The 1,153,433-nt window shown below is 37.2% G+C and overlaps 4 protein-coding genes, 2 long non-coding RNA genes and 1 pseudogene across 20 annotated transcripts; 5 read left to right on the top strand and 2 right to left on the bottom strand.

The window, feature by feature from the left end:
* The first annotated feature begins 50,270 nt into the window (after positions 1-50,270).
* LOC137241542 (ATP-dependent RNA helicase vasa-like) lies at positions 50,271-61,361 on the top strand. Its single transcript, XM_067769131.1, has 4 exons — positions 50,271-50,478; positions 50,546-50,798; positions 60,930-61,075; positions 61,258-61,361. The coding sequence occupies exons 1-4, from the start codon at positions 50,406-50,408 to the stop codon at positions 61,359-61,361; spliced, it is 576 nt and encodes a 191-aa protein (XP_067625232.1). The 5' UTR covers positions 50,271-50,405.
* A 277,663-nt stretch (positions 61,362-339,024) lies between these two features.
* wwk (white walker) lies at positions 339,025-939,844 on the top strand. Of its 15 annotated transcripts, XM_067765920.1 has the most exons (17): positions 339,078-339,152; positions 359,757-360,238; positions 471,385-471,637; positions 484,121-484,491; positions 491,472-491,764; positions 494,347-494,502; positions 563,813-563,948; positions 575,168-575,298; positions 648,041-648,379; positions 648,438-648,767; positions 648,835-649,221; positions 666,752-666,879; positions 805,612-805,879; positions 843,577-843,904; positions 890,155-890,300; positions 893,181-893,316; positions 893,373-893,658. In XM_067765920.1, exons 2-17 carry the CDS (start codon positions 360,028-360,030, stop codon positions 893,450-893,452), a joined length of 3,693 nt encoding a protein of 1,230 aa, XP_067622021.1. In that variant the 5' UTR covers positions 339,078-339,152; positions 359,757-360,027; the 3' UTR covers positions 893,453-893,658. The 15 variants fall into 15 exon arrangements, with proteins under 15 accessions (XP_067622015.1, XP_067622022.1, XP_067622016.1 ...); XM_067765914.1 differs by lacking the exons at positions 893,181-893,316; positions 893,373-893,658 and adding an exon at positions 936,830-939,844 and having other exon boundaries at positions 339,025-339,094; XM_067765921.1 differs by lacking the exons at positions 893,181-893,316; positions 893,373-893,658 and adding an exon at positions 936,830-939,844 and having other exon boundaries at positions 339,039-339,094; positions 360,039-360,238.
* LOC137239078 (uncharacterized) lies at positions 360,944-370,011 on the top strand (annotated as a pseudogene).
* On the top strand, positions 423,578-424,187 carry LOC137242243 (uncharacterized). The gene is made up of 3 exons (XR_010950145.1): positions 423,578-423,762; positions 423,827-423,971; positions 424,035-424,187. It is a non-coding gene; the product is annotated as an uncharacterized lncRNA (long non-coding RNA).
* A 15,147-nt stretch (positions 939,845-954,991) lies between the features above and the next one.
* On the top strand, positions 954,992-955,982 carry LOC137241541 (putative nuclease HARBI1). Its single transcript, XM_067769130.1, has 3 exons — positions 954,992-955,246; positions 955,318-955,462; positions 955,547-955,982. The coding sequence occupies exons 1-3, from the start codon at positions 954,992-954,994 to the stop codon at positions 955,942-955,944; spliced, it is 798 nt and encodes a 265-aa protein (XP_067625231.1). The 3' UTR covers positions 955,945-955,982.
* Positions 955,983-1,098,139: 142,157 nt separating this feature from the next.
* LOC137242242 (uncharacterized) lies at positions 1,098,140-1,100,161 on the bottom strand. Its single transcript, XR_010950144.1, has 3 exons — positions 1,099,897-1,100,161; positions 1,099,397-1,099,578; positions 1,098,140-1,099,135 (listed from the first exon to the last, which is right to left on the bottom strand). It is a non-coding gene; the product is annotated as an uncharacterized lncRNA (long non-coding RNA).
* Positions 1,100,162-1,111,180: 11,019 nt separating this feature from the next.
* On the bottom strand, positions 1,111,181-1,112,528 carry LOC137242241 (cell division cycle 5-related protein-like). The gene is made up of 4 exons (XM_067769602.1): positions 1,112,184-1,112,528; positions 1,111,555-1,111,620; positions 1,111,286-1,111,493; positions 1,111,181-1,111,232 (listed from the first exon to the last, which is right to left on the bottom strand). The coding sequence occupies exons 2-4, from the start codon at positions 1,111,597-1,111,599 to the stop codon at positions 1,111,219-1,111,221; spliced, it is 267 nt and encodes an 88-aa protein (XP_067625703.1). The 5' UTR covers positions 1,111,600-1,111,620; positions 1,112,184-1,112,528; the 3' UTR covers positions 1,111,181-1,111,218.
* Between the last annotated feature and the right edge of the window lie 40,905 nt (positions 1,112,529-1,153,433).

The raw sequence follows: 1,153,433 nt of genomic DNA, 5'->3' as shown, positions 1-1,153,433 counted from the left end.
ATGTTATTAACGACTAAGTTATCCCCAACTATTACACCCAAAACAAAGTAAATCTTGCGTGTTTTACCGTCTGTCATTATCTCAACCATTTCCTAATTGTTTCTGTTCTTCAACTAAGTAATAAAGTGCTTTTGTGACTCCCCAGTGGATTATTTATTTGAATATCTTCAAGATAAAGGGTGTACGGAATGACTAAATCGGATTGAAACTGCTGTTTTTTTTTTTCTTTTGAATATAGTTCCACTTGCAAAATTACATAAACTGCTGATTTCAGAATATTCTTTCGTACATGACAATGTGGCGTCTAAAAGTGTAGGGATCTCAAAAATTGCCTTAAAATTAAATTTCAATGGCATAATATAAATATCAGTAGATGTTATGTCCTATAAAGGAATAAATGCACGCGCTTGATTTTAGTTTATACTATATACTATACTATATAATACTATATAATAAAAACTTCAATTTATTTGTATGAGGAATTTTACATCATAGCTATAGCAGTAGTAATTATATCACTATATGAAAAAGGGAAAGAATATATATATATATATAATAATGACAGTAGGAAAAAGAGGGCTGCCAATACATAACAGTCTCCCACGCTTAATAGAGAACATGGTCATCTAAGCGTGCAGGAGGTCTTCGGACCCTACTCGATCTTCTTACAGTTTCGTCAGGCGTTGATACTGGAGTGGGTTGTACCATTGGTATTTGTTGTGTATTCGGAGTGGTAACGGTACGCTCAATGAAGATTTCCTCCTTTTTTGAATTTTCTTGTACGGGAGGTTCAGCAAACGTTACATGCTTTTTAGGTTGATCAATACCAGACTTGTACAATTGGTTTATATGTCGTTTCAACTCATAACCGTCATCCAGCTTAACTTGATAGTGGAGATGTCCGAATTTGCGTTTCACAACACCAAATTTCCAGCTAGGTTTATTCCTGTGAAACCACCGCACTTGAACTCTATCGCCTACACTTAGATGACGCACTTTTGGCTTATGTGTTGCTGATTTCAATTGTTTGACTGGTCGCATAGCATCCAATTTAATTCTTAATTCACGTCCTAAATACATTTGGGCTGGGGTTTGACCATTTGCCAAAGGCGTTGCCCTGAATCGAAACAGGATTTCTCGTAGTTTGATATTCAATGGTAATTTTTCATCATCCATCGCTGTTAGCTTCCTTTTCAGAATTTGGACGTATCTTTCAGCCAATCCGTTTGTTGCTGGGTGTCCAGGGGCTATAAACTTCTGAATAATTCCATTTTCGCAACAAAATTCTCTAAACATTGCACTTTGGAATATCGTTGCATTGTCTGATACAATGGGTTGTGGTAATCCGTGTGTCGCACAAGTATCTTGTATTAAATCTATAGTCTTTTCAGAGGTTGGGGCATCCCTTATTATTCGAATTTCCGGCCATTTCGATTTCGCATCTACTAGTATGAAAAAATAGTGATTTCGAAATGGTCCTGCGTAATCAATGTGCACTCTTTGAAAATTTTCGGTTGGTTGTTCCCAATGGTGCGTTACAACTTTTGGAGGACTTTTTTTCACATCCGCACAACTAGGACACGATTTTACCAGTCGCTCTATATCCGCGTCGACGCCCTTCCAAAAACAGTACTTCCTAGCGAGCTGTTTAATTTTTACTATGCCCACATGTGTGTAATGTAGCTCTTTTAAAATTTCTGCACGTAATCTTGCTGGTATAACAACACGGTCACCTTTAAATATGACGCCATCTTGCAACGAATAATTGGGATCACAATTCTTGCCATCCAGTAAGTCCTTCTTTAATTTTGCTAGTTCCACATCACACTCTGTTTCGTTTGAAATAGTGGCGTTGATTGAAAATGTCGATATTTGATTGATCGTCCCGTCCTGAATATTGCGTACTTCTTCATCCAAAAAATGTTTAAACGTCGATATTTCGTTGTTAGGTGCTCTCGATAAACAATCTGCGTTGACATTATCTTCAGCTTTACGATGTTGTATTTTGTAGTTTAATCCCTGCAAGAATGAAGCATAACGAAGTAGTCTTGCTGAGGTCATGGCTGGTGTTTTTGCACTCTGATGAAATATTCTTGTTAGAGGACGATTATCTGTCAGTAATGTGAATTCTCTTCCGTATAAATACATAAAAAACTTATCAACGGCAAAAATAATTGATAACGCTTCTCTGTCAAGCTGGCTGTAATTTTGTTCTGCTTTTGTTAATGCTCTTGAAATAAATGCGACGGGGCGTTCCTCTCCTTCAACAATATGAGATAGTACTGCAGCGTTGGGCTTGCGTCGCACGCTAATGTTATCGGCAAAGCTTGGTTGAATGGTACTATAACCCTGTCTTTAAGAATTTCCTGTTTAAGCTTTTTAAATGATTCTTCGCATTGTGTTGTCCAATTAAACTTTTTATTTTTTTCTAAAAGCTTGCGTAAAGGGAATGTAATTGTCGAAATATCCGGTAGAAATTTTGAATAATATGTAATCATTCCAAGGAATCTTCTTAATTGCTCTACATTTTGAGGTTTTGGCATGTCTATAATCGCCTTTATTTTATCTGGACATTTTGCTATTTTGTTATGACTTACTATATATCCAAGGTATTTAATTTTTTCTTTAAAATATTCACATTTTCTTTTGTTGACGTGCAGTTGATATTTATTCAATCTTTCAAAGCATTTGATCAGATGTTCTTCACATTCTTTCAACGTTGCACCATGTATAATTATATCGTCAAAATAAGAGACTGTACCTTCGAGGCCTTTTAATATTTGATCTAAAATACGGTTAAACTCACTCGGAGCAGTTTTAATTCCAAAAGATAATCGATTCATTTGGTACGTACCTCGGTGCGTTGAAATAGTTTGCACTTCTTTGCTGTCATCTTCAACTCGTACATGCAGATATGCTTTGTATAAGTCTAACTTGCAAAAATATTTAGAATTCTTTGAACTGTTAAAAATTTCATTTCCAACTGAGGGTTAACAGCTATTTTATAGTCGACGCATAGTCGTACATTACCATCAGGTTTTGGAATTACAACCAAAGGTGAATCCCAATTGCTAGTATTAATTTTTGTAATTATGCCGTCTCGTTCTAAATTATCCAGTTCACGTTATACTTTTTCGCGTATGGCAAAAGGCACTGGCCTTTCTTTTAAGAACACTGGCTTTGCACCCTGGCGTAGTTTTAAACTACAAACCAAATCTGGAATGCATCCAACACGTTCTTCGAAAATTTCTGAAAATTGCTGTTCGATTTCTGATATAGAATTTATGTTGTTGTGGCTAATGTCGTTTTTAGAACTGTCTTCGTCAATTTCATGTAGATTAATTTTCAAATGGCGTATCCATACACGTCCCAGTAATGCGGTACGTTTCGAAGATACAATGTACAAATCTTCTTTTGATTTCCTATTTTTGTACTTTACGTCCACAATAACGACTCCTATTGCCACAAAAACATCATCTGTATAAACGCGGAATGCAATATTTGTTTTCTTTAGCGGTGTTTTGATATTTAATTTCATAAATTGATTTTCCGGCTGTAACGTGTAGCCGGCACCTGAGTCGACTTCGAAGTTTTGTTTTCTTCCATTAATTAACACATCTGTATAAAATTTTTCTGCGTCCATACGTGATATTTTTGCAGTGCTATGTTCATAAATGTCGATAACTTGATTCACACCATAATATTCCTCTTCTGTTGTGAACGATTCAATTGCATTTGATGTAGTGGTGTTATTGGTTGCAATTTTCGATTTATTTTGCTTTATTCTATCTTGAATGCAGACCTTTTTGACATGACCAGTTTTGCCACATGAATTACATTTTAACTTGCCCTCACTACATTGCATTCTTTTGATAAATGATTATTACGGCCGCATCTTAGACACAATCCTTCTATGCCTAATTCGCTGTAATAAACTCTTGTCGATGACTTTGAATTTCTATTTCTAGAGAAACTTCCATTACGATTTCTACTACGACGATAGTTATGATTACTAACATGTTGACGGATTTGCTGAACATCGCTTGTTGAACCGGTTGCCTTGTTTGCGATCACGTTATTATTTATTTTAGCAGCTTCCAAAGTTGTTGCTTTTTCAACTATTTGCTTGAATGTTGATTTCGGATTCTGTAGCAGCTGTTCTCGAATATGCCCATCGCGTATACCTCTGATTAGTTGGGCTCTTAGAAAAATATCTGAGATAGACTTCCCACATTCACATATCAATCCACACTCCATTTCTCTTTCCTGTAGGGCAATTAAAAATTCTGCCAACGAAAGTTCGCTATTTTGATTTCACAAAGAAATTTGTGTTGCTCTACTAAAATGTTCTTTTCGGGACAAAAGTGTTTTTCCAGTAATGCCACTATTTCATCATATTTCAGTAAATTTATATTTTTGGGTGAAGCCAACGTTGCTAAACGGGAATACGCCGCTGGCCCGATGTATTGTAATAGTAGTTTTGCACACATCTCTTTGTCCTCAACAACTTTTTAATATGGAAATGATTATCCAGACGCTCTTTATATGTTTTAAATGATTCTATTTTTGGATCGAATGCTTCGAAACTTGACATGATGTTTACGTTGGTACTGCTCGTTTGATGATTTGCCGCAATTTGCTGTTGCTGCTGCTGCATCGTTGTCGTCATGGCGGTTATTGCCTGTAGCAATTGTTGAATTTGAGCCTCCATTTTATTTTGAGGTTATGTTCGTGCACGTTTAGTAAAATTTTTGGACCGTCTATCTAAATTATTATTTTCCGATTTTACTACTCGTCGCCATTTCTATTGTTATGTCCTATAAAGGAATAAATGCACGCGCTTGATTTTAGGTTATACTATATAATAAAAACTTCAATTTATTTGTATGAGGAATTTTACATCATAGCTATAGCAGTAGTAATTATATCACTATATGAAAAAGGGAAAGAATATATATATATATATATATATATATATATATATATATATATATAATAATGACAGTAGGAAAAAGAGGGCTGCCAACTGTTGGTAAATACATAACAGTAGATTTCGGTCCAAAAGTTCGATTACTATGATAAGTAATCTCGGTAATCGACTTGGTTATTATAAAGTGCCTTGGGTGATTGACCATTTCCATCCATAACCTTTTCAATTTTATATTGTTTTTCTAAACGAACACGGAAATATGTAAAATTTGAAAATGTTTGGCTACAATTGTTTTGTACGCAACGAAGTTTTAGAAATTTGGTAGGTATGAAGTGGTCAACCTTGAAATGGCAAATTAGGTTTTTGGGTTCAGAAAAGACTTCGAGGCAACGAAAGCGAGAATACATTAGCTATTATTTTTCAATTAACTTACAAGATGAGTGATATCTGGTGCCTTTTTATCATAAGTGGTGTTAATTTCGAAAAAATATTGTTGTATAAAAGTCCACGGATACTGGCACGTTTTGGGGTATTTCAGTGAAAATATTTGAAAAATTTTAAAACAAAAGTCCAAGCTTTCTATGAATAAGCTAAGTTTCTATAAAATGCTATCAAAATAAATATATTAACCCTTAAAATCTGTTTCAACTGAACCCTCAACTATAAAAAACGGCTGCAAAGTTAACCCAGCTGAAAAATATTTGTTGATAATATTTGTATTCTATTCGAAAATTTGTTCCTAGCACAACAATTCTGACAAATTATTTAACAGTGCTAGTCATGAATAGCATGAGCAATACAAATTGAACATTTATAATAATAAATTAGATTAATCAAATTAAATTAAATATAACAGATAATAGTTAAATATTTATAAATTTTTAGATATAATAATATAATATAACTAAAGAAAAGTAATTAATAAATATTATAAGACAGCAGTAGTGATGATAACCCTTGGCTGATTATAGATAGAATAGTATTTAACAAATAAAGAAAGAAGACTCAAGAAAGGAAAAGGGACTTATAATCGAACATTTTAACAAAAAGTTGAGATTCAGTTTAACCCATTTTCTCCCGATACTAGATTCCGTGAAGGAAATCGCATGAAATTTTATGTGCTTGCTATTATAGGACTACTGAACGCTATTACAAGTTTTTAGGCTGATAGGTCTCCTGGATGCGACAGGAGAGATTGTTGCGAAAACGCAACGTTGGGAGAAACGCTGTAAAATGTGATGCACTTAAATAATCAAATAAATTCCGAAGTCTAGTCAATAATGATTTTGAAAATGTTTTTAGTTGAAGTAGTTTATTTTATAAAGTTAAAAATATTTATATTTTGTAATAATTAATCTTATTATAATTAACATAGCTTTTTCTTACTGTCCAATTTTGTATGATATTCATCACAACATTTTGGGTGTAATCTCAAATTGCATTTTTTATATTCACAAACAGTTTGCGAATCGCACATGGCACATCTTTTACCTTTGTTGCCTGAAAGTTTCCATACTACATAATAACGGACGTTAGTTCGAGGAAGATGAAGTGGTCTCTCTGCTTCTTCTATGTCTGATGGATCACTACTTTCTCGATAAACTTCTTCTTCGCAATATAAAAGCAGAGATAGTGCTATTTCCGTTTTAAAAGCAATTTGGGACATAGGACGAGTTCCTTCTGATTTACTAACCAAGCAATGAATTTTCCATGCATTAACAGTAACAGTTGTACTTTTCACTGAATTAGTCCATAGGGGCCACTGCCATTTTTTCCACGAATGCCAACACGGTAGTTAGCTACTGCATTGTCATGGAGATCTAATCCTCCCGTATGTTGATTATAGTCATTATTAGTCCATGTTTTTTAGCAATAACTTTTTTTTTTCAGTTTTAGACCAACGCACAGTGTTTTGTGTAGAACAAGCTAGCTGGACAAAATTATTTTATTAGATTTTCCGTTTCATATGCAGTCATTTATTACAACTACGTCATTTTTTTCAGCCATATGTTCTTTTTTTTTATTTTTTTCCAAAATTTTACTTCATATGCACACATTTGCTTATTTCATATACAGTAACTCATGTGAATAAGTGACATAGATCCAAAAAAATTTAAAGGACTTAAGAATATTATTGTACTTAAATTGAATGGACTACAAATCTCAATACTTTACAAAATTCTAAAAATTCCGAAAAAAAATTTAAATTTTTTATGAAAATTCGTCGAATTTTTCAAACATTTTTTAAATATAATTTAGTTTTTTTTATAGATCGTGACAAATTTTCTTATGGGAAATTAGGTAAAATAAATTTGCGAAAGCGAAAATTGTAAGAATTGGCCAAAAAGGGGTGTCTACTTATTTATGTGAGTGACTGTACATATGTACATACATATTTTGTATTTATTTGAGTATTTATCCTGGCACTACAATTTTTAACAAAATTATTTTATACTTAGTACCAGTCAGGAATGTAAAAGTGAATTACAATATTAATAATAACAATGTATATAATTAAATTAATTATGTGAAAATTATTATTATATTTAATTTTTTCTTTAAAATATTCACATTTTCTTTTGTTGACGTGCAGTTGATATTTATTCAATCTTTCAAAGCATTTGATCAGATGTTCTTCACATTCTTTCAACGTTGCACCATGTATAATTATATCGTCAAAATAAGAGACTGTACCTTCGAGGTCTTGTAATATTTGATCTAAAATACGGTTAAACTCACTCGGAGCAGTTTTAATTCCAAAAGATAATCGATTCATTTGGTACGTACCTCGGTGCGTTGAAATAGTTTGCACTTCTTTGCTGTCATCTTCAACTCGTACATGCAGATATGCTTTGTATAAGTCTAACTTGCAAAAATATTTAGAATTCTTTAAACTGTTAAAAATTTCATTTCCAACTGAGGGTTAACAGCTACTTTATAGTCGACGCATAGTCGTACATTACCATCAGGTTTTGGAATTACCTCCAAAGGTGAACCCCAATTGCTAGTATTAATTTTTGTAATTATGCCGTCTCGTTCTAAATTATCCAGTTCACGTTATACTTTTTCGCGTATGGCAAAAGGCACTGGCCTTTCTTTTAAGAACACTGGCTTTGCACCCTGGCGTAGTTTTAAACTACAAACCAAATCTGGAATGCATCCAACACGTTCTTCGAAAATTTCTGAAAATTGCTGTTCGATTTCTGATATAGAATTTATGTTGTTGTGGCTAATGTCGTTTTTATAACTGCCTTCGTCAATTTCATGTAGATTAATTTTCAAATGGCGTATCCATACACGTCCCAGTAATGCGGTACGTTTCGAAGATACAATGTACAATTCTTCTTTTGATTTCCTATTTTTGTACTTTACGTCCACAGTAACGACTCCTATTGGCACAAAAACATCATCTGTAAAACGCGGAATGCAATATTTGTTTTCTTTAGCGGTGTTTTGATATTTAATTTCATAAATTGATTTTCCAGCTGTAACGTGTAGCCGGCACCTGAGTCGACTTCGAAGTTTTGTTTTCTTCCATTAATTAACACATCTGTATAAAATTTTTCTGCGTCCATACGTGATATTTTTGCAGTGCTATGTTCATAAATGTCGATAACTTGATTCACACCATAATATTCCTCTTCTGTTGTGAACGATTCAATTGCATTTGATGTAGTGGTGTTATTGGTTGCAATTTTCGATTTATTTTGCTTTATTCTATCTTGAATGCAGACCTTTTTGACATGACCAGTTTTGCCACATGAATTACATTTTAACTTGCCTCTCACTACATTGCATTCTTTTGATAAATGATTATTACGGCCGCATCTTAGACACAATCCTTCTATGCCTAATTCGCTGTAATAAACTCTTGTCGATGACCTTGAATTTCTATTTCCAGAGAAACTTCCATTACGATTTCTACTACGACGATAGTTATGATTACTAACATGTTGACGGATTTGCTGAACATCGCTTGTTGAACCGGTTGCCTTGTTTGCGATCACGTTATTATTTATTTTAGCAGCTTCCAAAGTTGTTGCTTTTTCAACTATTTGCTTGAATGTTGCTTTCGGATTCTGTAGCAGCTGTTCTCGAATATGCCCATCGCGTATACCTCTGATTAGTTGGGCTCTTAGAAAAATATCTGAGATAGACTTCCCACATTCACATATCAATCCACACTCAATTTCTCTTTTCTGTAGGGCAATTAAAAATTCTGCCAACGACTGTTCGCTATTTTGGATTTCACAAAGAAATTTGTGTTGCTCTACTAAAATGTTCTTTTCGGGACAAAAGTGTTTTTACAGTAATGCCAATATTTCATCATATTTCAGTAAATTTATATTTTTGGGTGAAGCTAACGTTGCTAAACGGGAATACGCCGCTGGTCCGATGTATTGTAATAGTAGTTTTGCACACATCTCTTTGTCCTCAACAACTTTTTTAATATGGAAATGATTATCCAGACGCTCTTTATATGTTTTAAATGATTCTATTTATGGATCGAATGCTTCGAAACTTGACATGATGTTTACGTTGGTACTGCTCGTTTGATGATTTGCCGCAATTTGCTGTTGCTGCTGCTGCATCGTTGTCGTCATGGCGGTTATTGCCTGTAGCAATTGTTGAATTTGAGCCTCCATTTTATTTTGAGGTTATGTTCGTGCACGTTTAGTAAAATTTTTGGACCGTCTATCTAAATTATTATTTTCCGATTTTACTACTCGTCGCCATTTCTATTGTTATGTCCTATAAAGGAATAAATGCACGCGCTTGATTTTAGGTTATACTATATAATAAAAACTTCAATTTATTTGTATGAGGAATTTTACATCATAGCTATAGCAGTAGTAATTATATCACTATATGAAAAAGGGAAAGAATATATATATATATATAATAATGACAGTAGGAAAAAGAGGGCTGCCAACTGTTGGTAAATACATAACAGTAGATTTCGGTCCAAAAGTTCGATTACTATGATAAGTAATCTCGGTAATCGACTTGGTTATTATAAAGTGCCTTGGGTGATTGACCATTTCCATCCATAACCTTTTCAATTTTATATTGTTTTTCTAAACGAACACGGAAATATGTAAAATTTGAAAATGTTTGGCTACAATTGTTTTGTGCGCAACGAAGTTTTAGAAATTTGGTAGGCATGAAGTGGTCAACCTTGAAATGGCAAATTAGGTTTTTGGCTTCAGAAAAGACTTCGAGGCAACGAAAGCGAGAATACATTAGCTATTATTTTTCAATTAACTTACAAGATGAGTGATATCTGGTGACTTTGTATCATAAGTGGTGTTAATTTAGAAAAAATTGTTGTATAAAAGTCCACGGATACTGACACGTTTTGGGATATTTCAGTGAAAATATTTGAAAAATTTTAAAACAAAAGTCCAAGCTTTCTGTGAATAAGCAAAGTTTCTATAAAATGCTATCAAAATAAATATATTAACCCTTAAAATCTGTTTCAACTGAACCCTCAACTATAAGAAACGGCTGCAAAGTTAACCCAGCTGAAAAATATTTGTTGATAATATTTGTATTCTATTCGAAAATTGGTTCCTAGCACAACAATTCTGACAAATTATTTAACAGTGCTAGTCATGAATAGCATGAGCTATACAAATTGAACATTTATAATAATAAATTAGATTAATCAAATTAAATTAAATATAACAGATAATAGTTAAATATTTATAAATTTATAGATATAATAATATAATATAACTAAAGAAAAGTAATTAATAAATATTAAAAGACAGCAGTAGTGATGATAACCCTTGGCTGGTTATAGATAGAATAGTATTTAACAAATAAAGAAAGAAGACTCAGAGAAAGGAAAAGGGACTTAGAATCGAACATTTTAACAAAAAGTTGAGATTAAGTTTAACCCATTTTCTCCCGATACTAGATTCCGTGAAGGAAATCGCATGAAATTTTGTGTGCTTGCTATTATAGGACTACTGAACGCTATTACAAGTTTTTAGGCTGATAGGTCTCCTGGATGCGACAGGAGAGATTGTTGCGAAAACGCAACGTTGGGAGAAACGCTGTAAAATGTGATGCACTTAAATAATCAAATAAATTCCGAAGTCTAGTCAATAATGATTTTGAAAATGTTTTTAGTTGAAGTAGTTTATTTTATAAAGTTAAAAATATTTTTATTTTGTAATAATTAATCTTATTATAATTAACATAGCTTTTTCTTACTGTCCCATTTTGTATGATATTCATCACAACATTTTGGGTGTAATCTCAAATTGCATTTTTTATATTCACAAAGAGTTTGCGAATCGCACATGGCACATCTTTTACCTTTGTTGCCTGAAGGTTTCCATACTACATAATAACGGACGTTAGTTCGAGGAAGATGAAGTGGTCTCTCTGCTTCTTCAATGTCTGATGGATCACTACTTTCTCGATAAACTTCTTCTTCGCAATATAAAAGCAGAGATAGTGCTCGCTTGTTGAACCGGTTGCCTTGTTTGCGATCACGTTATTATTTATTTTAGCAGCTTCCAAAGTTGTTGCTTTTTCAACTATTTGCTTGAATGTTGATTTCGGATTCTGTAGCAGCTGTTCTCGAATATGCCCATCGCGTATACCTCTGATTAGTTGGGCTCTTAGAAAAATATCTGAGATAGACTTCCCACATTCACATATCAATCCACACTCCATTTCTCTTTCCTGTAGGGCAATTAAAAATTCTGCCAACGAAAGTTCGCTATTTTGATTTCACAAAGAAATTTGTGTTGCTCTACTAAAATGTTCTTTTCGGGACAAAAGTGTTTTTCCAGTAATGCCACTATTTCATCATATTTCAGTAAATTTATATTTTTGGGTGAAGCCAACGTTGCTAAACGGGAATACGCCGCTGGCCCGATGTATTGTAATAGTAGTTTTGCACACATCTCTTTGTCCTCAACAACTTTTTAATATGGAAATGATTATCCAGACGCTCTTTATATGTTTTAAATGATTCTATTTTTGGATCGAATGCTTCGAAACTTGACATGATGTTTACGTTGGTACTGCTCGTTTGATGATTTGCCGCAATTTGCTGTTGCTGCTGCTGCATCGTTGTCGTCATGGCGGTTATTGCCTGTAGCAATTGTTGAATTTGAGCCTCCATTTTATTTTGAGGTTATGTTCGTGCACGTTTAGTAAAATTTTTGGACCGTCTATCTAAATTATTATTTTCCGATTTTACTACTCGTCGCCATTTCTATTGTTATGTCCTATAAAGGAATAAATGCACGCGCTTGATTTTAGGTTATACTATATAATAAAAACTTCAATTTATTTGTATGAGGAATTTTACATCATAGCTATAGCAGTAGTAATTATATCACTATATGAAAAAGGGAAAGAATATATATATATATATATATATATATATAATAATGATAGTAGGAAAAAGAGGGCTGCCAACTGTTGGTAAATACATAACAGTAGATTTCGGTCCAAAAGTTCGATTACTATGATAAGTAATCTCGGTAATCGACTTGGTTATTATAAAGTGCCTTGGGTGATTGACCATTTCCATCCATAACCTTTTCAATTTTATATTGTTTTTCTAAACGAACACGGAAATATGTAAAATTTGAAAATGTTTGGCTACAATTGTTTTGTACGCAACGAAGTTTTAGAAATTTGGTAGGTATGAAGTGGTCAACCTTGAAATGGCAAATTAGGTTTTTGGGTTCAGAAAAGACTTCGAGGCAACGAAAGCGAGAATACATTAGCTATTATTTTTCAATTAACTTACAAGATGAGTGATATCTGGTGCCTTTTTATCATAAGTGGTGTTAATTTCGAAAAAATATTGTTGTATAAAAGTCCACGGATACTGGCACGTTTTGGGGTATTTCAGTGAAAATATTTGAAAAATTTTAAAACAAAAGTCCAAGCTTTCTATGAATAAGCTAAGTTTCTATAAAATGCTATCAAAATAAATATATTAACCCTTAAAATCTGTTTCAACTGAACCCTCAACTATAAAAAACGGCTGCAAAGTTAACCCAGCTGAAAAATATTTGTTGATAATATTTGTATTCTATTCGAAAATTTGTTCCTAGCACAACAATTCTGACAAATTATTTAACAGTGCTAGTCATGAATAGCATGAGCAATACAAATTGAACATTTATAATAATAAATTAGATTAATCAAATTAAATTAAATATAACAGATAATAGTTAAATATTTATAAATTTTTAGATATAATAATATAATATAACTAAAGAAAAGTAATTAATAAATATTATAAGACAGCAGTAGTGATGATAACCCTTGGCTGATTATAGATAGAATAGTATTTAACAAATAAAGAAAGAAGACTCAGAGAAAGGAAAAGGGACTTAGAATCGAACATTTTAACAAAAAGTTGAGATTCAGTTTAACCCATTTTCTCCCGATACTAGATTCCGTGAAGGAAATCGCATGAAATTTTGTGTGCTTGCTATTATAGGACTACTGAACGCTATTACAAGTTTTTAGGCTGATAGGTCTCCTGGATGCGACAGGAGAGATTGTTGCGAAAACGCAACGTTGGGAGAAACGCTGTAAAATGTGATGCACTTAAATAATCAAATAAATTCCGAAGTCTAGTCAATAATGATTTTGAAAATGTTTTTAGTTGAAGTAGTTTATTTTATAAAGTTAAAAATATTTATATTTTGTAATAATTAATCTTATTATAATTAACATAGCTTTTTCTTACTGTCCAATTTTGTATGATATTCATCACAACATTTTGGGTGTAATCTCAAATTGCATTTTTTATATTCACAAACAGTTTGCGAATCGCACATGGCACATATTTTACCTTTGTTGCCTGAAAGTTTCCATACTACATAATAACGGACGTTAGTTCGAGGAAGATGAAGTGGTCTCTCTGCTTCTTCTATGTCTGATGGATCACTACTTTCTCGATAAACTTCTCCTTCGCAATATAAAAGCAGAGATAGTGCTATTTCCGTTTTAAAAGCAATTTGGGACATAGGACGAGTTCCTTCTGATTTACTAACCAAGCAATGAATTTTCCATGCATTAACAGTAACAGTTGTACTTTTCACTGAATTAGTCCATAGGGGCCACTGCCATTTTTTCCACGAATGCCAACACGGTAGTTAGCTACTGCATTGTCATGGAGATCTAATCCTCCCGTATGTTGATTATAGTCATTATTAGTCCATGTTTTTTAGCAATAACTTTTTTTTTTCAGTTTTAGACCAACGCACAGTGTTTTGTGTAGAACAAGCTAGCTGGACAAAATTATTTTATTAGATTTTCCGTTTCATATGCAGTCATTTATTACAACTACGTCATTTTTTTCAGCCATATGTTCTTTTTTTTTATTTTTTTCCAAAATTTTACTTCATATGCATACATTTGCTTATTTCATATACAGTAACTCATGTGAATAAGTGACATAGATCCAAAAAAATTTAAAGGACTTAAGAATATTATTGTACTTAAATTGAATGGACTACAAATCTCAATACTTTACAAAATTCTAAAAATTCCGAAAAAAAATTTAAATTTTTTATGAAAATTCGTCGAATTTTTCAAACATTTTTTAAATATAATTTAGTTTTTTTTATAGATCGTGACAAATTTTCTTATGGGAAATTAGGTAAAATAAATTTGCGAAAGCGAAAATTGTAAGAATTGGCCAAAAAGGGGTGTCTACTTATTTATGTGAGTGACTGTACATATGTACATACATATTTTGTATTTATTTGAGTATTTATCCTGGCACTAAAATTTTTAACAAAATTATTTTATACTTAGTACCAGTCAGGAATGTAAAAGTGAATTACAATATTAATAATAACAATGTATATAATTAAATTAATTATGTGAAAATTATTATTATATTTAATTTTTTCTTTAAAATATTCACATTTTCTTTTGTTGACGTGCAGTTGATATTTATTCAATCTTTCAAAGCATTTGATCAGATGTTCTTCACATTCTTTCAACGTTGCACCATGTATAATTATATCGTCAAAATAAGAGACTGTACCTTCGAGGCCTTTTAATATTTGATCTAAAATACGGTTAAACTCACTCGGAGCAGTTTTAATTCCAAAAGATAATCGATTCATTTGGTACGTACCTCGGTGCGTTGAAATAGTTTGCACTTCTTTGCTGTCATCTTCAACTCGTACATGCAGATATGCTTTGTATAAGTCTAACTTGCAAAAATATTTAGAATTCTTTAAACTGTTAAAAATTTCATTTCCAACTGAGGGTTAACAGCTACTTTATAGTCGACGCATAGTCGTACATTACCATCAGGTTTTGGAATTACCTCCAAAGGTGAACCCCAATTGCTAGTATTAATTTTTGTAATTATGCCGTCTCGTTCTAAATTATCCAGTTCACGTTATACTTTTTCGCGTATGGCAAAAGGCACTGGCCTTTCTTTTAAGAACACTGGCTTTGCACCCTGGCGTAGTTTTAAACTACAAACCAAATCTGGAATGCATCCAACACGTTCTTCGAAAATTTCTGAAAATTGCTGTTCGATTTCTGATATAGAATTTATGTTGTTGTGGCTAATGTCGTTTTTATAACTGCCTTCGTCAATTTCATGTAGATTAATTTTCAAATGGCGTATCCATACACGTCCCAGTAATGCGGTACGTTTCGAAGATACAATGTACAATTCTTCTTTTGATTTCCTATTTTTGTACTTTACGTCCACAGTAACGACTCCTATTGGCACAAAAACATCATCTGTAAAACGCGGAATGCAATATTTGTTTTCTTTAGCGGTGTTTTGATATTTAATTTCATAAATTGATTTTCCAGCTGTAACGTGTAGCCGGCACCTGAGTCGACTTCGAAGTTTTGTTTTCTTCCATTAATTAACACATCTGTATAAAATTTTTCTGCGTCCATACGTGATATTTTTGCAGTGCTATGTTCATAAATGTCGATAACTTGATTCACACCATAATATTCCTCTTCTGTTGTGAACGATTCAATTGCATTTGATGTAGTGGTGTTATTGGTTGCAATTTCCGATTTATTTTGCTTTATTCTATCTTGAATGCAGACCTTTTTGACATGACCAGTTTTGCCACATGAATTACATTTTAACTTGCCTCTCACTACATTGCATTCTTTTGATAAATGATTATTACGGCCGCATCTTAGACACAATCCTTCTATGCCTAATTCGCTGTAATAAACTCTTGTCGATGACCTTGAATTTCTATTTCCAGAGAAACTTCCATTACGATTTCTACTACGACGATAGTTATGATTACTAACATGTTGACGGATTTGCTGAACATCGCTTGTTGAACCGGTTGCCTTGTTTGCGATCACGTTATTATTTATTTTAGCAGCTTCCAAAGTTGTTGCTTTTTCAACTATTTGCTTGAATGTTGCTTTCGGATTCTGTAGCAGCTGTTCTCGAATATGCCCATCGCGTATACCTCTGATTAGTTGGGCTCTTAGAAAAATATCTGAGATAGACTTCCCACATTCACATATCAATCCACACTCAATTTCTCTTTTCTGTAGGGCAATTAAAAATTCTGCCAACGACTGTTCGCTATTTTGGATTTCACAAAGAAATTTGTGTTGCTCTACTAAAATGTTCTTTTCGGGACAAAAGTGTTTTTACAGTAATGCCAATATTTCATCATATTTCAGTAAATTTATATTTTTGGGTGAAGCTAACGTTGCTAAACGGGAATACGCCGCTGGTCCGATGTATTGTAATAGTAGTTTTGCACACATCTCTTTGTCCTCAACAACTTTTTTAATATGGAAATGATTATCCAGACGCTCTTTATATGTTTTAAATGATTCTATTTATGGATCGAATGCTTCGAAACTTGACATGATGTTTACGTTGGTACTGCTCGTTTGATGATTTGCCGCAATTTGCTGTTGCTGCTGCTGCATCGTTGTCGTCATGGCGGTTATTGCCTGTAGCAATTGTTGAATTTGAGCCTCCATTTTATTTTGAGGTTATGTTCGTGCACGTTTAGTAAAATTTTTGGACCGTCTATCTAAATTATTATTTTCCGATTTTACTACTCGTCGCCATTTCTATTGTTATGTCCTATAAAGGAATAAATGCACGCGCTTGATTTTAGGTTATACTATATAATAAAAACTTCAATTTATTTGTATGAGGAATTTTACATCATAGCTATAGCAGTAGTAATTATATCACTATATGAAAAAGGGAAAGAATATATATATATATATAATAATGACAGTAGGAAAAAGAGGGCTGCCAACTGTTGGTAAATACATAACAGTAGATTTCGGTCCAAAAGTTCGATTACTATGATAAGTAATCTCGGTAATCGACTTGGTTATTATAAAGTGCCTTGGGTGATTGACCATTTCCATCCATAACCTTTTCAATTTTATATTGTTTTTCTAAACGAACACGGAAATATGTAAAATTTGAAAATGTTTGGCTACAATTGTTTTGTGCGCAACGAAGTTTTAGAAATTTGGTAGGCATGAAGTGGTCAACCTTGAAATGGCAAATTAGGTTTTTGGCTTCAGAAAAGACTTCGAGGCAACGAAAGCGAGAATACATTAGCTATTATTTTTCAATTAACTTACAAGATGAGTGATATCTGGTGACTTTGTATCATAAGTGGTGTTAATTTAGAAAAAATTGTTGTATAAAAGTCCACGGATACTGACACGTTTTGGGGTATTTCAGTGAAAATATTTGAAAAATTTTAAAACAAAAGTCCAAGCTTTCTGTGAATAAGCAAAGTTTCTATAAAATGCTATCAAAATAAATATATTAACCCTTAAAATCTGTTTCAACTGAACCCTCAACTATAAGAAACGGCTGCAAAGTTAACCCAGCTGAAAAATATTTGTTGATAATATTTGTATTCTATTCGAAAATTGGTTCCTAGCACAACAATTCTGACAAATTATTTAACAGTGCTAGTCATGAATAGCATGAGCTATACAAATTGAACATTTATAATAATAAATTAGATTAATCAAATTAAATTAAATATAACAGATAATAGTTAAATATTTATAAATTTTTAGATATAATAATATAATATAACTAAAGAAAAGTAATTAATAAATATTAAAAGACAGCAGTAGTGATGATAACCCTTGGCTGGTTATAGATAGAATAGTATTTAACAAATAAAGAAAGAAGACTCAGAGAAAGGAAAAGGGACTTAGAATCGAACATTTTAACAAAAAGTTGAGATTAAGTTTAACCCATTTTCTCCCGATACTAGATTCCGTGAAGGAAATCGCATGAAATTTTGTGTGCTTGCTATTATAGGACTACTGAACGCTATTACAAGTTTTTAGGCTGATAGGTCTCCTGGATGCGACAGGAGAGATTGTTGCGAAAACGCAACGTTGGGAGAAACGCTGTAAAATGTGATGCACTTAAATAATCAAATAAATTCCGAAGTCTAGTCAATAATGATTTTGAAAATGTTTTTAGTTGAAGTAGTTTATTTTATAAAGTTAAAAATATTTTTATTTTGTAATAATTAATCTTATTATAATTAACATAGCTTTTTCTTACTGTCCAATTTTGTATGATATTCATCACAACATTTTGGGTGTAATCTCAAATTGCATTTTTTATATTCACAAACAGTTTGCGAATCGCACATGGCACATCTTTTACCTTTGTTGCCTGAAGGTTTCCATACTACATAATAACGGACGTTAGTTCGAGGAAGATGAAGTGGTCTCTCTGCTTCTTCAATGTCTGATGGATCACTACTTTCTCGATAAACTTCTTCTTCGCAATATAAAAGCAGAGATAGTGCTATTTCCGTTTTAAAAGCAATTTGGGACATAGGACGAGTTCCTTCTGATTTACTAACCAAGCAATGAATTTTCCATGCATTAACAGTAACAGTTGTACTTTTCACTGAATTAGTCCATAGGGGCCACTGCCATTTTTTCCACGAATGCCAACACGGTAGTTAGCTACTGCATTGTCATGGAGATCTAATCCTCCCGTATGTTGATTATAGTCATTATAAGTCCATGTTTTTTAGCAATAACTTTTTTTTTCAGTTTTAGACCAACGCACAGTGTTTTGTGTAAAACAAGCTAGCTGGACAAAATTATTTTATTAGATTTTCCGTTTCATATGCAGTCATTTATTACAACTACGTCATTTTTTTCAGCCATATGTTCTTTTTTTTATTTTTTCCAAAATTTTACTTCATATGCATACATTTGCTTATTTCATATACAGTAACTCATGTGAATAAGTGACATAGATCCAAAAAAATTTAAAGGACTTAAGAATATTATTGTACTTAAATTCAATGGACTAAAAATCTCAATACTTTAAAAAATTCTAAAAATTCCGAAAAAAAATTTAAATTTTTTATGAAAATTCGTCGAATTTTTCAAACATTTTTTAAATATAATTTAGTTTTTTTTATAGATCGTGACAAATTTTCCTATGGGAAATTAGGTAAAATAAATTTGCGAAAGCGAAAATTGTAAGAATTGGCCAAAAAGGGGTGTCTACTTATTTATGTGAGTGACTGTACATATGTACATACATATTTTGTATTTATTTGAGTATTTATCCTGGCACTACAATTTTTAACAAAATTATTTTATACTTAGTACCAGTCAGGAATGTAAAAGTGAATTACAATATTAATAATAACAATGTATATAATTAAATTAATTATGTGAAAATTACTTATTACAAAAACTTAAAAGCAAAGTATCATACAAAGTAGAAAAGACAATAGATTTAAATTAAATAAAACCTGATCCAACAAAAAGTTATAGGGTAGGTTATCTTATAATTATGTTATTATTCGCTATCATCACTTTCATTCGATGAGTCATTTGTGGAATAGTCATGAGCATCAGCAACACTACTGTGAAAGCTTGAAATAACTGTGGTATTTATTGCTCCTCAACATTATCGGGGGACAGTAAATTTAAGACATCTGAAGTCAGACTTTTAAATTTTTTCTTAGGTATCTCCCTAAAACTGTTAACTAAATGATCCGATGTTATAAGCAACATATTCATAAGATCTCTATTTGTGGCTTCACGCGACTACTTTTGTGTGTTATCATCCCTGAATTGTCTCAAATCTTTGTTACGGGCTTCCTGTGCTTCCTCAGAAAGTTGACCAATAGGTAAAATTGCCGAAACCTAGTTTTGGTTTATCTACTATCAATCCATGTACACTTTTAAATTTATTCTGGATTTCGTTGGAACGTAGCTTTACACTCTCTTTATCTGCCTCATTCCTAAGCTGCCATTTTTTTACTTCGAGGCGATAACTTAAGCAAGCATTCAAAACATCTTATCCATGCATGGAGAGTAGACAAACCAAAACCAAGATTATCTCGGTTAGGCGTAGAGTCCCGTAACTCATTATTCATATCTTTTGGAGTGGCACCACAAATATAACACTTTTGTGCGGAAGAAGTTTCAGTCAAAGCATTGCAAACTTTTCCGTCAATCATTGTTAGAAGCGTATTGTGATTTACGGAAACTTCGTATTCTTCGAGCATGTACTTTGTTGGCAACAACGCATTTATCTCCTCTAAAACTTTGTTCGTTTCAAAAACAATAAAATGTTTTGTTTCTTTAGAAAAAATAAATTTAATTGGACGACAATACATAGTAGAAGAAGGTCGAGGATTGTGTCAATCAATGTTACCTTTTTCATTCTGTAATTGAAGAGGAACGAAAGAAAATATAAACAAAAACTCACCAGTGTTAGAACTGCATGTAAACTTTTGCTTATATGTGCTATGGTCAGATCTTCCATCGCAACCCCACTTGCTGATTAAAGTATACGTCAAGTTTGTAGGTAATAAACTAACAAAAACTTCTTGATTTGCTAAAACTAAACGCTCAACAGTTCTAATTTCATTTGGATAGCATTCTGCCTTAGCTTTTCTTAGACTATAAAATGATGGATAAACCTTATGGCCTGCCTTGATGCTTCACTTCCGAGTCGCTTTGTACCCATGAGTCGTCGACCTGCTATCTACGTAGTATGCTAAACCTTCTACATTGCTCAAGCATCTTGCATCTGGCTCACATGTCATCTTTTTTTCGGATATTTGAGTGGTTTCCTGTGATTTTTTTATAATGTTAGCAACATTTCTGTTGCCGGACATACGAGTTGATACTTCTGCCGCATAAAGTAACTCACTTATAGATTGCAAGAGGTCATCCACTCGACGCCGTTTGGTATTTTCACTGCCGCTAACAAAGTCCTTCTTTCGTCTTCCGGGGCAACCACCTGAAGATGTGGTTGGTTGGCCTGATGGCAACTTTGAATACACCGTTATTGTAAATGTGAAGTCTGGACCCGGAAGCCACTACGAGTTTTTATTCAAAAATCGCTCTTAATGTCTTCCAGAAGTGTTCTACTTTTGATCCAGCTTCGACGAATATGCTGATATTTGTATGCTTAAACTTTTTATCGAATACTCGGCTGCTTCGCTTAAATCGTACTTAAGTAAAACAAAACTCAGTAATTCTTTATATCTGGTTTCCTTCGAATGTTGAACCCAAATGTCAAAAAACTCCGTTCTTGGTACGGTTATAACTAAACTGCTTTATGTTGTTGATTTTCCAACAGGGTGAATAGTTGATGATTGTTGTGCTGCCATCTTAAGTGTCGTTGATCGTTCTGATTTGTTATCAGTTGTGCAGTATTTATATTATGTCAAAAAACTCCGTTCTTGGTACGGTTATAACTAAACTGCTTTGTGTTGTTGATTTTCCAACAGGGTGAATAGTTGATGATTGTTGTGCTGCCATCTTAAGTGTCGTTGATCGTTCTGATTTGTTATCAGTTGTGCAGTATTTATATTACATTCAGGTATTGGCGTAGATGCTACCGAATGGGGTTTTTTTGTGTATCGTTCCTGTGTGGTTATACCTGTATTAGGATTGCTTTGTATGTACCTGTTTTTATGCTTTGGTGACTGGTGCGGTAGGTAGTGGCAGGTTGAAGTCAGTGATCTTCGCCTTTTTGCTTTTGGTGTGCTGTTGTTGACCTTGCGCGTTTATTTTTGTATGTTTTATGGCTACGTGTTTGTTCCCTGTACCTGGCAATTGGTTTGCCGTTTGTAGATCAGCTTTAAAGGTTCAAATATCTCGTCGGAGCTGGTACGTACATACATCCTATTATATATGTAGAGATAACTAAATCTACAAAAAAAAAATTAAAAATAGATGTGCAAAGAATTCGCAATGGTTTTTTCTTTCGACTATTAGAGAATACTTGCGACTATAACATATGTAAAATTTAGCCCGGATGTCCGCGGATGTATGTAACTTTTTTGTCCCTAATTTTAAAAATATAGAGAAAAAATACCTTTTCTTCTTATTAACGGAATGTTAAATATATTGAAAATACTCTAATTGCGAAAGAATTACCATTAAAAAATTTTACCTACCTTCCAGCTTAGAATCCATCAAAAAAATTATATAAAAGTGGTCACTTAAAAGAAATATCAAGCTTAATATTCAACAAGAATTTTGCAAATTAATCAATGCATTTTACGGCTACTCCTGCCTTCTTACTACAATTACTCAATATATATGACCAAAAATATCAAAAAAAAAAGCAAAAATCCCGTTATTTTGTTTGTTTTCTTTCATTTCTCATTACACTTTTCTAGGAATAAGGACTTTGTTTTTGTCCAGCTAGCTTGTTCTACACGAAACACTGTGCAACGGTGTGATTCTGTTACAGGATCAACAGTTCTGAAATTAGAGATTACTGTTAGTTAAGCATTATCTTGCCATCGAGCTACAAAAAGCTTGTTATTTATTTTGGAACAGTAGTCAAATTCATGTTTCTTGAGGTTTCTGCCAGTTTTGAGAATTTTTTCAGCACCTCTAATACGATTTCTCCTGACAGTTCCAGTCGCTCTAAAACGTTTTTCGTTCAATAAACAAAACAAATAATATGACGAAAAGAAATTATGAAAATAAATTGCATGATGATCTGGATTTGTAACATTTTCCAGCAATGATAGCGCGACAGATGCTAAACCTACTTTCTTGTCATATGGTACCATCCGAAATGAAATTCAATGCGTTTGGTTTTCTTCCATTTGGGTGCACCGAAATCTTTTTCTGCAGTATGCGTGATGTTTTTTCCAGAACAAGATGGTCCGTCGTCAGGTGTTTCAGATAAATATGGTGGCGGTGACCCAAAATCTTCCACATCTGATTCAACCTCGACTTCTAGCTCTCCACATACATCCGTCATAGCCGGTACATCTGTTAGCAACTCATTATCATCAATAAGTTCTTCATCACTCACTCAACATCTGCTGGGGGAATGTAAACAACAGAAGTTATTTTTTTCGAAACAACTTTATCAATTTTCCTTCGTTTAGCAGAAACCGATGTTTATTCACCTTCATCCTCACTGATGTATTAGTATAGGATTCAATTTGCCCAATTGTTAAAAAAAGCTGACGATTCATTGTTTTCTAATAAATATATTAAAAATCTAACCAAAATACAAGTAAAAAAAAAACTAAATACCCACAATATTTACTAAAAACGATGAAAAAGATCTCCGAAGTGTCTTTCCTTAAATTTTCCTTTGCATAATAGGCTAATGTTATATCAAACTGATATAAAAATCAATTTTCGCGCCAAATAAAATGTCATAAAAGGCTAAATGTCAAATGCATCGTTTTAGCCAGCGTTGCGTTTTCGCTACACCTACTTTTAACAGCTGATTTTAAACAGAAAACAAAGGCTGAATGGGCAGAAGTTTGCCAAACATAAAAATTTCATGTTTTCTTGTATAAAAACTTGAAACAAAACTAGATTTTTATTTTTTCTCTTTACTCAGCCAACAACATAAAAAATTCATTATTTTTAAGACATTTTTCAAACATGTGATAAATCGACACAAGACCAAGGTAATACAAATTTAAGCCATATCTGTAAACATAAAATTCCAAATTTTATTGTAAAGCTGAAAAACTAACAAAGACCTTTTATTTCATAAGAATTTTAAAGTCTCGAAGTTGCTGTTGCGAAAACGCAACAGCGGTAGAAAAATGATGTTAGCTCTTTTTTGAAGTGTAGAGTATTACTTAAGAGTCGGATACTTGTATGTAGGGAGTTCCAAAGACGTATTACAGTAACACAGAATTGGCGTTCAGAGGTTAGCGTGCGGTATCTAATGTGCGTAAGAAGAAGCACCGATCTTCATGATTGCAGAAAAATAAGCTTACAATATAGATAATCAGGTTCCTTCGTGTGTATCAATTTATGGAGGAAGGAGAGTGTTTTGACTGTTAAAAGATTTTCGAAAGAAATGTTTAGCATCCTTTCAGCATCTTGTGATACGTGATCAAGTCTTTTCAACCCATAAACATATCTAGCAATGTTGTTGTAAACAACATTTAGTTTGTTCTTGCACGCATAGTCACAGTTTGAGTAAATCAAACAACCATAGAGTAGCGTAGGTATTAAGTACGCTTTAGCCAGAAGTAGTCTTATGTGCAAATGCGTGAAATACTGTGTTAAGCATAGTGTACGAAGCATTCCATACACTTCCAACCGTTCTAAAAATATGGCCTTTCCATGTCAATGTTTTGTTAAAAATTACACCTAAGTTTTTCGCCGTATCTACGTATTCTATAACTACACTACATTCTCTAAATCAGTAGTGGGAAAAGACCTTCTATGAATAACAATACATATTGACTTATTCGGGTTTATACATAAGCCATTCATAGTAGCCCATGAAATTATTTGATTCAAATCGTTTTTTAAGTTACTTATGCACAAACTAGTTTGATCACGAGGACAACACGTAAACAACTGCACATCATCAGCGTAGATATGAACATTACAATACTTAAGGACATCGGGTAAGTCATTGATATACAGAACAAATAACAGAGGACCCAGGATAGAGCCTTGGGAACGCCTCTTAAGCAGGGACGGAAAATAATATTTTTTTTTCGGAGCCGAAAAAGTCCGGGTCAAAAAATTGTCCTAGGTGAAAATGTTTGAGTTCTCAGGTATCCCTATAGCAATATGTATGTATGTAAGTCCACATATAAAAGTAAAATCTGTATTTTTATTTTTTGAGTCCGATAGAACTAGTTAAGCACGGATTTTAAAAATAAAAGTCCGAAAATAAAAGTTAAATCCGGACTTTTATTTGTTAAGGCCAAAATAAAAGTCCGGCTTGATAACAAAGAAACGGCTGATCCGAATTAAAAAAAAATTTATTTCGGATAAGTCGTTTCTTTGTTATCAAGCCGGACTTTAATTTTGGCCTTAAAAAATAAAAGTCCGGATTTAACTTTTATTTCCGGACTTTTATTTTTAAAAGTTCGAGTTAAACTGGTTCTATCGGACTTAGGTAATAAAAATCCGAAAATAATTTTTATCTTGACCCAAATATATTAAAAGTCCAATATTAATAGTTTTGCAAGGAATTACATATATTATAAAAGGAATAACAGTTTCCGCCCCTGCTCTTAAGACATTTAGGAAGTCAGACTTTTTCCATCTGTACATACTGCTTGAGTCCTATCGCCAAGATATGATCTTATAAAGGTAACTGCATGACCAGAGAAGTTAAATAAGTTTTCCAGCATCCTACAGAGCAGAGTGTGGTCTACAGAATCAAAAGCTTTAGAGTGGTCAAGAAGTGTTAAGAAGGCAATGTAACTTTCATCCACTCGCTCACGAATTTCTTCTGTCACAGATAACAGTGCCGTTGTACAGCTTCGCTTTGACCAGAAACCAGACTGACTGTCTGGCGACAGGAGCTTGTATTCATGTACATATGATACGATTTGCCCGTGTAGAATACGTTCAACGACCTTAGAGAGTAAAGAGAGTATGGCTATTGGTCGATACTCATTATTTTGTTTACGGATTGGAATAACTTTTGCAGCTTTCCAGTATATTGGGAAGAAACCGGTCGTCAAAATTGAGTTGACCATGTAAGCAATGTGGGGAAAGATTTTGGGAAGAATGACTTAAATACTTTGAAAATATACCATCCAACCATTGCGTTAGACTTCACAGAAAGTATGGCTTGGACAACGTCACAATTATCGACACAAACAAACTCAAAAGGGCTGGTGTCAACATTAACACGCACGGAGTAGTTATCAATACACACATTGTCGGCTGAGTTTGGTAGTCTTACAAAAGTATTATTTATTTCGTTGATGTCAACATCAGGGAGATGAGACAGGCCACTTTTGGGCTTTCCAATTCCTATTTGTTTGATTTTGTTCCACTTTTCTTTTGTATCCAAAGCAGAACTAAACTTATACTTAAAATAATTTGCCTTGGCCAACCTTATGGCTTTGTTTGCAGTAATCCGAGCTGTTTTAAAGCAGCTATGCGCTTCGACTGTTTTGTACCTTTTCCACCGTGAGTAGTATTATTATTGTACTAAAGTGTTTTTATTTTTAGTGGAACGTGACCATCGAATAACTTAATAATGTTATCCTGCAGAAACTTTATCTGGTCATCAACCGATGTTAACGTGTGAATCAAGCTCCATTCAACCGACTCTACGGACTCAGCAAGAGAATAATAATATATATTCTGTAGTCGCGATACGTGAATGAACTTGGCCTACATGATGTTTGCAAGTTGTAATTTAGGAATATCAGGTCGTGTTTTGAGAAGCTGGAGGCGGATAGTTGCGTGTAGTGAATTATTTTGTGAAGATCATTGACAAAAAATAAATCTAATAGGGAAGAGTTAGTATTTGTGAAATGCGTTGATATTGCACAGTTTGTGGGAAAAACTTCCAGAGATTCCATGCTCTGTTTTAAACTGGCATCCATTAACTTTAATTTAGTAGTCATCTGCAAAACAAAGCTTTCTTGGGAATCTATTATTGTGACTTTCTTACTGCGCTTACCGTCCTCGTTTTTAAATCGTGCTGGTGATGGGAAAACCGCATTAAGTAATATCGCACATAGGTAATCCTGGACGTCTAATAGAATAAAAATTTTAAAATTTTTATTACAAAAGTATTTGTATTTAATAGTACACTTATTCGTTGACGTCTTTACTTGCTGAAGTAACTGTTTACAAAATTCATTATGGATATTATTGGCTTTATAGATAAAACTATATATTTAAAAGAAAAACAGTAGTTCCGTGTTTAAAAGAATTTTTAATAAGAATAAAATATATTTTTCTTTGAGAAGACAAAATTTAAAAAGATAGAAGTGTAAAAAAAGAATTTTTAAAACAAAGTAAAAATTGGTAAGAGTGTTTGCCACATTACACCCTTCCTAATTTAACATAAATTAAACTAAACAGATTTAAACTTTGTATTTGTACAAACTGATAATGAACTTAAAAAATTAGTATTGTTTACCGACAAAGATTCTAAAAAACTGGTTTTAATCTGTCGATGGAAATTGTATATTCTTTTTGACCAGCTTGAATTTTAAAATATTTGGAATTCCGCTCAACAACTTTGAAAGGTCCATTATATCGAAAATCTAACCCCTTTTGATGCTCTGATCTCACCCACACATATGTGCAATCTTGTAAATCTTTATAAACAAAAGACTTGGGACTTGAATGGTTACTTGCTGGAATAGGTTTCTTTTCTGCCATGAAACGTCGTAAATTGCTGAGAACTTCACCTTGCATATCTAATCGTTCAGATATTGTATCAGTAAAAAATCACGAGGCAAATGAATCGTCTGACCATAGACCAGTTCTGCTGCTGTTGCTTGAATGTCCTCTTTAAAAGAAGTGCGTAATCCCAACAACACTATTGATAATGCTTTCGTCCATTGTACATTTTCATGTGAAATAAGAGCTGCTTTTAAGGGTCGATGTAGACGTTCTACCATTCCATTTGATTGCGGATGAAAAGACGTGGTGTGGTAAAGCTTACAGCCTATAATTTTAGCAAATTGGAGAAAACATTAGACGTAAATTGTCTACCTATATCCGTATGAATAGTACTTGGACAACCAAAGCGTGCGATCCAATTATCATAAAATGCGCGACAAATTTCCTCTGCAGTAATTGTACTAAGTGGGATTACTTCCATCCAACGGCTGAAACGATCTCCCATAGTAAGCAAATATCTTTTACCTTCGGAAGGAGGTAAAAGAACAACTAAATCCAAATGTATACTAGAAAATCGATGTGTTGGCACTGGAAAAATACCATGAGGTGACTTAGTATGTCGATAAACTTTTGTTGCTTGACATTTTGAACAAAATTTAACCCATTGATCACTTGCCTAATTGGGGCTTAACCGTCTAAACGGTTATGGCCGTCCAACAAGGCGCGCCAGTTGCTCCTTCGCTCCGCCAATTGGTCACATCAAGGGAGTTTAAATCGTTTTCCATCTGGTCTTTCCAACGGAGTGGGGGCCGCCCTCTACCTCTGCTTCCATAGGCGGTTTCCGATAGAAACACTTTCTTGGCCGGAGCATCATATTTTATTCGCATAACATGGCCTAGCCAGCGCAGCCGCTGTGTTTTAATTCGCTGGACTATGTTGATGTCTGCGTATAGCTCGTACAGCTCATCATTAAATCGGCACTCGCCATCGCAACGCGTAGATGTCCATAAATCTTTCGAAGAACTTTTCTCTCGAACACTCCCAAAGCCGATTCATCTGCTGTTGCCATGGTCCATGCTTCTGCCCCATATAGCAGGACGGGTACGATAAGTGACTTGTAGAGTATGATTTTCGTTCGCCGAGAGAGGAATTATTTCTCAATTGCCTACCTAGTCCAAAGTAGCATTTATTGGCAATATTGATTCTTCGCTGGATTTCAGTGCTGATGTTGTTGCTAGTGTTGATGCTGGTTCCCAAATAAACGAAGTCTTTTACTATTTCGAAATTATGGCTGCCAACAGTAGCGTGGTTGCCAAGACGCGTATGCGCTGACTCTTTGCTCGATGACAGCAGGTACTTCGTGTTGTCCTCATTCACCATCAAATCCATCTTTACCGCTTCTTTTTCAAGCTTGGAGTAAGCAGAACTAACAGCGCGGGTGTTTAAGCCGATGATATCAATGTCATCAGCATATGCCAGTAATTGCACGCTTTTATATAATATTGTTCCAGTGGGGTTAAGTTTTGCAGCTAGTATAATTTTCTCCAGCATCAAATTAAATAAATCGCACGATAGGGGGTCACCCTGTCTGAAACCTCGTTTAGTTTCGTACGGCTCGGAGAGGTCCTTCCCATTTCTGACCGAGCTGATGGTGTTGCTCAACGTCATTTTGCACAGCCGTATAAGTTTTGCGGGGAAACTAAATTCAGACATAGCGGCATATAGGCAGCTCCTTTTCGTGCTGTCGAAGCCGGCTTTAAAGTCGACGAAGAGGTGATGTGTGGCGATTCTCTTTTCACGGGTGTTTTCCAATACTTGGCGCATTGTGAAAATCTGGTCGATGGTAGATTTACCAGGTCTGAAGCCGCACTGATAAGGTCCAATCAGCCGGTTCACGGTGGGCCTCAATCCTTCGCACAATACACTTGAAAGCGCCTTATATGCGATATTAAGAAGGCTGATTCCACGATAGTTGGTGCATTTTGCAGTATCCCCCTTCTTGTGGACTGGGCAAAGAACACTTAGATTCCAACCGTCGGGCATGCACTCGTCCGCCCATATTTTGCTAAGAAGCTGCTGCATGCGCCTTACCAACTCCTCGCCGCCGTACTTGAATAGCTCCGCAGGCAATCCATCAGCGCCCACGGCCTTGTTGTTTTTCAATCTCGTTATTGCTATTCTAACTTCGTCATAATCGGGCGGGGGGACATATAATCCATCATCATTGATTGCGGGGTCGGGTTTTTCATCTCTGCGCGGTGAATTGCTGCCTCCATTTAGGAGAGCAGAGAAGTGTTCCCTCCATAATCTAAGCACTCTGTGGATATCAGTTACAATGTCGCCGTTTTCGTTCCTACGGGAGTTTGCTCTAGTCTTAAAACCTTCCGTCTGTCGCCGTATTTTTTGGTAAAATTTTCGGGCGTTATTCCTGGTGGCTAGCAGCTCAAACTCCTTGCACTCACGCCTTTCTGCTTCTGATTTTTTCTTCCTGAAAAGGCGTCTCGCTTCCCTTTTCAACTCACGATAGCGTTCACACACTCCTCTTGTCGCGCTCGCTTTTAACGTAGCCCTGTAGGCAGCGTTTTTTCTTTCGGTTACAACGCGGCATTCTTCATCGTACCAGTTGTTTTTTCGTGGCCGCCGGTAACCAATGTTTTCCTCGGCGGCAGTACGAAGTGCTTTGGAGATATGCTCCCACTGCTCCTGTATTCCTTCAGGATGAGTTGTGCTCTCAGAGAGCAGGTGTCTGCAGTGATTGAAGCTTTTCGACGTCTAGCTTTCCTTGTGTTGTTTGTTCCTTGTTTTTAGCCGCGCTGAGGCGGGTGCGTATTTTGGATGCAACGAGATAATCGTCCGAGTCGATATTAGGTCATCGGGTCGTGCGCACATCTAAAACACTGGAGGCATGCCGTCCGTCTATCACAACGTGATCGATCTGATTGCGAGTATCAGGAGACAGCCATGTAGCTTGACGCATCTTTTTATGCATTAACCTCGTGCTGGATATGACCATGTTTCGAGCACCGGCAAAGTCGATCAGCCTCAGTCCGTTAGGAGAAGTTTCATTGTGTAGGCTGAACTTTCCGACTGTAGGGCCAAAAACACCTTCTTTGCCCACCCTGGTGTTAAAGTCACCAAGCACGACTTTTATATCGTGGCGGGGGCAGCGCTCGTATGTGCGTTCAAAATTGTCTTTCACCTCATCGTCTTTCTCCTCTGTCGGCGCATGGGCGCAGATGAATCTTATATTAAAAAATTTTGCTTTTATTCGGATAGCGGCGAGACGTTCGTCCACAGGTGTGAACGCCAGAACTTGGCGACAAAGTCTCTCTGCCACCACGAATCAGACGCCGAAACTGCGCTTATTCGTATGGCCATTCCAATAGATGTCACAATTTTTGATCTTCTTTCTTCCTTGCTTCGTCCAACGCATTTCTTGGATGGCGGTGATGTCAGATTTTACTTTGACGAGGACATCAACCAGCCGGGCGTCTGCACCAATCCCATTCAGGGAGCGGACGTTCCAGGTGCATGTCCTCAATTCATTGTCCTTCAAACGTTTGCCATGGTCGTCATCAATAGAGAGTGTATTTATCCGAGGCTTGTTGTTATATTTCATTGGAGTATGGTTTTACGTGGCAGGTCCCAAGCCCAGCGCACAATCCGCTCAGCGGGGGTGAAAATATTACTTGCACGTTTATATAGCAAGCCGCTTGCTCCAATACAGACGCCCGCTTTCAGCCCCACCTAGAGGTGTACAGACGCTGCCGTTGAGATCTCCCCCCGGCTAGCCCTTAAACCGACTATGTCAGAGTGGCCTAGCCAGGTTGTCGCCTTCTCACATTAGCTACCCAGAGGATACTTGGCCGCAAGCGACCGGCAGTAGTGAGCTGCTTGAACCGCATGCAAAAGAATCGCTCTGGCCATTCCCAGTTGAATTGCGGTCAGAAGCTTTCCCCACTTTTGTGGACTTCTACACACGGCTCCACCCCAACCCATTGATTGCAATCCTTATTTATAGAAGGCCATACGAATCTTTGAGTCAACAAACGTTGTGTTGCTTTTATTCCAGGGTGCGATAAACTATTGTAACGATTTACTTGCAAATCCTCTTATTTGCCCTTTTGCTAAGTTCGTATCACTAAACTGTTGAATAAATAACTCCAATATTGAATAATGGAAAAATGTCCTTTACTAAAGTACTTCACAATAACACTTATACTTTTCAACTAGCTGGCTTAATAACCAAACTGATAGCTTAAAGGAAACTGACTTCCAAAATAATGCTGGTATTGCTCGCTAGATAGCACCTCAATCGAAAACTCAAATCAAACTGAATTACTTCTTACTCGCTTGAGCCCTCGCGAAGGGCAGACATCTTGCCGCGATGCGAGGGCTTAGTCGCTGACCACGGGACTATGCCACCCAGTAGGATGCAGGTTCACATGGATCTCCATGGCTGCGGTGGCCTAGTCCTGGGGTGAGCGATGACCAAGATCTGTCCCCTCCCAATCCAGGGTGTTATGCGGCACCGTGCACATTGGATGGTTTGCAGCCGGGAGGTTAATCTGGCTGTATTTGTACGGAGCCTCTCTGACACCGGGCCGCCTCAGAGAGTAAAAATGGTCTTACCGCGGTAAGGGGCTCTGCCGCGGCGGACGACACTTTTCCCCCTTTCAATAAGGTGACCCTAAGCTGGCCTCGTCTAGCAAGGGGTCGCACGAACAAGATGAACAACAAAAATAAAAAAACAAAGCAAATGATAATCCGTTCTCCTCCACAGGGAGAAGGACAACAGCATTGGCATCCATACGCCCTAGTGAACGAGGGAGGGCTACCAATGCTACCAACGCTAAAGTGAAGAGCGACTTGGTGGGGGCGGCAATAGTATGGCGGCGAAGGGAGTTGCGCTGGTAACGGCGAACCCTGACGCGCCTGCTGTTGTCGGACACCGACCAAGCGCCGGAACGGCAACCTTTTTTCCCACGGCTGTGGCAGGGGTCTCTGGACCTGGCCACTCCGAGCCAAGGGAAAACGGGGCCGCAACAGCTACTTTAACCGGGGGAGCGACTGCGTTGGAAACGACGGGTCGGCTCCCCATGGACGACAAGAGGGCAACCACAGTCAACACAGTCTTAGGTGATCGGACGGGGGCAAGCACCAGTATGGCGGCGAAGGTAGTTGCGCTGGCAACGGCGAACACTGACGCGCCTGCTGATGCTGGGCGCCCGTCTGACGCCGGTATGGCGACTGTTCTCCCCACGGCTGTGACAGGGGTCCCACGATCTGGTCACACTGAGCCAAAGGAGAAAGGAGCCATAATGAAGACATCATGCGGGGGTACGACCGCGAGGGCAACTACGGGTCGGACCATTTCTCAAGAAGAGTCCCACAAGGGATCGTTCCACAGGAACAAAAGAAGGGCTGCAAAAGTCCTGTCAAGGTATGAGGGTGTTCCGCTGGAAACGCTGTCAGAGAACGCCAGGAATTCGGTGGAAAGGGCGCGAGCTCTACTGCCGAATTTTCGGGGTTCTCTGCCAACAAGCGCAACCCCATATAAACGTCAAAGGTCCGATGAGGATATCAAACCACCGCCGAAAAGGCACCAGAATCACCCCGCGGTAGCCAAACCCAGCTTTGCCGAGGTAGCCAAGGGCCGGATCCTTATAGGAATCCTGGACCGAGGGAATGACCGTGGTGCAATCCCTAAAGACCAGTGGCCGTACGTCCGGAATGAAATCGGCAACGCCGTTCTCGACGTGCTGATGGATTCTCCGGGTAGTCCGCCGCGAGGTTCTGATGCAGGATGGTACCAGGGCCAAACCAAGGTACTCGCTTGCGAGGACGCAAGGTCTGTTGCGCTGTACAAGGCAGCAGCCGCAAAGCTGGGACAAGTCTATCCCGGGGCGATTATCGAGGTCGTTGACTGGAAGGACATTCCGGCTCGGCCAAGGGCCAGGGCATGGGTTCCAGCGGTTCCAGCAGAACCTGAGAGAATCCTCAGGATGCTGCAACTGATGAACCCGCTCTCCCGACGCAGGACTGGAGTGTCATCCAAGTCGAGGACGCTGTAGGACCTAGGAGACAGGTCGTGTTAGCCCTGAATAAGGAAGCTCTCGAGCCCCTTAGACGGAGCAAAGGAAGAGTGTTTTACGGCCTCGGGGAGGTCGTAATTCACGTATACCGTGGGGACGCACAGCGCGCATCCCTTTCGAGTGCCTCTTTGGACACGGACATTGAGGCACCCGAAGTGGAAGCGGAAATCTCCGACGCCGAAAGCCTGGTTTCCGCCACGTCAAATTGCGCAGGGGCTCTGGGCAATTTGTCGATGGAGGATGCTCTGCTGGATAGCGACGGAGAGGATCCCAACATCACTGTGATGGAGGCAGGGGAGTCTGAGCAAGCTCATGCTGAGGTTGCTCCAGATAAACCTGCACAAAAGTAAGGCAGCCTCGGCTGCTCTCATCAGTCGCCTTTCTAAAGGCGACGGCGAAGTGGTCCTTATCCAAGAACCCTGGGTGAACAACTCAAGGATTTGCGGATTGGGGGCCACTGGGTTTAAGCTCATCCGAGCTGCAGATGAAGGTAAAGTGAGAACATGCATTTTAGTAAAGTCTGAGCTAAATATCTTTCTCTTGCCTAATTATAGCAATGGTGACGTCACAGCGGCCAGTTTGGCAAGCGGAGGCACCCAATTAACGCTAGCCTCCGTTGATATGCCGTACGACGCAGAGGAACCTCCTCCGCAAAAGACGGTTAAGGATCTGGTGGCCGACTCAAGCAAAGGCCATCTGTTAATTGGGACAGACGCAAACGCCCACCACGTGCAGTGGGGTAGTTCCGACATAAACACTCGGGGTGAGTCACTTTTTGAGTACCTTTTAACAACTAACCTTGTAGTTTGCAATGTAGGTAATGAACCAACTTTTATTACTAAAAACCGTAGAGAGGTTATTGACCTCACTATTTGTAGCGAAAGCGTTTATGGGTGGGTTAAAAAATGGCGTGTTTTTGAGGAACATTCCTTTTCAGACCACCGCTATATTGAAGTAATGTTAGAGTTCTTCGTCGATCAGCCCATTGCGAGACGTAACCCACGTAATACAAACTGGGAACTACATAATGAGCTGTTAGCAAGAGAACTACCAGAACTGCCCCCACAAAGCCTCTCATCAACGATGGAGCTAGAGGGTCTGGTAGAAACCTTCACATCGGCTTTCTCAAAAGCCTTAGAACAGGCCTGTCCATTGCCAAAACCGCGCGGTAAGCGTAAACCTCACTGGTGGTCCCATGATCTGGACCTACTTCGTAAATCCTGTAGAGAACAGCTTAAAAAGCCAAATTCTTTGATAACGGGTCACAATGGCTAGAATACAAGGACAAACTAAGAACCTACAAAAAAGTCCTGAGACAAGCGAAGAGAACTTCATGGAGAAACTTCTGCACTGGAGTCGAAAGTGTCGTGGACACATCCAGGCTACGGTGCGTGCTTTCTAAGATGCAAACAGCTATTAGCTTTCTGCGGAGACCGAATGGTACCTGGACCAGCACAGAAGGGGAAACTCTAGAGCTGCTCCTGGACACACATTTCCCGGGAAATATGACAAACGCACCGGAAGTACCTGCAGCAAACCAAGCTGTGAATATACCCATCACTGAGGAGAGAGTGAGGTGGGCAGTCAAAAGTTTTAAACCTTTTAAGGCTGCTGGACCAGACGGGATTGTACCCGCTCAACTTATCTACTCTTTGGAGGTATCAGCCAACTGGCTGCGGCACATATATACCGCTTGTTTGGCTATGAACTATATTCCGTGTGCATGGAGGAGCGCCACGGTCATATTCATTCCTAAGGCAGGCAAAGCCTCTCATTACGAGCCGAAGGACTATAGACCTATCAGTCTTTCATCCTTCGTACTCAAGACCCTAGAGAGAATAGTTAGCGATTTTCTCACTACAAGCATTGATAGGAATCTCATTTCGGACTATCAACACGCGTACACCAAAGGTAAATCTACGGAGACTGCGCTACACAGCCTAGTCTCTACTATAGAAACATCCTTGTTCGAAAAGGATTATTGTCTTGTGGCCTTCCTAGACATTGAAGGAGCATTCAACAACATAAGTCCAGACGCCGTTAACATTGCTTTAACTGATCTGGACGTAAATAGACCCCTAGTGGGACTAATTGATCAACTGCTCAGGGGAAGGAAAGTGCTCTCCTCACTGGGGAAGGTTGAGGTAACACGATTTGTCGCAAGGGGCACGCCCCAGGGTGGTGTCCTTTCCCCCTTACTATGGAACCTAACGGTAAACTCGCTATTAAGAGATACAAGTTGGGGGAGCGGGAAGGTCGTGGCATATGCTGATGACCTAGCGATTATCTACAGAGGCAAGTTTCCTCAAACTTTGTGCGACTTGATGCAGGTAGCATTGCGAGAGGTTTCCTTGTGGGCTTCCCGATGTGGACTCAGCGTCAACTCCGATAAAGTAGAGCTTGTCTTATATACCAAACGATACAAAATACCATCGTTGAACCTACCTGAACTAAATGGGGTGCGCCTAAGCCTGGCAGATAAAGCCAAATTTTTAGGCGTAGTTTTAGACAAAAAGCTGAACTGGAAGGACAACGTTATCCAGCGACAAAAGAAAGCGTTCATTGCATTATATACGTGTAAAAGAGCCATTGGCAAAAAATGGGGACTCACCCCCAACATATGCAGATGGATTTATACCGCGATTATCAGACCCATACTGCTGTATGGGGTAGTCGTATGGTGGCCAGCCTTGAGCAAGGTGTCAAACCTAAACTTGTTGGGTAAAGTCCACAGATCCAGCATGATAAGCATAAGCGGGGCTCTAAGAACAACGCCTAGCGAAGCTCTTCAGGTCATTCTTGACATCTTTCCACTGGATCTGGCTGGTCATCGAGCAGCGGCAACGTCAGCCCTGCGTCTAAGGGAGTTGTCGTGCTGGAACAACAGGACCACAGGACACTCAAGTATACTAAACAAATATAGTTTTCTCCCTCCTAGCACGGATCGCTGTGCGACCACAACAGTTGCGGAAACCAACTTTAAGATAAACATACCCAGCAGGGATGACTGGACGGAGTCGGACAAGTGCCTTGCTATGGGCAACAGCATTTCCATATACACGGACGGCTCCAAGCTAAACGGGAGAGTTGGGGGTGGAGTATACTCAAGGGACCTTGACCTCCAGCTCTCATTCAGACTACCCGACCACTGCAGTGTATTCCAGGCAGAAGTTGCAGCCATAATGGAAGCCGCAGCTAGGATAGGGGCATACATTGTCGGCAAAGAAATTTTATCTTCAGCGACAGCCAAGCTGCCATAAAATCTCTGGGCTCCCACTCGTTCAATTCTGAACTAGCACTAAACTGTCGCCGATCTCTTCAAGAGATGGCTCAACAGAACCGTGTACACCTCACATGGGTCCCTGGACATAGGGATATCGAGGGAAACTGTATTGCAGATGAACTCGCTAGGCAGGGTACAACCAAGCAGGTTCTTCGTGGACAAGAACGCTTAGGTATGCCCCTGTCCACATGCAAGCTAATGCTAAAAGAGCACATCTACCGTCAAGCCGACGAAAGATGGCTACAAACACCGGGATGTCGAACGTCGAAAGAAACCTGACCTAAATGGGATCCTAAAAGGTCCCGTCACGTTTACAACCGAAGAAGGGATACAATTTCCACACTTGTAGGGGCACTAACGGGTCATTGCCTCATAGGTAGGCATGCAGAAAGGCTAGGAGCGCCTTATCGTCGTTGCTGTAGGAGTTGTAAAGAAGATGAGGAGGAGGAAACGGTGGTTCACCTCATTTGCAACTGCCCAGCGCTAAGCGGAGCACGGCAGCGCTTTCTGGGAGCTCCATTTCTTGATACTATGAGTCAGGTTGTGGAGCATGACGTCAAGGACCTGGTAGATTTCATCAGGTCCTCAAAATGGTTCGAAGGGGAGAGGTAACGGTGTTTTTCGTGGTATCACAACGGGCCTAGTACTACTGGCCTAAGTGTGCCCTCGGGCAGCCACCCCAACCTAACCTAACCTACTCGCTTGAGCCGCTTTTATAGTTTACGCTGCATACATCTAGGCTCTTCTATTTCCAGAACTTACCAACTATTTTGTGTGTTTATAGTTCTCATATAGTTTCTACTTGTTTACAATTGTCTACTTTTCAGCGTCTCTCAGATGTATGTGTGTTTGTAGTTTACAGTCTCTCGTACACACATAGGCGTATAAGTAAATGCATCTGTGTGTGACGTCTCTCGGCTGCCTTATATATGTGTATACATGATTTGATTATTGACGTAAATACCGCTTAGCATGGCCTTAGCATCGGCTTAGTGATGCTAATATCCGTGACACTGCCCTCCACCTAAGTCTGATCGTCCCGATCAGACGTATCTCTCCATCTAACCGCTACTACCCTCTCCAAATGAACCACCCTTCTATTTCGTGGTTTTCCAATTGTTTGTATGCGGTAGATGGCATCACTGATCCTTTTTACAACTTTGTACGGGCCTTCCCAACTGCACCAAAATTTGGAAGGAACACCTTTCCGCCGGTGAGGGTTGTACAACAGTACCAAATCTCCCTCCAAGAAACCTTCCGAATTGTTCTTGTTGTCGTACCTGTATTTCATCTTACTACTTATTATCCTGGATCGTTCCCTCGCACTCTGTTGCTTGGCCAATGTAGAACTACTTCGCAGAGCTTGATCTTGACGGATTGACTTTGCATCATCAGTATAGTCTTAACGTTTCACAACAGTAGTACGCGCTGGCTTGAAACCACCCTTGCATTCTTTCTGGAAAATTCTTTCAGTCGTTTTAGTGCGTCCATTAGGGTTTGTCAATGCCAGTGTTTTTCTCGCAGATACTTTGATTTCGCTTTATTTGTCCCATTCGATCCATCAACCTTTGCTCGATCTACTTTCCTTGACTTTCGTGGTCTCTGTCGAATCTCCTCCACCAGCACTCGCTTACTGCTGAACCATTTTTCCAAACTAAAGTTAAGTGGTATGTCCTGGTTCTTATAGCGCATAATTTTTCTCCGCATATCGATCCTGATGTCATGGTCAACCAAGAAGTCCACTCCCAATATGACTTCTTCAACAATCTCCGCCACAACGAATTTGTGTAAAACCATGACCTTCCCAATTAAGACTTCACAGATCACTTCTCCCCGGACTTGGTTATACTCGCCAGTGACCGTACGCAACCTCGCTCCAGGTAAAGGTTTTACTCTCCTGTTGACCGAGTCAGATCGGATCAAGGAATGAGATGCGCCCGTATCTATAGTCAGTACACGCTCCTTGCCATTCACATTCCCTCTGACGGTAAGACTGCTTGATTTCCTTCCAATTTGCGACACAGATATCACAGGACATTCAATAGCTGGGGCAAGTTTTCGTTCTTTACATCCGACACGCTCTTGCTCATTTCCTCCACCTTTGCGTTTATGGCCACCCCCATTGTTGGAACTATTAGGACCAAGATCGCAATGACGTGCAATGTGACCGGACTTCCCGCATTTGAAGCATTTGGTAACTTTTTCACTCGGCTTTTGCGATCCTTTCAGCGCCTCCAATATTGCGTCTACCCACTCTGGCCTTTCTACTTCCACACGGCGTGCTTTGAAAAATGGCTTACACAGAAGCGACGCTATTTCCTGAATCAGAGCTTATGACACCGTTTCTGCGAATGTTGGCTTTGGGTTTGCGTATGTAGCTCGCTTTGTTTCGACGTCCCGTATGCCATTTATAAAGCTCTGAATCTTTACCCTTTCAGTGTACTCCACGGGTGCGTCCGCATTCGCTAAATGTGCTAGCCTTTCAATATCCGACGCAAACTCTTGCAATGTTTCACCAGGCCTCTGGAAGCGGTTCAGCAAGTCCATTTGGTATATCTGTTTTCTATGCTCGCTTCCATAACGTCGTTCTACAGCAGCCATCAATGCTTCATAATTGTTCCGCTCTCCTTCGGGAATCGTCTGTAGGATTACGGCAGCTGGTCCTTTGAATGCTACGAAGAGTGCAGCAACTTTATCTTCAGCATTCCAGTTGTTCACTGTTGCGGTCTTCTCAAACTGTAGCTTCAAGACCTGCAAAGGAACAGACCCGTCAAAGGATGGTGTTTTTACCTTTGGATTGCTTGCTGAAACAGCTGGCCGATTTAGTTGTAACTGCTCCATACGACCTTTTAAATCATCTACTTCTACCTGAAATTGAGCCATTTTTGCATCCTGCGCTTCCAGTTTTGATGACACCTGTTCCAAAATTTCTGCCGACATTTCAGATATACGTGCCTCTTGCGCTTCCAATTGAGATGCCATATATGTCTGCTCCTCTTCCAGATGGGATGCCATATATGTCTTCTGTTCTTCGAGCTGTGTAGAAATTTGTTTTTCCTGTGCTTCAATCTTCGATGTTATGCGTGTCTCCTGCGATTCCAGTTGAGATGACATTTGTGACGACATTTCTGAAATGCGTGCCTCCTGTGCTTCCATCTTGGATGTTAAACGTATCTCCTGCGATTCCAGCTGAGATGCCACTGTCGATGTTTGAGCATTTATTGCAGCCAATATCATGTTCAAGTCTGTGCTCGTAACTGTCTGCGATGTTTCGTTTTTCTCTTAAATTTTTGTTGTTGTCTCGTCCCCATCAGGATAAAAGACATACTCGTCCACGTCAATTCCTTCTGCTTCCATTGCCACTCGTAGAAGTGCCTGAAGTTCGAGTTTAACGCCGCTTGTATTCAATCCACGGCTCTCCAACTCCTTCTTCAGTTGCTGTATCTTCAATTCACTGAACTTTGCCATGTCCTTGTTGTCCTCCGGAATTTATTCAACAATTCCTCTTCTGACACCAATTGTAACGATTTACTTGCAAATCCTCTTATTTGCCCTTTTGCTAAGTTCGTATCACTAATCTGTTGAATAAATAACTCCAATATTGAATAATGGAAAAATGGCCTTTACTAAAGTACTTCACAATAACACATACTTTTCAACTAGCTGGCTTAATAACCAAACTGATAGCTTGAAGGAAACTGAATTTCAAAATAATACTGCTATTACTCGCTAGATAGCACCTCAATCGAAAACTCAAATCAAACTGAATTACTTCTTACTCGCTTGCGCCGCTTTTATAGTTTACGCTGCATACATCTAGGCTCTTCTATTTCCAGAACTTACCAACTATTTCGTGTGTTTATAGTTCTCATATAGGTTCTACTTGTTTACAATTGTCTACTATTCAGCGTCTCTCAGATGTATGTGAGTTTGTAGTTTACAGTCTCTCGCACACACATAGGCGTATAAGTAAATGCATCTGTGTGTGACATCTCTTTCGGCTGCCTTATATATGTGTATACATGATTTGATTATTGACGTAAATACTGATTGGCATGGCCTTAGCATCGCCTTAGTGATGGTATAGCTTAGTGATGCTAATATCCGTGACACTATGTAAGTTTTCGAAAACGACTTTTCTAAATTCCATTGGGATATAAGGTCTTACGTGTTGAGTTGACACATCACAAAATATTTCCACTTCCGATTCGGGAATTTTCAGAAGTTTAAGTTGAAGTCCTCTTGGATTTTCTAATAACAACTGTAATTCCTTGTCACTATTCCGAGCTTGTGCGATATGTTGATAGTTAATTACTGTTATTTCACCAATTCTAGACAACGCATCCGCCACAACATTATCTTTTCCTGAAATGTGACGCACATCCGTTGTGAATTGAGCAATGAAATCCAAATGTCGAAATCGACGTGGAGTTGCATTTTCAGACTTCCTTTGCTTACACGCAAAAGTTAAGGGCTTGTGATCCGTATATAAAACAAAATTTCTTGCTTCCAACATATGACGAAAATATTTTATTCCACAATATGCTGACAAAAGCTCTCTGTCATAAGTGCCGTAGTTACATTCAGCATGCGACAACTTTCGAGAGAAAAAACCTAACGGCCTCCAGTTCTTACCTTCTTTTTGTTCAAGGACTGTCCCTATAACGATATTTGAGGCGTCAGCTTTAAGACATATTTCTAGTTCTGGATTAGGATGCACTAATATTACTGCATTTGCAATACTTTGCTTACAATAGTCAAAAGCATCATTTAACTCTTCAGTCCAATACATTTTCGTCTTATCATTTTTAATTGCACCTTTCCTTAAATTATTAAGCTTTAAGGCGTGGCATATTATTTAAGAGCACATACGTTAAATGACGAACACTTTTGTCTATATGTGTAGACAAAACTATATATTTAAAAGAAAAACAGTAGTTCCGTGTTTAAAAGAATTTTTAGTAATAATAATTTTTCTTTGAGAATACAAAATTTAAAAAGATAGAAGTGTAAAAAAAGAATTTTTAAAACAAATTAAAAATTGGTAAGAGTGTTTCATAAAATATCAGCACTCGTTCTTTATATAGTACTAAAATCAATTTTTATCTAAACTTTATAGATTTTAAAATTGTTTTGGCATTTTACAAAATCAGGAGCCCTCGAATCCATAACTTTCGGCCATGACTGCAAAAATTCATTACTTTTCATTCTTCAAATCTATTTGTCGAATAAGAAAGGTTTTCTTCCACTTGTCGCATATTTCGGTCCAGTCAGCACTATCTCTATTTAACGAAGTTTTTAAGCCCATAGCTATAGATCCGTCAATTTCCAAATCTTCTGAAATTGTTTCTTCAGATTCTATTTGTTGCTTAACTTAAAGTTGGACGGCACACTTTCGCATATAGAGCCACCAAGTTTCTTTTTCTTGGTCCTTTGGTTCCTGTATTTCGCATACAACTTTCCCCTTGGGTTATTTTTTCCCTTTCGCGGTATGAAATAGTAATCCTATAGACAATTTTGGTTTAGCATGTAATAATAAAATTCATAAATTTCGGTAAAAATTGAAATCAATTAAACGAAGAATAAATTAGCCTCAGAAATTCTTTCGGTAGGAAAAATTGTGCAAATTTCATTTACCAAAGTTGAAAAACCATAGGCTTTAAGCGTAATATTGTTGACAACAGTTTCTTGAACAATTATGTTGATAATTTCATCTCTGAAGGGACTTATTAGGGTGTTGTTCACTTTGTAGTACTCCATTATATTGATTACTTTAGATGTCTGCGTCCTAAATAAATATTTAAAAAGTTATTTCAGTAAAAATAAAAATTATAAATAACAATACCGGCAAACAAAAAGTGGTATAAATATTTAACCAGGCCTATCAACCCACATGTATTTCAACATGACTTGTTGAGACCGAATCTGGCCCCGTATTACGTGTTACGATCCGTGATCGAAACTCATTTTTTAAATAAAAATAGTTCTGAAATGGTGGATGGGATTAATGGCATATTTGAACTAGCGGCAAATAGTACTCCTTAGATCCATAACGTATTATAATTTTTAGAAAATGTTTGACGGTTGCATATTTATCGCTTAAATGAAAATGGTTTTCAGTCACTGATCGTAACAGGTAATACGGCCCCTGGGTAGATGTGTGTTGTGGATGAAATGAGGGTAAATGGGTCTGGTGAAATGTCCAGGCGAATTTTGTGTCCCTGTGTGATTAGTACGTTCTAACGTTATTAAAAAGTCGTGTGGACATAATGGTGAGCTTGTTGATATAGGCAAGAAGTTTTACTATGACCATCTGCGCAGCCTTTGAATCAGTCATGTATTTTCGATGGCACCGACATTGTTTCGTCTTCAATTCCAAACTTTAAAAATATACCATAATTATTTTTTCATACATTTGTACATCACAAATATTGTTCTATTTTCCTTTTGCTTTCTCCAAGCGAATAACTTTTCACGAAACTGTATGCGTAGGCCGAAATGTGGGACTGCAACCTTCAAATCCTGGTTTCGAATATATTGCAGGCATCTATACGTGATTTGTGCAGCTAAAAAACATTTATTACGTTCGACTTTTCATGTGTCTATGTACACGTATCACCAAATTTTAGATAACTTTCCAAGTTCACAAAAATACATTCCAGATTGAATTCCTTCAGCAAAGTTTTAAGATTTACACCACCTTCGATATTTGAACTTTCATCTTTAACTGTATTTAATCCGCTTTCGTTGTTTTTTGTAAAAACCGAACTTCCTGCAGTTTCCATTGCCCCTGGTGCTTGTGCTTTTTTTAGAGGTAACGGGTTGCTCCGTCGTTATGAAACCCCAATCGCATTATTTGAATAAACACTATAGTTTTCAATTTTTCTACTTATTTAATTCGAGTAAGATGCGCAACAACTAAAAAAATGTCACAAAAAGAAAAGGACTGCACAAAGTAAATTAAAGTTATTTATAACATCACATTTGCAAAATCCAAACCCAACTGAGATGCGGGATAGTTTTAAGCTCTATCGTTCATAGTTTAATATTGTAGCGTTCTTTTATTAAAAACGCGGTATAAATTCAAGAACCTATAGACGATATTTAAGAACGGGTATTCTCAAAATAAGATTATATGTTTTATCGCCACATATGTGCACGTAAATAAACTTTTAACGGACCATCAGTCTGGTTTCAGACCAAAAAGAAGCTGTACTACGGCACTTATTTCTGTGGTAGAAGATATACGGGAGCGCATAGATGATAACTTTACGGCTTTCCTAACCCTTCTTGACCACTCCAAAGCCTTTGACTCTGTTGACCATACCCTGCTTTGTAAAAAGCTGGAAAACATGTTCCATTTTTCCAGTCATGCAACCAACCTAATCAGATCTTATCTAGACGGCAGAACACAGGCAGTATGTGTAGATAGTAGAAAGTCAAACTTGTTAGACGTTTCGCGGGGTGTACCCCAAAGGTCAATCCTCGGTCCTTTGTTATTTGTATTGTACATTAATGACCTGCCTTGTGTCCTTACGTATTGTGACGTCCACATTTATGCTGACGATGTTCAATTGTATACGTGCTGTCCTGTCGATTTTATGAGTTTATGTATAAGTAATATGAATCACGATCTTAATATAATAGGTATACGGGCTTCTATGAACGGTTTATGTCTAAATCTTAGAAAGTCGAAGTGTGTTGTCATCCGTAGAAAGCCGCTAGCTACAAATGGCTTAGACAATATTATGTTTGAAAATTCTGTTATAGAATATGTTGACACGGCAAGAAATCTTGGCATAGCTTTTAACAAAACATTGACCTGGAAAAACCATATCTTTAGTACCGTAGGAAAAGTGTACGGTATGCTCCGTACACTGTGGTTGACACAGTGTATCCCTCCACTACATATTCGACTACTTTTGTCCAAAGCGTACTTAATACCCACGCTCCTCTACGGCTGTGAGGTTTTTTCCAACTGCGACGCTGTGAGTAAAAAGAAGCTTAATGTTGCCTATAATAACATTGCTAGATACGTTTACGGGCTGAATAGACTTGATCACGTTTCCTGTTATTCTGCAAAGTTGCTAGACATTTCTTTTGACAACCTTTTAAAGGTTATAACACTTATTACCTTACATAAGATAATCTACACGAAGGAGCCTTATTACCTATATCTAAGGCTTCAATTTCTGCATTCTACGAGGACAATGGCTCTTGTATATGTTAAACGCCGTATACTAATTTCTGAATGACAATTCTTCATTACTTCCATCCGTCTTTGGAACTCTCTTCCAGCAAGAATAAGACAAATAAGTAATGCACTGCATTTCAAAAAAGAATTCAACTTATTTTATAATTGACTCACCTCTCCTTCAACTGACTCTCTTTACTGATCTTCTATCCGTTTTTCTTGTCACCTCCTATTTTCTCTAAGGATAGAACCAAATAATTATTACTGTACTACCATTGCAAAGTCCCCTTTATTATTATTTCTGTTCTGCGTCCCTAGACCAAGCTCTATAAAATTTATTGTAACCATTATGTCTTAGTTTACAAATTATCTATTGTTATCTAAGTTATTGAAATGTTTTTGAATTTTCGCTTTTGTTCTCTGTCACTGTTCTGACTAGCACTATAAAACAATTTTGCCAAATTGTTGTGTTAGGAAAAATTTAATAAAATACAAATACAACAGGAATTTTGTTCTTAATGCTAGAACTGAGGTCTTATATTAAGAATTCTGTCTTAATTTAAGAACATTTTGAGCTCTTATCAAGACCGTTTCCTTCCGAAACAGAACAATTTTAAATTAAGCCCAATAGGCGTAAATTTAGACCGCCATTTTTCTCTGAGTGTATGCATAACGTCAATGTGTGTAAATGTCTGGTGTGTTGTGAAATTTGTCGATGCCATGACGTTTAGAACTATCAACTTTTTGATAACAGATAGTTTTCAACCATTTCACCTACTAGTAACAGATTTCAGTTTGCTGTTATGCCGAAAAGATCTTTTCCGAGAAATGGTTGTTGAGAAGGGATATATGTAAGTGCAAATGGTGGTGAATTTGAAGTTAAAGTTTAGCTCGATAGCAATAGTCATTAGAGACAATTGCAAATCTACGCATTTGTGAGGTATATCATGACGGCCTTTGTTTGTTTCTTAAATTTTGTGGTAAGTTGTGAAAGTATGTAGTGTAATAGTTAGATATTGGAGCAGTTTTTGCAACAGTTATAGTGGTTTCGTTTGTTCATATTTGTTGGAATTCATTTGTTAGCTTAATATTATTATTATATTTTTTTATACCTTTAATGAAAATGAAATGGTATATTAACTTCGTCACGCATCTTAAAATTGTAAGTCCTTAAAGAAAAAGAGACCCACCAGCAAGTATACGAAAATGATCAGGCTGAAGAGCTGAGTTGATTTAGCCACGTCCGTCTGTCTGTTTTTATGCAAACTAGTCCCTCAATTTTTGAGATATCCGATTAGACATTTGTCAGAATCGGCCGGATCGGACCACTATACTTTATATCCATATCCCCCATACAACCGATTTATCAGAAAAAAAAATTGTCATATCTTCCTCACTTTTTCAGATTGAAGCTTCAAACTTCACCATATGCGTTCGTATATTGCACATATTGTTGTCTGAAGAAGTGGATGAGATCGGGCGTATATATAGCATATATCCCCCACAACCGATTGTTCAGATAAAAAGATTTTCGTAATTACTGCCCCATTTTAACAGATAGAAGCTTAAAATTTCGCCGAATGCTTACGTATAAGACATGAAAAAACTGTGTAGATATGTGGTGTATATAGTATTGTAACGAATTTAGTGCAATTCCTCTTATTTGCAACCTTCTACTAACGTTCGAATCACTAAACTGTTGAATAAATAACTCCACTATTCAATAATGCAAAATGGCCTTTATAAGACTACTTTCAAAATAACACTTCTATTGCTCGCCAGATAGCGTCTTAAATCAAAATCAAACTGATTGTCGTGCCTCTACTGTTGCTGCCTTTTATACTGTCTGGTTTCCTCGTTGCATATTTCTAGGCTTTTCTATTCTAGAATTTACTAGTTAGTTATCAGCTATAAAATTACCAGCTATAACTACGTTTATAGCTTCTCTTATGCGCGTGTATATATGAGTGATACTTGCACAAATTATTGCCTTCTTTTGTGAGCATCTCAGATAAGATATATGCATGTGTTTGTGCATCTCTTCTCCGCTGCTCGTATGGACATATGGGTAGACATAATGATTGATTTAATGATGTGCATACAAGTCACCGCTTAGCATCGGCTTAGAGATGATAGTATCCCTTAGTGTTGCTAATATTCGTCACAGTATATATCCCATACCACCCATTGTTCAGATAAGAAACTTTTCGTAACTTCTGCCACATTTTAACAGCTAGAAGCTTCAAATTGCACCAAATGCTTAGGCATATTTTGTTGTTGTTGCAGCGATAAGGACACTCCCCGAAGGCCTTGGAGAGTGTTGTCGATTTTGATGGTCTATTGCCAGATGCAGATCCGGTACCAAGCCCGACCATCTCGGGAACGATTTGTTATGACCACATGCGATCTTCTTGGCCATCCCGCCCTCCCACCTCCTAGATCCACGAGGAGTTTGGGCTCGCCAGAGCCTCGGCTGTTAATGAAACAGGATTCGCCACGGATAGGTGAGGTTGACAATTGGGTTTGGAGAAGCTATATATTGCGCTGGCAACCTGAAAGGGTTGCGCTACACAACCCCTTGAATCTGGTATTTTAGTCACCTCTTACGACAGGATACCTACCGCGGGTATATTCTGACCCCCTAACCCGCTGGGGGATGCTTAGGCATACATCATATATTGTTGTCTTAAAAAGTCATAGAGATCGGTCGTATATATGGTGCTTATCCCATACTACCGATTGTTCAGATAAGAAACTTTTCGTAATATCTGCTCCATTTTAACAGCTAGAGGATTCAAATTTCACCGCATGCTTACGTGAAAAATCATAGTGATCTGTGGTATATATAGTATATACCCCATATAAACTGCCATTTCTGCCCCCTTTTTACGGTTAGAAGCTTCAAATTTCATCATTACGATTACGTCCTATATTGTTGAGATATGTGATTCATGGTCATATCTATTTCTTGCAGACCACAAAAACGTGAAACTTTGCATCCTCACACAAAGTACCTATGTACCAATTTTTTATTTTTATTTATCTTAAAAGTCGCTTAGGTATGTACATCTGTTCACTATATATTTCATAACGATTATTTGGATATTACGAATAGGATAAGATTATTGTTCAGTCCCATTCATGAAAGGTATGAAGTCTTCGGCACAGTTGCAGACAGTCCCGTCCTTAATTGTTTTTATTGTGGTAAGTTCATTTTTGCTGGGTTAGACTGCCCCAGCGAAAGAGTGTAGGTGAAACTATAGGAAATCGAGTTGACTTCTGAAGCTTCTTTCATGGTACATTTTCGTTGCATTTTGATTTTAGGAGCTTCCTTCTGCTGAAGAGACTTCGAATTTTGTTTGCATCTTGGTGATCTTCCCACCTTTTTGAGATCTTCCCACCATTGCTCGCTCATTACAGCTTCCGAGGTGGGGTGACACACATTTTGTCCAATTATTAAAATTTCTTTTTTTATAATTCGTCTGCATGTTTGAATGTCTTTTGTGTCCTTATAACTCGACTCACCCTAGAGAGAGAGAGAGACCTGTAAGCGTAAGGTTATTCCGACAAAAGGAAATATGTGCACCATGATAAAATTAGCTAATCAATTACATGTTTTGAAATGCTTCAAAAAGCAGAAAGTATCGAAAGAAAGTAAAAAAGCGGTTGACATTATGGTAACGGGTACCACCATAATCTAGGAACGTTTGGTGGTAAAGCATTTTAGTGCATTAAAACTATAAAAAATCTTATCTTAGTTCCAGTATTGCAAAAAACTTACGGTTTTTACTGTGAACCATCCAGTGTCACCAATTTAATAGCACAGTTTGGTAAAAACTCCTTTAATGGGGACATATTTGCACTGAATGCTTTAGGACAACCTGTGCCTGTCATGAGGGCTCTATATTCAAGAGAAGGAGGGTTTAAGGTAACGTCTGACACCTTTGTATTGCAGCACATTGTGTCAACTTTATTTTGACCCAATTTGGTCTCTGCACATTTCATCAGATTTACGAAAATTTAGGGACACATTTTTTTTTGCCTCCTCTAATTATAAACTAGTATAGGTATGTCTCTTTCCGATGAAGAAAATTGAGAAGAAAAGTGCAAACTCCTTCAGTTACAAGCAAAATAAATGCAATCCATTGTAAAACTTCTTTTACTGCCATCCACTCTATTCGTAACATAACCTCAATTTAAGCTGTACGCCAAATGGTGTGTTCAATTTTACTTAAAATTTTTAAGAATTAATGGGCTTAACATTAATCAATTCTTGAAAAAATAAATAAATTTTATAATTGTTTTTTGAAAAATGATTTTGTCGAATATTGTTTTTAGCAAATTGTATTTAGTTCCGTGAAGTCGTACAGTAAAAAAAGTGATATATACATTTGACCATATTTTTGTGTCCATTTTATTTTTATTGTTTCATTTTATCAGCACAGAGCTTCGATTTCCCAAAAAGGACTTCTTTAATTCATTTTCGTTTCGTTTGTCTTGTTAAACGAAAACTTGCAAATATTGTTGGTGTTATAGCGATAAGGACACTCTCCGAAGGTTTTTTAGTTAGGGAGTTTAGGGAGTTTTATCGATGTTGATGGTCCTTTACCGGATGCAGATCCGGTACGTTCCGGTAACAAGCACATTTAAGGTGATAAAGAAATAGGGTTCGCCCCGGGTAGCCTCGCCTAAATTGGGTTGGAGAAGCTGTAAATTGCGCTGGCAACCCCTTGAAAGGGTTGCGCTAAACAACCCCTTGAATCTATTTGGTATTTTAGTCGCCGCTTAGGAAAAGCATACCTGCTGGGGGGATATTTTCAGCCACTTAACCCGCTGGGGTGTCACACCTCCCGGACGAAATGGTTGGCCGCATCCCTTGACTGTGACAACACAATTCTGAAATTATAGAATGGGTTTTAAATGAAAATCAATCCGAAAAACGCTTTCGAGAATTGTTAAAAAATCTTCAGGAACATTTCGACATGTTTACTTAGCACTTTAACAATCTTTGCTTCAATAAAGTCAAAGCTATTTTAGTTGAGTTAAAAGTAGTGTTTGTTAAGTAAAAAGTTTTTATTTTTAATTCTTCTGCAAATTTTAGAGAAAAGTTTCGAATTACACGAACTACTCTGACGCTCTAATCCGTTATCGTTTTAGGAATTACTGACTGAAAGCAGCGACGGTACCATTGTATTTGTCGAAACAAAGCGCGGCGCTGACTTTTTGGCATCGCTACTATCAGAAACTGAGTTTCCTACAACTTCCATTCATGGTGATAGATTGCAAAGTCAATGAGAAATGGCTCTAGCAGATTTTAAATCCGGAAAAATGAAAGTGCTGATAGCTACTTCAGTCGCTGCTCGCGGTCTAGGTAAACGTTACATATGTATATATTTCAATTTATACTTCACATATATAAATTGTTTTTTTTGTTTTAGATATTAAAAATATCAAACATGTCATCAACTATGATCTGCCGAAATCTATTGATGAATACGTGCATCGTATTGGCCGCACTGGTCGAGTTGGCAATAATGGTCGTGCTACAAGTTTCTTTGATCCAGATCAAGACTCAGCTATAGCAAGTGATTTGGTAAAAATACTTGAAGGTGCGTCCCAGGAAGTGCCAGATTTTCTGCGAACTTGTGGCGGAGGTGGTGGCGGTGATGGTGGAGGCAACTCACAAATCAGGTTTGGCGGCCGGGATGTACGGAAAAACATACAGGTAAACTCCTTTATTTAGATATAACGCTAGTTTACCAAAGAATAGTTCTACTGTATTACGTGTATTTAGGATGATTTGTAATGGCTTACTTAACCCGATGGTGTTTAATTTTCTATTTCTATCTATAGACTGATTTTTCTTATATGTATATATAATCATAATAAAAAAGCCAGGGTTCAGAAAAATTCTTATTCAAAGAATTAAAATTCATTCATCTCATTTATTTTATACCGTTTTTGAATCAATTTAAAACAAACATTTGCTTTTATTTGATAACTACTGACGAATAGTTAAATATTCTATAAAATTTTTTTTTTGACATTCATTAATGCCCTTACACAATTTCGACATATATTCTGCTTCCATTCCATTTATACAACTGAATGATTTTTTTATGTGTTCTTTAAAGCAAACAATCCCCCCTATTTATCATAGATATTTCAGAAGATATGTGTGTTGCTTGATCAATCCCGACTATTGCGTTCTCGATCCTGCGCCTTGAGGAACATAAGCAACCTATTTTTAAGGTGTGAAGATTCTGATTTCAGCGGAACTTCAATGAGTGCACTCCGAAATATTCGCCTACTGTCCACCACGATGGGCAGGCGATGGGTTAGCGCATAAGTGGTTTGCTGTATAAAGTGAAGCAAAAAACCTTGTATGAGCCCACCGCTGTGACAAGCATATGAAGCGGCCGGCCCTTAATAGGAAAGGTTTCGATGCCGATGATATGGCATCGTTAACTTTCAAGTGAAAACAAAGGCTGATATCACTCTTTTATCGCAGTGTCCATGCTAATGAGAGCATTTCTGGTGCTGGATTTGTGGTGGGATAGAGGTTTGCAGACAAGTACTTCGGTTCTCGCCTTGTCACGATATCGCACATCTGCATAAAGTGATCATAAACTGTTCCTATGCGCGATTAGATGAAAATTTCTGTACTTGTGAACTATGTAAGAAACACTTTTCTTCATTTTAAGGTAACAAAGGAGAAGATAATGTACGCAAAAACGTACGACCGAATTTTGGTTTCGTCAACCGACTTTATTTATAGCCGCTACAATTAGTTGTGAAGTATAACAATTACGAAGGCATATACTGGGTCGATTCGAAAGTTAACCGGTATCGCGCCGTCGATTTTTCGATAGGATTTGGGATCAGGAAAAAAAGTTCCACTACGCATACCCAAAAAAATAATTTTCGAGCCTACGAAATATTTTTTTTTTGGTTTTTAAGGTTTTTTTCATGACCTACTAAAAAAATTTTCATTTGATTGTAAAATTTTCATGTATACCCTGTCCAACCCAAAAATGTACGCTAAAAACGTTGGCGATAACAGTTGTTTGAAAAAAAAAAAAAAAATATATATTAAACGATAATTTAATAATAAAATAATTTAATAAAATGTTAAATAATAAATAAATAAACTGTTATTGCCAACGTTTTTAGTGGACATTTTTGGGTCGGACAGGGTATACATATGAAAATTTAGCTGCCAAAGTCATATTTATCTCTTTAGATCGCCCAAAACTAGAATACGTCTCAGTTGTCTAGAATCCTATCTATAGCGGTCCCTCCGCCAGAACAGAAAGGGTTGAAAGAAAATTTATTAGGTTTTGTTTATTTTATATTAAATTTGACGGTCCAATTATTTAATTTATATTTATTTAATTTTTAGCTTATTTCATGTTACTTATGTTAAGTTATATAGTTTTAATACCTTTGTATCTTATTTGTAAGAGTAACTCGGCCTCTAGAATATATTGTCACGGATATTACCATCACTAAGTTATCCCATCACTAAGGCGATGCTAAGGCCATGCCAAGCAGTATTTACGTTAATAATCAAATCAAGTATACACATATATAAGGCAGCCCAGAGAGATGTCACACACAGATGCATTTACTTATACGCCTATGTGCGCGCGAGAGACTGTAAACTACAAACATTCACATCAATAATTCAATCTATATGTATCTACATAAACGAATAAATAATTGCGTCTACACATATGTACGTATACGAGCAGCGGAGCGGCAATGCACAAACACATGCATATATCTTATCTCAGTGGTCACAAGAGAGGGAAATAATTTGTGCACGTAGTTGTGGCTGGCGATTTTGTAGCCGAAACAACTAGTAAGTTTTGGAAATCGAAGAGCCTAGAAGTATGCAGCGTAAACTATAAAAGCGGGGCAAGCGAGTAAGAAGTAATTCAGTTTGATTTGATTTCGATTAAGCGCTATCTAGCGAGCTATAGCAGAATTATTTTGAATAGTAGAGTTTCATTTGAGCTATCAATCAGTTTGGTTATTAAGCTTGCTATTCGTTGCAAAGTATAAGTGTTATTGTGAAGTACTGTAGTAAAGGCCATTTTTCAATTATTCCATATTGGAGTTATTTATTCAACAGTTTAGCGATACGAACTTAGCTGAGGGTTGCAAATAAGAGGATTTGCAAGCAATTTCGTTACAATTGGTGTCAGAAGAGGAATTGTTGAATAAATTCCAGAGGACAACAAGGACATGGCAAAGTTCAGTGAATTGAAGATCCAGCAACTAAAGAAGGAGTTGGAGAGCCGTGGATTGAATACAAGCGGCGTTAAACTTGAACTTCAGGCACGGCTACGAGAGGCAATGGAAGCGGAAGTAATTGATGTGAAAGAGTATGACTTTCATCTTGATGGCGAGGAAGTAACAAAAATTGAAGAGAAAAACGAAACATCGCAGACAGTTACGGGCACAGACTTGAACATGATTTTGGCTGCAATATCTGCTCAAACATCGACAATGTCATCACAGATGGAATCCCAAGAGACACGAATAACATCGAAAATTGAAGCACAAGAAATGCGTTTGTCAGAAATGTCGACACAGATTACATCGAAGATTGAAGCACAAGAAACGCGTATGGCAGAAATGTCGTCGCAAATGTCATCTCAACTGGAAGAACAGAAGACATATATGGCATCGCAACTGGAAGAACAGAGGACATATATGATATCTCAGTTGGCTCAGCAGTTGAAAGCGCAAGAGGATCGCATATCATCGCAGTTGGAGGGTTTTAGTGAACGACAAGATAAAATGGAAGCTGAGATGGATGCTTTGAAAGATCGGATTCAGCAGTTACAATTAAATCGTCCAGCAGTTTCAGCGAGTAATCCAAAGATAAAAACACCATCCTTTGACGGTTCTGTTCCTTTCCAGGTCTTTAAGCTACAGTTTGAGAAGACCGCAGCAGTGAACAACTGGAATGTGGAAGATAAAGTTGCCGCACTCTTCGTAGCATTGAAAGGACCAGCTGCCGAAATCTTACAGACTATTCCAGAGTACGAACGGAACAGTTATGACGCATTGATGGCTGCTGTAGAACGGCGATACGGAAGCGAACACAGGAAACAGATATTTCAAATAGAATTGCAAAACCGCTACCAAAAAGCTAACGAAACTTTGCAGGAGTTTGCTTCGGACATTGAAAGATTGGCTCATCTTGCAAATGCGGATGCTCCCGTGGAATACACGGAAAGAGTGAAGATTCAGAGCTTTATAAATGGCATACGGGACGTCGAAACGAAGCGAGCCACATACGCGAACCCAAAGCAAACATTTTCTGAAACGGTATCCCATGCATTGACCCAGGAAACGGCGTCATTATTGAGTAAACCAGCATACAAAGCTCATCGTGTGGAAGTAGAAAGGCCGGAGTGGGTAGATACAATTTTGGAAACTCTGAAGGGATCACAACAGAAAAATGCCGGAGTTATAAAATGTTTCAAGTGCGGTAACCCAGGTCACATTGCACGTCATTGCAGTAGCAATTCCAATAGTTCCAACAATGTGGGTGGCCGTAAACGAAGAGCTGAAGGAGACGAGCAAATTTCCAAATCCACTCAATCGTTAAACTAAAGCGAGTCAGCCGCAAGGGGCGACAGCTGGCTCCCTCAATTGAATGCCCCATAATCTCTATCTCGCAAATTGGAAGAAGGTCAAGCAATCTTACTGTTGGAGGACAGGTGGACGGAAGGGAACGGTTACTGACTGTAGATACGAGTGCATCTCATTCCATCATTCCAGCGGATTTAGTCAACAAGAAGATAAGACCATTGCTTGGAGCAAGATTACGTACAGCCACGGGAGAGGACACCCAGGTAATTGGAGAAGTAGAATGTGAAGTAGCAATTGGGAACGTCACGGTACTTCACAATTTTATAGTGGCAGGTATTGTTGATGAAATCATAATTGGAGTGGACTTCTTAATCAACCAAGGCATCAAGATCGATATGCAAAGCAAGACGATGCGATATAACAACATGGATGTGCCACTTAATTTCGGCTACGAGAGAGGCTACAGCAGTAAACGAGTGCTGGTGGAAGAGAGTCACCAAATACCACCAAAATCAGAAGTAGGGCAATGTGAGATTGTGGGACAAACAAATTATGGGTTGTCGAAGCAGCAAATAAATCAGCACTGAACATACTTGTAGGAAAAACCCTGGCTATGACAAAACAAGATGGACCTATTCCGGTAAGAGTACTCAATGAGTTCAAGTCACCATTCAATTTGACCAAAGGAGCTATTTTGGGAAGATGCCAAGAGGCCGAAGTAGTTATTAACTGTGAACAGCTCCAGGAATACGTTTCATCTAGTAATACTGATCTTTCAAATGATATCACGGCATTAACGCATGGGCTAGAGGACCCCTATCAGAGTAAGGCAAAACAACTGCTCCTAAAGTACGCGAACATATTTGACCAGGATGATTCTAAACCAGGCCGCACCAACGTTGTGAAACACCAAATTGGCACTGGAGATGCGAGGCCGATCCGTCAAGCTCCACGTAGTGTTCCACTGGCGAAGCGGGAAGTTGTCAGTCAAATCATTCAAGAAATGAGCTACAGCGGCGTCATCGAACCATCAGATAGTCCATGGAGCTCACCGGTAGTACTTGTAAAAAAAAAGGATGGAAAAATGAGGTTTTGCGTGGACTACCGGAAGTTGAATGACGTAACGAAAAAGGATAGCTACCCATTGCCAAGAATTGACGACACTCTGGACTCGCTATCTGGTACGAAATGGTTTTCCACGCTGGACTTGAAAAGCGGCTACTGGCAAGTGGAGGTGAAGGAGGAAGATAAAGAGAAAACAGCCGTCAGTGTCGGTGATGGTCCTTGGCAATTTACAGTGATGCCTTTTGGACTTTGTAATGCACCAGCTACTTTTGAGAGACTCATGGACCAGGTACTGAAAGGACTACATTGGAAAACATGCTTGGTGTACCTGGACGACATCATCGTATTGGGCAAGAACTTTGATGAACATCTTAAGAACTTGGAGGAAGTTTTCCAGAGAATAGCTGGCGCTGGTCTGAAGTTAAGTCCCAAAAAGTGTGCGCTGTTTAAAAAGGAAGTCAATTATTTGGGTCACAAGGTAACGACAGAGGGCATCTGCACTGCAAACGAAAAAATAGAGGCTGTAAAGGATTGGCCAAGACCACAGAACCTACATGAATTGAGAAGTTTTCTTGGGTTGTGCACATATTACCGCCGATTTGTACCAAATTTTTCCAGCGTAGCCCATAGCCTCCATGAGCTTACAAGAAAAAACAAAGCTTTTGAATGGAAGAAGGAGCAAGAAGTGGCTTTCCAAACATTGAAGGAGCGTTTGTGCACTGCCCCAATGTTAGCATATCCGATTCCAGGAGCAACATTTATTCTGGATACAGATGCGAGTGGATATGCTATAGGAGGCGTTTTATCACAACTGGTCGATGGACAGGAGAAGGTAGTTGCATATTACAGCCGTTCGATTGGAAAACCAGAGAGGAACTACTGTGTTACGCGGAGAGAGCTGTTGGCATTGGTAGACTGCATTAAAAATTTTCACAAATACCTCTACGGCCAGCGATTCCGTGTCAGGACAGATCACGCAGCATTGAAATGGCTTCTGCAGTTCCGTAATCCGGAAGGAAAATTGGCACGGTGGATCGAGCGACTACAAAGCTACGACTTTTTCATTGAGCATCGAAAGGGTGGTACCCATGGAAATGCTGATGCAATGTGACGAAGACCTTGTAGTTTGGAATGCAAGCACTGTTCAAAAGCCGAGGCTAAAGAAGACATTATAGATGTCCGGCTAATGAATATAACATGTACAGATGAATGGGACAAGGAACAGCTAAGAAAGTGCCAGCTAGAAGATGCAGATCTGTCACGTGTTATGCGAGGGCTCGAACGAAATGAAAGACCAAACAGAGAAGAGATGTCAGCAGAGAGTCCCATTGCGAAGTCATATTGGGCACAGTGAACAGTTTAGAATTGATATCCGGTTGCCTTCATCGACTATGGGAGAGTGAGGATGGTAAATACAAGAATAAACTGATAGTTGTTCCCAGAAAGAGGATTCCTGACGTGCTCAGCGAGCTGCATAATGGTCCAAGCGGAGGTCATCTTGGAATCACGAAGACGCTCGCGAAGATTAAACAGAGATTATATTGGGTTGGTTGCCGTCCGTCGGTCACTGAGTGGATTGCGAACTGCGAGGTTTGCAGCAGAGCGAAAGAGCCCAGAACACGAAGTCATGGCCAGATGAAGCAATATAACTCAGGTGCGTCATTTGAAAGGATCGCCATGGATGTCACAGGTCCATTTCCTACTAGTAACCGCGGAAACAAATACGTACTGGTGGTTATGGATTATTTCAGTAAATGGCCAGAGGTATACCCAATCCCAAACAGTAGCAGAAGTGGTTAAAAACGAATGGGTTGCAAGGTATGGTGTACCAATGGAGTTACATTCTGACCAAGACAGGAATTTCGAATCAGCTGTGTTCCAGGAAATGTGTAAGTCATTGGGCATGCGAAAAACACGGACAACTGTATTGCATCCTCAATCCGATGGTATGGTAGAACGATTCAATAGAACATTGGAGGAGCACTTAAGGAAAGTAGTAGACAAGTACCAAAAAGAATGGGATACCCGCATACCATTATTCTTGATGGCTTACCGATCAGCAGTGCATGAGACAACGGGCCAAACCCCTGCAAAAGTAATTTTTGGCAATGACCTTAGACTGTCAGCTGATTTGAAGTTTGGGATAGATGCCAATGCGGAGAGAAATGTCAGGAAATCCACTAGTGATTTGGAAGAAGAGCTAAGAGAAATACATGATCTGATAAGGCAAAGAACAAAGATTATGAGTGACAAGATGAAAGCCAGATACGATAAAGCAATTAATTCAGAAGGTTTTCAGGAAGGAGATTTGGTGCTGTTATACAACCCACAACGTAAAAAAGGTTTGTCCCCGAAATTGCAGTGTAATTGGGAAGGCCCATACAAAGTTGTAAAACGGATCAACGATGTAGTGTACCGCATACAAACCATCGGTAAACCACGAACCAAAATGAAAGGAGTCCATTTGGAAAGGCTGGCAACGTTTAGATCGAGAGATTTGTCTGATCGGGACGATCAGACTTAGGTGGAGGGCAGTGTCACGGATATTACCATCACTAAGTTATCCCATCACTAAGGCGATGCTAAGGCCATGCCAAGCAGTATTTACGTTAATAATCAAATCAAGTATACACATATATAAGGCAGCCCAGAGAGATGTCACACACAGATGCATTTACTTATACGCCTATGTGCGCGCGAGAGACTGTAAACTACAAACATTCACATCAATAATTCAATCTTTATGTATCTACATAAACGAATAAATAATTGCGTCTACACATATGTACGTATACGAGCAGCGGAGCGGCAATGCACAAACACATGCATATATCTTATCTCAGTGGTCACAAGAGAGGGAAATAATTTGTGCACGTAGTTGTGGCTGGCGATTTTGTAGCCGAAACAACTAGTAAGTTCTGGAAATCGAAGAGCCTAGAAGTATGCAGCGTAAACTATAAAAGCGGGGCAAGCGAGTAAGAAGTAATTCAGTTTGATTAGAGATTTCGATTAAGCGCTATCTAGCGAGCTATAGCAGAATTATTTTGAATAGTAGAGTTTCATTTGAGCTATCAATCAGTTTGGTTATTAAGCTTGCTATTCGTTGCAAAGTATAAGTGTTATTGTGAAGTACTGTAATAAAGGCCATTTTTTAATTATTCAATATTGGAGTTATTTATTCAACAGTTTAGCGATACGAACTTAGCAGAGGGTTGCAAATAAGAGGATTTGCAGCAATTTCGTTACAATATTTTTCAAATTTATTTGTAAAATATAAATTTAAATATATAAATATTATGGATCTAGTGGGTACTAATGGCGTTGTCCCTTCACAAATTTCATTAATCCGATACACCATTTCAGAGCTGTTGTGATTTAAAAACAGCATTCGATCATAGGCGCATATTTTTCATATATCGTCCGACGCTTTTTTCATAATAATACTAGTATTTTTCCTTCATTATTGTTTTAAGATTATTTTTAACTTTTTAGTTCGATATTATTCAGCATTCATAATAATCCTGTATTAAGCTCCTTAATGCTTCATTGAATACTTGCTCACATGTGTAGTATGATGAAAAGGGCAACTTTTTTGTATTCCCTTTCCTCGCGTTCTCGTTGTTGTTTGTTGTTGTTGTTGTTGTTGTTGTAGCGATAAGGTTGCTCCCCGAAGGCTTTGGTGAGTGTTATCGATGTGATGGTCCTTTGCCGGATACAGATCCGGTACTACAGCACCATTAAGGTGCTAGCCCGACCATCTCGGGAACGATTCATGTGGCCACATTAAACCTTCAGGCCATCCCCTCCCCACCCCCAATTTCCATGAGGAGTTTGGGGTCGCCAGAGCCTTGTCTGTTAGTGAAACAGGATTCGCCGCGGATAGGTGAGGTTGGCAATTGGGTTTGAAGAAGCTATGTATTGCGCTGGCAACCTGAAGGGTTGAGCTACACAGCCCCTTGAATCTGGTACTTTAGTCGCCTCTTATGACAGGCATACCTACCGCGGGTATATTCTGACCCCCTAACCCGCTGGGGGGTCGCGTTCTCGTGTGGATATTCTGCAACATGTTATAGTAAATGGATTGAATAAACGTACAACTCTATTAAGACCTACATTTTATCATCAAATGAATATTCATTATTTAGATTGTCTGCCTTTAATTCAGAAACTTTATCCTTTTTATGTTTCTCCAAATACTTTCGTCGTTTTGCAGCCTCTTCGATAGCTCTATGACTATAGCTGGATTCCAATACTTTGCTGGTTTTACACTCATCTCGCTTCTTCAATCAAGCCCAAAAATACACAAAACTTTGCCAAATAGTGTTTAGATATTGTAACTAATTTAGTGAAATTCCGCTTATTCCAAATCTTCTGCTAACGTTCGAATCGCTAAACAGTTGAATAAATATCTGCAATATTCAATAATGCAAAAATGGTATTCATTAGACTACTTTGAACGTACTTCACAATAACACTTAACTTCACAACCAATAGCGTGCTTAAATCAAACTGATTACTGACTACTAAGCATGCTCTGCTTTTATACTCTCTGTTGCCTTGTCCAAATGTCTAGACGTTTCCTCTTCTAAAATCCTCTACCTGTTCACCAGCCATACGTGCGTGTATTTGTAGTGTGTAACCATATGCGTGTGTATATGTGAGTACTACTTCGGCTGATGATGACATGCGTTTGTGTGTATCTCTCTGCTGCTTGTATGTATGTGTGTACATGATGATTAGTGTGTTTATGTAGCTTGCTTTCAGGTTTTTGTAGTTGTGCATTTACTTAGTAATAGCTTAGAGATGGTAATATTCATCACACTGCCCTCCACGTAAGTCTGATCGTCCCGATCAGACAAATTTTCCGATCTAAACGCTGCCAGTCTTTCCAAATGAACCACTTTCATTTTGTTTCGTGGTTTGCCAATGGTTTGAATGCGGTAAACTACATCGTTGATTCCTTTTATAACTTTGTATGGGCCTTCCCAATTACACTGCCGTTTCTGTGATAAACCTTTTCTTCGTTGTGGGTTGTATAGCAGCACTAAATCTCCTTCCCGAAAACCTTTCGAATTAATTGCTTTATCATATCTGGCTTTCATCTTGACACTCATAATATTGTTTCTTAAGATCATGTATTTCCCTCAGCTCTTCCACGAAAATACCAGCGGATTTCTTGGCATTTCTCTCCGCATCGGTATTTGTCCCAAACTCCAAATTAGTTGGCAGTCAAAGGTCATTGCCAAAAATTACTTTTGCGGGAATTTGGCCCGTTGTATCACGCACTGCAATAGGTAAGCCATCAAGAATAATGGTATGCGTGTATCCCACTCTTTATGGAACTTGTCCACTACTTTCCTTAGATGCTCCTCCAATGTTATATTGAATCGTTCCACCATACCATCGGACTGAGGATGCAATGCAGTTGCCCGTTTTTTTCGAATGGCCAATGTTTTACACATTTCTTGGAACACAGCTGATTCAAAATTTCTCGCTTGGTCAGAATGTAACTCCATTGGTACACCATACCTCGCAACGCAATTGCTTATGAACACTTCTGCTACTGTTTCCGCTTCTTAATTTGGGATTGGGTATACCTCTGGCCATTTGCTGAAATAATCCATAACCACCAGTACATATTTGTTTCGGCAGTTGCTAGTATAAAATGGACCTGCGACATCCATAGCGTTCCTTTCAAATGGCGCACCTGAGTTATATTGCTTCATCTGGCCATGAGTTCGGGTTTAGGGCCCTTTAGCTCTGCTGCAAACCTCGCAGTTCGAAATCCACTCCGGTCACCGGCCGACGGCAACCAACCCAATAGAATCTCTGCTTAATCTTCTCGAGCGTCTTCGTGATTCCCAGATGACCTCCACTTGGACCATTAAGCAGCTCGTTCAGAACGTCAGGAATACTTTTCCTGGGAACAACTATCAGGTTACTCTTACACTGACCATCTTCACTTTCCCATACTCGATGCAAGCAACCGGATATCAACTCTAATCTATTCCACTGTGCCCAATTTGACTTCGCAATGGCACTCTCAGCTGAAATCTCTCTATTTGGTCTTTCGTTTCGTTCGAGCCCTTGCATAACATGTGACAGATCTGCATCTTCCAGCTGACACTTCTTTAGTTGTTCCTTGTCCCATTGATCCGTACATGCTACAGTCATTAGCCGGACATCTATAATGTCTTCTTTAGCCTCGGCCTTTGAACAGTGCTTGCATTCCAAACTACATGGTCTTCGTGACATTGCATCAGCTTTTCCATGGGTACTACCTTTTCGATGCTCAAGGGAAAAGTAATAACTTTGTAGCCGCTTGATCCACCGTGCCAATTGTCCTTCTGGATTACGGAACTGCAAGAGTCATTTTAACGCTGCGTGATCTGTCCTGACGCGGAATCGCTGCCCGTAGAGGTACTTGTGAAAATGTTTAATGCACTCTACAAATGCCAACAGCTCTCTCCGTGCAACCAGTTCCTCTCTGGTTTTCCAATTTATCGGCTGTAATAGGCAACTACCTTCTCCTGCCCATCGACCAGTTGTGATAAAGCGCCTCCTATAGCATATCCGCTCGCATCTGTATCTAGAATAATTGTTGCTTCTGGAATCGGATATGCCAACATTGCGGCAGTGCACAACGCTCTTTCCATGTTTGGAAAGCCACTTCTTGCTCCTTAACAGCGAACACTTTTTGGGACTTAGTTTCAGATCAGCGCCAGCTATTCTCTGGAAAACTTCCTCCAAGTTCTTAAGATGTTCATCAAAGTTCTTGCCCAATACGATGATGTCGTCCAGGTACACCGAGCATATTTTCCAACTTAGACCTTTCAGTACCTGGTCCATGAGTCTCTCAAAAGTAGCTGGTGCATTACAAAGGCAAAAGGCAAAAGGCATCATTGTAAACTGTCAAAGACCATCACCGACACTGAAGGCTGTTTTCTCTTTGTCTTCCTCCTTCACCTCCCAGTAACCGCTTTTCAAGTCCAGTGTGGAAAACCATTTCGTACCAGATAGCGAGTCCAGAGCATCGTCAATTCTTGGCAATGGGTAGCTATCCTTTTTCGTAACCTCGTTCAACTTGTGGTAGTCCACGCAAAACCTCATTTTTCCATCATTCTTCACAAGTGCCACCGGTGAGCTCCATGGACTAGCTGATGGTTTGATCACGCCGCTGTCGCTCATTTCTTGTGCGATTTGACTCACAACTTCCCGCTTCGCCAGTGGAACACTACCAGGAGATTGACGGATCGGCCTCGCATCTCCAGTGTCAATTTGATGTTTCACAACGTTGGTGCGGCCTGGTTTGGAGCCATCTTGGTCAAATATATTCGCGTACTTTAGGAGTTCTCCAACTCCTTTTTCAGTTGCTGGATCCTTAATTCACTTAACTTTGCCATGTCCAAGTTGTATTGGAAATCTTCAGAATTTATTCAACAATTCCTCTTCTGAAACCAACTGTAACGAATTTAGTGAAATTCCGCTTATTCCAAATCTGCTAACGTTCGAATCGGTAAACTGTTGAATAAATAACTGCAATATTCAATAATGCAAAAATGGTCTTTATTAGACTACTTTGAAGGTACTTCAAAATAACACTCAGCTTTAACTCCTTTTATACTCTGTGATTTCTTCGTTCGCATACTTCTAGGCGTTTCTAGAATTTAACTTAGTGACCAGGTATAACTACAGATGCACGTTATAGCTTCTCATTTGGGGGTGTATATGTGAGTGATACTTGCACAAATGATTGCCTACTTTTGTGAGCATCTCAGATAAGATATATGCATGTGTTTGTGCGTTTTTCTCCGCTGCTTGTATGTACATATGTGTAGACATAATGATTAATTTGTTAGGTACATTGTTGTTATGGCTTTATTTACTTAGTATCAGATTAGTGATGTGAGTATCACTTAGTGTCACCAATATTCGTCACAATATTTTATGCCGGCTCCGAACGTCATCTGCAAGGCAAATGAATTTTCACTGAGAACCTTTTCATGACAGAAGAACACTCAGAGTATTTGCCCAATCCCTTCCGAGGGGCGAGAAATACTTTTTTCTAATTAAAAAGACTTTTTTTCAAAATTGTTGATGCTACTTTGCCGGGAGTTGACCCCAGGACCCTCGGGGTGGTAGGCGGAGCACGCTACCACCACACCACGTCACCCGCCTGGCAAAGAAACTAGAAAACAATGAATGTATATATGTAGCGGTCGGAATAAAGCGGCACCGATTTTGGAGGAAACCAAGCCTTTACAGCATTATTCCAGGTTTGAACCTCTGAAATGTTACAATTTAAATCTTACAAGTTTTATCATACAAAATCCAATCTCGAAACACTGACGAGTTAAATACTCATCTTAGTCTTTTTTGTTTTCAAGTCTAGGGAACTTTTCATGGTTTTTTAAGGCCATTGGGATATGTAAGTGTTCTAAAACTAGTTGGAACACACAAGCAAGCATATGAACGTGTCTTTTTGTTCATTGTACGTATCATGGTATAAATATTACCAGGTAAAACCATTTACTCTTCTTGGCGGCCATAATGGTTTTTTGATTTTTAAAAAAATTTTAAAATCACTCTCTTAAATTTGTGGAAATGCCAAACCAAAGTAAACGAAAAAAAATTGTTGGTTTGACTTTTTCATTTTTTTAATGCAAAAAAAATAAAATGATTATGAAATGAGTGAAAAAATATTTCGAAAAGTTTTGAAATCGGGTTTTTATGTAAGTTAACACGCTGCCGGCTCCCCAACATGTTGGATTCCCACGAACTAAAGTTTACACGTGCAGCTGTGTCAGCATAATTATTCTTCCCACGTTAGATGGGCTGGCATAATTATTGTAAGCAGCATAATTGCAACCCAACACCCGCTTCAAGGGCAAGTGCATTTCATCATATTGCGCAATGACAATATTGCGCAACGTTATCAAATCTATGGGAACCAAGTCAGTACCTATGCACATTGCAGCGGAGTCAGCATATTTCTATTTCACAATGTTGTGAGACTTTTGCATTGCACATTCCAGCCAAGTAAGACACCTGCGGGAAGTCAAGGCCACACTCACACACTTCTACAGAATGTAGCCACACAAAATGTTATAAAAGGAAGCAGCAGTCTACGCAGAGGGCAGTTGCGTTGGGGTATTTGTTCTAACCTATCCTTATTCTATTCACTAAGTTTGTATTTACAATTACAACCATCCTAAAAAGTCTGTAAAATTTAACTGTGTTGTTCTATTGTGTTGGCAGGGCAAGTTGGCCCTTTAATTTTTTTTAGTGTAAGGATCACAGATCCTTTAAGTGGCGCCCGAGCAGGGACCAGTGAAGCTAAGTGCACAACAAAGTGAAAAGAGGCTGATAGCCCAAGAAATTGGAAAAAAGGGAAAAACCTTGCTGTATAAAGTGAAAAGAGGCTAATAGCCCAAGAAATTGGAAAAAAGGGAAAAACCCTGCTGTATAAAGTGAAAAGAGGCTGATAGCCAGAAATTGGAAAAAAGGGAAAAACCCTGCTGTATAAAGTGAAAAGAGGCTGATAGCCCAAAATTTTTTTTATAAAAACAAAAAACAGTGTGCTAATGCTAAACCTATACGTAATAGGGGCGTAAGTAGAATATCTAAAAATAAACCTTAATATTTTCTTGCGGAATAATGGAAGCGCTGCAGACTACCGTTACACATTTGACAGGTGCGGTTAACGCACTCTTGGAAAAGGTGAATAGCGTAGGTAGACGGGTATCTGCCTTGGATAATCTGCGATCCCGGCTCGACGTTTTGGAAGGAACAAGCCAATCATCCGTATCGGAGGCGGAACCGCGAGCTCCTGCAACGGAGGCTGATCTTAAGGACATCTCCAGGTTACCCGACTGTGTGAAAGAATTGCAAACCTTTGACGGTAATCCCGTGCAATACATTTCATGGGTGCACTATGTTGAGAGCATCCCGTCTGACTTCAAGGTGGTAAAAAACAAACCGATATACCGTGCTATTTTACAGCACATTCGCCAAAAGGTACGGGGATCAGCTGACAGTGCCCTAATATCGTACAATATATTCGACACTAACTGGAGTGCCATTAAGGAGTGCCTATCACTCCATTATGCGGATAAACGCGACATCCGCACTTTAGAGTATCAACTCCATCAATTGTCCCAAAAAAATTCACGGCTTGATGAATTCTACGCTGCCGTTAACCACCAATTCTCCTTAATTATAAACAAGATCAAAACGGAGACGTACTCTGAGCAGACGACAAAAGTCCTCATAGATACTTATAGGAATCGCGCCTTGGATGTTTTCATCCGCGGCCTGAACGGGGAGCTTGCTAAAATGCTCCTCATACAACGTCCCAAAACCCTACCTGAGGCATATTCTGCATGCCTCGAAATTCAAAACACTGATTTCCGAAACAACACTATTCACAGCGCACGCCACGACAATCGCGTTGTTGCGCAAATGAACGCGATACTAGATCACATGCATGGTTTAGGTGCCACCAAGGCACCACCAATACCTCCAAGGACAACGTGGCGTCCCCAGGAGCGAATATTACCTTTCGAAAAGCGAAATTCAAATCAACAGGAATCCCCAACTTCTTCGCAACCACCCGTTGAAAAGATGGACGTGGACCAGTCCATTCAGAGTAGGCGCGTAAACTACATAAACCGGCCAAACCCCTTCAAACGTGATGCTAGGTCGGAAAACACAAAGCAACAGCGACTTTATCATGTGACCACAGACGACGCGGAGAAAGAACCTGAACCAGTACAGGAAGAGGATTTTCTACCGAACGGCCATCTAGCGTACCATATATAGAATACAAACTTTCAGACGGCCGCACGCTGGACTTTCTGGTCGATACGGGTGCGAATAAAAAATTTTATTAAACCAACTGTGGCCAAACAGGGTTGTCCTGTGTAGAATCATTTAGATATAAACGAAAAGATAACTTCGAAATTTTTTACAGACATAGGCATTAATTCCGAGATAACTTTCTTTATCCTTCCCGGTCTTAAAACATTCGATGGGATTATTTGCGACGATACCCTTAAGGAAATCGGAGCAGTGGTAGATAGGAAGAACAATGTTTTAAAAATTAAGAAATATAAAATACCCCTTAAGGCACGAATATCCAGTGAAGTAAATTATACAATGTCTAGGGACCTTCCTTTAGAAGCGAGAAGAAGGATAAGCGAAAAAAATTTAAAAATATGGCGAATTATTTCAACCGATTAATGGAAACGAATTGGTAGGCACTAGGCTATCCTTGTGAGATTCTGAAAATAGACATCTTCGAGATTGAAAAACAAAAATACCTTAGCGCAATAGATAAATTTTCAAAATTCGCTAAGCTATTTTCGATAAAGAACAAGTTTTCAATTCACATTCGAAGAAAACTGACTGATCTCCTGCACTACTTCTCAGTACCAAAAATATTGGTCATGGACAACGAAATAGGTTTTCTAACTCCTCTTGTCTTAAACCATGTCCGCTCACTCGGTATAGAAGTCTACCAAACCCCCACACAACGAAGTGAAAGCAACGGTCAGGTTGAGCGCTTGCACTCAACGTTGATTGAAATATACCGCTACATTTCTGTTGAATTTAATAGATTAACTACGAAGGAACGCGTCTCAATAACAGTGGACCGGTACAACAATACCGTTCACTCTATTATTAAACGAAAGCCAGCAGACGTATTCCTTAACAGGACTTCTGGAATCAATTACCAGGGATTGGTGGACTTCAGAGAGAAAACGTATGAAGACATTAAAGCATTATTGGAAGGGGAGCAGGAGGTCAGGAACGCTATGTTGAACAATAAACGTTCTACCCCACGCACCTTCAGTGCAGAAGATAAATTATATATTGCAAATAAACAGATAAAGGCTAAACAAAAGCCACTGTACAAAGAAGAAACTGTTGCTGAAAACAGAAACGTAACTATTGTTACTGAAAGTGGGAAAAAATTCCACAAGACCGACGTAAAAAACGTCTGAGATAACATTGGTCACAAGGCAAGTCTCATGCTTAGATCCTTTGGTCCCAGGGCTTTGGGTGCAAATTATTTTGTAGCCGATCCAGTCAGAGGTTGGTTCAATTCCAAATAACTCGTTGGTTCGAATGATGACGATCGGTGTGGTTCAACTCCACCATAAGGTCTTTGCTTTAATTGACGTGAAGCTACTCGTGCCCCGAGTAGGCCATTTGCAATCATCAACGCTTATGGTTAAAAAGGATCGCCACGACCCTTTCGTCAGCTGAGAAATCGCCTATATTCCGATGCAAAATAAATTTTTTTTTACAATGCACGCACTGCTCAAAATAAAAACGAAAAAATATAATAGTAATAATAATAATAAACAATCTTACAGTCATTAGGCTGGTAAATAAACCCCCATAAAGCGGCAATATGTAAAACGCATAAAAGCGTTCATCAAAAAAAAAAAAAAAAAAAAAAAAAAACAAGCCATCCTCGCTAAAGGAAAAAGAAAAAGAAAAAAGAAACAACTAACCTAGCACTAGATAACTAACATACTAATAACTAACACCAAACAAAGAGCGAAGTCATTTCGTTACACTGCTTCACTGATCCCAAACAAACAAAAAAACCCTTAAAAATACTTTAAAAATGTAAACAAAATCTAATTGTTCTTTCAAATTACTAATACTTACTTTCCTTTCCAACCCACGCAACTCAACTAGTATAAAAATCCTAGAATAATGATAGTTATAATTTTACATAGCTTTAATCGATTCACTGTATGAATGAATGAATGTGTAAAATCCTAGATTAGAAAATTAATATTAGAATTAAAATATACGTATGGGGTAAAAGCATGGGAAATTAACTCAATAAAATTAGATTAATGTCTTTATTTTATTAATAGCATCTACCTCTGCCCAACTGTACACTCGTACGATATATTCGAGTTAGACTCACCACTGGCTACCATACGAGATGGATACGCATGGATCATTGATGGGCACTTCAAACTTATTCATACCATTGACCTGCAGCGATATGACTTGGCAACAACGAGACTAGAGCAAACACTAGAAACGCTTAATGAAACAACATCATCGACAGAGGTACTATCATTCCAATTAAACAGAATCCGCACACACCTGAGCGAACTAAGAGGACATAAATCCGAAAGAGCAAGACGGTCAATTAACTGGATTGGGTCTGCTTGGAAGTGGATCGCTGGCTCACCTGATGCCACCGACTGGGACGAAGTCCTCCGTAACGAAAATGTCCTCAAAGAAAACACTGAACAGCAATACAAGGTAAACAATGCCATTTTCAAAAAGACTAATGAATTATTGCAGAAGCTAAATGGAGTAGTGACCATCACGAACAAAGACCGTGATCGAAGGCACCTGGAAAAATTAGAGCAAGAAATCCAGCACGGAATAACCATTTTAAAGGAGGACGTTAACGAGCTAATCCACGCCTGCCAGATGGCTAAAGCTGGCATTATTAACAGTAACCTTTTGAGCAAAGAAAAAGTCAACCAACTTGTTAGTGAAATCGACGTCCTCCCATACAGCAACGCTATCGAAGCCATTGAATATGGCAAGCCATCGATTTACACCAACAGCACGCTCCTTCTGTATGTGCTGTCCTTGCCTAAGGTCACTGATGCTAGATTTAATCACTTAATCACGAGGGCAAACATCCAAGGAGGTCACCGTATACATTTACGATACAGATCAATCCTGACCAACAAATTAGAGACTTATGGGATAAGGGAAAATTGCTTGCAATTATCTTCTGCTATGGTCTGCGACCGGAAATCTCTTGACTTATTACCGGAAACTGGTTGCCTGGCACGCCTCCTCAAAGGCGGACACACAAGCTGTACCTACTCTACATACAACGAATCCACGGTAGAAGTTATCAAAGAGGATACGATATTCCTTGATAACTTTATGGGCACAGTAGGATCAGGTAAAAGTTTAATTTATCTAAACGGTTCTTATATTCTTCAGATGGACAACGATACCATGTTACGTGGCTGACTGTTTGGGTGGTGAGGAGCGGCGGCAAGCAGGTATGCTTGCGGGCCCAGGCTAGCTCGTCGTCTTGGGCGGGGTATTTCACCACCGACCTCACCCGCAGCCACATGAACAAAAAGAGGGTTCATACCTGCATGTGTATAGAAAGGAGATAAAAAGCTGAAAAAGATAGAAATAACCGTGAGGGGCAGAGTTAAGAGGGGAAAAAGATGGAGGCCTGTCCTGTCAAGTGGAGTCTACCCTCCCTCTGCAGTGCAACTTGCACTGCACCGTGGGCACTGTGCTGACTCCTGTTTACCTTACAGTGCCCCCAACCCTGACACTAGTCTGTCCGTCTGTCAATTGGTCATTTTTCTCTACCACTCACCTTCACCTTACCTTGCCACGCACAAGCGCAGCACCAACACCAAAATTCGACTTAGCCCTGCATTATTAAAAATATTAAAATTTCATCCAAACATAATTCTTATGATTTATTTACAAAATTTTTGGTTTCCAAATTACCAACTAATACCTTACTACCAGTTCAATAATTTCAACAAAACTTTAAAATCAAAATTTACTACAAAATAATTTTCCAAGGGTTTCAAAAGTTTACTCAAAGTAACAATAGAAAAATTGCTCAAACTTAATGCTAAATTTTATTACTGGTGAACATAAAAAATTCATAAGAGTGCAAGAACCAGTAGACACATTCCAAATTCAATTCTATAAAGAAAAATACCTACGACTAATAGACCAAGTGTCTGGCCTCAAACAAAAAAATTTAAACTTTTAGGGCCACCCTAATGCGATATTATTAATAGGAGCTAATTCTAAATTCTATAGATACAAATTCAAATAAAATAAAATAAGAGGGTGAATAAAAAAATTCAAGTACCCTAATCCCTGACCTACCGCAACCGCTCAAATAAACATAAGATCAATTATGTACACAGCAAAAGTAGGTCATCAAGGAAAAGAATTCATGTGTATATGCAAACAAATGGTATGTATGTAAGTACGTTTGTGACGTTTTCCATGCATGCACATATGTTCGTTGCACTCTGTTTTTATTTTCTGCTTTGCTAATTCCTGTTCTATTTTTGCAAGAGCAGGAATCTGTGCTAACACATGTACATACAACTAAACAGGCGTATTCTGATAAATTTTTTATATTTCACTCAAAACACTCACCAAGTTACTCTCCTTATCCAACGGCGCCGCTGCAGTTGAGTAGCTGAAACAAAAAAACTCAAACATACATACGTACATATGACCACGCCCAACCACTGATCAAGATCGATCGCATACGGTCTTGGATGTGAGCGTATTAATAGTGATAAAGTTATAGCCGTGCTGACAATATATATAAAAAAAAAAAAAAAACGTGAGTGAAAGAAAAGAAAAATTCGAAAGAAAACAAAAAAATTATAAAAAAAAATTCAACAATTTTTCAGGTGTTTAAAAGCAAGCTCCTGAGGCTAAATGTGCGGAAGTCAGGGGTAAGTTTGTCGGAAGCGTTCCGGCAAAGAAGTATGTATGTGCGAGCTGGGCAAACCAAATTAGTAAAATAAGTAAGTTCAAAATTGCATAATTTCGACTTAGTCAAAAAAAAAAAACATGTGCGGACGTGGAACTGTGGGCAGAGCGCACCGATAAAGATCGGCGTACTCAGAACATAGTAATTAACCAAAAAAAGGAGTGTAAAGAATCAAAAAAAAATAAATGAGTCTAAATAAATGTCAGAAGAAAAGGAAAAGTGTGAGTGAAAAATTACTCAACAAAAATTTAAAAAGTGAAGTTAAATTACTTAACGAAAACTTTACTTCGAAAAATTTTCAATTTAGAAACTAACAAAAGTAAAGCTCGAAGCCTTTCGCTTTCTTCACACCTTTTTTTTTCCGCACCAAAATCTATATCCCAAAAGGAACATACATATGGATAGAAATATACATATGTAAAAAGGTATGCGTTAAATACAAACGTGTTACTTGTTACAAGGACAGAAAAGAAATTTTGAAGTTAAATGTTGGTGATTATTTCTGCTGCTGCCGTGGTGTTGTGTTTTGTTGTGAAATGGTGTTGTTGTTGGCCTCTGGAGGCTGACCGAGCTGATGCAAATTTATTATGTTGAGCAGGAATGAAGATGGAGTTGTTGTGGTTGTAGTTGTTGTGGTGATATATCGCCGATACCGCTTTTATGCTTCTTTATATGTTAGCTTCTTATCCGTGTGATGCTGATAAAAATTACTTTGTTGGGCTGGTTGGTGGATGGAGATAGTGTTGTTATAGTTGTTGTTGTGGTGGCAATGTATTGCCGGTATCAAAATATGTGGTTGTTGTTGGAGTTGCGCCGCCAATAAATACCTGTGTTGTGCTAGGTGTTGTGCCGTCGGTGAAAAACCTCTGTGTAGTTTTTGTATGCGTGATGTGCCGTCGGAAAAACGTTGCTGTCAAAATTTGTTGTGGTTGTTGCAGATGTTTTCTGTGACACGTTTCTTTTGTTGCAATACCAATTAAGTGTGGCCGCAGGTGGGAATTGTAATTGCCAATAGAAAAAAGGGGTTTTACTTGTAACTGGCGTTGCGCCGTCGATGGACAAATATATGTTTGTTGTTGGGTGCGATGTCGCTAATTTGGCTTTTAGGCCGCTAACCGAAATTTTCAATTCTCCGCCGCGTGTGTTCTTTCCAAAAGTGCCCTGGTAATATACAAAAAAAAAAACATTATTCTTCAAGAATTCCTAATGTGGAAAAACTGGTGAAGCTGAAACTTATTATTATTTTTTTTTTTTTGTCTGCATTATTAATATACGCACCGACACACATATGTCTGTATGTAGGCGTGCATACATGCATGCAAGTTTTCTCTTGGCTTGCTTGGAAAATTGGCTATATGGAAGCCAACTTCCCAGTGGGCATGCCAAGCTGAAAAAGAAAACCCATCCAAAGCCAACGAAAACCATTAGACTCACCTGGTTTTTAGCTGTCGCGACACACGTTGTGGTTTAGCTCATTTCTGCTGTCACAGTCAGGATCGGGAGCTAGGTGGCAAGGTTAGCGTTCGCGATACTCTTTTCGCCGCGCACTACACAAAAAAACCAGGGATGCACCTTAACGTTAAGCTAATCGTTTATCAAAAAATTTCCACCGTTTCCGTTGAAACACTTCGAAATATTATCGATAAAGAAATTATCAAGATAAATTGTATCTCGTTTTTAACCGAAACGAAAAGCTTTCGTTTACGTTAAAAACGTTAACAAAAACGTTATACTTTATGTTTGAATTGTGCTGGCAATGCTATAGCCATGGTGAAGCCGTAAGGTGGTAACAACGAGGGCACATGCACACACAAACTCCATGTAATTTGTTTGTGTAATTCGTTGGTGGTAATGTCAAAAATACTCTGAGAAATGTTCGTACTGTCAAAATTCATGAGAAAAGTTGCAATCAGCTTGGCGAATGCTTTCACCTTTAATGACTCCGCCATCAATCAGCTTTGCCAGCATAGTTTTAAATTAATAATCAACATAAACGATTTGATTTCGTTTTGATATGGCAGAAAACGAAACGAAATCATTTCGCTAATTTGACGTTTTTAAAGTTAATAAACGAAACGAAATGACTTTGTTTCGTTTATTAACGTTAATTATCGTAACGAAATGATATCGGTTCGTTGGTTAAGCATGCCTGAAAAAAACTTTAACTGTCCAAACTATTTAGCACGCAGTCTTTACTGCGATTTGAGGCGCGCACTAAGAACTGGGTGTATTTAAAGATTTTTAAGTATTTAACACTGCACTTACACTCACTGGCACTGATGAAATAATACTTTGGCCCGTTGGCTCATTTTGCCCCTTCTTATAGCTACCGCCGTGGTAAGGAACGTTACCCAGAAACGGAGAATTTTTACCATTACATGCCAAACTTTCTTTTCGGCTTTCCCGTATTTTCCATCATACAATCATGCACTCATACATTCATACGCTTACTGCTCCACACAACGAACACCTACACAGATACATTTGGTTCGTGCCTTGGCCGCTTACACTGATGCATTCACACGTTCATAGCCTTGTACCAATACACATCAACATACATAATACAGAACAAAACAAACACATAGGTGCATGGCATTCATCAATGTTGCTAAGTTGTTAGCAGTATGGTGACATCTTATTTGTTATAACAGCATGATGCCAAGCGCAACATATTATTTCCGCTGCAACATTGTGTTCACTATCGGTACAATGTTGTCAATGTTAACGTTAATATGATGTTAATGGCAACATTGCGGCTAAGGCACGGACCTGGACACAAAACGCATAAACACATAGCCGCATATACACTCTGCCACTCAGTTAAGCCAGTATGGAGACAGGCTGTCGTTACAGGCTCACAACCGCCGATGGTGCCTGCACTATGGAGCGTGGGCGTAAAGAATTCAAACGCAGCCTGCTAAGTATTATTTCCCGCTTCCAACGTGTGGCCTCGACCCACGACTCAATGCCGGGCCTATTTTTTTCACGCCTTTAAACTTTTCACACTACTTAACTACGAACTAAATCACTGGGCTAATGCTACTACTTACACCTATATCACAGATACTACTATACATCTCTAATAGTAAATAAGGTATCACAGATAAAATAAATAACAAAACCAATAAATAAAAAAATAAAATAAAATAGAAAAAAAATAAAATATCACAGTTAGCAGAACAAAAAAAAATTTTATAAAATAAAATATCACAGATGGCAAAAAAAAAAATGTATATAGCAAAAAATATCACAGATCAAATAGTCAAGTAGGTAAAATAAATAAAATTAAAAAATAAATAAATGCAAAAATAATCAAATCAATAAAAAGTAAAAAAAAAATAAATAAAAATAATTTAATAATATAGTCACATACGTCAATAAATTAATAAATACAATACGTCGACAAATAAATAAATAACATAGAACAAGAGTACTAGCATTACAAAAAACATTAAACTATTTTGCAAAAATGTCTTTAGCGTGGTATACGCCGATCTTTTTCCCATTGCTGTCGCCAAGCTCGTACATCGAATTACCTATAGAATTAAGTACGATACACTTTACTTGTTTCGGAGCTAGCTTGGCGTTGTAGTTATCGACCTGGGAACTTTGCTTAAAGTTTCGGCGGTATACCACTTGTCCAATTTGAAACTTTACATCTCTACTTCTAGTGTCATATATCTTTTTACTCCTATCATGGGCCAACTTCAGCTCTTTCATAATCTTGTTCCTAATCATTTGCATTCTATCGCTTGTTGCCTCTATCTCACAATCAACATCCTTTACCGCCGCCAGCTTTCGGTATAGCTCGTATGATGCAGCATGCTGTATCATAGGCATACCGAAAGTGGCATAATATGGAGACATGTTGATGGCTGAGTGTACAACGCTGCGGAGGGCAAATGCGGCATCGCTGACGCAATTGTCCCAGTTTTTCTGGTTATCCCTTATAAAGGATCTAATGATCTGCAGAACAGATCTATTTACCCTCTCCGCAGCGTTACCCTGTGGCGAATAAAATGCAGTTTTTATATGTTTGGTACCATATTTTTCTAAAAAGTTGTTGAAGATCTCAGACACAAACTGTTTTCCGTTGTCCGAATGGACATATTCGGGCACGCCGAATATGTGGAAAACATCTTTCTCTAAATATTTTATGACTTCAGCTGAAGTTGCCCTTCTCATTGGTTTTAAAAACACAAACTTCGAGAAGTGATCTAAACATACAAAGACATACACATGACCCTCACTAGTACGCGGATAAGGACCCATAAAATCAATGAACAGACGTTGGAAAGGTCGTTCTGTTAGCTTCTGTTTACCCATCATCGGTTGTTTAAAAACGTTTTGAGTCTTATTTACTTTACAAATTTCGCAATCTTTTATATGTGCGTATACGTCTGTAGCCATACCTGGCCAATAATATTTTTGACGTAGTCGGGACAGTGTCTTGTGGATGCCACCATGACCAGCGGACGGTGAGCTGTGGGACGACTCTACCAGCCCCGGTCGCAGTTCCGACGGAACCCAGAGCTTCCAGGTCTGGTCCGCTAGAAGATCGTCCCCCCTGTCGAATTGCGTCCGTTTGTAAACGTAACCGTCCGATAAACACAGATCCGGTAACTTGTCTTTGTTCTCGGTGACCGTCTTTTTCAACTCCGTATACTCCTCCGACTCGAAGCACGGTGACTCGAGACACACGTCTATGGCTCGGTAATTCGTCTGTATTTCGTCCATGTGCATTCGTGAGAGTGTGTCGGGAACCACGTTTTGCGCACCTTTTCGATGTTGGATATCGAAATCATAACCCTGGAGTTTCAAACTCCACCTTGCCAACCTCCCAGAAATATCTTTCTGATTCATGAGCCATTTGAGGCTGGCATGATCAGTTATGATGGTGATCGGGGTTCCTTCCACATAAGGTCGGAATCTTTTAACACTCACGATCGCAGCATAGCATTCTAGTTCTGTTATGCTGTAGTTCTTCTGCGCTTTATTTAGTTTTGCCGAAACATAGGCAATCGGTCTTTCGTTCTGGTCATCGTCCAACTGAAACAAAACCCCTCCCACTCCGTCCGTTGATGCATCACATTGAATATAAAAACGACGCTTAAAGTCAGGATGTGTGAGCACCGGTGCCGAAACCAAACTCTGCTTTAAAATTTCAAATGATTTTATTGCTTCTTCCGTCATTGCATTTTTGATTTTGTCTTTCTTGAGGCAGTCGTGCAGCGGGGCTGCAATAGTCGCATAGTCCTGTATAAAACGTCGGTACCAGCCCGACATACCCAGGAACCGTCGTAGTTGCTTCGGGGTTTTCGGAACTGGGAAGTCCCTCACAGCTACCACTTTGTTGGCGTCCGTCCTGATACATCCATCCCCGACTACGTACCCTAGATATCGAACTTCTTTGAAACAAAACTTGCTCTTTTCGACATTAATTGTTAACTTAGCCTCGCGAAGACACCGAGCGACCTTTTTCAATAAACACACATGGGACTCGAAATCTACAGAACAAACTAACAAATCGTCAAGATAAACAAAAACACATTCACGTAAAGCGGCCGGAATGACCTTGTCCATGAGACGACACATACGTTGTGCTGCATTGCACAACCCGAAAGGCATGACGGTAAATTGGTAAAGGGGTCGGCCAGAGACAGTAAAAGCAGTCTTTTATCTTGACTTCTTCTCCAGAGGAATCTGCCAGAAAGCATCCTTCAAATCTATCGCGGAAATAAATCGTGTATTTTGTAGTCGGCTGAGGATTCCATCAATGTGGGGTAAGGGGTAGGCATCCTTAATTGTTCGTTCGTTGACTTTGCGAGCGTCAAGGCACAAGCGGTTTTTCGTCCCTTTTATTACCAGCGACACCGGCGAATTCCAGCTGCTGTTGGACTCCTCGATGACTCCCATGTCCAACATTCGATCTAACTCTGCGTATATGAGTTTTTGAATAGCTGGTGAAATCGGGTAATGGCGCTGCTTTACTGGCAGATTCTCGTTAACCACCTCGATGACGTGTTCCTCCTTATCTGTTTGGCCTAACCCTAATACCGCGAAGGACGGGAATTGGGCTTTTATACGCTCCAACCTATTATTTTGCTCCGGCGTTAAAACGTGCTGCACAGCATCGAAAGACAAGTCACCCTCGGCGGGCACGAGCTCCGCCACACTGGCACCATTCACACTACCACTCACACCCTTACTCACAACACTCATACCGAAAGCCTGCCAAAAATCTATCCCAAAATATACTTCCTGTTGTAGATCAGGAACTATCAAGAATTCTAATTCCCTGGTCGTATTATCCCACACGACTGGTAACTTTATGACCCCTACCACGGCGGTTTCCTCCCCGTTCGCGGTTCGGATATTTTGACCCCTGATCGGCACAATCAAGGCCTCTTTACCGTACAGGAGTGCCGCTGAGCCTTTTCCTAAACAGCTGGCACTCGCCCCTGAGTCCAAGAGAGCCAGAACCTCATGACCTCCTATATTTGTTTTGGCGTAAAATCTGTTATCTCCTTTCACGGTAACAATTGTTGCAACTATTTTATTCTTCAACCTTTTAAAATATTTTCTCTTTTCCCTCATCTTCTCTATCTTCATACAATTTCTGTTTTTCCTACTTGCATTTATGGTATCACAAAATATTCTTTTTCTTGCTTCTTCGTACTCTAGCTTTCTTTGGTGTAAACTCTTAATCTCCTTCTTTTCGCGTGTCATTCCTGCCTGTTTCACTTCTTCCCTGTTTTCCGTATCCCTTCTCCTCAAAACTTTTATTTGAGTGTTTCCGGGTTGCCTGTCTCCTGGCTGGAGTCCCCGGTCAACTCCGCCAGCCTCGGGTTTCCCTGCTTGGGCTTAAAAACACAGAAGGACGAATCACTACCACAAGCAAAACAGACCATATTGTGGAACGAAGACGAACATTTATTTGGTTTTTGTGCTTCTGCCGGGTTTTTCACAAAGTGATCCACCGGCATACCGCACGAAAAACACAACATCAAGTGGAAGGGTGATGCACAAAAGGAATTGACGGTACAGTTGGACACGGAAGGACTAACAGAAGGACGAAAACTATTGGGATTGGCTGTGTTTTGGTGTTGGGGGAAGGATTGGGATTGGTGTTGGGGTTTCCTATCAAAGGCTTCGACTTTTGTTGCCTCTCCTAACCTTGACTGCTCAAAATCGACCTCGTTAACGACCCTAGTCCTACTCTTATTCTCTTTAATAAGTTTTTCGGCTCTCTTGCATTCCGACTTGAGCTCCGCCAACGGGTCCATTTTTATGGCGAAGGTCAAGTTGGCCAGGTACGGTTTGAGGTTGCCCCTGATGATGCCAACCAACTCCCTCTCAGGGATCCTCTTCCGCAAACGGAATGTCATATTGTGGACTTCGGCATAAAAGTCATCAAAAGCTTCCGCGGGCAGCTGTTTCCTTTCCATGATTTCACGGATGATTTCATAGTCGGACTCGGCAGTCTTGAAGTGGCTCAGCAGCTCGGACTTTAGCTCAAAGTAGCCAAAGTTCGGCTCCTCCGCATGGTCTTCAAGGACCTGCCAATACCACTTCAAGGCACCGCCGGAAACCAGACAATGAAAGTCCGTGAAAAGCTGGAAGAAGGAAATATTATGCTGCTCGCGCATCCTTTCCACCCGAAAGATGAAGCTTTCGACGCTTATACCTTTACTTGTTCCATCGAATTTGGTGTGCCATTTTTCCAAATCTAACTTTTTCCACCTTGGAGGGTCACTACCATCTCGCTCAGTAATCCGACTGCCACTCGGAATACCGTTGCGGGTAGCAGGCTCCCCCCTACGGTTCTGAAGCTCGGGCGTGGATGCCACAGCGGACCGATGTCCCACCGCGTGACTGGATGCCTCCATCTCTGCCACGCGACCACCAAGATGATCGACGTTGGTCTTGATGCTTCGCACTTCACCCACCATTTGCACCACCAAATCTTGTTGTTGCGCCATCATCGCCATCATGCGGCTCAGCTGTTCAACATTGGTTGCATGCTCATTAGCGTCGGTGCGAGGAGCATTCATGCCGCCGTTAACCATTGCTGGTGCGTTTCGCGATGTAACATCGCCCCCCTGTGCACCCACGTTGTCGCTATCGGACATTTGGCACACCAAATCGATCTTCTGGGAAAAATTTAAACTATTTTCCGAGTCGTTGAACGACACCCCGTTCGCGAAAGAGAGCCTTATCGGGCGTTCAGGGCCAAACGAACCGAAAATCCGCGAAGCGCACCTGTTGAAATAATCCGTAGGCACAAAGTCTATGGGCCTCGGAATCCCTGTGTCAATTTGCGTGAAAAGTGAACCAGCAATCTGGTTTTCAAGAGCCCTGGCACGACTCCTTGTAACACGCCTATTGGAATCTAAAATTCCCAATCCCCCAAAAGATCTTTCCTCCGTATATTTTTCCCGGCCTTGGTCAGACATTCACTGTCTGCAGCGGCAAAAAATTTTAATCCAAAAACCCAAAAAAACGCAGGAACAATCGAATAAATATATATAATACCTCCAAGGAATCGATATCCCGACCGCAATCCAAATAGAAAAACAAAAAGACAAACAAGTTATGCGAAAAAGAAAAAAAAAATTGAGATGCAAGGAAAACAAATCTGTTTGTATTTGCAGTTCCAATAAATAATAACAAAAGTAAATACTATAAGATAATAGGTCCAAATTCCCCCAAAACCCAAAAAAAACAAAAAATATAAATGAAGGATATTAAATAGTAGATATAAAAATTACAATATATATATGTACATAAAAATTCAATTCAATTATTAAGTAATAGGTTTGTGTGTATGTATATATGTGTATGGTAATTCAAGTGATGGTGTATATGCAACAGAAAAAAAAAGGATTAAATTTTATGCCTTAAATGGCTAGGAAGATGTCTTATAAATATTGACCCCAAACCAATAAAAAAAATAACAGGGGGGGTATATAAAAAAAAATATTCAAATTCGAGTTAATAACAAATTATAAGAAAAAATATAAATAGGGAAAATGCTCCAGAATCCCAAAAAAAAAAAAAAAAAAAAAAAAAAACCAAAGTACTAGTTACGCTAACTATTCTTCGAACCCGGACAACAATTTAAATATTAAAATTAATTAAAAATAGCAAAGTTTGATAGTATTCAGGCACTTTGTTAGTGGTTGTATTTGTAGTGGATTACCCAAACCCAAAAACTTTAAAGCACAATTTCAAAAAAAAATGTTTGGTACAATCCTAATACGGAAATAATCCGTAAAAATATAAAAAAAACACAAAAATAATTTATAACTTCGAAACTTCGAAAATATTTAATTTTGAATTCAAAATAAAAAGTTAACAAATGAAATTTAATGTATTGGTATTGGTGTCCGTGGTGCTGCCTTGGCGAAGGTTCGGCGAAAGTGGTTAGTCCGTCTCTATTTATTTGAAGTCTGGTCAATCGTACTGTCCGTGGAAGTGTGGCACTTCACGTTCAAGAACTTGTTCCTACTTGGCTGCCACACCTCCTACTCCTAAATATCGTGGCGACGACTGTAAACCTCACTTACCGGTAGTGCTGGACTCCCGGTAAGGTAGCTTGAACAGCTCGCCACAATCTCCTACCTAAGTCCGTCGCTAGCTAAGTGCCATACCAGTTACCACTTTGTCGAGCTGTTAAAGTTCAACAAAGGAACCCTGACATGGACACTCAGCTAATCCCTATCCTCTGGTCATGATGACACTTGTCGGTCAGGTGAACCCACTCGGCGTTGCCATCATGACTGTCCCTGTCCTAAGTCGGAAGACGGAAAGAGGGAGGGGCTTGGAAGGGTAAGAAGGTCTGAAGAACAAAATTTGGGAAATTTAAGGAAGGAAAGGTAGAAAAAAAAAATAGATTAAGAAATTCAAAAATTAAAAGTACGGATTAAAATAACAAAATATTGGGAAATTTAAAGTAAGAGGTAGTCAATTAGCGTGGAAATGAAAAATTGATCGGGCTATGAACGTTGAGAATACAAAAGCTAAGAACTGAAAGAAAATTTTTGGAACTAAAAGGAATTAAGGCGGATTTATGTAGATCAAAATAAAACTGAAAGAAATTAACTAAATGGAAAGACAAAAAAAAACTAAAAAGATTACCGGGCTATTAACGTTCGTAATACCAAAGCTAAAAACTGATAGAAACTTTTGGAAACTAAAAAAAAATGTAAGCGGAACTTGAAGGATTAATCGGGATCGAGAAAAAAAAACTGCAAAACAAAATACAAATTTAAAATTGATAAAAAGGCAAATGGAAGAGTGAAAAAGGTGATCGGGCTATTGTCGTTGGGCGCCATTGTTACGTGGCTGACTGTTTGGGTGGTGAGGAGCGGCGGCAAGCAGGTATGCTTGCGGGCCCAGGCTAGCTCGTCGTCTTGGGCGGGGTATTACACCACCGACCTCACCCGCAGCCACATGAACAAAAAGAGGGTTCATACCTGCATGTGTATAGAAAGGAGAGAAAAAGCTGAAAAAGATAGAAATAACCGTGAGGGGCAGAGTTAAGAGGGGAAAAAGATGGAGGCCTGTCCTGTCAGGTGGAGTCTACCCTCCCTCTGCAGTGCAACTTGCACTGCACCGTGGGCACTGTGCTGACTCCTGTTTACCTTACAGTGCCCCCAACCCTGACACTAGTCTGTCCGTCTGTCAATTGGTCATTTTTCTCTACCACTCACCTTCACCTTACCTTGCCACGCACAAGCGCAGCACCAACACCAAAATTCGACTTAGCCCTGCATTATTAAAAATATTAAAATTTCATCCAAACATAATTCTTATGATTTATTTACAAAATTTTTGGTTTCCAAATTACCAACTAATACCTTACTACCAGTTCAATAATTTCAACAAAACTTTAAAATCAAAATTTACTACAAAATAATTTTCCAAGGGTTTCAAAAGTTTACTCAAAGTAACAATAGAAAAATTGCTCAAACTTAATGCTAAATTTTATTACTGGTGAACATAAAAAATTCATAAGAGTGCAAGAACCAGTAGACACATTCCAAATTCAATTCTATAAAGAAAAATACCTACGACTAATAGACCAAGTGTCTGGCCTCAAACAAAAAAATTTAAACTTTTAGGGCCACCCTAATGCGATATTATTAATAGGAGCTAATTCTAAATTCTATAGATACAAATTCAAATAAAATAAAATAAGAGGGTGAATAAAAAAATTCAAGTACCCTAATCCCTGACCTACCGCAACCGCTCAAATAAACATAAGATCAATTATGTACACAGCAAAAGTAGGTCATCAAGGAAAAGAATTCATGTGTATATGCAAACAAATGGTATGTATGTAAGTACGTTTGTGACGTTTTCCATGCATGCACATATGTTCGTTGCACTCTGTTTTTATTTTCTGCTTTGCTAATTCCTGTTCTATTTTTGCAAGAGCAGGAATCTGTGCTAACACATGTACATACAACTAAACAGGCGTATTCTGATAAATTTTTTATATTTAACTCAAAACACTCACCAAGTTACTCTCCTTATCCAACGGCGCCGCTGCAGTTGAGTAGCTGAAACAAAAAAACTCAAACATACATACGTACATATGACCACGCCCAACCACTGATCAAGATCGATCGCATACGGTCTTGGATGTGAGCGTATTAATAGTGATAAAGTTATAGCCGTGCTGACAATATATATAAAAAAAAAAAAAAAAACGTGAGTGAAAGAAAAGAAAAATTCGAAAGAAAACAAAAAAATTATAAAAAAAAATTCAACAATTTTTCAGGTGTTTAAAAGCAAGCTCCTGAGGCTAAATGTGCGGAAGTCAGGGGTAAGTTTGTCGGAAGCGTTCCGGCAAAGAAGTATGTATGTGCGAGCTGGGCAAACCAAATTAGTAAAATAAGTAAGTTCAAAATTGCATAATTTCGACTTAGTCAAAAAAAAAAACATGTGCGGACGTGGAACTGTGGGCAGAGCGCACCGATAAAGATCGGCGTACTCAGAACATAGTAATTAACCAAAAAAAGGAGTGTAAAGAATCAAAAAAAAATAAATGAGTCTAAATAAATGTCAGAAGAAAAGGAAAAGTGTGAGTGAAAAATTACTCAACAAAAATTTAAAAAGTGAAGTTAAATTACTTAACGAAAACTTTACTTCGAAAAATTTTCAATTTAGAAACTAACAAAAGTAAAGCTCGAAGCCTTTCGCTTTCTTCACACCTTTTTTTTCCGCACCAAAATCTATATCCCAAAAGGAACATACATATGGATAGAAATATACATATGTAAAAAGGTATGCGTTAAATACAAACGTGTTACTTGTTACAAGGACAGAAAAGAAATTTTGAAGTTAAATGTTGGTGATTATTTCTGCTGCTGCCGTGGTGTTGTGTTTTGTTGTGAAATGGTGTTGTTGTTGGCCTCTGGAGGCTGACCGAGCTGATGCAAATTTATTATGTTGAGCAGGGATGAAGATGGAGTTGTTGTGGTGATATATCGCCGATACCGCTTTTATGCTTCTTTATATGTTAGCTTCTTATCCGTGTGATGCTGATAAAAATTACTTTGTTGGGCTGGTTGGTGGATGGAGATAGTGTTGTTATAGTTGTTGTTGTGGTGGCAATGTATTGCCGGTATCAAAATATGTGGTTGTTGTTGGAGTTGCGCCGCCAATAAATACCTGTGTTGTGCTAGGTGTTGTGCCGTCGGTGAAAAACCTCTGTGTAGTTTTTGTATGCGTGATGTGCCGTCGGAAAAACGTTGCTGTCAAAATTTGTTGTGGTTGTTGCTGATGTTTTCTGTGACACGTTTCTTTTGTTGCAATACCAATTACCAATTGGCTTTTAGGCCGCTAACCGAAATTTTCAATTCTCCGCCGCGTGTGTTCTTTCCAAAAGTGCCCTGGTAATATACAAAAAAAAAAAAAAACATTATTCTTCAAGAATTCCTAATGTGGAAAAACTGGTGAAGCTGAAACTTATTATTATTTTTTTTTTGTCTGCATTATTAATATACGCACCGACACACATATGTCTGTATGTAGGCGTGCATACATGCATGCAAGTTTTCTCTTGGCTTGCTTGGAAAATTGGCTATATGGAAGCCAACTTCCCAGTGGGCATGCCAAGCTGAAAAAGAAAACCCATCCAAAGCCAACGAAAACCATTAGACTCACCTGGTTTTTAGCTGTCGCGACACACGTTGTGGTTTAGCTCATTTCTGCTGTCACAGTCAGGATCGGGAGCTAGGTGGCAAGGTTAGCGTTCGCGATACTCTTTTCGCCGCGCACTACACAAAAAAACTTTAACTGTCCAAACTATTTAGCACGCAGTCTTTACTGCGATTTGAGGCGCGCACTAAGAACTGGGTGTATTTAAAGATTTTTAAGGCTTTAACACTGCACTTACACTCACTGGCACTGATGAAATAATACTTTGGCCCGTTGGCTCATTTTGCCCCTTCTTATAGCTACCGCCGTGGTAAGGAACGTTACCCAGAAACGGAGAATTTTTACCATTACATGCCAAACTTTCTTTTCGGCTTTCCCGTATTTTCCATCTATACAATCATGCACTCATACATTCATACGCTTACTGCTCCACACAACGAACACCTACACAGATACATTTGGTTCGTGCCTTGGCCGCTTACACTGATGCATTCACACGTTCATAGCCTTGTACCAATACACATCAACATACATAATACAGAACAAAACAAACACATAGGTGCATGGCATTCATCAATGTTGCTAAGTTGTTAGCAGTATGGTGACATCTTATTTGTTATAACAGCATGATGCCAAGCGCAACATATTATTTCCGCTGCAACATTGTGTTCACTATCGGTACAATGTTGTCAATGTTAATGTTAATATGATGTTAATGGCAACATTGCGGCTAAGGCACGGACCTGGACACAAAACGCATAAACACATAGCCGCATATACACTCTGCCACTCAGTTAGGCCAGTATGGAGACAGGCTGTCGTTACAACCATTGTCATTAACAATGAAACATACTCAAGCACTAGTAGTTCTGGAGCACAGGTTCTCCCACCAGTTTTGACCAGCATTACAAACCACAGCATGGCACTGAACCTCAACCTGGTATACGGAATAACAATGGAAAACATCAAACTTCTGAAATACCTAAGAGACAAGACCAATTGGTTCGCACTTTCTGAAGGATCAGGGTTATTGCTACTTATGCTATTCATTTGGTGCATTTGGAGGAAGATCATAGCAAGGATAATCTTACCTGAAATAAACATTGCAAATCGGCTAAGTCGAAGAGGCGAAAATCCTTCTTCGCCAACTAATCCGCGGGACGCAGATCTTTAAAGGGGGAGGAGTTAACACGCTGCCGGCTCCCCAACATGTTGGATTCCCACGAACTAAAGTTTACACGTGCAGCTGTGTCAGCATAATCATTCTTCCCACAATCCCATAGCCAGCTGCCGCTATGTCAGCATAATCATTCTTCCCACAGTCCCATAGGCCACCTGCAGCTGTGTCAGCATAATTATTCTTCCCACGTTAGATGGGCCACCTGCAGCTGCGCTGGCATAATTATTGTAAGCAGCATAATTGCAACCCAACACCCGCTTCAAGGGCAAGTGCATTTCATCATATCGCGCAATGACAATATTGCGCAACGTTATCAAATCTATGGGAACCAAGTCAGTACCTATGCACATTGCAGGGAGTCAGCATATTTCTATTTCACAATGTTGTGAGACTTTTGCATTGCACATTCCAGCCAAGTAAGACACCTGCGGGAAGTCCAGGCCACACTCACACTTAGACGTCGCATATGTATAGCTACAGAATGTAGCCACACAAAATGTTATAAAAGGAAGCAGCAGTCCACGCAGAGGGCAGTTGCGTTGGGGTATTCGTTCTAACCTATCCTTATTCTATTCACTAAGTTTGTATTTACAATTACAACCATCCTAAAATAAATCAGTCTGTAAAATTTAACTGTGTGGTTCTATTGTGTTTGCAGGGCAAGTTGGCCCTTTAATTTCTTTTAGTGTAAGGATCACAGATCCTTTAAGTTGTATGTATATGGCAAAAAAAATGAATTACCAATATAATGGATGTCTCAAAACGTGCTATTTTTGCAAAGGGACAAAAGAAAAACCCTTACACCTTAACCTCTTCTAATTAAGAAGCGAATGTTGGAGACCACCCCTACCGATTTTACATTCATCCTTCTTCACTTGGTTGATACGTCTTTAACCCTTAAATATGCTGAAACTTCACTTTATAACAGATCACCAGTCTGAAGTCTCCTCGCTACTGCGGAAAAAAATGATCTTGAAAATATTCTTTGGTTTGTTTTGGTCATTTTCCTCGCGGTTGGAAGATACATTTTTTAATTGGCGCTTAACCGTTTAGCAGATGCTGGTCGTTGCGTAACAAGTAACTCCAGCTAACCCTGTTTCGCGATAACTGACGCCAACAGGGGGCACCAAGAGAGATCAAAGTCTTCCCCCACCTGCTTCTCCCAACCCAGTGGAGATATTCCCATAACTTGCCCACGCCAGCAAAAACGCTGTAGCTCTTCGTAGTTAGCTAAACATCATCGTCCAGTTCGAGTATTATAGTTCGTGGAGGCTGAATTTACCGGCGGAACGGTCAAAGCCTGCCGTCGTGGTGTAGAGCTAGTGTGTTGACCTATTCATTAAAAATATTTAAGCAAATTTGTATAAATGGTATTCATTGTCCATCGGCATTACCCTGGCACCAAAAGTTCGTCCGAATTAGCAGATAAATTTTTGGGTCGGCACAAAACATGTATTTAGGCGAGCCAGTTCATAGAAAGACGAATACACGATAAGTAGCCTTCGAATTTGATGGAAAGATAGACCTTAATCTCCTCAGATATATATCACACCAAATTGTTATTATTAGTAAATATGTATCTCTTCCGTAAACCTTCGCGGGTTTTTCTTCTCGTCGCGCAGACGCTGATACATTTCTAAACAATTTGTTGAAGAAAATTCCTCAGAAGAGGATCATGGCCTGATGCTTCCTTTTGCGGGAACCCACAATACAATTCTTGAATTGAAAATTCTAGAATGCGGTTGACGGTTGAGATTTCTTATTTTCTGGTTATTTCCACCAATAAAAAATTCAGTTTGGATAAAATTTCACAATATTAATGTTAGAAGGCAAAAATATATGGTACTTCTATACGACAGCATGACACTGGTAATACGCGTCCAAAAATTCCGAGAGAGGTGTCAAAAGGCTCGTATTGACCTTGACAACAATAATCCGAAGGCGGAAAATAAAAATTGTAGATCGTTCAAAAGATATTAACAAAAAACCGAAAAATTACCCCGGAGTGCTCCGAAACCGAGGATGGGATCCATAGTATTTTTGCGCAGAATACCTTTCTGCATTGGCGGCCTTTGGCCGCGCTTATAAAAAGTTACCTTGGGTGGGCCCAACACTAGTTTGGGGACCAAAACTATATCCGCGGAAAACACTTATATTCAAAATTTTTTTTGTGGGTACCACAAAATTACAACAACAACATGAAATTTTTCAAAATTTCTTTTGCAAATATCTCTTGACATACCCAAAATTGTTTACCCCCGCTTTCGGATGTGCCATCCTGGATCCAAAACGCGCCTTTTGATACCCCTCTCGATATTTTTGGGCGTGTATTAAGAGTGTCATGCTGTCGTATAGAATTACCAAATATATTACAGTTTGTTATATTTTTGTTATGAAAACAACACCAAAATAAAAAAAATAAAAATGTGAGAGCAGTGAGAATTAAAAAATTTTTTTAAACGTCATTTTGTCTCTCACCGGTTTTACCTTGTAATATTTATACCATGGTACGTATGTATATGAAACCGAATTTTTAGATCAATTATATTAAAATAAGAAAAAACACATATTTTGGAACATTCCGAAAATAAATGAAAAAAAAACCATTTTTGTCCTAAATTCCTCTTTTCCCCTCATTTTCAACGCCACTTAAAAATTTTAACTGCACTATGAAAAAGTCAAGTTTTGCAACAGAGATGTCAATCTTAGGAAAAAATGCATTACAATTTAAAAAATCAAGTATTTTTATTAATTACACTACTCCTTTCCTAAAGTAAAATTTTCTCCTGATTCCGATTGACTTCCATTTTCCTGTGGCAGATCTAGTTTCCGAGATATCGGCGAAAATATGAAAATTCCCATTTTTGCGGAACACTACTTCTATTGGTAGGGCAAAAATTTGTAGTTTTCATTTTTTCGTTTTAAACTGTTGAATTATACATTATACTAATTCCCATAAACATTTCAGTATCTTCAGTAGTTTGGCCACTATGCCAAAAAACGTTGAAAAAATTTTGAGACAAAAAAGAAATTTTTTACAAAATTTTAGATTTAACCACTTTAAAATCGGAAAAATTCTATGGGCGAAAAAAAGTTAGCCCTCCTATGGTGTAGGTAATTTAACTACGAAAATTTTAAGCATACCAGTACAACAATCGGACGTGCCGTTGAGACTATAGCCCCGTTAACTTGCAGGCGTCTATCCTTAAATTTTAGTATTACTTTGATAACATTTGCGAGACATTTCATTTGGTCACTGTACCTTAGGGTCTAATAAATTTAAAAAGACATCAAGTATTTAATTGTTACTACTGTTTGTTGTAAATTTTGTTTTGCAAATTGTAGTGCAAATTTATATATACTATATCGGTAGATGTGTTTACGAAATGGCTTGTTGCAAAAGAGATTTTAAATGTAACAAGTAAGGAAGGTTAAGTTCGGGTGTAACCGAACATTACATACTCAGTTGAGAGCTATGGTGACAACATAAGGGAAAATAACCATGTAGGAAAATGAACCGAGGGAAACCCTGGAATGTGTTTGTATGACATGTGTATCAAATGAAAGGCATTAAAGAGTATTTTATGAGGGAGTGGGCCATAGTTCTATAGGTGGACGCCATTTAGGGATATAGCCATAAAGGTGGATCAGGGTTGACTCTAGAATACGTTTGTACGATATGGGTATCAAATGAAAGGTATTAATGAGTATTTTAAAATGGCGTGGACCTAAGTTCTATAGATGGACGCCTTTTCGAGATATCGCCGTAAAGATGGACCAGGGGTGACTCTAGAATGCGTTTGTACGATATGGGTATCAAATGAAAGGTGTTAATGAGCATTTTAAAAGGGAGTAATCCTTAGTTCCATAGGTGGACGCCGTTTCGAGATATCGCCATAAAGGTGGGCCAGGGGTGACTCTAGAATTCGTTTGTGAAAGATGGGTATCAAACGAAAGGAGTTAATGAGTATTTTAAGAGGGAGTGGGCCTTAGTTCTATAGGTGGACGCATTTTCGAGGTATCGCAATAAAGGTGGACCAGGGGTGACTCTAGACTTTGTTTGTACGATATGGGTATCAAATGAAAGGTGTTAATCATTATTTTAAAAGGGCGTGGGGCTTAGTTCTATAGGTGGACCCCTTTTCGAGATATCGCCATAAAGGTGGACCAGGGGTGACTCTAGAATTCGTTTGTGCAATATGGGTATCAAACGAAAGGAGTTAATGAGTATTTTAAGAGGGAGTGGGCCTTAGTTCTATAGGTGGACGCATTTTCGAGGTATCGCAATAAAGGTGGACCAGGGGTGACTCTAGACTTTGTTTGTACGATATGGGTATCAAATGAAAGGTGTTAATGAGTATTTTTAAAAGGGAGTGGGCCTTCGTTTTATAGGTGTTCGCCTTTTCGAGATATCGCCATAAAGGTGGACCAGGGGTGACTTTAGAATTTGTTTGTATGATATGGGTATCAAATGAAAGGTGTTAATGATTATTTTAAAAGGGCGTGGGGCTTAGTTCCATAGGTGGACGCCGTTTCGAGATATCGCCATAAAGGTGGGCAAGGGGTGACTCTAGAATTCGTTTGTGCAATATGGGTATCAAACGAAAGGAGTTAATGAGTATTTTAAGAGGGAGTGGGCCTTTCTGGACCAGGGGTGACTCTAGAAGGAGTTTGTACGATATGGGTATCAAATTAAAGGTATTAATGAGAGTTTTAAAAGGGAGTGGTGGTAGTTGTATATGTGAAGGCGTTTTCCAGATATCGACCAAAAGGTGGACCAGGGTGACCCAGAACATCATCTGTTGGATACCGCTAATTTATTTATATATGTAATACCTGCCAAGATTTTAAGGGTTTTTTATTTCGCCCTGCAGAACTTTTTCATTTTCTTCTACTTAATATGGTAGGTGTCACAACCATTTTATAAAGTTTTTTCTAAAGTTATATTTCGCGTCAATAAAACAATCCAATTACCTTACCATATTTCATCCCTTTTTTCGTATTTGGTATAGAATTATGGCATTTTTTCATTTTTCGTAATTTTCGATATCGAAAAAGTGGGCGTGGTCATAGTCGGATTTCGTTCATTTTTCATACCAAGATAAAGTGAGTTCAGATAAGTACGTGAACTGAGTTTAGTAAAGATATATCGATTTTTGCTCAAGTTATCGTGTTAACGGCCATGCGGAAGGACAGACGGACGACTGTGTATAAAAACTGGGCGTGACATCAACCGAAAACAGTTAGCACCATAAAATCTATGCCCCTACCAAATTTCAAAAGGATTGGTTAATTTTTGTTCGACTTATGGCGTTAAATGTATCCTAGACAAATTAAATGAAAAAGGGCGGAGCCACGCCCATTTTTAAATTTTCTTTTATTTTTGTATTTTGTTGCACATTATCATTACTGGAGTTGAATCTTGACATAATTTACTTATATACTGTAAAGATATTAAATTTTTTGTTAAAATTTTACTTTAAAAAAATTTTTTTTTTAAAAGTGGGCGTGGTCCTTCTCCGATTTTATTAATTTTTATTAAGCGTACATATAGTAATAAGAGTAACGTTCCTGCCAAATTTCATCATGATATCTTCAACGACTGCCAAATTACAGCTTGCAAAAGTTTTAAATTACCTTCTTTTAAAAGTGGGCGGTGCCACGCCCATTGTCCAAAATTTTACTAATTTTCTATTTTGCGTCATAATTTTAACTCATCTACCAAGTTTCGTCGCTTTATCGGTCTTTTGTAATGAATTATCGCACTTTTTCGGTTTTTCGAAATTTTCGATATCGAAAAAGTGGGCGTGGTTATAGTCCGATATCGTTCATTTTAAATAGCGATCTGAGATGAGTGCTCAGGAACCTACATACCAAATTTCATCAAGATACCTCAAAATTTACTCAAGTTATCGTGTTAACGGACGGACGGACGGACGGACGGACGGACGGACATGGCTCAATCAAATTTTTTTTCGATCCTGATTATTTTGATATATGGAAGTCTATATCTATCTCGATTCCTTTATATATGTACAACCAACCGTTATCCAATCAAACTTAATATACTCTGTGAGCTCTGCTCAACTGAGTATAAAAATAATCCGGATGATTTTTGCTTTATTTGCGGACATTATATTTTCGGAAAATCAGCTCGGAAAATAACTAATTCTGTCAAAGATGCATACTTTCATTATTTCGGTTTCCGTGTAAAAAATCTCGATAAATCCTGGACACCTCATTTTATTTGCGCCTCCTGTAGATTGACTTTAATGAGATGGGTATCGGGTAAAGGTCATAAGATGAAGTTTGGTGTTCCAATGATGTGGACTGAGTCCTTTAACCATACCAGTGCTATTTTTGCGTGATAGACCTTAAAGCTAAAACGAGAAAAAAGAGGAAATTAATAAGTTATCCAAATGTGGCATCAGCTAAAAACCTAAAACTATATGACCATGCCTTACCACACCTACGCCGCCTATAAGTTTGGAAACCTCAAGCGAAAATGATTCCGAAGCAGATAATTCAGACAGTGAACAAGAAGGAGTGGTCCCATATCGAGTCTCACATGCCGAACTTAATGACTTGGCCAGAGATTTGAAATTATCGAAATTTGATAGCGAAGTTCTAGGATCTCGTTTGCAGCAATGGGGCAGCCTGGGCCCTTCGACAAAAACTTCCAAATTTCGAAATAGACCCAAAACTTTCTCTTCTTTTTTTACTAAAAGTGAAAATATTTGCTACTGCAATGATGTTCAAGGTTTATTTGAAGCATAGTTTAAAAGCAGCATTATTCCATAAAGGAAATTCGTTACCGTCAATACCAGTGGTACATTCTGAGAATACTAAAGAAACTTATTTAAGCATATCCAATTTACTTGAGCTCATTCAATATAAACAATTTAATTGGAAAATTTGTGCTGACTTAAAGGTAAGCAGTTTCGGTGGTACAATTTAAAATAAATATTATATGAAATACATCCCAGGTTGTAGCTATAATTCTCGGACTTCAAGGAGGTTTCTCTAAAAATTGCTGTTTTCTCTGTCTTTGGGACAGCCGTGCTAGAGAAACCTATTATATTCAGGAAAACTGGCCATCAAGAGCTGAGTACAAACCAGGTGCCTTCAATATCGCAAACCCGCCTTTGGTAAATGCCGAACGAGTTATTTTGCCAGCACTTAACATCAAATTAGGATTAATGAAAAAATGTGTAAAGGCTTTAAATAAGGACGCGCCATCCTTCCAGTACCTAAAACGAAACTTTCCCCTAAAATAAGCCAAATTTAAAGAAGCTATATTTGTTGGTCCGCAATTTAGAAAGTTGCTGAAAGACGAAAATTTTGCGAATCATTTATCATCGGTAGAAGCAGCGGCTTGGGACAGCTTTAAGCAAGTCGTTTGTGGATTTCTTGGCAACAGCAAAGATCCCAACTATAGAGAGATGGTCAAAGCCTTGTTGAAAAGCTACAGTGCTATGAAATGCAACATGTCCCTCAAAATGCATTTTTCGCATTCACATTTGGATAATTTTCCCGCAAACCTAGGTGCTGAAAGTTATGAACAGGGTGAAAGGTTTCACCAAGACCTCATGATTTTTGAAAAGCGTTACCAAGGTTTTTGGAATGAAGAAATTTTGGGAGATTATTGCTGGACAATAATACGGGAGACAAACCCAGGAAATTATAAACGGGTAGTTAAAAGTACCCACGTCCCTCACTATTGACCACAACGGTAAAATCGCTCAATTTGACTTTTTTTAGATGTAGATATGTATGTATTTAATGTTGTTGTCGTCAGGGCCGTAGAGAGAAAATCCGGGCCCGGGACTAAGCAATTTACGGGCCCCGTATAAAAAATCCACTAATACATTTGATTAACTTGAATTAATGACGTTTCATTCATGAATCATTATTGATGGATTACATAAAAAAAAATGTTTGCCAAATCAACTAAATAATTTTTGGACTAAGGGCTGACAATAAAATTAACACAGAATATTTACTATTTATACTATTTTACAGTCATCGACTAGCATTCGCCGCGTACGGTTGTATTTCAGTTGCGTTCTTTCTTTGACTTTACCTTCGCACTCAGTGTAGTTTCTTGTAAACAACAAATACCGCTAACTAAAATTCCTTTAGCACATTTTGTGTTTTAGAGTGCCCACGTGCTTTAAATATAGTGTAATCTTGGTTATCTTTAACTATGCCCCCGGGGCAAGAAATCATGGGGGCAATAGGTTTTCTATTTTAGAAAACAGCCCCAAAGCTAAAAAAAAAGAATATCCAAACCATTTGATAGTTTCCCTGATCTAACACCCTATACTAACCTTCCTAATCCCAAGTACGTTGTAGTCTCTGCTACTGATGAAAAAAACCTCTATCTCTTTACTCGTGCTTTGCTGTGAAAAGAGCTCATAAGCAAAAACATTGAAAAGATCACAGAACTTAGGGACGGCAGCCTATAGGTGCTAGTGAAAGACAAACAATCCGCTGATAAATTCATTTCTGCTAAACTACTACCAGGAATTTGTGAAATTAAATGCAAATTTCATGAAAACCTTAATTTCGTCAAAGGCACGATTTTTGCATCCTACCTTACTATCCTTTCCGATGAAGAAATCAAAAAGGAGCTAGCCTCCGAAGGAGTGGTAACTGTCTTCAAGTTTACAAAAATGGAAAATAACTAAGCTGTACATACTGGAGCAATACTGCTCACTTTCGACCTATACAAGCTACCAGAAAAAATCGTCATTTCATGGCACAAAGCGCTATGCGTTGCAAACAATGTCAAGAGCTAGGTCACACCAAAAAGCACTGACATAAACCTGCTCTGTGCCAAACATGCAGCTTCCCACCCCACGATGACAATTGCGCGCGTGTTCAGTGCGTCAACTGCGAAGATAAAACACCCATCGAACTTTAACAAATGTGCAAAATTAGATCTCCTGAAAAACTTGTTGAATACAAGAAAGCGAACGCAATTTTTAAAAGGGAGGTAAATGCAGCTAAAAGAGAGAGTTTAGAAAAGCAAACGGAGAGGATAACACCTTCCTCAGATCCAAAGAAAATCTGGGCAAATATTAAAATGCTGACGGGCACATATACCCCTAACTCAATCAAAGCTTTAGTCACAGATGAAGGAAAAATATGCTCTGTGACAGAAATAGCAAACCATCTGGGCGAGTTTTGGTCTAACTACTGTAAAGACTCTAATTTTGATGAAGATTTTGTTTCACATAAAAATATGACTTTAGAAAGCGGTTACCATAACGATACTCCATCAACGCAAGCGAAACTAATTGACTTGCCCATAACAGAATTCGAATACGATTTGACGGTAAAAAACATGTCTGGAAAAACTCCAGGCAGGGATCGCATTTCGTACCCGATGCTAAAAAATCTACCGCAGAAAGTAAAACAAAGATTAATTGCGCTCTACAACAACATTTTAGAACAAGGTTCATTACCACAAAATTCCACTGTCCTTCCGCTTCCAAAGTCGAAACAATGCACATCACGTGCTTCCAGCTATAGACCAATATCCCTAATTCCTTGTTCAAGTAAAGTTATGGAAAAAATCATAGCAAAGCGCATCATGTGGTTTGCCTCGTCAAACGGTCTCATCGATCCACACCAGGTTGCCTTCAGAGAAGGTCAAGGGACAATAGACGCACTCCTGATATTTGAACACTTTGCCACAACAGCTCTAGTTTCAAAAAACCATGTTTCCATCCTAAGCCTTGATTTTGAGAAGGCTTACGATAGAATCGGTGCTCATATCGTTCTTCGGCAACTAGCCGAATGGAAGATCGGAAATAACATATATAACTACGTAAAAGATTTTCTATCCAATCGCTCTTTTAGTGTTAAAACATGTAATAAGTATACTAGAAATTATAAACTATTTAATGGTATACCTCAGGGTTCACCGTTGTCTGTAATATTATTTATAGTAGCTTTCGATGAAATTAATATAGTCCTGTCTCAATACAAAAGAGTCCATAGGATTATGTATGCAGACGATTTCTTATTGTTTTCCAAATGTAAGGACTTATCGGTGGTCCAAAGCGATTTTTCTCAAATAATTTCAAAAATAATCAGTTGGTCAAACATCTCGGGAGCTAAGCTGGCATACAACAAATGTACAACTTTGCACATTTGTGATAAAAAGCTATGTCCATCAATAAGTCTAGATTTTAATAATGTCGACTTTGTCAATAGCAGTAGTGGCATGTCGAACATTTAAGAACAAGCTGAGATAAACGATCTAACACCCTCTACTAACCTTCCTAATCCCAAGTACGTTGTAGTCTCTGCTACTGATGAAAAAAACCCCTATCTCTTTACTCGTGCTTTGCTGTGAAAAGAGCTCTAGAGCTCATAAGCAAAAACATTGAAAAGATCACAGAACTTAGGGACGGCAGCCTATAGGTGCTAGTGAAAGACAAACAATCCGCTGATAAATTCATTTCTGTTAAACTACTACCAGGAATTTGTGAAATTAAATGCAAATTTCATGAAAACCTTAATTTCGTCAAAGGCACGATTTTTGCATCCTACCTTACTATCCTTTCCGATGAAGAAATCAAAAAGGAGCTAGCCTCCGAAGGAGTGGTAACTGTCTTCAAGTTTACAAAAATGGAAAATAACTAAGCTGTACATACTGGAGCAATACTGCTCACTTTCGACCTATACAAGCTACCAGAAAAAATCGACATTTCATGGCACAAAGCGCGAGAGAGTGTTGAATACAAGAAAGCGAACGCAATTTTTAAAAGGGAGGTAAATGCAGCTAAAAGAGAGAGTTTAGAAAAGCTAACGGAGAGGATAACACCTTCCTCAGATCCAAAGCAAATCTGGGCAAATATTAAAATGTTGACGGGCACATATACTGTTTGGGGGGGATAGCGACGAAAGAAAGCGCCGGTACGAACTCACGAGTTGGACAAGTTGATCAAGCAGCGAACCACAAAGAAAGAAAAAACAATGAATTAGAAGACAATTCAAGGATTGTTTATTTGCATAAAAATAAGAGATAAATTACATATATAGAAGGATATATATGAATTTACGCAAATATATACAATAATTAAATAAAGGTAGAAAGTAAAATAATGAAAGGCAGAAAAAGTACCTTGTAATGTTGATGACGACTGGAAGCGCAGCGGTTGGTGGATAGCCAAAGACTGTCTTCTCAAGTCGTACATCAATTTGTTCTCACTGCTTTCGCAAATTCTCACCGGTGCATTTCCCGGCACGAGTAGTTTTGCAGCATACGGCTGCATCGAGAAATGTCCAGTGATTCCCAACTATTGCAAGCCTTTTGGCTTCGACATTGCCGCCAGCCTTGCAATACTGAGGAATTGCAAATGACTTGGAGATAAACGTTGGTAATCTATGTATGTACAAGATTCGTTCTAAATGTAGTAGCTCTCAATTTACAATATAATGCTTAACTCTATAAATTCAAACATGCGTGTAAAGGAAATAAATTGTTGAGCTTTTATTTATATATGTGTATAAATACGTATGTTTTAGGAATTCAATATGTTATAGTATATTCTTACATCTAGTCCTCAGTAAGGAGGCGCCTTCGTAAATTTGTAAACGGTACCCAGTAGGGGGTAGATGTGTCTTAAAGGGCACATGGGCCAGAAAGGACCCAACCGAATATTGAGTTCTGGGCAGTAGGATACCCAGAATACGCTATGATCTCGGTACGCATTATTTTATTATGTACATCGCCGCCGAAGATTACGGCTACCGCGGACGAGGAATGAAAGTTCGGATCGGCTAATAGTAGGTTAACGAATTTGTCTCGCGTCGTTTGGCTGAGATGGCGGACAGGGGTTTTCAACCCGACCTCCGCGACGACCCTAGCAGCAAACGAGAACTGCACGTATGGGTCATTAGACGAGCTGACGTGCAACTCGCACATTTCAGTGGTTGGCACCGGTAAGGTTCGCAAGCTGAAACGCTTAACTAATAACCCACAAACTTTACTCGTCTGCGAGCACGGATCGAGCAGGCCTCGGGTCAAAACCCTCCGCTGCCCCACAAGTAAGTATACCGCGACGGTTGGCAATACAGTGATGGTTCCCGAGAGTTGCGTCAGAAGCTGAGGCACCTCTTTTTGGAGGTATAGAGGAGTTTTGGAGTGTAAGAGCGTGTGGTGAGTGTCATGGCAGTACTGGCACGTTCCACTACTTTGGCAATTTTTGGCCCCATGTGAGTGTGCTAGACAGCGCGAACAGTAGCGATGCAATAGTACGAGTCTTAAACGACGTTCATGGTTCGCTTGCAGAAACTTCTTACAGTACCGCAGTGGATGCGCGCGGTGGCAAACTCTGCATTTGAATCGGCCGTCCGATTTTGATGGGGGTTGGATGGCTTTTTTCGGTGCAGTTGGCGCTGGGGGCGATGAGGCGCGTGCCGTGGAGGTTGTCGATTTATTTAAACGTGCCAATTCCATGATGCTAAAGTGAGAGAAATAGAATATACATAAAAGTTAATTGGGTAAGACTACTAACTTCCCGATGTGGCGCGTTATCATTCCCTTTTGGGTGCGAATGTCGGCGACGCGAATTCTTTTATCGGTGCCTTGGTAGACCTTAGTAACCCGGCCCAAGCGCCATTCATTGGGTGGTATATTTTCGTGACGTACAACTACTAAATCATCAATCGCGATATCTCTCTTGGGGAACTTCCACTTATAACGTTTGTGGAGTTCTTTTAAGTATTCCTCCTTTCATCGAAGGGCATGCTGTTGGCTCAAAGCTTTTAACTTCTGCCACCGATTAATTAGCGATGTGGGATTGGCTTCAATGGATGGTTCTGCGGGCGAGAGGATGGGACCTCCCGTGAGAAAATGACCAGGTGTTAAGGCGGCAGAGTCCGATACTTCAGTGGAATTTGGCGATAGTGGTCGAGAGTTAAGGCAAGCTTCTATGCGGCATAACAGAGTTTGGAACTCTTCGAATGTGAATTTCTGAGACGCAGCGACTCTTCGGAAATGGAATTTAAAACTTTTAACCCCAGCTTCCCATAGCCCACCCATGTGAGGAGCGCCCGCCGGTATAAAGTACCACGACACCTCTTGATGACTATAGAGGTTACACAAGGATTCCTGAGATGAGGTTAAAAATTGCTTAAAATCCTTTTTAAGGCTGGTTGACGCACCAACGAAGTTTGTCCCATTATCCGAAAAGATATTTTTTGGACAACTTCTGCGGGAAGTGAACCTAGAAAAGGCCCGGAGAAAGGCTTCTGTGGAGAGATCACTGGCCGCTTCCAAATGAATTGCTTTTGTAGAAAAGCAAATGAAAATGCACACATATCCTTTGGTCACCTTATACGATCGTCCGGAATACGTCTTAATGTCGAATGGACCCGCAAAATCGACCCCAGTGTTTTCGAACGGTCTGGAGAGAGTTGTCCTTTCCTCTGGAAGAGCAGCCATGATTTGACTTTGGTCTCGTTGTCTATGCAGAACGCAAGGTTTGCAATGATGAATCGTAGTCCTGATTAGATTTTTGGCTTGCGGAATCCAATACTGCTGACGAAGTAACCGCAGTGTAAGTTGATTGCCTCCGTGAAGGGAAATGCAATGTAGAAAGTAAACTAGCAATTTGGAAAACGAACAGTTGTACGGAAGTAGAATTGGATGTTTTTCGTTGTAGGGTATGGTCGGCGAGTTTGCTAACCGGCCGTTGACTCGTATTACACCCTGACTGTCAAAAAATGGATTCAAGGTCAAAATTTAACTTTTCGAGCTAATAGGAATTTTGGACGTTAGATTGCGATGCTCTTCTGGGAAACAATTCATCTGAGCAAGAATAATTAGCCGTCTATGCGTTTTTGAGATTTCCTCTCCCGAGATGATAAGAGATGGATACACATGGAACCGACGCGTGTGTGTATAAGTCCGATGGTAAAATCTCATGACGTAGGAAAGCACCCGAAGTGCTCGCGGAAACGAAGAAAACCTTGCGAGAAGGTCCTCATATTTGGATACGACTGAAGTGTGCGCCTTCACTCCCCTCGCTTCGAGGGTTAAGTCCTCGGTTTCAGGATAGTACGATGGCCATTGCCCCGCATCCTTTATCAGCCACGGAGGGCCGTGCCACCATTGCTGATTTTCTCGCAAGTCCACGGGGTAGGCTCCTCTGCTACCAAGATCTGCAGGATTCTCCTTTGAGTCCACATGATTCCAATGATCAACCTCGACTAGTTCCTGTATCTTTGCCACTCGATTAGCGACAAAGGTGGTCCAGGAGCTAGGTCGCTTTTTAAGCCACGCTAGCACGATAGTTGAATCTGTCCAACAGAAGATATTTTCCGGTTTAAATGGAAGTTCGCTGAGGAGAGTTTGAAGCATTTCGGCGATGAGAAGAGCACCACATAGCTCCAATCGAGGTAGAGAAATCGTTTTGATTGGTGCAACTTTGGTTTTTGCAAATAAAAGGTGAGAAGAAGTGATGTTTGCGGTCTCCACTCTCAAGTATATCACCCCCGCGTATGCCTTTTCCGAGGCGTCGCAAAAGGCATGAATTTGGAAGGGCGATTGTTCGTTGTATTCCACCCATCGTGGAATTTGTATCTCCTCGACATATCTATAGTTTTCCAAAAAGGTTTTCCATTGGGAAAGAGTTTGAAGCTTTAAAGGCTGATCCCACAAGGTACCATCAGACCAAATTTGCTGCATGACTATCCTTGCTAATACTACTACTGGTGCTAGACAACCGGCTGGATCAAAAAGCTTTGCTATGATCGAGAGAGCTTCACGCTTGGTATAGTTGTCTTTCATAGGAGGGGTATGAACTTGGAAGAAAAACTGATCTGACTTAGCATTCCATCGTATACCTAAAGGTTTTGTAGTGCTAGTTTCCTCTAATTCTAAGAAATCTTTATCTAATAAATGGTCTCGGGGAAGATCTACCAAAGTTTCCCTTGAATTTGACGACCACTTTCTTAGAGACAAACCTGCACTACCTAGTGTTTCAATTAGCTCATTTCGTGCTCTCAGCGCTGTAGATACGTCATGAAAGCCTGCTAGTACATCGTCTACATACATAGACTTTCGAAGGATTTGAGCTGCTAATGGATGAGAATCTTGGTTATCCTGGGCCAGTTGGTGAAGCGTCCTAATTGCTAAGTAAGGCGCACAATTGACCCCAAAGGTTACCGTGTTTAATTGAAAGTCCCTTATGTTACCTTGTGGATCCTCTCTAAAAAGGATTCTTTGATAAGGTCTATGCGCTGGATTTATCAGAATCTGACGATACATCTTCTGTATATCACTGTTGAGAACGAACTTATACATTCTCCATCGAATGATTAAAAGTGTTAAATCCGCTTGAAGAGCGGGACCTACATGCAGAATATCATTTAATGACACTCCATTGGATGCTTTGCTAGAAGCATTAAAGACTACTCGCAACTTCGTTGAAGTGCTTTCAGGCTTTAATACCGCGTGATGTGGGAGATAGAAATGACTAGGAGAATGTTCAAAGGTGGGAGAATCGACTTGTTCCATGTGGTCTAGTTCCAAGTATTCCTTGACCACCTTGTCGTATTCTACCTTTAAAGAAGGATTCTTTAATAATCTCGATTCATTGGTATAAAACTGGCGTAGCGCGATGGGTCGAGATACCCCTAACTTCAGATCCGTAGGATAAAACTGTTTGACAGTGACACTATGTATCTCCCCTCCGCGTTCCGTATGGTGGTCTTTGCGTATAGCTCCTCACAAAATGAATCCTCTGCCGTTTGAAGGTTTCTTTTAGGAACCTCCTCTAATTCCCAAAACTTACGCAATTGGTTATCTAGTGGTATGTCCTCTTCCATTGAGACTTTGGTGGCAAAGCAAGAGACGTGTGCAGTGGAAGATGCTCCGGTGATGATCCACCCAAACACGGTCTCTTGGGACAGTAAATTTCTATGGACATTGCGCTTTACCCCATCTAACATGACTTTGGGATACAAGTCTCCTCCTATGAGAACGTATACCGGACTGCTTTGTAGGAAATTCGGATCTGCCAAGGTTACTTTGGGATTTGTTCTAAAATCTCGTCGTTTATTGAAGTTGAGGGTAAGTTGCCAGTGATCTTTGGTAAAACATACGCGGTGGCTTCTATCAAAAGATTTGGGTCACGGGGTGAGCCCAAAATGAAGGAACAACTCTTCGAGGAATTATTACAAACTTTTTGATTTAGTCCCGAAATAACCGCGTTTGTTTTTGAGCATGGAAGCTTTAGAAGCTTGCGAAGTCGCTCCGAAATGAAGGATGCTTCCGCAGCTGAGTCAATCAATGCCCGAGCGACATATGTTGACCCCAAGTGACAAATGTGAACCATTGCGGTTCCGAGAAGAGCTGAGGATAAGCTTGACGATTTCAAGGTTTCTTCATCTGGAGATGAGTTTTTATTGGATGGTGTGGACTGTAGATTGGTGTGGAATGCTTGTGAAGCAGTTGCTACGGTGGAGTCTTTGGAAGGTTGGGTGTTAGAAGGGACTCTGTGCAGACGAGTATGGTGTCTACTTTTGCACTTGGAACACGAGTATGAACTTTTGCAGTCCTTTAATGAGTGGCCTTTTCCCAGACAATTGAGGCAGCAATTATGCTTTTTAACTTGCGCAAACCTGTCATTCACGGCTAGGTACAAAGTCGTAGAGGATGTTGTTGCTTAGGACATAATATACAATTTGATGAGGTGACTTTAGTTGCGAGTGCCACCTTCTTTGGATTTGCTGGATTATGTGACTGTGACGAAATTTTTTGTTGTTGGTTCGTTGAAGACGCTGAACACTTCACATCCACTATCGATTCCAAAGTCCTATATCGCATGGTGAGGAAGGAATCCATTTGACTCTACTTCGGTATAGCCGTTTTGTCTACTAAAGATTGTTCCCAATGGGCAAGTGTGGTTTCTGGGAGATGGTTGGAACATATGAAAATAAGGATTGGATCCCAATTTTCAATGTTGACCTCGTGCATTTTCATCGCGGACAAGCATCCATTAATGCTCCGCTGTAGCTCTTTCAGAGCTGAAGCGCTTTCAGTCCGAATGACTGGAAGCGAGAAGAGCACCTTCAAGTGGCTATTAATTAACACCCGCTTATTTTCATACGCCGCTTTTAAATTGGACCATGCCATATTAAAACCCTGATTGGTTAGTGGGGATTTGCTGACGATTTCATTTGCTTCGCCACTTGTCTTTTTAAGAAGATGAAACAGTTTTTCAACGTCACTGAGTCGCCCGTTATTTATATAAATCGCGGTAAAAAGATCCCGAAAGGATGGCCACGACACATAGTCCCCATGGAAAATGTCTGTGTCACATGGCGGTAAGCGTAAACTATTCGAGGAGTTGGCTACTTGGGCAAGGGTCTGGGAAGGTGCCTGGATAGGTACGACGGTTGCTTTCTGAATGCATTCAGTAATGCGTGCTGAACAAGACATATAATCCTTAAAGGTTGCAGATTGTTTGGCTTTTACAGCTTCTAACTCGTCCTGATCAGTCAGCGAGTATAAACATTTTTCGTACGCTTCCTTTGTTCTGGACCAAATGTCCAATACTTCTGCTTTTAAAATGTCTAGGGAAGCCACTGGATGTTCTTTTAACGTTGATTCATTGTATTCTGCGTTGAATCTGACGACCTGATCTGAGCATCTGGTGAAAAAGTTCAAAGCCATCTTTGCACTTCGAAGTAGAATGATTTACGTTCAATGAAAATTCAGATTGAAAAAAAAGTACTAAATATTCCTCAAAACCCGCGTAAGTTATTATGATAATGAGCTTAAAATGCGACCCGTATGAAGGGAATGATAAACGCTACCAAATTATAAGCAAAACTACTCGTGCCGGCTCGAAGGACCAAATGTTTGGGGGGGGATAGCGACGAAAGAAAGCGCCGGTACGAACTCACGAGTTGGACAAGTTGATCAAGCAGCGAACCACAAAGAAAGAAAAAACAATGAATTAGAAGACAATTCAAGGATTGTTTATTTGCATAAAAATAAGAGATAAATTACATATATAGAAGGATATATATGAATTTACGCAAATATATACAATAATTAAATAAAGGTAGAAAGTAAAATAATGAAAGGAAGAAAAAGTACCTTGTAATGTTGATGACGACTGGAAGCGCAGCGGTTGGTGGATAGCCAAAGACTGTCTTCTCAAGTCGTACATCAATTTGTTCTTACTGCTTTCGCAAATTCTCACCGGTGCATTTCCCGGCACGAGTAGTTTTGCAGCATACGGCTGCATCGAGAAATGTCCAGTGATTCCCAACTATTGCAAGCCTTTTGGCTTCAACATATACCCCTAACTCAATCAAAGCTTTAGTCACAGATGAAGGAGAAATATGATCTGCGACAGAAATAGCAAACCATCTGGGCGAGTTTTGGTCTAACTACTGTAAAGACTCTAATTTTGATGAAGCTTTTGTTTCACATAAAAATATGATTTTAGAAAGCGGTTACCATAACGATACTCCATCAACGCAAGCGAAACTAATTGACTTGCCCATAACAGAATTCGAATACAATTTGACGGTAAAAAACATGTCTGGAAAAACTCCAGGCAGGGATCGAATTTCGTACCCGATGCTAAAAAATCTACCGCAGAAAGTAAAACAAAGATTAATTGCGCTCTACAACAACATTTTAGAACAAGGTTCATTACCACAAAATTCCACTGTCCTTCCGCTTCCAAAGTCGAAACAATGCACATCACGTGCTTCCAGCTATAGACCAATACCCCTAATTCCTTGTTCAAGTAAAGTTATGGAAAACATCATAGCAAAGCGCATCATGTGGTTTGCCTCGTCAAACGGTCTCATCGATCCACCCAGGTTGCCAGGTTGTCAGAGAAGGTCAAGGGACAATAGACGCACTCCTGATATTTGAACACTTTGCCACAACAGCTCTAGCTTCAAAAAACCATGTTTCCATCCTAAGCCTTGATTTTGAGAAGGCTTACGATAGAATCGGTGCTCATATCGTTCTTCGGCAACTAGCCGAATGGAAGATCGGAAATAACATATATAACTACGTAAAAGATTTTCTATCCAATCGCTCTTTTAGTGTTAAAACATGTAATAAGTATACTAGAAATTATAAACTATTTAATGGTATACCTCAGGGTTCACCGTTGTCCGTAATATTATTTATAGTAGCTTTCGATGAAATTAATATAGTCCTGTCTCAATACAAAAGAGTCCATAGGATTATGTATGCAGACGATTTGTTATTGTTTTCCAAATGTAAGGACTTATCGGTGGTCCAAAGCGATTTTTCTCAAATAATTTCAAAAATAATCAGTTGGTCAAACATCTCGGGAGCTAAGCTGGCATACAACAAATGTACAACTTTGCACATTTGTGATAAAAAGCTATGTCCATCAATAAGTCTAGATTTTAATAATGTCGACTTTGTCAATAGCAGTAGTAGAATGTCGAACATTTAAGAACAAGCTTAGATAAACGATTAAATGTAATAAAGTATTTATCATCGAAACATTGTCTGCTGCATCAAACAACTTTAATACGCATAACAAAAGCGCTGATTTTGTCAAAAATCGACTACGGCTTAACGATATACGGGCACTGTGCGCGCAATATCATGAAACGCTTATCACCACCATACCACGCTGCAGCTAGAAGAATCTTGCGAGCATTTCCGACATCTCCAACACGGTGCATACTGACAGAAGCAGGGCTTCCGACTGTGGAAGAAAGAACTAATCAAAACAGCTTGAAGTTGACCCATAAGGTCCTACACTGCAAAAGCGCGATTCTATGTGAGGCAGTGAATTCAGTTGCAAGAAATAGCAGAGTATTACGCCGTGTTTCAGCCATTACAAGGTGCATCAAACAGCGAAGGAAGCAGGCATTCCTATTAAGCCAGTAAAAGTGAACTATAACACTCCTCCACCCTGGACTAATATGCAATCGTTTGTTATAACCGATATGAGCAGAAGCAACAAGAGTACCACACCGGCAGCAGTTTATAGACAAATGTTTAAAGATACCGCAACAAAATTTGAACAGCAAGATTGGAAATTCGCATATACCGACGGTACAAAAATTCATTCCACAACAGCTTTCGCGGTGGTAGATTCCTATCACAATACAATCACGGTCGGCCACCTACTACCATTCTGTTCTGTATACACTGCAGAAGCTAGCGCGGTACTACGTGCAACTCAATTTCCTCTCGGCACCAAAGAAAAATTCATAGTATGCTCAGATAGCTTATCGACCATACAATCCATCACAAATATATCCAGTACAGATAGCCTAACAGTAGCAATACGCAAAACACTTTTACAAAGCAACAGTCGAATAAAAATCATTTTTGATTCTATGGTACCGTTTTTGAGATATTTGCAATTTACCGTTATTCGAAAAGACCAAAAAGATGGCTCCCTTTAATTACGCAAATGGGTTTACAGAATCAGAAAGACGATAAAATTTGCTATAAATCCATCATACAGTGTTTTTTGCTCAACCATATAGTTTTCGAGATATTAGCTCATCATTTCAGATTTTTGTTTTTTTTTATGAAAAAATATGAAAAAAATTACTTTTTGCGAGGGCAGCATTCCAAAACCACAACTTTTTTTCCAAATATTTTTTATTTACGTAAAGCTCTGTTTAATTAGAAAAAGATAAGCTATCATTGAAGAAAATCGATGCAAAACTACGTAAGTTATAAGCGATCAAATAAAAATACCCAGGTTGCGCAACTTCAATGTAAGTATACATACATATATTAAAGGTATAAAGTGCAAATGGGATATTATCCGGATAAACGAATAACACCATAACAATGATAATACTTTTTCTTTAAATAAATCAAATAGTACTTTTAATACTCGAATTGTTTTATAGTAGATAGAGTGGTTGCATCGAAAGGAAGAGTGGTTGGGTTCGAAAGCTGCTGTAGGCATGTAGTTATAAACATGTATTTCCGTCACTTATGGGTAAGTATGCAGGTAGATTTTCAAAATTATAAGACACAGAAAATTTTTAAAGCCTACATCTAAAGCAGGTAGTATTTTCTTTTCCCGGCTTCGTATAAAAAGGAACCTTTCTGTCTAGGTAAGATTTGATTTTTTAAATTTTATTTTTGTTCCGAGTATAAATATGAGTTAATGCGCCTTGAAACTTCATAACATCTGCAAGGCTCGCCGGAGATAGTTCAGTTCATAAGTCAAATTTCAAAACCGTGATTTAGTAAAAAAAATAAAATGAGTAAAAGGACGCGAGAATTTGAGTGTAATAACAATCCAGATATGTTCTGTTTCATGTGTGGCCAATATACTATCATAAGGCGACGACGAGTGTTCTCAGATCATATCAAAACTTTATACTCCAAGTATTTTGGCATTGAGCCTAAAAATGCTGAAAACCCATGGACACCGAACACTTTGTGTACATCGTGTCGAGTAGAATTGATTCAGTCGGAATCTGGACAACAAATAAAATTTGATACACCAATGATATAGAGAGAACCTACTTGCCATTCAATAGAGTGTTATATTTGTCAAACAAAAGTACTTGGCGTTGGAAGATTAAGAAGAGTAACCTATACCAGCGTACCTACAGTGACATTACCAGTACTACATTCAACGGCAGTTGCGGATGCAGTTCCATTGTCAACAGTAACATCTGAGTGCGGGGAATCAAGTTGTACTGAATTTCGCATGGGAAAGGAGAGAAACGTTCTAATACAAGCACAACTTAATGATTGGATAAGAGATTTGGAACTATCCAAGGAAAAGGCCGAGATCCACACTTCTCGTATGCAACAATTTAAATTTGTATCATCCAATGTTAAGGTGATATATTGTAGAACTCGTCATGAACCATTTTCCAAACACTATACCAAGAAAGACAGTATATGCTACTGCAACGACATTCCTGGTTTATTCAAAGAGTTTGGTCAAACATATGATTCAAAAGAGTGGCGAATGTTCATAGACAGCATAAACTGAGTTTAAAGGCTGTATTATTGCATATTGGTAACAAAAGGCCTTCTATCCCGCTAGCACATGCAGTAAATACAAAGGAAACCTACGAGGAAATGCAAAAACTACTCAAATTTATCAAATATGAAGAGCATGATTGGAAAATATGTTCTGATCTCAAAGTCGTTGCAATGCTATGCGGTCTACAAAGTGGCTACACCAAGCACTGCTGCTTCCTCTGCAAGTGGGATAGCCGAGCTCGTAAGGACCACTACGTCAGAAAGGATTGGCCGGAAAGAGTCGAGTTTATCGTTGGTGTGTTGTCAAGAAAGAGAAAATCATACTTCCACCCTTACACATCAAGCTCGGTCTCATTAAAAACTTTGTTAAGGCTTTGGACAAAGAAGGCGAAGCATTCGACTATTTGAAAAAAATTTTTCCAGATATTTCTCAAGCCAAGATAAAGGAAGGTATTTTTGTCGGGCCACAAATAAAAAAGTTGATCAACAATAATCAATTCAAAGGACTACTCTCATCAGTTGAGGCAGCAGCGTGGGAATCCTTTGAAAACGTCGTTGCTTCTTTTCTCGGTAGACACAAAAGCCCTAACTACGAGCAGATAGTGAACGACTTAATCAATAATTATGCGAAAATGGGTAAATATTAAAGGCTTATTAAAATTAATTTACCAAAATTCTATAACTAGTTTACCTAATTAATATTTTCTTTCCAGGCGTAAATATGTCGTTAAAAATTCAATTTCTCCACTCACATTTGAGCTTTTTTCCGGCAAATCTTGGCGACGAAAGTGACGAACATGGCGAAAGGTTTCATCAGCAAATGAAATTAATTGAAAATCGATATCAAGGATTCTGGGACGTCGCAATGATGGGTGATTACTGCTGGTTTCTCATAAGAGAAACCGATCCTAAACTGAATAAGCGTCAAAGTCGAACACATAATTATTTCGACTACATAAAAAATAAATGTAAGGCGCGATAACCTCCGAAGAGATCTAAGGCCGAGCTTCTCTTCCAATTTGCGTCGTGCTCCTCTTGATTTTTCCCTACAAATTGGCCGGACGGGACCTACATGTTTTATGCCGACTCCGAACGGCATCTGCAAGGCAGATGAGTTTTCACTGAGAGCTTTTCATGGCAGAAATACAATCGGAGCGCTTGCCAGACACTGCCGAGGGGCGACCCCGCTTAGAAAAATTTTCTTCTAATTGAAAAATCTTATTTCTAAAATTTTGATGTTGCTTTGCCCGGGAGTTGAACCCAGGGCATACGGTGTGATAGGCGGAGCACGCTACCATCACACCACGGTGGCCGCCGACTACATAGTAAAATAAAATTAAGATAAAGATTGTTAGAATATAGTACAAACATAAATAAATTAAAAAAAAAAAAAAGTTAAAAATATGGGTAATTTCATTCATAAATTGAACTTTTAACTAAATAGAATCAGAGCATAGCTAGATATTTCACTCTTCTTTATACCATACATACGTTTTGAGGAATACGTTGAAATTGCGCAACCTGGGTATTTTTATTTGATCGCTTATAACTTACGTAGTTTTGCATCGATTTTCTTCGATGATAGCTTATCTTTTTTCTAATTAAACAGAGCTTTACGTAAATAAAAAATATTTGGAAAAAAAGTTGTGGTTTTGGAATGCTGCCCTCGCAAAAAGTAATTTTTTTCATATTTTTTCATAAAAAAAAAAACAAAAATCTGAAATGATGTGCTAATGTCTCGAAAACTATATGGTTGAGCAAAAAACAATGTATGATGCATTTATAGCAAATTTTATCGTCTTTCCGATTCTGTTGCAATTGCTTGACCCGTTCGTGAGATATACGTAATTAAAGGGAGCCATCTTTTTGGTTTTTTCGAATAACGGTAAATTGCAAATATCTCAAAAACGGTACCATAGAATCAAAAATGAACTCAATTTTCGAAATCAGGGGGTGATTTTACATACGAATTTCATAACGGCGTTTCTGGTAAAGAAAAAAAGTTGAAATTCGTGGTCCAGTGTAATCTGTTCTAGTTATTTGGTAATATTTTAATACATTTCTGATAAATTAAATGATAATTATAAATTTTAATTATTCAATATAGAAAGTTCGGATATCAAAAAGAGACTTTACTTGCTTTTTTCGCTGCAAAATTTATATAATGATATCAAAATTTAACTGTTGCCAAAACGGATTCAACACAAAGCGTGGCAAGTCGTGAAACTCGCTCTTGAGAAGCACATGATCTATGAAAGTTTTTGATTCTTGAAAGGACGCTGAAGGACCGTTCTGCACTAACTACAGTGTATAGTGCAAAAAATACATAAAGCAACAGAAATGTTGGGGTAAATTGTATACAGATTTTGAACATAGACGGTATTTAGCAATTCCAATGGTGACAGACCTTTATCAAAATTTGCTTCGTAAATGTGTTTCAAGTGAATTATTTCGCATTCTAAGCTTTGAGCAATGTCCGACTTGTATTTTTCGACAAATTTTGCTGCGATCGCCCGAACCGTAGTTTCATCCACGCCTTCAAATTCTCACAAAAAGGAAAACGTCTCGCTCAAATTTGTCATAGCTCCAAATCGTTCAGTAATGCCAGTGATTACCGAATCAACGATCACCAGGAAGGTATTGTTTTTAAAATCAGACTCTGAATTATCCGTAATCATCTCATTTAAATTATCTTCAGAACGTCTCTTGGGTTTTCTCTTTCGAATGTCCGGAAACTTTGGCGAGATGTTCAATTGAATAGCAACTGTTTTGCATTCGTTTAAAATTGTTTCTCATTGGTTCCTGATCAACTTCATATCAGCTAATAACGCATCAAGATGTCGGACCTCAACATCTATGGTGGCGTCTCGAGTAAGAAATTTCTTTCATTAATGGTAGTCATATTTTGAACCAAATTGAGGACAGCAAGATACATTCGAACTTGTTGATGTACTTGAGAATGCCGGTAACATCCCCGTATGCTTGCGCAGTTAAATTTGGCTTTTGGTTGAAAGACTATGAAGAGACCTCGGTACATTTTTTTGAGGATGTCCCATCGTTTTGGAGTGCTGCTGAAAATAGTAAAACATTTTTGTACAACTCCGAAGAAAGTAATTGCAGCCGTACAACATTCTGCAGCATCAACACTACATAAATTGAGAATGTGGGCTGCACAAGGCGAGTAATCAGCATTCGAGTTTTTGTCGAGAATGTGACGTAGTGCTCCGTTGTAAGCTCCTTTATCCGCCGTTATCGTACCCTTGCGTACGACAATCTTCAATCAAGTATGGCAAATGAGATCAGCGATTTTCTGACCAGTTTTTTGGTTACAATTCACGAAAGCCAAAAACCGTTCTTGAATGGTAAAATTTGTTGCTTTCGAATTGAAATGGAGGTAGCGCAAAATGAACGTAGTCAACGTGACTACCATCAGGAATAGCATCAACGATAATAGCAAAATACTTGCCTTTCTTGCCTTGATCTAATATAATTTCCCTCACGTGCTTTGCACAAATTTCTATAAACTCGTTCTGAATGTCTGGGGAAAGATAGTGAACTTCTTGTAAACATTTGGGCTACTGCTGTGAAATTCTAACTTTCTCCAAATGATCTCTAAGTATCGGATCATATTGGCTTATGAGATCTTAGATGCCCAAAAAACGTCCATCGTTTCGTTCACCAAGATATATATTTTCGCCTTTGAAAGCTAGCTCTCTTTCACCAAAAAATAAAATAGTGTTCAAGATTCTATATAAAATTTCTTTCCACTTTTGAGTTTCAGTCATTAGCTGGTCATTGATAAGTGTACCAATTGTAGCCTCCTTTTGAATTAGATTTTGTAAATATAGCCATTGAATATAACATTTAATGTGATCTTGAGTATTTTCGTGTGATGGTAGTTTATCGTATAGCTTCTTCCATACATGGAATTTTGAATATCCGGAGAACAAATTTTAGCTCGATTCAAAGTATTGGTGCTTAATAGACGACATGTTAGGCAATAAAAATCATTGCTGCTGGCACTCCACACTAACCAGTCACGCTCTACTTTCTCTCAATTTGGCAAGATTCTGTTTAACAACGTCATGAAATTCACGTGGAAAAATAACAGGACACTTTTGATGACCTCGGCGAATTATTTCGTTGACTTCTTCAGATCGCAAAAACCCATTATTCACGGTACCGATATCGAAGTCGTTTAAATAATCTGGACTTTGATTAATAGTTGGTTGGTGGTATTGTTGGAAGAATTTTGATGATGAATCTTCATCAGTGTCAGCACGAAAACTTTACGATTTCGGATTCATGTAAACAAACATTTTTGTTTGATCTTTTTGTTGTCTCCTCAGGTCCAGGCAAAAAATCATTATCAATATTCGTTGCATTTGAAATTCGGCTTAAAATTTGCGCATGGAACAACTAAAGACTCTCCTGAATTAAAAAAAAATTTCTTAGTACTTCTAAATCGCGGCCCCCTGAGAAACACATTTTTGTTTGATGTTTTTATTGTCTCCTCAGGCCCAGGCAGAAAATCATTAGCAATATTCGTTGCTTTTGAAACTCGGCTTAAAATTTTGCACATGGAACAACTAAAGACTCTCCTGAATTTAAAAAAATGTCTTAGTACCTCTAAATCGCGGGCCCTCTGAGAAAACATTTTTGTTTGATGTTTTTCGTGTCTCCTCAGACCCAGGCAAAAAATCATTATCAATATTCGTTGCTTTTGAAATTCGGCTTAAAATTATGCACATAAACAACTAAAGACTCTCCTGAATTAAAAAAAAGTCTTAGTACCTCTAAATCGCGGGCCCCCTGAGAAACACATTTTTGTTTGATGTTTTTATTGTCTCCTCAGACCCAGGCAAAAAATCATTATCGATATTCGTTGCTTTTGAAATTGGGCTTAAAATTTGCGCATGGAACAACTAAAGACTCTCCTGAATTAAAAAAAAATTTTCTTAGTACCTCTAAATCGCGGCCCCCCGAGAAACACATTTTTGTTTGATGTTTTTATTGTCTCCTCAGGCCCAGGCAAAAAATCATTATCAATATTCGTTGCTTTTGAAATTCGGCTTAAAATTTCGCACATGGAACAACTAAAGACTCCCCTGAATTAAAAAAAATCTTAGTACCTCTAAATCGCGGGCCCCCTGAGAAAACATTTTTGTTTGATGTTTTTATTGTCTCCTCAGACGCAGGCAAAAAATCATTATGAATATTCGTTGCTTTTGAAACTCGGCTTAAAATTTTGCACATGGAACAACTAAAGACTCTCCTGAATTTAAAAAAATGTCTTAGTACCTCTTAATCGCGGGCCCTCTGAGAAAACATTTTTGTTTGATGTTTTTATTGTCTCCTCAGACCCAGGCAAAAAATCATTATCAATATTCGTTGCTTTTGAAATTCGGCTTAAAATTTGCACATGGAACAACTAAAGTCTCTCCTGAATTAAAAAAAAAAATGTTTTAGCACCTCTAAATCGCGGGCCCCCTGAGAAACCCCGGGCCTGGGGGAATCCCCCAGCCTCCTCCCCCCCTATCGTCGGGCCTGGTTGTCGTTGTTGTTTTTACTGAATTGCTAATTTATACTCATATTATTCAATTGAATGCAGCTTAACGTGGAAACTTATGTCTATAATAAAACGTTATAAAAAATAAAAACGTAGTTTGAATAAAAATTTTCTCTATATAATATTGTAGGATAGACGCTTGCAAGTTAACGGGGCTATAGTCTCAACCGCACGTCTGATTGTTGTACTGGTATGCTTAAAATTTTCGTAATTAAATTACCTACAACATAGGGGGGCTAACTTTATAATATAATAACTAAACACTCCTGAATTAAAAAAGTCTTAGTACCTCTAAATCGCGGGCCACCTGAGAAAATATTTTTGTTTGGTGTTTTTATTGTCTCCTCAGACCCAGGCAAAAAATCATTATCAATATTCGTTGCTTTTGAAATTCGGCTTAAAATTTGCACATGGAATAACTAAACACTCCTGAATTAAAAAAGTCTTAGTACCTCTAAATCGCGGGCCACCTGAGAAAATATTTTTGTTTGGTGTTTTTATTGTCTCCTCAGACCCAGGCAAAAAATCATTATCAATATTCGTTGCTTTTGAAATTCGGCTTAAAATTTGCACATGGAACAACTAAACACTCCTGAATTAAAAAAAGTCTTAGTACCTCTAAATCGCGGAGCCCCTGAGAAAATATTTTTGTTTGGTGTTTTTATTGCCTCCTCAGACCCAGGCAAAAAATCATTATCAATATTCGTTGCTTTTGAAATTCGGCTTAAAATTTGCACATGGAAAAGCTGAAGACTCTCCTGAATTAAAAAAAAAATTCCTAGTACCTCTAAATCGCGGGCCACCTGAGAAACACATGTTTTTATTGTCTCCTCAGGCCCAGGCAAAAAATCATTATCAATATTCGTTGCTTTTGAAATTCGGCTTAAAATTTGCACATGGAACAACTAAACACTCCTGAATTAAAAAAAAGTCTTAGTACCTATAAATCGCGGGCCTTCTGAGAAAATATTTTTGTTTGGTGTTTTTATTGTCTCCTCAGACCCAGGCAAAAAATCATTATCAATATTCGTTGCTTTTGAAATTCGGCATAAAATTTGCACATGGAACAACTAAAGACTCCCCTGAATTGAAAAAAATTTCTTAGTACCTCTAAATCGCGGGCCCCCTGAGGAACAAATTTTTTTTTGATTTTTTTATTGTCTCCTCAGGCCCAGGCAAAAATAATTATCAATATTCGTTGCTTTTGAAATTCGGCTTAAAATGTGCACATGGAACAACTAAAGACTCCCCTGAATTAAAAAAAATGTCTTAGTACCTCTAAATCACGGCCCCCTGAGGAACACATTTTTGTTTGATGTTTTCATTGTCTTGTTTATTGTTTGATTTTTTTATTGTCTCCTCAGGCCCAGGCAAAAATAATTATCAATATTCGTTGCTTTTGAAATTCGGCTTAGAATTTGCACATGGAACAACTAAAGACTCTCCTGAATTAAAAAAAAGGCTTAGTACCTCTAAATCGCGGGCCTTCTGAGAAAATATTTTTGTTTGGTGTTTTTATTGTCTCCTCAGGCCCAGGCAAAAAATCATTATCAATATTCGTTGCTTTTGAAATTCGGCTTAAAATTTGCACATGGAACAACTAAAGACTCCCCTGAATTAAAAAAAATGTCTTAGTACCTCTAAATCACGGCCCCCTGAGGAACACATTTTTGTTTGATGTTTTCATTGTCTTGTTTATTGTTTGATTTTTTTATTGTCTCCTCAGGCCCAGGCAAAAATAATTATCAATATTCGTTGCTTTTGAAATTCGGCTTAAAATTTGCACATGGAACAACTAAAGACTCTCCTGAATTAAAAAAAAGGCTTAGTACCTCTAAATCGCGGGCCTTCTGAGAAAATATTTTTGTTTGGTGTTTTTATTGTCTCCTCAGACCCAGGCAAAAAATCATTATCAATATTCGTTGCTTTTGAAATTCGGCTTAAAATTTGCACATGGAACAACTAAAGACTCCCATGAATTAAAAAAAATGTCTTAGTACCTCTAAATCACGGCCCCCTGAGGAACACATTTTTGTTTGATGTTTTCATTGTCTTGTTTATTGTTTGATTTTTTTATTGTCTCCTCAGGCCCAGGCAAAAAATAATTATCAATATTCGTTGCTTTTGAAATTCGGCTTAAAATTTGCACATGGAACAACTAAAGACTCCCCTGAATTAAAAAAAATGTCTTAGTACCTCTAAATCACGGCCCCCTGAGGAACACATTTTTGTTTGATGTTTTCATTGTCTTGTTTATTGTTTGATTTTTTTATTGTCTCCTCAGGCCCAGGCAAAAATAATTATCAATATTCGTTGCTTTTGAAATTCGGCTTAAAATTTGCACATGGAACAACTAAAGACTCTCCTGAATTAAAAAAAAGGCTTAGTACCTCTAAACCGCGGGCCTTCTGAGAAAATATTTTTGTTTGGTGTTTTTATTGTCTCCTCAGACCCAGGCAAAAAATCATTATCAATATTCGTTGCTTTTGAAATTCGGCTTAAAATTTGCACATGGAACAACTAAAGACTCCCCTGAATTAAAAAAAATGTCTTAGTACCTCTAAATCACGGCCCCCTGAGGAACACATTTTTGTTTGATGTTTTCATTGTCTTGTTTATTGTTTGATTTTTTTATTGTCTCCTCAGGCCCAGGCAAAAATAATTATCAATATTCGTTGCTTTTGAAATTCGGCTTAAAATTTGCACATGGAACAACTAAAGACTCTCCTGAATTAAAAAAAAAGGCTTAGTACCTCTAAATCGCGGGCCTTCTGAGAAAATATTTGTGTTTGGTGTTTTTATTGTCTCCTCAGACCCAGGCAAAAAATCATTATCAATATTCGTTGCTTTTGAAATTCGGCTTAAAATTTGCACATGGAACAACTAAAGACTCCCCTGAATTAAAAAAAATGTCTTAGTACCTCTAAATCACGGCCCCCTGAGGAACACATTTTTGTTTGATGTTTTCATTGTCTTGTTTATTGTTTGATTTTTTTATTGTCTCCTCAGGCCCAGGCAAAAAATCATTATCAATATTCGTTGCTTTTGAAATTCGGCATAAAATTTGCACATGGAACAACTAAAGACTCCCCTGAATTGAAAAAAAATTTCTTAGTACCTCTAAATCGCGGGCCCCCTGAGGAACAAATTTTTGTTTGATGTTTTCATTGTCTTGTTTATTGTTTGATTTTTTTATTGTCTCCTCAGACCCAGGCAAAAAATCATTATCAATATTCGTTGCTTTTGAAATTCGGCATAAAATTTGCACATGGAACAACTAAAGACTCCCCTGAATTGAAAAAAAATTTCTTAGTACCTCTAAATCGCGGGCCCCCTGAGGAACAAATTTTTGTTTGATGTTTTCATTGTCTTGTTTATTGTTTGATTTTTTTATTGTCTCCTCAGACCCAGGCAAAAAATCATTATCAATATTCGTTGCTTTTGAAATTCTGCATAAAATTTGCACATGGAACAACTAAAGACTCCCCTGAATTGAAAAAAAATTTCTTAGTACCTCTAAATCGCAAGCCCCCTGAGGAACAAATTTTTGTTTGATGTTTTCATTGTCTTGTTTATTGTTTGATTTTTTTATTGTCTCCTCAGGCCCAGGCAAAAATCATTATCAATATTCGTTGCTTTTGAAATTCGGCATAAAATTTGCACATGGAACAACTAAAGACTCTCCTGAATTGAACAAAAATTTCTTAGTACCTCTAAATCACGGCCCCCTGAGGAACACATTTTTGTTTGATGTTTTCATTGTCTTGTTTATTGTTTGATTTTTTTATTGTCTCCTCAGACCCAGGCAAAAAATCATTATCAATATTCGTTGCTTTTGAAATTCGGCATAAAATTTGCACATGGAACAACTAAAGACTCCCCTGAATTGAAAACAAATTTCTTAGTACCTCTAAATCGCGGGCCCCCTGAGGAACAAATTTTTTTTTGATTTTTTTATTGTTTCCTCAGGCCCAGGCAAAAATAATTATCAATATTCGTTGCTTTTGAAATTCGGCTTAAAATTTGCACATGGAACAACTAAAGACTCCCCTGAATTAAAAAAAATGTCTTAGACTCTCCTGAATTAAAAAAAAGCCTTCTGAGAAAATATTTTTGTTTGGTGTTTTTATTGTCTCCTCAGACCCAGGCAAAAAATCATTATCAATATTCGTTGCTTTTGAAATTCGGCTTAAAATTTGCACATGGAACAACTAAAGACTCCCCTGAATTAAAAAAAATGTCTTAGTACCTCTAAATCACGGCCCCCTGAGGAACACATTTTTGTTTGATGTTTTCATTGTCTTGTTTATTGTTTGATTTTTTTATTGTCTCCTCAGGCCCAGGCAAAAATAATTATCAATATTCGTTGCTTTTGAAATTCGGCTTAAAATTTGCACATGGAACAACTAAAGACTCTCCTGAATTAAAAAAAAGTCTTAGTACCTCTAAATCGCGGGCCTTCTGAGAAAATATTTTTGTTTGGTGTTTTTATTGTCTCCTCAGACCCAGGCAAAAAATCATTATCAATATTCGTTGCTTTTGAAATTCGGCTTAAAATTTGCACATGGAACATCTAAAGACTCTCCTGAATTAAAAAAAATGTCTTAGTACCTCTATATCACGGCCCCCTGAGGAACTCATTTTTGTTTGATGTTTTTATTGTCTTGTTTATTGTTTGATTTTTTTATTGTCTCCTCAGGCCCAAGCAAAAATAATTATCAATATTCGTTGCTTTTGAAATTCGGCTTAAAATTTGCACATGGAACAACTAAAGACTCTCCTGAATTAAAAAAAAATGTCTTAGCACCTCTAAATTGCGGGCCATCTGAGAAACACATTTTTGTTTGATGTTTTTATTGTCTCCTCAGGCCCAGGCAAAAAATCATTATCAATATTCGTTGCGTTTGAAATTCGGCTTAAAATTTGCACATGGAACAACTAAAGACTCTCCTGAGAAACATATTTTTGTTTGATGTTTTTATTGTCTCCTCAGGCCCAGGCAAAAAATCATTATCAATACACGTTGCTTTTGAAATTCGGCTTAAAATTTGCACATGGAACAACTAAAGACTCTCCTGAATTAAAAAAAAGTCTTAGTACCTCTAAATCTCGGGCCCCCTGAGAAAAAATTTTTGTTTGATGTTTTTATTGTCTCCTCAGGCCCAGGCAAAAAATCATTATCAATATTCGTTGTTTTTGAAATTCGGCTTAAAATTTGCACATGGAACAACTAAAGACTCTCCTGAGAAACATATTTTTGTTTGATGTTTTTATTGTCTCCTCAGACCCAGGAAAAAAATCATTATCAATATTCGTTGCTTTTGAAATTCGGCTTAAAATTTGCACATGGAACAACTAAAGACTCTCCTGAATTAAAAAAAATTCTTAGTACCTCTAAATCGCGGGCCCCCTGAGAAACACATTTTTGTTTGAAGTTTTTATTGTCTCCTCAGGCCCAGGCAAAGAATCATTATCAATATTCGTTGCTTTTGAAATTCGGCATAAAATTTGCACATGGAACAACTAAAGACTCTCCTGAATTAAAAAAAAATTTCTTAGTACCTCTAAATCGCGGGCCCCCTGAGAAACACATTTTTGTTTGATGTTTTTATTGTCTCCTTAGACCCAGGCAAAAAATCATTATCAATATTCGTTGCTTTTGAAATTCGGCTTAAAATTTGCACATGGAACAACTATAGACTCTCCTGAATTAAAAAAAAATTCTTAGTACCTCTAAATCGCGGGCCCCCTGAGAAACACATTTTTGTTTGAAGTTTTTATTGTCTCCTCAGGTCCAGGCAAAGAATCATTATCAATATTCGTTGCTTTTGAAAATCGGCATAAAATTTGCACATGGAACAACTAAAGACTCTCCTGAATTAAAAAAAAATTTCTTAGTACCTCTAAATCGCAGGCCCCCTGAGAAACACATTTTTGTTTGATTTTTTATTGTCTCCTCAGGCCCAGGCAAAAATAATTATCAATATTCGTTGCTTTTGAAATTCGACTTAAAATTTGCACATGGAACAACTAAAGACTCTCCTGAATTAAAAAAAAGTCTGAGTACCTCTAAATCGCGGGCCTTCTGAGAAAATATTTTTGTTTGGTGTTTTTATTGTCTCCTCAGACCCAGGCAAAAATCATTATTAATATTCGTTGCTTTTGAAATTCGGCTTAAAATTTGCACATGGAACAACTAAAGACTCCCCTGAATTAAAAAAAATGTCTTAGTACCTCTAAATCACGGCCCCCTGAGGAACACATTTTTGTTTGATGTTTTTATTGTCTCCTCAGGCCCAGGTAAAAAATCATTATCAATATTCGTTGCTTTTGAAATTCGGCATAAAATTTGCACATGGAACAACTAAAGACTCCCCTGAATTGAAAAAAAATTTCTTAGTACCTCTAAATCGCGGGCCCCCTGAGGAACAAATTTTTGTTTGATGTTTTCATTGTCTTGTTTATTGTTTGATTTTTTTATTGTCTCCTCAGACCCAGGCAAAAAATCATTATCAATATTCGTTGCTTTTGAAATTCGGCATAAAATTTGCACATGGAACAACTAAAGACTCCCCTGAATTGAAAAAAAATTTCTTAGTACCTCTAAATCGCGGGCCCCCTGAGGAACAAATTTTTGTTTGATGTTTTCATTGTCTTGTTTATTGTTTGATTTTTTTATTGTCTCCTCAGACCCAGGCAAAAAATCATTATCAATATTCGTTGCTTTTGAAATTCGGCATAAAATTTGCACATGGAACAACTAAAGACTCCCCTGAATTGAAAAAAAATTTCTTAGTACCTCTAAATCGCAGGCCCCCTGAGGAACAAATTTTTGTTTGATGTTTTCATTGTCTTGTTTATTGTTTGATTTTTTTATTGTCTCCTCAGGCCCAGGCAAAAATCATTATCAATATTCGTTGCTTTTGAAATTCGGCATAAAATTTGCACATGGAACAACTAAAGACTCTCCTGAATTGAACAAAAATTTCTTAGTACCTCTAAATCACGGCCCCCTGAGGAACACATTTTTGTTTGATGTTTTCATTGTCTTGTTTATTGTTTGATTTTTTTATTGTCTCCTCAGACCCAGGCAAAAAATCATTATCAATATTCGTTGCTTTTGAAATTCGGCATAAAATTTGCACATGGAACAACTAAAGACTCCCCTGAATTGAAAACAAATTTCTTAGTACCTCTAAATCGCGGGCCCCCTGAGGAACAAATTTTTTTTTGATTTTTTTATTGTTTCCTCAGGCCCAGGCAAAAATAATTATCAATATTCGTTGCTTTTGAAATTCGGCTTAAAATTTGCACATGGAACAACTAAAGACTCCCCTGAATTAAAAAAAATGTCTTAGACTCTCCTGAATTAAAAAAAAGCCTTCTGAGAAAATATTTTTGTTTGGTGTTTTTATTGTCTCCTCAGACCCAGGCAAAAAATCATTATCAATATTCGTTGCTTTTGAAATTCGGCTTAAAATTTGCACATGGAACAACTAAAGACTCCCCTGAATTAAAAAAAATGTCTTAGTACCTCTAAATCACGGCCCCCTGAGGAACACATTTTTGTTTGATGTTTTCATTGTCTTGTTTATTGTTTGATTTTTTTATTGTCTCCTCAGGCCCAGGCAAAAATAATTATCAATATTCGTTGCTTTTGAAATTCGGCTTAAAATTTGCACATGGAACAACTAAAGACTCTCCTGAATTAAAAAAAAGTCTTAGTACCTCTAAATCGCGGGCCTTCTGAGAAAATATTTTTGTTTGGTGTTTTTATTGTCTCCTCAGACCCAGGCAAAAAATCATTATCAATATTCGTTGCTTTTGAAATTCGGCTTAAAATTTGCACATGGAACATCTAAAGACTCTCCTGAATTAAAAAAAATGTCTTAGTACCTCTATATCACGGCCCCCTGAGGAACTCATTTTTGTTTGATGTTTTTATTGTCTTGTTTATTGTTTGATTTTTTTATTGTCTCCTCAGGCCCAAGCAAAAATAATTATCAATATTCGTTGCTTTTGAAATTCGGCTTAAAATTTGCACATGGAACAACTAAAGACTCTCCTGAATTAAAAAAAAATGTCTTAGCACCTCTAAATTGCGGGCCATCTGAGAAACACATTTTTGTTTGATGTTTTTATTGTCTCCTCAGGCCCAGGCAAAAAATCATTATCAATATTCGTTGCGTTTGAAATTCGGCTTAAAATTTGCACATGGAACAACTAAAGACTCTCCTGAGAAACATATTTTTGTTTGATGTTTTTATTGTCTCCTCAGGCCCAGGCAAAAAATCATTATCAATACACGTTGCTTTTGAAATTCGGCTTAAAATTTGCACATGGAACAACTAAAGACTCTCCTGAATTAAAAAAAAGTCTTAGTACCTCTAAATCTCGGGCCCCCTGAGAAAAAATTTTTGTTTGATGTTTTTATTGTCTCCTCAGGCCCAGGCAAAAAATCATTATCAATATTCGTTGTTTTTGAAATTCGGCTTAAAATTTGCACATGGAACAACTAAAGACTCTCCTGAGAAACATATTTTTGTTTGATGTTTTTATTGTCTCCTCAGACCCAGGAAAAAAATCATTATCAATATTCGTTGCTTTTGAAATTCGGCTTAAAATTTGCACATGGAACAACTAAAGACTCTCCTGAATTAAAAAAAATTCTTAGTACCTCTAAATCGCGGGCCCCCTGAGAAACACATTTTTGTTTGAAGTTTTTATTGTCTCCTCAGGCCCAGGCAAAGAATCATTATCAATATTCGTTGCTTTTGAAATTCGGCATAAAATTTGCACATGGAACAACTAAAGACTCTCCTGAATTAAAAAAAAATTTCTTAGTACCTCTAAATCGCGGGCCCCCTGAGAAACACATTTTTGTTTGATGTTTTTATTGTCTCCTTAGACCCAGGCAAAAAATCATTATCAATATTCGTTGCTTTTGAAATTCGGCTTAAAATTTGCACATGGAACAACTATAGACTCTCCTGAATTAAAAAAAAATTCTTAGTACCTCTAAATCGCGGGCCCCCTGAGAAACACATTTTTGTTTGAAGTTTTTATTGTCTCCTCAGGCCCAGGCAAAGAATCATTATCAATATTCGTTGCTTTTGAAAATCGGCATAAAATTTGCACATGGAACAACTAAAGACTCTCCTGAATTAAAAAAAAATTTCTTAGTACCTCTAAATCGCAGGCCCCCTGAGAAACACATTTTTGTTTGATTTTTTATTGTCTCCTCAGGCCCAGGCAAAAATAATTATCAATATTCGTTGCTTTTGAAATTCGACTTAAAATTTGCACATGGAACAACTAAAGACTCTCCTGAATTAAAAAAAAGTCTGAGTACCTCTAAATCGCGGGCCTTCTGAGAAAATATTTTTGTTTGGTGTTTTTATTGTCTCCTCAGACCCAGGCAAAAATCATTATTAATATTCGTTGCTTTTGAAATTCGGCTTAAAATTTGCACATGGAACAACTAAAGACTCCCCTGAATTAAAAAAAATGTCTTAGTACCTCTAAATCACGGCCCCCTGAGGAACACATTTTTGTTTGATGTTTTTATTGTCTCCTCAGGCCCAGGTAAAAAATCATTATCAATATTCGTTGCTTTTGAAATTCGGCTTAAAATTTGCACATGGAACAACTAAAGATTCTCCTGAATTAAAAAAAAGTCTTAGTACCTCTAAATCGCGGGCCCCCTGAGAAAACATTTTTGTTTGATGTTTTTATTGTCTCCTCAGACCCAGGCAAAAAATCATTATCAATATTCGTTGCTTTTGGAATTTGGCTTAAAATTTGCACATGGAACAACTAAAGACTCTCCTGAATTAAAAAAAATGTCTTAGTGCCTCTAAATTGCGGGCCCCTGAGAAACACATTTTTGTTTGATGTTTTTATTGTCTCCTCAGGCCCAGGCAAAAAATCTTTATCAATATTCGTTGCTTTTGAAATTCGGCTTAAAATTTGCACATGGAACAACTAAAGACTCTCCTGAATTGAAAAAAAGTCTTAGTACCTCTAAATCGCGGGCCCCCTAAGAAAACATTTTTGTTTGATGTTTTTATTGTCTCCTCAGGCCCAGGCAAAAAATCGTTATCAATATTCGTTGCTTTTGAAATTCGGCTTAAAATTTGCACATGGAACAACTAAAGACTCCTGAATTAAAAAAAAGCCTTAGTACCTCTAAATCGCGGGCCCCAGAAATATATTTTTGTTTGATGTTTTTATTGTCTCCTCAGGCGCAGGCAAAAAATCATTATCAATACTCGTTGCTTTTGAAATTCGGCTTAAAATTTGCACATGGAACAACTAAAGACTCCTGAATTAAAAAAAGTCTTAGTACCTCTAAATCGCGGGCCCCCTGAGAAAACATTTTTGTTTGATGTTTTTATTGTCTCCACAGACCCAGGCAAAAAATCATATCAATATTCGTTGCTTTTGAAATTCGGCTTAAAATTTGCACACGGAACAACTAAAGATCCTCCTGAATTAAAAAAAGTCTTAGTACCTCTAAATCGCGGCAACGTGAGAGAGCAATTTTGTTTGATGTTTTTATTGTCTCCTCACACCCAGGCAAAAAATCATTATGAATATTCGTTGTTTTTGAAATTCGGCTTAAAATTTGCACATGGAACTACTAAAGACTCCCCTGAATTAAAAAAAATGTCTTAGTACCTCTAAATCGCGGCCCCCTGAGAAACACATTTTTGTTTGATGTTTTTATTGTCTCCTCAGGCCCAGGCAAAAAATCATTATCAATATTCGTTGCTTTTGAAACTCGGCTTAAAATTTGCACATGGAACAACTATAGACTCTCCTGAATTAAAAAAAAAAATTCTTAGTACCTCTAAATCGCGGGCCCTCTGAGAAACACATTTTTGTTTGATGTTTTTATTGTCTCCTCAGGCCCAGGCAAAAAATCATTATCAATATTCGTTGCTTTTGAAATTCGGCTTAAAATTTGCACATGGAACAACTAAAGACTCTCTCGAAATAAAAAAAAAGTCTTAGTACCTCTAAATCGCGGGCCTTCTGAGAAAATATTTTTGTTTGGTGTCTTTATTGTCTCCTCAGACCCAGGCAAAAAATCATTATCAATATTCGTTGCTTTTGAAATTCGGCTTAAAATTTGCACATGGAACAACTAAAGACTCCCCTGAATTAAAAAAAATGTCTTAGTACCTCTAAATCACGGCCCCCTGAGGAACACATTTTTGTTTGATGTTTTTATTGTCTCCTCAGGCCCAGGCAAAAAATCATTATCAATATTCGTTGCTTTTGAAATTCGGCTTAAAATTTGCACATGGAACAACTAAAGACTCTCTTGAAATAAAAAAAAAGTCTTAGTACCTCTAAATCGCGGGCCTTCTGAGAAAATATTTTTGTTTGGTGTCTTTATTGTCTCCTCAGACCCAGGCAAAAAATCATTATCAATATTCGTTGCTTTTGAAATTCGGCTTAAAATTTGCACATGGAACAACTAAAGACTCCCCTGAATTAAAAAAAATGTCTTAGTACCTCTAAATCACGGCCCCCTGAGGAACACATTTTTGTTTGATGTTTTTATTGTCTCCTCAGGCCCAGGCAAAAAATCATTATCAATATTCGTTGCGTTTGAAATTCGGCTTAAAATTTGCACATGGAACAACTAAAGACTCTCCTGAGAAACATATTTTTGTTTGATGTTTTTATTGTCTCCTCAGGCCCAGGCAAAAAATCATTATCAATACACGTTGCTTTTGAAATTCGGCTTAAAATTTGCACATGGAACAACTAAAGACTCTCCTGAATTAAAAAAAAGTCTTAGTACCTCTAAATCTCGGGCCCCCTGAGAAAAAATTTTTTTTTGATGTTTTTATTGTCTCCTCAGGCCCAGGCAAAAAATCATTATCAATATTCGTTGTTTTTGAAATTCGGCTTAAAATTTGCACATGGAACAAATAAAGACTCTCCTGAGAAACATATTTTTGTTTGATGTTTTTATTGTCTCCTCAGACCCAGGAAAAAAATCATTATCAATATTCGTTGCTTTTGAAATTCGGCTTAAAATTTGCACATGGAACAACTAAAGACTCTCCTGAATTAAAAAAAATTCTTAGTACCTCTAAATCGCGGGCCCCCTGAGAAACACATTTTTGTTTGAAGTTTTTATTGTCTCCTCAGGCCCAGGCAAAGAATCATTATCAATATTCGTTGCTTTTGAAATTCGGCATAAAATTTGCACATGGAACAACTAAAGACTCTCCTGAATTAAAAAAAAATTTCTTAGTACCTCTAAATCGCGGGCCCCCTGAGAAACACATTTTTGTTTGATGTTTTTATTGTCTCCTTAGACCCAGGCAAAAAATCATTATCAATATTCGTTGCTTTTGAAATTCGGCTTAAAATTTGCACATGGAACAACTATAGACTCTCCTGAATTAAAAAAAAATTCTTAGTACCTCTAAATCGCGGGCCCCCTGAGAAACACATTTTTGTTTGAAGTTTTTATTGTCTCCTCAGGCCCAGGCAAAGAATCATTATCAATATTCGTTGCTTTTGAAAATCGGCATAAAATTTGCACATGGAACAACTAAAGACTCTCCTGAATTAAAAAAAAATTTCTTAGTACCTCTAAATCGCAGGCCCCCTGAGAAACACATTTTTGTTTGATTTTTTATTGTCTCCTCAGGCCCAGGCAAAAATAATTATCAATATTCGTTGCTTTTGAAATTCGACTTAAAATTTGCACATGGAACAACTAAAGACTCTCCTGAATTAAAAAAAAGTCTGAGTACCTCTAAATCGCGGGCCTTCTGAGAAAATATTTTTGTTTGGTGTTTTTATTGTCTCCTCAGACCCAGGCAAAAATCATTATTAATATTCGTTGCTTTTGAAATTCGGCTTAAAATTTGCACATGGAACAACTAAAGACTCTCCTGAATTAAAAAAAATGTCTTAGTGCCTCTAAATTGCGGGCCCCTGAGAAACACATTTTTGTTTGATGTTTTTATTGTCTCCTCAGGCCCAGGCAAAAAATCATTATCAATATTCGTTGCTTTTGAAATTCGGCTTAAAATTTGCACATGGAACAACTAAAGACTCCTGAATTAAAAAAAAGCCTTAGTACCTCTAAATCGCGGGCCCCCTGAGAAACACATTTTTGTTTGAAGTTTTTATTGTCTCCTCAGGCCCAGGCAAAGAATCATTATCAATATTCGTTGCTTTTGAAAATCGGCATAAAATTTGCACATGGAACAACTAAAGATTCTCCTGAATTAAAAAAAAAGTCTTAGTACCTCTAAATCGCGGGCCCCCTGAGAAAACATTTTTGTTTGATGTTTTTATTGTCTCCTCAGACCCAGGAAAAAAATCTTTATCAATATTCGTTGCTTTTGAAATTCGCCTTAAAATTTGCACATGGAACAACTAAAGACTCTCCTGAATTGAAAAAAAGTCTTAGTACCTCTAAATCGCGGGCCCCCTAAGAAAACATTTTTGTTTGATGTTTTTATTGTCTCCTCAGGCCCAGGCAAAAAATCGTTATCAATATTCGTTGCTTTTGAAATTCGGCTTAAAATTTGCACATGGAACAACTAAAGACTCCTGAATTAAAAAAAAGCCTTAGTACCTCTAAATCGCGGGCCCCAGAAATATATTTTTGTTTGATGTTTTTATTGTCTCCTCAGGCCCAGGCAAAAAATCATTATCAATACTCGTTGCTTTTGAAATTCGGCTTAAAATTTGCACATGGAACAACTAAAGACTCCTGAATTAAAAAAAGTCTTAGTACCTCTAAATCGCGGGCCCCCTGAGAAAACATTTTTGTTTGATGTTTTTATTGTCTCCACAGACCCAGGCAAAAAATCATATCAATATTCGTTGCTTTTGAAATTCGGCTTAAAATTTGCACACGGAACAACTAAAGATCCTCCTGAATTAAAAAAAGTCTTAGTACCTCTAAATCGCGGCAACGTGAGAGAGCAATTTTGTTTGATGTTTTTATTGTCTCCTCACACCCAGGCAACAAATCATTATGAATATTCGTTGTTTTTGAAATTCGGCTTAAAATTTGCACATGGAACAACTAAAGACTCCCCTGAATTAAAAAAAATGTCTTAGTACCTCTAAATCGCGGCCCCCTGAGAAACACATTTTTGTTTGATGTTTTTATTGTCTCCTCAGGCCCAGGCAAAAAATCATTATCAATATTCGTTGCTTTTGAAACTCGGCTTAAAATTTGCACATGGAACAACTATAGACTCTCCTGAATTAAAAAAAAAAATTCTTAGTACCTCTAAATCGCGGGCCCCCTGAGAAACACATTTTTGTTTGATGTTTTTATTGTCTCCTCAGGCCCAGGCAAAAAATCATTATCAATATTCGTTGCTTTTGAAATTCGGCTTAAAATTTGCACATGGAACAACTAAAGACTCTCTTGAAATAAAAAAAAAGTCTTAGTACCTCTAAATCGCGGGCCTTCTGAGAAAATATTTTTGTTTGGTGTCTTTATTGTCTCCTCAGACTCAGGCAAAAAATCATTATCAATATTCGTTGCTTTTGAAATTCGGCTTAAAATTTGCACATGGAACAACTAAAGACTCCCCTGAATTAAAAAAAATGTCTTAGTACCTCTAAATCACGGCCCCCTGAGGAACACATTTTTGTTTGATGTTTTTATTGTCTCCTCAGGCCCAGGCAAAAAATCATTATCAATATTCGTTGCTTTTGAAATTCGGCTTAAAATTTGCACATGGAACAACTAAAGACTCTCCTGAATTAAAAAAAAAGTCTTAGTACCTCTAAATCGCGGGCCTTCTGAGAAAATATTTTTGTTTGGTGTTTTTATTGTCTCCTCAGACCCAGGCAAAAAATCATTATCAATATTCGTTGCTTTTGAAATTCGGCTTAAAATTTGCACATGGAACATCTAAAGACTCTCCTGAATTAAAAAAAATGTCTTAGTACCTCTATATCACGGCCCCCTGAGGAACTCATTTTTGTTTGATGTTTTTATTGTCTTGTTTATTGTTTGATTTTTTTATTGTCTCTTCAGGCCCAAGCAAAAATAATTATCAATATTCGTTGCTTTTGAAATTCGGCTTAAAATTTGCACATGGAACAACTAAAGACTCTCCTGAATTAAAAAAAAATGTCTTAGCACCTCTAAATTGCGGGCCATCTGAGAAACACATTTTTGTTTGATGTTTTTATTGTCTCCTCAGGCCCAGGCAAAAAATCATTATCAATATTCGTTGCGTTTGAAATTCGGCTTAAAATTTGCACATGGAACAACTAAAGACTCTCCTGAGAAACATATTTTTGTTTGATGTTTTTATTGTCTCCTCAGGCCCAGGCAAAAAATCATTATCAATACACGTTGCTTTTGAAATTCGGCTTAAAATTTGCACATGGAACAACCAAAGACTCTCCTGAATTAAAAAAAGTCTTAGTACCTCTAAATCTCGGGCCCCCTGAGAAAAAATTTTTGTTTGATGTTTTTATTGTCTCCTCAGGCCCAGGCAAAAAATCATTATCAATATTCGTTGTTTTTGAAATTCGGCTTAAAATTTGCACATGGAACAACTAAAGACTCTCCTGAGAAACATATTTTTGTTTGATGTTTTTATTGTCTCCTCAGACCCAGGAAAAAAATCATTATCAATATTCGTTGCTTTTGAAATTCGGCTTAAAATTTGCACATGGAACAACTAAAGACTCTCCTGAATTAAAAAAAATTCTTAGTACCTCTAAATCGCGGGCCCCCTGAGAAACACATTTTTGTTTGAAGTTTTTATTGTCTCCTCAGGCCCAGGCAAAGAATCATTATCAATATTCGTTGCTTTTGAAATTCGGCATAAAATTTGCACATGGAACAACTAAAGACTCTCCTGAATTAAAAAAAAATTTCTTAGTACCTCTAAATCGCGGGCCCCCTGAGAAACACATTTTTGTTTGATGTTTTTATTGTCTCCTTAGACCCAGGCAAAAAATCATTATCAATATTCGTTGCTTTTGAAATTCGGCTTAAAATTTGCACATGGAACAACTATAGACTCTCCTGAATTAAAAAAAAATTCTTAGTACCTCTAAATCGCGGGCCCCCTGAGAAACACATTTTTGTTTGAAGTTTTTATTGTCTCCTCAGGCCCAGGCAAAGAATCATTATCAATATTCGTTGCTTTTGAAAATCGGCATAAAATTTGCACATGGAACAACTAAAGACTCTCCTGAATTAAAAAAAAATGTCTTAGTACCTCTAAATCGCAGGCCCCCTGAGAAACACATTTTTGTTTGATTTTTTATTGTCTCCTCAGGCCCAGGCAAAAATAATTATCAATATTCGTTGCTTTTGAAATTCGACTTAAAATTTGCACATGGAACAACTAAAGACTCTCCTGAATTAAAAAAAAGTCTGAGTACCTCTAAATCGCGGGCCTTCTGAGAAAATATTTTTGTTTGGTGTTTTTATTGTCTCCTCAGACCCAGGCAAAAATCATTATTAATATTCGTTGCTTTTGAAATTCGGCTTAAAATTTGCACATGGAACAACTAAAGACTCCCCTGAATTAAAAAAAATGTCTTAGTACCTCTAAATCACGGCCCCCTGAGGAACACATTTTTGTTTGATGTTTTTATTGTCTCCTCAGGCCCAGGTAAAAAATCATTATCAATATTCGTTGCTTTTGAAATTCGGCTTAAAATTTGCACATGGAACAACTAAAGATTCTCCTGAATTAAAAAAAAAGTCTTAGTACCTCTAAATCGCGGGCCCCCTGAGAAAACATTTTTGTTTGATGTTTTTATTGTCTCCTCAGACCCAGGCAAAAAATCATTATCAATATTCGTTGCTTTTGGAATTTGGCTTAAAATTTGCACATGGAACAACTAAAGACTCTCCTGAATTAAAAAAAATGTCTTAGTGCCTCTAAATTGCGGGCCCCTGAGAAACACATTTTTGTTTGATGTTTTTATTGTCTCCTCAGGCCCAGGCAAAAAATCTTTATCAATATTCGTTGCTTTTGAAATTCGGCTTAAAATTTGCACATGGAACAACTAAAGACTCTCCTGAATTGAAAAAAAGTCTTAGTACCTCTAAATCGCGGGCCCCCTAAGAAAACATTTTTGTTTGATGTTTTTATTGTCTCCTCAGGCCCAGGCAAAAAATCGTTATCAATATTCGTTGCTTTTGAAATTCGGCTTAAAATTTGCACATGGAACAACTAAAGACTCCTGAATTAAAAAAAAGCCTTAGTACCTCTAAATCGCGGGCCCCAGAAATATATTTTTGTTTGATGTTTTTATTGTCTCCTCAGGCCCAGGCAAAAAACCATTATCAATACTCGTTGCTTTTGAAATTCGGCTTAAAATTTGCACATGGAACAACTAAAGACTCCTGAATTAAAAAAAGTCTTAGTACCTCTAAATCGCGGGCCCCCTGAGAAAACATTTTTGTTTGATGTTTTTATTGTCTCCACAGACCCAGGCAAAAAATCATATCAATATTCGTTGCTTTTGAAATTCGGCTTAAAATTTGCACACGGAACAACTAAAGATCCTCCTGAATTAAAAAAAGTCTTAGTACCTCTAAATCGCGGCAACGTGAGAGAGCAATTTTGTTTGATGTTTTTATTGTCTCCTCACACCCAGGCAAAAAATCATTATGAATATTCGTTGTTTTTGAAATTCGGCTTAAAATTTGCACACGGAACAACTAAAGATCCTCCTGAATTAAAAAAAGTCTTAGTACCTCTAAATCGCGGCAACCTGAGAAAACATTTTTGTTTGATATTTTTATTGTCTCCTCAGACCCAGGCAAAAAATCATTATCAATATTCGTTGCTTTTGAAATTCGGCTTAAAATTTGCACATGGAACAACTAAAGACTCCTGAATTAAAAAAAAGTCTTAGTACCTCTAAATCGCGGGCCCCCTGAGAAAAAAAATGTTTGTTTGATGTTTTTATTGTCTCCTCAGACCCAGGCAAAAAATCATTATCAATATTCGTTGCTATTGAAATTCGGCTTAAAATTTGCACACGGATCAACTAAAGACTCTCCTGAACTAAAAAAAATGTCTTAGTACCTCTAAATCGCGGGCCTCCTGAGAAAATATTTTTGTTTGGTGTTTTTATTGTCTCCTCAGACCCAGGCAAAAAATCATTATCAATAATCGTTGCTATTGAAATTCGGCTTAAAATTTGCACATGGAACAACTAAAGACTCTCCTGAATTAAAAAAAATTTCTTAGTACCTCTAAATCGCGGCCCCCTGAGAAACACATTTTTGTTTGATGTTTTTATTGTCTCCTCAGGCCCAGGCAAAAAATCATTATCAATATTCGTTGCTTTTGAAATTCGGCTTAAAATTTGCACATGGAACAACTAAAGACTCTCCTGAATTTAAAAAAAATTTCTTGGTACCTCTAAATCGCGGGGCTCCTGAGAAAATATTTTTGTTTGGTGTTTTTATTGTCACCTCAGACCCAGGCAAAAAATCATTATCAATATTCGTTGCTATTGAAATTCGGCTTAAAATTTCACATGGAACAACTAAAGACTCTCCCGAATTAAAAAAAATTTCTTAGTACCTCTAAATCGCGGCCCCCTGAGAAACACATTTTTGTTTGATGTTTTTATTGTCTCCTCAGGCCCAGGCAAAAAATCATTATCAATATTCGTTGCTTTTGAAATTCGGCTTAAAATTTGCACATGGAACAACTAAAGATTCTCCTGAATTAAAAAAAAAATTTTTAGTACCTCTAAATCGCGGGCCCCCTGAGAAAGAAATTTGTGTTTGATGTTTTTATTGTCTCCTCAGGCCCAGGCAAAAATCATTATGAATATTCGTTGCTTTTGAAATTCGGCATAAAATTTGCACATGGAATAACTAAAGACTCTTCTGAATTAAAAAAAAAATTTCTTAGTACCTCTAAATCGCGGCCCCCTGAAAAACACATTTTTGTTTGATGTTTTTATTGACTCCTCAGGCCCAGGCAAAAAATCATTATCAATATTCGTTGCTTTTGAAATTCGGCATAAAATTTGCACAAGGAACAACTAAAGAATCTCCTGAATTAAAAAAAATTTCTTAGTACCTCTAAATCGCGGGCCCCCTAAGAAACACATTTTTGTTTGATGTTTTTATTGTCTCCTCAGGCCCAGGCAAAAAATCATTATCAATATTCGTTGCTTTTGAAATTCGGCTTAAAATTTGCACATGGAACAACTAAAGACTCTCCTGAATTAAAAAAAAAAATTTCTTAGTACCTCTAAATCGCGGGCCCCCTGAGAAACACATTTTTGTTTGATGTTTTTATTGTCCCTCAGACCCAGGCAAAAAATCATTATCAATATTCGTTGCTTTTGAAATTCGGCTTAAAATTTGCATACGGAACAACTAAAGATCCTCCTGAATTAGAAAAAGTCTTAGTACCTCTAAATCGCGGCAACCTGAGAAAACATTTTTGTTTGATGTTTTTATTGTCTCCTCAGACCCAGGCAAAAATCATTATCAATATTCGTTTCTTTTGAAATTCGGCTTAAAATTTGCACATCGAACAACTAAAGACTCTCCTGAGAAACATATTTTTGTTTGATGTTTTTATTGTCTCCCCAGGCCCAGGCAAAAAATCATTATCAATACTCGTTGCTTTTGAAATTCGGCTTAAAATTTGCACATCGAACAACTAAAGACTCTCCTGAGAAACATATTTTTGTTTGATGTTTTTATTGTCTCCTCAGACCCAGGCAAAAAATCATTATCAATATTCGTAGCTTTTGAAATTCGGCTTAAAATTTGCACATGGAACAACTAAACACTCTCCTGAATTAAAAAAAAATGTCTTAGTACCTCTAAATTGCGGGACATCTGAGAAACACATTTTGTTTGATGTTTTTATTGTCTCCTCAGGCCCAGGCAAAAAATCATTATCAATATTCGTTGCTTTTGAAATTCGGCTTAAAATTTGCACATGGAACAACTCAAGACTCTCCTGAGAAACATATTTTTGTTTGATGTTTTTATTGTCTCCCCAGGCCCAGGCAAAAAATCATTATCAATATTCGTTGCTTTTGAAATTCGGCATAAAATTTGCACATGGAACAACTAAAGACTCTCCTGAATTAAAAAAAAAAATTTCTTAGTACCTCTAAATCGCGGGCCCCCTGAGAAACACATTTTTGTTTGATGTTTTTATTGTCCCTCAGACCCAGGCAAAAAATCATTATCAATATTCGTTGCTTTTGAAATTCGGCTTAAAATTTGCATACGGAACAACTAAAGATCCTCCTGAATTAGAAAAAGTCTTAGTACCTCTAAATCGCGGCAACCTGAGAAACACATTTTTGTTTGATTTTTTTATTGTCTCCTCAGGCCCAGGCAAAAATAATTATCAATATTCGTTGTTTTTGAAATTCGGCTTAAAATTTGCACATGGAACAACTAAAGACTCTCCTGAATTAAAAAAAAGTCTTAGTACCTCTAAATCGCGGGCCTTCTGAGAAAATATTTTTGTTTGGTGCTTTTATTGTCTCCTCAGACGCAGCCAAAAAATCATTATCAATATTCGTTGCTTTTGAAATTCGGCTTAAAATTTGCACATGGAACAACTAAAGACTCCCCTGAATTAAAAAAAATGTCTTAGTACCTCTAAATCACGGCCCCCTGAGGAACACATTTTTGTTTGATGTTTTTATTGTGTCCTCAGGCCCAGGCAAAAAATCATTATCAATATTCGTTGCTTTTGAAATTCGGCTTAAAATTTGCACATGGAACAATTAAAGACTCTCCTGAATTAAAAAAAAAGTCTTAGTACCTCTAAATCGCGGGCCCCCTGAGAAAACATTTTTGTTTGATGTTTTTATTGTCTCCTCAGACCCAGGCAAAAAATCATTATCAATATTCGTTGCTTTTGGAATTCGGCTTAAAATTTGCACATGGAACAACTAAAGACTCTCCTGAATTAAAAAAACATGTCTTAGTACCTCTAAATTGCGGGCCCCTTAGAAACACATTTTTGTTTGATGTTTTTATTGTCTCCTCAGGCCCAGGCAAAAAATCGTTATCAATATTCGTTGCTTTTGAAATTCGGCTTAAAACTTGCACATGGAACAACTAAAGACTCTCCTGAATTAAAAACAGTCTTAGTACCTCTAAATCGCGGGCCCCCTAAGAAAACATTTTTGTTTGATGTTTTTATTGTCTCCTCAGGCCCAGGCAAAAAATCGTTATCAATATTCGTTGCTTTTGAAATTCGGCTTAAAATTTGCACATGGAACAACTAAAGTCTCCTGAATTAAAAAAAAGTCTTAGTACCTCTAAATCGCGGGCCCCCTGAGAAATATATTTTTGTTTGATGTTTTTATTGTCTCCTCAGGCCCAGGCAAAAAATCATTATCAATACTCGTTGCTTTTGAAATTCGGCTTAAAATTTGCACATGGAACAACTAAAGACTCCTGAATTAAAAAAAAGTCTTAGTACCTCTAAATCACGGGCCCCCTGAGAAAACATTTTTGTTTGATGTTTTTATTGTCTTCTCAGACCCAGGCAAAAAATCATATCAATAATCGTTGCTTTTGAAATTCGGCTTAAAATTTGCACACGGAACAACTAAAGATCCTCCTGAATTAAAAAAAGTCTTAGTACCTCTAAATCGCGGCAACCTGAGAAAGCAATTTGGTTTGATGTTTTTATTGTCTCCTCAGACCCAGGCAAAAAATCATTATCAATATTCGTTGCTTTTGAAATTCGGCTTAAAATTTGCACATGGAACAACTAAAGACTCCTGAATTAAAAAAAGTCTTAGTACCTCTAAATCGCGCGCCCCCTGAGAAACACATTTTTGTTTGATGTTTTTATTGTCTCCTCAGACCCAGGCAAAAAATCATTATCAATATTCGTTGCTTTTAAAATTCGGTTTAAAATTTGCACACGGAACAACTAAAGATCCTCCTGAGTTAAAAAAAGTCTTAGTACCTCTAAATCGCGGGCCCCCTGAGAAAACATTTTTGTTTGATGTTTTTATTGTCTCCTCAGACCCAGGTAAAAAATCATTATCAATATTCATTGCTTTTGAAATTCGGCTTAAAATGTGCACATGGAACAACTAAAGACTCTCCTGAATTAAAAAAAAAATTCTTAGTACCTCTAAATCGCGGGCCCCCTGAGAAAGAAATTTGTGTTTGATGTTTTTATTGTCTCCTCAGGCCCAGGCAAAAATCATTATGAATATTCGTTGCTTTTGAAATTCGGCATAAAATTTGCACATGGAATAACTAAAGACTCTTCTGAATTAAAAAAAAATTTCTTAGTACCTCTAAATCGCGGGCCCCCTGAGAAACATATTTTTGTTTGATGTTTTTATTGTCTCCTCAGGCCCGGGCAAAAAATCATTATCAATATTCGTTGCTTTTGAACTTCGGCTTAAAATTTGCACATGGAACAACTAAAGACTCTCCTGAATTAAAAAAAATGTCTTAGTACCTCTAAATCGCGGCCCCCTGAAAAACACATTTTTGTTTGATGTTTTTATTGACTCCTCAGGCCCAGGCAAAAAATCATTATCAATATTCGTTGCTTTTGAAATTCGGCATAAAATTTGCACAAGGAACAACTAAAGAATCTCCTGAATTAAAAAAAATTTCTTAGTACCTCTAAATCGCGGGCCCCCTAAGAAACACATTTTTGTTTGATGTTTTTATTGTCTCCTCAGGCCCAGGCAAAAAATCATTATCAATATTCGTTGCTTTTGAAATTCGGCTTAAAATTTGCACATGGAACAACTAAAGACTCTCCTGAATTAAAAAAAAAAATTTCTTAGTACCTCTAAATCGCGGGCCCCCTGAGAAACACATTTTTGTTTGATGTTTTTATTGTCCCTCAGACCCAGCTCCTGAGAAACATATTTTTGTTTGATGTTTTTATTGTCTCCCCAGGCCCAGGCAAAAAATCATTATCAATACTCGTTGCTTTTGAAATTCGGCTTAAAATTTGCACATCGAACAACTAAAGACTCTCCTGAGAAACATATTTTTGTTTGATGTTTTTATTGTCTCCTCAGACCCAGGCAAAAAATCATTATCAATATTCGTAGCTTTTGAAATTCGGCTTAAAATTTGCACATGGAACAACTAAACACTCTCCTGAATTAAAAAAAAATGTCTTAGTACCTCTAAATTGCGGGACATCTGAGAAACACATTTTGTTTGATGTTTTTATTGTCTCCTCAGGCCCAGGCAAAAAATCATTATCAATATTCGTTGCTTTTGAAATTCGGCTTAAAATTTGCACATGGAACAACTAAAGACTCTCCTGAGAAACATATTTTTGTTTGATGTTTTTATTGTCTCCCCAGGCCCAGACAAAAAATCATTATCAATATTCGTTGCTTTTGAAATTCGGCATAAAATTTGCACATGGAACAACTAAAGACTCTCCTGAATTAAAAAAAAATTTCTTAGTACCTCTAAATCGCGGGCCCCCTGAGAAACACATTTTTGTTTGATTTTTTTATTGTCTCCTCAGGCCCAGGCAAAAATAATTATCAATATTCGTTGTTTTTGAAATTCGGCTTAAAATTTGCACATGGAACAGCTAAAGACTCTCCTGAATTAAAAAAAAGTCTTAGTACCTCTAAATCGCGGGCCTTCTGAGAAAATATTTTTGTTTGGTGCTTTTATTGTCTCCTCAGACGCAGCCAAAAAATCATTATCAATATTCGTTGCTTTTGAAATTCGGCTTAAAATTTGCACATGGAACAACTAAAGACTCCCCTGAATTAAAAAAAATGTCTTAGTACCTCTAAATCACGGCCCCCTGAGGAACACATTTTTGTTTGATGTTTTTATTGTCTCCTCAGGCCCAGGCAAAAAATCATTATCAATATTCGTTGCTTTTGAAATTCGGCTTAAAATTTGCACATGGAACAATTAAAGACTCTCCTGAATTTAAAAAAATTCTTAGTACCTCTAAATCGCGGGCCCCCTGAGAAAACATTTTTGTTTGATGTTTTTATTGTCTCCTCAGACCCAGGCAAAAAATCATTATCAATATTCGTTGCTTTTGGAAATCGGCTTAAAATTTGCACATGGAACAACTAAAGACTCTCCTGAATTAAAAAAACATGTCTTAGTACCTCTAAATTGCGGGCCCCTGAGAAACACATTTTTGTTTGATGTTTTTATTGTCTCCTCAGGCCCAGGCAAAAAATCGTTATCAATATTCGTTGCTTTTGAAATTCGGCTTAAAACTTGCACATGGAACAACTAAAGACTCTCCTGAATTAAAAAACAGTCTTAGTACCTCTAAATCGCGGGCCCCCTAAGAAAACATTTTTGTTTGATGTTTTTATTGTCTCCTCAGGCCCAGGCAAAAAATCGTTATCAATATTCGTTGCTTTTGAAATTCGGCTTAAAATTTGCACATGGAACAACTAAAGTCTCCTGAATTAAAAAAAAGTCTTAGTACCTCTAAATCGCGGGCCCCCTGAGAAATATATTTTTGTTTGATGTTTTTATTGTCTCCTCAGGCCCAGGCAAAAAATCATTATCAATACTCGTTGCTTTTGAAATTCGGCTTAAAATTTGCACATGGAACAACTAAAGACTCCTGAATTAAAAAAAAGTCTTAGTACCTCTAAATCACGGGCCCCCTGAGAAAACATTTTTGTTTGATGTTTTTATTGTCTTCTCAGACCCAGGCAAAAAATCATATCAATAATCGTTGCTTTTGAAATTCGGCTTAAAATTTGCACACGGAACAACTAAAGATCCTCCTGAATTAAAAAAAGTCTTAGTACCTCTAAATCGCGGCAACCTGAGAAAGCAATTTGGTTTGATGTTTTTATTGTCTCCTCAGACCCAGGCAAAAAATCATTATCAATATTCGTTGCTTTTGAAATTCGGCTTAAAATTTGCACACGGAACAACTAAAGACTCCTGAATTAAAAAAAGTCTTAGTACCTCTAAATCGCGCGCCCCCTGAGAAACACATTTTTGTTTGATGTTTTTATTGTCTCCTCAGACCCAGGCAAAAAATCATTATCAATATTCGTTGCTTTTAAAATTCGGTTTAAAATTTGCACACGGAACAACTAAAGATCCTCCTGAGTTAAAAAAAGTCTTAGTACCTCTAAATCGCGGGCCCCCTGAGAAAACATTTTTGTTTGATGTTTTTATTGTCTCCTCAGACCCAGGTAAAAAATCATTATCAATATTCATTGCTTTTGAAATTCGGCTTAAAATGTGCACATGGAACAACTAAAGACTCTCCTGAATTAAAAAAAAAATTCTTAGTACCTCTAAATCGCGGGCCCCCTGAGAAAGAAATTTGTGTTTGATGTTTTTATTGTCTCCTCAGGCCCAGGCAAAAATCATTATGAATATTCGTTGCTTTTGAAATTCGGCATAAAATTTGCACATGGAATAACTAAAGACTCTTCTGAATTAAAAAAAAATTTCTTAGTACCTCTAAATCGCGGGCCCCCTGAGAAACATATTTTTGTTTGATGTTTTTATTGTCTCCTCAGGCCCGGGCAAAAAATCATTATCAATATTCGTTGCTTTTGAACTTCGGCTTAAAATTTGCACATGGAACAACTAAAGACTCTCCTGAATTAAAAAAAATGTCTTAGTACCTCTAAATCGCGGCCCCCTGAAAAACACATTTTTGTTTGATGTTTTTATTGACTCCTCAGGCCCAGGCAAAAAATCATTATCAATATTCCTTGCTTTTGAAATTCGGCATAAAATTTGCACAAGGAACAACTAAAGAATCTCCTGAATTAAAAAAAATTTCTTAGTACCCCTAAATCGCGGGCCCCCTAAGAAACACATTTTTGTTTGATGTTTTTATTGTCTCCTCAGGCCCAGGCAAAAAATCATTATCAATATTCGTTGCTTTTGAAATTCGGCTTAAAATTTGCACATGGAACAACTAAAGACTCTCCTGAATTAAAAAAAAAAATTTCTTAGTACCTCTAAATCGCGGGCCCCCTGAGAAACACATTTTTGTTTGATGTTTTTATTGTCCCTCAGACCCAGCTCCTGAGAAACATATTTTTGTTTGATGTTTTTATTGTCTCCCCAGGCCCAGGCAAAAAATCATTATCAATACTCGTTGCTTTTGAAATTCGGCTTAAAATTTGCACATCGAACAACTAAAGACTCTCCTGAGAAACATATTTTTGTTTGATGTTTTTATTGTCTCCTCAGACCCAGGCAAAAAATCATTATCAATATTCGTAGCTTTTGAAATTCGGCTTAAAATTTGCACATGGAACAACTAAACACTCTCCTGAATTAAAAAAAAATGTCTTAGTACCTCTAAATTGCGGGACATCTGAGAAACACATTTTGTTTGATGTTTTTATTGTCTCCTCAGGCCCAGGCAAAAAATCATTATCAATATTCGTTGCTTTTGAAATTCGGCTTAAAATTTGCACATGGAACAACTAAAGACTCTCCTGAGAAACATATTTTTGTTTGATGTTTTTATTGTCTCCCCAGGCCCAGACAAAAAATCATTATCAATATTCGTTGCTTTTGAAATTCGGCATAAAATTTGCACATGGAACAACTAAAGACTCTCCTGAATTAAAAAAAAATTTCTTAGTACCTCTAAATCGCGGGCCCCCTGAGAAACACATTTTTGTTTGATTTTTTTATTGTCTCCTCAGGCCCAGGCAAAAATAATTATCAATATTCGTTGTTTTTGAAATTCGGCTTAAAATTTGCACATGGAACAGCTAAAGACTCTCCTGAATTAAAAAAAAGTCTTAGTACCTCTAAATCGCGGGCCTTCTGAGAAAATATTTTTGTTTGGTGCTTTTATTGTCTCCTCAGACGCAGCCAAAAAATCATTATCAATATTCGTTGCTTTTGAAATTCGGCTTAAAATTTGCACATGGAACAACTAAAGACTCCCCTGAATTAAAAAAAATGTCTTAGTACCTCTAAATCACGGCCCCCTGAGGAACACATTTTTGTTTGATGTTTTTATTGTCTCCTCAGGCCCAGGCAAAAAATCATTATCAATATTCGTTGCTTTTGAAATTCGGCTTAAAATTTGCACATGGAACAATTAAAGACTCTCCTGAATTTAAAAAAATTCTTAGTACCTCTAAATCGCGGGCCCCTGAGAAAACATTTTTGTTTGATGTTTTTATTGTCTCCTCAGACCCAGGCAAAAAATCATTATCAATATTCGTTGCTTTTGGAAATCGGCTTAAAATTTGCACATGGAACAACTAAAGACTCTCCTGAATTAAAAAAACATGTCTTAGTACCTCTAAATTGCGGGCCCCTGAGAAACACATTTTTGTTTGATGTTTTTATTGTCTCCTCAGGCCCAGGCAAAAAATCGTTATCAATATTCGTTGCTTTTGAAATTCGGCTTAAAACTTGCACATGGAACAACTAAAGACTCTCCTGAATTAAAAAACAGTCTTAGTACCTCTAAATCGCGGGCCCCCTAAGAAAACATTTTTGTTTGATGTTTTTATTGTCTCCTCAGGCCCAGGCAAAAAATCGTTATCAATATTCGTTGCTCTTGAAATTCGGCTTAAAATTTGCACATGGAACAACTAAAGTCTCCTGAATTAAAAAAAAGTCTTAGTACCTCTAAATCGCGGGCCCCCTGAGAAATATATTTTTGTTTGATGTTTTTATTGTCTCCTCAGGCCCAGGCAAAAAATCATTATCAATACTCGTTGCTTTTGAAATTCGGCTTAAAATTTGCACATGGAACAACTAAAGACTCCTGAATTAAAAAAAAGTCTTAGTACCTCTAAATCACGGGCCCCCTGAGAAAACATTTTTGTTTGATGTTTTTATTGTCTTCTCAGACCCAGGCAAAAAATCATATCAATAATCGTTGCTTTTGAAATTCGGCTTAAAATTTGCACACGGAACAACTAAAGATCCTCCTGAATTAAAAAAAGTCTTAGTACCTCTAAATCGCGGCAACCTGAGAAAGCAATTTGGTTTGATGTTTTTATTGTCTCCTCAGACCCAGGCAAAAAATCATTATCAATATTCGTTGCTTTTGAAATTCGGCTTAAAATTTGCACACGGAACAACTAAAGACTCCTGAATTAAAAAAAGTCTTAGTACCTCTAAATCGCGCGCCCCCTGAGAAACACATTTTTGTTTGATGTTTTTATTGTCTCCTCAGACCCAGGCAAAAAATCATTATCAATATTCGTTGCTTTTAAAATTCGGCTTAAAATTTGCACACGGAACAACTAAAGATCCTCCTGAATTAAAAAAAGTCTTAGTACCTCTAAATCGCGGGCCCCCTGAGAAAACATTTTTGTTTGATGTTTTTATTGTCTCCTCAGACCCAGGCAAAAAATCATTATCAATATTCATTGCTTTTGAAATTCGGCTTAAAATTTGCACACGGATCAACTAAAGACTCTCCTGAACTAAAAAAAATGTCTTAGTACCTCTAAATCGCGGGCCCCCTGAGAAAACATTTTTGTTTGATGTTTTTATTGTCTCCTCAGACCCAGGTAAAAAATCATTATCAATATTCATTGCTTTTGAAATTCGGCTTAAAATGTGCACACGGATCAAGTAAAGACTCTCCTGAACTAAAAAAAATGTCTTAGTACCTCTAAATCGCGGGCCTCCTGAGAAAATATTTTGGTTTGGTGTTTTTATTGTCTCCTCAGACCCAGGCAAAAAATCATTATCAATATTCGTTGCTATTGAAATTCGGCTTAAAATTTGCACATGGAACAACTAAAGACTCTCCTGAATTAAAAAAAAATTTCTTAGTACCTCTAAATCGCGGCCCCCTGAGAAACACATTTTTGTTTGATGTTTTTATTGTCTCCTCAGGCCCAGGCAAAAAATCATTATCAATATTCGTTGCTTTTGAAATTCGGCTTAAAATTTGCACATGGAACAACTAAAGACTCTCCTGAATTAAAAAAAAATTCCTTAGTACCTCTAAATCGCGGGGCTCCTGAGGAAATATTTTTGTCTGGTGTTTTTATTGTCTCCTCAGACCCAATCAAAAAATCATTATCAATATTCGTTGCTATTGACATTCGGCTTAAAATTTGCACATGGAACAACTAAAGACTCTCCTGAATTAAAAAAAAGTGTCTTAGTACCCCTAAATCGCGGCCCCCTGAGAAACACATTTTTGTTTGATGTTTTTATTGTCTCCTCAGGCCCAGGCAAAAAATCATTATCAATATTCGTTGCTTTTGAAATTCGGCTTAAAATTTGCACATGGAACAACTAAAGACTCTCCTGAATTAAAAAAAAATTCTTAGTACCTCTAAATCGCGGCCCCCCTGAGAAAGAAATTTTTGTTTGATGTTTTTATTGTCTCCTCAGGCCCAGGCAAAAAATCATTATGAATATTCGTTGCTTTTGAAATTCGGCATAAAATTTGCACATGGAACAACTAAAGACTCTCCTGAATTAAAAAAAAATTTCTTAGTACCTCTAAATGGCGGGCCCCCTGAGAAACATATTTTTGTTTGATGTTTTTATTGTCTCCTCAGGCCCGGGCAAAAAATCATTATCAATATTCGTTGCTTTTGAAATTCGGCTTAAAATTTGCACATGGAACAACTAAAGACTCTCCTGAATTAAAAAAAAATTCTTAGTACCTCTAAATCGCGGCCCCCCTGAGAAAGAAATTTTTGTTTGATGTTTTTATTGTCTCCTCAGGCCCAGGCAAAAAATCATTATGAATATTCGTTGCTTTTGAAATTCGGCATAAAATTTGCACATGGAACAACTAAAGACTCTCCTGAATTAAAAAAAAATTTCTTAGTACCTCTAAATGGCGGGCCCCCTGAGAAACATATTTTTGTTTGATGTTTTTATTGTCTCCTCAGGCCCGGGCAAAAAATCATTATCAATATTCGTTGCTTTTGAAATTCGGCATAAAATTTGCACATGGCACAACTAAAGACTCTCCTGAATTAAAAAAAAATTTCTTAGTACCTATAAATCGCGGGCCCCCTGAGAAACACATTTTTGTTTGATGTTGTTATTGTCTCCTCAGGCCCAGGCAAAATATCATTATCAATATTCGTTGCTTTTGAAATTCGGCTTAAAATTTGCACATGGAACAACTTAAGACTCCTGAATTAAAAAAAAGTCTTAGTACCTCTAAATCGCGGGCCCCCTGAGAAAACATTTTTGTTTGATGTTTTTATTGTCTCCTCAGACCCAGGTAAAAAATCAATATCAATATTCGTTGCTTTTGAAATTCGGCTTAAAATTTGCACACGGAACAACTAAAGACTCTCCTGAATTAAAAAAAATTTCTTAGTACCTCTAAATCGCGGGCCCCCTGAGAAACACATTTTTGTTTGATGTTTTTATTGTCTCATCAGACCCAGGTAAAAAATCAATATCAATATTCGTTGCTTTTGAAATTCGGCTTAAAATTTGCACACGGAACAACTAAAGACTCTCCTGAATTAAAAAAAAATTTCTCAGACATTTTTGTTTGATGTTTTTATTGTCTCCTCAGGCCCAGGCAAAAAATCATTATCAATATTCGTTGCTTTTGAAATTCGGCTTAAAATTTGCACATGGAACAACTAAAGACTCTCCTGAATTAAAAAAAATTTCTTAGTACCTCTAAATCGCGGGCCCCCTGAGAAACACATTTTTGTTTGATGTTTTTATTGTCTCATCAGACCCAGGTAAAAAATCAATATCAATATTCGTTGCTTTTGAAATTCGGCTTAAAATTTGCACACGGAACAACTAAAGACTCTCCTGAATTAAAAAAAAATTTCTCAGACATTTTTGTTTGATGTTTTTATTGTCTCCTCAGGCCCAGGCAAAAAATCATTATCAATATTCGTTGCTATTGAAATTCGGCTTAAAATTTGCACATGGAACAACTAAAGAATCCTGAATTAAAAAAAGTCTTAGTACCTCTAAATCGGGGGCCCTCTGAGAAAACAATTTTGTTTGATGTTTTTATTGTCTCCTCAGACGCAGGCAAAAAATCATTATCAATATTCGTTGCTTTTGGAATTCGGCTTAAAATTTGCACATGGAACAACTATAGGCTCCTGAATTAATAAAAAGTCTTAGTACCTCTAAATCGCGGGCCCCCTGAGAAACACATTTTTGTTTGATGTTTTTATTGTCTCCTCAGACCCAGGCAAAAAATCATTATCAATATTCGTTGATTTTGAAATTCGGCTTAAAATTTGCACATGGAACAACTATAGACTCCTGAATTAATAAAAAGTCTTAGTACCGCTAAATCGCGGGCCCCCTGAGAAACATATTTTTGTTTGATGTTTTTATTGTCTCCTCAGACCCAGGCAAAAAATCATTATCAATATTCGTTGATTTTGAAATTCGGCTTAAAATTTGCACATGGAACAACTAAAGACTCTCCTGAATTAAAAAAAAATGTCTTAGTACCTCTAAATCGCGAGCCCCCTGAGAAACACATTTTTGTTTGATGTTTTTATTGTCTCCTCAGACCCAGGCAAAAAATCATTATCAATATTCGTTGATTTTGAAATTCGGCTTAAAATTTGCACACGGAATAACTAAAGACTATCCTGAATTAAGAAAAAATGTCTTAGTACCTCTAAATCGCGAGCCCCCTGAGAAACACATTTTTGTTTGATGTTTTTATTGTCTCCTCAGACCCAGGCAAAAAATCATTATCAATATTCGTTGATTTTGAAATTCGGCTTAAAATTTGCACATGGAACAACTAAAGACTCTCCTGAATTAAAAAAAAAGTCTTAGTACCTCTAAATCGCGGGCCCCCTGAGAAACACATTTTTGTTTGATTTTTTATTGTCTCCTCAGACTCAGGCAAAAAATCATTATCAATAATCGTTGATTTTGAAATTCGGCTTAAAATTTGCACATGGAACAACTATAGACTCCTGAATTAATAAAAAGTCTTAGTACCGCTAAATCGCGGGCCCCCTGAGAAACATATTTTTGTTTGATGTTTTTATTGTCTCCTCAGACCCAGGCAAAAAATCATTATCAATATTCGTTGATTTTGAAATTCGGCTAAAAATTTGCACATGGAACAACTAATGACTCTCCTGAATTAAAAAAAAATGTCTTAGTACCTCTAAATAGCGAGCCCCCTGAGAAACACATTTTTGTTTGATGTTTTTATTGTCTCCTCAGACCCAGGCAAAAAATCATTATCAATATTCGTTGATTTTGAAATTCGGCTTAAAATTTGCACACGGAATAACTAAAGACTATCCTGAATTAAGAAAAAATGTCTTAGTACCTCTAAATCGCGAGCCCCCTGAGAAACACATTTTTGTTTGATGTTTTTATTGTCTCCTCAGACCCAGGCAAAAAATCATTATCAATATTCGTTGATTTTGAAACTCGGCTTAAAATTTGCTTACGGAATAACTAAAGACTATCCTGAATTAAAAAAAAATGTCTTAGTACCTCTAAATCGCGAGCCCCCTGAGAAACACATTTTTGTTTGATGTTTTTATTGTCTCCTCAGACCCAGGCAAAAAATCATTATCAATATTCGTTGCTTTTGAAATTCGGCTTAAAATTTGCACATGGAACAACTAAAGACTCTCCTGAATTAAAAAAAAAGTCTTAGCACCTCTAAATCGCGGGCCTCCTGAGAAAATATTTTTGTTTGGTGTTTTTATTGTCTCCTCAGACCCAGGCAAAAAATCATTATCAATATTCGTTGCTTTTGAAATTCGGCTTAAAATTTGCACATGGAATAACTAAAGACTATCCTGAATTAAAAAAAAATGTCTTAGTACCTCTAAATCGCGGCCCCCTGAGAAACACATTTTTGTTTGATGTTTTTATTGTCTCCTCAGGCCCAGGCAAAAAATCATTATCAATATTCGTTGCTTTTGAAATTCGGCATAAAATTTGCACATGGAACAACTAAAGACTCTCCTGAATTAAAAAAAAATTTCTTAGTACCTCTAAATCGCGGGCCCCCTGAGAAACACATTTTTGTTTGATGTTTTTATTGTCTCCTCTGGCCCAGGCAAAAAATCATTATCAATATTCGTTGCTTTTGAAATTCGGCTTAAAATTTGCACATGGAACAACTAAAGACTCTCCTGAATTAAAAAAAATGTCTTAGTACCTCTAAATCGCGGCCCCTGAGAAACACATTTTTGTTTGATGTTTTTATTGTCTCCTCAGGCCCAGGCAAAAAATCATTATCAATATTCGTTGCTTTTGAAATTCGGCTTAAAATTTGCACATGGAACAACTAAAGACTCTCCTGAATTAAAAAAAAATTCCTTAGTACCTCTAAATCGCGGGGCTCCTGAGAAAATATTTTTGTCTGGTGTTTTTATTGTCTCCTCAGACCCAGGCAAAAAATCATTATCAATATTCGTTGCTATTGACATTCGGCTTAAAATTTGCACATGGAACAACTAAAGACTCTCCTGAATTAAAAAAAAGTGTCTTAGTACCCCTAAATCGCGGCCCCCTGAGAAACACATTTTTGTTTGATGTTTTTATTGTCTCCTCAGGCCCAGGCAAAAAATCATTATCAATATTCGTTGCTTTTGAAATTCGGCTTAAAATTTGCACATAGAACAACTAAAGACTCTCCTGAATTAAAAAAAAAATTCTTAGTACCTCTAAATCGCGGCCCCCCTGAGAAAGAAATTTTTGTTTGATGTTTTTATTGTCTCCTCAGGACCAGGCAAAAAATCATTATGAATATTCGTTGCTTTTGAAATTCGGCATAAAATTTGCACATGGAACAACTAAAGACTCTCCTGAATTAAAAAAAAATTTCTTAGTACCTCTAAATGGCGGGCCCCCTGAGAAACATATTTTTGTTTGATGTTTTTATTGTCTCCTCAGGCCCGGGCAAAAAATCATTATCAATATTCGTTGCTTTTGAAATTCGGCTTAAAATTTGCACATGGAACAACTAAAGACTCTCCTGAATTAAAAAAAATGTCTTAGTACCTCTAAATCGCGGCCCCCTGAAAAACACATTTTTGTTTGATGTTTTTATTGACTCCTCAGGCCCAGGCAAAAAATCATTATCAATATTCTTTGCTTTTGAAATTCGGCTTAAAATTTGCACATGGAACAACTAAAGACTCTCCTGAATTAAAAAAAAATTTCTTAGTACCTCTAAATCGCGGGCCCCTGAGAAACACATTTTTGTTTGATGTTTTTATTGTCTCCTCAGGCCCAGGCAAAATATCATTATCAATATTCGTTGCTTTTGAAATTGGGCTTAAAATTTGCACATGGAACAACTTAAGACTCATGAATTAAAAAAAAGTCTTAGTACCTCTAAATCGCGGGCCCCCTGAGAAAACATTTTTGTTTGATGTTTTTATTGTCTCCTCAGGCCCAGGCAAAAAATCATTATCAATATTCGTTGCTTTTGAAATTCGGCATAAAATTTGCACATGGCACAACTAAAGACTCTCCTGAATTAAAAAAAAATTTCTTAGTACCTCTAAATCGCGGGCCCCCTGAGAAACACATTTTTGTTTGATGTTGTTATTGTCTCCTCAGGCCCAGGCAAAATATCATTATCAATATTCGTTGCTTTTGAAATTCGGCTTAAAATTTGCACATGGAACAACTTAAGACTCCTGAATTAAAAAAAAGTCTTAGTACCTCTAAATCGCGGGCCCCCTGAGAAAACATTTTTGTTTGATGTTTTTATTGTCTCCTCAGACCCAGGTAAAAAATCAATATCAATATTCGTTGCTTTTGAAATTCGGCTTAAAATTTGCACACGGAACAACTAAAGACTCTCCTGAATTAAAAAAAAATTTCTCAGACATTTTTGTTTGATGTTTTTATTGTCTCCTCAGGCCCAGGCAAAAAATCATTATCAATATTCGTTGCTTTTGAAATTCGGCTTAAAATTTGCACATGGAACAACTAAAGACTCTCCTGAATTAAAAAAAATTTCTTAGTACCTCTAAATCGCGGGCCCCCTGAGAAACACATTTTTGTTTGATGTTTTTATTGTCTCATCAGACCCAGGTAAAAAATCAATATCAATATTCGTTGCTTTTGAAATTCGGCTTAAAATTTGCACACGGAACAACTAAAGACTCTCCTGAATTAAAAAAAAATTTCTCAGACATTTTTGTTTGATGTTTTTATTGTCTCCTCAGGCCCAGGCAAAAAATCATTATCAATATTCGTTGCTTTTGAAATTCGGCTTAAAATTTGCACATGGAACAACTAAAGAATCCTGAATTAAAAAAAGTCTTAGTACCTCTAAATCGGGGGCCCTCTGAGAAAACAATTTTGTTTGATGTTTTTATTGTCTCCTCAGACGCAGGCAAAAAATCATTATCAATATTCGTTGCTTTTGGAATTAGGCTTAAAATTTGCACATGGAACAACTATAGGCTCCTGAATTAATAAAAAGTCTTAGTACCTCTAAATCGCGGGCCCCCTGAGAAACACATTTTTGTTTGATGGTTTTATTGTCTCCTCAGACCCAGGCAAAAAATCATTATCAATATTCGTTGATTTTGAAATTCGGCTTAAAATTTGCACATGGAACAACTATAGACTCCTGAATTAATAAAAAGTCTTAGTACCGCTAAATCGCGGGCCCCCTGAGAAACATATTTTTGTTTGATGTTTTTATTGTCTCCTCAGACCCAGGCAAAAAATCATTATCAATATTCGTTGATTTTGAAATTCGGCTTAAAATTTGCACATGGAACAACTAAAGACTCTCCTGAATTAAAAAAAAATGTCTTAGTACCTCTAAATCGCGAGCCCCCTGAGAAACACATTTTTGTTTGATGTTTTTATTGTCTCCTCAGACCCAGGCAAAAAATCATTATCAATATTCGTTGATTTTGAAATTCGGCTTAAAATTTGCACACGGAATAACTAAAGACTATCCTGAATTAAGAAAAAATGTCTTAGTACCTCTAAATCGCGAGCCCCCTGAGAAACACATTTTTGTTTGATGTTTTTATTGTCTCCTCAGACCCAGGCAAAAAATCATTATCAATATTCGTTGATTTTGAAATTCGGCTTAAAATTTGCACACGGAATAACTAAAGACTATCCTGAATTAAAAAAAAATGTCTTAGTACCTCTAAATCGCGAGCCCCCTGAGAAACACATTTTTGTTTGATGTTTTTATTGTCTCCTCAGACCCAGGCAAAAAATCATTATCAATATTCGTTGCTTTTGAAATTACGCTTAAAATTTGCACATGAAACAACTATAGACTCCTGAATTAATAAAAAGTCTTTGTACCTCTAAATCGGGGGCCCCCTGAGAAACACATTTTTGTTTGATGTTTTTATTGTCTCCTCAGACCCAGGCAAAAAATCATTATCAATATTCGTTGATTTTGAAATTCGGCTTAAAATTTGCACATGGAACAACTAAAGACTCTCCTGAATTGAAAAAAAATTTCTTAGTACCTCTAAATCGCGGGCCCCCTGAGAAAACATTTTTGTTTGATGTTTTTATTGTCTCCTCGGGCCTAGGCAAAAAATCATTATCAATATTCGTTGCTTTTGAAATTCGGCATAAAATTTGCACATGGAACAACTAAAGACTCTCCTGAATTAAAAAAAAAATTTCTTAGTACCTCTAAATCGCGGGCCCCCTGAGAAACACATTTTTGTTTGATGTTTTTATTGTCTCCTCTGGCCCAGGCAAAAAATCATTATCAATATTCGTTGCTTTTGAAATTCGGCTTAAAATTTGCACATGGAACAACTAAAGACTCTCCTGAATTAAAAAAAATGTCTTAGTGCCTCTAAATCGCGGCCCCTGAGAAACACATTTTGGTTTGATGTTTTTATTGTCTCCTCAGACCCAGGCAAAAAATCATTATCAATATTCGTTGCTTTTGAAATTCGGCTTAAAATTTGCACACGGAACAACTAAAGACTCTCCTGAATTAAAAAAAAATTTCTTAGTACCTCTAAATCGCGGGCCCCCTGAGAAAACATTTTTGTTTGATGTTTTTATTGTCTCCTCAGACCCAGGCAAAAAATCATTATCAATATTCGTTGCTTTTGAAATTCGGCTTAAAATTTGCACATGGAACAATTAAATACTCTCCTGAATTAAAAAAAATGTCTTAGTACCTCTAAATCGCGGGCCCCGTGAGAAAACATTTTTGTTTGATGTTTTTATTGTCTCCTCAGACGCAGGCAAAAAATCATTATCAATATTCGTTGCTTTTGGAATTCGGCTTAAAATTTGCACATGGAACAACTATAGACTCCTGAATTAATAAAAAGTCTTAGTACCTCTAAATCGCGGGCCACCTGAGAAACACATTTTTGTTTGATGTTTTTATTGTCTCCTCAGACCCAGGCAAAAAATCATTATCAATATTCGTTGATTTTGAAATTCGGCTTAAAATTTGCACATGGAACAACTAAAGACTCTCCTGAATTGAAAAAAAATTTCTTAGTACCTCTAAATCGCGGGCCCCCTGAGAAACACATTTTTGATTGATGTTTTTATTGCCTCCTCAGGCCCAGGCAAAATATCATTATCAATATTCGTTGCTTTTGAAATTCGGCTTAAAATTTGCACATGGAACAACTATAGACTCCTGAATTAATAAAAAGTCTTAGTACCTCTAAATCGCGGGCCCCCTGAGAAACACATTTTTGTTTGATGTTTTTATTGTCTCCTCAGACCCAGGCAAAAAATCATTATCAATATTCGTTGATTTTGAAATTCGGCTTAAAATTTGCACACGGAACAACTAAAGACTCTCCTGAATTAAAAAAAAATGTCTTAGTACCTCTAAATCGCGAGCCCCCTGAGAAACACATTTTTGTTTGATGTTTTTATTGTCTCCTCAGACCCAGGCAAAAAATCATTATCAATATTCGTTGATTTTGAAATTCGGCTTAAAATTTGCACATGGAACAACTAAAGACTCTCCTGAATTAAAAAAAAGTCTTAGCACCTCTAAATCGCGGGCCTCCTGAGAAAATATTTTTGTTTGGTGTTTTTATTGTCTCCTCAGACCCAGGCAAAAAATCATTATCAATATTCGTTGCTTTTGAAATTCGGCTTAAAATTTGCACATGGAATAACTAAAGACTATCCTGAATTAAAAAAAAATGTCTTAGTACCTCTAAATCGCGGCCCCCTGAGAAACACATTTTGGTTTGATGTTTTTATTGTCTCCTCAGGCCCAGGCAAAAAATCATTATCAATATTCGTTGCTTTTGAAATTCGGCATAAAATTTGCACATGGAACAACTAAAGACTCTCCTGAATTAAAAAAAAATTTCTTAGTACCTCTAAATCGCGGGCCCCCTGAGAAACACATTTTTGTTTGATGTTTTTATTGTCTCCTCTGGCCCAGGCAAAAAATCATTATCAATATTCGTTGCTTTTGAAATTCGGCTTAAAATTTGCACATGGAACAACTAAAGACCCTCCTGAATTAAAAAAAATGTCTTAGTACCTCTAAATCGCGGCCCCTGAGAAACACATTTTTGTTTGATATTTTTATTGTCTCCTCAGACCCAGGCAAAAAATCATTATCAATATTCGTTGCTTTTGAAATTCGGCATAAAATTTGCACATGGAACAACTAAAGACTCTCCTGAATTAAAAAAAAATTTCTTAGTACCTCTAAATCGCGGGGCCCCTGAGAAACACATTTTTGATTGATGTTTTTATTGCCTCCTCAGGCCCAGGCAAAATATCACTATCAATATTCGTTGCTTTTAAATTGGGCTTAAAATTTGCACATGGAACAACTTAAGACTCCTGAAATAAAAAAAAAAAATCTTAGTACCCCTAAATCGCGGGCCCCCTGAGAAAACATTTTTGTTTGATGTTTTTATTGTCTCCTCAGACACTGGCAAAAAATCATTATCAATATTCGTTGCTTTTGAAATTCGGCTTAAAATTTGCACATGGAACAACTAAAGACTCTCCTGAATTAAAAAAAATGTCTTAGTACCTCTAAATCGCGGCCCCTGAAAAACACATTTTTGTTTGATGTTTTTATTGACTCCTCAGGCCCAGGCAAACAATCATTATCAATATTCGTTGCTTTTGAAATTCGGCATAAAATTTGCACATGGAACAACTAAAGACTCTCCTGAAGTAAAAAAAAATTTCTTAGTACCTCTAAATCGCGGGCCCCCTGAGAAACACATTTTTGTTTGATGTTTTTATTGTCTCCTCACGCCCAGGCAAAAAATCATTATCAATATTCGTTGCTTTTGAAATTCGGCTTAAAATTTGCACATGGAACAACTAAAGACGCTCCTGAATTAAAAAAAAAATTTTCTTAGTACCTCTAAATCGCGGGCCCCCTGAGAAACACATTTTTGTTTGATGTTTTTATTGTCTCCTTAGGCCCAGGCAAAATATCATTATCAATATTCGTTGCTTTTGAAATTGGGCTTAAAATTTGCACATGGAACAACTTAAGACTCCTGAATTAAAAAAAAGTCTTAGTACCTCTAAATCGCGGGCCCCCTGAGAAAACATTTTTGTTTGATGTTTTTATTGTCTCCTCAGGCCTAGGCAAAAAATCATTATCAATATTCGTTGCTTTTGAAATTCGGCATAAAATTTGCACATGGAACAACTAAAGACTCTCCTGAATTAAAAAAAAAATTTCTTAGTACCTCTAAATCGCGGGCCCCCTGAGAAACACATTTTTGTTTGATGTTTTTATTGTCTCCTCAGGCCCAGGCAAAATACCATTATCAATATTCGTTGCTTTTGAAATTCGGCTTAAAATTTGCACATGGAACAACTTAAGACTCCTGAATTAAAAAAAGTCTTAGTACCTCTAAATCGCGGGCCCCCTGAGAAAACATTTTTGTTTGATGTTTTTATTGTCTCCTCAGACCCAGGTAAAAAATCATTATCAATATTCGTTGCTTTTGAAATTCGGCTTAAAATTTGCACACGGAACAACTAAAGACTCTCCTGAATTAAAAAAAAATTTCTCAGACATTTTTGTTTGATGTTTTTATTGTCTCCTCAGACCCACGGAACAACTAAAGACTCTCCTGAATTAAAAAAATGTCTTAGTACCATCATTAGTACCAATTATTATCAATATTCTTTGCTTTTGAACTTGGGCTTAAAATTTGCACATGGAACAACTAAAGACTCCTGAATTAAAAAAAGTCTTAGTACTTCTAAATCGCGGGCCCCGTGAGAAAACATTTTTGTTTGATGTTTTTATTGTCTCCTCAGACCCAGGCAAAAAATCATTATCAATATTCGTTGCTTTTGAAATTACGCTTAAAATTTGCACATGAAACAACTATAGACTCCTGAATTAATAAAAAGTCTTTGTACCTCTAAATCGCGGGCCCCCTGAGAAACACATTTTTGTTTGATGTTTTTATTGTCTCCTCAGACCCAGGCAAAAAATCATTATCAATATTCGTTGATTTTGAAATTCGGCTTAAAATTTGCACATGGAACAACTAAAGACTCTCCTGAATTGAAAAAAAATTTCTTAGTACCTCTAAATCGCGGGCCCCCTGAGAAAACATTTTTGTTTGATGTTTTTATTGTCTCCTCAGGCCTAGGCAAAAAATCATTATCAATATTCGTTGCTTTTGAAATTCGGCATAAAATTTGCACATGGAACAACTAAAGACTCTCCTGAATTAAAAAAAAAATTTCTTAGTACCTCTAAATCGCGGGCCCCCTGAAAAACACATTTTTGTTTGATGTTTTTATTGTCTCCTCTGGCCCAGGCAAAAAATCATTATCAATATTCGTTGCTTTTGAAATTCGGCTTAAAATTTGCACATGGAACAACTAAAGACTCTCCTGAATTAAAAAAAATGTCTTAGTACCTCTAAATCGCGGCCCCTGAGAAACACATTTTGGTTTGATGTTTTTATTGTCTCCTCAGACCCAGGCAAAAAATCATTATCAATATTCGTTGCTTTTGAAATTCGGCATAAAATTTGCACATGGAACAACTAAAGACTCTCCTGAATTAAAAAAAAATTTCTTAGTACCTCTAAATCGCGGGGCCCCTGAGAAACACATTTTTGATTGATGTTTTTATTGCCTCCTCAGGCCCAGGCAAAATATCACTATCAATATTCGTTGCTTTTAAATTGGGCTTAAAATTTGCACATGGAACAACTTAAGACTCCTGAAATAAAAAAAAAAAATCTTAGTACCCCTAAATCGCGGGCCCCCTGAGAAAACATTTTTGTTTGATGTTTTTATTGTCTCCTCAGACACTGGCAAAAAATCATTATCAATATTCGTTGCTTTTGAAATTCGGCTTAAAATTTGCACATGGAACAACTAAAGACTCTCCTGAATTAAAAAAAAATGTCTTAGTACCTCAGACCCAGGCAAAAAATCATTATCAATATTCGTTGCTTTTGAAATTGGGCTTAAAATTTGCACATGGAACAATTAAATACTCTCCTGAATTAAAAAAAATGTCTTAGTACCTCTAAATCGCGGGCCCCGTGAGAAAACATTTTTGTTTGATGTTTTTATTGTCTCCTCAGACCCAGGCAAAAAATCATTATCAATATTCGTTGCTTTTGAAATTCGGCTTAAAATTTGCACACGGAACAACTAAAGACTCTCCTGAATTAAAAAAAAATGTCTTAGTACCTCTAAATCGCGGCCCCCTAAGAAACACATTTTTGTTTGATGTTGTCTCTTCAGGCCCAGGCAAAAAATCATTATCAATATTCGTTGCTTTTGAAATTCGGCTTAAAATTTGCACATGGAACAACTAAAGACTCTCCTGAATTAAAAAAAATGTCTTAGTACCTCTAAATCGCGGCCCCTGAAAAACACATTTTTGTTTGATGTTTTTATTGACTCCTCAGGCCCAGGCAAACAATCATTATCAATATTCGTTGCTTTTGAAATTCGGCATAAAATTTGCACATGGAACAACTAAAGACTCTCCTGAAGTAAAAAAAAATTTCTTAGTACCTCTAAATCGCGGGCCCCCTGAGAAACACATTTTTGTTTGATGTTTTTATTGTCTCCTCACGCCCAGGCAAAAAATCATTATCAATATTCGTTGCTTTTGAAATTCGGCTTAAAATTTGCACATGGAACAACTAAAGACGCTCCTGAATTAAAAAAAAATTTTCTTAGTACCTCTAAATCGCGGGCCCCCTGAGAAACACATTTTTGTTTGATGTTTTTATTGTCTCCTTAGGCCCAGGCAAAATATCATTATCAATATTCGTTGCTTTTGAAATTGGGCTTAAAATTTGCACATGGAACAACTTAAGACTCCTGAATTAAAAAAAAGTCTTAGTACCTCTAAATCGCGGGCCCCCTGAGAAAACATTTTTGTTTGATGTTTTTATTGTCTCCTCAGGCCTAGGCAAAAAATCATTATCAATATTCGTTGCTTTTGAAATTCGGCATAAAATTTGCACATGGAACAACTAAAGACTCTCCTGAATTAAAAAAAAAATTTCTTAGTACCTCTAAATCGCGGGCCCCCTGAGAAACACATTTTTGTTTGATGTTTTTATTGTCTCCTCAGGCCCAGGCAAAATACCATTATCAATATTCGTTGCTTTTGAAATTCGGCTTAAAATTTGCACATGGAACAACTTAAGACTCCTGAATTAAAAAAAGTCTTAGTACCTCTAAATCGCGGGCCCCCTGAGAAAACATTTTTGTTTGATGTTTTTATTGTCTCCTCAGACCCAGGTAAAAAATCATTATCAATATTCGTTGCTTTTGAAATTCGGCTTAAAATTTGCACACGGAACAACTAAAGACTCTCCTGAATTAAAAAAAAATTTCTCAGACATTTTTGTTTGATGTTTTTATTGTCTCCTCAGACCCACGGAACAACTAAAGACTCTCCTGAATTAAAAAAATGTCTTAGTACCATCATTAGTACCAATTATTATCAATATTCGTTGCTTTTGAAATTGGGCTTAAAATTTGCACATGGAACAACTAAAGACTCTCCTGAATTAAAAAAAATGTCTTAGTACCTCTAAATCGCGGGCCCCGTGAGAAAACATTTTTGTTTGATGTTTTTATTGTCTCCTCAGACCCAGGCAAAAAATCATTATCAATATTCGTTGCTTTTGAAATTACGCTTAAAATTTGCACATGAAACAACTATAGACTCCTGAATTAAAAAAAATGTCTTAGTACCTCTAAATCGCGGGCCCCGTGAGAAAACATTTTTGTTTGATGTTTTTATTGTCTCCTCAGACCCAGGCAAAAAATCATTATCAATATTCGTTGCTTTTGAAATTCGGCTTAAAATTTGCACACGGAACAACTAAAGACTCTCCTGAATTAAAAAAAATGTCTTAGTACCTCTAAATCGCGGCCCCCTGAGAAACACATTTTTGTTTGATGTTTTAATTGTCTCTTCAGGCCCAGGCAAAAAATCATTATCAATATTCGTAGTTTTGAAATTCGGCTTAAAATTTGCACATGGAACAACTAAAGACCCTCCTGAATTAAAAAAATGTCTTAGTACCTCTAAATCGCGGGCCCCGTGAGAAAACATTTTTGTTTGATGTTTTTATTGTCTCCTCAGACCCAGGAAAAAATCATTATCAATATTCGTTGCTTTTGAAATTCGGCTTAAAATTTGCACACGGAACAACTAAAGACTCTCCTGAATTAAAAAAAATTTCTTAGTACCTCTAAATCGCGGCCCCCTGAGAAACACATTTTTGTTTGATGTTTTTATTGTCTCCTCAGGCCCAGGCAAAAAATCATTATCAATATTCGTTGCTTTTGAAATTCGGCATAAAATTTGCACATGGAACAACTAAAGACTCTCCTGAATTAAAAAAAAAATTTCTTAGTACCTCTAAATCGCGGGCCCCCTGAGAAACACATTTTTGTTTGATGTTTTTATTGTCTCCTCTGGCCCAGGCAAAAAATCATTATCAATATTCGTTGCTTTTGAAATTCGGCTTAAAATTTGCACATGGAACAACTAAAGGCTCTCCTGAATTAAAAAAAAATGTCTTAGTACCTCTAAATCGCGGCCCCTGAGAAACACATTTTTGTTTGATATTTTTATTGTCTCCTCAGGCCCAGGCAAAAAATCATTATCAATATTCGTTGCTTTTGAAATTCGGCATAAAATTTGCACATGGAACAACTAAAGACTCTCCTGAATAAAAAAAAAATTTCTTAGTACCTCTAAATCGCGGGCCCCCTGAGAAACACATTTTTGATTGATGTTTTTATTGCCTCCTCAGTCCCAGGCAAAATATCATTACCAATATTCGTTGCTTTTGAAATTGGGCTTAAAATTTGCACATGGAACAACTTAAGACTCCTGAAATAAAAAAAAAAATCTTAGTACCCCTAAATCGCGGGCCCCCTGAGAAACACATTTTTGATTGATGTTTTTATTGCCTCCTCAGTCCCAGGCAAAATATCATTACCAATATTCGTTGCTTTTGAAATTGGGCTTAAAATTTGCACACGGAACAACTAAAGACTCTCCTGAATTAAAAAAAATTTCTTAGTACCTCTAAATCGCGGGCCCCCTGAGAAACACATTTTTGTTTGATGTTTTTATTGTCTCCTCTGGCCCAGGCAAAAAATCATTATCAATATTCGTTGCTTTTGAAATTCGGCTTAAAATTTGCACATGGAACAACTAAGGACTCTCCTGAATTAAAAAAAATGTCTTAGTACCTCTAAATCGCGGCCCCCTGAAAAACACATTTTTGTTTGATGTTTTTATTGACTCCTCAGGCCCAGGCAAAAAATCATTATCAATATTCGTTGCTTTTGAAATTCGGCATAAAATTTGCACATGGAACAACTAAAAACTCTTCTGAAGTAAAAAAAATTTCTTAGTACCTCTAAATCGCGGGCCCCCTGAGAAACACATTTTTGTTTGATGTTTTTATTGTCTCCTCACGCCCAGGCAAAAAATCATTATCAATATTCGTTGCTTTTGAAATTCGGCTTAAAATTTGCACATGGAACAACTAAAGACTCTCCTGAATTAAAAAAAAAATTTCTTAGTACCTCTAAATCGCGGGCCCCCTGAGAAACACATTTTTGTTTGAGGTTTTTATTGTCTCCTCAGGCCCAGGCAAAATATCATTATCAATATTCGTTGCTTTTGAAATTGGGCTTAAAATTTGCACATGGAACAACTTAAGACTCCTGAATTAAGAAAAAGTCTTAGTACCTCTAAATCGCGGGCCCCCTGAGAAAACATTTTTGTTTGATGTTTTTATTGTCTCCTCAGGCCCAGGCAAAAAATCATTATCAATATTCGTTGCTTTTGAAATTCGGCATAAAATTTGCACATGGAACAACTAAAGACTCTCCTGAATTAAAAAAAAAATTTCTTAGTACCTCTAAATCGCGGGCCCCCTGAGAAACACATTTTTGTTTGATGTTTTTATTGTCTCCTCAGGCCCAGGCAAAATACCATTATCAATATTCGTTGCTTTTGAAATTCGGCTTAAAATTTGCACATGGAACAACTTAAGACTCCTGAATTAAAAAAAAGTCTTAGTACCTCTAAATCGCGGGCCCCCTGAGAAAACATTTTTGTTTTATGTTTTTATTGTCTCCTCAGACCCAGGTAAAAAATTATTATCAATATTCGTTGCTTTTGAAATTCGGCTTAAAATTTGCACACGGAACAACTAAAGACTATCCTGAATTAAAAAAAAATTTCTTAGTACCTCTAAATCGCGGGCCCCCTGAGAAACACATTTTTGTTTGATGTTTTTATTGTCTCCTCTTGCCCAGGCAAAAAATCATTATCAATATTCGTTGCTTTTGAAATTCGGCTTAAAATTTGCACATGGAATAACTAAAGACTATCCTGAATTAAAAAAAAATGTCTTAGTACCTCTAAATCGCGGCCCCCTGAGAAACACATTTTTGTTTGATGTTTTTATTGTCTCCTCAGGCCCAGGCAAAAAATCATTATCAATATTCGTTGCTTTTGAAATTCGGCATAAAATTTGCACATGGAACAACTAAAGACTCTCCTGAATTAAAAAAAAATGTCTTAGTACCTCTAAATCGCGGCCCCCTGAGAAAAACATTTTTGATTGATGTTTTTATTGCCTCCTCAGGCCCAGGCAAAATATCATTATCAATATTCGTTGCTTTTGAAATTGGGCTTAAAATTTTCACATGGAACAACTTAAGACTCCTGAAATAAAAAAAATCTTAGTACCTCTAAACCGCGGGCCCCCTGAGAAAACATTTTTGTTTGATGTTTTTATTGTCTCCTCAGACACAGGCAAAAAATCATTATCAATATTCGTTGCTTTTGAAATTCGGCTTAAAATTTGCACATGGAACAACTAAAGACTCTCCTGAATTAAAAAAAATGTCTTAGTACCTCTAAATCGCGGGCCCCGTGAGAAAACATTTTTGTTTGATGTTTTTATTGTCTCCTCAGACCCAGGCAAAAAATCATTATCAATATTCGTTGCTTTTGAAATTCGGCTTAAAATTTGCACACGGAACAACTAAAGACTCTCCTGAATTAAAAAAAATGTCTTAGTACCTCTAAATCGCGGCCCCCTGAGAAACACATTTTTGTTTGATGTTTTAATTGTCTCTTCAGGCCCAGGCAAAAAATCATTATCAATATTCGTAGTTTTGAAATTCGGCTTAAAATTTGCACATGGAACAACTAAAGACTCTCCTGAATTAAAAAAAATGTCTTAGTACCTCTAAATCGCGGGCCCCGTGAGAAAACATTTTTGTTTGATGTTTTTATTGTCTCCTCAGACCCAGGCAAAAAATCATTATCAATATTCGTTGCTTTTGAAATTCGGCTTAAAATTTGCACACGGAACAACTAAAGATTCTCCTGAATTTAAAAAAAAATGTCTTAGTACCTCTAAATCGCGGCCCCCTGAGAAACACATTTTTGTTTGATGTTTTAATTGTCTCTTCAGGCCCAGGCAAAAAATCATTATCAATATTCATTGCTTTTGAAATTCGGCTTAAAATTTGCACATGGAACAACTAAGGACTCTCCTGAATTAAAAAAAATGTCTTAGTACCTCTAAATCGCGGCCCCCTGAAAAACACATTTTTGTTTGATGTTTTTATTGACTCCTCAGGCCCAGGCAAAAAATCATTATCAATATTCGTTGCTTTTGAAATTCGGCATAAAATTTGCACATGGAACAACTAAAAACTCTCCTGAAGTAAAAAAAATTTCTTAGTACCTCTAAATCGCGGGCCCCCTGAGAAACACATTTTTGTTTGATGTTTTTATTGTCTCCTCACGCCCAGGCAAAAAATCATTATCAATATTCGTTGCTTTTGAAATTCGGCTTAAAATTTGCACATGGAACAACTAAAGACTCTCCTGAATTAAAAAAAAAATTTCTTAGTACCTCTAAATCGCGGGCCCCCTGAGAAACACAATTTTGTTTGAGGTTTTTATTGTCTCCTCAGGCCCAGGCAAAATATCATTATCAATATTCGTTGCTTTTGAAATTGGGCTTAAAATTTGCACATGGAACAACTTAAGACTCCTGAATTAAGAAAAAGTCTTAGTACCTCTAAATCGCGGGCCCCCTGAGAAAACATTTTTGTTTGATGTTTTTATTGTCTCCTCAGGCCCAGGCAAAAAATCATTATCAATATTCGTTGCTTTTGAAATTCGGCATAAAATTTGCACATGGAACAACTAAAGACTCTCCTGAATTAAAAAAAAAATTTCTTAGTACCTCTAAATCACGGGCCCCCTGAGAAACACATTTTTGTTTGATGTTTTTATTGTCTCCTCAGGCCCAGGCAAAATACCATTATCAATATTCGTTGCTTTTGAAATTCGGCTTAAAATTTGCACATGGAACAACTTAAGACTCCTGAATTAAAAAAAAGTCTTAGTACCTCTAAATCGCGGGCCCCCTGAGAAAATATTTTTGTTTGATGTTTTTATTGTCTCCTCAGACCCAGGTAAAAAATCATTATCAATATTCGTTGCTTTTGAAATTCGGCTTAAAATTTGCACACGGAACAACTAAAGACTCTCCTGAATTAAAAAAAAAATTTCTCAGACATTTTTGTTTGATGTTTTTATTGTCTCCTCAGACCCACGGAACAACTAAAGACTCTCCTGAATTAAAAAAAATGTCTTAGTACCATCATTAGTACCAATCATTATCAATATTCTTTGCTTTTGAACTTGGGCTTAAAATTTGCCCATGGAACAACTAAAGACTCCTGAATTAAAAAAAGTCTTAGTACCTCTAAATCGGGGCCCTCTGAGAAAACAATTTTGTTTGATGTTTTTATTGTCTCCTCAGACCCAGGCAAAAAATCATTATCAATATTCGTTGCTTTTGGAATTCGGCTTAAAATTTGAACATGGAACAACTAAAGACTCCTGAATTAAAGAAAAGTCTTAGTACTTCTAAATCGCGGGCCCCGTGAGAAAACATTTTTGTTTGATGTTTTAATTGTCTCCTCAGACCCAGGCAAAAAATCATTATCAATATTCGTTGCTTTTGAAATTCCGCTTAAAATTTGCACATGGAACAACTATAGACTCCTGAATTAATAAAAAGTCTTAGTACCTCTAAATCGCGGGCCCCCTGAGAAACACATTTTTGTTTGATGTTTTTATTGTCTCCTCAGACCCAGGCAAAAAATCATTATCAATATTCGTTGCTTTTGAAATTCGGCTTAAAATTTGCACACGGAACAACTAAAGACTCTCCTGAATTAAAAAAAATGTCTTAGTACCTCTAAATCGCGGCCCCCTGAGAAACACATTTTTCTTTAATGTTTTTATTGTCTCCTCAGACCCAGGCAAAAAATCATTATCAATATTCGTTGCTTTTGAAATTCGGCTTAAAATTTGCACATGGAACAACTAAAGACTCTCCTGAATTAAAAAAAAGTCTTAGTACCTCTAATTCGCGGGCCTCCTGAGAAAATATTTTCGTTTGGTGTTTTTATTGTCTCCTCAGACCCAGGCAAAAAATCATTATCAATATTCGTTGCTTTTGAAATTCGGCTTAAAATTTGCACATGGAATAACTAAAGACTATCCTGAATTAAAAAAAAATGTCTTAGTACCTCTAAATCGCGGCCCCCTGAGAAACACATTTTTGTTTGATGTTTTTATTGTCTCCTCAGGCCCAGGCAAAAAATCATTATCAATATTCGTTGCTTTTGAAATTCGGCATAAAATTTGCACATGGAACAACTAAAGTCTATCCTGAATTAAAAAAAAATTTCTTAGTACCTCTAAATCGCGGGCCTCCTGAGAAACACATTTTTGTTTGATGTTTTTATTGTCTCCTCTTGCCCAGGCAAAAAATCATTATCAATATTCGTTGCTTTTGAAATTCGGCTTAAAATTTGCACATGGAACAACTAAAGACTCTCCTGAATTAAAAAAAATGTCTTAGTACCTCTAAATCGCGGCCCCTGAGAAACACATTTTTGTTTGATATTTTTATTGTCTCCTCAGGCCCAGGCAAAAAATCATTATCAATATTCGTTGCTTTTGAAATTCGGCATAAAATTTGCACATGGAACAACTAAAGACTCTCCTGAATTAAAAAAAAAATGTCTTAGTACCTCTAAATCGCGGGCCCCCTGAGAAAAACATTTTTGATTGATGTTTTTATTGCCTCCTCAGGCCCAGGCAAAATATCATTATCAATATTCGTTGCTTTTGAAATTGGGCTTAAAATTTGCACATGGAACAACTTAAGACTCCTGAAATAAAAAAAATCTTAGTACCTCTAAACCGCGGGCCCCCTGAGAAAACATTTTTGTTTGATGTTTTTATTGTCTCCTCAGACACAGGCAAAAAATCATTATCAATATTCGTTGCTTTTGAAATTCGGCTTAAAATTTGCACATGGAACAACTAAAGACTCTCCTGAATTAAAAAAAATGTCTTAGTACCTCTAAATCGCGGGCCCCGTGAGAAAACATTTTTGTTTGATGTTTTTATTGTCTCCTCAGACCCAGGCAAAAAATCATTATCAATATTCGTTGCTTTTGAAATTCGGCTTAAAATTTGCACACGGAACAACTAAAGACTCTCCTGAATTAAAAAAAATGTCTTAGTACCTCTAAATCGCGGCCCCCTGAGAAACACATTTTTGTTTGATGTTTTAATTGTCTCTTCAGGCCCAGGCAAAAAATCATTATCAATATTCGTAGTTTTGAAATTCGACTTAAAATTTGCACATGGAACAACTAAAGACTCTCCTGAATTAAAAAAAATGTCTTAGTACCTCTAAATCGCGGGCCCCGTGAGAAAACATTTTTGTTTGATGTTTTTATTGTCTCCTCAGACCCAGGCAAAAAATCATTATCAATATTCGTTGCTTTTGAAATTCGGCTTAAAATTTGCACATGGAACAACTAAAGACTCTCCTGAATTAAAAAAATGTCTTAGTACCTCTAAATCGCGGCCCCCTGAGAAACACATTTTTGTTTGATGTTTTTATTGTCTCCTCAGACCCAGGCAAAAAATCATTATCAATATTCGTTGCTTTTAAAATACGGCATAAAATTTGCACATGGAACAACTAAAGACTCTCCTGAATTAAAAAAGAATTTCTTAGTACTTCTAAATCGCGGGCCCCCTGAGAAACACATTTTTGTTTGATGTTTTTATTGTCTCCTCAGGCCCAGGCAAAAAATCATTATCAATATTCGTTGCTTTTGAAATTCGGCTTAAAATTTGCACATGGAACAACTAAAGACTCTCCTGAATTAAAAAAAAGTCTTAGTACCTCTAAATCGCGGGCCTCCTGAGAAAATATTTTTGTTAGGTGTTTTTATTGTCTCCTCAGACCCAGGCAAAAAATCATTATAAATATTCGTTGCTTTTGAAATACGGCATAAAATTTGCACATGGAACAACTAAAGACTCTCCTGAATTAAAAAAAAATTTCTTAGTACTTCTAAATCGCGGGCCCCCTGAGAAACACATTTTTGTTTGATGTTTTTATTGTCTCCTCAGGCCCAGGCAAAAAATCTTTATGAATATTCGTTGCTTTTGAAATTCGGCTTAAAATTTGCACATGGAACAACTAAAGACTCTCCTGAATTAAAAAAAATGTGTTAGTACCTGTAAATCACGGCCCCCTGAGAAACACATTTTTGTTTGATGTTTTTGTTGTCTCCTCAGGCCCAGGCAAAATATCATTATCAATATTCGTTGCTTTTGAAATTCGGCATAAAATTTTGCACATGGAACAACTAAAGACTCTCCTGAATTTAAAAAATATCTTAGTACCTCTAAATCGCGGCCCCCTGAGAAACAAATTTTTGTTTCATGTTTTTATTGTCTCCTCAGACCCAGGCAAAAAATCATTATCAATATTCGTTGCTTTTAAAATACGGCATAAAATTTGCACATGTAACAACTAAAGACTCTCCTGAATTAAAAAAAAATTTCTTAGTACTTCTAAATCGCGGACCCCCTGAGAAACACATTTTTGTTTGATGTTTTTGTTGTCTCCTCAGGCCCAGGCAAAAAATCATTATCAATATTCGTTGCTTTTGAAATTCGGCATACAATTTGCACATGGAACAACTAAAGACTCTCCTGAATTAAAAAAAAAATTTCTTAGTAACTCTAAATCGCGGGCCCCCTGAGAAACACATTTTTGTTTGATGTTTTTATTGTCTCCTCAGGCCCAGGCAAAAAATCATTATCAATATTCGTTGCTTTTGAAATTCGGCTTAAAATTTGCACACGGAACAACTAAAGACTCTCCTGAATTAAAAAAAAGTCTTAGTACCTCTAAATCGCGGGCCTCCTGAGAAAATATTTTTGTTAGGTGTTTTTATTGTATCCTCAGACCCAGGCAAAAAATCATTATCAATATTCGTGCTTTTGAAATTCGGCTTAAAATTTGCACACGGAACAACTAAAGACTCTCCTGAATTAAAAAAAAAATGTCTTAGTACCTGTAAATCGCGGCCCCCTGAGAAACACATTTTTTTTTGATGTTTTTGTTGTCTCCTCAGGCCCAGGCAAAAAATCATTATCAATATTCGTTGCTTTTGAAATTCGGCATAAAATTTGCACATGGAACAACTAAAGACTCTCCTGAATTAAAAAAAATGTCTTAGTACCTCTAAATCGCGGGCCCCGTGAGAAAACATTTTTGTTTGATGTTTTTATTGTCTCCTCAGACCCAGGCAAAAAATCATTATCAATATTCGTTGCTTTTGAAATTCGGCTTAAAATTTGCACACGGAACAACTAAAGACTCTCCTGAATTAAAAAAAATGTCTTAGTACCTCTAAATCGCGGCCCCCTGAGAAACACATTTTTGTTTGATGTTTTAATTGTCTCTTCAGGCCCAGGCAAAAAATCATTATCAATATTCGTAGTTTTGAAATTCGACTTAAAATTTGCACATGGAACAACTAAAGACTCTCCTGAATTAAAAAAAATGTCTTAGTACCTCTAAATCGCGGGCCCCGTGAGAAAACATTTTTGTTTGATGTTTTTATTGTCTCCTCAGACCCAGGCAAAAAATCATTATCAATATTCGTTGCTTTTGAAATTCGGCTTAAAATTTGCACATGGAACAACTAAAGACTCTCCTGAATTAAAAAAATGTCTTAGTACCTCTAAATCGCGGCCCCCTGAGAAACACATTTTTGTTTGATGTTTTTATTGTCTCCTCAGACCCAGGCAAAAAATCATTATCAATATTCGTTGCTTTTAAAATACGGCATAAAATTTGCACATGGAACAACTAAAGACTCTCCTGAATTAAAAAAGAATTTCTTAGTACTTCTAAATCGCGGGCCCCCTGAGAAACACATTTTTGTTTGATGTTTTTATTGTCTCCTCAGGCCCAGGCAAAAAATCATTATCAATATTCGTTGCTTTTGAAATTCGGCTTAAAATTTGCACATGGAACAACTAAAGACTCTCCTGAATTAAAAAAAAGTCTTAGTACCTCTAAATCGCGGGCCTCCTGAGAAAATATTTTTGTTAGGTGTTTTTATTGTCTCCTCAGACCCAGGCAAAAAATCATTATAAATATTCGTTGCTTTTGAAATACGGCATAAAATTTGCACATGGAACAACTAAAGACTCTCCTGAATTAAAAAAAAATTTCTTAGTACTTCTAAATCGCGGGCCCCCTGAGAAACACATTTTTGTTTGATGTTTTTATTGTCTCCTCAGGCCCAGGCAAAAAATATTTATGAATATTCGTTGCTTTTGAAATTCGGCTTAAAATTTGCACATGGAAAAACTAAAGACTCTCCTGAATTAAAAAAAATGTGTTAGTACCTGTAAATCACGGCCCCCTGAGAAACACATTTTTGATTGATGTTTTTGTTGTCTCCTCAGGCCCAGGCAAAATATCATTATCAATATTCGTTGCTTTTGAAATTCGGCATAAAATTTTGCACATGGAACAACTAAAGACTCTCCTGAATTTAAAAAATATCTTAGTACCTCTAAATCGCGGCCCCCTGAGAAACAAATTTTTGTTTCATGTTTTTATTGTCTCCTCAGACCCAGGCAAAAAATCATTATCAATATTCGTTGCTTTTAAAATACGGCATAAAATTTGCACATGTAACAACTAAAGACTCTCCTGAATTAAAAAAAAATTTCTTAGTACTTCTAAATCGCGGACCCCCTGAGAAACACATTTTTGTTTGATGTTTTTGTTGTCTCCTCAGGCCCAGGCAAAAAATCATTATCAATATTCGTTGCTTTTGAAATTCGGCATACAATTTGCACATGGAACAACTAAAGACTCTCCTGAATTAAAAAAAAAATTTCTTAGTAACTCTAAATCGCGGGCCCCCTGAGAAACACATTTTTGTTTGATGTTTTTATTGTCTCCTCAGGCCCAGGCAAAAAATCATTATCAATATTCGTTGCTTTTGAAATTCGGCTTAAAATTTGCACACGGAACAACTAAAGACTCTCCTGAATTAAAAAAAAGTCTTAGTACCTCTAAATCGCGGGCCTCCTGAGAAAATATTTTTGTTAGGTGTTTTTATTGTATCCTCAGACCCAGGCAAAAAATCATTATCAATATTCGTGCTTTTGAAATTCGGCTTAAAATTTGCACACGGAACAACTAAAGACTCTCCTGAATTAAAAAAAAAATGTCTTAGTACCTGTAAATCGCGGCCCCCTGAGAAACACATTTTTTTTTGATGTTTTTGTTGTCTCCTCAGGCCCAGGCAAAAAATCATTATCAATATTCGTTGCTTTTGAAATTCGGCATAAAATTTGCACATGGAACAACTAAAGACTCTCCTGAATTAAAAAAAAATTTCTTAGTACCTCTAAATCGCGGGCCCCCTGAGAAACACATTTTTGTTTGATGTTTTTATTGTCTCCTCAGGCCCAGACAAAAAATCTTTATGAATATTCGTTGCTTTTGAAATTCGGCTTAAAATTTGCACATGGAACAACTAAAGACTCTCCTGAATTAAAAAAAAAATGTCTTAGTACCTCTAAATCGCGGGCGCCCTGAGTAACACATTTTTGTTTGATGTTTTTATTGTCTCCTCAGACCCAGGCAAAAAATCATTATCAATATTCGTTCCTTTTAAAATTCCGCTTAAAATTTTCACATGGAACAACTAAAGACTCTCCTGAATTAAAAAAAATGTCTTGGTACTTCTAAATCGTGGGCCCCCTGAGAAACACATTTTTGTTTGATGTTTTTATTGTCTCCTCAGGCCCAGGCAAAATATCATTATCAATATTCGTTGCTTTTGAAATTCGGCATAAAATTTTGCACATGGAACAACTAAAGACTCTCCTGAATTTAAAAAAATATCTTAGTACCTCTAAATCGCGGCCCCCTGAGAAACACATTTTTGTTTGATGTTTTTATTGTCTCCTCAGACCCAGGCAAAAAATCATTATCAATATTCGTTGCTTTTGAAATTCGACTTAAAATTTGCACACGGAACAACTAAAGACTCTCCTGAATTAAAAAAAAATGTCTTAGTACCTGTAAATCGCGGCCCCCTGAGAAACACATTTTTGTTTGATGTTTTTGTTGTCTCCTCAGGCCCAGGCAAAAAATCATTATCAATATTCGTTGCTTTTGAAATTCGGCATAAAATTTGCACATGGAACAACTAAAGACTCTCCTGAATTAAAAAAAATTTCTTAGTACCTCTAAATCGCGGGCCCCGTGAGAAAACATTTTTGTTTGATGTTTTTATTGTCTCCTCAGACCCAGGCAAAAAATCATTATCAATATTCGTTGCTTTTGAAATTCGGCTTAAAATTTGCACATGGAACAACTAAAGACTCTCCTGAATTAAAAAAATGTCTTAGTACCTCTAAATCGCGGCCCCCTGAGAAACACATTTTTGTTTGATGTTTTTATTGTCTCCTCAGACCCAGGCAAAAAATCATTATCAATATTCGTTGCTTTTAAAATACGGCATAAAATTTGCACATGGAACAACTAAAGACTCTCCTGAATTAAAAAAGAATTTCTTAGTACTTCTAAATCGCGGGCCCCCTGAGAAACACATTTTTGTTTGATGTTTTTATTGTCTCCTCAGGCCCAGGCAAAAAATCATTATCAATATTCGTTGCTTTTGAAATTCGGCTTAAAATTTGCACATGGAACAACTAAAGACTCTCCTGAATTAAAAAAAAGTCTTAGTACCTCTAAATCGCGGGCCTCCTGAGAAAATATTTTTGTTAGGTGTTTTTATTGTCTCCTCAGACCCAGGCAAAAAATCATTATAAATATTCGTTGCTTTTGAAATACGGCATAAAATTTGCACATGGAACAACTAAAGACTCTCCTGAATTAAAAAAAAATTTCTTAGTACTTCTAAATCGCGGGCCCCCTGAGAAACACATTTTTGTTTGATGTTTTTATTGTCTCCTCAGGCCCAGGCAAAAAATCTTTATGAATATTCGTTGCTTTTGAAATTCGGCTTAAAATTTGCACATGGAACAACTAAAGACTCTCCTGAATTAAAAAAAATGTGTTAGTACCTGTAAATCACGGCCCCCTGAGAAACACATTTTTGTTTGATGTTTTTGTTGTCTCCTCAGGCCCAGGCAAAATATCATTATCAATATTCGTTGCTTTTGAAATTCGGCATAAAATTTTGCACATGGAACAACTAAAGACTCTCCTGAATTTAAAAAATATCTTAGTACCTCTAAATCGCGGCCCCCTGAGAAACAAATTTTTGTTTCATGTTTTTATTGTCTCCTCAGACCCAGGCAAAAAATCATTATCAATATTCGTTGCTTTTAAAATACGGCATAAAATTTGCACATGTAACAACTAAAGACTCTCTGAATTAAAAAAAAATTTCTTAGTACTTCTAAATCGCGGACCCCCTGAGAAACACATTTTTGTTTGATGTTTTTGTTGTCTCCTCAGGCCCAGGCAAAAAATCATTATCAATCTTCGTTGCTTTTGAAATTCGGCATACAATTTGCACATGGAACAACTAAAGACTCTCCTGAATTAAAAAAAAATTTCTTAGTAACTCTAAATCGCGGGCCCCCTGAGAAACACATTTTTGTTTGATGTTTTTATTGTCTCCTCAGGCCCAGGCAAAAAATCATTATCAATATTCGTTGCTTTTGAAATTCGGCTTAAAATTTGCACACGGAACAACTAAAGACTCTCCTGAATTAAAAAAAAGTCTTAGTACCTCTAAATCGCGGGCCTTCTGAGAAAATATTTTTGTTAGGTGTTTTTATTGTATCCTCAGACCCAGGCAAAAAATCATTATCAATATTCGTGCTTTTGAAATTCGGCTTAAAATTTGCACACGGAACAACTAAAGACTCTCCTGAATTAAAAAAAAAATGTCTTAGTACCTGTAAATCGCGGCCCCCTGAGAAACACATTTTTGTTTGATGTTTTTGTTGTCTCCTCAGGCCCAGGCAAAAAATCATTATCAATATTCGTTGCTTTTGAAATTCGGCATAAAATTTGCACATGGAACAACTAAAGACTCTCCTGAATTAAAAAAAAATTTCTTAGTACCTCTAAATCGCGGGCCCCCTGAGAAACACATTTTTGTTTGATGTTTTTATTGTCTCCTCAGGCCCAGACAAAAAATCTTTATGAATATTCGTTGCTTTTGAAATTCGGCTTAAAATTTGCACATGGAACAACTAAAGACTCTCCTGAATTTAAAAAAAAATGTCTTAGTACCTCTAAATCGCGGGCGCCCTGAGTAACACATTTTTGTTTGATGTTTTTATTGTCTCCTCAGACCCAGGCAAAAAATCATTATCAATATTCGTTCCTTTTAAAATTCCGCTTAAAATTTTCACATGGAACAACTAAAGACTCTCCTGAATTAAAAAAAATGTCTTGGTACTTCTAAATCGTGGGCCCCCTGAGAAACACATTTTTGTTTGATGTTTTTGTTGTCTCCTCAGGCCCAGGCAAAAAATCATTATCAATATTCGTTGCTTTTGAAATTCGGCATAAAATTTGCACATGGAACAACTAAAGACTCTCCTGAATTAAAAAAAAATTTCTTAGTACCTCTAAATCGCGGGCCCCCTGAGAAACACATTTTTGTTTGATGTTTTTATTGTCTCCTCAGGCCCAGACAAAAAATCTTTATGAATATTCGTTGCTTTTGAAATTCGGCTTAAAATTTGCACATGGAACAACTAAAGACTCTCCTGAATTAAAAAAAAATGTCTTAGTACCTCTAAATCGCGGGCGCCCTGAGTAACACATTTTTGTTTGATGTTTTTATTGTCTCCTCAGGCCCAGACAAAAAATCTTTATGAATATTCGTTGCTTTTGAAATTCGGCTTAAAATTTGCACATGGAACAACTAAAGACTCTCCTGAATTAAAAAAAAATGTCTTAGTACCTCTAAATCGCGGGCGCCCTGAGTAACACATTTTTGTTTGATGTTTTTATTGTCTCCTCAGACCCAGGCAAAAAATCATTATCAATATTCGTTCCTTTTAAAATTCCGCTTAAAATTTTCACATGGAACAACTAAAGACTCTCCTGAATTAAAAAAAATGTCTTGGTACTTCTAAATCGTGGGCCCCCTGAGAAACACATTTTTGTTTGATGTTTTTGTTGTCTCCTCAGGCCCAGGCAAAAAATCATTATCAATATTCGTTGCTTTTGAAATTCGGCATAAAATTTGCACATGGAACAACTAAAGACTCTCCTGAATTAAAAAAAAATTTCTTAGTACCTCTAAATCGCGGGCCCCCTGAGAAACACATTTTTGTTTGATGTTTTTATTGTCTCCTCAGGCCCAGACAAAAAATCTTTATGAATATTCGTTGCTTTTGAAATTCGGCTTAAAATTTGCACATGGAACAACTAAAGACTCTCCTGAATTTAAAAAAAAATGTCTTAGTACCTCTAAATCGCGGGCGCCCTGAGTAACACATTTTTGTTTGATGTTTTTATTGTCTCCTCAGACCCAGGCAAAAAATCATTATCAATATTCGTTCCTTTTGAAATTCGGCATAAAATTTGCACATGGAACAACTAAAGACTCTCCTGAATTAAAAAAAAATTTCTTAGTACCTCTAAATCGCGGGCCCCCTGAGAAACACATTTTTGTTTGATGTTTTTATTGTCTCCTCAGGCCCAGACAAAAAATCTTTATGAATATTCGTTGCTTTTGAAATTCGGCTTAAAATTTGCACATGGAACAACTAAAGACTCTCCTGAATTTAAAAAAAAATGTCTTAGTACCTCTAAATCGCGGGCGCCCTGAGTAACACATTTTTGTTTGATGTTTTTATTGTCTCCTCAGACCCAGGCAAAAAATCATTATCAATATTCGTTCCTTTTGAAATTCGGCATAAAATTTGCACATGGAACAACTAAAGACTCTCCTGAATTAAAAAAAAATTTCTTAGTACCTCTAAATCGCGGGCCCCCTGAGAAACACATTTTTGTTTGATGTTTTTATTGTCTCCTCAGGCCCAGACAAAAAATCTTTATGAATATTCGTTGCTTTTGAAATTCGGCTTAAAATTTGCACATGGAACAACTAAAGACTCTCCTGAATTTAAAAAAAAATGTCTTAGTACCTCTAAATCGCGGGCGCCCTGAGTAACACATTTTTGTTTGATGTTTTTATTGTCTCCTCAGACCCAGGCAAAAAATCATTATCAATATTCGTTCCTTTTGAAATTCGGCATAAAATTTGCACATGGAACAACTAAAGACTCTCCTGAATTAAAAAAAAATTTCTTAGTACCTCTAAATCGCGGGCCCCCTGAGAAACACATTTTTGTTTGATGTTTTTATTGTCTCCTCAGGCCCAGACAAAAAATCTTTATGAATATTCGTTGCTTTTGAAATTCGGCTTAAAATTTGCACATGGAACAACTAAAGACTCTCCTGAATTAAAAAAAAATGTCTTAGTACCTCTAAATCGCGGGCGCCCTGAGTAACACATTTTTGTTTGATGTTTTTATTGTCTCCTCAGACCCAGGCAAAAAATCATTATCAATATTCGTTCCTTTTGAAATTCGGCATAAAATTTGCACATGGAACAACTAAAGACTCTCCTGAATTAAAAAAAAATTTCTTAGTACCTCTAAATCGCGGGCCCCCTGAGAAACACATTTTTGTTTGATGTTTTTATTGTCTCCTCAGGCCCAGACAAAAAATCTTTATGAATATTCGTTGCTTTTGAAATTCGGCTTAAAATTTGCACATGGAACAACTAAAGACTCTCCTGAATTTAAAAAAAAATGTCTTAGTACCTCTAAATCGCGGGCGCCCTGAGTAACACATTTTTGTTTGATGTTTTTATTGTCTCCTCAGACCCAGGCAAAAAATCATTATCAATATTCGTTCCTTTTGAAATTCGGCATAAAATTTGCACATGGAACAACTAAAGACTCTCCTGAATTAAAAAAAAATTTCTTAGTACCTCTAAATCGCGGGCCCCCTGAGAAACACATTTTTGTTTGATGTTTTTATTGTCTCCTCAGGCCCAGACAAAAAATCTTTATGAATATTCGTTGCTTTTGAAATTCGGCTTAAAATTTGCACATGGAACAACTAAAGACTCTCCTGAATTTAAAAAAAAATGTCTTAGTACCTCTAAATCGCGGGCGCCCTGAGTAACACATTTTTGTTTGATGTTTTTATTGTCTCCTCAGACCCAGGCAAAAAATCATTATCAATATTCGTTCCTTTTGAAATTCGGCATAAAATTTGCACATGGAACAACTAAAGACTCTCCTGAATTAAAAAAAAATTTCTTAGTACCTCTAAATCGCGGGCCCCCTGAGAAACACATTTTTGTTTGATGTTTTTATTGTCTCCTCAGGCCCAGACAAAAAATCTTTATGAATATTCGTTGCTTTTGAAATTCGGCTTAAAATTTGCACATGGAACAACTAAAGACTCTCCTGAATTTAAAAAAAAATGTCTTAGTACCTCTAAATCGCGGGCGCCCTGAGTAACACATTTTTGTTTGATGTTTTTATTGTCTCCTCAGACCCAGGCAAAAAATCATTATCAATATTCGTTCCTTTTGAAATTCGGCATAAAATTTGCACATGGAACAACTAAAGACTCTCCTGAATTAAAAAAAAATTTCTTAGTACCTCTAAATCGCGGGCCCCCTGAGAAACACATTTTTGTTTGATGTTTTTATTGTCTCCTCAGGCCCAGACAAAAAATCTTTATGAATATTCGTTGCTTTTGAAATTCGGCTTAAAATTTGCACATGGAACAACTAAAGACTCTCCTGAATTTAAAAAAAAATGTCTTAGTACCTCTAAATCGCGGGCGCCCTGAGTAACACATTTTTGTTTGATGTTTTTATTGTCTCCTCAGACCCAGGCAAAAAATCATTATCAATATTCGTTCCTTTTGAAATTCGGCATAAAATTTGCACATGGAACAACTAAAGACTCTCCTGAATTAAAAAAAAATTTCTTAGTACCTCTAAATCGCGGGCCCCCTGAGAAACACATTTTTGTTTGATGTTTTTATTGTCTCCTCAGGCCCAGACAAAAAATCTTTATGAATATTCGTTGCTTTTGAAATTCGGCTTAAAATTTGCACATGGAACAACTAAAGACTCTCCTGAATTTAAAAAAAAATGTCTTAGTACCTCTAAATCGCGGGCGCCCTGAGTAACACATTTTTGTTTGATGTTTTTATTGTCTCCTCAGACCCAGGCAAAAAATCATTATCAATATTCGTTCCTTTTGAAATTCGGCATAAAATTTGCACATGGAACAACTAAAGACTCTCCTGAATTAAAAAAAAATTTCTTAGTACCTCTAAATCGCGGGCCCCCTGAGAAACACATTTTTGTTTGATGTTTTTATTGTCTCCTCAGGCCCAGACAAAAAATCTTTATGAATATTCGTTGCTTTTGAAATTCGGCTTAAAATTTGCACATGGAACAACTAAAGACTCTCCTGAATTAAAAAAAAATGTCTTAGTACCTCTAAATCGCGGGCGCCCTGAGTAACACATTTTTGTTTGATGTTTTTATTGTCTCCTCAGACCCAGGCAAAAAATCATTATCAATATTCGTTCCTTTTGAAATTCGGCATAAAATTTGCACATGGAACAACTAAAGACTCTCCTGAATTAAAAAAAAATTTCTTAGTACCTCTAAATCGCGGGCCCCCTGAGAAACACATTTTTGTTTGATGTTTTTATTGTCTCCTCAGGCCCAGACAAAAAATCTTTATGAATATTCGTTGCTTTTGAAATTCGGCTTAAAATTTGCACATGGAACAACTAAAGACTCTCCTGAATTAAAAAAAAATGTCTTAGTACCTCTAAATCGCGGGCGCCCTGAGTAACACATTTTTGTTTGATGTTTTTATTGTCTCCTCAGACCCAGGCAAAAAATCATTATCAATATTCGTTCCTTTTGAAATTCGGCATAAAATTTGCACATGGAACAACTAAAGACTCTCCTGAATTAAAAAAAAATTTCTTAGTACCTCTAAATCGCGGGCCCCCTGAGAAACACATTTTTGTTTGATGTTTTTATTGTCTCCTCAGGCCCAGACAAAAAATCTTTATGAATATTCGTTGCTTTTGAAATTCGGCTTAAAATTTGCACATGGAACAACTAAAGACTCTCCTGAATTTAAAAAAAAATGTCTTAGTACCTCTAAATCGCGGGCGCCCTGAGTAACACATTTTTGTTTGATGTTTTTATTGTCTCCTCAGACCCAGGCAAAAAATCATTATCAATATTCGTTCCTTTTGAAATTCGGCATAAAATTTGCACATGGAACAACTAAAGACTCTCCTGAATTAAAAAAAAATTTCTTAGTACCTCTAAATCGCGGGCCCCCTGAGAAACACATTTTTGTTTGATGTTTTTATTGTCTCCTCAGGCCCAGACAAAAAATCTTTATGAATATTCGTTGCTTTTGAAATTCGGCTTAAAATTTGCACATGGAACAACTAAAGACTCTCCTGAATTTAAAAAAAAATGTCTTAGTACCTCTAAATCGCGGGCGCCCTGAGTAACACATTTTTGTTTGATGTTTTTATTGTCTCCTCAGACCCAGGCAAAAAATCATTATCAATATTCGTTCCTTTTGAAATTCGGCATAAAATTTGCACATGGAACAACTAAAGACTCTCCTGAATTAAAAAAAAATTTCTTAGTACCTCTAAATCGCGGGCCCCCTGAGAAACACATTTTTGTTTGATGTTTTTATTGTCTCCTCAGGCCCAGACAAAAAATCTTTATGAATATTCGTTGCTTTTGAAATTCGGCTTAAAATTTGCACATGGAACAACTAAAGACTCTCCTGAATTAAAAAAAAATGTCTTAGTACCTCTAAATCGCGGGCGCCCTGAGTAACACATTTTTGTTTGATGTTTTTATTGTCTCCTCAGACCCAGGCAAAAAATCATTATCAATATTCGTTCCTTTTAAAATTCCGCTTAAAATTTTCACATGGAACAACTAAAGACTCTCCTGAATTAAAAAAAATGTCTTGGTACTTCTAAATCGTGGGCCCCCTGAGAAACACATTTTTGTTTGATGTTTTTGTTGTCTCCTCAGGCCCAGGCAAAAAATCATTATCAATATTCGTTGCTTTTGAAATTCGGCATAAAATTTGCACATGGAACAACTAAAGACTCTCCTGAATTAAAAAAAAATTTCTTAGTACCTCTAAATCGCGGGCCCCCTGAGAAACACATTTTTGTTTGATGTTTTTATTGTCTCCTCAGGCCCAGACAAAAAATCTTTATGAATATTCGTTGCTTTTGAAATTCGGCTTAAAATTTGCACATGGAACAACTAAAGACTCTCCTGAATTTAAAAAAAAATGTCTTAGTACCTCTAAATCGCGGGCGCCCTGAGTAACACATTTTTGTTTGATGTTTTTATTGTCTCCTCAGACCCAGGCAAAAAATCATTATCAATATTCGTTCCTTTTAAAATTCCGCTTAAAATTTTCACATGGAACAACTAAAGACTCTCCTGAATTAAAAAAAATGTCTTGGTACTTCTAAATCGTGGGCCCCCTGAGAAACACATTTTTGTTTGATGTTTTTATTGTCTCCTCAGGCCCAGGCAAAATATCATTATCAATATTCGTTGCTTTTGAAATTCGGCATAAAATTTTGCACATGGAACAACTAAAGACTCTCCTGAATTTAAAAAAATATCTTAGTACCTCTAAATCGCGGCCCCCTGAGAAACACATTTTTGTTTGATGTTTTTATTGTCTCCTCAGACCCAGGCAAAAAATCATTATCAATATTCGTTGCTTTTGAAATTCGGCTTAAAATTTGCACACGGAACAACTAAAGACTCTCCTGAATTAAAAAAAAATGTCTTAGTACCTGTAAATCGCGGCCCCCTGAGAAACACATTTTTGTTTGATGTTTTTGTTGTCTCCTCAGGCCCAGGCAAAAAATCATTATCAATATTCGTTGCTTTTGAAATTCGGCATAAAATTTGCACATGGAACAACTAAAGACTCTCCTGAATTAAAAAAAATTTCTTAGTAACTCTAAATCGCGGGCCCCCTAAGAAAACATTTTTGTTTGATGTTTTTATTGTCTCCTCAGGCCCAGGCAAAAAATCGTTATCAATATTCGTTGCTTTTGAAATTCGGCTTAAAATTTGCACATGGAACAACTAAAGACTCTCCTGAATTAAAAAAAGTCTTAGTACCTCTAAATCGCGGGCCTCCTGAGAAAATATTTTTGTTAGGTGTTCTTATTGTCTCCTCAGGCCCAGGCAAAAAATCATTATCAATATTCGTTGCTTTTGAAATTCGGCTTAAAATTTGCACATGGAACAACTAAAGACTCTCCTGAATTAAAAAAAAAAGTCTTAGTACCTCTAAATCGCGGGCCCCCTGAGAAAACATTTTTGTTTGATGTTTTTATTGTCTCCTCAGACCCAGGCAAAAAATCATTATCAATATTCGTTGCTTTTGGAATTCGGCTTAAAATTTGCACATGGAACAACTAAAGACTCTCCTGAATTAAAAAAATGTTTTAGTACCTCTAAATTGCGGGCCCCTGAGAAACACATTTTTGTTTGATGTTTTTATTGTCTCCTCAGGCCCAGGCAAAAAATCGTTATCAATATTCGTTGCTTTTGAAATTCGGCTTAAAATTTGCACAAGGAACAACTAAAGACTCTCCTGAATTAAAAAAAAGTCTTATTACCTCTAAATCGCGGGCCCCCTAAGAAAACATTTTTGTTTGATGTTTTTATTGTCTCCTCAGGCCCAGGCAAAAAATCGTTATCAATATTCGTTGCTTTTGAAATTCGGCTTAAAATTTGCACATGGAACAACTAAAGACTCCTGAATTAAAAAAAGTCTTAGTACCTCTAAATCGCGGGCCCCCTGAGAAATATATTTTTGTTTGATGTTTTTATTGTCTCGTTAGGCCCAGGCAAAAAATCATTATCAATACTCGTTGCTTTTGAAATTCGGCTTAAAATTTGTACATGGAACAACTAAAGACTCCTGAATAAAAAAAAAACTTTGTACCTCTAAATCACGGGCCCCCTGAGAAAACATTTTTGTTTGATGTTTTTATTGTCTCCTCAGACCCAGGCAAAAAATCATATCAATATTCATTGCTTTTGAAATTCGGCTTAAAATTTGCACACGGAACAACTAAAGATCCTCCTGAATTAAAAAAATCTTAGTACCTCTAAATCGCGGCAAACTGAGAAAGCAATTTTGTTTGATGTTTTTATTGTCTCCTCAGACCCAGGGAAAAAATCATTATCAATATTCGTTGCTTTTGAAATTCGGCTTAAAATTTGCACATGGAACAACTAAAGACTGCTGAATTAAAAAAAAGTCTTAGTACCTCTAAATCGCGGGCCCCCTGAGAAACACATTTTTGTTTGATGTTTTTATTGTCTCTTCAGACCCAGGCAAAAAATCATTATCAATATTCGTTGCTTTTGAAATTCGGCTTAAAATTTGCACACGGAACAACTAAAGATCCTCCTGAATTAAAAAAAGTCTTAGTACCACTAAATCGCGACAACCTGAGAAAGCATTTTTGTTTGATGTTTTTATTTACTCCTCAGACCCAGGAAAAAAATCATTATCAATATTCGTTGCTTTTGAAATTCGGCTTAAAATTTGCACATGGAACAACTAAAGACTCTCCTGCACTAAAAAAAATGTTTTAGTACCTCTAAATCGCGGCCCCCCTGAGAAAACATTTTTGTTTGATGTTTTTATTGTCTCCTCAGATCCAGGCAAAAAATCATTATCAATATTCATTGCTTTTGAAATTCGGCTTAAAATTTGCACACGGAACAACTAAAGATCCTCCTGAATTAAAAAAAAGTCTTAGTACCTCTAAATCGCGGGCCCCCTGAGAAAACATTTTTGTTTGATGTTTTTATTGTCTCCTCAGACCCAGGGAAAAAATCATTATCAATATTCGTTGCTTTTGAAATTCGGCTTAAAATTTGCACATGGAACAACTAAAGACTGCTGAATTAAAAAAAAGTCTTAGTACCTCTAAATCGCGGGCCCCCTGAGAAAACATTTTTGTTTGATGTTTTTATTGTCTCCTCAGACCCAGGCAAAAAATCATTATCAATATTCATTGCTTTTGAAATCCGGCTTAAAATTTGCACACGGATCAACTAAAGACTCTCCTGCACTAAAAAAAATGTTTTAGTACCTCTAAATCGCGGCCCCCCTGAGAAAACATTTTTGTTTGATGTTTTTATTGTCTCCTCAGATCCAGGCAAAAAATCATTATCAATATTCATTGCTTTTGAAATTCGGCTTAAAATTTGCACACGGATCAACTAAAGACTCTCCTGAACTAAAAAAAATGTCTTAGTACCTCTAAATTGCGGGCCTCCCGAGAAAATATTTTTGTTTGGTGTTTTTATTGTCTCCTCAGACCCAGGCAAAAAATCATTATCAATATTCGTTGCTATTGAAATTCGGCTTAAAATTTGCACACGGAACAACTAAAGACTCTCCTGAATTAAAAAAAAGTATCTTAGTACCTCTAAATCGTGGCCCCTGAGAAAGAAATTTTTGTTTGATGTTTTTATTATCTCCTCAGGTCCAGGCAAAAAATCTTTATGAATATTGGTTGCTTTTGAAATTCGGCTTAAAATTTGCACATGGAACAACTAAACACTCTCCTGAATTAAAAAAAATGTCTTAGTACCTCTAAATCGCGGGCGCCCTGAGTAACACATTTTTGTTTGATGTTTTTATTGTCTCCTCAGACCCAGGCAAAAAATCATTATCAATATTCGTTGCTTTTGAAATTCCGCTTAAAATTTGCACATGGAACAACTAAAGACTCCTGAATTAAAAAAAGTCTTAGTACCTCTAAATCGCGGGCCCCTGAGAAAACATTTTTGTTTTATGTTGTTATTGTCTCCTCAGACCCAGGCAAAAAATCATTATCAATATTCGTTGCTTTTGAAATTCGGCTTAAAATTTGTACATGGAACAACTAAAGACTCTCCTGAATTAAAAAAAAAATGTCTTAGTACCTCTAAATCGCGGCCCCCTGAGAAAACATTTTTGTTTGATGTTTTTATTGTCTCCTCAGACCCAGGCAAAAAATCATTATCAATATTCATAGCTGTTGAAATTCGGCTTAAAATTTGCACATGGAACAACTAAAGACTCTCCTGAATTAAAAAAAATGTCTTAGTACTTCTAAATCGTGGGCCCCCTGAGAAACACATTTTTGTTTGATGTTTTTATTGTCTCCTCAGGCCCAGGCAAAATATCATTATCAATATTCGTTGCTCTTGAAATTCGGCATAAAATTTTGCACATGGAACAACTAAAGACTCTCCTGAATTTAAAAAAATATCTTAGTACCTCTAAATCGCGGCCCCCTGAGAAACACATTTTTGTTTGAAGTTTTTATTGTCTAGTCAGACCCAGGCAAAAAATCATTATCAATAGTCGTTGCTTTTGAAATTCGGCTTAAAATTTGCACACGGAACAACTAAAGACTCTCCTGAATTGAAAAAAATGTCTTAGTACCTGTAAATCGCGGCCCCCTGAGAAACACATTTTTGTTTGATGTTTTTATTGTCTCCTCAGGCCCAGGCAAAAAATCATTATCAATATTCGTTGCTTTTGAAATTCGGAATAAAATTTGCACATGGAACAACTAAAGACTCTCCTGAATTAAAAAAAATTTCTTAGTAACTCTAAATCGCGGGCCCCCTGAGAAACACATTTTTGTTTGATGTTTTTATTGTCTCCTCAGGCCCAGGCAAAAAATCATTATCAATATTCGTTGCTTTTGAAATTCGGCTTAAAATGTACACATGGAACAACTAAAGACTCTCCTGAATTAAAAAAAAGTCTTAGTACCTCTAAATCGCGGGCCTCCTGAGAAAATATTTTTGTTAGGTGTTTTTATTGTCTCCTCAGACCCAGGCAAAAAATCATTATCAATATTCGTTGCTTTTAAAATTCGGCTTAAAATTTGCACATGGAACAACTAAAGACTCTCCTGAATTAAAAAAAATTTCTTAGTACCTCTAAATGGGGGGCCCCTGAGGAACACATTTTTGTTTGATGTTTTTATTGTCTCCTTAGGCCCAGACAAAAAATCATTATCAATATTCGTTGCTTTTGAAATTCGGCTTAAAATTTGCACATGGAACAACTAAAGACTCTCCTGAATTAAAAAAAGTCTTAGTACCTCTAAATCGCGGGCCCACTGAGAAAACATTTTTGTTTGATGTTTTTATTGTCTCCTCAGATCCAGGCAAAAAATCATTATCAATATTCGTTGCTTTTGGAATTCGGCTTAAAATTTGCACATGGAACAACTAAAGACTCTCCTGAATTAAAAAAATGTCTTAGTACCTCTAAATTGCGGGCCCCTGAGAAACACATTTTTGTTTGATGTTTTTATTGTCTCCTCAGGCCCAGGCAAAAAATCGTTATCAATATTCGTTGCTTTTGAAATTCGGCTTAAAATGTGCACATGGAACAACTAAAGACTCTCCTGAATTAAAAAAAGTCTTAGTACCTCTAAATCGCGGGCCCCCTAAGAAAACATTTTTGTTTGATGTTTTTATTGTCTCCTCAGGCCCAGGCAAAAAATCGTTATCAATATTCGTTGCTTTTGAAATTCGGCTTAAAATTTGCACATGGAACAACTAAAGACTCCTGAATTAAAAAAAAGTCTTAGTACCTCTAAATCGCGGGCCCCCTGAGAAATATATTTTTGTTTGATGTTTTTATTGTCTCCTCAGGCCCAGGCAAAAAATCATTATCAATACTCGTTGCTTTTGAAATTCGGCTTAAAATTTGTACATGGAACAACTAAAGACTCCTGAATTAAAAAAAAGTCTTAGTACCTCTAAATCACGGGCCTCCTGAGAAAACATTTTTGTTTGATGTTTTTGTTGTCTCCTCAGACCCAGGCAAAAAATCATATCAATATTCATTGCTTTTGAAATTCGGCTTAAAATTTGCACACGGAACAACTAAAGACTCCTGAATTAAAAAAAAGTCTTAGTACCTCTAAATCGCGGGCCCCCTGAGAAACACATTTTTGTTTGATGTTTTTATTGTCTCTTCAGACCCAGGCAAAAAATCATATCAATATTCGTTGCTTTTGAAATTCGGCTTAAAATTTGCACACGGAACAACTAAAGATCCTCCTGAATTAAAAAAAGTCTTAGTACCACTAAATCGCGACAACCTGAGAAAGCATTTTTGTTTGATGTTTTTATTTACTCCTCAGACCCAGGAAAAAAATCATTATCAATATTCGTTGCTTTTGAAATTCGGCTTAAAATTTGCACATGGAACAACTAAAGACTCTCCTGCACTAAAAAAAATGTTTTAGTACCTCTAAATCGCGGCCCCCCTGAGAAAACATTTTTGTTTGATGTTTTTATTGTCTCCTCAGATCCAGGCAAAAAATCATTATCAATATTCATTGCTTTTGAAATTCGGCTTAAAATTTGCACACGGAACAACTAAAGATCCTCCTGAATTAAAAAAAAGTCTTAGTACCTCTAAATCGCGGGCCCCCTGAGAAAACATTTTTGTTTGATGTTTTTATTGTCTCCTCAGACCCAGGGAAAAAATCATTATCAATATTCGTTGCTTTTGAAATTCGGCTTAAAATTTGCACATGGAACAACTAAAGACTGCTGAATTAAAAAAAAGTCTTAGTACCTCTAAATCGCGGGCCCCCTGAGAAAACATTTTTGTTTGATGTTTTTATTGTCTCCTCAGACCCAGGCAAAAAATCATTATCAATATTCATTGCTTTTGAATTCCGGCTTAAAATTTGCACACGGATCAACTAAAGACTCTCCTGCACTAAAAAAAATGTTTTAGTACCTCTAAATCGCGGCCCCCCTGAGAAAACATTTTTGTTTGATGTTTTTATTGTCTCCTCAGATCCAGGCAAAAAATCATTATCAATATTCATTGCTTTTGAAATTCGGCTTAAAATTTGCACACGGATCAACTAAAGACTCTCCTGAACTAAAAAAAATGTCTTAGTACCTCTAAATTGCGGGCCTCCCGAGAAAATATTTTTGTTTGGTGTTTTTATTGTCTCCTCAGACCCAGGCAAAAAATCATTATCAATATTCGTTGCTATTGAAATTCGGCTTAAAATTTGCAGATGGAACAACTAAAGACTCTCCTGAATTAAAAAAAAGTATCTTAGTACCTCTAAATCGTGGCCCCCTGAGAAAGAAATTTTTGTTTGATGTTTTTATTGTCTCCTCAGGTCCAGGCAAAAAATCTTTATGAATATTGGTTGCTTTTGAAATTCGGCTTAAAATTTGCACATGGAACAACTAAAGACTCTCCTGAATTAAAAAAAATGTCTTAGTACCTCTAAATCGCGGGCGCCCTGAGTAACACATTTTTGTTTGATGTTTTTATTGTCTCCTCAGACCCAGGCAAAAAATCATTATCAATATTCGTTGCTTTTGAAATTCCGCTTAAAATTTGCACATGGAACAACTAAAGACTCCTGAATTAAAAAAAGTCTTAGTACCTCTAAATCGCGGGCCCCTGAGAAAACATTTTTGTTTTATGTTGTTATTGTCTCCTCAGACCCAGGCAAAAAATCATTATCAATATTCGTTGCTTTTGAAATTCGGCTTAAAATTTGCACATGGAACAACTAAAGACTCTCCTGAATTAAAAAAAAATGTCTTAGTACCTCTAAATCGCGGCCCCCTGAGAAAACATTTTTGTTTGATGTTTTTATTGTCTCTTCAGACCCAGGCAAAAAATCATATCAATATTCGTTGCTTTTGAAATTCGGCTTAAAATTTGCACACGGAACAACTAAAGATCCTCCTGAATTAAAAAAAGTCTTAGTACCTCTAAATCGCGGCAACCTGAGAAAACATTTTTGTTTGATGTTTTTATTTACTCCTCAGACCCAGGCAAAAAATCATTATCAATATTCGTTGCTTTTGAAATTCGGCTTAAAATTTGCACACGGAACAACTAAAGACTCCTGAATTAAAAAAAAGTCTTAGTACCTCTAAATCGCGGGCCCCCTGAGAAACACATTTTTGTTTGATGTTTTTATTGTCTCTTCAGACCCAGGCAAAAAATCATATCAATATTCGTTGCTTTTGAAATTCGGCTTAAAATTTGCACATGGAACAACTAAAGACTCCTTAATTAAAAAAAAGTCTTAGTACCTCTAAATCGCGGGCCCCCTGAGAAAACATTTTTGTTTGATGTTTTTGTTGTCTCCTCAGACCCAGGCAAAAAATCATATCAATATTCATTGCTTTTGAAATTCGGCTTAAAATTTGCACACGGAACAACTAAAGACTCCTGAATTAAAAAAAAGTCTTAGTACCTCTAAATTGCGGGCCCCTGAGAAACACATTTTTGTTTGATGTTTTTATTGTCTCCTCAGGCCCAGGCAAAAAATCATTATCAATACTCGTTGCTTTTGAAATTCGGCTTAAAATTTGTACATGGAACAACTAAAGACTCCTGAATTAAAAAAAAGTCTTAGTACCTCTAAATCACGGGCCTCCTGAGAAAACATTTTTGTTTGATGTTTTTGTTGTCTCCTCAGACCCAGGCAAAAAATCATATCAATATTCATTGCTTTTGAAATTCGGCTTAAAATTTGCACACGGAACAACTAAAGACTCCTGAATTAAAAAAAAGTCTTAGTACCTCTAAATCGCGGGCCCCCTGAGAAACACATTTTTGTTTGATGTTTTTATTGTCTCTTCAGACCCAGGCAAAAAATCATATCAATATTCGTTGCTTTTGAAATTCGGCTTAAAATTTGCACACGGAACAACTAAAGATCCTCCTGAATTAAAAAAAGTCTTAGTACCTCTAAATCGCGGCAACCTGAGAAAACATTTTTGTTTGATGTTTTTATTTACTCCTCAGACCCAGGCAAAAAATCATTATCAATATTCGTTGCTTTTGAAATTCGGCTTAAAATTTGCACATGGAACAACTAAAGACTCCTGAATTAAAAAAAGTCTTAGTACCTCTAAATCGCGGCCCCCCTGAGAAAACATTTTTGTTTGATGTTTTTATTGTCTCCTCAGACCCAGGCAAAAAATCATTATCATCAGTGCTTTTGAAATTCGGCATAAAATTTGCACATGGAACAACTAAAGACTCTCCTGAATTAAAAAAAATTTCTTAGTACCTCTAAATCGCGGGCCCCCTGAGAAAGAAATTTTTGTTTGATGTTTTTATTGTCTCCTCAGGCCCAGGCAAAAAATCATTATGAATATTCGTTGCTTTTGAAATTCGGCATAACATTTGCACATGGAACAACTAAAGACTCTCCTGAATTAAAAAAAAATTTCTTAGTACCTCTAAATCGCTGGCCCCCTGAGAAACATATTTTTGTTTGAAGTTTTTATTGTCTCCTCAGGCCCAGGCAAAAAATCATTATCAATATTCGTTGCTATTGAAATTCGGCTTAAAATTTGCACATGGAACAACTAAAGACTCTCCTGAATTAAAAAAAATTTCTTAGTACCTCTAAATCGCGGCCCCCTGAGAAACACATTTTTGTTTGATGTTTTTATTGTCTCCTCAGGCCCAGGCAAAAAATCATTATCAATATTCGTTGCTTTTGAAATTCGGCTTAGAATTTGAACATGGAACAACTAAAGACTCTCCTGAATTAAAAAAAAAATTTCTTAGTACCTCTAAATCGCGGGGCTCCTGAGAAAATATTTTTGTTTGGTGTTTTTATTGTCTCCTCAGACCCAGGCAAAAAATCATTATCAATATTCGTTGCTATTGAAATTCGGCTTAAAATTTGCACATGGAACAACTAAAGACTCTCCTGAATTAAAAAAAAGTATCTTAGTACCTCTAAATCGCGGCCCCCTGAGAAAAACATTTTTGTTTGATGTTTTTATTGCCTCCTCAGGCCCAGGCAAAAAATCATTATCAATATTCTTTGCTTTTGAAATTCGGCTTAAAATTTGCACATGGAACAACTAAAGACTCTCCTGAATTAAAAAAAAAAATCTAGTACCTCTAAATCGCGGGCCCCCTGAGAAAGAAATTTTGGTTTGATGTTTTTATTGTCTCCTCAGGCCCAGGCAAAAAATCATTATGAATATTCGTTGCTTTTGAAATTCGGCATAAAATTTGCACATGGAACAACTAAAGACTCTCCCGAATTAAAAAAAAATTTCTTAGTACCTCTAAATCGCGGGCCCCCTGAGAAAGAAATTTTTGTTTGATGTTTTTATTGTCTCCTCAGGCCCAGGCAAAAATTCATTATGAATATTCGTTGCTTTTGAAATTCGGCATAACATCTGCACATGGAACAACTAAAGACTCTCCTGAATTAAAAAAAAATTTCTTAGTACCTCTAAATCGCGGGTCCCCTGAGAAACATATTTTTGTTTGCAGTTTTTATTGTCTCCTCAGGCCCTGCAAAAAATCATTATCAATATTCGTTGCTTTTGAAATTCGGCATAAAATTTGCACATGGAACAAATAAAGACTCTCCTGAATTAAAAAAAAAAATTTCTTAGTACCTCTAAATCGCGGGCCCCCTGAGAAACACATTTTTGTTTGATGTTTTTATTGTCTCCTCAGGCCCAGGCAAAAAATCATTATCAATATTCGTTGCTTTTGAAATTCGGCTTAAAATTTGCACATGGAACGACTAAAGACTCTCCTGAATTAAAAAAAAATTTCTTAGTACCTCTAAATCGCGGGCCCCCTGAGAAAACATTTTTGTTTGATGTTTTTATTGTCTCCTCAGGCCCAGGAAAAAAATCATTATCAATATTCGTTGCTTTTGAAATTCGGCATAAAATTTGCACATGGAACAACTAAAGACTCTCCTGAATTAAAAAAAAATTTCTTAGTACCTCTAAATCGCGGGCCCCCTGAGAAACACATTTTTGGTTGATGTTTTTATTGTCTCCTCAGGCCCAGGCAAAATATCATTATCAATATTCGTTGCTTTTGAAATTCGGCCTAAAATTTGCACATGGAACAACTTAAGACTCGTGAATTAAAAAAAAGTCTTAGTACCTCTAAATCGGGGGCCCCCTGAGAAAACATTTTTGTTTGATGTTTTTATTGTCTCCTCAGACCCAGGTAAAAAATCATTATCAATATTCGTTGCTTTTGAAATTCGGCTTAAAATTTGCACACGGAACAACTAAAGACTCTCCTGAACTAAAAAAAAATTTCTCAGACATTTTTGTTTGATGTTTTTATTGTCTCCTCAGGCCCAGGCAAAAAATCATTATCAATATTCGTTGCTTTTGAAATTCGGCTTAAAATTTGCACATGGAACAACTAGAGACTCTCCTGAATTAAAAAAAAATTTCTTAGTACCTCTAAATCGCGGGCACCCTGAGAAACACATTTTTGTTTGATGTTTTTATTGTCTCCTCAGACCCAGGCAAAAAATCATTATCAATATTCGTTGCTTTTGAAATTCGGCTTAAAATTTGCACATGGAACAACTAAAGACTCTCCTGAATTAAAAAAAAATTCTTAGTACCTCTAAATCGCGGCCCCCTGAGAAACACATTTTTGTTTGAAGTTTTAGTTGTCTCCTCAGGCCCAGGCAAAAAATTATCATCAATATTCGTTGCTTTTGAAATTCCGCTTAAAATTTGCACATGGAACAACTATAGACTCCTGAATTAATAAAAAGTCTTAGTACCTCTAAATCGCGGGCCCCCTGAGAAACACATTTTTGTTTGATGTTTTTATTGTCTCCTCAGACCCAGGCAAAAAATCATTATCAATTTTCGTTGCTTTTGAAATTCGGCTTAAAATTTGCACACGGAACAACTAAAGACTCTCCTGAATTAAAAACAAATTTCTTAGTCCCTATAAATCACGGGCCCACTGAGAAACACATTTTTGTTTGATGTTTTTATTGTCTCCTCAGGCCCAGGCAAAAAATCATTATGAATATTCGTTGCTTTTGAAATTCGGCTTAAAATTTGCACATGGAACAACTAAAGACTCTCCTGAATTAAAAAAAATGTCTTAGTACCTCTAAATCGCGGGCGCCTTGAGAAACACATTTTTGTTTGATGTTTTTATTGTCTCCTCAGACCCAGGCAAAAAATCATTATCAATATTCGTTGCTTTTGAAATTCCGCTTAAAATTTGCACATGGAACAACTAAAGACTCTCCAGAATTAAAAAAAGTTTTAGTACCTCTAAATCGCGGGCCTCCTGAGAAAATATTTTTGTTTGATATTTTTATTGTCTCCTCAGGCCCAGGCAAAATATCATTATCAATATTCGTTGCTTTTGAAATTCGGCTTAAAATTTTGCACATGGAACAACTAAAGACTCTCCTGAATTTAAGAAATATCTTAGTACCTCAAAATCGCGGCCCCCTGAGAAAACATTTTTGTTTGATGTTTTTATTGTCTCCTCAGACCCAGGCAAAAAATCATTATGAATATTCGTTGCTTTTGAAATTCGGATTAAAATTTGCACATGGAACAACTAAAGACTCCTGAATTAAAAAAAAGTCTTGGTACCTCTAAATCGCGGGCCCCTGAGAAAACATTTTTGTTTGATGTTTTTATTGTCTCCTCAGACCCAGGCACAAAATCATTATCAATATTCGTTGCTTTTAAAATACGGCATAAAATTTGCACATGGAACAACTAAAGACTCTCCTGAATTAAAAAAAAATTTCTTAGTACTTCTAAATCTCGGGCCCCCTGAGAAACACATTTTTGTTTGATATTTTTATTGTCTCCTCAGGCCCAGGCAAAATATCAATATCAATATTCGTTGCTTTTGAAATTCGGTTTAAAATTTGCACATGGAAAAACTAAAGACTCTCCTGAATTAAAAAAAAATTTCTTAGTACCTCTAAATCGCGGGCCCCCTGAGAAACACATTTTTGTTTGATGTTTTTATTGTCTCCTCAGGTCCAGGCAAAAAATCATTATCAATATTCGTTGCTTTTGAAATTCGGCTTAAAATTTGCACATGGAACAACTAAAGACTCTCCTGAATTAAAAAAAAAATGTCTTAGTACCTCTAAATTGCGGGCGATCTGAGAAACACATTTTTGTTTGATGTTTTCATTGTCTCCCCAGGCCCAGGCAAAAAATCATTATCAATATTCGTTGCTTTTGAAATTTGGTTTAAAATTTGCACATGGAACAACTAAAGACTCTCCTGAATTAAAAAAAAAATTCTTAGTACCTCTAAATCGCGGCCCCCTGAGAAACACATTTTTGTTTGATGTTTTTATTGTCTCCTCAGGCCCAGGCAAAAAATCATTATCAATATTCATTGCTTTTGAAATTCGGCTTAAAATTTGCACATGGAACAACTAAAGAGTCTCCTGAATTAAAAAAAATGTCTTAGTACTTCTAAATCGCGGGCCCCCTGAGAAACACATTTTTGTTTGATGTTTTTATTGTCTCTTCAGACCCAGGCAAAAAATCATTATCAATATTCGTTGCTTTTGAAATTCGGCTTAAAATTTTCACACGGAACAACTAAAGACTCTCCTGAATTAAAAAAATGTCTTAGTACCTCTAAATCGCGGCTCCCTGAGAAACACATTTTTGTTTGATGTTTTAATTGTCTCTTCAGGCCCAGGCAAAAAATCATTATCAATATTCGTTGCTTTTGAAATTCCGCTTAAAATTTGCACATGGAACAATTAAAGACTCCTGAATTAAAAAAAAGTCTTAGTACCTCTAAATCGCGGGCCCCTGAGAAAACATTTTTGTTTGATGTTGTTATTGTCTCCTCAGACCCAGGCAAAAAATCATTATCAATATTCGTTGCTTTTGAAATTCGGCTTAAAATTTGCACATGGAACAACTAAAGACTCTCCTGAATTAAAAAAAAAATGTCTTAGTACCTCTAAATCGCGGCCCCCTGAGAAAACATTTTTGTTTGATGTTTTTATTGTCACCTCAGACCCAGGCAAAAAATTATTATCAATATTCATTGCTTTTGAAATTCGGCTTAAAATTTGCACATGGAACAACTAAAGAGTCTCCTGAATTAAAAAAAATGTCTTAGTACCTCTAAATCGCGGGCGCCCTGAGAAACACATTTTTGTTTGATGTTTTTATTGTCTCCTCAGACCCAGGCAAAAAATCATTATCAATATTCGTTGCTTTTGAAATTCGGCTTAAAATTTGCACATGGAACAACTAAAGACTCTCCTGAATTAAAAAAAATGTCTTAGTACCTCTAAATCGCGGCTCCCTGAGAAACACATTTTTGTTTGATGTTTTAATTGTCTCTTCAGGCCCAGGCAAAAAATCATTATCAATATTCGTTGCTTTTGAAATTCCGCTTAAAATTTGCACATGGAACAACTAAAGACTCTCCTGAATTAAAAAAAAATGTCTTAGTACCTCTAAATCGCGGCCCCCTGAGAAAACATTTTTGTTTGATGTTTTTGTTGTCTCCTCAGACCCAGGCAAAAAATCATTATCAATATTCATTGCTTTTGAAATTCGGCTTAAAATTTGCACATGGAACAACTAAAGAGTCTCCTGAATTAAAAAAAATGTCTTAGTACTTCTAAATCGCGGGCCCCCTGAGAAACACATTTTTGTTTGATGTTTTTATTGTCTCCTCAGACCCAGGCAAAAAATCATTATCAATATTCGTTGCTTTTGAAATTCGGCTTAAAATTTGCACACGGAACAACTAAAGACTCTCCTGAATTAAAAAAATGTCTTAGTACCTCTAAATCGCGGCTACCTGAGAAACACATTTTTGTTTGATGTTTTAATTGTCTCTTCAGGCCCAGGCAAAAAATCATTATCAATATTCGTTGCTTTTGAAATTCCGCTTAAAATTTGCACATGGAACAATTAAAGACTCCTGAATTAAAAAAAAGTCTTAGAACCTCTAAATCGCGGGCCCCTGAGAAAACATTTTTTTTTTGATGTTGTTATTGTCTCCTCAGGCCCAGACAAAAAATCATTATCAATATTCGTTGCTTTTGAAATTCGGTTTAAAATTTGCACATGGAACAACTAAAGACTCTCCTGAATTAAAAAAAAAATTCCTTAGTACCTCTAAATCGCGGCCCCCTGAGAAACACGTTTTTGTTTGATGTTTTTATTGTCTCCTCAGGCCCAGGCAAAAAATCATTATGAATATTCGTTGCTTTTGAAATTCGGCTTAAAATTTGCACATGGAACAACTAAAGACTCTCCTGAATTAAAAAAAATGTCTTAGTACCTCTAAATCGCGGGCGCCCTGAGAAACACATTTTTGTTTGATGTTTTTATTGTCTCCTCAGACCCAGGAAAAAATCATTATCAATATACGTTGCTTTTGAAATTCCGCTTGAAATTTCCACATGGAACAATTAAAGACTCCTGAATTAAAAAAAAAGGTCTTAGTACCTCTAAATTGCGGGCGATCTGAGAAACAAATTTTTGTTTGATGATTTTATTGTCTCCTCAGGCCCAGGCAAAAAATCATTATCAATATTCGTTGCTTTTGAAATTCGGTTTAAAATTTGCACATGGAACAACTAAAGACTCTCCTGAATTAAAAAAAAAATTCTTAGTACCTCTAAATCGCGGCCCCCTGAGAAACACATTTTTATACCTTTCATGAAAATGAAATGGTATATTAATTTCGTCACGAAACCGAAAATTGTAAGTCCTTAAAGGAAAATAGATAGACCCACCATTAAGTATACCGAAATAATCAGGTTGAAGAGCTGAGTTGATTTAGCCATGTCCGTCTGTCCGTCTGTCTGTTTGTATGCAAACTAGTCCCTCAATTTTTGAGATATCTTGATAAAATTTGGTGAGCGGGTGTATTTGGGTGTCCGATTAGACATTTGTCGGAACCGACCGGATCGGACCACTATAGCATATATCCTCCATACAACCGATTTTTCAGAAAAAGAGGATTTTTGTAATATCTTACCCAATTTAACAGATTGAAGCTTCAAACTTCACCATATACTTTCGTATATTGCACATATTGTTGCCTGAAAAAATTGATGAGATCGGTCGTATATATAGTATATATCCCCCACAACCGATTGTTCAGATAAGGAACTTTTCGTAATTACTGCCCCATTTTAAGAGCTAGAGGCTTCAAATTTCAACGAATGCTTAGGTATATAGCATATATTGTTGTCTAAAAAAATCATAAAGATCGGTGGTATATATAGTATATATATGGTGGTATATATAGTATATATATATAGTATATATATATATATATATATTCGCAAATTTTAGCCCCATTTTAACAGCTAGAAGCTTCAAATTTCACCGAATACTTACGTATATAGCATATATTGTTGTCTGAAAAAATCATAGAGATCGGTTGTATATATAGTATATATCTCATACAACCGATTGTTCAGATAAGAAACTTTTCGCAATTTCTACCCCATTTTAACAGCTATAAGCTTCAAATTTCACCAATTGCTTAAGTATATAGCATATATTGTTGTCTGAAAAAATCATAGAGATCGGTTGTATATATAGTATATATCTCATACAACCGATTGTTCAGATAAGAAACTTTTCGCAATTTCTACCCCATTTTAACAGCTATAAGCTTCAAATTTCACCGATTGCTTACGTATATAGCATATATTGTTGTCTGAAAAAATCATAGAGATCGGTTGTATATATAGTATATATCTCATACAACCGATTGTTCAGATAAGAAACTTTTCGCAATTTCTATCCCATTTTAACAGCTAGAAGCTTCAAATTTCCCCAAATGCTTAAGTATATAGCATATATTGTTGTCTGAAAAAATCATAGAGATCGGTTGTATATATAGTATATATCTCATACAACCGATTGTTCAGATAAGAAACTTTGCGCAATTTCTGCCCTGTTTTAACAGCTAGAAGCTTCAAATTTCACAAAATGCTTACGTATATAGCATATATTGTTGTCTGAAAAAATCATAGAGATCGGTGGTATATATATTATATACTTCATATAAACTCTCATTTTTGCCCCTTTTTTACGGCTAGAAGCTTCAAAATTCATCAAATTTCATCAAATAGTTACGTTTACGTCATATATTTTTGAAATACGTGATTCGTAGTCATAGTTTTTACATGCAGACCACAAAAAACGTGAAGCTTTGCATCCTCACACGGATTACCTACCTATTTTTTATTTTATATTTTATTTTATATTTATCTTAAAAATTGTTTAGATATGTTCAAATTTCACTAAATGCTTACGTGTATAGCATATATTGTTGTCTGAAAAAATCATAGAGATCGGTGGTATATATATTATATACCCCATATAAACTCAATTTTTGCCCCCTTTTTACGGCTAGAAGCTTCAAAATTCATCAAATTTCATCAAATAGTTACGTTTACGTCATATATTGTTGAAATACGTGATTCGCAGTCATAGTTTTTACACGCAGACCACAAAAAACCAGAAACTTTGCATCCTCGCACAAAGTACCTACCTGTTTTTATACCTTTCATGAAAATGAAATGGTATATTAATTTCGTCACGAAACCGAAAATTGTAAGTCCTTAAAGGAAAATAGATAGACCCACCATTAAGTATACCGAAATAATCAGGTTGAAGAGCTGAGTTGATTTAGCCATGTCCGTCTGTCCGTCTGTCCGTCTGTCTGTTTGTATGCAAACTAGTCCCTCAATTTTTGAGATATCTTGATAAAATTTGATGAGCGGGTGTATTTGGGTGTCCGATTAGACATTTGTCGGAACCGACCGGATCGGACCACTATAGCATATATCCTCCATACAACCGATTTTTCAGAAAAAGAGGATTTTTGTAATATCTTACCCAATTTAACAGATTGAAGCTTCAAACTTCACCATATACTTTCGTATATTGCACATATTGTTGCCTGAAAAAATTGATGAGATCGGTTGTATATATAGTATATATCCCCCACAACCGATTGTTCAGATAAGGAACTTTTCGTAATTATTGCCCCATTTTAAGAGCTAGAGGCTTCAAATTTCAACGAATGCTTAGGTATATAGCATATATTGTTGTCTAAAAAAATCATAAAGATCGGTGGTATATATAGTATATATATGGTGGTATATATAGTATATATATATAGTATATATATATATATATATTTTCGCAAATTTTAGCCCCATTTTAACAGCTAGAAGCTTCAAATTTCACCGAATACTTACGTATATAGCATATATTGTTGTCTGAAAAAATCATAGAGATCGGTTGTATATATAGTATATATCTCATACAACCGATTGTTCAGATAAGAAACTTTTCGCAATTTCTACCCCATTTTAACAGCTATAAGCTTCAAATTTCACCAATTGCTTAAGTATATAGCATATATTGTTGTCTGAAAAAATCATAGAGATCGGTTGTATATATAGTATATATCTCATACAACCGATTGTTCAGATAAGAAACTTTTCGCAATTTCTACCCCATTTTAACAGCTATAAGCTTCAAATTTCACCGATTGCTTACGTATATAGCATATATTGTTGTCTGAAAAAATCATAGAGATCGGTTGTATATATAGTATATATCTCATACAACCGATTGTTCAGATAAGAAACTTTTCGCAATTTCTACCCCATTTTAACAGCTAGAAGCTTCAAATTTCCCCAAATGCTTAAGTATATAGCATATATTGTTGTCTGAAAAAATCATAGAGATCGGTTGTATATATAGTATATATCTCATACAACCGATTGTTCAGATAAGAAACTTTGCGCAATTTCTGCCCTGTTTTAACAGCTAGAAGCTTCAAATTTCACAAAATGCTTACGTATATAGCATATATTGTTGTCTGAAAAAATCATAGAGATCGGTGGTATATATATTATATACTTCATATAAACTCTCATTTTTGCCCCTTTTTTACGGCTAGAAGCTTCAAAATTCATCAAATTTCATCAAATAGTTACGTTTACGTCATATATTTTTGAAATACGTGATTCGTAGTCATAGTTTTTACATGCAGACCACAAAAAAACGTGAAGCTTTGCATCCTCAAACAGATTACCTACTTATTTTTTATTTTATATTTATCTTAAAAATCGTTTAGATATGTTCAACTTTCACCAAATGCTTACGTGTATACCATATATTGTTGTCTCAAAAAATCATTGAGATCGATGGTATATATAGTATATATCTCATACAACCGATTGTTCAGTTAAGAAACTTTGCGCAATTTCTGCCGCTTTTTAACAGCTAGACACTTCAAATTTCACCATGTGCTTACGTATATAGCATATATTGTTGTCTGAAAAAATCATAGAGATCGGTGGTATATATATTATATACTTCATATAAACTCTCATTTTTGCCCCTTTTTTACGGCTAGAAGCTTCAAAATTCATCAAATTTCATCAAATAGTTACGTTTACGTCATATATTTTTGAAATACGTGATTCGTAGTCATAGTTTTTACATGCAGACCACAAAAAACGTGAAGCTTTGCATCCTCACACGGATTACCTACCTATTTTTTATTTTATATTTTATTTTATATTTATCTTAAAAATTGTTTAGATATGTTCAAATTTCACTAAATGCTTACGTGTATAGCATATATTGTTGTCTGAAAAAATCATAGAGATCGGTGGTATATATATTATATACCCCATATAAACTCAATTTTTGCCCCCTTTTTACGGCTAGAAGCTTCAAAATTCATCAAATTTCATCAAATAGTTACGTTTACGTCATATATTGTTGAAATACGTGATTCGCAGTCATAGTTTTTACACGCAGACCACAAAAAACCAGAAACTTTGCATCCTCGCACAAAGTACCTACCTGTTTTTTATTTTATATTTATCTTAAAAATCGTTAAGGTATGCAGATCTGTTCACTATATATTTCTTATCTTATACATCCGATTATTCGGAGATTACGAACGGGATAAGATTATTGTTCAGCCCCATTCATGAAAGGTATGATGTCTTCGGCACAGCCGAAGACAGTCCCGTTATTACTTGTTGTTTGATGTTTTTATTGTCTCCTCAGGCCCAGGCAAAAAATCATTATGAATATTCGTTGCTTTTGAAATTCGGCTTAAAATTTGCACATGGAACAACTAAAGACTCTCCTGAATTAAAAAAAATGTCTTAGTACCTCTAAATCGCGGGCGCCCTGATAAACACATTTTTGTTTGATGTTTTTATTGTCTCCTCAGACCCAGGAAAAAACCATTATCAATATTCGTTGCTTTTGAAATTCCGCTTAAAATTTGCACATGGAACAACTAAAGACTTAGTACCTCTAAATCGCGGGCCCCTGAGAAAACATTTTTGTTTGATGTTGTTATTGTCTCCTCAGACCCAGGCAAAAAATCATTATCAATATTCGTTGCTTTTGAAATTCGGTTTAAAATTTGCACATGGAACAACTAAAGACTCTCCTGAATTAAAAACAAATTTCTTAGTACCTATAAATCGCGGGCCCCCTGAGAAACACATTTTTGTTTGATGTTTTTATTGTCTCCTCAGGCCCAGGCAAAAAATCATTATGAATATTCGTTGCTTTTGAAATTCGGCTTAAAATTTGCACATGGAACAACTAAAGACTCTCCTGAATTAAAAAAAATGTCTTAGTACCTCTAAATCGCGGGCGCCTTGAGAAACACATTTTTGTTTGATGTTTTTATTGTCTCCTCAGACCCAGGCAAAAAATCATTATCAATATTCGTTGCTTTTGAAATTCCGCTTAAAATTTGCACATGGAACAACTAAAGACTCCTGAATTAAAAAAAAGTCTTAGTACCTCTAAATCGCGGGCCCCTGAGAAAACATTTTTGTTTGATGTTGTTATTGTCTCTTCAGACCCAGGTAAAAAATAATTATCAATATTCGTTGCTTTTGAAATTCGGCTTAAAATTTGCACATGGAACAACTAAAGGCTCTCCTGAATTAAAAAAAAATGGCTTAGTACCTCTAAATCGCAGCCCTCTGAGAAAACATTTTTGTTTGATGTTTTTATTGTCTCCTCAGACCCAGGCAAAAAATCATTATCAATATTCATTGCTTTTGAAATTCGGCTTAAAATTTGCACATGGAACAACTAAAGACTCTCCTGAATTAAAAAAAATGTGTTAGTACTTCTAAATCGCGGGCCCCCTGAGAAACACATTTTTGTTTGATATTTTTATTGTCTCCTCAGGCACAGGCAAAATATCATTATCAATATTCGTTGCTTTTGAAATTCGGCTTAAAATTTTGCACATGGAACAACGAAAGACTCTCCTGAATTTAAAAAATATCTTAGTACCTCAAAATCGCGGCCCCCTGAGAACACATTTTTGTTTGATGTTTTTATTGTCTCCTCAGACCCAGGCAAAAAATCATTATCAATATTCGTTGCTTTTAAAATACGGCATAAAATTTGCACATGGAACAACTAAAGACTCTCCTGAATTAAAAAAAAATTTCTTAGTACTTCTAAATCTCGGGCCCCCTGAGAAACACATTTTTGTTTGATGTTTTTATTGTCTCCTCAGGCCCAGGCAAAAAATCATTATCAATATTCGTTGCTTTTGAAATTCGGCTTAAAATTTGCACATGGAACAACTAAAGACTCTCCTGAATTAAAAAAAGTTTTAGTACCTCTAAATCGCGGGCCTCCTGAGAAAATATTTTTGTTTGATATTTTTATTGTCTCCTCAGGCCCAGGCAAAATATCATTATCAATATTCGTTGCTTTTGAAATTCGGCTTAAAATTTTGCACATGGAACAACTAAAGACTCTCCTGAATTTAAAAAATATCTTAGTACCTCAAAATCGCGGCCCCCTGAGAAACACATTTTTGTTTGATGTTTTTATTGTCCTCCTCAGACCCAGGCAAAAAATCATTATCAATATTCGTTGCTTTTGAAATACGGCTTAAAATTTGCACATGGAACAACTAAAGACTATCCTGAATTTAAAAAAAGTCTTAGTACCTCTAAATCGCGGCCCCCTGAGAAACACATTTTTGTTTGATGTTTTTATTGTCTCCTCAGACCCAGGCAAAAAATCATTATCAATATTCGTTGCTTTTAAAATACGGCATAAAATTTGCACATGGAACAACTAAAGACTCTCCTGAATTAAAAAAAAATTTCTTAGTACTTCTAAATCTCGGGCCCCCTGAGAAACACATTTTTGTTTGATATTTTTATTGTCTCCTCAGGCCCAGGCAAAATATCATTATCAATATTCGTTGCTTTTGAAATTCGGCTTAAAATTTGCACATGGAAGAACTAAAGACTCTCCTGAATTAAAAAAAAAATTTCTTAGTACCTCTAAATCGCGGCTCCCTGAGAAACACATTTTTGTTTGATGTTTTTATTGTCTCCTCAGGCCCAGGCAAAAAATCATTATGAATATTCATTGCTTTTGAAATTCGGCTTAAAATTTGCACATGGAACAACTAAAGACTCTCCTGAATTAAAAAAAAATTTCTTAGTACCTCTAAATCGCGGCCCCCTGAGAAACACATTTTTGTTTGATGTTTTTATTGTCTCCTCAGGCCCAGGCAAAAAATCATTATGAATATTCATTGCTTTTGAAATTCGGCTTAAAATTTGCACATGGGACAACTAAAGAGTCTCCTGAATTAAAAAAAATGTCTTAGTACTTCTAAATCGCGGGCCCCCTGAGAAACACATTTTTGTTTGATGTTTTTATTGTCTCCTCAGGCCCAGGCAAAAAATCATTATGAATATTCATTGCTTTTGAAATTCGGCTTAAAATTTGCACATGGAACAACTAAAGACTCTCCTGAATTAAAAAAAAATTTCTTAGTACCTCTAAATCGCGGCCCCCTGAGAAACACATTTTTGTTTGATGTTTTTATTGTCTCCTCAGGCCCAGGCAAAAAATCATTATGAATATTCGTTGCTTTTGAAATTCGGCTTAAAATTTGCACATGGAACAACTAAAGACTCTCCTGAATTAAAAAAAATGTCTTAGTACCTCTAAATCGCGGGCGCCCTGAGAAACACATTTTTGTTTGATGTTTTTATTGTCTCCTCAGACCCAGGAAAAAATCATTATCAATATACGTTGCTTTTGAAATTCCGCTTAAAATTTCCACATGGAACAATTAAACACTCCTGAATTAAAAAAAGGTCTTAGTACCTCTAAATTGCGGGCGATCTGAGAAACACATTTTTGTTTGATGATTTTATTGTCTCCTCAGGCCCAGGCAAAAAATCATTATCAATATTCGTTGCTTTTGAAATTCGGTTTAAAATTTTCACATGGAACAACTAAAGACTCTCCTGAATTAAAAAAAAAATTTCTTAGTACCTCTAAATCGCGGCCCCCTGAGAAACACATTTTTGTTTGATGTTTTTATTGTCTCCTCAGGCCCAGGCAAAAAATCATTATGAATATTCGTTGCTTTTGAAATTCGGCTTAAAATTTGCACATGGAACAACTAAAGACTCTCCTGAATTAAAAAAAATGTCTTAGTACCTCTAAATCGCGGGCGCCCTGAGAAACACATTTTTGTTTGATGTTTTTATTGTCTCCTCAGACCCAGGAAAAAACCATTATCAATATTCGTTGCTTTTGAAATTCCGCTTAAAATTTGCACATGGAACAACTAAAGACTTAGTACCTCTAAATCGCGGGCCCCTGAGAAAACATTTTTGTTTGATGTTGTTATTGTCTCCTCAGACCCAGGCAAAAAATCATTATCAATATTCGTTGCTTTTGAAATTCGCCTTAAAATTTGCACATGGAACAACTAAAGACTCCTGAATTAAAAAAAAAATGTGTTAGTACCGCTAAATCGCGGCCCCCTGAGAAAACAGTTTTGTTTGATGTTTTTATTGTCTCCCCAGACCCAGGCAAAAAATCATTATCAATATTCATTTCTTTTGAAATTCGGCTTAAAATTTGCACATGGAACAACTAAAGACTCTCCTGAATTAAAAAAAAATGTCTTAGTACCTCTAAATCGCGGGCCCCCTGAGAAACACATTTTTGTTTGATGTCTTTATTGTCTCCTCAGGCCCAGGCAAAAAATCATTATCAATATTCGTTGCTTTTGAAATTCGGCTTAAAATTTGCACATGGAACAACTAAAGACTCTCCTGAATTAAAAAAAAATGTCTTAGTACCTCTAAATTGCGGGCCATCTGAGAAACACATTTTTGTTTGATGTTTTTATTGTCTCCTCAGGCACAGGCAAAAAATCATTATCAATATTCGTTGCTTTTGAAATTCGGCTTAAAATTTGCACATGGAACAACTAAAGACTCTCCTGAATTAAAAAAAAGTTTTAGTACCTCTAAATTGCGGGCCTCCTGAGAAAATATTTTTGTTAGGTGTTTTTATTGTCTCCTCAGACCCAGGCAAAAAATCATTATAAATATTCGTGGCTTTTGAAATTCGGCTTAAAATTTGCACATGGAACAACTAAAGACTCTCCTGAATTAAAAAAAAATTTCTTAGTACCTCTAAATCGCGGGCCCCCTGAGAAACACATTTTTGTTTGATGTTTTTATTGTCTCCTCAGGCCCAGGCAAAAAATCATTATCAATATTCGTTGCTTTTGAAATTCCGCTTAAAATTTGCACATGGAACAACTAAAGACTCCTGAATTAAAAAAAGGCTTAGTACCTCTAAATCGCGGGCCCCTGAGAAAACATTTTTGTTTGATGTTGTTATTGTCTCCTCAGACCCAGGCAAAAAATCATTATCAATATTCGTTGCTTTTGAAATTCGGCTTAAAATTTGCACATGGAACAACTAAAGACTCTCCTGAATTAAAAAAAAAATGTCTTAGTACCTCTAAATCGCGGCCCCTGAGAAAACATTTTTGTTTGATGTTTTTATTGTCTCCTCAGACCCAGGCAAAAAATCATTATCAATATTCATTGCTTTTGAAATTCGGCTTAAAATTTGCACATGGAACAACTAAAGACTCTCCTGAATTAAAAAAAATGTCTTAGTACTTCTAAATCGCGGGCCCCCTGAGAAACACATTTTTGTTTGATGTTTTTATTGTCTCCTCAGGCCCAGGCAAAATATCATTTTCAATATTCGTTGCTTTTGAAATTCGGCATAAAATTTTGCACATGGAACAACTAAAGACTCTCCTGAATTTAAAAAATATCTTAGTACCTCTAAATCGCGGCCCTCTGAGAAACACATTTTTGTTTGATGTTTTTATTGTCTCCTCAGACCCAGGCAAAAAATCATTATCAATATTCGTTGCTTTTGAAATTCGGCTTAAAATTTGCACATGGAACAACTAAAGACTCTCCTGAATTAAAAAAAAAAATGTCTTAGTACCTCTAAATCGCGGCCCCCTGAGAAAATATTTTTGTTTGATGTTTTTATTGTCTCCTCAGACCCAGGCAAAAAATCATTATCAATATTCATTGCTTTTGAAATTCGGCTTAAAATTTGCACATGGAACAACTAAAGACTCTCCTGAATTAAAAAAAATGTCTTAGTACTTCTAAATCGCGGGCCCCCTGAGAAACACATTTTTGTTTGATGTTTTTATTGTCTCCTCAGGCCCAGGCAAAATATCATTATCAATATTCGTTGCTTTTGAAATTCGGCATAAAATTTTGCACATGGAATAACTAAAGATTCTCCTGAATTTAAAAAATATCTTAGTACCTCTAAATCGCGGCCCCCTGAGAAACACATTTTTGTTTGATGTTTTTATTGTCTCCTCAGACCCAGGCAAAAAATCATTATCAATATTCGTTGCTTTTGAAATTCGGCTTAAAATTTGCACATGGAACAACTAAAGACTCTCCTGAATTAAAAAAAAAATGTCTTAGTACCTCTAAATCGCGGCCCCCTGAGAAAACATTTTTGTTTGATGTTTTTATTGTCTCCTCAGACCCAGGCAAAAAATCATTATCAATATTCATTGCTTTTGAAATTCGGCTTAAAATTTGCACATGGAACAACTAAAGACTCTCCTGATTTAAAAAAAAATTTCTTAGTAACTCTAAATCGCGGGCCCCCTGAGAAACACATTTTTGTTTGATGTTTTTATTGTTTCCTCAGGCCCAGGCAAAAAATCATTATCAATATTCGTTGCTTTTGAAATTCGGCTTAAAATTTGCACATGGAACAACTAAAGACTCTCCTGAATAAAAAAAAAAGTCTTAGTACCTCTAAATCACGGGCCTCCTGAGAAAATATTTTTGTTAGGTGTTTTTATTGTCTCCTCAGACCCAGGCAAAAAATCATTATCAATATTCGTTGCTTTTGAAATTCGGCATAAAATTTGCACATGGAACAACTAAAGACTCTCCTGAATTAAAAAAAATGTCTTAGTACCTCTAAATCGCGGGCGCCCTGAGAAACACATTTTTGTTTGATGTTTTTATTGTCTCCTCAGACCCAGGCAAAAAATCATTATCAATATTCGTTGCTTTTGAAATTCCGCTTAAAATTTGCACATGGAACAACTAAAGACTCCTGAATTAAAAATAAGTCTTAGTACCTCTAAATCGCGGGCCCCTGAGAAAACATTTTTGTTTGATGTTGTTATTGTCTCCTCAGACCCAGGCAAAAAATCATTATCAATATTCGTTGCTTTTGAAATTCGGCTTAAAATTTGCACATGGAACAATTAAAGACTCTCCTGAATTAAAAAAAATGTCTTAGTACTTCTAAATCGCGGGCCCCCTGAGAAACACATTTTTGTTTGATGTTTTTATTGTCTCCTCAGGCCCAGGCAAAAAATCATTATCAATATTCGTTGCTTTTGAAATTCGGCATAAAATTTGCACATGGAACAACTAAAGACTCTCCTGAATTAAACAAAAAATGTCTTAGTACCTCTAAATCGCGGCCCCCTGAGAAAACATTTTTGTTTGATGTTTTTATTGTCTCCTCAGACCCAGGCAAAAAATCATTATCAATATTCATTGCTTTTGAAATTCGGCTTAAAATTTGCACATGGAACAACTAAAGACTCTCCTGAATTAAAAAAAATGTCTTAGTACTTCTAAATCGCGGGCCCCCTGAGAAACACATTTTTGTTTGATGTTTTTATTGTCTCCTCAGGCCCAGGCAAAATATCATTATCAATATTCGTTGCTTTTGAAATTCGGCTTAAAATTTTGCACATGGAACAACTAAAGACTCTCCTGAATTTAAAAAATATTTTAGTACCTCTAAATCGCGGCCCCCTGAGAAACACATTTTTGTTTGATGTTTTTATTGTCTCCTCAGACCCAGGCAAAAAATCATTATCAATATTCGTTGCTTTTGAAATTGGGCTTAAAATTTGCACATGGAACAACTAAAGACTCCTGAATTAAAAAAAGTCTTAGTACTTCTAAATCGCGGGCGCCCTGAGAAAATATTTTTGTTTGATGTTTTTATTGTCTCCTCAGGCCCAGGCAAAAAATCATTATCAGTATTCGTTGCTTTTGAAATTCGGCTTAAAATTTGCACATGGAACAACTAAAGACTCTCCTGAATTAAAAAAAATGTCTTAGTACCTCTAAATCGCGGGCGCCCTGAGAAACACATTTTTGTTTGATGTTTTTATTGTCTCCTCAGACCCAGGCAATAAATCATTATCAATATTCGTTGCTTTTGAAATTCGGCTTAAAAGTTGCACATGGAACAACTAAAGACTCTCCTGAATTAAAAAAAAAGTCTTAGTACATCTAAATCGCGGGCCTCCTGAGAAAATATTTTTGTTAGGTGTTTTTATTGTCTCCTCAGACCCAGGCAAAAAATCATTATAAATATTCGTTGCTTTTGAAATTCGGCTTAAAATTTGCACATGGAACAACTAAAGACTCTCCTGAATTAAAAAAAATGTCTTAGTACCTCTAAATCGCGGGCGTCCTGAGAAACACATTTTTGTTTGATGTTTTTATTGTCTCCTCAGACCCAGGCAAAAAATCATTATCAATATTCGTTGCTTTTGAAATTCGGCTTAAAATTTGCACATGGAACAACTAAAGACTCTCCTGAATTAAAAAAAAATGTCTTAGTACCTCTAAATTGCGGGCCATCTGAGAAACACATTTTTGTTTGATGTTTTTATTGTCTCCTCAGGCCCAGGCAAAAAATCATTATCAATATTCGTTGCTTTTGAAATTCGGTTTAAAATTTGCACGTGGAACAACTAAAGACTCTCCTGAATTAAACAAAAAATGTCTTAGTACCTCTAAATTGCGGGCCATCTGAGAAACACATTTTTGTTTGATGTTTTTATTGTCTCCTCAGACCCAGGCAAAAAATCATTATCAATATTCGTTGCTTTTGAAATTCGGTTTAAAATTTGCACATGGAACAACTAAAGACTCTCCTGAATTAAACAAAAAATTTCTTAGTACCTCTAAATCGCGGCCCCCTGAGAAAACATTTTTGTTTGATGTTTTTATTGTCTCCTCAGACCCAGGCAAAAAATCATTATCAATATTCATTGCTTTTGAAATTCGGCTTAAAAGTTGCACATGGAACAAGTAAAGACTCTCCTGAATTAAAAAAAAAGTCTTAGTACATCTAAATCGCGGGCCTCCTGAGAAAATATTTTTGTTAGGTGTTTTTATAGTCTCCTCAGACCCAGGCAAAAAATCATTATAAATATTCGTTGCTTTTGAAATTCGGCTTAAAAGTTGCACATGGAACAACTAAAGACTCTCCTGAATTAAAAAAAAGTCTTAGTACATCTAAATCGCGGGCCTCCTGAGAAAATATTTTTGTTTGATGTTTTTATTGTCTCCTCAGGCCCAGGCAAAAAATCATTATCAATATTCGTTGCTTTTGAAATTCGGCTTAAAATTTGCACATGGAACAACTAAAGACTCTCCTGAATTAAAAAAAATGTCTTAGTACTTCTAAATCGCGGGCCCCCTGAGAAACACATTTTTGTTTGATGTTTTTATTGTATCCTCAGACCCAGGCAAAAAATCATTATCAATATTCATTGCTTTTGAAATTCGGCTTAAAATTTGCACATGGAACAACTAAAGACTCTCCTGATTTAAAAAAAAATTTCTTAGTAACTCTAAATCGCGGGCCCCCTGAGAAACACATTTTTGTTTGATGTTTTTATTGTTTCCTCAGGCCCAGGCAAAAAATCATTATCAATATTCGTTGCTTTTGAAATTCGGCTTAAAATTTGCACATGGAACAACTAAAGACTCTCCTGAATTAAAAAAATGTCTTAGTACCTCTAAATCGCGGGCGCCCTGAGAAACACATTTTTGTTTGATGTTTTTATTGTCTCCTCAGACCCAGGCAAAAAATCATTATCAATATTCGTTGCTTTTGAAATTCCGCTTAAAATTTGCGCATGGAACAACTAAAGACTCCTGAATTAAAAATAAGTCTTAGTACCTCTAAATCGCGGGCCCCTGAGAAAACATTTTTGTTTGATGTTGTTATTGTCTCCTCAGACCCAGGCAAAAAATCATTATCAATATTCGTTGCTTTTGAAATTCGGCTTAAAATTTGCACATGGAACAATTAAAGACTCTCCTGAATTAAAAAAAATGTCTTAGTACTTCTAAATCGCGGGCCCCCTGAGAAACACATTTTTGTTTGATGTTTTTATTGTCTCCTCAGGCCCAGGCAAAAAATCATTATCAATATTCGTTGCTTTTGAAATTCGGCATAAAATGTGCACATGGAACAACTAAAGACTCTCCTGAATTAAACAAAAAATGTCTTAGTACCTCTAAATCGCGGCCCCCTGAGAAAACATTTTTGTTTGATGTTTTTATTGTCTCCTCAGACCCAGGCAAAAAATCATTATCAATATTCATTGCTTTTGAAATTCGGCTTAAAATTTGCACATGGAACAACTAAAGACTCTCCTGAATTAAAAAAAATGTCTTAGTACTTCTAAATCGCGGGCCCCCTGAGAAACACATTTTTGTTTGATGTTTTTATTGTCTCCTCAGGACCAGGCAAAATATCATTATCAATATTCGTTGCTTTTGAAATTCGGCTTAAAATTTTGCACATGGAACAACTAAAGACTCTCCTGAATTTAAAAAATATTTTAGTACCTCTAAATCGCGGCCCCCTGAGAAACACATTTTTGTTTGATGTTTTTATTGTCTCCTCAGACCCAGGCAAAAAATCATTATCAATATTCGTTGCTTTTGAAATTGGGCTTAAAATTTGCACATGGAACAACTAAAGACTCCTGAATTAAAAAAAGTCTTAGTACTTCTAAATCGCGGGCGCCCTGAGAAAATATTTTTGTTTGATGTTTTTATTGTCTCCTCAGGCCCAGGCAAAAAATCATTATCAGTATTCGTTGCTTTTGAAATTCGGCTTAAAATTTGCACATGGAACAACTAAAGACTCTCCTGAATTAAAAAAAATGTCTTAGTACCTCTAAATCGCGGGCGCCCTGAGAAACACATTTTTGTTTGATGTTTTTATTGTCTCCTCAGACCCAGGCAAAAAATCATTATCAATATTCGTTGCTTTTGAAATTCGGCTTAAAAGTTGCACATGGAACAACTAAAGACTCTCCTTAATTAAAAAAAAAGTCTTAGTACATCTAAATCGCGGGCCTCCTGAGAAAATATTTTTGTTAGGTGTTTTTATTGTCTCCTCAGACCCAGGCAAAAAATTATTATAAATATTCGTTGCTTTTGAAATTCGGCTTAAAATTTGCACATGGAACAACTAAAGACTCTCCTGAATTAAAAAAAATGTCTTAGTACCTCTAAATCGCGGGCGCCCTGAGAAACACATTTTTGTTTGATGTTTTTATTGTCTCCTCAGACCCAGGCAAAAAATCATTATCAATATTCGTTGCTTTTGAAATTCGGCTTAAAATTTGCACATGGAACAACTAAAGACTCTCCTGAATTAAAAAAAATGTCTTAGTACCTCTAAATCGCGGGCGCCCTGAGAAACACATTTTTGTTTGATGTTTTTATTGTCTCCTCAGACCCAGGCAAAAAATCATTATCAATATTCGTTGCTTTTGAAATTCGGCTTAAAATTTGCACATGGAAACACTAAAGACTCTCCTGAATTAAAAAAAAAATGTCTTAGTACCTCTATATCGCGGCCCCCTGAGAAAACATTTTTGTTTGATGTTTTTATTGTCTCCTCAGACCCAGGCAAAAAATCATTATCAATATTCATTGCTTTTGAAATTCGGCTTAAAATTTGCACATGGAACAATTAAAGACTCTCCTGAATTAAAAAAAAAAATGTCTTAGTACCTCTAAATCGCGGCCCCCTGAGAAAACATTTTTGTTTGATGTTTTTATTGTCTCCTCAGTCCCAGGCAAAAAATCATTATCAATATTCATTGCTTTTGAAATTCGGCTTAAAATTTGCACATGGAACAACTAAAGACTCTCCTGATTTAAAAAAAAATTTCTTAGTAACTCTAAATCGCGGGCCCCCTGAGAAACACATTTTTGTTTGATGTTTTTATTGTTTCCTCAGGCCCAGGCAAAAAATCATTATCAATATTCGTTGCTTTTGAAATTCGGCTTAAAATTTGCACATGGAACAATTAAAGACTCTCCTGAATTAAAAAAAATGTCTTAGTACCTCTAAATCGCGGGCGCCCTGAGAAACACATTTTTGTTTGATGTTTTTATTGTCTCCTCAGACCCAGGCAAAAAATCATTATCAATATTCGTTGCTTTTGAAATTCCGCTTAAAATTTGCACATGGAACAACTAAAGACTCCTGAATTAAAAATAAGTCTTAGTACCTCTAAATCGCGGGCCCCTGAGAAAACATTTTTGTTTGATGTTGTTATTGTCTCCTCAGACCCAGGCAAAAAATCATTATCAATATTCGTTGCTTTTGAAATTCGGCTTAAAATTTGCACATGGAACAATTAAAGACTCTCCTGAATTAAAAAAAATGTCTTAGTACTTCTAAATCGCGGGCCCCCTGAGAAACACATTTTTGTTTGATGTTTTTATTGTCTCCTCAGGCCCAGGCAAAAAATCATTATCAATATTCGTTGCTTTTGAAATTCGGCATAAAATTTGCACATGGAACAACTAAAGACTCTCCTGAATTAAACAAAAAATGTCTTAATACCTCTAAATCGCGGCCCCCTGAGAAAACATTTTTGTTTGATGTTTTTATTGTCTCCTCAGACCCAGGCAAAAAATCATTATCAATATTCATTGCTTTTGAAATTCGGCTTAAAATTTGCACATGGAACAACTAAAGACTCTCCTGAATTAAAAAAAATGTCTTAGTACTTCTAAATCGCGGGCCCCCTGAGAAACACATTTTTGTTTGATGTTTTTATTGTCTCCTCAGGCCCAGGCAAAATATCATTATCAATATTCGTTGCTTTTGAAATTCGGCTTAAAATTTTGCACATGGAACAACTAAAGACTCTCCTGAATTTAAAAAATATTTTAGTACCTCTAAATCGCGGCCCCCTGAGAACCACATTTTTGTTTGATGTTTTTATTGTCTCCTCAGACCCAGGCAAAAAATCATTATCAATATTCGTTGCTTTTGAAATTGGGCTTAAAATTTGCACATGGAACAACTAAAGACTCCTGAATTAAAAAAAGTCTTAGTACTTCTAAATCGCGGGCGCCCTGAGAAAATATTTTTGTTTGATGTTTTTATTGTCTCCTCAGGCCCAGGCAAAAAATCATTATCAGTATTCGTTGCTTTTGAAATTCGGCTTAAAATTTGCACATGGAACAACTAAAGACTCTCCTGAATTAAAAAAAATGTCTTAGTACCTCTAAATCGCGGGCGCCCTGAGAAACACATTTTTGTTTGATGTTTTTATTGTCTCCTCAGACCCAGGCAAAAAATCATTATCAATATTCGTTGCTTTTGAAATTCGGCTTAAAAGTTGCACATGGAACAACTAAAGACTCTCCTGAATTAAAAAAAAAGTCTTAGTACATCTAAATCGCGGGCCTCCTGAGAAAATATTTTTGTTAGGTGTTTTTATTGTCTCCTCAGACCCAGGCAAAAAATCAGTATAAATATTCGTTGCTTTTGAATTTCGGCTTAAAATTTGCACATGGAACAACTAAAGACTCTCCTGAATTAAAAAAAATGTCTTAGTACCTCTAAATCCCGGGCGCCCTGAGAAACACATTTTTGTTTGATGTTTTTATTGTCTCCTCAGACCCAGGCAAAAAATCATTATCAATATTCGTTGCTTTTGAAATTCGGCTTAAAATTTGCACATGGAACAACTAAAGACTCTCCTGAATTAAAAAAAAATGTCTTAGTACCTCTAAATTGCGGGCCATCTGAGAAACACATTTTTGTTTGATGTTTTTATTGTCTCCTCAGGCCTAGGCAAAAAATCATTATCAATATTCGTTGCTTTTGAAATTCGGTTTAAAATTTGCACATGGAACAACTAAAGACTCTCCTGAATTAAACAAAAAATGTCTTAGTACCTCTAAATTGCGGGCCATCTGAGAAACACATTTTTGTTTGATGTTTTTATTGTCTCCTCAGACCCAGGCAAAAAATCATTATCAATATTCGTTGCTTTTGAAATTCGGCTTAAAATTTGCACATGGAACAACTAAAGACTCTCCTGAATTAAACAAAAAATGTCTTAGTACCTCTAAATCGCGGCCCCCTGAGAAAACATTTTTGTTTGATGTTTTTATTGTCTCCTCAGACCCAGGCAAAAAATCATTATCAGTATTCGTTGCTTTTGAAATTCGGCTTAAAATTTGCACATGGAACAACTAAAGACTCTCCTGAATTAAAAAAAAAGTCTTAGTACATCTAAATCGCGGGCCTCCTGAGAAAATATTTTTGTTAGGTGTTTTTATTGTCTCCTCAGACCCAGGCAAAAAATCATTATAAATATTCGTTGCTTTTGAAATTCGGCTTAAAAGTTGCACATGGAACAACTAAAGACTCTCCTGAATTAAAAAAAAGTCTTAGTACATCTAAATCGCGGGCCTCCTGAGAAAATATTTTTGTTTGATGTTTTTATTGTCTCCTCAGGCCCAGGCAAAAAATCATTATCAATATTCGTTGCTTTTGAAATTCGGCTTAAAATTTGCACATGGAACAACTAAAGACTCTCCTGAATTAAAAAAAATGTCTTAGTACTTCTAAATCGCGGGCCCCCTGAGAAACACATTTTTGTTTGATGTTTTTATTGTCTCCTCAGACCCAGGAAAAAATCATTATCAATATTCGTTGCTTTTGAAATTCGGCTTAAAATTTGCACATGGAACAACTAAAGACTCTCCTGAATTAAAAAAAAAATGTCTTAGTACCTCTAAATCGCGGCCCCCTGAGAAAACATTTTTGTTTGATGTTTTTATTGTCTCCTCAGACCCAGGCAAAAAATCATTATCAATATTCGTTGCTTTTGAAATTCGGCTTAAAATTTGCACATGGAACAACTAAAGACTCTCCTGAATTAAAAAAAATGTCTTAGTACTTCTAAATCGCGGGCCCCCTGAGAAACACATTTTTGTTTGATGTTTTTATTGTCTCCTCAGACCCAGGAAAAAATCATTATCAATATTCGTTGCTTTTGAAATTCGGCTTAAAATTTGCACATGGAACAACTAAAGACTCTCCTGAATTAAAAAAAATGTCTTAGTACTTCTAAATCGCGGGCCCCCTGAGAAACACATTTTTGTTTGATGTTTTTATTGTCTCCTCAGACCCAGGCAAAAAATCATTATCAATATTCGTTGCTTTTGAAATTCGGCTTAAAATTTGCACATGGAACAACTAAAGACTCTCCTGAATTAAAAAAAATGTCTTAGTACTTCTAAATCGCGGGCCCCCTGAGAAACACATTTTTGTTTGATGTTTTTATTGTCTCCTCAGACCCAGGCAAAAAATCATTATCAATATTCGTTGCTTTTGAAATTCGGCTTAAAATTTGCACATGGAACAACTAAAGACTCTCCTGAATTAAAAAAAAATGTCTTAGTACCTCTAAATCGCGGCCCCCTGAGAAAACATTTTTGTTTGATGTTTTTATTGTCTCCTCAGACCCAGGCAAAAAATCATTATCAATATTCATTGCTTTTGAAATTCGGCTTAAAATTTGCACATGGAACAACTAAAGACTCTCCTGAATTAAAAAAAAAATGTCTTAGTACCTCTAAATCGCGGCCCCCTGAGAAAACATTTTTGTTTGATGTTTTTATTGTCTCCTCAGACCCAGGCAAAAAATCATTATCAATATTCATTGCTTTTGAAATTCGGCTTAAAATTTGCACATGGAACAACTAAAGACTCTCCTGAATTAAAAAAAAAATGTCTTAGTACCTCTAAATCGCGGCCCCCTGAGAAAACATTTTTGTTTGATGTTTTTATTGTCTCCTCAGACCCAGGCAAAAAATCATTATCAATATTCGTTGCTTTTGAAATTCGGCTTAAAATTTGCACATGGAACAACTAAAGACTCTCCTGAATTAAAAAAAATGTCTTAGTACTTCTAAATCGCGGGCCCCCTGAGAAACACATTTTTGTTTGATGTTTTTATTGTCTCCTCAGACCCAGGCAAAAAATCATTATCAATATTCGTTGCTTTTGAAATTCGGCTTAAAATTTGCACATGGAACAACTAAAGACTCTCCTGAATTAAAAAAAAAATGTCTTAGTACCTCTAAATCGCGGCCCCCTGAGAAAACATTTTTGTTTGATGTTTTTATTGTCTCCTCAGACCCAGGCAAAAAATCATTATCAATATTCATTGCTTTTGAAATTCGGCTTAAAATTTGCACATGGAACAACTAAAGACTCTCCTGAATTAAAAAAAAAATGTCTTAGTACCTCTAAATCGCGGCCCCCTGAGAAAACATTTTTGTTTGATGTTTTTATTGTCTCCTCAGACCCAGGCAAAAAATCATTATCAATATTCGTTGCTTTTGAAATTCGGCTTAAAATTTGCACATGGAACAACTAAAGACTCTCCTGAATTAAAAAAAATGTCTTAGTACTTCTAAATCGCGGGCCCCCTGAGAAACACATTTTTGTTTGATGTTTTTATTGTCTCCTCAGACCCAGGCAAAAAATCATTATCAATATTCGTTGCTTTTGAAATTCGGCTTAAAATTTGCACATGGAACAACTAAAGACTCTCCTGAATTAAAAAAAAAATGTCTTAGTACCTCTAAATCGCGGCCCCCTGAGAAAACATTTTTGTTTGATGTTTTTATTGTCTCCTCAGACCCAGGCAAAAAATCATTATCAATATTCATTGCTTTTGAAATTCGGCTTAAAATTTGCACATGGAACAACTAAAGACTCTCCTGAATTAAAAAAAAAATGTCTTAGTACCTCTAAATCGCGGCCCCCTGAGAAAACATTTTTGTTTGATGTTTTTATTGTCTCCTCAGACCCAGGCAAAAAATCATTATCAATATTCATTGCTTTTGAAATTCGGCTTAAAATTTGCACATGGAACAACTAAAGACTCTCCTGAATTAAAAAAAAAATGTCTTAGTACCTCTAAATCGCGGCCCCCTGAGAAAACATTTTTGTTTGATGTTTTTATTGTCTCCTCAGACCCAGGCAAAAAATCATTATCAATATTCGTTGCTTTTGAAATTCGGCTTAAAATTTGCACATGGAACAACTAAAGACTCTCCTGAATTAAAAAAAATGTCATAGTACTTCTAAATCGCGGGCCCCCTGAGAAACACATTTTTGTTTGATGTTTTTATTGTCTCCTCAGACCCAGGCAAAAAATCATTATCAATATTCGTTGCTTTTGAAATTCGGCTTAAAATTTGCACATGGAACAACTAAAGACTCTCCTGAATTAAAAAAAATGTCTTAGTACTTCTAAATCGCGGGCCCCCTGAGAAACACATTTTTGTTTGATGTTTTTATTGTCTCCTCAGGCCCAGGCAAAAAATCATTATCAATATTCGTTGCTTTTGAAATTCGGCTTAAAATTTGCACATGGAACAACTAAAGACTCTCCTGAATTAAAAAAAATGTCTTAGTACTTCTAAATCGCGGGCCCCCTGAGAAACACATTTTTGTTTGATGTTTTTATTGTCTCCTCAGACCCAGGAAAAAATCATTATCAATATTCGTTGCTTTTGAAATTCGGCTTAAAATTTGCACATGGAACAACTAAAGACTCTCCTGAATTAAAAAAAATGTCTTAGTACTTCTAAATCGCGGGCCCCCTGAGAAACACATTTTTGTTTGATGTTTTTATTGTCTCCTCAGACCCAGGAAAAAATCATTATCAATATTCGTTGCTTTTGAAATTCGGCTTAAAATTTGCACATGGAACAACTAAAGACTCTCCTGAATTAAAAAAAAAATGTCTTAGTACCTCTAAATCGCGGCCCCCTGAGAAAACATTTTTGTTTGATGTTTTTATTGTCTCCTCAGACCCAGGCAAAAAATCATTATCAATATTCATTGCTTTTGAAATTCGGCTTAAAATTTGCACATGGAACAACTAACGATTCTCCTGAATTAAAAAAAATGTCTTAGTACTTCTAAATCGGGGGCCCCCTGAGAAACACATTTTTGTTTGATGTTTTTATTGTCTCCCCAGGCCCAGGCAAAATATCATTATCAATATTCGTTGCTTTTGAAATTCGGCTTAAAATTTTGCACATGGAACAACTAAAGACTCTCCCGAATTTAAAAAATATCTTAGTACCTCTAAATCGCGGCCCCCTGAGAAACACATTTTTGTTTGATGTTTTTATTGTCTCCTCAGACCCAGGCAAAAAATCAGTATCAATATTCGTTGCTTTTGAAATTCGGCTTAAAATTTGCACATGGAACAATTAAAGACTCTCCTGAATTAAACAAAAAATGTCTTAGTACCTCTAAATCGCGGCCCCCTGAGAAAACATTTTTGTTTGATGTTTTTATTCTCTCCTCAGACCCAGGCAAAAAATCATTATCAATATTCAGTGCTTTTGAAATTCGGCTTAAAATTTGCACATGGAACAACTAAAGACTCTCCTGAATTAAAAAAAATGTCTTAGTACTTCTAAATCGCGGGCCCCCTGAGAAACACATTTTTGTTTGATGTTTTTATTGTCTCCTCAGGCCCAGGCAAAATATCATTATCAATATTCGTTGCTTTTGAAATTCGGCTTAAAATTTTGCACATGGAACAACTAAAGACTCCCCTGAATTTAAAAACTATTTTAGTACCTCTAAATCGCGGCCCCCTGAGAAACTCATTTTTGTTTGATGTTTTTATTGTCTCCTCAGACCCAGGCAAAAAATCATTATCAATATTCGTTGCTTTTGAAATTGGGCTTAAAATTTGCACATGGAACAACTAAAGACTCCTGAATTAAAAAAAGTCTTAGTACTTCTAAATCGCGGGCGCCCTGAGAAAATATTTTTGTTTGATGTTTTTATTGTCTCCTCAGGCCCAGGCAAAAAATCATTATCAGTATTCGTTGCTTTTGAAATTCGGCTTAAAATTTGCACATGGAACAACTAAAGACTCTCCTGAATTAAAAAAAATGTCTTAGTACCTCTAAATCGCGGGCGCCCTGAGAAACACATTTTTGTTTGATGTTTTTATTGTCTCCTCAGACCCAGGCAAAAAATCATTATCAATATTCGTTGCTTTTGAAATTCGGCTTAAAATTTGCACATGGAACAACTAAAGACTCTCCTGAATTAAAAAAAAGTCTTAGTACATCTAAATCGCGGGCCTCCTGAGAAAATATTTTTGTTAGGTGTTTTTATTGTCTCCTCAGACCCAGGCAAAAAATCATTATAAATATTCGTTGCTTTTGAAATTCGGCTTAAAATTTGCACATGGAACAACTAAAGACTCTCCTGAATTAAAAAAAATGTCTTAGTACCTCTAAATCGCGGGCGCCATGAGAAACACATTTTTGTTTGATGTTTTTATTGTCTCCTCAGACCCAGGCAAAAAATCATTATCAATATTCGTTGCTTTTGAAATTCGGCTTAAAATTTGCACATGGAACAACTAAAGACTCTCCTGAATTAAAAAAAAATGTCTTAGTACCTCTAAATTGCGGTCCATCTGAGAAACACATTTTTGTTTGATGTTTTTATTGTCTCCCCAGGCCCAGGCAAAAAATCATTATCAATATTCGTTGCTTTTGAAATTCGGTTTAAAATTTGCACATGGAACAACTAAAGACTCTCCTGAATTAAACAAAAAATGTCTTAGTACCTCTAAATTGCGGGCCATCTGAGAAACACATTTTTGTTTGATGTTTTTATTGTCTCCTCAGACCCAGGCAAAAAATCACTATCAATATTCGTTGCTTTTGAAATTCGGCTTAAAATTTGCACATGGAACAACTAAAGACTCTCCTGAATTAAACAAAAAATGTCTTAGTACCTCTAAATTGCGGGCCATCTGAGAAACACATTTTTGTTTGATGTTTTTATTGTCTCCTCAGACCCAGGCAAAAAATCATTATCAATATTCATTGCTTTTGAAATTCGGCTTAAAAGTTGCACATGGAACAACTAAAGACTCTCCTGAATTAAAAAAAAGTCTTAGTACATCTAAATCGCGGGCCTCCTGAGAAAATATTTTTGTTAGGTGTTTTTATTGTCTCCTCAGACCCAGGCAAAAAATCATTATAAATATTCGTTGCTTTTGAAATTCGGCTTAAAAGTTGCACATGGAACAACTAAAGACTCTCCTGAATTAAAAAAAAGTCTTAGTACATCTAAATCGCGGGCCTCCTGAGAAAATATTTTTGTTTGATGTTTTTATTGTCTCCTCAGGCCCAGGCAAAAAATCATTATCAATATTCGTTGCTTTTGAAATTCGGCTTAAAATTTGCACATGGAACAACTAAAGACTCTCCTGAATTAAAAAAAAATGTCTTAGTACCTCTAAATTGCGGGCCATCTGAAAAACACATTTTTGTTTGATGTTTTTATTGTCTCCTCAGGCCCAGGCAAAAAATCATTATCAATATTCGTTGCTTTTGAAATTCGGTTTAAAATTTGCACATGGAACAACTAAAGACTCTCCTGAATTAAAAAAAAATTTCTTAGTACCTCTAAATCGCTGCCCCCTGAGAAACACATTTTTGTTTGATGTTTTTGTTGTCTCCTCAGGCCCAGGCAAAAAATCATTATGAATATTCGTTGCTTTTGAAATTCGGCTTAAAATTTGCACATGGAACAACTAAAGACTCTCCTGAATTAAAAAAAATGTCTTAGTACCTCTAAATCGCGGGCGGCCTGAGAAACACATTTTTGTTTGATGTTTTTATTGTCTCCTCAGACCCAGGCAAAAAATCATTATCAATATTCGTTGCTTTTGAAATTCGGCTTAAAAGTTGCACATGGAACAACTAAAGACTCTCCTGAATTAAAAAAAAAGTCTTAGTACCTCTAAATCGCGGGCGCCCTGAGAAACACATTTTTGTTTGATGTTTTTATTGTCTCCTCAGACCCAGGCAAAAAATCATTATCAATATTCGTTGCTTTTGAAATTCGGCTTAAAATTTGCACATGGAACAACTAAAGACTCTCCTGAATTAAAAAAAATGTCTTAGTACCTCTAAATCGCGGGCGCCCTGAGAAACACATTTTTGTTTGATGTTTTTATTGTCTCCTCAGACCCAGGCAAAAAATCATTATCAATATTCGTTGCTTTTGAAATACGGCTTAAAATTTGCACATGGAAACACTAAAGACTCTCCTGAATTAAAAAAAAAATGTCTTAGTACCTCTAAATCGCGGCCCCCTGAGAAAACATTTTTGTTTGATGTTTTTATTGTCTCCTCAGACCCAGGCAAAAAATCATTATCAATATTCATTGCTTTTGAAATTCGGCTTAAAATTTGCACATGGAACAACTAAAGACTCTCCTGAATTAAAAAAAAAAATGTCTTAGTACCTCTAAATCGCGGCCCCCTGAGAAAACATTTTTGTTTGATGTTTTTATTGTCTCCTCAGACCCAGGCAAAAAATCATTATCAATATTCATTGCTTTTGAAATTCGGCTTAAAATTTGCACATGGAACAACTAAAGACTCTCCTGATTTAAAAAAAAATTTCTTAGTAACTCTAAATCGCGGGCCCCTTGAGACACACATTTTTGTTTGATGTTTTTATTGTTTCCTCAGGCCCAGGCAAAAAATCATTATCAATATTCGTTGCTTTTAAAATTCGGCTTAAAATTTGCACATGGAACAACTAAAGACTCTCCTGAATTAAAAAAAAAAAAGTCTTAGTACCTCTAAATCACGGGCCTCCTGAGAAAATATTTTTGTTAGGTGTTTTTATTGTCTCCTCAGACCCAGGCAAAAAATCATTATCAATATTCGTTGCTTTTGAAATTGGGCATAAAATTTGCACATGGAACAACTAAAGACTCTCCTGAATTAAAAAAAATGTCTTAGTACCTCTAAATCGCGGGCGCCCTGAGAAACACATTTTTGTTTGATGTTTTTATTGTCTCCTCAGACCCAGGCAAAAAATCATTATCAATATTCGTTGCTTTTGAAATTCCGCTTAAAATTTGCACATGGAACAACTAAAGACTCCTGAATTAAAAATAAGTCTTAGTACCTCTAAATCGCGGGCCCCTGAGAAAACATTTTTGTTTGATGTTGTTATTGTCTCCTCAGACCCAGGCAAAAAATCATTATCAATATTCGTTGCTTTTGAAATTCGGCTTAAAATTTGCACATGGAACAATTAAAGACTCTCCTGAATTAAAAAAAATGTCTTAGTACTTCTAAATCGCGGGCCCCCTGAGAAACACATTTTTGTTTGATGTTTTTATTGTCTCCTCAGGCCCAGGCAAAAAATCATTATCAATATTCGTTGCTCTTGAAATTCGGCATAAAATTTGCACATGGAACAACTAAAGACTCTCCTGAATTAAACAAAAAATGTCTTAGTACCTCTAAATCGCGGCCCCCTGAGAAAACATTTTTGTTTGATGTTTTCATTGTCTCCTCAGACCCAGGCAAAAAATCATTATCAATATTCATTGCTTTTGAAATTCGGCTTAAAATTTGCACATGGAACAACTAAAGACTCTCCTGAATTAAAAAAAATGTCTTAGTACTTCTAAATCGCGGGCCCCCTGAGAAACACATTTTTGTTTGATGTTTTTATTGTCTCCTCAGGCCCAGGCAAAATATCATTATCAATATTCGTTGCTTTTGAAATTCGGCTTAAAATTTTGCACATGGAACAACTAAAGACTCTCCTGGATTTAAAAAATATTTTAGTACCTCTAAATCGCGGCCCCCTGAGAAACACATTTTTGTTTGATGTTTTTATTGTCTCCTCAGACCCAGGCAAAAAATCATTATCAATATTCGTTGCTTTTGAAATTGGGCTTAAAATTTGCACATGGAACAACTAAAGACTCTCCTGAATTAAAAAAAAAGTCTTAGTACATCTAAATCGCGGGCCTCCTGAGAAAATATTTTTGTTAGGTGTTTTTATTGTCTCCTCAGACCCAGGCAAAAAATCATTATCAATATTCGTTGCTTTTGAAATTCGGCTTAAAATTTGCACTTGGAACAACTAAAGACTCTCCTGAATTAAAAAAAAAGTCTTAGTACATCTAAATCGCGGGCCTCCTGAGAAAATATTTTTGTTAGGTGTTTTTATTGTCTCCTCAGACCCAGGCAAAAAATCATTATAAATATTCGTTGCTTTTGAAATTCGGCTTAAAATTTGCACATGGAACAACTAAAGACTCTCCTGAATTAAAAAAAATGTCTTAGTACCTCTAAATCGCGGGCGCCCTGAGAAACACATTTTTGTTTGATGTTTTTATTGTCTCCTCAGACCCAGGCAAAAAATCATTATCAATATTCGTTGCTTTTGAAATTCGGCTTAAAATTTGCACATGGAACAACTAAAGACTCTCCTGAATTAAAAAAAAATGTCTTAGTACCTCTAAATTGCGGGCCATCTGAGAAACACATTTTTGTTTGATGTTTTTATTGTCTCCTCAGGCCCAGGCAAAAAATCATTATCAATATTCGTTGCTTTTGAAATTCGGTTTAAAATTTGCACATGGAACAACTAAAGACTCTCCTGAATTAAACAAAAAATGTCTTAGTACCTCTAAATTGCGGGCCATCTGAGAAACACATTTTTGTTTGATGTTTTTATTGTCTCCTCAGACCCAGGCAAAAAATCATTATCAATATTCGTTGCTTTTGAAATTCGGTTTAAAATTTGCACATGGAACAACTAAAGACTCTCCTGAATTAAAAAAAATGTCTTAGTACCTCTAAATCGCGGGCGCCCTGAGAAACACATTTTTGTTTGATGTTTTTATTGTCTCCTCAGACCCAGGCAAAAAATCATTATCAATATTCGTTGCTTTTGAAATTCGGTTTAAAATTTGCACATGGAACAACTAAAGACTCTCCTGAATTAAAAAAAAGCCTTAGTACATCTAAATCGCGGGCCTCCTGAGAAAATATTTTTGTTAGGTGTTTTTATTGTCTCCTCAGACCCAGGCAAAAAATCATTATAAATATTCGTTGCTTTTGAAATTCGGCTTAAAATTTGCACATGGAACAACTGAAGACTCTCCTGAATTAAAAAAAACGTCTTAGTACCTCTAAATCGCGGGCGCCCTGAGAAACACATTTTTGTTTGATGTTTTTATTGTCTCCTCAGACCCAGGCAAAAAATCATTATCAATATTCGTTGCTTTTGAAATTCGGTTTAAAATTTGCACATGGAACAACTAAAGACTCTCCTGAATTAAACAAAAAATGTCTTAGTACCTCTAAATTGCGGGCCATCTGAGAAACACATTTTTGTTTGATGTTTTTATTGTCTCCTCAGACCCAGGCAAAAAATCATTATCAATATTCGTTGCTTTTGAAATTCGGCTTAAAATTTGCACATGGAACAACTAAAGACTCTCCTGAATTAAAAAAAATGTCTTAGTACCTCTAAATCGCGGGCGCCCTGAGAAACACATTTTTGTTTGATGTTTTTATTGTCTCCTCAGACCCAGGCAAAAAATCATTATCAATATTCGTTGCTTTTGAAATTCGGCTTAAAAGTTGCACATGGAACAACTAAAGACTCTCCTGAATTAAAAAAAAAGTCTTAGTACATCTAAATCGCGGGCCTCCTGAGAAAATATTTTTGTTAGGTGTTTTTATTGTCTCCTCAGACCCAGGCAAAAAATCATTATAAATATTCGTTGCTTTTGAAATTCGGCTTAAAATTTGCACATGGAACAACTAAAGACTCTCCTGAATTAAAAAAAATGTCTTAGTACCTCTAAATCGCGGGCGCCCTGAGAAACACATTTTTGTTTGATGTTTTTATTGTCTCCTCAGACCCAGGCAAAAAATCATTATCAATATTCGTTGCTTTTGAAATTCGGCTTAAAAGTTGCACATGGAACAACTAAAGACTCTCCTGAATTAAAAAAAAAGTCTTAGTACATCTAAATCGCGGGCCTCCTGAGAAAATATTTTTGTTAGGTGTTTTTATTGTCTCCTCAGACCCAGGCAAAAAATCATTATAAATATTCGTTGCTTTTGAAATTCGGCTTAAAATTTGCACATGGAACAACTAAAGACTCTCCTGAATTAAAAAAAATGTCTTAGTACCTCTAAATCGCGGGCGCCCTGAGAAACACATTTTTGTTTGATGTTTTTATTGTCTCCTCAGACCCAGGCAAAAAATCATTATCAATATTCGTTGCTTTTGAAATTCGGCTTAAAATTTGCACATGGAACAACTAAAGACTCTCCTGAATTAAAAAAAATGTCTTAGTACCTCTAAATCGCGGGCGCCCTGAGAAACACATTTTTGTTTGATGTTTTTATTGTCTCCTCAGGCCCAGGCAAAAAATCATTATCAGTATTCGTTGCTTTTGAAATTCGGCTTAAAATTTGCACATGGAACAACTAAAGACTCTCCTGAATTAAAAAAAATGTCTTAGTACCTCTAAATCGCGGGCGCCCTGAGAAACACATTTTTGTTTGATGTTTTTATTGTCTCCTCAGACCCAGGCAAAAAATCATTATCAATATTCGTTGCTTTTGAAATTCGGCTTAAAAGTTGCACATGGAACAACTAAAGACTCTCCTGAATTAAAAAAATGTCTTAGTACATCTAAATCGCGGGCCTCCTGAGAAAATATTTTTGTTAGGTGTTTTTATTGTCTCCTCAGACCCAGGCAAAAAATCATTATAAATATTCGTTGCTTTTGAAATTCGGCTTAAAATTTGCACATGGAACAACTAAAGACTCTCCTGAATTAAAAAAAATGTCTTAGTACCTCTAAATCGCGGGAGCCCTGAGAAACACATTTTTGTTTGATGTTTTTATTGTCTCCTCAGACCCAGGCAAAAAATCATTATCAATATTCGTTGCTTTTGAAATTCGGCTTAAAATTTGCACATGGAACAACTAAAGACTCTCCTGAATTAAAAAAAAATGTCTTAGTACCTCTAAATTGCGGGCCATCTGAGAAACACATTTTTGTTTGATGTTTTTATTGTCCCCTAAGGCCCAGGCAAAAAATCATTATCAATATTCGTTGCTTTTGAAATTCGGTTTAAAATTTGCACATGGAACAACTAAAGACTCTCCTGAATTAAACAAAAAATGTCTTAGTACCTCTAAATCGCGGCCCCCTGAGAAAACATTTTTGTTTGATGTTTTTATTGTCTCCTCAGACCCAGGCAAAAAATCATTATCAATATTCATTGCTTTTGAAATTCGGCTTAAAAGTTGCACATGGAACAACTAAAGACTCTCCTGAATTAAAAAAAAAGTCTTAGTACATCTAAATCGCGGGCCTCCTGAGAAAATATTTTTGTTAGGTGTTTTTATTGTCTCCTCAGACCCAGGCAAAAAATCATTATAAATATTCGTTGCTTTTGAAATTCGGCTTAAAAGTTGCACATGGAACAACTAAAGACTCTCCTGAATTAAAAAAAAGTCTTAGTACATCTAAATCGCGGGCCTCCTGAGAAAATATTTTTGTTTGATGTTTTTATTGTCTCCTCAGGCCCAGGCAAAAAATTATTATCAATATTCGTTGCTTTTGAAATTCGGCTTAAAATATGCACATGGAACAACTAAAGACTCTCCTGAATTAAAAAAAATGTCTTAGTACTTCTAAATCGCGGGCCCCCTGAGAAACACATTTTTGTTTGATGTTTTTATTGTCTCCTCAGACCCAGGCAAAAAATCATTATCAATATTCGTTGCTTTTGAAATTCGGCTTAAAATTTGCACATGGAAACACTAAAGACTCTCCTGAATTAAAAAAAAAATGTCTTAGTACCTCTAAATCGCGGCCCCCTGAGACAACATTTTTGTTTGATGTTTTTATTGTCTCCTCAGACCCAGGCAAAAAATCATTATCAATATTCATTGCTTTTGAAATTCGGCTTAAAATTTGCACATGGAACAACTAAAGACTCTCCTGAATTAAAAAAATGTCTTAGTACTTCTAAATCGCGGGCCCCCTGAGAAACACATTTTTGTTTGATGTTTTTATTGTCTCCCCAGGCCCAGGCAAAATATCATTATCAATATTCGTTGCTTTTGAAATTCAGCTTAAAATTTTGCACATGGAACAACTAAAGACTCTCCCGAATTTAAAAAATATCTTAGTACCTCTAAATCGCGGCCCCCTGAGAAACACATTTTTGTTTGATGTTTTTATTGTCTCCTCAGACCCAGGCAAAAAATCAGTATCAATATTCGTTGCTTTTGAAATTCGGCTTAAAATTTGCACATGGAACAATTAAAGACTCTCCTGAATTAAACAAAAAATGTCTTAGTACTTCTAAATCGCGGCCCCCTGAGAAAACATTTTTGTTTGATGTTTTTATTGTCTCCTCAGACCCAGGCAAAAAATCATTATCAATATTCATTGCTTTTGAAATTCGGCTTAAAATTTGCACATGGAACAACTAAAGACTCTCCTGAATTAAAAAAAATGTCTTAGTACTTCTAAATCGCGGCCCCCTGAGAAACACATTTTTGTTTGATGTTTTTATTGTCTCCTCAGGCCCAGGCAAAAAATCATTATCAATATTCGTTGCTTTTGAAATTCGGTTTAAAATTTGCACATGGAACAACTAAAGACTCTCCTGAATTAAACAAAAAATGTCTTAGTACCTCTAAATTGCGGGCCATCTGAGAAACACATTTTTGTTTGATGTTTTTATTGTCTCCTCAGACCCAGGCAAAAAATCACTATCAATATTCGTTGCTTTTGAAATTCGGTTTAAAATTTGCACATGGAACAACTAAAGACTCTCCTGAATTAAACAAAAAATGTCTTAGTACCTCTAAATTGCGGGCCATCTGAGAAACACATTTTTGTTTGATGTTTTTATTGTCTCCAAGGACCCAGGCAAAAAATCATTATCAATATTCGTTGCTTTTGAAATTCGGCTTAAAATTTGCACATGGAACAACTAAAGACTCTCCTGAATTAAACAAAAAATGTCTTAGTACCTCTAAATCGCGGCCCCCTGAGAAACCATTTTTGTTTGATGTTTTTATTGTCTCCTCAGACCCAGGCAAAAAATCATTATCAATATTCATTGCTTTTGAAATTCGGCTTAAAAGTTGCACATGGAACAACTAAAGACTCTCCTGAATTAAAAAAAAAGTCTTAGTACATCTAAATCGCGGGCCTCCTGAGAAAATATTTTTGTTAGGTGTTTTTATTGTCTCCTCAGACCCAGGCAAAAAATCATTATAAATATTCGTTGCTTTTGAAATTCGGCTTAAAAGTTGCACATGGAACAACTAAAGACTCTCCTGAATTAAAAAAAAGTCTTAGTACATCTAAATCGCGGGCCTTCTGAGAAAATATTTTTGTTTGATGTTTTTATTGTCTCCTCAGGCCCAGGCAAAAAATCATTATCAATATTCGTTGCTTTTGAAATTCGGCTTAAAATTTGCACATGGAACAACTAAAGACTCTCCTGAATTAAAAAAAAATGTCTTAGTACCTCTAAATTGCGGGCCATCTGAGAAACACATTTTTGTTTGATGTTTTTATTGTCTCCTCAGACCCAGGCAAAAAATCATTATCAATATTCGTTGCTTTTGAAATTCGGCTTAAAAGTTGCACATGGAACAACTAAAGACTCTCCTGAATTAAAAAAAAAGTCTTAGTACATCTAAATCGCGGGCCTCCTGAGAAAATATTTTTGTTAGGTGTTTTTATTGTCTCCTCAGACCCAGGCAAAAAATCATTATAAATATTCGTTGCTTTTGAAATTCGGCTTAAAATTTGCACATGGAACAACTAAAGACTCTCCTGAATTAAAAAAAAATTGTCTTAGTACCTCTAAATCGCGGCCCCCTGAGACAACATTTTTGTTTGATGTTTTTATTGTCTCCTCAGACCCAGGCAAAAAATCATTATCAATATCCGTTGCTTTTGAAATTCGGCATAAAATTTGCACATGGAACAACTAAAGACTCTCCTGAATTAAAAAAAAATGTCTTAGTACCTCTAAATTGCGGGCCATCTGAGAAACACATTTTTGTTTGATGTTTTTATTGTCTCCTCAGGCCCAGGCAAAAAAGCATTATCAATATTCGTTGCTTTTGAAATTCGGTTTAAAATTTGCACATGGAACAACTAAAGACTCTCCTGAATTAAAAAAAAAATGTCTTAGTACCTCTAAATTGCGGGCCATCTGAGAAACACATTTTTGTTTGATGTTTTTATTGTCTCCTCAGGCCCAGGCAAAAAAGCATTATCAATATTCGTTGCTTTTGAAATTCGGTTTAAAATTTGCACATGGAACAACTAAAGACTCTCCTGAATTAAAAAAAAAATGTCTTAGTACCTCTAAATCGCGGCCCCCTGAGACAACATTTTTGTTTGATGTTTTTATTGTCTCCTCAGACCCAGGCAAAAAATCATTATCAATATTCATTGCTTTTGAAATTCGGCTTAAAATTTGCACATGGAACAACTAAAGACTCTCCTGAATTAAAAAAAAATGTCTTAGTACCTCTAAATTGCGGGCCATCTGAGAAACACATTTTTGTTTGATGTTTTTATTGTCTCCTCAGGCCCAGGCAAAAAAGCATTATCAATATTCGTTGCTTTTGAAATTCGGCTTAAAATTTGCACATGGAACAACTAAAGACTCTCCTGAATTAAACAAAAAATGTCTTAGTACCTCTAAATTGCGGGCCATCTGAGAAACACATTTTTGTTTGATGTTTTTATTGTCTCCTCAGACCCAGGCAAAAAATCATTATCAATATTCGTTGCTTTTGAAATTCGGCTTAAAATTTGCACATGGAACAACTAAAGACTCTCCTGAATTAAACAAAAAATGTCTTAGTACCTCTAAATCGCGGCCCCCTGAGAAAACATTTTTGTTTGATGTTTTTATTGTCTCCTCAGACCCAGGCAAAAAATCATTATCAATATTCATTGCTTTTGAAATTCGGCTTAAAAGTTGCACATGGAACAACTAAAGACTCTCCTGAATTAAAAAAAAAGTCTTAGTACATCTAAATCGCGGGCCTCCTGAGAAAATATTTTTGTTAGGTGTTTTTATTGTCTCCTCAGACCCAGGCAAAAAATCATTATAAATATTCGTTGCCTTTGAAATTCGGCTTAAAAGTTGCACATGGAACAACTAAAGACTCTCCTGAATTAAAAAAAAGTCTTAGTACATCTAAATCGCGGGCCTCCTGAGAAAATATTTTTGTTTGATGTTTTTATTGTCTCCTCAGGCCCAGGCAAAAAATTATTATCAATATTCGTTGCTTTTGAAATTCGGCTTAAAATTTGCACATGGAACAACTAAAGACTCTCCTGAATTAAAAAAAATGTCTTAGTACTTCTAAATCGCGGGCCCCCTGAGAAACACATTTTTGTTTGATGTTTTTATTGTCTCCCCAGGCCCAGGCAAAATATCATTATCAATATTCGTTGCTTTTGAAATTCGGCTTAAAATTTTGCACATGGAACAACTAAAGACTCTCCCGAATTTAAAAAATATCTTAGTACCTCTAAATCGCGGCCCCCTGAGAAACACATTTTTGTTTGATGTTTTTATTGTCTCCTCAGACCCAGGCAATAAATCAGTATCAATATTCATTGCTTTTGAAATTCGGCTTAAAATTTTGCACATGGAACAACTAAAGACTCTCCTGAATTTAAAAAATATTTTAGTACCTCTAAATCGCGGCCCCCTGAGAAACTCATTTTTGTTTGATGTTTTTATTGTCTCCTCAGACCCAGGCAAAAAATCATTATCAATATTCGTTGCTTTTGAAATTGGGCTTAAAAGTTGCACATGGAACAACTAAAGACTCCTGAATTAAAAAAAGTCTTAGTACTTCTAAATCGCGGGCGCCCTGAGAAAATATTTTTGTTTGATGTTTTTATTGTCTCCTCAGGCCCAGGCAAAAAATCATTATCAGTATTCGTTGCTTTTGAAATTCGGCTTAAAATTTGCACATGGAACAACTAAAGACTCTCCTGAATTAAAAAAAATGTCTTAGTACCTCTAAATCGCGGGCGCCCTGAGAAACACATTTTTGTTTGATGTTTTTATTGTCTCCTCAGACCCAGGCAAAAAATCATTATCAATATTCGTTGCTTTTGAAATTCGGCTTAAAAGTTGCACATGGAACAACTAAAGACTCTCCTGAATTAAAAAAAAATGTCTTAGTACCTCTAAATTGCGGTCCATCTGAGAAACACATTTTTGTTTGATGTTTTTATTGTCTCCTCAGGCCCAGGCAAAAAATCATTATCAATATTCGTTGCTTTTGAAATTCGGTTTAAAATTTGCACATGGAACAACTAAAGACTCTCCTGAATTAAACAAAAAATGTCTTAGTACCTCTAAATTGCGGGCCATCTGAGAAACACATTTTTGTTTGATGTTTTTATTGTCTCCTCAGACCCAGGCAAAAAATCACTATCAATATTCGTTGCTTTTGAAATTCGGCTTAAAATTTGCACATGGAACAACTAAAGACTCTCCTGAATTAAAAAAAATGTCTTAGTACCTCTAAATCGCGGGCGCCCTGAGAAACACATTTTTGTTTGATGTTTTTATTGTCTCCTCAGACACAGGCAAAAAATCATTATCAATATTCGTTGCTTCTGAAATTCGGCTTAAAAGTTGCACATGGAACAACTAAAGACTCTCCTGAATTAAAAAAAAAAGTCTTAGTACATCTAAATCGCGGGCCTCCTGAGAAAATATTTTTGTTAGGTGTTTTTATTGTCTCCTCAGACCCAGGCAAAAAATCATTATAAATATTCGTTGCTTTTGAAATTCGGCTTAAAATTTGCACATGGAACAACTAAAGACTCTCCTGAATTAAAAAAAATGTCTTAGTACCTCTAAATCGCGGGCGCCCTGAGAAACACATTTTTGTTTGATGTTTTTATTGTCTCCTCAGACCCAGGCAAAAAATCATTATCAATATTCGTTGCTTTTGAAATTCGGCTTAAAAGTTGCACATGGAACAACTAAAGACTCTCCTGAATTAAAAAAAATGTCTTAGTACTTCTAAATCGCGGGCCCCCTGAGAAACACATTTTTGTTTGATGTTTTTATTGTCTCCCCAGGCCCAGGCAAAATATCATTATCAATATTCGTTGCTTTTGAAATTCGGCTTAAAATTTTGCACATGGAACAACTAAAGACTCTCCCGAATTTAAAAAATATCTTAGTACCTCTAAATCGCGGCCCCCTGAGAAACACATTTTTGTTTGATGTTTTTATTGTCTCCTCAGACCCAGGCAAAAAATCAGTATCAATATTCGTTGCTTTTGAAATTCGGCTTAAAATTTGCACATGGAACAATTAAAGACTCTCCTGAATTAAAAAAAATGTCTTAGTACTTCTAAATCGCGGGCCCCCTGAGAAACACATTTTTGTTTGATGTTTTTATTGTCTCCTCAGGCCCAGGCAAAATATCATTATCAATATTCGTTGCTTTTGAAATTCGGCTTAAAATTTTGCACATGGAACAACTAAAGACTCTCCTGAATTTAAAAAATATTTTAGTACCTCTAAATCGCGGCCCCCTGAGAAACTCATTTTTGTTTGATGTTTTTATTGTCTCCTCAGACCCAGGCAAAAAATCATTATCAATATTCGTTGCTTTTGAAATTGGGCTTAAAATTTGCACATGGAACAACCAAAGACTCCTGAATTAAAAAAAGTCTTAGTACTTCTAAATCGCGGGCGCCCTGAGAAAATAACATCAAACAAAAATGTTTTCTCACGGGGCCCGCGATTTAGAAGTACTAAGACTTTTTTTTTTTAATTCAGGAGTCTTTAGTTGTTCCATGTGCAAATTTTAAGCCCAATTTCAAAAGCAACGAATATTGATAATGATTTTTTGCCTGGGTCTGAGGAGACAATAAAAACATCAAACAAAAATGTTTTCTCAGGGGGCCCGCGATTTAGAGGTACTAAGCAATTTTTTTTTAATTCAGGAGAATCTTTAGGTGTTCCGTGTGCAAATTTTAAGCCCAATTTCAAAAGCAACGAATATTGATCATGATTTTTTTGCCTGGGCCTGAGTTGACAATAAAAACATCAAACAAAAATGTGTTTCCCAGGGGGCCCGCGATTTAGAGGTACTAAGACATTTTTTTTAATTCAGGAAAGTCTTTAGTTGTTCCATGTGCAAATTTTAAGCCGAATTTCAAAAGCAACGAATACTGATAATGATTTTTTGCCTGGGCCTGAGGAGACAATAAAAACATCAAACAAAAATTATTTCTCAGGGCGCCCGCGATTTAGAAGTACTAAGACTTTTTTTAATTCAGGAGTCTTTAGTTGTTCCATGTGCAAATTTTAAGCCCAATTTCAAAAGCAACGAATATTGATAATGATTTTTTGCCTGGGTCTGAGGAGACAACAAAAACATCAAACAAAAATGTGTTTCTCAGGGGGCCGCGATTTAGAGGTACTAAAATATTTTTTAAATTCAGGAGAGTCTTTAGTTGTTCCATGTGCAAAATTTTAAGCCGAATTTCAAAAGCAACGAATATTGATAATGATATTTTGCCTGGGCCTGAGGAGACAATAAAAACATCAAACAAAAATGTGTTTCTCAGGGGGCCCGCGATCTAGAAGTACTAAGACATTTTTTTTAATTCAGGAGAGTCTTTAGTTGTTCCATGTGCAAATTTTAAGCCGAATTTCAAAAGCAATGAATATTGATAATGATTTTTTGCCTGGGTCTGAGGAGACAATAAAAACATCAAACAAAAATGTTTTCTCAGGGGGCCGCGATTTAGAGGTACTAAGACATTTTTTGTTTAATTCAGGAGAGTCTTTAGTTGTTCCATGTGCAAATTTTATGCCGAATTTCAAAAGCAACGAATATTGATAATGATTTTTTGCCTGGGCCTGAGGAGACAATAAAAACATCAAACATAAAATGTGTTTCTCAGGGGGCCCGCGATTTAGAAGTACTAAGACATTTTTTTTAATTCAGGAGAGTCTTTAATTGTTCCATGTGCAAATTTCAAGCCGAATTTCAAAAGCAACGAATATTGATAATGATTTTTTGCCTGGGTCTGAGGAGACAATAACAACATCAAACAAAAATGTTTTCTCAGGGGCCCGCGATTTAGAGGTACTAAGACTTATTTTTAATTCAGGAGTCTTTAGTTGTTCCATGTGCAAATTTTAAGCGGAATTTCAAAAGCAACGAATATTGATAATGATTTTTTGCCTGGGTCTGAGGAGACAATAAAAACATCAAACAAAAATGTGTTTCTCAGGGGGCCGCGATTTAGAGGTACTAAAATATTTTTTAAATTCAGGAGAGTCTTTAGTTGTTCCATGTGCAAAATTTTAAGCCGAATTTCAAAAGCAACGAATATTGATAATGATTTTTTGCCTGGGTCTGAGGAGACAATAACAACATCAAACAAAAATGTTTTCTCAGGGGCCCGCGATTTAGAGGTACTAAGACATTTTTTTTAATTCAGGAGAGTCTTTAGTTGTTCCATGTGCAAATTTTATGCCGAATTTCAAAAGCAACGAATATTGATAATGATTTTTTGCCTGGGTCTGAGGAGACAATAAAAACACCTAACAAAAATATTTTCTCAGGAGGCCCGTGATTTAGAGGTACTAAGACTTTTTTTTTTTTAATTCAGGAGAGTCTTTAGTTGTTCCATGTGCAAATTTTAAGCCGAATTTCAAAAGCAACGAATATTGATAATGATTTTTTGCCTGGGCCTGAGGAAACAATAAAAACATCAAACAAAAATGTGTTTCTCAGGGGGCCCGCGATTTAGAGTTACTAAGAAATTTTTTTTTAAATCAGGAGAGTCTTTAGTTGTTCCATGTGCAAATTTTAAGCCGAATTTCAAAAGCAATGAATATTGATAATGATTTTTTGCCTGGGTCTGAGGAGACAATAAAAACATCAAACAAAAATGTTTTCTCAGGGGGCCGCGATTTAGAGGTACTAAGACATTTTTTTTTTAATTCAGGAGAGTCTTTAGTGTTTCCATGTGCAAATTTTAAGCCGAGTTTCAAAAGCAACGAATATTGATAATGATTTTTTGCCTGGGTCTGAGGAGACAATAAAAACATCAAACAAAAATGTGTTTCTCAGGGCGCCCGCGATTTAGAGGTGCTAAGACATTTTTTTTTTAATTCAGGAGAGTCTTTAGTTGTTCCATGTGCAAATTTTAAGCCGAATTTCAAAAGCAACGAATATTGATAATGATTTTTTGCCTGGGTCTGAGGAGACAATAAAAACATCAAACAAAAATGTGTTTCTCAGGGCGCCCGCGATTTAGAGGTACTAAGACTTTTTTTTTAATTCAGGAGAGTCTTTAGTTGTTCCATGTGCAACTTTTAAGCCGAATTTCAAAAGCAACGAATATTGATAATGATTTTTTGCCTGGGTCTGAGGAGACAATAAAAACATCAAACAAAAATGTGTTTCTCAGGCCGCCCGCGATTTAGAGGTACTAAGACATTTTTTTTAATTCAGGAGAGTCTTTAGTTGTTCTATGTGCAAATTTTAAGCCGTATTTCAAAAGCAACGAATATTCATAATGATTTTTTGCCTGGGCCTGAGGAGACAATAAAAACATCAAACAAAAATGTGTTTCTCAGGGGGCAGCGATTTAGAGGTACTAAGAAATTTTTTTTTAATTCAGGAGAGTCTTTAGTTGTTCCATGTGCAAATTTTAAACCGAATTTCAAAAGCAACGAATATTGATAATGATTTTTTGCCTGGGCCTGAGGAGACAATAAAAACATCAAACAAAAATGTGTTTCTCAAATGGCCCGCAATTTAGAGGTACTAAGACATTTTTTTTTAATTCAGGAGAGTCTTTAGTTGTTCCATGTGCAAATTTTAAGCCGAATTTCAAAAGCAACGAATATTGATAATGATTTTTTGCCTGGGCCTGAGGAGACAATAAAAACATCAAACAAAAATATTTTCTCAGGAGGCCCGCGATTTAGATGTACTAAGACTTTTTTTTAATTCAGGAGAGTCTTTAGTTGTTCCATGTGCAACTTTTAAGCCGAATTTCAAAAGCAACGAATATTTATAATGATTTTTTGCCTGGGTCTGAGGAGACAATAAAAACACCTAACAAAAATATTTTCTCAGGAGGCCCGCGATTTAGATGTACTAAGACTTTTTTTTTAATTCAGGAGAGTCTTTAGTTGTTCCATGTGCAACTTTTAAGCCGAATTTCAAAAGCAATGAATATTGATAATGATTTTTTGCCTGGGTCTGAGGAGACAATAAAAACATCAAACAAAAATGTTTTCTCAGGGGGCCGCGATTTAGAGGTACTAAGACATTTTTTGTTTAATTCAGGAGAGTCTTTAGTTGTTCCATGTGCAAATTTTAAACCGAATTTCAAAAGCAACGAATATTGATAATGATTTTTTGCCTGGGCATGAGGAGACAATAAAAACACCTAACAAAAATATTTTCTCAGGAGGCCCGCGATTTAGATGTACTAAGACTTTTTTTTAATTCAGGAGAGTCTTTAGTTGTTCCATGTGCAACTTTTAAGCCGAATTTCAAAAGCAACGAATATTGATAATGATTTTTTGCCTCGGTCTGAGGAGACAATAAAAACATCAAACAAAAATGTGTTTCTCAGGGCGCCCGCGATTTAGAGGTACTAAGACATTTTTTTTAATTCAGGAGAGTCTTTAGTTGTTCCATGTGCAAATTTTAAACCGAATTTCAAAAGCAACGAATATTCATAATGATTTTTTGCCTGGGTCTGAGGAGACAATAAAAACATCAAACAAAAATGTGTTTCTCAGATGGCCCGCAATTTAGAGGTACTAAGACATTTTTTGTTTAATTCAGGAGAGTCTTTAGTTGTTCCATGTGCAAATTTTAAGCCGAATTTCAAAAGCAACGAATATTCATAATGATTTTTTGCCTGGGTCTGAGGAGACAATAAAAACATCAAACAAAAATGTGTTTCTCAGATGGCCCGCAATTTAGAGGTACTAAGACATTTTTTGTTTAATTCAGGAGAGTCTTTAGTTGTTCCATGTGCAAATTTTAAACCGAATTTCAAAAGCAACGAATATTGATAATGATTTTTTGCCTGGGCCTGAGGAGACAATAAAAACACCTAACAAAAATATTTTCTCAGGAGGCCCGCGATTTAGATGTACTAAGACTTTTTGTTAATTCAGGAGAGTCTTTAGTTGTTCCATGTGCAACTTTTAAGCCGAATTTCAAAAGCAACGAATATTGATAATGATTTTTTGCCTCGGTCTGAGGAGACAATAAAAACATCAAACAAAAATGTGTTTCTCAGGGCGCCCGCGATTTAGAGGTACTAAGACATTTTTTTTAATTCAGGAGAGTCTTTAGTTGTTCCATGTGCAAATTTTAAGCCGAATTTCAAAAGCAACGAATATTCATAATGATTTTTTGCCTGGGCCTGAGGAGACAATAAAAACATCAAACAAAAATGTGTTTCTCAAATGGCCCGCGATTTAGAGGTACTAAGACATTTTTTTTAATTCAGGAGAGTCTTTAGTTGTTCCATGTGCAAATTTTAAGCCGAATTTCAAAAGCAACGAATATTTATAATGATTTTTTGCCTGGGTCTGAGGAGACAATAAAAACACCTAACAAAAATATTTTCTCAGGAGGCCCGCGATTTAGATGTACTAAGACTTTTTTTTAATTCAGGAGAGTCTTTAGTTGTTCCATGTGCAACTTTTAAGCCGAATTTCAAAAGCAACGAATATTGATAATGATTTTTTGCCTGGGTCTGAGGAGACAATAAAAACATCAAACAAAAATGTGTTTCTCAGGGCGCCCGCGATTTAGAGGTACTAAGACATTTTTTTTAATTCAGGAGAGTCTTTAGTTGTTCCATGTGCAAATTTTAAGCCGAATTTCAAAAGCAACGAATACTGATAATGATTTTTTGCCTGGGTCTGAGGAGACAATAAAAACATCAAACAAAAATGTGTTTCTCAGGGAGCCGCGATTTAGAGGTACTAAAATATTTTTTAAATTCAGGAGAGTCTTTAGTTGTTCCATGTGCAAAATTTTAAGCCGAATTTCAAAAGCAACGAATATTGATAATGATATTTTGCCTGGGCCTGAGGAGACAATAAAAACATCAAACAAAAATGTGTTTCTCAGGGGGCCCGCGATTTAGAGGTACTAAGAAATTTTTTTTTAATTCAGGAGTCTTTAGTTGTTCCATGTGCAAATTTTAAGCCGAATTTCAAAAGCAACGAATATTGATAATGATTTTTGCGTAAATTGTAATTTTTAACGTAAAAAACAAAATTGTTTGGAAAGTTTCTTGTCAATATTTCGTCGTGTAAAACCGCATAATAAAAATCATTTCAGTCGAAATAAGTTTTCTCATAATAGGAAGTTGAAGTGTGACGAGTCACAATGAACAGGGACGATATTTTAAAGTTAAAAGTAGATGAATTAAAGGAAAAGTTATCTGAGTTGGGGTTGTCAACTACAGGACGAAAGATGACTTTACAAGATAGGCTTCTTGAGCATTACGGTGTCGAAGGCTCTGAATATGGCGATGCTGGTTCGTCACCTCCAAGTGAAACCCAGTTCCAAACATTATATCGTACGCCATTTACATTACGCGATATTGCAGATTCATTAACGTCTTTTAGTGGTTCAGGGCCTTTGTCGGTCGAAGATTGGTTGGAAGATTTCAATGAAAATGCTGAGGCTGTTCATTGGAATCCGCTACAAAAATTTATATATGCAAAGCAATTGCTTAAAGGTGCGGCTAAACTTTTTATACGAAGTCAAAGAGGAATTGTTAGTTTTGATACATTAGCGCAGGCCTTAAGAGCTGAGTTTGGTATTGCAGTGTCCGCAGCTGAAGTGCATCGTACGCTAAGAAATCGCCGGAAGCGTCAGAACGAAGATTATAAAGAGTACCTTTATAGTCTCATGGAGTTAAGCAAACCAATTAAACTAGACGATATGAGTTTAATTGAGTACTTTATAGAGGGTATACCTGACTCACGACAAAACAAAGTTAATTTGTATCAGGCAAAAACAATATCAGAGCTAAAGGAGCAAATTCGGGTCTACGAAAAGGTAAGATCTAGTCGCCATCAAGTGGTTAGTTCAAGCTTTGGCCAAACAGCCGATAAAATGACCTCGAATTCCAAGTCAGATGAGCAAAAAGTAAAGATCAAACGATGTTTTAAGTGCGGTGATGCTGCACATATAGCAAAAGATTGTAAACAGGTACAGATCAAGTGTTTTAAGTGTGGACAACCAGGTCATCGTGCCGCTGATTGTAGCGATACGAAACGTTCGGTCAAAATCGAAAACGGTAGCGTAAATACGTTGGGGGGTGAGTCATGCCCAACAGCAGGTGAAATAGGGCGATGCATTTTTAAGGATTTGGTGTACAATGGTATAACCTTGTCGGCATTAATCGACACCGGTTGCGACCTTTGTTTGATACGCTATGACATCCTACTTATGTTCGGTAGGGATATCGAATTGAGCAAGGATAGACGTAAGCTAAGAGGTATAAGCGGTAGTGTTCTTAATACATTAGGTAGCCTTATAATTCCCGTTCAAGTTGACGATTTACAGCTTGAAATTACTTTCCATGCTGTGAGAGAGCGTGACATGCATTACTCGGCGATAATCGGCAACACCATACTCAAGAAGGTAGATATAATTGTGTCGGAGGAGTCGGCTAAATTTAAAGCCAAAAGTGAAACTGAAAATAAGTCACAAAGCGGTAGTATTTTAGGAGGTCCGGATACGTGCGTTAGTGAAATTGAGGGGAAGGAAAAGCAGCAAGGAAAGCTGGAAGTGCTAGAAGAATTTAAGAGTATGTGCTACATAGTAGGAGAATTTGAGACTAGTGAACCAGATGTCGACTTGTCACATTTGCAGATTTCCGAGCTCAATGTTGTGAAATCGTTGATTGTTAGTTATAAGCCGGAAATGGTGAGTGAATCTCCAGTCAAAATGAAAATTCTACTTACCGATGATATTCCGATCTATGAAAGGCCTAGGCGTATGTCTTTCGTAGACAAGAAATGCGTAGATGACCAGGTAGCAAAATGGCTAGAAGAAGGTATAATTCAACGGAGCACATCAGAATATGCATCCGCTATTGTGTTAGTGTCCAAGAAGGATGGTAGTAAGCGCCTTTGTTGTGACTATAGGCGGCTAAACGCGAAAATCGTTAGAGATAATTTTCCAATGCCCCTATTAGATGACGTTATTGAGAGATTGCAGGGTGCTCTTGTTTTTACTACTCTCGATTTAGCCAACGGATTTTTCCATGTACCGGTCGAGGATAGCTCTAGAAAATATACGGCTTTTGTAACCCACAACGATCAGTTTGAGTTTTGCTATGTCCCATTCGGAATTTCAAATTCGCCTGCCGTGTTCTCGCGATTCATATTCGCCGTCTTTAGGGATTTGATTCAGAATGGCACAGTCGTGGCTTATATGGATGACCTCATTATTCCCTCCAAGGATGTAGATGAGGGCACCCAGAAGTTAGAGCGTGTGCTAAATAGAGCGGCAGAGTACAATTTAAAAGTAAAATGGAGTAAATGTAGATTTCTCGTGCGTAGAGTGGACTTTTTGGGGTACATAGTGGAAAATGGTACCATAGCACCATCAGAGGCAAAAACTCAAGCCGTTGCGAATTTCCCTATACCTCATGATAAAAAGTCTTTGCAGCGTTTTCTCGGCTTAACGTCGTATTTCCGGAGATTCATAGAAGGTTACGCGGTGGTAGCTAAACCCCTTTCGGATAACCTTAGAAAAGATTCAAAATTCGAATTGAGAGATGCGGAGATAGCCGCTTTTCAGCAGCTGAAGGCAGCTCTGATGAAAGCACCCGTTTTAAAACTATACAATCCTAAGGCAGTTACTGAAGTGCACGCAGATGCCTGCATCTCTGGTTATGGCGCTGTTTTGATGCAAAAAGACACAGATGACCAGGCATTTCATCCTGTGCAGTTCATGAGCCGTAAGTGCAAGCCAGCTGAAGAAAGATACCATTCGTATGAGCACGAAGTGTTGGCTATAGTAGAGGCCCTCAAGAAGTGGCGCGTTTATTTACTGGGTATCAGATTCAAGATCATAACTGATTGCAACGCCTTCACGATGACGATGAAAAAGCGCGATATTCCGTCAAGAGTATCTCGCTGGGCAATGTCTTTGCAGGACTACAGTTATGAGATTGAACACCGCAGTGGCTCGAAAATGAAGCACGTGGATGCACTGAGCAGAGTGTCGTGTTTGATGCTCGAGGATACGTTGATACATAGGTTGCGGCAGGCACAAAATGATGACCATTGGGTAAGGGCAGTTTGTACAGTGTTGGGAAAGGATAGCTACGAAGATTTTTATCTTAAGTATGACATCCTCTACAAGGATCCCATCAAGGAACTAATAGTCGTCCCATCGGCTATGGAGGATGAAATAATTAGGATGGCACATAGGCAAGGTCATTTTTCTATTGCAAAAACAAAAGACGCACTTGAAAAAACGTATTATATTCCTCAAGCGACCCCTAAAATCACCAGGATTGTAAGGAGCTGTGTGGAATGTATTGTAGGAGAGAGCAAGTCAGGTAAAAAGGAAGGGTTCTTAACCCCGATAGATAAGCAGGACAGACCTTTGGGTACCTACCATGTCGACCACGTAGGCCCAATGGAGCAGACCACTAAATACTATAGTTACATATTTGTGGTTGTTGACGCATTCTCTAAGTTTGTGTGGCTTTATCCAACCAGAAATACTGCGGCAGATGCTGTCATAGACCGACTCAAAAGGCAGGCTTCTGTGTTTGGAAACCCAGGACGAATTGTATCGGATCGAGGAGCCGCATTTACCTCAAATTCGTTTAAGGAGTATTGCGAAGCGGAGGGTATCGAACACCTTTTGATTGCTACCGGCGTACCCCGTGGAAATGGTCAAGTGGAGCGCATCCATAAGATCATTATATCGATGCTATCTAAGCTTTGTTCAGAAAACCCAGGTCATTGGTACAAACACGTAGAGCGTGTTCAGCAGACCGTAAACAATTCTCCACCAAGAAGCACGAAATTTTCACCATTTAAGCTGTTAACTGGAGTCGAGATGCGAGTGAACACTGAACCTAGGCTGGCTGAATTGCTGGAAGATGCAGCTATACAAGAGTTAGACGAAGAGCGTGAGAATATACGTAAAGAAGCACAAGCAAATATTAGCAAGATTCAAGAAGAGAATAGGAAGACGTTTAATAAAAACAGGAAAGAAGAGAACAGGTACCGTGTAAATGATTTAGTAGCCATTAAGCGAACACAATTCGGTGCTGGATTAAAGTTAAAGCCGAAATTTCTAGGCCCGTATAAAATCAGTAAAGTTTTAAAGCATGGGAGGTATGAGGTTGTAAAAATAGGAGACCACGAAGGCCCCGGCCGTACAATTTCTGTTGCTGAATTTATTAAGAAATGGGAGCCTTCGGTTCAACCCGAGCAACCATTCGAGCCGAATGAAGCGTCAGGAGGGCCGAATGTGGGACGGGAACACCGCAGTGGACGAAAGACCTAAACTTACATACCTTAAAATACAACCTTAACATAGCAACTTAACAACACTGCTTAACGAAGCGTCTTTTCAACAGAACAGTTTTGCAAGTTCAATTTTAAAACAGTTTCAGTTCTGTCCAGCTCGCGAATCATCACGCTTCAACACTCACATAAAATAGACATTAAAAATAGTTTAAACCCTAATTTAAGTGCGTATTAAATACATTTAAATATAAAAATAAACATTCAAATATGAAATAAACATTTGAACATTAAATAAAGATCTATTTTACTACAAATTGGTGTCAGAAAAAGGATTCGGTTTCTTACGCGAGCGGCGACGCGAAATACTTAGAAAGCGTCAGTGATAATGAAAATGCAAAGCCATCGTACCTAAGTACATTGACATGCTTGCGAATGGAAAATTTCTAAAAAAAAATGTCTACTGTATGTGACAGTCGACCGAAATATTAGTGACTGTTCATATGAAAATTATTTACACTTTTCGTAAATGCAAAATCTAAAGTGTGCAAATTCGCTTTAGAAATTTGACAAAGAGTAACATTTTGTTGAAAGCGTGGCAGTGGCCGAATAGCGCTATCGTGTGTGTATGCAGTTGCTAAGAGGCATACAGTACTTGTTGTTGGCTTTGTAACAGCGTGGCAGAGGCCGTACAGCTCTAGTGGTGCGAATTGCGATTTGTGTGGCAGAGGCTGGAAACACGAAATCGGGTGAATTCGAGTATCGAAAGCTGCAACAACGAGCTACGTGTGACGTTAATTTGAAAATCAACGAGAAGTTGTTGGTGTGGTGTACAAGCAATTGAAATTCAACAAGAAGTTATTGGTGTGTATACGAAAAATTCGTTTAGTGCTGTGTAAGGAGCAGAACAAGTGAAGCGGCAATACAATACACTAATTAGAACCAAATATCGGCAAGCAAGGCGGTGAAAGTGAAGTTGGAGAAGGCCAGCGGTAGAAGAGTAAGAGTAGATTAGCAGATAAGCGAGTAAGAAAATAGAACATTTTTATAAATTTTTAACGTAAATGTAGTTATTTCTATTTCACTTTATCAACCCTGATTTCGTAGAGTAGCCGGTAATCAAACAAAAGAGAGCAAAAGAAGTAGATCGTGAAATCAAATTGAAACTCCTGTCATTTCAATCTAAATATGTAGTTGCACTTTAAAACTTTTATAAATTCATGTATGTTCCTTTTGAAAGCTCTAAGCCCAACATAAAACGAAAATTTGTGTCGAAAGTATATGCGCCTCTAAAGATTGTATTTTAATGGTTTGATTTATGTGAACGAGAAGAATAAGAAGGATTAACTTATGATTTCCTTAAAATATCGGAAAATATATGTATGTTTGTTTATTTCTTGCATTGTCCAATTAGAAAAGCTCTCGTGGTGAAGTTGAACTGAGTTAAATTGTGTGCATACATAAATGCGGTGAATTAAAAATTAAGGCAGAATACCTGTGTATATGTAATTGAACAATTATAGAAAATCTGTTGACAAATTGGTGAAGTGTAGCAAAGCAAGTACACTCATGTAAAAAACATATTAAACTTATGCAAAATTAGATATTCGTAAATTTTTAACGTAAAAAACAAAATTGTTTGGAAAGTTTCTTGTCAATATTTCGTCGTGTAAAACCGCATAATAAAAATCATTTCAGTCGAAATAAGTTTTCTCATAATAAGAAGTTGAAGTGTGACGAGTCACAATGAACAGGGGCGATATTTTAAAGTTAAAAGTAGATGAATTAAAGGAAAAGTTATCTGAGTTGGGGTTGTCAACTACAGGACGAAAGATGACTTTACAAGATAGGCTTCTTGAGCATTACGGCCTTACTGTAGATGATGGCAACGGTGTCGAAGGCTCTGAATATGGCGATGCTGGTTCGTCACCTCCAAGTGAAACCCAGTTCCAAACATTATATCGTACGCCATTTACATTACGCGATATTGCAGATTCATTAACGTCTTTTAGTGGTTCAGGGTCTTTGTCGGTCGAAGATTGGTTGGAAGATTTCAATGAAAATGCTGAGGCTGTTCATTGGAATCCGCTACAAAAATTTATATATGCAAAGCAATTGCTTAAAGGTGCGGCTAAACTTTTTATACGAAGTCAAAGAGGAATTGTTAGTTTTGATACATTAGCGCAGGCCTTAAGAGCTGAGTTTGGTATTGCAGTGTCCGCAGCTGAAGTGCATCGTACGCTAAGAAATCGCCGGAAGCGTCAGAACGAAGATTATAAAGAGTACCTTTATAGTCTCATGGAGTTAAGCAAACCAATTAAACTAGACGATATGAGTTTAATTGAGTACTTTATAGAGGGTATACCTGACTCACGGCAAAACAAAGTTAATTTGTATCAGGCAAATACAATATCAGAGCTAAAGGAGCAAATTCGGGTCTACGAAAAGGTAAGATCTAGTCGCCATCAAGTGGTTAGTTCAAGCTTTGGCCAAATAGCCGATAAAATGACCTCGAATTCCAAGTCAGATGAACAAAAAGTAAAGATCAAACGATGTTTTAAGTGCGGTGATGCTGCACATATAGCAAAAGATTGTAAACAGGTACAGATCAAGTGTTTTAAGTGTGGACAACCAGGTCATCGTGCCGCTGATTGTAGCGATACGAAACGTTCGGTCAAAATCGAAAACGGTAGCGTAAATACGTTGGGGGGTGAGTCATGCCCAACAGCAGGTGAAATAGGGCGATGCATTTTTAAGGATTTGGTGTACAATGGTATAACCTTGTCGGCATTAATCGACACCGGTTGCGACCTTTGTTTGATACGCTATGACATCCTACTTATGTTCGGTAGGGATATCGAATTGAGCAAGGATAGACGTAAGCTAAGAGGTATAAGCGGTAGTGTTCTTAATACATTAGGTAGCTTTATAATTCCCGTTCAAGTTGACGATTTACAGCTTGAAATTACTTTCCATGCTGTGAGAGAGCGTGACATGCATTACTCGGCGATAATCGGCAACACCATACTCAAGAAGGTAGATATAATTGTGTCGGAGGAGTCGGCTAAATTTAAAGCCAAAAGTGAAACGGAAAATAAGTCACAAAGCGGTAGTATTTTAGGAGATCCGGATACGTGCGTTAGTGAAATTGAGGGGAAGGAAAAGCAGCAAGGAAAGCTGGAAGTGCTAGAAGAATTTAAGAGTATGTGCTACATAGTAGAAGAATTTGAGACTAGTGAACCAGATGTCGACTTGTCACATTTGCAGATTTCCGAGCTCAATGTTGTGAAATCGTTGATTGTTAGTTATAAGCCGGAAATGGTGAGTGAATCTCCAGTCAAAATGAAAATTCTACTTACCGATGATATTCCGATCTATGAAAGGCCTAGGCGTATGTCTTTCGTAGACAAGAAATGCGTAGATGACCAGGTAGCAAAATGGCTAGAAGAAGGTATAATTCAACGGAGCACATCAGAATATGCATCCGCTATTGTGTTAGTGTCCAAGAAGGATGGTAGTAAGCGCCTTTGTTGTGACTATAGGCGGCTAAACGCGAAAATCGTTAGAGATAATTTTCCAATGCCCCTATTAGGTGACGTTATTGAGAGATTGCAGGGTGCTCTTGTTTTTACTACTCTCGATTTAGCCAACGGATTTTTCCATGTACCGGTCGAGGATAGCTCTAGAAAATATACGGCTTTTGTAACCCACAACGATCAGTTTGAGTTTTGCTATGTCCCATTCGGAATTTCAAATTCGCCTGCCGTGTTCTCGCGATTCATATTCGCCGTCTTTAGGGATTTGATTCAGAATGGCACAGTCGTGGCTTATATGGATGACCTCATTATTCCCTCCAAGGATGTAGATGAGGGCACCCAGAAGTTAGAGCGTGTGCTAAATAGAGCGGCAGAGTACAATTTAAAAGTAAAATGGAGTAAATGTAGATTTCTCGTGCGTAGAGTGGACTTTTTGGGGTACATAGTGGAAAATGGTACCATAGCACCATCAGAGGCAAAAACTCAAGCCGTTGCGAATTTCCCTATACCTCATGATAAAAAGTCTTTGCAGCGTTTTCTCGGCTTAACGTCGTATTTCCGGAGATTCATAGAAGGTTACGCGGTGGTAGCTAAACCCCTTTCGGATAACCTTAGAAAAGATTCAAAATTCGAATTGAGAGATGCGGAGATAGCCGCTTTTCAGCAGCTGAAGGCAGCTCTGATGAAAGCACCCGTTTTAAAACTATACAATCCTAAGGCAGTTACTGAAGTGCACGCAGATGCCTGCATCTTTGGTTATGGCGCTGTTTTGATGCAAAAAGACACAGATGACCAGGCATTTCATCCTGTGCAGTTCATGAGCCGTAAGTGCAAGCCAGCTGAAGAAAGATACCATTCGTATGAGCACGAAGTGTTGGCTATAGTAGAGGCCCTCAAGAAGTGGCGCGTTTATTTACTGGGTATCAGATTCAAGATCATAACTGATTGCAACGCCTTCACGATGACGATGAAAAAGCGCGATATTCCGTCAAGAGTATCTCGCTGGGCAATGTCTTTGCAGGACTACAGTTATGAGATTGAACACCGCAGTGGCTCGAAAATGAAGCACGTGGATGCACTGAGCAGAGTGTCGTGTTTGATGCTCGAGGATACGTTGATACATAGGTTGCGGCAGGCACAAAATGATGACCATTTGGTAAGGGCAGTTTGTACAGTGTTGGGAAAGGATAGCTACGAAGATTTTTATCTTAAGTATGACATCCTCTACAAGGATCCCATCAAGGAACTAATAGTCGTCCCATCGGCTATGGAGGATGAAATAATTAGGATGGCACATAGGCAAGGTCATTTTTCTATTGCAAAAACAAAAGACGCACTTGAAAAAACGTATTATATTCCTCAAGCGACCCCTAAAATCACCAGGATTGTAAGGAGCTGTGTGGAATGTATTGTAGGAGAGAGCAAGTCAGGTAAAAAGGAAGGGTTCTTAACCCCGATAGATAAGCAGGACAGACCTTTGGGTACCTACCATGTCGACCACGTAGGCCCAATGGAGCAGACCACTAAATACTATAGTTACATATTTGTGGTTGTTGACGCATTCTCTAAGTTTGTGTGGCTTTATCCAACCAGAAATACTGCGGCAGATGCTGTCATAGACCGACTCAAAAGGCAGGCTTCTGTGTTTGGAAACCCAGGACGAATTGTATCGGATCGAGGAGCCGCATTTACCTCAAATTCGTTTAAGGAGTATTGCGAAGCGGAGGGTATCGAACACCTTTTGATTGCTACCGGCGTACCCCGTGGAAATGGTCAAGTGGAGCGCATCCATAAGATCATTATATCGATGCTATCTAAGCTTTGTTCAGAAAACCCAGGTCATTGGTACAAACACGTAGAGCGTGTTCAGCAGACCGTAAACAATTCTCCACCAAGAAGCACGAAATTTTCACCATTTAAGCTGTTAACTGGAGTCGAGATGCGAGTGAACACTGAACCTAGGCTGGCTGAATTGCTGGAAGATGCAGCTATACAAGAGTTAGACGAAGAGCGTGAGAATATACGTAAAGAAGCACAAGCAAATATTAGCAAGATTCAAGAAGAGAATAGGAAGACGTTTAATAAAAACAGGAAAGAAGAGAACAGGTACCGTGTAAATGATTTAGTAGCCATTAAGCGAACACAATTCGGTGCTGGATTAAAGTTAAAGCCGAAATTTCTAGGCCCGTATAAAATCAGTAAAGTTTTAAAGCATGGGAGGTATGAGGTTGTAAAAATAGGAGACCACGAAGGCCCCGGCCGTACAATTTCTGTTGCTGAATTTATTAAGAAATGGGAGCCTTCGGTTCAACCCGAGCAACCATTCGAGCCGAATGAAGCGTCAGGAGGGCCGAATGTGGGACGGGAACACCGCAGTGGACGAAAGACCTAAACTTACATACCTTAAAATACAACCTTAACATAGCAACTTAACAACACTGCTTAACGAAGCGTCTTTTCAACAGAACAGTTTTGCAAGTTCAATTTTAAAACAGTTTCAGTTCTGTCCAGCTCGCGAATCATCACGCTTCAACACTCACATAAAATAGACATTAAAAATAGTTTAAACCCTAATTTAAGTGCGTATTAAATACATTTAAATATAAAAATAAACATTCAAATATGAAATAAACATTTGAACATTAAATAAAGATCTATTTTACTACAAATTGGTGTCAGAAAAAGGATTCGGTTTCTTACGCGAGCGGCGACGCGAAATACTTAGAAAGCGTCAGTGATAATGAAAATGCAAAGCCATCGTACCTAAGTACATTGACATGCTTGCGAATGGAAAATTTCTAAAAAAAAATGTCTACTGTATGTGACAGTCGACCGAAATATTAGTGACTGTTCATATGAAAATTATTTACACTTTTCGTAAATGCAAAATCTAAAGTGTGCAAATTCGCTTTAGAAATTTGACAAAGAGTAACATTTTGTTGAAAGCGTGGCAGTGGCCGAATAGCGCTATCGTGTGTGTATGCAGTTGCTAAGAGGCATACAGTACTTGTTGTTGGCTTTGTAACAGCGTGGCAGAGGCCGTACAGCTCTAGTGGTGCGAATTGCGATTTGTGTGGCAGAGGCTGGAAACACGAAATCGGGTGAATTCGAGTATCGAAAGCTGCAACAACGAGCTACGTGTGACGTTAATTTGAAAATCAACGAGAAGTTGTTGGTGTGGTGTACAAGCAATTGAAATTCAACAAGAAGTTATTGGTGTGTATACGAAAAATTCGTTTAGTGCTGTGTAAGGAGCAGAACAAGTGAAGCGGCAATACAATACACTAATTAGAACCAAATATCGGCAAGCAAGGCGGTGAAAGTGAAGTTGGAGAAGGCCAGCGGTAGAAGAGTAAGAGTAGATTAGCAGATAAGCGAGTAAGAAAATAGAACATTTTTATAAATTTTTAACGTAAATGTAGTTATTTCTATTTCACTTTATCAACCCTGATTTCGTAGAGTAGCCGGTAATCAAACAAAAGAGAGCAAAAGAAGTAGATCGTGAAATCAAATTGAAACTCCTGTCATTTCAATCTAAATATGTAGTTGCACTTTAAAACTTTTATAAATTCATGTATGTTCCTTTTGAAAGCTCTAAGCCCAACATAAAACGAAAATTTGTGTCGAAAGTATATGCGCCTCTAAAGATTGTATTTTAATGGTTTGATTTATGTGAACGAGAAGAATAAGAAGGATTAACTTATGATTTCCTTAAAATATCGGAAAATATATGTATGTTTGTTTATTTCTTGCATTGTCCAATTAGAAAAGCTCTCGTGGTGAAGTTGAACTGAGTTAAATTGTGTGCATACATAAATGCGGTGAATTAAAAATTAAGGCAGAATACCTGTGTATATGTAATTGAACAATTATAGAAAATCTGTTGACAAATTGGTGAAGTGTAGCAAAGCAAGTACACTCATGTAAAAAACATATTAAACTTATGCAAAATTAGATATTCGTAAATTTTTAACGTAAAAAACAAAATTGTTTGGAAAGTTTCTTGTCAATATTTCGTCGTGTAAAACCGCATAATAAAAATCATTTCAGTCGAAATAAGTTTTCTCATAATAAGAAGTTGAAGTGTGACGAGTCACAATGAACAGGGACGATATTTTAAAGTTAAAAGTAGATGAATTAAAGGAAAAGTTATCTGAGTTGGGGTTGTCAACTACAGGACGAAAGATGACTTTACAAGATAGGCTTCTTGAGCATTACGGCCTTACTGTAGATGATGGCAACGGTGTCGAAGGCTCTGAATATGGCGATGCTGGTTCGTCACCTCCAAGTGAAACCCAGTTCCAAACATTATATCGTACGCCATTTACATTACGCGATATTGCAGATTCATTAACGTCTTTTAGTGGTTCAGGGTCTTTGTCGGTCGAAGATTGGTTGGAAGATTTCAATGAAAATGCTGAGGCTGTTCATTGGAATCCGCTACAAAAATTTATATATGCAAAGCAATTGCTTAAAGGTGCGGCTAAACTTTTTATACGAAGTCAAAGAGGAATTGTTAGTTTTGATACATTAGCGCAGGCCTTAAGAGCTGAGTTTGGTATTGCAGTGTCCGCAGCTGAAGTGCATCGTACGCTAAGAAATCGCCGGAAGCGTCAGAACGAAGATTATAAAGAGTACCTTTATAGTCTCATGGAGTTAAGCAAACCAATTAAACTAGACGATATGAGTTTAATTGAGTACTTTATAGAGGGTATACCTGACTCACGGCAAAACAAAGTTAATTTGTATCAGGCAAATACAATATCAGAGCTAAAGGAGCAAATTCGGGTCTACGAAAAGGTAAGATCTAGTCGCCATCAAGTGGTTAGTTCAAGCTTTGGCCAAATAGCCGATAAAATGACCTCGAATTCCAAGTCAGATGAACAAAAAGTAAAGATCAAACGATGTTTTAAGTGCGGTGATGCTGCACATATAGCAAAAGATTGTAAACAGGTACAGATCAAGTGTTTTAAGTGTGGACAACCAGGTCATCGTGCCGCTGATTGTAGCGATACGAAACGTTCGGTCAAAATCGAAAACGGTAGCGTAAATACGTTGGGGGGTGAGTCATGCCCAACAGCAGGTGAAATAGGGCGATGCATTTTTAAGGATTTGGTGTACAATGGTATAACCTTGTCGGCATTAATCGACACCGGTTGCGACCTTTGTTTGATACGCTATGACATCCTACTTATGTTCGGTAGGGATATCGAATTGAGCAAGGATAGACGTAAGCTAAGAGGTATAAGCGGTAGTGTTCTTAATACATTAGGTAGCTTTATAATTCCCGTTCAAGTTGACGATTTACAGCTTGAAATTACTTTCCATGCTGTGAGAGAGCGTGACATGCATTACTCGGCGATAATCGGCAACACCATACTCAAGAAGGTAGATATAATTGTGTCGGAGGAGTCGGCTAAATTTAAAGCCAAAAGTGAAACTGAAAATAAGTCACAAAGCGGTAGTATTTTAGGAGATCCGGATACGTGCGTTAGTGAAATTGAGGGGAAGGAAAAGCAGCAAGGAAAGCTGGAAGTGCTAGAAGAATTTAAGAGTATGTGCTACATAGTAGAAGAATTTGAGACTAGTGAACCAGATGTCGACTTGTCACATTTGCAGATTTCCGAGCTCAATGTTGTGAAATCGTTGATTGTTAGTTATAAGCCGGAAATGGTGAGTGAATCTCCAGTCAAAATTAAAATTCTACTTACCGATGATATTCCGATCTATGAAAGGCCTAGGCGTATGTCTTTCGTAGACAAGAAATGCGTAGATGACCAGGTAGCAAAATGGCTAGAAGAAGGTATAATTCAACGGAGCACATCAGAATATGCATCCGCTATTGTGTTAGTGTCCAAGAAGGATGGTAGTAAGCGCCTTTGTTGTGACTATAGGCGGCTAAACGCGAAAATCGTTAGAGATAATTTTCCAATGCCCCTATTAGATGACGTTATTGAGAGATTGCAGGGTGCTCTTGTTTTTACTACTCTCGATTTAGCCAACGGATTTTTCCATGTACCGGTCGAGGATAGCTCTAGAAAATATACGGCTTTTGTAACCCACAACGATCAGTTTGAGTTTTGCTATGTCCCATTCGGAATTTCAAATTCGCCTGCCGTGTTCTCGCGATTCATATTCGCCGTCTTTAGGGATTTGATTCAGAATGGCACAGTCGTGGCTTATATGGATGACCTCATTATTCCCTCCAAGGATGTAGATGAGGGCACCCAGAAGTTAGAGCGTGTGCTAAATAGAGCGGCAGAGTACAATTTAAAAGTAAAATGGAGTAAATGTAGATTTCTCGTGCGTAGAGTGGACTTTTTGGGGTACATAGTGGAAAATGGTACCATAGCACCATCAGAGGCAAAAACTCAAGCCGTTGCGAATTTCCCTATACCTCATGATAAAAAGTCTTTGCAGCGTTTTCTCGGCTTAACGTCGTATTTCCGGAGATTCATAGAAGGTTACGCGGTGGTAGCTAAACCCCTTTCGGATAACCTTAGAAAAGATTCAAAATTCGAATTGAGAGATGCGGAGATAGCCGCTTTTCAGCAGCTGAAGGCAGCTCTGATGAAAGCACCCGTTTTAAAACTATACAATCCTAAGGCAGTTACTGAAGTGCACGCAGATGCCTGCATCTTTGGTTATGGCGCTGTTTTGATGCAAAAAGACACAGATGACCAGGCATTTCATCCTGTGCAGTTCATGAGCCGTAAGTGCAAGCCAGCTGAAGAAAGATACCATTCGTATGAGCACGAAGTGTTGGCTATAGTAGAGGCCCTCAAGAAGTGGCGCGTTTATTTACTGGGTATCAGATTCAAGATCATAACTGATTGCAACGCCTTCACGATGACGATGAAAAAGCGCGATATTCCGTCAAGAGTATCTCGCTGGGCAATGTCTTTGCAGGACTACAGTTATGAGATTGAACACCGCAGTGGCTCGAAAATGAAGCACGTGGATGCACTGAGCAGAGTGTCGTGTTTGATGCTCGAGGATACGTTGATACATAGGTTGCGGCAGGCACAAAATGATGACCATTGGGTAAGGGCAGTTTGTACAGTGTTGGGAAAGGATAGCTACGAAGATTTTTATCTTAAGTATGACATCCTCTACAAGGATCCCATCAAGGAACTAATAGTCGTCCCATCGGCTATGGAGGATGAAATAATTAGGATGGCACATAGGCAAGGTCATTTTTCTATTGCAAAAACAAAAGACGCACTTGAAAAAACGTATTATATTCCTCAAGCGACCCCTAAAATCACCAGGATTGTAAGGAGCTGTGTGGAATGTATTGTAGGAGAGAGCAAGTCAGGTAAAAAGGAAGGGTTCTTAACCCCGATAGATAAGCAGGACAGACCTTTGGGTACCTACCATGTCGACCACGTAGGCCCAATGGAGCAGACCACTAAATACTATAGTTACATATTTGTGGTTGTTGACGCATTCTCTAAGTTTGTGTGGCTTTATCCAACCAGAAATACTGCGGCAGATGCTGTCATAGACCGACTCAAAAGGCAGGCTTCTGTGTTTGGAAACCCAGGACGAATTGTATCGGATCGAGGAGCCGCATTTACCTCAAATTCGTTTAAGGAGTATTGCGAAGCGGAGGGTATCGAACACCTTTTGATTGCTACCGGCGTACCCCGTGGAAATGGTCAAGTGGAGCGCATCCATAAGATCATTATATCGATGCTATCTAAGCTTTGTTCAGAAAACCCAGGTCATTGGTACAAACACGTAGAGCGTGTTCAGCAGACCGTAAACAATTCTCCACCAAGAAGCACGAAATTTTCACCATTTAAGCTGTTAACTGGAGTCGAGATGCGAGTGAACACTGAACCTAGGCTGGCTGAATTGCTGGAAGATGCAGCTATACAAGAGTTAGACGAAGAGCGTGAGAATATACGTAAAGAAGCACAAGCAAATATTAGCAAGATTCAAGAAGAGAATAGGAAGACGTTTAATAAAAACAGGAAAGAAGAGAACAGGTACCGTGTAAATGATTTAGTAGCCATTAAGCGAACACAATTCGGTGCTGGATTAAAGTTAAAGCCGAAATTTCTAGGCCCGTATAAAATCAGTAAAGTTTTAAAGCATGGGAGGTATGAGGTTGTAAAAATAGGAGACCACGAAGGCCCCGGCCGTACAATTTCTGTTGCTGAATTTATTAAGAAATGGGAGCCTTCGGTTCAACCCGAGCAACCATTCGAGCCGAATGAAGCGTCAGGAGGGCCGAATGTGGGACGGGAACACCGCAGTGGACGAAAGACCTAAACTTACATACCTTAAAATACAACCTTAACATAGCAACTTAACAACACTGCTTAACGAAGCGTCTTTTCAACAGAACAGTTTTGCAAGTTCAATTTTAAAACAGTTTCAGTTCTGTCCAGCTCGCGAATCATCACGCTTCAACACTCACATAAAATAGACATTAAAAATAGTTTAAACCCTAATTTAAGTGCGTATTAAATACATTTAAATATAAAAATAAACATTCAAATATGAAATAAACATTTGAACATTAAATAAAGATCTATTTTACTACAAATTGGTGTCAGAAAAAGGATTCGGTTTCTTACGCGAGCGGCGACGCGAAATACTTAGAAAGCGTCAGTGATAATGAAAATGCAAAGCCATCGTACCTAAGTACATTGACATGCTTGCGAATGGAAAATTTCTAAAAAAAAATGTCTACTGTATGTGACAGTCGACCGAAATATTAGTGACTGTTCATATGAAAATTATTTACACTTTTCGTAAATGCAAAATCTAAAGTGTGCAAATTCGCTTTAGAAATTTGACAAAGAGTAACATTTTGTTGAAAGCGTGGCAGTGGCCGAATAGCGCTATCGTGTGTGTATGCAGTTGCTAAGAGGCATACAGTACTTGTTGTTGGCTTTGTAACAGCGTGGCAGAGGCCGTACAGCTCTAGTGGTGCGAATTGCGATTTGTGTGGCAGAGGCTGGAAACACGAAATCGGGTGAATTCGAGTATCGAAAGCTGCAACAACGAGCTACGTGTGACGTTAATTTGAAAATCAACGAGAAGTTGTTGGTGTGGTGTACAAGCAATTGAAATTCAACAAGAAGTTATTGGTGTGTATACGAAAAATTCGTTTAGTGCTGTGTAAGGAGCAGAACAAGTGAAGCGGCAATACAATACACTAATTAGAACCAAATATCGGCAAGCAAGGCGGTGAAAGTGAAGTTGGAGAAGGCCAGCGGTAGAAGAGTAAGAGTAGATTAGCAGATAAGCGAGTAAGAAAATAGAACATTTTTATAAATTTTTAACGTAAATGTAGTTATTTCTATTTCACTTTATCAACCCTGATTTCGTAGAGTAGCCGGTAATCAAACAAAAGAGAGCAAAAGAAGTAGATCGTGAAATCAAATTGAAACTCCTGTCATTTCAATCTAAATATGTAGTTGCACTTTAAAACTTTTATAAATTCATGTATGTTCCTTTTGAAAGCTCTAAGCCCAACATAAAACGAAAATTTGTGTCGAAAGTATATGCGCCTCTAAAGATTGTATTTTAATGGTTTGATTTATGTGAACGAGAAGAATAAGAAGGATTAACTTATGATTTCCTTAAAATATCGGAAAATATATGTATGTTTGTTTATTTCTTGCATTGTCCAATTAGAAAAGCTCTCGTGGTGAAGTTGAACTGAGTTAAATTGTGTGCATACATAAATGCGGTGAATTAAAAATTAAGGCAGAATACCTGTGTATATGTAATTGAACAATTATAGAAAATCTGTTGACAAATTGGTGAAGTGTAGCAAAGCAAGTACACTCATGTAAAAAACATATTAAACTTATGCAAGGTAAATTGTGTATTGCAGGTAAATTCTGGGTGCCCTCATCTACATCCTTGGAGGGAATAATGAGGTCATCCATATAAGCCACGACTGTGCCATTCTGAATCAAATCCCTAAAGACGGCGAATATGAATCGCGAGAACACGGCAGGCGAATTTGAAATTCCGAATGGGACATAGCAAAACTCAAACTGATCGTTGTGGGTTACAAAAGCCGTATATTTTCTAGAGCTATCCTCGACCGGTACATGGAAAAATCCGTTGGCTAAATCGAGAGTAGTAAAAACAAGAGCACCCTGCAATCTCTCAATAACGTCATCTAATAGGGGCATTGGAAAATTATCTCTAACGATTTTCGCGTTTAGCCGCCTATAGTCACAACAAAGGCGCTTACTACCATCCTTCTTGGACACTAACACAATAGCGGATGCATATTCTGATGTGCTCCGTTGAATTATACCTTCTTCTAGCCATTTTGCTACCTGGTCATCTACGCATTTCTTGTCTACGAAAGACATACGCCTAGGCCTTTCATAGATCGGAATATCATCGGTAAGTAGAATTTTCATTTTGACTGGAGATTCACTCACCATTTCCGGCTTATAACTAACAATCAACGATTTCACAACATTGAGCTCGGAAATCTGCAAATGTGACAAGTCGACATCTGGTTCACTAGTCTCAAATTCTTCTACTATGTAGCACATACTCTTAAATTCTTCTAGCACTTCCAGCTTTCCTTGCTGCTTTTCCTTCCCCTCAATTTCACTAACGCACGTATCCGGATCTCCTAAAATACTACCGCTTTGTGACTTATTTTCAGTTTCACTTTTGGCTTTAAATTTAGCCGACTCCTCCGACACAATTATATCTACCTTCTTGAGTATGGTGTTGCCGATTATCGCCGAGTAATGCATGTCACGCTCTCTCACAGCATGGAAAGTAATTTCAAGCTGTAAATCGTCAACTTGAACGGGAATTATAAAGCTACCTAATGTATTAAGAACACTACCGCTTATACCTCTTAGCTTACGTCTATCCTTGCTCAATTCGATATCCCTACCGAACATAAGTAGGATGTCATAGCGTATCAAACAAAGGTCGCAACCGGTGTCGATTAATGCCGACAAGGTTATACCATTGTACACCAAATCCTTAAAAATGCATCGCCCTATTTCACCTGCTGTTGGGCATGACTCACCCCCCAACGTATTTACGCTACCGTTTTCGATTTTGACCGAACGTTTCGTATCGCTACAATCAGCGGCACGATGACCTGGTTGTCCACACTTAAAACACTTGATCTGTACCTGTTTACAATCTTTTGCTATATGTGCAGCATCACCGCACTTAAAACATCGTTTGATCTTTACTTTTTGTTCATCTGACTTGGAATTCGAGGTCATTTTATCGGCTATTTGGCCAAAGCTTGAACTAACCACTTGATGGCGACTAGATCTTACCTTTTCGTAGACCCGAATTTGCTCCTTTAGCTCTGATATTGTATTTGCCTGATACAAATTAACTTTGTTTTGCCGTGAGTCAGGTATACCCTCTATAAAGTACTCAATTAAACTCATATCGTCTAGTTTAATTGGTTTGCTTAACTCCATGAGACTATAAAGGTACTCTTTATAATCTTCGTTCTGACGCTTCCGGCGATTTCTTAGCGTACGATGCACTTCAGCTGCGGACACTGCAATACCAAACTCAGCTCTTAAGGCCTGCGCTAATGTATCAAAACTAACAATTCCTCTTTGACTTCGTATAAAAAGTTTAGCCGCACCTTTAAGCAATTGCTTTGCATATATAAATTTTTGTAGCGGATTCCAATGAACAGCCTCAGCATTTTCATTGAAATCTTCCAACCAATCTTCGACCGACAAAGACCCTGAACCACTAAAAGACGTTAATGAATCTGCAATATCGCGTAATGTAAATGGCGTACGATATAATGTTTGGAACTGGGTTTCACTTGGAGGTGACGAACCAGCATCGCCATATTCAGAGCCTTCGACACCGTGGCCATCATCTACAGTAAGGCCGTAATGCTCAAGAAGCCTATCTTGTAAAGTCATCTTTCGTCCTGTAGTTGACAACCCCAACTCAGATAACTTTTCCTTTAATTCATCTACTTTTAACTTTAAAATATCGTCCCTGTTCATTGTGACTCGTCACACTTCAACTTCTTATTATGAGAAAACTTATTTCGACTGAAATGATTTTTATTATGCGGTTTTACACGACGAAATATTGACAAGAAACTTTCCAAACAATTTTGTTTTTTACGTTAAAAATTTACGAATATCTAATTTTGCATAAGTTTAATATGTTTTTTACATGAGTGTACTTGCTTTGCTACACTTCACCAATTTGTCAACAGATTTTCTATAATTGTTCAATTACATATACACAGGTATTCTGCCTTAATTTTTAATTCACCGCATTTATGTATGCACACAATTTAACTCAGTTCAACTTCACCACGAGAGCTTTTCTAATTGGACAATGCAAGAAATAAACAAACATACATATATTTTCCGATATTTTAAGGAAATCATAAGTTAATCCTTCTTATTCTTCTCGTTCACATAAATCAAACCATTAAAATACAATCTTTAGAGGCGCATATACTTTCGACACAAATTTTCGTTTTATGTTGGGCTTAGAGCTTTCAAAAGGAACATACATGAATTTATAAAAGTTTTAAAGTGCAACTACATATTTAGATTGAAATGACAGGAGTTTCAATTTGATTTCACGATCTACTTCTTTTGCTCTCTTTTGTTTGATTACCGGCTACTCTACGAAATCAGGGTTGATAAAGTGAAATAGAAATAACTACATTTACGTTAAAAATTTATAAAAATGTTCTATTTTCTTACTCGCTTATCTGCTAATCTACTCTTACTCTTCTACCGCTGGCCTTCTCCAACTTCACTTTCACCGCCTTGCTTGCCGATATTTGGTTCTAATTAGTGTATTGTATTGCCGCTTCACTTGTTCTGCTCCTTACACAGCACTAAACGAATTTTTCGTATACACACCAATAACTTCTTGTTGAATTTCAATTGCTTGTACACCACACCAACAACTTCTCGTTGATTTTCAAATTAACGTCACACGTAGCTCGTTGTTGCAGCTTTCGATACTCGAATTCACCCGATTTCGTGTTTCCAGCCTCTGCCACACAAATCGCAATTCGCACCACTAGAGCTGTACGGCCTCTGCCACGCTGTTACAAAGCCAACAACAAGTACTGTATGCCTCTTAGCAACTGCATACACACACGATAGCGCTATTCGGCCACTGCCACGCTTTCAACAAAATGTTACTCTTTGTCAAATTTCTAAAGCGAATTTGCACACTTTAGATTTTGCATTTACGAAAAGTGTAAATAATTTTCATATGAACAGTCACTAATATTTCGGTCGACTGTCACATACAGTAGACATTTTTTTTTAGAAATTTTCCATTCGCAAGCATGTCAATGTACTTAGGTACGATGGCTTTGCATTTTCATTATCACTGACGCTTTCTAAGTATTTCGCGTCGCCTCTCGCGTAAGAAACCGAATCCTTTTTCTGACACCAATTTGTAGTAAAATAGATCTTTATTTAATGTTCAAATGTTTATTTCATATTTGAATGTTTATTTTTATATTTAAATGTATTTAATACGCACTTAAATTAGGGTTTAAACTATTTTTAATGTCTATTTTATGTGAGTGTTGAAGCGTGATGATTCGCGAGCTGGACAGAACTGAAACTGTTTTAAAATTGAACTTGCAAAACTGTTCTGTTGAAAATACGCTTCGTTAAGCAGTGTTGTTAAGTTGCTATGTTAAGGTTGTATTTTAAGGTATGTAAGTTTAGGTCTTTCGTCCACTGCGGTGTTCCCGTCCCACATTCGGCCCTCCTGACGCTTCATTCGGCTCGAATGGTTGCTCGGGTTGAACCGAAGGCTCCCATTTCTTAATAAATTCAGCAACAGAAATTGTACGGCCGGGGCCTTCGTGGTCTCCTATTTTTACAACCTCATACCTCCCATGCTTTAAAACTTTACTGATTTTATACGGGCCTAGAAATTTCGGCTTTAACTTTAATCCAGCACCGAATTGTGTTCGCTTAATGGCTACTAAATCATTTACACGGTACCTGTTCTCTTCTTTCCTGTTTTTATTAAACGTCTTCCTATTCTCTTCTTGAATCTTGCTAATATTTGCTTGTGCTTCTTTACGTATATTCTCACGCTCTTCGTCTAACTCTTGTATAGCTGCATCTTCCAGCAATTCAGCCAGCCTAGGTTCAGTGTTCACTCGCATCTCGACTCCAGTTAACAGCTTAAATGGTGAAAATTTCGTGCTTCTTGGTGGAGAATTGTTTACGGTCTGCTGAACACGCTCTACGTGTTTGTACCAATGACCTGGGTTTTCTGAACAAAGCTTAGATAGCATCGATATAATGATCTTATGGATGCGCTCCACTTGACCATTTCCACGGGGTACGCCGGTAGCAATCAAAAGGTGTTCGATACCCTCCGCTTCGCAATACTCCTTAAACGAATTTGAGGTAAATGCGGCTCCTCGATCCGATACAATTCGTCCTGGGTTTCCAAACACAGAAGCCTGCCTTTTGAGTCGGTCTATGACAGCATCTGCCGCAGTATTTCTGGTTGGATAAAGCCACACAAACTTAGAGAATGCGTCAACAACCACAAATATGTAACTATAGTATTTAGTGGTCTGCTCCATTGGGCCTACGTGGTCGACATGGTAGGTACCCAAAGGTCTGTCCTGCTTATCTATCGGGGTTAAGAACCCTTCCTTTTTACCTGACTTGCTCTCTCCTACAATACATTCCACACAGCTCCTTACAATCCTGGTGATTTTAGGGGTCGCTTGAGGAATATAATACGTTTTTTCAAGTGCGTCTTTTGTTTTTGCAATAGAAAAATGACCTTGCCTATGTGCCATCCTAATTATTTCATCCTCCATAGCCGATGGGACGACTATTAGTTCCTTGATGGGATCCTTGTAGAGGATGTCATACTTAAGATAAAAATCTTCGTAGCTATCCTTTCCCAACACTGTACAAACTGCCCTTACCCAATGGTCATCATTTTGTGCCTGCCGCAACCTATGTATCAACGTATCCTCGAGCATCAAACACGACACTCTGCTCAGTGCATCCACGTGCTTCATTTTCGAGCCACTGCGGTGTTCAATCTCATAACTGTAGTCCTGCAAAGACATTGCCCAGCGAGATACTCTTGACGGAATATCGCGCTTTTTCATCGTCATCGTGAAGGCGTTGCAATCAGTTATGATCTTGAATCTGATACCCAGTAAATAAACGCGCCACTTCTTGAGGGCCTCTACTATAGCCAACACTTCGTGCTCATACGAATGGTATCTTTCTTCAGCTGGCTTGCACTTACGGCTCATGAACTGCACAGGATGAAATGCCTGGTCATCTGTGTCTTTTTGCATCAAAACAGCGCCATAACCAAAGATGCAGGCATCTGCGTGCACTTCAGTAACTGCCTTAGGATTGTATAGTTTTAAAACGGGTGCTTTCATCAGAGCTGCCTTCAGCTGCTGAAAAGCGGCTATCTCCGCATCTCTCAATTCGAATTTTGAATCTTTTCTAAGGTTATCCGAAAGGGGTTTAGCTACCACCGCGTAACCTTCTATGAATCTCCGGAAATACGACGTTAAGCCGAGAAAACGCTGCAAAGACTTTTTATCATGAGGTATAGGGAAATTCGCAACGGCTTGAGTTTTTGCCTCTGATGGTGCTATGGTACCATTTTCCACTATGTACCCCAAAAAGTCCACTCTACGCACGAGAAATCTACATTTACTCCATTTTACTTTTAAATTGTACTCTGCCGCTCTATTTAGCACACGCTCTAACTTCTGGGTGCCCTCATCTACATCCTTGGAGGGAATAATGAGGTCATCCATATAAGCCACGACTGTGCCATTCTGAATCAAATCCCTAAAGACGGCGAATATGAATCGCGAGAACACGGCAGGCGAATTTGAAATTCCGAATGGGACATAGCAAAACTCAAACTGATCGTTGTGGGTTACAAAAGCCGTATATTTTCTAGAGCTATCCTCGACCGGTACATGGAAAAATCCGTTGGCTAAATCGAGAGTAGTAAAAACAAGAGCACCCTGCAATCTCTCAATAACGTCATCTAATAGGGGCATTGGAAAATTATCTCTAACGATTTTCGCGTTTAGCCGCCTATAGTCACAACAAAGGCGCTTACTACCATCCTTCTTGGACACTAACACAATAGCGGATGCATATTCTGATGTGCTCCGTTGAATTATACCTTCTTCTAGCCATTTTGCTACCTGGTCATCTACGCATTTCTTGTCTACGAAAGACATACGCCTAGGCCTTTCATAGATCGGAATATCATCGGTAAGTAGAATTTTCATTTTGACTGGAGATTCACTCACCATTTCCGGCTTATAACTAACAATCAACGATTTCACAACATTGAGCTCGGAAATCTGCAAATGTGACAAGTCGACATCTGGTTCACTAGTCTCAAATTCTTCTACTATGTAGCACATACTCTTAAATTCTTCTAGCACTTCCAGCTTTCCTTGCTGCTTTTCCTTCCCCTCAATTTCACTAACGCACGTATCCGGATCTCCTAAAATACTACCGCTTTGTGACTTATTTTCAGTTTCACTTTTGGCTTTAAATTTAGCCGACTCCTCCGACACAATTATATCTACCTTCTTGAGTATGGTGTTGCCGATTATCGCCGAGTAATGCATGTCACGCTCTCTCACAGCATGGAAAGTAATTTCAAAAGCAACGAATATTGATAATGATTTTTTGCCTGGGCCTGAGTAGACAATAAAAACATCAAACAAAAATGTGTTTCTCAGGGGGCCGCGATTTAGAGGTACTAAGATATTTTTTTTAATTCAGGAGAGTCTTTAGTTGTTCCATGTGCAAATTTTAAGCCGAATTTCAAAAGCAACGAATATTGATAATGATTTTTTGACTGGGCCTGAGGAGACAATAAAAACATCAAACAAAAATGTGTTTCTCAGAGGGCCCGCGATTTAGAGGTACTAAGAATGTGTTTCTCAGGGGGCCGCGATTTAGAGGTACTAAGAAATTTTTTTTTTAATTTAGGAGAGTCTTTAGTGTTCCATGCGCAAATTTTAAGCCCAATTTCAAAAGCAACGAATATTGATAATGATTTTTTGCCTGGATCTGAGGAGACAATCAACATCAAACAAAAATGTTTTCTCACGGGGCCCGCGATTTAGAAGTACTAAGACTTTTTTTTAATTCAGGAGTCTTTAGTTGTTCCATGTGCAAATTTTAAGCCCAATTTCAAAAGCAACGAATATTGATAATGATTTTTTGCCTGGGCCTGAGTTGACAATAAAAACATCAAACAAAAATGTGTTTCTCAGGGGGCCCGCGATTTAGAGGTACTAAGACATTTTTTTTTAATTCAGGAGAGTCTTTAGTTGTTCTATGTGCAAATTTTAAGCCGAATTTCAAAAGCAACGAATATTGATAATGATTTTTTGCCTGGGCCTGAGAAGACAATCAACATCAAACAAAAATATTTTCTCACGGGGCGCGCGATTTAGAAGTACTAAGACTTTTTTTTTAATTCAGGAGTCTTTAGTTGTTCCATGTGCAAATTTTAAGCCCAATTTCAAAAGCAACAAATATTGATAATGATTTTTTGCCTGGGCCTGAGTTGACAATAAAAACATCAAACAAAAATGTGTTTCTCAGGGGGCCCGCGATTTAGGGGTACTAAGACATTTTTTTTTTTAATTCAGGAGAGTCTTTAGTTGTTCCATGTGCAAATTTTAAGCCGAATTTCAAAAGCAACGAATATTGATAATGATTTTTTGCCTGGGTCTGAGGAGACAATCAGCATCAAACAAAAATGTTTTCTCACGGGGCCCGCGATTTAGAAGTACTAAGACTTTTTTTTAATTCAGGAGTCTTTAGTTGTTCCATGTGCAAATTTTAAGCCCCATTTCAAAAGCAACAAATATTGATAATGATCTTTTGCCTGGGCCTGAGTTGACAATAAAAACATCAAACAAAAATGTGTTTCTCAGGGGGCCCGCGATTTAGGGGTACTAAGACATTTTTTTTTTTTAATTCAGGAGAGTCTTTAGTTGTTCCATGTGCAAATTTTAAGCCGAATTTCAAAAGCAACGAATATTGATAATGATTTTTTGCCTGGGCCTGAGGAGACAATCAACATCAACCAAAAATGTTTTCTCACGGGGCGCGCGATTTAGAAGTACTAAGACTTTTTTTTTAATTCAGGAGTCTTTAGTTGTTCCATGTGCAAATTTTAAGCCCAATTTCAAAAGCAACAAATATTAATAATGATTTTTTGCCTGGGCCTGAGTTGACAATAAAAACATCAAACAAAAATGTGTTTCTCAGGGGGCCCGCGATTTAGGGGTACTAAGACATTTTTTTTTTTAATTCAGGAGGGTCTTTAGTTGTTCCATGTGCAAATTTTAAGCCCCATTTCAAAAGCAACGAATATTGATAATGATTTTTTGCCTGGATCTGAGGAGACAATCAACATCAAACAAAAATGTTTTCTCACGGGGCCCGCGATTTAGAAGTACTAAGACTTTTTTTTAATTCAGGAGTCTTTAGTTGTTCCATGTGCAAATTTTAAGCCCCATTTCAAAAGCAACAAATATTGATAATGATTTTTTGCCTGGGCCTGAGTTGACAATAAAAACATCAAACAAAAATGTGTTTCTCAGGGGGCCCGCGATTTAGGGGTACTAAGACATTTTTTTTTTTAATTCAGGAGAGTCTTTAGTTGTTCCATGTGCAAATTTTAAGCCGAATTTCAAAAGCAACGAATATTGATAATGATTTTTTGCCTGGGTCTGATGAGACAATAAAAACATCAAACAAAAATGTGTTTCTCAGGGGGCCGCGATTTAGAGGCACTAAGACATTTTTTTTAATTCAGGAGAGTCTTTAGTTGTTCCATGTGCAAATTTTAAGCCGAATTTCAAAAGCAACGAATATTCATAATGATTTTTTGCCTGGGCCTGAGGAGACAATAAAAACATCAAACAAAAATTTGTTTCTCAGGGGGCCCGGGATTTAGAGGTACTAAGAAATTTTTTTTAATCCAGGAGAGTCTTTAGTTGTTCCATGTGCAAATTTTATGCCGAATTTCAAAAGCAACGAATATTGATAATGATTTTTTGCCTGGGCCTGAGGAGACAATAAAAACATCAAACAAAAATGTGTTTCTCAGGGGGCCGCGATTTAGAGGTACTAAGACATTTTTTTTTAATTCAGGAGAGTCTTTAGTTGTTCCATGTGCAAATTTTAAGCCGAATTTCAAAAGCAATGAATATTGATAATGATTTTTTGCCTGGGTCTGAGGAGACAATAAAAACATCAAACAAAAATGTTTTCTCAGGGGGCCGCGATTTAGAGGTACTAAGACATTTTTTGTTTAATTCAGGAGAGTCTTTAGTTGTTCCATGTGCAAATTTTATGCCGAATTTCAAAAGCAACGAATATTGATAATGATTTTTTGCCTGGGCCTGAGGAGACAATAAAAACATCAAACAAAAATGTGTTTCTCAGGGGGCCCGCGATTTAGAAGTACTAAGACATTTTTTTTAATTCAGGAGAGTCTTTAATTGTTCCATGTGCAAATTTTAAGCCGAATTTCAAAAGCAACGAATATTGATAATGATTTTTTGCCTGGGTCTGAGGAGACAATAACAACATCAAACAAAAATGTTTTCTCAGGGGCCCGCGATTTAGAGGTACTAAGACTTATATTTAATTCAGGAGTCTTTAGTTGTTCCATGTGCAAATTTTAAGCGGAATTTCAAAAGCAACGAATATTAATAATGATTTTTTGCCTGGGTCTGAGGAGACAATAAAAACATCAAACAAAAATGTGTTTCTCAGGGCGCCCGCGATTTAGAGGTACTAAGACATTTTTTTTAATTCAGGAGAGTCTTTAGTTGTTCCATGTGCAAATTTTATGCCGAATTTCAAAAGCAACGAATATTGATAATGATTTTTTGCCTGGGTCTGAGGAGACAATAAAAACACCTAACAAAAATATTTTCTCAGGAGGCCCGTGATTTAGAGGTACTAAGACTTTTTTTTTTTTAATTCAGGAGAGTCTTTAGTTGTTCCATGTGCAAATTTTAAGCCGAATTTCAAAAGCAACGAATATTGATAATGATTTTTTGCCTGGGCCTGAGGAAACAATAAAAACATCAAACAAAAATGTGTTTCTCAGGGGGCCCGCGATTTAGAGTTACTAAGAAATTTTTTTTTAAATCAGGAGAGTCTTTAGTTGTTCCATGTGCAAATTTTAAGCCGATTTTCAAAAGCAATGAATATTGATAATGATTTTTTGCCTGGGTCTGAGGAGACAATAAAAACATCAAACAAAAATGTTTTCTCAGGGGGCCGCGATTTAGAGGTACTAAGACATTTTTTTTTTTAATTCAGGAGAGTCTTTAGTTGTTCCATGTGCAAATTTTAAGCCGAATTTCAAAAGCAATGAATATTGATAATGATTTTTTGCCTGGGTCTGAGGAGACAATAAAAACATCAAACAAAAATGTTTTCTCAGGGGGCCGCGATTTAGAGGTACTAAGACATCTTTTTTTTTAATTCAGGAGAGTCTTTAGTTGTTCCATGTGCAAATTTTAAGCCGAATTTCAAAAGCAACGAATATTGATAATGATTTTTTGCCTGGGTCTGAGGAGACAATAAAAACATCAAACAAAAATGTGTTTCTCAGGGGGCCGCGATTTAGAGGTACTAAGATATTTTTTAAATTCAGGAGAGTCTTTAGTTGTTCCATGTGCAAAATTTTATGCCGAATTTCAAAAGCAACGAATATTGATAATGATTTTTTGCCTGGGTCTGAGGAGACAATAAAAACATCAAACAAAAATGTGTTTCTCAGGGCGCCCGCGATTTAGAGGTACTAAGAAATTTTTTTTAATTCAGGAGAGTCTTTAGTTGTTCCATGTGCAAATTTTATGCCGAATTTCAAAAGCAACGAATATTCATAATGATTTTTTGCCTGGGCCTGAGGAGACAATAAAAACATCAAACAAAAATGTGTTTCTCAGGGGGCCGCGATTTAGAGGTACTAAGAAATTTTTTTTTAATTCAGGAGAGTCTTTAGTTGTTCCATGTGCAAATTTTAAACCGAATTTCAAAAGCAACGAATATTGATAATGATTTTTTGCCTGGGCCTGAGGAGACAATAAAAACATCAAACAAAAATGTGTTTCTCAGATGGCCCGCAATTTAGAGGTACTAAAAATTTTTTTTTTAATTCAGGAGAGTCTTTAGTTGTGCCATGTGCAAATTTTAAGCCGAATTTCAAAAGCAATGAATATTGATAATGATTTTTTGCCTGGACCTGAGGAGACAATAAAAACATCAAACAAAAATGTGTTTCTCAGGGGGCCCGCGATTTAGAGGTACTAAGACATTTTTTTTAATTCAGGAGAGTCTTTAGTTGTTCCTCAAGCCCAGGCAAAAATCATTATCAGTATTCGTTGCTTTTGAAATTCGGCTTAAAATTTGCACACGGAACAACTAAAGACTCTCCTGAATTAAAAAAAAATTTCTTAGTACCTCTAAATCGCGGGCCCCCTGAGAAAACATTTTTGTTTGATGTTTTTATTGTCTCCTCAGACCCAGGCAAAAAATCATTATCAATATTCGTTGCTTTTGAAATTCGGCTTAAAATTTGCACATGGAACAACTAAAGACTCTCCTGAATTAAAAAAAATGTCTTAGTACCTCTAAATCGCGGGCCCCCTGGGAAACACATTTTTGTTTGATGTTTTTATTGTCAACTCAGGCCCAGGCAAAAAAATCATGATCAATATTCGTTGCTTTTGAATTTGGGCTTAATATTTGCACATGGAACAAGTAAAGACTCCTGAATTAAAAAAAAGCCTTAGTACTTCTAAATCGCGGGCCGCGTGAGAAAACATTTTTGTTTGATGTTGATTGTCTCTTCAGATCCAGGCAAAAAATCATTATCAATATTCGTTGCTTTTGAAATTCGGCTTAAAATTTGCACATGGAACAACTAAAGACTCTCCTGAATTAAAAAAAATATCTTAGTACCTCTAAATCGCGGGCCCCCTGAGAAACACATTTTTGTTTCATGTTTTTATTGTCAACTCAGGCCCAGGCAAAAAATCATTATCAATATTCGTTGCTTTTGAAATTGGGCTTAAAATTTGCACATGGAACAACTAAAGACTCCTGAATTAAAAAAAGTCTTAGTACTTCTAAATCGCGGGCCCCGTTAGAAAACATTTTTGTTTGATGTTGATTGTCTCCTCAGATCCAGGCAAAAAATCATTATCAATATTCGTTGCTTTTGAAATTGGGCTTAAATTTGCACATGGAACAACTAAAGACCCCTGAATTTAAAAAAATGTCTTAGTACCTCTAAATCGCGGGCCCCCTGAGAAACACATTTTTGTTTGATGTTTTTATTGTCAACTCAGGCCCAGGCAAAAAATCATTATCAATATTCATTGCTTTTGAAATTGGGCTTAAAATTTGCACATGGAACAACTAAAGACTCCTGAATTAAAAAAAAGTCTTAGTACTTCTAAATCGCGGGCCCCGTGAGAAAACATTTTTGTTTGACGTTGCTTGTCTCCTCAGATCCAGGCAAAAAATCATTATCAATATTCGTTGCTTTTGAAATTGGGCTTAAAATTTGCGCATGGGCAACTAAAGACTCCTGAATTAAAAAAAAATGTCTTAGTACCTCTAAATCGCGGGCCCCCTGAGAAAACATTTTTGTTTGATGTTTTTATTGTCTCTTCAGACCAAGGCAAAAATCATTATCAATATTCGTTGCTTTTGAAATTGGGCTTAAAATTTGCACATGGAACAACTAAAGACTCCTGAATTAAAAAAAAAAGTCTTAGTACTTCTAAATCGCGGGCCCCGTGAAAAAACATTTTTGTTTGATGTTTTTATTGTCTCCTCAGACCCAGGCAAAAAATCATTATCAATATTCTTTGCTTTTGAAATTGGGCTTAAAATTTGCACATGGAACAACTAAAGACTCCTGAATTAAAAAAAGTCATAGTACTTCTAAATCGCGGGCCCCCTGAGAAAATATTTTTGTTTGATGTTTTTATTGTCTCCTCAGGCCCAGGCAAAAAATCATTATCAGTATTCGTTGCTTTTGAAATTCGGCTTAAAATTTGCACACGGAACACCTAAAGATTCTCCTGAATTAAAAAAAAATATCTTAGTACCTCTAAATCGCGGGCCCCCTGAGAAAACATTTTTGTTTGATGTTTTTATTGTCTCCTCAGACCCAGGCAAAAAATCATTATCAATATTCGTTGCTTTTGAAATTCGGCTTAAAATTTGCACATGGAACAACTAAAGACTCCTGAATTAAAAAAGTCTTAGTACTTCTAAATCGCGGGCCCCCTGAGAAAACATTTTTTTTTTTTTTTGATGTTTTTATTGTCTCCTCAGACCCAGGCAAAAAATCTTTATCAATATTCATTGCTTTTGAAATTGGGTTTAAATTTGCACATGGAACAACTAAAGACTCCTGAATTAAAAAAAAGTCTTAGTACTTCTAAATCGCGGGCCCCCTGAGAAAATATTTTTGTTTGATGTTTTTATTGTCTCCTCAAGCCCAGGCAAAAAACTATTATCAGTATTCGTTGCTTTTGAAATTCGGCTTAAAATTTGCACACGGAACAACTAAAGACTCTCCTTAATTAAAAAAAAATTTCTTAGTACCACACATTTTTGTTTGATGTTTTTATTGTCTCCTCAGACCCATGCAAAAAATTATTATCAATATTCGTTGCTTTTGAAATTCGGCTTAAAATTTGCACATGGAACAACTAAAAACTCTCCTGAATTAAAAAAAATATCTTAGTACCTCTAAATCGCGGGCCCCCTGAGAAACACATTTTTGTTTCATGTTTTTATTGTCAACTCAGGCCCAGGCAAAAAATCATTACCAATATTCGTTGCTTTTGAAATTGGGCTTAAAATTTGCACATGGAACAACTAAAGACTCCTGAATTAAAAAAAGTCTTAGTACTTCTAAATCGCGGGCCCCGTTAGAAAACATTTTTGTTTGATGTTGATTGTCTCCTCAGATCCAGGCAAAAAATCATTATCAATATTCGTTGCTTTTGAAATTGGGCTTAAAATTTGTGCATGGAACAACTAAAGACTCCTGAATTTAAAAAAATGTCTTAGTACCTCCAAATCGCGGGCCCCCTGAGAAACACATTTTTGTTTGATGTTTTTATTGTCTCCTCAGGCCCAGGCAAAAAATCATTATCAGTATTCGTTGCTTTTGAAATTCGGCTTAAAATTTGCACACGGAACACCTAAAGATTCTCCTGAATTAAAAAAAAATTGCTTAGTACCTCTAAATCGCGGGCCCCCTGAGAAAACATTTTTGTTTGATGTTTTTATTGTCTCCTCAGACCCAGGCAAAAAATCATTATCAATATTCGTTGCTTTTGAAATTCGGCTTAAAATTTGCACATGGAACAACTAAAGACTCCTGAATTAAAAAAGTCTTAGTACTTCTAAATCGCGGGCCCCCTGAGAAAACATTTTTTTTTTTTTGATGTTTTTATTGTCTCCTCAGACCCAGGCAAAAAATCTTTATCAATATTCATTGCTTTTGAAATTGGGTTTAAATTTGCACATGGAACAACTAAAGACTCCTGAATTAAAAAAAGTCTTAGTACTTCTAAATCGCGGGCCCCCTGAGAAAATATTTTTGTTTGATGTTTTTATTGTCTCCTCAAGCCCAGGCAAAAAACCATTATCAGTATTCGTTGCTTTTGAAATTCGGCTTAAAATTTGCACACGGAACAACTAAAGACTCTCCTGAATTAAAAAAAAATTTCTTAGTACCTCTAAATCGCGGGCCCCTGAGAAAACATTTTTGTTTGATGTTTTTATTGTCTCCTCAGACCCAGGCAAAAAATCATTATCAATATTCGTTGCTTTTGAAATTGGGCTTAAAATTTGCACATGGAACAACTAAAGACTCCTGAATTAAAAAAAAAAAGTCTTAGTACTTCTAAATCGCGGGCCCCGTGAGAAAACATTTTTGTTTGATGTTGATTGTCTCCTCAGATCCAGGCAAAAAATCATTATCAATATTCGTTGCTTTTGAAATTGGGCTTAAAATTTGCACATGGAACAAGTAAAGACTCCTGAATTAAAAAAAAGCCTTAGTACTTCTAAATCGCGGGCCACGTGAGAAAACATTTTTGTTTGATGTTGATTGTCTCCTCAGATCCAGGCAAAAAATCATTATCAATATTCGTTGCTTTTGAAATTGGGCTTAAAATTTGCACATGGAACAACTAAAGACTCCTGAATTAAAAAAAAAAAGTCTTAGTACTTCTAAATCGCGGGCCCCGTGAGAAAACATTTTTGTTTGATGTTGATTGTCTCCTCAGATCCAGGCAAAAAATCATTATCAATATTCGTTGCTTTTGAAATTGGGCTTAAAATTTGCACATGGAACAACTAAAGACTCCTGAATTAAAAAAAAAAAGTCTTAGTACTTCTAAATCGCGGGCCCCGTGAGAAAACATTTTTGTTTGATGTTGATTGTCTCCTCAGATCCAGGCAAAAAATCATTATCAATATTCGTTGCTTTTGAAATTGGGCTTAAAATTTGCACATGGAACAACTAAAGACTCCTGAATTTAAAAAAATGTCTTAGTACCTCCAAATCGCGGGCCCCCTGAGAAACACATTTTTGTTTGATGTTTTTATTGTCTCCTCAGACCCATGCAAAAAATTATTATCAATATTCGTTGCTTTTGAAATTCGGCTTAAAATTTGCACATGGAACAACTAAAGACTCTCCTGAATTAAAAAAAATATCTTAGTACCTCTAAATCGCGGGCCCCCTGAGAAACACATTTTTGTTTAATGTTTTTATTGTCAACTCAGGTCCAGGCAAAAAATCATTATCAATATTCGTTGCTTTTGAAATTGGGCTTAAAATTTGCACATGGAACAACTAAAGACTCCTGAATTAAAAAAAAATGTCTTAGTACCTCTAAATCGCGGGCCCTGTGAGAAAACATTTGTGTTTGATGTTTTTATTGTCTCCTCAGGCCCAGGCAAAAAATCATTATCAGTATTCGTTGCTTTTGAAATTCGGCTTAAAATTTGCACACGGAACACCTAAAGATTCTCCTGAATTAAAAAAAAATTGCTTAGTACCTCTAAATCGCGGGCCCCCTGAGAAAACATTTTTGTTTGATGTTTTTATTGTCTCCTCAGACCCAGGCAAAAAATCATTATCAATATTCGTTGCTTTTGAAATTCGGCTTAAAATTTGCACATGGAACAAGTAAAGACTCCTGAATTAAAAAAAAGCCTTAGTACTTCTAAATCGCGGGCCACGTGAGAAAACATTTTTGTTTGATGTTGATTGTCTCTTCAGATCCAGGCAAAAAATCATTATCAATATTCGTTGCTTTTGAAATTGGGCTTAAAATTTGCACATGGAACAACTAAAGACTCCTGAATTAAAAAAAAAAAGTCTTAGTACTTCTAAATCGCGGGCCCCGTGAGAAAACATTTTTGTTTGATGTTGATTGTCTCCTCAGATCCAGGCAAAAAATCATTATCAATATTCGTTGCTTTTGAAATTGGGCTTAAAATTTGCACATGGAACAACTAAAGACTCCTGAATTTAAAAAAATGTCTTAGTACCTCCAAATCGCGGGCCCCCTGAGAAACACATTTTTGTTTGATGTTTTTATTGTCTCCTCAGACCCATGCAAAAAATTATTATCAATATTCGTTGCTTTTGAAATTCGGCTTAAAATTTGCACATGGAACAACTAAAGACTCTCCTGAATTAAAAAAAATATCTTAGTACCTCTAAATCGCGGGCCCCCTGAGAAACACATTTTTGTTTCATGTTTTTATTGTCAACTCAGGCCCAGGCAAAAAATCATTATCAATATTCGTTGCTTTTGAAATTGGGCTTAAAATTTGCACATGGAACAACTAAAGACTCCTGAATTAAAAAAAGTCTTAGTACTTCTAAATCGCGGGCCCCGTTAGAAAACATGTTTGTTTGATGTTGATTGTCTCCTCAGATCCAGGCAAAAAATCATTATCAATATTCGTTGCTTTTGAAATTGGGCTTAAAATTTGTGCATGGAACAACTAAAGACTCCTGAATTAAAAAAAAATGTCTTAGTACCTCTAAATCGCGGGCCCTGTGAGAAAACATTTGTGTTTGATGTTGATTGTCTCCTCAGATCCAGGCAAAAAATCATTATCAATATTCGTTGCTTTTGAAATTGGGCTTAAAATTTGCACATGGAACAACTAAAGACTCCTGAATTTAAAAAAATGACTTAGTACCTCTAAATCGCGGGCCCCCTGATAAACACATTTTTGTTTGATGTTTTTATTGTCTCCTCAGACCCAGGCAAAAAATCATTATCAATATTCGTTGCTTTTGAAATTCGGCTTAAAATTTGCACATGGAACAACTAAAGACTCTCCTGAATTAAAAAAAATATCTTAGTACCACTAAATCGCGGGCCCCCTGAGAAACACATTTTTGTTTGATGTTTTTATTGTCAACTCAGGCCCAGGCAAAAAATCATTATCAATATTCGTGCTTTTGAAATTGGGCTTAATATTTGCACATGGAACAAGTAAAGACTCCTGAATTAAAAAAAGTCTTAGTACTTCTAAATCGCGGGCCACGTGAGAAAACATTTTTGTTTGATGTTGATTGTCTCCTCAGATCCAGGCAAAAAATCATTATCAATATTCGTTGCTTTTGAAATTGGGCTTAAAATTTGCACCTGGAACAACTAAAGACTCCTGAATTAAAAAAAAGTCTTAGTACTTCTAAATCGCGGGCCCCGTGAGAAAACATTTTTTTTTTTTGATGTTGATTATCTCCTCAGATCCAGGCAAAAAATCATTATCAACATTCGTTGCTTTTGAAATTGGGTTTAAATTTGCACATGGAACAACTAAAGACCCCTGAATTTAAAAAAATTGCTTAGTACCTCTAAATCGCGGGCCCCCTGAGAAACACATTTTTGTTTGATGTTTTTATTGTCTCCTCAGACCCATGCAAAAAATTATTATCAATATTCGTTGCTTTTGAAATTCGGCTTAAAATTTGCACATGGAACAACTAAAGACTCTCCTGAATTTAAAAAAATGTCTTAGTACCTCTAAATCGCGGGCCCCCTGAGAAACACATTTTTGGTTGATGTTTTTATTGTCAACTCAGGCCCAGGCAAAAAATCATTATCAATATTCGTTGCTTTTGAAATTGGGCTTAAAATTTGCACATGGAACAACTAAAGACTCCTGATTTAAAAAAAGTCTTAGTTCTTCTAAATCACGGGCCCCGTGAGAAAACATTTTTGTTTGATGTTGGTTGTCTCCTCAGGCCCAGACAAAAAATTATTATCAATATTCGTTGCTTTTGAAATTCGGCTTAAAATTTGCACATGGAACAACTAAAGACTCTCCTGAATTAAAAAAAAAATGTCTTAGTACCTCTAAATCGCGGGCCCCCTGAGAAACACATTTTTGTTTGATGTTTTTATTGTCTCTTCAGACCAAGGCAAAAAATCATTATCAATATTCGTTGCTTTTGAAATTGGGCTTAAAATTTGCACATGGAACAACTAAAGACTCCTGAATTAAAAAAAAGTCTTAGTACTTCTAAATCGCGGGCCCCGTGAGAAAACATTTTTGTTTGACGTTGCTTGTCTCCTCAGATCCAGGCAAAAAATCATTATCAATATTCGTTGCTTTTGAAATTGGGCTTAAAATTTGCGCATGGGCAACTAAAGACTCCTGAATTAAAAAAAAAATGTCTTAGTACCTCTAAATCGCGGGCCCCCTGAGAAAACATTTTTGTTTGATGTTTTTATTGTCTCTTCAGACCAAGGCAAAAAATCATTATCAATATTCGTTGCTTTTGAAATTGGGCTTAAAATTTGCACATGGAACAACTAAAGACTCCTGAATTAAAAAAAAAGTCTTAGTACTTCTAAATCGCGGGCCCCGTGAAAAAACATTTTTGTTTGATGTTTTTATTGTCTCCTCAGACCCAGGCAAAAAATCATTATCAATATTCTTTGCTTTTGAAAATGGGCTTAAAATTTGCACATGGAACAACTAAAGACTCCTGAATTAAAAAAAGTCATAGTACTTCTAAATCGCGGGCCCCCTGAGAAAATATTTTTGTTTGATGTTTTTATTGTCTCCTCAGGCCCAGGCAAAAAATCATTATCAGTATTCGTTGCTTTTGAAATTCGGCTTAAAATTTGCACACGGAACACCTAAAGATTCTCCTGAATTAAAAAAAAATTGCTTAGTACCTCTAAATCGCGGGCCCCCTGAGAAAACATTTTTGTTTGATGTTTTTATTGTCTCCTCAGACCCAGGCAAAAAATCATTATCAATATTCGTTGCTTTTGAAATTCGGCTTAAAATTTGCACATGGAACAACTAAAGACTCCTGAATTAAAAAAGTCTTAGTACTTCTAAATCGCGGGCCCCCTGAGAAAACATTTTTTTTTTTTTGATGTTTTTATTGTCTCCTCAGACCCAGGCAAAAAATCTTTATCAATATTCATTGCTTTTGAAATTGGGTTTAAATTTGCACATGGAACAACTAAAGACTCCTGAATTAAAAAAAAGTCTTAGTACTTCTAAATCGCGGGCCCCCTGAGAAAATATTTTTGTTTGATGTTTTTATTGTCTCCTCAAGCCCAGGCAAAAAATCATTATCAGTATTCGTTGCTTTTGAAATTCGGCTTAAAATTTGCACACGGAACAACTAAAGACTCTCCTGAATTAAAAGAAAATTTCTTAGTACCTCTAAATCGCGGGCCCCCTGAGAAAACATTTTTGTTTGATGTTTTTATTGTCTCCTCAGACCCAGGCAAAAAATCATTATCAATATTCGTTGCTTTTGAAATTGGGCTTAAAATTTGCACATGGAACAACTAAAGACTCCTGAATTAAAAAAAGTCTTAGTACTTCTAAATCGCGGGCCCCCTGAGAAAACATTTTTGTTTGATGTTTTTATTGTCTCCTCAGACCCAGGCAAAAAATCATTATCAATATTCGTTGCTTTTGAAATTCGGCTTAAAATTTGCACATGGAACAACTAAAGACTCTCCTGAATTAAAAAAAATGTCTTAGTACCTCTAAATCGCGGGCCCCCTGAGAAACACATTTTTGTTTGATGTTTTTATTGTCGCCTCAGTCCCAGGCAAAAAACCATTATCAATATTCGTTGCTTTTGAAATTCGGCTTAAAATTTGCACATGGAACAACTAAATTATCTCCTGAATTAAAAAAAAATGTCTTAGCTCTTCTAAATCGCGGTATAATGCATAATTCAACAGTTTAAAATGAAAAAATTGAAAATACAAATTTTTGCCGTACCTATATGAAGTAGTGTTCTGCAAAAATGGGAATTTTCATATTTTCGCCGATATCTCGGAAACTAGATCTGCCACAGGAAAATGGAAGTCATATTCGGAATCAGGAGAAAATTTCAATTTAGGAAAGGCCTATTTTATTCTTGAAGACTAAAGTTGATCAAAATTTGTTGAGTGTTGTTATTAATATGTTCATATATGTATATAAAAATACAACCCCAAAAAGAATTTGAAATACATAGAACCCATAACTTCGGGGTTACGCCACTTGGAGAAACCCATATCTTCATGTAATGAACGTTAAAATAAAATGCTTTTTGTATTAATTAATAATTTGGGAAAAATATAAACAACGATATATCGGGACGGACAATACGTCCGTTTCGATCATACATTGTAAATCTGTTCAAAGCCTTTTCTCTGGTAGTGGGATTCGAACCCGCACGATGGTTGAACCGTTACAAACACATTCAGCCACGCCATGCCTTAGTTGTTGTAAATTCATCATTTTCATGAAAATGTAATTTTTAAGTGCTTAAATATTTCATGAATATGGGGCATAGAGTTTAAGTTACACTGTTCAACAGTGATTTTGGTGCAGCTCTACTTGTAACCAAATTTGGTAGTACTCGGTACCCTGATAAAAACGGTATACTTACTTTTTTAATGCTACGTATAGTTTTCTAGATAGGGTCAAGAACCCCTTTTTAAGAGGTTAAGGCATGTATGGCCCCATAACTTTGTTTCTGTTTATTATATCAAAACAGTTTTGATGTTGTTGAAAAGAGTACATTTTGCCGCTTCTATCAGTATACAAGTTGTTAATATATCTTCATAACCGTTAGAGAAATTGCAAAAATAATGTGAAAAATTCAATTTTTTGTTAAATTTTTTCATTTTTAATCATGGTTTTCTCGAATAATTTGTCAACCAGTGCATATGTAAATCATTTTCAAACAATCTCTTATTAATTCAGTTTTCAAAGACATATAACTTTTTTATATCCGCGTACATCTTCCTAATATATTCTATTTTAGTAAATTTTTACTGTGAAAAAAAAGTTGTTTCTTATTTATTTTATTATTAACTTTTTATTTACATAAAAACGTTCGTTTACGTGATTTTCGTGAATGAGGTATGGCAAGACAATCACGTTGTATTCCCCAGCAGTAGTCAGCCATCATTCGCTTCCCAAGGCCGTCGGTTCTATGTACCGGGCCGACTCGCGATTTTTCCCGACCAAGGATGGCCATTTCAGTGTAACCCCATTTAATTTGTTGTGTCCCTCCCATAACTTGTCATCCTCCCAGCAGCACCTTGCAGCGGGACTGCTCCATGTTCTCTTGCTCCGGGAAGGTATCGAACCCAATCCGAGTCCGGCTCCTGACCCCGGTCCTGAGAAATGGTTTTGCTGCATCTGCCGGAAAAGAATCTTTTTAGGACGGTCATACTCTTGTCAGTGTGTGACGTGTAAGGGATGGTTGCATCGGACAGGTTGTTCTGGGCTAGACCCCAAAACCAGACGTCCACGTAACTTCTATAAATCTTTTGTGGCTCCTTGCTGTTCACGTCCTAGGACGTCCCGTAGTCTGCGCCTTAGCTCTTAGTCCCTACCTTCCTTTGCATCGTTAGCCAGCACAGAATATATATGTTTGCGACATCCGCCCAATGCATCCCCTGCCATGGACGGTGCCACTTTCCTAGATGTTCTGGTCTCCGCGACGGCAACTCCCGGACGGGTTTCATTGCGCCATGTTGCCAGGCCACATATCCAAATACCGGGTACCCCAATGCCTACCCAAGGATGTCTAGTTCCAGGGCCTCAACAGCAATCGCGTTCTGGCCTTCCACAACCCAGGCGTAGTCACCCGTCACTTACTCCCACAGTGACGACGTCTCCCCCTATGCACTTCAGAATTCTGCAGTTAAACTGTAATGGGTTAACTGGGAAGATCACGGAGATAGTCGACTTCATGAAGCGGCACAACATCCGCATTGCTGCTATTCAAGAGACTAAGCTCACAGCAAGATCTGCATTGCAGACCTGTTCTGGGTATAATGTCCACAGAAAATATCGTGAGAGCGGAAATAGAGGCGGCCTTGCGTTTATCATACACCACACTGTGCAATATCATATATTTGATCCCGACATCGACCGCAGGGACATTGTCTTAGAACGTCATGGATTATCTGTCCGGTCGGGCGATGCAAATCTAGAAATCATCAACATTTATATCCCTCCTGTCACCTGTTGCCCCAGTGGATACCGCCCTGATATCAGCGGCATACTCACTGGTAACAATCGCATTATCTGAGACGATTTCAATGCCCATTACGATCTATGGCATTCAAATTTGCGGGTGGACAGTAGGGGTGAGATGTTAGCGGATCAAATAGAAGAAACGACGTTCTGCACTATAAACGGAGACGTCCCCACACGTATGGTAGGAAGTTGTCACAGTTCGCCGGATATTTCAACCGTGAGCGCAGAACTCGTAAACTGCGTCAACTGGCAGCCGATGGTAACATTGGCTTCCGACCACCTGCCTATACTTATTTCGCTCGAGCGTCCCGCCGACTTCATCGTCGCAGAAAAACGCACTTTCATTAACTTTAAAAAAGGAAAGTGGGACGAATACAAATCCTTTACAGACAACCGCTTTGCTGCCCTCCCTATTCCAACTGATGCCCGCCAAGGGAAGCGTGCTTACCGCAAGGTCATTGAATCCGCCTCGGCTCGTTTCATTCCCGCCGGTAGAATTCCCGAAATTCGGCCCACTTCCCGGCAGAGGCCGCAAGTTTAGCTCGATCCCGGCAACCCACAAATAAATATAAACCAACGCATCAGATTGCTTGTGGATGAACACAAGCGGGCGAAATGGGAGGAGCACCTAAGCGGGTGTAACCTCTCTGCCGGTGTAGGTAAACTTTGGTCCACTGTAAAGTCCCTATCGAATCCGTCTAGGCACAATAACAAAGTTTCCAATGCGCGAGCGCTTTCTGCCGACAATACATATTGCATTCTACGGTCGACAAAAATAGACGGAGGGCCAACAGACACGCACGTAAAGATAAGTTCAGCGCGTCACCAATTACCATCACCGCCAAAGAGGTTGAGGATGCCGTCGGTCATGCTAAACCATCCAAAGGAGTGGGCCCAGATGGCATAGCCATGCCGATGCTTAAAAGCCTAGAGAAAGAGGGTTTCAAATATTTAGCACATGTCTTCAACCTGTCTCTTTCCACCTTTGTCATACCCGAAAAATGGAAAATGGCCAAGGTGGTTCCGCTACTAAAGCCTGGGAAATCAGCTAATCTAGGAGAGTCATATCGCCCGATATATCTCCTATCGCCAGTAGCCAAGACGCTTGAAGCCATTTTGCTCCCCTACTTCAAAGCAAATTTGCAGCTAGCCTGTCATCAGCATGTCTTTAGAAAACTCCATAGACCACCACCGCGCTAAATGCCATTAGCATCCAGATAAATTGTGGTTTAAATCAGAAGCCCCACCATAGAACAGTACTCGTAGCGCTAGACCTATCAAAAGCTTTTGTTACGGTCAACCATGGCACGTTACTGCAAGACTTGGAAGGGTCTACCCTTTCCCCATGTCTTAAAAGGTGGACCGAAAATTATCTGGGTGTTCGGCAGGCATCGGTGCAATTCAGAAACGAAATGTCAAAGCCAAGGAAAATTAAACAAGGGGTGCCACAGGGTGGTGTCCTATCCCCACTTTTGTTTAATTTTTACATATCAAAACTACCTTCGCCAGCAGAAGGAGTTACTATCGTTTCTTACGCCGATGACTGCACAATAATGGCCACAGGCCCGGGCCAAAGATCGATGAGCTTTGCAACAGAATAAACGGCTACCTCCCTGATCTCTACAGTTTTTTCGCCTCGCGAAACCTGGCATTATCACCGACTAAATCATCCGCGACCTTATTTACAACTTGGACGTCCCAAATGTCGACCATTTTGAACATCCACGTCGATGGCACTACGCTACCGACTGTCCTACACCCCAATATCTTAGGTGTGACGTTTGATCTGGATCTACATTTTGGTGAGCACGCAGCCGCAATTGTTCCAAAAATCCAGAGCCGTAATAAAATCCTCAAATCCCATGCTGGCAGTACTTGGGAAAAAGAAAAAGAAACGCTCATTACCACATACAAAGCAATTGGCCAGCTACCCAAAAAGTTCCTGTTGAATACCCAGAAACCTGGGCGTCTCAGCAGGCATCTGATTGATGAGACAGCACCGCCTAGAGACTTACGGAGTCATCTCCGTAAGCATTTTGAGGAAATACGGCACCTGAGAACTCAGCCGTATGAAGCAAAAAAACACAAGCAGGTCCTTGGTGAACTCCACAAACAGGCGTCGGACCTTCATGCCGGGAATTGCCCGGTGAATCCAGTACTCAGGTAACAGTACCCAAGAATTGCGGAAGAGGAACGCATACTCCCCAGGGAAACTCGAGTCACTCTGGCTCAACTTCGTTCTGGATACTGTAACAGGTTAAACTCTTACATATCCAGAATCAACCGCGATATACAAAATGTATGCCCCGCTTGCAATGTGTCCCCACATGACACCAACCATCTCTTTAATTGTAATGTGGAACCAACGCCTCTAACACCCCTTTAATAATGGTCCACCCCTGTCGAAACAGCAAGTTTCCTTGGACTCCCGTTAGAGGATATTGATGACAATTTGTGATAGGTCGCATCTATTAGGTGGGGCGAAACATTGCTACAACAACATATGCTGATCCCATCGGCCTTGGTACCTCTCTTCCTTAGTTTTTAGGTCCTGGTGAAACCGTTCGCCTTGTTCTTCGCTATAGGAACCAATACTCTCCGGAAACTGGTCAAGGTGGCTGTGGAGATAATGGACTTTGATGGACATGTTACATGTTACATCAACAATATCAGAGTAGTTACTTGACTAGTGAAGTTCTTAGTAACTTCACCAAACGAATTCCATGCAAGCAGTTCCAAACTGGTCATTGAATTTGAAAAATCAGTATCTTTTATCAACATTCTTATCTGTGGGCCATCAAAAATACCCGCTTTTATTTTTTCTATGCTTAGCCTAGGAAATTTTCTCGTTATGTAAAGAAACCATTGTCCATTTTTATCTAACGCCTTCACAAATTGTTTCATTAGACCCAGTGTAAGGGTGGCAAAATAATTGAACCTCTTGTAACTAAAGGTGGGTTTTACATCTCACGTCCAGGCCAGTCCCTTTCTGTCCAGTGTTGGTGCTTGGCACGACTATCCCACAGGCAATAAAAACATGGGTATTTGGTGTTTTCCACTTTGTTGTCCTAACAAAAAGTTAACCATCTTTAGATCTACACAAATACTCCAATTATGTTCGTTATACTTGATTTTGTCTAAAACAAGTACAATATTTTGATATTCTTCCTTTAATTTAGTTGAATGAGCAATGGGAATTAAACCATATTGGTTGCCATTGTGTAAAAGAACACACTTAAGGCTTCGTTTAGAGACCATTCATTTTGGTGGTATTCTGAAAGACCCATTTTGAGAAGGAGGTCTTGCACATCTGAACAAAAAACTATATCATTTTCCGAATTAAAAAATGGCAGCAATAGAAGCCAACACTTCTGAAGATTCCTTAGATAATTCAAGATCCCTTATTAGATCGTTTAATTCTTGGGTAAAAGTTGTTGGCTCAGTAGACGCTATTTCTTCGATATCACTATTGCTAGACACTTCACTATTCGATGATTCACGGGTAGAATAAAATGTTGGAACAGGTGCTTCCTCTGAATGTGGCAAAGGTCTCTTAGCGGGTTGAACGTTTGGACATATCATTTTTTTAACATTAACACCACGCAAATCGACCCAGCTGAAGTAACAGTCTTCGAAGTGATTTGTTTGTTCTCTCCATTGCATAGGCACCCCGAATCTCATATGGCTTCTTTTACCATTGACCCACTGTCTCAAGTGTCCACAGCACATTTTACAAACTATTCGAGGTATCCACGGCTTGTTTTTGTCTACAACTTGCAATTTAAAGTACAATAAGCACTTTTTATAAAATCATTATACTTTGCCTGAATTTTTGGACTGTGTATACCCCACAAATGTAGCAAAACACATTTGGGTCATTCACACAACTAGCTCGTGATGAAGACATGATATTGAACTTTTTTTATTTATTTATAGAAATGCACTAACACTTGAAACTGCGCTCCCGAAAGTACTAATTACAGAAAATTTAAAAAATAAAGGGGAAGGAAAACATTTTTATAAAATATATATTTTTTTTTTCACAGTAGAAATGTACTAAAGTAGAGAATCCCAGGAAGATCTACGCGGATATAAAAAAGTTAAATGTCTTTGAAAACAGAATTAATAGGATATTGTTTTAATATAATTTACATATGCACTGGTTGACAAATTATTCGAGAAAACCGTGATTAAAAATGGAAAAAATTAACAAAAAATTGAATTTTTCACATTATTTTGGCAATTTCTCTGACGGTTATGAAGATATATTAACAACTTGTATACTGATAGAAGCGGCGAAATGTAGTTTTTCAAAGACATATAAACTGATAGAATAAACAGAAATAAAGTTATGGGGCCATTCATGCCTTAACCTCTTAAAAAGGGGTTCTTGACCCTATCTAGAAAACTGTACGTAGCATTAAAAAAGTAAGTATACAGTTTTTATCAGGGTACCGAGTACTACCAAATTTGGTTACAAGTAGAGCTGCACCAAACCAAAACTCATATTTTGTTGACCTGTGTTATAGAAATCGTATCTTATCGTAATCATTTATCCATTCATATTTTTATCATAAATCGAGAGACTACAGGTTTTTTTTTTGAGATCTTATCTGTGGGATACCTTAGAGAAATTAAAAGATGTACATATATAGGTACATGAAACCAAATGTGAATGAAGCATTATTTTCATCAACACAACATGCTTACACCAAAGTTAAGTCAGTCGATACTGCATTGCATAAGGTGGTCATAAAAATAGCGAAAGCCCTGAAGGAACACCAGGAATATGCCCGATGTGTTTTTCGGGGCATTGCCGGGTCTGCAAACCATGTCTCGAAATGAGATTTAAGTACATGTGACCTTAACAAATTGAATCGGCTCCATGTTAAGCTGAATAGATGCAGAATTACCACGCAATGTGGTATGTTCTAGGCTACAAAATCAGTACCGCGGAGGCTTTCCTCGCTCTCTTGTACATGGAGTTTCCACGACAACTTACTATCTAGTATAACTCCTAGATACTTTGTGCTATATTTTTCTTGTAGATATACCCCTCCGAAGCTTAGGCTTAGCCCAATTAGGGTCCTTATATTTCCTAGTACATAATAGTAGAACGGTTTTTTCCGCGTTGGCGGTTAACACGACTCTAGGTGTCCACAAGCTAGCTAAGACAAAAAAATGTCAATGGCCTCGAAATGCTTCCCTTGAAAGGCCCATAATATCAAAACGAGAATCTAGTAGGTCCTAAATTCATTGCACATGGAACACTTTTTGCACTTCGTTGGCGGTTTTTAAAAATACAGATTATTCTCCCATTTTCTGGTAGTAAAGAGCGCTATTGCGGTTCACTCTTTTAAAATTTGCTTGTAAGTAAAGATTTTTTTTAGCGGATCAGGCCAACACGCATATAAAATTATTTTTGTATGTGTTTAGTGAAGATATTTGGGAGTCCCGACTATAAGCGTAAGGTGTTTGGAAGTGGTATTTATTATTAACCGCCAATGCGGATCAATTTGTGGCTAAAATTTAAGCATTTGCAAAAGTGATTATGTTATTAAAAGCAAAACTGATATTATCTGAAATCTATTTTATAATGGAGAAAATGTTGGTGATTGACATGTCGCGAATACGGAAAACATTCGCCTGATCATTCCAATCCCTTGGAACTACCTACCAAGCACCAAGTAAGAAAATGTTTAAGTGACAAATGATGAGCTTCTAATGAAGTTATTTTGCAGATTTGCACGGAAGTATTTTGCTCATTACTAAAAAAATTATGGACCATGTCTGCATACGCGTTCGTATTTTTATACCTTTCATGAAAATGAAATGGTATATTAATTTCGTCACAAAACCCAAAATTGTAAGTCCTTAAAGGAAAATAGATAGACCCACCATTAAGTATACCGAAATAATCAGAATGAAGAGCTGAGTTGATTTAGCCATGTCCGCCTGTCTGTCTGTCCGTCTGTCCGTCTGTCTGTTTGTATGCAAACTAGTCCCTCAATTTTTGAGATATCTTGATAAAATTTGGTGAGCAGGTGTATTTGGGTGTCCGATTAGACATTTTTCGGAACCGGTGGGATCGGATCAATATAGCATATATCCTCCATACAACCGATTTTTCAGAAAAAGAGGATTTTTGTAATATCTTACCCAATTTCACAGATTGAAGCTTCAAACTTCACCATATACTTTCGTATATTGCACATATTGTTGCCTGAAAAAATTGATGAGATCGGTCGTATATATAGTATATATCCCCCACAACCGATTGTTCAGATCAGAAACTTTTCGTAATTACTGATCTATTTTAAGAGCTAGAGGCTTCAAATTTCAACGAATGCTTACGTATATAGCATATATAGTTGTCTGAAAAAATCATACAGATCGGTGGTATATATAGTATATATATGGTGATATATATAGTATATATATATAGTATATATATATATATTTTCGCAATTTTAGACCCATTTTAACAGCTAGAAGCTTCAAATTTCACCGAACGCTTACGTATATGGCATATATTGTTGTCTGAAAAAATCATAGAGATCGGTTGTATATATGGGCGATTCTCCGCAAACTCTCAGTTTTGTGTCGCTTGGCGATTTCTAATACACATTAAGCATTATCAATGAACTATGCACGCTAAATGTTGAAAAGTGACTTTCTTCAAATAGTTTAGGATAAATTGTTGTATCATATTAAAATTTTATCAAGATTTCATTGGCAATACCATACGAATGTCACAACCGTGGCATGTCGCCAACTTCAATTCTTGAATGATTTAATTTGGTTCAGACTCAAATCGCTAATAATAGGAATAATAGTTTTTATTTATATTAAATACGTTATTCACTGATAAATATTTCACATTTCTGAGTTGCTGGTTTTAATTTCTCGATTCCTAACTCTACTTTGTTGTCCGTCCGTCCCTTAACCCGATAACTTGGGTAAATTTTGAGGTATCTTGATGAAATTTGGTATGTAGGTTCCTGAGCACTCATCTCAGATCACTATTTAAAATGAAAAATATCGGACTATAACCACGCCCACTTTTTCGATATCGAAAATTTCGAAAAACACAAAAAGTGCGATAATTCATTACCAAAGACGGACAAAGCGATGAAACTTGGTAGGTGAGTTGAACTTATGACACAGAATAGAAAATTAGTAAAATTTTGAACAATGGGCGTGGCACCGCCCACTTTTAAAAAGAAGGTAATTTAAAAGTTTTGCAAGCTGTTATTTGGCAGTCGTTGAAGATATCATGATGAAATTTGGCAGGAACGTTACTCCTACTAGTATATGTATGCTTAATAAAAATTAGCAAAATCGGAGAACGACCACGCCCACTTATAAAAATTTTTTTTTTAAAGTCAAATTTTAACAAAAAATTTAATACCTTTACAGTATATAAGTAAATTATGTCAACATTCAACTCCAGTAGTGATATGGTGCAACAAAATGCAAAAATAAAAGAAAATTTCAAAATGGGCATGGCTCCGCCCTTTTTCATTTAATTTGTCTAGGATACCTTTAATGCCATAAGTCGAACAAACATTTACCAATCCTTGTGAAATTTGGTAGGGGTTTAGATTCTGGGACGATAACTTATTTCTGTGAAAAAGGGCGAAAGTGGTTTGAAGCCACGCCCAGGTTTTATACACAGTCGACCGTCTAACCTTCCGCTCGGCCGTTAACACGATAACTTGAGCAAAAATCGATATATCTTTACTAAACTTAGTTCACGTACTTATCTGAACTCACTTTATATTGGTATACAAAATGGTCGAAATCCGACTATGACCACGCCCACTTTTTCGATATCGAAAATTACGAAAAATGAAAAAAATGCGAAACATGGTAATTGGATTGGTTTATTGACGCAAAATATAACTTTAGAAAAAAACTTTTTAAAATGGGTGTGACACCTACCATATTAAGTAGAATAAAATGAAAAATTTCTGCAGGGCGAAATAAAAAACCCTTGAAATCTTGGCAGGAATTCTGTTCGTGGTATTATATATATAAATAAATTAGCGGTATCCAACAGATGATGTTCTGGGTCACCCTGGTCCACATTTTGGTCGATATCTGGAAAACGCCTTCAAATATACAACTACCACCACTCCCTTTTAAAAGCCTCATTTATACCTTTAATTTGATACCAGTATCGTACAAACACATTCTAGAGTCACCCCTGGTCCACCTTTATGGCGATGTCTCGAAAAGGCGTCCACCTATAGAACTAAGGCCCACGCCTTTTTAAAATACTCATTAACACCTTTCGTTTGATACCTATATTGTACAAACGCATTCTAGAGTCACCCCTGGTGCACCTATATGGCGATATCTCGAAAAGGCGTCCACCAATAGAACTAAGGCCCACTCCCTTTTAAGATGCTCATTAACCCTTTCATTTGATACCCATATCGTACAAACAAATTCTAGGGTCACCCCTGGTCCACCTTTATGGCGATATCTCGAAAAGGCGTCCACCTGTAGAACTAAGGCCCACGCCCTTTTAAAATACTCATTAACACCGTTCATTTGATACCCATATTGTACAAACGCATTCTAGAGTCACCCCTGGTCCACTTTTACAACGATATTCCGAAAAGGCGTCCACCTTAGAACTAAGGCCCACTCCCTTTTAAAACACTTATTAAAACCTTTCGTTTGATACCCATATTATACAAACGCATTCTAGAGTCAACCCTGGTCCACTTTTATAACGATATTCCGAAAAGGAGTCTACCTATAGAACTAAGGTCCACTCCCTTTCAAAATACTCATTAACACCTTTTATTTGATACCCATATAGTACAAACAAATTCTACCTTTATGGCGATATCTCGAAAAGGCGTGCACATATAGAACTAAGGCCCACGCCCTCTTAAAATACTCATTACCACCTTTCATTTGATACTCATATCGTACAAACAAATTCTAGAGTCACCCCTGGTCCATCTTTATGGCGATATCTCTAAACGGCGTCCATCTATAGAACTTAGGCCCACGCCCTTTTAAAATACTCATTAATACCTTTCATTTGATACCCATATCGTACAAAATAAATTCTATAGTCACCCCTGGTCCACCTTTATGGCGATATCTCGAAAAGGCGTCCACATATAGAACTAAGGCCCACGCCCTCTTAAAATACTCATTAACACCTTTCATTTGATACTCATATCGTACAAACAAATTCTAGAGTCACCCCTGGTCCATCTTTATGGCGATATATCTAAACGGCGCCCATCTATAAAACTTAGGCCCACGCCCTTTTAAAATACTCATTAATACCTTTCATTTGATACCCATATCGTACAAAATAAATGCTAGGGTCACCCCTGGTCCACCTTTATGGCGATATCTCCAAACGGCGTCCACCTATGGAACTAAGGATCACTCCCTTTTAAAATACTCATAAACACCTTTCATTTGATACCCATATCGTACGAAAAAATTCTAGAGTCAACCCTCATCCACCTTTATGGCTATATCCCTAAATGGCGTCCACCTATAGAACTATGGCCCACTCCCTCATAAAATACTCTTTAATACCTTTCATTTGATACACATGTCATACAAACACATTCCAGGTTTACCCACGGTTCATTTTCCTACATGGTTATTTTCCCTTATGTTGTCACCATAGCTCTCAACTGAGTATGTAATGTGCTACACCCGAATTAAACTTTTCTTACTTGTTTTTAATAAAGTTAGTCAAGGTTAAACTGGAAACACCAAATAACATAGAAAAATTACTTGATTTTGGTTAAATATTATTAAACTTTTATATAAATAAAGCGAAGAATATTAACTATGTCCTGTAATGTATTTTTTTTTTATATCGATTGTTACTAATGTCACAACCGTGGCAATCCGGTCACAACCGTGGAAACGAATTTCAGAGATTTACCTGTCAAATCTATAAGTTTATACTTTAAGCTTGGCCACTTTGACAGTCCATTTCACAAGTATAAATGAACTTTAAAATATCAAAAAATATTCAAAACTCGCACGTTTATTTTTTTCAATTTTGCACTCACAAAACTGAGGGTTTGTGGAGAATCAGCCATATAGTATATATCTCATACAACCGATTGTTCAGATAAGAAACTTTGTGCAATTTCTTCCCCATTTTAACAGCTAGAAGCTTCAAATTTCACCAAATGCTTACGTGTATAGTATATATTGTTGTCTGAAAAAATCATTGAGATCGGTGGTATATATAGTATATATCTCATACAACCGATTGTTCAGATAAGAAACTTTGCGCAATTTCTTCCCCATTTTAACAGCTAGAAGCTTCAAATTTCACCAAATGCTTACGTGTATAGTATGTATTTTTGTCTGAAAAAATCATTAAGATCGGTGGTATATATACGTAGTATATATCTCATACAACCGATTGTTCAGATAAGAAACTTTGCGCAATTTCTGCCCCGTTTTAACAGTTAGAAGCTTCAAATTTCACCAAATGCTTACATATATAGCATATATTGTTGTCTGAAAAAATCATAGAGATCGGTGGTATATATAGTATATATCCCCCACAACCGATTGTTCAGATAAGGAACTTTTCGTAATTACTGCCCTATTTTAAGAGCTAGAGGCTTCAAATTTCAGCGAATGCTTACGTATATAGCATATATTGTTGTCTGAAAAAATCATAAAGATCGGTGATATATATAGTATATATATGGTGGTATATATAGTATATATATATAGTATATATATATATATTTTCGCAAATTTTAGCCCCATTTTAACAGCTAGAAGTTTCAAATTTCACCGAATATTTACTTATATAGCATATATTGTTGTCTGAAAAAATCATAGAGATCGGTTGTATATATAGTATATATCTCATACAACCGATTGTTCAGATAAGAAACTTTTCGCAATTTCTACCCCATTTTAACAGCTATAAGCTTCAAATTTCACCGATTGCTTACGCATATAGCATATATCGTTGTCTGAAAAAATCATAGAGATCGGTTGTATATATAGTATATATCTCATACAACCGATTGTTCAGATAAGAAACTTTTCGCAATTTCTACCCCATTTTAACAGCTATAAGCTTCAAATTTCACTGATTGCTTACGTATATAGCATATATTGTTGTCTGAAAAAAACATAGACATCGGTTGTATATATAGTATATATCTCATACAACCGATTGTTCAGATAAGAAACTTTTCGCAATTTCTACCCCATTTTAACAGCTAGAAGCTTCAAATTTCACCAACTGCTTACGTGTATAGCATATATTGATGTCTGAAAAAATCATTGAGATCGGTGGTATACATAGTATATATCTCATACAACCGATTGTTCAGATAAGAAACTTTGCGCAATTTCTGCCCCGTTTTAACAGTTAGAAGCTTCAAATTTCACAAAATGCTTTCGTATATAGCATATATTGTTGTCTGAAAAAATCATAGAGATCGGTGGTATATATATTATATACTTCATATAAACTGTCATATTGACCCCTTTTTTACGGCTAGAAGCTTCAAGATTCATCAAGTTTCATCAATTAGTTACGTTTACGTCATATATTTTTGAAATACGTGATTCGTAGCCATAGTTTTTACATGCAGACCACAAAAAACGTGAAGCTTTGCATCCTCACACAGATTACCTACCTATTTTTATACCTTTCATGAAAATGAAATGGTATATTAATTTCGTCACGAAACCGAAAATTGTAAGTCCTTAAAGGAAAATAGATAGACCCACCATTAAGTATACCGAAATAATCAGGTTGAAGAGGTGAGTTGATTTAGCCATGTCCGTCTGTCCGTCTGTCTGTTTGTATGCAAACTAGTCCCTCAATTTTTGAGATATCTTGATAAAATTTGGTGAGCAGGTGTATTTGGGTGTCCGATTAGACATTTGTCGGAACCGACCGGATCGGACCACTATAGCATATATCCTCCATACAACCGATTTTTCAGAAAAAGAGGATTTTTGTAATATCTTACCCAATTTAACAGATTGAAGTTTCAAACTTCACCATATACTTTCGTATATTGCACATATTGTTGCCTGAAAAAATTTATGAGATCGGTCGTATATATAGTATATATCCCCCACAACCGATTGTTCAGATAAGGAACTTTTCGTAATTACTGCCCTATTTTAAGAGCTAGAGGCTTCAAATTTCAGCGAATGCTTACGTATATAGCATATATTGTTGTATATGGTGGTATATATAGTATATATATATAGTATATATATATAGTATATATATATATATTTTCGCAAATTTTAACCCCATTTTAACAGCTAGAAGTTTCAAATTTCACCGAATATTTACTTATATAGCATACATTGTTGTCTGAAAAAATCATAGAGATCGGTTGTATATATAGTATATATCTCATACAACCGATTGTTCAGATAAGAAACTTTTCGCAATTTCTACCCCATTTTAACAGCTATAAGCTTCAAATTTCACCGATTGCTTACGCATATAGCATATATTGTTGTCTGAAAAAATCATAGAGATCGGTTGTATATATAGTATATATCTCATACAACCGATTGTTCAGATAAGAAACTTTTCGCAATTTCTACCCCATTTTAACAGCTATAAGCTTCAAATTTCACTGATTGCTTACGTATATAGCATATATTGTTGTCTGAAAAAATCATAGACATCGGTTGTATATATAGTATATATCTCATACAACCGATTGTTCAGATAAGAAACTTTTCGCAATTTCTACCCCATTTTAACAGCTAGAAGCTTCAAATTTCACCAACTGCTTACGTGTATAGCATATATTGATGTCTGAAAAAATCATTGAGATCGGTGGTATACATAGTATATATCTCATACAACCGATTGTTCAGATAAGAAACTTTGCGCAATTTCTGCCCCGTTTTAACAGTTAGAAGCTTCAAATTTCACAAAATGCTTTCGTATATAGCATATATTGTTGTCTGAAAAAATCATAGAGATCGGTGGTATATATATTATATACTTCATATAAACTGTCATATTGACCCCTTTTTTACGGCTAGAAGCTTCAAGATTCATCAAGTTTCATCAAATAGTTACGTTTACGTCATATATTTTTGAAATACGTGATTCGTAGCCATAGTTTTTACATGCAGACCACAAAAAACGTGAAGCTTTGCATCCTCACACAGATTACCTACCTATTTTTATACCTTTCATGAAAATGAAATGGTATATTAATTTCGTCACGAAACCGAAAATTGTAAGTCCTTAAAGGAAAATAGATAGACCCACCATTAAGTATACCGAAATAATCAGGTTGAAGAGCTGAGTTGATTTAGCCATGTCCGTCTGTCCGTCTGTCCGTCTGTCCGTCTGTCTGTTTGTATGCAAACTAGTCCCTCAATTTTTGAGATATCTTGATAAAATTTGGTGAGCAGGTGTATTTGGGTGTCCGATTAGACATTTGTCGGAACCGACCGGATCGGACCACTATAGCATATATCCTCCATACAACCGATTTTTCAGAAAAAGATGATTTTTGTAATATCTTACCCAATTTAACAGATTGAAGTTTCAAACTTCACCATATACTTTCGTATATTGCACATATTGTTGCCTGAAAAAATTTATGAGATCGGTCGTATATATAGTATATATCCCCCACAACCGATTGTTCAGATAAGGAACTTTTCGTAATTACTGCCCTATTTTAAGAGCTAGAGGCTTCAAATTTCAGCGAATGCTTACGTATATAGCATATATTGTTGTCTGAAAAAATCATAAAGATCGGTGGTATATATAGTATATATATGGTGGTATATATAGTATATATATATATATTTTCGCAAATTTTAGCCCCATTTTAACAGCTAGAAGTTTCAAATTTCACCGAATATTTACTTATATAGCATGTATTGTTGTCTGAAAAAATCATAGAGATCGGTTGTATATATAGTATATATCTCATACAACCGATTGTTCAGATAAGAAACTTTTCGCAATTTCTACCCCATTTTAACAGCTATAAGCTTCAAATTTCACCGCTTGCTTACGTATATAGCATATATTGTTGTCTGAAAAAATCATAGAGAGCGGTTGTATATATAGTATATATCTCATACAACCGATTGTTCAGATAAGAAACTTTTCGCAATTTCTACCCCATTTTAACAGCTATAAGCTTCAAATTTCACTGATTGCTTACGTATATAGCATATATTGTTGTCTGAAAAAATCATAGACATCGGTTGTATATATAGTATATATCTCATACAACCGATTGTTCAGATAAGAAACTTTTCGCAATTTCTACCCCATTTTAACAGCTAGAAGCTTCAAATTTCACCAACTGCTTACGTGTATAGCATATATTGATGTCTGAAAAAATCATTGAGATCGGTGGTATACATAGTATATATCTCATACAACCGATTGTTCAGATAAGAAACTTTGCGCAATTTCTGCCCCGTTTTAACAGTTAGAAGCTTCAAATTTCACAAAATGCTTTCGTATATAGCATATATTGTTGTCTGAAAAAATCATAGAGATCGGTGGTATATATATTATATACTTCATATAAACTGTCATATTGACCCCTTTTTTACGGCTAGAAGCTTCAAGATTCATCAAGTTTCATCAAATAGTTACGTTTACGTCATATATTTTTGAAATACGTGATTCGTAGCCATAGTTTTTACATGCAGACCACAAAAAACGTGAAGCTTTGCATCCTCACACAGATTACCTACCTATTTTTATACCTTTCATGAAAATGAAATGGTATATTAATTTCGTCACGAAACCGAAAATTGTAAGTCCTTAAAGGAAAATAGATAGACCCACCATTAAGTATACCGAAATAATCAGGTTGAAGAGCTGAGTTGATTTAGCCATGTCCGTCTGTCCGTCTGTCCGTCTGTCCGTCTGTCTGTTTGTATGCAAACTAGTCCCTCAATTTTTGAGATATCTTGATAAAATTTGGTGAGCAGGTGTATTTGGGTGTCCGATTAGACATTTGTCGGAACCGACCGGATCGGACCACTATAGCATATATCCTCCATACAACCGATTTTTCAGAAAAAGATGATTTTTGTAATATCTTACCCAATTTAACAGATTGAAGTTTCAAACTTCACCATATACTTTCGTATATTGCACATATTGTTGCCTGAAAAAATTTATGAGATCGGTCGTATATATAGTATATATCCCCCACAACCGATTGTTCAGATAAGGAACTTTTCGTAATTACTGCCCTATTTTAAGAGCTAGAGGCTTCAAATTTCAGCGAATGCTTACGTATATAGCATATATTGTTGTCTGAAAAAATCATAAAGATCGGTGGTATATATAGTATATATATGGTGGTATATATAGTATATATATATATATTTTCGCAAATTTTAGCCCCATTTTAACAGCTAGAAGTTTCAAATTTCACCGAATATTTACTTATATAGCATGTATTGTTGTCTGAAAAAATCATAGAGATCGGTTGTATATATAGTATATATCTCATACAACCGATTGTTCAGATAAGAAACTTTTCGCAATTTCTACCCCATTTTAACAGCTATAAGCTTCAAATTTCACCGCTTGCTTACGTATATAGCATATATTGTTGTCTGAAAAAATCATAGAGATCGGTTGTATATATAGTATATATCTCATACAACCGATTGTTCAGATAAGAAACTTTTCGCAATTTCTACCCCATTTTAACAGCTATAAGCTTCAAATTTCACTGATTGCTTACGTATATAGCATATATTGTTGTCTGAAAAAATCATAGACATCGGTTGTATATATAGTATATATCTCATACAACCGATTGTTCAGATAAGAAACTTTTCGCAATTTCTACCCCATTTTAACAGCTAGAAGCTTCAAATTTCACCAACTGCTTACGTGTATAGCATATATTGATGTCTGAAAAAATCATTGAGATCGGTGGTATACATAGTATATATCTCATACAACCGATTGTTCAGATAAGAAACTTTGCGCAATTTCTGCCCCGTTTTAACAGTTAGAAGCTTCAAATTTCACAAAATGCTTTCGTATATAGCATATATTGTTGTCTGAAAAAATCATAGAGATCGGTGGTATATATATTATATACTTCATATAAACTGTCATATTGACCCCTTTTTTACGGCTAGAAGCTTCAAGATTCATCAAGTTTCATCAAATAGTTACGTTTACGTCATATATTTTTGAAATACGTGATTCGTAGCCATAGTTTTTACATGCAGACCACAAAAAACGTGAAGCTTTGCATCCTCACACAGATTACCTACCTATTTTTATACCTTTCATGAAAATGAAATGGTATATTAATTTCGTCACGAAACCGAAAATTGTAAGTCCTTAAAGGAAAATAGATAGACCCACCATTAAGTATACCGAAATAATCAGGTTGAAGAGCTGAGTTGATTTAGCCATGTCCGTCTGTCCGTCTGTCCGTCTGTCCGTCTGTCTGTTTGTATGCAAACTAGTCCCTCAATTTTTGAGATATCTTGATAAAATTTGGTGAGCAGGTGTATTTGGGTGTCCGATTAGACATTTGTCGGAACCGACCGGATCGGACCACTATAGCATATATCCTCCATACAACCGATTTTTCAGAAAAAGATGATTTTTGTAATATCTTACCCAATTTAACAGATTGAAGTTTCAAACTTCACCATATACTTTCGTATATTGCACATATTGTTGCCTGAAAAAATTTATGAGATCGGTCGTATATATAGTATATATCCCCCACAACCGATTGTTCAGATAAGGAACTTTTCGTAATTACTGCCCTATTTTAAGAGCTAGAGGCTTCAAATTTCAGCGAATGCTTACGTATATAGCATATATTGTTGTCTGAAAAAATCATAAAGATCGGTGGTATATATAGTATATATATGGTGGTATATATAGTATATATATATATATTTTCGCAAATTTTAGCCCCATTTTAACAGCTAGAAGTTTCAAATTTCACCGAATATTTACTTATATAGCATGTATTGTTGTCTGAAAAAATCATAGAGATCGGTTGTATATATAGTATATATCTCATACAACCGATTGTTCAGATAAGAAACTTTTCGCAATTTCTACCCCATTTTAACAGCTATAAGCTTCAAATTTCACCGCTTGCTTACGTATATAGCATATATTGTTGTCTGAAAAAATCATAGAGAGCGGTTGTATATATAGTATATATCTCATACAACCGATTGTTCAGATAAGAAACTTTTCGCAATTTCTACCCCATTTTAACAGCTATAAGCTTCAAATTTCACTGATTGCTTACGTATATAGCATATATTGTTGTCTGAAAAAATCATAGACATCGGTTGTATATATAGTATATATCTCATACAACCGATTGTTCAGATAAGAAACTTTTCGCAATTTCTACCCCATTTTAACAGCTAGAAGCTTCAAATTTCACCAACTGCTTACGTGTATAGCATATATTGATGTCTGAAAAAATCATTGAGATCGGTGGTATACATAGTATATATCTCATACAACCGATTGTTCAGATAAGAAACTTTGCGCAATTTCTGCCCCGTTTTAACAGTTAGAAGCTTCAAATTTCACAAAATGCTTTCGTATATAGCATATATTGTTGTCTGAAAAAATCATAGAGATCGGTGGTATATATATTATATACTTCATATAAACTGTCATATTGACCCCTTTTTTTACGGCTAGAAGCTTCAAGATTCATCAAGTTTCATCAAATAGTTACGTTTACGTCATATATTTTTGAAATACGTGATTCGTAGCCATAGTTTTTACATGCAGACCACAAAAAAACGTGAAGCTTTGCATCCTCACACAGATTACCTACCTATTTTTATACCTTTCATGAAAATGAAATGGTATATTAATTTCGTCACGAAACCGAAAATTGTAAGTCCTTAAAGGAAAATAGATAGACCCACCATTAAGTATACCGAAATAATCAGGTTGAAGAGCTGAGTTGATTTAGCCATGTCCGTCTGTCCGTCTGTCCGTCTGTCCGTCTGTCTGTTTGTATGCAAACTAGTCCCTCAATTTTTGAGATATCTTGATAAAATTTGGTGAGCAGGTGTATTTGGGTGTCCGATTAGACATTTGTCGGAACCGACCGGATCGGACCACTATAGCATATATCCTCCATACAACCGATTTTTCAGAAAAAGATGATTTTTGTAATATCTTACCCAATTTAACAGATTGAAGTTTCAAACTTCACCATATACTTTCGTATATTGCACATATTGTTGCCTGAAAAAATTTATGAGATCGGTCGTATATATAGTATATATCCCCCACAACCGATTGTTCAGATAAGGAACTTTTCGTAATTACTGCCCTATTTTAAGAGCTAGAGGCTTCAAATTTCAGCGAATGCTTACGTATATAGCATATATTGTTGTCTGAAAAAATCATAAAGATCGGTGGTATATATAGTATATATATGGTGGTATATATAGTATATATATATATATTTTCGCAAATTTTAGCCCCATTTTAACAGCTAGAAGTTTCATTTCACCGAATATTTACTTATATAGCATGTATTGTTGTCTGAAAAAATCATAGAGATCGGTTGTATATATAGTATATATCTCATACAACCGATTGTTCAGATAAGAAACTTTTCGCAATTTCTACCCCATTTTAACAGCTATAAGCTTCAAATTTCACCGCTTGCTTACGTATATAGCATATATTGTTGTCTGAAAAAATCATAGAGATCGGTTGTATATATAGTATATATCTCATACAACCGATTGTTCAGATAAGAAACTTTTCGCAATTTCTACCCCATTTTAACAGCTATAAGCTTCAAATTTCACTGATTGCTTACGTATATAGCATATATTGTTGTCTGAAAAAATCATAGACATCGGTTGTATATATAGTATATATCTCATACAACCGATTGTTCAGATAAGAAACTTTTCGCAATTTCTACCCCATTTTAACAGCTAGAAGCTTCAAATTTCACCAACTGCTTACGTGTATAGCATATATTGATGTCTGAAAAAATCATTGAGATCGGTGGTATACATAGTATATATCTCATACAACCGATTGTTCAGATAAGAAACTTTGCGCAATTTCTGCCCCGTTTTAACAGTTAGAAGCTTCAAATTTCACAAAATGCTTTCGTATATAGCATATATTGTTGTCTGAAAAAATCATAGAGATCGGTGGTATATATATTATATACTTCATATAAACTGTCATATTGACCCCTTTTTTACGGCTAGAAGCTTCAAGATTCATCAAGTTTCATCAAATAGTTACGTTTACGTCATATATTTTTGAAATACGTGATTCGTAGCCATAGTTTTTACATGCAGACCACAAAAAACGTGAAGCTTTGCATCCTCACACAGATTACCTACCTATTTTTTATTTTATATTTATCTTAAAAATCGTTTAGATATGTTCAAATTTCACCAAATGCTTACGTGTATAGCATATATTGTTTTCTGAGAAAATCATAGATACCGGTGGTATATATAGTATATATCCCATACATACGATTGTTCAGATAAGAAACTTTGCGCAATTTCTTCCCCATTTTAACAGTTATAAGCTTCAAATTTCACCGATTGCTTACGTATATAGTATGTATTGTTGTGTCAAAAAATCATAGAGATCGGTGATATATATAATATATATATGATGGTATATATAGTATATATATATAGTATATATATATTTTTTTTACGATTTCGGCCCCATTTTAACAGCTAGAAGCTTCAAATTTCACCAACTGCTTACGTGTATAGCATATATTGATGTCTGAAAAAATCATTGAGATCGGTGGTACACATAGTATATATCTCATACAACCGATTGTTCAGATAAGAAACTTTGCGCAATTTCTGCCCCGTTTTAACAGTTAGAAGCTTCAAATTTCACAAAATGCTTACGTATATAGCATATATTGTTGTCTGAAAAAATCATAGAGATCGGTCGTATATATATTATATACTTCATATAAACTGTCATTTTGACCCCTTTTTTACGGCTAGAATCTTCAAAATTCATCAAATTTCATCAAATAGTTACGTTTTCGTCATATATTTTTGAAATACGTGATTCGTAGTCATAGTTTTTACACGCAGACCACAAAAAACCTGAAACTTTGCATCCTCACACAAAGTACCTACCTGTTTTTTATTTTATATTTATCTTAAAAATCGTTAAGGTATGTAGATCTGTTCACTATATATTTCTTATCTTATACATCCGATTATTCGGAGATTACGAACGGGATAAGATTATTGTTCAGCCCCATTCATGAAAGGTATGAAGTCTTCGGCACAGCCGAAGACAGTCCCGTTCTTACTTGTTTTTTTTTAAATTATGCGCCACACTCCGATTCCTTTCTGACGGCAGCTATCAAGTATGCTGTGGAAATGATTTTGGTGTTGGACTGGTTTTATATATTATTGAGGAGCATATTTTTGCGAAGTGGATTAAAGTCCTATTTTACTCTAAAACAGGATTCCCAGGAGTAGTGATTAGTATCAATGGGACTCACGTTCGCATAATTTCACCTATTTTGGCTGCATCCGAACTGCGGCCAGCCTCGTCCAACTTCGGAATGTCGGTCCATAAAGTCAAAAAGTTATTCAATGTAATCCTTCGTTTAAACGTTGTTTTTCTATAAATGTGTACAAAATTGTTGATTATTGTTTGATTGAAAATGTTTTAACCATGGTATAAATATTACAAGGTAAAACCGGTGAGAGCCGAAATGACGTTTAAAAAAATTTTTAAATTCTAACTGCTCTCACATTTTTATTTTTATATCTTTCATGAACATGAAATGGTATATTAACTTTGGTCCGATGTTTGTAACGTTGAGAAATATAGAAGATAGACTCACCATTAAGTATACCGAATTGATCAGGGCGACGAACTGAGTTGATATAGCCATGTCCGTCCGTCTGTCCGTCCGTCTGTTTGAACGCAAACTCGTCCCTCAAATTTTGAGATATCTCAATGAAATTTGGCACAAGGATGTATTATATTAGACATTTGTCGGATCCGGTAGGATCGGACCACTATAACATATATCTCCCATACAACCGATCGTTCAGATAAGACGATTTTTGTCATTCCTGCCGCAATTTAGAAAGTATAAACGTGAAACTCGGAGATATATATTCTAATATATCATTGTGGTATTATGGTGTTGTTTTCATAACAAAAATATAACAAACTGTAATATATTTGGTAATTTTATACGACAGCATGACACTACTAATACACGTCCAAAAATATCAATAGGGGTATCAAAAGACGCGTTTTAGATCTAGGATCGCGAATCCGAAAGCGGAGGTAAAAAATTTTGGGTCTGTCAAGAGATATTGGCAAAATAAATTTTGAAAATTTTCTTGTGGTTGTTGTAATTTTGATGATTTTGTCGTACCCACAAAAAAAATTGTGAACATAAGTGTTTTCAGCGGATATAGTTTTGGTCTGCAAACCGGTGTTGGACCAACCCAAGGTAATTTTTTATAAGCGCGGCCAAAGGCCGCCAATGCAGAAAGGTGTTCTGCACAAAAATACTATGGATATCACCCTCTGTTTGGGAGCACTCCGGGGTCATTTTTCGGTTTTTCGTTAATATCTTTTGAACGATATAAAATGTTTATTTTCCGCCTACGGATTATTGTTGTCAATACGAGTCTTTTGACACCTCTCTCGGTATTTTTGGACAGGTATTACCTGTGTCATGCTGTCGTATAGAATTACCATATATTTTTGCGTTCTAACATTAATATTATGATATTTTATCCAAAACCGAAATTTTTATTGGTGAAATAACCAGAAAATGAGAAATCTCAACGGTCAACCGCATTCCAGAATTTTCAATTCAAGAATTGTATTGTGGTTTCCCGCAAAAGGAAGCATAAGGCCACGATCCTCTTCTCAGGAATTTTCGTCAACAAATTGTTTAGAAATGTATCAGCGTCTGCGCGACGAGACCCGACTTACCGCCAAGGTGTATGGAAGAGATACATATTGTTACGAATGTTAGCGGCATTAAGGGGTACTGCCATTTCTACGCCGATGCTAAGCAGTGACGTGAATTCACATCAATAATTCAATCATTGTCTCTACACATACACGTACACGCAGCGGAGAGGCAACGCACAAGCACGTGTAGATATCTTATCTGAAATGCTCCTAAAGGTATGCAATTGTGATTGTGGAAGTGTCGCTCACACATACAAGGGCATGGGGTATGAGAGAAGCTATAAGAATTTTACATCTGTAGTTGTAGCTGAGAAATTTATAACTAACTAAATAATTCTGGAAGCGCCTAGAAGATGCCACGAGGAAATCACAGAGTATAAAAGCACCAGCGGTAGAGGCCCTAGAGTCAGTTTTGATTAAGCACGCAATCTGTCGGGCAATAGACGAGTTTCATTTGAGCTATCAATCAGTTTGGTTATTAAGCAAGCTATTCGTTGCAAAGTATAAGTGTTATTGTGAAGTACTTTAATAAAGGCCATTCTCCCATTATTCAATATTGGAGTTATTTATTCAACAGTTTAGCGATACGAACGTTGGCAGAAGATTGCAAATAAGGGAGTTTCAGTAAAATCGTTACAATATCTACTAATAATAACAATTTGGTGTGATATATATCTGAGGAGAATAAGGTCTAGCTTTCCATCCAATTCGAAGGCTCACCTAAATACATGTTTTGTGCCGACCCAAAAATGTATCTGCTAATTCGGACGAACTTATGGTGCCAAGGTAATCCCGAGGGACAATCAATACCATTTATACAAATTTTCTTAAATATTTTTAATAGATAGGGCAACACATTAACTCTACACCACGGTGGCAGACTTTGACCGTTCAGCCGGTAAATTCGGCCTTCACGAACTATCATACTCCAACTGGAAGATGATGTTTAGCTAACCTGCGAAGAGCTACACCGTTTTTGCGTTTTGCGTGGGCAAGTTATGGAAGATCTCCTTACTTTGCTTTGGCATTTCCACAAAGTTTAAGAGAGTGATTGTAAATGGTTTTAAAATTCAAAAAACCATTATGGCCGCCAAGAAGAGTAAATGGTTTTACATGGTAATATTTATACCATGGGTTTAACTACCGGCTTTAATTTTTTGTTTTTTTTTTCGGTAATGTTTTACGAGACCGTGCACCATCTAACTCTTTTCAAAGGTGGTATCAAAAGATGTATTTCGATCTCCGTTTTTAGGATTCGAAAGCGGAAATCAAAAATTTTATTTCTGTCGAAAAATATTTACAAAAACCCACAAAATGGCGCAGGAGGGTCCGAAATATGGGGCCCGATCCATAGTTTTTGGCACAGAACATCTTTCTGCGTTGGCGGTCTTCGGCCCCGATTTCTATGGACAAAAATCTGGCAAAATACAACAACCACATGAATATTTGAGCAGAAATCATATGACAGATATAAAATTTAAAAATTTTTGTTTTCGGATTCTAAAATCGGAGGTCGAAACGTGTTTTTTGATATCAACTTTGAAAACTTTGTTAAAAATTAGGTGGTGAACCGTTTTGTAAAACATAAGGGGGACTCATTTAGACGTATAAATGCCTTATAAAGTGTGAACATGTATAAATTTATCTAGTGCGTAAACGAGCTGTCAAATTTTGTATGAAAAATCATTTACACAATTTGTGTAAATTTACGCGCACATTTCATTGTGTAAACTCGGTAAACTCAAAGGAATGCAACCTTGCAGACATTACAGCAAGCATTTTCATCAGAAATCTCCAACATCAGCAATAAAGGCGTTTTAGTTTTGATTTTTCACTTAATCTTGGCATTTTTATACCTTTCATGAAAATGAAATGGTATATTAATTTCGTCACGAAACCGAAAATTGTAAGTCCTTAAAGGAAAATAGATAGACCCACCATTAAGTATACCGAAGTAATCAGGTTGAAGAGCTGAGTTGATTTAGCCATGTCCGTCTGTCCGTCTGTCCGTCTGTCCGTCTGTCTGTTTGTATGCAAACTAGTCCCTCAATTTTTGAGATATCTTGATAAAATTTGGTGAGCAGGTGTATTTGGGTGTCCGATTAGACATTTGTCGGAACCGACCGGATCGGACCACTATAGCATATATCCTCCATACAACCGATTTTTCAGAAAAAGATGATTTTTGTAATATCTTACCCAATTTAACAGATTGGAGTTTCAAACTTCACCATATACTTTCGTATATTGCACATATTGTTGCCTGAAAAAATTTATGAGATCGGTCGTATATATAGTATATATCCCCCACAACCGATTGTTCAGATAAGGAACTTTTCGTAATTACTGCCCTATTTTAAGAGCTAGAGGCTTCAAATTTCAGCGAATGCTTACGTATATAGCATATATTGTTGTCTGAAAAAATCATAAAGATCGGTGGTATATATAGTATATATATGGTGGTATATATAGTATATATATATATATTTTCGCAAATTTTCGCCCCATTTTAACAGCTAGAAGTTTCAAATTTCACCGAATATTTACTTATATAGCATGTATTGTTGTCTGAAAAAATCATAGAGATCGGTTGTATATATAGTATATATCTCATACAACCGATTGTTCAGATAAGAAACTTTTCGCAATTTCTACCCCATTTTAACAGCTATAAGCTTCAAATTTCACCGCTTGCTTACGTATATAGCATATATTGTTGTCTGAAAAAATCATAGAGATCGGTTGTATATATAGTATATATCTCATACAACCGATTGTTCAGATAAGAAACTTTTCGCAATTTCTACCCCATTTTAACAGCTATAAGCTTCAAATTTCACTGATTGCTTACGTATATAGCATATATTGTTGTCTGAAAAAATCATAGACATCGGTTGTATATATAGTATATATCTCATACAACCGATTGTTCAGATAAGAAACTTTTCGCAATTTCTACCCCATTTTAACAGCTAGAAGCTTCAAATTTCACCAACTGCTTACGTGTATAGCATATATTGATGTCTGAAAAAATCATTGAGATCGGTGGTATACATAGTATATATCTCATACAACCGATTGTTCAGATAAGAAACTTTGCGCAATTTCTGCCCCGTTTTAACAGTTAGAAGCTTCAAATTTCACAAAATGCTTTCGTATATAGCATATATTGTTGTCTGAAAAAATCATAGAGATCGGTGGTATATATATTATATACTTCATATAAACTGTCATATTGACCCCTTTTTTACGGCTAGAAGCTTCAAGATTCATCAAGTTTCATCAAATAGTTACGTTTACGTCATATATTTTTGAAATACGTGATTCGTAGCCATAGTTTTTACATGCAGACCACAAAAAACGTGAAGCTTTGCATCCTCACACAGATTACCTACCTATTTTTTATTTTATATTTATCTTAAAAATCGTTTAGATATGTTCAAATTTCACCAAATGCTTACGTGTATAGCATATATTGTTTTCTGAGAAAATCATAGATACCGGTGGTATATATAGTATATATCCCATACATACGATTGTTCAGATAAGAAACTTTGCGCAATTTCTTCCCCATTTTAACAGTTATAAGCTTCAAATTTCACCGATTGCTTACGTATATAGTATGTATTGTTGTGTCAAAAAATCATAGAGATCGGTGATATATATAATATATATATGATGGTATATATAGTATATATATATAGTATATATATATTTTTTTTACGATTTCGGCCCCATTTTAACAGCTAGAAGCTTCAAATTTCACCAACTGCTTACGTGTATAGCATATATTGATGTCTGAAAAAATCATTGAGATCGGTGGTACACATAGTATATATCTCATACAACCGATTGTTCAGATAAGAAACTTTGCGCAATTTCTGCCCCGTTTTAACAGTTAGAAGCTTCAAATTTCACAAAATGCTTACGTATATAGCATATATTGTTGTCTGAAAAAATCATAGAGATCGGTCGTATATATATTATATACTTCATATAAACTGTCATTTTGACCCCTTTTTTACGGCTAGAATCTTCAAAATTCATCAAATTTCATCAAATAGTTACGTTTTCGTCATATATTTTTGAAATACGTGATTCGTAGTCATAGTTTTTACACGCAGACCACAAAAAACCTGAAACTTTGCATCCTCACACAAAGTACCTACCTGTTTTTTATTTTATATTTATCTTAAAAATCGTTAAGGTATGTAGATCTGTTCACTATATATTTCTTATCTTATACATCCGATTATTCGGAGATTACGAACGGGATAAGATTATTGTTCAGCCCCATTCATGAAAGGTATGAAGTCTTCGGCACAGCCGAAGACAGTCCCGTTCTTACTTGTTTAATTTGTATAATAATCAAAAAAATTTTCTTTGGCAATAATACAGCTGATAAACAATCAAGTTTATCAAGAGTATTACTAGGTGCGTTCATATAAAAGCGTGTGTAAATGGATATAATTTTACACCTTATAAGTTTATATGCTTTCATGAGTCCCCGTATTATCTTTTTTCAAAACAACTGCAAAATTGTATGAGACAACTGCTAGTAATCAGTTGTAAGATTTTGGCGGCTTTGACAACTACACTAACAGAAGGTTGTAAACGGTAATGCCAAAGAGGATAAATATAATAGGAGATGTCACTCGCTACTTTTCGTAATGTTATTCGTTAGGGTAACCGCAGGTTTTTTTTGGGCGAGATGTGCATAAATGTCTTCTATACATTTCGTGGGGTATTTGTGTTTATTTTTTCAACCGTATTTAATTAATTAATTAATTCTTTTTCCAAAAATAACATTTGCATAAGGTGCCTGCACGGCATGGATAAATGCGTGACAATTAAAAATGTCCCTCACACAAAACATTTTACATAAATTTTTTGGATTTTGCGAGTTACTCGCCACTCGTAGCAGACTGGTGACTCTTATTTTTTATCCTCTTTGTTAATGCTACAAAAAGTTGTTAGACTAAACAACTAAACCGACATTTTTTTTGACAGGTTGAGATGTAATCTGTAATACCAAATTGCGAAATTTCAACTCATCCAGAGTTGAGTTGTAAACGGTAATAAGGGCATAAATAAAGACCAGTTTCCAATACCGAATATAGTAGTTATTTATTCGACAGTGCATTCGACAGAAGGTGCACAATAACCATGATTTTCCTAATTTCAATACAATTGGTGTCAGAAGAGGAATTGTTGAATAAATTCCGAAGATTTCGATGACAACAAGGACATGGCCAAGTTGAGTGAATTAAAAATTCAGCAACTGAAAAGGAAGTTGAAAGCCCGTGGATTAAATACTACTGGCAATAAATCCGAGCTACAAACACAACTAAGGGAAGCTATGGAATTGGAGGGAATTGACGTTGATGAACACACTTCATCCTGATGTAGAAGAGTCAGCGACTAAAATGGAGGAGAAGATAGAGACTCCGAATCCATTGACAAGTTTTGACACTAACGCGATACTAGCAGTGCTGAAGCAAATGTCGTCGCGAATGTCATCTCAACTGAAAGACCAGAAAACTTATATGTCATCACAGATGGAATCGCAGGAGACACGTATAGCATCCCAACTGGAATCGCAGGAGAACCGTATAACATCCAAGATTGAAGAACAAGAGGCAGGAATATCCGAAATTTCAGCACAGATATCATCGCAGATCTCTGCACAACTGGAAGAGCAAGAAGGACGTGTTTCTTAGAAGTTGGAGGCGCAGGATATACAAAAATTTTACAACTCGAGGTCAAAATCGATTCCGAGATTGAAACATTGAGAGGTCGTATGTAGGAGTTGGAAGCAAATCGGCCAGCAGTTTCAGCGAGTAATCCAAAGGTAAAAACACCATCTTTTGACGATTCTGTTTCTTTCCAGGTATTTAAGCTTCAGTTTGAGAAGACTGCAACAGTGAACAGCTGGAGTGCTGAAGACAACATTGTGCATTGTTCGCGGCATTGAAAGGGCCTGCAGCTGAAACCTTGCGGACGGAACAGTTATGAAGCATTGATGGCCGCTGTCGAGAGACGTTGGGAAAGCGAGCATAGGAAACAGATATATCAAATTGAGTTGTAAAACCGCTACCAAAAAGCGAATGAGACTTTGCAGGAGTTTGCGTCGGATGTTGAAAGGCTGGCCCATCTAGCACATGCGGACGCACCCGTGGAATACACCGAGAGTGTAAAAATCCGGAGCTTTATAAATGGCATACGGGACGTGGAACTGAAGCGAAATACATACGCAAACCCAAAGCCAACATTTGCTGAAACGGTATCCCATGCATTGACTCAGTTGCGGCCCCGTTTTCCCTTGGCTCGGAGTGACCAGGTCCAGAGACCCCTGCCACAGCCGTGGGAAAAATGGTTGCCGTTCCGGCGCTTGGACGGTGTCCGGCAACAGCAGGCGCGTCAGTTGCTCTTCCCTTTAGCATTGGTAGCATTGGTAGCCCTCCCTCGTTCACTAGGGCGTATGGATGCCAATGCTGTTGTCCTTCTCCCTGTGGAGGAGGACGAAGTGTCTTTTTCCTTATTTTTTTTGTTCATCTTGTTCGTACGACCCATTGCTAGACGATGCCAGCTTAGGGTCACCTTATTGAAAGGGGAAAAGTGTCGTCCGCCGCGGCAGAGCCCCTTGCCGCGGTAAGAGCATTTCTACTCTCTGAGGCGGCCCGGTGTCAGAGAGGCTCCGTACAAATACAGCCAGATTAACCTCCCGGCTGCAAACCATTCCATGGGCACGGTGCCGCATAACACCCTGGATTGGGAGGGGCAGATCTTGGTCATCGCTCACCCTAGGACTAGGCCAACGCAGTCATGGAGATCCATATGAACCTGCATCCTACTGGGTGGCATAGTCCCGTGGTCAGCGACTAAGCCCTCGCATCGTAGCAAGATGTCTGCCCTTCGCGAGGGGCTAGAGCATGTACTAACGCGTGTGTGAATATATATGTATATATATATATGTAGCAGGCATGCGTATTTATGTATTCACATATTTTCGTATATATACGGCAACATACTTTCGTACAAAGCTTTCGATGGTGATTCGGAACAAGTTTTATTTATTTGCATTCAAATTTAAGTTATTATTTTAATTAATACTACTAAATATAGCAATAAAATCATCAGAAATGAAATGTACTTATGTGTAATTTATACAAATAAAAAAACAACGTAAGTTTAAAAATATATTTATCCCGCTTTTGTTTTTTCCACAGGTATTAATGTCATAGGTATGAACAGAAAACTCTATGTAAAATTTTACGCTATTAATCTGAAAAAAAGAAATATGCGTTATTTCAATTGATTTCACCGTCAGTATCATTTCAACAATAAACACTGTTAATTTAACAGTTTACCCTGGTTATTTCGAATGAACAGAAATCCCTTTCATATTAACAGTTTCGATTGGATTGTAACGAATTTACTTGCAAATCCTCTTATTTGCAATCCTCTGCTAAGTTCGAATCACTAAACTGTTGAATAAATAACTCCAATTTGTAATAATGCAAAATGGCCTTTATTAAAATACTTCACAACAGCACTCAAACTGTGCAACGAATAGCTTAATAACCAAACTGATAGCTTAAAGGAAACTGACTTTCAAAATAATACTGCTATTGCTCGCTAGATATCGTCTTAGTCGTAACTGCTTGACAACTCAAATCAAACTGAATTCCAGCGCCGCTACATCTGCGGCCTCTTATACTATCTGGTTTCCTCGCTCGCATCTTCTAGAATCTACTAGCATTGTCCATGAGCTCTGAAACTTCTCAGCTATAACTAAAATTGCACGATTTTATAGCTTCTCTCATACCCAATGCTTGTATGTGTGAGCGACACTTCCACAATATAATTGCCTACATTTAGGAGCATCTCAAATAAGATGTCTGCATATGGTTGTGCCTTGCTTCTCAGCTGCGTGTGTGGACATAATGATTGAATTATTGATGTGAATGTTTGTAGTTTACAGTCTCTCGCGCACACATAGGCGTATAAGTAAATGCATCTGTGTGTGACATCTCTCGGCTGCCTTATATATGTGTACACATGATTTGACTATTGACGTAAATATCGCTTAGCATGGCCTTAGCATCGCCTTAGTGATGGTATAGCTTAGTGATGCTAATATCCGTGACACTGCCCTCCACCTAAGTCTGATCGTCCCGATCAGACAAATCTCTCGATCTAAACGCTGCTAATCTCTCCAAATGAACCACTTTCATTTTAGTTCGTGGTTTGGTAGTGGTTTGTATGCGGTACACTACATCGTTGATCCGTTTTACAACTTTGTATGGGCCTTCCCAGTTACACTGCAATTTCGGGGACAAACCTTTTTTTCGTTGTGGGTTGTATAGCAGCACCAAATCTCCTTCCTGAAACCCTTCTGAATTAATTGCTTTATCGTACATCGCTTTCATCTTGTCACTCATAATCTTTGCTCGTTGCCTTACCAGATCGTGTATCTCTCTCAGCTCTTCTTTCAAGACACCAGTGGATTTCTTGACATTCCTCTCCGCATCGGCATCTATCCCATACTTCAAATCAGCTGGCAGTCGAAGGTCATTGCCAAAAATTACCTTTGCGGGAGTTTGGCCCGTTGTGTCATATTCTGCCGATCGGTAGGCCATCAAGAATAATGGTATGTGTGTATCCCAGTCCTTATGGTACTTGTCTACTACTTTCCTTAAATGCTCCTCCAATGTTCTGTTGAAACGTTCCACCATACCATCGGACTGAGGATGCAATGCAGTTGTCCGTGTTTTTCGAATGCCCAACTTCTTTCACATTTCTTGGAACACAGCTGATTCAAAATTCCTGCTTTGGTCAGAATGTAACTCCATTGGTATACCATACCTTGCAACCCATTCGTTTTTAACCACTTCTGATACTGTTTCTGCTTCTTGGTTTGGGATTGGGTATACCTCTGGCCATTTACTGAAATAATCCATAACCACCAGTACGTATTTGTTTCCGCGGTTGCTAGTAGGAAATGGACCTGCGACATCCATGGCGATCCTTTCAAATGGCGCACCTGAAATATACTGCTTCATCTGGCCATGACTTCGGGTTTTGGGCCCTTTCGCGCTGTTGCATACCTCGCAATTGGCAATCCACTCGGTGACCGACTGACGGCAACCAACCCAATATAATCTCCGCTTAATTTTCTCGAGTGTCTTCGTGATTCCAAGATGACCTCCACTTGGACCATTGTGCAGTTCGCTTAGCACGTCAGGAATCCTCTTTCTGGGAACAACTATCAGTTTCTTCTTGCATTAACCGTCCTCACTCTCCCATACTCGATGCAAGCAACCGGATATCAATTCTAAACTGTTCCACTGTGCCCAATATGACTTCGCAATGGGACTCTCTGCTGACATCTCCTCTCTGCTTGGTCTTTCGTTTCGTTCGAGCCCTTGCATAAAATGTGACAGATCTGTATCTTCTAGCTGACACTTTCTTAGTTGTCCCTTGTCCCATTCATCCGTACACGTTATAGTCATTAGCCGGACATCTATAATGTCTTCTTTAGCCTCGGCCTTTGAACAGTGTTTGCATTCCAAACTACATGGCCTTCGTGACATTGCATCGGCATTTCCATGGGTACTACCTTTTCGATGCTCAATGGAAAAGTCATAGCTTTGTAGTCGCTCGATCCACGGTGCCAATTGTCCTTCCGGATTACGGAACTGCAGAAACCATTTCAACGCTGCGTGATCTGTCCTGACACGGAATCGGTGGCCGTGGAGGTATTTGTGAAAATGTTTAATGCACTCTACCAATGCCAACAGCTCTCTCCGCGTAACACAGCAGTTCCTCTCTGGTTTTCCAATCGAACGGCTGTAATATGCAACTACCTTCTCCTGTCCATCGACAAGTTGTGATAAAACGCCTCCTATAGCATATCCACTCGCATCTGTATCTAGAATAAATGTTGCTCCTGGAATCGGATATGCTAACATTGGGACAGTGCACAAACGCTCCTTCAATGTTTGGAAAGCCACTTCTTGCTCCTTCTTCCATTCAAACACTTTATTTGTTCTTGTAAGCTCATGGAGGCTATGGGCTACGCTGGAAAAATTTGGTACAAATCGGCGGTAATATGTGCACAGCCCAAGGAAACTTCTTAATTCATGTAGGTTCTGTGGTCTTGGCCAATCCTTTACAGCCTCTATCTTTTCGTTCGCAGTGCAGATGCCCTCTGTCGTTACCTTGTGACCCAAATAATTTACTTCCCTTTTAAACAGCGCACACTTTTTGGGACTTAACTTCAGACCAGCGCCAGCTATTCTTTGGAAAACTTCCTCCAAGTTCCTAAGATGTTCATCAAAATTCTTGCCCAATACGACGATGTCGTCCAGGTACACCAAGCATGTTTTCCAATGTAGTCCTTTCAGTACCTGGTCCATGAGTCTCTCAAAAGTAGCTGGTGCATTACAAAGTCCAAAAGGCATCACTGTAAATTGCCAAAGACCATCACCGACACTGAAGGCTGTTTTCTCTTTATCTTCCCCCTTCACCTCCACTTGCCAGTAGCCGCTTTTCAAGTCCAGCGTGGAAAACCATTTCGTACCAGATAGCGAGTCCAAAGTGTCGTCAATTCTTGGCAATGGGTAGCTATCCTTTTTCGTTACGTCATTCAACTTCCGGTAGTCCACGCAAAACCTCATTTTTCCATCCTTCTTTTTTACAAGTACTACCGGTGAGCTCCATGGACTAGCTGATGGTTCGATGACGCCGCTGTCGCTCATTTCTTGAATGATTTGACTCACAACTTCCCGCTTCGCCAGTGGAACACTACGTGGAGCTTGACGGATCGGCCTCGCATCTCCAGTGTCAATTTGATGTTTCACAACGTTGGTGCGGCCTGGTTTAGAATCATCTTGGTCAAATATGTTCGCGTACTTTAGGAGCAGTTGTTTTGCCTTACTCTGATATGCTTCCTCTAGCCCCTGCGTCCATGCCGTGATGTCATTTGAAATATCAGTATTACTGGCTGAAACGTGTTCCTGGACCTGTTCATAGTTAATAACTATTTCCACCTCTTGGCATCTTCCCAAAATAGCTCCCTTAGTCAGTTTGAGTGGTGAATTAAACTTATTGAGTAGTCTTACCGGAATACGTCCATCTTGTTTTGTCATAGCCAGGGTTTTTCCTACAAGTATATTTAGTGCTGATTTGTTTGCTGCTTCGACAACCCACAATTTGTTTGTCCCACAATCTCCATCAACCTTTGCCCAGATGACTGCTTCGGATTTTGGTGGTATTTGCTGACTCTCTTCCACCAGCACTCGTTTACTGCTGTAGCCTCTCTCGTAGCCGAAATTAAGTGGTACATCCATGTTTTTATATCGCATCGTCTTGCTTTGCATGTTGATCTTGATGCCCTGGTCGATTAAGGAGTCCACTCCAATTATGATTTCATCTACAATTTCTGCCACTATAAAATTGTGTACATGATTTGATTATTGACGTAAATATCATGGCCTTAGCATCGCCTTAGTGATGGTATATCTTAGTGATGCTAATATCCGTGACAGTATTTTTAGAGCGACAGTAATAATTGTTAATTTAACAAAACTATGGGTAAAGTATAATGAAACAACTTTTTTTGTTTATTTGACTACTAAAACGGTCAATTACGAATCAACGATTTGTGCGCAGTTGATTCAACATCTTGTTGCGATGGATAAAAATTGACAGAAATTTCGGTTGAATTGACCCGTAATTCGGTTAATTTTACCAGTCTTTTTCTTGTAGTGTATACTTCATTGGAAGCACTGCTGCAACAACAACACCAACTTCAGAGTATCACATTGTCCACAACTAATGAGTATGGAAATATACTGCTGACGTCAATGGTACGAGTATGTTTGACGATCTGGAACAATATCATTAACTTGCGGATGAGTATCTGGGAGGCTTGTAAAGCGAAAATTAAAAAAAAAATATTTGGAAAGGTTTTGTTTATAAGAAGTCGACGTTTCGGACATTTTGGAAAGATCCGCGGTTTTTGCCTCAAAATCTCGCGGATCGTTCAAACAATTTCGGGAGTACCTCCTTGCAGAGAAAGGAAGAAATACTTAAAATGGTCACGCTTTTGTAGCGTAGTTTTACCGAAGGAGATGTTCTGGGCTAACACTAATACCCGTCGTCGGCACGATTTCTTTAAATCATTTGTGGCTACATGCTGGTCACGCACAAGGACGACTTACGATTGCTATCAATTATCTACTAATAGCCATGACTCTCGTGGCACAGTTTTAACGATTAGCGTCAATGCTGGCTTATTGTTGATCGCGCCAAAGGGCGCCTGCAGTTTTTTCGGGTGTTTCTAGGAGCTACAATTCCCGACGTGCAAACAGTAGCAATCCCGATCACCGGCCGCTGCTACACATCCTGGCCCTTATACCATATGCCAGCACAGAAGCTGTAGGACTGCGACTTCGATCTCATACCTTCGTCGACGTCACTTTCCGAGAAGCTCTGGTGTAGCTCCGAAGACTTTCTGACGGATGTTTTTGTTGCGCTATGCTTCCAAGCTACACCAAAAAATACCTTGAAATGTTAGGGAGTATTTATTCGGCCAAGGATTCCGCCCTCGAAATCATAAGCAGTCTAAGTCGATATCATTGGGTAACACATGGGTGAAAATCTATAATCCTTGGCGCATCTACATAATTTAAACTTTACAAGGACCGTGGATAAAAGTTTTAAAATTTAAACCAAAATTCGCAGCCATTTGTGTTCGATACATTGACTTCAATAGTCTATGTTTCCCGCCTTATGATACAAGAGCTCATTGTGGATGACCGCCTTCAGTTTTCAGACTAGTTCGACTATCCTCTTCGTTAGGATAGTAGAACACCCGGTCATCGACTGATAAGGATAAAGCCTAACCTGGTTAAAAATATGCCTACGTATTCACATTTGTAACAGGAGCCGTCACGTGCTGGTCATATTTAAGCATGGTTGATAGGCTATACCCAATGTGACTCACTCCAAGGGACTAGTTGGGAATAGGGCCACCAGGTTTGGTTGAACTGGTCGGTCCTTGAGGACCTCACATAGACTGATTGAGCCCGTAGTGTTACCAGAAGTTTGTTTTAACGACCAAACTGAAAAACCCTATCAAAAACCAGGACATATGTTATAAAATAACTCCGTCCTCTTGGCAAATACTAGAAGCTTCCTAGGACTTAAGCCACTTGCTGCTTCTAGATCTGACAGCTGTATCACTCCTAATAGCTTGAGTCTTAGCCTGGCAAGTGCAGGGCACGAGCACAGAACGTGCTCGATCGTTTCCTCCTCCAACCCGTACTTTCTACATCTGCTATCACTGACCAAGCCTAATTTAAAGGCATGTGACATTAGAAGGCAGTGTCCAGTCAGAATACCCGTCATGAGTATACAGTCCTCTCTTTTTAATGATAGAAGCAACTGTGTTAGTCTAAGTTTGTAAGACCTACACATAATCTTCGACACTTTACAGCCCCGCGCTTGAACCCACGCCTTTCCCGCTTGGTCGATCATGTGCACCTCTCGCCTTCGCTTAATCTCGCCCAATCTAACTGGGACGTCTACGGAGCAAGCTTCAAGGGATGCGCCCTTTTTAGCTAGTTCGTCCGCTTTTTCATCCCATCTATTCCCATATGTCCTGGGACCCAATATAGATGTATGCTTCTCCCTGTCCCGATTCTCTGCAGAGACTGCTTACACTCTAACAAGCATTTAGATGCTGTGCTATGCGAGATTATTGCCTTAATTGCTGGTTGACTGTCACTATAAAAGTTAACACCGTTGCAGCTTAAGCTATTCTCTTCCAGGATTTCTACTGCTTTAGTTACGGCTAATATTTCCGCTTGGAAAACGCTACAGTAATCCAGCAGCCTGTGGGATCTGCTTATTTCCGGATCAGCGCAGTATACCGCAGACCCTACTCCTTCCACTACTTTGGAACCATCGGTGTACACATGTATCGCCTCGTCCGCCATTTGCGCACCCTTGCGCCAACCGTCCACCTCTATTGTGGCCTTAAGATCTCCCTCGAAGCGCAGATAGGGAATCAGGTAGTCTGTTCGTCTTGTGAATGATGACGCTATACTATTATGGCCATATGGTCGGCGCTCAAGCTGCCCCGAAGCACCGAGCCTGGTTGCGGTCGTTAATTCTTTGTTCTTTGCTACCAGGTCTACAGGTGGAATGTGCAGAATGGCATACAGTGCAGCCGTCGGGGTTGTTTCCAGGGCACCCGTAATGCTAAGCATCGATAGTCTGCATACCCCCTCTAATTTTTTGAGGTATGTTGTTTTTTGTGTGGCTTTCCACCAAACAAGAACTCCATAGTATAGAATAGGGCTTACAATCGCTCTAAAAACCCAATGAGAAAGAGAGGGCGATATGCCCCACGTACACCCCAGCATTCTTTTACATGCACAGAGTGCCGTTGAGGCCTTCTTGACCCTCTCCCCCACGTTGAGCTTCCATGACAGCTTACTGTCTAGGATGATTCCTAGATATTTTGTGCAAGGTTTCTCCTGTAAGGTCACCCCTCCTAACTTAGACCTGGTCCAATTTGGGACCTTGTACCTCTTTGTAAACAAGACCATATCCGTCTTCTCCGCATTGACTTTCAACCCGACATTAGATGCCCAGGTATGAATATCCCGAAGCGCCCGATCCATCAAAGAACTAATCGTCGGAAGGCACTTTCCACTTATGACAATTACAACGTCATCTGCGTAAGCCGTACATTTTACGGGTCCCTTATCGAATTGCCTGAGCAGTTGGTTGATGACCAGCGTCCACAGCAGAGGTGATAGCACCCCTCCCTGCGGCGTGCCCCTGTCCACTGATTTCGTGGCCTCGTACAATCCCCATTGTGATGTAATCTTTCTGCAATTTAACATGCAGCCGATCCATCTGATTAAGGCAGGATGTACTTTAATATAATTAAGACCGTCCATAATCGCCCATTTTGCAACATTATTGAAAGCCCCGGCAATGTCCAAGAAGACTCCTAGAGCATACACCTTATATTCCAGGGATTTCTCTATGCTTATTGCCACCCTATGCAATGCGGTGTCTACCGACTTTCCTTTGCTGTACGCATGCTGTGTTGTGGAGAGCAGCTTTTCATCCACTTTGGACTTTATGTAAGTTAACAGCGGTTAACGCTAATATCATGAGCCACATTCCCACAGCAAAATTCTGGATAATTTTATCCACACTCGGACACCAGACTAAACAATGCATTTTGAGTATGCGCTTCTGTTTCGACATAATGAAACATGACCACACTTAAGTTGGTCTTCCTACATATTCTGTTAACTGCTCAAAGCTAGTGAACTAATATTCGCGGAAAATGATGACGTTGCCAAATTCCCATATGAACATCTGCATGCATTACAGGGGGCGTAGTTTAAGCTAAGAATAGAATAAGAAAATAAAGTAAATAATTTGTAAGCAAAAGATGCATAAAAATGTATAGAAATGCCAATAAATATGCAGATTTGTTTTGACCGCTAAACGGGAATGGCACTCTAGTTCATTGGCGCCCAACGGAATAAAATTGTGATATCATTGAAAGAGCATTAAATAGCTTTATGTGTGAACAAAAAAATCCTTAAAAAAGGATCAAAACTTGAAACAATTTTTGAAAAAGGAAAAATCCTAATAAAAGGACAGAACAAAAAAAAAATCCTTATAAAAGGATTGAAATCTAAAACAATTTGTGGAAAAAAAGAGGAAAATACTAATAAAAAGGCAGAACAAAAAAATCCTTATAAAATGATCGAAATTTGAAACAATTTAAATAATAAAGGCTTTAAGCTCGCTACAAACAAGAACACTTGATACAAAAGTAATAAGCCGATAATAACAACCAAAAAAATCCTTATAAAAGGTTTGAAAAAAAAAACACCAAGAAGAAATTGTCCATATCAGGGACAGCATCACGCCGGAAAGATTTTGGAATCCGGGTCAGCACATCAGCATACCGGCGTGGCAGCATATCAAAATACTAACACATGAGAATGGCGTGCGGAATTGTAGCTTCGTAAGTTTAATTAAGCACCAAGTAGTTACAACTTTAATATTGTGACGAATATGAGTGACCCTAAGTGATACTCACATCCCTAGTCTGATGCTAAGTAAATGAAGTCACAACAACAACAAAGCAGACAGTCACTTGTATCTACATAAACGAATCAATCATTATGTCTACACATATGTAGGTACACGCAGCTGAGAAGCAAAGTACAACCACATGCATATATCTGAGATACTCCTGAAAGTATGTAATGAGATAAGCTATAAAATCGTGCAATTGTAATTACAGCTGAGAAATTTGAGAGCTGATGGCAACTAGTAGATTCTGGAAATGGAAGCGCGTAGAAGATGCGAACGAAGAAATCCGAGAGTATACAAGGCCGCAAATGTAGAGGCGCTGGAATCAGTTTCATTTAAGCTATCAAGAAGTTTGGTTTAATTAAATAAGCTATTGTGAAGTACTTTAATAAAGGCAATTTTTCCATTATTTAATATTGGAGTTATTTATTCAACAGTTTAGTGATTCGAACTTAACAGAAGGTTGCACAATATTTTTTAGTTTTGAAATGAAAAGAGATAAATAGGGGAAAAAGAAATTAAGGTTGATTTTTTATGAGTGTTAAAGAATTACGTGATCTAGAGGACAAACGATGGACCAAACTACAGTACAGACGCTGGTACAAACAGCCGTTGCGCAGGCATTGGACCAGAGTAGACAGCAATTTCAGGCAACCGTAGATAACCTAACAAGAAGACTGAATGTTCTTGAGGTCCCGTCCGCAGTAGAGGAGTATAAGAAAATTGAGATAGTTAACGGAAGAGAGTGTAATGAATCACTGGACGTGGTAAAGTCGGTACCCGAGTTTAGTGGACTTACGCCAAGATACGTTTCTTGGCGCTAGGCTGCCGTAACAGCGCATAAATTGTATGAAAAGTATAAGGGTAGTTCAAAGTACTACCAGGCAGTAGCTATAATACGCATCAAGGTAACTGGAAATGCCGACATGCTCCTAAGTTCTTTTAATACGGTGCTAAATTTTCAGGCAATTCTGTCCAGACTGGACTTTGCCTATGCCGACAAACGCTCGCTCTCTACACTCGAACAAGAACTGTCTACCCTAAAGCAGGGTTCCAAAACAATCACAGACTTTTATGATGAAGTCGAACGCAAGCTAACGTTAATCACAAATAAGGTCATTATGACTAACGAGGGCAATCAACAACTTATCGCCTCATTGAACGCCAAATATAGGCACGATGCCTTAAGAGTCTTCATATCGGGACTGAAGCGTTCAATGTGTGACATATTATTCTCTTGCAAACCGGACGATATGCCCTCGGCCCTTGTCTTAGCACAAGAATTAGAAACAAACCAGGTTAGGTATAATTTTGCAAATACATTCTGGAATAACTCCAGACGAAATCCACCCACATCCTCTCCTCATTATCAGAGGCTATCCCGTACGTCCACGCAACAACAAGACATAGCTGCACCACAGCGGGTACAGGGATTAGGGAATAGCAATACGAACATAAGACAGGATTCCTCCCCAGAGCCCATGGAAGTAGACAGAAGTTTTAGCAGTGCCATGCAAAGTTTCCAAAGGAAACAGCAGCCGCAAGCTCCTAAGAGACCATTGGAGTCGACCAAAAAGGTTGCTCCAAAAATTCTTAGGGTTAATAATATAAATGAAGACCCCATACCCGAAGAAATAAATTTTTTAGGGTAAACTTCCGTCTGCCATTTATCACTAAAACATTGAACAACGGGCAGAAGCTTAAGATATTAGTGGATACCGGAACATAAAAAAATTATGTAAAAAAATTTAACAATCTAAAAAATATAACGAAACTTGAAAAAGCATTTAAGGTGAGAACGATAAATGGCGAAACTTACGTTACAGAAAAATGTAAGGTTTCGCTTATGGATCATATAGGCACATTTTTTATCCTTTCAGGGTTGACAACGTTTGATGCCATTGTAGGGTACGACTTTCTCAAGGAAATCGAGGCAGAAATTAACATAAATAATGATATTTTATGCTACAGAGGTGGCAGGGAAGAATTGCACTTCTTTGGTTCCTAAGAAGTGAATAATTTCGAAATTGACTTTGCCACGGTTCCGCTAAGCGTTAGGAAAGTCTTCATGCAAATAATAGAAAAAAATAAATGCGCATTCGTGGAACCGGACAGGGCACTTCCCTATAATACAAACGTGGTTGCAAGAATCAGGACAACCACTAACGAACATATTTATACTAAAGCCTACCCATACCCAACGTCAACAGCAAGCTTTGTTAATAAGGAGCTGGAGTCTTTGTTAGCGGATGGGATCGTAAGGCCTTCATGCTAACCTTATAATTCACCGAAACATGCGGTGAAGAAGAAAGGACAAGATGAAAACGGTGAACCAAGCTTCGGCTGGTAGTCGATTTTAGAAAGATCAATGACAAAACCATTGCCGATAAGTATCCGATACCCGAAACCTCAGTTATTTTGAGCAACTTGGGGAATTCAAGATATTTTCCTACTCGTGACCTAAAGTCCGGCTTTTATCAATTACTGTTGGCAGAGAAGGATCGACAGAAAACTGCTTTCAATGTCAATAATGGCAAATACGAGTTCTGTCGTTTGCCGTTTGGACTTAAGAATGATCCGAGCATTTTTCAAAGGGCAATAGACAATATTCTCAGGCATATTGGGAAATTTTGTCACGCCTATATCGATGACATTATAATATTTTCTCCTGATGAAAAAACTCACCTGAACCATATAAATACAATACTTGGCGATTTGGCTAAGGCACATATGCGGGTTTCGGTCGAGAAGTCGAAATTTTTTAAATTAGAAGTGGAGTTCTTGGGATTTGTAGTGTCCCAAAAGGGAGTCAAGACTTCACCAGAGAAAATAAAAGTAATTGTGAGCTACAAAATCCCTGAAACCCTTAGAGCCATGAGGTCATTCCTTGGGTTATCGGGATATTACAGAAAATTCGTGAAAGATTACGCGGCAATAGCCAAACCTATTACTAGATATTTACGTGGCGAAAACGACCATATTGGGGCAAATGGGTCCAGAAACGTCCGCATTGATTTGGATGAAGGCGCGATAAATGCATTCGAGAAACGCGTCAATTCTTGAATAATATAACGGACAACGAATCTATGCAAAATACAGCACATAGTGAAATATCTTCCTCCAATGTTATAAAATCCATCAATTTCCCTGTGAATCAGTTAAGGAGTCAAATTATCTTCACTGAGGGAAATGCAAACTGCAGAAAAACAAAAATTTTTTTTCGGCAATATGTTCGACATACAATCGAATTTAACAGTTTGGAGAGTTTATTTTCGGCTCTAAAAACGAGTGTAAGCCCTAAGGTGGTAAACGCAATTTATTGCGACCTCCCAACACTTGCAAAAATACAGCACCGCGTCGGGGAAACATTCCCGTCTGCAAAATTTGTTCATACGAACAAAATTGTCATAGATCTCACAAATCCAAATGACCAGATTGAAGCAGCAAATCATGAACACAGCCGAGCACATAGATCGGTAAACGAAAATTTTAAACAACTGCTAGAGAGCTATTATTTCCCAAACATGAAGAATTACTTAACTCTATTGTTAAAAATTGCAAAACTTGTATGGAAAATAAATACAATAGGAAACCCGCTGACACTATTATTGGAGAAACTCCTATTCCCGAATATCCCGGACAAATATTGCATATTGATGTTTTTTCCACGGACAAGCAACATTTCTTAACTTCTATCGATAAGTTCTCAAAATTTGCGACCGTGATTCCGATTGCATCAAGAAATCTCATTGATATTAAAAATGCTCTCTTTCAAATGCTAAGTAGGCACAAAAAAAAACAAACTAATAGTTTCAGACAACGAAAAAGCTTTTCAGGCAAATGCTATTCAAAGTCTATTGAAAAATTACTTTGATCCCGAGCAGTTCTTTGTACCTCCTCTTCATAGAAAGAGCAATGGGCAAGTGGAACGGTTCCATTCGACCTTAATGGAGATTGCGCGTTGCGTCAGGGTTCAACAGGAAATTTCGGATACAATTGATTTGATTCTGATAGCCACGCTAAAATATAATGAAACTTATCATTCTGTCACAGGGGCAAAACCAATTGATATAATTAATGACTTCGATCACGCGAGACTAAATAAAATAAAAGATAAACTTAAGGCAGCTCAGGAGAAGCTGTTACGGCGTACTACTGCAAACAAAAGAAATTTTGACGAGGGTGAGGTGGTGTTCGTGAGAAGAAACAAAAGATTGGGTAATAAATTTGATAAGGGTTTCGTGGAGAAGAAGGTGCAAAAAGACCTAGGGATTGCGGTCTTAATAGACAGTAGGAAGGTTCACAAAAACAATTTACGTTAGAGAAGGATAGACGCAAAGGGAGAAGTGTGAAGAATAACAAAGCCTATTTCGGTTTCTGTGTTTCAGCGTTTTGTTTATTTCGGAGGCTTTCGGCGAGATAATAAACTATTCCACATCAAAATACATCCCCATTACGGAAGGCCGTGTCGCGATTTTCGAGGACTACACTCCTTTGGCACACTTGACCAACTTAACAAAATATCAACAACTTCAACAAGAGACGGAAAATCTACTGACGTATGTATATCTCACAGACTTCCTTGAAGAAACTTTTGGAAGTTGACCTAGAACAAATATATCGACTTTTGAACACAATTGCAATTCATCACCGACACTTGCGCAGCCTAAAATTTTTGGGTACGGCATTAAAAGTTATTGCCGGTACCCCTGACTTCGACGAACTTAACGAACTTAGGACTAAAACGGAAATAATATTACAAAATAATGACGACCAAATGGTAATAAATACTAAAATACAAGAACAAATAAACAAACTTACGGACGCAGTAAACAAACTAAGTTTCACCAAGAAATTTTCTGAAAGTCAAGCACTAAATCTATTTCAACTAGCAAGTAGCAGAACAAGAGCAATTATTGAAGATTTAAAAAACACGGCATTGTCAATAGCACTAGCCAAGGCAAATATTATAAATCCAGTAATTTTAGACAATAATGAAATAAACTTTATCTTTAATAATGTAAATTTTAGTGTAAGCATTAATGATATATTAATTAACAGTAAATTTAATATGGTTCAGCAAAACAATATCATTATTTACTATGTCAGATTTCCTATTATTCGAGACCTCTGTATTGCAACCTCTATCTATCCGGTTTCCCATAACAACAAAATAATAAATTTTGAATCTAGTTTAGCCGCAAAATGCCAAAATAATTATAAAGTGTTGAAAAATTGTAACAAACAAAGTGGTACGATTTTTTGCCAAGATCTTAAAGAACCAGGTAATCACTGTCTCAAAAACCTTTTAAATACTTACGAAGCAAACTGCTCTGAGGTAACGGCATACTTACAGCCAATAACAGAGGTCAATGACGGTGTCCTCATTATAAATAACGCGATTGCAACCATAAAAATTTCCAACAAGTAACCAACCCAAATTAGTGGTACCTACCTTGTAACATTCAAAGACTCTGTCACAATTAACCAAACGCTATTCATAAACAAGGAACAACGAATTTTCGTTAACCCAGAAACTCCATTGGCACATAGAGTTAATATCACATAGCACATAAAAAACCTTTCCTTGCTCGTTCTTCAAGAACTTCATTTCAAGAACCTTATCCATATAGAAGGCCTTAGAAGGAAAATTACATTGTATGTCTCAATATACAATTTACTCTTCTCGTCAGTTATTGTCATTGCATTTATTTTGATAATTTTTAAAATCATATCTCGAAAGCAAAAAAAGTAAAGAGAAAAAAAGCCTCAGTGAAGCATTTAAATCTCTTCAGCAAAAACTTATAAAAGCCGAGGACGACTTTTCTCTAAGGGGGGAGTAGTTAACAGCAGTTAACGCTAATACCATGTGCCACATTCCCACAGCAAAATTCTGGATAATTTTATCCACACTCGGACACCAGACTAAACAATGCATTTTGAGTATGCGCTTCTGTTTCGACATAATGAAACATGACCACACTTAAGTTGGTCTTCCTACATATTCTGTTCACTGCTAAAGAAGCAGATTTGTTTTGGCCGCTAAACGGGAATGGCACTCTCGTTCATTTGTACACATATATCAGCTTCTCAAAGGTTTTTTGCAGAAATGATGTTAAGCTAATGGGTCTGTAGTCTTTGGGATACACGTGACCGATCTTCCCCGCCTTTGGTACATGATTTAGTCTTATGCACCCATCGAATATTATTTTAAGCCATTCCACGACCGCCCTACTTGATACTTGTAGCATGGCGGGGAATATACCATCTGGGTTCGGCGATTTAAACTTAGAAAGCGTCTTCACTGCCCACTCGATCTTGGTATCGGTCACCAAGCCCGGAACTACTAGCTGCGTGATCGAAGTGTGAGTGATGTCTGCTGGCTCTTCTAAACCGTCTCCCAATGGGAAATGTGTATCGAGAAGCACCTCAAGGGATTCCTCACTATTACGTGACCATTCCCCGTTCTCTTTCTTTATTAGTCCCTGGACTATGTTTCCCTTTGCTAGGACTTTTTTCCAACCGTGCTGTTTCGCTGGAGCACTCTATGTCCGTTCAGAAACTTTTCCAGGAGTTTCTCTTTGCCCTGGTAATTTCACGCTTGTAGATCCTCAGTAGATCCCTGTACTCGTCCCGACACGCTTCGCTTTCCGCGGGCTTTGCGAGCTTAAACATTTCTTTTACCTGTCTTCTTAGAAGACTCAGCTCATTGCTCCACCATGGCGGCTTTGCTTTTCCTCTGAATCTTAGAGGACAAGCTTTGTTATACGCAGTCATAATCGTCCTTGTTGAGAATTTGTTCGACCCCTCCAGTTCCTCTACATTAGCAACCTCTTTGAGTTGTCCCAGTTTTGTTTCTACATGTTTCCGGAATTTAGTCCAGTTCGTTGACCTAGGGTTTCTAAAGGTTCCTCCCTTCTCTACCCTCTTTAGGGGATGCTGAAGCTGATATACGCATGGTCGGAGAAGGATGGTCTATCAAGAACCATCCAATCATACCTTGATATATCACGCTCGGAGCTCAATGTAATATCCAGAACATTGCTGGATTGTGGACCAATGAATGTAGGGACATTTCCCCTGTTGGCTATCTGCAAATTAGTTTGCAGGATGTAACAAAATAGAGATTCGCCTCTCTCGTTCGTATCTGCTCCTCCCCACGCATTGTGGTGCGCATTTGCATCTGCGCCTGTGACCAACCGCCTTTTGCGCCCTTCCTCCTGTACAAGCCTTTTGCACTAGGGCCACCAACTTTAGGAAATATCAAACCCGAAGACTTGGGTGTTGAATGATGAAGTGAGAAAATCAAAATAAGATTTCAGACGCTATTTTTATAGTTAAGCAAATAAAGTGATTTTTAAAATCCTTCTCATACGTGTTGAAGATATATGCAAGCATGAGCTGAGAATCATTTCAAAGGAGAATTTAAAACCACTGGAGCCTACTAAAAGATTCTACATCACTGATTTCGCTTATTCTTGGATTGGATTTTCATAACTGGCAGTGATGCGCATTCCTTTATACCGCTCTCGACCATATCGGAATGATTTTCGAAATGAAAAATAAAAAAGAAATGTGTGAGACATTGGGCATTCGAAAAACACGGATAACTGCATTGCATCCTAATTCCGATGGTATGGTGAAACGATTTAATAGAACCTTGGAGGAGCACTTAATGAAAGTATTAGACAAGTTCCGTAAGGAGTGGGATACACTCATATCATTATTCTTGATGGCTTACCGACCGGCAGTGCATGAGACAACAGGCCAAACGCCCGCAAAGGTCGGGATAGATGCCGATGCGGAGAGAAATTCCAAGAAATCCACTGGTGTGTTGCAAGAAGAGATGAGAGAAATACACGATCTTGTACGGCAACGAACAAAAATTATGAGTGACAAGATGAAAGCCAGGTACGATGAAGCAATTAATTCGGAAGGTTTTCGGAAAGGAGATTTGGTGCTGTTATACAACCCACAACGAAAGAAAGGTTTGTCCTCGAAGTTTCAGTGTAACTAGGAAGGCCCATACAAAGTTGTAAGACGGTTCAACGATTTAGTTTACCGCATACAAACCATTGGCAAACCACAAAACAAAATGAAAGTGGTTCATTTGGATAGGCTGGCAGCGTTTAGATCGGAAAATTTATCTTGTCGGGACGATCAGACTTAGGTGGAGGGCAGTGTGGCGAATATTAGCATCACTATGCTGTTAGTAAATAATCACAACAACAAAAACAGCAAGCAGCCAAACTAACATAGAAGGCGACGAAGAATGTCTCACTTACACATATGTAGTCATCAGCTAAGAGCAGAAGTTGATAATAATTGATCTAAACACGCTATTAGTTGTGCAAAGGTCGATGAGTTGGTAAAGGAGGGTGCAGGACTTGATGATTCGACGGTATATGTACAATCCGTGTGGTAGGAATTAAAAGGAGACAGTTGTTGCATAGGCAAGGAAGACGTGGGTAGAAGCGCGTGGCTGCAAACTTTTTAAGGTCATGCGCAAATCTTACGACTTTGGGCACAAAAAGTTGCTCATATCTCTAAAGACAGAAGACTTAAAACTCACGATGGGTTAACCAACTGGGCACTGCTTTCTGGCGTCACATGCTTGTAAGTTAGTCTTCGTTAGTAACAGTAGATGTTGGAAGTGCGAGTTGATGGAAGAAATAGTTGAGCACGTTCTGTGTTCGTGCCCTGCGCTCGCGAGGTCAAGGCTAAAGCTATAAGAGGCGGCAGAGTTGGTCGCCAAAGTAACTCTGGTAACACTATGGACACTTTAGTCTATGTGAGGTTTTTATTGACTGGCCAGTTCGATCTAACCGGTTTCAACGTAAAAAAAGTTTTAAAAATTGTGAAGACTAAGAACTCGTTTAGGACTTTGTTTCAAATTTTTGACCGTGTGGATTCCGTCCCGCCAATTTGTAGGAAAATTTAAAAAAGAGCACGACGCAAATTGGAAGATAAGGTAAGCCTACATCTTTTAAACGGTATATCTCGCCTTGTATTTATTACTTTTTTTTTAATAGATGTGTTTTCTTTCAAGTCTATATACGTTTACGCTTAAACTTTATATGGCCTGCTAAGCGACAAACCTTAAATACACCTCTGAATTTGCTACGCCTAAAATTAGTACTACTAAATTTCAATACGCATTATACTCAGATGTAACTGAAATATGTGTCCATGTTTCACACTCGGCACTAATTCCATGTATTCTATGCGCGTCCACTATCTATCACAACTGCTTCAGCTATATATTATACACAGAAATACAACAGAGGCTGGTGTCTCCGCTTTTCGGTACACCCTGTAGCTGTAGCGAGTTGTTTAACCACTGCCGCTAGATGGGTCTCCCAAGCAATATCTAAGCGAGGATAGGCGTTTTTTTTTTTTCACGCGCAAACGAAACGTATACGCGTGTAAAAAAACACGGCTAATATCTACTTTAAAGGAACTTAAAAGTCTTAAAATTTTTTAAACTATATAACTCACTAGCCTTTTTAGTGGCCAACTAATTGCTATTTGTCTACTTAATTGTAGATAAGCTGTGTTTTTTTACATCTATATACATATACGCTTACTCTTTATATGGACTGCTTGCGTTAAACTTTATCCACTCTTCTGAAATTGCTGCGCAGAAAATTAGTACTCCTAAATTTCAATAGTTATTATACTCAGATGCAACTGAAATATGTGTCTATGTTTTACCTCTATGTATTACCTCTACTGTAACGTACACTTCTTAGAAGGTGAATCCGCCCCTTTGCGCAATCAAGGTGGAATGTCCCCCAGCTAGCTCAGGGCGAGAGGTGGGGGCCTTAATCCTTGTCCACCTTGATGCGGGGCGGATGTCACAATCATCATCATGCTTACGTCCGTGCACAACCCTCGCAAAAAGCCCACCCTACCTTGGACCGCTCGAGTTTCAACCTGGCAGCGAGTCCCCTTCTTTTCTGCTCCAAATGACTCCTTCTACCTACCCTAATGTCATCTTCACCCCTCCCCAACCAAATAAATTCAGCAAACCATGTTTAATATCTTTTCAATTCAATTCGACATTATTATTGTAACGAATTTACTTGCAAATCCTCTTATTTGCTCTTCTGCTAAGTTCGAATCACTAAACTGTTGAATAAATAACTCCAACATGTAATAATGCAAAATGGTCTTTATTAAAGTACTTCGCAATAACACTCAAACTGTGCAACGAATAGCTTGCTTAATAACCACACTAATTGATAGCTCAAATGAAACTCTACTATTGCCCGCAAGATTGCGTGCTTAATCAATAACTGCTTGATAGCTCAACTCAAACTGAATTCCAGCGCCTCTACATTTGCTGCCTTTTATACTCTCTGATTTCAACGTTGCATCTTCTAAGCGCTTCCATTTCCAGAATCTTCTATTCCATCAGCTCTCAAACTTCTCAGCTGTAACTACAATTGCACGATTTTATAGCTTCTAGCATAGTTTCAAGAGTATCTCAGATATATGCATGTGTTTGTGCATTGACTCTCCGCTGCTCGTATACGTACATGGTACATATGTGTAGACGCAATTATTGTTTCGTTTATGTAGTTACATAATAATTGAATTATTGATGTGAATTCACGTCACTGCTTAGCATCGGCTTAGAGAGAGCAACACCCCTTAGTTTTGCTAATATTCGTAACACTGCCCTCCACCTAAGTCTGATCGTCCCGATCAGACAAATCTCTCGATCTAAACGCTGCTAGCCTCTCCAAATGAACCACTTTCATTTTGGTTTGTGGTTTGGTAATAGTTTGTATGCGGTACACTACATCCTTGATCCCTTTTACAACCTTGTATGGGCCTTCCCAGTTACACTGCAATTTGGGGGCAAACCTTTTTTTCGTTGTGGGTTGTATAGCAGCACCAAATCTCCTTCCTGAAACCCTTCCGAATTAATTGCTTTATCGTACCTCGCTTTCATCTTGCTACTCATAATCTTTGCTCGTTGCCTTACCAGATCGTGTATCTCTCTCAGCTCTTCTTCCAAGACACCAGTGGATTTCTTGACATTCCTCTCCGCATCGGCATCTATCCCATACTTCAAATCAGCTGGCAGTCGAAGGTCATTGCCAAAAATTACCTTTGCGGGAGTTTGGCCCGTTGTGTCATGTACTGCCGATCGGTAGGCCATCAAGAATAATGATATGTGTGTATCCCAGTCCTTATGGTACTTGTCTACTACTTTCCTTAAATGCTCCTCCAATGTTCTATTGAAACGTTCCACCATACCATCGGACTGAGGATGCAATGCAGTTGTCCGTGTTTTTGGAATGCCCGACGTCTTTCACATTTCTTGGAACACAGCTTATTCAAAATTCCTGCCTTGGTCAGAATGTAACTCCATTGGTACACCATACCTTGCAACCTTTTCGTTTTTAACCACTTCTGCTACTTTTTCTGCTTCTTGGTTTGGGATTGGGTATACCTCTGGCCATTTACTGAAATAATCCATAACCACCAGTACGTATTTGTTTCCGCGGTTGCTAGTAGGAAATGGACCTGCGACATCCATGGCGATCCTTTCAAATGGTGCACCTGAAATATACTGCTTCATCTGGCCATGACTTCGGGTTTTGGGCCCTTTCGCTCTGTTGCATACCTCGCTGTTGGCAATCCACTCGGTGACCGACTGACGGCAACCAACCCAATAGAATCTCTGCTTAATTTTCTCGAGTGTCTTCGTGATTCCAAGATGACCTCCACTTGGACCATTGTGCAGCTCGCTGAGCACGTCAGGAATCCTCTTTCTGGGAACAAATATCAGTTTCTTCTTGCATTGACCATCCTCACTCTCCCATACTCGATGCAAGCAACCGGATATCAATTCTAAACTGTTCCGCTGTGCCCAATATAACTTCGCAATGGGACTCTCTGCTGACGTCTCCTCTCTGCTTGGTCTTTCGTTTCGTTCGAGCCCTTGCATTACATGTGACAGATCTGTATCTTCTAGCTGACACTTTCTTAGTTGTTCCTTGTCCCATTCATCCGTACACGTTATAGTCATTAGCCGGACATCTATAATGTCTTCTTTAGTCTCGGCCTTTGAACAATGCTTGCATTCCAAACTACATGGCCTTCATGACATTGCATCGGCATTTCCATGGGTACTACCTTTTCGATGTACTCGCTCGATCCACCGTGCCAATTGTCCTTCCGGATTACGGAACTGCAGAAGCCATTTCAACGCTGCGTGATCTGTCCTGACACGGAATCGCTGGCCGTAGAGGTATTTGTGAAAATGTTTAATGCACTCTACCAATGCCAACAGCTCTCTCCGCGTAACACAGTAGTTCCTCTCTGGTTTTCCAATCGAACGGCTGTAATATGCAACTACCTTCTCCTGTCCATCGACCAGTTGTGATAAAACGCCTCCTATAGCATATCCACTCGCATCTGTATCTACAATAAATGTTGCTTCTGGAATCGGATATGCTAACATTGGGGCAGTGCACAAATGCTCCTTCAATGTTTGGAAAGCCACTTCTTGCTCCTTCTTCCATTCAAAAGCTTTGTTTTTTCTTGTAAGCTCATGTAGGCTATGGGCTACGCTGGAAAAATTTGGTACAAATCGGCGGTAATATGTGCACAGGCCAAGGAAACTTCTCAATTCATGTAGGTTCTGTGGTCTTGGCCAATCCTTTACAGCCTCTATTTTTCCGTTCGCAGTGCAGATGCCCTCTGTCGTTACTTTGTGACCCAAATAATTGACTTCATATTTAAACAGCGCACGCTTTTTGGGACTTAACTTCAGACCAGCGCCAGCTATTCTCTGGAAAACTTCCTCCAAGTTCTTAAGATGTTCATCAAAGTTCTTGCCCAATACGATGATGTCGTCCAGGTACACCAAGCATGTTTTCCAATGAAGTCCTTTCAGTACCTGGTCCATGAGTCTCTCAAAAGAAGCTGGTGCATTACAAAGTTCAAAAGGCATCATTGTAAATTGCCACAGACCATCACCGACACTGAAGGCTGTTTTCTCTATATCTTCCTCCTTCACCTCAACTTTCCAATAGCCGCTTTTCAAGTCCAGTGTGGAAACCCATTTCGTAACATATAGCGAGTCCAGAGTGGCGTCAACTCTTGGCAATGGGTAGCTATCCTTTTTCGTGACATCGTTTAACTTCCGATAGTCCACGCAAGCCTCATTTTTCCATCCTTCTTTTTCACAAGTACCACCAGTGAGCTCCATGTACTATCTGATGGTTCGATGACGCCGCTGTCGCTCATTTCTTGTATGATTTGACTCACAATTTCCCGCTTCGCCAGTGGAACACTACGTGGAGCTTGACGGATCGGCCTCGCATCTCCCGTGTCAATTTTATATTTCACAACATTGGTGCGGCCTGGTTTGGAGCCATCCTGGTCAAATATGTTCGCGTACTTTAGGTGCAGTTGTTTTGCCTTACTCTGATAGGCTTCCTCTAGCCCCTGCGTCCATGCCGTGATGTCATTTGAAAGATCGGTATTACTAGATGAAACGTGTTCCTGGAGCTGTTCGCAGTTAATAACTACTTCGGCCTCTTGGCATATTCCCAAAATAGCTCCTTTGGTCAAATTGAATGGTGACTTGAACTTATTGAGTTCTTACCGGAATACGTCCATCTTGTTTTGTCATAGCCAGGGTTTTTCCTACAAGTATGTTCAGTGCTGATTTATTTGCTGCTTCGACAACCCACAATTTGTTTGTCCCACAATCTCCATCAACCTTTGCCCAGATGACTGCTTCTGATTTTGGTGGTATTTGCTGACTCTCTTCCACCAGCACTCGTTTACTGCTGTAGCCTCTCTCGTAGCCGAAATTAAGTGGCACATCCATGTTCTTATATCGCATCGTATTGCTTTGCATATCGATCTTGATGCCTTGGTTGATTAAGAAGTCCACTCCAATATGATTTCATCAACAATACCTGCCAATATAAAATTGTGTAGTACCGTGACATTCCCAATTGCTACTTCACATTCTACTTCTCCAATTACCTGGGTGTCCTCTCCCGTGGCTGTACGTAATCTTGCTCCAAGCAATGGTCTTATCTTCTTGTTGACTAAATCTGATCGAATGATGGAATGGGATGCACTCGTATCTACAGTCAGTAAACATTCTTTTCCATCCACATGTCCTCCGACAATAAGATTGCTTGACCTTCTTCCAATTTGCGAGATAGAGATTATGGGGCATTCAATTGAGGGAGCCAGCTGTCGCCCCTTGCGGCTGACTCGCTTTAGTTTAAGGATTGAGTGGATTTGGAGATTTGCTCGTCTCCTTCAGCTCTGCGTTTACGGCCACCCACATTGCTGGAATTTTTAGGATTGGTACTGCAATAACGTGCAATGTGCCATTGCTTCCCACACTTAAAGCATTTGACGGCACCATCGTTTTTCTGCTGCGTTCCTTTTAATGCTTCCAAAATTGTGTCTACCCAGTCTGGCCTTTCCACTTCCACGCGATGAGCTTTGTATGCGGGCTTACTCAAAAGTGCCGCTGTTTCCTGAGTCAGTGAGTGGGATACCGTTTCAGCAAATGTTAGTTTTGGAGTCGCATATGTAGCCCGCTTCGTTTCCACATCTCGTATGCCATTTATGAAGCTCTGGATATTTACCCTTTCAGTGTATTCCACGGGTGCGTCCGCATTTGCCAATTGGGCCAACCTTTCAACATCCGAAGCAAACTCTTGCAAAGTCTCATTAGCTTTTTGGTAACGGTTTTGCAATTCTATTTGAAATATCTGTTTCCTCTGTTCGCTTCCGTATCGCCGTTCTACAGCAGCCATCAATGCGTCATAACTGTTCCGTTCGTACTCTGGAATAGTCTGTAAGATTTCGGCAGCTGGTCCTTTCAATGCTACGAAGAGTGCGGCAACTTTATCGTCCACATTCCAGTTGTTCACTGCTGCGGTCTTCTCAAACTGTAGCTTAAAGACCTGGAAAGGAACAGAAACGTAAAGGGATGGTGTATTTACCTTCGGATTGCTTGCTGAAACAGTTGGGCGATTTATTTGCAACTCCTGTATACGACCTCTCAAAGCTTCTAGCTCGGCATCCATTTTTGTCCTCGAGCTGTACAATTTTTGTATTCTGTGCTTCTAACTGCGAAGACATTTGTGCCACCTGCAATGATAAGCGCTCCTCTTGTGCTTCCATCTTAGATGTAATCTGTGTCCACATTTCTGAAATACGCGTTTCTTGTGCTTCAATCTTCGATGTTATTTCTGACGACATTTCTGCAATACGTGTCTTCTGTTCTTCCATCTTGGATGTTATACGTGTCTCCTGCGATTCCAGTTGAGATGTTATATCTGTCTTTTGCACTTCGAGCTGTGTTGACATATCGGTTGATATTTGTGACGACATTTGCTTCAGCACTGCTAGTATCGCGTTAGTGTATACGCTCGCCAATGGATTCGGAGTCTCTATCTTCTCTTCCAATTTAGTCGCTGGCTCTTCCACATCGGGATAAAAGGCATATTCGTCCACATCAAATCCTTCCAACTCCATTACCTCTCATAGCCGTGCTTGAAGTTCGATCTTATTGCCGGTTGTATTCAATCCACGGCTCTCCAATTCCTTCTTCAGCTGCTGGATCTTCAATTCACTGAACTTTGCCATGTCATTGTATTCCTCTGGAATTAATTCAACAATTCCTCTTCTGACACCAATTGTAACAAATTTACTTGCAAATGCTCTTATTTGCTCTTCTGCTAAGTTCGAATCACTAAACTGTTGAATAAATAATGCAAAATGGCCTTTATTAAAGTACTTCACAATAACACTCAAACTGTGCAACGAATAGCTTGCTTAATAACCACACTGATTGATAGCTCAAATGAAACTCTACTATTGCCCGCCAGATTGCGTGCTTAATCAATAACTGCTTGATAGCTCAACTCAAACTGAACTCCAGCGCCTCTACATTTGCTGCCTTTTATACTCTCTGATTTCAACGTTGCATCTTCTAGGCGCTTCCATTTCCAGAATCTTCTAGTCCATCAGCTCTCAAACTTCTCAGCTGTAACCACAATTACACGATTTTATAGCTTCTAGCATACTTTCAAGAGTATCTCAGATATATGCATGTGTTTGTGCATTAACTCACCGCTGCTCGTATACGTACATGGTACATATGTGTACACGCAATTATTGTTTCGTTTATGTAGATACATAATGATTGAATTATTGATGTGAATTCACGTCACTGCTTAGCATTGGCTTAGAGATAGCAGCACCCCTTAGTTTTGCTAATATTCGTAACATTATTTAAGTAACTAAATTTGTACAGATAAAAAAATCAGTTATACGTTTTGCGATCTCTAGAATGTTCGTGTGGACAGGGGATATTATCAGCATAAAAGCTTAATCAATTACCTGACAAAAAGAACAAATTTTAGGCACAATTGAACAAAAAGTAATATATAATTCCATTACTACTAAATTATCTCGTACTAAGATCACCATATATATATATGCATCTACAAATATCAATCCGTACAAAAAAAAAACACAAACGTGTAAGTACACACACATTAAATGAAAATCAAACAAAACTCAAAAAAAGGACTCAGAACTTAAATTTTGTTCAGCCATTTTGTCTAATTTAAGCCCAAGGGTTGGAAGATAGATATATATATATGTGGATTCACACAAAAATAATGCACCTTATTAAATGGTATTCAAAAAAAAAGGAAATTCATATACTAAAATAAAATACAATCGCATTACACACAAAGTATTATATTTCATCAATCCCTTTAAAATTAGTTGAATATAGGCAAAACGTGTGTATATTAAAGATTCATGAATTTCAGAAAAAAAAAAAACATAACTTTTCTTGCGACAAAGACGCATACTACATGAAATATATTTGCGTCACATCAAGATTTTACACATTCTCTACGATCCCTCCTTGATGCTCAATCGGAGCCGCCTTCAAACTTAAGAAAAAACAAACACCCTAATGCCTACCTATAAGAGCGCTCTCAAAGATATTCACGGGTTTGTTGCAGGGCTTATTGGCCACTGCACGATACAACAACAAAAAACGTAAATTCTCAATTACCCGTTTGCACTAATTTCTGAGTGCCCTTTAGGTGCCGCCCAAATTTGGGACGGTTCAACTTGACATACAAATTGAATTCATACATACATACAAATACATATAAAAAATACAAAAGTAATCGCCTATTCTGTATAAAAATAATGTTTTGCTGACGCCATTTCCGCTCTCCAAATAATTCGTGCGCACTGCGGTACCTTTTTTTGGTGGTTGAGGTCTCTTCTGTTGGACTCGGATCATAGGTTATGGCAGGGAAATTATATGAGGTGTCTGCTATAACGTGACTGGTATAATAAAATCGGTATACAAGAGACTGGTATACGAGGCTTGTACAAATTGGTTTCCCTGGCGCTGAAGAAGCTTTCGGTCATCAAAGGTGACCATGTGGCTAGAGGAATAAGAATCTAATCAGCGCAACTCGAAGGGATGGGTAACCTCTTTCACGCCAATTTGGCGCTCACGGGTCTTAGCACATACATATGTCATGGATATGTTGGCCTCCTACGGATGTTAGGTGTTCATGACACAACAAGAACTAGTTAAACACGGAAGACTTACAAAGAAAATGTTTGAATTTTGAATGGAGATTTGAATTCAAAAAAAACAAGTAAGGAAGGCTAAGTTCGGGTGTAACCGAACATTATATACTCAGTTGAGAGCTGTGGAAACAAAGTAAGGGAAAATCACCATGTTGTAAAAAGAACCTAGGGTAACCCTGGAATGTGTTTGTATGAAATATGTATCAAATGGAAGGTATTAAAGAGTATTTTAAGAGGAAGTGGACCATAGTTCTATAGATGGGCGCCATTTAGGGATATCGCCATAAAGGTGGACCAGGCCTGACTCTAGAATTTGTTTGTACGATATGGGTATCAAATGAAATGTGTTAATGATAATTTTAAAAGGGAGTGGGCCTAAGTTCTATAGGTGGACGCCTTTTCGAGATATCGCCATAAAGGTGGACCAGGGGTGACTCTAGAATTTATTTTGTACGATATGGGTGTGACTCTAGAATTTATTTTGGACGATATGGGTATCAAATGAAAGGTATTAATGAGTATTTTAAAAGGGCGTGGGCCTAAGTTCTATAGATGGACGCCGTTTCGAGATATCGCCATAAAGATGGATCAGGGGTGACTCTAGAATTTGTTTGTACGATATGGGTATCAAATGAAAGGTGTTAATGAGTATTTTGAAAGGGAGTGGGCCTTAGTTCTATAGGTGGACGCCTTTTCGGAATATCGTTATAAAAGTGTCCCAGGGTTGACTTTAGAATGCGTTTGTACAATATGGGTATCAAACGAAAGGTGTTAATAAGTGTTTTAAAACGGAGTGGGCCTTAGTTCTATAGGTGGACGCCTTTTCGGAATATCGTTATAAAAGTGGACCAGGGTTGACTCTAGAATGCGTTTGTACAATATGGGTATCAAACGAAAGGTGTTAATAAGTGTTTTAAAAGGGAGTGGGTCTTAGTTCTATAGGTGGATGCCTTTTCGAGATATCGCCATAAACGTGGACCAGGGGTGATTCTAGAATTTGTTTGTACGATATGGGTATCAAATGAAAGGTGTTAATGAGTATTTTAAAAGGGCGTGGGCCTTATTTCTTAAGGTGGACGCCTTTTCGAAATATCGCCATAAGGTGGACCAGGGGCGGCGACTCTAGAATTTGTTTGTACGATATGGGTATCAAATGAAAGGTGTTAATGAGTATTTTGAAAGGGAGTGGGCCTTAGTTCTATAGGTGGACGCCTTTTCGGAATATCGTTATAAAAGTGGACCAGGGTTGACTCTAGAATGCGTTTGTACGATATGGGTATCAAATGAAAGGTGTTAATGAGTATTTTAAAAGGGCGTGCGCCTTAGTACTATAGGTGGACGCCTTTTCGAAATATCGCCCTAAAGGTGGACCAGGGGTGAATCTAGAATTTATTTGTACGATATGGGTATCAAATGAAAGGTCTTAATGAGTATTTTAAAAAGGAGTGGGCCTTAGTTCTATATGTGGACGTCTTTTCGAGATATCGCCATAAACGTGGACCAGGGGTGACTCTAGAATTTGTTAGTACTATATGGGTATCAAATGAAAGGTGTTAATAAGTATTTTAAAAGGGCGTGGGTCTTAGTTCAATAGGTGGATGCCTTTTCGAGATATCGCCATAAACGTGGACCAGGGGTGATTCTAGAATTTGTTTGTACGATATGGGTATCAAATGAAAGGTGTTAATGAGTATTTTAAAAGGGCGTGGGCCTTATTTCTTAAGGTGGACGCCTTTTCGAAATATCGCCATAAGGTGGACCAGGGGCGGCGACTCTAGAATTTGTTTGTACGATATGGGTATCAAATGAAAGGTGTTAATGAGTATTTTAAAAAGGAGTGGGCCTTAGTTCTATATGTGGACGCCTTTTCGAGATATCGCCATAAACGTGGAACAGGGGTGACTCTAGAATGTGTTTGTACGATATGGGTATCAAATTAAAGGTATTAATGAGGGTTTTAAAAGGGAGTGGCCCTTAGTTGTATATGTGAAGGCGTTTTCGAGATATCGACCAAAATGTGGACCAGGGTGATCCAGAACATCATCTGTCGGGTACCGCTAATTTATTTATATATGTAATACCACTAACAGTATTCCTTCCAAGATTCCAAGGGCTTTTGATTTCGCCCTGCAAAACTTTTTCATTTTCTTCTACTTAATATGGTAGGTGTCACACCCATTTTACCAAGTTTTTTTCTAAAGTTATATTTTGCGTCAACAGACCAATACAATTACCATGTTTCATCCCTTTTTTCGTATTTGGTATATAATTATGGCATTTTTTTCATTTTGCGTAATTTTCGACATCGAAAAAGTGGGCGTGGTCATAGTCGGATTTCGGCCATTTTTTACACCAATACAAAGTGAGTTCAGATAAGTACGTGAACTGAGTTTAGTAAAGATATATCGACTTTTGCTCAAGTTATCGTGCGGAAGGACAGACGGTCGACTGTGTATAAAAACTGGGCGTGGCTTCAACCGATTTCGCCCTTTTTCACAGAAAACAGTTATCGTCCTAGAATCTAAGCTTCTACCAAATTTCACAAGGATTGGTAAATTTTTGTTCGACTTATGGCATTAAAAGTATCCTAGACAAATTAAATGAAAAAGGGCGGAGCCACGCCCATTTTGAAATTTTCTTTTATTTTTGTATTTTGCTGCACCATATCACTACTGGAGTTGAATGTTGACATAATTTACTTATATACTGTAAAGATATTAACTTTTCTTTTAAAATTTGAATTTAAAAAAAAAAAAATTTTAAAAGTGGGCGTGGTCGTTCTCCGATTTTGCTAATTTTTATTAAATAGGCATATAGTAATAAGTGTACGTTCCTGCCAAATTTCATCATGATATCTTCAACGACTTCCAAATTACAGCTTGCAAAATTTCTAAATTACCTTCTTTTAAAAGTGGGCGGTGCCACGCCCGTTGTCCAAAATTTTACTAGTTTTCTATTCTGCGTCATAAGTTCAACTCACCTACCAAGCTTCATCGCTTAATCCATATCTGGTAATGAATTATCGCACTTTTTCGATTTTTCGAAATTTTCGATATCGTGGGCGTGGTTATTGTCCGATATCGTTCATTTTAAATAGCGATCTGAGATGAGTGCCCAGGAATCTACATACCAAATTTCATCAAGATACCTCAAAATTTACTCAAGTTATCGTGTTAACGGACAGACGGACGGACGTACGGACGGACGGACGGACATGGCTCAATCGAATTTTTTTCGATAATGATGATTTTGATATATGGAAGTCTATATCTATCTCGATTCCTTTATACCTGTACAACCAACCGTTATCCAATCAAAGTTAATATACTCTGTGAGCTCTGCTCAACTGAGTATAAAAAAGAACGGAACCCGCATACGCAATACACCGGGCTCGTGGTTTAGGAAAATTAGGTGACCGGAGTCGAGATTGGAGTTGCGTGAACCCCAAAATGGCGTCAAAAGGACTAAAAAAATATTTCTACAACAAAAAAAAAAATTTTTGATTTCTGGCACTTACCAAATAGAAATGTTATTCCACATCGTTATGCAGGTTTTTTCTTTAAATTTGACGACCGAATTGTATTTTTTGTGTGGCCTTTGGCCTTTCAATTATTTGTTTGGAGGCAAAATGTTTAAACAAAAAAAATCGGCTTTTTGCTCACTTTTTGCGCACAGGGACTACGGTTTGATATATAACTTCATATTTATACAGCGGACCGCTCACTGCAACTTGTCTGCTTCTCAGTAATACATTAGTTTCGCTTGTCCTGTAGTAACCCCTTTTTATGTCGTTGAAATCGATCTTCGGCACCGTTTTCCTATACCGTTTTGTATTGTCATCTTACCGAATTAACCGCAGCATCTCCACTCTATATTCATCTCTCTCCTTATTCTCACCACTCTACCCTCTGGCAACCCTTGGAAAAGAGCTTTTTGCCAATTCCTCTATTGTGAACATACCCCGTGTTTGACGTTTCTCGTTTGTTTATATTTTATCTGTGTGCAAATTAAAATCCGCATTAGTGAATTTTTTCGTATACTTAAATTCAGTGCGCCAGTGTTATTATGTAAAAGGGCAGCGGACTCTTGAGTGCGATTTATAGGCACTCCGTTGTGCTCATTGTTTACTATATAGTTTGGCAGCTTAAATAGAGCTTATGTTGCGAATAGAGGGGAAGGCAGTGGACTAGGCAGTCGAATGTCATATAATGAAGGAATTGATGTTCGGAGTTTATTCAAAATTTGCACGAAATCCTGAACCACAAAAGGGAGTGTAGTTAAGTACGAAAATGAAAAAATATTGTTAGGTTTTGCTCCTTTTTTAGCAGGAGATTTTCATTTTAAAAATGTAATGTACAAACCAATGTTCATTCTATTACTTTTTTAGCAGGAGATTTTTATTTTAAAAATGTAATATATAAACCAATGTTCCTTGTATTACTCATTTTACCTATGGAGCTTCACATGCACTTTATAAAACCGTGCTTTTTATTTTTGCGAACTTATTCCTCAATGAAAATAAATGAAACACGTATTAATGTAAGCATTAATCATGTTTCTTATTTCTTAAATGTTCTTCTTAAATATTATAAATGCGTTAAAAGTAGCAGGACTAAAATAATATTGACAAATCTGATATGTCAAACTAATTTTATATAATAAAAATGATTTCATAAATTGCATGCATTTTATACATACGTATTATATTTTAAATTTTCTCTAACTATTCGTTTTGTGCTGACTAAATTTTGATTATGCATAACTTTCTTTGGCTATATAAGCTAACAATTCCAGGGGCCGTTTTCACCATCTTCGGTGAACGCTAACAAACACTTTATTTGAAAGAAATCGTTCAGTGATTCGTCAAATAAGGGTTACTTTAAAATAACGGACGTTAAAAGTTCCCCTGTCACATGAGGAAAAATGAAAAGAAAATTCATTGGGGATTGCACTGCGACCGTTGATCTATTGTGCCCTCATCAGATTGCGTCGCGTTCCAGGAGGATATAAGTTAAGGATTCTTTTATTAAGAATTCCAAAAAAATATATTTTTAGGGTCTTTACGACCTTTATTGAGTTACATCAAAAGTAGAACTAACTTTACAAAAATTATGAACTTATAACTAAACTTAATTAATTGGCCGACTCCGTTGGCGTCGCTGCTGCGTTTTGCTATTCCGCGAATTAGCCAACTTTAGTTGCGCATGTTGGGCTTCCTGTCTAAATAAATTGGAGCTTTAATTTGCTGACGTCGCGTCTGGCAATTTTGTGGGAAAAGTATTGAACTTCCGCTCTACATAAATTTAAACTAATTTTGCTGACATTGCATCTTGAGCTTTTGTGTGAAATATTGTGCAACAAGAGTTGCATATCCGCTTTACCTGTATTTATTATTGCTTATTAATCATTTATTATTGTAGCAATTGTTAACATATGCCATGTTAACATATATTCCACCGTCTCTCCTGATCGATCACAAAATAGACATGAATACAAAATTATGTTTTTTATTTAGTTGAACGGCGATAGAAAATCAGTTTTTTTTTTCTAAAATGCAAGAAACTTCAAGAAGAACGTAAGTTTTAATTATTTGTGCGTTGCTTTGACGTTGGCGTTGTGTTACTTATGGATTGAAGCAATTAAAGCACGGGTGTTCAAAGTCAGATATAGACGCAAGCAAGTGCCAAAACGAAGCAAAAGTCACCTTAAGCGTATTTGCTTTAGGTGTTATTTATCAATATTAATTAAATGTTAGATCTCCTAAAAAGTTGAACTTAGGCAAGATACACAAGAGGCGTAGCTTCGTAGACGCCTGCAAAATATGGCATGTAGCTAAGATCTCTCTACACCTCAAGATTGCTTATGCTGTGCCTAATACGCGTCTATGTAGCTACGCCTCGTGTCCATCTTCTCTTACATTATATTTCAAAGAAATTTTTTTAGCTTTAAACTTTGTTCATAATATTCATGTACATGTCCGCTACTATGGCAGTCGCTTGCATACTACTATTTCATTATTAAAAAAACATTAAGTTCGGAAAAATGCAACCTTATCACGTGCATTCTCAAACACGGTTGCCACACCATGTTGTCATTTGGAACCAAAATTTATCGAAAAAAGGACCAGACCTCAAAAAAAAGGACCAAATTTTAGTTTTATTTTATTGGTATACAAGCAATTCGGCAAGTTACTAGAGTATCGTATTTGTTGTAAAAAGCGAAAATTGTAGGATGTTTCAGGGCTGTCCTATATAACATTTTAATAAAGGAGACACTTGGCTTTAGTTCGAACTGCACAAACAAAAATAAAGTGTACCTTTAGGTATCACATTTTCAAATTTTTAGGATACGACTATGTCTTTCACCAATCTAACGTTGTAACCTAGTTTTGCTTGATTGCAATGAAATAAAATGTATAGCGAAGTTAGGTTTTTGTAAGGAACGGTTAAAAAATTTGCGTTGTGGCAAACTCAATTAATCGTAAATGAAACTAAGCAATTGTGTTAATGCTATTTTTATAGATGCTTTCATTTTCACTTACAGTTTAAACTTCATACCAGAGCCTAGATTCAGTAAGTGTGAGTTTTGAACTCAGACTAAAAATGAAGCGTCTTAAAAGTTTCAACTGTATAATAATTGAATACCGATCGAAATATCTAAACAATAAAACAAGTATTTTTCTGATAAGTGCGTTGTTTCATCAAAAATTAATGACAATGTGTTTGTCCGAACATTCAACACTTCATTTTTAATGCCTCGCCTAAATTATCTCCCAAGTGAAATGTGATTGTTCTGCCACATTTTACTGATAGAGCAATTTTTGTGGTAAAAATTCCATTGGAGTAAATTGAAAATTATATGTGGGTAATAGATTTGCGGCAATTTTTTTAGCAGTGTTGTGAATTTTTGTTTCAGTGAAAAAGAAATAGAAGTACCACAACCGTGCCGAAAAAGGCCTAAAATTGAGAAAAAGGGACCAGTTGACCATATAGGGGCGGAAGGGAATGGACTGAAGTGGCAACCGTGTTCTCAAATGCAAGCTTCCACATCAAATACATATCCATATAAGTACTTCGACATTACGAAATACATTGTCGCGTTGTGCGGCTAAGTATTTTTGCATAAAAGCTTTTTGACCACCACAATACCACAGATTAAGTATAAAATTTCACAAAAATAATACATTTTTTCGAAAAATCACACAGAATATCGGCAGTCATTGTTTACGAATTTAGAAACAATGAGAATGGCAAATACGATCGTGTATGAAATGTAATGTCAAAACGTATATGCACATGGTTGTATTTTATGCACGAAAATGCTTTAAAATCGCATGAAATTGTTAAAATAAAGTTCAAAAATAAATGATAAAAACTTTAATATAAATGGGAAGATTCTTTTAATAACAACAACAACGCCTTATATATTCTATATATACATAAATTCGTAAGGATTATCTCACTTTAAAATTTAAGCTAAATAATCAAAAGTTTTTTTTTTGAAACTGAGTCGAGAACTGTGCGTGTGAATGTGCGAATTTCACCGATCAGCTGTTAGTTGCGCTACTTGGTAAAATTTACTATGGTTGTGCTTCTGGCGTGGTTTGAAAGCAGCCACTTCGCACCGATGGTCCCAAGGACCAGGGATCTGCGATATACCCCAAATCATGGAGTTTTGGAGCAGTAGTCGACTGCTGAAAGCGTCCACACACATCGCGAAAGGTGTCCACCGACAACCAAAAGCCTCAGAAAAGGTAATAATTAAGAATAAATACTTTCAGTGGAAGTTGACAATTTACAAGTGGTTGTTGTAGTTTTGATGATTTGGTTACCCAACACAAAAAAATGTGCACTTATATAAGTGGCTCATGCTTCTCTGGGTAAAATAATTTAATTTATTTTTTTTTTTTTCGCTAATAGTCTAGTTGAGGGGTCGACTGCTAATACGCTAATATCGAGAGAGGTGTCAAACGACGCGTCTTGACATCAGTATTAATAATCCGAAGGCGGAAAATAAAAATATTAACGCGTTCAAAAGATATTAACGAAAAACCGAAAAAAGACCCGCGGGTACCTCCGAAACCGGGGGTGGGATCCAAAGTATTTTTGCGCAGAACACCTTTCTGCGTTGGCGGCCTTCGGTCGCGCTTATAAAAAATAACCCTGGGCTACGCCACTCGATATTTTTGCTAGCGTATTAGCAGTCGACCCCTCAACTAGACTATTACCTTTTTTTCTTTTTCAGTGCGGAAATAAGAGGCTCCGGCTTTGAGGCGTAGCGGACGCGGTGTTTGAATCCTGGAATGCCGAGTTTACGGGAAGTATATATGACTCGTACACATGTGTCTAAGAGTTATTACTTTTGCCTACTTTTATTCTGTCTTTCTAGGTAACTTTGCCCATGACTTGGGAGTTCGGCCGTACCACTCGAGCGGGCCAAAGTGCGACCAACGCGGGGAACACCCACACCCTGACACTACAAATGGTGTGTGTCCACTATTCACCGCAACCGATTCAGCTATACGATATACACTATGACCAACAGAGGTTTGTCAGAAAGCGTTATATCTCCGTTTTTTGGTACAACATGTTCTGTAACTAGTTGCCGCTAGATGGGTCTTCTAAACATTATCTAAGTGAGGATAAGCGTTTTTTTACCCGTAAACGTAGACGTATATACGTGTATATAAAACACGACTATATTCTAGATAAACTTCCCAAAGAAAATGTGTCCGCTTTTGTATCTAAATACCGTGATTAATTTCGGATATAAAAAAGAAAAAGAACACGAAAAAAAAAAAATGTTCCATCCATAGATGCATAACCGGCAAAATGAAGAATTTGTAAGGATTGCGCAGGACCAGTAATGATGTATGTATGTAAATATTTCTTGTTTACACTCAACCGAAAATATTCTGAGACAATTTTCAATTTCAATTTAAGGGTGAGTGTGCACGAGTCTTTGACAGCTCTGTCAAACATAAAAAATCAATATTTTACTGCGACTTCAACACTGTATTTCACCTCACTACCAACACTTTATTACGATATGCCCTATTATCATATTCTAAATATTATTTCACGGTATTCAATACTTGATGGTGGTGCGTTCTATTGGGTGGTTGAAGTTTTCGTAAAGAAAATGTAAATAATTGAAAATGATTATTTATTCTATGAAATCTAAAAAACTCTAAATACACATGTAAATATCAACTTCAAAACGTGTGTTGTGAACTTATTGAAATCCTGATTGTGAACTCCAGTAGTGTGCTAGATTTTCTGTGCAAATAATGTCGGTGCTTTCAGTGGGAGTGTTATGAAATAGTGGTTTTTAGTGAAGTAAGAAGGCTAAAGAAAACGTTTATTTCTCAGAGAAATTTTTTCAAAGACTCCGTTAACTACTCAGATTAGTTTAGTTTAGATTTAGTTATATAATATTTCCCATGTAAAAACTAATCTTTGTTTTTGAATAGAGAATCTCACTTTTATCTACTACATATCTATACGTATACATACATATGTACCTACAATCATATAGGGTGTGCCAAATGAGGCCTTCAGATTTCAAAAACAAAAAACCAATTTGGCCGTTTAAACTTGACGTATATATAAAACGTATATATAAAACTTAACGTCTATATAAAACAGCTGATCCAACCAACCTTATGGAAACCAATGTAGTTGGTCAATGGTGCCATATCACGACGCCCTAGCCACAACCATACCATAGCCAACCAATTAGTTTTTGGTTTTTCGTCATATCCATAACCTCGAAATATTTGAGTTGGAGAATTTATTAACCTTTTATATATTTTATTTATTATTTTGGATACGTTTTGACTAAGAGACTTATTTTTTGTCGTATATGTTCGTAATTTTTTGCGTTTTCTTCCTTTTTATGAAAAATTTCACGATTTTTAGGTTAAGGCACCAGTAGCTGATGCCAATTGATATAGATAAGTAAAACTATGGTTATGACTATGGCGTTATGACTATGTCAACTTTTCCAGGCCCTTTAGCGTTATGATATTGCATTATTGACCAATGACTTTCTAAAGGTAGGATCGTTCAGCTGTTTTACACATATGGATATGGATGTGAGAAATTTGTCAGGGCCTTTAAAAAATCAGGACGGGCTGCTGCTTTAACGAAGCAAGGAAAAAGAGTAATAATTCAATACCCTTCATTGAAAATTTAGCAGAAAGGTACTTTAAGTAGAATGTTAGTAGTCATACCAATTTTATAAATGCTAGTTCGTTTTGTGTGAAATTCTTAATATTTTAATTAAAAAAAAAAAAATGTAAGGCGCGATAACCTCCGAAGAGATCTGAGGCCGAGCTTCTCTTCCAATTTGCGTCGTGCTCCTCTTGATTTTCCCTACAAATTGGCCGGACGGGACCTACATGATTTTATGCCGACTCCGAACGGCATCTGCAAGGCAGATGAGTTTTCACTGAGAGCTTTTCATGGCAGAAATACACCCGGAGCGCTTGCCAAACACTGCCGAGGGGCGACCCCGCTTAGAAAAATTTTCTTCTAATTGAAAAACCTTATTTCTAAAATTTTTGATGTTGCTTTGCCCGGGGTTTGAACCCAGGGCATCCGGTGTGGTAGGCGGAGCACGCTACCATCACACCACGGTGGCCGCCAATATAATAATAATATAATAATATTTTAATTAATATTTCATAAAATGAAAAAGGGTGATATTGCTTTTGCCTTTTAAAAATAATTCAGTCGCACATTATCGCACATAAAAGGAAAAACGTAAAATTTTCTTAGAGCTTCATATTGAGACTTTGACTTTAATAGAATTTGTTGAACGTAAAACGGAGCATAAAGGTGATATTTTTTTAAAACCTGGCGTACTAATCTGTCAAAGTGAATCTTTCACAATTGCCGGTTCAGTGTCGTTAACCCTACTTAGGACGAGCTTCCCCTACAGATTGGCGGCGGGGCCTACATTTGTTATGCCGGCTCCGAACGGAAGCTGCAAGGTAGATAAATTTTCACCGAGAAGCTTTTCATGGCAGAAATACACTCGGAGTGTTTGCAAAATCACTGCCAACCTTGCTTTGAAAAACTTTTTTCTAATTGTGAGAATGTGGTAAGTCAACCTGTAAATAATATCAATCTGAATTACTAGTCATTTCTTTGCTGTTGTTGTTGTATTAACGATAAAGACAGTCCCCGAAGGCTTTGGGGAGTGTTACCTAAGTTGATGGTCCTTTGCCGGATATATATCCGGTACGTTCCGTACAAAGCACATCTCGGGAACGATTTATATGACCACATTTAATCTTCTAGGCCATACCGCCCCCCCACCCCCTAGTTCCATGAGGAACTTGGGGTCGCCAGAGCCTCGGCTGTCAATGAAACAGGATTCACCACGGTTAGGCGAGGTTGACGATTGGGTTGGAGAGGGTTGCGAACACAACCCCTTGAAATTGGATTCACCAAATTGAGACATGCCTTTGGTGTTTGATAAATGCTTTGCGCTGACCATAATCTACTTCAATTCTTACATGTCGATAACTACATGCTTTCTTACAGACTAGTTAAAAATAGAAACCAATTCAACCTTAAACTTACATATATAAGCTGTTATTAATATTAATAACACTACTGAATTGATTTGCTAGATGTATAGTCCTAGCTATAGGTTCATTCATAGCATAATTCGTTTTGTGACTTATTTCGATAAATAATCTATTATGCCGAAGATCACGCCGTGGAATATATGGAATGAACAAATTAGATACATATATCAGAGGAATTCGTTCTAAAGTTTATTACATTATAGGCAAGCATGAGTGAGATAAAAGTTCTTCTGTCATGCAAAGCCTGAAAACCAAGCAATTTCTGCCTGCATATATATGTATGTATATGATGGGAGGCCGTGTGGCCAGTGAAGCATACGTAAACCAATTTTTGTAAAAATATTTTGAACCTTCTCAATTTTAAAGGAGTTAGATTCATAGAAAGGATTCCATATTATTGAGCAATATTCAAGATTATTAAAAGCCGGTGTTAAGCTCATGAATTCTTAAATATAAGTATAAACTGAACACACCATTAAACATACATTCAAGACCACTTCTGACCAAGGATATATAAAGCGCCTTCAACGTCATAGGGTCCTTAAAGTCACTGGTGTTACGTCTACTGAACCCAACCATTGCAACAAATTTTGAAACAACGAAGTCAATGTGACTAGAAAAAAAGAGTTTGGAATCAAAAATGACACCCAAGCCTTTACTCTATTGACAACGATTAAGAGATTTACCATTTAGTTTGTAGATAAAGTATGTGGCAGTTGTCTTTATGGAATGAGACACAACACAGAATTTGTTTGAATTTAAAAATAAATTATTGTCTGCGCACCATCCGCAGGCCCGTCGGGGGGGGGGGGGGGGGGGGGGGCTGAGGGGCCGGGAAATGCTATCCAAGCTTTTTGCTTACAGAAAATAAACAAAACACACCTTTAATCACCTTTCGTATATAGCAATCATTTTAAATTTCAACAAATTTTAAAAATCTCTTAACGTGTCTGCACCCCGCATAAGGTGTTGTTGGTTTTTGGCGTTGGCTTTGTAGCATAAAGTTCAATTCGTTTTCTGTTCCAGCCGAAAAAATTCGCTATGATGCAAATTCTTATACCGCGATATACATGTATGTATGTAAAAACGTTGGCGATAACAATTTTTTGAAAAAAAAAAACAGATATCCTTTGGGTTTTGGGGAGTGTTTTGGTTGAAAAATTTACTCTTTCGCTATTTTTTTCCGCAGGCTCGAAAATTATTTTTTTGGGTATGCGTAGTGGAACTTTTTCTTCCTAAACCCAAATCCTATCGAAAAATCGATGGCGCGATATCGGTTAGTAAATCGACCTAGCCTAATACGTATGCATGTATACGCTTAAATATACTTTGTATATACAAATGCATATAAATATGTAAAACATGGTAATTTTGATTTTGAGAATTTGTTCATTTTAGTATAACGGCCCGTATTTTTTTTTTTTGCCCCCGGGCCCGGATTTTCTCTCGGCGGCCCTGACCATCCGGCAAAAGAGTCCAGATCAGAACCGTTAGAAATAGTTTGACAAATAAATAGTTTTTTTTTTTGTGAAATATATAGTTTTAGTGTTATATTTCAATCATTAAAGGTGAGGAGTGATGGGGAAACATATTGAGTAAAAAGTGCTAAATTAGGAGAAAAAATTAGTTTTGAGTGCGGAAATTGTGCTAAGTCATAAAATAGCTGCTTGGTTAGCATACATGATTTTTATTTATCTTTTTCAAAGCTTCTGCACTCAGAAGTATTGCAACTAAGGTATCCTTATAAAAAAATAGGTTATTTCAAAAATTATTCATTTTTTTTCGTCTCCTGTAAAATTTGTAACTTAGCAGATTTTCACATTAAGCTAACGTTATATGAAAGCTTAAAACTAGTTATATCAGTACCACTTCTTGTGGTAGTCTTGTCTAAACTAAATTGCTGTTCATTTTCTTATGCATAAGTAGCCGTTTTTTTACGTATATAGATACGTGTTCGTTTACGAGTAAAAAAAGAACGCTTATCCCCTCTAAGATAATGTTTAAGACACCCATCTAGCGGCAACTAGCTACAGAACATGTTGTACCGAAAAGCGGAGACACACCTCTTGTGGTCATTGTGTATAACCTATAGTTGACTCGGTTGCAGTGAATAGTGGACACATACAATTTGTAGAGGAAAGAGAAGATAAAGTTTAACGCTTAGCAATCCATATAAAAATTAAGCGTAAACGTATATAGATGTAAAAAAAAGCACAGCTATTATATGTTTACTAAACAGCTCGTCTAAACAGAAGGTTTTTTTTTTTTTAAGCGAGCTTGGAAAAAACGCTTCAACTAGCTAAACAGTTTCATTATGCCAAAACCATACAGATGGTGGAGGTTTATCAGCTAATTGTCACTTTTTTTTCGCTGCTATGACATTTCTACTTATAGCGCCACGCTGTTATTTTGTTATTTTTGTTTATCTGCACATTCGTATGTTCATTTCATTCGCTCGTTCACAATAGTGCCCTATTTTTGAATATGCAACACTATACAACACTATCAATCAGGTCGACAATTACCTAAGCGGTTTCAACTGAAAGCGCTTAGCCAACTCAACTCGATCACTTTCTCAGTTGAGCAGAGCTCACAGAGTATATTAAGTTTGATTGGATAACGGTTGGTTGTACAGGTATAAAGGAATCGAGATAGATATAGACTTCCATATATCAAAATCATCAGGATAGAAAAAAAATTTGATTGAGCCATTTCCGTCCGTCCGTCCGCCCATTAACACGATAACTTGAGTAAATTTTGAGGTATCTTGATGAAAGTTGGTATGTAGGTTCCTGGGCACTCATCTCAGATCGCTATTTAAAATGAACGATATCGGACTATAACCACGCCCACTTTTTCGATATCGAAAATTTCGAAAAATCGAAAAAGTGCAATAATTCATTATCAAAGACAGATAAAGCGATAAAATTTGGTAGGTGAGTTGAACTTATGACGCAGAATAGAAAATTAGTAAAATTTTGGCCAATGGGCGTGGCACCGCCCACTTTTAAAAGAAGGTAATTTAAAACTTTTGCAAGCTGTAATCTGGCAGTCGTTGAAGATATCATGAGAAATTTGGCAGGAACGTGACTCCTATTACTATATGTACGCTTAATAAAAATTAGCAAAATCGGAGAAGGATCACGCCCACTTTTAAAAAAAAATTTTTTTTAAAGTAAAATTTTAACAAAAAATTTAATATCTTTATATTATATAAGTAAATTATGTCAACATTCACCTCCAGTAATGATATGGTGCAACAAAATACGAAAATAAAAGACAATTTTAAAATGGGCGTGGCTCCGCCCTTTTTATTTTAATTTGTCTAGGCTACTTTTAATGCCATAAGTCGAACAAATATTTACCAATCCTTTTGAAATTTGGTAGGGGCATAGATTTTATGATGTTAACTGTTTTCTGTGAAAATGGGCGAAATCGGTTGAAGCCACGCCCAGTTTTTATACACAGTCGTCCGTCTGTCCTTCCGCATGGCCGTTAACACGATAACTAGAGCAACAATCGACATATCTTTACTGAACTTAGTTCACGTACTTATCTGAACGCACTTTATCTTGGTATAAAAAATGAACGAAATCCGACTATGATCACGCCCACTTTTTCGTTATCGAAAATTACGAAAAATGAAAAAAATGCCATAATTCTATACCAAATACGAAAAAAGGGATGAAACATGGTAACTGGATTGGTTTATTGACGCAAAATATAACTTTAGAAAAAACTTTGTAAAATGGTTGTGACACCTACCATATTAAGTAGAAGAAAATGAAAAAGTTCTGCAGGGCGAAATAAAAACCCTTGAAATCTTGGCAGGTATTACATATATAAATAAATTGGCGGTATCTAACAGATGATGTTCTGGATCACCCCGGTCCACATTTTTGTCGATATCTGGAAAACGCCTTCACATATACAACTACCACCACTCCCTTTTAAAACTCTCATTAATACCTTTAATTTGATACCAATATAACCAATATACCAATATACAAACACATTCTAGAGTCACCCCTGGTCCACCTTTATGGCGATATCCCGACAAGGCGCCCACCTTTAGAACTAAGCCCCACGCCCTTTTAAAATACTCATTAACACCTTTCATTTGATACCCATATCGTACAAACATATTCTAGAGTCACACCTGGTCCACCTTTATTTCGATACCTCGAAAAGGCGTCCACCTATAGAACTAAGGCCCACTCCCTTTTAAAATACTCATTAACACCTTTCGTTTGATACCCATATTGTACAAACGTATTCTAGAGTCATCCCTGGTCCACCTTTATGCAGATATCTCGAAAAGGCGACCACCTATACAACTACCACCACTCCCTTTTAAAACCCTCATTAATACCTTTAATTTGATACCCGTATCGTACAAACACATTCTAGAGTCACCCCTGGTCCACCTTTATTTCGATACCTCGAAAAGGCGTCCACCTATAGAACTAAGGCCCACTCCCTTTTAAAATACTCATTAACACTTTTCGTTTGATACCCATACCCTGGTCCACTTTTATGGCGATACCTCGAAAAGGCGTCCACCTATAGAACTAAGGCCCACTCCCTTTTAAAATACTCATTAACACCTTTCGTTTGATACCCATATTGTACAAACGTATTCTAGAGTCACCCCTGGTCCACCTTTATGGCGATATTTCGAAACGGCGTCCACCTATGGAACTAAGGATTACTCCCTTTTAAAATACTCATTAACACCTTTCATTTGATACCCATATCGTACAAACAAAGTCTAGAGTCACCCTGGTCCACCTTTATTTCGATACCTCGAAAAGGCGTCCACCTATAGAACTAAGGCCCACTCCCTTTTAAAATACTCATTAACACATTTCGTTTGATACCCATATTGTACAAACGTATTCTAGAGTCACCCCTGGTCCACCTTTATGCCGATATCTCGAAAAGGCGACCACCTATACAACTACCACCACTCCCTTTTAAAACCTTCATTAATACCTTTAATTTGATACCCGTATCGTACAAACATATTCTAGAGTCACCCCTGGTCCACCTTTATTTCGATACCTCGAAAAGGCGTCCACCTATAGAACTAAGGCCCACTCCCTTTTAAAATACTCATTAACACCTTTCGTTTGATACCCATATTGTACAAACGTATTCTAGAGTCACCCCTGGTCCACCTTTATGCCGATATCTCGAAAAGGCGACCACCTATACAACTACCACCACTCCCTTTTAAAACCTTCATTAATACCTTTAATTTGATACCCGTATCGTACAAACACATTCTAGAGTCACCCCTGGTCCACCTTTATTTCGATACCTCGAAAAGGCGTCCACCTATAGAACTAAGGCCCACTCCCTTTTAAAATACTCATTAACACCTTTCGTTTGATACCCATATTGTACAAACGTATTCTAGAGTCACCCCTGGTCCACCTTTATGGCGATATTTCGAAACGGCGTCCACCTATGGAACTAAGGATTTCTCCCTTTTAAAATACTCATTAACACCTTTCGTTTGATACCCATATTGTACAAATGTATTCTAGAGTCACCCTTGGTCCACTTTTAAGGCGATATCTCGAAAAGGCGACCACCTATAGAACGAAGGCCCACTCCCTTTTAAAAATATTCATTAACACCTTTCATTTGATACCCATATCGTACAAACAAAGTCTAGAGTCACCCCTGGTCCACCTTTATTTCGATACATCGAAAAGGCGTCCACCTATAGAACTAAGGCCCCCTCTCTTTTAAAATGCTCATTAACACCTTTCGTTTGATACCCATATTGTAGAAACGCATTCTAGAGTCACCCCTGGTCCACCTTTATGGCGATATCTCGAAAAGGCGACCACCTATACAACTACCACCACTCCCTTTTAAAACCCTCATTAATACCTTTAATTTGATACCCATATCGTACAAACAAATTCTAGGGTCACTCACTCCTGGTCCACCTTTATGGCTATATCTCGAAACGGCGTCCACCTATGGAACTGAGGATCACTCCCTTTTAAAATACTCATTAGTTCCTTTTTTTTTTGATACCCATATTGTACAAACAAATTCTAGGGTCACCCCTGATCCACCTTTATGGAGATATCTCGAAACGGCGTCCACCTATGGAACTAAGGATTACTCCCTTTTAAAATAATCATTAACACCTTTCATTTGATACCCATATTGTACAAACAAATTCTAGGATCACCCCTGTCCACCTTTATGGAGATATCTCGAAACGGCGTCCACCTATGGAACTAAGGATTACTCCCTTTTAAAATACTCATTAACACCTTTCATTTGATATCCATATCGTACAAACAAATTCTAGAGTCAACCCTGATCCACCTTTATGGCGATATCCCTAAATGGCGTCCACCTATAGAACTATGGCCCACTCCCTCATAAAATACTCTTTAATGCCTTTCATTTGATACTCATGTCATACAAACACATTCCAGGGTTTCCCTCGGTTCATTTTCCTACATGGTTATTTTCACTTATTTTGGTTCCAAAGCTCTCAACTGAGTATGTAATGTTCGGTTACACCCGAACTTAACCTTCCTTACTTGTTATTGTTGCTTTCAGCTAGAATATGATATGTTTATCCCGTTAGGTTACTACAACAAGAAAACAGATAGGCGAGAAGTTTCTTGACTTATAAAAGTATTTTGTCTATTGTTGTGAAAACCGGTGGAAGCTGCGATTGTTTTGTTTTTCTATGTTTTGTTATTTTGGAGGCTGCAAATTTGCATTATTATAAGTATTTCATAAAAAGATGCATTTCATTTTTATTGACCTTCTAGGAACATCAAAAATTCCAAAAGGTAAAGAACTAACCGCATTTGTTAAAAAATATATTTTACATCTGTATAATGAAGGAAACATTTTAGGAACATCAGTGAAAGGTTTAGTCGGTTTCGCCAAACGATTGAAAGATTAATAGAACGCGTTAAGAATGAGGTAATTTAAAAAAAATAAAACACGGAGTGTAGGATGCTTAATTTTTTATTAATATTAATATCCACATAAAAATTATTTAAAAGAAAATATTATATTTTCATGAAGTAAAATTTAATAATAATTTATCATTTTTGAAAATTAAAAAATTAGCATTGAAAATTAAAATATTGATAAAACATATTAAAATTACAAAGATCACAGTTACTTCAACTCAAAGTTAAATAAAAATAGTTGAGACAATATAATATAAGGACCCTACATTACTCTCCCTTCCAGAGAATTAACATTAAAATAAATTAAATGTGACTTTCTCTTTTGTTCCAATGGTACTGTGATAAGTGTTAGAGTTGTTGGTAACGTTTCAATAATCGCTGCTTTTAGCCTGTCAGTCGGAATAGTTTTGATTTCATTATCAATTTCAACACAATACTCGAGCCTTTAAAACTTGTTTAAAAGAAACAAAGTAATCACACAGGTACAACAGACAAATACACAACATCAAATAAACACAAAACAATTAACGCACCAAAACAATAAACCCATAAAGAAGGTCAATCGACTAAAATTACGGATTTTTACTTGCTCCAGTCAGCCACACAAATCTATCAATGAAAACCACCCTCGGTTCTGAATGAACACACAGCACATACACATAACTAAAAATAAACAAGCACCAATTTTGGCAATACCTGCTCATGTACCTACGAACTATAAATACAGGACAAACGACAACAGATCAGAATGAAAATCGACACTGATGATGGCACAATGCCGAAACCCGTTTGTCTCAAAACCAAATTTGACAAGGCATGACGGAAAATCGTTCCAATATACATCATATATCCACCCTGTCGGAAAATCAACAAAACAAAATAAGTCATACCAATCTCTGGTTCCATTTGTAGCCATTAAAGAAAATTCAATTGCCTATGAAATCTCTCTACAATGCCATTCGCTTGAGGATGATAAGCTGACGTTGTAATTTGATGGCTGCCTAATAACTTTGTAATTCTGTAAACAATTTTGGAGTAACTTGAGCGCCAAACCGAGGTATATATTCACGTAAAAATTTATTTGCCATTGCTTCTGCAGAAATTTCAGTTAATCCGTATGCTTCTGGCCAACGCGTGAACCTATCGATAATAGTCAAAATATAGCGATGTTCCTTTGAAATAGTAAAAGCCCTACAATATCTAAATGAATATGCTCGAATATTTTGTTCGGTATTGAAATTTTACTAACTGGTGACTTAGTATGTCGATAAACTTTAGATTTTTGACAACTAATACATTATTTGGACCATCTGTTAATTTCTTTATTCATGTTTGGCCAAAAAATTTTTTTTTCTGATTAGACGGCGAGCAGCTTTAGTACCCGGAAGCACTGCCCCACACAACTTATCAAATACTGTTTTGCGTAAATTATTTGGGACGAACGGTCTAGGACTATCTCCAGATGATTCACACCATATATTGAATTTTAAAAGAGGAATTTTAATTAATTTTAATTTTTGAAATTATTGTTGAGATAAAAGATTGTTTAGTTGATCACCTTGTTACTGTTCCTGTTCTAAAATATTAAAATTAAGTTCTGAATTTCGCATAGCCTCTATTTCAAATGCCCTAGATAAAGTATCGACTACCACATTTGCTTGTCCAGTAATATGCTGAAAATCACTTGTAAATTGTGCAATAAATTCAAGATGTCTGGTTTGTTGTGGACTACATTCGTTTTTTGAATTGAGAGCGAAAATTAAGGCCTTATGATCAGTAAACACAGTGAATTCTCGTCCTTCTAATAGGAATCGAAAATGTTTAATATTAAGATAAATTGCTAATAGTTCTCTATCAAGAGCACTATAGTTAAAGTTAATTTTGCATCTTTGCTAAAATGATTTAACAAGACCTTAGATGCAAATTTGTCTTTAATACTTTCAAACGCTTTAATAGATTTATCATCCCAAACTTTAGTTTTGTCTCGGTTTTTACTTGATTTATTAATTAAATCATATATAACTCCAGTAAATTCTGCTAATTGTGAAATATATCTATGGTAATAGTTAACCATACCAATAAATTTTTGTGTTTGTTTAATGGATTTTGGTAGTTCAAAATCTCGAATAGCTTTTATTCTATTTTCAGATGGGCGTATTCCTAATTCAGAAATACTATGTCAATATCAATTCTAGTAACACCCAAAATGCATTTATTTGGTTTAACGCTCAAAAGTATACGAAGATCTTTAAAATGTTGCTCTTCACTCCCACTTGCACAACTAAAAGATCATCAATGTACGTCAAAACAAAATCTAATTCACCTACAACTTCATTGGCGAATCTTAGAAAAGTTTGTGCTGAGTTCCTCAAGCCGAAAGGTATTCGAATGAACTCAAACATGCCAAAAGGAGTAGTAATCGCCGTTTTATAAATATCTTCTTCTGCCATTGGAATTTGGTGATACGCTCTAACAAGATCTAACTTTGAAAATATCTCTTTATTTTTTAGATACATATTAAAATCCTGAATATAAAAGGATAAAGGATAGCGGTCAGGAACAGTAGCAGTACTAAGTCTTCTAAAATCACCACAGGGACGCCAATCATTACTCTCTTTTTTTGGTACTAAATCAATTGGTGATGCTGGTGATGTGGTTTTTACAAGAAAATCAAATTCAGTTTTAGCTACCCGACTTTGAGAAAAAACTATTGCCTTCTAAAACAAGTCTATGAACTGTAGTATGTTTAACCGGCTTCGAATAATTTGGCTCAGCTATAAGGGAAGGAAATTATTTCAGCAATTTGGTGTATTGATCTTCTACCGACAAAAAATTTTGGAAGAGAGACATTACAATAGTACGAAATTGTGTTAACTGATAAATTTGTTAATGGATCTACTAAACATTTGTTTTTAATATCAATGAGAAATCCATGGTTAGGTTGGTTAGGTTGAACTGGCCGGTTCATGAGGACCACACATAGACTGATTGAGTCCGTAGTGTTACCAGAAGTTTGTTTTAATGACCAAACTGAAAAACCCTATCAAAAACCAGGACCTATGTTATAAAATAACTCCGTCCTCTTGACAAATACTAGAAGTTTCCTAGGACTTAAGCCACTTGCTGGTTCTAGATCTGACAGCTGTATCACTCCTAATAGCTGGAGTCTTAGCCTGGCAAGTGCAGGGCACGAGCACAGAACGTGCTCGATCGTTTCCTCCTCCAACCCGCACTTCCTACATCTGCTGTCACTGACCAAGCCTAATTTAAAGGCATGTGACATTAGAAGGCGGTGTCCAGTCAGAATACCCGTCATGAGTCTACAGTCCTCTCTTTTTAATGATAGGAGCAAACTTTGTTAGTCTAAGGTTGAAAGACCCACACATAATCTTCGACACTTTACAGCCCCGCGCTTGAACCCACGCTTTTCCTGCTTGGTCGATCATGTGCACCTCTCTCCTTCGCTTAATCTCGCCCAATCTAATTGGGACGTCTACGGTAAGGGCTTCAAGGGATGCGCCCTTTTTAGCTAGTTCATCCGCTTTTTCGTTCCCATCTATTCCCATATGCCCTGGGACTCAATATAGATGTATGCTTCTCCCTGTCCCGATTCTCTCCAGGGACTGCTTGTACTCTAGCACGCATTTAGATGCTGTGCTATGCGAGATTATTGCCTTAATTGCTGCTTGACTGTCAATATAAAAGTTAACACGGTTGCAGCTTAAGCTATTCTCATCCAGGGTTTCTACTGCTTTGGTTACGGCTAATATTTCCGGTGTAGGATATGCTTATTTCCGGATCAGAACAGTATACGCGCAGTATATCGCTTCGTCCACCATTTGCGCACCCTTGCGCATACCGTCCACCTCTATTGTGGCCTTAAGATCTCCATCGAAGCGCAGATAGGGAATCAGGTAGTCTGTTCGTCTTTTTATTGATGACGCTATACTACTATGGCCGTTTGGTCGGCGCTCAAGCTGCCCCGAGGCACCGAGGCTGGTAGCAGTTGTCAATGCTATTGTAACGAATTTTCTGCAAATCCTCTTATTTGCAATCCTCTGCTAAGTTCGAATCACTAAACTGTTGAATAAATAACTCCAATATCGAATAATGGAAAAATGACCTTTATTAAAGTACTTCACAATAACACTTATACTTTGCTACTCGCTGGCTTAATAACCAAACTGATTGATATCTCAAATGAAACTCTACTATTGGCCGCCAGATCGCGTGCTTAATCAAACTGATTGATAGCTCAACTCAAACTGAATTACAGCGCCTCTACATTTGTTGCCTTTTATACCCTTTGGTTTCCTCGTTCGCATTTTTCCAAAATCTACTAGCATTGTCCATGAGCTCTCAAACTTCTCAGCTATAACTAAAATTGCACAATTTTATACATCTTTTAGGCGCTTCCAGAATCTACTAGTCCAGTAGCTCTCAAACTTCTCAGATATATGCATGTGTTAGTGCATTGACTCTCCGCTGCTCGTATTCGTACATGGTACATATGTGTAGACGCCATTATTTATTCGTTTGTGTAGATACATAAAGATTGAATTATTGATGTGAATGTTTGTAGTTTACAGTCTCTCGCGCGCACATAGGCGTATAAGTAAATGCATCTGTGTGTGACATCTCTCGGCTGCCTTATATATGTGTATACATGATTTGATTATTGACGTAAATATCGCTTAGCATCGCCTTAGTGATGGTATAGCTTAGTGATGCTAATATCCGTGACACTACGTTCTTTGGTACCAGGTCTACAGGTGGAATGTGCAGAATGGCATACAGTGCAGCCGTCGGGGTTGTTTTCAGGGCTCCCCTCGATAGTCTGCATACCCACTCTAATTTTTTGAGATATGTTTTTTTGTGTGGCTTTCCACCAAACAAGAACTCCATAGTATAGATTAGGGCTTCCAATCGCTGTAAAAACCCAATGAGGAAGAGAGGGCGATAATCCCCACGTACACCCCAGCATTATTTTACATGCATAAAGTGCCATTGAGGCCTTCTTCACCCTCTCCTCCACGTTGAGCTTCCATGACAACTTACTGTCTAGGATGATTCCTAGATATTTTATGCAAGGTTTCTCCAGTAAGGTCACCCCTCCTAACTTAGGCCTGATCCAATTTGGGACCTTGTACCTCTTTGTAAACAAGACCATATCCGTCTTCTCCGCATTTACTTTCAACCCGAAATTAGATTCCCAGGTATGAATATCCCAAAGCGCCCGATCTATCAAAGAACTAATCGTTGGAAGGCACTTTCCACTTATGACAATTGCAATGTCATCTGCGTAAGCCGTAAGTTTTACGGGTCCCTCATCGAATCGCCTGAGCAGTTGGTTGATGACCAGCGTCCACAGCAGAGGTGATAGCACGCCTCCATGCGGCGTGCCCCTGTCCAAGGATTTCGTGGCCTCGTAATACAATGAGAAGTCCACATTTGCATAAAAAATCTGCGCCTATAATCGGTTTCGCTATATCAGCGATCAAAAACACAAAAGGAAATTCTCACCTTACAGCTAAACTAACATTTACAAGTTTTTTTCCGTATGTAAAAATCGTTGAACCATTAGCTGCCGTTAAGATAATATCTGATGAAATTTTTGTACACGAGAATTTTGAAACTGGAAGCACTGAAATTTGTGCCCCACTATCAATCAAAAACTTTATTTTGTTTTCTTTGTCAAATATAAATAAGCGACGAGTTGATACTTCTGAGATTCCGTTATTCATCGCTGCAACAACGGAAACTTAAGTTTGTTGGATTACCATTTTTCTTCACATCTCCTAGCTTTATTTCCGAATTTGTAGTGGCATCTACATAACCAGTTGGGATTATCACGAGATTTCTAACGATATCTAACAGGACTTCTAAAACTATTTCTACTTGTTGAACGTGATCCTGAATAATTCTGACTAATTTCTTTCCTAATTTCACTTAATTCCAAAGATAGTTTTTGAAAATTTTCACAAATCAAAGATGTTGTCTTAACCAATTTAGTAATAATAGAATTTTCTCCTTTTGAATTTTCAGAACTATTACCAAAGCAATTTCATTTTTGCTGATAACTTCCCAACCGTTATCAGCTAGCTTAGTTAAATCATTTATATCATTGGAACTGGAGCTTGTTAAAATTACATTAAATTTTTTTGGTAATTTTCGCATCCAAAGTTTCTTTAAAATTTCTTAGCTGAAATTAGAACCAGAAAGTAGAACCAGAGATCGGTAAAATTCTGAAGGCTTACGATCACCCATTTCAGAATCGGACAACACTTTATCTAACTTCGCATTCTCGCTTAAGGAATGTCTTTCAATCAAATTTGTTTTTAATGCAGAATATTTATTTATTTCCGGTAGATTTTGAATAAAATCTAAAATGGTCGTTATGACTTCCTAAGGTAATGCAGTAATAATACGAGTATATTAGTTGTTTCTTGAGTAATTTTTTTAGTATTGACTTGCATTTCAGCATGTATGAACTAGAGGTTTACGTCGATCACTTTATCGGCGGCGCACAGTGGGTTGGATTAGGCTTTCAGTGGACTTAGGGAAATGAAAAAAATATTAGTTAATAACACAAAAACTTTGATGGGGATCGATTTTAAGTCTCATTACATGACGTTTTTATATATAAGTATTTTTTCATAAAGTCTTAAACAAAAAAGTTATAGCAAATAAAAAAATTTAATGTATGGTAAAAATCACATTTTTACCGTTAACTCATTTTCCTCACATTTCCTCAAAACTTCATTAATTTATTTATATATCTAGGGTTATATACTATGCAATGTACTTAGTTTCATGGTTCGAAAAGGCTTACGCTTTTTTTTTTGTTTCTTTTTTGTTTTTTATTTTAGTATTGCGAATCACTTTTTAATTTTGGGTAGAATTTAATTTTTGTTTTTTTTTGGTTTTTTTTTTTGGTTTTTTTTTTTTTTTTTTTTGTTATCTTAGTATGGCGTTTCACTTTTTAATTCTGGGTAATATTTAAAAATAAAAATATTTTTAGTTTTTTTTTTTGTTTTTGTTTTGTTTTTAATGTTAGTAAAGCGAAATATTATATAGCTCATATTATACAATTAATTTTTTTATATTGAATTTATATTTAACAACACAAAAAAGGTTCAAATCCAAAATTTAGCTCTTCCAGCTTGTTCGTAAATTTTTTTGTTTATATGATGCTTACTATTCCAGCTTGTTCGTTAGTACCAAAAGAGTAATTAAAAGCAAAATTATTCTATCGGTCAAAAGTCCATGAAATCTCCTAATATACATATAGGTATATGACAAAAAAAAACTAAAAAAAAAAAAACAATTTTTATTATTTTAAGTAAATTTTGCGTTTCATATGTAGTATGTATATTCGTACCCAATTAAAATTGAGAAACTAAAATATTTAGTTTTCTGTAGCATAGTCGCGGTTTTGCGGTAGGAGTAGTAGAGATTTCACTTCTTCGCATATTTCCTCATGCTTACTAGGTAATTTCGATCTCCTCGATGAAATAAATGGGTCAGAAGTACCTAACAAATTATTTAAAATGTCCTCATTTGTGGCTTTGCGGCTAATTTTTCTTGCATGGTCTCGACGATATGCTATAAAATCTTTATTTCTGGATTCAGCGGCTTCTTCGGACAACTTTCCGATAGGAATGGAACCAAACTGCTCTATTATTGAAGCTCCGTGTACTAAAATTTTATGTACACTTGAAGGCATGTAATACCATTCATATAGTTCGCCGTAAACTCGAATGGTTTCTCTGGCGTACATGTCGAACTTTTGTACATTTATTGGACACCCACATGAAAGTGCCCCTAATATTATTATAGAGAATCTTTGAATGAGATTTTCACTAACACCAGTTATAGAGGCGGTAGTTTTAATGTCAACGAAAAATCGTCTAGCGGTATTTCCAACATTCGTTGTACCGTGCCCTTGCTTTACCACGTCTACCAATAAACCAGTCTGAATAGTAAAAATTATTTTAGTGAAGCCAAAATTGCTGGAAATTGGAAAAAATACCTAGATGTACACATATGCTCGTTAGGGTATGTCGATATGAAACCCGGTTACTAAAAGTGTCATAACTTTTTGAAATTAGGTTTTACGAAAAAATGTTAAATTATGGAAAAAGATCATAGAATACGAAAATGTACATTTAAAGTCCTAAGTCCCAAATTTTCAATTTCGTTCCATTGTGCGGCGCCTGCGTACGCCGGTGTTCTTACTTTAAAAAGCTTGATTTATGTATTTAAAAAATAATATTTAGGAAAGGTTTTATTTGTATTTATTTAAAGATATCAACGTTTTGGCCATTTCGGAAAGATCCGAAATCCACGCCTCCTAACCCTCGCACCATATGCCAGCACAGAAACTATAGGACTGCGACTTCGAACTCATATGTACCTTCGTCGACGTTACTTTCCTAGAAGCTCTAGATGTAGCTCCGAAGACTTTCTAAGGGATGCTTTTGTCGCGCTATGCTGCCGAGCTACACCAGAGAAACACCTTGAAACGCTAGGGAGTGACTATTCGGCCAAGGATGCCGCCCTCGAAATCATAAGCAGTCTATGTGGATGTCATTACGTAACTCATTGGTGAAAAACGTATAATCCTCGGCGCGAAAATTTTTAAAGTGTAGGCCAAAGTTTGCAGACGTTTATGTTCACAACATTGATTGCAATAGTCTTCGTCAAATCAAAACGATATTTTAGAATGAAAGTCGGCCTTATGATATGAGAGCTCATTATGGATACCGCGTACATTCAGTTTTCATGCTAGTTCGACTGTCCACTACGTTAGGGTAGTAGCGCACACGGTCATTCTTGGGAAAGCTTTTGCTTCCCCACTTTGAGTGTGCGAAGGACCTGGTAAATATATGTGCCTACGTGTAGGTGATATTTAACTTGGTTCATAGGCTATGATTAATGTAATTCACTCCAAGGGACTAGTTTTGGATAGGGCCGCCAACATTAGGAAATGTAAAATCGGTAGACTTGGGTATTGAAGGATGAAGTGTGAAAATCAAAATTAACATTTCAGACGCTATTTTATAGTTTCGCAAATAAACAACAGATGTTTGAATGTAAGCCCAAGGGGTTTTTCAAACCCTTCTCATACGTACATACATATACATATTTTCAACTTAAGTATGAGGTGATAATCATTTCAAAGGAGTGTTGAAACTACTGGAACCTAATAAAGGATTTTGCATCACTGATTTCGCTTATTCTTTCAGCTAATCGCAATATACAATTTTTTTTTAAAATCGGCACCTTCTTTAGGTAATTTGATTTTTTACCAACTTAAGGACAATTTGAAAACATGTTCGCCTTGGGTCATTTTATTTGAATTCATTGTTCATTATTTATTTTTTTGAAAAAATATGCAAAGTGAGCATATAAATTTATTATATAACTTTTCTTTTAGTGTTTTGTTTTAATAACTTGGTGAATTCGGTGATGCAAAGTCCGTGTTAAGCTGACATCGAAAGCTCAAATATCTTTTGAACTGTTAGAAAGTGTTAAATTTCGCAATTGGATTTTTATAGATGGCAGTGATGTGCATCCCTTGATACCCCTTACGACCATATCGGACCAATTTTCGAAATGAACAATAAATGGCCTAGAAAATCTTAAGAAGTAGAAAATATAGTAACGCGCCGAACGCCGCCGCCGAGCCGATATTTTTGACATTCGGCGGCGGCGTGTGAAAAACGACAAAGATCGACGGCTGCGGCGTTTACCGGCGGCGTATATCTTTAATGCATATCGCACACTAACTAAAAAAGAGTCACAACTTGAGAAAATGTAAATGTTCAGGAGAGAAGAAAAACGGTTTATGTGAAAACGTCTGTAATATTATACTGAAATCCAGTTTTACAAAGAAGGATATCTTCATTATAAAATGAATTAACGAAATTTTCTTGTAATTATTTGTTTACGGACAAAATATATAGCAATTTTGAATTATGACTATTTCTAAGAAAACTTACTACTCGTACATTCACAATTATTTCATCAAAAAAGGCACATTTCACAATAACACAAGCAACTTTACTCACTCTTTACGTATAAAAAGACACAATTTTAATTAATACACAACAAAGTTAAAAGTTTTTTGCAGCAAGATAGTCAGAATTTATAATAATACACTTTATGCGTAAAAAACTGTTCACTTGTTCTTAATCACATTGACACAACTAAAAATAGTACTCTTTAGTTGATAGAGCGCAACCGATGCAATCAACGCCAAAACTGGCATAACGGTAATTTTCCAGTTAAAGAAGAAAATAATGACAACGAAATTTAAGGGGCAGTTAGAGACGTGTGCTGTGAAATGGTTTATGGAAAAAACAGATTTTGAAAAATTTTAAGTTGTGACTCTTTTGTAGTTAGTGTGCGATATGTATGTATATTAGCCGTGTTTTTTTTACACGTAAACGTCAATACGCTTAAACTTTATATGGACTGCTAAGCGTCAAACTTTAAATACACCTCTGAAATTGCTGCGCATAAAATGTGTAATACTAATACGCATTATACTCAGATGTAACTGAAATATGTGTCTTTGTTTCACCCTCTACACTAATTCTATGTATTCTATGTGTGTCCACAATTAATCGCAACTAATTCAGCTATATGTTATACACAGAAATACAACAGAGGTTTATGTCTCCGATTTAAGGTACACCCTGCTCTGTAACTAGTTATTTAACCACTGCCGCTAGATGGGTCTCCAAAGCATTATCTAAGCGAGGATAGGCGTTTTTTTACGCGCAAACGTAAACGTATAGGCGTGTAAAAAAAACACGGCTATTAACCCGATCCACCATTTCAGAGCTATTGTGATTTAAAAAAAGTGTTTCGGTCACGTATCGCCACTTGATGTGACATCCATATCCAGATAAAACAGCTGATCGAACCAATCTTATGGAAATCACTGTAATCGATTAATGGTGCCATACTATAACGCTAAAACCATTTTTGGTTTTTCGCCATATCCTAAAAATATTTGAGTTGGAGAATTTATTAACTTTTTTTTGATTTTATTTATTGTTTTGGATACGTTTTGACTACGATACTTATTTTTTGTCATGTTTAAACCAGTAAACATCTATTTTAATTTGACTGTGACGACAGGCCACTGTTTTAATTACTCTGGTTGTGATAATGTACGGCTTCTGCCAGTGCTTTAATCCTCATATCTATATCTTACTAAAAATGGATTTTTAGAATAAAAAATCGTAACTATTAAAGAATTAAAACTGTGTAGATAGATATGTACATAAACTACATTTCATAAAAACATACAGATAAATTCTTCATGAATAAAAAAAGTGTCCTTATGACTATAATGAAACGCTTAAACTGAGTATTGCAATACATATGTACATAAGCATACGATTTGGATGCGCGCAAACTCCATACCAAAAAAGAAACCAAAATTTCCCCCACGTTGTTCTATATTTAATACATGTACATACATAAGTTTTAACCGACCGTTATGGACAAAAGTTTTGAAAATCTATTACAAAGTGGCGTTGGAGGCGACATGTCTTCCGAACGACAATCGTCAGATGATGTTCATGAATCGGCAGCGGAGGATGCTGGATTGGATGCTGGTGATGATTTTACCGACGAAAACAATTTTGAATCAAATCTTCGAAGGCGAAGGGGCAAAATCATCTCATGTGCAAAGGAAACGATTGAAAATGGTAAGTGAATCAAAGAAGTTAGACGCAAAAAGAAGGTAAGACGCCGCAAATTGTGAAAAATAGTAATCATCAAATCGTGGATAAGTACCTAATTCACCTCTGGAGCAATTAAACTTGAAATTCGTCAATTTTAACGCTAGGAACACTTGTATTCTTACATAATCATCGCAATTTAATTACTTTGTTACTCGTGCATTTATGTGTATTTTTTATGAAATTTTAACTAGAACCACGTGTTTTTTCGATGTTCTTCAAGCAGCTATTGAGGTAAATTGCACTCGCGTCCGCTATTCATTTTTTTTTTTCAGTTTTTCATTCAACTTTAATTTAAGTTTAAACTGAGCTGAAACGGCTGATCTGGCAGGGTTAAAACTCAATTGGATGGTGAACGGCATCTTCATTATTAAGAACAGTGTCATTTGATATATACTCTTTAACTTCGCCAGGAACTCTATCTAGAATTATGTTCTTTATTTCGTCTACAGTCTTATTCCTTGGTAAAATGATAGCCCGTTCGCATAGCGAAGTATATGACTTGCTGGATAGCTCTTCAATATTTGGGTAAACTTCTGATATTAGTTCGTTCACGTTAAGCATCACATTCACAAGCTTTGAATCTACTATAAAGTAGCCGTTCTCAGTGAAAACTTTACGATCTCCAATATCTAATAAATCCTGGGGAAATGTACTTATAGTCCCGATAAGATGTGCTCTCATGTTTGTTTGCCGACACAATTATTCGAGGTGAATCCATAATAACGATGATTTGAAGCAGGGTTTAACAATATCAGCTCGAGTTTCTTTCGCCACTACTGGCAAAGTCTGACGAAAATCCCATGCAAAAAGGATTGTTATCCCACCAAAGGGTTTGCCGTTTGATCTTAGGTCTTTTAATGTATGATCTACTGCTTCAATATGTGCTTGGGTAGTCATTGTACACTCATCCCACACTATAAGAATTGCTTCTTGTATTATTTTAGCCAGTGACCCGTTCTTTCGAATGGAACAAACCTTTTTTTTCTTGGAGGGACACGTTTAAGGGTAATTTAAAAGTGGAGTGGCCTGTTCGACCACCAGATAAAAGAGTCAATGCAATTCCCGATAATGCTACAACCAGCGTCACGTGACCTTTACATCTGGTATATGCGAGAAGAAGATTAAGTAGAAAAGTTTCTCCACAACCACCAGGAGCATCTAAGAAAAATGCTTGACCTCTTTAGTTTCCAATGCTGTCAACGACTTTATCATATTGTGACGAATATTAGTGAAACTAAGTGATACTCACATCACTAGTCTGATGCTAAGTTAATGAAGCCACAACAACAATAAAGCAGGCAGTCACTTGTATCTACATAAACGAATCAATCATTATGTCTACACATATGTACGTACAAGCAGCGGAGAGTAACACACAAACACATGCATATATCTGAGATGCTCCCAAAAGTATGCAATCATTTGTGCAAGTATCACTCACAAAAACACGCGCATTTGAGAAGCTATACACGTAGTTATAGCTGGTAATTTTATAGCTGATAACTAACTGTAGTAATTGAAACTACGTTTTTATTTTATAATAAAAATTTAAATTATATTTTTTAAAACGCCTAAATGTATGCGTCAATATATTTTTTTATTTTTTTACAATCATGAATATTTTTGAAAATTGAAAATCAATATTGAAACTTAAAATATTGATAATACATTTAAAAATTAAAAAGTTCAAAGTAACTAAAATACAAAGTTAAATAAAGATAATAAGAACCCTATTTAAAAATTAAAAAGTTCAAAGTAACTAAAATGCAAAGTTAAATAAAGATAATAAGAACCCTACACTAACTAGTTAATTCTAGAAATAGAAGCGCCTAGAAATATGTCAACGAGGAAACCAAGCAGTATAAAAAGCAGCAACAGTTGAGGCAAGACAATCAGTTTGATTTAAGCAAGCTATCAGTTGCGAAGTATAAGTGTTATTGTGAAGTACTTTAATAAAGGCCATATGCATTATTGAATAGTGGAGTTATTTATTCAACAGTTCAGGGATTCGAACGTTAGTTCAAGGTTGCAAATAAGAGGAATTGCACTAAATTCGTTACAATTGGTGTCAGAAGAGGAATTGTTGAATAAATTCCGAAGATTTTGGGTACAACAAGGACATGGCAAAGTGGAGTGAATTAAAGATCCAGCAACTGAAGAAGGAGTTGGAGAGCCGTGGATTGAATACAACCCGCAACAAACTCGAACTTCAGGCACGACTGCGAGACGCAATGGAATTAAAAGGAATTAACGTGGAAGAGTATGTCTTTCATCTTAATGGCGATGAGACAACAAAATTGGAGGAGAAAAATGAAACACCGCAGACAGCTACCACCACAGACTTGAACATGATATTGGCTGCAATATGTGCACAAACATCGACAGTAACATCAATGTCGTCGCAAATAGCAAGTTGTATCTACATAAACGAATCAATCATTATGTCTACACATATGTACGTACAAGCTGCGGAGAGTAACGCACAAACACATGTATATATCTGAGATACTCCCAAAAGTATGCAATCATTTGTGCAAGTATTACTCACATATACACGCGCATATGAGAAGCTAAAAACGTAGTTATAACTGGTAATTTTATAGCTGATAATTAACTAGTAAGTTCTATAAATAGAAGCGCCTAGAAATATGCCAACGAGGAAACCAAACACTATATAAAAAGCAGCAACAGTTGAGGCACGAGAATCAGTTTGATTTAAACAAGCTATCAGTTGCGAAGTATAAGTGTTATTGTGAAGTACTTTAATAAAGGCCATTTTGCATTATTGAATAGTGAAGTTATTTATTCAACAGTTTAGTGATTTGAACGTTAGTAGAGGGTTGCAAATAAGAGGAATTGCACTAAATTCGTTACAATATGTCAGCTGCTGATCCCAAACCATTTTCGATATATTATCTTTAAGGTAGGCATTTAAATAATTTAAGTCACATGAGCGCCTCAAGATTGTCTCAAAAGAGCATTCCGGTCATTGAATATCACGATTTGAGGAAGGCAACCCAAAACTGGATAAATCTTTTTCGCAAAGGCCTATTACTTGTCCTCGATGTCAAACAAACCTTAAAAGAAATGTTAACTACTTATTCAATCATTATCATAATAGTCGTAAAATTTTTTCAAACCTTGATTTATTAAATCTTCAGAAATTTGTAGATCGGAATCGTTACGCCTTCTGCGTTCATTGAAAAGTAAGTCTTCACAGAATTCATCCTTGAAGAGTTTTCGCAAAAGAATCGGTAGCGCATAGTTCAAAAAATGCCATCCACGTAGTTTTACGGGGGTTTTCCAGAACTCGGTGTACATCATATTCCGAGAACTACACTCGTTGCCCATTCTCCAAATGCCCTGCTAAAGTGTTCAGTAGTTGGATATCGCTCATGGATAGGAATGGGTGGCCGCCGTGGTGTGAAGGTAGCGTGCTCCGCCATCCACACCTACGATCCAGGGTTCACACCCCGTGAAAAGCAACATCAAAATTTTAGACACAAGTTTTTTCACTTAGAAGAAATTTTGTTTTTAAGCGGGGTCGCCCCTCGGCAGTGCTTGGCAAGCACTCCGAGTGTATTTCTGCCATGAAAAGCTCTCAGTGAAAACTCATCTGCCTTGCAGATGCCGTTCGGAGTCGACATAAAACAAGTAGGTCCGTTCCGACAATTTGCAGGAAAAATTAAAAGGAGCACGACGCAAATTGGAATAGAAGCTCGGCCTGAAATCTCTTCGAAGATTATCGCGCCTTACATTTATTTTATTTTTATTTATGGGAAAATCAAAAAACAAAAAATAAAATAATTAAAAAAAAAATGTTTAAGTTAAACGGTTTTATTGAAAACAATATTTACATGAAGTAATAATAATACTAAAAGCTAGAAAATAATTAGGTAGGTCCTAGGTACTAGTCATCACACTCCTTATCAATCTAGGGCGTTGATCAGACAATTAAATAAAAGCGTTGGGCGCGTGAAATTTCTAAAACTGTGAAGCGGAGCGTAACCTGATTAAAGTTCAGTTGGTCTTATGACTATCAATAGAAATTTTATGCGTCCAACGCTTTTATTTAATTATCTGATCAACGCCCTAGATTGGTGAGGAGTGTGATGACTAGTACCAAGGACCTACCTAATTATTTTGTAGCTTTTAGTATTATTATTACTTCATGTAAGTATATTTTTCAATAAAACCGTTTAGCTTAAAAATTTTTTTTAATTTTTTATCTTCAAGTTTTTAGTCTTTATTTAATTGCCTATTAATTCTTATTCTATTTAGTTCATTTAGTGACTCATTATTACAAGGGCTCTTTCCTGACAATTTGTTACAATCTAAGTCCTCAATACATAATCCTTCCAAAGACTTTAATCGACTCTGCGCCACGTATGCTTGTATCTCCTCCAACTCCAAAATATTTTGATGCCACTTCTACCGGACTGTATGTAATATTTGTTCCAAATATGAGCCAAATCGGACATCATAGGTCGCTTTCTATTCATGTATGTATTATGTGTTCCAAATATGGAGCAAATCGGACCACAAATACGATTTTTTTAAATCTCGATCTTTGCGCCACCTAGCGGCGATTTTTTCATAGGTCACTTTCTATTCTTGTGTGTATTATGTTTTCCAAATATGAGCCAAATCGGACCACAAATACGATTTTTGTGAATATCTCGATTCTTGCGCCACCTAGCGGCGATTTTTTTTCATATGTCGCTTTTTATTCTTGCATGTATTATGTGTTCCAAATATGAGCCCAATCGCACCACAAATACGTTTTTTGTGAATTAATCGATCCTCGCGCCACCTAGCGGAGATTTTTTCATAGGTCGCTTTTTATTCTTGCATGTATTATGTGTTCCAAATATGAACCAAATCGGACCACAAATACGATTTTTGTGAATTACTCGATTCTTGCGCCACCTAGCGCCGATTTTTTTCATAGGTCCCTTTCTATTCTTGTATGTATTATGTGTTCCAAATATGAGCCAAGTCGAACCACAAATACGATTTTTGTGGATATCTCGATCCTTGCGCCACCTAGCGGCGATTTTTTTTCATAGGCCGCTTTTTATTCTTGTACGTATTATGTGTTCCAAATATGAGCCAAATCGGACCACAAATACGATTTTTGTGAATATATCGATCCTTGCGCCACCTAGCGGCGATTTTTTCTTATTATTGCATTGTCATCGGGTTCTGAACTATATTCCAAGTTCCAAGCTTGTAGCTTATCGGGAAGTTACTTAAATTTCAATTAGAAAATTCGTTCACAACGGCCTGCCTGTCAAGTCAAGCTAAATAAAACCGTCTAAAAACGCCAGAAAGGCTCTGAAGTGCTTATATGCCGACCGTTGAGATATTTTTGAATCTTATCCAAAGTATTTTGAAAAGAAAATGTAGCTTGATCTGGTCCCTTATTAACATATTTGCAAATCGTCGGCTTAACGTGCAAAGGTGCTAAGTCCACTTTTTGCCAAAAATTAAATGCTGATGCAGTTCGGTGGATAATTTGAAAATACATACTATGTTAAAAAAAAACCTTGTCGACTCTTATTTTAAAGTGATCTAAGCAGCGGTGTGCAAAAGTAACATGTACACATATGACAAAACGCACGCGCTAAGTCCACTTGACAATAGTTTTGTTCCGGTACTTTTACTGACCAAACCTAGTACAATTGTCAAACATAAAAATCATATATAATACCAGTCAGAGAACCGCATACCGGAACACGTTCCAGCAGTCCATGACTGTCTCTGAGTGTTTCTGACTGATTCTGACTAGTCTAATGTAATTTCTACATATAGTACTGTGTGTTGTTTTTTGTGCTCAAGCAAAATTCTTTGCTTATTTTAATTTATTTATTTTTTAAAGGTAAAAAATATCAAATTCAATTTAATGAATATGAATTGGACTAAAATTTGCATATATTTAGACATTTCAATGGACACTGATAAAAACAACAACGAGTATTTCAGGCATTCTGTGGGAGATATTTTGGATGACGTCTACAATCTTCACCAGACAAAAAAAACATGAAGCTAGGGAAGAGAAGCAAAAAGACAAAATCGAAGAGGCCTTTGTGTTTACTGTCGATCTGCAAGCGGTCTTAATGGCACCAAAATCCCAAGTAAGCAGCCTTTATTACTGCACGAAGTTGCAAGTCCACAATTTGGTATTCTACAATTTGATAAGTCATGGTGCTTATTGTTTCATATGGAATGAAGTAGAAGGTGGAGTATCTGCGGAAGAATTTGCTAGCATTTGGGTGTACTTCATCGAGAAGAAAATAGTTCCAAAACTTACCGAGAATGAAGCTGATACGAAAATTATCCTTTATAGTGATTGGTGCACGTACCACAATAGGAATGTTACTATGAGTAACGCTTTGCTCAATACATCTATTAAACATGGCGTAAGTAACAATTGAGCAAAAAATACTCGAAACCGGACACACACAAATGGAAGCTGACAGCGTCCATTCAGTTATCGACTGTGCGATTAAACACCGAATTGTTAATGTACCAGCAGAGTATATTGAAATATGTCGCAATGCTCGAAAGAAACCGACACCTTATATGGTAGAGTATTTGAATCACAATTTTTTCAAATCTTTCAGGGGCATATCATATTTAAAAACAATTCGTCCTGGTCGCGGAAAAGGTGAATCAAAAGTCATTCGTGCAATAAAATACACGCCGCAATGTGAAATATTTTATAAATTGGGTTTTCCAGAGCCATGGAGCTATTTGTAACAAAGAGTGGACAGAAGTGTTGTGCCAACTGAATGGTCTAATTTGACTCAACTTCACGTAGAAAGAAGAAAATTAACAGCCAGAAAATAGGCAGATTTAAAATTTAAAAAAATAAATGTAAGGCGCGATAACCTCCGAAGAGATCTAAGGCCGAGCTTCTCTTCCAATTTGCGTCGTGCTCCTCTTGATTTTTCCCTACATATTGGCCGGACGGAACCTACATGTTTTATGCCGACTCCGAACGGCATCTGCAAGGCAGATGAGTTTCCACTGAGAGCTTTTCATTGCAGAAATACACTCGGAGTGCTTGCCAGACACTGCCGAGGGGCGACCCCGCTTAGAAAAATTTTCTTCTAATTGAAAAATCTTATTTATAAAATTCTGATGTTGCTTTGCCCGGTAGTTGAACCCAGGGCATACGGTGTGATAGGCGGAGCACGCTACCATCACACCACGGTGGCCGCCGATACGCAGATTTACAGTATATAAAAACTTCTTTGCCAAGAGACTGCCACCAATATTATGACGACCTGCCACATGAGTGATATCTATTTATTTTTGTTTAATTTCTAATTTACAAACAGCAACGAGGAAGACTATAGATTTATTAATTCTTGGGATACCCAAAACAAAAATTTTCCATTAATTACTTATGTTTTCCTTTAAACGACAGCAACGAAGTAAGACTGTATAATATTTTTTTGTGATAATAAAATACGCCGTTGGCAAAAAATCTTTTACTGCAATACTTCGTTTTGTAAAATGTCCTAAGTCCAATACATAAAGTGAGTATAATTCCATAAAATGTGCTAAGTCCAAAACAAGCTTATTTGAGGGCGCTCATTCTATTTTTATACTCAGTTGAGCAGAGCTCACAGAGTATATTAAGTTTGATTGGATAACGGTTGGTTGTACATATATAGAGGAATCGAGATAGATATAGACTTCCATATATCCAAATAATCAGGATCGAAAAAAAATTTGATTGAGCCATGTCCGTCCGTCCGTCCGTCCGTTAACACGATAACTTGAGTAAATTTTGAAGTATCTTGATGAAATTTGGTATGTAGGTTCCTGAGCACTCATCTCAGATTGCTATTTAAAATGAACGATATCGGACTATAACCACGCCCACTTTTTCGATATCGAAAATTTCGAAAAACGGAAAAAGTGCGATAATTCATTACAAAAGACAGCGAAAGCGACGAAACTTGGTAGATGAGTTGAATTTATGACGCAGAATATAAAATTAGTAAAATTTTGGACAATGGGCGTGGCACCGCCCACTTTTAAAAGACGAAACTTGGTAGATGAGTTGAATTTATGACGCAGAATAGAAAATTAGTAAAATTTTGAACAATGGGCGTGGCACCGCCCACTTTTAAAAGAAGGTAATTTAAAATTTTTGCAAGCTGTAATTTGGCAGTCGTTGAAGATATCATGATGGAATTTGGCAGGAACGTTACTCCTATTACTATGTGTGCGCTTAATAAAAATTAGCAAAATCGGAGAAGGACCACGTAATTTTACTTTAAAAAATTGTTTTAAAGTAAAATTTTAACAAAAAATTTAAAATCTTTGCAGTATATAAGTAAATTATGTCAACATTCAACTCCAGTAATGATATGGTGCAACAAAATACAAAAATAAAAGAAAATTTCAAAATGGGCGTGGCTCCTCCCTTTTTCATTTAATTTGTCTGAGATACTTTTAACGCCATAATTCGAACAAATTTTAATTTATTTATTTTTTAAAGGTAAAAAATATCAAATTCAATTTAATGAATATGAGTTGGACTAAAATTTGCATATATTTAGACATTTCAATGGACACTGATAAAAACAACAACGAGTATTTCAGCGAATATGGTAATCAGGCAGATGATGGAGTTATGGGACTGGTGCCCTACGGCTTTAATAGCGATTCGGACGAGCAAAAAATAAAAAACTGAGAGAAAATGGCAAACTTTACGTGGGGAAAAAAAAAGATAATGGCGTGTGGAATCATCGGAGAGTTAGAAATGCAAGAGTTATTGGAGAACGATGTAGGTGTAAAAAAGCCACTGGGTCTGCTACCCTCCACTGTGCAGAAGTCACTGAAGACCAAAGACAAGTAATCTTTAAACAGTTATGGAAAAAGGATTGGAAAGAAAAACAAACTTACGTAAATACATTGATTTAAGTAACAACACCTGCAAGAATGCGAAATCGTAAAGATAAAAACCAGACAAGAAAGGGGTCGAACATTACAACACCATGTAAGGGTACAGCAAAAAAATGTTAAAGTTTGCCAAACATTCTTTTTGAATACTCTTAGCATTGGCAAACGTATGGTGCTAAATTGGGTCAAACAGACAACGATTTCAATAAACACTACACAGAACGCACCAAAAAAACATTGTAGCATTGCACGTCAAAATCTTAATTCATTTTTCGATTCTCTACCGACCATGGAATCACAATACTGCCGTGCAACAACGAACAAAAAATATCTTTTGCCAGAATGGTCTTCAAAAAAACAACTATTTGATTTTTACGAAAAGGATTTTTGTAAGGCACGTGGGGGAACCCCACTCTCTATTTCGGCGTTTCATGATGCATTTGCTGTTAAAAACCTGCGCCTACACTACCCTAAAAAAAGTACAGTGTGAAATATGTGCTCGACATTCTGTGGGAGATATTTTGGATGACGTCTACAATCTTCACCAGAAAAAAAACACGAAGCTAGGGAAGAGAAGCAAAAAGACAAAATCGAAGAGGCATTTGTGTTTACTGTCGATCTGCAAGCGGTCTTAATTGCACCAAAATCCCAAGTAAGCAGCCTTTATTACGGCGCGAAGTTGCAAGTCCACAATTTGGTATTCTACAATTTGATAAGTCATGATGCTTATTGTTTCATATGGAATGAAGTAGAAGGTGGAGTATCTGCGGAAGAATTTGCTAGCATTTGGGTGTACTTCATCGAGAAGAAAATAGTTCCAAAACTTACCGAGAATGCAGCTGATACGAAAATTATTCTTTATAGTGATTGGTGCACGTACCACAATAGGAATGTTACTATGAGTAACGCTTTGCTCAATACATCTATTAAACATGGCGTAAGTAACAATTGAGCAAAAAATACTCGAAACGGGACACACACAAATGGAAGCTGACAGCGTCCATTCAGTTATCGAGCGTGCGATTAAACACCGAATTGTTAATGTACCAGCAGAGTATATTGAAATATGTCGCAATGCTCGAAAGAAACCGACACCTTATATGGTAGAGTATTTGGATCACAATTTTTTCAAATGTTTTAGGGGCATACCATATTTAAAAACAATTCGTCCTGGTCGCGGAAAAGGTGAATCAAAAGTCATTCGTGCAATAAAATACACGCCGCAATGTGAAATATTTTATAAATTGCGTTTTCCAGAGCCATGGAGCTATTTGCAACAAAGAGTGGACAGAAGTGTTGTGCCAACTGAATGGTCTAATTTGACTCAACTTCACGTAGAAAGAAGAAAATTAACAGCCAGAAAATAGGCAGATTTAAAATTAAAAAAAATAAATGTAAGGCGCGATAACCTCCGAAGAGATCTAAGGCCGAGCTTCTCTTCCAATTTGCGTCGTGCTCCTCTTGATTTTTCCCTACAAATTGGCCGGACGGGACCTACATGTTTTATGCCGACTCCGAACGGCATCTGCAAGGCAGATGAGTTTCCACTGAGAGCTTTTCATTGCAGAAATACACTCGGAGTGCTTGCCAGATACTGCCGAGGGGCGACCCCGCTTAGAAAAATTTTCTTCTAATTGAAAAATCTTCCCAGCCAGCATTTTTTGAAAATTTTGATCAAAAAATATTTAAATATCATACCCCAAGATGATTAAAAACGTTCAAATTTAAAAGCATTTTCTGTTCGAAAATTTACGTAACGTCGGGAGAAAAATGTACCATAGATATGATTATTCTTGATTAATCATTTATGATTCATATTTCGAAACGCTTTTTATTCGTATTTGATATCATTGTAAAATTTTGCTTTAATTGTTTTAGAGTAATATTTGACTGCTTTTCACAGTCATTTTCTGATCATATTCGTGAACATATTTCAATCGTTTTGGTTGAGATTTTTGAATCAGTTTTGAATGCGATTATGATGCATTTATTCTTCATATCTCATTCAAAATAAGATACTACATAATACTTTTATTTCATCAGGGGAAGAAAGCATGCGGAAGTGAGCTATTTGAACCACAGGTCACTCGCAAACAAACTTGACCGATATACACCTGCGACTACAACATTCAACATCAGCTATGATCGTCAACATCTTAAAATACGATACGGTACGGGATGTTGAAGACATATCCAGGTACATATGTCAAGAGAGTTTCACTTACCTGGTCAAATAGCTCACAACTTTTATATTGTCCAACTATTATATATTTTCTGGGAAGCCGAAGGTAGAGAAATAGTTGGGAAATCTTCGGGCACGAGCAGCATTTGCATTGCATTATCTTGAAGAATGTCTTAATAATAAAAATTTTAAATACATATTTTTTCTGAACTTCATGATTGAAAAAATGTGTGTATGTGAAAAAAAAAGATTTTCAATAAAAAGTAAAATTTTAACAAGTATAAAACTCATTATTCAGTCAACAAATATAGTCAGAAAAGATTCAGAAAGGTGAATTAAAAATGATTATAAATTTTTGATCACCTAAAGTAAACATCTTTGATTCAAATATGATTCCAAAATCCGATTGAAAAACTATATTCAGTTTTTGATCATCAAAGGCAAGCATATTTGATTATTTTTTTGTTGGTTTTTATGAAATATTAAAATGTAATCATCAAAGGACTTCAAAATTGATTCCAAAAAGTGATCGAAAATGCTTTTCAATTTTTGATCATCAAAAGTATTCATATTTGATTATTTCTTTTGTTCGATAGTATGATAACTCATTATTTATTCAGAAAGAGTAATCTAATTGTATTCATATGTAGGGAAATTGAAAATTTAATCATCTAAATGCTGAGTGGGTTATTTCTAAAATTTTGATGTTGCTTTGCCCGGGAGTTGAACCCAGGGCATACGGTGTGATAGGCGGAGCACCTTACCATAACACCACGGTGGCCGCCGATACGCAGATTTACAGTATATAAAAACTTCTTTGCCAAGAGACTGCCACCAATATTATGACGACCTGCCACATGAGTGATATCTATTTATTTTTGTTTAATTTCTAATTTACAAACAGCAACGAGGAAGACTATATACTTATTAATTCTTGGGATACCCAAAACAAAAATTTTCCATTAATTACTTATGTTTTCATTTAAACGACAGCAACGAAGTAAGACTGTATAATATTTTTTTGTGATAATAAAATACGCCGTTGGCAAAAATCTTTTACTGCAATACTTCGTTTTGTAAAATGTCCTAAGTCCAATACATAAAGTGAGTATAATTCCATAAAATGTGCTAAGTCCAAAACAAGCTTATTTGAGGGCGCTCATTCTATTTTTTTAATTTGTATTTTTTTAACTTAAATGAAATATGAAAGTTGACAAAATTGCATTAAAAAATATATATATATCTGTGAAATTTTGACAAAACAACTTATTTCAAATCTGACAACTTTTCAGGAGAGCTAAATATGTGATTTGAATAAAACTGAAAGATATTTAAGGCAAAGTATACAGCGGATATAATAAAAGGAAATTTGCCCCGCATTTTAAAATGTATTTCTTAATTTTTAATGCAGTACTTTTCTTTAAAATGCCTTTAAAATTATATATGTTGTTATGTCAAAATTTTTTTTATGTAAAACTTATACTTATTTCAATTAAGATGTTTTGTCAAAACTATTTTCTACATAAAATAGATAAAAATTTCCACCTATTTTAAAATAGGTTGTTTTGTAAGACTTAGCCAAGCAAACAAGTGTGAAATAAGGTGAAACGTAAAAAACACATAATATATTTTTATGGAAATCCAATAACTTTTATGAATAGTTACATATGCACATATTTAAAATATTAAATTTTATTATTATTATAAAAATCTCGTTATTCATTTTCTTCGATTTCGTCAATATCTGAGTCTACTTCCACTTCGCAATCGCCTTCAACTTTTAAAGTTTTGTAGTAACAGTGGAACTCTGTATTTATAAAAGGTAACACATCCAACACGTCTTTCTTCTTGCTGGAAGAAATAGCCAGGGGTCCTGCGTAGCAATTATTTAACGAAAAATCGAAATTTTTTCGTCGTCTTTGATTAATATCAAAAAAAAGGAATTCTTATAATGCAATAAGCCTGGTGTAGACTTTTTATATCGCAACAAGCGTATCTTTTTCCATTCGAATTTCTCGCCCGTGGGAAAACATAATTTAAAAGTGAATAAATGAATTATATATTTATACATATCATCAAAAGTTTAAAATGCTGCCTCCGGGTTTGAAAACTTCTCTTTATGACTATTTCAAAAAGAAAATTTTGCAGTGTGCTGCTTATTCCATTTTTTATACTCAGTTGAGCAGAGCTCACAGAGTATATTAACTTTGATTGGATAACGGTTGGTTGTACAGGTATAAAGGAATCGAGATAGATATAGACTTCCATATATCAAAATCATCAGTATCGAAAAAAAATTCGATTGAGCCATGTCCGTCCGTCCGTTAACACGATAACTTGAGTAAATTTTGAGGTATCTTGATGAAATTTGGTACGTAGGTTCCTGGGCACTCATCTCAGATCGCTATTTAAAATGAACGATATCGGACAATAACCACGCCCACTTTTTCGATATCGAAAATTTCGAAAAATCGAAAAAGTGCGATAATTCATTACCAAATACGGATTAAGCGATGAAACTTGGTAGGTGAGTTGAACTTATGACGTAGAATAGAAAAATAGTAACATTTTGGACAATGGGCGTGGCACCGCCCACTTTTAAAAGAAGGTAATTTAGAAGTTTTGCAAGCTGTAATTTGGCAGTCGTTGAAGATATCCTGATGAAATTTGGCAGGAACGTTGCTCTTATTACTATATGTATTATTATTATATGCTTAATAAAAATTAGCAAAATCGGAGAACGACCACGCCCACTTTTTAAAAAAAATTTTTTTTTTAATTCAAATTTTAAAAGAAAAGTTAATATCTTTACAGTATATAAGTAAATTATGTCAACATTCAACTCCAGTAATGATATGGTGCAACAAAATTCAAAAATAAAAGAAAATTTCAAAATGGGCGTGGCTCCGCCCAATCCTTGTGAAATTTGGTAGAGGCTTAGATTCTGGGACGATAACTGTTTTCTGTGAAAAAGGGCGAAATCGGTTGAAGCCACGCCCAGTTTTTATACACAGTCCACCGTCTGTCCTTCCGCTGGCCGAAATCCGACTATGACCACGCCCACTTTTTCGATATCGAAAATTACGAAAAATGAAAAAAATGCCATAATTATATACCAAATACGAAAAAAGGGATGAAACATGGTAATTGTATTGGTCTGTTGACGCAAAATATAACTTTAGAAAAAAACTTGGTAAAATGGGTGTGATACCTACCATATTAAGTAGAAGAAAATGAAAAAGTTTTGCAGGGTGAAATCAAAAGCCCTTGGAATCTTCGAAGGAATACTGTTCGTGGTATTACATATATAAATAAATTAGCGGTACCCGACAGATGATGTTCTGGATCACCCTGGTCCACATTTTGGTCGATATCTCGAAAACGCCTTCACATATAAAACTAAGGGCCACTCCCTTTTAAAACCCTCATTAATACCTTTAATTTGATACCCATATCGTACAAACACATTCTAGAGTCACCCCTGGTCCACGTTTATGGCGATATCTCGAAAAGGCGACCACCTATAGAACTAAGGCCCACTAGTTTCAATAGTTGTGTTTTTAAAATAATTTGGAACATTGCTCAGATATTGGCATTGCGATTTTGCCCAGGGCATGAGTCACTATATAAAATAATGTGTTTGACCATCGGAGGTACCGTTGAAAGGCATTTAAAAATACACGACCCTATATCATTTGATTCCCTCTTTGCGATTGTCTCATTCCAAATGAAACAATGAGCTTTGTTTGTAGATCCCTCATGCATTGTGAAAATATGTATCTATAACGGACGCTTGTAAAAAAACACTGATGCATTTATATGTGGAGTCGGAAAACATTGTTGTAAATCCATTGAAAACATCATGACAGTTTTGTCGGCTACAGAAAGTTGTTTATCGGCTTTCTTACAGCTATAGGCAAAGTCTGCTTGGTCGTAATGCTCTTTTTGTAGTGACTTAAGACTAGATTTTTCTTCGGCGTCCAAAGAATTTTGTATTTGCAACATAAACTTCTCGCAAGTGTTGCACAAATCAAGCTACGGCTTTTTGAATTTGATATTCAAAGAACGAAAAATTTCACAATATTTCGATTTTGAAACTGGATCATCAAATTTTTCCGCATACAGATTGTATAACTTCGAAATATTGAGATCACTTTGGAAGTACAACATGTTGGTGTGTCTACGGCTATACTGACTTTGATATTTTGGTATGCTGCTTATGTGCTCCAAAACTTCATTATGCTTTTCGATTGAGAGTTTGTGTGATGGAGCGTGTTTTCCGCGGCGATCTCCCTTAACAAGTCCACCACACTCCAGAGAACTTTGTATTTGTTTACTGTTTTGATCATTTCTTCGGTTTCCCCAAATATTTTTAAGAAACACATTTTACATACCCGATGTCTTGCGGAACTGATCTCAAAGTGATACAAATAGTTATATTTGCGATCTCGAGGATTTGCTGATTTTCGAAAAGTTTCCGAATTTTTCGCCTCAACTTCAATTAAACTTGATATAAATTGTCGGCGTTTAGTGTAGTCCCCCAAACTCCAATAATTTTTAAAAAGGGTTTTCTGCTGGTCAAAGTTTAGTTTTAAGTGACAGTTCCTGCGGCATTTTTTTAACCTTTCAATTTGTTTAGATGGCATTTTTTTATTTTTATTAGTACCCAGTATTTACCCAAATTTTTGTTTTGCTTATTAAGTTTATTCATTTCCTTCATTCTTGGGGAGAATCATTTTCTTCGGGTAGATCCCAATTAGTACTATAACTTGCAACTACTAATCTGTCTTCGATATTCTCCGAAGTAGAACTCAAATTCGACAGAGTAGATGGTATATAATCCGAGTAAAGAAAATCTGTCTCATAAAAAATATCTTCATTATCACAAGATTCTGAACTTTCTGTATCACTTTCACTGTTTTTCGTATTTTTTTGTTGCACGTTATATGAATTTAGTATATCAATAACACTAGTATCAAAAGATTTCATTTTCTCATTAGGTAGTGGCTCTAACACTAATCCATCATCATGAAAATATGGCTTTGACACACTTGGTTCTGATAAATTAACTAGATTTGTATTTTTAGACACTTTCATAGCCATATCTGCCATCTGGCGTCCCCTTTGCATATTTAGTTTTAATGGTTTTATTGTAACCGAAATCACTTATTTTTGAAATTTTTTCAATACAGCATTTGGCAAAAGCACTTATTTATAGATAAAAAAATATATTGAACACTCTTTTCACTTTTACAAAAGCACGTATTTCAAAATAAGACGTCTTGTTTTTTCAAAATTACCCCGATACTAATTTCACAAAACAAACTGTTTCAATATAAGTTGCCAAAAAAATTAATTGTAATTTGACATAACAATTTATTTGAAAAAAGGGTGCTTTGTGAAATACGATTTTATTTTCATGGCCGCCTTAAATCGAAATAAGTTGTTATAGAAAAACTACAATGATTACAATTATTTGAAGTTTTTTGAATTTTTCGACTTAACTGAGAAAAGTTGTTTTCACCGACACAGTTTGGAAAAAAATGAGTTAAGTTGATATTTCGTATACTGTAACTTTCTAACTAAACATCATAGAAATAAACCAGTAAGACCAAAATATGCATACCAATTGACAAAATTACATGCAATTAATATCTAAAATATTTCCTATCTTGAGATAAGTTGTTTTGTCAAAACTCCACAGATATTTATATTAAATTATTATTCAGTTTTTTTGTTTTGTTCAACATTTCTAAAATGGCACTTAGAACCTTTGCACGTTAAGCCGACGAAATGTATTTATAGCTTTAACGAAATGACAGTATTCAAATTTAATATGTGCCGAAAAACATCGCAGGAGTACAGGGCAATAAGGAACAGCCCAGCTATTGTCTATTCTGGTCATAGTTCCACGCACATCAAGGTCGGCAATATTAACTCCATTTTCCGGACACCGTCTACGGTATGTTGGCTAGCCATCTTCGCCAGACTGTGTCTCAGCGATATAACTGCGGGGAAATCTCTTACACACTTACCATCTGCCATGTATGGGGAAATATATATCATGTTGTCCACATGGTCCATGTATCATATTTTTGCACACAATGTCGTACAGGAGTGGGTCATCGCCTTGGCTGGGTATTTCACCACAAATAATGCTATCTATTTCGTGTGGTTGAATTTTCGCCTGCAGCCAAAGCAATATATGACAATACGGTAACCCCCGTTTTTGCCTTTCTACTGTGACCATGTGGCACCTAAGTTCTCCAAGTATGCATTTTTTGGTTAAAATTTCTCATTTCTTTCTCATTTTTAAATCAAAAACTCTAGCTACAATATCATGTCGATCATATGACTTTTGTGAATCAAAAAGCTCTTTAGTTATTTCTGGCGATTCAGCAGTACAATTGAATGTTATAAATAAATCAGAGCGTCTATAATGACGTACTTACATATGTCATCGCGTCTTATGTATTTTCCTGCATATAACGCGCTGAACCCGTAAATGACGATGGAAGTATAACTTTTTGACCTATAGTAGACACAGTAATAATAGAATCTTCATTGATAGCATCACGTAATTGTATATATTCTTCAGCGCGCAGTTTTTGCTGATTTCTGCGCATGATTTTCAATCTTTCGGAAATCATCTTTGCCACGGAGTTTTGACTCAATAAATTTTTAAAATAGTGAAGGTGATTTAAATAGTTATCTCTGATCATGAACCGGTGAGCATAAAACTGCATGCAAGATACACATTTTGTTTGATCACAATTTGGCATGTTCAAATAGTATCCGTCTTCTCCTCTTACAAACGTGGTCGGCATCCAAATAAAAAGTATTTTTTATTCATATGTGTAATACTCCTATATATGTAGCTACAAAAGGCTTGGTACATTTCCAAACATCAGAGTTTCGATATATTGCTGTTTAAACGTTTTTGTTTTTGTATTCAATAATCGAATGTAACTAAATTTAAATTTTTTCTTGTCACACTTATAGGGCTGTACGCAGTTCAAAAGAAAACTAAAAAATCCATATAAAATGACAGATAAGAAAAGCCCAAGAAAAATTTCGTTTGGCTAAATTTTGTTATGGTTACACATCTACTATGGGAGCAGCAAGGAAGGCAGTCGGCATGATCTAGTGGTGCTCTGTGGCTGGTCATGTCGGCTGGGCGGGGTTCTTGCCAACCTTGCTGTCCTGCGCCATAAACAGAAAAAAGGTCATATCATTCCTTTTAAAAAATGGACTAAAACAACATCCGGCCGAACCAAAATTTAAAATTCAAAATAAAAATATTCAAAAAAAATTTAACGCACCGGACATGACCGGTTGCTAACGCTGAAAAATCAAAAAATGACAAAAAAGAAAGGATAAAAATAAATTAAAAATAACAAGGCCGAATATATAAAGGGTGCGCCGCGGGCGTTGTTGCGACGCCCGGTGCTTGACCCACCCTCATCCATGGCCATCGACGCACCTAATTTTCGATGTCCCCTTACCTGAATTACCTAGTGCCTTCTAAATAAAGCTAGACATCAGCATTCCCATTATTACAAGGCTTTTATACACAATTCATTTCAAAAAAAAATCCAAATGATATAATTTTTGTTTGTTTTGGGTTTACTTAAAATAACCCTACAGCCCATGGGAGCAATTCTTATATTTTTACATACTAATTTTTTCTGGAAAAGGGAAAAGTTAAAGAAGAATTCTAGGCTTTTAATAAGAAATAGCTTCTTGTCTTCGTAGATTTAGCGATAAATATACTAGGCTTTCAAACAATTGCAATTGTTATCAAACTTAAGCAGTATCCTTCAGAATGTTCAGTACATTTTACCTGCATCTAGACAAAAAAAAGTACTTGTTTGTTTTCAATGCGTTTCATTATTTCATTTAAATCTGTTATACGCATTGTTTATACCACCTAAGAAAGTTATATAATAAAAACTATATTAAAAGCTTGTATGCAGTTCAGAATGGGCCTCACACTATCAGAAAGGTACAGACTAAACTTTTCTAAATTAATTATCTAGAACATATAATATGTTTGCTTGTGAAGTTGAAAATCAAAGAAGCTCTTATATATCTATTTATGTATAAATGTATTAATCTTCGATAAAGGCAAATGGAAATGGTTGAACACTCTTAATTAATAATATATAGCGTACGGATTAGCATGTATAGTCTCTTAAAGCTAAATTTACATATACAGTCAATGCATTTATCATGACTATGCATTTGATACCACATCCTTAGTTTTATTCATTTGATTTTCAATCTAACAATGAGTTTAAATTTAATTTTCCAATTTGGGTATGCAGTAAATATTAACGTTTCGATAATCATGCACAGATGGTGCAAAAAGTTCAGTGCTTATTGGCCGTCAGCGGCAATAATTCACGCCTTTCAAAAGTGTTCTTCCTTGCAATCTAATTATATTTAAAACGAATGCGCCCTAGACGTCATATACGTGCATAGTATTAAAAGAATACATTTTATGCATGAAGGACGAAAAATTTTGATTGGCGTTCATGTGGATTAGAGTTGTGCTTGTTCGCTCATTTCAGAGATTCGATTCTTTAGTTCTTTTCTGATGAACGAACAAGTTGTTCCTCTTGTTCATCTGTTCCTCCTTTTTTTTTCTTTCCAAGCAAACCTGCTCACTGCTGCTTGCACCCGCAAAAAAAAGCCAACAAGTACTGATGGGGGGTGTATGCAGCAATGCCTGGTATATTTAAATGGTATATTTAAATGGGCTATGAGTAAATAAGTAATATATACATATATGGTTAATTAACTTCAAAAAAAAGAAGTTACAACTTTCCAGGAAATTGGAAGAGCTCAGACACAAAATGTAAATATGATCCTTTCAAGTTTAAGGACTGAATTAGTTTTTTACAAAAGATGTTTCCCATAACTATTTAGTGTAGGTGGCCTCATTGACATTTGTGCTCAGAATTCCTACGTATGTATGTATGAATTTACAATGTTCTCGAACGAGAAGTGAGAAAGAATGCCATTAGACAAAACGAACTAAAGGAACAAATGAACTAAAAGAACCACTAGAACCGAAATCGAAGATCTAGTTCACTCGTTCAGACCGGGTCAATTGAAGAAGTTCAGAATGAAAGACCCAACTCTAATATCGATATCAAGTATTTCCCCTTTTTTTCTGATGTTGCATGTACCTACATTGAGGTATATTTAAGATGGTGTTAATTCAGAAATCTAACATAGGTTCATTAAACTTAAGGTAACAGAAAAATGGGGTTTTCCGTATCCGGAACGAACTCACCAGGTTTCAAACGTTGTTGTGGTTGTAGGTGCTGTTGCAGCAGGCCTATATTCGGCGACCCTGCTGTTGTTGTTGTTAAAGCTGGTGGTGTTGCAGCAGGCCTATGTTCGGCGGCCCTGCTGGTGTTGTTGTTAAGGCTGGTGTTGTAGCAGGCCCTGCTGTTGTTGTTGTAGCTGATGTTGCAGCAGGCCTATGCTTAGCGGCCCTGCTGTTGTTATTGTAGCTGGTGTTGCAGCAGGCCTATGCTTAGCGGCCCTACCGTGGTTGTTATACCTGGTGCTGGTGGTAAGCCTAGTGGGTGCGGCGCGTTTGGTTGGCGCTGCCGATGGGGTTGCGGTTGTGGTTGCGCGGTCCAGTGGTTGTTGTGGCCACTGGCGATGGTGGTTGGCGCAGTTGGTGGTGGTTGCGCTAAGCACACTTAAAGAGCGTGATTGATGATTCGCGGTTCCTAAAAAAGTCCCTTCACACTTACGAAACACACACGGATGATTTAGTTCATTTATGTATACTGAATTAATTATCGTATAGCAACGTTGATTAAATGGAAAATTAATTGAAAATTATTAACAGGATTTCTTGTGCTTGCTTTGTCGAATGGCGACGTGTGGCTGTAATACAGTAATGTCCGCACGAAAGCTTTTTTTCGCTAGCTGGCGGTATAACACACGCGTAATTAAACAACAAATTATCAACAAACTGCGCTAAATAATTTTTTTTTATTAATTATACGGGTTTAGCACGCGCTACAAAGACTTTTACCGATTTTTCTATTTTCGGCCACCACTTTTGCCAAACTTTTTTGTTCCCCTCTTTTTCGGGAGCAATAATTTTCGCGGCCGACCACACTCAGCGCACTTTTTTATCTCCCTTTCCGGAAAATGGCGCACAATGCCATCCTGGCGTTGTTAGAAAAATGTTTCCATTCCATTCAGGGATGGAAAAACGCAGTTATCTAACTGTGGCGGCGATTATCGATTGGTTCATTGTTATGGTTAGCTCATCCCTACAGCATTATACATGTCGCGTTCCGGCTGTCAAATCTTTGTGTTGATGTTAGGTGAATGGAACGTAGAGAAAGCGTAAAACTTTGCAACTTTTGTGTGTTGTGGGAACGTTGTGCGCTAAATTAGGTAAAATTTTACCACCACGACAGCGCATAATTGCCAATGCATCGGTTCATTTTGCGTTTGCCATCTCCTTTTGACAATCTCTATGCCAGTAAAATGAAACGAATAAAATCAGCTGATGAGATGAGCCACTTACACAATTGAGCCAGGTGTTATTGAAAATTCGTCAATGTCATGGGAATTTTTGACGATGCCACCCGCACGAAACTAACAAAATTTTATTTTAACCACCCCAGGCAGACATGAGTGAGGGTGAATCCAAACGTTTTCCCTATCACTAGCCACTGGTACGTTCCAAGGGTGAAACTCCCAAGTGGACCATAACAATTTCTTTCGCAGTACGCAGTTCTAAAGTAATTTCATACATTTTCTACAACTAGTTTATAAAGTTTTTTTAAGAAAAAGACGCCCTGACAACTCTGGGTTTGACTTTGCATTTATATCTTCAAGAAACTGACAGTTGCTGTTGGAAGTTCAAATATTATTGCTTCATTCGAAAGTTTTAGTATTAAAACATATATAAAAATGGATAATATACGCCCCAGCCAGCAAAAGCGCCAAAAGCGTACATTTAACTTTTCTTCGGAAGAAAAGTTAATTTTAATTGAGGAAGTAAAGGCCAGACCACGTATCTGGAATATCGGCGACCCCTTACATTCCAACAAAAACGCGGTGGAGCAGTCTTGGGAGCAAATTGGTGTCGTTCTATCAAAGCCTGATAAGTGAATAAAGCATTTCTAGGTAATATCATCAATATCCATATAAAAGATGACTAAAATTTGTAGGTGAAGAATGCAAAGCAGCTTGGATCAGTTTGAGGGAGAGCTACAGATATAGGGAAAAGGTGGCTCGGAAAGCTAAAAGCGGGAGTGATGGGGGAGAACCGCTAAGCGAACCATCAATAAGCGAGAGCGTAGATTGGGAGTTCGCTGCTGAAATGTCGTTTTTGCCAAATGTTTCGCAAAAAAGAAAGTAAGCGAATTAATTTGAAAATTTTAAATTTATATATAATTATATATATAATTATGTAAATTTCCAGAACGTTTACGTAAACCACTGATGCCGAAGCCGGAACACCTGATGCCCCTAGTCCCCAGTATGATTATCTAAGTTTACAGTTAGTCCAATATGTTTTTGTTGATTGAGGGAATCCAAAAGTTATGCTCCTCGAAAAAACAAAACTATACGTGCAATTATGAGTGGTGGCGGCCTCTAGTTTATCCCCCACAAGCCATTCTATAACATGACCGTTTGCTATCACTAAGTTAGGGTTTCACCTTTCGATTTGCTCTCTTTAACCAGCATATTGCAATCTACTTTCGCATTTATCTTTCACGCAGGCTCCAACACCGACTTCACACCCAGCACGCCAATCACAAAGCGAAGAGGTATGAAAGACGTTTGGCAGCGTTTTGCAACAACGACAAGATCTCATTAATGGTAGGGAACAAGCCGAGTCTGAATCGCCTTTCAAGTAGGCATTTACAGGTTTTGAATACCTTCTTAAACAGCTTCCTATGCCGTTAGCTCATGAAGCGTGCTGTGACTTCATGAACACATTATTGGAGAAGATAGCCCAGCAAAGACATAGCTCGTCCCAAAACTGAATGAACTTACGCCTATAACATTATATTCACATACATATTAAATAAAAAGAATGATTTAATTTATTGAAATACTCATATTATTATTGATTTAATTTTTCACACATCACATTCTAATATAATAGCGGCAGTTGGAAAACAGGACGAGGTACTGCATCTCGGAAGAAGTGTTGTGAAAAAGAGGAGTGATTGCGTATACTGTCCAAGATCTGAGAGTTTAAAATCCAGTCTACCAAAGGCTGGTGTAACATACGTACGCAGCAAGGCTAAGCCCAGAACGTCAAAGGAAGTGGCATCGACCAAGATATTAGGGGTTGGGAGTAGGATCGGGGAGGGAGTGGGATGGGAAGGAGTAGAGGGAGAGACTGAGAGGAAACTAAAGCAGAAGGTACGGTACATCGCAATGGCACACTATTTTCGGTATGGTATTTGTGGGCTTCATCATTGATATATCCGTTGTCCGAAAGACTATTCCAGGATCATTTCTGGATGGTTTTCGGGATTTGATTAATTTTGGGACTAATTTGGTATCATTTTGAGAACCTTCCGGGATCATTTAAGGACCCTTCGAAACCTGTAGTTCGGCACACATGCCTTTTTAAATTATGAACTTTTATGGCCATGGATTTTCTGCAAATTATTCGTAATTAAAATTCGGTATGTTTTATCTTTAATATCTAACACAGCTTTACTTAATAATGACTATCATGACATATAGAAACGTAAAATTTATATTACAATTAAAAAATTGCTATAAAAAGTACACGATACCTTCATGGGACTAGTTATAGTGAAAATTAGGAGGAAATAAAATTTAGTTCCACCTATTTTGGCTTATCGAAAATTGAAAGTTAAGACAAAAAGCTGTAACTATATTTCGACTATTAGTACTCTTCAATGTGCTATGTTTTGGAACTTAAAGTGGTAAATTCAAAACATAATTACTTTTGTCAAAAACCAATATGTGTACATCTCCTATGTCTGTTGCTAATACATACCATGGTCATACAAACGCCACATCATTTTGCCATGGAACAGATCCCTCGTTTGAATTAACGTACTCCTTGAGTAAATCACGTATATATTTTCCATATTAAGATGGCCTTCCATAAAAAAAACTTGATTCGGTTTGATCCTTCCAGCTTTCATATTCTCCAAGTATCCATTCTCCGCTGCTGATTTCTTGACCAGAAATTTTAATCAGATCTTGTCAGCAATCTATGAGAATAGGGCTTCATTATTCATTTACTCAATGGGAAGGCATCGTCCGCAACAATGAAATGTGTTACGTTTCTCCCGTTGATATTTGTTTCAGGGGGAAATTGCAACTGATCTCTTATTATCTTTGAGCCGAATACAGAGTTCTTGAAAATGTTAGAATCACCTTCACTGCCATATGCTCATACGTCTACATTAGTAAATTTATAGCACGCGTAACAAGCAGCCAAAAGAACTATAGACTGAAAACCCTCCATGGAAAGAAAAAGATATAAATATATCAAATATAAATCTCATGATCAAACTATTATAATCAGGCTAAAACTTTCATGAATAGTCCAATGTAACGCGCCAGTACACGATCTAAATGTACTTAATCTAATCTCCCCTCACCAACAGCATCACTGTCCTCCCTTAACCCTGAGCCCCTCTGTGTTTCCTACCTCTCTCCCGACGTCTTAAAATCTTCTTTCCCTTTCGGTCTGACCTTACCCAAAATACAACATCTGTCTATCGAGCTTCGCTTTTCTACCCCTTGGCTCATTTTCTACCATCCTCTCTCTTCCGTTTTCGTCCCTATACAACCACCAGACTTTCAGTTCGTTTGGATAAAAAAAAAAACACTCATAAAAGTTACAGCCTGTTTATTTATAGCACAACCACAACCATTCTAAGCTATGTCACTTTTTGTTATGAAGAGGGTATGGGCATCTTACCTTGTAATTAAAAAATATGCTTCCGCTTTTTGGAGGCGCTTTAATTGCCACATGCTTACCGTCGATGGCACCAACGCAATTTGGAAAATTCCATTTTTCTTTGTATCCCTTAGCTACTGCGGATATGGTTTGTTGGTTGAATGGTGGTATTTGGCTCTTCAAAGCTGTGCATATAGCTTGACAGACGTGGGATATTATAGTGCCAAAACGTTGCTTACTGACTATGTAGCAGGAGGCTATATGTCTACCCAAATCGCCTGTTGCTAAGTACCTATTTATCTCATTAACTTCATGAAAGAAACTTAACAGTTAATAAGGTCTTACTCTAAAACCATTGCCAATTTTGCTTTTTCCGATATGAAGTCTTTGGTCTATTGTTCCGCTTCCTCCGTAAATGTGGAATTAGTTCCTCGTACAAGATATCAAACGTTTGTGGACTCATCCGGAAATTCTCATTAAAATGGGTAGGTGAGTGTCGTAAGTTCTCAAAATCCGTCTCGAACCTCCCCTTTTGATTTCTCTCAAGGAGGTAGGGGCTTACACGGTACCTTGGTGCTTTGTGACGAGCACAATGAGTCTTCATTAGTTCAGCACCAGCCATTAAAATTCCTATGTTCAATGTTGTCATCAAATCTCCCCTGAAGCTAAATAAAAAGCAATATAAGTAAATGCTATTAAAAGGACCTTACTAGGTGACGATGCAAAACTTAATTGTGTTGATGGCGGTATCAAATGACGCCTTTTGACCTCCGTTCTAATAGTCCGAAAACGCAAATACAATTTTTTATTTGTGCCAATAAATATTTGTAAAAAACAATAAAAATACCCTGAGCACCGCCACCTAGTAAATCACCTAACATAAACACTGTACAGGTATTTAAATTTTACCAATGAGCCATATTGAAATTAAGCAAATGTGTATTTAATAATTATAAACAATATTTTACTTCGCGAACGTTTAACTTATTAATTTGCTTATTAATTTTCACGATTTATTATTTCCCGACACTTTTTTTCAATTGGTGTTCTTTATTTATAAATGTAAAAAATATAGACGAATTCATGAATTCTTATGCAAAAAATACGTTTTGTTTTTATTTCATGTCAATGTCAACATTTTTTGGATATTACTTTTTCATGCTGAAGAAATAAAAGAAAATATTGTAACGAATTTTATTTGCAAATCCTCTTATTTGCAATCCTCTGCTAAGTTCGAATCACTAAACTGTTGAATAAATAACTCCAATATTGAATAATGGAAAAATGGCCTTTATTAGAGTACTTCACAATAACCCTTATACTTTGCTACTCGCTGGCTTAATAACCAAACTGATTGATAACTCAAATTAAACTCTACTATTGGCCGCCAGATCGCGTGCTTAATCAATAACTGATGGATAGCTCAACTCAACTGAATTGCAGCGCCTCTACATCTGTTGCCTTTTATACCCTTTGGTTTCCTCGTTCGCATTTTTCCAGAATGTACTAGCATTGTCCATGAGCTCTCAAACTTCTCAGCTTTTATGCATGTGTTTGCGCATTGACTCTCCGCTGCTCGTATTCGTACATGGTACATATGTGTAGACGCACTTATTTATTCGTTTATGTAGATACATAAAGATTGAATTATTGATGTGAATGTTTGTAGTTTACAGTCTCTCGCGCGCACATAGGCGTATAAGTAAATGCATCTGTGTGTGACATCTCTCTGGGCTGCCTTATATATGTGTATACTTGATTTGATTATTAACGTAAATACTGCTTGGCATGGCCTTAGCATCGCCTTAGTGATGGGATAAATTAGTGATGCTAATATCCGTGACACTGCCCTCCACCTAAGTCTGATCGTCCCGATCAGACAAATCTCTCGATCTAAACGTTGCCAGCCTTTCCAAATGGACCACTTTCATTTTGGTTCGTGGTTTACCGATGGTTTGTATGCGGTACACTACATCGTTGATCCGTTTTACAACTTTGTATGGGCCTTCCCAATTACACTGCAATTTCGGGGACAAACCTTTTTTACGTTGTGGGTTGTATAACAGCACCAAATCTCCTTCTTGAAAACCCTCGAATTAATTGCTTTATCATATCTGGCTTTCATCTTGTCACTCATAATCTTTGTTCGTTGCCTTATCAGATCATGTATTTCTCTTAGCTCTTCTTCCAAATCACTAGTGGATTTCCTGACATTTCTCTCCGCATTGGCATCTATCCCAAACTTCAAATCAGCTGGCAGTCTAAGGTCATTGCCAAAAATTACTTTTGCAGGGGTTTGGCCCGTTGTCTCATGCACTGCTGATCGGTAAGCCATCAAGAATAATGGTATGCGGATATCCCATTCTTTATGGTACTTGTCTACTACTTTCCTTAAATGCTCCTCCAATGTTCTATTGAATCGTTCTACCATACCATCGGATTGAGGATGCAATGCAGTTGTCCGTGTTTTTCGAATGCCCAATGACTTACACATTTCCTGGAACACAGCTGATTCGAAATTCCTGCCTTGGTCAGAATGTAACTCCATTGGTACACCATACCTTGCAACCCATTCGTTTTTAACCACTTCTGCTACTGTTTCTGCTTCTTGGTTTGGGATTGGGTATACCTCTGGCCATTTACTGAAATAATCCATAACCACCAGTACGTATTTGTTTCCGCGGTTGCTAGTAGGAAATGGACCTGCGACATCCATGGCGATCTTTTCAAATGGCGCACCTGAGTTATATTGCTTCATCTGGCCATGACTTCGTGTTCTGGGCCCTTTCGCTCTGCTGCAAACCTCGCAGTTCGCAATCCACTCAGTGACCGACTGACGGCAACCAACCCAATAGAATCTCTGTTTAATCTTCTCGAGCGTCTTCGTGATTCCAAGATGACCTCCGCTTGGACCATTATGCAGCTCGCTGAGCACGTCAGGAATCCTCTTTCTGGGAACAACTATCAGTTTATTCTTGTATTTACCATCCTCACTATCCCATACTCGATGAAGGCAACCGGATATCAATTCTAAACTGTTCCACTGTGCCCAATATGACTTCGCAATGGGACTCTCTGCTGACATCTCTTCTCTGTTTGGTCTTTCATTTCGTTCGAGCCCTTGCATAACACGTGACAGATCTGCATCTTCTAGCTGGCACTTTCTTAGCTGTTCCTTGTCCCATTCATCTGTACATGTTATATTCATTAGCCGGACATCTATAATGTCTTCTTTAGCCTCAGCTTTTGAACAGTGCTTGCATTCCAGACTACATGGTCTTCGTGACATTGCATCAGCATTTCCATGGGGACTACCTTTTCGATGCTCAATGGAAAAGTCATAGCTTTGTAGTCGCTCGATCCACCGTTCCAATTGTCCTTCCGGGTTACGGAACTGCAGAAGCCATTTCAACGCTGCGTGATCTGTCCTGACACGGAATCGCTGGCCGTAGAGGTATTTGTGAAAATGTTTAATGCACTCTACCAATGCCAACAGCTCTCTCCGCGTAACACAGTAGTTCCTATCTGGTTTTCCAATCGAACGGCTGTAATATGCAACTACCTTCTCCTGTCCATCGACCAGTTGTGATAAAACGCCTCCTATAGCATATCCACTCGCATCTGTATCTAGAATAAATGTTGCTCCTGGAATCGGATATGCTAACATTGGGGCAGTGCACAAACGCTCCTTCAATGTTTGGAAAGCAACTTCTTGCTCCTTCTTCAATTCAAAAGCTTTGTTTTTTCTTGTAAGCTCATGGAGGCTATGGGCTACGCTGGAAAAATTTGGTACAAATCGGCGGTAATATGTGCACAGCCCAAGAAAACTTCTCAATTCATGTAGGTTCTGTGGTCTTGGCCAATCCTTTACAGCCTCTATTTTTTCGTTCGCAGTGCAGATGCCCTCTGTCGTTACCTTGTGACCCAAATAATTGACTTCCTTTTTAAACAGCGCACACTTTTTGGGACTTAACTTCAGACCAGCGCCAGCTATTCTCTGGAAAACTTCCTCCAAGTTCTTAAGATGTTCATCAAACATACGATGATGTCGTCCAGGTACACCAAGCGTGTTTTCCAATGTAGTCCTTTCAGTACCTGGTCCATGAGTCTCTCAAAAGTAGCTGGTGCATTACAAAGTCCAAAAGGCATCACTGTAAATTGCCAAAGACCATCACCGACACTGAAGGCTGTTTTCTCTTTATCTTCCTCCTTCACCTCAACTTGCCAGTAGCCGCTTTTCAAGTCCAGTGTGGAAAACCATTTCGTACCAGATAGCGAGTCCAGAGTGTCGTCAATTCTTGGCAACGGGTAGCTATCCTTTTTCGTAACGTCATTCAACTTCCGGTAGTTCACGCAAAACCTCATTTTTCCATCCTTCTTCTTTACAAGTACTACCGGTGAGCTCCATGGACTAGCTGATGGTTCGATGACGCCGCTGTCACTCATTTCTTGTATGATTTGACTCACAACTTCCCGCTTCGCTAGTGGAACACTACGTGGAGCTTGACGGATCGGCCTCGCATCTCCAGTGTCAATTTGATGTTTCACAACATTGGTGCGGCCTGGTTTGGAACCATCCTGGTCAAATATGTTCGCATATTTTATGAGCAGTTGTTTTGCCTTACTCTGATAGGCTTCCTCTAGCCCATGCGTCCATGCCGTGATATCATTTGAAAGATCAGTATTACTAGATGAAACGTGTTCCTGGAGCTGTTCACAGTTAATAACTACTTCGGCCTCTTGGCATCTTCCCAAAATAGCTCCTTTGGTCAAATTGAATGGTGACTTGAACTCATTTATTACTCTTACCGGAATACGTCCATCTTGTTTTGTCATAGCCAGGGTTTTTCCTACAAGTATGTTCAGTGCTGATTTATTTGCTGCTTCGACAACCCACAATTTGTTTGTCCTACAATCTCCATCAACCTTTGCCCAGATGACTGCTTCTGATTTTGGTGGTATTTGCTAACTCTCTTCCACCAGCACTCGTTTACTACTGTAGCCTCTCTCGTAGCCGAAGTTAAGTGGCACATCCATGTTCTTATATCGCATCGTCTTGCTTTGCATATCGATTTTGATGCTTTGGTTGATTAAGAAGTCCACTCCAATTATGATTTCATCAACAATACCTGCCACTATAAAATTGTGTAGTACCGTGACGTTCCCAATTGCTACTTCACATTCTACTTCTCCAATTACCTGGGTGTCTTCTCCAGTGGCTGTACGCAATATTGCTCCATGCAATGGTCTTATCTTCTTGTTGACTAAATCCGCTCGAATGATGGAATGAGATGCACCCGTATCTACAGTCAGTAAACGTTCTTTTCCATCCACATGTCCTCCGACAGTAAGATTGCTCGACCTTCTTCCAATTTGTGAGATAGAGATTATGGGGCATTCAATTGAGGGAGTCAGCTGTCGCCCCTTGCTGCTGACTCGCTTTAGTTTAACGATTGATTTGTCTTGGAGATTTGCTCATCTCCTTCTGCTCTGCGTTTACGACCACCCACATTGTTGGAACTATTAGGGTTGGTGTTGCAATAACGCGCAATATGCCCTGGCTTTCCACACTTAAAGCATTTGACTGCATCATTATTCTTCTGCTGCGTACCCTTCAATGCTTCCAAAATTGCGTCTACCCAGTCTGGCTTTTCCACTTCCACGCGATGAGCTTTGTACGCTGGCTTACTCAAAAGTGAGGCTGTTTCCTGAGTCAGTGCATGCGATACCGTTTCAGCAAACGTTAGTTTTGGATTCGCATATGTAGCCCGCTTCGTTTCCACATCTCGTATGCCATTTATGAAGCTCTGGATTTTTACCCTTTCAGTGTATTCCACGGGTGCGTCTGCATTTGCAAGATGAGCCAATCTTTCAATATCTGAAGCAAACTCCTGCAATGTCTCATTTGCTTTTTGGTACCGGTTTTGCAACTCAATTTGGAATATCTGTTTCCTATGCTCGCTTCCGTAACGTCTCTCTAAAGCGCTCATCAATGTTTCGTAGTGGTTCCGCTCGTACTCTGGGATGGTCTGTAAGATTTCCGCGGCAGGCCCTTTCAGTGCCACGAACAGAGCTGCAACTTTATCTTCAGCATTCCATTGGTTCACTGCTGCGGTCTTCTCAAACTGTAGCTTAAAGACCTGAAAAGGAACAGAACCGTCAAAGGATGGTGTCTTTACCTTTGGATTACTTGCTGAAACAGCTGGGCGGTTTAGTTGTAACTGCTCCATACGACCTTTTAACGCTTCTATTTCGGCATCAATTTTGTCCTCGAGTTGTAAAATTTTTGCATCCTGCTCTTCCAGTTTCACAAAGAGCTGCGATGATACCTGTTCCGACATTTCAGATATACGTGCCTCTTGCGCTTCCAGTTGAGATGCCAAATATGTCTTCTGTTCTTCCAATTGTGATGTTATACGGGTTTCCTGCGATTCCAGTTGGGATACCATATACGTCTTCTGTTCTTCAAGTTGTGAAGAAATTTGTGTTTCCTGTGCTTCAATCTTCGATGTTATTCGGTTCTCCTGCTCTTCCATCTTGGATGTTATACGGTTCTCCTGCGATTCCATATATGTTTGCTGTTCTGCCAGTTGAGATGACACTGTCGATGTTTGAGCAGATATTGCGGCTAAAATCATGTTCAAGTCTGTACTGGTAACCGTCTGCGATGTTTCGTTTTTCTCTTCAATTTTTGTTGTCTCCTCACCATCAAGATGAAAGACATGCTCTTCCACATCAATTCCTTCTGCTTCCATTGCCTCTCGTAGCCGTGCCTGAAGTTCAAGTTTAACGCCGCTTGTATTCAATCCACGGCTCTCCAACTCCTTCTTCAGTTGCTGGATCTTCAATTCACTGAACTTTGCCATGTCCTTGTTGTCCTCTGGAATTTATTCAACAATTCCTCTTCTGACACCAATTGTAACGAATTTTACTTGCAAATCCTCTTATTTGCAATCCTCTGCTAAGTTCGAATCACTAAACTGTTGAATAAATAACTCCAATATTGAATAATGGAAAAATGGCCTTTATTAAAGTACTTCACAATAACCCTTATACTTTGCTACTCGCTGGCTTAATAACCAAACTGATTGATAACTCAAATTAAACTCTACTATTGGCCGCCTGATCGCGTGCTTAATCAATAACTGATGGATAGCTCAACTCAACTGAATTGCAGCGCCTCTACATCTGTTGCCTTTTATACCCTTTGGTTTCCTCGTTCGCATTTTTCCAGAATGTACTAGCATTGTCCATGAGCTCTCAAACTTCTCAGCTTTTATGCATGTGTTTGCGCATTGACTCTCCGCTGCTCGTATTCGTACATGGTACATATGTGTAGACGCAATTATTTATTCGTTTATGTAGATACATAAAGATTGAATTATTGATGTGAATGTTTGTAGTTTACAGTCTCTCGCGCGCACATAGGCGTATAAGTAAATGCATCTGTGTGTGACATCTCTCTGGGCTGTCTTATATATGTGTATACTTGATTTGATTATTAACGTAAATACTGCTTGGCATGGCCTTAGCATCGCCTTAGTGATGGGATAAATTAGTGATGCTAATATCCGTGACAATATTTTCTTGTGGTTTTCTTTTGAACTGCTGCTACAATCACAAACATTTTATTGGCTATCTTGTTTTGATTTCGAATTCAAAACACATTGCGAGAATTTTCTATTAACAATATAGGAGTATTACATATATGTTTTTATTTGATTTTTAGCTGAATCAACAATACTTCTATTCTATCTAGAATCAACCAAAATTACTGTCAATTTTTATCCATTACTCGAAGCTGTTAATTCAACATCATCAAAATTGTTAATCCTAAATCAACAGTATTTGGCAGTTAAAACAACAAAACATCTGTTGTCTTCATATTAACAGTGACCCTGTTAAATCAACATATTTTCGTCATTTTGAAATTGAAAGCTTGAACAACAGTAATTTCTGTTGTCCTAAAAACAACAGTATTTGTGTTAAAATAAAAGAGATTCCTGTCGACTTGAAACAAAAATTTTCACTGTTGAAATAACAGATAGTTTGTTAGCTATAAAACACCTGTGAATGCTGTTGAAATTACAGATATGCTGTTAGTTTTAAAACAACTATGAATACTGTTAAAATATCAGCCAATTCTTTTAATTTCTAATCTACCGTTGAATTTCTAATCTACCGTTGAATGAACAAAACGCAGTTAAAATCTGTTTTGAGTTTTATTTTATTTATAAAAAGTCTTTAATAGTAAAATACAAATATTTATTGTAATTTTTAAAAAATTTACAATTGTTTTATTCGTATATAATTAATCGTGAAATAATGCCCAAATGACCAATGACGCTATGGGGAAAAATAGCAATTTTGTTTTATTGTATTTTATTTAATTTTGCTGTATTTTATTTTATTTTATTTTCATTTCATTTTGCTTTAATTAATTTTATTTTGTTTCATCTAATTTTATATTATTTCATTATGTTTTAACTTACTGTTTTTTATTTATTTTTTATTATTTTATTTATAAATTTATTATTTATTTTATTTTGTCTGATCTTATTTTACTTTAGTTTATTATATTTTTAATTATTTTATTTTATTTCATTTTGTTTTATTTTATTTTGTTTTTGTTGTTCTTTTTTTATTGCATTTTATTTTACTGTATTTTATTTTATATTATTAAAAAGTACAAGTATTGTATTTCGTTTTGTTTTCTTTTATTTTATTTTATTTACTATGTTTTTTATTTTATTTTCTGTTATTTACTTTTTTCTAATTTATTTTGTTCTATTTCAGTTTATTTTATTTTATCATATTTTATTGTAATTTGGCAACGATGCTAAGGCAGTTTTATTGTCATTTTTCGGCTCATTTGAAAAGTTCAAGTTGTCATCCTCCTCATCATGTAAATTTAAGTGTTTTGCAAATGAGTATTTGCTGGAGAAATGCTGAAAACAATTTCCTAAAAACTCCATAGTTTTTTAATTTATGAGTCATTAAAGCGTTTCAAGATTTCCTTAACACTTCCAAACTTTTTACTGCACAAGAAACATACAAACATTTTTAGTAAAACAATTAACTATCGGCTAATAGAGTGTTTAAGTGCGAAACTAGACCTCATACTTTTGGTGAGTTTTCGTAGTATGAGTATGGAGTTTTAATCTTATAAAAAAAAAATTTCTATGAAGGTCCAAACGCGTTTGCAATATAACGGATATTGAAAATTTAAAACGTGAAAATTTTTGAAGCCCATATCTAAGCTCTTAACGAAGGATGAGAACTTAAACTTTAGCCCGTCACAGTATACAAAAAACTCGGTAAGTTTAATTGGACTTTCAGCAACTACAATTATTATTGGCTGCAATGTACCATTTTGGCGTTCAAAACGTTGCCTCATGTTCAAAACTTCTTCCTCTATAGTTGACGTTGATGAAATGCATAAAGAAAAACAGTCCATGGCTTCACTTATAGTGACTTTCTTCAGCTTTCCATTACTTTTATTTTCGCTGTAGGAGCGATAAATGCATTAAGTAAGAGTGCTATAATGCAGTTTCTTGAATCTAGATACAAGTAAAAAAAATTATTAGTGTTTTTTTTTTCTAGAACCACTTTCAAAAAAATATACTCACTGTTGTCTATTGATTTGTAGTCTATCTTGGAACATACTTCCCTGGATACTCTGTCCTTTATCTCGTCAGTAAATATTTTGGGGACGTGGGGTAAAACTTTCTCCTACATTGCAAAAAATGAAACCTCTGTATTTTTAAAAAATCATGTTGAAATCGGATTAAATCTGAAATTAAAATTCAATTAAATATATATTACCATAACATACATAATGTTTTATTCAAAATTTTTACCAGAATCGGTCTCAGGGTGGCATTCTTATAGAGTGGCCACTCGGAAACTACATCCACAATATTTAAATTTATTATGGACTTTCTTCTTGCCGTGAAGGTTCGTCTCCACTTTTCCTGGACTTCCTCTAGTGGCGAGTCGTTATATTTCAGCCAAGATTTAAATATTTCTAAAACGTTGTCATCCACTTCATTGGAGGAGCTTTCACTGTCTTCGTAAAGTAACTCTGTGCCCGTTATGGTGCTAGATGAACTTTTTAGTGATAGTCTACGCTTTTTACGGGCATTGAAATAGCGGTCGTAAAGCTTTCCCGGGGGTTTTTTACCACGACGACAAAAATATGTAGCGTATTAAAGATTGAATAAAAAAATATTACAAAAATAATTGAAAACTGACGAAGTCGAAGTTCGAATGAAATCGAACCTACATATATCCAGCTTTGGATTTTATGAACTCACCACATTTTCTCGTCGAAACTGTTAGCTGTGAGCAAATACAATCTGCCAAAGCCTCCACATCTTTGATCAATAGCTTCTGCCTGCCAGCTAATCAATTGTCTATAATGCAATTCACAACGTCGTGTTGATGTTTTGGTGTTAGTGTTTTATTGTTGTCATAGTATTCCAAAGCGTCTTGACCAGCAGGTATTTTTATCAAAATAGCTCTCAAATCCTTTTAAATGTATAAATAAATAAAGCTGTCCATTAACCAGTAAGGAAGGCTAAGTTCGGGTGTAACCGAACATTACATACTCAGTTGAGAGCTGTGGAGACAAAGTAAGGGAAAATCACCATGTTGTAAAAAGAACCTAGGCTAACCCTGGAATGTGTTTGTATGACATGTGTATCAAATGGAAGGTATTAAAGAGTATTTTAAGAGGAAGTGGGCCATAGTTCTATAGCTCGACGCCATTTAGGGATATCGAAATAAAGGTGGACCAGGCCTGACTCTAGAATTTGTTTGTACGATATGGGTATCAAATGAAATGTGTTAATGATAATTTTAAAAGGGAGTGGGCCTAAGTTCTATAGGTGGACGCCTTTTCGAGATATCGCCATAAAGGTGGACCAGGGGTGACTCTAGAATTTATTTTGTACGATATGGGTATCAAATGAAAGGTATTAATGAGTATTTTAAAAGGGCGTGGGCCTAAGTTCTATAGATGGACGCCGTTTCGAGATATCGCCATAAAAATGGACCAGGGGAGACTCTAGAATTTGTTTGTACGATATGAGTATCAAATGAAAGGTGTTAATGAGTATTTTAAGAGGGCGTGGGCTTTAGTTCTATATGTGGACGCCTTTTCGAGATATCGCCATAAAGGTGGACCAGGGGTGACTCTAGAATTTATTTTGTACGATATGGGTATCAAATGAAAGGTATTAATGAGTATTTTAAAAGGGCGTGGGCCTAAGTTATATAGATGGACGCCGTTTAGAGATATCGCCATAAAGATGGACCAGGGGTGACTCTAGAATTTGTTTGTACGATATGAGTATCAAATGAAAGGTGTTAATGAGTATTTTAAGAGGGCGTGGGCCTTAGTTCTATATGTGGACGCCTTTTCGATATCGCCATAAAGGTGGACCAGGGGTGACTCTAGAATTTGTGTTGCAATTATAAAATGATGGTATGTTATCCACAGTGAGAGGAGACTGCAGCACGTACTGGTTCGGATCTAGCTCGTCGGAATGGGATGGAATCCTTGTTACATCACTTGGATTAATATCGCCAACAACAAAAATCTACGTGCTTTTGGTAGACATTCTAACTAAAATTCAAAACCACTATTACATCCCTAATGTAGATATCGGACACTATGAATACTCGCGTACGTATGATTTTCCTCCGGACGAGATGGTAAACTCCGGGTATGCCCTCCCTACCTTGTGTTTCCGGCACCAAAAACTATGTATTGAAAACACCCTAATGCTAGGTTCGGTTACTCAAACCCTACTTTACTAGTTTAGCACTTCATAATAATAACCCGTGATTAAGTTCACACTACCATCAAATATAAATTTATTTACTTCAAATTATAAATGTATACCTAGAATTACAATTAATATCTACCCGAAGAGTTGTAACAATGTGTTTGCATAATGAACATAATGGTTGGTGGGCTGCGCTTGCATATATATCTGTTTTTTTTTTTTTTTTGTCTATAATTAGGTCTTTTGTTCTTTATCAATGAGTGGTGCTCATTCTTATGTAAGTATATAAATATGACGCTTGATTTTTTTTTTAATGAGAAGTTGTATGTAGAGGCTCTATTTCTATATGAGCACGGTAGGCAAAACTACGGTAAACTCTTAGGATACGTAAGTGTGGTGCGAGTTAAATTTTTCGTGAGCACTTTACATTATTTACTTATATACATGAGTACAGTGGGCACTTATCTCACCATAGGTATCAAAATTTACGTTCTAACTTCTTTTTGGAATTTACGTCTTTGAAAGGATATAAGTAGGTGACATGAAAATTATATAATTATGAAACTGCTATAATTAAGTATTAACGCTTAATATGTATATTTCCTGAATATTCATGTATTCTAATGGTAACTCAGTTTAAATGAAAATTCTAAAAATAAATTTTTCCTCTTCTTATAACGAATTCAAACTGATATTTTTATATATAGGTTAAGTTAAATTTGCAAATTCTATCCAGCATATACACACTATAATACCTAGTTTTGGTGTAGAGAATGAAAATATGAAATTTGCACTTACATGATTTTGATGTGGTATCCCTCGGCTGGCCAGGCGATAAGATGCACGAAGTACGCTGCATGAATTTATGAAACGCTATATATGTATGTATATGGCAACAGAACTTCAAAATTTATACTTTACAAAATATAATTATTTATGTAGGTATAGACTTTTCTTCACATATATATTTAAGTATATAAAAAAAGAGTTTATTAAATACTTAAATATATATGTGAAGAAAAGTCTATACCTACATAAATAATTATATTTTGTAAAGTATAAATTTTGAAGTTCTGTTGCCATATACATACATATATAGCGTTTCATAAATTCATGCAGCGTACTTCGTGCATCTTATCGCCTGGCCAGCCGAGGGATACCACATCAAAATCATGTAAGTGCAAATTTCATATTTTCATTCTCTACACCAAAACTAGGTATTATAGTGTGTATATGCTGGATAGAATTTGCAAATTTAACTTAACCTATATATAAAAATATCAGTTTGAATTCGTTATAAGAAGAGGAAAAATTTATTTTTAGAATTTTCATTTAAACTGAGTTACCATTAGAATACATGAATATTCAGGAAATATACATATTAAGCGTTAATACTTAATTATAGCAGTTTCATAATTATATAATTTTCATGTCACCTACTTATATCCTTTCAAAGACGTAAATTCCAAAAAGAAGTTAGAACGTAAATTTTGATACCTATGGTGAGATAAGTGCCCACTGTACTCATGTATATAAGTAAATAATGTAAAGTGCTCACGAAAAATTTAACTCGCACCACACTTACGTATCCTAAGAGTTTACCGTAGTTTTGCCTACCGTGCTCATATAGAAATAGAGCCTCTACATACAACTTCTCATTGAAAAAAAAATCAAGCGTCATATTTATATACTTACATAAGAATGAGCACCACTCATTGATAAAGAACAAAAGACCTAATTATAGACAAAAAAAAAAAAAAAACAGATATATATGCAAGCGCAGCCCAACCAACCATTATGTTCATTATGCAAACACATTGTTACAACTCTTCGGGTAGATATTAATTGTAATTCTAGGTATACATTTATAATTTGAAGTAAATAAATTTATATTTGATGGTAGTGTGAACTTAATCACGGGTTATTATTATGAAGTGCTAAACTAGTAAAGTAGGGTTTGAGTAACCGAACCTAGCATTAGGGTGTTTTCAATACATAGTTTTTGGTGCCGGAAACACAAGGTAGGGAGGGCATACCCGGAGTTTACCATCTCGTCCGGAGGAAAATCATACGTACGCGAGTATTCATAGTGTCCGATATCTACATTAGGGATGTAATAGTGGTTTTGAATTTTAGTTAGAATGTCTACCAAAAGCACGTAGATTTTTGTTGTTGGCGATATTAATCCAAGTGATGTGACAAGGATTCCATCCCATTCCGACGAGCTAGATCCGAACCAGTACGTGCTGCAGTCTCCTCTCACTGTGGATAACATACCATCATTTTATAATTGCAACAATAAATGGCGCCCAACGTGGGGCCCCAAAACAACGTGTGACTACCGCAGCTGTTAAAGGTAAAGAAGGTACTCATTACTTCAGCAGCCTGTGAGAGAAAAAAAAACAGTCGAATTGTTTAAGCCCTCGATAAATTCGTAGAACTTTTATTGCTTTTAGGTGAACTATATTGGAATTGCTATTGCAATTGGTCAACCATATTGCATAGACCGATAGCTAGCTTAATTCGCAATTGAAGGCCTACAACTTCTTACCGGTTTTATTTAATGTCCTCTTGGATGGTTGCTAACAGAAGGTTGTGGAATTGAGTTTTATCTTTCGGAATTGCGAAGATTGGAAGTTGTTTTGATTTTCGACCAGGGAAAAGTTCAATCACCGGCAATACACCTTTCGTATCAAAATTTCAAATATTAGCATCTATCCAACCCACTTGTTACAACTTACGTATGCTATGATTTTCTTAATTAGAGTTTTAGGTTCGGTATTGATACTCAGATTAGCCCGCTTTATACATATATCTATCTATTTAGTAGATTTCATTATTGTTTTCTTATTTTTACCATTTTTGATAAAAAAAAAAGTCGTACCATGTCTGTAGTGCATAGCAATGAGAATTTGTTAGATACAGCTAGTATGGCAGGTGAAACTTGTGCTGTATGTGTTCAAGGGATGGATCGACAATCACCAATAGTCCGAACACGATGCCAGCACGATTTTCATAGGGATTGTCTAGTCCAATGGTTATCTAACTCTAAAACGTGTCCTCAGTGCAGAAAAGCATGTACAAAGAACAGCTTACTTGATATAACGCATATGCCAGAGAAAAGCTTACCGACCCAGACATCACAACAGTCATCAACGGGAACTGTCCCAAGAATTATTCCTTCCCGACGAGGAAGAGGCAATCTCAGCAGAGATCAACCCCATTTAGGACTCCCTCAGTTAGTTCCACATACGAATTCCCCAAATCTTAACTTATCTTTTCCGATGATGTCGCACGATACCGCCGTTAACCCTGTGCAAGGATATGGTAGTATCCTCGAAAAGCGTATATCCAACATTGAAGTAGATTTACAAAATAGGTTTGAAATGCTTACGCAGACAATTCAGAACTTGACCCGACAGGTTAGTCAGATAAATGTTAGGGTTATACCACAACCTGAATCGCCTCAAAATGAACCGATAAATGATACCGCTTTTGCCGCGGAAGCGAATAGTAATAGCCAATCACGAATGGATGGACAAAACCACCTTATTAACAATCGAGAAAGAATTTCTATTGTTCCGCATAGCGTGAACAATAGTGGTAGAATCGCCCAGCTTATTCAAAGTTGGAATGTTACATTTAATGGTAGTGCAGAAAAAATGCCGGTTGATAAATTCATTTACATGATTACGTCACTGACAAACGATAGTTTAAACGGAGATTTTAGGATCATGTGTGAACATTCACATATTCTGTTCGTAGGAAAGGGACGGGATTGGTACTGGAGATATCGCCGATCTGTTTCTCACGTAGATTGGGTAGCATTGTGTGACGCGCTTCGTTCACATTTCCGGGATCATCTCACCGACAGTGATGTTCGTGAGCTAGTGCGAGAACGCAAGCAAAAAGAACATGAAAGTTTCGATGAATTTTACTCTTCAATTTTACATTTGTGTGACAGACTTCGCTATCCCATGCCAGATCAAGAACTCTTAGAAGTGTTGAGAAGGAATTTGCGCCCAAAAATAAGAAATGAACTTTTCTATAAAACTATAACTTCAGTAGCTCATTTACGTTACCTACTCCTTCGTAGAGAATCTCTTCTAGAAAATGGTGAAAGCGTACCAAGTCGACCTGTAAGACGACAAGTAAATGAACTCCAATCGAATACTAACGATCTAATAGAGAAAGATGTACTAGATATCGCGGAGATAGGGAATACCCAGCTACGTTGTTGGAATTGTAGAAAGGATGGCCATCGGTACGTAGACTGTTTAGAGGAGCGTACTATATTTTGTTACGGATGTGGAGAAGCCAATGTCATGAAACCCAAATGTGTAAAATGTAAGGGTTCGGGAAACGTGCAAAGGAGCGTGGAGAATTCTCGTCTACGCTCGCCTCAGAATTAGTTCAACCCTCGCAAGATATAGTTACTAAAACCAAAGACCAACCACTTCATTTGTTATTAAATTCTACACGTACCAATATTGGTACGACGACACCACGATTTCATCACATTTTGCCGTATCATAGAAGACTTTCAAACTATGAAACCATACGTGCACGATTGTTTACTGAAGCTCTTATCAAACCACCTAACAAAACCGCAAGAGTACCAATAAAACGGTCAACAATGCGATTAAAATTATTTTGGGCTAGAGTTAAAAGAAACCGGAAAAATTACGGGAAGTTTTTGTCTTCCATTACTTTGAGTCAAAACGATAACCGTCCCTATGTCAAGATTTCATTCTTTAATATGGACATTTACGCACTTTTGGATTCAGGGGCAAACATTTCCTGTATAAGTGGAAAAGCCGCAAAAGATTTTCTAGATAAAAATTATCCATTCAAAGTTTTGCATGAACAAATAGAAACAGCTGGAGGAAAGAAATATAGGATAATCGGTAGTGTCCTATCTAAAATAACCTTCAACGGAGCGAGTAAGGAATTAGAAATTTTTATAATACCCGACCTAAAGCAAGACATGTATTTAGGAGCAGATTTCTTTCACGAGTTTAATTTAATGAATAAAATCTTGGAGACATTTTCAAAGGAAGAAAATGAGATTCTGGAAAGTCTTGAAATGCATACCTTGAGTAGTACTGAACGCAGTCAGTTGTCAAAGGTTGTCTCTCTTTTTCCATCCTTCGAAAAGGAAGGATTGGGTAAAACCCCTTTGTTGAAACACACAATTGAGATTATTAAAGATGTTAAGCCAATAAAGCAACGGTATTTTTCAGTGTCACCTGCTGTAGAAAAGAAACTACATGCGGAAGTTGACAAAATGTTAGAATTGGGTGTTATCGAGTTAGCTCCCCCAAATTGCTCCTGGAGTAGTCCCGTGGCTATTGTGCAGAAGGAAAACAAGACCAGACTATGCTTGGATGCACGCAAGTTGAACAGCGTCACGGTCAAAGATGCTTTTCCCTTGCCAAAAATCAATGGTATATTCAGCCGTTTGCCGAAAGCCAGGTATATGTCTTCTCTTGATCTCAAGCATGCCTTCTGGCAAATAGAATTAAGCCCTTGTTCCCGTGACTGCACAGCATTCACCGTACCAAATAGACCCTTATACCGATTTTGTGTAATGCCATTCGGGCTTTGTAATGCACCTATGACCATGAGTCGCTTAATGGACATGATGATACCACCTCATTTAAAACATTGTGCATTCGTTTATTTGGACGACCTTCTTTTGTTCTCGGAAGACTTTGATTCTCATCTTTTACTACTAGCTGAAATAGCGCAACTGTTAAGGAAAGCCAATTTAACAGTGAATATCAAAAAATGTAAATTTTGTGTGAGTGAGGTACGATATCTTGGCTTTATAGTTGGAGATGGTGTCATTAAAACTGATCCAAAAAAGGTGTCTGCCATAAAGGATATCAACCCTCCGAAAAGTGTTCGAGAGATGCGACGATTTCTAGGCCTAGTCGGCTGGTACAGGCGTTTCATCGACAACTACGCTAGTCTGACAGCGCCTTTAACGGATTTGACATCCAAATCTCATTCTTTCAAGTGGACAGACGAGGCCCAAGCCGCCTTCCAAACCCTTAAGGAAAAGCTGTCATCAGCGCCTCTCCTGATAACTCCTGATTTTTCACTTCCTTTCATCATACAGTGCGACGCTTCCGGAACTGGTGTCGGAGGAGTGCTTGCTCAAGAAGTCGAAGGAGTCGAACGGCCCATAGCATATTTCTCTCACAAGTTAAATCGCGCGCAACGGAATTATTCCATCACCGAATTAGAGTGCTTGGCAGCGGTACTAAGTATCTACAAATTTCGGGAATACGTTGAAGGACATCCCTTTAAAGTTATAACAGACCACGCCAGTTTGCAGTGGTTAATGCGACAACCCGACTTGAATGGGCGATTAGCGCGATGGTCATTGAAGTTACAGGGATTTGATTTTGAAATACAACATCGAAAGGGTAGTCTTAATGTTGTACCGGATGCACTTTCGCGATTAGAGGAGATTTCGAGAGAAGTTACAGATGATGAAACCCATCCCGTTCCATTAGTTGACTTGAATTCTCCTTATTTTCTGACAGGCAGCTATGAAAAACTCCGAAACAGTATTCTAGAAAATCAGAATAAACTTCCGGATATACGAGTAATAGACCAATTTATCTATAAACGTACCGATTTTGCTAATGGCGATGCTGTAGTGGAAGCTTTAAGCTGGAAATTGTGGATTCCCGAGGAATTGAGAACAGATGTTATAAATCGTGCACATTGCCCTAGTACGGCCGCGCATGGAGGCATTGCAAAAACTCTGGAGAGGTTAAAGAGAACGTTTTATTGGCCAAAAATGGCAGCAGATGTACGAAATATTGTTTCTAAATGTGATGTTTGCTTACAGTCGAAAGCCCCTAACTCAATCTTGAGACCCCCGATGGGTGATCAACCAAAATCTGCTAGACCGTTTCAAAGAATTTACCTTGATTTCTTAGGTCGTTATCCTCGGTCAAAAGGAGGAAATATAGGGATGTTCATTGTGTTAGATCACTTATCGAAATTTCCTTTATTAAAGACCCTGAAGAAATTTTCTACCGGTACTATATGCGAATTCCTAGAAGACAACGTATTTATGGTTTTTGGAGTACCCGAAGTGGCAGTAACCGACAACGGTTCTCAGTTCAAATCAAATCAATTTAACAACTTTCTATCTAAATATGGAATCGTTCACACATATACTGCCATATATTCTCCTCAATCCAACGCCTCCGAGAGAATAAACAGATCCGTAATATCCGCTGTACGTTCATATATAGGCAAAGATCAACGAAGTTGGGATTTACATTTACCAAAAATTGCAGCGGCACTTAGATGTTCGGTTCACAGCACTATAGGTTATTCACCATATTATGTGCTATTTGGTCAACATATGATTACTCATGCGGAGACATATGCGCTGTTAACTAAGCTATCCTCCATCGAAGTTGGTGAAGATATAGCTAGAGACGACATGTTACAAATGGTTAGATTAGAAGTGCAAGAAAATATGCGCAGGTCCTACGAGTCCAGCAAGATTAGATATAACTTCCGATCCGCACCTATACACCTACTTCCAGGTCAAGAAGTATATCGCCGAAATTTCGCGCAAAGTAATAAAGGAGCCAATTTCAGCTCAAAGTTAGCTCCGAAATTTATAAAGGCTAAAGTGGTGAGGAAAGTAGGAAATTGTTATTTTGAGTTAGAAGATGTCAATGGGAAGAGTAAAGGAATTTTTCATGGGAAAGACATCCTAAGAACACGTTAAAATCCACCAAGCAAAAAAAAAAAAAAAAAAAAAAAAAAACAAATCGAAATATCATTCTCCAGTAAATTTGGAATTGTCAGGCCCTTCCAGAATTCCCTGTTTTGTTATGATTTTAGTTGGCTTTAAAAGTCCGCGTCCGTGGAGTCACCCATTTTTTATACCTGCTCACTTAGACACCGTACAAGACACCGTGAAAGGTTGTGATATCCAATACTAATACTAGTAATGAATGTACAATGACAATTACATTTTCATAAGAGAGAAAAAAAAGAAAAAAAACAAAAACGGAGAGCTGGATGGTTGAGGTGAAGCATCAGAAAATTGTCTGCCTTCTTTCCGATTTGGATGCTGCTGGCGTAAAGTTGTTCTCGTGCTAAAAAAAAAAAAAAAAAAAAACAGTTTAAGTATTTGGCACTAAAAAATTTTGTTACACGTGGAGAACACGAGGTGCACAAGTACCACCCGTGTAAACCTTCGAGATTATATATGTTGGGTCTTCCCAACCAATTCTTGCCGGCTATCAGAAGGAAGCCAGAAACATCCATGATGTTCCCGATCCGAGCCATCCCTTCTACAAGTGTTCAGCAGTGATCAGGCCTGGATAAGTGTTAATGATTATAAGGAAAAATTTTAGAAAAGGAAAAAAATATATACCCATATCTATGGTATATATTCCTATATTACTGGAAGTGACTTAATATATAAAAGCGTTTGAAATTAAAGTAACAAGAAAACAAAATATTAACAGATTTTTTTACAACGAAATTTGTAAAATATGAGTTTCTGTTAATATTTTGTTTTCTTGTTACTTTAATTTCAAACGCTTTTATATATTAAGTCACTTCCAGTAATATAGGAATATATACCATAGATATGGGTATATATTTTTTTCCTTTTCTAAAATTTTTCCTTATAATCATTAACACTTATCCAGGCCTGATCACTGCTGAACACTTGTAGAAGGGATGGCTCGGATCGGGAACATCATGGATGTTTCTGGCTTCCTTCTGATAGCCGGCAAGAATTGGTTGGGAAGACCCAACATATATAATCTCGAAGGTTTACACGGGTGGTACTTGTGCACCTCGTGTTATCCACGTGTAACAAAATTTTTTAGTGCCAAATACTTAAACTGTTTTTTTTTTTTTTTTTTTTTTAGCACGAGAACAACTTTACGCCAGCAGCATCCAAATCGGAAAGAAGGCAGACAATTTTCTGATGCTTCACCTCAACCATCCAGCTCTCCGTTTTTGTTTTTTTTCCTCTTTTTTCTCTCTTATGAAAATGTAATTGTCATTGTACATTCATTACTAGTATTAGTATTGGATATCACAACCTTTCACGGTGTCTTGTACGATGTCTAAGTGAGCAGGTATAAAAAATGGGTGACTCCACGGACGCGGACTTTTAAAGCCAACTAAAATCATAACATTTGTTTGTACTATATGGGTATCAAATGAAAGGTGTTAATGAGTATTTTGAAAGGGAGTGGGCCTTCGTTCTATAGGTGGACGCCTTTTCGGAATATCGTTATAAAAGTGGACCAGGGGTGACTCTAGAATGCGTTTGTACAATATGGGTATCAAATGAAAGGTGTTAATGAGTATTTTAAAAGGGCGTGCGCCTTAGTTCGGAATATCGTTATAAAAGTGGACCAGGGTTGACTCTAGAATGCGTTTGTATAATATGGGTATCAAACGAAAGGTGTTAATAAGTGTTTTAAAAGGGAGTGGGCCTTCGTTCTATAGGTGGACGCCTTTTCGGAATATCGTTATAAAAGTGGACCAGGGGTGACTCTAGAATGCGTTTGTACAATATGGGTATCAAATGAAAGGTGTTAATGAGTATTTTAAAAAGGCGTGGGCCTTAGTTCTACAGGTGGACGCCTTTTCGAGATATCGCCATAAAGGTGGACCAGGGGTGACTCCAGAATTTGTTTGTACGATATGGGTATCAAATGAAAGGTGTTAATGAGTATTTTAAAAAGGAGTGGGCCTTAGTTCTATATGTGGACCCCTTTTCGAGATATCGCCATAAACGTGGACCAGGGGTGACTCTAGAATTTGTTTGTATTATATGGGTATCAAATGAAAGGTGTTAATGAGTATTTTAAAAAAGCGTGCGCCTTAGTTCTGTAGGTGGAAGCCTTTTCGAGATATCGCCATAAAGGTGGACCAGGGGTGACTCTAGAATTTGTTTGTACGATATGGGTATCAAATGAAAGGTGTTAATGATTATTTTAAAAGGGCGTGGGCCTTAATTCTATAGGTGGACGCCTTTTCGAAATATTGCCATAAAGGTGGACCAGGGGTGACTCTAGAATTTGTTTGTACGATATGGGTATCAAATGAAAGGTGTTAATGAGTATTTTAAAAAGGAGTGGGCCTTAGTTATATATGTGGACGCCTTTTCGAGATAATGCCATAAACGTGGACCAGGGATGACTCCAGAATGTGTTTGTACGATATGGGTATCAAATTAAAGGTATTAATGAGGGTTTTAAAAGGAAGTTGTATATGTGAAGGCGTTTTCGAGATATCGACCAAAATGTGGACCAGGGTGATCCAGAACATCATCTGTCGGGTACCTCTAATTTATTTATATATGTAATACCACGAAAAGTATTCCTTCCAAGATTCCAAGGGCTTTTGATTTCGCCCTGCAAAAATTTTTCATTTTCTTCTACTTAATATGGTAGGTGTCACACCCATTTTACCAAGTTTTTTTCTAAAGTTATATTTTGCGTCAATAGACCAATACAATTACCATGTTTCATCCATTTTTTCGTATTTGGTATAGAATTATGTCATTTTTTTCATTTTTCGTAATTTTATTTATTTATTTATTTATTTATTTATTTATTCAATCTATGAAGATACAGGTCTTACAGACTGCCAATAATGGTAGATACAAAAAATATTAACACAAAGATAACAAAATATACATGTAAATATATAGTTTACAAAAAATAATAAGTTCTTATAACAAACAATTTAAAAACAATTAAATAGCTGACTTTAAAATATTTATAAAAGCGTCCCTACACATAGAAAAGTCAAGCTCAATAGAAGATGAAATCTTATTGAATTCGTTCAGGGCACGTGCAATTGGCGCATTCCTTCCATAATTGGTTCTAATATTGATACCATAAAACGGGCAAACATTACGAAGATCCCTCCTTGGAACATTAAAATTAATTTCCACAAGAAGGTCAGCGCAGTCTACATCTCCGTGGATAATGCCAAACAGGGAAGTCAAGGAGAGAATAGATCTCCTGGCTTCCAGGGATTTAAGATTCAAAAGAAGTAAACGAGCAGTATATGGAGGAAGAGGGTGTGTAAACCTTAATGACCGTAAAGCATACTTAAGAAAAACTTTTTGAACTCGCTCAAGCCTGTTGATTGAGAATTGTTGGAAAGGTCTCCAAATGATGGTAGCATACTCAAGATGAGAACGCACGAATGAGAAGTAGAGTACTTTTAAAGTATACGGGTCCGAAAACTCCGAACTATTACGCCGAATGAAGCCTAGCATAGCATAGGCCTTGGCAACGATGCAATCAATATGGTTCACGAACATAAATTTTGTATCAAATACAACCCCAAGATCTTTGATTTTTTCAACAGTCTGCAACGTACTGTTAGCGATACTAAACGAACCGTTGAGATTTGAACGAGATTTTGAGTAGGTTACGTGGAAGCATTTATTTATATTTAATGAAAGATGAGATCGAATGCACCATGAGTAAAGTTTATCAATATCAGCTTGAAGATTAATCATATCGTTTGCGGAATTTACAACAGAGTAAACTTTGAGATCATCGGCGTACAACAGAAATCTAGCGTAAGAGAAGCATGAGCTAATGTCATTGATGAATAAGATAAAAAGCAATGGTCCCAAAATACTACCCTGCGGGACGCCCGATGTCGCCAAAAAGGGATCTGATGATACCCCATCAATAGAGACGGCACACCATCTATTACTTAGATATGATTTAACCACTGCAAAAAGGTTGAATGAAAGCCAAGGCAGTACAGCTTGTGAATTAGAACATCATGCGATACCTTATCAAAAGCTTTGGAAAAGTCGGTATAAATACAGTCAACCTGAAGATCAGATGAAAAGGCAGAGATACAATATTCACTGAACTCCACAAGATTGGAAACGGTAGAGCGACCAGAAACAAACCCATGCTGTCTCGGACAGATCAAGTGCTTCACTGAAAAATAAATCTTTTCCTTGACAACGCACTCCAATAGCTTAGAAATGGTGGAAAGCTTTGAAATTGGCCTGTAATTGCAGACATCAGTCTTACTGCCAGATTTATAAATAGGAGTTATCGAGGCGAATTTCCAAGCATCAATAAACTCACCAAAGCTAAGTGATAAATTGAACATGATCTCTAACGGGACAACTAGGGAAGTGCATCCTTTTAGCAAGGCAGCCGAGAGACCATCAATGCCAGCTTTAGTAGAGTTGCTCAGTTTCGAGATGCCACTGAAGATATCTTCAGATGAAATTGACATTGAACCAAAATTTAGGGATGAATAAATTTCAGACGAGAAGTCAGCGAAGGGACTAGCATCATTATTAGCAAAATTAGAACTAAAAAAATCAGCAAACGCGTTAGCCACATTGTGGGGAGTGTTAGCAGGTCTGTCATTGTAGAAGACGGTGGCAGGCACCGAGGAGCGAGATTTCTTCGACTTAACGTGACTCCAGAATGCTTTCGGGTTAGACTTTATATTCGTCTCAATTCTTGTAATGTAATTTCTGTAAAGAAACTTCTCTAGACAGTTGAAATCCTTCACATAATGTTTATATTTGGTAAGAAATAACGGGTTTTTGGTTCTCTTAAACTTTTTGAAGAACTTGTTTCTTAAATTCTTCAACTTTTTTAACCTTGTTGTGTACCATGGCAACCTATATGGTTTCCTTTTCGCAACTGGTACATGCCTCGTACACAGATCAAAGAGAGTCAACTTAAATATTTCAAAGCAATGACCAACATCAGAGATGGAAAGCAAATTGGCCCAGTCTATTTCAGCTAGATCCTGATCGAGTCTAGAAAAATCACACTTCGAAAAGTTAAATGAAAAATCATCAATTAAAGAGCGAGCTCCAAACTCATAAAATTCGAGTTTAAGAATAAGAGCAGAATGGTGCATATCCGTCGGAGCGAATGGCGCAAGGCACTCAGAAAGATTAGAATTTATGTCATTACTAATAAAAATAAGATCTAATATTCTATCGAGCCTGTTTTTGAAACTATTGATTTGATGCAAATTTAGACTTAAGATATTATCTATAACGTATGACTCAAAAGACTTAGTAATATTATTAGGTAATAGGCCTGACGCAGAGTAACTATGAGACCAAGAAATATCACAAAGTTTAAAATCCCCTAAAACACATAAGTGATTATCTCCTAATTTACTTAAAACTAGGGACGATATATTGTTAACATGAGCTTTGTAAATTTCTTCCAAGCTGTTCGGCGGTATGTATGATGCAACCAGATATAGAGATCCAGACTGTGGAGAACCACGGACATTGACGCAGATCTGGTCAAGGATGGTATCAGAATTATCTAACATAATAAGGGAGGCATTATACTTGCGTTGGACAGCAATTAGTACGCCACCCCCTCTTGAACGCCCAGTTTTAGTACAATCCCTGTCATTACGAAAAACGACGAATAGCTTGGGATCGAAGAACTCAGCGTCGAAGAAATCCGAAGTAAGCCAGGATTCAACAATGACCAAAATATCATACTCCAATTGGCAACTAAATGCTCTCAAAATGTGCGATTTAGTCCTGATACCAGAAGCATTTTGGAAATACACTTTAAGCTGTTTGTTAATTATGTTCTCATTACTGCTGGAAGCTAGGCGGACTGGAGTTGCTTTTCCACTTGAGGAAAAAAACGGAAAGGGCGAACATTCACACCAGCAGGCCACAAGTCTGGGGATAAAATTATCTCATAAACAGCATTAGTAACGCCAAGCTTAAAGTTGACTTTGGTTATTGAGTCAACAGGCGTATCTTTCTTAACGAGCCCTTTGCATGAAAAATTAGATCGATCAGCCTTCAGATGCCTTACCAGGTAGCTAATAATATCATTAGAAGAAACTGACGGCTGAAATGACGATAGGTGAAGCCAAATCATTCCAACGACTCCCAACTCATTATTAGCATTAGAGCCAACGAAATTTGGCATACGACGCTTGAAAACTTCAGTGCTATCTTTCAGCGCAGAAGGGGATAAAGATGCAGGCGTAGAAATAGATGTAGGTGCAGAAGTTGTAATCGAACCGACAGTGCTAGGCTGCTTACGACGTTTGTATGTTTGTTTGGTATTAACATTGATTTTATTACCAGCGCCATCCATACAGGTAACATTAGAGTTATTAGCCTGTGATTTAAGAACCGAAGCAAACGATCTACCACTATTAGCAGAATTATTAACAGAGTTATTCTCATACGTTTGAGACACAGCTGTGGTGGTAGCATTGTTAATAGCTATTGGTACTGAAGAATTATTTTTGTTGTTTTCAACGTTCATAGCACTATTTTTAACAGTAGAACAAGCATCAACATTGGTAGCCATAGCAAACGTATTAGCAACTGCTGTATGTTTAGAAGCAGCAGGCAAAGCAGAAAGAATAACTACTTTTTCACTTGTCGTGTGTGACGATGAGGAAGTACCATTAGAATGTGGAGCACCAATTATACCCACATTCGAACGAACATTGGAAACAGCAGCAATGCATGACTCAGAGGAAGAGCGAGAGCGACAGGTAGCCAGCGGCAAGTTACAGAGCGCATTCTGCATAGAGCTTAACTTTACTTGCAGGTCGCTGACTTGTCGACGTAAACGATTACCTTCGTCTATTGATGTATTAAGCAGACGTAAAATCTTCTCCTCATTGCCTTTTAGCACAGCAATATCACACACTAACGACTTCAATGTTTTTTCTATATTGCACAAATTATCGCGATTGTTTTTGTTTTGCATATCTTCATTGAGTGAACCAGCAGGCAGCAAGGGCAGGTCATTTACAATACACGATGACGCTTTTTTAGATGATGATTTAAGAGAGGCGGGCGGCGATCGAATCGACCCACGACGCTCACACACACAAGCTTTACAGTAAAAAGCACTATTAGACTCTCTTAAAAAGTCTAAGTCAGTCTCCAAAACACCCACACAGGGAAGATGAAAAAGTACCGAACACTTAGCACATTGAACCTTAGGTTGAGTGCGCTCAACTCTAAGACCACAAATACAAGGCATTAGAGTAAAACAAGCAACAAAAGCGATTAACTATGCCACAGTACATATAGCAACAAATGCAATTAATTATGTCACAGTACATATAGCAATACAAAATCGTTGCAGAGCGATTAAAAAACACGTCCGGTCAGTACGACTGTTCGATACGAATGTTGAATGTTTCGATATCGAAAAAGTGGGCGTGGTCATAGTCGGATTTCGCCATTTTTTACACCAATGCAAAGTGAGTTCAGATAAGTACGTGAACTGAGTTTAGTAAAGATATATCGATTTTTGCTCAAGTTATCGTGTTAACGGCCGAGCGGAAGGGCAGACGGTCGACTGTGTATAAAAACTGGGCGTGGCTTCAACCGATTTCGCCCTTTTTCACAGAAAACAGTTATCGTCCTAGAGTCTAAACCTCTACCAAATTTCACAAGGATTGGTATATTTTTGTTCGACTTATGGCATTAAAAGTATCCTAGACAAATTAAATGAAAAAGGGCGGAGCCACGCCCATTTTGAAATTTTCTTCTATTTTTGTATTTTGTTACACCATATCATTACTGGAGTTGAATGTTAACATAATTTACTTATATACTGTAAAGATATTAACTTTTCTTTTAAAATTTGAATTAAAAAAATTTTTTTTTAAAAAGTGGGCATGGTCGTTCTCCGATTTTGCTAATTTTTATTAGCAGACATATAGTAATAAGAGTAACACTCCTGCCAAATTTCATCATGATGTATTCAACGGCTGCCAAATTACAGCTTGCAAAACTTCTAAATTACCTTCTTTTAAAAGTGGGCGGTGCCACGCCCATTGTCCAAAATTTTACTAGTTTTCTATTCGGCGTCATAAGTTCAACTCACCTACCAAGTTTCATCGCTTAATCCATATTGGGTAATAAATTATCGCACTTTTTCGATTTTTCGAAATTTTCGATATCGAAAAAGTGAGCGTGGTTATTGTCGGATATCGTTCATTTTAAATAGCGATCTGAGATGAGTGCCCATGAACCCACATACCAAATTTCATCAAGATACCTCAAAATTTACTCAAGTTATCGTGTTAACGGACAGACGGACGGACGGACGGACGGACGGACATGGCTCAATCGAATTTTTTTTCGATACTGATGATTTTGATATATGGAAGTCTATATCTATCTCGATTCCTTTATACCTGTACAACCAACCGTTATCCAATCAAAGTTAATATACTCTGTGAGCTCTGCTCAACTGAGTATAAAAAAGGTTTACTCTGCCGGGCGGAAATAATGCAACGTAGCAGTTTTTTGACCAAAATGCATCATATTCAAGTGTACATAAGGAACGGCCTAATGTACCATTGTGTTCACAAAAATAGCAGTCACAACTTTGTAAACATTTTTTCGGCTATTAATTGAATAAATTGTATACTGAAAACTGAACGAAAAAAGTAGGAAATTTTAGACGTTTTTACTAGGAATTTTCAGAAAATGTTTGGGCACGCAGTTTTGTAATTCGATCAATTTTAATGAAACAAAAATAAAGTTTGAAGTTTGTAAAAGTCAACATTGATGTTTAGATTTTTTTTTTTCAATTATTTTGACTGCTTTTTTTGTGATCACAGGTATACGTACAGACACTGAAAATAATACCTGTGAATTAAGACCGCAATTTCGAAGCATTGGAGATTCCAACTTACAACCCAGCGAATTCTGAAAAATTATTTGCAATACATTTAATAAAAGATGAATTTTATATCAAAGCCGATATGTATTGAATCCGACCCAAACGATACAAACACAACCTTAGTTTTAGAAATTGAAATTTTATAAAATGATGGTAATAGGTATTTTGAGCTGTGATAGCTACGGAATGGCTCAACAGCTTTAAAAGATTTTGGTACCATAGGAAAGGTATTCCGAACGGCCAAAACATACACTGTAAAAATTATTTATCACACTGAAAAAATTTTTGAATTAAATTTCATCAAAATCTGAGGTGTTCGGGGTCAAAATCTGCCTTTTTATATTCAGTTGAGCAGAGCTCACAGAGTATATTAACTTTGATTGGAAAACGGTTGGTTGTACAGGTATAAAGGAATCGAGATAGATATAGATTTCCATATATCAAAATCATCAGGATGGAAAAAAAATTTGATTGAGCGATGTCCGTCCGTCCGTCCGTCCGTCTGTCCGTTAACACGATAACTTGAGTAAATTTTGAGGTATCTTGATGAAATTTGGTATGTAGGTTCATGGGCACTCATCTCAGAACGCTATTTAAAATGAACGATATCAGACTATCGAAAATTTCGAAAAACCGAAAAAGTGCGATAATTCATTACCAAAGACGGATAAAGCGATGAAGCTTGGTAGGTGAATTGAACTTATGCCGCAAAATAGAAAATTACTAAATTTTTTTTTTTTTTTTTGAAGATATCATAATAAAAAAAGGAACGTTACTCCTATTACTATATGTATGCTTAATAAAAATTAGCAAAATCGGAGAACGACCACGCCCACTTAAAAAAAAAACATTTTTTTAAATTCAAATTTTAACAAAAAATTTAATAACTTTACAGTATATAAGTCAATTATGTCAACATTCAACTCCAGTAATTATATGTTGCAACAAAATACAAAAATAAAAGCAAATTTCAAAATGGGCGTGGCTCCGCCCTTTTTCATTTAATTTGTCTAGGATACTTTTAATGCCATAAGTCGAACAAAAATTTACCAATCTTTGTGAAATTTGGTAGGGGCTTAGATTCTAGGACGATAAATCTTTTCTGTGAAAAAGGGCGAAATCGGTTAAAGCCACGCCCAGTTTTTATACACAGTCGACCGTCTGTCCTTCCGCTCGGCCGTTAACACGATAACTTGAGCAAAAATCGATTTATCTTTACTAAACTCAGTTCACGTACTTATCTGAACTCACTTTGTATTGGTGTAAAAAATGGCCGAAATCCGACTATGACCACGCCCACTTTTTCGATATCGAAAATTACGAAAAATGAAAAAAATGACATAATTATATACCAAATACGAAAAAAGGAATGAAACATGGTAACTGGATTGGTCTATTGACGCAAAATATAACTTTAGAAAAAAAATTGGTAAAATGGGTGTGACACCTACCATATTAAGTAGAAGAAAATGAAAAATTTTTGCAGGGCGAAATCAAAAGCCCTTGGAATCTTGGAAGGAATACTGTTCGTGGTATTACATATATAAATAACTTAGCGGTACCCGACAGATGATGTTCTGGATCAACCTGGTCCACATTTTGGTCGATATCTCGAAAACGCCTTCACATATAAAACTAAGGGCTACTCCCTTTTAAAACCCTCATTAATACCTTTAATTTGATACCCATATCGTACAAACACATTCTAGAGTCACCCCTGTTCCACATTTATGGCGATATCTCGAAAAGGCGTCCACATATAGAACTATGGCCCACTCCTTTTTAAAATACTCATTAACACCTTTCATTTGATACCCATATCGTACAAACAAATTCTAGAGTCGCGCCTGGTCCACCTTATGGCGATATTTCGAAAAGGCGTCCACCTTAAGAACTAAGGCCCACGCCCTTTTAAAATACTCATTAACACCTTTCATTTGATACCCATATCGTACAAATAAATTCTAGAATCACCCCTGGTCCACGTTTATGGCGATATCTCGAAAAGGCATCCACCTATAGAACTAAGGCCCACGCCCTTTTAAAATACTCATTAACACCTTTCATTTGATACCCATATAGTACAAACAAATTCTAGAGTCACCCCTGGTCCACGTTTATGGTGATATCTCGAAAAGGCGTCCACATATAGAACTAAGGCCCACTCCTTTTTAAAATACTCATTAACACCTTTCATTTGATACCCATATCGTACAAACAAATTCTAGAGTCACCCCTGGTCCACCTTTATGGCGATATTTCAAAAAGGCGTCCACCTATAGAACTAAGGCGCACGCCCTTTTAAAATACTCATTAACACCTTTCATTTGATACCCATATCGTACAAACAAATTCTAGAGTCACCCCTGGTCCACCTTTATGGCGATATCTCGAAAAGGCGTCCACCTATAGAACTAAGGCCCACGCCCTTTTAAAATACTCATTAACACCTTTCATTTGGTACCCATATTATACAAACGCATTCTAGAGTCACCCCTGGTCTACTTTTATAACGATATTCCGAAAAGGCGTCCACCTATAGAATTAAGGCCCACTCCCTTTTAAAACACTTATTAACACCTTTCGTTTGATACCCATAATGTACAAACGCATTCTAGAGTCAACCCTGGTGCACTTTTATAACGATATTCCGAAAAGGCGTCCACCTATAGAACTAAGGCCCACTCCCTTTCAAAATACTCATTAACACCTTTCATTTGATACCCATATCGTACAAACAAATTCTAGAGTCACCCCTGGTTCAACTTTATGGCGATATCTCGAAAAGGCGTCCACCTATAGAACTAAGGCCCACGCCCTTTTAAAATACACATTAACACCTTTCATTTGATAGCCATATTGTACAAACGCATTCTAGAGTCACCCCTAGTCCACTTTTATAACGATATTCCGAAAAGGCGTCCACCTATAGAACTAAGGCCCACTCCCTTTCAAAATACTCATTAACACCTTTCATTTGATACCCATATCGTACAAACAAATTCTAGAGTCACCCCTGGTCCAACTTTATGCCGATATCTCGAAAAGGCGTCCATCTATAGAACTAAGGCCCACGCCCTTTTAAAATACTCATTAACACCTTTCATTTGGTACCCATATTATACAAACGCATTCTAGAGTCACCCCTGGTCCACTTTTATAACGATATTCCGAAAAGGCGTCCACCTATAGAACTAAGGCCCACTCCCTTTTAAAACACTTATTAACACCTTTCGTTTGATACCCATATTGTACAAACGCATTCTAAAGTCAACCCTGGTCCACTTTTATAACGATATTCCGAAAAGCCGTCCACCTATAGAACTAAGGCCCACTCCCTTTCAAAATACTCATTAACACCTTTCATTTGATACCCATATCGTACAAACAAATTCTAGAGTCACCCCTGGTCCAACTTTATGCCGATATCTCGAAAAGGCGTCCATCTATAGAACTAAGGTCCACGCCCTTTTAAAATACTCATTAACACCTTTCATTTGGTACCCATATTATACAAACGCATTCTAGAGTCACCTCTGGTCCACTTTTATAACGATATTCCGAAAAGGCGTCCACCTATAGAACTAAGGCCCACTCCCTTTCAAAATACTCATTAACACCTTACATTTGATACCCATATAGTACAAGCAAATTCTAGAGTCACCCCTGGTCCATCTTTATGGCGATATCTCGAAAAGGCGTCCACATATAGAACTAAGGCCCACGCCCTCTTAAAATACTCATTAACACCTTTCATTTGATACTCATATCGTACAAACAAATTCTAGAGTCACCCCTGATCCATTTTTATGGCGATATCTCGAAACGGCGTCCATCTATAGAACTTAGGCCCACGCCCTTTTAAAATACTCATTAATACCTTTCATTTGATACCCATATCGTCCAAAATAAATTCTAGAGTCACACCCATATCGTACAAAATAAATTCTAGAGTCACCCCTGGTCCACCTTTATGGCGATATCTCGACACGACGACGATATAGACAGTTCAAAGCACAGTTTAAGAGCAGCATTACTCCATAAAGGAAATTCGTTACCGTCAATACCAGTGGTACATTCTGATAATACTAAAGGAACTTATTTAAGCACTAGCAGGGTACCCGACGTTGTTCGGGATGCGTATTTACATATATTAAAGTGGCCCTTATTTTTTTTTTTTTAATTTTATTTAGTTTATGTGTACGACAACCAATCGCATACCTACCAAAGCATCGCAGTACACACGAAAACATTGCGCCACCTGTCAGCGAATAAATAAACCGAATTGCACCAAGAGGTTTGAGTCCCCGATTAACGCGTGTAAAAGGTTTAAAATCTTAGCTAAAAGTATTTCATATTGTAGGTAAATTTAAAGATTTTGGAGCAAATACATTTTGACCGATAACTCAGTTATCGATTAATTTATCGAAATATCACAAAATTCAAATGAAACCTGTGACCTTCCTCTATTGTTTGATGCCCATATTGTACGCATATTTAGAGGTTTTAGGTAACCTCAATTTAACATCGTAATATGGCAGCGTGAAATAATTTTTTTTGGTACGCCACTGTATCTATTCATGAATTTAATTTTTAATTTATATGAAGCTGAAAAAAACTTTGCAAAGGCATTCTTTGATATTTGTTTGGAAACTAAGTGTATTTTCCTTCGTTTTTCAAAAAAAAAAAAAATCCTTTAAAGTAGCTTAATTATAGTTTAAAGAACTATATCTTTTTTTATTTCTCACGCGATTTTACTGAAATAAGTTCTAGATTCCCTTCTGGATTACGGGCTATCAATCTGTGAAAGTCTCATAAAAATCTATTAGTTAGTTTCCGAGATTATCGATATCATACAGACAAACAGAAAAAAGTGGTGCCGATGGATTCTACGATATTCCAAACGTCAAGTACACTCATTTTGTTTTGGAAATCTTGGATGTACAGACACGATTTTCTAGAGATTTATTATAGTATAGAAGATAGATAGATAGATTGTAGGCAAATTTATAGATTTTGGAGCAAATACATTTTGACCGATAACTCAGTTATCGATTAATTTATCGAAATATCACAAGACTCAAATGAAACCTGTTATCTTCCTCTATTGTTTGATGCCCATATTGTACGCATATTAAGAGGTTTTAGGTAACCTCATTTTAACCGATTATCGTAATATGGCAGCGTGAAATAATTTTTTTTGGTACGCCACTGTATCTATTCATGAATTTGATTTTTAATTTATATGAAGCTGAAAAAAAACTTTGCAAAGGCATTCTTTGATATTTGTTTGGAAACTAAGTGCATTTTCCTTCGTTTTTCAAAAAAAAAAAAATCCTTAAAAGTAGCTTAATTATAGCTTAAACAACTATATCTTTTTTGTTTCTCACGCGATTTTAATGAAATAAGTTCGAGATTACCTTCTGGATTACAGGCTATCCATCTGTGAAAGTCTCATAAAAATCCATTAGTTAGTTTCCGAGATTATCGATATCATACAGACAAACAGACAAACAGAAAAAAGTGGTGCCGATGGATTCTACGATATTCCAAACGTCAAGTACACTCATTTTTTTTTTAGAAATCTTGGATGTACAGACACGATTTTCTAGAGATTTATTATAGTATAGAAGATATCCAATTTACTTGGGCTCATTCAATATAAACAATTTAATTGGAAAATTTGTGCGGACTTAAAGGTAATCAGTTTCGGTGGTACAATATAAAATAAATAGTATATGAAATACATCCCAGGTTGTAGCTATAATTCTCGGACTTCAAGGAGGTTTTACTAAATATTGCTGTTTTCTCTGTCTTTGGGACAGCCGTGCTAGAGAAACCCATTATATAGAGGAAAACTGGCCACCAAGAGCTGAGTACGAACCAGGTGCCTTCAATATCGCAAACCCGCCTTTAGTAAATCCCGAACGAGTTATTTTGCCAGCACTTCACATCAAATTAGGATTAATGAAAAATTGTGTAAGGGCTTTAAATAAGGACTCGCCGTCCTTCCAGTACCTAACGAAATTTTTCCCTAAAATAACTCAAGCCAAATTAAAAGAAGGTATATTTGTTGGTCCGCAGATTAGAAAGTTGCTGAAAGACGAAAATTTTGCGAATCATTTATCATCAGTAGAAGCAGCGGCTTGGGACAGCTTTAAGCAAGTCGTTAATGGATATCTGGCAACAACAAAGATCCCAACTATAGAGAGATGGTCAAAGCCTTGTTAAAAAACTACAGTGCTTTGAAATGCAACATGTCCCTCAAAATGCATTTTTTGCATTCACATTTGGATAATTTTCCCGCAAACCTAGGTGCTGAAAGTGATGAACCGGGTGAAAGGTTTCACCAAGACCTCATGATTTTTGAAAACCGTTACCAAGGTTTTTGGAATGAAGAAATTATGGGAGATTATTGCTGACAATAATACGTGAGACAAACCCAGAAAATTATAAACGGGTAGTTAAAAGTACCCATGTCCCTCACTATTGAACACCACGGTAAAATCACTCAATCAAGTTAACGGGGCTATAGTCTCAACGGCACGTCTGATTGTTGCACTGGTATGCTTAAAATTTTCGTTATTAAATTACCTACAACATAGGGGGGCTAACTTTTTTCATCAATAGAATTTTTCCTATTTTAAAGGGGTTAAATATGAAATTTTGTAAAAAATTTTGTGTTTTTCTTTTAACATTTTTTGAACGTTGTTTGGCATAGTGACCAACTACTGAAGATACTTAAGGGAGGTGAAGGCAAGAAATTTTTATGGGAATTAGTATAATGCATAATTCAACAGTTTAAAACGAAAAAATGAAAACTACAAATTTTTGCCGTACCTATATGAAGTAGTGTTCTGCAAAAATGGGAATTTTCATATTTTCGCCGATATCTCGGAAACTAGATCTGCCACAGGAAAATGGAATATTCTGAATCAGGAGCAAATTTCACTTTAGGGAAGGCCTATTTTATACTTGGAGACTAAAGTTGATAAAAATTTGTTGAGTAGTGTAATTGATTGCGTTATTAGTTTGAGTAATTTTGCCATCGCTATTTCAAAAGAAGATTACATTTATTTCGGTTTTTATTTTGAAAAAAAAAAGAAGAAAAAAATTTGTTTATGAAACAAATGTACTAAATGGGCAAGCAAATATTTTCCAGTGCTATTTTCATCAGTTTTTATACTCAGTTGAGCAGAGCTCACAGAGTATATTAACTTTGATTGGATAACGGTTGGTTGTACAGGTATAAAGGAATCGAGATAGATATAGACTTTCATATATCAAAGACATCATCATCGAAAAAAAATTTGATTGAGCCATGTCCGTCTGTCCGTTAACACGATAACTTGAGTAAATTTTGAGGTATCTTGATGAAATTTGGTTTGTAGGTTCATGGGCACTCATCTCAGATCGCTATTTAAAATGAACGATATCGGACTATAACCACGCCCACTTTTTCAATATCGAAAACTTCGAAAAACCGAAAAATTGCGATAATTCATTACCAAATACGGATAAAGCGATGAAACTTGGTAGGTGAGTTGAATCTATGACGCAAAATGGAAAATTACTAAAATTTTGGACAATGGGCGTGGCACCCACTTTTAAAAGATGGTAATTTAAAAGTTTTGCAAGCTGTAATTTGGCAGTCGTTGAAGATATCATGATGAAATTTGGCAGGAACGTTACTCCTATTACCATATGTATGCTTAATAAAAATTAGCAAAATCGGAGAACGACCACGCCCACTTTAAAAAAAATTTTTTTAAAGTAAAATTTTAACAAAAAATTTTATATCTTTACAGCATATAAGTCAATTATGTCATCATTGAACTCCGGTAATGATATGGTGCAACAAAATATAAAAATAAAAGAAAATTTCAAAATGGGCGTGGCTCCGCCCTTTTTCTTTTAATAATTCATTACCAAAGACGGATAAAGCGATGAAACTTGGTAGGTGAGTTGAATCTATGACGCAAAATGGAAAATTACTAAAATTTTGGACAATGGGCGTGGCACCCACTTTTAAAAGATGGTAATTTAAAAGTTTTGCAAGCTGTAATTTGGCAGTCGTTGAAGATATCATGATGAAATTTGGCAGGAACGTTACTCCTATTACCATATGTATGCTTAATAAAAATTAGCAAAATCGGAGAACGACCACGCCCACTTTAAAAAAAATTTTTTTAAAGTAAAATTTTAACAAAAAATTTTATATCTTTACAGTATATAAGTCAATTATGTCATCATTGAACTCCGGTAATGATATGGTGCAACAAAATATAAAAATAAAAGAAAATTTCAAAATGGGCGTGGCTCCGCCCTTTTTCTTTTAATTAGTCTATTATACTTTTAATGCCATAAGTCGAACAAAAATTTACCAATCCTTGTGAAATTTGGTAGGGGCTTAGATACTAGGACGATAACTGTTTTCTGTGAAAAAGGGCGAAATCGGTTGAAGCCACGCCCAGCTTTTATACACAGTCGACCGTCTGTCCTTCCGCTCGGCCCTTAACACGATAACTTGAGCAAAAATAGATATATCTTGACTAAACTTAGTTCACGTACTTATTTGAACTCACTTTGTATTGGTATACAAAATGGCCGCAATCCGACTATGACCACACCCACTTTTTCGATATCGAAAATTACGAAAAATGAAAAAAATGCCATAATTCTATACCAAATACGAAAAAAGGACGAAACATGGTAATTGGATTGGTTTATTGCCGGAAAATATAAATTTAGAAAAAAACTTTGCAAAATGGGCGTGACATCTACCATATTAAGTAGAAGAAAATGAAAAAGTTCTGCAAGGCGAAATCAAAAGCCCTTGGAATCTTGGCAGGAATACTGTTCGTGCTATTACATATATAAATAAATTAGCGGTACCCGACAGATGATGTTCTGGGTCAAACTGGTCCACATTTTGGTCAATATCTCGAAAACGCCCTCACATATACAACTACCACCATTCCCTTTTAAAACCCTCATTAATACCATTATTTGATACCCATATCGTACAAACGCATTATAGAGTCAACCCTGTAGTGGAATTCACTAACTTTTTTAACGATATTTGCCATCGCTTTATTTGCGAATCGATAACTATAACGATTTCGTTGTTCAGTAACTATTTTGTATCGATATTCGTTAATCGACAATCAGCTGTGTTGTTAAATAAACGGCAAGTGAATTGGCTGCGTTAAAAATCACGAAATTCACATTTCTGACAATTTTAGTTAAAAAAGAAAATCGGAGCTTTAATTAAATACCTTCAAACACGAAAAGCTGCTTTATTTATAAATCAAATGGCATTTGTGTACTTGGCGTACGTTTTATTACAAGATGAAGAGTTACTGAGGCCATCGCCAGTGGACAGACGCCTTCTTAGGGAAGTAGATAACCCATTCCACCTGAATGCAACGGAGTTTCGAAAGCTGTACCGACTAACCCCAGACTTGGCTCATGATATTATTTCTCAACTTGATGGTCAATTAAGAGGTACAAGAATAACTGCGATATCAACAGCGAAACAGGTAAATCATGGAATTTCATATAATTTCAATTGAACACTATTATAAAAATTTCAGGTTCTAACTGCTTTACGCTTCTTCGCAACTGGTTGTTATCAACGGCCCGTTGGAGAACAATGGGGCATATCAATGAGCCAGTCGTCTGTAAGCCGCTGTATACATCGCGTAACAAATGCTATCAACCATTATTTGTTTTTCGATAAAGTAAAGTTTCCAATGACTCAAATAGAGCGGCAAGCTGCGAAAGAAGTTTTTTCTGCGTCACCTGCACCATTTGTGGGAGGTACTATTGGGGCTATTGATTGCACTCATGTGTCCATCATGAGCCCCAGAAATCATGAAGAGGCATATGTAAATCACCATGGATACCATTCAATAAATGTACAAATGGTAAAAGCAATAATTCAAAGAAATGTATTGTACTTTTTTGATTATAATATTATTTTATATACAGATTTGTGACCCCAACCTAAAGATATTGAATGTCAATGCTAAATTCCCAGGAGCAAGGCACGATGCATTTATCTGGAGCTCCTCTGCAGTACGGAGAGTGATGCAGAGAAATTTTGAAAATGGTAGCCGCAACATGTTTTTGATAGGTAAGTGTGTTTAATGCACTGAAATTTCCCAGAAAATAAAATCGCACACAAAACTACTTGCAGGTGACTCTGGATACCCTTTAGAGCCCTGGCTGATGACTCCTTTACCTAACCAACCAGAGGGGAGCCCAAAATTTCGGTACAATGAGGCATTGTGTAAAGCTCGAAACCCAGTCGAGAGACTTTTTGGTGTTCTCAAAGGAACATGGCGATGCCTATCACAGCAAAGGACTCTTTTGTATCACCCAGGATTTACTGGTAGAATAGTTAACGCATGCGCAGTGTTGCATAACATCCGATTAAGTGAACCCATACACGAGCCTGACACTGAATACTTAGATCAAAGCCCAAGTGATAGCAATGTTAATCAAGGCGCACCCTCTTCAATAGCGAAACGTGTTCAAGACCGACTTATTGCTAATTACTATACTTAAGTACAGACTTAACAAACTTATAAATAAAAAAATCTACAGGAATGTAAAGCAAACATTTTGGCATTTTATTTTATATTTGGTCTACTTTGGTAGCGAAAACTTCCATCACACCGAACAGTCAAACTTAACAATATCATTTCAATAGAAACGAACTTCGTGTCCTTTAAAATTAAAATAAATACTTATGAGGTTTTAACACAGCTCAGTTTTATACATAATACATTTATTTGAATGTAAAAAATTCATTCATTCGTTTACATAGATCGCTTTCTTTTGGAAATTATTTTAAAAAATCTCTACTTTGGTGGTAAAAACTTCGATTCGGTATCGTCAAACTTAACAAATCATTTCAATAGAAACGAAACGAACTTCGTGTTCTTTAAAATTAAAATAAATACTTATGAGGTTTTAACACAGCTCAATTTTATACATAATACATTTATTTGAATGTAAAAAATTCATTCATTCGTTTACATAGATCGATTTCTTTTGGAAATTATTTTAAAAAATTAAGTGTCACTCAAGTGCAAAGACGAAATCAAATTATAAATAAAATTTGAATGAAAAAACCCGTTTTAAATACGTATGTTTTTATGAGTGGTATAAATAAACGCAGGTTTGCATGAAACCAAAAATCTACATAATTAATTGCAAAACTGTATGTCGGGATACATATATGTTATGTAATGCTAATAGAAAATGCTCGCAATGAGTTTTAAATTCGAAACCAAAACAGCCTGCAAAATTTGTTTGATTGTAGCAGAAAAAGTGCGGCAGGAAAAAATTTAAATTTAGGTATATTCCATTATTGAATACAAAAACATTTAAAGAGCAATATATCAGCACTCTGATGTTTGTGAGTTTACCTAGCCTGTAGCAGCAATATAGGAGTATTACATAAATGTCATTTAACTTTCATAAAACATACACAATGATATTAAAAAAAGGCACTTCATGTTACTTACATACATATAAACCTACCGTTGCCATAAATATACCTATCAAAAGTTACATAATTTTTTGAAGTAAACCTACATCTAACATATAAATATAGGAACTCTGTATTCAAAATAAAAAAATAAAATATCTTCAAAGGCTATAATTCTTAAAGTCGATATATTGCATTGGTTAAATTATTGAAAGCGTCCGCACATGCCTTTAAGCCATTACCCATTGTGACCATACTCTCCGCCATCAACTTCGTCGCCTGTACACTAGCCACACTACAGTCTGCTAGCAGCTGTTAAAAAGAGAATTCTGTGTGAAAACGGTATCAAGCCTAAATATGTATATAATAATAATAATACTTTTAAATCATCGGCTTGTTTGCTGGCTGATTCCACGGCGGCAACACTTGACTCAGCTAACATCTGGTTGAAAAAAAAAATTGTTACAATAATATAAAAAATACATATTTATAATGTTTAGATCCAAAATTAAACAAATTACTTTTAGGGCTGATGCCTGAGTTTGAGCAACTTCTAAAAACGTTTTTTGTATCTCGCTGGCACTTCCTACGCGCCTCCGGGTGGCACCACTTCGAGTCGTTCTCGTTGCTGGAGTAATCAGCGTTCTTCTTGACGGAGCAACTGGCGTAGATGACCTCATATTTGCGCTTGCTTCATGAATTTCAAATGGCAGCTCATCATGCGAAACGAATTGCAGTTCATCATGCAAAACCGATGGCAATTCGTCAGGTGACATCGAGTTTATTTCCACAATGATGCTTTCCTCATTTTCCTTACGCAGTTGCAGTTGCTAACAAGAAAAACAATTGTTATCTTTCAAGCTATTATTAAATAATAAATGATTTGTTCATTACCTCCATCTGTGGCACGTTTTCATCACAGGCATCATCACCTTGCTGGTAATCCTTGCCAGTAAGGGCAATTACACGCCTCTCTAGTTCAGCGGGCCGCTGTTCATATATAGGATTGTTACCTGTCATTGCCTGCTTCCTATTCCTGTCACGAACTTTTAAACTTGTACGGCTTTTTAGATCTCTCCATACCTTTTTTAAAACAAAATTAGGTTAGATATACCCTTAAAGTACAAGAAAATAATAATGGTCGCTTACCGTACGCCACTGCTCAACAGTTTTTACAGCACCACCGAGGCTATTCAGCATTGTCGCCATTTCAGTCCATTTTTTATCACATTCTGCTTTTCCATGCCGCTTTAGAAATCTGGAACCCGCTAATCCCGGAGTTTCCATTAAAAAGTCCACCATTCGACTTAACTGCTCGGCTGTGGTACGGCTTCTCCGTTGATTGGAATTAATTGATGACGCCATTCTATTTTAATATGAGAAATTTGTTATGTCGATGAAATTAATTACGCATTTACTTACCTTTTTTTGATAACGCAAACTGTATCTCAAAACTTGCACAATAATAACTTTTAAAAGCAGTTAGTATATGGAATTTGTTTATTTTTGGCATTCCTTTTGTGCTTTTCGCATTTTTTAGGTTTCGTTAAGCTGTGCTGCCACCTTTCTACTATTTTAAATGTCATTTATTGCGAGTCGTTAAAACTAAGTTAGTGAATAGTACAATCGATAAGGCAAGCGACAAAATCGTTAATTAAAATCTCGACAAATCGCATCGTTATAAGTTAGTGAATTCCACTACTGGTCCACCTTTATAAAGATATCTCGAAAAGGCGTCCACCTATAGAACTAAGTCCCCCTCACTTTTAAAATAGTCATTAGCACCTTTCATTTGATACCCATATCGTACAAACGAATTCTAGAGTCACCCCTGGTCCACCTTTATGGCGATATCTCGAAAAGGCGTCCACCTATAGAACTAAGACCCACGCCATTTTAAAATACTCATTAACACCTTTCATTTAATACCCATATCGTACAAACAAATTATAGAGTCACCCCTGGTCCACCTTTATGGCGATATCTCGACACGACGACGATATAGACAGTTCAAAGCACAGTTTAAAAGCAGCATTACTCCATAAAGGCAATTCGTTACCGTCAATACCAGTGGTACATTCTCAGAATACTAAAGACACTTATTTAAGCACTAGCAGGGTACCCGACGTTGTTCGGGATGCGTATTTATATTAAAGTGGCCCTTATTTTTTTTTTATTTTATTTAGTGTATGTGTACGACAACCAATCGCACACCTACCAAAGCATCGCAGTACATACGAAAACATTGCGCCACCTGTCAGCGAATAGATAAACCGAATTGCACCAAAAGGTTTGAGTCCCCGATTAACGCGTGTAAAAGGTTTAAAATCTTAGCTAAAAGTATTTCATATTGTAGGTAAATTTAAAGATTTTGGAGCAAATACATTTTGACCGATAACTCAGTTATCGATTAATTTCAAATGAAACCTGTGACCTTCCTCTATTGTTTGATGACCATATTGTACGCATATTTAGAGGTTTTAGGTAACCTCATTTTAACCGAATATCGTAATATGACAGCGTGAAATAATTTTTTTTGGTACGCCACTGTATCTATTCATGAATTTGATTTTTAATTTATATGAAGCTGAAAAAAAACTTTGAAAGACATTATTTGATATTTGTGTGGAAACTAAGTGTATTTTCCTTCGTTTTTCAAAAAAAAAATCCTTAAAAGTAGCTTAATTATAGCTTAAACAACTATATCTTTTTTGATTCTCACGCGAATGATATAAGTTCTGGCGGCCACCGTGGTGTGATGGTAGCGTGCTCCGCCTATCACACCGTATGCCCTGGGTTCAACTCCCGGGCAAAGCAACATCAAAATTTTAGAAATAAGATTTTTCAATTAGAAGAAATTTTTCTAAGCGGAGTCGCCCCTCGGCAGTGTCTGGCAAGCGCTCCGATTGTATTTCTTCCATGAAAAGCTCTCAGTGAAAACTCATCTGCCTTGCAGATGCCGTTCGGAGTCGGCATAAAACATGTAGGTCCCGTCCGGCCAATTTGTAGGGAAAAATCAAGAGGAGCACGACGCAAATTGGAAAAGAAGCTCGGCCTTAGATCTCTTCGGAGGTTATCGCGCCTTACATTTATTTTTTTTTTTAAGTTCTAGATTCCCTTCTGGATTACGGGCTATCCATATGTGAAAGTCTCATAAAAATCCATTCGTTAGTTTCCGAGATTATCGATATCATACAGACAAACAGACAAACCGACAAACAGACAAACAGAAAAAAGTGGTGCCGATGGATTCTACGACATTCCAAACGTCAAGTACACTCATTTTTTTTTTAGAAATCTTGGATGTACAGACACGATTTTCTAGAGATTTATTATAGTATAGATAGATAGATAGATAGATTGTAGGTAAATTTATAGATTTTGGAGCAAATACATTTTGACCGATAACTCAGTTATCGATTAATTTATCGAAATATCACAAAATTCAAATGAAACCTGTGATCTTCCTCTATTGTTTGATGCCCATATTTGAAAGTCTCATAAAAATCCATTCGTTAGTTTCCGAGATTATCGATATCATACAGACAAACAGACAAACAGAAAAATGTGGTGCCGATGGATTCTACGACATTCCAAACGTCAAGTACATTCATTTTTTTTTTTAGAAATCTTGGATGTACAGACACGATTTTCTAGAGATTTATTATAGTACTAGCAGGGTACCCGACGTTGTTCGGGATGCGTATTTATATTAAAGTGGCCCTTATTTTTATTTTTTATTTTATTTAGTGTATGTGTACGACAACCAATCGCACACCTACCAAAGCATCGCAGTACACACGAAAACATTGCGCCACCTGTCAGCGAATAGATAAACCGAATTGCACCAAAAGGTTTGAGTCCCCGATTAACGCGTGTAAAAGGTTTAAAACCTTAGCTAAAAGTATTTCATATTGTAGGTAAATTTAAAGATTTTGGAGCAAATACATTTTTACCGATAACTCAGTTATCGATTAATTTATCGAAATATCACAAAAATCAAATGAAACCTGTGACCTTCCTCTATTGTTTGATGCCCATTTGTACGCATATTTAGAGATTTAGGTAACCTCATTTTAACCGATTATCGTAATATGGCAGCGTGAAATAATTTTTTTTGGTACGCCACTGTATCTATTCCTGAATTTGATTTTTAATTTATATGAAGCTGAAAAAAAACTTTGCAAAGGCATTCTTTGATATTTGTTTGGAAACTAAGTGTATTTCCTTCGTTTTTCAAAAAAAAATCCTTAAAAGTAGCTTAATTATAGCTTAAACAACTATATCTTTTTTGTTTCTCACGCGATTTTATTGAAATAAGTTCTAGATTCCCTTCTTGATTGCAGGCTATCCATCTGTGAAAGTCTCATAAAAATCCATTCATTAGTTTCCGAGATTATCGATATCATACAGACAAACAGACAAACCGACAAACAGACAAACAGAAAAAAGTGGTGCCGATGGATTCTACGACATTCCAAACGTCAAGTACACTCATTTTTTTTTAGAAATCTTGGATGCACAGACACGATTTTCTAGAGATTTATTATAGTAAGATAGATAGATAGAAGATAGATTTCCTTCGTTTTTCAAAAAAAAAAAATCCTTAAAAGTAGCTTAATTATAGCTTAAACAACTATATCTTTTTTTATTTCTCACGCGATTTTATTGAAATAAGTTCTAGATTCCCGTCTGGATTACGGGCTATCCATCTGTGAAAGTCTCATAAAAATCCATTCGTTAGTTTCCGAGATTATCGATATCATACAGACAAACAGACAAACAGACAAACCGACAAACAGAAAAATGTGGTGCCGATGGATTCTACGACATTCCAAACGTCAAGTACACTCATTTTTTTTTAGAAATCGTGGATATACGGGCACGATTTTCTATAGATTTATTATAGTATAGATAGATAGATAGATAGATTGTAGGTAAATTTATAGATTTTGGAGCAAATACATTTTGAGCGATAACTCAGTTATCGATTAATTTATCGAAATATCACAAAATTCAAATGAAACCTGTGATCTTCCTCTATTGTTTGATGCCCATATTGTACGCATATTTAGAGGTTTTAGGTAACCTCATTTTAATCGATTATCGTAATATGGGAGCGTAAAATAATTTTTTTTTGGTACGCCACTGTATCTATTCATAAATTTGATTTTTAATTTATATGAAATTGAAAAAAAACTTTGCAAAGGCATTCTTTGATATATGTTTGGAAACTAAGTGCATTTTCCTGCGTTTTTCAAAAATAAAATCCTTAAAAGCAGCTTAATTATAGCTTAAATACTATATCTTTTTTGTTTCTCCCGCGATTTTAATGAAATAAGTTCTAGATTCCCTTCTGGATTACCGGCTATCCATCTGTGAAAGTCTCATAAAAATCCCTTCGTTAGTTTCCGAGATTATCGATATCATACAGACAAACAGACAAACAGAAAAAAGTGGTGCCGATGGATTCTACGACATTCCAAACGTCAAGTACACTCATTTTTTTAGAAATCTTGGATGTAAAGACACGATTTTCTAGAGATTTATTATAGTATAGATAGATAGATAGATAGATAGATTGTAGGTAAATTTATAGATTTTGGAGCAAATACATTTGACCGATAACTCAGTTATCGATTAATTTATCTAAATATCAAAAAAATTCAAATGAAACCTGTGATCTTCCTCTATTGTTTGATGCCCATATTGTACGCATATTTAGAGGTTTTAGGTAACCTCATTTTAATCGATTATCGTAATACGGGAGCGTAAAATAATTTTTTTTTGGTACGCCACTGTATCTATTCATCAATTTGATTTTTAATTTATATGAAATTGAAAAAAAAACTTTGAAAAGGCATTCTTTGATATTTGTTTGGAAACTAAGTGAATTTTCCTTCGTTTTTCAAAAAAAAAAACCTTAAAAGTAGCTTAATTATAGCTTAAACAACTATATCTTTTTTGTATCTCACGCGATTTTAATGAAATAAGTTCTAGATTCCCTTCTGGATAAGGGGCTATCCATCTGTGAAAGTCTCATAAAAATCCATTAGTTAGTTTCCGAGATTGTCGATATCATACAGACAAACAGACAAACCGACAAACAGACAAACAGAAAAAAGTCGTGACGATGGATTCTACGACATTCCAAACGTCAAGTACACTCATTTTTTTTTTAGAAATCTTGGATGTACAGACGCGATTTTCTAGAGATTTATTATAGTATAGATAGATAGATAGATTGTAGGTAAATTTATAGATTTTGGAGCAAATACATTTTGACCGATAACTCAGTTATCGATTAATTTATCTAAATATCACAAAATTCAAATGAAACCTGTGATCTTCCTCTATTGTTTGATGCCCATATTGTATGCATATTTAGAGGTTTTAGGTAACCTCATTTTAACCGATTATCGTAATATGGGAGCGTGAAATAATTTTTTTTGGTACGCCACTGTATCTATTCATGAATTTGATTTTTAATTTATATGAAATGGAAAAAAAACTTTGCAAAGGCATTCTTTGATATTTGTTTGGAAACTAAGTGTATTTTCCTTCGTTTTTCAAAAAAAATCCTTAAAAGTAGCTTAATTATAGCTTAAACAACTATATCTTTTTTGTTTCTCACGCGATTTTAATGAAATAAGTTCTAGATTCCCTTCTGGATTACAGGCTATCCATCTGTGAAAGTCTCATAAAATAAAAATCCATTCGTTAGTTTCCGAGATGATCGATATCATACAGACAAACACACAAACAGAAAAAATTGTTGCCGATGGATTCTACGACATTCCAAACGTCAAGTACACTCAGTTTTTTTTTTTAGAAATCTTGGATGTACAGACACGATTTTCTAGAGATTTATTATAGTATATAAGATATCCAATTTACTTGGGCTCATTCAATATAAACAATTTAATTGGAAAATTTGTGCGGACTTAAAGGTAAACAGTTTCGGTGGTACAATATAAAATAAATAGTATATGAAATACATCCCAGGTTGTAGCTATAATTCTCGGACTTCAAGGAGGTTTTACTAAATATTGCTGTTTTCTCTGTCTTTGGGGCAGCCGTTGTTGCGAAAGATGTGTTACGACCTTTAGTGGTCGATCAAGAGAAAACTTTTGGTATATGGTTGTTGTTGTTGTTGTTGTTGTAGCGATTAGTTACTCCCCGAAGGCTTTGGGGAGTGTTATCAATGTGATGGTCCTTTGTCGGATACAGATCCGATACGCTCCGGTAACACAGCACCATTAAGGTGCTGGCCCGACCATCTCGGGAACGATTTATATGGCCACATTAAACCTTCAGGGCATCCCTCCCTCCCCACCCCCAAGTTCCATGAGGAGCTTGGGGTCGCCAGAGCCTCGTCTGTTAGTGAAACGGGATTCGCCGCTCGAAGGTGAGGTTGACAATTGGGTTGGAGAAGCTATATATTGCGCTACACAACCCCTTGAATCCCTTTGGTATATGGTGCAACCCTGCGGCAGTTGTCAAACTTAGAGCAAATGGCTGCCGCGACCGACTTGACTCGTCTCCTTCCGGTCTTTTTAACACCAACCACCGATCAAAGCACACGTCCTGAAATAAAACTTGGTAAGTTTCGCAAGCATAATAGGTAATGGGAAATAAATTCTCATAAACAGTGTTTCATCCATTAGAATCATTTCATCACCCTATTCAAATAGCAGTTTGAAGGGAGTGCATCAAGCGGCTAGTAATACGCTGCGAGAAACCAAAACGCCAACACATAATACGTCAGCAGCAGCGCCGACAGAGAGAATCCTCCAAAGAAGAGGGAAGCTTCAATTTCAAACGAACAGAGCATCGCTGGCGCTATAACGTACGGAGTATTCCACAGCAAGGTTTATTCACATCAGTTTCGCCAACGCAAAGGGGAAATCGCCGAACATCTCCAAATAATATAACGACGTCATGCAGATAATGCGCACTGTCATAGCAGCTCAGTTGGTTGTCACAGCCGTTCGGCGATAAATATACACGTATAAGGCACATTTCGGTAGGATTGTTCATAAGAATTAGACACACAAGTACAAGGTACATATTTCATATTTGAATTCTATTTGAGAGACGAGCGTGTTGGGCAGCGCGAACACGCATCTGCCATAAGCAGCGAACGCTAGCGCAGGCAAAGGCATATAGCTGAGCGCGCAACGCGGGTGCCCGCAAATGGGCGCTGCTCGCTGCTCGAATAAATGTTAGCAATAGACATACAATAATACATACAGTAATAATAGTAATGATGTGTGTGGCTGTGCATTGGAAATAGCGAGGGTGTGTATTATTAAAGCGAGCCGACGTAAATCTCTTCAGCAAGCAGCACAACCTATTGGCAAGTTAGAATACTTGTTACCAGCGCACAGAAACTGGACATCCAAATCGAGGTATAAACACTAAGAATTAAGAGCCAACGAATAGCTGTAGAAGCGTAGGCACAATAGGGAGAATGTTATCATCTGCTGTAGTTATTGTTAGTGCACTCATTCAAGAGATATCGTTATTGCGCGTGTAGGACAGAAAGGGAATTGTGCGTTTGTGTAAAGTATAGTAGCCAAGCGCAATAAGCGCTATATACCCCTTTGCTAGTTTCCAAGGCGCCTTAGAAAAATCAGCTGGTGAGGTTTGGTTATTGGTTTTGTTTGTCAATACAAAGAGATTGTGTCTCGCAATTGTCGCTCCATTCCATCGCTGTCTGTTGCCCTTGTTCATGTTGAGACTGCTGTTTTTAGACATTTACAGTCTATTATAATTTATATTTGTATATTTCACACTTTTAGTTTTTTGTAGGAAATTGCGTAGGTCAACGCGCAATCATTTAGTTTGTTTAGAGGTATGCAAATCGGACGGTCGCAATTTTCGTTTGCTCACAATAAAAGGCCAAGTGCAGGGCGTTCGAGGATGGAGTTGTAAAAGCATTTCATCGTATGTAAATATGTATGCACATTTGTGTTGATAGCTCTTTTGAGATGCCAATCGACGTGATGAATGCTAATAAACGATGCCGTGCTCAAACGCTTTCACTTAGGACCTGATTTAGATCAAATTAAGTTTGACTCAAATTTATAATTTTGATTATTGATATTACACTACACACACATACATATATGAATTCATACAGTTTTGAGTTGATACACGGTGAAAAATCATCGTGGGCATAATTGTAATTGAACAAGTCGAAGCATTCAATACCTATGTGTAGTTTAGCTAGGTGATAATAAGGCTGGTATAAGCCACCAGATATTCGTAAGAAATTGAACGATTATGTGCGATGACACCTGTAAATATAGATTTGATCTTGTTACATATATAAGCATTATTACTAATTAAATGATGAATTGCTAAGTAGAAAAGTGTAGTGTGGGGTGAATGGGGGTTGTTGGAGTGATCTGTTGGTGATGGACAGACGGACGTGAGGACGGGTATCGTTGATGGGGCCAGCCAACAAGGGCCATGGCGGGTAATGGTAGGGGGGTGTTTTGAAAGCAGATAGGCCAGCCTTGGTTTCATGGAGGCGAACTGCGTGGACGATGGCGACTTGGTATCATGGTTGAGGTCAGGTGAGTAAGGGGGTTGTGTTTGTGGCAGCAAAGGGGTACGATTTTTTTTATTGTTTCTGCGGTTTACCTAAGCGGTTTTTGACACCTATTATGATTGTAACACCCACCCCATCCGGCGAGCTAAGTCGATAATGCAAGCGTACCCAGCTGATCATCGTGCCCTATTTTCCTTTCAGGGGAACTTGATTGCGGCAACCGGGGGTAACAATAGAAAATGGCGCCCAACGTGGAGCCACGTGAAGTGGCTTCCACATATTTCGAAGTTAGATTAGTTGACCAATACCGTGATACACCGCTCGTCTAGACAGGGACGTAAATAGACAGGGGGGAGCAACGTTGCCAGCTTACTAGGCTGTGGTTGGTGCCTTATAAATGTGTCAAGCTGTTAAATAATTTTTCTTATTATTTTTCTTGAGGGAGGATCGGTTACTAACTATCGGGTCATTGTTCGATTTTTATGAGGTAGATCCTCTGGCAGAGTGGGTGTTTAGATGGAGAGGTGGCTACTACCTATGTGCTTAGTAAGAGCGCGTTCGTATGAGGTAGCTTCCCATGGACACGCACTAAGGGGACCTCATGTCCAGCCCATTAGGATGAGGGTCAAGTCCTTTTGGTTGTGGACACTGGTTCTGGGGAGACGATGTTTATAAAATTGGGGGGGTAACGCGACGGGACAGGACTGAGTGGTCGAGACAGGTCACCCTAAGCTAAGTTCATCACACACACACTATTAAGCGTAAATACATACTATTCAGTGGATATACATATCAGGGAATTAACACAATTCAAAATTTTTTTATATAACACTACTGCGCTAAAGCATACATAAACACAAACAAACGTTTAATTTGCATTTAACAAAATTTAATTATGCCTAAAAAGGGTAGAAAGAAAAGGGCCGTCACGAGAAGCCAGGTTGATGCTTCGAAGTCGGCGGTGGAGATTGAGTCAGAAGAGGAGGAGCACTTATCCTCGAACGAGATCGGTTCAGGGGCATCGGGCTCAGGGCATTCAAGACAACGAGTGATTACCGTGGGGGATGTTGCTACTCCAGAAGCGACTGTGCTAGATAAAATGGGGGGCGAACTTTTACAAAAGTTCGAATCATTATTTTTCCAATACCAAACGGAACTAAATCGCACAGCGGCGGAAGCTATAGGCGAAGCTGTGAGTGGGATGCGAAAGGAGCAAAGATCTCTGGGGGAGCGAGCCTCGAAAGTCGAGAAACCTCGCGAGGGCCCTCGGGCAGACGCGAATTGTGATCTATGGATGTTGACGTTCCTCCCGCATCGGCGGAATGCGAAGGTACAACGAGAGAAGGAGAGAGAGAGACAGTGGATCAGGATGAGCTCACCGGCCATCGGCTCTTCACTCCATCTCCACAGAAAAGACATTCTTACTCGGCTAGTAACAAAAACAAATTCAAAACTATCAGGGACTGGGGGTTGAAGTACGACGGTAGTGCCAAATCAATCCCTATAGAGCGGTTTCTGTTTAGAGTGGAGACTGTAAAAAGACAACACGCAGTCTCGTCTGAGGATTTACATGCCAACTTTCAGCTGCTGTTGAGCGGAGCAGCTCAGGAGTGGTTCTGGCTGTTTATGGAGGAACACGCTGGTCTGGAAGGGGATGCCCTTGCCCACCTGCGTGAGGCGCTCGTTGAACAGTTCCGAAAGTCGGACTGTGACGAAGAAATTCGTCAAGCGATGAATGAAAGGAAGCAGGATCATCGCGAATCGTTTGACGAGTTTTATGTGTGCGTGAGGGGCATGGCGTTAACCATGAAAACCCAGATGCCAGAACGGAGTTTGGTAAATTTTATGCGCAAAAACCTGAAGGCGAAGATAAAGAATATCGTGTTTGGTTGTCACATAACAACGCTTGCGGAGTTGAGATCTGAGTGCAGATGTGCAGAGAAACATTTCGCTGACTATGAGCGTAAGTTTGAAAAGAGAAGGGACATCGACGAGATTGACTTACTCCGGGAAGAGGACCACAAGGACGAGGAGCTACCAGTAGTAGAGGCATTGGAAAACCGAGGACGCGCGATGAATGTAAGGCAGAGCTCGGGAAGACCATCAGACGGGACGAGGCGGAAGTACGGTGAGCAGAAATGTGACTCGCAGTTCCACGAACTGCGGTGTTACAAATGCGACAGTACGGGTGCGAGACTAGTACTGTGCGAGAAGTGCGGGGAGGAAAACCGTCGTCCTGGCGGAAACACCGGGGAGCCTCGCCAGGAAAAGGAGATCCCGGAGACCCAGCAGCAGACAAAACAATTTTAAAGGCAGTTACATCAACACCAAAGGCGGAACGCAAACCGGAGGTGATACCATTCAAGACACTGGAGGAAAGAGAGAAACAGTACCGAGAAGCAAGGAAGAGAATATTTGGGACTGTGGGACATAGCGAGAACGCGTGGAGTGCCGGAGCCGTAGGGAGGAATGCGGAGAAGATCAAGGCATTTCGCAAGAAGAACGAAGAACGAAAGCGGCTGAGAAAAGCGATGACAGCGACCATAATCAAAGACGAGGTGGACCGAAGACCATATGCAGAAGTCGTAATAGGAGATACTCGGATGCGCGGACTGTTAGACAGTGGGGTTTCAGTCAGTTGTCTGGGAGGACCTGCTATCGGAAGATTGGACATAGATGGCGTCGTTGCCATGAATGAGCAGCTAAGGACAGCGGACGGAAAGGGACAGGCAGTTGTGGGAAAAGTAAGGCTTGAGATAAGCTGGCGTGGCAAGACAAAGTGTCTGGATGTGTACTTGGTGCCCAGCTTGAAACAGGAATTATACCTAGGGATAGATTTTTGGGAGGCTTTTGGATTATGGACGTCGGAAATAGCAGAAATTGACATTGATAGTTCAGGTATGGTGGAATTGACCCCAAAACAGAAGGTGGAATTAGAGCGGGTAAAATTATTGTTTCCGTCATCGGCAGAGCTAGGGTTGGGGAAAACCCACTTAATGGAACACTCTATCGAGGTATATGACGAGACCACACCAGTCAAGCAACGCTATTACCCGATGTCTCCGGTAAGGCAAAAGCTGGCCTATCAGGAGATAGACCGAATGCTGGAGCTCGGAGTAATAGAGGAGAGCAATAGTGCTTGGAGTTCGCCAATAATACTTGTCCAAAAACCCGGGAAAAACCGACTCTGTGTAGATATGCGTAAGTCGAATGAATGCACGAAGAAGGACGCTTACCCGACCCAGCATGTTGAGGGCATCCTTAGTCGGCTACAGGACGCGTATTTCATAACGGGGATCGATCTGAAAGATGCCTTTTGGCAAATCCCGTTAGCGAAGGAGGCGCGTGAGAAGACGGCGTTCACAGTCCCCGGGCGTCCATTATATCACTTCAAGGTGATGCCATTCGGGCTGTGTAACGCCAGTCAGCGACTTTGCCGACTAATGGACCGCGTCATTCCCTCAAGGCTACGAGAAAACGTCTTTGTATATATTGACGATTTGCTGATTTGCTCGCCGGGTTTCGCGACGCATCTGCAACATCTCGCGGAAGTTGCAGAGTGTCTTTCGAAGGCAGGGCTCACCATCAATCTGCTAAAATCGCATTTCTGCCAAAAGGAGGTAAAGTACCTAGGTTTCATAGTAGGGCAAAGGAAGGTAAAGACGGACCCAATCAAAGTTCAGGCAATGCTGGATTTTCCGGTTCCGAGCACCACCAAGCAGCTGCGACGGTTTTTGGGCTTGACAGGGTGGTACAGGAGGTTTATCCCGAATTTTGCGACAAAAACCGCGCCACTTACCGACTGCCTGAAAAAGAAGAAGGAGTTCGTGATGACACCCGAGGCCGTGGACGCTTTCGAACAGCTCAAGTTGGAGTTGACTTCGCCAAAGGTGCTCGTCAATCCAGACTTCGGGAAACGTTTTTACGTCCAATGTGACGCATCCACCGCGGGCGTAGGAGCGGTGCTATTTCAGCTGGACGAGGAGGGCAACGAACGCCCTATTTCATATATTTCGCAGAAGCTGAACGCGGCCCAAAGTAATTACACGATTACGGAGTTGGAATGTCTGGCGGCAGTTAATAGTGTGAAAAAATTTCGTCCCTATATCGACGGGACTCCATTCACTATCATCACGGACCACATGAGCCTGAAAGGGCTCATGGGCCAAAAGGATCTTGCGGGTCGTCTGGCGCGCTGGAGCCTCAAGCTGCAGGCATACGATTTTGACATCGCAAGGACGCCAAGAATATGGTGCCGGACGTGCTAAGGAGAATGCACATGGATGAAATCGACTGCGGAAGCCTTTCGACGGACGTCTCACTAGAGGATGCCGAGTTCCAGTCAGACAGCTACCAGAATTTGATAAGAGTCACGAATGCCAATGCGGACAGATTGCCGGACGTGAAGGTTGTACATCTACAAGAGAGACGGGTTCAGGAGAGAAGAGGATGATGAGGAGGCCTTCTGCAAGGTATGGGTACCGGAAGGTCTTCGCGAGACATTGCTGAAGAAGATGCATGATGGACCGGCGGCTGGCCATGGAGGCATAGCCAAGACGCTTAGGCGCTTGAGGGCCAGATACTATTGGCCAGGAATGGTGACCTCGGTCAAAAACTTCATGGGAAACTGCGACGTGTGTAAACGCTGTAAGGCCTCGAATACCACAAGCCGACCTCTCATGGGCGGACGGACAGTGACGGAGAGAGCGTTCCAGCGTTTGTACGTGGATTTTTGCGGACCATATCCTCGGTCTCGAGACGGAAGCAGCTGCGTTTTTGTGGTGCTGGATGACTTCTACAAGTTTCTGTTCCTGAAGCCCATGAGGAGTGCCACGGCGAAGGAGGTGGTTCGATACCTTGAGGCGGATGTCTTTCATATATTCGGAATGCCCGAGGTTATCCATTCCGACAACGGGCGTCAATTCGTGTCGGAAGTGTTTTCAAACTTCCTGAATAGCTATGGCGTGAGACATGTGAAGACGGGAGTGTACTCCCTATAGGCGAATGCCTCAGAGAGGGTGAACCGGTCCCTTTTGGCGATCATCCGATCGTACATCGAGGAGGATGATCAGAGGTCTTGGGACAGGCAGGTATCAAGGGCAGCTTTTGCGCTGCGCAGCGCGGTGAATGAGGCGATTGGAGCGGAGCCATACAGGGTTGTTTTCGGGCAGACAATGGTCCAACATACGGAAACCTATCCGATACTGCGAGCTTTGGGCGAGGCCACCGACTCGGAGACGGTGATACATCCGAGGGTTGTGAGGCTCAAGCTACTAAGAGAAAAGGTGACCAGAAACCTGAGGCTGGCATACGAGAAGGGTCAAAGAGCCTACAACACACGAGCCAAGCCGAGATCGTTCCAAGTGGGTCAACTGGTCTACCGAAGGAGCTTCCGCCAAAGTGACGCAGCGCAGGGGTTCAACGCCAAACTAGCATCGAAGTTCACCAGAGCGGTGGTGACAAAGCGTGTGGGCCAATGTCTGTACCAGCTGGCTGACTTGCAGGGAAGGTCCGTAGGGGTCTTCCATGCCAAGGACCTCAAGATCTGACATAGGGACGTGGGTTCGGGCCCCACACTTGCGGGCATGCAGCAAAACATCTTCCAGCCTTTCGCGCTCATCGAATCCCCGTAGCTTCTCCGATTAACTCGCCCTGTTGCGAAAGATGTGTTACGACCTTTAGTGGTCAATCAAGAGAAAACTTTTGATCTATGGTGCAACCCTGCGGCAGTTGTCAAATTTAGAGCAAATGGCTGTCGCGACAAACTTACTCGTCTCCTTCCGGTCTTTTTAACACCAACCACCGATCAAAGCACACGTCCTGAAATAAAACTTGGTAAGTTTCGCAAACATAATAGGTAATGGGAAATAAATTCTCATAAACAGTGTTTCATCCATTAGAATCATTTCATCACCCTATTCAAATAGCAGTTTGAAGGGAGTGCATCAAGCGGCTCGTAATACGCTGCGAGAAACCAAAACGCCAACACATAATACGTCAGCAGCAGCGCCGACAGAGAGAATCCCCCAAAGAAGAGGGAAGCTTCAATTTCAAACGAACAGAGCATCGACAGAAAGGGAATGGTGCGTTTGTGTAAAGTATAGAAGCCAAGCGCAATAAGCGCTATATACCCCTTTGCTAGTTTCCAAGGCGCCTTAGAAAAATCAGCTGGTGAGGTTTGGTTATTGGTTTTGGTTGTCAATACAAAGAGATTGTGTCTCGCAATTGTCGCTCCATTCCATCCCTGTCTGTTGCCCTTGTTCATGTTGAGACTGCTGTTTTTAGACATTTTCAGTCTATTATAATTTACATTTGTATATTTCACACTTTCAGTTTTTTGTAGGAAAGTGCGTGGGTCAACGCGCAATCATTTAGTTTGTTTAGAGGTATGCAAATCGGACGGTCGCAATTTTCGTTTGCTCACAATAAAAGGCAAAGTGCAGGGCGTTCGAGGATGGAGTTGTAAAAGCATTTCATCGTATGTAAATATGTATGCACATTTGTGTTGATAGCTCTTTTGAGATGCCAATCGACGTGATGAATACTAATAAACGATTCCGTGCTCAAACGCTTTCACTTAGGACCTGATTTAGATCAAATTAAGTTTGACTCAATTTTATAATTTTGATTATTGATATTACACTACACACATATACATATATGAATTCATACACTTTTGAGTTGATACACGGTGAAAAATCATCGTGGGCATAATTGTAATTGAACAAGTCGAAGCATTCAATACCTATGTGTAGTTTAGCTAGGTGATAATAAGGCTGGTATAAGCCACCAGATATTCGTAAGAAATTGAACGATTAGGTGCGATGACACCTGCAAATATAGATTTGATCTTGTTACATATATAAGCATTATTACTAATTAAATGATGAATTGCTAAGTAGAAAAGTGTAGTGTGTGGTGAATGGGGGTTGTTGGAGTGATCTGTTGGTGATGGGCAGACGGACGTGAGGACGGGTATCGTTGATGGGGCCAGCCAACAAGGGCCATGGCGGGTAATGGTAGGGGGGTGTTTTGAAAGCAGATAGGCCAGCCTTGGTTTCATGGAGGCGAACTGCGTGGACGATGGCGACGAGGTATCATGGTTGAGGTCAGGTGAGTAAGGGGGTTGTTTTGTGGCAGCAAAGGGGTACGATTTTTTTTTATTGTTTCTGCGGTTTACCTAAGCGGTTTTTGACACCTATGATGATTGTAGCACCCACCCCATCCGGCGAGCTAAGTCGATAATGCAAGCGTACCCAGCTGATCATCGTGCCCTATTTTCCTTTCGGGGGAACTTGATTGCGGCAACCGGTGGTAACACCGTGCTAGAGAAACCCATTATATTCAGGAAACTGGCCACCAAGAGCTGAGTACGAACCAGGTGCCTTCAATATCGCAAACCCGCCTTTAGTAAATCCCTAACGAGTTATTTTGCCAGCACTTCACAACAAATTAGGATTAATGAAAAATTGTGTAAGGGCTTTAAATAACGACGCGCCGTCCTTCCAGTACTTAACGAAATTTTTCCCTAAAACAACTCTAGCCAAATTAAAAGAAGGTATATTTGTTGGTCCGCAGATTAGAAAGTTGCTGAAAGACGAAAATTTTGCGAATCATTTATCATCAGTAGAAGCAGAGGCTTGGGACAGCTTTAAGCAAGTCGTTAGTGGATTTCTGGCAAACAACAAAGATCCCAACTATAGAGAGATGGTCAAAGCCTTGTTAAAAAATTACAGTGCTTTGAAATGCAACACGTCCCTCAAAATGCATTTTTTGCATTCACATTTGGATAATTTTCCCGCAAACCTAGCTGCTGAAAGTGATGAACCGGGTGAAAGGTTTCATCAATACCTAATGATTTTTGAAAAGCGTTACCAAGGTTTTTGGAATGAAGAAATTATGGGAGATTATTGCTGACTATAATACGTGAGACAAACCCAGACAATTATAAACGGGTAGTTAAAAGTACCCACGTCCCTCACTATTGAACACCACGGTAAAATCGCTCAATCAAGTTAGCGGGGCTATAGTCTCAACGGCACGTCTGATTGTTGCACTGGTATGCTTAAAATTTTCGTTATTAAATTACCTACAACATAGGGGGGCTAACTTTTTTCGTCAATAGAATTTTTCCGATTTTAAAGGGGTTAAATCTGAAATTTTGTGTTTTTTTTAACATTTTTTGAACGTTTTATGGCATAGTGGCCAACTACTGAAGATACTTAAGGGAGGTGAAGGCAAGAAATTTTTATGGGAATTAGTATAATGCATAATTCAACAGTTTAAAACGAAAAAATGAAAACTACAAATTTTTGCCGTACCTATATGAAGTAGTGTTCTGCAAAAATGGGAATTTTCATATTTTCGCCGATATCTCGGAAACTAGATCTGCCACAGGAAAATGGAGGTCATATTCGGAATCAGGAGCAAATTTCACTTTAGGGAAGGCCTATTTTATTCTTGGAGACTAAAGTTGATAAAAATTTGTTGAGTAGTGTAATTGATTCCGTTATTAGTTTGAGTAATTTTGCCATCGCTATTTCAAAAGAAGATTATATTTATTTCGGTTTTTATTTTGAAAAAAAAAAAGAAGAAATAAATTGGTTTATGAAATAAATGTACTAAATGGGCAAGCAAATATTTTCCAGTACTATTTTCATCAGTTATTATACTCAGTTGAGCAGAGCTCACAGAGTATATTAACTTTGTTTGGATAACGGTTGGTTGTACAGGTATAAAGGAATCGAGATAGATATAGACTTTCATATATCAAAGACATCATCATCGAAAAAAAATTTGATTGAGCCATGTCCGTCTGTCCGTTAACACGATAACTTGAGTAAATTTTGAGGTATCTTGATGAAATTTGGTTTGTAGGTTCATGGGCACTCATCTCAGATCGCTATTTAAAATGAACGATATCGGACTATAACCACGCCCACTTTTTCAATATCGAAAACTTCGAAAAACCGAAAAAGTGCGATAATTCATTACCAAAGACGGATAAAGAGATTAAACTTGGTAGGTGAGTTGAATCTATGACGCAAAATGGAAAATTACTAAAATTTTGGACAATGGGCGTGGCACCCACTTTTAAAAGATGGTAATTTAAAAGTTTTGCAAGCTGTAATTTGGCAGTCGTTGAAGATATCATGATGAAATTTGGCAGGAACGTTACTCCTATTACCATATGTATGCTTAATAAAAATTAGCAAAATCGGAGAACGACCACGCCCACTTTAAAAAAAATTTTTTTAAAGTAAAATTTTAACAAAAAATGTTATATCTTTACAGTATATAAGTCAATTATGTCAACATTCAACTCCAGTAATGATATGGTGCAACAAAATACAAAAATAAAAGAAAATTTCAAAATGGGGGTGGCTCCGCCCTTTTTCCTTTAATTTGTCTAGGATACTTTTAATGCCATAAGTCGAACAAAAATTTACCAATGCTTGTGAAATTTGGTAGGGGCTTAGATTCTAGGACGTTAACTGTTTTCTGTGAAAAAGAGCGAAATCGGTTGAAGCTGCGCCCAGTTTTTATACACAGTCGGCCGTCTGTCCTTCCGCTCGGCCTTAACACGATAACTTCAGCAAAAATAGATATACTTATTTTGTTTAAAGCTGGCTTCAGGTCAAATTGAGTAAAACACAATATGTTTAAGTTTTACTACCAATATATTTCGGCTACTCTTCCAGTAACCGTCTTCAGGGCGTATCTATTGACAAAATCGAAACAAAATAAAATAAAACATTGACAATTGCACATATTAAAAATTATAAAATTGAACAAAATATATGTACATACATTGCATTTATTTACACGTCTGCTCTGTCTGACGTGGAGCTGTGTACTGTCTTGTTGGAAAGTAAATATTTGTAGCTGTGCGCGCAGTTCGCTATATCTGTCGTATAATTGAGCCTAATGTTTGTATCTTTGTCGATGATATGTAACATTTCTAGAGTGAAACGTTTGCTATAATGTTGTTCTTGCTGGAGAATCTTTGTTTCTTCAAAATTTGGTGTATGTGCTCTCATTTTACAGTGCATCATGAGTGCTGTTTTTTGATTCATTACATTATGGCAATGTTTTAAATCCGACTTGTGTTGGGCAAGTCCACTTTTCAATTTTTGTTTGCTTGTTCCCACATAAACACTATGGCAAGGCTCATTGTTTTTACCTCCTTTGCATGGAATTTCATAAACTACGTTACTTTTTTCCATTTGGGGTATTTTAGATTTTGTTTTGTTGAAAAAGTTTTTCAAGGTATTAATAGGTTTGTGTGCTATTTTAATATTTTCTTTATTGTAACAATCTGACGTCGCGAGTCGTTCAGAGAGTTGAGGTACATAAATAACTGATTTGAAAATTACTGGGTTTTCGGAATTTTGCTTTTGGTTTTGATGTTTTGATTTATTTAATAAGCTTTTAATAGTTTTATCGGGGAAATCGTTATTCCTTAGTAATGCAAATATTTCTTTTTCTATTTGGTTGTGGTACATCTCATCTGAACTTTGTAACATCCTTCGAATACGGCCCATTGCTGTATTTCGTATCATCGCCTTTGGGTGTTTAGAAAAAAAGTTGACGATTCGTCCTGATGCCGACCCAAAGGCGATGATACGAAATACAGCAATGGGCTGTATTCGAAGGATGTTACAAAGTTCAGATGAGATGTACCACAACCAAATAGAAAAAGAAATATTTGCATTACTAAGGAATAACGATTTCCCCGATAAAACTATTAAAAGCTTATTAAATAAATCAAAACATCAAAACGAAAAGCAAAAATCCGAAAACCCAGTAATTTTCAAATCAGTTATTTATGTACCTCAACTCTCTGAACGACTCGCGACGTCAGATTGTTACAATAAAGAAAATATTAAAATAGCACACAAACCTATTAATACCTTGAAAAACTTTTTCAACAAAACAAAATCTAAAATACCCGAAATGGAAAAAGTAACGTAGTTTATGAAATTCCATGCAAAGGAGGTAAAAACAATGAGCCTTGCCATAGTATTTATGTAGGAACAAGCAAACAAAAATTGAAAAGTAGACTTGCCCAACACAAGTCGGATTTAAAACATTTCCATAATGAAATTAATCCAAAAACAGCACTGATGATGCACTGTAAAATGAGAGCACATACACCAAATTTTGAAGAAACAAAGATTCTCCAGCAAGAACAACATTATAGCAAACGTTTCACTCTAGAAATGTTACATATCGTCGACAAAGATACAAACATTAGGCTCAATTATAAGACAGATATAGCGAACTGCGCGCACAGCTACAAATATTTACTTTCCAACAAGACAGTACACAGCTCCACGTCAGACAGAGCAGACGTGTAAATAAATGCAATGTATGTACATATATTTTGTTCAATTTTATAATTTTTAATATGTGCAATTGTCAATGTTTTATTTTATGTTGTTTCGATTTTGTCAATAGTTACGCCCTGAAGACGGTTACCGGAAGAGTAGCCGAAATATATTGGTAGTAAATCTTAAACATATTGTGTTTTACTCAATTTGACCTGAAGCCAGCTTTAAACAAAATAAGTAATTAATTAAGAGGTCGCCAAAAATCACAAAAATAGATATATCTTTACTAAACTTAGTTCACGTACTTATCTGAACTCACTTTGTATTGGTATACAAAATGGCCGAAATCCGACTATGACCACACCCACTTTTTCGATATCGAAAATTACGAAAAATGAAAAAAATGCCATAATTCTATACCAAATACGAAAAAAGGGATGAAATGGTAATTGGATTGGTTTTTTGCTGCAAAATATAAACTTAGAAAAAAACTCTGCAAAATGGGCGTGACATCTACCATCAATGGCGGATACAGGGGAGGGGCGATGGGGCGATCGCCCCCCCCCCCAGACCTACCTGAATAAATATTGGGCGTGCTTAATTTGCCAGAAATTGAAATGAATTTTTTAGATTTCCGTAAAATTGAGATTGAATGAAATATTTCTTATCTTCTTTTGTCTGCTTGTCTAGCGAAAAAGGGTAAATAATAAATAAGTGAGTTTTGCTTTTTCCGCTTATTGCCGCAGATATGCCATGGTTTGTGAATAAAATAGTTGAAACATGGTGACCTTGCAAAACATAAAAAAATTCTTCATATCACACACCAACTTTATTTTTTTTTATAAAAGTTCCGGAACACACCTAATATGTCGTTTCATTTATGCAATATCAGAGCCACTGATGACCTGATACGAAACTTTTATTTTCTCTCAATTCGTTTCCAGGAATGGGGCTCGAAATCAGCTGTCTGCTCATTCAATTGTAAACCTTGCAAAACATAAAAAAATTCTTCATATCACCAACCAACTTCATTTTTTTTTTATAAAAGTTCCGGAACACACCTAATATGTCGTTTCATTTATGCAATATCAGAGCCACTGATGACCTGATACGAAACTTTTATTTTCTCTCAATTCGTTTCCAGGAATGGGGCTCGAAATCAGCTGTCTGTTCATTCAATTGTAAACCTTGCAAAACATAAAAAAATTCTTCATATCACCAACCAACTTCATTTTTTTTTTATAAAAGTTCCGAAACACACCTAATATGTCGTTTGATTTATGCAATATCAGAGCCACTGATGACCTGATACGAAACTTTTATTCTCTCTCATTTCGTTTCCAGGAATGGGTCTCGAAATCAGCTGTCTGTTCATTCAATTGTAAACAAAAGTTCATTCGTTGTAAACAAAAGTTCATTCGTTTCCAAGGATGGGGTCTGAAGTCAAATTATTCATCTCTTTTTTTCCTTTTTTGATTGCTGCAATAGATATAGATTCAAAATAACCCACTTAGTTAAAGCCACAAGTGAAACTCTCTTATCAGAAAGAACTAGCTTCTACCTTTGAGCTGTATAAAATCATTTCTTGATTGTTTTTTGTTCGAATTCTTTCAATTAGTTGAGCTAATTTGAGTGCTTAAAGATAAATTCGATACGTTTATTTGTAATTATGTCAAAATTATGTTCTGAAGTTAATCATTAATTTATATTACTGACTTCCATGGCAAAAATTGATTTTGAGCTTTCGGCCATGATCGCCCCCCCCTCATATGGAGACCTGTATCCGCCCCTGTCTACCATATTAAGTAGAAGAAAATGAAAAAGTTCTGCAAGGTGAAATCAAAAGCCCTTGGAATTTTGGCAGGAATACTGTTCGTGGTATTACATATATAAATAAATTAGCGGAACCCGACAGATGATGTTCTGGGTCAAACTGGTCCACATTTTGGTCAATATCTCGAAAACGCCTTCACATATACAACTACCACCACTCCCTTTTAAAACCCTCATTAATACCATTATTTGATACCCATATCGTACAAACGTATTATAGAGTCAACCCTAGTCCACCTTTATAAAGATATCTCGAAAAGGCGTCCACCTATAGAACTAGGTCCCACTCCCTTTTAAAATAGTCATTAACACCTTTCATTTGATACCCATATCGTACAAACAAATTCTACAGTCACCCCTGGTCCACCTTTATGGCGATATCTCGAAAAGGTCTCAACCTATAGAATTAAGGCCCACTCCCTTTTAAAATACTCATTAACACCTTTAATTTGATACCCATATCGTACAAACAAATTCTAGAGTCACCCCTGGTCCACCTTTATGGCGATATCTTGAAAAGGTGTCCACCCATGGAATTAAGGCCCACGCCCTTTTAAAATACTCATTAACACCTTTCATTTGATACCCATATCGTACAAACAAATTCTAGAGTCACCCGTGGTCCACCTTTATGGCGATATCTCGAAAAGGCGTCCACCTATAGAATTAAGGCCCACGCCATTTTAAAATACTCATTAACAAAAAAAAAAAAAAAAAAAAACACCTCTCATTTAATACCCATATGGTACAAATAAATTATAGAGTCACCCCTGGTCCACATTTATGGCGATATCTCGAAAAGGCGTCCACCTATAGAACTAAGGCCCACTCCCTTTTAAAATATTCATTAACACCTTTCATTTGACACCCATATTATACAAACAAATTCTAGAGTCACCCGTGGTCCACCTTTATGGCGATATCTCGAAAAGGCGTCCACCTATAGAACTAAGGCCCAATCCCTTTTAAAATACTCATTAACACCTTTCATTTGATACCCATATCGTACAAACAAATTCTAGATGACCCTGGTCCACCTTTATGGCGATATCTCGAAAAGGCGTCCATCTATAGAACTAAGGCCCACTCCCTTTTAAAATACTCATTAATACAATTATTTGATACCCACATCGCACAAACGCATTATAGAGTCAACCCTGATCCACCTTTATAAAGATGTCTTGAAAAGGCGGCCACCTATAGAACTAAGTCCCACTCCCTTTTAAAATAGTCATTAAAACCTCTCATTTGATACCCATATCGTACAAACAAATTCTATATGACCCCTGGTCCACCTTTATGGCGATATCTCGAGAAGGCGTCCATCTATAGAACTAAGGCCCACTCCCTTTTAAAATACTCATTAATACCATTATTTGATACCCATATCGTACAAACGCATTATAGAGTCAACCCTGGTCCACCTTTATAAAGATATCTTGAAAAGGCGTCCAACTATAGAACTAAGTCCCACTCCCTTTTAAAATACTCATTAACACCTTTAATTTGATACCCATACCGTACAAACAAATTATAGAGTCACCCTTGGTCCACCTTTATGGCGATATCTCGAAAAGGTGTCCACCTATAGAATTAAGGCCCACTCCCTTTTAAAATACTCATTAACACCTTTAATTTGATACCCATATCGTACAAACAAATTCTAGAGTCACCCCTGGTCCACCTTTATGGCGATATCTCGAAAAGATGTCCACCTGTAGAATTAAGGCCCACTCCCCTTTAAAATACTCATTAACACCTTTAATTTGATACCCATATCGTACAAACAAATTCTAGAGTCACCCCTGGTCCAACTTTATGGCGATATCTCGAAAAGGTGTCCACCTATAGAATTAAGGCCCGCTCCCCTTTAAAATACTCATTAACACCTTTAATTTGATACCCATATCGTACAAGCAAATTCTAGAGTCACACCTGGTCCACCTTTATGGCGATATCTCGAAAAGGTGTCCACCTATAGAACTAAGGCCCACTCCCTTTTAAAATACTCATTAATACCATTATTTGATACCCATATCCTACAAACGCATTATAGAGTCAACCCTGGTCCACCTTTATAAAGATATCTTGAAAAGGCGTCCAACTATAGAACTAAGTCCCACTCCCTTTTAAAATACTCATTAACACCTTTAATTTGATACCCATATCGTACAAACAAATTCTAGAGTCACCCTTGGTCCACCTTTATGGCGATATCTCGAAAAGGTGTCCACCTATAGAATTAAGGCCCACTCCCTTTTAAAATACTCATTAACACCTTTAATTTGACACCCATATCGTACAAACAAATTCTACAGTCACCCCTGGTCCACCTTTATGGCGATATCTCGAAAAGGCTTCCACCTACAGAACTAAGGCGCACGCTTTTTTAAAATACTCATTAACACCTTTCATTTGATACCCATATCGTACAAACAAATTCTAGATGACCCTGGTCCACCTTTATGGCGATATCTCGAAAAGGCGTCCATCTATAGAACTAAGGCCCACTCCCTTTTAAAATACTCATTAATACCATTATTTGATACCCACATCGTACAAACGCATTATAGAGTCAACCCTGATCCACCTTTATAAAGATGTCTTGAAAAGGCGGCCACCTATAGAACTAAGTCCCACTCCCTTTTAAAATAGTCATTAAAACCTCTCATTTGATACCCATATCGTATAAACAAATTCTATATGACGCCTGGTCCACCTTTATGGCGATATCTCGAGAAGGCGTCGATCTATAGAACTAAGGCCCACTCCCTTTTAAAATACTCATTAATACCATTATTTGATACCCATATCGTACAAACGCATTATAGAGTCAACCCTGGTCCACCTTTATAAAGATATCTTGAAAAGGCGTCCAACTATAGAACTAAGTCCCACTCCCTTTTAAAATACTCATTAACACCTTTAATTTGATACCCATATCGTACAAACAAATTATAGAGTCACCCTTGGTCCACCTTTATGGCGATATCTCGAAAAGGTGTCCACCTATAGAATTAAGGCCCACTCCCTTTTAAAATACTCATTAACACCTTTAATTTGATACCCATATCGTACAAACAAATTCTAGAGTCACCCCTGGTCCACATTTATGGCGATATCTCGAAAAGATGTCCACCTGTAGAATTAAGGCCCACTCCCTTTTAAAATACTCATTAGCACCTTTAATTTGGTACCCATATCGTACAAACAAATTCTAGAGTCACCCCTGGTCCACCTTTATGGCGATATCTCGAAAAGGCGTCCACCTATAGAATTAAGGCCCACTCCCCTTTAAAATACTCATTAACACCTTTAATTTGATACCCATATCGTACAAACAAATTCTAGAGTCACCCCTGGTCCAACTTTATGGCGATATCGCGAAAAGGTGTCCACCTATAGAATTAAGGCCCGCTCCCCTTTAAAATACTCATTAACACCTTTAATTTGATACCCATATCGTACAAGCAAATTCTAGAGTCACACCTGGTCCACCTTTATGGCGATATCTCGAAAAGGTGTCCACCTATAGAACTAAGGCCCACTCCCTTTTAAAATACTCATTAATACCATTATTTGATACCCATATCCTACAAACGCATTATAGAGTCAACCCTGGTCCACCTTTATAAAGATATCTTGAAAAGGCGTCCAACTATAGAACTAAGTCCCACTCCCTTTTAAAATACTCATTAACACCTTTAATTTGATACCCATATCGTACAAACAAATTCTAGAGTCACCCTTGGTCCACCTTTATGGCGATATCTCGAAAAGGTGTCCACCTATAGAATTAAGGCCCACTCCCTTTTAAAATACTCATTAACACCTTTAATTTGACACCCATATCGTACAAACAAATTCTACAGTCACCCCTGGTCCACCTTTATGGCGATATCTCGAAAAGGCTTCCACCTACAGAACTAAGGCGCACGCTTTTTTAAAATACTCATTAACACCTTTCATTTGATACCCATATCGTACAAACAAATTCTAGATGACCCTGGTCCACCTTTATGGCGATATCTCGAAAAGGCGTCCATCTATAGAACTAAGGCCCACTCCCTTTTAAAATACTCATTAATACCATTATTTGATACCCACATCGTACAAACGCATTATAGAGTCAACCCTGATCCACCTTTATAAAGATGTCTTGAAAAGGCGGCCACCTATAGAACTAAGTCCCACTCCCTTTTAAAATAGTCATTAAAACCTCTCATTTGATACCCATATCGTATAAATAAATTCTATATGACCCCTGGTCCACCTTTATGGCGATATCTCGAGAAGGCGTCCATCTATAGAACTAAGGCCCACTCCCTTTTAAAATACTCATTAATACCATTATTTGATACCCATATCGTACAAACGCATTATAGAGTCAACCCTGGTCCACCTTTATAAAGATATCTTGAAAAGGCGTCCAACTATAGAACTAAGTCCCACTCCCTTTTAAAATACTCATTAAAACCTTTAATTTGATACCCATATCGTACAAACAAATTATAGAGTCACCCTTGGTCCACCTTTATGGCGATATCTCGAAAAGGTGTCCACCTATAGAATTAAGGCCCACTCCCTTTTAAAATACTCATTAACACCTTTAATTTGATACCCATATCGTACAAACAAATTCTAGAGTCACCCCTGGTCCACCTTTATGGCGATATCTCGAAAAGATGTCCACCTGTAGAATTAAGGCCCACTCCCCTTTAAAATACTCATTAGCACCTTTAATTTGGTACCCATATCGTACAAACAAATTCTAGAGTCACCCCTGGTCCACCTTTATGGCGATATCTCGAAAAGGCGTCCACCTATAGAATTAAGGCCCACTCCCCTTTAAAATACTCATTAACACCTTTAATTTGATACCCATATCGTACAAACAAATTCTAGAGTCACCCCTGGTCCAACTTTATGGCGATATCTCGAAAAGGTGTCCACCTATAGAATTAAGGCCCGCTCCCCTTTAAAATACTCATTAACACCTTTAATTTGATACCCATATCGTACAAGCAAATTCTAGAGTCACACCTGGTCCACCTTTATGGCGATATCTCGAAAAGGTGTCCACCTATAGAACTAAGGCCCACTCCCTTTTAAAATACTCATTAATACCATTATTTGATACCCATATCCTACAAACGCATTATAGAGTCAACCTTGGTCCACCTTTATAAAGATATCTTGAAAAGGCGTCCAACTATAGAACTAAGTCCCACTCCCTTTTAAAATACTCATTAACACCTTTAATTTGATACCCATATCGTACAAACAAATTCTAGAGTCACCCTTGGTCCACCTTTATGGCGATATCTCGAAAAGGTGTCCACCTATAGAATTAAGGCCCACTCCCTTTTAAAATACTCATTAACACCTTTAATTTGACACCCATATCGTACAAACAAATTCTAGAGTCACCCCTGGTCCACCTTTATGGCGATATCTCGAAAAGGTGTCCACCTGTAGAATTAAGGCCCACTCCCTTTTAAAATACTCATTAGCACCTTTAATTTGATACCCATATCGTACAAACAAATTCTAGAGTCACCCATGGTCCACCTTTATGGCGATATCTCGAAAAGGTGTCCACCTATAGAATTAAGGCCCACTCCCCTTTAAAATACTCATTAACACCTTTAATTTGATACCCATATCGTACAAACAAATTCTAGAGTCACCCCTGGTCCACCTTTATGGCGATATCTCGAAAAGGTGTCCACCTATAGAATTAAGGCCCGCTCCCCTTTAAAATACTCATTAACACCTTTAATTTGATACCCATATCGTACAAACAAATTCTAGAGTCACCCCTGGTCCACCTTTATGGCGATATCTCGAAAAGGTGTCCACCTATAGAATTAAGGCCCGCTCCCCTTTAAAATACTCATTAGCACCTTTAATTTGATACCCATATCGTACAAACAAATTCTAGAGTCACCCCTGGTCCACCTTTATGGCGATATCTCGAAAAGGCGTCCACATATAGAACTAAGGCCCACTACCTTTTAAAATACTCATTAATACCATTATTTGATACCCACATCGTACAAACGCATTATAGAGTCAACCCTGGTCCACCTTTATAAAGATATCTTGAAAAGGCGGCCACCTATAGAACTAAGTCCCACTCCCTTTTAAAATAGTCATTAAAACCTCTCATTTGATACCCATATCGTACAAACAAATTCTATATGACCCCTGGTCCACCTTTATGGCGATATCTCGAGAAGGCGTCCATCTATAGAACTAAGGCCCACTCCCTTTTTAAATACTCATTAATACCATTATTTGATACCCATATCGTACAAACGCATTATAGAGTCAACCCTGGTCCACCTTTATAAAGATATCTTGAAAAGGCGTCCACCTATAGAACTAAGTCCCACTCCCTTTTAAAATAGTCATTAACACCTTTCATTTGATACCCATATCGTACAAACAAATTCTATATGACCCCTGGTCCACCTTTATGGCGATATCTCGAAAAGGCGTCCATCTATAGAACTAAGGCCCACTCCCTTTTAAAATACTCATTAAAACCATTATTTGATACCCATATCCTACAAATGCATTATATAGTCAACCCTGGTCCACCTTGAAAAGGCGTCCACCTATAGAATTAAGGCCCACTCCCTTTTAAAATACTCATTAACACCTTTAATTTGACACCCATATCGTACAAACAAATTCTAGAGTCACCCCTGGTCCACCTTTATGGCGATATCTCGAAAAGGTGTCCACCTGTAGAATTAAGGCCCACTCCCTTTTAAAATACTCATTAGCACCTTTAATTTGATACCCATATCGTACAAACAAATTCTACAGTCACCCCTGGTCCACCTTTATGGCGATATCTCGAAAAGGTGTCCACCTATAGAATTAAGGCCCACTCCCCTTTAAAATACTCATTAACACCTTTAATTTGATACCCATATCGTACAAACAAATTCTAGAGTCACCCCTGGTCCACCTTTATGGCGATATCTCGAAAAGGTGTCCACCTATAGAATTAAGGCCCGCTCCCCTTTAAAATACTCATTAACACCTTTAATTTGATACCCATATCGTACAAACAAATTCTAGAGTCACCCCTGGTCCACCTTTATGGCGATATCTCGAAAAGGTGTCCACCTATAGAATTAAGGCCCGCTCCCCTTTAAAATACTCATTAGCACCTTTAATTTGATACCCATATCGTACAAACAAATTCTAGAGTCACCCCTGGTCCACCTTTATGGCGATATCTCGAAAAGGCGTCCACATATAGAACTAAGGCCCACTACCTTTTAAAATACTCATTAATACCATTATTTGATACCCACATCGTACAAACGCATTATAGAGTCAACCCTGGTCCACCTTTATAAAGATATCTTGAAAAGGCGGCCACCTATAGAACTAAGTCCCACTCCCTTTTAAAATAGTCATTAAAACCTCTCATTTGATACCCATATCGTACAAACAAATTCTATATGACCCCTGGTCCACCTTTATGGCGATATCTCGAGAAGGCGTCCATCTATAGAACTAAGGCCCACTCCCTTTTTAAATACTCATTAATACCATTATTTGATACCCATATCGTACAAACGCATTATAGAGTCAACCCTGGTCCACCTTTATAAAGATATCTTGAAAAGGCGTCCACCTATAGAACTAAGTCCCACTCCCTTTTAAAATAGTCATTAACACCTTTCATTTGATACCCATATCGTACAAACAAATTCTATATGACCCCTGGTCCACCTTTATGGCGATATCTCGAAAAGGCGTCCATCTATAGAACTAAGGCCCACTCCCTTTTAAAATACTCATTAAAACCATTATTTGATACCCATATCCTACAAACGCATTATATAGTCAACCCTGGTCCACCTTGAAAAGGCGTCCAACTATAGAACTAAGTCCCACTCCCTTTTAAAATACTCATTAACACCTTTAATTTGATATCCATATCGTACAAACAAATTCTAGAGTCACCCCTGGTCCACCTTTATGGCGATATCTCGAAAAGGTGTCCACCTATAGAATTAAGGCCCACTCCCTTTTAAAATACTCATTAACACCTTTAATTTGATACCCATATCGTACAACAAAATTCTACAGTCACCCCTGGTCCACCTTTATGGCGATATCTCGAAAAGGTGTCCACCTATAGAATTAAGGCCCACTCCCTTTTAAAACACTCATTAACACCTTTAATTTGATACCCATATCGTACAAACAAATTCTAGAGTCACCCCTGGTCCACCTTTATGGCGATATCTCGAAAAGGTGTTCACCTATAGAATTAAGGCCCACTCCCTTTTAAAATACTCATTAACACCTTTAATTTGATACCCATATCGTACAACAAAATTCTACAGTCACCCCTGGTCCACCTTTATGGCGATATCTCGAAAAGGTGTCCACCTATAGAATTAAGGCCCACTCCCTTTTAAAATACTCATTAACACCTTTAATTTGATACCCATATCGTACAAACAAATTCTAGAGTCACCCCTGGTCCACCTTTATGGCGATATCTCGAAAAGGTGTCCACCTATAGAATTAAGGCCCACTCCCCTTTAAAATACTCATTAACACCTTTAATTTGATACCCATATCGTACAAACAAATTCTAGAGTCACCCCTGGTCCACCTTTATGGCGATATCTCGAAAAGGTGTCCACCTATAGAATTAAGGCCCGCTCCCCTTTTAAAATACTCATTAACACCTTTAATTTGATACCCATATCGTACAAACAAATTCTAGAGTCACCCCTGGTCCACCTTTATGGCGATATCTCGAAAAGGTGTCCACCTATAGAATTAAGGCCTGCTCCCCTTTAAAATACTCATTAACACCTTTAATTTGATACCCATATCGTACAAACAAATTCTAGAGTCACCCCTGGTCCACCTTTATGGCGATATCTCGAAAAGGTGTCCACCTGTAGAATTAAGGCCCACTCCCTTTTAAAATACTCACTAGCACCTTTAATTTGATACCCATATCGTACAAACAAATTCTAGAGTCACCCCTGGTCCACCTTTATGGCGATATCTCGAAAAGGTGTCCACCTATAGAATTAAGGCCCACTCCCCTTTAAAATACTCATTAACACCTTTAATTTGATACCCATATCGTACAAACAAATTCTAGAGTCACCCCTGGTCCACCTTTATGGCGATATCTCGAAAAGGTGTCCACCTATAAAACTAAGGCCCACTCCCTTTTAAAATACTCATTAATACCATTATTTGATACCCATATCCTACAAACGCATTATAGAGTCAACCCTGGTCCACCTTTATAAAGATATCTTGAAAAGGCGTCCAACTATAGAACTAAGTCCCACTACCTTTTAAAATACTCATTAACACCTTTAATTTGATACCCATATCGTACAAACAAATTCTAGAGTCACCCTTGGTCCACCTTTATGGCGATATCTCGAAAAGGTGTCCACCTATAGAATTAAGGCCCACTCCCTTTTAAAATACTCATTAACACCTTTAATTTGATACCCATATCGTACAAACAAATTCTAGAGTCACCCCTGGTCCACCTTTATGGCGATATCTCGAAAAGGTGTCCACCTGTAGAATTAAGGCCCACTCCCTTTTAAAATACTCACTAGCACCTTTAATTTGATACCCATATCGTACAAACAAATTCTAGAGTCACCCCTGGTCCACCTTTATGGCGATATCTCGAAAAGGTGTCCACCTATAGAATTAAGGCCCACTCCCCTTTAAAATACTCATTAACACCTTTAATTTGATACCCATATCGTACAAACAAATTCTAGAGTCACCCCTGGTCCACCTTTATGGCGATATCTTGAAAAGGTGTCCACCCATGGAATTAAGGCCCACTCCCTTTTAAAATATTCATTAACACCTTTCATTTGACACCCATATTATACAAACAAATTCTAGAGTCACCCGTGGTCCACCTTTATGGCGATATCTCGAAAAGGCGTCCACCTATAGAACTAAGGCCCAATCCCTTTTAAAATACTTATTAACACCTTTCATTTGATACCCATATCGTACAAACAAATTCTAGATGACCCTGGTCCACCTTTATGGCGATATCTCGAAAAGGCGTCCACATATAGAACTAAGGCCCACTCCCTTTTAAAATACTCATTAATACCATTATTTGATACCCACATCGTACAAACGCATTATAGAGTCAACCCTGGTCCACCTTTATAAAGATATCTTGAAAAGGCGGCCACCTATAGAACTAAGTCCCACTCCCTTTTAAAATAGTCATTAAAACCTCTCATTTGATACCCATATCGTACAAACAAATTCTATATGACCCCTGGTCCACCTTTATGGCGATATCTCGAAAAGGCGTCCATCTATAGAACTAAGGCCCACTCCCTTTTAAAATACTCATTAAAACCATTATTTGATACCCATATCCTACAAACGCATTATAGAGTCAACCCTGGTCCACCTTTATAAAGATATCTTGAAAAGGCGTCCAACTATAGAACTAAGTCCCACTCCCTTTTAAAATACTCATTAACACCTTTAATTTGATATCGATATCGTACAAACAAATTCTAAAGTCACCCCTGGTCCACCTTTATGGCGATATCTCGAAAAGGTGTCCACCTATAGAATTAAGGCCCACTCCCCTTTAAAATACTCATTAACACCTTTAATTTGATACCCATATCGTACAAACAAATTCTAGAGTCACCCCTGGTCCACCTTTATGGCGATATCTCGAAAAGGTGTCCACCTATAGAATTAAGGCCCGCTCCCCTTTAAAATACTCATTAACACCTTTAATTTGATACCCATATCGTACAAACAAATTCTAGAGTCACACCTGGTCCACCTTTATGGCGATATCTCGAAAAGGTGTCCACCTATAGAACTAAGGCCCACTCCCTTTTAAAATACTCATTAACACCTTTAATTTGATACCCATATCGTACAAACAAATTCTAGAGTCACCCCTGGTCCACCTTTATGGCGATATCTCGAAAAGGTGTCCACCTATAGAATTAAGGCCCGCTCCCCTTTAAAATACTCATTAACACCTTTAATTTGATACCCATATCGTACAAACAAATTCTAGAGTCACACCTGGTCCACCTTTATGGCGATATCTCGAAAAGGTGTCCACCTATAGAACTAAGGTCCACTCCCTTTTAAAATACTCATTAACACCTTTAATTTGATACCCATATCGTACAAACAAATTCTAGAGTCATCCCTGGTCCACCTTTATAGCGATATCTCGAAAAGGTGTCCACCTATAGAATTAAGGCCCACTCCCCTTTAAAATACTCATTAAAACCATTATTTGATACCCATATCTTACAAACGCATTATAGAGTCAACCCTGGTCCACTTTTATAAAGATATCTTGAAAAGGCGTCCAACTATAGAACTAAGTCCCACTCCCTTTTAAAATACTCATTAACACCTTTAATTTGATACCAATATCGTACAAACAAATTCTAGAGTCACCCCTGGTCCACCTTTATGGCGATATCTCGAAAAGGTGTCCACCTATAGAATTAAGGCCCACTCCCCTTTAAAATACTCATTAACACCTTTAATTTGATACCCATATCGTACAAACAAATTCTAGAGTCACCCCTGGTCCACCTTTATGGCGATATCTCGAAAAGGTGTCCACCTATAGAATTAAGGCCCGCTCCCCTTTAAAATACTCATTAACACCTTTAATTTGATACCCATATCGTACAAACAAATTCTAGAGTCACACCTGGTCCACCTTTATGGCGATATCTCGAAAAGGTGTCCACCTATAGAACTAAGGCCCACTCCCTTTTAAAATACTCATTAACACCTTTAATTTGATACCCATATCGTACAAACAAATTCTAGAGTCACCCCTGGTCCACCTTTATAGCGATATCTCGAAAAGGTGTCCACCTATAGAATTAAGGCCCACTCCCCTTTAAAATACTCATTAACACTTTAATTTGATACCCATATCGTACAAACAAATTCTAGAGTCACCCCTGGTCCACCTTTATGGCGATATCTCGAAAAGGTGTCCACTATAGAATTAAGGCCCACTCCCTTTTAAAATACTCATTAACACCTTTAATTTGATACCCATATCGTACAAACAAATTCTAGAGTCACCCCTGGTCCACCTTAATGGCGATATCTCGAAAAGGTGTCCACCTATAGAATTAAGGCCCACTCCCCTTTAAAATACTCATTAACACCTTTAATTTGATACCCATATCGTACAAACAAATTCTAGAGTCACCCCTGGTCCACCTTTATGGCGATATCTCGAAAAGGTGTCCACCTATAGAATTAAGGCCCACCCCCCCTTTAAAATACTAATTAACACCTTTAATTTTATACCCATATCGTACAAACAAATTCTCGAGTCACCCCTGGTCCACCTTTATGGCGATATCTCGAAAAGGTGTCTACCTATAGAATTAAGGCCCACTCCCTTTTAAAATACTCATTAACACCTTTAATTTGATACCCATATCGTACAAACAAATTCTAGAGTCACCCCTGGTCAAACTTTATGGTGATATCTTGAAAAGGCGCTCACCCATGGAACTAAGGCCCACGCCTTTTTAAAATACTCATTAACACCTTTCATTTGATACCCATATCGTACAAACAAATTCTAGAGTCACCCGTGTTCCACCTTTATGGCGATATCTCGAAAGGGCGTCCACCTATAGAACTAAAGCCCACGCCATTTTAAAATACTCATTAACACCCTTCATTTAATACCCATATCGTACAAACAAATTATAGAGTCACCCCTGGTCCACCTTTATGGCGATATCTCGAAAGGGCGTTCACCTATAGAACTAAGGCCCACTCCCTTTTAAAATACTCATTAACACCCTTAATTTAATACCCATATCGTACAAACAAATTCTATAGTCACCCCTGGTCCACCTTTATCGCGATATCTCGAAAAGGCGTCCACCTATTTGTGAATAATTTTAAACGAAAACAAGTAAGGAAGGCTAAGTTCGGTTGTAACCGAACATTACATACTCAGCTGAGGGCTATGGAGACAAAATAAGGGAAATGTGCTTGTATGATATGCGTATCAAATGGAAGGTATTAAATAGTATTTTAAGAGGGAGTGGGCCATAGTTCTATAGGTGGACGCCATTTAGGAATATCGCCATAAAGGTGGGCCAGGGGTGACTATAGAATTTGTTTGTACGATATGGGTATCAAATGAAAGGTGTTAATGAGTATTTTAAAAGGGAGTGGACCTTAGTTCTATAGCTGGACGCCTTTTCGAGATATCGCCATAAAGGTGGACCAGGGGTGACTATAGAATATGTTTGTACGATATGCGTATCAAATGAAAGGTGTTAATGAGTATTTTAAAAGGGAGTGAGTCTTCGTTCTATAGGTGGACGCCTTTTCGAGATATCGCCATAAAGGTGGACCAGGCGTGACTATAGAATTTGTTTGTACGATATGGGTATCAAATGAAAGGTGTTAATGAGTATTTTAAAGGTTAGTGGGCCTTAGTTCTATAGGTGGACGCCTTTTCGAGATATCGCCATAAAGGTGGACCAGGGGTCATCTAGAATTTGTTTGTACGATATGGGTATTAAATGAAATGTGTTAATGAGTATTTTAAAATGGCGTGGGCCTTAGTTCTATAGGTGGACACCTTTTCGAGATATCGCCATAAAGGTGGACCACGGGTGACTATAGAATTTGTTTGTACGATATGGGTATCAAATGAAAGGTGTTAATGAGTATTTTAAAAGTGAGTGGGCCTTAGTTCTATAGGTGGACGCCTTTTCGATATATCGCCATAAAGGTGGACCAGGCGTGACTATAGAATTTGTTTGTACGATATGGGTATCAAATGAAAGGTGTCAATGAGTATTTTAAAAGGAAGTCGGCCTTAGTTCTATAGGTGGACGCCTTTTCGAGATATCGCCATAAAGGTGGACCAGGGGTGACTCTATAATTTGTTTGTACGATATGGGTATTAAATGAAACGTGTTAATGAGTATTTTGAAATGGGTTGGGCCTTAGTTCTATAGGTGGACACCTTTTCGAGATATCGCCATAAAGGTGGACCACGGGTGGCTCTAGAATTTGTTTGTACGATATGGGTATCAAATGAAAGGTGTTAATGAGTATTTTAAAAGCGCGTGAGCCTTAGTTCTATGGGTGGACGCCTTTTCGAGATATCTTTATAAAGGTGGACCAGGGTTGACTCTATAATGCGTTTGTACGATATGGGTATCAAATAAAGGTATTAATGAGGGTTTTAAAAGGGAGTGGTGGTAGTTGTATATGTGAAGTCGTTTTCGAGATATTAACCAAAATGTGGACCAGTTTGACCCAAAACATCATCTGTCGAGTACCGCTAATTTATTTATATATGTAATACCACGAACAGTATTCCTGCCAAGATTCCAAGGGGTTTTGATTTCGCCTTGCAGAACTTTTTCATTTTCTTCTACTTAATATGGTAGGTGTCACGCTCATTTTGAAAAGTTTTCTTCTAAAGTTATATTTTGCGGCAATAAAACAATCCAATTACCATGTTTCATCCCTTTTTTCGTATTTGGTATAGAATTATGGCATTTAATTTTTCGTAATTTTCGATATCGAAAAAGTGGGTTTGGTCATAGTCGGATTTCGGCCATTTTTTATACCAAAGTGAGTTCAGATAAATACGTGAACTAAGTTTAGTAAAGATATATCTATTTTTGCTCAAGTTATCGTGTTAAGGGCCGAGCGGAAGGACAGACGGTCGACTGTGTATAAAAACTGGGCGTGGCTTCAACCGATTTCGCCCTTTTTCACAGAAAACAGTTATCGTCCTAGAATCTAAGCCCCTACCAAATTTTACAAGAATTGGTAAATTTTTGTTCGACTTATGGCATTAAAAGTATCCTAGACAAATTAAATGAAAAAGGGCGGAGCCACGCCCATTTTGAAATTTTCTTTTATTTTTATATTTTGTTGCACCATATCATTACTGGAGTTGAATGTTGACATAATTGACTTATATACTGTAAAGATATTCAATTTTTTGTTAAAATTTAACTTTAAAAATTTTTTTTTATAAATGTGGGCGTGGCCGTTCTCCGATTTTGCTAATTTTTATTACAGTAATAGGAGTAACGTTCCTGCCAAATTTCATCATGATATCTTCAACGACTGCCAAATTACAGCGAAATTTTCGATATTGAAAAAGTGGGCGTGGTTATAGTCCGATATCGTTGATTTTAAATAGCGATCTGAGATGAGTGCCCATGAACCTACATACCTCAAAATTGACCCAAGTTATCGTGTTAACGGACAGACGGACAGACGGGCGGTCATGGCTCAATCAAATTTTTTTTCGATGCTGATGATTTTGATATATGGAAGTCTATATCTATCTCGATTCCTTTATACCTGTACAACCAACCGTTATCCAATCAAAGTTAATATACTCTGTGAGTTCTGCTCAACTGCGTATAATTAAAAAAAGATTTAAGTAAATGATAACATGCCAAAGTCGGTTATATGTGGCAGTACTTGTGGTACATTGGAAAATTGTTGTTGTTGTGCTGTATTTGTTTTACAATAATATATGAGTCGTTTTGTACAAATATAATCTGTAGCTATTGTTTTCTTGTAAAAAAATCTATCAACTTCTATCACTATTTTAATTTTTCGTCTACCAACATTCTCTTTTTAAAAGTCCGTGCACTGCTGGGCATTGATTTATATTGTGACGAATATGAGTGACACTAATTGATACTCACATCTCTAGTCTGATGTTAAGTAAATGAAGTCACAACAACAATAAAGCAGACAGTCACTTGTATCTACATAAACGAATCAATCATTATGTCTACACATATGTACATACACGCAGCTGAGAAGCAATGCACAACCACATGTCGCGGCCTCTTGGCCCGAGATATCGCCATAAAAGTGGACCAGGGGTGACTATAGAATATGTTTGTACGATATGCGTATCAAATGAAAGGTGTTAATGAGTATTTTAAAAGGGAGTGAGTCTTCGTTCTATAGGTGGACGCCTTTTCGAGATATCGCCATAAAGGTGGACCAGGCGTGACTATAGAATTTGTTTGTACGATATGGGTATCAAATGAAAGGTGTTAATGAGTATTTTAAAAGCGCGTGAGCCTTAGTTCTATGGGTGGACGCCTTTTCGAGATATCTTTATAAAGGTGGACCAGGGTTGACTCTATAATGCGTTTGTACGATATGGGTATCAAATAAAGGTATTAATGAGGGTTTTAAAAGGGAGTGGTGGTAGTTGTATATGTGAAGTCGTTTTCGAGATATTAACCAAAATGTGGACCAGTTTGACCCAAAACATCATCTGTCGAGTACCGCTAATTTATTTATATATGTAATACCACGAACAGTATTCCTGCCAAGATTCCAAGGGGTTTTGATTTCGCCTTGCAGAACTTTTTCATTTTCTTCTACTTAATATGGTAGGTGTCACGCTCATTTTGAAAAGTTTTTTTCTAAAGTTATATTTTGCGGCAATAAAACAATCCAATTACCATGTTTCATCCCTTTTTTCGTATTTGGTATAGAATTATGGCATTTAATTTTTCGTAATTTTCGATATCGAAAAAGTGGGTTTGGTCATAGTCGGATTTCGGCCATTTTTTATACCAAAGTGAGTTCAGATAAATACGTGAACTAAGTTTAGTAAAGATATATCTATTTTTGCTCAAGTTATCGTGTTAAGGGCCGAGCGGAAGGACAGACGGTCGACTGTGTATAAAAACTGGGCGTGGCTTCAACCGATTTCGCCCTTTTTCACAGAAAACAGTTATCGTCCTAGAATCTAAGCCCCTACCAAATTTTACAAGAATTGGTAAATTTTTGTTCGACTTATGGCATTAAAAGTATCCTAGACAAATTAAATGAAAAAGGGCGGAGCCACGCCCATTTTGAAATTTTCTTTTATTTTTATATTTTGTTGCACCATATCATTACTGGAGTTGAATGTTGACATAATTGACTTATATACTGTAAAGATATTCAATTTTTTGTTAAAATTTAACTTTAAAAATTTTTTTTTATAAATGTGGGCGTGGCCGTTCTCCGATTTTGCTAATTTTTATTACAGTAATAGGAGTAACGTTCCTGCCAAATTTCATCATGATATCTTCAACGACTGCCAAATTACAGCGAAATTTTCGATATTGAAAAAGTGGGCGTGGTTATAGTCCGATATCGTTGATTTTAAATAGCGATCTGAGATGAGTGCCCATGAACCTACATACCTCAAAATTGACCCAAGTTATCGTGTTAACGGACAGACGGACAGACGGGCGGTCATGGCTCAATCAAATTTTTTTTCGATGCTGATGATTTTGATATATGGAAGTCTATATCTATCTCGATTCCTTTATACCTGTACAACCAACCGTTATCCAATCAAAGTTAATATACTCTGTGAGTTCTGCTCAACTGCGTATAATTAAAAAAAGATTTAAGTAAATGATAACATGCCAAAGTCGGTTATATGTGGCAGTACTTGTGGTACATTGGAAAATTGTTGTTGTTGTGCTGTATTTGTTTTACAATAATATATGAGTCGTTTTGTACAAATATAATCTGTAGCTATTGTTTTCTTGTAAAAAAATCTATCAACTTCTATCACTATTTTAATTTTTCGTCTACCAACATTCTCTTTTTAAAAGTCCGTGCACTGCTGGGCATTGATTTATATTGTGACGAATATGAGTGACACTAATTGATACTCACATCTCTAGTCTGATGTTAAGTAAATGAAGTCACAACAACAATAAAGCAGACAGTCACTTGTATCTTCATAAACGAATCAATCATTATGTCTACACATATGTACATACACGCAGCTGAGAAGCAATGCACAACCACATGTCGCGGCCTCTTGGCCCGAGATATCGCCATAAAGGTGGACCAGGGGTGACTATAGAATATGTTTGTACGATATGCGTATCAAATGAAAGGTGTTAATGAGTATTTTAAAAGGGAGTGAGTCTTCGTTCTATAGGTGGACGCCTTTTCGAGATATCGCCATAAAGGTGGACCAGGCGTGACTATAGAATTTGTTTGTACGATATGGGTATCAAATGAAAGGTGTTAATGAGTATTTTAAAGGTTAGTGGGCCTTAGTTCTATAGGTGGACGCCTTTTCGAGATATCGCCATAAAGGTGGACCAGGGGTCATCTAGAATTTGTTTGTACGATATGGGTATTAAATGAAATGTGTTAATGAGTATTTTAAAATGGCGTGGGCCTTAGTTCTATAGGTGGACACCTTTTCGAGATATCGCCATAAAGGTGGACCACGGGTGACTATAGAATTTGTTTGTACGATATGGGTATCAAATGAAAGGTGTTAATGAGTATTTTAAAAGTGAGTGGGCCTTAGTTCTATAGGTGGACGCCTTTTCGATATATCGCCATAAAGGTGGACCAGGCGTGACTATAGAATTTGTTTGTACGATATGGGTATCAAATGAAAGGTGTCAATGAGTATTTTAAAAGGAAGTCGGCCTTAGTTCTATAGGTGGACGCCTTTTCGAGATATCGCCATAAAGGTGGACCAGGGGTGACTCTATAATTTGTTTGTACGATATGGGTATTAAATGAAACGTGTTAATGAGTATTTTGAAATGGGTTGGGCCTTAGTTCTATAGGTGGACACCTTTTCGAGATATCGCCATAAAGGTGGACCACGGGTGGCTCTAGAATTTGTTTGTACGATATGGGTATCAAATGAAAGGTGTTAATGAGTATTTTAAAAGCGCGTGAGCCTTAGTTCTATGGGTGGACGCCTTTTCGAGATATCTTTATAAAGGTGGACCAGGGTTGACTCTATAATGCGTTTGTACGATATGGGTATCAAATAAAGGTATTAATGAGGGTTTTAAAAGGGAGTGGTGGTAGTTGTATATGTGAAGTCGTTTTCGAGATATTAACCAAAATGTGGACCAGTTTGACCCAAAACATCATCTGTCGAGTACCGCTAATTTATTTATATATGTAATACCACGAACAGTATTCCTGCCAAGATTCCAAGGGGTTTTGATTTCGCCTTGCAGAACTTTTTCATTTTCTTCTACTTAATATGGTAGGTGTCACGCTCATTTTGAAAAGTTTTTTTCTAAAGTTATATTTTGCGGCAATAAAACAATCCAATTACCATGTTTCATCCCTTTTTTCGTATTTGGTATAGAATTATGGCATTTAATTTTTCGTAATTTTCGATATCGAAAAAGTGGGTTTGGTCATAGTCGGATTTCGGCCATTTTTTATACCAAAGTGAGTTCAGATAAATACGTGAACTAAGTTTAGTAAAGATATATCTATTTTTGCTCAAGTTATCGTGTTAAGGGCCGAGCGGAAGGACAGACGGTCGACTGTGTATAAAAACTGGGCGTGGCTTCAACCGATTTCGCCCTTTTTCACAGAAAACAGTTATCGTCCTAGAATCTAAGCCCCTACCAAATTTTACAAGAATTGGTAAATTTTTGTTCGACTTATGGCATTAAAAGTATCCTAGACAAATTAAATGAAAAAGGGCGGAGCCACGCCCATTTTGAAATTTTCTTTTATTTTTATATTTTGTTGCACCATATCATTACTGGAGTTGAATGTTGACATAATTGACTTATATACTGTAAAGATATTCAATTTTTTGTTAAAATTTAACTTTAAAAATTTTTTTTTATAAATGTGGGCGTGGCCGTTCTCCGATTTTGCTAATTTTTATTACAGTAATAGGAGTAACGTTCCTGCCAAATTTCATCATGATATCTTCAACGACTGCCAAATTACAGCGAAATTTTCGATATTGAAAAAGTGGGCGTGGTTATAGTCCGATATCGTTGATTTTAAATAGCGATCTGAGATGAGTGCCCATGAACCTACATACCTCAAAATTGACCCAAGTTATCGTGTTAACGGACAGACGGACAGACGGGCGGTCATGGCTCAATCAAATTTTTTTTCGATGCTGATGATTTTGATATATGGAAGTCTATATCTATCTCGATTCCTTTATACCTGTACAACCAACCGTTATCCAATCAAAGTTAATATACTCTGTGAGTTCTGCTCAACTGCGTATAATTAAAAAAAGATTTAAGTAAATGATAACATGCCAAAGTCGGTTATATGTGGCAGTACTTGTGGTACATTGGAAAATTGTTGTTGTTGTGCTGTATTTGTTTTACAATAATATATGAGTCGTTTTGTACAAATATAATCTGTAGCTATTGTTTTCTTGTAAAAAAATCTATCAACTTCTATCACTATTTTAATTTTTCGTCTACCAACATTCTCTTTTTAAAAGTCCGTGCACTGCTGGGCATTGATTTATATTGTGACGAATATGAGTGACACTAATTGATACTCACATCTCTAGTCTGATGTTAAGTAAATGAAGTCACAACAACAATAAAGCAGACAGTCACTTGTATCTACATAAACGAATCAATCATTATGTCTACACATATGTACATACACGCAGCTGAGAAGCAATGCACAACCACATGTATATATCTGAGATACTCCCGAAAGTATGCAATGAGAGAAGCTATAAAATCTTGAAATTTTAGTTACAGCTGAGAAATTTAATAGCTGAAGGCCAACTAGTAGATTCTGGAAATGGAAGCGCCTGGAAGATGCGAACGAGGAAATCAGAGAGTATAAAATGCGATACCAGTAGAGGCGCTACAATCAGTTTCGATTAAGACGCTATCTAGCGAACAATAGTAGTGTTATTCTGAAGTACTTTAATAAAGGTCATTTTGCATTATTACATATTGGAGTTATTTATTCAACAGTTTAGTGATTCGAAATTAGCACAAAGTTGCATATAAGAGGATTTGCTGTATATTCGTTACAATATGTAGCTTTTGGAAAAGCTTTCTATTTTGGTAAGCCAAACAAGGAAGTATTTCCCTATACAAGAAAAATACTTGGGACTTTTCCGTATCAGATGGCGCCAGTGTCACTCAATCTACCGTTCTCCATAAAAATACGTGCAATCTACTCATAATGCATAAGATTGGGTTAAACGCATCTATGTATATGAAAAACTGCTTATTGTTGGGGCTAATAGCTGTGTTTTTTTTACATCTACACATATACGTTAACGCTTAAACTTTATATGGGTTGCTAAGCGTTAAACTTTATCTACTCTTCTGAAATTGCTTCGCATAAAATAAGGACTCCTAAATTTCAAAACGCATTATACTCAGATGCAACTGAAATATGTGTCTATGTTTCACCTCTATACTACCTCTATGTATTACCTCTACAAATGGTGTCTATCCATTATACAGCTATATGTTATACACTATGGCTACCAGAGGTGTGTGTCTGCGCTTTTCGGTACAACATGTTATGTAGCTGGTTGGGACTCCTAAGCATTATCTTAGCGAGGATAAGCGTTTTTTCTTACGCGCAAACGTAAACGTATACACGGCTAATGTTTAGTAGACCTATCTAGCGGCAACTAGCTACAGAACATGTTGTACCGAAAAGCGCAGAGCTGAATCGGTTGCGGTGAATAGTGGACACACACCATTTGTAGAGCTAATACATAGAGGTACTGTAGAGGTGAAACATAGACACATATTTCAGTTGCATCTGAGTATAATGCGTATTGAAATTTAGGAGTCCTAATTTCATGCGCAGCAATTTCAGAAGATTAGATAAAGTTTAACGCTTGGCAATCCATATAAAGTTTAAGCGTAAACGTATTGTAACGAATTTATTGAAATTCCGCTTATTCCAAATCTTCTGCTAACGTCCGAATCACTAAACTGTTGAATAAATAACTCCAATATTGAATAATGCAAAAATGGTCTTTATTAGACTACTTGAAAATACACTTATACTTCGCAACTGATAGCTTGCTTAAATCAATCTGATTGTCGTGCCTCAACTGTTGCTGCTTTTTATACTGTTTGGTTTCCTCGTTGATATATTTCTAGGCGCTTCTATTTCTAGAATTTACTAGTTAGTTATCAGCTATAAATTTCTCTTCTCATATCATGCGCGTGTATATGTGAGTGATACTTGCACAAATGATTGCATACTTTTGGGAGTATCTCAGATATATGCTTGTGTTTGTGCGTTACTCTCCGCTGCTCGTATGGACATATGGGTAGACATAATGATTGATTTGTTGATGTGCATACGAGTCACTGCTTAGTATCGGCTTGGAGATGATAGTATCCCTTAGTGTTGCTAATATTCGTCACAGTGTATAGATGTAAAAAACACAGCTATTATTGAAGTTAGACTAACTTTCTTTATCAGATATAAAACTTGATAAAATATTGCGTCTTTTGATACTATGCCTCTATGTATTATGGTCTTTAGTTGTCTCACTTTGAATTTTAAGCAGAACTTATAAAATTATACCTACTTTTCAAATAAAATACTCAGGTACAATGTAAAAAAATATTTTTGAGGTCGCGGCCTCTTGGCCCGATGCCTGCTTGGGTCGGGGGCCTGTGGTATTTTGCCAGCCCTGCCACCCTATCGTTGCGCCACTGTTCCTAATTTTTCCTAGAATTTGGTATAATATATTTTAAAAAAAGTATAAACCGGTGATTAACTTTTGGAAATGTTAGAGAAGTCTTACTAAATACATATATCGATATTACATTCATATATGTACATAAAAAACACTTTGCAACTCGGCCAATCGGTTACAGTCACAAATATTTGTATTGTGACAATAATTCTTAGTAAGATCTGGAACATAACACCATATTAAAAGCTTTTCATTCAATGGGTTCAGCATTATTATTCATTAACCATTTCCACATTTTATTAGCTTCAACAACTCCATCGTATGGAAGCTGGTTAAGTAGATAATTTTCGATATCCCTAATTACATAGTGGTCATTCCCAAGGATTTTGAAAACAACATATGGTCTTTATATTTAGGAACAATGTTTTTATTTGTCCCAAATACAGAGTCCATATTTTTTATACAACAAAATCACCAACCTTATATTTTTTAGAATCTATGGTATGATTCGAAAAATAATAACTACATATATTCTTGAGCATGCTGAATTGTCTCACTAGCATCAGCTCGGATTTTACCTAAATCTCGTTTCACAGGAAATGCCTAATTTACTATTTACACACTTTTCTCGGATGTGCCCATACGTACTCACATATATGTACCTGCGTACTGACAATTGTTAAAATTCTAACGATTTGTCTTTTATCAACCATTAAATGATCCAAATGTACATACATACATTCTTATACAGTAAAAATATTTCTCTCTTTTCTCTTATAGCTTCCCGCCAATTACGACGAAAAGTTCCCTATGCTGGACATCTTATGACTCCGCGGCGCCTTTGGTTAAATAAAATACCAACACAATGTGATGTTGTCATTGAGTTTCCTGAAGATGCGCCTGATGAGGCACTTCGCTGGCTTTTGGCACGTTTACGCTCCCAACCACCGTCGGGGCTTGGCTTGGTGGTTCAAGTGAAGGCTCATGAAAGTACAAGACGGAATGCATTCTACATTAGCTCACCCACTAATGTGTAAGTATTCTCTCATATTAATAAAAATTTAAAATATATTTTTGTTTAACCACAATTGTAAAAGCATTGGAGAACTAACTTTATTCTCAGGTCTCGCATGCAGCTCAAATAACCATTGATAGCTAAAGAGCACATTATTATACTCACCCAGAGTATATTAATATTGGTAACATAACGGACGAGTCGAGATAAATATAGACTTCAATATATGAAAACGCTCAAGATGAAAAAATGAATGTAAAGTTATTTATATGAAATGAACTGTACAATTGAAACTCACGCTGAGTAGCTCAAATAACCATTGTAACGAATTTATGGAAATTCCGCTTATTTGAAACCTTATGCTAACGCTCGAATCGCTAAACTGTTGAATACATAACTCCAATATTCCGTATTAGAGCTTACGATTTCTTGAATATGTTCGAGAAGAGATTTCTCGCGAGTCTCGCCTTCTCGCGAGATTCTCGAATCTCGAATTACTCGTAAGGCTCGCGAGCTTCCCGATATTCAAATTAATCGATTCATTGGCTGTTTTATATAAAGCTTACGATTTCTTCTGGAGCACAAGCCAAAATTTCCGCAAAACCACAAGTCAAAAATCCCGAAATGTATAGAATATTGCCAATGCAGCGACTGCATTGAAAGTCGAGAAGATCGCGAGTATTACGAGTAATTCGAGATTCGAGAGTCTCGCGAGCCTTACGAGTAATTCAAAAATCTCGCGAGAAGGCGTGTTCTTGATGTCTCGTTGAAAAATAAAATATTGTGAACAAAATTATATGTATAATAAATATGTTTTGAGTTGAATGTCATTGAAGCAATATAATCAATAAAAAAGTTACAAGTAAAAAAACCAAGTGTATAAATATTGTCTATACAGCAATTAAGTAAGAATGTCGGCAAGCTCGCGAGATTTACGAATACTTCGAGACACGAGAATCTCGCGAGAAGTCGAATTCTCGGATCTCGAAAATCTCGCTTGTGTTCGAGAAGAAATCGTAAGTTCTATTGTGTATTGCAAAATGGGCTTTATTAGACTACTTTGGGAGTAGTACAATTATCCTTCACTTCGCAACTAATAGCGTGTTTAAATCAAACTGATTACTGATTGTTCAGCTTGCGCTGCTTTTATACTCTGCGTTGCTTCGTTCGCATATTTCTCCAAATGTCTAGACGTTTCACCTTCTAGAGTACATGCATATTTGTAGAAAACTTTATATGCGTAGAAACTCGATGAAGCTTGCAATTTATGTAGATAAAGGTATTTTGAGGTGCGACATATATGTATGTCCTAACAGTATTTCAGAATGGGACATATTATTTTAAATTTTATTTATCTTATGAATGTGATGAAGCGAAAAATTATATATAGAATGCAAATGACAAGCCTGGCACGAATTTTTGTCTTTTCACGATTTTCCGATTGACGCAACGCCTTTTTTGCTGCTGTATATTTAAATGCTCTCTTATATTTCTAATTGACTTTGTACCTATTCGATGATCTTCCAGACCGGTGGGACTGTTTATATAAGGTATATTCCTTTCCCTTTTCAATAAGTGACTCAGTAATTTCTACAAGCACTGAAGGGACGTTTCTTCTTATACAGCTCCGAATATATAACCCAAGTGTTAACTTGGCGCCGGTTGGCGGAGCGAAGGAGCGACTGGCGCGCCTTGTTGTTAGACGGTTAAGCGCCAATTAACTAAGTAAGTAAGTTAACTGCAGCTATCATCGTGCGATTCTTTCGTTTCCTCTGCCAAGTCCACAGCACCCATTACTTTGCGGTACATCTTTAAGATCCCAGCATGGAAACTCTTCCCCAGTTCCATCTTTCATTTTTTATAACAGACGTCCCAGCATCGAGCGATGTTCAAAGATATGCTTCTTGGACACAATTTGGGACATATTTCGTAGAGCATTGCGTCACGCGCAATATTTTCTTAGATTTTGCATTCGCGGTTTTCCTTAAACTCATCGACTCATCCGATGTGCTCCAAAAAACATAGCTAAGTGTTCCTCACAAAGAGCTTGTCCCCATGCAGGTTGATCGTATATGCCATCATTGGAAATAGATCTTCCGCCACTTAACTGGCTACCCTCTGCACCATGTATGATACATGATGGAAAACGAATTGCTGGAGCATCTACATAGGACGTAGGAATGGCAGAAGATATTCACGTAAATTTCCGCGTTGATGGTTCTCAACGGAGGAGGAGAGAGTGAAGAAGGCCCCGGCACTATTTATGCATGTTGGGCTGTACGTGGGATTAATCGATACATCTCTCGCATTAGATATTTACAGCGATTCACTATGGATTCCTTGTTTGGTGGACGGCCATTCAAAAAAGTACGTACCTCAAAAAATTAGAGGCTATCAATGTTCAGCATAACGGGAGCCCCGAAAGCAGCCTCAACGTCTATACTGTGTGCCATTCTACTCACTTAATCTGTGGACCTGATGGCGAAGAGCATAGCGTTAATGGGTGTGTTAGAGTGTAAGCAATCCCTAGAGTCGGGATAGCGAGAAATATACATCTAAATTGCGCCGCTGCGGTTATGGGAGTGGATGAAAAGGAAAAAGCGGATGAGCTAGCTAAACAGGGCGCATCGTCCGAAGCATTTACCGTAGATGTTCTAATCAGATTTCGCGAGATTTAAAGAAAGCGACCAATCAAGAAAAGCCCAGAACCAAGCTCGGGACTGCAAAGTGTGCAAGACCATGAGCAAGTCTTCCAACCTTAGACTAACACAGCTAATCTTATCATTAAAAAGGGGGAACTGTGGGCCCATGATGGGTATTCTGACTGAACACTGTCTTCTGGCGCCACATGCTTTTAAATTGGGTCTTGTAAGTGATAGCAGATATAGGAAGTGCGGGCTAGAGAACCGTCCAACAAGGCGCGCCAGTCGTTTCCTTGCTCTGCCAACTGGCGCCAATTGGACACAAGGGAGTTTAAATAGTTTTCCCCCTGGTCCTTTCATTAGTAGGCCCCCACGGGCACGCTCTTCCTCTGCTTCCATAGGGGGGTTCCAATACAAATATTTTCTTAGCCCGATCGTCTTATTTCATTCGCATAACATGGCCTAGCCAGCGTAGCCGCTGCGTTTTAATTCGCTGGACTATGTTAATGTTTGCGTGTAGCTCGTACAGCTCATCGTTAAATCTTCTTCGGTACTCGGCATCGCCAACGCGTAGAGGTCCGTAAATCTTTCTACTGCATGACTTGTAAAGCTTGATTTTCAAGATAGGACTTTACTTTCCAATTGCCTACCTAGTCCAAAGTAGCATTTATTAGCAAGAGTGATTCTCCGCTAGACTTCAGAGCTGTGTTAATGCTGGTTCCCAAATAAACAAAGTTTTTTACTATTTCGAAATTATGGCTGCCAACAATAGCATGGTTTCCAATGCGCAATGCTCTGACCCTTTGCTCGATGCCAGCAGGTACTTCGTTTTGCCCTCATTCACCATCAAACCCATCTTTTCTGCTCCTTTTTCCAGTTTGGAGTAAGCGTAACTTACGGTGCGGGTGTTTAGGCCGATGATATCAATGTCATCAGCACATGCCAGAAATTGCACGCTTTTAAAGAATATTGTTCAAGAGCTGTTAAGTTCTGCAGCTAGTATAATTTTCTCCAGCATCAAATTGAGAAATCGCACGATAGGGGATCATCCTGTCTGAAACCCTGTCTTTCCCAATTCTGGCTGACCTGATGGCGTTAATCAACGTTATTTTGCAAAGCTATATAAATTTTGCGGGGAAACCAAATTCCAACATAGCGGCATATATGGGCAAATCCCAAAAACTTTTATTTTTTTGGGTACTCGGGTTATACACACGGGCAAAGAACTTAAGGCCAGAAAAAAGTAAAAGGACATTAAGTTTGATATTTTGACTATCCGATCTGATGATTTTAAAAATCCAGAAAGTTGATAGTAAGTTTTCGCAGAGCTTCGAAACGTAAAAAACGTCGATTTTTACAATTTTTCAAGCGATACACTTGATTTTTTTTTTTTTTTTTTTTGATAAAATCTTGAGGCATCGCTAAAACGCTATGATTTTTAAACTGAATGTTGTTTTTGAGGGGTTGGTGTCGAAATTCTGTATGTACAAAATTCTAAAAACGAAATTCTGCTTTTTAAAAATTCTGTTTTTTTTTTTAAATTCTGCTTTCAAAATTCTGTATTACAAAATTCTGTATTAAAATATAATGTTAACAATGTCAAAGAGGTCATGTAATTATTTTGAAAAAGTGCGCCATGCACAGTAATTCTGCGTAGAACACCTTTCTGCATAGGCGGCCTTCGGCCGCGCTTATAAAAAATAACCCTGGTCTACGCCATGCCAGGTCCGGGTGTGTGGTATAACCGTGGGTACCGCCACGGTGATGTCCTTCTACGTAGTATACCCTTCTGCGTAGGCGGCCTTCGGCCGCACTTTAAAAAAATAACCCTTAGCCGATCCAACACCGGCTACGCCATGCCATGATTCCGGAATTTTGACTTCCAGAATTAAACATGCAGAATTTTGAAAAAGCAAATTTTAGAAAGCAGAATTTTAAAAAGCAGAATTTTAAAAAAGCAGAATTTTGTTCAAGCAGAATTTTTTTGCAATTTACAGAATTTTGTCACCCAGAATTTTGTAATGCAGAATAATGACACGCTCCCGTTTTTGAGACGGAGATTCTAAAAGTATGAGCAAAATTGATGTGCCGCTCCAATACTCAAAACTATCATCAATCAGCGATATCAGCGATACTTTTTTTTTTGTCATTTTCAAAATTGACAGTTTATTGCTTATAGCTTTTTGAGGCAACTGACTGTTGAAATTTCTATTACGCACGATAATAGCCTATCAGGGACTAAAAATACCTAGGGCTTCAAATTCGATGTGCTCCTTTCAGTTTTGAAGGTAGAGGCAGAAAAGTGGAAGCGCTTGGTTGCGTAAATTTTTTTCAGGAGCATGTTTTTTTGTGGGCACAGCTACAATTATACTTTTATCACTTCATACCCGTTTGTTAATTTTTTCTCTACACCACAGTAGTATACCGTCAATTGCCTCATCTTGGAATATTCACGCCAGGAAAGTTATTGATGTTTGTACATGGGGACCCGGTTTCACATTTTTGCCAATATCTCTAAAACCGGGTTTCGGGTATCAACAAAATTTTACCTAAATATACCCCACATAGATATGTACATCCTGATAAAATTTCAACACAATCGATTAAGAAGTGTTTAAATAAGTAAAAAAAAATTAAGGTTTTCCGGGTTTATATTTTTATCAATACCTCCAAAACCGGATCTCGGGTATTAAAACGTTTTTACCTAAACATGCTTCGTTCACATATCTATATGTTTTTAAAGTTTCAAAAGAATCGGTAGAAAGGTGTTAAAATAAATGTGTTGCAAACTTTGCAGTAAAAAATATTTGGCGGTTATTCGGTTTTATATTTTTACCGATATCTACAAAACCGGGTCTCGTGTATCAAAAAAATTTTTACATAACTAACCGCATATATCTCCATATTTTGTTAAAATTTCGATATAATCGGTACAGAAGTGTTGAAATAAATGTATATTTAACATTGCGACCTCAATTTATATATACGTTGCTCGACCTTTTGACTATATCTTTTTGAGGCATTATGTAAGACGACTCACGGCGATGCAATATAGCTCCAATTTACCCCTCAATGTTCCTAACAAAAAGATATTTGCGTGCTACCATGTTTAAAATAAAATTTTTTTTCCAAAAAAAAACCAAAGTTTTGCGGATTTCCCCATATGCAGATCCTTTTCGTGCTGTCAAAGGTGTCTATAAAATCGACCAAGAGGTGATGTGTGTCAATTTTTTTTGGCGCATTGTGAAAATTTAGTCGATGGTAGATTTACCATGTCTGAAGCCGCACTGATAAGATCCAATCAGCCGACTCACGGTGGGCTTCAAAGCTTCGCACATTACACTTGACAATACCCTATATGCGATATCAAGGAGGCTGATTCGGCGAAAGTTGGCGCAGTTTGCAGGATCCCTCTTCTGTGGACGGGGGAAAAAACACTTAGATTGCAATCGTCGGGCATGCACTTGTCCGACCATTTTTTGCAAAGAAGCTGATGCATGCGCCTTACCAACTTCTCGCCGCCGTATTTGAATATCTCCGCAGGCTATGCATCAGAGCCCGCACCTTGTTTTTAATCTGGTTATTGTTATTCTCACTTCGTCATAATCGGGTGGGGAGACACTAATTTCATCATCAGCGATTGCGGGATCGGGTTCATTATCCGTGTACGGTACATTGCTGTTTTCATTTACAAGAGCAGAGAAGTGTACACTCCATTATCTGCGTACTCTCTGAACATCGGTTACGAGATCGCCGTTTTAGTTCAAGGAATCCATAGAAAAGGTAGAAAGTTTCCATTTTGCTGTCAAAAGTTTTCTACACGCAATAGTTATATACATACATACACATATTTGTGAAAAATTGTCTACGGTTTCTACATTTTCTTTACTCAGCCTCGTGTATATGTAAATAGTAAATTTATAGTTTTGACAAATTTGTTGTGCGCTGCAGTTTTTAAAAATGTTTCATTGCAGATAAACGCATATTATATTTCATCTTCGCCGCTAAGTACATTTCTAAATCGAAAAAAAGGAACTTTGTAAATGCTGCGTTTTCTGTGTGGGTTAAATTTAGCCTAGAAAACGTGGAAAATATTCTACACTTCATACGGATCAAAGTGAATTTAGCAAAGTGTGATTAACATTTGAATATGATTCTCTTGTAAAGGACAAATGTAAGCAAATGTAAGCAAACAAATGTTAGCAAATGAATTAACCCTAAGAGGTGCATGTAGTATTTTTGACTTCCGTTTTTTGCATTTTACCTTGTGTGACAGCATTGTTTAGACTACAAAGAAAATAATATCAGAACTTCAAAAGTTTACCGTAATTATTTCAATAAAACCAAACACACAAGCTACATTTGTATATCTGACATATTAAAAGGGTATTTTTCTAAAAATTAAACATATCTGCTTACAAACCGTTTAAATTATTTTTTTGTATTTAATTGCTTAAGGTTTATGCTTTTCCGTATTAATTATCTCCTCATTTCCAGATCAACTTTTTGTTAGAATTTTTAAGTTTATACACCCAATCTCCTTGAGCCTTACTTCCATGTTTCATATTTTCTCCTCTCGAAAACTAGTTTTGAAGGCTTTCTGTTTCAGTTTCCAAATCGGAAACATATGTGGTATTCGGTGTAATTTTGCCAAACTTGAAGGACTCGGTTCAATTGGAATGCGAACAGCTCCTGGGTACAATCGAGCACGTTTGTAAATACTAAAATCAGACCTGATAAAATAAGTTTCCTTAAAATTATTTTCGAAAAGGCGAGATGAATTTTTTAGTACAACCCCATAGCTTCCGTCCTTTTTCGCAAGCTGACGTTTTGAAAAAACTAATTTGCTGTCCTCGCTGTTTTAACACGCACCGCAATCTTCGTATATTAAGCTCCTTTTTAGCTTCCACAGCTCAATGTCAGCCTCACCTACTCCAGGGGAATCCTGTTACATATATGCTAACGTTCGAATTGCTGAACTGTCGAATAAATAACTCCAATAGTCAGTATTGCAAAATTGTCTTTATTTAAACTACTTTGGGAGTAGTACTTCACAATTACAATTATACTTCACTAATAGCATGTTTAAATCAAACTGATTGATTATCGCTTGCACCGCGCCACTTTTATACTCTCAGTTAGGCTCGTTCACCTATTTCTCCTAAGGTCTAGACTTTTCATGAACATGCCTTCTGGAACAGTTGTATCTCATATTTGGTTATTTAACTATATACATGTATATTTGTAGTTTCTTCTTCTAGCTATATGCGTGTGTTTGTGTGAGTAATAGCTTCTGATCTTATCTGCTGACTACATATGGGTATGTTGAATAATCTCTTCTCTTCGAGCTGCTGATTATGATTTTCTTCGTTGCCTTGCACATAAGTGTGGATGATTGCTTTATTATGTACTTGTACATAAGTGTGGCTGCTTGCTTTTTTTGTCGTTGTGATTATTTACTAACAGCTTAGTGATGCTAAAATTCGCCACACTGCCCTCCACCTAAGTCTGATCGTTGCGATCAGACAAATTTTCCGATCTAAACGCTGCTAGCCTCTCCAAATGAACCACTTTCATTTTGTTTCGCGGTTTGTCAATGGTTTGTATGCGGTAAACTACGTTGAGCCGTGTTACAACTTTGTATGGGCCTTCCCAGTCACACTGAAATTTTGGGGACAAACCTTTTTTTCGTTGTGGGTTGTATAACACCACCAAATCTCCTTCCAAAAAACCTTCCGAATCAATTGCTTTATCATATCTGGCTTTCATCTTTTTGATAAATTTAGTAGCCTTGAATGTTGCAATTAATTGGATTAGTTGAGCTGAAAGGCCGCGGTTAATGAATAATCATCAATCAATCTATTCATCTCGTCATTCATAATCATGGTTCGTTGTCTGACAAGGTCGTGTAATTCTCTCATTTCTTCCTCCAAGACACCAGTGGATTTCCTGGCAGTTCTTTCCGCATCGGCATTTATCCCAAACTTCAAGTCAGCTGGCAGTCGAAGATCATTGCCAAAAATTACCTTTGCGGGAGTTTGGCCCGTTGTCTCATTCACTACCGATCGGTAAGCCATCAAGAATACGGATATGTGTGTATCCCCCCAATCTTAATGGAACTTGTCCACTGCTATCCTTAAGTGTTCCACTAAGGTTCTATTCAATCGTCCCACCATACCATCGGATTGAGGATGCAATGCAGTTGTTCGTGTTTTTCGAATGCCTAATGTCTTACATTGGCGGCCACCGTGGTGTGATGGTAGCGTGCTCCGCCTATCACACCGTATGCCCTGGGTTCAACTCCCGGGCAAAGCAACATCAAAAATTTTAGAAATAAGATTTTTCAATTAGAAGAAAATTTTTCTAAGCGGGGTCGCCCCTCGGCAGTGCCTGGCAAGCGCTCCGATTGTATTTCTGCCATGAAAAGCTCTCAGTGAAAACTCATCTGCCTTGCAGATGCCGTTCGGAGTCGGCATAAAACATGTAGGTCCCGTCCGGCCAATTTGTAGGGAAAAATCAAGAGGAGCACGACGCAAATTGGAAGAGAAGCTCGGCCTTAGATCTCTTCGGAGGTTATCGCGCCTTACATTTATTTTTTTATAATGTCTTACATATTTCTTGGAACACAGCTGATTCAAAATTCCTCCCTTGTTCAGAATGTAGCTCCATTGATACACCATACCGTGCAACCCACATGTTTGTAAACACATCTGCTACTGTTTCCGCTTCTTGATTTGGGATTTGGTATACCTTCGGCCACTTGCATATATTGCTTCATCTGGCTTTGACTTCGGGCTTTGGGTCCTTTTGCTCTGCTGCAAACCTCGCAGTTGGCAATTCACTCAGTGACCGACTGACGGCAACCAACCCAATAGAATCTCTGTTTAATTTGCTCGAGCGTCTTCGTGATTCCAAGCAACCTCCACTTGGACCGTTATGTCGCTCACTGAGAACGTCAGGAATCCTTTTCCTTAGGACAACAACCATGTCCCATTCATCCGTGCACGTTATGGGCACAAACCGGACATCTATAATGTCTTCTTTAGCCTCAGCTTTTGAATAATGTTTGCATTCCAAACTACATGGTCTTCGTGACATTGCATCAGCATTCCCATGGGTACTACCTCCTCGATGTTCAATGGATAAGTCATAGCTTTGTAGTCACCCGATCCATCGTGCCAATTGACCTCCTGGATTACGGAACTGTAGAAGCCATTTTAACACTGCGCAATCTGTCCTGACGCGGAATCGCTGCCCGTAGAGGTACATGTGAAAATGCTTAATGCACTCTACCAATGCCAACAGCTCTCTGTGTAGCGCAATAGTTCCTCTCTGGTTTTCCAAATGATCGGCTGTAATACGCAACTACCTTCCCCTGTCCATCGACCAGTTGTGACAAAGCCACTTCTTGCTTCTTCTTCCATTCAAAAGATTTATTTTTCCTTGTAAGCTCATGAAGGCTATTGGCTACGCTGGCAAAATTTGGCGCAAATCGGCGGTAGTATGTGCACAGCCCAAGGAAACTTTTTAACTCATGCAGATTCTGCGGCCTTGGCCAATACTTTACTGCTTCTATCTTTGCATTCGCGGTGGTAATACATATATGCCCTCCGTCGTTACATTATGACCCAAGTAACTAACTTGCTTTTTGAACAGAGAACACTTTTCGGGACTAAGTTTCAGACCAGCACCAGCTATTCTTTGGAAAATCTCCTCCTTCACTTCCACGTGCCATTATCCACTTTTTAAGTCTAGTGTGGAAAACAATTTTGTACCAGATAGCGAGTCCAGAGCGTCGTCAATTCTTGGCAATGGGTAGCTATCCTTTTTCGTGACATCGTTAGTCCACGCTAAACCTCATTTTTCATCCTTCTTTTTCGCAAGAACCACCGGTGAGCTCCATGGACTGGCTGAGGGTGGATGACGCCGCCGTCGCTCATTTCTTGTATGATTTGAGTCACAATTTCCCGCTTGGTCAATGGAACACTACGAGCAACTTGACGGATCGGCCTCCCATCTCCAGTGTCAATTTGATGTTTCACAACGTTGGTACAACCTGGTTTGGAACCATCCTGGTCAAATATGTTTGCGTACTTTTGAAGAAATTGTTTTGCAATCTTGCTAGTTGAAACGTTTTCCTGGAGCTGTTCACAATTGATTACTACTTCAGCCTCTTGGCATCTTCCCAATATAGTTCCTCTGGTCAGTTTGAGTGGTGACTTGAACTCATTGAGTACTATTACCGGGATACATCCATCTTGTTTTGTCATAGCCAGGGTTTTTTCTACAAGTACATTTGGTGTGAATTTGTTTGCTGCCTCTCCAACCCACAATTTCTTCGTCCCACAATCTCCATCAACCTTTGCCCAAATGACTGCCTCCGATTTTGGTGGTATTTGCTGATTCTCCTCCACCAGCACTCGTTTACTGCTATAGCCTTTCTCGTAGCCTAAATTAAGTGGCACATCCATGTTATTATATCGCATCGTTTTGCTTTTCATGTCGATATTCATGCCATGGTCGATTAAGAAGACCACTCCAATTATGATTTCATCAACAATCTCTGCCACTATAAAATTGTGTAGTACCGTGACGTTCCCAATCGCGACTTCACATGCTACTTCTGCCATTATCTGGGTGTCCTCTCCAGTGGCTGTACCTAATCTTGCTCCATGCAATGGTCTTACCTTCCTTGTATCCCGTGTTGTTATTATTGTAGTTTTTGCCCATCTTGGTCGTACGACAACTTGCTTGACATGGCAAACGTGGTTGTCATGTATATATTTTGGGGAGACCCGCTTGGTCCGCCGCGGCAGAGCCCCTTGGCGCGGTAAGGCCATTGTTACTCCCCAAGGTGGCCGGTTGTTGGCGAGATGCCGTTATAATACAGCCGGTATTGTACCGCTCCCATCTGACCAATTAGTATCGCTCGAGATCGGCATAAGCCCCTGCACCGCTACAAGGTGACTGCCTTCGCAGGAGCTCCTCGGCGGTATATATTATTTTTATTTATAATCCATCACATGGTGCGGTCAAAGCAACATCAAAATTTTAGAAATGAGGTTTTTCAATAAGAAGAAAATTTTTCTAAGCGGGTCGCCCCTCGGCAGTGTTTGGCAAGCGCTCCGGGTGTATATCTGCCATGAAAAGCTCTCAGTGAAAACTCATCTGCCTTGCAGATGCCGTTCGGAGTCGGCATAAAACATGTAGGTCCCGTCCAGCCAATTTGTAGGGAAAATCAAGAGGAACACGACACACGTTGGAAGAGAAGCTCGGCCTTAGATCACTTCGGAGGTTATCGCGCCTTACATTTATTTATTTATTTTATCCATCACATTTAAACTAGCAGTAAAAATTGCATTGGGTTACCTTTCACACATATCAGTAGTTTTCTCATAATGTTTCTGGAAGCTAAAATACCATTTTCTCTGAACTCGTACCTTGGTTCTAAAATTCTTGGTATGTCTTCCTGGATTTATAGGGAGGTAAGCCGTTAAAAAGGTGAAAAAAAAACATTTTTAGTATAAGGAAATTTTTTTATACGTCTTCCTAAATTTAGAGGGGCAACTGTCAGGGACCGAGGGGATCGGTAAGGGGACAGGATGAAGTTGAGCGCGGTTAGGCTTTCAAACTGACTTCAAGGACCTACATGTAATGTTTCGCGCTGGTAAATTCGACTCTAATGCTTTTAAGTTTGAATTAGTTATTTTTCAAAGAATTTCTGTAACTTTTTTGGATATGTGCTAGCTAACCGGGGTCAGATATATATCGGTTAGTGGGTCTTCTTAAATTTACTTACGGTGTGTTTATCCAAATTTGTGTTTCATGCAAATTGTTTATTATATTTAACTTCTTACAGTTTATTTAAAGCCGCAGAAGAAGCACGTCTACCGAAACGTTTACGTCCTGACCTAGGAGGTGCCTTACGTGAATTTACAACACGAGAAAGTCATTGTTTTCAACAGTTAAAAGTAGAAGATGGAAGTAATGGTCTTTTCACCTCACAAGAACGCCAATGGCTGGTATTGCAGGTCCTGCAAGGCCTTCGAGCCAGTCCGACAGATATTGAGGCGTTACAAGGGCGCGCAGCCGTAGCCGAAGGACAAAGTATAGTAGCTGCTTGGCAGGAGACTGGCCTTATTGTGCAGGTGTTCCCGCTGCACGAAACGCGCTCATTGGCAATGCTACAAAACAGTTGGGTTAAACAAATATTTGCGCCACAACCTCTAGGTAATTTGTTATCTGACATTCCATTATGCATATGGGCGTCTCCAAACCAACGTCAACTACTCACAAAAAATTATAGCTTTATTTAGCATTATTTTATAGATGTCAATCGAAAAACGCATTTATCTTCCTCTACGAATAAAATTTTACAGTTCTATCTGTTGAAGATATTAACGGTTAAATTGCGGTATTCAGATCACAAAAGAATACTCAAGAATTGTTTCTTTCCCCTTGTTAGCCAAACGTGAAATTTTTATATAAAAATATTTGTTTCCTATTTTATTATTAATTTTTGTTTATAACGTTTTGTTGCGATAGCATACATTTAAGCTCGGAAGGGTTTCTTGAAGAAATACTCAAGAAATGCCCAAGAAATTATTATAGGTTTCAACTAATTTATGCAGAACGTATCTCTAAAGGAATTTTATAAAGTTTATGAATAAAAAAAAAATATATATATATTCAAAAAAAGTTTCAAGTTTGTTTTACAAGGGGAAAACAACAATTATTCTTGAGCGTTTGCTTATGATCTGGATACCGCGCTTAAACAAATACACTTAATTAATTTAGTAATTTCACGTTTGGAAAAATAAGTTTAAATCAATTTTTAACACTGAAGGACATTTAAAGGTGTTTATGGTCCTATCATTTATTTCAAATCGTAACGTTCCAACGCTTTAAAATTTTTTTTAAATCTATTTGAAATATATTTTTTAATATTGGTGTGGTGAAGTTGACAAATGAATCCTGCTAAAATAAATGCAGGTTTCAACATTATATTGCACATTTCCAATAAAATATGAACATATAATTTATGATATATGTATGTACATATGTAGATCACAACAGCGATCAACTCAAAATATCCCAATGTTCAGGAAAGGCAAAACACTGCATGCCTTCTGATATGTGCCAATGCAATTTTTATACCTTTCATGAACATGAAATGGTATATTAACTTTGGTCCGATGTTTGTAACGTTGAGAAATATAGAAGATAGACTCACCATTAAGTATACCGAATTGATCAGGGCGACGAACTGAGTTTATATAGCCATGTCCGTCTGTCCGTCCGTCTGTCTGTTTCAACGCAAATTAGTCCCTCAAATTTTGAGATATCTCAATGAAATTTGGCACAAGGCTGTATTTTTGTATTATATTAGAACATATATCTCCCATACAACCGATCGTTCAGATAAGACGATTTTGGTCATTCCTGCCGCTATTTAGAAAGTATAAACGTGAAACTCGGTGATATATATTCTAATATATCATAGAAGATATCCTGAAAAAATCACTTCGTTCAGATAGAAAGATTTTTGGCAATTTCTCCCTTAATTTCCAATATAAAAACGTTAAACTTGGTGATATTTATTCTAATATATCTTAGAAGATTTCATGAAAAAATCATTTCGATCGGAGCTATATATACTATATATCCCATACAACCGATCGTTCAGATAGAACGATTTTTAGCAATTTCTCTCTTAATTTCCAATATAAAAACGTTAAACTCGGTGATATTTATTCTAATATATCATAGAAGATTTCATGAAAAAATTATTTCGATCGGAGCTATATATAATATATATCCCATACAACCGATCGTTCAGATAGAAAGGATCTCCTTTAATTTCCAATATAAAAACGTTATACTTGGTGATATTTATTCTAATATATCATAGAAGATTTCATGAGAAAATCATTTCGATCGGAGGTATATATAATATATATCCCATACAACCGATCGTTCAGATAGAAAGGATTTTAGCCATTTCTCCCTTAATTTCCAATATAAAAACGTTAAACTTGGTGATATTTATTCTAATATATCATAGAAGATTTCATGAGAAAATCATTTCGATCGGAGCTATATATAATATATATCCCATACAACCGATCGTTCAGATAGAAAGATTTTTATAAATTTCTCCCTTAATTTCCAATATAAAAACGTTAAACTTGGTGATATTTATTCTAATATATCATAGAAGATTTCATGAGAAAATCATTTCGATCCGAGCTATATATAATATATATCCCATACAACCGATCGTTCAGATAGAACGATTTTTAGCAATTTCTCTCTTAATTTCCAATATAAAAACGTTAAACTCGGTGATATTTATTCTAATATATCATAGAAGATTTCATGAGAAAATCATTTCGATCGGAGCTATATATAATATATATCCCATACAACCGATCGTTAAGATAGAAAGGATTTTAGCCATTTCTCCCTTAATTTCCAATATAAAAACGTTAAACTTGGTGATATTTATTCAAATGTATCATAGAAGATTTCATGAGAAAATCATTTCGATCAGAGCTATATATAATATATATCCCATACAACCGATCGTTCAGATAGAAAGATTTTTAGCAATTTCTCTCTTAATTTCCAATATAAAAACGTTAAACTCGGTGATATTTATTCTAATATATCATAGAAGATTTCATGAAAAAATTATTTCGATCGGAGCTATATATAATATATATCCCATACAACCGATCGTTCAGATAGAAAGGATCTCCTTTAATTTCCAATATAAAAATGTTATACTTGGTGATATTTATTCTAATATATCATAGAAGATTTCATGAGAAAATCATTTCGATCGGAGGTATATATAATATATATCCCATACAACCGATCGTTCAGATAGAAAGGGTTTTAGCCATTTCTCCCTTAATTTCCAATATAAAAACGTTAAACTTGGTGATATTTATTCTAATATATCATAGAAGATTTCATGAGAAAATCATTTCGATCGGAGCTATATATAATATATATCCTATACAACCGATCGTTCAGATAGAAAGGATCTCCTTTAATTTCCAATATAAAACGTTATACTTAGTGATATTTATTCTAATATATCATAGAAGATTTCATGAGAAAATCATTTCGATCGGAGCTATATATAATATATATCCCATACAACCGATCGTTCAGATAGAAAGATTTTTTGAAATTTCTCCCTTAATTTCCAATATAAAAACGTTAAACTTGGCGATATTTATTCTAATATATCATAGAAGATTTCCTTTAAAAATCATTTCGATCGGAGCTATATATAATATATATCCCATACAACCGATCGTTCAGATAGAAAGGATCTCCTTTAATTTCCAATATAAAAACGTTATACTTAGTGATATTTATTCTAATATATCATAGAAGATTTCATGAGAAAATCATTTCGATCGGATCTATATATAATATATATCCCATACAACCGATCGTTCAGATAGAAAGATTTTTTGCCATTTCTCCCTTAATTTCCAATATAAAAACGTTAAACTTGGCGATATTTATTCTAATATATCATAGACGATTTCCTGTAAAAATCATTTCGATCGGAGCTATATATAATATATATCACATACAACCGATCGTTCAGATAAGGGGGTTTTTGCCATTTTTTATTTTATATTTATCTTAAAAATCGTTCAGGTATGTACATCTGTTCACTATATATTTCCTATCTTATACATCCGATTATTTGGAGATTACGAACGGGATAAGATTATTGTTCAGCCCCATTCATGAAAGGTATGAAGTCTTCGGCACAGCCGATGACAGTCCCGTCCTTTCTTGTTTATTTTTACCAAGCCCTCTGCAGATGAATCTTGAAATTTATACTTAATAGAGTGTACAAATCAGTAGATATTAAATTGGGCAGGGTTGAGTAATTTCAAAATAAAAAATAAAACGTTATCCATCATTTTAAAATTCCTGAGTGATGAATAAAAGGTTATTTTTATTTAAGCATTTCTTGAACAATGAATAACATGTCATCGTTTTTTAAGATATTCTGAGTGATGATTCATTCTTATTAATGGGAATTTTGAGTTATTATTCATTATTTTAAAAATATAGAATAACAATATAATTTAAATTTTTATTCAGTTATTCAAAGATAAAAACATAAACCCTCGCAATAAATCGCAATAGCTCCGAACTGTTGTATCGGATTAAGGAAGTATATTAACTAGGAAAAACTCGTAGTTGCTAGATCCGTAATATATTCACCCATATTCTGCATTTCGATTACGTTCCCGTTCTACGCTCCGCTTTAATCGAAGTTGGGTATTCTGCATTACGACGGAATTGTAACGAGAAGAGGAAGAGCAAATGATTTTTCGAAATCAGCTGTTTGTACGGAATGTGTGAACATTGGAACAAAATAAATTGAAGAAAGTTTGTAAAAAACACTGAAAAACATTTATATTTTATTATCCACGCCATTTTGTACAAAAAAAAGCAATAGAATATATTGCCGCAGTGTTATATTTTTTGAGTGAAGTGCTTTCATAATTGTAAGTGTGTTTTTGTCGTCCCTTTGGCCAATTCCCTGCCCTGGTCTCCAAGTTTTGTTAAAACGGATTCCTGCACGAATATAGTTGACATTTTCTGAATTTTATGGATGCTAATTTCATTGCACTGGCCTAAAATACTTTATGAAGATTTATTTATTCTTTCCGCAAGGATTGTTTACGTTTTCGCTCCACCTTCCTCTACTCCGGCAGCTTGCTTTGGCATATAACTGGACCCAAAGAACAGACACAAATTATAACTGTCTATTATAATGGAATCAATAGCCGCGTCATTATTTGTGAAGTTGGAAAGCAACACATTCGAAAATGGCCAGGCGAGAATGGAAAGGCAAATATTGCGAGATTTGTGTAATCTATTTGAGATGAGTAACGAATTGTAAGAAATTGAACTTAAAAGTGGTAAAGTTTAATGGCTTATTTTCTTATTTAGGTTCAAAAAAGCTTTCGAGTTAATGAGGATGCTTTCAAGTATGTGTTAGATACTTTGCGGTGCAAATTCGTCCAGGGACTTCGGCAACGACATCTGCCCTTAATATTGTTGTAGCTGCTTTGAGATTTTTTGCAGAAGGCAGTTACCAGCATGGAATAGGGGCGGATTATAATGTAGAATGGGAGAGTCAACCGTATCAAAGTCACTGTCCACGTTTCTGGATGTAATGCAACCAAAATTATGCCCTCAGTGGATAACATTTGAACAAAGTGAAGAGAAGAAAATACAAGCGAAGCAAGAATTTTATGCGAAGGCTGGCTTCCCAGGAGTCATCATATCCCGCTTTGTTGCCGTTAAATTAGCCAACGTCTCATACTGCACAATCACCATCAAGCCTTTTACTCTCAACAAGTTTTACTTACATTTTTGTTAAAATTCTGTTATAAATTAATAAAAAAATAAAAAAAAAATATTTTTCCGCCAAAAAATTTGCAACTTAAAACAAGTAAGGACGGGACTGTCTTCGGCTGTGCCGAAGACTTCATACCTTTCATGAATGGGGCTGAACAATAATCTTATCCCGCTCGTAATCTCCAAATAATCGGATGTATAAGATAGGAAATATATAGTGAACAGATGTACATACCTAAACGATTTTTAAGATAAATATAAAATAAAAAATGGCAAAAATCCCCTTATCTGAACGATCGGTTGTATGGGATATATATTATATATAGCTCCGATCGAAATGATTTTTTCATGAAATCTTCTATGATATATTAGAATAAATATCACCAAGTTCAACGTTTATATATTGGAAATTAAGGGAGAAATTGCTAAAAATCTTTCTATCTAACGATCGGTTGTATGGGATATATAGTATATATAGCTCCGATCGAAATGATTTTTTCATGAAATCTTCTATGATATATTAGAATAAATATCACCAAGTTTAACGTTTTTATATTGGAAATTAAGGGAGAAATTGCCAAAAATCTCTATCTGAACGATCGGTTGTATGGGATATATGCTATATATAGCTCCGATCAAAGTGATTTTTTCAGGATATCTTCTATGATATATTAGAATATATATCACCGAGTTTCACGTTTATACTTTCTAAATAGCGGCAGGAATGACCAAACTCGTCTTATCTGAACGATCGGTTGTATGGAAGATATATGTTATAGTGGTCCGATCCTACCGGATCCGACAAATGTCTAATATAATACAAAAATACATCCTTGTGCCAAATTTCAATGACATATCTCAAAATTTGAGGGACTAGTTTGCGTTCAAACAGACAGACGGACGGACAGACGGACATGGCTATATCAACTCAGTTCGTCGCCCTGATCAATTCTTTCTTCTATATTTCTCAACGTTACAAACATCGGACCAAAGTTAATATACCATTTCATGTTCATGAAAGGTATAAAAACGGAACTACGATCGAAATTCAGAATATACAAAATCGAACGATTGGAAGTTGGATCGAAAGAGATTGGAACAAAGAATACCAAAGTTGCCAAATCGAAAAAATTCCATCCAAGTCGAAATGCAGAAAGGGTTGATTATTATTTTTTTAAATAGTTGTATAACTAAATTTGTATCACTTGAGTGATAGTTTTCGTTCCGTGGTCGTATGTTACGATTTCATAACAGTTCTTGTGTAGTTTTTATTTATTTATTTATTTATTTATTATTTAAAGTCGACGACAAACTATGGTCGACTGCATAATATAAAAGATATATAAATATACAACTCAAAAGATAAAATTTAAGATATATCGAGAAGCTTCTTAAGATAATATTGAGATGATTTTGGGGTCGTCCTGGGGTCATTTAATGATCAGTTCGTGATGATTTTGAGGACTCCTTGGGGATCCTCCCGGGGTCTTTTGGCGATAAGTTCGGGGACTCCTTCGGCGTCCTCTCTGGATTTCGGGATAATTTTGGGGACTCCCTTGGGGTCCTCCCGGGGTCTTTTGTTGATAACGTCCATCCCTGGAGTTGAGGAAACCGGAACATACATAGGTCCACATTTATCTATGTATGTATGATTGTGTGCGATATGTCGAATGTCCTTGAAGACAAAAAAAGGGCCAGCCAGGAGCGTGTGAAGCTTTGGAGACACCCGTATATACCTACAAAGATACACACACACATTCGCAATGTATATGAAATCAAAAAATTTAATACTTTCTTTATAGATGACATCGCGGAATATTTTGGCGTAAAAGTTGCTCTATACTTTGCCTGGCTGGGACATTACACGTGCGCCTTAGGGGTACCGGCTGTGTTTGGAACTATTTTGTATGCGGCTCTATGGGGCAAAGGTCAAACCGCGCAAGATATGGGGCACGTTCTATTTTCTTTATTTAATGTAGCGTGGGCTTCATTATATTTAGAGGCGTGGAAAAGGTATTCAGTTGAGCTGGCCTTTCGGTGGGGTACTTTATCAACGCCTCCTGAATTGCTCGAGCCTCCCAGACCGCTTTATAAGGTAAATATGTACTTGTACGAATAGGACTATATCAAACCCCTCCTTCCTCCCACCACCTTCACTATTTTTTTATACTCAGCGTAAACTTGTACACCAGGTCATTACAACTTTCATTGGATAACGGTTGTTGGTAAGGAAAAAGGAATCACAACAGATGTGGAGTTCCATATAAATATCAAATTTGTCAGAATCAAATAGGAGTTTGATTGATAACTTGGGTGAAAAAGTAGATATCTTTACGAAGTTTAGTATACTGGCTTAGACCCAGAATAGATTGGTATTGAAAATAAGCGAAATCAAAAAATAAGCATGTCCACTTTTTCGATATCAAAACTTTCGAAAAATGCCAAAAATGGCAATAATTCATTACTAAACATGATAAATTGATGAAACTTGGTAAATGTGTTGGCTTAATGGCGAATAATAGAAATTTTATAAATGTTTGAAAAAATGGGCATGGCACCGCGCACATTGAAAAGAATTTTAAAGTATTGCAAGCTGTAACTCAAAATCCGTTAATGATATGTTGAAATTTGGCAGAGAGAATTTCTACATTAGTGAACAGTAGCGGAAGAAATCATTATCAAAATTTCTAAAAAAGTAAAAAATTTGATAATTCATTACCAAAGGCCGATAATTGAAACTTATGAAACTTCTGACATAAGCAGTGACTATATGACAAAAAAAAAGAATAAAAATTTGGTTAAATTTTGGGCAATATGCGTGATACAGCCTACCTTTGGAAGAAGAGCATTTTAACGTTTTGTAAGCAGTAAGTCAAACGCCGTTGAAGATATCCCTAAAATTTGGCATGGAGGGCTTTGAAATTACATGTATATACATTTTGTAAAAATTACCGAAATCGGCTGGCAACCACACCCACACTTGAAACAAATTTTCAAAGTCAAATGGTAGCAAAAAATACAATATCTTTACAATAGATATCTATATTCCTAAATTATACTTATATATCACCTCAGTAGTGATTTGGAGTGAAAAGGACCGATAATTTTTGTAAATGGGCGTGGCCCATCTCTTATTTATGTAACCTTTTTGTAATACGGTTAATGCCATAAATCGACGTATCCCAACGAAATTTGGTAAAAACATTTTTTATGACAAAAACTGTTTCTTGTCGGTATGGACGAAATCGGTAGGAAGCAACGCCCACTTTTTATACCCAGCCATACGTCTGTCCTTCCGTCCTTCCATTAACATCGAGCAAAAGTTCAGAAGTCTTCACCAAATTAAGAACATGGGTTTATCTGAAATCAGAATCACTTTGCAATTTCACAAGAAGTATGGTTTTGGTATTATATGTATATACATTAACCTGGGTCGATTTGTATGGACGAAAGTTAACCTATATCGCGCCATCGATTTTCGATGGGATTTGGACTCAGGAAAAAAAGTTCCACTACGCGTACCCAAAAAAATAATTTTTGAACCTGCAAAAAAAATCGATTTTTCTACCAAAATTCTTCTAAATCTCCATAATAGAATTTTTTTTTTCAAAAAACTGCATTTACCAATTTTGAATTTGCCAATTGACACGAAAAAATACATATAAAATGATTTAGAGCCTTGAAAATGAAAAAATGCATAAAAAATCGAAAAAATCATTGAAATTTTGCAGGCTCAAAAATTATTTTTTTGGGTATGCGTAGTGGAACTTTTTTTCCTGAGCCCAAATCCTATCGAAAATTCGATGGCGCGATATAGGTTAATAAATCGACCCAGTCATACATATGTATGTCTATTTGACGAGAATTCGTTAATGACGATGCCACTATTTTATAAAGTTGCTTAAAGTTTTATCCTTCACAAAATTTACAATGGGGGTATTCATGTCACCTTATTATCATCTTATGTGCCTAAACATTTTTTGAATATTGTTCCGCCCGGTCAGTGATAGCAGATGTATGAAGTGCGGGTTGGTGGAGGAAACGATCGAGCACGTTCTGTGCTCGTGCTCTGCGCTTGCTAGGCTAACACTCCCGCTATTAGGAGTGATACAGCTGTCAGATCTAGAAGCAGCAACTGACTTAAGTCCTAGGAAGCTTCTAGTATTTGTCAGGACGGAGTTATTTTATAACATAGGTCCTGGTTTTTAATAGGGTTTTTCAGTTTGGTCGTTAAAACAAACTTCTGGTAACACTACGGACTCATTCAGTCTATGTGAAGTCCGCATGGGCCGGCCAGTTCAACCTAACCTAACCCCCGCCCGGACTTTAAAGGATCACACTATCACCATCCCACGGCGTCTTGCTGTTCACATCTGGTGGCATTACTCAATACAACAAGCAATAGCGTTGACTACTAAATAGTTTTAAAGTTCCTTCTTTTGTGCTACTTTGAAAGAAACTCCACATTTAGTTGTGATATCATTCCGAAAAATTGGTTCTTTGTGTGTGTGAGAGTACACGCTGGGTTTATAATGTTCGGTTTTGCCCGACCATAGACTTGCTTACTTGTTTATGTTTCGAAAACTCTATTATACAATTTTTTTAATCCTATAATGATATAATATATATAAAATATGTATGTATGTTCATGCGTAATATGGAATATTATATTTTCAGGGTACGTTAGTGGAAAACAATGTAACCGGGCGCTTGGAGCCAAAGGAAGCCCCAGCGTGGAAGCGGCGAGCCTTTCGTTATTTTGTTAGTTTTCCAATAATCGGAGTTTGTTTGGCGATGGTATTTGTTGTCATGTTCTTGATGCTACGTTTTCAAGTAAGTACAGTAAACCAAAGTTATCTTATTAAAATATTTAGTGAACTTTGTCTGTGGGTTTTTTTGAAATAGCCGGTTATACGGTATATGTACTTTATTTTTTTCTAATTTAGTCATTTTCTATGTATAGCAATTTAATATAAAATAACTTGTAATATATACATTTTACAAAAATAACAAAACCGGTCTTGAAGACAACGAATTAATATAATAATTAATTATTCACAGACCAGTAAAACCCAACATAAGATTAAATAATTAGTATTATGATTATTTGATTAGTACAAACTTGAGTAATAATGAAAACCAAATGTTGTTAATCGTTCAATAACTAGTCGATATTTTGAAAGATTTTTCTACGTTTAATCAAATCCATAAGGGCGAATTAGCATAAACGATAAGGTCGTATGGCGCTGTCAAAGCGTAGGCACGCAACCCAAGCGTTTATGAAAATCCACCTTTTGTTGGGATGCTACGTCCGACAGATGAGTTCAATTTATGGCCGCACCTATATCTTGGAGGATTTACAACCCTTTGATCGCTTCAAAGTGAAGAAATACAAGGAGTTTTCTTGTTATATCATGAGACCGCCAAAGCGATGGATCGAAGCAACATAACCAAGGCACCATGTAAATCCGCCTTAATTTATAGCGCAACTCCCGCAAATAAAAAAGGTGCGGTGAGTGGAAATAAACCAAAAGACCATGCAAAAATATGCATGTAAAAAAATTGATTATAAAACATGTTTTTTCTGCAATAACATTGTTGTTTTTTTCATTTAAAAATATTGTTACCACATTCTTGTATTACACAAATATCATGAACTTCGGTATAGAAAATGTAGAAACGCTAGAAAATACTTTATCGATGTACCTTGTTGTTGCGTTTAAAAATCTTTTTACAACAAAAAAACTCTACGTTGTCTATGCTTTTTAGACTTAGAGAAGTAACCTTAATAAAAATCACTCTCTGAACTGAAAAATTTTCGTCACGACATAAAATTAAAATGTTCTAGAACACAGCAACACTTTTGTGACTCCATAAACCCTGTTTCAATCTATTACGTCTCTCCACAGAACCGTAATTGATCGTATTTAACCGAAAGAATAATGGCAACCCGTTAATCATTTAACCGAGTGCCTCTCAGAAATATGTATGTAATAGCGTTTTCTTTTCTGACAAAAGGTTACGCTTTTTGTACGCGGCGCAAGGGTTGTAAATATAATTTGTTCTATTCTAAAAAACAAGTCATGCCTTTACGGGGTATTTCGTTCTTTTTAAAAAATTTTTGCCTGCTCGCAAACCAAAAGCGTTACACTTTTACCCTGCATTTCAATCGTGAACGCAGAACTCGTAAACTGCGTCAACTGGCAGCCGATGGTAACATTGGCATCCGACCACCTGCCTATACCTATTTCGCTCGAGCGTACCGCCGACTTCATCGTCGCAGAAAAACGCACTTTCATACATTTTAAAAAAGGAAAGTGGGACGAATACAAATCCTTTACAGACAACCGCTTTGCTGCCCTCCCTATCCCGACTGATGCCCGCCAAGGGGAGCGTGCTTTCCGCAAGGTCATTAAATCCGCCTCGGCTCGTTTCATTCCCGCCGGTAGAATTCCCGGAATTCGGCCCCACTTCCCGGCTGAGGCCGCAAATTTAGCGAGAGAACGTGACCTTATAAGACAGCTCGATCCCGGCGACCCCCAAATAAGGGATATAAACCAACGCATCAGATTGCTTGTGGATGAACACAAGCGGGCGAAATGGCAGGAGCACCTAAGCGGTTGTCACCTCTCCGCCGGTGTCGGTAAACTTTGGTCTACCATAAAATCCCTATTGAATCCGTATAAGCACAATGACAAAGTTTCCATCGCCTTAGACGATAAAGTGCTGTCGGATGCGAAAAAATGCGCGAGCGCTTTCTGCCGACAATATATAATACATTCTACGGTCGACAAATATAAACGGAGGGCCAACAGATACGCACTTAAACATAAATTCAGCGCGTCACCAATTACCATCACCGCCAAAGAGGTTGAGGATGCCATCGGTCATGCTAAACCATCTAATGCAGTGTGCCCATACGGCATAGGCATGCCGATGCTTAAAAGCCTAGGGAAAGAGGGTTTCAAATATTTAGCACATCTCTTCAACCTGTCTCTTTCCACCTTTGTCATTCCCGAAAAATGGAAAATGGCCAAGTTGGTCCCGCTACTAAAGCTTGGGAAACCAGCTAACATAGGAGGGTCATACCGCCCGATAACTCTCCTATCGCCAGTAGCCAAGACGCTTGCTCCCCTACCTCAAAGCAAATTTGCAGCTAGCCTGTCATCAGCATGGCTTCAGAAAACTCCATAGCACCACCACCGCGCCAAATGCCATTAGCACCCAGATAAATTGCGGTTACTGCAAGACCTGGAAGGGTCTACCCTTCCCCCATGTCTTAAAAGGTGGACCGCAAATTATCTGGGTGGTCGGCAGGCATCGGTGCAATTGAGAAATGAAACATCAAAACCAAGAAGAATTAAACAAGCTATGCCACAGGGTGGTGTCCTATCCCCACTTTTGTTTAATTTCTACATATCTATGCTACCTTCGCCAGCAGAAGGAGTTACTATCGTTTCCTACGCCGATGACTGCACAATAATGGCCACAGGCCCAGGCCCACAAATCGATGAGCTTTGCAACAGAATAAACGGCTACCTCCCTTATCTCTTCAGTTTTCTCGCCTCACGAAACCTGGCACTATCACACACTAAATCCTCCGCGACCTTATTTAAAACATGGACGTCCCAAATGTCGACCATTTTCAACATCCACGTCGATGGCACTACGGTACCGACTGTCCTACACCCCAAAATCTTGGATGTGAAGTTTGATCAGGATCTATATTTGGGTGAGCATGCAGCCGCAACGGCGGCCACCGTGGTGTGATGGTAGCGTGTTCCGCCTGCCACACCGTATGCCCTGGGTTCGCACCCTGGGCAAAGCAACATCAAAATTTTAGAAATAAGGTTTTTCATTTACTTAGGCAACAATTTATTTCAGAAAAGAAAACGCTATAAGTCAACACACTTGTACTAACTCACAATGATGGGCGGAAGGAACATCTTCTGCATGAAGAACGGAGTACGTGGTAAGCGCTGAGCTCGCCGTACTAGGTACAAAAAGGACTGCGTTGTAGTGTGGACAGCGATGGTTGGCCGCTGCAAAGCAGTTGATATTTTCCGAAGATCACTAAATGATTTTGTGCCAATAGTTTTACTTTAGCTGTGGAATTTAAATTGTGAATCTTTGACATCTTTTGCTTCAATTAAAATATTAAACTACAACGAAAAAACCCGCTGTTGTTTAAATTTTATTTAAATAAAAGTAAAAAAACAACTTAAATTATACAAATTGAAAGTTTCAAATAATAATTGGAGCTTTGTTTTAAATTTTTGTGACACACAATTTACTCTTTTTTGTTTTATTAAAAGCGTTAAACAGCGAAAATTTGCGAAAGAAAAATTGAATTGGAAGAGTTATATCATTTTCATAGCGGAAGTAGAAGTCATGAGGAAAGTAGTAAAAACGCTGGAACCAAACAGCTCCACACGGCTGCAGTTTCAGCTATTTTCCTCCAGTATTTCTACTGCTTTAGTCATGGCTACCACATCCGCTTAAAATCCACTACAGTGATCTGGCAACTTGTACAATTTGTTTATTTCCAGATCTGCATAATATACCATAGACCTACTCCCTCCTTATATACGTGTATTGCCTCGTCTGCCATTTGAGCGCCCTTGCGCCTACCTTCCACCTCTGTCGTGGCTCTAAGAGACCCATTGAAATAGAGGGAAGGGACTAGGTATTCTGTCCGTCCAATGTTTGATGACGCTATACTTCTATGGCCGTATTGTCTGCGCTGAAGTTGCTCTGAGGCATTCAGTCTAATTGCAGTTGTTATGCTATGTTCTTCGCAATCAGGTCAACAGGTGGAGTGTGCATGTTTTACGCCGACTCCGAATGGCTAGGCAGATGAGTTTTCACTGAGAAGCTCTTCATTGCAGAAATACACTCGGAGTGTTTGCAAATAACTGCCGCTTAGAAAATTTTTTTTCTAATTGAAAAAACTGGTCTATAAGTTTTTGGTGTTGCTTTGCCCGTAGCTCGAACGCAGGATCTTCGGTGCAGTAGGCGGATCACGCTATAAACACAACACCTCTCCAATCTTAGCTTGGTATATCTGCAGAGCTCAATGTATTTCATGAAAATTGCTAGATGTTGGACCAACATATGGCTGTCTGCAAATTGGGTGCAGGTGGGTGGTATGTAATAAAATAGAGACTATCGTCTATCATTTTTATCTCCTTCTGTCCATGCTTTGTGGTGCAAGTTGCATCCGCGCCTATGACCAACTGCCCCTCTTGTACTAGCCTCTTACACTCCTCAGATAGTGTCTTCGGATTATGGGCCATATAGCAGGATGCCAGGATAAATGACTGCTTATTCTTCTGCTCGATGGCAACCACTGCAAGGCCCTCAATAGTGTAACTAGGCAGCATATATGAAAGCAGCTTGGTCATTACCATGACTGCGACTCGCACCCTTCTTTGCTATTGCACATAGTAAACGCCAAATCTTCGATCGCTGAGTACAGAAACTTTTCCTGTCGATGAGAGTAATAGCTAGATTTGCAACACCATTGGGTTGTTTGTCCCCCTGAAATACCTTCGTCGTGACGTCAACGTCACCCTCTTTTCCTTTTGGCTTTCTAGGCCCTCTTCAACCTCTCCCGCTTCTTGCATATTAGGGATGTTATCCCAAGGACTTATCTTTCGGAATCGTAAATGTTGTGTTGGAAGTTCGTCTGTACGACTCGCAGCACCATTTGGTTACTTCTCCCCCTTTACCTTCATCGTGACGTCCGCGTCCTCTACCTGTCATCTTGCTTTAAGGCTTTCGTGATCCTTTTCGACTTCGCTCACTTCTAGCGAGTTAGGATTGTGGGACTTCTTTTCCTGAGTCGCATATAAATTTTCACTGTGCCTAAGGACATTTTGTCTAGCTGCGTGTGCAGTATATCCTCCGCCTGATTTTTATTGGAAGATGTAGTACTGTCCCTCCTCCGTGGCCGACATACAAACATACGTAAGTACCCTTGAATCCTATGTCGGTATATTCGGGTTCTGGCTATGCAGCGTACCCTATACTTCACTATGCATGGTATCTACATTTTGACTTTGGGTACTGTGGGCTCTTGTAGGTTTGGAACAACTTCCTCCAGCCACCGCAAGCTGGCGATGTTGTCAAGGGGTTTACTTAGTTCTTCCCGCATTATTTTGAGCATTAAGCTAATAAGCCCCATTTCTTTAGATCCCCACATTTCAGTTGTCATCTGTCCGAAAGAACTGCCACGACAAACCAGCTCCAGGCACTGCTTTGCCGCTTTTGAACAGCCTTCGACCTAATTCTACCACCTCACGGGCCCAATCGAAGCTCTTATTCTCCGGCTCTATTGGGTCGGTCACTGCTCCCAAACGTTGGAAAATTCTAAGTGCTGCACGGTACTGCGAGAGAGCTCCCTTACTTCATGCACTATATACCCTTTTCCACTCTACTTTTCCGTTTGCATTCGTGTGCTTTTCCATCACTGAGCTCGAAGACTCTCCACCACTTTCGCTCCCCGAGTCCGAAGCATCGCTTACATCGCTGCTGTCCTTCTTGGCTTGTGTCTCTGTTCTGCCTCTCTCATTGAAATAAGACCTTCGGTAATTAATTTTGGTCGTACACTACCAGCCCGGGCTCGCGGTGAAATATTAATTATGGGGAAGAGAACTCTCCGCCACAGCAGCGCCCCCAATGTGTGCCGACGGCTTCATACCTTTCATGAATGGGGCTGAACAATAATCTTATCCCATTCGTAATATGCAAATAATCGGCTGTATAAGATAAGAAATATATAGTGAACAGGTATACATTTTTAAGCGATTTTTAAGATAAATGGATGCAAAGTTTCACGTTTTTTGTGGTCTGCATAAAAAAAAATGTGACTATTTTCAACAATATATGACGTAAGCGTAAGCATTTGGTGAAATTTGAAGCTTCTAACTGTTAAAATGGGGCAGTAATTACGAAACGCTTCTTATCAGAACAACTGGTTCTCATTCATTTTTAAACGGTTTTATTTAGCTTTACTCTGTGTAGCGAGCGAACAGCCGGCCGGCCGTTATTTACGAATTTTGTAATTAAAATTTAAGTAACTTCCCGATAAGCTACAAGCTTGAAACTAGGAATATAGTTCAGAACCCGATGACAATGCAGTTATATGAAAAAAAAATCCGATAGGTGGCACATCGTTCGAAATATATCAAAAAATCGTATTGTGGTCCGATTTGGTTCATATTTGGATGTTCCAAACGTAACGAATTGTAACGAATTTACTGAAATTCCGTTTATTCCAAATCTTCTGCTAACGTTCGAATCACTAAACTGTTGAATAAATAACTCCAATATTGAATAATGCAAAAATGGCCTTTATTAAAGTACTTCACAATAACACTTATAATTCGCAACTGATAGCTTGCTTACACCAAACTGATTGTCGTGCCTCTACTGTTGCTGCCTTTTATACTGTCTAGTTTCCTCGTTGCATACTTCTAGGCTTTTCTATTCTAGAATTTACTAGTTAGTTATCAGCTACAAAATCACCAGCTACAACTACGTTTATAGCTTCTATTATGCGCGTGCATACGTGAATAATACTTGTACAAATTATTGCCTTCTTTTGTGAGCATCTCAGATAAGATATATGCATGTGTTTGTGCGTCTCTTCTCCGCTGCTCGTATGGACATATGGGTAGACATAAAGATTGATTTAATGATGTGCATACAAGTCACTGCTTATCATCGGCTTACAGATGATAGTATCCCTTAGTGTTGCTTATATTCGTCACAATATAATACATACATGAATATAAAGCGATGTACGCAAAAAATAGCCTCCAGGTGGCGCAAGGATCGAGATATTCAAAAAAATCGTATTTGTGGTCCAATTTCGCTCATATTTGGAAGAAATATTACATATAATCCGGTAGATGTGACATCAAAATACTTTGGAGTGCGAGGAGGGACAAGCATACGTGGCACAAGGATTATGTATTGAGGACCTAGATTGTAACAAATTGTCAGGAGTCCTTGTAATAATGAGTCACTAAATGAACTAAATATAATGAGAAATAATAGGGAATTAAATAAAGACAAAAAACTTGAAAACAATACTTACATGAAGTAATAATACTAAGAGCTAGAAAATAATTAGGTAGGTCCTGGGTACTAGTCATCACACTCCTTATCAATCTAGGCCGTTGATCAGACAATTCAATAAAAGCGTTGGGCGCATGATATTTAATTATTTTATTTGAGACAAAAATACGTGCAATATACGAAAGCATATGGTGAAGTTTGAAGCTTCAATCTGATAAATTGTGGAAGATATTCTGAGGACCCTAAAGCCGAGGACTTTGTATCCTCACAAGATACACATATTCATACATTTTTCTAAAGAATATACATTTTGAAATAACTTGAAATTTATAATAATATTTGAATTTATCACTTATACATTTTATATGAAGCACCAGAAATATACATATGTATACCTTTATGAATTATACCCTAAATACATATATTGTGTTGCACATTGAATGGTTAATTACTAAATTGAAGGACAGATTAGACTTGCGCACTTTTGCACGCAAGCAAAATATTTACATTTTCGCAAACATAAGTTTTAAATATAGTGTCACGGATATTACCACCCCTAAGTTATCCCATCACTAAGGCGATGCTAAGGCCATGCCAAGCAGTATTTACGTTAATAATCAAATCAAGTATACACATATATAAGGCAGCCCAGAGAGATGTCACACACAGATGCATTTACTTATACGGCTATGTGCGCGCGAGAGACTGTTAACTACAAACATTCACATCAATAATTCAATCTTTATGTATCTACTTAAACGAATAAATAATTGCGTCTACACATATGTACGTATACGAGCAGCGGAGCGGCAATGCACAAACACATGCATATATCTTATCTCAGTGGTCACAAGAGAGGGCAATAATTTGTGCACGTAGTTGTGGCTGGCGATTTTGTAGCCGAAACAACTAGTAACTTCTGGAAATCGAAGAGCCTAGAAGTATGCAGCGTAAACTATAAAAGCAGTGCAGGCGAGTAAGAAGTAATTCAGTTTGATTTGAATTGTCAAGCAGTTACGAGTAAGACGATATCTAGCGAGCAATAGCACTATTATTTTGAAAGTCAGTTTCCTTTAAGATATCAGTTTGGTTATTAAGCTATTCGTTGCACAGTTTGAGTGTTATTGTGAAGTACTTAATAAAGGCCATTTTTCCATCATTCAATATTGGAGTTATTTATTCAACAGTTTAGTGATTCGAACTTAGCAGAGGATTGCAAATAAGAGGATTTGCAAGTAAATTCGTTACAATTGGTGTCAGAAGAGGAATTGTTGAATAAATTCCGGAGGACAACAAGGACATGGCAAAGTTAAGTGAATTGAAGATCCCGCAACTGAAGAAGGAGTTGGAGAGCCGTGGATTGAATACAAGCGGCGTTAAACTCGAACTTCAGGCACGGCTACGAGAAGCAATGGAAGCAGAAGGAATTGATGTGGAAGAGCATGTCTTTCATCTTGATGGCGAGGAGACAACAAAAATTGAAGAGAAGAACGAAACACCGCAGACGGTTACCAGTACAGATTTGAACATGATTTTAGCTGCAATATCTGCTCAAACATCGACAGTGTCATCTCAACTGGCAGAACAGAAGACATATATGGCATCACAACTAGAATCGCAGGAGAACCGTATAACATCCAAGATGGAAGAACAGAAGACATATATGGCATCACAACTAGAATCGCAGGAGACACTTTTAACATCCAAGATGGAAGCACAAGAGGCACGTATAACAGAAATATCATCACAAATATCCACAAATATGTCATCACAGCTGGAAGAACAAAAGACATATATGGCAACCCAACTGAAAGAACAAGAGGCACGCATAACAGTACAACTAGAAGCACAAGAGGCGCGTATATCATCAAAACTCGAAGCGCGCATGGACGAAAAAATAATGCAGTTTGAAGAAAAATTCGAGGCAGAGGTGGATGCGTTGAGAGGTCGTATACAGGAATTGCAACTTAATCGGCCGGCTGCTTCAGCGAGTAATACAAAGGTAAAAACTCCATCTTTTGACGGTTCTGTTCCTTTTCAGGTCTTTAAGCTACAGTTTGAGAAGACCGCAGCAGTGAACCAATGGAATGCTGAAGATAAAGTTGCTGCACTGTTCGTGGCATTGAAGGGGCCAGCAGCCGAAATCCTACAGACGATTCCCGAAGGAGAGCGGAACAACTATGAAGCATTGATGGCCGCTGTCGAGAGACGTTACGGAAGCGAGCATAGGAAACAGATATTCCAAATTGAGTTGCAAAACCGTCACCAAAGAGCGAATGAGACTTTGCAGGAGTTTGCCTCGGATGTTGAAAGGTTGGCTCATCTCGCAAATGCGGACGCACCCGTGGAATACACCGAGAGGGTAAAAATCCAGAGTTTTATAAATGGCATAAGGGATGTGGAAACGAAGCGGGCTACATACGCAAACCCAAAGCCAACATTCGCAGAAACGGTGTCACAAGCCCTGATTCAGGAAACAGCGTCGCTTCTGTGTAAGCCAGTTTTCAAAGCACGCCGTGTGGAAGTAGAAAGGCCAGAGTGGGTAGACGCAATATTGGAGGCGCTGAAAGGATCGCAAAAGCGGAGTGAAAAAGTTATCAAATGCTTCAAATGCGGGAAGTCCGGTCACATTGCACGTCATTGCGATCTTGGCCTTAATAGTTCCAACAATGTGGGTGGGCGTAAACGCAAAGCTGGAGGAGATGAGCAAGAGCGTGTCGAATGTAAAGAACGAAAACTTGCCCCGGCTATTGAATGTCCTATGATATCTGTGTTGCAAATTGGTAGAAAATCGAGCAGTCTTACCGTCAGAGGCAATGTCGATGGCGAGGAGCGTGTACTGACTGTAGATACGGGCGCATCTCATTCCTTGATTCGATCTGAATTAGTCAACAGGAGAGTTAAACCGTTACCTGGAGCAAGGTTGCGTACGGTCACAGGCGAGTATAACCAAGTCCAGGGAGAAGTGATATGTGAAGTACTGATTGGGAAGGTCATGGTTTTACACAAATTCGTTGTGGCGGAGATCGTTGATGAAGTCATATTGGGAGTGGACTTCTTGGTTGACCATGACATCAAGATCGATATGCCGAAAAGGGTGATGCTTTATAAGAACCAGGATGTGCCAATTAACTTCAGTTTGGAAAAAGGTTTCAGCAGTAATCGAGTACTGGTGGAGAAAAGTCGACAAAGGCCACGAAAGTCAAAGGTAAAGGTTGATGAAACGAATGGGCCAAACAAAGCGAAATCAAAAGTACCTGCGACAAAAACACCGGCATTGACAAACCCTAATGGACGCACTAAAACGACTGCAAGAATTTTGCAGGAAGCATGCAAGGGTGGTTTCAAGCCATCGCGCACTTCTGTTGGGAAACGGCGGAACGATACTGTCAAGCCAATCCGTCAAGCGCAAGCTCTGCGAAGTAGTTCATTGGTCAAACAACAGAGTGTGAGGAAACGACTAAGGATAATGAGTAGTAAGATCAAACGCAGGTACAATGAGAACAATAATTCGGAAGGGTTCTTGGAGGGAGATTTGGTACTGTTAAACAACCCTCTCCGGCGGAAAGGTGTTCCAGCCAAAATTCGGTGCATTTGGGAAGGCCCGTACAAGGTTGTGAAGAAGATCAGTAATTCCATCTACCGCATACAAACCATTGGGAAACCACGAAATAGAAAGGTGGTTCATTTGGAGATGCTAGCGGCGTTTAGATCGAGAGATTTGTCTGATCGGGACGATCAGACTTAGGTGGAGGGCAGTGTCACGGATATTACCACCCCTAAGTTATCCCATCACTAAGGCGATGCTAAGGCCATGCCAAGCAGTATTTACGTTAATAATCAAATCAAGTATACACATATATAAGGCAGCCCAGAGAGATGTCACACACAGATGCATTTACTTATACGGCTATGTGCGCGCGAGAGACTGTTAACTACAAACATTCACATCAATAATTCAATCTTTATGTATCTACTTAAACGAATAAATAATTGCGTCTACACATATGTACGTATACGAGCAGCGGAGCGGCAATGCACAAACACATGCATATATCTTATCTCAGTGGTCACAAGAGAGGGCAATAATTTGTGCACGTAGTTGTGGCTGGCGATTTTGTAGCCGAAACAACTAGTAACTTCTGGAAATCGAAGAGCCTAGAAGTATGCTGCGTAAACTATAAAAGCAGTGCAGGCGAGTAAGAAGTAATTCAGTTTGATTTGAATTGTCAAGCAGTTACGAGTAAGACGATATCTAGCGAGCAATAGCACTATTATTTTGAAAGTCAGTTTCCTTTAAGATATCAGTTTGGTTATTAAGCTATTCGTTGCACAGTTTGAGTGTTATTGTGAAGTACTTAATAAAGGCCATTTTTCCATCATTCAATATTGGAGTTATTTATTCAACAGTTTAGTGATTCGAACTTAGCAGAGGATTGCAAATAAGAGGATTTGCAAGTAAATTCGTTACAATAGGATCACCCTAACACGCATTGAATATTTGGAAGGGAGGTAGCTACGCACAAAACATAAAAATGCAGCGGTCAATCAACCCTCTGCACACTCAAAATCCAATACACTCAGCTACAAATACAACATACCTAATAACTTAAGTGAACGGAGATCAGCAGCAAGTCGTCAACATAAGCGTCGCTAGTAATTGAAATTTCGCTATACATACTTAAACACTAGCATACAACACTCCAACGCACTCCATACAACAGAAGGCAGACGCATTGGGCAAAGCAAAACACAACGTTAGAATGTACAAACACACAATAGTTAAAGCAAAGGCTGGAAAGCACGGTATGAGCAAATACAAAGGCATTGTATTCAATAAGGAGCATTATGGTGCGTGGATATTCATGGAAAGAAATATTCACCGGAATAACAGTTGTTTTATATTGTTAATATTATTAGTTAGAAATTGTTATTATGAAATAACCGTTTGCCTGCGTGCAAAAATTAGTATGTAAGGGCGACGAATTCGCATTAAAATTCAGAGATTAGGAGACAGGCATACGAGTCGGTAGGTTTTATGACTACCGACCCAGAGTACACCTGAAGGTTTTTGACTTCATTTGTACTAAAGCATATTTGTCTGGAGAGTTTATTACTCCATTCGACCGCAGAGGTTGACCGAGGGTTTTATCACCTCAGTCACCTCTTACAAAGTAAGGGAATAAGCTAGGAGTAGAAGTAGATTTGATGAAATAAATACTTATAACGTTTTTTTACTTGAAATAAACAGGGTTATTCTTTTAGAAGGACCGGTAGGTATTTTTACTTTCAGGAACCCTGGACGGACTGAGGCCAACCCCGGCAAAGTCAAAGGTTAAATAAAGCAAATTTTAAGATATACTTTCAGAGCATCAGAAACGAAGAGGGAAACAAGATTCACACAGTTCTGGGTTAATACTACGAGGATATAAAGCATAACAATGGTAAAGGTATCGTGGGTATACTATCTCACTCGAGAGGTTCTGGTAGCCTACAGCACGGAATTTGGCTAGAGGATGTCGGAATGGTTGACGAGCTAAGAAAACGATTGGCGGTATTTATCCAAGAGGAGAAGGATAACGAGAACTTACGTGATCGATTCACCTAGTTGGCGATTCGGCATGCGCGGTTAACAAATCCACAAGCAGGAAGGACGAGCAGCGAACTAAATTCACCAAGAAATGATAGGCAGGCAAATGGTGCATCCAATCAATTAGAGGTCGGACAACCACCGGTACATTTTATTCAGAAACCTGTTACGTACGCAATGACAAATTATATTCAACAGCCTGGCACATACGCAACGACCATGGATAGAGTAAGGAAGTGGGGATTAAAGTACGACGAAGGCAATGATCCCCTAGAATTCATCGAAAGAGTGGAGGAGCTAGCAGATGGGTATGAAATCAACCGCAACACAATTCCGAAAGCGCTGCCGGAGTTGTTGAAGGACAAAGAGTTGGTATGGTATAGGAATAACAACCGGCATTGGCAGGAGTGGGACGCCTTCAAGAAGGACTTCCTGAAGTTCTTCCTAAGCTCGCGATACTAATATCAATTGAAAGATGAAATTTGAATGCGCGTACAACGACAAGGTGAGCTATTTAAAGTTTATGTCTTAGTACTACAAGAACTCATGCATCACGCGGGCTACACTGGCCAAGAAATAACGTTGGGAGTAGACGAACGGAAGCAAGAGGTAGTGACATGTACAACTATGGTCGAAACGAATAGCGAAGATTTCAAGGAACACAACCCAATGGCGGCGATAACAACTAGCAAGACAGAAGATTCGGTGATTAAATTTCTCAGCCAAGAATTACAGGTGTTCGCAAAATTGTCAGGAGTATCCAACGTGGCCACACCCAAAATAGTTATGAGAGACGACCGTCCAATTAAGCAAAGGTACTATCCGATGAACCCGAAAATGCAAGAAATTATCAACAAGGAAATCGACGAGCTGATCGAAAAAGGTTGCATCGGAAGCAAGCAGCAAGCAATGCACCGCATTCACAGTACCTGGGCGCGGACTATACCAATGGAAGGTAGTGCCATTTGGCTTGCACTCAGCCCCACCAACCTTCCAGAGAGCACTTGATCGTGTGATAGGTCCAGAATTGGAACCATACGCGTTTGCATACCTGGACGATATTATCATTACAAGCAAAACATTGGAAGAGCACATTGCATATTTAACAGAAGTATGCATAGAGCGAACCTGAGGATAAACCCGGAAAAATGTGATTTTTTTAAGAAAATTTTAAAATATCTAGGTCATGTCGTTAGCGAGGAAGGCATCCATACCGGCCCAGACAAGATAGCAGCCATCAAAGAACTGGAACCACCGAAGAACATACGAGAGTTGCGACGTTTTCTAGGAGTCGTGTCATGGTATAAAAGATTCGTGCCGGATTTCTCACAACTCGCACACCCGTTAACATCGATGCTTAAGAAAGGTAGTAAGTGGAGGTGGTTTGAAGAGCAACAATCAGCATTCGAAGCACTTAAGGCAGCATTGACGCAGGCACTGGTACTCGCTTGTCCAGATTTCTCAAGGAAGTTTAGTTTACAGACGGATGCAAGTGATTTTGGGTCTTGATGCAGTACTTACGCAAGGGTCAGGCGACGAAGAGCGAGTAATACCATACGCAAGCCGCAGGTTAAACAAGGCAGAGATGAACTACTCACCGACAGAAAAGGAGTGTTTGGCAATAGTTTGGGCAATACGAAAGATGAGGCCACACGTAGAAGGATACACATTTACAGTAATAACAGATCACCTAGCGTTGAAATGGTTGAATGCGATAGAGAGTTCGACTGGTCGGATTGCGAGATGGGCGCTGGAACTACAGCAATACCCATTTGGCGTACAGTATCGAAAAGGAAAGTTGAACGTTGTGGCAGATGCATTATCAAGGTAACCGATGGACGAGCAGTTGGGTACGTTGACGATGGATGACGGAAAAGCCGAGTGTAAGTGGCTTAACGCAAAGATGGCAGATGTAAGAAAGGCCCCGAAGAAATGCCCAGAGTACGTTATCGAGGATGGAAAGTTGTACAGACGCATAGGAAGTCAGGTGGATGGCGAAGATGCAGTGCCATGGAAGCTATGTGTGCCGACTCCATAGAGACGCAGAGTGCTAGAGGAGACTCACGACACACCGAGCGCAGGGCATATGGGCATCCAAAAATCGATAGGAAGAGCAACAACACGTTATTACTGACCAGGAATGTTCAGGGATATAAGAAAGTACGTACAGCAAGTCACGCATGCCAAATATACAAACCGAGTCAACAGCCAGCCGCGGGTAAGATGCTAACGAAGATTTCAGAGGAGCCTTGGCAACAGTCTGTGCAGAATTTATTGGTCCAATGCCACGATCGAAGCATTGCAACACAATGGCACTAGTATTCCTAGACAAACTTTCAAAATGGGTTGAGGTAGTACCAATGAGAAAGTCAACGACAGAATGTTTAATAAGAGGATTTCGAGAGAGGATTTTGGCACGGTTCGGCGTCCCAAAAGTATTTATTACGGACAACGGAGCGCAGTTTATCAGCAGACGTTTTAAGAGATTTTTAGAGGGACTTGGCGTGAAACACCAATTAACGGCACCGTACACACCGCAAGAGAACCCGACAGAGAGGGTAAACGGGAACATCAAGAGGATGATAGCACAATTTACGAGAAAAGAGCAGAAGACATGGGATAAGTTGTTACCAGAGATAACGCTGGCATTGAATACAAGTGTATGTGAATCGACTGGTTACAGTCCAGCATACATAGTACAAGGGAGGGAACCGAGAATTCCCAACAGCCTTTACGATAAGCAGATATTTGATACAGGTGAGAAAGTAGCGAACCCAGGAAAGAAGTCAACGAGGATGAAAGAAATATTCGAGATGGTACGACGTAAGCAAAGAGAGAGCATCTATATAACAAGCGAAGTATTACAATTTAAGAAGAAGGCAATAGCGACTGGCGATAGGCGACCTTGTGCTGGTGAAGGAGCATCAGCTGTCAAAAGAGGTGGATAACTTTACAGCCAAACTAGCGCCCAGGTACAGTGGACCTCATCGGGTAACGAACTTTGCGTCACCAGTGATCGTAGAGCTAGACAAATTTTTCAGAGGAAGGAGGAGGACAGCCCACCTAAGTGAGCTGAAAGCATACCACGCAACCGACTCCGCCGACAACAATGAATCCAGGAAGCAAAGTCATAAGCAGAGCGACAAGAAGGACGCTAGTGAAGATCGAACCGCGTCAACATCGTCCAATCGAACAGCAAACAACAATCCCGAGGTACAACAACAGAGAGAGAACAGCGAGGTAGCCATTTGCGGTACGCTCACGCGAGACAGCGAAGAGACCGAGAGACAACGCGGAGACAACCAAGGTAGAAGTCAACAGCCGATAGCGTACAGAGACGGTCAAGTACAAAACATTGCGGAGAATTAGGTACAAATATTTCCACAAAATCAAGTACAGATAGCCAGAGAACAGACACATAGATCAAGGTTACACCTAGGGAGGCAGCTCGCTATATCGTCCTTAAACAAACACACACCCCAGGACAACTGCGAAATAACGGACTATTTTGTAATATTCTACTTCAACCCGAATCAAACCAATAAAAACGTACACGCTCAACCGGAACAGTATCAAATCATACACGAAGAAATTTCATATCAAGAAGTACCCGGACTTCGAATCAACAACTAAAGCCCGGTAAACTCTAACCACAATTACATAATCACATAAATATACTCTTTAACTAGGCGCATGATATACCACTTTCTTTTTTTAAATCCACCATACACGGTAGGAACACCCTAGGGAAAATCCACCAGTTTTTCATTTAAAGTATAGACTGGCATCACACACACCACCGACTGGAAGGGCAACAATGAACAACGACGACAGCGAAGCGCTTTGTTGAAGGACACCTCTAACGCATACGTATCACACGCACTAGGCTGGTGACGGTGAGTCTCATTACGGCAGGTGAGGGGGGAGTGTGAGGACCCCAAAGGCGAGGACTTTGTATCCTCACAACATACACATATCCATACATTTTTCTAAAGAATATACATTTTGAAATAACTTGAAATCTATAATAATATTTGAATTTATCACTTATACATACATTTTATATGAAGCACCAGAAATATACATATGTATACCTTTATGAATTATACCCTAAATACATATATTCTGTTGTACATTGAATGGATAATTACTGAATTGAAGGACAAATTAGACTTGCGCACTTTTGCACGCAAGCGAAATACACCTATCCCCCGATTTACACGGAAGATCGGTTCCAGACAAAACCGCGTAAAGTGAATTCTTCGTTTTCCTATACAAAAACCGTGTAAAGCGAAAAAACTACCCAATTCAGTCATTTATTTAAATAAAACAAAACTAAAACATCTTAAAAAATTTAAAATTAAGTATTCTTTGACCAAAAAATAACTAACTTCCGTAGTTTTCTTCGAAGTTTTTGGCATTTTAGAAACTTGAAAAATTAACACAAATCACATATGTACTCATGAAGGTTCACGAAAAGATAATTCAATCGATAACTTACCAGTTCAAACCAAAAAAACTCGCAATAATAGTAAAAATTATGGCTTTTTGTTCAAATTTTCATCAAACGATTTTCCTTCCACATGAACTACATACTCTGCGTTTGGTTATGTACATACATATTCACAATAAGGGGAATCCCTGAATATTGCAATCAGTACTGCCAAGGGGACTCAAAAAGGTTTTTAATGATTTGTGGCAGTAGCTATAATACTCAACAAGGTAAATGGAAATGTCGACATGCTCCTAAGTTCTTATAATACGGTGCTAAATTTTCAGGCAATTCTGTCCAGACTGGACTTGGCCTATGCCGACAAACGCTCGCTCTATACACTCGAACAAGAGCTGTCTACCCTAAAGCAGGGTCCCAAAACAATCACAGACTTTTATGATGAAGTCGAACGCAAGCTAACGTTAATCACAAATTAGGTCATTATTACTAACGAGGGCAATCAACAACTGATCGCCTCATTGAACGCTAAATATAGGCACGATGCTTTAAGAGTGTTCATATCGGGACTGAAGCGTCCAATGTGTGACATATTATTCTCTAGCAAACCGGACGATATGCCCTCGGCCCTTGTCTTAGCACAAGAATTAGAAACAAACCAGGTTAGGTATAATTTTGCCAATACATTCTGGAATAACTCCAGACAAAATCCAAAACCCACATCCTCTCCTCATTATCAGAGGCTATCCCGTACGTCCACGCAACAACAAAATATAGCTGCACCACAGCGGGTACAGGGATTAGGGAATAGCAATACGAACATAAGACAGGATTCCTCCCCAGAGCCTATGGAAGTAGACAGAAGTTTTAGGAGTGCCATGCAAAGCTTCCAACGGAAACAGCAGCCGCAAGCTCCTAAGAGACCATTGGAGTAGACCAAAAAGGTTGCTCCAAAAATTCTTAGGGTTAATAACATAAATGAAGACCCCATACCCGAAGAAATAAATTTTTTAGGTGAAACTCGCTTCTGCCATTTATCACTAAAACATTGAACAACGGGCAGAAGCTTAAGATATTAGTGGATACCGGAACATCAAAAAATCATGTAAAAAAAATTGAACAATCTAAAAAATATAACTAAACTTGAAAAAGCATTTAAGGTGAGAACGATAAATGGCGAAACTTACGTTACATTTGGATCGTTACGTTTGGATCATATAGGCACATTTTTTATCCTTTCAGGGTTGACAACCTTCGATGCCATTGTAGGGTACGACTTTCTAAAGGAAATTGAGGCAGAAATTAACATAAAGAATGATATTTCATGCTATAGATGTGGCAGGGAAGAAATGCACTTCTTTGGTTCCGAAGAAGTGAATAATTTCGAAATTGACTTTGCCACGGTTCCGCTAAGCGTTAGGAAAGTGTTCATGGAAGTAATAGAAAAAAATAAATGCGCATTCGCGGAACCGGACAGGGCACTTCCCTATAATACAAACGCGGTTGCAAGAATCAGGTCAACCACTAACGAACCTATTTATACTAAAACCTACCCATACCCAATGTCAGCAGCAAGCTTTGTTAATAAGGAGCTGGAGTCTTTGTTAGCGGATGGGATCGTAAGGCCTTCATGCTCACCTTATAATTCACCGAAACATGTGGTGAAGAAGAAAGGACTGGATGAAAACGGTGAACCAAGCTTCGGCTGGTAGTCGATTTTAGAAAGATCAATGACAAAACCATTGCCGATAAGTATCCGATACCCGAAACCTCAGTTATTTTGAGCAACTTGGGGAATTCAAGATATTTTTCTACTCGTGACCTAAAGTCCGCCTTTTATCAAATACTGTTGGCAGAGAAGGATCGCCAGAAAACTGCTTTCAATGTCAATAATGGCAAATACGAGTTCCGTCGTTTGCCGTTTTGACTTAAGAATGCCCCGAGCATTTTTCAAAGGGCAATAGACGATATTCTCAGGGTTAGTGTCCCAAAAGGGAGTCAAGACTTCACCAGAGAAAATAAAAGATATTTTGAGGTACAAAATCCCTGAAACCTTATAAGCGCACTGCGTTACCCGACTTGACGCACTAAACACACCCCTGAGTGCAAATGGCATCGTTGTCAGCTGTTGCTGAACAGCAGTGCCAATTGCACTCAGCAGTGGCAATTGCATTCAGCAATATGAAAAAATGGCAACGCAGCGTGGGTACATTTTACAGTTTATATGGAACCGGCAACTTATACACACGCGAAGGAATAGTAGAAATTAAAATCTAAGTTAAAAAGCAGAAACTAAAAACTAAGTGCACAACTAAGACCTACAACGTGAAAAAACAAAGTTTTAAATAAAACAATTAAATTTAAAAAATTAAACAAACATATATTTAACTGAAGAAACAAAAGACAGAGTAAGTTATATAACAGTTGCGTGCGTGTGTGTGGCAGTGTGTGCACAGAACAACAATTTTTCTTGGTGTCCAAGATCGACACCTTTCATGGCGACCTGGGCCAAAACCCTGCAAATGCGGCGAGTGGCCATTCAAGCCTCCCAACAGGCGTGGGAGCACTAATTAAAGTAGAAAAAACCTACAAAAAATTACAAAAATCGAAGAAAAATTAAATATTAACAATATTACAACAAATACACATATACACAAAAATCAAAAAGAAAAACTAAAAATCTTAAAAATCTAAAATCGTAACAACTTTAAATCCAAAAATTTTATTAAAATGAATTAAACAAATACAGTTTTTTTCCTAAAGAATTAAAATTTAGTTTACAAAAAAAATTGATTTAAAAATCTACAAAAAAAAATATAAAAATGTAAAAATCTTACAAAAAAAAATTAAAAAACTAAAAACTACACAAAAAAATGTTCCTTTGTAAACTATAAAAATTACAAAAAAATACAAAATTTAGGGAAACCCTACAGAAAAAAAAATTAAAAACATTTAGAAATCTACAAAAAAATTTAAAGACATTAAAAATCACACAAAGAAATACAAAAAGTTTAAAAAACCTCTCTACAAAAAAAAATTATAAAATTAAAAAAAAAAAACACTTACAGAAAAACTTTACAAAAATCTAAAAATCCAAAAAAAAATTCAATTTTAACACAAATGTACAAAAATTTGAAAAGTTTGAAAACTGAAACATTTTTGAATAACTATACTACTTGGTGGGTGTTCATGGTGGTGTTTGTGCCGGTGGCTAATGCAGAAAAATTAGAAGAAATAAAAGCACTTAACAGAAAATATAATAAAATGACTTAATAGAATACAGAAATAATAAGATCATATAAACTGTTATAAAATAAACAACGAACTAAACGGCAGCAGAAATAATATAATCATGGAAAGAAAAACAACAAAAACACATAAAATTAAAACACATAATTTGAAGACTGTACCAAAAAAAAATTTTTTTTTCTGTAAAAACGGCACTAGCCATGCCACCACCATAGCGGCAAACCACCGTAAGCCCAAAAAGCAACAAAACAGCAAACACCTTTCATGGTATATAAGCACATAAGAACAGTACATGGCAGAACAGCAAGCGCAGCAGCAGCAGCAAAACAGCAACCGAAGCAGCAGACCAGCAGCAGAAACGATATAATATAGAGACATTGCATAGACGAAAAATCGTGTGAGGCAAGCTTCACAAAATTCTAGTAGGTCACATTCACCACTTACCACAGCAGAATTTGTTAAACTACCACTGTCTGTATTTGTTATTTAATAATTATTTGTACACTTTTTATTCAGCTAATGTGTTCAGAATTTTAACTTTTACTCACTAAAACTCCAATCAGTGTATTTCTGTACTTAAATTATGTTAAAAATTGTGTTAAAGTTTTTGGTGTGGTGAAAGTGATCTACTAGAATTTTGTTACGCTCCGCTGCTTTCCACCGAAGTTCGCGCATGCAATATCTTTATATTCAAAAATGTTTGCCAGCAGCAGCAACATAACGGCAAGCAATCAAGCGGTAACGAAGCGCAGCAGCAGTTGGTATGAAATAATTTTTGCATTATATACATTATATTAAAATAAATTAAACTTACATTTTTGTCAATTTCCATTGAATATTCATTATATTTTTTATCAAAAACAAAAATTATTTCATATTAACCTTTTTCTGAATTTTCAACATCTACATAATAATACATTTCATATTATGTTTCCAATTTTCAAAAATTACCGTACTTATTATCATACTTATTCAATTACATTAAACAAAAGAACAATTTTTAATACAAACATAAAATTTCCTGAAATACACATACATATATATGTGTGCAAAATTTGCAAAGGTAGGCACTGTGGGACAGGGCCGGACAAAAACAGAAACTTTTTTAATCATCATTAATTGCTTTATTGGTTTTTGGCTTATATAACAGTTGCTGAAATTAAATACATTGTTTACGCGGCGTAGGCTGCCACCCGTCCCATCTCCCCCTTGTACATACGTATATCGATGAATTTATATATATAATCCGTATATTGTATTATTCGATTATTAAATTGTATTATATCGAATATCTATGAATTTATATATAACCCGTCTCTCGTATTGTATTCGATTATTGAATTGTATTATATCGAATTATCCCCTAGAATCAATGCATTGTATTTAACTTCAAATTTCCCACTGGGAACCCTCATGGACTTGTGGCAGCCTCCACCGCGCAAATCCTCCAAATGGAATTCGCCGCAATTACATATTCTGCAGGCGGGATGTGTAGAAGGGCATGTAATGCTGCTGTCGGGGTAATTTTTAGAGCTTCCGTTCGTGAGATATACGTAATTAAAGGGAGCCACCTTTTTGGTTTTTTCGAATAACGGTAAATTGTAAATATCTCAAAACGGTACCATAGAATCAAAAATGAACTCGATTTTCGAAATCAGGGGGTGGTTTTACATACGAATTTCATAACGGCGTCTCTGGTAAATTTTGGCCGTCGACCAGTGTAATCTGTATAACCCCTCTAGTTTTTTGGTGTTTTGCACAGCTTATTTCTAGATCATAATTTATTATACCCTGCCCGACAAAGAAAACTTTTTTTAACGAACAGCTTAACAAACACGTTATTTCGATATCTCGGTTTCAGTTGAAATGTAGAGAGCCACATTCTTTATTAGGACGTCAGAATAATAGCTAAAGCGACATTTTTTAAACGTTATGGTCTATAGTTTTAAACTTACCAATGCGTCTTTTCAATTTTATTCAGTTTTGATTTCAAACCAGGGACCTATTTTAGTATTTATTTATGTTTTTTTTCTAAATGAAAAAAGTTTAAGGTTCCGGGGATATCTACTTTTTATTTGCATGTTTACTACGGATATTATGAGGATTTGGTTATACAGAGGATCGCTACCTGTCAAAAAACTACCACCGTGTTGATTATTATATTTTTTGCTTCTCGTGCGAATTAAAAAAAACTGATAATCTTTATAATCATCACTTTTTTCCTGTTCGAGAAATCAACGTTTTTTCTTGCTTTTATGCTAAAACAAATTTGTAAAAAATTTGCGATAATCTTTGCACTGTTTCATCCTCTTTTTCTGCAATTTGTGCGTGAAACAAACTGGCTCGTTTACGGAGTAAATCCCTAGCGAACTACTTATTTGTCTGCATTATTTTAACAAACAAAGTGTTTCTGATAAATTTGTGAAGTTAAACATTGAAAGATTAATAAATAATAACCACAAAGTCTGTTCATACGTAAGCTTGGAAGTAATTGGCGAGATTAGAGGAAAACCCAAACACGCAAGTATATTAGATAAGCTGTAATACGTGGAGTGACGAACGGCGGAGTGTTGTTGGAAAACGCAACGTAAGCGCTTAAGCAGAGTATTGTATTGTGTATAGCATTGGTGGAAGATAGTGCTCAGAGTTACGGAAAGCCTTATAACAGCCGTCTAGAAAAGGAGCAGCGACAGCAAAGCTAACATTAAGAATCACATCGTTACAAAGCGACCACATTCCAAACCCACAGGTAATTCATAATTTATCTAATGGTCCTTCTTCGCCATCGAAGAAACCAGCGGTTTTAATAATATACATACATATACATATATTCGGTATATCCCCACGAATAAATTTTGGTGGCTCCCGCCAAATTCAAATTTCTCCCGCCAGAATTATAATTTCCCGCCAAAAATACATTTATATATATATATATATGTACATTCTCACCACAGGTGATTACCTCCAGCTCATGGTAATAAGCAATCCCGTCCCCGCTACAACCACCACTCCCCAAGAAAGTTCCGGGATGCACCTCAAAGTACCCGCCTGTGACATCGAAGTCTTTTACGGGAGTTATGATCAATGGCCGTCCTTCCGTGACATGTTCACGGCGGTCTATATCAACCACCCCAAACTCTCGAGCGCCCGAAAACTGTACCACCTCAGGTACAAGATCCAAGGAAAAGCCGGCCAGATAGTAAAGCAATTCCCACTTAGTGATGCCAACTTTGCTCTGGCTTGGGAAGCTCTGAAATCCCGATACGAAAATAAAAGAGTCCTGGTCGACAATCAAATCCGAATTCTCATGAATCTAAAAGCGATTCAATCGGAAAACAGTGATGAAATCCAAAGTCTGCAATCTTCCGTTAATAACTGTCTCCAGATATTAGCAACCCAACAAGTCTCGACAGATAGTTGGGACCCCATATTAATATATCTGGTACCCTCAAAGCTCCCAGAAAACACAGTTGCGTTTTGGGAGCAATCTTTAAGCTCCAGAAGAGACCTACCGAACTGGTCCCAAATGGATAAATTTCTGACTACTCGCTACGAGATAGTGGAAAGGGTGGATAAATGGCGACCAGCCAAACCCCGATACAATCCACCCTCCACCAATTTCTCAAAGCCTCCCTCAAGTCAAAACAATCCCAGTTCAGGCAGGCTCAGACCCCAAACCAAAGCCGCAACCCCCCGCAGAACAGCAACTACTCCCAAAATCGCACAAATGCTCATGTGACCGAGCATCAAAAAATATACGGCTGCAGAATAGGCAAGCAGTTCTCCCACACGCTACAAAGCTGCTTGAATTACAAAAAGCTGGCAATCCCTGAACGAAAAATATTCGTGAGAGAAAACAAAAATTTATTTTATCCTATCTTCCTCAGATGGATCGCCAACGCCCTCCAGTCCCCGCACCGCGCCGCTCGCTAGCATCACAGGTGACAGTGCCCATAGCTCGCCAACAACGTGCCGAAGTCCTGCCCGACTACCGACGATGCCGTTTATGCATGCGACCCCATGCACTATCAATGTGCTCCGTGTACGCTGCCATGCAGCCCCAACAACGCGCCTTGGTCGCACGGGCACACAATTATTGCACAAACTGCTTGGCACTGTCACACGCCACACGCGCATGTTCATTCAGCGAGCGCTGCCCCAACTGTGAACTCCCTCACCATACGTTGTTGCATCGAGCCACCGGGATCCGACAAACCCCGAATGTAGAGCAACCACCAAGGCGCCAACGCCATTCATCGCGCCGCCACAGGCCACGCCATCACAGCAGTGGGAACGTCCAGCCACCACAACCACCACCCGCTGCAAGAACATTCAGCGTTCGCCGTAACCAACGCGCACCGACCGTGCTCAACCGCACTATACGATGCACCGCCACCGGCCTGCGCACCTCAACCTACAAACATAAAGTTGGGAAAATACTGATTCAACACGTTAGGCGCTTAGTACGCCTAGGCGGGCCAGGATGTTTACGCGACGTAGGCTGCCACCCGTCCCATCTCCCCCTTGTACATACGTATATCGATGAATTTATATATATAACCCGTATCTTGTATTATTCGATTATTGAATTGTATTATATCGAATATCTATGAATTTATATATAACCCGTCTATTGTATTGTATTCGATTATTGAATTGTATTATATCGAATTATCCCCTAGAATCAATGCATTGTATTTAACTTTAAATTTCCCACTGGGAACCCTCATGGACGTGTGGCAGCCTCCACCGCGCAAATCCAGCAAATGGAATTCGCCGCAATTACATAGTAGCGATCCGGCAGGATCGCTACCTGTCAAAAAACCACCACCGTGTTGATTATTATATTTTTTGCTTTTCGTGCGAATTAAAAAAACTGAAAAATCTTTATAATCATCACTTTTTTCCTGTTCGAGAAATCAACGTTTTTTCTTACTTTTATACTAAAACAAATTTGTAAAAAATCTGCGATAATCTTTGCACTGTGTCATCCTTTTTTTCTGCAATTTGTGCGTGAAAAAAACTGGCTCGTTTACGGAGTAAATCCCTAGCGAACTAGTTAATTGTCTGCATTATTTTAACAAACAAAGTTATAAATTTGTGAAGTTAAACATTGAAAGATTAATAAATAATAACCACAAAGTCTGTTCAAACGTAAGCTTGGAAGTAATTGGCGAGATTAGAGGAAAACCCAAACACGCAAGTATATTAGATAAGCTGTAATACGTGGGGTGACGAACGGCGGAGTGTTGTTGGAAAACGCAATGTAAGCGCTTAAGCAGAGTATTGAATTGTGTACAACATTGGTGGAAGATAGTGCTCAGAGTTACGGAAAGCCTTATAACAGCCGTCTAGAAAAGGAGCAGCGACAGCAAAGCTAACATTAAGAATCACATCGTCACAAAGCGACCACATTCCAAACCCACAGGTAATTCATAATTTAGCTATACATTTTTAAAAGTTTTATAGTTTTAGTCCCACTGTGCCCTACAGTGGGCTCCATCAAAAACAATACAAAAAAAAACAAAATAAATAAAATTTTCTTTTTTTACTTTTCATAAGCGGCCCGTATCTATAAAAATAAAGCCATACAATTTTAATAAAAACGGTGCGTCTGTAATAACACAAACACATTGAGATCTTTTTAATAAAGCGGTGCGTCCGTTATCAACAGCCAAGTCCTTTTATCAAAATAAAATACTTTCCTTTGAAATCAATTTAAACTAAATTACTTCAATATACATTCAATTTATCATTAAATATTCAGTCTTTCATTAAATTGCCGGATAATTCTTTCAATTTCACATCAACATTCAATTCAATTTCAATTTCTGTTAAATTTTCGTTAACAATTTCTACAAATTCGACTTTATTCAGTTTAAATATTTCTTCTTTGTTCCTACTGCATTTGTTTCTTAGAAACCAAAAAGTAGTTCCCAGAATTTCAGAGCAAGACTCAGATTCCGAAAATTCAGATTCCAATTCGAAAAATTTTAATTCCGAATGTTCCGATTCCGAAAATCTTGACTTTAAAAGCCCAGTTTCCGAAGGCTCAACCACATATTCACCCAGTACAATCAAAAATCTTGTTGTTAGACTTTCTTTGTCCGGAGAATTTCACTGATTTGAGGAATTACCCGAAACACATATTTCAAATCCTCCTAATTCCGATACAAATATGGCAACTCCTGAGGAAAAAAGATCGTTTATCAGCATGTGTGCTGGTATTATGCGTGAAAATTATAGCGGCGAGCCCCTGGGTCTTGAATCTTTCATTAATAAAATTGAGTTATTCGAAGAATTTGTCGACGAAAATTTAACTGGCACTTGTATTTCATATATTAAATCCAAACTCGATGGTAGAGCTCGAGAAGCGATACCAACTCAAATACTTTCAGTTAATGATATAAAAATAGCACTACGTAACCGTATAAAACCCGACAACTCCAAAGTTGTGGCGGAAAAAATTGCGGCTTTGCAAGTTAATAATAACAATTACACCGATTTTGTAAAACGCGTCTAGGAATTGTCTGATTCTTTAGAGCGTTCGCTCATTATCGAAGGGATTACTCAGGCCAAAGCCCATGAAATGGCCATCGAGCAAACAGTTAGCGTTTGCCGATTGAACGCAAAAACCAGTTTAGTCAAATCAATACTCGCTTCAACCAATTTTTCTGATTCCAAGGACGTAGTAGCTAAACTGATTGTAGAGCAATCAAATGACAGTTTTAGCATTTAGCTCGCGGAACAATACCAATTTCAGAAATTTTCAAAGTAATAATCGAGGTCGAAACTTCCAAAATCAAATTCGTAACTTTAACAATTATAGACAAAATAGACCATCTTTTAGTAACAGTAACTATGGCAACAACTATATTCGCGGCAATCAAAGGAAAAATTTCCGTTCCGGCGACGGAAATCGGCATCAGTCTAATAATAATAATAATAGCAACAATAGTCGTACTAGCAATAATAACCGTTCTAACACTTCCAATAATAGAGGTAGAAATGCAAGTGTCCGGACTTTAAACAGGGAAGCCCCTCAGGAGCGAACACTGAGGGAGGACGAGACAAATTACTAACTGATTCAGCTCACAGTTTTTCTTCTAAAAACGTTTATTTTCTTAACTTAAATTATTGCGATTTTATACAAATAAATATAACTGGCTCTAACAAATTTTTACATTTCTGGTCGACACACAAGCCGACATTTCATTAATTAAAATTTCTTCTCTTAATAAAAATGTGTCAATTAATAACAATGATACAATCAATATTACTGGAGTAACTACAGATACAGTTTATACATTAGGTACTTTTACAACTAACTTACACTTTTCAAACATACGTTGCACGTGGTAGACAATGATTTCAAGATTCCATCAGATGGAATACTTGGTAAGGATTTCCTAAAAACAAATAAATGCGATATCAGCTATGCAACAAATTGCATTTCCTTCTGGATAGGCAATGAAAAGATCGCACTTCCCATCCTTCACGGAATGGAAAGCGATACATTTGTTATACCACCTCGTTGCGAAGTTTATAGAATTTAGAATTTTCCCCTTGGAAAAAGACTCAGAACCACTTTTCGTGGATTCTCAAGAGATTTCTGACGGTGTTTTCACAGCGAAATGTATAGTTGATACTAGTAATCCGATCATTAAAGTAATAAACACCACAAGAAGCGTAAAATACGTAAACAACTGCAACATTCAAACTGAAAAACTTTCTAATTATCACGTTTATAAAATCAATAACCCAGTAAAACAAGATAGTCGTATTAAAGAACTTAAAATCATTTTAGAAAAACAAATACCTAATTATGCTGAAAATAAGCTTATTAACTTATGTTTACAATATTCGGATATTTTCGCGCTAGACAATGATAAAATAACAATAAACAATTTTTATGAACAAAAACTAAGACTAAACGATACGACGCCAGTATACATTAAAAATTACCGCCTACCGTATTCTCAATGCGAAGAAATAAATAAACAGGTTAATAAATTATTGGGAAACGATCTGATCGAAAATAGTTGTTCGAATTATAACAGTCCCTTGAAAGACCTAAATGGCCAAAAATCGTATAGAATGTGCGTTGACTTTAGGGCTGTAAATAAAAAGTTAATTGCTGATAAATTTCCTTTGGTATGTGTAGAGGATATTTTGGATAACCTTGGCCGTGCGAAATTCTTTTCTACTTTAGATCTTTTTTCGGGTTTTCACCAAATTCCACTTCACAAAGATTCAAGAGACATAACATCTTTTAGTACTGACCGCGGAGCTTTTCGATGGAAGGTTTTACCATTTGGTCTAAACGTGGCTCCAAATTCATTTTCAAGAATGATGTCAATTGCATTTTCTGGTATTTCACCCAACCAAGCCTTTATGTATGTAGACGATATAATAGTAATTAGATGTAGCGAAGCACATCATCTCAATAATCTAAAAAAAGTTTTCGAGACATGTAGGAAGTTCAACTTGCGACTTAACCCAAAAAAATGTAAATTCTTCGACCTGAAGTAACTTTCTTAGGGCATAAATGCTCAGCAAATGGGTTGCTACCAGACGATTCAAAAATTGAAGCAATTAAAAGGTATCCTAAGCCACGCGATAAAGACGCTGTCCGAAGATTCGTGGCATTTGCAAATTATTATAGGAGATTCATTCCAAATTTCGCTTCTTTAGCAGCTCCATTGAATCGTTTGAGTAGAAAAAAGTTGAATTTAATTGGGATACGGCATGTGAGTTAGCTTTCGATAAACTAAGAAAAAGTCTGATTTCTCCAAAACTATTACAATATCCAGATTTTACCTAAGAATTTTTAATTACGGTTGATGCTTCAAAGTTAAGTTGTGGTGCGATACTGAGTCAAAATCATAATGGTAACGACTTGCCAATTTGTTTTGCTTCAAAATCCTTTAGCAAATCGGAACAAAATAAAGCAATAATAGAATTAGAACTTTTGGCAATATATTTTGCAATAAAGCAATTTCCTGCATATATTTATGGCACTCACTTCAAAGTTAAATCAGATCATCGTCCACTAGTTTATCTATTTAATATGAAAGATCCGTCGTCGAAACTTTCCAGAATCCGTTTGGAATTGTCCGAATATAATTTTACCATAGACTATATTAAAGGAAAATCTAACGTAGGTGCAGACGCATTATCGCGAATTTCAATTCAAGAACTTAAGAATTCCAATAATCAAGTTTTAGCAGTACAGACGAGGTCTATGACGAAACGTCACGAACAATTACAACAATCGGCTGAAGACATAAACGAAGAAAATGTCAAATTACAGGTATTCGACAAATCTTTATATAATTTTTCCAAGAAAATCCATAGGATAAAAAGCCGAATATGTCATGACAACGATAATGATAAAATCAATTTAAAAATATATGCGCATTTAAAACATAAAAAACTTGAGTTACTTAATATTGTGTGTACTAACAAAATGATGCAATTAGATGAATTACTTTTGAAGCTTGAAAAAAAAGCTGGTAAACCCAATATTAAACAAGCAGAATGGCAAAAAGATGATCAGTTATTTAAATATTTTTCTATTTCAAATTTTAAAAGTACAGGGAATTCAATTTTAAAAAATTTACAAATACTATTAATAGAACCTGTCGAAACAGTTACAGACAACGACAAGAAACTTAAACTAATGGAAACTTACCACAATGACCCGATATCAGGTGATCACTGCGGAAATAAAAAGCTTTACGCAAAAATACGTACAAAATATTATTGGAAAGGTATGACCCGTGATATTGCCACATACGTCGAAAATTGCAAAAAGTGCCTTTTGAATAAATTCAAGCCAAAAACCAAAGAAAATTTGGTGCTTACACCAACACCCTGCAAACCTTTCGATGTCGTAGTTATAGATACAATAGGACTTTTGCCTGAGTCGAATAATGGGAATAGGTTCGCGTTTACCATTATGTGCGACTTAAATACCTAGTTACAATATCAATCCCTGATAAGACAGCAAAAACAATTGCAACAGCCATTTTTGAAGGCTTCATCCTCATTTATGGCATAATGAAATCAATTAAAACCGATTTAGGAACCGAATATAAAAATGAAATTTTCTCTGAATTAACTAAACTCCTAAAAATCGAACATAATTTTTCTACAGCTTACCATCATGAAACCCTAGGTACAATTGAAAGAAACCATCGTGTGTTTAATGAATATTTACGAGCTTTTTTAAATCATTCAAGGTTTTTTTAAATGATAACTTCCCCGAATGGGACGTTTATTTGAAATATTTTTTTTTTAATAATCGGGGATTGCCCATATTGCTTTTTTAAATGTATGAAAACATTTATTTGAAGCAATTTTTTTATTTTATAATTTATTTAATAATTTGGGAAAAATTTAAACAACGTGACATCAGGACGGACAAGGCGACAGCTGTTTCGATTTTACCTTGTAAATCTCTTCAAAGCCTTTTCTCCCACTCCCGGGAGAAAAGGCTTTGAAGAGATTTACAAGGTATAATCGAAACAGCTGTCGCCTTGTCCGTCCTGATGTCACGTTGTTTAAATTTTTCCCAAATTATTAAATAAATTATGAAATATTTTACATTTTTGCATTATACAACGCCTAGTACAGTTTTTGATAATGGATTTACTCCATACGAATTAGTATTCGGTAGAAATGTTATCTTACCAAATGAAGTTCAGAAGGAACAAATCAATCCAATTTCCAATGTTAAAAATTATGCAAAAGAAGTAAAATATAGACTACAAAAAACACATAAAATAGCAAAAGATTTAATTAATAAACATAAAATTAAAAATAAGGATCTTTATGATAAGAGGGCGCGTCCGTTAGCTATTAATATAAACGATAAGGTAGTAGTACAAAAAGAACCTAGAAATAAACACGAAAGTATTTATCAAGCACCATATATAGTCACAAAAATTGATGGAGTTAATGCCACGGTTTTAGATGAAATGAATCAAAAGGAAAAACCCGTTCACAAAAACCGAATCAATAAGGTAAACTAAAATATGTTAATACAAATTTACAATCTAACTTGTAACTAATTTTAAATTTTCATTACTCTGTTATTGAAGCATAAAATCTCAAATTAAAATTTATATTAATATACGAAAACAAAAAATTTAATTGGCATGTAAATAAAACCAAATATTAATATGCACGCACTATTTGTAATAAAAATATATAATACATTAATTTAATGCAATAGAAATTAGAAAACAAATTACGTGTAAGTAACTGAATTCATATTATAATATTAACAAAATTTGATAGGTAAAAAGAAAAAAATTGTTCTGATTGAACGAATGAAAAAAGGGGAGGAACACCCTAATATCATACATTCATTCAACCAAAAATATTTAAAAGTCATAGGAACAAGAAGAATATGACAAATCTGATCAACTTGTCAGATTCTTCTTTTTCTAAGGAAGGGTGGTATAACCGCACTGCGTTACCCGCCTTTACGCACTAAACACACCCCTGAGTGCAAATGGCATCGCTGTCAGCTGTTGCTGAACAGCAGTGCCAATTGCACTCAGCAGTGGCAATTGCATTCAGCAATGAAAAATGATGGCCGCTGAGGTGGGTTGAGAAAACGAATTAGATTAGAGTCGTGTGAGTGAACAAGAGTGGCGGTCGTGCTAATAATAGATAGGAAAAGTGAAATTATTTATGAACTAAAATTATTAAAGAAGTAAATGTTTAAAATAAAAATAAACACTCTATTGTAAAATATAAAAACAACATTTTATTTATTTAAACAATAAACAGAAAAAGTAAGTGTGGGTGTGTAGTGGCAGGGAGTATGTGGGCAAAAACATTTTTTCATGGTGTCTAAGATGGACACCTTATAACCCTTGCAGCCTTAAGGTCATTCCTTGGGTTATCGGGATATTACAGAAAATTCGTGAAAGATTATGCGGCAATAGCCAAGCCTCTTACTAGATATTTACGTGGCGAAAACGACCATATCGGGGCAAATAGATCCAGAAACGTCCGCATTGATTTTGATGAAGACGCGATAAGCATTCGAGAAAATTAAGCAAATTCTTGCCTCCGAAGATGGTTTGTTGCTCTATCCTGATTTTGGAAAGCCTTTTGAATTAACAACAGACGCTTCGATTCATGCACTGGGATCCGTTTTATCTCAGAATGGACGCCCAATAACTATGATTTCCAGAACATTATGCAAGACAGAGGAAAATTACGCTACAAATGAGCGGGAGCTTCTGGCTATTGTCTGGTCATTGAAGGCCCTAAAAAATTACCTTTATGGGGTGAAAAATATAAGGATCTTCACGGATCACCAGTCTCTGACTTTTTCTATAGGGGACAAGAGTTCAAATTCAAAAATGAAGAGATGGAGAGCTTTCGTGGAGGAGTTTTCACCCACATCTTGTTACAAGCCTGGAAAGGAGACCGTCGCTGCCGACGCCCTATCGCGTCAATTCTTGAATAATATAACGGACAACGAATCTATGTAAAATACAGCACATAGTGAAATGTTATAAATGTCATAAATTTCCCTATGAATCAGTTTAGGAGTCAAATTATCCTTACTGAGGGAAATGCAAATTGCAGAAAAACAAAAATTTTTTTTCGGCAATATGTTCGACACACAATCGAATTTAACAGTATAGAGAGTTTATTTTCGGCTCTAAAAACGAGTGTAAGCCCTAAGGTGGTAAACGCAATTTATTGCGACCTCCCAACACTTGCAAAAATACAGCACCGTGTCGGGAAAACATTCCCGTCTGTAAAATTTGTTCATACGAACTAAATTGTCATAGATATCACAAATGCAAATGACCAGATTGAAGCAGCAAATCATGAACACAGCCGAGCACATAGAACGGTAAACGAAAATTTTAATTTCCCAAACATGAAAAATTTCTTAACTCTATTGTTAAAAATTGCAAAACTTGTATGGAAAATAAATACAATAGGAAACCCGCTGACACTATTATTGGAGAAACTCCTATTACCGAATATCCCAGACAAATATTGCATATTGATGTTTTTTCCACGGACAAGCAACATTTCTTGAATTCTACGATAAGTTCTCAAAGTTTGCGACCGTGATTCCGATTGCATCAAGAAATCTCATTGATATTAAAAATGCTCTCTTTCAGATGCTAAGTAGGTACAAAAAAACCAAACTAATAGTTTCAGACAACGAAAAAGCTTTTCAGGCATATGCTATTCAAAGTCTATTGAAAAATTACTTTGATGCCGAGCAGTTCTTTGTACCACCTCTTCATAGCAAGAGCAATGGGCAAGTGGAACGGTTCCATTCGATGTTGTTGTTGTTGTTGTTGTAGCGATAAGGTTGCTCCCCGAAGGCTTTGGGGAGTGTTATCGATGTGATGGTCCTTTGCCGGATACAGATCCGGTACGCTCCGGTAACACAGCACCATTAAGGTGCTAGCCCGACCATCTCGGGAACGATTTATGTGACCACGTTAAACCTTCAGGCCATCCTTTCCTCCCCACCCCCAACTTCCATGAGGAGCTTGGGGTCGCCACAGCCTCGTCTGTTAGTGAAACAGGATTCGCCGCGGATAGGTGAGCTTGACAATGGGGTTTGGAGAAGCTATATATTGCGCTGGCAACCTGAAGGGTTGCGCTACACAACCCCTTGAATCTGGTATTTTAGTCGCCTCTTACGCCAGGCATACCTACCTAGGTTCCATTCGATCTTAATGGAGATTGCGCGTTACGTCAGGGTTCAACAGGAAATTTCAGATACAATTGATTTGATTCTGATAGCCACGCTAAAATATAATGAAACTTATCATTCTGTCACAGGGGCAAAACCAATTGATATAATTAATGACTTCGATCACGCGAGACTAAATAAAATAAAAGGTAAACTGAAGGCAGCTCAGGAGAAGGTGAGGTGTACTACTGCAAACAAAAGAAATTTTGACGACGGTGATGTGGTGTTCGTGAGAAGAAACAAAATATTGGGTAATAAATTTGATAAGGTTTTCGTGGAGAAGAAGGTGCAAAAAGATCTAGGGACTGCGGTCTTAATGGACAGTAGGAAGGTTCGCAAAAACAATTTACGTTAGAGAAGGAGAGACGCAAAGGGAGAAGTGTGAAGATTAACATAGCCTATTTCGGTTTCTGTTTTTCAGCGTTTTGTTTATTGCGGAGGCTTTCGGCGAGATATTAAACTATTCCACATCAAAATACATCCCCAAGACCAACTTAACAAAATATCAACAACTTCAACAAGAGACGGAAAATCTACTGACGTATATCTCACAGACTTCCTTGAAGAAACTTTTGGAAGTTGACCTAGAACAAAGAGATCGACTTTTTTGCAATTCATCACCGACACTCGCGCAGCCTAAACTTTTTGGGCACGGCATTAAAAGTTATTGCCGGTACCCCTGACTTCGACGACTTTAACGAACTTAGGACTAAAACGGAAATAATATTACAAAATAATGACGACCAAATGGTAATAAATACTAAAATACAAGAACAAATAAACAAACTTACGGACGCAGTAAACAAACTAAGTTTCACCAAGAAATTTTCTGAAAGTCAAGCACTAAATCTATTTCAACTAGCAAGTAGCAGAACAAGAGCAATTATTGAAGATTTAGAAAATACGGCATTGTCAATAGCACTAGCCAAGGCAAATATTATAAATCCAGTAATTTTAGACAATAATGAAATAAACTTTATCTTTAATAAAGAAAATTTTAGTGTAAGCATTAATGATATATTAATTAACAGTAAATTTAAGATAGTTAAGCAAAACAATATCATTATTTACTATGTCAGATTTCCTATTATTCGAGACCTCTGTAATGCAACCTCTATCTATCCGGTTTCCCATAACAACAAAATAATAAATTTTGAATCTAGTTTAGCCGCAAAATGCCAAAATAATTATAAAGTGTTGAAAAATTTGTAACAAACAAAGTGGTACGATTTTTTGCCAAGATCTTAAAGAACCAGGTAATCACTGTCTCAAAAACCTTTTAAATACTTACGAAGCAAACTGCTCTGAGGTAACGGCATACTTACAGCCAATAACAAAGGTCAATGACGGTGTCCTCATTATAAATAACGCGATTTCAACCATCAAAATTTCCAACAAGCAACCAACCCAAATTAGTGGTACCTACCTTGTAACATTCAAAGACTCTGTCACAATTAACCAAACGCTATTCATAAACAAGGAACAACGAATTTTCGTTAACCCAGAAACTCCATTGGCACATAGAGTTAATATCACATAGCACATAAAAAACCTTTCATTGCTCGTTCTTCAAGAACTTAATTTCAAGAACCTTATCCATATAGAAGGCCTTAGAAAAAAAATTACATTGCATGTCTCAATATACAATTTACTCTTCTCGTCAGTAATTGTCATTGCATTTATTTGATAATTTTTAAAATCATATCTATCGGAACCCGCCTATGGAAGCAGAGGTAGAGGGCGGCCCCCACTCCGTTGGAAGGACCAGGTGGAAAACGATTTAAACTCCCTTGGTGTGACCAATTGGCGCCGGTTGGCGGAGCGAAGGAGCGACTGGCGCGCCTTGTTGGACGGCCATAACGGTTTAGACTGTTAAGCGCCAATTAAGTAAGTAAGTAATATATTGTAACGAATTTACTGCTATTCCGCTTATTTCAAATCTTCTACTAAGGTTCGAATCACTAAACTTTTGAATAAATAACTCCAATTTCAACTTAATTCAAAACTGATTGTAGCGCCTCTACAGTTGCTGCCTTTTATACTCTTTGATTTCCTCGTTGCATCTTCTAAGCGCTTCCAGAATTTACTTAGTTACTGCTATAAAATTATAACTACAAATGCACGTGTACAGCTTCTCATATGCGCGTGTATTTGTCAGCGACACTTCCACAATTATAATTGCATTCTTTTGGGATCATCTCAGATAAGATATCTGCATGTGTTTGTGCGTTTCTTCTCCGCTGCGTGTACGTACATATGTGTAGATATAATGATTGAATTATTGATGTGCATCAAGTCACTGCTTAGCATCGGCTTAGAGATGATAGCATCCCTTAGTGCTGCTAATATTCGTTACACTGCCCTCCACCTAAGTCTGATCGCCCGATAAGACAAACCTCTCGATCTAAACGCTGTTCGCCTCTCCAAATGAACCACTTTCATTTTGGTTCGTGGTTATCCAATGGTTTGTATGCGGTACACTACATCGCTGATCCGTTTTGTAACTTTGTATGGGCCTTCCCAATTACACTGCAATTTCGGGGACAAACCTTTTTTTCGTTGTGGGTTGTATAACAGCACCAAATCTCATTCCTGAAACCCTTCCGAATTAATTGCTTTATCGTACCTCGCTTTCATCTTGTCACTAATAATCTTTGATCGTTGCCTTACCAGATCGTGTATCCCTCTCAGCTCTTCTTCCAAGACACCAGGGGATTTCTTGACATTTCTCTCCGCATCGGCATCTATCCCATACTTCAAATCAGCTGGCAGTCGAGAGAAAAAAAGCCTAAGTGAAGCAATTAAATCTCTTCAGCAAAAACTTAAAAAAGCCGAGGACGACTTTTCTCTAAGGGGGGAGTAGTTAACAGCGGTTAACGCTAATACCATGTATCCACACTCGGACACCAGACTAAACAATGCATATTTGTGTATGCGCTTTTGTCTCGACATAATGAAATATGACCACACTTAAGTTGGTCTTCCTACATATTCTGTTCACTGCTCAAAGCTAGTGAACTAATATTCGCGGAAAATGATGACGTTGCCAAATTCCCATATGAACATCTGAATTCATTACAGAGTGCGTAGATTAAGCTAAGAATAGAATAAGAAAATAAAATAAATAATTTGTAAGCAAAAGATGCATAAAAATGTATAGAAATACCAATAAAGATTCAGATTTGTTTTGACCGCTAAACGGGAATGGCACTCTAGTTCATTTACATACTTACACACTAGCATACAACACCCCAACGCACGCCATACAACAGAAGGCAGAAGCATTGGGCAAAGCAAACACAACGTTAGAATCAGGTGACAACAAACAAATGTACAAACATACAATAGTTAAAGCAAAGGCTGAAAAGCACGGTATGAGCAAATACAAAGGCATTGTATTTAATAAGGAGCATTATGGTGCGTGGATATTCATGGAAAGAAATATTCACCGGAATAACAGTTATTTTATATTGTTAATATTATTAGTTAGAAATTGTTATTATAAAATAACCGTTTGCCTGCGTGCAAAAATTAGTATATAATGGGACGAATTCGCATTAAAATTCAGAGATTAGGAGACAGGCATACGAGTCGGTAAGTTTTATGGCTACCGACCAAGAGTTCACCTGAAGGTTTTTGACTTCATTTGTACTAAAGCATATTCGTCTGGAGGCTTTATTACTCTATTCGACCGCAGAGGTTGGCCGAGGGTTTTATCACCTCAGTCACCTCTTACAAAGTAAGGGAATAAGCTAGGAGTAGAAGTAGATTTGATGAAATAAATACTTATAACGTTTTTTTACTTGAAATAAACAGGAATATTCTTTTAGAAGGACCGGTAGGGATCTTTACTTTCAGGAACCCTGGACGGACTGAGGCCAACCCCGGCAAAGTCAAAGGAAAAGTCCGTCACAATATGACAAAAATCCTCTTTCCTGAAGAATCGGTTGTATGGGGGATATATGCTATAGTGGACCGATCCGATTGGTTCCGACAAATGTCTAGTCGGGCACCTAAATATACCTGCTTACTAAATTTTATCAAAATATCTCAAAAATGTATGGACTAGTTTGCATACAAACAAACAGACGGCTATGGCTAAATCAACTCAGCTCTTCATCCTGATCATTTCGGTATACTTTTTGGTGGGTATCTGTTCCTTTAAGGACTTGCAATTTTGAGATTTGTGACAAAATTAATATACCTCTTCATTTTCATGAAAAGTATAAAAACCATAGAATGACACACCCCTCGAAATATGTTCCGTCCCAATCTCCAATCAGACCAGCAAGAGTTTCACATGATCGACAAAGCCGAACCACCCACTAAGTATTTATTACTTATTTATTTCGAATTGAAAACATTACCCCATGGCTCAATTATATGGTTGGCTCATCTCATCAGCTGATTTTATTTATTTCATTGCATGGCCGATGGGATTGTCAAAAGGAGATGGCATACTCAAAATGAAACCAAACATGGACAACATTTTCTTACTACACACAAAAACTGCTATGTGTTATGTTTTCATTTCATTCCATTCGGCTAATACCAATAAACAAATTTTGACAATTTGAACACACATAATTTGTTGCTTTACAGATGAGCCAACAATATAGTTAAACCATGACATTACCCGAAGTCAAAATTGATGAAAAACTTTGCTTCGAATAATTAAAAAAAAAAAAAAAAAAAAGTTTTCTTGGAACAATAATTATATGTCAACTTTTTTTTACGTTGCTTGGTAATTATTATGAGAACGTTAATACTTTTTCGTTCACAATAAAAATATAAATTTGAATTTTGGTTTTGTTCTTCATAGCATTTTTAGACAACGGCATTGTGAATTCATACTTAAATCATTTGCTCAATAGTGTTTTTCAAAAATTTTTAAAGACGACTGGTACATAGCGTTATTTGCATATTTTTAAATGTTTTCTTAGCTGCTGCTCATATTTTATATATTAACAACATTTTAAAAGTTTATATTAATTTGTAGTCTCATTTTCTGTGGATACATTTAAAACAAAAGTTGATTTGAAACACAAATGAGCAATTCGTGGCACTTCAATTTCTTAACCGCGAGCAAAACCACACCTTTCTTCCATTCTCTAGCCATTCGCGACAGCCGTTATCCCTGTCAGCAATTATTTGACAGGTAGGTATGGCAATAGAGGAATAGAAAGATTTTTCAACCAACTCTTTTGCTCCATATTTGAACAGATAAGCAAATATCTTAACCATAATTTTCTAGGCCAGTGTTGTTTGTCATTGTTGGGGGTAGAGCTAAATTTTGGTTGTATTACACTTTCATTACATTACACTGTATTGGAAAAATGTGAGTGCGCAATATTTTTGTTTCAGCTTAAAGCCCTGTCACATAAGCAGTTTTTCATATAGATGCGTTTAACGCAATATTTTAATGGAGAAAGGTAGTTTGAGCGACACTGGTACCATCTGACATGAAAAGGTAGCCAACTTCAAACTTTTGTTGCAAACAAAGCACAAACAGAATTTGCTTTCGCTAAGGGTGCTTTCACACTTTGCAAGTGAAATCAATTTTTCCACTCATTGGCTCTTCTATAGCAGTTTTCATAGTTAAAAACTGCAGTTTAACAAATGAATGGGACACAAAATATGTTAGCAGTACATTTTCCTTTTGTAGTGAGATAGTTGGTAACAGTCCTTCGCAAAGTTTTTTATGTGAATGGGCAAGGCGAAATAAACTTCAATTGCTAAGTCTGAAGTTCCTTTATATTTACAAACGCAACATCTTGCGGCACTTTGGTGATGTTATTGGCATGCATAATATTGCGTTGAACGCATCTACATGAAAAAGTTTATTGTGACTCGGCCATTAGTGATGCTGCCTTTCTCTACTAAATAGAAAATTTTATTTTCATTTTATTTATTCACTACCACTCAGCTGAGTGAAAAAAATTAAATTTTTGAAGCTTGCTATGCGCCGCTGATATAAGTAAAGTAGCAATCAAAATATGTTAGTTCAGATTGTCAAAATCCGCCTGGAATGGAATGAAAACATAAAACTTAGCAGTTTTTGTCAGCCCAATTCTGAACATTTATTTTTTGGGAGATTTTTCCCTTTTCCCATTCCCGCAATCACGAACACAAATTTCTTGGGAGTTTTTCCCATTTCCCATTCCCGCTATCACAAACGAACTTCGAAAAAGGGGAAAAGTGTTTTGGGAGAAAAGTAGGCATCACGAACGCAATAAAAAATTTGAATTGTTTTGTTCGTTTTGGGAGTTAATTTCCTAAAGATTTTGAAGGGAGAACATTACATTATTTTATTAACAAATAAAAAATCATTTACTTTTCTAGTAGTTATTTTAAATAAGAGAATTTGAAACATCACTCGAAAGAACATCGAATAAGCAGCAAATTAACGAAAATAAAAAAATGTAAGTTTTTTGTTTAATTGGTAACGTTTTTCAAGACGGTGCACGACCAAATTTTTATCAAAGGTGGTATCAAAAGACGCGTCTCAACCTCCGTTTGTAGAATCCGAATGCGAAAATATAAATTTTTATTTCTGTCAAAAGATATAAGCAAAAAATCAGTTCAAATGGTTCATGTGGTTGTTGTTTTTTGCCAGGGTTTTTTTTAAATCGCGGCCGAAGGCCGCCAATGCAAAAAGGTGTTCTGTGCAAAACAACATATTTTGGACCCTCTCGAGGTCATTTTACGGTTTTTGGTAAATTACTTTCGACAGAAATAAAATTTTTGATTTCCGCTTTCGAATTCTTAAAACAGAGGTCGAGACGCTTATTTTGATACCACATTTGACAATTTTTCATAAAATTTTGTTGGTGCAACGTCTTGTAAAACGTTGTCATTTAATTTTTCAATTTACTTAAATAAAAAGCCTTTTTGTGTGTTCAGGGTTGAAGAAATCCACAAATAAACAACAGCTAAAAGTACTCGTTACTTTAATGGAGGGTAGGCCGGACATAGCCCGAAATTGCAACAAAGGCGGCAAGGAAGAAGTAGCTCGCTTCTGGAAACAGGCAGAATTGAATTGAATGCCGCAGGGCAACCAGTTAAAACAATAAACGATTGGAAAAAGGTTAATATTAGAGTATAAAAAATGTATTTAACAATTTCTTTATAAATAAAATGCTTTATCTTCTATTTAGGTTTGGATCGACCAAAAAAAATATGTGCGACAGAAAGCAGCGGCAAATGCTAAAGCGAGCAAAACAACAGGTGTTGGTCCAAACACTCAGCAAGCCTTCTCGGATATAGAGGAAGCTATGTATAGCCTCATATCCCTGAAGGACGATGTGGAAGGAGTCGAGGCGAAAAAATATGGCTCCACTCGACAAAAAAAATTGCTGAAGGCGAGTCCGAATTTCCAATTAGGTATTTGGAAGTCCTGACTGATGACAACTTAGAGTTGCCATCCAGCCCACCAACCACCCCTCCACGGGCAACTCGTGAGCTACCAGAGCCCTCAAATGCGGCAAAAAGAAAGAGGAAGCCCACTATATCTGCTGCAGATGCTCTTGAAGCGGAGCTTGGAGTTCAAAAAGAGCTTCTGGAAAATATTTCGCTAGCTGTCAACAGTATTGTCGAGCACAAAGAAGTTGAAAAACGACATTTTGAGGCGATGGAGAGCCTTAAAATGCAGGAAATTGAGGAAATGCGGCGGCACAATGCAGTTTTGGAAGAGCTGTTACGACTGAAGATGTGACTTGTGTCGACGGACTTCTTTTGATTTTTTTCATTCATGGGCTCTCTATCACCTTAAAACGTCGTTTTAAACATCGCTTTACTTAGCTAAAATATTTTCCAGAAGCTCTTTTTGTCTTATCTAGTTGTAAGGGAATTTTTTACAAGAAAAGCATTTTGTTTATTATATTTTAATATTATTTAGTAAAAATTACTGAAATTTATATATATGATCAAATTTGTTTTGTGCTCTATATATCCATGAATTCAAAAAAAAAAAAAAAATAAAATATTGTAAATTCAGTATCTAATTTTACATAATGGTTTTAGTTTTGCAATTGTGGTAGTAGTACATTTTGTACCGAATCCACGTCGACCGCTACACTTGGTTGTTTTGATTCTTGTGTAATCAGGCGACATACTATAGATGGTATTTGACCTGAATTTATATCAGTGTCATTATTAACCTTTTTCGATGGCTTAAAAGTGGAGACAACTTGATCCTCAGTGGTGAGTGAAGCCTGGCCGCATGAGCTGCAGTCTGACGATGGTCCAGCAATGCGGTTCGAGGGGACTTTTAGCCTGTTCACGTCCACGTTGCCGTCGCCGTTGCTGTTGGTGTTGTTGATCGCCAAATTGATGATGATGTGAAATGTTAGTGGTATTGTAGGAATGAGTACAATTTGAAGGAGAGTGAAATATTAATATCCTTTTATTTTTCTGCCGATTTTAATACTAACATATGGTTTTCTTTTTCGCTACTACATAGACTTTCGGCAAAATGTGCGTTGTAATGGGCGATTCATCAATTTTGATAAAAGTTTGATCTCCACTACTATCAATCCACGTGCCGAAACTATAATATAAAAAAAGAATCGTTATTTATCAGTGAGTATGTTACTGTTGAGTTAAAACACCCTACCACATCATTGTTGAATTAAATAGTTATAGACTATTTCCTATGTTTTCTCTTGTTGCTTGCGCCACAGTCGTGTATTGCGATGAAATTGTTGAAATTGCATCCGCGTCCGAAGGATCTAAAACCTCACACTCAGACACATCATGATTCGACTTACACAGCAAACGTTCACTATTTGCGCAGCTTTCTTCGGCGAATAGTGAAGCTCTCGTGCACATAGGATACACCTCCAGCGGTTTTCAGCACACAATTCGTACGTTCAATAATGTTACGACATTTTGCATGCGCTTCATTGAATTTCATTTGATTTGAGCCTTCCGCTGGCGACTTATGAGGTGTCATCAACCACGGTTCTAATGGGTATCCAGCGTCTCCTAATGAAAAAATGAAAAAAAATAATTTTGTGGTATTAGAGAATGAATATTATTGACCAGGTTGTAGGACCTACAATCTTCGACACTTTACAGCCCCAATATAGATGTATGCTTCTCCCTGTCCCGATTCCCTCCAGGGACTGCTTACACTTTAACACGCATTTAGATGATATGCTATGCGAGATTATTGCCTTAATTGCTGCTTGACTGTCAATATAAAAGTTGACACGTCTGCAGTTTAAGCTATTCTCTTCCAGTGTTTCTACTGTTTTGTTTACGGCTCATTCTTCAGCTTGGAAAACACTAAAGTAATCTGGCAGCTTGCAGGATCTGTTTATATCCGGATCAACTCAGTACGGATCAACTAATACGCGTCCAAAAATATCGAGAGAGGTGTCTAACGACGCGTCTTGACATCAGTATTAATAAACCGAAGCCGGAAAATTAAAATTTTAACTCCTTCAAAACATATTAACGAAAAACCGAAAAATGACCCGCGGGTACCTGCGAAACCGGGGGTGGTATCCATAGTATTTTTGGTAATTCTTTACTTTAGCTCACAACTACTAAAACCCTACCAAAAATATCGGGAGGTGTCAAAAGACGCATTTTGATCCCAGGACCACGAATCCGAGAGCGGAAATTCAAAATTTTATTTCTGTCAAAAGTTATTTCCAAAAAACCGAAAAATGGCCCGGAGCGATCCGAAACCGGGGATGGGATCCATAGTATTTTTGCGCAGAACACCTTTCTGCATTGGCGGCCTTCGGCCGCGCTTATAAAAAATTATCCAGGGTGGGTCCAACACCGGTTTGGAGACCAAAACTATATCCGCGCAAAACACTTATGTTCACAATTTTTTTTGGTAATAGTCTAGTTGAGGGGTCGACTGCTAATACGCTACCAAAAATATCGAGAAAGGTGTCAAACGACGCGCCTTGACATCAGTATTAATAATCCGGAGACGGAAAGTAAAAATTTTAACTCGCTCAAAAGATATTAACGAAAAACCGTAAAAAGGCCCCGGATACCTCCGAAACCGGGGGTGGGATCCATAGTATTTTTGCGAAGAACACCTTTCTGCGTTATAAAAAATAACCCTGGGCTACGCCATGCCAAGTCCGGGTGTGTGGTATAACCGTGGCTACCGCCACAGTGATGCACAATTTTTTTTGTGGGTACTAACACAACAACAACCACATGAAAATCGCTAACTTCAACTGCAAATATCTCTGGACAGATAACATTTTTCTTTTCCGCCTTCGGATTATTGTTCTCGAGATTAATACGCGTCTTTTGATTTTTCTCTCGATATTTTTTGACGCATATTAGCAGTCGACCCCTCAACTAGACTTTTACCTTTTTTTGTGGGTACGCAACATTACAACAACCACAAGAAAATCGCCAACTTCAACTGCAAATATCTTCGGACAGAGATAAAATTTTTATTTTCCGGCTTCTTGTTGTCGAGATTAATACGCGTCGTTTGACACGTCTTTCGATATTTTTGGACGCGTATTAGCAGGGTTATGCTGTCGTATAGAACTTCCGGCGATTTCAATGCCCACCATGATCTATTGCATATGGAGCATGCAACTGCATTGGTTCCTAAAATCCAGAGCCGTAATAAAATCCTCAAATCTCTTTCCGGAAGCACTTGGAGTAAACGCTCATTACCACTTACAAAGCAATTGGCCGGCCGATTACATGCTACGCGTCCCCGATATAGTCACCAAGCCTGCCAAAATATTATCCTCTTGCCCCTTCGACTTTGATGGGGCGAAGCACTGCTAAAACAACAACAAAAACCACTTCAACAACTGATCACCCCGCGAAATATCACTGCATTTAGCAAAAAGGGAATATATTCCGTAACACAGTTTTGTTTGGAAAATGCCGCGCACAAAAAATGTTTAAAATTTTACGAGTTTGGGTCTAGAAAAGATAGACACCGTAGAAAATATATTACAAGTGTATTACGTTATTGCGGGTACGCGCAGTCCACCAGACGCGAATTGTATAATTAGGGGGACTCATGTAACCGTATAAATGCCTTATAAAGTGTGTAAACGTATAAATTTATTTAGTGCGTAAACGAGCTGTCAAATTTTGTATGAAAAATCATTTACACAATTTGTATAAATTTACGCGCACATTTCATTAGGGGGCTCATGTAACCGTATAAATGCCTTATAAAGTGTGTAAACGCATAAATTTATCTAGTGCGTAAACGAGCTGTCAAATTTTGTATGAAAAATCATTTACACAATTTGTATAAATTTACGCGCACATTTCATTAGGGGGACTCATGTAACCGTATAAATGCCTTATAAAGTGTGTAAACGTATAAATTTATCTAGTGCGTAAACGAGCTGTCAAATTTTGTATGAAAAATCATTTACACAATTTGTATAAATTTACGCGCACATTTCATTAGGGGGACTCATCATAGCATATAAACTTATAAGGTGTAAAATTATATCCATTTACATACGCGGTTATATGAACGCACCTAGTAATACTCTTGATAAACTTGATTGTTTTTCAGCTGTATTATTGCCAAAAAAATTTTTTGATTGTTATACAAATTAAAAAATACCAAGATTAAGTGAAAAATCAAAACTAAAACGCCTTTACTTGCTGATGTTGGAGATTTCTGATGAAAATGCTGGCTGTAATGTCTGCAAGGTTGCATTCCTTTGAGTTTACCGCGTTTACACAATGAAATGTGCGCGTAAATTTATACAAATTGTGTAAATGATTTTTCTTACAAAATTTGACAGCTCGTTTACGCACTAGATAAATTTATACGTTTACACACTTTATAAGGCATTTATACGGTTACATGATTCCCCTATTGTGTAAACGCGGTAAACTCAAAGGAATGCAACCTTGCAGACATTACAGCAGGCATTTTCATCAGAAATCTCCAACATCAGCAAGTAAATGCGTTTTAATTTTGATTTTTCACTTAATCTTGACATTTTTTAATTTGTATAACAATCAAAAAAATTTTGTTCGGCAATAATACAGCTGATAAACAATCAAGTTTATCAAGAGTATTACTAGGTGCGTTCATATAACAGCGTGTGTAAATAGATGTAATTTTACACCTTATAAGTTTATATGCTTTCATGAGTCCCCCTATTTATTTGTAGGTAAATTGACGATTTTATAATTTTTGATAAATTAACTCTTTCTCGCGGTAAATAAAAACTTGTAAACGAAATGTCAAATTTACCCGAAACAGCTGATTCGAACTTCGAATTCTTCTTCCCAAAACTTTTGGGAAAAATCTTCTCCCAGGGAGTTTATAATTGGGAGAATTTATTTTTGGGAGAAACAAATTTGTGGGAGATGAACTCCCATGGGAATATTCAGAATTGGGCTGTGTATGTTGTAAGACAATGTTGCCAATGTGTTGCTTTAATTTTGAGTTTGCCATCTCCTTTTGACAATCCCATCGACCTTGCAATGCCAAAAATAAAATCAGCTGATGAGATGAGCCAATCGTATAATTGAGCCATGGTATCGTGAACAACTTTTTTCGTTTTAAATTTTTTCTTTGATTATTTCGTTTTGTTTTGACAGTTGTTGATTTGCTATTCAAATTTAAAAAAATAAACTACGGATTTTGATGTTGCGTGTTTGCCATGACGTAGCAAATGCATAGCCGTGTAATTTGTTAGTGTATTGTAAAAAATATGCCACACAAATTTGCAATGCAATGATGCTAGACCATTTGCGCAAAACCCAAATATAATAGCAAATATAAATATAAATAAAATGCGTGACATAGCAAATGCATAGCCGTTTTGTTAGTGTATTGGAAAAATATGCCATACAAATTTGCAATGCAATGATGCTAGACCATTTGCACAGAACCCTGAACTCCCACTAAAGAGAGTATAAGGGTACGTTTTGGTACTTTTCGTAATTTTTGCCCCATTTTAACAGATAGAAGCTTCGAATTTCAAGCAATGCTTACATATATTACAAAAAATGTTGTCAAAAAAAATCGTAGAGATCGGTCATATATACAACTTATATCACATGTTTGCAACGCATCAGCAAAAATAAACTACGGTTTTTGAGGTTGCGTATTTGTCATGACGTAGCAAATGCAAAGCCGTATATAATTTTTTGGAGAATGCAATGCTAAATATATATTGTTTTTGGTATGCAATCCACAAAGCATGTTTTTCGATCCAAATTGTGTAGTATATTTACAGGCGCACATCAACAGACCTTAGTTATATTGGATTTTTAGCAGCGCTTTATTTAACAATGCCTCCGCTGTTCACTACTACTTACTTACTTACTTATTTTCTGAAATATCAACAATATTTTTAGGGTTTTACAACATTTGTATCCACACTGTCTCCAGTTTTCTAAAAAAAAATTATTATAAATTAAATTAAAAATAGCAAACAAAGTTCTGCACTAGGCTGAAACTGAAAACATTTCCACTGCCAGCTTTTAAATTTTAGTGGAACATTTTTCAGCTTATTACCACTATAGCTGAGTGAGGATGATATTTTTTACATTACCATTCACTGTGAGTGAAAGCTGGTGCATTCATGCACTATCCCCAACTCTGCCATAAATTTATCAGCATGGCTGTTATCGGATTTCGACTATCATCACGGTTGCCACACCATGTTTTCATTTGGGACCAAAATCTCAAAGAAATGGACGAAATTTCTGTATTCTTTAATTGGTCTAAAAACAATTCGGCAATTCACAAATACGTCGAATTCGTTGTAAAATCTTAAATTTCAGGTTGTGATAAAGTACAATGTCACACACACGTACATTTTAACAAAAAGCTTTATATAAATATCTGTTTTAACGAAAAACATTAGAGGAAACCCCGTGCTTAAGCCAAACTAATTCAGTTTTATTTACATACATACAAATCTTATTTTTAAACTAAATTTCTCCAGAGCTCGGATGTATCAATTTTATCATAAAAATCAGTCCTAAAATTAAATAGAAAACTTTTTTTTTATGGTACGCAAATTTAATTCCTTACCCTTCCGTTTACCAATTCAACCTCACACTTCAATTTTCCCATCTATCGCCTAGTTTCAGTAAGTTGCGAGTGAAATGTACGCTTTTTTCATATACATAATTTGTTTTAGAGAAAAATTTACATTTCAAAACTCACATTTATTGAATCTAGCCACAGTCCTCAGACCCACCATTCTCCAAAAGTTTCAACTCTGTAGTGATGGAATTTTGATCACATTTAACTAGGTACGAGAAATTAGTTATCATTAAAGTTTCTGAGGTTCTGCTCTCCAACGGGAATAGAAGAAACGCCATTAACTTCCAGACACAAAAATTGAAAATATAGCCGTATCGCAGTATGAGGCGTAAGCAAGAAGACACTTTCCGGGGTGAGCCAACGAGTAAAATAAATGCCTAGTATCTTGCGTAGCTTAGCACCACAATAGTCTTCGCACTCCTTAAACTTATTAATTTTCTTTGGGTCTTTGGAATGTGTGAGAAAAATTTAAATATCGACATCCCAAACGGAAAGTAACACTTTCAAAATTTTTACATAGGATTTCTTTGTAAACAAGTTATAAGGGTCACTTTTTGTTTTACATGTAGGTATTGCTTCACAAACTCTCAATATCTATCGGTATGCTTGCACGCATAACTTGAACCCAAATTAAGGGAGTGACAAGAGCTTTTAAAATAAAAGGAATTAGCCTCATGCATTGATTTTATTTTTAATTCAAGAATGGCTGCATCAGTACCAAAATCCGTCAAATATCTTTGAGTTGGACGCAGGGGCGGATTAAAGAAGGGGCTAGCAGGGCCTATAGCCCCGGGCCCCAGCATCGGGAGGGCCCCGCGAGCTCGAATAAATAATATCATATTACGTATTTGCGTACACATAATTTAATTTTGCACCTCAAAATTTATATATAATAGTAATATGGAAAAGAATACACGCACTCGTTAAGAATAAGATAATATAAGCAAGCACGTTCAGAGTTCGGACTATAGTAAGTATATCATGACATATACTCATTGTAATCTGAAACATTAGATGAATTGGAAACTAAAGCAACAAATTTGATAATAATTTGTTCGGATGATTTGCAAAATGACTTATTATTAAATTATAAAAATTATTATACCAGTTTTTATTTATTTAAAAAAAAATGATCATATTTTGCTCCCTTAAGTGGGCAACATATTCATTTTGTCCCGGGCCTCGTAAATCTTTAATCGTGCACGTGAGTTTGTGCACGTGCAGTTTGCAACAACTTTTTTAAAGCTCGAGTAGCGACAAAAATCTCTCACGAAAAGTGTTTGAGAACCAGTTGAAATATCTAGCCACTAAAACAAGATTTTTTTCTGATTAGCCGCTTGTTTCATGAAAAATTAACGAAAATTATTTTGCTTCAAGATCCAACACTTTTCTAAACTATCTGCTAGGTGAAGTGCCATTGTTCTTCATTTCAGTTTTAGCAGTAAGAAATCTATTGAGGTAAATTGAAAATTATACATATAAGCGCTGATGAAGGTGTGAAAAATTTTGTGGACAGTGTTGTACATTTTTACCTCAGTGAAAAAAAAAAAACAAAATCTTGGTTGCAGCCTAAAATGGCCCAAAATTGAAAAAAGGGATCAGGGTTGGAAAGGACCATTATTGTTCCAAATGGACCAAAGTGGCAACCGTGACCAATATATCGATGACAATGCTGTAAAAGCTGCTAGGTCCATCAAACAAAATTTCACAGTAAAACGAAAGAACTTATTTGAATAAAAACGTCGCTGTTATTCCGAATTTCGAAACTTATTCATAATTTTATTGGCTTTTATTTAGTATTTTTTTTGATCGTGTTTGGATAATACATACAATATTTTATTTTACCAGCATGTGTAGAAATCTCTTCCCTTTCCATCAGCATCAAAAGGTAGTTTTGAGTAAAAAGTGGAGTTAGCAAGTTTTACAGCGGCGTCGACGATGTTTTGCATATACTATGCAACTTTTCCTTTACTTTCGTTTGCTCTATATCCAACCATGGAAATAGCTCCGAGCACAAGAAGTATTAATTTTTCAGCAAAAAATGCAAAGGTATCTCAAACCTCATACTTTTGCGTGATAATTATGATTGATTTCTTGTTTTAATTACCTAGCCCACCTCTCACGATTGTATGAGGGTATAAAACCATTTAATTAAACGTTTTTTTTACTCCATACATTCCCATTTTAATTTTAAATCACATCGAATTTTTGTTTTAATTAAAATTCGCAACATCATTTCACGCAATGTATGTATTTATTTTTTACAGGATTGGCTGGATCAAAATAACATACCTGATAAAGGAATTGCTCAATGCATGTATAATTTGCACAAGGTTATAATAAGTTTTAATTATGTATTTTTATTTATGTATGTACATTTGTATTTCATCGTTCATACATACATTATATAATATAAATGCCCTAATCAACATTTTCGATGGTTAACTACTTTTAAATATGCATCATGCATGCACATTAGGCTGGGCGATTTGGGAACTTATTCCACGCCATCGAAATTATGATTCCTATTGTGGTACGAACAAAGAATTGTTTTAGGACATAGGTCTAAAATGCGTTTCGAGGTTGCCCAAATGCATTTTTATACACAATTTATATTTTTTGTATAATTTTCCATAGCATTTATTGAAAAAAAAAAACTATAAAATAACTACATAGATATGACTATCGGTAGCAAATTTATCAGCCCAATTCTAAACAAAAATTCCTTGCGAGTTTTTTCCCTTCTCCCATTCCTTGTATTCTAAATAAAAATACCTTGTGCGTTTTTTCACTTCTCCCTTTCCTCTTATTCTGAACAATGTTCGCAAAAGCGGAAACAGGTTATGGGAGAAAAGTAGGTATTATGAATGTGAGCATTGTGAATTCATACAAGTGAAAAATCTTTCTATTCCTCCATTGCCATACCTATCTGTCAAATAATAGCTGACAGGGAGAACGGCTGTCGCGAATGGCCAGAGAATGGAATAAAGGTTTGTTGTTTGCTCGCGGTTATTAAATTCAAGTGCCATGAATGGCACATTTGTGTTTCAAATCAGCTTTTATTTCTAAACAGAAAATCAGACTACATATTAATATTCATTTCTAAAATCAAGTTAAAACATTAAATTTGAGCATTTTACATTTAAAATATGTAAGTAATACAATATACCAGTCGTCTTGAAAAACACTATTGAGCAAATGATTTAAGTAAGCGAACAGCGATTGAACAGGTGATCGAGGCTGTGTACTATTGTGAACGTTTTCATCAAACATTCGCCACTTATATGAATTCAGAATGAATGTGAGTGGGAGTGAGATTTCTCTGCCATTTCTTAGGAGTTTTTTCACTTTTTAAATTAAAGTGAATGCATCAAAATAGTTAAAGGAAATTGGTTATATTAAAAAAAGTACACTTATTTGTACAAATTTGTGCTAAAATATGTACATTCTACCACAGTATTCTTTATTTTAAGTCGAAAAGTATATTATAAGCAACGGAAGAGCTCTTGGTATATTTGTTGCAGCCATCCAGAAATTGTGCAAGGAATTTTTAAGAAGGCTTAATTATATTTTGTCATATGAGGAAAAACGGATTCAATAGAAAATTACTTTGCTAAATGGAAGCAGGCAACTCCAGCGGATTTGTGTTATCCCGCCTTCTTCTTCTTCTCATGCTCCTCTGTTGATGTTTCTGTGGCACCAATTCATTACTCATTTCACTGAATACCATATGAAATACAATAATTTCAATTTCAGTAGTAAAGTAGCAATCAAAATATGTTAGTTCAGATTGTCAAAATCCACCTGGAATGGAATGGAAACATAATACTTAGCAGTTTTTGTATGTTGTAAGACAATGTTGCCAATGTATTGCTTTAATTTTGAGTTTGCCATCTCCTTTTGACAATCCCATCGACCATGCAATGCCAAAAATAATATCAGCTGATGAGATGAGCCAATCATATAATTGAGCTATGGTATCGTGAACAACTTTTTTCGTTTTAAATTTTTTCTTTGATTATTTCGTTTTGTTTTGACAGTTGTTGATTTGGTATTCAAATTTAAAAAAAATAAACTACGGATTTTGATGTTGCGTGTTTGCCATGACGTAGCAAATGCATAGCCGTGTAATTTGTTAGTGTATTGTAAAAAATATGCCACACAAATTTGCAATGCAATGATGCTAGACCATTTGCGCAAAACCTAAATATAATAGCAAATATGTATAAATATAAATAAAATGCGTGACATAGCAAATGCATAGCCGTTTTGTTAGTGCATTGGAAAAATATGCCATACAAATTTGCAATGCAATGATGCTAGACCATTTGCACAAAACCCTGAACTCCCACTAAAGGGAGTATAAGGGTACGTTTTGGTACTTTTCGTAATTTCTGCCCCATTTTAACAGATTGAAGCTAATGCTTACATATATTACAAAAAATGTTGTCAAAAAAAATCGTAGAGATCGGTCATATATACAACTTATATCACATGTTTGCAACGCATCAGCAAAAATAAACTACGGTTTTTGAGGTTGCGTATTTGTCATGACGTAGCAAATGCAAAGCCGTATATAATTTTTTGGAGAATGCAATGGTATGCAATCCACAAAGCATGTTTTTCGATCCAAATTGTGTAGTATATTTACAGGCGCACATCAACAGACCTTAGTTATATTGGATTTTTAGCAGCGCTTTATTTAACAATGCCTCCGCTGTTCACTACTACTTACTTACTTATTTTCTGAAATATCAACAATATTTTTAGGTTTTTACAACATTTGTATCCACACTGTCTCCAGTTTTCTAAAAAAAAATTATTATAAATTAAATTAAAAATTGCAAACAAAGTTCTGCACTAGGCTGAAACTGAAAACATTTCCACTGCCAGCTTTTAAATTTTAGTGGAACATTTTTCAGCTTATTACCACTATAGCTGAGTGAGGATGATATTTTTTACATTACCATTCACTGTGAGTGAAAGCTGGTGCATTCATGCACTATCCCCAACTCTGCCATAAATTTATCAGCATGGCTGTTATCGGATTTCGACTATCTTCACGGTTGCCACACCATGTTTTCATTTTTCAGTTACGAGCACAGACTTGAACATGATTTTGGCTGCAATATCTGCACAAACATCGACAGTAGCATCAATGTCATCGCAAATGTCAGAAATGTCGACACAGATTACATCCAAGATGGAAACTCAACTGGAAGAACAGAAAACGTATATGTCATCACAGGAGACACGTATAGCATCTCAACTGGAATCGCAGGAGAACCGTATAACATCGAAGATTGAAGCAGAGGCACGAATATCCGAAATGTCGGCACAAATATCAGCGCAGATCTCTGCACAACTGGAAGAGCAAGAAGGACGTACTTCTTCGAAGATGGAGGCGCAAGACACAAAAATGTTGCAACTTGAGAACAAAATTGATGCCGAGATTGAAATGTTGCGAGATCATATGCAGGAGTTGCAACTAAATCGCCCAGTTGTTTCAGCAAGCAATACGAAGGTAAAAACAACATCCTTTGAAGGTTCTGTTCCTTTCCAGTTCTCTAAGCTACAGTTTGAGAATACCGCAAGAGTGAACAACTGGAATGCTGAAGATAAAGTTGCTGCACTGTTCATGGCATTGAAAGGGCCTGCAGCTGAGATTTTACAAACCATTCCAGAGGGCGAACGGAAATGTTATGAAGCATTGATGGGCGCTTTAGAGAGACGATACGGAACTGAGCATAGGAGACAGATATACTAAATGGAGTTACTGAACCGCTTCCAGAGGCCTGGTGAAACATTGCAAGAGTTTGCGTCGGATGTTGAAAGGCTGGCCCATTTAGCGAATGCGGTCGCACCCGTGGAATACACTGAAAGCGTAAAGATTCAGAGCTTTATAAATGGCATACGGGACGTCGAAACAAAGCGAGCTACATACGCAAACCCAAAGCCAACATTCGCAGAAACGGTGTCACAAGCTCTGATTCAGGAAACAGCGTCGCCGTGTGGAAGTAGAAAGGCCAGAGTGGCTAGACGCAATATTGGAGGTGCTGAAAGGATCGTAAAAGCGGAGTGGAAGAGTTATCAAATGCTTCAAATGCGGGAAGCCCGGTCACATTGCACGTCATTGCGATCTTGGTCCTAATAGCTCCAACAGTGTGGGTGGCCGTAAACGTAAAGCTGGAGGAGATGAGCAAGAGCGTGGCAGATGTAAATAACGAAAACTTGCCCCAGCTATTGAATGTCCTGTGATATCTGTGTCGGAAATTGGAAGAAAATCCAGCAGTCTTGCCGTCGAAGGAAAGCTGGATGGCAAGGAGCGTGTACTGACTGTAGATACGGACGCATCTCATTCCTTAATCCAATCTGTCTTGGTCAACAGGAGAGTAAACCCGCGTTACCTGGAGCAAGGTTGCGTACGGTCACTGGCGAGTATAATCAAGTCCAAGGAGAAGTGGTATGTGAGGTATTAATTGGAAAGGTCATGGTTCTATACAAATTCATTGTGGCGGAGATTGTTGATGAAGTCATATTGGGAGTGGACTTCTTGGTTGACCATGACATCAAGATCGATATGCAGAGCAGGGTGATGTGTTATGAGAATCAAGATGTGCCACTTAACTTCAGTTTGGAAAAAGGGTTCAGCAGTACGCGAGTGCTGGTGGAGGAGATTCGACAGGGACCACGAAAGTGAAGGAAAGTAGACCGAGCAAAGGTTGATGGATCGAATGGGCCAAATAAAGCGAAATCAAAAGTACCTGCGAGATAAACACTGGCATTGACAAAACCTAATGGACGCACTAAAACGACTGAAAGAATTTTCCAGAAATAATGCAAGGGTGGTTTCAAGCCAGCGCGCACTTCTGTTGGGAAACGTCGGAACGATACTGAGTATGTGAAGCCAATCCGTCAAGAGCAAGCTCTACAAAGTAGTTCATTGGCCAAACAACAGAGTACGAGGGAACGATCAAGGATAATGAGTAGTAAGATGAAACGCAGGTACGATGAGAACAATAATTCGGAAGTTTTCTTCGAGGGAGATTTGGTACTGTTATACAACCTTCACCGGCGGAAAGGTGTTCCATCCAAATTTCGGTGCAGTTGGGAAGGCCCGTACAAAGTTGTGAAGAAGATCAGTGACACCATCTACCGCATACAAACTATTGGGAAACCACGAAGTAGAAGAGTGGTACATTTGGAGATGCTATCGGCGTTTAGATCGAGAGATTTGTCTGATCGGGACGATACGACTTAGATGGAGGGCAGTGTTACGAATATAAGCAACACTAAGGGGTACTGCCTTCTCTAAGCCGATGCTAAGCAGTGACTTGATGAACATCAATAATTCAATCATTATGTCTACACATATGTACGTACACGCAGGGAGAAGCAACGCATAAACACATGCGGATATCTTATCTGAGATATGCAATATAATTGCAGAAATGTCGCTCACAAACACACGCGCATGAGCTGTGAGAGAAGCTATAAAAATTGTGCATCTGTAGTTATAGCTGAGAAACTTATAGCAGATAACCAACTAGTAGATTCTAGAACCGAACCGCCTAGAAATGTCAACGAGTAAACCAAACAGTATAAAAGGCGACACCAGTAGAGGCGCAATAATCAGTTTTGATTAAGCACGCTATCTGTCGAGTAATTGTAGAGTTATTTATTGTGAAGTACTTTAATTAAGATCATTTTGCATTACTGAATTGTGGTGTTATTTATTCAACAGTTTAGTGATTCGAACTTAGCAGAAGGTTGCAAATAAGCGGATTTGCAATAAAATCGTTACAATATTTTCTATGGACAAAATCTATCAACGATATGCATTTTTGCATAAAAGTTGGATTCTGTAAACATGGTGGAATCACCAGGTGAAGTAAATAAGAAAAGACAGAAGATGTACGCTATCTGAAACGATATGGATTTATTTTCAATGGTCAGAAGAGGGTAACATTTTTACCCACTTTGAAAAAATAGGAGTAAAAAAATAAATACTATACTACGAAAGCCATTACAGAAACTGTTTTTTTTTCAGCATATCAGTGCTACCTAATGCCAATACAAAAGGGGATGCACAGGACCAGTGCGAGCTTATATTACTTTTGGCATCGAATAAAATTAAAAATTTTAACCGGTGCTGAGCAGTAAAATTCAATAATTCGTTTAAAGTAAACTGACCTCAACTTCAACTGCAGTTGAAGCTTTTATCGAAAATCCGAACATAAATGGGAGAGGTGTCCTCTATTATTTAGTTGAACTGTAGTAACTTTGCGCACTTATGTAAATGGGTTTCGGGTTCGATGAAAAGTTTTACAGTTACACTTCGAAGTGATCGTAATACTGTAACGAATTTTGAGGAATTCCGCTTATTCAGTTGTAGTTTGTAGCCATATGCGTGTGTATGCGTGAGTAATACTTCGGCTGCTGATTACATGTGTTTGTGAGTATCTCTTCGTTGCCTTGTATGTATGTGTGTAAATGATGATTGATTTCGTTACGTACATACGAGTGGCTGCTTAGTATCAGCTTAGTGATGCTAATATTCGTCACACTGCCCTCCACCTAAGTCTGATCGTCCCGATCAGACAAATCTCTCGATCTAACCGCTGCTAGCCTCTCCAAATGAACCACCCTTCTATTTCGTGGATTCCCAATGGTTTGTATGCGGTAGATGGTATCACTGATCCTCTTCACAACTTTGTACAGACCTTTCCAACTGCACCAAAATTTGGATGGAACGCCTTTCCGCCGGTGAGGGTTGTATAGCAGTACCAAATCTCCCTCCAGGAAACCTTCCGAATAATAGTTCTTGTCGTACCTGTGTTTCATCCTACTACTCATTATCCTGGACCGTTCCCTCACACTCTGTTGTGTGGCCAATGAACTACTTCGCAGAGCTTGATCTTGACGGAATGGCTTTGCATTATCAGTATCGTCTTGACGGTTCACAACAATAGTGCGCCCTGGCTTGAAACCTCTCCCTTGCATTCTTTCTGCGAAATTCTTTCCTTCATTTTAGTTCATCGATTTCGGTTTGTCAATGCAAGTGTTCTTCCCGCAGCTACCTTCGGTTTTGATTTTTTTGGCCCATTCGTTCCATCAACCTTTGCCCGGTCTACTTTCTTTGACTTTTGTGGTCTCTGTCGAATCTTCTCCACCCCACGAAAACTCGCTTACTGCTGAACCCTTTCTCCAAATTGAAGTTAAGTGGCACATCCTTGCTTTGTATACTTCGTTCCATGTTTCTTCCACCAAAGCAATTTTCGGGAGGTTAGGTTAGGTTGAACTGGGCGGTCCATAAGGACCTCACATAGACTGATTGCCCGTAGTGTTACCAGAAGTTTGTTTTAACGACCAAACTGAAAAACCCTATCAAAAACCAGGACATATGTTATAAAATAACTCCGTCCTCTTGGCAAATACTAGAAGCTTCCTAGGACTTAAGCCACTTGCTGCTTCTAGATCTGACAGCTGTATCACTCCTAATAGTAGGGCACGAGCACAGAACGTGCTCGATCGTTTCCTCCTCCAACCCGCACTTTCTACATCTGCTATCACTGACCAAGCCTAATTTAAAGGCATGTGACTCCAGAAGGCAGTGTCCAGTCAGAATAACCGTCATGAGTCTACAGTCCTCTCTTTTTAATGATAGAAGCAACTGTGTTAGTCTAAGGTTGTAAGACCTACACATAATCTTCGACACTTTACAGCCCCTTGCTTGAACCCACACCTTTCCCGCTTGGTCGATCATGTGCACCTCTCGCCTTCGCTTAATCTCGCCCAATCTAATTGGGACGTCTACGGAGAAAGCTCCAAGGGATGCGCCCTTTTTAGCTAGTTCGTCCGCTTTTTCATTACCATCTATGTCTATGACTGTCAATATAAAAGTTAACACGGTTGCAGCTTAAGCTATTCTCTTCCAGGGTTTCTACTGCTTTGGTTTTGGCAAATATTTCCGCTTGGAAAACGCTACAGTAATTCCGGCAGCCTGTAGGATCTGCTTATTTCTGGATCAGAACAGCAGTATATCGCTTCGTCCGCCATTTGCGCACCCTTGCGCCAACCGTCCACCTCTATCGTGGCCTTAAGATCTCCCTCGAAGCGCAGATAAAGAATCAGGTAATATGTTCGTCTTGTGATTGAAGACGCTATACTACTATGGCCATATGGTCGGCGCTCAAGCTGCCCCGAAACACCGAGCCTGGTTGCGGTCGTTAATGCTTTGTTCTTTGCTACCAGGCCTACAGGTGGAATGTGCAAAATGGCATACAGTGCAGCCGTCGTGGTTGTTTTCAGGGCTCCCGTAATGCTAAGCATCGATAGTCTGCATACCTTCTCTAATTTTTTGAGGTATGTTGTTTTTTGTGTGGCTTTCCACCAAACAAGAGCTCCACGGTATAGAATAGGGCTTACAATCGCTGTAAAAACCCAATGACAAAGAGAGGGCGATAGGCCCCACGTACACCCCAGCATTCTTTTACATGCATAGAGTGCCGTTGAGGCCTTCTTGACCCTCTCCTCCACGTAATTAAGACCATCCATAATCGCCCATTTTGCAACATTATTGAAAGCCCCGACAATATCCAAGAAGACTCCTAGAGCATACTCCTTATATTCTAGCGATTTCTCTATGCTTATTACCACCCTATGCAATGCGGTGCTTACCGACTTGCCTTTGGTGTACGCATGCTGTGTTGTGGAGAGCAGTTTTTCATCCACGTTGGACTTTATGTACACATATATCAGCCTCTCATAGGTTTTGAGGAGAAATGATGTTAAGCTAAAGGGTCTATAGTCTTTGGGATACACGTGACCGATCTTCCCCGCCTTTGGTAGAAAAGCTACACGAGCAGTTTTCCAAGAGTGTGGTACATGATTCAGTCTTATGCACCCATCGAATATTATTTTAAGCCATTCCACGACCGCCCTACTTAAGACTTGTAGCATGGTCGGCAATATACCATCTGGGTCCGGCGATTTAAACTTAGAAAACGTCTTCACTGCCCACTCGATCTTGGTATCGGTCACCAAGCCCGGCACTACTAGCTCCGTGATCGAAGTGTGAGTGATGTCTGCTGGCTCTTCTAAACCGTCTCCCGATGGGAAATGTGTATCGAGAAGCACCTCAAGGGATTCCTCACTATTACGTGACCATTCCCCGTTCTCTTTCTTTATTAGTCCCTGGACTATGTTTCCCTTTGCTAGGACTTTTTTCAACCGTGCTGTTTCGCTGGAGCACTCTATGTCCGTACAGAAACTTTTCCATGAGTTTCTCTTCGCCCTGGTAATTTCACGCTTGTAGATCCTCAGTAGATCCCTGTACTCGTCCCGATACGCTTCGCTTTCCTCGGTCTTTGCGAGCTTAAATATTTCTTCTTAGAAGACTCAGCTCATTGCTCCACCATGGCGGCTTTGCTTTTCCTCTGAATCTTCTTAGAGGGCAAGCTTTGTTATACGCAATCATAAGCGTCCTTGTTAGGAATTCAATCGACTCCTCCAGTTCCTCTACATTAGCAACCTCTTTGGGTTGTCCCAGTTTTGTTTCTACATGTTTCTGGAATTTAGTCCAGTTCGTTGACCTAGGGTTTCTAAAGGTTCCTCCCTTCTCTACCCTCTTTAGGGGGATGCTGAAGCTGATATACGCATGGTCGGAGAAGGATGGTCTATCAAGAACCATCCAATCATACCTTGATATATCACGCTCGGAGCTCAATGTAATATCCAGAACATTGCTGGATATTGGACAAATATATGTAGGCACATTTCCCCTGTTGGCTATATGTAAATTGGTTTGCAGGATGTAACAAAATAGAGATTCGCCTCTCTCGTTCGTATCTGCTCCTCCCCATGCATTGTGGTGCGCATTTGCATCTGCGCCTACGACCAACCGCGCTTTGCGCCCTTTCTCCTGTACTAGCCTTTTGCGCTCCATCGGTGGAACCTCCGCAGCATGAGCCATGTAGCAGGACGCCAGGATAAATGCCTGCTTATTCCTTCGCTCAACGGCCACCGCTACGAGACCCTCAGTGGTGTAATTAGGCAGCATATATGAATGCAGCTGTTTCCTTACCATTACTACAGCTCGCACCCGTCCTTCCGTTTGCGCGTAGTAAACGCCAAAGCCGCGCGCGCTAAGTCCAGAAACCTTTCCTCCCGATAAGAGCCACGGCTCCTGGATCAGCGCCACGTCAAACGAATCCTCCTCAAGGGTTACGAGGAGTTCGCTCGACGCCACCTTACTGTGTTGGAGGTTTATCTGTAGGACTCACAGCACCATTGGGCTGTTTGTCCCCCTCCAGCACCTTCGTCTTAACGTCGTTGTCCTCCCCTTGCCCTTTTGGTTTAGAGTATTCGAGGCCCCCTTCAGCCTCTCGTGACTGTTATGCCGGGTGTTCCTCTGTGCGAGTCATAGCACCATTTAGCGGTTGGTCCTCTTCTAGCACGTTCGTGGTGACGTCGGGGACCTCCACTTGTCTTTTTTCCCTTAGGCTTTTGAGGTCCTTTTCGACTTCGCCCACCTCTATCGTGTTAGGGATTTTATCCTCGGGACTTCTTTTCCTGAGTCGCATGTAAATTTTGCCAGTGCCAAAGGACATTTTGCCAAGCTGCGCGTACAAAATATCCTCCGCCTGCTTGCTTATTTGGAAGATGTAGAACTGACCATCCTCGGTACGCCGAGATACAGTAAGTACCTTCAAATCCTGTGTCGGTATGTTCGGATTCTGATTCTGCAGAAGTCGCAGTGTATCCTCCGACTTCATCACCGCGCGTTCGTGCCTTGCCTTTGGAGGTTTGGAACCACTTCCTCCAGCCACCGCAAGCTCGCGATGTTGTCGCACGCTATCATCTTCACACCATTATACCATCCCCCCAAATCAAAGGTTGGTTGTTCCCGCATCATCTTAAGCATTAAGCTAATAAGCTCCCTTTCCACAGATCTCCACCTTTCAGTAGTCATTTGTCCGAAAGGACTGCTACGATCAACCAGCGCCACAGTAAGTGTGCCACATCACTCATCTTCTCGGGAAAAGCAGGAGTCTTAGTGTTATCTCCCTTTGGCACCTCCGAGAAAGCCGGAGTCTTATCGTTAACTCCCTTTAGCGCCTCCGAGAAAGCCGGAGTCTTAGCGTTATCTTCCTTTGGCTTATCTCCTACTTCCGTAGTTGGAACTTCCCTCTGACTCGCAGCTTTCGAGGTAGTTGTTACCTCGCTATTGGAGCCTATCTGTCTTACAGCTTTGGGCTTACTTGTCTTGTCTATGCGACTGCCCTGCCTCGCGGCTCTAGGACTGGGTCCTTTCTGCCTCTTAAAAGCAAGCTTGTCGCCTTCCGCCGAACGTTGCCTCTTCATTCTGCCATTCGACGCTTCTTCCTCCTCTGACCGGTTGCAGAACCGAGGGTTTCTCGCAGCAAACCTTTTGAACTGCCTTCGACCTACTTCTACCGCTTCATGGGCCCTTTCCAAGCGCTCGATCTCCACTTCTGTTGGGTCGACCACTGCTCCCAAGCGTTGTACAATTCTTAGTGCTGCACGGTACTGTGAGAGAGCTCTTTTACTTCCTCTGCTTCGTACCCTTCTCCTCTCTTCTACTCCGTTTTCATTTGTGTGCTTCTCCAACACGGAGTTCATTGAATCAGCACTACTCTCGCTCCCCGAGTCCGACGCATCGCTTAATTCGTATTTGTCGTCCTTCGATTGTGACTCAGTCCTCCTCTTTACATCGTTTTATTACAATCACGTAATGAGTCGTTCATCTTGGTCGTACGACCGCCTGCCCGACAAGGCGGGCTCAGCGGTCCAGTATTATATACGGGGAAAGATCCGTCCGCCACAGCAGCGCCCCTTACTGTGGTAAGGCCATAAATACTTCCCGAGATGGTCCGGTATTGGGAAGGCTCCGCTCGAATACAGCCGAATTTATCCCCTGGCTGCAAATCGTCCAATAGGCACGGCCCGCATACACCCTGGATTAGGGGGTTGGCAGTTCTTGGTCACCGACATCCCGCTACCCTCCTATGAGGCGAAACGGCGGTGATGTCAGTCCTAAACAGCTCCGCCTCATAGTCGGGCGCTATGGAGTTCGGCTAAGCCATCACACCAACGACAAGGTGCCTACCCTAGTGAAGGCAATTTTCGGGAGCTCCAAAAACTTATTAAAAACCTTTTTTTCTACGCTGCTATTTCGTATTAAAATATTTCCAACGCATCCGGCTCATTTTTTTTTTCTTTTTTATTTAAAATAACTATGAAAGTAATTTAGTCGTATCCGTTAATATGCAATCCATCAAAATTAGAAAAATTCGTAACATTTTTCAATCTGGTAGCTTGTTTTTGGTGAAGTTGTCATTGTCCCCGCAAAAGTCAAGTGGCTAACGTCACACTAAATGGAACTACCTCTATTTTTTGTATCATGCATTGAACTCATAATTAATTTCCAGTTTTTATGCAATTTGGGGTTGGTACATTCTTCTTATAAATTAGTGCACACAGAGAGCACCAAAGTTGACGAAACAAGACAAACAAAGGAGAAAAATTTATTTATTCGGCAAATTTTCACAGCTGTGCTACTTTTTCCCCAGTTGATATATATATACACATACATACATATATCTTTGTAAATATCTAAAGGAAAGGTTTTCTATACGATCTTACACTTCATTTAGTTGCTTTTCCTATTTTACAGTGGCACTTTTTCAAATGTGTGACGTCGTTGACTATCTCTTATTTTCAAAATTTCAAATTTTTTCTAAATTTTTGTTAAATTGTTATTTTCCAAGTAAAATTGCATCAATATAGAACCATTTTTTTGTAAATATATTGCCTTTTATAATAATGTAAAATGCATTTAAAAATCTTTTATATACAAGTGCGCATGGTCTGGACCGAGTTTGTAAACTTTTATCCGACACATTACCTATGACAACAGAAATCCCTACGACGAATTTCCGTTCGACAACTTAAACGGTTTTTGATTTATGACTGAATATATTACTAAAAAAAAAGTTGTAACATACATATATCTATAAAAATTTTCTAAACCAATGATGAGGCTGTACCAGGCATGCTTAACCAACGAACCGATATCATTTCGTTACGATAATTAACGTTAATAAACGAAACAAAGTCATTTCGTTTCGTTTATTACCGTTAAGAACGTCAAATTAACGAAATGATTTTGTTTCGTTTTCTGCCATATCAAAACGAAATCAAATCGTTATGTTGATTATTAATTTCAAACTATGCTGGCAAACCTGAATGATGGCGGAGTCATTAAAGGTGAAAGCATTAGCCAAGCTGATTGCAACTTTTCTCATGAATTTTGACAGTACGAACATTTCTCATAGTATTTTTGACATTACCACCAACGAACTACACAAACAAATTACATGGAGTTTGTGTGTGTATGCCCGCTCGCTGATACCACCTTACGGCTTCACCATGGCTATAGCATTGCCAGCACAGTTCAAACATAAAGTATCACGTTTTTGTTAACGTTTTTAACGTTAACGAAGGCTTTTCGTTTCGGTTAAAAACGAGATACAATTTATCTTGATAATTTATTTATCGATAATATTTCGAAGTGTTTCAACGGAAACGGTGGAAATTTTTTGATAAACGATTAGCTTAACGTTAAGGTGCATCCCTGGGCTGTACGCATATTGCGTGAGGTTGTACAAAAGACTGGTCCAATTAACTTGGCAGTAGCTAAAGTTGGGAGCCAAATCCAATAGGTTATTTCACCATACCAGTGGTTTATTGCGTTATTTTTAAATCCTAGTTTAAAATAAAACTAAAAAGTGGCTCACCTCTTCCTGTGGTATCCGAATCGCTGTCGGCTCCGACGATAACTTCGGCTCCTTTCCTCCTCGCTTCAGCTATGATCGTAACACGCCTCCCTCAATACAATTTGTGATCTTATTCCCGCCCTAGGCGGAGCACAAGATTAGCGAAATCCGTCCAAGAGTGCCGAAGATTTATCTGACGGACAGTTATCATCATCGAAAAATTCATCTTCGCCACAGCGACTTCCCCCACCGAGGCCAACAGCCTCTGCCCTTCCGCCCTATCACACATAACATAAGACCAACACTGACTCCCGTCAAAACGAGATGCCGACAGAGTTGACGCTGTCCGAAGTAATGGGCTAAGCTACAATACACGTAGGTGTTGTTCCCCCTGCGGGCCCACCGCTGTCCTGAACCGCACCTACAGTCGCAGCAGAAGCGCGGATGGATGCTGTTCTCCTTCCGCCTCTACATCCTCGTATTCCCCTTAGCCTTCGACATGGTAAATTCTGAGAATCACTCTTACGATGTCAAAGAAGATAACACCTCCTGACTCTGCGAGAGGGCTCGTGGACTCTGCATTGAGCAGAATTTTCCACTCTATAACTTAAATAAAATAATTATTCATATTTCATTAATAGATTTTATACAAATAATGCAAATCCCGTTTTTTCTTATGGATTTTCGATGCTAAATACGGAGTAATTCAGTCTATGTGAGGTCCTCATGGACCAGCCAGTTAATGCTAAATGCGAATCTGTGGTAACAAATTTTTAGTGATATCTAGTTTTAGAGAAAACGAGGCTATTTATGTTTAGAGTGCATCCCTAAAATCCGGTTTCTAGCATTTTAAAGAACACGGCGTAGGGAGTGTTTTCTGACATTTTAAGTTTTTATGAGATGTCAATTTTAATTTTAATTTAAATTAAAGATGTTACAACTTAAATTAACTTTTAGGCCCGGTTTTTCATTACAAGTTCAACTCAGTTTGTCAGTTAAAATACGCTTAAACTTATTCGGCAATTTTTCAGTCTACTTTAACTGAAGTTTAAGCTGAGCTTAAGCGGCCGATCTGGCACGATTAAACTCTAGTTAACCAATCGGTGATTTGCGTTTGTTCAAAATGGCGCCGAATATACCCAACAGGCATTTGGGCTTGAGCACCATTAGAGCTCATGTTGATAACTAGCATACCTTTAAAATCTCAAGAGTTGTTACGAAACAGTGGCTCAACTTGAGAATCATAGTGTACTCAGCAAAAAAGGGAGTTTTTTATAAAGTGAAAAATGCTATTACTTATGTTGAAAAATGATTGTTCCCAATTATGGTTCTTTCACTGGCCTCAAGTGTAAGATTCCAATACTACAGTATTTTCAAGAAAATAAAATATATATGATTTAAATTGTATTTGTTGGCGACCTTATTCTTCAAATAACTATCTTATTAAGCTGGCTCGAGGTCTGTGTTTAAAATAAAACACCGTTGATGATTTTTTCTTTTTTTCAACCAATATATTTCGACTGCTCTGCGGCAATCGTCATCAGGGTTACAAAACTAATAAAACAAAAATAATAGTAAATAAACAATTAACAAATTATCACAAAAAATTTATCATTTTACATTTGCACATACGTTTCTTAGCACGTCTGCCCTGTGCGACGTGGAGTATGGTACTGTCTTCCTCTAAGCAAATGTTTGTATATATGCGCGGAATTGTCCACGTCGCTCTTAAAGTTGAGTCGTGTGTTAGTCGGTACGTTGATAATGTGTAACATTTCAAGAGTGAATCGTTTACTGTAGTGTTGTTCTTGTTGCAGTATTTTGGTCTCGTCAAAGTTAGGTATGTGCCCACTAGCTGCACAGTGTGCCATAAGTGCTGTTTTCTGGTTATTTTGTTGATGGCATTGTTTTAGATCGGATTTATGTTGTGATAGTCTTGTTTTTAGTTTGGATTTAGTTGTACCGACATAAATACTATTGCAAGCTTCCTCAACCTTGCCTTTACAGGGAATTTTATACACAACGTTGCTTTTGTCCATATTTGGTATGGTTGACTTCGTTTTATTGAAAAATTGTTTTAAAGTATTGGACGGCTTATGTGCAATTTTTGTGTTATCCTTGTTGTAACAATCAGATTTAACCAAACGTTCTGATAATTGAGGTACATAGGCCAGCGACTTAAAATTTAATGGTTTTCCGGGTTTTTGTGTGTTATTTGGCAATTTAGCTTTTTTGATTAACTTTCTTATTGTGTGTTTAGGAAAATCATTATTTCTTAACAATGTGACTATTTCTTTCTATATTTCCTTGTGGTACACTTCGTCTGAGGTAAGTAGCATTTTCCGTATACAGCCCAATGCTGTATTTACAATCATGGATTTGGGATGCTTAGAATTAAAATTTATAATTCGTCCTGAAGCTATTTCTTTTTTATACCACTTAAGTTTTAGTCGATTGCCTCGTCTGTTTATTTCAGAGTCTAAATAAGCTAATTTTCCGTTGTTTTCTACTTCTACAGTAAATTTTATATTCTTGTCAAAATTGTTGAGTGTGTCAAGTGTATTTTGTATCTCGTTTTCACGTACTATGGCAAAGAGGTCATCGACGTATTTCGAAAGTATCCTAGGTTTATACCGCAATTTTTCCATACTACTATCCAAAAGTTTCTCCATTATTATATCCGCTATGATTGGGGATGTGGGCGCTCCCATCGGCATTCCTTTCAATTGCGTGTATATGGTATTCTTAAACTTAAAATATCTGCTCTCTTTTATACAGAATGTTGTTATCTCCATAAACAGCTGTTTGGGTATCTTTGTGAACTCTTTAATCATTACCCACTTTTCTTGTATTGTATCGAGTACCAGCTGTATTGGTATACTCGGAAAAAGTGATAACACGTCGAACGAAATAAGTTTTTCGTCGTCAAATATATAAGTGTTATTTATCCTTTCTTTAAACTCGAGCGTGTTTTTGATGTTATATGTAGAATTTGACGTTATGTTTTTTAATATTTCAGCAATATATTTGCACAAACCATATGAGGGTGATCCAATCGCTGAACAAATTGGCCTTAATGGAGTGCCTTCCTTATGGATCTTAGGGAGGCCATAGATTCTGGGTGGAAGCGCAGTTGTTGTTGTAAGTCTATTTCTCTCAGACTTCGTGATTAAATCCATTTTAAAAAGCTTATCTACTAGGCAGTTGTTCTTATTCTGCAATCGTGATGTTGGGTCCTGTCTTTGAACCCTATATGTAGTTAAATCCATTAAAATTTCTTCCATTTTCTTATTGTAATCGTCGACTTCCATTGCTACCGTTTTATTACCTTTGTCTGAAGTTAAAATTCGTATGTTACTATTTTGTTTAAGAAAAACAGCACTTATGGCACACTGTGCAGCTAGTGGGCACATACCTAACTTTGACGAGACCAAAATACTGCAACAAGAACAACACTACAGTAAACGATTCACTCTTGAAATGTTACACATTATCAACGTACCGACTAACACACGACTCAACTTTAAGAGCGACGTGGACAATTCCGCGCATATATACAAACATTTGCTTAGAGGAAGACAGTACCATACTCCACGTCGCACAGGGCAGACGTGCTAAGAAACGTATGTGCAAATGTAAAATGATAAATTTTTTGTGATAATTTGTTAATTGTTTATTTACTATTATTTTTGTTTTATTAGTTTTGTAACCCTGATGACGATTGCCGCAGAGCAGTCGAAATATATTGGTTGAAAAAAAGAAAAAATCATCAACGGTGTTTTATTTTAAACACAGACCTCGAGCCAGCTTAATAAGATATATATGATTTATTTTTGCTAAATTACGCTTCATTACTGTTATCAATCAGGTGTTTATTTCTCAGAATAAATATGTAGGTGTTTGCTTTGGTGGTACCACCTTGCAGATTTTTTTCAACTTCTCCTTAACTCGATATCCAATGTAGGATATTAACTGGAGATACGTGTTGAATTTGAGAACTGTACATTTCTCAAAATCTCCCAAAGGTGGAATAATAATTTGAAAATGCTAATGACGTTGGAGATCAACTCGAGAACTATAAATTTTAAAAAATTTCTCAAAGGTTGGATAGTGATTCGAGAATGAAGTTGGATATCAACTGGAGACCTATCTGGTTTAAGAATAACTAGATAATGATGTTGGATATCACCTCCAGAACTAAATATATATTTCGCTGGAGAAATATCTTTAAAATGTTTGTTGGGTAAGCAAAATCCAGCTGTGGTTGTATCTAGATAATAAAAAACCAATGTTGCCGTACAAAAAAGCCTACCCCAAAAGCGGCGTTAAACTGTGACTGAAAAACTGCTCAGTAGTATAACTGGAGTTTAAATTTTACTAAAGTTTAAGAAAACTTAGTTTAAGCTTAGCTTAACCAACTACTGAAAAACCGGGCCTTAATATAAGAAAATATCCTAAGCCTAATTCTTCAAAATAGTTGAAAATTTGGTTATGAATGAGCAGCAACTCGAACTTTACCACTTTTGGGGATTTGACCCTGTTTTCACAAAACGAGATATCTTGGAAAATTTTTGATCACATATTCGTATTCAGCATCGAACATCTCTAAGAAAATATTTCGTTATGATTGTCAAGTTAAGGAACTGTTGAGAAACAAAGAAATTTGAGCTCTAATTGGAGATGTGTATAAGTAAGCTTTAAAGATGAACATAGTCTTTGAGAGTAGGTGTGGAACTTCTCATTTAATAATAATATTACAATGCAAATTGGTGGTAGCAAGAATATTATTCGAAAAATACTTTTCGTGCTACTATGCCTGGGACTTGTCTCTGAGAACTCTGGAATTGTAGGTAAACAGGCCAAATATGGGTTTCTAAAAAAAAGTGGAATAAAACAATTTCAAATTTGTGCTTCCTATGGCCCTTACCTGAATTTTCCCTTGTTCGTGATTGTCATACAAAAAATTCATATGTAATTGATTAACCATTAGTTTTGAAGCTATGATTTTTGGCGTCCTAATTCGTACTCTATGTATTAGCGGCTATATATTAGGAGTTTCTGTAATGTATTACATCCTTGATACATGAGTATACAGCTAAAATATTTTAGGTGTGTGCATGTGAATCTGCATCTATGGGTATTTCGAAATCGATTAACTTTTCATGTCCTCAAAATTTCTTTACAGGATTGGTGGGACTCTAAGTTACCAGAAGAGAGCATTTTATGTTGTTTGAGTGTAATACCAAAGGTTTTGCTGGCTGGTGTAATCACATTGATGGACGAAGCTTATTATAATTTGGCTGTTTGGTTGAATGATCAAGGTTTGTTAGATACAAAGTATGTATACATTAGTTTTTCATATGCTTACATATTAAGTACATGTCAATACTTTGATTCACAAAGGTCCTAACCAAGAGATTTTTCGAAACTGCATTTTTCATAGTTTTGAAATACATCACTACTAAAAATTCCGAAAGTCGACTCCAAAATGAAGCATTTAAATCTTATATAATTTCGTTCCAGGGATCGTGAAAATGAAAAACGTTCTAACGTGGAAAAGTTGCTTTCGAGTTTTAAGGAGCCCCCCGATAACCCAAAGACCTCAAGCTTTGAGCTATATAGCATTGGGCTTTATAATTTTGTAATATTTAGAATAAAAAGGTTTTCTAGATGGGACAGGGATCGATATACTTTGAGATATTTAGAAAGTCCATATGGAACATATGGAATCTTGCCACCACAGTTTGAGTAACCTCCCGTAGAGCTAGATTATTGAAACTAAGAACATAATTCAGAATCCCATGACAATCGACATCACGGAAAATAAATGCTCGCTAGGTAGTCCAGGGATCGTAAAAATTCTAAAAATCACCCGAAAGTGGAAAATTTGCTTTCGAGTTTTAAGGAACTTTGCGATAATCCAGAGATCTGAAACTTTGATCGAAGTTTCAGGCTCTATTAGGGTGAAATATTTAGAATAAAAGAGTTTCCTATATGGCACAGGGATCGATATATTTAGAAAGTGCACTGGGAACATATGGAAGCTTGCGACCGCTATTTTAGTAACTTCCCGTAGAGCTGAAACTAAAAGCATAATTCAGAACCCAGTGACAATGCTATATAATATAATATATATATATATCGCTCGGTGGTCCAGAGATCGTGAAAATTAAAAAAATCGTTCGAAATTGGAAATTTTGCTTTCGAGTTTTAAGGAACTTTCCGAAAGCTCAGAGAGCTGAAACTTTAAACTGACCTTCGGGATCTATTAGCTTGTAGTATTTAGGATTAAATAGTCTTCTCGATGAGACAGGGATCGAGATATTTAGAAAGTCCATTTAGAATAGGTGGAATCTTGCGACCGAGTTTTGAATAACTTCCTGTAGAGGTAGATTGGTGAAACTTGAAACGTAATTCAGAACCCGTTAAAAATACAACATGGGGGACAATTTTTCTTTGGGTGGCACAAAGATCGTGAAAATTAAAAAAAAATCATCATAATTCGGAAATTTCGGTTGCTAGTTTCCTAGGGACCTGAAACTTTGAACACAGCTTAGGACCCTTTAAGGTTCTAATATTTAGGATCAAAAAACTTGTAGAGCGTGTGGAAGCGTTCGATCGTTTTTTGGCAACTTCTCATTCCCTGCATTGAACTAAGCACTGTGACAATACAACAAAAGTAAAAACAATTCCGCTGTGTGGCGCACTGGTGGAAATAATAGAATAATCAAAGGTCCTAGAAAACTAGATGCTTGAAATTTTGAACGTATTTCTGAGGCCAAAGGGAGTAAAATACCTATTACAAAAAGTTTCCCTAGGGGCCTCAAGAACCGATTTACTTAGGAAATCGTACTGAAGGGGGAATCTAGCGATCAATTTTCATGAGACTTTCTATTGAGCTACACACTTAAAACTTGACATATCGTTAAGAGCACCGAAACAAATCGGAAAATGAAAATAAGATACAAAATTTTTGAAACATTTTCTATATATAAATACATATGTAGTTCAAAACACTACGGAATATGTGTCCTTAAACACAGATGTTGATGAATTTTTATTTTGAAATTTTTACAGTAGCTTATAAAAACAACACTATAAAAAAGAATCTTGATGGACTTTAAGTAATTGTTCACTTGGGTTAGGCAATTGTGCTCATTATTTATAGTTTCGTTTTCGATAAGCTGTTTACAATAGCTGCTGTTAAGATTTCAAAGTCAAAATGGGTCCTCGAAGAAATGCCCAAGAAATCCTTGCACTTTTCAGTTGATGTATACAGAATGCATCTCGAATAAAATTTTGTAAAGCAAATAAATAATTATAAAGGAATCTACATATTTTCGATTAAAAAAATTTCAATCTTAGCTTACTAGGCGAAAATAAAAAAATGTCTTGCTCATTTTCTTATGATCTGGATACCCACTGAAGAAATTAAAAATTTTTTAAATATTTTTAATTGGCAACACGTCAGAAGCATTTGGACAAAATGAAAAATTGTCTAAAAATGATTTCTTGTCAATGCCATAAAAAGAAAAACTACTTAAATTTTGTATATCATGCTCATAAATACAGCCCATTGTGCATTCATACAAGTGGCGAATGTTTGAAAAAAGCATTGACAGTAGTAAACAGCCCGATTCACCTGTTAAATCGCTGTTCGATTACTTAAATCATTTGCCTAATAGTGTTTTTCAAACATTGTTGTATACGACTTACTTACTTAATTCGCGCTTAACCGTTTAAACGTAGACGACTGGTATATTGAAATATTTACATTTTGTAAAATGTTTGCTTAATTGGCTGCTCATATTTTCTCTATTATCTAGATTACAGAAATGGTTATTAACATGAAGTCTGATTTTCTATACACACATTTAAAAAAAAGTTGGTTTGAAACACAAATGGGCAATTCGTGGCACTTCAAATAACCGTGAACAAAAAACAAACGTTTCTTCCATTCTATGGCTATTCGCGACAGCTATTCTACCTGTCACTTGTTATTTGACAGGTAGTTATGGCAATGAACGCATAGAAAGATTTTCCACTTGTAGGAATTCACAACTGTAAAATCCATTATAAAAATACTGCAAGGTATAATGCGGCCGCCGCACAGTGTTCCGTGTAGAACAAGCTAGCTGGACAAAAACAAAGTTTTTATTCCAAGAATATTGTAATGGAAAGGAAAGAAAACAACAAAATAACGGGATTTTTGCACACATTTGTTTTTTTCGCTTATTATATCTTGAGTAATTGAAGTAAGTCAGGAGTTCCGTAATTTGCATTGATTAATTTACAAAACTAGTGTTGAATATCACTTTTACATAAACACTTTTACATAATTTTTGTAATTGATTCTAAGCTCGAAGGAAAGTTGAATTTTTTTATAGTAATCTTTTCGCAATTACAATATTTTTAATATATTTAAGATTCCGTTATTAGGAAGAAAAGGTACTTTTTACCTACATTTTTACACTCAGTTGAGCAGAGCTCACAGAGCATATTAAGTTTGATTGGATAACGGTTGGTTGTACATATATAAAGGAATCGAAATAGATATAGACTTCCATATATCAAAATAATCAGGATTGAAAAAAAAATTGATTGAGCCATGTCCGTCCGTCCGTCCGTCCGTCCGTTAACACGATAACTTGAGTAAATTTTGAGGTATCTTGATGAAATTTGGTATGTAGGTTCCTGAGCACTCATCTCAGATCGCTATTTAAAATGAATGATATCGGACTATAACCACGCCCACTTTTTCGATATCGAAAATTTCGAAAAATCGAAGAAGTGCGATAATTCATTACAAAAGACAGCTAAAGCGACGAAACTTGGTAGATGATTTGAACTTATGACGCAGAACAGAAAATTAGTAAAATTTTGGACAATGGGCGTGGCACCGCCCACTTTTAAAAGAAGGTAATTTAGAAGTTCTGCAAGCTGTAATTTGGCAGTCGTTGAAGATATCATGATGAAATTTGGCAGGAACGTTACACCTATTACTATATGTACGCTTAATAAAAATTAGCAAAATCGGAGAAGGACCACGCCCACTTTTAAAAAAAATTTTTTGAAAGTCAAATTTTAACAAAAAATGTAATTTCTGTACAGTATATAAGTAAATTATGTCAACATTCAACTCCAGTAATGATATGGTGCAGCAAAATACAAAAATAAAAGAAAAATTCAAAATGGGCGTGGCTCCGCCCTTTTTCATTTAATTTGTCTATGATGCTTTTAACGCCATAAGTCGAAAAAAAATTAACCATTCCTTTTGAAATTTGGTAGGGGCATAGATTTTATGACGTTAACTGTTTTCTGTGAAAATGGGCGAAATCGGTTGATGCCACGCCCAGTTTTTATACACCGTCTGTCCTTCCGCATGGCCGTTAACACGATAACTTGAGCAAAAATCGACATATCTTTAATGAACTTAGTTCACGTGCTTACTTGAACTCACTTTATCTTGGTATGAAAAACGAACGAAATCCGACTATCACCACGCCCACTTTTTCGATATCGAAAATTACGAAAAATGAAAAAAATGCCATAATTCTATGCCAAATACGAAAAAAGGGATGAAACATGGTAAGGTAATTGGATTGTTTTATTGACGCGAAATATAACTTTAGAAAAAACTTTATAAAATGGTTGTAACACCTACCATATTAAGTAGAAGAAAATGAAAAAGTTCTGCAGGGCGAAATAAAAAACCTTAAAATCTTGGCAGGTATTACATATATAAATAAATTAGCGGTATCCAACCGATGATGTTCTGGGTCACCCTGGTCCACATTTTGGTCGATTTCTGGAAAACGCCTTCACACCACTCCCTTTTAAAACTCTCATTAATACCTTTAATTTGATACCCATATCGTACAAACTCATTCTAGAGTCACCCCTGGTCCACCTTTATGGCGATATCTCGAAAAGGCGGCCACCTATAGAACTAAGCCCCACGCCCTTTTAAAATACTCATTACCACCTTTCATTTGATACCCATATCGTACAAACATATTCTAAAGTCACCCCTGGTCCACCTTTATGGCGATATCTCGAAAAGGCGAACACCTATAGAACGAAGGCCCACTCCCTTTTAAAAATACTCATTAGCACCTTTCATTTGATACCCATATCGTACAAACAAAGTCTAGAGTCACCCCTGGTCCACCTTTATTGCGATACCTCGAAAAGGCGTCCACCTATAGAACTAAGGCCCACTCCCTTTTAAAATACTCATTAACTCCTTTCGTTTGATACCCATATTGCACAAACGAATTCTAGAGTCACCCCTGGCCCACCTTTATGGCGATATCTCGAAACGGCGTCCACCTATGGAACTATGTATTACTCCCTTTTAAAATACTCATTAACACCTTTATTTTGATACTCATATTGTACAAACAAATTCTAGGGCCACCCCTGCTCCACCTTTATGGCGATATCTCGAAACGGCGTCCACCTATGGAACTAAGGATTACTCCCTTTTAAAATACTCATTAACACCTTTCTTTTGATACCCATATTATACAAACAAATTCTAGGGTCACCCCTGGTCCACCTTTATGGCGATATCTCGAAAATGCGACCACCTATACAACAACCACCACTCCCTTTTAAAACCCTCATTAATACCTTTAATTTGATACCCATATCGTACAAACACATTCTAGAGTCACCCATGGTCCACCTTTATGGCGATATTTCGAAAAGGCGTCCACCTATAGAACTAAGGCCCACTCCCTTTTAAAATACTCATTAACACCTTTCGTTTGATGCCCATATTGTACAAACAAATTCTAGGGTCACCCCTGGTCCACCTTTATGGCGATATCTCGAAACGGCGTCCACCTATGGAACTAAGGATTACTCACTTTTAAAATACTCATTAACACCTTTCTTTTGATACCCATATTATACAAAGAAATTCTAGGGTCACCCCTGGTCCACCTTTATGGCGATATCTCGAAACGGCGTCCACCTATGGAACTAAGGATTACTGCCTTTTAAAATACTCATTAACACCTTTCATTTGATACCCATATCGTACAAACGCATTCTAGAGTCACCCCTGGCCCACCTTTATGGCGATATCTCGAAAAGGCGACCACCTATACAACAACCACCACTCCCTTTTAAAACCCTCATTAATACCTTTAATTTAATACCCATATCGTACAAACACATTCTAGAGTCACCACTGGTCCACCTTTTTGTCGATATTTCGAAACGGCATCCACCTATAGAACTAAGGCCCACTCCCTTTTAAAATACTCATTAACACCATTCGTTTGATGCCCATATTGTACAAACAAATTCTAGGGTCACCCCTGGTCCACCTTTGTTGCGATATCTCGAAACGGCGTCCACCTATGGAACTAAGGATTACTCCCTTTTAAAATACTCATTAACACCTTTCATTTGATACCCATAACGTACAAACGCATTCTAGAGTCAACCCTGATCCACCTTTATGGCTATATCCCTAAATGGCGTCCACCTATAGAACTATGGCCCACTCCCTCATAAAATACTCTTTAATGCCTTTCATTTGATACAGATGTCATACAAACACATTCCAGGGTTTCCCTCGGTTCATTTTCCTACATGGTTATTTTCCCTTATGTTTTCACCATAGCTCTCAACTGAGTATGTAATGTTCGGTTACATCCGAACTTAACCTTCCTTACTTGTTAATTTTAGAAAGGGAAAAGTTATATCTACCCGCGCCAAATGTCACATATGTTATAGTCCCAAGTATTTTCTAATAGTCGAAAGAAAAAACCATTGCGAATTCTTTGCACATCTATTTTTTTTTTTTTTTTGTAGATTTAGTATTAACTATACCAAGAATGGAGTTATTTGAAATTTGGTTGAAATATTCGAAAGAATCGAGAAATAAGGAGTTATTGAGTTGTATTTTACTTAAGGCTGATTTAAGAGAAGTAGCTGAGCATTCGTTAAGAAATTTAAGTCAACAAATTTCAAAATATTCATCCAACATCGATGAGAAATGGAACAGCTCTGGAAGACATCGGGAGCGATTTTGTAATAAAAACTCGAAGTGGCTTTCGGGAACAGATTTCAAGTTTACAATTACGATGGATTCAAAGTTGCCATCAGAGCAACCAGCTTCGTCTTCAGGTAGCCCAGGACTCGGAAGACCACAGAAGGACTTTCTGCTTTCCAGTCAAAAGACCAAACGTCGTCGAGTGAACGACCTACTGCAATCCAGAAGTACTGATGAGTTAGTTTATGCGGCAGAAGTATCAACGCAGATGTCCTGCAACAGGAATATTGCTAATATTATAAAAAGTTCACAAAAAACCACACAAAAAACGACGAACAAGGTAACATGTGAGGAAGGTGCAAGATGCTTGAGTAGTGTAGAAGCTTTGGCATACTATGTAGACAGCAGCAAGTCGACGACTCATGGGAACAAAACGACTCAGAAGTGGAGTATCAAGGCAGGCCATAAAGTTTATCCATCATTTATATAGTTTAAGAAAAGCTAAGGCAGAATGCTACCCAAATGAGATTGATGTGGGTGAAACAAGTGCTGAAATTAAAGTTCAAGGCGTATTAGATAAAACTGTGGAATGTTTAATTTTAGCAAATCAAGAAGTTCTTGTTAGTTTGTTACCTACATCTGCGTCATTTACTTTAATCAGCAATCATGTGATGGAAGTTCTGGTCATAGTACATATAAGCAAAAATTCACATACAGTGCTGACACTGATGAGTTTTTGTTTATATTTTCTTTCTTTCCTCTTCAGTTACAGGACGAAACGGGTAACATTGTTTGGCAGAATCCTTAACCTTCTTCTGCGATGTATTTTCGTCCAATTAAATTTATTTTCTCTAAGGAAACAAAAGATTTTATTGTTTCTGAAACGAACAAAGTTTTAGAGGAGGTAAATGCTTTGTTGCCAACAAAGTACTTTAGCGAAGAATGCGAGGTTTCTGTTATTCACAACATGCTCCTAACAATGATTGACGGAAAATTTTTCAATGCTTTGACTGAAACTTCTTCCGCACAAAAGTGTTATATTTGTGGTGCCACTCCAAAAGATATGAATGATGAGACACCGAGATAATCTTCGGTTTGACTTGTCTACTCTCCATGCCTGGATAAGATGTTTTGAATGTTTTCACATAAGTTGTCGCCTCGAAGTAAAAAAATGGCAACTTAGGAATGAGGCAGATAAAGAGAGTGTTAAGCAACGTTCCAACGAAATCCAGAATAAATTTAAAAGTGAACTTGGATTGATAGTAGATCAACCAAAACCAGGATTCGGCAATACCAATGATGGTAATACTGCTCGAAGGTTTTTCGAAAATTCTGAGGCTAGTGCTGAGATTACGGGATTGGATGTAACGCTCATCAAAAGATTCGATACTCTCCTTCGCGCATTAGCATCTGGGTATAATATCAATATCCAAAGATTTGAGATATTTGCGAGTGAGACTAAAAAGCTATACATAGATCTCTATCCGTGGTTTTATATGCTTGGTACAGTTCATAAAATCTTAGTGCATAGTACTGATATTATAAAATCAGCAATTTTGCCTATTGGTCAACTTTCTGAAGAAGCGTGTAGCCACGAATAGAGATCTTATGAATATTTTACTTTTAACATCCCTTAGTTAACAGCTTAAGGGAGATACCCAAGAAAAAATTTAAAAGCCTGACTTCAGAAGTCTTACATTTACTGTCCTCCGATAATGTTGAGGAGTCAATAAATACCCCATACCCCAGTTGTTTCAAGCTTTCACAGTAATGATGATCATGTCTATTCCACAAGTGACTCATCGAATGACAGTGACGATAGTGAATGGGAACATAATTATAAAAGAAAACTTATGCTATAACTTTTTCCTTGATCAGTAAGTAGTAAAGTAAAGTAAAAAGAAGTAAAGTTTAGAAAAAAATAAGAAAAAATGCACATATGGCTGACAAAATATTATACTTATAATAAAATACTACATATGAAACCGAAAATATCAGGAAATAATTTTGTCCAGCTAGCTTGTTCTACGCGAAACACTGTGTGCCGTGGTGTGATGGTAGCGTGCCCCGCCTACCACACTGAAGATCGTGGGTTCACGCCCTGGGCAAAGCAACATCAAAATTTAGAAACAAGGTTTTTCAATTAGAAGAAAATTTTTCTAAACGGGGTCCCGCTCGGCAGTGTTTGGCCTTGCGGCGTCTGCATAAAACAAGTAGGTCCCGTCCCACCAATTTGTAGGAAAAATTAAAAGGAGTCGCGCTTTAATGGGTAATTCCAGCCTATAGTATAAGGAATTGTTATGACAATTAGTGAAATCGAGAACTAAGTTATTTAGGTCGAGCATCTTCATGCGCCGAATGATTAATTTCAAACATTTTTTTAGTTATACACTATGAATGTCTCACAATTTTATTACATTCGAAAAACTTGTAAATTTCACGAATGACTATCAGTTATGACAAATATCAGTTAGTTTAATTAAATGTCAACTTACTTCCCTAAGCGCCATCTGTTGGTAAGTAGTTAAATGTTTGGATGTTTTCAAATTGAACATATGCCTCTAGTGTTCAACGGTAGGTGAGATATCTTTTTGCTATGGTGAGAAATCTTTCTAATAGTAATCTGTGAGAAGTTGCAATTATTCATTTCATATTTGCCAAAAATATGCATTTAAATATATTTTGCTAGAATTTGCCACGGTGCCTTGATATTGCATTTCAATTTTATTAGCGTGTGTGAAATTAAGAAAATTAAGTCGAATCATGTGTAAGATTTTTTTACGAAGCTTTTTAACTTTAATGTTCTCCTTTAAAGTTTTCGTCTAACTACCCCAACCCTAAATGGTAACCCTACTCAAAAATGTCCCTATTGTAATGCGTAGTGAAATACCTTTCGTTTGATACCCATATCGGCATATCTTATACATTTTTTTTTTAATTTGGGATAGGTGGCAACCCACTCAAAAATGTCCCTATTGTAATGCGGAGTGAAATACCTTTTGTTTGATACCCATATCGGCATATTTCATGCAATTTTTTTAATTTCGAATAGGTGGCAGCCCTAAATGGCAACCCTACTCAAAATTGTTCCTATTGTAATGCGGAGTGATATACCTTTCGTTTGATACCCATATCGGCATATCTCATGCAATTTTTTTTAATTTCGAATAGGTGGCAACCCTTCTCAAAAATGTCCCTATTGTAATGCTGAGTGAAATACCTTTCATTTACAAAATTAGTATCACTACTAGTATACTGCCAAAGTTAATTTTCTACTACAATTTTAAATAAAAGGGATTGAATTATTCCCCGTAAAAGCAACCCGTCTTGATTTTTAAATTTTGGAGTGTCAAAGCTTTGCCAATATTAAAAAACAAACCTCTGGTAATTGAATCATGGCGTTAACGGTTATTGCTCGTAGTGTTTTGGCTTTCTTTATATGTATTAGTTTCGTTTGAGGTTTTTCCGTCAATTTTCATACAGAATTAGACACTCTAGGAATCCATTTTTGAAAAACTTCCCGGAAAGCTAGAGTAATGAAACTTAGAACCCGATGTCATTTTAACTTGAGGGAAAAAACTGTTGCTAGGATTTCAGGGATCCTGAAAATTCTAAAAAAGGAATAAGGAATAGGATAAAGGAATTTTCCGATAACTATAAGGTGTGATATTTAGTATAACAGAGTTTTCTGGATGGGACAGGGATTGAGATATTCACGGTTATGTGGAAAGTCCACTTACAAAATGTGGAATCTTGCGACAGCTATTTGAGTAACTTCCCGTTGAGCTAGAATCTTGAAACTAAAAACTTACTTCAGAACCCGGTGAGAATGCAGCACGGGAAAAATTTTTTACCTAGGAGGTCCACGGATCGTGAAAATTTTAAAAATCTTCCAAGCTTGGAAATATTGCTTTCGAGTTTTAAGGAACTTGCCGATGATCTAAAATTTTGAACATAGCTTTAGGCTTTATTACTACGTTGTAATATTTGGAATAAAAAGTTTGCTTGATGGTACGGGGATCGAGATACTTAGAGATATTAAAAAGTCCATTTACAACATTTGGAATTTTGCGACCGCTATTCGAGTAACTTCCCGTATATCTAGATTCTTGAAACTAAGAACGTATTTCAGAATCCCACGACAATGCAGCATGAGGGAAAGACAATTTCCATAGGTGGTCCAGAGACCGTGAATCGTCTGAGATGTGTTTTGCTTTAAAGTTTTAAGGAACTTCCCGAGAAAATAGAGCTCTGAAAAAAGAAACTTAAGACTTAATTATGTTATAATATTTAGGATAAAAAAGTTTTTACAGAGGTCAAGTTTAAATTTAAATATCAAAGTTCAACCAGATTGTGTCCTTGTTTAAAGAGACATTTATCGTTTCTTTTGGTCGATTTTTATGAAGGAAATACCTACTTAAAAAAATTTTTATTTTCCTTTTTTATCATATCATTTTATAACAATTTCTTTAGGTATGCATAAGGAAAAATTTATGTACTTTTATAAATATTTTGTTCTTCATACCACAGAAAACTATCGACTCCAGTCCAAGTACGAAAATCATCTTATTGCCAAGGTAGCACTTTTCCAGTTCGTGAACTCGTTTCTGTCGCTGTTCTATATAGCTTTCTACTTAAGGGATGAAGATAAACTAAAAGAAGTAAGTAACTATAACTCTAAATGTCGCAGCTCTCTTGCCAGAGGTGTTTTTCTCGGTGATTTTGAGTTAAAGAGTTTACATGAAAGTTTTATATTACACTTTGGATATGCTTCCCGAGTTTAAATATCCTTAAATACATGGTATAAGAATGAAGGTAGTTCCATTGTCAGTTTTCGGCCGCCACACTGACTACTTATCAAATTAAACAGATTATGACATTCAGTGCTACCATCACAACTAAAAAAAACTTTTATTTTTTTTGGCTTGAAAAATTATTGCAATTTATTAACTTACCAAAATTTCAAATATGTATATCACGAGAAAACTATTTTGCTCCACATATAGAAGTCGGGCAGAGTGGCTCGCCATTGTCTTCCCTATGGTTTTTAAAGAACCACCAACAACAGTTGACGCTCAGAGTTAGTTGGGGTATATAACTTCAACCAACAAAGACCCTGTCATAGTACCGTTAGTAGCGTTCGACTAGCCGAAAGCTTTAAATATACCCGATATGTCGCGTTGTCTCGAAAATATCGGACGCTTCACTTTATATTATATTTTCATACCGTAACCTTCAGCTTTGATATCTTTAAACCGCTTATCATCAAACGGCTGGTCAATATCAGATGCGGTCAACCGTCGATCAAGTAGATATATCTCCGAAATCGGCCCATTATTTGAAAAGCTATTGACATTCACAAATCAATAACTGTGGCACAATCTTTATCCAGAAAAACCGATTTCTATAACTGTACCTATAGAAAGCAGGAATGCATTAAGTTTTTAGTAAAAGCTTTGAAAGTTTTATAAATTTATTTGAATTGAAAAAAAAAAAATTATTTGTCTCGTTATTGGCCGTTAGTGTTTAGAAAAACTGAAATTCTTGATTGAGCTCAAGGCCATTGGATGTGTATTTTATTTTGTGGTTATTTTTCAATATTTCGACTTCAGTCTGAAGTCATCCTCAGGACTGGAAATAACATAAAACATAATTATTAAAACCAAAAAAAGGCATCAACCAACACTCATTACTTACATACATCTTAAGCTACTCTTTGAAGACTAAAAAAGCTCTACAATAGTTATATGTAACAAGCATACATTTGGTATCGACCGAAAAAGTAAACAAACAAAAGAACAGTAATCGTAAACAAAATTCATAAAAAACAATACATAAGACAGCAATCAGATGATCATCCCAACATGTCATAGTTGTTGTCCCGACGACGAACGAACATACATACATATATGTAAATAATTCGATCAGCATTGTTTTTTGTGCCTAAAGCGCCAAATACACGACACGAACATTTCCGCGAACATTCCCGTTATGTCATGTTTCTGCGCCCTTTTCTGTCGTGTATGGTGGTGTTTGCCAGTTCGCGCAAATGTTCGCCAAAAATCAAAATATTTTAATTTTTGGCGAACATTTGCGCGAACTGTTCGTGCGTGTATGGCGAAATAGCTCATAATCGTAGTAATTTCTGAACGGAACAGACGTGCGCGGAAAAGTAAAATGGACAATAAAAAATTTCTGAGTGAATTTATTGAAATGTATAAATCTTTGCCATCATTGTGGCAAGTAAAAAGCAAAGATTATTGTAATAGAATTAAAAAGAATAATGATTATGCGACTTTAATCGAAAAATTAAAAGAAGTAGATCCTGATGCCACAAAGGATACAGTTATAAAAAAATAAGTAGTTTGCGGGCGCAATACCGGCGTGAATCAAAAAAAAAGAGATAGTTTGAAGTCTGGTGCTGGTGCTGAGGATGATTATGTTCCTACTCTTTGGTGCTATTTTTTATTTTTATTTATATTATTTATTTATTTTTTTACGCTTTATTGCCACAGCGAGCAATATTGCTGCAGCACAATTGTTGTCCGTATTCATCGCTGTCTGAAAGAGAACTAATGTTCGGCCAAAAGTTCGTATGGTGTATGGCCAAAGCTGCGAACAAGATTGCGGAATGATCGCGAAAATTTTCGTGTCGTGTATTTGCCGCTTAAGTAACAGGTTGCGGTATGCATATGCACAATCCGCTGTGTATGATTTGAAATTCATTTTCCTGTCGCTAGGGGCATAGTACAGGTTTACAAGTATGATATGTATGAGAAGGAAACAATTCTTTTCTCTTTCTAACACACTGCCGTTTGACACTTCGGTCAGTGTTAAACTATTGTGGAACTCAGTGGAACCTGCGTGGAACATGCGTTTGACACTCAACGAAGTGTCAAAATTACCGGGGTTGCTGTCGTGGAAGCGACACAGGGAAACAAAAAAAGGAGCGGAATATCAGATATGGGTTGCTGTGATACTAAATTTTTTTGAACGAATTTAGTATGAAACTGTACTGCACCTATATGGGTCCTACAGAAAATTATACAAAAGTCTTTAATTGGGCTATCTGAGGACACGTAGTTATTCCAGTATTAAGAATACAAACACGGGTGCTAAGTTTTTCTACCCGCTCAAAAGTTCTCCTCGAAAACCAGTTTGAAGCCGAGGTCGACTGCAATAACCCGTCCAAAAATGTGGAAAGAGAAATGAAAAGACGCGTTTTATCCTGTTATCAATAGTCCAAAGGCAAAAAAGTATTCGAATTATTGGAAGCGAGGCAAAAACGCCTCCCCCGACAGGTTTGGTCGTGTTTTAGCAATCGTCCCCGGTAATAAAGTATCACAAGTTGGCAATTAAAATTGTCCAAAACATATGGATTTTAAAGAGAGATGTAATTTAGTGCTCGTTTGAAAGTAAATAAGGATATTTTATTTGTAATTTTACAATAAAAATTTTACGCAGTTTTTGTTAGCTGCTACTACACTTTTCTTGGACCTAAAAGGTACAACAGTGCCAAATAGCATCCACAAAAAAAACGAACAAGAACAAGCATTTTATCAGGTGAGCGTGGCTGTGTATGTGCGTGCTGCTACATATCCTACTTGTAGACCTGTACTATGGATAGGGGTGTCCAAAATATGTAGCATTTCTAATATAAATCGTTTGTTATAGTTTTTCTCTTTTTCTAAGATGATTACATTATCGAAGTCAGGGTAGTGTCCGGTATCCTTACAGTGGGATGTTAACGCCGTTTTGTTGTCCGAAAAATTATTCCTTAATTTTATATTTGATTTGTGTGCAGATATCCTTGTCTTGAGTTTTGATTTTGTAGTACCCACATATACCTTCTGGCATACGTGGAACCCGTCGCCATTACAAGGAATTTTGTATACCACATCGGACTGATCCTGTATGGGTATCTTATCTTTCATGTTACTGAAAATATTACGCAGAGTATTGCCGGGAAATCGTTATCCTCGGGTATATTTTCGATAATCTTCTTGTTCTCAGGGTGGAAAATTTTGCCGCTTATGGAAAAACCCGTTTTACAAAATTATTGGCAGTATTTATTATTAAACTCTTTTCATGGTTTGAGTTGAAGTTTATAAGCCTCCCAGATGCGGTTGGCTTTCTGTACCAATTTATCTTCAACTTGTTGTTCCCCTTAATTATTAGTGTATCTAGAAATGATATCTGTTCATCTTTCTCTATCTCTATCGTGAACTTTATAGATTTGTAATAGCTATTAAGAACATTAAGCATCACGTCTGCGTGTTCTGTCTTGATAATAGCGAATATGTCATCCACATATTTCGTTAGTAATCGTGGTTTGTTTATCGAGTCCGTCTCAAACCTTGTTAACATATCCTCCATTACAATGTCCGCTACGACAGGTGACGCAGGTGATCCCATCGGCATCCCTGAATGTTGCTCATATATTTTTTCATTGTACTTAAAGTACCCGTTATCTTTTATGCAGAACTTGACCACTGTCATGAAAAGTTCTTTGGTCATGGAGGTGTGTTCCTTAATCTCGTTCCACTTAGACTCTATAATATCGAGAGCCAAATTTACGGGATACTCGGGAATAACGAAACAACATCAAACGACACTAAACTCTCATCGTCATAAACATATGTATCTTTTATTTTATTCTTGAATTCTATCTCGTCTTTAACATTATATTTCGATGACATAGTCAATTTTTTTTTAATTTTGGAAAACAAATTGACATAAATTGTAGGACGGAGAATTGACAGAAGAACAAATGGGCCTGATAGGAATGCCGCTCTTGTGGATTTTGGGCAGACCATATATACGGGGAGCATTGGACGTTTTACATTTGAGACGAAATTTTTCTTTTAAGTCAATAACTTTATTGTTGTACATTTCCTCTACTATCTCATTATTCTTTTCTTGCAGTCTATTAGTGGGGTTTCGCTTCAACACTTTGTAAGTAGTTATATCATTAACTATACTCTGCACCTTTTGGTCGTACTCTGATATGTCCATTAGTACCGTGACCTTACTCTTGTCTGCATTTAATACTAAAAGTTGCTTATGTTCTTTCAAAAATTGTTTCGTGGAACGAAGTGTATATCGTGTAAACTGGTCTCTTACCGAAGTTGTCTTTTTGCTCATGTGATTTCTTATAAGTGTCGTTAAGTTGTTCCGCTCAATCTCTTGTGTATCTTTATCTTTAATTGTTTGGATGTAATTTTCCCCATCCGCTATCATTTTAAATACTGGAACCTGTTTGTTATCTGTTGGTAAAGCGTATTTGGGGCCAAGAGAGAGATCTTCAAATGATAAAATATATAAATCGGCCACGTACGTCGCAGGATTGTGCGAAAGAATAAAATATTCTAATATGTATGATAAAGAAAACGTCCGACTTGCCTTTACATATGGCAATAGTCTGCGGAATATTTTCAGTAACATGAAAGATAAGATACCCATACAGGATCAGTCCGATGTGGTATACAAGATTCTTTGAAGTGGCGACGGGTCCCACGTATGCCAGAAGGTATATGTGGGTACTACAAAATCAAAACTCAAGACAAGGATATCTGGACACAAATCAAATATAAAATTAAGGAATAATTATTCGGACAACAAAACAGCGTTAACATCCCACTATAAGGATGCCGGACACTACCCTGACTTCGATAATGTAATCATCTTAGAAAAAGAGAAAAACTATAACAAACGATTTATATTAGAAATGCTACATATTTTGGACACCCCTAATGACAAGAAAATGAATTTCAAATCAGACACAGCCGATTGTGCATATGCATACCGCAACCTGTTACTTAGGCACAAAAAACAATGCTGATCGAATTATTTACATATATGTATGTATGTTCGTTCGTCGTCGGGACAACAACTATGACATGTTGGGATGATCATCTGTTTGCTGTCTTATGTATGGTTGTTTTTTGGTTTTGTTTTGTTTACGATTGTTATACTCTTAGTATAACCAATTAATATAAATTTATTTGAGTAATAATAATATTATTTATTGAAAATAAGTTAAAGGAAATTGATGTTTACAATTGATAGAAAATTGAAATATATAAATTTTTAAAATTCATTGAAATCAAAAGAAAATATAATTAATAAATTTAATTTTTATATTACATAACTAAGTGGTACAATAAACAAGAACCCCTACATTTACTCCCCCTCCAGTGAAACATAAAGATAAGTATTAAGTATATTCTTTAAACAAAAGCAACAAAACTAGTTAATATTAAAAGTAACCTTTTTAATTGTTTGTGCAGGTTCAGTTGAAAAATTATATGAGATGTGAGCAGGTTTTAAATGATCTATTGACATAGCTTTGATAACATTCTAAAGGTATTTTTTGTTTCGATACGACTTTATAAGGTCCTTCATAAGGCGGATTAAGTCCTGAAGTCTGATTAACTTTTACAAAAACATATTCACATTCCTCAAGAGATTTTGGAACATAACTCATATCTTTGTTATGATGTAAAATTTTTGTTACATTTTGATTGTTAATTTTTTAATAGTATTATTCACGGAATTCTCCAGGAACTCGAATAGTTTGTCCATAAACTAACTCAGCAGGGGATGATTTTAAATCCTCTTTCACTGCAGTACGTAACCCTAATAAAATAATAGGTAACATTTCTGCCCAATGAATTGAATCTCCTGAAGCTATAATTGAAGTTTTGAGTTGACGATGGAATCGTTCTATCATGCAATTAGCTTGTGGATGATAAGCAGACGTTTGAATTTTATGTGAACCAAGAATTTGAATGAGTTCATTGAATAATTGAGATGAAAATTGTGCACCTTGATCAACAGTAATTTTAAGAGGACACCAAATCTAGAAATATAATTTTGCACAAATGCTTTTACCACCGTATGTGCAGTTATATTTCTAAGAGGATAAGCCTCTGGTCATCTTGAATGTCTATCAATAATCGTCAGAATATATCTATAACGATCAGATGGTGGAAGTGGTCCAACCAAATCTAAATGGATATGTTCAAATCAGTTGGTATATCAATTTTCTGTTTAGGAGGCTTAGTATATCTTGAAATTTTCGATTGTTGACAAGAAATACAGTTTGAGACCCATTCATTTGTATCCTTCCGCATATTAGGCCAAAAATATTTTGATTGAATTAAACGCCTGGTCGCACGAACCCCTGGATGTGACAAAGAGTGTAATTTTGAAAAAAATATTTCTCTCATGGAACTCGGAACATAAGGACGCGGTATTGAGCCAGAAATATTACACCAAATTTTAAAATTATGGATTGGAATTAAAATTTGTTTTAAATTATTCTTCGATAATGGAGAAGATATTTGAGTTTTAAGAGTATCATCAGTTTGTTGTTCAACAAACAAAGTATCAAAATGAATATCTTTTGCTGAAAGTGAATCTATTTCTGGAAAACTTGATAATGCATCCGCTACAATATTATTCTTTCCAGATATATGCTGTATATCATTCGTGAATTCTGCTATATATTCTAAATGTCGCGTTTGTCTGGGAGATCTTTCAGTCTTTGAATTTAACACATATGTCAATGGCTTATGATCTATATATACTGTAAATACTTGAACCTCTAAAAAATGTTTAAAATGTTTAATAGCTCTATATATTCCTAAAAGTTCCCTATCAAAAGTTGAATATTTACATTCTGCAGGACCCAGCTTCTTAGAAAAATAAGCCAAAGGTTCCAAAATATTATTCTTTAATTGTTGTAAAACTCCTCCAATTGCAACATTTGAAGCATCAACAGATAAAGATAATTTTGAATGCCCATCAAAATGATTTAATAATGTATTTTGAGCAAAAAGACTTTTCACTTTATTAAATGCTTTAAGTGATTCATTAGTCCAGTTAAGAGTTTTACTCTTACTTTTATTTGCTATATTTTTGGTAATTTTTATAGCCTTATGCGTTTATGTTATGTTAATAATAATGAGCTTAAAGGCCGTGGTTAAATAAAACACAATGTTTAAAATTTCATTGGTTTTTTTAATTTGTCATTATTTCGGCTTCAGTCTGAAGCCATCTTCAGGACTGTAAGTAAACACAAATGTATAAAAAGGGGACATTCATTTCAGATACATGGTCATTAAAATTTACGTTATGCAACTAGGTATATATATAAACGAGACACAACTTACACTTGTGGTTATTCTTGATCGACTGATCATATGTTCGGAAAACAAAAGTAAAATAAACATAATAAATGTATACAATTTTAAAGTACAGTAAGTGTAAACTAAAATATGCCCAAACAAATATATAGGGATACAAACAATAGAACAAAAAATATGTCGTCATCCAACATTATGATTTGTTGATCCTAAATATGCTGCTAGCGGAAAAATTTCTGTACGCTGCTTTCTTTCATGTGCGCCGTGAGACTTGCATTTTGTGTTGTTGCTTAAGCAATAAATTGCGATATGCATATGCGCATTGGTCTGTGTCACTTTTAAATTAATTCTCTTATCATTAGGCGTGTTCATAATGTGGACTATTTCCATGGTGAAGCGCTTATTATATTGTTTCTCTATGCCCAATATAGTAACATTCTGGAAATCGGGATAGTGGCCCGTATCCTTATTTTCCAAAGCGTTGTAACTAAGTTTAATATTGGACTTATGGCCGGAAATCCTTGTCTTTAATTTTAATTTTGTTGTCCCCACATATACCTTCTCGCATAAGTGAGACCCGTCACCGTTGCATGGGATTCTGTATATTACGTTGGATTTCTCATCCTTTGGAATTCTGTCCTTTGTTTTAAATTTGTTTCAATGTATTTTTGTATGTGAACGCTATTTTGACCTTTTCTTTGTCATATAAATCCGATCTCCTGATCCTCTCTGCTATTCTTGGGACATAAGTTATCGCTTTGTATATTTTGTTATTTGCTTCTTCGTGTTTACGTTCATTACGTGCTCTGGTATAGAAATTTCGGACCAGTTTATTGACCAAGCTCACGATCATCAAAAAAAAACTCTACAGGAAAATGAGTTTCCAAGTAGCTTGGTCAATAAACTGGTCCGAAATTTCCACATTATGAACACGCCTAATGATAAGAGAATTAATTTTAAAAGTGACACAGACCAATGCGCATATGCATATCTCAATTTATTGCTTAAGCAAGAACACCACCGTGGTGTGATGGTAGCGTGCTCCGCCTATCACACCGTATGCCCTGGGTTCAACTCCCGGGTAAAGCAACATCAAAACTTTAGAAATAAGGTTTTTCAATTAAAAGAAAATTTTTCTAAGCGGGGTCGCCCCTCGGCAGTGACTGGCAAGCGCTCCGGGTGTATTTCTGCCATGAAAAGCTCAGTGAAAACTCATCTGTCTTGCAGATGCCGTTCGGAGTCGGCATAAAACATGTAGGTCCCGTCCGGCCAATTTGTAGGGAAAATCAAGAGGAGCACGACGCAAATTGGAAGAGAAGCTCGGCCTTAGATCTCTTCGGAGGTTATCGCGCCTTACATTTATTTTTTTTTTTTTAAGAACACAAAATGCAAGTCTCACGGCGCACATGAAAGAAAGCAGCGTATAGAAATTTTTCCGCTAGCAGCATATTTAGGATCAACAAATCATAATGTTGGATGACGACATATTCTTTGTTCTATTGTTTGTATCCCTATATATTTGTTTGTGCATATTTTAGTTTACACTTACTGTACTTTAAAATTGTATACATTTTTGATGTTTATTTTACTTTTGTTTTCCGAACATATGATCAGTCGATCAAGAATAACCACAAGTGTAAGTTGTGTCTCGTTTATATATATACCTAGTTGCATAACGTAAATTTTAATGACCATGTATCTGAAATGAATGCCCCCTTTTTATACATTTGTGTTTACTTACAGTCCTGAAGATGGCTTCAGACCATGGTACAATTACCAGGTAGAAGCATTAGCGAAAATGCAACCCTCCCGTATATTTTGTTGTTGCCGATTGTACATAAACTGTCAATCGTTCTTTCAGTTTCTTCTGTCAAAAGTGATGAAAGAAGAAAAATATCACATGTAATTTTCGTCAACAAAGCCAAAACAAAAAAAGAAAAAAGTTGGTTTGCTGATGAAGCTGGAGGAAAAATGCATTTTTAATGGAAAATAAAGGTAATTAGCTGATTTTTAAATGATGTATATTTAATTTATTGTTATTATTTATTTACATATAGCAGCTGAATCACTTCTTCAACGTTTCCAGCGCATCAACTCTTGGTAATTCTATACGACAGATAATATGCGTCCATAAATATCGAGATAGGTGTTAAAGACGCGCATTTACCTCGACAACAATAATCAGAAGGCGGAGGTAAAATATTTTGTGTTGGACAAGAGATATTTGCAAAAGAAGTTGAAAATTTCCAATTGAAAATTTTCATGTGCGCGTTGTAATGTTGATGATATTTGTACCCACAAAAAAAATTGTGGACATAAGTGCTTTGCGCAGATATAGTTTTGGTCTCCAAACCGGTGTTGGACACACCCAGATTAATTTTTTATAAGCGCGGCCGAAGGCCGCCAGCGCAAAAAGGCTATGGATCCCACCCCGGTCTCGAAGCACTCCGTCATTTTTCGGTTTTTTGGGAATATCTTTTGAACGAGCTAAAATTTTTCTTTTCCGCCTTCGGATTATTGTTATTGGATTTGGCGCTGCATGAGAGAGATAAGAAATTTATAGATTTTCTGTCGAAACGTTTATATGATCGCATCATACAAGATTATCACATGGTATATGCATGTAATGGTGATCCAGAGCAAAGGTATAGTGGTTTATTAAATTTATCATTTTTTATGGCCTTAAAAGATGTGGCGTTGTCTAGTGCCTCAGCATGTACTTCTGCATCACTGGAACCTACGTGCGATTGGAACTGATGAGTATTTGGCACATAGTTCAATAAGGTATACGAGTTTACCGTACTGAATTGTTTAGTTATTGTTAAATTTTTATAGATTTGGTATTGGTTGTTATACCACCATTGAAGAGGTTGATTATATTACCGATACCTGCATCAAACATGCCGAACGTTTACGTGAAATGTCTCCATTATGGGAGATGGTGCTAGAACCAATTGATTTGAAAAATATCCAATGGTCGCAACATTAATTTTGTTTATGATATATAAATAAGGGACCGTTTTGTATTGTATGCATCTTTTAGTTTATGTATTTATATTCCAAAGCAGTTTAATGTAAAGTGAGATACAACTTTGTAGGAATTATATTGTTCCTACTTTATCTGCCTAAGGTCGTTATTTTGTAGTATTAATATTATATTGAGAAATGCTATTGCTAAATGTTTTTGTAGTGGACCTTATTTTCAATACATGTATGTATGAGTGCTAACGTTACTGTGTCCAAGAGATGTTGAAAATCTTTTAATATTAGTAACCTAATAAATATCGAAGATACATATATACATAATCACGTTTAACGTAAACTCGTCGTGTCGGTATTTGAGGTGCAGATTTCTTTGAAGAATATGTACTCCATGTCTTTAGATGTAATCTTTTTTAATTAAAAAAAGCACGGTTGTGTTGGATACTAGTTCAGTTGTAGTACTGGCTTCAATTACGGTTCCGGGTTTTCCTTCTGGCTCTATCCAGGAGGCTTTTGTAGCAATTTCGGCTTTAGGTTGGATCTGGTATCGGTACCTGCTACGGTAAAAGTTTGGCTGGGAATATTTCCGTTTTCAACTCCAGTATCGGTTATACTCCAGTTTTTTTCTTGTCATCATATGGATGATATATATAATCCAAAAGTAAATCTATAGCATGTAAAACATAATTGTCTAGCAATATTTTCTCTTTGCAAACTGTTTGTGGCCCTGATAAAGGCAGCTTTTCGTAGGTATAATTGTTTAGCATTTTTTTCTCTTTGTTGACTAGTGGTGGCCCTGATAAGGGCCGTTTTGCGTATACTTGTATAGCAGATTTTCGCTCTTTGTAAACTAATGGTGGCCCTGAAACTAGGGAAGGTTACTGCGTCTGGGTTTCACGGCTTATTCGTGGTACATCATGCATATCCGTTTGTGTGCTGCAGCTGTTCCGTGCGAAGTATTGACCTTTCGCTCCAACGGTTTCACTTAAAAAAAAAACATGTAGAAGGGACTTTATTATTTATCCTTCGTCCTTCCTTCACGTTGTAGCGGCGAAAGTATTGTCCGATATTTTGGTAGATAACTGTAGGAATGACCGTTGGGGACGATGAGACAACTTCCGTTTTTTGCAAAATCTTGATTAGCACTGCTAAGTTATACATAAAATCATATTATATTTTTTATCTTACAACATTCGGCAAACAATATTTACATCAAAGACGGTAAATATAGCGATGGGGTGGAGTTGGGCATCAAATTTTTTTTTTTTTGCTTTATTGAAAACAAAATTTGATTTGCTTTACAACAATTTTCTCAAAAAAAAACAATGTTTTTGTGCGAGAAGATAGCTTATCTCTTATGTAAAACTATATGCCATCAATATTAATGAGGATACATAGAGAGTGCAGCAGTAAGAAAAATAAAATAAAATAGAATTAAAAGAAAAGAAATTAGTTTAGCTGTGAAATAACGTATCATAAGTAATGTTTTATTTAAATTTGTATGATTTAAATAAATACATAACTTATTACAAGTAACGTATGATTTAAATACCATTTCCGTATATTAGTTAAAATAAGAGGAAAATTAGCAATTACATTTTACAGCTGAATATTAAAATTATAGTTTGCAAAAAGTAGGCGTTTGACTTCAGTTTTAAAGCTTTGCAGATTTCTTGCATTTTTAACTTCATCTGGAAGTTTGTTGAATAATTTTACACCATAGTGTTTTATTGATTTTGCACATCTTTCTGTTCGAAAAAGACGTGGTTTGATATTTGTTCGAGTTCTAAGGGCATATTCTGGGGTTTGTTCTTCTTGTATGTTCAAATTATGTTTAATTAAATTATTTTTTATTTTGTAGAACGCTATTAGCCTATTACAATATAACAGCTCACTTGATGTTCTCCGCGGTAAATTTAAAATGTTTTTAATTACTTTATTTTGTGTTCTTTGTAATTCATTTATAAGTTGCTCTGTGCAAACATTCCATATTGGATTCAAATAGTTAATATATGACATGAACAAAGAGTTGTATAGCAGCCATAGTTGTCTTTTTGGAATTAATTTCCGATTTCTATATATCGAGAAATTCAGTGGTATTAATTTCACTATTTGCGAATATCTAGCCTATTACAATATAACAGCTCACTTGATGTTCTCCGCGGTAAATTTAAAATGTTTTTAATTACTTTATTTTGTGTTCTTTGTAATTCATTTATAAGTTACTCTGTGCAAACATTCCATATTGGATTCAAATAGTTAATATATGACATGAACAAAGAGTTGTATAGCAGCCATAGTTGTCTTTTTGGAATTAATTTCCGATTTCTATATATCGAGAAATTCAGTGGTATTAATTTCATTTTCAGTTTGTTTATGTGTTCTCGCCAATTTAAATTTGCATCAAACCAAATGCCAAGGTATTTTAGACTCTCGACCCTCGTAATAAAACTACCATCTAGATGAATTCCCTTCAGATCGTTCATACCGGGAATATTTTTATAGTTGTTAAATATTATAAAATTTGTTTTCGAGATATTCATTTTCAGCAAATTACGTTCAAACCATTTCGAAAGTTTCTTTATATCCGTTTGGATATTGACTAATAGTTCGGCTAGAGTATCAGTAGCATACAAGAATGTCCCGTCATCGGCATAAAATTGCGGTTTTCCATTTAACTCGAGTTTAAATATATTATTGATGTATATTACAAATAGAGTTGCAGCTAATTTTGATCCTTGTGGAACACCAGTTTTAATAGTTTTGGTTATACTTCTTGTATCTTTTATTTGGACAAATTGCTTTCTATCAATTAAAAAACTTTCGAAGAGTTTAATAGCAGTGCCATTAACTCCCAACTCTCTAAGCTTTTGTATCATGATGTAAAGATTTACTGAGTCAAACGCTTTGCTAAGATCAATCGCCAGCATAGCAACGTATTTTTTTCTATCTAAATTTTCATATAGAAATTCTGTACAAGCGATGCATGCGGACAAAGTACTTGAGTTTTCTGTAAATCCAAACTGATTATCGCTAATTATGTCATTACTTTTAATGAATTCTTTCAATCTGTTTAATAAAATACTTTCAAATACTTTGTCAATTGTACTTAACTTCCTTATAGGTCTATAATTTGAACAGACTTCCTTGCTTCCACTTTTGTGAATTGGAACTACTGATCCAATTTTTAACTCCTCTGGATACTGACCACTTATAAAACATTCATTAATAAATTTTGCTAATGGAGCAGATAGTTCGTCTTTATATTTCTGTACCAGTCGCGCAGAGATTCCGTCAGGTCCGTTGGCCGACTTTGGGTTAAGACTACCAATTGCTAAACGTACTTCTTCGGTATGGCACTGAGATAATATAAAAGGGTGTATTATTCCATTTACCGGTTCCGGAGAGTATTCAAAACTGTCTGGCGTATTTATAATGTTTAGAAAGTAATTATTAAAAGCATCAGCTATCTCTGAAGGGTCTGTAATATTGGTTTCATTATATTCTATCTGCGTGATATCTGAGAACGACGTATTATTCTGTCCATAAACAAGCTGATTTAAGATCTTCCACGTTTTAGTGCTAGATACAATATTTTCTTCTATTTGCCTTCCATAGAACTCTTTTCGTGCATTGTTCATTTTGTTGCGCGTTTGGGTCTTGAAAATCCTAAATTGGTTTTCGAAATACAAGTTATTGATGTATTTCCTCTTTAATTTGTAAAATTTGTTTCTCTCTTTGATTAGAGATAATATATCTGTAATCAACTAAATCAGTTAGGGCATGATCAATGATGGTTTTAGAGCCGTTGCCTTTTCTTGTATACATCTCTTTATTCAGACTATTTAAAAAGAGAAACCCTTTATTTAATACCGCACTTACATAGTTACTGAATTCTCTATTTGACGCTAAAAAATTCATATTAAAATCTCCAACTACGATAGATCTCTTCCATCTCAAAATATCGTTTTCGAATTTTTCCACGAAAGAACTAATATCGCACGTGCAGAATCTATAGACACACGAGATGTCCATATTTGCTTTAATTAACTTTATGGTCAAAAAGCTACTTCCTTCATATTCTAATTCAGATACTAGAGAAGATGGAACCGTTCTATGTACAAAAATCGCGCATCCACCTGCTCTATTTGATATACGATTTGCAAAATAAGCATTATAATCTTTCAAGTTGAAATACTTATTTTCTTTTTCGTATATCCAAATTTACTCTCTGAGTTCCCACAATAAGGTCACAGGCCTGAAAATGGAGCGAAAAAGTTAAGCCATTTTAGGGAAGCTAATGCCACAAGCTTTTTCCAAATTTTTCCTCTTCCTTGATCTTGCGGGGTAATTCTTTACTTTAGCTCACAACTGCAAAAATGTCGGGAGGTGTTAAAAAAATGCGTTTTGGACTCAGGACGACGAATCCGAAAGCGAAAATTAAAAATTTTATTTCTGTCAAAAAATATTCCCAAAAAAACTGAAAAATGGCACCGGAGCGCTCCGAAACCGGGGGTGGAATCCATAGTATTTTTGCGCAGGTAATAGTCTAGTTAAGGGGTCGACTGCTAATACGCTACCAATATCGAGAGAGGTGTCAAACGACGCGCCTTGACATCAGTATTAATAATCTGAAGGCGGAAAATAAAAAATTTAATTCGTTCAAAAGATATTAACGAAAAACCAAAAAAAGACCCGCGGGTACCTCCGAAACCGGGGGTGGGATCCATAGTAATTTTGCGCAGAACACCTTTCTGCGTTGGCGGCCTTCGGCCGCGCTTATAAAAAATTACCATGGGAGACCAAATCTATATCCACGCAAAACACTTTTACCCACAGTTTTTTTGTGGGTAAACAACATCATCAAAATTACAACAGCAACATGAAAATTTTCAACTTTGTAAATATATCTGGAAAGAAATAAAATTTTCAATTTCCGTTTTCGGATTCGTGGTCCTGGGTCCAAAGCGCGTCTTTTTACACCTCTCCCGATATTTTTGGACGAGTTTTAGTAGTTGTGAACTAAAGTAAAGAATTACCTAATAAATTTTCACATCAAAAGTAAATAAACAAAAAATGTAAACATAAACAAAGTTTGACATTTTATAACCACCTTCGAATGAAAAAAACATTTAAATGCAACTCTGATGCTTTTACCTGGTTATTGTACCATGCTTCAGACTGAAGCCGAAATATTGACAAATTAAAAAAACCAATGAAATTTATTTGCTATAGTTAAAATTTGAAGTAAAGGAAGAAGATCTTCTGCAATCATTGGAATATAGCGATGGTAATAATTAACCATTCCAATGAATTTCTGAAGCTTATTAATAGAGTTAGGTTTCTCAAAATGTGTAATTGTTTCTATTCTTTCAGTTGATGGTTTAATACCATTGTTTGAAATTTCATAACTTAAAAAATTGATAACAGGTGAACCAAAAACACACTTTGTTGGTTTAATATTCAATCCATACATTTCCAAACGTTTAAAGACAATCTTTAAATGTTCAAAATGTTGTTCCTCATTTTCACTCGCTATTAATATATCATCAACATAAGCAAAAACAAAATCTATTCCAAAAAGAGTTTCATTTATAAACCTTTGAAAGGTTTGGGCGCTATTTCTTAAACCAAAAGGCATACGAAGAAATTCAAACAAACCGAAAGGTGTTGTAATAGCCGTTTTAGGCACGTCTTCAGGTGCCACTGGTATTTGATGATACGCACGAACCAAATCTAACTTTGAAAATATAGTTTTGTTTTTAAAATCTATGCTCAAATCGTGTATATGTGGAAGTGGATAGCGATCTGGTACTGTAACAATCAGCCCAATTCTAAACGAAAATTCCGTGCGAGTTTTTTCCCTTCTCCCATTCCTCGTATTATAAATAAAAATTCCTTGTGAGTTTTTACACTTCTCCCTTTCCTCCCATTCTGAACAATGTTCGAAAAAGCGGAAACCGGTTATGGGAGAAAAGTAGGTATTATGAATGTGAGGGAGAGGGAGATTTCTCTGCCATTTTATAGGAGTTTTTTCACTAGTTAAATTAAAGGGAATGCATCAAAATAGTTAAAGGAAATTGGTTATTTTAAGAAAGAACACTTATTTGTGCAAATTTTTGCTAAAATATGTATTTACGTTCTACCACAATATTCTCACTGTTAATACAACAACAACAATATTCTTTATTTTAAGTCGAAAAGTATATCATAAGCAACGGTAAAGCTCTTGGTATACATATTTGATGCAGCCATCCGAAATTGCGCAAGGATTTTTTAATAAGGCTTAAATAGATTTTGGCATATGACGAAGGACGAATTCAACTCAACTTGGCCGCCAGAAAATTGCTTTGCTGAATGAAAGCAGGCACCTCCGGCAGATTTGTGTTATGCGGCCGTCTTCTTCTTATGTTCCGCTGTTGATGTTGCTGTGGCACCAATTCATTACTCATTTCAGTGAATACCACATGAAATGCTATAAATACTGTGCATTGTTTATATTTTTTTTCTTAATTTCCAACAAATTTGCAACAATAATTTAACTTTTCAATTTTTTAAACAGAAGAAGAAATGTGCAACGAAATTTCAATTGACAAAACAGCTGACTTCGAAAATTCGAAATTCCTATTCCCCAATTATTGTTCTCCCTAGGAGAACAGAATTGGAGGAATATTTCCGCGGGAATAAAAAAATCCGCGAGAACAAAATTCCGCGAGAATATTTCTTCTATAATCTCCACAAGGTTGCCAATCATAAATTTTTTTTTTTGGAACCAAATGCAAAGGTGAAGCAACAGAAGAACTTGAAGGTTTACAAACACCAATTTTGACTAAATATTCAAATTCTGTTCTGGCCACTTTAAGTTTAATTGGATCTAAACGACGAGGTCTTGAAAATGGTAAAACTCCTTTGGTTTCGATTTTATGCACAGTATTATGTTTAACTAGTTTGGTGTAATTTGGTTCTGTTGTAATTTCAGGAAATTGTTTGACAATTCAGAAAACTTTTTAATTTTCAATGGTAATTTAAGCTCGAAAATTTCGCTGAATCCAAAAGAACCTACTACTTTTAGTTTTGTTCCTGAATCTATAACCAATTTATTTTTAATATCCACTAAAAGTCCAAATCTTTCTAAAAAAATTGCACCCATAATTGGAGTTTTAATATCTGCCAAAATGAAAGGAAAATGAAATTCACGCCTTAGTCCTATATCTATTTTAAGTAATTTTGAACCAAAAGTGTGGATAATTGCTCTGTTTGCTGCTGATAAACTTAAATCGGACTTTCTCTTAAATTGTTTAAATTTTGAAAGAGGAATAACTGAAACAACAGCTCCTGTATCCATTAAAAAATTAAGTTTGTTTTGCTTATCAAAAATAAAATGGTCGCTAGATGGTTTGACATTTCTTCTATCATCAGCCACCGGCATGATAGAACGATTCAGTTTAAATGATTTGGTTTTATATCAAAAAATTAAATGGTTTAATACACTTAACTGCGTTATTCCCAAATTTCAAGTGGTACCAGCAAATATTGTTTGGAGAATTTGATCGTTTCCTTAAATTTCTTTTATTTAATTTGTTAAAATTAGTTCGCTCATTAGATCTCGATCTTGTGCGTAATTCACTTACATCAAGAGTTAATTTATTTAAATTTTCACAAAGTACAGAAGTTAAATGAGTTAAATTTTGAATTGTTTGTTCCAAAGAAGAGTTTTGTGAAATTGACGAAATCTGAGGTTTGATATAAAGAGTAAGAATTTTGTAAGCAATAATAATTTTATTTTCTATGGTTTCTTTTTCACAAGACATTAAATGTGCTTGAACTTGTTGTGGGTTTTCGATCTCCAAGCTGAGTAGGTATCAGAGAATAGTCGTTCTAGTCGACTATCTTCAGATTTAGTTAATCTCTCACACAATAGGGGGACTCATGTAACCGTATAAATGCCTTATAAAGTGTGTAAACGTATAAATTTATCTAGTGCGTAAACGAGCTGTCAAATTTTGTATGAAAAATCATTTACACAATTTGTATAAATTTACGCGCACATTTCATTGTGTAAACGCGGTAAACTCAAAGGAATGCTACCTTGCAGACATTACAGCAGGCATTTTCATCAGAAATCTCCAACATCAGCAAGTAAAGGCGTTTTAGTTTTTATTTTTCACTTAATCTTGTAATTTTTTGATGTGTATAACAATCAAAAAAATTTTGTTTGGCACTAATACCGCTGATAAACAATCAAGTTTATCAAGAGTATTACGTTCATATAACCGCGTGTGTAAATGGATATAATTTTACACCTTATAAGTTTATATGCTTTCATGAGTCCCCCTAATGTCCTTTTAATTGTTTTATATTTGTTTGTCATTGGTGGTGGACTAATGACATGTAATATCTTAGAAACAATTTCTTGAGGAAGAGAAATTAAAACATTATGAAATTTTACCGAGTCATCAAGTATATTATTTATAGAAAATTCTTCTGCATGAATAAGCCATACTTCAGGATTTTCATACCAAAACTGTGGTAATTTTAAGAATTTGTTAGCTTGTTGATTGTTTGAAAAATATTGAACTGAATTTATAGGAACTGATTGGAAATTTGAAACAGTTGGTGTTGTAAGTGTATTTTGTGTTATTAGAAATTTCGTTATTGTTGGAAAATTAGAAATAGTGGTTGTTTGCGTTGCCATTGATGTGACTATTTGACTATTAGTGATTGAAGTATTTGATTCAGAATATATACGCAAATTATCTTGCATTATTATTGATGTGGTTGTTGGACTATGTGTAAGCGGCATACTTTCAATAAAAGTACATAGATTTTCTTGAGATCTGGTCAGAACCATAATATTTAAAAATGAAATAAAATAAAAACAACTGTTAAAATAAATTCACTGGAGATGGATTTACAATGAATCATATACATATAATATAATACTGTAGAGAAATTACATATTTGTATAGTCCAAATAACTTAAACTAATTATTGAAAATGTTTGATTATATAAATATAAACGGCAATAATTGAAATCACTTTCTTGGTAATTCTTTTAAATTTTTTAAAATAAAGAAACGTTTGTATTAGTTAGAATATTAAAAATATTCCTTTAATTATTATAAAATCTTTCTATTGATTTGGTGATAAGAGTTGCAATCAATATAGTATGTATATAAATTTTATTTTTTAAATATATATATTTTTTTAAATGTGTTTTGTTTACTAGTATCTAAGGATACCTGGACAATTCCAATTGATGTATTTTACAGCGCTGTTAGGGTTTGTCCACTAATATTGTTTGTTTAAATTCCTGCAGTTCCGCAAATATTATCACCACAATAGCCAGGTTCTACTGCTTCGAAATTGGTACCAATAACATAACCAGTATAATATTGACTTTTATCGTTGCTATCACCGCGTGTTTAGTAGGAAATGTAATAAAAGCACATCCTTTATAATGTCACTTGAACCGACACAACTAATTCCGCCAATTATTTAAAATAATTGTTATACTGTTCGTAATAAGCTGGATCGACATATGTTATACTCTTAGTATAACCAATTAATATAAATTTATTTGAGTAATAATAATATTATTTATTGAAAATAAGTTAAAGGAAATTGATGTTTACAATTGATAGAAAATTGAAATATCATGATTCAATTACAAGAGGTTTGCTCGACAGCCAAAATTTTTGACAATTGCGGCCATCTTGCTCCCAAGTTGAACTGACATCCCCTGACTGTGTTGCTTCTTGGCAAGTTTGTTTAAAAAAAGGAGTTAAAGGCAAAATCTTAGAATAAAAATATATTTCAGCAACACTTATATCTATTTGACGTTGTAATTTTTATTTATTTTTGAAAAAAAAAAAATTGTTTTGGTCACATGAAAATTGGTAAGTTTAGACAAAAATTTAATAATGAAGCAATATACAGGAACTATTCTTTATTTTGCAGATGTTAAGCACTACGAAATACCCGCTGCTGCAGTTTAGTTGTTGTGAATTCGATTGCTTAGTTTGAGGTAAGACAATTAATTGTAAAACATAAATTTAAAATTTATTCGTGACCATTTTTCAGATTAATCAAAAATAAAGGACACCCATCCAAAACCATTGTGACGGTGAGTGACACATTTTAAGCACACATTTTAAAGTATGCAAATTAAAGTTTATGTTGGGTAAATTGAGTTTTTAAAAAACTCTTGCACTTTATTTCAATGCCGCTCAAAAACTGACTAAGCTTTACATTTTACTCTTATTTATAACTTACAAATAGTTTACAATAGGCATATTGAATAGGATGCTTATCTTAATACGATACCTTAGTCATTTTACTCCTGGCATTGCATCAGCTGGCTAACACAATGTCAGTATGTGGCAATGGAATGTTACAACGGATTTCGTAAATAAATCAAATAGCAACGTTTAAAAAATTTTTTTATATTTGCCACCTGATTTGAGTGGAGTCATGTTCCTTAACTCCCCCCTTTCTTCAGATGAAACGTCCCTGTTTCATTCAGCGAATTAGTTAATATTTCAATTTGAGAACTTAAATTTTTAAATATCTTTTCACTAATTTCAGTTTGTTTTCTTTGCTTAAATATTTTGTATTGATTAGCAGCTTTGACTAATACTATTATCATAAATATAACTGTTAATATTATTAAACTTATCCAAATTATGGGTTTTGATTTTATTTCACCTTTTATGACATCAATAAAGTTTATATTTTCAAATTTTAAATTTAAGTCTTCAGATTCTATATATTTAACAATTTCAAAGCTACTGAATTTATTATTTTTTACATATTTCCATATTTTTGCATCTGTGTTCTCATAAGTTGCATTGTCAATCTTTGACTGATTTTTAAAAGTTATGAGATAAACTCCATTTACATTACATATGATTTGGGTAACTTTTTTAAGAGTTTCGATAAATATAGTGCAATTTATGAACACATACTCTTGTGTGGAGACTTAAATATTGATTTGCTTGTGGAAAACGATCGGTCCAAACATTTTGTTGATAGCATTTCAGGCGTAGGATTGGAAGTTGTAAATAAACTTGCTACTCGTTTCGGACCCCATTGCAAACCTAGTTTACTTGATGTATTTTGTGTGGCTGACATGGGCAATGTCTTACATTTTGATCAGCTTTCTCTGGGAGGTATTAGCGACCATGACTTAATTTTTTTGAGTTATAATGTAGTTTTGCAATCTACGAATACTATCTCCATTAGCAACCAGTACGTTCGTGATTTCAATAGAATCAATATCAGAGCTTTAGCTGCTGAAGCATCTTCACTTCCTTGGAATGACAGTTGGTTTGAAGCAGACATAAATAAAAAAGTTGAAAATTTTTCCAATTTGGTTAACTACCTATTTGATAAATATGTCCCACTTAAGAAAATTAGAGTGAACAAAAATAAGCAACCATGGTTCAGTCGAGATGTACTTCAGGCAATAAAAGCAAGAAATAAAAGCTATTCACTTTGGAGGAAATCTCCTTGTGAAGAAAACTGGCAGGCTTATAAGATATTGCGAAACAGAGCTACGAAAATTACTAGGGATGCGAAAAGGGGTTATTTCCGAAGCAAACTTGATGTATGTCTACCACCAAAGATTCTCTGGAATAATCTAAAACAACTTGGTATTAAGAATGATTTAAAATCGGAATGCTCGATTGAGGCTGATGTAATGAATGATTTCTTTGCTACCAAGTTACCGAATGAGAGTGAGTCAAATATTTCCAGCGACGATTCTTTGCTTGATTGGTGCAGTAAATTTAACTTTTCTAATATTACTGAATCTGAAACAATACAATCCATATTTTCAATAAAATCAAATGCAACAGGGGAAGATAAAATAAGTCTAAGATTTATTAAACTTATATTACCATATGTGATTGCGCCATTAACGCATATTTTAAATTTTGCTTTAACATCTCTAAGTTTTCCTGATGCTTGGAAGGTGGCTAATATTATACCTATTCCAAAAAAGGTTAATGCTTCCCAACCATGTGATTTTCGGCCAATAAGTATTCTTCCCTGCTTATCAAAAGTTTTGGAAAAGCTCTTATCGAACCAGATTAGGAAATATCTGACTGAAGAAAATTTGCTTTCGGAAAATCAATCAGGTTATCGCATTGGACATAGTTGCTCAACCGCTATGCTCAAGGTTTTAGAAGACATACGACCAAAATTTGACAATGGCGAACTCACAATTCTTACGTTATTGGACTTCTCTAAGGCATTCGACACGGTCTGCCACAGAATTCTCCTGCATAAGCTAAAAAAATATTTTGGATTCAGTAGCGATGCTGTGAAGCTGCTTGAGAGCTATTTGACAAACAGGTACCAACGGGTAATATGTGGGGATCGTGGATCCAGGTTATTACCAGTAAAATCTGGGGTTCCACAGGGTTCTATTCTTGGTCCAATTTTATTTAGTTTGTACATTAATGACATAGAAAAATGCTGTCGTAAAGTATCCATTCACCTCTACGCGGATGATGCTCAGATATACCTTTCTGCCCCTCTTGGCTTAATAGAGGATTTATTTTGCCGATTAAATGAAGATTTAGAAGCTATATTTCAATGGTCTAAAAAGAACAAGCTACACCTTAATGCATCCAAAACACAGGCGATCGCTATTTCACATTTTTCCTACAATCTGAATGGCATTTCTCCGCTAGTTATAAATGGAAGTGTTGTGAAATATGAGAAGAATGTCAAAACTCTTGGATTTATCTTAAATAAGCACCTAACTTGTGTTGATCATGTGAATTCCTCAATTAGTAGGTTATATTATATGTTAAGGCATTTATGGAAAACGGCTTATTTTATTCGAGAAGATATAAAACTTAAACTTGTCAAAAGTCTATTAATACCAATAATATCTTACCATGAATTGATATATGGTTGCCTGGATAAAGCTTCCATGAACAAATATCAACTACTGATTAATAATTGTGCCAGATATATCTATCTTAAACGGAAATATGATCATATTTCGAACTTCTCAAAAACTATTCTTGAATGCAGTTTATCAGCATTCTTTGACCGTCGTTTACGAATATTTATACATAAGATTATCTTTTCTCGTACGCCGGAATGCCTTTTTGTAAAACTTACTTTCGCACAATCATCCCGTACTTGCAATCTAATTGTACCGCATTTTAAGTATTCAGTAACATCGATAATGTTTTTCGTTAGGGCTGTGCAGTTGTGGAATGCTTTGCCTAATAAAGTAAAATTAGAATCAAATCCTAAGTGCTTCAAATTAGCTGTACATGGCACCCTTTGTTCTTGAACATTCTTTTGTATTTTACTTTTTCTTTTTCTTTTTTACTTACCTCCATGGAACATATGCTGTATGGTTTGAATGTTACTTCTATTTTTGTTTCTAGCTTTTAAACTTACTTTGTACTAGTAATAAGAATAATAGCAAATATGGCACTGTAAAAGACTATGTCTTATATGTGTATTTTAAATAAATAAATTATGATTGTCAACAGTATGATTTCCTGAAACTAAAATAACACCATCTTTAATTACATCAATTTCTTTATTCCTTTCTTTAATTTTTATACATCTAGTCGTTTTTCTTAACAAAATATCTACGAAACAAGAATTTTAAAGATTTTATTTCACAATATACATTCACTATTTCTTTCTTACAATTTTTAACATTAACATATTGATTCTCACATTTTGCAATCTCTTTTTCGATAAATAACCTACCATCTTGCTTAGCTATTGCTCTTGCTTCGTAAAATTTACAATCTAAAAAATTTTTTGGATACCTAATATAAATAACTATTAAATCTTTATTCTGTAATATTTTAAAATTAGAAATATCTATTAAATCTGTCACACTCAATCGTCCATGTTCGTTTGCAATAATGTCTCTAATTGTATCTAAATATAAAATTGCTGGATTCGAAATTCCTAATTTTCCTAAAGTTATTGTATGAATAATATTCTGTAATTCATTTAGTAAAAATTTATTCCTACGTTTCCTTAGTTGTGTAGCATGATCATTTTTATTTGCGTTTTTTATTGTCTCTGATAATTGAGAAATAACTTTAAATACTTCTGAATTTGTCATAAATTGTTTGTTGTTATTTGAAATTAACTCGTTTAATTTATTATTTACCAAAACTAAACCGTCGTGATCCGGGGTACCGGCTATCCACTTCCATAAAGTCCCTAATTCATTAATTCCTCTTTTTAAACGTCTCTCCGTTTTTTTACAACGTCTGTATTAGATCTATTTCTGGGTTCATATTGATATGAAACTCGTCACGTATGTCAATTTCCCTAACATTACCATAATCTAAATTTTTGTTGTAATCCTCCTCATCTAGTAGTAATATTTCGGAAAAATAAGTTAAATTTGTAACATGAAAAGGTCGTTGTATAATGCTACGTCTCCATCTTCTATTAATATATAATCTTCTCTTGTATAATCGATTATATCCGTCCCTACTATAGTAATTAATGCCAGAAATATGATTAACTCCATTCCCTGTAATTAAAGTTAATATTTAATGTTATAATGTAATAATGCGGCAACCGTGGTGTGATGGTAGCGTGCTCCGCCTATCACACCGTATGCCCTGGGTTCAACTCCCGGGCAAAGCAACATCAAAATTTTAGAAATAAGATTTTTCAATTAGAAGAAATTTTTTCTAAGCGGGGTCGCCCCTCGGCAGTGTCTGGCAAGCGCTCCGATTGTATTTCTGCCATGAAAAGCTCTCAGTGAAAACTCGTCTGCCTTGCAGATGCCGTTCGGAGTCGGCATAAAACAAGTAGGTCCCGTCCGGCCAATTTGTAGGGAAAAATCAAGAGGAGCACGACGCAAATTGGAAGAGAAGCTCGGCCTTAGATCTCTTCGGAGGTTATCGCGCCTTACATTTATTTTTTTTTTTTTATTTAATGTTATCTTCATGTACTATTCTATTCCTATAATTGATTCTAACTTTATTTCCTAAATCTTCCTTTACCACTTGCTTTTTAAATTTAGGTTTTAGCTTATTTCTCTCCCCTATAACCTTTTCATATATAACATCGCCACGTTGGTATGTTTTACTAACCCTGTTTCTATTTTCCCTATCTAACATTTTATTTTGCGCAGTCAAAAGCTTTGACCGAACTGCATCAAGTGGCACTTTATTAAAAAGTATTTGAAATGGTTTTTCTTCTATTACTGAGTGAATCGTTTTATTGTATTGATGCACAGCACGATATATCGACTCAGCAAAACTTGTTAAATTATATTCGTGTTTAATGCAACGCGCAATTTCTATTACGGTCGAATGCACTCTTTCAACTTGTCCATTAGTTGTGCTATGACCTGGACTACAAAAAATAATTATTATTCCTAATCTTTGCATTAAAGATTTAAACTGCATTGTAATAAACCCAGGTTCATTATCAACCGTTATTTCCTTTAACTCAGGAAAACTTTGGATAACTTCCATTACTTTTTCCTCCAAATTATTTTTATCTTCAATTTGCTTTACTACCAAATATTTAGAATATGCATCAATGCAAGTAATAAATTTCAAATGATGAGCATAAAAAATATGAATATGTACTTGTTCTCCCTCTCTTTCCGGTATTGGAACTTCCTCAATTGGAATCTTTTTCGGATGCCTGTCGTATTTATTCCTGTTACATACTTCGCAATTTCTTGAATATTGTTTAAATTGCTTGTATATTTCGGGCCAATAGTACTGATATTTGATTTGTTTTAAGTTTTCTCTATAATTGCGGTGTGCGCGATTATGAGTTTGTTCCATAATAGCCGCTTGGTCCTCCCTATTAGTAATATCATTAGGGAAAGATCTAGAATGGATAAATTTTTTCGACGGGTAAGTTTCTCTTAAGACATGTTTAATTCCATAAAGCACCTCTGGTGTGCAGTAAATTGCGGCAAACAATTTTGGATTCAAATATTCTGTCAAAACCGGAGGAATATTTTCAGGTTGATCATATTCGATCAAAAAGCGTTTGTTATTAAATGGAAATATGGTTTCTAAGGCTGTAATTCTAGCACCCTTATCAATAGGAATTTGCTGTTTGAAATGATTTAATGGTTTTTTTGTATCAATTTGATATTCATCACTACTTTCTGCAGAATGTTGTGTATTAGTCGCTTGAGTTACTTTCTCATCATTTTCCGACTCTGTTATATTATTTAAAATTTGCCGGGATAAAGCATCTGCAACCACATTTATTGCACCTGGTTTATAAATAATTTTTGGGGAAAACTCCTCAATAAATGCCCTCCATCTTTTCATTTTGATATTTGGATTTCTTTCAGAAATTGTAAATGATAATGGTTGATGGTCGCTGTGAATCTCCAAATCTCTCACCGAATAAAGGTAATTTCGTAAATTCTTCAATGCCCACACAATGGCAAATAATTCCTTTTCATTTGTCGCATAGTTTTTTTCAGTCGTGGTTAATGTTTTTGTAATAAAAGTCACTGGTCTTCCCTCTTGAGATAACACAGCTTCTACGGCTCCATTTGATGCATCTGTTGTTAGAAAAAATTTGTTTGTAAAATCTGGTTGTATCAATTCTATCTGCTGACACAACAATCCCTTTAGTTTTTCGCAAGCAGCTATTGCCTCTTGGTCTAGATTGACAATAGTTTTTTTTGATTTATATTGGGAGATTTTACCATTTTCCCCTTGTAAATATTTTGTAATTGGTTTTGCTATTTTAGCATAACCTTCTATAAATTTCCTATAATATCCCGTTAAACCTAAAAATCCTCTAACCTGACGTAGAGTTCTTGGTATTGGATAATTTTTTATTGCTTCTATTTTCTTTGGATCGGTTTTAATAACCTTATGAGATACAATGTATCCCAGAAACTCAACTTCTTGCTCGATAACCCTAGACTTTTCCAGAGATATTTTCATATTGGCCTTTTTCAGTACTACTATTACCAATTCAAAACTTCCCGATATATTCATGCAAAATATTATTAATAGTCCGTTGGAATATGCTGGGAGCATTGTGAAGGCCATCATACTTCCCGTTATTAACGGAGAACGCCGTTTTTTCAATATCCGCTTCTCTCATTAATATTTGATGAAATCCAGATTCGAGATCTATCGTTGAAAAATATTTTGATTCCCCCAAATTTGAAAGTATGATCTCTGGATTCGGCATCGGATATCTATCCGGAATAGTTTTGTCGTTTATTTTTTTAAAATCAATCACTAAGCGTAACTTAGGACTTCCATCCTTATTAATTCCCTTTTTTGGAACTACCCAACATGGAGAGTTATATGGACTCTTACTTTCCCTTATAATACCCTTCTGCAATAGACTTTGGACTTCTTCATTAACAAAACCATTAACAGACCAAATGGGTCTTTCCTCATCCATGCGAATTTCTGCTCTGACATCTGTGTTGAATGGTAAATCCAAATCAACATCTTCATGTTCTTTTTTTATAACATCAATTATCTTCTGACGAAGATTCTTTATATTGCCCTCTTTTGAGCTTATTTTATTATTTGGAATTTTGCTGGTACATTCTTCAGCTGCCGCTGTGGAACGTTCTTGTTCCACATTTGTTCTATTTTTGTATTATCTGTACTATTGCCGGTATTACCGTCGGCTGGCGCTGTGGAACATTTTTGTTCCACAAAGTTCCAGCATGTGTTTTTCTGAACACCCTAGTACAACTAAATCATCCATATAGAGAAATGCTTGGGATGGTTTGAGGCCCGCAAATGCTAGTGTCATCATTCTTTGGAATGAGTTTGGTGCTACTTTTAATCCATAGGGTAGTCTCTTGAATCTATATGTACTATTTTCTGCTGTGAATGAGGTTATTTCTCTAGAATCTGGGTGTAATTCTATTTGATGAAAACCTGACATAAGGTCTAGGCATGAAAAATATATTGCTCTTCCAAATTGGTCTAAAATATCATCAATTCTTGGAAGTGGGAATTTATCCGCTGCTAGTTTTTTGTTTACTTGTCTTTAGTCAACTACCAGTCTCCATCCCTTTTCGGTATTACCTGGTAGTGATTTTTTAGGTACCTACTTTTTAATTTTTCTGTGCCATTACTCTGTTTATTGTGTGTTTTTGTTTTAATTAAATTGTAGTCATCTAAATTTTCAGTATGTATTTTGTAATTTTGAATAGTTGTGTTTTTATGTGTGGTGTTAATAATTCTGACCAAGGTTTGATCTTTATTTGTGATTGTGTTTGCTGCAAAAATGCCTTCAGATAATTGTTGATGGGGTATGAAGATGGTTTTATTATCAGTGTTTACTATTACTTGTCTAATGACTTCAGATCTAGCAGGATCGTAATTGTTAGCAGACAGGTAATTTGTTAGATACATTGTGATGGTTTGTTGAAAATCATATGGTCTTAGGATTAATTTATCCTCTGTTTTGCCATAATCTAGAATACAATTATATTTCTTTATAAAGTCCAAACCTATTACTCCATCGCACGGTATTGGAAAGTCGTCTTCTACGACGTGAAATATATGGTAAATTAGAAGGTCATCACCTTTTAAATCAGCTTTAACTGTGCCTAATGTAGTGGTTATACCCTGACCAATGCCCTTTAAGTCTGTTATTTGTTCTGTATTTATTTTTGCATGATTAATTATTTGATTCTTTTTAATGAAGGAGATATCAGCTCCTGTGTCTACTAAGAAATTTGAAATTGAGTTATTTAATGACGTTTTTGTAGATATATAGCTATTTAAGTGTAGATTTAGTACACATATTTTTTATCTACTGATTTTGAAGTGGAGTTTCCTAGTTTTCCTGCTGATTACAGCTGCGTACATTGCGTGTCTGGTTGCCTGTCTGATTGTAGGGTCTATTATTATTTTGGTTTTGCGATCTAAAGTTCTTGTTGTGTCTTGGCTGGGGTCTAAATCTCCTACCTCGGTAACCTCCATAGATGTTACTTTGGTAACTTCCACGGAAATTACTCCGGTATTGATTTTATTGACGAATGTTTAAAATGGTATTTGAAATTGCATCGTTCATTGTTGTGAACGTTCCTGCTTGCATTATCATTTTTACTTTATCATTCGAGCAGTTTTTACACATAGCCTTTACTGCTGCTTGTTTCGAATATTTCGTACCTAAGTCTGGGTTAAGTCCGTCCGAGATATAAGCTCCTTCTTATGATTTTGTAATTTTCTCTATTTCTGCAGTGTACTGGTTTGCAGTTTTGCTGCGCTGTTGGATATTAAGGAGTTTTGCTGTCAAACCCTCTACTGTTTTGCCTTTTATTGCTGTTCTCAATTTTAATTTTATTTGTTCAATTGTAGTTTCGCTACTAATAAAATTTCTTGCAGTGCCTTTTAGCTTAGTCTTTATCATGGTTATCGCTAAGGCTTCATGATTATCCTTGATTTGGTCTAGAATATCAAGGGCATCTAAGAAACTGTGCAAATTTTCAGGCTTGCCATCAAACTCTGGCAACACTGATGAGGCAGTTTTGATAAATTCTACTACTGTTTGTGCCATTGTGACGTTTATGAGGGGGATATGCAGTGGTTTATGTTCTTGCACTGATGAAGTCTTGACTCAATGCTGGTGAAGTGGTGCGGTTACGTGAAGGTTCGGTTAGAACGGAGTTATAATCAATTTGGAGATTTTCCTCTATCGTAGTTGGTATGGGGATTTCAATGTTATATCTTGCTAATGAAGATACTAATTTATCCCGTACTGTTGAAAAAATTTGTTGAGCTTCTTTTTGGCGATCGTTAGTAAGTATGTGATTTACTCTACTGATCAAATCTTTTATAAAATTGAATGCTTCTTATATTATATTTAAATTTTTTGCTATCGTTTCTGTTTTTATGGTAATATTTTTGTTTATGCACTTATTTGATTTATCGGCTTTTAATTTTTCTTCTGTTAATTTATCATAGATTTCTTGCAATGTATTCATCTCTCTTTTTATTAAATTTTCCTTTATCTACAATTACCATATCCTCCCATTGGGGTGTTCCCAATATTTACCTGGCATTCCAATTTACTCAAAAAATTAAAAAAAATCTTTGTTAGCAATGTAGCGTTTCAAAAAAAAATTTCCTTTCAACTACAATATTTATTTCCTGTTTTTAATTCTTTAAAACTTAACATTTTTTCTTTTTTCCAAATAAGACATTTTAATTTTCTTGCTACTTCTTTTTTTCATAAACAATTTACTTTAAATTTTGACAAAGTAGCTTTTTACATTATATTTTTTTTTTCAATTAATTACAAGTCCTATTTAAAAAAAATCCTAAGCAAAAACTTTCGTTTTTGCTAATGGTTTAGCGTTCATAAAGGCCGCCCAATTTGTGTTATAAGACTTGCTCTGTAGTAGCATAGCCTTCCATCCGTTTATAAAATTGTGCCAAGGTTATTTGTGGGTGCATTGATTTGCTCGTCTAATCTCCTCTAGCCTTCGATCCGTTTATAAAATTGTGCCAAGGTTTTTGTGGATGCATTGAAGAACAAATGGGCCTGAGAGGAATGCCGCTCTTGTGGATTTTGGGCAGACCATATATACGGGGAGCATTGGACGTTTTACATTTGAGACGAAATTTTTCTTTCAAGTCAATAACTTTATTGTTGTAAATTTTCTCTACTATCTCATTATTCTTTTCTTGCAGTCTATTAGTGGGGTCTCGCTTCAACACTTTGTAAGTAGTTATTACATTAACTATACTCTGCATCTTTTGGTCGTTCTCTGATCTGTCCACTAGTACCGTGACATTACCCTTGTCTGCATTTAATGCTAAAAGTTGCTTATATTCTTTCAAAAATTGTTTCGTGGAACGAAGTGTATCTCGTGTAAACATGTCTCTTACCGAAGTTGTCTTTTTGCTCATGTGATTTCTTATAAGTGTCTTCAAGTTGTTCCGCTCAATCTCTTGTGTATCTTTATCTTTAATTGTTTGGATGTAATACCGAAAGATCTTCAAATGATAAAACATATAAATCGGCCACGTACGTCGCAGGAGTGTCCGAAAGAATAAAATATTCTAATATGTATGATAAAGAAAACGTGCGACTGGCCTTTACATATGGCAATACTCTGCGAAATATTTTCAGTAACATGAAAGATAAGATACCCATACAGGATCAGTCCGATATGGTATACAAAATTCTTTGTAATGGCGACGGGTCCCACGTATGCCAGAAGGTATATGTAGGTACTACAAAATCAAAACTCAAGACAAGGATATCTGCACACAAATCAAATATAAAATTAAGGAATAATTTTTCGGACAACAAAACGGCGTTAACATCCCACTGTAAGGATACCGGACACTACCCTGACTTCGATAATGTAATCATCTTAGAAAAAGAGAAAAACTATAACAAACGATTTATATTAGAAATGCTACATATTTAGGATACCCCTAATGACAGGAAAATGAATTTCAAATCAGACACAGCCGATTGTGCATATGCATACCGCAACCTGTTACTTAGGCAAAAAAAAAACAATGCTGATCGAATTATTTACATATATGTATAAAGGTACGTTCGTCGTCGGGACAACAACTATGACATGTTTGGATGATCATCTGTTTGCTGTCTTATGTATGGTTGTTTTTTATGAATTTTGTTTACGACTACTGTTCTTTTATTTGCTTACGTTTTCGGCCGATACCAATTGTATGCTTGTTACATATAACTATTGTAGAGCTTTTTTAGTCTTCAAAGCATAGCTTAAGATGTAAGTAATGAATGTTTGTTGATGCCTTTTTTTGGTTTTAATAATTATGTTTTGTTTTATTTCCAGTCCTGAGGATGACTTCAGACTGAAGTCGAAATATTGAAAAATAAAGACAAAATAAAATACACATCCAAGTATTTTCTTTAAGAAAACCCGGCCTTGAGCTCAACCAAAAGTTTCAGTTTTTTAAACACTAACGACCAATAACGAGACAAATAATGTTAAAACGGAGAGCACACCGACAAGTTCTAGACCCTTCAAATGTGTACAAAAACATCAAAAAGGGTTATGATATTACCACTAAAAAACACGTAAAACAATACCAACGTACTTCACATCAAATAACAAGAATGCCAGAGTCAGCGATATTCCTAGAAAGGTGTAGAAGAAATGGAGTTATACTTAATTTCATAAATAATGCAACCAACAACATCCTGTACACAATCAACAACAACACAAAGAACCAAAATTTGCCAACAAATATTTCGCACGCAGTGAACGCATACATGGAGAAGATCAAAATTAAGCTTTCAAATATTGTTATCACCATCAAACACCAACTTCTGCGACAAAAAGGAAAAGAGGTAAATAGACTTAAACACACAAATAAAACAACACATGAACCAAGACGACTTCAACGCTTTTTTTGAAAGTGAAGAGCTTCTGACGAATAAACGAAAATCCAAAATCAAAAACACTCAAATTAACAAATACAAGAGGTTGGAAGACAAACAACAACAATTTTTGAATATTAGGGTGAGACCTGAATTTATTTGTAACTCGACAAATTTACAAATACAGACAAACGTTCAGTGGCTTCTCTCTCTTGGCCCCAAATACGCTTTACCAACAGATAACAAACAGGTTCCAGTATTTAAAATGATAGCGGATGGGGAAAATTACATCCAAACAATTAAAGATAAAGATACACAAGAGATTGAGCGGAACAACTTAACGACACTTATAAGAAATCACATGAGCAAAAAGACAACTTCGGTAAGAGACCAGTTTACACGATATACACTTCGTTCCACGAAACAATTTTTGAAAGAACATAAGCAACTTTTAGTATTAAATGCAGACAAGAGTAAGGTCACGGTACTAATGGACAAATCAGAGTACGACCAAAAGGTGCAGAGTATAGTTAATGATATAACTACTTACAAAGTGTTGAAGCGAAACCCCACTAATAGACTGCAAGAAAAGAATAATGAGATAGTAGAGGAAATGTACAACAATAAAGTTATTGACTTAAAAGAAAAATTTCGTCTCAAATGTAAAACGTCCAATGCTCCCCGTATATATGGTCTGCCCAAGATCCACAAGAGCGGCATTCCTATCAGGCCCATTTGTTCTTCTGTCAATTCTCCGTCCTACAATTTATGTCAATTTGTTTTCCAAAATTAAAAAAAAATTGACTATGTCATCGAAATATAATGTTAAAGACGAGATAATTCAAGAATAAAATAAAAGATACATATGTTTATGACGATGAGAGTTTAGTGTCGTTTGATGTTGTTTCGTTATTCCCGAGTATCCCGTAAATTTGGCTCTCGATATTATAGAGTCTAAGTGGAACGAGATTAAGGAACACACCTCCATGACCAAAGAACTTTTCATGACAGTGGTCAAGTTCTGCATAAAAGATAACGGGTACTTTAAGTACAATGAAAAAATGTATGAGAAACATTCAGGGATGCCGATGGGATCACCTGCGTCACCTGTCGTAGCGGAAATTGTAATGGGGGATCTGTTAACAAGGTTTGAGACGGACTCGATAAACAAACCACGATTACTAACGAAATATGTGGATGACATAATCGCTATTATCAAGACAGAACACGCAGACGTGATGCTTAATGTTCTTAATAGCTATTACAAATCTATAAATTTCACGATAGAGATAGAGAAAGATGGACAGATACCATTTTTAGGTACACTAATAATTAAGAGGAATAACAAGTTGAAGATAAATTGGTACAGAAAGCCAACCGCATCTGGGAGGCTTATAAACTTCAACTCAAACCATGAAAAGAGTTTAATAATAAATACTGCCAATAATTTTGTAAAACGGGTTCTTTCCATAAGCGACAAAATTTTCCACCCTGAGAATAAGAATATTATCGAAAATATACTCCAGGATAACGATTTTCCCATGAAATTAATAAGGAAACTGATTTTTAATTATCGGCCCAGTGATAAAAATACCGAAAGATCTTCAAATGATAAAATATATAAATCGGCCACGTACGTCGCAGGATTGTCCGAAAGAATAAAATATTCTAATACGTATGATAAAGAAAACGTCCGACTTGCCTTTACATATGGCAATACTCTGCGGAATATTTTCAGTAACATGAAAGATAAGATACCCATACAGGATCAGTCCGATGTGGTATACAAGATTCTTTGTAGTGGCGACGGGTCCCACGTATGCCAGAAGGTATATGTGGGTACTACAAAATCAAAACTCAAGACAAGGATATCTGCACACAAATCAAATATAAAATTAAGGAATAATTTTTCGGACAACAAAACGGCGTTAACATCCCACTGTAAGGATGCCGGACACTACCCTGACTTCGATAATGTAATCATCTTAGAAAAAAAGAAAAACTATAACAAACGATTTATATTAGAAATGCTACATATTTTGGACACCCCTAATGACAAGAAAATGAATTTCAAATCAGACACAGCCAATTGTGCATATGCATACCGCAACCTGTTACTTAGGCACAAAAAACAATGCTGATCGAATTATTTACATATATGTATGTATGTTCGTTCGTCGTCGGAACAACAACTATGACATGTTGGGATGATCATCTGTTTGCTGTCTTATGTATGGTTGTTTTTTATGAATTTTGTTTACGATTGTTATACTCTTAGTATAACCAATTAATATAAATTTATTTGAGTAATAATAATATTATTTATTGAAAATAATTTAAAGGAAATTGATGTTTACAATTGATAGAAAATTGAAATCAAAAGAAAATATAATTAATAAATTTAATTTTTATATAACATAACTAAGTTGTACAATAAACAAGAACCCCTACATTTACTCCCCCTCCAGTGAAACATATAGATAAGTATTAAGTATATTCTTTAAACAAAAGCAACAAAACTAGTTAATATTAAAAGTAACCTTTTTAATTGTTTGTGCAGGTTCAGTTGAAAAATTATATGAGATGTGAGCAGGTTTTAAATGATTTATTGACATAGCTTTGATAACATTAGCTTTCTGAATTCTAAAGGTATTTTTTTGTTTCGATACGACTTTATAAGGTCCTTCATAAGGCGGATTAAGTCCTGCAGTCTGATTAACTTTTACAAAAACATATTCACATTCCTCAAGAGATTTTGGAACATAACTCATATCTTTGTTATGATGTAAAATTTTTGTTACATTTTGATTGTTAATTTTTTAATAGTATTATTCACGGAATTCTCCAGGAACTCGAATAGTTTGTCCATAAACTAACTGTTGGAGCGACAGGCAACCCTGCTCACCAGTTCACCTATACATACATAAATGATACCTTAATATATGAACTGTCAAATAGAACTTATGGGCAGATGGTTTTAGTGACTTTTGGCGGCGCACGTGTTTTGAGCAGATCTAGACTTTTCTACAATTTCTTTACTTTAATTGTATTATATTTTCTATTAATAAAGATGTTATATGAATTCAACAAAACATATTAAATGGCGACGAGGACTAAGGCATTATAAATACATACATCGTCACACTAAGAAAAGAAAGCGGAAATCATGGATGAATCAATGAAGGTATTTTTCCAACAAATGCAACAGCAGCGGGAAAAAGACAGCGCCGACATGCGAGAGCTGGTAAAGCAACTCCTCCAGGTCAAACTGCAAACAGGTAACACAAAGCACTCTGAAAATTCTCAAGAATTTCTCATAGAGTCTTTGGCAACCAATATCAGAGAGTTTTCGTACAGCGTCGAAGATAACCTCACTTTCGACCTGTGGTATGCACGATACGAAGATTTGTTTGATGTTGACGCAGCAAATCTCGACGATGCGGCCAAAGTCCGTTTACTCTTGCGTAAACTCAGTATCACAGAACATACAAAGTATGTAAACTTCATTTTGCCAAAACATCCACGAGACCACAGTTTCAAAGAAACGGTGGAGAAGCTTACAAAATTGTTCGGGTCACAAAAGTCTATTTTTAACACTCGCTATCACTGCCTGCAGATAAGCAAAGACACAACCGCAGATTTTATAACATACGCGGGCACGGTAAATAAAGAATGTGAGAAATTTCAACTTAATAAGCTAACACTGGATCAATTCAAGTGTTTGATTTTCATCATGGGGTTGAAGTCTCCAACCGATTTTGAGGTTAGAACCAAATTGCTTGCAAAACTAGACAGTGGCGAAGAAACAATTACACTTGACAAATTAACAGCAGAGTGTAAGCGTTTAGTAAATCTTAAAACAGATACAGCCTTAATTGAAAACAAAAATGAGGCACGCACTGTCAATAAGATACATGCTAAAAACGATAACAACAAAATTCCAAAAACACCGTGTTGGTACTGCGGCGGGATGCATTACGCGTCAGATTGTCAATTTAGGACGCACAAATGCAAACAATGCAAACGCGAAGGGCACAAAGAAGGCTACTGCAGCGCGGGCAAAATTCACAAAAATCAAAAACAAAAAACCGCGAACGCAAAACGCACGGACAAGACAACGAAAAGGAACAACAGAAGCGAAGGTGAAGGAAAGTCAATTAATAGTATATTTGTCACTAACAAAATCAGCGTAGCAAACCGCAAATACATTCGCGTGCAAATCAATGGGATTCCAACGGATCTTCAATTCGACACAGCTTCAGATATAACGATTATATCGGAAGACACTTTCCGTAGACTTAAAGTGAGCAATACAATGGCAGTCAACAACACAGCCCGCAGTGCAACAGGTAAACTTCCACTAACAGCACAATTCGAGTGCACAGCTAAATTCAAGGATAAGCAAGCATCAACAACCTGCTATGTTTCACCTATCGAAAATCTCAATGTCATGGGATTAGATTGGATCGCAGCATTAGAACTCGATGACGAGCCAATCAACGCGATCTGCAACAAAATCAACAAAGGAGCACGCGATAATCAGGGAAGTACAAACATCTCAATCAATAAAAGCATTTTACTCCTGAAACAGTCATTTCCAGGTGTTTTTAGTGAAGAGATCGGTCTTTGCACCAAAGCAAAAGCCCATCTCACGGTCAAGCCAAATCAGCAGCCAATATTTCGCCAAAAGCGGCCCGTTGCCTATGCCATTCAAGGACTTGTAGAAGCAGAGCTACAACGCCTTCAAGAGATAAACGTAATTACACCAGTCAATATTTCAGACTGGGCAGCTCCAATCGTGGTGATAAAAAAAGCAACTGGTGGCGTGCGAATATGCGGCGACTTCTCAACCGGCTTGAACAATGCTTTGGAAATGCACCAGTACCCGTTGCCTATACCCGAAGACCTATTCGCACGGATGGCTAAGGCTAAGTTTTTCAGCCACATCGACCTCTCAGACGCGTTTCTGCAAGTTGAGGTAGATGACGAGTCGAAGCACCTTCTTACCATAAACACACACCTGGGTCTTTTCCGGTACAACCGAATGGTTTTCGGCGTCAAATCATTCCCAACCATATTCCAGCAGATTATGGATAAAATGTTGTGTGGGCTTACGGGAGTAGCGGCATACATAGACGACATATTCATAACAGGCAAAAGCCGAGAAGAGCATGACGATAATTTACAATCGGTATTAAAGCGCATTCACGAGTTCGGTTTCAAATTAAAGTTTGAAAAATGTACATTTTATTCAAAAACAATTAAATATTTGGGCTTTATCGTAAACGAAGAAGGCATTAAGCCAGATCAGGCACGCATAGCCGCATTAACACAAATGCCCGAACCAAAAGATATTGCCGAACTAAGCTCATTTCTGGGATCAATCAATTTTTATGGTAAGTTCATCCCCAATTTACGCACCTACAGAGGACCACTGGATGAATTACTAAAAGCGAACGTCAAATGGCACTGGTCTCAAAAGCAAAGCCACAGTTTTAAGCAACTTAAGAACATTCTCACTTCAGATTTAGGGCTGACGCATTTTGATCCAAAGCTCAATATTGTGGTCGCGGCAGACGCGTCAACCTACGGCCTCGGGGCATGCATCCTGCACGAGTACCCGGACGGTTCTATGAAAGCAATATGTCATGCGTCGCGGTCGCTCACAGCGGCTGAAAAAGGTTACAGCCAAATCGAGAAAGAGGGACTGGCCATCGTTTTCGCGCTCACAAAATGATTTTTGGCCGTAAATTCAAGCTGCAAACGGACCACAAACCATTACTTGCGATTTTCGGTAACAAGAAAGGCATCGCAGTACACCAAGCAAACCGATTACAGCGTTGGGCTATAAAATTATTAGCTTATGATTTCGACATAAGCTATGTATCAACCAACAATTTTGGTCACGCAGACGTTCTATCACGCCTAATAGACAAAAACGTAAATCCGGCAGAAGATTACGTCATAGCCTCTATTAAATTCGAAGCTGAAGTTTTACAAATACTTACAGATTCAATCGCCAGATTACCCGTCACCCACAAAATGGTTAAACATGAGTCTCAAAAGGATATATCGCTACGAACCATTATGCAGTATGTAAACGACGGGTGGCCAAATAACATAGAATACTCCATGGAAGCAAGACAATTTTTAAATCGAAAAAACGACCTCCACATAGTTGACGGATGTCTCATGTTTGGACATCGCATCGTGATACCGGCAATGCTGCGCAAGAGGGTTTTAAAGCAATTACACAGAGGACACCCCGGCGTCGAACGAACAAAATCAATAGCACGGAGTTTTGTTTACTGGCCTAATATCGATTCTGATATCGAATCGCTTGTACGAAATTGCCAGGGATGCGCATCAGCAGCAAAGCTACCCACTAAGACAAATCTTCAACCATGGCCTACTCCAGCGGAACCGTGGGCAAGACTACACATTGATTACGCTGGCCCATTGGACAATACATATTACCTTATTATTGTTGACGCGTATTCAAAGTGGCCCGAGATAATAACAACAACAAACATTTCGAGTACCAAAACCATTGAAATGTTAATGGAAGTTTTTGGTAGATTCGGCATACCGGAATGCATCGTGTCCGACAACGGAACTCAATTTGTAAGTGCGCAATTCCAGAAATTTTTGTCAGAAAATGGCATTCAACATTTGCGATCCAGCCCATACTATCCAATGTCAAATGGTCAAGCTGAAAGATTTGTGGATACTTTTAAAAGAGCATTAAAGAAACATAAAGGAGAGGGTACCACAGTTCAAAACTTACAATCATTTTTACAATGCTTTCGGTCAACACCAAATAAAAACACACCTAAACATACGTCACCAGCAAAAGCGTTATTCGGGCGAAATATACGAATACCACTAAATTTAATATTACCAAGCACACCCGAACCAACCCAAGCGGATGACTGGCCAAAACAAAACATGCAAAAACAATTTAACAAAAAACATGGTACAAAGTACTCAGCGTTTGAACCACAGCAAACAGTTTACGTATATGTACACTCTTACAACAAATTCGTCTGGAAACCGGCTGAAATCATTGAACGAGTAGGAGCGGTCATGTACAATTTAAAACTGGAAAACGGCAAAGTAATTCGTGCACATACCAACCAAATCCGTAAACGCTATACTGAAGAAACGCATACAACGGAGCCGAAACACAGGTCACTCCTAGCAGAGGCGTTTGGACTAAACGACATAAACGAGCCACACGAGAATCATTCTGTAGTAGAGCAGCCTTCGAACGTAAGCGACTCTACAGCGACTCCAAGTAACACCATCGTAGTTCCACCGCAACCTCGGGTTACTACGGCTGATAACGTCAGTACAAGTGAAACACCTAGACGGTCTACACGGAAGGTTAAACCTGTGATGAGATACTCCCCAGGCTAAAACGCAGTTCTCCGGGACTTTACAATTCAACAGGAGAGGTGTTGGAGCGACAGGCAACCCTGCTCACCAGTTCACCTATACATACATAAATGATACCTTAATATATGAACTGTCAAATAGAACTTATGGGCAGATGGTTTTAGTGACTTTTGGCGGCGCCCGTGTTTTGAGCAGATCTAGACTTTTCTACAATTTCTTTACTTTAATTGTATTATATTTTCTATTAATAAAGATGTTATATGAATTCAACAAAACATATTACTAACTCAGCAGGGGATGATTTTAAATCCTCTTTCACTGCAGTACGTAACCCTAATAAAATAATATGTAACATTTCTGCCCAATGAATTGAATCTCCTGAAGCTATAATTGAAGTTTTGAGTTGACGATGGAATCGTTCTATCATGCCATTAGCTTGTGGATGATAAGCAGATTTAGCAATTTTATGTGAACCAAGAATTTGAGTGAGTTCATTGAATAATTGAGATGAAAATTGTGCACCATGATCAACAGTAATTTTAAGAGGACACCAAATCTAGAAATATAATTTTGCACAAATGCTTTTACCACCGTATGTGCAGTTATATTTCTAAGAGGATAAGCCTCTGGCCATCTTGAATGTCTATCAATAATCGTCAGAATATATCTATAACCATCAGATGGTGGAAGTGGTCCAACCAAATCTAAATGGATATGTTCAAATCAGTTGGTATATCAATTTTCTGTATAGGAGGCTTAGTATATCTTGAAATTTTCGATTGTTGACAAGTAATACAGCTTGAGACCCATTCATTTATATCCTTCCGCATATTAGGCCAAAAATATTTTGATTGAATTAAACGCCTGGTCGCACGAACCCCTGGGTGTTACAAAGAGTGTAATTTTGAAAAAATTATTTCTGTCATGGAATTCGGAACATAAGGACGCGGTATTGAGCTAGAAATATCACACCAAATTTTAAAATTATGGATTGGAATTAAAATGTGTTTTAAATTATTCTTCGATAATGGAGAAGATATTTGAGTTTTAAGAGTATCATCAGTTTGTTGTTCAACAAACAAAGTATCAAAATGAATATCTTTTGCTGAAAGTGAATCTATTTCTGGAAACCTTGATAATGCATCCGATACAATATTATTCTTTCCAGATATATGCTGTATATCATTCGTGAATTCTGCTATATATTCTAAATGTCGCGTTTGTCTGGGAGATCTTTCAGTCTTTGAATTTAACACATATGTCAATGGCTTATGATCTATATATACTGTAAATACTTGAACCTCTAAAAAATGTTTAAAATGTTTAATAGCTCTATATATTCCTAAAAGTTCCCTATCAAAAGTTGAATATTTACATTCTGCAGGACCCTTAGAAAAATAAGCCAAAGGTTCCAAAATATTATTCTTTAATTGTTGTAAAACTCCTCCAATTGCAACATTTGAAGCATCAACAGATAAAGATAATTTTGAATGCCCATCAAAATGATTTAACAATGTATTTTGAGCAAAAAGACTTTTCACTTTATTAAATGCTTTAAGTGACTCATTAGTCCAGTTAAGAGTTTTACTCTTACTTTTATTTGCTATATTTTTGGTAATTTTTATAGCCTTATGAGTTTATGTTATGTTAATAATAATGAGCTTAAAGGCCGTGGTTAAATAAAACACAATGTTTAAAATTTCATTGGTTTTTTTAATTTGTCAATATTTCGGCTTCAGTCTGAAGCCATCTTCAGGACTGTAAGTAAACACAAATGTATAAAAAGGGGACATTCATTTCAGATACATGTTCATTAAAATTTACGTTATGCAACTAGGTATATATATAAACGAGACACAACTTACACTTGTGGTTATTCTTGATCGACTGATCATATGTTCGGAAAACAAAAGTAAAATAAACATCATAAATGTATACAATTTTAAAGTACAGTAAGTGTAAACTAAAATATGCCCAAACAAATATATAGGGATACAAACAATAGAACAAAAAATATGTCGTCATCCAACATTATGATTTGTTGATCCTAAATATGCTGCTAGCGGAAAAATTTCTGTACGCTGCTTTCTTTCATGTGCGCCGTGAGACTTGCATTTTGTGTTGCTGCTTAAGCAATAAATTGCGATATGCATATGCGCATTGGTCTGTGTCACTTTTAAAATTAATTCTCTTATCATTAGGCGTGTTCATAATGTGGAGTATTTCCATGGTGAAGCGCTTATTATATTGTTTCTCTATGTCCAATATAGTAACATTCTGGAAATCGGGATAGTGGCCCGTATCCTTACAGTGGGCCGTTAACCCTGGAAAGTCATGCGTCGTCGTTTCGACGACGCGAGTTTTTACTTTACCGTTATCACACTGTACCTTTGTTTGTAAAGTGCCTTGTTTGTTTACAGCGTTATGCGGCAATTACCCACCGACGTGTGCCGTACGTACGGCCGTTTGTCGTATGAAGCACGTTTGACCGAACTCTCAAGCCCGTAGGAATCATTGTGTGCGTCTGTGTACATGTACATAACATATTTGTGTGTGTATTGTTTACAGATAAGCACTATTGCCATTGACAATTTTGCATGCATGTTTATGGAAACATCAACTTTTTCCAATTTAATTTTTGATGTTGTAAAAGGCTGGAATTAATATTAATTATATATAAATAGATTACATATCTCTAATCTGCACTTTTACATAATTATTTCGAATTATTTTCACAATTTTTCAAACTTTAATTAGGTGTTTTTGTATAAGACTGCAAACGGTCAAAAATTAGCGCACAAAAGTTTACTGGGCAACTCTGTCTAGTGAGAGAGCGATCAGCTGACACGTTCTTACGGAAAAAATCAAAATTGTTTTGATTTCTACGTTCCGGGCTACGTACGTACGGGCGTTGTACGTCGGTGAGTTTTCGTTTACATTGCACACTCATAAGATAGGTCGTGTCAGCTGACACGTTTTGGGTACGTACGTTCGTGAGTAACCACGGCTTTAGTCGCTGTTGCGCTGTTGACGTTTGCAGTTGCTTGGCTTCGTACGATCTTTGTAAGTATTTATTTTTTAAATATGCGTAGTCGAAAAGACGAGCGATGAACTTTGTGTGAGTTTTTCGTTCCGAAGTTATTTTTTCTTGCTTATTTATCAGTTTGGTTTGTACAGTTGTAATACAAGATGAGTGGCAGAAAAACTTATACTGACGAAGAAATTGAAAAATTTCTTGCAATGTGCGACGACGAGAATGGATTAGACTATGAGTTAGACAACAGCGAACTAGAATCAGATGCAGAAATCGAACAAAACGAAAGCTTAGGTGATGCAAGTTTTTCAGAAGAATCAACCGACACAGATGAAGATAACATACCTTTACATTTATTGAGAGCCAATTCAAATATAATTTATTTTAATAAATCTATTTTGCGGGGCAAAAATAAACATAAGTGGTCAACACAAAAGGGCAAATATTATCGTTATGGTCTAAATGTAGTACATAAAGCTCGAGGACCAACACGCCATTGCAAAAATATAACAGACCCACTGCAATGCTTCCAGATGTTCATTACACCAGAGATCGTGGAGGAAATTGTTCAGTGGACAAACATTGAGATTGTTAATCGGCAGTCCATCTTACTTTTAACTACAGATGAAGCTCAAGGAAAGCAACTTCCTCAAATGAAATTTCTGCCTTAATTGGACTCTTGGTACTAACAGCAGTCAAGAAAGATCAGCATCTGTCGGCAGATGAATTGTTCGACAGATCTGATGGTGGAATATCATATATTTCGATAATGACAAAAGCTAGATTCAAATTTCTTATGTCGTGTCTTCGATTTGACGATAGATCGGCACGCCTTCAAATAGTTGAAGACAAATTTGCCCCCATTAGAAAAATTTGGGAAATGTTCATTCAGAAATGCCGTGAAAACTATACGCCTGGAGAATACCTTACGATTGACGAGCAACTACTGGCGTTCAGGGGAAAATGTAGCTTCCGGATGTACATTCCAAACAAGCCAGCAAAATATGGACTCAAAACGATAATGATATGTGATAGCGGTACAAACTACATGGTTGATGCTATGCCGTATTTGGGAAAAGGATCAAACAAAACCACATTTCCACTTGGTGAGTACTACGTAAAAGAGCTTAAACTGTACATGGTTCAAATAGAAACGTTACAATGGACAACTGGTTTAGTTCGATTCCTCTTGCTAAATCACTGTTATGCGAACTATAGTGTTAACTACTTTGTACTCTTTACTTTAATTTTTAAAATAATTTTAATTGAGTTTTCGTGTTAACTTAAAATTTTGAATAACTTCAAAAAAAGAAAATTCTAATTAGTTAGAAAATATCTAAACTCAAAAATAAACAAAATATAAATTTTTAAAAACAAAATCAAAATAAAAGATTTTTTAAATATCAACTTGAATGTTGATATATTGGCGATCCTACCAACGGACCTATATCTTTATTTGATAAAATTACTGAATGTGGCGCTTTACGTATCGCAGACCTACTGACCAGTATAATACCGCAAATAGAAGTGATACTATGTGACGTGTTACCAAAGAAAATTTGTTTTAGTTGCCTAAACCAATTACAAAACTATCCCTCCATATTCGTTATAATAAAAATAGCATTATGCAGTACGCGCTGCAGAATTAACTAAATCAAACAAACAAAAAAAAAAAAAAAAAACTTAAATAAATTGCACTATTGAAATCATTATGCATATAATTTAATTATATTTGTGTTCCCTATACATTTGTGAACAAGAAGCAATACAACAACATTCTGTGCAAATTTCATATAACAGTAGCTGTAAATTATATATACGAAACATTAAAACATAGAATAAATGTTGAAAATCAAATTAAAAACATTAAAAACTCTAAAAACGTGTGTGTAAACAAAATTAAAACATTTACAACCTAATACTCTTAAAAGCAGCGATTGGGTTATCCAAACCACAACAACAATTTTGCACGCAATACACACAAGAACAGATTTAAAATGAAGACATCACGATGAAAATTAAGAGATTTACAAATAAAACAACAAAGCCATTGCATATTTTAAAAGCATTACGATATCAAACAATCCAGATATTAATTTCAAGATATTTTTTAAACAATCATCAATCAACTACTTATTAATTTTAATATTTTTTTATTAAATTTAATTTTATGTAAGTATAATTTTTATTCTAATATTAAATTTAAAATTTTTCAATTATAATTTAAATTAAAATTTTAAACCTTTTAACTTTCAAATTTATTTTAAGATTATTTTTATATTTTAGCAATTATTTAAATTTACTTATTTTTTATATAAAATTAAATATTTTATTTAAATTGTTAACTCCCTTTCCAAAAAAATCTTAAATATTTCCTAATTTTCAAATTTTTCATTTTATTTTATTTATTTATTTTTTTTTTTCATATGGTTCTACGTTCACCAATACGAACTCGTAAATTTACAAATGCAGAAAATCAAAATATCAACCATACAAATAACATCATGACTCACAATACAACTCAAAATTCTAACATTAATACAACACAAAACAACATCTCTAATACAACACAAAATACTTCAACACAAGATAACTTTACAAATTTTCCTTCTACTAAATCTATTAAATTACCACAATTTTGGCAAGATTGTCCTGATGCCTGGTTTTTGCTTGTTGAAGGACAATTTGAAATTAACAATATCAATGATGATAATTTAAAATTTCAAAATGTTCTAATTACTCTTCAACGAGATACTATATCTAAAATTTTAGATGTTATTAACCCTCCTCCTCTTTTTAATAAATATGATACAATCAAAAAAATTATATGTGAAAGATTTTCTCTTAGCGAAGAAAAACGATTAGAACAATTGTTTTCAAAAACTGAACTTGGTGATCGTTCACCATCTGAATTATTCAGATTTATGAAATCACTTATAGGTACTGACTCCATTGTAAGTCAAGAATTACTTTTCAAATTATGGATTCGTAAATTGCCACAAGAAATACAAATCCATTTAACTTCTAGTAACAATCAAAATAAAGATGAAGTAATTATTTTAGCTGACAAATTTTTTGATTTAATCAACAAACGTCATTCTTCCAAATCTCCTGTAGTCTCAAGTATAAATAATAATATTTTAGAACAATGCGTTAAAAATTTAACTGAATTAACCACGGCTATTTTTCAAAATTTAAATAAAATTTCTAATGATATTAATCAATTACAAATCCGTTCAAGATCTAAAGATAGAAATAGATTTAAATCTCGAAATTTTTCAAAATCAAGAAATTTTTCAAACAATCGTAATTTTACTTCACAAACAAATATTTGTTGGTATCACAAAAAATTTAAGAATAACGCTCTTAAATGTATACCCCCATGCAATTTTAATCAAAATCACAATTCAAATTCCGAACAAAATTTAAACTGAAACGATCCATTATGACGGTGACGGATAATGGAACTATTATTAAACCTACTCGTCGCCTATTCATATTTGATAAATTCAATAAACTTAATTTTCTTATCGATACAGGTGCAGTTGTATCAGTTATTCCTTTTTCTAAATTTAAAATTTATAAAAGAAATTCAGATCTTACTTTGACCGCAGCAAACGGTTCTTCAATTGAAACTTTTGGTACAAAACTACTTAAAATTGATTTAGGTTTAAGAAGAGATTTTGAATTTCCATTCATTATTGCGAACATTGATACACCAATTTTAGGAGCAAACTTTTTAGAAAAATTCGGAATTATTGTCAATATTAAAAATAAAGAAATAATGGTTTCTACTACAAAAATTAAAGTTGCTGGATCTTCTGGATTTTCTGATATTTTCTCACTCAAAATTCCTATTGTCGAAAATAAGTTTTCAAAATTACTTAATGAATTTCCGTCTATTACCTATGAACCAGATTATACTAAAAAAGTTAAACACCATACGGTTCACAGGATAGAAACAAAAGGTATTTTACCATTTTCGAAACCCAGACGTCTTGATCCAATCAAACTTAAAATTGCTAAAGCTGAATTTGAATTTTTAGTTAAAACGGGTATATGCAGACCCTCAAATTCTCCTATTGCATCTCCACTTCATCTCGTTCCTAAAAAAGAACCAAATGATTGGAGACCTTGCGGAGACTATCGAAGACTTAATTTTATTACTACACCAGATCGGTATCCTTTACCACATATTCACGATTTAACAATTGATTTAAAAAACAAACAATTTTTTTCCAAAATTGATCTTGTGCGTGCTTACCACCAAATTCCAATGGCAGAAGAAGACATTCATAAAACTGCAATAACTACCCCTTTTGGAATGTTTGAATTCGTAAGAATGCCTTTCGGTTTACGAAACAGTGCTCAAACTTTCCAACGCTTTATTAATGAAGTATTTTCTGATTTCGATTTTGTATTTACATACATTGATGACATTCTTATTGCCAGTGATAATGAAGATCAACATATAAATCATTTAAAATCAGTTTTCAAAAGACTTGAAGAATATAATTTAAATATCAAACCTTCAAAATGTACTCTCGGTGTAAATAAATTAAATTTTTTAAGTTACGAAATTTCAGGCGAAGGTATTAAACCATCTTTAGATAGAATTGAAATCATAACAAATTTTGAAAAACCAATTTCTATAAATAAATTACAAAAATTTTTAGGTATGATAAATTACTATCACAGATATATTAAAATGTTAGCAACAGAACTTAGTCCTCTGCATGAAATGTTAACACATGCAATTAAAAACAAACTCAAACAATTAAATTGGACAAATGAAACCACAACAGCTTTCGAAAATGTTAAAAAACATTTTGCTAAAAATACTTTACTTACACATTTCGACAAAAATGGTACTTTATCATTAGCTGTAGATGCATCAAATGTTGCTATTGGAGCAGTTCTTCAACAAACTAGCAATAATATACTAGAACCCTTAGTTTTGTTTTCAAGAAAATTAACTACAACAGAAACTAAATATTCAACATTTGATCGTGAACTTTTGGCAATTTATAATTCAATTAAACATTTTAAACATTTTCTTGAAGGTAGAACTTTTACAATTTATACTGATCATAAACCTTTAATTCATGTTCTAAATTCTAAAGTAGATAGATCTCCTCGTCAACTACGTCATCTTGAATATATTGCTCAATTTACAAATGATATTCAATATATACGTGGAAAAGACAACATAGTTGCCGACACACTTTCCCGTATTCCAGAAATAAATACAATTTCAACTCAAGATATAAATTTAGAAACTTTATATAAAGAACAGCAAACTGATACATTTTTACAAAAAAACATTTCTGATCAAAATTCTAAAAATAATTTAAAAGAAATTCATATTCCAGTTATTAATTTAAATATATGGTGTGATGTTTCTCTACAACCTTTTCGACCTTATGTTCCACATTCTATGAGAAGAATTATATTTGACAAAATTCACTTATTATCTCATCCAAGTATAAGACCAACTAGAAAATTAATTCAAAATAAATATTATTGGCCTAACATGCGTAAAGAGACTAACGATTGGACTTCATCTTGCATCAATTGTCAAAAATCCAAAATTTCAAGACACACTAAATCTCCTATCCAAAAAATTCAAATACCATCAGGCCGTTTTGAACATATTCATATGGATATTGTTGGACCTCTTCCAGTTTCAAATGGAAATTGTTATATTTTAACAATTATTGACAGATTTTCACGTTGGCCTGAAGCTTATCCGCTTAAAGATATTTCAACAAATACTATAGTAAAAACTTTTATTCAAAATTATATACCACGATTTGGTATACCATTAAATATTACAGTAGATCAAGGTTCAAAATTCACCTCAAAATTTTTTACAGAATTAACTAAACTTTTAGGTTCTCATAAAATTCATACATCTCCTTACCATCCCCAAGCAAATGGCATGATAGAGAGATTTCATCGAACTTTAAAAGCAGCAATTATAGCATCAAACGACTCGGTTCATTGGTCTGACATTTTACCATTCATTCTACTTGGTTTACGAACTTCTATTAAAGAAGATTTAAAATGTTCATCTGCTGAACTTGTTTATGGCCAAACACTTGGAATACCTGGTGAATTAATTATTTCAAATAGTAATAAAGAACATGATTTTTCTAATGACGCTCTTCATAAAATAAGAGAATATTTTTCGCTTGTTCGTTCTAAAGTTTTTCATCATAACAAAGAAAATTTTTTCGTTCCTAAACAATTAGAAAATTGTGAGTATGTTTTTGTTAAAGTTCTTCGTAAATCTAATTTAGAATCACCTTATGAAGGACCTTTTAAAGTTATCTCTAAGAAACATAAAACATTTACAATTCAATACAAAAATACTATTAAAAATATTTCAATTGATTTACTTAAACCAGCAAACATACTTATTAACACTAATTTAAATACAAATACATTAAACAACAAAAAACAAAAAAAGGTTACATTTAATATTAATTAATAATTTGTTTGTTTCAAATTTTCTTGGAGGGGGAGTAAATATAGTGTTAACTACTTTGTACTCTTTACTTTAATTTTTAAAATAATTTTAATTGAGTTTTCGTGTTAACTTAAAATTTTGAATAACTTCAAAAAAAGAAAATTCTAATTAGTTAGAAAATATCTAAACTCAAAAATAAACAAAATATAAATTTTTAAAAACAAAATCAAAATAAAAGATTTTTTAAATATCAACTTGAATGTTGATATACGAACCATATAAGCTGACAAAGGTTGGAACTCTCCCTTCGAATGAAAAAACATGTAAAATGCAACTCTGATGCTTTTACCTGGTTATTGTACCATGCTTCAGACTGAAGCCGAAATATTGACAAATTAAAAAAACCAATAAAATTTATTTGCTATAGTTAAAATTTGAAGTAAAGGAAGAAGATCTTCTGCAATCATTGGAATATAGCGATGGTAATAATTAACCATTCCAATGAATTTCTGAAGCTTATTAATAGAGTTAGGTTTCTCAAAATTTGTAAATGTTTCTATTCTTTCAGTTGATGGTTTAATACCATTTTTTGAAACTTCATAACTTAAAAAAATTGATAACAGGTGAACCAAAAACACACTTTGTTGGTTTAATATTCAATCCATACATTTCCAAACGTTTAAAAACAATCTTTAAATGTTCAAAATGTTTTTCCGCATTTTCACTCGCTATTAATATATCATCAACATAAGCAAAAACAAAATCTAGTCCAAAAAGAGTTTCATTTATAAACCTTTGAAAGGTTTGGGCGCTATTTCTTAAACCAAAAGGCATACGAAGAAATTCAAACAAACCGAAAGGTGTTGTAATAGCCGTTTTAGGCACGTCTTCAGGTGCCACTGGTATTTGATGATACGCACGAACCAAATCTAACTTTGAAAATATAGTTTTGTTTTTAAAATCTATGCTCAAATCGTGTATATGTGGAAGTGGATAGCGATCTGGTACTGTAACAATATTGAGTCTTCTATAATCTCCACAAGGTTGCCAATCATAATTTTTTTTTTTGGAACCAAATGCAAAGGTGAAACAACAGAAGAACTTGAAGGTCTGCAAACACCAATTTTGACTAAATATTCAAATTCTGTTCTGGCCACTTTAAGTTTAATTGGATCTAAACGACGTGGTCTTGAAAATGTAAAACTCCTTTGGTTTCGATTTTATGCACAGTATTATGTTTAACTAGTTTGGTGTAATTTGGTTCTGTTGTAATTTCAGGAAATTGTTTGACAATTCAGAAAACTTTTTAATTTTCAATGGTAATTTAAGCTCGAAAATCGCTGAATCCAAAAGAACCTACTACTTTTAGTTTTGTTCCTGAATCTATAACCAATTTATTTTTAATATCCACTAAAAGTCCAAATCTTTCTAAAAAAATTTGCACCCATAATCGGAGTTTTAATATCTGCCAAAATGAAAGGAAAATGAAATTCACGCCTTAGTCCTATATCTATTTTAAGTAATTTTGAACCAAAAGTGTGGATAATTGCTCTGTTTGCTGCTGATAAACTTAAATCGGACTTTCTCTTAAATTGTTTAAATTTTGAAAGAGGAATAACTGAAACAACAGCTCCTGTATCCATTAAAAAATTAAGTTTGTTTTGCTTATCAAAAATAAAATGGTCGCTAGATGGTTTGACATTTCTTCTATCATCAGCCACCGGCATGATAGAACGATTCAGTTTAAATGATTTGGTTTTATATCAAAAAATTAAATGGTTTAATACACTTAACTGCGTTATTCCCAAATTTCAAGTGGTACCAGCAAATATTGTTTGGAGAATTTGATCGTTTCCTTAAATTTCTTTTATTTAATTTGTTAAAATTAGTTCGCTCATTAGATCTCGATCTTGTGTGTAATTCACTTACATCAAGAGTTAATTTATTTAAATTTTCACAAAGTACAGAAGTTAAATGAGTTAAATTTTGAATAGTTTGTTCCAAAGAAGAGTTTTGTGAAATTGAGGAAATCTGAGGTTTGATATAAAGAGTAAGAATTTTGTAAGCAATAATAATTTTATTTTCTATGGTTTCTTTTTCACAAGACATTAAATGTGCTTGAACTTGTTGTGGGTTTTCGATCTCCAAGCTGAGTAGGTATCAGAGAATAGTCGTTCTAGTCGACTATCTTCAGATTTAGTTAATCTCTCACACAATAGGGGGACTCATGTAACCGTATAAATGCCTTATAAAGTGTGTAAACGTATAAATTTATCTAGTGCGTAAACGAGCTGTCAAATTTTGTATGAAAAATCATTTACACAATTTGTATAAATTTACGCGCACATTTCATTGTGTAAACGCGGTAAACTCAAAGGAATGCAACCTTGCAGACATTACAGCAGGCATTTTCATCAGAAATCTCCAACATCAGCAAGTAAAGGCGTTTTAGTTTTTATTTTTCACTTAATCTTGTCATTTTTTAATTTGTATAACAATCAAAAAAATTTTGTTTGGCACTAATACAGCTGATAAACAATCAAGTTTATCAAGAGTATTACTAGGTGCGTTCATATAACCGCGTGTGTAAATGGATATAATTTTACACCTTATAAGTTTATATGCTTTCATGAGTCCCCCTAATGTCCTTTTAATTGTTTTATATTTGTTTGTCATTGGTGGTGGACTAATGACATCTAATATCTTAGAAACAATTTCTTGAGGAAGAGAAATTAAAACATTATGAAATTTTACCGAGTCATCAAGTATATTATTTATAGAAAATTCTTCTGCATGAATAAGCCATACTTCAGGATTTTCATACCAAAACTGTGGTAATTTTAACAATTTGTTAGCTTGTTGATTGTTTGAAAAATATTGAACTGAATTTATAGGAACTGATTGGAAATTTGAAACAGTTGGTGTTGTAAGTGTATTTTGTGTTATTAGAAATGTCGTTATTGTTGGAAAATTAGAAATAGTGGTTGTTTGCGTTGCCATTGATGTGACTATTTGACTATTAGTGATTGAAGTATTTGATTCAGAATATATAGGCAAATTATCTTGCATTATTGTTGATGTGGTTGTTGGACTATGTGTAAGCGGCATACTTTCAATAAAAGTAAATAGATTTTCTTGAGATCTGGTCAGAACCATAATATTTAAAAATGAAATAAAATAAAAACAACTGTTAAAATAAATTCACTGGAGATGGATTTACAATGAATCATATACATATAATATAATACTGTAGAGAAATTACATATTTGTATAGTCCAAATAACTTAAACTAATTATTGAAAATGTTTGATTATATAAATATAAACGGCAATAATTGAAATCACTTTCTTGGTAATTCTTTTAAATTTTTTAAAATAAAGAAACGTTTGTATTAGTTAGAATATTAAAAATATTCCTTTAATTATTATAAAATCTTTCTATTGATTTGGTGATAAGATTTGCAATCAATATAGTATGTATATAAATTTTATTTTTTAAATATATATATTTTTTTAAATGTGTTTTGTTTACTAGTATCTAAGGATACCTGGACAATTCCAATTGATGTATTTTACAGCGCTGTTGTGGTTTGTCCACTAATATTGTTTGTTTAAATTCCTGCAGTTCCGCAAATATTATCACCACAATAGCCAGATTCTACTGCTTCGAAATTGGTACCAATAACATAACCAGTATAATATTGACTTTTATCGTTGCTATCACCGCGTGTTTAGTAGGAAATGTAATAAAAGCACATCCTTTATAATGTCACTTGAACCGACACAACTAATTCCGCCAATTATTTAAAATAATTGTTATACTGTTCGTAATAAGCTGGATCGACATATGTTATACTCTTAGTATAACCAATTAATATAAATTTATTTGAGTAATAATAATATTATTTATTGAAAATAAGTTAAAGGAAATTGATGTTTACAATTGATAGAAAATTGAAATATCATGATTCAATTACAAGAGGTTTGCTCGACAGCCAAAATTTTTGACAATTGCGGCCATCTTGCTCCCAAGTTGAACTGACATCCCCTGACTGTGTCCCTGTGTTGCTTCTTGGCAAGTTTGTTTAAAAAAAGGAGTTAAAGGCAAAATCTTAGAATAAAAATATATTTCAGCAACACTTATATCTATTTGACGTTGTAATTTTTATTTATTTTTGAAAAAAAAAATTGTTTTGATCACATGAAAATTGGTAAGTTTAGACAAAAATTTAATAATGAAGCAATATACAGGAACTATTCTTGATTTTGGAGATGTTAAGCACTACGAAATACCCGCTGCTGCAGTTTAATTGTTGTGAATTCGATTGCTTAGTTTGAGGTAAGACAATTAATTGTAAAACATAAATTTAAAATTTATTCGTGACCATTTTTCAGATTAATCAAAAATAAAGGACACCCATCCAAAACCATTGTGACGGTGAGTGACCGGTTCTGCACATTTTAAAGTATGCAAATTAAAGTTTATGTTGGGTAAATTGAGTTTTTAAAAAACTCTTGCACTTTATTTCAATGTCGCTCAAAAACTGACTAAGCTTTACATTTTACTCTTATTTATAACTTACAAATAGTTTACAATAGGCATATTGAATAGGATGCTTATCTTAATACGATACCTTAGTCATTTTACTCCTGGCATTGCATCAGCTGGCTAACACAATGTCAGTATGTGGCAATGGAATGTTACAACGGATTTCGTAAATAAATCAAATAGCAACGTTTAAAAAATTTGTTTATATTTGCCACCTGATTTGAGTGGAGTCATGTACGTCCCTGTTTCATTCAGCGAATTAATTAATATTTCAATTTGAGAACTTAAATTTTTAAATATCTTTTCACTAATTTCAGTTTGTTTTCTTTGCTTAAATATTTTGTATTGATTAGCAGCTTTGACTAATACTATTATCATAAATATAACTGTTACTATTATTAAACCTATCCAAAATATGGGTTTTGATTTCATTTCACCTTTTATGACATCAATAAAGTTTATATTTTCAAATTTTAAATTTAAGTCTTCAGATTCTATATATTTAACAATTTCAAAGCTACTGAATTTATTATTTTTTACAAATTTCCATATTTTTGCATCTGTGTTCTCATAAGTTGCATTGTAAATCTTTTACTGATTTTTAAAAGTTACGAGATAAACTCCATTTACATTATGATTGTCAACAGTATGATTTCCTGAAACTAAAATAACACCATCTTTAATTACATCAATTTCTTTATTCCTTTCTTTAATTTTTATACATCTAGTCGTTTTTCTTAACAAAATATCCACGAAACAAGAATTTGAAGATTTTATTTCACAATATACATTCACTATTTCTTTCTTACAATTTTTAACATTAACATATTGATTCTCACATTTTGCAATCTCTTTTTCGATAAATAACCTACCATCTTGCTTAGCTATTGCTCTTACTTCGTAAAATTTACAATCTAAAAAATTTTTTGGATACCTAATATAAATAACTATTAAATCTTTATTCTGTAATATTTTAAATATTGTATGAATAATATTCTGTAATTCATTTAGTAAAAATTTATTCCTACGTTTCCTTAGTTGTGTAGCATGATCATTTGCGTTTTTTATTGTCTCTGATAATTGAGAAATGACTTTAAATACTTCTGAATTTGTCATAAATTGTTTGTTGTTATTTGAAATTAACTCGTTTAATTTATTATTTACCAAAACTAAACCGTCGTGATCCGGGGTACCGGCTATCCACTTCCATAAAGTCCCTAATTCATTAATTCCTCTTTTTAAACATCTCTCCGTTTTTTTTAATTGCCCTTACAACGTCTGTATTAGATCTATTTCTGGGTCCATATTGATATAAAACTCGTCACGTATGTCAATTTCCCTAACATTACCATAATCTAAATTTTTGTTGTAATCCTCCTCATCTAGTAGTAATATTTCGGAAAAATAAGATAAATTTGTAACATGAAAAGGTCGTTGTATAATGCTACGTCTCCATCTTCTATTAATACATAATCTTCTCTTGTATAATCGATTATATCCGTCCCTACTATAGTAATTAATGCCAGAAATATGATTAACTCCATTCCCTGTAATTAAAGTTAAGATTTAATGTTATCTTCATGTACTATTCTATTCCTATAATTGATTCTAACTTTATTTCCTAAATCTTCCTTTACCACTTGCTTTTTAAATCTAGGTTTTAGCTTATTTCTCTCCCCTATAATCTTTTCATATATAACATCGCCACGTTGGTATGTTTTACTAACCCTGTTTCTATTTTCCCTATCTAACATTTTATTTTTCGCAGTCAAAAGCTTTGACCGAACTGCATCAAGTGGCACTTTATTAAAAAGTATTTGAAATGGTTTTTCTTCTATTACTGAGTGAATCGTTTTATTGTATTGATGCACAGCACGATATATCGACTCAGCAAAACTTGTTAAATTATATTCGTGTTTAATGCAACGCGCGATTTCTATTACGGTCGAATGCACTCTTTCAACTTGTCCATTAGTTGTGCTATGACCTGGACTACAAAAAATAATTATTATTCCTAATCTTTGCATTAAAGATTTAAACTGCATTGTAATAAACCCAGGTTCATTATCAACCGTTATTTCCTTTAACTCAGGAAAACTTTGGATAACTTCCATTACTTTTTCCTCCAAATTATTTTTATCTTCAATTTGCTTTACTACCAAATATTTAGAATATGCATCAATGCAAGTAATAAATTTCAAATGATGAGCATAAAAAATATCAATATGTACTTGTTCTCCCTCTCTTTCCGGTATTGGAACTTCCTCAATTGGAATCTTTTTCGGATGCCTGTCGTATTTATTCCTGTTACATACTTCGCAATTTCTTGAATATTGTTTAAATTGCTTGTATATTTCGGGCCAATAGTACTGATCTTTGATTTGTTTTAAGTTTTCTCTATAATTGCGGTGTGCGCGATTATAAGTTTGTTCCATAATAGCCGCTTGGTCCTCCCTATTAGTAATATCATTAGGGAAAGATCTAGAATGCATAAATTTTTTCGATGGGTAAGTTTCTCTTAAGACATGTTTAATTCCATAAAGCACCTCTGGTGTGCAGTAAATTGCGGTAACCAATTTTGGATTCAAATATTCTGTCAAAACCGAAGGAATATTTTCAGATTGATCATATTCGATCAAAAAGCGTTTGTTATTAAATGGAAATATGGTTTCTAAGGCTGTAATTCTAGCACCCTTATCAATAGGGATTTGCTGTTTGAAATGATTTAATGGTTTTTTGTTGCAGCAATTTGATATTCATCACTACTTTTTGCAGAATGTTGTGATTTAGTCGCTTGAGTTACTTTCTCATCATTTTCCGACTCTGTTACATTATTTAAAATTTGCCCGGATAAAGCATCTGCAACCACATTTATTGCACCTGGTTTATAAATAATTTTTGGGGAAAACTCCTCAATAAATGCCCTCCATCTTTTCATTTTGATATTTGGATTTCTTTCAGAAATTGTAAATGATAATGGTTGATGGTCGCTGTGAATCTCCAAATCTCTCACCGAATAAAGGTAATTTCGTAAATTCTTCAATTCCCACACAATGGCAAATAATTCCTTTTCATTTGTCGCATAGTTTTTTTCAGTCGTGGTTAATGTTTTTAAAATAAAAGTCACTGGTCTCCCCTCTTGAGATAACACAGCTTCTACGGCTACATTTGATGCATCTGTTGTTAGAAAAAATTTTTTGTAAAATCTGGTTGTATCAATTCTATCTGCTGACACAACAATCCCTTTAGTTTTTCGCAAGTAGCTATTGCCTCTTGGTCTAGATTGACAATAGTTTTTTTTGATTTATATTGGGAGATTTTACCATTTTCCCCTTGTAAATATTTTGTAATTGGTTTTGCTATTTTAGCATAACCTTCTATACATTTCCTATAATATCCCGTTAAACCTAAAAATCCTCTAACCTGACGTAGAGTTCTTGGTATTGGATAATTTTTTATTGCTTCTATTTTCTTTGGATCGGTTTTAATAACCTTATGAGATACAATGTATCCCAGAAACTCAACTTCTTGCTCGATAACCCTAGACTTTTCCAGATATATTTTTTTATGGGCCTTTTTCAGTACTACTATTACAAATTCAAAACTTCCCGATATATTCATGCAAAATATTATTAATAGTCCGTTGGAATATGCTGGGAGCGTTGTGAAGGCCATCATACTTCCCGTTATTAACGGAGAACGCCGTTTTTTCAATATCCGCTTCTCTCATTAATATTTGATGAAATCCAGATTCGAGATCTATCGTTGAAAAATATTTTGATTCCCCCAAATTTGAAAGTATGATCTCTGGATTCGACATCGGATATCTATCCGGAATAGTTTTTTCGTTTATTTTTTTAAAATCAATCACTAAGCGTAACTTAGGACTTCCATCCTTATTAATTCTTTTTTTTGGAACTACCCAACAAGGAGAGTTATATGGACTCTTACTTTTCCTTATAATCCCCTTCTGCAATAGACTTTGGACTTCTTCATTAACAAAACCATTAACAGACATTGGATATGGATATTGTGAATGAGGTTATTTCTCTAGAATCTGGGTGTAATTCTATTTGATGAAAACCTGACATAAGGTCTAGGCATGAAAAATATATTTCTCTTCCAAGTTGGTCTAAAATATCATCAATTCTTGGAAGTGGGAATTTATCCGCTGCTAGTTTTTTGTTTACTTGTCTTTAGTCAACTACCAGTCTCCATCCCTTTTCGGTATTACCTGGTATTTTTTAGGTACCAGTAAAATTAGACTGTACTCTGATATTGAGGGTTCTATAATGTCACCTTCGATCAGTTTATTAATCTGTTTGCTTATTTCTCCTTTTTGTGTCTCGGGCAATCTATAGCTTTTTATGTAGACTGGTGTGTCATCTTTCATGTATAGTTTTTGCTTGTAAAAATTATTAGAGGAAATTATTTCTGTTTCTACTGCAAATATGTCTATGAATTCCGTGCATAATGAAGTTAATTGTGAATTGACAAATTTTGGGAACGTTTTAGTTAATCTTTTTAATTTTTCTGTGCCATTACTCTGTTTATTGTGTGTTTTTGTTTAATTAAATTGTAGTCATCTAAATTTTCAGTATGTATTTTGTAATTTTGAATAGTTGTGTTTTTATGTGTGGTGTTAATAATTCTGACCAAGGTTTGATCTTTATTTGTGATCGTGTTTGCTACAAAAATGCCTTCAGATAATTGTTGATGGGGTATGAAGATGGTTTTATTATCAGTGTTTACTATTACTTGTCTAATGACTTCAGATCTAGCAGGATCGTAATTGTTAGCAGACAGGTAATTTGTTAGATACATTGTGATGGTTTGTTGAAAATCATATGGTCTTAGGATTAACTTATCCTCTGTTTTGCCATAATCTAGAATACAATTATATTTCTTTATAAAGTCCAAACCTATTACTCCATCGCACGGTATTGGAAAGTCGTCTTCTACGACGTGAAATATATGGTAAATTAGAAGGTCATCACCTTTTAAATCAGCTTTAACTGTGCCTAATGTAGTGGTAATACCCTGACCAATGCCCTTTAAGTCTGTTATTTGTTCTGTATTTATTTTTGCATGATTATTAAATATTTGATTCTTTTTAATGAAGGAGATATCAGCTCCTGTGTCTACTAAGAAATTTGAAATTGAGTTATTTAATGACGTTTTTGTAGATATATAGCTATTTAAGTGTAGATTTAGTACACATATTTTTTATCTACTGATTTTGAAGGGGAGTTTCCTGGTTTTCCTGCTGATTACAGCTGCGTACATTGCGTGTCTGGTTGCCTGTCTGATTGTAGGGTCTATTATTATTTTGGTTTTGCGATCTAAAGTTCTTGTTGTGTCTTGGCTGGGGTCTAAATCTCCTACCTCGGTAACCTCCATAGTTGTTACTTTGGTAGCTTCCACGGAAATTACTCCGGTATTGATTTTATTGACGAATGTTTAAAATGGTATTTGAAATTGCATCGTTCATTGTTGTGAACGTTCCTGCTTGCATTATCATTTTTACTTTATCATTCGAGCAGTTTTTACACATAGCCTTTACTGCTGCTTGTTTCGAATATTTCGTAGCTAAGTCTGGGTTAAGTCCGTCCGAGATATAAGCTCCTTCTTATGATTTTGTAATTTTCTCTATTTCTGCAGTGTACTGGTTTGCAGTTTTGCTGCGCTGTTGGATATTAAGGAGTTTTGCTGTCAAACCCTCTACTGTTTTGCCTTTTATTGCTGTTCTCAATTTTAATTTTATTTGTTCAATTGTAGTTTCGGTACTAATAAAATTTCTTGCAGTGTCTTTTAGCTTAGTCTTTATCATGGTTATCGCTAAGGCTTCATGATTATCCTTGATTTGGTCTAGAATATCAAGGGCATCTAAGAAACTGTGCAAATTTTCAGGCTTGCCATCAAACTCTGGCAACACTGATGAGGCAGTTTTGATAAATTCTACTACTGTTTGTGCCATTGTGACGTTTATGAGGGGGATATGCAGTGGTTTATGTTCTTGCACTGATGAAGTCTTGACTCAATGCTGGTGAAGTGGTGCGGTTACGTGAAGGTTCGGTTAGAACGGAGTTATAATCAATTTGGAGATTTTCCTCTATCGTAGTTGGTATGGGGATTTCAATGTTATATCTTGCTAATGAAGATACTAATTTATCCCGTACTGTTGAAAAAATTTGTTGAGCTTCTTTTTGGCGATCGTTAGTAAGTATGTGATTTACTCTACTGATCAAATCTTTTATAAAATTGAATGCTTCTTATATTATATTTAAATTTTTTGCTATCGTTTCTGTTTTTATGGTAATATTTTTGTTTATGCACTTATTTGATTTATCGGCTTTTAATTTTTCTTCTGTTAATTTATCATAGATTTCTTGCAATGTATTCATCTCTCTTTTTATTAAATTTTCCTTTATCTACAATTACCATATCCTCCCATTGGGGTGTTCCCAATATTTACCTGGCATTCCAATTTACTCAAAAAATTAAAAAAAATCTTTGTTAGCAATGTAGCGTTTCAAAAAAAAATTTCCTTTCAACTACAATATTTATTTCCTGTTTTTAATTCTTTAAAACTTAACATTTTTTCTTTTTTCCAAATAAGACATTTTAATTTTCTTGCTACTTCTTTTTTTCATAAACATTTTACTTTAAATTTTGACAAAGTAGCTTTTTACATTATATTTTTTATTTTTTTCAATTAATTACAAGCCCTAATTAAAAAAAAATCCTAAGCAAAAACTTCCATCCGTTTATAAAATTGTGCCAAGGTTATTTGTGGATGCATTGATGTGCTGTAGCCTTCGATCCGTTTATAAAATTGTACCACTTTTTTCTCAGGACTGTTTTATGTTGGTTAATTTTACTTTTTACTATTGCAGGATCTGCCAGATCTGGCGAGATCTAGTTAATTTTAATTTCGACAAAAAATAAAAACTTGGCAGGATCTTCCATTCAGATTATCTTAGCAATATTTGCTTGTTCAGCAAATATTTATGCTTATTAACGATCGAACTGGCGATCGCCATGAAATATTCGCACTAATAGAAAAGATAGTCGAGTTTGAGCGTCTGACAATAATTGAATTTATTGAAGAAATTCTTTCTCTTTTCTTATAATTTCTTAACCTACACATACATAATTATGCTAACACTAACAAACTAAAAATATGTACATTTCTAATACTGGTATGCAACGTCAGCAGATTACTTCATTGACTTATTTATGGAAACAATGTAGGATAGTTGCGTGTGAATATTTTTGGGTTCACACTGAGAATCTAACACTGACAATTAGACATTCCGATCCGCATTCTTGCGATTTATTCCTGTGTGGCCACCACTAATAGGATCGTCATGATATTTCTGCAGAATTTCTTTAATTTTCCCGGGATTAGCCACGTATATAACCTCTGGGGTTAGAGCAATTGTTAGTTTTTTGAGAACCTTGTTTCCTATTTCAATAAATTTTCCTACTGCAGTATAATTTCTTTTAAACAATTTGTCCCTAAGGACAACTGTATTCGTACAAGGCCTAAATTGCCGGCTTCTTTTTCGAGCTTGGTAAAGAATTGTCCTAAGTCAATCTTATCCTCAATAATTAGGTTGCTTGATACATCGCTACAAATTTTCTTTCCTTTTTTGAAATAGAATTTCAAAGGACTGAAAACGAGCTCGAATAGTCTTTTTACTTCAAATTTATTTAGCGCTTCGTATATTTTGGGGTTCTCAGCGCCACTTTCTTTAATTTTAACGTTATTTTTTATATTTTTAGCTGTTGATCTAGTTGAGACTTTCATTATTTTGCAACCTCACTTTCTTTTTCACGACTGTGCTTCATAGCACTCCTTTCCCCAAATTCATAAATTTTTCCAATTCTATTAACAATTAACTTCTGGTTTTCCAGATCCACTAAAGCGTTGACTTTCCGCAATAAATTATAACCTATAAGGAGATCTGACTCCAAGTTATCAATATCGTAAAAAATCTCCTTAACACCAAACAGACGAATTTCGTGGTAAAATCTTATTATTGTATAACTATTAATGGTTTTATTTTCTTATAAATATCCAATTCTTTTGGATTCCTATAAATTCCCTTCCTGGTGTAACAGGATGTTGCACCTGTATCTACCATAATTTCAAAATCTTTTTTTTATAGCTTGGTCATACAGATATATATATGGCAAGCTTACTTTTGGCCTAAAAAATGACCTTCATTAATATTATTTACTCGTTGTACTTTTTCCCGTGGTTGCGCACTGACTTGCGCACCTCCAACTCTGTTAAAAATTGTTGTTTTGCGAATTGTTTCTAACTCCCTGTGGCATACCTGTATCTATTACTAGGCCTATTCTCAATTTGCAGGGATGGATCTACATCCATTGGCTCTGGACGGGTTTTTTATCGTCGCCGAATATTGGACTATTTTTCTGCGGGTACCTCAAATTATTCTGAAACTCCTGACTTCTCCGATTATTATAAGGAAGTCTGTGGGGAGATGAATTAAAACTTTTCTGCGGGTGGCTTTGCGAATATTGCAAAGCAAATTGTGACCTCATTTGATTGGCATTTAACTCTTGAGCCTTGGCAAGGGCATATGGCAAATCCTTCGGTGCCAAGGTAAACAATATTTGATCTAATGGGTGATTAAGCCCAGTTATAAAGGTCCGCAGAGCAGTGGCTCTGTTTTTAGAGTTTAGCTCTTTAGTTATGGGTGAGTTTGTCCCATGAGTCATTATGGTCTTATTTATGAGAAGCGTCAACTTCTCGTTAACCTCATTATAGAAACCTATCAGGGATTTCGATCCCTGTCTCAGGACACTCATCTCCTGTTCGATTATATGACTTGGCCTTTTGTCAGCAAAGGCAAAGTCCAGACGACTTAAAATTGCGTCGAAATTCAAAACTGTTCCGTGATTGGTCAGTATATCATTGGCCTCACGGGTAATTTTATTCCTTAAAATTGTTAACGCCGCGAAATATTTCCTACTTCCCCTTGTGTACAAGGACATGGAATTATTGACTGCTTCGCGCCAACTTACATAATTATTTATCTTACCTCCAAACTCAGGCAAAGATTTGATAACGTCTAAAGGTTCGTCACAATTTATATTTGAATCTATTTGTTCGGGTACTAACTCGGTCACAGCATCACTGGTGTTGATGGCCTGTATCTGTCGCCTCATTTGCTCTACATCCGTTCGTAATGGTGCCGTACTGGCGGCAATCAATCTAGATATTACATCCATATTAGTGGTACTATTATTATTATTTAATGACATTTTTGTCAAATCTTCTATCAAAGAATCCAGATCTATATACCCTTTTCAAATCTTCTTTCACAATCTTTCAGCACTTCATATAAATTTTATTTTTTAATTTTGCTTTATCTCTTCTTGTTTTGCTTTCACTTTTATAATCTTCTAATTTATATGTACATACATATAATTATTTATATATACTATGTATTAACATATACCTTAACTATTTTATTCATTAGCTTACGCTTCTTCGTATTCGGATTCTCGTCCTTCTATTAGATCCTTGTTCGCTCTGTGGATGAATGCTGCTGTTCATATGTTGGTGGTCCTTTCACTTTCTGGAGTTACGTACTTCGCGTCTTTAGGTTTCTTGTAAGCTGACAAATATTTTTGTTTGCTTTAATTTTAGAGTGTTTTTTTCCTTTTCTCTCCTTTTTAGAGATACTTGTTTTATTTTAATTTTTACAGTGTTTTTTTTTTGTTTTTTTTTCTCTCCTTTTTAGAGATACTTGTTTTATTTTAATTTTTACAGTATGTTTTTTTTTTTTGTTTTCTTTTCTCTACTTTTTAGAGATACTTGTTTTATTTTAATTTTTACAGTGTTTTTTTCACTCCGGAGCACACGCAACCTTTTTACAGGCTATCACTGCGTGGCTCCTGGCAGGATCGCCAATTAAAGTTTATGTTGGGTAAATTGAGTTTTTAAAAAACTCTTGCACTTTATTTCAATGCCGCTCAAAAACTGACTAAGCTTTACATTTTACTCTTATTTATAACTTACAAATAGTTTACAATAGGCATATTGAATAGGATGTTTATCTTAATACATACCTTAGTAATTTTACTCCTGGCATTTCATCAGCTGGCTAACGCAATGTCAGTATGTGGGAATGGAATGTTACAACGGATTTCGTAAATAAATCAAATAGCAACGTTTAAAGAATTTGTTTATATTTGCCACCTGATTTGAGTGGAGTCATGTTCCTTAACTTGCATAAGTAGTTCACTTTCAGTTTTAGCCTGTTTATATTAGTTGAAAGCACACACATACACTCATGGACAAAATAAGAGTCGTACACACCTTTGGTTGTTTATCATTACAAGATTTTGAATGAAAACCAATTTTGTCTAATAATATTAATAACTCTAGTTACATATACTAAACATATGTAAGTCATTATAATTCATTCGTTTTATAACTGGCAGTGACGCGCATCCCTTGATACTCGACCATATCGGACCAATTTTCGAAATGAACTTCTTGAGGTTAGGGCCGAACCTGAATCCTTTACGGCAATCGTGATACCGGATTGGACAATTTTCAACAAACCGACGAACAACTAACATTTGCGAGCGCAACTTGTACAGTTTCCACACCCTAGGCATATTGATAAGGTAGTAAAGCTACGCCTAATATATTATTATTGCAATTGGTAAACATTTTTATTTATTTTCAGGTCTTATGGGGGCGTATCGCCTTTTACAACCAGACCGTGTTATGATTTTAGAATTAAGTCACCTATAATTATATTATAACATAGAATGAAATTGTAAATGGATAATTATTTAACACACAATATATATTTCAGTTAAGATAACCAAGTTGTAGCAAATATTTTAAAATTCACTTATACCTAATTAACTATATTAAAGTAAAATTTAAATTAAAATGTTAATGAAAATATTTATAATAAAATCACTTTTTCCATTGAAACTGTTCATGAATATTTGAAGGTTTGGTCATATACTGTCGAATGGTTGAAGCGAATTTTCTCCAATTCGCATTCCTAGCACCTGTGAAAATCTTGTCTTGCTTACCGGTGCACTTAACGGAAAATGTGAGCATACAAGAATTATGTATTTGTAAAGGGATTCAAGGGGTTGTGTAGCGCAATATATAGCTTCTCCAACCCAATTGTCAACCTCACCTTCGAGCGGCGAATCCCGTTTCACTAACAGACGAGGCTCTGGAGACCCCAAGCTCCTCATGGAACTTGGGGGTGGGGAGGGAGGGATGGCCTGAAGGTTTAATGTGGCCATATAAATCGTTCCCGAGATGGTCGGGCCAGCACCTTAATGGTGCTGTGTTACCGGAGCGTATCGGATCTGTATCCGACAAAGGACCATCACATCGATAACACTCCCCAAATCCTTCGGGAAGTAACCTAATCGCTACAACAACAACAACAACATGTATTTGTAAGAAATTAATACAAAGTACATATGGGGTATTCCATCCCATTTCGACCAATTTTGAACCCGACCCCTTTAGAATTGGCTGAAAGTTTTTCTTCTTTTTCTAGCTTACGAAAGACGTTTTTCAGAATTTTTTCAAATTTTTTCATCCAACTCAAAAAAAGGTATGAATTTTTAAAAGAACACCGTTTTTGTTTTCAAAATGCTATAACTTTTTTAAAAATTGACCGTTTGGGATCTTTTTTTTTTAATTTGTTTTTAAATATACTTTTCGGAAAAAATGCAAAAAAAATTTTAAAGTTTTTTTTTTTCAATTAAATAAAAAAAAAATCGGCCCACTCCGGGATTAGTGGGGATGATTGCGGAATTGATTGAAGTTTTTTATGAGAAAAAACAAATCTCGAAAAACTGAAAAAAAGATCCCAAACGGTAAATTTTTGAAAAAGTTATTACATTTTGAAAACAAAAACGATGTTTCTTTTAAAATTCATAACTTTTTTTGAGTTGGATGAAAAAATTTGAAAAAAATCTGAAAAACGTCTTTCGTAAGCAAGAAAAAGAAGAAAAACTTTCAGCCAATTCTAAAGGGGTCGGGTTCAAAATTGGCCGAAATGGGATGCAATATCCCATATACAAACTTTGAAAAGCTTGAATTTGCATATGTTTTGTTGCAAAGATTCGCAGTCCCCGCGAAAGTATCTGTATGGTACTGTTTAAGCCGCCTTTATCAATACATCAACGGCGGCGAACTTCTTATGCGCAGCCGTGCGCGGCGAGTGGACAGGCGCCAACACGACCACTACCATCGTCCTAAATAATGCACTGCAATGAACTAGTCAAAAACCAATAGCCGGCAATCGCGGGCGCGCTTCTTTTGAATATATGTATATTGAAGCTAATTTCATTTATTATTAAATGTTTGTAAAAAGTGAATTGTGTAAAATCATTAATAACTAAAGAAAATATTAAAAACTGAAACTATAACGTCTTGCAAAAACTAAACAATCATCTTTTTATTTGTGCAAAAAGTAGTGCAGTGCAGCGAAGAGAGGCCAATTATTCAGGTACAGTAATACGATTATACATATGGGGTATTCCATCCCATTTCGACCAATTTTGAAACCGACCCCTTTAGAATTTGGTTAAGGTTTTTCTTCTTTTTCTAGCTATAACTTTTTCAAAAATTGACCGTTTGGGATCTTTTTTTTTTTAAATTTGTTTTTAAATGTACTTTTCGGAAAAAATTCAAAAAAAAATTTTAAAGTTTTTTTTTTTGTAATTTTTCAGTTTTTCGAGATTTTTCGAATTTCGCCCTTTTTTTCTCATAAAAAACTTCAATCAATTTTTCAAAATATTTAAAACTTATTTTGAGTTGGAAAACGGTGTTTTTTTTTCAAAATGCTATAACTTTTTCAAAAATTGACCGTTTGGGAACATTTTTTTTTAAATATGTTTTGAAATGTACTTTTTGGAAAAAATACAAAAAAAATTTTAGTTTTTTTTTTTTTAATTAGATAAAAAAAAAAATTCTCGGCCCACTCCGGGATTAGTGGGGATGATTGCACAATTGCTTGAAGTTTTTTATGAGAAAAATTTTAAAAATCTCGAAAAACTGAAAAATTACAAAAAAAAACTTTACAAATTTTTTTGAATTTTTTCCGAAAAGTACATTTGAAAACAAATTTAAAAAAAAAAAGATCCCAAACGGTAAATTTTGGAAAAAGTTATAGCATTTTGAAAACAAAAACGGTGTTTTTTTAAAAATTCATAACTTTTTTTGAGTTGGATGACAAAATTTGAAAAACTTCTGAAAAACGTCTTTCGTAAGCTAGAAAAAGAAGAAAAACTTTCAGCCAATTCTAAAGGGGTCGGGTTCAAAATTTGTCGAAATGGGATGGAATACCCCACATTTACTTATTTATTTCGTCTGTGCGTGTAAGCATACTTTAAAATGCAAAATTGATAACTATTAATATACTACCTTTCTTACTAGTCTACTACCATTCTTACCATCATGGGGAAAAATTATTCCCCTTTTTCCTTCCTACAGAAATGCAACCCGGAGTGATTTTAGAATTTCGGAGTGTCAAAGCTCTGCTGTCAGTTGGAGAACAAACCTCTAGTAATTGAATCATGTTGAAATAAATAAATTTTTAACATTCATTGAAATCAAAAGAAAATATAATTAATAAATTTAATTTTTTATATAACATAACTAAGTGTTACAATAAACAAGTACCCCTACAACGATTACTGTTCTTTTGTTTGTTTACTTTTTCGGTCGATACCAATTGTAAGCTTGTTACATATAACTATCGTAGAGCTTTTTTAGTCTTCAAAGCGTAGCTTAAGATGTAAGTAATGAATGTTTGTTGATGCCTTTTTTTGTTTTTAATAATTATGTTTTATGTTATTTCCAGTCCTGAGGATGACTTCAGACTGAAGTCGAAATATTGAAAAATAAAGACAAAATAAAATACACATCCAAGTGTTTTATTTAAGAAAACCCGGCCTTGAGCTTAACCAAAACTTTCAAAAAAAAAATAAAGAAACTAGAAAACAGCGGAAAAATCCATTGCGTGGGCGCAGTGGGGGATAATTTGGAGGGAGACAAACAGCTAAATGGCGTTGCGAGTCTTACAGATAAACACAGTAAAGTGGCATCGAGCGAGCTCCTCCTGACTCTTCCTGACTGATTCCTTTGATGTGGCACTGATACAATAGCCATGGCTCTTATCTGGAGGAAGGGTTTCTAGACTCAACGCTCGCGGATTCAGCGTTTATTACGCAAAGAAGGCTGGGGTAGCCTAAAGAAGTTGCCATCGTAGAGGAGTTGGAGGAGTGCAACAACTTTTTATCAAAGGCGCTGACTACTGTGTACAATAGAGCTTGTCCTCTGAGAAGATTCAAGGGGAAAACAAAGCCACCATGGTGGAGTAAGGAGCTGAGTCTTCTTAGAGGGCAGGTAGAAAAGATTTTTAAGCTGGCAAAAGTTGCGGAAACCGAGGAGTGCTGGGACGAATACAGAGATCTTCCGAGGATCTATAAAAGTGAAATCAACAGGTCAAAGCAGGTTTCATGAAAGAATTCCTATGCCGACATCGAAAGCTCCAGCGAAACGGCAAGACTGAGGAAAGTCCTATCTAAAGGAGATGCAGTCCAGGGACTGATAAGAAACGACGACGGGGAATGGTTACACATTAGTGAAGAGTCCCTTGGGGCACTACTACTTAACACACACTTCCCATCGGAGATGATGCCCAAGAGTTATGTAACCAAGTCTACAATCCTAATACGGAGCGAGAGGTACCATTGGTGACAAATACTAAAATTTAATGGGCAATAAAAACGTTTGCTATGTTCAAATCGCCAGTGCAACGATTAAGGAATGGCTAAGAATAATCTTTGAGGATTGCATAAAACTGAACCACGTACCGCAATCTTGGAGAACGGCTCAAGTAGTCTTCATACCGAAAGCAGGAAAAGCCAGCCATCTGCACCCGAAAGACTACAGGCCTATTAGTTTGACATCTTTTCTACTCAAAACCCTAAAGAGATTAATAGATGTGTATATAAAATCAAAAATGAACAAAACATGCTTACACCAAGGACGAGTCAGTCGATACTGCATTACATAGGTGGTTATGAATATTGAGAAGGCTCTGGAACACCAGGAATATGCCCTAGGTGTTTTTTGGACATTGCCGAAGCTTTCAAAAATGTCTCGAAAAGAGCAATAATAGACATTCTCATCTCGATTGAAGTTCATCCAGCTTTAGCAAATTGGATCGGCTCCATGTTAAGCTGCAGAATGATCACATCCCAATGGGGTCTGTGCGAGTCAACGAAATCTGTAAGCAGAGGAACGCCACAGGGTGGGGTTTTATCACCAATACTGTGGACGCTGGTTATAAACCAATTGCTTAGGCGGTTCGACTGAGGACCAATCAAACTTACGGCATATGCAGATGGCGTTTCAATCATCATAAGCGGCAGATGCCTAACAACAATTAGCTCTCTGATGCATCAGGCACTTCGGGATGTACATGCCTGAGCATCTGGAGTCGGGTTAACCGCCAACGCGGAAATAACCGATGTAGTATTATTTACTAGGAAGTGTTACGTCCCTTATTGGACTAAGCCTAAACTTGGAGAGGTAACCCTGGAAGAAAAATAGAGTGAGTGCGAAGTATCTAGGAGTTATACTAGATAGTAAGTTGTCATCGTAACTCCATGTGGAACAGAGAGCGAAGAAAGCCTCCGTGGCACTGTATGCATGCAAGAGGATGTATGTTGTGCTTATCACCCAAACTCTCTCATTGGTTATTTGCGGCAATTGCCAAACTCATACTTTACTATGGGGTTCTTGTTTGGAGGACAGCCACACAAAAAAGTACGTATACAAAAAAACTTGACAGCAGCAATGCATGCCATTCTACAAATCCCGCCTGCAGATCTAACGGCCAAAAACATCGCGTTAGCAACTGCCACAAGGCTAAAGGCATCGGGCAACTTGAGTGCAGACTTTATGGCTCAGCAGTATAGCGCCATTTAATATCGGGCAAACTAAATATATGGTCCCGTGCCTGAACTTCGAAAGAGATATTGGGGCCACAATTGAGCCGGAGGGTTGGTGCCGTGGTTTAGAAATAGCAGAACATACTATTCACGTGTATACGGATGGCTCCAAATTAATGGAAAGGGTTGGGTCTGCTGTTTACTGTGTCGACCCAGAAATAAGTAGATCCCACAGGCTGCCAGATTACTGCAACGTTTTTCTGGCGGAAATTGTAGCAGTGAAGAAAACAGCAGAAATTTTGGAGGAAGCGTGCTTAAGCTGCAGTCGCGTCAATATATATACGACCCAGCGTTTATTAACCTATATCGCGCCATCGATTTTTCGATAGGATTTGGGCTCAGGAAAAAAAGTTCCACTACGCATACCCAAAAAAATTATTTTTGAACCTGCAAAATTTCAACAATTTTTTTTTCAATTTTTTATGCATTTTTTCATTTTCAAGGCTCCAAATCATTTTTTATATATTTTTTTCGTGTCAATTGGCAAATGCAAAATTGGTAAATGCAGTTTTTTGACAAAAAAAATTCTTTTATGGAGATTAAGAAGAATTTTGGTCGAAAAATCGACTTTTTGTTGCAGGCTCAAAAATAATTTTTTTGGGTATGCGTAGTGGAACTTTTTTCCCTGAGCCCAAATCCTATCGAAAAATCGATGGCGCGATATAGGTTAATTTTCGTCCATACAAATCGACCCAGGTTAATATATACTGATAGTCAGGCTGCGATTAAGGCAATAATCTCAAACAGTACTTCATCAAGTGTTCTGGAATGCAAAGAAGCATTGGAAAAACTTCGCTTAGGCCGGACCATACACCTTTACTGTGTTCCCGGTCATAGAGGGATAGAAGGTAACGAAAAGGCCGATGAGTTGGCAAAGGCGGGTGCAACACTCGATGAGTCGACGATAGACGTCCCAATCCGCTTGGTAGAAATCAAAAGGAGACAGGAGTTGCATATGATCCATCAAGCAGGAAAGGCGTGGACAAAAGCGCAGGGGTGCAAAATTTCTAAGATCATGTGTAAAGCCTACGATATTAGGCTCGCAAAGTGGCTCATATCTCTGAAGAGAGAAGACTTAAAGCTCACGATGGGCATACTGACTGGACACTGCCCCCTGGCGTCACATGCTTATAAGTTAGGCCTCGTCAGTAACAGCAAGTGCAGTAAGAAACGGTTGAGCGCATCTGTGTTCGTATCATGCGCTCGCCAGGTCAAGGCTCTAGCTTTTAGGGGCGGCAGAGTTGCCAGATCTCGAGGCAGCAATTAGCTGGATCCTAGAAAACTGCTAGTATTTGCCAAAAGGACGGAGTTATTCTATAACATATGTCATGTCACCTGATTGGGGTTTTTCCGTTTGGTCGTCAAACAAATTCTGGTAACTCTATGGACACATTCAGCCTATGTGAGGTCTTTGTTCACCGGGCAGTTCAACCTAACCTAACCTAGAAAATATGTTTATTTCCTTCTATTCTCTTTTTTATCATTTACGATTTCGTTTTGCAATAAAAATCTCTTTAACAAAGTGCTTAGGTTACGATATGCTTGTAGTAAAAAAATACCCAATATTTACTTTAAAATTACCTTTTCTTTCATTTATTGAATTGGGCAACACAATATCAAATTTTGACATAATGAAGAACTTCAATAATCTGTTTTTTAATCAAAAATTACAACCTAGTAATGACAATGGAAACATCTTCTTTTTTATACCATGGTGCTAATATTGTTTGTAAATTCTTGTACTCTAATATGGATACACTTTTTTTGATTTTTATTTCAAATAAATTGTTATGAAATGCGTGCAATTTTGCGTAGAAACAAAACGTTTCTATCTATTTTGGTAGTAACGTTATTATGCCCAATCAGAATTTGAATTTTGATACCAGGCTAGAATAAAGGTAGAAAGTCAGTAGAAAACTATAGACTTTTTGCACTAATTATTGGTCCTCTTAGATGCGCCGATAAATGAGGATTTCAATATAATTGCAGCCGGTGTTCATAAGTGTTATTTTTTTATAAGCACTTCCCGCTAATAAAAAAGGAATCACGTGCAGTTTTAAAGGTGCTAATATTCGGGATTACTGCATTCTCAATACAGTTTTTCTTACCGATACAAAATTACGTTTTCTTATTATAGTTAATGCTTTCTCAATAAAAATTTACGCGTTTTTCAACAAATTACGATTTATCATTGATTGGGTTGAATAGGTTTGGTAAGCTTAAGACTTAAATGAAAATTAAAAACTGTGAGAACTAAAACCTTCTCATTATTATTAGGTCTATTATTTGATAAGCATATTCTAGTGGTGGCTAGAAACAAGTTTTTCTATTGCCCATTCAAGACTACCAAAAGTTAGATTTTTTTACCACCTTATAAACAATTCTTAGCTAATTAATTTCTTGTTTATTCAAAGCAATTGGCCGGTCTATTAATTTCGAGACAAATAATTGGTAATCTTCGGGAATCTGCAATACCTTACTTCATTGAGCAATGGAAACTAGCCAAGCTAAGCTTTAATATGTGGGGAGCATTAAGCCCCACACAAAATTTCAATCGTACCATAATGGATGTTCCAACAACAACGGTAACGGAATCAGATATTAAAGAAAAACACAATACGAATACACCACAACATACGCGTACGAGAAAGGAATCAAATAATCTGGCACAAGAATCGAATCTGATAAAAGCAAAAACATCGCCGAGTAAACGAAACATTGGACAAGCGGAAATCGAAAGTTCCCTTTATAAGGTAGATTGATTGAAAACTATGCAGAAACTTCATATTTTAATAAAAATGATAATTATAGTATGATGGAACATTTTCCGACCATTTAGAGATGCTTGTACAAATGGGCTATGTAGTGCTTTTTTCAGCTGCTTTTCCCCTTGCCGGTATATGTGCCCTTATAAATAACTTAATAGAAATACGTTCTGATGCATTCAAGTTAACACATGTGCACCAGCGACCCTTTGGCCAACGTGTTGCCAATATTGGAACTTGGCAAAATGCATTCAGTATACTCTCATTAGCGGCAGTTATAGTAAATTGTGCTTTAATTGGCTTATCCGGACAGGTATCACGTTTATGGCCGGGTCTTACAGCTGCACAGACAATAATCTTAATTGTTACATTGGAGGTATGCAAATAACTTTTATCTTCTTTTTACAATTAAAAAAATTATTTGTATATTAATATGAAAATAGCACATTATGTTGGGCTTGAGGTCTGCATTGACGTGGTTACTGCCGGAGTTACCATCATGGTTAGCCGCGGAAATAGCACGCGCCGAGCATTTTCGCAGAGAAATGCAATGCAAAGGGACTTCACCGCGACCTACGCCACCCACTCCACCGTCGACTACTTCTACACAACCAGATCAGGAAGCTTTGCATTTAGATATTGCTACAACCAACGATCAATCAATGGAAAGTCAAGTGGCTGAGGATATTTTGAACCAAGAACAATTACGTCAAGCAACCAACTATCCACAAATTGATGATATCGCTAATTATGGCCTACAACGCAATATTGAAGCAGATGTGAATATATTCGAAAATCGGGACTCATCGCCAGATTCGCCACAATCACAGGTAATAATCTGTTAGGCAAGGTCTCTTAAATCGTATCCATTATTTATCTCAATATATACTTATGATATGGACATCAATCCTTACAGACTACACGTTAGGTTAAACTGTAGTGGAATTCACTAACTTTTTTAACGATATTTGCCATCGCTTTATTTTCGAATCGATAACTATAACGATTTCGTTATTCAGCAACTATTTTTTATCGATATTCGCTAATCGACGATCAGTTGTGTTGTTAAATAAACGGCAAGCGAATTTGCTGCGTTAAAAATCACGAGATTTACATTTCGGCCAATTTTAGTTAAAAAAAAAAATCGGAACTTTAATTAAATACTTTCAAACACGAAAAGTTGCTTTATTTATAAATCAAATGGCATTTGAGTACTTAGCATACGTTTTATCATAAGATGAAGGGTTACTAAGTCCATCGCCAGTGGACAGACGCCTTCTTAGAGAAGTAGATAACCCATTCCACCTGAATGCAACGGAGTTTCGAAAGTTGTACCGAATAACCCCAGACTTGGCTCGTGATATTATTTCTCAACTTGATGTCAATTAAGGAATACAAGAATACCTGCGATATCAACAGAGATATCAAAAATTAACTCTGAATTTACTTTCCTTTTGTTAAAATAGGTAAAAGCTTGTACAATAATGACTTTTAAAAGCAGTTAGTATATGGAATTTGTTTATTTTTGGCATTCCTTTTGTGCTTTTCGCATTTTTTAGGTTTCGTAAAGCTGTGCTGTCACCTTTCTACTATTTTAAAAGTCATTTATTGCGAGTCGTTAAAACTAAGTTAGTGAATAGTACAATCGATAAGGCAAGCGACAAAATCGGTAATTAAAATCTCGACAAATCGCATCGTTATAAGTTAGTGAATTCCACTACTGGTCTGTCAATAAAGACCTCACATACACTGAATATGTCCATGGAGTAGACTTTGTTTGACGACCAAACAGAAAACCCATAACCTGGTACCAGGACTTATGTTAGAAATTACTCCACAAATACTAGCATATTCCCAGGACTAGCTTAGTTTCATTTCATTTCACTTATTAATGAATGCATGAGTACAACAAGAAAAGTAATTCTTTTTTAGTACAACAATAGTAATTTAAATATTTTAACACATATCAAGGAACATTATTAGAGAAAAAGTAAAAAAGTAAATAAAAATAAAAATGTAAATATAACAATATAGCAAGAAAATACGTAAGGTTTTAGGAAGCACATCTCAGGGTAAAAAGAGCAAAGAATCAATCAAACGAAAATCGGTTAAGTTACAAGATTACTGAAATATGAGGTCAAAATAGTCCTAATGTTGCTCTTATTTAGACTACTGCGTATAGTAGAAAGATTTGATGTGTAGCATTGATGAAAAATAGTCTAGCAGATGAGAGAAAGTTATATTGCGGCATAATCAGATCATAAAAACCAACAGACCTAGGAAATATTAGTTTTCATAGAGATAACTATGCGACTGCTCCTTTATAGGGTGAAAAAAAATCATGCAATTTCTAACTTTAAGGTACTCAGAGAGTTCACACTCCAGAAGACTTGTCCTCCAGGCAGAAATATACGCAAATGTCGTTATCCCGAAGACATAGCGCGTAACATAGTTGAAAGCCACATCCAATTTGTGTGCAGACTGCGAGTCTAGCTTACTATACACGAGATCGGAGTAAGAAATTATAGGCCTTATAAGTTGAGTGGCAAGTTTTCGCCTTATGCTAGCGGACGAAACGGCGGCAAACCCAAGACTCCTTAGGGTATAGTATATCTTGCCATCAGAAGAGCTTATATGATTCGTGCAGATAAGGTCAGTGTTAATGACATATCCTAGGTTAGTAACTTTCGAGACAGTTTTAATAGCTCGATCCCCAATGTATAGAGGAGGGAAGGTTGCGAGATGTTTTTTACTTATAGGTAACACATGAAACTTATCAACATTGAGACGAAGGTCATTTCGTGATGATCAGGACTTGAGAGAAGATAGATCCTCATTAAAATCACATACATATATATTTGGATATCATACGCATACGCGTGAATACTTGCATGTTGACATTAAGAGAACACAGCATTCACAAAAAGATTAAATAACGGGTCCCAGAATGGACCCCAGGGGACACCAGACGACCTATCTGCAATGTAGCTCTGCATCAGTTGCACAGCAGATGAGCCAAATCCAAAGTGATTTTGCAGTTTAAGACAAAGAAAGTTATGTTCAACAAAGTCAAAAGCTTTAGAGAAATCCAGTAGGCACAGGAGCGTCAGATATTTTTTGTCAAAGGCAATTCTAATGGAATCCAGTATTTTTATCACAGCTGTGGAGCAGCTGTGTTTAGCTCTAAACCCAAACTGGAAATTCGATAAAAGATTGAAGTCATTGACATGAGAGTAAATTTGCTCAGACATTATTGATTCAGCAACTTTCGACAAGGCCGGCAGTATACTGATAGATCGAAAGTCATTGGGCATAGCAGCAGATTTGTTTTTGGTCACAGGAATCACAGTGGAAATTTCCCACGCTCTAGGGAAGCAAGACGTTGTGAAACTATGGTTAATTATGTGCCTAAGGTTAGGTAAGATATAGGGTAAAATAACTTTTAAGAATTTAATGGGGATGCAATCTATACCAATAGCAATGGACCGTATTCTATACAAATTTTTCTCCAGCGCAAGCTGACAAGCGGACAAAGATGAACGAGAAGAAGGGGCTAGCGAAGGAAAACATTGTACAAAAGCTTCATTCAGGGCATCAGGGTCGAGGGTACAGACGGAGTTATAACAAACATGCACACGCAGGGCTTTTAAATTTCGCCTAACACATTATAAGGCAGGGAGGGGCACAGCCCTTTAGCGAAATAATTTCTCTTTACACGCCTTATGATTAATGTGGTTTCATTTCCTACTAACCTAAATGCAAACGTTGCCGGTGAATGAATTTAGCAGTTCCCGAAATGGATCTATACAACGAGCTTTGGCAGTTGTCTAAATTTTTTCTTTCTTCTATTCTAATTTAATAATTTTTTCAATTAAGAAACAATTTATAATTGTTTTTATTTTCATCGGCCTATTGATAAATCATTCAAGGTTCGAATCGAGCTCAAGGCCAGAACAATAATTTTTTTCTAATTATTAGCGTACTGATGATGAAGGCTTAGCACCCTTCGAAATGGATCTATCTGCGCAGCTATGGCAGGTTGTCTGAAAAATTTTCTACTTACTATTCCAAAAACAAAATACAATTTTTCAAATTTAGAAAAATTAAAAAATAACAATAATTAGAAAAAAATTATTGTTCTGGCCTTGAGCTCGATTCGAACCTTGAATGATTTATCAATAGGCCGACAAAAATAAAAACAATTGTTAATAAACCATGAGCACTTGGGAATGTCAAACAAAGTAATTGACAATAAACAAAAATCCAGCATTATCAGTGATTTGCACCAGATGGCGCAACACTGAATAAATATAGTTGGTAAAAAGGAATAGAAGTAGCAAATTTGCCAGTCAAACAAACCACCGCTGTATAGCTAAATGGTTAGCTCAGCATGCCTAAAGCGTACTGATGATGAAGGCTTAGCACCCTTCGAAATGGATCTATCTGCGCAGCTATGGCAGGTTGTCTGAAAAATTTTCTACTTACTATTCCAAAAACAAAATACAATTTTTCAAATTTAGAAAAATTAAAAAATAACAATAATTAGGAAAAAAATTATTGTTCTAGCCTTGAGCTCGATTCGAACCTTGAAAGAAACAATTTATCATAACAATAATAATGATAAAATAATTATTGTGAGGCCTTGAGCTCGATTAAAACCCGCGATCTTACAAATCAGTAGGCCGATATAACAACAAAAATTAGCATTCCAATTCGTTTCCGTCCGATTCCTTTTCCACTTACAGTAAGCATTATTTCGCTTTTTGATAGCCGCCCGTACCAGATTATTAAACCACGGTTTTGGTTGGCACATGATATCTTAACATCTATAGAATTGAAGTATTAAGAAATGAAAGTTTTTCGTTTACCGAACTGAAGCCCCAACAAATAGATCAGTCGATAACCGCAAGGTCATTAAAAAGGCTATTAATATCTAAGGCGCGGTAATCAAAATAACTATTCGCACTAACAGAGTTTATGTAGTGGTCAAGTTTAATGTCAAATTAACAGAAAATTAAGTCGTGGTCTGATAAAGTTGATATTTTATCAAATTTTAACACAATATAAGGGTCAGATACAATAAAGTAGTCAAGTAGGCTTGGACAGCAATTAATTGCATACCTTGTAGATACGGACTTACTAACGAAAGACAAACCAACACCAGACACTTCATTAATTAAACGAGAACTGTAACTGTCAGTACGTAGCAAATTAATATTAAAATCACCACAAACGATTATATTGTCGGAGCCAGTAGACAAACAAAGAAGACAGATAATCGAAAAACTCAGGCGGACTAAAACATTTATTGGGATTGCATACACAACACAAAAGGTATAGTATATAGCAACCCCACCCATATGTATATGTAATACTCCTATATTGCTAATAGAAAATGCTCGCAATGTGTTTTGATTGCGAGTTTTTTCCCTTCTCCCATTCCTCGTATTCTAAACAAAAATTCGGTGTGATTTTTTTCACTTCTCCCTTTCCTCTTATTCTGAACATTGTTCGAAAAAGCGGAAACCGGTTATGGGAGAAAAGTATATATAAGCAACGGAAGAGCTCTTGGTATATTTGATGCAGCCATCCAGAAAATGCGTAAGGATTTTTAACACGCTTTTATTAGCTTGGCCTGTATGTATGTAACGGAATCTTTGAGCTTAATTTTCACCGGTTTCTAGAAGTCTGATTAATTTGAAACTTTGCATACGTATCAAAGACCGATGACAATGCATTAATGTGATTGTGTGGTGACATAAGGTCAATTGGCCTTATTACCACTTTGAATGGCCATAAGTTTGATTGGAACTTTGCACACGTATCAAGGCTCGATGACAATATACCAATGTGATGGTGTGGTGACATAAGGTTAACGGCCATAAGGTCAATTGGCCTTATTACCACTTTGAATGGCCATAGGTTTGATTGAAACTTTGCACACGTATCAAGGCTCGATGACAATGCATTAATGTGATGGTGTGGTGACATATGGTGAACGGCCATAAGGTCAATTGGCCTTATTACCACTTTGAATGGCCATAAGTTTGATTGAAACTTTGCGCACGTATCAAGGCTCGATGACAATGCATTAATGTGATGGTGTGGTGACATGAGGTCAACGGCCATAAGGTCAATTGGCCTTATTACCACTTTGAATGGCCATAAGTTTGATTGAAACTTTGCACACGTATCAAGGCTCGATGACAATGCATCAATGTGATGGTGTGGTGACATAAGGTCAACGGCCATAAGGTCAATTGGCCTTATTGCCACTTTGAATTGCCATAAGTTTCATTGAAACTTTGCACACGTATCAAGGCTCGATGACAGTGCAATAATGTGATGGTGGGGTGACATCGGTATCAAGAAACTAAAAGAATAGGTACAACCCATAGCTGGATAAATTACAAAAGTGCAAGAAATAATTACAATAAAGAAGTTATTAAAGCGAAAAAGAACTATGTAAACAAAGGAATTTTAGAAGCGAAAGATCAAAAACAAATGTGGAATGGATCAAAAAATTAGTATTAAAACAGAACAAAAGCAAAAAAATTTAACGATAAAAAATACTGTAATGTAACCTTGTCTAATGAGTTCAATAAACTTTTTGTTGAAAGTGTACAGAACATAAGAGATTCGATTGACCATGTGCAATATGTAGATAAAACCACAAAAGCTCAGGCCATTTTCAAATTTAGGAAAATAAGTTTAGAAGAATTGAAAAATATATGCAAATCCTTAAAAGTAATAGAGATTATGTAAGAGTTAAACCCAAAATGATATTAGACAACTGGAATAAAGTTGGTGATTCCCTATTGAAAATAGTAAATGAGTCCCTCATGCAAGGAGTGTTTCCTGATATATGGAAAGAAACTACGATTAGTCCACTTGAAAAATTAATAAGGCAGTAAACTGTGATGAGTTCAGACCCATAAACTCATTAAATACGTTAGAGGAAGTTCTTTAAAAAACTGTCAAAATATAGTTAGAAAACTATTTTGAATCGAATAAATTGTTTATGAAATACCAATCGGGATTCGGAAAGAAATACTCGTGTGAAACAGCTGTAAACCATGTAGTAAGTGAGTGGAAACGATATGAAAATAAAAAAATCGTGGCCCTTTTTCTAGACTTTAAGAGAGCTTTTGAAACAATAGACAGAGATATACTATTGCAAAAGTTATTTATGTACGGAGTTCAAAATAGTGAACTAAACTGGTTTAGGTCCTACCTAACAAATAGAACGCAGCGCATAGTAGTGAAAGGGTATGAATCCGACTACCTAAATGTGAACATAGGAGTCCAGCAAGGCTCAATTCTTGGTGCATTATTATTCATAATATATATAAACGATATAGGCAATGTGGTAAAATGCAGCGAAGTCATGTTATATGCCGATGACACATTAATATACAGCGTAGGTGAAACTCCGAGAGGATGTAAAAATAAATTAGCACAAGACATTACCGAAATAAGTACATGGCTAAACATGAATAAACTTAAATTAAATGAGCAAAACACGAAACTAATGGAAATTAATATGAGCAGTGAGGAGAGTATCGAAATAAACGGGCAAATGATTGAGAAAGTTGATAACATTAAATACCTCGGTGTAATAATAGACAATGGTCTTCAGTTTTCTCCTCACATGGAAAACGCGTGCAAAGAATAGGAAACAAAACTTGGTTTCTTGAGAAGAATTAGAAAGAACTTATCTGTGCTAAATACAATAAAAATTTATAACACAATAGTTAAACCACATTTTGAGTATTGTTCAACTATACTGTATTCGTGCTGCAGTAACTCGCAAATTGATAGAATGCAAATGCTACAGAATAGAGCTATGCGAATAATATTAAAATGTGGTAGATATACATCCGTACAGCTAATGCTTGATACACTTAAATTGTTGAATGTGCGGCAGAGACTGGAGCTTAATACAATTATGTTTGTATACCAGACTACTATCGGCAAAATGCCAGACTACATAGCAGAGAAGGTCCTCTATGTTGGAGAAAATCAACCATATGGGCTGAGAAACGTTAAAGACTTAAGATTACAGAAGTATAGCAAAACATCATCGCAAAATAATATATTTTATAAAGGTTTTAGAATATTCAATACATTGAGCGAAGACATCAAACAAGAGCAAAATATTAAATCATTCAAGAGAAAAGGTCAATTGAACTTATGACCACTCCAAATGGCCATAGATTTGAAACCTTGCACATAATGCAAAAAACGCATTGCCATATTAATGATAGAAGTGGATGCATGGCACATCTACGAAAGAGCATACTGGAGCCCTTTTTAACACGCTTTTATTAGCTTGGCCTGTATCTATCTAGCTAGCGCTGTCGAGCAACAGGACTATCTGCATCGTGGCCCGTTCAGATTTCTCCACGTTGACCACCTTCCAGTTCTTGGTCGGTAGACCCGGGTTGTACTCCTGGATCAGCTCCAGGATGTCAGCTGGGTCCGTTGGCGTCACTGGAACCCAGGCTCTAGCCCTTGGTCGTAAGGGGATATCACGCGCCCGGATATACTACCCCTATCAGGGTGACGCGGCCCTATAGAAGTTTACCGACTTGGCGTCGTCACAGGCAATTAGCTTGACATTTCCCTGGAACCACCCTGCATCGGTGTAAGATGGCGGTGGACCAGGGTTGTCTCTCTTAACCTTAACGGCCACCGTAGCGAGCGCGGCCTCGATCCACTTCCACTGTTGTTTCGGGATCCTGCCATCTTCGCTGCTCTCGTCTATAATGCCAATGATCTGCCGACCCTTGGGAATTTCGGCCGCGTCCAGCCTCCCTGCGTCTTGGCCCTTTTCGGTGCCGTGGGGTTGGATTCATCCACGAACCGCTGGTGTTTCGAGGTTTCATCACTCTCTACTAAAACTTTTAAAATTACTTGAACTAAAAAATTAAAAGTAAATAATAGTTTAAAAAAACTAAAAACACGCTTTTATAGCTAACCGAACTAAAAAATAGAAAATAATTTTCAATTAAGAAGAGTTTATATAATAGTAGTAGAAGGTCAAACAATCATTTATAGTTAATCACCTCAAAATAAAATTATAATAAAATTTAAGTTATTAACAGAATAATTTAATTCACAGTAAAAAGCGTGGGGTGCTTGATATTGAATGTTACAATCATTCTATTGGCAACTATCTGAGAGGAACGATATGAAATGTAGTCAAATGCACCTCACGCTTTTTACTGTGAATTAAATTATTCTGTTAATAACTTAAATTTTATTATAATTTTATTTTGAGATTAACTATAAATGATTTTTTGACCTTCTACTATTGTTATATAAACTCTTTTTAATTGCAAATTATTTTCTATTTTTTAGTTCGGTTAGCTATAAAAGCGTGTTTTTTTTACTTTTTTTTAACTATTATTTATTTAAATAGATTTTGGGATATGACGAAAGACGAAATTTTGCTTTGCTGAATGGAAGCAGGCAACTCCAGCGGATTTGTGTTATCCTGCCATCTTTTTCTTCTTATGCTCCTCTGTTGATTTTGCTGTGGCACCAATTCATTACTCATTTCAGTGAATACCGTATGAAATGCAATAATGTGCATTGTTTATACCATATTTCATTCCATATATGTATGTAATACTCCTATATTTCTACAAAAGGCTAGGAACATTCCAAAACATCAGAGTGTCGATATATTGCTGTTTTTATATTGCATTTTTTTTGGATTCAATAAGCTGCTACCATTGTGGATAAAACAAATGTGATATATTATCTGTCAACTGCCTGACAGGATGTTCAATATGGATACTTTTAAGAATTTTGGCAGGGTTTTGACAGAGTGTTCAATATGGCGGCGCATAGGGCCGGCCAAGGCGAATTCATTACAGGTGGTGTCATCCCATCAGCTGATTGGGTCTTCATGATAATTTTCGATACAGCGCCTTGTACTACATGTCAGTTAATCGAAATCAATGAAAATTTTCTCTTGACTTGACATTCTTCCGCACGGCGAATTGGTTGAATTCGCTTTGCCACCACCTAGTATAAATTCGCCTTGGGCGGCTATCTTCAGCGGGTGATAGAAAGAGATACAGAAGGAGACAGCGATGGTCAATGCAGAAGTTATCACACTTGTCTTATCCACAATGGCTGCTACCATAGTGTATAAGTACAAGTGTGTTGACTTATCTGTCAAGCGATCTGACAGGCACTCGCTGGATTCGGAATGACAGCGAATTCAAAATGGATACCATTACCGAATGCTCCGAATGATTGAAAAATTGAAAAAGTCGATACGATTGGTAGTCAAAAATGTTGTCGTTGAGACCAAAAATGCGACTCTAGACCTGAGATTTCCATCAGGTGAGCGAGGCTGTTTGTAGTTTTGACGTTTATCGCTTAGTGAACACACTTGGTATAGGTACACTATGGCTGCTACAATCACAAAAATTGTATAAGGCTGCCTTGTTTTGATTTCGAGCATTTTCTATTAGTAATAAAGGAGTATTACATATCGTTAGCTTAATATGAAAATGTGCTAAGTCACTGTTTTTGAAAAATTGTATTTTAATGCAGTTTTAAAACTGAATTCAAAATACATCGATCACAAAAAAGAAATATTTAAATTTTTCATTTTTCCGTGCTGTGGGCAATGATGTGTAATTGTGCTAAGTCGTCAGCTGTTAAAAAAAATGTGCTAAGTCAACCTGTCAATAATATCAATCTGAATTACTAGTGATTTCTTTGTGCGCGAATTTTATTTATTTATTTAATTCATTCAGTCTAAAAGTACATGCTTTGTTGTTGTCGTTGTATTAACGATAAAGACACTCCCCGAAGGCTTTGGGGAGTGTTACCGATGTGGATGGCCCTTTGCCGGATATAGATCCCGTACGTTCCGGTAACAAAGCACTATTAAGGTACTACTAGCTCGACCATCTTGGGAACGATTTATATGACCACATTAATCCTTCTAGACCATACCGCCCTCCCCACCCCCTAGTTCCATGAGGAATTTGGGGTCGCCAGAGCTTCGGCTGTCAATGAAACAGGATTCGCCACGATTAGGTGAGTTGACAATTTTGTTGGAGAATCTATATATTGTGCTGGCAATCTCTTGAGAGGGTGAGACATGCCTTTGGTGTTTGATAAATATTTTGCACTTCAATTCTTACATGTCGATAACTACATTCTTTCTTACAGACAAGTTAAAAATAATGAAATTATGAGGCGTGCGACAACCGGAAGGCATGGAATACAGTGGACACCTTTCGGTCAGTTAGAAGACTTAGAGTATGTAGAAGATGTCTGTATGCTAAGTAACAGAGGCACAGACCTACAATATAATTTAGAAGCCGTGGACAGATACGCCAAAAGGGTCGGGCTAAGTATCAATACCGACAAAACAAAAATCATAAAATGCGGTTATAATGTTTCAGCAAGACCAACAATGTTCACTGTCGATGGAAACGAAATTGAATGTGTAGAATCCGCAGTTTACCTCGGCAGTATTATCTCAAATAGAAGCGGTGCGGACGAAGACGTTACATCCCGCAAAAATAAAGCAAGAGCGGCTTTCGTCCAACTGACAGAAGTATGGAGGTCCAGTCATATATCATTGAAAACTAAGCTGCGACTATTTAATTCAAATGTTAAATCAGTGCTCTTTTATGCTTGTGAGACGTGGAAAAGTTCAAGCTTAATTGAGAAGCGCCTGCAAGTTTTTATTAATAAATGCCTACGCCGAATCCTGAAAATTCGATGGCCCGAAACAATAACAAACGACGAATTATGGCGAAGGACAAGCCAAACAAAATCAGCCACAGAAATTGCAAAACGCAAGTGCTCGTGGATTGGACACTCGATTAGGAGGCCTCCAGACAATGTAGCAAGGCAAGCACTGCGGTGGAACCCGCAGGGAAGCAGAAGACCCGGGGCGCCAGCGAAAACCTGACGTAGAACTCTCGATAAAGAATTGGAAGATGCAGGTTACACGTGGAATGATGTCACGAGGACAGCACCAAATAGAATAAGATTCAAATCGGTTGTCGAGGCCCTATGCTCCATTGGGAGTTAATGAAGGAAAGAAGAAGAATAAGTTAAAAATAGAAAACAATGCAAGCTCAAACTTATATAAGCTGTTATTAAAATTAATAACACTACTGAATCGATTTGTTAGATGTATAGTCCTAGTTATAGGTTCATTCATACCATAATTCGTTTTATTACTTATTTAGATACATAATCTATTATGCCGAAGATCACGCAGCGGAATGTATGGAATGAACAAAGTAGATAAATCAGAGCAATTCGTGCTAAAGCTTTTTACATTATAGGCAAGCATGAGTGAGAAAAAAGTTCTTCTGTTATGCAAAGCCTGAAGACCAAGCAATTTGTGACTGCTGGTGTATGATGGGAGGCCGTCTGGCCAGTAAAGCATACGTAAAGCATTTTTTATTTTTTTATTTTTTTAACTTTCTCAATTTTATAGAAGTTAGATTCATAGAAAGGATTCCACATTATTGAGCAATATTCAAGACAACTTCTGAGCAAGGATATATAAAGTGCCTTCAACGTCATAGGGTCCTTAAAGTCACTGGTGTTACGTCTACTGAACCCAACCATTGCAACATATTTTGAAACAACGAAATCAATGTGACTAGAAAAAGAAAGTTTGGAGTCAAAAATTACACCCAATTCTTTAATCTCTTGACAACGATTAAGAGGTTTAGAATTTAGTTGGTAGACAAAGTATGTGGCAGTTGTCTTTATGGTATAAGACACAACACAGCATTTGTTTGAATTTAAAAATAAATTATTGTCTGCGCACCATCCGGTAAGAGTCCAGATCAGAACCGTTAGAAATAAAATAAATAAATAAATGTAAGGCGCGATAACCTCTGAAGAGATTTTAGGCCTAGCTTCCCTTCAAATTTACGTCGTGCTCCTTTTTTAATTTTTCCTACAAATTGGCGGTAGGTCCCCTACTTGTTTTATGCCGACTCCGAACGGCATCTACAAGGCAGATGAGTTTTCACTGAGAGCTTTTGCATGGCAGAAATACACTCGGAGCGCTAGCCAAACACCGCCGAGGGGCGATCCCTGTTAGAACAATTTTCTTCTAATTGAAAAACCTTATTTCTAAAATTTTGATGTTGCTTTGCCCGAGGTGTGAACCCAGGGCATTCGATGTGGTAGGCGGAGCACGCTACCATCACACCACGGTGGCCGCCAATAGTTAGAAATAGTTTGACAAATAAATATTATTTTTTGTGAAATATATAGTTTTAGTGTTATATTTCAATCATTAAATCATATTGAGTTAAAAGTGCTAAGTCAGGAGAAAAAATTTGTTTTGAGTGAGGAAATTGTGCTAAGTCATAAAATGGATGCTGGGTTAACATACATGATTTTTATTTATCTTTTTCAAAGCTTCTACACTCAAAAGTATTGCAACTAAGGTGAGTATACCAGTATATCACAGTTTTGAATAAAAAGGTTATTTCAAAAATTATATAATTTTTTTCGTCTCCTGTAAAATTCGTAAAAAGTGACTTAGCACATTTTCACATTAAGCTAACGATATGTAATGGTTTCTTTCATTTATTTAATTTTTAAACAAAATAAGAAATGCGCAACGGAATTGACCAAAGAGCTGACTTCGAAAATTCAAAATTCCTATTCCAAAGTTATTGTTCTCCCTAGGAGAAAAGAATTGGAGGACTTTTTCTGTGGGAATAAAAAAATCCGCGAGAACAAAATTCCGAGGGAATATTTAGAATTGGGCTGAGTGTCAAAGTGGTCATCACTAATGTCATGTCTAAACCATGTTTCAGATACACATATGACATAAACTGCTGAAAATTCAAACACCTTTCTCAGTAAGTCAATTTTTTCATATTTAAGGTCCGCGCATTGTAATGGGCAATTTTTAAGCCATTCTGCCGACTACATAAAACATTTTCCATAGCTAGGCTACACTCATCAATCTTAGATCGTGTTGTGTTGTTGCCCAAAATCATGACACAGTACAATAGAAATAAGAAAAACAACTTTAAGACATGAATGGTAAACTTAAGCAAAATAGGCTATAATAAACAAAAACAAGCAAAGATGTGCTAACTTTACAATAATAAAAATACAAAAGTGAGAAGTGTAAGTAACACTAAAAAATAAATTAAATAACTATCGGAATCGCGACAAGTCATCTTCGCGAGTAATTTTTGTTGACACGCTGCCCATACCCTTCTGCGTCTTAACATATACGCACCCAAGAAACGTATTTTAACGCCTTTTGGGAAATTCCGCTTATTTGAAGCCTGTTAACGTTCGAATCGCTAAACTGTTGAATAAATCACTGCAATATTCAGTATTGCAAACTGGTCTTTATTTAGATTACTTTGGGAGTAGTACTTCACAGTTATACTCCACAACCAATAGCAAAACTGATTCGTTGTTACTCAGCATGCGCTGCTTTTATACTCTCTGTTGCCTCGTCCGCATATTTTTCCAAAGTTCTAGACGTTCAGCTTCTGGAACGGATGTATCTCCTGCTTGGTAATTTAGTTAGATATCTCTTCACTTCGAGCTGCTGGTTATATGTGTGCATGTACTTCTCCTCGCTTTCCATGTATGTGTGTAAATGACGATTGAAGTGTTCATGTACACCAGTGTCTTGCTTTAATGTTTTTGTTGTTGTGCCTTTATTTACAAACAGCCTAGTTATGCTAAAATTCGCCACACTGCCCTCCACCTAACTCAGATCGTCCCGATCAGACAAATTTTCTGATCTAAACGCTGCCAGCCTTTCCAAATGGACCACTTTCTTTTTGTTTCGTGGTTTGCTAATGGTTTGAATGCGGTAAACTACAGCTTTGATCCTTTTTTTTTGCATGGGCATTCCCAATTACACTGCAATTTCGGGGACAACCCTTTTTTTCGTTGTGGGTTGTATAACAGAACCAAATGTCCTTCCCGAAAACCTTCCGAATTAATGGCTTACCGTATCTGGCTTTCATCTGGTCACTCATAATCTTGGTTCGTTGTCTTACAAGATCGTGTATTTCCCTCATCTCTTCCTCCAATACACCCGTGGATTTCTTGGCATTTATCTCTGCATCGGCATTTATCCCAAACTTCAAATCAGCTGGCAGTCGAAGGTCATTGCCAAAAATTACCTTTGCGGGGGTTTGGCCCGTTGACTCATGGACTGGCGATCGGTAAGCCATCAAGAATTATGATATGTGTATTCCCACTCTTTATGGAACTTGTCCACTACTTTCCTTAAGTGCTCATCCAAAGTTCTATTGAACATTCCACCATACCATCGGACTGAGGGTGCAATGCAGTTCGTGTTTTTCGAATGCCCAATGTATTACACATTTCTTTGAGCACAGCTGATTCAAAATGTCTCCCTCGGTCAGAATGTAATTCCATTGGTACACCATACCTTGCAACCCAATTGTCTGTAAACACTTCTGCTACTGTTTCCTCTTGCTGATTTGGAATTGGGTATACCTTCGGCCATTTGCTGAAATAATCTCTAACCACCAGTACATATTTGTTTCCGCGGTTGCTGGCAAGAAATGGACCTGCGACACCTTTCAAATGGTGCACCTGTATTATGTTGCTTCATCTGGGCATGAATTCGGGTTTTGGGCCCTTTAGCTCTGCTGCAAACCTCGCAATTGGCAACCCACTCAGTGACCGACTGACGCCAACCAACCCAATAGAATCTCTGCTTAATTTTCTGGAGCGGCCTCGTGATTCCAAGATGACCTCCACTTCAACCATTATGTAGCTCGTTGAGGACTTCAGGAATCCTTTTCCTGGGAACAACTATCAGTCTCCTCTTACATTGACCATCTTCACTCTCCCATACTCGATGCAAACAACCGGATATCAACTCTAAACTGTTCCACTGTGCCCAATATGATTTCGCAATAGGACTCTGCTGACATTTCCTCTCTATTTGGTATATCGTTTCGTTCGAGCACTTGCATAACATGTGAAAGATCTGTAACTTCTAGCTGACACTTCCTTATTTGTTCCTTGTACCATTCTTCCGTACACGTATAGTCATTAGCCGGACATCTATAATGTCTTCTTTAACCTCAGCTTTTGAACAGTGTTTGCATTCCAAACTACATGGTCCTCGTGACATTGCATCAGCATTTCCATGGGTACTACCATTTCGATGCTCAATGAAAAAGTCATAGCTTTGTAGTCGGGCCATCGGGCCAATTGACCTTCTGGATTAGGGAACTGCAGAAGCCATTTCAACGATGCGTGAAGTACTTATGAAAATGTTTAATGCACTCTACCAATTCCAACAGCTCTCTCCGCGTGACGCAATAGTTCCTCTCTGGTTTTCCTATTGATCAGCTGTAATATGCAACTACCTTCTCCTATCCATCGACCAGTTGTGATAAAACGCCTCATATAGCATATCCGCTCGCATCTGAATCTAGAATAAACGTTGCTCCTGGAACCGGATATGCCAACATTGGGGCAGTGCAAAAACGGTCTTTCCATGTTTGGAAAGCCACTTCTTGCTCCTTCTTCCATTCAAAAGCTTTATTTTTTCTTGCAAGCTCGTGGAGGCTGTGGGCTACGCTGGCAAAGTTTGGTACAAATCGGCAGTAATATGTGCACAGCCCAAGGAAACTTATCAAATCATGCAGGGTCTGTGGTCTTGGCCAATCCTTTACAGGTTCTATCTTTTCATTCGCAGTGCAGATGCCCTCTGTCGTTATCTTGTGACCCAAATAACTTACTTCCTTTTTAAGCAGCGCACACTTGTTGGGACTTAGTTTCAGACCAGCGCCAGCTATTCTCTGGAAAACTTCCTTCAAGTTCTTAAGGTTTTCATCAAAGTTCTTTCCCAATACGATGATGTCGTCCAGGTACACCAAGCATGTTTTCAAATGTAGTCCTTTCAATAGCTGATCCATGAGTCTCTCAAAAGTAGATGGTGCATTACAAAGTCCAAAAGGCATTACTGTAAATTGCCAAAAACCATCTCCGACACTGAAGGCTGTTTTCTCTTTGTCTTCCTCCTTCACCTCCACTTGCCAGTAGCCGCTTTCCAAGTCCAGTGTGGAAAACCATTTCGTACGAGATAGCGAGTTCAGAGTATCGTCAATTCTTGGCAATGGGTAGCTATCCTTTTTCGTAACGTCGTTCAACTGGCGCAAGTCCAAGCAAAACCTCATTTTTCCATCCTTTTTCTTCCCATCCTTCTTCTGGTATAATTTGACTCAAAACTTCCCGCTTCGCTAATGGAACACTACGAGTTGCTTGACGGATCGGCCTCGCATCTCCAGTGTCAATTTATGTTTCACAACGTTGGTGTGGCCTGGTTTGGAGCCATTTTGGTCAAATATGTTTGCGTATTTTAGGAGCAGTTGTTTTGCCTTACTCTGGTAGTCTTCCTCTAGCCCCTCCGTCCATGCCGTGATGTCATTTGAAAGAGTAATCTTGTTAGTTGAAACGTTTTCATGGAGCTGTTCACGGTTAATAACTACTTCAGCCTCCTGGCATCTTCCCAATATAGCTCCTTTGGTCAGTTTGAGTGGTGACTTGAACTCATTGAGTACTCTTACTGGAATACGTCCATCCTGTTTTGTCATAGCCAGGGTTTTCCCTACAAGTACGTTCGGTATTGATCTTTCCTTACGTAAACTCTATAGGAGGAAAAGGATTCTACAAAGGGAATTATTTCGTGATTGATTTAAGAAAGTACATTTATAGAATAAGAAGACTAAGTCTTTCAGAGGACAATTTCGGTAAAATGTTTCGAGTTTTCGCCTGGATCAAAACTATAATTAAATGAGAGTTAATATTTCCAATGCAGATATTTATGGGGTCGTACGGAACTATCGAAAAAACGTATTCGTGCTGCTTATTGTATTCCGGCCTGGTGTAAATTTTTACACCAGTTCGAAACTATCAAAATAGTATCAGTAAACGAAATAGATCTATACCAACGATTTTTTAACTACATAGTTGGGGTCTACCGAAAAAGTGACATAAATAAACTAGTTCTGTCTAGTTCGGAACTACAGAAAAGATAATATAGCGGGGACAATTTACACGGCCTAGGACATCCCCATGCTAAATTCGTCATTTCAAAGCAAGTAAAAGAGATAGAAAGTAAACTAGTAATGGTTTCGAATGCGCTAGGAGCGCAACAGTTGAACTAGAGATTTTCTCCACAGGGTAATCACATTATTAACTTTACTGCATAGCACATGAGGAAATCAAAGCCAAGAATTATTTCATTACAGTGCTAAAACTTTTTGCTTAAATAAATTTAATTATTTCAGAATTGACAATGATTTTTAAGTAAATAATATTCAATAGATCAAAAATATGTCCTGTCATTTCCAGACAAGCACCATACTGATAAGGCCTTTGCTAGAATCAACGCCGCCGAACAGTGGATCTTCAGTGACGAGTTTAATCTATGACACTGGTCATATACACGGAAGGTTAGTTCCAACTGAGAAAATTTATTGACATTTCCAATTTTCTGCTAAACACATACAACTCTTTTTTTACAACGTTGTTAAAAATTTCATTTTATCAGTTTTTCTAAGTATGTATTTACATTTTAAACAATAATTTTCATATTTATATATGTATATACATAGATAGCAATACCTTTTTCATTCACTAATTTTTTAATAAATTATTTTTATTTATATAAATGCTTTGTATTGCTTCTTTTTTTTAATTGCACTTAAACCTTACTACAGGCAGACATATTTCTGTAAACAAATGAATGCACATATTTTAGAAGGGGCACTAATAACAGAAAAAAAATGTGGTTTTGAAAAAAGTTATCTACGTACCTTAAAAAAAATCCACTTTTATAAAACCATTATCGCTTATGACAAATCAAAACATAATCGCAAAAAGGGCTTTCTAACATAAACTTAATTATTCGGTAGAGGCTTTTGATTACCATCGAAAATAGCATGAAAATCCTACCCCAAGAGTTGCGAAATAACTGCCGAATGGCTACGCCGTTTAGGCAAAATTTTCTAAAGTATTGAATGTGGTAGGCTAGCACGCTACCATAAATCCACAGCGTCCGCCGTTGCATCATGCTCATGGAATTTCTTACCCTTCTTTATTATAGAGAGCGTATTTGTCGCTTACGCCTTTTGGCTTTCCAAAAAAAAATCTTTATTGCTCAAATATGTCATTTAAGCCAAAATAAAATATTTGCCATGTTTTTTTTAGCAGACCTGTAAAGAAAAAGTATCAGTACAAGTACAAGAATCAGTACCTCAGTACTTCGAAAAATTAGTACAAGTATAAGTATCGAGGTACTTGTACTTGAATTGTTGAAGTACAAGTAAAGTACTTTTAAGTACTTTCGAAGTATTTTGATAAGTATTTAATGGTTCTGAAGCGGATCAACCAGCACCCTTACGATCACCTAACTTTAACAAAATTTTTGAAGAAGAGTTTTACAGGTATTTTAATGATACATCAACAGATTTCAATATGCTTCAGAGTTATCCTCTTATGAAGGACCTATCACTCAAAATGAATACACCCTCAGCTTCCTCGGACCCAGTAGAGCGTTAATTTTCCTTAGCAGGAATTGTTTATAGTCCTAGAAGGCAATCAGTCACGGATTTTCGTTTGAAAAGCTAGTACTACATAAGGCAAACGCAAAACTACTTTAATATTGTTAGCTGTTGTACAATTTGTACTTATTTTATATGTTGTTTTACTTCTTCTTGCTTTCTAATATAAATTTTACACATATTTTGTGTTTCCATTTATGAATCAAACTGACATATTTTATCAGAAAAAGTACTTTCGTGTACTTGCAAGTATTTCGTAAGTGTATCTACTTGTACTTTCGGATTCGAAGTACAAGTACCGTAGTACTAATACTTTGTACTTAAACTTGAAGTACTTGAGTACTTGTACTTATTTGATACTAGTACAAGTATGTACTCAGTACTTTACAGGTCTGTTTTTTAGTTGCATATACATCTGCGTTTACGACTAAAATATGCTCATCAACAATTATACATTGTAGTAGTGTATGGAGAAAAAGTGCGCACACGCACTTTTTTATTACTAATATTATGCGCAGCAATTTTATAAGTCCAGATAAAGTTATGCGCTTAGAAGTCCGTATAAAGTTTAAGTGCATATGTATATGCGGGTATAAAAAGCACACTACTAAAGAAGGAAAGTTTGAAAACTTTTGATGGTGCTACTCGATATTTTCATTATCATCATCATTAATTGACGCTTAAGCGGCTAAGCGATTTTGGCCGTTTCGTAACAAGTCACGCCAGCTACCACTGTTTTGCGATAACTGACGCCGATTGAAAGCACCAAGGGAGGTCAAGTCTTCCTACACCTGCCTGTCGCAACTCAGTTCTCTCCCTTTCTCTGCTTCCAAACTGCGATGTCGACTGAAATACTTTCTTGGACGGAATGTTTTTGCCTATTCGCAAAACATGAGCCAGCCAACGAAGCCACTGGATTTTTATTCTCTGCACTGTCATCATATCTGCGTAAAGCTCACACAGCTCATCACTTTACCTCCTTCGATACTCGCCGTCGGCATCACACACAAAACCATAAAACTGCCGGAGAACTTTTCTCTCGAACAAGAACCTTCTTCTTTCAACACCGTTCATGATGCCGAGCCCTACAACAGGACAGGTATGATGAGCGACTTGTAGAGCGTGATTTTTGTTCGTCAAGAGAGGACTTTACTTTTCAATTGCCTACTCAGTCCAAAGTAGCACTTGTATACACCCTGCGGGTTATGGGAGCCAAGAACATACCCACAGTAGGTATGCCTGTAGTAAAAGGCGACTAAAATCCAAATCCCGTTCTTGCGTTGTGCGCTATGCTTGGAACCTGCCACGTTAAAACGCTTTCAATGAAAATAAGTAATAAGCCTCCGAACTCGATGAGATCCATATCATAACATCTCTTATGAAAAATGTTGTAAAAAAAATCTGTGACCTGCAGCACTTTTTAGGAATTAATTTTTTCATTTCAGTTTATACTCTTTGGGTTTGTTTAAAAACAAGAAGTTTTTAAAAGGTTTCTGTTTACATTTCTTTTTAATTCTTGGGCTTGAGATTTTAGACTTTATTGCTCGATAAAGCTTATAATTTAAAAAGAACAAAATTAGAAAACATAGCAGTACTAAATTTAGCAGTTTTAAATGTAGGTGAAATATGTTGGAAAAACTGTTGAAGCCGATGAATGGTTTATAATTTAAGTTCAAGTTTCTAGCCGTGTAAGATTAAGTTATGTTGAACTGCCGGTCCGTGAGAAGCCACATCGACTGAACAAGTCCATACTGTTACCATATTGTAACGAATTTACTGCAAATCCTTTTATTTGCACCCTTCTGCTGAGTTGGAATCACTAAACTGTTGAATAAATAACTCCAATATTTAATAATGCAAAATGGCCTTTATTAAAGTACAATAACACTACTATTGCCCGACATATAGCGTACTTAATTCAAAACTGATTGTGACGCCTCTACTATTTCTGCCTTTTATAATCTTTGATTTCCTCGTTGGCTCTTCTAGGCGCTTCTGTTCTAGAATCTACAAGTCGGTTATCTGTTATAATTATAGCTACAGATGTACGTGTATAGCTCTCATATGCGCGTGTGTTTGTGAAAGACACTTCCACAATTATAATTGCATATCTCAGATAAGATATCTGCATGTGTTTGTGCGTTGCTTTTCCGCTGCGTGTACGTACATATGTGTAGACCTAATGATTGATTCGTTTATGTAGATACATAATGATTGATTTATGGATGTGCATACAAATCACTCTTAGCATCGGCTTAGAGTTGACAGTACCCCTTAGTGTTGCTAATATTCGTAACACTGCCCTCCACCTAAGTCTGGTCGTCCCGATCAGACAAATCTCTCAATCTAAACGCTGCTAGTATCTCCAATTGTACCACTCCTCTATTTCGTGTTTTCCCAATTGTTTGTATGCGGTAGATGGTATCACTGATCTTCTTCACAACTTTGTATGGGCCTTCCCAACTGCACCGAAATTTGGATGGAACACCTTTCCGCCGATGGGGGTTGTATAACAGTACCAAACCTCCCGCCAAGAAACCTTCCGAATTATTGTTCTCATCGTACCTGTGTTTCATCATACTACTCATTACCCTGGTTCGTTCCCTCACACTCTGTTGTTTGGCCAATGAACTACTTCGTAGAGCTTGCGCTTGACGGGTTTGCTTTGCATAATCAGTATCGTTCCGAAGCTTCACAACAGTAGTGTGCCCTGGCTTGAAACCACCCTTGCATTTTTTCTGCGAAATTCTTTCCTTCGGTTTAGTACGTCCGTTAGGGCTTTTCAATGCCAGTGTTTCTCTCACAGGTACCATCGGTTTTGATTTGTTTGACCCATTTGTTCCATCAACCTTTGCTCGATGTACTTTCCTTGACTTTCGTGTTCTCTGTCGAATCTCCTTCACCAGCACTCGCTTACTGCTGAACTGAAGTTAAGTGGCAAATCCTGGTTCTCATAACGTATCACCCTTCTCTGCATATCGATCTTGATGTAATGGTCAACTAAGAAGTCCACTCCCAATATGACTTCATCAACAATCTCTGCCACAATGAATTTGTGGAGAACCATGACCTTCCCAATTAAGACTTCACATATCACTTCTCCCTGGACTTGGTTATACTCGCCTGTAACCGTACGCAACCTTGCTCCAGGTAACGGTTTTATTCTCCTGTTGACCAAGTCAGATCGGATTAAGGAATGAGATGCGCCTTTATCTACAGTCAGTACACGCTCCTTGCCATCCACATTCCCTCTGACGGTAAGACTGCTTGATGTCCTTCCAATTTGCGACACAGAATTCACAGGACATTCAATAGCTGGAGATAGCTCTCGATCTCTACATTTACTCGCTCTTGCTCATCCCCTCCAGCTTTTTTATTAAAACCACTCATGCTGTTGCACCCACTAGGATCAAGATCGCAATGAGGTGCAATGTGACCGGGCTTCCCGCATTTAAAGCATTTGATAACTTTGTCACTCCGCTTTTGCGATCCTTTCAGCGCCTCCAATATTGCGTCTACCCACTCTGGCCTTTCTACTTCCACACGGCGTGCTGTGAAAACTGGCTTACACAGAAGCGACGTTGTTTCCTGAATCAGAGCTTGTTAAACCGTTTCTGCGAAAGTTGGGTTGGGTTTGCGTATGAAGCTCGCTTTGTTTCGACGTCCCGTATGCCATTTATAAAGCTCTGAATCTTTACCCTTTCAGTGTATTCCACGGGTGCGTCCGCATTCGCTAAATGTGCCAGCATTTCTCCTATGCTCAGTTCCGTATCGTCTCTCTAGGGCGAGCATCAATGCTTCATAACAGTTCCGTTCGCACTCTGGAATGGTTTGTAAAATCTCAGCTGTAGGCCCTTTCAATGCCATGAACAGTGCAGCAACTTTATCTTCAGCATTCCAGTTCTTCACTGTTGCGGTCTTCTCAAATTATAGCTTAAAGACCTGGAAAGGAACAGAACCGTCAAAGGATGGTGTTTTTACCTTTGGATTACTCGCCGAAACTGCTGGGCGATTTAGTTGCAACTCCTGTATACGATCTTTCAAAGCATCCATCTCGGCCTCCATTTTATCTTGTCGTTCACTAAAAGCCTCCAGCTGCGATGAGACTTTTGTTTCCTGTGCCTTCAGCTTCGTTGAGATACGCTCTTCCTGTGCTTCGAGTTGTAATGTTATGCGTGCCTCTTGCTCTTTTAATTGTTCTGCAATTTGTGAAGCCATGTATGTTTTCTGTTCATCCAATTGTGCTTCAGTCTTCGATGTGATGCGTGTCTCCTGCGATTCCAGTTGGGATGACATTTGTGACGACATTTCTGAAATGCGTGCCCCCTGTACTTCCATTTGTGATGCCATATATGTCTTCTATTCTTCCAATTGAGATGACATTTGCGACGCCATTGATGTTACTGTCGATGTTTGTGCAGATATTGCAGCCAAAATCATGGTCAAGTATGTGCTCGTAACTGTCTGCGATGTTTCGTTTTTCTCTTCAATTTTTGTTGTTGTCTCGTCCCCATCAGGATAAAAGACATACTCGTCCACATCAATTCCTTGCGACTCCATTACCTCCCGTAGCCGTGCTTGAAGTTCGATCTTATTGCCGGTTGTATTCAATCCACGATTCTCAAACTCCTTTTTCAGTTGCTGGATCCTCATTTCACTCAACTTTGCCATGTCCAAGTTGTATTCCCAATCTTCGGAATTTATTCAACAATTCCTCTTCTGACAACAATTGTAACGAATTTACTGCAAATCCTCTTATTTTCACCCTTCAGCTAAGTTCGAATCACTAAACGGTTGAATAAATAACTCCAATATTTAGTAATGCAAAATGGCTTTTATTAAAGTACAATAACACTACTATTGCCCGACAAATAGAGTACTTCATTCAAAACTGATTGTAGCGCCTCTACTATTGCTGCCTTTTATACTCTTTGATTTCCTCGTTGCATCTTCTAGGTGCTTCTATTCTAGAATCTACTAGTTGGTTATCTGTTATAATTATAACTACATATGTACATGTATTGCTCTCATATGCGCGTGTGTTTGTGAGCGACACTTCCACAATTATAATTGCATATCTCAGATAAGATATCTGCATATGTTTGTGCGTTGCTTCTCCGCTGCGTGTACGTACATATGTGGTGACCTAATGATTGATTCGTTTATGTAGATCAGGGATGCACCTTAACGTTAAGCTAATCGTTTATCAAAAAATTTCCACCGTTTCCGCTGAAACACTTCGAAATATTATCGATAAAGAAATTATCAAGATAAATTGTATCTCGTTTTTAACCGAAACGAAAAGCTTTCGTTAACGTTAAAAACGTGATACTTTATGTTTGAATTGTGCTGGCAATGCTATAGCCATGGTGAAGCCGTAAGGTGGTAACAGCGAGCGGACATACACACACAAACTCCATGTAGTTTGTTTGTGTAATTCGTTGGTGGTAATGTCAAAAATACTCTGAGAAATGTTCGTACTGTCAAAATTCATGAGAAAAGTTACAGTCAGCTTGGCTAATGCTTTCACCTTGAATGACTCTGCCACCAATCAGCTTTGCCAGCATAGTTTGAAATTAATAATCAACATAAACGATTTGATTTCGTTTTGATATGGCAGAAAACGAAACGAAATCATTTCGTTAATTTGACGTTCTTAACGTTAATAAACGAAACGAAATGACTTTGTTTCGTTTATTAACGTTAATTATCGTAACGAAATGATATCGGTTCGTTGGTTAAGCATGTCTGATGTAGATACATAATAATTGATTTATGGATGTGCATACAAATCACTCTTAGCATCGGCTTAGAGATGACAGTACCCCTTAGTGCTGCTAATATTCGTAAAAATATGTTTTTTAAGGTTAAAACTGAAAACCCCTATCAAAACATAGCACTTATGTTATAAAATAACTCCATTCTCTTGGCACATAGTACACGCTTTCTACGAGCTATGCCACTTGCAGCTTCTAAATCTGACAAGCTGGAGTCTTAGCCTGGCGAGCGCAGGTATCGATCATGCTTGATCGTTTCTTCCGCCAACCCGCATTCCCTACATCTGCAATCACTGACTAGGCCTAGTTTAAATGCATGTCACGCCAGAAGGCAGTTCCCAGTCCGAATACCCGTCATGAGTATACAGTGCTTTCTTTTTAATGATAGAAGCAACTTTGTTAGTCTAAGGTTGTAAGACCAGCCCATTATCTTCGATACTTAACAGCCCCGCATTTGGGTCCACGCCTTTTCTGCGTGCTCGATCATGAGGAATTCTTGCTTTCTCTTAACCGTACAAGCTTCGAGGGATACGACCTTTTAGCTAACTATTCCCATATGCTTAGGACCCCAAAATAGATGTATATTTCTTTCTTTTAGATATTGTGCTATGCCAGATGGCTGTCAATATAACAGCTTTGGTTACGGCTACTACTTCCTGCCTACTACTTTATGCCTTTATTCCGAAAAAATCTTCCGCCTGAAAGAAACAGTGACTTACAGGATCTATTTATTTCCGAATCATCACAGTATACCGCAAACCCTTTGGGCCATTTGGGTACCGTTGCGCCAACCATCTACCAACAAACAGCGCGAAGAGGCCCCTTCGAAACGCGGGCACGGAATTAGGTAGACGCTTAAGCTGCCCGAAGCATTTACCACTGTACTTAAAATTACTAATATATCGAAATGATTTGGCACTCCTATTGGTTGATACAGATGTTGGAACTACAATGCTCTACATAAGGGTTGACAGTTCCAAACTATATTTTAAATATTGAAGTGAGAGCTTTCCATAACCATACTTAATGCAAACGCCTTTCGCCTGATTTGCATAATTACTTTTGTCATCGACCCTTGATCCCTCTTTGCATGTAACTATTTAATTGAAATATTTATTTAGTACAGAGATTATGGGTACAGATTTTAGGTCTATCTGAGTCCCATATTTGGAGCCTCATTGTGTCCGTGGTTTGGAATAATATCCGCAATCTACCTCCGAGGAGTTTTGGGTCGAGCTTATCTTTCAATTTGCGTAGCACTCCTTTTAATTTTTCCTCCAAATTGACAGTGTCTCCAATATGTTTTGTGTCGACTCCGAGCGGCACCTTAATTTTCACTAAGAACCTCTTCATGATCGCCAATACTATTGGTATACTGGCGAGTGTTATTTATGTAGAATAAAACAATTAATCTTATTCTTAACTTGCTAATAGAGCAGAGTTTTTCATTGACGTGAGGCAACCGCAAAGCCTACTTCCACATTTATGAAACGTAATAGTCACTGATGAAAACAAAAACCCAGGTGTTCCCATCTCCCGTTGACGTTTTCCCTTATTCTGACAAGTTCGGCATGCATATTTTAAATGATTGTCTATCATACATAACTGCCTTTAAATTCTATTACGATCGGAGTAGATTTTACTATACGTTTAGAAATATTATTACTATATAAGCCGCTTTTAGACAAAAAGATTATCCTTACTTTGTATTCTAACAAAAATGGAGCAATCAAAATTTATCACTTTTGTAATACAAGTAAACGAGCCGGACCCGTGCGCATCTTGCGCAACCAATATAAAAATCTCTTATCAAATATCAACAGAAATCAGCCATCTAGCGTATAATAGCAACTGCCGGTAATGCAGTGCAAATATTCACAATAGTGCCATAGCACAAATAGGTATATTTGTGTGCTCACAATCGTTTATTTTTAACAAATTATTTTAACAAAATATCGTTGACGACTTATTCGCCATAGTCAGAACGGAATACATGGAAGTAATGCTGGGCCTTCTAAATGGATACCATAGAGCTGTCAAATTTACAATAGAAGTGGAAAAAGATGGAAAGCCACCGTTCCTGGACACTCTTGTTATTAAGAAAAACAACATGCTAATTATGGATTGGTTTAAGAAGCCAACAGCATCCGGAAGACTCATCAACTTCAACTCGCAACACGAGAAGAAAAAAATTATTAATACGGCCAACAACTTTGTGCGGCGGGTTCTTTCCATCAGCGACAGGATGTACCATAACAAAAACATAAAGATAATTAAAGAGACGTTAGAGGACAACAACTTCCCCATCAAATTAATAAAAAAACTGATTTATAACCACTATTCTCGAACCAGTGGTGAAAATGTGAGAGAAACATCGCAGGATAAAATATACAAATCTGCAACATATGTCGCTGGGCTATCAGAAAGGATAAAATATTCGAACTTATATGATAAGGAAAACGTACCACTAGCCTTTACGTATGACAATACGCTCCGGTGCATTTTCAGCAATGTTAAGGATAAAATATCCAAGTATGACAAGTCCGATGTGGTATACAAGATTCCTTGTAATGGCGACGGGTCTCACTTATGCCAGAAAGTATATGTAGGGACTACAAAATCTAAACTTAAGACAAGGATATCCGTTCACAAATCAAATATAAAATTAAGGAATAATTTTTCGGAAAACAAAACAGCTTTAACATCACATTGTAGAGATACAGGGCATTACCCGGACTTCGAAAATGTCACCGTCTTGGAAGAAGAGAAAAATTACAATAAAAGATTCATTTTAGAAATGTTACATATAGTAGACACACCTAATGACAAGAAAATTAATTTCAAATCCGACACTTCTAATTGTGCATATGCATACGGTAACCTTATAAAAAACAACAGACACCCCTAATGCATTTTTCAAAAACATATACATATATGTATGCATGTACATGCATATTTACACCATCGCACAGCGTTTCGTGTAGAACAAGCTAGCTGGACAAAATTATTTTATGAGATTTTCCGTTTCATGTGCAGTCATTTATTACAACTAGGTCATTTTTTCAGCCATATGTTCTTTTTTTTATTTTTTTTACATTTGCTTATTTCATATACAGTAACTCATGTGAATAAGTGACATAGATCCAAAAAAATTTAAAGGACTTAAGAATATTACTTTATTGTACTTAAATTGAATGGACTACAAATCTCAATACTCTAAAAAATTCTAAAAATTCGGGAAAAAAAATTTAATTTTTTATGAAAATTCGTCGAATTTTTCAAACATTTTTTAAATATAATTTAGTTTTTGTTATAGATCGTGACAAATTTTCTTATGGGAAATTAGTTAAAATATGAAAATTCGTCGAATTTTTCAAACATTTTTTAAATATAATTTAGTTTTTGTTATAGCTCGTAACAAATTTTCTTATGGGAAATTAGTTAAAATAAATTTGCGAAAGCGAAAATTGTAATAATTGCCCAAAAAGGGGTGTCTACTTATTTATGTGAGTGACTGTACATACATATTTTGTATTTATTTGAGTATTTATCCTGGCACTACAATTTTTACAAAATTATTTTATAGTACCAGTCAGGAATGTAAAAGTAAATTACAATAATAATAATAACAGTGTAAATAATTAAATTAATTATGTGAAAATTACTTATTACAAAAATTTAAAAGTAAAGTATCATAAAAAGTAGAAAAGGCAATAGATTTAAATTAAATAAAACCTGACCCAACAAAAAGTTATAGATTTTATCTTTTATAATTGTGTTATTATTCGCTATCATCACTTTCATTCGATGAGGCACTTGTGGAATAGTCATGAGCATCAGCAACACTACTGTGAAAGCTTGAAACAACTGGGGTATTTATTGACTCCTCAACATTATCGGTGGACAGTAAATTTAAGACTTCTGAAGTCAGACTTTTAAATTTTTCTTAGGTATCTCCCTAATAACTGTTAACTAAAGGATCCGATGTTATAAGCAACATATTCATAAGATCTCTATTCGAGGCTTCACGCGACTGCTTTTGTGTGTTATCATCCCTGAATAGTCTCAAATCTTTGTTACGGGCTTCCCGTGCTTCCTCAGAAAGTTGACCAATAGGTAAAATTGCTGATTTTATAATATCAGTACTATGCACTAAGATTTTATGAATATGCCTGTAAACCATGGATAGAGATCTATGTATAGTTTCTTAGTCTCGACCGCAAATTTATCAAATCTTTGGATATTTATATTGTACCCAGATGCTAATGCGCGAAGGAGAGTGTCGAATCTTTTGATGAACGTTATATCCAATCCCGTAATCTCAGCACTAGGCTCAGAATTTTCGAAAAACCCTCCAGCAGTGTTGCCGTCATTGGTATTGCCGAAACCTGGTTTTGGTTTATCTACTATCAACCCAAGTACACTTTTAAATTTACTCTGGATTTTGTTGGAACGTAGCTTTACACTCTCTTTATCTGCCTCATTCCTAAGCTGCCTTTTTTTTACTTCGAAGCGATAACTTATGTGAAGCAAGCATTCAGAACATCTTATCCATGCATGGGGAGTAGATAAACCAAAACCAAGATTATCTCGGTTAGGCGTAAAGTCCCGTAACACATTATTCATATATTTTGGAGTGGCACCAGAAATATAACACTTTTGTGCGGAAGAAGTTTCAGTCAAAGCATTGCAAACTTTTCCGTCAATCATTGTTAGAAGCATATTGTGATTTACGGAAACTTCGTATTCTTCGAGCATGTACTTTATTGGCAACAACGCTTTTATCTCCTTTAAAACTTTGTTCGTTTCAACGACAATAAAATCTTTTGCTTCTTTAGAAAAAATAAATTTAATTGGACGACAATACATGGTAGAAGAAGGTCGAAGATTCCGCCAAACAATGTTACCTTTTTCATCCTGTAATTGAAGAGGAACGAAAGAAAATATAAACAAAAACTCATCAGTGTCAGAACTACATGTAAACTTTTGCTTATATGTGCTATGGCCAGAGCTTCCATCGCAACCCCACTTGCTGATTAAAGTATACGTCAAGTTTTTAGGTAATAAAACTAAACGCTCAACAGTTTTATCTAATACGGACTGGACTTTAATTTCCGCACGTGTTTCACCCACATCAATTTCATTTGGATAGCATTCTGCCTTAGCTTTTCTTAGACTAAAAAATGATGGATAAACTTTATGGCCTGCTTTGATGCTCCACTTCCGAGTCGTTTTGTACCCAGGAGTCGTCGATTTGCTATCTACGTAGTATGCTAAAGCTTCTACATTGCTCAAGCATCTTGCATCTGGCTCACATGTCATCTTTTTGCCGGATATTTGAGTGGTTTCCTGTGATTTTTTTATGACATTTCTGTTGCCGGACATATGCGTTGATACTTCTGCCGCATAAAGTAACTCACCAGGACTTCTAGATTGCAAGAGGTCATCCATTCGACGCCTTTTGGTTTTTTCACTGCAGCTAACAAAGTCCTTCTTTCGTCTTCCGGGGCCGGGGTAACCTGAAGAAGTGGTTGGTTGGTCTGATGGCAACTTTGAATCCACCGTTATTGTAAATGTGAAGTCTGGACCCGAAAGCCACTCCGAGTTTTTATTCAAAAATCGCTCCTTATGTCTTCCAGAAGTGTTCCAATTTTGATCCAGCTTCGACGAATATGCCGATATTTGTAAGCTTAAACTTTTTATCGAATACTCGGCTGCTTCGCTTAAATCGTACTTAAGTACAACAAAACTCAATAATTCTTTATATTTGGCTTCTTTCGAATGTTGAACCCAAATGTCAAAAAACTCCGTTCTTGGTACGGTTATAACTAAACCGCTTTGTGTTGTTGATTTTTCGACAGGGTGAATAGTTGTTGATTGTTGTGCTGCCATCTTAAGTGTCGTTGATCGTTCTGATTTGTTATCAGTTGTGCAGTATGTATATTACATTCAGGTATTGGCGTAGATGCTACCAAATGAGGTTGTTTTGCGTAGCCTTCCTGTGTGGTTATACCTGCATTAGGATTGCTTTGTATGTACCTGTTTTTATACCTTGGTGACTGGTGCAGTAGGTTGTGGCAGGTTGAAGTCAGTGATCTTCGCCTTTTTGCTTTTAGTGTGCTCTTGTTGACCTTGCGCGTTTATTTTTGTGTGTTTTACGGCTACGTGTTTGTTCCCTGTACCTGGGAATTGGTTTTGCCGTTTGTAGATAAGCTTTAAAGGTTCAAATATCTCGTCGGAGCTGGTACGTACATACATCCTATTTTATATGTAGAGATAACTAAATCTACAAAAAAAAAATTTAAACTAGATGTGCAAAGAATTCGCATGGTTTTTTCTTTCGACTATTACAGAATACTTGCGACTATAAGATATGTAAAATTTAGCCCGGATGTCTGCGGATGTATGTATTTTTTTTGTCCCTAAAGTTAAAAATATAGAGAAAAAATGCCTTTTCTTCTTAATAATGGAATGTTAAATATATCGAAAATACTCTAATTGCGAAGGAATTACTATTAAAACATTTTGCTTACCTTCGAGCTTAGAATCCATCAAAAAAATGATATAAAAGTGTTCACTTAAAAGAAATATGAATCTTAATATTCAACAAGAATTTTGCAAATTAATCAATGCATTTTACGGCCATTCCTGCTTTCTTACTTCAATTACTCAATATATATGAGCAAAAACAGGGATGCACCTTAACGTTAAGCTAATCGTTTATCAAAAAATTTCCACCGTTTCCGTTGAAACACTTCTAAATATTATCGATAAAGAAATTATCAAGATAAATTGTATCTCGTTTTTAACCGAAACGAAAAGCTTTCGTTAACGTTAAAAACGTTAACAAAAACGTGATACTTTATGTTTGAATTGTGCTGGCAATGCTATAGCCATGGTGAAGCCGTAAGGTGGCAACAACGAGCGCACATACACACACAAACTCCATGTAATTTGTTTGTGTAATTCGTTGGTGGTAATGTCAAAAATACTCTGAGAAATGTTCGTACTGTCAAAATTCATGAGAAAAGTTGCGATCAGCCTGGCTAATGCTTTCACCTTTAATGACTCCGCCATCAATCAGCTTTGCCAGCATAGTTTGAAATTAATAATCAACATAAACGATTTGATTTCGTTTTGATATGGCAGAAAACGAAACGAAATCACTTCGTTAATTTGACGATCTTAACGTTAATAAACGAAACGAAATGACTTCGTTTCGTTTATTAACGTTGATTATCGTAACGAAATGATATCGTTTCGTTGGTTAAGCATGCCTGAGCAAAAATATCCAAAAAAAAAGCAAAAATCCCGTTATTTTGTTTGTTTTCTCATTACACTTTTCTTGGAATGAGAACTTTGTTTTTGTCCAGCTAGCTTGTTCTACACGAAACACTGTGCATCGTCTTGGTGACAACAACACCAACGCTAGGATGATGAGCTGAATCGTTACTGTTTTGCCGTCTTATGTATTGATGTTTTCCAATATTTTTGTTTACAAAAACTGTTCTTTAGTTTGTTTATATTTTCTGTTTTATTATGTTCAATACCTTTGTTACATATAATTAGTGTTAAACGATTTAGTCTTCTAATCACAGTTTAAGAAGTAAGTAGTGATGTTTTGTTTTAAAATTTTTTGTTTGTGTATAAAAAAGAGAGCTTTTTTCGTTTTGTGTATTTTTAGCTCCTGATGATGAATTCAGATTGAATTCGAAATATTGAGTGAAAATAAATTAAAACAAAAACATATTTATTTCTTTTATTTAAAACCGGCCTTGAGCTCAATAAAATTTTAAAACAAAATATAGCTAAAAAAAAAAGCACTACGACCAAAATTGCCCAAAGTTCACTAATAGCCCGAATCTCTATCTTTACAACCAAAACTTTATTTACAGATTTGGATTCCAAATAAGGGCGAAAAAGGGACCCGTACATAAAAACAGCAATCTGCTGGAAAAGAGAGGTAATGTTGTTGACAATGCCTTTATTATTGCATTATGTCTGCAACATTTTTGTAAGAATAAAAAAAGTCACTTACGGCATTCAATTTAAAAATCCGTTATACAATTAATCGATATATAGAACTCTTGACATTATCAGATCTTTTATGTCAAAATGCACTTACGAATGTAAAGAAAGTATCCGTCATTTGTGGATAAAAAATAGAAGATATTATAAAACTTTCCCAAAAAATCGTAAAAATTTTAGGGCTAAAACAAAAAATAAATTATGGGAAAAAGGCTTGACCAACACATGGCGAGCACAAATTATTCTGTGCACTTGAGTAAAAATTGCTTAGTCCATAATTTTGTACCGGCATATTACAGAGCTTCGAATTTTCGGGAGCTGATATCAGTTGCCAACCACACTAAGATCCTGGGTTCAAGCCCCAGGCAAAGTAACATCGACAATTTAGAAAAAAGTGTTTTCAAATAGAAAAAAGTGATTTTGCAAACGCTCCGAGTGTTCTGTCATTAAAAGTTTCTCTGTGAAAATTCATCTGCCTTGCAGATGCCGTTCCGAGTCGGCATAAAACACGTGGTCCTGTCCCGCCAATTTGTAGTAAAAAATGTAAAGGAGCACGACGCAAACTGGAAAAGATATCTACGAAGGTTATAGCGCCTTACATTTATTTATTTTTATATCAGTGTTTGCATTTGCTACTCTAAGGTAACAGTAGCGACGAAAAATATGCTCCGTCTCTGCAAATGAACAGAAGACATAGCAGAGAAGTAGCATTAAAAGTATTTTTTAGGGGCTGCTATGAGCAACGTCGTATTTCAGAGAGGAGCAAATAGCGAAACATACATATGTTTTTTATATTGGGGCGATAGCACAAATATTAATTTAATGCTATTCCTTTGTTGGGCATTGTTACCCAGAACTTTGTCTTTTCTCCTGTTTTTGTTGTTGGAGCTAATGTAGCGTCGTAATGTTGTTATTTTAATTTTCGATCTTTAAGTTGCTGCTGTACCTTTTTCGTACTAATACTGTTTTCACACAGAAACTTAATGATCTCATTTCACCTGCTAATGAAATCGTAAATTTTTTGCTTTCACACAGAAGTAACTGCTCGATTAGTATGAAGGATGAGACAGACAATCATGGCGGAACGATACAAGGTGGGAGCATGGTGACATACCTACAAACAAAAAAATTCCATGTACTTGTAAATTCGATGGAAAAATGTCAAAATCGTACTGCGCCGGTAGTTGATGTATCAAATCAAATAAAAAAGGTTATAATCAGCTGTTCGATGCGGCCACCTTGGAACGATACAAGGTGGGAGCATGGTGACATACCTACAAACAAAAAAAATTCCATGTACTTGTAAATTCGATGGAAAAATGTCAAAATCGTACTGCGCCGGTAGTTGATGTATCAAATCAAATAAAAAAGGTTATAATCAGCTGTTCGATGCGGCCACCTTGTATCGTTCCGCCATGCAGACAATGACATTTGCTTTGACAAATGACATTTTTAAGCACTGAACGCACCAAAAACTAAGAAGCGGAAACGGAAGCGGAACGCTACCAACAGAGTTGCATTGTGCTTTTGACTTCATTAGGCATTCGATTAGCTACTAATGAAATAATAATAGATTCGAATTTTGTAGGGAAGATTGAGCTCAATAAGCGTCTTATACTATTTTCACACAGACGGCTTATTGAATAATAAAGGCAATTTTCTACATTAAGACGCTTATTGAGCTCAATCTTCCCTACAAAATTAGAATCTATTATTATTTCATTAGTAGCTAATCGAATGCCTAATGAAGTCAAAAGCACAATGCAACTCTGTTGGCGCCCTTCCGCTTCTTACTTTTTGGTGTGTTCAATGCTTAAAAATGTCATTTGTCAAAGTAAATGTCATTGTCTGCATGGCGGAACGATACAAGGTGGCCGCATTGAACAGCTGATTATAACCTTTTTTACTTGATTTGATACATCAACTACCGGCGCAGTACGTTTTTGACATTTGTCCATCGAATTTACAAGTACATGGAATTTTGTTTGTTTGTAGGTATGTCAGCATGCTGCCACCTTGTATCGTTCCGCCATGATTGTCTGTCATATAGCATTGTCATTTTATTCGCTTGACATTTCATCCTTCATACTAATCGAGCAGTTACTTCTGTGTGAAAGCAAAAAATTTTCGATTTCATTAGAAGGTGAAATGAGATCATTAAGTTTCTGTGTGAAAACAGTATTAATGTAGAAAAATGCCTTTATTATTCAATAAGCCGTCTGTGTGAAAATAGCATAATGTTATTGCATCACATCGGGGCGCTCATCTCTCTTCCCACGTTGCATTGCAAATTCTAGCAGATAAGTAGTAGCGCGAAGAGGCCAAAGTTCTGCCTAACAATGTCCAACAGGGCAAGTAGCAAAACATGTTGCTCGACTACAAAAAGCAGTTCATTCGTGGTCTTTTAATCAGCTATTTGTTCCACTGTGAAAAACGGCTTTGCTCATAGCAGCCCTTAAGAAATGCTATCACCTTCTTATGCCACGGCTCTGCTCTTTGCCCTGTTCATGTTCAGAGCTGGAGCAATAGCAAAAATAAAAACTCCATAGTAACATAGCATTTTCAATCACTGGTTGATATGCACTAGCCACCCGTTTTGAATTAAAAACAGGGAATCGAAAATCATGTCGGTAAAGGTCTTTTTGCGGTTATGTCTGGAATTATCCACATTATAGGTAGGTAGATTCAGCTATTTTGTATCACTAAATACATAATTAAAGTAAGTTCCGTAACAAATCTAAGCCAAAAGTAATAATGATGAAAGTAACATTTTATATTTTGTTCAAATTTTTATGACTTCCAAGAGTGCAAACATTAAAATTTATTTTTGTGTTAACTTTTATAAAGTTAATAAGTTTATGTTGTACGCTGCAAGTAATAATACCAGAAATTCTGCCAGATGTCAAGATTTCTCCTCGTCGTTAGATATCGAGAGAGCGTGGAGAGCTACTTTCTGTTGGGTGCATTTGGACGACAATTAAAGCACGAAACAGTAAAAATTTCGTCTCCTCGTAAACTAACATTATTAGCGAAAAAATGTGGGCTTAGAAATTCAAAAAAGATTATTTTTGCCACCAAGTGAAGTCATGTCTCCATGAACAAAAATCACGCTCTATAAGTCTATCCTATCAGAATAATGTGCGGTGCGAAGAGATTTGAACATTAAGCAACAAATAAAAGTTTCACGGATATATCATGTTATGCGAATGGACGAAAGCCTTCCGGACCAGAAAGTATTCTTATCCACACCCGTATTGGGAAGCAGGGGAAGTAGGAGACCGCCACTGAGATAGTAGAGGCAGGTGAAAGAACCCCTGATGTTCCTTCGTGCTTCGAATTACCGTTAGTTATCGGGAACGGCGATAACTTTCTACGTAACGGTCAAAATCTTTCAGGCGGTATACTGTAGGTATGAATCTGCAATCCCAGTTAACTATAAGGATTGGAGCTTCGTCAGGTTGAGTGACAGAAAACGTACATTAACGGCTCAAAAAACTACTCTTAAGTTAGGAGATATTCAATTCAGAAAGGTAGGTGAGAAGCCCATGACATCAAGTTTTAGCGTTAAATGTATATCTGTTACGGGTTGATATAGGGATTCCGCAAAACTTTTGAGAACTGTTTAGGAATCTCATCGGGACCACTAGTGATACCGGTTTTTAGATTTTCCAAAGAGATAATACGTCAAGGTTTAGTTGAAATCTTCATAAAGCATTTGCAGTGCAAATGGATAGCTGGGTGACACTGGAGACGAATCGACAGCTCTACAGTAATTCGATTGAAAAATCCTCACAATATCGGCAATGGGGTTACCTTCACTTGAAGTCGAGTAGTTGTATTTAATATCAGATGAATATTCTTTAGACTTACTTTAGAATTTTGTCTTGGCTATATAATTCTTATACTCCTTTTTAATAACACGCTTATTGAATCTAATAAAATTGTATATTTGTAAGTATACTATTCATTTATACTAAATAATAATAAAAATGTAACGTATACGCACCGGTACCCGTATTTTCCGGTTTTACAGCGTGTAATTGGTTGGTTTTTAATAAAACAACGTGCTTACTTAGCACAAATGTAAAGAAAACTTTTTAAGGATCAACACAGTTCTCTAAAGCAAATATCTAAACACATTTAATAGGTTACCATATTCAAAGCCAGGACCTTCAACTTAAGCTCTCGCTTTGGTTGTGAGTACCAAGTCCACGGAATATCGAAGGGAGAGTAGTTTCAACAGTAATCGGCATTCACTTTTCTATAAGTATCTTTTTAACTGCGATAAAATGAAGTATGAAAATATTTCTACATGTTTGTTCTGGTTATATACTCACATAAATTTGCAGTATTAATTTGAGATGAGCTTTGAAACTGTAAGTAAACGGCAGCAATTGCAATGATTAACTGAGCTGAACTTTGAATGCTGGTCTACCTCGCATTGAAAACCCGTTGTTGAAACATAAGTTGGTTCTCTACTGAGTTGAAAGTGTTCCACACTTTGTAAGATACATACTCCAATTGGACAAATATGTATGGAGTTCACAATCCAACGATTTTTGTAAGATTGCCTACTTGATTTTTTTAATCAAAGTTTTTATTGATAACCCAACTTGAAGCTTTTATGCACATATTCTAGTTTTAACAAAGAATTTTGAATTGCTGTATACAAAAATATTAGTTAAAGTTGCTTAAAACTGATTAAATATTATTTATACATGAACTTGCAAGTAATATTCTCCGTAATTTGCTTTTATACCTATCATTTATATTTCTAACTTCCTTGAACTTAAATATATTACGTGCTATTAGACTTATATATTTTAAATTTTACTCATATCTTACCTATGTAAGTAACTATAATAACTTTTTAAATATTATATTTATTGTTAATTTCATATATGAAGCGCATGTAAAAGTTGTAAGCTGAAAATAAAAACTGCGGAAATACTCCCATTTCATGGATATTCAGTTCGTAATTTAAGCTCAATTAAAGCCAATCAAATATTGCACGCTCTTTCAGGGTAATTTGTACAAAAATATAAATAAACGTGTAGTGCATATAAAATTAAAAAAAAGTAAGGCGCGATAACCTCCGAAGAGATCTAAGGCCGAGCTTCTCTTCCAATTTGCATCGTGCTCCTCTTGATTTTCCCTACAAATTGGCCGGATGGGACCTACATGATTTTATGCCGACTCCGAACGGCATCTGCAAGGCAGATGAGTTTTCACTGAGAGCTTTTCATGGCAGAAATACACACGGAGCGCTTGCCAAACACTGCCGAGGGCCGACCCCGCTTAGAAAAATTTTCTTCTAATTGAAAAACCTTATTTCTAAAATTTTTGATGTTGCTTTGCCCGGGGTTTGAACCCAGGGCATCCGGTGTGGTAGGCGGAGCACGCTACCATCACACCACGGTAGCCACCACGGTGTAGTGCATGTAGTGAATGTTTATTATTAAGTGACGTCATAATGTCAAGTTAAACACTTATCCGGAACTTGTTTGATAAAACGCCAACCGATTTTCATTAAACTAAATGGCGGCATACATTAAGTTCGTGGCAAGCTTGACGTATCTATAAATAAAAATAAATACACAAAAAGCACTATAGCCTCCGAAGAGATTTTAGGTCCGATTTGCGACGTGCTCCTTTTGATTTTCCTACAAATTGGCAGGACAGGACCTACATGTTTTACGCCGACCCCGACCGACATCTGCAAGACGGATGAACTTTCACTGAGAAGGTTTTCAAGTCAGAAATGCACTCGGAGTATTCGCCGAATCAATGCCGAAGGACGACCCTGCTTAGAAATTTTTTTATTTAATTGAAACAACTATTTCTAAATTTGGATGTTACTTTGCCCGGGACTTGTCATATTCATATATGTAAAACAGCTGATCCAACCAACCTTATGGATATCAATGTAATTGGTCAATGGTGCCATACCATAGCCGTAACCTATAAATATCTCATATGGTGAATCTATTACTTTATTGGTTTTTTTTTATACGTTTTGACTCCTTTTTCGTGGAATTCGTTCGTAATTTTTGCATTTTCTTCCTTTTTATGAAATTGTTAAATTTTTAGGCCATGACTGTTACAACTTTGCCAGACCCTTTAAGCAGACATTACTAAAAGTATCATTAGGTAATTTGGATCGATACATCATTGTAAAAGCGTTAAAAAAAAGTTTCATAGTTTGAATGAATTAAAAGTCGTGAAAAGAATTAATGTAAATCGTATAAAGGGCCGTACGTAACGGTCACGGGGCGAATACGATACAAAAGAAAATTACGTGTTACGTCAGTCCATGACGGAATCATAAAAGGTGGCAGCTCGGAGACATAGGTGGGAGCTTCCATGAGAAAGTGAGGCTTGGTGTGGAGGATCCATATTTCGGATCCGGAAAAGTACTGTTCGGCACGCACACTCGCACTGAACCAGGCGCACACGCCTTTCCCAAATTTTTATTTCTTTCTCTAGTTCTTCTTTATTGAATAATTAAATATTTGGTTAGTTTTTAAGTATAGTTAGTTTATTTAACACTTTATTTCTTTCTACACATTTAGTTAATTATAGTGGTGCACTTAGTTTTTAGTTTTTAAGTTTAACTTACTTTTTAGTTTCCACTTAGAACCTTTAGTTTTTTTTAATTCTATAATAAAAGTTTATTTGTTCACAATCGAGTTCTCTATTTTTACAACTTCTTTTCTAGTTACATATTCCGCATGTAACTTTTTTGATTGGGGTTTAATTTCTCGCGAGTGATGCGTCGGCCGGTTTACTTTAAACTGAAAACTGCCGCTAACGCAACTCTGTAGCTCGGCAGTTTTTCTTTACGTTGCTTAGCAACGAAATTAATGATGGCGTCGAAATAAATCATGGCGTCGAGTACTCGATTTTTGTGTACAATTTTTTCGTTTTCTTTACTTATCTCACAAATCGTTACATTTGGCCCATCAATATTCTTTACTATGTAGGTAGGGACCTTGATATATATTTTTATGTTTATTTCTAGGTTCTGTTTCTACTAAAACTCTATCATTAATTTTAATTTCTAAAGGCTTAGCCGTTTTATCATATAAATCTTTATTTCTAATCTTATGCTTGTTAATCAAATTTTTTGCCATTTTATGCGATTTTTGCATTCTAAACTTAAGCTCTTTTGTGTAGTTTTCTACATTGTAGATCGGATCAATTTGCTCTTTTTGCAATTCATGTGGCATTGTAGTTTTTCTGTCAAATATTAATTCAAAGGGAGTAAATTTATTATCAAAAACCGAACTACTTGTAGTATTGTGTAAACATGTAAAGTATTTTAAATATGTATCCCAATCTGAATACGTTTCATTTAAATATGCACGCAAGTATTCGTTAAAGACTCTATGATTTCTTTCAACAGTACCAACAGTTTCGTGGTGGTAGGCTGTTGAGAAATCATGATCAATCTTTAAAATTTTTGTCAATTCAGAGAGTAATTCATTTTTATATTCCGTTCCTAAATCGGATCTAATAGCTTTCATTGTACCATATGTTAATTTGAAGGTTTCAAAAATAGCGCAAGCAATAGTTTTTGCTGATTTATCTGGTACTGCTACTGTTACCAGGTATTTAGAAAAGTCACAAATCATAGTAACAGCGAACTTGTTACCATATTTGGATTCCGGAAGTGGACCTATTGTATCGACAATTACTATGTCAAGGGGTTTGCAGGGTGTTGGAGTCAACACGAGATTTTCCTTTGTTTTTGGTTTTACTTTATTTAAAAGGCATTTATTGCAATTTTTGACAAATTTCGCAATGTCTCTTGTCATATTTTTCCAATATTATTTTGTTCTTAATTTGGAATATAATCGTTTTGTAACGCAATGACCGCCTAACAAAGGGTCCTCATGGTAAATTGTCATAAGTTTTTGTTTTTTCTCTGTTTCTGTTACAGTTTCTACAGGGTCTGTTAGTATTATTTGTAATGATTTTAAAATTTTATTACCGCTGATTTTAAAATTTGTAATTGAAAGTTCTTTGAAAAATATATCATTTTTTGGCCATTCTAACTGCTTAATATTGTGACTGCCGGCTGCTTTTTCAAGCCTCGAAAATAACTCATCTAAATTTGTTTTTCCGTTAGCATTCACAAAATTAAGTAAATTTAGTTTATTATGTTTTAAATGCGCATAAATTTGTATGTTGGAGATCTCATTATTCTTATTAAATTGTATAGTCGACTTTATTCGCGGTATCTTTTTTGAAAAATTGTATGAAAATTTGTCATAAACTTGTACTTTAGGCGTTTCGCAAAAAGTGTCAGTAAAATTATCGTCTTTATTTTGTAATTCCTTTTGTTTGGTTTGTGATCGCGTTTGAGCTGCTAAAACATGCTTTGTAGATTCTCTTATTTCGTCTATACTAATGCGTGAAAGAACATCAGCTACAACGTTAGATTTTCCTTTTATATATTCAATCGTAAATTTATATTCTGACAGTTCTAATCGAATTCTAGAAAGTTTAGACGAAGGGTCTTTCATGTTAAAAAGATAAACTAGTGGTCTATGATCGGATTTTACTGTGAAATTTGTACCGTAAACATATGGACGAAAATGCTTTATAGCGAAATGTATTGCTAGGAGTTCTAATTCGATAATTGCTTTTTTCTGTTCTGCTTTATTAAAAGATTATGACGCGAAACAAATTGGTAAATCATTATCACCATGCTTTTGGCTTAATATATCACCACACCCACTCTTAGAAGCATCTACTGTAATTAAAAATTCTTTTGTGAAGTCAGGGTATTGTAGTAGTTGAGGAGACATCAATGCTAGTTTTAGTTCTTCGAAAGCGTTTTCGCACGTTTCGTCCCAAACAAATTCAACTTTTTTTCGATTTAAACGATTTAAAGGTGCTGTCAGTGACGCAAAATTCGGTATAAATCGCCTGTAATAATTTGCAAATGTAACAAATCGCCTAACCGCATCTTTGTCTTTTGGCTTAGTATACCTTTTGATAGCGTCTATTTTTGAATCGTCTGGCAGCAAAACTTTTGACGTACATTTATGGCCTAGAAAAGTTACTTCGGAACGAAGGAAATTGCACTTGTTTGGATTCAGCTTTAAATTAAACTTTCTACAGGTTTCGAAAACTTTTTCTAAATTTTTAAGGCGGTGTGTCTCACTACAACCAATGACGATAACGTCGTCAATATACATAAAAGCCTGATTTGGCGAAATGCCTGAAAATGCTATTGACATCATACGAGAAAAAGAGTTTGGTGCAATATTTAACCCGAAAGGTAAAACTTTCCAACGAAAAGCTCCTCGATCTGTACTGAAAGAAGTTACGCCTTTAGATTTAGGGTGAAGGGGTATTTGGTGAAAACCAGAAAAAAGGTCTAAAGTTGATAAGTATTTGGCTCTGCCAAGATTGTCGAGTATGTCATCAACGCGTGCTAGTGGAAATTTGTCGGCTATAAGCTTTTTATTGACTGCTCTAAAATCTACGCACATGCGATACGATTTTTTGCCTGTTGGATCTTTTTTCGGTACCAAAATTAAAGGACTGTTATAATTTGAAAAACTAGGTTCGATTAAATCATTCTGTAATAGGTTTTCGACTTGTTTATTTATTTCTTCGCGTTGTGTGTATGGCAAACGATAATTTTTAATATAGACAGGGGTTTTGTCAGTTAATCTAAGTTTTTGTTCGTAGAAATTATTAAGCGTCATTAAGTCGGTTTTTAATGCAAAAATATCAGAATATTTCAAACATAAATCAAGTAATTTCTTTTTAGCGTAAGAAGGCATTTGTTTTGCCAAAATTGATTTAAGCTGTTCTATACGTTTTGAATCGATAGGTGTATTATTTATGCGATAGACATTGAAGTTTTTAATGTCTTCAGTTTGAATATTGAAATCTTTTACGTACTTGACCTCGTCGGTGGTGTTGATAACTTTTATTATTGGATTTTTTGTATCAACGATACATTTTGCTGTGAAAACACCGTTACAGAGTTCCTGAGAATCTACAAAAACTGGACTTGTCGAATTTTTCAAACTAAAAACACGAAAAACTTCGTATCTTGGTGGAATTACAATAGTATTTGTTGAAGTGCTATGCAAAATTGAAATATTTACCTTTTCTGTCCCTTGTCCGAATGTAATTGTGTCATTAGCATAATTGATTATGCATTTGTTCGCTTTTAGAAAGTCTTTCCCTATTATACCGTCCGAAGGGATATTAAAGTTGTCGTTGTCAATGACGAAGAGTGATGAGATGATGAAGAGTCAGAGGAAAAAATTTATTTGATGCGATTATACTTGTATTAACTGTTCCTAGTGTTGTTATCGTGTCTGTTGTTACGCCTGTTATATTTATTACGTTACTATTGTCTACTTCTACATCGTTTGCCAAACTGGAAATTTTTATTAGTGAAATGTCTGCCTGTGAATCTACTAGAAAAGAACATATTTTATGAGAATCGCTACAAGCGACTTCGACGAAATCGGAAAAATTTAAATTTAGACAATATATTGACTGAGAAGTATTTAGTCGAATTGCTCCTGCTCCCTCTGTGTTCGCGCCTGAGGGGCTTCGGCATTTAAAGAACGAACATTGGCTGAGTTTCTAGAATTTGAACACTGATTCTTGGAATTTCTGTTATTTCCGGACCGATTATTATTGTTATTGTTGAAATTGCTATTGCCTCTATTGTAATTGCGATTATTGCCTCTGTTATAATTGTTATGTCGGAAATTTGTATTACTATGTTGCCTATTTGCATTACCGTTAAATCGAAAATTAATATTGTTGTTATATCTGAAATTACTGTTACCTCTAGATTTTCCATGGAAATTACTATATCTTATCGGATGTGACCGAAACACTAACACTTGCCGCTCTTTAATTTCCTGTTCTCGCTCTATAATCATTTTCGCTACTACGTCCTTTGAATCTTTGAAGGTTGTTGACGCAAGGATTGATTTCACCATATCTGCCCTACTATTTAATCTACAAACGCTAATGGTTTGTTCAACTGCCATCTCATGGGCTTTTGCCTTCGTCATACCTTCAATGATTAGACAGCGCTCTAACGAGTCAGAAAGCTCTTCTACCTGCTTTGAAAATTCTGAAAAAATGTTATTGGTTACTCTTAAGGCTGCAATTTTTCCCGCGACAACTTTCGAGTTGTCTGGCCTAATTTTACTACATAGCGTTTCTTTAATATGGTTAACTGATTCTATATGCGTTGGTAGGGCTTCGCGAGCTTTGCCTTCGAGCTTGAATTTTAAAAATGCAATAAAAGTAGGAGTTAAATTTTCGTTAGAGAATACTTCCATTAATTCAACTTTATTTATAAATGAGCCAAGTGCTAACGGGTCTCCACTGTAGTTGTCTCGCATAATTGAGGCACAAGTATTAATAAACGATTTTTTCTCCTCGATTGTGGCCATGGTTGTAACGTTAAGAATAGGAGTTAGAATAGAAAAACTAGAATTTGGAATTACAGGTTGATCATCAAATCCCAAAAGGTCTGCACTCAGGGATTATTTATTATGTTCACTTGTTAAGGTATCAGTTGAAGATGCAACTGAAGATGAATCGGAATCTGAATTATTGGAATCTAAATCTTGCTCTGAGTTTTTGGAATCTAAATCTTGCTCTGAATTTTTGGAAATTGAACTTGGATGTGAATTTTTAGAAACTACCTTCCCATTTCTTAGGTCCATACGTATTGAAACGAACAGACAAAATATTAAAATTTTTGTTGCAAGATATGTGGAATTTGTTTATGAAGATTGAATAGAAATTGAATTTAAAGGAAATTAAATTTGAACCAGTTGAGTTGAGCTCAAAAGAAAATTATGAAAGTATTCTTAAAGGAAATTTATGAAAATATTTTAAAAGAAATTTGTGAAAGTATGTATTTTGAAAGCTTTTAGATTTTAGTTATAATTATATAATTGGTTAGCGAATACTTATTGCAAAAAAACTTTAGTTAGTGAATTTTATTGAAATACTAAAGTCAGTGATTAGTTAATGAAAAGGATTCAAACAATATTTACTTTACGCTTTTGTTGTCCGCAAATCAAAACTTAATGATTGAAATTAGCTGAAAATTTTTCATGCAAAACTGTTCCTACTTCCCGATATTCAATTGCAATTTAAAAGAAGTTGAATGTTGTGTATGAATATATTTATTGAAATGTAAGAATATTTAATTGTACAGAAAGTTGGAAAATAAATTTCGAATTTGAAATGTATGGCAAAAATTATAATTTTTAATTGAATTTTTATGATCTAAATGCAAAAATTAAAGAATGGCAAATAAATGCATATGAGGCATGAAACGGACGCACCGCTTTTATCAAAATTGTATGGTTTTATTTTTATAGATACGGGCGCACCGCATCTTTTGAAACTTGTAATAAATATGTACTCGGACGCACCGGGATTAAAAAAATTTATGTCATGTTTATACACGGACGCACCGTTTTAAAGAAAAATTGTAATCATATTTTTAACTGCTTATATGCGGACGCACCGCTTTTGAAAAGGTAACAAAATTTTTGTTTGTATTCTTTTGTGATGGAGCCCACTGTAGGGCAGGGTGGAATTACAACTAAAATTTTATTCGAATGGTTAATTATATTGGCAACTTCTTTTTTTTGATGACCAATTACTAAAACTTATAAAATTTTTCCGTTTTTGTCCGACCCTGACCCACAGTGCCTACATGTATATTTGTATGTTTGTGGAAAATTATAATTTTTGTAGTAATTAATGTAATTAATTAAATATAATGTTTTGTAATTTTGAAATATTTATGAAAAATAATTTTTGAAAAGATGGAAGATTAATATAATGTAAATTTTTTTTGTTTATTTGTAAATATAATATATAATGCAAAGTAGTTTTGTAATTTTGAAGAGTATTGAAAAAATGTAATTTAAGTGAATTTGTTAAAAGTAGAAATATTTTATTTCAACATACCAACTGTACCGCTGCTCTCTGCTTACTGCTCTGCTGCTGATGGCGTTGCTTTTGCTGAGTACTTTCCGCTATATTGGGTCTCTTGTGGTTCCGTTATGAGCGTGGCTTGGCTAATGCCGTTTTTCCACTAAAAAATATATATACCGTATTATGGTTCCGTTATGGGGTTGGCGTGGCTGCTGCCGTTTTTCGCCAAAAATTAAAATTTGTCGATTTTACTAATTTTAATGTCTGCAACTTTTGCTTTTTTTCCGCACACATTAGTGTATATTTTGAATTAAATTTTTTCCATATGTATTTTTTTTTTTTTAAATGTTTCGACTGGTGACTATTCCATTCCACCATGCTTTAGTAATTTCTAAATATTTATGTATTTTTTGTAGATATTTTCCAAAAAATTTTTTTAAGTTTTTTTTCCGGTTTTATATTTTTTTGTAAATGGTTTTTGATATTGTTTTTGTTGCTTTATCGGCCTTTGAATTGAAATAATTTTAATCTTAAACGAGCTCTATGCCCCACAAATTAAATAAAATACACACACTTGTTATATATATTTAGTGATGTATTTAGGTCGATATTTCGATTTCAATTTGAAATCATCTTCAGGACTGAAAAATGTTGTTATAATATTAATAAATAAACACATAAAACCAAAATGCACAAAAGTATATAAGTATGGTGTCGCCCGCATCGCCGGTTATAGCAGACATCGTAATGGAAGAATTACTATGCAAATTTGAAGAAAAATCACCCCATAAACCGCGCCTTCTCAGTAAATATGTAGAGGATATTTTTGCTATTGGGCGAACTGACGCGATAGAGGCAATGCTGGCCGAACTAAATGCCTACAACAAGTCCATAAAATTTACAGTGGAAGTTGAGAGTGATGGACAGTTACCATTTTTGGACACACTCGTTGTGAGAAAAGATAACATCCTTACATTTGATTGGTATAAAAAACCCACAGCCTCCGGGAGATTATTGAATTTTTATTCCAAGCATGACAAAGCAACAATAGTTAACACGGCAAGAAATTTTATAAGAAGAGTCCTCTCAATCAGTGATGAGATGCACCACGCGAAAAATAAATAAATAATAAGAAATATCCTAGAAAATAATGAATTTCCCACTCATCTAATTAATCGGTACATACGTGATCATTTCGAACCGAGTAAAAACAGAACAATTACGCACGAAAGGATATATAAATCGGCAATTTTCGTACATGGCCTATCTAACAGAATCAAATATTCAAATCTATACGACAGGGAAATTTTTCCAATTTGCTTCAAATATCACAACACTTTGCAACAAATATATAGCAACACGAAGAGTAAGATCGGGAAATACGATAAATCCGACGTTATATACAAAATTAAATGCAACGGTGACGGATCCCAGGTACCTTGCCCTAAGGTATATATTGGGACCACCAAATCCAGACTAAAAATGAGGATTTCCGCGCACAAATCCAATATTAAAAATCGCGATCACTATAATGACAACCAAACAGCTCTTTCCCAGCATTGTAAAACTTTGGGACACTCTCCAGATTTTGATGATATAAAAATTTTACAACAGGAATCACATTACAATAAACGCTACATTTTAGAGATGTTGTATATTATCGGCACTCACAACGAAAATCGCATGAATTTCAAGTCCGACACTGACGGTGGAGTTGCCCACTCATACAAATAGCTGATAACGCAGAACAGTAACCAGAAATCCTGAGAGTGACATCAATTCGTTTTTTATCCTCATCTTCGTCTTGTATTATACTCATTTATATGGAAGATTCTCTTATACATATATATGTACATATGCATTTTACCATTTCATGTATTGTTGTTTGTATCAAATTTTGTTTACCATAGCGGTGTTTCCTTTTGTTTGTTTACCTTTTTTGTGTGCATATTCCTGTGTTCTTAACTTTAAATATTAAGTTAGTCGACTTGGTGAAGTCAAGAATGTAGGTATATGATTATATACTTTTGTGCAATTTGGTTTTATGTGTTTATTTATTAATATTATAACAACATTTTTCAGTCCTGAAGATGATTTCAAATTGAAATCGAAATATCGACCTAAATACATCACTAAATATATACAACAAGTGTGTATTTTATTTAATGTGTGGCCTAGAGCTTGTTTAAGATTATTAAAAGTAAATGGTTTTTTAAATTTTTGTATTTTTTTGTAGATTTTAAAATGTTTTTAAAGTTTTTTTTTTGTAAGGTTTTTGTATATTTTGTATTTTTTTTTGTAGATTTTTCAAATTTTTATATTTTTTTTGTAATAATTTTTAATGTTTTATACTTTTTTTGTAAATTTTTTTTTTGGTTTTAAACTTTTTTTGTGATATTTTTTTTTTGATTTTATAACTTTGTATGTATGTGTATTTTGTTAATTATTAAAATTATTTTGTTTTTTAATTTTAAATTTTAGGTGGGGTTTTTTTTTCTTCAATTCCCACGCCTGTTGGGAGGCTTGCCTCCTTCCGGCCACTCGCCGCATTTACAGGGCTTCGGCCCACGGTCGCCATGTGGAGAATCCATATTTCGGATCCGGAAAAATACTGTTCGGCACGCACACTCGTACTGAACCAGGCGCACACGCCTTTCCCAAATTTTTATTTCTTTCTCTAGTTCTTCTTTATTGAATAATTATATATTTGGTTAGTTTTTAAGTATAGTTAGTTTATTTAAAACTTTATTTCTTTCTACACATTTAGTTAATTATAGTGGTGCACTTAGTTTTTAGTTTTTAAGTTTAACTTAGTTTTTAGTTTCCACTTAGAACCTTTAGTTTTTTTTAATTCTATAATAAAAGTTTATTTGTTCACAATCGAGTTTTCTAGTTTTACAACTTCTTTTCTAGTTACATATTCCGTATGTAACTTTTTTGATTGCGGGTTTAATTTCTCGCAAGTGATGCGTCGGCCGGTTTACTTTAAACTGAAAACTGCCGCTAACGCAACTCTGTAGCTCGGCAGTTTTTCTTTACGTTGCTTAACAACGAAATTAATGATGGCGTCGAAATAAATCATGGCGTCGAGCAACGGCAGTTTCAGCTAATCAGAAACTCTCCGAGTTGCTCGACTCTAGCAATTTTAGTGATGCCAAGTGCGTCTGATGTATGGTTGCATCTTGCACATTTCTAAAGAGGGTTGCCATCTACAATTTATTTTAATGCAGTTTACTATGGCACTACATTGGTGCCGAGATAATTTTTTTGATAAAACTGGAGACAGTGTGGCTACTGACGTTTGTAAAAGTCTTAAATCAACCTAAAAATATTAAATTTAATATTCAAATGTATGTATTTTCAATACCTTTTTTTCTGATTTAACTATTTCAATTAGGTTGAAATATTTGGAAAAGCTGCCAAACAGTTGTTTGCTTATTTGAAAATGCTGTCAATCAATTTGTGATTTTCCACTCGATTGATCAATAAGAAAAATAACTACCGTAACTCTTACCTTTTTTAATGAAGCTGATTTAAGTACCAAACTATGTGAGCCCTTTATTCCGTTTTTTTGATATATTCGAATAGTATTAGCATTGTTCCACCCCTGACAAAAAAGTCGAAAGTTTTTATTATAAATTTTGCAAGTCGTTCTTTTATTTCATATTTGTTATACAATGTAAGAAACTCGTTACCAATATATCAAAAAAATTCAGTTTTGACTTCTTCAAAGTTGTTAAGGAATTATTAAGCAAAAAAGTATGTCCTACCCGTGACAACTAGGCTGAAACAAACTGCTTAGCTACAGAGAATTGTTAAATATATCAGCTAAGTAAAACACTACGTCGGTACAATGCCAAAGTCACGAATGTGCCATTTTTGTTTTAACGAAATATTATATATATATGTATGTCAAATTTTGCAAGGCCAAAACAACGAATGTGCGTTTTTTGAAAAAAATTAAAAAGTTAACATTTTTCAATTAATATTACTTAGTGGTTTACAAAAGTAAATCTTCCAATAGTGGTTGAAAAATACAAAATTAAATATCTACTTTTAACAATGTCTTCAAGGTTTGAAACGCGTTTTTCTCAACACATCAAATATGCACATTCGTGACTTTGGCATTGGACCGACGACTAATAATATAGGTTAAGTAAACTTGCAAAAAATTGTTAGATACATCTATGTAAAAAAATTATTAAGTCGCCAACTCATTCAAAGAGATATGGGTCGGCAATAATGGAACATGTGGTCCAAGTAATTTAGCTTCGGTATATGACTCCGCATTTTTCTTAAATAATTCGAATCAATTACCTATAATCTTTTTTTTAACTCACTTCGTTGCCACTTTTGGTTTCCTAAAATCGGCTACATATGTAGATTTCAACCTGACTAATCTCAACTGTACCCTACAGCGCCTAGAGGGGATCAATTATGCCCCAATGTACACAAAAGAGATCATTCGGAGACCGCTCTCTTTAGGAACTATTCGCACTATTTTTTGTAGGGTTGTCTTGCGTGTCTATGGCTTTGACAATGCATCTAGATTTGTCAGAGTTAATTGATAAACCATTCGCAGATGCCCACATACTTACCAAGATTGAGTTCATTAATACAAAAACCAACACGACCAAGGGGACAGCACACATATAATTGAACATCATCAACATAAATATTGTGGCGAATGTTGACGTCACTATGCCGTTATTAAATAATCGCAACAACAAAGCACAGTAAGCAGCGATACTTATGTACAAGGCAACGAAGAGATATCACACACACACACATGTACTCAACAGTCGAAGTAGTTACTCAAACATACACACGCATATGGCTAGCAGTAGAGCATAAACTACAAATATACAGCTTATGACCTATCTTATGAATGTGCAATGTAAACGAAAACTCACCGACGTTCAACGTACGTACGTACATAGCCCGGAACGTAGAAATAAAAACAGTTTTGGTTTTTTCCGTAAGAACGTGTCAGCTGATCGCTCTCTCACTAGACAGAGTTGCCTAATAAACTTTTGCGAGCTAAGTTTTGACCGTTTGCAGTTTTTATGCAAAAACACCTAATTAAAGTTTGAAATATTGTGGAATTAATTCCAAATAATTATATAAAAGTGCAGATTATAAATAAGTAACCTTCTTATGCATATTTAATATTAATTCCAGACTTTTACAACATCAATAAGCATGCATTCAAACAGGTCAAAGGCAAAAAATTTTCGTTGCCACTACGGGCATAAATTTCGCTCAAACGTATGTACGTACGGAATACGTATATGTACGTACGTTACACACGTCGGCGCATAACCATAGATGAATGGATTTGCCCGCCAAGGGGAGCGTGCTTTCCGCAAGGTCATTGAATCCGCCTCGGCTCGTTTCATTCCCACCGGTAGAATTCCCGAAATTCGACCCCACTTTCCAGCGGAGGCCGCAAATTTAGCGAGAGAACGTGAGCGGGCGAAATGGGAGGAGCACCTAAGCGGTTGTAACCTCTCTGCCGGTGTAGGTAACCTTTGGTTCACCGTAAAGTCCCTATCGAATCCGCCTTTGGCGATAAAGTACTGTCGGATGCGAAAAAATGAGCGAGCGCTTTCTTCCGACAATATATAATGCATTCTACGGTCGACAAAGATAGACGGAGGGCCAACAGACACACACATAAACATAAATTCAGCGCGTCACCAATTACCATCACCGCCAAAGTGGTTGAGGATGCCATCGGTCATGCTAAACCATCCAATGCAGTGGGCCCAGTCGGCATAGCCATGCCGATACTTAAAAGCCTAGGGAAAGAGGGTTTCAAATATTTAGCACATGTCTTCAACCTGTCTCTTTCCACCTTTGTCATTCCCGAAAAATGGAAAATAGCCAAGCTGGTCCCGCTACTAAAGCCTGGGAAACCAGCTAACATAGGAGAGTCATATCGACCGATATCTCTCCTATTGCCAGTAGCCAAGACGCTTGAAGCCATTTTGCTCCTCTACTTCAAAGCAAATTTGAAGCTAGGCTGTCATCAGCATGGCTTCAGAAAACTCCATAGCACCACCACCGCGCTAAATGCCATTAGCACCCAGATAAATTTCGGTTTAAATCAAAACCCCCGCCATAGAACAGTACTGGTTGTGCTAGACCTATCAAAAGCTTTTGATACGGTCAACCATGACACGTTATTGCAAGACCTGGAAGGGTCTACTCTTTCCCCATGTCTTTAAAGATGGACCGCAACTTATCGGTGCAATTTAGAAAGGAAATATCAAAACCAAGAACAATTAAACAAGGGGTGCCACAGGGTGGTGTCCTATCCCCACTTTTGTTTAACTTCTACATATCAAAGCTACCTTCGCCACCAGAATGAGTTACTATCGTTTCCTACGCCGATGACTGCACAATAATGGCCACAGGCTCAGGCCCACAGATCGATGAGATTTGCAATAGAATAAACGGCTACCTCCCTGATCTCTCCAGTTTTCTCGCCTCGCGAAACCTGGCATTATCACCGACTAAATCCTCCGTGACCTTATTTACAATATGGACGTCCCAAATGTCGACCATTTTAAATATCCACGTCAAGGGCACTACGTTACCTACTGTCCTACACCCCAAAATATTGGGTGGGACGTTTAATCAGGATCTACATTTTGGTGTGCATGCAGCCGCAATTGTACCGAAAATCCAGGGCCGTAATAAAATCCTCAAACCCCTTTGCTGGTAGTACTTGGGGAAAAGACAAAGAAACGCTCATTACCACATACAAAGCAATTGGCCAGCCTATTGCATGCTACGCGTCCCCTATATGGTCGCCAAGCCTAAAAACTACTCACTGGAAGAAGCTACAGGCCTGCTCTAAGAACCACCACGGGCTGTCTTCTTATGTCCCCAGAACACCATCTGCAAATGAGACGAGAATACTCCCCATCAGGGAGAGAAATGAGATGCTGACCAAACAGTTCCTGTTGAATACCCAGAAACCTGGGCACCCCAACAGACATCTGTTTGATGAGCCAACACCGCCTAGGGGCTTAAGGAGTCATCTCCGTAAGCATTAAGAGGAAATACGGCACCTGAGAACTTAACCGTATGAAGCAAAAAAAAAAAAAACACGAGCAGGTCCTCAGTGAACTCCACAAACAGGCGTCGGACCTTTATGCCAGGAATTGCCCGATGAATCCAGTACTCAAAGAACAGTACCCAAAACTTGCGGAAGAGGAACGCATACTCCCCAGGGAAACGCGAGTCACTCTAGCTCAACTTCGTTCTGGATACTGTAACAGGCCAAACTCTTACCTATTCAGAATCAACCGCGACATACAAAATGTATGCCCGCTTGCAATGTGTCCCCACATGACACGAACCATCCCTTTAATTGTAATGTGGAACCAACGCCTCTAACACCCCTTTCATTATGGTCCACCCCTGTTGAAACAGCAGGTTTCCTTGGACTCCCGTTAGAGGATATTGATGACAATTTGTGATCTGTCGCATCTATTAGGTGGGGCGAAGCACTGCTACAACAACAATAACAACAATGGATTTGCAACTCTTTTGCTTTCAGTGAGTTTTACAGCTCCGGCTCACGCTCAATTCTCACGGGAATGCTCTGGATCATTGAGAGACTTGAGAAGCAGATGTCGTGAAATTTTCGCACACGTGAAATGTGATAGGCAGATGTCGCCGCTGTTTTTCATTTAACTCATACGGCGAAAAGCTAAGCAGCGACATCTATTTTGAAAAAGTTGCTATATTAAAGGCCGCGTTGCCAACCTAAAAAGAAGTAATTAACAAATTATCTGGCTCACAAATTGAACCAGACTTATATCTGGATTTATCTGGCTCAAATCGTTGTTGTTGCATTTACATTCAAAATATTTATCTGGCTCAGGATTTTGCCACCGGATGATAGCTTTTGTTTCGAGAGAGCGCTGTCAAAATGCACATTTTTTCAAAACATTGGTGATTGGTGCCACATCCAAGGAAGTAAAATTGGGGATTTTTCTGATAAATTTTGGGGATTTTGTAGTTTATAGAATTAAATGGATATCGTAATAATGAAATTTTTTGTGTCTTAGTTTTGAATAATTCATGATTCAATCACAAGAAGTTTGCTCGACAGACAAATTTTTTGACAATTGCAGCCATTTTGCTCCCAAATCGAATTGACATCCGTTAACTGTGTTGTTTGTTTGCGATTTTTTGAAAAATATTAATAGTAGAAATAGGAAGCAATCAGTTTACAAATAGCAGATAAGTACTGAACTGCATAATTCCTTAGAAAATTTATTTTAATTTTATGATGAATTTATTAACTATGCCATAATTTATTAGTATCGCTAAACATTGGTTTTATGAAAAGGCATTGTGCACTTTCGTAAACCTATGAACATACGAAACCTACACCAATTCAAAATTCATCCTTCAACGTCAAAAACTGGACTACTAAATCGATTCACGTAAAAATGACATTAGTAAATAATGGAGATGCCATAACGAAATGTACTCATTGAGCATGTTAACTTATTCATTCCGTATCTTCGGAACATTCGTCTCCATTTCCGAATTTGGGGAATCGGTTTATATTATATACATAATATATTCGGACCTTGTGAGGTAGTATCAAATGAATGTATTCCGAATATTCGAAATTAACGGTTTATCCGGAACGCTTACATAAATAAATAAACAGAAAAAAGCTTTCCGAAATTTCAGAATAAAAAGGTGAATACTCCCTGTGTAGCAGGACCGCACAAAAGCTTAACTCTTCTGTCAAAGTCAAGGTAGGAATATAAAGTTCTAAGACAATAAGCCATTTTCTTTATTTTTGTTTTTGTCAGTTCATTACGGCTGCTGAGTAGCGTATAACCCCATGTCGGCTGCCTGTTCAAAATCATGCTATCTCAAAATATTTTTAAAAAATTTCCCAATTCAGGATTTTCACTAAACCACCCTATATTAGAGTTATATTGAAGAACGCTTCATCTCAGAATGCTTTTCATTAACTCCCTCTTATGTCAAAATGCATTGAACTTATGCTCATATAGGGAGTTTTTGAAACAAATTTTGATATAGTGTATTTTTGAATAAAATTCTAAACCAACATCTTTATCAATTCACGAAATATTTAGTAGAAAATGAATTATTTCCTCCACAATCTGTTGGCCTTTACAAATTAATTATCACTTCTAAAGGTACTTTTCTACTACAATTTTCGCTACAGGGGATTGAATTATTACCCGTTTTCCTTACTTTGTAAAAGCAACCCGTCCAATTTTTTCAATTTGGGAGCGTCAAAGCTATGCCGTCATTAGCCATGTTTTTTTACACGCGTATACGTTTCGTTTGCGCGTGAAAAAAACGCCTATCCTCGCTTAGATAATGCTTAGGAGACCCATCTAGCGGCAGTGGTTAAATAACGAACATAACAGCACAGGGTGTACCGAAAAGCGGAGACACAACCCTCTGATGGCCATAGGGTATAACATATACCTGAATCAGTTGCGATGAATTGTGGACACTTATAGAATACATAGAATTAGTGTAGAGGGTGAAACAAAAACACATATTTCAGTTACATCTGAATATAATGCGTATTGAATTTTAGTAGGAAAAATTTTATGCGCAGCAATTTCAGAGGTGTATTTAAAGTTTGTCGCTTAGCAGTCCACATAAAGTTTAAGCGTAAACGGATATACGCGTGTTAAAAAACACGGCTAATAGCTTTTTAAACTTTATATGGACTGCTAAGCGACAAACTTTAAATACACCTCTGAAATTGCTGCGCATAAATTTTTTCCTACTAAAATTCAATACGCATTATACTCAGATGTAACTGAAATATGTGTCTTTGTTTCACCCTCTACACTAATTCTATGTATTCAATGTGTGTCCACAATTCATCGTAACTGATTCAGCTATATGTTATACCCTATGGCCATCAGAGCGTTGTGTCTCCGCTTTTCGGTACACCCTGTTGCTGTAGCTAGTTGTTTAACCACAGCCGCTAGATGGGTCTCCTAAGTATTATCTAAGCCAGGATAGGCGTTTTTTTTCACGCGCAAACGAAACGTATACGCGTGTAAAAAAATACACGGCTATTGAAGAACAAACCTCTAGTAATTGAATCATGGAATAATGTAAGTAAAAAAGTAAATAAAATTTTTGTGATTGTAGCAGCATATGTGTGACAAGAAAAAATTTAAATTTAGGTACATTCGATTATTCCCTCACTAGGGTAGGCACCTTGTCGTTGGTGTGAGGGCTTAGCCGAACTCCATAGCGCCCGACTATGAGGCGGAGCTGTTTAGGACTGACATCTACGCCGTTTCGCCTCATAGGAGGGCGGCGGGATGTCGGTGACCAAGAACTGCCAACCCCCTAATCCAGGGTGTTATGCGGACCGTGCCTATTGGACGATTTGCAGCCAGGGGATAAATTCGGCTGTATTCGAACGGAGCCTTCCCGATACCGGGCCATCTCGGGAAGTATTTATGGCCTTACCGCAGTAAGGGGCGCTGCTGTGGCGGACGGTTCTTTCCCCGTATATAATACTGGACCGCTGAGCCCGCCTTGTCGGGCAGGTGGTCGTACGACCAAGATGAACAACTCATTACCTGAATGTAATAAGGAGGATGTAAAGAGGAGGACTGAGTCGCAATCCAAGGACGACAAATACGAATTAAGCGATGCGTCGGACTCGGGGAGCGAGAGTAGTGCTGATTCAATGAACTCCGTGTTGGAGAAGCACACAAATGAAAACGGAGTAGAAGAGTGGAGAAGGGTACGGAGCAGAGGAAGTAAAAGAGCTCTCTCGCAGTACCGTGCAGCACTAAGAATTGTACAACGCTTGGGAGCAGTGGTCGACCCAACAGAAGTGGAGATCGAGCGCTTGGAATGGGCCCATGAAGCGGTAGAAGTAGGTCGAAGGCAGTTCAAAAGGTTTGCTGCGAGAAACTCTCGGTTCTGCAACCGGTACGAGGAGGAAGAAGCGTCGAATGGCAGAATGAAGAGGCAACGTTCGGCAGAAGGCGACAAGCCTGCTTTCAAGAGGCAGAAAGGACCCAGTCCTAGAGCCGCGAGGCAGGGCAGTCGCATAGACAAGACAAGTAGGCCCAAAGCTGTAAGACAGATGGGTTCCAATAGCGAGGTAGCAACTACCTCGAAAGCTGCCAGTCAGAGGGAAGTTCCAACTACGGAAGTAGGAGATAAGCCAAAGGGAGATAACGCTAAGACTCCGGCTTTCTCGGAGGCGCTAAAGGGAGTTAACGCGAAGACTCCGGTGTTCTCGGAGGTTCTAAAGGGAGATAACACTAAGACTCCTGCTTTTCCCGAGAAGATGAGTGATGTGGCAAAGCAGTCACTGACTGTGGCGCTGGTTGATCGTAGCAGTCCGTTCGGACAAATGACTACTGAAAGGTGGAGATCTGTGGAAAGGGAGCTTATTAGCTTAATGCTTAAGATGATGCGGGAACAACCAAGTAAGCCCCTTCCAACCTTTGATTCGGGGGGATGGTATAATGGTGTGAAGATGATAGCGTGCGACAACATCGCGAGTTTGCGGTGGCTGGAGGAAGTCGTTCCAAACCTCCAAAGGCAAGGCACGAACGCGCGGTTTGAGGTGGTGGATAAAGCGCAAATCCCCACGGTACCAAAAGTTAAGGTATGGATACCATGCGTGATGAAGTCGGAGGATACACTGCGTCTTCTGCAGAATCAGAATCCGAACATACCGACACAGGATTGGAAGGTACTTACTGTATCTCGGCCTACCGAGGATGGTCAGTTCTACATCTTCCAAATAAACAAGCAGGCGGAGGATATTTTGTACACGCAGCTTGGCAAAATGTCCTTTGGCACTGGCAAAATTTACATGCGACTCAGGAAAAGAAGTCCCGAGGATAAAAATCCTAACACGCTGGAAGTGGGCGAAGTCGAAAAGGACCTCAGAAGCCTAAGGGAAAAAAGACAGGTGGAGGTCCCCGACGTCACCACGAACGTGCTAGAAGAGGACCAACCGCTAAATGGTGCTGTGACTCGCACAGAGGAACACACGGCACAACATTCACGAGGGGCTGAAGGGGGCCTCGAATACTCTAAACCAAAAGGGCAAGAGGAGGACGACGACGTCAAGACGAAGGTGCTGGAGGGGGACAAACAGCCCAATGGTGCTGCGAGTCCTACAGATAAACCTCCAACACAGTAAAGTGGCGTCGAGCGAACTCCTCCTAACCCTTGAGGAGGGTTCGTTTGACGTGGCGCTGATCCAGGAGCCGTGGCTCTCATCGGGAGGAAAGGTTTCTGGACTTAGCGCGCGCGGGTTTGGCGTTTACTACGCACAAACGGAAGGACGGGTGCGAGCTGTAGTAATGGTAAGGAAACAGCTGCATTCATATATGCTGCCTAATTACACCACCGAGGATCTCGTAGCGGTGGCCGTTGAGCAAAAGAATAAGCAGGCATTTATCCTGGCGTCCTGCTACATGGCCCATGCTGCGGAGGTTCCACCGATGGAGTGCAAAAGGCTAGTACAGGAGGAAGGGCGCAAAGGGCGGTTGGTCATAGGCGCAGATGCAAATGCGCACCACAATGCGTGGGGAGGAGCAGATACGAACGAGAGAGGCGAATCTCTATTTTGTTACATCCTGCAAACCAATTTGCAGATAGCCAACAGGGGAAATGTTCCTACATACATTGGTCCAACATCCAGCAATGTTCTGGATATTACATTGAGCTCCGAGCGTGATATATCAAGGTATGATTGGATGGTTCTCGATAGACCATCCTTCTCCGACCATGCGTATATAAGCTTCAGCATCCCACGAAAGAGGGTAGAGAAGGGAGGAACCTTTAGAAACCCTAGGGCAACGAATTGGACTAAATTCCAGAAACATGTAGAAACGAAACTGGGACAACCCAAAGAGGTTGCTAATGTAGAGGAACTGGAGGAGTCGAATGAATTCCTAACAAGGACGCTTATGACTGCGTATAACAAAGCTTGCCCTCTAAGAAGATTCAGAGGAAAAGCAAAGCCGCCATGGTGGAGCAATGAGCTGAGTCTTCTAAGAAGACAGGTAAAAGAAATGTTTAAACTCGCAAAGACCGCGGAAAGCGAAGCGTGTCGGGACGAGTACAGGGATCTACTGAGGATCTACAAGCGTGAAATTACCAGGGCGAAGAGAAACTCATGGAAAAGTTTCTGTACGGACATAGAGTGCTCCAGTGAAACAGCACGGTTGAAAAAAGTCCTAGCAAAGGGAAACATAGTCCAGGGACTAATAAAGAAAGAGAACGGGGAATGGTCACGTGATAGTGAGGAATCCCTTGAGGTGCTTCTCGATACACATTTCCCATCGGGAGACGGTTTAGAAGAACCAGCAGACATCACTCACACTTCGATCACGGAGCTAGTGGTGCCGGGCTTGGTGACCGATACCAAGATCGAGTGGGCAGTGAAGACGTTTTCTAAGTTTAAATCGCCGGGCCCAGATGGTATATTCCCGGCCATGCTACAATTCTCAAGCAGGGCGGTCGTGGAATGGCTTAAAATAATATTCGATGGGTGCATAAGACTGAATCATGTTCCGCACTCTTGGAGAACTGCTCGTGTAGCTTTTCTACCAAAGGCGGGGAAGATAGGTCACGTGTATCCCAAAGACTATAGACCCATTAGCTTAACATCATTTCTGCTCAAAACCTTTGAGAGGCTGATAGATGTGTACATAAAGTCCAACGTGGATGGAAAGCTGCTCTCCACAACACAGCATGCGTACACCAAAGGCAAGTCGGTAGACACCGCATTGCATAGGGTGGTAATAAGCATAGAGAAATCCCTGGAATATAAGGAGTATGCTCTAGGAGTATTCTTGGACATTGCCGGGGCTTTCAATAATGTTGCAAAATGGGCGATTATGGATGGTCTTAATTACATTAAAGTACATCCTGCCTTAATCAGATGGATCGGCTGCATGTTAAATTGCAGAAAGATTACATCACAATGGGGATTGTACGAGGCCACGAAATCAGTGGACAGGGGCACGCCGCAGGGAGGGGTGCTATCACCTCTGCTGTGGACACTGGTCATCAACCAACTGCTCAGGCAATTCGATGAGGGACCCGTAAAACTTACGGCTTACGCAGATGACGTTGCAATTGTCATAAGTGGAAAATGCCTTCCAACGATAAGTTCTTTGATGGATCGGGCGCTTCGGGATATTCATACCTGGGCATCTAATGTCGGGCTGAAAGTCAATGCGGAGAAGACGGATATGGTCTTGTTTACAAAGAGGTACAAGGTCCCAAATTGGACCAGGCCTAAGTTAGGAGCGGTGACCTTACAGGAGAAACCTTGCACAAAATATCTAGGAATCATCCTAGACAGTAAGCTGTCATGGAAGCTCAACGTGGAGGAGAGGGTCAAGAAGGCCTCAACGGCACTCTATGCATGTAAAAGAATGCTGGGGTGTACGTGGGGCCTATCGCCCTCTCGTTCTCATTGGGTTTTTACAGCGATTGTAAGCCCTATTCTATACTATGGAGTTCTTGTTTGGTGGAAAGCCACACAAAAAACAACATACCTCAAAAAATTAGAGGGGGTATGCAGACTATCGATGCTTTGCATTACGGGAGCCCTGAAAACAACCCCGACGGCTGCACTGTATGCCATTCTGCACATTCCACCTGTAGACCTGGTAGCAAAGAACAAAGCATTAACGACCGCAACCAGGCTCGGTGCTTCGGGGCAGCTTGAGCGCCGACCATATGGCCATAGTAGTATAGCGTCCTCAGTCACAAGACGAACAGACTACATGATTCCCTACCTGCACTTTGAGGGAGATCTTAAGGCCACAATAGAGGTGGACGGTTGGCGCAAGGGTGCGCAAATGGCGGACGAGGCGATACATGTGTACACCGATGGTTCCAAAATAGTGGAAGGAGTAGGGTCTGCGGTATACTGCGCTGATCCGGAATTAAGCAGATCCTACAGGCTGCCGGATTACTGTAGCGTTTTCCAAGCGGAAATATTAGCCGTAACCAAAGCAGTAGAAACCCTGGAAGAGAATAGCTTAAGCTGCAACCGTGTTAACTTTTATATTGACAGTCAAGCAGCAATTAAGGCAATAATCTCGCATAGCACAGCATCTAAATGCGTGTTAGAGTGTAAGCAGTCTCTGGAGAGAATCGGGACAGGGAGAAGCATACATCTATATTGGGTCCCAGGGCATATGGGAATAGATGGGAATGAAAAAGCGGACGAATTAGCTAAAAAGGGCGCATCCCTTGAAGCTTGCTCCGTAGACGTCCCAATTAGATTGGGCGAGATTAAGCGAAGGCGAGAGGTGCACATGATCGACCAAGCAGAAAAGGCGTGGTTTCAAGCGCGGGGCTGTAAAGTGTCGAAGATTATGTGTAGGTCTTACAACCTTAGACTAACACAGTTGCTTCTATCATTAAAAAGAGAGGACTGTAGACTCATGACGGGTATTCTGACTGGACACTGCCTTCTGGCGTCACATGCCTTTAAATTAGGCTTGGTCAGTGATAGCAGGTGTAGGAAGTGCGGGTTGGAGGAGGAAACGATCGAGCACGTTCTGTGCTCGTGCCCTGCACTTGCCAGGCTAAGACTCCAGCTATTAGGAGTGATACAGCTGTCAGATCTAGAAGCAGCAAGTGGCTTAAGTCCTAGGAAGCTTCTAGTGTTTGCCAAGAGGACGGAGTTATTTTATAACATAGGTCCTGGTTTTTGATAGGGTTTTTCAGTTTGGTCGTTAAAACAAACTTCTGGTAACACTACGGACTCAATCAGTCTATGTGAGGTCCTCATGGACCGGCCAGTTCAACCTACCTACCTACATTCGATTATTGAACACAAAAACAAAAACGTTTAAACAGCAAAATATCAGCACTCTGATGTTTGGGAATGTACCTAGCCTTTTGGAGCAATATAGGAGTATTACATATATGATCAAGTTATAAAATTAACCCAATTTAATGAATTATAAAGAATTTAACAAAATTTAAATAAACAACAAAAAATATCAACGAATTCATTCACATGAAATAACTTGACCATGACAAATGCTGAACTGTATTGTCATTGCACACACTTAGCATTATTATATTAAGCTGTTCAGGAGAAAAAGTTTCATGTTGAGCAACGGGCTCACAGTTACCTCGAATGACTACATTTGTGTATCGAAAACCCCAAGACTTTTTAAATAAATTGCAAAACATGTAAGGTGTTATCCGAACACTTCTGCCCCCTCCTCTTCTTATTTGGCCAAAATAGTTTTCCAAGCTGTCTTGACAAAGACGTTTAGTTTGCACATAATTGAAACCTGATTGTGATAAAAATCGCCACAGTCGGAGCAAGCTTCTAATATTTATTATCCAACCCTTGATATACCTAAACTTATTGGTTATGTCCGTCCCATTTTCATCTAAAACTGTAATGGCTTTTAGAAGACCTACAGCTTCACGCAAAAATTCAATTTGTTCGGGTGTGGCCGAGAAAACTTTTTTCCCAAGGCAAAATAGCATCACCATTTCTACTGTTGTAAATATCAAATAATTTATTTATAAATAAAATATATTCCGCGGTGTTCAAATAGCTTGTAGGGGGGGGGGGGGGGGGGGGGAGCCAAACTACCGGAGCTATACATTGGAAAACATGACAGAATCCACTGTGTCGCTGAAAACCTGGCCAGCTAGCTTAACGCTCATCTTTTGAAAATTGTTGGGATTAATGTGTGCATCCGTGAGTTTGAGGCACAACAAATAGGGTTCTGGGAGTCTTTACCATAAAAGTGAACAATATCGGACCAATTTATAGGGCAAGACTTAAAACTTATCCGATTTTTGGAATTTTGTAGACAATTCCGCGTATTTTTTCGCGGTTTTATTTAGGTTGACTTGACAGACTGCACGGCCGGGCGGCCAGCGCGAATTTTGTAATTAAAATTTAAGTAACTTCCCGATAAGCTACAAGCTTGAAACTTGGAATATAATTCAGAACCCTATGACAATGCAATAATAAGAAAGAAAATCGCCGCTACGTGGCGCAAGGATCGAGATTTTCAGAGAAATCGTATTTGTGGTCCGATTTCGCTCATATTTGGAACACATAATACATACAAGAATAGAAAGAGACCTATGAAAAAAATCGCTGCTAGGTGGCGCATGGATCGAGATATTCACAAAAATCTTATTTGTGGTCCGATTTGGCTCACATTTGGAACAATTATACATACATGAATAGAAAGCAACCTATGAAAAAATCGCTGCTAGGTGGCGCAAGGATCCAGATATTCACAAAAATCGTATTTGTGGTCCGATTTGGCTCATATTTGGAAATCATATTTGACATACAGAAATAGAAACCGCTTTAGTAAAAAAACTCACGCTAGGTGTCACAAAAATTGAGATATTCAAAAAACTCGTACTTGTCTGTCCGACAGTCCGGTAGAAGTGACATCAAAATACTTTGGAGCACATAAGTTAAAATTTTGTTAGTGAAATTTCTGTAAAAAATTCATTTCCCGGTAGAAGTGACGTCAAAATACTTTGGAGCACATAAATTCAAATTTTGCTAGTGAAATTTCAGTATTATAAAATAAATAAAAAAAAAATTGTTTAAGTTAAACGGTTTTATTGAAAGCAGTACTTACATTAAGTAATAATAATACTATAAGATAGAAAATAAAATAATTAAAAAAAAATGTTTAAGTTAAACGGTTTTATTGAAAAAAAAAAAACAAAAAATACTTACATTAAGTAGTAATAATACTAAAAGATAGAAAATAATTAGGTAGGTCCTAGGTACTAGTCGTCACACTCCTCATCAATCTAGGGCGTTGATCAGACAATTAAATAAAAACGTTACTTACTTACTTAATTGGCGCTTAACCGTCTAAACGGTTATGGCCGTCCAACAAGGCGCGCCAGTCGCTCCTTCGCTCCGCCAACCGGCGCCAATTGGTCACACCAAGGGAGTTTAAATCGTTTTCCACCTGGTCCTTCCAACGGAGTGGGGGCCGCCCTCTACCTCTGCTTCCATAGGCGGGTTCCGATAGAAACACTTTCTTGGCCGGAGCATCATCTTTCATTCGCATAACATGGCCTAGCCAGCGCAGCCGCTGCGTTTTAATTCGCCGGACTAAGTTGATGCCTGCGTATAGCTCGTACAGCTCATCATTAAATCTTCTTCAGTACTCGCCATCGCCAACGCGTAGAGGTCCATAAATAATATAAAATAAATAAAAACGTTGGGACGTGAAATTTCTGAAAACGTGAGCGTAGCAGAACCTGTTTAAGGTTCAGTTGGTCTTACTTATGATTATCAATAGAAATTTGACGCGTCCAACGCTTTTATTTAATTGTCTGAACAACGCCCTAGATTGATGAGGAGTGTGATGACTAGTACCTAGGACCTACCTAATTATTTTCTATCTTGTAGTATTATTACTATTTAATGTAAGTATTAAAAAAAAAATAAATGTAAGGCGCGATAACCTCCGAAGAGATCTAAGGCCGAGCTTCTCTTCCAATTTGCGTCGTGCTCCTCTTGATTTTCCCTACAAATTGGCCGGACGGGACTACATGATTTTATGCCGACTCCGAACGGCATCTGCAAGGCAGATGAGTTTTCACTGAGAGCTTTTCATGGCAGAAATACACCCGGAGCGCTTGCCAAACACCTCCGAGGGGCGACCCCGCTTAGAAAAATTTTCTTCTAATTGAAAAACCTTATTTCTAAAATTTAAAAGAAAAATTTTCTTCTAATTGAAAAACCTTATTCTTAAAATTTACAAAGAGATTCTTTGTTTTGGTATGTCCCGAACCCAAGCAAATTCATCCAAAGCAAATATCTACAGGGAAACCGAAACCGTAAAAAATTTCCTGAACTAAATATAAGGGCAATAAACTAACTCTAGAATCCGAAGAAAGTATTGAATATTTTCCAAATTTTCTAGACTATATGGGCTTGGGTATGGGAAATACTTAAACCATAGGCAATTTTGTTGTTATGTGTAAAAAAAATTTTGACAGTGAAGTGAAATGAAAATTTTTTTAGGTTTTCTATGGTTTTTAGAGAGATAATACCCTAATAGTTATTTATTGTTAGCAAACCTAACGGCATTATTATTACTATTAGTTTTTTGAATACATTTTATTGTCGCATTGTTAGAAGGAATTATTTATTTTTGTTATGTCGAATCTTATTTTTGGATTTGCTACTGCACTGACTTACAACCAATGATATGAAATAGACATGCAGTAACACTGAATACTACTTACTTTAACTATCTTCATCCAAAATACAATATGAAACCACTCATGTACCGAGTTTCAAATCTCCAAAGTTAGATTCATCTTTTTAAAATTTCTAATATTTCCTACACTCGATTGAGAAAAAGAAGATTAGGACTAAAAAATACAAAATTTCTACTTATACGAGATATTTCATAAAAATACTTACTTTATATGGACTGCTAAGCGACAAACTTTGAATACACCTCCGAAATTGCTACGCATAAAATTAGTACTACTAAATTTCAATACGCATTATACTCAAATGTAACTGAAATATGTGTCCATGTTTCACCCTCTGCACTAATTCCATGTATTCTATGCGCGTCCACTATATATCGCAACTGATTCAGCTATATGTTATACACAGACATACAACAGACGGTTGTGTCTCCGCTTTTCAGTACACCCTGTAGCTGTAGCTAGTTGTTTAACAACTGCCGCTAGATGGGTCTCCTAAGCATTATCTAAGCGAGGATAGGCGTTTTGTTTTTTCACGCGCAAACGAAAAGTATACGCGTGTAAAAAAAACGGCTATTTTATGCCTACAAAAACAAAATATCAAATAGTAATTCAAAATACAAGTCAATTTAAATAATAAAAACATAAAAAAGGATGATTGAAATTGAACACAGATTAATTAATTAATTGTAATGTTTACTATTGTTAGTGTACTTATACATATGTTTATTATGTTATTTATACCTGATGAACTTCGGGATCTGAAATTAATTCGTTCACTTTCAAAAGATCTAAGGTGTCTTCATCAAGTTCCTTCACGTTTTTAGTATACGGTTTTCTAATGCTGGTTATGTAAGGATCTGAAGTATAAAGACTAGTATGAAATAAGTCCTCGTTTGTAGCGGATTTTGATCATTTTCTAGCATGATGTAAACGAAATTTTTTATAATCCTTATAACGGGATTCTTGTGCATCTTCTGAAAGTTGACCAATAGGAAGTACTGCAAAATGCTTTATGACACTAGCTGTGTTTTTTTTTTTACTTCTATATACGTTTACTCTTAAACTTTATATGGACTTTTAAGCGACAAACTTTAAATACACCTCTGAAATTGCTGCGCATTAAATTTGTCCTACTAAATTTCAATACGCATTATACTCAGATGTAACTGAAATATGTGTCTTTGTTTCACCCTCTACACTAATTCTATGTATTCTACGTGTGTCCACAATTCATCGCAACTGATTCAGCTATATGTTATACCCTATGGCCGTCAGAGGGTTGTGTCTCAGCTTTTCGTTACACCCTGTGCTGTAGCTGTAGTTATTTAACCATTGCCGCTAGATGGGTCTCCTAAGCATTATCTAAGCGAGGATAGGCGTATTTTTTCACGCGCAAACGTAAACGTATACGCGTGTGAAAAAAAAAACGCCTACTATCTCCATGAATCAGAATTTTGTGATCTGAAGATGGCATGTAGTGTTATTCATAATTGCTCACATAGATCCTGGCAGTCTCCATAGCATAACTGCCAAATTTTTCATCATTTATCATTGAAAGAGCATGCAGAATTATGTAAAGTCGTTTAGTAAAATTTATACACTCCTGCAATTTCAGCAGAGCAGCTTGCATTGTGAAAAATTCTTCTGGAAGTATTACCGTCATTAATATTACCACTTACTTGCCTTGGTTTGTCGATGATCAATCCTAGCTCTTCACGCCTTTGTACCAGTGTTTTCTTCTCTTGCTTGAGTCGTTTTTTTCTTCGCTTGTGGCTCACCATGTTTGGAAAGACAGATTTTATGGATTCACAGATTCATGCGCAAACGTAAACGCGTATACGTGTGTGAGAAAAAACACGGCCATTATTCGCACTATGGATCAACGTCTAGCCAGGAATAATAGCCGTGTTTTTTTTTTACTTCTATATACGTTTACGCTTAAACTTTATATGGACTGCTAAGCGACAAACTTTAAATACACCTCTGAAATTGCTGCGCATAAAATTTGTCCTACTAAATTTCAATATGTATTATACTCATATTTAACTGAAATATGTGTTTTTGTTTCACCCTCTACACTAATTCTATGTATTCTGTAAGTGTCCACAATTCATCGCACCTGTTTCTGCTATATGTTATACCCTATGGCCATCAGAGGGTTGTGTCTCCGCTTTTCGGTACACCCTGTACTGTTATGTTAGTTATTTAACCACTGCCGCTAGATGGGTCTCCTAAGCATTATCTAAGCGAGGATAGGCGTTTTTTTTTCACGCGCAAACGAAACGTATACCCGTGTAAAAAAAAACGCGGCTAGTATTAAAAATCAGGTGGCATATGTTTGCATATGTTGAAGTTTTCAAATATATTGAGAAATTCATACAGGTGGCGCTGTAGGTAGAATTCAGGATCTTTGATCAGGTGATAAATGACACAAATGCCGTCTTTCAGTGAGTTATACAGCTCCGGCTCACGCTCAATTCTCACGGGAATGCTCTGGATCATTGAGAGACTTGAGAAGCAGATGTCGTGAAATTTTCGCACACGTGAAATGTGATAGGTAGATGTCGCCGCTGTTTTTCATTTAACTCATACGGCGAAAGGCTAAGCAGCGACATCTATTTTTGAAAAAGTAGGTATATTAAAGGCCGCATTGCCAACCTAAAAGGAAGTAATTAACAAATTATCTGGCTCACAAATTGAACCAGACTTCTATCTGGATTTATCTGGCTCAAATCGTTTTTGTTGCATTTACATGCAAAATTATTTATCTCGCTCAGGACTTTGCCACCGGATGATAGCTAAAGTGGCGCAAAAACCAAAACTCAATGGTAGTTGTTATATCGATCCAATAATTCCAAAATCTATGTTTGCATAAGCATGCATGCAAGCTGCTCAATCGCAACATTGCTTTTTAGGAACAAGCCACGCATAGGAAGGTTGGAATTGGGGCACTCTTGCCACTTTGCTCCATTTGGACCAAAAATGGTTCTTTCCATCCTCATTTGGTCCGCTGGTCCCATTTTTTCAATTTCGTTCCTTTTTACACAAGCGCAACGATTTTGGTACTTCTTTTTCGCGGAGGTAAAAACGCACAACACTGCTCACTAAATTTGCAATCGATTTTCATTGACACATATATAAAATTCAATTTACTTAAACGGACTTTCCTCGTTAGCTAGCAGTGTGTTGTACAGATTCAAAAATTTTTCAGCCATTAAAATTTAGCAAAACAAGGCTTTAAAATGAAAAGTGTTGGAACTTACGGTAAACAAATCTTCGTTAATTGTTGATGAAACAACTGACTTATCAGAAAAAGGTCTAGTTTTTGGTTAATAAGGGTGATGCCAATCTATTGCACCTCTTAATAAAGAATTTGTTTCAAAGGTACGTGCGCCTCTAAGAAATTTGGCAAGGCTTGCCACTGGACGGAACCAATACGATGGCCGGCGATTGAAATGAATGGGAAACTATGTCAGAGAATTGCACTCATTTGTTTTATTTTAAGTGCACCATGTAAAAATTTTGGAAGTGTAACTTCTCGCTTGGCACATCTATATATAATTTTGTTTCACATAGTCTAAAGCAAATCAATGAGCTGTCAGGGGTGGGTGTTCCCCGCGTTGGGCATACCTTGCCCCGCTCCAAGGATGCGCCAAATTCCCTATATGTTGCCGAAGTGACCTGCAAAAGATAAAACAAAGGTACCATAAAGTAAAAAAATCTTAGATTCAAGTTTCTAAGCTACTTCCCGTAAACTCGAAACTCCTCGACACATCGCCCATTGCGCTTCAAGGCCAGAACTGTAGATGAATTGACCATGTCGCCAGTCAACGTCCTTTTTACTTCAGGTGTGAACAAATCGGGTCGCACATGTATAAGCCTGAAAAGATAGCGAAGATGAAATACGTGCAATAGATGTGTCTCATTACACGATTCGATAGAAAATAAGTAATTATAAGGTTAGCTAAAGTTACAAGTGTACTATTTAAAACGTATAGTGCCGATAATGCTGGCGTTGCACGTGAGGATGTAAGGAAACATATGGTTACAGCGCTGCTGATCCCAATGTACTTTGTTGCATCCAGTGTGTACACCCGTCGCAACAACAGCGCGGTTAGATTTCTTATAAATAACTTACACGAATTAAAAGACAAGAATAACTATTTTTTAGGCAACAAACCAAAAATGAATACCTTCTCGGCAGGGCTGGTCCCCAATCAATGACAGCTTTATACCAAACATACCAGGTCGTCAGTGGGGTTTGTCGCCGAAGTAATGTTACGGGGGGATCGCCAAATCATCCAGTGAAGTTGGTTTTGAGAAGAACTGCCATATATGGTCGGTCAGAACAAAAACTCTGGAAAAATTTGTACGAAAATTTTTTTTTCTACTCTCTACCGCGGCCATGGTGGAATATTTGTAAATAAACAGGAGAAACGTCAAAATGAAGTGATTAAAATTTTCCAGTATTGGGATATTTCAAGAGCTTTCAGATGGACGGGTTGCCAGATGTTGAGTAAAAGTATGGTGGGTTGAAATGGTCTGTAGAAAAAAGGGGACAGATATAGGTTAGACATAGCAATAAATGGTCGGCCATGATGGAAATAGGGAAACAGCAAAATAAACGGTATCGGTGATGGATTTTGTCTATATATAGGAGGTATTGGCAGGCAATGCAATAAAACTGTATTAGAGTTGAAGCGGTACGTTTTGATGTGTGCCACACGTTGTGTTCTGTTTTAAGTGAAGTTCCCTGTGTGCGAAGTCCACAAAGGACAGTGCGCTACAATAAAATTTTAAAATAGTGTATATGAATTTTAAAATTTACTGCGGATGCTGGGTGCTGAAGGCTACTAAATTTATATTGTGGCTGGTCGCCGTGCTCAACACCCTGGTTAAGGGCCACGACGAATTTCGGAGGGAAGAGGACGATACACGTGACATCCATCGATATTACGGATAACCTAGCCCCGTACGTGCAGAAGATTTTGTCCGGTGAGTTTTTCATAGGCCAAGTAGTTGTTTTTATAGATAAAGTGTTAGTTTTTCTTCGCCTTTTTGGGGTTTACGCAACCTCGCCTTTCGACTTCGGTCACAAACTCCAAGGAGAAATCTGGCCCAGCATAATGCGTATGGGGGTACAGATTTCCTCTAGTGGCTGTCCACAATCCATTTTCTTTTAATTATCTCATAATTCGATTTTTTTTGTCATTTAAATATCACGCCGGTGATATTAATCTGCTGAACAATCCATTTGTGTTAAGAGCCTTCATGGTGCTTGTGTGCATATAGGTACAGTGCGAGGTGCGTGAACACCAAGTCAGTGTGGAGGTACCCCAATAACCTCTCATTAAATTACACCTTTTTCCTGTTAGTGGGAACCAAATAACCTAGGAACGTATGGCGCAGCGCGCCAGGGAAATTTCGAAAAGTCACCAACACAAATTAGAACAAAGTTCACATCCATGCCCAAAAATTACAGTGGCTACAAAACCGAGACATTTTAAAAAGGGGTATTCCAACTCGACGGCGAGCAAGCAACTAGTCCTAAATCAAAGACTATAATTTTTTTTTTTTCATTTTTATATAATTTTTTTTACTTGTAGTTTTTTTGTTGTAAAATTAATTTTGATGTACAGATTGTGGCTGCGGTCACATGAATACACCAAACCCAAAACTTAAAATTTTACCTCCGTTTATTTTATAGAGGCCACAGAGACCCGGCTCCGAAGAAATCCCTATTATTTCCAAATAGAGCTCTGTTAGGTAGGTCGTAGGATTCTGGGTGTAAGAAAATCTATCTAATGACTGCTTCGATTGAGCAATATCGAGATTTGGTCCTTTGTGTGACAGAAATTCCAAAAACTAATAGGGAACAATTATATATTTTATATGTTTTTTATGTATTTACGTAACCTTTTTATTACTTACAAAAAAAGAAATTAATATATTATATTAGCCGAAGTGGCATTTCCGGTTTTTGAAATTTTGTTTTTTTTTACTGTTGTTAAAAGAAAAAAATATGTATGTTGAGTTGAGTTAAAACTCTCTAAATATGGTTGGCTAAGTTTGATTGGGAGGGGAGTGAAGGATGACGAAAGGGTAGGTACTGTGGAATCATTCGGAGTAACGGTAAGAAAGGGGACTCGCTGAAGTAGCAAATACATCGAGCGGTCCAACGATGGGCGGGCTTCCGGTGGATGTAGGTAGATGAACGAGGCCGATTGTAACATCCGCCCCTGTCATCGTGGATTAGGGTTGAGAACCACGCCTTATGTCCGGAGCTAGCTAGGGCATTCCATGTTGACGGCGACAAAAGGGTGGATGCACTGGTACGTGCACGTTACAGAGCTCAAGGAATATCATTTATTAAGTGAGCAATATTGGTATTTCTTGCTATTGTTGGAAATTGTTTTTGTAATTTTATTTCCAGATAAAGTTTAGTCAGTATATTAAAGCGGAGTCATTTGTGCCGTTTGTCGTATCGCTGTAGTCGTATCCCTAACGTAATCAGCTGTTTATCGTTACGACGGTAAACCAAAAACCAATTGGTTGGCTACGATATAGTAACGACCTTAGCGGTTACCGATAAAGCACCAATTTCTGCAGCTTTAGGCTTGAGATCGATGCAGAAGTAATGTCATATGTATATCTACATTCCTAAGTATTGCACAATAGAGGGACTTTTGATTTTAGTCTGAGGCCTGGTATGGACGTTTCAACCTTAACGAAAAAATTAAGCATCTTTAAAATTGGCATCAACGAATATGCTTTGAAGAATCGCTTAGTTTCATTAATGAGTTACTTTGTTAAATACATAGTTCGGTAACAACAGAATGCAATTTTTTTGAGCCATGCCTTGTTAAAAACCTAACAGCGCTATTAGCTTTAGTTTACTTCAATCAACAACGTAATGCTGGTACTAAGAACATTGTGAGCAAAACTTGGTCCACAACGTTTGGATGTTGAAAAACATACATATGTAGGCTAATCCTAGTAATGCATAAAAAATTGATTTAATCAAATTTTATATAGGAAACCATGGAAACAACCTTTATTAAAAATTTAACAGCGAATACAACACTGGTGAATTGGCTAATTGTGTGTATACTAATAAAATGATGTTGTTGTTGTTGTAGCAGTGCTTCGCCCCATCCGATAGGTGCGACCGATCACAAATTGTCATCATGTCCTCCAACAGGAGTCCAAGGAAACTTGCTGTTTCAACAGTGGTGGACCATAATGAGAGGTGTTGTTAGAGGCGTTGGTTCCACAATAGAGCTAAAGAGATGGTTGGTGGCATGTGGGGACACATTACCAGCAGGACATATGTTTTGTATGTTACAGTACCCAGATCGAAGTTGAGCTAGAGTGACGCGCGTTTTCCTAGGGAGAGTGTGTTCCTCCTCTGCTAGTTTTGAACACCCCAGCTCACCGCATTGGTACCAACTTGTTGGGCCGAAGATCAACGGACATTGATCTGTGTTTTACACCGGAGGTAAGTCTTCACGACAGGGACTCCCGTAATTCACGTTCTTTCTGCTAGTTTTGAGTATTGTTCTTTGAGTCCAGGATTCACAATGCAATTCCTGGCATAGAGGTCCGACGCCTATTTGTGGATTTCACTGGGGACCTGCTTATGTTTTTTAGCCTCATACGGCTGTGTTCTCAGGTGCCGTATTCCTCATAATGCTTACGGAGATGACTCCTTAAGCCCCTGAGCGGTGTTGGCTCATCAATCAGATGTCTGTTGGGATGCCCAGGTTTCTGGGCATCAAACATTTGGTTTTTTTTTTTCGTTGAGTTTTGGTCCCAAAAAAATTCGGGGGCTGCGCCCGGCATATGGTTATAAAGAATAACCGCCTATTATTATTATGTATTATCAAAGAGGCTGATTAAGCACCTCCAGTGAGTTGCGTTCGTAATGTTAAAAACTTGGAAAATTGAAAATTCGATTTTTCCATTTTTTTCTAGAAAACTCCAAAAATTATTAAAACAATTATTAACGAATTCAAAGTTTAAAAACTTAGAATTAACATCAAGAGTCGATTCCCAGAGTCATTGACCCGATTACAAGTGATATACTGATTGTTGCGAAATATATTGGTTGTAGAGAAAAACTAATATCGGCATCGTGTTCAGCGGCCTTGAAAACATATAGGCAGTTAGCCTATTATCGTATCAATTTTTTATCATCAGCTATCCCCGCCTTCTCTGCAAGGAAGCTCTAAAATGGAGTCGTAATAAAAAATAAAAAACACTCGCATGGGGTAAAACTTCGAGATTCGCCTCCAAACTCTGGGAAATGACTTCTGAGAGCTATTCGAAGGTTTTTAGCATTCAGCATCAAAAATATAAAGATATGATACAGAATCGGGTCAGTCTAATGTTGGTAGACGAAAAATGAAAATGGTGGTAGAAGTTGGTAGATTCTTTCTCCAAGAAAACAATAGCTACAGTTTATATTTGTAAAAAAAAAATCATAATTTATTGTGTTAAGCAAGCTTAAGATTTTGTAAGGATCTCAAATATAAGGAGTCGTAAATTGCCAAATATCAAAAGTAAATTTGTGGCCCCTACCGCTGGTGGCGGGAACCAAAGATTACTTTAAAGAAGCAAAAATGTTACAGCAAATGCCCCTTACCACTGGTGCACATTGGGGATTAAGCACTAATTTCATTCAAAACCACTTACAGGTTCGAAAAATCAACTGATTGCAACAACGTTTACACAGAAATTTTCGTAATTAAATTCTGAAGAGACTCACATCGCTCGATTCTTCAAATTAATTTGTTTATTAAACAATTTGTTGAAAAATAGCCTATTCTTTGCAGAACTTTATATTATAATACGTATTTATGTATCACTTTCGTAGCATACAATGTTTGCTCAATACTTAAAAGAATGATATACACTTTAAGAGATAGCAGGTATTGCTAATCTAAAATTTGACATTCGTTTTGCAAAATTAATTTGTTTAAACTATTTGTTAAAGAAAATTTTGCAAAATTGTTTTTTTTTTTTTCTAAATAAGTGCAAAATTTGGGCTTTACAGAAAAAAGGTCCGATATGATAGATTTTTTTATTAAAATACAATTACTTATTAACAAATTATTAAATAAATAGTTCTGCAGTTTTAATAAATCAATTAATTAACATCCATACGAAAATAAATATTAATATAAGTACAAAATATCATAGTCTAAGAATGTGTAGGATTTGTTGAATTTAAATTGCCTTTAAAATTCGTAAAATTAAATTATTTAAACAAATGAGTATATTCTTAATAATTTAAGGTTTTGTATACAAATTTTAGTAAAATTATTATTACTTTTTTTTTAGAAAAATAACTACCAAATTCTAATTCTATCGAACAAATTCGTCCGAAACAATCGTATTGTATACTAAAATACGAAAGTTTATGTATATTAAAATACTAGTCTTCAATTAAAAAATATTAAATGTTTAATTTTGCAATCTAAATACAACTAAAAACTTTAGTAATAATAAGTCAGAAATATATTATGCGACGTATATTATACTGCAAAATAATATGATATTACAATTACAAAAATTTCTGTACAAAAATGATTAAAATCGGTTAATATTTCTGATATGTAGGTGGTTTTGAAAAGTTCGTCCCCAATGTGTGATGTATTAAAATAAGGTTTGTAGGGTTTGAGAGTTCAAATAATGCTGCTTTATTTACAGAATTTTGAACAGAATTTTTCCTTTATTGTTTAATTCATTCGTATGCATTTGTTCATGACTTACATTCTATACAAATGTTTCTTAACGTACTAGAGGTTACTTATCTAAGAGTGCTCATAACTAACATTTAGGGTTGCCGGACAATATTATATTTATATATTCTTTGAATATTTTTTTACATCACATATATCCATAAAAACTTAAAAAATTGATTTTCGTTTAATATTTTGGTTTAATACTAAAAATAACTCAAAACTATGAAGAACGATAGGGACGAATAAATTTACAAAAGTCTTAAGCATGTATGACACTACTTTATTTTTGCCTGGATTCCAAGCTAAAAAAACTGACGAAACTTTATCGGAACTTCAAAACACAAAAACAATTTCTATCATGAAAAAGCGAGACCACTATTCCCCCAAAATTAATGAGTTTGACATGTTTTTGTTTATGTTTTACATTTTATTTTTGCAATAACATTTTTAACAATAAAAACAATGCAAATAACATGCGAAAATTATTTCGGTCTCTAATGGTTCACTTTTTTTCACAAGAAAGTTGATTTTAATTGTGTTTTTATGCACCAAATTTTCAAACTAAAAACAAAATTTTCATTTGTCAGAAAAAAATAAAGAAACAAGTAAGGAAGGCTAAGTTCGGGTGTAACCGAACATTACATACTCAGTTGAGAGTTGTGGAGACAAAGTAAGGGAAAATCACCATGTTGTAAAAAGAACCTAGGGTAACCCTGGAATGTGTTTGTATGACATGTGTATCAAGTGGAAGGTATTAAAGAGTATTTTAAGAGGAAGTGGGCCATAGTTCTATAGATGGACGTAATTTAGGAATATCGCCATAAAGGGGGACCAGGCCCGATTCTAGAATTTGTTTGTACGATATGGGTATCAAATGAAATGTTTTAATGATAATTTTAAAAGGGAGTGGGCCTAAGTTCTACAGGTGGACGCCTTTTCGAGATATCGCCATAAAGGTGGACCAGGGATGACTCTAGAATTTATTTTGTACGATATGGGTATCAAATGAAAGGTATTAATGAGTATTTTAAAATGGCGTGGGCCTAAGTTCTATAGATGGACGCCGTTTTGAGATATCGCCATAAAGATGGACCAGGGGTGACTCTAGAATTTGTTTGTACGATATGAGTATCAAATGAAAGGTGTTAATGAGTATTTTAAAAGGGCGTGGGCCTTAGTTCTATATGTGGACGCCTTTTCGAGATATCGCCATAAAGGTGAACCAGGGGTGACTCTAGAATTTGTTTGTACATTATGGGTATCAAATGAAAGGTGTTAATGAGTATTTTAAAAGGGCGTGGGCCTTAGTTCTATAGGTGGACGCCTTTTCGAGATATCGCCATAAACGTGGACCAGGGGTGACTCTAGAATTTGTTTGTACTATATGGGTATCAAATGAAAGGAGTTAATGAGTATTTTAAAAGGGCGTGGGCCTTAGTTCTATAGGTGGACGCCTTTTCGAGATATCGCCATAAAGGTGGACCAGGGGTGACTCTAGAATTTGTTTGTACGATATGGGTATCAAATGAAAGGTGTTAATGATTATTTTAAAAGGGCCTGGGCCTTAGTTCTATAGGTTGACGGCTTTTCGAAATATCGCCATAAAGGTGGACCAGGGGTGACTCTAGAATTTGTTTGTACGATATGGGTATCAAATGAAAGGTGTTAATAAGTATTTTAAAAGGGCGTGGGCCTTAGTTCTATAGGTGGACGCCTTTTCGAGATATCGCCATAAACGAGGACCAGGGGTGACTCTAGAATTTGTTTGTACTATATGGGTATCAAATGAAAGGTGTTAATGAGTATTTTAAAAGGGCGTGGGCCTTAGTTCTATAGGTGGACGCCTTTTCGAGATATCGCCATAAAGGTGGACCAGGGGTGACTCTAGAATTTGTTTTTACGATATGGGTATCAAATAAAAGGTGTTAATGATTATTTTAAAAGGGCGTGGGCCTTAGTTCTATAGGTGGACGCCTTTTCGAAATATCGCCATAAAGGTGGACCAGGGGTGACTCTAGAATTTGTTTGTACGATATTGGTATCAAATGAAAGGTGTTAATGAATATTTTAAAAGGGCGTGGGCCTTAGTTCTATAGGTGGACGCCTTTTCGAGATATCGCCATAAACGTGCACCAGGGGTGACTCTAGAATTTGTTTGTACTATATGGGTATCAAATGAAAGGTGTTAATGAGTATTTTAAAAGGGCGTGGGCCTTAGTTCTATAGGTGGACGCCTTTTCGAGATATCGCCATAAAGGTGGACCAGGGGTGACTCTAGAATTTGTTTGTACGATATGGATATCAAATGAAAGGTGTTAATGATTATTTTAAAAGGGCGTGGGCCTTAGTTCTATAGGTGGACGCCTTTTCGAAGTATCGCCATAAAGGTGGACCAGGGGTGACTCTAGAATTTGTTTGTACGATATGGGTATCAAATGAAAGGTGTTAATGTGTATTTTAAAAGGGCGTGGGCCTTAGTTCTATAGGTGGACGCCTTTTTGAAATATCGCCGTAAAGGTGGACCAGGGGTGACTCTAGAATTTGTTTGTACGATATGGGTATCAAATGAAAGGTGTTAATGAGTATTTTAAAAAGGAGTGGGCCTTAGTTGTATATGTGAAGGCGCCTTTTCGAGATATCGCCATAAACGTGGACCAGGGGTGACTCTAGAATGTGTTTGTACGATATGGGTATCAAATTAAAGGTATTAATGAGGGTTTTAAAAGGGAGTGGCCCTTAGTTGTATATGTGAAGGCGTTTTCGAGATATCGACCAAAATGTGGACCAGGGTGATCCAGAACATCATCTGTCGGGTACCGCTAATTTATTTATATATGTAATACGGCGAACAGTATTCCTTCCAAAATTCCAAGGGCTTTTGATTTCGCCCTGCAATACTTTTTCATTTTCCTCTACTTAATATGGTTGGTGTCACACCCATTTGACCAATTTTTTTTTTCTAAAGTTATATTTTGCAATTACCATGTTTCATCCCTTTTTTCGTATTTGGTATATAATTATGGCATTTTTTTAATTTTTCGTAATTTTCGATATCGAAAAAGTGGGCGTGGTCATAGTCGGATTTCGGCCATTTTTTACACCAATATAAAGTGAGTTCAGATAAGTACGTGAACTGAGTTTAGTAAAGATATATCGATTTTTGCTCAAGTTATGGTGTTAACGGCCGAGGGGAAGGACAGACGGTCGACTGTGTATAAAAACTGGGCGTGGCTTCAACCGATTTCGCCCTTTTTCACAGAAAACAGTTATCGTCCTAGAATCTAAGCCTCTACCAAATTTCACAAGGATTGGTAAATTTTTGTTCGACTTATGGCATTAAAAGTATCCTAGACAAATTAAATCAAAAAGGGCGGAGCCACGCCCATTATGAAATTTTCTTTTATTTTTGTATTTTGTTGCACTATATCATTACTGGAGTTGAATGTTGACATAATTTACTTATATACTGTAAAGATATTAACTTTTCTTTTAAAATTTAAATTGAAAAAATTTTTTTTAAAAAGTGGGCGTGGTCGTTCTCCGATTTTGCTAATTTTTATTAAGCAGACATATAATAATAATAGTAACGTTCCTGCCAAATTTCATCATGATATCTTCAACGACTGCCAAATTACAGCTTGCAAAACTTCTAAATTACCCTCTTTTAAAAGTGGGCGGTGCCACGCCCATTGTCCAAAATTTTACTAGTTTTTTATTCTGCGTCATAAGTTCAACTCTCCTACCAAGTTTCATCGCTTAATCCATATTTGGTAATGAATTATCGCACTTTTTCGATTTTTCGAAATTTTCGATATCGAAAAAGTGGGCGTGGTTATTGTCAGATATCGTTCATTTTAAATAGCAATCTGAGATGAGTGTCCAGGAACCTACATACCAAATTTCATCAAGATACCTCAAAATTTACTCAAGTTATCGTGTTAACGGACAGACGGACGGACGGACGGACATGGCTCAATCGAATTTTTTTTCGATACTGATGATTTTGATATATGGAAGTCTATATCTATCTCGATTCCTTTATACCTGTACAACCTGTTGAGCTCTGCTCAACTGAGTATAAAAACGGCCGAATGTCAAAAAAACATATCGAAATACAAACTGACATGTTTGTTTTTAATGAACTAGTGGTCTTTTTCTTGTATTTCGTTAGTTTTTTGAAATATAGTTTACACACTTACACCAGTACTGAAGCCGTACTAGGTGGGAGTGCGACAAAAAATTGAAGATAAAATACAAGAAAAAATACACGAAAATAAAGTAGTGTCAAATAGGTATTACATCCATAATGTAATGATAGAAGGTGGCGGAAGATTTGGCAGCTGTCATATCGAACGCCCCTAGCTCTAGTGAGCTCCAGGTTGTATTTTGGAAGTACAAGAGAATGGGGGCATAAAAGAAGGCCCCTTTTTGAAATGGTACTTAAATTCCTACTTTTTAATAATGATAAAATACAGAAAGGAGTGTATTTAGATTGATTTTTGCACAATTTAATCATAAAAGTTATGAAATGAGGATTGTTTTTTTTAATTTTGAAACGTTTGCAGCTTATAAATTTCTTTTGAACGCATCAATTTTGCTGGTAATATTCCAGAAAAGGGGTCGAATGCTAATAAACGACAAAAAATGTCAGCAGAGGTGTCAAAAGACATGTTTTTACCTCGGTATCAATAACCTGAAAGATTTCACTAATGCCATAAGGTATTTGCAAAAAAACGTTTAAAATTTTATGCACCAAAGTGTTCTGCGAGAAAGAGGCCTGGATCTTACCCCCAGTTTTGGAGCGGCCCGGGGTCATTGCTCAGATTATTGGTACCGAGGTTTCTTTTGAACACTTTCTCGACATTTTTGGACGTGTATTAATAGTCTACTCCTCTTCTGGAGTATTAACTAAGGTAGTTTTTAATATATTTCATGATGGGAAAAGATATTCAACACACAACAGTAGGACGGGCAAGGCAGCAGGTATACTAATTTGGTGGATATTAATTGAGGTTCTGGCTTTAGTCTTGATCCCTTAAACCTGAGGTGTTTGAGCTGTGAGAAGATCCGTTTCTGGCCACCTAACATTGAATTCGACGCTGCGGCGAACTGTAGGAAGGGGTTCCGGACCCGAAGAGATCGTGTACATGTCCCGTTCGGGACATCGTCATGTGTATGTTTTAACGAGCATAGCGTCTTCATTATATAGCGGACGTTGTTGCTTTAACGACAAAGACATTCACCAGATGCTTTAGGGGAATGTTGGGTGTTGATAGTCCTTTGCCGGATATAGATTCGGTTCTAGCACGACCATCCCGGAAACGATTTGATATAACCAAATTAAACCTTCTAGGTCACACCACCCTCTTCCAAGGTAGAAAAGCTTCTGATAGCCATTCACTGGAAATGATCATCATGGGCGGCTGACTTATAGATCAATGGGGTCATTATACAAAGGTGTAATGTAGCCATAATCTTCGTTCTGGGCTTGGAACCCGCCACATAAAGCGAGATTAATACAAATAAAGCAGAGGTACGAGGTATAGAGGGCCTGTAGTTTCCTATTAGAAAATCATGTAAGCGGCGGTGAGATATTCCTATACTCGGACCGCCAAGTGATAGTACGCTGGTGTAGCGCGATACACCTCTGAGGCAGTAACGACTGTTTTTATCAATACAGAGCAAACTTGGCCTGATTACAACCAGAAAAGAACAGAGTTTCTATTAAATATGCCTAGAAAAGAGATATTCAGTATCACATCCACAAGAACAGAATATTGGTCATTTGGCCTGCAATGGGATAGAATGTCAATCCCCTTCAACGGCAGGGAGGACGGTAGTAAGGAAACAGTCACCCACTTCGTCTGTCAGTGCCCAACACTTGAGAACTTTAGGTATCGAACTAAAATCTGTTTTGTGCTACCCGATTTAATGTTGTACTGCGACCAGAGCTTACTACTAAAAATTCTTCAAACAGAGTTCGTTCTATGACACATGCCAACTTCTGAACGCATTTCTGTTGAGATCTTTAATCCGTCAGAATTAATATGTAATAAATAATGCAAAATTAGCGGTCAGGTCACAAAGAAAGCCGCTCATTCATTCATTTCGATGACTGACGCGAATGAAAAGTTTAAAAGAGATAAATATAAAAACAGGGCAAAATCAGTTATAAATCGCAATGAGTGAGAATTGTGCTGCCACTACTTGAGTACACCCAGCGGCTAAGGGGGTCAGAATATACCCGCGATAAGTATTCCTGTCGTAAGAGGCGACTAAAATCCAAGATTCAAGGGGTTGTGTAGCGCAATGCTTTCAGGTTGCCAGCGCAATATATAGCTTCTCCAAACCCAATTGTCAACCTCACGTATGCGTGGCGAATTCTGTTTCATTAACAGCCGATGCTCTGGCGCCCGAACTCCTCATGGATCTAGGGGGTGGGAGGGCGTTATGGCCAATAAGGTTGCATGTGGTCATAACAAAACGTTCCCGAGATGGTCGGGCTTGATACCGGAACGTACCGGATCTTCATCCGGCAAAGGACCATCAACATCGATAAAACTCTCCAAGGCCTTCGGGGAGTATCCTTATCGCTACAACAACAACAACATGAGGTCGAAAATTCCTTTTGGCAGAGTAGATGTGAGATCCAAGTGGAGAAATCATCAACTGTATGTTACGTGGAAAACGAGGTCATTGTCGATTGTTGGACCTACACGAATGCGCACGTCCGCACTGCTGTTATGCCTGCCGTCGATCACGATGGGTCCCATTTGATTTTGTGTTCTGTGGTTAAAGTAGCTTGGTGGGTCTCTTTTTGCTAGAACCTGGTACATCAGATGACGACATCTCGAATTGTGGTGAAGTGGATAAACTTTCCCAGCCCAAATGGGCGTTAAGGTTGCTAAGAAAAATTTAGAGGTAGACAGGGGAGAGACGGATAAGTCTTTTTCACGGAATTGGGGGTCGGATGATCATGAAGGTTCTACGTATTCGTATCAATTGGTCTTGGGATGGTCGGGTTAGTTGCTTAATGGTGCCAGAACGTATCGCCAATACCTTGCAAAGGACCTTTAATGTCGGAAAACTCCTACAAAAATTACTATTCGCTTAAAGAAGAAGAACTAAAATTAGTGAAATACCTTACAATATGAAAATACTGTTTGAGAACTAACACAACATCCACTACATCAACATAAGGTACTGCAGCTGTTTTGCTGCACTCTTACTCCTCGCTATTTCTGAATCTGTAATGATTTGTCTAAATTTCTCCGATATTTTTGGACGAGTTTTAGCTGTTGTGAGCTATAGTAAAGAATTCCCGCGAAACCTACAAGGAAAGCTGCAAAAATATATTTAAAACATTAATCATCGATTTTATATTAATATTGCAACATCTTACCATCATTTAATGCAGAAAATATGCAAGTTTGAATAATTTTGTTTAAATAAACAAAATTATTAAATAAGAATTGTCACACGTTCTAATCATATAAAAGTCAACACAAAACGGAACTTGAGAAAAAAAGTGATGCCGTTGTATATTTTTCAGAAAAAAAACGATTTGTATAGTTTTACATACATTTTTTCCTCTGAATAAAAAAGGAGTTTTGTAAAGCGACCAGATTCTTATTTCTAAGGGCGTTCAAGATGGCGGCGTTAGAGCGAGAAGCTGCTTACATCCGCCACCTTATATAATTCCATCATGATTACATCTAATAAGTTTTCAAAATCTTTATTTGACTTAAAGTCATTTTGATTAATATTGTATACACCATTTGTTAAACTAAAAGTATTAAATCGTCTGTGATAAAATAGCTTCTCATTTCCAATAGAGCATTGTTATTGAATAGTATTTTTAAATGTATCGGGGACATGTATATTCCCTCAAACAGAAAGTTTGTGTTGTTTTCCTTCTCCAAATATTTCTTTATAAGATTGTTTTTGGAAAACATTAATTTATTTACACATTTCAGAGCATTTTTTATCATAAATTGATCTATACGTTCTATTTTACATTTTTCGTACAATAGTTTATTCTAGATTCTTCGTCTGTAGCCATGTCTGAATGGCCCATAACTGTTGTTAGTGCAAATTCGAAGGATTTTTCTTTGAAATCGACGCAATCTTTCAGTCTGATATGAAGAAATTCCAAACCAGATAGAGAATGCATAAGCTAAGAAAGGTCTAATTAACTGTTTATAATAATTTAATTTAATGTTGTTACTCAAATCTTTTGCTTTTTTCAAAAACGAAATGTACATAAAATATATCCTTTTATCCTTTGCCAATACATAGTCTACATGACGTATGAACTTGAAGGATTCATCCACGATCACTCCAAATATTTAAAACTTTTTTCATGCTTGATAGCCATGTTGTCAATTGATATAGTGGGAATATACGTACGCGCAGAGTGACACCGCTAACTGTCCTACAAACACATTTGTTGGGGTTAAGTTTTAGTTTCCGCGTCTTAAAATATTCAGATAGTTGGAATAAATATTCATTTATTTCATCACTAGATTTGCTTTTAAAGTCAAAATAAGGGTGTCTTCAGCATATAATATTACAGACAGGCCCTCGTTGGGTGCCGGTAAGTCAACCATGAATAAGTTGAATAATACCGAACCCAACAGCGACCCCTTCGGAACTCCTACTACTATATCTTTAATAATTGAATTTTCATTGTTACTGTTTACGAAAAATGATCTACCTAATAAATCGTCGTAAATTATACGAACGATATTTTTATAATTCATGTCGTTTCGAAAGCTTTTTCAAGGTCTAAGCTTACTAATATAGTAGCTTTCTTTTTTTCTAAATTTGTTACTACCATGTCTGATAGGATAGTAAGTGCGTGATTAGTGCCTAGCCCGCTTCGAAATCCAAATTGGAAATCTTTTAACGTGTTGTTTTAGTAATGCTCTGTTTAATTTTATCTAGCAGTAATTCTTCTAATTTTTTACTAAGATTTGATAGTAATGAGATTGGCCTGTAGCTTTTTACGTTGTTCGCATTACAATTTGGCTTCAATATAGGGATCATTTTAGCACATTTCCATCTGGCCGGGAAGGAGCCAAGATGATAGCAGTGATTGAATAGATTTGCCATAAAAGGTTGGGCCAGTTTTTCGCAGAATGAAGTTAGGTACTCCATCCTCCCCGCTACTTGTTTTGTTCTTTTTCCTCCACAACATAAACTCTATTTCTTTGTGCGATATAAATTGTTTATATTCAGTTTTTACATCAGAACTAACAATTTCGCTGATTGGAGACAAATCATCTGCTGAGAGAGAGTTATTAAAGTTATAAAGTTATAGTTTCAATTTCATTATTTACGTAAGCAGAATATCTTGAGGAGCCTATGTTCAAGTTTTAATAGTCAACCTTTTCAAATTGGCCAGCTAATTTATTAATTTTGTCGAAATCACTCTCATCAACCAGCGATGGGCTTTCAATTTTGTGTTTGACTCCGCTGTGTTGTTTTACTCTCATATAGGTTTTATTATCCATTTTTATATTTTTGAACATGTTGGCCCAGTACTCATCTTCGTGTATTGTCAATAGCTCCGTTATTATTTTTTCCATATTTCTCCTGATGGCAGTCAGGGTAGATTTGCGTTGAGGCTCTACACACCGAAATATTTGTCTCCTAATTTTTTTCCTTTCACGATTAAAATCCAGGATATTCTGAGGCAGTTTCAGGTTGCATTTCTTTTTAAGCTGAGCCAGTGAAACACTTTTCCCTATTGCCTTTTCAAAAATGCTTTCCATGTTTTTGATGCATTTATCAATTTCCTCCACACTCACGTTCCTGTCTATATGAAGTGTACGTTTTCCAAGCTCCTCATCCAGAATGCTGTTCATAAGTCTAATGATCGTTCTATCCCAACATGAATGATTAGGGGGAGAACTTTGATTAGCTCACTTGTTACGATATTGATTTCAATCGCATCGTGATCGGATTCGTAGTCTAGGGTTCGCAATGAATCGGGAAATAGTTCATTGAATTTTACTGGGACGTATGCAGATACCAGAAAGAAGTCCAGGAACGCAGAACTAACAATTCTAGAAGGAAGTTTTGTGGGTATTATTTGCATTAAGTGAGGATTGTCTAGCCATTTACATAATTATTTGCCGTTTGCAATGGCAACTGAATCACCCCAAAGTTGATGCCTAGCATTTAAGTCTCCCCCGAGGACAACTTGTTTAGCCGAAACCACGATTGATGTTCCATAAATCTTCGCAAGCTAATTTTAGTCCGGGCCGATTGTACAATGTCAAAAAAAGATTCAAAAGCGCTTGTGATTTTTCTTCATCACTGCACATTATTTCATAACTTTTGGACAAGTTTTCTATTTTGGTTCGACACCCAAAAAAATCTTTTGCTAGTCGTCTTTTGCAATCTACTTTTTGACCTACTAGAATTTTGTTACGCTCCGCTGCTTTCCACCGAAGTTCGCGCATGCAATATCTTTATATCCAAAAATGTTTGTTGAAACACAATGTCGAGCGACGACGATATACGCCGCGTCGGGCGATGACATTTTTCAAATTACGCCCAGACATTTCGTCTACTTAAAACACAATACCGGGCGAAATTGACGCTGTTTATTCAGAGTGGCCATTATTTAGAAATAAAGATGAAAACAATTAAAACTTTTTTAATTCTCTGCTTTAGCAGTTGACTACTAAAATACGCCCAAAATGTTAAGAAATTAACAAAACAAAAAAAAATGTTAAGAGATTAAATTAAAAATTATATGTAAAGAAAAAAAATTATTTTTCGATATTATGTTTTCTTTTTTTTTATACTTAAAAATTGAACAGCATCAACTCTTGGGATATTTGCCGCCATCGCCCGGCGGCGACGATAGAAATAAATCTATCGTCGCAAAATGACGTCGCGTAAATTTCGCTCTTGGTGTTCATTGTGTTCACCTTCATGTAATTATGGGGATTCTATTTTTGACAAGGCGATGTTCGTCGCGTTTATTTCGCGGCGTCAGAGCATTGTGTTTCAAGCTTATGACACACTTTTGCTAATATATGATGTTGCAGCCGATCTCGCTGCTGGGTTTGCTGCCTTTCCGGTTTTCTTGTTAACTTTAATCCTTAGCCTGTTTATTATTTCTATCTTTTTCGGACATTTTTTATCATTGGCCATATGGCCTTCTCCTAAACAATTTGCGCATTTAACTGGCAGCCCTACGCGCTTCACTACTCGTCCTGTGTAAACGAACTCAGCTGTATTCAGGTTTTTGGGAGGGACTTGGCAGTTTCCTGGCCCATGCGACTCACCGCATTTGACACACCTAAATGGCATGTTACAGCTACTTGCAACGTGTGGAAACCGTTGAAAATTTTTGCATTGAATGGGCGAGTCGTTTTTGAATCCGTCAAAGCTCACCTTCCAGTTTAAAATATATTTTTAAATTCGGCTACGTTAGAGTTTTTCGATATTTGCACTAACCAGTTGTATTTTAAATTTTTAAATTTATTATCTTTACATTTATATCCAAGTTATTTAGGTAGTCTAATACTTCACACTCTTCATATACATATGTGTGTAAACTTTTTGATAACAATGGTGTATGGTTTAGCCGCATTTGGCGTAAATGTATAATAACTAATTTTACTTTCAGTTAGATATTTTTTAATTGTATTATAATCTTCAATGGTTGATGAGCTTACATGGGTAACATTTTTATCAATTATATTAAAACAAAAGTTTTGTGGCCCAGTAGACCACTAAGCCTTGAGGCTATTTCTTTACTATTAACGTTATAACATACAAATATTGGAGGTTTGCTCCTTTTATTACGGTTTTTGATACTTGCATTTCTATTTGGTATTGTTGTTGATGGCGTTGTCTCCGATTCATTTTCCATGCTGTTTAAGGTCTCATATTCTTCAACAATGTGTCAACGAATTCCTCCTCTGATTTATCATACCCGTTATTATGCACTTGTTGCTTACTTGTTATTTCACCAGCACTACGACTTGCCTGTTTAAACTCTTCGTTGTGTTTTAAACGCTTTTCGAGCTCATACATTTTTTTTTAAAGTTCTTTTAACTTCATAAATTTTTTTTTGCACTATAATTCTGGCGATATGTCCAGAATCGGAATCCAAAGATTCATCGTCGAGCAATTCACGACGCCTTTTTTACGATTTTGTTTTTCTTTTCCCCATTTGGGATAGCATGAGTCACATTGGGTCTTTGCCCATTAGAAATGTTTACGTTCTCATCCCCTAAGGGAGCAAACGGGTTAGTAGCGTCCATGTCGTTTCACACCACAGTTTTTATTAGTAAAGTTTTATTTTTTTCACAACTAGTTACGAGGATGCTTTTTTACTTAGCGTATTTGCTTTTTAGCTTTCATAAGAACACTTCACTTGATCACTTCACTTCACAACTGATGATGATCCATGAATTTGGTGCTTTATTTACAAAAATATCTTACTTTATATACACTTTTCTTATCCTAGTTTTATTATAATTGTTGTTGTATACATAAATATTTACAGAGGTTCATTTGCTATATATGTATGTATGTGTGTGTGAATGTCTAATCCTTAACTATTCACATATATTTGTTTGTGTAGGTCGCTCATATTTACAGAACTTCATTTTGCTACATATCTTTGAATGTGTGTGTGAATGTCTTATCTTTGTTTGTATAGGTCGCTCAATTGCTAAAATATAGTTTCTAATAGTGGACTATATTTAATGCCCCTATTACGGTATACAACTGAACTTAGTTGGGTTCTATCTAAAACAACTCAACTTTCAGACAACACAACTCTAGTTTGGTATTACGAATTACAACTTATTTCAGTTAAAGTTGAATTGGTGTTGCCAACCTCAGAAAGTGATGATTTGACAGATAAGTGAACAGCTGATCAATTTGTGGCGGAAATTTAAGCATTTGCAAAAGTGATTTTGTTATTACAAGATATTATATGATATTTTATAATGGCGAAAATCTTGGTGATTGACATGTCGCGAATACGGAAAACATTCGCGTGATCATTCCAATCCCTTGGAACTACCTAGCACCAAGTAAGAAAATGTTTAAGAGACAAATGATGAGCTATAAATGAAGTTATTTTACGGATTTGAAAGGAAGCGTTTTAGTCATTACTAAACAAAATTAAGGGCCATTTCCGCAAACGCTTTCGAGGGAAGGCTGTACCCCTATTTTAAAATTATTCGCCACACTCAGATTCCTTGCTGATGGCAGCTATCAAAAATGCTGTAGAAATGATTTTGGTGTTGGACTGGTTTTAGATATTATTGAGGAGCATATTTGTGCGAAGTGGATTAAAAACCAAAAAAAAAAATTGTATTTTACTCTAAAACAGGATTCCCAGTAGTAGCGGGTAGTATCAATGGGTCAGACGTTCGCACAATTTCACCTATTCGTTTGATTAAAAAATGTTTAACTACCGGCTTAAATTTTTTTTTTTTTTGGTAACGTTTTATGAGCCCGTGTACCATCTAACTCTCAGGTGGTATCAAAAGACGCGTTTCGATCTCCGTTTTCAGGATTCGAAAGCGGAAATTATAAATTTTATTTCTGTCGAAAAATATTTACAAAAACGCACAAAATGGCCCAAGAGGGTCCGAAATATTAGGCCCGACCCACAGTTTGCGCAGAACATATTTCTGCGTTGGCGGCCTTTGGCGGCGATTTGTAAAAATAACCCTGGTGGATCCAACGCCTTTCTGCATTAGTGTGTACAAAAAATCTGGCAAAATACAACCACTTGAAAATTTGAACCGAAATGATATGCCAGAAATTAAATTTTTAATTTTTGTTTTCGAATTCTTAAATCGGAGGTCGAAACGTGTCTTTTGATACCAACTTTGAAAATTTTTGTTAAAAATTAGGTGGTGAACCGTTTTCTAAAACGTTAAATTTTTTCAAAACAACTGCAAAATTGTATGAGACAACTGCTAGTAATCAGTTGTAAGATTTTGACGTCTTTGACAACTACACCAACACAAGGTTGTAAACGGTAATGCCACAAAAACTTGTTAGACTAGACAACTCTACCGACATTTTTTTTGACAGGTTGAGTTGTAATCTGTAATACCAAATTGTGAAATTTCAACCCAACCAGAATTGAGTTGTAAACGGTAATAGGGGCATACGAATCTGTTAATTACTATTATCTTATAAATACGAAAAAATGTTCAAGGTTGCTTGGACATACTGCCAAGGCCAAAAATATTGTAAGTTAAACGATTAATAGACGTGTTTTTTTACACACGTATACGTTTCGTTTGCGCGTGAAAAAACGCCTATCCTCGCTTAGATAATGCTTAGGAGACCCATTTACCGGTTGTGGTTAAACAACTAGCTACAGCAGCAGGGTGTACCGAAAAGCTGAGACACAACCCTCTGTTGTATTTCTGTGTATAACATATAGCTGAATCAGTTGTGGTAAATAGTGGACGCGCATAGAATACATAGAATTAGTGCAGAGGGTGAAACATAGACACATATTTCAGTTACTTCTGAGTATAATGCGTATTGAAATTTAGTAGTACTACTAATTTTATGCGCAGCAATTTCAGAGATGTATTTAAAGTTTGTCGCTTAGCAGTCCATATAAAGTGTAAGCTTAAACGTATATAGATGTGAAAAAAAACACAGCTAATATATAAGATTGTTTAAATATATTTGAACATACTGCCGCTTTCCCTGATTATACGGTATATCCTAAAATTTATGTTGTACTATTTGTACCTAAATGAGTTTATTTATGCCGCCTCCACCTTTGTCTCGGATGTGACGTTTGATGTCATCTTTCTTGACAAATTTGCTTGCAGTGACCTGAATGCCTTGATGCTTTAGATGTTCTAATTGTTGTTGTTGCTGTTGTTTATGTCTATTATTGCCTATAATCTGCCTATTTGTATCGACGAGAATTTTTCTTTTTCGTTGCCGCTCTGTTGTAACTTGTTCTTGTAGTTATTGTAGATGCTGTACTTGCGGATGATGCAGGTGACCGATAGACACCGGCGAAGGTGAGCTCAATTGTTTCGGTACATCTCCGTCAATACTTCCACTACTATTACCATCGATACAACCTCATCTGAATTGCTATTAGTTATAATAGTGTAGGATGCTTGCATTTTCTTGGACATCATCTGGATATCGTAAATTAAATCCTTCTTCTTCATTTTTTGACTCACGAAGGTTCTGCGGTTGTTCTTCGATTTGATGTTGTGGTTGCAGGTGCTGTCGCTCTATTTTATGTACATAATCATTATCATCATCCTCTTCCTCATCGTCGTTGCTATCTTCATCAGTCTCTGTCCCAATATAACCCATGTTTATTATATATCTGATGTCAGTTAACTTTTGAACATCATTGGTCTTCTTAACAGTTTGTTCATATAATTTAAGTCCTTCCTTGTCCAATTTGCGAACTACTACTCTAGCAATGAATGGATCAGCGCCTTCAGTTTTTATTCCAAATGACTCTATTGCGTTAAGACACTCATTTGTAGAATCGAGTAATTGTCTTACGCTTTCAGCATTGTCACTATTTATGATCGGTTGATCCATTATTCTGTCCCACTGTGTTGTGAATATAATACGTTTATTGTCGTATCTTTGTTTAAGCAGACTCCATACTGCCTGACATTGATTACACTTCCCAAACCTTCGGGGAGTGTCCCTACAAGAATAGTATCATATGATAATCACTGCCCTACAAGAATTGAGTGATAGGTACTAATACACTGCCATGTTTCTTACTAACACATTTATACAAATTTCTGACAAGTCAATCACTAGGACGTGCATATGATATAACATGTGACTATCACCAAAGAGGTCTATCCTCTTTGGCTCTGCTGCCCTCTTCAGTGCATTTCTTTAGTCAACGTTGATGCATATAGCTATTATATTTGACCAATAAAACTTGATGGACCGAATGGTTAAAGCTGAATAAACATTGTACATGTCGCAGCTGACTAAATATACTGGTTGATTCGAATAATTAAATATACCAATTTCAGTTGAAATTTACATACATATATTTATTATACATTTATTGATTATTTTATTATTATTTAATTATTTTAAAATCTCAAGATATAAAGTATTAACACCGGCTTCAATAATTAAAAAAAATAGTTATGGGGATTACTTCCCAGCCTTTTCCTAGGAAAGTTTCTTTTTTTAATGTTACCGGTGAAGACCACGGCCTTCTACCCCCAGCGGGTTAGGGGATCAGAATATACCCGCGATATATATGCCTGTCGTAAGAGGCGACTAAAATACCAGATTCAAGGGGCTGTGTAGCGCAACCTTTCAAGTTGCCAGCGCAATATATAGCTTCTCCAAACCCAATTGTCAACCTCACCTATCCGCGGCGAATCCTGTTTCACTAACAGACGAGGCTCTGGCGACCCAAGCTCCTCATGGAACTTGGGGGTAAGGAGGGAGGGAATGGCCTGAAGGTTTAATGTGGCCACATAAATCGTTCCCGAGATGGTCGGGCTAGCACCTTAATGGTGCTATGGTACCGGAGCGTACCGGATTTGTATCCGGCAAAGGACCATCACATCGATAACACACCCCAAAGCCTTCGGGGAGCAACCTTATCGCTACAACAAGAACCACGGCCTTCTCTAACCTTATGGAGCCAAGGTTCTGGAAAACATCTGAAACCAGACAAAAAAATATATTAGGGACCAGATTTTTTGAATGATTCAATTATATTACCTTTTAATTTAAACATTTTATTTCTTAACATTGGCGTCGAAAATCCCTTTTCCTATAATGAGGCATCTTTGACATGACGAATTTTCCGACAATTGTAGCCATTTTTCTCCCAAGTCGAATTGACATCCGTTAACTGTGTTGTTTCTTTGCGATTTTTCGAAACATATTCGTGGTTGTTATTGTTGAGCTCAAGGCCAAATTAAATAAAACACTTATTTTATTTTTATTTAATTTAATGTAAATATTTCGACATCAGTCTGAAGTCATCATCAGGAATCATAAGCTGAACTTGCATAAAAAAATGTATTTCTTGTTTCAATTTGTTGCCAAATTTTTCAAAATTGGTTAGTGTCACATCTTAATGTTATTTGGGTGTGCTCGACAATTAAATATGTTTACCTAATGATCGGAGTATTTGGTTTCAATGCAAATATATTGAAATGTTGGTAGATTTTTGGGCTTTGGTGGTAGAAGTGGTAGAAAATGAAAATGGGTCAAAAGGTTGGTAGATATACCAATTAAGTTGTAAAGTCCGTGCACTGGTCAAATAGCTAACATAATTTGGTACTTAAATCAGCTTCATTAAATAAGGACGGGTTACGGTAGTTCATATATGTAATACTCCTATATTGCTAATAGAAAATGCTCGCAATGTGTTTTGGATGCGAAATCAAAGCAAGAGAGCCTATACTGTAACGATTTTACTTGCAAATCCTCTTATTTGCAATCCTCTGCTAAGTTCGAATCACTAAACTGTTGAATAAATAACTCCAATTTGTAATAATGCAAAATGGTCTTTATTAAAGTACTTCACAATAACACTCAAACTGTGCAACGAATAGCTTGCTTAATAACCAAACTGATTGATAGCTCAAATGAAACTCTACTATTCAAAATAATACTGCTCTTGCTCGCTAGATAGCGTCTTAGACGAAACTGCTTGTCAACTCAAATCAAACTGAATTACTTCTTACTCGCTTGCGCCGCTTTTATAGTTTACGCTGCATACATCTAGGCTCTTCTATTTCCAGAACTCACCAACTATTTCGTGTGTTTATAGTTCTCATATAGTTTCTACTTGTTTCCAATTGTCTACTTTTCAGCGTCTCTCAGATGTATGTGAATTTGTAGTTTACAGTCTCTCGAACACACATAGACGTATAAGTAAATTCATCTGTGTGTGACATCTCTCGGCTGCCTTATATATGTGTATACATGATTTGATTATTGACGTAAATACCGCTTAGCATGGCCTTAGTATCACCTTAGTGATGGTATAGCTTAGTGATGCTAATATCCGTGACAATACAATTTTTGTGATTGTAGCAGCATAAGTGTGACAAAGAAAAACTTAAATTTTGGTACATTCGATTATTGAATACAAAAACAAAAACATGTATACAGCAATATATCGGCACTCTGATGTTGGGTAATGTACTTAGCTTTTAGTAGCAATATAGAAGTATTACATATATGCGGTAGTTATTTTTATACTCAGTTGAGCAGAGCTCACAGAGTATATTAACTTTGATTGGATAACGGTTGGTTGTACAGGTATAAAGGAATCGAGATAGATATAGACTTCCATATATCAAAATCATCAGTATCGAAAAAAAATTCGATTGAGCCATGTCCGTCCGTCCGTCTGTCCGTTAACACGATAACTTGAGTAAATTCTGAGGTATTTTGATGAAATTTGGTAGGTAGATTCCTGGGCACTCATATCATATCGCTATTTAAAATGAACGATATCGGACAATAACCGCGCCCACTTTTTCGATATCGAAAATTTCGAAAAATCGAAAAAGTGCGATAATTCATTACCAAATACGGATTAAGCGATGAAACTTGGTAGGTGAGTTGAACTTATGACGCAGAACTGAAAACTAAGAAAACTTTGGACAATAGGAGTGGCACCGCCCACTTTTAAAAGAAGGTAATTTTGAAGTTTTGCAAGCTGTAATTTGGCAGTCGTTGAAGATATCATGATGAAATTTGGCAGGAACGTTACTTGTATTACTATATGTCTGCTTAATAAAAATTAGCAAAATCGGAGAACGACCACGCCCACTTTTGAAAAAAAAAATTTTTTTAATTCAAATTTTAAAATAAAAGTTAATATCTTTACTGTATATAAGTAAATTATGTCAACATTCAACTCCAGTAATGATATGGTGCAACAAAATACAAAAATAAAAGAAAATTTCAAAATGGGCGTGGCTCCGCCCTTTTTCATTTAATTTGTCTAGGATACTTTTAATGCCATAAGTCGAACAAAAATTTACCAATCCTTGTGAAATTTGGTTAGAGCATAGCTTCTATGGCGGTAACTCTTTCCGCGAAAATGGGCGAAATCGGTTGAAGCCACGCCCAGTTTTTATACACAGGCGACCGTCTGTCCTCCCGCTCGGCCGTTAACACGATAACTTGAGCAAAAATCGATATATCTTTACTAAACTCAGTTCACGTACTTATCTGAACTCACTTTGTATTGGTGTAAAAAATGGCCGGAATCCGACTAAGACCACGGCCACTTTTTCGATATCGAAAATTACGAAAAATGAAAAAAATTCCATAATTATATACCAAATACGAAAAAAGGGATGAAACATGGTAATTGTATTGGTCTATTGACGCAAATATAACTTTAGAAAAAAACTTGGTAAAATGGGTGTGACACCTACCATATTAAGTAGAAGAAAATGAAAAAGTTTTGCAGGGCGAAATCAAAAGCCCTTGGAATCTTGGAAGGAATACTGTTCGTAGTATTACATATATAGATAAATTAGCGGTACCCGACAGATGATGTTCTGGATCACCCTGGTCCCCATTTTGGTCGATATCTCGAAAACGCCTTCACATATACAACTATACCTTTTAAAATCTCATTAATACCTTTAATTTGATACCCATATCGTACAAAGACATTCTAGAGTCACCCCTGGTCCACGTTTATGGCGATATCTCGAAAAGGCGTACACATATAGAACTAAGGCCCACGCCCTTTTAAAATACTCATTAACACCTTTCATTTGATACTCATATTGTACAAACAAATTCTAGAGTAACCCCTGGTCCACCTTTATGGCGATATCTCGAAAAGGCGTCCACCTATAGAACTAAGGCCCACGCCCTTTTAAAATACTCATTAACACCTTTCATTTGATACTCATATTGTACAAACGCATTCTAGAGTCCCCCCAGATCCACTTTTTTGGCGATATCCCGAAAAGGCGTCCACCCATAGAACTAAGGCCCACTCCCTTTTATAACACTTATTAACACCTTTCGTTTGATACCCATATTGTACAAACGCATTCTAGGGTCACCCCTGGTCCACGTTTATGGCGATATCTCGAAAAGGCGTCCACATATAGAACTAAGGCCCACGCCCTTTTAAAATAATCATTAACACCTTTCATTTGATACCCATATCGTACAAACAAATTCTAGAGTCACCCCTGGTCCACCTTTATGGCGATATCTCGAAAAGGCATCCACCTATAAAACTAAGGCCCACTCCGCTTTAAAAGACTCATTAACACCTTTCATTTGATACCCATATCGTACAAAAAAATTCTAGAGTCACTCCTGACCCACCTTTATGGCGATATCTCGAAAAGGCATCCACCTATAAAACTAAGGCCCACTCCCTTTAAAAATACACATTAACACCTTTCATTTGATACCCATATCGTACAAACAAATTCTAGAGTCACCCCTGGTCCACCTTTATGGCGATATCTCGAAAAGGCGTCCACCTATAGAACTAAGGCCCGCGCCCTTTTAAAATACTCATTAACACCTTTCATTGGATACCCATATTGTACAAACGCATTCTAGAGTCACCCCTGATCCACGTTTATGGCGATATCCCGAAAAGGCGTCCACCCATAAAACTAAGGCCCACTCCTTTTTAAAATACTCATTAACACCTTTATTTTGATACCCATATCGTACAAACGCATTCTAGAGTCACCCCTTGTCCACCTTTATGGCGATATCTCGAAAAGGCGTCCACCTATAGAACTAAGGCCACGCCCTTTTAAAATACTCATTAACATCTTTCATTTGATACCCATATCGTACAAACAAATTCTAGAGTCACCCCTGGTCCACCTTTATGGCGATATCTCGAAAAGGCGTCCACCTATAGAACTAGGGCCCACTCCCTTTAAAAATACTCATTAACACCTTTAATTTGATACCCATATCGTACAAACACATTCTAGAGTCACCCCTAGTCCACGTTTATGGCGATATCTCGAAAAGGCGTCCACATATAGAACTAAGGCGCACTCCTTTTTAAAATACTTATTAACACCTTTCATTTGATACCCATATCGTACAAACAAATTCTAGAGTCACCCCTGGTCCACCTTTATGGCGATATCTCGAAAAGGCGTCCACCTATAGAACTAAGGCCCACATTTCATTTGATACCCTTATCGTACAAACAAATTCTAGAGTCAGGCCTGGTCCACCTTTATTTCGATATCCCTAAATGGCATCCAGCTATAGAACTATGGCCCACTTCCTCTTAAAATACTCTTTAATACCTTCCATTTGATACACATGTCATACAAACACATTCCAGGGTTACCCTAGGTTCTTTTCTTCAAAAAATACAACATTAACACAGCATTCAAAACATCGAACAATCTAGGACGAAAACTAAGAACTAACATTAACTCAGAGGATCCGTTTAGCCACGGCGTATACAAGCTTACCTGCGGATGCCAGCATAGTTACATAGGACAAACAGGACGGCAAATAAGAACGAGGTTCAGAGAACATATTAGAGATTACAGCAAAAAAACACGGAATCCAAACATTATACCCGAGTCTAACTTCGCGAATCACATGGTCGAGAATGAATGTTCCCCAGCAAACATCAATGAAACAGTTAGGGTTCTTCACATACAGGAAAAGGGCCGACGTCTCAACGTACTCGAAAACATGGAAATCTACAAACAGAAAACATTCGACGGTAGAATAATAAACGAACAGATAAACACAATTTCGGACACAATATTCGATCCTTTAAAACTTGTTTACAGGAAACAACTTAATCACACAGGTACAACAGACAAACACACAACAACAAATAAACACAAAACAATTAACACACCAAAACAAAAAACCGACAAAGAAGGTCAAACGACTAAAATCACAGATTTCTACCTACCCCAGTCAGCCACACAAATCGATTAGTAAACCACCCTAGGTTCTGAATGAACACACAGCACATACACATAACTAAATATACACAAGCATCAATTTGACAATACCTGCTCATATACCTACGAACTATAAATACAGGACAAACGACAACAACAGATCAGAACGAAAATCGACACTGACGATGGCACAACGCCGAAACCGGTTTGTCTCAAAACCAAATTTGACAAGGGATGACGGATAATCGTTCCAATATACATCATTTATCCACCCTGTCGGACAATAACCGCGCCCACTTTTTCGATATCGAAAATTTCGAAAAATCGAAAAAGTGCGATAATTCATTACCAAATACGGATTAAGCGATGAAACTTGGTAGGTGAGTTGAACTTATGACGCAGAACTGAACACTAAGAAAATTTTGGACAATGGGCGTGGCACCGCCCACTTTTAAAAGAAGGTAATTTTGAAGTTTTGCAAGCTGTAATTTGGCAGTCGTTGAAGATATCATGATGAAATTTGGCAGGAACGTTACTTGTATTACTATATTTCTGCTCAATAAAAATTAGCAAAATCGGAGAACGACCACGCCCACTTTTGAAAAAAAAAATTTTTTAAATTCAAATTTTAAAATAAAAATTAATATCTTTACAGTATATAAGTAAATTATGTCAACATTCAACTCCAGTAATGATATGGTGCAACAAAATACAAAAATAAAAGAAAATTTCAAAATGGGCGTGGCTCCGCCCTTTTTCATTTAATTTGTCTAGGATACTTTTAATGCCATAAGTCGAACAAAAATTTACCAATCCTTGTGAAATTTGGTTAGAGCATAGCTTCTATGGCGGTAACTCTTTCCGCGAAAATGGGCGAAATCGGTTGAAGCCACGCCCAGTTTTTATACACAGGCGACCGTCTGTCCTCCCGCTCGGCCGTTAACACGATAACTTGAGCAAAAATCGATATATCTTTACTAAACTCAGTTCACGGACTTATCTGAACTCACTTTGTATTGGTGTAAAAAATGGCCGGAATCCGACTAAGACCACGCCCACTTTTTCGATATCGAAAATTACGAAAAATGAAAAAAATTCCATAATTATATACCAAATACGAAAAAAGGGATGAAACATGGTAATTGTATTGGTCTATTGACGCAAATATAACTTTAGAAAAAAACTTGGTAAAATGGGTGTGACACCTACCATATTAAGTAGAAGAAAATGAAAAAGTTTTGCAGGGCGAAATCAAAAGCCCTTGGAATCTTGGAAGGAATACTGTTCGTGGTATTACATATATAGATAAATTAGCGGTACCCGACAGATAATGTTCTGGATCACCCTGGTCCCCATTTTGGTCGATATCTCGAAAACGCCTTCACATATACAACTATGGGCCACTCCCTTTTAAAATCTCATTAATACCTTTAATTTGATACCCATATCGTACAAAGACATTCTAGAGTCACCCCTGGTCCACGTTTATGGCGATATCTCGAAAAGGCGTACACATATAGAACTAAGGCCCACTCCCTTTTTAAATACTCATTAACACCTTTCATTTGATACCCATATCGTACAAACAAATTCTAGAGTAACCCCTGGTCCACCTTTATGGCGATATCTCGAACTAAGGCCTACGCCCTTTTAAAATACTCATTAACACCTTTCATTTGATACTCATATTGTACAAACGCATTCTAGAGTCACCTCAGATCCACATTTATGGCGATATCCCGAAAAGGCGTCCACCCATAGAACTAAGGCCCACTCCCTTTTAAAACACTTATTAACACCTTTCGTTTGATACCCATATTGTACAAACGCATTCTAGGGTCACCCCTGGTCCACGTTTATGGCGATATCTCGAAAAGGCGTCCACATATAGAACTAAGGCCCACGCCCTTTTAAAATACTCATTAACACCTTTCATTTGATACCCATATCGTACAAACAAATTCTAGAGTCACCCCTGGTCCACTTTTATGGCGATATCTCGAAAAGGCATCCACCTATAAAACTAAGGCCCATTCCCTTTTAAAATTATCATTAACACATTTCATTTGATACACATATCGTACAAACAAATTCTAGAGTAACCCCTGGTCCACCTTTATGGCGATATCTCGAAAAGGCGTCCACCTATAGAACTAAGGCCTACGCCCTTTTAAAATACTCATTAACACCTTTCATTTGATACTCATATTGTACAAACGCATTCTAGAGTCACCTCAGATCCACATTTATGGCGATATCCCGAAAAGGCGTCCACTCATAGAACTAAGGCCCACTCCCTTTTAAAACACTTATTAACACCTTTCGTTTGATACCCATATTGTACAAACGCATTCTAGGGTCACCCCTGGTCCACGTTTATGGCGATATCTCGAAAAGGTGTCCACATATAGAACTAAGGGTCACGCCCTTTTAAAATACTCATTAACACCTTTCATTTGATACCCATATCGTACAAACAAATTCTAGAGTCACCCCTGGTCCACCTTTATGGCGATATCTCGAAAAGGCATCCACCTATAAAACTAAGGCCCACTCCCTTTTAAAATTATCATTAACACATTTCATTTGATACCCATATCGTACAAACAAATTCTAGAGTAACTCCTGGTCCACCTTTATGGCGATATCTCGAAAAGGCGTCCACCTATAGAACTAAGGCCTACGCCCTTTTAAAATACTCATTAACACCTTTCATTTGATACTCATATTGTACAAACGCATTCTAGAGTCACCTCAGATCCACATTTATGGCGATATCCCGAAAAGGCGTCCACCCATAGAACTAAGGCCCACTCCCTTTTAAAACACTTATTAACACCTTTCGTTTGATACCCATATTGTACAAACGCATTCTAGGGTCACCCCTGGTCCACGTTTATGGCGATATCTCGAAAAGGCGTCCACATATAGAACTAAGGGCCACGCCCTTTTAAAATACTCATTAACACCTTTCATTTGATACCCATATCGTACAAACAAATTCTAGAGTCACCCCTGGTCCACCTTTATGGCGATATCTCGAAAAGGCATCCACCTATAAAACTAAGGCCCACTCCCTTTTAAAATTATCATTAACACATTTCATTTGATACCCATATCGTACAAACAAATTCTAGAGTCACCCCTGGTCCACCTTTATGGCGATATCTCGAAAAGGCATCCACCTATAAAACTAAGGCCCACTCCCTTTTAAAATTATCATTAACACATTTCATTTGATACCCATATCGTACAAACAAATTCTAGAGTCACCCCTGGTCCACCTTTATGGCGATATCTCGAAAAGGCATCCACCTATAAAACTAAGGCCCACTCCCTTTTAAAATTATCATTAACACATTTCATTTGATACACATATCGTACAAACAAATTCTAGAGTCAGGCCTGGTCCACCTTTATGGCGATATCCCTAAATGGCGTCCATCTATAGAACTATGGCCCACTTCCTCTTAAAATACTCTTTAATACCTTCCATTTGATACACATGTCATACAAACACATTCCAGGGTTACCCTAGGTTCTTTTTACAACATGGTGATTTTCCCTTACTTTGTCTCCACAGCTCTCAACTGAGTATGTAATGTTCGGTTACACCCGAACTTAGCCTTCCTTACTTGTTCTTATTAATCACAAATTGATTGGCAGCTTTTTCAAATATATAAACCTAATTGAAATAGTTAAATCAGAAAAAAAGTATTTAAAATACATTTGAATACTAAATTTAATATTTTTAGGCTTTAAGATTTTTACAACGTTTGTATCCACACTGTATCCACTTTTGTAGAAAAATTATCTTCGCAAGGTGGTTACTTTCTCATAGAATCACCCGCTAATAAAGTTTGTGAAACGTTAGACGAATCAAAAAGTTCTGATGTTTTTAACATAAGGCGCGCTTATCTGTCAAAACCAGAACTCTTGGCAAAAAGTTCTATGTAAATCCAGCGTTATCACAACATCCATTTTATATATCCAAAGCTCGAATCGAATCTTGAATCCTTTATGATTAGGCCGATAAAACAAAAACAATAGCCATCCAAAGATATATTGAGATCCACAATTTAAAGTACATTATTGAACCACACATTTGTATCTTCAATTCAGTATCTATTCTTTGAGTATCCATATGGACCACATTGTTGTTGAATTTGTATGTTAAAACTCTGTCCGTATCTGGATCACGCTTCATTGGAACGCAACAAATGTTGATCAAATAGGCAAATAAGCTTAGTGCCGCTACATGTCTCGCTGCTTAGTGTGCAACTTAAGTTTTGGCCCGGCCCCGATAAGTTTTTAAAAAAACTTATTAAGCCCTTGGCTTCAAATAATAATAAGAACTATTCGGATTGCGTTACCGCACAGAACTGAAATGAATGCCATTTCTTTATTTCATTATTTTATATATAAAAATTCTCTTAAGGCTAGTTACTATATCCAAGCTTACATTCTGGGAATTCAAGGTTAGCTTAGTTTACTCTAAATTCTTAATTCTATGGAAAGCGGGTGTTTTTTTTTATATTATGGCGTTGGAACATTTGCTTGATATCGTCTTGATACCGTTTTTGTTTATATTATGGATTGGTGGCTTAGGCACATTTGCTTGATATCGTTTTGATACCGTTTTTGTATATATTATGCCTAAGCGCCCTGTGTGAGTGGTGGCGTTAACTCCCCCACCTCTAAATCGAAGCGTTCCGTCTTCGAATATAAAGCTGTTAAATGGTTGATTTGATTTGACAACTTCAATAATATTTTTTCTTTTTCTTTTGATTTTTTTAATTGAATCTGAAAATCAATATATATAATCAATTTATAAACAAAATATGCTGTTATTGTTATTAATGTCAAAGGTGTAAATGACCACCAAATGGGATTTCTTTTTATTTCCTGTTTCAATGGAGTAATTATATTAAAATTGTTCAATTTCAAATCAAAATTTTTTGTTTCAATGTATTCTTTTACAAAAAATATTTAAAATTTTTCTTCTTTTAAATGGTTTAAGATTTTTTCTGTTGGATTTTCATATTTTTTATTATCAATTGTTACATTATCCTGAAATGTTATCAAATAAACTCCATCTATTGTGTGATTATTGACCGTATGTGTGACTGAGCAATTATAGCACCATCTTTTACAATTTTTATAGACTCATTTTTATACCTTTCATTAAAATGAAATTGTATATTAATTTCGTCACGAAACCCAAAATTGTAAGTCCTTAAAGGAAAATAGATAGACCCACCATTAAGTATACCGAAATAATCAGGATGAAGAGCTGAGTCGATTTAGCCATGTCCGTCCGTCCGTCTGTCTGTTTGTATGCAAACTAGTCCCTCAATTTTGAGATATTATGATAAAATTTGGTGAGCGGGTGTATTTGGGTGTCCCATTAGACATTTGTCGGAACCGGCCGGAGCTGACCACTATAGCATATATCCTCCATACAACCGATTTTTCATATCTTACTCAATTTAACAGATTGAAGCTTCAAACTTCACCATATAATTTCGCATATTGCACATATAGTTGCCTGAAAAAATTTATGAGATCGGTCCTATATATAGTATATATCCCCCACAACCGATTGTTCAGATAAGAAACTTTTCGCAATTACTGCCCTATTTGAAGAGCTAGAGGCTTCAAATTTCAACGAATGCTTACGCATATATTGTTGTCTGAAAAAATCATAAAGATCGGTGGTATATAAGTTAACTTATTTCACATTTAAGTTTCAAAAAAAATATATTTTCGGGAGCTTAGCTCCTTTATTGGTTCAACTTCAACTTAAGACTAACTTTACAAAATTTGTTATTACTTAATTCTAACTTGCTCTGCTACTCAGCTCTGCCACTGCCTCTGCTCTTGCTTTACTCACTTGACGATTTCCATCGCTTGTTGCAGATGGCCTTTTGCTGACGGTGCGCTTCTCATCAATTGTTGCATTCACATTTGCTTATTTCCGAGTACTCGCTTGACGATTTCCATCGCTTGTTGCAGATGGCCTTTTGCTGACGGTGCGCTTCTCATCAATTGTTGCATTCCCAATTGCTTATTTTCATGGAGTCATATTTCAGTACGAGACTTTACTTTATTTACTTTTCTGTGGAATGTGGTGTCTTCTTGTATTTGTAAGCTTTGAATAAATATGTTTTGAATGTGTGTCGTGCTAACAGCTCCCCCCATGAGATTCAAACTGCCGCGTTTGAAGTCCGTCCATTGCGGCTTCTGTTAGTTCAATATACCGTTTTTCGCCGGCCCTTTTTTTTGACAGCATTGATTTTGTGAGGAATACGATAATGATTATCAGAATTATTGAGAATAGGCTGATGCTAATGGTATGCTTTAATCGACTAGCTGATTCTGCGTAATCTATCTCTTTTGTATTGTTTAGGTTTAACTGCTTTAGCATTTGCAGGGAGAGTATTTCTTCGCTTTTGGCTGATGCCGAAACTGACTGGAGTATAGCAGGAAGGGGTTTGCTTGAAAGTATCTCCGCATTAGAAAAACGTTTTCCTTTAATTTTTATTGAAGCGTTATTAAAATGAATTAGGAAAGTACCGTCAAGCGGTATAAGATCTTCGTTTAACTGTATGTTTCCTCTAAAGTCATTCAGGAATAGGATGTCCGTGATATTTGTTCGACTTCCGGGATATGCTGGCTGTTGGTTACAGTGCAGTTTGGCAGGCGGCTTTTTAAAAGATTGCTTATGCAGTATTCTTTGCTTAAATCTACTAACCTATTTTTTGAACATATTCGTAAGGAGTTATATGCTCTGCAATCATTTTGAATTCCAAATGTATTATTTTGGCAACTGAGAATTGAGTTAAACTTTATTCTATTAATTTTTCCATTCTTTTTTACTGCTTTTATTTCTATTACTTTACAAATTTGGTCTTCTACCGTGGGTAGACTCATAATATAGATTATGAATTTTCCATTAGTTGCTATTTTTATTTCTGCGAATTCTAGAGCTTCGTCCAAATTAACGAAAGGAATATTATTTCTGTCGAAAATTGTTTTTGCAATATTCATTTCTTCATTTGACAATATGTATGAATTATTTATGTTGGCTTTTTCCCAATGTATTGCGTATACAATATTTACAATTTCTTCTTTCAGAATTTCCAATTTGTATTTTAATTTTAAAAATAATTCCATCTCTTCTTTTTTTTCCTTTTTGAACCTCTTTTAATATGTAGTTTGTAATATTTGTAATTTCATTAACTTTTTCGATTGTAAGCTTATTGATAAGGACCTGGTTGTTGTTATTCTCAAGGGCATTGTTCACTTTATTTAAAACTATTTCGTGATCTTCATGGTCCGGACTGCCGGCAATCCATTTTCAGGCGCTACCCAAGAAATTCAGTGATCTTTTAAATTTTTTCTGTGTTTTTAAGTTACTTATGTGTATTTTTATTTGAGATATTAGGTGGGATAGAAAGGGGTAATTTGGGTTTTTGGCTAGGATTTCCGCTTTTGACTCAATATGGTCGAGGATTTCGGCATATTTTTCGATGTCAATTTCATGTATTATCCTGAACGTTCCGGTCTGTAGCTTTGCCAGTCCTTTTTCTATAGTGATTAGTTGTGAGTTTGAGTAGTATAGTATTTGAACCTGGGCGAGGCATAATTTTATCAGAAGTAGTCTGTAATGAAATGTTTTTGGTCGTTAGTTTCGTATCCTGCTTTTATGTATTATTTGTCCTTTCTCTGTTATGACTGTACAATTCCTATTTTCCCTAACTACTTCCTTACTATATAACTTACTTAACTTAGTTCCTAATCTTCTATTTTTTTTTACATAAATTACCTGTCCTGGCAAGTAAGATTTCGCAATCTGTTTTTTCCTGTTGTGATATTCGACGTCTTTACTTTGCTTTTGCGCCAGCTTATGTAGGTTTTCATGTCTTGTCTTTTCTATGTCATCGGGTGCAAATGTAACGTTTCTCCCGAAAAACAAGTCGACTGGCCTTTTTAGTGTCACCGAATGGATTGAGTGCTTATATTCTGACACTGCCCTTTCCAACAATTCCTCGAAATTTCTATGACCACCATTTTCCTTAATGCAACGCATTATTTCGTTAAAGTGGAGTGGAATCTTTCGACCTGGCCGTTGGCCTGGCTCTTATACGGTGGAGTAGTGTAAACTTCTATTCTGAGCTCGTCTTTCAACATGAATTGGATTGACGTGGAATTCAGTGACGGTTCATTGTCAATTACTATTATTTTAGGGACTCCGAAAAAAAATAATATTTCCCTAAGAGGTCTCCTAACGTCCTCTATATCCCTGCCGTTCAACATTTTTGTTACTGCAAATTTAGTGAACTTATCTAGAGCAGTCATGACCCTTTTTCCTTCGGTAAGGAATATATCTATGTGAATGGTGTGTCCCGGGAAGGTTGGTAATGGGGTTACGGCTAATTGTGGTTGGTTAGGGTGCCTTTCGTATTTATTCTCCTTACAGACTGTGCAATTGGCTATCGCACGCTTAATTTTGTTCGTCATTCCAGGGAAATAGCTTTCCTCGAAAATTTGTGTTTGTTTTCCGTCGCGTTTCTATGGGCTCGTAAGTGTTCCTTTAGGATAACTTCTTCTTGTTCGTGTTCGTTCACGATATCTCGAACCAACTTTTGCGTGTACCTATTAATGCTGCTGAAATGATGTGGGTAAATACTCTGGATCATTCCCATTGTTCTTTCGTCCGTATGAATTCCGTTAACTACTGACGGGTTCAAGTATCTTTTGAAGTATCCTATAATAGTTTGTTCGTTAAATTGTGGTTCCTCGATTATATGGCGGTGAATAGTTGGAAAACAATTTTGAATTGGTAGGAGGCTGTGTCCGCCTGTTTGAAAAAGATTTGGTTTTTAAAGACATTTATAGGCACCTCTGCACAGGGTATCAAGTTATGATTCGAACTTTCATCGCTATCTTTATTTGAACCGTAAAGGTAACTCCTCAGAGTACTTAATGCCCAAATTATGGCCAACATTTCTTTTTCGTTGGTTGCATAATTCTCTTCGGTCTTGTTAAGTGTCCTAGAGATATATGTTATCGGCCGATTGTCTTGTGAGAGGACTGCCCCAATGGAAAAATCGGATGCGTCTGTTGTGAGCTCAAAATCCCTCTTAAAATTTGGGTGAGCCAGTGTAATATCTCTTGATACCAAAGCGGTTTTTATCCTGTTGAATGCTTCGATGGCATCTTCCTTGAGTTCTATATCCATTTTCTTAGATTGTCTTTTTGAGACATTGCCGGCTTCTCCTCGAAGGAGTGCGGTCAAGGGCTTAGCTATCCTTGAATAGTCTTTTATGAACCTTCTGTAGTATCCTGACATTCCCAGGAAAGACCTTAATTCCTTCAAATTGCGGGGAATTGGGAATCGTGATACGGCCTCTACCTTTTTAGGGTTGGTTTTTATTCCTTCAGAACCAACAACGTATCCTAGGAATTCGACTTCTCCTTTTGCGAATTCGCATTTATCCAATTGTATTTTCATATTAGCCTTCTCTAGAGTTTTAAATACTACCTCGACATTATTCAAATGCTCTTCTTCGTCCTTCCCGAATATTATCACATCGTCAATGTAAACGTAACATCTTTTGCCAATGTGTTCTCGAAGGATATCGTCAAGAGCTCTTTGAAATGTCGACGGAGCGTTCTTAAGTCCAAATGGTAGTCGTAGAAATTCGTATTTCCCGTTATTCACGGAAAATGCTGTTTTTTGGTTTGTTGTTCGGTACTGTATTTACTTTTCTGTGGAATGTGGTGTCTTCTTGTATTTGTAAGCTTTGAATAAATATGTTTTGAATGTGTGTCGTGCTAACATATATAGTATATATATGGTGGTATATATAGTATATATATATATATATTTTCGCAAATTTAGCCCCATTTTAACAGCTAGAAGCTTCAAATTTCACCGAATGCGTACATATATAGCATATATTGTTGTCTGAAAAAATCATAGCGATCGGTTGTATATATAGTATAAATTATTGTATCCTTTGTTAAGGATACTAAAAAAATAATTTTTTTGGGTCTCAAGACCTTTATTATTATTTATTCACTAATTTAATTATTGGTCGTAAGACCTTACTTTGTTACTCACTAATTAAAACTAAACGTTTACAACTAACTGCTTACAACTGACTGACTTAAAAATGGTAAATTAGTTCTAAATATAACTTAATTCTACCTGTGCCAGCATTATTTCGTTCGGCGCATGGCGGATGTTGTTCCCAATTCAATTCCGGATGTCGTTCACAATATTTGTGTTTTTGCTGATCAGGCGTCTGGGCCTTTTCCTGTTTGCTTCAAAATTATTATTAAGTATTTTGAGCCATCAACTTGCGTATTGCTGACTAAGCTCTTTACGTTAGCGTCAGCTCGAATGTTGACTTAGTTGGTGCTAACTCCTCCACCCCAAAAACGAACGTCCTCGTTTGTTAAGGTAGGTATTTCGGATGCTACAGGTTCCTTGTTATCGTTTACCTGGATGCTTACTTTGTAGCTTGATAGCTCTTCTGGTTCCTTTGTAAAATGTCTTCTTATTACTGGTGCGAATATGAGTCCTCCTAGGCAGATTATTATCATGATTATTAGAGAAAAATTTGTGATTATGGCTGCTTTGTGTTTTGTGCGCAATGAATTTATACGATTTGTGTTATTTATATGGAGTTCCTTCATCATTTCCAAACTTAGGATTTCTTCTTCTTGCTTTGATGGGACATTTGACTGGAGAATTGCAGGTAGTGGTTTGCTGGTTAGTAGTTCGTTAAAAGAATATATCTGTTTATTGATACGAACTGTGGAATTATGGTACTGTATTGCGTATGACCCTGTCAGGTTTACTTTTTGGTTGTCGATATCTATAGTGCCGTTGTATTGATTTAGTAGTAGGATGCCAGGAGTGATGCTTTCTACGGTTGGGATGTGCTGGTTATTAACAAAAACGCATTCAGCTGGCTTGCTTCTCAGTAGAGGTGGGACACAGGTAGTGTTGCTAATGTCTACTATAGCCTTACGGTTACATATTCTTACATTATTATTTTCTTTACATTTAGATTCAATTCCATATACTACGTTATTATTACATGTTACAATGTCCTCGTAAGGGACTTTATTAATAAATTTTCCTATCTTTATAGGTTTTATCAAAATTGACTCACAAATGTCTTCATTTGTTATTGGTAATCCTATTATGTAAAATAACATTTTATCGTTTGTTGCAATTTTTACGCTTGCGATTTCTAGTGATTCTTCTATACTACTTAGGGTAAAATTGTTTTTTTCATATATTGATTTAATTAACATAATTTCTTCATTTGAAAATATATAGGAGTTGACTATGCCGGCCTTAGCCCAATGTATCGCATAGTCTATATTAATTATTTCTTCTTTTATAATTTTTAACTTATATTTCATTTCAATAGCAAAATTATGTTGAGTGTGTTCATCCGTTTGTATGGATTTCGCGATTTTATTAGAAATTGCTGTAATTTCATTTATTTTATCAAAAATTACTTTATTAATTACCACTTGCTGGTTATTATTTTCAACTATATTATTTATTTCATTTTCTAAGATGACTTGGTCGTCGTGGTCGGGATTTCCTGCGATCCACTTCCAGATGGTTCCTAGTTCATTAATTGCTCTTTTAAATTTCCTTGGTTTAAGTCTATTCAAATAATCTTGTATTGATCTTAATTCATTATTGAGAATGGGCAAGAGGGGGTTTCCTTCATTGATTTGTGTCCTAATGGTATGGCTAAGTTCATTTAGTGTCTTTTGGCATACGTCCAGATCTATTTTATGTATAATTTTGTAAGTTCCTGTTTGAATTTTGGTTTGTCCCGTATTAAATGTTGCAAGTTGAGAGTTGGAATAATCTATTATTTTAAAGTCCGCGTACACTAAGTGCACGAGAAGTCTGTAAGAGAGAATTTTAAAGGGGGAGTTTCTTATTTTACTAAAATCATATTAAGTCTTAATGTTACTCTTATGTACTATTCTTCCTTTTTCAGTAATTACTACACTAGATTTATCTTCTTTCACGATTTCCTTCCTATATCTAGCAGTGAGTTTTGATCCTATTCTTTTATTAATCCTAACATAAATTATGTCACCAGGAGTGTATGTCTTAATGGGTTTCCGTGTTTTATTATGGATTTCTAAATCCTTTTCTTGTCTTTTCCGAAGGGTTTCTATGTTTTCTCGCCGTGAATTCTCGTATTGTTCTGGGTCTATCGATACTCGTCTACCGAAAAATGTTTCTATAGGTCGTTTTCCTGTTGCAGAGTGTATGGAGTAATTATATTCATATGTGCATCTATCTAATAGTTCTTGAAATGAACGATGGGTGCGTTCTGTTTGGAGGCAGCGCATAATTTCCGATAAGGTGGAATGAAACCTCTCCACTTGACCATTAACTGTGCTTGCGTATGGGGGTGTTTTAAAGATTTTAATTCCAAGTTGATCTTCTACCATGAATTGTATGGATAGTGAGTTTAGGCACTTTTCATTGTCGATAACTATTGTCTTAGGTACACCAAATGCGAAGAGTATTTGTCGCAAAGGTTCTCTGATATCTTCTATTGCCTTTGACTGTATTATTCTTACCTGGGCATATTTAGAAAATTTGTCTACTGCTGTTAGTACCAGGCGTTTCTCCGTATTATAGATATCTATGTGAACTATTTCACCAGGGTACTGTGGAATTGGGGTTTTAAGTAGATGTGGTTTATTAGGGTGACGGTCATATTTATTTTCTTTACAAACTTTGCACTGTTTAATTATATTTTCTATTCTTGCTGTCATTTTTGGGAAGTAATATTTTTGTATTAGTTGTTTTTTGTTTTCATCCCTGTTTCTATGTGCTCGTGTGTGTTCTTTTAATATTTCCTCATTTTGAACATCCTCGTTTACTAAATCTTGTACTTTTGTTTGGGTATAGCGAATTTTGTAATTGGAAAAATGAAGGGGATAGATTTCCTGAATTTTTCCAATTATTTCTTCAGAGGTAAATAAGCCGTTTATCACTGAAGGATTTAGGTAACGTTTTAGTAGTGCTGTTAAATCGTCGGTTGAAAATTGGGGTTTACAAATTAAGTGTCTATGATAGGTCGGGAATGGTATTTTAAACTGATAGCTGTCTTCATCTCCTAGCGAGATCCAAATTTGGGTTTTGAAGGCATTTATGGGTCCTTCTACTGCTGGGATTAGGTTGTGCGATGAACTGTCGTCTGAGTGCGTCGCGACTGATAAGGAATTTACTTCAAATGGCCTTGATAATGTATCTGCAACTACATTGGCCTTTCCTGGTTTATATTGTATTTCGTAGTTATATTCCTCTAGTATTGCTTTCCATCGTTTCAATTTAGAGTTAGTGTTCTTATTGCTTAAGGCATAGGTGAGTGGCTGATGGTCAGTGTGTATAATAACTTTTGCTGTGCCGTATAGGTAATTTCTGAAGGAATTTAAAGCCCAAATTATTGCAAGCATTTCTTTTTCATTTACTGCATAATTTTCTTCAGCTTTGTTTAATGTTCTTGAAATAAATGTGATCGGTTTGCCATTCTGTTCCAAAACTGCGCCTATGGCATATTGTGAGGCATCTGTAGTTAAGTCGAAACCTTTACTGTAATCGGGGTATTGTAGGATAACATCTTTGGATGTGAGGGTGGCTTTAATTTTATTGAATGCTTCTTTTGCTTTTTCATTCAAATTTAATAGAATTTTCCTTGAACTGCTTTTAGACATTCTTCCTTCCTCTCCTCGAAGTAGGGATGTCAGTGGTTTTGCTAGTTTCGCATAATCTTGGATGAATCTTCTATAATATCCGGATAAACCCAAGAATGAGCGTAAGTCTTTAATTGTTTTGGGGTAGGGGAAATCTGTTATTGATTGTACTTTGGCTGGGTTTGTAGAGATTCCGTCAGAAGAGACGACAAATCCCAGGAATTCGACTTTCTTTTTGAAAAAGTCGCATTTGTCAATCTGGACTTTCATGTTTGCCTTGTTTAGAGTTTCGAAAATTGTGTCAATATGATCAGCGTGCGTTTTTTCGTCCTCGCTAAATATAATTATATCGTCTATGTATACATAGCAAATTCTGCCTATGTGTTCCCTAAGTATGTCGTCCAGTGTCCGTTGAAAAATGGCAGGGGCGTTCTTTAAGCCAAAAGGAAGTCTCGTGAACTCGTATTTTCCGTTGTTCACTGAAAAAGCTGTTTTTTCCACGTCAGATTCCTTAAGAGGAATTTGATGGAAACCGCTTTTTAAGTCAATCACTGAGAAAATTCGATTCTTTCCTAATTGGGAAAGTACCTCGTTTATCTCGGGTATTGGATACCTATCTGCGATTGTTACTTGATTAAGTTTCCTGTAATCAATGACCATTCGAAATTTTTTTTCCCCTGAGGCATCGTCCTTTTTAGGCACGACCCAGACGGGTGAGTTGTATGGGGATCTTGATTTGCGTATTATTCCGTCCTCTAGCAGTTTGTTTACCTGAGTTTCAACTTCCTGCTTAAGGCTCATGGGATATGGGTATGATTTTGAGTATATTGGTGTGTCAGAATTTGTGCGAATTTCGGCAACTACTTTTGTTGTATAAGTTAATTTTTCGTTTGGCTCTGAAAATAAATTACGGTGTTTCTGTGCTAATTGTCTAATTTCGTTTTTTTCTTCCGTGGTCATGTGTTGGTCCCGAATTTGTATTGTGTTAACATTTTGTACACTGTATTGTCTTAAAAAGATTTTTTTTATGTTTGCTATAACCATAAAATTTTCTTTCGTATGTATGACCGCTGAGAGTTCCTTTAGGCTGTCATTGCCTAGTATTGCATGAAAGGTTTTGAGAGTGGGTAGTAAGAAGAATTTAAGCTTGTAGTTTTCTAAGTTGAAGAAGTTGAGATATGTGTGATGGGTAATTTTGATTTTTCCCCCGACAGAATTTGCAAAAAAGGGGTTGTCGTTTTCTATTGATTTTGTTTCTAAGCTGGACTGGATATAATTTTTGTTAGATCCAGTGTCCACTAAAATGTTTAAAATTTCGCCGCTCTTCGTCCTGCATCTAAAGTAGGGTAACGAAGAGCTGTTCAATCTAAAAAATGTACATCACTCAGATCCTGCGGTTCTTCCTTTTCGTTGTTAAAGGTTGTGTTCTGATTGTGGTCGTTTGGATCTTCGTAGTATTGGTCTTGGTAGTATTGGTCATGGTAGTGTTGGTTATGGTAGTGTTGGCTATCCGTCGGTCCGTCGGTGTTTATGTGAAAGTTCCTTTGAACTTTGATAGGGGGATGGTTTATCATTGATGTATTAGGTGGCCGTTTGCCCATTTCTTTAGCTTTAGGGCGGTTCATATAATTTACCGCTCTTGTCCTGACGCTTTCGTCTACGTCCATGGGTTGAGGTGGTTTAGGTGGTCTTGGAGGAGCGTGGTGTTGTTGGTTAAAAGGGTTTTGTGGTTGGTATCTATTTACCTGGTTTGGGTTTTGGTTGGCGTATAGCTGATAGTTGGGAGGATTCAAATTTTGTTGATGATAGTTTTGTGGAATGGGATTTGATATGGGTTGAGGTAGGTGTGCTAGTTCGGGATAAAACCTTGATTGTGGTTGGAGTTGTTGGTAAGATTGCGGCTGGGGGTATTTTACCGTGAAGGGCTGCTGTCGTGGATTCGGAGAATTAAAGCTTTGTTGACGGGAGTTAGCCATCTGGTTGTTCGCGTGGTATGCCCTGAAGTTTTGGTTTTCGAGCTTCAGGCAAAGGTGTAAGGCTTCTGGCAAACTCTTTGGTTCCTTTATGCCAAGTAACCTGGGGAGATCACCCGAAAGTCCTCTGACGAAGGTGTCGAGGGCCTCAGCTCGGTAATTCTCAGTTAACAGGTGAACTGCTTCTTCACCTATCTCCATACAGCCTATTTTATTTAAAAGTAGTGATAGGTGTCCGTATACCTTCTGGTAGAACTCATTAATGGACATTCGTCCTTGTATGAGACATGTCATTTGGTACTCTAAAGTGCCTATGTCTCGTTTGTCGGCGTAGTGGGTAGTTAGACAGCGGGAAATTGCTGTCCAATCTAAAGGGGTGTTGTATGATTCTAAAGCTATGTCTGCCTTTCCAATTATCTTATTCCTAATAACATTCAAAATGCCGAAATATCTAGGTGTGCCCTTTGAGGGTTCATAAATTCTCAAAATTCTTTCAACACTCTTTTTCCAGGAGCTAAACTCTGAGGCATTTCCTGAGAATTCTCTTAATGAACGTACAACATCTGGAATCTTATCCATTTCACTCATATTATTTTGGAATTGGGCGTCTATAGTTTGATCAGTTATGATAGGATTTGTTGTGTTGTTAAGGACACTCTGTACTATATTAGGCACGCTTGCCTCTATGGCTAGGGATATCATGCTTTTTATCATATTGGCCAAGTCTGGTGAAATTTGGTTATTAGCGCTTGGCGGTGCTGGTGGCGCAGCAGGAGGGTTAGCTCCAAGCATTGAGGGTCTAATCAAATTGTTTGGGTTTGACATTGTAAGGAATTTTTGATTTTTTTCTTTCGGTAAGGGATTTGATTTTCTGGACTTCTTAAATCACAAAAAAAATTACGATTGTCTTGAAAAGGATTTTCCTAAATTTTTTCTTTTTTTTTTATTTCCGCACTTTCACTTTTAAAATGAAATATCTAAGTTATTAAATTCTAAATTATTTAAATTTTTGAGTGACTTCCACAATAAGTATTCGAATTTCGTAATTGTAATTTTTATGTAGAAATTTACTTCTCTTATTTTTTTATAATTTTTAATTCCTATAAATCTTTTTGAAAGTTACTTATTTTTCAATATTTTTCTTTTTCCTTAAAAAAAAAATCTTTCGCTCATTACTTTCTAAATTTTTCAAATATGCGTTTTTAAGATGAAATTTCAAAATTTAGTAGATTTGAATTTTTTTGTTTTTAAATATTTTTCTTAAATATATAAATACTTTCTTACATTAATTTCAGCTCCATCTCGATAAGTGTGTATTCTTCCCTTTTCCTGGCGGTACTCGTGGTACACTGGCTTATACCTTGTTGCTGGGGGTGGCTCCTTGGCTGGTATCGTTGGGGCGTCCGGGAAGTTTGTAAGTTTTCACTACCCCTTTCACGCCTCTTCTTATAGGTATCGTTTAGTAATACAAATTGGAATAGTTTTTCTTTCGTAGCACTTTATTATTTGTGGTACTTATTGAAAGTTTTTTTCCTACCGGTTTTCTTTCTATTGTGGCACTTTTTGTATTGTGGCACTTTTTTTGAAAGTTAATGCTATACTGGTGGCACTTTTGGAATTTTTTGATAACAGTTTCCTTCGCGGCACTTTATTAAGCTTTATACCGATTTTACAACACTATAACTTTACCAGGCCAAGCCTTTTAGCTCGGGCGCCAATTATTGTATCCTTTGTTAAGGATACTAAAAAAATAATTTTTTTGGGTCTCAAGACCTTTATTATTATTTATTCACTAATTTAATTATTGGTCGTAAGACCTTACTTTGTTACTCACTAATTAAAACTAAACGTTTACAACTAACTGCTTACAACTGACTGACTTAAAAATGGTATATTAGTTCTAAATATAACTTAATTCTACCTGTGCCAGCATTATTTCGTTCGGCGCATGGCGGATGTTGTTCCCAATTCAATTCCGGATGTCGTTCACAATATTTGTGTTTTTGCTGATCAGGCGTCTGGGCCTTTTCCTGTTTGCTTCAAAATTATTATTAAGTATTTTGAGCCATCAACTTGCGTATTGCTGACTAAGCTCTTTACGTTAGCGTCAGCTCGAATGTTGACTTAGTTGGTGCTAACTTATATATCTCATACAACCGATTGTTTAGATAAGAAACTTTTCGCAATTTCTACCCCATTCTAACGTATATAGTATATATTGTTGTGTCAAAAAATCATAGAGATCGGTGATATATATAATATATATATGATGGTATATATAGTATATATATTTTAACAGCTAGAAGCTTCAAATTTCACCAAATGCTTACGTGTATAGCATATATTGATGTCTGAAAAAATCATTGAGTTCGGTGGTATCAATAGTATATATCTAATACAACCGATTGTTCAGATAAGAAACTTTGCGCAATTTCTGCGCCGTTTTAACAGCTAGAAGCTTCAAATTTCACCAAATGCGCTTACGTATATAGCATATATTGTTGTCTGAAAAAATCATAGAGATCGGTGGTATATATATTATATACTTCATATAAACTATAATTTTTGCCCCTTTTTTACGGCTAGAATCAATCTTGCCAATAAATGCTACTTTGGACTAGGTAGACAATTGAAAAGTAAAGTCCTCTCTCGGCGAACGAAAATCATACTCTACTTACTCACTTATCGTACCCGTCCTGCTATATGGGGCAGAAGCATGGACCATGACAACAGCAGATGAAACGGCTTTGGGAGTGTTCGAGAGAAAAGTTCTTCGAAAGATTTATGGACCTCTACGCGTTGGCGATGGCGAGTACCGAAGAAGATTTAATGATGAGCTGTACGAGCTATACGCAGACATCAACATAGTCCAGCGAATTAAAACGCAGCGGCTGCGCTGGCTAGGCCATGTTATGCGAATGAAAGATGATGCTCCGGCCAAGAAAGTGTTTCTATCGGAACCCGCCTATGGAAGCAGAGGTAGAGGGCGGCCCCCACTCCGTTGGAAGGACCAGGTGGAAAACGATTTAAACTCCCTTGGTATGACCAATTGGCGCCGGTTGGCGGAGCGAAGGAGCGACTGGCGCGCCTTGTTGGACGGCCATAACCGTTTAGACGGTTAAGCGCCAATTAAGTAAGTAAGTAAGTTTACGGCTAGAAGCTTCAAAATTTCATCAAATAGTTACGTTTACGTCATTTATTTTTGAAATACGTGATTCGTAGTCATACTTTTTACATACAGACCACAAAAAACGTGAAGCTTTGCGTCCTCACACAAAGTACCTACCTATTTTTATACCTTTCATGAAAATTAAATGGTATATTAATTTCGTCACGAAACCCAAAATTGTAAGTCCTTAAAGGAAAATAGATAGACCCACCATTAAGTATACCGAAATAATTAGGATGAAGATCTGAGTTGATTTAGCCATGTCCGTCTGTCCGTCTGTCTGTTCGTATGCAAACTAGTCCCTCAATTTTTGAGATATCTTGATAAAACAACCGATTGTTCAGATAAGAAACTTTTCGTAATTACTGTCCTATTTTAACAGCTAGAGGCTTCAAATTTCAACGAATGCTTACGCATATAGCATATATTGTTGTCTGAAAAAATCATAAAGATCCGTGGTATAAATAAAAAAAATAAATAAATGTAAGGCGCAATAACCTCCGAAGAGATCTAAGGCCGAGCTTCTCTTCCAATTTGCGTCGTGCTCCTCTTGATTTTCCCTACAAATTGGCCGGACGGGACCTACATGTTTTATGCCGACTCCGAACGGCATCTGCAAGGTAGATGAGTTTTCACTGAGAGCTTTTCATGGCAGAAATACACCCGGAGCGCTTGCCAAACACTGCCGAGGGGCGACCCCGCTTAGAAAAATTTTCTTATAATTGAAAAACATTATTTCTAAAATTTTGATGTTGCTTTGCCCGGGAGTTGAACCCAGGGCATACGGTGTGATAGGCGGAGCACGCTACCATCACACCACGGTGGCCGCGATCCGTGGTATATATAGTATATATATGGTGGTATATATAGTGTATATATATACTATATATACTGTTAGAATGGGGTAAAAATTGCGAAACGCCGTTATGAAATTCGTATGTAAAATCACCCCTGATTTCGAAAATTGAGTTCATATTTGATTCCATGGTACCGTTTTTGAGATATTTGCAATTTACCGTTATTCGAAAAACCAAAAAGATGGCTCCCTTTAATTACGTATATCTCACGAATGGGTTAAGCAATTGCAAAAAGGTTTACAGAATCAAAAAGACGATAAAATTTCTATAAACTCATCATACATTTTTTTTTTTGCTCAACCAGATAGTTTTCGAGATATTAGCTTATCATTTCAGATTTTTTTTTTATGAAAAAAATTACTTTTGCGAGGGCAGCATTCAAAAACCACAACTTTTTTCCAGATATTTTTTCTTTACGTAAAGCTCTGTTTAATTAGAAAAAAGATAAGCTATCATCGAAGAAAATCGATGCAAAACTACGTAAGTTGTAAGCGATCAAATAAAAATACCCAGGTTGCGCAACTTCAATGTACATATGTATATGTGGTAATTAGGGTCCAAATAATTACACACGAATTTAAATTTAAGTCTTTATTATAACTAAAATATTTACTAAATTTAACAAAATTTATTATTTATTAATTTGCGAAAACAATGTTAAGCGGTCAGCTCGTGTGCGTAGACTAACTCTTTTTGAATTTATGACTTGCCGAATTAGGTGAGTGCATCAGAGACTCAACAAGAGAGCCAAACCGGTTATGTGGTTGACACCACATGTCTCCCCTTCTTGGAAAAATTATCTTCTGTTGCGGTGAAACACAGTTTTCTACAAAAGAAGAAAATAAAACATATTAAGTAACAAAACGTAAGCATTTTACGTTTGTAGCTGGTTTAGTTTCTGCAGCTTGAGAGGCGCTGACTGATTGTGTTTGTTGGACATTCAGATCGTCGGCGAGGAAGTACACCGGTTTAAGACGATCAACCGAAATGGGTGTATTTTTGCCTCTAACATTTACAATGAAGTATTTTTCTCGCTTTTCAATTACGGGATACGGTCCATCATAAGGTGTAGCAAATGATTGTCGAATGTGGTCGTGCCTGACAAAAACATGCGAAGTGCTGGCTAGATCTTTGAAAACAAATATGTTTTTGCGACTGTGTCTGGATGTCTGTGCTGGAGTTAGCGAGTGAAAGTAATGCCTGAGTGATGCTATTAATTCGTGTGCTGATGAATTCATATTTGATGGATGCAAAAATTCACCTGGCAAGCGAATGGGCTCACCGAACACTAACTCGGCTGACGTCGCACCGATATCTTCTTTCCAAGCGGCTCTGAGTCCGAGAAGCACCACGGGTAACGCGTCGTACCAGTCTTGTCCATGACATAATAAAGCGGATTTTAACTGCCTGTGCAGACGTTCGACCAAGCCATTTGATTGTGGATGGTATGGTGTTGTTTTCAAATGCTTACTGCCCAGAATCTTAGTTAGTTGATAAAACAAATCTGATTCAAATTGTCTGCCAAGATCTGAAGTAATTTTCAGCGGCACGCCAAACAACGAAATCCAGCTGTTCACTAGACTGCGCGCTACTGTTTGCGCTGTACCGCTTTCGACTGCGATTGCCTGGGGGAAACGTGTAAATCTGTCTACGATTGTTAAGCATTGTGTGAATCCACGCGAAACTGGTAAAGTAACCAAATCTATATGAACATGTTCGAATCTTTGCGTTGGTAACTCAAAATTTGAAATCGGAGACGACGTGTGACGAGTTATTTTATTGGCTTGACATTTTAGACAGCATTTAGTCCAGCGAGCAATATCTGCGTTCATCGATGGCCACACGTACCGTGAAGCAACTAATTTTCGGGACGCGCGTTGGCCTGGGTGAGAAAGAGAGTGTAGCGCATTGAAAATTTTGAAGCGCAATACTTTGGGGACATATGGACGTACTGTACCTGACGAAACGTCACAGTATATTTTGATTCTGTTGTCGTTAAAATGAAGCTGGCGTAAGTGAAGCGACGATGTTGGGTTGAGCAGAATATTTTGCAGCTCGGTGTCTGCTAGCTGTGCATTTAATAAATCTGTTGTTGTTACAGCAGATGAGATTTCATCGACACGCGATAGTGTGTCAGCAACAATATTCTCAGTGCCTGACACATGGCGAAAATCGGTCGTAAACTGGCTTATAAAATCCAATCTCCTAAACTGCCACGGGGACGCGCGGTCGGGGCGCTGCTGGAAGGCGTGTATGAGCGGTTTGTGGTCAGTATAGATAACGACGTGTCGTCCCTCGAAAATATATTTGAAATGCTGTATTGCTTCATACACAGCATGCAGTTCACGGTCGTAGGTCGACTTTTTTTGGGCGGAGGGAGAGAGTTTCTTGCTGAAAAATGCTAGGGGTTCCCAATCGTTGCTGCATCGTTGTTGAAGTACTGCACCAATGGCATTTTCGGAGGCATCCGTAAAGATTGCCCATTCAGCGTTAACGTTTGGGTGTGCCAGCAGCGTTGAATTTACGAGAGCTTGTTTGCAGTCATTGAAACTTTTTTCCAGCTCCGGTGTCCAATTAACTGTATGGGAACTTTTTATGTTAGGACCTTCGAGTATTTTGTTTAGGGGACCTAACAGTTGAGCTGCGTTTTTAATAAATTTACGGTAGAAATTAATCGTACCTAGAAATCCACGAAGCTTTTTGATTGTTGACGGTTTGGGAAAATTAGTAATCGCAGAAACCCTTTCACTGAGAGGTGATAGTCCACGGGCGGAAACCAAGTGTCCCAAGAATGGGACTTCGTCTTTACCAAAAATCGACTTAGCTAGGTTAATAACAAGTCCTGCATTTTGCAGGCGCTGAAACAATAATTCAAGGTGTGTCATGTGCTGCTGTTGATTGTCTGATGCCACCAGTATATCGTCAATGTAAACGAAGACAAATTCCAAATCTCTCGTTACCTCGTCCATGAAACGTTGGAACGTTTGCGCAGCATTGCGCAATCCAAACGTCATGAACGGGAACTCGAAGAGGCCGAATGGTGTGATAATCGCCGTCTTACTAATGTCTTCAGGTGCCACCGGAATCTGGTTAAACGCGCGTACCAAATCGATAATAGAAAACACTCTCTTACCATGCAGGTTCGCTGCGAAATCCTCGAGGTAGCGAACTGGATATTTATCTGGAATGGTACGGTCATTAAGACGCCTATAGTCCCCACAAAGACGCCACTCACCAGACTTTTTGGGCACTAAATGTAATGGTGACGACCATGGGCTGTCACTTCTCCTGGCTAAACCTAGTTTAATTAACTTTTCGAACTCTTGCCTGGCGATGTTAAGTTTATCAGGGGCCAAGCGCCTGGCTTTGCTGGAGACTGGTGGTCCATTAACTGTTTTAATGTGGTGTTCAGTGGTAAATTCGCTAGTACGTTGGACACCGCCTGGTTGAACAACAGCTTGAAATTTCTGAAAAAGTATGTTATAGACTGGATCTACATCGGGGTTGAGGGCTTTAATTGAAGCGACGTCATGCTTGAAAATTTTTCCACATGTTGAAATTCCGGTGAGACCGTCAGTTAAGCTCTTTCTCTTAAGATCCACTAACAAGCCGAAATGGCTCAGTAGATCAGCACCGATGATAGGACGGGTGACATCAGCAATGACGAAACGCCATGGGAGATCTCTACGTAGTCCCAGATTTAATATCAACATTTTAGTACCGTAGGTGTTAATTGGAGTGCCATTGGCGGCGAATAAATGGTATGAAAGTGGAACAAGTTGTTTGCTTTGAATACGGCATGGATAAACGGAAATGTCGGAGCCAGTATCGATGAGAAATTTATCCCCCGTTGCCTGGTCTGTGACAAACAAGCGGCAGGAGTTGGACGAAAGAGAGTCGTTACCCACCTTTAGCGACTCTCCCGAGAGTTTTCCTGAAACTTGCAACCTGGTAGACATTTACGAGCGTTCGATTGAAATTTGGTATAATACCAACAAATGCCTGTTTGATTGCACAGCTTTTTCGCCGAAGATTTACTTCTTGCACGGCCCGATCGGAGGGAGGGAGTTTGCGATCGAGGTCTGGATTGTCTTGACTGTAAGTTTGAGATAGAGGTTGTTAACGACGCGACTTGTTTAATGAGAGCAGCGATATCTTCGCGCAAATCAGGTGGTCGCGATACGGCGGCGCAGTCTTGGGGATGATAAACTTCATGAAGTTTGTCTGCATAATCTGCAAGTTCTGTTATGCCAACATTTTTATGCATTACAAGGCACACACGAGTTTGTTGAGGAAGGTGAGAAAGCCAACGCGTTTTAAGCACCTCCTCATCAATATCGGGTACAAGTGCTTTTAAATGGCGTAAGTGTTGCGATGGCGTTCGATCACCCATACTTTCTTTGTCCAAAAGTTGGAGTAATTTGGCCTCCTTGGACTTGGAGAATCGCGAAATCAGCGTACTTTTTAGGTGCTGGTACGGATTAGTGCCTGGTGGGTTGATAATCAGGTCCTCTACTTCCGCTGCAGAACGTGTATCGATGAGTGGAATGGTTTGATAAAATTTTTCTTTTTCTGTCTCGATACCATGATTAACGAATTGAGCCTCGAGTTGAGCAAACCAAAGAGAGGGTTTCTCGCTGCTAAATGGAGGCGCCTTAACGTTACGAGTAGCAGTGCTCATTATCTTCTCGACGTTCGGTTTCTGTGATGGAGTATCAATAGGCATAACAAACGAAATACTTGAGTCTCAACGACGGAGAACGTCGCAATTATATCAACACAGCGTGCTAACCAATAAGGTATTTTTTAGTTCAGTTATGACTCGCGATTATTGAGTGTTTTTTACCAGAGAGGCGATTAGTTGCGCTAGTAATTTGTCGAGTTACTAAATGACCGCTCAAAGTTGTTTTTTTATTTTTTTTTTTTTTGCAGGTAGGTATCAACCGCTATTCTATGACAATGAAATGACCTTAGAAAACCGAAGTTGAAAAAAAAAAATTTTCAGCATTAGAATTGCATAAAATGTTCAAACCGCATGTGGAATTATATATGCACGTAATTTAGTTTTCTGAATATTTTGCAAAGAAACGCGACACAATTAAATGTTTTATGGACGCGTTGGTTGGTTGATGCGCTGAATGTATGATTTAACACGCCGATATTCTTCCTTTTCAGTTTTTTTTTATAAAGACGTATTTAAACGCGGTTCGGACTAAAAAAAAGATCACGTCGGGGTCACCAATGTGGTAATTAGGGTCCAAATAATTACACACGAATTTAAATTTAAGTCTTTATTATAACTAAAATATTTACTAAATTTAACAAAATTTATTATTTATTAATTTGCGAAAACAATGTTAAGCGGTCAGCTCGTGTGCGTAGACTAACTCTTTTTGAATTTATGACTTGCCGAATTAGGTGAGTGCATCAGAGACTCAACAAGAGAGCCAAACCGGTTATGTGGTTGACACCACATATACATACATATATTAAAGGTATAAAGTGCAAATGGGATATTGCTATTGCTATGTACTATTCTACTGCAACGACATTCCTGGTTTATTCAAAGAGTTTGGTCAAACATATGATTCAAAAGAGTGGCGATTGTTCATAGACAGCAATAAACTGAGTTTGAAGGCTGTATTATTGCATATTGGTAACAAAAAGCCTTCCATCCCTATCGCACATGCAGTAAATACAAAGGAAACCTACGAGGAAATGCAAAAACTACTCAAATTTATCAAATATGAAGAGCATGATTGGAAAATATGTTCTGATCTCAAAGTCGTTGCAATGCTATTCGGTCTACAAAGTGGCTACACCAAGCACTGCTGCTTCCTCTGCAAGTGGGATAGCCGAGCTCGTAAGGACCACTACGTCAGAAAAGATTGGCCGGAAACAGTCGAGTTTACCGTTGGTGTGGATAACATCAAATACACCCCTCTTGCCAAGACAGAGAAAATCATACTTCCACCCTTACACATCAAGCTCGCTCTCATTAAAAACTTTCTTAAAGCTTTGGACAGAGAAGGTGAAGCATTCGACTATTTGAAAACAATTTTTCCACATATTTCTCAAGCCAAGATAAAGGAAGGTATTTTTGTTGGACCACAAATAAAAAAGTTGATCAACAATAATCAATTCAAAGGACTACTCTCATCAGTTGGGGCAGCAGCGTGGGAATCCTTTGAAAAGGTCGTTGCTTCTTTTCTCGGTAGACACAAAAGCCCTAACTACGAGCAGATAGTGAACGACTTAATCAATAATTATGTGAAAATGGGTAAATATTAAAGGCTTATTAAAATTAATTTCCCAAAATTCTTTAACTTGTTTACCTAACTAATATTTTCTTTCCAGGCGTAAATATGTATTTAAAAATTCACTTTATGCACTCACATTTGAGCTTTTTTCAGGCAAATCTTGGCGACGAAAGTGACGAACATGGCGAAAGGTTTCATCAGCAAATGAAATTAATTGAGAATCGATATCAAGGATTCTGGGACGTCGCAATGATGGGTGATTACTGCTGGTATCTCATAAGAGAAAGCGATCCTAAACTGAATAAGCGTCAAAGTAGAACACATAATTATTTCGACTACATAGTAAAATCAAATTAAGATAAATATTGTTAGAATATATTTTTAAAAAAAATAAATTTTAAAAAAAGTTCAAAATATGGGTAATTTCATTCATAAATTGAACTTTTAACTAAATAGGAACAGAGCATAACTAGATATTTCACTCTTCTTTATACCATACATACGTTTTGAGGTATAAGTTGAAATTGCGCAACCTGGGTATCGCTTATAACTTACGTAGTTTTGCATCGATTTTCTTCGATGATAGCTTATATTTTTTCTAATTAAACAGAGCTTTACGTAGAGAAAAAACATCTGGAAAGAAAGTTTTGGTTTTGGAATGCTGCCCTCGCAAATAGTAATTTTTTTCATATTTTTTCATAAAACAACAAAAATCTGAAATGATAAGCGAATATCTCGAAAACTATCTGGTTGAGCAAAAAACAATGTATGGTGCATTTATAGCCGATTCTGCAATTGCTCGACCCGTTCGTGAGATATACGTAATTAAAGAGAGCCATCTTTATGCTTTTTTCGAATAACGGTAAATTGCAAATATCTCAAAAACGCCACCACAGAAACAAAAATGAACTCTATTTTCGAAATCAGAGGTTGGTTTTACATACGAATTTCATAACCGCGTCTCTGGTAAATTTTGGCCGTCGACCAGTGTTATTAATGAAATTTGTATAAGTTTTCCCATAGTTTCTATAATACAACGAAATTAAACTTTAATATTGTCGTTATGAATTATTCTGTTTCTGCTTTGTATTTTAATCTTATTCCCTAAATCTTCTACTACTATTTGTTTCTTATATTTGGGCTTCAGTTTATTCCTTTCCCCATATAACTTTTCATATATAATATCACCTTTATGATAATTTTTTTGAACCCGCTTTTTGTTGTGATGCTCCAACATCTTTTTCTGAGTACTTTTTAATATATCCCTCATATTTCCATGTGCTTCCTTATTAAATAAAATATTACAAGGCTGTTTACCTGTTACCGAATGTATTTTTTTCTATTATACTGCTGAACCGCCCTCATAATTGACTCGTAATCACTTATTAAACTATGTTCCTGCTTTAAACATCGAGATATTTCTATTAGTGTGGAATGAATCCTCTCCATTTGTCCGTTGCTAGTACTATGACGTGGTGCACAGTAGTAAATCTGTATGTTGAAACTTTCCATTAAAAACTTAAACTGCATCGTACTAAAACCTGGTTCGTTGTCTATGAATATACTTTTGACATCTGGAAATGTTTGTAAAAGTTCTAAAATGTATCTTCTAAATTCAGTTTATCCTCAATATATTTGATAACCAGATACTTCGAATAAGAATCCAAACATGTTATAAACTTTAATTTCTGAGCGAAAAAGATGTCTATATGGAGTTGTTCTCCTTTTTTTCTGGCATAGGTGTTTCACCTATAGGAATCAATTTCGGATGCCTTTCGTATTTATTATTATTGCATATGTTGCAATTTTCTGCATATTGCTTAAATTGTCTAACCATTAATGGCCAATAATATTCCTGTCTGATCTGAGCTAAGTTCTCCCTATAATTTCGGTGTGCTCTATTATGTGTTTGTTCAATAATTGCTCCCTGATCGTCCCTATTAGTGACATCATTAGTGAATAATTTAGTATATAAAAATTTCACTGTTGGAAATGCTTCTCTTAGCACATTCTTTATCTCATAAAGCACTTCAGGTGTACAGTATATTCCAGTAACTATCTTTGGATTCATATATTACTTCAAGACACCAACTATATTTTGTGGTATGTCATACTCAATCCAAAATCGTTTGCTATTTAAATTAGAAATCGTCTCCAAGACGGTTATTCTTGCTCCACTATTTATCAATATTTGCTGTTTAAAATGGTTTAGTGGCTTTTTTGTTTCATAAATCTGATATTCATCACTACTTTCCGCAGAATGTTGAGTATTTGTTACCGAATCACCCGAAAGATCCGATTCTTCAGAACTTGTTAAATTATTCAGTATTTGTCTTGACAATGCGTCAGCAACAACGTTTGTTGCCCCTGGTTTATAAATTATTTTTGGTGAAAACTCCTCAATAAAAGGTCTCCATCTTTTAATTTTAATGTTTGGGTTTCTTTCAGAAATCGCAAATGATAAAGGTTGCTGGTCAGTGTGAATTTCTAAATCACTCACACCGTAACGATAATTTCTCAGAGTTTTCAATGCTCAGACTATGGCATGGTAGGTAGGTTGAACTGGCCGGTCCATGAGGACCTCACATAGACTGATTGAGTCCGTAGTGTTACCAGAAGTTTGTTTTAACGACCAAACTGAAAAACCCTATCAAAAACCAGGACCTATGTTATAAAATAACTCCGTCCTCTTGGCAAATACTAGAAGCTTCCTAGGACTTCAGCCACTTGCTGCTTCTAGATCTGACAGCTGTATCACTCCTAATAGCTGGAGTCTTAGTCTGGCAAGTGCAGGGCACGAGCACAGAACTTGCACGATCGTTTCCTCCTCCAACCCGCACTTCCTACATCTGCTATCACTGACCAAGCCTAATTTAAAGGCATGTTACGCCAGAAGGCAGTGTCCAGTCAGAATACCCGTCATGAGTCTACAGTCCTCTCTTTTTAATGATAGAAGCAACTGTGTTAGTCTAAGGTTGTAAGACCTACACATAATCTTCGACACTACAGCCCCGCGCTTGAACCCACGCCTTTCCCGCTGGTCGATCATGTGCACCTCTCGCATTCGCTTAATCTCGCCCAATCTAATTGGAACATCTACGGAGAAAGCTTCAAGGGATGCGGTCTTTTTAGCTAGTTCGTCCCCTTTTTCTTTCCCATCTATTCCCATATGCCCTGGGACCCAATATAGATGTATGCTTCTCCCTGTCCCGATTCTGTCCAGAGACTGCTTACACTCTAACACGCATTTAGATGCTGTGCTATGCGAGATTATTGCCTTAATTGCTGCTTGACTGTCAATATAAAAGTTAACACGGTTGCAGCTTAAGCTATTCTCTTCCAGGGTTTCTACTGCTTTGGTTACGGCTAATATTTCCGCTTGGAAAACGCTACAGTAATCCGGCAGCCTGTAGGATCTGCTTATTTCCGGATCAGCGCAGTATACCGCAGACCCTACTCCTTCCACTACTTTGGAACCATCGGTGTACACATGTATCGCCCCGTCCGCCATTTGCGCACCCTTGCGCCAACCGTCCACATCTATTGTGGCCTCAAGATCTCCCTCGAAGCGCAGATAGGGAATCGTGTAGTCTGTTCGTCTTGTGATTGATGACGCTATACTACTATGGCCATATGGTCGGCGCTCAAGCTTCCCCGAAGCACCGAGCCTGGTTGCGGTCGTTAACGCTTTGTTCTTTGCTACCAGGTCTACAGGTGGGATGTGCAGAATGGCATACAGTGCAACCGTCGGGGTTGTTTTCAGGGCTCCCGTAATGCTAAGCATCGATAGTCTGCATACCCCTTCTAATTTTTTGAGGTGTGTTGTTTTTTGTGTGGCTTTCCACCAAACAAGAGCTCCATAGTATAGAATAGGGCTTACAATCGCTGTAAAAAACCAATGAGAAAGAGAGGGCGATATGCCCCACGTACACCCCAGCATTCTTTTACATGCATAGAGTGCCGTTGAGGCCTTCTTGACCCTCTCCTCCACGTTGAGCTTCCATGACAGCTTACTGTCTAGGATGATTCCTAGATATTTTGTGAAAGGTTTCTCCTGTAAGGTCACCCCTCCTAACTTAGGCCTGGTCCAATTTGGGACGTTTTACCTCTTTGTAAACAAGACCATATCCGTCTTCTCCGCATTGACTTTCAACCCGACAGTAGATGCCCAGGTATGAATATCCCGAAGCGCCCGATCCATCAAAGAACTAATGTTTGGAAGGCACTTTTCACTTATGACAATTGCAACGTCATCTGCGTAAGCCGTAAGTTTTACGGGTCCCTCATCGAATTGCCTGAGCAGTTCGTTGATGACCAGCGTCCACAGCAGAGATGATAGCACCCTCCCTGCGGCGTGCCCCTGTCCACTGATTTTGTGTCTTCGTACAATCCCCATTGTGATGTAATCTTTCTGCAATTTAACATGCAGCCGATCCATCTGATTAAGGCAGGATGTACTTTAATGTAATTAAGACCATCCATAATCGCCCATTTTGCAACATTATTGAAAGCCCCAGCAATGTCCAAGAAGACTCCTAGAGCATACTCCTTATATTCCAGGGATTTCTCTATGCTTATTACCACCCTATGCAATGCGGTGTCTACCGACTTGCCTTTGGTGTACGCATGCTGTGTTGTGGAGAGCAGCTTTCCATCCACGTTGGACTTTATGTACACATCTATCAGCCTCTCAAAGGTTTTGAGCAGAAATGATGTTAAGCTAATGGGTCTATAGTCTTTGGAATACATGTGAACGATCTTCCCCGTCTTTGGTAGAAAAGATACACGAGCAGTTCTCCAAGAGTGCGGTACATGATTCAGTCGTTTGCACCCATCGAATATTATTTTAAGCCATTCCACAACCGCCCTACTTGAGACTTGTAGCATGGCCGGGAATATACCATCTGGGCCCGGCGATTTAAACTTAGAAAACTTCTTCACTGCCAACTCGATCTTGGTATCGGTCACCAAGCCCGGCACTACTAGCTCCGTGATCGAAGTGTGAGTGATGTCTGCTGGCTCCTCTAAACCGTCTCCCGATGGGAAATGTGTATCGAGAAGCACCTCAAGGGATTCCTCACTATTACATGACCATTCCCCGTTCTCTTTCTTTATTAGTCCCTGGACTATTTTTCCCTTTGCTAGGACTTTTTTCAACCGTGCTGTTTCGCTGGAGCACTCTATGTCCGTACAGAAACTCTTCCATGAGTTTCTCTTCGCCCTGGTAATTTCACGCATGTAGATCCTCAGTAGATCCCTGTACTCGTCCCGACACGCTTCGCTTTCCGCGGTCTCTGCGAGCTTAAACATTTCTTTTACCTGTCTTCTTAGAAGACTCAGCTCATTGCTCCACCATGGCTGCTTTGCTTTTCCTCTGAATCTTCTTAGAGGGCAAGCTTTGTTATACGCAGTCATAAGCGTCCTTGTTGGGAATTTGTTCGACTCCTCCAGTTCCTCTACATTAGCAACCTCTTTGGGTTGTCCCAGTTTTGTTTCTGGAATTTAGTCCAGTTCGTTGACCTAGGTTTTCTAAAGGTTCCTCCCTTCTCTACCCTCTTTAGGGGGATTCTGAAGCTGATATACGCATGGTCGGAGAAGGATGGTCTATCAAGAACCATCCAATCATACCTTGATATATCACGCTCGGAGCTCAATGTAATATCCAGGACATTGCTGGATGTTGGACCAATGTATGTAGGGACATTTCCCCTGTTGGCTATCTGCAAATTGGTTTGCAGGATGTAACAAAACAGAGATTCGCCTCTCTCGTTGTTATCTGCTCTTCCCCACGCATTGTGGTGCGCATTTGCATCTGCGCCTATGACCAACCGCCCTTTGCGCCCTTCCTCCTCTACTAGCCTTTTGCACTACATCGGTGGGACCTCCGCAGCATGGGCCATGTAGCAGGACGCCAGGATAAATGCCTGCTTATTCTTTTGCTCAACGGCCGCCGCTACGAGATCCTCAGTGGTGTAATTAGGCAGCATATATGAATGCAGCTGTTTCCTTACCATTACTACAGCTCGCACCCGTCCTTCCGTTTGCGCGTAGTAAACGCCAAACCTGCGCGCGCTAAGTCCAGAAACCTTTCCTCCCGATGAGAGCCACGGCTCCTGGATCAGCGCCACGTCAAACGAACCCTTCTCAAGGGTTAGGAGGAGTTCGCTCGACGCCACTTTACTGTGTTGCAGGTTTATCTGTAGGACTCGCAGCACCATTGGGCTGTTTGTCCCCCTCCAGCACCTTCGTCTTGATGTCGTCTTCCTCCCCTTGCCCTTTTGGTTTAGAGTATTCGAGGCCCCCTTCAGCCTCTCGTGACTGTTGTGCCGGGTGTTCCTCTGTGCGAGACACAGCACCATTTAGCGGTTGGTTCTCTTCTAGCACGTTCGTGGTGACGTCGGGGACCTCCACCTGTCTTTTAATCAGAATTTATTCTAAAAAATGGTTTTCATTTATATTATTTATCCTTTGTACCTATTGCTAAGGCTGAGTGCTGTCTTGATCACTTTCATTGGCCCTTCTAGGTACACTATGTTGTTGGTAATTAGATTGGAAATTACCCCTATTTCCTACCCGCGGTTGGCTTGATAGCCTAACCCTAGGTCTATTTAATATCATGTCCATTGGTTCTGGACAATTTTGGTTAGTTGCGTTTGTTGAGGTTATCCTTGCTGGATACCTCAAACTGTTTTGATAATTCTGAGTCCTTCGACTTGCCTGTGGAGGACTTCGTGAACCAACTACTTGGTTATTTCTTGAAAATTGAAGCGCAAATTGTGCTCGCATTTGGTTCGAATAAAGCTGTTGCGCTTTTGCAAGAGCGTTTGGCAGATCCTTTGGTGCCAATGTGAATAATATCTGATCCAGTAAGATTGAGGGGTGGAGCCGTGTGTAGAAGTCCACGAAAGTGGGATCCCGTGGGTAGCCGCTAAACATCCGTTTAGCGATGAGCTAATGTGAGAAGGCGACAGCCTGGCTAGGCCACTCTGACATAGTCGGTTTAAGGGCTAGCCGGGGAGATCTCATCGGCAGCTTCTGTACACCTCTAGGTGCGGCTGCAAGCGGGCGTCTGTCTTGGAGCAAGCAACTCGCTATATAAACGTGCCAAGTAATATTTTCACCCCCGCTGAGCGGGTTGTGCGCTGGGCTTCGGACCCGCCACGTAAAATCATACTCCAATGAAATATAACAACAAGCCTTGGATAAATACAGTCTCTATTGATGACGACCATGGCAAACGTTTTGAATTGAGGACATGCACCTGGAACGTCCGCTCCCTGAATGGGATTGGTGCAGATGCCCGGCTGGTTGATGTCCTCGTCAAAGCAAAATCTGACATCACCGCCATCCAAGAAATGCGTTGGACGAAGCAAGGAAGAAAGAAAATCAAAAATTGTGACATATATTGGAGTGGCCATACGAATAAGCGCAGTTTTGGCGTCGGATTCGTGGTGGGAGAGACACTTTGTCGCCAAGTGCTGGCGTTCCCACCTGTGGACGAGCGTCTCGCCGCTATCCGAATAAAAGCAAAATTTTTTAATATATCATTCATCTGCGCCCATGCGCCGACAGAGGAGAAAGACGATGAGGTGAAAGACACTTTTTATGAACAATTGGAACGCACATACGAGCGCTGCCCCCGTCATGATATAAAAGTCGTGCTTGGCGACTTTAACGCCAGGGTGGGCAAAGAAGGTGTTTTTGGCCCTACAGTCGGAAAGTTCAGCCTACATAATGAAACTTCTCCTAACGGACTGAGGCTGATTGACTTTGCCGGTGCTCGAAACATGGTCATATCCAGCACGAGGTTCATGCATAAAAAGATACATCAAGCTACATGGCTGTCTCCTGATCGAAATACTCGCAATCAGATCGATCACGTTGTGACGTACGGCATGCCTCCAGTGTTTTAGATGTGCGCACGATCCGAGGACCTAACATCGACTCGGACCAGTATCTCGTTGCAGCCAAAATACGCACCCGCCTCAACGCGGCTAAAACCAAGGAACAAAAAACACAAGGAAAGCTAGACGTCGAAAAGCTTCAATCACAACAGACTGCCAATGATTTCGCAACTCGACTCTCACACCTGCTCTCTGAGAGCACAACTCATCCTGAAGGAATACAGGAGCATATCTCCAAAGCACTTCGTACTACCGCCGATGGAAAAATTGGTTACCGGCGGCCACGAAAAAACAACTGGTACGATGCAGAATGCCGCGTTGCAACCGAAAGAAAAGACGCTGCCTACAGGGCTACATTAAAAGCGAGCGCGACAAGAGGAGTGTGTGAACGCTATCGTGAGTTGAAAAGGGAAGCGAGACGCCTTTTCAGGAAGAAAAACGCAGAAGCTGAAAGGCGGGAGTGCGAGGAGCTTGAGCTGCTAGCCACCAGGAATAACGCCCGAAAATTCTACCAAAAAATATGGCGACAGACGGAAGGTTTGAAGACTGGGGCAAACTCCTGTAGGAATGAAAACGGCGACCTTGTAACTGATGTCCAGAGAGTGCTTAGATTATGGAGGGAATACTTCTCTGCTCTCCTAAATGGAGGCAGCAATTCACCGCGCAGGGATGAAGAACCCGATCCCGCAATCGATGATGATGGAATATATGTCCCCCCGTCCGATTATGACGAAGTTAGAATAGCATTAACCGGATTGAAAAACAACAAGGCCGTGGGCGCTGATGGATTGCCTGCGGAGCTATTCAAGTTCGGCGGCGAGGAGTTGGTAAGGCGCATGCAGCAGCTTCTTAGCAAAATATGGGCGGCGAAAGCATGCCCGACGGTTGGAATCTAAGTGTTCTTTGCCCAGTCCACAAGAAGGGGGATACTGCAAAATGCACCAACTATCGTGGAATCAGCATTCTTAACATCGCATATAAGGTCCTTTCAAGTGTATTGTGCGAAAGATTGAAGCCCACCGTGAACCGGCTGATTGGACCTTATCAGTGCGGCTTCAGACCTGGTAAATCTACCATCGACCAGATTTTCACAATGCGCCAAATCTTGGAAAAAACCCGTGAAAAGAGAATCGACACACATCACCTCTTCGTCGACTTTAAAGCCGCCTTCGACAGCACGAAAAGGAGCTGCCTATATGCCGCTATGTCTGAATTTGGTTTCCCCACAAAACTTATACGGCTGTGCAAAATGACGTTGAGCAACACCATCAGCTCAGTCAGAATTGGGAAGGACCTCTCCGAGCCGTTCGAAACTAAACGAGGTTTCAGACAGGGTGACCCCCTATCGTGCGATTTCTTTAATTTGATGCTGGAGAAAATTATACTAGCTGCAGAACTTAACCGCACTGGAACAATATATTCTAAAAGCGTGCAATTACTGGCATATGCTGATGACATTGATATCATCGGCCTAAACACCCGCGCTGCTAGTTCTGTTAGTAAAATACTTCGTTTATTTGGGAACCAGCATCAGCACTAGCAACAACATCAGCACTGAAATCCAGCGAAGAATCAATCTTGCCAATAAATGCTACTTTGGACTAGGTAGGCAATTGAAAAGTAAAGTCCTCTCTCGGCGAACGAAAATCATACTCTACAAGTCACTTATCGTACCCGTCCTGCTATATGGGGCAGAAGAAACATGGATCATGACAACAGCAGATGAAGCGGCTTTGGGAGTGTTCGAAAGATTTATGGACCTCTACGCGTTGGCGATGGCGAGTACCGAAGAAGATTTAATGATAAGCTGTACGAGCTATACGCAGACATCAACATAGTCCAGCGAATTAAAACGCAGCGGCTGCGCTGGCTAGGCCATGTTATGCGAATGAAAGATGATGCTCCGGCCAAGAAAGTGTTTCTATCGGAACCCGCCTATGGAAGCAGAGGTAGAGGGCGGCCCCCACTCCGTTGGAAGGATCAGGTGGAAAACGATTTAAACTCCCTTGGTATGACCAATTGGCGCCGGTTGGCGGAGCGAAGGAGCGACTGGCGCGACTTGTTGGACGGCCATAACCGTTTAGACGGTTAAGCGCCAATTAAGTAAGTAAGTAAGATTGAGTCCCGTATCGCATTTTTTCTTGAATAAAATACTTCTACATGCGTTCAATTAAATAAATCAAACAAAGCTTAATTGTTTTCGTACAGGAGAACCAAAAATATACCCAAAAATATTACTTCAAAAGTCATTTTACACGAAATTATAGCAGTTTAATGGGCACAGCGAAATACATTCGGTTGTTGGCGAGAGGATAGAATGCCTGGGCCGGGTATGTGTGGTGCGCTTGCCTGAGCGCAGATTGAGTCCCGTTATAAATGTCCTTAATGCTGTTTTTCTATTTTTATATTTAATTCCTTGGTTATGGCAGAACCTGTGCCATGGGTCATTATTGTTTTGTTAATAAATAATGACAGTGCCATGGTTTGTCAAGATATCGTTTGCATCCTGCGTTATTTTATTTCGCAAGATTGTTAAGGCCGCAAAATACTTCTTACTACCTCTAGTGTATAAAGACATAGAATTATTAGCGGCTTCGCGCCAACTATTATAGTTATTAATTTTCCCTTTAAATTCGGGAAGGGATTTAATCACGTCTAAATTTTCTTCACACTGTACGGTTGAGTCAATACTCTCAACCGAATATTCCGTTACATCGTAAGCAGAATTTAAATCTTGAAGCTGGCGCCCAACTTGCTCCAACTCACTTCGCAAGGAAGCGGTATTGGGTGCTATCAGCCTGGACACTACATCCATATTTACTAAACCGTTATTATTGACACAGACATTTCAGAAAACCTATTTATTAACCAGTTCATTTCCAGTTTGTTTATTATTTATATTCTTCTTTGGACACTTTTTTTCACTATGATTATCCCTACACTTTTCACAGTAGTATAATCTCTTATAGCCTAAGCTAGAGGGACTATTTCCCATTAATATTAACTTGTAAAATTAAATTTTATTACCTCTTGTCTCCCTTTTCAAAACTCACTGTAGTTGTCTTCTACTACGCTATCAGTTTGATCCTTTGCTACTACTGGTGTTCTTGTTGCTGCTACTGATGTCCTCTTTTTTGTACGTAATTTCGTGGCTTTTGTTTCATATTTGTTTTATTACTCTCTTATTTTACTTTGTTAGTGCCGATTAGATGTTCGTTTTCACTTTGTATCTAAACTATGTTCCTGCTTTAAACATCGAGATATTTCTATTAGTGTGGAATGAATCCTCTCCATTTGTCCGTTGCTAGTACTATGACGTGGTGCACAGTAGTAAATCTGTATGTTGAAACTTTCCATTAAAAACTTAAACTGCATCGTACTAAAACCTGGTTCGTTGTCTATGAATATACTTTTGACATCTGGAAATGTTTGTAAAAGTTCTAAAATTGTATCTTCTAAATTCAGTTTATCCTCAATATATTTGATAACCAGATACTTCGAATAAGAATCCAAACATGTTATAAACTTTAATTTCTGAGCGAAAAAGATGTCTATATGGAGTTGTTCTCCTTTTTTTTTCTGGCATAGGTGTTTCACCTATAGGAATCAATTTCGGATGCCTTTCGTATTTATTATTATTGCATATGTTGCAATTTTCTGCATATTGCTTAAATTGTCTAACCATTAATGGCCAATAATATTCCTGTCTGATCTGAGCTAAGTTCTCCCTATAATTTCGGTGTGCTCTATTATGTGTTTGTTCAATAATTGCTCCCTGATCGTCTCTATTAGTGACATCATTAGTGAATAATTTAGTATATAAAAATTTCACTGTTGGAAATGCTTCTCTTAGACATTCTTTATCTCATAAAGCACTTCAGGTGTACAGTATATTCCAGTAACTATCTTTGGATTCATATATTACTTCAAGACACCAACTATATTTTGTGGTATGTCATACTCAATCCAAAATCGTTTGCTATTTAAATTAGAAATCGTCTCCAAGACGGTTATTCTTGCTCCACTATTTATCAATATTTGCTGTTTAAAATGGTTTAGTGGCTTTTTTGTTTCATAAATCTGATATTCATCACTACTTTCCGCAGAATGTTGAGTATTTGTTACCGAATCACCCGAAAGATCCGATTCTTCAGAACTTGTTAAATTATTCAGTATTTGTCTTGACAATGCGTCAGCAACAACGTTTGTTGCCCCTGGTTTATAAATTATTTTTGGTGAAAACTCCTCAATAAAAGGTCTCCATCTTTTAATTTTAATGTTTGGGTTTCTTTCAGAAATCGCAAATGATAAAGGTTGCTGGTCAGTGTGAATTTCTAAATCACTCACACCGTGACGATAATTTCTCAGAGTTTTCAATGCCCAGACTATGGCATGGTAGGTAGGTTGAACTGGCCGGTCCATGAGGACCTCACATAGACTGATTGAGTCCGTAGTGTTACCAGAAGTTTGTTTTAACGACCAAACTGAAAAACCCTATCAAAAACCAGGACCTATGTTATAAAATAACTCCGTCCTCTTGGCAAATACTAGAAGCTTCCTAGGACTTCAGCCACTTGCTGCTTCTAGATCTGACAGCTGTATCACTTCTAATAGCTGGAGTCTTAGTCTGGCAAGTGCAGGGCACGAGCACAGAACTTGCACGATCGTTTCCTCCTCCAACCCGCACTTCCTACATCTGCTATCACTGACCAAGCCTAATTTAAAGGCATGTGACGCCAGAAGGCAGTGTCCAGTCAGAATACCCGTCATGAGTCTACAGTCCTCTCTTTTTAATGATAGAAGCAACTGTGTTAGTCTAAGGTTGTAAGACCTACACATAATCTTCGACACTACAGCCCCGCGCTTGAACCCACGCCTTTCCCGCTGGTCGATCATGTGCACCTCTCGCATTCGCTTAATCTCGCCCAATCTAATTGGAACATCTACGGAGAAAGCTTCAAGGGATGCGGTCTTTTTAGCTAGTTCGTCCCCTTTTTCATTCCCATCTATTCCCATATGCCCTGGGACCCAATATAGATGTATGCTTCTCCCTGTCCCGATTCTGTCCAGAGACTGCTTACACTCTAACACGCATTTAGATGCTGTGCTATGCGAGATTATTGCCTTAATTGCTGCTTGACTGTCAATATAAAAGTTAACACGGTTGCAGCTTAAGCTATTCTCTTCCAGGGTTTCTACTGCTTTGGTTACGGCTAATATTTCCGCTTGGAAAACGCTACAGTAATCCGGCAGCCTGTAGGATCTGCTTATTTCCGGATCAGCGCAGTATACCGCAGACCCTACTCCTTCCACTACTTTGGAACCATCGGTGTACACATGTATCGCCCCGTCCGCCATTTGCGCACCCTTGCGCCAACCGTCCACAACTATTGTGGCCTCAAGATCTCCCTCGAAGCGCAGATAGGGAATCGTGTAGTCTGTTCGTCTTGTGATTGATGACGCTATACTACTATGGCCATATGGTCGGCGCTGAAGCTTCCCCGAAGCACCGAGCCTGGTTGCGGTCGTTAACGCTTTGTTCTTTGCTACCAGGTCTACAGGTGGGATGTGCAGAATGGCATACAGTGCAACCGTCGGGGTTGTTTTCAGGGCTCCCGTAATGCTAAGCATCGATAGTCTGCATACCCCTTCTAATTTTTTGAGGTGTGTTGTTTTTTGTGTGGCTTTCCACCAAACAAGAGCTCCATAGTATAGAATAGGGCTTACAATCGCTGTAAAAAACCAATGAGAAAGAGAGGGCGATATGCCCCACGTACACCCCAGCATTCTTTTACATGCATAGAGTGCCGTTGAGGCCTTCTTGACCCTCTCCTCCACGTTGAGCTTCCATGACAGCTTACTGTCTAGGATGATTCCTAGATATTTTGTGAAAGGTTTCTCCTGTAAGGTCACCCCTCCTAACTTAGGCCTGGTCCAATTTGGGACGTTTTACTTCTTTGTAAACAAGACCATATCCGTCTTCTCCGCATTGACTTTCAACCCGACAGTAGATGCCCAGGTATGAATATCCCGAAGCGCCCGATCCATCAAAGAACTAATGTTTGGAAGGCACTTTTCACTTATGACAATTGCAACGTCATCTGCGTAAGCCGTAAGTTTTACGGGTCCCTCATCGAATTGCCTGAGCAGTTCGTTGATGACCAGCGTCCACAGCAGAGATGATAGCACCCTCCCTGCGGCGTGCCCCTGTCCACTGATTTTGTGTCTTCGTACAATCCCCATTGTGATGTAATCTTTCTGCAATTTAACATGCAGCCGATCCATCTGATTAAGGCAGGATGTACTTTAATGTAATTAAGACCATCCATAATCGCCCATTTTGCAACATTATTGAAAGCCCCAGCAATGTCCAAGAAGACTCCTAGAGCATACTCCTTATATTCCAGGGATTTCTCTATGCTTATTACCACCCTATGCAATGCGGTGTCTACCGACTTGCCTTTGGTGTACGCATGCTGTGTTGTGGAGAGCAGCTTTCCATCCACGTTGGACTTTATGTACACATCTATCAGCCTCTCAAAGGTTTTGAGCAGAAATGATGTTAAGCTAATGGGTCTATAGTCTTTGGAATACATGTGAACGATCTTCCCCGTCTTTGGTAGAAAAGATACACGAGCAGTTCTCCAAGAGTGCGGTACATGATTCAGTCGTTTGCACCCATCGAATATTATTTTAAGCCATTCCACAACCGCCCTACTTGAGACTTGTAGCATGGCCGGGAATATACCATCTGGGCCCGGCGATTTAAACTTAGAAAACTTCTTCACTGCCAACTCGATCTTGGTATCGGTCACCAAGCCCGGCACTACTAGCTCCGTGATCGAAGTGTGAGTGATGTCTGCTGGCTCCTCTAAACCGTCTCCCGATGGGAAATGTGTATCGAGAAGCACCTCAAGGGATTCCTCACTATTACATGACCATTCCCCGTTCTCTTTCTTTATTAGTCCCTGGACTATTTTTCCCTTTGCTAGGACTTTTTTCAACCGTGCTGTTTCGCTGGAGCACTCTATGTCCGTACAGAAACTTTTCCATGAGTTTCTCTTCGCCCTGGTAATTTCACGCATGTAGATCCTCAGTAGATCCCTGTACTCGTCCCGACACGCTTCGCTTTCCGCGGTCTTTGCGAGCTTAAACATTTCTTTTACCTGTCTTCTTAGAAGACTCAGCTCATTGCTCCACCATGGCTGCTTTGCTTTTCCTCTGAATCTTCTTAGAGGGCAAGCTTTGTTATACGCAGTCATAAGCGTCCTTGTTGGGAATTTGTTCGACTCCTCCAGTTCCTCTACATTAGCAACCTCTTTGGGTTGTCCCAGTTTTGTTTCTGGAATTTAGTCCAGTTCGTTGACCTAGGTTTTCTAAAGGTTCCTCCCTTCTCTACCCTCTTTAGGGGGATTCTGAAGCTGATATACGCATGGTCGGAGAAGGATGGTCTATCAAGAACCATCCAATCATACCTTGATATATCACGCTCGGAGCTCAATGTAATATCCAGGACATTGCTGGATGTTGGACCAATGTATGTAGGGACATTTCCCCTGTTGGCTATCTGCAAATTGGTTTGCAGGATGTAACAAAACAGAGATTCGCCTCTCTCGTTGTTATCTGCTCTTCCCCACGCATTGTGGTGCGCATTTGCATCTGCGCCTATGACCAACCGCCCTTTGCGCCCTTCCTCCTCTACTAGCCTTTTGCACTACATCGGTGGGACCTCCGCAGCATGGGCCATGTAGCAGGACGCCAGGATAAATGCCTGCTTATTCTTTTGCTCAACGGCCGCCGCTACGAGATCCTCAGTGGTGTAATTAGGCAGCATATATGAATGCAGCTGTTTCCTTACCATTACTACAGCTCGCACCCGTCCTTCCGTTTGCGCGTAGTAAACGCCAAACCCGCGCGCGCTAAGTCCAGAAACCTTTCCTCCCGATGAGAGCCACGGCTCCTGGATCAGCGCCACGTCAAACGAACCCTTCTCAAGGGTTAGGAGGAGTTCGCTCGACGCCACTTTACTGTGTTGCAGGTTTATCTGTAGGACTCGCAGCACCATTGGGCTGTTTGTCCCCCTCCAGCACCTTCGTCTTGACGTCGTCTTCCTCCTCTTGCCCTTTTGGTTTAGAGTATTCGAGGCCCCCTTCAGCCTCTCGTGACTGTTGTGCCGGGTGTTCCTCTGTGCGAGACACAGCACCATTTAGCGGTTGGTTCTCTTCTAGCACGTTCGTGGTGACGTCGGGGACCTCCACCTGTCTTTTAATCAGAATTTATTCTAAAAAATGGTTTTCATTTATATTATTTATCCTTTGTACCTATTGCTAAGGCTGAGTGCTGTCTTGATCACTTTCATTGGCCCTTCTAGGTACACTATGTTGTTGGTAATTAGATTGGAAATTACCCCTATTTCCTACCCGCGGTTGGCTTGATAGCCTAACCCTAGGTCTATTTAATATCATGTCCATTGGTTCTGGACAATTTTGGTTAGTTGCGTTTGTTGAGGTTATCCTTGCTGGATACCTCAAACTGTTTTGATAATTCTGAGTCCTTCGACTTGCCTGTGGAGGACTTCGTGAACCAACTACTTGGTTATTTCTTGAAAATTGAAGCGCAAATTGTGCTCGCATTTGGTTCGAATAAAGCTGTTGCGCTTTTGCAAGAGCGTTTGGCAGATCCTTTGGTGCCAATGTGAATAATATCTGATCCAGTAAGATTGAGGGGTGGAGCCGTGTGTAGAAGTCCACGAAAGTGGGATCCCGTGGGTAGCCGCTAAACATCCGTTTAGCGGTGAGCTAATGTGAGAAGGCGACAGCCTGGCTAGGCCTCTCTGACATAGTCGGTTTAAGGGCTAGCCGGGGAGATCTCATCGGCAGCTTCTGTACACCTCTAGGTGCGGCTGCAAGCGGGCGTCTGTCTTGGAGCAAGCAACTCGCTATATAAACGTGCCAAGTAATATTTTCACCCCCGCTGAGCGGGTTGTGCGCTGGGCTTCGGACCCGCCACGTAAAATCATACTCCAATGAAATATAACAACAAGCCTTGGATAAATACAGTCTCTATTGATGACGACCATGGCAAACGTTTTGAATTGAGGACATGCACCTGGAACGTCCGCTCCCTGAATGGGATTGGTGCAGATGCCCGGCTGGTTGATGTCCTCGTCAAAGCAAAATCTGACATCACCGCCACCCAAGAAATGCGTTGGACGAAGCAAGGAAGAAAGAAAATCAAAAATTGTGACATATATTGGAGTGGCCATACGAATAAGCGCAGTTTTGGCGTCGGATTCGTGGTGGGAGAGAGACTTTGTCGCCAAGTGCTGGCGTTCCCACCTGTGGACGAGCGTCTCGCCGCTATCCGAATAAAAGCAAAATTTTTTAATATATCATTCATCTGCGCCCATGCGCCGACAGAGGAGAAAGACGATGAGGTGAAAGACACTTTTTATGAACAATTGGAACGCACATACGAGCGCTGCCCCCGTCATGATATAAAAGTCGTGGTTGGCGACTTTAACGCCAGGGTGGGCAAAGAAGGTGTTTTTGGCCCTACAGTCGGAAAGTTCAGCCTACACAATGAAACTTCTCCTAACGGACTGAGGCTGATTGACTTTGCCGGTGCTCGAAACATGGTCATATCCAGCACGAGGTTCATGCATAAAAAGATACATCAAGCTACATGGCTGTCTCCTGATCGAAATACTCGCAATCAGATCGATCACGTTGTGACGTACGGCATGCCTCCAGTGTTTTAGATGTGCGCACGATCCGAGGACCTAACATCGACTCGGACCAGTATCTCGTTGCAGCCAAAATACGCACCCGCCTCAACGCGGCTAAAACCAAGGAACAAAAAACACAAGGAAAGCTAGACGTCGAAAAGCTTCAATCACAACAGACTGCCAATGATTTCGCAACTCGACTCTCACACCTGCTCTCTGAGAGCACAACTCATCCTGAAGGAATACAGGAGCAGTGGGAGCATATCTCCAAAGCACTTCGTACTGCCGCCGATGGAAAAATTGGTTACCGGCGGCCACGAAAAAACAACTGGTACGATGCAGAATGCCGCGTTGCAACCGAAAGAAAAGACGCTGCCTACAGGGCTACATTAAAAGCGAGCGCGACAAGAGGAGTGTGTGAACGCTATCGTGAGTTGAAAAGGGAAGCGAGACGCCTTTTCAGGAAGAAAAAAGCAGAAGCTGAAAGGCGGGAGTGCGAGGAGCTTGAGCTGCTAGCCACCAGGAATAACGCCCGAAAATTCTACCAAAAAATATGGCGACAGACGGAAGGTTTGAAGACTGGGGCAAACTCCTGTAGGAATGAAAACGGCGACCTTGTAACTGATGTCCGGAGAGTGCTTAGATTATGGAGGGAATACTTCTCTGCTCTCCTAAATGGAGGCAGCAATTCACCGCGCAGGGATGAAGAACCCGATCCCGCAATCGATGATGATGGAATATATGTCCCCCCGTCCGATTATGACGAAGTTAGAATAGCATTAACCGGATTGAAAAACAACAAGGCCGTGGGCGCTGATGGATTGCCTGCGGAGCTATTCAAGTTCGGCGGCGAGGAGTTGGTAAGGCGCATGCAGCAGTTTCTTAGCAAAATATGGACGGCGAAAGCATGCCCGACGGTTGGAATCTAAGTGTTCTTTGCCCAGTCCACAAGAAGGGGGATACTGCAAAATGCACCAACTATCGTGGAATCAGCATTCTTAACATCGCATATAAGGTCCTTTCAAGTGTATTGTGCGAAAGATTGAAGCCCACCGTGAACCGGCTGATTGGACCTTATCAGTGCGGCTTCAGACCTGGTAAATCTACCATCGACCAGATTTTCACAATGCGCCAAATCTTGGAAAAAACCCGTGAAAAGAGAATCGACACACATCACCTCTTCGTCGACTTTAAAGCCGCCTTCGACAGCACGAAAAGGAGCTGCCTATATGCCGCTATGTCTGAATTTGGTTTCCCCACAAAACTTATACGGCTGTGCAAAATGACGTTGAGCAACACCATCATCTCAGTCAGAATTGGGAAGGACCTCTCCGAGCCGTTCGAAACTAAACGAGGTTTCAGACAGGGTGACCCCCTATCGTGCGATTTCTTTAATTTGATGCTGGAGAAAATTATACTAGCTGCAGAACTTAACCGCACTGGAACAATATATTCTAAAAGCGTGCAATTACTGGCATATGCTGATGACATTGATATCATCGGCCTAAACACCCGCGCTGCTAGTTCTGTTAGTAAAATACTTCGTTTATTTGGGAACCAGCATCAGCACTAGCAACAACATCAGCACTGAAATCCAGCGAAGAATCAATCTTGCCAATAAATGCTACTTTGGACTAGGTAGGCAATTGAAAAGTAAAGTCCTCTCTCGGCGAACGAAAATCATACTCTACAAGTCACTTATCGTACCCGTCCTGCTATATGGGGCAGAAGAAACATGGATCATGACAACAGCAGATGAAGCGGCTTTGGGAGTGTTCGAAAGATTTATGGACCTCTACGCGTTGGCGATGGCGAGTACCGAAGAAGATTTAATGATAAGCTGTACGAGCTATACGCAGACATCAACATAGTCCAGCGAATTAAAACGCAGCGGCTGCGCTGGCTAGGCCATGTTATGCGAATGAAAGATGATGCTCCGGCCAAGAAAGTGTTTCTATCGGAACCCGCCTATGGAAGCAGAGGTAGAGGGCGGCCCCCACTCCGTTGGAAGGATCAGGTGGAAAACGATTTAAACTCCCTTGGTATGACCAATTGGCGCCGGTTGGCGGAGCGAAGGAGCGACTGGCGCGACTTGTTGGACGGCCATAACCGTTTAGACGGTTAAGCGCCAATTAAGTAAGTAAGTAAGATTGAGTCCCGTATCGCATTTTTTCTTGAATAAAATACTTCTACATGCGTTCAATTAAATAAATCAAACAAAGCTTAATTGTTTTCGTACAGGGGAACCAAAAATATACCCAAAAATATTACTTCAAAAGTCATTTTACACGAAATTATAGCAGTTTAATGGGCACAGCAAAATACATTCGGTTGTTGGCGAGAGGATAGAATGCGTGGGCCGGGTATGTGTGGTGCGCTTGCCTGAGCGCAGATTGAGTCCCGTTATAAATGTCCTTAATGCTGTTTTTCTATTTTTATATTTAATTCCTTGGTTATGGCAGAACCTGTGCCATGGGTCATTATTGTTTTGTTAATAAATAATGACAGTGCCATGGTTTGTCAAGATATCGTTTGCATCCTGCGTTATTTTATTTCGCAAGATTGTTAAGGCCGCAAAATACTTCTTACTACCTCTAGTGTATAAAGACATAGAATTATTAGCGGCTTCGCGCCAACTATTATAGTTATTAATTTTCCCTTTAAATTCGGGAAGGGATTTAATCACGTCTAAATTTTCTTCACACTGTACGGTTGAGTCAATACTCTCAACCGAATATTCCGTTACATCGTAAGCAGAATTTAAATCTTGAAGCTGGCGCCCAACTTGCTCCAACTCACTTCGCAAGGAAGCGGTATTGGCTGCTATCAGCCTGGACACTACATCCATATTTACTAAACCGTTATTATTGACACAGACATTTCAGAAAACCTATTTATTAACCAGTTCATTTCCAGTTTGTTTATTATTTATATTCTTCTTTGGACACTTTTTTTCACTATGATTATCCCTACACTTTTCACAGTAGTATAATCTCTTATAGCCTAAGCTAGAGGGACTATTTCCCATTAATATTAGCTTGTAAAATTAAATTTTATTACCTCTTGTCTCCCTTTTCAAAACTCACTGTAGTTGTCTTCTACTACGCTATCAGTTTGATCCTTTGCTACTACTGGTGTTCTTGTTGCTGCTACTGATGTCCTCTTTTTTGTACGTAATTTCGTGGCTTTTGTTTCATATTTGTTTTATTACTCTCTTATTTTACTTTGTTAGTGCCGATTAGATGTTCGTTTTCACTTTGTATCATATTAACAAGTCTCTTAGTTTTGTTTCGCTTTGTTTCGTATTCGAAACTTATAGATTTAACAAGTCTCTTGATTTTGTTTAACTTTTCTCGTATTTTATAGGATACTTGTTTGTATTTTGTTTTCGTAACTAGAGATTTTTGTCTCTTCTAATTGTTACCTTAGGAGGTTTAAAACATCTCCTGGTTTTTGTTTTATTTTTCTCGTATTTTATACGATACTTGTTTTTATTTTGTTTTGGTAGCTAGAGATTTTTGTCTCTTTCTATTGTTACTTTAGGAGGTTTTTAAAAAAATGTCTCCTGACAGGAACGCCACTTAAGTTTTGGCCCGGCCGCGATAAGTTTTAAAAAAAAACTTATTAAGCCCTTGGCTTCAAATAATAATGAGAACTATTCGGATTGCGTTACCGCACAGAACTGAACTGAATGCCATTTCTTTATTTCATCATTTTATATACAAAAAACAAAGAGAAGCTCGGCCTTAGATCTCTTCGGAGGTTATCGCGCCTTAAATTTATTTATTTATTTATATACAAAAATTCTCTTAAGGCTAGTTACTATGTCCAAGCTTACATTCTGGGAATTTAAGGTTATACTAGGTTCAAACACACACCAAATTGGCAGTTTATACTATTTGGGCAATTTATTACGCAATTTGTCATATAATAAATTGTAATAATAAATTGCCAATTTAAAAAAAATTGCGTAATAAATTGTGTCAAACTGCAAATGCAACATTGTAAAGTGTGTTTATTGAGTATATTTAAACGTCAGTTACGCATGGCTGAACTATATGGTTGGCTCATCTCATCAGCTGATTTTATGTCTTTCATTTCACTGGATTAGGTATTGTCAAAAGAAGATGGCAAACTCAAAATGAAACCAAAACATTGAACACATTTTCTTACAACACACAAAAATTTCAAAGTTTTATGTTTTCATTCCATTTCATTCGCATAATATCAACACGCACATTTTGACAGACTGAACAAAGGTATGTTCTTGCTGTAGAGATGAGCCAACCAGCTATCAAATTACTATTGTGTAAGCTAAATCGAGTTGTATGAACAGCACTCAATTCAAATCAAAATTTCCTCAATTTGTTTTTCTGTTTGAACATAGTATTAGGTTAGTTTACTCTAAATTCTTAATTCTATGGAAAGCGGATGTTTTTGTTTATATTATGGCGTTGGCACATTTGCTTGATATCGTCTTGATACCGTTTTTGTTTATGTTATATATTGGTGGCTTGGGCCCATTTGCTTGATATCGTTTTGATACCGTTTTTGTATATATTATGCCTAAGCGCCCTGTGTGAGTGGTGGCGTTAACTTGCACGCATTTGAAAATAGACATTTGTTTTTCTCAAATGCATTGCTAGACATCTTGGAGTAAAGGGCAAATTAATGGTGACTTATAACCATAAAGCCAGATAAAACAGCTGATCGAACCTACCTTATTGAAATCAATGCAATACCGTAACGCTAACTCGATTACATTGATTTCAATAAGGTAGGTGTGATCAGCTGTTTTATCTGGTTATGGCTTTATGGTTATAAGTCACCATTAATTCGCCCTTAAATATATGTATTTCGGCGTAACTCGTTTTATGTAATGCCTTAAAGCAGTGATCGTCACCCCATAAGCGCTTTAATGCAATTGTTTTTATAAAAGGCTCAGGCAAGCGCACCACACATCCCCGGCGCACGCATTCTATCCTCTCGCCAACAACCGAGCGTATTCTGCTGTGCCTATTAAACTGCTATAATTTTGTGTAAAGTGACTTTTGAAGTAATATTTTTGCGTATATTTTTGGTTCTCCTGTACGAAAATAATTAAGCTTTGTTTGATTTATTTAATTGAACGCATGTAGAAGTATTTTATTCACGAAACAATGCGATACGTTAATTTGGAAGCTACCAAGTCCGACTGGGTTCGTGTACGTGCCAGCGCAATTTTTGCTCGGTGATTGGTTGTCGCTATTTTTTTTAGAAAACAAAATGAAGAATACATATGGACTGACAAAAATTTATTTCGTCTCACTTGAACTTAAAAATTTAATACGTAATATACATATTGGTGAAAAGTTTGAAGTAAGAAGATAATTTAAGATTATCACTCATTTATCGAATAGAACATAATAAATAATATCCGTCTTTTTAAACGGTTTTATTTAGCTTCACTCTGTGTAGCGAACAGAATTTTGTAATCGAAATTTAAGTAAATTCCCGATAAGCTACAAGCTTGAAACTTGGAATATAGTTCAGAACCCGATGACAATGCAATAATAAGAAAAAAATTTCCTATAGGGGGCGCATGGGTCGAAATATTTCACAAAATCGTATTTGCGCTCCGGTTAGGCTCATATTTGGAACACATATTACATACATGAATAGAAAGCGACACATGAACAAAATTGCCGCGAGGTGGCGCAAGGATAGAGATATTCACCCCTATTCTGCATTTCGATTACGTTCCCGTTCTACGCTCCGCTTTAATCGAAGTTGGGTATTCTGCATTACGACGGAATCGTAACTAGAAGAGGAAGAGCAAATGATTTTTCGAAATCAGCTGTTTGTACGGAATGTGTGAACATTGGAACAAAATAAATTAAAGAAAATTTGTAAAAAAAACACTGAAAAATGTTTATATTTTATTATCCACGCCATTTTGTACAAAAAAAAAGCAATAGACTATATTGCCGCAATGTTATATTTTTTTGAGTGAAGTGCTTTCATAATTGTATGTGTGTTTTTGTCGTTCTTTTGGCCAATTCCCTGCCTTGGCCACCAAGTTTTGTTAAAACGGATTCCTGCACGAATATAGTTGACATTTTCTGAATTTTATGGATGCTAATTTCATTGCACTGGCCTAAAATACTTTATGAAGATTTATTTATTCTTTCCGCAAGGATTGTTTACGTTTCCGCTTCACCTTCCTCTACTCCGGCAGCTTGCTTTGGCATATAACTGGACCCAACGAACAGACACAAATTATAGCTGTCTGTTATAATGGAATCAATAGCCGCGGCATTATTTGTGGAGTTGGAAAGCAACGCATACGAAAATGGCCAGGCTAGAATGGAAAGGCAAATATTGCGAGATTTGTGTAATCCATTTGAGATGAGTGACGAATTGTAAGAAATTGAACTTACTTAGATTTTTGTTAAAATTCTGTTATAAATTAATAAAAAAATAAAAAGAAAATATTTTTCCGCCAACTTAGAAAAACGGAACTACGATCGAAATGCAGAATACACAAAATCGAACGATTCGAAGTTGGATCGAAAGAGATTGGAACACAGAATACCAAAATTGCCAAATCGAAAAAATTCCAATCCAAGTCGAAATGCAGAATAGGGCTGATTAAAAAAATTGTATTTTATTTTTCGAAGTTTTTACAGTGTACGACATTTTTTTATTTTCGGATTTCAAAGTAGGTGTGGTTACCCTTCCATAACAAGCTTTTGGCGATCCCAGCCTTAAACAGATGTAGCCGAAAAATTTTTCGTTTTTGACATTTATATATGTAGTATGTATGCATAAAGCTTGAAACACAATGCCCTGACGCCGCGAAATAAACGCGACGAATATCGCCTTGTCAAAAATAGAATCCCCATAATTACATGAAGGTGAACACAATGAACGCCAAGAGCGAAATTTACGCGACGTCATTTTGCGACGCTAGATTTATTTCTATCGTCGCCGCCGCGCGATGACGACAAACATCCCAAGGGTTGCTGCTGTTCAATTTTTTAAGTATAAAAAAAAACATAATATCCAAAAAGAAATTTTTTTTCTTTACATACAATTTTTAATTTAATTTCTTAACATTTTTGTTTTGTTTTGTTAATTTCTTAACATTTTGGGCGAGTTTTAGCAGTCAAGTGCTAAAGGAGAGAATTAAAAAAGTTTTAGTTGTTTTCATCTTTATTTCTAAATAATGGCCACTCTGAATAAACAGAGTCAATTTCGCCCCGCATTGTGTTTTAAGTAGACGAAATGTCTGGGCGTAAATTGAAAAATGTCATCGCCCGAAGCGGTGTATATCGTCGTCGCTCGGCATTGTGTTTCAAGCATAAATTGGAGTTGGAATTCTGCTTTTTACAGTTATTTAAATCGGGGCTACGAACCGCCCCTAAAGCGGGAGTCATTGGTGCCGTATGTCGTATCGCTGTAGTCGTATCCCTAACGTAATCAGCTGTTTATCGTTACGACGGTAAACCAAACACCAATTGGTCGGTACGATACGGTTACGACCTTAACGGCACCAATAATCGATTGCATTGATTCTCATAAGGTTGGTCGAATCAGCTGTTAAAAGGTTACCGATACGGTTACCGATAAAGCACCAATGTCTCCAGCTTAAAATCGAAGCAAAACTTGTACCGGTTCATGAACCGCTTCGTGGATGCCTCTATACCGCCGAACCGGTTCGGTTGAAGCGGTTCAACCCTTTTGCCTGCGCAAACTGTATAAAGTAGTTTGAAATTCAATATTTTTACAGATAATAATTTTCGTGTTCTAGCTGAGTACTACACGGTAAAAGTGTGATCCTAAATCCGAAACTTTTTTTTGTGCACATACATATGTACATATGTATTTGTATGACCAAACAAAATTTGGTGTAGAGCTTAGAATATATCGGCCTTTCGAGAAATGCGTGCGCAGAACTAGTTTTAAATTTTAAACTAGAGAAAAGAAACATCTAGTAGGCTGCGGCTTGGTTTCGAACCGACGTGCCACGGGTTGCAGTAGCTTGCGCTTCATGTAATGTGGTCACTCCTAATCGTTCCCGCGATGGTTGGGCTAGTACCTTAATGGTGCTTGTTACCGGAGCGTACCGGATCTGCATCCGGCAAAGGACCATCAACATCAAGAACACTCCCCAAGGCCTTCGGGGAGTGTCCTTATCGCTACAACAACAACAAATCATGAAGAACTTTTCTATTTAAATTTTTTTCTTGCACATTTTTTATTTTCATTTGCTTATTTGCTATTCTAAATTTAAAAAAATATACTACAGTTTTTGATGTTGCATATTTGCAATGCCATAACAAATGTAGTTATAATGTATTGGGTATATCAATGCCGAAAGGCGACCCCGAAAGAAAAAGTTTTTTTTTTCTTTTTGACAGTGATTGGGCAAACACTCCGAGTATGTTTCTGACATGAAAAGCTTCTCAGTGAAAATGCATCTACCTTGCAGATGGCGTCCGGAGTCGGCATAAAACATGTAGGTCCCGTCCCGCCGATTTGTAGGAAAAACTAAAAGGAGCACGACGCAAATTGGAAGATAAGCTCGGCATAAAATCTCGTCGGAGGTTATCGCGCCTTGCAATTATTTTTTTTTTCATATATGTAGGTACCTACTACACCAGCACGCAAATGCAATGATACTAGATCATTTGCAAAAAATCCTGAACTCCCCTACTATTTCCTACAATTTTTCGACACCTAATTAAAAAAAAAGGCTACTGATTGTAGGGTTCCTTCTAATATATACATATATTATAAGTTTTACTTTTAACTTTACATACTTTGTAATTTCAGTTTATTAGTTTATTCAATTATTTTATTTTCATTTTTGATTTACATCTTTCAAAAATTTTCAGTGAGATAAGAAATTTGAAAATAAAAATATGTTCGCGTTTTTGTAATCGTTATTTTAAATAATAAAGATTGTTTATAATTAAACTTTTATATGTGGTTGTCTTTAACCACACTAATAATTTTCGAAATATTGAGAGGCACATTCAATTAATAAACACAATGAGAGTTTTGGATGTAATAGCCACATGCTGTTCATATCTCGGGAAAATATCTCAGTGCCTCAAAACTTTATTGGAGAAATAAAAAAACGCCAAGATCTACGCTAGAAAATGTGCGACAAAACACACAAACGGTAACAAGGTGGTCAGGTTTGGAGGTCAATAGTAAACACTAAATTCACATATCCCACACCTAGATAAATATAGAGCTAACTAAAAAATCCGAAATTTTGACGTAATGTATACTATTGGACTCCTCAATTCAATACCTAACTCACCCAAAGATGGGTTGGTGAAAACTAAAACCTCCATGGGCGTATATGGGAAGGTCAATCAGTTTCTTGCCTTTCCTGAACATTGTGAATTTTTGAATTGGTCTAGATGTGGCTATGTGAATGCTGCATTTGCTTCTGTCCAGAGTATCATGAGAGTGACATAAAATTAAAAGTTTGGTGGATTGGCCCATATCTATATATATATATATATATATATATATATATATACTAGAAGACCCGGCAGACGTTGTCCTGCCCTAAATTTGGCCTATCTGCATACATTTTAATAAGCTTTTCCCGTCTGACTCTGGCGTCCCCCCTCTTCACATTTTCCTAATCCTTTTATTCACTCCAATTTAACTTTATGTTTTTTTCAGAAATTTTTTAGCTCTTTTTAGATTTTTTTCAAAATTTTTGAAAATTTTAATAAACTTGGTAGTAGATTAAACTTTAAGAACATTGAAGGAATTTAAGCTGGAAGTTAAAAATTTGAGGTGCTTAAGGACAGATAATGCCATCGCTATAAGAAGCAGAAATCAACGAACAGTAACTTTATTAAAGCAACATCAACCTTATACCTTTTTAATTACGTGTGCTTGCAGTTCGATTCAATTTGCCTTTTCATTTCTTTCAAAACTACTTTCGAACGAAATTTAATTTTTTTATTCCAGAAACATTAATCTGGTTTTCTAAGTTCGTAAGTAGAGAAAGGAGCTATACAATGCTATGTGTATGCTCTCATTAAGGACGAACTCGAACCATTGCGAGTTGCACATTTAAGTGCTCGGTGAGGGACGATCAAGTGCAGGTATGTGGGGCGAAGAACACAGGAAGAGAATACTATACAAACACACATAAGATTGATAAAGAGAGAGTATTTGGCCTTATACAAATGTGGAAAATAGAGCTGCCACCGCTCTTATTATGTTCAAATTATTAATGCCCCTATTACCGTTTACAACTCAACTTTGTTGCGTTGTAATTAAAACAACTCAACTTTAAGAAAACTCAACTCCCGTTTGGTATTACGAGTTACAACTTATTTCAGTTGAAGTTGAATTGAGTTGCCAACTTCAGAAAGTGATGATTTGACAGATAAATGAACAGCTGATCAATTTGTGGCGGAAATTTAAGCATTTGCAAGTGATTTTGTTATTAAAAGCAAAACGGATATTATATGAAATATGTTTTATAATGTCGAAAATGTTGGCGACTGCTATGTCGCGAATACGGAAAACATTCGCATGATCATTCCAATCCCTTAGAACTGCCAATCACAAAGTAAGAAAATGTTTAAGTGACAAATGATGAGCTTCAAATGAAGTTATTTTGCAGATTTGAAGGAAACTCATTACTAAGCACAATTAAGGACCATTTCCGCAAACGCGTTCGAGGGAAGGCTTTATCCCTATTTTAAAATTATGTGCCACGCATTAGTATGTACAAAAAATCTGGCTAAATACAATCACATGAAATTTTGAACCGAAATGATATGACATAATTTAATTTTTGTTTTCGGATTCTTAAATCGGAGGTCGAAACGTGTCTTTTGATACCAACTTTGAAAATTTTTGTTAAAAATTAGGCGGTGAACCGTCTTCTAAAACGTAACATTTTTTCAAAACACCTGCAAAATTGTATGAGACAACTGCTAGTAATCAGTTGTAAGATTTTGACGTCTTTGACAACTAAACCAATACAAGGTTGTAAACGGTAATGCCACAAAAAGTTGTTAAGGCTAGACAACTCAACCGACATTATTTTTTTGACAGGTTGAGTTGTAATCTGTAATGCCAAATTGCGAAATTTCAACCCAACCAGAGCTGAGTTGTAAACGGTAATAGGGGCGTAAGCGTTTTAGGATAAACTAGCCTTTGCGGCTTCGCTCGCACTAAAGACCCCAAATATGTAATGCCGGTTTTGTGATTCACAACTCGAACTGAATTTTCAGTTGTTATTTTAAAAGTTCCTTTATGATTCAAATCATAAACAAAGCAAGTTTTAAAATTAGAAAAATGGTCGCCGTAAATTAAACACACATTCAACACATGCTCCAAAAATTTGTGCGGTGTGTATTTAACGATATATGTATGTGAGCTGAAGAAATTTGAAAATTCCTCCATAATTTGAAATTTATATATGAAAACAGTTATGTTTATTATAGCCGTGATTTTTTACACGCGTATACGTTTCGTTTGCGCGTGAAAAAAACGCCTATCCTCGCTTAGACAATGATTAAGAGACCCATCTAGCGGCAACTAGCTACAGCACAGGGTGTACCGAAAAGCGGAGACACAACCCTCTGTTGTTTTTCTGTGTATAACATATAGCTGAGTCAGTTGTTATAAATAGTAGACGCGCATAGAATACATCGAATTAGTGCAGAGGGTGAAACATGGACACATATTTAAGCTACATCTGAGTATATATAATGCGTATTGAAATTTTGTAGTACTAATTTTAGTTGTAGCAATTTTAGAGGTGTATTTAAAGTTTGTCGCTTAGCAGTCCATATAAAGTTTAAGCGTAAATGTGTATAGACTTGAAAAAAAAACACAGCTAATAAAACTGGTAAAATTAGTCGTTGTTTATGCGATTGGTTGAGGTTGAAAGAGAATATTTTCATTTCAGTTTTTTAGTGTTTCCGCAACCTTCTTGCCATTGTAAAGCTCTACAAGCAGGATATGTATCAGCACGCACATATTTACACAGCCACGCTCACCTGATAAAATGCTTGTTCTTGTTCGTTTTTTGTGTTGTACTTCTTAGTTCCAAGAAAAGTGTAGTAGCTGCTAACGAAAACTGCGTAAAATTGGTATTGTTATATTACAAATAAATATCCTTATTTGCTTTCAAACGAGCACTTAATTACATCTCTCTTTAAAATCCATATGTTTTAGACAATTTTAATTAACAAATTGTGATACTTTATTACCGGGGACGATTGCTAAAACACGACCAAAACTGTCGGGGGAGGTATTAATAGACGCGTTTTTGCCTCGCTTCCAATAACTCGAATACTTTTTCGCCTTTGGACTATTGATAACAGGACAAAACGCGTCTTTTCATTTTTCTTTCCACATTTTGGGACGGTTTATTGCAGTCGACCTCGGTTTCAAACTGTTTTTCGCGGAGAACTTTTGAGCGGGTAGAAAAATTTAGCACCCATGTTTGTATTCTTAATACTGGAAAAACTACACGTCCTTAGATACCCAAATTCAAGACTTTTGTATAATTTTCTGTAGGACCCATATAGGTGCACACCATTTTCATACTAAATTCGTTCAAAAAAATCTACCATCACAGCAACCCATTTCTGATATTCTGCTCCTCATTTTGTTTCACTGCGTCGCTTTCCACGACAGCAACCCCGGTAATTTTGACACTTCGTTCAGTGTCAAACGCATGTTCCACGCAGGTCCCACTGAATTCCACACGAGTTTGACACTGACCGAAGTGTCAAACGGCAGTGTGTTAGAAAGAGAAAGTAATTGTTTCCTTCTCATACATATCATACTTGTAAACCTGTACTATGCTTCTTGCGATGAATATCGTTTGAGACGAAGCCTTCGATATTTGCAATGTATTTTTTTACTCCCCTAACACCCCAAAACACACAAACGTCTCACCTAGCACTCGCTGGCACTGAAACTGATTTAGGAGCCGAAAATAGGCCCATCCCTGATGTACACTAATGAGATAAAATTTTTCAAAAGTCTAAAATTTTAAGAAATTTTCAAAACTAAACCAAAAAAATGAATGTTCTGAGTAGCTTTGCAATAGTTCTGGAATTCCTGAAAATTTGAAAACAGAACTTTTTTATCCTTTTCACTTTAAATTTGTTTCTCCTTTTCAGGAACTCCGGAACTATTGAAAAGCTACTAGATTTTTTTTTTTATTTAAGAACTTTTTTCCACGTTTGGGAAAATGTTATAATTGGGCGTAATTTTATTCTCCTTTTCAGGAACTTCAGAACTATTTAAAACCTAGTCAAACCAGTAGGTAACTTAACGGATGTATTGTAGTAGTAATAGTAGAAGAGTAGTGGAAATTAAACGAGTTTGAGTAGTTGGATTTAAGATCATGAGTGTTCTTTATTTGGAAATTACCTTCCCTTTTATGCAAAATATTCTTATTCTACAGATACTAATACTTACAAACTAAGTTTACAATATTTCTGGTATGCGATGTCAGCCTATTTAGGTACGTTATTACATATGTATGTGTTCCATGTCAATATGACTAACGGACAATTACTGATCGATAAGTATGTTGGTCAATGTGACAAATTGACAAATGTAAACAAATATGCATGTGCAAGCATTAATAACCCATTGTTGACCTCCCGTTGAGAATGTATAAATATTTGGGTCGATACATATAGTTCTTTGTATGGTCTATAAGTGCTTGCGTATTTTGTAGTGTTGGACACTATCGAATGAATTCAACTATCGATAGTTAGTTACTGAATGATTTTAACTATCGATTGAATATTCATTCATTCATTTTATCTGCTCTTTAGCTAGCCCGAGGCCCACAAATCACAAAAGATTGCGCAATGCGCATGTAAACATTAAATCAGCTGTTTCTTCCTTTTCCTTTAGCTCTTTTTTTCGTTCGCTCAAGGGTCAGCTGTGACGTAGATACGCAGAACGAAGCAATTTTGAACTCATAAATGCGCAATCTGTGTAGGTGATTTGTGCCCGAGACCAAAGTATCGATGTTTTTCGTAGTACATTTACTATACAAAGGAACAATTTCTGGATTGTTTTGTTTACCCCCCGGGGTGGCTAAAGAATAAACCTATATATGTAAGACAAAATGTTGAATGTGACTAAAATGAGGTAAATTTTGCCTCAAGTAAATAATGAAAATATTCAATTTAAACGCCTTTGATGGATATTATGGAAAGGGCATGCATGATATGCAAAAGGTATTGGTTCGCAACCCACTGAGTTTTTTTGGTCTTACCAATTCATATGGCCAATATGTCAGTACTCCCCCAAACCTTTGGGGAAATTTTATGCCGCTACAGCAACAACAACAGGACAGCAGATTTGAAAATGAATTTGTGTCTGTATTGTTCAACAACATAATTTTGTTTGAACAGTCCTTCTCAAACATCCACTATTGGAAATGTCTTCGACAGGTACTATATGGAACTGCTCGCTGTACTTACTGCATTAGTTGACGAAAGAGAATTTGAACTACGTTCCTCTTCAGAAATTACAGGCGCTATTTCTTCTGAAGTTGCATTCCTTTGTTCTGAGGAAGACGGATGCTTACGGCGTAGATGATCATTTAAAACTGATTTGTTTCCAGAAAATTTAAATTTTGTTTGCATATATGGCATTTAACTTAATTTGCCATTTTTGGTGAAAAACTCCCAAACGGAAGATCTCTTCAATCCAGGCCGCATTATAAATATCTCTACATAATTTGAATAGTTAAAGGCACTTCCTCAGATAAAAATTTGAAAAAATTACCAAGCTTAAAATGTTTGTCGATTAGGTTGAAGTATGCTAAGCGTTAAAATTTATTTTAATAACTTTTTAATTGAGATCACTGATATATGTACAGTAAAAATTTAAATAGAACGAACGATTCGAAAAAATAGTAATGCACGAATCATTGATACCAAATACTAGTAGTTCGAAAAATAGTAATGAACGAATCATTCATACCAAAAACTAGTAATTCGAAAAATTAGTAATGAACGAATTTCAAACAACTATCGAATGAATGAATGTGAGTAAAGTATCGAATAACTAGATAGTTTTAATTCGATAGTTCCCAACACAAGTATTCTGTATTGTTAAGTGCTTCTCGAACAAGGGACATTTCCATGTAACACTACAGTAGGCACATGCTTGACTTTAAACAAGTTTTACATACCCAGATTGCATTTGTCAATTATGTTATTTATCTATCATAAAATTGGAGAAAAAATTGATTTTAATAATTTACTGATATTTGAAATTTGTATGCTGTTATGTTTTTATAAATGAAATGAACAAGACGCTTGAAAAGTTGCCATACAATTCTTAATTTTTTTTCCATCTAGCCTTTTTACTAAAATTGTTCTTGCAACGCTGACGTGCGTACATGTGTGTGATCTTGGTATTAGTTGGCTTTTTTGCAAATCATTATTCGAATGGCAATATCAGGTATTCGAAAAAACGAAGAAAACGTTCGAATAAATATCATTCGTTCAAATAAAGCGTTTTTTTGCTGGTATAACTTTTACTCCAGCGGCCACCGTGGTGTGATGGTAGCGTGCTCCGCCTACCACACCGTATGCCCTGGGTTCACACCCCGGACAAAGCAACATCAAAATTTTAGAAATAAGGTTTTTCAATTAGAAGAAACTTTTTCTAAGCGGGGTCGCCCCTCGGCAGTGTTTGGCAAGCGCTCCGGGTGTATTTTTGCCACGAAAAGCTCTCAGTGAAAACTCATCTGCCTTGCAGATGCCGTTCGGAGTCGGCATAAAACATGTAGGTCCCTTCCGGCCAGTTTGTAGGGAAAATCAAGAGGAGCACGACGCAAATTGGAAGAGAAGCTCGGCCTTAGATCTCTTCGGAGGTTATCGCGTCTTACACAAACTTAACTTTTACTCATATTAGGTAGATGTAAAAGTAAAACTATAACATAGTTATGTATAAATATTGTTAGACAAATTCTAGATTTTATATGAACTTTTAATAATAGTACATTTTCTCTTTTCTTACTCTCTACTTTTTAACTATCCACTCATAAATGCATTTTATTTCAAATGTGTTCTGACTTTACAAATGCAACATATCACTAATTTCATTTTATGAACTCTGAACATAAACCTGGTTTTATTTTTAATTTAATCTAAACATCTCACAATTTTTTGCATTCTTATGATATTTTTTATTTAATTTGCTTTCGCTTTTGTATTATATTTCGATGGCTGTCATTTATTTAGAGCTTCCCTTAGCAGTGCAAGCACTTTGGCATTAAATACTATACGTCAGCCTATGCATATACCGGCTATACCGCCATTCCGGAAGAAATCAAGTGACTCCGCTGAACATACTGGTTGCAGTGCTAACAGTAGTCCGCAGCGCTCCAGACCGCCGATTATATCAACACCTCCACCCATTTTACAACATCAGCCAACTAAAATTCCGGAAATACCACCTTATAAACAACGAAAAATCTCGGCTGAAAGTGCCACCCAATTACATATGAGTGTAAGATTTCACAATTATATTTTACCTACAAATGATCCTATAAATAAACACAAACACATACACATTTACTTTCACGCACATCACCGAAAACACTGCTAGTTTATTACAATTTTTTATTTGTAAGAGTCCTTTTCCATTGTTAAAGTAGTACCGTTCCTATAGAAAATATATATACATAAATATATATATATATATATATATATATATAATTGCCTTTATTTGTACATATTATATAGTTTTATATGACTAGTCTTTACATTAATAAACTATAGTTATAATAAACTATAGTTATTATTAAATACCAGCAAAAACAATATCACTATTTTTGACAGAACCCCAAAAAGATCTCACCATAAAGTACGATATCCATATCATAAGGAAACGCTGAAAATGTTTTTTTTCCCCCTGAAAGAAAAAAATTTAAGTTTTTTTATTTAAAAATAGTATTATACCTTATTACTTGGTGGCGCTTAGTCATAGTCAAAATAACTTTTAAATTTTGTTTCGGTTTTTTTGACAGATAGCTCATAGAAAATGATGTCAAAAAGCTGCAACTAAATTTAAATCCTATTTTATTTCGACTATGACTATGCGCCAGTTTCAAAAAACTAAATTTAATCATCGCGTGTAAGTGTAGATGAAAATTGCTGAGGTCCATTCAACGATTGCATATAGTGAAAACATCCAAAATAAAATCGTAAACTATTGCGAATTTTGACAGAAAATGTGGATAAAATTTATCAAAAAATTAACTAAGTCCATAAGGTCAAATCTTCTATAGTGTATCAGAACTTTTCGATGGTGGATTTTTTTTTTTTTACATTTTTTTCATTGACACATACATATATAAAAAAACCTGTCCTGATATAGGACCGCTTTTATCATTTTTAAAATTCTTCGGCTCACTTGCAGAGCCGCAAGCATGGTGAAATAATCAGGTGAAGTAAGCCGTCAATTTTAATCTCGCATAGCACAGCATCTAAATGCGTAAACTGTGTGAGAACTATTTATTTATTAAAATAGCCGAACCTAAGGTTTGTAGTCTGACAACACAAAAAATTTTATTGACTACAAAATAAGTTTGTCAAATAAAAAACACACTGATACACTAACAACATATATTTTTTATTTGGCACAACAAATGCATTTCGGACAGACCTGCTGTCCATCATCAGCGACGCGCTACTAAAACAAAGGAGTCAAGAATATAAACAAAATAGAAAATATTAGCAATATTATATCAATTACAAAACAACGTACATATCTATGTATTAAACTAAAGAAAAAAGAGGGGAATTTATGTTCCCGTTGTCAGCATTCATGGCAATCTTGGTTTTTGTGATGTAGAGAGATTCGTAAGCGTCTAACTTTCTGTTGTTGTGCACCGCTTTTATTAAATGAAGACCCTCTTCTACAGTGCCGATGCTGTGCTTTGTTGAGCTGTCGTCATTTGTCGTGTGAATATGCGCTGCTACTGCAGACCGATGAATTTGTTTATTGTTGGCGTGCTTTTCGTGTTCTTTGAAACGAACAGAGATTTGCCTTCTAGTTTGTCCAACATATTTTGCATCGCAACCCAGGCAGCTAATTTGGTAAATGCCGCTACGCTCAAGCATTGGGACAGTATCTTTTGTGGAGCCCAAAATGTTTTTCAATTTGTTGTTGTTTGTATATACGATTTTCATTTCATTCTTTTCAAATATGTTCGTTAAATTATTGGTGATAGCAGGAAAATAACTAAATGGTATGCGTGCTAATTTGTTTGTTTTAATTTCTTTATTTTGAGCGAAGAGAGTAGTTAAATTGTTTTTGTAGTGTAAGTTGGAATGTTTTTTTATTAGTTTATCGATGAGTTTCTTGTCAAAGCCGTTGGTAGTTGCGAGATCAATAATTTTTGTATACTCGTTTTTATAATTGATTACGGAGAGTGGTAAATTCACAAGGCGATAAACCAATGAATGAAATGCAGCTATTTTGGTATTTGCCAAGAGGACGGAGTTATTTTATAACGTAGGTCCTGGTTTTTGATAGGGTTTTTCAGTTTGGTTGTTAAAACAAACTTCTGGTAACACTACGGACACAATCAGTATATCTGAGGTCTTCATGGACCTGCCAGTTCATCCTAACCTAACCTAAGCCGTCAATTGTCTTGCTTTAAATTCTTCTTTGTTCTGTCATTTGGCTATCTGAAAATTTTTCATGAATGTTGTCCACGAAAGAGTGTTGCTTTTTGCAATTTTGAGGAGTAAAATACTACTTTTTTCACATAAATAGGTATATATGTATGACCCGTTACTGGATGAAATTTATGAGATAGATTATTGGAGTATTTTCGGTTATGGCTTTCATAAGTTAGGCCGTGCCAAGCTAAAATCATATTTTTGACACTTCAATTAAATAACTAAGTAGGTATGTATAATTTGTTCCAAAAAAATATAAAAGTATTGGGACTCAAGTCATATAAAATTAGGATTGTTCCTTGGGCAGCGCTACCCAAGCCTTTCGAAGAATTTTTTGCACTTTCTACAACAAAAGTACCAAAATTTTCGTATATACCTAGTTGATGAAAAAACTTTACTGAAACAACCGTATTCGTATGATAAAAAGATGATAAACAATTTTTAACTAAGAAATTTCTGCTACTATTTTTAGAAACAAATTCACGCGACAACTCCGGTTTTGCTAAGAAATAAATGATTGTACATTGTCATGATTCAATTACTAGAGGTTTGTTCTTCAATGATTACAGAGCTTTGACACTCCCAAATTGAAAAATTTGGATGGGTTGCTTTTACAAAGTACGGAAAACGGGTAATAACTCAATCCCCTCTAGCAAAAATTGCAGTAGAAAAGTTCCTTTAGTAGTATGTTAGTAGCTTAACTATATCCGTAAGTCGTGGCACACGGTTAGGGTCATCTTCATTCCGAAGGCCGGCAGGAGCTCTCATGTATCATCTAAGGATTTCAGGCCAATCAGTCTCTCGTTGTTTCTTCTTAAGAGGTTTGGGCGGTTGATTGACCTGTACCTATGGGAAAGGATACCTGGGGGGTTACTGTCGGCTTCACAGCATGCGTACTGCAAGGGCAGATCGACGGAAACGGCTCGATTGTAAAGCAAATAGAGGGGTCCATAGAACACAAAGAGTTTGCTCTGGGTGCCTTTCTAGACATCGAGGGGGCTTTTAACAATGTCTTACCGGGGACAACCGAAAGAGCTCTGGTGGGCTTAGGAGTCGAACCGGCTCTAGTTTAATTTATTAGCAAACTTCTATGCGGCAGAATTGTTGCAGCGGAGTGGGGAGGGGCCATAATTAAGAGGAAGGTGTGCAGGGGCACGCCACAGGGAGGTGTCTTATCTCCTCTGCTCTGGGTTGTGGTAGTCAACGAGCTTCTTGTGGAGCTGGAAGCCAATGGTTGTCGAGTGGTTGCCTATGCAGATGACCTCGCTATCCTAGTCAGAGGCAAATTTCTGGGCACCCTGCGCGATGTTCTGCAGGGCTACCTGGATACTATGGCTAGATGGGCTGAATCATGTGGATTGGCGGTCAACCCGGGAAAGACAGAATTGGTTCTTTTTACAAGGAGATATAAGATACCCGACTTCAGAACTCCTTCGATTGGAGGGATTCCGTTGGTACTTACTGACAGGGTTAAATATTTGGGGATTGTTCTGGACAAGAAGCTATCCTGGAGGCCCAATGTGGAAGATAGGGCCAGAAAGGCCGCGGTTGCCTTGTACTGCTGCAGGGGGACTATCGGAAAGAGATGGGGCCTCTCGCCAGGAGTAGTACACTGGCTTTATAAGATGGTGATCAAACCGATACTGCTCTATGGGGTGCTGGTCTGGTGGAAAGCACTGGACACGGCGAGCACCTCCAAAATGTTAGTGTCAGTGCAACGGACGGCGCTTATTGGTATCAGTGGCGCTCTGAGAATAACACCTACCTTGGCACTGAATGTCATGCTGAATATACATCCAGTAAATATTGCGGGAAAGGGAGCCGCGGCCCGGTCGTTGGTCAGGCTTCGTGGTATGGGGTATATGCTTTCAGATTTCGGACACTCTAGCCTTCTTACTAGTTCCGACTTTATCCCGGACAAGACGGACTATTGCATGCCGATAGCCGCTCCCTATGCAACCTTCACCCCAGTCATTCCCCCGAGGGAGGAGTGGGGAAGAGGAATTATATGGGGAATGGGACCGGTTAACTTGTTCACGGATGGGTCGAAGTTGGACGGAATGGTTGGCGGGGGGTCTTTTGTCAAGAGCTAAATGTAAGCCGCAAGTTTAAGTTGGCTGATCACTGCAATGTATTCCAAGCGGAAGTTGCTGCCATTAAGGATGCGGTGGATGAAATGCTATCCAGCGCTATTCCGGCTAGGGAATTTAACATTTACTCTGATAGCCAAGCGGCTATAAAGGTATTGTGCTCAACTACAGTGCGATCGAGGGTGGTCTGGGAGTGCCTGACCTCACTTGCGATTACATCGAATTATTTTACAATTAAGATTATTTGGGTCCCGGACCATAGTGATATTCCGGGTAACTGTCAAGCGGATCTCTTAACCCGAATAGGTACAACTGAACCGGATGAAGATGGCTGTAGGGATTTCGGGATTCCGCTAGCCACCTGTGGATTGCTCTTCCATAGCTGGGCCTCGAGTAAGCTCAGCAAACGTTGGGCGGACACTACGTCTTGCAGGGTAGCAATATCTTTCTGGCCGAACGTGGATGGCAGGAGGTCTGCTGAAATAATTGCGTTCACTAAGGCTCACCTATCAATAGTCATTGGGGTTTTGACAGGGCACTGTCCCATGGGTATTCATGCGGTACGTCTCAATATATTGGAAACTCCACCCTGATGCAGCTGTATGGAGGATGATGAGGTGGAATCACTAAATCACTTTATGCTTAATTGCCCAGCTTTTGCCAGAACTAGGCGAACGAGGAGCTATCCAAGTTTGAGATCGGGATCATTCGGAACTTTATCGTTGCTATCCAACGATTCTATAAGTAGTTATATCTACGTCACCGTTATTTTAGTTTATTATATGTGGTATCACAACGGACCTTCATGTTGTCCAAGTGACCTTCCCCTATCAGGGAAGCTACCACCCAACCTAACCTAACCTAGTATATCAGTAGTGATAATAAATTTGTAAATGGAGGAAATAGTTCATTTTCTACTAAATAATGGTTTAGAATTTTATTAAAAAATACACTATATCAAAATTTGTTTCAAAAACTACATATATGAGCATAAGTTCAATGCATTTTAACACAAGAGGGTGTTAGTGAAAATAATTTTGAGGCGTTCTTCAATCTATTTGAATATAGGGTGTTTTAGCAACAAATCATGAAATAGGAAGTTTTTGAAAAATATTTTGAGATAGGACGATATTGAAATGCAGCCGACATGGTCTGACAAAAAAAAAAAAAAAGAAAATGGCTTATTCCGTTTTTGATTTTGACAGAAGAGCTCAGCTTTTCTGTGGTCCTGCTACACATGGAGTATTCACCTTTTTATTCTGAATTTGCGGAAAGCTCTTTTACGTTAAGTATTCATGGAAGTGTTCCGTATAAACCGTTCATTTAGAATATTCGGAACACGTTCGTTTGATACTACCTCACGAGGTCCGAATATACATAATATTCCAAATATAAACCGATTCCCCAAATTCTTAAATGGAGACGAATGAATAAGTTAACATGCTCAACGAGTGAGTACATTTCGTTATGGCATCTCCATTATTTACTAATGTCATTTTTAAGTGAAACGATATAAGCTGGAGACATTGGTGCTTTATCGGTAGCCGTATCGGTAACCTTTTAACAGCTGATTCGACCAACCTTATGAGAATCAATGCAATCGATTATTGGTGCCGTTAAGGTCGTAACCGTATCGTACCGACCAAATGGGTTTTGGTTTACCGTCGTAACGATAAACATCTGATTACGTTAGGGATACGGATACAGCGATACGACATACGGCACCAATGACTCCAGCTATACTAGGCGAGTTTTTGACGTTGAACGATGAATTTTGAATTGGCTTAGGTTACGTATGTTTATAGGTTGACCAAAGTGCACGATTCCTTGGTGTCCGTACTTTTCATAAAACCTATATTCAGCCACACTATTAGATCATGGCATAGTTAATAAGTTCATCATAAAATTTAAAAAAACTTTTCTAAGGAATTATGCAGTTCAGTACTTATCGGGTATTTGCAAACTGATTGCTTCATATTTCTACTACTAATATTTTTCGAAAAATCGCAAAGCAACAACACAGTTAACGGATGTCAATTCGATTTGGGAGCAAAATGGCTGCAATTCTCAAAAAATTTGTCAGTCGAGCAAACCTCTTGTGATTGAATCATGGTGCATTGTTTCTTAAAGAAAGTGACATTCAAACTCAAACATTTTTAAAAATCAATTGAAATTCAATACACGTGAATCACCGTGCGTCGTCAAACGTCAAAACTTCTTGGCGCTCCTATTTTCATGCAAAAGAAATAAATCTAAATATTTCTTTAGCGTTTACTTGAGTGCTGCCTAGGGTCCTATAGATGTTTTCGATTGCAATTAAAAGCCCAAATACATGTGCAGCAGAGACGTAAAGCAAAAGAAATTGTCACATGTCTGCCTTGCAGATGCCATTCGGAGTCGGCATAAAACAAGTAGGTCCCGTTCCGCCAATTTGTAGAAAAAATTAAAAAGGAGCACGGCGCAAATTGGAAGAGAAGGTCGGCTTAAATCTCTTCGGAGGTTTATTTATTTATTTTTATTTATGTATATCAAAATACAATTTTACTAGCGTTGGAATTGACGAATTTCATGCACCATTTCCCCAATGGTGAATTATCTACCCGCGATTTGATGGCTTATTGTTTCCCAATATTCGTTCTATTGGCGGTTTCTTTTTACCTTTACGTCTCTGTTTTGAATATTGTTTAGGCTTTTGTTACTATACGCTGATTTTACGAGGCAAGTTTTTGTTTAAACAGGTTGATGTTGTAGCAGTGGAACACCAAAAAAAAGTTGGTTGAACAAAATTTGCTGCATAAAATGAGTGCGTGGTAACAAAAAACCCAAAAATCACGAACAACCACAAAACAAGATGCCAAATAAACAAATATTTTTCTGTCATTTCAGTTGTTTTACTCATTTAAAATCAAAAATTTATATCGAGACAGTTTTTGGAATATTTAAATTTATTTTGGATAAACAAATTTACAGCCCTATTCTGTGCACTTGACAAATTCACCATCTTGCTTATTTGTCAAGTTTGACAATTTATCAAGTAATTGCTATTCTATGTAAAAAAAATAAAAAGCTTTTTCGCTGACAAATTGTCAATAAGTCAAACGCTCTTGATAATTTAATTTATACGGATAAATTTAAATTAGAATTCTGTTATTGTGCGATCGAGAGAAAATGGAAGAACATTTATTACTTTTGCTATTATTGTGGGAAGATCCTCCTGGGGTTTTTGGGGGTAATTTCGGGATGGTGTTTGAGACTCTCTCGAGGTCCTCCCGGGGTCGTTCTGGGATCTTTTTGCGTACTCTCTCGCGGTCATTTGGGGACATTCCGGGATGGTTTTGGGGACTCCCTCGGGGTCATTTGGGGGACATTCTGGAATGGTTTTGAGGAGTCTCTCGGGGTAATTTGGGGGACATTACAGGATGGGGACTATCTCGGGGTCATTTGGGGGACATTCTGGGATGGTTTTGGGGACTCTTTAGGTGTAATTTTGGGGGTCATTGGGGGATGGTTGAGATGACCACTATATGACGCCGGGACGAACCGATGGAGTCCCCAAAACCATCCCAGAATATCCCCAAAATTACCCTGACGGAGTCCCCAAAACCATCCCGGAATGTCCCTCAAATTACCCCGAGGGACTCCCCAAAATCATACCATAATGTCGCCCAAATGACCCCGGGAGGACGCGATGGAGTCCCCAAAACTATCCCAGAATGTCCCCCAAATGACCCAGAGGGAGTCCTCAAAACCAACCCGGAAGGTCTCCCAAATGACCCCGAGGGACTCCCCAAAAATATCCCGAACCGACCACTAAATGACGCCGGGACGACCCGATGGAGTCCCCAAAACCATCCAGGAATGACCCCCAAACGACCCCGAGGGAGTCTCCAAAGCCATGCCGAAATGACCCCAAAAAAAACCCGCGGATTATTTTTTCCTATTCCCATTTCGGGGTTAGCAGCATAAACTGAGACATATCGCTTCAATTGCTCATGCGTAGCACGTTCCACTTTTCATTTCCTTGAAAAAACCATGATTTTAAAATATTTGTTACAAAAAATAATGAACAATATTTAATTCTTACCTTTATTCCATTTCGCGATTGTTGCACTAAACAGCTGATTTCGGTTTTCTTTATTTAGGTCATCACAGTATGGTGAAAAGCACAGGTCGTAAAGCTTTTTAGAGTTGTCAAGTTATGCACAGAATAGAAATATTTGTCAACTTGATAAAAATCTTGATTACTTGTCAACTTATTGACAATTTGTCAAGTGCACAGAGTCGGCCGTTAGTATTTAGTAAGTTTGAAAGAGCAAGAAAAATAGTATTGAAGAATTTACATGGTTCGAACAGGTTGTTGTTGTTGTTGTTGTTGTTGTTGTTGTTCTTGTAACGGGAGTCCAAGGAAACTTGCAGTTTCAACAGGGGTGGACCATAGTGACAAGGGCGTTAGAGGCGTTGGTTCCACATTGCAGCAGCGAGCTGTTTAGCATGCAGCGATACATGTGTTTTGCGTAATGTACCAGTGTACGAGTACAAGGTGAATTTAGTACCAGATGTTGTTATCCCAACAGCTGATTGCTTCTTCCTGATTATTATCAATACAACGAAACCAATGAAAATTTTCTTTTGACTTGACATTCTTCTGCCCGGCGAATTGGCCAGTGTATTTAAAATCTAGCTGCGCAGCAATTCTGCTCTTGTGTTTTAGGGTTATGGCAAAATACAAAGTTTGCAATACAAATTTCTTGGCACTAAAAGGCCTGACAAAGTTGACATAGTCATAACGCCATAGTCATAACCATATTTTTACTTGTCAATATCAATTGGCACCAATTATTGGTGCCTTAACCATAAAATCGTAAAATTTTCATAGACATGAAGAAAACTCAAAAAACATATTCTACAAACAATAAGTCTCTTAGTCAAAACGTATCCAAAACAATAAATAAAATATACAAAAAGCTAATAAAGTCACCAACTCAAATATTTTTAGGATATGGATATGGCGAAAAACCAAAAACCTGGCTATGGTATGCTTATGGCTAGGGCGTTATGGTATGGCACCATTGACCAATTACATTGATTTCCATAAGGTTGGTTGGATCAGCTGTTTTATATGGATATGGATACGTCAATTTTAAACGGCCCTTATTCCAGAGAATTACAATAACATAATACATGTGCGTGTGTTTGTCTGTACGTATTTCACCCTGCCGCAACGCTTTATTAAACAGTTTTATTTAGCTTGACTCTGTGGACGCGTCAAATTTATATTGATAGTCATAAGTAAGACCAACTGAACCTTAATCAGGTTATGCTATGCCTCACGTTTTTAGAAATTTCATGCGCCCAACGCTTTTGCTTAATTGTCTGATCAACGCCCTAAATTGATGAGGAGTGTGATGACTAGTACCTAGGACCTACCTAATAATTTTCTAGCTATTAGTATTATTATTACTTAATGTAAGTATTGTTTTCAATAAAACCGTTTCACTTAAAATGTTTTTAAATTATTTTATTTGGTTATTTTCGTTTACTGCACATTCGGTTTCATCTCAAACCGGTTAGCTTGCTTTGCGTTGTTGCTTTGTATGCAATTCATTAATCTACCTACTTAGCGTTTTATTTCCACCAGCTTGCAAAAAAAAGTGGCTATTGTTTTTTTAACACAATTCGATAATTTCTGATACACTTTTTTTAATCCCATCAATGGGGAGATCCTAGTCAAAAATTATAAATCTTTTTATTTAACATTTTAATCATTGTGGATAAGACAAGTGTGATATCTTCTGCATAGACGTCAATATTTAGATAGAATGGATAACCTGATTTTTAAATTGACCATCGTGATCTCATCCTGTATCTCTTTCGATCACCCACTGAAGATAGCCGACCGTGTGCGTCGCCACATTGAACATCCTGTCAAAATGCTGCCAAAACGCTTAAAAGTAGCCATCTTGAACATCTTGTGGGGCGGGGGTTTAGACTAAACAGTTTTTCATTTAATAATTTTGGAAAAATTTAAACAACTTGACATCAGGACGGACAAGCCGACAAGGCATAAATTAAAAATTGCTCCAAATAAATGTTTTCATGCATTTAAGGCAATAAGGGCAACCCCCGCTTAATTCATATAAACAGTTTTATATTTATTTAGTTACAGAATAATGTCCGATCTTCTTTTATTATTTGCCTCCATATTGAAATCCTGTATTTGTTCGTCATTCAGATGTATGCATTTATTTGGCAAAATGTTTCCAAATTTTGAGAGCAATTTGCGATGTTTCAAAAATCGTGATTGAAGGTGTTCCAGAAAATGATCCCTAAACGGTATATAAACCGACCGTCGGAAGTATTCTTCGTGTTCGCCTTCGTAGATATCTCGATGATTGACGCTTATTTATACATAAACGATTTATCATCAAAAAATCAAGGTTTTGTAAGCTTAATGTTTTTTTGAGAAAACTTATTAAAAACTTACATTACGTTTACTTTGCTTGGTGGGTTGTAATCCAGACGTGTGTGTTTAAAGTCAGCTGTTTCCGAAACGCAAACGCCAAAACGACGCAGAAGCCGAATGTGTAAATGGTTTAACTTGGTTTCATTTTTCAGAAAAAATTAAGAAAAAACAGCCGAATGTCAAAAAAACCTTACGAAATATATAAAAGTTCGTCTGTTTTTAAAGAACTAGGTTGTATTTTTCTTCGTTAGTTTTCTGGAATATAGTTTACACACTTCCACCAATACCGAAGTCGCATTAGGAGGTATGGCGACAAAAAATTTGAGGAAAAAAAGTAGTGTTATATATGTAGGTATAAGAAAAAATATATTTTCAAATATAAAAACTTTAGTTTGGCCTACAACCGCCCTTTAAGCCACTTTAGTTCGTTAGTTACCATAAATACTACAGACTAAGTACTTTCATTGAAAACTATATATGTACCCTGCAAAAATCGCCAGTACTCCATGCATGCATGTATGGAGTACTCGCTATGGACCAAGCGAGTACTCCAAAATTAACCACAATTCATACAAAAAATATGGTCGAATTAACATTGCGATGTCCTAGGACCGGACCATATACTCCAGCTCCGCATTACATCAGAGTAATCCATGGAGTACCCACAGTCCAATAAACATCGTGTAGTGATTAAAATCGTTAAAAACGAGCAATGATCGGCTTACAACATGTTTGTGTAGAAACATGAGTTGGTCCATCGCTGCATTACAGTGGAGTAGAATGGTAAGTACTCCAGTGGACCACATGGTCCAACGATTTTTGCAGGGTAGGTATGTATATGTATAAATAAATAATTTTATTAAAATTACACTCCACAGTGGAACCTACATACATACACATGTACATGAATTAGGTATTAATTTTCCTTAGCCCAACAGCCATTTAAAACTTTATTTTCTTATCCACTGCACTAAATATAACATACATATATTACTACCTTTATAAAGGATAAACTAACGCTTAAATCACGTGCACCAGAGTGGATGTCCCGTTTGAAAGTCAGCGATAATATAAACTTACATAGAAGTATAGATTGTATAGCAAAGGTATTGTAGAAAGATCATAATCAGGCTTATCAGGAATTCCAAGTCAACTGCTTTGCGGAACAATTTTCACGTAATGTAATTTCAAAAAATGCTATCAGCAATTACGACGATTTCGTTTGTTAGAACTGCCAACTTAAAATAGCTTTCCTATAGTTTCGTTTTACAAATCGCATTGTAATCCACACACCACTTTGACATTTCCTTACTAAAAGAAACCGCGCAAGAACATAATGGTTAAACGACGTGCCATAACTTTATTACTGCATTAGGGTTGTAAATAGCAGTTTCCTTTAATTTTTTAAAGCCAATCTTACGATTCTACCAGAAGCTGATATTTACTTTTGATATATTTTTTTAATTATCGCACTTTTCTTTAAGGCTTTAACTTTAAGCAATAAGAGATATGTGTCCCGGCAGACGAGTCTTGCAGGAAGATTAAGCGAAATGTCCATTAAAACATCCCTACAAGACAGGTACTCGTTACGTAATCGATTACTTAATCGCCACCGATAACTTGGTCACCAATTATCGTCTTAATGACTTTTACATTGCTGTCGTGAAAAAATTAACGCACGCGCTCTCAAAATAGTGTACGTGTAACTCGCTTTCTCGCTCTTACCTATTGTGTTTTCGACATTCCTTCTCTCTCGATGTTATTTACATTTTGAAGTTACTTCATTAGGTATGTTTTCGTTATTGCTAACCAAAACATATGCAACAACAACAATAAGGGTAACTAGCCTGCCGGTTACCTTCTGTCAAATCGCTTTTTCCATGAATGAAACGCGTCCTTTATGTTCAGATAGTATTTAATTATAAATAATTCATATATACAATGTTTTTTTACAATTTAAATTATCCCCTTATTACTCTAGTAAACTTTACATATGTATATATTGATATGTACAAGCTAATTAAGTACATTAACATCTATTTATAGCTGTGCCCTTTTTGAAACTTTCGAAGCTCAATGATGATGCCCAATTTTTCCTGCGCTGGTGGTGTTGTTCAACATCAGTTTACAGGGCCATATGAGTTTTGTAGGGATAATACCGGAAGCCCCAATTCGTGCCATCAAAGTCGATTTACAGGTGATATTGAGCCTTTGGTCTTGACCCTTTCCCATAGTATGCTTGTTAGCAGGGACGGAAAATAATATTTTTTTTTCTGAGTCGAAAAAGTCCTGGTCAAAAAATTGTCCTAGGTGAATATGTTTGAGTTTCCAGGTATCCCAATAACAATATCATGTCGAATCATGCATCATTTTTATTTTTCGAACTTTTTCCATACAAGTCCACATATAAAAGTAAAATCTGTATTTTTATTTTTTGAGTCCGATAGAACTAGTTAAACTCGGACTTTTAAAAATAAAAGTCCGAAATAACAGTTAAATCAAGACTTTTATTTTTTAAGGCCGAAATAAAAGTCCCGCTTGATAACAAAGAAACGGCTTATCCGAATTAAAAAAATTTGGTACCAATCGATTCTCCTGGATTCCTAAAATTTAAAACCTTATGGACTTTTGAAAATTTCTGTTAATAATACTAGAAATTTATCATAAACAAACTAGATCGAAAATCTCGTAGTATAAATGGTGAACTTGCAGTGGATTTTTGCAATAAATTTCGTTCCAATACAACTATTAGAGTGAAAATTAATAAACCGCATTCTGCTATGATAAGAAAGCTTTCCAAAAAAAGAAATGGTCGTAATAGTAGCCAGGCCTCTTTCTGTATCTAGAAATTTCCGCACAGAACATGCAATATTTGAGTATCTAAAGAAGCCACGTTATTTAAATTTGGCACGTAAATTACTGACATTGCGTGTAGTTGACATAATCCACATAATTTTTATGGACAATGGGCGTGACACCAACTACTTTCCAAATAAGATTTTTTGGACTTTCAAGTGCGATAACTCGTACATACTTTGAGCAATATTTTTGCAAATTGGTAAGCGAACTTCATATTTGTATTTGTACATGCCGACGGAACAAGTTTTAAAATCGAATTAAAGTCAAACCCACTTGTATATAAAAATATCAAAACTGGCTACTTGAATTCATTGCTAAGTACGTGAATATGTCGGAGTTATTTCGGGACTATTGCGGGATCATTTGGGGATCCTTCCGGTATCATTCCTGGATGACTTTCGGGATCCCGTCAGGGTAATTTCGGGACTCTTTCGGGATCATTTGGGAATCCTTCCAGCATCATTTCTGGATAGTTTTCAGGATCAGTCGGGGATTCCGTGAGGATTATTTCGGGAGTATTCCGGGATCATTTATGGATGGTTTTCGGGATCGCATCGGGTTTATTTCGGCATCATTTGGGAACTCTTCCGGTATAATTTCTGTATGGTTTTCGGGAACCCCTTAGGGTAATTTCGGGACTTTTTCGGGACTATTTCGGGATGATTTTGGGGCCCTTCCGGCATAATTTCTGGATAGTTTTCTGGATTTGTCCGGGATCCCGTCGGGATCATTTCGGGACTATTTTGATATCATTTTGGGACCCTTCCGGAATCATTTAAGGACTCTTCGAAACCGGTAGTTCAGCACACATGATTTTTTTTAAATTATGAGCTTTTATGGCCATGGATTTGCTGCAAATGCCTAATGTTTGTTATTCGTAATTTTGTGTTTTTCTAGTCCTGAGGATTGTTTCAGATTGAAACCGAAATATCGACCAATTATATAAATTATAATACCACAAAATATGTGGTGTTTTATTTATCTTTGCGGCCTTGAGCTCAATAATTAACCAAAAAGTTAAAATTTTGTTTTTAAGTTAAATTAATTGATATGACAGGGGTGAAGGAATTACTATTCATAGAACAAAGGATAAAAACTACAATTAGCTAAAACCAAAGAGAATTTTTTAGATGAAAATAGTGTTGCTTTTTCGTGTGTTTAGCTGGTTAAAATATCACAAAAAGTGTAGTTATAGCTATAATAGTTCGTTACAGGATTCATTTAAAATAATCAAAAATAGAACGAAAAAGCTGTGTTAGATATTAAAATAAGACATACCGAACTTTAATTACGAATAATTTTCAGCAAATCCATGGCCATAAAAGCTCATATTTTAAAAAATCATGTATGCTGAACTACCGGTTTCGAAGAGTCCTTAAATGATTCCGGAAGGTCCCAAAATTATATCAAAATAGTCCCGAAATGATCCCGACGGGATCCCGGACAAATCCCGAAAACTATCGAGAAATTATACCGGAAGGGCCCCAAAATCATCCCGAAATAGTCCCGGAAAAGTCCGAAATTACCCTAACGGGATCCCGAAAACCATCCAGAAAGGATCCCCAAATGATCCCGAAAAAGTACAGAAATTACCCTGACGGAATCCCGAAAGTCATCCAGGAATGATACCGGAAGGATCCCCAATTGATCCCGCAATAGTCCCGAAATAACTCCGACATATTCACGAACTTAGCAATGAATTCAAGTAGCCAGTTTTGATATTTTTATATACAAGTGGGTGTGACTTTAATTATACTCAGTTGAGCAGAGCTCACAGAGTATATTAACTTTGATTGGATAACGGTTGGTTGTACAGGTATAAAGGAATCGAGATAGATATAGACTTCCATATATCAAAATCATCAGTATCGAAAAAAAATTCGATTGAGCCATGCCCGTCCGCCCGTCCGTCCGTCCGTCTGTCCGTTAACACGATAACTTGAGTAAATTTTGAGGTATCTTGATGAAATTTAGTATGTAGGTTCCTGGGCACTTATCTCAGATCGATATTTAAAATGAACGATATCGGACAATAACCACGCCCACTTTTTCGATATCGAAAATTTCGAAAAATCGAAAAAGTGCGATAATACATTACCAAATATGGATTAAGCGATGAAACTTGGTAGATGAGTTGAACTTATGACGCAGAATAGAAAACTAGTAAAATTTTGGACAATGGGCGTGGCACCGCCCACTTTTAAAAGAAGGCAATTTAGAAGTTTTGCAAGCTGTAATTTGGCAGTCGTTGAAGATATCATGATGAAATTTGGCAGGAACGTTACTCTTATTACTATATGTTTGCTTAATAAAAATTAGCAAAATCGGAGAACGACCACGCCCACTTCTAAAAAAACATTTTTTTAAATTCAAATTTTAAAAGAAAAGTTAATATCTTTACAGTATATAAGTAAATTATGTCAACATTCAACTCCAGTAATGATATGGTGCAACAAAATACAAAAATAAAAGACAATTTCAAAATGGGCGTGGCTCCGCCCTTTTTCTTAATTTGTCTAGGATACTTTTAATGCCATAAGTCGAACAAAAATTTACAAGTCCTTGTGAAATTTGGTAGAGGCTTAGATTCTAGGACGATAACTGTTTTCTGTGAAAAAGGGCGAAATCGGTTGAAGCCACGCCCAGTTTTTTTACACAGTCGACCGTCTGTCCTTCCGCTCGGCCGTTAACACGATAACTTGAGCAAAAATCGATATATCTTTACTAAACTCAGTTCACCTACTTATCTGAACTCACTTTGTATTGGTGTAAAAAATTCGACTATGACCACGCCCACTTTTTCGGTATCGTAAATTACGAAAAATGAAAAAAATGCCATAGTTATATACCAAATACGAAAAAAGGGATGAAACATGGTAATTGTATTGGTCTATTGACGCAAAATATAACTTTAGAAAAAAACTTGGTAAAATGGGTGTGACACCTACCATATTAAGTAGAAGAAAATGAAAAAGTTTTGCAGGGCGAAATCAAAAGCCCTTGGAATCTTGGAAGGAATACTGTTCGTGGTATTACATACATAAATAAATTAGCGGTACCCGACAGATGATGTTCTGGATCACCCTGGTCCACATTTTGGTCGATATCTCGAAAACGCCTTCACATATACAACTAAAGGCCACTCCCTTTTAAAACCCTCATTAACACCTTTCATTTGATACCCATATCGTACAAACAAATTCTAGAGTCACCCCTGGTCCACCTTTATGGCGATATTTCGAAACGGCGTCCATCTATAGAACTAAGGCCCACGCCCTCTTAAAATACTCATTAACACCTTTCATTTGATACTCATATCGTACAAAAAAATTCTAGATTCACCCCTGGTCCATCTTTATGGCGATATCTCGAAACGGCGTCCGTCTATAGAACTTAGGCCCACGCCCTTTTAAAATACTCATTAATACCTTTTATTTGATACCCATATCGTACAAAATAAATTCTAGAGTCACCCCTGGTCCACCTTTATGGCGATATCTCGAAAAGGCGTCCACCTATAGAACTAAGGCCCACTCTGTTTTAAAATTATCATTAACACATTTCATTTGATACCCATATCGTACAAACAAATTCTAGAGTCAGGCATGGTCCACCTTTATGGCGATATCCCTAAATGGCATCCATCTATAGAACTATGGCCCACTTCCTCAGCTCCCTATACAACCTTCACCCCAGTTATTCCAGAGAGAGAGGATTGGGGAAGAGGAATTATCTGGGGCATGGGACCGGTTAACTTGTTCACGGATGGGTCAAAGCTGGATGGAAAGGTTGGTGGGGGGGTCTTTTGTCAAGAGCTAAATTTAAGCCGCAAGTTTAAGTTGGCTGATCACTGCAGTGTATTCCATGCGGAAATTGCTGCGATTAAGGATGCGGTGGATGGAATGCTATCCAGTGCTACCACGGTTAGGGAATTTAACATCTACTTTGATAGCCAATCGGCTATCAAGGCCTTGAGCTCAACTACAGTGCGATCGAGGGTGGTCTGGGAGTGCCTGACCTCGCTTGCGATTGCATCGAATTATTTTACAATTAAGATTATATGGGTCCCGGGCCATAGTGATATCCCGGGTAACTGTCAAGCGGATCTCTTAGCCCGCATCGGTACAACTGAACCGGATGAAGATGGCTGTAGGGACTTCGGGATCCCGCTGGCCACCTGTGGATTGCTCCTCCATAGCTGGGCCTCGAATCAGCTCAGCAAACGTTGGGCGGATACCACGTCTTGCAGGGTAGCAAGATCTTTCTGGCCGAAAGTGGATGGCAGGAGGTCTGCTGAAATAATTGGGTTCACTAAGGCTCACCTATCAATGGTCATTGGGGTTTTGACAGGGCACTGTCCCATGGGTATCCATGCTGTACGTCTCAATATACTGGAAACTCCATCCTGCTGCAGCTGTATGGAGGATGATGAGGTGGAATCACCAAATCACTTTATGCTTGATTGTCCAGCTTTTGCCAGAATTAGGCGAAAGTAATTCGGTCGCGACTCACTTGGATCTCCCGAGGATATATCCAAAGTTGAGATCGGTATCATTCGGAGCTTTATCGTTGCTACCCAACGATTCTCTAAGTAGCTGGATCTAGGTCACCGTTATTTTTTGGTGTATGTGGTATCACAACGGACCTTCGTGTTGTCCAAGTGAGCTATCCTTATCAGGGAAGCTGCCACCTAACCTATCCTATCCTATCCTATCCTCTTAAAATACTCTTTAATACCTTCCATTTGATACACATGTCATACAAACACATTCCAGGGTTACCCTAGGTTCTTTTTACAACATTGTGATTTTCCCTTACTTTGTCTCCACAGCTCTCAACTGAGTATGTAATGTTCGGTTACACCCGAACTTAGCCTTCCTTACTTGTTTGGCTTACAATTTGACCAGCATGTGAAAAAATTCGTTCGCACGGGACGGAAGTGGCTGAAATGCACAGCCGAGTTTTCATTATTATGAATAGCCGTGGATAAATGTGTCTCCTTTGTCCCCACCATAATAACGGGTCACTATTTTTGCCCTGTGCATTTTTCCTTGGTAAAATAGGTTCAGCCAGGTATTTGTCAACTTCTACTATAGCAGAAGCCAATCGGTCTTGTGGCCGTGTATACTGACGGACTTCAGCATCAAAGTCGTTCCACAGCAAACTTTCACTATGATTTTCAGATGAATTTATTTGAACTGGTTCAGAAGTGTTTATATCTATATTGTTTTCTTCATCATAAATAAAAGTGTTTCCTACTTTTGTATACAATCTCTTCACCGCCGATTTATAATTAAGCTCGCTTATAAACCCGAATTTCTTAAAACGTGGGTCAAGAATAGTGGCTTGGGCTATAATATCTTTATTTTCAACTTCAAAAAAACGTGAATTCAACTCATGCAGTAATTTGTCCACTAAATTTTGTGAAAAGGGGTTTAATGCATGAATACTAAATGTTTTTAACTGCCTATTTAGTTGTTTCACATATAAAATTACTGATGATATGCTTACATACTTTTCACCACTAATAGTGGTAGTAACAACCTCAAAAATTTTCATTATATTCATGATTTGCTCTGCAATCAACCATTCTTCTATAGACAATAAATCTACATTGTTAAGTCCTTCATCTCTAACACTTGCGCGCTAATAACCGCGTCTTTCATAACCAATACTCGCTTAAGCATGTCGTACGTTGAGTTCCAGCGAGTTGCAACATCATTTATAAGTTATAAGCGGGCAATTGCAATCTTTTTGCGGTATTATGAAGCTGCGAATTAGCATACGAACTTTTTCTAAAAAGCCTTACAATTGACTTTACCTTACTTAAAACTGACTGGACCTCCATTAGTCCTGACTGTGCTACTAAATTCAAGCTATGTGCAAAACAACCCCAATGCCTAAAGTCACCCCCTACTACCGCAGCCTTCATATTAGCGGCATTGTCTGTGACTATTACTGAAATTTGTGTGGATAAGCCTCAATCCTCTATAATACCGTTTATTTCCTTTGTTAGGGTTTCAGCTGTATGGCGCCCTGTATATGAGACACACGCTAACAAATCAGAAGCAAGAAAAATAGACTGGTCATCATCAACCATATAATGAGCTGTTACGCTAATAAAGTTATCTTGTGCTCGGGATGTCCACCCATCTACTGTCAAACATATACATAGCATATGCTCTATCTAATCGCTGTTTAACTTAACCGTTTCACAATAAATTGTTGAAACTAATGAGGAAGATATCGTTTTTCGTGTTGGAAGTTGGTATGCTGGATTCAACATATATAACAATTTCTTGAACTCTGCATCCTCTACAACAAAAAATGAGTGATATTCTTTACAAATTCTCATAACTACTTGTTTGTCTATTTCGTGCTTTCGTTTCACGGAAACGGGATGGTTGAAATTTCTCGCAATAGATTGACGTGGTTGGACATCAAGGATGTCGCGGTCGCATCTGTAGCTAGTTGCTCATTACTTACACAGTTGTTTTTGTCCTCGCTTAAAACAACTGATGGTTCTTGCCTTATTATTGTTTGTGTTGGATGTTTAGACTTCAGATGCCGGAGCAACGGGAATGTGGACTTATTTCCTACGGAAAGGAGTTGGCATCATAGCAGGCACTTTACTTTCCCCTCCTTTTCGGCAGAAAAGTGAAGCCATACATCACTTGTCTTCCTTGACATTTTTAGCGCATCGGAGTTTTTATACACTGTAAATGAAAGTTTTTGTAAAATTCGACTTTGTAATCAGTTTTCTGTACTGAATATTACAAGATAGCTTACCTCTTTTTTTTGGTTTGAAACTGTCTCCACACGACAGGTACTTTCTCTTGTTTGGTAGTTCTACGATTTGATTTACTACACGAGAATATAGAAGTTCGCCATTTAATTCCTAATTTTATTCTTGGTGTATCTATAAACACATAAGTGACTATTGCAATAGACAATCAATCTCTAAGGACAAATGAAATTAAAAAAAAAGTGTTTGTCCAATTAACGATAAATGCTTCTGAGGTACTTATGATATACATCCTTTCATACGCAAATTTGGTTTGGTACAAAATAACTTTTGAATTAACTAATTTTTTTGCACTTTTCCCAAAGTGTAGATGGCATTGGCCAATATTGAGAGTTTTAACTTCAGATCCATTGTCTGTGCTAATTCATCGACTGTTTTTATTTCAGTTTTTGTGATGCCGGGTGGCAAAATAAAATTATTCAAATCCAAATTAATTTGAAAAAATTTTACTACTTGAACATCTTTTGCATCTTGCTTTTCGTCCTTCTCTATTATGGCAATGGTGTTTTTCCAAATGTTACGTTCATTTTCTTTACATCGGGCTTAACATTTATCCAGCAGTTTCATCACTTTGCTGATATACTCATTTTGCGATTCCATACGTTGCGGGCGTATTAGAATATTGCGTGTACGTTCATACTCACCTGTGGGGATATAAAAACAAATATTTTTACAATTTTTTGTTTGAACAGATGAAGAGTGGTGATTAGAGCTCACAATTTCTTCTCGTAAATCTCGCAAGCTTCTCGAAATAAACTTAATCGCTGTATGAACAGTATTTATACACTTGAGTTTTTTACTTGTGACTTTTTTGTTTATTATATTGTTTTCCAATGACACTTCACTCAAAACATATTTATACATTTTTATTTCATAAAAAATGGTGTCCTCAGGGGCACTTACTATCCTCTTGATCAGATAATATGACTTTAAAAACTTGGAGTATGAAAGAAGATAAATGTTGCCATGATTTACTTTTCTAAATGGCATCAAACGTGGCGTTAGAGGTAAGTAACACAGTACTGTGCTCTGATATTGTGCCAACACTCATATCGACTTTCGATAATCAGTTATAACACAATTGTGTCAACACAATGTGTTAACACTGCAAAGTGTGCCTGTGCTACTGTGTTAACACTCAAAAAATAGTGTCATTACCCACCACTAGTGTAGATAATGATTGAATTATTGATGTGAATACACTTCACTGCTTAGCATCGGCTTAGAGATGACAGTACCCCTTAGTGGTGCTAATATTCGTTACAGTATAGTAAACGTATATAGAAGTAAAAAAAAATATAGCTATTGTATAGAAAAGTTCGAGCTATTTTACCTAGATTTAAATAACCCAAAAATATGGTGCCGCTAGGATCTTTTATATGTTTATTCTCTTATGTTTTATGATGAATTTACACTCATACGAGCAATTTATCAATCAAACAAAACACCGCTATGTAGCTAAGTGGTTAGCGGGGCGTGTCTAAAGCGTACGGATGATGAAGGCTTAGCAACCTTCGAAATGGATCTATCTGCGCAACTATAAAAATTTATTTTCTAATCACAGAAAAATTAAAAAAAAAAAACAATAATTATTATAAAAACTATTGATAGAGGCCTTGAGCTCGAATCGGACCTGGAATCCTTAAAGAAATTAAATTTAGCAAAACAAAATGGCGAAAAAAATTGCACGCCCTTGTAATACATCGTATTCAATTAAAAAATGTTAACATAAGTACCCTGAAGGGCAGTCAGTAACTGGTGATACAAATTTCTGGATTAGAACTAAACCTAAACTGCCAAATAACTACTAGTTCGTTGGGAACTAATTTTCTCCAGTTATAAAATCGACAGCTTGAATTTTTGTATTTCATATTTAGCATAGATTTGAAAAAAAAGGCCACAAAAAAACTGCTATTAGCTTAAGGAGTTTCGACTATGGGTATGTCTTTTTTCACACACTTTGCCTGCGGTTCGGAACTAACGTAAAAGGGGATAAGTTTTGGACCGGTTCGGAGCCAACGAAAATTACCAAGAAAAGAACTAGATCTAAACTGAAATTTTTACACTAGTTCGGAACTATGGATAATGTACCAATAAAGCAACTATGTAGTTGTAAAATGGAAATTTGTATCTAGTTCGGAACTCGGGAAAAAATTTCGGCCGACTACATCGCCATGTTATATTCGCCAGTTGAAAGCATGTCAAAGAGATATATGGCGAACTAGTAGTGAGTCCGAATGCACGAGAAGCGCACCAGTTTTGAACTAGAAATTTTACCTACAGGGTCCGTCCATAGCAAAAAGGCAGTAACGTGTAAAATTTGAAATCAGAGAAATATGAAGTGTGAGCTTTACGGTCGTTTTAACTAAATAAATTGTTTTTTTTTTTTTTTTTGTATACAACAAAAATTAATAAATATGACCCATTGAATGCCTTACGTGATTCCGGTCCATAATTTTTTCAGATCGCGAAATTAGACGCGAACTGCCTTCATTTTCTGTAAATCTAAAAGCATTTAAATGAAATATACTGCCTTTTTATTATTTTTTATACTCAGTTGAGCAGAGCTCACAGAGTATATTAACTTTGATTGGATAACGGTTGGTTGTACAGGTATAAAGGAATCGAGATAGATATAGACTTCCATATATCAAAATCATCAGTATCGAAAAAAAATTCGATTGAGCCATGTCCGTCTGTCCGTTAACACGATAACTTGAGTAAATTTTGAGGTATCTTGATGAAATTTGGTATGTAGGTTCCTGGGCACTCATCTCAGATCGCTATTTAAAATGAACGATATCGGACAGTAACCACGCCCACTTTTTCGATATCGAAAATTTCGAAAAATCGAAAAAGTGCGATAATTCCTTACCAAATACGGATAAAGCGATGAAACTTGGTAGGTGAGTTGAACTTATGACGCAGAATAGAAAACTAGTAAAATTTTGTACAATGGGCGTGGCACCGCCCACTTTTAAAAGAAGGTAATTTAGAAGTTTTGCAAGCTGTAATTTGGCAGTCGTTGAAGATATCATGATGAAATTTGGCAGGAACATTACACTTATTACTATATGCTTGTTTGATAAAAATTAGCAAAATCGGAGAACGACCACGCCCACTTTTTAAAAAATTTTTTTTTTTAAATTCAAATGTTAAAAGAAAAGTTAATATCTTTACAGTATATAAGTAAATTATATCAACATTCAACTCCAGTAATGCTATGGTGCAACAAAATTCAAAAATAAAAGAAAATTTCAAAATGGGCGTGGCTCCGCCCTTTTTCATTTAATTTGTCTATGATACTTTTAATGCCATAAGTCGAACAAAAATTAACCAATCCTTGTGAAATTTGGTAGAGGCTTAGATTCTAGGACGATAACTGTTTTCTGTGAAAAAGGGCGAAATCGGTTGAAGCCACGCCCTGTTTTTATACACAGTCGACCGTCTGTCCTTCCGCTCGGCCGTTAACACGATAACTTGAGTAAAAATCGATATATCTTTACTAAACTCAGTTCACGTACTTATCTGACCACACTTTGTATTGGTGTAAAAAATGGCCGAAATCCGACTATGACCACGCCCACTTTTTCGATATCGAAAATTACGAAAAATTAAAAAAATGCCACAATTATATACCAAATACGAAAAAAGGGATGAAACATGGTAATTGTATTGGTCTATTGACGCAAAATATAACTTTAGAAAAAAACTTGGTAAAATGGTCGTGACTCCTACCATATTAAGTAGAAGAAAATGAAAAAGTTTTGCAGGGCGAAATCAAAAGCCCTTGGAATTTTGGAAGGAATACTGTTCGTGGTATTACATATATAAATAAATTAGCGGTACCCGACAGATGATGTTCTGGATCACCCTGGTCCACATTTTGGTCGATATCTCGAAAACGCCTTCACATATACAACTAAGGGCCACTCCCTTTTAAAACCCTCATTAATACCTTTAATTTGATACCCATATCGTACAAACACATTCTAGAGTCACCCCTGTTCCACGTTTATGGCGATATCTCGAAAAGGCGTCCACATATAGAACTAAGGCCTACTCCTTTTTAAAATACTCATTAACACCTTTCATCTGATACCCATATCGTACAAACAAATTCTAGAGTCGCCCCTGGTCCACCTTTATGGCGATATTTCGAAAAGGCGTCCACCTTAAGAACTAAGGCCCACGCCCTTTTAAAATACTCATTAACACCTTTCATTTGATACCCATATTGTACAAACAAATTCTAGAGTCACCCCTGGTCCACGTTTATGGCGATATCTCGAAAAGGCATCCACCTATAAAACTAAGGCCCACGCCCTTTTAAAATAATCATTAACACCTTTCATTTGATACCCATATAGTACAAACAAATTCTAGAGTCACCCCTGGTCCACGTTTATGGCGATATCTCGAAAAGGCATCCACATATAGAACTAAGGCCCACTCCTTTTTAAAATACTCATTAACACCTTTCATTTGATACCCATATCGTACAAACAAATTCTAGAGTCACCCCTGGTCCACCTTTATGGCGATATTTCGAAAAGGCGTCCACCTATAGAACTAAGGCCCACGCCCTTTTAAAATACTCATTAACACCTTTCATTTGATACCCATATCGTACAAACAAATTCTAGAGTCACCCCTGGTCCACCTTTATGGCGATATCTCGAAAAGGCGTCCACCTATAGAACTAAGGCACACGCGCTTTTAAAATACTCATTAACACCTTTCATTTGATACCCATATTACACAAACGCATTCTAGAGTCACCCCTGGTCCACTTTTATAACGATATTCCGAAAAGGCGTCCACCTATAGAACTAAGGCCCACTCCCTTTTAAAACACTTATTAACACCTTTCGTTTGATACCCATATAGTACAAACAAATTCTAGAGTCACCCCTGGTCCACCTTTATGGCGATATTTAGAAAAGGCGTCCACCTATAGAACTAAGGACCACGCCCTTTTAAAATACTCATTAACACCTTTCATTTGATACCCATATCGTACAAACAAATTCTAGAGTCACCCCAGGTCCACCTTTATGGCTATATCTCGAAAGGGCGTCCACCTATAGAACTAAAGCCCACGCCCTTTTAAAATACACATTAACACCTTTCATTTGATACAAACACATTCTAGAGTCACCCCTGATCCACTTTTATAACGATATTCCGACAAGGCGTCCACCTATAGATCTAAGGCCCACTCCGTTTTAAAACACTTATTAACACCTTTCGTTTGATACCCATATTGTACAAACGCATTCTAAAGTCAACCCTGGTCCACTTTTATAACGATATTCCGAAAAGGCGTCCACCAATAGAACTAAGGCCCACTCCCTTTCAAAATACTCATTAACATCTTTCATTTGATACCCATATAGTACAAACAAATTCTAGAGTCACCCCTGGTCCACCTTTATGGCGATATCTCGAAAAGGCGTCCACATATAGAACTAAGGCCCACGCCCTCTTAAAATACTCATTAACACCTTTCATTTGATACCCATATTGTACAAACGCATTCTAGAGAAGCACCTGGTCCACCTTTATGCCGATATCTCGAAACGGCGTCCATCTATAGAACTTAGGCCCACGCCCTTTTAAAATACTCATTAATACCTTTTATTCGATACCCATATCGTACAAAATAAATTCTAGAGTCACCCCTGGTCCACCTTTATGGCGATATCTCGAAAAGGCGTCCACCTATAGAACTTAGGCCCACTCCCTTTTAAAATTATCATTAACACATTTCATTTGATACCCATATCGTACAAACAAATTCTAGAGTCAGGCCTGGTCCACCTTTATGGCGATATCCCTAAATGGCGTCCAACTATAGAACTATGGTCCACTTCCTCTTAAAATACTCTTTAATACCTTCCATTTGATACACATGTCATACAAACACATTCCAGGGTTACCCTAGGTTCTTTTTACAACATGGTGATTTTCCCTTACTTTCTCTAACGAGTAAATTGGTGCTACAGGAATGTAATTGTATGAAAATTTCTAAAAGATAGTAAGTGAACTTTACTGCCTTTTTGCTATTGGCGGCAGTTAACAGGTTCAGATGACGTGACAATAGACGTTTGCACTTAAACTTTATATGGACTGCTAAGCGTCAAAACTCTAAATTCTCCTCTGAAATTGCTGCGCAATAAATTAGTACTACTAAATTTCAATACGCATTATACTCAGATGTAACTGAAGTATGTGTCTATAGCCGTGTTTTTTTTTTTAAGCGTATACGTTTCGTTTGCGCGTGAAAAAAACGCCTATCCTCGCTTAGATAATGCTTAGGAGACCCATCCAGCGGCTGTGGTTAAACAACTAGCTACAGCAACAGGGTGTACCGAAAAGCGGAGACACAATCCTCTGTTGTATTTCTGTGTATAACATATAGCTGAATCAGTTGTGATAAATAGTGGACGCGCATAGAATGCATAGAATTAGTGCCGAGGGTGTTGCTCTGTCTTGAGAAAGGCGGAGTGGATATAATCCTTGTCCAGGAGCCGTGGCTGAGTAGTAACGGCGGAAAATTTTCTGGATTAAGGACGGGAAAATTCAACACCTTGGTGCATGGGGAGGCAGGTAGATCTAGATCCTGTGTGCTTATTAAAAAGGAATTTAAAGCTTTTATTCTCTCTAATTTCAGCAATGCTGACGTAACCACGGTCTGCCTCGGGCGAGGCAGTAACGAATTGTGGGTGGTCTCAGCGTATATGCCCCATGGGGACGTAAAGGGACCACCACCTGTGATACTGGGCGAAATCACCGCTGACGAAAGGCGGAGAGGCGTTGGCGTAATCATAGGTGCCGATGCTAATGCACACCATAGCATATGGGGTAGCTCGGATACGAACACCAGAGTCTTTATTTACTTTTATTGTAGATGAGGGACTTTGTGTATGTAATAGAGGGAATGAACCGACTTTTATTACTGCGGTAAGGGAGGAAGTCCTGGACCCCACCCTGGAGGATCGGATATCTGGCTGGAGGGTTCTTAACGAGCACTCCTTCTCTGATCACCGATATATTCAGTTCTCGGTGAACGAAGAACGTCCTGGTAAAATATCTTTTAGGAACCCTTAAAGTACCAACTGGGACTTGTATTGTAGGAAGTTGGGAGAGCGATTGCCTGAGGCGCCTATCGTTGCTTCGGATCTGTCCGAATCTGAGATAGACGGTCTGGTGGAAAACTTCACCTCGACACGCAATAGCGCCTTTCAACTGTCCTGCTCATTGAAAACTTACAGGGGAAGGGCAAGCCGCCCTGGTGGTGTGATTCTCTTGACGACCTAAGAGCTTCCAGTAGGCGGCTCTTTAACAGAGCCAGGAGGAGTAAATTACCGTCGCACTGGGAGCTCTATAAGGTGAGTCTGGGAATTTATAAATATGAAATAAGGATAGCCAAGCGAGATTCATGGCGAAGCTTCTGCGAAAACGTAGAAGGCTGCAATGAATCCGCGAGGCTTAGAAAAATACTCTCTAGGAATCCCGCCATTGGGGGGTATCTGAGAGATGATGGTGGGGACTGGTCGATGAGTAGCGAGGAGTCCCTAAGACTTTTACTGGGCAATCATTTTCCCGATGTCCCAGTTGCGCAGAGATCTTCGCTTGCATGGTCGGCGGTTGCTGGCCATGCAGAAATGCCTGCCATTCCACTACGGGAAAGTCAAATATTCTGGGCTATAAGTTCGTTCAAGCTCTATAAGTCACCCGGCCCGGATGGCATCATTCCTGCGCAACTTCAAAAGTCTTCAGGGATTTCCTGCCGCTGGTTGGGCATCATCTACACTAACTGCCTCAGGCTTAACTATATCCCTAAATTGTGGCACACGGTTAGGGTCATCTTCATTCCGAAGGCCGGCAGGAGCTCTCATGTATCACCTAAGGATTTCAGGCCAATCAGTCTGTCGTCGTTTCTCCTTAAGACGTTTGAGCGGTTGATTGACTTGTACCTACGGGAAAGGATAACTGGGGGTTTACTGCCGGCTTCACAGCATGCGTACTGCAAGGGCAGATCGACGGAAACGGGTCTCCATTCGATTGTAAAGCAAATAGAGGGGTCCCTAGAACACAAAGAGTATGCTCTGGGTGCCTTTCTAGACATCGACGGGGCTTTTAACAATGTCTTACCGGGGCAATCGAAAGAGCTCTGGTGGGTTTAGGAGTCGAAGCGGCTCTTGCTGAATTGGGTAGCAAACTCCTATGCGGCAGAATTTTCGCAGCGGAGTGGAGAGGGGCCATAATTAAGAGGAAGGTGTGCAGGGGCATGCCACAGGGAGGTGTCCTATCTCCTCTGCTCTGGGTTGTGGTAGTCAACGAGCTTCTTGTGGAGCTGAAAGCCAATGGTTGTTGAGTGGTTGCCTATGCAGATGACCTCGCTATCCTAGTCAGAGTCAAATTTCTGGGCACCCTGCGCGATGTTCTGCAGGGCTACCTGGATACTGTGGCTAGGTGGGCTAAATCATGTGGATTGGCGGTCAACCCCGGAAAAACTGAATTTGTTCTTTTTACAAGGAGATATAAGATACTCGACTTCAAAACTCCTTCGATTGGAGGGGTACCGTTGGTACTTACTGACAGGGTTAAATATTCGGGGATTGCTCTGGACAAGAAGCTGTCCTGGAGGCCCAATGTGGAAGATAGGGCCAGGAAGGCCACGGTTGCCTTGTTCTGTTGCAGGGGGACTATCGGAAAGAGATGGGGGCTCTCGCCAGGAGTAGTACACTGGCTTTATGAGATGGTGGTCAAACCGATTCAGCTCTTTGGGGTCCTGGTCTGGTGGAAAGCACTGAACACGCCGAGCACCTCCAAAATGTTAGTGTCAGTGCAACCGACGGTGCTTACTGGTATCAGTGGTGCTCTGAGAACAACACCTACCTTGGCACTGAATGTCATGCTGAATACACATACAGTAGATATTGCGAGAAAGGCAGCCGCGGCCCGGTCGTCAGGCTTCGTAATATGGGTTATATGCTTTCTGATTTCGGACACTCTAGCCTTCTTACTAGTTTCGACTTTATCCCGGACAGGACGGACTATTGCATGCAACCTTCACCCCAGTCATTCCCCCGAGGGAGGAGTGGGAAAAAGGAATTATCTGGGGCATGGGACCGGTTAACTTGTTCACGGATGGGTCGAAGTTGGACGGAAAGGTTGGCGGGGGGTCTTTCACTGCAGTGTATTCCAAGCGGAAGTTACTGCGATTAAGGATGCGGTGGATGAAATGCTATCCACCGCTACTACGGTTAGGGAATTTAACATTTACTCTGATAGCCAAGCGGCTATAAAGGCCTTGAGCTCAACTACAGTGTGATCGAGGGTGGTCTGGGAGTGCCTGACCTCACTTTCGATTGCATCGAATTATTTTACAATTAAGATTATCTGGGTCCCGGGCCATAGTGATATTGCGGGTAACTGTCAAGCGGATCTCTTAGCCCGAATCGGTACAACTGAACCGGATGAAGATGGCTGTAGGGATTTCGGGATTCCGCTAGCCGCCTGTGGATTGCTCTTCCATAGCTGGGCCTCGAGTCAGCTCAGCAAATATTGGACGGACACTACGTCTTGCAGAGTAGCAAGATCTTTCTGTCCGAAAGTGGATGGCAGGAGGTCTGCTGAAATAATTGGGTTCACTAAGGCTCACCTATCAATGGTCATTGGGGTTTTGACAGGGCACTGTCCCATGGGTATCCATGCTGTACGTCTCAATATATTGGAACCTCCATCCTGCTGCAGCTGTATAGAGGATGATGAGGTGGAATCACCAAATCACTTTATGCTTGATTTCCCAGCTTTTGCCAGAACTAGGCGAAAGTATTTCGGTCGCGACTCACTTGGATCTCCCGAGGAGCTATCCACGGTTGAGATCGGGATCATTCGGAACTTTATCGTTGCTACCCAACGATTCTCTAAGTAGTTATATCTACGTCACCGTTATTTTAGTTTATTATATGTGGTATCACAACGGACTTTCATGTTGTCCAAGTGAGCTTCCCCTATGGAAGCTACAACCCAACCTAACCTAGTGCAGAGGGTGAAGCATAGACACATATTTCAGTTACATCTGAGTATAATGCGTATTGAAATTTAGTAGTACTAATTTTATGCGTAGCAATTTCAGAGGTGTATTTAAAGTGTGTCGCTTAGCAGTCCATATAAAGTTTAAGCGTAAACGTATATAAAAATAAATAAAATAAATGTAAGGCGCGATAACCTCCGAAGAGATCTAAGGCCGAGCTTCTCTTCCAATTTGCGTCGTGCTCCTCTTGATTTTCCCTACAAATTGGCCGGACGGGACCTACATGATTTTATGCCGACTCCGAACGGCATCTGCAACGCAGATGAGTTTTCACTGAGAGCTTTTCATGGCAGAAATACACCCGGAGCGCTTGCCAAACGCTGCCGAGGGGCGACCCCGCTTAGAAAAATTTTCTTCTAATTGAAAAACCTTATTTCTAAAATTTTTGATGTTGCTTTGCCCGGGGTTTGAACCCAGGGCATCCGGTGTGGTAGGCGGAGCACGCTACCATCACACCACGGTGGCCGCCAGTATAAGGTATATCTAAGGTTGCTCATATGTGATACACGAGCGTATCGGACGCGATACAAAATTGCTAACATGAATTGTATATGATACACGGGACAGGGAACCTGTTAATCTGTAAATGTAAAAAGTTAAATCAGGGAAAATTGGGTTTTTGTTTTGAAGTGAACATCAAATTTAAAACCTTGTTTTATATATGAATGTGAATTTTAAATAAGTATTTGTTTAATTAATGAGTAAATTATACTCGCCGAAATTTATTGACATCTAAATTCCTAAAAGCCAGTAAGTGAACTTCGCTGCCTTTTCCCATGGACGGCAGAAATATTTGACTACTTCACGTGGTGCCTGAACTATGTTTTAATTCGAAGTCACACCACCTCGGGTTTTTTGCGGGTTCTTGTTTTGTGAGCTAAAATAAGCTCAGCAATACAATTTTATGAAAATTCCCCGAGCGCTATTTGAGAAAACTGCATTTTAGTACATCACATTTAACATCACTTTTAAAATTGCTTTAACTTTGCATGGCCGGTATTTTAAAAATTAAATAAACAAACTTTATCCGCTTTACATGTTATTAAAGCCGAAAGACGTATAATCGTGGTCATGTAAAATTGTAACAGTTTTTGTTTCTCATAAAAGTTAGCATGAAGCTAAGCGGAATCAAGATGGGCTTATCAAAAACAATATCAATGACATATCCATACCTATATCTGCATCATCTAGATAAATACTTTTAATCGCCTTCAACAAAGTTTTGCAGCAGGACTGCCCAAAATTATTATAATTTTGGTCATGAACAGCTCGTTATTTTTTTCTAATATCCCTTTGAGATCTGAAGTCGTCTACTCCCTTATTCTCAAAAGGTTCGGAGAGATCTTGACGAAATTGTATATCATCCCGTTTTTTCGTTAACCGCGTCACTCTCCTGATTGAAAAAAATCGAGTTTTGTGGCAAAACATGCATAAGGCATCGATAGGTTACGTTGAACGGACAGGTCCATGAGGACCTCACATAGACTGAATGAGTCCGTAGTGTTACCAGAAGTTTATTTAACGACAAAACTGAAAAAATCTATCAAAAACCAGGACCTATGTTATAAAATAACTACGTCCTCTTGGCAAATACTGGAAGCCTTCTAGGACCAATGCCACTTGCTGCTTCTAGATCTGACAGCTGTATCATTCTTAATAGCTGGAGTTTTAGCCTGGCAAGGGCAGGGCACGAGCACAAAACGTGCTCGATCGTTTCCTCCTCCAACCCGCACTTCGTACATCTGCTATCACTAACCAAGCTCAATTTAAAGGCATGTGGCGCCAGAAGGCAGTGTCCAATCCGAATACCCGTCATGAGTCTACAGACCTCTCTTTTTAATGATAGTAGCAACTTTGTTAGTCTAAGTTGTACGACCTACACATAATCTTCCATAATTTACGAAAACGAAGACATCGATAAGGACGAAGACATAATAAGTTTGTCAAAACAAATTAGCTTCATGGTTTTAAGTCCCATCATTTGCCACGCACATACCTATCTAAATTTTTTGTATTCAATACGCAAGGCGTTCATGAGTTTTCTTCTGCATAAAACCCTTATGTGACGGGCCTTTTGGTTTTCTTTGTTTTACGCGAAAATGTCTCATTTGTAGATATGTACATACATACATTGTTAACGAATAAACAGCCTGATATGTTGCTTGGCATCACACCTATCATTTGCAATAAGTAGTTCTAAAAAAAGCTTTAAAAGCAGAGTGATGCAAATTTTTTCATAGGCCCTCATCGGTTGGGATATTAGGTTCATCATCTCCTTCGCTTAAGCAAAGTGGAAAGGTTGTGGTAAGACTGCTGAATAAGCAATCACAATGACGGGACCGTTCTCCCTACTTTTGCCTCCTCGTTCCTTCCTTAATCAACACATATGGTACCTACCTTGGCTAACGCAATGGCCGACGTTTTGATATAGACTTCATTGAAATTATCAGCGTCTGTTAACCAACGGTATATCTCACAAGCAGGCATCTGTCCTAAAGAATTATTGTACATTGTACCTATATAATATAATACATACACATTTTTTTGTCCTTTTCTCCTACGCGTTTCGATGCTTTTTATACATCTTCATAAGGGAGTCTGATTTATTTTAAAAACATAAACATAACTTCAATCCCGTAGCCTAGGTTGAAGTTGGAAAAGTAACATGTAAGTGTATTAAAGTTATAACAATTTAGTTATTAAAAGATCTTCTTGATTATAAAAGATAATCACTAAAACAACGGTATTATTTCCAGCCACTCTACATTGGTCCAATCTGAGTTTTTTTGCATAAAACAAATTTGTATAACAACCAGTCCTTGATACAGTTAAATTTTTTAAGAGTACATTTTGTCGGGTTAGAGTGTAAACCTGTTAAGTACCATTTATGTATATGCAGTGTTTTGGCTGCCGTCTTAAAGTGCTCTATTTTGATATTTATTGACATTTTCATCATAAATATATGCCGATTTTGAGAACGTTAACTACATATGGGGTATTCCATCCCATTTCGACCAATTTTGAACCCGACCCCTTTAGAATTGGCTGAAAGTTTTTCTTCTTTTTCTAGCTTACGAAAGACGCTTTTCAGAAGTTTTTCAAATTTTTTCATCCAACTCAAAAAAAGTTATGAATTTTTAAAAAAACACCGTTTTTGTTTTCAAAATGCTATAACTTTTCCAAAAATTGACCGTTTGCGATCTTTTTTTTTTAAATTTGTTTTTAAATGTACTTTTCGGAAAAAATTCAAAAAAATGTTTAAAGTTTTTTTTTTGTAATTTTTCAGTTTTTCGAGATTTTTCAAATTTCGCCTTTTTTTTCTCATAAAAACTCAACCAATTCTGCAATCATCCCCACTAATCCCGGAGTGGGCCAAGAATTTTTTTTTTTATTTAATTGAAAAAAAAATTTTTTAATTTTTTGGTATTTTTTCCGAAAAGTACATTTAAAAACATATTTAAAAAAAAATATGATCCCAAACGGTAAATTTCTGAAAAAGTTATAGCATTTTGAAAAAACACCGTTTTTTTCCAAAATATTTAAAACTTATTTTGAGTTGGAAAACGGTGTTTTTTCACAATGCAGAGCTCACAGAGTATATTAACTTTGATTGGATAACGGTTGGTTGTACAGGTATAAAGGAATCGAGATAGATATAGACTTCCATATATCAAAATCATCAGTATCGAAAAAAAATTCCATTGAGCCATGTCCATCCCTCCGTCCGTCTGTCCATTAACACGATAACTTGAGTAAAATTTGAGGTATCTTGATGAAATTTGGTATGTAGGCTCCTGGGCACTCATCTCAGATCGCTATTTAAAATGAACGATATCGGAAAATAACCACGCCCACTTTTTCGATATCGAAAATTTCGAAAAATCGAAAAAGTGCGATAATTCATTACCCAATATGGATTAAGCGATGAAACTAGTAAAATTTTGGACAATGGGCGTGGCACCACCCACTTTTAAAAGAAGGTAATTTAGAAGTTTTGCAAGCTGTAATTTGGCAGCCGTTGAAGATATCATGATGAAATTTGGTAGGAACGTTACTCTTACTACTATATGTCTGCTTAATAAAAATTAGCAAAATCGGAGAACGACCACGCCCACTTTAAAAAAAAATCGATATAAAATAAAAATAAATGTAAGGCGCGATAACCTCCGAAGAGATCTAAGGCCGAGCTTCTCTTCCAATGTGCGTCGTGCTCCTCTTGATTTTCCCTACAAATTGGCCGGACGGGACCTACATGTTTTTATGCCGACTCCGAACGGCATCTGCATGGCAGATGAGTTTTCACTGAGATCTTTTCATGGCAGAAATACACCCGGAGCGCTTGCCAAACACTGCCGAGGGGCGACCCCGCTTTGAAAAATTTTCTTATAATTGAAAAACCTTATTTCTAAAATTTTGATGTTACTTTGCCCGGGAGTTGAACCCAGGGCATACGGTGTGATAGGCGGAGCACGCTACCATCACACCACGGTGGCCGCCGCAAAAATCGATATATCTTTACTAAACTCAGTTCACGTACTTATCTGAACTCACTTTGTATTGGTGTAAAAAATGCCGAAATCCGACTATGACCACGCCCACTTTTTCGATATCGAAAATTACGAAAAATGAAAAAAATGACATAGTTATATACCAAATACGATAAAAGGGATGAAACATGGTAATTGTATTGGTTGACGCAAAATATAACTTTAGAAAAAAACTTGGTAAAATGGGTGTGACACCTACCATATTAAGTAGAAGAAAATGAAAAAGTTTTGCAGGGCTAAATCAAAAGCCCTTGGAATCTTGGAAGGAATACTGTTCGTGGTATTACATATATAAATAAATTAGCGGTACCCGACAGATGATGTTCTGGATCACCCTGGTCCACATTTTGGTCGATATCTCGAAAACGCCTTCACATATACAACTAAGGGCCACTCCCTTTTAAAACCCTCATTAATACCTTTAATTTGATACCCATATCGTACAAACACATTCCAGATTCCCCCCTGGTCCACGTTTATGGCGATATCTCGAAAAGGCGTCCACATATAGAACTAAGGCCCACTCCTTTTTAAAATACTCATTAACACCTTTCATTGGATACCCATATCGTACAAACAAATTCTAGAGTCACCCCTGGTCCACCTTTATGGCGATATCTCGAAAAGGCGTCCACCGGTAGAACTAAGGCCCACGCCCTTTTAAAATACTCATTAACACCTTTCATTTGATACCCATATTGTACAAACGCATTCTAGAGTCACCCCTGGTCCACTTTTATAACGATATTCCGAAAAGGCGTCCACCTATAGAGCTAAGGCCCACTCCCTTTTAAAACACTTCTTAACACCTTTCGTTTGATACCCATATTATACAAACGCATTCTAGAGTCAACCCTGGTCCACTTTTATAACGATATTCCGAAAAGGAGTCCACCTATAGAACTAAGGCCCACGCCCTTTTAAAATACTCATTAATACCTTTCATTTTATACCCATATCGTACAAAATAAATTCTAGAGTCACCCCTGGTCCACCTTTATGGCGATATCTCGAAAAGGCGTCCACATATAGAACTAAGGCCCACGCCCTCTTAAAATACTCATTAACACCTTTCATTTGATACTCATATCGTACAAACAAATTCTAGAGTCACCCCTGGTCCATCTTTATGGCGATATCTCTAAACGGCGTCCATCTATAGAACTTAGGCCCACGCCCTTTTAAAATACTCATTAATACCTTTCATTTTATACCCATATCGTACAAAATAAATTCTAGAGTCACCCCTGGTCCACCTTTATGGCGATATCTCGAAAAGGCGTCCACATATAGAACTAAGGCCCACGCCCTCTTAAAATACTCATTAACACCTTTCATTTGATACTCATATCGTACAAACAAATTCTAGAGTCTCCCCTGGTCCATCTTTATGGCGATATCTCGAAACGGCGTCCATCTATAGAACTTAGGACCACGCCCTTTTAAAATACTCATTAATACCTTTCATTTGATACCCATATCGTACAAAATAAATTCTAGAGTCACCACTGGTCCACCTTTATGGCGATATCTCGAAAAGGCGTCCACCTATAGAACTTAGGCCCACTCCCTTTTAAAATTATCATTAACACATTTCATTTGATACCCTTATCGTACAAACAAATTCTAGAGTCAGGCCTGGTCCACCTTTATTTCGATATCCCTAAATGGCATCCAGCTATAGAACTATGGCCCACTTCCTCTTAAAATACTCTTTAATACCTTCCATTTGATACACATGTCATACAAACACATTCCAGGGTTACCCTAGGTTCTTTTTACAACATGGTGATTTTCCCTTACTTTGTCTCCACAGCTCTCAACTGAGTATGTAATGTTCGGTTACACCCGAACTTAGCCTTCCTTACTTGTTTTAATATGTTTTTAAATGTACTTCTCGGAAAAAATACAAAAAAAAAATTAAAGTTTTTTTTTTCAATCCCATCAATTTTTTAAAAAGTTATAGCATTTTGAAAACAAAAACGGTGTTTTTTAAAAAATTCATAACTTTTTTTGAGTTGGATGAAAAAATTTGAAAAACTTCTGAAAAACGTCTTTCGTAAACTAAAAAAAGAAGAAAAACTTTCAGCCAATTCTGAAGGGGTCGGGTTCAAAATTGGTCGAAATGGGATGGAATACCCCATATATTGTAAGAGTTTTTGCAATGTGCACTCAGACTAATTGCAATAAACACATTTTAGTTGGCCACGATTATTATAATAATAATAATTCATCTATATGACAACATATCGCACATCTACATATACATATGTATGTATGTATCAAAAAAGGCTGAATAAAAAATCTAAATTTTTGTAGAAATGCATACATAACTGGCTTCTTAAATTAGACCCTGCTGATCTGTATAAACCAATTAGATAATAGCTCCATCACTGCGCTATGGGAGAGGAACTCTTTTCTTTGAGTTTTCAAAATGTGTTTTAGCGCTGTTTAGAGATATTGAGGTGTGCAATATGTAATGTTTTAGAAATCAAATAATAAATTAAAAATGTGTGTAGAAAGCATGTTTTTTAAGAATTTAATACGTATTTACAATGTAACTAAAACAAAATATTTTAATGTCATTTCCATTTCAATGCAATTCATTTCAATGGATCGCTTTTTATATAAATCCACCTTTAAAGGAGTTACAAAGTAATAAAGAAGCAACAGATATTCTAAAGTCCGCACCGTCCTGGGGTAACATCGCTATAAAAACCTCAATACAACACCAAACAGTTGGTTCCTCATCTTCCTCATCTGCTGGTGGCGGAAGTGCAGGCAGCGCTGCCGTCACAGGAACTGGTCGCGCAATTGACAGCGGCAGGCCGAGTGTGGGTGGCTTTACAACATCGACTTCATCAATGCATCTCAAAAAAATTTCTGATAATGGTAAACACATACCTTCAGTAGATAGCAGTGTCAGTAACGTTAGCATAGCTCACAGCGGCATCACTGAAGACGAGGCAAAAGGTATGTATCCTATATATATATATATATATATATATATATATATATATATATATATATATATATATATATATAAACAAATATGTATATGCCCAACATTTGGGTCAGATAACAATTAAAATACGAATCGTATTCTAATATATTTCTCTAAGGTATAAGGTTAGAGGACGAAAATAGCTGCTACTTTAGCTAGTTCCTAGCGGTTTGAAGAAGCGCTAAAGATGGATCCCTTCTCCTTGATGTATAAAACTTAGTGAATATAATTTGAAAATTTTCAAGTTATAAGAACTACGTAGTTATTCTGGCTTTTTTGCAAAAACCTTTCGCTTCACCTTACTACGTTGTATGATTTGTAAACATTTGCTATCAACGCTTATAAAAGGCTTTCTTGAAAAGCTTAAAATTTATTTAGGCTGGATGCGAGTTTGCCTAAATTGAGAAAAAACCTAAATCACTGGAAACTGCCGGTAAAACAATAATATATAGATTTTTTTGCAGCATACTTCTCGGCCTAAATTCGAACGTCAAATATAAACAAGTAAGGAAGTCTAAGTTCGGGTGAAACCGAACATTACATACCCAGCTGTACACTTGAAATGCTGTTGTTGTTTGTTTTGTGTGCTTAATAGTGTTACAAAGCTGCGCATAATACATATCAATATGGGTCTATTCTGAACTAATTTTCGTTTAAAAGAAGCAACAAGGATACACACCAATGACCTTGAACGGGTAATAATGCAGTTTTCCTTCAGATATGGGGATTTCCCTACTGTTTATTTTAAAATAAAGATATCACAGAACAATAAACATGAACACACAAGTGACATTGTACTAAAAAACGTTATTACAAAAAGAAGGGCAAGGTTATTAACGAAATTTTCCAACTTTTACTAGAAATAGCTTATTACCTGGATCTTAGATCTGGATTCGATTAGATTTTTTTAAGAACCGATTTTGTCGATTCGATTCTAGAAAAAAATCGATTTAATCGAACCAAACAAAGTTTATTTAAATTTTGCTTATTCTTTGTAATAATGTACTTGCTTACGTACTTAACCATGTTACACGATTTTTCCCGACAAATAAAGCTGGACAGTTTCTCTTTCGTTTCGTTGTCTGCCGACAAAATCTTAATGTTACACTTTAAGGCTAAACGTACTGACGATCCAAGCAATGTGTTAAAGATTTGAATCCGTTATCTTCGACCTTCGACAATCCTAAAGGGTTGCATATCTGTGGCAATCATTCTAATCAAAGCACATTCCAGTTATTTTTTTCGTTCATCTACAGATTGAGACTTCCTTATATTGTTGTTATTAGGTTCAAAAAAGAATTCTATAAGAGCTGTTGATGAAGACATTTCCATCAACGTTGGATGTGACCGCTTCAAGAGATTTAACAAATTGGTTGTATTTCCACCTGTTTTGCATTTTTTCCGTACGATTTGCATTTCGCAGAATGGCCCTGCACTTGACTAAAATACTTCCAAACAACAAATCTGCGAATCTTTGGATTACTTATAAGATTGAATTCCCCTTCAGTCACTTTCAATTGGCTTACAAGAATCTAAAACTGTGGTATTAATTTCGTACTGAACACAATTAGGTACATACCACAAAATAGATAAACACATGTTAAATATATTGCTTACCAGAAGTGCGAAGAAATTTCTTCACCTTTCTCCTTTCTCTCGAAGACACCAAGACAATAAAGCTAAATTTATAAAAACAAAAATTACAGAATATGAATTTCCTCAAGCATCCGTAAAGTAGATAGTGATGAAAGTTTCGATGCCTAAAGAATCGAACGATTTAAAAAAAATCGACTCTACATTTCTAAAAATAAGATCGATTAAATCGATTAAGAATCGAATCGAAATCCAGCTCTACTGCATCTACGCACTTTTACCAAATACCACTTTACCACATACATGTGCATCAAATCTCTCGTCGAGTTACGGCTCCTGAAATGTTTGAAAATGTATTGTAAGAAAGGGGCAGTGCCACGCCCATTTTTCAAGATTTGATTTTTTTCCCATTTCTTGATATAATGGCACAAAATACGATTGGAACAAGACTATTTTTCCCTAAGATTTGACTTATTATTTTTGCCTACGACACTTTTTAAAGTCATTTATATAAAAGTGGGCGTGGTCCTTGACCAATCTTATCCATTTTTACTAGAAATATTTCCTTCTATGAGGAAAATATGTGTACCCAATTTTGTTGCCATATGTAAATTTTTCTTCGAGTTATGGCTCCCGAAACATTGAAAATTGCTTAGAAAAAAGGTGCGGCGCCGCCCCCATTTTCATTAGTATTTTTCAGTTTAATGTTGATAATTCAATTTAGAAAGTAAAATTACATTGATACAAAGCTCTTTTTCGCTAAAATATAGCTTATTATTTTCGTCTACGACCCTTTTGAAAATCTTTTATATAAAAGTGGGCGTGGTCTTTAACCGATCTCGTCCATTTTTTCCAGAAATATATCCTGCTATAGGGAAAATTTGTGTACCCAATTTTATTACGATCCGTTAATTTTTCTTCGAGTTTTTGCTTCCGAAACAGAAAATTGCTTAGTCATGAAAGGTACGGTGCCACGCCCATTTTTTTAAATTTTTAATTTTTCCTATTTGATGTTATAAATCCACTTGGGGAAATGAAATACCATTGATATAAAGCTTTGTTTTGCGAAGATATGGCTTATTTTATTCGTCCACGGCTCTTTTAAAAATCTTTTATATAAAAAGTGGGCGTGACCCTTACCCGATTTCGTTAATTTTTCTTCAAAACATTCCGTATAGTAAAGGAAATCTCTCTGCCGAATTTTGTTACCTATCGTTTAACGATTTCTGATTTATGACTAATAATATTTGTAAAATTGGTTTTATCACAAGTGGGCGGTTCCACGCACATTTAAAATTATTTTTTAAGCTATTGCATAGATTTTATCGCGGGCTTGGCGACTAAATCAAAAAAAAACCAATCAATCAATCAATTATTTATTTAGTTTGATTTCAATGCTTGAACGGTGAACATGTGTCACACGCACTCTTTGGTACTCTGCTTTAAGCGCGCGTGCGACACTTCCTCACCGTACGACCATCGAAATCAAACTAAAAGAGCTGTCCTTGATTTTCACGAAGTAGCCATTGTGCTATCGCTTATCGTATACATATATGGTCGCTTACAAGCCAACCTAATAAAACCGCACTGCGGTTTTTTAGCGCACGCAAGCAACCGGCGTTTTTTGCCCTAACCCAAATAAGCATGCTTGCGACAATGTAAAGCATGTGTGCAAACGTCAAATCTAAATGTCACGCAGAACAAAAATTGGAAATGGAGTTAGGTTTTCACGCATACAAGTTGTATGTGCATGAGACATTTTTGACAGAAAATGACTTGCGTGCGTTTATATTAGGTTGGCTTGTTAGCAGGTGCTAAGCTCACGCCCACCCCGGATCATAAAGTTAAAGTTAAAGATAAAGTTAAAATTAAAGTTAAAATTAAAGTGAATGTTAAAGTTAAAGCGGAAGTTAAAGTTAAAAATAAAGTTAAAGTGAAAGTTAAAGTTAAGGTTAAAGTTTAAGTTAAAGTTAAAGTTGAAGTTAAAGTTAAAGTTAAAGTTAAAGTTAAAGTGAATGTTAAAGTTAAAGCGAAAATTAAAGTTAAAGTTAAAAATAAAGTTAAAGTTAAAGTTAAAGTGAAAGTTAAAGTTAAGATTAAAGTTAAAGTTAAAAATAAAGTTAAAGTTAAAGTCAAAGTTAAAGTTAAGGTTAAAGTTAAAGTTAAAGCTAAAAATAAAGTTAAAGTTAAAGTTAAAGTGAATGTTAAAGTTAAACTGAAAGTTAAAGTTAAAAATAAAGTTAAAGTTAAAGTGAAAGTTAAATATTAACTTCTCATTTATTCAATAAAAGTAAAAAATTAGTTTTCTTATCGGTCACCACGCTTAAAAAGGTTAACTTGAATTAATATCAAACACAAAACTTGAATTAATATCAAAGAAAACAAAATGTTGCATTAATATTATAATTGCATAAGTTGATAATATGCAATAGCTTTAACGCGATAATCCCCGAGTGCCACACGTCCTTTTTTTCAAATTTTTATCTTCAGTTATTTGGCGATATAATCCGTTCAGACGGGGACGTCCAAAATAAGCATAAATATACCAAACTGTGAAAATACATATGTATGTGGTTCAAAGTTAATCTTTGATTTTTTCTTCGTAAAAAAAATAATTTAAGTTGTCTTATTAACTAGCACACATGTGACAGTTTTTCACCTAAATTTGAGCAATGCTGGAAAATTCCAATGAAACCCAAAAATTTAGGCAAACTCGCACCAGCCTTATTACTGAAAACGCTTAGGCACGTCAAGTTAACTTTTTAACTCAGAGTTAAACTGACATGAAGGGTTAAATTCATAAATTTTTTACATATTTTTAAACGGTTTTATTTAGCTTGACTTGACAGGCTGGCCGGCACGAATTTTTTTAATTGAAATTTAAGTAACTTCCCGATAAGCTACAAGCTTGAAACTTGGTATATGTAGTTCAGAACCCCATGACAATGCAATAATAACAAAAAAAATCCGATAGGTGGCGCATGGGTCTAAAGATTTCAAAAAAATCGTATTTGTGGTTCGATTTGGTTCATGTTTGCAACACATAATACATACATGAATAGAAAGCGACCCATGAAAAAAATTCGCCGCTAGGTGGCGCAAGGATTGCGATATTCAAAAAAATCGTATTTGTGCTCCGATTTGGTCCATATCTGAATAGAAAGCGACCTATGATGTCCGATTTGGCTCATATTTGGAGCAAATATTATATACAGTCCGGTAGAAGTGGCACATTTTGGAGTTCGAGGACGGACAAACATACGTGGCGCAGAGTCGAGTAAAGTCAAGAAAGAGTCCTTGTAATAATGAGTCACTAAATGAACTAAATATAATGAGAAATAATAGGTAATTAAATAAATACTAAAAACTTTAAAATAAAATAATTTTAAAAATTTTTTTAAGTTAAACGGTTTTATTGAAAACAATATTTACATTAAGTAATAATAATAATAAAAGCTAAAAATAATTAGATGGGTCATAGGTACTAGTCATTACACTCCTCATCAAATTAGGGCGTTGGTCAGATAATTAAATAAAAGCGTTGGACGCGTCATATTTCTGTTGACCTGCTACGCCTCACATTCGCCATAGATTGATGAGGAGTGTGATGACTAGTACCTAGGACCTACCTAATTATTTTCTAGCTTTTAGTATTATTATTACTTCATGTAAGTATTGTTTTCAATAAAACCGTTTAACTTAAAAAAATTTTTTAAATTATTTTATTTTCAAGTTTTTAGTCTTTATTTAATTACCTATTATTTCTCATTCTATTTAGTTCATTTTGTGACTCATTATTACAAGGACTCTTTACTAGACACTGCGCCACGAATGTTTGTCCCTCCTCGAACTCCAAAATATTTTGATGTCACTTCTACCGGACTGTATGTAATATTTGTTCCAAATATGTATGAGCCAATTCGGACATCAAGCTATCTTTCTATTATTGTGTGTTCCAAATATGAGCCAAATCGGACCACTAATACCATTCTTTTGAAATATTTCGATCAATGCGCCACCTATCGGACTTTTTTTCTTAATATTGCATTGTCATCGGGTTTTGAACTATATTCTAAGTTCGAAGCTTGCAGCTTATCTGGAAGTTACTTAAATTTTAATTACAAAATTCGTGCCGCCTGGCCTGTCAAGTCAAGCTAAATAAAACAGTTTAAAAATAAAGCTTTTGAATAGAAGAATGAGCAAGAAGTGGCTTTCCAAACATTGAAAGGGCGTTTGTGCACTGCCCCAATGTTGGCATATCCGATTCCAGAGAGCATCGTTTATTCTAGATAGAGATGCGAGTGGATATGCTATAGGAGGCATTTTGTCACAGCTGGTCGATGGACAGGAGAAGGTAGTTGCATATTACAGCCGATCAATTGGAAAACCAGAAAGGAACTATTGCGTTACACGGAGAGAGCTGTTGACATTGGTAAAGCGCATTACAAATTTTAACAAGTACCTACCTCTACGCGCAGTGATTGTGCCTCAGGACACATCACGCAGCGTTGAAATGGCTCCTACAGTTCCGTAATCCAGAAGGTCAATTGGCACGTAGGATCGAGCGACTACAAAGCTATGACTTTTCCATTGAGCATCGAAAAGGTAGTACCCATGGAAATGCTGATGCAATGTCACGAAGACCTGTACTTTGGAATGCAAGCATTGTTCGAAAGCTGTGGCTATGGAAGGCATCATACATATATGCCCGGCTTATGAATATAACGTGTACGGATGAATGAGACATGGAACAGCTAAGGAGGTGTCAGATCGAAAACACAGATTTGTCACATGTTTTTTAACGTCTATAACGAAACGAAAGACCAAATAAAGAGATGTTAGCATAGAGTCCTATTGCGAAGTCATACTGGACACACTGGAACAGTCTGCAATTGATATTCGGTTGTCTGCATCGGATATGGGAGAGTGAGGATGGTCAATGTAAAAGGAAACTGATAGTTCTTCCGAGGAAAAGAATTGCTGATGTCCTCAGTGAGCTACATAACTGCCTAAGTGGAGGTCATCTTGGAATCACAAAGATGCTAGAGAAAATTAAGCCAAGATTCTATTGGGTTCGTTGCCATCAGTCGGTCACTGAGTGGATTGCCAACTGAGAGGTTTGCAGCAGAGCGAAAGAGCCCAAAACCCGAAGTTATGACCAGATGAAGCAATATATCAGGAGCACCATTTGAAAGGATCGCCATGGATGTCGCAGGTCCATTTCCCACTAGCCACCGCGGAAACAAATACGTACTGGTAGTTATGTATTATTTCAGCAAATGGCCAAAGGTGTACCCAATCCCAAATCGGGAAGCCGAAACAATAGTAGAAAATTGGAAACAATTGGGGTTGGAAGGTATGGTGTACCAATGGAGTTACATTCTGACCAAGGCAGGAACTTTGAATCAGCTGAGTTCCAAGAAATGTGTAACACATTGGGCATTCGAAAAACTCGGACAACTGCATTGCATCCTCATTCCGATGGTATGGTGGAACTATTCAATAGAACCTTGAGCAGCACTTAAGGAAAATAGTGGACAAGTTACATAAAGAGTGGGATATACACATATCGCTATTCTTGATGGCTTACTGATCGGCAGTGCATGAGACAACGGGCAAAACTCCCGCAAAGGTAATTTTTGGCAATGACCTCCGATTGCCCACCTGACTTGAAGTTTCGAATAAATACCGATGCAGAAAGAAATGGCAGGAAATCCACTGGTGTATTGGAGGAAGAAATGAGGTATGCCTGTCTTAAGAGGCGACTAAAATACCAAATTGATTCACGTTGTTTAAACTTTTCCCAAATTATTAAAAAAAGAGAACGTTTTGTTATACTGAATATTCGAGTCATTTATTCGACATTTCAGAGATTTAAACGATAACAGAAGCTGCAAAATTATCAGGAATTTCCGAAAATATTTTGGTTTGAATACTCAGGACGAATAACTGTCCTGCCAATAGTAGCAAGCGTAAGATGAAAAATTTGTTCAGCTTTGAGTTTTTTCGGATTAAACAACTTAAGATGCAACAATTCAAGCTACGCTATAAAGAGATATGGACTTCTTGGTCAAGTCGTGGGTGATGCCAGCGCACCTGGGAGGAGCAAAACGCAACGACAGAGAAAAATTTTTAACTAATGATTAGACATAAAACTTAAACGCTACTGAAATCAAACTAACATCCTCTTTTTTAAATTAATAACAATCTTTCAGTTTTAATAAAAAATTTTGTAACTGTTATTCGTCGCCACGTATTTAAATAATAACTTTATAGCAGAAATGCCATCATCCCAGCTTAAGACAAACGGTTAAGATGGCTGCCTACGACAAAGAGTGATTTTGCCACGTATACCTTTACCATAATAAAAACTTAAATTTTTTTTTAAATTTTGTAAGTGTTGTATTGCGACAATTGAGTTCAGAAAGAAATGTGCGGTAATAAATATTTCGACAAACCTTTTTTCGATAAAACTACTTTTTTCCAACATCTACTTAGTACAAAAATGTCTTTATAGCGTTTTCTATTATGAAAAAATTGTTGCCTAAATAAATGATAAAACCTTGAAATGTGTCAACTTTTACAGTGCATTAAAAGATCATAAATGGCTACCCCATATATCAGCTGATTCTCACAAGCGCGTTGTCAATAGCCGTGTTTTTTTTTTTACATCTATAGACGTTTACGCTAAAACTTTATATGAACTACTAACAGCCTGATTCTAATGTGGAAACAACTTTCTTCACAACGGCAACTTACTCATGTGGTAACTTTTGTACCCTTTTGGTATTCTGCCCACGAAAGTAACCGCATAGTTGTTTACCCACTAAAATAGGTGGTAACGTCGATGTAACCACACAAAAGCTGTTGTAAAAAAAAGCAATAGTGAAAAATAAAGAACTGTGAGCGCAAATAAGTAAGCATAATAGTAAAAAAGTGTTGCCTCTTGCTATATATATTTGTTTCCATGTACTTTCACAGTATATATTACAATATAGCTATGTAAAAACGTATGCATGTATCCACATATGTATATACACATCGTCCCGTTAAAGCTGGAGACATTGGCGCTTTATCGGTAACCTTTTAACAGCTGATTCGACCAACCTTATGAGAATCAATGCAATCGATTATTGGTGCCGCTAATACGGCCCATACATGACACAAAAACCATGCGCAAATATAAAACGACGAAATTTGTGCAAATGAAAATTTTGACATACACGGCTCAAAAACACTGCGCAATATTCATTTTTAAAGTAGCGCAACAAATGAAACATATATTTTAATTGTATAAAAAAGGCATTAATTGTATAAAAATTCACTATTTATTTTCCACAGTGCGGGTAATTCACGGTATAAGTCGAAAAACTCGCACAGGAGCGTTTATTTTCAATTGTATTTATAAAATATATATTTTAATTGCAAGACCAGCTCAACTTATTGCAGCACTGCGCAATATTCATTTTTCAACTAGCGCAACAAACGAAACATGTGTTCTAATTGTATAAAAAACTATTAGGGGGACTCATGATAGCATATAAACTTATAAGGTGTAAAATTATATCCATTTACACACGCGGTTATATGAACGCACCTAGTAATACTCTTGATAAACTTGATTGTTTTTCAGCTGTATTATTTCCAAAAAATTTTTTTTGATTGTTATACAAATTAAAAAATACCAAGATTAAGTGTAAAATCAAAACTAAAACGCCTTTACTTGCTGATGTTGGAGATTTTTGATGAAAATGCCGTCTGTAATGTCTGCAAGGTTGCATTCCTTTGAGTTTACCGCGTTTACACAATGAAATGTGCGCGTAAATTTATACAAATCGTGTAAATGATTTTTCATACAAAATTTGACAGCTCCTGCGTAAACTAGATAAATTTATACGTTTACACACTTTATAAGGCATTTATACGGTTACATGAGTCCCCCTATTATTTATTATTGAATTTGTGTGAATTCCTGTTACAAGCTAGAGATGGTCCTTGCGCCTTCGATATTAACATTTTTAAACAATAATTACTGATGTTATATTATCAAGAACCACAGGTAAACTGTGTAAGATTCACCACACACGAAGAAAAAAGCATGTGCAATATTTGCAGGCATGCGTAAATATCAAAATCGTTTTGATTTTAGCGCAGTTCTCTGCGCAAATAGCGCAAGCAGTGCACACATCGGGCAAATCCTTGTGCAAATTGGTAATTGGCACAAGGATACTTGAGCCGTGTAATTGGCGTATAAGGTCGTAACCGTATCGTAGCCAACCAATTGGGTTTTGGTTTACCGTCGTAACGATAAACAGCTGATTACGTTGGGGATACGACTACAGCGATACGACAAACGGCACCAATGACTCCAGCTTTATTCGTTAACATCGTATCTACGAGTGACACATTTTCGGCAAACCCTTGGCGGAACCATACACGGTGGCACCATGGTGACATACCTACAAAGATAAATAAAAATTCCATGTACTTCGTTTTTGTAAATTTGATGGACAAATGTCAAAATCGTACTGCGCCGGAAGTTGATGTATCATATTAAATAAAAAAAGTTTAACAATTTTTGTTGTTATATCGGCCTACTGATTTTTAAGATCGCGGGTTCGAATCGAGCTCAAGGCCTAACAATAATTTTTTATCATTATTATTGTTATGATAAATTTTTTCTTAATTGAAAAAATTTTTAAATTAGAATAGAAGAAAGAAAAAATTTTAGACAACTGCCAAAGCTCGTTGTATAGATCCATTTCGGGAACTGCTAAATTCCTTCATCGGCAACGTTTAGGCGCCGCTGCTATAACCATTCAGCCATCACAGCGGTTTTTTGTTTGTCTTCATTAATCCTACTTCTATTCTGTTTCGTGCCAATTGATATTCACAACACTGCGACATCTGTTGCAGAATGGCTGTGAAAATTGGACTTGTTTGTTGGCAATGCTGCCATAGTGTCATATTTTATTGACACTTTTTTCCCCGTGCTCTGGGATGTATTAACAATTTTTGTTGTTATATCGGCCTACTGATTTTTAAGATCGCGGGTTCGAATCGAGCTCAAGGCCTAACAATAATTTTTTATCATTATTATTGTTATGATAAATTTTTTCTTAATTGAAAAAATTTTTAAATTAGAATAGAAGAAAGAAAAAATTTTAGACAACTGCCAAAGCTCGTTGTATAGATCCATTTCGGGAACTGCTAAATTCCTTCATCGGCAACGTTTAGGCGCCGCTGCTATAACCATTCAGCCATCACAGCGGTTTTTTGTTTGTCTTCATTAATCCTACTTCTATTCTGTTTCGTGCCAATTGATATTCACAACACTGCGACATCTGTTGCAGAATGGCTGTGAAAATTGGACTTGTTTGTTGGCAATGCTGCCATAGTGTCATATTTTATTGACACTTTTTTCCCCGTGCTCTGGGATGTATTAACAATTTTTGTTGTTATATCGGCCTACTGATTTTTAAGATCGCGGGTTCGAATCGAGCTCAAGGCCTAACAATAATTTTTTATCATTATTATTGTTATGATAAATTTTTTCTTAATTGAAAAAATTTTTAAATTAGAATAGAAGAAAGAAAAAATTTTAGACAACTGCCAAAGCTCGTTGTATAGATCCATTTCGGGAACTGCTAAATTCCTTCATCGGCAACGTTTAGGCGCCGCTGCTATAACCATTCAGCCATCACAGCGCTTTTTTGTTTGTCTTCATTAATCCTACTTCTATTCTGTTTCGTGCCAATTGATATTCACAACACTGCGACATCTGTTGCAGAATGGCTGTGAAAATTGGACTTGTTTGTTGGCAATGCTGCCATAGTGTCATATTTTATTGACACTTTTTTCCCCGTGCTCTGGGATGTATTAACAATTTTTGTTGTTATATCGGCCTACTGATTTTTAAGATCGCGGGTTCGAATCGAGCTCAAGGCCTAACAATAATTTTTTATCATTATTATTGTTATGATACATTTTTTCTTAATTGAAAAAATTTTTAAATTAGAATAGAAGAAAGAAAAAATTTTAGACAACTGTCAAAGCTCGTTGTATAGATCCATTTCGGGAACTGCTAAATTCCTTCATCGGCAACGTTTAGGCGCCGCTGCTATAACCATTCAGCCATCACAGCGGTTTTTTGTTTGTCTTCATTAATCCTACTTCTATTCTGTTTCGTGCCAATTGATATTCACAACACTGTGACATCTGTTGCAGAATGGCTGTGAAAATTGGACTTGTTTGTTGGCAATGCTGCCATAGTGTCATATTTTATTGACACTTTTTTCCCCGTGCTCTGGGATGTATTAACAATATTTGTTGTTATATCGGCCTACTGATTTTTAAGATCGCGGGTTCGAATCGAGCTCAAGGCCTAACAATAATTTTTTATCATTATTAATGTTATGATAAATTTTTTCTTAATTGAAAAAATTTTTAAATTAGAATAGAAGAAAGAAAAAATTTTAGACAACTGCCAAAGCTCGTTGTATAGATCCATTTCGGGAACTGCTAAATTCCTTCATCGGCAACGTTTAGGCGCCGCTGCTATAACCATTCAGCCATCACAGCGGTTTTTTGTTTGTCTTCATTAATCCTACTTCTTTTAAGCGTCAAAAAGAAATAATTATCCTGACTACCTTATATCTGACCTTATAGAACAAAAATTAAATCAAATTCAACAAAACCAATCACTAGCAACAACAACAAACAATGAAACAAAACAATATCACAGTGTCACTCATATTCCCAGGCTAACAGAAAATTTAACACAAGACGTAATTAAACAACAGAACATCAAAATAGCTTACAAATCCAACCACACATTATCAAGATGCTTTACAAAAACAAAAACCCCTATAAACAGAGAACAACAAAGCAATGTGGTTTACAAAATAGAATGCAAAGGGAATAACGAAGAAAAATGCAACAAAGTTTATATAGGAACAACTAAGCGCGCTTTGGGCACACGATTAGCCGAACATGAAGCTGATATTAGGAAACAAAAACAAAATACAGCCCTCTCACAACACGTAATAACACACAACCACGTCGCTGACTTCGAAAACACGAAAATAATAGACAAAGAAGCTAGAGAGAAAAAACGATACACCTTGGAAAGCCTACGAATTTTGCAAAATAAGGAAAAGACTATGAATAAGAAAGAGGACACAGATGGTATCGCTGCCGCTTACATATTATGTTTATAACATTTAACTTTTGGTATGACAAGTGTACCACAGTAGATGGTATCGTTTTATTTTTCATTTTTTATTTTATATTTTTAATCTTCTATATTTTTAAACCTTTGTTCTTGTAAATTATGTTTTATTTCTTTAATTTAATGCCGTAATTCAAATGTAAGTGAAAATTTGAAAACATATAAATCAATGTTAAATGTTAATATGTGTAATTGTGATAACTCCAAATTAATGTTGTTGTTTTGTGTTTTTATTGTTAATAAATACAGAATTGCTCCAGAAGAAGCCAAGGAAATTTGGCGAAACGTCGAGCTGTAAGGTGAAATAAATTGTTTTATTTGCACTAGTTCAGAATAGATCGGAAAAGATTACCAAAAATTTACGAAAATCAATAAACCGATCGGAAACCAATATATAAAAAAAAGTTTATATTCAGCTGTCCCATGCTGCCACCTTGTATCGTTCCGCCATGGGTAGAGCGAAGAAAACCAAGTTTAAATTTCACCACAGACACTGTGAGTTTTTCGGTGATGACAGCGTTACCACTTTGGCCAGAATCGCGAATAAAACAACTGGTAACGATTTTCGTTTACATAATGTTTTGGGTACTATTTTACCGGTAACGCTAAGAATCGGGCCGTAAGCGTCAAACTTTGATTACACCTGTGAAATTGCTGCGCATAAAATTTGTACTACTAAATTTCAATACGCATTATACTTGGATGTAACTGACAGCGTTTTGTTTTCTGACAAAAGTGTTACGCTTTTTGTACGCCGCGCAAGGGTTGTAAATATATTTTGTTCTATTATAAAAAGCAGGTAACGTCTTTACGGGTATTTCGTTCTTTTGTGAAAATTGTTGCCTGCTCGCAACGCAAACACGTTACACTGGTACCCTGCATAAAATGGCGGTGATGCAGTGCAACTCTGCTAAACCAGCTGATCGTGACAATTTATTTTCGTAACTTCACAAAGGCCCCGCGCGTTTTACCTTACGAAGTTGTTCATATACAATTTTAGCATTGTCGTTTTATAAATTACGGAAATTTAGCGTTAAGTGTTAATTTATCACAGGTTTATACATATTTTATTTTGAAATAATAGCCGTGTTTTTTTTTTCACACGCGTATACGTTTACTTTTTCGCGTGAGAAAAAACTATCCTCGCTTAGATAATGCTTAGGAGACCCATCTAGCGGCAGTGGTTAAATAACTACAGCCACAGAACAGGGTGTACCGAAAAGCGGAGACAAAACCCTCTGATGGCCATAGGGTACAATATATAGCTGAATCAGTTGCGATGAATTGTGGACACACATAGAATACATAGAATTAGTGTAGAGGGTGAAACAAAGACACAAATTTCATTTACATCTGAGTACTTATAGTGCGTATTGAAATTTAGGCCCGGTTTATCAGTGGTTGGTTAAGCTAAGCTTAAACTAAGCTTGCTTAAACTCTAGTCAAATTTTATCTGCAGTTAAAGTACTGAGCAGTTTTTAGTCACAGTTTAAGGCCGCCTTTGGGGTTTGCTGTTTTGTGCGGCAACATTGGTTTTTTTAGTATCTAGATAATTTCCAAGTTTTCCAGTTGATCTCCATCGTCATTAATATTTTCCAATTATTATCCTAATTTCGAGAGATTTTGAGAAATTTACAGTTCTCAAATGAATATTCAATACATTTCTTCAGTTGATATTTTACATTATATATCGAGTTGAGGGGGAGTTGAAATAATCTCCAAAGAGGTGTCACCAAAACCAGCAGCTGTTTATTGTGCGAAATAAACACCTGGCTGATAACAGTTATGAAGCGTAATTAATCAAGAATAAATTATATTGGCGGCCGCCGTGGTGTGATGATAGCGTGCTCCGCATACCACACCGAAGATCCTACATCAACATCATTGAATCTTACATTTGAGTCCAGTTAGAGAACCACAAGTTGTTAATTACATTTTTTCAACTTAAGTAATAGCATATTTTGCTTTATACAAAAGTTACCTCTTTTCGTACGAACGCAAATAACTCATAGGTTAACTAGAGTTTAACCCTGGCAGATCGGTCGCTTAAGCTTAGCTTAAACTTCAGTTAAAGTAGACTGAAAAACTGCAGAATAAGTTTAAGCGTAGTTTAACTGACAAACTGAGTTGAACTTGTACTGAAAACCGGACCTTATTAGGACAAATTTTATGCGCAGCAATTTCAGAGGTGTATTTAAAGTTTGTCGCTTAGCAGTCCATATAAAGTTTAAGCGTAAACGTATACAGAAGTAAAAAAAAACACGGCTAATATTTGATCTAAGTATAAAAAGTGGCCGTGATAACATACCTGTTATGCCCATAATTAGCAGAAGTATTAGTCGCGGTCAGAAAAAAGTGTGTATTCAATTTCATTACAATACATTTTGTTATGATCCACTTGGGAGATTCAACCTTGGAACGTACCAGTTGGCTAGTGATAGGAAAAAGTTAAGATCCACCCTCACTCATGTCTGCCTGGGGTAGTTAAAACATTTTTTTGTTAATTTCGTGCGGGTGGCATCATCAAAAATTCCCATGGCTTTGACGAATTTTCAATAACACCTGGCTCAATGGTGTAGGTGGCTCATCTCATCAGCTGATGTTACTTGTTTCATTGTACTGGCATAGTGATTGTCAAAAGGAGACGGCAAACGCAAAATGCACCCGATGCATTGGCAATTAGGCACTGTCGTGGTGGTAAAATTTTACCTAATTTCGCGCACGCCGTTCCCACAACACACAAAAGTTGCAAAGTTTTACGCTTTCTCTACGTTCCATTCACCTAACATCAATAGAAAGGTTTGACAACCGGAACACATGTATACATGTATACATGTATAGTGCTGTAGGCATGAGCTAACGATAACAATAAACCAATCGATAATCGCCGCCACAGTGAGATAACTGCGTTTTTCCATCGCTGAATGGAAGAAGAAAAAAAATTTTTTTTGAATACAATTGTGTGTGCGGCCATCTTAAGAAAAAAGAAAGGGATTAAGTGGATGGCACGCGTGGGCTTAAGTGGTGAGTTATTGCGACCAAAAAAATTCCTACATTTAAACTAATCCAAAACACTTAAATTTGCTAAAATGCGATTTATATTTTGCCAAAGCTTGCTGAAAAGGTCGGAATAATAAATTTGCGGCAATAAATTAAAATAGAGAAAAGATACCAGTGTACCCATGCACATACATATATGTATATGCTACTAAGCCGAATGGAACAAGTGTTTTAAAAGTATTGCAAGGTCTACAATCCCTTGAGTTTATATATGTAGTGATGAAATAATTCTAAAGGTTTTCAATGAATCGTTGGCGTTGATTTTGGCAAAGTTTCACAATGCTAACATAGTATGGTTCATGATAATCATTGACCAACTAAATTGCTGGAGATCAAATTTGCTATCCACAGCATTTATATGATTGTATGTAATAATTCGTTTCGTAACGACCATTGCCTACGCCTCCACAACCACCACCAACCACGCAAACAACCGCGCGTTAACACCACCATTGCATGCAACACCGCGCGCAACCATCAGCGATAGCGCTAGCCAACCAAACGTACCACCTCCAGCTGTAGTAACAACCAGCAGGGCCGCCGCATATAGGCCTGCTGCAACACCAGCACCAGGTATAACAACCACGGGAGGGCCGCTGAATATAGGCCTTCGGCAACAACAACAGCAGGGCCGCTAAACATAGGCTTGCTGCAACACCACCAGCTATAACAACAACAGCAGGACCGCAAAACCTAGGCCGGCTGCAACCACACCAGATTTAACAACAACAACAGCAGGGCCGCCAAACTTAGGCCTGCTGCAACACCAGCTACAACAACGACGCCGTTTGAAACAATGGGTGAGTTCGTTCCGTATTACGGACAACTTAATAATAGTACTACCTTGTAAACTCTTAGTTTAATATAAGTAGTAGGAAAATTCAATTACCTTAGCTCAGCATAAGCGGGTTGCGTCAACATTTGATGTAGTTGAGAATCAGTTTTTTTTGTCTTTTATTGAACAACTGTAACCACGTTAATCAGATATATTAGTATCTCACTAAACATTTTTTTTTTGAATGCGTGCTATTTCATACGCAACTAATTGATTATGTACGGGCCTTGTTTTTTTTTCAAACCGTATATTTTAAATAACCATGCTCGAAATATTAATTCATATACCGTTCAATGCCTACCGCAGACCGCAACCCAGCAAACCATCAACCGATTTTTGCATCCAGCTTACGTGATGCAAGAGGACTATCCACTTCCAAGCCTGAGTTCTAGAGTTCACTTTCAAGGGATTTAGAAATTCCAAACCCTAGCATAATCTCCGTTTCGTTGAGTTCTTTTTTTTTTTTGTGCTGTAACTGGTAGGGAATAGCAGAATTCAACGCCGTAACGACAAATTAATACATATTTAAAGAAAATTTTGCTAAAGTCGAAGAGCATCACGTAAGCTGGGTGTGACTGGTTATGTTTATTATACTTATGCTGCGTAGCATTAAAAATTTTGTTCTGGCAAAAGCTGATTCCATATGAATCTCTTCCATAATATTACTAATAGTAAAAATATGCATAATGTAATTAAAATACATATCAAGTAAAATCATTAATAGCAATACGTAACCCCTTAAAATAGACAGAAGAACTTTGTTAAATGAAACGGCAATCAGGCGCAAGATAGATAGTAGGTAATAAAGAACAATTTCAATTATATCCGAATTGCCGGGTTAACTATGCATACATACATATAGTTATGTACGTATGTATGCAGTTACATACATAATGAATACCTAAAAGGAGTGAAAATATTAGTTAATCAAATTTTATGTTGCATTCATATAGACATAGCTTTCGATTCAAATATTAAATAAATGAAGGACAAAATAAGAAATATTTATTAAGACTATATAATACAAACATACACAAGTGTACGTACGAATACATATATGCATATCGCATCTATAAGTTGTACATGTATTCATTAAGCAAAAACAAAAAAAAATGTATTACTAAAACCCTTTTTTTCTTAATTGCGACATACACACACCTATGTCTACGGTTGCTACACGTGTAAAAGTATACCTAGATGCAAGTATCTAATATAACTTTCGTTAAAGACTTTTTACGAAACCTTTTTGCCTTATTTGCGACATACATACACCTGTGTAAAAATTGTAAAAGTTCTGCAAATCATTTTATTCCAGTCCCGTTGCATATATATGTACGGTATACATATATATGTACGTTACAGAGTTGAAGGAGTCACCCTGAACCATAAATTTTTTTTCTTACCTGCGAAAGCCATGTAAATGGGTAATGCATTACACATTAGCGACATAGGCCTTTCTGCGAGAGTTATAACCTAGATGCAACAAGGGTTGGGGATTGATGTCCTTTTGAACCTGGAACAATAAACTCGTTTCAGACGTTTTTTTGTATTTTCAAATAACGTCGCGAATGAACCCTTGCACAAAAAAAGAAGAAGAGGAAGAATTCCCCAAATTAAATGAAATACATAAAAATGAATTTAATGTAATTGCACTAGTAATTAAAAACCAAAACATATTTAGTACATTCAAAATATTTTCTACACTATATACGAAACCATTAGGCTGTAAGACATATAAGGAGTTGAATCCGAATAATTGTATGCGATGTAAATGTAATTCGGAATAAACGTAAACTCTAGCATCACAAGTGAAAATTAGAAATTCTCGATAGAATTCTAAAAATTTAATGCATAAGTTATTAATTAGTATGAATTGTCAATAAATCTAAATTGTAAATGGGAATGCTGAGGTCTCCTTTCTTTTAGAAGGCACATAAGGCATACAGGTAAGGGGCCACCGAAATACAGTTGCGACGATGGCCATGGATTTGAGGGTGGGATATGCACCGGGCGTCGCAACAACAACAGCGGCGCCCCCGAGTTATATTCGGCCCATTTCTTTTTTATTTTAATTTTTCAGCGTTTTTTTTTTTATTTCAGCTGTAGTAACCGGCCAATTCCGGTTCGGTAATTTTTTTTGCGTTAGATTTTTTTTTTTTGAATGTCTTCTTTTTGAATTTTAAATTTTTGAATGTTTAACGGTCTGTTCGTGGCATCCGGTTCGACCGGATGTCGTTTTAACATGAATTTCAAGCGTTTTGAATGCGTTCTGCGCTTTTTGTCAGTTTTGACGGTTTTTTTTTTTAAAGGCATGATAGGAACTTTTTCTGTTTATGGCGCAGGAACAGTAAGGTTGGCAAGGACCCCGCCCAGCCGACATGACTGGCCACTGTGCACCACAACATCATGCCGACTGCCTTCCTTACTGCTCCATCACAGATGCGAAACCATAACAGATGGCGCCCAACGGTTTGATGTCCGAGGCACTTTCGCGATGACAGTTGCTGAGGACGCCATAACAGATGGCGCCCAACGTGGCACCTGAGGCGCTGGTCTCAGTTGTTGTTGTTGTTGTTGTTGTAGCAATGCTCGCCCCACCTAATAGCCGCGACCGATCACAAATTGTCATCAATATCCTCTAACGGGAGTCCAAGGAAACTTGCCGTTTCAACAGGGGTGGACCATAAGGAAAGGGGTGTTAGAGGCGTTGGTTCCACATTACAATTAAAGAGATGGTTGGTGTCATGTGGGGACACATTGCAAGCAGGGCATACATTTTGTATGTCGGGGTTGATTCTGGAAAGGTAAGAGTTTAACCTGTTACAGTATCCAGAACGAAGTTGAGCAAGAGTGACACGCGTTTCCCTGGGGAGTATGCGTTCCTCTTCTGCGAGTTCTGGATATTTTTCTTCAAGTACTGGATTCACCGGGCAATTCCCGACATAAAGGTCCGACGCCTGTCTATGGAGTTCACCAAGGACCTGCTTGTGTTTTTCCGCTTCATACGGCTGGGTTCTCAGGTGCCGTATTTCCTCAAAATGCTTACGGAGAAGACTCCTTAGGCCCCTAGGCGGCGCTGGTTCGTCCATCAGATGTCTGTTGGGATGCCCAGGTTTCTGGGTATTCAACAGAAACTGTTTGGTCAGCATCTCATTTCTCTCCCTGATGGGGAGTATTCTCGCCTCATTATGCAGATATTGTTCTGGGGACATAAGAAGACAGCCCGTGGCGATTCTGAGAGCAGTATTTTGGCAGGCCTGTAGTTTCTTCCAGTGGGTGGTTTTAGGCTTGGCGACCATATGGGTGACGCGTAGCACGTAATCGGCTGGCTAATTGCTTTGTATGTGGTCAAGAGCGTTTCTTTATCTTTTCCCCAGGTACTACCAGCAAGGGATTTGAGGATTTTATTACGGCTCTGAATTCTTGGAACAATTGCGGTTGCGTGCGCACCAAAATGTAGATCCTGATCAAACGTCACACCCAAGATTTTGGGGTGTAGGACAGTCGGTAGCGTAGTGCCATCGACGTGGATGTTCAATATGGTCGACATTTGGGACGTCCATGTTGTAAATAAGGTCGCGGAAGATTTAGACGGTGATAATGCCAGATTTCGCGAGACGAAAAAACTGGTGAGATAGCCGTTTATTCTGTTGCAGAGCTCATCGATCTGTGGGCCTGGGCCTGTGGCCATTATTGTGCAGTCATCGGCGTATGAAACGATAGTGACTCCTTCTGGTGGTGAAGGTAGCTTAGATATGTAGAAATTAAACAAAAGTGGGGATACGACACAACCCTGTGGCACCCCTTGTTTAATTCTTCTTGGTTTTGATGTTTTGTTTCTAAATTGCACCGATGTCTACCGACCACCCAGATAATTTGCGGTCCACCTTTTAAGACATGGGGGAAGGGTAGACCCTTCCAGGTCTTGCAGTAACGAGCCATGGTTGACCGTATCAAAAGCTTTTGATAGGTCTAACGCTACGAGTACTATTCTATGGTGGGGATATTGATTCAAACCGCAATTTATCTGGGTGCTAATGACATTTAGCGCGGAGGTAGTGCTATGGAGTTTTCTGAAGCCATGCTGATGAGAGGCTAGCTGCAAATGTGCTTGGAAATAAGGGAGCAAAATGGCTTCAAGCGTTTTTGCCACTGGTGATAGGAGAGATATCGGACGATATGACTCACCTACGTTAGCTGGTTTTCCAGGCTTTAGTAGCGGGACCACCTTGGCCATTTTCCATTTCTCGGGTATGACAAAGGTGGAAAGAGACAGGTTGAAGACATGCGCTAAATATTTGAAACCCTCTTTCCCTAGGTTTTTAAGCATCGGCAGGGCTATGCCGTCTGGGCCCACTGCTTTGGATGGTTTAGCGCGACCAATGGCGTCCTCAACCTCTCTAGCGGTGATGGTAATTGGTGACGCGCTGAGTTTGTGTTTATGTGCGTGTCTATTGGCTCTCCGTCTATCTTTGTCGACCGTAGGATGCATTATATATTGTCGGCAGAAAGCGCTCGCGCATTTTTTCGCATCCGACAGCACCTTGTCGCCAAAGGCGATGGAAACTTTGTCTTTGTGCTTAGTCGGATTGGATAGGGACTTTACGGTGGACCAAAGTTTACCTACACCGGTAGAGAGGTTACAACCTCTTAGGTGCTCTTCCCATTTCGCCCGCTTGTGTTCGTCCACAAGCAATCTGATGCGTTGGTTTATATCCCTTATTTGGGGGTCGCCTGGATCAAGCTGTCTTATAAGGTCGCGTTCCCTCGCTAAGCTCGCGGCCTCCGCCGGGAAGTGGGGCCGGATTTCGGGAATTCTCCCGGCGGGAATGAAATGTGCCGAGGCGGATTCAATGACCTTACGGAAGGCACGCTCCCCTTGGCGGGCATCAGTCGGGATAGGGAGGGCGGCAAAGCTGCTGTCTGTTGCAGATTTATGTTCTTCCCACTTTCCTTTTTTGAAGTTTATGAAAGTGCGTTTTTCGGTGACGATGAAGTCGACGGTATGCTCGAACGAAATAAGTATGGGCAGGTGGTCGGATGCCAATGTTACCATCGGCTGCCAGTTGACGCAGTTTACGAGTTCTGCGCTCACGATTGAGATATCTGGCGAGCTATGACAGCTTCCTACCATACGTGTGGGGGCGTCTCCGTTTATTGTGCAGAACGTCGTTTCGTCTATTTGATCCGCCAACATCTCACCCCTACTGTCCGCCCGCAAGTTTGAATGCCATAGGTCGTGATGGGCATTGAAATCGCCTAAGATAATGCGATTGTTGCCAGTGAGTAAGGCCTCGATATTAGGGCGGTATCCACTGGGGCAACAGGTGACAGGAGGGATGTAGATGTTGATGATCCCTAGATTTGCATCACCTGACCGGACAGATAGGCCTTGACGTTCTAAGACATTGTTCCTGCGGTCGATGCCAGGATCAAATATATGATATTGCACAGAGTGGTGTATAATAAACGCGAGGCCGCCTCCATTTCCGCTCTCGCGGTCTTTCCTGTGGACATTATAACCAGAGCAGGTCTGCAATGCAGATCTTGCTGTGAGTTTACTCTCTTGAATCGCAGCAATGCGGATGTTGTGCCGCTTCATGAAATCGACTATCTCCGTAATCTTCCCAGTTAGTCCATTACAGTTGAACTGCAGAATTTTGAAGTGCATGAGGGGTGACACCGCCACTCTAGGGGTAAGTGACGGGTGACTACGCCTAGGTTGTGGAAGGCCAGGACGCAATTGCTGTTGTGGCCTTGGGACTGGGAGCCCTTGGGCAAGCATTGGGGTACCCGGATGATTTGGGTTTGCGACCTGGCAACATGGCGCGATGAAACCCGTCGAGGGGTTGCCGTCGCGGAGACCAGAACATCTAGGAAAGTGGCACCACCCAAGGCAGGAGCTGCATTGAGCGGATGTCGCAAACCTATATTTTCTGTGCTGGCAGACGGTGCAAACGGAGGCAGGGACTAAGAGTCTGTTTCCCTGACCTGCACGATTGCTGCCAGAAAAGAGGGGGGGGGGGGGAGAAGAAGACGGGGGCAGTGGCTGATGCTCAGCATTGCTACCAGCTCTACTACGAAGGTAGTAGTTATGAGTGGTATCAGCTGTTTGAGTTGTTGGCGCCGTGGGGCGCGAGCAGCAGCGGGTACTTGTTGTGGCTTGCTGAGCAGCGAAGCTGCTGGAAGGTAGTGGGGATACGCTTAGGCGTATACTACGGGACGCCCTTGGGCGTGAGCAGCAAGGAGCCACAAAAGATTTATAAAAGTTACGTGGACGTCGGGTTTTGGGATCAAGCCCAGAACAACCTGTCCGATGCAACCATCCCTTGCACGAGACACACTGAACAGAGTCCTAAAAAGATTCTTTTCTGGCAAATGCAGCAAAACCATTTCTCAGGACCGGGGTCACGAGACGGACCCGGATTGGGTTCGATACCTTCCCGGAGTAAGAGAATATGTAGTAGTCCTGCTGCAAGGAGCTGCTGGGAGGATGACAATTTGTGGGAGGGACGAAACAAATTAAATGGGGTCACACTGAAATGACAGTCCTTAGTCGGGAAAAATCCCGAGTCGCTCCGGTACATAGAACCGACTGCCTTGTGAAGCGCGCTGGTCTCAGTGGTCAGTTCGGGCAACGTGTGCAGTTGACCATTCCACCAGTCCGAGGTGAGCAGCCGCAGGAGCAGCCACCTGCGTTGCGGTGGAATGGTTGACGGATCAGGTTGTCCGGACTGGTCATCGGGGGCAGTAGTCAAAGGCTCCCCGAGACTACACGTCAGTCCTCCGGATTTTTGTATTCACCCCATGAGGCAGTGCTCCACGCACTTAAAATTTTTTTTTGGTAATTGGGGTTTTTTTTGTAACCGGAAGTTGTCCGTTAGTCGGCTCTGGTTTAAATATTTGTCCGCTAATTTGGTTTTTTTTGTAACGTTAAATTTGTATAATTCCTTTCTTTTGCCGAATTTGTGTCGTTGGTAGGAGTGTGTGAGTGTGTGAGTTGTAGGACCCCAGCTCATCCCACGTCTCAGGCGGCAACCCATAGTGCCACCTGAATTGTGACGGGTTGATCAGGGATTCAAAGTGGCACCCCTTCCTGTCCCACCAGACTGGGGAGCGGCTACGAAACCGCTCCACCCATTGCGGCGGAGGCAGGAGGGGTGTCCAGTGAGAATGGACGGGAGGCCTCAACACCCCCAACCAGTCACAGGGGCGAGCCCCTGGAGACTGCCCCTGCGTTGCGGCAGGGCGTGTTGAGACCAACCCGTGTGTGCCTGGAACTGATCCTAGTGGCCCCAATCAGTCTCGGAGGGGGGGCCTTAAGACCCCCTTGCATTGCGGGTGGGAGCACTAGGGACAGGTATGAATGAATTCGTGTTTATTTTTTTTTAGTAGCCTGAGTGCCTTCTGGGGATGGGATGTCAGCATTCCCATTGTTCATATAAAATTTGTAAATAACTAATCACCTTTTTTTCCAGGTTTGAACCTTTTTCGATACGATTATCGAAGAAGCCGTTATTGTAGTTATTCTCGCAAATTTTCTTTTATTCCCTCGCGTAAAATTTTTTTTTCCCTTACATATATTTACACGTTTTTTTTTAAGCCCATCATTTAGGATATAGGGTGAACCTAACTGCTTAGCGTTTTGTCTGAGCAGAAGTCTTTGTAATACCAAACTACGATCTAACAAATTAAATTTTTTTTAATCATTATGTCGCATGACCAGTCATTTGGGCAAACGGGCCGAAATACTCCGTTCGGGAGTGCGGTAAATTTTCGAGGTAACCAGCACCGGGGTGTTAATAATAGGGGGGCCTTTTCCAAGGCCAAGCGTCCCTTGGTGGTGCACACCCCAGTAGGGGGGCAATACGCAAATCCCGCGGGGACTCATACAGACTCGGACCTGAACGACCACCGCGAAAAATTGGTTAGACCTGGAGGTACCAGTAATTTGAACGCGCCCCTACTAAACACGCATGATATCACGGGGCTAATGTGTCGGGGCCAATGTGTCGACCTACGCACCGGATGGAGCTGGTGCTTTACCGCCAAACTATGCAATGGGAAATATTAGAGAAGCTGCAAGTGACCGGACGAATACCCCAGGGATATATAACGAAGCTCCTCGTGGGGAATTGTGGGTGGAAGTGTTACACCAGCTGCTCAGGACCTCGCAGGAAGAAATGCGGAGGGAGATGGGGTCAATCAGAAACAACATGGGCCAGCTCAACGCCGCTCTCGAGTCTGTGCAGCAGTCCATAAATTTGAACAGGAACGCGAATAGAATGGAACGTAACCCACTTCCAGCAGTAGTACCACCAATGAACCCTGCTCCGAGCAGCATAGTAGTGAAACCGCAGGAGTGGAAAATATCGTTCGACGGGGCTGGAAGCGTGGCGGATTTTCTATTTAAACTAAACACCCTGTGCGAGCGTACACAATGCACTGACGACCAGATAATGGCTAGCTTCCACCTATTCCTTTCTGGGCGGGCCGAAGAGTGGTACTGGCTGTTCACGAAACAAAATCCAAATACGACATATGACCACGAGATCATGATGGAGATCTCCATGCGGAAGCAGAAGCTGACTGAGTGCTATGACGTGTTCCACACGGATATAATCTCCTTAAACGCACACTTAAGAGAACCCATGTCAAAGGTTTTGCTGACTGACATCATAAAAAGGAACGTCAACAGTAGCCTTAAGCTGATGCTTTTCAACGCGGATGTAAGAACCCTTGATCTACGCGATGTAGCACGCAGAGGAGAACAAGTTCTGAAGGAAAGCAAGCTGTTGGGAGCCACTTACCCAGGACGGCATGTTAACGAAGCCCCTGTGACAACCCCGGACATGAGAATGGAAAGCGAGGATTGTGAAGTGGATCCGCAGATAGAGGCGCTGGCATATCGACGCAGCAGGAGACCGGACTATTCAGGAATCCAATGCTGGAATTGCAAGCAATGGGCCACTCTTATATATACTATGAGGAACCCATTAGGAATTCTTTTTGTTTTAAATGTGGCCATAGGGGAGTATTAACTCCAAAATGCCCTAGGGAATATCGCAGGCAGGGAAACCAGTACCCGAGCGAGAAGGCGGGGGAACCTCGTTCGGCGTCATAGCTCCCACACCAGCCAGTGCTCGAGGCGTCGTCCCGTGCACTGAACCAGAGGGTGGATCTCTCGCAGGTACCGAGTTGCATGGAGGTGGTGAGCCTCCGAGATGCAGTATTACCCTGGCGAAAGAATACCCAAATGTAATCGTAAACTTCCCGGACAGTACGGAAAATACCAACAGTTCTGAATCCGAGAGTCAAACGTCCTCATCCGCGATGGGCGAGCCGATCCAAATTCTGCGATGCCAGCATAGGAATGTCGCTTGCCAGACGCATTTGTCACCAAGTCTAGAAGAAAGGGAACATAGGTACAAACAAATAAGAAATGGAATTTTTGAACAATACCCGGTATCAGAAAATATTTTGAAGTGCAGGAAAAGATACCACAGTAGAGTACAGGAGCGTAGACTGTTGCAAGCCACCACGCTAACGCTTACAAAGGATGAAAGGCCTCTCGTAAAGGCAAAAATTAAGGATAGTTTTATCGTAGGGTTGTTGGACTCGGGAGCCAACGTTTCCATCTTGGGGAAAAATGGTGTAGAATTCCTGAAAGATAACGGCTTCGATTATCAGGTCACTTTCAAGAATACCACAAAGGTTATTCGTTTTTACCTTGTTCCTTCACTTCTCCAAGAAGCTTACTTCGGGGTAGATTTTTGGAGAGCATTTGCGTTAGCTCCCGAAATATTCCCAAGCATAGAGTGCATAGAGATTAGAAATGAAAAGGACGAAGAACTTAATCTCCATGATTTGTCGCCAACCCGGAGAATAGAATTACAGAAAGTCATAGAGACGTTTCCTTCGTACGAGAAGTTAGGTCTGGGGCAAACTAAATTAGTGGAGCATCACATTGACACCGGTGATGCCGTTCCTATAAAAAGCAAACATTTCCCTCTTTCGCCACCGAGGCAAGCCGAAGCTTTTAGCGAATTAGACAGGTTACTCGAAATGGGAGTTATAGAAGAATCAAACTCTCCGTGGTGTAGTCCTGTGGTACTGGTCCGGAAATCAGGTAAAGTTAGGCTGTGCATAGATTCCAGGAAGGTCACCCTTGATCTACGCGATGTAGCACGCAGAGGAGAACAAGTTCTGAAGGAAAGCAAGCTGTTGGGAGCCACTTACCCAGGACGGCATGTTAACGAAGCCCCTGTGACAACCCCGGACATGAGAATGGAAAGCGAGGATTGTGAAGTGGATCCGCAGATAGAGGCGCTGGCATATCGACGCAGCAGGAGACCGGACTATTCAGGAATCCAATGCTGGAATTGCAAGCAATGGGCCACTCTTATATATACTATGAGGAACCCATTAGGAATTCTTTTTGTTTTAAATGTGGCCATAGGGGAGTATTAACTCCAAAATGCCCTAGGGAATATCGCAGGCAGGGAAACCAGTACCCGAGCGAGAAGGCGGGGGAACCTCGTTCGGCGTCATAGCTCCCACACCAGCCAGTGCTCGAGGCGTGGTCCCGTGCACTGAACCAGAGGGTGGATCTCTCGCAGGTACCGAGTTGCATGGAGGTGGTGAGCCTCCGAGATGCAGTATTACCCTGGCGAAAGAATACCCAAATGTAATCGTAAACTTCCCGGACAGGACGGAAAATACCAACAGTTCTGAATCCGAGAGTCAAACGTCCTCATCCGCGATGGGCGAGCCGATCCAAATTCTGCGATGCCAGCATAGGAATGTCGCTTGCCAGACGCATTTGTCACCAAGTCTAGAAGAAAGGGAACATAGGTACAAACAAATAAGAAATGGAATTTTTGAACAATACCCGGTATCAGAAAATATTTTGAAGTGCAGGAAAAGATACCACAGTAGAGTACAGGAGCGTAGACTGTTGCAAGCCACCACGCTAACGCTTACAAAGGATGAAAGGCCTCTCGTAAAGGCAAAAATTAAGGATAGTTTTATCGTAGGGTTGTTGGACTCGGGAGCCAACGTTTCCATCTTGGGGAAAAATGGTGTAGAATTCCTGAAAGATAACGGCTTCGATTATCAGGTCACTTTCAAGAATACCACAAAGGTTATTCGTTTTTACCTTGTTCCTTCACTTCTCCAAGAAGCTTACTTCGGGGTAGATTTTTGGAGAGCATTTGCGTTAGCTCCCGAAATATTCCCAAGCATAGAGTGCATAGAGATTAGAAATGAAAAGGACGAAGAACTTAATCTCCATGATTTGTCGCCAACCCGGAGAATAGAATTACAGAAAGTCATAGAGACGTTTCCTTCGTACGAGAAGTTAGGTCTGGGGCAAACTAAATTAGTGGAGCATCACATTGACACCGGTGATGCCGTTCCTATAAAAAGCAAACATTTCCCTCTTTCGCCACCGAGGCAAGCCGAAGCTTTTAGCGAATTAGACAGGTTACTCGAAATGGGAGTTATAGAAGAATCAAACTCTCCGTGGTGTAGTCCTGTGGTACTGGTCCGGAAATCAGGTAAAGTTAGGCTGTGCATAGATTCCAGGAAGGTCAGCGCGGTGACTAAGAAGGACTCATAACCCCTGCCTCATATCAACGGCTTATTGAGCAGACTGAAAGGTACGCATTTTATTAGTCGCATTAATCTGAAGCACGCGTTCTTCCAGATCAAATTGATAGAGTCCTCCAAGGAAAAAACAGCATTCGCAGTTCCGGGGAGGCCTCTGTACCACTTCAAGATAATGCCATTTGGTCTGTGCAATGGACCGCAAACTATGAGTAGACTGATGGACAAGGCAATCCCTTCGCGTCTGCGGGAGAATGTCTTCGTCTACCTGGACGACCTGATGGTATGTAGTACAAATGTTGAAGACCACCTGAAAATGCTAGCGGAAGTGGAAAAATGTTGGACAGACGCAGGTCTGACAATAAACGTAAAGAAATGTAAATTTTGTCAGAAGGAAATACGATACTTAGGGTACTTGATAGGCAGCGGGTGTTTGAAAGTGGATCCAGGAAAAATATAAGCGATACAAAACTTTCCGATCCCTAAATCCCCTCGGCAGGTACGTAGGTTTGTGGGCATTGCGAATTGGTACAGGGCGTTTATTACCAATTTTGCTGACTTGGCAGGTCCCTTCACCGACTGTCTCCGTAAGTCATCAGGCCCGTTCAAGCTTACCGCTGAAGCTATAGAGGCCTTCGAAAAACTAAAAGTAGCTTTGAGTTCCGCTCCTGTCTTGGCCCAACCAGACTTTTCCAAAGAATTCGTAATCCAATCCGACGCGTCCAAAGTAGGTGTTGGCGGAGTGTTGTTCCAGGTCGATGACGAGGGCGCTGAGCATCCAATCGCGTTCGTGTCGAAAAAGTTGAATAATGCTCAACGCAATTATACAGTGACCGAGCTAGAATGTCTCGCCGCCATAATCAGCGCGAAGCGTTTCCGACCCTATGTTGAGGGATTACCGTTTCGGATTATCACGGACCACTCCAGTCTCAAGTGGCTAATGACACAAAAGGACTTGAGCGGGTGGTTAGCGAGGTGGTCACTTCTGCTGCAAAGATACGACTTTAAAAAGGAACATCGCTGTGGCGTTTGTGGTTGCCGAAAGGGTTGACTGAGGAAGCAGTGAGATTAGCACATGACGCTAAACCGAGTTACCATGGTGGGTGGCAGAAAACCTTAGAACGTGTTAGGCAGAAGTACTTCTGGCCGCAGCAGGCTAAGGACGTCCGGGACTACGTCCAGCGTTGTGACACTTGCAAGGTAGTAAAACCCACTAATCAACAGTCGAGACTACCTATAGGGAATACCTTTGCATCCAAGAGGCCATTTCAGCGATTGTATTGCGATTTCCTAGGGCCGTATCCGAGATCTAAGCGGCGAAATCAATTTCTTTTTATAGTACTAGACCATCTTTCAAAATACGTTTGGCTAAAGCCCATGCAGAGAGCCACCACTGTTAACGTTATAAATTACTTCGCTTCAGAAATTTTTCCAGCTGTAGGAGTCCCTGAATTTATTCATAGTGACAATGGTAAACAGTTTATCTCGAAGGAAATGAACCAATTTTTAGTAAATTTCGGGGTGACGCACGTGAGGACGGGGTTATATTCTCCTCAAGCAAACGCATCCGAACGCGTTAATAGAGAACTTGTTTCGAAGATTAGGATTTTCCTATATATTCTGTGCTGGCAGACGGTGCAAACGGAGGCAGGGAATAAGAGTCTGTTTCCCTGACCTGCACGATTGGTGCCAGAAAAGAGGGGGGGAGAAGAAGACGGGGGCAGGGGCTGATGCTCAGCATTGCTACCAGCTCTACTACGAAGGTAGTAGTTATGAGTGGTATCAGCTGTTTGAGTTGTTGGCGCCGTGGGGCGCGAGCAGCAGCGGGTACTTGTTGTGGCTTGCTGAGCAGCGAAGCTGCTGGAAGGTAGTGGGGATACGCTTAGGCGTAGACTACGGGACGCCCTTGGGCGTGAGCAGCAAGGAGCCACAAAAGATTTATAAAAGTTACGTGGACGTCGGGTTTTGGGATCAAGCCCAGAACAACCTGTCCGATGCAACCATCCCTTGCACGAGACACACTGAACAGAGTATGACCGTCCTAAAAAGATTCTTTTCTGGCAAATGCAGCAAAACCATTTCTCAGGACCGGGGTCACGAGTTGGACCCGGATTGGGTTCGATACCTTCCCGGAGTAAGAGAATATGTAGCAGTCCTGCTGCAAGGAGCTGCTGGGAGGATGACAATTAAATGGGGTCACACTGAAATGACAGTCCTTGGTCGGGAAAAATCCCGAGTCGCTCCGGTACATAGAACCGACTGCCTTGGGAAGCGCGCTGGTCTCAGTGGTCAGTTCGGGAAACGTGTGCAGTTGACCATTCCACCAGTCCGATGTGAGCAGCCGCAGGAGCAGCCACCTGCGTTGCGGTGGAATGGTTGACGGATCAGGTTGTCCGGACTGGTCATCGGGGGCAGTAGTCAAAGGCTCCCCGAGACTACACGTCAGTCCTCCGGATTTTTGTATTCACCCCATGAGGCAGTGCTCCACGCACTTAAAATTTTTTTTTGGTAATTGGGGTTTTTTTTTGTAACCGGAAGTTGTCCGTTAGTCGGCTCTGGTTTAAATATTTGTCCGCTAATTGGGTTTTTTTTTGTAACGTTTAATTTTTATAATTCCTTTCTTTTGCCGAATTTGTGTCGTTGGTAGGAGTGTGTGAGTGTGTGAGTTGTAGGACCCCAGCTCATCCCACGTCTCAGGCGGCAACACATAGTGCCACCTGAATTGTGACGGGTTGATCAGGGATTCAAAGTGGCACCCCTTCCTGTCCCACCAGACTGGGGAGCGGCTACGAAACCGCTCCACCCATTGCGGCGGAGGCAGGAGGGGTGTCCAGTGAGAATGGACGGGAGGCCTCAACACCCCCAACCAGTCACAGGGGCGAGCCCCTGGAGACTGCCCCTGCGTTGCGGCAGGGCGTGTTGAGACCAACCCGTGTGTGCCTGGAACTGATCCTAGTGGCCCCAATCAGTCTCGGAGGGGGGGCCTTAAGACCCCCTTGCATTGCGGTTGGGAGCACTAGGGACAGGTATGAATGAATTCGTGTTTATTTTTTTTTAGTAGCCTGAGTGCCTTCTGGGGATGGGATGTCAGCATTCCCATTGTTCATATAAAATTTGTAAATAACTAATCACCTTTTTTTCCAGGTTTGAACGTTTTTCGATACGATTATCGAAGAAGCCGTTATTGTAGTTATTCTCGCGAATTTTCTTTTATTCCCTCGCGTAAAATTTTTTTTCCCCTTACATATATTTACACGTTTTTTTTAAGCCCATCATTTAGGATATAGGGTGAACCTAACTGCTTAGCGTTTTGTCTGAGCAGAAGTCTTTGTAATACCAAACTACGACCTAACAAATTAAATTTTTTTTAATCATTATGTCGCATGACCAGTCATTTGGGCAAACGGGCCGAAATACTCCGTTCGGGAGTGCGGTAAATTTTCGAGGTAACCAGCACCGGGGTGTTAATAATAGGGGGGCCTTTTCCAAGGCAAAGCGTCCCTTGGTGGTGCACACCCCAGTAGGGGGGCAATACGGAAATCCCGCGGGGACTCATACAGACTCGGACCTGAACGACCACCGCGAAAAATTGGTTAGACCTGGAGGTACCAGTAATTTGAACGCGCCCCTACTAAACACGCATGATATCACGGGGCTAATGTGTCGGGGCCAATGTGTCGACCTACGCACCGGATGGAGCTGATGCTTTACCGCCAAACTATGCAATGGGAAATATTAGAGAAGCTGCAAGTGACCGGACGAATACCCCAGGGATATATAACAAAGCTCCTCGTGGGGAATCGTGGGTCGAAGTGTTACACCAGCTGTTCAGGACCTCGCAGGAAGAAATGCGGAGGGAGATGGGGTCAATCAGAAACAACATGGGCCAGCTCAACGCCGCTCTCGAGTCTGTGCAGCAGTCCATAAATTTGAACAAGAACGCGAATAGAATGGAACGTAACCCACTTCCAGCAGTAGTACCACCAATGAACCCTGCTCCGAGCAGCATAGTAGTGAAACCGCAGGAGTGGAAAATATCGTTCGACGGGACTGGAAGCGTGGCGGATTTTCTATTTAAACTAAACACCCTGTGCGAGCGTACACAATGCACTGACGACCAGATAATGGCTAGCTTCCACCTATTCCTTTCTGGGCGGGCCGAAGAGTGGTACTGGCTGTTCACGAAACAAAATCCAAATACGACATATGACCACGAGATCATGATGGAGATCTCCATGCGGAAGCAGAAGCTGGCTGAGTGCTATGACGTGTTCCACACGGATATAATCTCCTTAAACGCGCACTTAAGAGAACCCATGTCAAAGGTTTTGCTGACTGACATCATAAAAAGGAACGTCAACAGTAGCCTTAAGCTGATGCTTTTCAACGCGGATGTAAGAACCCTTGATCCACGCGATGTAGCACGCAGAGGAGAACAAGTTCTGAAGGAAAGCAAGCTGTTGGGAGCCACTTACCCAGGACGGCATGTTAACGAAGCCCCTGTGACAACCCCGGACATGAGAATGGAAAGCGAGGATTGTGAAGTGGATCCGCAGATAGAGGCGCTGGCATATCGACGCAGCAGGAGACCGGACTATTCAGGAATCCAATGCTGGAATTGCAAGCAATGGGCCACTCTTATATATACTATGAGGAACCCATTAGGAATTCTTTTTGTTTTAAATGTGGCCATAGGGGAGTATTAACTCCAAAATGCCCTAGGGAATATCGCAGGCAGGGAAACCAGTACCCGAGCGAGAAGGCGGGGGAACCTCGTTCGGCGTCATAGCTCCCACACCAGCCAGTGCTCGAGGCGTCGTCCCGTGCACTGAACCAGAGGGTGGATCTCTCGCAGGTACCGAGTTGCATGGAGGTGGTGAGCCTCCGAGATGCAGTATTACCCTGGCGAAAGAATACCCAAATGTAATCGTAAACTTCCCGGACAGTACGGAAAATACCAACAGTTCTGAATCCGAGAGTCAAACGTCCTCATCCGCGATGGGCGAGCCGATCCAAATTCTGCGACGCCAGCATAGGAATGTCGCTTGCCAGACGCATTTGTCACCAAGTCTAGAAGAAAGGGAACATAGGTACAAACAAATAAGAAATGGCATTTTTGAACAATACCCGGTATCAGAAAATATTTTGAAGTGCAGGAAAAGATACCACAGGAGAGTACAGGAGCGTAGACTGTTGCAAGCCACCACGCTAACGCTTACAAAGGATGAAAGGCCTCTCGTAAAGGCAAAAATTAAGGATAGTTTTATCGTAGGGTTGTTGGACTCGGGAGCCAACGTTTCCATCTTGGGGAAAAATGGTGTAGAATTCCTGAAAGATAACGGCTTCGATTATCAGGTCACTTTCAAGAATACCACAAAGGTTATTCGTTTTTACCTTGTTCCTTCACTTCTCCAAGAAGCTTACTTCGGGGTAGATTTTTGGAGAGCATTTGCGTTAGCTCCCGAATTATTCCCAAGCATAGAGTGCATAGAGATTAGAAATGAAAAGGACGAAGAACTTAATCTCCATGATTTGTCGCCAACCCAGAGAATAGAATTACAGAAAGTCATAGAGACGTTTCCTTCGTACGAGAAGTTAGGTCTGGGGCAAACTAAATTAGTGGAGCATCACATTGACACCGGTGATGACGTTCCTATAAAAAGCAAACATTTCCCTCTTTCGCCACCGAGGCAAGCCGAAGCTTTTAGCGAATTAAACAGGTTACTCGAAATGGGAGTTATAGAAGAATCAAACTCTCCGTGGTGTAGTCCTGTGGTACTGGTCCGGAAATCAGGTAAAGTTAGGCTGTGCATAGATTCCAGGAAGGTCAGCGCGGTGACTAAGAAGGACTCATAACCCCTGCCTCATATCAACGGCTTATTGAGCAGACTGAAAGGTACGCATTTTATTAGTCGCATTAATCTGAAGCACGCGTTCTTCCAGATCAAATTGATAGAGTCCTCCAAGGAAAAAACAGCATTCGCAGTTCCGGGGAGGCCTCTGTACCACTTCAAGATAATGCCATTTGGTCTGTGCAATGGACCGCAAACTATGAGTAGACTGATGGACAAGGCAATCCCTTCGCATCTGAGGGAGAATGTCTTCGTCTACCTGGACGACCTGATGGTATGTAGTACAAATTTTGAAGACCACCTGAAAATGCTAGCGGAAGTGGAAAAATGTTGGACAGACGCAGGTCTGACAATAAACGTAAAGAAATGTAAATTTTGTCAGAAGAAAATACGATACTTAGCGTACTTGATAGGCAGCGGGTGTTTGAAAGTGGATCCAGGAAAAATATAAGCGATACAAAACTTTCCGATCCCTAAATCTCTCGGCAGGTACGTAGGTTTGTTGGCATTGCGAATTGGTACAGGGCGTTTATTACCAATTTTGCTGACTTGGCAGGTCCCTTCACCGACTGTCTCCGTAAGTCATCAGGCCCGTTCAAGCTTACCACTGAAGCTATAGAGGCTTTCGAAAAACTAAAAGTATCTTTGAGTTCCGCTCCTGTCTTGGTCTAACCAGACTTTTCCAAAGAATTCGTAATCCAATCCGACACGTCCAAAGTAGGTGTTGGCGGAGTGTTGTTCCAGGTCGATGACGAGGGCGCTGAGCATCCAATCGCGTTCGTGTCGAAAAAGTTGAATAATGCTCAACGCAATTATACAGTGACCGAGCTAGAATGTCTCGCCGCCATAATCAGCGCGAAGCGTTTCCGACCCTATGTTGAGGGATTACCGTTTCGGATTATCACGGACCACTCCAGTCTCAAGTGGCTAATGACACAAAAGGACTTGAGCGGGTGGTTAGCGAGGTGGTCACTTCTGCTGCAAAGATACGACTTTAAAAAGGAACATCGCTGTGGCGTTTGTGGTTGCCGAAAGGGTTGACTGAGGAAGCAGTGAGATTAGCACATGACGCTAAACCGAGTTACCATGGTGGGTGGCAGAAAACCTTAGAACGTGTTAGGCAGAAGTACTTCTGGCCGCAGCAGGCTAAGGACGTCCGGGACTACGTCCAGCGTTGTGACACTTGCAAGGTAGTAAAACCCACTAATCAACAGTCGAGACTACCTATAGGGAATACCTTTGCATCCAAGAGGCCATTTCAGCGATTGTATTGCGATTTCCTAGGGCCGTATCCGAGATCTAAGCGGCGAAATCAATTTCTTTTTATAGTACTAGACCATCTTTCAAAATACGTTTGGCTAAAGCCCATGCAGAGAGCCACCACTGTTAACGTTATAAATTACTTCGCTTCAGAAATTTTTCCATCTGTAGGAGTCCCTGAATTTATTCATAGTGACAATGGCAAACAGTTTATCTCGAAGGAAATGAACCAATTTTTAGTAAATTTCGGGGTGACGCACGTGAGGACGGGGTTATATTCTCCTCAAGCAAACGCATCCGAACGCGTTAATAGAGAACTTGTTTCGAAGATTAGGATTTTCCTGAAAGATAAACCGGACCATACCGATTGGGATAAGCATATACCCGAGATTTTATCAGTTTTGAGAAGTGATTTTCATACGGCGATTCAGTGCTCTCCTTATTTTGCATTATATGGCCAAAATATGGTCCAACATGCCTCAGCGTACAATATTTTAGAGAAACTCGACAGCCTTCGGGAAGACCAGGTTACGATAGTGAGCAGAACTGACAAGTTGACTAATATTCGTGAGCAGATCCGTAGAAATTTAGAACAGGCCAAGGATAGGGGAATAAACACCTATAACAAGCGCTCTAGGCAAGTCAGCTACAAGGAAGGTCAGGAAGTTTTCCGGAAAAACTTTGCCTTAAGTAACTTCAAACAGGGCATTAATGCCAAATTCTTGCCAAAATATCTTAAGTGTCTAGTGCTCCGAAAAATTGGCAATGCATTGTATGATCTCGAGGAGCTAAACGGGAAATTGATAGGTCGCTTCCATGCTTCGGATATTCGTCCACAATAAACCCTCAAGGACGTTTCTACTAAATTACAAGTTGACTTTTTTTTTACCTACCAATTGGACTTTTTTTTTGTCTGTGAATACAATTGTGTGTGCGGCCATCTTAAGAAAAAAGAATGGGATTAAGTGGATGGCACGCGTTGGCTTAAGTGGTGAATTATTGCGACCCAAAAAATTCCTACATTTAAACTAATCCAAAACACTTAAATTTGCTAAAATGCGATTTATATTTTGTCAAAGCTTGCTGAAAAGGTCGGGATAATAAATTTGCGGCAATAAATTAAAATAGAGAAAAGATACCAGTGTACCCATGCACATACATATATGTATATGCTACTAAGCGGAATGGAACAAGTGTTTTAAAAGTATTGCAAGGTCTACAATCCCTTGAGTTTATATATGTATGTAGTGATGAGATATGTCTAAAGGTTTTCAATGAATCGTTGGCGTTGATTTTGGCAAAGTTTCACAATGCTAACATAGTATGGTTCATGATAATCATTGACCAACTAAATTGCTGGAGATAAAATTTGCTATCCACAGCATTTATATGATTGTATGTAATAATTCGTTTCGTAACGACCATTGCCAACGCCTCCACAACCACCACCAACCACGCAAACAACCACGCGTTAACACCAACATTGCATGCAACACCGCGCGCAATCATCAGCGATAGCGCTAGCCAACCAAACGTACCACCTCCAGCTGTAGTAACAACCAGCCGGGCCGCCGCATATAGGCCTGCTGCAACACCAGCACCAGGTATAACAACCACGAGAGGGCCGCTGAATATAAGCCTTCGGCAACAACAACAGCAGGGCCGCTAAACATAGGCTTGCTGCAACACCACCAGCTATAACAACAACAGCAGGGCCGCAAAACTTAGGCCTGCTGCAGCCACACCAGATTTAACAACAACAACAGCAGGGCCGCCAAACTTAGGCCTGCTGCAACACCAGCTACAACAACGACGACGTTTGAAACAATGGGTTAGCTCGTTCCGTACTACGGACAACTTAATAATAGTACTACCTTGTAAACTCTTAGTTTAATATAAGTAGTTTTTGTAATCAGGAAAATTCAATTATCTTAAGCTCAGCATAAGCGGGTTGCGTCAACATTTGATGTATTTGAGATTCAGTTTTTTTTGTCTTTTATGGAACAACTGTAACCACGGTAATCAGATATATTAGTAGCTCACTAAACATTTTTTTTTTGAACGCGTGCTATTTCATACGCAACTAATTGATTATGTACGGGCCTTGTTTTTTTTCAAACCGTATATTTTAAATAACCATGCACGAAATATTAATTCATATACCGTTCAATGCCTACCGCAGACCGCAACCCAGCAAACCATCAACCGATTTTTGCATCCAGCTTATGTGATGCAAGAGGACTATCCACTTCCAAGCCTGAGTTCTAGAGTTCACTTTCAAGGGATTTAGAAATTCCAAACCTAGCATAATCTCCGTTTCGTTAAGTTCTTTTTTTTTTTTTGTGCTGTAACTGGTAGGGAATAGCAGAATTCAACGCCGTAACGACAAATTAAATAAATAAAAATAAAAAATAAATAATGGGTGTGACTGGTTATGTTTATTATACTTATGCTGCGTAGCATTACAAATTTTGTTCTGGCAAAAGCTGATTCCATATGAATCTCTTCCATAATATTACTAATAGTAAATATATGCATAATGTAATTAAAATACATATCAAGTAAAATCATTAATAGCAATACGTAACCCCTTAAAATAGACAGAAGAACTTTGTTAAATGAAACGGCAATCAGGCGCAAGATAGATAGTAGGTAATAAAGAACAATTTCAATTATATCCGTATTGCCGGGTTAACTATGCATACATACATATAGTTATGTACGTATGTATGCAGTTACATACATAATGAATACCTAAAAGGAGTGAAAATATTAGTTAATCAAATTTTATGTTGCATTCATATAGACATAGCTTTCGATTCAAATATTAAATAAATGAAGGACAAAATAAGAAATATTTATTAACACTATATAATACATACATACACAAGTGTACGTACGAATACATATATGCATATCGCATCTATAAGTTGTACATGTATTCATTAAGCAAAAAAAAAAAAAAAAAATTTATTACTATTTATTATTACGACATACACACATCTATGTCTACGGTTGCTACACGTGTAAAAGTATACCTAGATGCAAGTATCTAATATAACTTTCGTTAAAGACTTTTTACGAAATCTTTTTGCTTTATTTGCGACATACATACACCTGTGTAAAAATTGTAAAATTTCTGCAAATCATTTTATTCCAATCCCGTTGCGGATAGTATCGCCGTTATACATATATATAGTACTTTACAGAGTTGAAGGAGTCACCCTGAACCACCTGCGAAAGCCATGTAAATGGGTAATGCATTACACATTAGCGACAGAGGCCTTTCTGCGAGAGTTATAACCTAGATGCAACAAGGGTTGGGGATTGATGTCCTTTTGAACCTGGAACAATAAACTCGTTTCAGACGTTTCTTTTGTATTTTCAAATAACGTCGCGACTGAACCCTTGCACAAAAAAAGAAGAAGAGGAAGAATTCCCCAAATTAAATGAAATACATAAAAATGAATTTAATGTAATTGCACTAGCAATTAAAAACCAAAAGTTATTTAGTACATTCAAAATATTTTCTACACTATATACGAAACCATTAGGCTGTAAGACATATAAGGAGTTGAATCCGAATAATTTTATGCGATGTAAATGTAATTCGGAATAAACGTAAACTCGAGCATCACAAGTGAAAATTAGAAATTCTCGATAGAATTCTAAAAATTTAATGCATAAGTTATTAATTAGTATGAATTGTCAATAAATCTAAATTGTAAATGGGAATGCTGAGGTCTCCTTTCTTTTAGAAGGCACATAAGGCATACAGGTAAGGGGCCACCGAAATACAGGTGCGACGGTGGCCATGGATTTGAAGGTGGGATATGCACCGGGCGTCGCAACAACACCCGCGGCGCCCCCGAGTTATATTCGGCCCATTTCTTTTTTATTTTAATTTTTCAGCGTTTTTTTTTTTAATTTCAGCGGTAGTAACCGGCCAAGTCCGATTCGGTAATTTTTTTAAAGTTAGATTTTTTTTTGCATGTCTTCTTTTTGAATTCTAAATTTTTGAATGTTTAACGGTCTGTCCGTGGCATCGGTTCGACCGGATGTCGTTTTAACTAGAATTTCAAGCATTTTGAATGCGTTCTGCGCTTTTTGTCAGTTTTGACGGTTTTTTTTTTAAAGGCATGATAGGAACTTTTTCTGTTTATGGCGCAGGAACAGTAAGGTTGGCAAGGACCCCGGCCAGCCGACATGACTAGCCACTGTGCACCATAACATCATGCCGACTGCCTTCCTTACTGCTACATCACAGATGCGATTCCATAACAATTTCTTTAAATGAAAGTCATTGCAAGAAAAAACATGTGATGATGACCCCTCGGACAAATAGACTAACTTATAGACCGATGAATTGATTGATGAGCAATACTAACTTAAACTTTTTTTTTTTCGGTTGAGGCTTCCAATTTTTTTGACTTAAATAGAATATAAGAAAAACGCTAGGCGCTACCACCGATCGATTCGATAGTGCCTACCGAGTGCCTATCGGATTTATAGTAAGATAGGGCTCCAAACCGGTTCATAAGCCGAAGCACCCTTGATCTTGGGGGTTTGACCGACACACGCACGGAGATTTTTTTATTTTGAAACAAAATCTTACACCAAGATTTAAAATATTGCGCACAGGTTGATAATTACTCGATTTATTTCTATCGGTTTCTATTTGATATCTTTTGTTGACGAATCGGTGTTGTTGTTTCGGCATTCATTAGCTACTTGGCCTTTGTGTAATACCTACTTGCCAACGTTTACTACACTGGTTGTCCCGATGAAACACATTCCCCGTTGCAAATGCTCAAAGCCTTTCCAGATGAACTACTTTAATTTTTATCATTTCCCATGGCCTTTATCACACGTAATTCCTGCGCGATCTCTCCCTAGCTCTTGTATTTGGGTGTGCTCGAGCCACCCAATAAGTACAGCAGTGTTGCCATAATACTTCTGCTTGTTGCTTATACTCAAACTGATACTGTGCTGCAATGGCACAATGCTGAAGAACGTCATTCTCTGTTATAAAAAGTAACACCGCTGCGTTTAGCTGCAGCTCGAAATCAACTGTTCACCCGTTTCTTCCGCTAATTTATTTCCTAGCATTTCTTTCCTCATCGACATTGATACCAAACTTGAAAGTCAGCTGGAAATCGAAGTTTATTGGCGAAAAGTCTGACCCGTTGCTTTAAGCGCTGTCGATCGATATGCCCTTCAAGAATAATTTTATGTACATATGTATGTGTCTTGATCTTTGTGGAACCTATCTACTACTTTCCTCAGGTACTTTCCCAAAAGTGTTGCAAATTTCTTGGAGCACAACTAAATCATTATGACCTCTTTGACCCAAATGTTACCCCTTTGGTACATCTATGTAGGTACGCTACCGAATTGTTTGTAAACACTTGTGCTATGGTTTCCACTTCTTAATCTGGGATTGGGTAGACCTCACGCCATTTTCCAAAATAAGCCTTAACCACCATTACGTTAGTGGCTTGGGAATGGACCATCTAGAACTACTCTCTAAAATGGTGCTCTTGGGTTACAGAAGATCATCCGTCCATGGTTTTTTTTTGAAGTTGTAACGCATAAAGGCAGGTGGCATGAATTTAACCATATTGACGCAAATATTCGTGGAATATGGATGTTTAAATAAATATACCAGAAATCATTGTGGTGAGGCACCTTACACGTGATGCCTGAAATATGTTTTAATTCAAAGTCAGACCACCAATTTTTTTCCGATACCTGTTTAGTGAGCTAAAATAGGCTCAGAAATAAAATTTTACGAAAATTTTCCGATCGCTTTTTGAGAAAACTGCATTTTAGTGTATCATCATGTAACATCAATTGCATTGTTTGACGGTGAAAAATTACTCTTGGAGGGATGTACCCAATTTGTAAGTCTAGTCGAGCATATAAACCGTTTGTACTTAGAATTCCCAATATACCCTTAAACTCTGGAGTAAGGGGCCAAAAACCCCATTTTCATAAATTGATTCATATATTGGCTTATAACTTTATTTCTGTTTGGTCTATGAACAAAACTTTTAGGTTATCTGAAAAGGGATATTTTTGCACTTTTTTCGTAAAATTTTATTGCTGAGCTTATTTTAGCTCACTAAACAGGAATCAGAAAAAAATCTGAAGTGGTCTGACTTTGAAAATAAAACATAATATAATAACAGAGTTGGAAAAAAAAGATTTAAAATAGATACCTAATAAAATTATTCAAGGTTCGATTCGAGCTAAAGGCCAGAGCAATAATTTTTTTAAGGACAATTATTGTTATTTTTTAATTTTTCTAAATTTGAAAAATTGTATTTTTTTTTTGGAATAGTAAGTAGAAAATTTTTCACGTGCGTAAAGCTGGCAGACCCAAGAGCTCAAAAATAAGTTTAAGTTGTATGAGGTGGGTTTTGCCGAAGGCTGAGGTAGCACTCAGTCAATCCAGGGTCAAGTAGAGGTCCCACAAACCCCCGCTTAATAAGAACACAGTTGTTATGTGTTAATGACGAATACACACACACACACACGGCTTGACGGGTAGTGAAAGCAGCAGCTTTCCGTGCGAAGATGGCGGTGGAGGGAGGCGAGCGGCGGCTAACGGTCGTTGTAATAGCAGAGGGGTCGGTGCGGCGGCCGAACGGTGGGATCAGCACGGCGGCCGGACGGCGGACAGTATTAGCGGACAGATTAGTCCAGCGTTTTGCAGTGGTGGGATTAGCACGGCGTCTGGACGGCGGACAGTATTAGCGGACAGATTGGTACAGCGGTATGCAGTGGCGGGATTAGCACGGCGGCTGGACGGCGGACAGTATTAGCGGACGGATGGATGTAGTGCTATGGACGCAGTGACGGTACCAGCGATCTGGTTGGACGGTGGTGAGGTAGCAGCGGCTAACGGTCGTCGTAGCAACGGCGGTAGGATAGCGGGCGGCCAACGGTCGTCGGAGCAGCGGCTCAACGGCGGTAGGATAGCGACGGCAACAACGGGCAACGGAGCGCGTACCAGTGGCGTGGCCAAGACGGGGTATCGGTGTGAACGTTTTACCTTTTCGGGGGGTTACCAGTAGCGGCGGTTGCGGGTGTCGGCTTCCTGCGAGGACGCTGTCACAGTTGCGGCGGCGGAGGGACCTGCGAGGAATGAAAAAGAGTTCTGGTTAATGCCGGCCCGCCAGCTGGACCCCACCGCCTCCATGCCCGCACGAATGCAAGGCTGGACGCGGAGTTGTACTAGCAGGAATTCCGAAGGCCGATCCATGGGCTGAGGGGGAGTGCACCTTACGGCACAGCGGTAGCCCCTTTAGCTGCTGTACCGGTTGACGGCCGGGGCGGGGCTGAGGGGAAAAGGGCCGGATGGTCATAGGCGGCGGGTTCCCCCACCTAGCTGGGACACGGGCGAGAAAACCATGAAGGCGACGACCCGTTGTCACCGCAAGTGAGGGTGACCCGTTCCCTGACGGCGCCCCCTCCCCTCCAGTGCTGGCTCGCTAGCTGGACACCACCGCCTCCAGGCTTGCACGATGGCAGGGCTGGGCGCGGAGTTGTACCAGCCGGGTCTTTGTAGGTCGATCCGTAGGCTGAGGGGAAGTGCACCTTGACGGCACAGCGGTAGCCCCTTTAGCCGACGGGTCGCTCTACTGCCTGAGCCAGCACTGAGGGGAAGGGATCTATCGGCCGAACGGCGGCGAGCCCCCCCTTACTTGGCTGGGACACGGGCAAGAAAACCATAAGGCGACGACCCGTTGTCCCGCAAGCAAGGGGTGACCAATGCCGTGGCGGCACCCCCTTTCCCTCTGGAGGTGGGATTGGCTCGTTCGCTGGACATCGCTCACCCCGTGGTTTGCACACTATGGTAAGGTGCCGGGGGCGGTGCACCAGCTCTGTCCTTTCCGGTTCGTAGGCTGCGAGGAGAAACTGGGGCCCGAAGGCACCACGCTACGCAGCTGCCGAACCGGGTCGGCTGGAGCCTTAGCTGAGAGGAAGGGGCGGGATAGCCCTAAGGCGGCTGCCCTCCCCCCCCCTGGGACACGGGCGACAAAACCATACAGGCGACGACCCGTTGTCCCCGCAAGAAAGGGGTGACCAGTGCCAAGGCAGCACCCCTTCCACTCAGCTAGTCAGGAGGAGTGACTGGGTTGCTTAATAAAGCAGCCACTTCCTCTGACTAACCTGCGAGGAATGAAGTGACAACAGCCTATTCATTCTCTTTTATACTGCTTCTGCTATGATGCGAGTGAGAAATGAACCGCTAATTGGGTACTTCAGTTTTCCATTTACTGTGAGTTGGCGTACCGTGTGCATATTATTGTTATCGCCCAATGCTATTCGTATGCAGTTTGCCATTTACTGTGAGTTGGCATGCCGTGTGCATATTATTGTTATCGCCCAATGCTATTCGCATGCATTGGTATGTAGCTGCTGATGTTGGCTACCTGTTAATGTGCTATGTATGTATACTCTCAGGCGTAGGTGAAAAAGGGTTAGAGTGGGGGTCTCAGGCGTAGGAGAAAAAGGGTTACAGTGAGGGTCATACTATTGTAACGCTACGTTACAGTTGTTTGAGAATTAAGTGCTTTTTAGGTGCTATTTAGGGCCACAAAAGATAATTTAGGTGCTCATTTGGTTTTCGAGATATTCGCAAAAAAGTGTGGGTCTGCTGCGTCAAGCTAGCAGACCCACAATTTAAATTTCATTTTTTAGCAGACCCACACTTTTTTGCGATTTTCTCGAAAACTAAATGAAAACCTAAATAATTTTTTGTGGCCCTAAAAAGCACCTAAATAGCTCCTAATTTTGATATATTTTTTATTAAAAAAAAAATAAATTTAAGTTGTGGGTCTGCTAACTTGACGTAAAGCTAGCAGACCCCACTTTTTTGCGAATGTCTCGAAAACTAAATGAAAACCTAAATTATCTTTTGTGGTCCTAAAAAGCTTAGGTAGCTCCTAATTTTGATTTATTTTTTATTTAAAAAAAATGAAATTTAAGTTGTGGGTCTGCTAGCTTGGCGTAAAACTAGCAGACTAAATAGCACCTAAAAACCACTTAATTCTCAAACAACTTAAACTTATTTTTGAGCATTTGGGTCTGCCAGCTTTGCGCACGTAAATTTTTCAGACAACCTGCCATAGCTGCGCAGATAGATCCATTTCGAAGGGTGCTAAGCCTTCATCATCAGTAACACTTTAGGCACGCTGCGCTAACCATTTAGCTATACAGCGGTGGTTTGTTTGAATGACAAATTGCTACTTCTATTCCTTCTTACAAGCTATATTTATTCAGTGTTGCGCCATCTGTTGCAAATCACTGATAATGCTGGATTTGTTTATTGTCAATTACTTTGTTTGAAATTCCCAAGTGCTCATGGTTTATTAACAATGTAATGTGCCATTGTAAAGTTCTACAAGTAGGATATGTAGCAGCACGCACATATAGAGCCACGCTCACCTGATAAAATGCTTGTTCTTGTTCGTTTTTTGTGTGGATTCTATTTGGCCCTGTTGTACTTCTTAGGTCCAAGAAAAGTGTAGTAGCTGCTAACGAAAAATGCGTAAAATTTTTATTGTTGTATTACAAAGAAATATCCTTATTTACTTTCAAACGAGAACTTAATTACATCTCTCTTTAAAATCCATATGTTTTAGACAATTTTAATTAACAAATTGTGATACTTTATTACCGGGGACGATTGCTAAAACACGACCAAAACCGTCGGGGGAGGTATTAATAGACGCGTTTTTGCCTCGCTTCCAATAATTCGAATACCTTTTAGCCTTTGGACTATTGATAATAGGACAAAACGCGTCTTTTCATTTCTCTTTCCACATTTTGGGACGGTTTATTGCAGTCGACCTCGGTTTCAAACTGTTTTTCGCGGAGAACTTTTGAGCGGGTAGAAAAATTTAGCACCCATATTTGTATTCTTAATACTGGAATAACTACGCGTCCTTAGATACCCAAATTCAAGACTTTTGTATAGTTTTCTGTAGGACACATATAGGTGCACTACATTTTCATACTAAATTCGTTCAAAAAAATCTACCATCACAGCAACCCATTTCTGATATTCCGCTCCTGTTTTTGTTTCCCTGCGTCACTTTCCACGACAGCAACCCCGGTAATTTTGACACTTCATTCAGTGTCAAACGCATGTTCCACGCAGGTCCCACTGAGTTCCACAATAGTTTGACACTGACCGAAGTGTCAAACGGCAGTATGTTAGAAAGAGAAAGTAATTGTTTCCTTCATGTATGAGATCATACATACATCATAATCGTAAACCTGTACTATGCAGCGTGCCTAAAGCTGGAGACATTGGTGCTTTATCGGTAACCGTATCGGTAACCTTTTAACAGCTGATTCGACCAACCTTATGAGAATCAATGCAATCGATTATTGGTGCCGCTAAGGTCGTAACCGTATCGTAGCCAACCAATTGGGGTTTGGTTTAACGTCGTAACGATAAACAGCTGATTACGTTAGGGATACGACTACAGCGATACGTCAAACGGCACCAATGACTCCAGCTTAAAGCGTACTGATGATGAAGGCTTAGCACCCTTCGAAATGGATCTATCTGCGCAGCTATGGCAGGTTGTCTGAAAAATTTCCTACTTACTATTCCAAAAACAAAATAAAATTATTGTCATTAGAAAAAAATTATTGTTCTGGCCTTGAGCTCGAATTGAATAATTTATCAATAGGCCGATAAAAAGCAAAATGATAATAAAATTAATTTATTAATATTCTTTCATTTAAAAATATAACATGTAGCAGCAGAGCTTGCAGCCAAAAAGTCGCGCTTAAAGCAGAAACTGGTAAAAAGTGCTAGATCTGTTGGCATATTTTCACTGAAGTTGAAGGAACGACGACAGCGGGAAGCGGAGAAAGCAGCAAATATTGCCATCGAGCATGCAAAGGTAATAAATTATCCAGATTGGAACTAGTTTATATATTTCTCTTATATAAATAAAGAGGTTTATCCTCGAGGGGTATACTTATTATATTAACGATCTGGGAGCTAAAAACAAGGTTTTCTTAGGATGGGTTCCCGCACTCAGAGAAAAAATCGTTCTAAAACAAACGAAACAAGTTCAAAGCGAAGAATATTAGTTGACAAAAGTCTGGTAAGTACGGTTTTTCTTAACTCGTGACTGATGGGCTTGTTTTAAGAACAGTTTTTCCAAGCACACCGTTGGTATTTTATGACCACTTTGGTATTGATGTGTGAACCTACTGTGATCATTTCAAGCACTACTTGGGCTTGATTTAAGATTTTTCGTTCTCACACTTCGAGAACGATTTGTGGTCGATTTAACAGTTTTCGGTCTGAATTCAAGAACGGTGTGTGCTTCATCAATAGTGGGAGTGGGAAGGTACCATTTATTTATTTTTTTATTAATACTGGAGAACTTTGCCCCCTGCTCGCTACGCTCGCCAACCCCCACCCCATCTTCCGATAGCTTGGCTGTCTCCAGTGGGCCCCACATTATTTAAAATGTTTGTTATTAACCGTTTATTATTTCTGTTATATGTTGTAAAACTTTTTCATTATTATTTTTTGTCGTTCATTTTCTTTAGTGTATTTCGGGGTACTCGCCGTTATTTGGTAGTACAATTTTACCCTGGTGACAACATGAATGTTTGGAACGCGACATTTAATTTTTGAACATGAGAGCGTGACAATGGTCGCATTCTGTTTCTAAATCTCCCATATCCAAATATTCAATCTTTGACTCCGCATCATATAACCCTAACATCAATTTGCTTTTCTTTGCTTTTGCCATACGGCCATTTCCTCGTGCTGATTTACCCTTCCCGGCTTTCCTCTCCTCATATTTTTCCGCACGGTTTTTCAAAAATTTTGATTTGTTTTTCTTATAGAATTTCACATCGAAATGTAAAGGTGCGTCCACACCAGTAACAAAACGTGTTACAAACAGTTATATAACCAATGTTATGTAACTTGTTAGAAATTCAACTGAAAAACGTTGTATAACACGATGTTGTGTAACTATAAACACAAGTTTGCCAACTCCTTGAGCCGACTTACAACACCACACCATGACTGAACCTCCGCCGTGCTTAACCCGCCGTGTTTAACATTTTTGATTTGAAGCTCTTCATTTGGCTTCCGCCAAAGCATATGACGTCCGTCCGGACCAAAATTATTGGCCCGTAATCATAGTCGATGACTAAAATACTCTTTAGTTAAAATCTTGCCTAAATTAAAAATGGGATTTAAAATTTTGGTCTGTCATAGACATATTAAACACAGATTTCATCTAAAATAAGCATGGACAGAGTATCCGCATGAAAAAAGGTATTGATTGGCGCTGTGAAGAAATCTTTTAGAAATTTTAAAAGTTCAGCCTGTTCCTTACAACCGTGGTTAGTTTACTCCTCGTATAAAAAATTGTAGTTTTTTACTTGACAAAAACTCTTACAATAGCACAAAAATTGGCAAAGGAGGACCTGAAAACGCATTCGGATCATAATCCGGTGGCGGATAACTATCATTCAATTCGATTTAAAAGTTATTAGCAAACTTTTTGAAAAAATTCGCTGTTTTTGATCAGCCGTCAATTTAAAATTGAATGCACAGCCTTTTAATTGAACATGAACATACTTATTCAAAGAAAATTTACTTAATTTCGTTCTAAAAAAATTATTTAGATCTCGCAACATAAACGAATTAGTAGTTAAAGCGGGTTTGGGCTCCTAAAAGCAAAGGAAGCAACAAGGCTATCCACTCATACACTCGTATGCATGTTGAATAGTTTATACAGTTTGTAAGAATGTTGTAAAGGAAAGTTGTTTTCATTAAGACAGATGTGACGGCCAAAATGATGCAAACCTTAAACGGTAGGTTTCCCTAACCGTTAAAGCCGTTTAATTTATGCCCCTATTACCGTATACAACTCAACTTAGTTGGGTTATAATTAAAACAACTCAACTTTCAGACAACTCAACTACTGTTTGGTATTACGAATTACAACTTATTTCAGTTGAAGTTGAATTGGTGCTGCCAGGAAAGTGATGATTTTACAGATAAATGAACAGCTGATCAACTTGTGGCTGAAATTTAAGCATTTGCAAGTGATTCTTTATTAATAGCAAAATGGATATTAGCATAGAATTTTTTTATAATGACGAAAATCGTGGTGACAAAATTGATATGTTGCGAATAAGAAAACATTTACGCGATCATCCAATCCCTTGGAATTACCAAGCACCAAGTAAGAAACCGTTTAAGTGCCAATTGATAAGATTCTAATGCAGTTATTTTGCAGATTTGTAAGCTATTTTCGGTTAAGTAAGGATGCACTTTGCTCCTTACTAAACGAAATGAAGGGCCATTTCCGCAAACGCGTTCGAGGGACGGCTGTACCTCCTATTTTAAAATTATGCGCTATATTCCGATTCCTTGCTGACGGCAGCTATCAAAAGTGCTGTGGAAATGATTTTAGTGTTGGACTGGCACAACCTACAACATCTAAAGTTGTCAAAGAGGTTTTAGATATTATTGAGGAGCATATTTGTGCGAAGTGGATTAAAACCCAAATGACTGCAGAGGAGCAAAGCGTTTCTAAAATCGCGTTTTATTCTAAAACAGGATTCCCAGGAGTAGTGGGTTGTATCGATGGGACTCACGTTCGCATAATTTCACCAATAAAAGAAATGCAACATTTGTATCTAAATAGGAAGGGCTACTACAGCTTAAAAGTCATGATTTTAAGTAAAAATGAACACGCAAATAATAATTTTGAACCAAATTATTGACATAAACTTATTTTCAGCTTTGCGATTACAAAATGTCCATCCGATATGTGGATTCCAAGCACCCAGGCGCTAATCACGACTCATTTGTTTTTAATGTAAGCGACTTGAAGGTGCATTTTGAGCGAAACGTACGGAGTAACTCTTGGATATTGGGTAAGACTGGATGTTATTAAATACACAAATAAATATTTTAAAATCCATTGTTTAAGGCGATGTTGGTTACCGTCTGAAAACTTATTTAATGACTCCTTGTCGTATGGCAGAATCTAGTTCTCCGCAATCTCGCTAAAATACCGTACACTCAAAGGCCCGAAATATTATAGAGAGAACAATTGGAGTAGTAAAGAGTAGATTTCGTTGTCTTTTATCTGCGCATGACTTGCATTATTCACCTGAAAAGGCCAAACAAATTGTGAATTGTTGTTGAGCTTTGCATAATATTTGCCAAGACTTTCGATTGGAGCCTCCAGAAGATATACCACCTACTTCGGATGCGGACATAAGCAATGAACATCTTAGTGTGGAAAGAGAAACCGAGGATGCCGCCAAAATGATTCGAAATAATATTATGTTATCTATTTAATAAATTTGTAATGTATTCAGTCTTTTATTTTCAAAAATTTTTGTAAAAATAAATACTCAACAAAAATATCACTTCATGGCTCTTAAAACTAAATTTGACCTTTTTTCATTCAGGTTTGTGTTAAATGTTCCCAAAACCTATTATAAATGTAAAGTAAAATATCACTTCATATCATGTAAACTTAAACTAAAATATCACTTCATTAAGAGCTTAAAACTAAAAATATTTTTTGCTAAAAAAAAAATAAGATTTCATTGTGACAAAAAACATAACTAAAATATTTACATGCGCGTATTTGTTGAGCGGCTCAGTTTTTTAATTTTCAACTTCGTGACTTCTGCCCTCAACGCACATAGCTCGCTAGCTTCCTGTGCGTGCTTCTTGTAAAGTGAATATTATGTTTGCTTAATTTCCAGCAATTTTTCATTTAATTTAAATATTTTGTGTGCTGTCCTCTCCAGCCGATCAATGTCTTATAAAAGTGTTTTTTGCGTTTCTGTCTGCTTCGTTAGACGCTCAGTCTCAGCCTCCACGCCGACGATTTCGTAGTCTCTGTGATCCTGACGGAGTGGGAAGGTCACCTGCTTTGAACCAGTAGGCTCCCTAGTTTTGGACGCGGCGGCAGACATGGTGTTGACATGCACTTCGTCATCGCTAGCCGGTGGCATATTCTCCGTCCTGAAAGTTCGACCACTAGGTGCAACGTGGCTTCTCATTTGGATCAGTTGCGCAACACTTTCCTCTAGCGGGCTTAGGGATTTTTCTTGCGACGGTCCTCCGCCGGTTGCAACAAGATTACTGCGGTTGTTAGAAAGCTTTCTCTTTAAATTCGCTTTATAATGTACCCAAACCTAAAAGAGAAATGTATATACATATATATATCAAGGATGCACCTTAACGTTAAGCTAATCTTTTATCAAAAAATTTCCACCGTTTCCGTTGAAACACTTCGAAATATTATCGATAAAGAAATTATTAAGATAAATTGTATCTCGTTTTTAACGGAAACGAAAAGCTCTCGTTAACGTTAAAAACGTTAACAAAAACGTAATACTTCATGTTTGAATTGTGCTGGCATGCTATAGCCATGGTGAAGCCGTAAGGTGGTAACAGCGAGCGGACATACACACAAATTCCATGTACTTTGTTTGTGCAATTCGTTGGTGGTAATGTCAAAAATACTCTGAGATATGTTCGTACTGTCAAAATTCATGAGAAAAGTTGCAATCAGCTTGGCTAATGCTTTCACCTTAATGACTCCGCCATCAATCAGCTTTGCCAGCATAGTTTGAAATTAATAATCAACATAAACGATTTGATTTCGTTTTGATATGGCAGAAAACGAAACAAAATCATTTCGTTAATTTGACGTTCTTAACGTTAATAAACGAAGCGAAATGACTTTGTTTCGTTTATTAACGTTAATTATCGTAACGAAATGATATCGGTTCGTTGGTTAAGCATGCCTGATATATATACATATGTAAAATGTCAATGCGCTTTTAAAGTTTTCATCTATTTTCACGACTACTACATACACGTGTCCACTCCGGTGCAGTTCTTGTCACTGGTCCCAAACTATTCAGCTCTAAGGCAAATTCCTCCCATAATTCCTTCACTCTATTTTGGCTGCATCCGAACTGCGGCTTGCCTCGTCCAACTTCGGGATGTCGCTCCATAAGTTCAATCAATCTTTCTATTTGATCCTTCGTTGAAATCTTATTCTTTCTATAAATATGTACAAAATTGTTGATAATAAAATTTGTTTAAATTAATTTTAAAAGGTTTATTTACCACCTTTCCATTTCTTTTTTATAATTTTCTTCCAAACAACAACCAAAAACTGCAAAATTTTCTAATACAGCTGCTAGTAATCAGTTGTCAGATTTTGACGTCTTTGACAACTACAGCAACACAAGGTTGTAAACGGTAATGCCACAAAAAGTTGCTAGACTAGACAACTCAACCGACATTTTTTTGACAGGTTGAGTTGTAATCTGTAATACCAAATTGCGAAATTTCAACCCAACCAGAGTTGAGTTGTAAACGGTAATAGGGGCATTAATATACCCGAAACCGATTAGGGATTGAAATATTCGAACTAATAGAAAACATAGTCGAGTTTGAGCATCTGACAATAATTGAATTTATTAAAGAAATTATTTCTCTTTTTATACACAATTTCTTAACCTACACATACATAATTACGCTAACACTAACAAACTAAAAATATGCACATTTCTAATACTGGTATGCAAAGTCGGCAGATTACTTCATTGACCTATTTATGGAAACAATGTAAAATAGCTGTGTGTGAATATTTTGGGGTTCACACTGACAAACTAACACTGACAATTAGACATTCCGATCGGCACGTGCATTGATCAGCGTGACTAATTGAGCAAAACTATGAAAGTGTGAAATGACGTGGGTTTCGTATTCGGCATTCAATTGATGTTGACTTTCCGCTGTGTCGGGTCAATATAATTTATGTGGATCAATATTGTAATATGACTGCACTATGACTGTGTGTGTGGGAGGTACATAAAAAATGCATTGGCATAGAAGTTTATAATGCATAATGCCGCAAATGTATTGCATAGGAGGGCATAATGCATAATGCTTCACCATCCGCCCTAGAAAAAAGAGGCGTATATAATTGTGGACAATTGTATATGACTCTTTGTATGAATTTTAAATGCTTTAGAGTTTGTGTACTTTGTTTCTAATATGCTGATCTTGATATTTTTGTTACTTTTGCATATTGTCTTTGTTTATATTTTTTTCTTTTATTATTATTATACTTATGAATAATGCTTTGGGTAAAGTTCTTATTTAATACTTATTTTACACAGCCAGATTTTAAATGTGTTGACCCACCTAAAATCCGCTTGCCTTTTACAACTTATTTATGTATTTATGATAATTTTTATACCAACATGAAGCTGAGAAAAAAAATTGTTTTTCTTCTTTCTTTTCGCTTTCCATTGCTTAAATATCTAATGTGTGGTGAGTAAAGTGGAATGCTTATTTTAAGATTATTTGCTTTAAGTTATGAAAAGGTGTTTTAAATTTTTTTAAGCCTATTCTTATGTATTACTATTGCCTTAATTTTATTGTTCCTATCATTATTTTCTACTCTGTGTGGTATTAAAGTGAAATTGTTATTTTTGTCAATTTTCTTTACCTTATACTGTCCCTTATATCTACTATCTAGCTTATGGCTAGCTTATTCTCTAACTAATACTAGATCAGCTATACCTATTTTCCTACTGTAGTTACTTCTATCATAGTTGATTTTTTGTTTTTCTTTAGTCTCTTGAACTAATTTCCTAGCTCGTTGCTTGGCTATTTGTACTCTGTATTTTATTTCCATTGCCTCGTGATTATACACTGGGCTTATTTTGTTTTCACTGGATATGTATGAACGTACATATTCGTTAAACGTTCTATGACTACGCTATACAGTGCCCAAAGTTTGATGATGGTATGGTGTTGAGACTTTATGCTTAATTTTTAGAAGTTTGCATAGTTCTTCGAATAAACTATTTTTGTATTCGGTTCCCATGTCTGTTAGGATTGTTTTCATGGGACCATAAATCAAAATGAAATGCTCGAATACAGCTTGAGCAACTGTTATCGCATGTTTGCTCGGAACTGGATTGCTACCAAATATTTGGTGAGATCGCATATAATGGTAACTGCGTATTCGTTTCCATTTATTGATTTCGGTAATGGTCCGACCGTATCGATCTGTACTATATAAAAACCTTCGGAGGTGTCTCCGTTATTGTCATTGGCCGTTTTATATGCTTATTTATTTTATTTTTCTGACAGTGGATGCAGCTCTTTACGTATTTTCTTACGTCATTTTTCATGTCTAGCCAGCTATATTTCTGCTTGATTTTATTTGTCATGCGATTTATTCCTGTGTGGCCACCACTAATAGGATCGTCATGATATTTCTGCAGAACTTCTTTAATTTTCCCGGGATTAGTCACGTATATAACCTCTGAGGTTAGTGCAATTGTTAGTTTTTTGAAAACCTTGCTTCCAATTTCAATAAGTTTTCCTACTGCAGTATAATTTATTTTAAACAATTTGTCTATAAGGACAACTGTATTCGTACAAGGCCTAAATTGCCGGCTTATTTTTCGAGCTTGGTAAAGAATTGTCCTAAGTCAATCTTATCCTCAATAATTAGGTTGCTTGTATCAAAATCGCTACAAATTTTCTTTCCTTTTTTGAAATAGAATTTCAAAGGACTGAAAAAGAGCTCGACTAGTCTTTTTACTTCAAATTTATTTAGCGCTTCGTATATTTTTGGGTTCTCAGCGCCACTTTCTTTAATTTTAACGTTATTTTTTATATTTTTAGCTGTTGATCTAGTTGAGACTTTCATTATTTTGCATGCTTCCACTGACATTTCTTTTAAATTTTGTTATATTAATGCGAGACAATGCGTCCGCGACGTGGTTTTCTTTTCCGGCAATGTACTTCACTTCGAAATCATATTCTTCTAAATCGAGTCTTACTCGTGTTAACTTAGATGAAGGACTCTTCATCGAGAAAAGGTATGTTAAAGGGCGATGGTCGGTTTTAATTGGGAATTTTCTGTAGACGTATGGTCTGAAGAAGGTTATGTCCCAATATATTGCTGCTAGTTCTTTTTCTATTGTAGCTTTGTTTGTTTCACCTTTTGTGAATGATATAGAAGCGTAAGCAATTGGTAACTGTTTGCCATCGTGTTCTTGGCTAAGGACTGCTCCGCAAGTATACCCACTAGCGTCTGTTGTTATGCAGAATTCTTTATTGAAGTCCGGGTATTGCAAAAGTTTTGGGCTGATTAATGCTTCCTTTAAGTAGACAAAAGCTTTTTGGCATTCTTCTGTCCAGTCGAAGGAAACATTCTTTTTGCAAAGCCTAGTTAATTTTCTTGAGTACTCTGCGAAATTCGGTACAAATCTTCTGTAATAATTGCAGAACGCTACGAATCTTTTAACTTCATCTGCTGTTTTTAGTGTTGGGTAGTTTTGAACTGTTTCAAATTTGCTTGGGTCGGGTAGTATTCCCTTGCTTGTGCATTTATGTCCTAAATAAGTTACTTCTTGGCTGAAAAATAGACATTTATCTGGATGTAGTTTTAAGTTGTACTTCCTACAAGTAGAGAAAACATCTCTTAAATTTTTCAGCATGTGTTTTTCTGAAGACCCTAGTACAACTAAATCATCCATATAGAGAAATGCTTGGGATGGTTTGAGGCCCGCAAATGCTAGTGTCATCATTCTTTTGAATGAGTTTGGTGCTACTTTTAATCCATAGGGTAGTCTTTTGAATCTATATGTAACATTTTCTGCTGTTAATGAGGTTATATCTCTAGAATCTGGGTGTAATTCTATTTGATGAAAACCTGACATAAGGTCTAGGCCTGAAAAATATTTTGCTCTTTCAAGTTGGTCTAAAATATCATCAATTCTTGGAAATGGGAATTTATCCGCTGCTATTTTTTTGTTTACTTGCCTTTAGTCAACTACCAGTCTCCATCTCTTTTCGGTATTACCTGGTAGTGATTTTTTAGGCACCAGTATAATTGGACTGATCAGTTTATTAATCTGTTTGCTTATTTCTCCTTTTTGTGTCTCGGGCAATCTATATTTTTTTATGTAGACTGGTGTGTCATGTTCCATGTATAGTTTTTGCTTGTAAAAATTATTAGAGGAAATTAGTTCTGTTTCTAGTGCAAATATGTCTATGAATTCCGTGCATAATGAAGTTAATTGTGAATTGACAAATTTTGGGAAATTTTTAGTTAATCTTTTGAATTTTTCTGTGTCATTACTCTGTTTATTGTGTGTTTTTGTTTTAATTAAATTGTAGTCATCTAAATTTTCAGTATGCATTTTGTAATTTTGAATAGTTGTGTTTTTATGTGTGGTGTTAATAATTCTGACCAAGGTTTGATCTTTATTTGTGATTGTGTTTGCTACAAAAATGCTTACAAATGCAAATGTTACTTGTCTAATGACTTCAGATCTAGCAGGGATCGTAGTTGTGTTAGCAGACAGGTAATTTGTTAGATACATTGTGAAGGTTTGTTGAAAATCATATGGTCTTAGGATTAATTTATCCTCTGTTTTGCCATAATCTAGAATACAATTATATTTCTTTATAAAGTCCAAATGGAATAATAGGTCCATCGCACGGTATTGGAAAGTCGTCTTCTACGACGTGAAATATATGGTAAATTAGAAGGTCATCACCTTTTAAATCAGCTTTAACTGTGCCTAATGTACTGGTTATACCCTGACCAATGCCCTTTAAGTCTGTTATTTGTTCTGTATTTATTTTTGCATTATTAATTATTTGATTCTTTTTAATGATGGAGATATCAGCTACTGTGTCTACTAAGAAATTTGAAATTGAGTTATTTAATGATGTTTTTGTAGATATATAGCTATTTAAGTGTAGATTTAGTACACATATTTTTTATCTACTGATTTTGAAGTGGAGTTTCCTGGTTTTCCTGCTGATTACAGCTGCGTACATTGCGTGTCTGATTGTAGGGTCTATTATTATTTTGGTTTTGCGATCTAAAGTTCTTGTTGTATCTTGGCTGGGGTCTAAATATCCTACCTCGGTAACCTCCATAGTTGTTACTTTAGTAACTTCCACGGAAATTACTCCGGTATTGATTTTATTGACGAATATTTAAAATGGTATTTGAGCTGCCTGTAATTTCTGTACAGCTATTTGTAAATTTTGAAATTGCATCGTTCATTGTTGTGAAAGTTCCTGCTTGCATTATCATTTTTACTTTATCATTCGAGCAGTTTTTACACATAGCCTTTACTGCTGCTTGTGTCGAATATTTCGTTGCTAAGTCTGGGTTAAGTCCGTCTGAGATATAAGCTCCTTCTAATGATTTTGTAATTTTCTCTATTTCTGCAGTGTACTGGTTTGCAGTTTTGCTGCGCTGTTGGATATTAAGGAGTTTTGCTGTCAAAACCTTTACTGCTTCGCCTTTTATTGCTGTTCTCAGTTTTAATTTTATTTGTTCAATTGTAGTTTCGGTTCTAATAAAATTTCTTGCAGTGCCTTTTAGCTTAGTCCTTATCATGGTGATCGCTAAGGCTTCATGATTATCCTTGATTTGGTCTAGAATATCAAGGGCATCTAAGAAACTGTGCAAATTTTCAGGCTTGCCATCAAACTCTGGCAGCACTTATGAGGCAGTTTTGATAAATTCTACTACTGTTTGTGCCATTGTGACGTTTATGAGGGGGATATGCAGTGGCTTATGTTCTTGCACTGATGAAGTCTTGACTCAATGCTGGTGAAGTGGTGCGGTTACGTGAAGCTTCGGTTAGAACGGAGTTAAAATCAATTTGGAGATTTTCCTCTATCGTAGTTGGTATGGGGATATCTATGTTATATCTTGCTAATGAATATACTAATTCATCCCGCACTGTTGAAAAAATTTGTTGAACTTCTTTTTGGTGATCGTTAGTAAGTATGTGATTTACTCTACTAATCAAACCTTTTATAACATATAATGCTTCCAATATTATATTTACATGTTTTGCTATCGTTTCTGTTTTTATGGTAATATTTTTGTTTATGCACTTATATGATTTATTGGCTTTTAATTTTTCTTCTGTTAGTTTATCATATATTTCTTGCCATGTATTCATCTCTCTCTCAATATTTACCTGGCATTCCAATTTACTCAAAAAATAAAAAAAAAATCTTTGTTAGCAATGTAGCGTTTCAAAAAAAAATTTTCCTTTCAACTACAATATTTATTTCCTGTTTTTAATTCTTTAAAATTTAACATTTTTTCTTTTTTCCAAATAAGAAATTTAAATTTTCTTGCTACTTCTTTTTTCATAAACGTTTTACTTTAAATTTTGACAAAGCAGCTTTTTACATTATATTTTTTTTTTTCAATTAATTACAAGTCCTAATTAAAAAAAAAAACCTAAGCAAAAACTTTCGTTTTTGCTATTGGTTAAGCGTTCATAAAGGCCGCCCAATTTGTTTCTAAATATACTTATAAGACTTGCTCTGTAGTAGCATGCGCTCCTCTAATCTCCTCTAGCCTTCGATCCGTTTATAAAATTGTACCACTTTTTTCTCAGGACTGTTTTATGTTGGTTAATTTTACTTTTTACTATTGCAGGATCTGCCAGATATTTAGCAGGATCTGGTGATATCTAGAAGGCCGAGCTTCTCTTCCAATTTGCGTCGTGCTCCTCTTAATTTTCCCCACAAATTGCCTGGACGGGACCAACAGGTTTTATGCCAACCCCGAACGGCATCTGCAAGGCAGATGAGTTTTCACTGAGAGCTTTTCATGGCAGAAATACACTCGGAGCGCTTGCCAGTCACTGCCGAGGGGCGACCCCGCATAGAAAAATTTTCTTCTAATTGAAAAACCTTATTTCTAAAATTTTGATGTTGCTTTGCCCGGGAGTTGAACCTAGGGCATACGGTGTGATAGGCGGAGCATGCTACCATCACACCACGGTGGCCGCCATGTGGTGGGCTGATTAATGCCTCCTTTAAGTAGACAAAAGCTTTTTGACATTCTTCTGTCCAGTCGAAGGAAACATTCTTATTGCAAAGCCTAGTTAATTTTCTTGAGTACTCTGCGAAATTCGGTACAAATCTTCTGTAATAATTGCAGAACGCTATGAATCTTTTAACTTCATCTGCTGTTTTTGGTGTTGGGTAGTTTTGAAATGTTTCAAATTTGCTTGGGTCGGGTAGTATTCCCTTGCTTATGCATTTATGTCCTAAATAAGTTACTTCTTGGCTGAAAAATAGACATTTGTCTGGATGTAATTTTAAGTTGTACTTCCTACAAGTAGAGAAAACATCTCTTAAATTTTTCAGCATGTGTTTTTCTGAACACCCTAGTACAACTAAATCATCCATATAGAGAAATGCTTGGGATGGTTTGAGGCCCGCAAATGCTAGTATCATCATTCTTTGAAATGAGTTTGGTGCTACTTTTAATCCATAGGGTAGTCTTTTGAATCTATATGTACCATTTTCTGCTGTTAATGAGGTTATATATATATATATATATATATATATATATATATATATGTATGTAACAGTGAAAACAGAAAAATAAAAGAGAATGGAGGTGTGCGAAAAATGCCACAAAAAAATAAAGGGGGAGACAGGTGTACGATGTGAGGGTGTGTGTGGTAAAGTGTATCACAAAACAATTGCAAGTGCATCTATGGACGAATATAGTATGAACTGCTTGCAAGGCTGCCAATTTTTAATATTTATGTGCGATGATTGTATGACATATATCTCCAATGTAGATGATGCCCTCAGAGAAATACTTTCTATTTCAGAAATTAACAAAGTAAATTTAAGGGAGCAAAAGGGTGAACTTGAAAAAATGTTGAATGAACACAAAAGGGAGATAAGCGCATCCATAACGCACAGCAAAAGAGAGATGAAAAGAATTGTGGATAATATAAACAGGGTGAACACGGAAAAATTAGAGTTGATTAAACATGTAGAGAGTCTTTGCAAAGCAAACAAAGAAATGCTTAATAAGATCAATACCCCAAATGAAGCGTTTAATAAGCAAAAGGAGGAAATTATAAGAGAGGTTAAAAAGGTTGCAAGCCAAAATAAAGCTGTTACTGCTAAGGAAGTCAATTCATATGCCAATATTACTAAGGGAATTCCTCCAATAGTAATTAAACCCAAGGTTAAACAAGCATTAGAGAAAACAAAAACGGACTTGAATAAAATAGATCCATCCAATTTGAATATAGGTAGGGTACAAAATAGAAACAATGGTACAATAATTATTAGTGCGAAGTCAGCTAGTGGTAAGGATAAAATTAAGGACACTCTAACAGAAAGGCTAGATAAAAGTAAGTACAACATAGCTGAACCGAAAATATATTTTCCTAAAATCATGGTGACTAACATTAGTACTGAGCATCCTGAAGAGGAAATAGTTGGTAAGACCACCAACCAAAATGAGTTTTTGCGAGATGCTAAAATGAAATGTGTAAGAGTTATCAAATCAAGGAAGGAAAACAGAGCCTCATATATCAATGCAGTCATTGAGATTGAGCACAAATACTATGAAGACGTGTTGAAATGCAAGAAAATCAATATTGGTTGGGACCGCTGTCCAGTTTACGATGCTCAAACTATAAAAAGATGTTATAAATGCTTAGGGTTTAACCATATAGCGGCTACTTGTACACTTAACAGAGGTGTAGTAAATGCAGCGGGGAACATAAAGTCGAAGAATGCACAGAGCGTGCACCCCTAAATAAATGTGGTAATTGTATAGAGTGTAACAATCGGTTAGGTTTAAATATTAATACAGAACACAACATCATGTGTCATGAATGCCCAGTTTATTTAAGGAAACTTAAGCTGGAAAGACAACGCGTGGGCTTTTAGCCACCAAAACTAGCTGATCGGGGGATAAAAGCTTTTAACTTACAGTGCATTTACCTAAATATTTGTAGTTTTCTAGCCAACAAACCTGAACTCGAAAGAGTTATAGAAGAGTTAGATCCGGACATCGTTCTATGTTCAGAAGCATGTATAACACCGGATGTTAGTGATGCGGAAATAAACATTCCTTATTATACAATGGTTCGTTGCGATTCTCATAGTAGACACACAGGAGGTGTAGTCTTACTATTAAAAAAAGGTATCGAGTACAAAGTCAGGTATAATAGATCTATTGATTTAAATGTTTGGTGTGCTATAATTAAATTAAAAAAGTTCGACATTAAATGGCAAATAGGTGTGTTGTACCATTCTCCAAGCTCTAGTGATATCGAATTGTTAAATCACTTGGAAGCTATTCTTTCTGAGGAACTGGAGAGTGGTACAAACTCCTTGTTAATTGGGGATTTTAACATTAACATGAATGTTAATACCGCAACGAGTTCTAAGCTCAATGAGATATTTTCACGTAGCGCGATGAGGCAAATGGTGAATTTCAATACAAGGATTGCTGAGAGGTCCCAAACGGGAATAGATCTATTATATGCAAATGCTGATGTACTGTCCTGTACTAATCTTGAAAATTACAGAATTTCTGATCACGAAACCATTTCATTTGCTTTCAAAGTGTGTAATTCAAATCCTCTGCGGAGAATGATACCCACAATGTGTTGGAAGAATTATTCTGCTGATAACCTCATTTACTTATTAAGAAAATATGATTTCAGCGTATTAAAAAATATGCATCTCAATGACTCGGTTGAATATATAAATACCTGCTTATCACACTGCATGGGTTTATTAACATCAGAACAAGACAGGATAGTGAGGTTGAGAAATAAGTGGTACGATCATGAACTGACCGAAATTAACAAATTAAAAATCCAATTGCACTCACAAGCCAGAAGATCTGGTGAATTTTCGGAATATAATACGGTTGCGAAGTATTATAAGAAACTGATCAAAATTAAAAAAATTAAGTATATGGAGAAAAATATTGCCTTAAATTCTTCTGATAGGAAATTAATGTGGAAACACCTCAAGCAAGCAGTAAACTTAACTGAGGTGCGTGACAATATCCTGACAGTGATTGTAAATGGTATAAGATATGAAACACCCGAGGATATAGCTCAAGCATTGAATTCCTTCTTTGTTGATAGTATTGGGGACATAAATCGAGAAATCGAAACTTTGGATAGTGGCGACAGTGTGCAATACACGGTTAGCACATGTCTGAAATTCCAAGAAGTTACGGTTGATGATGTCATATTGGTAGCTAAAAGGTTAAAAAATAAAATCGGAGGAACAAATTTACTATCAGAAGGAGTAATTAAGGATTCGGTGTCATACATGGGACATTTCTATGCGGATATCATAAATAAATCATTAGTAGAGGGAATAGTGCCTGACGCATGGAAAATATCAACAATAGTGCCAATAAAGAAGGTAAAAAATTCAATAAAGGCAGAAGATCTGAGACCGATCAACACGTTGCCGAATAGCGAAAAAATTCTAGAAACAGTAGTAAAAGATCAGCTCATAAGTTACTTGGAAATAAATAAAATACTAATTAAAGAACAATCCGGTTTCAGAGAAGGCCACTCTTGTGAAACGGCTTTTAATTATGTAATATCGAGTTGGAAAGAAGAACTAAATCAAAAGAAAAGTATACTTGCGGTTTTTATCGACTTGAAGAGAGCATTTGAAACTATAGACAGAAATATAATGATTAAAAAATTATAAAAAATTGGAATTAGGGGCAACGGGCTGCAGTGGTTTCAGAGCTTTTTAGGTAACCGAAGACAAAAAACAGCCATTGAGTCGGTTGTCTCGGAAGAGGTATTGACAGGAATTGGATTGCCACAAGGATCGGTTTTGGCACCGGTCCTATTTAACATATATATAAATGATATATCTTCGGCGCTAAAACATAGTAAAATAAGGCTGTTTGCGGATGATGCACTGCTCGAAGTAAGTGAACTTGATATCATGTTAGCTAGGAGCAAAATGCAGGGCCTGAAATATTTCAATGAACTTCCTAATCACATAAAAAGTAGTAATAACTTCAATACCTTTAAAAAAAGTTTATTGGAGCATTGTAAAACCCTTCCAATAAGATAAAGTTTTTTTTTCTTTTATTTTTTACATGACATACCGATACTGGAGCGCGAAAAGGGAATGGTAGTACTGGTAGCAGCAAAATACAATACACCCGGCCCTAAGGAAAAGAAAATCAGTCGCCACCTGTAACTCCAGACAGTTCCAACAACAAATTTCGCTGGAATTCGTTATTTTCAGCCTATATTTACTGTTGCTGATCGGGATCACTCGCATTCCGACAGCATTAATATAACAATAAAATTATATGATGTGTAACCAAAATACGGTCAAACAAAAGTTGGAGCAGGGGGATTGGAAATACGTCCTTTTCAACTTCCCAATATATTTTGAGATGTGCTGATCGGAATCTTCATGCGTTCCGACAGCGTCTTTACTAAACAAAGTTGAGGGGTGATTGGGTACACTTCAATTTCCAACATCCAAAGACATGTTTAGCTGTGTTGATCGGAGACCAATACATTCCGACAGCTTAAAATACAAATATAATTGAAAAATATAAGTTCCAAATTTTGTTGCCTTAAGCTGGGAGCCCTGGAGGAATGGAAACGCGTCCTTTCCAACCTTCCTTAAATGACTGGCTCCCAGACTCGTCCGTTTGTTACGCCTGTAAATATGCTGATCGGAATCACATGGCATTCCAACAGCATATTCAATAGAAATAAATGATATAATAATGAATTGTACTTAGTAGTTTAAGTTTTAGGTCTAAACAGCCGTAATAATAAATAAATTAAATTAAATATCTCTAGAATCTGGGTGTAATTCTATTTGATGAAAACCTGACATAAGGTCTAGGCCTGAAAAATATTTTGCTCTTTCAAATTGGTCTAAAATATCATCAATTCTTGGAAATGGGAATTTATCCGCTGCTAATTTTTTGTTTACTTGTCTTTAGTCAACTACCAGTCTCCATCTCTTTTCGGTATTACCTGGTAGTGATTTTTTAGGCACCAGTATAATTGGACTGTACTTTGATATTGAGGGTTCTATAATGTCACCTTCGATCAGTTTATTAATCTGTTTGCTTATTTCTCCTTTCTGTGTCTCGGGCAATCTATAGTTTTTTATGTAGACTGGTGTGTCATCTTCCATGTATAGTTTTTGCTTGTAAAAATTATTAGAGGAAATTAGTTCTGTTTCTAGTGCAAATATGTCTATGAATTCCGTGCATAATGAAGTTAATTGTGAATTGACAAATTTTGGGAAATTTTTAGTTAATCTTTTGAATTTTTCTGTGTCATTACTCTGTTTATTGTGTGTTTTTGTTTTAATTAAATTGTAGTCATCTAAATTTTCAGTATGCATTTTGTAATTTTGAATAGTTGTGTTTTTATGTGTGGTGTTAATAATTCTGACCAAGGCTTGATCTTTATTTGTGATTGTGTTTGCTACAAAAATGCCTTCAGATTATTGTTGATGGGATATGAAGATGGTTTTATTATCAGTGTCTACTGTTACTTGTCTAATGACTTCAGATCTAGCTTGTGTTAGCAGACAGGTAATTTGTTAGATACATTGTGATGGTTTGGGGAAAATCATATGGTCTTCGGATAAATTTATCCTCTGTTTTGCCATAATCTAGAATACAATTATATTTCTTTATAAAGTCCAAACCTATTATTCCATCGCACGGTATTGAAAAGTCGTCTTCTACGGCGTGAAATATATGGTAAATTAGAAGGTCATTACCTTCTTTTAAATCAGCTTTAACTGTGCCTAATGTACTGGTTATACCCTGACCAATGCCCTTTAAGTCTGTTATTTGTTCTGTATTTATTTTTGCATGATTAATTATTTGATTCTTTTTAATAATGGAGATATCAGCTCCTGTTTCTACTAAGAAATTTGAAATTGAGTTATTTAATGATGTTTTTGTAGATATATAGCTATTTAAGTGTAGATTTAGTACACATATTTTTTATGTACTGATTTTGAAGTGAAGTTTCCTTGTTTTCCTGCTGATTGCAGCTGCGTACATTGCGTGTCTGGTTGCGTGTCTGATTGTAGGGTCTATTATTATTTTGGTTTTGCGATCTAAAGTTGTTGTTGTATCTTGGCTGGGGTCTAAATCTCCTACCTCGGTAACCTCCATAGTTCTTACTTTGGTAACTTCCACGGAAATTACTCCGGTATTGATTTTATTGACGAAAGTTTAAAATGGTATTTGAGCTGCCTGTAATTTCTGTACAGCTATTTGTAAATTTTGAAATTGCATCGTTCATTGCTGTGAACGTTCCTGCTTGCATTATCATTTTTACTTTATCATTCGAGCAGTTTTTACACATAGCCTTTACTGCTGCTTGTGTCGAATATTTCGTTGCTAAGTCTGGGTTAAGTCCGTGTGAGATATACGCTCCTTCTAATGATTTTGTAATTTTCTCTATTTCTGCAGTGTACTGGTTTGCAGTTTTGCTGCGCTGTTGGATATTAAGGAGTTTTGCTGTCAAAACCTCAACTGTTTGGCCTTTTATTGCTGTTCCCAATTTTAATTTTATTTGTTCAATTGTAGTTTGTGGTACTAATAAAATTTCTTGCAGTGCCTTTTAGTTTAGTCTTTTTCATGGTTATCGCTAGGGCTTCATGATTATCCTTAAGTATGTGATTTACTCTACTGATTAAATCTTTTATAAAATTTAATGCTTCTAATATTTTATTTAAATGTTTTGCTATCGTTTCTGTTTTTATGGTAATATTTTTATTTATGCACTTATATGATTTATCGGCTTTTAATTTTTCTTCTGTTAATTTATCATAGATTTCTTGCCATGTATTCATATCTCTTTTTCTTAAATTTTGCTTTATCTACAATTACCATATCCTCTAATTTAATGGGGTGTTCCCAATATTTACCTGGCATTCCAATTTACTCAAAAAATAAAAAAAATTCTTTGTTAGCAATGTAGCGTTTCAAAAAAAAAAATTTCCTTTCAACTACAATATTTATTTCCTGTTTTTAATTCTTTAAAATTTAACATTTTTTCTTTTTTCCAAATAAGAAATTTTAATTTTTTTGCTACTTCTTTTTTTCATAAACATTTTACTTTAAATTTTGACAAAGTAGCTTTTTACGTTATATATTTTTTTTTTTTTCAATTAATTACAAGTCCTAATTAAAAAACAATCCGAAGCAAAAACTTTCGTTTTTGCTAATGGTTTAGCGTTCATAAAGGCCGCCCAATTTGTTTCTAAATATACTTATAAGACTTGCTCTGTAGTAGCCTGCGCTCGTCTAATCTCCTCTAGCCTTCGATCCGTTTATAAAATTGTGCCAAGGTTATTTGTGGATGCATTGATGTGCTCTAGCATTTCTAATACTGGTATGCAAAGTCAGCAGATTACTTCATTGACCTATTTATTGAAACAATGTAAAATAGTTGTGTGTGAATATTTTGGTGGTTCACACGAACAAACTAACACTGACAATTAGACATTCAGATCGGCACGTGCATTGATCAGCGTGACTAATTGAGCAAAACTATGAATGTGTGAAATGTCATGGGTTTCGTATTCGGTATTCAATTGGTGTTGACTTCCCGCTGTGTCGGGTCAATATAATTTATTTGGATCAATATTGTAATATGACTGCACTATGACTGTGTGTGGCAGGTTCATAAAAAATCCATTGGCATAGAAGTTCATAATGCATAATGCCGCAAAGGCATAATGCATAATGCTACAGGATATCTCTAATCTCGATACTAATAAGTATGCAGGACACTCAATGATAATAAAGTTAAATTAAATTTAAGTTTATCTTAGCAAAGTCAGCATAAATAAGGGCAATTTAGAATATTTTTCCATAGGAAAGAAGTGACATAGAATATTGAGCCATTGTACATGGACCTGCAAAGTGTCCTTTTAACATTAGAAAATCATTAAGCTCAAGTCGATCATGACATAGACTAAGAGGGTGATAAAGGGGAGAAGTAGTTCAGCAGCGCCCGTGCGAAGCAGTTCTTAAAATTTTTGTTGCTAATCTTGTTGTATTCCGTGTTTTATTTCACGCCTTCTTTTAAGAGGAATTGGCAAATGTAAAGGGGAATAGAAGACACAAAAGAGATGCCAGCAGAATTGAATTCAAGAATTCTGTAATGTAATTCAATAATTAGAACTCGGAAATAAGAAATTGTTCTTTTATTAATAGACATTCACACAAATAAAGGAATACATACCCTCAAACGCCTGCGAAACTGGTCAAAATTGCATCAGCGAAAAACGCCTTTTTAGTTTGTTCTTTTTCGTGTACAACAAAAGCTGTTTTTTTTTCACATCTATAAACGTTTAAACTTAAACTTTATATGGACTGCTAAGCGACAAACTTTAAATACACCTCTGAAATTGCTGCGTATAAAATTTGTCCTACTAAATTTCAATACGCATTACACTCAGAAGTAACTGAAATACGCGTCAACTATTTATCACAACTGATTCAGCTATATGTTATAGACAGAAATACAACAGTGGGATTTGTCTCCGTTTTTCGGTACACCCTGTGCTGTAGCTAGTTTTTTAACCCCTGCCGCTAGATGGGTCTCCCAAGCATTATCTAAGCGAGGATAGGCGTTTTTTTCACGTGCAAACGAAACGTATACGCGTGTAAAAAAAACACGGCTAATATCACCAAAATTATATCAACCACATGAAAGTCTTAAAATTTTTTTTTTTTTGTGCAAAAATATCTTGACAGAACACAAGTATTACTTTGCCACCTTCGGATTATTGCTTCCGAAATTAAAACGCGTCATTTGACACCTCTCCCGAAATTTTTTGACATGTATTAAAAATCGACGCCTGTGGTAAATAATTCCTTCCATTGAATATTTATTTCTAAATTTAAAGCCAAAATCAGTATAGGATGCTAATTTTTCCTCAGACGATACTAAAATATCAAAACTCACAAATATCTTTGAATGTGGAATAGTCTTAATTAAAGATTTCCCATATGTGGAGCCAAGTAACATCGCACATTTTAAAATTGTAAGATTGTGTAATTTTCGTCACAAACATATTCAGCCCAATTCTAAACGAAAATTCCGTGCGAGTTTTTTCCCTTCTCCCATTCCTCGTATTCTAAATAAAAATTACTTGTGAGTTTTTTTCACTTCTCCCTTTACTCCTATTCTGAACAATGTTCGAAAAAGCGGAAACCGGTTATGGGAGAAAAGTAGGTATTATGAATGTGAGGGAGAGGGAGATTTCTTGGAGGAGTTTTTCCGCGGGAATAAAAAAATCCGCGAGAATATTTGAAATTGGTCTGATTAATACGCATTCTAGGTATAATAAATCAGCTCCTGACGTATATTTGCTTGTCGGGGAAGCCTTTTTTCACTTCCATCTAAGTTCATCGCGTTTAAATAGCAAATTGTTTAATTTCTCGCAACTTTTGACCGCAGACCACCAACTTAAAACCTATTTTAAAAAATTAAAATCTCGCTCATCTCATTTTAAATACTTTCTTAGAGATAAAATAGTGTTTAAGTTGACTATAACAGACTTAAAATGATATTTAATTTAGAACTATGTTTAAACCAATAAAAAAACTCTATATTATTTCGACTATGATTACGGGCCATTGTATTTACTTTCATCACTAAATATGACTATATGAAACTCAAAACTTATGGGTTTATAGGTGTTGACGAATGAAATCCGCTTTTCTTCATTGATCTTTGGTCGCCCAATCGCCCAATCGCCCAATTTTCCAAATTACAGCGTTCTTTACCCCGTTTTATTACATTTTCAATCGTCTGACGGCATCGACCGAACATATTGCAAATGTATTTCGTACATTTGCCTTCATTATGGAGATATAAAATAATTTTTTCTTCAGCTGTAGTTAGCTCTTTACCCTTTGGCATTTTCGATATGAACACTAAGATAATTAAAAATAAAGTGAGCCCAATTACAAATAAAATTGATTATAATAGCAGTGTTTTTTTACACGCGTATACGTTTAAAAAAGCTTTAGGAAACCATTAAAAGTAAGCTTTCTTTTAAGGCCCAAACACATTCGACTTTTGCGTCGTTTTGGCGCTTATGTTGATCATATGTTTTGCCACTAAAAGAATTCAAAATCTTAAGTTATTTTTGATTTTCAATGGCCAATCATTTAAATTCAAAACATGATTTCGTATACATGTTATAAAAATAGATAGATTTTTAATTTTTCATCATGACAAAAACACAAAATTTTACTTTTTGCGTTCATTGTGGCAGGGAGACTTTCACTGCGCATTATTTCAAAGTGACGCCAGCGCCAAATCAACACAAAGGTCGAATGTGTTTGGGCCTTTAGAAATTGTTCAAAAGTTTACATTTATAAGCTTTAAGCCCCCATTACTGATACTTAGCATAGACTTGACTTGACTTGGCATAAACTTGGCAACTTAGCCACGATTATACTCCACTTGGCGCATAAAATTTGGCATCATAATCAGCGTTGAAATTTATTTTTAAATAAATGTCAATTTGAATGACAAAATGTCAAAATGAAATGGAAACAAACAAATGGCATCTCAAAATGTAAACGTCACTTAGAACTTACATAGAAAATCAAAATTCAACAGACTTCTAAGTCAAGTTAACTTTTGAGTAATCAGTAACATGCATTGTTCATTTAACAGAACTGTAAGTGACAGTTCGCAAGCCAAGTCAAGTCTATGCTAAGTATCAGTAATGGAGCCTTTAAGACCACTACCCGTTTCAACTATGTATATTATAAACCTACTAAATTTTTTCTCAACATGCCGAACGCTGCAGACATTGCGGTATACTTTTTCTAAACGTCTCCCACGTTGTAAACTAAATGCCTTGCGAAATATCCACCGAAGGGCTTTGATAATGGGCATGGTAATATGGCTATGAGAAAATGGTAGGCGAATTGGGTATCTTGCCAATGCAAGAAAGACAGGGTTATATTACGTTTACTTTTCTAAACCAAATATTATCGAAAAGTAAAAATGTTGCAGGCGCAAACTTCGGTGGAAAGCAGTGGAGCGCAACAAAATTCTAGTAGGTCGCTTCCACCACACCAAAAACTTTAACATAATTTAAGCACAAAAATACACTGATTGTAGTTTTAGAGTGTAAAAATGTAAATTCTGAATACATATGTAGCTGAGTTAAAAGTGTACAAATAATTGTTAAATAACAAATACAAACAGTGTTTAACAAATTCTGCTGTTGTAAGTGGTGAATGTGACCTACTAGAATTTTGTGAAGCTTGCTTCACACGATTTTTCGTCCCTGGAACATCTTTACTTTTCGATAATATTTGGTATAGCTACTAGGGGGACTCATGTAACCGTATAAATGCCTTATAAAGTGTGTAAACGTATAAATTTATCTAGTGCGTAAACGAGCTGTCAAATTTTGTAAGAAAAATCATTTACACAATTTGTATAAATTTACGCGCACATTTCATTGTGTAAACGCGGTAAACTCAAAGGAATGCAACCGTGCAGACATTACAGCCGGCATTTTCATCAGAAATCTCCAACATCAGCAAGTAAAGGCGTTTTAGTTTTGATTTTTCACTTAATCTTGGTATTTTTTAATTTGTAATCAAAAAATTTTTTTGGCAATAATACAGCTGAAAAACAATCAAGTTTATCAAGAGTATTACTAGGTGCATTCATATAACCGCGCGTGTAAATGGATATAATTTTACACCTTACAAGTTTATATACTATCATACCCCCTACTATAGCTTGTGATATTCCATTAATCGATAGTAGTGTTTTAGGGAGCCCCTCCCTAAAGTTGGGCCAAGATTTTCGAGTGAGGTATCAAAATACGCGTATTTACGTCTAGATTAAGAATCCGAAAGTGGAAGTTAACTTTTTTCACCCGTTTAAAACAAAACAAAACAGGTTTGTGTGATACATATTGTTCCCGCACGTTTACAATCTTTTAAGCGCACACATCAATTTACTTTTTATATTTAGTATATTAACATAATCTAACTTGCACGAATTAACGAAAAAATTATGTTAAATTTCACTAATTTACTTATAAAATATTGCAAAAAATTTCTGTCCAAATTTAAACACATGAAAGTGAACAGTGTTGCCAGCTCAGCAACGATGGAAATTACTTTTGTTGTTCTCTGTTAGGATTAATAAGGCTCAACATATATTCAAGTAACCATACAATTACATTGTTCTTGTAATTAACGGAATAATTTGCACTTTAATAATAGCCGTGTTTTTTAACACGCGTATATCCGTTTACGCTTAAACTTTATATTGACTGCTAAGCGACAAACTATAAATACACCTCTGAAATTGCTGCGCATAAATTTTGTCCTACTAAATTTCAATACGAATTATACTCAGATGTAACTGAAATATGTGTCTTTGTTTCACCCTCTACACTAATTCTATGTATTCTATGTGTGTCCACAATTCATCGCAACTGATTCAGCTATATGTTATACCCTATGGCCATCAGAGCGTTGCGTCTCCGCTTTTCGGTACACCCTGTTGCTGTAGCTAGTTGTTTAACCACAGCCGCTAGATGGGTCTCCTAAGCATTATCTAAGCGAAGATAGGCGTTTTTTTACACGCGCAAACGAAACGTATACGCGCGTGTTAAAAAACACGGCTATTGTTTACTATATAGTTTAGCAGCTTAAATAGAGCTTATGTTGCGAATAGAGTGGAAGGCAGTGGACTAGGCAGTCGAATGTCATATAATGCAGGAATTGATGTTCGGAGTTTTTTCAAAATTTGCCCGAAAACCTGAATCACACAAGGGTCTGTAGTTAAGTACGAAAATGAAAAAATGTAGTTAGGTTTTGCTCCTTTTTTAGCAGGAGATTTTCATTTTAAAAATGTAATGTACAAACCAATGTTCATTCTATTACTTTTTTAGCAGGAGATTTTCATTTTAAAAATGTAATATATAAACCAATGTTCCTTCTATTACTCATTTTATCTATGGAGCTTCACATGCACTTTATAAAAACGTGCTTTTTATTTTTACGAACTTATTCCTCAATGAAAATAAAAGAAACACGTATTAATGTAAGCATTAAGCATGTTTCTTACTTCTTAAATGTTCTTCTTAAATATTATGAATGTGTTAAAAGTAGCAGGACTAAAATAATATTGACAAATCTGATATGTCAAACTAATTTTATATAATAAAAATGATTTCATAAATTGCATGCATTTTATACATATGCATTATATTTTAAATTTTCTCCTGATTATGCATAACTTTCTTTGGCTATATAAGCTAACAATTCCAGGGGCCGTTTTCACCATCTTCGGTGAACGCTAACATACACTTTATTTGAAAGACATCGTTCAGTGATTCGTCAAATAAGGGTTACTTTAAAATAACGGACGTTAAAAGTTCTCCTGTCACATGAGGAAAAATGAAATACAACTATTTTTATAACATGAAGATAGATAGAAAATATATTGGGGATTGCACTGCGACCGTTGATCTATTGTGCCCTCATCAGATTGCGTCGCGTTCCAGGAGGATATGTTCCACCGCCTCTCGTGATCGATCACGAAATCGAAATGAATACAAAATTATGTTTTTTATTTAGTTGAACGGCGATAGAAAATCGGTTTTTTTTTTCTAAAATGCAAGAAACTTCAAGAGGAGCGTAAGTTTTTAATAATTTGTGTGTTGCTTTGACGTTGGCGTTGCGTTGCTTATGGATTGAAGCAATTAAAGCACGTGTGTTCAAAGTCAGATTTAGACGCAACGCAAGTGCCAAAACGACGCAGAAGTCGCCTTAAGCGTATTTGCTTTAGGTGTTATTTATCAATATTAATTAAAAATGTTAGACCTCCTAAAAAGTTGAACTTAGGCAAGATACACAAGAGGCGTAGCTTCGTAGACGCCTGCAAAATATGGCATGCAGCTAAGATCTCTATGCGACCTTATCACGTGCATTCTCAAACACGGTTGCCACAGCATGTTGTCATTTGGGACCAAAATTTATCGAAAAAAGGACCAGACCTCAAAAAAAGGACCAAATTTTAGTTTTATTTTATTGGTATACAAACAATTCGGCAAGTTACTAGAGTATCGTATTTGTTGTAAAAAGCGAAAATTGTAGGATGTTTCAGGAGTGTCCTATATAAAATTTAAATAAAGGAGACACTTGGCTTTAGTTCAAACTGCACAAACAAAAATAAAGTGTACCTTTAGGTATCACATTTTCAAATTTTTAGGATAAGACTATGTCTTTCACCAATCTTATACTATTTTCACACAGACGGCTTATTGAATAATAAAGGCAATTTTCTACATTAAGACGCTTATTGAGCTCAATCTTCCCTACAAAATTCGAATCTATTATTATTTCATTAGTAGCTAATCGAATGCCTAATGAAGTCAAAAGCACAATGCAACTCTGTTGGCAGCGTTCCACTTCCGTTTCCGCTTCTTAGTTTTTGGTGTGTTCAGTGCTTAAAAATGTCATTTGTCAAAGCAAATGTCATTGTCTGCATGGCGGAACGATACAAGGTGGCCGCATCGAACAGCTGATTATAACCTTTTTTATTTGATTTGATACATCAACTACCGGCGCATTTTGACATTTGTCCATCGAATTTACAAGTACATGGAATTTTTTTTGTTTGTAGGTATGTCACCATGCTCCCACCTTGTATCGTTCCGCCATGATTGTCTGTCTCATCCTTCATACTAATCGAGCAGTTACATCTGTGTGAAAGCAAAAAATTTACGATTTCATTAGCAGGTGAAATGAGATCATTAAGTTTCTGTGTGAAAACAGTATAACGTTGTCAACCTAGTTTTGCTTGATTGCAATGAAATAAAATGTATAGCGCAGTTAGGTTTTAGTAAGGAACGGTTAAAAAATTTGCGTTGTGGCAAACTCAATAAATCGTAAATGAAACAAGCAATTGTGTTAATGCTATTTTTATACTCAGTTGAGCAGAGCTCACAGAGTATATTAACTTTGATTGGATAATGGTTGGTTGTACAGGTATAAAGGAAGCGAGATAGATATAGACTTATATCAAAATCATCAGTATCGAAAAAAAATTTGATTGAGCCATGTCCGTCCGTCCGTCCGTCTGTCCGTTAACACGATAACTTGAGTAAATTTTGAGGTATCTTGATGAAATTTGGTACGTAGATTCCTGGGCACTCATCTCAGATCGCTAATTAAAATGAACGATATCGGACTATAACCACGCCCATTTTTTCGATATCGAAAATTTCTAAAAACCGAAAAAATGCGATAATTCATTGCCAAAGGCGGATAAAGCGATGAAACTTGGTAGATGGGTTGACGTTATGACGCAGAATAGAAAGTTAGTAAGATTTTGGTCAATGGGCGTGGCACCGCCCACTTTTACAAGAAGGTAATTTAAAAGTTTTGCAAGCTGTAATTTGGCAGTCGTTGAAGATATCATGATGAAATTTGGCAGGAACGTTACTACTATTACTATATATGTTCTAAATAAAAATTAGCAAAATTGGATGAAGAACACGCCCACTTTTTAAAAAATTTTTTTGTAAGATCGCGGGTTCGAATCGAGCTCAAGGCCTAACAATAATTTTTTATCATTATTATTGTTATGATAAATTTTTTCTTAATTGAAAAAATTTTTAAATTAGAATAGAAGAAAGAAAAAATTTAGACAACTGCCAAAGCTCGTTTTATAGATCCATTTCGGGAACTGCTAAATTCCTTCATCGGCAACGTTTAGGCGCCGCTGCTATAACCATTCAGCCATCACAGCGGTTTTATAGCAGCGGCGCCTAAACGTTGCCGATGAAGGAATTTAGCAGTTCCCGAAATGGATCTATACAACCTATCTATAAAACCGATATATCTTTACTAAACTTAGTCCACGTACTTACCTGAACTCACTTTATCTTGGTATAAAAAATGGCCGAAATCCGACCATAACCACGCCCACTTTATCGATATCGAAAATTACGAAAAATGAAAAAAATACCATAATTCTATACCAAATACGAAAAAAGGGATGAAACATGGTAATTGGATTGGTTTATTGACGCAAAATATAACTTTGGAAAAAACTTTGTAAAATGGGTGTGACACCTACCATATTAAGTAGAAGAAAATGAAAATGTTCTACAAGGCGAAATCAACAGCGTTTGGAACCTTCGCAGGAATACTGTTAGTGGTATTGCATATATAAATAAATTAGCAGTACCCGACAGATGATTTTCTGGATCACCTGGTCCACATTTTGGTCGATATCGCGAAAACACCTTTACATATACATCTAAGGGCCACTCGCTTTTAAAACCCTCATTAGTACCTTTAATTTGATATCCATATCGTACAAACACATTCTACAGTCACCCCTGGCCCACCCTAATGGCGATATCTCGAAAAGGCGTCCACCTATAGACCTAATGCCCACTCCCTCTTAAAATGCTCAGCAACACCTTTCGTTATTTACCCCTATCGTACAAACATTCTAGAGTCACCCCTGGCCCACCCTAATGGCGATATTTCGAAAAGGCGTCCACCTATAGACCTAATGGCCACTCCCTTTTAAAATGCTCAGTAACACCTTTCGTTTGATACCCATATCGTACAAACATTCTAGAGTCACCCCTGGCCCACCCTAATGGCAATATCTCGAAAAGGCGTCCACCTATAGACCTAATGACCACTCCCTCTTAAAATGCTCAGTAACACCTTTCGTTTGATACCCATATCGTACAAACATTCTAGAGTCACCCCTGGCCCACCCTAATGGCGATATTTCGAAAAGGCGTCCACCTATAGACCTAATGGCCACTCCCTTTTAAAATGCTCAGTAACACCTTTCGTTTGATACCCATATCGTACAAACATTCTAGAGTCATCCCATGGCCCACCCTAATGGCGGCATCTCGAAAAGGCGTCCACCTATAGACCTAATGCCCACTCCCTCTTAAAATGCTCAGTAACACCTTTCATTTGATTCCCATATCGTACAAACACATTCTAGAGTCACCCCTGGTCCACCTTTATGGCGATATCTCGAAACGGCGTCCACCTATGGAACTAAGGATCACTCCCTTTGAAAATACTCATTAACACCTTTCGTTTGATACCCATATCGTACGCACATATTCTAGAGTCACCCCTGATCCACCTTTATGGCGATTTCTCTAAAAGGCGTTCACCTATAGAACTAAAGCCCATTCCCTTTTAAAATACTCATTACCACCTTTCATTTGATACCCATATCGTACAAACACATTCTAGAGTCACCCCTGGCCCACCTTAATGGCGATATCTCGAAAATGCGTCCACCGATAGACCTAAGGCCCGCTCCCACTTAAAATGCTCAGTAACATCTTTCATTTGATACCCATATCGTACAAACAAATTCTAGAGTCAGCCCTGGTCCACCTTTATGGCGATATCCCTAAATGGCGTCCATCCATAGAACTATGGCCTACTCTCTCTTAAAATACTCTTTAATACCTTCCATTTGATACACATGTCGTACAACCACATTCCAGGGTTACCCTAGGTTCATTTTCCTACATGGTGATTTTCCTTATTTTGTCTCCATAGCTCTCAACTGAGTATGTAATGTTCGGTTACACCCGAACTTAGCCTTCCTTACTTGCTATAGATGCTTTCATTTTCACTCACAGTTTAAACTTCATACCAGAGCTCAGATTCAGTAAGTGTGAATTTTGAACTCAGACTAAAAGTCTCAACTGTATAATAATTGAATACCGATCGAAATATCTAAACACTAAAACAAGTCTTTTTCTGATAAGTGCGTTGTTTCATCAAAAATTAATGACAATGTGTTTGTCCGAACATTCAACACTTCATTTTTAATGCCTTGCCTAAATTATCGCCCAAGTGAAATGTCATTGTTCTGCTAAATTTTATTAATAGAGCAATTTTCGTGGTAAGAATTCCATTGGAGTAAATTGAAAATTATATGTGGCAGGGATGCACCTTAACGTTAAGCTAATCGTTTATCAAAAAATTTCCACCGTTTCCGTTGAAACACTTCGAAATTTTATCGATAAAGAAATTATCAAGATAAATTGTATCTCGTTTTTAACCGAAACGAAAAGCTTTCGTTAACGTTAAAAACGTTAACAGAAACGTGATACTTTATGTTTGAATTGTGATGACAGACAATGCTATAGCCATGGTGAAGCCGTAAGGTGGTAACAGCGAGCGGACATACACACACATACTCCATGTAATTTGTTTGTGTAATTCGTTGGTGGTAATGTCAAAAATACTCTGAGAAGTGTTCGTACTGTCAAAATTCATGAGAAAAGTTGCAATCAGCTTGGCTAATGCTTTCACCTTTAATGACTCCGCCATCAATCAGCTTTGCCAGCATAGTTTGAAATTAATAATCAACATAAACGATTTGATTTCGTTTTGATATGGCAGAAAATGAAACAAAATCATTTCGTTGATTTGACGTTCTTAACGTTAATAAACGAAACGAAATGACTTTGTTTCGTTTATTAACGTTAATTATCGTAACGAAATGATATCGGTTCGTTGGTTAAGCATGCCTGATATGTGGGTAATAGATTTGCGGCAATTTTTTTAGCAGTGTTTTGAATTTTTGTTTCAGTGAAAAAGAAATAAAAGTACCAAAACCGTGCCGAAAAAGAACCAAAATTGAGAAAAAGGGACCAGTGGACCATATAGGGTGGAAGGGAATGGACTGAAGTGGCAACCGTGTTCTCAAATGCAAGCTTCCACATCAAATACATATACATATAAGTACTTCGACATTACGATATACATTGTCGCGTTGTAAGCCTAAAGCCCCCATTACTGATACTTAGCATAGACTTGACTTGATTTGGCGTAAACTTGGCAACTTAGCCACGATTATACTCCACTCGGCGCAAAAATCTGGCATCATAATCAGCGTTGAAATTTATTTTTAAATAAATGTCAATTTGTATGACAAAATGTCAAAATGAAATGGAAACAAACAAATGGCATCTCAAAATGTAAACGTTACTTAGAACTTACATAGAAAATCAAAATTCAACAGACTTCTAAGTCAAGTTAAGTTTTAAGTAATCAGTAACATGCAATGTTTATTTAACAGAACTGTAAGTGACAGTTCGCAAGCCAAGTCGAGTCTATGCTAAGTATCAGTAATGGAGCCTTAAGTATTTTTGCATAAAAACTTTTTGACCACCACAATAACATAGATTAAGTATAAAATTTCACAAAAATAATACATTGTTTCGAAAAATCACACAGAAAATCCGCAGTAATTGTTTACGAATTTAGAAACAATGAGAATGGCAAATACGAACGTGTATGAAATGTAATGTCAAAACGTATATGCACATGGTTGTATTTATATGCACGAAAATGCTTTAAAATCGCATGAAATTGTTAAAACAAAGTTCAAAAATAAATGATAAAAACTTTAATATAAATAAAAAGATTCTTTTAATAACAAAAACGCCTTTTATATTCCATATATATATATCAATTGGTAAGGATTATCTCACTTTACAATTTAAGCTAAATAATCTAAAGTTTTTTTTTTTTAACTGAGTCGAGAACTGTGCGTGTGAATGTGCGAATTTCACCGATCAGCTGTTAGTTGCGCTACTTGGTAAAATTTACTATGCTTACATATTTATATCCGCCTTTGTCGGGTAACCACTGATGACCTGATACGAAACATTCATTTTCTCTCAATTCGTTTCCAGGAATGGGGCTTGAAATCAGCTGTCTGTTCATTCAATTGTAAACAAAAGTTCATTCGTTTCCAAGAATGGGGTCTGAAGTCAGATGGCTATAGATTTGCCTAAAATACGCAAAAAAAATTCTCCAAGAAATCCGTGCGGTTTCATTATTTTCAAATAAATCAGCAAGTAAGCTGATAAAAACTTATTAAAATTTATAAAAAAGGTAAAGTTTTGTAGAAATATTTTGTGGTAGATAAGTGAAAAAATATGAAATAATATATTTCAATTGCGTTGCTTTGCTTTGTTGCTCTGGCACCGCCATAAGATAACAATAAGCGGCTAGACCCTTTTTTCACTTTGATGCGAACAAAACGTTTGTGTACATACATATGTATATCCACATACAATAAAAAATGTATAAGAAATTACGAAATTATATCACTTGGTGAAGTATCTGCGTTGTCGTCCGCAAAAGGCTGTTAATTAAACATGTTGCGTTAATCTATACGTATACCTGCAATTTATCTCAGCTGTCAAAAATGGAATGTCGCAACGCTCCTCAAAAACATGGCCTTTATGCATCCATTTACATCAATGCGCAGACTAAGAAGCTGACTTTTTCACCAATCGAAAGTTGCTACCAAAACCCCTTTCGTGTGCAGCCCTTCGCTGAAAGGTGTTGTCACTGATAAATTTTCCACGGGTGAAAAAGAGTTATTTTTTCTTCGGATTTGTAATACTGACAAAAATTAGAGTTTTTTGATATTCCATTTGACAATCTTGAGTAAATTTTCGGTGAAAATCATAAATTAAACCAGGGATGCACCTTAACGTTAAGCTAATCGTTTATCAAAAAATTTCCAACGTTTCCGTTGAAACACTTCGAAATTTTATCGATAAAGAAATTATCAAGATAAATTGTATCTCGTTTTTAACCGAAACGAAAAGCTTTCGTTAACGTTAAAAACGTTAACAGAAACGTGATACTTTATGTTTGAATTGTGATGGCAATGCTATAGCCATGGTGAAGCCGTAAGGTGGTAACAGCGAGCGGACATACCCCCACATACTCCATGTAATTTGTTTGTGTAATTCGTTGGTGGTAATGTCAAAAATACTCTGAGAAATGTTCGTACTGTCAAAATTTATGAGAAAAGTTGCAATCAGCTTGGCTAATGCTTTCACCTTTAATGACTCCGCCATAAATCAGCTTTGCCAGCATAGTTTGAAATTAATAATCAACGTAAACGATTTGATTTCGTTTTAATATGGCAGAAAACGAAACAAAATCATTTCGTTGATTTGACGTTCTTAACGTTAATAAACGAAACGAAATGGCTTTGTTTCGTTTATTAACGTTAATTATCGTAACGAAATGATATCGGTTCGTTGATTAAGCATGCCTGAATCAAACCTTTACCATCTAAAATACCCCAAAGTTTTTCTGAAATGCCCAAATTTGATTTTGAGCATGATTGCATCTATGGCCAACGTTATAAAAAATGCACATTTTCACGTGCTCTCAGAGAGCGAGAAGTTTCATATCAGGTCATCAGTGCGGGTAACTGAGGTGTTATGTTGTGGTGCCTGTAATAAAACAATGAATGACATACGTATTACTAGTTGCTGATAAATCTATTTTAGTTTCAGTCACTCACGTCCACTGATGACCTGATATGAAACTTCTCGCTCTCTGAGAGCGCGTGAAAATGTGCATTTTTTATAACATTGATCATTTATGATTTTCACCGAAAACTTACTCAGGATTGTCAAATGGGATATTTAAAAAACTCGAATTTTTGTCACCCGTGGAAAATTTATCAGTGACAACACCTTTCATCGAAGGGATGCACACGAAACGGGTTTTGGTTGCAACTTTCGATTGGTGAAAAAGTCAGCTTCTTACAAGCTAACCTAATACTGTTTTCACACAAAAACTTAATGATCTCATTTCACCTGCTAATGAAATCGTAAATTTTTTGCTTTCACACAGAAGTAACTGCTCGATTAGTATAAAGGATGAGACAGACAATCATGGCGGAACGATACAAGGTGGGAGCATGGTGACATACCTACAAACAAAAAAAATTCTATGTACTTGTAAATTCGATGGACAAATGTCAAAATCGCCGGTACTGCGCCGGTAGTTGATGTATCAAATCAAATAAAAAAGGTTTTAATCAGCTGTTCGATGCGGCCACCTTGTATCGTTCCGCCATGCAGACAATGACATTTGCTTTGAAAACTAAGAAGCGGAAACGGAAGAGTTGCATTGTGCTTTTGACTTCATTAGGCATTCGATTAGCTACTAATGAAATAATAATAGATTTGAATTTTGTAGGGAAGATTAAGCTCAATAAGCGTCTTAATGTAGAAAACTGCCTTTATTATTCAATAAGCCGTCTGTGTGAAAACAGTATAATATAAACGCACTCAAGTCATTTTCTGTCAAAATTGTCTCATGCACATACAACTTGTATGAGAGCAACCCAAATTGAATTTGCTGCGTGAAAACCTAACTCGATTTCCAATTTTTGTTCTGTGTGCCATTTAGATTTGACGTTTGCACACAAGCTTTACATTGTCGCAACGCATGCTTATTTGGGTTAGGGCAAAAAACGCCGGTTGTTTGCGTGCGCTAAAAAACGCAATGTGGTTTTATTAGGTTGGCTTGTTAGTCTTCGCATTGATGTAAATGGATGCATAAAGGCCATGTTTTTGTGGAGCGTTGCGACATTCCATTTTTGACAGCTGAGATAAATTTTAGGTATACGTATAGGTTAACGCACCATGTTTAATTAACAGCCTTTTGCGGACGACAACGCAGATACTTCACCAAGTGATCTAATTTAGTAATTTCTTACACATTTTTTGCGTTTTTTATTGTATGTGGATACACATATGTATGTACATAAACGTTTTGGTCGCATCAAAGTGAAAAAGGGGATATCCTTTCATTGTTATCTTATAGCGGTGCAACAAAGCAAAGCAACTCAATCGAAATATATTATTTCATATTTTTTCACTTATCTACCATAAAATATTTCTACAAAAATTTGCCTTTTTTATAAATTTTAATAAGTTTGTATCAGCTTACTTGCTGGTTTATTTGAAAATAATGAATCCGAACGGATTTCTTGGAGTTTTTTTTTTTGCTTATTTTAGGCAACTCTATAGCTATCTGATCTTCAAGACCCATTCTTGGAAACGAATGAACTTTTATTTACAATAGAATGAACTTCAAGACCCATTCATGGAAACGAATTGAGAGAGAATGGATGTTTCGTATCAGGTCATCAGTGCTCACGTCCCCTGCATTTATCCATCGCTTGGTTCATAGAGCGAACCAATGGCCTTAAATAGCATGTGCATGCGCTCATCCACCGTCTTATATTTTCGTAGAAACATAAACTCGGCTATATAGCCATCAAAATGGTCTTCCACTCTACCATACCGCGCGAAGCTCACGCCAATGCCGCTCAATATTTTGTGTGTGAGATCCCTTTGAAGGGTCCACAAAGTTCTCACTGTGGTTAACATTTGCGTGAAGATACCCATGCTCCTTTAAGCAGTCGTACGACTTCCAGCAGTCCGAATAAATCGTGGTCCCTGGTGCTATCCTTTGCTTTATTACACTCAGCAAAGTTTCCTTTATGCGATCTACTACCGGTAGGTGCCACAAACATTTTACTTGAGTCACGCTCAATCCCCCCAAACACCCATTGCCCTTCAATATAACGTCCACGCTTATATTTTCGGCGTCCCATTTTCACCTCATCCACTTCAATAACCTTTCATACACCACCGAGCATAGTATCGCTATTGGAAATAGCTCTTTCAATTAGTACCTCGCGCGTAAAGTTTGCCCAGTCGACAATCGTATGCCGCAGAATGCCAATGTTTTGCTCTAAATACTCAGTTTTGTGGTGTGGTAATAAAGAGCACCACGAATTGACAAATTTTGTCTACGGATAAATGGGAGCCGGAAAAAAAGTGTTGGCATAAATGCTGCACTTAAAATTGCATTTAATAACACATTTGTTTTTAGTCACGGTTTTGGTCTTACGGCACCGAAAAGGCCGACCCGACATCGAACACTGTTTGTTACACTTCGGACACAACTTGTACTCACTAATAACTCCATGCTTAATTAAAAAACTCTGGAGTTCCTCTTCGTTCTTTCTAGTAAAAGATACTATAGTTTCAAACCACTTTTCACAAGAATTCATCTTAAAATAATAATTTTTCTGTCACACGCGGAAAATTTTGTATATCCATATGGATCACATTGTTGTTGCATTTGCATGTAAAATTTCTATCGTTATCTGGATAACCGCTTATTGGAACGCGGAGAACATTAACTGCTTTTGGCGGACGTCAATGCAGTGTCTTAAATTATCGTCACATAAGCAGTTTTTCATATAGAATCGTTTAAAGCAAACTTTTGTATGATGAGTGGATTGCACGTATAGTAGACAACTTCCAACTTTTGTTGAAAGCAAGGCATAAAAGGACGAGTTCGACATTTGCTTTGGCTAAGGGTGCTTTCACATTTTGCAAGTAAAACTATTTTTCCTACTCCTTTGTACTTTTTGCCGGTTTTCACCATGATCCAAGTAACAGATCTCGCATTAAAGGGAACAACAAAAAGTAAAACTTCTGCAGTGATGTCACGTTTTTGAAGTATGTTTGAAATTAAGTAAAATGTAATTAAAAAGGACAACAAAAAACAAATTTATTTTACTTACATTTGTATTGATATTTTTTGTATTAGGAAATTTAAATTTAAATTATAAATTTACATATCAAAAAACTTCGATAAAAAGTTCACAAAACTCAAAATTGCGAAAGATTAATGTCCTTTCCTCCGTAGTAGGAGTCGTCAGTATTGGGCGCCGTCGGTCGTCAATATGATTCACGTATCCAGATCGAAGCTGTGCCAAAGTGACTCTCTAGAGATTCTGCTTTCCTCAACTGCAAGTTTCGGTTATTGGACTCTGAGAACGAGGTTCGGCAAGCATTTATCGTCATTGGACTTACCGATTCTTTGAAGATGACTCTGAGGACCTTCCTTATGCTCTTTTGGTTCAGAAGGCTTCTTGTGTGGGGGATTTCTTTGTAGTGCTTGCAGAAGTGACTTCTTACGTCCCTGGGAGGCGGGGCTGTTCCATCAACTGTCTGTTAGGATGGCCAAGTTTCTGAGCTTTCAACAGAAATTATTTGTTCCTTGTTTCGTTGATCTCCTTTATGGGGACTATTCCGCGCGGTGTTTTGACAGGCCTCCCTCCAGTGTGTTTCTTTTACGCTCGGTGTCCATATTGGAGACGCGTAGCGTACAAGCGGCTGACCAATTGCTTCAAAGGTAGCTACAGCGTTTCTTTGTCTTTGCCCCAATTGCTGCCATCGAGGGACTTGAGGACTTTGCTATGGCTCTGAACTTGAGATACAATTGCGGCTACGTAGTCGCCAAAATGTGGGTCATTATCGAAGTCACACTCTAAAATTTCTTTTTTTTTTTTTTTTGATACAATACCCGATTTGAAAATAATCGCAACGAAAAAATAAATTTTTACGAAATTTTAATTTTTGACCGTTTAGAAAACACGTCAAAATTTAAAGAAATAAAATTAAAGAAAAAAAAACTTTTTTAAAAATAAGCTTTTATTATTTTGGTTAATAAAATTAACTAATACTAGGTTCAAACACACACCAAATTGGCAATTTATACTATTTGGGCAATTTATTACGCAATTTGTCATATAATAAATTGTAATAATAAATTGCCAATTTAAAAAAAAATTGCGTAATAAATTGTTTCAAACTGCAAATGCAACATTGTAAAGTGTGTTTATTGAGTATATTTTAACGTCAGTTACGCATGGCTGAACTATGTGGTTGGCTCATCTCATCAGCTGATTTTATGTCTTTCATTTCACTGGAGTAGGGATTGTCAAAAGAAGATGGCAAACTCAAAATGAAACCAAAACATTGAACACAATTTCTTACAACACACAAAAATTTCAAAGTTTTATGTTTTCATTCCATTTCATTCGCCTAATAATGTGCGTGTTCATTTTGACAGTCTAAACAAAGGTATGTTCTTGCTGTAGAGATGAGCCAACCAGCTATCAAATTACTATTGTGTAAGCTAAATCGAGTTGTATGAACAGCACTCAATTCAAATCGAAATTTCCTCAATTTATTTTTCTGTTTGAACATAGTATAAAAAGTAAACAATAAATTGACTCTAAAGAAATATAACACTTTATAAGTTCATTGTAAGCTTAAACGATAATTAGGCTTTTTCGTCTGCGACAAAAAAATTCTATATTGTACATAATTATATATTTTTAACATTAAAACTTTACACCTAAATTATTAAATCTTACAGTTTATATCACAGTCCTAATTGTTCTAATAAATTGTTCTATTAAATACTGTGTTATCGATTAATTTATCGAATTCTAACAAAGTAATATTGCATTGTCATCGGAGTTATACATGTGTGCAAAATTTCAGCTCAATCGGACACCGGGAAGTGTATCAAATTTAACTTGCAAGATTCCATTACAGACAACAAAAGTGAAAGTAAATAAAAGCTTATAAAATGATAATCAAGGAAACCGAAAAACTTCAAAAGCGTTACGTCATTTGACAGTAAATTTTTTCCTAAATTAAATTACAAATACACGGTTGTGGCATTACGGGATCTTTAGTCATTCGTTCATGGGTTTTCACAATTAAAAACTGCAATTTAACAAATGAACACAGGAGACAAAATATGTTAGCAAGTAATTTTCTTGTATAGTGAGAATGTGCTTCGCGAAATTTTGTATGAGAATGGGCAAGGCGAAATAAGCCTCAATTGCGAAGTCTGAAGTTCCCTTATATTTACAAACGCAACATCTTGTGCGATTATGGCGATTTTACTGGCATGCATAACATTGCACTAATCGCATCTATACCAGGGATACACCTTAACGTTAAGCTAATCGTTTATCAAAAAATTTCCACCGTTTCCGTTGAAACACTTCGAAATATTATCGATAAAGAAATTATCAAAATAAATTGTATCTCGTTTTTAACCGAAACGAAAAGCTTTCGTTAACGTTAAAAACGTTAACAAAACCGTGATACTTTATGTTTGAATTGTGCTGGCAATGCTATAGCCATGGTGAAGCCGTAAGGTGGTAACAGCGAGCGGACATACACACACAAACTCCATGTAATTTGTTTGTGTAATTCGTTGGTGGTAATGTCAAAAATACTCTGAAAAATGTTCGTACTGTCAAAATTCATGAGAAAAGTTGCAATCAGCTTGGCTAATGCTTTCACCTTTAATGACTCCGCCATCAATCAGCTTTTTCAGTATAGTTTGAAATTAATAATCAACATAAACGATTTGATTTCGTTTTGATATGGCAGAAAACGAAACAAAATCATTTCGTTAATTTGACGTTTTAACGTTAATAAACGAAACGAAATGACTTTGTTTCGTTTATTAACGTTAATTATCGTAACGAAATGATATCGTTTCGTTGGTTAAGCATGCCTGATCTATACGAAAAAATTCATTGTTTTTATAAGCTTTTATTTACTTTCACTTGGCTGTTGTTTGTAATTAAATCTTGCAAGTTAAATTTGATACACTTCCCGGTGTCCGATTGAGCTAAAATTTCGCACACATGTATAACTCCGATGACAATGCCATATTACTTTGCGAGAATTCGATAAATTAAAAGATAACAGAATTATCGGTAAAGATTTCTGTTCACAAGGGAATAAAAGGCTAAGTCCTTTGTTTAGAGGGATGGTGAATAACCTACAGCAGCTCAAGAACGAGGTAATTTCGTTTTGTTTGTGTATACAACGAACGTAGAAGTTAGGCTGTTATTCCTCAATGTTGCATACTTTTCTGCGCACTTGATTTTGTTTTACAGATTTAACCCACGGAACAGAGATCTGCAATGAGTAGTTGTAAACTGAACGCGACATAGGCAGGGTTACAATAAAATATGATTTTAAGTTAGCACTGTTAGACACAATTTTATATGTGCTCTCTGTCAAAAATAATTCAAATAACTTAGTCACATTTTATTTCGATTATGAATATGCCCCAATATATTCGCATCATGATATAAAAAATCTTGTACTCAAACTCAGTCAGGGTTATTTAAACGTAGCGATTCGTATCAGTAATTTGGTTCAGAGTATTTTTATACTCAGTTGTGCAGAGCTCACAGAGTATATTAACTTTGATTGGATAACGGTTGGTTGTACAGGTATAAAGGAATCTAGATAGATATAGACTTATATATCAAAATCATCAGGATCGAAAAAAAATTTGATTGAGCCATGTCCGTCCGTCCGTCCGTCCGTTAACACGTTAATTTTGAGGTATCTTGATTTGGTATGTAGCTTCCTGAGCACTCATCTCAGATCGCTGTTTAAAATGAACAATATCGGACTATAACCACGCCCACTTTTTCGATATCGAAATTTTCGAAAAACCGAAAAAGTGTGATAATTCATTACCAAAGACGGATAAAGCGATGAAACTTGGTAGATGAGTTGAACTTATGACGCAGAATAGAAAATTAGTAACATTTTGGACAATGGGCGTGGCACCGCCCACTTTTAAAAGAAGGTAATTTAAAACTTTTGCAAGCTATAATTCGGCAGTCGTTGAAGATATCATGATGAAATTTGGCAGGAACGTTACTCCTATTACTATATGTATGCTTAATAAAAATGAGCAAAATCGGAGAACGACCACGCCCACTTTAAAAAAAAATTTTTTTTTAGTCAAATTTTAGCAAAAAATTTAATATCTTTACAGTATATAAGTAAATTATGTCTCCATATAACTCCAGGAATGATATGGTGCAACAAAATGCAAAAATAAAATAAAATTTCAAAATGGGCGTGGCTCCGTCCTTTTTAATTTAATTTGTCTAGGATACTTTTAATGCCATAAGTCGAACAAACATTTACCACTCCTTGTGAAATTTGGTAGCGGCTTAGATTCTGGGACGATAACTTATTTCTGTGAAAAAGGGCGAAATCGGTTGAAGCCACGCCCAGTTTTTATACACAGTCGACCGCCTGTCCTTCCGCTCGGCCGTTAACACGATAACTTGAGCAAAAATCTATATATCTTTACTAAACTCAGTTCACGTACTTATCTGAATTCACTTTGTATTGGTATACAAAATGGCCGAAATCCGACTATGACCACGCCCACTTTTTCGATATCGAAAATGACGAAAAATGAAAAAAATGCCATAATTCTATACCAAATACGAAAAAAGGGATAAAACATGGTAATTGGATAGTTTATTGACGGAAAATATAACTTTAGGAAAAAACTTTGCAAAATGGGTGTGACACCTACCATATTAAGTAGAATAAAATGAAAAAGTTCTGCAGGGCGAAATAAAAAACCCTTGAAATCTTGGCAGGAAAACTGTTCGTGGTATTATATATATAAATAAATTAGCGGTATCCAACAGATGATGTTTTGGGTCACCCTGATCCACATTTTGGTCGATATCTGGAAAACGCCTTCACATATACAACTACAACCACTCCCTTTTAAAAGCGCCATTAATACCTTTCATTTGATACCCATTGCGTACAAACAAAGTCTAGAGTCACCCCTGGCCCACCTTTATGGCGATATCTCGAAAAGGCGTCCAACTATAGAACTAAGCCCCACGCCCTTTGAAATACTCATTAACACCTTTCGTTTGATACCCATATTGTACAAACGCATTCTAGAGTCACCCCTGGTCCACCTTTATGGCGATATCTCGAAAAGGTGTCCACCTATAGAACGAAGGCCCACTCCCTTTTAAAATGGTCATTAACCCCTTTCATTTGATACCCATTGCGTACAAACAAAGTCTAGAGTCACCCCTGGCCCACCTTTATGGCGATATCTCGAAACAGCGTCCACCTATGGAACTAAGGATCACTTCCTTTTAAAATACGCATTAGCACCTTCCATTTGATACCCATATCCTATTCGAAATTAAAAAAAATTGCATGAGATATGCCGATATGGGTATCAAACGAAAGGTATTTCACTCCGCATTACAATAGGATCATTTTTGAGTAGGGTTGCCATTTAGGGTTGCCACCAATTCGAAATTAAAAAAAATTGCATGAGATATGCCGACATGGGTATCAAACGAAAGGTATTTCACTCCGCATTACAATAGGGACATTTTTGAGTAGGGTTGCCATTTAGGGTTGCCACCAATTCGAAATTAAAAAAAAATTGCATGAGATATGCCGACATGGGTATCAAACGAAAGGTATTTCACTCCGCATTACAATAGGGACATTTTTGAGTAGGTTTGCCGTTTGGGGTTGGAGTAGTTGGAGGACGTAATGGATAAGTCAGCTTCAAATTCTGCAATTTTCGTTCATCCAGTCGGTAGTACCACTGAAAAAAGGAAGCGGGTGAGAAAACTGACTGAAAAATGGACAGCCGAGCAAACGTAGAGGCTATTGCAGGAAGTAGAGGTCAGGGAGGGGACCTTGAATTTTCTTTCGTCTCAATACAGGGACCGGAATTTGAGGGAGACTCAATGGCAAGATGTGGCGGATATTTTAAAGATGTCGCGATTTGAGGTATCTGCCAAGTGGAACAGCCTGCGCTGGTCTTTCCGCGTGAGTTCCTTTTCTCTTTATAAATATACTAGCATTTACCCGCGGCCCCGTCCGCAAGGGGAACATGAAATGTATGGGCTATTCACGTTAGCCTGCTTATCAAGGTATCTGTTTAAAAATTTTTTTCTGTCTAATGCACTTTATTTTTGTAATTGAGTAAAAAAAAACGATCTATATGAGCTGATAACCTGATAGGATCCAACAAATGATCCCGAATTTATCCAGAAAAAGCCACGAATTTACCCCGACGATATCGCGGACGGATCCCGAAAACCATCCAGAAATGCCCCGGAAGGGTCTCCAAACGTTCCCGGAATAGTCCCAAAAAACCCGAAATGACAACCACACGATTCTAGACTTATCCAGAGAACCACACAGAAATGATCCCTGATGGGTACCAAAATGATCCCGAAATAGTCCCGGAAAAGTTCCGAAATGACCCTGACGGGCTCAGGGACGGATCTCAAAAAACATCCAGAAAATATCCCAAAAACCCTCCAGAAATGATGCCGAAAGGGTCCCAAAATGATCCCGTATTAGTATCGAAAAAGTCCCGAAATGACCCCGACGGGATCCCGGACGGATACCCAAAACCAACTAGAAATGATGCCGGAAGGTACTCCAAATGATCCCGAAAAAGTCCCGAAATTACCCTGATGAGATCCCGGACGGATCCCTAAAACCCTCCAGAAATGATGACGAAAGGGTCCCCAAATGATCCCGTATTAGTCGAGAAAAGGTCCCGAAATGACACCCACGGGATCCCGGACGGATACCCAAAACCATCTAGAAATGATGCCGGAAGGTACCCCAAATGATCCCGAAAAAGTCCCGAAATGACCCTGATGGGATCCCGCACAGATCCCTAAAACCCTCCAAAAATGATGCCGAAAGGGTCCCCAAATGATCCCGCATTAGTCGAGAAGAGGTTCCGAAATGACCCCCACGGGATCCGGACGGATATCAAAAACCATCTAGAGATGATGCCGGAAGCTACCCCAAATGATCCCGAAAAAGTCCTGAAATGAACCCAGACGGATCCCTAAAACCCCCCAGAAATGATGCCGAAAGGGTCCCCAAATGATCCCGTATTCGTCTCTAAAAAGTCCCGAAATGACCCCGACGGGATCCCGGACGGATACCCAAAACCATTTAGAAATGATGCCGGGAGGTACCACAAATGATCCCGAAAAAGTCCCGAAATTACCCTGATGGGATCCGGGACGGATCCCTAAAACCCTCCAGAAATGATGCCGAAAGGGTCCCCAAATGATCCCGTATTAATCACGAAAAAGTCCCGAAATGACCCCGACGGGATCCCGGACGGATACCCAAAACCATCTAGAAATGATGCCGGAAGGTACCCCAAATGATCCCGTATTAGTCTCTAAAAAGTCCCGAAATGACCCCGACGGGATCCCGGACGGATACCCAAAACCCTCCAGAAATGATGCCGAAAGGGTCCCCAAATGATCCCGAAATGACCCCGATGGGATCCCGGAAGGAACCCGAAAAGCAACCAGAAATAATGCCGGTAGGCACCCCAAATGATCCCGTATTAGTCGAGAAAAGGTCCCAAAATGACCCCGTCGGGATCCCGGACGGATACCCAAAACCCTCCAGAAATGATGCCGAAAGGGTCCCCAAATGATCCCGAAAAAGTCCCGAAATGACCCCGATGGTATCCCGGACGGAACCCGAAAAGCAACCAGAAATAATGCCGGTAGGCACCCCAAATGATCCCGAAATAGTCCCGAAATGGCCACATCGCTGTCAAAAATATTTACTTAACGTTTGACGTCAGTGGTGAAAACTGGATGTCAATCGACTGACACCACAATTTGATGACAGTCTTTGGCACACTCTGCTATATCGACTTCATGCCAGTTTTTAATATGTAATGAAAACACATTTGACACCAAATCGCCATGACGACAGTTATGTCAGTATTTGATGTCAGTGATTTTGACATAGTGAAAACAAAGCATTACTTTGTTGCAAGCCAGAAACACGAATGTGGCACATTCATTTTTCCGGCCCAACTTTAAATAAATAAATGTGAGGCGCGATAACCTCCGAAGAGATTTTAGGCCGAGCTTCTCTTCCAATTTGCGTCGTGCTCCTCTTGATTTTCCCCACAAATTGGCCGGACGGGACCTACATGTTTTATACCGACTCCGAACGGCATCTCCAAGGCAGATGAGTTTTCACTGAGAGCTTTTTCATGACAGAAATAGGTACACTCGCAGCGCTTGCCAAACACTGCCAAGGGGCGACCCCGCTTAGAAAAATTTTCATCTAATTGCAAAACCTTATTTATAAAATTTTAATGTTGCTTTGCCCGGGGTGTGAACCCAGGGTATACGGTGTGGTAGGCGGATCACGCTACCATCACACCGCGGTGGCCACCATTATGATTGAATTATTGGGGTTTCCAAGTAAGGTGAGAAGCTGTAGATTTAAGTAGAACTTAAAGAATCTAAAGGGTAATCTAGAGCTGCAAAAGTATCGATATTAGGCTTACTCGATATTTAGGAGGGAGGGTATCGATATATCGCGATATATATCGAATTTTTTTTATAGTGAAAAGCGCTTACTCAATTTAAAAGCAATATCAGGTATATATCAGACATTTATATAAATACAATATGTACATGTATATACATATATATTTAATATTGTCTTCATAACTTCGAGGCTATCATAAAATACATGCTGCAAATTTGTCCGCGATGGTAGCTTATACAGCGAAACGAGGGTATATACAAAGTTACAACACCCTTTGTCATCCACTATGGGAAAAAGTCGAACGTCTGCGGTGACTAAATCCTAGTAGGGTGCTGTCAAAAGCCTTTTTACGTGATGATGGATCTTCATATGTTTATTTCATATAAAAATCAATCTTATTTGGCAAGCTATGTGAATCTAAATTTGCAGTTCTAGATGGTGAAACAAATTGGACGTATTACCACTAGTTTTATAACATTTTTTGCAATAGTGGCATATTGCAAAATATTACTGATTTTGTCAAAATGGATACATATACGAATACATGTATATATGTGTACCTATATAATATGAAAAATAACGTATTTTTCACATTGAAATTTTGTAAGAATTTTTCAATAGGGGGACTCATGTAACCGTATAAATGCCTTATAAAGTGTGTAAACGTATAAATTTATCTAGTGCGCAAACGAGCTGTCAAATTTTGTATGAAAAATCATTTACACAACTTGTATAAATTTACGCGCACATTTCATTGTGTAAACTCAAAGGAATGCAACCTTGCAGACACTACAGCAGGCATTTTCATCAGAAAACTCCAACATCAGCAAGTAAAGGCGTTTTAGTTTTGATTTTTCACTTAATCTTGGTATTTTTAAATTTGTATAACAATAAAAAAAATTTTTTTGACAATAATACAGCTGAAAAACAATCAAGTTTATCAAGAGTATTAATAGGTGCGTTCATATAACCGCGTGTGTAAATGGATATAATTTTACACCTTTCCATCGAAGCTTCTAACACAAAATCGGAAAATTTGCACATTCATGCTTTTGGCTAGCGAGCGACGATATGTGAATTTCGAAAGATATGTAGGTATTTTAACTCTCTACCATTTGAAGCATCAAGCGGAGTAATAATATCCGGAGTTATGGTATCCACATCATAAAACCGAGGTTGAAATTGTTTTCTTTGATAATATGTATTTCCCCTTATTATTATTCACAGCTTCACAAAAACTCGTTCATGATGCGGCCTGCATGCATCAATTGAAACGTACAAGGATTTGTCCAAAAATTTCTCAAGAAATACCTTCAGGCTTAAATTTATGGTTGCAGCATCCATCTCGGAATCATTTTCATAAAGAGAATAAATAATGAAATAGGAAAATACACATTTTCAAATAAAAAACTTTCATGTTTTGCTTGCAAGGGGAATGTTTCTTGAGCATTTTATTGTGATCTGGATACCGCGCTTTGCCTTCATAGTCCGAGAGCTGAGGCTCTCATACATATGTATTATGTATAAGTACATATGTACATACATATGTGTGTGTAATTACAATTGGATTTGACCTAATTATATTTATTTATTTCAATCTAGGCATTGGCTAAATTACCACCTATGCCACAACCAGGCGGTGAACTTTCATTAATACCTATTGAGCAACTCATACAAATCGATGATATAAAACCAACAACAAAACCACAACCTAACATTTCGTCGACAACAACGACTTCAGCGACCACATCCTCGGCTACTACAACATCACCACAAATAATGACGTCATCTTCATCCGCACTGGCTGCGGCGATGCAACAGTTCCAAAGTTCCGGAAATCACTGAATCTATAAGTTAAGGACATATTTATGTCTAAAGAAAAATGACATTTCACGCATTCATATTTACTTACACCACATATGTATGTAATACTCCTATATTGCTAATAGAAAATGTTCGCAATGTGTTTTGAATTCGAAATCAAAACAAAACAGCCTATAAAATTTTTGTGATTGTAGCAGCATACATAAGTGTAACAAGAAAAAATTTTAATTTAGGTATATTCGATTATTGAATACAAAAACGTTTAAACAGCAAGATATCGGCACTCTGATGTTTGGGAATGTACGTACCTAGCCTTTTGTAGCAATATAGGAGTATTACATATATGACTTACACAAAGTTGTAAATACGTTAGCTGTGTTTTTTTACATATATATACCCTATATATACCTATGTATGCATAGTACAGATCTACAAGTAGGATATGTAGCACCACCAAAGATTTTAAAAATTATTAAAAAAATAATCTACTCTCTTTGGTCAAATTACAAAGAAATATCCTTATTTTCTTTCAAACGAGTAATTAATTACCAGCCCAATTCTAAACGAAAATTCCGTGCGATTTTTCTCCCTTCTCCCATTCCTCGTATTCTAAATAAAAATTCCTTGTGAGTTTTTTCACTTCTCCCTTTCCTCCTATTCTGAACAATGTTCGAAAAAGCGGAAACCGGTTATGGGAGAAAAGTAGGTATTATGAATGTGAGGGAGAGGGAGATTTCTCTGCCATTTCATAGGAGTTTTTTCACTTGTTAAATTAAAGGGAATGCATCAAAATAGTTAAAGGAAATTGGTTATTTTAAGAAAGAACACTTATTTGTACAAATTTGTGCTAAAATATGTATTTACATTCTACCACAATATTTCCACTGTTAATACAACAGCAACAACCACTATATTCATTATTTTAAGTCGAAAAGTATATCATAAGCAACGGAAGAGCTCTTTGTATATTTGATGCAGCCATCCAGAAATTGCCCAAGGATTTTTTAATAAGTCTTAAATAGATTTTGGCATATGATGGAGGACGAATTCAACTCAAAATTGCTTTGCTGAATGAAAGCAGGCAACTCCGGCAGATTTGTGTTATGCGGCCGTCTTCTTCTTATGTTCCGCTGTTGATGGTGCTGTGGCACCAATTCATTACTCATTTCAGTGAATACCACATGAAATGCAATAAATACTGTGCAATGTTTATATTTTATTTCTTAATTTCCAACAAATTTGCAACAATAATTAAACTTTTCAATTTTTTAAACAAAATAAATATGCAACGAAATTTCAATTAACAAAACAGCTGACTTCGAAAATTCGAAATTCCTATTCCCCAATTATTTTTATTTTAGGAGAACAGAATTGGAGGAATTTTTCCGCGGGAATAAAAAAATCCGCGAAAACAAAATTCCGCGAGAATATTTAGAATTGGTCTGCATATGTTTTGGACAATTTTAATTAACAAATTGTGATACTTTGTTACCGGGGACGATTGCTAAAACACCACCAAAATCGTCGGGGGAGGTATTAATAGACGCGTTTTTGCCACGCTTCCAATAATTTGAATACTTTTCCGCCTTTGGACTATTAAAATTTACTTTAGAACACCAAACCAGGACACCGCAATCCAAATTGACCAATCCTCCACAGCAACCAGACCACGACAGCCAGCAACTCCTATGCAGCAGAAACAACAACAGCAACCAAGATTTCTTTTTAACAACCAATTTTCTTTGCAATAATCTAATTTAACAAACACTTTGTACACCATCGTACAGAGACAACAAAACATCAGTACATTAGTTATTTAATTAAACTTATTGATTTTATTTCAATTTCTTTTAGCTTTTCTTATTTAATTCACTCTCAGCAATCTTGTCACACCGGCGTTACAAAAAGAATCAATACTTCAATGTTGAGTTTTACATAGCATATAAACTTAACATTGCTATAATGAATATTGCAATTTGCTTTTGTCATGCAATGTAGAACATTCTCGAATATTATCTAAGTTAACTAACATAGCTTCACATGTATGCTTGCCATGTATCTTCAAATGTCAATATCAAATACATGAGTTGCCAACACACCTCCTCAAATTGTAATAATCATATTAAAGTTTAGATATATTAAAGTTTTAGATAAATATATATCTATGAGTTAAATTACATATACTATCAGTCCAAATTCATTGTTTTTAATCTTATAATTAAAATATAGATGTGACAAGCCTGATATTATCTGGGAGTAATAATAATAGTCCAACATTTGTTGCGAGGATTAGGAAAAACCCAGAAAAACCTAATCAGACCAAAATAAAAAAAATTACATATATTATATAAAAATATTAATTGAATACTGTTTATGCCAGGTTCAGTCTCATAGTTTTCTTCAGTAATATCCATTAGTCAGTTAAACCCATTTGGCATCTTAGTTCATTGAAACGTGGAGCTGGAAGTGGTTTAGTTAATATATCTGCAATCTGCTTCTCTGTGGAAATATAAACAACTTTTATTAGTTTATTTTCAATTTGTTCTCTAGTAAAATGATATTTTATATCTATATGTTTAGATCGTTTGTGACTATAGGGGTTATTTGCAATACTTATATAACCCTGGTTATCTTCAAACAATTTAATTGATTTTGTAAATTCTATTTTCAAACTTTCTAATAATGATTTAAGCCACAGTGCTCCCTAACTGCCTCGAATAAAGCCATATACTCTGCTTCAGTAGATGAAGCAGGTTCGGAATTTTGTTTTTGTGTATTCCAACAGATCACATTCGATTCAAACATTTTAAATAAGTACCCTGTTGTGCTCTTTCTATCACTCTCACTACCACCCCAATCTGAGTCTACGTATCCAATTAAGAGATTTTCATTCCATTGTTCCTTTTAAATATCTTAAAACTCTTTTTAAACATTGCCATAGTTCTTGGTTATTTGTCTGACAATATCGACTTAACAAGTTAACAGATGTACTTAAGTCCGCTCTTGTACATATCATAACATACATTAAGCATCCTATCAAACTACGACATGGTGCATCATACTTATTATCAGAATTTAATGCTTCCTGATTTAGTTTGCTTGGAAGTGGAGAATTTACTGGATTATATTCAACCATTCCAAATTTATTTAAAACCTTATTAATATAAGCTGATTGACTCAATCTTATTTGATTATCATCTCTATCAATTTTTATTCCGACAAAATATTTAATTTCTAAAAGATCAGTCATCCGAAATGTATTCTTCAAATAATATTTAAAATTGTTCATTGTATGAATATTTTCTGTTGATATAACTAAATCATCAACATACAATAAAACATATATATTCGTTTGAATATTCCCTTTTACTAATATATAAATACATCGATCCACAGGCGAATTTATGAAACCAATTTCTTTTAAAGCTTGTTCAAATACCTCGAACCAACATCTAGCAGCTTGCTTTAGCCCATAAATAGCTTTATTCAACTTACATACTTGATCTTTTTCACAATCTACTCCTTGGGCAACTGTCATGTATATTTCTTCTTTTAAAACGCCATTCAAAAATGCAGTTTTTACATCCATATGATGTACTTTCAATCCATATTGATTTGAAAAAGCCTAAAACTCGAAATTCGAGAAACTGGCGCAAATGTTTCATCATAATCAATTAAGTATTCTTGCGTAAATCCACGCGCAACAAGCCTTGCTTTATACTTAATTGGTTCGCCGACTTCATTTTGCTTAATTGTAAATACCCATCTACAATCTACTATATTTTTGTTATCTGGTATCTTAACCAATGACCACGTTTCGTTAATCAAATGGGAGTCTAGCTTATCCCTAATTGCTTCTTCCCAAATTTTCTTATCACTTCTATATTTTATCTCATCAAAAGAAAGAGGGGTATTCTCTAGAGAAGACTGAGCATTCATAATACAATTTTCCAAAAGATCTTTATATGAAATTTGTGGCTTATCTTTTAACCTATCACTTTTTCTTATATTTGTCAACAGTTTATTATTACCTGGTTCACCTATATCTTCACATATAGTATCACCAGTCGAAACTGGATCGGCATTTAATTCTTCTATTACCATATTTCTAGGCTGTTCATCTAACTGTTTATTATTTTTCTTATTTACAGTTTTATTCTCACAGATACCTGAGGAAGTACCCATATCTGAGAGTGTATTCTCGTTTCCAATATCAACCATGCTTTCTTCATTATTTAATTCAGCATTCTTATGGTCAAACACAGCTCTAGAATTAATCATATTTGCTTCATCAACAATGACATCTCTAGCAATCTCAAATTTTCCAGTTTCCGCATCCCACACCATTTGGTTCATATCCTACCAGTATACCTTTCCATGATTTTTCATCAAACTTTCCTTTTCTTATTTTTTTATGAACGTATACTGTTGAACCAAAAACTTTTAAATATTTGAGACTTGGCTTTTTATTATGCCACATTTCATATGGTGTTTTATTGCATTCTCTCAATGCATTACTTGGGCTTCTATTAATTAAATATGTAGCTGTCAATTTCGCTCCTATAACCAAAGAACGAGCTTTTTCGGTTATAGATCTAATCATCCTTTCGGATACACCATTCAATTGCGGGGTATGCGGAACTGTTAAATGGTAACTAATGCCTTTTTGAACACAGAACTCCCTCATTTCATTCGACAAATATTCCCCTCCGTTATCAATATATAAATTTACAACTTTAAGGTTAAAATGTGCTTCAATTTTCGCAAGGAAGCCTTTAAAGATAGCAAAAACATCAGACTTATAAGTTAGTAAATATGTAACACAGTAATTGGTATATTCGTCAACAAAAATTACATAGTAATTTCTTTTATTCATAGTTGAAGGTGATATCGGTCCACATACATCCGAATGAACTACGAACCACGGTCTATTTGTGTGGTCTTTATTCTTGTATTTTTCAAAACTTAGCCTAGCCTGTCTTCCTTTTATACATACCTCACATAAATCATCATTAGGTTGTATATTTTCAATTAACTCAATGTTATCAACCATTTTCTTTGATTTCATTTCTACAAATTTACCTTTACTCATATGACCTAACCTCTCATGCCACAAACTATAATTATTCGTATTTGCAGTCGATACGTATGCCCTATTTGGTAAATTAAAATTAACAATGGGAACATTGTTACTGTATTTACCCTCCAAAATAGTTGTATGACCTTTATTGATCATTACACCTCCTGGATGAAACATAACTGTCAAACCAGCATCCTGCATCTTTTTAACAGATATTAGATTGTGAGGAACCTCAGGGCAGAACAATACCTCCTTTAAACAAATTTTAGCTTGAGTACTACTACATAGCTCAATTTCTCCTTTCTTTGATGCATATATAAATTCACCACATTTTGCCACAGAGATTTTGATAGGTGAATCCAAATACGTAAAAATGGTAAAAAGATTTTCGTCATTAATTATATGATCTGACGCTCCGGAGTCCAAGAGAAAAGAAATATTGTCATTTGCATAACACGCACGTTTTAGCATAAATGCAAAGCCTGACTGGCCTGACTGGCCTGACTCTGGTTGAGTAGACACCATTTGCACTTGTTTGTGGCTTGCCTGACTATCTTCTCCACCTTTTTCTTTTTTATATATAAAGCAATTCCTTTTTAAATGTCCTGCTTTGCCACAGTGAAAACATTTTAGTTTACTATTAAATTTAGTTTTATTAAATTTGTATTTGTTCGTTTGAAAATTTTGATTTCTGTGTTTTGTTATTGCATGTTTATTTTCGTTTCTAGTCGCTTGCAAAACTTTAAGACTAGTGTCCTTACAAGATTGCTTTAATTTAATTTCCTGAACTAATAATCTGTTCTTCAAGAACGCTAAAGTCAAATTGCTTTCAGAAAAAGTTTCAATCGCGGTAATAATCCCATCATATGGGGAAGGTAGGGTTAAAAGCAAATGGGATATTTTATCCATTTCATCCACTTGAGCTCCGGATGCCAGCAATTCTGTTACTAAATCATCAAATGTATTAAAATGATTTAGCAATGTTGTTTCACTCTTTAGTTTTAATGAAAATAACTGTTTGAGTATAGAGAGCTGTGAAGCTAAGCTTTTCCTTTCATATATTGCATCCAAATTTTTGAAAATTTATCTAGCACTGCTTTTGCTTTTAGCAAAACCAAGAAAGGAATCACTTAGATACTCTATAATCAAACTTTTAGCGCATCTATTTAGTTTCTCCCACTCATCCGTTTTTTCACCATCTTGATCAACAACTTGGAGCGCGTCATTTTCACTTAAAAGTGCTCTGACACGAAATTTCCATATGGAATATTTTTCCCCATCAAATGGTTTAATATTGCGCTTACCGTTCTCCATTTCTATTTATAAATTGTATTGATACTTATCTGCAGTTCCTAGGCATGGACTGGGCCCATAACCTATAAAAATTTACATTAGAACACCAAACTAGGACACCGCAATCCATATTGACCAATCCTCCACAGCAACCAGACCACGACAGCCAGCAACTCCTATGCAGCAGAAACAACAACAGCAACCAAGATTTCTTTTTAATTGAACTAATTTTCTTTGCAATAATCCAAACACTTTGTACACTATCGTACAGAGACAACAAAACATCAGTACATTAGTTATTTAATTAAACTTATTGATTTTATTTCAATTTCTTTTAGCTTTTCTTATTTAATTCACTTTCAGCAATCTTGTCACACCGGCGTTACAAAAAGAATCAATACTTCAATGTTAAGTTTTACATAGCATATAAACTTAACATTGCTATAATGAATATTGCAATTTGCTTTTGTCATGCAATGTAGAACATTCTCGAATATTATCTATGTTAACTAACATAGCTTCACATGTATGCTTGCCATGTATCTTCAAATGTCAATATCAAATACATGAGTCGCCAACATGGACTATTGATTACAGGACAAAACGCGTCTTTTCATTTCTCTTTCCACATTTTTGGACGGGTTATTGCAGTCGACCTCGGTTTCAAACTGTTTCTCGCGGAGAACTTTTGAACGGGTAGAAAAACTTAGCACCCGTGTTTGTATTCTTAATACTGGAATAACTACGCGTCCTCAGATACCCCAATTCAAGACTTTTGTATAATTTGCTGTGGGACCCATACAGGTGCACTACATATTCATACTACATACTACTCATACTACATATTCATACTATACTATATGAACATAAACTTTATATGGACTGCTAAGTGCATATCTTTATTTACACTTATGAAATTGTTGCGCAGAAAATTTGTACTGCTAAATTTCAGTATGCATTATACTCAGTTGCCACTGAAATGTGTCTCTCCGGTTTGTCTCTACACTGTGCAAAGCAACATCAAAATCTTAGAAACAAGTTTTTCAATTAAAATAAAATTTGTCTAAGCGGGGTCGCCCCTCGGCAGTGATTTGGCAAGCACTCCGAGTGTATTTCTGCCAAGAAATGTTCTCAGTGAAAACTGATCTGTCTCGCAGATGCCGCTTTGGAGTCGGTATAAAACAAGTAGGTCCTGCCGGCCAATCTGAAGGGAAAATCAAAAGGAACACGATGGCGTGTGTTTTTATACGCATATACGTCTACGTTTGCGCGTAAAAAAACGCTTATTCTCACATAGATAATGCTTAGGAGACCCATCTAGCGGCAACTAACTACAGAACATGTTGTACCGAAAAGCGGACACACAAACCTCTGTAGTATGTCTGTGTATAACCTATAGCTGAATCGGTTGCGGTGAATGGTGTACACACACCATTTGTAGAAGTGATACATAGAATTAGTGTAGAAGTGAAACCATAGATGTTAAGTAATGATTAGATAATGCTAATGATTGTTAATTAACCTTCATTTGCGAAATTCCCTAATTCATTAAACAATAAGTAATAGTTCAACTAATTCCCATTAAATAATTGAAATTTTTTTTCTAATGGTAAATCTAATTGCAATTAATTGCCATTAGTAAAAAAAATTGGTTTGCCTTTACAATTAGAAATCTAATTGACTTCTGCTAATGCAATTAGATATTCAATAAATAATTGATTCTAATTCGAGCTACTTGAATATCTAATAGCATTAGCAGAACTCAATTAGATTTCTAATTGTAAAGGTAAACCAATTTTTTTTTGCTAAAGGCATCTAATTGCAATTAGATTTACCATTAGAAAAAAAATTTTAATTATCTAATGGGAATTAGTTGAACTATTTCTAATTGTTTAATGAATTAGAGAATATAAACCAATTGCATCAATTACTAATTCTAATTGGAATTTAACATGTATGGGTGAAACATAGACACTAGGGCGGGTCGATTTAAAAATTGCTCATTGCTCTGTGAAAATCGTATTCTAGGGATCAAAATAGGAAACTTTGCCGAAGGAACCATACCTCTAAAACGAATTCTGATGTCCCCCCCTTTGGGTCGAACTTTTGGGTAGAGGCAATTTCAATTCTACCTGCTGTGTCTTGTGGTGGCTTAAAAAAACAACACAAGCAATTATACGATCTGCAATTGTGTCACAGTGATACCTTCATTTTTTAAAACGGTTGAATAAAAAACCCACACAACTATGTTTACGACATGCAAAAGTATCACAGTGATGCCTTGGTTTTAAAAGGGGGTTGTAAAAACGGTAATTTCTAATAATTTTTTTTAATTTCTTTTCTATTACTAAGTTAAATTCATTTTTTCATTTACATATGTTCTGACTAAATAAATTTCTAAAGAGAAAAATAAACTCCAAAAAGAAAAAACATAGGCATTTCAAAGTGGGATTTTTCAAAATTTGCCCCTACGACCCAAAGGGGGGGACATCAGAATTCGTTTTAGAGGTATGGTTCCTTCGGCAAAGTTTCTTATTTTGATCCCTAGAATATGATTTTCACAGAGCAATGGGCGATTTTTTTTGCCTCCCCACAAATCGACCCGGCCTAATAGACACATATTTCAGTTGCGTCTGAGTATAATGCGTATTGAAATTTAGGAGTCCTAATGTTGTTGTTGTAGTAGTGCTTCGCCCCACTTAATAGGTGCGTCCGATCACAAATTGTAATCAATGTCGTCCAAGAAAATTTGCTGTTTCAACAGGGGTGGACCATAATGAAAGGGGTGTAAGAGGCGTTGGTTCCACATTACAATTAAAGAGATGGTTGGTGTCATGTGGGGACACATTGCAAGCGGGGCATACATTTTGTATGTCGGGGTTGATTCTGGATAGGTAAGAGTTTAGCCTGTTACAGTATCCAGAACGAAGTTGAGCTAGAGTGACTCACGTTTCCCTCGGCAGTATGCGTTCCTCTTCCGCAAGTTTTGGGTACTGTTCTTTGAGTACTTGATTCAACGGGCAATTCCCGGCATAAAGGTCCGACGCCTGTTTGTAGAGTTCACTGAGGACTTGCTTGTGTTTTTTTGCTTCATACGGCTGAGTTCTCAGGTGCCGTATTTCCTATAATGCTTACGGAGATGACGCCTTAAGCCCCTAGGCGGTGTTGGCTCATCAATCAGATGTCTGTTGGGATGCCCAGGTTTCTGGGTATTCAACAGGGACTGTTTGGTTAGCATCTCATTTCGCAGTATTTTAGCAGGCCTGTAGCTTATACCAGTGAGTAGTTTTTAGGCTTGGCGACCATATAGGGGACGCGTAGCATGCAATCGGCTGGCCAATTGCTTTGTATGTGGTAATGAGCCTTTCTTTATCTTTTCCCCAAGTACTGCCAGCAAGGGATTTGATGATTTTATTACGGCTCTGGATTTGCGGTACAATTGCGGCCGCATGCTCACCAAAATGTAGATGCTGATTAAACGTCACACCCAAGATTTTGGGGTGTAGGACAGTCGGTAGCGCAGTGCCATCGACGTGGATGTTCAAAATGGTTGACATTTGGGACATCCATGTTATAAATAAGGTCGCGGAGGATCTAGTCGGTCCGTCTCCGATACCTTCCCGGAGCAAGAGAATATGAAGCAGTCCCGCTGCAAGGAGCTGCTGGGAGGATGACAATTTGTGGGAGGGATGCAACAAATTAAATGGGGTTACACTGAAATGACAGTCCTTGGTCGGGAAATATCCCAGGTCGCTCCGGTACATAGAACCGACTGCCTTGGGAAGCGTAGGAGTCCTCATTTTATGCGCTAATACCCGTTTTTTTTACATGTATATACAACTGCATTTTCTGGTAAAAACGCTTATCATCACTTAGATGGTTAGGAGACCCATCTAGCGGCAATTATTGAGAACTCGCGGCAGTGTTTAAATAACTCGCTACAAAACGGGCTGTGCTTAATAGCGAAGGCACGAACTTCTGTTGGTCATAGTGTGTAACCTATAGCTGAATCGGTCGCGAAGAATCGTGGACACACACACTTTTCGGTCATAAAAGTGGAGTATAGAGATAAAATGCAGGAACACATTTCAGTAGGAACTGAGTATAATACATAATGAAATTTAGCAGTACTAAAGCTGCAGACATTGGTGCTTTATCGCTAACCGTATCGGTAACCTTATAACAGCTGATTCGACCAAGAATGAGAATCAATGCAATCGATTATTGGTGCCGCTAAGGTCGCAACCGTATCGTACCAACCAATTGGTTTTTGGTTTACCGTCGTAACGATACACAGCTGATTACGTTAGGGATACGACTACAGCGATACGACAAACGGCACCATTGACTACAGCTTAAATTTCTGCTCAACAATGCCATAAGTGCAGATAAAGTTATGCCCTTGGCAGGCATACAAAGTTTAAATGCATTTTTTCATCGCTTTTCTCGTAACGATTTCTTTAATAAAAGTGGATTAAAGAGGATTTAAACTTTTTTATAAAATTTTTTATCTCTTTTCTTTGTAACAACTAGTTAAAAAAATCTATAAATCATATAAAGTCGCTAAATGCCATGTATGCACATAACTTCACACAGAATGCTCCAGTTTTAAAACGGTTTTTTGCATTTGAAAGCTTAGCTACGTGAGATGGTACAGTTAATATAATTTGAAGGTATATATTATAGGGGCGTGGCAAATTGCCAAAATGTAGTAGAAAATCATAAATTTTTTGTTTACACAGCTATAACTCATAAACGGAAGGATGGATTTGAAAAATTCTACTTGTTTAGGCAGGATGCCTAACTAGGCAGGATGCCTAACTTTTTCCGCATCTGTCTGCGATCTCCCCAATGCAACCCTGCGAATCGATACTCGAATTAATTTGTAACCACCCACACCATCACCGCCACTTGCATGTGCATGCATGTACATGTACATACGTGTATGTGTGTTTTTTGTCAGCACTCATGCATATGCATGTCGGGGTTGATGTGTGGGTGCCTTTCCCCTCCAAAACGGAGGATTTTGCGGGTCAATGGTTGTAGCTTGCTATACAACCGGCCTCTTTGATTTCAACAGGCAACGCGTACACATCTGCCGTCAGCGATCTCTGTCGTAGTCACATATTCACAAGGTAATATATTTTCCTGTATATTTGTTAGCTACCCAATAAAACAAATCATTATAACGAGAAATCTCGTATTCTCTTATTTTCCAACTAAATATATCAAATAAATTTTTTTTTGGTAGGCGAATTCAAGTTTATTGATGGAGATTAAAGGATGAAATTAAGCACTGTCCAAAGTCAGGAAAAGATAATTCATATTTTTTTAATATGTCAGCACTCATGATCGGTGCATCCGCTTTCGATGCGCCAAAAGTGCCGCGGATGACGTATATTTTTTTGGGCATTCCCAACATCGATAGGGAAAAAACTTCATATGCCCATTCAGATGAGCAACGAGGCACACAAACGATCCAAGCGTCCTCTGGCACACCCGGCAGCGATAGGACCCTTGCGACGTTGGACTCTGGGCTGTCCGCGACATCCACAACTGACCCGCACACCCCCGATAAAATTGGGCGTACCAGGCGGTGGCCCTCCCACGCGCCCACACAATAATGGGCTTCCGCTGAGCTTGTAACACTTCAGGAGCGATGCCCCTCAACGCCCCTACCACCTCCTGCTGCAGAATCTCGTCCGGCACATAGCACTCGTAGGATCCTCTCCGCCGCTCCAGATAATGGATTTCGGCAACCAATTGAAGGGCCCCCGCATCCTCACGCTCCAAATTTATCGTAATGTATTGCATTATCGAAAAACTGAAAAGAAAAGAGAAAATCCATTATAGAAAAAAAATTATCAAAATTCCGTTAGGAATTTGTTATACTTACATTATACTAGCCTGAGAATCCGCTGGCAAATAACAAGGTGGTGAGGATAATTTATCCACCGCACTCCTCCATTAATGTATCCTGGAAAATTCCTGTTACGGGAAAACAACTGGATGGCAACCCGCAACATAACAACGGCAGCCTCATTAGTGCTGTCAGACTAAGGGCGGATACCGAACACAAAAAAAAAAAAAAATCAGTACCGAAAACCGCTAAACATCACAATCGGAACTGACGCGTTTTTCTATTTTTTACTCCTGTGGGCGTCTCATGCAGTACCAACCAGTCATGCACAACAAAGGAACTCAAAAAAGGGGAAAGCAAAGCAAAAAAAAACCTCTCCTTGCACAAAAAATTCCACATTTTTTTTAACAAGAAAATTTTTTTTTGTTGGTTTTTTTTCTTACCTTGTCCGTTTTTTTTTCTGGGTGCTGTTTTCTGGCTGGTGGGCAGGACTTGTTGTTTTTCAACAACAAACATCACAAACAGTCATTATAAGGGCTCGGTACAAAAACAATCCGGGTCCCGAAATAAAAGAATCCCGACACGACAAAATCCCGAAATGGGAAAAAGTCAACTGTTTCTACCGGCCTAGTGTGCTACTGCCCCAGTGACCTAGTTTTTTTTTTCAAGGGCAAGTAAATACATATACCTATATATATATATATACTCGCACACCACAAATTCACCATACCAGCTGTCAGGTGACCAATAAATACACGACTGGGTTGCACGCCATCTCAAAATGGTACGTGCAGATAGAACGCGTCGTTGAGAACGCATCGCCAATCTGCATGCAAGCACCGGCAGTTGGTACACTTTCCAATTTAATTACGATTTGCGCTGCTCGTCATGAGCTTTCGCACAAAATTAAATACATACCTTCGTCGGCCCCTACGCTTCGCTTTAAACTCGCTTTAATTCATCTATTTTAATATACGTTTTTGTAATAAAACACCTTCGCTTCACCCAACCAACCTCACGGCCACTCGCCCTGGCACATCCATAAAATGCCACAGTCGACCTGAGAGCGACACGACACGGTATACACTGGAACGGAGACCTCGGCCTCTTCGTCCAGCCCAGAAAAACCTCAAAACCCTCGAGTCTGGAACGGAGACCTCTGCCTCTTCGTCCAACCAACAAAACCTCGGCGATGAGACCTCGGCCTCTCCATCCGGAACGACAAAAAACCAAAGAATAACAAAAAATGGTGCCACTCTGGAACGGAGACCTCGGCCTCTTCGTCCAGCCTTACTGGCCATCGACTATACACATATTACATTCTGAATTTCTATATTTATGTATAATTCAATGGCAAGAAATATTCACTTATAACTGTTCATAACCGCTAATTTTTTCATCTTAGCTCAGGTGGCATGCGAAGCAAGTCGGAAAGGATTCCCGGCCATTTTGCGTCGTCAGACGAACTCCTCATTTAGATTAAGTTTAGTGTGTAAGTCTTATATTCATTTTTCTCGTTTCAGTGGAGGTCATTGGCGGAAAACGATGTTGCGTATCGCAAGGGGGGCCGGCATGTTTAGGCAGGATGCCTAACTTTTTCCGCATCTGTCTGCGACCCCCCAATGCAACCCTGCGAATCGATACTCGATACTCGAATTAATTTGCAACCACCCATACCATCGCCGCCACATGCATGTGCATGCATGTACATGTACGTGTATGTGTGTTTTTTGTCAGCACTCATGCATATGCATGTCGGGGTTGATGTGTGAGTGCCTTTCCCCTCCAAAACGGAGGATTTTGCGGGTCAACGGTTGTATAGCAAGCTACCTCTTTGATTTCAACAGCCAACGCGTACACATCTGCCGCCAGCGATCTCTGCCGTAGTCACATATTCACAAGGTAATATATTTTCCTGTATATTTGTTAGCTACCCAATAAAACAAATCATTATAACGAGAAATCTCGTATTCTCCTATTTTTATTTCCACACGCCATATTCCCATTGAGATCGACCCCGGTGCGCCCACCTCTCGCAAGGATCAGAAGCACCCCGGCCGAACACTACTTTTCAGTAAAATTTTGAAATATTTACCTTCGTTCTGCATCAAAAAAAATTCTTGATTCCTTTCTTATATCAGCCAAATTGTTTCTACAAAAGTAACATTTTTACCAAAAAATTCGTGTGTGATTGTTCGGTGTCAACTGTTTGAGGAAATTACTTTTGAGTTAGGCATGATGCGACACATACGTATATACACAGCATTCGCTGCGTTATTTAACTTCGGCCGTAGGTTTATAGGTATGTATGTATTTTCATATCAGCTTGACATGCATATGTATGTACATACACAAATAATAATAAATGGTTAAGAATGCATACATCTCTCGAAAAATACTATTTCGTTAAAAATATTGAACATTTCCTTAAAATTCTTAAACAAAAGTTTAATTTTTTTGTATTTTTGCATGTATCACTACGTAGTATAAAACAGAGTCGCTTTTCCTGTCCCTATGTCCCTTTGAATGCTCAAACCTTTAAGACTACGCAACGGATTTTGATGCGCTTTTTTTTAGTAGATAGAGTGATTTAAGAGGAAGGTTTATATGTATAATAACATCCATTAAATATTGGAGAAATGCTGTTAAATTTGAAGTTTCTAATGTGATGTATATATATAAAAGAAAGTAGTGTTAGTTACACTATTTATAGCTCAATAACGGATGAACAGATTTGGCTGAAAATTAGTGGAGGGGCAGCATAGAACCAGGAGACAGACATAGGATACTTTTTATCCCGTTCTGGATAGGGTCTTGAGATCAAAACGTGGACTTGGGTAATCCTGGGATATATTTGTCCAATATGGGTATCAAATGGAAGCTGTTTATGAGTACTTTGGTACGGGGTATTTTTCGTACTCATGGGTGACTAGGGTCCCGAGATATAGGCCAAAACGTGGACGCGGGTACCCCTAGAAAGTGGTAATACAACATGGATAACAAATGAAAGTTGTTGATGAGTGCTTTAGTACATGATAATATTCATACCTATGTATTTGTGACTAGGGTCTCGAGATATAGGCCAAAACGTGGATGAGGCTAACACTATGATGTGTTTTTACATTATGGGTATCAAATTGAAGCTGTTGATGTGTGCTTTAGTACAGAATAATCCCTATACCCCTGGGTGACTAGGGTCTCGAGATATAGGCCAAAACCTGGACCCGGATACCCCTAGAATGTGTCCGTAATATGGATATCAAATGAAAGCTGTTGCTGAGAGCTTTAAAGTAATTTTCATTGTGATATTCGATTTAGTCGCATCAACCTGGCAAAACTGATAAATATGCATGCGAAGCCGAAATAAAGACATGAATTAATAATACCCACATACCTATTTACATACGTCCTATTCGATTTGCCTGAAATTGGTATATAAATTTGCCTATATTAGTATTTACGATCCTTCTTTTTCTGGGAGACGGGCTGGGACTGGGATTAGGACTAGGACTAGGACTGATACTCAGAGTTGGACTGGGACTCGGAATGGGACTGGAACAAAATACATACCACCCTCTGGGAATGGCAATAAGGGATGAAGAAGAATGGGAAAAACTTGTCAGAAGAGAAAAGAGGGAAGGAGAAGGAGACTGACAAAGATATAGAGTGAGAGGAAGATAGAGATGGATGAAGCGAAAAAGGCGGAGGGAGGAGAGAAAAAAGGATTAAGAAAAAGTGAAGAGGGGGGAGGGCAGGACTAGACGGAAAAAGCTTATTAAAATGTATGCAGATAGACCAAATTTATGGCAGAACAACGTCTGACGGGTCTGCTAGTTATTTATAAAACTAAACACTAACCGCCACCAGCGTTGCCAGAACTTTTTCACAAAATAGGCATGATGACCAAAAAATGAAAGCTAAAAAGCTAAACAAAAACTTTTAAAGCTAATACATACATATATGATGCTACTTTATTTTTCTTGTATTTTCTCTTATATTTTTTTCCCTCCTAATACGGTTTCAGTACTGGTGTAAATTTGTAAACTATATTTCATATAAATAACGAAATACAAGAAAAATACAATCTCGTTCATTAAAAACAAAGGAGCCAGTTTTTATTACGATAGGTGTTTTGGACATTCGGCCGTTTTCTTCCATGGCTCAATTATATGGTTGGCTCATCTCATCAGCTGATTTTATTTATTTGATTGTATGGTCCATGGAATTGTCAAAAGGAGATGGCAAACTCAAAATGAAACCAACATATTGGCAACATTTTCTTACACATACAAAAACTGCCAAGTTTTATGTTTCCATTCCATACCATTCGCACCAACTCCAATACACAGATAAAGTTTCTACAGTTTTTCTAGCTTGGAATCCGAGACAAAATAAAATAGTGTCAAATAGGCAGAAGAAAAAAAGCTAAAAGTTTAAGGCAACTTATCCAGCGTTTTATTCTTTATTTTATTTCACAAAAAAACATAACAGGACAAATATTTCTTTAGTAATAAACTAAAAAAAATAATGTTTGCTTCAATTTAATAAAACGTAAATAAAATAATATGAATTTTATAAAAGTTGTTAAGTCTCGCATTTGACCACTCTTCTATACTAGAACTAAGAGCATTTGCTCTTCATTTCATATTTCAGGGGGGCTACTCTGTATTGCGATTCGAAAACGAATTCGATGCGATTGTCAAATCCGAGTCGATAAGCAAATGGTACTCTGTATTGCTGTAGCATTGCTAACAGTGTTGCCTTTTTGCTGTTTGCGTATTTTCCTGTGTGGGTTGGCATTACTGCTAGAAGATGTCAAAGAATGTAACAAAACAAATAAAGTAAAAAATAAACAATTGTATGTTGCGATTAGGAACGCGTTCAATTTGGCTTGTGTTTTAAATTAATAGTTGCAATAAAGATTTAAAAGTGTATAAAATGGATTCAGTGGCACTGTGGGATGACACAAACGAGGAGCGCATTGAAAGACGAATTATTCGTGATAGCTCCAATATAATAGGGGGACTCATGTAACCGTATAAATGCCTTATAAAGTGTGTAAACGTATAAATTTATTTAGTTTACGCACGAGCTGTCAAACTTTGTATGAAAAATCATTTACACAATTTTTATAAATTTACGCGCACATTTCATTGTGTAAAGGCGGTAAACTCAAAGGAATGCAACCTTGCAGACATTACAGACGGCATTTTCATCAAAAATCTCCAACATCAGCAAGTAAAGGCGTTTTAGTTTTGAATTTTCACTTAATCTTGGTATTTTTTAATTTGTATAACAATCAAAAAAATTTTTTTGGAAATAATACGGCTGAAAAACAATCAAGTTTATCAAGAGTATTACTAGGTGCGTTCATATAACCGCGTGTGTAAATGGATATAATTTTACACCTTATAAGTTTATATGCTATCATGAGTCCCCCTAATGAACCTTAGTGATAAGAGGTTTGCAAAATCTATGAATTTGTAAGTTTGTGACCTATAGAAAGTTTATTTTTTGTGTTTAGTTTTGTTAAAAATTTCCGCCTGAATAAGGATGCATTTTTATATAAGCTAGATAGCATAAATGGCGAACTCAAGAGCCCAAAAAGGTCAACCGCAGTTCCAAACATTTTAAAGTTGTCGAGCACATTGAAGTTTCTTGGCCAGGGGCGTATCAACACTTGATTGGTCAAGATCGCCACACGGGTATGGCCCAGCAAACGTGTTCCCGTTGCATGTTCGAGGTGTGTAGCCCCATTGAAAAAGTGCTATGTAAAAAACATATAGAGTTTCCATTGTCTGAAGCGGAAAAGAATGAAGCAAATAGAAGTTTCTATTCGGCTTGCGGAATTCCAGGAGTGATTGGTGCGGTCGATGGAACTCACATTCAATTGGTACGACCGGATCGAGACGAGCATTTATATTTTAACCGTAAGCTCAAACATAGCATTAATGCAATGGTGGTAAGAGTGATACAGTATTTATAAATACACATTTAAATGCAACTACATATTTATGTATTTATATATTTTAGATTTGTGACCACAAAATCCGCATAAGGGCAGTAGATGGAAGGTTTGAAGGTGCTTCGCATGATTCCCACGTCTGGAGCCTATCTTCAGAGCGTGTTTGCTTAAAGGCGAATTTTGAAAATGGAGACAGAGGAGTGAGAATTCTTGGTAAGATTAACATACTTTAGGTATTTCGCCTGAGGATTTGCTTCGCAGTTTTTCTAACCACATACTTATGTTTCTTTATTATAGGAGATTCTGGATATCCCCTCGAGCCATGGCTGCTAACACCATACAGAAACGCAGCAGAGAACTCTGACGAAATTTTTTTTAATGATAAGTTTTGCAAAGGAAGATCGTTAATCGAACGAACTTTTGGAGTATTAAAAGGCGGGTTTAGATGCCTCTTAGCTGCAAGAGAGTTGCATTATACACCCGAAAAAGTGGTTCAAATTCTAAACGTATGCTGTGCTTTGCATAATATTTGCATTTTATACAAAGTGGAAGATCCTTCAAACATTGTTTTCGAGCGAAATGACCCTTCAAGTGCCAATGTCGATGCACAAGAAAGCCGAAATTTATCAAATATCGCCAAAAACATTAGGGAACAAATTAAAAATAATATGGTTAACTGGAGAAACCCAAACTAAAGAAATAAAATATATGAATTGTTCAATTATTTTTGTTCATGTATTTTGAAATAGTTTTTACATACACATATGTATACAAATGTATGTGAATTTAAAACATAAAAATATTAAATTAAAATAAATTCGCACATGTTCACATATACACTTATGGCATTAAAAGGTACATTTTTTTTTAAAATTTTTTAATTTTCATTTTTTAATGTAAATACGTACATATATGTATGTATGGTTCAAATTAAAAGGTACAATATTTTTCACTTTTTAATGTAATATATATATGTAAATATATTTAGTTAAATTAAACATAAAAGCATTCAATTAAATCAAAATTAAATTCACTTCAATAAATTTACGTCATTAAATTAAATAAAGCGTACTGACTTTTTCTTTCAACATTGTACACATTATCACATACGTTTATACACTCTTATATTATATATTTATACAGTCTTTTATATTCATTTGGTTAATTATTTGGTAATTAATATTAAATTTAGCATCATTTTTGTAAAATCACATATTTTTTTATAAATAGGTACGGTCTTATTAGTATATATACATAGTGAAACAACACCTCTTTTGATTTACTGTGCCTGTCGCTTTGAGCTAGAGATCAACTCGTTGGTACTTGCTTCAACAGCTAGGACCTCCTTTTGTAGTTCTAGTTTGGTTAGCTTCATCTTAATTTTTGTATTGTCTACTGTTTGCTGGTAAAGGAACCTTTCTTTCTCCAGCTTTAGTCGGCATTCTTGTAGCTCTCGTTTTTTTTTTCATTTCGCTGTAAATGTTTATCAAGTTCGAGTCTATTTCGTTCAGCAAATTTGTTGAACGCTTGTGGTACTCGATTTGATTCGACACTTGATGTTCCAACAGACTTTGCTTTCTGCGCGGAGTTTTGGCGGTGTTCGAACAAGTGGGAAGCTCTTCTTGCTCGCTTTCTTCTGAGCCTGTATGTTCATTATCTGAGCACGAGTTCCCCGACCCGGCGGAACTGTCTGCTCGTGCTACCGGACTCCCACGTTGTACCACCGGACTCCAACGTTGTACCACCGGACTCCCACGTCATACCACCGGACTCTCACGTCGCGCCACCGGACTCTCCCTCGGTTGTATTGAAGCCGACTTTGGCTTAGCACCAAACCTCGAGGTGCTAATGGTTCCGCTCATGGACTTATCTGCACTCAATAGCTCACTTACTTCTTCTTCTAGGTGTGTTAACGGCACAAACCCCGACGGACCCCCACCAGTTCCGGAAACGCTTGTCTTGTTGCGTCGCATTTTTGATTTTAGATGCACTTTGTAATCAGCCCACACCTAAAATTTTTTGCATTTAACTATGTACATAAATAGCTACCGAGAAGTACTTACTTTTTTCCAACCAGCAACATCGCGCGATGGTGGACCAACTGCATTTAGCTGTGATGTTGCCCTCTTCCACAAATTTGAGGCAGCATTTCGACCATTCGCGGACTTTAGTAATCCCTTCGGCAAGTCGGAATGCGCCTTCATGAAGTCCACGAGCACTTCGAATTGTTTTTGTTGCGTGTGCTTCATTTTAGATTTTTCCCTAAAAAACATTAACAACACTATTTATTAAGTGTTTAAATAAACATAAAAAATATAACAACACACAGTTTTTGGTAAAAACTTACATTTTTTTGCCGCGCGACTGAGTTTTGTTGTAGGAAGACAGATTCGAATTTACAGGGCAATTGACATTCGCTTTCGCGATACAGAGTGTACGCAATTCGAAAGGGAAAAATGAATGCGAAAGGGAAAAAGCAAATCCGAAAATGTCAAATGTCAGTTGCGATAGTTGAGTTACAGAGTGTCGATAAGGCAAATGCGAAAAAATTTCCATTCTCATCGCAATACAGAGTAGCCCCCCAGGCCTTGCAACAGTATATCTACATGCATAAAAGTAAGTATGTACTATTCGCTTAATTCACAAAGGCCCTAAATAACAGATTTTTCGAAAGTGTGTTTTTCGCACATTTTGGTATGATATATTAAATAAAATACAGCCAACGATATGTATACATATATAAATCCCAAACGAACAGAATATATTGTGAGGAATATTAGCAACACTAAGGGATAAGGCTGAGTAAAACAGCACTGTGCTGTGTTATTGTGTTAAAACTCAGTAATGTGCGGCACGCACACGCACACATCGATTAATTTATAACACAGTGGCACACTCGATGGCACAAAGCTGACTGTTTCTATAGCACAGGGAATGACACTCAGGTCGTAAGTGCACATTCATACATACATAGTCCATTGTGCTTGTGTGTTGATTGTACTCATAATCTTGCCTGTGTATTACGTTTAAAAGATGTGGGCACAAAATGTATACTCTAAGTTGAAATAAGTTATATAACGTAGATTCCCTAAACATGGGAGTATGCAATAAGATAAATTTTGCCACGATTTACTTTCCTAAATGGCGTCAAATGAAGCGTTAGAGGTAAGTAACACAGTATTGTGCTCTGATATTGTGCCAACACTCATATCGACTTTCGATAATCAGTTGTAATACAATTGTGTCAACACAATGTGTTAACACTGCAAAGTGTGCCTGTGTTACTGTGTTAACACTCAAAAAATAGTGTCATTACCCACCACTACTAAGGGATACTATCATCTCTAAGCTGATACTCAATAGTGACTTGTATGCACATAACCAAATTAATCATTATGTCCATACAAGCAGCGGAGAGCAACGCCAACCAATGCATATATCTGAGATACTCCCAAAAGTAGGCAATAATTTGTGCAAGTGTCACTCACATATACACGCGCATATGAGAAGCTATAAACGTATTTATAGCTGGTAATTTTATAGCTGATAACTAACTAGTAAATTCTAGAAATAGAAGCGCCTAGAAATCAAACAGTATAAAAAGCAGCAACAGTTGAGGCACGACAATGAGTTTGATTTAAGCACGCTATCTGCCGAGAAGTAGTAGTATTGTGAGTACTTGAATAAAGGCTATTTTGCATTATTGAATAGTGGAGTTATTTATTCAACAGTTTAGTGATTCGAACGTTAGTAGAAGGTTGCAAATAAGAGGAATTTCAGTAAATTCGTTACAATTGGTGTCAGAACCCTGCAAACATCGACTACCGAAACTACCAATACAATCATAAACATTTCTAACTCACTAATACCAATGAAAAGAAAGTAAATTAGCATTTGGTAAACTTTTAGTAGCCATCCGTTATAATTACCAATCCTTCAAACCTTCAGGCCATCCCTCCCTCCCCACCCCCAAGTTTATTGAGGAGCTAGGGGTCGCCAGAGCCTCGCCTGTTAGTGAAACAGGATTCGCCGCGGATAGGTGAGGTTGACAATTGGGTTTGGAAAAGCTATATATTGCGCTGGCAACCTGAAGGGTTGCGCTACACAGCCCCTTGAATCTGGTATTTTAGTCGCCTCTTACGACAGGCATACCTACCGCGGGTGTATTCTGACCCCCTAACCCGCTGGGCTGAGGAGCGCTTATCATTGCAGGCACAAATGTCTTCGCACTTAGAAGCACATAATACAAAAATTGTACAACTCGAGGACAAAATGGATGCCGAGATAGAAGCTTTGAGAGGTCGTAGACAGGAGTTGCAAATAAATAGCGCAGCAGTTTCAGCCAGTAATCCAAAGGTAAAGACACCATCCTTTGACGGTTCTGTTGCTTTCCAGGTCTTTAAGCTGCAGTTTGAGAAGACCGCAGCAGTGAGCAACTGGAATGCTGAAGATAAAGTTGCAGCTCTATTCGTAGCATTGAAGAGGCCAGCAGCCGAAATCCTACAGACGATTCCCGAAGGAGAGCGGAACAACTATTAAGCATTAAAGGCCGCTGTAGAACGACGTTACGGAAGCGAACATAGGAAACAAATATAACAAATATAATTGCAAAACCGCTGCCAAAAATCTAACGAGACTTTGCAGGAGTTTGCTTCGAACATTGAAAGATTGGCTCATTTTATATATGCGGACGCACTGAAAGGGTAAAGATTCAGAGCTTTATAAACGGCATACGGGACGCCGAAACGAAGCGAGTCAAATACGCGAACCCAAAGCAAACATTTGCTGAAACGGCGTCCCATGTATTGACTCAGGAAACGGCGTTACTATTGAGTAAACCAGCATACAAAGATCATAGTGTAGAAGTGAAAAGGCCAGAATGGGTAGACACAATTTTAGAAGCATTAAAAGGAACGCAGCAGAAAAACGATGTGACGGCACCATCGTGCTTTAAGTGTGGAAAGCCAGGGCACATTGCACGTTATTGCAGTACCAATACCAATAGTTCCAACAATGTGGGTGGCCGTAAACGCTGAGCTGAAGGAGATGAGGAAATCTACAAGTCCACTCAATCGTTAAACTAAAGCGAGTCAGCCGCAAAGGGGCGACAGCTGGCTCCCTCAGTAGAATGCCCGATAATCTCTATCTCGAAAATTGGAAGAAGGTCAAACAATCTTACTGTCGGAGGCCACATGGATGGAAAGGAACGTTTACTGACTGTAGACACGGGTGCATCTCATTCCTTCATTCGATCAGATTTATTCAACAAGAAGATAAGACCATTGCTTGGAGCAAGATTACGTACAGCCACGGGAGAGGACACCTAGGTAATTGGAGAATTAGCATGTGAAGTAGCAATTGGGAACGTCATGGTACTACACAATTTTATAGTGGCAGAGATTGTTGATGAAATCATAATTGGAGTGGACTTCTTAATCGACCAAGGCATCAAGATCGACATGCAAAGTAAGACGATGCGATATAAGAACATGGATGTGCCACTTAATTTCGGCTACGAGAAAGGCTACAGCAGTAAACGAAAGCTGGTGGAACAAAGTCAGCAAATACCAGCAAAATTAGAAGCAGTCATCTGGGCAAAGGTTGATGGAGATTGTGGGACAAACAAATTGTGGGTTGTCGAGGCAGCAAACAGATCAACACCGAACGTACTTGTAGGAAAAACCCTGGCTATGACAAAACAGGATGGACGTATTCCGGTAAGCGTACCCAATGAATTCAAGACACCACTTAAACTGACAAAAGGAGCCATATTGGGAAGATGCCAAGAGGCTGAAGTAGCTATTAACTGTGAGCAGCTCCAGGAACACGTTTCAACTAGCAATACTGATATTTCAAATGACATCACGGCATGGACGGAGAAGCTAGATCATGATTATCAGATTAAGGCAAAGCAACTGCTCCTTGTAGGGTTTTCTACTTGAGTTAAATATATTTTATTTTTGTAAATTATTATACTCAGCTGAGCAGAGCTCACAGAGTTTATTAACTTTGTTCGCATAACGGTAATCCGTAACGGCATAAACTAATCGAGATAGATATAGACTTCTATATATCAAAATGATCTGGGTGAAAAAAGAAATTCATTTAGCCATGTCCGTCCGTCTATAAACACGATAACTTGAGTAAATTTTGAGGTATCTTGATGAAATTTGGTAAGTAGGTTCCTGGGCGCTCATCTCAGATCGCTATTTAAAATGAACGAAATCGGACTACAACCACGCCCACTTTTTCGATATCGAAAATTTCGAAAAACCGAAAAGTGCGATAATTCATTACCAAAGACGGATAAAGCGATGAAACTTGGTAGGTGCGTTGACTTTATGACGCAAAATTGAAAATTAGAAACATTTTGGGCAATGGGCGTGGCACCGCCCACTTTTAAAAGAAGGTAGTTTAAAAGTTTTGCAAGCTGTAATTTGGCAGTCGTTGAAGATATCATGATGAAATTTGGTAGGCATGTTACTCCTATTACTATACGTGTGCTAAATAAAAATTAGCGAAATCGGATGACGAACAGACCCACTTTTAAAAAAATTGTTTTTTAAAGCCAAATTTTAACAAAAAACTTAATATCTTTACAGTATAAAAGTAAATTATGTCAACATTCGACTCCAGTAATGATATGGTGCAACAAAATACAAGGATAAAAGAAAATTTCAAAATGGGCCTAACTCTGCCCTTTTTCATTTAATTCGTCTAGAATACTTTTAATGCCATAAGTCGATCAAAAATTTACCAATCCTTGTTAAATTTGGTAGGGACATAGTCGACCGTCTGTCCTTCCGCTCGGCCGTTAACACGATAACTTGCGCAAAAAATGATATATCTTAACTAAACTTAGTTCACGTACTTATCTGAAGTCACTTTATCTTGGTATAAAATATGGCCGAAATCCGACTATGGCCACGCCCACTTTTCCGATATCGAAAATTACGAAAAATGAAAAAATGCCACAATTCTGTACCAAATATGAAAAAAGAGATGAAACGTGGTAAGTGGATTGGTTTATTGACGCAAAATATAACTTTAGAAAAAACTTTGTAAAATGGGTGTGACACTTACCATATTAAGTAGAGGAAAATGAAAGAGTTCTGCAGGGCGAAATCAAAAGCCCTTGGAATCTTGGCAGGAATACTGTTCGTGGTATGACATATATAAATAAATTAGCGGTACCCGACAGAAGATGTTCTGGGTCACCCTGGTCCACATTTTGGTCGCTATCTCGAAAACGCCTTCACATATACAACTAAGGGCTACTCCCTTTTAAAACCTTCATTAATACTTTTAATTTGATACCCATATCGTACAAACACATTCCAGAGTCACCCCTGGTCCACCCTTATTGTGATATCTCGAAAAGGCGTCCACCTATAGAACTAAGGTCCACTACGTTTTAAATAATCATTAACACCTTTCATTTGATACACATGTCATACAAACACATTCCAGGGTTACCCTATGTTTATTTTGCTAAATGGTGATTTTCCCTTATTTTGTCTCCAAAGCTCTCAGCTGAGTATGTAATGTTCGGTTACACCCGAACTTAGCCTTCCTTACTTGTTTTTGAATTATTTTTATTTTGTATATTATTTCAAAATGAAAATTTTATTGAGTTATTTTAAAAATTTAAAAATGTAAAGATATTTAAATTAAGTAATAAATAAAGATTTATTAAAATATATAGTTATTACTATATTTGACCAGGATGGTTCCAAAGCAGGCCGCACCAATGTTGTGAAACATCAAATTGACACCGGAGACGCGAGGCCGATACGACAAGCTCCTCGTAGTGTTCCACTGGCGAAGCGGGAAGTTGTGAGTCAAATCGTACATGAAATGAGCGATAGCGGCGTTATCGAACCATCAGCTAGTCCATGGAGCTCACCGGTGGAACTTGTGAAGAAGAAGAATGGGAAAATGAGGTTTTGCGTGGACTACCGCAAGTTGAACGACGTCACGAAAAAGGCTAGCTACCCATTGCCAAGAATTGACGATACTCTGGACTCACTGGTTTTCCACACTGGACTTGAAAAGCGGCTACTGGCAAGTTGAGGTGAAGGAGGAAGATAAAGAGAAAACAGCCTTCACTGCCGGTGATCGTCTTTGGCAATTTACAGTGATGCCTTTAGGATTTTGTAATGCACCAGCTACTTTTGAGAGACTCATGGACCAGGTACTGAAAGGACTACATTGGAAAACATGCTTGGTGTACTTGGCCGACATCATCGTATTTTTTTTTTTTTTTTTTTTTTTTTAATGGACGTTGTGGCAGCGCGCTGCCCTCAAGTGGCCCAATGAAACCAGGCTAATCCTGTTCACGCGATCGATTTATATATATATATAATAACTTTTTTTTTTTTTATTTTGCCGAGTCTTTGATGGGCAGCGGTTTGTCAAGCGTCACGATCTGAGACTGCTCAGCTACAAAAGAAATTTCATCAGCCAAGCGTAATACTTAAAGAGAACAGAAGCAAACGTATTATACATTAATTTAGAGAGGTGAGAACAATTTTTTTTATAGAAAAAGGGGAGTCCGAGCTATCAAATGTGTTTGAGTGAGAGTTATAATCTTGGCATAAACGCCGAAAAGGTTCATTTTGTTCGAAATTCGTTCTACATTGTTTCAGCAGAAGAGGTTTGAAGTGTCTCGATGTCCGAGAGGGAACGCAAAAGTTCACACCATTCAGAAGGAATGGGCTCGAAATTGATCCATTTAAAAGTTTTGTCATAAATATTACACCAAGCATTTCCCTTCGACTAGCAAGAGTTGGAAGATTGATAAGCTTTAATCGATTAGTATAAGGTGGAAGATTAGTTAAAGAGTCCCATTGGAAATTTCTTAAGGCAAATAGTAAAAATTGTTTTTGTATTGATTCGAGACTGTCTGCATGGACTTGATAACGCGGATTCCAAATTATCGAGCCGTATTCTAATATTGGCCTAACTAATGTTGTAAAAAGTGCTTTAGTTATGTAAGGGTCGTTAAATTCTTTTGACCACCGTTTAACAAATGCAAAAACTCCTTTGCCTTTATTCACTGTAGCATTAATATGAAGATTGAAACTAAGTTTGGAATCCATCATGACTCCCAAGTCAATAAAATTATTTACAGTTTCTAGACTATAGTTGTTAATTGTATATGAAGCTGGTGGCGAAACTCTCCGAGAAAAACACATGAGTTTACATTTTTTGAGATTGAGCGGCATATAATTTACATTGCACCAGGTAACCAAGTGATTTAAATCTATTTGAAGCAAGGAATGTTCCTCAACCGAGGCACATGATTTGAAAAGTTTTACATCGTCTGCGTACATCAAGATTTTTGAGTATTTAATTGTACCAGATATATCGTTTAAGAACAACAAGAACAGAATTGGACCAAGATGGCTGCCCTGAGGAACACCAGAAGAAACATTGATGACCCCAGAAAGTGTATTTTTAAAGATTACTTTTTGCGTACGATAACCAAGATACGAAGAAATCCAACATATAAGACGGGGTTGAAAACCGAGTTGACTGAGCTTATGAATAAGTAATGGGTGTGATACTTTGTCGAAAGCTTTACTGAAATCGGTGTAAATTACATTAGTGTGAAGGCCTTTTCTAAATCCATTAGAAACGTGGGTGGTAAATTCTAGTAAATTGGTGATAGGTGATTTGCCCTTACAGAACCCATGCTGCGAGCTTGCAATTATGGGGGAAATAGAGAATGTTAGGTGGTGGGTAACAATAGCCTCAAATAACTTTGGGATAGCGGATAACTTTGCTATGCCCCGGTAGTTTTCTATTGAAGACCTGCTTCCATTTTTATGAAGCGGAATAAGAAAAGATTCCTTCCATATTGTTGGGAAAACGCCATAAATTAAAGATAAATTGAATAAATCTGTTAGCGGCTGATAGATGTTTGCGGCACATTTTTTAAGAAAGTGTGTCGGGATCCTGTCGGGGCCGTATGAATATGATACTTTTAAAGTTTTTAAATAAGATAATACATCTTCTGAAGATATAAATGGAGCTCTGATTGAATAACATGAATCAATATGGTATGGGTATTCATTAGGTGAAACGTTGGTCTCAATAGAGTAATTTGATTTGAAAAATTCCGCAAAGAAGTCGGCGATCTCTTGATCATCGCTGGAAATATTATCTTGGAATTTCATGGATGATGGAAACCCTTTCACCCTGCGTTTAGAGTTTACGAATCCGTAAAATGCCTTCGGGTTGCAAGTTATATTTCTTTTCATTTTACAAAGATAAGCTTTGTAACACTTTTTGTTCAATTGAAAATACTTGCAGCGTAGAATCGAGTAATGTAAGTAATGGTTATGTAAACCCGTCTTTTTGAACAACTTGAAAGATCGAGACTTTTTATTCTTTAAAATTTTCAGCTCTTTAGTGAACCATACTTGGCTTGTATCGGAATGTACACAAATCCGCTTAGGTACGTATTTTTCAAAAAGACAGTAAATGGTATTGTAAAAGTGAGAAACGCTTTGCTCCACATCAGCATTAAATATTGGCCACACTATTCGAGATAGATCACGATTTAATTTTTTAAAATTGGCCTTCGCAAAGTCGAAGCGATAACTGGAGTCGTATCGTTTATTTCCGCTGTTACAAGCATAATTTACAACTTCGTAAACTATTTTGAGGGAAGGGTGGTAAGCATCTTCAGGTTCAATAATGGGTTCGCATCGACTAATGGAATATTTAGATTCATCATCCACAAAGGCTAAATCTAACACTCTTCCGAATTTATTCGATTGGATGTTGATTTGTTGAAGGCACAGCTCAGACATTCCTTCTAGAAATTCATTGTTGGAAGACTTTGACGAAACTGGTACGATATTAAAGTCAGAGATGCACCATGATATGTGTGGCATATTGAAGTCACCCAAGACAATAATGGAATCGGAAGGCTTTAGCATCGAATTAACAGTTCTTAGCAAGGAAATGTGATGCATATAAACGGACAGTTCAGAAGATGGCGGGATATAACAGATGGCCAAATAAATGTGGATATTTGCTAGTTGTGTGCGTATGCACAAGAACTCAGTTGTATCGGTGGCGGTTACGCAAATCTCTTCAGATGGTATTGAAGAGTGTACAGCAAGCAGAACCCCACCTCCAACCCTGCTCAGGCGGTCATTTCGATATATCTGGTAGTCATTACAGAGGATCTCTGAGTTAAAAACATGAGGTTTCAGCCAGGTTTCGGTTAAAGCAATTATATCGTAGCTTGAGTTAAATGACCTTAAAAACAGTTCTGTTAACTTGGTGTTTAAGCCTCTAACATTTTGGTAAAGTATGTCTAAAGCAGATTTTTCGTTCAGTTTTTTGACTCAGTGTTATTAACAGGGATCTTTGCTAAGTTTGGAACACTCTTATTCCGCCTATATTCAAATTCCCGCACAAGTGCCCCAGAGGCCCAAAAATCGTTACTCAAGATAGTGTCAAAATGGTCAATAGGTACATCTAATCTAAAGGAAGACACGTTTCTTTCATAACTAAAATTAAATTTCCGAATTGTTACGTCATGGGTTTTCCTTTTTGAGAAGATATACGATTTCAGATCCTCCTCAGTGGTATCCCTCTCGAATCTTGACACGAATATCGATTTTTTAGGAGGGACTACAACCAACTTCCTAGTTCCAGGCTCAGTCGCCTGAGAACGGTTTGCAGGTTCAATATTTTTTCTAGCTGCTAGTTTTGTTGGAGGTGCCTTTGATGTTGAAGGCTCTACTGTAAAAGGACTTGGAGATGCTAAGTTTATTAATTCTATCGTGCTAGGTGTAGGAACGATTGGGTTCTGGATGTTTTGAACGGGGTCTAGGGTCAATACGCCAGCCGAGACATCAGTTCGTTTTCGTTTGCTGTCACGACTGTCGCTGTTAGCATTAGCAGCTGAATCGGTAATACATTTGAAAGTTTTAAACAAGTTTTCATAATACTTGAATTTATCCCCTAATGTAGAAAGTTCCTTACCGATTTCGGAAAATGCGTTTCGGGTATGTTTGAAAAGCTTAAAAAGATCCACTTCCGTGGATCTGCATTTCAAGCACGACCAACGCACACCCTTGTTATCGTTGATCGCATCACACACCCTTGCTGTCAAACTAGCGCACTTCATATGAGCAAGCTCATCACAAAGCCAGCACGACACGAAACGCTCGGTATCACCTTTCAATTGGCAGTTAACAAAATTGCAAGACATTATAAGTTAAAGTAAAATTGATAAATTGGGCAGGAACTTTGATGAACATCTTAGGAACTTGGAGTAAGTTTTCCAGAGAATAGCTGGCGCTGGTCTGAAACTAAGTCCTAAAAAGTGTTCGCTGTTTAAAAAGGAAGTAAATTATTTGGGTCACAAGGTAATGACAGAAGTCATCTGTACAGCGAATGAAAAGATAGAGGCAGTAAGGATTGGCCAAGGCCACAGAACTTGCATGAATTAAGAAGTTTCCTTGGGCTGTGCACATATTACCGCCGATTTGTACCAAACTTTTCCAGCGTAGCCCATAGCCTCCATGAGCTTACATGAAAAAATAAAGCTTTTGTATGGAAGAAGGAGCAAGAAGTGGCTTTCCAAACATTGAAGGAGCGTTAGTGCACTGCCCCAATGTTGGCATATGCGATTCCAGGAGAAACATTTATTCTAGATACAGATGCGAGTGGATATGCTATAGGAGGCGTTTTATCATAACTGGTCGATGGACAGGAGAAGGTAGTTGCATATTACAGCCGTTCGATTGGAAAACCAGAGAGGAACTACTGCGTTACGCGGATAGAACTGTTGGCATTGGTAGAGTGCATTAAACATTTTCACAAATACCTCTACGGCCAGCGATTCCGCGTGAGGAGAGATCACGCAGCGTTGAAATGGCTTCTGCAGTTCCGTAATTCGGAAGGACAATTGGCACGGTGGATCGAGCGACTACAAAGCTATGACTTTTGCATTGAGCATCTAAAAGATAGTACCCATGGAAATGCCGATGCAATGTCACGAAGACCATGTAGCTTGGAATGTAAGCACTGTTCAACGGTCGAGGCTAAAGAAGACATTAAAGATATCCGGCTAGTGACTATAACATGTACGGATGAATGGGACGAGGAACAACTAAGGAAGTGTCAGCTAGAAGATACTGATCTATCACATGTTATGCAAGGGCTCGAATGAAACGAAAGACCAAATAGAGAGGAGATGTCAGCAGAGAGTCTCATTGCGAAGTCATATTGGGCACAGTGGAACAGTATAGAATTGATATCCGGTTGCTTGCATCGAGTATGGGAGAGTGAGGATGGTCAAAGTAAGAGGAAACAGATAGTTGTTCCAATGAAAAGGATTCCCGACGTTCTCAGTGAACTACATAACGGTCCAAGTGTAGGTCATCTTGGAATCACGAAAACGCTCGAGAAAATAAAGCAGATATTCTATTGGGTTAGTTGCCGTCAGTCGGTCACTGAGTGGATTGCGAACTGCGAGGTTTGCAGCAGGGCGAAAGGGCCCAAAACCCGAAGTCATGGAAAGGATCGCCATGGATGTCGCAGGTCCATTTCCTACTAGCAACCGCGTTCAAGGAAAGTTGTAGACAAGTACCATAAGGAGTGGGATACACACATATTATTCGTGATGGCTTACCGCTCGGCAGTGCATCAGACAACGGGCCAAACTCCCGCAAAGGTAATTTTTGGCAATGACCGTCGACTGCCAGCTGATTTGAAGTTTGGGATAGATGCCGATACGGAGAGAAATGTCAAGAAATCCACTGGTGTCTTGGAAGAAGAGCTGAGAGAGATACACGATCTTGTAAGGCAACAAGCAAAGATTATGAGTGACAAGATGAAAGCCAGATACGATAAAGCATTTAATTCGGAAGGTTTTCAGGAAGGAGATTTGGTGCTGTTATACAACCCACAACGAAAAAGGTTTGTCCCCGAAATTGCAGTGTAAATGGGAAGGCCCATGCGAAGTTGTAAAACGCATCAACGATGTAGTGTACTGCATACAAACCATTGGCAAACCACGAACCAAAATGAAAGTGGTTCATTTGGAAAGACTGGCGGCGTTTTGATCGAGAGATTTGTCTGATAGGGACGATCAGACTTGGGTGGAGGGCAGTGTGACGAATATTAGCAATACCAAGGGATACTATCATCTCTAAGTCGATACTGAGCAGTGACTTTTATGCACATAACCAAATTAATCATTATGTCCATACAAGCAGCGGAGAGCAACGCACAGCCACATGCATGTATCTGAGATACTCCCAAAAGTAAGCAATAATTTGTGCAAGTGTCACTCACATATACACGCGCATATGAGACGCTATAACCGTAGTTATAGCTGGTAATTTTATAACTGATAACTAACTAGAAAATTCTAGAAATAGGAGCGCCTTGAAATATGTCAACGAGGAAATCAAACAGTATAAAACGCAGCAACAGTTGGGGCACGACAATGAGTTTGAAAAGCACGCTGTGTGTCGAGAAGTAGTAGTATTGTGAAGTACTTGAATAAGGACCATTTTGCATTATTGAATAGTGGAGTTATTTATTCAACAGTTTAGTGATTGGAACGTTAGTAGAAGGTTGCAAATAAGAAGAATTTTAGTAAATTCATTACAATATTGTAATAATAAGGGGAATTTCCCTTATTTGCAACCTTCTACTTACCTTCGTATCGCTAAACTGTTGAATAAGGCACTCCAATATTTTGTATTATTAGACTACTTTGTCTTTATTAGACTACTTTGAAACTTCTTCGCAATTAATGTCCCTATTACCGTTTACAACTCAACTTAGTTGGGTTGTAATTAAAACAACCCAACTTTAAGACAACTCAACTCGTTTTTGGTATTACGAATTACAACTTATTTCAGTTGAAGTTGAATTGGTGTTGTTAACCTAGGAAAGTAATGATTTGACAGATAAATGGACAGCTGATCAAATTGTGGCGGAAATTTAAGCATTTGCAAAAGTGATTTTGTTATTACAAGATATTATATGATAATATAATAATTATTTGGGCGACCTTTATTTAATAACTCAGAGATGGCTTTGGCGGCTCGAGGTCAAATGTTCATTTTATAATAAAAATAACAAAGTTTTAATTTTGTGTTCCGATATATTTCGATTACAACCTTCGGTAATCATCTTCAAGGGAACTATAACAAATATAACATTATTTATAATACCAACTTAAAATATTGACAATAAAATAATAACATACATTTTATTTTACACATCCGTTCTGTTTGACGAGTCTGTCGATTTGTTGGTCAATAAATGTCTAAATATGTGGGCGGAGCCGTCAACATCGGTTTTGTAATTTAGTCGTATGTTAGGTGGTGTGTTAATTATATGCAGCATTTCCAAGGTGAGGCGCTTGCTATGGCGCCGAGAGGGTCCGAAATATGAGGCCCGATCCATATTTTTTTTGCACAGAACATCCTTCTGCGTTGGCGCTTTCGGCCGCGATTTGTAAAAATAACCCTGGGAGGATCCAAAGCCTTTCTGCATTAGTGTGTACAAAAATTTCGGCAAAATACAACAACCACATGAAAATTTGAACCGAAATGATATGACAGAAATTAAATTTAAAATTTTTGTTTTCGGATTCTAAAAACGGAGTTCGAAACGTGTCTTTCGATACCAATTTTGAAAATTTTTGTTAAAAATTAGGTGGTGAACCGTCTTGTAAAACATTACCTTTTTTCAGGCATGCTTAACCAACGAAACGATATCATTTCGTTACGATAATCAACGTTAATAAACGAAACGAAGTCATTTCGTTTCGTTTATTAACGTTAAGATCGTCAAATTAACGAAATGATTTCGTTTCGTTTTCTGCCATATCAAAACGAAATCAAATCGTTTATGTTGATTATTAATTTCAAACTATGCTGGCAAAGCTGATTGATGGCGGAGTCATTAAAGGTGAAAGCATTAGCCAAGCTGATTGCAACTTTTCTCATGAATTTTGACAGTACGAACATTTCTCAGAGTATTTTTGACATTACCACCAACGAATTACACAAACAAATTACATAGTGTTTGTGTGTGTATGTGCGCTCGTTGTTACCACCTTACGGCTTCACCATGGCTATAGCATTGCCAGCACAATTCAAACATAAAGTATCACGTTTTTGTTAACGTTTTTAACGTTAACGAAAGCTTTTCGTTTCGGTTAAAAACGAGATACAATTTATCTTGATAATTTCTTTATCGATAATATTTCGAAGTGTTTCAACGGAAACGGTGGAAATTTTTTGATAAACGATTAGCTTAACGTTAAGGTGCATCCCTGCCTTTTTTCCAAACAGCTGCAAAATTGTATGAGACAACTGCTAGTAATCAGTTGTAAGATTTTGACGTTTTTGACAACTACACCAATACAAGGTTGTAAACGGTAATGCCACAAAAAGTTGTTAGACAACTCAACCGAAATTTTTTTTTTTGACAGGTTGATTTGTAATATGTACAACCAAATTGCGAAATTTCAATCTAACCAGAGTTGAGTTGTAAACGGTGATAGGGGCATAAACTTCACTTCGCAACTAATAGCGTGCTTAAATCAAACTGATTACTGAATTACTCAGCTTTCGCTGCCTTTATACTCTATGTTGCCCATTTCTCCTAAGGTCTAGTAACTTCGCGAACGCCATATATGTACATGTATATTTGTAGTTTAGAGTCTCTCGCATAGCCATATGCGTGTGTATATGTGAGTACTACTTCGCTGATGGTGAGTATCTCTCTGCTGCCTTGTATGTACATGTGTAAATGATGATTGATTTGTTTACGCACATACTGCTTGGTATCGGCTTAGTGATGGTAATATCGCTTAGTAATACTAATAGTCGTCACACTGCCCTGTAGCTAAGTCGGATCGTCTCGATCAGACAAATTTCCTGATCTAATCACTGCTAGCCTCTCCAAATGAACCAACCTTCTATTCCGTGGTTTCCCAATGGTTTGTATGAGGTAGATGACATTGTAATGTGACAAATTGATAAAAGAGTGTTTAGACTTTCAGAGTCTGATCAGTATTCATTTTATTAAAGAAATTCATTACTATTTATACAGAAGTTCTTAACCTATGCATATATACATACTTACATTAATATTTACATACTAAAGGTGCATGACTCAATAGTGTGGAATGCTTGTCAGCAAATTATTGACCTAAATATTGTCAATATGATTCCCGCTTGAGCAGTTTGGTATGACGCATTAATGCATTAGGTGACTGTGAAAGCGAATGAACTTATTGTAGTTACCTGGGTCAATGAACAAGCGTTTGTAATGTTAAGCGTGTTTGAAATGGGGTGAATTCCACGCGATACTACACCATCGGCCTTTTAAGTGAGCGTATATAATTTTATGCTTAATTATAGACGGTCACTCCAATGTCACTGTGATAAGTGTGCCGTGTTGTTTAATTTTTCGTTGAATGACCCAGTCAACTTAGTTTGTTACCAAATAATTTTTTGCATTCAGTTGTAATTTATGTCATAGTGGTAACTTGATATTATAAGTTTATATGTTTTCTTTTTTGCTTTTATTCGTTTGCATTTGCTTTAAATACCATGCCCGTTATGCTCATGCTCGCTTTTTCATAATAAGCTGACTTTTTCTATTTTTTTTCTTTTTTGTGAATTAATGGTAACTGGATACCAATATGAATTGTTTGCTTTTGTTTATTGACGAGTAAATTGGAATACTATTGTTGAAACTTCTTTTTTTTTGTTGTTAAATTAATGTGAGTCATTGGCATATTTTATATTGGGTGAGCCTATTCTTATGGACTATTATTTCCTTATTTTGTAGGTAGGTTAAAAGTAGAAATGTTTCCTATTTCTATTTTCTAATCTAGTTAGCGGAAGGGGGGTACAGTGGATGCAAAATTTATTCGATCTTTTAATTTATTTTTCATATTTTTCCAGCAATTTATTTAATCTTATTTGTCATGCGATTTCTGCGGCGGCCACCAAGATAGAATCGTCATGACTTTTATGAAGAATTATTTTTATTTTTCCGGGATTGTCACATGTACAACCTCTTTGGTTAGTGCAATTATTTGATCTTAGAGAACTTGGGTACCAATTATTATTTTATAAATTCGCCTACTGCAGTAGATATTCAATTCTTAATCACCAATTTGTCCCTCAGGACAACTGTGTTTTTCCTTATAAATTTCAAGTCCTGGATTACCGGCATTTCTTTTATGCCTGGTCGAATATTGTCCTAAGTCAATAACTTCTTCAACAATCTGGTTGCTTTAAAATTTTCTGCGCTACCATTTTTCTATCCTAAGATGAAAACGAGCGCGACTAGTATTTTGTTGCAAATTTATATAGCGCTTTAATATATATATATAAGTTCTCGTTGTGACTTTTTCTTCATGCTTGTTGTTATGAGCTGGTTTTTAAAATTTTTGTATATTTTATTTCTTAGGTTTTGCTTATTTCCACTGTCCTACGATTTCTTATTACTTCATGAGCATTCAAACGAATTATGCAAATTTTGATTTGCTATTAAATTTTGGCATGGTTAATTAGTCTGCCTTTACTGTTGATTGGGAAATCTTCAGAGTTATTATTTTACTTATTTGTTGCTCTTCCTCAGCTTTGGGTTAGGTTTTAAAAGGGGTTTAGGGTAGAAAGTTTAAAGTACTTTGAATATTAAATGCGTGCTTGAGCATTTTTCAACTGCCTATATTTAACTCTTATTTAGTTTTTGGTTATAGTGGCTATTGCAATGACTAAAAGCACGATAACGCAGATTAAAACTGCTAGCCAAACATCTGGAATGTTTGGAGCAGCTTTTGTTTCTGGTTCAGCTGGTGGTTCATATTTAACTATTCTGTTTTCTGTTTCTGAATTTCCTAAATTTTCCTTTCCTAATTCATATCCGGCTAATGCTATCATTATGCCGTGTGCTATCTTTGTCCACCACGACATTTTGAAATACAATTACCTTCCTGCTTCTATGAGTAATGAACTAAATTTAATTTTTAATAAAATGTTTCGATTTTATTTTTTTTTTTGTATCCTATACATTCCATTTTACTCTTGACCTTTTTAATAAATTTGCCTTATAATTGTTTTTGTTTTTATCGGCCTATTGATAAATCATTCAAGGTTCGAATCGAGCTCAAGGCCAGAACAATAATTTTTTTCTAATGATAATTTTTGTTATTTTTTAATTTTTCTAAATTTGAAAAATTGTATTTTGTTTTTGGAATAGTAAGTAGAAAATTTTTCAGACAACCTGCCATAGCTGCGCAGATAGATCCATTTCGAAGGGTGCTAAGCCTTCATCATCAGTACGCTTTAGGCATGCTGCGCTAACCATTTAGCTATACAGCGGTGGTTTGTTTGACTGGCAAATTTGCTACTTCTATTCCTTTTTACCAACTATATTTATTCAGTGTTGCGCCATCTGGTGAAAATCACTGACAATGCTGGATTTTTGTTTATTGTCAATTACTTTGTTTGACATTCCCAAGTGCTCATGGTTTATTAACAATTGTTTTTGTTTTTATCGGCCTATTGATAAATCATTCAAGGTTCGAATCGAGCTCAAGGCCAGAACAATAATTTTTTTCTAATGATAATTATTGTTATTTTTTAATTTTTCTAAATTTGAAAAATTGTATTTTGTTTTTGGAATAGTAAGTAGAAAATTTTTCATTTCATTTTTTTGGATCGCGGGTTCGAATCGAGCTCAAGGCCTAACAATAATTTTTTATCATTATTATTGTTATGATAAATTTTTTCTTAATTGAAAAAATTTTTAAATTAGAATAGAAGAAAGAAAAAATTTTAGACAACTGCCAAAGCTCGTTGTATAGATCCATTTCGGGAACTGCTAAATTCCTTCATCGGCAACGTTTAGGCGCCGCTGCTATAACCATTCAGCCACCACAGCGGTTTTTTTGTTTGTCTTCATTAATCCTACTTCTATTCTGGTTCGTGCCAATTGATATTCACACCACTGCGACATCTGTTGCAGAATAGCTGTGAAAATTGGACTTGTTTGTTGGCAATGCTGCCATAGTGTCATATTTTATTGACACTTTTTTTCCCCGTGCTCTGGGATGTATTAACAATTTTTGTTGTTATATCGGCCTACTGATTTTAAGATCGCGGGTTCGAATCGAGCTCAAGGCCTAACAATAATTTTTTATCATTATTATTGTTATGATAAATTTTTTCTTAATTGAAAAAATTTTTAAATTAGAATAGAAGAAAGAAAAAATTTTAGACAACTGCCAAAGCTCGTTGTATAGATCCATTTCGGGAACTGCTAAATTCCTTCATCGGCAACGTTTAGGCGCCGCTGCTATAACCATTCAGCCACCACAGCGGTTTTTTTGTTTGTCTTCATTAATCCTACTTCTATTCTGGTTCGTGCCAATTGATATTCACACCACTGCGACATCTGTTGCAGAATAGCTGTGAAAATTGGACTTGTTTGTTGGCAATGCTGCCATAGTGTCATATTTTATAGACACTTTTTTTCCCCGTGCTCTGGGATGTATTAACAATTTTTGTTGTTATATCGGCCTACTGATTTTAAGATCGCGGGTTCGAATCGAGCTCAAGGCCTAACAATAATTTTTTATCATTATTATTGTTATGATAAATTTTTTCTTAATTGAAATCGGCGCCTAAACGTTGCCGATGAAGGAATTTAGCAGTTCCCGAAATGGATCTATACAACGAGCTTTGGCAGTTGTCTAAAATTTTTTCTTTCTTCTATTCTAATTTAAAAATTTTTTCAATTAAGAAAAAATTTATCATAACAATAATAATGATAAAAAATTATTGTTAGGCCTTGAGCTCGATTCGAACCCGCGATCTTAAAATCAGTAGGCCGATATAACAACAAAAATTGTTAATACATCCCAGAGCACGGGGAAAAAAAGTGTCAATAAAATATGACACTATGGCAGCATTGCCAACAAACAAGTCCAATTTTCACAGCTATTCTGCAACAGATGTCGCAGTGGTGTGAATATCAATTGGCACGAACCAGAATAGAAGTAGGATTAATGAAGACAAACAAAAAAACCGCTGTGGTGGCTGAATGGTTATAGCAGCGGCGCCTAAACGTTGCCGATGAAGGAATTTAGCAGTTCCCGAAATGGATCTATACAACGAGCTTTGGCAGTTGTCTAAAATTTTTTCTTTCTTCTATTCTAATTTAAAAATTTTTTCAATTAAGAAAAAATTTATCATAACAATAATAATGATAAAAAATTATTGTTAGGACTTGAGCTCGATTCGAACCCGCGATCTTAAAATCAGTAGGCCGATATAACAACAAAAATTGTTAATACATCCCAGAGCACGGGGAAAAAAAGTGTCAATAAAATATGACACTATGGCAGCATTGCCAACAAACAAGTCCAATTTTCACAGCTATTCTGCAACAGATGTCGCAGTGGTGTGAATATCAATTGGCACGAACCAGAATAGAAGTAGGAATGAAGACAAACAAAAAAACCGCTGTGGTGGCTGAATGGTTATAGCAGCGGCGCCTAAACGTTGCCGATGAAGGAATTTAGCAGTACCCGAAATGGATCTATACAACGAGCTTTGGCAGTTGTCTAAAATTTTTTCTTTCTTCTATTCTAATTTAAAAATTTGTTCAATTAAGAAAAAATTTATCATAACAATAATAATGATAAAAAATTATTGTTAGGCCTTGAGCTCGATTCGAACCCGCGATCTTAAAATCAGTAGGCCGATATAACAACAAAATTTCATTTTTTTGGAATAGTAAGTAGAAATTGTAATTTTTGTTTTACTTTACTATTTTTTCATTTCTATTTTAGATATTTTAAATTTTTCCATAAAAAAAATTTCTAATTTTTATTTTCTTTTGTTTAATTAATTTTACAAAATAACTAACATTTTTCTTTAAATTTTAGAAATAGTAGTTTTTTTTTGCGATTTACAAATTATTTTAAAATAAATGTTTATGCCATTTTGTTATTTCCTCTATTTATTTGGCATTATAAAGATCTAAGAAGAATTTTGTTAATTATATTTTTCCTCATTTACTTAATATTATAGAAACTACTGTTTAGAATTTATTTAAAAAATTTTTGATTTTCTTAAAAAAAATTTTTTTAATTTAATATTTTTGACATTTCTATTTTTCTTAAAATTGAAATTTATTTTATGTTTTTTTTTTTTGAATTTACTTTACAAGGTATTGTTTAAAATTAATTATGTTATTAATATTATTTTTTTTCTACGCCACATTGGGCTTCAAAAATATTTTTTTCTATTTCTGGGTTTAGTTTGTGCTTTAGGCTGACATCAAACTTTTGGAAAAAAACTTTCGTTTTTGCTCATAGTGTAGCGTCCGTAAAGGCCGCCCAATTTGTCTCTAAAATTTTTATATACTTATATTAATTGCCCCGAGCGGTACGCCTCCGATCTCATTTTGTTGTTAACTTGTGCCAATTGAAAGGTGTCCTCCGATCCCGTTTTGTTACCACCAAATATTTGTTTTCAACTTAGTTTTCTATTTCCGCCAAACCCTTGCTGATGAAGGCTTTCTTTGTTAAGATCTTTATTGATGCCACATAGTTGTACCTTTTGTTTAAATGCAAGAGTTTAACTCAATGGTGTCGAGATTGTTAATTTCCATGTGATATTTATTCCTTATTATATTCCACCTCTTTATATGCTCGCATGCTGCCAGTCAAAATTGTTAATTTCCATGTAGTATTTATTCCTTTTTATACTCCACCTCTATATATGCTCGCATGCTGTCAGTCAAAATTGTTGCCAATGTCCGTATTTCATGCCATCTAAACGCTGCTTAATTTCTTGATTGTACTGCTGCTGCTAACATCGTTTATTTTTTTGTTTTTTTAACAAAACTTTTTCTTTAACTTTTTAAACTGGGCAGGACCTCTGTTCAGCAAGTTCTAGCGAATTTGGCTTATGAGCAAATTTTCAGCTAATTGAACATCAGGCTGGCAGGATCGCCATTTAATGTTAAAAGGCGAATCCTGCTTAGTTTATATCTAGGATTTTCCTCCGGCAAGGTCTTCAGCAGTTTTCCTAATTCTTGACCTCCTGGCAGGAAATTCATTACTATTTATACAGAAGATCTTATCCTATGCATATATACATACTTACATCAGCAGTTTTGCTAATTCTTGACCTCCTGGCAGGATCGCCATGTAATGTGACAAATTGATAAAATAGTGTTTAGACGTTGGGAGTCTGATCAGTATTCATTTTATTAAAGAAATTCCTTACTATTTATACAGAAGTTCTTAACCTATGCATATATACATACTTACATTAATATTTACATACTAAAGGTGCATGACTCAATAGTGAGGAATGCTTGTCAGCAAATTATTGACCTACATATTGTCAATATGATTCCCGCTTGAGCAGTTTGGTATGACGCATTAATGCATTAGGTGACTGTGAAAGCGAATGAACTTATTGTAGTTACCTGAGTCAATGAACGAGCGTTTGTAATGTTAAGCGTGTTTGAAATGGGGTGAATTCCACGCGATACTACAGCATCACTGATCCACTTCACAACTTTGTACGGGCCTTCCCAACTGCACCAAACTTTGGATGGAACATCTTTCCATCGATGAGGGTTGTATAGCACCAAATCTCCCTCCAGGAAACCTTCCGCATTATTGTTCTTGTCAAACCTGTGTTTTATCTTACTACGCATTACCATGGTTCGTTCCCTCACACTCTGTTGCTTGGCCAATGAACCACTTCGCAGAGCTTGCGCTTGACGGATTGGCTTCACTTAATCAGTATCGTAGTAGTGCGCCTTGGCTTGTAACCACCCAGGCATTCTTTCTGGAAAGTTCTTTCGTTCGTTTTAGTGCGTCCATTAGGGGTTTTCAATGCCAGCGTTTTTCTCGAAGGTACCTTCGGTTTTGATTTTTTTGGCCCATTGGTTCCATCAACCCTTGCCCGATCTGCTGCCTTTGACTTTTGTGGTTTTTGTCGAATCTCTTTCACCAGCACTCGCTTACTGCTGTACCATTGCTTAAAACTGAAGTTAAGTGGCACATCCTCGTTCTTATAGCGCATAATCCTTCTCTGCATATCGATCCTGATGTCATGGTCAACTAAGAAGTCCACTTCCAATATGACTTCATCAAAAATCTCTGCCACAACGAACTTGTGTAGAACCGTGACCTTTCCAATTAAGACTTCACATATCACTTCTCCCTGGACTCGGTTATACTCGCCAGTGACCGTACCCAAGCTTGCTCTAGGTAATGGCTTTACTCTCCTGTTGACCAAGTCAGATCGAATTAAGGAATGAGATACGCCCGTATCTACAGTCAGTACACGTTCTTTGCCATCCACATTTACTTTGACGGTAAGACTGATCGATTTTTTTCAAATTTGCGAGATAGATATCACAGGACATTCAATAGCTGTGGCAAGCTTTCGATCTTTACACCTGACTCGCTCTTGCTTATCTTCTGCAGCGTTTCATTTACGACCAGCCAAGTTGGAACTACCAGGACCGGTGCTGCAATGACGTGCAATGTGACTTGGGTTACCGCACTTGAAACACTTCATAACTCCAGAGTTTTTCTGTTGTGATCCATTCTGTGCTTCCAAAATTGTGTCTACCCAATCTGGCCTTTCCACTTCCACACGGCGTGCTTTGAAAGCTGGCTTACACAGAAGCTATGCTGTTTCATGAGTCAGTGCATGGGATACCGTTTCAGCAAATGTTGGCTTTGGGTTCGCATATGTAGCTCGTTTCATTTCGACATCCCGTATTCCATTTATTAAGCTCTGAATTTTAACCCTCTCGGTGTATTCCACGGGTGCGTCCGCATTTTCCAAATGAGCCAACCTTTCAACATCCGAAGCAAACTCTCATTTGCGTTTTGGTAACGGTTTTGCAACTTAATTTGGTATATCTGTTTCCTGTGATCGCTTCCGTATCGCCTTTCTAGAGCGCCCATCAATGTTTCGTAATTTTTTCGTTCTGCTTCTGGAATGGTCTGTAAGATTTCAGCTGCAGGTCCTTTCAATGCGACGAACAACGCAGCAACTTTATCTTCAGCATTCCAGTTATTCACTGCTGCGGTCTTTTCAAACTGTAGCTTAAAGACCTGGAAAGGAACAGAACCGTCAAAAGATGGAGTTTTTACCTTCGGATCGCTCGCTGGAACAGCGGGGCGATTTAATTGTAAAACGACCTTTTAAATCATCGACTTCTGCCTCAAATTGTGCGATTTTTGCATCCTACGATTCAAGCTTTGATGATACCCTTGCTTCCTGTGCCTCAAGCTGCGAGGATATGTGGACCTCTGTGCTTTCAACTGCTCAGCCAACTGAGATGTCATATATGTCTTCTGTTCCTCCAGTTGAGATGGAATTTGCGATGATATTTCTGAAATGCATGCCTCCTGTGCTTCTATCTTTGATGTTATGCGTGACTCTTCGAATTCCATCTTGAATGTAATCTGTGTCGACGTTTCTGACATACGCGTTTCTTGTGCTTCAATCTTCGATGTTATACGTGTCTCCTGTGATTCCAGTTGGGATGCTATACTTGTCTTCTTGTTTTCCAGTTGAGATGACATTTCGTTTGATATTTGTGACGACATTTGCTTCAACACTGCTAGTATCGCGTTAGTGTCAACACTTGCCAATGGATTCGGAGTCTCTATCTTCTCCTCCATTTTAGGCGCTGACTCTTCCACATCAGGATGAAAGACATACTCGTCCGCATTAATGCCTTCCAACTCCATTACCTTTCGTTCCCGTGCTTGAAGTTCGATCTTATTGCCGTTTGTATTCAATCCACGGTTCTCCAACTCCTTTTTCAGTTGCTGGATCCTTAATTCACTTAACTTTGCCATGTACAAGTTGTATTCGAAATCTTCCGAATTTATTCAACAATTCCTCTTCTGACACCAATTGTAACGAATTTAGGGAAATTTCGCTTATTTGAAACCTTCTGCTTACGTTCGTATCGCTAAACTGTTGAATAAAATACTCCAATATTCTGTATTACAAAATGGTGGTCTTTATTATTACTACTTTGAAAGTACTTCGCAATTAAACTTCACTTCGCAACTGATAGCGTGCTTAAATCAAACTGATTACTGAACTACTCAGCTTTCGCTGCTTTTATACTCTCTATTGCCTCGTACATCCATTTCTCCTAAGGTCTAGTAACTTCGCGAACGCCATATATGTACATGTATATTTGTAGTTTAGAGTCTCTCGCATAGCCATATGCGTGTGTATATATGAGTACTACTTCGCTGATGGTGAGTATCTCTCTGCTGCCTTGTATGTACATGTGTAAATGATCATTGATTTGTTTACGTACATACTGCTTAGTATCGGCTTAGTGATGGTTGTGTCGCTTACTAATGCTAATATTCGTCACAATATTTAAGGTAAAATAAACGTATGAAGTGAATGGTTTATTATTTCTCATTATCCAGGATAGAGAAATATGTTAACAATATATAGTATTTTTTCTTTTATATAGTTGCCTTGATCAACCCAGATCTATGTATATATTTTCTATTATTGAGCATTGAGTAAAAGGTATAAGAAACTTTGGAAAATGGAATTTTCATAAACTGTTCCCACCAAAATCTACAAAAATTTGTTAATAAGTAAACGCGCACTCGAAATTCCAACATCTTTCAGATGTTGAATACTTAAGTATACTTCTTTAAAAAATATAATGGCGCATAATCATAAGCCGTGGTTTTTTTACAAGCGTATACGTTTACGTTTGCGCGTAAAAAAAACGCTTATCCTTGCTTAGATAATGCTTAGGACGCCCATCTAGCGGCAGTGGTTAAATAACTAGCTACGGAACAGGGTGTACACTGAATCGGAGACACAAACCTCTGGTGGCCATAATGTATAACATATAGCTGAATCAGTTGCGATGAATAGTGGACATGCACTATTTTAAGAGATGATACATATAATTAGTGTAGAGATGAAACATATGCCCCTATTACCGTTAACAACTCAACTCTGCAATTTAGTATTACAGATTACTACTCAACCTGTCAAAAAAAATGTCGGTTGAAGTTGCCTAGTCTTTCAGTTTTTTGTGGCATTAGCCGTGTTTTTTCTTTACACGCGTATACGTTTACGTTTGCGCGTAAAAAAAACGCTTATCCTCGCTTAGATAATGCTTTGGAGACCCATCTAGCGGCAGTGGTTAAATAACTACCTACAGAACAGGGTGTACCTAAAATCGGAGACACAAACCTCTGGTGGCCATAATGTATAACATATAGCTGAATCAGTTGCGATGAATAGTGGACACGCATAGAATACATAGAATTAGTGTTGAGGGTGAAACATAGACACTTATTTCAGCTACATTTGAGTATAATGCGTATTGAAATTTAGTAGTAAAAATTTTATGCGCAGCAATATCAGAGGTGTATTTAAAGTTTGACGTTAGCAGTCCTTATAAAGTTTAAGTGTACACGTCTATAGATGTAAAAAAAAGGCTATTGTGTTGGTGTAGTTGTCAAAGATATCAAAATCTGACAACTGATTACTAGCAGTTGTCTCATACGATTTTGCAGAGGCGAATAAAGCCGTGAAATACGATTTTAACAATTTCTTCGACCGCGCGTATGATAAAAGTGTTTGGTATGAACTAAAATACGCCTGTCCAATATGCTCCAGTGCACTAAAAAAATGGAAAACTGAAAAACGCAACAAGCGCCTTTTACCATTTTCAACACCAAGGGTTGGCATCGTCAAATTTTCCATTAGGAAGAAGAGGGTGGAGCCGTGTGTAGAAGTCCACGAAAGTGGGAAAAGCTTCTGACCGCCATTCACCTGGGAATGGCCAGAGCGATTCTTTTGCATGCGGTTCAAGCAGCTTACTACTGCCGGTCGCTTGCGGCCAAGTATCCTCTGGGTAGCCGCTAAACATCCGTTTAGCGGTGAGCTAATGTGAGAAGGCGACAACCTGGCTAGGCCACTCTGACATAATCGATTTAAGGGCTAGCCGGGTAAGATCTCATCGGCAGCGTCTGTACACCTCTAGGTGCGGCTGCAAGCGGGCGTCTGTATTGGAGCAAGCGGCTCGCTATATAAACGTGCAAGTAATATTTACACCCCCGCTAAGCGGGTTGTGCGCTGGGCTTGGGACCCGCCACGTAAAACCATACTCCAATGAAATATAACAACAAGCCTCGGATAAATACACTCTCTATTGATGACGACCATGGCAAACGTCTGAAGGACAATGAATTGAGGGCATGCACCTGGAACGTCCGCTCCCTGAATGGGATTGGTGCAGATGCCCGGCTGGTTGATATCCTCGTCAAAGCAAAATCTGACATCACCGCCATCCAAGAAATACGTTGGACCAAGCAAGGAAGAAAGAAGATCAAAACTTGTGACATCTATTGGAGTGGCCATACGAATAAGCGCAGTTTCGGCGTCGGATTCGTGGTGGGAGAGAGACTTTGTCGCCAAGTGCTGGCGTTCACGCCTGTCGATGAGCGTCTCGCCGCTATCCGAATAAAAGCAAAATTGTTTAATACATCATTCATCTGGGCCCATGCGCCGACAGAGGACAAAGACGATGAGGTGAAAGACACTTTTTATGAACAATTAGAACGCACATACGAGCGCTGCCCCCTTCATGATATAAAAGTCGTGCTTGGCGACTTTAACGCCAGGGTGGGCAAAGAAGGTCGGAAAGTTCAGCCTACACAATGAAACTTCTCCTAACGGACTGAGGCTGATTGACTTTGCCGGTGCTCGAAAAATAGTCATATCCAGCACGAGGTTCATGCATAAAAAGATACATCAAGCTACATGGCTGTATCCTGATCGAAATACTCGCAATCAGATCGATCACGTTGTGATAGACGGACGGCATGCCTCCAGTGTTTTAGATGTGCGCACGATCCGAGGACCTAACATCGACTCGGACCATTATCTCGTTGCAGCCAAAATACGCACCCGCCTCAACGCGGCTAAAACCAAGGAACAAAAAAACACAAGGAAAGCTAGACGTCGAAAAGCTTCAATCGCAACAGACTGCCAATGATTTCGCAACTCGACTCTCACACCTGCTCTCTGAGAGCACAACTCATCCTGAAGGAATACAGGAGTAGTGGGAGCATATCTCCAAAGCACTTCGTACTGCCACGAAAAAACAACTGGTACGATGAAGAATGCCGCGTTGCAACCGAAAGAAAAGACGCTGCCTACAGGGCTACGTTAAAAGCGAGCGCGACAAGAGGAGTGTGTGAACGCTATGGTGAGTTGAAAAGGGAAGCGAGACGCCTTTTCAGGAAGAAAAAAGCAGAAGCAGAAAGGCGTGAGTGCGAGGAGCTTGATCTGCTAGCGACCAGGAATAACGCCCGAAAATTCTACCAAAAAATACGGCGACAGACGGAAGGTTTTAAGACCGGGGAAAACTCCTGTAGGAATGAAAACGGCGACCTTGTAACTGATGTCCAGAGAGTGCTTATATTATGGAGGGAATACTTCTCTGCTATCCTAAATGAAGGCAGCAATTCACAGCGCAGAGATGAAGAACCCGATCCCGCAATCGATGATGATGGAATATATGTCCCCCCGCCCGATTATGACGAAGTAAGAATAGCAATAACCAGATTGAAAAACAACAAGGCCCAAACCTATTCAAGTACGGCGGCGAGGAGTTGGTAAGTCGCATGCAGCAGCTTCTTAGCAAAATATGGGCGTACGAGTGCACACACAAGAAGGGGGATACTGTAAAATGCATCAACTATCGTGGAATCAGCCTTCTTAATATCGCATATAAGGTCCTTTCAAGTGTATTGTCCGGCTGATTGGACCTTATCAATGCGGCTTCAGACCTGGTAAATCTACCATCGACCACATTTTCACAATGCGCCAAATCTTGGAAAAAACCCGTGAAAAGAGAATCGACACACATCACCTCTTCGTCGACTTTAAAGCCGCCTTAGACAGCACGAAAAGGAGCTGCCTATATAACTTATACGGCTGTGCAAAATGACGTTGAGCAACACCATCAGCTCAGTCAGAATTGGGAAGGACCTCTCCGAGCCGTTCGAAACTAAACGAGGTTTCAGACAGGGTGACCCCCTATCGTGCGATTTCTTTAATTTGATGCTGGAGAAAATTATACTAGCTGCAGAACTTAACCGCACTGGAACAATATACTATATATATAGCATATGCTGATGACATTGATATCATCGGCCTAAACACCCACGCTGTTAGTTCTGCTTACTCCAAACTGGAAAAAGAAGCGGTAAAGATGGGTTTGATGGTGAATGAGGACAAAACGAAGTACCTGCTGTCATCCAGCAAAGAGTCAGAGCATACGCGCCTTGGCAACCACGCTACTGTTGGCAGCCATAATATCGAAATAGTAAAAGACTTCGTTTATTTGGGAACCAGCATCAACACTAGCAACAACATCAGCACTGAAATCCAGCGAAGAATTAATCTTGCCAATAAATGCTACTTTGGACTAGGTAGGCAATTGAAAAATAAAGTCCTCTCTCGGCGAACGAAAATCATACTCTACAAGTCACTTATCGTACCCGTCCTGGTGTATGGGGCAGAAGCATGGACCATGACAACAGCAGATGAAGCGGCTTTGGGAGTGTTCGATAGAAAAGTTCCTCGAAAGATTTATGGACATCTACGCGTTGGCGATGGCGAGTACCGAAGTAGGTTTAATGATGAGCTGTACGAGCTATACGCAGACATCAACATAGTCCAGCGAATTAAAACGCAGCGGCTGCGCTGGCTAGGCCATGTTATGCGAATGAAAGATGATGCTCCGGCCAAGAAAGTGTTTCTATCGGAACCCGCCAATGGAAGCAGAGGGAGAGGGCGGCCCACACTCCGTTGGAAGGACCAGGTGGAAAAAGAGTTAAACTCCCTTGATGTGACCAATTGGCGCCGGTTGGCGGAGCGAAGGAGCGACTGGCGCGCCTTGTGGGACGGCCATAACCGTTTAGACGGTTAAGCGCCAATTAAGGAAGTAAGCAAGAAGATTGCTATTTCTGCCAAACAAACACCGTTGGTCATCAGTATAAAACTCGCGACCGCATAAAGTATGCTGTTGTAGTAACTGTATCTTACTCCATAAAGGAAGAAAAAACGAATACTCATGTTGCTACTCCTGAATTGAAAAATGCATTGAAATATGAAGAAGAAAATTCTGACGGTTCAGAAATTGACAAGGAATTTCTTCCAATTGGGGTTCTAACAACGGAACGTCATGTAGTCTCAAATGAAGATTTCCGTGACCTTGTGCGTGATTTAGGAGTATCTTGGAGGCAGACAGAAATTTTGGGATCGGGGCTTAAAAGTGGAATATTGTGGAAAAGAACTTTAAGGCTACATTCCCGAGGGATGACAACCTATCGTCCTTCGAGAAAATATTTCGAGCTAACGACGTCAACAATCAACATGTTTATTGTTCAGCTATAGATGAGCATTTTGGTTGCCTTGATCACGAACACCAATCAGAAGAGTGTCGTTTAATTGTGGACGGTTCGTGCAAAAGTAAGTGTTTTGTAGAAAATGTCTTTACAACTGAAAAAAAATTTACATACGTATTGAAATTTAGTGGTACAAATTTTATGCGCAGCAATTTGAGAGGTATATTTAAAGCTTGACGTTAGCAGTCCTTATAAAGTTTAAGCGTAAACCTCTATAGATGTACATACGTAAATTTTTTTTTTGATCTGTCAATTTATTAGGTTTGAAAGCTATCCTACTACATAACTAGAACCAGTTTCCATGAGTTCCAATAGCATGCGCTACCAATATGAAGGAAACGTATGTGGCAATGAAGCAAATTTTACACTCCATAGATTATGAAAAGCATCAATGGCTAATTGTTTCTGGTTAGAAAGTTCTGACAATTCTTTTCGGAATGCAAGGAGGATACACAAAATATCCTTGTTATCTGTGCGATTGGGACAGTCGAGGAAAAGTTAATTTCAAACTCAGTGAATGGATATAGTAGTATAGGAAAACACTCGAAATAAGAAAAAAAAAACGTCGTTAACATTCCACTCGTTCAGAACGATAAAGTTATTTTGCCACCCCTACACCTCAAGTTGGGCTACATGAAGAAGTTTGTCAAACGACTTGACAAAAACAGCGAGCCTTTTTTGCACTTGAAAGCCGTGTTTCCAAAACTCATAGCGTTTTCTTTTCTGAAATAAATTGTTGCCTAAGTAAATGGTAAAACCTTAATAGAGTTACCCCTACCCCAGAAAATTTTAAACATTTATAGTGCATACAAAGAATATTTCAACTCACCACATTCACTCATATTAACAGAGTATATGTGGAACTTAAGAGCGAATTGAGAGTTTCACAGAGTTGCACTGCCACACCGCCATTTTATACAGGGTAAAAGTGTAACGCTTTTGCGTTGCGAGCAGGCAACAATTTTCACAAAACAACGAAATACCCCGTAAATGCGGTGCCTGTTTTTTAGAATAGAACAACAACCCTTGCGCGGCGTACAAAAAGCGTAACACTTTAGCCAGAAAAGGAAACGCTATAAGTGACGCAAAAATCAGCGAAGGTATGAAAATATTTAAAATTTATACATGTGATTCACAGCAACTAACAGAGTACAAACCATTGATGGAAGTTTTTTATTAATTTTCTTGTTTACAATAAGCGTCGGAACTTAAACATTTATCAACCGATTTTGATAACCCATGACTTTTCTTACTCGACATAAGTAGTTCTTTCAGAATGAATGTAAAAAATATATTTTTATACTCAGTTGAGCAGAGCTCACAGAGTATATTAAGTTTGATTGGATAACGGTTGGTTGTACATATATAAAGGAATCGAGATAGATATAGACTTCCATATATCAAAATAATCAGGATCGAAAAAAAATTTGATTGAGCCATGTCCGTCCGTCCGTCCGTCCGTCCGTCCGTCCGTTAACACGATAACTTGCGTAAATTTTGAGGTATCTTGATGAAATTTGGTATGTAGGTTCCTGAGCAGTTATCGCAGATCGCTATTTAAAATGAACGATATCGGACTATAACCACGCCCACTTTTTCGATATCGAAAATTTCGCAAAACCGAAAAAGTGCGATAATTCATTACAAAAGACTGATAAAGCGACGAAACTTGGTAGATGAGTTGAACTTATGACGCAAAATATAAAATTAGTAAAATTTTGGACAATGGGCGTGGCACCGCCCACTTTTTAAAGAAGGTAATTTAAAATTTTGCAAGCTGTAATTTGGCAGTCGTTGAAGATATCATGATGAAATTTGGCAGGAACGTTACTCTTATTACTGCATGTACGCTTAATAAAAATTAGCAAAATCGGAGAAGGACCACGCCCACTTTTAAAAAAAATTTTTTTTAAAGTAAAATTTTAACAAAAAATGTAATATCTTTACAGTATATAAGTAAATTATGTCAAGATTCAACTCCAGTAATGATATGGTGCAACAAAATACAAAAATAAAAGAAAATTTAAAAATGGGCGTGGCTCCGCCCTTTTTCATTTAATTTGTCTAGGATACTTTTAATGCCATAAATCGAACAAAAATTAACCAATCCTTTTGAAATTTGGTAGGGGCATAGATTTTATGGCGCTAACTGTTTTCTGTGAAAATGGGCGAAATCGGTTGATGCCACGCCCAGTTTTTATACACAGTCGTCCGTCTGTCCTTCCGCATGGCCGTTAACACGATAACTTGAGCAAAAATCGATATATCTTTACTAAACTCAGTTCACGTACTTATCTGAACCCACTTTACCTTGGTATGAAAAATGAACGAAATCCGACTATGACCACGCCCACTTTTTCGATATCGAAAATTGCGAAAAATGAAAAAAATGCCATAATTCTATACCAAATACGAAAAAAGGGATGAAACATGGTAAGGTAATTGGATTGTTTTATTGATGCGAAATATAACTTTAGAAAAAACTTTATAAAATGGTTGTGACACCTACCATATTAAGTAGAAGAAAATAAAAAAGTTCTGCAGGGCGAAATAAAACACCCTTAAAATCTTGCCAGGTATTACATATATAAATAAATTAGCGGTATCCAACCGATAATGTTCTGGGTCACCCTAGTTCACATTTTGGTCGATATCTGGAAAACGCCTTCACATATACAACTACCACCACTCCCTTTTAAAACCCTCATTAATACCTTTAATTTGATACCTATATCGTACAAACACATTCTAGAGTCACCCCTGGTCCACCTTTGTGGCGATATTCCGAAAAGGTGTCCACCTATAGAACTAAGCCCCACACCCTTTTAAAATACTCATTAACACCTTTCTTTTGATACCCATATTGTACAAACAAATTCTAGGGTCACCCCTGGTCCACCTTTATGGCGATATCTCGAAACGGCGTCCACCTATGGAACTAAGGATTACTCCCTTTTAAAATACTCATTAACACCTTTCTTTTGATACCCATATCGTACAAACAAATTCTAGGGTCACCCCTGGTCCACCTTTATGGCGATATCTCGAAACGGCGTCCACCTATGGAACTAAGGATTACTCCCTTTTAAAATACTCATTAACACCTTTCATTTGATACCCATATCGTACAAACGCATTTTAGAGTCACCCCTGGTCCACCTTTATGACGATATCTCGAAACGGCGTCCATCTATAGAACTTAGGTCCACGCCCTTTTAAAATACTCATTAACACCTTTCGTTTGATGCCCATATTGTGCAAACGCATTCTAGAGTCACCCCTGGTCCATCTTTACGGCGATATCTCGAAAAGGCATCCATCTATAGAACTTAGGTCCACGCCCTTTTAAAATACTCATTAATACCTTTCAATTGATACCCATATCGTACAAACGCATTCTAGGGTCAACCCTGATCCACCTTTATGGCTATATCCCTAAATGGGGTCCACCTATAGAACTATGGCCCACTCCCTCATAAAATACTCTTTAATGCCTTTCATTTGATACACATGTCATACAAACACATTCCAGGGTTTCCCTCGGTTCATTTTCCTACATGGTTATTTTCCCTTATGTTGTCACCATAGCTCTCAACTGAGTATGTAATGTTCGGTTACACCCGAACTTAACCTTCCTTACTTGTTTTTTTATGAGATGTTACATAAAGAAGGCGTCGAACTATGAAAAACGGGGGAAAAATGGGTAAATCTTAGATAACTTTTGGAAAATGTCCCAATTTTTGGTATAAAGTATAAACAAATGTATATCGGCTTGAAGCTTGAACCTTCTTCTTTCCAAAACCGTAAAGCAATCGAAAATCCGTTAAAACATACGTTGTTATGATAGTTAGAGTGCGCGCAGTAGACGAAAAACGGGTTTGAACAATAACTTGAAAATTTGGGGGTGTTAGACAATTTGAAACCCATTTTCATGATGTACTCGTACTGTGTTATTTGTACATTTCTTATTCAGCTAATCTGTTCAAAATTTTCATTTTTACTCTCTAAAACACCAATCAGTGTATTTTTTTAATCAATTGAGCAGAGCTCATAGAGTATATTAATTTTGTTCGCATAATGGTACCCCGTAACGTCATAAACTAATCGAGATAGATATAGACTTCTAAATATCAAAATGATCTGGGCGAAAAAAGAAAGTCATTTAGCCATGTCCGTCCGTCTGTCCGTGAACACGATAACTTGAGTAAATTTTGAGGTATCTTAATGAAATTTGGTATGTGAGTTCCTCGGCACTCATCTCAGATCATTATTTAAAATGAACGAATTCGGACTATAGCCACGCCCCTCCTCATGCTGGTCGCCTTGTCGCTGGCGAGGGGGCTTAAACAACTGCCTGAGGAATCTCTCTATTACAGAACCTCAGACGGTGGTGAACTAAGAGGAAAGCCTCTCGTGGCTTGCAACCGTGGGATTGTAAACAGGTCTCAACAGGTCAGTTTACGTCTCCTGCGACTGTAAGCGAGGGGAGGATTGCCGCACCATCACCACCCCAATCCAAGGTGTTGAGGTACCTGTGCCGATGGATGAATGGTCAGCGGGTGGGATATTAGAATTACTGATCCCCAACATTACCCTCCGACGTCCGGGCAAGGTCGGTTCTATAAGTCCCTTCTCAACGCATACCAGCTCTGCGGACGAGTGACCGACCCTTTCCGGCTTACTCGTGTGACCAACATGAACGAAAACATAACTAATAAACAAAAAAACAAAAACAAAAAAAAAAAAAAAATAAACTCGGACATAACTACGGCGACGACGATAAGGACAACGACTACGAACTTTGACACTTACAGGGCCCCGTTGCCACATGCGACGGAGTCTGAAGAGGAGACACTTCTCGCCTCCAGTCAGGAGACGATAAAGAGCAATTGTGGTAGTACCATCCACAGTACACCAAAGGTGCAATCCGTGACAACAACAACAAAAAAAAGGTCCAGATGGGTACCAACCACAGAACCCATGGACCAACTCCTAACTCCGAGGAGGCTGGTGGTACCAGCCACAGTACTCAGGCCTCCAAAGGAAAGAAGAAAAGCCAAGTACAGATTAGTCGTAATAGGTACTAGCGAGCGCTGTATACTCTACGGAGGATACAGGATCATCAGGTGCGCGGACCAGGTCTCGTTGGAATTTCTGACAAGGTGTGTAGCACAAATTAGCGGAGAGGTAAACAACCTCCAGCTAAAGCTAATACCTGCCTCAGAGGTTCCAAAAAGACCTCGTGCGCGCATCTGCCCCCCCCCCCCCCCCATGAAGGACTCTTAAGAGGAGTTGCTGGACTGCATCAAGCTATACAACAGCAGCATTCAGGCCATTGCAGAATGGCAGTTGATAAGAGAGAGGCCATCTCCGCGGAGTCCCTAGATGCTCTGTCCAAGGCGGACTACAAAATCGCCCTTGCGTTTAGCATGGCCAAGGTAAAGGTATTCCGCGGCGACACAATTCCTGGTGAAGACGACCCTGATGAAATTGAAGGGGCAGGTAATCTGCTGCAGGGTATGAACATCAAGGACGGGGACACAACAAAACACTAAGTGTATACAAATTAATTTGCAGCACTCTAAAAGTGCTACAGATAATCTTAAAATCCTTCTCGTTGAGGAGGATGTCAACACCAGCCTAATCCAAGGGCCCTCGTTCGACAATCAGGAAATCAGGAGGCTAAACATGAGCACACACAATCTGTTCTACAAAAAGGATGCAGGTAAGCCAAGAGCAGACATTTTAATCAAAAAAGGTATAAATGCTTTCTTATGTTCAAATTACAGCACATCAGACCCAACAGTGGTAAAGCTAGAGGGTGTGTCCAACCAGGCCATCTACGTGGTCTCGGCCTACATGGCCCATGACAGGATGGCTCCATCTCCAGAGCTGGAAAACTTCATTAATAATAGCGACGGGTGCAGCATAATTATCGGCTGCGACGCCAATGCAAGAAACACGATATGGGGCAGCTCCTTAACCAACGAGAGGGTTGACTCACTTCTAATTTTATTCCTAATTCCAACCTCAGTATTTGCAACAGCGGCAACAAACCCACTTTTATATTCCCTAGTTCAGACAGGTTTCAGGGCTGGGAGGAAGTCCCAGATCTAACTTTGACAACCGACGGTGACCCGGCGTTAGTGGAAAACTGGAGAGTGTCAGACAAAGCCTCTCTCTCGAAACACCGATGGATCTTCTTCGACATCAGATTTGGACCTGGTCAGACTCACCGCTATAGAAACCCAAGAATAACAAAGTGGGATAAATTTGTAAGGCTAACTACGCCAGCTTTAGAAATAAGTGAACCAAATATAAACTGCCCTCAAAAGCTCGATGAGCTAGTCGGCAAGGTAGAGCTCGCAATAACTACCTCCTACAACAAGTGCACCTCATTTAGTATTCGTAAAAAGAAGTCCCCACCCTGGTGGAGCGGGGACCTTAGGAAACCTAGAACGACAGTACGGAAAGCATTTAATGAGTGCCTTACAACAAGGAGTGGCAGCCATATAGGGAGGCGCTCAAAGCATATAAAAAAGCTATAAGGGTAGCGAAGGCTGTATCCTGGCAATCCTTTTGCTCCTCAATAGAAAACACCCGCGAGTCCTCCAGACTGAGTAAAATTCTGTCCAAATAACACCACAACAATCACTTCGTAAGTAGGCCTATGGACAAACTCAGCAGAGGACTCCCTGGGCACACTCATCAATACTCACTTCCCTGGATGCGATCTAGCACCAGTAAAAGAATCTCTCTGCAGGGACTCTCAGCCCCCAGAGTGCTATTGGACAGGATAATAGACAGCGAAAAGATCAGGTTTGCTATCAATGGCTTCTCTCCATTCAAATCGCCGCGTTCTGGATGGCGTTATCCCGGTAATGCTACAAAAACTAGGTGATCCAATGATCCTCTGGCTGGAAACGGTATACAGAGCGAGTATCTCCCTGACCTATATTCCACAAAGCTGGAGAAAAACAAAGTAATATTTCTGCCAAAAGCGGGCGGACGCGCACACGAAAACGCCAAAGACTACAGGCCAATAAGCCTCACATCCTTCATGCTCAAGGTCCTTGAGAGGATTCTGGATATCTACATCAGATCAATAATAACAGGACCAAATCTGTCAAAGGCACAGCACGCCTACATGAAGGGTAGATCTACGGAGACCACCCTCCATGAGCTAATGGGTTTTGTGGAAAGATCACTACACTGCAAACAATTCAAACTAGCCGCTTTCTTAGATATAGAAGTCGCCGTCAACAACATCGAAACCGGCACAATTTTGGAAGCCCTGCAAAGGGCCGGAGTTGACAACCACATCTGTGAATGGACTCAATCAATACTGGAAAACAGAACCATACAAGCGGATATCGGCTCAGTGATAATGAACCGCAAAGTGAGTAGAGGTACACCCCAGGGCGGGGTTCTCCCGCCACTACTCTGGGTCATTGCACTGAACGAGATACTACTCCAACTGGACAAGAATGGTGTTAAGGCAGTAGCATACGCAGACAAGGTGGTCATTGCAGTTTCGAGGGATTTTCCCTCCACGCTAAGCGACATCCTTCAGGGCGCGCTAAGCAGACTGCACACCTGGGCAACATCGTTTTCGACTACCCTCAATAGATGGAACGGAGCTCTCGCTCTCTTCTAGAGTTAAGTACCTAGGCGTCGAAATAGACAACAAGTTAAATTGGAAAACCAATATCGAGAAAAGAGTAGAGAAGGCGTATATCGCATACTACTCGTGCAAGAAAATAGCCAGCAGAAATTGGGGGCTAAAGCCAAAACTTATGATGTGGCTCTACACGGCGGTCATAAGGCCCATCCTTGCGTGCGGAGCCATAACATGGTGGCCTGCCCTGAACAAGCAATACAACACTAAAAAACTAGACAAAATACAAAGAGCAACATGCGCAGGGGTAACAGGTGCACTTAGATCGTGCCCGACGGATGCACTAAACGTTATACGTAACCTGCTGCGACTGACCCTCCACATCAGATATACAGCGATCAGCACAGCTATCAGACTAAGGGAGTCTAAATGCTGGAAAGAAAAATGTTATGGCCACAGGCTCACCGATGTGGATTCGACAACAGATTACCTCTCAAAAACACTGATTTTCGACAGAAATTACAAGGTGCAGATACCCTCTAGAACGGATTGGGCGGACGACAGAGTTGGCAGGGAGGATGCCACCTCAATCTACGCTGACGGGTCCAAAATGGACTGTGGTGTCGGTGCAGGTGTCTACTCCAACCAACCAAAAATCGCAATCCCCATCCGTCTTCCAAACACAGCCAGCATCTTCCAAGCAGAGCTGCAAGGAATAGAAAGGGCCTGTATCTTCCTTTTGCAGAACCGGATAGACGGTGAGGTAGTTATATACTCCGACAGCCAAGCGGCACTCAAAGCGCTAGAATCACCGTACACATCCTTTAAAGCCGTCGATAACTGTAAGAGGGTGCTACGTGAAGCAGCCAACCAGGCAGCTGTCACTCTCAGCTGGGTACCCGGCCACAGGAACATTGACGGCAACGAAAAAGCGGATGAAATAGCAAAGGAAGGAGCATCGTTAGACATTACGGAAGCAGTCGCGGTTCATCGACCACTCACAAAAGTTCAAAGAGACATTCTCACCTATCTAAGGAAAATAACAATCCGCGATTGGTACTCTACGGACACCTGTAGAATCACCAAATTAATATGGCCAGACTTCAACCAGAAAAGAATCGATGACCTACTAAATAGCTCTAGGAAGGAAATATACAGAATCACGGCCACTATTACAGGGCACTGGCTATTTGGCACACACGCGAATAGAATGGGTATCCCCTAAAATGAGAGGTGTAGGAGCTGTAGACAGGAGGGTGCCGAGGAATCGGTTACTCACTTTCTCTGCGAGTGCCACGCCCTTGCGAATTTTCGGTCCCGAGCTCTAGGCAGTTATGTGTTTCCGGACTAAAGGGAGGTGTCAAACTGCCGAATCAAGGACATCAGTGAGTTTATTGTTCTAACCAAGTGGTTTGAGTAAAACTATACGCAGGGTACATCAATCCAAAACGTAATTGGTTTCAGCAGGAAGTGCATCAAAATGGCGCCTAAAGCGCTACTTGGGCCCGGCTCCATAGCCGAGCAGCACAGCAACCAACCAACCAACCATAGCCACGCCCACTTTTTCGATATCGAAAATTTCAAAAAACCGAAAAAGCGCGATAATTCATTACCAAAGACGGATAAAGCGATGAAACTTGGTAAGTGAGTTTACCTTATGACGCAGAATAGAAAATTAGTAATATTTTGGACAATGGGCATGGCACCGCCCACTTTTAAAAGAAGGTAATTTAAAAGTTTTGCAAACTGTAATTTGGCAGTCGTTGAAGATATGATGATGAAATTTGACAGGAACGTTACTCATTTTACTATATGTGTTCCAAATAAAAATTTGCAAAATCGTTCGTCATCCGAAACTCATATTACTATATGTGTTCTAAATAAAAATTAGCAAAATCGTTCGTCATCGTTCGTCATCCGATTTTGCTAATTTTTATACAGAACATATATAGTAATATGAGTAATATTCCTGCCACATTTCATCATGATATCTTCATCGACTGCTAGATTACAGCTTGCAAAACTTTTAAATTGCAAGGCATTTTCACTGGGAAGCTTTCATTGGAGAAATACACTCGGCGTGCTTGCGAAACCACTGCCTAGAGGCGACCAGGTTTAAAATATTTTTTATACTCAGTTGAGTAGAGCTCACAGAGTATATTAACTTTGATTGGATAACGGTTGGTTGTACAGGTATAAAGGAATCGAGATAGATATAGACTTCCTTATATCAAAATCATCAGTATCGAAAAAAAATTTGATTGAGCCATGTCCGTCCGTCTGACCGTTAACACGATAACTTGAGTAAATTTCGAGGTATCTTGATGAAATATGGTATGTAGGTTCCTGGACACTCATCTCATATCGCTATTTAAAATGAACGATATCGGACTATAACCACGCCGACTTTTTCGATATCGAAAATTTCGAAAAAACGAAAAAGTGCGATAATGCAACTTAGTAGGTGAGTTGAACTTATGATGCAGAATATAAAATTAGTAAAATTTTGGACAATGGGCGTGGCACCGCCCACTTTTAAAAGAAGGTAATTTAAAAGTTTTGCTAGCTGTAATTTGGCAGTCGTTGAAGATAAATAAAAAAAAATTCTATATGTATGCTGAATAAAAATGAGCAAAATTGGATGACGAGCACGCCCACTTTAAAAAAATTTTTTTTTGTCAAATTTTAACAAAAAATTTTATATCTTTACAGTATATAAGTAAATTAGGTCAAAATTCGAATTCAGTAATGATATGGTGCAATAAAATATAAAAACAAAAGAAAATTTCAAAATGGGCGTGGCTCCGCCCTTTTTCATTTAATTTGTCTGGGATACTTTTAATGCCATAAGTCGAACAAAAATTTACCAATCCTTGTGAAATTTGGTAGGGGCTTAGATTCTAGGACGATAACTGTTTTCTGTGAAAAAGGGCGAAATCGGTTGAAGCCACGCCCAGTCTTTATACACTGTCGACCGTCTGTCCTTCCCCTCGGCCGTTAACACGATAACTTGAGCAAAAATCGATATATCTTTGCTAAACTCAGTTCACGTACTTATCTGAACTCATTTTGATGTAAAAAATGGCCGAAATCCGACTATGACCATGCCCACTTCTTCGATATCGAAAGTTATGAAAAATGAAAAAAATGCCATAATTCTATACCAAATACGAAAAAAGGGATGAAACATGGTAATTGGATTGGTTTATTGACGCAAAATATAACTTTTAGAAAAAAACTTTGCAAAATGGGTGTGACACCTACCATATTAAGTAGAAGAAAATGAAAAAGTTTTGCAGGGCGAAATCAAAAGCCCTTGGAATCTTTGCAGGAATACTGTTCGTGGTATTACATATATAAATAAATTAGCGGTACCCGACAGATGATGTTCTGGGTCACCCTCGTCCACATTTTGGTCAATATCTCGAAAACGCCTTCACATATACAACTAAGGGCCACTCCCTTTTAAAACAGTCGTTGATAACTTTAATTTGATACCCATATCGTACAAACACATTCTAGAGCCACCCCTGGTCCACCCTTATTGCGATATCTCGAAAAGGCATCCACCTATAGCACTAAGGCCCACTCCCTTTTAAAATACTCATTAACACCATTCATTTTATACCCATATCGTACAAACAAATTCTAGAGTGACCCCTGGTCCACCTTTATGGCGATATCTCGAAAAGGCGTCCACCTATAGAACCAAGGCCCACTCCCTTTTAAAATACTCATTAACAACTTTCATTTGATACCCATATCGTACAAACAAATTCTAGAGTCACCCCTAGTCCACCTTTATGGCGTTATCTCGAAAAGGCGTCCACCTATGGAACTAAGGCCCAAGCCCTTTTAAAATACTCATTAACACCTTTCATTTGATACCCATATCGTACAAACAAATTCTAGAGTCGCCCCTGGTCCACCTTTATGGCGATATCTCGAAAAGGCGTCCACATATAGAACTAAGGCCCACTCCCTTTTAAAATACTCATTATACCCATATCGGCGGCCACCGTGGTGTGATGGTAGCGTGCTCCGCCTACCACACCGTATGCCCTGGGTTCGAACCCCGGGTAAAGCAACATCCAAATTTTAGAAATATAGTTTTTCAATCAGAAGACAATTTTTCTAAGCGGGGTCGCCCCTCGGCAGTGTTTGGCAAGCGCTCCGAGTGTATTTCTGCCATGAAAAGCTCTCAGTGAAAACTCATCTGCCTTGCAGATGCCATTCGGAGTCGGCATAAAACATGTAGGTCCCGTCCGGCCAATTTGTAGGGAAAATCAAGAGGAGCACAACGCAAATTGGGAGAGAAGCTCGGCCTTAGATCTCTTCGGAGGTTATCGCGCCTTACATTTATTTTTTTTTATACCCATATCGTACAAACAAATTCTAGAGTCGCCCCTGGTCCACCTTTATGGCGATATCTGGAAAAGCCGTCTACCTATAGAACTAAGGCCCTCTCCCTTTTAAAATACTCATTAACACCTTTCTTTTGATACCCATATCGTAAAAACAAATTCTAGAGTCACCCCTGGTCCACCTTTATGGCGATATCTCGAAAAGGAGTCCACCTATAGAACTAAGGCCCACTCCCTTTTAAAATACTCATTAACACTTTTCATTTGATACCCATATCGTACAAACAAATTCTAGAGTCACCCCTGGTCCACCTTTATGGCGATATCTCGAAAAGGCGGCCACCTATAGAACTAAGCCCACGCCCTTTTAAAATACTCATTAATACCCTTCATTTCATACCAATAGCGATATCCCTAAATGGCGTCCACCCATAGAACTATGGCCTACTCCCTTTTAAAATACTCTTTATTACCTTCCATTTGATACTCATGTCATACAAACACATTCCAGGGTTACCCTAGGTTCATTTTCCTACATGGTGATTTTCCCTTATTTTGTCTCCATAGCTCTCAGCTGAGTATGTAATGTTCGGTTACACCCGAACTTAGCCTTCCTTACTTATTTCTATCTTAAAAAGACTTTTTAAATGCCATAAGTCGATCAAACATTTTTTAAATAATATAATGTTCGTGACGTTTCCTTAAAATATATGTAAGAGCACACAATTAGGTATATAATGTTCTGTTTCGTCCAAACTTTAACTTCCTTACTTGTTTTCTACTAATTAAAAACATAAGATCTCATTTAAAAACAAGTAAGGAAGGTTAAGTTCGGGTGTAACCGAACATTACATACTCAGTTGAGAGCTATGGTGACAACATAAGGGAAAATAACCATGTAGGAAAATGAACCGAGGGAAACCCTTGAATGTGTTTGTATGACATGTGTATCAAATGAAAGGCATTAAAGAGTATTTTATGAGGGAGTGGGCCATAGTTCTATAGGTGGACGCCATTTAGGGATATAGCCATAAAGGTGGATCAGGGTTGACCCTAGAATGCGTTTGTACGATATGGGTATCAATTGAAAGGTATTAATGAGTATTTTAAAAGGGCGTGGACCTAAGTTCTATAGATGGACGCCTTTTCGAGATATCGCCGTAAAGATGGACCAGGGGTGACTCTAGAATGCGTTTGCACAATATGGGCATCAAACGAAAGGTGTTAATGAGTATTTTAAAAGGGCGTGGACCTAAGTTCTATAGATGGACGCCGTTTCGAGATATCGTCATAAAGGTGGACCAGGGGTGACTCTAAAATGCGTTTGTACGATATGGGTATCAAATGAAAGGTGTTAATGAGTATTTTAAAAGGGAGTAATCCTTAGTTCCATAGGTGGACGCCGTTTCGAGATATCGCCATAAAGGTGGACCAGGGGTGACCCTAGAATTTGTTTGTACGATATGGGTATCAAAAGAAAGGTGTTAATGAGTATTTTAAAAGGGAGTAATCCTTAGTTCCATAGGTGGACGCCGTTTCGAGATATCGCCATAAAGGTGGACCAGGGGTGACCCTAGAATTTGTTTGTACAATATGGGTATCAAAAGAAAGGTGTTAATGAGTATTTTAAAAGGGTGTGGGGCTTAGTTCTATAGGTGGACACCTTTTCGGAATATCGCCACAAAGGTGGACCAGGGGTGACTCTAGAATGTGTTTGTACGATATGGGTATCAAATTAAAGGTATTAATGAGGGTTTTAAAAGGGAGTGGTGGTAGTTGTATATGTGAAGGCGTTTTCCAGATATCGACCACAATGTGAACTAGGGTGACCCAGAACATTATCGGTTGGATACCGCTAATTTATTTATATATGTAATACCTGGCAAGATTTTAAGGGTGTTTTATTTCGCCCTGCAGAACTTTTTTATTTTCTTCTACTTAATATGGTAGGTGTCACAACCATTTTATAAAGTTTTTTCTAAAGTTATATTTCGCGTCAATAAAACAATCCAATTACCTTACCATGTTTCATCCCTTTTTTCGTATTTGGTATAGAATTATGGCATTTTTTTCATTTTTCGCAATTTTCGATATCGAAAAAGTGGGCGTGGTCATAGTCGGATTTCGTTCATTTTTCATACCAAGGTAAAGTGGGTTCAGATAAGTACGTGAACTGAGTTTAGTAAAGATAAATCGATTTTTGCTCAAGTTATCGTGTTAACGGCCATGCGGAAGGACAGACGGACGACTGTGTATAAAAACTGGGCGTGGCATCAACCGATTTCGCCCATTTTCACAGAAAACAGTTAGCGCCATAAAATCTATGCCCCTACCAAATTTCAAAAGGATTGGTTAATTTTTGTTCGATTTATGGCATTAAAAGTATCCTAGACAAATTAAATGAAAAAGGGCGGAGCCACGCCCATTTTTAAATTTTCTTTTATTTTTGTATTTTGTTGCACCATATCATTACTGAAGTTGAATCTTGACATAATTTACTTATATACTGTAAAGATATTAAATTTTTTGTTAAAATTTTACTTTAAAAAAATTTTTTTTTAAAAGTGGGCGTGGTCCTTCTCCGATTTTGCTAATTTTTATTAAGCGTACATGCAGTAATAAGAGTAACGTTCCTGCCAAATTTCATCATGATATCTTCAACGACTGCCAAATTACAGCTTGCAAAATTTTAAATTACCTTCTTTAAAAAGTGGGCGTTGCCACGCCCATTGTCCAAAATTTTACTAATTTTATATTTTGCGTCATAAGTTCAACTCATCTACCAAGTTTCGTCGCTTTATCAGTCTTTTGTAATGAATTATCGCACTTTTTCGGTTTTTCGAAATTTTCGATATCGAAAAAGTGGGCGTGGTTATAGTCCGATATCGTTCATTTTAAATAGCGATCTGAGATGAGTGCTCAGGAACCTACATACCAAATTTCATCAAGATACGTTAAAATTTACGCAAGTTATCGTGTTAACGGACGGACGGACGGACATGGCTCAATCAAATTTTTTTTCGATCCTGATTATTTTGATATATGGAAGTCTATATCTATCTCGATTCCTTTATATATGTACAACCAACCGTTATCCAATCAAACTTAATATACTCTGTGAGCTCTGCTCAACTGAGTATAAAAAAGTTTTTCTCTTTTGATAAAACTTCCGAAGTATTCACCTGGATCGACTATACTCGACACTTTTTACTGAGTATGAGTTCTAGCATCGATACTTTGATCCGAGTATCGGTATCGATACTTTTTTTAAAAGTTCTATCACTAGTCGTACTATGAAGCGCCGCTGCCGCTAAGTGTCGCGTAGCGTTATGTGCGCCGCGTACTCTAAATATGTATCATAGATAAATGGATCTGCGACAAAGCTCATAGTCATAGTCAAAATAAAATAGTGTAAGGAGTTTTGGGAAATTCCGCTTATTTCGAATCTTCTGCTAACGTTCGAATCGCTAAACTGTTGAATAAATCACTCCAATATTCAGTATTGCAAACTGTCTTTATTTAGAGACTTTGTGAGTAGTACTTCACAATTATACTTCACAACCAATAGCGTGTTTAAATCAAAACTTATTAGTTATTACTCAGCTTGCGCTGCTTTTATACTCTCACTCTCTACATGTGTGTATGTGAGATATCTCTTCACTTGGAGCTGGTGGTTATGTGTGTGCATGTACATAAGTTTGACTGCTTAATGTATTTGTTGTGTTCTGATTATTTACTAACATCCTACTGATGTCATCTTTCGCCACACTGCCCTCCCTTTAGTCTGATCGTCCCGATCATACAAATTTCCTGATCTAATCGCTGCTAGCCTCTCCAAATGAACCACACTTCTATTTCGCGGTTTCCCAATTGTTTATATGTGGTAGATGACATCACTGATCTGCTTCACAGCTTTGTACGGGCCTTCCCAGGCACATTGAAATTTTGAATGAACACCTTTCCGCCGGTGAGGGTTGCATAACACTACCAAATCCGTCTCCAGTAAACATTCCGAATTGTTGTTATTGTCGTACCTGTGTTTCATCTTACTAGCCATTATCCTGGTTCATTCCCTTACACTCTGTTCTTTGAGCAATGAACTACATCGCAGGGCTTGATCTTGACGGATTGACTTTGCATAATCAGTATCGTTTTGACGTTTCACAACAGTAGTACGCGCTGGAAATTCTTTCCTTCGTTTTATTGCCTCCATTTGGGTTTGTCAATGCCAGTGTTCTTCTCTACGTATCAATCCTGATGCTATGGTCAACTAAGAAGTCCACTCACAATACGACTTCATCAACGATCTCTGCCACAACGAATTTGTGTAGAACCATGATCTTCCCAATTAAGACTTCACATACCACTTCTCCCTGGGCTTGGTTATGCTCGCCAGTGACCGTACGCAGTCTTGCTCCATGTAATGGCTTTACTCTCCTGTTGACCGGATTATGGAATGAGATGTGCCCGTATCTACAGTCAGTACACGCTCCTTGCCATCTACATTTACTCTGACTGTAAGACTGCTCGATTTTCTTCCGATTTGTGATACAGACATTCAATAGCTGGAGCAAGTTCTCGATTTTTACATCTGGCTCGCTGTTGCTCATATCCTGCAGCTTTGTACTTAACACCACCCATGCTGTTGGAACCACTAGGGTCAAGGCCGCAATGACGTGCAATGTGACCTGGATTCCCGCATTTGAAGCATTTGATAACTCTTTCACTCCGCTTTTGCGATCCTTTCAGTGCCTTCAAATTTGTGTCTACCCAGTCTGGCCTTTCCACTTCCACGCGATGAGCTTTGTATGCGGGCTGACTCAAAAGTAACGCTGTTTTCTGAGTCAGTGCATGGGATACCGTTCCAGCAAATGTTGGTTTTGGATTCGCATATGTAGCTCCTTTAGTTACGACATCCCGTATTGCATTTATAAAGCTCCAACATCCGAAGCAAACTCCTGTAAAGTCTCATTAGCTTTATGGTAGCGGCTTTGCAACTCTATTTGGTTGTCTGGTCTGTAAGATTCCAGCTGCAGGTCCTTTCAATACCACGAGCAGTGCAGCAACATTATATTCAGCATTGCAGTTGTTCACTGTTGCGGTCTTCTCAAACTGTAGCTGTCAAAAGATGGAGTTTTTACCTTCGTATTACTCGCTGAAGCAGCCGGGCGATTGAGTTGCAACTCCTGGATAGTTCCTCTCAAAGTATCCACCTCGGCCTCGATAATTTCCTCAAAAATAATGCATCTCGTCCATATGCGCTTCAAGGTTTGATGATATACGCGCCTCTTGTGCTTGTTGTTGTTGTTGTAGCAATGCTCGCCACACCTAATAGCCGCGACCGATCACAAATTGTCATCAATATCCTCTAACGGGAGTCCAAGGAAACTTGCCGTTTCAACAGGGGTGGACCATAAGGAAAGGGCTGTTAGAGGCGTTGGTTCCACATTACAATTAAAGAGATGGTTGGTGTCATGTGGGGACACATTGCAAGCGGGGCATACATTTTGTATGTCGGGGTTGATTCTGGATAGGTAAGAGTTTAACCTGTTACAGTATCAAGAACGAAGTTGAGCAAGAGTGACACGCGTTTCCCTGGGGAGTATGCGTTCCTCTTCTGCGAGTTCTGGATATTTTTCTTCAAGTACTGGATTCACCGGGCAATTCCCGACATAAAGGTCCGACGCCTGTCTATGGAGTTCACCAAGGACCTGCTTGTGTTTTTTCGCTTCATACGGCTGGGTTCTCAGCCGTATTTCCTCAAAATGCTCACGGAGATGACTCCTTAGGCCCCTAGGCGGTGCTGGTTCGTCAATCAGATGTCTGTTGGGATGCCCAGGTTTCTGGGTATTCAACAGAAACTGTTTGGTCAGCATCTCATTTCTCTCCCTGATGGGGAGTATTCTCGCCTCATTATGCAGATGGTGTTCTGGGGACATAAGAAGACAGCCCGTGGCGATTCTGAGAGCAGTATTTTGGCAGGCCTGTAGTTTCTTCCAGTGGGTGGTTTTTAGGCTTGGCGACCATATGGGTGACGCGTAGCACGTAATCGGCTGGCTAATTGCTTTGTATGTGGTCAAGAGCGTTTCTTTATCTTTTCCCCAGGTACTGCCAGCAATGGATTTGAGGATTTTATTACGGCTCTGAATTCTTGGAACAATTGCGGTTGCGTGCGCACCAAAATGTAGATCCTGATCAAACGTCACACCCAAGATTTTGGGGTGTAAGACAGTCGGTAGCGTAGTGCCATCGACGTGGATGTTCAATATGGTCGACATTTGGGGCGTCCATGTTGTAAATAAGGTCGCGGAAGATTTAGTCGGTGACAATGCCAGGTTTCGCGAGGCGAAAAAACTGGAGAGATCAGGGAGATAGCCGTTTATTTTATTGCATAGCTCATCGATCTCTGGGCCTGGGCCTCTGGCCATTATTGTGCAGTCATCGGCGTAGGAAACGATTGTGACTCCTTCCGGTGGTGAAGGTAGCTTAGATATGTAGAAATTAAACAAAAGCGGGGATAGGACACCACCCTGTGGCACCCCTTGTTTAATTCTCCTTTGTTTTGATGTTTCGTTTCTGAATTGCACCGATGCCTGCCGACTACCCAGATAATTTGCGGTCCACCTTTTAAGACATGGGGGAAGGGTAGACCCTTCCAGGTCTTGCAGTAACGAGCCATGGTTGACCGTATCAAAAGCTTTTGATAGGTCTAACGCTACGAGTACTGTTCTATGGTGGGGATATTGATTCAAATCACAATTTATCTGGGTGCTAATGACATTTAGCGCGGAGGTAGTGCTATGGAGTTTTCTGAAGCCATGCTGATGAGGGGCTAGCTGCAAATGTGCTTGGAAATAAGGGAGCAAAATGGCCTCAAGCGTCTTTGCCACTGGCGATAGGAGAGATATCGGACGATATGACTCACCTACGTTAGCTGGTTTCCCAGGCTTTAGTAGCGGGACCACCTTGGCCATTTTCCATTTCTCAGGTATGACAAAGGTGGAAAGAGACAGGTTGAAGACATGCGCTAAATATTTGAAACCCTCTTTCCCTAGGTTTTTAAGCATCGGCATGGCTATGCCGTCTGGGCCCACTGCTTTGGATGATTTAGCGCGACCAATGGCATCCTCAACCTCTCTAGCGGTGATGGTAATTGGTGACGCGCTGAGTTTGTGTTTATGTGCGTGTCTATTGGCTCTCCGTCTATCTTTGTCGACCGTAGGATGCATTATATATTGTCGGCAGAAAGCGCTCGTGCATTTTTTCGCATCCGACAGCACCTTATCGCCGAAGGCGATGAAAACTTTGTCTTTGTGCTTAGTCGGATTCGATAGGGACTTTACGGTGGACCAAAGTTTACCTACACCGGTAGAGAGGTTACAACCTCTTAGGTGCTCTTCCCATTTCGCCCGCTTGTGTTCGTCCACAAGCAATCTGATGCGTTGGTTTATATCCCTTATTTGGGGGTCGCCTGGATCAAGCTGTCTTATAAGGTCGCGTTCCCTCGCTAAGCTCGCGGCCTCCGCCGGGAAGTGGGGCCGGATTTCGGGAATTCTCCCGGCGGGAATGAAATGTGCCGAGGCGGATTCAATGACCTTACGGAGCGCACGCTCCCCTTGGCGGGCATCAGTCGGGATAGGGAGGGCAGCAAAGCTGCTGTCTGTTGCAGATTTATATTCTTCCCACTTTCCTTTTTTGAAGTTTATGAAAGTGCGTTTTTCGGTGACGATGAAGTCGGCGGTACGCTCGAACGAAATAAGTATGGGCAGGTGGTCGGATGCCAATGTTACCATCGGCTGCCAGTTGACGCAGTTTACGAGTTCTGCGCTCACGATTGAGATATCTGGCGAGCTATGACAGCTTCCTACCATACGTGTGGGGGCGTCTCCGTTTATTGTGCAGAACGTCGTTTCGTCTATTTGATCCGCCAACATCTCACCCCTACTGTCCGCCCGCAAGTTTGAATGCCATAGGTCGTGATGGGCATTGAAATCGCCTAAGATAATGCGATTGTTGCCAGTGAGTAAGGCCTCGATATTAGGGCGGTATCCACTGGGGCAACAGGTGACAGGAGGGATGTAGATGTTGATGATTTCTAGATTTGCATCGCCTGACCGGACAGATAGGCCTTGACGTTCTAAGACATTGTCCCTGCGGTCGATGCCAGGATCAAATATATAATATTGCACAGAGTGGTGTATAATAAACGCGAGGCCGCCTCCATTTCCGCTCTCGCGGTCTTTCCTGTGGACATTATAACCAGAGCAGGTCTGCAATGCAGATCTTGCTGTGAGTTTAGTCTCTTGAATCGCAGCAATGCGGATGTTGTGCCGCTTCATGAAATCGACTATCTCCGTAATCTTCCCAGTTAGTCCATTACAGTTGAACTGCAGAATTCTGAAGTGCATGAGGGGTGACGCCGCCACTCTAGGGGTAAGTGACGGGTGACTATGCCTAGGTTGTGGAAGGCCAGGACGCAATTGCTGTTGTGGCCTTGGGACTGGGCGCCCTTGGGCAAGCATTGGGGTACCCGGATGATTTGGGTTTGCGACCTGGCAACATGGCGCGATGAAACCCGTCGAGGGGTTGCCGTCGCGGAGACCAGAACATCTAGGAAAGTGGCACCACCCAAGGCAGGAGCTGCATTGAGCGGATGTCGCAAACCTATATATTCTGTGCTGGCAGACGGTGCAAACGGAGGCAGGGACTAAGAGTCTGTTTCCCTGACCTGCACGATTGCTGCCAGAAAAGAGGGGGGGAGAAGAAGACGGGGGCAGGGGCTGATGCTCAGCATTGCTACCAGCTCTACTACGAAGGTAGTAGTTATGAGTGGTATCAGCTGTTTGAGTTGTTGGCGCCGTGGGGCGCGAGCAGCAGCGGGTACTTGTTGTGGCTTGCTGAGCAGCGAAGCTGCTGGAAGGTAGTGGGGATACGCTTAGGCGTAGACTACGGGACGCCCTTGGGCGTGAGCAGCAAGGAGCCACAAAAGATTTGTAAAAGTTACGTGGACGTCGGGTTTTGGGATCAAGCCCAGAACAACCTGTCCGATGCAACCATCCCTTGCACGAGACACACTGAACAGAGTATGACCGTCCTAAAAAGATTCTTTTCTGGCAAATGCAGCAAAACCATTTCTCAGGACCGGGGTCAGGAGACGGACCCGGATTGGGTTCGATACCTTCCCGGAGTAAGAGAATATGTAGCAGTCCTGCTGCAATGAGCTGCTGGGAGGATGACAATTTGTGGGAGGGACGAAACAAATTAAATGGGGTCACACTGAAATGACAGTCCTTGGTCGGGAAAAATCATGAATCGCTCCGGTACATAGAACCGACTGCCTTGGGAAGCGCCTCTTGTGCTTCGAGTTGTACTGTTATGCGTGTCTCTTGTCCTTTCAGTTGTGTTTCCATCTTGGTTGTTATACGAGTCTCCTGCGATTCGAGTTGAGATGCCATATATGTCTTCTGTTCTTCCAGTTGGGATGTTATACGTGTCTCCTGCGATTCCAGTTTGGATGACATGTTTGTGATGACATTTCTGTTATGCGTGTTTCCTGGGTTTCCATTTTTGCCGATAACCGTGATAACAAAGCCAATATCGCATTCCTGACTTCCGTCCTTCTCTTCCAATTTTGATAATGTCTCGTCCCCATCAGGATGGAAGACATACTCGTCCACATTAATTCCTTCCGACTCCATAACTTCTCGTAGCCGTGCTTGAAGTTCAGTCTTATTGCCGGTTGTATTCAATCCACGGTTATCCAATTCCTTTTTTGGTTGCTGGATCTTCAATTCACTTAACTTCGCCATGTCCAAGTTGTATTCCAAATCTTCGGAATTTATTCAACAATTCCTCTTCTGACACCAATTTTAACGAATTTTGGGAAATTCTGCCTGCAAACTGTTTTTATTTAGATTACTTTGGGACTAGTACTTCACAATTATACTTCACAACCGATAGCGTGTTTAAATCATACTTTATACTCTCTGTTGCCTCGTCTGCATATTTCTCAAAAGGTCTAGACGTTTCACCTTCTAGAACTGTTGTAACTACTGCTAGGTAATTTAGTTATATGCGTGTGTTTGTGTGAGTAGGAACTACGGTTGATGACAACATATGTGTGTGTGATATATCTCTTCAATTCGAGCTGCTGGTTATGTGTGTGCATGTAAATATGTTTGGCTGCTTGGAGTATTTGTTGTGTTGTTATTATTTACTAACAGCCAGAGATGTCAACATTTGTCACAATATGTTATAAATTTAGTTGCAGCTTCTTGACATAATTTGCTATGAGTTATCAGTCAAAAAAGCTGATACTAAATACAAAACCTATTTTATTTTGACTATGACTATGCAGCTCCATCACGCTGGAACCCGCTTTGAAAAAATCCAAATTTTTTTGTGATTTCTATAACTACAAACGATGCAATTGATTGTAGTGAAATTCAATTTTTTGTAGTGTTTATAGTTATCCGAAAACATAATACATTGTGCAGAAACCAAGCAATTTAAGTAAATTTGGGTTTTTTTTCTTTTTGAAATAGGTTTTAAATCGTTTGTAGTTTTCCATACGAAAAAAAATTTTTTTTGCTCCACAGGTTTTGGAGATATCGCTAACGCATCTCAATAAAACCAAGAATGCAGCAATTTGGAAGCACTAAAAGTACTTTTCCTATAACTAAAAACGATGAAATTGATTGTCGTGAAATTCATTTTTTGTAGTTTTTATAGTTACTCCGAAAATATAATACATTGTGCGGAAACTAAGCAATTTAAGTAAATTTGGTTTTTTATACTCAGTTGAGCAGAGCTCACAGAGTATATTAAGTTTGATTGGATAACGGTTGGTTGTACAGGTATAAACGAATCGAGACAGATATAGACTTCCATATATCAAAATCATCAGGGTCGAAAAAAAATTTGATTTAGCCATGTCCGTCCGGCCGTCCGTCCGTTAACACGATAACTTGAGTAAATTTTGAGGTATCTTGATCAAATTTGGTATGTGGGTTCCTGAGCACTCATCTCAGATCGCTATTTAAAATGAACGATATCGGACTATAACCACGCCCACTTTTTCGATATCGACAATTTCGAAAAACCGAAAAAGTGCAATAATTCATTACCAAAGACAGATAAAGCGATGAAATTTGGTAGGTGAGTTGAACTTATGACGCAGAATAGAAAAATAGTAAAATTTTGGACAATGGGCGTGGCACCGCCCACTTTTAAAAGAAGGTAATTTAAAATTTATGCAAGCTGTAATTTGGCAGTCGGTCACGATATCATGATGAAATTTAGCAGGAACGTTACTCCTATTACTAATGTACGCTTAATAAAAATTAGCAAAATCGGAGAAGGACCACGCCCACTTTAAAAAAAAATTTTTTTTAAAGTAAAATTTTAACAAAAAATTTAATATCTTTACAGTATATAAGGAAATTATGTCAACATTCTAGTAATGACATGGTGCAACAAAATACAAAAATAAAAGAAAATTTCAAAACGGGCGTGGCTCCGACCTTTTTCATTTAATTTGTCTAGGATACTTTTAATGCCATAAGTCGAACAAAAATTTACCAATCCTTTTGAAATTTGGTAGGGGCATAGATTTTATAGCGTTAACTGTTTTCTGCGAAAATGGGCGAAATCGGCGGAAGCCACGCCCAGTTTTTATACACAGTCGTCCGTATGTCCTTCCGCATGGCCTTTAACACGATAACTAGAGCAAAAATCGACATATCTTTACCGAACGTAGTTCGCGTACTTATCTGAACGCACTTTATCTTGGTATAAAAAATGAACGAAATCCGACTATGACCACGCCCACTTTTTCGATATTGAAAATTACGAAAAATGAAAAAAATTCCATAATTCTATACCAAATACGAAAAAAGGGATGAAACATGGTAATTGGATTGGTTTATTGACGCGAAATATAACTTTACAAAAACTTTGTAAAATGGTTGTGACACCTACCATATTAAGTAGAAGAAAATGAAAAAGTTCTGCAGGGCGAAATAAAAAACCCTTGAAATTTTGGCAGGTATAACATATATAAATAAATTAGCGGTATCCAACAGATGATGTTCTGGGTCACCCTGGTCCACATTTTGGTCGATATCTGGAAAACGCCTTCACATATACAACTACAACCACTCTTTTAAAACTCTCATTAATACTTTAATTTGATACCAATATCGTACAAACAAATTCTAGGGTCACTCCTGGTCCACCTTTATGGCGCTATTTCGAAACGGCGTTCACCTATGGAACCAAAGATCACTCCATTTTAAAATACTCATTAACACCTTTCGTTTGATACCCATATTGTACAAACAAATTCTAGAGTCACCCCTGGTCCACCTTTATGGCGATATCTCGAAAAGGCGTCCACCTATAGAACTAAGCCCCACGCCCTTTTAAAATACTCATTAACACTTTTCATTTGATACCCATATCGTACAAACATATTCTAGAGTCACCCCTGGTCCACCTTTATGGCGATATCTCGAAAAGGCTACCACCTATAGAACGAAGGCCCACACCCTTTTAAAAATACTCATTAACACCTTTCATTTGGTACCCATATCGTACAAAGTCTAGAGTCACCCCTGGTCCACCTTTATGGCGATATCTCGAAAAGGCGATCACCTATACAACTACCACCACTCCCTTTTAAAACCTTCATTAATACCTTTAATTTGATACCGATATCGTACAAACACATTCCAGAGTCACCCCTGGTCCACCTTTATGGCGATATCTCGAAAAGGCGTCCACCTATAGAACTAAGCCCCACGCCCTTTTAAAATACGCATTAACACCTTCTGTTTGATACCCATATTTTACAAACGCATTCTAGAGTCATCCCTGATCCACCTTTATGGCGATATCTCGAAAAGGCGACCGCCTATACAACTACCACCACTCCCTTTTAAAACCCTCAATAATACCTTTAATTTGATACCCATATCGTACAAACACATTCTAGAGTCACCCCTGGTCCACCTTTATGGCGATATCTCGAAACGGCGTCCACCTATGGAACTAAGGATCACTCCCTTTTAAAATACTCATTAACACCTTTCGTTTGATACCCATATTGTACAAACAAATTCTGGGTCACCCCTGGTCCACCTTTATGGAGATATCTCGAAACGGCGTCCACCTATATAACTAAGGAATACTCCCTTTTAAAATACTCATTAACACCTTTCATTTGATACCCATAACGTACAAACAAATTCTAGAGTCAACCCTGATCCACCTTTATGGCGATATTCCTAAATGGCGTCCACCTATAGAACTATGGCCCACTCCCTCATAAAATAATCTTTAATGCCTTTCATTTGATACACATGTCCTATAACTACAAACGATGAAATTGATTGTAGTGAAATTAATTTTTTTTTAGTTGTTATAGTTACTCCGAAAATATAATACATTGTGCGAAAACCAAGCAATTTAAGTAAATTTGGTTTTATTCTTTTTGAAATACCTTTTAAATCGTTTGTAGTTTTTCATACGAAAACATATTTTTTTTTCTCCATAGGTTTCGGAGATATCGCTAACGAATCTCAAAAAAAACAAGAACGCAGCAATTTGGAAGCACTAAAAGTACTTTTACTATAACTACAAACTATGAAATTGATTGTAGTGAAGTTCATTTTTTGTAGTGTTTATAGTTACTCCGAAAACATAATACATTGTGCGGAAACCAAGCAATGTAAGTAAATTTGGGTTTTTTCTTTTTGAAATACGTTTTAAATCGTTTGAAGTTTTCCATACGAAAAAACATTTTTTTTGCTCCACAGGTTTTGAAGATATCGCTAACGCATCTCAAAAAACCAAAACGCAGCAATTTGGTTTCGTTTGTAGTTTTTCATACGAAAAACATTTTTTTGCTCCACAGGTTTCGAAGATATCGCTAACGCATCTTAATAAAACCAAGAACGTAGCAATTTGGAAGCACTAAAAGTAGTTTTCCTATAACTACAAACGATGAAATTGTTTGTAGTGAAATTCGTTTTTTGTAGTATTTATAGCAGGGATGCACCTTAACGTTAAGCTAATCGTTTATCAAAAAATTTCCACCGTTTCCGTTGAAACACTTGGAAATATTATCGATAAAGAAATTATCAAGATAAATTGTATCTCGTTTTTAACCGAAACGAAAAGCTTTCGTTAACGTTAAAAACGTTAACAAAAACGTGATACTTTATGTTTGAATTGTGCTGGCAATGCTATAGCCATGGTGAAGCCGTAAGGTGGTAACAACGAGCGCACATACACACACAAACTCCATATAATTTGTTTGTGTAATTCGTTGGTGGTAATGTCAAAAACACTCTGAGAAATGTTCGTACTGTCAAAATTCATGAGAAAAGTTGCAATCAGCTTGGCTATTGCTTTCACCTTTAATGACTCCGCCATCAATCAGCTTTGCCAGCATAGTTTGAAATTAATAATGAACATAAACGATTTGATTCCGTTTTGATATGGCAGAAAACGAAACGAAATCATTTCGTTAATTTGACGTTTTTAACGTTAATAAACGAAACGAAATGACTTTGTTTCGTTTATTAACGTTAATTATCGTAACGAAATGATATCGGTTCGTTGGTTAAGCATGCCTGATTTATAGTTACTCCGAAAACATAATACATTGTGTGGAAACCAAGCACTTTAAGTAAGTTAAGGGTTTTTTCTTTTTGAAATACGTTTTAAATCGTTTGTAATTTTCCATACGAAAAAGAATTTTTTTATGTTCCACAGGTTTCGGATCTCACGCTTGCGAAAAGCGGAGACACAACCCTCTGTTGTATTTCTGTGTATAACCAAAATAGCTGAATTTTTAAGGCTGTTTAACTCTGTAATATTTTCTGTAATTTATTTTGCTTTTGGAAAAATTACCTATTTGAAAAAAGCTGGCTGAAAAATACTGGCATAACAGCTTAAGTTGAGTCAAGAATGGAAAAACTTGGAAAATTTGAGCAGATGTGGCAATTTCGCGTGTCCGTTGAACGAAATATTGACAATCTATTGATCATCGCTAGGAAATTAGCGACATTCCATCAACTTAGCAGCACTTTAGCAATACTAGTGTTATTATTTGGCCGCTCAAAGACACCCATATTAATTGTGCATTAAATTTAAAATATACAACTCAAAAATGACTCCGGTTGTTATGTCCGCAGCATTAATTTGGTGCAAATACAACATAATAATTTACACGGCCAAAGCCATAATAATTTGCACGGGTCATCAATTCTTTCTCTGATTCAAAAGCTGAACTACCAGCGCTACCGCCATCAGCTCAGTGTCATCATTGCCAGTAGCGCCAATAACACCAAACTCGTGCCTGACACACAAAAGTCGTTTCACTCAATAGCGCAAGTGAAATATACTACGCACTCACTACTAAGTAGCGTCAAAAATTCGATTGGAGTCATTTCGTCAATGAGCTACCATTGAGCTGGCACCGCATTGGTGCTGGCGCCATGCAATTTACACCACTAAAATTGCACGAATGTCCAGGCTCATGACTTTGTTAATCCAGATCAGGCATGCTTAACCAACGAACCGATATCATTTCGTTACGATAATTAACGTTAATAAACGAAACAAAGTCATTTCGTTTCGTTTATTAACGTTAAGAACGTCAAATTAACGAAATGATTTCGTTTCGTTTTCTGCCATATCAAAACGTTTATGTTGATTATTAATTTCAAACTATGCTGGCAAAGCTGATTGATGGCGAAGTCATTAAAGGTGAAAGCATTAGCCAAACTGATTACAACTTTTCTCATGAATTTTGACAGTACGAACATTTCGCAAAGTATTTTTGACATTACCACCAACGAATTACACAAACAAATTACATGGAGTTTGTGTGTGTATGTCCGCTCGCTGTTAACACCTTACAGCTTCACCATGGCTATAGCATTGCCAGCACAATTCAAACATAAAGTATCACGTTTTTGTTAACGTTTTTAACGTTAACGAAAGCTTTTCGTTTCGGTTAAAAACGAGATACAATTTATCTTGATAATTTCTTTATCGATAATATTTCGAAGTGTTTCAACGGAAACTGTGGAAATTTTTTGATAAACGATTATCTTAACGTTAAGGTGCACCCCTGATCCAGATGGTGAAAACGGTTCAAAGGAATGCAACCTTGCAAACAACAGCCGTCATTTTCAAAGTGTAAAAATTCTGTGATACAACGAACGCTAACGCCGTTAGGCTGTTATTGGTAAGTGCTGCATACTTTTCTGCGCACTTGATTTTGTTTTACAGATTTTTGGCGATGGAATTTTAGCTAAGCGAAAGTAGGAATTTTATTTTAAAACAGATTTAACCCACAGATGAGAGATCTGCAATAAGTAGTTGTAAACTGATCGCGGCATAGGCAAATTTAAGTTATTTAACACTGTTTGACACAATTTTATATGTGCTCTCTGTCAAAAATGCTTCAACTAACTTAGTACCATTTTATTTCGATTATGAATATGCCTTAATATATTCGGATTATGATATAATAAAATTAAAGAAAAAAAAAACTTTTTTAAAAATAAGCTTTTATTATTGGTTAATAAAATTAACTAAAAAGTAAGTTGATGCATTAAAAGAAATGGATAGAATGAGAAACGTTACAAATAACTAAGTAAAGATTACGTAACTAATTTAAACAATATTTTACCCTACTAAATATTTAAAAAAATTTCTAAGAACAAGCTTCTATTACTTGTTAATAAAACGAACTAAAAAGTAAAAAATAAAATTAAAGAAAAAAAACTTTTTTAAAAATAAGCTTTTATTTTTGATAATAAAATTAACTAAAAAGTAAACAATAAATTGACTCTAAAGAAATATAACACTTTATAAGTTCATTGTAAGCTTTAACGATAATTAGGCTTTTTCGTCTGCGACAAAAGAATTCTATATTTTACATAATTATATATTTTTAACATTAAAACTTTACACCTAAATTATTAAACCTTACAGTTTATATCACAGTCCTAATTGTTCTAATAAAAGCGTCGTGTTACATTGCGATAGCAAGAAAAGGAAATCCTAAATGTTCTTAATTATACCATCAAAATTCAACACGTTTTTTATTAGAACAATTAGAACTGTGATATAAACTGTAAGGTTTAATAATTTAAAAATTGTTAATACATCCCAGAGCACGGGGAAAAAGTGTCAATAAAATATGACACTATGGCATCATCGCCATAAACAAAGTCCAATTTTCACAACTATTCTGTAACAGATGTCGCAGTGCTGTGAATATCAATTGGCAAGAACCAGAATTGAAGTAGGAATAATGAAGACAAACAACAAACCGCTGTGATGGCTGAATGGTTATAGCAGCGGCGCCTAAACGTTGCCGATGAAGGAATTTAGCAGTTCCCGAAATGGATCTATACAACGAGCTTTGGCAGTTGTCTAAATTTTTTCTTTCTTCTATTCTAATTTAAAATTTGTTCAATTAAGAAAAAATATATTATAACAATAATAATGATAAAATAATTATTGTTAGGCCTTGAGCTCGATATTAACTCGCGATATTACAAATCAGTAGGCCGATATAACAACAAAAAATTGTTAATACATCCCAGAGCACGGGGAAAAAGTGTCAATAAAATATGACACTATGGCATCATCGCCATAAACAAAGTCCAATTTTCACAACTATTCTGTAACAGATGTCGCAGTGCTGTGAATATCAATTGGCAAGAACCAGAATTGAAGTAGGAATAATGAAGACAAACAACAAACCGCTGTGATGGCTGAATGGTTATAGCAGCGGCGCCTAAACGTTGCCGATGAAGGAATTTAGCAGTTCCCGAAATGGATCTATACAACGAGCTTTGGCAGTTGTCTAAATTTTTTCTTTCTTCTATTCTAATTTAAAATTTTTTCAATTAAGAAAAAATATATTATAACAATAATAATGATAAAATAATTATTGTTAGGCCTTGAGCTCGATATTAACTCGCGATATTACAAATCAGTAGGCCGATATAACAACAAAAAATGAATTTACGCAATTTTATTGTAATTATTTGTTTACGGACAAAATATATAGCAATTTTGAATTATGACTATATCTAAGAAAACTTGCTACTCGTATATTCACAATTACTTCATCAAAAAAGGCACATTTCACAATAATACGAGCAACTCTACTCACTCTTTACGTGTAAAAAGATACAATTTTAATTTATACACAACAAATTTAAAAGTTTTTTGCAACAAGATAGTCAGAATTTAAAATAATACACTTTATTCGTAAACAAACTGTTCACTTGTTCTTAAGCACATTGACACAACTAAAAATAGTACTCTTTAGTTGATAGAGCGCAAGCGATGCAATCAACACCAAAACTGGCATAACGGTAATTTTCCAGTTAAAGAAGAAAATAATGACAACGAAATTTAAGGGGCAGTTAGAGATGTATACTGTGAATTGGTTTATGGAAAAAAACCGATTTTGAAAAATTTTAAGTTGTGACTCTTTTGTAGTTTGCGATATGTATGTACATACATGCATTGTTTTCTTGACACATCCATAGAAAATTTACCCCTTTTTGACCATGAGGATTTTTAACTATCGTTTTACTTTATTATTTATTTATTTATATTTTAATTAAAGACAATTACCTACATGAATTTCAATTTAAAATGTTTCAAAAGTACATATGTATGCAAAAATATCTCATATATTATATTTTTTTAATATACTTGAAATGGAAATGCATGTACGTACATACATATATACGTACAACGCTGTAGCGCCTCGTCTTAGTAAACAAAAATCATAACAAAACGCAAAATATCAGTCCCTTGCAGTTTGCAAAAAGCGTTGATATTCATATTTCACGACTGCTGCTTTTTGCGACTGTTAATCTCTGCGACTGTTAATTTTTGCGACTGTTAAAATCAACACTATTGATTTTACAGCGACTGTGGGCACTGAGGAAAGCCGCAGTAATATCAATAATTAAATATACGAAGGCATTTCATTTCTTTCGCTTTTTGCTTGTGCTAGAACTGCGATTGTTGTTTATCTCAAAAGCGCAAGCAAAAGCAAAATCCAAAAACATGACAGCTCACAAAGTTTTTTAAACACTACCTGCTACATCAACAGCGCCGATCATACTGCCTATTCTATATCAGTGTTTAAAATCTGCAGTCGGAATAGTAAAAGTCACCAAAATGTCGCTTTTCACAGACTTTACTGTTCGTCGACTTATAAATACGAACACTTGCTAGTGCTTGCGCTTTTGAGAAAAGAAAACAGTCTCAGTTCTAGCACAAGCAAAAAACGAAAAGCGAAAGAAATGAAATGCCGTAACAGTCGCGCCTTCGTATATTTAATTATTGATATTACTGCGGCTTTCCTCAGTGGCCACAGTCGCTGTAAAATTAAAAGTGTTGATTTTAACAGTCGCAAAAATTAACAGTCGCAGAGATTAACAGTCGCAAAAAGCAGCAGTCGTGAAATATGAATATCAACGCTTTTTGCAAACAGCAAGCGACTGATTTTTGCGTTTTCTTATGATTTTTGTTTACTGAGACATGGCGCTACAGCGTTGTACGTAATATGCTGTACGTACGTATGTACATACATGCATTTCCATTTCAAGTATATTAAAAAAAATAGAATGTATGAGATATTTCTGCATACATATGTACATCCGAACTTTGGTAGGAGTTAAGCTGGAGACATTGGTGCTTTATCGGTAACCGTATCGGTAACCGTATCGGTAACCTTTTAACAGCTGATTCGACCAACCTTATGAGAATCAATGCAATCGATTATTGGTGCCGCTAAGGTCGTAACCGTATCGTAGCCAACCAATTGGGTTTTGGTTTACCGTCGTAACGATAAACAGCTGATTACGTTAGGGATACGACTACAGCGATACGATAAACGGCACCAATGACTCCAGCTTTAGCTTTTGCGTTAGTTCTCAGTATTTATAACGGTATCTTTTTTGTTTGGTGGTCAATATCGCTGCTAAATATTTAGTAAAGATGTAAAAAATTTAGTATGATTTGGTGCGGTTAGCTATTCATTTCGCGATGACAACTAGAAGTAATATTTGGATGTATTTCGAAAATAATACAGACACGGGTTTAGCTATTTGTACAAAATGTCAATAGAAGCTTAAAAATAATAGAGTGTCTGATTTAAAAGCGCACTTAATTAATTTGCACAAAATTTATTTAAACGAAAGTGAAGTGGAGTCGTCAAAATGTTTGGTTAAAACCATACGAAAAAAGAAAATTAAAATTGAAGTCAACTGACGACTGTATTCCATTAACATTTTAAATTCACCAAATCTTCGAAATTTCATTGATCCTTTATGTGATGGTTTTGCTGCTGTGGACGGAAAAAAATGAATTTGAATGCATCAAACTGCAAAAAAACATTACATACTATTGCTAATAAAATTAAATTGGAAATCGCCAATGAAGTTAAAGGTCAGTTGTTATCCTTGAAAATAGACAGCGCTACACGACTATCCAGAAACATATTTGGTATAAGTACTCAACTTATTAGTGCCGGTCAAATAAAATCTATTATTTTGGGAATGATAGAATTAAAAGGAGATTGAGCTCGCTGTTGAAGTTTTAAATGTGCTCAACCGGCATGACATTAAATTTAATCAAATAGTCTCGATAACATCTGATAACGGTGCAAATATGCTGAAGGCCACAAATATTTTATCTTTCGTGTCTGCAGAGGATGTAGAAGAAAACTATGAGTTATATACAAATGATGAATTTACAAAAAAAATTGAAGTTGTGGAAAGGGTACCAAATGTTTTAATAGGGAATATACAAGTTTGTCGCTGTGCAGCACACATAACACAGCTAGTGGCTCTTAATGTTACCAAATACTCCGACGTAGCTAAACATCTTTGGAATTGCCGTAATCTCACAAAATATATAAGGAAACCGTCAAATGGATTTCGTGAAATATTTGAATTTAAAAACTTTAAAATGCCCCAACTTGATTACCCCACTAGATGGGGATCCACATATTCTATGTTAGAGGATTTATTAGCAGCCAAACATATGCTTACAAAGATTCACTCAATCAAAAATGTTTCTGAAGATGAGACTTTCGAAGTTGATGCATCGTTTTGGGATTTTATTGAGTGTTACTGCATAGCTTTTCATCCCTTACAAAAAACAATAAAAATATTTCAAGAAGAGCAACTACACTATGCTAATTTTTATGCACAGTGGCTGAAACTAAAAATTAAAACTGAAAATCTTGTTAACGTCTCAAGTCGGGAGCTTGTAAGAAAAATTGGAAGAATGGTATTGCAGTCGATTGCAAAAAGAAACAAAATTTTATTTGATAATAAATTCTTAGTTTCGTGCTTGTTTTTGGGCCCTCGATTCCACCATTCTTTAACCCCTCGACAGAAAAACGAAGCTATTTCTCACTTGAAAACAGTTTGGGATAGAGTTTATGAAATCAGCTCAATTGAATCGCTATGCTCACAACTTATACTTGGGTACAGGCTGACAATTATATTGATGAGGAAGACGAACTAATGTATAACTATTTAGTTCAAAGCGCTCAAGTGGAAACCAAAGGGCCTCTCAACGCTTATACTAAAATTGAAAATTTTAAACTCCCCTTTTAAAGAATTGATGATGTGTTGAAGTTTTGGAAGGGAAAACAGTATTCCGATCCAGAGTTGATCGCTATAAGCAATGTTTGTTTTGCAGTGCCACCAAATCAGGTAAATATAACGATTTCATTCTCAATAAGATTTCAAATAAAGCTGTTCTAATATTGCAAGAGATTTAAACCATTAGATTTATGTTACCATTCATTCATTCATTAAAAAATATGGAACGAACTCATATTTATTTCATAAGTATATACCGCTGAATAATCGATCAACTTTATTTTCGTTTGTTATTATTTAGTATTCACAAAATAATACTAGCATGTGCCTAGATAACCATATAACCATAAATATTGACGAAAGCTGTAAATATTTTCATTTGTTCCAGGGGGTCAATTCCCTAACTGTGAAAAACTGAAAAATGTACACTCATTGAAAACTCATTTGCACACACAATTTACACTTTAAATTTTCATGCGATTCTGTTAATTATTGTGTATATTGTTTTGCTGAATGAGCGCTGAATGTAAAAGTCTTATGTCATTGAGAAAATATTCATCAAACACCATGAAAACAAAATAGTTATTCTGCAACAGTGCGTATGAGTTTTGAATGTCAGAATAGTGTACACTGGCTGCCAAGAAAACTCACGAAGTTTTTATCAGTGAGTTTTTTTGTTCACAGTTTTGCTTTACAGAATCAGAATTTAAAAGTTTACACAATTTCTTGTGTACACTTTAAAACTCACAGTTAGCGAATAGGGCCCCAGGTCACCATTGACCGAGCATTTTCAACACTGAGGCTGGTGCTTACTGACTACCGCAATCAACTCAGTGAAGAGACACGGGAAGATATTTTATTAGTAAAACTTAACCCAAGTTTTCTTAACACAGCCATAGAAAATTTACCCCTTTTTGACCATGAGGATTTTTAACTATCGTTTTACTTTATTATTTATTTATTTATATTTCAATTAAAGACAATTACATGAATTTAAATTTAAAATGTTTCAAAATAAAATATAACACATGTACTTATGTACATATGTATGCAGAAATATCTCATATTCTATTTTTTAATATACTTGAAATGGAAAAGCATGTATGTACAAATATATGTACAGTGTATTACGTACAACGCTGTAGAGCCTCGTCTCAGTAAACAAAAATCATAAGAAAACGCAAAAATCAGTCGCTTGCAGTTTGCAAAAAGCGTTGATTTTCATATTTCATGACTGCTGTTTTTTGCGACTGTTGATTTCTGCGACTGTTAATTTTTGCGACTGTTAAAATCAACACTTTTGATTTTGCAGTGACTGTGGGCACTGAGGAAAGCCACAGTAATATCAATAATTAAATATACGAAGACTCGACTGTTTACGGCATTTCATTTCTTTCGCTTTTCGTTTTTTGTTTGTGCTAGAACTGAGACTGTTGTTTTTCTCAAAAGCGCAAGCACAAGCAAAATCAAATAACATAACAGCTCACACAGTTTTTTAAACACTGCTCTATATTACATAAAAGTTTCAACGCCGTTGCCGCACAAACTTCAAAGATTATCGAAAAGCAAAGATTGTTTAACGCATTGATGCAAATGGATTTTTATTCAATTCTAATTCTTTTATTGAATTTAATACTTAAAACTAACAATTGAATTTTCAAGGCTGATACTTCACACAGCAAATATGATGATTTAAAAGATAATTAATTCCACAATGGAAAAAAAATTTAGTTGAATGAAACTTGATTAGTAAGTTGAAGAATAGAACTCGGGATTTAATCCGTCTTGCGACCGCGCAAGGGCTAGGTGGGATTAGAGAACCAATCTCACGCGAGTATGATGGTGACCGCGCAAGGGTTATATTCAGTTAGGGGAATAATGCAGCACAAGTGTTACCGCGGATGAGTTTATATTTGAAGATATAACTTACGGTTGTGGGTGAATACTTCCTTTTCTTTTTCCTGGAGTTGGCGTAGGTAATGATGTTCGTACTCGCTCCGTGCTTGATGATCCGATGAAGATTTGATGAATGTAGATGATATGTGTTTAGCGTTCCATGTAAACAAGAGAGCGAATTAATGCATTGCACTTGTATTTATAGCATAGATTAGTGATGGAAAGCAATTCCAACACTGTCGACTGGAAGTACTGGATGGCAACTCCAGTCTACTCTACCGCCAGGGTTGTATGAACGCAAGTCATAACTAGTGAAGTGAACGGAAGTCACTTGGAGAAGTGATCGCAAGTCACAGGTGGGGTTAGGTGACAAAAGTTCAAATAAGGACAGGAATATCATTTGCTATTTAAGTGAGCACAACTCACTTAAACATGGCGGCCCCCTTGCGCTTTTGCAAGGCTAAACCGTTGAATAATATCTTCAGGTTGAAAGTTAAAGATAATCTGATAGGTACGTATAATTCGATAGTGTGATTGTTGTAGTTTGTACAACTTTGAAGAAATCGATGGTTGGATGATGAATTTCTGATGGCTGAATTTCCATCCTAGCCGATATGATTTTGTGGATGATGATAATTGATTACCGAAAATAGTTTCTGTAATTAAAGTCACTTTTAGTAATCTTCAAAGACATATTGTTAGAATGATTAATGATGCAGGAACAGAAATGACAACAGAACTGAGAAAGAACTGGTATGCTGGCATCCTGATGCGATGCCGCTTCTGATAGATAGATTTTAATACGATGTTGTTGAACTCAACAATGAGTCTCGTTAGCTGCGTTATATCCCTACTATTTATTTCCGGGTCTGCGCCACAGCTCGATGATGGATGGTTTTCGAAAGTATATGATAAGATTTTATTTAGAGATCAAACGGGATTTTTATCGGTCTTCCCGCAAGAGGCTTGACAAAACCAAAAAGAAAAAAATTTTGAAAAGATATTTCTCGTTCAAATTGACATGCTGGACTCCGAAAGAACTGGAGTATTGATTCATGTGAGGCCCGTGGTCTGTAGTTGGGAGATTTGGGGATTCCAATATTTTGTATGTTTTTAGAAATAACGTTAGATAAATGCATTCTCCATATGTTTGGAAGATTTTTCACTCGGGAGCGTAAAATTGTTTTTGAGATGGGAAGATTATATAAATGTTTGATGCTGTGAGCCATTAGAAAAACTCCACACAGTTCCAATATATATATGCACAGTTCCAGCATGTATATGCTGACTACATGCGATATTTCAAAATTAGTTTTTGAGAAGCCATGATGTGAAATGGATGAAAACCCATTATGGGAAAGGGAAATGAAATATATTAGCAATATAAATATTCTAATATAACTTTTTAAAGGCGATAGCAATCCTGCGGGGCCAAGGAAATTCGAATACGTGGAGATGATTTGTTTTTTCCTTTCTGTATTTCCTCCCGAAGATGTAATAGAAGTGGTGCCCTTGGTTGGTGAACGTTTGGCGATAGATTGCTACTTTTCGCTAATAAATGTTGTTTTTTCTCTAGGGGTAGAGTATAAATTTCTTGCTTTTTGTTGGAACATTTGCCTGAATTTCAGACTTTTTGGAAGACGATGACTCTTTTCAATTTCTTTGGGTTAGATAGAGGATGGAATGTCTGGTATGCAGAGAGGATTCGGTTCGCAATAGGTTGGTGGTATTTGTAGAAAATGCGATTGATGTAGCCTTTGATCCGGGCTTTCTCGTCACTGGAGGATGTAACATGGTATGAGTATGAAAGGTAGAACATTGGGTGGAGGTTAGTGGTTCGCTCAGATACCAACCAAAAACGGTATTTTGCGCAAGCAAACTTCCAAAAACTCCATGTCTTATTCCCTGTAGGAGGACCTGGGGTATAAGGCCACTGCCAATGACAAGATCAATGGGACCGGGTGTGTAAAAGTATGGATCCGCAAGATCTAAATCCTGAATTTCCGAAAGATTGGTTTTGATAGTTTAAAGGAGGGAAGAAACCTGGTCAGCTGTTTTAAGACGATGGCGTTTGTATGGATACGAGTGTGATTTAGTTTCGATACTAACGTGAGTTGACAGACACGATTAGCCTTTTCTACTAATTTTCCGCCCATATCAGTGACTGAGAAGTTTTCTTTATAGGTAGGTAGTTTTAAACGGTGTTGTATTTTTTCGGACACGAGGGTTTTTTGTGAACCTTGATCGATTAGTGCTTGTAGCGTGAAGATCGAACCCTTGTGTTCGATGCTCACTAGGGCTGTGGGAAGGAGTGTTTTCTCGTTGTTGGTGGAGAAATTAGCCTGAACTTCGGAGTCAGGTTTTTTGGGAGGAGACTCTTCCCAATTGCCCTCGGTTAGGTTGAAGATTGGATGCCTGGACTCTTGGGAAGATTCGGTGCGTAATAGATTGGTTGCCTTTTTTGCGGATGTGCTAGGCGTAGCCTTTGATTCGGGCTGGTTGGTTAAGGGAAGGTGCAACATGGTGTGATGGTTTTTCTTACAATGCAGACATCGGAAGACACTGGGACAGTTGGTAGATGAATGGTTGTAAGCCAAGCAATTCGTGCAAAACCGGATATTCGGGCACGATTTCAAGGGATGACTGTCGTTGCATAATCTACAAGTAAACGCAAGTTTTTCTTGAGAGTGATAGGATTGGATTTTAGGCGAGGAATTCGATGGGAACGAAGTGCGTGATTTAGTGCCTTTATATTCATGTAGGCGTTCAACCACTTCATAACGCTTGGTCAGAAACTGGTTCATCTGGGACCAGTTAGGAAGCTCCTTACTAGATTCGAGGGACTGCTCCCACAGAGACAGCGTTTCCTCTGGTAGCTTTGATGAACATAAATACATTAAAATAAGGGCCCCACTCGGAAACGGAAATTCTTTGCGTCTTTAGAATCACAAGACAATCATTGATGGTGTTCTGTGCCTTTTGAATTCCTTCGCTACTCTCCGAGGTAGATTGGGGAATATTGAAAAGCAATTTCAATTGTTTATCTATTAAGATTCGTTTGTTTTCGAATCGGGCTTTTAGCGCTTCCCATGCTAATGAAAAATTGTCATCGGAAAAAGGGTACTGCTTTACGATCGCGCCTGCCTTTCCTCGAGTCTTATTTCGCAAGTGATAGAGGTTCTGTACGGGATTTAGTCTGGGATGGTTGAGATAAACGGCCGTGAACATATCACGAAAGGATGGCCAGTCCTCTAACTACCGTAAAATATTTCTGTATCACACGGTGCCACCTGGAGACAGGACACCGAGCTGGGATCAAAGGGCAGAGACTGACGGGAGTTACTGCCTGACTCCGTCGAATTCCCACGGAGGATTTTAAATTGATGCAATATATGTGATTTACAGATGTAGAAAGAGTCAGCACAAAGCTAAAATTTGGTGTGGGCTTCCTCTTTAAACTCTCCAGAAACTTCGCTGTCCTCAGCTATACAGATGTTTTCATAGGCGTTTTTTAACGAAGCCCAGCGACCGTTGAGATCTTCCAACTTGACATCCAATAAAGAGTCCGTTTGGTCATCAGGGTTTTCTTTTTGAAAATTGGTGCAAAATTTCACCACATTGTTGGAGTCGAAGATAAATTTTGACATGATTTCTGTTGAGGAAGGCATGATTGGGGACTGTATCAAGGTTTTGATTTGACAAAATATTAACTGGAGGGAGACCACTGGAGTTCACAATTAGTATTGCGCACGAAATGTTAGGTTGATGATAGGAAAATTCGACACAACGAACGCAAGTCGAAAACACTTCTTGGAAAGTGGACCTTTATAACACTGATTTTTCGAAAATGAATAGGCAATTAACCGGTTTTGCGTTGTTCGCAAAGGGAATATTAATAGAGGATATTAATTAGAGAATGCCCCGCTGATATCGAAAATATTTCACACAAAAAACTTAGCAATGTTAATTATGGAATGTCCTGCTGATATCGAAGGGATTTCATAAAAGGAATTTAGCACGGTTTGTTAGGGAACGCCCCAAACTCACTGAAATATACGTATGATGGTGAATGTTTTGTGATACAAAAATGTTTGTGTGATGTGTAAATAAACATGTGTAGAATTGATGGATAATGATGGAGATATATCGATACGAGTGGTAGCAAAAACGTTATATGCAAAATAACGGGGGATCTTCAATATTTGAGAAACCTGAGATAGGCGGTTTTCTCAAAAGATGTTATGGTTGGACGCAAGCAACGCAACAACGCATTTATTCACGTGCTGGAGTGCGCAATTTTTAAGAGTGAGTTCGTTTTTTGGGGAAAACTCAAATATGAACCTTATAAAGTTAAGAAAAATTCCGTATATACATATATATTTTGAATTTTATAAATGTTTTTTTTTAGACGCAAGCTAATTGAAAAAAGAAGGGGTTTTTTGGTAGGTAACTAGCGGTAGTGACTAGTGTAAATAGCGTAATGAGTATTGCAGTAAATATGTATGTATATAAGTGTATGTGCAAATAAGCAGCTGATGATGATATGTATTGGCGTAAGTACTCGGCCTTTCTGTTCTTTGGAACAAACTGGAATATGCACTTTATAAAATTTTGAATTTTTTAATTTTATTAATAAAGAGGGATCTTTTTACAATTTTGAGAAGTTAGTTGAAAGAAAAGGGGTAATATCAGAGTGCATATAGCTTGGATATTTGTTGAACTTTGTCAACCAATAAATATTTGTATATGCATATATGTATGAATGACGTGAAAAACCAAAGAGATCAGCCGCCGTCGCTGCTAGCGCAAGCGCAAGCGACGACCGAAAAGAATTGTTGGTAATGAGTCATGTTATTTGCAAAATAGCGAACTGGAACTCCGTATATATGTATATATATAACCGTATATGAAAATAACGGTAAAATATACGGGCTTGGTTGCGGAATATAATTTTCAGGAAAAACTGAGAAATGTAACTTACGTGCATATCCTCACGGTTCTCATGCTTTTTTGGCGTTGATTTCCTAGTGATGGAGTTTGAAAGTTTTAAGCAAATTGGCCTGAGCCGGTCGGTGTACGCACAATATGTTGCGCGCCTTGCTTGACTTTTAAGTGGGGGTATGCACACCACTTATGTTATCTGTTCAGCTTCTTTTGTCACAAAACCGCAAACACTGTGTAACACTTGAGTTGTTTGTAAATTCAACTTGAACTTTCAAATGAATTGAATGAAAACTTTTTTCACAAATTTACTGGTGAGCACACGCGAATGGCAAATTTTCGAATCAATAACAAGTTAGCGATGAGGCGATAGCGATATATGCGGTGTTGTACTTTTTGCGTTGCCACTGATTCAAATTTGGCTCGCAAGGACCAAATGTTTAACGAATTGATGCAAATGGATTTTTATTCAATTCTAATTCTTTTATTGAATTTAATACTTAAAACTAACAATTGAATTTTCAAGGCTGATACTTCACACAGCAAATATTATGATTTAAAAGATAATTAATTCCACAATGGAAAGAAAATTTAGTTGAATGAAACTTGATTAGTTAAGTTAAAGAATAGAACTCGGGATTTAATCCGTCTTGCGACCGCGCAAGGGCTAGGTGGGATTAGAGAACCAATCTCACGCGAGTATGATGGTGACCGCGCAAGGGTTAGATTGAGTTAGGGGATTAATGCAGCGCAAGTGCTACCGCGGATGAGTTTATATTTAAAGATATAACTTACGGTTGTGGGTGAATAATTCCTTTTCTTTTTCCTGGAGTTGGCGTAGGTAATGATGTTCGTACTCGCTCCGTACTTGATGATCCGATGAAGATTTGATGAATGTAGATGATATTGGTTGGTGATATGTGTTTAGCGTTCCACGTAAACAAGAGAGCGAGTTAACGCATTGCACTTGTATTTATAGCATAGATTAGTGATGGAAAGCCATTCCAACACTGTCGACTGGAAGCACTGGATGGCAACTCCAGTCTACTCTACCGCCAGGGTTGTATGAACGCAAGTCACTTGGAGAAGTGATCGCAAGTCACAGGTGGGGTTAGGTGACAAAAGGTCAATTAAGGACAGAAATATCATTTTCTATTTAAGTGAGCACAACTCACTTAAACAAAGACAAAGCAGGCCCAAAATTCGGTGGAAAGCAGCGGAGCTTCACAAAATTCTAGTAGGTCACTTTAACCACACCAAAAACTTTAACATAATTTAAGCGCATAAATACACTGATTGGAGTTTTAGAAAGTAAAAGTTAAAATTCTGAACACATTAGCTGAATAAAAAGTGTACAAATAATTGTTAAATAACAAATACAGACAGTGGTAGTTTAAAAAATTCTGCTGTGGTAAGTAGTGAATGTGACCTACTAGAATTTTGTGAAGCTTGCTTCACACGATTTTTCGTCCCTGCAAAATTTTACTTTTCGATAATCTTTGCAAATTTCAAACGCTGCTACTATGCCGATGTATATACATTAGGCCGGGTCGATTTGTGGGGAGGCAAAAAAATCGCCCATTGCTCTGTGAAAATCATAATCTAGGGATCAAAATAAGAAACTTTGCCGAAGGAACCATACCTCTAAAACGAATTCTGATGTCCCCCAATTTGGGTCGAACTTTTGGGTAGGGGCAAATTTTGAAAAATCCCACTTTGACCCATTTATAGTGCTCCAATCGAGTCCAAATGTATGACTGACCCCACTAACTTTGGAGGCCCGACCCACCGATGCCGGTGGCACACCCCCTGGAACCCCCCTGGGGGTTCATCATACAAACTTTTCAAAAAATCGTCGGTTTTGCACTTTCCATGAAAAAATTAGCGAAATGCCTATGTTTTTTCTTTTTGGAGTTTATTTTTCTCTTTAGAAATTTATTTAGTCAGAACATATGTAAATGAAAAAATGAATTTAACTTAGCAATAGAAAAGAAATTAAAAAAAAAATTAGCGTTTTTACAACCCTTTTAAAACCAAGGCATTTCTGTGATGCATTTGCATGTCGTAAACATAGTTGTGTAGGTTTTTTATTCAACCGTTTTAAAAAATGAAGGTATCACTGTGACACAATTGCAGATCGTAAAATTGCTTGTGTTGTTTTTTTTAAGCCACCACAAGACAATACATCAGGTAGAATTGAAATTACCATTTCATTCTTATTACCTCGTCTCGTAGACCATATATAACGCAACAGTTTTTGTGAATGCATTAAGTCGTTGTGAAGAACTCAAAGTGTGAAGGTCTAATTTCAGATAAAAAAATATTTAAAAAAAAATAATAAGTGAAGTGACCATTCCAAATCAAAAAGTTTACAATGAATCCACCATCCTCTACACCGCAATATGAAGCAACTACATCAACAACTATCGAAAACCCAATGAGTCATATAACCGAGCATGATGTTACTGTTTTTGGCGTGTCTACTGATTTAACTGATCTTAATTTACCAACCCATCTGGATATCTTGAGATATTATTTTTACTTAAGCGAACGTGCTAAAACAGAACAAAAAAAGTTTTCCCATAAATCATTCACTATTTAAGTACAAGATAAGTTGATTGGAATTTGGGAAAAACTTGGTATGGAAATAATGCTGAAAAAAAGTGTATTTAATAAATTGAATAAATTGCTTGACAAGTATCAAGAGCAAATCAAGAGAAGAAACAACACCCAACAATTTACAGAGTATGTAAAATCTCTGGAAACAATTTTTTATATTGGAACATGTAAATGCGATTTGAAGGCAGCTCCGAACGCCTGAAAGAGTTCATGCACGATCAACATAATCAGAGAAGACTAACAATGGATGCATTTATGATGGAAACTGAAGAGCAAGGAGCAACGTCTATGTCATCAATGCCAACATACCAAGATCCCGATGATTCAACATACGCACCGCCACCGGTTCAAGAAGATATGGATAGAAGCACAAGTTCACAATACACAGAGAGATTTGGGAACCGCTCTTTTGCAAGATTTTAAAATTAAAGATAAGCATGGGAAACCTCTCATCATGGATAAATCGAAAGTTCGCAGAGAAAAAGAGAAATGCAGACAAGAAGTGTTTCGCAAACGGTTAGATGATACCAATTTGTTAGCGTTTTCATTCGATGGCAGAAAAGATGATACTTTAACGATAGATAAAATTGATGAGAAGTATCATACTAGGATGGTAAAAGAACCTCATCTTGTTATTTTGAGAGAACCCAATTCTGAATTGATTGGTTACGTAAGACTGGAACATGAAACCGCTGAATACAAAACAGCCAAATTAAATGGCTTTTTCAACGATAAAAATATATCACTGGATGCATTAATTGGAATATGCATTGACGGTGGGCCAACAAACACTGGCCCACACGGTGGAATTATACGACGACTCGAACTGCTGTTAAAAAGACTATTGTATTGGTTCGTTTGCCTTCTACACTTCAACGAACTTCCGCTTCGGCATTTGTTTGAAGCTTTGGATAAATCAACCAGCACTGGACCAAGATCGGCAACCGGAAAACTGAGCCGTCAAATCGAAACTTGTGAAACTCTTCCGGTAAGTTATTGCTTTCACTCATTTATTATAATTGTCAACCATTTTTAATTATTTTATTATTATGTATTTTCAGGTGGTGGACGGCTTCCAGAAAATTGAGTTGCAAAATATGCCCACTGCTCCAGAAAAAATTGAATTTTCCACCGATTCGAAGTACTTATACGACGTGGCCCATGCAATTTCTAGCGGCGTGGTTCCAGTGGATCTGGCTAACATCAAATTAGGGAAAATTGTGCATTCTCGGTGGCTCACCAAGGCTGCTAAATTATTGCGATTATACGTGACAAAAAAAATCCAGATGCAAATTTAAGAATTCTGGTTGAATTTATAATTAAATGTTATGCGCCAATGTACTTCAATATCAAGTATTACAGCTCTGTCGTGTATGGCAGTGCATTATTTTTCAAGTTAATTGGTTGGTCACGATTTCTAGAACCTCGTTTACGCAAAATTGTCAATGAAGTAATTAAAGATAATTCATATTATGCGCATTCGGAAAATATCTTGTTATCAATGTTGTTTGATGATAGCAAAGAAAAGCGCGACTGTGCCATCAAGAAAATTCTACGCTATCGAACCGATGTTGACGAGCCAATGGAACTTAGAGTTTATAAAAAACCAGATATAAACTTTAACTGCACAAGTTATACGGAAATGATCAATTTGAATGATATAAATATCGTATTTTAACCACCATTCACGCGAAGCATTCCGTACGATTCATTGAAAGAATATTTAAATCAAGATGATCCACCGTTTAATGATCCAAAAATTCCATCACATATACAAGGAATGGAACGACATGTTCAATTGCTAGCTAGCGTTTCCAAACGGGTTATACCGGAAAATGTAGAGACTGTTATGGCGACGACATTAGAGAACCGTGCGAAATTGCCCAGACTTGAAAAAGACTTCAAACAATAATTTTTTTAGTTTCTTTTCTATGACTCACTTAAATTAATTTTTTCATTTACATATGTTCTGACTAAATAAATGTCTTAAGAGAAAAAATAGATATTATTATAAATAAGTAATAAATATTATTATAAATGAAAAAATAAAAGTAAAGAAAAAACATAGCCATTTAGCTGATTTTTTCATGTAAAGTGCAAAACCGGCGATTTTTTGAAACGTTTGTATGGTGAACCCCCAGGGGGTTCCAGGGGGTGTGCCACTGGCATCGGTGGGCCGGGCCTCCAAAGTTAGTGGGGATCGGTCCTGCATTTGGACTCTAAACGGGTCAAAGTGGGATTTTTCAAAATTTGCCCCTACCCCAAAGTTCGACCCAAATTGGGGGACATCAGAATTCGTTTTAGAGGTTCCTTTGGCAAGGTTTCTTATTTTGATCCCTAGAATACGATTTTCACAGAGCAATGAGCGAGTTTTAAATCGACCCGCCCTAATATACATCAATGCATCAACAATCGCCCAGTATCCTGTAAACTGTATGCCACATATGAATTTTGCTACCACAACTGTTCTTGCAACACAAGCTCCTAACGTCGCTGCCGCCGACGTGTTCTCCGCCCTTCCAACTCCTTAACAAGTTTTGCCAATACTATGTCAGGTGTTCATCATATGCCTATTTATGCACAACCTACAACGCCGCATTTCAACCTTAAAACAGGTAACTATATGTCTAATTCCAATTTCGCTATTAACAATTCTACAGCCGTCACATCGCCGAACAACGTAACATCGCCTCACATAATGTATAACAATACACACTAGACTGAGTCGAAAAAAAAGTTGTTAATGTCCGCCCCTAAATTTAAAGATTATGTTGAGAGGATTTCGGAAATTTTTTTTTTTTATTATTGTTTTTTTTTTTATCCTTCGAAATACAGCCGAAAAGGTTTTTTCGTTGTAACTTTATTTGACGTCCGATTTTAAAAATTGATATGTCAATATTTTGGCCTTGAGAAGCTTCACATTTCCGTTTAATATCCTTTTAAGCTACCTATGAAATCGTTTTCACATGATTACGTCAGCTAACAAAGTTGTACCCCCCCCCCCCCCCCCCCCCCCCCCAAAAGTATTCTTTTTTCCTTACCAAACGAAAGTACTTAAAAATTCAAGAAAATGTTGCTTTTAAACCATATTACTAAAATAATAAACAAAGAAGTTAGAGCACTTTCAATATTTGTTGCAACTGTTATTTTACCTGATTCTTATTGTACTTAGACCTGAAAGTCATGAAATTTTTGGAGGAAAAATTATTATTAGGGTTTGCATTGAAAAGTTAATAAATATATGCCAAATATCATGAATAGGTGTTTCGTATTTATAATAATAACACTACAACTACACTACTACACAAAGTACTATCTCCGTTTTTCGAAGTTAGCCTCCAAAAAATAGATATCGGCTTTCGAAACTCGAAATTCTACAATTCGAAATTTTATTTTTTTTGTTAACGCGTTCAGCAAATTGAAAAAGTAAGACAGTCGGTAGGTGATTTGGTCGTTGACAATGCCAGGTTTCGCAAGGCGAAAAAACTGAGAGATCAGTAGATATTTGATTATTTTATTACCTAGCTCATCGATGGATGACCCGGGACCTGTAGCCATTAACGTAGGATAGAATGGTAACTCCTTCTGATGGCGAAAGGAGCTTCGATATGTAGAAGTTAAACAGAAGCGAAGATAGGATACCACCGTGTGGTACCCATTGTTTAATTCTTCTGGGCTTAGATGTTGCCTTCCTGAATTGTACCGATGCTTGCCGACGAGGCAGATAATTTGCGATACACCTTTGAGGCTCGAAATAATACCGATTTATAAGAAAATTTGAATGGACGTATAATTATTATAGTTATTAAAAAATCCACAATAAAATTATTATTTTTATTTTCCTATTACTCAGAATTAGTTGTTGACATAAAACTAAGAAAATGAGGATTGATGGTCCTTTACCGGATATATATCCGGTATGTTCCGGTAACAAGCACCATTAAGGCACAAACTCGACCATCTCGGGAACGATTTATAATGACCACATTGAATCTTCTAGCCCATACCACCAATAATTTTTTTTGAAAGACTTCTATTACAAAAGTAATAATAGTTTAGGTCCCTGACTATAATTTTTATAGGTTTCGCTTATGTTTGTTTTTTTATTCCTGCAAAATTTAACGAAATATGCATCCACATTGAACGAAGCTCTAAATATAACCTTTATCAGCTGTCTATGAAAAATTTCAATCTTTTTTTCACGAAATGTGAAGATTCTTCAGTTTTTACTCAAAAATGATAAAAAAAAACGACAATAAAAAAGTGAAGTGAATGAAGCAAACGCGACCCAGAAGCAAGTGAATATTTTGACAGCAAAAATGAGTGTTCGTGACACTTTGCGTCGCTACATAATACCAAAAAACGTAAGACAATCACCTGCAGTCACCGATAGTCACTGAGTCACCGAAGTGAATGAATGCTCTTATATGATACGAATTTGGTTTCACTTGGGTGAAAGTGACTCTTCGCGTCGCTTTGCGTTATACATAATAACGCCGTTAAATGAGGAAATCGCTAGGCAGTATTAGGATAAATAGTTTATCAATTGCTGCCGAATCCTTTCGTCCTCCCGGTGAAGACTACTGTTGGTCGCATTTGCTGAACCAATACTTTCTTCGCCAACTTCATAACAAAATTAATAAAGAACAACTACCCAACGTAGTGTATGAAATACAGTGCAAGGCAAACAAGGGGAAAGCTGCAATAAAAAACACAACAAAAAGATCACTTGAAACAAGGGTAAACGAACATAAATCAGATGCCAAAAACAACAAATACACTACAGCATTAGCGCAACACCTGATAGAAAATAGCCACACAGCCGATTTTAACAATACAAAAATATTGGATGTGGAGAACAGAACAAGAAGAAGGATGACGCTAGAAGGGTTACGGATACAACAACAATTTAACAAAGCAATGAATTTTTAAGAAGACGTTGACAACATAAATTGCGCATATGCCACTGCGATCACACAAAATGTTTAAGCCTGGACAAGAGAAGATGTGCGGTGTTTTTTATATATATAATTTTGCATTAATTATACTCGGATGTGATATTTAATTATTGTTAACTTAGTAAGTGTAATATGGAAAAAAATGTTATTTGTTTCAATGTATCATGTAATTAGATTACTGTAAATGTCTTGTTTTTCGTATATTTATTGAAGCCTTCCTGAGGAAGACGCGAATATGCGTCGAAACGCGTAGAAGAGAAAATAAATAACTGTTTTACTTCAAAAAATCGGCCGAAAAGCTCCATAATTTAATAATTAATAATATATATTTTATTGTCTGCGTTCAATTCTCACAATTGTGTTTTGCGCTTTCAACAGCTGTTTTGTGTGGTTACATCTTTGATATCATCTATTTTAGTGGGTAAGCAATTATCCGGCTACTTTCGTGGGCAGAATACCAAAAGGGTACAAGGTAAACAATATTTCTTTGAACACTATGCTTTTAAAGGGACCTGATGACTGTAGTATGCAATAAATATACCACTATTTTTTTTTATATAAAATATCTTTTAATATTAGCTCCTAAATGTATACTAACAACTCGTTTTAAAAATTTATATCTGAATGAAAATCTTTGAAACAATCATTTCAAAATTGAAATATAAAAAGTTAACAATAACAAAAATTCAACTTATTTAACCCAGATATGCCGAGCGTACTACATGTAGTACACCTGTTATTTTCAAAATATTTCGTAAACAGTAATTTAAACTACGTAACCAACCTGTCGCTGTGCAACTGTACAAAACAGGCATCATAGTTGGCTTTGAAAAAAATTTCTATTGCAATTCCTGGATTGCCTTTTTTAATATCAACAAGTAAGGAAGGTTAAGTTCGGGTGTAACCGAACATTACATACTCAGTTGAGAGCTATGGTGACAACATAAGGGAAAATAACCATGTAGGAAAATGAACCGAGGGTAACCCTGAAATGTGTTTGTATGACATGTGTATCAAATGAAAGGTATTAAAGAGTATTTTATGAGGGAGTGGGCCATAGTTCTATAGGTGGAAGCCATTTAGGGATATCGCCATAAAGGTGGATCAGGGTTGACTCTAGAATTTGTTTGTACGATATGGGTATCAAATGAAAGGGGTTAATAAGCATTTTAAAAGGGCGTGATCCTTATTTCCATAGATGGACGCCGTTTCGAGATATCGCCATAAAGGTGGACGAGGGGTGACCCTAGAATTTGTTTGTACGATATGGGTATCAAATGAAAGGGGTTAATAAGCATTTTAAAAGGGAGTGGGCCTTAGTTCTATAGGCGGACGCTTTTTCGAGATATCGCCATAAAGGTGTACCAGCGGTGCCTCTAGCATGCGTTTGTACAATATGGGTATCAAACGAAAGATGTTAATGAGTATTTCAAAAGGACGTGGGGCTTAGTTCTATAGGTGGACGCCTTTTCGAGATATCGCCATAAAGGTGAACCAGGGGTGACTCTAGAATGTGTTTGTACGATATGGGTATCACATTAAGGGTATTAATGAGGGTTTTAAAAGGGAGTGGTGGTAGTTGTATAGGTGGTCGCCTTTTCGAGATATCGGCATAAAGGTGGACCAGGTGCTTCTCTAGAATGCGTTTGTACAATATGGCTATCAAACGAAATGTGTTAATGAGTATTTTAAAAGAGAGTGGGCCCTAGTTCTATAGGTGGACGCCTTTTCGAGATATCGCCATAAAGGTGGACCAGGGGTGACTAGAATATGTTTGTACGATATGGGCATCAAATGAAAGGTATTAATGAGTATTTTAAAAGGGCGTGGGGCTTAGTTCTATAGGTGGACGCCTTTTCGAGATATCGCCATAAAGGTGGACCAGGGGTGATTCTAGAATGTGTTTGTACGATATGGGTATCACATTAAAGGTATTAATGAGGGTTTTAAAAGGGAGTGGTGGTAGTTGTATAGGTGGTCGCCTTTTCGAGATATCGGCATAAAGGTGGACCAGGTGTGACTCTAGAATGCGTTTTTACAATATGGGTATCAAACGAAAGGTGTTAATGAGTATTTTAAAAGAGAGTGGGCCTTAGTTCTATAGGTGGACGCCTTTTCGAGATATCGCCATAAGGGTGGACCAGGGGTGACTCTAGAATATGTTTGTACGATATGGGTATCAAATTAAAGGTATTAATGAGGGTTTTGAAAGCGAGTGGTGGTAGTTGTATAGGTGGCCGCCTTTTCGAGATATCGGCATAAAGGTGGACCAGGGGTGACTCCAGAATTTGTTTGTACGATATGGGTATCAAATGAAAGGTGTTAATGCGTATTTTAAAAGGGAGTGATCCTTATTTCCATAGGTGGACGCCGTTTCGAGATATCGCCATAAAGGTGGACGAGGGGTGACCCTAGAATTTGTTTGTACGATATGGGTATCAAATGAAGGGGGTTAATGAGCATTTTAAAAGGGACTTTGCCTTGGTTCTATAGGTGGACGCCTTTTCGAGATATCGCCATAAAGGTGGACCAGGGGTGACTCTAGAATGCGTTTGTACAATATGAGTATCAAACGAAAGGTGTTAATGAGTACTTCAAAAGGGCGTGGGGCTTAGTTCTATAGTTGGACGCCTTTTCGAGATATCGCCATAAAGGTGGACCAGGGGTGACTCTAGACTTTGTTTGTACGAAATGGGTATCAAATGAAAGGTGTTAATGAATCTTTTTAAAAGGGAGTGGGTCTTAGTTCTATACGTGGTCGCCTTTTCGAGATATCGCCATAAAGGTGGACCAGGGGTGACTCTAGAATATGTTTGTACGATATGGGTATCAAATGCAAGGTGTTAATGAGTATTTTAAAAGGGCGTGGGGCTTAGTTCTATAGGTGGACGTCTTTTCGAGATATCGTCATAAAGGTGGACCAGGGGTGACTCTAGAATGTGTTTGTACGATATGGGTATGAAATTAAAGGTATTAATGAGGCTTTTAAAAGGGAGTGGTGGTAGTTGTATATGTGAAGGCGTTTTCCAGATGTCGACCAAAATGTGAACCAGGGTGAACCAAAACATCATCTGTTGGATACCGCTAATTTATTTATATATATAATACCAAGAACAGTATTCCTGCCAAGATTTTAAGCGTTTTTTATTTCCCCCTGCAGAACTTTTTCATTTTATTCCACTTAATATGGTAGGTGTCACACCCATTTTACAAAGTTTTTTTCTAAAGTTATAATTTGCGTCAATAAACCAATCCAATTACCATGTTTCATCCCGGTGTTTCATCGTGGTGTGATGGGTAGCGTGCTCCGCCTATCACACCGTATGCCCTGGGTTCAACTCCCGGGCAAAGCAACATCAAAATTTTAGAAATACGATTTTTCAATTAGAAGAAAATTTTTCTAAGCGGGGTCGCCCCTCGGCAGTGTTTGGCAAGCACTCCGGGTGTATTTCTGCCATGAAAAGCTCTCAGTGAAAACTCATCTGCTTTGCAGATGCCGTTCGGAGTCGGCATAAAACATGTAGGTCCCGTCCGGCCAATTTGTAGGGAAAATCAAGAGGAGCACGACGGAAATTGGAAGAGAAGCTCGGCCTTAGATCTCTTCGGAGGTTATCGCGCCTTACATTTATTTATTTTTTATAGAATTATGGCGTTTTTTTCATTTTTCGTAATTTTCGAAAAGTGGGCGTGGTCATAGTCGGATTTCAGCCATTTTGTATACCAATACAAAGTGAGTTCAGATAAGTACGTGAACTGAGTTTAGTAAAGATATATCGATTTTTGCTCAAGTTATCGTGTCAACGGCCGAGCGGAAGGACAGACGGTCGACTGTGTATAAAAGCTGGGCGTGGCTTCAAACCAATTTCGCCCTTTTTCACAGAAATAAGTTATCGTCCCAGAATCTAAGCCCCTACCAAATTTCACAAGGATTTGTAAATGTTTGTTCGACTTATGGCATTAAAAGTATCCTAGACAAATTAAATGAAAAAGGGCGGAGCCACGTCCATTTTGAAATTTTCTTTTATTTTTGCATTTTGTTGCACCATATCATTACTGGAGTTGAATGTTGACATAATTTACTTATATACTGTAAAGATATTAAATTTTTTTGTTAAAATTTGACTTAAAAAATTTTTTTTTTAAAAGTGGCCGTGGTCGTTCTCCGATTTTGCTCATTTTTATTAAGCATACATATAGTAATAGGAGTAACGTTCCTGTCAAATTTCATCATGATATCTTTAACGACTGCCAAATTACAGCTTGCAAAATTTTAAATTACCTTCTTTTAAAAGTGGGCGGTGCCACGCCCATTGTCCAAAATTTTACTAATTTTCTATTCTGCGTCATAAGTTCAACTCACCTACCAATATCATGGCTTTATCCGTCTTTGGTAATGAATTATCGCACTTTTTCGGTTTTTCGAAATTTTCGATATCGAAAAAGTGGGCGTGGTTATAGTCCGATATTGTTCATGTTAAATAGCGATCTGAGATGAGTGCTCAGGAAGCTACATACCAAACTTCATCAAGATACCTAAAAATTTACTCAAGTTATCGTGTTAACGGGCGGACGGACGGACGGACATGACTCAATCAAATTTTTTTTCGATCCTGATGATTTTGATATACGGAAGTCTATATCTATCTCGATTCCTTTATACCTGTACAACTTACCGTTATCCAACTGTGAGCTCTGCTCAACTGAGTATAAAAATGCGAGTCTTGTGAAATTGTCAAAAGTGTGAAGATGTCGCGTAATCGGTAAGAAAAATATATTTAACACCATTTTTTTTTTTTTGTTCTGTTTATTTTATATTCAGCCCGATTCTGCATTTCGACTTGGATTGGAATTTTTTCGATTTGGCAATTTTGGTATTCTGTGTTCCAATCTCTTTCGATCCAACTTCGAATCGTTCGATTTTGTGCATTCTGCATTTCGATCGTAGTTCCGTTTTTCTAAGTTGCAAATTTGTTGGCGGAAAATTATTTTCTTTTTATTTTTTTCTTAATTTATAACAGAATTTTAACAAAAATGTAGTAAAACTTGTTGAGAAACGTAAAAGGCTTCATGGTGATTGATTTTTTTATGTTTCCAACACAAGTGCAGTATGAGACGCTGGCTAATTTAATGGCAACAAAGCGGGATATGATACCTCCTGGGAAGCTATCCTTCGCATAAAATTCTTGCTTCGCTTGTATATTCTCCTCTTCACTTTGTTCAAATGTTATCCACTGAGGGCATAATTTTGGTTGCATTACATCCAGAAACATAAGACAGTGACTTTGACACTGTTGACTCTCCCATTCCTGCATTATAATCCGCCCCTATTTCATGCTGGTGGCCACCGTGGTTTGATGGTAGCGTGCTCCGCCTACCACACCGTATGCCCTGGGTTCACACCCCGGGCAAAACAACATCAAAATTTTAGAAATAAGGTTTTTCAATTAGAAGAAAATTTGTCTAAGCCGGGTCGCCCCTCGGCAGTGTTTGGCAGCGCTCCGAGTGTATTTCTGCGATGAAAAGCTCTCAGTAAAAACTCATCTGCCTTGGAGATGCCGTTCGGAGTCGGCATAAAACATGTAGGGGACCTACATCCGGCCAATTTGTAGGGAAAACCAAGAGGAGCACGATGCAAATTGGAAGAGAAGCTCGGCCTAAGATCTCTTCAGAGGTTATCGCGCCTTACATTTATTTTTATTTTATTCCATGCTGGTAACTGCCTTCTGCAAAAAATCTCAAAGCAGCCACTACAATATTCAGGGCAGATGTCGATGCCGAAGTCCTTGGACGAATTTGCCCCGTAAAAGTATCTAACACATACTTGAAAGCATCCTTATTAAGTCGAAAGTTTTTTTTTTGAAACTTAATAAGAAAATAAGTCATTAAACTTTACCACTCTTAAGTTCAATTTCTTACAATTCGTCACTCATCTCAAATGGATTACACAAATCTCGCAATATTTGCCTTTCCATTCTCGCCTGGCCATTTTCGTATGCGTTGCTTTCCAACCCCACAAATAATGCCGCGGCTATTGATTCCATTATAATATACAGCTATAATTTGTGTCTGTTCGTTGGGTCCAGTTATATGCCAAGGCAAGCTGCCGTAGTAGAGGAAGGTGAAGTGAAAACGTAAACAATCCTTGCGGAGAGAATAAATAAATCTTTATAAAGTATTTTAGGCCAGTGTAATGAAGTTAGCATCCATAAATTTCAGAAAATGTGAGCTATAATCGTGCAGGAATCCGTTTTAACAAAACTTGGTGGCCACGGCATAGGGATTGCCCAAACGAACGACAAAAACACACTTACAATAATGAAAGCACTTTACTCAAAAAAATATAACACTGCGGCAATATATTGTATTGCTTTTTTTTTGTACAAAATGGCGTGGATAATGAAATATAAACGTTTTTCAGTGTTTTTTACAAATTTTCTTAAATTTATTTTGTTCCAATGTTCACACATTCCGTACCAACAGCTGATTTCGAAAAATCATTTGCTCTTCCTCTTCTCTTTACGATTCCGTCGTAATGCAGAATACCAAACTTCGATTGAAGTGGAGCGTAGAACGGGAACGTAATCGAAATGCAGAATAGGGGTGATTGTTATTAAAAATAGTTGTAGAAATTGAAGTACACTAGTAGTGGAAGTGTAAAATTCAATTATATGTGATTTTTGTTGATTTATTTGTTGGCGTCCTACGCCCGGCACTAGAGTACAAAAAAATTAAAAAACAAAACAAATTTTTTTTTCAGTTTTTTAACTTTGAATGAAATAATAAGTACTCTAGCAGAAAGCGACGAAGAAAATCCCAGAGATAGTTACTACATTGCGATTGTCCCCACCGTTGACGCTAACAACTATGTAACAGATGAAGATAGTGGTGATGACGGAGAAGTGAATTTTTTATTATTAAATGCTGAGGCGGAACCTTTTCGCAACGCATATTCCTCCGATTCTGACAGTGAATATGATGCTCCCCTTGCTTCTCTGATATCTGCAAAAAACGTAAATTGGAGACTCTGTCCCTTAAGTGGGTAAAACAAGACATAGAAGAAACGGAGGCTGCAGTACCAAGATATGGGGATAAAATTTGCCAACGCCACTTGATTTATTTAAAAAAATTTTAACAGATGACTTCCTGCAACTCATCGTAATGAATTCAAATGACTTCGCCTTACAGCACAACCAAGCAGGTGATATAACAGAAGACGAAATCAGATGCTTTATTGGAATTTTACTTCTGAATGGCTACAACGCTGTAGCACGACGTCGGATGTATTGGCAAAATGGCAGAGACACTCATCATAATTTTGTATCAAATTCAATGCGGAGGGATCGGTTTGAGTTCATTATAAGAAACTTACACTTCGTAGATAATAATAACCTGAAAAATAATTATAGGTTTGCAAAGGTTAGACCCCTCATTCAAATGCTTAACGAAAATTTCCAATCAAATGCCCCTAAAACAGTTCAGCATTCCGTTGACGAACAGATGGTCCCATATTACGGAGGTTACGGATGTAAGCAGTATATACAGGGTAAGCCCATAAGGTATGGATATAAGTTTTGGGTTGGCGCGACGTATAAGGGTTACATTATTTGGTTTGAAGCATACCAAGGCGCCGGAACTTTTCCCAATAATGCATACAAATATATGGGACTTGGTGCCAGTGTAGTTTTATCGTACTGTGACATCTTTACTCAAAGGCAACCCGATATTATTCACCGGCTGTACTTTGACACTTTGTTCACCTCAATACGCTTATTAGTAGAGTTGGAATGTCGCAATATAAAAGGGACTGGAACGATTCGTCATAATCGATTAATAAACTGCCCTCTACCAAAGAAAGCTGAACTTCAGAAAAAAGAGAGGGGATGGTTTGACTACCGTAAAACTCGTGCCAACAATATAATGGTGAGCTGCTGGAAAGATAGCAACTCCATTTACGTAGCCTCGAATATTCATCCTGTTCAACCCTCCAAAGAAGTTACCCGTTGGTCCCAAAAGGATAAGAAGCATCTAAAAGTACAGCAGCCACGTCTTATCCACGAATACAATCGCTTCATGGGGGGCGTCGATCGAGCAGATGAAAATATTAGCCTATACCGTGTTTCCATTCGAGGAAAAAATGGTATTTCCCAATTTTTGCGCATTGCATTGATCTTGCTGAACATAATGCCTGGCAAATTCATAGAGATTTGGGAGGAAAAATGGACCACTTGGCTTTTAGACGACGTATCGCACCTTTACTTATATCTACATATGGAAATCCTTTGGGATCTCTTCCATCGTACTTATCAGCCGACATCAAATTCGATCGAAAGGATCATTTGCTAACAGAGATCGCACGAAAATCAAATGGGAAATGTAAACAATTACGTTGCAACCACTGTCATAAGAAGACCACTACATGCTGCATTAAATGTGATGTGTCACTCAACGCAAAGTGTAATGTTGAGTACCATACAAAAAAATAATATTTGTGTTGAATTTATGTTTTTCTATACATATGTACATAAAAGTTCTGCATAAAAACTGTTTTTCCTATATAACTAAAAATTACTACTTTTTCTTTGTGTATTTGCCGAGCGTACTGCATGTAGTACACCCTACAAAATCGTTTGAAAAATGTTTTTTTTTTAATTTATCTTAATTTTTGTAATATTTTATGGCAAAAGAACGGTATTAAAAAAAATTGTGGAAATTGTTTCACCAGGAGGTCCGTCGGCATATCTGGGTTAAAGTAGGTACATTTAAAGTTTAATATAAATACAACCCTACAATACGAGTACTTTAAATAATTGAATTTTTGTTCTTGTTAATTTTTCTATATTTCAATTTTGAAATGATTGGGGCATATTCATAGTCAAGTTAAAGTATGCGCTAGAAAAGTTAGAGCATATTTCAATAAAAAGTATACTTTATTATACTAAGTTGAGCAGAGCTCACAGAGTATATTAACTTTGATTGGATAACGGTAGGTTGTACAGGTATACAGGAATCGAGATAGATATAGACTTCCATATATCAAAATCATCAGGATCGAAAAAAAATTTTATTGAGCCATGTCCGTCCGTCCGTCCGTTAACACGATAACTTGAGTAAGTTTTGAGGTATCTTGATGAAATTTGGTACGTAGCTTCCTGAGCACTCATCTCAGATCGCTATTTAAAATTAACAATTTAAACCCGAAAAAGTGCTATAATTCATTTCCATAGACGGATAAAGCGATGAAACTTGGTAGGTGAGTTGAACATATGACGCAGAATAGAAAATTAGTAAAATTTTGGACAATGGGCGTGGCACCGCCCACTTTTAAAAGAAGGTAATTTAAAACCTTTGCAAACTGTAATTTGGCAGCCGTTGAAGATATCATGATGAAATTTGGCAGGAACGTTACTCCTATTACTATATGTATGCTTAATAAAAATGAGCAAAATCGGAGAACGAAGTGGGCGTGACTTTTAAAAAAAACTTTTTTTTTAAAGTCAAATTTTAACAAAAAATTTAATATCTTTACAGTATATAAGTAAATTATGTCAACATTCAACTCCAGTCGTGATGAGGTGCAACAAAATGCAAAAATAAAAGAAAATTTCAAAATGGGCGTGGCTTCGCCCTTTTTCATTTAACTTGTCTAGGATACTTTTAATGTCATAAGTCGAACAAACATTTACCAATCCTTGTGAAATTTGGTAGGGGCTTAAATTCTGGGACGATAACTTATTTCTATGAAAAAGGGCGAAATCGGTTAAAGCCACGCCCAGTTTTTATACACAGTCGACCGTCTGTCCTTACGCTCGGATATATCTTTACTAAACTCAGTTCACGTACTTATCTGAACTCACTTTGTATTGGTATACAAAATGGCCGAAATCCGACTATGACCACGCCCACTTTTTCGATATAGAAAATTACGAAAAATGAAAAAAATGCCATAATTCTATACCAAATACTAAAAAAGGGATGAAACATGGTAATTGGATTGGTTTATTGACGCAAAATGTAACTTTAGAAAAAAACTTTGTAAAATGGGTGTGACACCTACCATATTAAGTAGAATAAAATGAAAAAGTTCTGCAGGGCGAAATAAAAAACCCTTGAAATCTTGGCAGGAATACTGTTCGTGGTATTATATATATAAATAAATTAGCGGTATCCAACAGATGATGTTCTGGGTCACCCTGGTCCACATTTTGGTCGATATCTGGAAAACGCCTTCACATATACAACTACCACCACTCCCTTTTGAAACCCTCATTAATACCTTTAATATGATACCCATATCGTACATACACATTCTGGAGTCATCCCTGGACTAGCTTTATGGCGATATCTCGAAAAGACAGACATCTATAGAACCAAGCCCCACGCCCTTTTAAAGTACTCATTAACACATTTCATTTGATACCCATATCGTACAAACATATTCTAGAGTCACCCCTGGCTCACCTTTATTGCGATATCTCGAAAAGGCGACCACCTATAGAACCAAGACCCACTCCCTTTTAAAAAGACTCATTAACACCTTTCATTTGATACCCATTTCCTACAAAGAAAGTCTAGAGTCACCCCTGGTCCACCTTTATGGCGATATCTGGAAAAGGCGTCCAACTATAGAACTAAGCCCCACGCCCTTTTGAAAAACTCATTAACACCTTTCGTTTGATACCCATATTGTACAAACGCATTCTAGAGTCACCCCTGGTCTACATTTATGGCGATATCTCGAAAAGGCGTCCACCTATAGAACTAAGGCCCGCGCCCTTTTAAAATACTCATTAACACCTTTCGTTTGAAACCCATATTGTACAAACGCATTCTAGAGTCACCCCTGGTCCACCTTTATGGCGATATCTCGAAAAGGCGTCCACCTATAGAACCAAGGCCCAATCCCTTTTAAAATGCTCACTAACCCCTTTCATTTGATATCCATATCGTAAAAACAAATTCTAGGGTCACCCCTGGTCCACCTTTATGGCGATATCTCGAAACGGCGTCCACCTATGGAACTAAGGATCACTCCCTTTTAAAATACGCATTAACACCTTTCATTTGATACCCATATCGTACAAACAAATTCTAGAGTCACCCCTGGTCCTCCTTTATGCCGATATCTCGAAAAGGCGGCCACCTATACAACTATCACCACTCACTTTTAAAACCCTCATTAATACCTTTAATTTGATACCCATATCGTACAAACATATTATAGATTCACCCCTGGTCCACGTTTATGGCGATATCTCGAAAAGGCTTCCACCTATAGAACTAAGGCCCACTCTCTTTTAAAATACTCATTAACACCTTTCGTTTGATACCCATATTGTACAAACGCATTCTAGAGTCACACCTGTTCCACCTTTATGCCGATATCTCGAAAAGGCGAACACATATACAACTACCACCACTCCCTTTTAAAACCCTCATTAATACCTTTAATGTGATACCCATATCGTACAAACACATTCTAGAGTCACCCCTGGTCTACCTTTATGGCTATATCTCGAAAAGGCGTCCACCTATTGAACTAAGCCCTACGCCCTTTTGAAATACTCATTAACACCTTTCGTTTGATACCCATATTGTACAAACGCATTCTAGAGTCACCCCTGGTCCACCTTTATGGCGATATCTCGAAAAGGTGTCCACCTATAGAACTAAGGCCCACTCCCTTTTAAAATGCTCATTAACCTCTTTCATTTGATACCCATATCGTACAAACAAATTCTAGGTTCACCCCTGGTCCACCTTTATGGCGATATCTCGAAACGGCGTCCACCTATGGAACTAAGGATCACTCCCTTCTAAAATAATCATTGACAGCTTTCATTTGATACCCATATCGTACAAACAAATTCTAGAGTCTACCCTGATCCACCTTTATGGCGATATCCCTAAATGGCGTCCACCTATAGAACTATGGCCCACTCCCTCATAAAATACTCTTTAATACCTTTCATTTGATACACATGTCATACAAACACATTCCAGGGTTACCCTCTGTTCATTTTCCTACATGGTTATTTTCCCTTATGTTGTCACCATAGCTCTCAACTGAGAATGTAATGTTCGGTTACACCCGAACTTAACCTTCCTTACTTGTCTTTATCATAGTCGCAAAAAAGCCGGATTCATCAGTTAGAGCCATCGCTAAAGTTAGAGAGGCAAAAAGCTGTCACTAAAGCTATTACTGAAATCTGTCAAATGAAAGGAAATTTCAATTTACGTGTATATTCTGTAATTTAAGCTGTACTTTTGATTCAAGAAGAGTAAAAATGTCTTACTTTGAGGAAATCGAAAGAGATTTTGAAATTATTGACGATTCGCGATTAATGAGAATGCCAAAAATATATAAAGAACGATTTGATCCATTTGTTTTGCGGGAACAAGAGTTTTATAGTCGATATAGGCTAGACAAAGACACTGTCCAGTTTTTTATTGAAATTTTGAATATAGAACAACCTTCAAATAATAGAAGTCTTCCAGTATCAATAAGTACCCAGGTGCTATGCACTTTGCGCTTTTTAGGTAGGGATGTTCATAAAAGTGACATCGTAAGTTTTTCATCCCGTCAAGAAACTGTTCCGTTTTTATTTTTTGGCTGTACTCTAGGGGATCTGCATGGTTTATCACAATCAACTGTTGCAAGAATAATTAAGGATATATGTAGGTAGAAGAATCGCTTTGCTCCTTCCACATTTTATTCGTTTTCCAAGTAACAATGTCCTGCGAAAAGTGTTGGGCCAATGGGAGCTGGTCATTTTCTTAATAGAAAAGGATATTATTCATTGAATTTTCAGGTGTTTATTTATGCACAATAATAATTTTGCTTATTTTCTATAACATCTATGTGGCAGTTTATTAGTTCCCGCAAGCAGTCTTTCTCGCGGTTACTCCAGTTTATTTCTCTTTTATTGTTCTATAGTAATAACTACACATTTTAATTAATTAACAAGGTTAAAACACATATTTTATTAACAAGTTACTTTTTGCATTTTTAGCAATCAGATGCAAGAAATAAATAACAACAAGTAAACGTCAAGACGAGTGATTTGACAGCATTGCGTAATAGATTTTTTTTTTATGTAATATAATTTTGTCTAAAGTAGACTCTTGTTACAGCATGCCACTAAACTGACTATGATATACTTAAAAATTAAATGTACTCTACCTTTTTAGTGCCGCACCAAGTGAAGCATACTCTAACTCAGGACTATGAATATGCCCCATTGTTTCAAAAAGTTTCAGTGCTGATTAAAACCACTTTTGATTTTATATATAAAGATACTTTTTCAATAAGGAATACGCCTCAAAGTATTCGTCAATATCTTTTTAAATTTTTCACCATCAATTAAAATTTTTGAAAATTTAAAAATCAATATTGAAAATTAAAATATTGATAAAACATTTTGAATTTACAAAGTGCAAAGTAACTAAAATAGAAAGTTAAATAAAAATAATAAAAACCCTACAATGACTATCAGCCACGACCTTTGCAATCGATTTTGTTTAAATTTCGTGAAGGTGCTATAGCTGTTTGTGGAGACATTCGAGAAATGTTCCACCGCATTAAAATTATTAACAAAGATCAAAATTTTCAACGTTCTCTTTGGCGTGAGGGTGACACATTGAGGCCACCCAATGTATATGTAATAGAGGCCATGATTTTTGGTTCAATATTTCCTCCATGTTCTGCTCAGTTTGTTAAAAATCTGAATGCGTTGAAATTTATAAACGAGGATGTGAGGGCGGTGGAAGCCATTGTCAATCGTCATTATGTAGATGATTGCGTCGATAACTTTGCTAGTGTTGACGAGAGTATACGCGTAACAAAAAAGGTGATTTAGATTCATATCAAGGCTGGGTTTGAGCTACAAGGTTTTACGTCGAACTCTAGAAAGTTACTGAGCGACCTTGGTTATAATACGACGAATCAGGGCGACTCAAAAAATATGCGTAGTTCAGAATCTGCCGAGCAAAAGGTACTTGGCATGTACTGGAATTTCAAGTGCGATTTATTCTTTTTCAATTTAACGTTTTCGAGAGTTCCGAGGCTGAGTTGTTTTAAACCTAAAAATGTCGATTTTTGACCCAATTGGATTTCTTGCTAACGTAACATTGTTGCCAAAAATTTTGTTACAACGTTTATGGATATTGAATATTGGTTGGCATGATGCTATATCCGTTGATATATAGGACAAATGGTATCAGTGGTATACAATGCTCGGCAGCGTGAGCGAGCTAAGTATCCCTCGATTTTATGGTAACAATTTTTTAAATCCGTCTTCGGAAGTTCAGCTGCATATATTTGCGGATGCAAGCGAGTTAGCGTTCGTAACTCTCGCATATTTTCGAATAATGGGGTGATGAAGAAAGAAGGGCGAAACCACTGTACATGGTGGAGGTATCTGACGACACAATACCGTTCACGAAATTTTCTAACTATCATGAGTTTCTTAAAGTCATGACTTTGGTTCGATTTGCAATTTCTAAGTTTTTGGGATTTGTGAGAAGAAACGCGGAAGCACCAAAAGACCCATTAAAAATATCAGCTTATGAAATTAAAGAGACAGATTATGAATTTTTTGGCGACCTTTTATCTTTAAATATGTATTTATAGCTGGCTTTGGGTCCGTGTTTTATAATTGAAAAATTAAAAACACCCTTTTATTCTTCTTTTAAATCGATATATTTCGATTGCTCAACGGCAATCATCTTCAGGGTTGTAGTAACTAACAAAAATCACATAAATACATACTTTTATTAACACGTCTGCTTTGTCTGACGTGGAGTATGGTACTGTTTTTTAGTGAGCAGGTGTTTGTAGATATGTGCGCTGTGATCTACGTCGCTCTTATAGTTCAGTCGTGTGTTAGTCGGAATATTAATAATGTGTAACATTTCTAGTGTGAAGCGTTTGTTATAGTGTTGTTCTTGTTGCAGTATTTTAGTCTCATCAAAGTTTGGTGTGTGGCCGCTGTCTGCACAGTGGGTCATGAGTGCTGTTTTTTAATTATTAACTTGATGGCAAAATTTAAAATCAGACTTATGCTGTGAAATTCTCGTTTTGAGTTTTGACTTTGTAGTACCTATATATATATTATTGCACGTTTCATCGCTATTGCCTTTACATGGTATCTTGTAAACTACATTATTTTTTTCCATTATCGGTATTTTCGATTTTGTTTTGTTGAATATGTTTTTTAAAGTGTTCGTAGGTTTATGCGTAATTTTTGTAGTTACTTTATCATAGCAGTCAGATTTTGCTAAACGTTCTGATAGCTGCGGTACATAAGCCACCGACTTGGAAAATAATTGGTTTATCGGGAGTTTTTGGTCTATTTGAATTTTTGGTTTTTTTCGGAAAATAATTGTTTCTTAGTAATGTGAAAATTTCTTTTTTAACTTCTTTGTGGTATACTTCATCTGAGGTCTGCAACATTTTCCGTATACAGCCCTTTGCTGTATTCATAATCATTGTTTTCGGATGTTTTGAATTAAAGTTTATAATTCGTCCTCATGCTGTAGGCTTTTGATACCACTTTAGTTTTAATTGATTTCCTCGTCTGTTTATTATGGAGTCGAGGTATGGTAATTCCTCGTCGTTCTCTAGTTCTATACTAAAATTTATATTTTTGTCAAAAGTGTTTAGTGTGTCAAGTGTGTTTTGTATTTCATTTTCTTTTATTATCGCGAATATGTCGTCTACGTATTTGGTAAGTATTCTTGGTTTATGTCGCAACTTCAGCATAGTATCATCTAATAATTTTTCCATAACTATATCCGCTATTATTAATATTCCGACTAACACACGACTGAACTATAAGAGCGACGTAGATCACAGCGCACATATCTACAAACACCTGCTCACTAAAAAACAGTACCATACTCCACGTCAGACAAAGCAGACGTGTTAATAAAAGTATGTATTTATGTGATATGTAAAATGCAAAATTTGTTTATTGTTATGTTTATTATTTTTGTTAGTTACTACAATCCTGAAGATGATTGCCGTTGAGCAATCGAAATATATCGATTTAAAAGAAGAACAAAATGGTGTTTTTAATTTTTCAATTATAAAACACGGACCTAAAGCCAGCTATAAATACATATTTAAAGAGACAGAAATAATGTTATGCAGGTTCGTTCAAGAAGCTGTATTTACAGATGACTTTGTAACGTTGCGTAAAGGTGCGCAGCTTTCGAAACGCAGTCCCATATTTAACTTCACACCCTTGTTGGACGACAGAGGGGTATTACGTGTTGGTGGTCGTGTCGTATTGACAATGCTTTGAGTCTACCTATTGATACAAGAAGGCCAATTATTTTGCGAAAATGCACGAAATGTCGCGGCTCATAGTACGACATTTTCACGAAGTATTTTACCACCAGAACCAATAATCAACCAATAATCAGCGCAATCCGGTCAAAATTTTGGATACCGAGTCTACGATGTGTTGTGCGATCAGTTAAACGCGAATGCCAGGTTTGTAAAAATGCTTCTACGACGCCCAGACCTCCGCTCATGGGGCAAATACCTTCAGATAGGCTGGATCCATACATACCGTTCTCGTATACGGGACTTGAGTACTTCGGACCAGATATGGTATCGATAGGTCGGCGACGAGAAAGCGATGGGTAGCATTATTAACCTATCTAACGATTCGCGCTATACATTTAGAGGTGGCGAGAGACTTGTCGACTGATGCAGTTATTTTATGTCCGCGGAATTTCGTTAACCGCAGAGGGGTTCCTGTTCGTCTACGCAGTGATCAAGGAACAAACTTCGTAGGAGCAAGCAAGTTCGATTGGTTACACATTGTCGGGGCGTTGAGGAGGAGTGCACTCGTCGTGGTATCGTGTTGGTATTCAATACGCCAGGGAATCCATCGGCTGGCGGTATTTGGGAGTGTATGGTTAGGTGTGTAAAGATAGTATTGGCTTTTACGTTAAGGGAAAGTGCTCCGCAAATCGAAACGTTGCAGAGCTTACTTATTGAGGCTGAAAACATAATAAACTCGCGTCCGCTTACACATTTGCCAATTGAAAGCAACGATGCTGATCCACTGACACCAAACCATTTTTTATTGGGGTGCCCAAATTACTTACAGACTTCTGGCAATACCGATACAGTATGCTTACGCAAGCAGTGACGTATTTTACAAAATTTAAAACAAACGTTTTGGCGGAGATGGGTATTAGAGTATTTGCCAACCCTAACCCGTCGAAAAAAGTGGCATCAGAGCGTTCGTCCCATTCAGGTTGGTGGTTGTTTGTGATGGCAATGAGAGCATAGGCGAATGGAAGCGAGCGTCGTTTTAAATGTGTTTCCGGCTCCTAATGGGCAAGTCAGATCAGCCCTAATCAAAACAATGAGTGGCAATTTAAAGAGACTCGCTTCGAAGCTAGTGGATCTGGATGTTAAAGGTGAACCTCAAATCGCAGGCGGGATGTTATTGACATATGTACCTAGCTTAAGGTTTTGAATTCAACCCTGATATAAATGAAATGTAATTACCTTTTATTTCAACTCTGTATATGTATATTGGAATTTTTTAATTTGTGATGGCTTCCAACGGCTTCATTTCCTACGAACAGCCGAAGGAAAAGCACGAATAAGTAAGCGCAAAAACTTATATTTTTAACATTTCTTTCTAACAAAAAATATCCCTTTCAGATATTAAAACCCTACCCTACCCTTTCAAATAAAATATAGTTATTAATATATTCGTGTGTGCTTTTTTATGCTGTTCAACATTGCCGCCGCATTACATCTCAAAAAAAAAAAAAAAAAACAAGAACACAGCAATTTGGAAGCGCTTAAAGTACTCTCACTACAACTACAAACGATGAAATTGATTGTAGTGACATTCATTTTCTTGTAGTTTTTATAGTTACTCCGAAAACATAATGCATTGTGCGGAAACCAAGCAATTTAAGTAAATTTGTTTTTTTTTTTTTTCTTTTTAAAATACGTTTTTAATCGTTTGTAGTCTTTCATACGAAAAACATTTGTTTTTTTGCTCCACATATTTCAGAGATATCGCTACGAATCTCAAAAAAACCAAAAAGCCAGCCATTTGGAAGCTCTAAAAGAATGAATTTTTCCTATAACTACAAATGATGAAACTGATTGTAGTGACATTCATTTTTTTTGTAGTTTTTATAGTTACCCTGAAAACATAATGCATTGTACGGAAACCAAGCAATTTAAGTAAATCTGGTTTTTTTTTTTTTCAAAATACGTTTAAAATACGCAGTTTTTCATACGAAAAATATTTTTTTTTGTATGTTTGTTTAATGGTGTGTTCAGTTTATACTTATATTTAACAACTCATGAGCTTAACACCGGCTTATAATAATTGAATTTCAATTATTATGTTTTCTAAGAGAAACTGAAAAGAAATAAACATTTACTGGCATATTGCGATGGACCATTTTAGCCAGTAATGTTTCTTTCTTTTCAGTTTCTCTTAGAAAACATAATAATTGAAATTCAATTATTATAAGCCGGTCTTAAGCTCATGAATTCTTAAATATAAATATTTTTTTTGTTCAAAGGTTCCGGAGATATCGCAAACGCCTCTCAAAAAAACCAAGAAAGCAGCCATTTGCAAGCACTAAAAGTACTTTTCGTATAACTACAAACGATGAAATTGATTTTAGTGAAATAAATTTTTTTGTAATTTTTATAGTTACTCCGAAAACATAATGCATTGTGCGGAAACCAAGCAATTTAAGTAAATTTAGTTTTTTTCTTTTTGAAATACGTTTTAAACGTATTTTTTCATACGAAAAACATTTGTTTTTTGTGGTTATTGGAGCTTTTCGGCCGATACTTTCAAGACAAAACACAAGTTTTTCTTTTTCTCCTACGCGTTTCGATGGGTATTTTCCATCTTCCTCATGGAAGCTGTATATTTTAACATAAAAATATAAACATAAAACAAAACAAACATTAACATATTTAACAGTGAAAATTTTACACAACTCTTTAACAGACTTTCCACTTACATTCAATGTTAAATAACTTTATTAAAACATATAGGCGCATAATTATAGTCAAAATAAAATAGGTTTTAAATTTAGTTTCAGCTTTTTTGACAGATAGCTTACAGAAAATTATGTCAAAAAGCTGCAACTAAATTTAAAATCTATTTTATTTTGACTATGATTACGCGCCATAGACATTACTGAATATAAATAAACAACACTTAACATTAATTCATTCATCTGCACTTAATCGTCCACTAGCTGATAATGCCGTCATGTAAGCGCAGTTGATGTTATTGACGTCTTTATTATAATTCATAGCATTGTTGATTTTTTGTTGTATTCTCAATGATTCCAGCGTCATTCGTGTTCTTTCTCTCCCCTCAATATTTAATATTATCGTGTTTTCGAAGTCCGCTGTGTGTCCTGTGTTGGTTAAATGTTCGCATAGTGCTGTTGTTGTTTTCTTATTTTTCGCGTCAAGTCTGTGTTCATTTATTCGGACGCCTAGCGATCGCTTTGTTGTTCCAATGTATATTTGTTTGCAATTTTCGGCTGCGCTCCCATTACATTGGATTTGGTATACTACATTGTGTTGTTGTTCTTTGTAGATTTTGTCTTTTGTTTGTGTAAATATTGTACTTAAAGTTTGATTTGGTTTATGTGCCAATTTTATTTTGTTATTGAGTGCGATGCTACCTATTGTTTTGATGTCCGTTAATCCTGCTATGTATGTCACGCCTGTGTATATTAGTTTTTCTTGTTCTTTTCTCTGTTCAGTATTGCTTGGCGTGCAGTTAGCTTTGTTTTTGGCTATTGTTATCCACGCGTCTATTAGTTTATTTGGGTAGCCGTTCTTGTATAAAATATCTCGAATTTTTTGGATATTTGTCTTCTTTTTTTGCTCCACAAGTTTCAGAGATATCGCTAACGCATCTCAAAAAAATCAAAAAGGCAGCAATTTGGAAAAGCTAAAAGTACTTTTCCTATAACTACAAACGATGAAATTGAAATTTAAATAAATTTGGCTTTTTTATGTTCAAAACTATTTGATTACATAAAATAAAATATGTATTATTTTGTTTGCACTAATTCTTTTCTTTTTTTAGAGTTCTTGGATATTCCACCATGTAGTTCCCATTTGTTGTTGCTTCTACGTATGTAAGGTCGATCATGGCCGATCCCGCTGAAGTCAATATACTCAGTAGCACCAACCCAAACATATGTATTAGTTTGTACCTGTAGCTCAATAGGTATTTCCAACAATGAGAAGCCAGAGGACAAATGATCTTTGGTGCTAATTTTACGACACGGACTGGTAAATAATGCTTCTATGTCAATCTATAGATGATTGCCGGGTTGAATAAAGATATTGGATTCAGTGTTGCAGTTATGGCATCGCCGTACATATTATTCTAGATATTTAAGTAGGGATTGCTGAAGTCCTTGTATTCCACAAGCTCTAAGTGGTCCGACATTTGTAGCTACCACAGCTAAGCTACACGAAGTAAACTCTGTACATTTTGTGCATGTTGAATTGACAGTCAATGAAGGAACTTTATCAAACAGCTCGGCAATAGTGTTACTTAAGTTGGAATTGCAGTCTAGTTCACCGTGCCTAACTTTCCTAAATTTAAGAACAAAACAAAACGTTCCTATTTACACCTTTGCTTGCGATTTGCTTTATTATGTCAAACACGTCTGAACTAGTTGTGTCGATATAATTATTTCTTAACTACCTTAAACACATTTTCGTGATTAACTCCTACTTTAAAATTAGGTTCATTTACATCTTTTGATTTTTCGTAACTTGTTGCACACAAATCAACGCCACTAAAATTTAAAATACTGTTCTCAATATTGAAACCATCACTTCCTTTGATCCTCAACATGCTGTTTAAGTCGTGCATAAAACTCTTAGTTACTTCTGGCAGTGATAAATCAATTCTTTCTGCTGAAGAGAGATGTAGAGAACCTATAGCAAGATTGTTGTTGTTGTCAATTGAAATCTTTATATTGTGCACATGCATTTCCACCGCTATCTTGAGAAGTGCAATTGCGTAGAATATTAAGGCACCTCATATAAAAATCTTTCTGGTGTCTATTGTTTTTATTGAAGCAAGGCCACATTGATACAAACTTTCTTAAATGGGCAACGTCAATTCTCAGAATGGTTGTTTTCTTAATAGATAGGTTATCAACAACATCATCGTAGCATTCATCTATATATTGATTTAAAGGCATATTATTGAATGCCCATGCAGCTTCATTTAAAAGGGCCAAAGAGAGGTCTGTAACTACTTACTTCGGTGTCTATATCGCATCTTAACCACTCTCGAGGTCAGTACGACAATGTATTGGAATCATGCTTTTCGGATATGAATTGGAGTAGTTGAAGCAACGACTTTTCATAGGCAGCTTTAACCTGATAATAAAAGATAACTTGTCTAGAGTCATCGTTTGCTGGTAAACGCCTGAACAAACTTCCAGTAGCATGAATAATTTACACAAGGAAATCTGCTCTGGTATAGAGCTGCAAAAGTATCGATATTCGGTTTACTCGATATTTTCGAAATTTAAGAGGGAGGGTATCGATATATCGCGATATATATCGAATTTTTTTTTATAGTGAAAAGCGCTTCCTTAATTTAAAAGCAATATCAGGTATATATCAACATTTATGTAAATACAATATGTACATGTATATAGATATGTAATAATTGTCACGTACACGTATATTTGTGGATCCGCCCCTTTGCGCGATCAAGGTGGAATTGCCCCAGCTAGCTCAGTACATGCAGTCGCGGTTCTGAACCCTTTTTCCACCTTGATGCAGGGCGGATGTCACAATCATATTAATCATTTCCTCTCTCACCTCACCCCACAAGAAGCCCACCCTTCCTTGGACCGCTCGATTCGCTATGCAGGTCCCCTTTCCTTACCTTTGCTCCAATATATTCCACCCTACCTACCCCTTATTCGTCTTCCCCCTCCCCACTTTATTAATTTAGAACACCATGTTAAATTTCTTTTTCACTTCAATATAACATTTTAATTTGGTAAAATATAGCTAAATACATACATCTGATGCCTACTCAAAATTGCAATAAAAATTGGCTTACGACAGGCGATTTGAACAATAAAAAAATTTAACTTTATGATGGACTCAACCACACGTGATTATTTCACACAAAATTTTCTTACATACATATATCAGTAAAATATGGAATTTTTTGGAAATTTTTACTTTGCCTAATTCGGCTTACACGAAATCATTTTTACATTTATTAATTATTATTAATTCCGCAAATTATTTCGGGACTTCCCGCCAACGCTACCAAAAACCAAACATTAGAACCGCTCAATATGAGCACAAAATTTTATATTCCCTACCAGGGTCCTATCCTACCTAAAAGAGCTCTCTTTGGTGGTCAAGGGACTCCCAGGGGCTGGGCTTTCTAGCCGCTGTGTAATAAAAAAAACGGTTGTATATCTGGAAATTTTAGTAAAACGTTTGGGTTGAACGCGTGGGCGTTCGCCACGAATTGATATTTAAAAATTTACTATTTTGAAAATATAATGAAATACAAATCTTATAACTAAACGAAATATACATAAAACATATAATTGTACATATAAACTATTGAGGTTCCAAATGTCGATTGTTCGCTGGGTTTCCGGCACGCAATAGTTTTATGGCAATGTTTCTTGAACGAATTATGGGTGAAAATTATAGCTTGGTTAGGTGTATCTTAGTGTGTTGGCTTGAAGAATTTCCCTGTGCTCGCCAGAGCTTTTGTTATGGGAGAAGGTATCCCAGCTAGGCACAATGGTGTCCCTGAGCGCCAATTTTGCAATCACGCACTATGGAGTTTGAAATTACGTTGCTACAAAAGCGAATATATGTATAACGCGACATGGAAATTTAAACAGAGAAATTATAAAACAAAACAAAAAATTATGAACACATTCTTTTATAAAAAAAACAGAAAGTGAATCGAAATTTACTTTGCATAGAAATCTGCACCTGTACACGCAATGCGCTGGGTCAGAATTCTTAGCAAAATTTATTGACAAAATTTTGAAAAATGGGTTGGCGTGAATCACCAAAGAGGCGCGAAGCCAAAAGCAAAAAGTTGAAAAGGGCCTAAATAAAGGGTTTTGGATATTTATCGACTTACCAATTGCGCTCCGATGACTTATCACCATTTAACTTAGGATTTATGGTCTCCCCCCGATTCGCTCGTAGGCCTTAGTTAAAATTTCAAAATGGTATAAATGTTTTTAATTTCGAATTGTACGACCGATTATTATAGATTTATGGGCATCCTGCCCCACAGCACCACAAGAATTTTGAATAATACGGATTTGGTCCTTACTGGACTTTGCGCGCACAGGGAACAAGTTTTACTTAACATTCACCGACTATTACAAAAAGCTTTTACCGCGCACTCACGATCTGTACATGCCCACAGTTAGAATTATTCTTTTCTTCTGCCACAGTTATGCCTATATATATACCAGCAGAATCCAACAGCAACACCGGTTCTACATACCGTTTCCTATTGTCCTCATTTCCAATCTTAATCGCACTTTCTTTACCCTATATCCATCCTTTTCCTGGACTGATCCTATAAGAACATTTGTTTTTTGTGGTTATTGGAGCTTTTCGGCCGATACTTTCAAGACAAAACACAAGTTTTTCTTTTTCTCCTACGCGTTTCGATGGGTATTTTCCATCTTCCTCATGGAAGCTGTATATTTTAACATAAAAATATAAACATAAAACAAAACAAACATTAACATATTTAACAGTGAAAATTTTACACAACTCTTTAACAGACTTTCCACTTACATTCAATGTTAAATAACTTTATTAAAACATATAGGCGCATAATTATAGTCAAAATAAAATAGGTTTTAAATTTAGTTTCAGCTTTTTTGACAGATAGCTTACAGAAAATTATGTCAAAAAGCTGCAACTAAATTTAAAATCTATTTTATTTTGACTATGATTACGCGCCATAGACATTACTGAATATAAATAAACAACACTTAACATTAATTCATTCATCTGCACTTAATCGTCCACTAGCTGATAATGCCGTCATGTAAGCGCAGTTGATGTTATTGACGTCTTTATTATAATTCATAGCATTGTTGATTTTTTGTTGTATTCTCAATGATTCCAGCGTCATTCGTGTTCTTTCTCTCCCCTCAATATTTAATATTATCGTGTTTTCGAAGTCCGCTGTGTGTCCTGTGTTGGTTAAATGTTCGCATAGTGCTGTTGTTGTTTTCTTATTTTTCGCGTCAAGTCTGTGTTCATTTATTCGGACGCCTAGCGATCGCTTTGTTGTTCCAATGTATATTTGTTTGCAATTTTCGGCTGCGCTCCCATTACATTGGATTTGGTATACTACATTGTGTTGTTGTTCTTTGTAGATTTTGTCTTTTGTTTGTGTAAATATTGTACTTAAAGTTTGATTTGGTTTATGTGCCAATTTTATTTTGTTATTGAGTGCGATGCTACCTATTGTTTTGATGTCCGTTAATCCTGCTATGTATGTCACGCCTGTGTATATTAGTTTTTCTTGTTCTTTTCTCTGTTCAGTATTGCTTGGCGTGCAGTTAGCTTTGTTTTTGGCTATTGTTATCCACGCGTCTATTAGTTTATTTGGGTAGCCGTTCTTGTATAAAATATCTCGAATTTTTTGGATATTTGTCTTCTTTTTTTGCTCCACAAGTTTCAGAGATATCGCTAACGCATCTCAAAAAAATCAAAAAGGCAGCAATTTGGAAAAGCTAAAAGTACTTTTCCTATAACTACAAACGATGAAATTGAAATTTAAATAAATTTGGCTTTTTTATGTTCAAAACTATTTGATTACATAAAATAAAATATGTATTATTTTGTTTGCACTAATTCTTTTCGTAATTGATATTAGAGAAAAATTGTAAGTTTACAAACGGCGATGGTTACTAGGACATGTTTCTGAATTTCACTTCTTCATCAGCTAGCTTTTCGGGAGCTGAGCGTTGAACTCGAGTCTCCAACATTCATATCAGTGCAAGCCTTTTTTAGCTGCTACGCCATATGAATGTTCCGTTGTTCGCTGTACAATTGGTCTCTAAGAGTTGCCTTTTTTGTTTATATTCCTTTTGATCACCATGTAGGCACATACACTCTGTATGTAGTTTATTCCTAATGGTGTGGATATGATTTTTAGGCGTGCTTTTGAAAGCTTAGTAACATTTGTTCGGATATTTACAGTATTTGTTTTTAATACTTCCGCTGTTACTATTATATCAATATGATCATATGTATTTAATTAGCGAGCTTTGCTCATATTGCTTTATACAATGGTTTTTGTAATTGATATTAGAGAAAAATTGTAAGTTTACAAACGGCGATGGTTACTAGGACATGTTTCTGAATTTCACTTCTTCATCAGCTAGCTTTTCGGGAGCTGAGCGTTGAACTCGAGTCTCCAACATTCATATCAGTGCAAGCCTTTTTTAGCTGCTACGCCATATGAATGTTCCGTTGTTCGCTGTACAATTGGTCCTAAGAGTTGCCTTTTTTGTTTATATTCCTTTTGATCACCATGTAGGCACATACACTCTGTATGTAGTTTATTCCTAATGGTGTGGATATGATTTTTAGGCGTGCTTTTGAAAGCTTAGTAACATTTGTTCGGATATTTACAGTATTTGTTTTTAATACTTCCGCTGTTACTATTATATCAATATGATCATATGTATTTAATTAGCGAGCTTTGCTCATATTGCTTTATACAATGGTTTTTGTAATTGATATTAGAGAAAAATTGTAAGTTTACAAACGGCGATGGTTACTAGGACATGTTTCTGAATTTCACTTCTTCATCAGCTAGCTTTTCGGGAGCTGAGCGTTGAACTCGAGTCTCCAACATTCATATCAGTGCAAGCCTTTTTTAGCTGCTACGCCATATGAATGTTCCGTTGTTCGCTGTACAATTGGTCTCTAAGAGTTGCCTTTTTTGTTTATATTCCTTTTGATCACCATGTAGGCACATACACTCTGTATGTAGTTTATTCCTAATGGTGTGGATATGATTTTTAGGCGTGCTTTTGAAAGCTTAGTAACATTTGTTCGGATATTTACAGTATTTGTTTTTAATACTTCCGCTGTTACTATTATATCAATATGATCATATGTATTTAATTAGCGAGCTTTGCTCATATTGCTTTATACAATGGTTTTTGTAATTGATATTAGAGAAAAAAAACAAAAAAGGCAACTCTTAGAGACCAATTGTACAGCGAACAACGGAACATTCATATGGCGTAGCAGCTAAAAAAGGCTTGCACTGATATGAATGTTGGAGACTCGAGTTCAACGCTCAGCTCCCGAAAAGCTAGCTGATGAAGAAGTGAAATTCAGAAACATGTCCTAGTAACCATCGCCGTTTGTAAACTTACAATTTTTCTCTAATATCAATTACAAAAACCATTGTATAAAGCAATATGAGCAAAGCTCGCTAATTAAATACATATGATCATATTGATATAATAGTAACAGCGGAAGTATTAAAAACAAATACTGTAAATATCCGAACAAATGTTACTAAGCTTTCAAAAGCACGCCTAAAAATCATATCCACACCATTAGGAATAAACTACATACAGAGTGTATGTGCCTACATGGTGATCAAAAGGAATATAAACAAAAAAGGCAACTCTTAGAGACCAATTGTACAGCGAACAACGGAACATTCATATGGCGTAGCAGCTAAAAAAGGCTTGCACTGATATGAATGTTGGAGACTCGAGTTCAACGCTCAGCTCCCGAAAAGCTAGCTGATGAAGAAGTGAAATTCAGAAACATGTCCTAGTAACCATCGCCGTTTGTAAACTTACAATTTTTCTCTAATATCAATTACAAAAACCATTGTATAAAGCAATATGAGCAAAGCTCGCTAATTAAATACATATGAACTAATTCTTTTCTTTTTTTAGAGTTGTTGGATATTCCACCATGTAGTTCCCATTTGTTGTTGCTTCTACGTATGTAAGGTCGATCATGGCCGATCCCGCTGAAGTCAATATACTCAGTAGCACCAACCCAAACATATGTATTAGTTTGTACCTGTAGCTCAATAGGTATTTCCAACAATGAGAAGCCAGAGGACAAATGATCTTTGGTGCTAATTTTACGACACGGACTGGTAAATAATGCTTCTATGTCAATCTATAGATGATTGCCGGGTTGAATAAAGATATTGGATTCAGTGTTGCAGTTATGGCATCGCCGTACATTGTATTCCACAAGCTCTAAGTGGTCCGACATTTGTAGCTACCACAGCTAAGCTACACGAAGTAAACTCTGTACATTTTGTGCATGTTGAATTGACAGTCAATGAAGGAACTTTATCAAACAGCTCGGCAATAGTGTTACTTAAGTTGGAATTGCAGTCTAGTTCACCGTGCCTAACTTTCCTAAATTTAAGAACAAAACAAAACGTTCCTATTTACACCTTTGCTTGCGATTTGCTTTATTATGTCAAACACGTCTGAACTAGTTGTGTCGATATAATTATTTCTTAACTACCTTAAACACATTTTCGTGATTAACTCCTACTTTAAAATTAGGTTCATTTACATCTTTTGATTTTTCGTAACTTGTTGCACACAAATCAACGCCACTAAAATTTAAAATACTGTTCTCAATATTGAAACCATCACTTCCTTTGATCCTCAACATGCTGTTTAAGTCGTGCATAAAACTCTTAGTTACTTCTGGCAGTGATAAATAAATTCTTTCTGCTGAAGAGAGATGTAGAGAACCTATAGCAAGATTGTTGTTGTTGTCAATTGAAATCTTTATATTGTGCACATGCATTTCCACCGCTATCTTGAGAAGTGCAATTGCGTAGAATATTAAGGCACCTCATATAAAAATCTTTCTGGTGTCTATTGTTTTTATTGAAGCAAGGCCACATTGATACAAACTTTCTTAAATGGGCAACGTCAATTCTCAGAATGGTTGTTTTCTTAATAGATAGGTTATCAACAACATCATCGTAGCATTCATCTATATATTGATTTAAAGGCATATTATTGAATGCCCATGCAGCTTCATTTAAAAGGGCCAAAGAGAGGTCTGTAACTACTTACTTCGGTGTGTCTATATCGCATCTTAACCACTCTCGAGGTCAGTACGACAATGTATTGGAATCATGCTTTTCGGATATGAATTGGAGTAGTTGAAGCAACGACTTTTCATAGGCAGCTTTAACCTGATAATAAAAGATAACTTGTCTAGAGTCATCGTTTGCTGGTAAACGCCTGAACAAACTTCCAGTAGCATGAATAATTTACACAAGGAAATCTGCTCTGGTATAGAGCTGCAAAAGTATCGATATTCGGTTTACTCGATATTTTCGAAATTTAAGAGGGAGGGTATCGATATATCGCGATATATATCGAATTTTTTTTTATAGTGTAAAGCGCTTCCTTAATTTAAAAGCAATATCAGGTATATATCAACATTTATGTAAATACAATATGTACATGTATATATATATGTAATAATTGTCACGTACACGTATATTTGTGGATCCGCCCCTTTGCGCGATCAAGGTGGAATTGCCCCAGCTAGCTCAGTACATGCAGTCGCGGTTCTGAACCCTTTTTCCACCTTGATGCAGGGCGGATGTCACAATCATATTAATCATTTCCTCTCTCACCTCACCCCACAAGAAGCCCACCCTTCCTTGGACCGCTCGATTCGCTATGCAGGTCCCCTTTCCTTACCTTTGCTCCAATATATTCCACCCTACCTACCCCTTATTCGTCTTCCCCCTCCCCACTTTATTAATTTAGAACACCATGTTAAATTTCTTTTTCACTTCAATATAACATTTTAATTTGGTAAAATATAGCTAAATACATACATCTGATGCCTACTCAAAATTGCAATAAAAATTGGCTTACGACAGGCGATTTGAACAATAAAAAAATTTAACTTTATGATGGACTCAACCACACGTGATTATTTCACACAAAATTTTCTTACATACATATATCAGTAAAATATGGAATTTTTTGGAAATTTTTACTTTGCCTAATTCGGCTTACACGAAATCATTTTTACATTTATTAATTATTATTAATTCCGCAAATTATTTCGGGACTTCCCGCCAACGCTACCAAAAACCAAACATTAGAACCGCTCAATATGAGCACAAAATTTTATATTCCCTACCAGGGTCCTATCCTACCTAAAAGAGCTCTCTTTGGTGGTCAAGGGACTCCCAGGGGCTGGGCTTTCTAGCCGCTGTGTAATAAAAAAAAACGGTTGTATATCTGGAAATTTTAGTAAAACGTTTGGGTTGAACGCGTGGGCGTTCGCCACGAATTGATATTTAAAAATTTACTATTTTGAAAATATAATGAAATACAAATCTTATAACTAAACGAAATATACATAAAACATATAATTGTACATATAAACTATTGAGGTTCCAAATGTCGATTGTTCGCTGGGTTTCCGGCACGCAATAGTTTTATGGCAATGTTTCTTGAACGAATTATGGGTGAAAATTATAGCTTGGTTAGGTGTATCTTAGTGTGTTGGCTTGAAGAATTTCCCTGTGCTCGCCAGAGCTTTTGTTATGGGAGAAGGTATCCCAGCTAGGCACAATGATGTCCCTGAGCGCCAATTTTGCAATCACGCACTATGGAGTTTGAAATTACGTTGCTACAAAAGCGAATATATGTATAACGCGACATGGAAATTTAAACAGAGAAATTATAAAACAAAACAAAAAATTATGAACACATTCTTTTATAAAAAAAACAGAAAGTGAATCGAAATTTACTTTGCATAGAAATCTGCACCTGTACACGCAATGCGCTGGGTCAGAATTCTTAGCAAAATTTATTGACAAAATTTTGAAAAATGGGTTGGCGTGAATCACCAAAGAGGCGCGAAGCCAAAAGCAAAAAGTTGAAAAGGGCCTAAACAAAGGGTTTTGGATATTGATCGACTTACCAATTGCGCTCCGATGACTTATCACCATTTAACTTAGGATTTATGGTTTCCCCCCGATTCGCTCGTAGGCCTTAGTTAAAATTTCAAAATGGTATAAATGTTTTTAATTTCGAATTGTACGACCGATTATTATAGATTTATGGGCATCCTGCCCCACAGCACCACAAGAATTTTGAATAATACGGATTTGGTCCTTACTGGACTTTGCGCGCACAGGGAACAAGTTTTACTTAACATTCACCGACTATTACAAAAAGCTTTTACCGCGCACTCACGATCTGTACATGCCCACAGTTAGAATTATTCTTTTCTTCTGCCACAGTTATGCCTATATATATACCAGCAGAATCCAACAGCAACACCGGTTCTACATACCGTTTCCTATTGTCCTCATTTCCAATCTTAATCGCACTTTCTTTACCCTATATCCATCCTTTTCCTGGACTGATCCTATTTTCCTTCACCATCCCTTTCGTTGCGGTCCGGCAACCCTCCATCGAAAAGCTTTTACAAATTTCCCCATGTTGGGAATTTTGTTATTATCTTTACTTTGACGTTTCTCGTTTGTTTACATTTTTGTATCGTAAGTGCAAGTCAAAGTCCGCGACCAAAAAAAATTAAGTTTCGATTGTTTAAAGTAAATAGTTTCAGTGCGCGAGTGTTAGTTTTCTTAAAGAAGGGCCGCGCGGCTCTTTAGTGCGGTCTATAGGCACTACGTTGTATCTTTGGGGTGGCTTCGAAGAGGCCACTTCACCATATGGTCCCATAGTGCGAAGACCCGAATATCCCAAAGGAAATGGCTGACTGCTGGAAAGTGGTTGACTGCTGACATCGTCCATTAACGACCAGAAGCCTCGGGATTGGTGATAAGAGGTAATAAATATGAAAATTTTAATTAAGAATATTTATAGTGAAGGTGGGCAATTTTCATGTGGTTGTTGTAATTTTGAGGGTTTGTTTACCCAACAGAAAAAAAATGTGCACTTATATAAGTGATTTCGCTTTTATGTCCAAACTTAGTTAATTTATTTTTTGTTCTTTTTTCTTTTTCAGTGCGGAAACTAGGAGGCGTAGGAGGCGAGATGTTGGAACCCTGGAATGTTGTGTTTACGGGAAGTATACATACATAAATTACACCCTGCCTATAAGAACTTTTTACTTTAGGGTACTTTTCTTTTGTTTTTTTCAGGTGAACTGCGGTGACACCTTTGAGAACGGCCTCCGGCTTTAGGTCCTTTTATACGCTCTAACATCCCTCGAGCGGGACAAGGTACGCCCAACGCGGGGAACAACCACCCCTGACATAATGTTTTCATAACTTCGAAACGACCATAAAACATATTCTGCAAAATTGTCCGTGATGATAGCTTATACAGCGAAACGAGGGTATATACAAAGTTACAACACCCCTTGTCATCCACTATGAGAAAAGGTCGAACGTCTGCGGTGACTAAACCCTAGTAGGTGCTGTCAAAAGCCTTTTTACGTGATGATGTTGTTTTTTGTTTGTCATATGTTTTTTTCATTTAAAAATCAATCTTATTTCGCAAGCTATGTGAATCTAAATGTGCAGTTGTATGTGATGTTGTTGTTGTTGTTGTAGCAGTGCTTCGCCCCACCTAACAACCGCGACCGATCACAGATTGTCATCAATATCCTCTAACGGGAGTCCAAGGAAACTTGCTGTTTCAACAGGGGTGGACCATAAGGAAAGGGGTGTTAGAGGCGTTGGTTCCACATTACAATTAAAGAGATGGTTGGTGTCATGTGGGGACACATTGCAAGCGGGGCATACATTTTGTATATCGGGGTTGATTCTGGATAGGTAAGAGTTTAACCTGTTACAGTATCCAGAACGAAGTTGAGCCAGAGTGACTCACGTTTCCCTGGGGAGTATGCGTCCCTCTTCCGCGAGTTTTGGATACTTTTCTTTGAGTACTGGATTCACCGGGCAATTCCCGGCATAAAGGTCCGACGCCTGTTTGTGGAGTTCACCAAGGACCTGCTTGTGTTTTTTCGCTTCATACGGCTGGGTTCGCAGGTGCCGTATTTCCTCAAAATGCTTTCGGAGATGACTCCCTTTAAGCCCCTAGGCGGTGCTGGCTCATCAATCAGATATCTGTTGGTATGCCCAGGTTTCTGGGTATTTAACAGGAACTGTTTGGTCAGCATCTCGTTTCTCTCCCTGATGGGGAGTATTCTCGCCTCATTATGCAGATGGTGTTCTGGGGACATAAGAAGACAGCCCGTGGCAATTCTGAGAGCAGTATTTTGGCAGGCCTGTAGCTTCTTCCAGTGGGTAATTTTTAGGCTTGGCGACCATATGCGTAACGCGTAGCACGTAATCGGCTGGCTAATTGCTTTGTATGTAGAGTTGTATGCGATCGTTCTAGATGGTGAAATAAATTGGACGTATTACCACTAGTTTTCTAAAATTTTTTGCAATAGTGGCATATTGCAAAAGTATTACTGATTTTGTCAAAATGGATCCAAATGCTTGACTTTGTACTTCGTAGCTTTTTGGCAACACAATTTTCCTCTTCCAACTCAATGATGTCTTCTGTTGCGTGTATATCTACATATACGAATACATGCATATATATGTGTATATAATATGAAAACAAGTAAGGAAGGTTAAGTTCGGGTGTAACCGAACATTACATACTCAGTTGAGAGCTATGGTGGCAACATAAGGGAAAATGACCATGTGGGAAAATGAACCGAGGGTAACCCTGGAATGTGTTTGTATGACATGTGTATCAAATGAAAGGTATTAAAGAGTATTTTATGAGGGAGTGGTCCTTAGTTCCATAGGTGGACGCCGTTTCGAGATATCGCCATAAAGGTGGACCAGGGGTGACCGTAGAATTTCTTTGTACGATATGGGTATCAAATGAAAGGGGTTAATGAGCATTTTAAAAGGGAGTGGGCCTTGGTTCTACAGGTGGACGCCTTTTCGAGATATCGCCATAAAGGTAGTGTACAATATGGGTATCAAACGAAAGGTGTTAATGAGTATTTTAAAAGGGCGTGGGCCTTAGTTCTATAGGTGGACGCCTTTTCGAGATATCGGAATAAAGGTGGACCAGGGGTGACTCTAGAATGCGTTTGTACAATATGGGTATCAAACGAAAGGTGTTAATGAGTATTTCAAAAGGGCGTGGGGCTTAGTTCTATAGTTGGACGCCTTTTCGAGATATCGCCATAAAGGTGGACCAGGGGTGACTCTAGACTTTTTTTGTACGAAATGGGTATCAAATGAAAGGTGTTAATGAGTCTTTTTAAAAGGGAGTGGGTCTTAGTTCTATAGGTGGTCGCCTTTTCGAGATATCGCCATAAAGGTGGACCAGGGGTGACTATAGAATATGTTTGTACGCTATGGGTATCAAATGAAAGGTGTTAATGGGTATTTTAAAAATGTGTGGGGCTTAGTTCTATAGGTGGACGTCTTTTCGAGATATCGCCATAAAGGTGGACCAGGGGTGACTCTAGAACGTGTTTGTACGATATGGGTATCAAATTAAAGGTATTAATGAGGCTTTTAAAAGGGAATGGTGGTAGTTGTATATGTGAAGGCGTTTTCCAGATATCGACCAAAATGTGGACCAGAGTGATCCAGAACATCATCTGTCGGGTACCTTATTTATATATATAATACCACGAACAGTATTCCTGCCAAGATTTCAAGAGTTTTTTATTTCGCCCTGCAGAACTTTTTCATATTATTCTACTTAATATGGTAGGTGTCACACCCATTTTACAAAATTTTTTTCTAAGGTTATATTTTGCGTCAATAAACCAATCCAATTACCATGTTTGGTATAGAATTATGGCATTATTTTCATTTTTCGTAATTTTCGATATCGAAAAAGTGGGCGTGGTCATAGTCGGATTTCGACCATTTTGTATACCAATACAAAGTGAGTTCAGATAAGTACGTGAACTGAGTTTAGTAAAGATATATCGATTTTTGCTCAAGTTATCGTGTTAACGGCCGAGCGGAAGGACAGACGGCCGACTGTGTAAAAAAACTTGGCGTAGCTTCAACGGAATTCGCCCTTTTTCACAGAAATAAGTTATCGTCCCAGAATCTAAATAAATAAATAAATAAATGTAAGGCGCGATAACCTCCGAAGAGATCTAAGGCCGAGCTTCTCTTCTAATTTGCGTCGTAATCCTCTTGATTTTCCCTACAAATTGGCCGGACGGTACCTACATACATGTTTTATACCGACTCCGAACGGCATCTGCAAGGCAGATGAGTTTTCACTGAGAGCTTTTCATGGCAGAAATACACTCGGAGCGCTTGCCAGTCACTGCCGAGGGGCGACCCCGCTTAGAAAAATTTTCTTCTAATTGAAAAACCTTATTTCTAAAATTTTGATGTTGCTCTAGGTCAGGTCAGGTTGGGTGGTAGCTTCCCTGATGAGAGGAAGCTCACTTGGACAACATGACGGTCCGTTGTGATACCACATATATAAACTAAACTAACGGTGACGTAGATATAACTACTTAGAGAATCGTTGGGTAGCAACGATAAAGTTCCGAATGATCCCGATCTCAACCTTGGATAGCTCCTCGGGAGATCCAAGTGAGTCACGACCAAAATACTTCCGCCTAGTTCTGGCAAAAGCTGGGCAGTCAAGCATAAAGTGATTTGGTGATTCCACCTCATCATCCTCCATACAGCTGCAGCAGGATGGAGTTTCCAATATATTGAGACGTACCGCATGGATACCCATGGGACAGTGCCCTGTCAAAACCCCAATGACCATTGATAGGTGAGCCTTAGTGAACCCAATTATTTCAGCAGACCTCCTGCCATCCACTTTCGGCCAGAAAGATCTTGATATCCTACAAGACGTAGTGTCCGCCCAACGTTTGCTGAGCTGACTCGAGGCCCAGCTATGGAAGAGCAATCCACAGGTGGCTAGCGGAATCCCGAAATCCCTACAGCCATCTTCATACGGTTCAGTTGTACCGATTCGGGCTAAGAGATCCGCTTGACAGTTACCCGGAATATCACTATGGCCCGGGACCCAGATAATCTTAATTGTAAAATAATTCGATGCAATCGCAAGTGTGGTCAGGCACTCCCAGACCACCCTCGATCGCACTGTAGTTGAGCTCAAGGCCTTTATAGCCGCTTGGCTATCAGAGTAGATGTTAAATTCCCTAACCGTAGTAGCGCTGGATAGCATTTCATCCACCGCATCCTTAATCGCAGCAACTTCCGCTTGGAATACACTGCAGTGATCAGCCAACTTAAACTTGCGGCTTACATTTAGCTCTTGACAAAAGACCCCCCCGCCAACCTTTCCGTCCAACTTCGACCCATCCGTGAACAAGTTAACCGGTCCCATGCCCCAGATAATTCCTCTTCTCCACTCCTCCCTCGGGGGAATGACTGGGGTGAAGGTTGTATAGGGAGCGGCCACCGGCATGCAATAGTCCGTCCTGTCCGGGATAAAGTCGAAACTAGTAAGAAGGCTAGAGTGTCCGAAATCAGAAAGCATATAACCCATATCACGAAGCCTGACCAACGACCGGGCCGCGGCTGCCTTTCCCGCAATATCTACTGGATGTATATTCAGCATGACATTCAGTGCCAAGGTAGGTGTTGTTCTCATAGCGCCACTGATGCCGATAAGCGCCGTCCGTTGCACTGACACTAGCATTTTGGAGGTGCTCGCCGTGTCCAGTGCTTTCCACCAGACCAGCACCCCATATAGCAGAATCGGTTTGACAACCATCTCATAAAGCCAGTGTACTACTCCTGGCGAGAGCCCCCATCTCTTTCCGATAGCCCCCCTGCAGCAGTACAAGGCAACCGCGGCCTTCCTGGCCCTATCTTCCACATTGGGCCTCCAGGACAGCTTCTTGTCCAGAACAATTCCCAAATATTTAACCCTGTCAGTAAGTACCAACGGTACCCCTCCAATCGAAGGAGTTCTGAAGTCGGGTATCTTATATCTCCTTGTAAAAAGAACCAATTCTGTTTTTCCCGGGTTGACCGCCACTCCACATGATTCAGCCCACCTAGCCACAGTATCCAGGTATCCCTGCAGAACATCGCGCAGGGTGCCCAGAAATTTGCCCCTGACTAGGATAGCGAGGTCATCTGCATAGGCAACCACCCGACAGCCATTGGCTTCCAGCTCCACAAGAAGCTCGTTGACTACCACAACCCAGAGCAGAGGAGATAGGACACCTCCCTGTGGCGTGCCCCTGCACACCTTCCTCCTTATTATGGCTCCTCCCCACTCCGCTGCGACAATTCTGCCGCATAGAAGTTTGCTAATAAATTCAACCAGAGCCGCTTCGACTCCTAAACCCACCAGAGCTCTTTCGATTGCCCCCGGTAGAACATTGTTAAAAGCCCCCTCGATGTCTAGAAAGGCACCCAGAGCATACTCTTTATGTTCTAGAGACCCCTCTATTTGCTTTACAATCGAATGGAGAGCCGTTTCCGTCGATCTGCCTTTGCAGTACGCATGCTGTGAAGCCGACAGTAACCCCCCAGGTATCCTTTCTCGTAGGTACAGGTCAATCAGCCGCTCAAGCGTCTTAAGAAGAAACGACGAGAGACTGATTGGCCTGAAATCCTTAGGTGTTACATGAGAGCCCCTGCCGGCCTTCGGAATGAAGATGACCCTAACCGTGTGCCACGACCTAGGGATATAGTTAAGCCTGAGGCAGTTAGTGTAGATGATGGCCAACCAGCGGCAGGAAATCCCTAAAGACCTTTGAAGTTGCGAAGGAATGATGCCATCCGGACCGGGTGACTTATAGGGCTTGAACGAATTTATAGCCCAGGATATTTGACTTTCCCGTAGTGGGATGGCAGGCATTTCTGCATGGCCAGCAACCGCCGACCACGCAAGCGAAGATCCCTGCGCAACTGTGACATCGGGAAAATGATTGTCCAGTAAAAGTCTCAGGGACTCCTCGCTACTCATCGACCAGTCCCCACCATCATCTCTCAGATACCCCCGAGGGGCGGGATTCCTAGAGAGTATTTTTCTAAGCCTCGCGGATTCATTGCAGCCCTCCACGTTTTCACAGAAGCTTCGCCATGAATCCCGCTTGGCTAACCTTATTTCATATTTATAAATCCCCAGACTCACCTTATAGAGCTCCCAGTCCGAGGGTAGTCTACTCCTCCTGGCTCTATTGAAGAGCCGCCTACTGGACGCTCTTAGGTCGTCAAGGGAATCAGACCACCAGGGCGGCTTGCCCTTCCCCCTGTAAGTTTTCAGTGGGCAGGACTGTTGAAAGGCGCTATTGCCTGCCAAGGTGAAGTTTTCCACCAGATCGTCTATTTCAGATTCGGACAGGTCCGAACCAGCGATAGGTGCCTCAGGCAATAGCTCTCCCAACTTCCTACAATACAAGTCCCAGTTGGTACTTTTAGGGTTCCTAAAAGATATTTTACCGGGACGTTCTTCATTCACCGAGAACTGAATATATCGGTGATCAGAGAAAGAGTGCTCGTTGAGAACCCTCCATCCAGATATCCGATCTTCCAGTTCTCTGCTAACCAGGGTGAGGTCCAAGACCTCCTCCCTTACCGCAGTAATAAAAGTCGGGTCATTCCCCCTATTACATATACAAAGTCCCTCATCTACAATAAAAGTAAATAAAGACTCACCTCTGGTGTTCGTATCCGAGCTCCCCCATATGCTATGGTGTGCATTAGCATCGGCACCTATGATTACGCCAACACCTCTCCGCCTTGCTTCAGCGGTGATTTCGCCCAGTATCACAGGCGGTGGTCCCGTTACGTCCCCATGGGGCATATACGCTGAGACCACCCACAATTCGCTACTGCCTCGCTCGAGGCAGACCGTGGTTACGTCAGCATTGCTGAAATTAGAGAGAATAAAAGCTTTAAATTCCTTTTTAATAAGCACACAGGATCTAGGCCTACCTGCCTCCGCATGCACCAAGGTGTTGAATTTTCCCGTCCTTAATCCAGAAATTTTTCCGTCGTTACTACTCAGCCACGGCTCCTGGACAAGGACAATATCCACTCCGCCTTTCTCAAGACAGTGCAACAAGTTTGCGGAAGCCGCCTTAGAATGCTGAAGATTGATTTGACGGATTTCCATCAACACCACTCTTCTTCTTCTGCACCCCATCCTTGGCGGCTTCGCCCTCGGAGACTAGGAGATCCTCCTCCTCCCCCAACAGACGACTTACACTGATGACGGATCCCGCCATCGATGATTCGCCCTCGGAGGCCAGGAGTTCCTCCTCGGCCCTATCAGCCAGACGACTAGCACTGACGACAGATCCCGCTATTGACGGGACGTCAACAGTGCTTTCGCTGTCCAAATTAGCGGAGTCAGCATCCACAACCATGGGTACTGGCTCCCCTGCGGACGCCTCCACCTCCCGAACAGTCTCTGTGGGAGAGGAACCATCCCCCCTGGAATCGGCGTGGTAGATTTGAAGAACCACACGCTCGAGGCCATAGGAGATAACCCCCCTCGTGTCAGAGAGAGGACCGGTGGACTCTGCGCTTAGCAGAATCAGCACTTGCCGACGTGGCCCAACAGCCTCCTCTACTCTGAGGACCCTCCAGTTATCCGTCGGAAGGTTCGGGTTGCAGTAACGCATTAGTTCGAGTATTTTCTCCGGCTGAGATGGCCCGGCAGGCAACCACACCCGAGCCCTCGGTCGAAGGGGGAGATCCCTCCGTTCCACGGCCTCGAGTCTGGCCCCCCTCCAGACCTCCCCTACCAAAGAAATTATTTTCTTAAAGATACAGGCCGACCGCTCGTCAGCACAAGTAATCAGTCTAAAACCATGATACCACCCCGAGTATTCGAAGCATGGCCGCGTACCTGGGCTCTCCATAACAGCGGTCATATAGGCCGCTGATATGGCGCTGGCGACCCACGGCCACTCCTCTCGGGAGATGGCACCATCCTCCCTACTCCTATCCAGGACCCCGAGGGTGATGGAGCCTGCACGTTTAGCGATTTCGCTAAACGAAATTGCGTCCCCACCTCCTCGGGCCCTTTTTGTCGTTGAGGCATTCCGCTCATCCGACCTTTGCCGCTTCATAGCCCCCAAACCCTGCTGCTCACCCGCATCGTTCGACACCGGTGTGTGGTCGTCGCAAGCTACGACGCTCCTGGCCCACTCCAGCGTCCGGGAATGCTTCTCAGACATCTGAGCTGCATCCCTTCCGCCGTAGCGCTCCAAGATCTTCTCAGCTAAGCGCCGATCACCCAGAGCTTTCCTACGCGGCGTCGATCGCCTACCTTTCCCGGCAGGCTTCGACCCCAGGGCTCCCGTTGGGAAAGCTCCTCGCGACAGGGCTTCCTTACTAGTACTGGGCTGCTCCGTCGCATTCGTCGGACCTCTGCCTTTCCCTGTCATAGCCCCATATGGGCCTACATTGGGTGTCGGTTTCGACACCCCTCCACTAACCGAACTACCCGTACCTACGGGGTTTGAAACCAAACCCCTGCGCTGATCCGTCTGATCAGCCCTTTTGACCCGCCGGGAGCTTTCCCGGCTGGCGGCGACCTGCTTCGGAGCACTCTCCGCACCTGTCGCGTCCCCCGCACCATGACGACTTTCGCCGTCACTCCTACCCTCCTTTTTCTTCGTCTTCGTGTCCATTCTAAGAAGTCCCCCCTCAAGGCCGCTATCCGGAGCCGATTGTGTAGTCGCCCTTCAACGGTCCCGTGGTTATCTATGCTGCGCAGGGAGGCCACGCGAGGGTTGACGCATTACCTTATGAGTAATGCGTTCAGAGCCAGACCGGACGCAAAGCGGGAAAATCTTCAACCGCACCTACACCACCAACTTAACGGCGACGGAGCCGGAACGTACCTTGAGGCCCGCCACGGTTTTAACGGGACGTGGGCAGGTGCAGCATTAGCCTACCAGCCATTTCGATAGGGTTTCACCCCGACCTACTAAGGTGGCAGAATACTGCACCTACCAGCCCAAAGTCATCAATTCCTATCCATAGTCAAAATCAAGTCCCTAAAAATCCGGTTCGTCACCATTGAGTACCGATCTTGACCCTTAACAGGGTCCTCCCTCCCCTGAGCTCGGCACAATGACTCAGGGGTGCGGGTTTTATCGAGTTGTCCTCTCTAGATCCGCCATTATCAGTAGAAGCAGGGGCACCTCGTGCAGGACGTGACAACCAATCACGTGTGACAATTCGTCACTATGGCCGGTCTAAGACTGATACCAGTCCCTGATCCAGAGCCTGGAACCACGTATGATATCCAAGCCAAGTATCTTAACCCCCGATGTTGCTCTAAGCCCCTACCAAATTTCACAAGGATTGGTAAATGTTTGTTCGACTTATGGTATTAAAAGTATCCTAGAAAAATTAAATGAAAAAGGGCGGAGCTACGCCCATTTTGAAATTTTCTTTTATTTTTGCATTTTGTTGCACCATATCATTACTGGAGTTGAAGGTTGACATAATTTACTTATATACTGTAAAGATATTAGGGGGACTCATGTAACCGTATAAATTCCTTATAAAGTGTGTAAACGTATAAATATATCTAGTGCGTAATCGAGCTGTCAAATTTTGTATGACAAATCTTTTACACAATTTGTATAAATTTACGCTCACATTTCATTGTGTAAACGCGGTAAACTCAAAGGAATGCAACCTTGCAGACATTACAGCAGGCATTTTCATCAGAGATCTCAAACATCAGCAAGTAAAGGCGATTTAGTTTTGCTTTTTCACTTAATTTTGGCATTTTTTAATTTGTATAACAATCAAAAAAATTTTGTTTGGCAATAATACAGCTGATAAACAATCAAGTTTATCAAGAGTATTACTAGGTGCGTTCATATAACAGCGTGTGTAAATGGATATAATTTTACACCTTATAAGTGTATATGCTTTCATGAGTCCCCCTATTAAATTTTTTGTAAAAATTTGACTTTAAAAAAAATTTTTTTTTTTAAGTGGGCGTGGTCGTTCTCCGATTTTGCTCATTTTTATTAAGCATACGTATAGTAATAGGAGTAACGTTCCTGCCAAATTTCATCATGATATCTTCAACAACTGCCAAATTACAGCTTGCAAAATTTTAAATTACCTTCTTTTAAAAGTGGGCGGTGCCACGCCCATTGTCTAAAATTTTACTAATTTTCTATTCTGCGTCATAAGTTCAACTCACCTACCAAGTTTCATCCTCTATCCGTCTTTGGTAATGAATTATCGCACTTTTTTGGTTTTTCGAAATTTTCGATAACGAAAAAGTGGGCGTGGTTATAGTCCGATATTGTTCATTTTACATAGCGATCTGAGATGAGTGCTCAGGAAGCTACATACCAAATTTCATCAAGATTTAATCAAAATTTACTCAAGTTATCGTGTTAACGGACGGACGGACGGACATGGCTCAATCAAATTTTTTTTCTATCCTGATGATTTTGATACATGGAAGTCTATATATATCTCGATTTCTTTATACCTGTACAACCAACCGTTATCCAATCAAAGTTAATATACTCTGTGAGCTCTGCTCAACTGAGAATAAAAGCAAGTAAGAACGGGACTGTCTTCGGCTGTGCCGAAGACTTACTACCTTTCATGAATGGGGCTGAACAAAAATCTTATCCCGTTCGTAATCTCCGAATAATTGGATGTATAAGATATGAAATATATAGTGAACAGATCTACATACCTAAACGATTTTTAAGATAAATATAAAATAAAAAACAGATAGGTACTTTGTGTGAGGATGCAAAGTTTCAGGTTTTTTGTGGTCTGCGTGTAAAAACTATGACTACGAATCACGTATTTCAACAATATATGACGTAAACGTAACTATTTGATGAAATCTGATGAATTTTGAAGCTTCTAGCCGTAAGAAAGGGGCAAAAATTACACTTTATATGGGGTATATAATATATATAGCACCTATCTCTATGATTTTTTCAGACAACAATATATGCTATATACGTAAGCATTTGGTGAAATTTGAAGTTTCTAGCTGTTAAAATGGGGCAGAAATTGCGCAAAGTTTCTTATCTGAACAATCGGTTGTATGAGATATATACTATATATACCACCGATCTCTATGATTTTTTCAGACAACAATATATGCTACACGTAAGCATTTGGTGAAATTTGAGGCTTCTAGCTGTTAAAATGGGGAAGAAATTGCGCAAAGTTTCTTATCTGAACAATCGGTTGTATGATATATATACCACCGGTCTCTATGATTTTTTCAGACAACAATATATGCTACACACGTAAGCATTTGGTGAAATTTGAACATATCTAAACGATTTTTAAGATAAATATAAAATAAAAAATATATAGGTACTTTGTGTGAGGATGCAAAACTTCACGGTTTTTGTGGTCTGCATGTAAAAACTATGACTACGAATCACGTATTTCAAAAATATATGACGTAAACGTAACTATTTGATGAAATTTGATGAATTTTGAAGCTTCTAGCCGTAAAAAAGGGGCAAAAGTGACAGTTTATATGAAGTATATAATATATATACCACCGATCGCTATGATTTTTTCAGACAACAATATATGCTATATACGTAAGCATTCGGTGAAATTTGAAGCTTCTAGCTGTTAAAATGGGGCTGAAATTACGAAAACTTTCTTATCTGAACAATCGGTTGTGGGGGATATATACTATATATACAACCGATCTCATAAATTTTTTCAGGCAACAATATGTGCAATATACGAAATTATATGGTGAAGTTTGAAGTTTCAATCTGTTAAATTGAGTAAGATACGACAAAAATCCTCTTTTTCTGAAAAATCGGTTGTATGGAGGATATATGCTATAGTGGTCCGATCCGGCTGGTTCCGACAAATGTCTAATCGGACACCCAAATACACCCGCTCACCAAATTTTATCAAGATATCTCAAAAATTGAGGGACTAGTTTGCATACAAACAGACAGACGGACATGGCTAAATCAACTCAGCTCTTCATTCTGATTATTTCGGTATACTTAATGGTGGGCCTATCTATTTTCCTTTAAGAGCTTACAATTTTGGGTTTGGTGACGAAATTAATATATCTACCATTTCATTTTCATGAACGGTATAATAACGTAGCTTTCACATTGAACTTTTGTAAGAATTTTTCAATATTCAGAGCCACCAACTTGTTAGGTATTCATCTAAAATAAACACAAATCTGACATAATGAATGTAATTTTATTTATTCATGTTTTATTTGCCTTACCAAAGTTTTAGACGCTGGTAAGTCTGCCGCTAAAAAAAAGAATAAGAGATGGGAATACAGTACTCAATATTTAGAAAAAAACATCGATAATCGCATCAAGAACCTAGTACTCGATGAATCGATATTTATATCGATACTTTTGCAGCTCTACTCTGGAAGCCAATACCTACATAATGTACGTTTTATTGAGTGCAATCTCGTGTATACTTTCAGAATATTTTGGATCACTCTTTAAATCTTTAATTGCTAAAAGAGGATGGGAAAAAGATTTGAGATCCTTCCTTTACTGCGTGTACTTTCCGTTTCTCAAAACACTTTCCTTCGGAAGATTTGCTGGTTTATTATCTCCAAACTGCATTTGCTCATCTGCTTTCTGTCGTCGCCACATATAAGTTGACTTGCGACTAATTTCATTAATCACCTCCCTTCTTGTGTTTCCACGAGCTGTCTCTTCTTATAATGCTTAATGTCTGGTATCACCGGTGGACAGATGAAAATCGATACCGTCATCACTTGCATCTTCTAAGTTATATGTGAATTTAATTGCAAACACCTTGAACAGATAGAAACATGGCAGTGCCTCTATATATTTTTGGTGTATAAAAATAGAATGGGCAGGAAATTCTCAAATGTTTCCATATATACATAGCTATAAATTGTATTTGTCCAGCCTGGCTCAAAGATTTTCGTTTTCAAGTTTAACCCTTTCCATTCACGTGACGATAAATGGATTGTTCTTTTGATTAAAGTTAAATTCTGGAGAACTCCCTGAGTAGACCAATTTGGTTCGTTAGTATTTCTCTTTCTTTTAAACGTTTTTGTAGCAGGACCACTAATTCTATCAGATACGTTGTTGCGATTTTTGGATATGTACAACCATAAATGTTCCCTGATCATGCCTGGAAAAGGGCAAATACTTATTATTTTCATCTCGAAATTGAAAATCCTTTAGGCGACTATAAATTGTATCAGCAGAGTACATACCACATTTTGGCATTATTACGTATTTCGATGTCTTTAAAAAATATATATTACAGCGTTAGTAAATTAAATTAAATTAATTTTAATTAAAATACAATAAAATAAAGCAAAAAAATATTAAGAAAATAAAAATAATATTAAATTAAATTAAATGAATTAAAATAAAATGAAACGAAACAAAATAAAACAAAATGAAATATAATGACATTAAATTAAATAAAACAAACCAAAATAAAATTAAGTTAAATAAAATAAAATGAAATGAAATAAAGTAAAATAATTTAAAATAAATTAAATAAAACGAAATAAAATTAAATAAAATAAAATAATGTAAGATAAAATAAAATAAAGTAAAATAACATAAAATAAAGTAAAAAATAAAATTTAATTAAATTTAATAAAATAAAATGAAATAAAATTAATTAACTTCTGATTATTTTCGGCCTTAGATTTATAAATTTTAAATATCTAACAAGCTCGAGGCCATATACATATATATTCAGATTAAAACCAGGAGAGATTATATATATGTATATATATTAAATTTTATTTAGTCGATATTTCGACCTCAATCTGAGGTCATTCTCAAGACTGTAAAAAACAAACATGAAACATTAAAATCATAAAACATATAAAAACCTATTTATAAACTTACGCTCTTGGGTGTAGCTTGTCGGCTATTTATATATTGTATATATATAAGTTTTTATATGTTTTATGATTTTAATGTTTCATGTTTGTTTTTTACAGTCTTGAGAATGACCTCAGATTGAGGTCGAAATATCGACTAAATAAAATTTAATATATTGTGACGACTATGAGTGACACTAAGTGATACTCACATCCCTAGTCTGATGCTAAGTAAATAAAGTCACAACAACAATAAAGCAGACAGTCGCTTGTATCTACATAAACGAATCAATCATTATGTCTACACATATGTAGGTACACGCAGCTGAGAAGCAAAGCACAACCATATGCAGACATCTTATTTGAGATGCTCCTAAATGTAGGCAATTATAATTGTGGAAGTGTCGCTCACACATACAAGCACGGGGTATGAGAGAAGCTATAAAATCGTGCAATTTTAGTTATAGCTGAGAAGTTTGAGAGCTCATGGACAATGCGATTAGATTCTAGAAGATGCGAACGAGGAAACCAGAGAATATAAAAGGCCGCAGATGTAGAGGCGCTGGAATTCAGTTGGATTTGAGTTGTCAAGCAGTTTCGACTAAGACGCTATCTAGCGAGCAAGAGCAGTATTATTTTGAATAGTAGAGTTTTATTTGAGCTATCAATCAGTTTGGTTATTAAGCAAGCTGTTCGGTGCACAGTTTAAGTGTTATTGTGAAGTACTTTAAATAAAGGCCATTTTGCCTTATTACAAATTGGAGTTATTTATTCAACAGTTTAGTGATTCGAACTTAGCAGAGGATTTCAAATAAGAGGATTTGCAAGTAAATTCGTTACAATTGGTGTCAGAAGAGGAATTGTTGAATAAATTCCAGAGGACAACAAGGACATGGCAAAGTTAAGTGAATTGAAGATCCAGCAACTGAAGAAGGAGTTGAAGAGCAGTGGATTGAAAACAAGCGGCGTTAAACTCGAACTTCAGGCATGGCTACGAGTGGCAATGGAAGCAGAAGGAATTGATGTGGATGAGTATGTCTTTTATCCTGATGGGGACGAGACAACAGCAACAATTTAAGAGAAAAACGAAACATCGCAGACAGTTACGAGCACAGACTTGAACATGATTTTGGCTGCAATATCTGCTCAAACATCGACAATGTCATCTCAACTAGAAGAACAGAAAACGTATATGTCATATCAACTAGAAGAACAGAAAACGTATATGTCGTCACAATTGGAATCACATGAGACACGTATTTCAGAAATGTCGACACAGATTACATCAAAGATGGAAACACAACTGAAAGAGCAAGAGGCGCGTATATCATCAAAACTCGAAGCGCGTATGGACGAGAAAATAACGCAGTTTGAAGAAAAATTCGAGGCAGAGGTGGATGCTTTGAGAGGTCGTATACAGGAGTTGCAACTAATTCGCCCAGTTGTTTCAGCAAGCAATACGAAGGTAAAAACTCCATCTTTTGACGGCTCTGTTCCTTTCCAGGTGTTTAAGATTCAGTTTGAGAAGACCGCAGCAGTGAACAACTGGAATGCTGAAGATAAAGTTGCTGCACTGTTCATGGCGTTGAAAGGGCCTGCAGCTGAGATTTTACAAATCATTCCAGAGGGCGAACGGAACTGTTATGAAGCATTGATGGGCGCCCTAGAGAGACGATACGGAACTGAGCATAGGAGACAGATATACCAAATGGAGTTGCTGAACCGCTTCCAGAGGCCTGGTGAAACATTGCAAGAGTTTGCGTCGGATATTGAAAGGCACATTTAGCGAATGCGGACGCACCCGTGGAATACACTGAAATGGTAAAGATTCAGAGCTTTATAAATGGCATACGGGACGTCGAAACAAAGCGAGCTACATACGCAAACCCAAACCCACGTTCGCAGAAATGGTGTCACAAGCTCTGATTCAGGAAACAGCGTCGCTTCTGTGAAAGCCAGTTTTCAAAGCACGCCGTGTGGAAGTAGAAAGGCCAAAGTGGGTAGAAGCAATATTGGAGGCGCTGAAAGGATCGCAAAAGCGGAGTGAAAAAGTTATCAAATGCGGGAAGTCCGGTCACATTGCACGTCATTGCGCTCTTGGTCCTAATAGTTCCAACAATGTGGGTGGCCGTAAACGGAAAGCTGGCGGAAATGAGCAAGAGCGTGTCGAATGTAAAGAACGAAAACTTGCCCCGGCTATTGAATGCCCTGTGATATCTGTGTCGCAAATTGGTAGAAAATCGAGCAGTCTTACCGTCAGGGAATGTGGATGGCAAAGAACGAGTACTGACTGTAGATACGGGCGCATCTGTATTCCTTGATCCGTTCTGACCTTGTCAACAGGAGAGTAAAACCGTTACCTGGAGCAAAGTTGCGTACGGTCACTGGCGAGTATAACCAAGTCCAGGGAGAAGTGGTACGTGAAGTCTTAATTGGGGAGGTCATGATTCTACACAAATTCGTTGTGGCAGAGATCGTTGATGAAGTCATATTGGGAATGGACTTCTTGGTTGACCATGACATCAAGATCGATATGCAGAGAAGGGTGATGCGTTATGAGAACACAGATGTGCCACTTAGCTTCAGTTTGGAAAAAGGTTTCAGCAGTAATCGAGTACTGGTGGAGAAAAGGCGACAAAGGCCACGAAAGTCAAAGGTAAAGGTTGATGGATCGAATGGGCCAAATAAAGCGAAATTAAAAGTACCTGCGAGAAAAAGACCGGCATTGACAAAATCTAATGGACGCACAACCCCGAAGCAATGAATTTCCCTGAAAAAATGCGAGGTTAGTTTCAAGCCAGAGCGCACTACTGTTGTGAAACGTGGGAACGATGCTGAGTATGCGAAACCAATTCGTCAAGCACAAGCTCTACGAAGTAGTTCATTGGCTCTGCAGAAGAGTGCGAGGGAACGATCCGGGATAATGAGTAGTAAGATGAAATACAGGTACGACAAGGAAAATAATTCAGAAGGTTTCCGAGAGAGAGATTTGGTACTGCTATACAACCACCACCGACAGAAAGGTATCCCATCCAAATTTCGGTGCAGTTGGGAAGGCCCGTACAAAGTTGTGAAGAAGATCAGTGACACCATCTACCGCATACAAACCATTGGGAAACCTCGATGTAGAAGAGTGGTTCAATTGGAGATGATAGCAGCGTTTAGATCGGGAGATTTGTCTGATCGGGACGATCAGACTTAGATGGAGGGCAGTGTGACGACTATGTGTGACACTAAGTGATACTCACATCCCTAGTCTGATGCTAAGTAAATAAAGTCACAACAACAATAAAGCAGACAGTCGCTTGTATCTACATAAACGAATCAATCATTATGTCTACACATATGTAGGTACACGCAGCTGAGAAGTAAAGCACAACCATATGCAGACATCTTATTTGAGATGCTCCTAAATGTAGGCAATTATAATTGTGGAAGTGTCGCTCACACATAAAAGCATGGGGTATGAGATAAGCTATAAAATCGTGCAATTTTAGTTATAGCTGAGAAGTTTGAGAGCTCATGGACAATGCTTGTAGATTCTAGAAGATGCGAACGAGGAAACCAGAGAGTATAAAAGGCCGCAGATGTAGAGGCGCTGGAATTCGGTTGGATTTGAGTTGTCAAGCAGTTTCGACTAAGACGCTATCTAGCGAGCAAGAGCAGTATTATTTTGAATAGTAGAGTTTCATTTGAGCTATCAATCAGTTTGGTTATTAAGCAAGCTGTTCGTTGCACAGTTTGAGTGTTATTGTGAAGTACTTTAAATAAAAGCCATTTTGCATTATTACAAATTGGAGTTATTTATTCAACAGTTTAGTGATTCGAACTTAGCAGAGGATTGCAAATAAGAGGATTTGCAAGTAAATTCGTTACAATATATACACTGCATCAAAAAATTGTAAATACAGTACTTCTTGCAAAATAAAAGACATGATATCAGTTGCGTTAATTGGTACAAACGAAAATTCTTTTGCACAATTAATTATCACTTTATAAGGACGAAATAGCATTAAAAAATCGTTGACAATTTATAACCGCTTACTTTTTTAATTCGAGTAACCCATAAATTCCGTTGAATCAAGCTCAAATAATTGTACATACAGCAAATATGTACCGCGAAAACAATTCAATGCTTGCTGTGTAAAGTAACGGTAGTTATTTTTGCGTCATAAGTAGGCATATTAGAAGTTATGTATGCGTTGTTTTTCAGTGCATTTTTTTACTTGTAGTAAATGGATAGTCAAGTGCTTAAAAAGCACTCAGGAGTACCGGTTGAAATCAAAAAATTAATTGTTAAGCTAAAATTAGAAGGAAAGAAGCTATATTGCAATTTCCGTAATTGTTGACAGACCTCGTGCTACCATTCAATCCGTCGTAAAAACGTTTGAAAAGAATGGAACGTTTATTATGGCAAAAGGTAGGGGACGAAAAAAAAAAATAAATCAGTATACCGAGCGAGTAATAGAACGGATGGTTAAAGCTGACCCGAAAATCGGAGCACCTAAGATTGCAGCAAACCTAGAGGAAACTGGGAGGCCCGTTGTTAACCCACAAACCATCAGAAATTTCCTGAAATCGAAAGGGTACAAGGGGTGCGTCTCACGTAGAAAGCCATTTACATATATCAGCGAAGAATGCAGTAAAACGATTGGAGTACGCGAAAACCTATTTTGAAAAACCGGATGATTTTTGGAACGATGTTATATTTATGGACGAGAGTAAATACAACATCTTTGGGTCAGATGGAAGAAGATTTGTATGGAGGAAAGCGAATACTGGTCTGGCAAAGGAAAACCTCACTCCTACCGTAAAGCACGGTGGCGGCAATGTCATGGTTTGGGGCACAATGGCAGCTAGCGGAGTTGGAAATCTCGCATTTGTAGAAAATACTGTGGATAGATTTAAATATTTATCTATTCTGAAAGACAATTTAAAACAGAGTGCCGAGAAACTGGGTCTCGGCTCTGGTTTCAAGGTGGTGCAAGACAATGACCCCAAGCATAGTTCTGAAATTATACGAACTTTCTTGCTTTACAATTGCAAATCTGTGCTCCCGCATCCGCCCCAGTCCCCAGACTTGAATCCTATCGAGCATTTGTGGGATATATTGAAAAAAAAAAATCAGAAAGCACACAATAAAGAACAGACAGCAATTAAAAAGGATTATCCAAGAGGAGTGGAAAAATATTTCGTCTGAGGAAACCAAAAAGTTGGTATTTTCCATGAAAAGTAGGCTAAAGAGCGTAATTGAAGCAAAAGGGTACCACACGTCTTATTAACACGTTTTAATTCTAAGTAAACTTTAAGTTTTCTTTACTGTATGTACAATTTTTTTATGTAAGATTTTGAAGATAATTACTTTGTGTTATGTTTGTTATGAATATACCTTATTTATTCGTAAAATTTTTTGTTATTGGTTGCTTTTTGAATAAAAAAATTAAAAACAGTGCAAATATTCAGTAAAATTCGTTTAATACTGAAGATTTCACCATTTTCTTCCCAAAGTCAGTGCTGTATTTACAATTTTTTGATGCAGTGTACATATATGTAAAATCTATCCTGGTTTTAATCTGACTATATATGATGGCCTCGAGCTCGTTAAATATTTAAAATTTAAAATTAATTAAAATAAAATAAAATAATGTAATAAAATAAAATAAGATAAAATAAATAAGATGAAATCAAATAAAGTAAAATGAAATAAAATAATGTAAGACAAAATAAAATAAGATAAAATAAAATAAAGTAAAATAAAATAAAATTAAATAAAACAAAATGAAATGAAACAAAATTAAATTAAATAAAACAAAATAAAATAAAATGAACGCACGCTTACGTGAATAGCCCAATTATTAAATGTAAAAAAAATATTTAAATAAAATAGAACAAAAAAAATTGAAAAAAAAAATAAAACAAAAAGATTAAAATAAATAAAAATATTAACAAAATAGAACAAAATAATATTTAAAAAATCAAATAAAAGATCAAATAAAACAAAATTAAATTTAGCGTAATAAAATAAAGTAAATAGCCCAGTTTTTTTATAATAATTGCTTTATAAAAACATTATATAGGGCGTTGGCGATGGCGAGTACCGCAGAAGATTTAATGATGACCTGTACGAGCTATACGCAGACATCAACATAGTCCAGCGAATTAAGACACAGCGGCTGCGCTGGCTAGGCCATGTTATGCGAATGAAAGATGATGCTCCGGCCAAGAAAGTGTTTCTATCGGAACCCGCCTATGGAAGCAGAGCAGAGGGCGGCCCCACTCCGTTGGAAGGACCAGGTGGAAAACGATTTAAACTCCCATGGTGTGGCCAATTGGGCCCGGTTGGCGAAGCGAAGGAGCGACTGGCGCGCCTTGTTGGACGGCCATAACCGTTTAGACGGTTAAGCGCCAATTAAGTAAGTAAGTATTCTTATCAATAATGGAAAATCAGAAATTTGTCTATATGGCGGTTATGGTTCGATAAAATTTTATTACCATGAAGTAATTGGCAACTTACATATATTAGCCGTGTGTTTTTTTACAAGCGTATACGTTTCGTTTTCGCGTGAAAAAAACGCATATCCTCGCTTAGGTAATGCTTAGGAGACCCATCTAGCGGCAGTGGTTAAATAACTAACATAACAGCACAGGGTGTACCGAAAAGCGGAGACACAACCCTCTGATGGCCATAGGGTATAACATATAGCTGAATCAGTTGCGATGAATTGTGGACACACATAGAATACCAGACCAATTCTAAATATTCTCGCGGAATTTTGTTCTCGCGGATTTTTTTATTCCCGCGGAAAAATTCCTCCAATTCTTTTCTCCTAGGGAGAAGAGAAATTGGGGAATAGGAATTTCGAATTTTCGAAGTCAGCTGTTTTGTAAATTGAAATTTCGTTGCGCATTTCTTATTTTGTTTAAAAAATTGAAAAGTTTAATTATTGTTGCGAATTTGTTTGAAATTAAGAAATAAGGTATATACAATGCCCATTATTGCATTTCATGTGGTATTCACTGAAATGAGTAATGAATTGGTGCCACAGCAACATCAACAGAGGAGCATAAGAAGAATACGGCGGGATAACACAAATCCGCCGGAGTTGCCTGCTTTTATTCTGCAAAGCAATTTTCTGGCGGCCACATCGAGTTGAGTTCGCCTTTCGCCATTTGCCAAAATCTAATTAAGCCTTCTTAAAAAATCCTTGCGCAATTTCTGGATGGCCGCATCAAATATACAAAGAGCTCTTCCGTTGCTTATGATATACCTTTCGACTTAAAATAAAGAATATTGTAGTTGTTGTTGTATTAACAGTGAGAATGTTGTGGTAGAATGTAAATACATATTTTAGCACAAATTTGTACAAATAAGTGTTCTTTCTTTCTTCTCCTTTAACTATTTTGATGCATTCCCTTTAATTTAACTAGTGAAAAAACTCCTATGAAATGTCAAAGAAATCTCCCTCTCGCTCACATTCAGAATCAGCCTAATTCTAAACGAAAATTCCGTGCGAGTTTTTTCCCTTCTCCCATTCCTCGTATTCTAAATAAAAATTCCTTGTGAGTTTTTTCACTTCTCCCTTTCCTTCTATTCTGAACAATGTTCGAAAAAGAGGAAACCGGTTATGGGAGAAAAGTAGGTATTATGAATGTGAGGGAGAGGGAGATTTCTTTGCCATTTCATAGGAGTTTTTTCACTAGTTAAATTAAAGGGAATGCATCAAAATAGTTAAAGGAAATTCGTTCTTTTAAGAAAGAACACTTATTTGTACAAATTTGTGCTAAAATATGTATTTACATTCTACCACAATATTCTCACTGTTAATAGAACAAGAACAACAACCACACTATTCTTTATTTTAAGTCGAAAAGTATATCATAGCCAACGGAAGAACTCTTTGTATATTTGATGCAGCCGTCCCGAAATTGTGCAAGGATTTTTTAAGAAGGCTTAAGTAGATTTTGGCATATGGCGAAAGGCGAACTCAACTCGACGTGGCCGCCAGGAAATTGCTTTGCAGAATGAAAGCAGGCAACTCCGGCGGATTTGCGTTATCCCGCCGTCTTCTTCTTATGCTCCTCTGTTGATGTTGCTGTGGCACCAATTCATTACTCATTTCAGTGAATACCACATGAAATGCAATAATGGGCATTGTATATACCTTATTTCTTAATATCAAACAAATTCGCAACAATAATTAAACTTTTCAATTTTTTAAACAAAATAAGAAATGCGCAACGAAATTTCAATTTACAAAACAGCTGACTTCGAAAATTCGAAATTCCTATTCCCCAATTTCTCTTCTCCCTAGGAGAAAAGAATTGGAGGAATTTTTCCGCGGGAATAAAAAAATCCGCGAGAACAAAATTCCGCGAGAATATTTAGAATTGGTCTGGTATTCTATGTGTGTCCACAATTCATCGCAACTGATTCAGCTATATGTTATACCCTATGGCCATCAGAGGGTTGTGTCTCCGCATTTCGGTACACCCTGTGCTCTTATGTTAGTTATTTAACCACTTCCGCTAGATGGGTCTCCTAAGCATTACCAAAGCGAGGATAGGCGTTTTTTTTTTTTTACGCGAAAACGAAACGTATACGCTTGTAAAAAAGCACACGGCTAATATAAGTTGCCAATTACTTCATGGTAATAAAATTTTATCGAACCATAACCGCCATATAGACAAAATTTCTGATTTTCCATTATTGATAAGAATACTTACTTACTTAATTAGCGCTTAACCGTCTAAACGGTTATCGCCGTCCAACAAGGCGCGCCAGTCGCTCCTTCGCTTCGCCAACCGGCGCCAATTGGCCACACCAAGGGAGTTTAAATCGTTTTCCACCTGGTCCTTCCAACGGAGTGGGGCCGCCTTCTGCTCTGCTTCCATAGGCGGGTTCCGATAGAAACACTTTCTTGGCCGGAGCATCATCTTTCATTCGCATAACATGGCCTAGCCAGCGCAGCCGCTGTGTCTTAATTCGCTGGACTATGTTGATGTCTGCGTATAGCTCGTACAGGTCATCATTAAATCTTCTGCGGTACTCGCCATCGCCAACGCCCTATATAATGTTTTTATAAAGCAATTATTATAAAAAACTGGGCTATTTACTTTATTTTATTACGCTAAATTTAATTTTGTTTTATTTGATCTTTTATTTGATTTTTTAAATATTATTTTGTTCTATTTTGTTAATATTTTTATTTATTTTAATCTTTTTGTTTTATTTTTTTTTCAATTTTATTTTGTTCTATTTTATTTAAATATTTTTTTTAAATTTAATAATTGGGCTATTCACGTAAGCGTGCGTTCATTTTATTTTATTTTGTTTTATTTAATTTAATTTTGTTTCATTTTATTTTGTTTTATTTAATTTTATTTTATTTTACTTTATTTTATTTTATCTTATTTTATTTTGTCTTACATTATTTTATTTCATTTTACTTTATTTGATTTTTTCTTATTTATTTTATCTTATTTTATTTTATTACATTATTTTATTTTATTTTAATTAATTTTAAATTTTAAATATTTAACGAGCTCGAGGCCATCATATATATTCAGATTAAAACCAGGATAGATTTTACATATATGTATGAAAATGGTGAAATCTTCAGTATTAAACGAATTTTACTGAATATTTGCACTGTTTTTAATTTTTTTATTCAAAAAGCAACCAATAACAAAAAATTTTACGAATAAATAAGGTATATTCATAACAAACATAACACAAAGTAATTATCTTCAAAATCTTACATAAAAAAATTGTACATACAGTAAAGAAAACTTAAAGTTTACTTTGAATTAAAACGTGTTAATAAAACGTGTGGTACCCTTTTGCTTCAATTACGCTCTTTAGCCTACTTTTCATGGAAAATACCAACTTTTTGGTTTCCTCAGACGAAATATTTTTCCACTCCTCTTGGATAATCCTTTTTAATTGCTGTCTGTTCTTTATTGTGTGCTTTCTGATTTTTTTTTCAATATATCTCACAAATGCTCGATAGGATTCAAGTCTGGGGACTGGGGCGGATGCGGGAGCACAGATTTGCAATTGTAAAGCAAGAAAGTTCGTATAACTTCAGAACTATGCTTGGGGTCATTGCCTTGCACCACCTTGAAACCAGAGCCGAGACCCAGTTTCTCGACACTCTGTTTTAAATTGTCTTTCAGAATAGATAAATATTTAAATCTATCCACAGTATTTTCTACAAATGCGAGATTTCCAACTCCGCTAGCTGCCATTGTGCCCCAAACCATGACATTGCCGCCACCGTGCTTTACGGTAGGAGTGAGGTTTTCTTTTGCCAGATCAGTATTCGCTTTCCTCCATACAAATCTTCTTCCATCTGACCCAAAGATGTTGTATTTACTCTCGTCCATAAATATAACATCGTTCCAAAAATCATCCGGCTTATCAACATAGGTTTTCGCGTACTCCAATCGTTTTACTGCATTCTTCGCTGATATAAATGGCTTTCTACGTGAGACGCACCCCTTGTACCTTTTCGATTTCAGGAAATTTCTGATGGTTTGTGGGTTAACAACGGGCCTCCCAGTTTCCTCTAGGTTTGCTGCAATCTTAGGTGCTCCGATTTTCGGGTCAGCTTTAACCATCCGTTCTATTACTCGCTCGGTATACTCATTAAATTTTTTTTTTCGTCCCCTACCTTTTGCCATTCTTTTCAAACGTTTTTACGACGGATTGAATGGTAGCACGAGGTCTGTCAACAATTGCGGAAATTGCACCATAGCTCTTTCCTTCTAATTTTAGCTTAACAATTAATTTTTTGATTTCAACCGGTACTCCTGAGTGCTTTTTAAGCACTTGACTATCCATTTACTACAAGTAAAAAAATGCACTGAAAAACAACGCATACATAACTTCTAATATGCCTACTTATGACGCAAAAATAACTACCGTTACTTTACACAGCAAGCATTGAATTGTTTTCGCGGTACATATTTGCTGTATGTACAATTATTTGAGCTTGATTCAACGGAATTTATGGGTTACTCGAATTAAAAAAGTAAGCGGTTAGAAATTGTCAACGATTTTTTAATGCTATTTCGTCCTTATAAAGTGATAATTAATTGTGCAAAAGAATTTTCGTTTGTACCAATTAACGCAACTGATATCATGTCTTTTATTTTGCAAGAAGTACTGTATTTACAATTTTTTGATGCAGTGTATATATTGTAACGAATTTACTTGCAAATCCTCTTATTTGCAATCCTCTGCTAAGTTCGAATCACTAAACTGTTGAATAAATAACTCCAATTTGTAATAATGCAAAATGGCTTTTATTTAAAGTACTTCACAATAACACTCAAACTGTGCAACGAACAGCTTGCTTAATAACCAAACTGATTGATAGCTCAAATGAAACTCTACTATTCAAAATAATACTGCTCTTGCTCGCTAGATAGCGTCTTAGTCGAAACTGCTTGACAACTCAAATCCAACCGAATTCCAGCGCCTCTACATCTGCGGCCTTTTATACTCTCTGGTTTCCTCGTTCGCATCTTCTAGAATCTACAAGCATTGTCCATGAGCTCTCAAACTTCTCAGCTATAACTAAAATTGCACGATTTTATAGCTTATCTCATACCCCATGCTTGTATGTGTGAGCGACACTCCCACAATTATAATTGCCTACATTTAGGAGCATCTCAAATAAGATGTCTGCATATGGTTGTGCTTTACTTCTCAGCTGCGTGTACCTACATATGTGTAGACATAATGATTGATTCGTTTATGTAGATACAAGCGACTGTCTGCTTTATTGTTGTTGTGAATTTATTTACATAGCATCAGACTACGGATGTGAGTATCACTTAGTGTCACTCATAATCGTCAGACTGCCCTCCATCTAAGTCTGATCGTCCCGATCAGACAAATCTCCCGATCTAAACGCTGCTATCATCTCCAATTGAACCACTCTTCTACATCGAGGTTTCCCAATGGTTTGTATGCGGTAGATGGTGTCACTGATCTTCTTCACAACTTTGTACGGGCCTTCCCAACTGCACCGAAATTTGGATGGGACACCTTTCTGTCGGTGATGGTTGTATAGCAGTACCAAATCTCCCTCTCGGAAACCTTCTGAATTATTGTCCTTGTCGTACCTGTATTTCATCTTACTACTCATTATCCCGGGTCATTCCCTCGCACTCTGCTGCTGAGCCAATGAACTACTTCGTAGAGCTGACTTCGAAAATTCGAAATTCCTATTCCCCAATTTTTCTTCTCCCTAGGAGAAAAGAATTGGAGGAATTTTTCCGCGGGAATAAAAAAAATCCGCGAGAACAAAATTCCGCGAGAATATTTAGAATTTTATTTATTTATTTTATTTAGAATACGAGGAATGGGAGAAGGGAAAAACTCGCACGGAATTTTCGTTTAGAATTGGGCTGTAGGGTAGAGGCTTCGACAGGTTAAGAGAAAATGATTTTTTTAGAGAAACTAGAATGAGAAATAGATAACTCCTTTCATAATTACTGATGCCATGTATGTTTATGACACTTCGGATTTGTGGTTAATATTCCACATGCTTTTTTTTCTAAGTTATAATCAAATAACCAAAAACAAAAAATATGACGAAACCTCTCTTTTTCGGGGAGGCTTCGTCAGTCATCTGAGTGGCTTCGACATTGGGTGGGAGGTTTCGACATTTATCAAATATAGCAATTTAACCAGCAAAATAAAAAAAGGATGTTGGAAAAAACTCTAAATACGATTTTTAATTCATATTTGATGTTATTTATTTCAATACAGTAACAAATTTTTCGAACAAAAACATAAAAAATTTAAGCGAAAAATAAAGTATAACTGCACTTTTAACGAACATCTAAATTTGAAAAATAAAAGTTAAAAATAAACTTGCTTTGCGCACGTGAAGTTCCTGGTTGATGTTCAGTTGTGGGCAATATACTTATTATATCCTGCTTTGAAATCAAGCGTCTGTCTTCTACAATCGGTTCATAGAAATATTGGGTTTTATTTTGATGTCTGAGGAATTTCGCGACGCACGTCGAATTTTCAACTTCCACGACTACACCAGTGTAAAAGAAATTTGTTTTGTCAGTGAACATAATAACAAAAACAAAAACGAATCGTCTAGCCAAGTCATACGTCAATCCATGATGAAGATTTGAACATTTCTTGAAGTAAACCGTTAAGTCTTTTTCCTGGGCAGATGTAAGTACTTGATTGGAAGAAAACTTTGACTGAAAATCTTTAACAGTTCCCATATTTGTTTGTTTTGAAATTCGAGATATTGGTGTTGTCCGCTTCAAATTATATTTCCGAGCAGCGCTTGATGGGGTTTCTTTCTTTTGTTTTATCTCCTCGATGGCTTTTTTCATTTTGTCTTCGTTGATCTTTTCAGGGAACTTTCTTTTGTAGATATTTGGCATCTTGATGGCTGTAAAATATTACTTGCTAAGTAAAAACTTTGTCGAAGCCTCCCAAAACATATTGTCGAACCCTCCCCCGTGCACTTATTTCAGATTTTTAGCTCCAAAATATACATCTTAGTGTTATTGAAAAAGTCTTTAAAAGTAATAAATCTTAATTTTATTGCAATATTAGCCGTGTTTTTTAACACGCGCGTATACGTTTCGTTTGCGCGTGTTAAAAAACGCCTATCTTCGCTTAGATAATGCTTAGGAGACCCATCTAGCGGCTGTGGTAAAACAACTAGCTACAGCAACAGGGTGTACCGAAAAGCGGAGACGCAACGCTCTGATGGCCATAGGGTATAACATATAGCTGAATCAGTTGCGATGAATTGTGGACACACATATAATACATAGAATTAGTGTACAGGGTGAAACAAAGACACATATTTCAGTTACATCTGAGTATAGTGCGTATTGAAATTTAGTAGGACAAAATTTATGCGCAGCAATTTCAGAGGTGTATTTATAGTTTGTCTCTTAGCAGTCAATATAAAGTTTAAGCGTAAACGGATATACGCGTGTTAAAAAACACGGCTATTAATGTGCAGAAAACTCATGTTATATATTCTATATTGTACACTTTACACGCGAATACTTACCAGCAATTTTTACATCAACACTTTTCAAAAATAAAAAATCTCGGCTGCATACTATCGCCGTTGAACAAGCACTGAATAGCTTTCATGACAGCGTCACACTCAATTTGGTTACAGTTTATTGGTGGAATAAGAACAATGGCAGTAAACCCGGCGGCCAAATTTGAAAAAGTCGAAGCCTCCCTCATGTCGAAGCCTCCCCCTTCTACCCTACATAGAACTAGTGTAGAGGGTGAAAAAAACACATATTTCAGTTACATCTGAGTATAATGCATATTGAAATTTAGTAGGACAAATTTTATGGGCAGCAATTTCAGAGGTGTATTTAAAGTTTGTCGCTAGCAGTCCATATAAAGTTTAAGCGTAAACGTACATAGAAGTAAAAAAAAAACACAGCTATTATCAGTTAAAGACTATATATTAAGCTCGTACACTATTAATTGCATATCTTTTGAGCAAATTAAGTCAAATACTAAATTTCCATCCCAGTAGGAAAAGGTAATATTTGGTAATGTATAAAATAAGGAACATCGCATATAGAACTTTGTATGTATGCGTGAAAACATGCATACATTTGTCTACAGCGATGACATGTTTGGGAAAATAATGTATTTGACATAAAAAGCCTTAAAACAAACATTACTACCCACTGGGATAGCAAAGCTTACCATTAAACAAAAACACCCCTACAGGTATTAGTAGTGAACCTCCAAAAAATTAAAATAAAACTGTGCCACTGTCCCTAATATATAGCCCTTTAATGGTGATACTTTGATATTTTAAAAAAATCTTTTAAAACTTACCAAAACTTTTTGAAAAATAATAATTATACTGATTTTATTATCCGTACAGGTAAACATTTTTGAAAATTTCACAAAATATGTACATATATCCAAACCAAACTTTTTGAAAAATAATACTTTCACTGATTTTATTATTCGCTCAGCTAAAATTTCTTGATCCTTTCACAGAGAATGGCCAACGCATACTAAAGCTGCAAGTATGCACCGACGTGTGCCGTACGTACGGACGTTTGTCGTACGAAACACGTTTGACCGAACACTCAAGCCCGTAGGAATCGATGTGTGCGTCTGTGTACATATACATAACATATTTGTGTGTTGTTTACAGCAAAGCACTGTTGCCATTGACCAGTTTGCATGCATGCTTGTGGAAACATCAACTTTTTCCATTTTAATTTTTGTTGTTGTAAAAGGATGGAATTAATATTAAATAAATATAAATAGATTACATATTTATAATCTGCACTTTCACATAATTAAAAAAAAAAATGTAAGGCGCGATAACCTCCGAAGAGATCTAAGGCCGAGCTTCTCTTCCAATTTGCGTCGTGCTCCTCTTGATTTTTCCCTACAAATTGGCCGGACGGGACCTACATGTTTTATGCCGACTCCGAACGGCATCTGCAAGGCAGATGAGTTTTCACTGAGAGCTTTTCATGGCAGAAATACAATCGGAGCGCTTGCCAGACACTGCCGAGGGGCGACCCCGCTTAGAAAAATTTCTTCTAATTGAAAAATCTTATTTCTAAAATTTTGATGTTGCTTTGCCCGGGAGTTGAACCCAGGGCATACGGTGTGATAGGCGGAGCACGCTACCATCACACCACGGTGGCCGCCATAATTCACATAATTATTTCTAATTATTTTCACAATTTTGCAAACTTTAATTAGGTGTTTTCGCATAAAACTGCAAACGGTCAAAAATTAGCGCACAAAAGTTTACTGGGCAACTCTGTCTAGTGAGAGAGCGATCAGCTGACACGTTCTTACGGAAAAAATCAAAATAGTTTTGATTTCTGCGTTCCGAGCTACGTACGTACGGGCGTTGCACGTCGCTGAGTTTTCGTTTACATTGCACATTCAGCTGACAGGTTTTTTGTACGTACGTTCGTGAGTAACTGAGGTATAAATATTATTTAATTTTCTTTCCTAAACATGATCTTCAGCATCTTCTCCAAGAATTAAAAATTGCTTGAAGCTCTAGTTTTTCCACAGAACTTACAAATATATGTATGTACATACATACGCATATGTAACTACATTTTCTAAAACAAAATCAAGTGCGCAGAAAAGCATGCAAGATTTGGTACCATTTGGTCATACGCTATAGCAGCCTAACTAAACATAAGTTAGGCTGTTATCGCGTATAACTACATGGTGCTAAATGTTGCATACTTTTCTGCGCACTTGATTTTGTTTTAGAGATTTTTGGCGATGGAATTTTAGCTAAGCTAATACGTAGAAGCAAGAAATGGGAACTATATGGTGGAATATCCAAGAACTCTAAAACTTACTTAAATTGATTGGTTTCCGCACAATGTATTATGTTTTCGGGGTAACTATAAAAACTCTCAATTTCATCTTTTGTAGTTATAGTGACAAAGCTTTAGAACTCTACAATGTACCATCTTATATTTAGAGAGTCTTTGCTTTTATTGCTTCTAAATTACTGTGTTCTTGGTTTTTTGAGACGCGTTCGCGATATCTCCGAAACCTGTGGAGCAAAAAACTAAATTTTTTTTCGTATGAAAAACTATAAACGATTTAAAACGTATTTTAAAAAGGAAAAAACCAAATTTACTTAAATTGCTTGGTTTCCGCACAATGAATTATATTTTCGGAGTAACTATAAAAACTACAAAAAAATTAATTTCACTACAATCAATTGCATCGTTTGTAGTTATAGAAATCACAAAAAAAAATTTGGATTTTTTCAAAGCTGGTTCCAGCATGATGGAGCTTGACTGCTCAAACAAAATATGTTGTTGAACAATACAGATAAAAAATTTCACTAATCTTCTATCCTGTTGTTGTTGTAGCGGCATAAAATCTCCCCCAAGGTTTGGGAGAGTACTGACTTATTGGCCATATGAATTGGTAAGACCAAAGAGAGTAGATTAAGATTAGAGAGTCTTTGGTAAGACCAAAAAACTCAGTGGATTGGGAACCAAAACCTTTTTTCATATCGTGCATATTAGTAACTTTAAAATGACGCGCGAACCAAATACGGAGAAATTTAACAAGTGCAACATTTGCCGCCTTCCAGTGAGTTGTTTAACAGCTCCGGCTCACGCTCACTTCTCACGGGAATGCTCTGGATCATTGAGAGACTTGAAAAGCAGATGTCACATTATTATCCTAAAATTCAATAGGCTACAAAACTTCATACTGGGAAAAATTCTAAACATTTCTTCTGAAGAGTTGAAAATTTGCATAAAATTCCCGAATTTTCCCGAATTTCCTACAAAGTTTTAAGTTTTCATCTAGATTCTGGGTGCTATGATGAAGTTTTTTTTTAATTTAGCGAAAATAATTTAGGTCCAGCCAAACTTAGTAAAAAATTTGAGTGACGATGACTATTGTCCATATGTATTTTTTTTTTTTTAATATTTAAAAAACTTTATAATGAAGTCATATTTTCTGTTTACATTCAGCAACGAAAACGAAAATAGCGGTGGCATTTTTTTTAAATAAAATTTAATTTAAGAGAAAACTCTTTGTGAGTTTTGTCAATCCTGAGACCTTTTTCGAAAAAAATGCCAAATTCGAGAAATATTTACGAAAATTTCGAATGCAGTTTTGTTGTCACAAGTACACGTTATAACTCTCGAAAATTTGAAAAAAAATGGCAGTTGCAATTATTCACCCCTATTCTGCATTTCGATTACGTTCCCGTTCTACGCTCCGCTTAAATCGAAGTTCGGTATTCTGCATTACGACGGAATCGTAACGAGAAGAGGAAGAGCAAATGATTTTTCGAAATCAGCTGTTTGTACGGAATGTGTGAACAATGGAACAAAATAAATTAAAGAAAATTTGTAAAAAAAACACTGAAAAACGTTAATATTTATTATCCAAGCCATTTTGTACAAAGAAAAGGAATAGAATATATTGCCGCCGTGTTATATTTTTTTGAGTGAAGAGCTTTCATAATTGTAAGTGTATTTTTGGTGTTCTTTTGTCCAATTCCCTGCCTTGGCCACCAAGTTTTGTTAAAACGGATTCCTGCACGACATTTTCTGAATTTTATGGATGCTAATTTCATTGCAGTTGCCTAAAATACTTTAAGAAGATTTATTTATTCTTTCCGATTGGAAAGAGAACTCTGAATAAAAAGTTCAAAATTTTCACGAAATTTCCTAGAATTTTTTCAAAAAGGTTTTTGAGATGAAATGTATAGTTTCAGTTGCACAATTCATGCATTTTTTTCTTAAATTAGATATCAAAAATAAAACAAGAAAAAATTTCATTGATGAAATTTGCCGAAAATTGCCACTGCTATCATCCGAAATGCTTGCTTAGAAACTAAAATAAGCTACAATAAATAATAATAAAAAATTCATATTTTTATTTAAGTTATCTAATAATGTTTATTAAAAACTTTCTATTCGAGCTCTAGGCTCCACTCATCTGGGGAAAAAAATACTAAAAAATCACGAAATTGTTTTAGAGGATAAAGATTAAAACTTCTTTCTACTAAATTTCAATCACCTACAAAACTGCATACTCAGACAAATTTTAAAACGTTTTGGTAGAAATTTTTCAAATTTTTTCTGAAGACACGAAATTTTTAATTCCAAATTTCGCGAATTTGGTATATATTAATTTTAATACATATTTGTAGATGTTTTATAAAAAAACAGCGAAAAAAAATTCATTAAACAAAACTAGGTTAAAACTGCAAAACGGTTCTTGTATGAATACTTAAGCACGTTTGTGTAAATTAATCCCGGCGTTGCATTGCAATCAGCTCTTGGATAGCCCAGCCAACGATGTTAGCCCATTCCCTAAATTGTCAAGGGATTGCGCTAGTCGTGCCTGCTCTTCTCGTCTCTCTCTCATGTCCTGTTGCACAGTGTTTAAAATTTCATCCCGTACATCTCTCTTCCTGTTGCGTTCTCTCGGCTGCGAAACTTGTCTGGGAAAAGCAGAGTAGGGAGTAGCATTGGCCGAGGCAGCACGGCTGGAGGAAGCAAGATTAGAAGTTCCCGACTCTAAGGAAGCTTCGCTATTGGGCACTGGATTGGTAGTGGCAGGAGATGAGGAGGCGCGGTTGGTGGGCACATCATTGGGAGTAGTAGGGAATAAGGAGGCGCGACTTTTGAAAACACTGCTGGTGCGCACAGGATTGGGAGTGACAGGAAATAAGGTACAGCTACTGGGCACAGGATTTGTAGGAGCAGGACTTGGGGGAGCATGGCTAGGTGACTCACACATCACTATGCAAAAGTTTGAAATTTCTGCCGCATCTTCATCACCAATCAACTCCTCGAGATCAGTACAGCTCGGTCCCACCCCCGGTGCTGGCGAAATGTTTTCGGCATTACTCTCGTTCTGTAGTAAAAAATAAAATTTATTTCATAAATATTTTCGGTAATAATAGTACTATCTATACCAATGTAATATTTCTATATACCTATTACAAATTGGTAGACATGCGTTGCCCCTGCTATGCATACATATTTGCCTACATCATGTACCTTCTCAAAATAAATTACAATGTACCGATGTATATGTGTACATACGCATTTCAAAGGAGAAAATGCAATGCATCAATAATAGAAATATTACACATGTTGAAAGCACTTTATTTACATATGTCAAATCCAAGCCTCGAGTTTGAGTGACCTTCTACAGCAGCAATTCCAAGTCTCCAACGCTTGCTGCTCGAAATCCGTCAGCTCAGCCACAGGATTTACTCCTCCACCAGTTCGTCGTCGCTCACTAATGAGCTTACGAGCCCGAGCACGCAACTGCTTCCGCCAGTTTCGCAAACTCTGAAAATATACAACGTTTGATATATAGGTATATGTATCTACGATCCAACTACTGCTTTGTTGGTCAGTGCAAAATTTTAACAACAAACAAGCCTTGATGCATATGGTTTATTTAAAACAAGGAGTATAATAGTTTGTTGTTCAATTTCGCACTTTCCCCAAAAATACTAAAAATGCCGCAGGCAATATTAAATCAGTCGGAAAAAACTCCGGAACTCCGCAAATAGTAGTTCGCACAGATTTAGAACTCTCATAAATACTATTTAACACAATTTAGCGGAATACGTATACATATATTAATTATTTGAATTTCTTTACCTCTCGCCAAGCGTCAGGAGTCCTCGCTGGCCCGACCATTGAATTCAAATCTGTGGAAATCTCTTTCCACAAATCTTGAATATGGTTCGGCGATTGGGGCAGTTTTTTCCCTGCATTAGTTCGGGGGGGTCCTTGCAAAATGCGATATACCATCGCAGCTGGGCTTGTGTAGTGCGTGCATACTTCCTATAATTATATGCATTTATTAATTTACGGAGAACTTTCAAAAATATTCACAGAATTTACTTGTTCATCTCCATTTTGCTGCTTTTATTCTTTGTTTGCACACATATATGTATGTATTCTATTTTAAATTTCACCACAGACACTGGTGAGTTTTTCGGTGATGACAGCGTTACCACTTTGGCCAGAATCGCGAATAAAAGAACTGGTAACGATTTTCGGTTACATAATGTTCTGGATACTATTTTACCGGTAACGCTAAGGATCGGCCCGTTAGTAAGAAAATGTTGTCAATGGCCGTGTTTACTTTACACCCTTGTACGTATAATAAATATGGTTGTACTTTAAAGTATAAGTTGTATTTAAATAGTTACGCCCCGATTCTGAGCGTTACCGTTAAAATAGTTCCCAGAACATTATGTAACCGAATATCGTTACCAGTTCTTTTATTCGCGATTCTGGCCCAAGTGGTAACGCTGTCATCACCGAGAAACTCACCAGTGTCTGTGGAGAAATCTGAAAGGTAGTTTTCTTCGCTTTCACGGTTGCCACTTTGGTCCATTTGGACCAAAATGGTCCTTTCCAACCCCATTTCGTCCGCTGGTCCCTTTTCTTCAATTTTGGTCCAAACACTGTAAATAAAACTTATGGTTGTTGTGTTTGGAATTTATAAATAAATAAATAAAATAAGCAGTAGCCACGATTGGTACTTTCCTTTCTTTTTCACTCAGGTAAAAATTCACAATAGCCGTGTTTTTTAACACGCGCGTATACGTTTCGTTTGCGCGTGTTAAAAAACGCCTATCTTCGCTTAGATAATGCTTAGGAGACCCATCTAGCGGCTGTGGTAAAACAACTAGCTACAGCAACAGGGTGTACCGAAAAGCGGAGACGCAACGCTCTGATGGCCATAGGGTATAACATATAGCTGAATCAGTTGCGATGAATTGTGGACACACATATAATACATAGAATTAGTGTACAGGGTGAAACAAAGACACATATTTCAGTTACATCTGAGTATAATGCGTATTGAAATTTAGTAGGACAAAATTTATGCGCAGCAATTTCAGAGGTGTATTTATAGTTTGTCTCTTAGCAGTCAATATAAAGTTTAAGCGTAAACGGATATACGCGTGTTAAAAAACACGGCTAATATTGCCCAAAAATTCGCCACACTTTCGTTAGTCCCCATATAATTTTGAATTTATTTCAATGGAACTCTCACCATAAAAAATTGCTCAGTCAGTAAAATGTACCAGAAAAATAAAATTTCACCTAGGATATAATTTATGCCAGACATTAAAAAGGAAAGTGTTGGCAAACACATTGTCGTTAATTGTTGATGAAATAACCGACTAACCAAAAAAAAACTCTTGTTTTATAATAATATTAATAACGGCTAGATATTTCGATCGGTTATACTACACTATGTAAAATATATGAAAATAAAAATTGCTTCTCGCCTAGCATAGCTTATAGCGAGCACTCTGCCATGAGCCTAGCACTTTCAAAACTTATACAAAGAAATTCGATGCATTACTTCTCGTTTGGCACTTTGATATTTAAATCTTTCCCACCCAGCTCAATGAGTTCAAGGAATTCCAGGACTATTGTGGTGTTAAGCCACGCAAGGTAATTGAAAACTAAGTATCTTGGCACAAGAAATATTTTAACTCGAAGACAGAAGGAAGCAAATGCAAAAGAGATTTAATTTCGGAAGAAATGTTTCGCACAAAATAATTACCGTAAGTTCAAGCAGAACCCCTGAGGACTGGGATCAAAATTCACACTTACTGAATCTAGGCTCTTATATGAAGTTTAAACGCTAAGGGAAAAAGTAAGCATCTATAAAAATAGCACTAACAAAATTGCCTAGTTTCATTTATGATTTACTGAGTTTTCCACATACATAATTCGGCAACACCAGAACGCAATTTTGAACCGTTTCTTACTAAAACCTAACTGCACTATACATTTTATTTCATTGCAATCAACAACATAATGCTAGAACCAAGAGCTTTGTGACCAAAACTACGTTCACAACGTTTGGTTGGTGGAAGACATCGACTTATCCTATGTCAAAATATATTATCATTTTGGGTTGCATGCACATATATATGTATGTTTGTTCAGCTTCAATTAAAGGAAAGTCTTCACTCTGTTTAGTAAAATTTTATATGGAAACATCCTAAAATTTTTTTTATACTAATAAAATAAAACAAAAATTTGGTCCTTTTTTCCGATGAATTTTGGTCCCATATGAAAATATGGTGTGGCCATAGTACAGGTTTACAAGTATGATATGTATGAGAGGGAAACAATTCCTTTCTCTTTCTAACACTCTGCCGTTTGACACTTCGGTCAGTGTCAAACTATTCTGGAACTCAGTGGAACCTGCGTGGAACATGCGTTTGACACTGAACGAAGTGTCAAAATTACCGGGGTTGCTGTCGTGGAAGCGACACAGGGAAACAAAAAAAGGAGCGGAATATCAGATATGGTTTGCTGTGATACTAAATTTTTTTGAACGAATTTAGTATGAAATACTGCACCTATATGGGTCCTACAGAAAATTATACAAAAGTCTTGAATTGGGCTATCTGAGGACGCGTAGTTATTCCAGTATTAAGAATACAAACACGGATGCTAAGTTTTTCTGCCCGTTCAAAAGTTCTCCGCGAAAAACAGTTTGAAACCGAGGTCGACTGCAATAACCCGTCCAAAAATGTAGAAAGAGAAATGAAAAGACGCGTTTTGTCCTGTTATCAATACTCCAAAGGCGAAAAAGTATTCGAATTATTGGAAGCGAGGCAAAAACGCCTCCATTAATACTTCCCGAACGGTTTTTGTCATGTTTTAACAATCGTCCCCGGTAATAAAGTATCACAATTTGTTAATTAAAATTGTCCAAAACGTATGGTTTTTAAAGAGAGATGTAATTAAGTGCTCGTTTGAATGTAAATAAGGATATTTCTTTGTAATTTTACAATAAAAATTTTACGCAGTTTTCGTTAGCTGCTACTACACTTTTCTTCGACCTAAGAAATACAATAGTGCCAAATAGCTTCCACAAAAAAACGAACGACAACAAGCATTTATCAGGTGAGCATGGCTGTGTATGTGCTTTCTGCTACATATCCTACTTCCCTGCAAAAACGCTCCACGTCATTTTACTAGTCATTTTACGGTCATTGTGACTTCCTGCAGCGGTTATATTCATAGTCATTTTTGCATGGGCGGATTAGGTTTTGTGACGAAATTTTCAGTTTCGTTCCTATTAATGTGATCGTGCATTCCGCTCCCACCTATAGGATGTGAGCATAGTACTGTGCTGCTCACACACGTCACAATGCTCGTCAAATGGCGGTCATTTTTCCGTCATTTCACTCTACATTTTCGAGTCATTTGACAATCAATTTTACTGCGGTTTTACCATTTATATAACCGCCATATAACGTGAATTTTACCTGCAGATTTACTTTACCTGGAGCAGCCATATGAATAAAATATGAACCAAAAAAATTTAATTTTCAATATTTATTATTTTCAATATTATTATATATGTACATGAAATTGGAACTTATATTAATCCAGTTCATATAAAACAGAAGAACTTTAATAATAAGTAAACTCGCTTAATTGGTTTTTGTTTTCCAATTGAAATCTCTTCTAAGCGAGCAAAAAAATTATATTAAGCTTTAGAAAAAACTCCAATTATTTGAATAATCTACAACTTAAAGCTTAGTAGAAATTGAGATCAAGAATATTCAAAGGTGTCGTGGATCCGATTGCTGTCGTAATTGAAGAACTTAAAAATGTACGACTATTAATTGAGTCAGACTTATTATTGTTCTAAATCTAATCATTCAAGCAAATAATTCTGCAACCCTTAGCAGGAGTATTGATTGGTTTCAAATCTAATTCCGACAGCAATCGTATCACGACATCTCTTATTATATATGCACATGAAATTGTAACTTAAATTAATAAGTTCATATAAAGAAAAGTAAGTATTTTAATAATAAATAAACTCGCTTAATTGGTTTTCGTTTTCCAATTGAAATCTTTTCTAAGCGAGCAGAAAATAATTTTAAGCTTTAGAAAAAACTCCAATTATTTGAATAATCTACATCTTAAAGCTTAGTAGAAATTCAGATTAGGTTTACTCTTTTTCAGATCAAGAATATTCAAAGGGGTCGTGGAATCCGATTGCTGTCGTAATTGATGAACTTAAAAATGTACGACTTGTAATTAAGTCAGACTTATTATTGTTCTAAATCTAATTATTCAAGCAATAATTCTACAACCCTTAGCAGGAGTATTGATTGGTTTCAAATCTAATTCCGACAGACATCGTATCACGACATCCCTTATTATATATGCACATGAAATTGTAACTTAAATTAATACAGTTCATATAAAGAAAAGTAAGTATTTTAATAATAAATAAACTCGCTTAATTGGATTTCGTTTTCCAATTGAAATCTTTTCCAAGCGAACAGAAAATAATTTTAAGCTTTAGAAAAAACTCCAATTATTTGAATCAATTTAAATCTACAACTTAAAGCTAATTAGAAATTCAGGTTAGATTTACTCTTTTTTTTCAGATCAAGAATATTCAAAGGTGTCGTGGAATCCCATTGCTGTCGTAATTGATGAACTTAAAAATGTACGACTAGTAATTGAGTCAGACTTATTATTGTTCTAAATCTAATCATTCAAGCAATAATTCTGCAACCCATAGCAGGAGTATTGATTGGTTTCAAATCTAATTCCAACAGCAATCGTATCACGACATCCCTTATTATATATGCACATGAAATTGTAACTTAAATTAATACAGTTCATATAAAGAAAAGTAAGTATTTTAATAATAAATAAACTCGCTTAATTGGTTTTCGTTTTCCAATTGAAATCTTTTCTAAGCGAGCAGAAAATAATTTTAAGCTTTAGAAAAAATTCCAATTATTTGAATAATCTACATCTTAAAGCTTAGTAGAAATTCAGATTAGGTTTACTCTTTTTCAGATCAAAAATATTCAAAGGGGTCGTGGAATCCGATTGCTGTCGTAATTGATGAACTTAAAAATGTACGACTTGTAATTAAGTCAGACTTATTATTGTTCTAAATCTAATTATTCAAGCAATAATTCTATAACCCTTAGCAGGAGTATTGATTGGTTTCAAATCTAATTCCGACAGCAATCGTATCACATCCCTTATTATATATGTACGTGATATTGCAACTTAAATTAATACTGTCGATATAAAGAAAAGTAAATACTTTAATAATAAATAAACTCTCTTAATTGGTTTTTGTTTTCCAATTGAAATCTTTTCCTGTGCAAGCACATCGCTAACTTGTGTTGGCAAAAGATATGATTATACTGTGTTCGATAGATAGTCGGACGAGCCGCTACTCGGCGAAGTAGAGATGACCGTTGTGTCGGTGGCAGCTGTTACAACAGCAGTTTCTAACTTTACACCATCCGTACATTGTGATGAATACTTCACTGCCTTTTCCAATTGCTTGGCGCCAGCAATTTTTGCTGTTTGTAAAGCTTTAGCTGTAATGCAAATATATAGATGGGTTAAAGTGGTTTTCGTATGTTATTCAACAACTCACCCTATACCATCATCACAGCCTCCTCATCGATTTTGAATATGTGTACTATTTCAGTATTCAGACCCAGTTCGTTTGGTGCAATATTTTCGATTTGAAGAATATGTATACTATCCGTTAGGCAGACAATTAGGTTCAATCGATTCATTCATATACTGTGGGTATTTGAGCCGTAGACGCAATGGCAGATATTTTGATTCTTTTTGAAGTGTAACATTTGTAAACAGTTGGGTTTCTCTGCTGTCACCATCACCACTAGAGAGCTATTGAAGAAACGCTCGACCAAGATAATATGTGAGATTTACACGCATAGATTTCTTCCACCTTTTCACAGTTATTGATGGAGAAAATGCGAAAGCCATATTTACCATCCAATACCGAAATAGAACAGTAGAGGAAGAAACATTTTATAAAATTTAATAAAATCAAAAAATTATAGTTGTGCTAAAATGGGGTAACGTATTGTATGTTAAAGTATAGCGAAGTCTCAGCGGCTTTGTCCTGGTGAAAATTGAGTTTGAATAGGTTTTATTCTTCATTCTTAGAAACATGTACGAAGGTACCTGGTAAGATATTAAAAATCCTCAACGCTTTTTTTTGCTATAACTTAAAAAAACTCATATTCAAACTTCTGCTTAACTTCTACATATCAATAGCTACCTTTACCACCAGGAGTCACTATTGCTTCTACGCCTATGCTATTGTTTCCTACATCGATGAGCTTTGTAATAAAATAAACAGTTATCTCCCCAATCTCTCCAGTTTAGTCGCCTCGCGAAACCTGATATTTTCCCCAACCAAATCATCGGTGACCTTATTTAAAACAAGAACTGCCAACCCCCTAATCCAGGGTGTTATGCGGACCGTGCCTGTTGGACGATTTGTAGCCAGGGGATAAATTCGGCTGTATTCGAACGGAGCCTTCCCGATACCGGACCACCTCGGGAAGTATTCATGGCCTTACCACAGTAAGGGGCGCTGCTGTGGCTGACGGTTCTTTCCCCGTATATAATACTGGTCCGCTGAGCCCGCCTTGTCGGGCTGGTGGTCGTACGACCAAGGTGAACGACTCATTACCTAATTTTCATAAGGACGATGATAAGAAGAGGACTGAGCCGCAAGCCAAGGACGACAAATACGCATTAAGCGATGCGTCGGACTCGGGGAGCGAGACTAGTGCTAATTCAATGAACTCCGTGTTGGAGAAGCACACAAATGAAAAAGGAGTAGAAGAGTGGAGAAGGGTACGGAGCAAAGAGCTCTCTCGAAGTACCGTGCAGTACTAAGAATTGTACAACGCTTGGGAGCAGTGGTGGACCCAACATAAGAGGAGATCGAGCGCTTGGCATGGGCTCATGAGGCGGTAGAAGTAGGTCGAAGGCAGTTCTTAACTATGACATATATAGAAAGTCAACGGCCACCGACACAATAATACACAATACCTCAAATCACCCTCAACATCATAAAAATGCAGCATTAAGGCACTTGGTACATAGACTTGAAAGAACACCTCTTACACAAGAGACATATAAGAGAGAACTTGAGGTCATATATAATATGGCTGCAAACAACGAATATAAAAAAGCACTAGTAGATAAGCTCAGAAGGACAAATGGAGAACCAAAAAGAAATAATGAAAAAGAAAATAATAGCTGGACGACTATGACATATACTGGAAACGCAACATATAAATTGGCAAATTTCTTTAAAAAATACAACATTAACACAGCATTCAAAACCTCGAACAATCTAGGGCGAAAACTAAGAACTAACATTAACTCAGAGGATCCGTTTAGCAGCCACGGCGTATACAAGCTTACCTGCGGATGCCAGCATAGTTACATAGGACAAACAGGACGGCAAATAAGAACGAGGTTCAGAGAACATATTAGAGATTACAACAAAAAAATACGGAATCCAAACATTATACCCGAGTCTAACTTCGCGAATCACATGGTCGAGAATGAATGTTCCCCAGCAAACATCAATAAAACAGTTAGGGTTCTTCACATACAAGAAAAGGGCCGACGTCTCAACGTACTCGAAAACATGGAAATCTACAAACAGAAAACATTCGACGGTAGAATAATAAACGAACCGATAAACACCATTTCTGACACAATATTCGAGCCTTTAAAACTTGTTTACAGGAAACAACTTAATCACACAGGTACAACAGACAAACGCACAACAACAAATAAACACAAAACAATTAACACACCAAAACAAAAAACCGACAAAGAAGGTCAAACGACTAAAATCACAGATTTCTACCTACCCCAGTCAGCCACACAAATCGATTAGTAAACCACCCTCGGTTCTGAACGAACACACAGCACATACACATAACTAAATATACACAAGCATCAATTTGACAATACCTGCTCATATACCTACGAACTATAAATACAGGAAAAATGACAACAACAGATCAGAACGAAAAACGACACTGATGATGGCACAACGCCGAAACCGGTTTGTCTCAAAACCAAATTTGACAAGGGATGACGGAAAATCGTTCCAATATACATCATTTATCCACCCTGTCGGAAAATCAACCAAACAAGATAAGGCAGTTCAAAAGGTTTTCTGCGAGAAACCCTCGGTTCTGCAATCGGTATGAGGAGGAAGAAGCGTCGAATGGCAGAATGAAAAGGCAACGTTCGGCGGAAGGCGACAAGCCTGCTTTCAAGAGGCAGAAAGGGCCCAGTCCCAGAGCCGCGACGCAGGGCAGTCCCATAGACAAGACAAGTAGGCCCAAAGCTGTAAGACAGATGGGCCCCAATAGCGAGGTAGCAACTACCTCGAAGGCTGCGAGTCAGAGGGAAGTTCCAACTATGGAAGTAGGAGATAAGCCAAAGGGAGATAACGCTAAGAATCCGACTTTCTCGGAGGTGCTAGAGGGAGCTAAGACTCCGGCTTTCTCGGAGGTGCCAAAGGGAAATAACACTAAGACGCCGGCTTTTCCCGAGAAGATGAGTGATGCGACAAAGCAGTCACTGACTGTGGCGCTGGTTGATCATAGCAGTCCTTTCGAACAGATGACTAGTGGAAGGTGGAGGTCTGTAGAAAAGGAGCTTATTAGCTTAATGCTTAAGATGATGCGGGAATAACCAAGTAAGCTCCTTCCAACCTTTGATTCGGGGGATGGTATAATGGTATGAAGATGATAGCGTGCGACAACATCGCGAGCTTGCGGTGGCTGGAGGAAGTGGTTCCAAACCTCTAAAGGCAGGGCACGAACGCGCGTTTTGAGATGGTGGATAAAGCGCAAATCCCCAAGGTACCAAAAGTAAAGGTATGGATACCATGCATGATGAAGTCGGAGGATACACTGCGATTTTTGCAGAATCAGAATCAGTCGCGGGTATTAAAGTCCTAACACGCTGGACGTGGGCGAAGTCGAAAAGGACCTCAAAAGCCTAAGGGAAAAAAGACAGGTGGAGGTAGCCCACTTCACCCCGAATGTGTTAGAAGGGGACCAACAGCCAGATGGTGCTGTGAGTCGCACAGAGGAACACCCGGCACAACAGGTACAAGAGGCTGAAGGGGGCTTCGAACACTCTAAACCAAAAGGGCTAGGGGAGGACGACGACGTCACGATGAAGGTGCTGGAGGGGGACAAGCCGCCCATTGGTGCTGCGAGTCCTACAGATAAACCTCCAACACAGTAAAGTGGCGTCGAGCGAACTCCTCCTCCTAACGCGCTGATCCAGGAGCCGTGGCTTCCATCGGGAGGAAAGGTTTCTGGACTTAGCGCGCGCGGATTTGGCGTTTACTATGCGCAAACGGAAGGACGGGTGCGAGCTGTAGTAATGGTAAGGAAACAGCTGCATTCATATATGCTGCCTAATTACACTACTGAGGATCTCGTAGTGGTGGTGAAATCGCCGGGCTCAGATGGTACATGTCCGGCCATGCTACAAGTTTCAAGTAGGGTGGTAGTGGGATGGCTTAAAATAATATTCGATGGGTGCATAAACTGAATCATGTACCGCACTCTTGGAGAACTGCTCGTGTAGCTTTCCTACCAAAGGCGGGGAAGATCGGTCACGTGTATCCCAAAGATTATAGACCCAATAGCTTAAGATCATTTCTGCTCAAAACCTTTGAGAGGCTGATAGATGTGTACATAAAGTCCAACGTGGATGAAAAGCTGCTCTCCACAACACAACAGGCGTACACCAAAGGCAAATCAGTAGACACCGCATTGCATAGGGTGGTAATAAGCATAGAAAAAGCCCTGGAATATAAGGAATATGCTCTAGAAGTCTTCTTAAGCATTGCCGGGGCTTTCTAAATGGGCGATTATTGATGGTCTTAATTACGTTAAAGTACATCCAGCCTTACCCAGATGGATCGACTGCATATTAAACTGCAGTAAGATTACATCGCAATGGGGATTGTACGCGGCCACGAAATTAGTGGACAGGGGCACTCCGCAGGGAGGGGTGCTATCACCTCTGCTGTGGACGCTGGTCATTATCCAACTACTTAGGGATTCTACGAGGGACCAGAAAAACTTACGGTTTACGCAGATGACGTTGCATATGGTCTTGTTTACAAAGAGGTACAAGGTCCCTAATTGGACCAGGCCTAAGTTAGGAGGGGCGACTCTACGGGAGAAACCTTGCACAAAATATCTAGGAATGATCCTAGACAGTAAGCTGTAATGGCAGCTCAACGTGGGGGAGAGGGTGAGGAAGGCTTCAACGGCACTTTATGCATGTAAAAGAATGCAAAAGAACCGGCATATACGATCAGAAGGAACTCGATGACGATGCCTCAAAACTAACAACCAAAAGCAGCAACTAAAAAAAGCAACTAACAACCAGGCGGCCACCGTGGTGTGATGGTAGCGTGCTCCGCCTATCACACCGTATGCCCTGGGTTCAACTCCCGGGCAAAGCAACATCAAAATTTTAGAAATAAGATTTTTCAATTAGAAGAAAATTTTTCTAAGCGGGGTCGTCCCTCGGCAGTGTCTGGCAAGCCCTCCGGGTGTATTTCTGCCATGAAAAGCTCTCAGTGAAAACTCATCTGCCTTGCAGATGCCGTTCGGAGTCGGCATAAAACATGTAGGTCCCGTCCGGCCAATTTGTAGGGACAAATCAAGAGGAGCACGACGCAAATTGGAAGAGAAGCTCGGCCTTAGATCTCTTCGGAGGTTATCGCGCCTTACATTTATTTTTATTTATTTTTAAAAGCAATAATTATCATTTCACTGACACAAATTTTATAGTTTTTTTTCGGGATTTGGACACAATGTTGTTGTTGTTTTTGTAGCGATAAGGTTGCTCCCCGAAGGCTTTGGGGAGTGTTATCGATGTGATGGTCCTTTAGCCGGATACAGATCCGGTACGCTCCGGTAACACAGCACCATTAAAGTGCCAGCCCGACCAACTCGGGAACGATTTATGTGGCCACATTAAACCTTCAGGCCATCCCTCCCTATAGCATCATGTAACGAAGCTCAGTTTCTTCCAAAAATTGTTCAACACTGCCTCGTAAAATCAATGTACTTGTTCTAATGCAACCTTTAAATAATTATAAACTATAAAAATGAAATTAATGCCAAACCTTGGAAAATGTTGAAACGTTCACCACCAACAAAATGCAAAAACTTTTCATCCTCCTCCCGTGACCATTCTGTCTTCTTTATGCTAGGATCAAGCCATTCGTTCCAGCGTGCCTTACATTGCTTGGCAGATTTGCGGTGCAGCAGTGATGCAATACGTGACCACTGGTTTTTGCCATATTTCATTACAGCTGCTTGGAGGATTTCATCCTGAAAGTTATCAATTTAGTTAATAAACGGGCAAGAGTAACCAGTCGCGTCAAATGCTTACCTCAGTGTTTCTCCACACACCACCTTTTATCATAATTCGCGGCATGGTGCTATATAATTGTGAATTCTTTCGATGAGAACAAAAATCAAATCAAAAATTTGTCGAAATAAACAGCAAAAATCATTGTATATTAAAGACTTTGGGAAAATTTTAGAATAGCACCCCCCGAGTTCGGGGTAAAACTTGGTATCAAATGAAAGAGGGAGTTCTCCCGATCACAAATATATATATTTTAAAGTGCGCAAACTTATAATTTAAAAGTTATTTGTTGTTAAAGTTTGCAAATTTAGCAAATTTCTATAGCACTTTAAATTACAATTTACACATCTTTCAAAACCTTAATCCACATACATTTCTATAGAAATTGGCAACGATAAACTTAAATTGAATTTTTGTATATTTCACATTTCATTTTTGCATTGTTTTCACTTATTATAAATGTTTTTATTAAATCAATCGCGCTTTTGTAGCAACATGCATATATATATATATATATATATATACATATATTTTATTGATGACATTACAAAGCTGTGCTGCCACATATATATACGTATACACATATAAAATTTGTATAGAAATTTGCAAACTTTAACACCAAATAACTTTTAAATTATAAGTTTGCGCACTTTAAAATATATATATATATATGTGATCTGGAGAACTCCCTCTTAATTTTAAATCTTTCCGGAGATATTCCATTTAAAACTCTCAAAATTGAAAAATTTTTCGACCACCAAATGTTTTGTTGTCTCTGCTGAATTAGAAATGGCGGATTTTTTTGCACGCAAAAATGACGTATTTTGCTATCCCTATAAAAATAATAGGTGCGAGAGAGCACGATACATTGTGGGAAAGCTAAATTTGTCAACATGCTATTTCATTTGGAGAATTTTTCATTCCAAATCGTCACCCCTGTTAAAAATTCGTGTGCCTGTGTGCGTTTTTGGTCACACGATTTTTGCAGGGTTGTAGACCTGGGCCCTATTCGCTAACTGTGAGTTTTAAAGTGTACACTCAAAATCGTGCAAATTCTAATATTCCGATTCTGTAGCAGTGTGTATGAGTTTTGACTGTCAAATGGCTGTACACTGATTGTCAAAAAAATCACAGCTTTATGGTTGGTGCGTTTTGTTATTTATGTTAAAATTTGAATAACATAACGTAAATGAATACCAAATTTAAAAATTCTTTAAAAAAACGACAATAAAAGTAAATAAAAATGGAAAATAAAGCAAAAAAGGATTCAAATGAAAAAGAATATTTAATTTGCTTCATGGAGAACAACGTGGAGCTTGCAAATGATAGGTAAGTGTATTAAATAAAATATGCTTGTGTTCTAAGTGCAAGATGCCCCTTACGCGTTTGGGAGGCGGAGCTGTATCAAGCCCATTTCTAGGATGTCGGGGTGCGTGGACATTTAGCCGAAATTGATTGTTCATCTTTATAAATGTCTGGTGATGTATAGAAGGATGTAATAGTTTAGTTGAGGGGTCGACTGCTTATACGCTACCAGAAACATCGAGTGAGGTGTCAGAAGACGCGTATTAATCTCGAGAACAATAAGCCGAAGGCGGAAAAGAAAAATTTTATCTCTGTCCGGAGATATTTTCAGTTTAAGTTGGCGATTTCCAAGTGGTTGTTGTTGTGTTTGTACCCACAAAAAAAATTGTGCATCGCCGTGGTGGTAGCCACGGTTATACCACACACCCGGACTTGGCAAGGCGTAGCCCAGGGTTATTTTTTATAAGCGCGGCCGAAGGCCCCCAACGCAGAATGGTGTTCTGCGCAAAAATCCTATATATCCGACCCCCGGTTTCGGAGGTACCCGCGGGTCTTTTTTCGGTTTTTCGTTAATATCTTTTGAACGCGTTAAAATTTTTATTTTCCGCCTTCGGATTATTAATACTGATGTCAAGACGCGTCGTTTGACACCTCTCTCGATATTTTTGGTAGCATATTAGCAGTCGACCCCTCAACTAGACTATTACCTAGAAGGATACGTTTTTACCTGGGTATCTATAATTCTAGGGCGGTAATGGAAATTATGAATCCATAAAAGGATATTTATAGATTCACAATATTTCGAAATATGTGTACGTGTACAGCGAAATCATGAAAAATACAACAACCATATGACAACTTGTTCCATTTTTGTGTAAATATTTCTTTACATAAATAATAGTTTTAATTTTCATCTTCGGAGTATTAATTCCGAGAGTAAATCTCGTCTTTTTTAATCTCTCCCGACATTTTCTGATGTGTTTTAGCAGGCGACCACTGCTGTAAATATTTTACTTGATTTCACTCTTCAACATTGGAAATTTCTGTCTTTCTGATGGCGTAAGGAGTTATCCCGTGGCAATTTTGATGTAGAATATTAGAGGAAAGATACGAAGAAAATGTGGACATATATGTTTATACCATAGCACTCTTCGTTTCAATGGTAAAGTAGTCTTGCAGCGATTAAGACACTCCCCGAACGTTTTGGTATCGATGTTGATGGTCCTTTGTCTGCTAAATATGTGTATGATACATTCATACTTGTAACAGGATTCGTCTCGGGTAGGGGAGGTTAATATTTTTTTGGGAAGCCATTCGTCTCGGGTAGGTAAGGTTGACAATTTATTTGGGAAGCCATGAAGCCCGAGACTAATCCTTTTACAAGTATGAATGTATCATGTATTGAGTTGGGGAAGCTATGAAGTTATAAAGATTTGTATTGCGCTTATAAACCCCTTGAATTCCTGATAGACTAGAAGACATCATTTCGTACGGGTTAAAATTAGATGCTTGACTTGAAAAGTAGTCCAAGTCCAAGTGCTCCAAGGATACACATTTTGGTAAAAGTCTAGTTGAGGGGTCGACTGCTAATACGCTACCAAAACTATCGAGAGAGGTGTCGAAAGACGCGTATTAATCTCGAGAACAATAATCCGATGGCGGAAAAGAAAAATTTTATCTATGTCCGGAAATATTTGCAGTTGAATTTGTTGTAATGTTGTCGCACCCACCAAAAAAAATCGTAACATATGTAAGTGTTTTGCGCGGATATAGTTTTGGTCTCCAAACCGGTGTTGGACCCACCCAGGGTAATTTTTTATAAGCGCGGCCGAAGGCCGCCAACGCAGGAAGGTGTTCTGCGCAAAAATACTATAAATACCACCCCCGGTTTCGGAGGTACCCGCGGGTCTTTTTTCGGTTTTTCGTTATTATCTTTTGAACGAGTTAATATTTTTATTTGCCACTTTCGGATTATTAATACTGATGTCACGACGCGTCGTTTGACACCGATATTTTTGGTAGCGTATTAGCAGTCGACCCCTCAACTAGACTATTACCCAAATTTTGACCTCCTTCTAGTTTGCTGGATAATCGTCAAATTGAGTAAGTTAATGATCTTGCGTTAATAAATTAGCACATTTACAGTGGAGATAGTACTAAGTAGTGATACAATTTTAAATATTTCTTCCTATAAAGTATTTAAAGATATGTTTAGATCGCTGAGTTCTGTAAATTGTATTTAAAAATGTTCTAGGTTTGAGTCAGTTGATGGGGTCCACGTCAGGTCTCAAAAATGGGCTGATCTTGCTGAGTGCCTCAATTGTTTGGGCGGTGCAGTGAAGAATCCAGCTAAATGGCGCAAATATTGGCAGGACCAAAAGTGAGTATGCAATTATTTCTGATACATTCATAGATTTTATTACTTAATCTTAAACTCTCGTGCCAGGAGCCATATAAAGGAAAGGGAAGTGCTGCGAAAGGCATCACTGCAAAAAACAGGGCAGAACGGGCTCGGGCGTCCCAAGGAGGCGACCGAGTTTGATAGAAGGGTCCTTCAGTTGATGGCACCAGTCGTTGTATCTGGAAACGACAACATTCAAGAAATGTTAAATTTTACGGTAATATTAGCATTTAAATACTAACGTACTAAAAGCATAAGTATATGTCCTTGGGTTAAGTTCAGTACCCTCTATCAGCGAAAACTCAATTTTTCTGAAGCGCAACACACAGTTTTGACATTCTATATTGAAAAGTGCTTTATTATAAACATGGTGAAGTACACCATTGAATGATACAAATTACCATTACGTGTTTAGTCTAGTTTTTTTAAGCTCAGTTGAATTTACTAGTTTTAAAACCAGATACAGCATTTCGCTATTCATATGAAAAATGTATGCTTTTGAGGAGCAAAGAAAATATTATATCTGTGTCGACTTCTTCACACCATTACAACCCAACGTTATCCGATTAAAGCTATAAACCCCTGTGTACATATATATTAATACCATTTGAGCTAAGTTTAAGAAAAAAAATAAATGTAAGGCGCGATAACCTCCGAAGAGATCTAAGGCCGAGCTTCTCTTCCAATTAGCGTCGTGCTCCTCTTGATTTTCCCTACAAATTGGGCGGACCGGACCTACATGTTTTGTGCCGACTCCGAACGGCATCTGCAAGGCAGATGAGTTTTCACTGAGAGCTTTTCATGGCTGAAATACACTCGGAGCGCTTGCCAAACACTGCCGAGGGGCGACACCGCTTACAAAACTTTTCTTCTAATTGAAAAATCTTATTTCTAAAATTTTGATGTTGCTTTTGCCCGGGATGCGAACCCAGGGCATACGGTGTGGTAGGCGGAGCACGCTACCATCACACCACGGTGGCCGCTAGTTTATGAGCTGGCATTAATGTCATACATATATGAAAGGTAATTTTACAACTAAAAACTTATTTTGGTTAAATTGCTGATAGAGGATATTGAATAAAACCGACGATGTCTGCCTAAGCAATTGATAACCTAAGTACATTGCAAAGTGTAAAAATAAAATACTGTGAGATCTATAAAACTTTGTTAAAATTATAAGGTATACTGTTAAAAATCGGCAGTACACCTTTCCAATTGCCAACTATCTAAGATTTAGGTTGTTTTTGCTTGTGGTCACAGATATTATGAATTTTGCTAACGCTTGCTTGCAGCTTTGCAGAACGACGAAAGTGTAATAGACCATCAGGAAGATGCGGAATATGTTGAATGTGTGGTGCAAATACCACAAACGACCCCACCCTCTCCTCCGCGGACATCAAATTCGACAAAAAAAAAACAAAAAAAAACGAAGGATATCTACTTTCGAAGAGAAGATGCTCGAATTTGAAGAACAAAAAATTAAACTCATGGAAGAAAATAATAAAATTTTAAGAGAAAAAAATGAACTTAAAAGGGAAAAACTTCGCGCAGATAAGGAGTGGAGGAAAATGAAGCACGAAGTGGAATTGAGAAAATTGGCCATTAAGGAGGCCCAGCGCTAGAAAACATCATTATAGAGACAACATGTTTAATGCGGGTCACCTAAAACAAATTTTCTTGGATAACTTAAATATTTACCTTGTTTGATGGAGGATCAAAGATTTGGAATTTCCCTATTCTTTGGTTTTAAATTGCATACTTTACAAAAAATTGTTAATTTAAAGTGGAATTTCCATTTCTTGTCTTGTAAAGTTATGACCAACACAAGAAATGGAAATTCCACTTTAAATTAACAATTTTTTGTAAAGTATGCAATTTAAAACCAAAGTATAGGGAAACTCCAAATCTTTGATCCTCTATCAAACAAGGTAACTATTTAAGTTATCCAAGAAAATTTGTTTTACGTGACCCGTATTAAAAATGTTGTCGTTGTAGGTTATAATTAAAAATTCTTATATTTTGGATTATATTTTATTTTGATCTTTTTTCAATTCTTTTATAGCTGGTTACATGTTATCCAGAGGTGTGGACGTGCCTTTAGATTCTTAAATATTAATTAGGTAGTTAGACTTTTAGATATTTTTAATGTTAAGGGCTTCTCAGCCACAACCAAATGAGTAAGTCATATATTTATTTTTGTTATAGTTTAATAACACTGGCACACAAAAAAAAGTGGTATGTTCATCGAACTAGAAAATTTTTTGAATTATTGTTTGTTTACATACCTTTTTATCGCCAAGTGGATGAAACTTCCAAATTTTTAAGATAATTCTTCTGCTTATTATTATAAATTGAGCACGAATTCGAATCAAGAATCCAAAAGTAGACAAAATCTTGCTTAAAATAATTGTGAAGTAAGCGGGAGAATGAATTACCTTCAAAATTCGCGAGTTTCGTGCACTTTGCGATAAAAAGGTATGTAAACAAACAATAATTCAAAAAATTTTCTAGTTCGATGAACATACCACTTCTTTTTTGTGTGCCGGTGTTATTCAAATATTACTGTAATTGTTTAATTCAGTCTTTCCATAACTTATTGTTTACAACTTTGGTCTCGAAAATAATTTGTTTGCATTAAATACTAACGTTGTTACATATGAATAAATAAATAATCCAGTATTATATCGTTCTACAAAAATAAACAAATTCTTATTATTTAAAGCGACAACAAGATACAAGTACATACTTATTTCTCCATGAATTCATAAAGATTTAAAAAGGTAATAATTACTATTCAATATAATTTAGTAATAGTAATAAATTTATGAACTCTGAACAAGCATTTTGCCTATTTCAGCACTGTGAAGGACGCATCTCAGGCATTCTGTTAAAAAGGTCGTAACTCAACAAACTCCTTAAAAAAGTCAAATCTCTCTCTCTCTCTCTCTTACAGTATAAAAGAAAATAAATTAATTTCAAATCGTGTCTGTAAAAAATGTTTGTTCAGTTACAGCTTTTAACAGTATTTTATTGACTATTTCGCTCAGATACGACCTTTTTAATAGAATGTCTGAAATATTCTCTGCTTAAGAAAACTGATAAGATATGAACTTTCTACAATATCTTTGTATACACATAAAATAACGTATTAAGGTAGGGTTGTATTAAAGATATATATATATATATGTGTTTATATCCATATATGGTTCGATAATTCAACCTCAGCCTGAAAGACTCGAACACTTACAGCAGTCAACACGAAAATAGGAGTCGAAATTTGTTATAATAAAGTTTAATTGAAACTACCTATTTTATTTTCGATAATTTTTGTCAAAACTTTTATGAGAAAATTCCAAATTTCCAGAAAATTTTACGTCAATTTCGAAGTTTTATTGAGATTTTTCCGAATTAGCCTAGGATTGCTTGGGTTACAAACACACATACTCAAACAGATTCAGAAAAATTTTAACAAAAGTTCGAAATTATCGTTTGAGTTTTCGAGAGCGAGTTTGAGATTGGCTTGCATGGTTTAAATTTCCAAATTCATAGTTTTGTCATAAATTATCGAAAACAAAAAGATTTTTTAACTATCGAATCTTTAAATAGGCCCACTGTTATTTTTGTATTTGTTACTGTTTACTAAAATCGTTTTGTATTCTTTGGCCAAATTTGGTGTGGTCTTTTTCAATTTGCCTTATTTTGTTGGGTTTTTTTAGAATAGCCATTTAAGAGGTGGATACTATGTTAAGATGTTTTAGAAGATTATTTGAGCAATCTTATGGAAATTGTCCTCAAAAAAATTTCATTAAACATTCGCCCCTATCATGCATTTCGACTTGGATTGGAATTTTCTTCGTTTGGCAACTTTGGTATCATGCGTTCCGTTTCCGTTCAGTTCAACTTCGAAATTTACAATTCTGCCTTTCATGCACTTCGATCGTAGCTCCGTTTTTCTAAGTTGCAATTTTGTTGGCGGAGAACTTTTTGTTTTTTTATTTAGCTGTACACATTTTATTAATTTGCGTTATTTTTTTTAATTTTCTTAAAATGTAAGTAAAACTTGTATTTAAAAGTTGTAAAACTCTCGATCTTTCCATTTTTTGCGCTCGAATGATGTTTTTTGATATGCTTTCAGGTCAAAAACAACAACAACAGAGCAATATAGAAAATTGGCAGATATGATGGAGAGTAAGCCAGATATAGCAAACGGTTTCCACCAGCGTCCAAAGGAAGATGTGCAGGCTTTTTAGGAAGAGGTAGCATCTAATTTAAATGCACTTGGTCCACCATCAAAAGACTCTAATGCATGGAGAAAGGTAAGGTATTAATTGAATTGAAAAAGAATTTGTAAAATCTAACGTTTTGTTACAGGTTTGGATTGACTGGAAGTGCTATATCAAATGAAAGCTAACTAGCAATAAGAAGGAAATGATGAGCACAGGGGGAGGGCAATGTCGTTTACAACGTATAAGTCCACTAGAGGAGAAAATTGTGCGTTTAACGGGATTGGAAAGGTGTACAAGTGGAATAAGGAATGCCTACGATTATGGCGATAGTGCACAAGACGCAGACCGAACCACCGAAATGGACATTTCGACACATTCAGACGATGTGCCTTCAACCAGCAGAGCTAGCAGCCATAACAGAGAAAGAAGAACAGAAAAGGAGAGCGCTGCATCGTTACTAAGGGAGCAACAAGACCTCCAGAAAGAATTTTATGCCGAAACAAAAAATCATTATGAAGCTGTCGATGGCAAAATGAAGGAAACTGTGACATATTTGCGGCGAATGAACCGCTCTCTAGAAGTTATGGCAGACGCTGCAGCAAAACAGCTTCAAGAGCAGCAACGACACAACAAGATAAAGGAAAACCTGCTAAAAGAAAAGGTGGAAATAAAAATTCGGATGCTAAAACTAGATCCCAACTATAGAGAAGACTCGGAATAATTGTATACCTGATTTTTTTTTGTATTATCTTTAATGAATTAGAAGACTCGGAATAATTGTATACCTGATTTTTGTTTGTTTTTGTATTATCTTTAACAAGCAACTTGAGAAATGAACTGAATGCCATTTTTTTTTGTAACAAAATGTCATATGTACTGAATTTAATTCTTAAATTAACATAGATAAATTAATTGAAGAAAAACATGAAATATTAAAATAAAATTTTATACACTTTGAAAAGAAGAAAGTATGTTGTCACAAATACGATTTGCTGTTGAAGTAAATTCAGGGTCATTGGTTTGTTCCTCTTCCTCTTGACGGCTTTCATTATCAAATTCTATCGGATTCAAATCTTCTACTTTGTAGAAAATGCAAATATTGTGTAGTGCACAAGCAACATTTATAATTTCACTCGCTTTTTGAGGCGAATAATGCAGCTCTCGAGCTCCCAACAAACATCGAAAGCGGTTCTTTAAAACTCCCATCGTCCGCTCTATAATATTTCTAGTTTTGGAGTGCTTCATGTTATAATTACTCTGTCGGCTGCCTTCACTTACGGAACGATACGGAGTCATTAGCCAAGGTTGTAATGGATATCCAGCATCGCCTTGAAAAAAAGCAAATAACTATTTTAAATTGTCTAAGAAACGTACATATATGTATAACTAAATACCTAACAGCCATGTGTTCCTTTCACCTTCACGATATCGTCGTTCCATATAGCACCTCAACTTGCTCAATCCCCATACATTAGCGTCGTGATTGCAGCCAGGATACCTAGCGTCAATGCTTCTTATTCGTAATTTGTGATCGCACACCTAAAAAAATAAATTTTCAATTATGGAATTGATTTCATGAAATACAATCCTCACCACCATAGCATTGATGCTATAAAATCCTTTTCTATTGTAATAAAGGAAAGGTTCATCGGATGGCTTGATTATTTTTATCTGCGTGCCATCAACGCACATGATAACACCTGGGAAACCAGCCTTCGTAAAAAAATCTTGTTTTGCTTCCTGTTTCTCTATTTCATTTTGCTCGAATTTTATCCACTGTGGGCATAGCTTCCGCTGCATTATTTCGAGAAAATTTGACAGCCACTTTGACACGGTTGACTGTGCCATTCCAACATTGTAGTCTGCGCCAACTCCATGCTGGTAACTGCCTTCCGCAAAAAATCTTAAAGCGGATACTACAATGTTAAGCGGAGTTAACGAGGACAAAGTACTTGCGGTCGTTTCTTCCGCAAACGTATCTAGGACATACTTGAATGCGTCCTTATTCAGACGAAAGTTTTTTTCGAATCTAAATAAGTAAACAAGTTGTAAAGAAAATTTTCTACTTTCACGTGCAATTACTTACAGCCCGTCATTCATCTGGAGGGGATCGCACATATCTCGCAATCTTCTCCTTTCAATTCTTACCACAGCATTCTGAGATGCGCTGCTCTCCTCCTCAACCAGTAATATCGCCCGGATAAGGATTCCATACTTACGTTTAATAAAAATAATAACAATATAAAAATTTTACTTTTATTTATTTTCTTTGAACAGCACTAATTTGTGTATTTTTGCTTTGTTATGTTCCATTTTCACATATTTCAAGGCAAACAGCTGATTTCGAAAGAGTTATAGCTCTTCCTCTTCTTCTTTCAATCCAATTGCAACACATGATACCTACTTTCGACTCCGGCGGAGCGTAGAGCGGGAACGTAATCGAAATGCATGATAGGGGTGATTGTAACCTTTTGCCGATCTCTAAAATATCATTTATTTTATTCGTGCTGTTCAAAAGGCAGTCTTTAGCAAAATAGGCAAATTGTTCCAACTTTAAAACGACCCTAGAATGCATGATGATTTTGATGTTAATTGTATGGGTCTAGGTCTCTCATCCAGAGAAAAATCGCAGACAAATACTCTAAAATACAGGGTAAGAAATACAGGGGTAGAAATACAGGGTAATTAGAAGTGATAAAAACAAGATCCACTGACAGATTTCAATTAAATCAACGCCTAAAATATGTATTCACAATCTGCAGTCGAGTTGATCTGGCTTGGCTTTGTATTGCAGACTGACTTGTTGAAGATTCCGCTTCAAATATTTCATTCTCTTGAGTTATGGCTTCAATTACAGGAACATTCGCTGTCATTAAAATATTATGCAAAACAATACAAGCGTTAATTATTTTCCCAGCCTTTTCTGGCGTATAGTATAAGCACCTTTGGTAGGAGAGGCAACGAAAACGCGCTTTAAACACTCCTATACAACGTTCAATGAGACATCGGGTTTTTTTATGTGCTATGTTATAACGCTCTTCTGCCTCATTCGAGGCATCAGAGAAGGGTTTCATTAACCAAGGCTGCAGAGGGTACCCGCTGTCGCCCAATAGCCAAAAATTCCTCTCTCCCCTTAAATACTTTTCTTTCAAGTAGCTTTGCATTTGAGAACAGCGCCATACGTAAGAATCATGAGACGTCCCCGGAAACTTGGCATTCGCGTATCTTATTATGTACTTTGCGTCACAGATTAATAACAAGTTTATAGAGTGTCCGCCCAAAAATGTTAGAATTTTAAATATTGACAATATATACATGATTCAAAATACCTTTGCGACAATAATAAGCGCTTTCGCTGGCGGCTTCTGGAGCAACAATCTTGTTTTGAGTACCATCCATCAGTCCCAAAATTCCGGGGAAACCACAGATTTCGTAGAACTGACTCTTAACTACGCTTTCTTCAGAGCCAGTAGAGAAGTTCACATAATCTTTTTGGACATGATTCAAAATTTCCGTTACCTCATCTACACAGCGACTTACAGAACTTTGAGAAGAACATGCGAGGAAGTCTTGCCCAATACATCTTTGATAACTTCCTGATGCGAAGAACCGTAAAGCTGCAAGTAGTTTTAATTGCAACGGAATCGCTGTGTTTCGTTGTGATTGTCCAAAATGAGGCTTCAGTTTATCAAACAAATCTGTGAAAACTGTCTTTGGAAATCGATAAAGATCCTGAAACTGCCGGTCACTCACTTCGAAAGGATCTTGAGTATCGCGTAGCATTCTCCGATTAACCATCTTTGCATTCCTGTGTAAAGACAAATAAAGAACTTAAGTTGGAATGCTAGGAACATAACGTACTCAAATGTGTAAAGCTTTGCCAAATTCGGAAGTGCGCCCGCAAACATGTTACACAAAACCCCTTTTAATGTCTAATAAACGTATTCGCTATTTTGGCATGCACATTGCGTGCGGTTTTTTGTTGTTGTAGCATTGTTCTATCAAATGCAACGGAAGTTGTAGTAGTGGTAAGCGGCGGTTGCGCTGGATGTTCAGTTTAGTTTGGTGCGAGCGCCAGCGGATATCCTTGGACGCAAACAGCAAAAGACTACAAAAGTTTGGTAATAGTGCAGTTTACGCTACCCACCGAAATTTGGGCCAAAATTTTCGAGTGAGGTATCAAAAGACGCGCATTCACGTCTAGATCAAGAATCCGAAAGCGGAAGTTAACTTTTTTACCCGTTCAAAAGATATTAACGAAAAACCGAAAGAAGACCCACGGGTCCCTCCGAAATTCTGCGTTGGCGGTCTTCGGCCGCGCTTATATAATATAACCCTGGGCTACGCCATGCCAAGTCCGGGTGTGTGGTATAACCGTGGCTACCGCCACGGTGATGCACAATTGTTTTTGTGGGTACAAACACAACAACAACCACATTAAAATCGCCAACTTCAACTGCAAATATCTCCGGACAGAGAATAAATTTTTCTTTTCTGCCTTCGGATTATTGTTCTCGAGATTAAGACACGTCTTTTGATACCTCACTCGAAAATCTTGGCCCAACTTTAGGGTGGGTACCGTAAACTGCACTACTACCAAAAGTTTTTTTCGGACTTGCCGTGGATTGCGCAAACGTATTCGGATCGGTTAGCATTGTTTCCTTCAAATACTTTCGGCTGCGCCAGACGTAGTAAACTACAGCACAGCACATTTATTATTATAAATAAACATATTTTAACGAAAATATATTCTTTGTTGAAACCACCAAAGAAATTAAAACAAAAAACGCATGCACCATTGCATTTCCTTCTCTTTATTACCTTCTTCTTCTCTGAAATCGTCGCCACAGTGCTATATTTCTTTCTACAAATGAATTCTGCATTTTTTCACTATTTATCTAAAATATTATACTTTTCTACAATATTTTTCGTTTTCAATGTTTACGTTTATTTTGCATTCCATCTGTCAACTCGCATTCAGCACTCATTCAGCAAAACAGTGTTCACTTCGCCTTACAGAATCGCATGATAATTTACAGTGAAAACTGGCAGTGTAAATGAGTTTTCAGTAAGTGTACATTTTTCAGTTTTGCACAGTTAGTGAATTGACCCCCTGTACTATGGGTGTGGCAACCGTGTTCGCTTTGCCGAAAATGTCTCACTTGTAGATACGAGGTTAACGAATAAATGGGACCATGTGTATACCCTTCAAAAAACGCGAGTACTCTATAAATAATGTAAGGAATACTCCTTTGGGAGTATAGGACTGCTCCAAATCTAATCTGTATTCATACAAAAAATGTGCTCCAATTAACATTGCGATGTCCTAGGAGAGGAGTAGGTGATCCCACTCTCGCTTTGTTTGTGAGTATTCCATAGAGTACATACGTGAGAGTACATTCCAAAGTAATTTCACTATAGTACTCCATGGAGCACCCACAGAGGATCATATGCCAAAGTACTAAAGAGGAATTGTGTTGTCGGAAAGAATTATCGGAGTGAATTTAATTTAAAATGAAAGTAAATGAAGAGGGGCAATACAACTTTTATATTTTATACTACGAATATTCTTATGTTATTTAGCATTTGCGTGAATAAAGAAACTAATATTTCTCTATACTATAGTATGTATAAATAAAACCAGTGCGCTGTTGCATTTTATCAGAGTTGCCAAAGTAAAATTTTATTATCAGTTATTTGTATTGAATATTTTACTTTTGGCAACTCTGTTCGATCGTCATCGTGTTGTGATCACGGTCGTTAAAAAACGAGCAATGATCGGCTGATGGTGGTCCGCCAACGCATTGCAAAGGAGTATTGTTAGAGTACTCCAACATGAAGAAAATGGAACACGTAATCCAACAATTTTTGCAGGGTATGCATATTATGCATGATAAGTTTCTACATAGGTATATTGCAGGGATGCACCTTAACGTTAAGCTAATCGTTTATCAAAAAATTTACACCGTTTCCGTTGAAACACTTCGAAATTTTATCGATAAAGAAATTATCAAGATAAATTGTATCTCGTTTTTAACCGAAACGAAAAGCTTTCGTTAACGTTAAAAACGTTAACAGAAACGTGATACTTTATGTTTGAATTGTGATGGCAATGCTATAGCCATGGTGAAGCCGTAAGGTGGTAACAGCGAGCGGACATACACACACATACTCCATGTAATTTGTTTGTGTAATTCGTTGGTGGTAATGTCAAAAATACTCTGAGAAATGTTGGTACTGTCAAAATTCATGAGAAAAGTTGGAATCAGCTTGGCTAATGTAGTTGGTTAATAAATATTAAAATATTAACTTCTTATGTTCCAAAAACTATTTATTTCTGTCACATAATTGAATCAATATAAAAGTCTAAAATTTTCTTTTGAAAAACATAAATTCAAAAACAACCTAAATCTAAAATATCTCAAATAACAAAGTTAAAATTTACAAAGTAAATATTAACAAACAATAATAAAAATATTAACAAAGTCCCTACAATACTCCCCCTTCCAGAAAATTAACATGTTTCTTAATTTTTGTAATGTTAGTGTCTATCGGAACTCTTTTAATATCACCATCTATTTCTAGCTTACAATATTTTTTGTCTTTTTCCACAACTTTGAAAGGTCCCTCAAATGGATGTTGTAAATTTTTTTTATTAATAACCCGAACAAAAACATATTTGCAAGTTTCCAAATCTTTTGGAATATAAATGTCTGTATTAAGACTTTTGTTATGTGTTAAATTTGAACTTAAATTTTTAAAATTTATTTTTAAAATTTGTTTTTAAACTTTGTAAAAGTTCTTCTGGATAAATATTTTCTTCAGAAGGAACTATAATTTCTCCAGGTAGACGTAAATTTTGTCCGAAAACCATCTCAGAAGATGTGGCTGAAATACTTTTCTTATATACTGATCGTAAACCTAGAAGTATTATCGGTAACTGATCATACCAACTACTTTTTCCATTTTTAGCCATAATCGTAGCCTTTAACTGCCTATGGAACCTTTCTATCATACCATTTCCTTGCGAATGATATGCAGAAGTTGTAATATGACGACTACCTAGCAATCTCATTAATTCAGCAAATAATTTTGACGCAAATTGCGCTCCCTGATCAGCAGTGATTTGCAACGGTACTCCAAACATTGAAACATATTCCCTAACAAATTTGTTTGCTATTTCGGATGCCGAAATTTCCCTTAGTGCATAAGCCTCTGGCCAACGTGTAAACCTGTCAATTATTGTTAATATATAACGATATCCTTTCGAAATAGGTAGAGGTCCAACAATGGCTAAATGAATATGTTCAAATCTTTTTTTAGGAATAGGAATTTTAGTTACTGGAGATTTAGTGTAACGATTTACTTTTGATTTTTGACAATTTATACATTCTCTCGACCAGATATTTATTTCTTTGTTCATTTTTGGCCAAAAATATTTTTTATTAATTAGACGACGTGTAGCTCTAATCCCAGGATGTGTAATCCCATGTAGCATATTAAACACTGTCTTTCGTAAAATTTCGGTATACAAGATCTAGGATTTTCACCTGCTACCTCACAAAAAATATTAAAATTTAAAATCGGAATTTGAATAAATTTAAGATTTTGCGATTGTTCTCCAGATTTCAACTGATTAAGTTCCTCATCTTTTTCTTGTTCAACTTGTAATATTTTGAAATTTAAGTCTGTACTTTTAATGGCATTAACTTCAAATGCTCTTGATAATGTGTCAGCTACAATATTTTCTTTCCCTTTTATATACTGAATGTCATTGGTAAATTGTGCGATAAATTCCATATGTCTGGTTTGTCTCGGACTTCTTTCAGTCTTTGAATTTAAAGCAAATATCAAAGGCTTATGATCAGTATACACCAGGGATGCACCTTAACGTTAAGCTAATCGTTTATCAAAAAATTTCCACCGTTTCCGTTGAAACACTTCGAAATATTATCGATAAAGAAATTATCAAGATAAATTGTATCTCGTTTTTAACCGAAACGAAAAGCTTTCGTTAACGTTAAAAACGTTAACAAAAACGTGATACTTTATGTTTGAATTGTGCTGGCAATGCTATAGCCATGGTGAAGCCGTAAGGTGGCAACAACGAGTGCACATACACACACAAACTCTATGTAATTTGTTTGTGTAATTCGTTGGTGGTAATGTCAAAAATACTCTGAGAAATGTTTGTACTGTCAAAATTCATGAGAAAAGTTGCAATCAGCTCGGCTAATGCTTTCACCTTTAATGAATCCGCCATCAATCAGCTTTGCCAGCATAGTTTGAAATTAATAATCAACATAAACGATTTGATTTCGTTTTGATATGGCAGAAAACGAAACGAAATCATTTCGTTAATTTGACGATCTTAACGTTAATAAACGAAACGAAATGACTTCGTTTCGTTTATTAACGTTGATTATCGTAACGAAATGATATCGTTTCGTTGGTTAAGCATGCCTGGTATACACTGTGAATTGACGTCCTTCTAAGAGATAGCGAAAATGCTTAATATTCAAATAAATAGCCAAAAGTTCTCTATCAAATGTACTGTATTTAATTTCAGATGGAGACAGTTTCTTTGAAAAGAATGAGAGTGGCTCTAAAATACCATTAAACGATGTATTACGCCACCAATTGCCGTATTAGAAGCATCTACGTTTAAAGATAGTTTTGCATCTTTGTTAAAATGATTTAACAATATCGTAGATGCAAACTTTTCTTTAATACTTTCAAAGGCTATATTGGATGTGTCATCCCAAACTAAAGTCTTGTCTCGTTTCTTATCCGTTCGATTGATTAAATCGTATAATTTTCCTGTGTACTCAGCTAATTTTGGTATATAACGATGATAGTAGTTAACCATTCCAATAAATTTTTGTGCTTGTTTAATAGTCCTTGGGCGTTCGAAATTACGAATAGCTAATACTTTGTCATCCGATGGTCGGATCCCTGAGCTAGATATATTATGTCCCAAAAAGTCAATGTTCATAACTCCAAAAGTACATTTACTGGGTTTAATATTGAAACTGTATTCTTTCAGACGCTGAAAAAGTATATTTAAATCTTTTAAATGTTGATCTTCGTCTTCACTTGCGATAAGTAAGTCGTCGATATAGGTAAATACAAAATCTAGGTCACCTACTACTTCATTTATGAATCTTTGAAAAGTTTGAGCTGAATTTCTAAGACCAAAGGGCATTCTAATAAATTCAAACATGCCAAAAGGAGTGGTAATCGCAGTTTTATAAATGTCTTCTTTAGCCATAGGTATTTGATGATAAGCTCTAACTAAGTCTAACTTTGAAAATATCTTTTTATTATGGAGATTCATATTGAAATCCTGAATATGCGGTAATGGATAACGATCTGGTATGGTACAAACATTTAATCTTCTGAAATCACCACAAGGACGCCAGTCATTTAATTCTTTTTTTTTTTGTACTAAGTGAAGTGGAGAAACTACCGAAGAATTAGAAGGTTGACAAATTCCTGTTTTAACTAAAAAATCAAATTCACTTTTAGCAATTTTATATTTAATTGGGTCTAAGCGCCTGGGCTTCGAATATGGAAGATTACCTTCTGTTATAAGTTTGTGTACCGTGGTATGTTTTACTGGCTTTGTGTAATCTGGTTCAGTGATAAGTAATGGAAACTTTTTAAATAATTTTGTATATTGATTATCAACAGTAAACAATTTGGGAAGAGGAATGTTACAAAAATATGAAATTGTGTTAACAGATAGATTTTTCAATGGATCTACTAAACGTTTTTATTTAATATCTATTAAAAGACCATATTTAAAAAGAAAGTCAGCTCCGATAATGGGTTTTGCTATTTCAGCTATCAAAAACGCAAATGGAAATTCACGACGTAAACCTAAGTTTACATTTAATACCTTCTTTTCATAGGTAGAAATTGTTGAACCATTAGCTGCAGTAAGAATAATATCCGAACGTTTTACATGTGGAAATTTTGATGCAGGTAATACTGAAATTTCTGCTCCACTATCTATTAAAAATATTAAATTTAGTTTGTTTTCTTTATCAAAAAAAAAATAAGCGACGAGTTGAAAATTCAAAATTTCCGTTGTTTGTCGCTGCAACGACGGCGAATTTAGTTTGTTGAATTTTGATTTTTACTATATGAACAAGGTGGTTCACACTTAATTGCTTTATCTCCAAATTTATAGTGAAATCTGCACAACCAATTTGGGTTATTACGTGAATTAGATCTACGTCTAAATGTATTTCGAAAACTATTTCTTTTATTTGATCGTGATCGTGAACGATTTTCATTAATTTGAGTTTTAATTTCTGATAATTCTAGGGATAATTTTTGAAAATTTTCGCAAATAAGAGAAGTTGTTTTAACTAAATTTTCAATAACAGAATTTTGAGATCTATTATCTAAAATATTGTTAACCGTGAAAACTTCAATTTTATTAATCACCTCCCAAATATTGTCCGCTAAATTCGTTAGCTCGTTAATATCATTTGAAGTTGAACTAACTAAAATTGCATTTAAATTCTTTGGTAATTTCCTCATCCAAAGTTTTTTTTTTAAATATTTTCACTAAAATTTGAACCTGCAAACAAAACTAATGAGCGATAAAATTCTGAGGGTTTACGGTCACCCATCTCAGAATCACTTAAAATTTTATCTAGTTTAGAATTTTCACTAAGTGAGAATCTATCTATCAGAACTTTTTTAAGTTCAGAATACTTATTATTCTGAGGAGGATTTTGAATGAAATCTAAAATAGTTATAATTACTTCCTACGGAAGTGCTGTTACAATATATTCGTACTTAGTATTCTCTTGAGTAATACCTTTAGTGCTAAATTGCATTTCTGCATGTACAAACCATGCGTCAGGACAATTAGTCCAAAATTGTGGAAGTTTAATTGACGTTGCAGAAATTTCATTTGTTCTAGTATTTTCACAAAGATTAATAATATGTTCAGAAAAGTTTTCATTTGGTAAATCAATTAGTGAGTTATTTAAATTGTTTGTGAGTGTAGTTTGTATATTGTGTGTATTGTTGTGCTGTGGAGAACGAAACATTTTAACTAATTTTAAAGTAAATTTTCAATTAAGAGTAAATCAAATATATTTATTGGAACTATAATTATAATTAATAAATAAATAATAATTATAATTATAAAAAGAAGAAAGGAAATTTCTGGAAGAGAGTGTTTACAGTTAAAAATATTTTAAATATATAATTTAAAATATTTAGTTTAAATTATCGTATGTGTAAATACTTAAATATATACATATAAAAATAAATACATACAAATATCAAACATAAAATAAGACCAGACAGCTCACCAATTTGATTTTCTCTACAATGTTTGACTATATTTGATTTGCTTGTAATATGTGTTGATATTTCTATTGTTGTTGCTCTGATTGTACTGTAGAAAAATTTATGGTAGCATGGACTTGCGTTACTAAAAATAATTTAATATTCGACAATTAACTTTTATTGCTAATCAATTGCACTATTTTAAATTATTTTACAATTTTTAATTGCACATTCATTTCTCTGACTAATTTACTAATTTGTCAAATTAATTCTGCACTAGCCAAGTACTTGGATTTGTAATATATGTATCTACAGCACATGGAATTTCACTGCTATTTTTTACTATATGTGCACTGCTGTTGTTGACATTAATTTTCGTGTCAAAGATGATTTTCGAATAACTACATATAAATATGTATGTACATATATGTATATGTATTTGTATGTTTAGTGGAAACAATTATGTTCAATGATAAATCAATTGTATATGATGATATTCGATGATGTTCGATGATTATGATGATACAGAAGATTTAATTGCATATAATGATGAGAATTTTTATTGTTGTGGATGTTTCTTTTGCTTTTAACGCTGTTTTCAAAGTCAATGATTAGCAACAAAATCGTTATTTCTTATAAGTTATGAACTCTTCGCGCTGGACTATTAAGATTTCCTATTGTATGTAACAGTATGTAACGGTTTTCGGCTTGGTTTTGGTAAAACTCGATATAAATTCGCATTTGTAATAAGCACTGTTTTACTTTTCGCAGCTTGCAAAATATTAATAATGTATGTGGAAGTTGTTCTTTATGGATAATGGTCTCAACAACATAGCAAATTCGCCAATGTAGTTGGTTAATAAATATTAAAATATTAACTTCTTATGTTCCAAAAACTATTTATTTCTGTCACAAAATTGAATCAATATAAAAGTCTAAAATTTTCTTTTGAAAAACATAAATTCAAAAACAACCTAAATCTAAAATATCTCAAATAACAAAGTTAAAATTTACAAAGTAAATATTAACAAACAATAATAAAAATATTAACAAAGTCCCAACAGCTAATGCTTTCAACTTTAATGACTCCGCCATCAATCAGCTTTGCCAGCATAGTTTGAAATTAATAATCAACATAAACGATTTGATTTCGTTTTGATATGGCAGAAAACGAAACAAAATCATTTCGTTGATTTGACGTTCTTAACGTTAATAAATGAAACGAAATGACTTTGTTTCGTTTATTAACGTTAATTATCGCAACGAAATGATATCGGTTCGTTGGTTAAGCATGCCTGGTATATTTTAATTTATTCTGGGAAAATACATAATGTAAACCAATATGAATAGCAAGAGGCAACACTTTTTTACTATTATCTTTACTTATTTGCGCTTACAATTCTTAATTTTACAGTTTTGCCTTTTTCTAAGCAACAGCTGTTGTGTGGTTATTTCGATGTAACCACCTACTTTTGTGGGTAAAAAATTATCTGGCTACTTTCGCGGGTAGAATACCAAAAGGATGTAAAAGTTGCCACATGATTTCGTTACCGTGATGAAGAATGTTGTTACCACACTAGAATCGGGGCGTTACAAGGACTTTTGCCAAATCTGACCCCAGTGCTGTAGCAAAAACTTTAAACTACTGAAAGCTAAAAGGATTATAGTTCTCGAAAATTTTAAATTGAAGCTTGGAAAAACAATTTTGATACTATTTGTCAAAAAAAACTTTACAAGTGTGAAACGCGCAATATTTTGTTTTTAAAATCTGGGTTGCTTAGATCTTCATTAAAAATTTTAGATGGAAGAAAATTCTTATCCGAACATATAAACCTAGAACTACGTCGCTTTTACAATTTAGACAACAGAGATAGGGTCGCACATGTTTCATTTTATCAAATAAAAGTAGGCCCACATCATTTCTATGGCAAAACCGAATCAAATTCCCTAAGAAACATACTTTCTAGCTCTTTAATGTAATCTATGAATTCTTGCGGTGGCTTAAGTAAATTACATATATGCATTTGCCTTTGCTGAATGAAAAATAAATCATATGAAGCGTCATTTTCATCTAAAAACTGTAAGGGTTAAACGCACGTATGCGTTTTTAAAAATTTCAAGTAGAGATAGCCTTCTTCTCGGCTAAGGCATTTGACCTAAACAACTCTACTTCCAAATCTTCTATATCAGACTGCTCTTGAGCCCTTAACTTATGAAATTCATGCTCAGGCCGGGAAAGACCTTGTGACTCCTGCCATGACAAGTCCTGAACTATATTGTAATTGCACACACTTCGCATTATATTAGTTGTGTTTTTTTCACATCTATATACGTTTACGGTTAAACTTTATATGGACTGCTAAGCGACAAACTTTAACCCTTTCGCCCCTACTGGGACAATACATCCCAGAAAACTTCAAATATGTGTATAACTTTTAATTTTTATCCAATTACGCATTGAAATGTGCCCAATAAAACCTTGAAGCCTTATTTGATGATCAGTGATCGCACTCCGTCATTATTTACATCAAATTTCCAGTTACGCAATATTTTGCACAGACATGTCGCGAAATTTCATCAGTAACGCGTTGTATTTTAGTGTGAAACGTCCATCTGGTACCGTTTTTATTCGTAATATACCGCTAGCTGTAAAATTTAGGTGTGAATAAATATTATTCCTTCGAAATTGGAAAGAAATTATAATGAAAAAAGTAAGTTTTTTATATGTATAACTGCATTGGGACATATAATCCCAATAATGCATTTGTGTGGGATAATAGATTATTTAACTAAATTGCAAAACATGTAAGGTATTATCCGCAAATTTCTGCCACCTCCTCTTATTTGGCCAAAATAGTTTTCCAAGCTGTCTTGACAAAGACGTCTAGTCTTCGCCACAGTTGAAGTAAGCTACTAATGTTTTTTACCAAACCCTTGATTTAGCTAAACTTATTTTTTATGCTCGTCCCTTTTTATTAAAACTTTAATTGTTTTTAGAAGACCTACGCAAAAATTCAATTTGTTTTCCCAAGGAAAAATAGTAGCACAATTTCCGCTGCTAAAAATAGCTGTGTTTTTTTCTTATCTATATACGTTTACGCTTAAACTTTATATGGGTTGCTAAGCGACCAACTTTAAATACACTTCTGAGATTGCTACGTATAAAATTAGTACTACTAAATTTCAATACGCATTATACTCAGATGTAACTGAAATATGTGGCTATAGCTGTGTTTTTTCACGTCTATATACGTTTACGCTTAAACTTTATATGGACTGCTAAGCGACAAACTTTAAATACACCTCTGAAATTGCTACGCATAAAATTAGTACTACTAAATTTCAGTACGCATTATCCTCAGATGTAACTGAAATATGTGTCCATGTTTCACCCTCTGCACGAATTCCATGTATTCTATGCGCGTCCACTATCTATCACAACTGATTCAGCTATACGTTATACACAGAAATACAACAGAGGGTTGTATCTCCGCTTTTCGGTACACCCTGTGCTCTAGCTGTAGTTATTTAACCATTGCCGCTAGATGGGTCTCCTAAGCATTATCTAAGCGAGGATAGGCGTTTTTTTCACGCGCAAACGTAAACGTATACGCGTGTGAAAAAAAACTCGGCTATTATTGTGGTTTTATTGGGAAAAACTGAAAAGAAGGAAACATTTACTGGCATATTGCGATGGTACTATTTCGAAAACCGCCACGTCATCATCTTCAGGCAATTTCGTAATGTTTATTTATTTCAACGGGTTTTACCGGGAATCGAACCGCGGTCAAACTATTGAAATCACAATCGTATAACCATTGGGCTATTGTGTGGTATTTGCTTTCTTGGCTTATTTCAGTTTAATACCATTTTCACGCTCTCGCACAATTTGAGACATTCTGTCTCCTATTAATTTGTAAAAGGCGTGCTTTTTGTTATTGGTATTAGCCGTGTTTTTTTTTTTACACGCTTATAAGTTTCATTTGCGCGTGAAAAAAACGCCTATCCTCGCTTAGATAATGCTTAGGAGACCCATCTAGCGGCAATGTTTAAACAACTAGCTACAGCTACAGGGTGTACCGAAAAGCGGAGACACAACCCTCAGTTGTATTTCTGTATATAACATATAGCTGAATCAGATGTGATAAATACCAAGACAGGTACTCGTTACCTAAGCGATTACTTAATCGTCACCGATAACTTAGTCACCAATTATCGTCTTAATGACTTTTACATTGCTGTCGTGAAAAAAGTAACGCACGCGCTTTCTCAAAATAGTGTACGTGTGACTCGCTTTCTCGCTGTTACCTATTGTGTTTTCGACATTCCTTCTCGCTCGATGCTATTTACATTTTGAATTTACTTCATTAGGTATGTTTTCGTTATCGCTAACCAAAACATATGCAACAACAACAACACGGGTAACTGGCTTGCCGGTTACCCGTACCGGTTACCTTCTGTCAAATCTCTTTTTCCATGAATGAAACGCGTCCTTTATGTTCAGATAATATTTAACCCTAGTGAGATAACGTACGTCTGTGAGACGTACGTCGGTTTATTTTTGCTCTCAGTCTCCACAAACGTAAAGGGAGAACGTGCTCATTCTCAGTTTTCTCAGCTACCATTACCAGCTTGTAAGTGGGGGATGTTTTTCAGTAGTAACTTTTTTGTTTGCTGAAATATATACGATTGTTTTTTAAAAATACGTCTAAGAGACGTATCGTTATCGTTTACGTGACTACGTGACATGACTAATTTTATATGTAATTTTTGCCGAAAATGGTAATTTTAGATAATATTTTTTTAAGTATAGTTTAAAACAGTTAATTCATTAAATTGAAGTACAAAAATATGTATTTTATTAAGCTATTGCATAGATTTTATCGCGGGCTTGGCAACTAAATCAATAAAAACCGTGATATTTGTCAAAAAAGGTTCGAAAAAGTTTCGGTGTTAACAACAGGCTGATTACATAAAATTGGATCTATTTATGCGAATATTGGTTGTTGTCTTTGGTGTACATTTATCTTCACTACTGCGCTGTAGATGGCACTGGGAACCGCCAGATGCCAGTAGTGGAATTCACTAACTTTTTTAACGACATTTGCCATCGCTTTATTTGCGAATCGATAACTATAGCGATTTCGTTATTCAGTAACTATTTTGTATCGATCGAACGGCGGCCACCGTGGCGTGATGGTAGCGTGCTCCGCCTATCACACCGTACGCCCTGTGTTCAACTCCCGGGCAAGGCAACATCAAAATTTTAGAAATAAGGTTTTTCAATTAGAAGAAATTTTTTCTAAGCGGGGTCGCCCCTCGGCAGTGACTGGCAAGCGCTCCGAGTGTATTTCTGCCATGAAAAGCTCGCAGTGAAAACTCATCTGCCTTGCAGATGCCGTTCGGAGTCGGCATAAAACATGTAGGTCCCGTCCGACCAATTTGTATGGAAAATCAAGAGGAGCACGACGCAAATTGGAAGAGAAGCTCGGCCTTAGATCTCTTCGGAGGTTATAGCGCCTTACATTTTTTTTTTTATTTGTTTATCGACGATCAGCTGTGTTGTTAAATAAACGGCAAGTAAATTGGCTGCGTTAAAAATTACGAAATTAATATTTTTGGTAATTTTAGCTAAAAAAAGATAATCGGAACTTTAACTAAATACTTTCAAACCCGAAAAGTTGCTCTGTATTTATCAGGCATGCTTAACCAACGAACCGATATCGTTTCGTTACGATAATTAACGTTAATAAACGAAACAAAGTCATTTCGTTTCGTTTATTAACGTTAAGAACGTCAAAATAACGTTAATTTGACGTTTTTAACGTTAATAAACGAAACGAAATGACTTTGTTTCGTTTATTAACGTTGATTATCGTAACGAAATGATATCGGTTCGTTGGTTAAGCATGCCTGTTATTTATAAATCAAATGGCATTTTAGTACTTGGCGTACGTTTTATCACAAGATGAAGAATTACTAAGTCCATCGCCAGTGGACAGACCCCTTCTTATAAAAGTAGATAACCCATTCCACTGGAATGCAACGGAGTTTCGAAAGCTGTACCGACTAACCCCACACTTGGCTCAGGATATTATTTCTCAACTTGATGCTCAATTAAGGGGTACAAGAATAACCGCGATATCAACAGAGAAAAAAAAGGAATTAATACCGCATTTACTTTTGTTAAAATATGTAAAAACTTGCACAATTAAGAGCAGTTAGTATACGGAATTTATTTATTTTTGGCATTACTTTTGTGCTTTTCGCATTTTTTAGATTTCGTTAAGCTGTGTTGCCACCTTTCTACTATTAAAACAAAATTTAAATGTCATTTATTTCGAGTCGTTAAAGCTAAGTTAGTGAATAGTACAATCGATAAGGCACGCGACAAAATCGTTAACTAAAATCTCGACAAATCGCATCGTTATAAGTTAGTGAATTCCGCTACTGACTACCTGCATGCTAGATGATGCACACCAACAAACACACACGCGCTGTACATAATTGCCTTTGTTGCTGTTGAACTTAGTACAGTAATTACGTACATAGTTGTTCCCTTTGATTTTAAGCTATTGCATAGATTTTATCGCAGGCTTTGAGCGTGGCGACTGAATCAAAAAAAACCGTAACTGATATATTTACACAAAATCATGGAATAACATCTGTTAATAACAGCAAAAGTTTCGGTGTTAGCAAACGGCTGATTACATAAAATTGGATCTATTTATGCGAATATTGGTTGTTGTCTTTGGTGTACATTTATCTTCACTACTGCGCTGTAGATGGCACCCATTGAATTACGAACAGCAAATATTTCATTAACATCGGCATAGCCAAACGCAAACATTTTCCATTAGCTTCAGCTCTTGCTCTAACTATACATAAGTCGCAAGGTGGAACTTTTGACGAAATAGTATATGAGTATAGTAAAGCACATTCTTGTTTACTTTTTTCGACTTAAATTAAATTTTTAAGGTTTTTTCATGACCTACTAAAAAAATTTTCATAGGTATACCCTGTCCGACCCAAAAATGTCCCCTAAAAACGTTGGTATACATGAAAATTATACAATCAGATGATGGTTAAACTGTAGTATATAAGTTTCCTAGCGTTTAACCCTGCTACATTATCTATTAAAAAATTGAAACGACCAAAATGCAAGGTTAAACTAAGCTGACCTTAACTGCAGCTTAAATTCACAAAGAAAAATAATTTTGCCTTGAATGTGGTTAATTAGAAATAGTTGTCGTCTTAAAGAAAAATCTGATAAACAGCGTTATAAAGTACGTTATAAATATATTGACAATTACCTTAATAGTATGGTTTCATTTGACTTGAAAAAAGTTTCATTTGAAATGAAAAAAGTTTCATTTGACTTGAAAAAAGTTTCATTTGACCTGAAAATGCTATATATACTATATATACCATCATATATATATTATATATATCACGGATCTCTATGATTTTTTTACACAACAATATATACTATATAAGTAAGCAATCGGTGAAACTTGAAGCTTATAGGTGTTAAAATGGGGTAGAAATTGCGAAAAGTTTCTTATCTGAACAATCGGTTGTATGAGATATATACTATATGTACAACCGATCTCTATGATTTTTTTCAGACAACAATATATGCTATGTACGTAGGCATTCGGCAAAATTTGAAGCTTCTAGCTGTTAAAATGGGGCTGTAATTGCGAAAATATCTATATATACTATATATACCACCATATATATACTATATATCAGGCATGCTTAACCAACGAACCGATATCATTTCGTTACGATAATTAACGTTAATAAACGAATAATGTGTTATGAATAAATAAGTTAATATATATACATATGTATAATTAACTTCAAAAAAAGTTACAAATTTCGGAAGATCGAGGAAGTTGAAAGAGTACAGGCACAAATTGTAAATATGTACATAAATGTAATAATTAGTTTCTTACAAAAGATGTTTTTCATAAATATATACACACATATCGCATAAGTGGCATCATCGACATTCGTGCTCACTGTGAATTTCTACGTATGTATATATGAATTTACAATGTTCGTGAACGAGAAGAGAGAAAGAATAACATTAGGTAAAACGAACTAAAAGAACAAATAGAACCGAAATCGAAGATCTAGTTCACTTGTTCAGTTGAGAGACCCGGTCAATTGAACAAGTTCAGAACTTCAGAGTTCAGTTTAGAGTTATGATGGCCTGGTGAATCGGACTCTTTTTCAAATTTGTAGCTTATAAAAAGAAACTTTTTATTGATTTTTGATGGATTTTCAACCACCAAAGCAGAAGAAATACAAAAATAAATAATAAATCATGGAGTAGACGCGGTAGTCGAACTCAGAGTTTATAAAAGTTGTGCGCGCAGCATAAGGCACTTAACCATATACCATATGATTTCAAAAATAAGAAGGTTTAGGCGTTAGGGAGGAAGAAGGAAAAATAAAATTGTATGCAGATGAGGAAGATGACAAGACAATATGGAAATGAGTAAATTCGATATTAATAAAATTGTATCAGATTGTATGCAAATGAGTAAGACGGTAACATGAATTGTCTGCAGGTGAGGAAGATGACACAATAGAAATTCGATATTCGAAACTTATTTGAAGATGGGGAATTTGTGGTAATATTATTCGAGCAGATATGCTGAGATAGGACCAATATAATAAATAATAAAGCAACGAGCGGCATTTGAACCACAAGTTAAAAAAAGAAAAAATAAATTGATACAAGTGCTTTACACCTGCACCAAACATCCTATTAAATAATTGCCTCCTAAGACCTTACTTAATGGGGTAAGTCAATTTACAATGAATCATCATAATTTATTTACAAAAAACCAGAGAATTAAAATTTCCAATATAATTTTTTGGTAACAGACGAACAGAGAAAATCGTTAAGAGAATTTTCTGTTACGTCTTGCACCCTGTTAAGTTAACATGAACTTGGAGAATAGTGGTGAAGTGCAAAACGTGTCACATGCAAATGGATCGTAAGCAGTGGATGCCAAAAAAACTCCTTCTCATTGTGTATAAATTCTCTGGTTGTACGCTCTTATTATCATACCAGCGGCAAGCAATCAAGTTGTGCGTTGCTTCATATTTGAAATCGCTTGATCCACGTCCTCGCTTTTGAAGGATTTTCTCACTGCTTAGATCACAATTTTTCAATCGGTTGCTTCGAATTGTACCAACGGCCAGTATGCCTTTTTCTTTTAGAGCACACATCAAGCTTATTGAAGAAAACCAATTGTCAAAAAACAGTTTGAAATTTTGGTTCACTGGCATATTGGATGATAAAAATAGCACGATATCTGATGATATTCCGAGGCCATAAGTCTTGCACGTTCCTTCTCCAATATACATACTAAAATCATATATAATGCCGGACACACCAGCTCTCGTAAACATTTTGTAACCCCACTTGTGGGGCTTCATTGGCAGATACTGCTTCAAACTATGTTGACCTAAAAAAGAATTTTATTCAGAAACGTATTACATATGTTCACAAATAATAAGTTACATTTATATGCAATCGTTTGCTCATCTATACTTTGGTACTCTTCCTGTGAAATATCATTGAATTGTTTTTTTATGATGTCCATCATAGGCCAAACTTTGTACAACTTGTCATAGTTAGGTGCTCCTTTCTGAGGCTGTTTACAATTATCATTCAAATGGAAAAATTGTTTTATTTTCTCAAATCTGTTTCTTGCCAATGCATTTGCAACGGCCGCTAATTTGAAGTTGGACGCCCACGCCATTCGATAAGTTGGTATTTTCACAACAGCAAGATAAAGAAATATGGCAACAAACCTTTTCATTTCAGGTACAGTGCATTTCAATTGTATTCCCTTTGATTGCATGTCATATAAATTCGTTTCCTCACATATTTTCAGCCAGAGTTCATCCGTAAAGAAAGTACTAAAATATTCTATGGGTTTTTTCACCACATTGCTGCATAATTTACTTTTCCACGTGGTCTCACATTCCATAACCTCAGCACTACTCCACTTCAAACTATTGATATCAATTTTTTCCGTTACCTCCTGTGCAACGATTTCACTTTCATTCAAATCTTCAACATCTTTGCTTCCAATAATTTGGTCAATCAAACCAACTTCCACATTTTCAGCTCTGTTATCTAAATTTTTCAATGTTTCCTCTATAATTTCCTCCATATTTTGATCTTCTTCTTCTTCACTTTCATGGTCAGCCGAATCATCCCAATCAAAGTTGCAAATTCTTTCAATCTCAGCTTGAGTCAGACCTTTTGGGCGCATCTTAGCAAGTGTATACTGAAATAAATTATATTTTTCGAAAATTACCACAATAGACCAATGTTGCATATACGCAACACGAAAATAAAAAAATTATTTCAGACAAACTATATAATATTTTCATGTAGGGTTTTTTTTCTAAATACTCTCTTACCTTTCTATATTTATGTAGTAATGTTGGTTTCAGGTTGAAATAATTATTTTTATAATTTTTTTCCACTTTTTAGAACACCGTTTTTTCGCAAAATCAATTTTTCAACTTCACTCCCACAAATACAGCTACCGACTGAGAGCGTGTACAGCTGACTGCCAAAAAACTTGCTGTTTGCTTTATCAACACAGTAAGCTTAAATTTAAAAGAAAATTAAAAACAATGACTTGAAAATAACGGGAGTTAGAGGCTCGGAAACACAATGTTGCGTATATGCAACTGTTAAGAATTAAGCAAGACCAATGGCAAGATGGTAACACTAACATTGATTTTGTTTTATATCATTCTCTTGTCATTCGTAGTTATCCATCAGTATAATGTTGTTTTGATTATGATTTTGGCTTGTGCTTATCTATATTGCGTAACACACATGCTCTTGTGCAAGTAAAATAATTGAAATAAAGTATTGGAGTATACTAATAAAGTTACATCGTATTCTTTTATTTAACAACGATAAACGTTGTCGAAGCTAATATATCTAACATTAATTTGGCATCCCTTGCGGGGAATACGGTGTACATACTTTACACACAGCATAATTCTCCAACACCAAGATTCTACATAACCTTGCATAGAACATGGCGCTTAAAAAAGAAGAAGCACTTGCTAAGTACATCCAGAATTTTTCTATTAATACCAATAAGGTATCCAAGACAAAGCAGACAAAAGGTTACTTCGTTGCGAGGAAGGGTTTGTTGGAAGATTACTGGGAAAAATATAATGCGACATATGAAGAAGTTCGTAATATCGAAGCAACTGCAGAAAATGAAGCGCAGCTGCAAAATGTGCAAGCCGACAGTCATTTCAACTCAATCGAAGCGGCTTATTGCGAAGCAGTGGGTGAATTGAATGACTCAATCGAATGGCTCTCGACATCTGGATCTGCTTCGGTAAACTTTCGACATCCGCATTCATCTTCATGCGCAATATCAATTTTGCCGAAAATTGAACTACCCAAATTCGATGGCACGCTTCAGGGGTGGTTGCAATATAAGGATATGTTCACTGCTATTGTAATTGGTGATAAATCGTTGTCCGATGTACAGCGCCTGCATTACCTCAAGAGCAGTACATGCGGCGAAGCAGAAGCCCTGATGAAAAATATCACTGTAATTGAAAGTAATTTTAATATTGCATGGGATGCGCTATGCCAACGATATGACAGCAAAAGACGACTCGTAAAAATGTATCTAAAAGAAATAGTCAATCTGCCTTGTTCGCTAGCTGAATCTGCTGCATTCATACGTAAAATATTAAACAGCGTTTCTGAAGCGGTTAGGGCACTTGAGCATTTGAAATGTCCAACCTCAAAATGGGATGACTGGCTCGTATTTTTGGTGACCGAGAAACTTGATCCTAACACTGTCAGGGATTGGGAAATTTCACTTGAATCACCAAATCACATTCCAACGTATGCGGAGCTAGTTAAGATTTTAGAGAGTCGCGTACAAGGTCTTGAATCGATGGGGGTTTCTCCGAAGTCAAAACAAAAGGAAACCGGAACTAAAATAACATCAGCGTTACCAGTCCGCAGTCACTTTAGCGGCGTCGGTCGATGCGGTATCTGTCCAGGTAAGCACATACTTATGTTTTGTCCCGAATTCCGCAAACTTTCAGCAGCTCATAAGCTCAACTTCGTTCAAAAAAATAAAGTCTGCCAGAACTGCCTTAAGAGTGGCCACGGGTACAGCGAATGCACATCGGCTTATACTTGCCAAAAATGCAACCAAAAACACCACACCATGCTACATGACGGTCTAAATACCTCCGGCATTAGTACTCACCATGTGCGCACCTGTGATGAAAATCCTACACCAACAACACTGAGCCATGTAGTGCTCGCTACAGCTCAGATTAATGCATGCTCAGATAATGGACATAGTCTTCACCTTAGAGCCCTTTTGGATAGCGGGTCGCAAGCATCATTTATCACGGAATATGCAGCACAACGACTGCACCTTCATCGACGACGCGTACAGGTCCCAGTAACTGGAATTGGATGCAAGAATGCTGTGGTCACTCCAGGGTTCGTCGAATTTAATGTTTGTTCAATCCAGGAACCACATTTCTATATTAGATGTACGGCGCTAATTTTACCACGTTTAAGTCAGCAACTTCCAAGCGCTCCCTTAGATCCTAACCTTTTTTCTAATCTTTGCGATCTGAACCTTGCCGATCCCAACTTCTTTGAGCCTGGACCAGTAGATGTTATCTTGGGAGCGGATATTTATGGGCAGTTGCTTCGTAAAGAATTGAAACAGTCGTCTCCTAGCTCCCCAGTGGCGCAGAATACTCACTTAGGTTGGGTCATACACGGACGCTGTTCTCAATCTAGAGCTCCATTGCGCACAAGCTTTTGTGCAACAGCGGCAGCTGAGCTTAATGAGTTAATTTGGACTTTTAATGCATGCGAAGACATTGAATCGTCATCGAAGCTAACCCTTGATGAAATTTATTGTGAAGAATTTTTCGAACGTACAGTTTACCGGACCGGATCCGGCCGCTATTTGTACGCTACCCATTTAAACCATCAGCTGATCTGTCTGTGCTTGCAGACACTAAATATGACGCTTTAAAGCTTTACAATCATCAAAACATCCGCCTTCGCAAGGATGATTATCTCAAAACGCTTTATGACGAGTTCATGTCCGAGTATCTTAAGCTCGGCCATATGGAACCCATTAAGGAGGCCAGTGAACCACAGCCTGTATGTTATATTCCACACCACGGTGTATAAAAAGACTCAAGTTCAACCACAAAACTAAGAACGGTATTTAATGCTTCACGTAAAACGAAACTCGGCGTCTCGCTCAATGATTGCTTGTTTGTTGGGCCGAAACTCCAAAACGATCTGTCTTCAATTATTTTAAAGTGGAGGTGGTACAAAGTTGCGTTCATGGCGGACATTGAGAAATGTTTTAGACAAATATTGGTTGATCGCGAAGACACAGACATGCAACGAATTTTTTGGAAAGATGAACGAGGTCAGCCTTGTTTATATCGTTTGCTTACAGTCACCTACGGGCTGAACTGCTCACCGTACCTAACCATAAAAGTTCTTCATACCTTGGCTAAGGATGAGGGCGCGGAATTTCCTGAAGCCGCAGCTGCTTTAAAGGAATGCTTCTACGTGGATGACTGTTTATGCGGGGCTGACTCTGTCGGGAAGGCCATTGAACTACAACAACAACTACAGTGGTTACTGCAGCGCGGCGGATTAACACTGCGTAAATGGAATTCAAATTCTGACAAATTTCTTCAAAAAATACAAAAAATTAGTCCCAACCAAACTTGCGATCTGAGCTTAGACAAAGACACTAAGGCACTGGGAGTATTTTGGTCCTGCCATGAAGACTTTATTGGCTACAAAGTAAATGTAAGCTCAGTTTCCTCAGCAATCACTAAACGACAGCAGCTTTCCGACGTCGCAAGGATCTATGATCCTGCTTGCTTGCTGGCGCCGGTAATTATTACAGGGAAGCGTATGTGCCAAGATCTTTGGCGCACAGGATGTATCTGGGATGTTCCAATACCTGAACCTCATCAAAGTCAGTGGATAAAATTCCGCAACGAAATGCCGCTGATAGAAAATGTTAAAGTTCCTAGATGGCTCTTCACGATGGAAAATTCAGAAGAGGTGCAGCTTCACGTATTCTGCGACGCATCAACAGCAGCTTTCGCAGCGGTCGCGTATCTGCGGGTAAGGCAAATTAGTGGTGAAATAAAAGTGTCAATTCTAATGGCTAAAACAAAGGTAGCGCCATTAAAAAAACGAACCATACCATGTTTGGAGTTGAACGGGGCAGTACTAGCAAGTATCTTACTCACAAAAATCATGTCAACATTACCGCTTAAATCTAAAAATATATGGTGTTGGTGCGATTCGAAAACAGCACTTAGTTGGATCCGTTCCAACCCCGGACAGCATAAACAATACATTGCTAATAGGATAACAAAGATTCAAGAGCTAACTGACATCGACAAGTGGCGTTATGTGCCCACGAACTGCAATCCTGCCGACGCTGCCTCCCGCGGCGTTTTTCCGTCGCAACTGGAAAGCCTTGCCACATGGTGGGCGGGCCCCACATGGCTGCAGAAAGACGAAAGATATTGGCCTACGAACATAGTTGTTGAGCCAGCAACCTCCAAAGTGACCGGTGACGACGATGCTTGCATCAGGAACCATCAGTCCGACGATTGGATTCTTAAGAAGTACTCGAGTATTCAAAAACTTGTAGCTGTCACTGCTTGGTGTCAGCGTTTTATACATGCCGCCCTGAAGAGGTCTCATGAAAACACAAAATATTGTACTGCGACAGAGCGAGCTACGGCCTTGAGATTTTGGATAAGGTATATACAGAATAAACATTTTACTAATGAAATATACAGTCTTCAGCAGGGTCAAGGAATCAATGCGAAAAGCAAACTGTTAAAGCTCAATCCAATGCTAGATGATGATGGTCTCCTACGATTAAATGGTAGACTAAAAAATGTTAATTTGCCTAACTTTGAACGCTTTCCCATCATCTTGCCTAAAGATAGCCAACTTAGCAATTTACTTATTGCACAAGCGCACGAAGCTACTTTCCATGGGAGCACCCAAGCAACTATGCATGCTATACGAAGAAGATACTGGATAATCGATGCGCGATCATCTATAAAGAGGTTCATACATCGATGCGTTAAATGTATTCGCCAGAGACCGCAGAGCCTCAACCAGATAATGGGGTACTTGCCCTCAAGTCGTTGTAACCCAGCACACCCTTTTCAGCACTGCGGACTTGACTATGGAGGACCTTTTAAAATACGAGCTACTAAGGGACGCGGCAGCCGCAGCTCCAAAGGATACGTGGCACTTTTCGTATGCCTAAGCACGCGTGCTATACACCTGGAATTAGTTAGTGATATGTCTACAGACGCATTCTTAGCGGCGCTCCGACGGTTTTTCTCTCAACGCGGATATAGCTCCGATATCTATAGTGACTGCGCAACAACATTTGTCGGTGCTAACACAGTCCTCAAGGAAGATTTTGTAGCATTTCGCGCTCAGATGGAAGCAGGGGCTCATTCGGTGACTCTGAACAATGTATCATGGCATTTTATACCCCCAGGATCCCCAAACTTTGGTGGCATTTGGGAAGCGGGCATAAAGAGCATGAAACACCATCTTCGTCGGGTTATAGGTGATACAATGCTAACATTCGAAGAGTTTTACACCGTCCTAAAGCAAATCGAAGCCGTTCTAAACTCTAGACCGATATCTGCAATGTCCGATGACCCTTCAGATCTTTTGGCATTGACCCCGGGACATTTCTTGGTTGGTGGTCCATTAACAGCCACTCTTGAGCCAAATCTTCTGGATGTAAAAAACAACCGCCTGACTAAATGGAAACAGCTCCAACAGATGCAGCAAGATTTTTGGAAGCGGTGGAGCGCGGAGTATCTACATGATCTCCAGGTCCACACCAAATGGCAGAAAACTAGATCAAATTTAAAAATTGGGGATCTTGTATTGATTCGCGACGAACGCGCACCACCTACACAATGGCTCTTAGGCCGAATTGAAAACGTGCATACTGGAAATGATGGAAATGTCCGCGTGGCTACAATACGTACTAAATCGTCATTGATAAAACGAGCCCTCTCCAAACTCGTTTTACTCCCAATTGAATCGGACACTACTGACAATACCGGTACACATGGTGGGCGGATACAAGATGTCCCTCCTATTTCGTCCACATTGGACGAGGTGGGCGGAAATGTTAAGAATTAAGCACGACCAATGGCAAGATGGCAACACTAACATTGATTTTGTTTTATATCATTCTCTTGTCATTCGTAGTTATCCATCAGTATAATGTTGTTTTGATTATGATTTTGGCTTGTGCTTATCTATATTGCGTAACACACATGCTCTTGTGCAAGTAAAATAATTGAAATAACGTATTGGAGTATACTAATAAAGTTACATCGTATTCTTTTATTTAACAACGATAAACGTTGTCGAAGCTAATATATCTAACAGCAACATTGGGCATGAGAGGGTTAAAGTACTTCACAATAACACTGATACTTCACAACCAATAGCTTGCTTAAATGAAACTGATTTCTGATGTCTCAGCCTCTGCCGCTTTTATACTCTTCGGTTTCCTCGTTCACCCATTTCTCCTAAGGTCTAGTAATTCCGTGAACCTGATGCTTGTTTACGAGCTATATACACGTATATTTGCAATTTGTATCCATATGCGTGTGTATATGTGAGGGGCTGATGATGACATGCGCTTGTCAGTATCTCCCTCTGTTGCCCCGCATGTATGCGTGCAGACATAATGATTAATTTGTTGTCAGAGAATGTATACACAATGAGAAGGAGTCTTTTTGGCATCCACTGCTTACGATCCATTTGCATGTGACACGTCTTGCACTTCACCACTATTCCCCAAATTCATGTTAACTTAACAGGGTGCAAGACGTAACAGAAAATTCTCTTAACGATTTTCTCTGTTCGTCTGTTACCAAAAAATTCTCTGATCAGAGCAAATATATTGGAAATTTTAATTCTCTGGTTTTTTGTAAATAAATTATGATGATTCATTGTAAATTGACTTACCCCATTAAGTAAGGTCTTAGGAGGAAATTATTTAATAGGGTGTTTGGTGCAGGTGTAAAGCACTTGTATCAATTTATTTTTTCTTTTTTCAACTTGTGGTTCAAATGCCGCTCGTTGCTTTATTATTTATTATATTGGTCCTATCTCAATATCATGAATCAGGAAAGGTGCCCATTTTTCCCAAAACAGTCGATTTTACCAGGCCATCAGAAAAAGGGAACAGCATATCTGCTCGAATAATATTACCACAAATTCCCCATCTTCAACTAACTTTCGAATATCGAATTTCCATGGTGTCATCTTCCTCACCTGCAGACAGTTCATGTTACGTCTTACTCATTTGCATACAATCTGATACAATTTTATTAATATCGAATTTACTCATTTCCATATTGTCTTGTCATCTTCCTCATCTGCATACAATTTTATTTTTCCTGGTGGTGTATGCAGGTGTAAAGCACTTGTATCAATTTATTTTTTCTTTTTTCAACTTGTGATTCAAATGCCGCTCGTTGCTTTATTATTTATTATATTGGTCCTATCTCAATACCATGAATCAGGAAAGGTGCCCATTTTTTCCAAAACAGTCGATTTTACCAGGCCATCAGAAAAAGGGAACAGCACATCTGCTCGAATAATATTACCACAAATTCCCCATCTTCAACTAACTTTCGAATATCAAATTTCCATGGTGTCATCTTCCTCACCTGCAGACAATTCATGTTACCGTCTTACTCATTTGCATACAATCTGATACAATTTTATTAATATCGAATTTACTCATTTCCATATTGTCTTGTCATCTTCCTCATCTGCATACAATTTTATTTTTCCTTCTTCCTCCCTAACGCCTAAACCTTATTTTTGAAATCATATGGTATATGGTTAAGTGCCTTATGCTGCGCGCACAACTTTTATAAACTCTGAGTTCGACTACCGCGTCTACTCCATGATTTATTATTTATTTTTGTATTTCTTCTGCTTTGGTGGTTGAAAATCCATCAAAAATCAATAAAAAGTTTCTTTTTATACGCTACAGGCAGAAAATTTGAAAAAGAGCCCATTCACCAGGCCATCATAACTCTGAACTGAACTCTGAAGTTCTGAATTTGTTCAATTGACCGGGTCTCTCAACTGAATAAGTGAACTAGATCTTCGATTTCGGTTCTATTTGTTCTTTAAGTTCGTTTTACCTAATGTTATTCTTTCTCTCTTCTCGTTCACGAACATTGTAAATTCATACATACATACGTAGAAATTCACAGTGAGCACGAATGTCGATGATGCCACTTATGCGATATGTGTGTATATATTTATGAAAAACATATTTTGTAAGAAACTAATTATTACATTTATGTTCATATTTACAATTTGTGCCTGTACTCTTTCAACTTCCTCGATCTTCCGAAATTTGTAACTTTTTTTGAAGTTAATTGTACATATGTATATATATTAAATTATTTATTCATAACACATTTAAATATACCTACACAAAGCATTGCTGCATACACACCCCCCTCTATACTTGTTGACTTTTTCGTGGGTCTGAGCGGCAGTGAACAAATTTGCTTGAAAAAAAGGAACAGATGAACAAAAAGAACAAAAGAACCGAATCTCTGAAATGAACGAAAAAGCGCAACTCTAGCAATGTATTTGTAATTATACATGGTCAGTTTATCAGGTCAGAATAAGGTAATCAAAGATTTGAAACGCGAAATAGTCAAAAACGGAAAAAATTGCCAAAAATCGGCAGAATTTTCTATGAACTTGACATTTGCACTTTGTTAGGGTATAATTAAAAGGGCTATAAAACTGTATACTTGAAATATTATTTCACATTACAGAAAAAATGATATAACTAACAAATATAATAAGCAAAATGACATCGACTTTTCGGCTTTTGCCTATCGAAAATTCATAATTCGATATTTTAATGGGATTTTCCAACAAAAAAAAAAAAAACAAAAAAAAAAAAGCTTTATTTAGGCTCGAACCTGAAGTACTTGCAGCCTTAAACGAGTGCCTAACAGGTGCGCGAAACGTACTATAATTTTTGTGTTGTTTTATCTACTACTTAGACCGTATATACGAATTTGCAACGCCACAAGGCCATTTTCAACCCTCCATTTACCATTGAAATTAAGCTTTTTTACCTTTTTTAAAATTTCTAAATTATATTAATTAAATTCAAATTCATATTAAATCATAAAACATGCAAATATATTGCTACAAATAATAAAATTTAAATATAATTAATCCTACTAAATACCTATATTCCCACAAAGAAATCATCTTAAGAGAAAATCCAGAGAATTTAAACACCAGCTGAAACTGTTGACAGAGAATTTTCTGCTGTCAACTGGTTAACATTGAAATTGGATTGTGTGTGGTGAAGTGCAAGACGAGTTCACATGCAAAAAAGTTGGAATCTAGCAAAAACTCCTTCTCATTGTGTATAAATTCTCTGGTACTACTAAGTACTGTTGTCAATAAAGAACACTTTGCTATATTGAAAATTTATGTGATTTATTCGATAGAAGAATCAAGAATTCATAAAATTCGTTACAAATGGTGCTAGAAGAGGAATTGTTGAATAAATTGTGAAGATTTCGAAGAACATTAGGACAGGCGAAGTTGAGTGAATTAAAGATGCAGCAGTTCAAAAAGGAATTGGAAAGTTGGAAGCCCGCGGATTCAATACTACTGGCAATAAATCCGAGTTACACTCACGACTACGAGAAGCTATGTAATCGACGTTGATGAACACACTTTTCATCCTGATGTGGAAGAGCCAGTTACAAAATGGAGAAGATAGGGACTCCGAATCCATTGACAAGTGTAGACACTAAAGGGTCAGTGGTCGACAAGATAAAAAGGAGGCCGAGATCGATTCTTTGAAAGATTGGATTCAGGAGCTACAATTGAACCGTCAAATCACTTCAAAATCTTCTCTGAAGGTTAAATCCCCAACGTTTGATGGTTCTGTTCCTTTCCAGGTATTTAAGCTCCAATTTGAGAAGACCTCAGTAGCGAACAACTGGAATGCCGAAGATAAAGTTGTCGCATTTTTCGTGGCGTTCAGAGGGCCTACTGCTGAGATCTTACAGACCATTCCAGACGGAGAGCGAAACACCTACGAAACATTGATGGGTGCTCTGGAAAGGCGATACGGAAGCGAACACAGGAAGCATTGAGCTGCCTTTGGGGAGGCCACCCAGGTCCGCGGAGAAGCAGCATTTGAAGTCGCAATTGGGATCGTCACGGTACTACACAATTGTATAGTGGCTGAGATTGTTGATGAAATCATACTTGGAGCGGACTTCTAAATAGGCCAAGGCATCAAGATCGACATGCAAAGCAAGACGGTGTGTTTTAAGAACATGGATGTGCCACTTAATTTTGGCTACGAGAAAAGCTACAGCAGTAAACGAGTGCTGGTGGAAAAGAATCCACCGATTCGTCGAGCTCCTCGTAGTGTTCCACTGGCCAAGCGTGAAGTTGTGAGTCAAATCATACAAGAACTCATGGAACTTACCGGTGGTACTTGTGGATAAGGACGGAAAACTGGGGGTTTGCGTAGAGTACCGCAAGTTGAACGACGTCACGAAAAAGGATAGCTAACCTTGCCAAGAATTGATGATACTCTGGACTCGGTTTCTTGGACGAAGCGGTTTTCCACACTGGACTTGAAAGGTGGCTACTGTTGAATGGAGGCGAAAGACGAAGACAAGGAGATGACAGCCTTCAGAGTCAGATATTGTCTTTAGCGGTTATGCCTTGCGACATCATATTGTTGCGAAAGAACTCTGATGAACATCTTAAGAACATAGCTGGCGCTTGTCTGAAAAAGTGTTCACTGTTTAAAAAGGAAGAAAGTTATTTGGGTCACAAGGTAACAACGGAGGGTATCTGCAATGCGAATGAAAATATAGAAGCTGTAAAGGATTGGCCAATACCACAGACCTTGCATGAATTAAGCAGTTTCCTAGGGTTTTGCACATATGTATTACCGCCGATTTGTACCAAACTTTGCCAGCGTTGCTCATAGCATAAATGAGCTTACAAGAAGTAGCTTTCCAAACGTTTGTGCACTGCCCCAATGTTGGCATATCCGATTCCAGGAGCAACGTTTATTCTAGATACAGATGTCAGTGCTATAGGAGGCGTTTTTTTCACAACTGGTCGATGGAGAGGAGAAGGTAGTTGCCTATCACAGCCGATTAATTGGAAAATCAGAGGAACTATTGCGTACCATGGTAGGAGCTGTTGGCATTGGCAGAGTGCATTAAACATTTTCACAAGTACCTACTACGGGCAGCGATTCCGCGTCAGGACAGATCACGCAGCGTTGAAATGGCTCCAGCAGTTCCGTAATTCGGAAGGACAATTGGCACGGTGGATCGAGCGACTACAAAGCTATGACTTCCATTGAGCATCGAAAAGGTAGTACCCATGGAATTGCTGATGCAATGTTACGAGCGAAACGCAGGACCAAATAGAGTGGAGATGTCAGCAGAGTCCCATTGCGAAGTCATATCGGGCACAGTGGAACAGTTTACAATTGATATCCGGTTGCCTGTATCGAATATGGGATAGTGAGGATGGCCAATGTAAGAGGAAACTGATAGTTGTTCCAAGGAAAAGGACGTCAAGAACAACTGAAACGCGCTAGTTTTCCACTGAACATGAACTGTATTACGTCTTCCATGGGACCGACGGCACATGCTTTTCAAAAAATTTGTTTATTATAGTTGTATGGTTTCTAGTTCCTTATATGATTCCTCAGTTTAAGTATACGCCTCAGATTGAATAATCTGCGAGACCATTTTCTAAGCGTAAAAAAGCGTTCATTGATAAAATTTCTCTAAAGCTGGAGTCATTGGTGCCGTATGTCGTATCGCTGTATCCGTATCCCTAACGTAATCAGCTGTTTATCGTTGCGACGGTAAACCAAAACCCAATTGGTTGGCTACGATACGGTTACGACTTTAGCGGCACCAATAATCGATTGCATTGATTCTCATAAGGTTGGTCGAATCAGCTGTTAAAAGGTTACCGATACGGTTACCGATAAAGCACCAATGTATCCAGCTTAAGAAATGTCCTACAAATTGGCAGGTCGGGACTTACCTGTTTTATGCGGACTCCGAATGGCATCTGCAAGCTTTTAATGCACTGAGAAGCTTTTAATGGCAGAAATACAATCGGAGTGTTTGCCAAATCACTCCCGACGGGCAACCTCGCTTAGAAAAACTTTTTTTTTTTTAATTTTCGATGTTGTTTTGCCAGGGGCTTGAACCCAGTATCTTCGGTGCGGTGGGCGGAGCACGCTACCACCTCACCATTGCGGCCGCTTAGCTTACTGCTCACAATTCTAACGAACCTTCAATGGAGGGATAGAGTAATACACATGCATGTTGCTATTTTGCTTTATTTTTATTTCTATTCCTTTTTTTGTTTTTAACATTAAAATGCGAGAAGCGTATTCGTTGATTACTTAAGCTATCATTAAATTTTAATAAATGTGTGTATG

Source organism: Eurosta solidaginis, chromosome 2, assembly GCF_040869045.1.
Source record: "Eurosta solidaginis isolate ZX-2024a chromosome 2, ASM4086904v1, whole genome shotgun sequence".
Taxonomy (NCBI): domain Eukaryota; kingdom Metazoa; phylum Arthropoda; class Insecta; order Diptera; family Tephritidae; genus Eurosta; species Eurosta solidaginis.
Note: the sequence above shows the minus strand (reverse complement) of the source record. Positions and strands in the feature narration are given on the sequence as shown.

Coding starts and splice junctions, on each gene's coding strand:
- LOC137241542 (XM_067769131.1), top strand. CDS start 50,406: ATGGCTCTAGCAGATTTTAAATCCGGAAAAATGAAAGTGCTGATAGCT. Junction 50,799..60,929: donor GGAGGCAACTCACAAATCAG/GTTTGGCGGCCG, acceptor TATTTCCCTCAG/CTCTTCCACGAAAATACCAG. Junction 61,076..61,257: donor TGTATCACGCACTGCAATAG/GTAAGCCATCAA, acceptor CTTGGAACACAG/CTGATTCAAAATTTCTCGCT.
- wwk (XM_067765914.1), top strand. CDS start 360,028: ATGGACAAAAGTTTTGAAAATCTATTACAAAGTGGCGTTGGAGGCGAC. Junction 494,503..563,812: donor TCTTGATGCTACGTTTTCAA/GTAAGTACAGTA, acceptor ATTTCTTTACAG/GATTGGTGGGACTCTAAGTT. Junction 843,905..890,154: donor CACTGAAGACGAGGCAAAAG/GTATGTATCCTA, acceptor TATAACATGTAG/CAGCAGAGCTTGCAGCCAAA.
- LOC137241541 (XM_067769130.1), top strand. CDS start 954,992: ATGGCCCAGCAAACGTGTTCCCGTTGCATGTTCGAGGTGTGTAGCCCC. Junction 955,247..955,317: donor ATAGCATTAATGCAATGGTG/GTAAGAGTGATA, acceptor TATATATTTTAG/ATTTGTGACCACAAAATCCG. Junction 955,463..955,546: donor CAGAGGAGTGAGAATTCTTG/GTAAGATTAACA, acceptor TCTTTATTATAG/GAGATTCTGGATATCCCCTC.
- LOC137242241 (XM_067769602.1), bottom strand. CDS start 1,111,599: ATGCCGCGAATTATGATAAAAGGTGGTGTGTGGAGAAACACTGAG. Junction 1,111,494..1,111,554: donor GTGTGTGGAGAAACACTGAG/GTAAGCATTTGA, acceptor GATAACTTTCAG/GATGAAATCCTCCAAGCAGC.